This window comes from Rhyacophila brunnea, unplaced genomic scaffold, assembly GCF_057557595.1.
Source record: "Rhyacophila brunnea isolate RB1 unplaced genomic scaffold, BYU_Rbru_1.0 scaffold_22, whole genome shotgun sequence".
Taxonomy (NCBI): Eukaryota; Metazoa; Arthropoda; class Insecta; order Trichoptera; family Rhyacophilidae; genus Rhyacophila; species Rhyacophila brunnea.
The window spans coordinates 720,576-1,639,869 of record NW_028232882.1 but is presented as its reverse complement, the minus strand read 5'-3'; the positions used below and the strand labels follow the sequence as shown (position 1 = coordinate 1,639,869).

The window sequence follows — 919,294 nt, the reverse complement described above, 5'->3', positions numbered from 1 at the left end:
AGTTAAGCGTCAGCTACAGGCGTCCTTTTTAATTACGACAAAATTATCTAGTAATTTTTACATGAGATTTAATCGAATTGCGTTAATTTTTGGCTATTGGTTTTTGTGTTTTAATTCAAAGTATCAATTTGGTCATTTGGTTATAATTATAAATAATGTATATTATATTATAGGTAAAAATAGTATAGGTAGGCAAACGATGAATGAACTAGGGAGTAAGATCATGTTAACGCGCGTGTTTGAACATGTACCGTTTTAAAAAAATCGGTTAGGTACATGTTCAAACACGCGCGTTAACATGATCTTACTCCCTACTTCAGTTTTAGTTTGTCAATTTATGGCTACGGCCGTATGTTGTAGCTTAACCACTAGGGAATGCCAAAAGAAATGGCTTATTTCAAAAAAACACTACCTTATTCTTAGGTCAATAATTATTATAAAGCAACCATTATTCGTAGGATGTTAATCATACTTAAATGGTCAAAAACATAGCTTATAATCAGTATCTTTAGAATTATCTTTAAATGTGTTAATCTTGCCCATTTTTTGAATAATAAAATGCCTAATTCTTGTCAAATTTTGGATCACAGAGATTATCAATATAATTTTTTATCGTAAATATTTCACTATAATAATGTCGATATAAATTATACTGATGGTTTTATAAATGCATTTAAAAATTAATAAATGTAAAAAATCTTAACACCACTGCACATTTATGTACTGAAATATGACTATATTCTAAAACATTAGAGCGAAAAGTTTAAAAGAATACTATTTTATGTAATAAAAATACTTTATGCAGTCATCAAATGTTTAAAATAAATATAAAGGATAATAAGGCTTCAAAATTATATACATAGATTATCTACAACGTTTAAGGAATGTCCAGGATCATGCTTTGAAAATGCAATAAAGGTTCCATTTTGACCTACGCTGAGCATGTCCCCCCTTAAACCATTTTCAAATGTTATACATTTACCATTCACAAGTATGACTAAGTAAGTCATTAATATTTTCTAAATATTTTGAACGACTTAAAGCTTTTAAATTTACAAGTGAATGCATAAATTTTCTTAATAAGCAGACTTTATAAAATTATAATTATTCTTCAGAAAGCTCATGCATATTAAAGGCATTTTATTAATTGATCTTAGCTATTTTAACGACGATATTTACGTGTATTTAATTATAAATTTGACTTATCTGTTTTAATAATAATTTACTAGAAAAGGTTTAAAAAAATGTATTTGGTGTATTTTATTAAGCTTAGTCCGTTCAATCTGTAGACGTCCGTGGTTATAGCAATTTATAAAAATATTACATAATATTATGTAGTAAGTAAGTATAGCTTTCATTTTATTAAAAAAAGTATATCGTAAAAATTAAGTTTTTATGCCTGGTCTATGCATAAGGAATGCACCTGGGAAAGTGGGGATATTCGTTCTGGAAGCAACGTGACGCGGTAAGTAGTAGGCGGTGTAAGGCCGGAATTCAATAGCATTAGATGGCTGTGGACTTTCCAAACTACGTAGTGAGTCGCATCCGGCTGTCACACGCGTATGCAAAATTTTATATTACGGATATTTTTTATAATAATTCTTTCTTTTGACCATATCCGATCCTAAGAAGATCATATGGGCCTGCACAAGGTGGAGGTTTTTGTTAAAATATTTTTTTACGAGAAACGGATGTTAGCCACTTGATCAAGCTATTAGGTTTATACTCTTACTTCAAACACACATTGAAAAACAAGTTTTGTATTTGCCATACCCAGGATTTTTACCTGGGAGTCTGGGACCCACAACATTATAATATGCCGACGCGTTTGACGCTCAACCATCGTGGGTTTTAATTTCTTTTAATACATATAGGATAGGTAATGTCATTCCACCGAACATGATAATTTTCTGAATTGTTATAAAATATAATTTTACCCAGTAAATGATATCTCAAATTGTAACATACCTACATGGAGCTGACTGTTGATATCGTAAATTTAAAAAAAATCGTTCACATTGAGAGTCGAGACCTCTTTTTAGCTATAGCTGGGAATTTCAAAAATTCCGTTGAGAATCAAAGTCAATAGCTTTATTTTAAGCTCTTCCAGCTAATATAACCACTACTCTAGTGAAAATTTCTCGATTTCTCGAGAAATCATAAATGACATTATAAACCGACGTGTTAGCTGTTCGGCCATAATAATTGATTCTCCGTATTTTCCATACATTCAGATCCCTACGGTAGGTAGGTATATAGTTTTCAATGAGATGGAAATGTAAACTATCTTTTTTGAACATATATAATTTTGAAAAACACTTTCTGAGAGAGTATATTATAACCAATAGAAAAAATCTTTTTTTATTAAATAATTTAAAAATATTGGAGAAATTCCACGACGTCGGTTAGTAATCAAAGTAATAGTAATATACCTACTTTGATTTAAGAAACAAACATCGATTGCCAAAGTAGCTTGATTTGGAAGAACGCTGATGAGTAGGTATTAAAATTAACCAATAGCTAAAATTTGTCGCTATTAGTATGTCACGCCGTAGCATAATGGATAAATGCGACGGATGAGGCGTAAACTCGGGAGATACAGGGTTCGATTCCCCGTCGGGGTGACTTACTTTTTTCAAAAAAGATTTTTTCTATTGGTTATAATATACTCTCTCAGAAAGTGTTTTTCAAAATTATATATGTTCAATAATCAGAATGATATATTCTTAAATCTTGTGAATTATTCGTTGAATAAAAGAAATAGTTAATTATATCTTTTTTGATTTTCAATCAATTTAGAGCTTAACAAAAATGCCACAATGTTGTGGCATTATATTTTAGGCAACACTGATACAATAAATAAAGCAAAGTATTTTATTATATAACAATGATATTATATTTGAAATGTATCCATCTATATTAAATTTAAAATGTACCTATTTTAATATGCTTGAGTTCACTCATTGTGAGATCATATTCATACCTACCGTTTCAATTAACAAAGATTCATATTTATTTAGAGAACTTTGATTTTCTTAACCCACATTTAATTAAGGAGGACATAGGTATTATCTGAAAAAGTTTCTTAAGAAAAAAAACAGATTGTAGGTATATATATATATATAATTTATATACTTTCAATTTGTAAAAAAAAAATATTTAATTTAAATGAGTTGTATTGCTGCCATATAAAAGGAAAAGTTTTGATGATCAATTGAAAATATTAAAATGGCAATGACTGCAGAACCATTTTCATTGCGATATTGTATATTCAACACAAACAATACATAAATAATATCAACCCTTAAAAACACATAAAATGATTCATACATATGAAAAAAAAGTTTAATTGATTTATAAATATTTGTAATATACTTACGTTGCATATATTACGACTTACGAGAAAATATATACTATAAACCGGAGCCGTCTGTTGTACGAGTTCCGATGGAAGTGCGATTTTTGCTGAGCTTCGAATGCAATACGATCGATTCTAAGTATAAGCAATAAGAAGCACTAAAGTTTCATGCTGTGGCCTGACTATACAGAGGGCTTTGCTGGGAACCCTATAATATATACCTACACAACTTCTAAATTCTAACACTGATACCGTGATACCATATACTTTAAATCAGTGTTCCCCATTCTTTTTATACACGTGGACCGGTGATACTAGGAAAAATGTTACATTAATTAATTACATAGAAATAAAAATATATTATTTAGGTAGGTATATCATGTATTACAACATATATAACAGTCCGATTGGGAATACAAAAAAATATACAACATCAGGAACCGCTCAGTAATTCAATTTTATATGTCTTAGGTAATAGATCTTCTGAATTTTTGAAAAAGCTACTTATATGTTTTTTTCTAAATAGTGCAAAATTTGCTACTAAGCTATATTTAGAATGCCTATTTGAGAGTAGCGAAGGATGGAGGTAGGCTGTTAAGATCCGTCATTAATAGTGCGCACTAAGCTTTGTCAACCATACTTATTTGTTTTCATTGAACTAAGAATACAACTTGCAGATGGTGCTGGTGAGTTTTTAAAATTAAATTAATTAAACCATGGCTAATCCAAGCCATAGTAGATAATAATAGCCAACAAATATTCGTTTATCTATAATTATGCCATTAAACCATACATTTTATAGATAGAAGAATATATTTTATCGATTATGGTTTGTTGTAGTGATTAATGAATTTAAAAAAAACACCATCTGAAATATTATTATGTATTCTTAATTCAACAAAAACAAAAAGTATGACAGAAGGTTTCGTTGCATCGTTTTAAATACTGATAGATATTCTTTTTTTTTTTTTAATGGGCGCGATACCTATTTTTGGACTAGCGATTGGGAAACACTGGTGTACGGTGTACATTTTACTCTTTTAATAAAATAGGTAACAGACAATCCTTGGCAAATGTATGTTAAGTTATACGCAAGCATGTGGAAGCCTGTGTGTGTAGGGTAAAAAGGGCCTTACATTTTTTGTTGACCTTATGAATCCCAAATGTCTTCGAATTCAGGAGCTATATCCGTAACAATATTTGCACCAGTGACGCCCCAAGACAAAATGCTGCCCCTACAGTTCTTAATACAGTACCTTCCTCAATGTCATTTTTGCGATACATTAATTTTCTCTGTCTTGAGGAATTAAGGACGAACCGTGTCGCTTTTCTTATTAGAATTTTTAAGTTTAAATTTATAAATCGTACTTCTCATTGCTGCCCATATTCAAATCCAGAAATGTCCACAGAAAAACTAAGATCCGCCTCTATAAAACCGTCATACGCACCATTGCATACGGGTGCGAGTCATGGACGCTAAATATGAAAGTAGCTGAAATGGTGGACTGCTTTGAGAGAAAGATCCTGAGGCGGATATATGGACCCATGAATGATGGTGGGGAGTGGAGAATTAGATACAACACGGAACTATACCGCTTATACCAAGATTCAAAACTCTCCACCTTCATAAAACTCCAGAGGCTAATGACTCCAGCGCATGCCTGAGTCACGGATACCGAAGAAGTAATCCTAAAAACCCTGGGGGAAAGACTAATGGGAAAGCCACGCACACGATGGGGTGATAACATTACAAAATATGCCAACCAGCTGCTAAAAATCAGGAACTGGAAAAGACGTGCGGAGGACCGTTCCGGCTGGAGGACGGCGATGGAGGAGGCCAGGGCTCGACTTGAGCTGTAGCGCCATCGAAGAAGAAGAAGAAGTTTAAATTAAAAATAGCTAAATAAAAGACAACGCTCTGAAATAGAGAAATATCATTTATAATAAAGGATACTATTATTATATGGCCATGTTTTTCTTGGAAAACAATACTACTCTATACTAAAATATTTATTATATAATAGTTTATAACACATTATCAAAGACACAGTGAAAGGAAAACTAGTGAATTTGTACCCACATTTCTAAATAATACGTTCACGTACGCCACACGAAGTGGGAAATTATTACGGCAATATTTTATGGTTTAAACAGGCTAAGCATATTAATATACTTTCAGTACCAACGTAATCATTGATACGTCCTTGAGTCTGATAATATCTGTCATATTATAAACGGCACACGTGTCGTTAAAATAAATTATACGGAAAATACAAAACTTCTACCCATCACTACTCTTCATTAATTACCGTTAAGGCTATACTTCAGCTGGGGCACGGTCGAAAACGATCGTGACTACGCGACGCGCAGATTATGCAAATGACGCGTGCAGAACAAAACATAATTTGTCATAAAAAGTCAACATGCGTCCATTTAATGTTATGTTTATTGTTCTATTACTAATAATAATAATATATTCATTGACATGACGTTTTCTTTTTCAAGTAAATGGGTAACGTTTTTTAGTCATTTACACGATTTAAGAATTAATTCCCCCGTCGCCATCACGAAACAAATTGACGTGTTTACAGCTCGTCTTCGCTCTCAGATTGCCAGTCAGTCCGGAATTTCGTCACACCTATAGTTGAAAATTATTTGCCGTTTCACTGAAGTACCGCCTTAAGGGCCCGCATGTTGAATACCCCTGAAAGTGTTTGAAGAATCTGTAAACTCTGTAGAGAAAATACTAAATGTACATCATTATTGGTCGAGGACGATTCGGCGCCGGGACAACTGGGCGCTACGCAATCGAATAAAATTCGTTATATTAATAAAATTTATTATAGATACTTACAAAATATATTTGATACAATGATTTAATTTTATATTCATGTTTTGTTGTCAAAACAAAACAATAGAGCGATAATGATCGTCAGCACTTCCTCAATCATAACTAGATCAGTAGGGTATGTTATGATTTGTTAATTATATATTTTTTAAATTGGACTATTCTACAACACGCCAAGGCCCACTATAGTCAGGCCGTGATACGAAACTGTAAACTTTAATGGTAGTACTAGTTATTACTCATACTTCGGATGCAATATTATGGTAAACTGTTTGCAGACAATAATGATCGTTGATTATTGAAATAAATGATAATAATTTGAACGAAATATACAACCTAAAATCTTCATTAATTGCAAACAGGTTATCGCATACCGCAGTACCATCGTAATTTGCAATTCAGAACCACGGCCTTTGATGATGGCATCTGTACACGTGAGTGAATTTACTTGCACCAATAGTATGTATTTTAAACTATCGCGACAATAACTGTGTATACGTAAAAGTGCTGACTGTCTCTCCAATCTCATTCATCAAGCATAAGCAAGGCGCGATGTTGTCATTGCATGGTGCTATTTGACAGATTCAGACAGGTTCGGAAAGACTCAAACAGGCTCGTAGATAATCGGTAAATGTCAAAATATTCTGTGCGATGTAGTTCGTTTTCCTTTCGACAGTTTCGCCACTATCGTTCTACTGCGCATGCGCACCGCCATGCGCGTACCAATTAATTATTGCATGAAAATTCACGTTTGTGTTTACAAGTGCATTTTCTTGCTATGGCCACGATAATACGTATTGTCAGCAGTAAATCCATACACGTGTAAACGGGGTATTATGCTATACTATTTTCTGATTTCCTAATATTATATTAAATAATGGTGTTTTCTTTTTGTAATATCTAGGGAAAGGGGGAAATGCTGACATATTGGCTGGAAGGGGAAGAACCCGGAAGAAGAGAGGCTCGTGCCATTCGTGAAGTTTCGCAGACATCTTTGCTGGCCTCGTGTAGCTCTGATTGTAAATATTTTACTACTAATAATTGTTATTGTTTATTCATAATTATTTTGAAATCTCTATGTATGTTTATTCTTTCGTAATGCAATTTCGTTTGAATTATTATTGTAGAAGAAAACAAAAAATAATATTTATTTATATCAAACCAAGAAAAATACTTTACTAATTCTTTTTCAATTTTCATAACATTTAGTTATAAATACGATTCGTTTATTATCATGAATAATTCCATCAAAATGTACACTCTTGATACTCATACTTGATAAAGCTCCCCATGTGAGCGAAACTCTTGTCATAAAATACTTTTATAATATACAAAACTTTAACTTAATAATTTTTTGTCGTTTGTTTGCGTTTAAAATCGTCTCGACTGGGATACAGTCATAAATAATTTAAACCGGACAGGTGCGGCCAGGCACCGATGCCGGCACAATGACGTCACGCCGCTAACCGAGTTGAATGAAAAGACAGCTTCTGTACATGCGCCTTTGCGACATTTTGTTATTCATTAAATGTTGTTTTTTACCAAAAATGTCCCACCGACAAATTTTTTGAATGACAACAAAATCACATCGACAAATTCGACGTATTGTAGTCGAGACGATTTTCAATGTGCGACCGGGCTACTAGATACAAATTTGCTTTGCTGCAAACGAATATATTATATACCTACCTAGAGTATACGTTTCATGACTTTGCACTATTTACTATTACTGATACGCCTCTTTGCCTAATTATCTCGCATAAAATTAGATAAAATTATATTTACTTGTATTAATATAAATGTAAGTAGATAATAAATAAATAGACAGATAATATGTAAAAAATATTACGACATTTTCATCCTAGAGCCGGAGTGCAAAGTTATGAAGCATAATAATATACTAGCTAAGTTTGATTATTTTGACAGCTGCCACATGCACATCAATTCTGCTACCTACTAAATATGTGGCGACACTAGTCACTAATCGGCTGATTTCGACTGCAAAACTTAATAAGATGCACACAGGGCCGGGCCATTTATGGCCCTCACTGCAAATTATTTATTTTATTCACACCGTTTTATTTTCCAGTGGCGTGCGACACACCTGACTTACTCCGCCGTCCAGGACTGGCGGGTGCCGTGGGGTTACTTCGCGGCAGGATTACGCCAGTGGCGGCGCGCTCTCAAGAGCTTCCGATGGGACCCAGAACTCGCGCGCCGTGCTGTTGTCAGACGCCGCCCGCTAGAGCGCATCGATCTGCACCGCAAGTCACCTTCAAAGACTTCGATTACGAACTGTAAACAAGATTCTGATGCAAGAGTTGGCGTTCTACCTACCACATAGCTTTAACACTCAAAATTGTATTATGACACATACCTATGTAGGTAGGTACATATTAATTTTGGAGTATCAGTTTGCTTCCAGTAAAAGCGATCTGCACATGTCGGTGGGGTCCTCTTCTTTCTATGGAAGGCAAGCGTATTCATTTTTTTTTGTAAATATACATAAAATGGTAAGTACCTACATGGAAATAATTAGATTAATTTTTATATGGTCAGACATCTTAGTTCCGGATACGCTGGATTTGTTTCAAGCCTCTGTCACCTTGATCTAATAATAGCATCTCCTTCTTACTTATATGGTGAATTCCAAGATGGCATGGTGATGAGTGTGGTGACGTGCCGAGTGAACGATGAAAAATCGAGAAAAAGCGATCGCTAAAAGAAGTACCTACCAGAAACTTGTATTATCAACGATTAAAAACTGACTTCAAAGCGACTGCAAAATGAAGTCTGCGTTTAACTATTCGTATTAACCTGTAAGTATTACGCTTCAAATACATTATCAATACGTGCTGTCACAGTAAGCTGCGACTACATAAAAGAAATGTGTAATGTCGTTTTTCTTGGTATTTAAAATGTTATCAGGCTGATGCTTCCATCCCATAGCATATTTTGGACCTTTAAACGAACATTGGCAGTTAGCAAAATCTTCCGAAATCGCCAGAACAACAATGAGGTCACCTCACGCATACCGTGCTACATCGGTAACCGCATGACTTAATAAATGTTTTTTTATTATTTTCTACATGCCTACACATTTTTGACTCATGTCAAAATCGCGTGTTCTATGTTTTTAGTGGTTTTGTCTGTGGATTTTCTATTAAATTATTATCTATGTCTGCTGTTTACGTCTATTATCTAAGGTCGCCTGGTTGGCTTATATTCAAACTATTATCTATGGATGCAATATCGCAAATTATTTTAACGTATGCACACGTAGAAACTGTTAAAATTAATTTAAATTAGCATGAATAATGAATAATAATTCAAAATACTAATACATTGGAGTTGGCACTCTCCATCATTGAATTTATAGAGATGGTGATCGTTCAAAATATTCTGCGGCATGACGAAACCATAGACTAAATTTGTCGTCGTGACAGCACATAACGTGATGATAATGTATAGAAACTATTAGAAGTGCACCCATCGAATGTGCGTCGCACTGCCCAAAGTCATTTTGTGTCAAAAACCAACAATGAAATGGGTCATAAGACGAGGCATATTGGCTATCTTTCAAAACCAAAGCCGATCTTTTATCGTTGTTTTAAAATCTAGTAAGAATTGGCATGATCCAAAAATTTTGCAATTGCTTCTCCACTGCACTTACTTCAATTCACAAGAAACTCTTTTTAAGATGTGGGGAATAAAATTATTCCCCTCTTGTCGAATCCACCATTTTGCTAATCTATAATGTTGAACCAATGTTTAAGGTTTTCCAACTAATCTTAAAAATAAACTAGATATACCATGTGTTTTAACAGTATGTAGTTTGTAAGTTTGTTAATATAGTGCCAGAACTTTGAAGAACTGATTTTTAATAGTAAATTAAAATGAATAATTATTATTATGTATTAATGCTTAGCTTAAATGTTGAGAGCCATTGGTAACATTTTATGATTTTAAAAACTGTTCACCAAATCTGCCACAATAGAAAAAGAACTGTTTTTGTATTCAAAACCCATAAATTAAAATGCTTTATTGTCAGCCTGGTAAAAATATATAATATATATATATTATATTATAATACAATAGAGTCTATATTGGGTGACTCCAATTTCAACAAACTACTTAGTTATTATTTTAGTCAATTTTATTGTTTAACATAATATGAAATGTCTGTCTAATGTAGTACCTACCGAATTCAAATATTATTGGTATAATATCATGGGTTGCTGCTAAAAGTTGCCAATGGCTGTGCCTCCGGAGCAGGGCTCGAAATGACCGGAGCGCCGTTCCGGTTCATAAAATCACCGAAATTATCGCTCCGTTTCGTGGAAATAATAACTTGACCGTTTGAGCTAGATATGCCACATAATAAAAAATCTGACAAACTTACACTTACTTACAATTAGATAACTATGATAATATTTTTGTACAATTATCGAGCGCTCCGATTCGTAAAATATTGCATTTCGAGCGGTGCTCTGGAGCACAGCATGCTACATATTGTGTTATTTATAGAGTTGATCAAAGGTTGTAGGCCGGCTTTGAAATGTCAGGATTAAAAAGAAATTTGAATGAATTTTAAATTCACTGGTTGAGACACTGTATTGTGGGGGGGCTGACAGGGCTCTAGTTTGGTGGCCCGGGCTTGGGGGGGGCATTAAGTGAGATAAACACACCCCACAAATCTGCTCTAATATTAAAAAAGTTGCGATATAATTTGATATTTTTAGTGTGTTTCCTGAATAATCAAAACGGCTATTTATCCAGTATTGTAAAGAGTCTCATATTACTTCGCTACCACAAAAAAGGGTTGCGACCATAACATTATACTGATAAATGCCGACAACTCAATAATTCAAGTAGATTTATTAAGAATACAAAAATTCTCTAAAAATAAATGGAATACCCTTAACTTTACCTAGCGAAAACCTGAGGTTTTGCGGAATACCATTTGGGGAACACTGCTGTAGAACATTACACTGCCTGGGGACCGTACACTGTACAATTTACTAATGACAGATATATTAAGTTGGATTTCACTGGATACTAATTTACATTATAGATGTTGCTGAATTGATTTTTTGAAGTGCTAAAATAATAAAATTCTACTACACTATAAAGTGAGTTGAACAAATTAATAACAGTTTTCTGTAATTAATTTATGTGCTGCCATCTCATGGGGTCAAATCTGAACTGACATCATATTGTAGATACACATGTTTTTTTGGTAGATTTTGCTACTGATGATAAATGTATAGTAAGTTACTTCAAATGATTTATTACTATGTTTATTATGATCCATTTTGTTTACAAATTATTAATGACTGTTTTTTGTATAAGTATATATAATTATGATAATTAGTTAATAAATCTATGTATGCTACGATATTCTTCTTAGCTAATAGCCTGTTTATAAGAGCATGGATTTACTGGCATACATATTATTGCGAGTTGCGACCATAACAATTAAATGCAAATGTAAATACATATTATAATGCATGTTGCAAGACTGCTTCTATGGATCAAAAAAGTTTAACGACTTCTGAATTTTCACGCGATAGTTGCAACTTGCATAATGTATTTACCTGCCAGAAAAAATATGAACTATACCGCGCAGAGCATTTTGACATTTACCAATATTCACAACCTATCAAATAGTACCATACAATAAGAACGTGTCTCACTTACACTTGAAGAATAAGATTAGCGAGACAGTCAGCACTTTTGCAAGTGCACAATTATTATCGCGATAGTTTAATTATTTACTCACTGTTGGTACCATAAAATCCATGCACGTGTTCACGCGGCATAAATTTTATATTATAGTTTTCCAATGTGATCTAGTTGAATGACACGTTGCATACAATAAATATATTATATGTACTTTAGTTCAATATATTTATATGCCCACGACAGCCGAGCGGTATAAGCATCGGCTTAGAATGTCGTGGGTCCCAGGTTTGAATTCTGGGTCTGGTAAATACACATATTGTTTCTCAATTTGTGTTTGGAGTGAGAGTATGGACCTAATAGATTGAGCAGGTGGCTAATATCCATTTCTCATAGAAACAAAAATCTGTTAATTCAAACCTCTACTCTGTGGAAGCCCATAATGATCCTATTAGGATCGGTCATGATAAAAAGAAAAGATGTTCCACAAAACCGTATTTACAAAATATTTAAGCGCTAACTGAACATGATGTGCGAGTTATCAAAACATTCACGTAATATACCTACATAATAATAGAAAGGTACTTAGTACAATTTACCAGATAAACCAATTAATGAAAAACTCAATAAACAATGCAGCATTATTTCAAACTAATAACAATAATAATTATTTAACTGACATACCTGCTTACAAAATTAATATATTATCTAATATGAACTGCCAATTTTTATCGAATTATAATCAAAATGTATTTTATTCAATTATATTATTGTATATGACCAACATTAAAATCTTATGAAAACGCTCCAACATAATAACGATTTTATTTCATTTTCAAAAGATATAATTATTATACATAGGTAAATTCACCATTTAAATAATATTGAAACGCCATTTTACGTAGTGCTATTATTTAAAATAAGTTATAATAATATTATATGACTTAAGTATTTATAAGATATCAATGTCAATTTAGAGTTTATGAAAAAAAAAAAAAATGTTTTCTGGTCTTACAGAAAGACAAAAAAATGTAGTAGTAATTAATAAATTAAATCAATTTTAATATTGTATTAAATCACTTTTCCGTGAATGAAAACTTATTATCAAAGAAAATATTATAATAATAATATGTTCAAGTATTCAAATTCAAATTGCACTTTGACTCTAGTTATCTATGAATATGACTGTTCTTAATTTCATATTTAAATCAAATCATCAGAATTATTAAATTAATCGAATTTTCAAATTGTTATGTTTGTAAATATAAATTAAATCGTCTAAGGGTATTGAAGCTTTAACTCAGTACATACTTTAATAGGTGTATTTAATGTAAAAAAAAAAATATCATTAAAAAATAACCACCCCACTTGGACTGGTAGTAAGCTATACATATAAGAAAATTCTACGTATTTGTAGTACTTAAGTATTAATTTTATTATAGGCTACAGATGTAATTTATTATTCTTGTTAGATGTAAAAACAATTATTTAAATGTCAATAGATAATTACTATGAATTAGATTATGAAGGTTTTAAGTAGGTATCTACACCAGTGGTAATGAACCCTTTCATTTCATGCAACGTTTGATTATAAGAAAAATTGATAATGGTCCGCAGATGACCACATGACCTTTTATAACTATCTTTTTAGACCAAACCAAACCTAACCTAACCTAGCCTAATCTACCCCAACCTAATCTAACCTTAGTGTGTGATAATGATGCATCGAAATGTATGAAAATATCAAACTTTAAATTAACAATTATTATTGGATTGAAAAGCATCTTCGCCGACAGGAAAAGATTACTATTTTATAATATATTACATGGGATAAACTGTTTCCGCCAAAAAAAAATAATAAATGGTCTCATATGCGGTCATCTGTGGCAACATTACAGATTACAATGAGTAACAGTAAAAAAAGTATCTCTTTTATAGAAATAGACCTTTTAAAATCATTTTTAATGGTGGTACCTCAGCTTTTTGGCTATTGTAGATTTCATCAACATCGATTCCCGTTACACTGCATATTACACACTGTGTCGAGTGTAGTTTCTAGATAGTGTGCCGATTTCAAAATTTCGCAGAACACTTGTTAAGAACAACTGATCTACACACTATTAAAATAATTCAATTACTAGGTTAATTAATATGTATTTTATAAGGCGCCTGCGGTAGGCGAGTGGTAACGTGTCCGCTTACGAAGTCATGGGTTTCGAGTTTGAATCTTAGGTCTACTACTACCAATAGGTGGAGCAAGTGGCTAACATCCATTTCATGAGGAAGCCAATATCCACATCGGATTGTAGAAAAAATGTGTTATTGATTCAAATGACTAATAAAATAATATCTATTCAATGTCTGAAGTGTAAAACCGTGTTGCTATCTATAAATTGCTAGACACAAAATCATTGCATAAAAACAAATGTGAAAAAAATATTATAATATCTACTTACTGCTCTCCTTTTACTATCACTGTCAGAAGCCATACAACCCGGGGTGTGTCCCAGATTCCTCCGACTACTGTCTATGTGTCTAAAGTGCCCAATTTCTGACTATGTACCTCGAACATGTGGCACTCATTGATAGCTCCATTTGTGCAGCTAATTTTTTCTCTTCTCTCTATTCCCAAATAACTTATTTGTATTATATGGACAGGCATTTGGTAAACACTGAAAATATACAATATCTGGTACACAAACTCAATACATTCATTGTAGAACGCTGTGTTGTTTTCAGGCATTTGTTTATTTATTTATTTATTTATAAAAAAGAGTATTACGGCATTACAGCTTTTGGCCAATGCGCCATAATACATAATACATACAAATTTGTTCATATTTGGGAATATTGTCATTGGCCAATTACTGACAAAAAAATATTTAACAATGACCATAACATATACGTACTTATTCTTTTAACTGTACCACAATAAGAATATACTTTCAATAATAAGAATAGTCAAACTGTCTCGTTTCATGGAGCTGTTGGGTACTGTCTCACTTTTCAGAAATACCCAAAACATTCCATTCATACGTAGGCAAAAAAAAAGAATTCAATATTTTGAGAGTTAATTTTTATTTTAAGAATGATCTTGCCACGATCTGGAATGCGACCCAGTATTATTAGGTCACAATGGGAATCTCTGGTTTATTGCGTATATTCATTTTGACTTGATAACAGCGATGCCAACCATACTATATACATACATAGTACAATACTATAATAATTTTAATTCAGCGAAAAATGTAAAATACTATAATTTTACGCCAAATATACCAAAATACTATAATTTTAAAGCATTCAAGACAAAAAATGTTCCTGTACTATATTTTTCAGAAATACCATAATTTTTACGCCTTTGTACTACAATCAGCATAGAAAAATATGGCAACACTACTGGGTAACTAACAAAAATCCTCATTTTTTATGTTTAACACTTTCGTAATTCGAAATTAAGGGAAAAATTGAAATATGCCTAGCGATAAATATAAAATGATTTATCGAAAATGTCTTCTTGAAATTGACAATTTTTAGAAATTGAAAAAACATCCCACACTGTCCCGAAGTGGTATGAGACTGATTTCTCAGAAGATTAGGTATTGTAATATCTATTGTATTCTGATAATGGTTTAAAAAAAATATTAGAAAATCGAGAACATAATTTTGTAAGGCGAACGAATTTATACTTTGATTAAATTAATTTGTATCTATGTTTAAAAAAATGTATAACTGTATCAATTGTAGTGAAAATATACTATTAAACTTAAAAAGCCGTAATGAGTTTCATTTGAATGTCTCCCATAATTATTTCATATTATATGCGCCAGTGGTGAAGGGTGGAGGTAGGCTATTGAGATCAGACATAAATAGTGGACACTGAACTTAGTCAGTCATACATATTTGTTTTCACAATTTACAGATAGTACCTAATGGTTAGTTTTCAAAATTCAATTAAGGGGGATCCTTATACCAGCAGAGGCACCTAGCGGAAAAATACGAGGCTTGCAATTTGAGACAGTTTTTTAATAATTTACAATTTCAACATTAATTAATAAATATGTATCAGAAAACATTAAAAAGGTGTTTTTTTTTTAAGTCAAAGATAAACTTACAATTCGAGTGCTTAAAGTCAGACAACGTTATCTACAAAAAAGTGTTTTTTTTTTTTTTTTTGAGATAACGTTATTTTACATTTACAGCTACATGATAGTCAAACAACGTTATGTCAATCTTTTCTAATTTCTTATTAAATTGTCAGTGAAATTTAACGCTAACTACATAAGTTACCCTTGTTTTCATATTTTTTTAAAACTACCCTATAAATTTTAACATCATCATAAGCAAGATAAATGTACAATACACAATAAATTATAAAATATTAACATTAGTTTTTAAATAAACATTTCCCTTGTTGAGATACAAGAATCTAAAATAACGATTTTTGGCTCTCCTGTAAAGTTGCACTTTTGTAGATAGTGTTGATTGACACTAAGCCCTCGAATTGTAAAAAAAATGTGAATTTGTGACATATATATGTCACGTCTAACGTTATTATTACATTATATTTATGGTCATATTTATTATTAAAATTTAGTTTATTAAATTTTCAATTTTTCACCGTGTAGATTTTTGACTAATTCATCGTTTTAATATTTTTTATATTTATTTTGAAAAACATCGATTTTTATAAAAATATAAATGTGTATAACTTGAAATCCTTTTTATTTATATCAAATTTTATTTAGGTATGGTCCCAATGAGTTAAGTATTAAGATACGACACTATCTAATGGAAATATGTTCGCACTGTGACACGAGTAGGTAGGGAACATAGTGTTTTAATCCAAAATACGACTTCTACAAATACACGTTGTGTCGTATTACATTGTACAGTACATGACGTCTACAGACATTCTGTCATATCACACTTCACAGTCTATAGACGTCGTGTCCGCGAATGTGTTAATTTGTGATGCCTCAATGTCCTCAGCCAAATATTATATTTGTTCAAGTTGATGAGAGACTGTGGTTGATCACTGTTAGTTTTGATACTGGATAATAACATCACGGCCTACTTGAAGTTGGCCATGCCTGTTACAAGCATTCAAGCAAAAATAAATAAAAAAAACACAGTGATTTCAGGACTCATCAGTCAGTTTATTTCATTTTATTTTACATATTATAAAAGTGAACGGAAAGAGAGATCAATTTCAAAATGAGTTAATGATGCCATCTTGTGGAGAATTTTGTAAGCTATTAGATAGCATACTTAGAAAAAAATTATAAAAATGATTGTCCAAGCACTGACATCAGAAAGAAAACATTTAAATTCAAAAGAAAGATCATTTTATCACAAACATTTGACAAAGAATATTAATATTTAAGTATATGTGTTGCTAAATTTCAAAACCCGCTATAACACTTTATCATTATTTTGAGAAAATCAATAAAAACTTTTTGAACTAAAAAGTTTTTTGAATGTTACAGTAGTGTTATAACGGGAATTGATAGACGCATTGATTTTGTTTGATAAATGACAGTCAATCATAGCGGATTTTGAAAGAGACGATAAAATATTCGTGTAGAGATTTTAATAACGAATCCATTGATATATCTATCTTAATTATTTCAAAAAAGTGTTATAGCGGGTTTTGAAATTTAGTGACACATATATTATATTTCTTTACTTTTCAAAACTATATAAATATTTAACCAGTGTGACTTGTGATTGTAATTAATATTAAATTGACACGTACGAAAACTTATATTTTATGTTTAATAAATAATGTAACTATTTCAATACAATTAATGTTACAATGATCTTTCTTTCTGCTTACCCTTCATATCTGATTGTAATTTTGATATATTATACTATTTTTTTATGTATCATTTTCTTATTATATAATACGGGGAATATCGTGAAATATAGTGAGATACCTATATTTTGGCTGACACGTCATCAGGATTAATCTTTACGTACATCTCTATGGGTCCACCCCAGTTACAAAAAAATCCTGGAAAATTTTGGATCAACAACGTGCATAGAATACCGGAAGAATTACCAGCAAGGCAAGCTGTGCAAGCGAAAACCTAAACGGCCGAAACTGAGATGGTTGGACTGAGCCAAAGGGGATATGAGGATGTTTAGCCCAAGCAATTGGAAAGTAAGCCCGCTAAGGGTTGTAGGATCAAAAATGATAAAAATAGTAATAAGGAGAGAATTTTTAAATAAATAACAATAAATCCACCCTGATACATACAAAATGTCCCACATGTCCTCTCGGGAAAGTTGTATTTATCCTATACATATGTATATTACATTCATAATAACAGAACTTGCGGTTCTAAATTCAGTCTATCGATAGTTTCTTGGGGCATACAATAGGTGGGGTTGATATCTTTGAGTTGTGTGTTTCCTAATAGAGAGAGGCCGGCCAATCCAAAGAGGGTGTGGAAAGGATCTGCAATGTCGCCGGGTCGGTCGCTGAAGCCTCCACTCTCCGCGTCTTGACAAGCCATGATAAATTGCTCCAGAGCCGCTTTGTCCACCCAATGCAATCTGTTTAACATTGCTAAAGATGCCAGCACCCACCTGATGATAAAAACAAACAACAGTCAATTAACATCTAATAGATATATGTATTATGTATTGTCATCTCCATTCTTTCGTATCACGTTAGAAAATTTACATGTTTAAATAATTTAAGAATAACGTCAGCAATTTAATTAAGAGAGAAAAATACACAATAAGTATCAGTTATCACAAACACAAGTATTTATCTGTCAACTAAAATATTATTTCGGCAGTATATTTCTATGTGATGTTATTACCTACCTACTAAAAAATGTTCTATATACTACCTAAATATTCATGTTTTCGCACTGTCAAAAACCTGGGTATTTTCAACGGTTAAATTATATATATGACATAATGTGCCATTTTATATATTATACATTATAATCTTATACCTATATATTGACATGGCCTCCGAAAACAAGCCAGAATCAACATTTGGCAGTTAAATAAACAGAGTTTATAAACATGAAGTTTGATACTTTTGCCACTAATGAAGACATAGTGGGAGTGACAGAGCAAGATAAAGCTATGCAATAAACTTGCGAGGCTATTCCAACATACCACTTAACATCCAAAAAGAACTGTGATAAACATATCACATTTATCACTTTTACAATAAATTAACCATCTGAACTGACAAAAAGTGCATACTTTTAACAATCCCTCTCTTGTCTGTGTTAACTTTTAAAGCAAGACGTCAATTACATATTGAGAATTGAGATGAAGGTGCGGCTGAAAAATAATTTATATTTATAGATCCCCACGAGCTGTCAAATAAATATCGAGTGACTAATAGTAATGTAAAGTTGTTTTACTACATGCTACAATGACATGACTAATAAAATTGTAGGTTTTGTTACCTATGTTTGACGTCTCAATCAAAATCTCGAGTATTTCGAGGTTCGGGTGGAAAAAAACAGAAATACGCCGGCATTAACAAACAAACATTTCACCGAATAGAGACTTGTTTCACACACGATATGTCTACCAAGCAAAATTTTCGCCATATCACGAATTTACCAATTATTTTAGATAACCGTCGATAGCCGCTGATAACCGGCTTGTATATGGAATGGCTTCCGTGTTAATTTGGACCAATGAAGATAGCGGAAACGTGCTAACTGTTAACTAATAGCTGCATTAAAGTAAGTAAAGTTGACAATAGCAAATAAAACCATAACCACATTAGTATAATTACTGCGCACTATAAAATCTCATCTGCGCATATTCATGATTAAACGGTTTAATTATAATATGAATACGTGTATTAATTAAGGCGCTAAGTACCAAAATATTAAAAACTGACATTTTTATAGAAAAATGTTCTACATACCAACGCCAATAACTTCAACTATAGTCTAAGTGCCTCAAGCAAGTCAAAAAAATACAGCAAAATAATTAAACCTGTCGACGTTGTAAGTCCGTTGGCGTGTTTTATTTATAATGGTGTAAGTAGCACTGCAGTGGTCAACGGCATTCAATATAAAATAGCTGACGATGGTGTGTTGACACTTGCGAGTTCTTAATACCTAAAATTATAGGAGCTACCGTGATTGCTTCACACTGTAAAACTACATTTTCAAAAGGTCTGCTTCATGAAATTTTACTGCAATGACTCGGTATTTTGTAACGATTCGTATGTGCCCGCCACTATTCGACAGAGACAGAATTTTCACGCTAGCCTGACACACGCAATTGAACAATTCAACAATTTGAAGAGAGATATTTGCAGTTTACAGATATCGAGCCAATTGTTTCCTTCTGTATCAATCCTTTTACTTGCCAAATAAATGTAATGGAAATGGCCGCATGTATTGCAGATTTTGTTCAAGGTAAGACTAAGAAGTTAGAAATTTTGGAGCTTAAGAATGATATTTTGCTTAAATCCTTAATATCAGAGGACTTTTGGAATACAGTGGACAGAGAAAAGTTCCCATTTTTGAAAAAAGCGGCATTTAAAATTGAATCATTTTTCGGTTCGACATATTTATGCAAATCATTGTTTTCAAACATGAACTTAATAAAATCAAGATATAGATCTCGACTCACCGATGATGTTTGCTAACAGGATTATCGTCATACTCTCCTAATTATGAGGCACTGGCCAATGATATGCAATGCCAAAGATCACATTGACATATTGATATTCTATTTTTTTATAAAATGTTTTCTTTGTATTTGTGTTTTTTGTTTAAGTTTTGTAAATACATTTCTTTGTGTGTATGCAATTTGAATAATAGTTTTATTATTTTGAAACATTTTTGTTTATTATTTATTAATAAATTATGAATATAAGAAAATAAATTATGGTTATGGAAGGAGTTTGTCGATTAAAAATAGGTGGTGCCCGCCACCCTACCAATATTTTATAATGTGCTCTAGAGTACAAAAAGGTTGGGAACCCCTGGTCTAAAGTGTAGTTGCCCAATTCTGGGAAGGCAAACCGTACCTACATGCTACATCCTACAACCGCGTTACTAATACGAAATCGTGAGATAGCTGCTAGACTGCTTGATTCTTATAATCTTCACACCGTATAATATGTCTTGATCTTCAAATAAATACTGTCCTCCGCTAGAAGTCTTGATTATTGGAACTCATCCTACTCTAATCTCCTGGCCGAGACAAGCTGTTTATCATATCAAAAAGGAAAATATGCTGCTGCAGTGACGAGCATCAGTTATTCTCTTTTTACCTCCACCATAAACAATAGGCTAGAATGCTAACCTGTTGTTTTGTGGGTCTGCGACAACCCGTAACTGAATCAAATTCACATCTTCTTTTTTTTTAATGACCAAGTGGATTGACAGAATAACCAACAACTAATCCTTGTGCAGAATTCTTGGAGCAGAATTGGCGATTTAGTTTTACTTATCAGCTAAATGCATTAATTAAAAAAAAATACCATGAGTAACATAGATCAGGCAGTTTTTCTGGTCTCCCATTGAGGCCTCCGCTTGGCAATTGCCGCTCGCAAAGCCACCAGCCCAGTTCATCAGCTCGCAGAACGTCCAACCGTTGACAGACAGCCAACAAACCAACACAGCAGTATATGAGACCTGTTGAATCAAAAAGGAAATTAGTTATATAAAATCTGTAGTCATTTCCCACTAAATCATAATATACACCTAAATGGCTCTGAGGTACAAATCAGTGGCAAAGACCCCATAGTAGGCGATTATTTAAAGCCTACCTTATTAAGAAAAATAATATATAATCGCACATTGACGTATTTAAATAATCATTTATAAAAATAATTTAGTTCTCTAACTATTCTGTCGTATATATATTTCGAAGAATACCTGTATTCAACAACCAGCCAAATTTAGTAACATTGTAATAAGTAATGTAAAGGATGGAAGCAAGGGTTAGAACATAATTTCCGTTAGTGCGTAGTATTCTTAAATATGGTTCTATTATCAGGTGTCCTTATGAGGTTTACTATAAGGATATTGTAGAATGCGTCCAGAACACAATTTCCTCGATGTCTTTTTTTAAGACATATGCATAACTATTTTCCATTTGATAATTCGTCTAATGATTATTTTCCGGCTGCCTTTCTACAAGGCATGCTTCCTTTCACTCTCTTGTCTCGTAGGTCACTTCTGCTCTTGAAACATTTTTGCCTGTTATCGCGAGGTATGGTTTCCAATCCTGGTGCCCTAAAGAATTTGAATTTACATGCGCCTGTCAATTACCTACATAGTAAAATGATGATTTTTATTCTGGATCGGAACCGTTTCCTCGTGTCAAGCCTATCAGGCACCATTAGCGAGGGGTGCAAGACTACAAGACTATACAATGCGCTCCCCAAAGACGTCGACATTTTCAGTGACATGCTATGTATTTTGTATTCGAAATTTTATGTTTCTGTATAAAATTGTACTTTTTTTTTTATTACCATTATAATTATTATATAATATTTTCTTCTCTCTTGTGAGGGTAATATTTGTTATAATGTAAATCTCACGTTGTAAATGTGTTGAATTTAGATTTGTTATGTCCACAATGTTTTGTTTTCTTAAATAAATAAATTTAATATACTTGAAAAAGAAGGGGAAGAGACATCTCAGCCGTCATATCATATTGATAGGCTAATGATGAAATTGACAGTAAGTCAGTAAGGCAAAGGGTTTCACCTGCATGGCTCTCTGAACCAGGTCTTGATCCGAATCCTCCATCGAAGTTCATACATGTTGTAACAAATTCAACAGCCTGCTCGACATCAATAGCCTCTAGCCTGTGAAGTAACGAAAGACAAAGGACGGCACAAAATGAAAATCTCGTGTCCACCTCTCCCGATTTGTCTCCTGAAACGTTAAATGACGAATAATTAGAATTGTGTAGTTTTCATTAACCCTTTTTGGCTGTTGTAATACTGCAGACTTATTAATGGATTCCTTAAGGTCCATACTCCGCCTACCAGAGGCACCTAGCGGAAAAAAACGAAATTTGCATTTTGAGAATTTTTTTGATAATATACATTGTAGACTGTGGCAAGTATAACGTGAATCGCGGCCGTTTCAAGAACTACAATCCTACATAGCCCTTTCCTCTTCGTTTCCCTCGCCCTGCAATCATTTGACGTTCGTTATTTGTGCGTGCTGCAAGTTCGTGTGAAGTGTTTAAACGTGTTAATAATGCAAAAAGTGTTGAAAAGTGGTAGCAGAAGGATTATAAGTTGTGATATAACCATATAAGAAAAAAAAACAAAACCACTGGACGAATAAATAAAGTTGATTCAATGACAGGTAGATATTTTTTGACATTTCAGTGTTACCATATTATAACTAAAAATATCCCGGAGACTGGAAAAATATTGTTGTCAGGTATTGTATTCGATATTCACATTCTGAACCAAAGTAGGGGGAAAAAAGTCTACTAATATGTACTGGCAATCCTTTCATAATATATTGCAGCGCCACGACGGCGGCCATGACACTTCAAGTTATAATTTTCGCAGTGTAGTGTTTAAATTAAGAACTAAAAACATTAAAAGGGAGAGTATTTTTTATTTGAAGTCAAACTCCTTCAACTTACATTAACTTACAATTTAAATAATTACAAGATAAAAAGAACTTTTTATATACCACGTTTTTAAATTTCCTGTTGAATCATATAAACTTGACAATTCCATGTATTAATAAAAACTTTTTATTGTACTTGATAGAAATATTGAATAAATATAAAATACTGAAATGTCATTTTGACATTTCATATTGATTTCCATAGTAACGCACGTATATATTAATAATTTAGTTGCTAGGACCCCCTTAGCAACCAACAATAATAACTTTCCAAGCAAAACAGAATTAACTGAAAATGAATTCAATTCTGCTTAAAAATGGCTAAAAGTATTAAAAGAAAGCATTGTCGTCGTGTTCTGAAATATTCTAAAAGTTTCAAAAGCTAGTCGGGAAGTTAGTTAAAAATCTTCAATCGTCCAATATAAATCTTGGACAAACAAGAAAAAAATGTACTGGACACACAAGAAAAAATTAGTACTGGACAAACAAGAATACGAGCTAATAAAAACGTGGTAAAAATGTTATAAAACATGAATTCATTAAAGGTACCCATCTTTTACTATATATTAATCAAATCAGGCTATAACTATGGGAAAATCTAAATTTTTCATTCAGAGTTTTTAGATCTACAACTCAACGCAACGGCTGATGGGTAGGCTAAATCCTCAGACAGACAGTACACAAACTGCGCTGGTGCGTGTGGTTATGCTCACCCACTAGCCATTGCATTGCGTACAGTAGCTGGTAGTCAAAAATATATATATTCATACCTGTGAAAGATCCATTACTTTGTTGAAGTGACGTAATATATGATACCACTCCATCTACATTAATTGAATCGATTTCATCATACATGGTTAAGATTTGAACAGCACTCAGCGTGTACAAGATGTGAGGGTCGTGACCCATACTGGCTGAGAAACCACCAGTCTCCGGATCCTGACAGGATTGGATAAATTCGATCACTTTACTACGAGGTATTCTGTAAACGGAGAAAAATATTTTATATTCCATACAAAATCTTGAAAAATAGCCTGTAATTCACACGTTTAATCTAAAAAGCATAATAGACGTTTGCTTCACGATGACAGAAGCAAGCGCAACAATGGCCGGTGACAATAGGAGTATTTTTCCATGAACAATCTTGCTGGAAGTATGGACACTAAACCAAGAGATGTCACGGAGAGTTGAAGCTTTCGAGATGTGGCTGTATCGACGCATCCTCAAAATTCCTTGGACACCCGGGTGACAAATGTTGAAGTTCTCAATCAAATGGGAAAGGACCGAGAAATTCTACATAGTATCAAAACCAGAAAACTAGAGTACCTCGGTCACATTATGAGAGGACAAAAGTACCTACAGCATTCCCCAACTTGTCATTCAAGGAAAGATCAATGATAAGCGTAGCAGAGGACAACGCCGCATTTCATGGCATAAGAACCTCGTGATTGGTACGTGTGTAACTTCACTGAACTGTTCCGGGTAGCAGATAAAAAACCTAAGATTGCCTTGATGGTGGCCGACCTCCGCTAGGGGATGGCACAATAATAAGAAAAAAGCTTTCGTTGGTTTCTGGGTTTCAATAGATTATATTATGTTTTAAATATCAATCAGAAGGTAATGGATAAATACTGGCCAAGCCTTTGTCTGGTTTTGTCGTCAATAGTTCAAATTAAATCCTGTTTATTATTAGTAATGAAAGGTATTTTTTATTGTTTTATTATAAACTGGTGTAGTATTCGATGGCTCAGTTCCATGGTGCTACAACTAGGAATTAGTAGTTTGGATTAATGGCTGATCAAAGTTTTGACTCACCTAAACTGATTTGTAAAAAAGTGACAAAACATTGGCCCTACAAGAACAACTAGTATTTTATTTGAGTTTTAATTCGAGTAACTTTGTGGAACTGAAGAGGAGCTATCTATATGAACATCAAATCAAATCAAATTTATTTATTTTTACATATGGTGAACATAACAAATTACAGATTCAAAACGCTCACGGCATGACATAAAATAAGTAACACTTTTGAAAACAAAAATACAGCAACATGTGAACAAAACGTAATAAAATAAGAAAAGAAATAAAATAAAACAACAAAAATAAAAGTAGATGGAAGCACACAGAGTGAACTATTGATAGACCCTATCTTATAAAAAACTTATAAAACAACGTCCACCTAAATTCACCCTCATGTAAGTGGAATATATCAATATCCGAAGCGTTTCATTAAACATGGTTATCGCCCTCCCAATTGGCATTGGCAGGTTAGTTCTGCACCTTGGGAGAACAAACAACGGATGCTCTCGATTCCTAAGGTAATTATCAGTAACATAACTGAGCCATCGAATCGTTCATTGTGATTTCTACATTTAGAAATGTAAACTATAGGCTGTTCTTCAAGGTTTGTTTTTAAGATATGAAGTATTGTATTTTTGCCAAAAAGATTAAAATAGAGCTTTGGATGTAGGTGAAGATGGATGAGCGATGGAAGGGTAATTAACTGAAGTCTGATGAAGGATGTCTGAGGATGACGTAGATTACGTGTAAATATGCGGTTTAATAGAAGTACAGTGATACAATGGTAAAAGATAACAATGAGGTAATATAGTGTGATAGTTCTGTAGATACATTGTGGAATGAGTAGGTAGATCGAGTGAGCTATTTGTTAGATTGTTCTAGCCCTTTTATTTAACACAACACGGTTAAAATAAATGCTTACACAAGTATCCCAGACTTTTTGTGAGAAAAATATTTGGTAATTGTGCCGCAGATGCCGTCATGAGCTTTTATAATTTGTTTTTACGAAAGCAGTCATTCCATGACAGCATCTGCGGCACATTTACCAAATATTTTAATACTATAACAAACATTAATAATGTTACTGAGGTGAAAAAGTGCTTACTTGCAAGAAGTAATTTGACTTTTTTCTTTTCTTTTATTTTGTTAACTGTCAATTCATGGTGGAACTGCATTGTAGAAATTGAAATAGAAATAGAAAATGTCCCACTGAGGCGGACGAAACCGGTCCTAATATATTAATTAAAAGTGGAATAAGTACTATAAAAAAATTGCGTTTTATTAAATAAAAACAACAAGTAATTTGACTGTCAATTTTGTATGCAAGAAAATATATTATGTAATGAACAAACATATTTTTCGCCTTTCTCACCAAGTCAGCATTAAGCCGCGTTGACACGATCCAAGTTGACTTAGACCGAGCGCACTCGTTTGAGACATCTTCATACTAATTATTCCTATCCAAGCCAGCTTGGATGAGTAGGACGCGGTCTGAGTAGCTTGATTAGTATGAAGCTGTCCTGTATGAGTGCGCTTGGATGGCGCTCGGTCCAACTGTACTTGGATCGTGGCAACGCGGCTTTATTCAAAACTGCTGACAGCCTGTGAACCACTAAATAAATAAATTATATAAATTTGAGAACTTAGTTCACACGGATCTGTTGACAGCAACAGAGCTAACTTTTTTTAACGAACACTGTAATATATTAATAGTAGACATGCGTCGTTCTCGAACGTACGAATCTTTTTAAACTAATCGCAGTACAGGAAGAAACGTGGGTGCGAAGGACACGCTGCCCGCCGAACTGAATATGTCGTTCGAGGCGAACAAGATTCGCGAGAGTGTGCGCGCAGTATAGGAAGAAACATGGGTGCGAAGGACACGCTGCCCGCCGAACTGAATATGTCGTTCGAGGTGAACGAGATTCGCGAGAGTGCGCGCGCAGTATAGGAAGAAACGTGGGTGCGAAGGACACGCTGCCAGGCGAGCTGAATATGTCGTTCGAGGCGAACGAGATTTGCGAGAGTGCGCGCGCAGTATAGGAAGAAACGTGGGTGGGAAGGACACGCTGCCAGGCTAGTACTATACATTTTATTACGATAACAAAAGACACAATTGACCTAATCTGTCCGAACAAATCACTATCCGTAATTGACCTATTCGGTCGGAGTCCTTATTAAGTGACTCATTTCCCATATCTAATTAATAGTTGTACCTATTGGTAAAAACTGTTTTTCGTGGTGTATTGTAATTAAATTCATACCTTATCAGGTTTAACCTCACCTAGCAACCACAAATAACACCGGTTGTTTCTATTAAAAATAGCCACTGTACAAAAATAACTATAATCGCGAAAATGTCATAACTTTTTACCTTGATGATTTACCCATGAGTTCCAAGGCTGTCAGTCCCCAGTACATTCCAGACAGTCGAAGAAATTCTGTCATGCAGTATTCATAGTCATCCTTATTCGTGCCATACGCTGCTAAATAGTCGGAATGCTTATTAAGAAGTAGTGTTCTGGGACGGTCCTCATCTAACACAACATCTTTCAGAACAGACATTGCTAATCTTATGATTTAGCTTTGGTATTTTGCTGTAAGTCAATAGCAGTGTATCAGTAATAACTAAAATGACATTTCTCATTTCAATTTCACTAAAAATTTAACTTGTTCCTACGCAAATACATTGCTGTTGGTAGCAGTGTTGCCATATTTTCAAACTGGAATTATAGTACCGAGCCTCCAAAATTATAGTATTTCGGCCAAAAATATAGTACGCGTTGAATGACAAATACTTTTCTGCATTTTCCAAAAATAACGCGTACAGTAATAAAATTAACGTCGCCTTTTTTTTAGACAAAAATTTAAATGTAAAGTAATTAACGTCTCATTTTTTTAAACAAAAATTGAAACGTAAGGTGTTAGCGTCTCGTTTTTTTGCAAAATATTCAGATGTAAGGTGATTAACGTCTTTTTTTAGACAAAAGTTAGGTGTTTTAGTTCTCCCGAACAGCTTGAGCACTATTTTTTTCATCTATTTTTCCGAATTTTCAAAATTATAGTATTTTGGCGTACTATACCTGTTTTATATCGTACATCATTGATATACTACTAGATGAGCAGTTCCCATACAAGTGTCATTTTAAAAATGTACCACAAAAGATTTAACGAATATCATCTTTATAATATTTCCTTGTAGGTATAATGCGTTAAGACCGTTAACATGGATTCCCGAATTTCACCCGTATTGCCCTGGCTGTAAAACTAAATTTGCGTTCTTGGAATAGTGAACCTAAGGCCATCCTCCCACGGCGCAACTGAAATCTGATGGAACTGGTTTGTGAAAGAACTCATAAACTGACCAATGTGATGCTTCGCACACGGCGCTACTGAAACCCAGTTGAAATAATAATCACATAACCTCAAACTGTCAAACTCAACTATCAACCGTGTTGTACAAAAACTGACAACACGGGCGCTGCAGCGTTTACATAAGGTTATTTTGATTTTCCAATTAATATTTAACCAATTTTGGTAAGAAAATATGATTTTTCACCGAAATCTAATGATGTTGGTACCACTGTTTTACGGTGACTGGAAACTTCAGAGACCGCGCGACTAGCATGTCGCATCTCTTCGCGACCGTTTTGAAGCTGAGAGATTCCAGTCTCGCCGTCAGCGAGCCGCCATTGAAATACATTAGCTAGATACTGGCTGGAATTTTAGTTTCAGTTCCGACGGACATAAGTTGCGCCGTGGGAGGATGGCCTAAGGGTGGCTGCAACGCAAAACAGACAGAGCAAGTCGTCATGCGCTGACTATTAGTTAGAGTAAGATGCAAGCTAGACCGGGCTTACTCAGTAAGTTTTAACAAAGGCCGACTCGCTGAAAATCAGGCGTCATTTTAAGAAGCATATGATTCATCCAGTAGTATATCAATGTCGTACATAGTACGCGGGCCAAAATTATAGTACAAATACTATAATTATAGTACGGTTGGCATCACTGGTTTGTAGTAATTGTACCGTGTTATTTATTATGTTGGTGTTGGTACTCGATAGTTTAGTTTAGAGTATATTATCTATGGTTTCGACGGACGTGAAAGTGTGCCAATACGAAAAAAAACGAATTGATAAAAATGGTGACATGATTTGTTTATTTTTATTATGATGATATTATGACATATAAATACGATTCCTGTTATATAATAAACTGTTTTTCTTTTTATCATAGCAGATACGATTGTGAAATTAAATACGTCTACTAAACAACTCGAATAAAATATGGCAAATAAATTGAATTAACTTAGTCTATGGAATAAGCAAACAAACTACTGTCAGTGTCAGTGTCATGTGCACTATAACCTAATATAGCTTTAATGATAACACCGGTTTTGAAATTTGAAATGAAATTATTATTTCTCACCTCATTCTACATTGCTTTATTTCTAGCATTTAGATTTCATCTAAGCTTATGTTACTATTGTGAATATATTCTGAATTTTTTGGAATCACAGGAAACCGACAATATTTATGATTACATTCTAGGTTAGTAAACATAAATTAATATATTTTACCATTGCATTGATTGAAGTGAATTTGGTAATAGTGCCGTAGATGACCGCATGACCTTTTATAACTTTCTTTTTAACCAAACCCACCCTAACCTAATCTATCCCAATCGAATCTAAAGCCGCGTTGACACGGTCCAAGTACGATCCAAGTACACTTGTACCAAGTGCCATCTAAGCGCACTCGTATGAGACAGCTTCATACTAATTATTCCTATTATTATATTATTACATATCTTTTAAAAATATAACATTCTTCACTGAACACACGTAATTTGGAACAAATTTTAAAACAGAATTTGAAATAACACCTGAAAATAAATGCAAATTTTTAAGTTTCGGCATAAATAGATATTGCATTGACAGCTTATTTGGAAGCCAAATCACCGGATTGCAATGGTTGAGGATTCAAGTCCCATTCAGTGCAATTATTAAAATTTTTGTTTCTAATAGATATGTTTCTGACGTGTTCCAAATCATCTATGTGAATGATGTTTCATTTTCAGTTGGCTGTGGGACTGCGGGATCCCTTATTGCTAACCGTTTGTCGTCTCATTTGGATATCAAAATTCTTATATTGGAAGCAGGCGGTTCCGGTGGTCCTCTGCTGAACCCCCCCGCACTTGGCCCATTGTTACAAGGCTCCTATCACGATTGGCAATATGAAACAATGCCGCAAGAGAACTCTTGTAGGGCAATGGAAGGAAAGGTAAACTGAAGTACCTAACTAATTAATAGTAGATAGTTGTAACTAATTTGTTTCTGTTATGTATTGAAGGTAATAATTTTAATAATAATACTATTTCTATTTATAATGTAGATAAATCTTCAGACTTAATTAATCCGGATACTCAACCTGTTTGAATGCATTCAGCATGGCTCCCACAAGGGGGGCTAACAGGACTCCAGCCTGGGGGCCCGGGCTTAAGGGGAGCTCTGCGTGGCAGGTCGATCAGTTAAGAGAGATAAACACCACAAATTTGCTCTAATAGTAAAAAAATCGCCTGCGGCGCGGCGCTATTTAAAGGGTAGAATTTTATTTTACAATTCTTTTTAGTGTATTTCCAGACTAATTAAAATGACTACATATTTATCGAATACGGCAAAGAGTCGCATTCCTTGCACAGAATTTACACAATTTACCTTGGATTTTCGCGAAATACCATTTGGGGAACATTACTGTAGAACATTACACTGCCCTTAACCTTAGCAATCGGTTGGGGGGCCGGCAAAATCATGGCCTGGGAACCCACTTCAGGATCTGGGGGCCATGGCCTTCAGGCGTCATTTATATTTTTGATCGTTAAAGTCTTGACGATGAGTTTATCAGCTTTTCTTCTTCACTTTTATTTAACTTTTGTTGCTCAATTTAGTATTCATTTGACAGAGGTTCTTAGTGAGATTCAATTAACTCATTAACATCCTTGTTGTTGACGACCAAGTTTAGTTCATTCATTAGGTTAACTAATTTAGTTGTGATAGTTTCCGGAGTTTTCTGTTTCTCACTCATGTTTATAAATTTATAAGGGTGAAATATTTACATAGATAAATAAACTGGCAAAACACACAACGTATCGGCACGTGTCCTAACGCAAGACAAAACTTGTTTACGTATTTGAGAAGGTGACGAGGAGCGGAGGAGAGAGGAGCAAGTGCATGGAAGTGCGCAATTTTTGCATTATCAACAAAGATCTATATTTTAAGAAATGTACGAAAGTAGAATGTATGAAAGTCAAGGACCGTCTATAGTCTTGACAATGCTGTAACAACATTTAGCTATCATTTAAAAACTCTAAATGTGTGAAATTTAATGACATTAATATTACTATTATTATTATATGGTGTGGCTTAAGCGTCGGCCTATAGCGTCGTGGGTCCCAGGCTCGAATCCTGGGTCTGGCAACTACACGTCATAGTGTTTTTCAATTTGTGTACGAGTCAGAGTGTGAACCTAATAGGTTGAGCAAGTGGCTAACATCCATTTCTCATAAAATCAAAATCTGTTAATATAAACCTCCATTCTGTGGAGGGCCCATATGATCCTATTAGGATCGGACATGAATGGAAAAAAAAAAAAATAATATACTGTTGTGAGTTTTTAGTTACGATTAAATCCTTTTGTTAACTGACTTATTCTTTTCATATTCAGAAATGTAAATGGCCGATGGGAAAAATTATCGGTGGATCGGCGAAACTGAACAATATGATACATCTCCGGGGATATCTGAATGAGATGGTAGCTTGGTTTGACGGTAAATACAATATCTCTCAACTGTCTTCTTTCATTGAAGAACTAGAAACGTGGGATCTATCATACGAAAAACTCCCGTTCAAAACTATAATGTCAGAAGCAATATTGAAAGCTGCCAATGAACTGGGTCACGGAATCAATAACCTCAACGAAATCAACCAAACAGGATTTATGGAAACATTGGTCAATCAACGAAATGGAGGAAGATGGTCAACTTCTCATAGCTTATTACTGAATCATTTTCCGAATTGTAAAATCATAATCAATGCGTTTGCTGAGAAAATATTATTGGATCCGATAACTAGTACAGCAAATGGAATAATTTATGAAAAGTATGGAAGAAAGTATGAAGCGATTGCCAGAAGAGGAGTTATTTTAACTGCGGGAGCTATCGCTTCTCCTAAATTACTTATGTTGTCAGGAATAGGCCCTAAAAGTCATCTTGATGATATGAAAATCACCACTATAAAAGACCTTCCAGTTGGAAACAATCTAATCGATCACGTTACTACCGGATTAGATTTAGTGTTGTTGAATACGTCATTGGATTTTGACTTTGAAAATCTTTTAAGTCCCGTCAGTATGTGGGACTATTTTGTGAAAGGCACCGGTTCATGGACTTCTAACGGGTGTGAAGTGATTGCCATTTTAAAAACGTGCGAATTGAATACATCTCAAGACCGAAAAAAAAATTCTGATTGTAGTAATACTTTGCCGGATTTACAATTAATGATTTTATCTGTTGGACTATCACTCGATAATGGTGTTCACTTACGAAACACTATTGGAATCACAGAGAACGTTTGGCAAAATTATTTTAAGAAAATCATTCATAACAACTCAATGTCAATTCTGCCAATTGTTTTACATCCAAAAAGTAAAGGTTTTGTTAGATTACATAGTAATATACCATCAGATATGCCTATAATTGATCCAAATTACTTTTCGGATAATAGAGATATCGATGTTGTACTTAAAGGGATCAAATATATAAAAAACCTTTTGAAAACAGACTCTATGGAAAAACTGGGAGCGATCATTAATCCAAATAGTTTTCCTGGCTGTGAGCACTTGGTGTTTGATTCTGAAGAGTATTGGGTATGTTATGTTAAACAATTAACTCTGACATCATTTCATCCAGCCGGTACATGTAGAATGGGGCATCCCGAGGCCATCACGTCTGTTTTAGACTTTGATTTTAAAGTCATCGGAACTCGGAATCTTTTTGTAGCTGATGCATCGATCTTTCCTACAATGCCGAGTGGAAATATAAACACAGCTGTTGCTTTGGTAGCGAGTATTTTTAGCGAACGACTTATAGAATATAACAAAAATATGAATAAATCATAATGTCAAACCGTATTTAACTTCACTGTGATGAAGAATATCGAACAATTCTAAGACTGTATAAATAATGGATGAGCTAGAGAGACCTGATGATTTCATAAATGTTGAAACTTAATAACAAATTTTCATTTTAATTTTTGTGGAATATGATAAAACTTCGATGCCTTCCTTCCTTCTTTCTGCACACATATTTCCTATCTGCTTTCCAGTTGTCTCTTTAAGTACTCTAACATTCATGCTGGAATTGCAGCAATATCGTCCTGCATCCATTCTTTTAAATTGTCAATATTTTGCAGTCTTGTGACATAGACTTTACTTTTAATGTAACCCGATAGTAATCACAAGCATTTAAATCTGGAGAACTTCCAGCCCAAGGGACATCGACATTCCGTGAAATCTTATGCCCCGGGAATAGTTGAGGCAAAACAGTCAAGTCCATAATAGTACCCATCTCAATTTGCATGTAACTATGGTTCCAGGAATTATGTAAGAGTTTTACGTAGCGACTTGATGTAACTGCTACGCCTGCACGGTCTTCTAAAAAAATGCAGATCAATTAATCCAAACCGTGTTTCTTCATGGCTAGTAAAATGACAATGGTTGAGATATCGCATTCCCCACCAATTACTAATATGCATATGAAGATCATTATTGATTATCCTTCATAGTTCAATGCGTAAAGCGCTGGGTTTTCATCCGTAGGCTACGGGTTCGATTCTCAGTGAGGTCACATTTATGTGATTTTATCAAAGCCTGGGTGTTTGTTATTGTTGCTCTTCTATTACTATTTACATTACTGTCATTAGGCCTCGTGACCTGTCGTAGTGTTAATAAAATACATATTATAAGGGGTTGGAACTCTTCTTGCTTCCTTTTATTATAAATTATAAGTTGTGAGTGTCTCGAAGTGTATACGGTATATTTTATCTTTGATAGTAACAATACAATAATTTGATATAACGCGAATACAATAAGTTTGCATAATTTATACTGGAACTACGGCGTAGTCAGATCTTGTACCTAGTTCAATCGAATAGCTCACTTGACTCTGATAGGGCTTACGGCTAACCGCATTTATCCTTTTTCAGAGTGCAAATAAGGCTACTGTAGTGAACCAGGTGAATTAGATAGCTTGACAAAGCCAGGCTCGACTCAATTCTAATTGATAACTGAAGGCCAAGCATCGCCTTATATAGTCAAATACGCGACCCCTTCTCTGCCGTCTATGTGATAACGTCTACGCGCTATGGTGGAAGCGCGCGATAGTGGGGCGCCCGGACGATACTGTATTCGACGTCTGATGAGTGAAACAGATAGTATTCGACGGCCCCACTCTAAAATATATTTTTTTATGTGTCTTTAACAGGTCTCTATGGCTCATCCTGCTTAATGTATTCCAAAGCAGGAACTGATAAAATATATTTAGAATTAAGTATTGTTACATATTTAAGAATAAATGCAATAATACTATGTAATACTATCTTAATGTACCTTATACGATTAAAAAAATATGTTTTTTATTGCAAATTTTTTTTGTACATACACTGGACTTTTTATTTTATGAGATGTTTAAATTGAGGTGCTGAGAATTAAACCAAAGAGTATAAGTGACAAAAAATGATTTAGGAGTAGTTTTCACATCACCACATATCATTGGGGAAGTGTGGAGGTAGGCTGTGAAGATTCCACATAAATAGTGCATACTAAACTTTGTCAGCCAAACGTATTCATTTTCGAACATACATAATTCTGAAAACACCATGAAAAAATAATATAGCCAATACAAAAAATCTTTTTTGAAAAAAGTAAGACACCCGGCAGGATCGAACCTGCATCTCTTGGGTATCGCGCCCTGTGCATTACCACTATGCTACGATTGCCTTGCTTAATTGCGACAAATATTAACTATTGGCCTTTTTAATACCTGCTCATAAGCGCTCTCTAAATTGAGTTATGGTAGGTGATCGGTTCTTGTATTCTAAATTAAAATATTTATTACTTTAATTACTCACCGACATCACGGATCACTCCTGTTCAATAATTCAACAATTCCTGTATGTTTAATAATTTGAATGGTACATTCTTAAAATCCTGTGAATTATTCGTTGAATAAAAGAAATAGTATTTGTTTTCATTGAACTAAGACTACAATACGTATATAGTATTTGTTAGTTTTTAAAATTCAATTATACCCTGCCTAATCCAAGTCATAGTACTTAGATAATAGTCAAAAAATATCATAATTTTAGGTTTTTTATAAATAGAAGAATATTTTTTATCGATTATGGTTTGGTATAGGCATATAATGAATTTAAAAAAACTAACCAACACCATCTGTAATATGTATTCTTAAATCAATGAAAACAAATAAGTATGATCGAAAAAGTGTGCCCATAGCATAGGTACCTAAACTAACAAATTGTATTCTTAGTTCGATGAATACAGATAAGTATGAGTGACAAAGTTTAGTGTGCACTATTTATGTTAAATCTTAACAGCCTACTCCCCTCGCTACTACTACTACTACTTACTAGCCGCTGTCGATTGATTTGCATAATCTAAAAAATTAAACACACAGTGACATCTGTTTGAATAATTATGAAATTCTAAGCCAAAAATTATCGGTATTACAGCGATTGTAGTAAGAGCTTCACTCCACATTCAATGTGTCCTTAAAAATCTGCAGCCTATCAGATACTGCCATAGTAATATCGCGAGGCATAGAAAAGGTTAAATTTTAGTTTGTTGAGAATTTACAAACATTTTACTAAAATTTAAAAACACATAAATGTAATCTGATTTACCACAGAAAGCCAAATGTACAAACATGTTCACGCCATACACGGATATAATTTGAATGTTTTGGATTGACTTGCCCTCATTCAAATACTAAAAATATTAACAAACATTAAGTTTATTTTCTCTGAATAATTTTATTTTGATTATAATTTTTTCTGAGACCGCATTTACAGAATGTTGAAAACTGTTATGTTGTATTTACAATCGCATATTTATTTTTGAAATTGATTTACTCAATTTAGTCGCCGGTGGACTTGTATTATAGCGCCTGTACACGTGCATAGATTTACTGGCAGCGATAGTGCGTATTTTAAACTATCGTGACAATAACTGTTTACACGTAAAATTAATAATTGTCTCTCCAATCTCATTCTTCAAGAGTAAGCGAGACGCGATGTTATCATTTTATGGTACTATTTGACAGGTAGTGAAAATCTGTTTACCTCAAAATGAGTATAGTTCGATTTTTGCAGGTAGGTTCACCACTACCGTTCTACTGCACAGGCGCAGATCGAAAAAATCCCTACTGTTGCATGAAAATTCAGAAGCTTCCAAACTTTTTTGATTCATGCATGCAAGACTGCAACTGCAGGATAATTCATGTTTACTCATACATTTTATTGTTATGGCCGCGATAATACTTACTGTCAACAGTTAATACATGCACGTGTAAACAGGGTATTAGTTCAATCCTCAGCTTCTTAATAAAACATAAAATTTTATGTCTGTGATCAAATTAAAATAAAACAAGAATTATCGTTTTCAACTTTTTTATTGTAAATAAATCACTTCTAATATGAAATACTGATGTACAATTATTTATAATTACTGATATTGCATGCCTTGAGCTTAGATACCTGCTCAGTTTAAATAAAAATAAATACTGATTAAATCTTACGACAAAATAAAATCACTAAATCAATACTGGAATTTCAATTACATTATGTGCGTTCAAGTATTTTAGCTACCAGTGAAATGGCAATACTTTACAAAATAAACGTCATCTCTATCGCTCTCACATAGTTGTCTATGCAAAATAAATAATATGTACAAACTTGTGCAATTTACTTCTCAAACTCAATTACTATTGTTCTAATACTATCCTCAAAATACATTTGCAGTTATAATTTCTACTAACTCTGTTATTGTTTTTAAGGAATATAATATTTAAATTAAAATGACGCTTAGTGAGAAAGTATACAAATATTCTTTGGTACCATTTTTTCATTGATGGCTTTGTCGTATAAAAACTAATCTATCCTAATCTATATAGCCTTAACATGGTGAAAAATTAAAAAATAAATACAATTTTATAATACCAAATAAAAATATTATGTTCCAATAATAAAATTGTTGGATTACAATTAGTTATCAACCAAAATTTTGTTTATAATATTTAATTGTAATGACTCAAATGAAAATCAAGCAATTAAGGACGTTTTTCTGAGACGTCTTTTGATTCAAATAATATAATACAAACAAGTTTGCAATACAATTTTTATTATTTTATTGATGTGCTGTAAAGAAATTTGGCATTTAATAGTTTTTTTTTTATTTTGTGTCTATATACATTCTCTGATTTTACTTCAATATGGTTTGAAGAGTGACATTCTTATTATTATGTTTGAGATAATACCTTCATTATTTTATGGTTTCCTCTACTGCTCTATGAAACTCAAATAGAAAAAATGCAGCGTCTGTCTTGGGTACATTAGATATCGCAAGGGGGCTTGGGAACATATTTGAATTGTTGAGCGATACCCACAGAGAGAATTCCCATATGCTACTCCTGAATACACTACATTTTGACGCAGGATTTTGAATGTGTTAGGGCATTTTCGCCAAAGTTTGTACATGTTTGAAATTTGGGTAATATTATTTTTTCACTCAAATTAACCATTTTTATATAGCTAGCAGATTCCTTGTTCTATTACTGAATTGGTGATAGCAATTTTTCAGCAAAATATTGATTAATACAATATTTATATCATTTTTATTATGAAATTGGGCATAATAAGTTTCCGTTCCGTGACTACGAAACTTAGCTTTTAAAACATGAATGAAACACTTTTTATCACTTAAAAGAGCTCTATTAGATTAAAAAAACCATACACTTCAAAATAAAACTACAAATAGTCAAAAAATATTATTGAATTTTAATTCTTGGGCACATTTCGTTCCCCTCCGTTACCCTATGTCTATAATGGCAGAGCATTTTTCCTTTAGTATTTGAAAAAACCAATCAATGTTCGTTCTGCTATTTTTTTAAAGACAATAATCACTTTTACTAAATTTTATTGGAAAAATAAATAAGTTTCGTTATTTAATAATCAAATGAAAAATAGTTAACGTTCAACTTTTTTGGGGACATTTTCGGAATGGAACGAAATGGTAACGGAGTGTAATTTGTAAAGCTTAAGTTACATGTTACCATAAAAACAAATTTTTGTTTTATGAAATTTATTTGAATTTTTTGATAGACAGATAAATATTCAACGTGCGTCAAAATAACAAAACAAATCAAACTTAATCACTAAAATAGATATATTTTATAATAAATTTCACAATACTTGTAAAATAAGGTAGGTAATAATTTTGACACACTATACATTACCATAACTTTATTTGGCATTTATATTATTTGTAACTCAGATAAAAAATATTTTTAAGCAAATTAACAATATATGAAAAAAAAATCAGCAAGGGATTCAGACGCGAGTTCCTAGCGCGGCACGGAGTATATAACTTTTACGAAAATAATTATAGTCAAACTCGGTTATTACGATCTCGGACATAGCGAGATCTCGGATGTAATAACGAAACATTTGTTGACAATTGGTTTATGATTTTCGCCATACATTTAATTTTTTCACTGTTATAACGAGCAACTTATCGGATATACCGAGCTAAAATACTGTTAATGTGTCGACCGTTTTAAAACATTTCGACCCTAAGCAATAAAATCCGATTGGACAGGATGCCGCCGGGGTCGGATTACGTTTATGACACTAGTAAAGTGTCTAAGTACCTACCTTATTGGTGTTTCACCGACAATAATAAAAAAGTATCCACGCATATGGTTGAAAAATCCAAGGTTTGTGAAGTCCGTAGGTACCTACCAGCGTTAATTACAATAAACAACTTCTTTTGTAGTTTATGAATGCCATGCTCGTTTCGGGGATTTTTACGATGGTTTCCAAATTTTTTATTTTCGACTTTTTGTGTAATGTGACATGCTCATTTAAAAATACCTATTCTCTGATATAACGAGTAACGCTTATAACAAGCAAATTCAGTCGGTCCCATCTTCCTCGTAATAACCAAGTTCGACTGTATGTTGTCTTGAAATTTAATTGTATTCATCAACATAAAATGTAGCTATACAGGTTGATTGTAATCAAGACGTACTTTTCTGACATTTCGTGAATACCTACAGTTCTAGGTATTAAATCTAATCGAGTACACATTTCTGTTAAACGTGACAAAAAAATACTTTTTCATACATTTTTATAAATTTCTATGCCTAAAATGTATGGAGAAGTTTTAAAATTTTGGTGGCGTATAACAGAAAGAGTATGACAGAGCCAGTGCCTGTCTCGCAATTATTTCAGTCTGGTGTTTTTTCTTTTCCTTCTGTTGTTTTTTTTTATCTCCATACTTTTATGTGCGCTATTTTTGCGTATTCAGATATATCACATACTTTTTTAATCTTTATTATATTATTATATTATAGTCAGGTTATTTTCTATATTTTTTAATGAAAATATTTTTGTTTTTCATACGAACAGACAAAATAAAATTTTTATAATCTATGAAGAACTAAACACACACTGTAAACCCAACTTTATGCATGCCATTTCGTTACTTTTACATTCCACATATACGTTACCACCAATATAGTTTCGGAATGGAAGTAACGGATTCTGTTTCAGAAGTGTTTGAAGCCAAAATTTAGCTTAGTTTTATTGTTAAACCTGCGATATGTTTTATTATATCTGTAGTATGAAAGATAAGCTCAATATGTGTAGTATGTGAAATAGAAATATGTGTTTTCTTACCTTATAAATCGTGGTAACAGTAGTGGAACTTCTTAAATGACCAACCCAGAAAGCAACCTGTTCCGATAGCGATACCGACACACACCAACAATTTAAAGTGTACATGGCGATCAGTGTTATACAAAAATGTTGCTACATTAAAAAAAAACATATTTATAGTGAAAATTTTTCGCCTTCATGCTAAAATCGTGGTAACGGAATGTGGAGTTCCACTTTTTCAAATATCCTGGGACACACTTTAAACGTGATTTTTTTTCAATATTGGTACAAATTTACGAAAAAACTATATATTTTCCAAAAATATATAATGTAAGCTGTTGAAAACACTACGAATTTAATTTTACACACTCAAAATTAATGACGAAATTAGACTTTGTTTATTTGAATTTATGGGTGGGACATGGTAAAAACGCACTACCTTTCGATCTAAATAATCAATTAAAAATATATACAGGTCAGATAGTTGTATTTAACTGATTGAATAGAGTAAATTAATAAATTTGCATGTTAAAAGTACATAACTTTCCAACATTTTATAATATAATAACTATGAAAAAATCAATCAAAGTCATGGGACATGCCAAAAACGCAATGTACAAACTTTGGCGAAAATGCCCGTTAGTGTCCTACGAAAATTAACCACACATTATAATAGTGTGTGTTGCAACCTTCAAATACACCAATATTTAATGAGCGTCAGCGCATAAACTGAGAGCAGTTGTCAGAACGAAAGACAAGCGTATTCTTTACACATGCTTAAGTTTATCCTATATTCTTCCACACTCGAGATCGGTGTCCTGTTACTCCTCTATGTATTCAAATGAAAAGTTCCAAGTTTTGAATTCCGTTTTCGAATGTCACTCTTAAATTTATTTTGGTATGTTATGTTAAAATCAACATTGTGATATTGTACATAGTATTTAAAAATAAATATGTAAATTTAGCGACAGGACCTTAAAATAATCAATGAACGAAATTAAAAACTAATTTATTAAAATACACAACACTGTATTATTTCTACATGGTAACACACAATATTATTTTTTTTTACACATTAATGGACGGAAGAATTTTCCCACTTTAAATACTCTTAGGCACACTAAGTGTCGTCTTTAAAACTCACTCACACGTGAATAAAGGCACGCTGAATCTACTAAGTTTTTCAAAAATATTACTGGTCTTTATATTATAATATTAAACCATAAGACACTTTTTTGGTACTTGTGCACTTTACAGCATGGCGTATTAGCATAGCCTCCTTTAATATTTCTCTACACACCAACATGGATACCGCACTAACTACAGTTACACAAATCTGTTATTTTTTTGCAAAACGTAGGTTGTGTGTGGGTTGCTACGTTTTGTTTCAAATTACCACATAAAACAGCATTTCTTAACCTGCGACCCAAAATTGGGTCGATTGATATATTTTTAAGGGGTCGTGAAATATTCTCAACAAAACAATATACTTGCCAGCATTTATAATATACATGCTGGAAAGAATATTGTTTTGAATACAATATTCTGGCAACACTGTTTAACATTGGCGTTTCACGTGGTCAAAACTAATAATTTCTTTCGAAACGACTTCTCTGTATTTCTATTACCATTATATAGTCTGCTTGACTTGAATACAAAGAAACATTTTTAGAAATAGGTTTCACCTGCATCTATGATCGCGGAGTAGACAAACCACAGTATGTACTATGTTGTAAAGTATGAAGTAATGAATAATTGAAACCAAATAAATTTAAACAATCATTTATGTTTACTGGTAAATACCGCAGTTTTTTTGAGAGAAGACAAGAACAGATCAAAAGACAGCGTTAGGATCAAATTTTTACCAAAACTGTATTTAGTATTATTAAAATAAAATATTTTTTGTTAGTAGGTACGTGCTATTTTATTTATTTTATCTTTGATTGCGAACCAAAATTATTACCCTGGGTCGCAGATCAAAAAGGTTAAGAAACACTGACATAAAACGACAAATATCTTATGAAACAGTTTTTTAAGCTCGAGTTTTGTATGTGTAATTGGTATCATATTCATGTTGCCATATTGTATTGTGTTCAAAAAGTCTGTTCCATAAATAGTGCATAAGTACCAATTATTTTTATTTTACTGATAATTGTAGCAAAATTTTATCTCTCAATGGGATGATATGCTAGAGAGGTACATTTGTAAAAGATGGCTGCTTAATCGAAATAATAATAAGGCTTTTTGAATTATAAACAATTATTGTTTCTTTTACACTCCGTATTCATATGTTTCTTAAGCTGTAGCCAGACAAAGGGCAACAGTCACGCTGAAAGAAACATGATAAAACTGTCAATATAATCAAACAAATTTTACACAAAAAATGAAACCATTGACATAATAATGAAAATTAAAATTTGTTGTAACCCTCTGTAGTCAACGTGGTGTGTAACCTCGCATTAAATTCAGTTGGATATTCATTTTAACCGGCTCTCATATCTAAACTTGCCTCGTCTGCCACACAGCCATAAATCAAACCTTCCAAGAACATCGATCCGGTGTTGCATATGAAGACCGCTCACATCTACCTAGCGACAGTCACATGTAACCTTCGAAACGTATAGATAATTGAATGCGGCGATCGGCGAGCCGGTATAGGAATGACCAATTCGTAGTTGTTCGCATGCATCGTGGCGTCTTCGACTCACAGGCCGAGAAGCATGAAACTTGTCGATTGCAACAATAGATGTTTTTTTTCAAACTAAAAAGTCGCATTCGACCAATCTGCGGAGCTCCATTTGGCAACGTGTGTTTTGTGAATAACGATGACGTCACATCGACGTATTCGACACGTTTCAGTGAGACGAATTTTGATGTGAGAGTTGGCTTATTGCTTTAACATTCTCTATATTTTTTTATGTCGCATGGCTTTTATGACAACAACTGGGCAACATTACCCTAAGAAACATATTTTTTTGTTGAACAAAATTTGATCTATGCAGAGATTTTTTTATCTTTTGACATGACCACTTTTAAAAAACTTATTTTTTCGTATTGCTTCAATTTATCACACACACATAAATCCTATAAATATAAATTGGTAAATATATATATTTTATATTATCATGATATTGGACGGAATATCTGATTAGCGTTTTGTAAAATACAATCCTTAACACGTAACACAGCTAAAAAAGATTTTCTTAATTTTACAATCTGACCAATTAATATGTAAACATAAATAATTTTAACACTTTTTTCATGAAACATAATTATTGCTCAGATGATATTTTTACCAGACAATTAGGAAATGGGACAACTGGGCGCCAGGACAATTGGGCGCCGCACTGTCGAATGAAATAAATAGACGTTCATTATGATTTTATGCAGAAAGTAAACGAGGAATTTCAATCAGTTATTATCTGCTACTTAGCAATTTTAATTGACTTTGCTTTTAACATAATGTTTTTTATTTCAGATTAAAAATTATCATGCCTGAGGCTTTATATAAAAATAAAAGAACTCGATTCTCGTTGGAACTTAAACATAATATGCACAATTAAATCATTAATTACGTGTGCATATTTAAATTCTCACCAAGTATTAAATACTAATATATATTTTGAAACTACCTATAATTCACGAACGTCTATTTATTTTCGAATTTCATTCGATTGCGTGGCGCCCAGTTGTCCCGGCGCCGAGTCGTCCGAGACCGACAATTACATATCGTCACCTCAATACTACAACTAGATAACTTGATTCTAACTGTTTTTGAGATAGCTATTGAATATTATTCTACATTTCCTTCTCTACAAAATGATGAAACTAGGTAAGTCAGAATTTAATGAAAACTGTATTAATTTTGTGTTTGAAAATATTAGATTACTTTAAAACCATAAATGCATTAAATAAATAAAATAATATATCTACAATATTTTTTCATATAATTGAACATTATTTAATTGTTCCCAATCAGACAACCAATATTTTCTATTTTTTTTAAATAATTATTATAGCCTAGATTTATGTTAATCAAGTTTAAATTTCATTTTCCCAACAAGGACCAAAATATCAGAGTTATGTAGTTTGTTGTAGTATTGAGGTGACGATATTATTTTTTACTAATGTTGCTATTACACATTAAAAATATTACCCATAAAACAGCTGTACAACAATACACACATATTAAACTTGAGCTATGTTTTTGTAAATATGGTTTATTTTTAAAAGCAATTATTGAGCTCATTTTATTTTATATCCAAGGTTTATTTGAATCGATTTTGCAGTCAAGTTAGGTTGGTATTTCTGCATTTTTTTATTTCACACATCTGCACCCGATTCAATTTTATCTCAGATAACAACAACATATTAGGTACCTACTATCTATTAGGTATACATAGGTATTACCTTTCCGATAAAACAATTGATTAATAAATGATTTGAGCTTAGGCAAAACAACCTATTGAGCGTAAAATGGGTTTATAATCACAATCAGAATGTAATTAGTTGATACTAATTGAAGCCAAATATACAACGATGCACTTTATTTTTTAAATCCATGTAGGTATATGGATTTCACCAAGATTATTTATGCATTTCATTATTATCATATAGATTTTCTTTTTGTTTTATTAATGATATAATTCCTCTATGGATTCGTAACCATGATTATTGTAAGTTATATTATTATAAAATTCATGGATTGCAGTGGCGTAACAACTATTCTTTCTTAAATAGAATAATTTTATGTCGATTTCTGTTACAATGTGATCATATTTTTAGATTGCTCCGTTTATAAATAAAAACTTTTCGTTCTAGCCCCACTTCAAAACTGCCCTCACAACATAAATAACCTTGTCTTACATTTATATTAAAATGAAATTACGGTTGAGAAGTTGTTTGTTATCTAGGTATTAATGGTATGCGGTGTCTTTTGACATCAGGTATGCTCTTAAAAAAATCTGTATATATTGAAATACCTATAACCATATTTGTATTATTTCTACGAAATATTCGATGAAATATTTTCAAAACTAATATATATGATAATTTTATTAGTTTATAATGAAATTGGAGAAGAAAATACTACCAAATAGCAAGCCCCACACTACATCACATTTTCTATCATAGAGAGCAGTACTGGGTAGCTAGTATGTCATTAAATTTAGCCTCGTCCACAGCATTAATAGAACGCACGACACCAAAAATATTAATATCGGGTACGTGCTCAAATTTTTTTAACAACCTATAGCCGTTAGCCTTCTATGCGGCGAAACCGGTCCTGATAATGTTTCAATTACGTGAATTAAGCACTAAATATTGGTTTTATTTTAATTTATCATCATCATCGATATTGCAACATAGTGTAGATATTGGCTGTCTCCAGGAAACACCTCTACTCCCTGCTGTCTCCTCTCAGGGATGCTGTGTTTCGTTCTACATAGCCCAACTACTTGTGACCCTTGTTTTTTCTTCTGGTCATTTGAAAAGGAGTTTCTTTGGTCGTTGGATGTCTTCTATCTTTAAGGTTTCCCCAACGGAGTCACCCCACTTTAAAGAATCATTGTTAGATAGAAGGTTATTTTTCTTTTACGAGGGCAGAATCGAATTTCAACTGTGAGTACTAAACATAGAAGGCCGTCCTTGGCTTTAGTTCTTCACACTATGTTATTTTATAATCAAATTGAATTTTACAACTTTGTCTATACATTTTTTTGTTTTATTATCTCAGAGTAAAATATACCTGTCAGTATGTCGCGTATTTTATCTCATTTGTAAAAAAAGTGTAGTTTTAAAAATCGTTATATCTGATACGATAGACATCATAGGACGGATTATTAATAATTATTGTTTATAATGTTGAGCTAACTGGTTTGTTTCTATATCTCATGATTATTACCATGGTAACACAATAAGACGAAAATTGTATTGCTTCTCATAATTAATGTTATCTTGTAGGTATGACATGTAAAGATTATAAAATTATTTTAGTTTAGGCACACTGTTTTCAATTGTAAACATGATTATCTGAAGAAAAATAATATTAAATTAATAGTTTAGGCAATTAATTATTATTAAAAAAAAAAATATGCTAAAAATGACTAGAACCGTTAATCTACGATTTTTTTAGTTAACAAAAACTACTCCGAACTTGTGCAATAATTTCATACAACTTTGTACCTACCTCATTTGCAAAAAATAAGTACGTATTTAAAAAAAAAGTTACAACATCATCTCAAAATGAATTCCAAATCGTTTATCCATCGAGATATTACTTTTTTGTTTAACAAAATTTACCTTTTTTGTAAGACGCCGTTCTCAAACATTACTTTACGCATGCCTACCAACTTGTAAAGAGTGTTTGTAATAATGTAATCAGATGAAAATCATCGTGATTAAACACTACTTACTTCAAGTATGAATCAAGAAAGTTATCCAATAAATCCGGCTGAATGTCCTCCCAAGGGGCGGCCAGAAGAAGGGCGCCAAGCTCTGCCTCCAAGACTGGTTCCACGATGACGTTTGCGCCAATTTCATCATGAAGAGGACTCGAGAGATCAGGCTCCAACCCATCGAGACTAAAATCTGGCAACTGATTTGATAAGTCACAATCCATGGAGACGTCCATGGTCTTGACATTATCGAACATGTCACTTTGGAAGCTGTTATCTTCCTTGTCACAGCATAGCGAAGTTTCATTTCCGTGGTTGTTTTTATCGACATCATCGGTTTTTGGGAAAGTAGTCTTCTTCTTTGATGTCTTCGGAGAAGTCTGTGCTCTTTTGTACCTTCTGGAATCTTCTAGTCTCGCCAGGTCCAGCTTCCAGAATCCTCCTTTTCCTGGCTCCTGCTTTGCTCTGGCCACTTTGACGAATACTTTGTTTAGGGAGAGGTTGTGCCGTATTGAATTCTGAAAAGTATAACATAATGTATTATGATTTATCAAACCATATAAAAACTTAAATGAGAAGGCTCATTTTATCGTCTAATTCTAATATCTATTTACTTTACAATTTTGAATATGCCAGCATTATTTGGAGTCCTCATAGGTCCATCCACACAATTAAGTTGGATCTAGTCCACAATAGATTTCTTCGATTTCTCTACTTAAAAACATACGGGTTCTTTCCTTATGATAATGACAATAAAATGAATTTCCCGACTCGTTTTCTTCTGGGTATGCTATCAATGCAATCCCTGTCTATCCGAAGAGTGATTGTTCTTTTAAAGCATTTCTTTTTACTCCTTAGTGGGTTCATTTACAATCCGTATATACTGACAAATATTAATTTTTCATGTTCCCACCAATATCACTCGTAGCTCCACGGTCTTCAAGATACCTCGTCGCAGGACAGATGTTATGTTTCATGATGCTGTGTATCGTGCAATTAGCTTATTTGGTGGCACCATAAATGTTGATTTGTTTTTTATTAACTATATAATGTTTGTGGACGTATTAAATAGGCTAAATTTATAATTGTATAAATTATCATATTTCATTAATATTTACACATGCTGTCTTTTTATTGTTATTTGTAATTAAGATATTCTTATATATTTGTATTTATTATGTATTATGGCGCATTGGCCAATAGCTGTAATGCCGTAATACTCTTTTTAAAAATAAATAAATAAAATAAACCACCACATAGTGGAGGTTTGTATTAACAGATTTTTGATTTTACGAGAAATTACTCAACCTGTCCATACTCTGACTCATAAACAAATTGAAAAACAATATGTGTACTTGCCAGACTCAGGATTCGAACCTGGGACCCACGATTAGCAAATCAATAGGGGCATTAATTGAGGTTGAATTCTCGAGAAATAATCAGAAAAGGAAAATATCAAGAAATAAAATTTCTTATTTCTCGAAAAATCAACAATGAGAATTCAAGAAATTGTTACTAAGGGAACATAAAAAAGGGAATTTGAAACGGAAAAGGGTCGCTTCTTCTATTTTTTAATTAACAGAATTTACGACTTCGTATTTTAAAATAAGTGTTGAAACTCCAGCTGAAAAAGTGTAGGGAGCCATGCGTGTACACCAATTATTTTTAAATAGGTACTCTGTTATATTACCTGCCAACTCGGGTCTGCTGTCCTGTAGTATTTGAAGTTTTCTCGGATCCATGTGTAAATTGCAGACAACGTCATTTTGTTCCCGTTGTATCTCATTGCCAGACAAATCATAGTGCAATATGAGTACGGAGGCTTCTTCTCTCCGTTCGACTGATACTCCTCCAGATTCTCCAAGAAGTCTTCTTGGCATTTCATTATGGTCTGTTTCAGCTTGTGCAATCTCACGTTTTGGATTAGCGGTTTCGGGGGTGGTTTCCGAACTGCCGCTTTCACAGGCAATGCGGGGATTTCCATGATATTTGTTATGTTTTGTAACCAATTGAGATTGGTGAGATCTGTCTCATTCGAGTTATTGGCATCGCAGTTGTATGAATCGGTACTGCATTCATTAGAGGACGAAGGTGTATCAGGTAGAAAGTTTGTTTCATAATACTCCGGCGCTATTGTTTCATTTGCCGCGATTTCATCTGTGTATTCAAAACAGATTTTAGTATTGCCACACTGTTGGAAAAATTCCCCACATCTGAACGATTCTTCCAAGAACGTCTCTTCGATTACGGTCGCGTCTGAATCGTAAATGTGCAACTCCGGTACGTGAGAGATGTACTGGATCTCGATGGTGTGCGACGACTCAGGGACGAGGTGTGACGGCATCTCGCTGTGTTCTCCGCCGAGAACGCTGTCGTCTAACAGCTCCTCGGAGGTCGGCGACGAATTCGGCGTGATCAACATTGCGTGGCTATCAAAATGAGCACTCTATCATCTGAAATTCAATTCAAACAACTTTATCCACAAAGCAACGATTACCTCGAGTCAGACAAAGCGTGACATTAATTTATATCAACGTGCTTGAAGGTAATTCTATATTTAATAAAGAAAAACGATATAGTTTATAATTAAAATGAAAGGAAATATTCAAAATGCTTAGAGAACTCGGAATAAAATCAAAATCACGAATTATTTCATGTGAGAAAATAAGCGTAGTATGTTAATTCGCGTACTTCGCACAATGCGGATAATCGGTCACACATCGCGTTACCCCTCGTAAAGGGTTTGAATTGGGGTTAAAACATCACATTTCACGCTAAAACCGCTCTGGTTCGATGACGAAACAGTTATTTCAGTCGATGATGGCGCAGGTTGGTGGTTTGGTTTACCTTTTGCAATTTCGACGGCGGTGTTGGGCGGCGTGGTCGAGAACGTCCAGCGCTTGCGGGCGGGCGACTGGACCCGATCGATTCCCGCGGACAGAGGGCGATCGCTGACCACCCCCTGCACCTGTACAAACACCCCCTGATTCCGCCACCTGCCCTCCCAAGGGGTGCAAAACTTTCACCGGTCAATTTTTATACCACCGCACTTGCACTGCACGTCAGAACAGAGAAAATTCACCACTCTGAATCCGGACTAACCACTATTCTATTAAATTTCCAATGTTTTTTTTTAATTAACTATAACAATATAATTATTATTGTTTTAATTAAGACAATATTTTTTATTAAACGTTGTATTTTAAACAAAATTTCACTGAGTAGTATAAATCAAAAAAACACAGAAGAGATTATTGTGCAATTAGGTACTTTAGTTCTATAAAAATTGTGCAATTTTCAGTAGGTTATCTGTGAAATTTAATCTAAAACGAGGAAAACTGTTTATTGATTTTTTTCAACAGAAGTTTGTCAACAGACAATCCTTATCAAATTCTCTTAAATATTTAAGTCCTGCTGCGTCCCTAACAACCAATGTTTTATTACAGACGCTAATATTACATATTATTATCATATTTTATAACAAACCTTTTAAAATTATTATTCACAACAAAACTTCACGAATAAAAACCTTTTATTTTCACACAAGATTATAATATTATGAATTGTATCAAAGTCTCTTCTTTTTAGTTGAACACAATATTGTTTGAGTATAAATATATAAATGCAATACAAAATAATAATACTTATTATGTTATTAATATTAAATTCAAGTCACACCACCATCGACACAATTCATTTAACAGTGAATTCATAAAACAATGATTTCAAAGCCCCCAAAATGACGTCTACCGAACAAAAGCGCGGGAAAGCATGCGGCAATTTTCACATCCCGGATATTAAATTTTCATTTTATGGAAACTCAATCATTGCGGAACGTTTTGACTTATAACTGTGGAACATTTAATTCAGTTTCGTAAATAATTCTTATTAAGTTTATCCCCAAGTACCTCTCGGTTACTTGTCGAACCACGAATGAATGGAAGTTATTTTAGGTACTCATTGTTGGCGGATATATTCAAACTGCGGGGCAGTTTATTATTTTGGTACGCCAGTGGCGAATGCAGGATTTTTTTGCATAAAATATATATATTAGTGGATTAATAAGGGGTATTTTATGTTTATACCTATGTAATATTTTCATTATGGCAATCATTACCTACACCTTAAATCTTACACTAATTATTACACCTTGGTACATAGTAAATTCACAAACAAATCTACACTACAGATCTCTTATTAGAGAAGAAGGGAATAAGGGCTTAAACCCCAGGTGCCCCATAACCTAGGATTATACAAAGTCAAGTCACGTAAAATTCTAATTATGAAATACATTATTTCGATATTCATATTTCGATGTTGTATTAGGATTATTTTTCTAAAGTTTTTTTTTAAATGTTCATTTTATTATTTATGTTTATCCTGGAAACCTTCCCCACTTAATAAAGAAATAATAAGTAATATGCAGTAGTTTTAATTAACTTTTTATCAATCATGCAGTGGATAACAGCTGGACAGCAGAATGAGCATGAATGCAGTCATACAGAGATACCCAAAAAGCTCTGAACGACTAAAGTGATGTAGGTACTAAAATTCGTTGGATGGACGAACTCATTAAGTTTAACGAAAGTACGTGCCAGCGAAAAACTAGAAACCGAGAGTATACCTTCATCCAAAAGTGCATTGATCTCTGTTGATAGTAATGAAAGCTTAAGTATGTTTAAGGTGTCAAAAAAATCCAAATCGTTGTGCTACACGTATTTGGCTCTTCTCTCTCAAAAATTTTCACATAAAATATCTTTAGATAAGATAGGTACTATAATACACTGATGCACACTGAACACGAAATTAGAGCTTATATATATAACATCGTTATGGGGAGCTTATCAGTACCACTTGTGGCAGTTTGTGTCTGTACTTAGCAATGTACCTACCTAATTAATTGTTGAAAAATATCCATATTTATTATAATTTGTTCTGTAAATATTTAAAAATATGACTAATCCCAACGAATAGAATCACTTGAAACGGGCACCTTTTGAGTCTTGTGGTATGGACGGTCCAATGAGTTTTTCGCTGCGTTTATGGAGACATTCTTACAAACGAAAATTGTATATTGCCCACCTTCAGTTTGGGCAAACCAGGGCTCGAAATGGACCGGAACGCACCGGAGCGCCGTTGCTGTTCGTGAAATTGGTAAAATTGCCGCTCCGTCTCGTGGAATAAATAATTTAACCGTCTGAGCTGGATAGGCCATACCTATAATAGAAAATCTAACACACTTATTTTTATGAAAAAAAACACATAACCTTTGATAACTTTACTGTGTAAAAATATTCAGAAAACTGTCGAGCGCTCCGGTTCGTAAATTTTTCCATTTCAGGGCAAACCCGATATAAAATCTCATTGGCTGAAAACCACTTCTTACTAATCAGGCGACATTTCATTGGTTGCATACCGTTTAATACCAATACATTACCAATGAATGGCTCCAACAACATTACGGACTATCAGAAAATGTATATGCATCAAATCTATGTGAATTCAGCTATATCGACTGCTTAATCTGCAGCTAACTGCACTTTTCACCAAATGCAAAAACGTATGACGTTTTCTATGCTCACATAAAAATTTAAACTCCTAAACCTATAAATAAATGCGTTATCGTTCTTCACACAAAACAGCCAACTGCATGTGCAAAATTTGCAATATCGTAAATGGAACAACTCCGCTCTTTATATATAAAAGGGAAGCTAAAATAGTGTATTAATTCATACTGCAGCTTATTAGTAAAATTGTCTATTTTTGGAATTATTAAATTCCCTTCGATAGTTAAATTATTAAGTTTTTTTCTCCAGGGAACTCAGAAATATTGGGAACTGAAATACCTAACGGGTAAGGAGTTGCAGGTAACTGACCTTGAGTAAGGAAGAATCCGGGAATAAGCTTGAACACGTGTCAAGAATACGTCATACGTCGAATACTGACACCTTCTCTCGGTTTATGCATTTACGCTCATTTAATATTGATGTATTATACCTACCTACGGAGGGCACTCACACATTCAAAACCCTACATCAATATGTGGTGTATTGAATATATATAGCCTTATCTGTTCTATGTTTTTCTCCTTCCTGAGCAATTTTCCCAAATGGAGTTAGCCTGTTTGCAGATTAAACAGTCGATATAGTAAAACAATGGGACGGCCACTGTTTCATGAAATTTAAGTTAAAAATTTACTAGTCCTCGAATGCGGCTCTGCACAAGCAGCGGGGTTGGTTGGTCTATCGCAGGTGGTTGAAGTAACACACAGGTGCCGGTCGTACCTTCACCGCGCATAGCGGCGCGGGCCCGCAGATCGATATTCCCGCCTTTATGTTATTCCTATTTCAAATAATAATAAAAAACGAACAAGTTTGCCGCCGAAGGGGGGCGTTATCAGGTTGACAGAGTATGGGGGCGTCATTTTTTACCGATAATTTTAATACGATCGGAAGACGCGCGTCGTTTGCGAGAGTGTTAAACGGAAATGAGTGGAACGGCGCGTTGCAATATTTAAATCTACCTACCTAGTACATATGTATTATTAAACTAGGTATTTAACACAGTAATAATATAATGTAATACTTATTACCACAGAACAGATTAATAAATATAATTCAGATATACTAGGTAGGTATATATTTTTTATAAGAAATTTGGTAATTTCACTTTCGGATTGCTTATCTACTGGAAATCAGAAAGAAACTCACATTACATTACACATATTATTTGATAGCTATGTAAGAATTTTAAAATAATTATTGATTGACCAATAGTAAATTATATGATTAATAAATTAATTATGTGGGCAATTTCCAGTGACGTCCCTAAGCAAAGTGCAGTCCTTAAGCAAACCTAGAATGAGAACTTCCCCTTTAATGTTTACTAACAATGTTAGTTATGTATCTACACAGAACAGATTAATAAATTAAATATAACTCCGATAGGCTATATTTCAATACACTATATTTTGAAGAAGGGTTTTGAATGTGTGAGTGTCTTCCGAAAATGAAACACATTATAGTCGTGCAATATTGTGTGCTGCAACCTTCAAATACACCAATATTGAATGAGCGTGAGTGCATAAACCGAGAACACGTCTTGTCAGAACGAAGGACAAGCTTAGAATTGCGTATACTCCCATATTTTTCCACACTCGAGATCGGTTGTCTGTCACTAGACACCCGTTAGATATTTCAGTTCCTATTAATTCTGTATTCCCTGATTATTACACATAATGTCCGGTTTTGTCGGCTTCAATGGGATATTCTCAACTATGATTGATATAAAATTATGCGGAATAAGTATTATGACTTTATATGATTTGACGCCAGGACAACTGGACGACGGATATCTGGGCGCCGCATAGATAAATGAAATGCACCGGAAAAATACACGTAAGATACGAATAAATAGACAGGCAGGTCTAATATAAAGTACCTACCTATCTATTTACCGATTATAAAACTCAACTCTACAATAGTATGTATGAATGCACTGTTTCTAAATAAAAAAGAAAATGGCATCCTAAGGTTGATGTCTTGCTTTGATTTTTCGTAATTATACATCCACATACATATATTATTATATATATATACAGGGCTCGAAATGTACCGGAGCGCCGTTCCGGTTCATGAAATCTGCAAAATTATCGCTCCGTCTCGTGTAAAATAAATTAATTTAACCAGTTAAACTTGATAGGCCATATAACAAAAAATCTAACGCACATAAAATCAGATAACAATATTAATATTTTCAGAAAATAAACCAGCGCTCCGGTTCGTAAAATTTTCCAGTTCGAGAGCTGTATTTATACATATTACTTGAGTGCGTGGAAATATAGGTAAGTATGGTTCTGCATCGCGCTCCTAAACTTAATATCGCCCCTAAGAATGCCGTTCCCTTAAATTCTTATTTAAAATTGTCTGTTAATTGATTATGTTCCTTATTTCAGTTTTAATTTTCGGCTATCTTAACATTCACATTTTTTTATACATACATACAATTTACTGGGAATTAGAGCATTTCCACGAAACCTATTCTCAAACAGTGATGGTTTTAGGTACATTGAGGTCAGTGGCGTTGCCATTTTTGGGGTCACCCTTATCAAAAGTTTGTATGTGTAATAAACCACATTACAATAGGTATGTCATCATCATCATCAGCATGAATCTATCCACTGCTGGATGAAGGCCTCTTCAAGCTGCTTCCACTTTTGTGCGTTGCATTGCCACGTACTTCCGCAGAATTTTATCATTTCATCGATCCAGCGGCCTCTAGGTCTACCTTGCGGACGTTTTGTACCTCTTGGATACCACTGAATGACTAAATTCGTCCAACGATTGTCTCTTCATATGTCCAGGTGTCAATAGGTATGTATTAGGTACAATAGTCTGATATTAAAATACAATAATAGTGATGTTTTCATGGTTTTTTATACTACGATTATTTTTTTAAACTAAGATGTCGATACGTTATAATAAAGTAACATCATCGTTTGCTTCGTGGAACCACTGCTTTTAAAAGTTGTAATAATAATTGCATTCGTTCCTTCATTCGCCGCCCTTTATAATCTACCGGGGCGTTACTGTACACGTGGGTTTTCATTTAATTGCCATCAAGCATCCTCAGTAAATGAATATTTTTTCTTTTCCATTTTCTAATCATATGGCGATGTAGATAATATGAACATACATAAACTAAACGCAGTTGCAGCATGTCCCCGAGTGTAGAAGAAGAAGAAAGTATAGTGTAGAATTGTGTCAGATTCTTGTTGCAGCGTAGGCGACTCATTTAGGTATTGGTTTCGATACTTTCAAATGACACTAACACGGTTCCAAAGTAATTCGTCGTGGCCGCAATTCCAAAAGAATGTGTCCTTCCTCTACCTACCTAATGAAATAGTTAAAAGCTTTCCACGAGCAACAATTAAGACTGGGAAATTTCACGTACCTACGTTCAATTATTATTCCTATACAAATATTAAATTTGCTGGTGTGAAAACGTGAAAAGCATTATTGTTAAATACGTGTCACATGTATCTAAATAAATAATATCAACTTTTCCAAACCAAATGGCCGTTAGTGACAAATCATCACTATTCAGGAGAGCAAAAAGAATAAAAAATACCATGTTAATGAGAACTTCTTTCTTAGTATTGGAGTTTTTTGTCTTTCATTTATGGTAGAATAATATTATTATTTTAGAGTAAGTAGTGTTAATTTATTTATTTATTTGCAATTAGAATTTTTAAATCACTTAATTTCTTTTGGCTGTCCAAGAAAAAATACAAAGTTCACAAAGAAAACACCGAATTGTTTTTTTCCATTATTTTATTCATGTTTTTGTTTGTATTTCTGTTATGTTTTATTTGTTTATTATAATCATTTTAATTTTGGTACGTTACGTTAGTGGTAGGTATCTACGTTTATTCTTATTGACTTTCTGTATGGTCATCACTTACGCCCGAATTGGAAAATCGTAACTCTAAACGCCCCTTTGAAAGGCTGTAGATATTTTTTTGTAAACCTAACCTAATAACATTTAATTCAAAATCACCAAAATGTTACTTACACCCTTTTGGCATGGAGCAGTCGATATTAAATACCATGAACAAAACCATTATGTATATTGTATTTTCTTCTCTCTCTCTGGGGCTCAAAATGCTGGTTGCCTCGGGCCTCACGCTTTCTCTGAACGTCCTGGTTACCACCTAGTATATCTTGTGAAAGATCAATTTTATTTGAGTCATTTTATCTCCGAGGATTGTATTATAACTTATGCATTGAGTTGCTAGGGGTAGTCCATAAAATCAAGACAACGTAAGTGAAGGCTACATTTTAATATGTCAATCATTTAGATCGTGACCTGTAAATTACAGAAACTGGTACTAATTACTTACCGCCCATGTGATAGCTATCGCCGCCAAGGCTATTCCGATGCTAATTGGAAAAGCTTGCATCAGTAAGATTTGAAAGTTATCATCGCAATCCGCCAATTTCAACTAATAAAGTAATTAATTTTCTATCTTCGAAACATAATATTTAAGCCATTCAATTCAATTCAATTTATTTTTTAACATATTGTAGACATTACAAATTATAAATTTAAGACGTTCACAACATGACACGAAACATAAAGAAGGAAAAAAAAGTAATAAAAACGATATAAATGAAAATATAAAAAGAGAACATAATATTATAAACATACAAAAGCAGTGAAAATACAATTACACATCTATTATAGAAGTTCAAAGAAATACACCGAGTTTGCTAAGGAAACCCTATATAAGAATTTATAAAATAGCGTCCACCTAAATTCTCCCTCACGCAAGTGGAATATATCAACACCCGAAGCAATTTATTTGAACATTGTTATCACCTTGCCAATAATTGGCATTACCAGTGGCAGGTTGGTTCTGCACCGTGGGAAAATAAACAACTGATGCTCTCTATTGCTAATAATAATATAGTTATCAGGGACACACAGGTCAACACTGCCCAGAATGGCAGAGTTCTCATTTATATCTAGTATGAGTCATTCACAACATAACATCAAATAATATACATCTAAAGTAGAGGTTGTGATTTCTCGATTTATTTCGATTCCGAGATTCGAGAATAAAATTCAGGAATATCTGATTCCACAAGAATTTGAGCGATTGATTATACTTATACAGTTTTTTAGCTTTTTTTCGGTTATCTGCACAGCTAATGTTTCCGCTTACGTCAATTTTGCAGGGGATTTTTAGTTGGTGTAGTACAACTCTTCTCTCTTCAATCTCATTAACAATTATTTCTCGAGAAATACGAGATTTCTAATGGAGTTCTTTCTACAACGTAACTGTCAGTTCAATGTATATAAATCATATCTACGTATTTTAGTCTAGTTTTTTTTTTAAATATGTTTTTATCATCAAATAAAAATACCTATTAGGGGATTTTTTTAATGATATAAGGGGGTCGGCAGGATATTTTTGAGGGAGGCTTCAGAATTTGAAGTTCCGTTACTGTGGTAGGTACTTTCTACGAAACGTCTGACCCACCTGTTTCATGGAAAACTACCACTGACCACATACATAATATATATAAGTATTTATGCGTGAGAAAAGATTAGCACGTGTAATTGCATTCTACGAAAAATTATAATTGGCATATGCAAGTAGGTACCTACCTACCTACATACATAAATCAAAACTGAGCAATACTAATTTTGAAACGATTTACCCAACTTGGTCACTGGATAGGCTCTTCGATTGTTGTAGATAACATGATTTTTAAAGTGAAATATGTTTTATAAACATTTCGTTTCTCACTCATTTCTAGCCTAGATTGGACTCTCTGGCATTGTTGCCAATTAACAAACTAATGGATATTGCCTGTCGTTATTTTAATGCTTATTAATTTTATTCTTGAGTTACTTGAGTGGCCATGTTGGTAGGTACGTACCCGTCATATCTCTTTAATTCGGTTGGCGCTAAATTGGAATACCTGGGAACAGCTGTTTTTATGTCACGGTTTTGTGATCATACCGCCTGATGTCTTTCCTGCATGAGGGCTGTATAGGGTGACCGAAAAGTGATAGTGTACCTACTGTCTCAATTCTTTTGTTCATGAATAGCAAAACGTGAATAGGTACAGTAAACAATGTTCAGTTCGATAAGGAATATAAATTACTACTATTATTATAATATGTAGGCAGTGATACATTTATGGAACGGTATCTTGACGGTGTCTGTTTATTATGAGAAAGCGGTGTAAGACGGTTCCAGGAAGCATACATCGTCTGACGGAGAACGGTGTTTATTCAAGAAAATAACAATGTCCCCGTGATACGGTTATAGTTAAAAAAGGTGTCGACAAGACAGCCAGGTAACTGGCAGGATCCAAATGGCGAGTGTCCGCCGTTTCCGTCACTACATAGGATGGCACGGCCTTGTACATATCGCCTGCCTTCCCGGAATTTGGCTAGCCTCACTGTCAGCAGATAATCGGGTTTACAATTTTTAATGATAACTTTTGAGAGTATATTCCGTGGAGTCGATATTTTTTCGATCTGTGTGTGTAGTCTTTTCATGTATCCATTATGTATAGTAGAATAATCTATTGACTTTAAAATATAATATATGAGAACATAAATAACAGGACGGGCGGACTTGAATCTATTGAATCTAGGCATGTCACTTGGTAGCTCTGTCTTGCCATGTTCCAAGATTTGAAAAACTGCGTGAAGAAAAGCGGGCTCACCCATCCAACTAATTGGTATTTTTAGGGCGCCGTGAAAAAATCTTTAGACACGAAGAGCACACGCGTCTCGAGACAAAAAAGACCGTTTATATGCGCGTTAGACAATGGTGTTGACTACTAATAATAAGGTTATAATATTATATTATGAAAGTAGGTATATCACATGGGGGGGGCTGACAGAGCTCTGGCCTGGGGTGCCTAGCTTAGGAGGGACCCGGCATGATGGGTCGACCAGATCAGTGAGATAAACACACATTAAAAAGTGGCTCTAATAGTAAAAAAGTCGATAATGTGTGGTTATGTTATACAATGCATGATTATTGTACTTATGTCAATACTCGACAACTCCATAATTCACGTAGGTATAGATGGTTTCAAAAATACAAAAATCGCTAAATTATTTTACCTTGAACACCATTTGGAAAATGCTGCTTGTCACATTGCCTTTAACCTTAGCGATAGGTAGGGAGGGGCGCCACAGATTCTAGCCTCATGATTATATATTATGATTATATAAGTATCGTATTGTTGTGGAATTATATTTGAATAAAATAGAACGCAGGTTTCTTAATGTAGTATATTGTAGGTAAGTAGGTATGTCATTTTATTATATTCCCTATTTTTATAATTGAAATATTATTTTCGGACCAACCTGTAGACGCGAGAGTGGCGTAATTATTTTTACGGGAAACTCTGTTAAAATGAAATAATTTACCATCAGGTAAAAAAAATTAAAACACTTCCGTTCACCTTGAACCAGCCGTCATTGGCAAAAGTTTTTTTTATCTAGGTGGGTTCTTACCTAATAATATGTATTGTTTATTTCACCTATGTGTACAACATACCTAATAAATAGTAATTATTAAAGCTCCTAGGTACCTACTCATACTAGGAAATGGGGCGACGGCGGTCAGAATAATAAATTTCTTCTGCATAGGTAATAAATTAATGATATAATCATTAATATTCTTTTTTCAGCATAGACAACCCCAGCAGAACATAGGCCTCCCCCATTTCCTTCCAAGTTCCACTGCTTCTGTACTCCTATACTCTCCGCATTCCACTCAGTCTGATGAGTGACGGGTCTTATTATAACATGTCATCCGTGTACCCACGCATTAGCCAGCTCTCATATCTAAACTCGCCTCGTCTACCGCACAGCCATAAATCAAATTCTAGTAACGTCGATTCGATGTTACATATTATGAAGACCGCGCACACCTACCTAGCGACAGTCGCGCGTAACCTCTCGGAACTCGAAACCAATCCGTAGATGTCCGTATGCGTTCTGGCAATAAAATAAAAATAAAATACACCAAAATAGTATGTATGTATTTTCTTACAATTATTATCAAATCCAATCAAATCAAATTTATTTATTTTACACAATGAACATAACAAATTACAAATTCAAAGCGTTCACGACATGACATAAAATAAGTGTTGACAATTTTTAAAATTAAAATACAGAGAGATGTGACTTAATAATACAATAAGTAATAAAATTAGAAACAAAATAAGAAAAGAAATAAAATAAAGCAACAAAAATAAAAGTAGATGGAAGCACACAGGGTGAACTATCGATAGAACCTATCTTAAAAACTTATAAAACAACGTCCACTTAAATTCACCCTCACGTAAGTGGAATATATCAATATCCGAAGCGATTTCATTAAACATGGTTATTGCCCTCCCAATTGGCATCACTAATGGCAGGTTAGTTCTGCACCTTGAGAGAACAAACAACGGATGCCCTCGATTCCTAAGGTATCAGAGACACACAAGCCAACACCACCAAGAATGACAGAGTTCACATTTACACCGCGTGACAAAATATGTAGCTAAATAAAGATCCCTTCTAATTTTAAGCTACAGTATGTAAGCATACCTAAGAGAAAGTCAGTCGGATAGAGCCACGGATAATATCCATACAGCCGAAAGTAGAGAAGTAAAAATTTTTTTTGGACTCTCTCCACCATAAGGCCGTACTTCAGCTGATGCGGCGCCCAAACGATATACCCACTCTCAAGTCTGCTTCTAACTAAGCAGTTATAGAGAATTTTTAGTACCGTAAAATCCGAAAAGACCCGGGAAGTACGCACTGAGCACATTGAGTACCTACTAAATATTACCAACACCCTTTCATAACAAAATCCCTGCAAATTATATCAAACAGACCTATAACGTCATCATACAAATATAATATACACAACAGTGGCGAAGGGTGGAGGTAGGCTGTTAATATCCGCCATAAATAATGCACACGTATGACTAACAAAGTTTAATGTGCACTATTTATGACGGATCTTAACAGTCTACCTCCACCCTTCGCTACTGATACACAACTCAAACAATAAATTACTAATATTATACTGTGTCAAACATTATTTTTAATATATATAGTTCGCGAAATGGGACAGAAAGGAAAGAATATACCTAATATAAGTAGGTAGGTATAGATATGTTTTATATTTTTATTTTTCAATATAATCTCCTCAGTCTTGAATACACTTCTTAGATCTATCGATTAATTTTTCTAAACCTTCATAAAAATAATTTTCCGATTTGTCTTCAAAATGCCCTTCACGGCTGCCTGTAGGGACTCATCATCAAAATGTTTTCCACACAAGTCTTTCTTCAAATTTGGAAACAGGTCGTGTCAGATCAGGACTAGGTATAAGATGGGTGAGGAAATTCCTGGAAGCCGCATTTTCTCATAGCAGCCATTGCAATTTAAGCCTTGTGAACCTGAAGTAAGAACACGCTTTTTGTTAATTTCCCCCTCCTTTTTAGATAAATTCTTTTAAGCGACTTATTAGCGTAGTACTGTGGTGTTGGTGCCTTTTGGTTTATAATCTATTAACAAGATTCCTTGTGAATCCCAAAACACTATTGCCATCATCAACCCAGCCGATGGTACGACATTAAACTTCTTGTGGGCAGAACCACCCTTTTTATGCCACTGCATGGACTCTAGTTTTGACTCAGGGTCATAATGATCAACCCACGTATCATCTCCCGTAAATTTGTTGATTAGTTCGTCTTGATTGACGCCAGACAGCTTTAAAAACTGTTTAGAATATCCCAAACGGTAACTTTTTTGATGTGGCATAAGCATTCGTAGCACCCATCTTGCGCTTACCTCTGACATCCCAAGGTTTTCGTGTATGATTCTGGAAATTGTTATTTTGGATAGATTGAACCTTTCTGCGATTTCGATTAGTTTTAGTCGACACTCGACCATTTTCCATAAGGGTATCTTCGTTTTTTAATACCATTCCACGTGTAGCGACGACATTTTCCCTTCTACAACAGTCATCATCTTCTAATGACTCTCTACCTTGTTTAAATAAACGTGACCATTTTTTAAATCATGGTTTTACCACAACAAAGAGTGCCAATTTAATTTCATTTCGTTTTGGGTGGTTTTCACACTTTTCCCCTGTTTTGTGAGGAATTTAATTACTGCACAGGCTCAATATTTGACATTTTTTAAATTATCATAGACTTTCATTTGTTCTTTTGAATATTGGAAGCGATTTAATGGAACAATCAACTTGAAATTGCACAAGTATACCTGAAAAGGATTATTAACGATAAAAAAAATATTTTAACCTTAATACTTGCCACTTTCATCACCATTCCGCGAACGTGGGTATGGAACTCCCCTCGTACCTACATTGATAGATGGGATTAATGGTGTTTATGTTATTATTTATCTTTTATCGTGGGGGTTCTTAAAATCAGTCAATGATTAGTGTCACAGTCCCTAAGCACGTCACTGGTAGAATGGTGTCAGATTTTTCTGTGGTGGCCCCACGGTGGCCGCGCGGCATAAGCGTTGGACTATCATGCCGTGGGTCCCAGGTTCGAATCCTGGGTCTGGCAAGTACACATATTGTTTTTCAATATGTGTGAGTCAGGGTACGGACCTAATAGGTTGAGCAAGTGGCTGACATCCGTTTCTCGTAAAAACAAAATCTGTTAATACAAACCTCTACTCTGTGGAGGCCCATATGATCCTATTAGGATCGGACATGGTCGAAGAAGAAGAAGTTGGCGACTTATTTGGGTGTTGGCATAGCTGTATTAAAAGTAAAGATAGGCAACGATTTGGCTTCCTCATACAACTGAATGAAGCATGCCGACAACAGCCGATAACTCACGAGAAATGGCGACGCGATAAAAAAAATGCAGGGCATCACGAAGGATTTACTTTGGTCATTATAACGTACCCATATAATATAATGTTAACGTGGAAATTTTGCCGCAAATTGATTACCAACCTGTTTCACCATACTTGCCGGCTTCACCATACTTTCATTTACCATGCCGCCCCTAGGGTGTTGGTATCGTTACTTCCAAATGACAGTAAATCGTTCGAAAATGGTTTCGTCGTGGCCGCAATGCCAAAAGAATTTGTCTTTCCTCTACGAATCATTAAACCTATTTTTCATAGTGTTTGTATTTATTTACTATTAATAAGTTACAATAGTATATTGATACGTGCAGACTACTTTTTCATTAGTGCAATTCGATCATTTGAAAGTAAAGTTGTAGTAGGTAGGTACCTAGTTGATTTGTGCATATCATCCATTTTCGATGAGACGAACATTTTTTTTAAATGCTGTCAGCGCTTTGTGAAAACAGTCTATTCAATTGTGCGAATATATTATATTTCCCATTTCAAAATAGATTTTATCTGTAGCTATCGCTAATGGCATATTCACACCATTATTTAAGGTAAATATTTTTTCTTCGTCATTATACAGACTGGCAATACTGAATCAAATCTGACAGTGACAGTGACATGTCAAACGTCAAAATTCAAACTTAAATCATTTATAATTTTTTACTTCTATTACATGCTAATTGAATATTATTTACTTAGATCGATCGCGCATTAATATGCACATAGAAATTAAATAATATGAGCCATATATTTCAGTTCACCACACACAACTTCCCCGATTTCCATTAAATGTAATTGATGCGAAATATTGCTGACGTATAATAACAAACAAGAATGAACGAAGAAGCAGAGAATAATATCATTCAGGAGCTGAATGACAAATTGGGAGACGATTTTGAAGACTTAAGCCGAGTCTACAAAATCAGATCAGAGCTATTGGCCAAGAAGAACGAGCTAGAAAAATCGGTGAGAAATTTTGAGGTTATACGTATATCTAGGAATCACGATATCTATATCCATCGTTGACTAAATTGACTCCTGACCACTACACAAGTCAGTTTTTGACAGGCCATGGTGGATTCGCTGTCAAGCTCTATGAGCTTGGACTTGTTTTCGCGGCCAACATTTCCATGTGGTGGAGAACTATAGGATGCAAGCCACATCATCTGGGAATGTCCGAGAATGTGCTGAGAGGGAAGAGATGCTTAAGTCAGTCCAACCAGCATTTTAAAAAATTGCAGCGTCTTTTTGCGGACGTGAAGATCTCTTCACATAGTTTTGTTTGCCCAAATTGTTTTAGCTTTGTTTTTTTGTATCTTATTTATCATTAAATTCATTTATTTCTGTTGAGCCTTTCTCTCCCATGGCACTTTGATTATATTACGTCTTTCAGTAAACTCAGTCAATGCTCACTTGAGAGCCTGGCGATCTCTGTCTTGGGTATCTGCTCCTGAACGCGTAAACAACTGCTGATGCTTCACATCCAAACGTAGGGCCTCGTGATACGCTCGATTAAGACTGAGTGTGGTGAGGGGCGGGTTGGTTTGGAGGGGTCCATGTTTGTGTTGTTTATTAGGGAACAATAATTGTCTCCACTTTGGTAATTTTATAGTACTCCATATTGTTTTTGTGATCGAGTTCTTTTAGGATCAAAAACCAAACTAAAACCTGACACATCCTGACTAACCCAAAAATAAGTAGGTTATGTTAGGTTTTGGGCTGTTTAAAACACCTTAACCACAATGACAATATGGAGTACCATAAAATTACCTCGACTTTTACCCTTTTAATAAATATGGTATTATGGTTTAATAGATATTATAGTACCTACTACATATAGTAAAAAAAACTTGAAAAACAATCCGAAATTAATAATGTAAAAATACGGTAGGTACGTCCGCCATATTGGATTGGGCCATGATCATTTTTTTTTTTTTTTGCTTTATTAAACACAACAGGCCGTGAAGCCCAATATTAGTAGTAAAACTCCCAGGCTTGAGGAATTTATATATTAGATTATGTAAATATATTTTGACCTCACTGGAAATCGAACCTATAACTCCGTGATGGAAGGCCAGTGCCTTGCGCACTGCACCGCACCGCAAACCAAAACCTAACACAACCTACTGTAGTCCAGAAATAAGTAGGTTGTGTTAGGTTAGGTAATAGTTTACTAAAAATTTCAACTGCCACGAAAATGATTGTCATACAAACATTAGTGTTATACATATTATGAATACACGAAATAAAAATGTCACTAAGTGCCAAAAAGTTGAATTTGAGATATATAGCGGTATTAAAGAATAATTCGTTTATTTTTCATAAAAGCACTATTTTCTTAACTTCTCAATAGATTTAGCATACAAACTTAATATCATTAGAAGAAAAAAAATATAATTTATAATTAAACATTCTAAGAAAAACACGTTTGAACAACGACATTTTAGAAAAGCACTACGTCGCAACACTAATTTCTTAAAATAAGCACCAAGTGCCTCGCTCTATATCGGTAATGAGGAACTAAGTCTCAATGACACATATTGTTATTATTTTTTATATTTCTAAGAGACAGGAAACCTTTTACGTGTCTGAATAATGAAATAATACTTAACTTAACCATTAATAGTATAATTAACATGATGACATTTTGTAATGGATGTTCACAATTACTCATAAAAAGAATGATTGTATTAAAATATAACATATTATTATATTGAAACCTTTGGTGAGTGTACACTGCCTGAAGATGACGAAAGGCGAAACCCGGGTCGCAAAAAATGATTTAAATGGAATATTACAAAACTTAAATCCATTAGAATTTAAAGAATTATAATATGAATTATCTGTGAAATGGCCAATGAAACAATTTTTTTTTACAAGCAATCATCAATGTCCGTCAAGGGCAAAGGATATGCAAATTATACAAAAACTCCTTTTTTTATTATTTTTAGACACACACCTAAAGATATTATGCCGTCTCTTTCTAAATCTTGTTTTAGTTGCAAAACCCAATTTCTATATTGATACTAACAATATCATATTCTTTCATTTTCATCATATTTTTAAAGGTACTAATAATTTTCATTTTTATTTTTTACAACTCATGTTTCAATATGCGAGAATTTTTTTATACATACTTACCTATATTATGTTTTTTTATGTAAGTATACTTGTTTTATGGCACTAAATTTCATTTTTGTTTATATTTATTTTTTACTCATTTTTCAAATTTTGATTCCATGTTACATTATTGTTTTTTTTTTAATTTCGTAAGATAAAGATTTTCTAAGAAATACTGTTTTTTGACAACTCTACCAAATATTATCACAATATCACATCATCTTCAACTAGTTATTTTCGAAACTCACAATATCCTTATGGCTTATTTTCTAATAATATGTTCTCATATGCACTTTTTGTATATCATAATTTGAAAACGGTTGCCAATCTCTGATAAAATCTTGACGAAAATTAAAATATGACTTGAAAATTTAAATTAGCATTTACCTCATTATTTGGCGGTTTTCTTGCAGATATCACTTTATTAACATATGATACATATTCTTTGCCGGCGTCTTTCAGTTTTTTTCTCGCACAATTCACACTGTTTTCACCAGTTTTACTATGTTTTATAACATTAGGACGAGACGCTAAAACACCATTGTCAGCCATTTTGATACTAATCTCAGTTGAAACAGAACGGCACTTAGTGCCAATTTTAAAACTAATCACGCTCCCTCTTACACCCAGAGCCACCTTTAAATATCCATAGAAGTTCTAATAATTTTATTCGTACTTAGACATGTATTTAGGATATTGGCGATGGCACATAGAATATTTCTGCATACTGTTTTTTTTTCGATTTTCGGGCACTTAGTGCCATTTTTATTTCATGTATTCATATATTATGGATGACCTCTTTTTACAAGATTATGAAAATAGCGATCGGACCAAGTAGGGAAAATAATAGTTTATTCAACTAAACATCTTGTCTGGTGCTGAGTGCTGACAGCAGACTTATTTACTTTCAGTTGTCATTGGCAAGCAGTGAGGTGCCCTCAAAAGTATCCGCCGCCCTATCCAGGGCAGAAGCAGCCTTAGGTAAGATAAAGAGCTTTCAAGAAAAGGCGGATGACCTCGTTAAAAGTAATGAAAAATATTTCACGGATACGCTGTCTGTTAGGGAAAAACTTGGAGGGTTGGTGGATGAAGTCAGACGGCTGGAGGCTTCCAAGGATTATTTGGATTCCTTACAAACTGTTCAACAGCTCAGGTAATTCAGTCATTGTCTTATCGATATTCTGAAATTCGAACTGTGGTTTCTGTTCACCTACTGCAGTGCTAAAAGCGTCGAGGGTGATGCTAGTAGATGACGGGTGTTAGAGAGCATTAGTTTACTAAAGAATACAAATTAATACTTCAGGTTTTTCATCTTTATTAATCATTTTCAGTATTTTGAAGTGGTCAAATCTATCTTATATGAACAAACATTTAAATTATTATTTAGTAGTTTATGTCATTTTATGTGATGGTGTAGTATGTAGTACACTTGTTAAGCAAAGGTCGCATTTTTTATATTGTTTTTTATTACAATTTAGTTTCCAATGAAATATATTTGTTATGTCCATTATAAATTGGACGAAATTATACAAATACAGATTAGGCAAAGTTTTTTAAAACTAAGCTTATAAGCTACAAAGTATAATTACTTACGCCAAATCAATATTGTTAATGGTTATTTATTTTGTTTGTTTGGAATAATTTTTGATCAGCAGTTCAATTATAATTCCATTGTTTTGGAAAACCTGAAGGATGACAACGATTGGTTCTATCATGCATTACAATGGTTGGAATTTATATTTTGCTCATTCTATCCAATACTTTTTAGTTTTTTTTCACATAGTCCGGTGGTCAGTTTGTAGATATTATGTTAATCAGAAATTTACAATGTATATTTTGGCAATTACAGTCAGGATTTAAAGAAATGCACCGACTCAGAGCAAAGCATGCTGATAATGCAGCAGCTGTATGAGCTCCGAGATATCCATCGAAGCGGTCATCGTGGAGCCTTCATCGCCAAAACTAAACAATACTGGTACAACGTCTTCAAAGATAAGTTTTCCAAGTAAGGAACTAAATTGCTATTATAATCAAAAGTTGAAGTGGAAGATAACGGCATTTACTGTAGTTATCATGTGTTTCCTCATAGCGTATAGATTACTCTTTCGCACTGTTGTTGACTGAAGCATGATCGGCCATCATAACTGATTTCCGGAGGTTATGCCGCAAGGGGCTGAATGGAAGTTTTAGAATATACACAGTTTTCGTAATACAGCAGCACTCTGATTAGTCTTGGGCACCGCAGACATGTCTATAATTAATATAAATGCACACATGCGTCTGAAATTCATTTTAATGCATTTTGGATTTTTAATTTTAATATTTTTACTAAGTATATTGACACGGAACTGCAGAAACTACACGCAAAAAGCTGGAAAACGGTGGCGGGTTTAGGGTCTTAGAAGTTCGAGATATTGAATGATTTTGAGGCCAGTACCTAGTAAAAAAAACTGTGTTTTTTACATATCCAATTCGTCACCTCAATACTACAACTAGATAACTCTGATTTTTGGTCATTGTTGGGAAAATGAAATTTAAACTTTACTTGTATAACATAAATCTAGGCTATAATTATTATTTAAAATAAAAATGGAAAATTGTGCTTTGTATAATTGGGAACAATTAAATATGTAATGTTCAATTAAATGAAAAAATATAGTAGATATTTTATTGTATTTATTTAGGAGTGTACTAAAGTTAAACGGCAAATAATTTTCAGCAGTATGCGGGACGTAATTTCGGGCACGTTGCTAGTCGGAGAGTGATAATATTCTTAAATCATGTAAAGATGACTAAAAAACGTTCCGCATGTACTTGAAAAAGAAAACATGTCAATGAATATACTATTATTATTACAAATATAATAATAAACATAACATTAAAAAGATGCATGTTGAATTTTTATGACAAATTATATTTCGTTCAAAGTGATGTCACAATATAATAACATTAGTGGTTTTTTTTTGTACAATGGTTATGTAACAGGCCATATTGATATTAGTTGTAGGGATTTTATTATGCTTTGTGTAATATTTTATATGCATGTTGTGAAAAATCGCCATCTTTTTAATATTCTGGTATAATTTAATAGTTGAATGACTGGTTTGAACTGTTTCGAGGCCCCCTTTTAAATATTCTAACGAATCATCTGGGTCAAATAAAATCACCGCTGCAGGAAAACATGAATTCCGGGAATGTAAATCAGGGTTCCTTTATTTGTTTAAAGACACAGGAACGTAATATTATAACATCCGGGACACTGGAACCTTGTGTGGATCATGAACAATTATATGTGATGTCAAATTCAATGCATTTACAGAGAATTCGATGAAGTGTTAAAACAACTGCGTTGGCCTTTCACGTCAGCTACCATTTCTTTGAACTCTACAATACCTCCAGAGAGTATGGTGAAGTTCCGCCAATTGTCCCAATATTTACTCCAACTGCAAGCACCTGAAGTATCGACTGATGATAACAATTCTCAAACTACAGGTGAGTGTTAGTTTGCTGCAAATATACCTTCAACTAACATTGGTGCAAATCAACTCTGAATTCTGAGTTATTTAGGGCCAGATGCAGAGATATCACTGTTAAGTAAACCTAACTAAAATATTGTTTTTATAACCAAGTGCACAGTCGATAGTCATCGATGTTTTAGTTACACGATCCATAAAAGTTACAACATTACTTTTTGCAATGGAAAATGCACCATCTTTAATCTTCTGTCTCTTTATTAAGTATTTTGAAAAATTACACATGAAATATTGAAATAGTATAGAAATTGAGCAATATAAAGTGAATAATCATAAGTAGGTAGGTACATAATTATTATGAATATTAAATAAATTAATGATTCTTTTTATGAGTGATTTAACTGTATGTGAATAAATGCACACACTGCAGATACAGTAGGTAGCAGTCAGGCATCAGAGGTGTGAAATTTTATTATTTATTTTTATTTATTTCTGCACCATTATGGTCAATTATTAATACTAACTTTGGGTTGATAATCAGTATACGATTTATGTTATCGCAAGTCACATACTCACTTAATATTATTACCTTGAATTCTGTGTACAATGCTTTCCGACCATGTTCAATCCTAATAAGATGATAATATGAGCCTCCAGAGAGTGTAGGTTTGTATTAACAGATTTTGTTTTCACGAGAAGTCTTAAGATATGACACTATCCAATGGAAATATGTTCGCACCGTGACACAAGTAGCAGGGAACATATTGTTTTAATCCAAAATATGACATCTATAAACGTCGTGTCGTATTCCGTTCCACAGTATATCATATTACATCTCACAAAATAAGATGTCTATAGACGTTGTGTCCGCGAATGTTGTCCTTACTCTGACTCATATACAAATTGAAAAACAATATGTGTATTTGCCAGACCCAAGATTCAAGCCTGGGACCCACGATGCTATAGGCCGACGCTTAAGCCGCGTGGACATTTTGGGTGTATATACAATATACATATATAGTATACAATGCTTTGAATCCGATAAAAACAAAATTTACGGCTGTCACCTGCATTTTAAAATTTTGTTGCAAAATATGACGGCGCTTGTCAATAAATGTCGGATTACGGCTGCCTAAGATTTGGGAACATAGGTATGGTATGACTATGAATAGTTCAATTTAGCAGATTTCTAGCGTTTGGTATCAGCCTAACTCACTCATTTAACTCTGTAGACTACGAGTATTCTATTGGATTAATTCTCATCTTTGAGTGATTAACTTGTTTTATATTTTTAGAACATAATCTCTGTCTGCCCGTGCGTCTGATGCTGAAGCCTCTGAAGAAACGATTCACATATCACTTCTCTGGCACCAGAAAAACAAACCGGTTGGATCGACCCGAATGGTTTCTGACGCAGATTCTATCTTGGTTGCGAGATCATCTTCCGTTCCTCGGAAAGCACCTCCAATCTATCGTTAATGGGATGGATTTAAAAATAGATGTTCAGGTATGAAAAATCTTGATTCATTCTAATCTTCATTTTGTCATTGTCGCTTCTACAACCTAGAACAGGTCTTGGCTTTCTCTAGTAGTTGACGGCTCTTTGGTGCCAAATGTCAATTTAGGATTCCTGAGCTGACATCAGCCTGTTGATGGTTTGGATGTCCACATGTCTTTTTTGCCTTTTAAGGCTTTAGTGAAATACCGGTCTGGGTGGCTCACAGGTATCCTTGCCAGTCGAAATATGGCTTGTGATGGTCTACTTCTTGTACAATGTACAATTCATGATTGCACCCAATATGCCCCATTTCATTCCATCGACTTTTTGGCAATGACTTTTCAAATACTACCCATGCATTCTCACGCATCGTTGTTACTGTCCACTCTGAACCGAATAAATCATATAAATTGAAAAAAATTATATTCTTTTGTTGTAATTAAAATGCTCATTAAATATTTTTTACTAAATTTCAGCGTGAGTTCACTTGCGGGTTAATGCATTTGGCTGTTGAGAGGCTGCATGTTCTATTGGCGACAGTTGTCCTGGATGACAGACTGTTCTCACACGCTGTGGACGAGTGCCTGGGCTTCCATCGAGAGCTGGAATCGGCTGCTGGAGCACAACTGCCGCCCAACTGCCCCCGGGTCACCTCCGTGCTTACTGATCCACGCTACCTCGATCGATGGTTGGCGTTGGAAAAGAAATGTCAGTACTTATATTTACTTAATATTACTTACTGCACCTTAAGGTGAAGCCTTTACTTAGCCGTTTTTAAAGAGGCACCTAGCGGAAAAATACAAAGCTTGCTATTTGAGATATTTTTTTGATAATTTACAATTTAAACTGTATTACATAATATGTAATTATGTATCTGAAAACATTAAAAAGAAAAATATTTTTCATTTTAAGTCAAAGATAAACTTACAATTGTAAAAAATGTAATAAAATATGAATTTGTTGAATCGGACCGCACCCTATTATTACATAATTCGATACCACAGTTTAATAGGGGAACAACTCAAAATTTAAAGGTTTTGAGTAAAGAATGCCATTCGATGTAGAAAGGTCTTCTCTTTATAATTCAGCAAAAAAAATAATCAAAAATTTCTTCAATGTGTCATAAAATCGAATAACCCTTTCTGAGATTAATCAATAATTCCGTTATATAATCAAATTTATTGGTTAATTTCTTATTAAAATGTACAATTTCATTGTGCATTTATGAATTCCACTAAATTAAATATAAAAAAACATACACTTTGATCGATATCAAGGCTTTAAAATTAAAATGAGAATTACTGCAAAAAATTCAAACGCCATTATCTTGGAACAAGGTTTTATGAGTTGTTCCCCTATTGAACTGGGGGTTATCGATATATTTTATGTTCATATTTATTATTAAAATTTAGTTTATTAAGTTTTCTAAGCATCACCTAAGCGATTTTTGACTAATACATAGTTTTAATATTTTTTATATCTATTTTAAAAAACATCGATTTTTATAAAAAATATAAATGTGCATAACTTGAAATCCTTTTTATTTATGCCTCTTAAAATACGGCTCCGTAAAGACTTCACCTTAATATATGAAATGTTCCACTTCATAGAATATTTCATTTCATTTCATAGAATATTTATTGTATAATGTCACATAAAAAAATATCGTTGTATAGAAAACATACCCATTTTCTTATATCGTTATTATGTTGTATGGGACGATGAGGAAATTTTTATGTTTTATGCTCAAGAATCAGAGCATAGAGCAAACACAAGGTCACACCATTTCCCTCAGTCTAATGCTACATCCTGCGTTTTTTAGCATGTGAGACTTGCTGTTTGTAGATCACTCGTGGCATCTGGCCAATTTACAAGTGTCGTCTTTTGAGCTTTCAGAATGGATAACTTTCTGGAATCATCGCGGTACACCGGTATGACCACATCATAAACACACGAGTTTGTCATCTGATACATCAGTTTTTTGTGATTACAAAGTGCCACTTCATCTAGGACTAAACTATAATAAGTTGATAATCGTCCAGTTTGTAATCGCCCAGATGAAATTGCCAAATCGGCCCTAGACATTTTCGTTCGATAAATCTGATAAATATTTATATTTAGTTTTTATAATATCGTACTTTACAAATTAATATGGGTTCAAAAGACTGCAATTCTTTTTATAATGGCCATAAACCATATCAAAATAGTTATTATAAATATTTTGGATCAATGCATGTTAGCCATTTTTTTTACTAGGTACCTACTTAGATTGATTATTCACTAAAGGTGCTGTAAAAGGGTACATCACATTATAAACTAATGCCCAATTGGTTATCAATTTATGTTCAGTTGCAATCCAGAGGATCGATGAGATGCTGAGTGGCGAAGAGTGGCTCCAGCAACTTGGCAGTGGAAATGTGGGGTCAGCTGAGGATCTGGAAATCATTCCGCAAGGAGCCGATTGGCTTGTTGCTCTTTTGCAGACCTTACATGATCGATACTCACTTCTCCCTGAACCACAACACAGGTACATAAATGTTAATATGCTTACTCATTTTATTCGTATCTATCCTCAGACCAGAAGCACGCATCCTGTATAGGCATATATGTACTATCTACCTGCCATTTCCCGGGAATTGCAGTGTTCATCAAACATGGATATGGTACTCTTGTGGTGATCGATGGTTCGTGAGAACCAAGCAGTGTCAGCAGAATCCACGACGTACGACTCATTCTCAAATTAATAATATTTATGTTAATATTATTTAGTAGTTTAGTAAAGTGGGTCGATTGATCGATTTTGATTTGATATTTACGATATTTTGAAAAATTATAGGAATAGACTGAAAAATTATGTAAATATTGCATTATAAATACCAACCGAATAATGATATTAAATTGAAATTTTAACGAATACGCATTGAAATAAAAAATAAAATGTACCCTATCAAAGTCACATCATGGGGTGGGGCTACTTTGATACCTATTTTTTTATGCTTTCGTTAGTTTATATGTGGGACTTCAAACCCATCCCTATATTTCATTATTTTTTTCAATTTTTTTTTTAGGAGTTACAAGCACTAAGTTACAGTGGGGTGACTTTGATAGAGTATCAATTTAGCAACTACACCATCTTCAGTATAGGTATTAGGTGTGGGGGCGACTTTGATACCCCATATCAATGACGCCCCATACTCTAAATCAGCATGTTACACAATAGTGTACTTCACCTCAATAAATTTGAATTTAAAATATGAAAAAGAAATAGTGATATCACTATAGTATTTAAATAGTCATTGGATTACTACGATGATAATAAAAGGGTACTCACATTTTATAGCTCTTCAAATTAGACACCAAATTCACCTTGATGTTTACGGATTCCGATATACAACAAATCGGACACTTAATTACCATATTTGTAGTTTGATAGGTAGACCATAGATATATCTTTTAAAATAGACCGGTAACTTATAATTATACCGTTCCGGTGGGTACTGTGTTGCCAATTTCAAAAACATTTTCAAAGTATCAAAGTTGCCCCTCGATTTCAATGTCGCCCCATTTGACGGTACATACATTTTCACACAATCGAATTACTACATACTTAGTAAGCACTTTTTCACCTCAGCAATGCTTATTATATTAAAAATGTATTTTCTCACCGAGGCCTGAGATACTCAGTGTAAGCATTTTCCATCATGATAGGTTCAATAAAAAAGGCTATCACGATGGAACAAACACCCTATATCGTCACGTCGAAGGCTAAACTATCTCACTCCTCATTGTATCTAAATTATGTAACTGTCACTCTGCCTTGGGCTATCTTATATTGTGTAATATTGTCTGTATGTACCTGTAAACTGTACCTGTCAATCTATCAAATAAACTTACCATCTCTGCCAGCAACTACCAATCTTCATATTTCAGTTCATATTCCACACATCACTCATCATCACAAACCTCACATATTGCCAAACTCTCTTGTATGCTCAGAAAAATTTTATATGAAAAATATGTGTATGGGTAGTAGGATTAATATTAATATAATAGCAATGCGTCATTATACAGAATTTCTCTGATAATGTTGACTAAAATTAATATAACGTTCATGTTTCAGGTTGCAATTCCTGTGGTTGCAAGTTGAATTGTGCGAAGAGTTGAGAGTTCGCTTGACCCAGCTGATGGGTGAAGAGCTGAGGCGCGGCGCAGTGTCGGGAGGGCGGGGACTGGAGGCAGCGCCGCGTCTGCTTGCCATACTCAACGTCACACATCACTTGCGGCAGGCTCTCATCGACTGGGCGCAATCAGTGGTACGTTTCAATTTTATTTATTTTTTTACTACATACAATGGACGGTCGGAAACTATTTGTTGTGATTTCATTTCGAGGGAGTGGTGTGGTAATTGATTTTATTGTATTTTTTTATGGTTCGATCATCCTGGGTTATATTGAGAGGGGCTCAACAATACAACATCCCCCGCCCCAACAAATAAGCATAGCGTTACTTTTTAAATGATAAATATGTTTACTAACTCAGTTCTCTACGACTGCCATCAGATAATGGTATATAATCTCGTGTAGACATTGCTTTACACGCTTTACCTTCACCCTACCTAAACCAAACCATAATAGTTTTGTTATGTTATTGGTAATCTGACGAAATAGGGCACATTTTTTCATTCATACTTATTTGTTTTCGATGAGACATATTACACAAATGTTGTTGGTTAGTTTTTTAAAATTCATTAAATCCTGCCTAAACCAAACCATAGGGGAGAGCAGGTAGGATTCGTACACTTTTTACTCTAAGCCGTATAAAAACAAAACTGTAAGATATTTTAAAATAACTTCAATGCTGTTATATATCCAATATATTTGGCTTTAATAATAGTGAAGTATAGTTTAGATACAAATCAGCATGGCGAAGCTACGGTAACTTTTCTGAAAAATGGAAAACGTACGAAACTACCCCACACGTGGGGTAGCTTCGTACATAGTGTGGGGCACATTCGTACATAATGGGGAACCTTCGTACAGTCAAATAAAATGCTATTATTCAATCTAATATAATCATGTATTGAGATCAAAGCTAACACAGAATCAGCCTTCATGTAATAATAATTAACAGTTATTGTTTTTAAAGTGCTTATAACTACTTAGTCATAAAAACATAACACTTTTATTTATTTTTTTGTTAATAAAGGAACGAATAAACCAACATTATAAAATTAACCATTAGAGTAATAGGTCTTAATCGTATTTAATAGTTGTACTATCCAACATTATATATAGATAAGTCTTTTTCGAAGCTAAATATTATCCGGGCTGTTCTTGCTGTAAAAGCAGATTTTGATAACGGGAAAACACATACCACATCTGATATGTAAACTGTTCCTTCATCTTTGGTAGTGGGAAAGACAAATTTCCAGGTATGAGGCTTCTTCCTCAAAAATGAAACTTTGTATTCAACGGGACTATATTTTTTAAGCACCTGCCCAAGATAATTTAAACGGTCTTTGTTTTCTTGAACTCTACTATCACAAAGCGTTCTTCTTTGATGTTCTCTGACGTAACTGGAGTTTCATTGTCAGTATCCAATCCTTCAGACGTCTCTTCGATGAGAGAACAAGAATTTTCTCTTAAACTCATATTAGCCTCATCCTCACAATCAGTTTCATCCTGACTATCAGTCTTTACAGTTTTATTTTGCCTCTTTGGTTTAGTTGTCCCTGAAGTTTTCTTCTGTCTCTTTGTTTTGGTTCTTGTATCTGACAGTAAATGTAATGCTCGCTACATCTCCTTAGCCCTTTGTTTCCTCTCTTGCTCTTGCTTCTTCAACTGTTTTGCTTTTTCTATTTCTTCTAGTCTATTTTTTTCAGGGGTATCTGTATATATTCTCGATTTTCCTGGTAGTTTTCCTTTCTTCGACTTTTTTAACGCATTTCTGTCCACTCTGGGATAGGGCCGGATAATTTCTGGAGTTATTAATCCTACAGTTGATGAAGATGCAGGTGCAGTTGTAGGTGATAGCAAGGAGGGTGATACTGGAGCTGAGCTCCATGGAAGATCTTGTTGAGTAATCTCTGTTTCTGTAAGTAGAGTTTCTGGCACATTGGCATCTTGGCCCGCTGTAGAAGTTGATTGTCAACCTTACGTGGATTCTAACGGCTGCATCTTGCATCATTGCATCTTCATCAACGTCTCCTGTTCCTGTCCTCTTTTTCACATATATTCGCGGCATGGTTCTGTAACAATAATATTTTTGGTGAACAATCTTTCTACTGCCACGCAGTTAGGAATGGGGTACATTCGTACAGTACGAATCTACCCCACTCATAACTGCACGAAGGTACCCCAAACCGAGAAATCAACAAATTAATTGAAAATAAAAATAACCGCTATAGTTAGCCTAAAATGACTATTTACATATTAAACAAAGTTATCACTTCATAAACTATACTAAGTCACTTATAACATTCGTGCAAAACTTATAACAGTTAAGCGTGTTCAAAAGTGAATACAAAAAATACTTACGTAGAGCGAAAACACGTATCGGCGTGCTCCGTCGAAGCTGTTGGCCGCACTGATGCCCTGCCCCGCGGTTATACTATGCGTATGAGCGGGAGTCTTACACACAAACGTGAGCACGCCAATAAATTGGATAGTGAAGATATCGCCACTGTACGAATGCTCCCTGTGTACGAATCCTACCTGCTCTCCCCTAATAGATAAAAAATATTTTATAGATAGATGAATATTTTTTGACTCTTATTTATTATGGCTTGGTTCTTGCAGGGTTTGATTGAATTTTAAAAACTAACCAATACCATCTGTAAATTGTAGTATTAGTTCAATAAAAACAAATACATATGTCTGACGAAGTTTAATGTGCACTATTCATGACGGATCCAGCCTATCTCCACCTTTCGCCACTGTTGCGTATATACCATTAAGTGTTGTAATACAAAATATCTGTGTAGTTATAGTTCAAACTATTAACATGGATGTACATATCATTCTTTTATTGATATAAAAATTTCACTTTACAGCCGTATCTTCAACTATACTACTACAAAAGACAGTTCCAGTATTTCATTGACACTCAGCACTTGCCGATCCCTGACATTGAGACAACTCCTAAAAAATCTGCCCCCGTTCTGACTCCAACTGAAACAGGTGAACTTTTAAAATTATATTTCGTGGATATAAGCAGTTTGAATTCATTGAAGTAAACTTTGGCTTGGGGTTGTCATAAACACTGCAGTTTGCAGAAAAAGTGAAAGCTAATCGAGGGCTCTATGTCCAGCAAAAAATGGAGAAAATCTAATAAAAAGACTTATAGTACAAAGAACATTACAGAAATTTAGTAATGATTATTCTGTCAATTTACATGTCATTTAAATGTCGACGCGCTGAACTAGTGTTGGGATTACAGATGTGCGGAAAGCCACCCGGGAGTCGCGAGGGTCCATATGTTTAAACGAAGTGGAGGCGGAAGCTCATGTCTTGGCTCAACGAGAAGCTCAACATCTTCAGCAACAAAATCTGCCCACAGACATAGTACGTAAATACCTACTTCCTAAATGAAATTTAAAAAAAATATTTTATTTTTAATTTGCTCTGCAATTATTCAAAGTGAATCTTGGTCGCCTCACTAAGATGTTTATTAACGTATATTCTGTACGAGAAACAGATGTTAGGTTAGACATTTCAGTAAGTCAGTTGCTGCATACATATGAAATAAAAATACGTGCAAATTCTCCACAGCACGTCAATAAATGATAATAGCAGCCTTATAGTTGGCGGCTATATTATAAAAAATGTGAAGTCATTTTGTTTATCTCAGTTCCCTTGCTACAAACAAAAACAATATGTGGAGAATCATTGGGGCTGTTAAATAAAGTAGCTTTAACCTGGACAGGCAAGAGCTGAGTCATCTTGTATGTGTTACGCCGAATGTGCGAAATTAAGTATTACATGAAATTTTGCATAAATCATGAAAAATGCAAGCCCGTTGCCTTATTCATGAATTAGGCAAAATATCTGCCAAGTGCGTGAATTCGGCAGTAATTTTTATGCCTAGCACTGGGTAAATTAGATAGTAGCGCTACGGTGGTGTTTTTTGCAACTAAACCAAATGTGTCAAATGCTCATACATTGGTCAAAATAGATGGTCGCGCTCCGGTGGTGTTTTTTGCAACTAATCAAACTAACCAAATGTTTCAAACGTCATTGATTATGTAAAAATATACCAATCAATAACTACAATGACGTTCATATCCATTTACTATGCCCAAAAATAATCTAGAACTATAATACGATAACGGAAAAATTTTATTAAAAGGTATTTTCGCGATTTGATTCGTGCTTGGGTATCAATCGTGCAATGGTCGATTGTTTGTGATAGTTTGTTGACAGTTGTTAGCTAACCTCAAAATGGACATTCAGTTGAATTCAGAATTACAAAACCTAACCCAACCTAACTTAACCTAACCTTACCTAACCTAATAATAATAATATTATTTATGTCCAATTATAACTAATAAAACCATCCGTATTAAATTTACTTTTCCTACTGTCATGTTGACAGTTTAAGAATTCCATACCCTGGCGAATTCACGCACTCGGCAGATAATTTACCTAATTCATGAATAAGGCAACGAGCTTGACTATTACATGAATTAGTCAAAATTTTGTCCATTTCATGAAATAGTCAATTTCGCACATTCGGCGTAACATTTGTACCAATCAAATCATGTGAAGACTTATGTTCCAATTTCAGTGACTCATTGCATGTGACTACCCTAAAGGTCTTTGTTACTCATATTTACAACGAGAAAAGATGTCGTTATGTGCCATTGACACACAACATGTTTAATATGGTAAAGTAATTTAAATATAAATAAATGTTACATCAAATGACATCTATAATACAGGACTAATGAAATAGTAGATATTGAAAGGGCATGTTAATTATTATTCTTATTTTGGTATCATGTACTCGAAATAGTAATTAATAATTTTGTCTCAATCATTAGTTACAACTTTAAAAATTAAATTTTCCTTCCATTTGTTATAGTTAAGGTTCAATGAAGAATTGAACACAGAAGGTGGGGCGTTTGAAGAGTTACCAGGCCTGCTGGGAAGGTTAATTGATGGCACCTGTACATTGATATGCGATGATCTTGTCTTGGAAGTCAAAGCTGCGGCCAGAGATTACCGAAATCAAAAGTTTGTACTGTTTTATTATGTCTTATTATTACTTACTAGAGTCCGTATTCCCCCGCTTCAGCATCTTAACACTGCATTCCCTCTCGTTCCCTCCCACACAATGCTTTCCGTCCGCGAGCGACGTGACATGAACGCCAGCATAAAGAATATGGACTCTAGGACTAGGACTGTAATGTTATTGTACATCTGCTAATGGTTTCTTCTACTTGTTTACAATGAACCTTGAAAACGTAAAGAGTACTGGCAGATGTCTATCTCTCAAACCATGTAAATTAAGCCCTCGATATTATATATATTTTTCCAACTGGGACGTGATGTATCCAATAACCATCAAGAACTTGACGGCGGAGAGGTATTTATTTAAAAAAAGGACGATTACAGCGTGCATATACAATAATTATAAAAACGTAAATTTACTTTTGCACGCCGGCACACCATGCCAGCATGCTAAAAGTACAGGGTTTGACTGCACAGGTAAACGGCAAGTGACAACAATATGTTATCATCACCCTCTCTCACTCATCATAGGCTTTCTCTTTATCGAATGTCATCGCTGGCTTACATCTGTGTAACCTTTCTTGGATATGGCTCACTGGCAGACATTCAGGTAAAGGTATACATATCCGTGTATGGCGTGAATATGTAGACAAGTCTAAAAACATAAATTCTCAGGGCAGCTATTTGTACGCTTGGCATTCTGTGGTAGATCAGATTATATGTTTTTGGATGTTTTTAAATTTTAGTAAAATGTTTGTGAATTCTCAACAAACTAAAATTTTAAAACATACCTGATTTACCATAGAAAGTCAAATGTACAAATAGCTGCCCTGAAAATTTATGTTTTTAGACTTACATATTAACATATTCACGCCATAAACGGATATTACAATCTTACAGCTAATCCAATTTGGACAGAAACATCACTTTAATATTATTACATATTAAATTTAAGCTAACTTCCAGTTATAAGATCACCCGAAGATGACACCAGCCTAATCCCCAAAAATATAATGGATGTCCATTATAATACATTAGAATTATATGAATTATTTAAAATTAACTGGAAGGACCATAAACAATCGACACCTACATTTTACAATTCATAATATGCTCCATTTTGGGAATGGAGAATGTAATGTTGATGTTATAATGTCCACAGATGGCACTGCCTCCCAGAGGTGGACGACTGGCGTGGGCGTTCGCTGTCTCCGGCACTCTGCAGTCCTTTGGGTGCATTAAGTACTCGCCTTCTACGCCTGCACACCTCCCTTGTGCCACAACTCTTTGCACCGCTGTGGCGGGCCGTGGCTAGAGAGATCGACCAACTTATATTTGAGGTACCATATTTTTTCAGTCTACGCACCAAACTTATTTTAAGACAAGGCAGTATAGTCACTTCATAAGTAGTAAGATGATTTGGCACCTCTGATTGAATGCCAGAACAACTAGGCGATGGAACAACTGTTCAATGGACATCTGGGCGGTGTACAGTTGATTGAAATGTACCTATGAAGAAATATTTATCTCTGAAAAATGTTTATTTTTGAACAGTATTGTCAAGTTCGCGTTTTACTTACCAGATCTATAGATTTACCATCATAAATCGTCAGGTGTTTGAATTTAGAACTAAGTTCATTACAGTATAAAAAGTATTAAATGATTGGCACCTATGTCAAATGTTAGCATGTGGTGCCCTCATTCAGCTTACTTATACTTATACTGGTGGATCTATAGCATTTTTTAATTGGAATTTAAAGTTAAGGCTAAAGTTGCATCTGGCATTTGTTATTAAATTTAGTGTTTTCAAACATGATAGAATTTTGAAAATAAATTTCCTGCCAATATGTATTTGTGCAGACATTTAAGAAAGCTATCCAATCAACATAATATTTTAGCTTGCCCTGTATTACTTATACTAGATTTATCATTATTTGGATAACCATGTTACCATATATAAAATACTTTTTTATTTGAATGTTTCAGGAGGTTGTAGTGGAATGCTGGTGGGGCACGGGTGGCATTGAGCAATTCCACTTTGACATGCACAGAAACCTGCTGCCCATCTTCGCGCAGTACACCTCCTCTCCGGGCGCCCACTTCCCGAGGATAAAAGAGTCGTGCACACTTTTCTTCCTCCCTCTCAACTCGGCCATGATCCTGAAAGATGAGATCCTCGAAGCCAAAGAGAAGGGAATGTTCGGGCCGCTGGGGAAAGACTCCGCCCCGCCCGTCCTGGCGCAGATTTCCATCCGACATATCTCTCTGGAAGACGCTTTCAGGGTTTTGAGCCGCAGGAGCGATCTCAACTTGAAGATTGTCAATTTAATCGATTGAGAATGTATTTACGGTGAGTCCAAGCTTACAAATGAGGCTACTAGAAGCAAATCCAACAAAGTACAAATCTATCGAATGTAGTCTATTGGCAGCTTTAGATAGGTCTTTATTTTTTATATATGAATGTAGAACGAAGCTCTTATTAAAGTCGCTGTAATACTGATAATTTGTGGCTTAGTATTTCATAATTATTCAAACAAATGTCACTGTGTTTAATTTTTTAGGTTATGCAAATCAATCGATAGTGGCTAGTAATTTGAGCTTAACCCGGCCGCCGCGTCAGTTTCAATATGAAAGAAGCCCGCTCTGCGGGAAGGTTTTTCTAAATGCTGTGCTTCGCTGTATTATGATAAATACGGCAATTAAAAATAGCTGGTATCTGTTATCATGCCTAGATACATAAGGTTCGAAGTGCCACACTAAAAAATAGAATCGATTGTTGAATTTAGCTGTGTTTACTTCAATAAAACCATTGTTAGTCCCTTGTATTGAAAAATCACGGAGCCATGTTTGATGACGTAGACACGCTTGTGCGCCCATAAAAATTAATAAATCACTCACTATAATATTTTACTCATGTTAGAAACACTTAAAAATGCCATTAAAAATATTGAAAATAATAGCTTTTATGTGTGTGTCGCATATTATTACATGTTTTATGGTTCGCGTAAAGTTGAGTCCACACTGGTTGAAATATTATAATAATTTCTTTTGTTATTTTTTGAGTGAAATTTGGATTTTTACTAGATTAAACTTTTCAGTTTTATTGAGCATTGTGTTATGTTAGTAATTGTCGCTTTATGTTTTATAAAAAAAACAGTATTTATTTTGTAAAACCTGCGTAATTTTTGTGCTATAAAAACATTTTTTGCGTGAGGTTTTAAAATTTTATAAACATTAAATTGCATGCAAAGATAATATGTAATATAGTTGAAAAGTCAATATTCCATGATTTATATTTTATATTATGTTGTATTATACCCGTGTGTTTTTTTTATACTTACGTTTATTTATACGTTTTATATATTCCTTCATAGTAATTCGTAATTTATTGGTAAAACTCGCAATCGTCCTAACTAAAATATAATAATATATTATATTTTTTCATTCCGTGTGGACGCATCTTTACAAATATTTATGACTTTCAATAATGAGCTCGATTTATGACTTTCAAACAATTGGGGTGACACATGATGACATGACCATGAGTAATAAAAATAAATGACATAATCCAGAACACAAGTTCAAGTACATATTTAGAAATATTTCGACGACACATTATTTATTGTTTTCGGTTCGGTTTTTTGGTTGTCTTTTATTCCCGCAAACATGGTGTTGTAAAGATCGCGGTGAATATTCAACTTTACAAGGTAAATCACTCGGCGCACACTCAACTCGAATGAAAATATTTTGTATGCCTAGTGCGCAGGCGCTGTAAAATACCGCGTAGATTTGAACTGATGCAATCGTACCGGCGAATCTCAATAGATTGAGAGGGTTCGAAAGATCGATGATTATGAAATTAAAACAACATATTTTTGACAAAGTTATATAGGTGGAAGTAGGCGGATGGATCGGGCTATTTTTAAATAAAATTCTCAATGCCGCATGAAAAATATTTCTTGCGTTATCCACAGGTCAAGGTTTGCGTATCTGACTGCTATACGGTCGCCCATGTGTTACGTACTAGCTGTATCCTACTGGAATACGGTCGCCGGGAAAGGGTTAAAGTCGGATGAGATAACTCGCAAAATTTGTATGTGCGGCCTGTCGATCACGGCCTCATAGAATGAGATAACTCGTTGAAGGCATTGAACCATTTACAAAGTTCCAGAGTTGGTTTTAATGTCTACAAGTTAGACGCTAAGCCAGTAGTCTAAATTATTAAATAAATGTTATGTTAATATTCATTTTGTAATCGAAATTGGGTGGTAAAAGGTTTTGATAAATTACTTGTAGAAATAGTTTACCATAATTAGTTAGCAAACAAATTGCTTGGAGATTTTTTGTTGCCTTTGCTTCTAACAGCTTCACATATTATGTGTACATATTGTAACAATATGTATGTGAATGTACATTAAAATGTTTATACTAGAAATTGAAGAAGCAATAAATGAAATTGAATACTGTATAAGCTGTGTTTTTATGTGTTCAGTTTGAAATGTTAAATAGACCGACTGAAATTTTATGTATAAGTTAAAAAGAACGATTTTCGGGCTTGTTATTTTTCACCTACAAAATGTTGCCTGCTGGTAAAATGCGTGTAGTGGCTCTATATGAGCACTGACCACTGAACCACTGAATGACCACTGAACAAAAAAATTTTACCTCCTTATATCTCAAGATTTAAAAGAGCATTGCTGGATACTAAAATTGAGCTTTCTGCTGAGGTTCACCCTTCTTCTTCTTTGTTTTATCATCTGCTACCTGGAACAGTTTGGTGGAGTACCAATAACAGAGATTCTTGAGCCACGAAATACGGCGTTGTCCTTTGCTACGCTTACCATTGATCTTTATGTGGATGAAAAGTTGGGAAATATTGTACTTTTGTCCTCTCATATGTGGCTGAGGTACTGTAGTTTCCATGTTTTCATACTACGCAGAATTTCTCGGTCCTGTCCCATTCAATTAAGAGCATCAACATTTATCATTCGGTCAGTCCAAGGAGTTTTGAGTATGCGTTTTAGCTGTATAACCACATCTCGAAAGCCTCAACTCTCTGTGGCATCTCCTGGTTAAGCGTCCATACAAATAGATTAGGGTTGAGAGAACATAATAACCAACCATAATACCCAGTTTACACGTACACAGATTTACTGCTGACAATACGTATGATCGCGGCCATAACAAGAAAATGCATGTGTAAACACGTATTATCGTGAAAGTTGCAAGATTGCATGCACGTATCAAAAAAGTTCAGCAGCTTCTGAATTTTCACATGATAGTTGGAACTTGTGAGATATCTGCGCCTGTACAGTAGAACGATAATGGTAAACCTGCAGGAAAAAAACGAACTACTGCACAAAGCATTTTTGACATTTACCAATTTCACAACCAGTCATAGCACCATAAAATGACAACAACGCGGCTCACTAACTCTTGAAGAATGATATTGGTGAGACAGTCAGCAACAGTTATTATCGTGAGAGTTGAATTTATTGTTGCACTATTAATTGGTGTCGCATACTGTAGTATTATTTTATTACATGTGATGTTCTTTGGTTCGGCGGAGGATAGGAATTGCAGATGAGATACGGTAGTAGTTGTTTGTGATGATAGAGGAGGCGAGATTTTATTTACTGTTTCAATTAACTACAATGGTACAATCGATGTAATATAATAAATATAACGGTAGTTCGGTGCGATGTGTCTTTGACGGAAACTTGTAATCGAGTGAGATGTCCAATCGATTCTGACCCGCTATTTATTGACCGGCCGACACGCACTATGAAATAATATATGGCCCCCACATCCTGAAGCGGGCCCCCAGGCCGCGATATTTGGCGGGCCCCCCAACCTATCGCTAAGGTTAAGGGCAGTGTAATGTTCTATAGTATTGTTTCCCAAATGATATTCCGTGGAACTCCAGGGTTCTGCGTAAAATAAAGGGTATTCTGTGTATTTTTTAGCGATATTTCGTATTTTTAAATAAATCAACTTGAATTGTCGGCACTCAGCTTCATATTATGAAGCACTGAGCGCGACCCTCCTTTGTGATAGCCAAGTTACATCTGACCCTTCGCCATGTTGGATAAATAGTGATTTTCATTAGTCAGGAGACACTAAAACGGTGTGTTTATCTCATTTAACTAGTTGATCTGCCACGTCATGCCCCTCCTGACCCCGGGCCCCCAGGCTAGAGCCCTGTCAGCCCCCCCATGAAATAATATGTTGAAATTATTATGAAATCATATTATATATCAGTACTGACTGATTGTATGTGAAAAATGAACATTTAATAAATATTATGATTGAGATCTGGGTTACAGGAATCCGATGACAGCCACAGATGTTTACAGGCGCCGAGACTTAGGTTACCTACAGATTGAAATAAAAAGAATTGTTAATTTTGAAATATTTAATAAAGACTAAAGTTTTACACTTAAATCATATCATAATAATGTACATTATACCAAGGTATGAGTAGCAAGTCTTTGCAATACAGACACTTTTGTTTTTTTTGTTCGGGCTTGCATTATCTGCACCTTTTATACTGGGAACTTATCATATTATATGTACAAAGGACCTCAAATCGATCTATACCGAGACTGATTTTATACCATCCAACAATCCTTACGTGTAACGAACACAGCATGTGAAAATATAAACACAACGACCGAACAAACTCAGTAATACATAATAATACGGAAATAATACACCTAAAATTATTATCATTCAAAAGACCATAGACACTACACTATCTCTGATTAACATAGAAGCCAAATCAAGTTTTTGACCATAATAACTTGGCTTGCATGTTCATCAAAGCCTTCTTTACACAATGTTTAAAAATTACCATATCAGGAGACGGATTTTTGATATCTAATAAAGGCTATTGGTTTTAGAGTCAGTTAACTCAATTTTGAGATAATCACACACTTAGGACTGTAAATATAGAATATTATTTAAATGACGATATAAAAAGCCCTAAAACACATTGAAAAAACAAGTTTAAAGTTGGTTGAAATTGTAAAAAATGGCAGCTGATGTTATAACCGATATTGAAACCAATTTCAGGTTTAATATTATTGTACTAACAATAGTAATAGCTGAATTTAATAAGTACCTATGACAATGAGCTTACATAGCTGATGAAAGATATCAAAATTTCAAAACCAATAGCCTTATACAGTATATAGTCGTTTTTTAAGATCCATCACATATATAGTGTGGTTATCAAGTTCCTGCATTGTTTATGTGTCGAAGTGTGCGGTGGTGTACACAAAATGCTAATGATATTGACATTCTGTGACAACATTTTCAACGTACACAATTCATTACCCCATTTCTAACTTGTTGTAAGAAAAACCAATTATATTTTTGAATATAGTTATCACAAATTTATGTTGCTTTGGTTTCTCTTTAGTAGGAAACCGCCATATTTTATTCAATCTTTACTACCCGAAATTGTATTCTACTGAATATACTGAAATCGCACATATCTGTTAATAAAAGGAAAAGGGAGATATGTCTTTGATAAAAATGAAAAATTAGTTAAATAATATGCCAAATTAATTACGATGAAAAGCATGAGTCGAATCGATCTTGCTAAATTAGTAAATTTTACACTGAAACTTATAAGTTCTCATACAAAGTATTCTAAAACTCAATCTTCTTGGCTTTCGTGAAGAATACCTAGCGATTTTAGACTTAGGTATCTTCCAATTCCTTTCGCACGCAGATTTATCTGTGGTATTTGGATGAAACTATATAAATCAAAAATATTGACTTATCACGAGAACAGCTTTTACAAATAAGAAACTATTCAATATCTTGTTGGATGCAACTGTATAAACTATATAACCTAATAAAATTAAATAGGTAAACCCAGACCTATATAAAACAGTATTGACTTTTTATTTTTTCAATTATTAGTAAAAAGGATAAAACAATTCGAAGTCAATTCACGCCCAAGTAGAAAATGGTTATATTATTACTTATGCAGTATATCACTGTGTAATGAAGAAAAATAGTATTTAAACCTCATTTTTGACAAAAATAGACTTATGCATGTAGTTTTATCCGAACATAACAGATATTTGGATTCAATCTTCAAACCGGATGAGTTCATAACTAATAAATTACACTTGCGACAAATTAGTACTGGGGAGAATGTTTCATTATGGAAGAACTTTAAAAAAAATGTTAGGCAGCAACTAGCCAAGACAAGACAGGCAAGACTTAGACAAGAAGTTTAAAAATCCGCCCCCTGATATGTTTTTTCTTTAAACATTCATTAACATTTATTTATTGCATTGGTAAGACTGGCAATGTAATTATTTCACAATGAATATTGTACAATTTAAAATTGCAGGAGTTTGTATAAATAAACAAGTTGAAATAAAAATGTTGAGTAAATTCTGTAAAACTATTATATTGTTTGTGCTATTTGTTCTTGTTTATGAAACTTAAAATTAGTATATAATTTGAAAGCTGTGTCACTATTTCTTGGAATAAATTACTTTCATGATTTTAAATTATAATTAAAACAAATAAATTAATTGATTTCACATAATAGGTCTATTTCTTTGGAACTGAAAATATTGTAAGTAGGTATCTAATTCTCTCAAGTAAATAAATAGAAAGGTTGTTTCTTTAAATTTAATTATTTTATATAAATGCAATAAAAGTTATAATTGTGAAGAAAAAGGGGATAAGTATGATATATTAAAAATATCTTGAATATGCCAAATTAACCATTCTCCATAATATACACATGCGTAAAATGGAAGAGTCAAATTAAAACAGATGAATTAATAAATGTCGCACGGAAACAGAAATTTAAATACAAAGTTGTCCAAAGCTCAATCTTTTCGCTTTCGTGAAAATTAGTCACTTTAGATTTGGTCTCTAATAGTATGCTTTGAACATGTTTTAAAAATTATACGTAAATACATATTGTTAAAATAATATGGGATTGATTATTTAAGTCACAAAATTCAATTAAAATATTACACAATACATTCTACGGTCTCAAGGAAGAGGCAGATGTCTTTAAAACATTAAATTTAGATGAATCTCTATGGCATTTAAAAAATGTTATAAGTAGATAAGTCGTAACGGTATTATTTTTCTTGAGATATATTAAGAAATCACAACAATATTAATTCTGATACATATCCTTGTTGCTTGTTAATAAATTACACTAATACGTATCTCAATTTAATTTCATGTTGACTTATCTCCCTTTTCTTTGACACTATAGAATTATTATTTTCCTGCTTTTGATAATAATATAAATTCCCTAAAAACTAAATAATCACTAATAAAATAATTAATAAAACATTGTTACATAGTAATATGTATTATTATGACTGTGTTATTTTGAGCAACTTAAAAGATATTAAAATATTGCATTCATAATGCCTACTTAAAAATAACTTAATATTTGTTTAAACTTCTAATTAATAATTTTCACAATTTAACACGTTGAAAGAATGATACACAAATTTTACATTGGTCGGAAGTGTACTACAGTAAAAAATGATAATAGAATGACAATATGTATTGTTAGATCAAAAATGTTATTATTAAACTGAATCCAATCTAATCTGAAATATTCCAAATTACCCACAATGCACATTATTACGAAAAAAAGAATGAGTCGAATCAACGTCGTTCAATCAGAAAATTTCATTTAAAATCATAGCCATTTACATAGTAACAAAGTTTTTCAAAATTCAATCTTCTTTTGTTGAAAAGTGATTAGAGATATCTCCATTTTTCTTTTGTATACAGATCGTGAGCCTAATACTACAAGGTTCTAAGTGTTCGTCCTTGAAAAAACAAACCCAGCAAAGAAGTAGTATTCTAAGCTGCCTCATTGTTACTTTTGTTTTTCCAAGGACAAACACTTAGAACCTTGTAGTTCTCCACTCGCGAGATGTATTTGATTTTTGATTCTTTTATTATTTTATCCAGCAATCAATTGTTACTCATAACTCACTTTTTATTATGTTGCCATAATTAAAAATTGTGTTCATATAAAACTAACAATAGATATGCCAGAAATATTTAAAAAAAATAATGAAAAATACATAGTATTCTTGGGATATCCAAGCCAAAAAAAGATTGTGCTTTATAAGCTTGTTATGGGAAGTTCTCTGTATTTATGTGAAATTTACTGTATTAACACCGTCGATTTGAGTTGTTCCTTTTCCACGCAGTAATGCAATATGATTAATTTGGCTTTAAACTTATTTTTCAACATTTAGATTTATGGCTCTTTTCCTTTTGCACACAAATATCATACATGAAGATTTCACTTATGTTTAGCTAAATTCAGCTTTGTACAAGAACGATAATCATACTATTCTCCAAAAATGAATGGAGGTGTAAAAAAAACCCAGAAAACACAGAAAAAGCACAGATCGAATAATTAATTGATGATAAATAATATTATCAAGCTATGTTTTCGTAAAATTAAAATAATTGTTAGCTTTAAACGACACTAAATTCAACGCTCTCTCAAAGTAACATGGATGAATATTTTTGCCTTTTTTAATTATTGTTATTTTATTTAATCGTTTTACCGACAGTTAGCGTTATATTAAATTATTTTGCATTATCAATGATAATATAACGCGTACATAACAAAATAAATCTGTGTAAATAGAAAGGCAGATAAGTCTAAAAGAAAGTAGCACATATTCATAATATTGTGTAAATGAAAATGAGTCAAATCAATGTTGCTGATAAACATAAAAATTGACAAAGTTGCCTTTAACTCGAATTCTTTTGGTGTTAGACTTATCCCCCTTTCTTTCACACATAAAAATATGTGACATATTACGACTTGATTTAATGGTATGTACCTTTAATGATATAATATGTAAGCCTTCTGTTAAAGAGATACTTTGTGTCAACTTTCAAAGACAATAAAATTTGTGAATCATTCTTTCCCAGTTCGTTTACATTACTAATAATAGCTATTAAAAATTATTAATTATTAACCCAACAATCTTAAATCATACTGCTCTGTTACACAGTCTCCATTTCTATAACTCTTTGAGGACCACACGATTATTATATAACCCTTGCAAACTCGTAATTATATCACAAACAATAACTTGACATTATTAAAAACGCCAACAGAATATTTATTATTTTCCATGTCATAAGTGTGCCCCATACCCCATCGAGTATGATTACAGTATTTCAAATCAGTTCTCAAAGAGGTTACTACCATTTTACATTACTGCCAGTCAATTTTAGGGGTGAGGGAAATAATTAAATATAGCAAATATAATGTGTTATATGGCAATGTTGTGACATTGTGTCATAAATGAATGTATAAGTAATTAAATAGCTATGACACAGATGTGGATCGAATATGACCATTATCGGAATTCTGTACATCAGCCATTTGATTATGCAGACTTGCAGGTATATAATCTTAACTTGAATAACCAAATATTCGGCTAAACAGTATTTATGTGTATAAGTATGAGCTTTTTGTTAATAATAGTTGTCAGGCGGTAAAGAACATATTGAATGAGCATATTGAAGACTAAATGTTTTTTAGAATGAACAATATTTTTAGCTTTCATAGTTTTAGCACAGGAACCTATTTAAATGAACGGTGAAGCTATGTGAGCTGGAATACGCCCATGATGCTGTCCTATTCGTCAACTCAATCGATGGTAGTCAAGAGACAATCGATAGGGTGCATTTAAACTCGTCTTGTGTTGGTTTGACAATCGTCATGAAGAAAAATAACATTTTGTGCAATAGCATCTGTCCTGATTTAGATTTCCCTCTGATTAGCGACGAGCAAAACATCAAGTGTCGACAGCTTCAAATACCTGGGGCATAACAGGAGATGGCATTTTGCAGAAAGAGTTCTGGGACTTTGTACTTGGCCAAAACCAAATTCTTCCTATTCAACGCTTGCATTCTGCTGAAGGTGCTGCTTTGCAGTAGCGAATTATTGCACCTTACAAAGGCTCAGAGCAACTGTATACTGAGCTTTGAAAACAGATGTTTGCCGTCATACTGGGTATGACTTTGAGAGCAACGAGGAGATAAGAGAACGCACCAAGCAGCCTCTCATCACGCTGAGAGTAAAGAGGCGATGTTGGACCTGGCTCAGCCACATGATGCAGATGCCAGAGGACAATTTAATCTGGCTTGCCTGTTCTTCAATCCAACCGGATTCCAACGTGCTGGAAGGCCACTAAATACTTTCTATAGAGTATATACGGTGGAGTTATTAGATGCTGGTATGACCTGGAACGATGCAAGATGACTGGCAAGCGACAGGGATTATTGAAGGTGCCGTGTGGTGTCCATATGCTCCAACAAAGGGGGCGGATATGGCCGAAGAAAACGATTTAAATGTTTAATATTAAAAAAAAATGATTATCAGTTGTCATTCATAATAATAAGTCTGTTAATCTATGCAGTCAAATAAATTAACACTTCATTTTTATATGCCTGAATATTTCACCGATATAACACAATATATTAATATATTTTAGGATGAAATATTGTATTTTGTATTGTTCGTGATTTGAGTTTTTTTATTCATAAAATATTGTTTAATGCTTCCAATATACACAATTATCATATATTAAGTACTTGATCTATTTTTAGATTTATCACATGGGGGGATTCATATATTTAGGTTGTATTTTTTTTTTATAAATTTTTACACACTTCTTTTGCTATTTCTATATCAACTGTCATCATCATAAAATGATTAAGAATAGACGCCTTAGTTTATTTAACATCCAAATCAACTGAAAATCTGTGCTGTAAAATAAATACGTTCCGACTTATGTTAATCTGCATTTATAGAATTATCTAGATCAAAGGCTTCTCTACAAATTAGATAAAGATTTTTAAATTGTACGATTAATGTGACATGACAATGACAGATGACACATTAAACCATTCATACATACATTATTCAAAATATTACCCATTTTGTATATTATGATAAATATGTGAAACTTATCATAAAACAGCGTCTAGCAAAGATTGTTAAAATATATAAACCATACTTCTTGGCATGTTTTAGATTTAATGAAAAGATTATTCAACAATTTAATCGATCGTCCGAAATAGACGTTTCATAACTTTATACAAACAAACTCTCGGTGATTCTTACTTATGATATAAAATCGAATGAGTAACATAAATATTCACATAATGATAACATGGTTAATAATTAATTACATAATAATAATTCTTAATTAAAAAACAATATTTTGTCACAATGGTGACATGGTCGTTGATTAAAAATATGTGACATAATATAGGTATATTAAAAAAAAAAAATTATCAATAATATTATAAACAACATATAAAGTCATTCTGAGGTAAATTATTATTCGTGGATATATTTTGAATATTATCTTAGGCACTGTATATGGATAAATATTGTGTGCGAAAAATAGCTGCCAAAAAACAAATATTTTGATTACATATTCAAGAATTATTTATTGATGCTTTACTCTCTATGGAATTGATCAGAAAAATACAAAATAATTGTAACTACGACTGTATCTATTTAAAAATGTGAATCATAATATTATAAAAACAAAATATATTTGTAACCGACAAAAGGTTTGTTCCAACTGACAATGTTGATGGTTTATTGACTTTTGGTTCATGTATACCTAATGCGCTTTTCAGTTGTTTAAATTTTATTTCTGTCGCTCCAAATGGTTAGTATAGTATCTACAACGTAAACACAAAAACAATAAAGTGGTCTGAATGTAATCTGACACTGAATATAATCTTGTAAGGTTCGAATCCTGGGTCTGGCAAGTACACATTGTTTTTCAATTTGTGTGTGAGTCAGGGTATGCACCTAATAGGTTGAGCAAGTGGCTGACATCCATTTCTCGTAAAAAACAAAATCTGTTAATACAAACCTCTACTCTGTGGAGGCCCATATGATCCTAATAAGATCGGACATGGGCGAACAATGTTACAATATTAAATTCAGCTATAGTACTACAGAACAGATTAATGCAATAGATATGTGAAAGCAAGTCGTCATGGACCGAAGTTTTGAAGCCAAGTTTGTCATATTATTTTACTCAAATATTACCGATATACTTACATACGTAAAAATTGAAAATGACATTGGTACTCAAGATTTAAATCTTGTTGCAGCCTCACCCATAAGGCAACCCACTTCCATTATTTTTGTGTTCCCTGGCTAGAAGTTTTCAAATGACAAGTCAGTAAAAGTCACCATACATAGTTAAGTAACCTTTCCTTCTATATTTATAACGAAGGATTTATTTTTTATCACTATAAATATCAATAATATCTATCCGAATATAATGACTTATGCTTGAAATAATTCCGATTTAATAACCGGTTCTCTGCCAAAGGGAAATAGTTCGCGGATATGGCCGGGCGTACAAAAAACGTGAACTTATTCACCTCTTTTTGAAGACAGAATGCCAGTCTCAGGCGTTTGTTTTGAATAATTTGAAATTCAGAAAACTACTGGTCCAATAATGAGACATTTAGCATATGATTGGTAAGGGTTTATGATAAACTTTCAATATATTTAAAAAAAAAAAATAATAAAGTTTAGTTTTGCTAAAAAATTCACGGCCTCTCACTTGCCGCCATACAAAACCTTCCAGCACAGATCAGGTTTAAGCAACATTTTACTAACTAATGTACTGTGGTGACTTTTGCATCTTAAAGAACATAAGTTTACGCTTTGGGTGACATACTCAACTCAAAACTGCCTTTTGGCGGGTTGAGGCTTTTTGAGGGTTGGTGACTTTTGCTTGAACGGTGATGATATGCCAGGTACATATTTTTAAGCTAGATGCATATTCAAAGATGTTAGATCCATTGATATACTACTATATGAGCAGTTCCGATACAAGTGTCATTTTAAAAATGTACCACAAAAGATATAACGAATATCGTCTTATAATATTTCCTTGTAGGTATAATGCGTTAAGACCGTTAACATGGATTCCCGAATTTCACCCGTATTGCCCTGGCTGTAAAACTAAATTTGCGTTCTTGGAATAGTGAACCTAAGGGTGGCTGCAACGCAAAACAGACAGAGCAAGTCGTCATGCGCTGACTATTAGTTAGAGTAAGATGCAAGCTAGACCGGGCTTACTCAGTAAGTTTTAACAAAGGCCGACTCGCTGAAAATCGGGCGTCATTTTAAGAAGCATATGATTCATCCAGTAGTATATCAATGGTTAGATCTGACAAATTAGGACTTAATCTGGAACTACACATGTGCACAAAAGACCGTAATACTATCTCTAATTGCATGGGGAACAAACCTTTTGAAACTGTTTACCAAACCCTTGAAGGCCCCATGCTTTTATAATATTGTGTATGAAGTTAGTATTATCCCAATTATTACACCAACAACTGTGAGTCAGTATCAAGAATATAACTTTTAGAATATACGATGGGAGAATTATCTCGGTAGGCAGTTAAAAAATTCAAATATTAATAATTTACATTACTTATTACATATTGTATTTTATACTCTTTGGGTTATGGGAAAATTCCTCACTCATAAAGTGCTCAGAATCGTGCCAAATGATACCACAAACAACCAAAATAAAAGTGAAGCTATTTATCAGTCAGACGATTTCATAATAATTTACATATTTCAAACAGAAATGGCTCACAATACACAACCAACAACTGATTTTATAGATCAACCACTAGATAAAGAAGGGCCTCTTGTTCTATTCAGTTAACAAACAAGTATCCACAACACAATCACGGCTAATCTTTTAATTAATTTAATTTAAATAACATGTTAATGATATCTAATGGCCAACGACTCCAAACGCGCCAGTTGCGGTGTTAACACAAACCGAGATGTAAACTGTTGTAAGTGATTATTGTATTTTTCAGTCACGTCAAAAGACTATAAGAATATTAATAGATATCTTAAGAGGGCTCGCACATCAGAACTCGTCGCATGCGTCTTACGACGAATTCGTCGATGTGACGTCATCGTAAACCAAGAAACAAACGTTATCAAATGGAGCTTCGCAGATTGGCCGATGCAACTGCGACGCTCCTGCATGCGACGAGTTGCGTTTGCTAGAGCCTGCATGTCGATATCGACAAATGTCGACTCCGCGCATGCGCACAGCCGCACAATCAGCCATTTCTGTCTACACTGTCATTGCTCGCTCATCACTGGTCACCGCGTTTGACGTTTGTTCATACAATCAACACAATAAAAATGGCAGACGAGAGACTTCTCCTTAAATTTCTCCGGTACCAATACATAATAATCGCTGTTTCCGTGTCTGATGACATATTTGCGCAATGGCGTCGTCTAGCTAGAGTATATTTTGACGTTTCGGGAGATTACGCGCAAATGCGGCGAATGTCGATGTCGCCAGAGATGTGCGAGGTTGTATCATGCAACACTGACCGGCGGGTCTAGGAAGTTTTGATTTATGGCTGTCAGGCACACAAGGCGAGTTGTGATGTGCGAGCCGGCTAACAACTCATGTGTCAATAATATGTATTGTCAAATAAACTAGTGGGAAAAATTACCACTTACTGCCACGACTAGAAAATCGTGTCCGGAAACTTGTACGTATGCAGTTCGCCATATCACACTTCGAAAATAGTTGATATACTGGATTATTTGTTAGGTTAAGTTAGGTTTTTATTCTTGAATTCATGAATTTTGCCAAAATCAGTTATGAAAATTGAATTAATGTTCATATTGAATCTAATAAAATTAGAGCAGTATAGTATACGGTCATCTCTTTCTGATAAGAAAGCTCACGGTGAGCTGTGCCACAGTGAAATGTTTCACGTACAATTTACAATGTAACCCTGAAAAATATGCATCTTCACTTACAACACTTTGCCTGTTGGGTCCAAAAAAAAGCTATGTACAACTCTGAAGACTTACATTTTATTGTGATCGTGTCTAGCACTGGCAGTATTTTTTAAATTGAAAAAACTACAATATAATATAATGTAAAACAGACTTTGATACCGTCAACACCAACTAACATGTGTCAAAATTGAACAGGATATGCGCACCTTCTTTAATTAGTTGTGGATCTATAGCTAAGATTATTGAAATCAAATGTTACCGAAATGATAAGAAAGGTTTTCCCCAATAATTTATACAGTACAATTCTTTGCATTGTCATAAAATAGTCTTGATTTTTTTTAATGAATAATATTTAAACACTCTTTAGCGTGATTCAATTGATTGATAAATCATCAACCACTAAATATATATAAGGCATTTGTAAGTAAACACTTACAGATTTCATTGAAATTAACAAATTTTGAAGTCTTTGAAAAATCCCCTATTCAGAATCCTCTTTAGAATGCGTTTATGTAAAATGTCCCTATAAATAAAATTTGCCATAAACATGATGTTGTAAACCTCTTCTGTATGAAGTTGAAGCAAAAAAAAGACCACTGGATCACTGATTAAATTAGCTACAAGTGATTTTTGCATTACAGGTTCATTTGTAGAGAACTTCACACTACTGCTATGACATTTATTTGTTAATTTGCAGGGCGTATAAAAAAACAATCACGATGAGTAATACTACACTTGTCATTATTATTTACATGAAAAATCCTAAAAAAATTGTAAAAAACTCTTTATAAACTGTACTCGAGTAAGTAATCATAATGAACATTAAAAATGGCCACCGTATTGCTTGAATACGATAATCGGAATGGCAACTTAGCAATGTTCATATATGTAGAGTTTACAAACTTAACCACGCTTCACGTGCTTTCTAAATAATTTCAATGTCATAACAGAAATTACGTATAAGGCTCCATCTATTAATAATCCAAATTCTTTGTCATAAACAGTTTATTCATGCTGTATATACATCTGTAGTTGGATTCTGTATATGGGGATTAGGGGTTGTCCATAGATAACGTCACATGTTTTGTGTATTTTTCTTAAATCCCATAGGTAAATAATATTTTACTCCCGTCATTCATTAAAATAAATTTATTTAAAATGATCAATCACTTATAACGTCATCCACCCCCATTGGGACGTGATGTCATATATGGACGACCCCTTAGTATTGTTTTAAAATAAATATGTATAGTAAAGAATCGGTAGGTAACATAACATTTAATATATTATAAATATATTTCAGAAGTTGGTCTAAGAAATAAAATAATTAAATCAATTTCAGTTGTTGGGCGTTCTCCACCATGACAGTTGACAACGGTACTTCAACTTATCCGACAGTAGTGTCAAATGTACAATTACTTGCTAAAATATTTTTCGATCAATTTCATGTTACATATTATTTTTTTATAATATATCTCTGATAATTTGCCATTGTACATGCTTTCAATAAGATGTTCGATTACCTTATGCTCCCGCCCTTTATAAATAAATATAATATATATATAAATATGTTGTGTATGCGTGACACTTTGGATACAATCTATATATATTTTAATGTGAATTTTTTGGGAACAATGTACTTGTGCCGTTAATCTGATAAACTTGGGATATAAGTACTAAAGGATTGCTTTGCAAATCTTTAAATTTATAACATTAGCCTACACGAACAAAACGTCTTATCTGTTTCATAGGTTGCTCATTATTACACTCACTTCAGATAATCATATAATTATATAGTCACACCACCTTAGGCAAAACATTTCCGTACCGACGCATCCTTTTTAAAGTCTCACATTAATTTAACGGTTTTTAGGTTTTTAATTATTAAAATTAAAGATTAATATTTATATATATTTTTTTTTTATTATTATAATATAAGATATTGTTGTATTTTAAACACGATTTCATTGTTTTGTAATATAAAAAATATCAAGTGAAACACGTTCCCATGTCGGGTGTATTAGACAACATTGAAAATTCATTGGCACTTTGTGTAACGGGTCACTGCCAATCAGAGTCTGCGATTTCTATTTTCATTCCTGTTACAAGCATCCGCGAAGAGAGTCAACCGGATTGATTGGGATTATAACTATTTTGGCCAGTCGTCGTGAAACAGAGATGAAAAAAATGTCAAAAACAACAAATGGAGTTTGCTTACAGTAGGTACCCTACAGTCAGTAATATCAAATTCAACTAAATGACGGTGTCTCTTGAAAAGTGATCCATAAACAACTTAAAAATATTACAGGAGATTTTTCTTTAGTTTGAATATATTAATAATTCCACCGATTCCAGATTCCATTGATTAAAAAGTGATTTGAGTACATATAGCAATATCAAATTTTGAAACTGTCAATTTTGACAGATAGAAGTCATGCCACTTTTGAAAATAGAATATAGATGTCACTTTGAATCTCTGGACATTTTTATTAATTTATTGTTTTTTGTTCCATTTCAGTTCATTTATTTTGGAAAATATCATAGTGTGGCAAAATTTGATATAATCATTCAATAAACTATTCATAGTGATATAATATATGGATTTATTTAAAATAACAAAACCAGCTTTGACCACAATGTATAATATAGACATCTTTCCAAGAGACAACCTCAAAATGATGGATGAAATTAATTCATTTATCCTGAATAGATTAATTTGTTGTAATATTCATATAATCCGGTGAAATAAGTTGTCAATTACATTGTGTTATTATCGTAATCTCCATTCACTTGTTTTTAAACAAATTGTACAAAAGATGCTCGCAAGAAACCTGAACAACACTGAAAATTCTTCCTTTTAAAGCTAACTAAAAATCCATAAAGTCATATTTCAGATTTTTGGTAACACTATTGAGAAGAACTTGAGATAAATCTACCTAGATAATGTTTGCAAATCATGTTTAGTACTGCAGAAACACATTTTGCACTTAAGGGGGGACATGCTCGTCGAAGGTCAAAATTGAGTTTTTATTGTATTTTCTAACCATGATCCTGGACACTGCTTAAACGTTGTAGATAATCTATTTATATAATTTTGAAGCCTTATTATCCTTTATAGTTATTTTAAACATTTGATGACTGCATAAAGTATTTTTGTTACATAAAATAGTATTCTTTTAAACCTCTCGCTCTAATGTTTTAGAATATAGTCATATTTCGGTACATAACTGTGCAGTGGTGTTAGGATTTTTTACGTTTATTAATTTTTAAACGCATTTATGAAACCATTAGTATAATTTATTACCAGATAATTTTTGTAAAATATTCACGATAAAAAAATATATTGATAATCTCTGTGATCCCAAATTTGACAAGAATTAGGCATTTTATTATTCAAAAAATCGGCAAGATTAACACATTTGAAGATGATTCTAAAGATACTTATTATAAGCTATGTCTTTGACCATTCAAGTGTGATAAACATCTTATGAATAATGATTGCTTTATAATAATTATTGACCTAAGAATAAGGTAGTGTTTTTTTGAAATACGCCATTTCTTTTGTCATTCCCTAGTGGTTAAGCTACAACATACGGCCGTAGCCATAAATTGACAAACTATAATTAAAGTAGGGAGTAAAATGATATTGACGCGCGTGTTTGAACATGTACCGTTTAAAAAAAAAATAAAAAAAAATTTGGTTAGGTACATGTTCAAACACGCGCATTAACATAATTTTAATTCCTACTTTAATTATAGTTTGTCAATTTATGGCTACGGCCGTATGTTGTAGCTTAACCACTAGGGAATGACAAAAGAAATAGCGTATTTCAAAAAAACACTACCTTATTTTGAGGTCAATAATTATTATAAAGCAATCATTGTTCATAAGATGTTTATCACACTTGAATGTTCAAAAACATAGCTTATAATAAGTATCTTTAGAATCATCTTCAAATGGGTTAATCTTGCCGATTTTTTGAATAATAAAATGCCTAATTCTTGTCAAATTTGGGATCACAGAGATTATCAATATATTTTTTTATCGTGAATATTTTACAAAAATTATCTGGTAATAAATTATACTAATGGTTTTATAAATGCGTTTAAAAATTAATAAACGTAAAAAATCTTAACACCACTGCACAGTTATGTACCGAAATATGACTATATTCTAAAACATTAGAGCGAGAGGTTTAAAAGAATACTATTTTATGTAACAAAAATACTTTATGCAGTCATCAAATGTTTAAAATAACTATAAAGGATAATAAGGCTTCAAAATTATATAAATAGATTATCTATAACGTTTAAGGAGTGTCCAGGATCATGGTTTGAAAATACAATAAAAACTCAATTTTGACCTTCGACGAGCATGTCCCCCCTTAAACAAACTGATGTGACCCTAACCGGGAGTAGTAACTTCATAATCTGTGTGAATTTGAAGCCCATGGGTGTATTAAATGCATGTTTTTTTATTAAATTCATGTCGACTGTGGAAAGGCAAAAGGATTTAACCCTCACTTTTTGCAAAATAGGTTTTATTGAAAAATAGCATTGCACACAACTAAATACACGTTCTGTCTTAAGGATGTAAGCTGCAAAATGCCAAATTATTATCAAATTTTAGCTTTTATTTTTTAAAAAAGAAGGGCGTTTGAAATTTGCGTCCAGGTAAAAGGATTTATTCCACATCAATGACATTATTAGTCATTCGAGTAATCTTTTACGGAAAGGAAAAAGGCGTTATGCATCTTACGTTGCAAATGTATGAAAAAAATGGTAGTTTTACTTAACTCTGCCGGCCGACCAGGTAAGTTATGAACCAGAAGGAAGACTTAAGCCACATACATTTCTCGGTCGGTCGTTTGACAGTTAACACGGATTTCGACAGTCTTTTCATAAAAAAATCATTTAAAGTTTAAACATTGAGTGAAAATGGTAACAAAACGAAGAAAAATGATTCTTGAAATGTGTGGTGTTCATATGGATGCAACAAATAATCCCGACAAGAACTGTTAGTGTTTAAAATTACATCTTGAAGTTTTTATATCACACACGAGAAGAGCTATTGTAAATTCTATCTATATCGGTATGAAACGCCCTGTTACAACTTATATTGTGTTTTAATTGTCGATTATCGATTAATTGATTTGATGATTTCATAATATCTGAGAAAAGTAATACAATATTTGCTAATTCACTTAAAACACCGCCATGCGATTTATAGGTTATGTGATGTGTCAAAAACACTTCTCAATTGAAATTGTTATCAAATCGCTTTAATTTACGATTAATATCATTGTAATATACTAATATCATTATTATGCACTGTTTTATGTTAATATATTATAGTAATAACATAAATCGCATGTAAAATGTATGTGTCCTAACTCCAAATATGTTAATACCTACCTAATTTTTGGTCAGGTAAAATGACTTAACCCTCATTTTTATTAGTTTTTCTTCAATAACTTCATTATTTAATTATAGATTGGGGGAAAAAAACACCAAATTATTAATCATCATGCACTTCAAGTTTGTTTCTATTTTATATTTAGACTTTGGCCCAAAATCATTATCAAAACGTTTTTTGTGCCTCCTGTAAAATTTGATTAGCGTGGATTAACTCCTTTTGCCTTTCCACAGTCGATGTGTTTTGATCCAAAATCTAATGGATTCGGTAATGTTTATCGACAGTTAAGTAAATTATTGTTCATAATATTTGATTGTCAGTATGAAGATTAATTTGTCTCACACGATAGTGTTATAAAAATTTATGTTATCCATTCCATAGGTTGTCATAGTATAAGATTTGTCTCATATTCTCAATAGTGTTTTTGGTTAGAATTTGTTGATTAAATTTAAAACATTTGAAAGGAGAACAATCAAAGGGTGTTTGAAGGTTTCAGCGAGCCGTCTCCGCATCAATAGACCAGCAAAAATAGGCACAGAACTCGGTCCAATCGCGGGGTCTCGTCTCCGGGCATCATCGTACGTCCACTGTACCCAAATACGGCTTGATCGACGGGCCGTGTCCATTTTTGTCATACCGCGGCCTCCTCTCGTTTGAAATCGATGTTCTGCGACGAGCAAAAGTCCTTGGTGAAGGGCAGGCACGTGAAGTACGTGCAGATCTCGCAGTCGTACACCGGTACCACGTAGAACAGGATTACTAGAACCGCAAACAGGAGGCTCGCTCCAGCCAGGCACGCCCACACTAACGCCACTTTTCTCTGGCGATCGTAAGGGCCGAACGTGATGAACGGGAGAAGGGCGTATGATAGGAGAAAGCCGAAGACCAGTCCAAAAAGATGGGAGTAGTTGTCGATCCACGGCAGGACTCCCACCAGTAACAGGACGCCTGCGATTATGAGTAAGCGAGCCAATGCGTGACGAGGTCTTTTTAAGATGGGCCACGCACTTAACACTTCCACCATTAGACATGCCAACAATCCAAAATGCGCCCCTGCTGGCCCCACCTGAAAATTGATGTTATTCATTAGTTATAAAATACTCGCTGTGAACTATCCATGATAGTTCAGATAATAAATCTTACATCTAAACTGGGTACGGAGCCCTGCCAATGCAGCATATTGTGGCAGATAGAGGAGAGTGCAAGACAACCCTAAAAACTGGTACGCTCTGGCTAAGTGAAGGAAAATTCTAACAGAACATCAGGATAGGTTCACGGTCCTAATAGTGACAGTCCCATCAGTAAACTCGGGTGCTGTGGGTTTAGGTGAGTACATCCTAAAACTCATATCAATCACAATAAGCATGAGTAAGCTGAGAATCTCTCGTCTCATATCGATTCACTTGCCGACTTTGTAACTACAAGAAAAATCTATCCACTGCAAGGCTGACGTGACGTGACACTGGCTCGATGGAAGTGGCTCATTTCTGTGTTTGCCCTATGTTTCGAGGTTGGAGTATTTTAGGGTGGAAGTAGTAGTTAGTCAGTTTCCACCCTAAAATCTATATTTTATCAATATTTGTAGTAAAGCTATGTACATGTCACACTGACAGTCATCAATCAATTGGTATACCTACCTGATTCTTTAAAAAAAACCATAGATGGTATGGGTTTTGATAAAGGGTGTGGCGATTGGTTGACACTACATTAATCATCATAAAAATCCATTAATATACTTTCACACTATGGGAGTCCATTATTTTTCTCCACCTAAATGAGTTATAGTATAAAAAATAATATTACCTCTGCCCTATACGGCACAAAGATAGCGCTGGCAAGGTTTCCCGCCATTCCCGATCCAAGGTAAACTATTCCTATCCGCAGCGGACCGGCCAACTTTTCCAGGTCCCTCATGATGAACCACTGAAGAACTAACGTAGCCAGCAAATGCACCACTCCCGCGTGGAGAAAGATCGACGTCCACAGTCGGTAGAATTGGTCAGGCCGACCGGGAGAGACGAATGGCAGCATGCCGCATACGTCGTCGAGGCAGGAAACCTGGAATTAGGATAACATTTAGTAGAATGTAAAGTACGATATTTTATCAATATGGCCAATTATTAATTCATTTTCTGGTTGTTTGCATGTCAAGGATACAATATGTACATCGGTTTATTATGTAATATTCCCGAGTCTACACAAATTATTTTTAATTAAATAGGAACAGACCAAATACTCCTGTCACCAGGCGCACACAAAACGGACCCCCCTAGAAACGAAAAAAATACAAATTGTTTTTGTGGGTGTCCATTTTGGAAAAATATCCATAATATCTCCACATTTATTCCGCCTACTACCTATAGCGTCTCGTCGCTTAAACCGTTAATGCACCACACTTTTCCAGATACATTCCCATATCCAGACACTCTGCGCTTTGAGTCTAGCGATAAACATCTGGCTTGTACGAAAGGTGTTCACTTACGAGTTATTGCAAGCTGTCGCATCCACAAGTGGTTATTGAATAAGCGTGGGTTAATGGCCATAACGAAACATGTTTGTATCGTCCGTGCCGTCTTGTCTTTTAGATATGCTGCATCGGAATATTAAAACCAACATTGGATGCCCCAGATTGTGGCACCAATTTATGAGTACCACTGGTCTTCGAGTCATCACAGGTGTCAGGTGTTGTAGAATGCCGAGAGGAGTGGGGCCAACCCGTTGGGAAGGCTGTTCGATAGCCAAATCATCCGGGTCACAATCGTCAGTCATGAGGTCCTGACGAAGATGAAGCAGAAGTAATATTCCATTTACCTAAATGAATTGTATTTTTTTCTTTTTCTGGGCGGCGGAGGGTTCGGCCCCCCCTTGTGTGCGTGCCTGGTACACTTAATTGGAATGCGGAACCCTACCTGTGAACAGAGACTGGCCTCTTCGTGGAAATGTCCTCCGACGAAATCGCAATACTCCCGCGTGGTGATTCTGCAGGCGGCGTTGACTCCTATGCAGCAGGGATGGCCGATCACCTCGCACGCCATGTGCTCCGCGGTTTTGTCGCGGTGCCTGCGCGGGAAACCATGCGGCTTTCTGCAGATCGGCCATTTGGTGATGTCATCCGGCCACTCGTATGGAGCCACTGATGCTGGTGCGTCGCAGAACCTGGAAACAACATAGGATATTTTTTATTATTTTATCTTTGTACTAATATAAACAATTCGATTATCATATTAGCGAGAAGCAACAGTGACCATTATCTGATTGGATATCCAACTGATCCATCCACCCTGTCTCCATATTACATATAATCAAGTTATAGCACTATGTTTCATTTGACTGTTTGGATGTATAGTACGCTCGCAGTAATCCGCCGCTCGATATTCTGACAACTACTATAATCTGCCGTTATTTTTACTGGTTGAAAACACAAAATCAAGCTCAATAATTCGCCGGTATTCGATTGTCAATATCAGTAGTCCGCCGCATATAAGTAACTTCTCCTTTGTAAAAGTAGGTACATCGCAAAAGAAATTAATGTACCATGGAAGAAAGTGCCCAAGAACCGCATCACAATTATACCGTGCTCCAATGTAACTGGGACACACAAAATGAAGCTTTTGGTCATAGAGAAAGCCAGGAATCCTAAGCCATTTAAGAATATCTGCCTCACTGAACAACTGCTGGTTGTGTCAAGTGATTTACTGTTTAATATTTAGTTAATAAACTTAGTTTATAATAAATGTATAATTTAGTAAATACTTGATTTTGATTATAAATAAAACCTTAAATTGCTAGTACAAATTTCTCAAAAAAACTATTTTTACGAAATACCTGTTTTAAATTTTACCATATTTTGTATGTATGCACTAATAATCCGCCGCTTTCACTAATTGAACACTTGTCTGGTTTTTGGGGTGGCGGATTGCTGAGAGAGTACTGTATAGTGGAATGCCCACCATTACATTTGAGAAAATTAATTTCATGACGACATCTGGATGCTATGACAACTGAACCTATCCATCTTGGCGCCGGTAAATATAAATGAAATACGTTAAGAAATATAATATTGTGAAAGTAATGATTTGACGTAGCATGTAGCCGACAGAAGTACAATATAGTTAACCTGTATGAGAAGGTACAAAGACAAAAAATATACATTTTGTCAATTACGTCATTGTACTTATATTGCGTTTGGTATTCTTTTAACCTTATCATAATTTTTTACTAAGTGGACACATGTAAGCCAGCTATTTTTCTATAAAATAAATCCATTAAAAAATATGAAATAGGAACAGAATGATAATTAATATTTGTGGAAAAAAAACTGTGAAACCATATACGATACTTACTTTGGGTCAAGACCGCAGACAGATCCAGATATTCTTCCCCCAGGACCCGAGTCACCTGCAGACCATTTCTTCCACGTTGATATCGTGTTCTGAAACCATTACAATAACATTATATTAAAAACTTGTAAATCAACAGTAAAAAATCGACACACAATATGTATTTAAATGCGGGCAGAATGTTTGGATTTGAATTTCTTTACTATTCCAAAATGCTATCGTCAATAAAGTAATCATGCTCTACCTACTTACTCATCAGCAACATCTTCTTGGCTATGTGTTAAAACTGTGAAATTACATGCACCTCCCATTTTTCCATTATTAACTAACAAGCTCCTCCCATTTAGACGACAACAGCGCCTAGAAGCGTAGCCAAGAAGATGTTGCAGAAGAGTACTATACTAAATGATTTAAAAATTAAAATATAATATCTCTTGATAAAACGTAGGTGGGTATATTATAAGAAATTGATTAATTGACTGTCATGAATATCAAATAAAGGGTAAAGATTGAGTGAAAATTTGAATATTTTTATTGGTCTTTGGTAAATTTAAGTACATACCTAGTATTTTTCGTTAAAAGGCTTTGAAATCTTTAATTTTAGAGAATATACAATGTCATTTAAAAAAAAAAAAAAAGCATCCAATACTAACATTACTTTAAAAATTTGGATTCACCGACAGAAAAAGCTCACAAATTCTCAATGTTGTACAGACCTACAAACTTATCTATAGAATGGATGGGGGAGCCACAGTCGGCGACTACCCAATCAAGACTCGCAACTGGTGTTCGAATGACGTTTTCAAAATAGCGTCCATATGGTAGTTCGTAGTTCCATTTTTGACCGATCTTTAGATAAGTTTGTAGGACTGCACTTATTAATTGACCATAGACTAGAAATACATTAATTTGACATTTTATATTAGCAACCTAAGGAAGATTCAATCATCTGTTTCAAAACATTATACATACCGTCATAGTTGGCCTCAATCCCCGCACCTTCAGATTGGTAAGCACAAATAGACAAATAAATTCAATAATTAACAAAATAGCATAAACAAATAACACATTGTTTTATGGTTGAAGAAGAAGAACTCACCTAAATCAGGGATTGACAAATTTGATATAGGTACCTATAATAGTTGGATACAATACAGTAGTATAGGAGGTCGAGCCCTGTATGTCAATTATTCATATGTCTCAATAATATTTATTACATACCTGTAATTATTACCCATTTAAAAAAAATCTTGATTATTCATTGTAATTGAACATACAAGACAATGAATCACGTCATGTTTGTGAGAATAAGAGTGCAATATTACCTAGTATCGTTAATATCTCTAGGTGATTTGGATAGAAATCACAAACTGTATCAAATAAGAGACATATTTTTAATTTAACTCTCAATAAGTTAATTTTGTCACGAGCTGTATAGCATGTTGCACCATCTTGTTGGAACCCACATACCGTCCAGATACAACTCATCTAATTCATGCCAGAAAACTCAGTAGGTAATCAAGTTTCTGTAGTGTTCTTTATTGACAGGAAAATTCATTGCCATTTTCGTTTTCAAAAAGATACGGTTTAATTACACCTCCAGACCATGAACCAAACTGTTAATTTTTGTGGCTGTAAGGCATAAAGCCCACCAAAAGCGTCGAATCGGGGCGAGCGGGCTGCAGTCGGCATGAGAAGCGTAAATACATAACCATAATCACACGCCTCTTGCCGCGCATTACCTCTCACCTATGTAAAAAGCGGCGCCAATCACATTTCGCCTCGTGTTTCTTTGCAAAGCTATTAAATTTATTAATTTATTTGTCGGCTCTAAATTCATTTTCACAATGATGTCATTATGCTAGCATAGTAAGTTATTATTTGCAATGAGCGATTTAAGCGCACGGTGTAGAATAAATTATATTATGCGGAATAAGCGCGCGCCTATACGACGACGCCCACGCCACCGAGTAAATTAGAGATCGTCGCACCCCTTTCGCTGGTCACATCCAATGGGCCCTGACGTATTTGAATATATAGTATTTTCGTTTTATTGTCGCGCCGCGCTCAACTCTGTGTGCGTTGAAATATAAGGCGCGCGAGGCGTTATGTTCGTCATACGCTGTGTACGCTCTATTGTATTCCTGGTGATTCACCGCCTAAATTGCAAAAATGCGCGAGCACCCCACGCGCCCGATTGTATATGCCCGGCGCCTAAAGGTGTTTCAAGAATAGCATGTGGGCTTTCATTACTGAATGCGACAATATTGTGCTTATTTACCAAGCTTCATCACTGAAAATGATTTTTTCAATGCGTCAGGAGTCAGCCTCGTCATCATTAAAGGTTAGTATCTGGCATCCTTGATATACCCCCCTCCCCACCGCTGAAAAGCGCCGCCATACTATTAATTTGATTCTTACACACAGTGACGTCCCGTGGGGGTAGGCAGATTGAGCGTAGCGGGCGGCGAATCGAGGAGAACCACTAGGTATATAATAAATAGAAAAATTCAGCTCACTGGTTGGAAACAAAATGTATTAATTAGGTACTATAAAAGTTTTAACAGGATTTTTTGTCGAGTTCGCGATGTCTAGTCTACTTCCGTTATCCTTGGACATCACGTTCTTGGTGAACGGCAATGACAAGTGCATACCTAATTTCAAATGTATCCAAATATGTTTGCCAGTCACTCGAGAGTTTTGGAAGTTTTTAAGTGTATTTTTAAATGTACCTATCTGAAACCGTAGACACGTAATATTGTCTATTGAAGCAGATATGGCATTTAAATCAGATTTAGTGCAAGATATTGTTAGCAATGTATCCCCATACAATACATTTCTTAGATATTGGAGTCATGAATGCATGATAAAGTAGGTACCTACTGTATAAAAAAAAATGTGGCGGCAATTTGACTAGGGACGTCACTGCACACACATCCTATATCGACATATCGTACCTACCCCTAGAAACGGTCCTGAACCTGGTATTAAGTAACATGACCACACGTAACTAACATTCAGTCAGCTTTATCTTAATTCCAAATATAACACTAGTACTCTTAACAAAATTAAACACAATAATTATTTAATGAGCGCTTCCGAATAATGATTTTACTTCGTGAAAGAAGATAGGTAGGTAGGTATACGCAGGCAGGCTGTATATCAAAACGGCAGGAGGTAAAACAAAGGTGTGTTGACCTAAAATCTCGGAAATTTGATAAGCCACGCTACCTACACATTAATTATTTATTGTTGTTTTGCGTAATGATCATTAAAAATCATCATTACTCCCGTGAATATACGAACGGCCTAATTACTTGATCAAATTAACGGATTTTAATGTTTTACCACTAATTTGAGTGTGTGGATTAATATAACGAAATGTCCGTTTTGACGGTAGGTACTACTGTGTTTAATTATAGATGTCAATTTTAGTCATGCAAAATGAGTCATTTAAACGCGAACGTAAATTTTCGAGTCAATTACCTACATATTTTTATGACTCGTTCTAATTAAAAGATTAGGTATGTAATAATATCAGTCACGAATTACAAAATTCCTATTTGCATTCAACCTTTAAAAGACATATCAAATTAAAGCCGCGTTGACACGGTCCAAGTACCTACACTTGGACCGAGTCCAAGCGCACTCGTATGAGACATTTTTATACTAATTATTCCTATCCGGTTCAAGTAGCTTGGATAGGAGTAATTTATATGAAGATGTCCCGTACGAGTGCGCTTGGATGGCGCTCGGTCCAAGTGTACTTGGATCGTACTTGGACCATGTCAACGCGGCTTAAGTGACCATAAACGAAATTTCTCCTCCTTTTCACCATACAAGTCACTCCCACAAGAACACTTTCGGAAAAACGCAAATGAAGACTTTTAACTGCTTTGTCTATGTACTTGGATTTCAGGTTTCTGTTATGAAAAGACTCTAAAATAATATTATTCGGTTTATGCCAACTGACTTAGGTAACTCATTTTCTACAAAATCCTATATATAGCACAATGGCTATTACGCCGTGTTCCCATGGGTTACGGTTACATGTAAGTTGTACGTTTGCAGTTCATCGTGGGACACTTATTCGTGCGCCGCAGTACGTGAAACGTGAGTTCGTATAACATTTTATCAAATGACGAGTTCTTCGTTGAAAATTTTACCGTGGAATACATTTGTACGTATCTTACAAAATGCGGCGATAGTTTGCAAATAGTACTGTTCCAATTAGATTAACCCTAACCTAACCCAACCTAGTAAAGACATCTCATAAAATTCGCCACATGTTGTAGCATACGTACTTACAATTAATATACTCCACGGTGAAATGTTCAACGAAGAACTCGTCATTTGATTAAATTTTACACGAACTCATGTTTCACGTACTGCGGCGCACGAATAAATGTCCTGCGGTGAACTTTTTAAGTATAAATTTCCGGATACGGTTCCCATGTGTCGATTTTTGTTGCTCAACTTTATGTTAAATGTTGAAACGTTATATAAGCAATAACATCGAAAGAAATTGCTTTCGTAGTAATTTCCCGTATCTGAACATTGCAGGAATAAACCTGTAATAGTCCGTGTCTTGCTTCTAAGCTGTCAAGCGTGTTGCATGACGTATGTTGGTTCAGCTTCAAAATGTCACTTTCGAATTATTTAAAAGGTATAACAGTAGGAAATATAACAAATTTGAATGTTTATCTTTAATATAATATGTCACATTTTATTGGGTATTATCATTATATTAGGCGTTAAGTGCTTTGCTTTACCACTTTTTACGTTATGGCTTATTAGCATGCTATGTAGTTACCACATGACATGTTGACATGTGAACTATTAACAGTCAGATACGGGATATTAAATATTTTTGTTTTTTTTAGCTTCCTGCACAATTTGTAAAAAGCCACTTACTGGATATTAACATTAGGCCATCGCATAGCTTCTTATCAATCGACTTTCAACTATCATTTATTTTAACATGAACGACAAAAATCGACACGTGAAAACGCGGCATTAGGTATACGTTATATAAATTTAGTAATCCAGTCACCTACTCGGCCAAGCTTCGACGTGAGTCCTGCATAGTACTATTTCTTTCAGTTTATTTATATCTGATTTCCCATTTCCAGACTCACGTCATAACTCCACGAACGGGGGATGTCAAAGGAAAATACACTGAAATAGAATTCTGTTGTTTGTCCGAATGCTTTCAGCATACCTACCTGCATACTTCACCTTCGCTATGATAAAAGATTCCACTCCATTCTTCGCCTCAAGGATAGAGCAAAACGGATTTTAGCTAGTCCCGAATATAAAGGAGGACCATTTTTGTATAATAACATTAAATACCTACGTACAATAGTTTTATGCTATGTGAATAACAAATTCCTTGGATCTAGTATTTTGCACTGGTCACCTAGCTTGCAAAAATCGTGTTTGGCATATAAAGTCAAATATAGCATTTTTCAATATCGTAACTAGCTTTAAAGTTATCATTAAAATGCCTGACAGTAATTTGTAGTCAGGCCCGGTCTTGGGACGATTGGAGAGTTTGAGCAAAAAAAAAAAAACAAGAAAGCGGAGTAAAAAATGATTACTTAATTATTTTTAATGAAACATAATAATATGTATAGTTATGTTGTCAATCATTTAAAATTCAATATCCGTCTGTAGTAGAATTGTAGAACTGTTAGTATAATAATTATGTAGGCATGTAGAAAATGATAAAAGACCTTCATTGAGTCATGTGGGCGTCGATGCAGTGCAGTACGCGTGAGGGAGAATGGGACAACTGGACGCCAGGACAATTGGACGCCGTTCTGTCGTAGACACGTAAACAGAACGTAGACGATGAATTTTAGTCAGTTTCTATCTACTACTTAGTAGTTTTAATTCATTTTACTCTTAAAATAATGTTTTTTATTGCGGATTGAGAATTAGGTATCATGCCTAAGGCTTAAAAATAAAAAATAAAACTCTTTTTTCGTTGGAACTTAAACATATGCACGATTAAATCATTATTTACGTGTGCATATTTAAATTCTCACCAACAATTAAATTATAATATAATAAGTTAAATGTACTTAAATAATAATATTAAATATTTTTTTAAAGTACTTATAAGTACCTAACGTTTATTTACTTTCGAATTGCGTGGCGTCCAGTTGTCCCGGCGCCAAATCGTCCTAGACCCCGCGTGAGGCGACTTCATTGTTGTTCTGGTGATTTCGGCAGATTTTTCTAACTGACAATGTCTGTTTAATGGTTAAAATGTGTTACGGGATGAGAGCATCAGTCTGATAACATTTTAAACACCGAAAAAAACGACATTACACACTTTTTTCCCGTAGCGGAAGCTTACTGTGATAATATCACGTGACAGTACGCGACGTGCATCATAACATATTTGAACCTTTAGGGTTTTAATAAATAAAAGTTACCTGCGTACAATTTCAAAACCTATCAGCCTCAAAAATGGGACAATTATTGAGGCTAAATAGATTTAAATACCTCAATATAAATTAGCTGAATAATATAGTATTTTGAATGGATAGTAATTACGCGTCGCCTAAACAACTTTTACGTTGACCACCCAATTAACCTATTCTGAATAAAAAATAGACCACTGTGCTTTTCCTAAATGGGTAGAGTGCTAGTATCGGTGTTATATGGTTATATTATAGTAGCTATCCTGCTATCTCGTGTTGGCCATTTTTAATTGATGTAAATTAATCGGCTGGGGGGCATTTTTTCACAAGATGTCTAAATTTATCAGCTAACAATGTTCTTGTCCATCTAGCGGCTAGAGAATTAACCATCCCCAGACACGCGATCGTAATTTAGCTGGAATAGATACAAAATTGAGCGGAGAACTTCCCTCGTGAGATGTATTAAAAAAAAACATTGTCGACTATTATGTCAGAGTTTATATAATTTTTTTCTCGACATATTTAAAGGATTTTGACAACAAAATTATTTAGAAGGTTTACAACAATAATTGGTATTTAGTCATTCGTTTAAGGCAGTGATGAATAATCTGCCACTCCTGGGATAATTTTCTGCGTCATAATCAGCGTTGCCAACTTAGCGCTTTTCTTGCCAGATCTAGCATTTTTCGATAGGCATCCAACTTGCAAAAAAATGCATCTAGCTTATAGCGTTTTTATTAGCGTTTTTTATGCCTTCGAAAGCTTTAAATGTGCTGAAAATAATCCAGATATTTAGTTTATTTATTCAGATGTTTAATGAAGGTAGGTCGGTAGGTACTTGAGAAATAAAACAACACAATGAAATAATATGAACATTTTTGGTGTTATAGTGATAGCATGGTATCAGATATTATAATTTAATGTATGCTTAGGCATGAGGCAACGGATTAGCGATTATCGGGGATTCTACTTTCTGGTATTAATTACCTAATTATTACTTATGGTAGTGTTAGATGAATTAATTCATTATTTTTTGTCAATTTTGAAATTAGTTTCTGGTAAAATGAGTTATGATATTTTAGCACTTTTATTTCAATAGGCAAAAGTATTGAAATTTTATTTTCACAAAACCTAGCGTTTTTCCCTGCCAAATAGCTTGTTTTCGTACCCCGTCTGGCATGTTTTTGTCAACAAAAGTTGGCAACACTGGTCCTAATAATAATATGTCGAATAATGAATGAGATTGTATTGTTTAGTAAAATAATTGGTTTGGATAATATTAAGCAAAAATATACATATAAGGTAACTATATCAAAAGTATGTCTAAATATTTACTTAAGTATAAAAAGTTGTGTAAAAATCTCTTGAAAATCTTTTGATTTAGTTAGAAACTACTTTTAATTAACGCGATGATGGTCAACATTTTTGATTAAAGAACCACTTTTTTAATTTAGAATACGCCACTTAATAAAAAAATCAACTCTTTTAGAGAGGGAGACATTTTTCTATAATATTTCTATAGTCTATATTATAACACTATAATATAATAAAAAAAATATTTATCGAAACCCACGATTTGAAGTAAGCGACTAATTCTATAGATGATAGCAATGGTCATAAAACTAAATATTTTTTTTCGACCATGTCCAATCCTAATAAGACCACAAAGTGGAGGTTTGTTTTAACAGTTTCTATTTTTACGAGAAATGGATATCAGCCACTTGCTTAACCTATTATTTCCATACTCTGACTCATACACAAATTGAAAAACAATATGTGTGCTTTCCAGAACCAGAATTTGAACTTGTGGCCCACGACGTGATAGTCCAACGCTTAAGCCGCGCGACCGTCGTGATTCGTGGGTACATAATACGAGGTCTTAAAATCATCCAGTGCGTCGGGCTTCTACGTCACTAAAAGCGCCATTGATTGTTAAGCTGTACACAGTTTTTATATAATTATATTTCTGACTTGTTATATTTTAACTACCACTACCATTTAACTAATAATTTTCATTAAGAGCATACATAAGCGAAACGGCAAATAATTTTCAACAGTAGGTGGGACGAAATTTTTCACTCGTCGCCAATCGGAGACCGACAGTCGAGGTGTAAGCACGTCAATTTATTTTGTGATGGCGTCGGAGGAAGATATTCTTAAATCGTGTAAAGATGACTAAAAAACGTTACCCATTTACTTGAAAAAGAAAACATGTCAATGAATATACTATTATTATTACTAATATAACAATAACATAACATTAAATGGACGCGTGTTGAATTTTTATGACAAATTATATCTCTTTCGGCGCGAGTCATTTGCACAATCCGCGCATCGCCTAGTCACGATCTTTTTAGACCATGCTTCAACTGAAGTATTGCCTTAAAATAGCCAAAGTGCCACAATTGGCCCGCGACGTATTACTTGCGCACTACTGCATAAACAAAAGAAAATCTTGTCAAAGAAAATTGTTCATAAGTAGTTTTGACGTACACCCATACCCTACGAATTATTTACGACCTTTAAATTTAATTAAAGATGTACTTATTAATGTGGACAAAAAAAATATTTTTGCGAACATTGTAACAAATTAATTAAAATGAAACTTATTTTTGTTGTAATTCTTATAACAAGTAAATTTTGCGTGTAGTTTCGTACTGAGCGCACAGTTTTTGTATATTTTTAGACGTTCTTTAATAATTATGCAGGTTCGCTGTAGGCTTTAAAAGTTTTTCTAAAATGGCTTGTTAAAAAAAACCTTGCATAAATGTTTAAGTGATATCTAAAAAAACCTTTTACATCTACCTTAATAATTATTATAATAGATACTTTCAAGATTCAACGATACGCGTTCAAGGCGCAACTTAAAAAAACCTCCAATGTGTTGATGTTTTTCAATTAATTTAAACACACAAGGTCGTAATTCTATTTTTAACCGTATCTAATCATATCAATTATTTTGGCAATCGGTTTTTGATCCCGAGATTTGAAGGATTCTCGCATCGTCTAGCAATTAGGATAATCACTCATTATTGTGTGCATTAATTCAAACCATAATTGTCTATATGGATGCATTTTTAAGCAATTCAGATATATATTATGGTCCTAGGTTATGTCTTCATAATTTAATAGGACCCACGTAGCTCAATTGGTAAATAACATTGACAAAACAGAACAGTGATAAAACAGAACAACGATAAATATAACTATGACCTTTCAGGAAAAATATTTTAATATTGAAATTGTCCCATCTCTATTATGTTGATAGATTTTTATTAGCACATATTTTCAATACGCCATAATAAATCAAATTATATACCTAATTTCTGCATTCTTAATCGCTAGGGTTCCATGACAAAACAGAACAGTGAACATGACAAAACACAATATTACCATTGGGTTCGGTGGCCGGTTGAAAACTCTCTGAACTGAGTATCTACTTATAACATAGGATTTAAAGTGAACTTCACTACTTGACGAAAATGAGGCATGAATGCCAGTATTTAAAGGATAACATTTTGAACAAGTACTTTTTGTATAGAAGAATCTAATATCATTCAATCCAGTAGAAAAATCACCCTCAAAATCGGTGTTAGTTACTAAAGTAACTTATTCCAATACAGTTTTTTAGAGTTTGCCAAAAATTTGTTGAAGTGGAATAAGTTCACTTTGAAAATACACCCCTCATATAAAGTTGTATTTACTCACACAACGATCATGTTTTGTTCAGTGTCAACTATATTTCAATTTCAATTAAAAGTATTGACAATTGTTTCACATATCTACTAGAATCATAAACGGTCGATCTTATCGTCGACGAGATAGTTGAGATGTAATTTGGTTATAATATTATAAAGCTTTCAAACACAGTGGTGCAAAAAATATGCCTTGAAATATCTATGGATTTTCTTCTTTTGTCGCGAAAAGCTGACATAGTCGAATTGCGCTTACTCGTGCGTTGGCGGGACTGCATTATTTACGCGGGAACATTTTCGAATTTAATATTCTCAAAGTTGGCAAAATAAATGCGACGTAAAACGTTTCGCACGGTCGGTATGCCATCCTTTGTGTAGAAAGGGTGAGCAGCTATCGGGGTGTAATATTTTCCTCTATTAAAACAATACATAGTTAACATAAGGTTGAATGTCATTTAGTTGGTATTACATTTCTACGTCGGCTGCACTATTTGCGATATTTAAGATGCGACCAATTTTATTCTCCGTGTGTGTAAAACGCGAAATATATTATGGTGCACGTCGCGTACTATCACGTGACGTCACAGTAATTTGCCGCTACGGGGAAAAAGTGTGTAATGTCGTTTTTATTGGTGTTTGAGTGCTCCCATCCCGTAGCACATTTTGAATCTTAAAACGAACATTGTCAGTTAGCAAAATCTGCCGAAATCAACAGAACAACAATGAGGTCAGCTCACGTTGAACTGCACTGCATCGACACCTGAATGACTCAATGAACGTTTTTTTATCTTTTTCTACATGCCTACATATTTTCGAATCATGTTAAAATTGCATATTTTTTGTTTTTAACGGTTGGCACTATATACTAATGTTGTCTATTATCTATGATCTGCGGGTTGGGTTCCATTCAAAATATTATTGAATTTACAGAGACTCGTTACTAGGTTACTTCATCATTGAATTTACAGAGATCGTGTTCGTTGAAAATATTCTGCAAAATGACGAAACTATAGACTATATTTGTGATTTGCGACATGCATATCAATATAATCACAACTTAATTATTGTCCGCCGCGATATTTATGAAATATACCGATGGTGATATAATATAGTTGTAGCGTATAAAATAGCGGTAGCAAACCAACGGCAAGTGCTGGTACGCGAAAGAATTGGAGAAGATTAAAAAGCACAGATGATTAGAGATTGGTATTGTTAAATACTAGTCAATTTTTCATTTGACACAGTGGATTCATTGTCAAGCTCCATGAGTTTAGCCTTGCCACTAGACGAACATGTGCATGTCGTGGAAAACTATAGGATGTATACAACATTCTCTGACTCTGAGAATGTCCAAAAATTTGAACAGAAAGGGAAGAGATGTTTAAGTCGATCCAACTATCTAGGGGGGCCTATCGGGTCGTCTAACTTGGTCGCCACAAATTTAATGCAAACTTTATTATTTTAAAATCACTGCAGACGTGAAGATCTCTTCATATTGTCTTGTCTGTCAGGATATAGGTATAATAGGAATAATAGGTATATAGGAATTATTAACTAGAGTCATTTATTTGTTGTTAATTCATCGTGCTTAGCTCTCACATGGATACATTTTGTTAGAATGACTCAAAGCACATTTGAGTGCATAGCGACCTCAGTCTTAAGTATTTGCTCCTGATATATTCCCAAACATAAAAAAACTGGTGATGCTTCACATCGATTAAATTCATGTGTGGAGGGGTCTATGTTTGCATTGCTATTTTTTTATATTACAATAATTTAAAATTTATGTTAGTTCCTACATCTTATTAAAACTCAAACACACACGAGTGCATTGGTGACCTCAGACTAAGATAACTGATCATGAGACATCACCAGGCTGATAATTTAAATCAAATGTAGGGCATCGTGATACGTACGACTAAGACCGAGTGTGCTGCGGGAGAGAGCTGGTTAAGCAGGTCCATTTTTACAACGTTTTTCTTGGCTCGTATTATTATTTGTCCGGTGGTTGTTTGTCCGGTACAAATCTTGCAATCGATTTTTAACTAACTTCCCGACTAGCTAGACATTTGAAACTTGTAGAATATATTATCAGAACACGATGCCAATGTATTTTTTAAATACTTTTATCCATCTTTAAGTAGAATTGAATTCACTTTCAGTTAATTCTGTTTTGTATGAAAAGTTATTTCGACACCATTATTGGTTGCTAGGGGTCTGCGGTCCTAGCAACTAAATTATTAATATATACGTGCGTTACTATGGAAATCAATATGACATTTCAGTATTATTTCTATCAAGTACAAATTATTTTGATCGTTTAAGCTAGTCAAGTCAAGTTTATATTATGATTCAACAGAAAATTTAAAAACGTTGTATATAAAAAGTTATTTTTATCTTGTAATTTTATGTTGTTAAATTGTTGACACTTGATTGTCGTTTCTCGGAAAATTGACAATTAGATTCTTGAGAATTCATGAATCGCTACGAGTAAATTTAATCCGTGTAATTCTGTATTCACTGTAGGTAGAATAACATATTTTTTCCCGAATTTCTCTTGGTATTAGTATTATTTAAATTATTATAAAATATATATTTTAGTTTTTTTTTGGAATTAAGCAAAAAAGGTTTATCACCCCTGGCATATAGTTACTGGTGAGTAGTTCGTACTTATAACAATAATTAAAATAAATCTTCGCATTCTGAGAATAAGTACAACATTATTATTTATCTGGATGGGTGTCCATTATGATTATCGTCATAAATATGGCGACTGAGCAAGGAGCACTTCAAACTTTATAAACTTATTATTTAATTAAATTATACACTTTGGTATTATTTATGAAATATAATAAGACATAACTGACGCATTATTATAAAGTTGGAGGAATATTGCCGCCCTTCGCAGTCCCTTCAAAATAATCTTGAAGGCGCAGGCGGGCTTCCCCAGGGTTTCTCAAACTGGCATATAAATAAAATAAATTGGAAGTATTTTACTGAAATTGTTAAGTATAAAATATATATGGCAAGTACGGAAATAATTAATGGTAAGTAGGTATTGTCTACTTTTTATGCTGATAATTGCACGGGTGTTAAGATTCTCAACGTCAATTCAAAAATATTAAGTACTTACTAACGGTGATATTGAATAAAACTAATTTACAATATGGCATTACAAAAGTCTTGTTTTGCCAAAAATGACGTTTGATAATATGGATCAAAATATTTTCAAAGAATTTTGAATAATTCGAGCTTAAAGCCAATTGAATAGACTATACAAGTGGACTTTTCATTGTATTCATTCTTGAATAATGAAGAAAGCAAACGAAAAAGTGTGCAAAATCCTTCTGAACTAGCATGTAGTTTGCAAGTAAGACGTTAGCTTGGAAAAAACTTAAAAAAGGTATTTGGTCAGGTTGAAGGTCATTCAGAAAAGTCTGTCAAAAATCTCCCGAACCCTCTTCCAAACAGAATGAAGGGATTTCATGAATTATTGTCCGCAATTACAGGCAATGCTTGTCGCTGAATCCTAAAGAAAATCCTAAATCCTTGTAGTCCAATGCGTAAAGCACTGGATTCTCATACCAGGAGCTCCGTATTCAATCCCGCGTGTGGCCTTAATATATTTTTGTGATTCCATCAAGCTTGGATGCTTCTGGAATTGTTTCACTGTCACTTCTACACTAATGTAATTAGGCCGCGTGGCCTTTTGTAATATCAAAAAAGGTAAAATCTCGATAAAATAGACGATAGTATGGCGCAGCTGTTTGATCGAAATTTTGCAAGCATCTTGGTAGTCTCCCAGTCTAGTGATAACTTATGAATATCAATATGGAATATGGAGTAGAGCGTCCATCTCTAAAGTCATGGATACAAGCTTAATCTCACATCTGACAAAAATTATATTTAATGTGAATTTGAGTCAGAGTAATAAACTAATAAATTGGGGAAATGGCTAACAATTGTTATTAATTCTTATAAATAAATTTGTTTCCGTATCCACTTTGTGAATGCCTACATGCTCAATTTAGTCATGAAAATGTATGTAGGTATATGTATGAACAAGTATGAAGATCGTGACACCAATCAATGAGGGAAAATGATTCGTAAGTGATTTTTAAGTTAAATAAATAACTTTTGATGATAGTTTTCAATTGAAAATTCGACAAACGTGTGACAGTAGAATTGATTCAATGGGTGGGAAAAGTTTGAGAAGGGTTCTCTCGAACCCGAACGGAACCGTGGACTGGGTTTAATTTCCTAAATAGCCATAAGTAAGATGAATAATGAAACCGTCTTCAGAATTATTTTCGTAGCCCACAATAAAGGGGACCCATAGATCTATGAATATTCACGGATACGGCGTTGCTTTTGCAGCAAATTGAAGTCGGCATTATTTTCAATTGAAATAGGTAATTAAAATGTATACTATCAACTAAATGTACTTGATGAAATTTGAATTTAAATTCTAATTGATCTAAGTTTTGTACTTTGATTAATTTTTATGACATCGATTTCGCCTTTCGGCATCTTCAGGTACCTAATATGCGCACTGACACGGAATACAGTTAATTTTCATTTAAATAATAAATTAATACAATAAAAGTTGTATGGATATTATCTAAGTAAAATATCAAGTATAAAATCTAGTGTTAGAAATACCGCAGTTAATTAGATATCCACTGTTGTTATATTTAGTAATCCATTGAAAATGCAGTAAAAAGTGGCTTGTCTTCCACTCTATGATTCCAACTGGCTATACACTCTTTAACAAATGCTATTTTGGTGGGTGGGTGGATCCGGGACTCATGGATATCCACCCCGATAGTTTCTTTTGGAAGAAGACAGAATACTGTCTCCCAAAAAAAAATCGCACTCAAAATGGGATAAAAAAAACATACTGATTCTTGGATGAAGCCAATGGAGGAACTCATATCTGGGCGGGAACTGTCTTTAGATATCTGAAGGCGTAAATGGGCTGAGTTGAAGTTCCATGATGCAAGACAAGCCTTAAGAAGGGGCATTTCAACCCATGAGGACGCCTCACGTATTATGCTGATCTGCCCACGTCATATCGAAGGTATAATCAATATCTGCTTTAATTTTTTGGATAGAAGTGGTGCGCTTCCGAGCACGATAAGTAATGTCACTAGACGAAAAAATCAGCGAATAATTAGTATGTTTATAGTTTCGAGTTTTGAAATTATTTGTTACTCAAGAGTGATTTCACGCCGTGCTATCATTTTTTGCTATAATAACCCATCCTTCCTCAACTGGAGATTGTAGAGGTTTTGTATATAAACATCGTCATATAAAATTATGAATTGTTTAGTTTTATAATTTTTGTAAATTTAATAATTGATATGTTCGAATAAACGTGAGCTGCGCAGCAATTTTTTGTGTTTTTACTTCACACCATGTGTGACCCACCCTCTTTTCACCACAGGAGAGGAGAGATATAAGTATATGAAGTGTCTTTGTAAATAGTTGTAGGATTTGTATATATACCAAACAGTATACAATACGAGAGATATAACAATAATATCTTTTGTAATGTATTAGAGAATTTTAAGTATTTAGAAATACGTTCATATTTGAGACATCTAAGTAAGAGCTTTAAATCTCTATAGAGATTATAATATTAAACATGAAAGGTCACCATATGCCGCGATTATTCCCCAGTCACTTGGCTTAGGTTTTGTTTGAAATCCCGCGCTTTTTGTATATTTTGGCGGGAAGACTCGGCTTGGCCTGACCTCGCGCAAAATTCACATCCTTCCGCCTTAGTCGGCTAACAGAAAGCGAAACACAAAAAGAAAAACGATTTAAAAACGTTTCCTGGCTTAATTCGTTAAGCCTACCGTGACCCCGGGATGAAAACGCATTTATGTGGAAGCTCTAAGCGTGTTTATCATATAAAAATAGTAAGTATATATTTATATGGATTACCCGCGAAGTATCAAAGATTTTGAAAGGAGCCCTGTTCTATAAAGATTGAAGGCTAACGTGGATATAAAGTTTGCTAAACCAAAAGGGCGTAGAAGAAGTTTTGTCGAATATTAGTTAGGTACCTATTTATAAAATGAGATTATTTAGAACGTCGATTTTAGTAACCCAAAGATCAAAAGTGCTACGGTAAGCGTTACAACTATGTTTTACTATTATAGCATAGTTAGTGAAAATTAATCCAATATAATTCTTAATTCAAATTTAAATAATCTCCTATAAAGCTGCAATTTGTCAATTACACCTGTTTGTAGATCGTTTTACATAATATATCGTTTTATATATTATGTCTGATGACACAAATATTAAATTTGATACATCGCAAATGATATAAAACACTCAACCGGACAGTGAAAGATGTGAAATTCGACTCCCACTTAGTCAACTGTTTTTGTAGGATTTTTATAGTAAGTATGTTTTCTGAAGTTCTTCAAAATTACATATGTTCCTACCTACCTATTTTTTTTTGCTGTATGTGGCATGCATTTAATGATATTATTAAAAACTAGATAAAGTACCCGAATTCGCACGAGGCCGTTTAATTGATCAATATAGGTACCTACATTTATCTTATTTAACAAAACACTGATAATTGAGGCGTGTATTTTCAAAATGAACTTATTCCTTTTCTTTATGAAAATGTGTTATGAATGCCAGAATATTTAAAGGATAAAATTTTGAAAAAGTATTTTTCGTGTATAAGAACCTAATAGCAGTCAATCCAGTAGAAAAATCAACTTCAAAATTGGTGTTAGTTATAAACGAAACTTATTCCAATACCAAAAACATATACGTAACATTAACACCGTAAAAAGTTTCTTGGCATTTGCTAAAAATTTGTTGAAGTGGAATAAGTTCACTTTGAAAATACATCCCTCAATTACATTCTTCTATATTAATATAAGATATTATCTATGTTTAGGCATACAATATGTCACAATGAAAATAATTCTGACAGATATGTCAAACACAAGAACAAAGTAAAATCGAGTTTAAAATATGCAAACTTTTTCTGTTGTTAGAATTCAAAATTGGAATTGGCAGGAAACGTAATTTGAATAAACAAATTCTATATTTATAAATTGTAGATGTTAGTTGGGGCCAAGTATGAAAAGGAAATCAAACATATTACTTATGTAGGTATATTTTAAATACGCAGATAATAATATAAGATATTTAATATATGGAAAAGAAATATGCCTTGTTTATCGAATCGGTAAATACATAAGAAATATCTTACATATTATGTAAATGTTGATTGTATATTAAATAAAGGTGTCAATTTTTTATTCTGACCAAAATTTATCATTTCCACCATGAATCGATTGGTAAAGATTTCAGATCGATTACCTTAAAAACTTTACTTTAAAAACCTTATTACCCCATGTTTGATGCTCTGCACGTTAATTATTTTTATAAAATATATTATAAATAATATTTGTACAATTTCCTGTTTATATAAGGTAGCTGATCACAATATTAATGTTGAAGATATTCATATATCTGCAAATCTAAATTTGGCACGTTATCTGCACAAATATTATTCAACGTTGAAATAATAAACATGCCCTTGTGGCAAACCTAATTTGGAATACGAAAAAAGCTCTCCAAAGTTTGGCAGTGGAACTCAATCGGTAAAAGTAGTGCTTTGGAACCTTTTTATTGACATAGCACCAATGGCGGCTGGTCTATTAGGTCATTTGGTCAATGACCCTCCAAAAATAAACATCTTACAATCTATGTAGGTTATAATCTAAGATGTAGGTACAATGTATTATAATAATTATCAGCTAACACGTCAAGGCGAGACGCACACGGACGGACGAACTGTATGTATAAAATTCAAACAAACAGAATCCGCTTGGTCGCTATACTTTGGGTCATTTTGGAATACGCCGGGATAAAATATTTCTAATATTTCTCTTTCTCTCTCATTTTCCATATGTGAAACGGATAAAGCACACATTTTGCCAGTCTTTTTTTAATTTGTTTTTACGCAGCATAGGCAAGATTTTCGTCATTGTCCGAGAAAGAGATAACAATACATTTTTCAGTGTGTTAAAGGAAACAGGTATAAAACGTTGTTCTGTTTTTAATTATTATTGCCTCGCGATTTCATCGAGCATGTTTTGTTTTACCTACCAAACATGCGATTTCATTGAGCATGTTTTGTTTTACCTACCAATTGATTCAACCGTATTATTTTTATCTGGTTAACCTTTTTATATTTTTATTATTTCAAACTTCCTATTGTTGTCTGAAAGTTTCATATGCAATGTCATTGTTTGTTTTGTAATATTATAGTACTCTACCAAAAATAGCTTTTTAGTTTAGTTTAAATACAACCCTTGACTAAAACGCATCGACTGCATTCATTGTGTTAAACAGTTAAACCATTGTATAAATGTTACCCTTTAAAATGTAATCTGCTATAGGTATCAATCATAAAAGTAACCTTCTAATAAAATCAGTGGAAATATAAAAAGTGTTTATATATAAATGATCCCGCCATTTCATAACAGTACACAACACTTTTTCTGATAGTGACAGTTTAATGAAAAATGAAGCTAAAAAGCTACGGAGTTTTTATTAAATATTTTTGATTGTTTGATGTGAAAATATACATTTTTTTGAAGGGTAAGTAGGTACCTATCTTTTCTATCTAACTATCTAACAATTTATAGCACTTCTTTTATAATGTTCAAAAAGCCAGTTTGCTATACGTCTTTTAAGTGTACAACGAAAAGGCAAATTAAAATAATATAAAATTATTTAAAACTGACCTCCCATATTATCTAGCAAAGAGCCGCCAATGCATAGCACACTTTCATACTTATTATATTGGCACACCACAGCCTCAACCGATTCAGTATGTTTCATTTATAATCATGTTATCGATATCATCATTAGGAAATTAAAGTTAAAACAATGAATGTTCTTAGATTTTTGTCTATTATTCAGTTTTAGTAAAAAAAATATACAATGATCCTATTGATGTGTAAATATATTATAATGGTATTGAATTATAGAGGACTCAATGCGCTAATTAGGTGGATCATGATTCAAAGACGAATAATTAGCTGTTAACCCAGCCGTTACTGTAATGTCACTTGGGATTAGCTAGCCTCGTTAACTGCATATATTTCAGTTACTATACAATTTGGCATCATTGTATCTTAACTATTCGTAGAATCACCAATATCTCACCCAATTAACGTGATTTTTTCAACATATTTGGCAGTGTCCAGTAAATACATATAATTGAAAGATATCTGTTACAATTCACTTACCAATCACGCAATTATAAGGCATGTCGCATGGCATACATTATATTATGACGTACCTACTTAGAATTATTCCAGTGTTATTATTATATACTATATAGAATTGTCAGTGGGGTTATGCCCAACCTTCTTGTAAGATGTAAGAATGTATAGAAGTGCTCGGACGATTATAATTAAGTTTGGTACTGTTCGGTTAAAGCGGATACAGCGGAAAACGCATTTAGAAAATAGCCGATAAACTGGATTATTTGTTAGTTTGGGTTAGTTTAGGTTAGGTTTGGTTAGGTTAGGTTAGGTTAGATTTGGTTAGGTTAACCTAACAAATAATCCAGTTTATCGGCTATTTTCAAAATGCGTTTTCCGCTGTATCCGCTTTAACCGAACAGTACCTTAAGTTTTGATGCCTTTTTGTTAATTTTATAGAGAAATCAAATAATGACGACGAAATTTTATTAGACTTATGTATTTCTATTGCCAAAATAAGCATTTCCCTTTTACATACCTACTGTAATATTGACGATCTCGTACAGTGGTGGCATTACCAGAACTGACGGATTTTTTAGCATCGCAAATGAAAGGTTAAATATGAATAGGTAGGTAGCATTTATGAATCTTAGTAATCTTAGTACAATAATGAAAATATCATCAATTTCATGAGTAGTCTATGAAATGAATAACTATTAGTTTTTTGTATGTCGATAAAATATAATTTCGAGAAAAAAATAGTTTGATAATTAAAAATAAATAACACACTCGAAGTGCCATAGTGACACACCGGTTCCGAAGCACTGTGTTAAACTTAGGCTGAAATGATACTCCCTCTAAAAGTTTTGGCATTGAAATATTCCCGGGGAGAGCAGTTTGCGCTGAAAGCACAAATTATTATCATTTTGGTACCGTATATTACTGCTGTGACCAAACGAAAATATAAATTTAGTCCAGTTTTAGTTAATTTCACTTTTATTTAAAGTTATTTAGCGAGTTCTGCAATGTGACATGGAAAGGTGCATGTTGAGCACAACGCGGAAAGACCACAAAATAACGCAATGTATACGGATGTGATAGAGGTTGCTAGGCAGGGGAAATGGCAATAGGATGGACATGCCAGTGTGGGCAGGCGAATGGGAAATCGTTGGACAAATGCTGATTAAATGACCATAGAGACTCCTTACAACCAGCGGCGACTCCTCCAATACCATGCAAGTGCTACGTAGAACATGTAGCAGTATTATGAACAATACTCCGTTCATGAGCGCAAAGCGATTGCGATCCAAATAGATTTTCAGTTTGCACAGGATTACAATGAGATCATTGTATACTACTTAAACGGTAGTCGAATGTTCCTGTAATGGCGTTTTGTGTATCTGATTAAATCATTCTAGCTGTTCAAAAACTTTTTTGCGAAATAGTATAAATAAACAAAGACATATTTAATTTACCTTCTGAGAAGTCGTTAAGAGAACACGGCAGCCTTCGGTGATTGAGGTTATCATGAAAAGACGCTTGACGACCTTACGTGGCTAGGACACGTGCTCCGGATGCCGCCAAAGAGTGTGACACCTCGTACCCTTATGGCACAGCCTCAAGAGTTCCGTCGCCATGGCCGGTGCAGCGGTGCCACAAAAGCGACCTACGTGCTGCAGGTCTGACATGGCGGGAGGCGCAAGAGTTGGCGATGGACCAAGGGAAATGGCGCGAACTTGTGCTTGCTCTATGCCCCAATGCTGGGTCGTGACAGGGTGGAAGAAGAAGATCTACTCTTTATAGAAGGAAAACCATTGCGCACTACCAGAAAATGCTATTCTGAAGACCACCGGCCGCCACTGCTTACAACCCCCCGGATAGACGAAAAGGTCGGTGGATGTACGTGGCAGCAAAGAACTAGGGACCAAAAAGAGTAGAGAGAGCTAAGGGGGGCCTTAATTCAGCCGTGGATCAACCCCTGCTAGTGATGATGATATATAAAATTAGTCAAAAGTGAAGTAAAAAGTAGTATGTCGTCATTTATTAGTATAATGATAGTACCTATACCCGTATTATTTTAGCTTTGTTTTTAGGTATATTATATGAAAATGAATTAGAATCATTTATATTTGTTAATTCTCCGTGTTCCTCTATCCCATGGGCACTTTTATTAGAAATTCTCTGTAAACTCAGTCAAAGCACATTTGAGTACATGGCGACCTCAGTCTTGGGCATCTGGTCCTGAGACATCCCCAGGCGTAAACAACTGGTGAGGCTTCATTCGTGTTATGCTCGATTAATACCGTGAGTGGTGTGGGGAGGGTTGGTTTGGGGGGAACTATTAGGTAGTATAACGATGTAGGCGTAGGTCTGTCCAGCCCTTAAATTTCAGTACAAATGAGGTATTTAAATAATAATAAAATCTAATCAAAAGTCACCCTGTTATGTATATGTTGAAAATATAGATACGTGTTGTGTTGATACAGCGTCAAAAACTTCAGCAAATTTTTAACAAGCTATGTTTTGGCGTAAAAATAAAAAAAATGTAAATGTATTTCTATATAATATGTACATGTGCTAAAGAATGTGAGTGAAGCAGGTAGTACATATCGACGAAAGTTTAGGCCAGTGAAGGATTCAAAATTGAATAAATGATAACACATACTGTTATAAATTACATATATTGATTGGGTTTTCACGTATGATATGGCATTGCCGTAACATCTGGAACTATTTGAATCAGTCCTTTTTTCATACTGAACCGAATTACGTCACGTCAATTATGTGAAATATAGTAATTATATATAGCAGATGAGCCGGCTCTCGCGGTGTAGTGCGTAAGGTGTTGAGGTTCTATCTGGGAGTTCCGGGTTCGATCACGGTGAGGACACACAATATTTATGTGATTTTCTCAAAGCCTGGATGTTTGTGGTTGTTAAAAATTACTAAAAAAACTCCCCCTTGTACGAAAAAGCAAGGGCATGGTTAATAATAATAATATATAGGTATAGCAGAGGTAGCCAACTTGTTTGTTGTTGTGATCGAATTTTTTAATAAAAACATAGTCGCGGGCTACTTTCGATTACAAATAAGCGAACACGCCATCATTGATACGGTTATTCTACGGTAAGCGCTGGTGTCGTATCTAGAGTTGGGTTTGGGGAATTTCCCGACGGGAATTCTCGAGAAATTTTCGAGATTTTCAATCACGAATCTCGAGAATTGAAATTTTTAACATTCCGGGAATCGGGATTTCTTTATTATCAAATATTAATTGAAACACGATTTTTCTATATGAAAAAAGTAGACAGAAAACATACAACGTTCACAGACTGATCGGGGCATTTAATACAATTAAGCCAACTTCGACTCAAAATGAGCGCAATTTTTCAACGTCAGGGAATTTTGTGTCTCAAAAACGTACGCGATTGTCAGACGGAGCGATTGACAGTCTTGTGTTTTTTGAAATTCTATTTCAATAAGTAATGTTTTGAATTATTTTTGTTTTCCTACTTCTATTTGTTCTTCTTACATAAATAATGAAAAAAAATCATATTTTTTTGGAATTAGTCTGTTTTTACACTGATTTTAAGATTTTTAACAGGTTTTTTTTAAAATTTCCCAATATCTCGGGAATTCTCGAGATTTCTTTTCTGGAAATCCCGAATCTCGAGATTGAGATTTTCTCGGGAAATACCCAACTATAGTCGTATCATTTGACCGGTTATAATTTTACGGCGTTTATAGCACGTTCAGATGCGGTAAGTGGCACCTTCCATTTCTAAGACAATGTTCTATCCGCTGAATGGTTTAAATTTTGATGAATTATTGATGCATCAGTTTGACGTATGTCTGACATTATTTCTAACAGTATGATAATAGGACAAACTTTTGGCACTTGTTTGATATATTGTATAATTACACTTGTTTGCGATCTTTATAAATTTTACTGTTTTATATTATAGAACTTGTCAAAAAGAGTCGATAGATATCACAATTAATATCCACCGCTAGTAGCACTGTCATTTTGAAACCAATTTAAACACGTATTTTAAATGAAAATAATTACAAGATAAAAATAACTTTTTATATACAACGTTTTTAAATTTTCTGATCAATTATTATGCTCAATATGCTCAAACTTGTACTTGATATGAAGTATATAAAAAAATAAACAAATATAGAATACTGAAATGTCATTTTGATTTCCATAGTATCGCACGTATATATTAATAATTTAGTTGCTAGTACCACCCACTTAGCAACCAATAATAGTGAATTGGATTACGGATTTCTTCCGAAATAACTTTTTATACAAAATAGAATTAACTGAAAATGAATTCAATTCTACTTAAAGATGGCTAAAAGTATTAACAGAATGCATTGGCATCGTGTTCTGATATATTCTAAAAGTTTCAAATATCTAACTTGTCGGGAAGTTAGTTAAAAATTGATTGCAAGATACTGGATAAATAACCATCGGACAAACAAGAATACGAGCTAAGAAAAACGTTGTAATAAAATATGAAATTTCGCCATGTATATCATATTTATATACAATATATATTTGCTATAATTTATCTATCTGTCTATATTGAGAGAAAATATATGTTAAAATGTAGAAGAGAGCAATACAGAGAGAAAACGTAATACATTTGAAAAATAAACTGATACGCAAATAAAGTAATTGTTTATTTTAATCGGGCCGTGAAAGAAAACAAATGATAGGATACGATCAAAATAGTTTGACGGATGCTTGGAGTGCAGTACTAGCACATTGCCACATTCAAGAATGTTTAGAGGTGGTACTGCCTCCCGGTAATTTTATTGGTTACCTAATAAGAAGTTAAGGTTTTTTTTTATTTTATGTTATATATTGCATAAGTATGTACCTATTACATTTTATTTTAATTTAAAAGCTCTGGCTGGTAGAGGTTTTAAAGGTGGTGTTTGGAAGAGAAATTTAACACGGATAAATACGAATGCGTGCGCCCGGGAAAAGTTTACCTGTCTTTATGCAAAAAGGTGTTTGATGTATTACCGGAAACTGGGCGCAGGCAAAATTATAATATGTTATGTTCCTTTTCACGAGAGGATATTTTATAATAAACAACAATAATTTCAATTCTGCGAACATGTTGTTAAAATATATTTTTAAAGGTGAAATTGCGAAGTGCTTTCATTAGGTACTCATTTATTCTGAATTCCTATGTTTATGTCTCTCTTAATGTCTCCGAATGAGAGTAACATCGTTGGAAGTGAGTTTGCATTTTAACGAAACTTCTTTTGTTCCCGGTGGAACAGTGCTGGAGTGTCTGCACTGTTCGGGTTCGTTCACTATGTGCGCGTTGATCAAAAATAACATGTTGTTTTTTAGCCGTTGATCAAATACAGCTATACAGTAGTATTCAAGAAACACTAAATATACACCCAATGGACCACCTTAAAATCTGCTGGTGAACAGAGGAAGTTCGGCGGTTCTAAGAATTATGATTTAAAAATCACGGAGTAGTCTAAGTTGATTGTATTCGATACGGTAACCGGACAAAACAAAACAGTGACAAAACAAAACAGCCTAGGGAAAAATGAAACATTATTTTTTGTGGAATCTATTTAGGTAAGGTTAGGTTAGGTCATTATTTCGTTGTACCAAGTCACTCAATCGTTTTGAACATATTATATTGATTAGGATAAGATATCATAAGCTTTCCGGCAACACCGAGTTAAGTCCCGTTTATTTGAGGCTTTCTAGCGATTAGGAATGCAAAAATTAGGAATATAATTTGATTTATTATGACGTATTGAAAATCTGTGCTATTAAATATCTATCAACATAATAGAGATAGGACAATTTTAATATTAAATTTATATATTTCCTGAAAGGTCATAGTTATATTTATCGTTGTTCTGTTTTGTGATGTTCTGTTTTCTGTTGGCGAGTGTAAACGGATGAGAAAGATATCGCTCAACATGGGTCATTTGACTATCCACACTTCTTTTTTTGTAGTAAGTAGCTCTACACTTAGCACGTTTTCTTTCTCTTACGTTTCGATAAACTACTCATTAGAATAAATATGTTCGCAGCACTGAACAACATAACCTCCTCGGGCGACATTTTTGCGACATTCCTGGTGTGTACAAGCAAAATATTCCACGACATTGTTCCCGAGACATCGAAGTAGATGTTGAGCATCATGTCCCGCGACATGTTCCTCTATTTGTTCCCTAGTGAATACATGGCTTAATGAATAAAGCTTACAGCTTTCTTTTTTATTTATGTTCAACATCTCAGCACTACAAAGTAGTTGGTAGAGAAGATTGTAGACTTTATTTGACTTGCTTTTCCCTCCACCACCCGCCACGTTTCCACACCCGTTATGCAGGCGTATACCGTGGCGTAACGAACGATAGGCGCTGTTCAAATTTGTGCCGAAAGTGTCCCAGGAGCAACTTCCCAAGACCTTGGTTGGCGTGCACTAGAGTGTGCGTGATCCCTACTTCCATATAATGTATTACGGTCAATTCTCGATGAGAAAAGACCTTCTCGCTCGCCGTATAATGCCGCAAAGTTTTTAAAAGCTGAGAAATTTTCCCTCGTAGATACCAAGTCGCAATGGCCGACCGGTCCAACTGAGGGTCGGACCGACTTGAGAAGCTCTTCCCTTTCAACCGACATATGGGGACACTCCCAGAGGATCGGCATCCTGCAATTCGCCACATAAGCAAGTCGGAGATTCTATTAGGCCAAGCTGACAGAGCTTGGAGGCAAAACTACCGTGTCCGGTTAAGAACTGAGAAGTCCAATGGTCTGGAGTCAATCTGGTTATCTCCATGCGCCATTTTATATTAGGAAAAAACAAATGCGTTTGTCTGCCCTTGGAAGAAGTGGTCCATCGCCCCTGCCATGCACGCAGCGCCGTGTCATACACCAGGTCGCGTACAATAAGTTTTCGAGCGCACCGGCTCATGGATCCAAGTCCTAAAGGCGGCGATATAAAGATACCGCCAACCTCCGCCCCCAGACCCCCGAGCAAGGCGGTCGTGGCACCAGGGATTTGAATGTGCAGGTCTAACGGAAGCACTCCAGCAAGGACAGGCAACGCGTCGGTAGAAGTCGTCTTATAAGCCTTAGTGAGGGCAAGTAATGGTGAGCGTTGACCGCTGAGAAGATTTTTCCGGATGGACAATAACTTACATCTATGATACCACGTGCTGGCGGCATATCCGGCGATACTCATAAAGATTGCATCGTAAGCTATTTTAAGTTCAGACTTTATTTGACTGTAGTGATTTCCATATTTTCACCAGATATCAATGATTCGATGCTAATTTTGCAAGTTCAATTGAATACATAACAATAACCTATAGTCCACACTCCACAAGAGTACATACAACAATATTATTACAATAGGTATACTATACAGTTATATCATAATTAAACAAATATTATAACTTACCGAGCAATCTGCTTTGCTGGACTGCACGCATCCCGAGTCGTCGTTTCTAATACAGCACGCCGTGTCCCGTTCCCTCTGATGACCCTGCGAGACCTCGCGGAGTATCTTGGAGTCTCTCCTCATGCATGGCGCGAACTTGGCGCCCAGGTGGATTAGGTCCGCTGCCTTTGGGCCTAGCCAGAAGTTTGCTGGTTCGTGATATTCGACCTGAAAAAGAAATAACAATATCTAATTACCATCATTGGGTACATAATAGTTATAAACATTCGGCTTTACATTATTTTGTTCACTACTAAATATAGTATAAGAAAAATAATATAACTCAGTGATATTCGAAAACTTATTTCAATGTACTGATGCACAACAGTTTTATTTGAGTGATAATAAAATGTAAACCGCTCATTCCTTCTTGTTAACCATGTCCGGAAATTTTTACGTATGCAGTTCGCCGTATCACACATCATCGTGAAATGTTGTATCGGAAATATATGGTCGTACATTAAAGACCGTCTTACCTCTTTGGGTCATACAGTACTGAGATAAAATTCATGTCTAAATAAAACACGGATCTTGTCGGTTTACAGGAAGCCAACAGCAAACAAATTTTGAAAATAGCCGATATACTGGATTATTTGTTAGGTTAGGTTAACTTAAATTGAAATTTGAATATTATTGTCAGCTATGCTCCACGAACAACACGTAATTTTTACATCTCTTTCCGATAAGAAAGTTCACGGCAAACTGTGCAACGGTGAAATGTAATACGTACAATTTACATGTAACCATTGTTAAGCCCACGGTGGCCGCATGGCTTAAGCGTTGGACTATCATGCCGTGGGTCCCAGGTTCGAATCCTGGGTCTGGCAAGTACACATATTGTTTTTCAATTTGTGTGTGAGTCAGGGTATGGACCTAATAAGTTGAGCAAGTGGCTGACATCCATTTCTCGTAAAAACAAAATCTGTTAATACAAACCTCTACTCTGTGGAGGCCCATATGATCCTATTAGGATCGGACATGGTCGAAAAATTGTTAATATGGCCATTTTATAAGACAGTCCGTTATTTTAGCACTGTATCTTCTATATAAATAATTGATCCAAGTCATTACTAGTAGTTAGTTCTTTTTACCAAAATCTGTACATGTTTTTAGTGCACCACGCACATAGATTTACACGAAAAACTGTCGTATGATTCTGGTAGGAATATTTTTGACCTGCAATTCAGGAAAGCTAAAAAAATAAATCTAAAAACCTGAAGCTTTAGTAAAATACTATAATAAATTGGCAGCTCAGAAACGCTTAAAAATAAAAGCTCCGAAATGTAATTACCCATGTTCAGAATAAATGTATTTTTCAGGATTCCATAAAATAATTATTATAGTAATATAATATTATGAAATATCTACGAGCGATCTCGAGATTTTTTGAAGAATCAAACTGTCTTAGATTAAATTTGGACGCCTGAATAGTATCTTTAAAAGTGATCTCCCAGTGTGTCTTAACCATGGCTCCCACAAGAGGAAGGGCCCGGCGAGGCGAGTCGAGCAGATAAGTTAGCTTAACATACATCGCAACTTTGCTTCACTAGTAAAAAAGTCGCCTGCGGCGCTATTTCCCTGCAATTAAAAATTATGTGGTTATACGATACAATTTTTAATTGTGTATCCAATACTCGACAACTCCATAATTCAAATGGATGTATTAAACTATACAAAAAAACACTAAATATACACATTAACTTTACCGCGTACACCGTTTGGAAAATGCTACTGTAGAGAATCACACTCCCTTTATCCTTAGCGACAGGTAGGGGGGCCGCCAAATATTCTAACCTGGAAGGCCGCTTCAGGATGTGGGTGCCATGGTCTCAACCGTACAGTGTTTAACCAATACGTGCTACCAGTGCTCACGTATGAGTGTAAAACATGGAGTCTTAAGTATGAGAAATAAAAAAAATATGAGTAGCGCAACGTGGCATGGAAATGTGTATGTTGGGCATAATGCGGAAAGACTACAAAATAAACCAATAGATAAAAAAGCAGAGAGAAACACGTGATGTGATAAAATTCGCCAAGGAGATAAAATAGCAATGGATTTGACAAATTCTGTCACGCAAGGGACACTAAATGGCCATGCCATAAAACTCGCTGGATAGAAGAACTCTTAAAGTTCGGTGGATGTACGTTTTTTTTTTTGACCATGTACAATTATAATAAGCTCATATGGGCCTCCACAGCGTGGATGATGTATTAACAGATTTCGTTTTTACGAGAAATGGATGTCAGCCACTTGCTCAACCTATTAGGCCCATGCTCCATACTCATGCACAAATTGAAAAACAATATATGCAACTGCCAGACCCAGGATTCGAACCTGGGACCCACGACGCTATAGTCCGACGCTTAAGCCGCGCGGTGGTATGGATCATGGCCCCTACAAGGAGGGGCTGACAGGGCTCTAGCCTAGGGGCCCAGGCTCAGAAAGGGCCCGGCGTGACGAGTCGACCGATAAGTGCGATAAACGCAGACCACAAATTTGCTCCCTAAAAAGTCTGTAGGCGCTATTTAGTTCAATAATTATGAATAATTAAAATATTTGATTGTACGATGCAATTTTTAACTATGTTCCGATACTCGACAACTCCATAAATCAAATGATGTACATATTAAAAATACAAAAAATCGCTAACAATACACCTTAATTTTTACCGCGTACACCATGGAAAACGCTATTGTAGCGCGCCACACTGCCTTTATCCTTAGCGATTGGTAGGGGGGCCCGCCAAACATACTAGCCTGGGGCCCGTTTCAGGATGTGGGGACCATGGTATGGATGTACGTAGCAGCGAATAACTAGGGTGGAGGAGATAGTAGTTAGACCCAGGCTGATGATGTACTACCCGCTTATAATTTGTATAAAGTCTCATTAATGATGTAATCAAAGCTAGTCTTATATTATTAATAATAACAGGCGGTGTATCAAGGCAATCAAATACCGTATTCTGTCTGCCATTTACCTCATTGCCTCTACGCTGCTGACGTCTAAATTATTATGTAATATATAATATATCAATATTATCAAGTTATTTATCAAAGTTTGACTATGCGAATCATGTGCCGTCAGCCTACGGGCGTAGTCTGTCTGATGTATTAATATTATAATAATCAAAGGAAATTTACCACATGTTTTTGATTAGATAATGTTATCAATACAATCGTTAGCCATCCGACAAGCTGTCATATGACCTGAATATATTATACCTATCGAAATTTACAAATTAATAAGAGTTAATAAACAATAGCCATGTAATACCTACATAATTATTATATACACACGCCCGGATATCATACACAAGAAGTCAATAAACTAATTAATATGATATCACCAAAATTTATAAAAAGGGTTACGCACCTTGAGCTTTAGTCTATTATTTTAAATTACTAGTAACGCGTATAACTTTTACGCTGTATACTCGTATGTACTTGCATTTCCGTTGAATGAACTTTTTGTTTTAACTTTCGTGAAAGCTTTATTGTTTTTCTATCATCTTCTTGCTGTCTTGTCTAAACACATCTCTGAAGGTAAATCACCTGACAATTACCTTCAAGATGACGGTCTTTCAGCGTCGCATACTACTCAGGAACCGCACAGACATATAGTCTTTAATTAATTAATATAATTTAATTAATTAATTAATTTAATGCCTGTTATAAAATATTTGTATGTAGGTACAGGTTCTAGAATTTTACATCAAACATAATTTGATTTCAAAGGTTTAACTCTTACAAGAATTATAACTGTTTCAGATGTTTATTTATTTAGAAAAAGAGTATTACGGCATAACAGCGATTGGCCAATGCGCCATAATACATAATAAATACAAAATTATAAAAATGTCTTAATTACAAATAACAACTAATATAATAAGAAAGTAGAAAAGACAGCATGTGTTTATGTAAATATTAAAGAAACATGATAATATATATAATTATAAATTTAACCTATTTAACACGTCCACAAACATTATATAGTTAATATAAAATAAATCAACCTTTATGGTGCCATCAAATAAGTTAATCGCACGATACACAGCATCATGAAACATAACATCTGTCCTGCGACGAGGTATCATGAAGACCGTAGAGTTACGAGTGATATTGGTGGGAACATGAAAATTAATATTTGCCAGTATATATGGATTATAAATGAACCCACGATGAAGTAAAAAGAAATGCTTTAAAAGAGCAATCACTCTTCGGGTGGACAAGAATTGCATTGATAGCATACCCAGAAGAAAACGAGTCGGGTAATTCATTTTATTATCATAAGGAAAGTACCCATATGTTCTTAAGTAGAGAAATCTAAGAAATCTGTTGTGGATTCGATCAAACTTAATTGTGTGGATATTAGGACTCAAAATAATGCTGGCATATTCAATAATACTCAAAACAAATGATACGTATAATGTAGGTAGTGATGTGTAGCGTATGTTAATACCTACTAGTTGCAATAAATCATCCGCCTTATGAAAGATCTCGTTATTATCGTTGTACACACAACTAAAATAATACTCCAATGATACAAAAATAAAGTACAAAAAAACCTATTCGAGAGAAAATAATCGCGTTAATTGGCCCTCTAAGGATTCTCAAAATACAACAAAAAAACCTACTAAGCTTCGTAAATTTATCGTACCGTTAGGACTTGGTAATTATTGTTCCGCAGATATTGGGAGTAATTTTAAAATATCAAATTTTTTTTTTGTTGAAATATTTGAACACACAGATACTGGAGATGCCAGTAATTCGCAATAAATCGTTGATTGAATATAAAACTGTTACAGTCTGACTGACGAAACGATTTCAGTGACGATTTATGTTAACTTAAAATATTATTTTTATCAAATCAAACTTTTATCAGTTTGCCTACAATGGACTCGGACCGAGCATTTCTCACCAGTGACGAATAATGAATGGTAATTGTATATACCTACTTAAAATCATTATATTAATTAATATGAATATAATTATACATTCTCAGAGACAGTAGTGAAGGGTGGAGGTAGGCTGTTAAGATCCACACATAAATAGTGCACACTAAACTTTGTTAAACTAATTGTTCTAAACCCCCCCCCCCCCCGATGGCAAGAGATTGAGATAGCTGGACTGCGTCACGGGTGATTTAAACATGCTCGGTCAGAGTAACTGGAGAGTGCCGGCGTTAGATCGTCCAGGATAGAGAAAGTTTTTGAAGGAGGCCACGACCCGCCAAGGGTTGTAGTGTCATAAATGATGATCAAACATGAATTTTGAAATGCTTATCAACATTATTGATTTTTTCATCCATTTGTCGTGTTCAGTAGATACCCCCCCCAGTGGACTGAGTATGCGTTGGAGTTATTTAAATACGACAAAATATTATTTCAAATAGAAAATTAATTGAGCGAACGGAAGGAGAAAATATGTGAATCAGTTTCTACGTACAAATAGCTTCAGAGAATTTTATGAATAATAACCCCCAGAGCTTGTACGTTTTTTTTTACTTTTACTTTTTTGAAAACTGCCTAATTGGTGTACATTTTTGTTGTGTGTTAAAAATAAACGTTTTGTATTGTTAATAAAATAAAAACTGCAGTATAAAAAGTGGTTAAAATGCGTTAACAGCCAGTTTGCTGGCTCTTAGAACGTTATCTACTTTTTTAAATGGTGGAATACTTAATATATGCTGGTTATCTACAGCTAAAAGTTAGCAAGTCTCTATCTCTATTTACTGGCTAATGACATAGCATGTTAAGGTTGTCTACTAGTCTTGAGAAGATACGTTATCACCAGCTGACGCAGATTTACGATCAGCAAGTATCTACCAGAATAATTTCGAGTAAATATATTTGCAGTAGGTACTATTGAGTTTTATGAGCTATTTCGTCTATTTATTTTAGTTAGTTTCACAAAATATACAACTTAAATGTTTTAATTCTTTTAATAAAGCAGATAAAAATCAGGCTACGGAACTCTGAGAGCCTATATAAAAAGATTTAAATTGAGAGACGATAAATGCTGTATTTGTGACGGGCATACATCTCAAACTCTATGGCACGTCATCAACGACTGCCCAACACTATAAAAGAAACGATGGTCTTTCGAAACTCTGTGTAAACAACATAATCATGAAATTGATCTCAAAACACATCACGAAATACTAAATAATAAAACAACACAAGAGCACTACACAAAATATTAATTATTTATGGCCATAAAGATAATTAAAGACATTAATCTATACATTTATACATAAAAAACTGTAATCGAGCAAATTTTCAATATCACCATAAATGCAAATATGTAAATGACTCGATGTAATTAGCTCTCTCAGCCGCTTTGTACGAAAAAGCAAAAGCATGGTTATATAAAAAAAAACATAGGAGATTGGTTTTTCACTTATCGCAAATTTCTTTACATAGCATATGTGTACTAAATCCTGAATAATCGATGTTTATCGTTATGTTGTCAGTCTATCCCCGGTTTAAATTCCATGCCTAATACGTGATATGACGTGTATTCAATTTGAATTCGTATATAAATGTATTCTTGAATAGTTAACAACCATCTTTATTAATATATTAAAAAAAAAATGTAGTTGCAGATACTCATTGTGAGTAGTCATTTGGTATTAGGGTTTAATACTGAACAATACACAGTCATCTTCATCCAAACAGTTGGTAGCATGTGTATGATCTAAATCAATTACCTGTTGAAGACTAAGACTGGTCACCAGGACCTGGCCCGATTTCCTCGTTCTGTCTAGTCCAACAGGCCCAAAGCCATAGCAGAAGAGAGACGCCAGAAGTATCAGCGTCTGGGCGGCGGAAACCCAATAAGTAAAATATGGCCGGTAGTCTCGCATGTCATCTAGTTGTTTCTTCACGTTTGCTTGCGTTACCACCGATTTTCTGAAGGATCTGTAACAAAAACGATTATTTAATAAAATTCTTACAGGAAAAAGGTATCGAATAAGGTTGCATTCTCTCTCCCAATTTATTTTAAAATATAATATATTATTGTACAATAATAACATGACGTAGAAATAGAGTTGGGTTTCGGGAATTTCCCCATGGGAATTCTCGAGATATTTTCGAGAATTTCAATCCCGAATCTCGAGAATTGAAATTTTTAACATTTCGGGAAATCCCGGATCTCGAGAATCTTTTCTCGGGAATCGGGATTTCTTTATTATCAAAAATTAATTGAAAAACGATTTTTCTATGTGAAAAAAGTAGACGGAAAACACAAAACGTTCACAGACTTGATCGGGGCATTTAACGAAATTAAGCCAACTTCGACTCAAAATGAGCGCAATTTTTCAACGTCAGGGAATTTTGAGTCTCAAAAACGTATGCGGATGTCAGACGCAACGATTGATAGTCTGTGTTTTTTGAAATTCTATTTTAATAAGTAATGTTTTTAATTATTTTTGTTTTCCTATTTGTATTTGTTTGTCTGTTTTTACACTGATTTTAGGATTTTTTAGAGGTTTTTTTAAATTTCCCGATATTTCGAGAATTCTTTTCTGGAAATCCCGAATTTCTTCATCACTATTGCTGGTAATTGCGTATCTTATCTCATATACTCACTCAATCGGTTATTAATGTTGTTATTACAAATTAAATGACTCAAAGCTATAATAGAACGGTAGAAGGTAACAGATTTAAACTTCGGAGATAAAAACATTACATACATTATGGCGTCTAGGTATTTTTGACAAATTTATTAGTCAATTTATGGCTGGTCATTGTTTGCTGGTGTATTATTGAATTCCTTCAACACAATATGTACTAATCTTGTCGCGCAATTTCAATATTATTGTAATCATAACAAAATGCAATAACAGTGGGTAGAGTCGATCTGAGGGTAGATTGAGTCGGGCGACTGCTTAAAACGCCCAAATTTAGGGGGCGCAAAATTTAAGAATAAATATTCTTTAAAAATATATCGAACATATTGTAATAAAAAACAATTCCGACTGCCTTTCTACAAAACATGCTCACTTGTCTCTCTCTTGAATCTCGTTTTCCATTCCTGGCGTCCTAAAGAATTAAACTTTATATTATGCGCCTGTCAATTACTACGTGGTCACAGCCATGACCTATTCTGGGTCAATACTGTTTTCTCGAGTCAAGCATATCAAGCACCATTAGCGTGAGGTGCAAGACTAGTCAATGCGCTCCCTTATGACATAGAGATTTTCAATGATTCAAATGAAAATTGTTTGTTTTTTTTTAATTTTTTTTTCTTCTTCTCTCTTGTGAGAGTAATATTAATTGTTGTAATGTAAATCTCATGTTGTGAATGTCTTGAATTTGTGTTTGCTTTGTCTACAATGTTTTGTTCTCTTAAATTAATAAACAATATAAAGTGTCACTTCTGACATATTATTTAAATACTACATATCTTGGCGGTTTTTAAGTCATATAGAATAGTATTTAAAAATATCATTAAATAGCTCAGAAATTTGTAATTTTTTTTACACCGGATTGATTAACTAACAGGAGTATTATTTGATAATAGTTAGAGCATACGTTTTATAACTTTGCACTTTTTCGCACTCTTTACTAATACTGATACACCTCTTTGCCTGGTTACCTCGCATAAAATTAGATCAAATGATATTTACTTGTATTAATATAATAAATAAATAGACAGATAATATATGTAAAAAGAATAAAAGAATATTTTAAGAATATATTACATCTTTTTCACCCTATAGTCAGAGTGCAAAGAGTTATGAAGCATATACTCTACCAATATTGTACTTGAAAGTGGGCCTTTAGAAGATTCTTTTCAATTTATTGCATTAAACAATTTATAACTGTCATACGCAACTTCATGCAATCCTTTTTTCAAAGTTGCCAGATGTACGACTTAATCATTGCTGAACATTAACTCTCTTTACATTGAATAACTAGCCATACCCAGAATATTATCACTAAATATTACTACAGCTTGCCGACTGGTAATACATATATGAATACTTATCAATGCCATGGGTTAAATAAAATGAAGTAGTTAGATAATATGATACTTACCCTAAAGTCTTGCCGGTGACCCCCATTCCGTACTGTCTTCTGTCAGAGTTGTCCGCCAGCCTGTCGAGGAGGGGCGCGGCTATTCTTCGTCCCTCACCGACGGGAGGCGCCTGCGGGACGACTTCCTGGGGACGGGACGCCCGCACCCAGCCGACGGGGGCCGCCGCGGCGCCTTCGCCGTCGCCGACATTGTCGACTATCGACACGCGCCGTCTGCAATTAGAGTAAACAAACATGATGTAAGAAATGAAAAAATCCCACTCAGTTTCTGTAATAAGATGTTATCTACGAAGGATACATATTTGATTGTAATCATTATTAGAGAACTAAGAGGCTGGATATATCAGATTACTCGTTATCTATACGAGGGGTAGCCAATTTTTTTAATGTTGTGATCGAATTTTTGCAAAAAATTATGTGTTGTGAGCTACTTCGGAATTCGGAAAATAGATGAGAAAAAAACGCACTTATTCGTTATTTCAAGTCTTATAAAAGCACCGATATATGAGCATTTAAATGAAAAAAAAATTGCATCGATATAGTTTTTACTAGTATATTGTATCATTTTTCACAGAGCTGCAAGCATTTAAATGACCAAACAGTGTATTTTTCATTTTATGTATTTTGAAACTAGATATTTACGTATAATATGCTTATTTTTCGACTTTATTTTGAAGTTTAAACGCTCAATTTATGTACATTATGAATCTGTTTATTCACATAGATGTGATAGAGTAAAAAAAAACGATAGTGACATGATCGAGCGAAAATTACTGTGAAATTACCGAAAGTGACTTAATGCACCGTATTAATTTATATATAACTAGATGGAAAGCCCATCAAAGTATATACAAACATTGTTTATAATTATTAAGAACTTTCTATTGGAATATATAATATTACTAGCTGACCCGGCAAACGTTGTTCTGCCATATAAATTATTTCTAGTGAATATTTTGGTTGTTAAATAAAAAATAACGAATGTATCGTAAGGGTGTGGGGATGGGATCTATGACAGAAAGAGGAATGGAGTGCTGTAGACGATGACCGCCGATAAAAACAAAAAAACACCAACCATTCATTTTCTCAATTCAAAATGAGTAATGATGTGATCATCATTATGAATTACCTGTGACAGGATCTCGTTGTTTAATGTTTATGCAATATCCGTCTTGTCCCTACCAGAAAATTAGCGGATATTGGAGAGCGTCATATGAACGGTGTGTGTCAGCGATGAACTCCAGATTATTGTTTCTTCTTCGAATCACGATATCTCGCGTCGATGTGCGGTCGCCAACCATGATTCCAGCAATGTCGTAAAAAACAGGTGCATTGAATCGACGCACGTGCTCTCCAGCTGATGTTTTATCAGGATTGATGACAATAGCGTGATTGCCACTTTACAATTCGTGCATGTGTGTTTTGAAGAATTTCAATAATTCATTGTGCTCATTCAATAGGGCGTCCAGTTCGCCGACGATACGCCTGGCATTAGGCGAATTGAGGTTATTGTAGCCGCAACGTGCATCCACACGATTGATGTCCTCACCGCCCATGAAGTAGATTTGTAAAAAAATATGTGGTTGAGCCTACTTTGTGGTATACCTGGCCTTTGATTTTGAACGTAGAATGGAATTGTTGACCATTTGCCGGAGTATTATGAACTATTTCTGTTGCTTCGAACGAAGTCATTTGGAAACATGAATTGAATGTGCGAATGGACTTCAGGAACAGGTTTGAATCTGGAACCGTGCCGATGAGCAAGCCGTTCAATGGTTCTGGTGGTATCTCAATTTCTGGTAGTTGCACTTTTCCTGATGTGCAACACATCCCGGCTGACTCATGTTTGAATTTGAGCGCATGACAATGGAGACATTCTTTGTCCATAGCACCAATCAGCACTTTCGGATGAGCGGAATATTTAATATCTGGCTCGTACTCGAATGCAAGACGAAGAAATGAAGCGGATGTAAATGCTCGATGTACTTGTTGGCGTTGTCAATCATTTGCTCTGCGTGTATTGACTACGAACCGGCGCGCTTGGCTCCGTTCCAATTGTCGTTGTTGATTTCGTTCAGCTCGTGCCTCTTGTGATTGAGATGCACGCAATTGCGACATGCTCACACGCACGTTTTTGTTATCTTGTTGGATTTGTTTGTCTGTTCTTTCTTCTCTACTATTTCGCATGTTTGTGGCTTTATTCGTTCGACGGCCCAAATGGCCCCTTGCGTCTTGCTGGCATTGTAATGCCTGCCTGTAATACACGCACACAAAAAAAAAAAAAAAAAATAAATCGTACAAAATTTTGCACGCACTGCGTTGTGATATGTCGAATTAAATGTCAAAATGACGCAACGCTTTTCTAGAATTCTTCTCGGACGTAGCGCCATCTGTCATTCAACAACATAAATAATTTCGTTCTGTTTGAAATACGAACGACGGTTAAATTTGTTCATACAAAAATAATAAAATCGCAATTTAAAAAATGGGAGGGTGGGGGTAGGAAGGTGAAAATTTGGGTTTATAGGTATTTTTTGATGCCAAATAATAAAAACAATACAAAAAAAAAATGTCAAAAAAATAAAAGAATTTTTTTTCTGGATAGAGATACCCTAATCACATAGCGGTATGAAATATACTTGTTGACCTATTCTCATATCTAACAAATATACATAAAAAAATCATAAAAATAGGTCGAGCCATTTCGGAGGAGTGCGACCACAAACATCGTGACACGAGATTTTTATATATATAGAGATCTATAACGGATCTTGGTATTACATTTGAGAGTAAACTGACATTCAGTGGCCATATGTTTACCGTTTGTAAAAATGCGCTACAAATGTTGGGATTGGTCTTTTCGGATATTACGGTTTTTTAAATTATTTATATTCTTTTGGCTTGAGAATGAGTATATTGTTTGGACACTGCATCAGTGAAGTACAACCTTATATTGGAAAGGGTTCAGAAGAAGAGACTTTTTATACATGAGTTATATGAATACTACCCGTGGCTTTATCCAATTGACTTTTTCTTAGGTAGACATACTATAATCAGCTAAAAGTTAGAAGAGATCTAATATTTTGGCAACGTACTTTTACCGACTAATACGCGGTATAAATGCGAACACTTCTATTTTTGGTAGTGTTGACCTGCATGTCCTTGATAACTATCGTAGATATCGGTTGATTGTTCTCTCAAAGTGCAGAATTAACCTGCCATTGGATGTGCCAATTGGACTTGCAATAACTGTGCAACCAAATCGCTTCTAATATTTCATATATATTTTACTTACTTGAGGATGAGTTTAGATGGCCGTTTTTTTATATAGGTATTCTTCAAATAGAGACCCCTGAGCTCATTCGGTGTTGTTCTATGTAGTTAATATTTACTCTTTTACTCTATTCCTTATATGTATTTGTTGTTTTAATGGGCGTTTTTTGTAATAGTATTAGTTTGTATTTCATGTCATGTTGTGAACGCCTTGAATTTGTAATTTTGTAAAGTTCACTATATTCAAATAAATACATTTGAATTTTAATACCATCTAGATTGGGGCTAATGAGTCAACAAGACACTTGTTTGATAATACTGAGAACATTGATTTAAACCACAAAAACAGATAGGTAGTCAATAATAACGCAATTTATTAAGCATTTCCTGAAGGACCTACTAGCTTAAATTATCGCAATTAGGTAGGAGGCTCATAGCTTATTCGGTTAAAGCATATACGCGTAATACCGGTGGATATAGGGGTTCAAATCCCATCGAGCAACGTATTTTCTTAAATGTGATTTTTTCTAGTGGGTACTTATACTTGTATCTGAGGTGTTTTCAAGTTATGTATGTTTAATATATGGAATGTTACATTCTCAAATCTTGTGAATTATTCGTTGAATAAAAGAAATGATTTATTAAATATATGTCAAATGTTAGCGTGTGGCGCCTTCACCCAGCAGACAACTTATACTGGTGGATCTATAGTAATAAAGTCAATAAGAGCAATTTATTTATCATTTTCCAAAAGCAAGTTCTTTAAATTAGAGTATATTATTATCAAGCAAGGATTCTCAAACAAAAATTGCGACTAAATTACTTATCGCATAATAACTTCAATTGGAACGAATGCATTTTGAAATTGCGACGTTTCCTTTCGAATTATTTCATTTGTAAGCAAAATGCTATTGATTATAACTTTCCGGGAGACACAGACAATGGAGTGACCTAGCTAACGTATTCACTTCAGAAGACAAAAGCATTGACTGGGCTATTTAATTATGCATCTCAACTAGGCTACTCCCCTGTCCTCCTCTTATAATATAATATCATACGATGCTCTATATAAAGAAGGTTCTCGTTTATAATTGTCAGTTTTAGAAAGCGACTGAGGAAATCTAGCACATTGGATACTTTTGTATAATAGGTAGATAATAATTAAGGAACAAAACAATACGATAATAAAACACTAGCTTCTTCGAACTGTTTATTATGAGAGTACATTTTCTCATGTGTGGTGTGGGACGAAAAATTAAAATAGTACAATTATCTATTTTTGAAGTTATACTTCTTTTGGCGCGTTTGGGAAATCAGAATATAGTGTATTTTTGGCGTGTGACAAAGTTGCGCGCGCCGATGTAACGCATTCGGCGTGTGACACCGATGTAACGCGTTTGGCGTGTGACGGAAGTTGCAACACAATTTATTATTATGATTATTCATTCTTATAACTATTATAACATTCTACACTGTTAATTTATATTCGTAAAACTTTATTTATATTGTGGTGTATATTTATTTTTCATTGTAAAGATTGTGTATCAAGATTTGAGGCACCGATTTTTTTTAATCCAACGAATAATTCATAAGATTTCAGAATGTAACATTCTAATTATTGAACATGCATATTTTTGAAAACACTTCTGAGAAAATAATCAATTAAAATAGTTAATAAAAAAATATTAGCAAATTCAACGATCCCCAATAGTAACTCAGTTTGGAAAGCGCTTCAGAGAGTATTAAGAGCCATAAGTTAAAATTTGTCGTACTTATAGTCTATACGCCTATAGCATAGTGGTAGCACATAACATGGGCGTGGAACCCGAGTGATGTAGGTTCGAACCTGCTGGGTGTCTTACTTTTTTCAAAAAAGATTTTTTCTATTGGTTTTATAATATATTTTCTCAGAAGTGTTTTCAAAATTATGTATGTAAAATAGTACAGTACATTTTTATCATATATTCGAATTAAAAACTAATTTGTAAATGAATAATAAAGTTGCTTGCTCACTTCATGTCAGTGTGTAATGCGAATGACAGCAAATGCGATATTCATTTGTTTTAAAAACCTGCTGTCATCGAGTATAAAATGTTGTATATGTACCAACTGTCCGCTACTGCTCCCTATGTAACCAAATGAAATGGTGTGATGTGAGACATCCTTTTTGGTAGTGAATTCAATATTACATGATTACAAGATAAAAAGAACGTTTTATATACCACGTTTTTAAATTTTCTGTTCAATCATATTATAAACTTGACAATTCTATGTATTAATAAATACTTTTTTTGTACTTGATAGATATACTGAATAAATATAGAATACTGAAATGTCATTTTGACATTTCGTATTGATTTCCACAGTAACGCACGTATATATTAATAATTTAGTTGCTAGGACCCCCTTAGCAACCAATTATAGTGTTTTACTTTTTACGAATTTTTCCGAAATAACTTTCTATAGAAAACAGAATTAACTGAAAATGAATTCAATTCTGCTTCAAAATGGCTAAAAGTATTAAAAGAATGCATTGTCATCGTGTTCTGATAAATATTCTAGGAAGTTTCAAATGTCTAGCTAGTCGGAAAGTTAGATAAAAATCGATTGCCAGATTTGTATTGGACAAACAAGAAAAAAATTGTACTTGACAAACAAGAATACGAGCTAATAAAAACGTGGTAATAAATGTGAACTATCATTATTATAATTTATTGTATCACCACTAAAAACTATTTTGTAAATAAGTTAACAAAATTTACCTTACCCACTCTACACTAATGCGCAATAAGAATGAATGCTATATTTATTAATTTATTTAAAAAATCATACATAAAATGAATGTCGAGATTGAAATTTGGCGAGACAATAAAATAAATAAATTTATAATATATTTTTAATTTATAATATAAATATATATATATATTAAGGTTGTAAAGGATGACATTACTCGACGCCCACGACACGAAGCAAGCAATTATCGATAGGTACCGTACAAAAATACATTAAAATCCACCAGCAGGTGAGTGAGGATCAATTATCACGGGGAAGATTACGTATTGTAAGGCTGTACACGAATATATTTTGGAATATATTATACAATAATATATGGTTGCGCCGATTGTGATGGCCGTCATCCTTAGTCCCCACCTACTCGGATCCCCTTATTTATTATTGTCACAAGACCAGACGATGAGCAATTATGGGTCATAACATACTGTGACTGCAATATACGTTCAGTAACTTCAAGACAGCCGTCAGCTCAATACAACTTGTGCGTGATGGCCTGTTACGCCAAACCACAGTTTATTGATTAATTCAATTATTATACAAACTGATTCAAATTATACAGTCCACTGCAAAAAGCGCAACCAATATATCATTCATATTATTCCTTCTTTGTGACAGCTTGTTTTATCCAATTATTTTCATCTAAACAATGTCACCATAAACATTATATGTTTAGCCTATATTGTGTCTGGTACAGGTACTATCGAGCGTATAATACCCGTGTTAAAAGTATTTATCATGTTTTGAATCCGAAATGGATGAATATAACAATATGATACTTACATAATATATATAATATATATTATACTATGTATGCGAGTAAACAGATATTTACTCATATATCATAAATCAACCGTTGCTAGGAAACCGAGAATATCCTCGCATTCTAACACGCTGCGAATATCCCATACGATAAAAATATTTTTCCTTTCCTTACAAAACTTTTCCTTTCATCTCATTCATAATTACATTAGCACGTTTTCTTTCCTTTTTTCTCAACTTGAAACAGTAGCGTACTAACGGGTAGGGTTTATTATTTCGATTTCAAGTTTTATTTAGTAAAAGCATTGCCAGTGGGCATCGGTTAATCAATATTTGTTATTGACTGTAAAATCCGATTTGTATCTTGGTTTTAATATATTATGATGTACCGATATTTTAGCCATTGATTATAACGCTCTTTTCACATTGTACGGTTTTAACCATACGGCAAAAAATCGAACGGTGACATCCTTTTAGTGGCGTGACGAACAGCATGGCCCTTTTCACACTACACGGCGACGGTTAAAAAAACGCCGCCGTATGGCAGTCGTCCATTTCCACTGTATTCACGGCACCCGGATGGCCACCGATGACTGTGTGGTGTACGTGACCTAATGCACGCTTTCACGTTAGACGGTCTTAAATCACACGGTCAGCACAACACTCAACCACAAACTGAACTTGTAACGGAAAAAACCGTGCATAAACCGTATAATGTGAAAAGAGCGTGAACTTGTTGCCGATACCTTGCCGAAAACAGTATAGTGTGAAATAAGGGTAAGTGATTCGCTCAATAAAATGTATCCATGAACTGGTACAAGCATAATCATTATCAACATCCAGGGTCAATCCACTGCTGGATGAATGCCTCTCATAGTTCATTCCCTAGTTATTTGCTACAAGTTTGTCTATCCAGCGGGCTTTAATTCGTCCTTGTGGTCGTTTAGGACCCTTTGGGACGGTATTTGTCCAGCGGTTGTCCAAGCATAACTCGTATTATCAATAATAATACGAAAAAAACATATTTAGAAAAAACCCTACTTCAAACATTCATCGGAATCACTGCTATTTTTTATTACCACGTTTTTCTTAGCTCGTATTCTTGTTTGTCCGGTGGGTTTTTATCCAGTACAAATCTTGCAATCGATTTTTAACTAACTTCCCGACTAGCTAGTCATTTGAAACTTTTAGAATATATCAGAACACGATGCCAATGCATTCATTTAATACTTTTAGCCATCTTTAAGTAGAATTGAATTCATTTTCAGTTAATTCTGTTTTGCATGAAAAGTTATTTCGGAAGAAATCCGTAATCCAATCCACTATTATTGGTTGCTAAGAGGGTGGTCCTAGCAACTAAATTATTAATATATTCGTGCGTTATTATGGAAATCAAAATGACATTTCAGTATTCTATATTTGTTTGTTTGTTGCAAAATAGCAAAAAATGATTTGTTGACAACTGCCTTATTTGTCCTAAATTATTCACATATAGAATTGTCAAGTTTATATGATTCAACAGAAAATTTAAAAACATGGTATATAAAAAGTTCTTTTTATCTTGTAATTATTTGTTTAATCTTAAATACAATATATAGCTATATTCTTTACTAACGATGGCTCACAGCTTCGCCGGAATGAGAGGAAAGGTAGGTATACAGATATACCTATATAATGAAGATTTTTATTTTGAATTTCTATAAATAAGCGAGATGGACAATAATTTGACCTAAACCCTCGCTTCTCTACTCATATGTTTAATTTCTATGAATATCCAATTAGTGACTTAATATACGTGCGTCAGTATCGCAATCAACTGAGAGCTCAAGAAAGTTGGCGCGATCGACAAGGGTTGGATGTAGGCACGCGCCAATCTATCCCCACCTCACCTCACCGCTTCATCGCTGCTATTCGATCAGTTTACCAACTTGTAGTGAATTGTTGTTAGTACCTACATTATTTCGAGAAGTTTTTTTCAATTAATCTACCCCCAATTGGTATTACCAACGACAGATTTGTTCTACGCCATGGGAAAACAAAGCATCGATGCACCTCCAGCGGAGTTTAATTGTGGATGTTTAGTACCCCTTGGGTACCGCTGTATGACGGCATTTCTCCAGTGGTTCTCCACTCGCCGAGTGACATGTCCATACCATTACCTCTATCACATCACGTACTCTTGTTTGCTTATCGATTGATTTATTCTGTGATCTATTCGCGTTATGCCCAATATGCAGCTTTCCATCCCACGTTGCCCTATTTTTTTTTGGATTTCTCGTAGATTTTCATGTTTTCCACGCATACGTGACAGTTGGCAGTACACATTGGTTGAACACTTTACGCTTAAGACACATTGGAAGGATATATTTATTAAATAATGCATATATAGTATACGTCCAGTTTTTACCAATATTGAGTTATTATGTAATTTATAATATTATGTCCATCTTGATTTCGATTTTCAATCGATTTAATTTTCATGTTTTAAAAACAAGCATAATTGGACATCAGTAGATACATCACCTAACACATATTATACACTAACGCATTGATGTACATTCGATTACTCACTACGCATCAAATTATATTAAAAATGTGATGTCAATTTTTTTTAAATGGTCATTCATTAGGGACGGTGTTATTTATCATTTTTTATCCGCTACAATTGAGTTAAAATACGCCCTAGCAATTTGGGAACCCTTGCATCGTTTGAAAATCACATTCATTCTTTTCGCTCGGAACATGTTGAGAGTATGTTTGACCTTTTTCTATTGAATCGAAAGTAAAAAAAAAATAACGAAGGAAAAAAAACCGCTTTCGGAAGCCTGAAATAAGCGCACTAAGCAGTTATCTAACGTTTTCTATTTGGCAGATATATTTGTATAGATTTATCTCACATTTTTTTAACGCATCATTTTCTATATTTGGGTCAAACTAAAAGGAATGATTTCCAAACTTAGTATCCACATTATGCCTCACCAAAAATGCTGTATGACCTTTGAAATCAACAATGAATGAGTGATTCTCAAACAGAAGACTTAAATAATTAAATATTTTTTAGAATCCATAGTTGTTTTATTTGCAGCTAAAACAATGGCTACCGACCTTTTTGATTAGGATTACCCTTTTGTGGAAATGGGTAGGGCACATTGCTATGATTCTATGTGACAGTTTGATTAAAATTGCGCGAACGTGCAGTCAACGAAATTGAACTCGTATACACAATAGAAAGAGTAATTTAAACTGATTTGTAAAACAATACGTTTTTAGTGTTGTTGATTAAAGAAAATAGTTTTCTCTGAGTTTCCAGTTTTTCAAGATGTTAAAAACAAATGGCAGTCTGAATTTAACGCCTTACTTTGTAAACTTACTTATTTACTGTGAGTTATTCATCGAAATAATGATAGTTTATTGTATGAAATATACAAATTAATAAATAAAGACGATTTTTAATATCGGCGCAACCCTTCCAAATTAATCTCTTAATATTCGTGTGAACCTTCTCCCGACCATGTGCGATTCTAATAAGATCATATGAGCCTACACAGAGTAGAGGTTTGTGTTAACAGATTTTGTTTTTACGAGAAATTGATGTCAGCCACTTGCTCAATCTATTAGGTCTCTGAATCATATACAAATTGAAAAACAATATGAGTACTTGCCAGACCCAGGATTCGAACTTGGGACCTACGACGCTATAGGCTGACGCTTAAGCTGCGCGGCCATCGTGGGTGAATTTTACAACACATTAATACATCTGCATTATATATAGTTGTGGTTAGAGTTGGGTATTTCCCGAGAAAATCTCAATCTCGAGATTCGGGATTTCCCGAAATGATGAAATTTTGAATTCTCGAGATTTAGGATTTCCAGAAAAGAATTCTCGAGAATTCTCGAGATATCGGAAAATGAAAAAAAAACTGTAAAAATCCTAAAATCAGTGTAAAAACAGACAAATTCCAAAAAAATATGATTTTTTTTTATTAATGTAAGAAGACAGACAAAATAGAAGTATGGAAACAAAAATTAATTACAAAAAACACAGACTGTCAATCGCTGCATCTGATAATCGCGTACACTTTTGAGACACAAAATTCCCTGATGTTGCGCTCATTTTGAGTCGACGTTGGCTTAATTGTGTTAAATGCCCCGATCAGTCTTTGAACGTTCTGTGTTTTATGTCCACTTTTTTCATACAGAAAATCGTTTTTCAATTAATATTTGATAATAAAGAAATCCCGAATCCCGAGAAAAGATTCTCGAGATCTGGGATTTCCCGAAATGTTAAAAATTTCAAATCTCGAGATTCGGGATGGGAAATCTCGAAAATTTCTCGAGAATTCCCGTCGGGAAATTCCCGAAACCCAACTCTAGTTGTGGTTGACACAAAAGTTTTAAAAACAAATTACGACACAACTCAAAACGATGGAATGTGGCATGTTATGAGCTTATACACTATATACGATAGTAATAATTGCATTACACGCCGTATCTCAATTGAACGACTTCAGTACGCAGGACACGTGCAGCATATGGCTAACTGTGAACCTTGTGAGCGAAAATATTTTACGAATATGGTGTCAGCGTAATCTTGGATTGATGCTTGGCATCGGAGGATCGGCGAGTTTGGAAACTATAGGAGGTGGGGACCTGTCCTCAGTTGTAAAGAGGAAGATGATGACAATGCCACTTATGTTAGTTTGAGTTGAAAACTTTATTTTATTTGCCAGTTTCCTACTTTAAAACAATCATTCATGTAAAATTGCTTGTTTTATTTAGATTCAACTAACAATATATTCAGCATCATAATATTATGTTACTTCCAGAAAATCCGGATGGTAGTAGCCATTTACCTCGTTAGGCTTTGCAGACGGATTGGCGTCCTACCCAAACAGTGGTAGCTTTTAATGTAATTAAATTATATAATTATGATAACCTCAGTACCTCAGCCTAATTAGTTCCTAGTAGTGCCTAGATCATTACCAGAATGTCCGTAATACATATATTGTTTTTATCTAACCTTTAAAAATGATTATTGAAAAGGCTTTGGTTGCCCGGTTACAAAAACCAGTAGACACGGGATGATAACCGAAACATCACTTGAAGAGAGGCAAAGATCAACATTTTAGTAGCTACTCACGTTCGTAATGGCGGACGTCCATCGGTGGTATCATCATCAGGCTCCGGCGCGAAGAACTCCTCATCTTCCAGTCCTGGCGGTCTGCCATCCTGACCATCCCTGCCGTCGGTGTGATCTCCACTACCGTCGGATTCTGCGTCGATGCCTAGACTTGGGTGGTAACTTCTCGACAATTGTTTTTCCACTATCTTCGAACGGGGTTTGTGTTTCGATAGCGTCTGAAAGAAGAGAGAATAAAACACATTAATTAATTATTCATTTTTCTTCACATGAGAATCCTTACATATTAAAATGATTTATTTTCTCTATTTGAAAACGTATTCACATAACTTTTATCGTGACTTAACACACTGCGGGTCTGACATAAGATGCGCTAGACCCAGAGAAATGGTGGGATCTTTTACTTTCCCGATATTGAGCACCATAGGGTATGAAGCTGTTGTGTAAGCATGTCGTTGTAAGTCAATCAAACAAAAGCTTATCTAGTGTTTAAGCGACAAATTTGTGAAAATTTAGGTTATAATCTTCAGTAACCGATAAGTCCACCTATTTTGACATTTTAACAAAAAAATATAATATGGTGCCCCCATAAATGATGCACATTAAACTTTATCAGTTATACGCATTTGTTTTCATTGAAATAATACTACGATTTACAGATGGTGTTCGTTAGTTTTTAAAATTCAATTAAATCCTGCGAAAGCAGAGCCATAATAGATAATAGTCAAAAATACTCGTCTGTCTACAACTATGCAATTCAATCATACATAACTTTGGATATTTTATAGATATAATAATATGTTTAATCTATATTATAGTTTGGTATCCGGTATAGTATGTGTAATATGTATTTTTAATCCAACGATAACAAATAAGTATGAATGAAAAAATGTGCACAATTTTGTCGTATCGCCCGAAATATACCTAAACTATCATGGTTTGGTTTAGGCAAAGTTTAATTAATTTTTAAAAACTAACCAACACCATCTGTAAATTGTAGTGTTCGTTCAATAAAAAGAAATATGTTTGACTAACGAAGGTTAATGTGCATTATTTATGGCGGATCTTAACAATCTACGTCCACTCTTCGCTACTGGGGTAGGTACATAGTTTACTTGTAAATTCACGTAAATTGAAATAATCTATACTTTATAAAACACGCAAAAGGATACTTAAAATATTTAAAAACTTAACAACTCACTGATACAGATTATTTAAAACCAGCAAATATTGTCAATACCACCTTTCAACAATCTCATACTTCTCATATCTCCCTCTCTCTCATAGATTTACGTGTATATTTCGTTTTATTGTCTCTGTTCTGGTGTTTCAGATTCAATTATATATATGTGAGCTGCTGCATCAGTATTGTGGAATCATTTTAGAGTCTTGTGACTTTGACAAGCACGCCATCGCTGAACCCGTCCATTTATCAATCGGCGATTTCTAGCTGATGGTTCTAATGTAGTAATTTAAAACAAGTTTTTAATATTATAATAACTCCTTACACAACCTAACTTAACCAAGGAATACGCATCTAGATACATAGTAAGTTGTATTACTTTTAACTAACTAACCATTGTCACAACAATTCGTGACAAAACATAAAGGCGGAGTTTCTTTGTATGTCTTATTAATTGCGTTATATTACTATATTGATTTTCCGAATGAAAAACTGTAAATTTTCAGCCATATTGTATTTGCATAAATAAATGCAAACGGAAGCAGGCAGTAAAATATAGCCTTAAAGAAGTGTAAACTTTGCGTCCTTCATATCGCACAAAATACCCACAAAAAAAGCCTTTAACGGGCTTGCCGATTTTTTCGACAACTAATATCTATTTTGGAGGGATGAAAACACTTGAGAACAAATGATATTAAACTGTCGGAGGGTAGTATTTGATGATCGTAAACGTAAGCGGCACTTGGGCCATTTCGCCTTTGAGGTGAGACGCAAAAAATGGCGGAAAGCACGAATCATTTGCGCTTATGGCACATTTAGTACCCGCTGTTGCCGTACCGTTTATGATACTACATTCTCTTCTCCAAAGCGGTACTTTACTCGCCACGTTTTTTGTCGTGGCTGAGTATTAAAAATTACGCAACAAAACTCTCTACCATTTTCCTCCTCCAGTAGAATGTACTGTTGCGGAGTCAAATAACCTTAAAAGCCTGCCAACCTTAATCCACCGGAACACACAGAAAAATTTGACAACGTCGTAAAATATCAATATTATAATAATTCCGTATTCCACATAAAATTATACGAAAACTACTGAACCCAGTGGCGATTTTTTTTAACGCAGATGACAATCGATTTGTGAGAAGATTTAAAATGAGGCAATAATTATTAAATTATACCTAAATCAAAAATTTCTTACAAATTTATTATAAACTATCCCTGCAATTAACATTGAAAACGTCTATAACATAACAACTCAAGAAGATACGTGTTTGTACACAAAAAAATAAACCACCAATATAATTATGTCATCAAAATGTCAACTTCAAAAATAATTGGATTGAAAAAAATATCTACACTGTTATTTTTACTAGGTACATTGTTGGTACTTAGAATCTTTTTTCTTTCGACCATGTCCGATCCTAATAGGATCATATGAGGTTTGTATTAACAGATTTTGTTTTTTACGAGAAATGGATGTCAGCCACTTGCTCAACCTATCAGGTCAATACCCTGACTCACACACAAATTGAAAAACAATATGTGTACTTGCCAGACCCAGGATTCGAACCTGGGACCCACGGCGTGATATTCTAACGCTTAAGCCGCGCGGCCACCGTGGGCATTACTTAGAATTTATAGTTTTATTTTTTTATCGTAAGGAGCCTCAAAATCAGTGAGTGCGTTGGACCATCCTCAAATTCGCTACTCACTGGACCGATTATGATGGTTAATGGCTTGAATAAAAAAATCTGAGCTCCAAGATGAGTGTCACAATAAAATATTAACGTGTACTGATAACCGACATAATTATATATGGTTGGGCCAGTTATGGTGGCACACATTCCTTTCTTCTAATCTACCTACCTCGAATCCCCAGTTACTGTCACAAGACCAGGCGACTAGCAGTCATGGGTCATGGGTCGACAGTGATTAAGTTAAGTTCAGTTACTTTAAGACAGCAGATGCACCTATGTTTGTTAAAGCTATTCATCCAAAACGCATATGTTCGATTTTTGTTGCGCTAAATCTGATACGGTTTGAGCGAACGTCGCATCTATTATACATCCTGAACTTGTCATAATCATTTATCTCAAAACCCAAGTGAAGCCGTAAGAGTAATATTCCGAACCGTCCGATAACTAGTGCGTGATTGCGTGAATACCGAACCAGCTCCAGCGCCAGCCCTCCTAACATAAAAGGTCAGTCCCTAGCATCCTGTTTAAGCCCCCCACTAGATCCGTAATCCACAAGCACCTTCAAATTGTCCACTGCAAAAAGCGCAACCAATATATGAAGGCGTCCCCCGAAAAGGGGTCTATATTATAATACATCACGTCAAAAAGTGATTTTATTGACTAAAACGGGTCTCACCTAAAATTGCTCACATTATTGGAAAGTTTTATTATTTTATCTGAAACAGTTTTTGAGATAATAGCAATACTAAAATGATTACCGCAGAAGAGGGGTCTATATGATTATTTAATTATCAAAAAAAAATTGTTAATGATAAAAAGTGCTTTCACGAACATAATTATTATCACAGATCAGATATACTCCAGAAGTCCGCATGATCGAATAAAACATTTTTTTTCCTCTCCTCAACAATTTTATTTTTGAATGTACACCCCTTTTCGGGGGATGCCTTCATATTTTGTGATACCGGCTAGGGTGAAAAACGTATTTTGCATGCTCATAAAATATATTATATTGAAGGCTGGTTGAAGTTGACTGCGTTTGAAGTACCTATTAAAATTAAAATAAAATCAGGAGAAAGCTTTGATTAATTACAATAAACTTTGCCGAATGAAAACATGTTCAGTACACATAAATACTGTAACATAGCTTTCGCAGACTGCGAGATCATCGCACCCAATTAAATGCAACCCCCGGGTAAGTTTCGCTGTCCGCTGTAAAGTTTGGGCATTAATTTACCCCAGTTTTCAACCCCCCGAGTGGTGGAAACACTATCAAAGTATTTACAGTGAACTTTGTCTGGTAGATGACCGCGATTTTGAAAGGATTTATTTATTCGAGATGCGCCTGATCTACAAGTGAGACCGAAACCGCAGCTTAGTTGTATGGAAAAGATACAATAAGTTGTTTCGTTGAATAAAAATCAACGTTATTCACTAGAAAATATATTTCCATTGATGAATATTTTGTATTATTCATTGAATTCGGTATTTTAAATTACATTAATTATTATTACACTACACTATATCGGAACAAATTTTGTGTAGTGGGATTTGCTATTTGGCAGTGAAAAATAAAATAAGTTAAGTAATCAGTCAAACTTGGTTATTACGATCACGGAAATAGCGAGATCTTGGATTTAATGAGGAAACATTCGTTGACATTTTAGTTTATGATTTTCCCCAAACATTTATTCACTTTTATAACGAGCTACTTCTCCGGTATACCAAACAAAACTGTCAATGTGTCGATCGTTTAAAAACAACATGTTCGACCCTAAGCAATGAAATCCGACCGGGCATATAACTAGACCGATGCCAACGGGATAGGAATACGTTTATATGACACTAGTTAAGTGTCTAAGTACCTAATTGGTGTTTTCGCCGACAACATTGAAAAAGTATCCACGCATATGGTTGATTTTATTATCGGAATTATCGTTATTAGATAAGAGTCTCGTAGCATTGGTTAATGCACAGATTGGCGCGACACCAATGGTTATACAGGTTCAAATCCCGTCGAGGTTCGTATTTTTTCAAATTTGATTTTTTCTAGTGGGTATGTTTATATGGAAGTAGGGATCATGCACACTCTAGTGCACGCCAACCAAGGTCTTGGGAAGTTGCTCCTGGGACACTTTCGGCACAAATTTGAACAGCGCCTATCGTTCGTTACGCCACGGTATACGCCTGCATAACGGGTGTGGAGACGTGGCGGGTGGTGGAGGGAAAAGCAAGTGGGTATGTAGGTAGTATTTTCAAGTTATGTATGTTTAATTTATATTTATTTTTAAAGTCTATTTTTCATTAAAATAATATTAACTTGAAATCCTTTTTATTGGACATAACTGACGCCAAATGGGTGAGTAAACGATAGCCAAGGAAATTAGAATAAAAACTAAAATTTTTGGAACTCCGACATTTTTCAAAAGTTCTTACTCCCAATCTAGGGTCTCAAGATTTTTAATCAAAGGTTCCGGTCTCCGTTATAATTTCAAAATATTTAAGGGGTGTTTAAGGTTCCAGGATTCAGTTACGACTCCAATAAACCACGAAATACCTACCACTTATATAAAATAAAATTAAACTTCTTTTATAATATTTTAGTAAATATTGGATAGGTATGTTTGCTTATTTGTATCTTTGTTCCGTGTAGTTGCGAGGACAACACCAACATCTCATAACTCGATTCAAACACAATCTGCTTATAAAGTTGGAGATTGTAGGTCTGAACTGAACCCCTAGTGACTTGTGCTTTTGCGTGCAACGCTAATGCGCTTAACTTTGGACCCCTGTGTCCCTAGAAATTAAACTAATTAATCGATAGCTCATATAGTACAGTTTGTTTCATGATAATTCTCCATATTACCTATTGTTACCTATTGTTACAAAATTAATTATTTATGACCAATAGATATCAACTTATGTACCTACTTTAAGCAAGGTTTATGATAGGAAAAATATTTTTTTGATATAGCAACACTGCTTCATTTAAAAAATCGTGTTCACTTGTTCCATGACAGTAAATTCGGTTTAAAACAACCAAACGAAATGGCCATGGTCTAGATGGTCTACATTCTCTGTTAACAAAACACATTCAGTATTTATTTTACACTACCTACAACAGAATACGAAGGTTTTAGTTGCGACTCCTTTTCTTCTTCGAAATAAACCAAAAGTTTACTAAATAATAGTAATTTTAATATCACCCCTTAGGTATAGTTTTATATAATATATTTTTATTATAAAAAGCATCGAAATACGTAAATTGATAGATCCGTACACCACGAAAGCGTAAAATGAAATGATAAATTTAGGAGCGTTTGAGGAGGGGCTTGTTAGTTCACAGTTTTAACACGTAGACAAGAAGTTTTTGTTCGACAATATACCCCGAAATATTATCTAATTGCAAGCATTTTTTTGAATTTTTTAAAGAGCACCCATAATATATTTGGTGTGTTTTGACTAGGTTTAGCTCGTATTCTTATTTGTCCAGTACAAATCTTGCAATCGATTTTTAACTAACTTCCCGACTAGATAGACATTTGAAACTTTTAGAATATATTATCAGAACACGATGCCAATGCATTTTTTAATACTTTTAGCCATCTTTAAGTAGAGTTGAATTCATTTTCAGTTAATTCAATTTTGAATGAAAAGTTATTTCGGAAGAAATCCGTAACCCAATCCACTATTATTGGTTGCTAAGTGGGTGGTCCTAGAAACTAAATTAATAATATATACGTGCGTTACTATGGAAATCAAAATGACATTTCAGTATTCTATATTTGTCTGTTTTTTATTTACTTCATATCAAGTACAATATTGAGCAAAATAATTCAATAGAAAATTTAAAAACGTTGTATGTAAAAAGTTCTTTTTATCTGGTAATTATTATTTGGTTAACAGTAGAACTGATCATTAATTTTTTCCTATGAGTCTCTTAATATTCCAAAAAAATCACAGGTAACACAATATAATTAAATGTATTGAACTATTATAAATACCTGGTAATATCACTGATATATAATTATCAAGTTTTATTGACCTGATTTCTAATTTTTGTAATATTACCAACATGCCACCACATGAAGAAAATTAGCTAGGATAGTCGGCATGCTTAGGTTGAACAAGATATATATATACATACACGATATATAGGCGGAATGACCCAAATATAATTTCGCTCTAATTATGTCTCAAAGAGTAGGCGGTAGGGTCGCTGACTAATTTTCGATCAGATTATTATATGTTTAAATCGGAGAAATGCGATTGGAAACCGTACTGAAGTTGTTTTAGCGGTGTTTCTCGGAAAACTTCCTTGTGCTTATATATCATTTTGTATATAATTTTTTAGCACATTGCTTTAAGAAATACTAATAATTTGTTTTATTTCATTATTTTCGTTGTTCTACATACTCCATATTATTATGTTCTGAATATCTTAAACTCGCAATTTTAAATATTGGTATGAACGGATTCTACGTACATGACGTGTTTAGCGGGACATAGGCCATTTAGCTTCGAAAGCGTAGAGCGTCTTATTGTATACGTGAAGATCTTTTCTCACGTTTAATTATAATCATTTATTTGTTTTAATTCTCCGCACTCCTCTCTCCCATGGGCCAATTGCCATTTATTTGAAAGTCTCTGTAAACTCAGTCAAAGCACACTTGAGTGCGTGGTGACCTTAGTCTTGAGAATCTGCTCCTGAGACATTCCCAGACGTAAACAACTGCTGATGCTTCACATACAAACGCTAGAGCTGGTTTGGCTCCGTACGGAGCGGGTTGGTTTGGAGGTAACTATTAGGTAGATGTAAAAATGTACGACATTATAGAATTTTTCAATTTTGACCTTTCCTCCACTAAATTGAGATGAATTGTTGATTTCTATCATTATTTTCTTGAAGAGACAAATGTTCATTGAACTCTTTTCTTTTTCGAGTGTAAGCATAGAGTTTTAAAGTAATGTTATTATAAGTATGACATGCAGATGCGTGATAATATTGTATGTGTGACTTAACATCATGGTGGTTTGTTAAGTGTAGCAGAGTGTAGCTCTTCTAACATTTGCAATAATTCATGTACCTATCAGTACTAAAATTTCCAAATATATCAATATACGAAGAAGATAGGTATGTACATATAACATAGTAATATATTATATACATAGTTTAATCTTATTACGATATAGTAGGTACAAAAAAAACATACATTTACCACTTTTTTTATTTATTCAAAATTTCGATAAAAACTTTTGATGTTTTGTGTAATAGTAAAAAGTTGAAAGGTCATGTGATGTTGGTATATAGATCAAATAAATGTATAGGTATAAAAGGTGAAATATAGAAAAGTTTGGCAATGCTCAACGGTAAAGCTAGAGTAATTAAATGACTCTTAATATCTGGGCATATGATCGCGCTGTCATGTAGATTTTACTATCAGTGAAACTTGAATCTGTAGTATATATAAAAATGGATATAAGTAGAATATTAAAGATGTTAAATAATCAAGCTTTGTACGTGGATATATTAATAATTATGGCGCTAAGTGTCATCTTAATACGTAAATGATTAAATACTGTAGATGTGATTGTAATTGGAGAGTTAATAATTATTTCTTAAAAGCCAAAACACATATTATTAATCTAATTGAAATAAATGAAAAAGTAGATACATGGTATTTACTAATAATGGTGACTCATGATAAATCTACGCAGAGACAGAGAAATTATAAAATATTATACATATTGTATATGGATAATATATAGATTCAAGTTGAAGCTACTTGCTTTACTGAATTAAGAATTGGATGCCATCCATGAAGCATCCATCAAGGTAATTGTTTATCAAAGAGATCCAGCCATCTGTTCAGTCAAAGTTAAAGTGATCGATTCAAAGAAATCTAAAGCCCTTCTCTTCTACCCAGTGACGTCCCTGATAAAATGCCGCCCCATTTTTTTTATACAGTATTTTTATCATCCTTTCATGAGTCCAATATCTAATAAATGTGTTGTATGGATACATTACTAACAAAGTATCAGGCTGTAATTATTTGCAAATCTGCACTGTCGTTTCTGGTCACCAAGGACGTCGAAGGGCAACGGAAGTAAACTAGACATCGCAAACCCGACAAAACCAGTGAGCTGAAATATGGAAAGCTTATGGAAAGATAATTTCGTTATTATTAAGTTTAGGTAGTTATTTCTATATATTCCAAATGATTCTCCTCGATTTGCCGCCCCCAAGTGACGCTCAATCTACCTACCCCCACGGGATGTCACTGCTTCTACTGCAGCGATGAAGTTGGTGTAAAAGAGAAAGTTAATTCCTTGTTTTTTTCTAATTACTCATCCCTAAACCTTTTATTTGACTAGGTATATTTCCAACGTGACATTGGTTTGACATTACTATTAAATATTTTGATAGCTAAACGAAAATTCTAAAAAATATGTTGTTACTATTCACGGAAATAATATGATATATTTTGTAATAGTCATTAGACGATTGCTATGCGAAAAGGTGACCCAGAGCCCGATATTCTACAACGTTTTTATTAGCTCGTATTCTTGTTTGTCCGGTGGTTGTTTGTCCAGTACAAATCTTGCAATCGATTTTTAACTTACTTCCCGACTAGCTATAAATTTGAAACTTTTAGAATATATCAGAACACGATGACAATGCATTCTTTTAATACTTTTAGCCATCTTTAAGCAGAATTGAATTCATTTTCAGCTAATTCTGTTTTGTATGGAAAGTTATTTCTGAAAAATAGTAAAAGACTATTATTGGTTGCTAAGAGGGTGGTCCTAGTAACTAAATTATTAATATATACGTGCGTTACTATGGAAATCAAAATGAAATGTCAAATGACATTTCAGTATTCTATATTTGTTTTTTTGTTTGTTTCATATCAAGTATAAGTTTGAGCATATTGAGCATAATAATTCAACAGAAAATTTAAAAACGTTGTATTTAAAAAGTTCTTTTTATCTTGCAATTATTTATTATTATGAACATGTCACCCATGCCAAGGTTCAAAATGATTGCTAAACCCTGTGTAAATACTTGCTTAAATCCCTTCAGATTTATTAATAATAATACCCCGCCCTGAAGTCTCATTTATACTAAAAACAAAATACATAATTCATGACAACAGAACTACCAAAATTATTTCTAATAAACACGTCGCGGTATAGATGCAAGTCCGTTAATTTTTATATTCCGGCGAAAATCACCAACTGTGCGAGAATTATTCGCCCCGCTGCGAATAGCCGTTAGTATTAATTACTAGAAACATATTGCAGTTATTAGCTGCTGCCAGTTGCAAGTTGTGCCACTCAAAATAACCAATAGCCAAATAGATTAATACCCCATAGGCACGTTTATTGAAAGGGGTCGATGGCTCACAAATTATTCTAAAATAATGATAGGTATATATATACCAGTGGCGAGGGTTGGAAGTGGGCTTGATTCGACTTAAATAGTGGTTTTAATTACTTAACTAAGAATACTATATTTTGCAGATAGTGCTGGTTAGTTTTTAAATTCAATTAAACCCTGCCTAACCGAACCATAATATTTAATAAGTCAATTTTTTTATTCAACGAATAATTCACAATATATTAGAATGCAACATTCTAATTATTGAACATACATAATTTTGAAAACACTTCTGAGAAAATATAATCCTATAACCAATAGAAAAAATCTTTTTGAAAAAAGTAAGACAACCCCACCCCGCAGGATCGAACCTGCATCTCTCTACTACTACATACTAATTACGACAAATTTTAACTATTGGCTTCTATAATACTCTCTGAAGTGCTTTCCAAATTGAGCTATGATTGGCTATCGGTTTTTGTATTTGTTATGACTTTGTGTTACTACGCCTCCCTTTAAAAAAATCTAGTCTTGGCGCCCCCCCTTTATTTCATTACATAATACAGACACCGTTTTAAATAGTCAAAAATGTACTAATACAAAAAATTTAAAAAAAACATTAATTACAAAAATAAATAAGGTTTTACTATATTATATTTATTGTTAAATTAATTTGGTTTTCATGCGTTGGACGTGCTTGTTTATAAGCACAAAGTGCTCTTTTTCTACTAAACGGGCTCGGTATTTGAATTTAATTGTAGCTAATTTAATCCATGAAATCCCGTATCGGATAAATATGATGTTAAGAATGGTAGCAGTACCTACTTTACTTAGAACTTGCATTGTTTTTCTTGACAAAGTATTATTATTCTTCTACATTTCGATTCAACCAAAATTTCTTCTTCGATGGCGCTACAGCTCAAGTCGAACCCTGGGCCCTCCTCCACCGCCGTCCTCCAGCCAGAACGGTCCTCCGCACGTCTTTTCCAGTTTCTGATTTTTAGCAACCAAAATTGAACTAGGGTTTTTGTTTCAATGAATTATCGCATGATAATTTTATCAATTTTTCCTTTTCAATAGTAGTCAAACCAAATTCATTATCGTTCATTGAAAAATGGATTCTATATCCACGCGACCTTTGTAAAATCGAGATCTTATAAATAAATATTGTGAAAAGTGCATTAGCAAACTATCCAAGTGCTCAGTAAATAGATTTTTGTTTGCTTCAATATATCTGGCGCAGAAATCATTTAAAAGTGGAAACATGACGAACTTTTTTTTTGTAATTTTGATTTCCAGAGCTCCATTTTTTTTAAAAAATGCCTTCACTTTGTCTTTTTAAATAATTTAATGCATTAGTATTTCGTGTATTGATTTATTCAATATATATTTTTTAATTTCAACCAAATAAACAAGTTTAACAACAAAGTTATCGTTCCTAAACAAATTTGCCTCAAATTTCAATATTATGATTTGAAACTTTTATATCATTTTTTCACGAGATAGCCAGCGCGCTCACAATAGTATATAAGTGAGGCATAATAAAAGTAGTCTCAATATCTTCAGATAGGTTTGCAAACAACCTTTTATAGGACTGTTTTTAAGTAGTTTATAACTAGCGGCCGTTTTATAAACTATGCATTTGCAAACTGAAAATATGTGGCTACATTTGTGTTAAGCTTTTCGCGCCTCCCAGTTTGGAAATCGCTGATCTATAGAGTGTATCCGGTGAAGCTATGGGATGCTAGTATAATCTGGAAAGACGTTGAAAGTTCCGTGTGGTGTTAGCTAACGGGTGGACGTGGCCGAAGAACTTGCCAAAGAATAGTTGTAATTTCATCACGGAATAACTTGTTATGATTTTTTGGAATACTAATGATGACATTCTAAACATTCTAATCTTTTACATAATAAATACTCTTTTCATTTCGTTTTAATTTTTTCTACAATATCCCTTTTAGTTTAGCACCTTCGAATTATGTTTGCGAAAAAATATATTTTAGCAGTTGGGTAGTTTTCGTCTATAAGATAAATTTGTGGGTTTTTATGTACTTCTATGTTTTTTTTCCATAATAACATAAATATATCACTGGAAAAGATTATAGAACTTATTTATGCATGGAAGCGACAACTTAATCGACATACAATTTTTCCAGGCAGCGGTACATACCCCCACGTAAAGCAAAAAAATCCCCGCTGGGGAAACAGTGACAAAGTCAGTGTTGCCAGCACTGAAAATTTAAAAATATTCCGCGGTTTATGTATTTTTATTTTTATGCGGCGGCCCCTCGAGTAATTAGACGGCCGTGCCCCTGGAGGTTTTTATACTCGTTTGTATGGAAATAAAATGGCGCTTTAAATTTGTAATAATATTTCCAGAGATTATTTTTCATTGCTTATTTGCGTGCGGGTCAGTAGCTTTCTTTCGAGCGTGTGTTTTTTTTTTTTTTTTTCAAGAAGCTTCCGTTTGATTGTTCGAGAATTATTCATTAAATTAAATGTACCTTTTCAAGTTTATTTTCAATATAGTTCGAAAAAAATTGCACTCTGCATATTATGAGGTATCTATGTCTAAAAACTGACGAGTCCACATAAAAAATGTGTAATAGGTTTATTAGCCAATTTTTCTCTTTAAAATTGAACGCGTAGCAGCAGGTACGATCTGTACTTTAAACCAGTATGTCCGTTATTGTCAAAATTTAGTTAATTATTACAGTTTTGTACAGCGCTCGAAATGGAAAAGTTTACGAACCGGAGCGCTCGACAAATTTTCTGAAGATATTTACATAGTTATGAAATCGTATGTGCATTTTATAAAAATAAGTATGTCAGATTTTTTATTCTATGACATATCTAGCTCAGACGGTCAACATATTTTTTCCACGAGACGGAGCGATAATTTTACAAATTTCACGAGCCGGAACGGCGCTCCGGTGCGTTCCGTTCCATTTCGTGCCCTGGCTTTGTACACAATTATTATGGGCCAATTCAGTTTTTGAGTCTATTTAAAACAGAAACCAGACACTTCCAAAAATAAAAAGCCGCCAGATCGAAAATATTCTAAAATTCTTCAATTTAATTTATGTAATTAAAAATAAATTACCGACAGTGTTCTTTTTTCAATTAGTACACACTAGCTCTCAAGTGTCAATTATCAGAAAATACCAATCGAGAAATTAATTAATCTAGAAATTCTAAGCTGCCAACTGCAACCGGAAAAAAATTGTCTTAAAGAGGTAATTTTGAAATAATGTCAATATCGCGAGAATTCTCGAGAAATTGAAAAAAACCGTTCTAAAGTTTTCGAAGAAAGAAAATATTCCTGATTTTGAGAATTTTCGAATCTCGAGAAATGAAAAAATCCGATAAATCATAAAAGCTCGACTCTCATGTATAGATATGACTTTAATAGATATAGAGCTAGAATAAGCAAACCTTTCATGGATTTTCCATAAATAACTGTCTGGAATACGTTCCTTTATTTAAAGGTAATATTATTTTATGCAAAGTCACTTTTAAAGTAACGATATTTCTCAGAATTCGCAGTTGAAAATAGCTCACGAAAATGAGATGTTCGCGAATAGGTACACATAAATATAAACTTTCATAGTTCAAACATATAAATTTTATTCCCAGTGTATTTGGAAGAAGCCGCCTGTTGGTTTGCGTCTCGACTAAAAGTGAGGCCTCCCTCGTGACCCGTAAATTCATTTACAGGATAAAGTGCCATCCAGCGACTAGATCGTGAAACACTGCAGCCGAAACATTAATATCACTTCTTTATAATATTATTATGCAGACACCGAAAACGCACACAGATGCATTTTCATATTATTATTTATAATTCAAATCGAGAGGAGTGGCCATATTAATTTATAAAGTTATTTATTAAATTTTACACTTTCTATATTAGTTCTTCGTTATTTATTAATAATACACTACATAGTATTTGTCATAAGCACTGAGTTAAGGTAGCAGAAGGCAATTAATTGATGTTTTCGAAATATGGTGTATGTTTTAGAAATAACACAGAACAAATCAGTAAATTCAGAATCTCCATATGAACGGCTCTCAAAAACATAATATCTGAGACGCATTCAGCAGTTTTTGGACATATTATTAGGCTCGGGTTAGATAACCTGGAGAGATTATCATTTTGATGCTCTTCAGAAAACTCGAAGAAGGTGAAGAGCATTGCGTCGAAGTAAGGGAGCTGACTAATAGCAGCCTTCGCTCTATCCTGAGAGAAACAGAATAATATACTGATGGCTTACGATTCTTAGTTTTTGAAGAGACTTCATTTCAGCGTGGTTACGACCCACGAAAAACAACCTAGAAGAGAGTTTAGATCTTCTAAAATAATATCATAATATGTAGTAGTTATTTTCACTGCATAGTATCCTGACCTTCACTGAGTGGAACGGCTCCATTACCATCAATGATCCTCTGTTCTGACGATGCTCCAGATCAAGTTATATCTGATTGAACTAGTTTGATTTTTAAAATGCTGTATTTTTTGAAATAAATAAGTTTAATGAAGTTCCCATAGGTGTTGAAAGACTCATTAAACTTAAAAAAATAAAAAACAAAATGGTCGCAGTTCCAAAACATTTCAAGCACCTTTTTTGATATCCGTGCTATCTGACTTCTGACAATGAGGAAGAGTGGAGGTAGGCTGCTAAAATTACACATAAATAGTTAAAACTAAACTTTGTCAGTCATAATTATTTATTTTCATTGAAATAAGATTACAATTTGCATATGGTGCTGGTTAGTATTTAAAATTCGGTTAATCCCTGCCTAACCAAATCATGATGGCTTAGGTATATATTATGGGCGATCTGACAAAATTAGTGCACACTTTTTCAGCCATACTCATTTGTTTTCGTTGAATTAGGAATACATATTACGGATAGTGTTGGTTAGTTTTTTTTTAAATTCATTAAGCTCTACCTATAACAAACTATAATCGATAAAACATCTAAAATTAAGTATGGTTTAATGGTATGATTTTAGATATTTATAGTATGAATGAATATTTTTTGACTATTATCTACTTAACTATGGCTTCGATTACGCAGGGTTTAGTTGAATTTTAATATCTAACAAACACTATCTATACATTGTAGTCTTAGTTTAATGATAACAAATACAATTGACTGACAAAGTTAAGTGTGCATTATTTATGTCAGATCCTAACAGCCTACCTCTACCCTTCTCCACATACAGCTGATAATGCGAAACCTATGCCTAAATTAATGTAACAACGTGTTTGTCACGTGTAATGTAAATATTTCTTCAATCTCGCAAGGTAATGGTTTATTTAGTTCCGTATTAGTCTTAAATTGTTATGTAATAAAATAAAATTGTATATTATAGTTTATTGTAATTGTCAAGTCCACAATAAATAATGGTTACGATTACAGCAGCTCCTCAAATTGAAATCTAGCTTTATGTCTTTCTCTGGTGTGAGACAGTCATTATAATATCATAAGGTAACATCGCCTATATCGTTTTTTTGCGTATAACGGGATCGCACGTATGCTCACTTAAGATACAGATCAAAACCGCGTATTCGCAATCCACCTTCTAATAAAGATAAGCCCAAATTGTGTCAAGAAAATAGAGAAACGTGTCATATAATTGTAAAGACCCTGATTGTGATCAAATCCAACGTTTCCTCGCACTTAACTCTGTATTATATTAGAGCTGGTGTGACGTAGCTACCCCAAACTTTTACACCCCATTTCGGAAATGGTGTAACGGACCCTTAACGGTTTTACACTGTCGGACCTAGTTAGCTCGACGAGGAATTCGGCGAGTATCTAAAGGAAGCTTCCTAAGTTATAAAGTTTATAATAAATTTTAAAAGACTTAAAATATAGCAGTAATAAACAAATCAATTTTTACCACGTTTTTCTTAGCTCGTATTCTTGTTTGTACGGTGGTTGTTTATCCAGTACAAATCTTACAATCGATTTTTAACTAACTTCCCGACTAGCTAGACATTTGAAACTTTTAGAATATATCAGAACACGATGCCAATGCATTTTTTTAAATACTTTTAGCCATCTTTAAGTAGAATTGAATTCATTTTCAGTTAATTCTCTTTTGTATGAAAAGTTATTTCGAAAGAAATCCGTAATCCAATCCACTAATATTGGTTGCTAAGGAGGTGGTCCTAGCAACTAAATCATTTATATATACGTGCGTTACTATGGAAATCAAAATGACATTTCAGTATTCTATATTTGTTTGTTTGTTGACAATTGCCTTATTTGTCCTAAATTATTAATACATATAATAATTGTTAAGTTTATATGATTCAACAGAAAATTTAACAACGTGGTATATAAAATGTTCTTTTTATCTTGTAATTTATTATTAACTTATATTAATATCAAAACTTTGTATTACGTAATATACTATCTGGATCTTAGAGTATAAGTTAAGTTAAGAATGCAATTCTTTCAGTAGTTGCAATAAATACTTCAATACCAGTCAATGTTTTTGTTCGCTATTAATTAATTTAGTGATTAATATTGATATACCTACCTATGAGTTAGATTAACAAAGAATCTTTACCACCACTGACCTTTTATTTTACTTTCAACAGGGTGAAGGCTACTACAATGAGATTCTTCACTTGGTCTCTCCAACACGCCGATGTGTTTTTTTGGGTCACCGAAGGCTACTCAAAACCACAATCAATGCATTCTGTAATTCAATAACCAGAAAATATTCGAATCATAAAATACATATTTTAGTTATACTGTCCTCAGTTGTGTATTTTTTTGAATTTGTTATATGCATAATATGAAAAGAGACCATGAAAAATTGATTAGTGAATGTTTTGGATTAATTAATTGTAGTAAGTATATAATATTAATTTTTATTTTAATTAACCATGGTTAGCAATGGCCCCTATGGGAACATTAATCGAATATGAAAATATATTGATATAATATACTATAAAAAATGAAAAATTCGGAAAATTCTTAGAAATATACCAATTAAAAATCCTAGAAAAATCTTTTACCAAGTGAAATTTAAACACAAAGATTTTGCGTAATCCTAACCCTTGTTTTGTAGAAATGGATGTTTTGGAAGATTTTCCGAGCAATGTATTGTCAATTAAGTACTTTCGTAAATATTATGTTATAAATTATAATAATAAAATACAATGGTTGACTGAGAGAGAAAAATCAAGTTTAGTATTTTTTGCAGTACAATTATTGAATAACGAATGTAACGATGAGATTCATTAAAAAATTTAGATACTTGGGTAATTTTAATAATATACATGCAGAACGTATGTTTCACAAAAAATACATACTTAAGTACCAATCTAAACCAAAAATCAATCAATTATATACATTACAAATATATATATATATATAGGTTTCACGAAAAGACAATGCGTATAGCACATATTTAGTTATATTATTAAAAATAGTATGGTTCATATCCACGTCGGTATACATATTTTGCACCACCTAACTATGCAAGCAGCTTAGAGGCAGAGTGCGCCATTTCGGCGTGGCAAGCTTGGTTTTGAAACCCGTTACCATACCAAGACAAATAATTATATCTTTGTAACCGGTCAAAGTAAAAAGGTTGTTGGGAGTAACGTAGGGTTCCGTGATACGCCCAATTAAGACCTGGTGTGGTGCGGGGCGGTTGTGATTTGGTGGGGCCATTAACTTCAATATATACCTACATCGAAGTCATATTTTCAAAGAAAACGTAAAATTTCTTATTAAAACTAAAGCAAGGTGATTTTATTTTATAGTAGGTATAGCTTACTAAAAAAAATGCCTTCCTGTGTATAATTTGAGGTAAAAACAAAAAAGCAAGGTTTGCCAATTAATAATCACGGAAAACACCGGCAGTTACGTCAAACGGGAGGTTAATTTAAAAGGAGAATCATGCAAAGCACGTCCGACCGAAAGAGTTGTTCTCTTTATGGCAATAATTATTATTGTCATTAATTTATTCAAACAAGACGCTACAAAAATGGCAGGCTGCCAACTTAACGAACACGCGCCGCCGGCTATAATAGATATTGTTGCCAGTCGGAAAAAAGTGCTCGAAGCTTTTCGGTCAACTTTAAAAATATGACGGAAATACGAAAATAACGACCTCTGTGACTTGGCAGCGAGAATATAACCTTACCCAAAGACGTTAAAAAAACATTTTCTTTATACACAGAAGTCGCTTAAATATATGAAAAAGAAGCCAAAAACAAAGTTACTATAAGTAACTAAGTTATTTCGTATCGTAGATTCATTGGTACCAAAATGTACGCTATTATCGCCTGCAATAATTATCAAAAACCATCATCAGAGGGATGGGAAAAAACCAAAAAATATAAGAATAATTATACCCCGTTTACACGTGCAAGGATTTACTGCTGATTTATCGTGCAAGTTGCAAGATTACAAGCAACGCGACAGTTTGACTAATACAAACCTACCTAAACGAACCTATTACAAAAAAACGAACTACACCGAGCAGATACTCATTCTGACGTTGTTTACTGATTTTCACTGTGTTGTTTATTGTTCACACTTATTTGTTGTCATACCATGAACGCTTTCAACGCTTAATTTGTCATGTTCTTTATATGTAAAATAAATAAATTTGAATTTGAATCAAAACAGATATCTACTGCACATCAGCTATATGGGAGTGTCCCCATATATCGGTTGAAAGGGAAGAGCTTCTCAAATTGGTCTGACCCTCAGTTGGAGTGGTCAGCCATTGAAACTTGGTATCTAGAGGGAAAATTTCTTAGCCTTTAAAAAGTTTGCGGCATTTTACGGTGAGCGAGCGAGAATTGTACGTAATACATTAATATTGAAGTAGGAATCACACACACTCACAATGCACGCCAAAGGTCTTGGGAAGTTACGACTAGGACACTTTCATCACAACTTTAAAGAGCGCCTATCGTTCGTTACACCATGTTATACACCTGCATAATGGGGGTGGAGATGTGAAAAGATGAGAAAAACAAGTACATCAGCCATATTGTGAGACGACAAAATTACAACATTACCCACGGTAAACTTCACAGTGGACGACATTGTTTTTTGTGGTTTAAGGATCTCGGCGAGTGGTATGAGTGCAGCTCAACCGAAGTGTTCCAGGTCTTAGACAATAAAGGAAGTGGGGTTGCCATCAGAAGAAGAAGCAGGGAGCTAACATTATTGAAGATATTTATACGAACAACACTAAATATGTCGATTGTTCGTGATCAAGTGCATACAAAACAATCACAATACGATTGAAATACTTTGGTCCTACTTTTTGGATATAAAATAACATTATATCATATATTTATGTACTTAAACAAATATGCTAATAATGCTAGCAAACTATATCACACTATTAGAGCGCAGGTGTCGTGTGAAAATCGAAAATTAAGAAGTTGGAATATCTATCGATCTATCGAGCTAATGCAGATGAATCTGGAGGCTTTGTACGAAACGTATAATTATGTCATTATGATGCCCTTATAGAAAACTATTTCATGGTTACTTACATAAAATAATATATCATATTAATAACATAAAGGTAATTTTACCATAAACGTTTATTTAACATTTTATCGCTAAAGCAACGTTGCCATGTTATTGTTTCTTTTGCCTAACTGTCATCTCTGCATATGGTATTGACCATTAATTCATTTGCTACTTACATTTTACCACTGGAAAAATACACACAATATCAAAAAATAATTATTTGTTGATAATGTTTGCTACACTACATGTTCTGTACATGGACGCTGCAAGGAGCTCGCGAGCCACCTCTGTGTGTAAATGAAATTGGAGCATTCGTAGTGGAACATCTTTATTGCAGAGCAATGGTGGAAAATATTTAAGCGAGCCAAGCAAAACGCAGCGTGTGACTTTGTAGTTTATTACTGCTTAATGGGGACGCTTACTTAATGTGCCTTTTATACAAACCTTAGCGTTGTGCACAAAGGTTTTAAATGCACTAGTTCTTGATTAAAATGAGCCAAGTTCAATTTTATGTATACACCGCTTGGCTGTGAATATTGATCGCCTCACGAGTTACATGTAATTTTCTTAAGGAGATAAATATTGAGAAAATAACATACTGCCCTTCCAACAAAGACGGCAGTAGAATTGTGATTATATTGAGAATTGAGATGCATGACTTATCTTATACCTAAGTCCGCAGACCAGGTAATCGTTGATTTTCAAACATGCTTGATATTTTACTCTCATAGTTGCCAAAATTCATCCGTTAACCACTACCACTACTTAAAGTCTATTTGACATTAATACGGTTTTCAGTTGGACCTAAAAAAACTGTAAAGTTGTGATTATATTGAGATGAATTTCGCGTACTGTCACGCTAACACGGCGACAAATTTAGTCTATGGCTTCGTCATTTTGCAGAATATTTTGAAAGAACGCGATCTCTGTAAGTTTAATAATGAAGTAACCTAGTAACGAGTTTCTGTAAATTCAATAATATTTTGAACAGAACTCAACCCGCAGGCCATAGATAATAAACATTCTTATATAAAATACATAGTGCCAACCGCTAAAAACAAAAAAAACGTGATTTTGACATGATTCAAAAATGTGTATGCATGTAGAAAATGATAAAAAATATTCATTGAATCATGGAGGTGTCAATTCAGCGCAGTACAATGTGAGGTGACCTCATTGCTGTTCTGGTGAATTCGGCATATTTTGCGAACTGACAATGTTCGTTTAAAGGTTCAAAATGTGCTACGATATGGGAGCATCATTCTGAAGAAAAACGACATTTTAGGCATTTTTCCCGTAGCGGCAGCTTACTGTGACGTCACGTTGCTTAACTCGCAAAATTTGTTAAATTGAGTTATGAATGCCATCCGTTAGGTAATTTTGAAAGCTATGTATTCTGTTCACTTTAAAATCAGTATTATCGCTAAAATACCATTAAAATCCTTAGTCATCTGAATCTGAATCAGAACGTCTGCTAAAATGATACACATTTCTTAACAAAAAGGCAGTTACTACTTGTTTATTATTACTTTGTACTACTAATAAAAATTATCATCGTTTTTTTATTAATTCATAGTAGGTACAAAAATTAAAAAACATGATGTCATTTATCTCGAAAATGTCTGACAGTCAGTTACTGCCTACTTCATTAGAAGGGCAGTATAAATATATACCTACTGTAGCGCTCGAAATGGAAAATTTTACGAACCAGAGCGCTCGACAGTTTTCTGTAAATATTAACACATTTTTTTAGTTTTATATATATTTTATGAATATAAGTTTTTGTTTTTTGTCTTATGGTCTACCTAGGTCAGATAATGAAATTATTTTTTCAACCAGACGGTACGATAATTTCAAGGATATCATGAACCGGAACTGTAATCCGGTGCACTCCGGTCTATTTCGATTTGTGGTACTGACTTAATTTCATGTTATGACTGTAGATATGTATATAAGTATGGGGATAAACAACTTAATCCGTGTCAGCATATTGATCGGCGATATTAAATATCCATTTTCCGTAGTCTCCAATTATGGCAAACTCAGTAGATAGCTGATTGCAATGATTGTTTTCGCGATATCCATTTTTCCACATAGTCAGCTATATCCGATGACGCAAACTCGATATAGTAGCTGACTCAATTATAGTAATTATTTCCAAAATATTCTTTTCAAGATATTATTTTGATTGTGAGTACATCAATAAATAGCGGATCATAATTCATTGGACATGTCACTCGAATATAAGGTCCCGGTCTGTTAGTATCTCAGTCTCTATATCGCTCCGCACAACATGTCATCCTACCGAGATTCGGACCTCGGAACAGTATCATAAGTAGTGTGACATAACTAGTGTAACAACTCTTGTACCGACTGTTTACGCTGCAAATAAAGCTAGCTTCTCCATCCATCGAAACAACAACCAAATCTCGACCTCTTCATCCACAATACCATGACTTCCACTGTGATGACCCCCAAATGCTTATTGAAAGATTCATTTAGTGTCAATTAGGGTTATTTTTGTGTATCAATGGAATTATTTTTTAAGGAACAGACAAAATCAAATGTCGTATAAAATCCGTTATTGATATCGACATAAGGCAAATAATCTTAAAACGAGATTTGGGGGATGGCAGTAAAAAACCTTTTTAAGGATAAAAGGGGATGCAAAAAAACCCAAAAGAAAAATAAAGGATTTCGTGGATAAGATTAAAGGAACAAGAAAGGTTTTTTGAAATACATATATCGAGCCTTCCCCAGAAGCGAGAATCGATGCAGTAGATACACGTGTGTCCCCATAAGGAATGTATTATTAAATTTACCGGTAATACTTGACTTAAATATAAATAGAAAACATGATTTTAATATTGTCAATTTTATTATTAGTAATTATGTTTGGCGCTTAGAAAAAGCATTTAGATAACGTAGTGGTCTGAAATTTCAAACTCACGGGTATACGTATATTATATTGTATCTCAAATTTTCATCTGCTCAATAGAAACGTATTGCGGTTTTACATTATTTATTTCGTGCTGGGATAAATATTAATTTGATTAACAGGAATAGAGTTTTAAATCGTATTTCAGTAATTTTTTGTTTAAAATTAATATATGGCGCGTAAATGTGCATGTGGCGGAATCAATATAATATTGAAGCCACTTAGCGAGGCGTCGCATAACTGTTGGGTCTGACATACGATTGGACAGGCATCTCATGGATTAATTTTAACTTTGAAGAAACACAACAAACAAAATAACTTATCAATAGTTAAATATTTCTATAATATTTTAGGTATAAATCATCAGACGATTAACACTTTCATTTATTCGATATTTCGATTCAAACTTTTGATGTTTTTGTTTATGTTGAGATATAAAATAATTTCTAAAAATTACATATATAAATACAAGATAAAAAGAACTTTTTATATACCACGTTTTTAAATTTCCGGTTGAATCAACTTGACAATTCTATGTATTAATAATTTAGGACAAATAAGGCAATTGTCAACAAATCATTTTTTTGCTATTTTGCAACAAAAAAACAAATATAGAATACTAAAATGTCATTTTGATTTCCATAGTAACGCACGTACATATTAATAATTTAGTTGCTAGGACAACACACTTAGCAACCAATAATAGTGGAATGGATTACGGATTTCTTCCGAAATAACTTTTCATACAAAACAGAATTAGCTGAAAATGAATTCAATTCTACTTAAAGATGGCCAAACGTATTAAAAGAATGCATTGGCATCGTGTTGTGATATATTCTAAAAGTCTCAAATTTCTAGCTAGTCGGGAAGTTAGTTAAAAATCGATTGCAATATTTTTACTGGATAAACTATCACCGGACAAACAAGAATACGAGGTAAGAAAAACGTGGTAATATAACTTAATATTTCCATAAACATATCCATTATTATATCTTTCGAAAAAATCGAATGTTATTTTATTCATAAGAATAATATTGTTTGTTGTGAAAACATTAGAGAGTATTAATTTAGTCATTATTATTTTTGATTATGATTTTTATTGTAAGATATAATAAAGGTTTTTTATGTCATTTAATCTCATTCATGACGTATTTCATTATATTAGAAAGTTTAACTAACTAAAAATGCTTTACTAGCAGAATCCATTTAACATGGTTCTGATTTGATAAAACATAATAACTCATATGAAGATTAGATTTAAAGTTTTACAGAACATTGCTCCCGTGTTAGGCAAAATGGCAAAACTTTACCCACTGACTGATTATATCTTAGCAGACTAAAATCTTCAAAGTATTAACTCGATTGCATTGGATTTGAAAGCTGTTATAAATGAGGGAAATAATCATATTCAGAAATATGAAGATGGCATTTATATCAATTAATATAAGTAGCATTTTATTGAGAGAATTAATTTATAAAAGAATAACTATTACTAATTAATAAGCACTATCAAAATGAGGGTATTTTATGGAAATTAATTTTAAATTACGAATACTAAGTATTGTGAAATCATTGATTACAGCGTTCGTTTGATTATAATTAAAATAGTAACATTAAAATCTCTATGTTTGCACTCTCTAATTAATATTTGTTTTATGCCAGGAACATATAAATATTATACAAACTCACACAGATACTAACACGTCACGGAGCAGTGCGAGCCTATCTAAAAAAAATGAGGGACGATGATTGTTGTCCATGTGACGGCTACACAACTCAAACTGTGTCGCATGTCATCAAGGACTGCCCTATACTAGAAAAATAGTGACGGACTCTCAAAACTCTATGTAGATAGCATAATCATGAAATTGATCTCCAAAAACCAATCAACAAAACAACACAAGAACACTACACAAATTATTTAATTCTAGCCATAAATAAAATTAAAGATTTAAATGGAGGAAAATAATTAACTGGACATTAATGTTCCTAACCCTCCCAACCACCTTGTATTAATACTTTGGACGCTGAAGACGCACCTGGCGCGTAATGACCAGGCGGCCGATCGATGTAATTAACGTGCATTTTAAAGATGGTAATTAAAAAATCATTATCTATTCAGCAGCGATCAAAGGTATGGTTATTTAAAAATATGTTTCAGCACGAATATAATGATAAAACAGTGATCAAACACAAATAAGATTTAAGAAACTGTATTATTATATCGTACATTTTACGGGCCATGTTTGGATCGTCGATAGATTACGGATCGTTTTACTACGAGATTATAACTGATTAAAGTCGATTAAAATAATATAATATACAAATTCAGTAAATTTCAGCAAAACTTCTACAACGGTATCTACGGGCTACGCCATAGCGTAGACAGGCTACGCTGTAGAATCTATTCATACAGTGGAGCTACTAATTTTTAACAAGATCCAGTGTATTGTAGGCCAAATAACTGGCTCTGATTTGGATAGTGATTTCGTAAAACAAATGCACCAGACCGTTAAACCGAATTAAACGCCATAGTGCCCGGCACGAAATCTGGAGAGCACAACATGCAACACTTCACACAAAAGTCACAACTGAATTTAGCTCATATTTGCTTTTTATCAGCCAGATTTTGTGCAAGTTACTGTAGCGAAATTGCTGACGATTCATAATCGGATTATTTATAATTATTCTCTTTGTTATTCCGAAGCGCAAATGCGAATTGCAAATTAGCAAATAACTGCCATTTTGCATTGCATGCTATTGTCATATTTGCCGGAATAGCAAATGTTTAGCATTACTGACACTTTGATTGTAAATTAATTAAAATTAATTATACAAACTATGTATCACTTTTAAATTGCAAATTAGCATACTAAAATACTCACATTATCACATCTGTTAATAAACATGAATATTTACGTACCTACGCTTTTTTGAATTTACATAAAAATGCAAATAGATAATAGAATAATACGAAATATTATTTTCAGTTTGCTAGTGAAAATTTTGGGAGAATAGTGTTCTGAAGCCATGGGGTCGTAAGTTCGATTCCTTCATGCATGTCGTTTTTCGGTGTGTATTTGATCTAGTGCATGGTAATCGTACCTCATAAATAAGTTTGTTAATATAACATCCACCCAGTGGCGAAGGGTGGAGGTAGACTGTTAAGATTTTACATAAATAGTGTACACTAAATTTTGTCAGTCAAACGTATTTGTTTTCATTGAACTAAGACTACAATGTGTAAACCCAAGTGGTAAACCCAAGCGTACATATTCTAAGCAGTAGTAGATAATAGTTAAAAGATATTCGTTTATCTATAAAATATCAAAATTATGATTTTAGATAGAAGAATATTTTTTATCGATTATGGCTTGGTAAATGTAAATAAGTAAAAAGCAAATAAGTGTGACTGACAAAGTATGCACTATTTTTGTCGGATCGCCCATAGCACACCCAAACTATTATGGTTTGGATTAGGTAGAATTTAATTGAATTTTAAAAACTAACCAGCACTATCTGCAGATGGTATCCTGAGTTCAATGATAACGTATGACTGATCAAGTTTAGTATTCACTATGTATGTCAAATCTTAACAGCCTACCTCCACCCTTCGCCAATGCATCCAGCCCATGGTTGGATCAAATAATGAGATAGGACGCCTGTGATTTTTTCGGTAAAGCATATCGGTGCGAATCCAGTGGATTCAAGTTCAAGTTCCGTAGTGGGTTAGTAGTAGTGGTTAAAAAAAAGCCCTTTTCTAGTAGGTATATATCTGCGGTGTTTTGAAATTATGTATGTTGAAAATAATATGGAAGTTATATTATGCTTGCAATCGGCATTAGTTTAAAAGGAACTCTCAAAAAACATTTAAATACAGTCAGCGATGGCTCTTCAAAAGTATTTTATGAATATTATATAGATCCTAGATGTGTCTAGTGTCTGTAACGGATGTGATGTACGGGAATAACAAAGTCAGTCTAAAATGTTTCAAAGCGCGAAATATATTTTGTTTTATCGCATCTACACTGAACTGATATAGACGAGGTGTCACTTACACCAGTTTTAGGCATCCAAACATTGTTCACGTTGTCAAAGCGAAGTGCATCCCCAGTTTATTTTCCCGCGCTGCGTCGTGTCACAGGAAGGAAGTGAATAACGTGTCCAATTTCCCGCCAATCTCCCAGCGGAAACTCTAGATGTTTCCCGCCAAACCTCACTCTTTGAACATTAATAATTAGTATCTAATATTTAATGTAATCCATGCTTTAGTTAATAATGTATTATATATTGTGGAATCATAGTCTTACAAATACAATTACTGGTAGGATGCTGTAAGTAGGCTCGACTCTGCAGAAATAGTGCACATCATAGTGATCTACTGGAATAATATCGTTCTCTTGTCTTTTTTAAATTAAGCTCCTATAAAACTTATCATTATAACAAAACAGTTGCATTATTAACTGTATTTTTTTTCTTATATTGCCTGCGTAATTGTATTTTTTTAATATACAATATAATGCTTTTTATATATTTTATTTCTCATTCAATGATTTTTTTCCCGACCATGTCCGATCCTAATAAGATCGTATGGGCCTTAACATAGTAGAGGTTTGTATCAACTGATTTTGTTTTTACGAGAAATAGATGTCAACTACTTGCTCAACCTATTAGGTACACTCTCTGACTAATACACAGATTGAAAAACAATATGTGTACCTGTCAGTCCTAGGATTCGAGCCTGAGACTTAAGCCGCGCGATCATCGTGGGAACGTAAATTGTTCAACCAATGTGTGCTATCAGTGCTCACGTATGCGTGTGACTCATGAACATTTGGTGTAAGAAAAATCCAAAAATTGTCGTAAAGTGGCATGGAAAGGTTCATGTTGGGCATAACGCGGAAAGACCACAAATTAAATAAATATATATGGTAGCCGACAAGAGTAGGTACACTGTGTGAAGGAGGTTGGTAAGCAAATGAAATGGCAATATGCTGATTATGTCGTTCGGCGAATGGAACCCATTGGATAAATGAACTCATAAAGTTCGGTGGATGTACGTCGCAGTAAAGAACTAGGAACCGATAAGAGTGGAGGGAGTTAGAGAAGGCTTTCATCCAGGAGTGGATCAGCTCCGGCTGATGATGATGATTTTTCATTCGATTATACTATTTTTCTTTATATTATAATCATTTGTACGCAATTTTTTATTTGATTTAATTATAATAATAATATGCTTTATGACTCCGCCTGTTATTGAGACCAGCACTCAGAGTAATAATATAGAGTGGGTATTGTTCGGCAAAATGAAGCCGTGTTTCTTGCGTATAATGCACAGTAGAACCTCAATTTTATTATTATTAACTTAACTATAGAACATTGTACCATCACGTTGCTTCTCAGTACGGCTACCAAATTTAAACACAACATAGTTAACCATATTTTCTACTAAATTAATTTTAAATAATTACCACTAGCTTTATTTTTTGATACAAAAACAATAAATTTCAGCAGGACGTGCTCGCAGTTTTTAAACGAATGTCATTTAAATTAACATTTACCGGTGAAGCGTACAAAACATATTTTATTCAGCCGTAGAAATTCTATCTTACTATAACGCATATTGCGGAGATTTAAGCGTGCCAAATATTTTACCACTCTTCATAGAGACTTATTACAACCCAGCCATCCCCACCAAATTTTTGAGACCACGAGCAATACTGCTATTAAAGTATTCTTAGTTTATATTTTTTCACAACGGTAGGAGACAAGAAAGAGGCCATTTGGTAGCCTCTCCATCTACATAGATATAAAAAATTAAATATTCCGCAGTGCTGACTCAGTCAATTCGAAGGAGAGACCACAGTATATTTCCTATTTTTCCCAGCTCTTTTTCATTTTTTCCTTCAGATCCACGACGAAGAGCCATGCGCTCTTCGTTAATAGGTATAGAAACGCGAATACTACAGATGACTAGGATAAAAGACCGTCTGGCCTTAGTGCCTCATACTATACCTATATATAATTGAATTGAATCTCGATCGCATTTATGGTTCGTTTTTGTTCAGATCTTGGACCAGCACTTATTCATTTATTTTAGTCTGAGAATATTGAGGGGAAATTGATGAGGCCTGCATCTAGCAGTGTAATAACAAAGTATCCTGATATCATATTCACGGAACAAGTATATTAATATAACATATAATAATGATTTCGTAGAACTAGACAAATGCTTGAAACGTAGGCGGTGTCATTCTCTCTCCTCCCGAGCGGAAATCGCCTGAATTTGACGCGAGGGTTGCAGAACATGCCGGATATCTTGCCACTATACCGGAAACGGCTAAAGCCTTTGAACCGGGCGCGGTATCGTAACCTCTGTTTCCGAAAGATTTTATCATCTGCCATACAAAAAGGGGAAAATAAATATATTCATCTCTTTGAGTGGGTTTTCAACGATTTATTTTTATCTGTAGGTACATACTTGTTTTTTTACAGTCGTTTCTATGAATAAAATATATCCAAATGTTGCGTTTACATAACCATAAAATCATACGACTACTATTAATTATATTGCATACATTTTTAATATAAAGTATTTTTAAACCATGTCTGATCCAAAGAAGATCATACGGGCCTACACAGAGTGGAGATTATTCTTAGGTCAATAATTATTACAAAGCAATCATTATTCGTAGGATGTTTATCACACTTGAATGGTCAAATACATAGCTTATAATTAATATCTTTAGAATTATCTTCAAATGTGTTAATATTGCCCATTTTTTGAATAACAAAATGCCTAATTCTTGTCAAATTTGGGATCACAGAGATTATCAATATATTTTTTTATCGTAAATATTTCACTATAATAATGTCAACATAAATTATACTAATGGTTTTATAAATGCGTTTAAAAATTAATAAACGTAAAAAATCTTAACACCACTGCACATGCATGTACTGAAATGTGACTATATTCTAAAACATTAGAGCGAGAGGTTTAAAAGAATACTATTTTATGTAATAAAAGTACTTTATGCAGTCATAAAATGTTTAAAATAAATATAAAAGATAAAAAGGCTTCAAAATTATAGAAATAGATTATCTACAACGTTTAAGGAATGTCCAGGATCATGCTTTGAAAATACAATAAAAGCTCCATTTTGACCTACGCTTAGCACGTCCGCACTTAATAGATTTTTGTTTTTACGAGAAATGGATATTCACTATCTCAACTTATTATAATTATGTTGAAATAGTACATACATTGAAAATAACATTTGAACTTGCCAGTCCTGGATCCACGACATTATAAGCCAAGTAACCGTAATGTAAATTATTTAACTTAACTTCAAAACTTTTTCACATATTGAGATTAAATGTATTCTATAGCTATGCAAGTTTCATCAATATTAGTCCAGTACGTAATTTTTAAGTTATAACAAAACAGACAAATATTAAAACCAACTTATTTTTGTTAGTTAGTATCATAAACTGATCAAAAGGCAAACATCTTGAAATGACAGACAAACACATCAATATTATGTTTAGTAGATATAATTAAATGAAGATTTTCCACCAACATTAATATATATGTAAGATTCTTGATAGTTATACATAAATGATGAAGTTATACGAAGACTCAGAAGGAATTCAAAAAGATATTATGACATATTTTTCGTGTTACACGTCATATAAGTTCACCAACGTATAAATTCGAGTCACACGAAAGTAGGTTAGGAGTGTGCATTCATTTTTCTCGTAAAAAAAGAGGAGTCTTTGAAGAAAATCGTTTCCTGTCATATCCTTCCTCCGTTTCCACCTGCAAGCGAGTTTTCCAAAAACTGTCATTGTCGAAAATATTTCAAATATATATTCTACATTCATACAGATATACATATCGAGCGATAAGCATTGGCTGTAAAGATTTTTTTTTGCCAAGGTAAGAAAGAGTTTAGCTCTGTGCTATATTTTTTCTAGCGCATTTTAATTCGTTGTTAGATATATACGGTAGTGTAGAGTTCTTGTAAATTAAATAGTGAGATAGCTAGTGAGGATTAAATAAGTACAAGTGATAAAACACAGTTTTACAATCATAATATTCATCAACGGAAACAATCCTGACCATGTGTCATCAGTACTAGATAAGGGCAGCCAGGTTGACTGTTCTTACAATGATTTCTCGAAAGCATTTGACAGAGTCGATCACGATATTCTAATGGAAAAACTCCAACTAATTGGATTGTCTGATCGATTTATCAGGTTATTCGTGAGTTATTTTATAAATCGTCAACAATACGTATCGTGCGGCCTTTATTAGTTACAGACATTTGAAACATTTTCTGGTGTGCCTCAGGGCTCAAACTTGGGGCCATTGCTGTTCACGATTTTTATAAATGACATAGGTAATTTAAAATGATATGTTTTTGTTGTTTGATGATGACTTGAAACTCTTCATGGAAGTTGTCACCTTGGAAAATTGTCGTCAACTCCAACTTGATACAGATAATATATTATATTGGGGCAGGCGTAACAAACTGGACTTCAATATTGATAAATGCAATGTTTTATCGTTTACTAAAGCCTCACGAATATTATTTTTCCAGTATTCGATGCGTGGCAGAGTTCTCTCGCGAACATCATCTGTAAGAGATCTTGGCATTACGCTTGACAGTAAACTGACGTTTAGTGGTCATATAGATACCATTTGTAAAAAACGCTAAAGATGTTGGGCTTTGCCTTGCGTACTTCCCGGGTCTTTTCGGAGGTTACGGTAGTTAGAAGCAGACTTGAGAGTGCAAATAAATTTGAATTTGAATATTACTCACCTAATTATAAGTAAATTATAAACGACATAACCATTTTATTCCCAATAATAGTATATATTCTTATCATTATTATTATTATCATGAATGATATAACTTGAGACCTTAAACATTATTATAACATAAAAATATACACATATCGTGGAATAGTAATAAAATATATCTAAATAATGAACCTAATTAATATAATGGTGAAAAAATAATAAAAACAGATGAGTACCATTCAGCAAAGTAACTTTGACAGCGAATATGCATAGAAATACAAAAAGGTAATACAATCTCTGTTTTAACTACTCACGAGGTATCCAGGGGACTGGATGAGATATTTTATACAATTGGAAAACCTACAATATCAATAATTTTATACATATTAGTTTATTGGTATATAATCTATATATATGCACATAATATATCATTTAATATCACACCTTTCCTCACTTATTTTGTTTAATTCATTAATTTTATTATTCTTAGGATTGTTTACATATTTATTAATTCTCCGTGTAACATAACATGTAACTTTTTATTTTGCAAAGAAATAATAAAGTTCAAAATAAAAATATTATGATGAAAATAGTTATGTATAAATTATATATGGATTATTTATTTTTAAGTAAATTTACTCAACATTTTCACCGGTACACTTGTATTAATTCAATACTCAGTATCTTAAGTAAAATTTAAACCAGTTTGGGTAATTTGGCGGTAAATAACTGTGAAGTTTTAAATATAAAATATTCATTATTCTGAAAAATACACTAATCATATAGCTTAACGCGATATAATTGAATTAGTCACTAAAAATAATATAGTATATATTTATTTGTACCTTTTACTTCACTTTTCATACTGTTTTTGTGATACTGCATATATTTATTTCTTCTTTACACTGTTTCTTTGTTTTTAAATGTCATGTTCTGAACGTCTTAAATTTGTAATTTTCACAGTATGTAAAAAAAAATTGAATTTTAGTTCATATAATTCAACATTGATCAGTATCGGTTTTGTCAAGCGATAACAGCAATTTATTCAAATAGTTTTTTTTTTTAAATCCGTTCTGCCTAATACTGATAATTTCGATAAAATTCATTGTAAATAATACTATAACTAAAATGTGTGATATAACGAAAAAAGAATATCTGTTAAATTTGATAGTTTTTTTTTCTATTTCTATATTTTTTTGTATCTCAGCGATGATGCATGATAATAAAAACCGACCGGTTTTGTTTAAGAAACATCTTTAATTTAAGTTACTAGTGACCTATGATATTTCGTTTTTCAAATGGTTAATTCATTCATGCGAATCCTGGGTGTACAGTAAGTAAGTAAAAATGCGCACAGATTTGCAAGAAAGTGTGCTTTTAGTGTTTCGAAAAGGACCCAAATCAAAGGGTGTTCCCTGAGAAGGCTTCGTGGGTTGGTTACTTCCGGTCTCGGTGGCGACTGCTTCTTCCGCCCCTCCGATGACACTTGCCTAAGGCACGCAGCTTTTGTTACTAAAAGCTAGCTAATGCTACCGGGCACTTGTTAAAAAATTAGGGCCTAAAATTAGATAAATATAAAACTTCATCGAAAAATCTGTGTAAAGATACAAAAAATACGAAATTCATTTTCTTTGGGTACAAATATTATTATGATCAAATAAAGATTTAATATAGTGAAACTAAGGATTGCAATACCGAATGAAAATATCAATACCGGTTTTTCGGTATTTCTTATTGAATACCGATATTTCTTAAACATTAAAAAAAACAGAAATAGGTGCTTATCAATAAATATAGCTATTAAAATCTTTTAAAAATATTATTATATAGCAAAAACCTACATACCTACATTTATTATATTGACATTTAAAAATCTGTATTGACAATAATTGTAGAAGTAGTGATTTTTTACAAATAATTTGAATATATTGATAATTTTAACGAGAGCCCTCAAAAGTTCATCAAGGAAAAGCTTCTTAAATTCAACGCTTATAGAATAATTGAACATTTTTGTCACGGATATTTTCTATTTCGAAATAATATTATGATAATTCATCATAATAATAATATTTATGTCATCAAAAGTAATATGTACTACTCACTATTAATTATTGGTTACTAATTGGGTCCTAGCAACTAAATTATTAATATATACGTGCGTTACTATGGAAATCAATATGAAATGTCAAAATGACATTTCTGTATTCTATAATATTTATTCAGTATTTCTATCAAGTACAATAAAAAGTTTTTATTAATACATAGAATTGTCAAGTTTATATGATTCAACTGAAAATTTAAAAACGTGGTACCTATATAAAAAGTTCTTTTTATCTTGTAATTATTTTTTTATTGAACTCAGACTACAATTTATAGATGATGTTGATTAGTTTAAAAAAAAATCAATTAAGCCCTGATTAAACCAAACCATAATAGTTTTGATATATTTTAGGCGATACGACAAAATTGTGCACATTTTTTCATTCATACGTATTTGTTTTCGTTCTGATTAAGAATACATATTATTACACATATTGACGGTTCATTTTTTTTAACTTAATTAAGCCCTACCTAAAGCAAACTATAATAATTGATTGAATTTAATTGCATAGATTTTAGATATTTTATAATTAGACGAATATTTTTTATCTATTATGGTGGGGTTTAATGGAATTATAAAAACTAACCAACGCCATCTGTAAATTGTAGTATTATTTCAATGAAAACAAATATGTATGACTAATGAAATTTAATGTGCACTATTTATGGCGGATCTTAATAGCCTACCTCCACCCTTCGCCACTGATACATAATACCAAGTATTTTCACAGAATCACAGTGCCAAAATATGGTGGTTGATATAAATAATGTGTTAATTTTATGTTTCAGTTAAAATATTACTTTGGAGCTTTTTCTACGATAGGTAATATGCTAAAGCAATTTTACATTACTCTGTTCGTAACAGGATTCATTCACCCGAACATTTTTTCTTCAGTACGATCAAAAACTGCGATCGTATAAAGCTAGCAATGATAAAAAGAACATATAACTGTAGTACGCGTCCTCCTTTGACTGTCCCATAAATCTATCTCTTCGAAGACAGAGTAAAATCTACAAGTGCAGGATGCAATCTCGAAAGTGCATTTCTTTCGGACGTGACTTCTGTTTTCAAAAGTGCATACAATCCAGAGCGAAGAGAGCTTTGTAAATTTTGTTCAAAACTTGCATCTGCCCTATATGGAACTAGTAATGCTGTTACTTATCTTATTTTATTATTAGCAATGAGAAAGACACAATAGATACCGTATTATATGCATGCAGTAAAGCTTTTTACGCACGGTATAGAAAAATTACCGGTTCAGTGAATCCGGCTAAAGTGTACCCGGTACCGTCTACCAATTGCCGGCCACAGACGGACAGTTCTCGTAACAGGTTGAACATGCCAGTTAATAACCGTACAGTTATCTTTGGTAGATAATCTGCTGCTCCCATAGACGGACACTTTTCGACCTTTCAGATGTGTGCCATGTTCAAACTGCCAGCGACCCCCCACTCCCGTGTTTTTGTAAAACTGTTGGAATTTCAACTAGCCGAAAGTTCTCGAGTGACATTAGATGTCGGTAACGTAAAGTAGAATATACCGCGCGGATACAACTACGGCTGGTGTTGCTTGTTATAAAATACAAATTCATTTATTATTAAAAATATAATAATATTATGTACGCGGAGATCGCAAATATTATATTTTTTTTATTTTTACGAGAGTAAAACAAAGTAATAGTTATTTATGTAAACATATTATTTTATACAATATAATATAAATGTTAAAATTTTAGAGAGCATTATAAATATTAAGTTATTGTGAAAATATAGACCAATTTTATTTATTGTATGTAGTGAATATTACAAATTATTAATTTAAGACGTTCACAACATAAATTAATATACCTAATTGTGAATGACAATGTCGCTAAATCTAAATAAAATTTAAGTATATATTTTAATAATATCATAGTAATTAATTATTATACTGATGATTGATGTAAATATAATTTTGTGGCTTATTGTATATAAAATCAATACCTTTATAAATATTACCGTTTTCTTACTTAATTAATACTGTCCATTAAAGGGAATAATTTATTCAAAAGAAAAGATTATATTTTATATTTACACGAATGTGTATAATATTGTTTCGGTGAATCGATAAAATACACAATCCACTAGCGAAATCATGATTTATTTTACCAACGTCATAGGTGTGTATTTATGTCAATTTGTTTCTAATAAAAACAATTATAACCATAATAAATTCAAAGTTAAATTATTCGTGTATCATCGTTCAAGTATACCCTACCTAAAACTAATTTAAACAATACCCCTGTGTATTATCTCCGCGAACATAACCTCTATAGTTTTTGACACTTGCTCTGCCACGGACAATAACTGTACGTATATGGGCACGTCTGTTGACAGTTCGACAGATTTAAATGGGGTAGTTAAACTGATCTGTGGTGTGTCCACTAACGTACAGTTATTGAACAGTTATTGTCTGTGCCATGTTCAAACTGCTACGAGAACTGTCCGTCTATGGCCGCCTAATGAAATATCACAGTCGACTCAAAAAACGAAAAAATCTCTATGGGTTGGTTAGAACCGCCGACGATTAGATCTACAGTCGAATTCTTTACTAATAAGCTATGTCCACATTAGGGATTGCAATACCGAATGAAAATCTCAATACCGGTTTTTCGGTATTTCTTATTGGATACCGGTATTAATACCGGTATTTCTTAAACATTAAAAAAACAGAAGTAGGTACTTATCAATAAACATACTTAGCAATTAAAATCTTTTAAAATATTATTTTATAACAAAAACTTACATTTATTATGTTGACATTTAAAAATATGCATTGATCATAATTGTAGAACTACTGATTTTTTACAAAAAATTTGAATATAATTAAAATAAATAAATAATTATAACAAAAGCCCTCAAAAGTTCATTAAGTGCAAATAATAAGTCCGGCTGCAGGAAAAGCTTCTTAAATTCAACGTTTGTACAGTCATCAATAATAATCATAGAATAATTGAACATTTTTGTAACGGATATTTTCTATTTCGAAATAATATTATGATATTTCATCGCGACAATTACTTATATAAATATATTTGATGAAATTTGTTTTATTATTTTTTCACCTCTGTCGGATTCACTCAATATATTTGCATTTTAGCAGCACATAACTTATAATTCATTTTCAAAAACGTAAACGAGTGTGTTTTCTTAATACCGAAAGTTCCGGTATTTTAGATTTTTAAAACCAGTATTTCGGTATTGATAAATACTGGAATACCGGTTTTGAAATACCGGTATTGCAATCCCTAATCCACATGCAAACATTGGCTAAAAATTTATTATATTATCGTACTCACGCGGAAAAAAATCACCAACCTTTAGGTTAACAGCCGAATGCGCTGTTACCTTCAATACCAAGGGCGCGGCGAAAACTATAATTACGCACACCAATATACAAAAGACCCCCTCAATAGCCGAGTGGTAACATGTCGGATTATAAAGTCATGGGGTAAATATCGGGACTGTTAAATTCACATGTTGTTTTTTAAATAATTTAACTACTAAATAATTTGTAACACCCACGATGACCTAGCGAGTAACGTATCCGCCTATAATGTCGTATCCCAGGACTGGCAAAAAAAAATCACACATTGTTTTTGAATGTGTGTTTGGACCTAGAGTATAGATTTCATGAGTTGATCAAGCAGTTACCAATCATTTTCCATACAATCAAAAATCGGTTTATACAACGTCCATTCCGTGGAGGCCCATAATATGCTTAACTTAGGGTCGAAAATGAGAATTTACTTAGTTGCATACTAACGCATGTGTACAAAATGCGGACCTTAAAATCAAAAACTAAGACTAACACAGCGATATAATTATAGAGAGCAGTGACGAGGGGTGGAGGGTATGCTGTTAAGATACAACATAATATGTAGTTGTACCATGCTCAATACTAAGAATATCATATGGGTTTCCAAAGAGTGGAGTTTGTATTAACAGATTTTTGTTTTTACGATAAATGGATGCTATCCACTTACTCAACCTATAGATAAGCGTCATACTTTGGGTCAAAATACACATCAAAAACAACATATGAACTTGACAGATCTGGAATTTCAACCCGAGACTTACAACATTATAAGCGAAATGCATATCTGCTCAATCTTCGTAAGTGTCCAGTGATACACAAATGATATTAAGAGACATAAATGGCGGCTAAAACCATAATAAATTAGTTAAGTAACTAAGTTTAGCATAAATACATGGATATATAAAAAAACAATGAATGAAACATGTGTTCATTCAGCAGTGGTAAGATATTGGTACTAAAAATGTAATAAGTACTGGTTTAGTTTCTGTTTGTTTTAGTCTGTTATATTTTACTCAAAATTAAAAGTTAATAGGTAACAAGTAGGTACGTAATGAAATATTGTTATTTTTCCCACATCATACATATATCAAAAACACTCCGAAAAGCCCATATTTAATTAAATACAATATTATTTCGTAATAAATTTTACGTGAGGTAGTACACAGTGATACCGCAGCAGGGATTCGTCCCGGAAATTATTTATGCAGCGTAAACATTTGCGGGGAGATTCGCTCGCCGACCGAAATACGGCGACAGCTTTTAGCAATAGTGCCATGCATACATTACCACATACAGACCGCGTTTGAGTTTGCATATAATATCATTTATTTATGAGAAATTATTTCTGGCTGTCGGTTTCATGTAAACACAGGGAAAAATTTATGAAAATTATTTGTCAACAGTTAACCACTCCACAATCTTTCGGATTTGGACCCTCCCTCAGGAATGAAAAACCACATTTTTTTATTACCATATTCGATCTTTAAAATTATTTTGACGTAAAATGGATGTTAGCCACTTGCTCAACCCATTACGTCCATAATCTGGGTTCAAACACACATTGAAAGAAACTACATGTGAATTTTGCCAGAGCCGGGATACAAACTTAGGACTTACGACATTATAAGCCAACACGTTATCGTTCGGCGATCGTGGTATCGTGGGTACTTAGTTACTACGAGGGGAGAAACATAAGTTCGCGGAATGGTGGTGAAAGTAGCAAGTAGTGGGGTTTAAATTATTTTTATCGTTAGGTAATCCTTTTTATGTGTACTTATGCAATGTCATGTTGATTGTTCCATTAAATCGATTTCAATATTCAAAATAACAAATGAAAGTCTATGATGATTTAAAAAATGTGAAATATTGTGCTCCGTGCGGTAGTTAAATTCGTCAGAGAAAAAGTATGGAAACTATCCCAAATGGAATGAAAATGGTTTATTTAAACAAGATAGAGTGTCATTAGAAGATGATGACCGTTGTGAAAGGCCAAGTGACGTCACTACACATGTAATTTTACTAAAAATTGAAGTGCCCTTATAAAAAATGGTCGGCTAAAACTAATATTATTACCAGTTTGAAATTTGAAGGAAAATTTACGTGGAAAACATTTTGATGATGATGAGTCCCTACAGGCAGCGGTAAACGACCATTTTGAAGGCAAATCGGAAAATAATTTTTATGAAGGTTTAGAAAAATTAATCAATAGATCTAAGAAGTGTATTTATATCCGAAGAGATTATATTGAAAAATAAAAATATAAAACATATATTATATTCTTTTCTTTCTGTCCCATTCCGTAAACTTATAGAACTCCCCTGGAAGTTAGATATGAATAGATAAAAATATATAAAGACGCCAATAAAATTCTTATCCTCAAGTTTCTCTCCGGCAAAGTTGAAAATTGTGACTTACTTACGACCTTTTGTATTGGTAATCTCAATATGTATGTGTGATAAACCAAAAGAGCGTAAGTCATAATTAGCAATATAACATCATGGGAATATAATGATGTTACATTGTTTTTGGTTTCGTCGATATTATTATTACTTATCTTATCACTAACGCACTATCAAAAAAAATATATATTGCTTTGTTGTGTTATGAGTTATGACTCAAATTGACGTTTTCCCCTATAATGTTTCTTATGCCCTTTAGCGTTAACAATCTCAATATAATGTACATAATAATATTAACACAATATTATTACATAAATTTGATACGTATAAGCAGGTCATATCGATTGGCATATTGGCCTACTTCTGTCATGCATAATAATAATATATGAAACATAATGGTTTTTATTATGAACGGGAATGGGAGTAATTGAGCGCGTTTTTAATGCATTTCCGATGCAGTATTTTGCAACCAGAAGTATGTCACTCTGCCCACGCAATCTATTCAATGAGATTTTTTTAAATATACAGTTTAGTTTTATATTATAAATGTTATAGTTTTGCGGATATATTTTTTAAAATTATTTATAACGTCCTCATAAATAATGTCCTTGCTTTTTCATACAAGGTGGTTGTTAGTAATTTTGAACAATTACAAACACCTAGGCTTTGAGAAAATCACATAAATATATTGTGTCCTCATCGGGAATCGAACCCAGAGCTCCCGGGTGGAAGACCAGCGCCTTATGCACTGCACCAAGAAAGCCGCCGGGTTTCCGGATATTAAAATGATATTAATACATATATAATAATTATAATCACATACTTATTATTATAATAGATTATGTTATTTCATATAATTTTTTAAAGTAAGAACTAATAAGTTTAAATACAATATTATAATAGTTGCAAGGGCTGCGATTAATACAAGAGTGTTGCTTTGCTCAGTTTTAGATGTCTGAAAGATCGAAATAATATTAATCACTTCTTCCTGGCAAGGGTAAAGTTGATAGTGTGATTTGAACAAAGGAATTTTGACTGCTTCCTACCGGCGAGAATCGAAGGTTAACTGATTCACTTAAAATTTGTATTACAGGGGGTCCTCGTTATCCAAGGGTTATTGGGGAATACCTCATAAAGCGAATCTGCTTAAAACAGGGACAAAAATTACTTAGTAAATGGGTTTAATTGGGACACGTTTAAAAAAGAAAAATACATGTGACCCAGTGGCGAAGGGTGGAGGTAGGCTGTTAAGATTCGCTATTAATAGTGCACACTAAACTTTTTTAGTCATATGTATTTGTTTTTATCGAACTAAGACTACAATTTACAGATGGTGTTAGTTAGTTTTTAAAAATCAATTAAACCATGCCTAAACGAAACCATAATAGATTTGGTCTAATTTGGGCAATACGACAAAATTGTGCACACTTTTTCATTCATAGTTATTCGTTTTCGTTGGATTAAATATACATATTACACATATTTTTGGTTAATTTTTTTAATTCATTAAGCCCTGACTAAACCAAACTATAATAAATAAAAAATATTATTCTATTTACAAAATATTCAAAGTTATGTATGATTTAATTGCATACTTTTAGATATTTTAGAAATAGACATGTATTTTTTGACTATTATCTATTATGGCTTGGTTTCTAATAGTTTAATTGAATTTTAAAAACTAACCAACACTATCTGTAAATTGTAGTCTTATTTCAATGAAAACAAATATGTATGTCTGAAAAAGTTTAATGTGCACTGTTTATGGCGGATCTTAACAGCCTACCTCCACCCTTCGCCACTGGACTGACCAACACAGAATAGCGTAGGAGTATGGGATTGAAAGAAATAGTTGGCGACTGTGAATATTGCGCTTGTATATTTTATGTGTTTTATAGTTTTTTTTTGCATTTTCCTGCATATTCGTAACTGCAGGGACTCGGATAACGAATACTGGAATAATAAGGACCCCATTTAGTTACTTATTTGCAGTAGGTACATAACATATATGTATATAAGGTTATTAAAGCCAAAGAACCTCAGGAGAGTAACTAAATGTCGGTTATACAAGACACTCAATAGAGCCAACCTGGAAGTTTTAAAAATTTACCAAAAATGCTGAAAGCTCTTTTAATGATTTTTGAAACCATACAATAAAATGAGGTACCTATTAATAATCCTTAGCTATATCGCTTGTTTGTTGATCTAAAAATAACGAAATTTGTTAAGATGAGTTGTTTAATATAATGGTTTCATATGTGTTAATAGATATTTAATCACTGTAGAAGTCTGGATATATAGACATGAGAGATATCTTGGAAAAGATTAGGATCCAAACCGGCCTGTAGAACTAATGATAACAATCTAAGGGTTATTATAAGATTCTATGGATAAGCAAAATAGAAGTTCTCACAAGTCTGTGACCTCAATGAAGCTGGATTTAGTGCACAGTCTTTTTTTTTGTAACGACAATCAAAAGATATTTCTCACATGATTTCTGCTTGGTATGCATTTAATAAAATCCTCGCTCACTGGCAAAGCGCATTTTCTTTTAAAGCAATTATTTTCTAGTACTTCTCGGATTCATTTACAATTTATATCGTCTTCTTGATTGATTGATTGAATTGATTTTTAACGTATTGAAAAGGACTCCAGATGACAACACATTATCTTCTCATTAAAAAAAGCTAGGGTCACAATTTCGAGTCGAGCGCATTTTGCTAAAAAGGTGCCAATTTACTTTTAGTCAATCACTCATGACTATAATATCTTCTCCTTCTTCGTGTCGGGTCTTCAATAGCTACAATGTGTCACAACACTATTTTCCTCGGCTTGTAGGATCTCGTCGAAATCGCAGTTTACTGGGCAAGCCTTGTATGAAAAAAGGTGCTCCATGCTTTGCATTTCACCGCACTCGCAGGTTTTGTCATCGGAGAGCCCCCACTTTACCATGTTGTCTCGAGTGCGCCCTACCATGGTTTTCAGTCTGTTTAGGGCTTGTGTATTTTATTTACGGAGCTTTATATAGGTTCAGACTTATTAGTGATGTTTTATTGCAATGGTAACAACAAGGCCTGAACAAAAACGATGCATAAGTGCGAGTTAGAAAGTATTCGGCACCCTTATAATCTCTGCGACACGCGCTAGAGTAAGATAAAAGGTTTACAGATGTGTGAGATGATTTGCTGTGGTGTCGCCGCCAAATCTTAGTTTGTTGCTTAATAACTAAGCGTCGATAACCTGCGAGTGCGTGTTGCTAAAATTGATATTTTTTGTGTTAAACATAAAGTCAGTGGTAAATGTTTTTAGTTAATTAAGTAGAAAAGATGGTTCTGTGTGTTGTATTAAAATGTGGTAGCCGTACTAATAAGCAAGAAGATAGTATTACGTTTCATAGTAAGTTGATACATGTTCGTGATAATTTATTTGTATATTATTATATATTTTAATATCAGTGACCTAGTGTTTCTTTAAAATAACTTAAATTATGAATATCTTTACCTAATGGTTGCATTTTGACCGCTTAAAAATACTATATAACGTAAAAAAAATAGAAAATTATATTTTAATTCTGAGCGTCTAATGCGAGCACCTTGGGCGAGCACTAGCGAAATGGTATATGGTCTCGAACATTTGTGTACGAATGCGTTCGCTCGCCCACAAACCAAACGCACGGCACGCAGCTTTATTTAGCAATGCAATGGGTGGCGTCTAGATGTATCTATTTTATGGTCTAAGGGTAACAATAATTATATATACGAGAAAACATTAATTCTCATACAGAAATTATTTTGAAGTTGCAATAAATTGTATATAACTATAAGATATAGATGTCAAGATAGATAGATCAGATGATAAGATAAGATATAGTTACTGGGATGATATAAAACATACATCGTCTTCTTCATTGTCAGCCTCACAGAAAAGAAAATATTTATTATTTCTGAGTTCCCTGGTCAGCCTCATGACTTTGATTCCTAATCAAGCTGGAATATATACTACAGAACCCTTGATTTTTGAAAACATTCATAAGTTTCTAAAACTCATTTTAATTATGTATACTAATGTGATGTTTTATTATGTTACTTATAGAAATATCAATGTAAACACAAAATATTTGTTTCATTAAAAAAACTTTGCCACTGGTAGACAGAGGGCAAATAGATCAGAATTTTAGGTTAAATTGTAAGTATAAGATATTATAACTTATTGTGGATTTCCGATATTTTCTTGAAAATGCGCGACTTTCCGAGTGAAAAAAACGCATTGTTCCGATCGAAAACACCGTTTTTTCATACAAAAGGAAAATAAAAACTGTAAAAATGAGCTCCGTATTTTACAAACGGTTATCGGCGAACGCGATCAATGATTTATGACGTCAGAAGAAATGGGAAATTTTTATGCGTCCATACGCTTTAGCTTTGCTTCTCAAAGTGTTCTATATACATTTACACAATTTAAATACTTAAGAACCTTTGAAACTCTTGAAACAATGACAAAAAAATATAATTAAAATATTAGAATGAGTTGTCTATTTTCCTTTCTTAAAATCAATAGTCTTAACTCAGATTTTTATATAAAGTCCGCAATGAATAAGTGATAAAGTGTCCTTTATGAAATTATATGTACCAACTACCCGGCTCACAATTTTATATAATGTTGTTTTTTAATATACCTATTATATTTAGCATGAACCTAATAAGTTGCACAAGTGGTTGACTTCTGTCCATGGAATTTTTAAAGTTATACTTCTTTTGGGGCGTGAGTGAAATTGAGAGCTGCGCGCGCACACCGTTACGACAGTATGAAAATAGCTGCGAATCAGTTCGATGTATACAAACGCAAGTTTGATAGTAGAATTGTTCCGTTACCTAGGCAACGAATTTATTATTGTCGGCCATTTGCAATTCCTTACGTAAACAAACGATTAAACGTCAGAGTGACAGTTGTTACTTTAAAAATAAATACAACGAGAAATAACAAGATAATTAAGAGCTAGTCAAAGAATCTAGGTAATCACAAGTTTTGTTTTGTTTTGTTTTGTTACGCCAACGAAGTATAACTTCTAACGCGCGTACTAATAAGTTGCAGTTACTATAGTTTTACAATACTGGTGATTTAATATACATACCAACATTTTTAATTCTATGCTCGTTTTCACAATTTTCTTATATTCTACTTGCGTAAATAACTCTTAGAAAAATGCTTTCATGTACCTACACGAAAACGGGCGTATATATACATATATTATATACTTATATTAATTATGACCATTCTTATGTTTAATACTTTATAGTAATTTTTCTCTTAATCATCGTATTAGGACATAAAGTTTACAAGAAGAGCATTCATTATATTATACATAACTTATAGTTACGAGTATAACATTCATATTATCTTAAAATATGAGTGAATATCGCTGATCTGTAGCGAAAAATTGTCGAAAAACGAAGTAAAAGTCAGTCATAGACATTATTATAGACGCAAACCATTTTTTTTATCAGTTTGCGTTAGTATTAATAGATGGCAAATTAAAATTGTTATTATTTATATTGTATTAAAGTAAAGTTTTATTAAAATAAGAAAATGATTTTTTATTGAGGATTTATTTATAATAAAAGTACTAATCACATTAAAACAAAATTATGGAATTTACTATTCCTGGCACTAATAATAACCTACATATTCGAGAATGACGAGCAAAATAAATAGTTTTACTCATCTTGTTGCATGACTCATTTGTATGGTGATAATAGAACAAACCAGTTTTGTAATTGTTGTTCTATGCCAGTTGAGGGTCGCACCGTTAATGCATTGAATCTGCATATTTTTTATCGCATTACTCCAAGCTGCACTTAATCATTCAACTCCATTCCCACACTAGAACCTCACCCCCACACAGCCAACTACTGCGAGCTTTTAATGTTGGTAAACTGCGCTCAACGATATAAAAGCTAACAGCATTTTGCCATGCAAAGCATAACTCATAAAACATGAAAGATACTACTTGCGGTACCAAGTTAAAGCTCAGTAGTAGCCAGTTATTAAAATTCAATAAAAAGGACAGGTATTGGTATAATACCAAATCATCGTTATTTCTGTATAATCAACGATAAAACTTGCTAATGCATTCTTCATTACTAAGGATTCATTCTATTTTAAATATCGTGTCTACTGACATGTTCATTTGAAACTGAAACAATGCATTAAATAAAGTTTTTTTTAAAACGTAAAACGTCTTTTACTTTGGTATCACACCATTAAGTGGGGAGAAATTGTGATTAATTATTATACATGGACAAGTTTGTAATTAAATGGTCATGGTGATATTAAGATTTAACAGTTTTGACTATATATAACCAGAGGCAGTCTTATAAAACAAATGTTTTATAACCCTTGATCCCTTAATATTTTTGTATTGCTAAATTGGTAGCTGCAGACAAAATAATGTTTTATCTACTTTACTGTATTTGAAGATGGCGAATAGTAGCATGTGGTTTATATGTTGTAGATGCAGAGCACCCCCAGAAAATTTTTGAGATTAGTAGGAATGAAATAATATTTATCTATTACGTAGTTGTAAAATTTTGCTTATCTATACTTTAATAAAATGTTATTTATTGATTGAAATTTAAATGGTTGGTTTTTATCGTAATCACATGTTATTACGCATATTACGTAAAAATGTTAGGTCTATTATAGAACTACCACGTATGTATAATATGTAATTATTTTCCTTTTGACAGCTTCTCAAACGAGTATTTTCCGACTAACTTAGTTCAAGGCATGCTCCCTTTTTATTCTCTTGAAGCTCGTAGGTCACTTCTAATCTTAAAGCATTTTTCCCTGCTCTCCCGTGGTATAGTTTCCAATCCCGTTATTCTAGAAAATTTTAATTTTTATGCATCCGTCGATTACATGCGTGGTCGCAGCCGTGACCTAATTTGGGTGAAAGCTGTTTTCTCATGCCAGGCTTACCAGGCACCAATAGCGAGGGTTGTGCGGTTGGTTAATGCACTTCCTAGAGATATAGACATTTTTAATGATGCATTATGTATTTTGTTTTAATTTTTCATTGTTTGAATGATTGTTGTTTTTTTTATTTTATTTCCTTTCTTCATAATTAGTTTTTGCTTTGTTTTTTTTCTCTCTACCTTGTTTTTTTATTCTAAATGTCATGTTGTGAACGTTTTGAATTAATAATTTATTATGAGCTCAACGTGACTTTTTTAATAAATAAATAAATATATTATATCTTTCGAATAGTATCTCTACAAGCAAAAATGACCACACGCCACAGGTGGCGACTATACAGTTTTTTCCAGCGATTTTTTACCATTAGATGTGAATGTTTTGATTCCGGTACAAGCCATATTTGGTGTTTAAATTTATGGTAAAATTAGTACGTATTTAAAAAAAATAGTGTCCGATCATTCATAAGCGATTTAAGATTTAGGAGGCATCTAATTTGTATCGTCATTTTTGTATATATATACATAAACTGAAATAGTGTCGTTTTTTAAAAGTCAATTACTTAGCTAAGTTTCTATTTATTTATGAATAAATTTATTGATTGTAAAAATATATTGTATACTATATTATAATATAATAACAAAGTCGGTTCAATACAAGCCCACTTTAACATCAAAGGCTTTTGATATCAATCCAATAGAGCCGTGTCGGTAAGTCAGGAAACTGCGCTCGCGCCGTTACCGACCGTCCAGCGCAATAATGGCGGACACCGGAAGGCGGGAAACTCGATGGAAATTGGCGGTAATGTCTTCGCATTTATGCCCGCCGGAATCCCTCGGGCCAGCGCACAGCGGGGTTTTCACATAGCCTGTTTTCAAAGCTTAGTACAGCCACTCATTTCATATATACAACTATATTACGAATTATTAAAATGGAGTTAATAACCCAATATCTGACAAAATTAATTTTTCTTTCCAATTATAGAATATTACTTTGTTATTAATTACGTCAGCATTTACTTGGTACACCTCCATTTTATAAATATTACAATATAAATTATATTAAATTCTATAGGATGTTTAAGTCTATAGCTATTTTGGTTGTAGTCTTGATAATGAGTCTTATCATAGTCTTGATAATGGTGTTATAACCGAAATAGCTATTGACTTAAAAATAGCATGTAGAATTAAATATAATTTATATTATAATTTGTTAGTGCTACACATTTAAAATTTTTGTATACTTTACTAAATGTTTAGCCGTAAATGATCAAAATCTCTCAAAAACTATTCAATATTAAATTTCACATGATATATGTCCGCTAACAGCATACGAAATAATATTTGAAAACTTATATAAACAGATTAATAATTAAAAGGATATACATAAGTCGAAATTTTCTATTTTTTCTTATACGTACCTATTGTAACAAAAGTTTGTATCCGTTAATAAAAATGGACATACTATTGTTCTAATTTCAAATATTGAATACAATAGAAAAATAAAACTAACGTTAAACCAAAACCTACATTTGAAATATAAAAACTTCCTTCATCCACCACGACTATTAATTTTAGTTGTAGGGTTTTCGATATTTGAAAATATACACCATAATTATTATAATAATATGCAGAACCTTGGATCTTGTACACAGTGTACTACAGTGATCGAGTGGATCTGTTTTGTTCTCTTGCCTCTTTCAAATTAAGTTGCTCCAAAATCCATGACTAATTATTGTATCTGGACGACTGCTTATTTTATATTTATTGTATTTTTTTTAAATTGTATTTTTCTTTTCTTGTATTGCCTGTTTTATCTATGTATATACTTTTTATGTTTTTCTTTCTCTCTATTTTTCTTTAAAGATATTTAATAACTCTTTAATCATATTCATTACAGCTGTACATAATATTTCATATAATTTAATTATGCTTCTTGTGTCCGCCTATTATTGGGACCATCACAGATTTTTTCCTATATTTTATTCATATGTATTTGTTGGTTCATCTAAATAAAATTAAGAAAAAAATACCATAATAAGGTTGATAATACTTTGTATAGTCAATCTCAGTAAACATAATTGAATTAAGTTGTTTAGTATTTCAATACCTATATTTTGTGACTAGGTTTACACTCGTGCTGGAAGATAATATATTTACCAGGAATGTATGGTGTTAGAATGCACTGAATTAGCATTTACAAGTTTATCGTATACTATAAACATTTATTAGGTATTAAAATGATTGCAATTGCAAATAGCAGAAGATACGCCAGTAACTAAAGTATCATCATCAAAACAGCCACCATTTTATTGTGCGTTTATGATGTTAAAATACTACTATTAACGCAGATAATATCGGTTCATCTATAACTGCCAATTCAACGATACTAAAATCATTATATTATATAATGCAATCACGCAGGATGGTTTCCAATCCTGGCGTCACAAAGAATTAAAAATTATATGCGCCTGTACCTACGTGGTCGCAGCCATGACCTATTCTGGGTCAGAACTGAACCATTAGCGAGTGGTGCAATACCTACTAGTAAATGTGCTCCCTAAAGACATATACATTTTCAATGATCTGCTTTGCATTTTATTTTTAAAACCTTATTTTATTGTATAAAATTGTTTGTTTTTAATTATAATTATTATTTTCTTCTTAATAATCGTAATATTTGTTATAATGTAAATACCATGTTGTAAACGTCCTGAATTTTGATTTGTTATGTGCATAATGCTTTGTTTTCTTAAATAAATATATAATAGAAATGACGTCGAAGCTTTATTTTCCTCCTTCTGGCTACAGTTCAAGCTCAGGAGCGCAGACAGAAAAATGTTTAAGTGAATTGAAATTTGAAATTGAATTTGAAAAAAATATTCATAATATATTTGTAATGCATCTGAAGGGCGCGGGGTTAACAAAATCTGGCAGATAACTACTGACATCCACATTTACCCTGCCCACAGAATACCCTTCCCATACCCAGGTACTCCGCACTTTGAGTCTAGCGATAAATATCTTATATACATGTATAATTAAGGATGTTCACATACGAGTTATTGCGAGTTGTTACATTCGGAAGTGGTTATCAATTGCGCGTTATTAAAACTGTTAGTGTCCGTTTGTGTCGTCCGCGTTCTCTGGTCTTTTACACACGCCGCACCAGAATGTTAAAGCAACCATTGGATGCCCCAGATAAATGCATCAATTTTTGTGTGCCACTGTTGTTCAAGGCCTTGCGTGTTGTGGAATAAAACCAGCTGAGTAGACTGATTGACAGTGAAATCATCCGGGTCACGATTTTCAGTCATGAGGACCTGATGAATAAGAAGAACAACAAATATGCTATATATTTAAATGACTTGTATTTATTTTCGTTTATGGGGTGGGGTCCGAACCCCTATGATCCTAAATTGATAAAGTAACTGTAATTAAATAATGGCAACAATTTTCGCGCCAAAATAGGTAAGTACCTGCTCAATTGTTTTCAGAATATTGTGTATTTATAATATTATGTAATTGCTTCTTACATAATATAATATATAATATTTTAGTAAGTAACATTTATAAGTCATGTTATGAATAAATTAATAAAAGGTCAAATTTAATCTCGCTAGCGGCATTTTCATGGTAAGTACGGGTAAAGAAAATGGAGGTACGTAAATACAGAAAAGACTAGATTGTTTTGATTTTTTTCTCTCTCTTAATGAAGAAAACATATTTTATTATGTAATATTATTTAGAGTTGAAATTGAAAAAAATAAAGTTGATTTTTAATATCATCATCTTATCTTATCTTATCTTTAATATCTTCGGTAAAAAAGATCTTCTTTCTTCCTTTTTTGTCCTTTAACTGGTGCATATTATGAACACCACACGGCGGTTTCAGGTCATGCCAGCATTCCGTAGCTTCGCTATAAACACTCTGTAGATATTTGGTAGTCTGTCAAGGATGCCAGAATCCAGTTGGCTTGAAGAACATGTAAGCTAGCATAAAGTTCTCTTCAGGCATTTGCAGGGCGTGTTTGAGTCATATCCAACATCGCCTCTTCACTCTCAGCCTGATTAGAGGCTGATTGGTTCGATCTTTTATCTCGTCGTTACTATTAAAGTCACCGCACAGTATCCATCGCAAAAATCTGTTCTTCAAGCTCAGTATACGATTGCTCTGAACCTTCGCAAGGTGCCATAATTCGTTAAAATGATTATTGAATGCCAAAAAGAAATAATAATAACAATAGTAGCAGCACTGGATTGGTTGGATAATGAATACAGAAAGCTTCTAGATGAGCCCAAAAAGTGAAGTAATCTAATAATACTGATGATATAACTCACAATAGTCATAATACTATCATTAATATAGATTATATTTTCCTAAGTTAAAATATAAAAACATCTATTTATCCACGTTTAGAGTGTCTAGACTCTCGATTGCTTATAATACAGCACAAACTGTTTTGCTTATACCCACAATATAAACAGTGGCAATTTATTATTACTGATATACTAGCTTTAATAAATTACACGTACGTAGTCAATTTAATGAAGCATTAAGTGCTCCGATCTGATCAATAGCGATTCTATATTATAAGCATTAATTTATTGATACAGTGAAAGCTGATAGAGCTTTTCTCGTACATAATTATATTGATGAGAATATAGTGTGTACGACATCATTATTACGATATTATTATTGTCTATCTGAGATCGCACATCCACAATTATGATGAATAGGTATTTGGTGAATAAAATATGGACTATAATTTAGTGGATTGTGATTGGGATGGTGCGTATGAGCTGGGTAGTTCCGGGCAGTCACATTTTGTCCTGGGAAGTTCTATTCGATTCGGTAACTCAATCGAGGGTAGTGAAGAGACAATCAACAAAAATAATACCTGTCATTATCCAAATGTCTCCCTAGCAACGGTGGTCAAAAGTAGTGACAGATTTAAATGTCTTGAGGTACATTTCGTGGAAAATAACACTTTCAAATAGAGCTCGCTACCCGAATGGTAACTGTTGAAAAAATATTCAACTCGATTCAGAATATCTGTACTCAGGATTACATTGACAGTAGCAATTTATGAATCCTTACGGAAGCTCAAAAAAGTATGCTATGTGTTAAAAATGCTTGCAGTGAATACTGGATATGCTGTGTGATGAATTCAAAAGTATGTAACTAGAAGATAAGTGAGCAGATCAGGTAAAATTTCATCACAACACCGTATTGAAGTAGAGATATTGTCTTTCTTCGACCGTATTCCGGAAGGCAGTTAAATGCCACCGACAAGATGATAGTATATACGCCATACGGCGTAGGTACAGAGACACAGTATACAAGACAAGCAGCGACAGGGTTCAGTGACGTTCCTAGACAAAATGCCGCCCCTAGGCAGCGCCAAAATGCCGCTCCATTTTTATACACTTCTACAGTATTTTTTATCATCCTTTCATAACTTTAATATATACGAAATGTGTTGTATGGATACATTAGATACCTACTAAAAAAATATATATCACTAAAACATACAAAATTAAATTAATAAATAATAGGTTTTCCTCAAAAGTGGGATTTTTTGGCGTTGGTAATACAGTGGCTTTTTACACATTGCGAAGCTGACAAAAAAATACAGTCTTGTTAAACCTTTTATAATAATTAACACATTTTGTTTCCAACCAGTGAGCTGATTTTTTTAATGGAAAGATATTTTCGGTATTATTAAGTTTATGTAACTATTTCTATATATACGAGATGATTCTCTTCGATTTGCCGCCCTTCGAGTAACTGCCGCTCCCAAGCGACGCTCAATCTGCCTACCCCCACGGGACGTCACTGACAGGGTTTCTTGAGGTCCATGCATTGTATCCATAATATGATTAACTTATGCAATGGATTTTGATAAAGAATAAAAATAAAAATATATAGCCTGAAGGAAAAAGTCAGTATGTTAAAAGTGATCTGTAAATCAATAGACTATCATCAATTAAAATCTGAGAATAATAAATACTATTAAAATTAAGTTTTAAAATGCACCAAATATGGTAATACTATGAACCAATATACATGCTACCGACTTTTAGGCTTTTACAAAGTAGCGTGAAATATTCCGCAAAGAGCTTTTTAAATATTACTCTGGTTAACCAAAAGCTATCTACCAAACTTTTGATTGCTCTGCGTAGCTCTTTAAACGACTTTAAAATTAATTTACAGGCTACTTTGGTGAATATACATTTACAAGTAGTTAGGTCGAATATTGCTTACATAGTCTAAGAGAGGATTACATTGAATCAATAGGTCGCTTTAGGTTTACCACTGAATAACTCTAATAATATTTTTGTATATATTTAAAATTCGAATTTCTCATGTAATTCATTAATAAAAAAGTGAAATTACCGCTCTTATTGACTTATATATAATATATTGATAGCAGTGAGGCATTTCTCAAAATAAGATAATTTATTACCAATAGAGACTTAAACCTAAACCAGAAACTACACGTTATTTGTTATTTATAACCGGAGGCACGGAAGAATGGATACTAAATATGGAAATATCACAAAAAGTTGAGGCCTCCAAGACCTGACAAGATTTGTAAGGCCAATTCATAGCTGTGATTGAGATTAAAATTATCGAAACAAGACCCTGTTAATTTTATTAATAATTTGTATTGTGGCCCCATTCTCATGTTCCGGCTGAAAATCAGTCCACTGTATGCCGTCATTTGTAACTTATCTCATATTAGAGTTTCAGTAATTAAGTTTAATTTGCTTTTTTTTATTTAGATAATAAAACACTATTCGTTAAATAATATGTCATGTAATATAATTTACCAATCACCCCCTTATCAATAAATCCCAACTCTTAGTCTATGTTATATGAATATGGAGAAAGTGGAATAAACTTAAACATGTTTTAAAGAATATTATATTTCCGAATTGTATGTTTGTATCGTAATATGTATTTAACTTTGTCAGGTAAACATAACGCTAATTTAATATTGGTAATAGGTACATAATATGTGAGGTCATATTGGAGGTTTTATATTTCTTACATTTAATGGCGTGACTGTCAATAAGTCATATGCTACTGCGCTCAACGTTTTAGTCAATGACGATGACTTACACATTTCTATCATCTATCATTCAATGCTGACTAGATAATGATTTTTTAATTACCTCCTTTAAAATGCACGTTAATTACATCGATCGGCCGCCTGGTCATTACGCGCCAGGTGCGTCTTCAGCGTCCAAAGTATTAACCTGTTCTATAGCAAATACCGAGAAAATGAAAGACAGTTGGATAAAAGCTGCCCAGGACATGGGTTCTGGAGAAGACCAGTGTTGTACTCATACTGATTTATAATGTAAATAAAAATAAATGTAGTCTCTAAATAAAAAGTTTTACATTTTTAGTAAATTACTTAAAATTTGACATGAGACCTGAAATTATTAGAAATGATACTAGCATAGTTATTTTTACCTGGTCATTATTTACAAGAGACCTTTATAAAATATGAAACTGTACCAGTAATATTCTTAATGTAAAACATGCGTGCATTACTGAGAACACGACGTGCAAGTGTGTATGTGGGGATGTAGTGCCATAAATAACGTGTGTTCATGTGTATGTGTGTATTAACGCCGTATGACGTAAGCAATGCTCAAGTACCTCCGGCAAAAGCTCGCTGAAAAAAGGGCATAAAAGCTCGCAGGCCATTTCTCTCACAAAAGAGAAAATTTGTACCCACTACTACCTCGTAAATGTGTGTTTGTATGTAAACTGAAACTAATACAAAGACGTTAATATATATTATACTTTCACTTAGAAGTTTTGTACATTTCTAGTTGTAATTAAGTTAACGTTACGTACCATACACATAGTATAACATTTAGGTAAGTAGTTATTTTAAAGATAATTATTTTAATATTACCATATTACATTTAAAGGTAAATTTGAACATAAGATATAATATTATAAATATTCTTATTGATTTAAGTTTTATACTACTTTTTTGAGACATTTTTACGACCTTGGTTTCGCCTTTCGTCTTCTTCAGGTACTATGCACACAAACCAATGGAAAATGCACACTAAAATGTTGGATATATCCATAATATATAAACATATATTAGCATTATATATCAGCCCATGATTCCCAATGAGATTTGAGTAGTATAATATAACTATAGTAATAGAGGTGAAATAATCACAAATATCTAGGCTTTGAGAAAATCACATACATAATAATTATATAATATAACAGTATGACTAACAAGTTTAATGTGCACTATTGATGGTGGATTTTAAATGCTTACGGGCCCTTTTAATTAATTTTGTAATTAACGTGTTAATTTGCATTTGAAAAGTAATTAGCAAAAACACAATTTTGTGCGGCCCGTAAGCTATGGGTTAACAGCCTACCTCCACCCTTCGCTACTGATATATATAGTGACCTCATCTGGAATCAAACCCGGAGCCTCCGGATGAAAGTGTCGATAATAAATGATAATATATTAAAAAATTACAAAACGAGTAAATCTTTTTATGGAATGATCCATATAGCCACTAGAGAAAATAATAGAAAACGCTTCAGAGAGAATCGTACAATTTGTTTATATACATATATGTCATCGCAATTAGATAGGAATTCAAGGGGTACTGGTTTGAATCCCAATGAGCGTCGTATTTTTTTTTCAAAAAGCTTTTTTTCTAGTGGCTATATAAAATATGAATAAAAAATAAACAGCATGCGGCGCACATTTTTAGTGCCACTGTTGTAGAATATTCTACATCTTGTTGCACACCAATTAGAAAGCTCGTACAGTCTACATATTAATATATTTATCATTCAATTTCAGTATAACGATTAACAATTTATTTGAAAACTAATTATTTGCTTAATTGCATAGAATTGTGACAACGAATAATTTTCCGTATTTTTGACTGCTCTTCCCACATCGTCACAAATCTTTTTATTCTTAATAAGCTACTGCGTGTTTTTGAAGCATGGTTATAAATAAATTGGTTGACAATTATCGATTTCAGTACCTACCAATACTTAATGTCATCTCGGATAATTTATTTATTTTATTCTCAGAAAAAAATATCGCAGAGTTTTTGACGTCAAGTTGTCTATAGACCCTATTAGGATCTGACGTCATATTACTTAAAATACGTTTTATAATGAATTGATTATTGAAAGTGCTTACGTATTAATAAGAATCTCTACAAAGGTTAATTCTTCCCTTCTTGATAAAAAATAGTCAATCCCGAAAATACATTTTTCGGAAATCATTATGACGAGTATTTTTGCATTAAAAATAGATTGTGTTTATTACTCCATTTAATACAAGTCAAATTCTCTTTTATGTGCTAATTTTCGTTTTATTGAATATTACTATTATAATCATAATTATTATTAACATCTATTGGCAACTCTGTAAAGAATTTTCTAAGAATAAAATGTTCAATGATAGACATGCGATCTCGTAAAACTCGTAAGTATGTAATTTAATATGTATGGCAACCTATATTTACACGATATAGCATATCTATTGAGTTTATTTATAGGGATGATTATTAAATTTACAATGTTATCCTCAGCGACATAAAAGTAGTTGGTGTTATCCCGTGACAAACTTACAACTGTTTTTTGGCCGGAACTAATCAGTGAAAATATACGACGTAACCAATTAAGTTCTTTTTTCAAATTGCTGTCCTGTAAAGTTGCAAACTGTCACCAAAATTTAGAAAAAATTAATAATAATATATATTCTACGGATATATTTATGTAGTGTTTTGTATCTTTCACTAATTAATAATAAATTTCTAATAATCAGTCCTCGTCTAAGCTACAATCGTTAAATGAAACATCCACGCAGTATCTATCCGATAAATTATTATAAATAGCATCAGGTAACACTAGACTTAGGGTAATTTACGTGAAATGGCGGGAAACTCAATGTGATTCGAATTCGAAGGATAGGTAATTGATAATAGGTACATAATTTATTTTACGGTCGGGTTTGACCAAACACATGTATTTTGATACTAATTTACATCAAATCACATTCACATTGTAATTATCGTGTCGTATACGTAAGGCGCTGACTGACCTTGCATCCGGGAACTCCAGATTTGATCCCGGTGAGGACACGATAAATTTTAATTATGTGATTTTCTCAAAGCCGAGATGTTTGTGATTGTTTCACTTCTCTTAGTAAATACACTACTCTTAAACTACACTACTGTCATTGGTCCTCTAGGCCTGTTGTAGTCGTACTCGAAGCAGTGACGTCCCGTGAGGGTAGGCAGATTGATCATCGCTTGGGGGCGGCAGTTCCTCGAAGGGCGGCAAATCGAGAAGAATCATTAGGTATACTTATTTAGAAATAGGTAGGTACATAAACATAGTAATAACGGAAATATATTTACATGTAAAAATTCACCCCACTGGTTTGAAACAAAATGTATTAATTAACATAAAAGGTTTAACAAGGTTTAAAGCTCGGATTTGCGATGTCTAGTTTACTTTCGTTGTCCTCGGACGTAACGTCCTTGATGAGCAGCAATGACACATGCAGATTTGCGAATTATATTTGAATTATAGGTAGATACATACTTACCTAATTAATTTATCCGATTATTTTTGCCAGTCACTCGCGAGTTTTAAAAGTTGTTAGGTGTATTTTTTAATGTATCTGAAACCGTGGACTCGTAATATTGTCTGTTGAAGTAGAGATGGCATTTAAATTAGATTTAGTGGTATATATTTTGTTAGTAATGTATCCACACAACACATTTTCTTAGATATTGGTGTCATGAAAGGATGATAAAAAATACTGTATAAAAAAATAGGGCGGCATTTTGGCGCTGCCTATGGGCGGCATTTGTCAAGGGACGTCACTGACTCGAAGCAACTTCTCGCATATAACGGGGGCTAGCTTTCTCAATGGAAGTGAGCAACTTCGTCCGGCATGCAAGGCATCAAGATCAGCTTTAAAATGCCAACTCAGGATCACGGCAAGGATTTTGATTTCAGCGATGCCCAGATCGGAGGCCACGAGAGCAGCACGTCGGGGCATTAAATATATAAATAATTATAAAAACATATTATTTCTAATTTATTGGCAGGGCTCGAGAATACAACACGCTCTCCCTGCACAACAGAATGAACATGGAGAAGTTACATTTTTTAATCGTCTTCTTGCTAATACCGATACGGTAGAAGGGCAACTGATCTTATGTACTGCATACAAATTACTGAATGACCAAGGAGATTAGACGAAACTAGAGGAGGCCTGCGTCCATCAAGGGATCAACCCTCGATGATGATGTAATTTATATTATAATTTAGTAGTAAGTACTTTGTATTATAGTTATTTTAAAAACGTGTTGGCTATTTTAAATTGTGGTGTTTTGTAGGCATATAAAGAAATTTCTCCATCCAATATACCCCGTTTATACGTGCATATATTTACTGCTGACAGTACGTATTATAGCGGCTGTAACAAGAAAATCCACCTTTAAACACGTATTATCGTGTAAATTCATTAGATCAAAAAAGTTTAAAAGCTTCTGAATTTTCATGCGATCGTTGGAACTTGCATGACGTATGCGCATGCCCAATAGAACGATAGTGGAAAACCCACCAAAAATATGAACTACCTACGCGCAATTTTCACAACCTTCCAATAGCACCATAATATGTACAATGACAACAACAAGAAGGTACTTCAGTGAAACGGCAAATAATTTTCAACTATAGGTGCGACGAAATTTTGGACTCACTGGCAATCGGAGAGCGATCGTCGGGCTGTGAACACGTCAATTTGTTTCGTGATGGCGACGGAGGTATTAATTCTTAAATCGTGTAAAGATGACTAAAAAACGTTACCCATTTACTTGAAAAAGGAAACATGTCAATGAATACATTATTATTGTTACTAATAGAACAATAAACAGAAAATTAAATGGACGCATGTTGGATTTATATGACAAATTATATTTCGTTCGGCACGCGTCGTTTGCACAATCCGCGCATCGCCTAGCCATGATCTTTTTAGACTTGAAATAGTCAGCACTATTACAATTAAACAGTTATTATCGCTGTAGTTTAATTTACACACTATTGGTGACAGTAAATCCATGCATATGTAGGTATATTATATATATTTATATGAATTGATTTTGAGTCCACAAAGTAGTTAATTATTTTACCTAGAATAATGGACAGCAAGGGTTGACCTTCGTCGTATAATCGATAGTAAGTGAGGTGATGATGACAATGATGTATGATGTTATCTTTAAAGCATTGTTAGTAAAAATTGTCTTCTGCAGATCAAGATTTATTATGGGCGGATACTGTACACAAAAATTATCATGAAACAGTTTGACTTGTATTGATCTGTTTTAAATATTCATGACTCGTACATAAAGTGTGACAAAGCAAATTTGGTTGAGTAAGGCCAGGTGTGGAATATTTTATTATTAAATTATAGTCTCCTTATTTTATTACATAATATATAGTGTTTCAGTACAGTAATGCTATAATTCAAAAATAGAATATAACTCATTGCTGTGTATTATAAATATTATAATATATTCGGGAAGAATGAATAATTGTGAGAGGCAAATAATAATGTCGCTTCGGTCTAATGAAGGCATTGGACCGACACTTGAAATGTATTCTGTACAATACATTAAGCAGACATATTATGTATGTTTCTGATGAGTTTCCAAATTATGTATGTTCAATAAAAAATGTTACATTCTTAAATATCCTGAATCAAAAAAAAAAAAATATTACTTAAATCGTTATGATATTAAGTAAGGTTACTGCCAAAAGTTGGTAATATAAGTTGATAATTTAGGTATTTGGAACAACGGATTATGTATATTATATAATTATGTAAATATGTATGCTAGAAAAAAAACAAGGTCATCCGATATATATTAATATAGACATAAAGCACAAAGGCATTATGCCTGATTTTAGAGGGCATGTCACACTTCTAATTGCAATTACTCCATAACATGATTTATAGACTTACTTGGCAGTAACCCCAAGATATTAGAAAAAAATACCAAGAAGCAGTGTCACCTGTCAACATTTTTTAAAAATCATAATCATAGCAATATAGGGTAACAATTATCGCAGTTAATACCAATATGGATTGGTCGATATGTATTTCGATGAAGCTGGTGTATTTTACATGATCGTGTGAGAAAAATACGCTTACCTCCATGACTAAGCGTTTAAATACGAGAGGAACGCAACGTGGGTGATATATGTATGCGATCACGCAACAAAGATGCACACTTTTTACCGCGCTAATTTGCGTGCATCAGAGAGAGACAACTTATTGTTAGCTATATATACATTTGGCTGACAGATAGAGAGTGTGTGTGTGTCTGTACATACAGACAGATAGATAATGTATTCTTAATATAATATTACAGTAGGTACACTGACGTAATTGACGTAATCACAAATAGACGTTTTAAGTGGCTGGGACATGTTTTCCGGATGCCGTCTAAGAGTGCGAAACTTCGTACCTTTGTGGCACAACCTCAAGGATTCCATCGTCGTGGCCGGCCCTCCCTTACCCTGCAGCGGTACTATAAAAGCGATCTACATGCTGAAGGTCTAGAATGGCGGGAGTCGCAAGAGTTGGTGATGGATCGAGGAAAGTGGCGCGAGCTTGTGCTTGCCCTATGCTCCAATACTGGGTCGTGACAGGGTGAGAGAAAGAAGAAAGAAGATACACTGAAGTAATTAGTAATTAATAGTTTTGCGACATGCTTTTTTGTGTAATTTTTGTCGTTTATAATATTATGTCGATAGAAAGATAGTTAAAATTTATTGAAAATATCAACATAATATATTTTTTTCCTAAATGACAGAAGAGTAGTGCCACAAAATGACGCTGATTTGAAGAGCGCTACATTCGCGTTAACGACTCTAGTACATTTTCCCGAATAAACTGTGTTTTAAAAAAATCGGTCCCGAGTCACGAATAGTGACGACACAGCAGCGGGCAGTCAACCCCTGATCGCATGAATAAGTCAACTTCTCTCATATTTTCCGCGTCGCGAATTTCCATATTTCTTTGTGCGAACGCTAGGCCTCGAACCCTGGGGGGGGAGGGGGCTGGCGGCGCGGCGTCAAAGCTTCAAGAACCCACCCCGGGTTGCGGACCCACCCTCGGGCTACACCGAAGTTACAAGAAGCGAACACAGACCCATGGGTGTGACGAGGCATTATGTACACAGAGTAGACGCTCTCTTAAAGATTTCGCAAGTGCGATGAATTTTTTAAACTATGTCTTGACGTAGATTTTTATAAATTCAAAAATATTATAAAATCATCGTATAGTATGAGAAATGACAATTTTTTAATTTTTAAAATATCGGTAAACAATTAGTTTCTAGGGTAATTGGGTAGGTACATTGATGTTAATTACCTCAACAAACCACTACCACCCCGCAGCACACTCGGTCTTAATTGGGCATATTACGGTACCCTAACGTTTGATATGAAGAATCGGTATTTTAATATTAATCAGTAATTCAGTATTAAACTAGTATATAGGTCTCAGGACGTCAAGACTGAGGTCGCGAAGTGTATATTTACTGAATAGAGAGGGCGTAGTATGTAAAGATACGCAATATGTAACAATGGTCATACAAACTGCGGAATAATCTATCTAACAAATTTTCCTATTGGCAGTATGACGGCGTGAATTTTCTTAATGAAACATGGTTGGGCCAAATATGATAACCGTCGTCCTTTATTTCCCCACCTATTTCATATCCTTATTTAGTATTGTCACAAGACCAGGACAACCAGCAGTTACGGGTCATGAAACGACCGTGATTGCGAATCACAGGCAGTTACTCCAAGACAGTCGAGCGATTAGGCTTGTTAAAGTTATCGCGCTATATCTGATACGATAGGAACGAGGCCGCGTTACCTACATAATGATTCATACAAAATGCATCTGTTTGACCTTCATCGCGCTAAGTCTGATACGGTTTGAGCGAACGTCGCGTCTATCATTCATCCTGAACTTATCATCATCATTCATCAACCTCATATATTATCCATCAAAAGTGTACAGTCCGTTAGTGCGTGAACACCGAAGCATCTCCATCGCGAGCCAGCCCTCTCAACATAGAAGGTCAGTTTCTGGCACCCTGATTAGACCCCCCCTAGATCCATAATCCACCAACCAGCATCACCTCCAAATTACAGTCCACTGCTAAAAAGCGCGACCATTGGTCTCAGTTTCGGAAACTAGATCAGACAGCTGGTTGACTTGATCAGGTCTTCATGAGGACAACATTAATGCTATGACAAAACTTGTGAGCCTCTAACGGTGATTCATAACACCTTTTATCAATAGCCTTCATTTTTTCTAATTTTTCGCTACATGGTATATCCACATACATCACCATGTTTGATCCTATATAATATATATATTATAATACGTATAGTTTATTTAACTTTTCTATCAATGTACTAATAACGGCTTCGCCAAAACCATATAATCTTTTATTAGTAAGTTGCTACCTTCAAAAGGAGCATCGCAACCATTCAGCAGGGAAATTCCAAATAGTTAAAACGGTAACACACTTTTTATTGCTCTAAAATAACACGGAAACCACTTGGAGCATTTCCATAAACAAGAAAATATTGTTAACACACGGCACTGTGTCTTACTTGTGTCCAAATCTATCCGATCAGAATCTCCAATTGCACTTTATCATCGTATTGAAGATTTTAATCGGATACATTTGAAATTAAGTGTGACCTGTGAAGTTAAAAATATTTTGCAGTACTATTCTAGGATATTTGGCAACTTACTGAATACGACATTATAATTATCATTTTTTTTTTAAATTTTGTTATTACATGTAAGTCTTACTGCTTTGACACATGTAAGCAGTATCTATCTCTGCAACGTGAGATAGGATATTATAAACACTATATGTGATACAATCCAAGGTAATTGTCAATCTCTTTAATTTCAATTAATTAATTCTTCTTCTTCTTTTTCTTCTTCTTTGGCCATATCCGCCCCTTAATTGGGGCATATGGACACCACGCGGCGCCTCCAAGAATCCCTGTCACTCGCCAGTCTTCTTGCTTCGTTCCAGGTCAAACCAGCATCCCGTAGCTCCGCCGTATACACTCTGTAGATAGTATTTAGCGGTCTTCCAGGACGCGGAATCTGGTCGGCTTGAAGAACAGGCAAGCCAGGTTGAGGTTCTCTTCTGGCATCCGCAGCACGTGGCCGAGCCAGGTCCAACGTCGTCTCTTCACTTTCAGCATGATGAGAGGCTGCTTGGTGCGTTCGCTTATCTCCTCGTATCGATGCGGTGGTATCCCTAAAGGCATACCACCGCACACCCAGTATTCGTCGCAAACATCTGTTTTCGAAGCTCAGTATACAGTTGCTCTGAGCCTTCGTAAGGTGCCATGATTCGCTACCGTAAAGCAGCACCGTCAGAATGCAAGTGTCGAATAGGCGGCATTTGGTTTTGATCGAGTACAATCGTATTAATTACCCAATTAAATACTAAGTCTAATAAATAATTGTTAATTCTAAGTATTTATGTATTCATTTAGTGTCTTGGTAATTGGCATGCAGCATTCCCGTCACCTCAATGTTACCATGTTACCCTATTGGCTTCCCGACGAAGCCATTCCCTAACACCATATTATAGTGGAGGTTGTATTAACATATTTTTGATGTTACTGGATTTAAATGACTATTAGATACTTGCTCGGGATTCAGGAGATTCAGAAAAAATCGGGACTTACGATATACTAGTGAAGTGTTTAATTATATTCTTCGCCTCCTAACCTCTAAATGTGTAAAAATATTTTTAAATTGTGGTGTTTAAAAAAAGTTCAATGCTTATAAAATGACTTTTTATTCTGATATTATATCTCCTTAGACAGCCAGCGATTACTTTCTGTACATTCTATCTATATCTTGGATACAGAGTAACACCTGACTCGTAATATAGGACACAGTTAAGTGAGGTGATACATGAAGCTGTTTCATATCTCACGGAAAATCCCGATAAGGCACGATCGTAGATAGTGATGTTCTCATGGGAGTTCGTACCGGTTCGCGCAAGCCACTTGCAAAATTTGATGATCTCACTCACTCAGAACCTGCTGTAACCTTAAAACTGCAGGTTACCTTCATAAAGGCGAGAGGATTGAATGTAAAGGTGTTTATTTACGGTTTGTTGGGTATATTGGAAAACAGAATTAACTAAATGGTAACACATTGTTTTTTAGCACAAAGTTCACATTATACATTGAAAAATTAATACTATCGACCGAGGGTACTTGATGAAATTTGAATTGAAATTATAATTGATTTAAGTTTTTTCTATTCCATTTTTGTTGGTTATTTAAACCACGGATTCGTCATTCAGCATCTTCAGGCATTATGCGCACTATAAGCTTTATTCATTGCCAGTGTGCATTTACCATTAGTAAGTTCGCATGTAACACCCACGATGGCCGCGCGACTTAAGCGTCGACCCATAGCGTCGTGGGTCCCAGCTTCGAATCCTGGGTCTGACAAGTACACGTCATATCGTTTTTCAATTTGTGTATGAGTCAGAGTATGGACCTAATAGGTTGAGCAAGTGGCTGACATTCATTTCTCGTAAAAACAAATTCGTTTAATACAAACCACCACCCTGTGGAGGCCCATATGATCTTATTAGGATCGGACATGGTCGAAAAAAATCTATAAATATCTAAAACTATGCAATTAAATCATACATAACTTCGAATATTTTATAGATATAATAATATTTTCTATCTATTGTAGTTTGGTTAGGCAGGATTTCATGATTTAAAAAAAATTAACTAGCAATATGTGTAATATTTGTTACGAAAACAAATAAGTATCAATAAAAAAGTGTGCACAATTTTGTTGTATCGGTCAAAATATACCAAAACTATTATGGGTTGGATTGGGCAGGGTTTAATTGAGTTTTAAAAACTAACCAATACCATCTGTAAATTGTAGTGTTATTTCAATAAAAACAAATACGTATGACTAACAAAGTTTAATGTGCACTATTTATGGTGGATCTTAACAGCCTACCTCCACCCTTCGCAACGCATATGGAGTAAAAGTTATTTACTATAACTGTCAATTTTCATTCATATCTCATTCACCTAAAAGAGTTGAATGAATAACAAAACAAATTAAATATTATATTTCAGAATTTGAATCGATAATAATTACTGCAGTAGAAGTGCAGCACTGCTCGTAGATGTAAGACGTCGCAGGACGTAGAGGTATAACATCTGCTACGGAGCTACGATAGAGAAGTCGCGTCGGGACGCCGATGGAGAGCCGTGGACGTCGACTTGCACATCCGGCGAGGATTCTGTGTAGTATCTGCTCAGCGATTTTGTTGCAACGCTAAGTGGATTCGAGCCAAGTGTCTGAGGCGGCAAAAATCTTCATAATCAATTTAACTTTGTGGTGAATATGAATTGCAAAGGAGTTTTTTTTAAGATTCAGATTACACAGCAATCAATAGTATATATTATATTAATAATATAAACTCATTTTCATGTACGAATATTAGTATACATTGCAAAATACTATAATATGTATGTAAGGCGCTGACCCGAGAGTTCTGGGTTCGATCTAACCTAACCTAACCACCAACCCTTTACGTAAAAGCAAGGATATGATTAATAAAAATTTTAAAAAAAATACTATAATTTGTAATAAAAGGTACCTACGTAATTCAAATGTCATTAAGCAAAATTAACCTACTGTAAGCCGACTACAGTATGTATTATTTGATTAATTATTTGTAATTAAATAAAACACATTTTTTTAGTACTTATTAGTATCAACTTGATAATCAGTTGATAATGTCCTCTTGAAGAGGACGGAATCGGTACAAAAATTTTATTAAAAATTGGAATAAATACTAAAAAAGTGTGTTTTATTTAATTAGGAATAATTAATCAAATAATACAATGCTATTCCACCATGAATTGACAGTTAACACTATAAAAGAGACTATAATATGTATAATAAATACCGCACTAGAATTTGATTGTAAATAATGTCATTTTATTTAAATAATAGAGAATACCTGACTGAATTGAATACCATGAACTCTGACCACAGAACAGACTAATAAATATAATTCCGATAGACTATATCTCAATACAGTACATTTTGATGCAGGGTTTTGAATGTGTGTGTTTTCTACGAAAATTAACCATTATGGACATGCAATAGTGTGTATAGCAACCTTCAATATACTAATATTAAATGAGCGTCTGTGCCATCAATACATACATTTAGAGCAGTTGTCAGTATTCGACGTATGACGTGTGTAAGTTTATCCCGTATTATTCCGCACTCAAGATCAATTGGCTGCTTCTCCAAACCCGTTAAGTATTTAAGTTCCCATTTTTTCTGAGTTCCCTGATTCTGACAATCAATAATATAAACCTTTTAAAAACATAATTACGTTAATAAAGTTTCTTCGATAAAGTATAGTATCTTCACCCATCATACAAAAAAATGATGTGCAAGAGCCAATGCTGATCACTACAATCTTCCAGTATCCCTAGCTTACTTCAAAATGCCATTATAGAATCATAATATAAATCATGTTGTTTGGCAATGTCCGCTTTATAATGGTCAAAGACAAAAGCTCGTTTAAAATTTAAGATGTCAAAATTATCAATTACTACTTAATCTTGGGATGTTTATAGCTCAGCCAAACATGAAAGCATTTTTGAATCCAAATGATATCCAAATATTTTTGAGAAAATCTAACCGAAAAGTATAAATTATAATACTACACGGTTGAAGCTAACGTGTTAAACGTGTAACGTGTTGAAGTTAATGTACCTACTCATAATGAACACTGATTTTAGTTACCTCATCTCCACCCGCCATGTATATGCAGCCACGACTAATAATAGGCAATGTGTATTTTGTTTTTATAATCGTTATCAGTATTATATAATTTATACATAAACTCTGCCATCACTCTTGCCAGGAACATAAAAATACACAAGACCTTACACATATACTAACAGGCTACGGAGCAGTGCGAGCCTATCTAAAAAGATTTATATCGAGGGACGATGAGTGTTATCCATGTGACGGCTACGCATCTCAAACTGTGTGGCATGTCATCAACGACTGCCCTATGAAGGCGGCAATTCACTCTTAGTTCTTCTCTAATTCTTTAATTCGAAGCAGACTTGAGAGTGGGTCTATTGTTTGGGCACCGCATCAGTTGAAGTATGACCTTATGGTGGAGAGGGTTCAGAAGAAATTCTTGAGACTCCTTTACTTGAGGTTATATGGATACTATCCGTGGCTTTATCCCACTGACTTTCTCTTAGGCATGCTTACATACTTCAGTCTGCAATTTAGAAGGAATCTTTATTTAGCTACGTATTTTTTTCGACTTATACGAGGTATAAATGAGAACTCTGCCATTCTGGGCAGTGTTGACCTGTGTGTCCCTGATAACTATCTTAGAAATAGAGAGCATCAGTTGTTTATTCTTCCAAGGTGCAGAACCAACCTGCCACTGGTAATGCCAATTGGGAGGGCGATAACTATGTTCAACGAAATTGTTTCGGGTGTTGATATATTCCACCTACGTGAGGATGAGTATAGGTGGACGTTGTTTTATAAATTCTTAAAATAGGGTCTGCTCAACTCATCTGGTGTACTTCCTTGTACCTATCTTATTTATATAATACTGTTTTATATTTCATTGTTTATAAATGTCATGTTGTGAACGTCTTAAACTTATAATTTGTAATGTCCACAATATGTTTAAAAAATAAATTGAAATTGAAATTAGGACTCTATGTAGACAGCATAACCATGAAATTGACCACCAAAAACCTTACGAAATACTAAACAATAAAACAACACAAGAACACTACACAAAATATTTAATTCTGACCATATAGAAAATTAAAGATTCAAATTGAGGAACATAAATTATGGAAACTTTGCCGGTTGCAATAACTTTTCATTATTATATTTTAAATTTTTGTAATCAATACGTAACTGTTTGTTTCCTTAATAAATAAATTAAAAATTAATTACACATAAATGCAACTAACCTTACCAACCACCTTGTACAAAAAAGCAAGGGCATGGTTATTTATAATATATAAAAAAAAAATAACAGTATAACAGGTAAATACGCCCCAGATGAGACTTCGTACCTTAATAACATTAATAAAATAACAAGATGTAGATCCGACCAATATTGACCTAGGTACGGGTCGAAGTGTTCCAAGACTCTCACCAGGGCCATAACGGAGAGCTCTAGAGTCACTTTCAAGAAAAATGTATCTCCGCATTAGGTCACATGGCAAGAATTGACAGTGCCCAACTGCTGAGTGGCATCCTAATAAACCGGACGGTCGAAGGTCGACTGGCGGGTTCAAACTTCGGTGATTGGACGGTGTCAACAAGGATGCTAGAGCCGCAAGTACAGACACTTGGGAGAGGACAGAACCCGCCGTAAATTGTCAAACTACTGCTGATAATACGGTTTCTAGATTATCAGTATTAGGCTTAAGATATTATATTGTGACAGCCGTAAAATCAAATTTGGAATATTTTTTAATCTATGAAATCGGCAGTACCAAATATCTTTGCGTAGCAACTAATTAAAAACTAATAAAACAGTGTGTGAACAGCCATATATAAATATTTAAGAGTGTGTAATTATGTAGTCTATATAAAAATGTATTATATGCCAGCGTTTTCAAACAATGTAAGTATGTTGTGAATTGTACTGATATTTGAGTATTTTCAACGGATTTTTTTTATTAAGACATAATTCAAATCTAAAAATTAAATTAATCATATTATTATAAAGAAAGTCGTAACCAACGAATATTGCATAAAATTTAACGTTAAAATGTTGATTGTAAACGTGGCATTCTTCTGAAAATATAATATAGTTTTCAAATGTAAATATCCAATTCAAATTTAAGTAATTTCAGGAGTGCATAAAATAAATAGTCATTCAACGGTGCGTCTGTCAATAAATAGCGGATCATAATTAATTGGACACGTCGCTTGATTATAACTTCCCGGTATGTTAGTATCTCAGTCTCTGTATCGCTCCGCACAGCATCTCATTCTACCGAGACTCGGACCTCTTAACAGTATCATAAGTATTGTAACATAACTCTTGTTCTTGTACGGACTGTTTACTGTTCCAATAAAAATGCGCTTCCATCCATCGGAGCAACCACCAAATCTTGACTTCTCGTCTCTCGTCCTGACGAGTCTCCATCTACAACTCCTGGCCATCGTACTACCGGGTACTCGTCCCTCTACGACGAGACCGCCAAATATTATGTTTCATAAGAATACGTGTACGTCATGTAGCACAGCTTACTAAGACAGTTAACAACGGGACAATATAAATTCTAATGGATTTAAGTTTTGTATTATTCCATTTGATTCGTTTTTTGCTACCCGGGTTTCGCTTTTTGTCATCTTCAGACACTATGTAGGTACACTCACCAAAAGGCAAATATATACTGACAACGAACACAATTTATTAACTCTAACTTATATAACAAATCAATACAATAGAGTAGATAAAAACTCTATGACCTACCTATTAAGCCATCATATCAATAATAATACACTCGATAAGCATATATATATATATCGTAAAAACCTAATAATAGATCATTAGTAATTATAACAATAGTAACGTATTGGGAATTAATGGAGTTAACTAATGAGATATATCTATGATATAGGTCTTTAAAAGTTATTAGTTAAACAATTAATATTAAATAATATTCTTACATGACACCTACTTTTTATAATATATCTTTTTTAGCATTTAAACTCAAATTCCATCAAGTACCTTCGGTCGATAGTAATAATGGAATTTAAATTTAATAAAACAGCTTTAACCACACTTCAAAAAAATCACTAATGGGGCGATCGTGGTAACGCGGCAACCAGAATAAAATACAATAAAACATGCATCGCCTTTGAAGGGGAGATTTGTTGAACAAGCGCTCTTTACACAAAGAGCGTTATTAGCCCAAAAATAAATGTCATAACGAAAAACGGGACAGTGTAATGCTCTGACCTAGTTTTGCAATAACGCGTATGAATGGATTATGAGATGGCGTTGCGCGGTTACCAGAAGGAATTTCATAAAGCGCCATCAATCTTTGCAACGGCTCGCCATTTATTTTCAAACAAATTCAGGGCGTCAGCGCTTTGCTGTAAACCATTGGTTTCAAAACTTGCTCGATTCATGGCGCTATAACTTTTTTTGGTACTGTTCGGTTATCAGGAATACAGCGGCAAACACATTTTGAAAATAGCCGATAAACGGGATTATTTGTTAGGTTAACCTAACCAAACCTAACCTAACCTAACCTAACTTAACCTAACTTAACCTAACCTAACCTAAACTAACCCACACTAACAAATAATCCAGTATATCGGGTATTTTCAAAATGTGTTTTCCGCTGTATTCCTCATAACCGAACAGTACCCTTTTTTTAAATGTCCTTTAATTGGAAATACAACTTAGGTTAATCATTTACTTTGGAAAAAAAATCCGTTGTATTGTTGAACAAGAATTTCTTGTCCACGTGTTAAAACTGTGAACTAAAAACCTCCTCCATTACAACTAATCGCACTTCCGTTTTCAAATAAGGAACGCCCTAAAAATTTATCACTTCATTGTACGCTCCCATGGTGTACGGATCTTTATAATAAAAAATGTATAAAACGATCATGAGTGATGTTATAATTATTATTAGTAAACTTTTGGTTTATTGCGAAGAAGGAAAAGAGTCGCATCTAAAAGTAAAGCCTATACATTATTTAATCATGCGTCTAGCGCGTGTTTCCGCCATGACAGGTACGTCACTGAGAAGTCTTTTATATGCGACTACAGCGACTTCCTATTATCGCCGATTTCTTGTTGTCGGAAAGTAATTGACGTGCGCTTTGGTCAAGCTTTCTCAGAAAACTAAAAATTAAACAGCTGATGTAGGGCTTTAAATAGATACTGATATAAGTACCTACTAATGTAAATTAGTAAATTTTTCTGCATTTAGACTATTATTGAGGTTATAATATGAATCAGCACTTAAGTATTGTAGTTATCCATTTAACGGGTCACCGTTTGTTGTTGTTCGTCATTCCGATTATATTTTAATTTGGTATTACCTCCAACTACTGATCTTAGTTTTTTATATGGATACATATATGATTAACAAACACATAATTGTTTTTATGGTTGTTTATTGTGTCATGTCTATTTCAATATTACATCATAGTATGACTTTATTATTTTAGTAGTTTTATGTCTATTACGGACAAACATAGTATGCGAGGAATGATTATTCAATTGAGAGATTATGTTTTGTAAACTGCTTTATTTAAAGGTTTGATATCGACTGATCTCGTTAGTTTGAAGAGTCGCAAGGGGAGTGAAGAGTCTGATAGTTGCCATATAAACTAACATCATGCATTTTCACTTCGGTGCAAGGTTGCATCACCAGTCCCGCGCGACTCTGCTCGGGACAAAATGAGGGCTTAAATTCTTTGATCTGGCACACGTAAGGGTTATGTTAGCCGGCCGCGTATGACGTGGCTGCATATACATAACGGGAGCGGAGGTGGGAGTTTTACACACCATGATCTCGTTAGTCATATTATATGTAGATAGATGTTACTATAGTATATTGAAAAATAAATAATTTGAACTTATGTCAGTGTATTTAATACAATTCGTATTTTTTTTAAATGTATAAAGAATATAACTCACCGTGACGACATAGCCGATTCCATGGAAGGTCATCTGCACGACGGAGTCTTTCCTCCGCAGCGGTTTGACGCTCCGTCTCTGCCTGGCGTCGGGGGTGGAGGGTGCCACGGCTACGAGAGGCAGCGGCGCAGAAACAGCCCTAACGTGCTGGTCGCCGCCGCCCAGGTTGTTGCCTGCGGCACTGGACGAGGGCAGCACGTCGGGCAAGCGCACCCCCCGGGGCTCGCGGGGCGCCGAACCTGATGCACCATACACGCCGCCTGCACCACCCCTATAACAAATAAAATATATATTTAGCATTGATTTACCATATAGAATAACCTATTAGCTAAATTCGCACTCAGCGAGAAGCGGCCAATGAGATACCATAAGGCTAAGGTGAAGGTAAGTCAAAACTGAAAGTGGGTTTTGTACAATTTTGTATGAAGAGCGTCTCCATTAACGGAGCGAAATTTCAAACTTCTCGCTCATAATGTTCTTTAGCTTTTTCTTATTTAATCATATACGCCCTTTAGTTGAAGCAAATGCAGTCCACACGGCATCTCCATGAATCCCTGTCGCTCGCCAGTCTTCTTGTATCTTCTCAGGAGTAATCTGTCGATGGTATTTAGCGGTATTTCAGGATGCCGGAATTTGGAGAGGCTGATTGGTTTGCACTCATATATTATAATTACTTCCAAAGTTATACCGCACACCCAGTATCCGCCGCAAACATTACTCGTCAGCTGAATGCAGAACTATTCTAACTTAAAAACTTGTTATTTGAAACAACTTACTGCAGTTATTTATTATTTTTATGGATAATAATGTATGCATCATATTGTAGTAGAATTATTGATGAAAAAATGGTGCATACAGTAAAGTTGTCTATATAAAATAAATAATAAATAACTGAAGTAGGCTGTTTCAAAAAACTCTTCTGCAAAATATTTCAGATGTGAGTTAGAATAGTTAGAATAGAAAGTTCTGCATTCATCTGACGAAAATTTGTTCTCAGAAGCCTTCAATTCCGGATTTTGATACGGCCGCTCTACCAAATAGGTGAGCATGCCAAAATAATCGAAATTAATTCATGTTTATGGTTGTAAAAATTTAAGACTGATGAAAACTTTATTAAGCTATCGGTCCCTTTATGATGCATAATATGAATTATTAACTACTACTATTATAACTACTATATATATAACATACTCAGCATTCAATAAAAAATATTATATTATATTATCATCATATAGGGTACCTACTCGTATATGCTTCCAAGAGTATGTGAAATAGCAATGGGTGAACAACTACTGAATAAATGCCGTCATACATTGGAACCCAAAGGGTACTAAATGCCTTAAAACCCGCTGGGTAACTCACAAAATTCGGTAGATATCAGTGGCGAAGGGTGACTTTTGGAAAGAGGTAGGCTGTGGAGATCTGATAAAAAGACCACACTTGTCAGGTATACTTACGAGAATAGTATGATATTTACTACTAATGAATAGGTGCACACTAGTAAATGATAACGACACACTAATTCAATGAAACTTCAAAAACTCACTGACGACATAAAAATGAGCGATGTGTTTAAATTACGTATTTTTCAAAACATGTATACCCATCAAAAATCAATAGATAAAAATTATTTTTATTTATAAAAACAATTTATACTTACTTATATATTAATATTCGATTAAACGTCGTTGAAATTATTTTTTTAATTATCTAATTATTAATGATTTTGGACCAAGTGCGCAGTCGAAACAACATTATTATGCGCGAATGTTTTAGGCTCTGGGATAGGAGCTTTCCTTATTTCGTACAAATCAGCAGACTTGCTGAGGTTACGAGACGTAAAGTCCATACGAAAAAAAATCAGAATTATTTCACACATAATCGGAGATTTATTTACGTCGAGACGTCGCGGCGTTTATTATTTATTTACGGCGCGCTGTGGTATATTTTTTAATACCTTTGCAGTTGTTTTGTAAACTGTGTAATACATTCCTACATATTATATGACATCCGTTGGCAAAATAAATTATTTTTATATAACATAAAATAATGAAGTGATTAAGTATATAAATATGTCAATATGCAATTAAAAAATATTTTTCTTAAGAAGGTAGGCTTTAAATAATCGCCTAGTATGGAGTCTTCACCACTGGTAGATATACGTGGCAGCGAAGAACTAGGGACTGAGAAGAGTGGAAGAGGGCATCATCCAGCTGTGGAGCAACCTCGGCTGATGATGATATTATCATACGGTTATTTTATGCTTGTGGAAGTTATCTGCATATAATCTCGTAATTTAGTAGGTATATAGCACTTTCTAGTGAGACGATGATGTAAGCAGAATATTGGGCAAATTGTGATTATAAGAGAATATGTACAATATGTAACGTTTCACGTGCATAAATATTATATACGTTTTCTTTGTATAGTCACATCTTATGGCGCGTATCAAAGCGTATGAATGTTGTGATTATTAAGAAGAATACGAAAACAGGGAAGAAGAGGAACCGATAATTACTAAAGGAAGACGCTGTAAGTCCTGGATTATCGCCTAACGAAAAAAATGAAGGGAAACACCAGTCATGTTGACGATGCTCTCTTCCTGGATATTGAATACAAATTAAAAATGAATAGAAAAAAAATCAGAATTCTTTTTTCGAATATTTCCGTGTACATTAAGGGCCCACGTGCTATATGACGGTCGAAAATTAATAATTTTGATGTATCCCTGAGAACTTAGTCAAAATAATCTGTAGCTTTCATATGAAATATGTATATCTTAATACATATTATTATTATCATTCTGTTATTCTTTCCAATTTGGCGGGTAGAAACAATGTTCAAATAAATCGTTTCGGATATTGATATATTCCACCTACGCTATGTAAATGATAATATGTTGCCCTGTTTTTTGTATACTTATTTTCCTCCACTATATTGTTAAGTCTTTACCCCTGGTATGCGGGCATAATGAACGTTAGGCGCCCTTCAAACATATGCTAAGAGCGTCCCAAAAACAATCTCCCAAGACCTTGGTTGGCGTGCATTATTGTGTGTAATTCCTATTATGATTATTATTATTTCAAGATCTATTCGTTTAAACTCGATCAGGGTATCATAGGAACATATACATATTCTATCAAAAACAAAATCTACAGATTGTACAAGCTTAGGTGTCAAAAATACAAAAAAAAATTTTTTTGACCATTTCATGACACGTGGGCCCGTAATAGAAGATTTTCGTAAAATAATTAACTATGTCAAAAAAATCTATTTAAGTACCGATATAAAAAATGATTAATAATAATTCTATTGTAGACGTTTAATCATAGGTTTTTAGGTTTCTTTGGAGTAGAGACAGTGGAGGCATATTGTCGTAGACAAGGTACGAGTATGTAGAGACAATTCCTGGCAGTGGCCAGACCCGCTTTGGGTTGTGTTATATCATGATAAATGTATATTACGTTTACTTATTTATGTATGTATATTTTGCGACGCATCTTATTTTGTTGATTGAGTGTTTGATACAGTTCAATCACCCAATGCGTTAGGCGAATGAATGACATATAGTGTCCCTAAACAAAGTATAAATAATTGAACTAAATTTAGGATACTTTGTCCTACTGGTACATTGTACTCTTGAAAGCGATGAGCCACTATAATACCATTTCCGGAAATTCGTACGTATATAGTTGGCTGTATCACAGTTCATAGTAAGCTGTTGTATCAGAAATAGATAAAACAGTGTCCACTTAGGTCATTATGTGTACTTCCCTGTATCTACTTCATAATTTTTGTATATATTCACTCTTTATACTGTTTTAATACATTATTTAAGTGTTATGTTGTGAACGTCTTAAATGTGTAATTTGTAAAGCTCAATATAAGTAAAAATAAATAAATTTGAATAAAATAATGTCTAACCAAAATACCTAAAAATACGTAATAAAACCCACCGATACAATTATTAATAGGTAGCTAAGTAAATTAGAAATACAATCATAACGTATGCATTTAGATAACATTATGGTAGTTGCTCGTAAGTACCAATTAATAATATCAAAACAATGTTCTTTTTGAATCTAATTACATTGGACTATTAATATCTGCTATTATCCACGAACAGTGCGTTATTTTTATCTCAATAATATATGACTATCTGTTCCCGGTGAAACAACACACGGTGAACTGTGCTACACCGAAATGTTAACATACTATTTTTTAATCATCCTCGATTCAATGACCATCGTTTGTGATACTAATTTAGGTTCACGATGGTTAATATAATATATTATAATCAAGCGACACAGTCACAATATACGATTCGCATATTATATTATGTTCCTGTTAATTTACCGCGTATGACAAATTACGTCAAACTGGCATATAAACGACATATAATGTTGTGGTCGCGCTTTATTTGCATTTAATACGGGCGTAACCTCAAAGCTGACGCATTTTGACGCATCGTTACGGTTCAGAGTTCTGACATTGGCGCAGGTTGAATAATGCGACGTAAGTAACCTATTATAATTATTGTAAAATTACATAATATGTATATATTAATGGGGCGCGTCACACCCCTAGCAACATTCTATGGGCCAAACGTCCCCACCTCGGAGCCCTTGACGATGTGCAGTAATGTAATGTTTATATTCCATTATTTCGAAAATTAAATCAACAACACCCATATATTTTTTACGTTTTTGTCTAGAAATAATCTATAATCGATGGTTTGAGATGGATATGCTCATACACAAAAAGGTTTCTTTTAGTGCGTTGTATGGAGAGCCCATGTCTGGAGAACCGGACCGCCCCCAAATTTTAATAAATATTGTCATTGTATTAACATCTGTGTATCCAATTTTTAAGTTAATGGGTACGTATATGGAAATATTCTAATAATTAATTGTTTTTAACGGGACTGAAAAACGTGACAGAAAAAACCTTATTTTACCACTTTTTCTTAGCTCGTATCCTTATTTGTCTGTTGGTTGTTTATCCAGTACAAATCTTGCAATCGATGTTTAACTAACTTCCCGACTGGATAGACATTTGAAACTTTTAGAATATATCAGAACACGATGCCAATGCATTCTTTTAATACTTTTAGCCATCTTTAAGTAGAATTGAATTCATTTTCAGTTAATTCTGTTTTGTATGAAAAGTTATTTCGGAAGAAATCCGTAATCCAATCCACTATTATTGATTGCTAAGGGGTGGTCCTAGCAACTAAATTATTAATATATACGTGCGTTACTATGGAAATCAAAATCAAATTTCAGTATTCATTATTTGTTTGTTGCAAAATAGCAAACAAAATATTTGTTGACAAATGCCTTATGTGTCCGAAATTATTAATATATAAAATTGTCAAGTTTATATGATTCAACAAAAAACTTAAAAACGTGTATATAAAAAGATTTATTTATCTTGTAATTATTTAATATTATAGAGTAGATAATTTAATAAGGACAGAATTTTGTTTCTTTGGCAGCTAAACCTAAATAATATGTTAGACTGTGCAGGAAATGTGTATAATATTTATTATGTCCTGTCTTTTCTCACCATAGAAAAATATACTCAATTTACAATGGCTAACATTTTTCTTACCCAAGTATATCGTTTTAATACTACAACAGACCACGAGGCCCAGTGACAATCGTGTGATAGTGGTGAAATAGTAGTATTAATAGTAGTAGCAGTGAAACAAGCACAGCATAACGCTTTAGAAAATCACATATTTTTATTGTGACCTATCGTATCGTAGTATCGAACCGCAAGCCCCAGGGTTACATGTAAATTGTACGTTTATTGGAAAGAGATGACCGTGTACTATACGGTCACCAATTTTATTTGATTCAATATGAACATTAAATAGATTTCCATAGCTGATTTTGGCAAAATTCATCAAATCAAGAATGAAAACCTAACAAACAATCCAATATATCGGCTATTTTAAAAATTTGTTTGCTGCTGGCTTCCTGTAAAGTGTAAACCGACAAGAATCGTGTTTTATTTAGACAGGAATTTTATGTCAGTACTATACGACCCAAAGAGGTTTGATGGTCTTTAATATACGGCTATATATTTCCGATACAACATTTCACGGTGAAGTGTGATACGGCAAACTGCATACGTACAAGTTTCCGGACACGAAGCCCCAGATGAGAAGTCAATTCTTTATGCATTGGACTTCGAAGGCCTACGTGTAATCCACGTGTCCGAGAACGATTCAAGAGTTCTACCTGTAGTTTTCAAAATAAGTTGAGACGGTGTAATTTTTCACCAGTAGCATGACCGTGTCCCATATAATATTATATATTAATAAGACCGCGTCAAGAGACCAGTGCTGAAAGGCTACGGTTTAAACATACATAGCACACCGCGGCAATGTAACGTGTAAAACTGAAAACTTCGTGCGAAATTTCCCCGAGCTTAAGATTAGGGGCGAGCTTCGCCGGATGTCCCGCGATAATCAGTTTACTGTTTTGGCAAATACTGTACTTCCGGTTCGCCCTGCCGCGGGAAATTCCCGCCTGCAAATGCTAACGGATCACTCCTGAGAGACAGTTGTGGACTGGCGCGTTTATTTATTATTGTTATGCGCGTTCGTGAAAGTTTGCGTTATTTACTGTTGACTCTGTGTTTGTTTGACTGTGTGTTTATGAACAGGCAGATTTTTGTTTTAGTGTATACGGACTATAATAGTTTCTTTTCCAACATCCTATTTTTATGGCATACATAAAAGGCCGGGTGTCAGATTTTTGAAAAGAAATCTTTATATTTTATAATCTTTATATAAAAATATCTTTATAAAAAAATTATATATTTTTCTGTATTATTAACTGTCAGTGTCACAGATAAAATATGGTTTTTTTTCTATAACAACACCATATTTTTAGTTTTCAGGTAGGTGCCTATCTTAAATATCTAACTAACCTTGTCTATCTAACTTTGAGTATTTACCCGATATTATACAAAGATTTAACTTTTTCAGTTTTAATTAAGGCGTCAATTTTTTTAGCAACACAAAGACTAGAAAGTTAACTTATCTTCGTAGAAAAATGGACATACCTTTTGCTTCTAATAATACAGGCTAATATCTAAATCAAATTCATTTATTCAGGCTAATAAAATTATAATTAACATATTTTCAAAAGCGAACAAAACACAGTATTATAGTTCACAATATATCATGAGAAATATATTAAAGAAACTAACATTAAATAATTACAAGATAAAAAGAACTTTTTAAATACAACATTTTTAAATTTTCGGTTGAATCATATAAACTTGACTTGACTAGCTTAAACGATTAAAAAAATTTGTACTTGATAGAAATACTGAATAAGAATACAGAAACGTCATTTTGACATTTTATATTGATTTCCATAGTAACGCACGTATATATTAATAATTTAGTTGCTAGGACCCCAGACCCCTAGCCACCAATAATGGTGTCAAAATAACTTTTCATACAAAACAGAATTAACTGAAAATGAATTCAATTCTACTTAAAGATGTCTAAAAGTATTAAAAGAATGAATTGGCATCGTGTTCTGATATATTCTAAAAGTTTGAAATGTCTAGCTAAGTCTTTAAGTAGAATTGAATTCATTTTCAGTTAATTCTGTTTTGTATGAAAAGTTATTTCGACACCATTATTAGTTGCTGGGGGTCTGGGGTCCTTGCAACTAAATTATTAATATATACGTGCGTTACTATGGAAATCAATATGACATGTCAAGTACAAAACGTTTAAGCTAGTCAAGTCAAGTTTATATGATTCAACAGAAAATTTAAAAACGTTGTATATAAAAAGTTCTTTTTATCTTGTAATTATTTCTTTATTTTTCATATCATGATATTATGATCGTCTTGACTGTGTAATTTATAAATTTTAATAAATTGAAATAAATAAATTTTAATTATAATAAATTTATTCAATATTGCAGTATGAAGGTAAAAGTATTTTTAATAATATCCCAAATCTGTTCTAGTGAACAATAATTGTCCAAAAAGATGTTACGATATTAGGTCGAGGAGACTTCTTACTCTAGTAATATATTTTCATTTTGTGTTGTCGTTAGACAGGTTAAATGCACAGTGATTCAAATTCCGGACAGTTTGTTCGAGATCTCGTAAAAAACGAGAGAAGGTAATTAATTGCTCGTTCTTGAACCCCAAGGATCCGGCCCATTAAGAGGGCTGCGTGTCCTATCCTAGGCGGAGGGTGGAATCATTATTATCATATCATAACCATAAATTCACTTCGGCTTATCGGGGTCCAGTTACGTTGCGCTATAAAAAATCTAATATCAAACATTATGTCATAATAAAAAAACGCAATTCGCCGGACGTCATTCGCTTGACAGGTCGTTAAGGCGGGGTGGGGGAGGCGGGGTATAAAAATCACACTTCGTGAATATTAATAAAAACAGTAAAAAGTCATATAAAACTCACTGCAATTCCATGGTTTACTGCGAAACTTAACGTAAAACGTTTCCAAGAGAAGTGTGTACTAAATAAAATATGAATTCTCACTCTACGCGTTTGAAAGAGCTTTTTACATTTAGATTGAACTCTTTATATACGGGTGATTTTTATCTACAGAAATTTATACAGTAAAAGAAATAGAAGCAATATTAAACATACATAATTTTGAAAACACTTCTGAGAAAATATATTATAAGTAATAGAAAAATCGGTACTGTTCGGTTATCAGGAATACAGCGGAACACACATTTTGAAAATAGCCGATAAACTGGATTATTTGTTCCGCAGGAATCGAACCTGCATCTCTCGGATATCGCGCTCATGGACATATAACCATTATGCTAAAGAAGTCATACTTAACTCATTCGCTGCTGACTATATAATGATTTTTTAATTAGCACCTTTAATATGCACGTTAATTACATCGAACGGCCGCCTGGTCATTACGCGCATGTGCGTCTTCAGCGTCCAAAGTATTAATTGTGACAAGTTTTAACTAATGGCTTTTAATAATCACTGAAGTTTATAATTAGAATGTTACATTCTTAAATCTTGTGAATAATTATTCGTTGAATAAAAAAATAATTAATTAGAAGCAATATTAGTAAAAAGAGTAATTATGAAGAACCTACATGGATGTACGCTGAATGTGTAGTAGACTTGATCACTACCAGAGCCGAATAAACTCGTCAAAGCATATATATCAAGTCAGGCCATGGACGAGTTAACTCGGGCGTTCTTGTAAACGTCATAACTTCTGAATAAACTGTTTATGTATATTTTTGAAACAATATTTATAATTTTAGTGTGAAAATATTCACGATAAACTCGAAAAACATGTTGATTTGTTAAGTTTTCACAAATATTTATCATTATGTTCATATTTAGTATTTTATTTCAAAAATAGCTGGCCTACAATTAGTGTACACCAAGTAAAAATTAGCTGGCAGTAAAAAGGTAAATTATTCAATTTCCCTTTCTAAATGAAATTGATTCGTACTGGGTCTTCTTTTGGGGTAACCATTAAACTATTCTTCTACTGTGTCAAGCATCTACTATGTGTAAGTAAAGTGCCCTGATTTCTGAGTCTGCTTTGACGAGGAATGAGCTTAAGTTAATACTGAGGCTAAGAACAGGGCACACCATGGGCAAAAGATTTGATGTCCTCATGGGAAGAAGAGAATCGCAGCTCTGCGATGAATGTCATGTTTTAGAGAACATTGTACATATAGCTCTGCAATGCCCCAAATATGAAATTCACCGAGTACAGCTGCGAATTGCGGATATCTATGAGAATGTTGACGAATTGAAGGGTGTCCTGGCGGTGGGTAAGACGGAAACAGAATAGGCGTGAGGACCTGATCGACGGATCCCCTTCTAAAAGAGAAGAGGCAATATGACAGCGAGTCGCAGTCAAAGCCTCGGTAAAATCACAAAAAAAAAAATGGAAAATACGTATCAGTTTAAAGCACGGAGATCACAACTTCTATTTCTCTCATTCCTGCCGCAGGCCATGTAAGCTGGTTATGAATTTAACAATACGAATGATGTATGCTCCAAAACACGATGAAATTATATTATATACAGTTAACGCTTTAAATATGCATATTAAAGACTCAATTCACATATTGTAGTTAAAGTATTAAGAAGTTAAAAAATATTATTAATCGCACGTTAATATGATAGCTTTGGTATTTATAAGCGTGTCCGGAAACGTATGCAGTTCGTCGTAGCACACTTCACCGTAAAATGTTGTATCGGAAATATATGGCCGTATATAAAAGACCGTCCAACTTCTTTGGGTCATATAGTACTGACATAAAATTCATGTCTAAATAAAACATGGTTCTTGTCGGTTTACACTTTACAGGAAACTAGCAGCAAACAAATTTTGAAAATAGCCGATATACTGGACTATTTGTTAGGTTAGGTTAGGTTTTCATTCTTGAATTTTGCCAAAATCAGTTATGAAATTGAATTAATGTTCATATTGAATCTAATAAAATTGGAGACCGTATAGTATACGGCGGTGGCGAAGGGTGGAGGTGGGCTGTTAAAATCCGACATAAATAGTAAACAATAAACTTTGTCAGTCATACGTATTTGTTTTCATTGAACTAAGTCTACAATTTACAGATGGTGTAGATAATTTTTTTTAAATCAATTAAACATTGTGAAAACCAAGCCATAATAGATATTAGTCAAAGTTAGTCTATCTATAAAATGTTTAAAATTAAGCCATTAAACCATACATAATTTTGGATATCTTATAAATAGAATAACATTTTTTATCTACTATGATTGGTTTAGTGTAATATGTATTCTTAATTCAACGAAAACGAATAAGTAAGTATAAATGAAAAAAAATGCACTATTTTGTTAAATTGCCTATAAAATACCAATAACAGTATTATAGTTTGGTTCAGGCAAGGTTTAATTGATTTTTAAAAACTAACCAACATCATCTGTAATTTGTAGTCTTAGTTCAATAAAAACATATGCAAATGACTAACAAAATTTAATGTGCACTATTTATGTCGGACAGCCTACCTCCACCCTTTGCCACTGGTATACGGTCATCTTTTTCCGATAAGAAAGCTCACGGTGAAATGTTTTACGTACAATTTACATGTAACCATTTATAAGTCGTTTAAAAAAATCTGCTTGTTTGATTCTGCGAAAAATTTCTTCAAATATTCTCATGTGAGATGATAATATCCTCTCAACTTTCAACTCAAGCTGAAGGAAATACGGAATAGTATCTATATTTTTCATTCAAATAAGAGGAAGTACGGGGTAGCGTGTTCGTTTATTGATATGCTATCAATATGTAAAGTGCCTCTTCAACCCTTCACATTACGACTTTTCAAGTCCCTTGCAATTCAGAGTATTAAAGGAATATTACGAAATAGTCTTCGCAAGATGTATGTATGGCTTTCGAGCGATTGGAATAAATTTTCTTATTTTTAACTCACGCCAAAGGTATGGGACGAGGTCGGAAAAAGCATTTCGATTTACGCTTAAATTAAGGCAACCGAGAATCGTAACACGATCGCAATAATAATGGAATATTATTAAGTGGTCTGAGATGGATAAGCATAATATTTATTAAGTGAACTATTGGTCTGTTTCATTTTTGAAACCACGTGGTTACACTTAAATTCATTCATTTACTCACATAAGATAACATTTAAAAATGCACAGTCCTAAATAACTTAAGCAGGCCCGATTTTGGCAATAAGAAAGCTCATTTTACAACGTTTTTATTAGCTCGTATTCTTGTTTGTCAGGTGGTTATTTGTCCAGTACAAATCTTTCAATCGATTTTTAACTAACTTCCCGACTAACTAGACATTTGAAACTTTTAGAATATATCAGAACACGATGCCAATGCATTTTTTAATACCTTTAGCCATCTTTAAGCAGAATTGAATTCATTTTCAGTTAATTCTGTTTTGTATGGAAAGTTATTTCAGAAAAATCTATTAAAAGTAATTTAAAAAAATTAAAGACTATTATTGGTTGCTAAGGGGGTGGTCCTAGCAACTAAATTAATATTTTGGTGTTGAGGATGATGATGAAGAGGTCGACGATGTATACAGGAGCGAGTTTTATTGGCAGCGTAATGGTTGGTACAATAGTATGTTACAGAAGTTATGTTACAATACTAAACTTATGATAGGTACGGATCCGAGATCCCCACCTCGGTACAATCAGATGTTGGGCGAAACGATATAAAGACTGCAATGGTAACCGACTGGAAACGTATCTTCGAGTGACATTTTAATAAATCATTATTCGTTATTTATACAGTCAAAAGTAATACATAAACATTATTCCCGTACATGATTATATTGAACGAGTCAGCGGTTTAAATACAAGTAGCTTGTGAATTTTATTTATTATTACAGTCATAATATAATATGATACTATGGGAAAGGATTATTCGACTAATTTTCCATTGCGATACCGTATTTCATATCGCCAATCAATCTGCTGATCCAACTAAACAGTAAACTTGTTTACCGTTATATGAGTCGCTGAAAAATTATTATTGCGGTCGAATAATTTGATACATTAAAAAATAGATATTTGATCACTAATATACTGACAGCTACAAATATATACGTGCGTTACTATGGAAATCAAAATGAAATGTCAAAATGACATTTCAGTATTCTATATTTGTTTGTTTTTTATTTACTTCATATCAAGTAAAGGTTTGGGCATATTGAGCATAATAATTCAACAGAAAATTTAAAAACGTTGTATATAAAAAGTTCTTTTTATCTTGTAATTATTTTATATAAACATATTGTTTTCATAAATTAACTATCTTTACTTACTTACCTACTTTGATTTATAATACAAAAGCCGATCGCCAATAATAGCTCAATTGGGAAAGCGCATCAGTGAGTATCAAAAGTTAAAATTGGTCACAATTAAGTATGACTCCTTTAGCATATTGGTCTATATGCGTGGGCGCGATACCCGAGACATGTAGGTTTGATTAATGCGGGGTGTCTTACTTTTTTCAGAAAGATTTTTTCTATTGGTTATAATATATTTTATCAGAAGTGTTTTCAAAATTATGTATGTTCAATACTTAGAATATTACATTCTTAAATCTTGTGAATTATTTGTTGAATAAGAAAAAACAGTTTATTAGATTATTTAATAATTGCTATATTATGTATCTTGTTTAGAAATCATTAACTATTCCACTAAAATGCAAATATTGATATTTGTCTAATTATTTATTTTTATTTATTTAAGTTTACTAGACGATTTTAAAGTATAAACAAATACGGAAATATTACCATAAACAAAATTAAAAATTGTTGGGTGAAATAAGGCCATTAGCGATGAGCTTAAAGCAATCGGAAAAATAAAATTGTATGTTTGTAAACAGTGTTAATTGTATGGGAGTAACAACCGATGGCGTGGTAGTCTTATTTTTCTGATAGGAGCTTTTAGTTTGATCATGAAAGTTAAACTTTAATACTGTTCATCATTATTTAAATATATTTAAACAAAATGATAATAATTATAAATTTATTATTAGCGTGTAAAAATACTATTAATATTATTAAGAGCATACTTCAGTGAAATGGCAAATAATTTTCAACTATAGCTGCGACGAAATTTTGGACTCGCTGGCAATCGGAGAGCGAAAGTCAAGCTACGGGGGTATTAATTCTTAAATCGTGTAAAGATTACTAAAAAACGTTACCCATTTACTTGAAAAAGAAAACACGTCAATGAATATTTTATTATTGTTACTAATAAAACAATAAACAGGACATTAAATGGACGCATGTTGAATTTTTATGACAAATTATGTTTTGTTCTGCAGGCGTCGTTTGCGCAATCTTCGCGTCGCGTAGTCACGATCCTTTTAGATTTAGACCGTGCCCCAGCTGAAATATAGCCTTAATAATTAATGCAATATGTTTCAAATTCAATCATAATATATTTCTATACATACTACACTCATTGTCACCACGCAGGCACTTTAATAATATTAATTAACATGTTATCATTCAACCATGATGGGATAAACAAGCAGTTACGATAGAAGCAAAGTAACGTCAAGACGCAGTGTGATTCATACAGAAATTATCGTCTGACGTTCGTTGCGCTAAATCTGCTATGGTTTGACCGAACGTCGCGTCCACTATCTGTCATAAACTCATAATCTTCATCGCAAGAGGAAAGCGTAACCGTGAGAGCGATAATCGAACAGTCAGCATACTAATGTGTGAGTGCGTGAACCCGGAATCTGCTCCAGCAATACAGCCGATTAACATAAAGGTTAGTGCCTGGACTGAATCCTGTTTAAACCGCCCTCCCCCAGCATCCAGAATCCAATCCAAAATTTTAATGTCTTAATTCAATTAAATCCCGTGACTGCGACACATTTTTTCGAATACCTTCTTCCAACAGGTACTATTTGCAACTGGTAGATACAGCGCTGATAAAATCAATTCTGTTTGGAGCATCTCTCACAATCCCTTTCATTTGAAACCGCGAAAACCTATCACCACTGCAATACTTTCCATAATAACATTGGCTGAAAAAGTTTTCGTGTCGAGGTGCCGTCTCTTTGTGGTTGTTTCACCCCGCGCCCCCTTATTCGAAACCAATTTACGCCTCAATTATTATCCACAAACAATGTCAGTGCCCGGGGTGATCGTTCGCATTTTCAAAAGGGGAGAATTTATGATTCAATATGATACAAAACAATCACTCTTCTGAACCTCGAAAATGAACGAAATGAGTAATTCAAATCGTTCACGATTCTAGATCAGCTTAAAACTGGCAACACTAAAAAACTTACACAACACACCAAAATCACAGATAGAAACGCAAAAGCCTATCACCACAGACAAAAACATTGGCGGTAGTTTTGGTTCATGACATAATGCAGAGCAAGGTATAAAACGAAAAACCTCCTGAATGCCTTCAAATGCTACCAATATTGAACACGCGTTACGGTTACATGACAAACTTTAATGGTTATTAAGATATAAACGTAAATATTGAAAATATTAACATTATTGTCTAACACGTATTTAAATTTATCCCATATTTCTTCAAACTCAAGAATCATGAAAGTATATTTTTTTATATTAGTGACAAAAATTTTCTGTTGAACAAAAGTAAATGAGACAAAGGAATACTTAATATTTAGGCAATGCTTTTTTGGGAATAATTTCTTCTAAATTAATTTTTGATTGTGCCTAAAACTTTAATTTTAACTCAATTCAAGTATTCAACCAATACTCCCCGTAAATAAATAATATGTATGTCAAAATTCTAGGCACAGTAAAAAAGCGATCCAATAAATATCAGAGCGTAGTATGGTGAGCTGGGCATAATGCGAAAGAAAACAGTATGATCTAATAAGGGAACAATGGTGACCAATGTAATAGAGTAAAACGCTGAATGGAAATGGTCTGCACACATAGGTTGAAGAAGGGACAATCATTGCATAAATCGATCGTCCAATGGTATCCAATTGGTAATAAATGTACAAAAAATAAACGTAGATGCCTCTGAATCGCCGCCAATTAAGTGGTAAGGAATGGAAGACTTTTAACTAGATGATTATTTAGATACTAGAGATAGGCCATGAGGCCTAATGAAAATACTGTAGTAAAACAGCAGTGTAATTAGTAATAAAAGTGAAACAATGATACACAGACCTTGAAAAAATCACATAAATATATTGTGTCCTCACCGGAAATCAAACCCGAAGCCCCCGAATGACAGTCCAGTGACTTAAGCATTGGAGTACAACTGCCACAAACTAATATGATAGGTAGATACCTGAGATACGATTAATATTCGTGTAATAATTATCAAATATTTAACAAACGTAAGGAATAAGCCACAAGAAATAATATATGGGTAATTGAGCAAATGTTGGACTTCGAAATAGAGGGTCCATTGGAGGGTCCCGACAAAACCGCCCGAACATGTCACCCAGACATTGCCGCCAAAACAATTTAGAAATGAGACAATTTTTATTTTTACATATTAATATTATATTTTAACACACAAATAAAAAAAACATACGAATAAAGATAAACAAATTGTAGATATTCCAGGTATTGCATTAAGGAACTCAGTTATGTATAAGCTATGCAGCTGCATCGGATTAAACACGTATTATCGGCAATTTTTTGTTTTTAGTACTAAGTGTTTAGTACTGATGATTTTAAGATGTATTCTACCAACAGCTGCAACGGATTAAATCTCAAATTACACTGATTATCGTAAGTATGTAAATTTATATCGATACGCAATACGAGAAACCAAAAAAGCACTTTGTTTATACATTGTTGTATTTTTTGCGGGCGGTTTTGTCTAGGCGAATTGGTTCGGGCGGTATTGACGAGCACTGGTACGGGCGGATTTAATTTGGCGGCAATATCTGGGCGGCAATGTTCGGGTGGTTTTGTCTAGGTGCCTCGAAATATAGATGGGAAAGCTACATCGCTCGACAACCGATCATCGCAGGACAAATATTATTAGAACCCAGGATAAATTAAAAGGCTTGATTGATGAGATAATCACGATGGCCTTCACACAGCAGTGAATCAAGAAGAGTTGAGATGTTTATGACGATGCCATAAAATAAAACCATCCGGGAAATTGGTTTAGATAGAAAACTACTTTTTTGCGGTAGGGGATGCAGAATTTAAAGTTCCGCTACTGAAGTAAGCTTAAAGCTACTGCCCTTCAGCCCACACTGCCTTAACGACAGTGTCGTCGGCAGCGGGGGATTACGCGGAGGCTTTAATCATCGATTTTTTATTCCCTCCGCGACGTAAATACTAACAGACGTAATCCCCAACTAGACATTGTGCCCTACATTGCGGATTTAAGGCTTTTAATATTTGAAAAAAAAATCTATACTCCCTTGTCCTTCGTTGTCTGAAGATATTTAACCTTATTGGGTTCTTATTATTAAATTATCCGGTATAAAATGTAATTGATGTATGTTGAAATGAAAAACTGAGGAGAATTAATTATCGATGGGTCAGTACTGGTAAAACATCCTATGTCCAGTTTTTACCACTATTTAGTTATTTCATAAAAAGCCCTCAACCACTACTACACCATATTATATTATTATATTGTATGGCCGAAATAATATTATTGACTCATTCAAATAGGTACATAATATGTCCAGTTTTTACAGCAATTGAATTATTTTATATGAAATGCCATTATGTTTATGCTGTAAAAATATTGTATAGTTGAGAATATTTTATTAGTACCCAGATATCATATCTTCTGCTTTCATAGCAATTGAGTTATTTCATACAAAAACGTGCATGTACTATATCGTACTACATTCACATTGTACAATAATACATATAGTATTTTTTTTTGACCATGTCCGATCCTAATAAGATCATATGGCCCTCCACAGAGTGGGGGTTTGTATTATCAGATTTTGTTTTTACAAGAACTTGATGTCAGCCACTTGCTCAACCTATTAGATCCATACTCTGACTCATACACAAAATTAAAAAACAATATTGTGTACTTGCCAGACCCAGGATTCGAACCTGGGATCCACGATGCTATAGGCCGACGCTATCGTAATAATAATTATAGTATAGGTAGTTGAGAATACATTATTGACTCGTTCAATATGTACATAATATCAATGAATTAATCCACATATGTTGTATATCCAGTTTTGATACGTTTTATAAAAAAATGAATTTAAATTGTTCAAATTCATTTAAAATTGAAAGCAAAATAGATATACATATTAGATATATTTGAATGAGACAATAGTACCAAATATTAACGTACAATATTAATGTCACACAATTCATACAAAGTTGTCAAAAACGGTGAAGATACCGTGATCCTAACAGCTAGCAAACACTGTCTCATACCAATATCTCGAGTGTGAATAGCGCTGTTGCTTAGATACTGTATTTAGTCAGCTGTCCGGATACTAGATACTCCAGGTTGGCTGAGATCTCTAAGTTTCGGGCAGCTCCGTGTCAAAACCCCAGTATCGGATATATGAATCCTCCGTGTGAAATCGCTGTGAGTTTTGACTCTTTTTTATTAATTAATATCATATTATGATAACAATATTATTACCAGTGCAAAAACAAACAACTTGGTATTTTCGCACGCTGCGTAGTGTAATAATATCAAATATCCAATAAACCAGAGACGAAGCATATTCAAAAATAGACGCGGGAAAAGGAAATGGGTTCTGAAAAATATAACGGAGTGGCTTTTGAAAAACAGTTGAATATACTACTAGCCCTAGAGACACGAACTGAAATGCCACGAAAATATTTTTGAAATAGGCAAAATAATAAACAAAGCCTGAAACTTTATTTGTATTTCGACGCACCGTGTTGACGGGAATTGTTTTCTCTAGAGTCTACGCAGGGATCGACAAGTGTTCAGGAAATAGATATGAAGAATAGAATCGTATTCTGCTGTAATTAAGTTAGTATCATATGAAACATCGTCTCCGCCTGTCACGTTACATAAACATACCTAAACCAAAACTAGGTAGGGTTAGTCAAGAAGAAAAATACAGAAGATCCCTCACACCAAAATGCAACGGTTGCGTCAGAAGAGAAGGCCGTTCGATCCCTTTGATTTGATTACATTAACCTTGACTTTACAGATAGACGGATTTCTTTGCTAATCAGTTTACCTTGACGGTTGCTTTCGCACGGCATACTTTTAGATTCGAACGAACAAAATATTGCACATAACGACATGTCGCCACTTTTTAGACACCCCCGACTGCTTTGTATTATTGCTGTCATGTTTAATAAAAACAATGTGTTTGGACCAATTATAGTAGCGCTAATCCTATACACATTATCTTCAGACCATCAAAGCGTCAAGACTTGCACTAGTTTGACACATAGTATCATAACCCCCACATCCTGAAGCGGCCCCCCAGGCTTGGATCTTTGGCGGCCCCCCTACTTGTCGCTAAAGATAAAGGAAGAGTGACGCTATACAGTAGCGTTTTCCAAATGGTGTAATTTAATTATTTAATATATTAATAATAAAATTAATGTGTATATTTAGTTTTTTTTTGTATACTATTTTATTACATCTTGGTATTTTAATTGTGAAGTTATCGAGTATCGATACACAATTAAAAATTGTATCTTACAACCACATACTTTTAAATAATAACAATATTTTTTACTATTAGAGAAAAATTCTGATGTGTGTTTATATCATTTATCTGGTCGACTCGCTACGCCGGGCCCTTCTCGAGCCCGGGCCCCCAGGCTAAAGCCTTGTTAGCCCCCCCTTTGTGGGGGCCATGCATCGCGTCATCAAAGAAGTAATTCAATTACTATTTACGGTTTATCCAATGCTGCATAAATCAATGTTATTCATAAACAATCATAAACCCATTACCACACAAGTACAGTGTATCCGTGTGAGTGATCTTACTAGTTGTATGAGTATGGGGATACGGAGCCTGCCCAGTGCGCCCAGCATGTCAACATTAAAGGTCAGTGTCTGGATTGAATCCTTGTATAACCCCTCCAGGATCCAAATCATCCCCTTTTCTACAGTCTACTAAAAAGCACCGCCAAAATAAGCGATTCAATTTATCAATTATTCGTTAAAAACAAATAGTTACATAATATAATATAGATAGAATTATTATATTGGTAAAGTAATATTATGTTTTTTATATCCATTTTAATGTTTGCTATTCAAAAAGCTCTGTCGTAAGCTTCTCAAATTTTTGGTGTTACACTGAAGTTTTCACTCTTTATATTCAGTCTATAAAAAATAATTAAATTAATCAGAATAATAATACGATAATGCAAGCGATGAAATTTCTTTAGTCAAAACCAATTTGTACAACGTGGAAGAGGGCCATAAGGAATGCCACTTTTTCATATTTTTCCGATCCCTGGGCTACAGCCAGGGGATTCGATGCCCCAGTTTGATCGGCAGCCTGCGGAGCGGGCGAACCGAGGGCGAGGCGAAAGGTAGGGGTTAATAAGGTGGCGAATGAGGGGATGAGAGCACGAAAATATTTGCTTTTCTACAAACATTTTCAATCAGCTTCGACCACAATCCAGCGGAAGGCAGCACTGCAATTTCCAGTGGACAGGATGAAAGTTTTATTCTTTTTTCTTTAAGTAAACATGAGCTTGAAACATAGCTCTGCTTGTTGCGAAAATAAGCTTTAAAGAAGACAACAAAAATAAACAAATAAACACAGTGTGCGTTCAAAGGAAATAGTTCCAGTTTGATATTAAAATTTGTATAATTAATATTATGACAAACAATAAATAAAACCGGATATGTCATATTATGTTTTAAAGTTTTAACGAGTAATTCTGTTAATCTTCTTTCTTTAATTTCAGTTTTTATTAATTATAAAGAAAATATTTTTTGAAACTATTCCTCTGTCTATTGCATTGACAGGATTGACACTAATTTTCATTTATGACATACATATTATATACAGCAGTTTTGTAATTATTTACGATTCTTAAAAAGTGTACATTTATGTTAAGTATTAAGGGCGGACGTGCTCAGCGTGGGTAAAAATGGAGCTTTTTTTTATATTTTCAAAGCATGATCCTGGACATTCCTTAAACGTTGTAGATAATCTATTTATATAATTTTGAAGCCTTATCATCCTTTATATTTATTTTAAACATTTGATGACTGCATAAAGTATTTTTATTACATACAATAGTATTTTTTTAAACCTCTCGCTCTAATGTTTTAGAATATAGTCATATTTCAGTACATAAATGTGCAATGGTGTTAAGATTTTTTACATTTATTAATTTTTAAACGCATTTATAAAACCATTAGTATAATATATATCGACATTATTATAGTGAACTATTTACGATAAAAAATATATTGATAATCTCTGTGATCCCAAATTTGACAAGAATTAGGCATTTTATTATTGAAAAAAAGGGTAAGATTTACACATTTTATGATAATTCTAAAGACACAAATTATAAGCTATGTCTTTGACCATTCAAGTGTGATAAACATTCTACAAATAATGATTGCTTTATAATAATTATTGACCTAAGCATAAGGTAGTGTTTTTTTGAAATACGCCATTTCTTTTGGCATTCCCCAGTGGTTAAGCTACAACATACGGCCGTAGCCATAAATTGACAAACTAAAACTGGAGTAGGGAGTAAAAACATGTTAACGCGCGAGTTTGAACATGTACCTAACCGGAAAAAAAATCTTTTTTTTTTAAACGGAGGTTTAGTGACCTACGCTGAGCATGTCCCCCCTTAATAGACGGCAATATTTGTTTGGAAACTCTTAAAGTAGTAGTATTATTTATTATACATTACAATATTAAGACGTAAGTATTTTGTTGAAACAAAAATACGAATTGTATTAAGGCATTAAAAAAAATATATGCAATTTACTATTAGGTACTGGTAGGTACTAATAATTTACGTCTGCTAAAATGGAAATCAAAATAAATAGTTTAACATTTATCGTGTGTGTTCGCCATACATACAGTTTTTATAATATATTTTATAAATAAATATTATTTATATATATTATTTGGAGATTAAATGTTTAATAATAAATTAATAAATGTAAAAAACTAAAACGATATTTAGTGTTTTAATCAATCGCTATAGATGCGCAAGATGGCCGAGAGGCTTACGCGTCGGGTTTTGATGTTTTAGGTCCCAAGTTTGAACGTTGGGTCTGGCAAATACACAAATTATTGTTCTTCAATTTGTGTTTGGAGTCATATAGATTGATAGGTTGAGCAAGAGGGTAACATTCGTTTCTGGTAAAAACAAAAATATGTCCAAACCTTCACTCTGTGGAGGCCCATATTATGATCCTATTAAAATAGGACATGGTCAAAAGAAGAATAATTGATATTGCATTTTAATGGATAGTTTTACTTATGATTGTAATACAATTATTCTTCTTCGGCCATATCCGGCCCTTAATTGGAGCATATGGACACCTCGAGGCGCCTCCAAGAATCCGTCGCTCGCCAGTCTTCTTGCATCGTTATAGGTCAAAGCAACATCCCTTGGCCCTACAGTATATACTCTATAGATAGCATTTAGTGGCCTTCCAGGACTATCAGCGTAATGAAAGGTTGCTTGAGGCGTTCTCTTATGTCCTCGTTGCTCCCAAAGTCGTACTACAGCACACCCAGTATCCGTCACAAACATTTGTTTTCGAAGTTCAGTATACGGTTACTATGAACCTTCGGAAAATGCCATAATTCGCTACCGTAAAGCAGCACCGTCATAATTCAAGTTTCGAATAGGCGGCATTTGGTTTAGATTAGATAGTTATATTGATAAATATACCTATATTTTTCTTGTTAAAAATACCAAAGTATATGTTTTTGCACAGCGGAATCTGCGTCACCGGAAACACTGTTGAAACAACCTGTTTTATGAGATATGATATTTAGACGGGCAACAAACAGTATGATATCAACGGTTAGAATTGAAATTCAAAATGATGACTGATAAATTGGAAACAGCCGAGTACGTCAGGCCATTAATAAGGCTGTAGTTTCCTCCAAACAAACCCCGCCCCGTTCGATCGACAACAATAGTTATAATGCTAGTGTATCAAATCTTATCAGATCCTTCCGACATTTCCCGTACGGCCGATTCGAAATGTTAATTTCCCATTTATTATGAACAACCCCCAACACAAACTTCATCGGAAAATGAAGGGACACTTTCAATCATAGTTATAAATGTAATGTCTTATGTCCAAAAAATATTGAACTACTTACAACATTAATTGGCAAACTTTTGAGTTATATAAAAGCATTGACATAATTATAGGAAGTTGAAATACGACATACATAGTGCACAAATACTTTGTTTTTATTAAACCATACGTAAACAAGGTTTATTCGTCATTTTTATTATTTAAAAAAAAGTGAGGTTATTTATCACTCGGCAGTGTTTTTGTATTTCAAATAATTCCAGAGTTGCAAAAATGTGTCAAATATAATATTTTCACAGGATTTTAGGACAATAATTTAATAATAATGACGAAGAGGTTTACTAAACGAGTAAGTAAATGCATCAGTAGCTTGATGCTGAGTACCTCTGCTTCACAGAAGTACATTGGAACATGTATATGTCTGAAAGCGATTGAAGACACATATCCATATTCCAATGTACTTCCATGTAGCGGAGGTACTCAGCATTTACCCACTAACCAAATGTTTTTTTTAAATTGATTTTTTACCCAGTCTCTCAAAAGGTTACCGACCACAAAAATTAAATTAAATTAAACTCTAAATCCAAGCCATTTTAGATAATAGTCAAAAAATATTCATTTATTTATTAAATACTTATCTAAAATGATGCCATTAAACCATACACAATTTTAAATATTTTATAGATATAAGAATATTTTTTATCTTCAGTTGTTTAGTCTAAGCAGGTTTTGACGAATTATATCACTAACATATTAATAATAAAATGTCAAAATGTTATTTTGCATATTACAATATGTATTCACTTACGTATATTTGTCTTACTAAGGTTAAACATATAAATTAATAATAAAATGAAATATAAAAATATTTGTCAGCTGTGGGATTCGAACGTTCGCAGTTAATATTTATTATATTTTTTATAATATTAATAGATAATAGCCATTAAAATATTATGGTGATAATATTAAATTATTGAAATAGTTTTATCGATTCTCTTCACATTTATATTGATAATACATTGATTATTACATTATTCTGGGGCTATTTCTGTAGAATCGCGTAAGTTCCTCCCGTGAATCATTGCAATCGTTTAAAATTTAAAATTTTTGTTTTTATTATGATAGTGCAAGCATCGTTTGTTGAATATTATTATGTGAAATACGAAGCTTACTACATTATCAAACTTCGTGGACATGCTCCATAAAGAATAAAACCATTTTGCTTGGAACTATAAAGGGGAACCATAATGCATATAAAAATAAATATGGAGATGGCATTCGCGAGAAATGGCCGGCGAATTTGCCGGATTCAAACCGATTTCGCATTTGTTTGAAATAATAAAAAATATAAACAAACAAAGCCTAAATTCCCTGTCGCTGAAAAATAGCCCAAAAAAGTCAGGCCCTGCAAATAGGGTGTTTTTTTCATAAGGAATAATTTTTGAATTGGTAAACAAAAAAAGGGTATTTCAGTCATAATTCCATATTTCATAAAAGCGAATGCATTTATTATACGTTGCTTTGATGCAACGATTGTTAAAATTTTGTAAGCGCTGCTATATATTTTTTTATTCAGATTAGTTTTTTTTATTTAGCTCTACTTGAGAGTTATTTTCATTGGAAATCACAGACTGGTTTGACATTTTTTATGCTCATCCAAAATGAATTCTTAATATATTACAGCAGGCATTTTCTAACATATCACTTAACATCCAAAAAGAGCTAATAATTGTGATAAATATATCATCATTATCACAGCACGTATTCCGGTGGTTAATTATCTAAATAAGTTAACCGTCTGAACTGTCAAAAAGTGCTATTTTTTAACAGCTCCTGTCTTGACTGTGTTAACTTGTAGAGCGAGACAGAGTAAGTCAATTTTAAATATTGAGAATTGAGATGCAAGGTCTGACTGTTTTGAAATATGATGACATTACGGCCGCCGTCTTAATTTATAGTTCCCCGCGAGCTGTCAAATGTCGTATGTAGTAACATAATATTTGTTTTACTGCAATAATTACATTTTATGCTGCAATCGCAAAGGCATGACTAATAAAATTGTATTTTATGTTGATATGTCTGACGTGTTAATACAAAATGTTGGGTTCGGTCTAATCCACTAGTACGAACATACCCGAATTTGACTGACATGTCTACCAAGCTAAATTTTCGACGTATTACGAATTAGAGATAGCCGCCGATAACCGCGTCGTGTATGGAATGCCTTCCGTGTTGATTTGGACTAATGAAAATAACGGCAACGTGCCAAACTGTTAAGATTTGACCCACAGAGCCATTGAATATAATGAGACGGAACACAGACTTACGATCAAATTAGGTGTAGGTAATTTTAGTTGCAGCAAATATCATTACATCCATGGTTTGCCAGTAGTTCAAAATACGCATTTTGAGTTAAGTATTTCATTCCATGATCAATTAGTTCATTATGTAAATAAATTGTATGTAATTTACCAACACAAGCCCTAACATAAATAAATGGTAAACTATTGTAGGTAAGTATGTAAAATTCAGATCAACATTACTTAAAATCACAAAATCTGTAGACATGTAAACAGTGCAAAACCGTCAACGCCGAGGTAAATTTCCAGGGGTGCGCCTAACTTTAAAATGCCTTGCATTAGTGTTACAAGCGTAAATAAATCTTATCTTGATCTAATTATCATCATTTAGAGTAGTTAGTTAGATCATGGTAACGTCATTTGAACTAAACTTCACAATATTTTTTTTTCGACCATGCCCGATCCTAATAAGATTATATGGGCCTCCACAGCGTGGAGGTTTGTATTAACATATTTTGTTTTTACTAAAAATGTATGTCAGTCGATTTGCTCAACAATATGCGCCAACGTACAGAATGTTTATTTTTCGGTTGCTTTCGATTCAGTTTGTGTTCTGATACAAAAAATTATAGGTTTGTTAGTAAGTACCTACAAAGTATATGGAAAAATACTTTGTAAGTACTAACTGGAAAATGTACATATGGATTGCCAGTGAATTACATATTCTTTAAACAAAAACCATCATTATTAAATTTGTCGTCAAATATTTTCATGACTCGGAGCGTGATCCATATTATTTTATCGTCAGATAGTTTTTCAGCCAAGTTCCAACCATTAGTCCATTCGCTCCATCTAAATATTATCCTTTCAGAGTTTATTTAAAAGAAATAAAACTCATTCATTAATATGCAACGCCGTGAATAATCCACTTGGCAGTGGGCGGTACAGAGCCGTATTCATTTTTCGACTTGAGGCCGCAGCTCTCATGCTGCTTTGATTTTGACAAAGGTCGTATTTTTGTAATTTTATTTAGGGATCTTTTGGCAACAAAATAGAAACCGCAGATAAAAATAATGCAAAGTGGGGAAGATTTTTTAAATACAGAAATAAAACGAGGGAAATCCTTGAGTTTTTCTTCTTTATTTGGCATATAACAGTTTTTAATATTATATGTGTATATAATATTATGATATCAATGGCAATGACTCCATACGAGGATATTATTTAAACCCTATTTTCTCAAGAAAAATATTTTTTAGTTGCTTATTAATGTATTGAAATAATACCTAACTTCATAACTACCATTGGCGGGTCTTGGCCTACTTCAAAAACTTTCCCCATTCTGGACGATCCAGCACCGACACTCTCCAATTGCTTTGACCGAAATCTCTTGTGGCACAGTCCAGCCATCTCAATTTCACCAATCTATGTCTTCTCTTGCCATCTGGGGTTGCGTATATCCTCCGGCATTCCAGCGCAGTCTCTGCATTTTCTTATTCTAATTCATCTTTTCGCCCCCGCAAAATGTGTATAGTTCCTCATTCATTAGTTTATATTCTACAAAAATAATATAATTTGCACACGATATCTGTCTATAGATGTGTAATATAAATTGATTGAGAACTTACTCATGCGTAGTTATGGCACTAATAGATACAATATAAAAAGACTGCAATTAATTAGGAACATTTCACGCATATAACATAATATACATACATACATACACACGTATTGTAAAAAAACACACACACACACAATGTAAAAACCAGTGTCATATTATTGCATACCCTGGGCTGTATATATTTTAGCCTATCATGTTTACAGCGATGTCATTTTTTATATTAATTTACTTGTGCTGGTTATGATGCCAAATGGTCTCTTGGTCAAGACTCTAAACTATAGAAACAGTATATTTTTTCTAGTCCGAGTTCGAACGCAGTCGTGCATTACTTTCTTTATTATTTATTTTAGTGCCTGTTGCATTTTTTGTGATACATATTTTTATAATATATATATTATTAAAAAGTAAAATATAATAATATGTTCTTTTTAGTAAAATACGATGAACAAAATTCAAATTCGTGTCCAGTAATAATATGGATGTCCTAGAACTTTTTTTTACAGCTTACTTTCTTATCTTCACTTTTTGCCACTGCATGATGGACAAAAACTTTTTTTGAGTAATATACCTAATTAAAATAAAATATGTATAACATGCATTCAACTCAGTAAATTACACAACTATACAAAATAAACCAAAAGCTCAACATAAGCTTAATATAGGTAAAGTTTAATTTTATTATAAGCTTTTATATTATTTCTCCATTCGTACTGATTTCTTAAGGGCGGACGTGCTCAGCGTGGGTCAAAATTGAGCTTTTTTTTCTATTTTGAAAGCATGATCTTGAAAGCAATTAACACATTTGAAGATAATTCTAAAGATACTCATTATAAGCTATATCGTTTTATGGCTACGGCCGTATGTTGTAGCTTAACCACTGGGGAATGCCAAAAGAAATGGCGTATATCAAAAAATCACTACCTTATTCATAGGTCAATAATTATTATAAAGCAATCATTATTCGTAGGATGTTTATTACAATTGATTGGTCAAAGACATAGCTTATAATGAGTATCTTAAGAATTATCTTCCAATGTGTTAATCTTGCCCAATTTTTGATTAATAAAATGCCTAATTCTTGTCAAATTTGGGATCACAGAGATTATCAATATAATTTTTTATCGTAAATATTTTACTAAAATTATCTCGTCATAAATTATACTAATGGTTTTATAAATGCGTTTAAAAATTAATAAATGTAAAAAATCTTAACACCACTGCACAGTTATGTATCGAAATATGACTATATTCTAAAACATTAGATGCGAGAGGTTTAAAAGAATACTATTTTATGTAATAAAAATACTTTATGCAGTCATCAAATGTTTAAAATAAATATGAAGGATAATAAGGCTTCAAATTTATATAAATAGATTATCTACAACGTTTAAGGTATGTCCAGGATCATGCATTGAAAATAGAACAAAAGCTCCATTTTTACCTACGCTGAGCATGTTCCCCCTTAACGCTACAGAGTTGTAACCTTGAAAATACTGGTCCTGTAGCGGCGTTGTAATCTTTGGGGATCGGAATTGAACGGATAAATTCTCCGAAGGCGTCAAACTAAGTATTAAACACCGCAGAACTTAAATCGGGAAATATATTTTAAAGGGAAGATGTTGCCTAAAATTATATTGCCTATGGGCAAGATAAGAGGAACTGATGCGATAAGAAACTCAAATCGCCGGGGGTTTTTGGGAGTGTGAGTCGTTTTAGGTTTCGAAATTAATATACCTACTTAAGGGGTAGTAGATTGTTTGACAAATTCTGACATCCAATTAAATACAACTCGATTTATCAAAAGTTTGAGTAAGCACTGGACCGGAGAAACAATGTAGTTTAATAAGGTCGTATATATTTGGTATCTTTCAATATATTCCAAATATTTTAGAGTTGGTATATACTGTCACACCTGCACCTATGGTTCTTCATCATAATGTCGTTTCGAGTAAGTGGATATTTTATAGGTAATTGATAAGGTACCTACTTCATTTACAGTCGGATTCAATAAAGCACATTTATTATTATATTATTATAGGTTATGTGGCTGTCATCGGATTCTGCCTAGATAATTACTAATTAATTACCATATTTAAATAGCATGCTAATTATATCTAATGGCCACCTAATCGTTACGCGCCTAGCGTGTCTTTAGTGCTGAAAGACTTAAGGCCATACTTCAGCTAGGACACGGTCTAAAACGATCGTGACTACGCGACGCGAAGAATGTGCAAATGACGCGTGCAAAACAAAACATAATTTGTCATAAAAAGTCAACATGCGTCCATTTAATGTTATGTACATTGTTCTATTACTATATTATAATAATAATATATTCATTGACATGTTATCTTTTTCAAGTAAATGGGTAATGTTATTTAGTGATCTTTACACGATCTAAGAATTAATTCCCCTGTCGCCATCACAAAACAAATTGACGTGTTCACAGCTCGACTTTCGCTCTCCGATTGCCAGTCAGTCCGAAATCTCGTCGCACCTATAGATGAAAATTATTTGCCGTTTCACTGAAGTACCGTCTTAATACATATTCATTTTCACTTAGAATCAGTCAGTATACATAATATGATTTCGTAATATTATGAGATAGCGAATCCACAATTTATTGCATAATCATTTCAACATATTAACCCATAGTGCGCCGGTCAATAAATGCCAGGTCATAATTGATAGGACATGTCACTCGATTATAAGTTCCCGTTAAAAATACATCGCACCGAATTGACATTATATTTATTATATTGTATCGATTGTACTTTTGTAATTATTGAAACAGTAAATAAACTTTCGCCTCCTCTATCATCACGAACAACTACTACCGTCTTTCATTTGCAACATCTATCCAATGCCGATGTGGAATACCTATACTTATACACAGTTACTGCAATTTATTTATATAAAGGGGCTCGATATAACAACATGCTGTCTTGCTCCAAAAATAAACCTGGAGAAATCACGTTTTGATTCGAATGCTTCACTTGTTAACACGGTCGAAGGAAAACTTTACTGATCACCTCAGGAATGTATAAAAATTGCCAAAAGCTTTTTTGTCAGCTGGTTGTCTGACCGCTTTCATCTCGTCCTTTTCGCTAAAGCATGGGATGCGCTAAAAAGGCGCAAATGTCAAACAAAAATCTTATTTGCTCTAATTTGGTTAATTAATCACGATCATTACTAAGTCGTAATTACGTCGGTTCACGTGTCTGACCAATGTATTATTATGATGGTAACCGTACTTATGTATAACTAAAGGGATTCATAATATGAACTTTTCGTACCTATATGAATACAATCAATCACAGTCTCCATATTATGCCAGTTGATAGGAGAAAATTAACGAAGTCTGTTCGACCTTCAGTTGGACCGAAAGACCATTGCAAACAGACTTGGACGAGTGCTAATTAATTACCTACTTAGTATTTGTATTAGTGTAAGTTTCTTGTGTCATACAAGGAGATAGAAAGTCTTTTTTTCATATGAACTCGACTGAAATAACGTTTGAAATATTAACCTTAGAAATTCTCTACACTTTTTTTACAACACTTACTTCTTGAGACACTTCCAGCAAAACTTTTAGATAACGCTTCTCGTCCGTTACGTTACGATATATGCTGTAACGATATTTATCCACCTAAATTATAAATACGTTACTTAACGCTGGCAATACCGGGCAGTTAAAAACAAGCGGCCGTTATGTTGCAAGACTGAGAAATATTGGACTTTTACGTTGGCACGAATGCGTCACGAACACGGAGAGAGATCGATACGCCAATCGATGTGGACTATTGTGGAGTTCCACACCACACCCGACATCGCAGCAGAAGGACGTCTTTGAAGGAAGCGCCCGGGATCTTTACGTTCGTCGATCGGACCGACCGAACGCCATTGCGGTATTTACCTGTATCAATTTTATACGCTATGGATTAACTTCTTTTTGTCTTTATTATTAATACCCCACAGGATTTATCTTGTAGAGAATAGGCCCTTGATATATGTTCGTTATTTCTATTTCGCATCGACGTGTATATTGACCGACCATGTGCTTCTTAGCTTGTGTTATAATAAACCATCATTTTGATCATGGACTTGTTCCTAATATAAATATTCTTTTATTTAAAATGGTGCCTGACTATTCTCATGTTGTGTTTTTGCCCAATAGAGTAGGTCAGGCATGGCGCCCTTAAATTACTAATAGTTAGCTATACTTGTGCACGAGTTGTTATTTTTGTTTTCTATAAAATCTCATTTTTGCTCTATTTTTTACTCAGGGACTGAGCTAAGTCGTTGTACTGGGGAATTTGTGGTAATATTTCATTACGAACTTGCAGAGTAAAGGCGAGGGAGTTTACACTTTTGACAATTAATTTTATTATCATATCTAACTTTTTACTTTATACCAGCTATACCCAACCTTCGTTACAATGCCTGAAAGGATATGGAGACATAGTGCATGATAATGTACATAAATTGCCTGTCTAAAACTTAAAAGTCCAACTCCAGGAAAGTCTATGTCAGCCAGGCTGCTTGAATTTTGTATTTGCTGTGATTATTTTTATGTTCAATAAACACCGTTCTCTGCATTAATTTTTGATTACTGGGATTCACCCCACTTTAGCCTTCCAATTAAGTCATGCCCCGAAGCTCTGTTCCATGCTGTGTCACCTGAATACTCAACACAATTTTAACCAACGTGTTATTTTAAAACTAATTAAATTATTAGGAACCCCCCTCCATAATCGGAAAAAATACAATTATTTAAGTTAAATGGAAAATTACTTCTTATTATTCTTCATCAGTAACGCATTACTGAAGATCGTGACTCAGGTGATTCGGCTGTCGAGCAGCCTATGAACGGGTCGGCCCCACTCCAATGGGAATTTTACGACACGCAAGATCTGTGGCCACTTGAAGACCAGTATCTGGGGTGGGGTATCAACATAAATGTTCGATTTAATATTCCGATGCGCTATGTCTAAAGACAATACAGTGCAAATGATACAAACGTACATTGACGATCCGAATAATAATGATCCTTAAAACACGCGCATTCTATAACCACATGTGAATACTTGATGTGATAGCTCGTAATAACTTGTTGGTGAACAGACTTAGTTGTAGGTTATATCTGGAAGGTTATTTTATCGCTAGACTCAAAGTCTGAGTATTCAGGTATGGGTATAGAAAATCTGCATAGAAATGTACGGTATTCCGCGGTTGAATTCAAGAAAAACTATAATTAGTAGGTGGAGTAAATGTGGAAGTCAGTGACATCTGCTAAAATCAATAAAAACGGTTCTTGTATATTTAGTAGAAGCCAGCAGCAAACAAATTTTGGATTAGAGGTTAGGTTAGGTTATCATTCTTGAATTCATGAATTTCGCCGAAGTTAGCTATGAAAATTGCCGCTGTTCCCGACTGGCTTCCAGTAAACAGACTTGTACCATAAAAACAATACTATGGATATTTTTCTGTGAGCGCGCCTGGTAATTTAAGTATTTTTTCTTGAACAGGAATATTATGTAGAAGCAGAAAAGATAATACTTTTCTTAGAAACTATTATTTTTTCGATGCGTAGAATATTTTTAGAGAAGAGATATCGAATTTGAAAATAGTTAGACGCAAAAGGCAGTATGGGGGAGAAGAAAATATTTTAATTCGTATATAAACAATGTAAGTTTATCGTTAGTATATATTACACGATATGTTCGCCGTAGGCGTACGCAGGGTTAAGCGGAATATTTTTTCTGCTTAACACTCTTTATTTGCTTTTTATGCAAATAAGCGTGGTGGCATACTGTTCAGGCAGGGTGGATTTGAATAGACCTCATAAACTTTTTTTATATTTATAGCACGCAGAAGAGAAAGGCGACCGAGAAAAACCGCCCTCATCAAATAGGGCGAAGCTCTCTGCTAAAAAAAATCATTCTGCATAAAGTTGGCAATCTAGAAACGGGCCACGACATGTTGATGTAATACAGACGTACATCTCGGTATGCGTTTCAATCGGATACTGTATAATAAAATGATTAGAATGCTTTCCCAGTTATCTTTTTGTTACCTATATAGATGTTATTAATCTAAGCATAAATTTGAATGAGTTATAACAGCTGTTGGGATATGACGGAAAGAAACTTAATAATCGCAGATACAAACCGACGCATGTATTGTTATGTGAATGCGTACATAGCCCGGATTACTGGTATATCTTCCGGTATTTTATGCACGTGGGCAATCCAGCGCATTCTCCGCATTTTTATATGCCACGTGATCTTTTCGCCCCTATAAAGTGTGTACAGCTCCTCATTATACCTTGATCTCTAAATGCCACTTTCTCTTCTCAAAACTCTCCTCTCAAAGATATCCATATTACTCTCATCCAAAAACCAAACCATAATAGATAAAACTATTCTTTTATTTATAAAATATCTAAAATTATGTATGATAATATTATGATAGGTATATAAACCAGATGATTATAGCTTTTATTTCTTTGATATTTCATTCATAAAGTTTGCGATATGTACTTATTTTTATTGTATTTGTAAGGCGGTTTTATCTCAGAGCAACCCTGTCAAATAAATTACTGATAACAAGTGTGAATCTTGCTAGAAATTAACATTCAATTGGAAATAATTTTCAGCTAATTTAATCATCAATCTGAAGAATCTTTTTCCGATCCACTTTTATATACTCGTAATATAATAGCAGCATCTACATATAAGAAAGTTTTTCTCCAGCATCTTTCAAATATACACATTAATCAAATACATAATATAGAAGAAACTTTGAAACGAACTCACCTGGATCTTATTTCCACGTCATGTTCATTATCCACTCTAAGAGGCCCGTACCTCCTCTCTGCAAGTCTCAGCCTTCTCTCCTGCCACAATTCCTTCTGCTGGTCCTGCTGGTCTTCCTCCACGCCGAAGAATAGCGCCGTCTCTCTCTTCACGTACTTTTTGATCTTGTCTTTCCTGGACATAGATCTCTCAACCCCTCTGTGCTGCGGTGGTTCTTGTTGAGGGGAGGGAGGCGGCGAGGATATCCTCGGAGGGGGGTTGGAGATCAGCTGCGGCGGGCCTTGCGTGGGCGGGAGGCTGATCGGGGGCTGGGCTTGGCCGGGGCCTGCTGCTGGGGACGGGTTCGGTTGCCCGCCCCCGCCCATGTTGTTTGCCATCGTTGCGACCGGCCGCCTGCAATGAGACAAAATAACACCAAATCAATAAAATTATTCAGTTATTTATTTTAAAAGAGGATTACAACGTAGTACACTAGTTATTATGAAAGTATTTTTTTTAGAATAATTACACCCAGCATATCATATCGGCATACTAAAAGGACACGTCTGACTGACTCGTTACTTGTCCGAGCTTCAATAATGGTTAATTTCACAACTAATCGTGGCTAGGGAATCCAATCCCGAGCCAAAATTCTGATCCCGGGATTTTAGGATTACAATTTGACAATCCCGGTATTGTCATTTTTTTCCATTGTTAATATAAAAAAATTATATTTACAAATAACATTGATAAAATTGGTCAAAAATAAATCTAGTATAATTTATTATATTTAAGATATTTATTGTTAATATTGTATATCTACCATTCAATCTTGGAAATACATAAGTTTAATGGAGTAAATAATATTGTAATATAAATAATAATGTGAATTTAATATGAGATTGCTGTTTATGATAGTAAATACGTAATGAATGGATTAGCGAGATTTAAAATAGTAAAGCAAAATCACGGTAAGACGTATAAGATCATGGTGGAATTTCTTTGTTAAAAGTGCGAAACAATGTTTTTTTCCAATCTTTCTCATTTTTATTAATTTATGTGAAAAAATAAAATGAATCGGCAACTTACACATGGGTATAAATCAAACTTCATTCAAACTCAGTTTATTTCTAATGTAGTTATTTGTTATCAAAAGTATTTTTTCTGTTATATTTTCGTTTTTATTTTATTTTCCATAAAAATTGATAAAAAATCAATCCCGAAAGCTTCGGGATTATGTTTATCAATCCCGGGATTCATAGGTATCGAAAATAGCTCGGGATCCCGGGATTGGAATCCCTAGTCGTGGCTATCGACCATGGATCTTCATGTTACGACACCAATTCTTCACAGTGATTTCGGTGACACCGGTCACATCAAAAAGTAGTTGTGTGTGTATGTGTTATAAGCCTATCAGGTACCATTAGCAAAGGGTGCAAGACTAGTCAGTGCGCTCCTTAAAGATGTATATATTTTCGGTGACGTGCTTTGTATTTTGTATTCGAAATTTTATTTTTCGGTATAAAATTGTACTTAAATATGTTTTTATTATTTTATTTTTTATTATTAATATTATTATTTTATATATTTTCTTCTTCTCTCTTGTGAGGGTAATATTTGTTATAATGTAAATCTCATATTGTGTACGTCTTGAATTTAGATTGTTTTCTTAAATAAACAAATAAATAAATAAGTATGAGTATTCCATATGCCACGGGTAAACTCTCAATATAATTAATATTCTTTGTCTTCGATATTAACCGCAACATGTAATTTCAGTCTACGTACAGGATCATTCAGTTTGAAATGTATTATAATAGAGTTTAAAGTAATCTCAATTAAAATAAAACACCACTTAATAATTAAAACGATCGTCTCTTTAATCAACAGATTTTGTTTGTTTAAAGGTCAACAACATTAAAAGCAAGACTCACACAGAATAAATAAATATAGGTATATTGACATCCATTTTAGTTACCTAAGTACATTTTAAATGAAATTTTCATTTAACTCTTGGTGTTTAAATTGGTGGCGACTGGCTAGTAGTAGATCAGGAATGGCCAACTTATACTGTTGTGTATTAATTATAGTGATTGTATAGCAATTAATATTACTCTAAAAGGTTAACATGTATAAATATAGAAATAACACATAATTTAAAATACAATTAAATCTTTATCAATGAGTCGGTATTATAAGTTAGACACTTTTTGTATAATTATATTATATCGAAACGTTTCTGAAATCATACGCTGTAGTTTTAAATCCTGTATCTGACAAATTAACATGTTTTTTTTTCTAGCATGAATGTAATATGTTAACCAAGGAATAGTAGACATTACTCTTTGAGGCAACCAAGATCCGAACCGGATTGTAGAGCCAATTAATGAAAAGAAATACCAGAAAATCAGAATAAGATTTTATCTGATTTTTATCTCGGATAACGTAGATATTCTTGTAAACTTTTAAAAATCTTAATTGATAGAGAATGGTTACTTTCCAAAACAGTACAATAAGTATTATTTAAAATTTGTGCTTTCGTACTTTCACTTCATGACGTTTTTTGTGGAAATTTTTAATCTACTTCTTGATATTATATTAAGTACACTATGTAAAATTGTGTTTAAATAATTTGTTATATCTATATAAATATATAAATTATCTCTATTAATGATAGATCAAACATTTTACTTAGGTATTTAAACACAATAAATCAAGGCACTAAAAATATTAAATGTTTAATCTTTATAATATAATCTATTTGAATAATTACAAAAAAATACTAAATATTTTTGGACTAAATAAAACTATTATTTAAAAATCCATCTCACGCATGACTTTTTAATGGATTTGGATTTATGTGTTGTATGTGAGTTTTTTAACTATTTTTATAAGTATTTCAGTTAATTAAACTATTTTAGATTTTAATGAATGATACACATTCCTTTTATTATTGAACATAATATTAAAATCTGAAACTATTTGACAATTACACGTCAGTTGCATATTACTAAGTAATTTTGGCGGGATCTATAGTTTAATTGGTAAACCAAAGCGCCCTGATAAAGTGTTTTATAATATGTAAGTATGTTTATGTGTGTTTTAAAGAGGAGTCGTCCATATATGACGTTAATCTCTAAGTTGAGGAGGGGTTCTGATATAATGTTAATGGTTCTGGTTAATGGGTTGTATAAATTATAACATAAGAAAAGCAACAAAATATAAAATCATTTATCTGAGTATAAAGAAGTCCTTTAGAATATTACACTGAAATCAAGAAGTGATTTTTTAACGTAGGTGTTGTTCTGAAATATGATGTAATTTAAACAGTAAAGGTAGAAAATATTGTACCTATACAAGTGTGATGATTAGTAATGAGTATAAAATACACAAAAAAATCGTGTCATATCATTTAAAAACGACTCCTATATTACAAAGTATTAATTTATTTCCGTATTCATGTGCGGACACGGTAGCTCTCGGTGATTGAAGTAATCATGAAGAGACGCTTCAACTGCGATACTTCTTACCATTGTGGCACAAGCTCAAGGATTCCGTCACCACGGCTGACCCTCCCTCACTCTGCAGCAGTAGGTACTACAAATGCAATCTACACGCTGCAGGTTTCACATGGCGGGATGATGACGAGGCGTGACGATAGACCGAGGGAAATGCTTGGCTTATTATAGCACAAGTAAGATTTTTTATAAATTCTTAAAATAGGGTCTACTTAGCTCATTCGGTGCACTTCCTTGTAATTACTTTATAATTTTAGTATTTACTGTTTCTACTGTTCTTCTAATACTGCAACTATTTCTTTTTTTATATATTTACCGTTTTAATACTACTTGTATGTTTTTAAATATTTTGTTGTGAACATCTTGAATTTATAATTCGTCAAGTTCATAATGTAAAATAAATTTGATAGTAGTATGTAAGTATTAATTAATTTAATCGTTGGTGGCCACTGCCTAGTGCAGACAGGCGTGCAGCAATTCATTAGAAAGGACTTATCTGTAATTGCAACGGTTTTGTTGACGTCTTCGTAGTAAATATTTCGACACAAAGCGACGTCACTCAACTGCAGGTTTGCCTAAGTACTAAACATCACCCATCTATTAAATCGTCCATAGTTTAATTAAGAAAACAAATTAATTTGTACTATGTTTAATTTAATATTGAATACACCTACACAAGATTTAAGAATGTTCGTTTCTGATGATTACTCTACAAATAGCTGCAACGGATTAAATCCCAAATTACACTGATTATCGTAAGTATGTAAATTTCTAGCGATACGCAATTCGAAAAACCAAAATAGCACTAATTGTTTTATATATTTTTGTATTTTTGTGGGCGGTTTTATCTAGGCGGATTTGTCCGGGCGGTATTTATGAGCACTGGTACGGGCGGATTTGGTTTGGCAGCAATGTCTGGGTGGCAATGTCCGGGCGCTTTTATCGGGGTGCCGTGGCACTGAATCGCGAATTACGATGGTAATGATAGTTATTGATTATCTTCGAATGCAATGATTTTACCTGTTTCCAAAGATTTGTATATTTCATTCAAATCATAACTATTTATTACAATATGCAACAATCATCATTATCCAAAAACGACACAAGCATACACCTCTCCAAACCACCCACCCCACAACACACTCAGTCGTAATTTAGTGTATTACAAAGTTCTACATTTGGATGTAAAGTATCGGCAGTTTTTTATGCCTGAAAATGTCTCAAGAGCCGATACCCAAGACAAAGTTCACCACGTACTTTTGTGTGCTTTGACCGAGTGTCATGAATTGAAATGGATGAGTCTACAGAAGAGTCGGGACTATCCCGCTCCCCATACGACGCTGCAAATTTCTCGAATGCCGCAAAGTTGGCCTCGGTTGCTATCAGATCTCCATGACCAATTGGGCCCGTGTGAGGACGGACCCTGGCAAACAGCTCCGCTCGTTTGAGTTCCATAAGCGGGCAATCCCAGAGGATGTGTTCAACATCTTGGTGGTCATGCCCGCAGGAACAACCCGGCCCATCTACTATCAAGCCAAACTCGTGGAGTCTGGCGGCGAAGTTGCCATGGCCGGTGAGGAACTGGCTAATCCAGTGCGAAGGTTGGAGTCTTCTAGTTTGGTGCCTGCAGAATACGTCTGAAAAAAAAACGGTAAGTGTGCCGCCCCTTGGGGGAGGCGGTCCACCTCGTCTGCCATGCCGCAAATGCGGTCTTGTACACAATGTCACTTACAGTCTTCCTGTAAGGAACGTCCTCGGATCTCTGCGGATGGACACTGGCGAGTGTTGTGCTGATCCCCCTCAAGAGGAGGATAGTAAAGCTTACATACATTGCATTCAAAATGTGAGTAATAACTAGCACTACTATCGAAGTTTATAATGCCCGGAATACACGTTTGAGCATTAGGCGAGCCAAGCGGCAGAATTCGCGCAAGTACCTATGCGACGTACGCGCAACGGCGACCGGGTGTGCGCATACGGTGACTACAAAGGATTTCGTTGCTGCAGTAAGATGGGCTAATAACATTTTGTCTCGCAAAGCGCTCACGCCATGGGAATAGGTGGTGTGATGTAACGTCTAGCTGTACCTAATTCCTCGTATTTCCATTTCTGAGGCACTTTTCACTAAAAACTCATATGGTTTTGTGCGCGCTTGTCGGTCGTTCGTTGAGGCTTGTAGTTGTGTGCGAGTCATTATGTATTATCTGATTGTCTATCACCATCGAGTGCCCAGACCTACATAATATGTCTCGATTGCAGAAAAGATGTTTTATTTTTACGCGCTTATTGCCGTCTCAATTATGACCTTCGTTTTATACTCTGTGTCTTCTTCTAGATAAAAAATAAGATATTTCACATTTTATGTACAATACTAAGTAATTTAATTAATAATGTAATAAGATACCCATTTTATTCGTGGCCTTGATACAGGATCAATACCCAAACGCTTTTTCTTATCGAGTAGCTAAGTAATAATTGGAAACTTTTATTGGGAAAACTTCTCGACTAATAACTTTGGCGACTTCCAACTACCTACAAAGGAAAATAATTTTTCTCCTTGTGAAAAGTAGAATAATGTGAGCTTTCGAAAAAGCTTTATAAAAATAAATTATTTTTCGACAACTTTATTGTTTCTTTTAGATTTTTTTTTAAATTCCAATTACACTATTATTTTGAAAGAATATATTTTGTTTATTCAAAGAATAAGTATTTATAAAGTATAATAATATTGAGTTATAATGAAATTATTCTTCAATATGCGAGGGTTGTCAATATCGATAACTGATACTGTTATTGAATTTTTTTTTGAAAATGTCTTCCAAAACCCATATAAAAGTATCGAAAGTTATCACATTCAATCATCAGCTGAATGCAGAACTATTCTAACTTACATTTTTTTTTTGACGAGAGAGTTCTTTGAAACAACTTACTGAAGTTATTTATTATTTTTATGGATAAATGTATGCAGGATTATTAAGGAAAAAAATAGTGCATACATTTCTCTATATAAATAATAAATAACTGAAGTAGGCTGTTTCAAAAAACTATTCTGCAAAATATTTCAAATGTGAGTTAGGAAATATTTCTGCATTCAGCTGACGAAATGATTTTGTCCTACCCAACGAAACTCAAAAAAAGTGGAAAAGAAAAACATGCCATCAAACATGTCGATATCTGTACACGAGAGTGAGACTATAATAGTAACAAAAAGCAATTCGGGAGGACGTAATTAAAAAGAGGATATTGACAAAGAAGAAGAATTCTACCTAATGTCCACAAATTTTGTTTACTCGATAAACTTTAATGTATCAAAATAATATATTTTTCAACATGTGATATTATAATAATACATGTTAAACCAGATTTTTTCACCTCAGAATTACCTACATATTTTACAGCCACATCCGGAAGGTAACTCACTTCTCTTATGTTTATGTTATGATAGGTAGGCGTTTTAAATTAAAATCAAAATTAGTGGAACTAGTACTGCATAGTGGGATTGATTTTAATTAATACAGTGCATTTCCACCTACAATTGATTTAAAGTTAACTCCATAAAAAATAGAATATATTAATGCAAGAGAACTTCTAAAAAATACGAGTAACACAATGTCATCAATGTCAATGGCATCGAAATTTGCATAACGTGAAAAGACTACAAAATAAACCAATTTATGGGAGATTGATAATAGCACTTACGCGATATCATAGAGGTCGCAGTAATAGAAACAAACACGATGCATAACATTTATTTTCAATTCTATGCGACTTGTTATTTTAATTTGTGGGAAAACTGATGCATATAATATGTATAATCTCGAATATACGGACCTTGATTATTTGGATTTTTGATTATATGGAATATACAAAATAAATAACTTCCGCATACAAAATTGGCAAACAATATTTTTGCTTCTAACGGAAATGAAGTGATTCGGGACGTTTTTTCACTAATAAGTATGGCGTCGACACCTCAATGACCTACTAGAAAATAAATTGAAAATATTATATATACATAAACTATGTTCTTTTTAATACTACAACAGGCCATGAGGCCTAATGAGAGTAGTGTAGTAAAACAGTAGTGAATTAAGTAATAAAAGAAAAATACTCAGATTTTGGTTGGGCTCACCAGATGAAAGACACATTACACACTGGACTACGAGGGCACAATTTAACAATTTTCTAAAAATATTTGTTAACTTATAATAAATTTTCATTCAGTATTTTTCCGGGCAAGGATCTAAGAATTTTTATCTAACAAAATTGCGTGTGGAGTGGGAAAGCTAAACGTTTTAACTGATTTACAAATTATTCTTTAATTCCAATTTTATTTGTCCTTATACCACCACCAAATAACAAATACCACACGACACCACGTTTGCTCCCATAGGAAGTAGTTCCGAGCAGCCAGTATATTATTATATGGGTTAAATTAATCGCACATTGTAATAATCCAAATTTACAAAAAAAAAATAACTTTAACATTTGGAAAATAGTTTTCACATATATTAAATGATTTCACAAATAAATAGATGAAATCACATAAAATAGTTTGTTTCATAAAACAAAAATCATACATCACTCATTGTTAGTATAAAATCACTCAATTTTGACAACTGCACACATTGGTAAAATTGTTTTCACCGATAAATAATATATCGCACAAAGAAAAGATAGAAATTCACAAATGTCAAAGTAATAATAAATGTAGCGGCAATACAATTTATCAGAAGGCAATCGCAAAAATGATGCTTATGTGTCAATATAATTAATGTTTAATGCAGTAATATAAATAAGTATATATTCGTGCTGCTATCGTTTATATATTATGCATATACACCACCTCTTTTTCGGTTCATCGATATAAGTTTTGGTAAATGTGCCGCAGATGGCGTCATGAGATTTTATAACTTTCTTTTTTGAACCAAACCTAACCTTACCTAATCTAACATAAACCAACCTAACCTAACCTACCCCAACCTAATATTACCTAATATAATCTTAGTTTGTGATAATGATGCATCAAAATGTATGAGCATTTCAAATTTTAAATTAACAATTATTGGATTGAAAAACTTATGCGCCGACAGAAGAATATGTTTATTATAATTGTCTACATGGAATAAACTGTTTTCGTAAAAAAAAAAATCATAAAAGCCCATGACGGCACCTGCTGCACAATTACTTAAGTTTTAATTAACGTCACTTTTTAAATAGGTATTTATAGCATCATTTGAATCTGAAAGTAGGTACCTAATACATACTTATGTTTTGCCAACATATTGTTTAAAATCATTAAACCTATTTTTCTTAGTGTAGTATTTGTTTACGATTAATTAGTTATAATAGTATATTGATACGTGCAGACTACTTTTCCCTTAGTGCAAATCAATCATTTGAGAGTTGTAGTTGATTTGTGAATATCATCCATTTCCGATGTGACGAACATCTTTTTAAATGTTGTCAGCGCTTTGTGAAAACAGTCTATTCAATTGTGCGAATATATATTCCCCTTATTATATTGGTACAGTATTACCTAGTAGGTTGTTTAAATCCGGTCGGGTAAAAGAATAAAATAGCGCGGGAAAGGTGAAACCGGATCCGGAAACGAGAGCATCAAAAGAAACAAAACGAAAATTGTTTCGGGGCTTACCCGGCGATAGTGTCAACACAGCGCCACTGCAATCTAACGCCGTTATGACGTCATGCGAGAGGAAATGGACAGTTTGTTGTTTGGGGTTGCCATGTGAGGCAACAATATATATCGCAATAATAATTATTACGAGTCACGGTAGAAAGTAAATGCAGATGTAATGTTATATGCTATCCGTTTATAAAGTTGTCTAAACATTATTTTTGAATGCCGCCATCATCAACATCATCAGCTGAGGTCGACCTACTGCTCGATGAAGGCCTCTCCTAGATTCTTTTTCTCTTATAAATTATTCGCTGCTAGATATAATCGCTGGGTTTTAGGGCGATCCTGTGGCCATTTAGTGCCTCTTGGGTAACATTGTATAACTGAATTTGTCTAGCGGGTTTCCACGTGTCAAGTGATAATAAGATGTCCGGCTTATTATCATTTCTATAGCTTGTAAACCTTTATCCCATCCTGCACTTTTGTCGACCTTCGTATATACTGGTTTATTTTGTGGACTTTCCGCAATACATCCAACATGCGCATTTCCATGCCACTCCACGTTGGGTAACTTGTAGTTCTAGGATTTTTTTGACAACACTGTAATAAATTATTTTGCTGAATCAAAAACCTCATTGAACAAAATGTGTGACGAGATTGGTTGTAGGATAAAATTGATTAGACTGCATTTGGGCATCAGAATAGTATATTGAAAAGTGGTTTCCCACTAGAAGTAAAACGTAAAATGTTCACATACTACATTAGCGTGAAGTTCGATAATTTTGACAAAAAATAAGTTATAGTCAGAATGAAGGCAAGTGAAAAAAACGATAAACGATGCAATAAACTCAATGTAAATCCGCCAAGGAATAGAAACCATGACAGTAATCAAATTAGCTTTGTGTAATTTGTGCGCATTATAATAAATCGCATCTGCGCATTTTAAGGTTAAATTGTTCCACCATAAATAATAGTCACATAATATGTAGCGACACATTGGAGGTGGCTCTCGTGGTGCAGTGCGTAAGGCGCTGGCCTTCCATCCGCGAGCTCCGGGTTCGGTTCCCAGTGAGGATACAATATATTTATGTGATTTTCTCAAGGCCTGGGTTTTTTTCATTGTTCAAAATCACAAATAAACCTCATTGTACGAAAAAGTATGTTTAATAAAAAAATTTAAAAAACGTCACATTGGGAAAAAATACTTTTTCGTCGATGTTTACTATTCATATAAATGTTAAATATTGCGAAACACGAACGCTTCAGCAGGATTCACTTGCAGTTTAGAGTATTAGAGCGAAAGTCTATATTGAACTGTAGTGCCAGAAAAAAAGAAGAACTCGTGTAAAGATTTTTATATAATTAAAAATGGTTCATATGTGTTATCATTTTTTTGATAATAAAATAATCACAAAATACGCGAGGCCTATCACAATGAAATGACGTGAAAACGGCGCAGAGTAGGACGTCAAAAACCATATTAAATTATGAAAAAAAGCAATCATCATTTAAAGTAAAATGATGGTCGTTTGGCAATCTCGCCGCCGGAAGCGCGCAGCGCTGCTGTTGTTGAAAACAATATAACGCTCTCTCGGCGAAAATTGCAACTAAGCTGCGCAACTGCGCGAAATAAATCTGGCAATACTCAAATGAACCATCAGCAATAATATTTCAGGATGAGGTCAACGGTTCTATTATTTTATCGTTATTGTCTATGGAGGCTTCGTAATAGCATTCATTTTACAGCAGAATTAAATTTGTAACAGCTTTGTTTTTGTGAAAATTAATTTAGATAAAAAGGCAAAAATAATGATAATATTTTTGTCTGTTCCTTTAATGTTCACGATTTTACTTCGTAAACTACATCAGCCCTACATAATTCCTGCGTAGTATAATAAATCACATCTACCCATGTTCAAGATTAAATTTTTCCACTACAACAATCATCGAAATTCTTAATGCGATACCTCTACCTACCAGAGGCACCTAGCGGAACAATATGAAGCTTTCAATTTAAGAATTTTTTTGATGTACTTACATAAAAATGATTTCAAGTAAAAATATTAAAACTATGAATTGGTCATAAATATCTTCATAAAAATATAGAAAATTTAATAAACAAAGTAAATTTTAATAATAAATATGACCATAAAATAATATGTAGGTAATAATATACAATATTGAAGCTCGATTTGATATAAATAAAAAAGGATTTCATGTTATATACATTTATATTTTTATAAAAATCGATGTTTTTTAAGATAAATATAAAAATATTAAAACTATGAATTAGGTAGGTACAGCATAGAAAACTTAATAAACTACATTTTAATAATAAATATTACCATAAAATATATGTAATAATAAGATGGGATCTTTTGGCAAGTTCACATTTTATGGCATTTTTTACAATTGTAAGTTTATCTTTGACTTAAAATAAAAAATATTTTTCTTTTTAATGTTTTCAGATACATATTTATTAATTAATATAGTTTAAATTGTAAATTATCAAATTGCAAGCTTCGCATTTTTCCGCTAGGTGCCTCTGGTAGGTAAAGACGTCGCCTTAACTCACAAAATACGACGACTTCCTCTGTCACGTATTCCGTTTATTCCATCTCATTTTGTGCTTTGTAGTTCTAAGTTTCAAGTTTTTATGCCATAGAACTTATCGGTTCTTTCATATTCGTTGTAAAACGACAACATTACTCACCCTGCCATCAAAGGGATTCTGAAGATACTCTTATATAGCTACATTTTCAAGGTCTTAACTCTAAAAAAAAGTATAGTACTTACAATATTCTTTTAATATTTAATTTAGACGTGTCTATAGAATACCACACAATGAACGAATGAAAATAACCTTGACCCAATTTTTCACTTGACATATTTAAATGGAAAATTTAACCAAATGCGACCCACTCTCCACTATGTTTGAAAAGTGAAAGATTAAGTGGTTCATAAGCATCTTTTAAAAGCTCTTTGGATCTTATTTTTTTACGATACGGAAATTCTGTGCGGTCGCTATTTGCGGCCCGTGGTTGTTTCTGTTTTTATTATTTGTTGAAAATTTCCTTGTGTTCTTTTATAGGACGCCAGGCTTTTAGGTCGAGATGTATTTTTATACAGCCAGTCGTATTCTTTCATGTACCAAGTACTCACCCACGCAAGCGAAGTTTATTTTATATGCAAACATAAACTATTCAATTTGAGGATATAAATAGCTCAACAGACAATATGAAATGCAGAGTAGGTAATACGATTAGCATAAAATAATAATATGCTACAAAACCTCAATCCATAAACGCATTATATAAAGTGACATTTTTTCACCAAAGATATTCACAAATATCCAATTAATGACTTGGCTACATATAGTTTCAATTTGCCAACCTAACCAAATTTCAAATTTTTTAGATTCTGTTAAAAATCACCCTCATATGGTGGCATAATCTGGGAAGATGCAAAACTGGCGATTAACGGCCATTCATGGATACATCGTGTCATATGATCCACCTAAATAGCGGGCATGGAGTATTATGGTTGCATACATTTTTTCCAGAATTTTCACTAAATTGCACGTCTTTTGTCGTTTTAACTATTGAACATATATACATAATTATAACATAACATCTCATGCATATACCCACTAGAAAAAATCTTTTATTAGAAAAAAAACGATATTCGATAGGACTTGAACCTGTAACCGCTGGATTCGTGCCAGTGAGCATTTACAATTTTAAGTAATTCTTACACGAAATTCTTATTAAATTGTGTTACAATATTGGCTATCGGTTTTTGTATATAAAATTAAGGTAGGTGTCAATTATTTCCTTAATTATTAACCGACGTTACGGATCACTCCATTGTTTAGTTTTCACAACATACTTAAATTTTCTAATAATTTAATAAATTATTTCTTTTCATTTCATTTTCAATTCACAAGATTTGAGTATGAAAAATCCTATATGTTGAACATACAAAATTTGAAAACATCTCATGAATATACCCAATAGAAAAAATCTTTTTTTAGAAAGAAAATACGACACCCGACCATAACAGTTACATGTAACCGCTAATTTTTCAAATAATGTATCTTCAATATATATTATAGAATATAACATTTTCAAATCTTGTGGTGAATTATTTGATGGATAAAATAAATAGTTTATTAGAATATTAACTATTATTAAATATCGTTATATTAACTGTTAAATATTTTTATATAAAATTTATTATTAAAATATGAACTATTGTTTAATAATATATTATGTTTGGTGTTTATAACAGGTGTTTTGAACATAACAATATTTTACTTTTTACTAATTATTATTTAATAATTAAAATAAAAAATATATGTAGAGCTTATTCTTTGTAACTTAAGGGGGGACATGCTCAGCGTACGTCAAAATGGAACTTTTATGCTATTTTCAAAGCATGATCCTGGACATTCTTTAAACGTTGTAGATAATCTATTTACATAATTTTGAAGCCTTATTATCCTTTATATTTATTTTAAATATTTAAATGTCTTCTTTTATTCGTTTTATGTTTCTGCTGAATAAAAGCGATCAAATAGAAATATCTTTAATGGCATTTTAACTTCGTCAATTATTCGTGGAAATATAATGCATTTTATTAATTATTATTAAAGGTAAAACACATTATTACATTACTTATATTGTATAAAATCACCAAATAAAGCTGACAAACCCAGTCTTCATGACTATTAATGGCCCACATGCTCAGCGTACGTCAAAATGGAGCTTTTATGCTATTTTCAAAGCATGATCCTGGACATTACTTAAACGTTGTAGATAATCTATTTACATAATTTTGAAGCCTTATTATCCTTTATATTTATTTTAAACATTTGATGACTGCATAAAGTATTTTTATTACATAAAATAGTATTCTTTTAAACCTCTCACTCTAATGTTTTAGAATATAGTCATATTTCAGTACGTACATGTGAAGTGGTGTTAACGTGTTGACGCGCGTGTTTGAACATGTAACTAACCATTTTTTTAAACGGCACATGTTCAAACACGCGTATTGCCATGATCTTACTCCCTACTTCATTTATCGTTTGTCAATTTATGGTAATATCAAATATAAAATAATAAATATAAAAAAATCTTAACACCACTTCACATGGACGTACTGAAATATGACTATATTCTAAAACATTAGAGCGAGAGGTATAAAAAAATACTATTTTATGTAATAAAAATACTTTATGCAGACATCAAATGTTTAAATTAAATATAAAGGATAATAAGGCTTCAAAATTATGTAAATAGATTATCTACAACGTTTAAGGAATATTCAGGACCATGCTTTGAAAATAGCATAAAAGCTCCATTTTGATGTACGCTGAGCATGTGGGCCGTTAATAGTCATGAAGACTGGGTTTGTCAGCTTTATTTGGTCATTCTCAAGTGATGTCAAATTGAGGCATACAAAATCGGTATATAGGATATTGCATTTTATACAATAAGTAATGTAATAATGTGTTTTACGTTTAATAATAATTAATACAATGCAATATATTTCCACGAAAAATTGACGAAGTTAAAATGCCATTAAAGACATTTCTATTTGATCGCTTTTATTCAGCAGAAACATAAAACGAATAAAAGAAGACATTTCTCAGAAGACGTCTTAAACTTATTATGTTTAATGTATATAAATAATCAAAATTAATAACGCAAAGGCCCTAATGTGCTATTTTGGGGCACAAATAAAATATTAACCATGGTGGACACAAAAGTTATATATTTTTATTTTACTCAAAATACATTTCACCATGTAAAAGTTTAAATATGCCCTCCGGAAAAGAAAACATTTCGTAATACGAAAAACGCAACTAGGAGCTCCGTCATATTGAAAATATTCGCTCGCCGAATGCAATCATCGTGAAAAGATCAGGTGGATTGACTGCCTGATATATTTCCCCTGCTATAACATATATTATATGCGCATACTTACAAATAAATATGTATATATACGCCGCAAGCGAGGAGGAAAAGCTTTTTAGAAAATCACGTGAAAATTTCCCATTGATAATATGCAATACTACTTAGGTAGATAATATTTTATTCGTTCAATATATCCAATAGGGAAAGCAGAAAGCTCCAGGTACAATAAAATTAAAGGCTGGTGCGACAGAGATACATAAAAAAACAAATACCTATGTATTATAATGGTGGTACTTTATATGAGTTTATAACACATTATAAAAGATCCAGCCATCGCGTGAGTGTGAATATAATATTGGGCCTACATAAAGAAATAGGTATATGTATGCACTTATTGATTAATCAATTAATTAATTTATAAATGGCGCATGTATCTATGAAATAATATGTAATATAAAAATAAGAGAAAAAACAGAACACATAAAATAATAATAAACTATTATAGTCAGGTACATTTTTTCATATAAAAACAATCAAATTATAGAAATTACTGTAAGTATCTATAAATAAATAAATATAACATATTATATTAAAACTATGATGAATTAGTCAAAAATAAACTAAATTTTAATATAAATATGACCATGAAATTTATGTAATTAAGATGGGATCCTTTGACAAATTCACATTTTTTTACAATGTTAGTTTATCTTTGACTTAAAATAAAAAATATTTTTTAATGTTTTCAGATAGGTATATACATATATTATATTAGTTAGTACAGTTTAAATTGTAAATAATCAAAAACTGTCTCAAATTGCAAGCTTCATATTTTTAAGCTACTTGCATTTGGTAGGTACCTAAAGGTATCGCCATAAGTGAATGTAATATTACATTCATTAATTACCATTCATCATTTCATCAGGATCGGACTGTCGAATATACTGTTTCCAATCGTCTTTGTAAATAATATCATTCACATAATATTACATAAAAAGAATGTAGGCTATTATTTTGCACAGTAAAAAAATATTGAAATTGAAAAAAAATCATTAATTTAATGCGTGTAAATCGAGTATTATAGACTAGTTGAGTAAAAAAACCCGAAAAGCTTGGAATAAATCGTGATTTCAATACCGTGATAATAAAAAGAGGAGAGAAGTAATAAAGTTGGTGTTTTTTATTCTCTACGAAGAATGATGACCGCTTCCGCGAGCGTCGAAATGCATCGTCAAAAGCTGCGATTAAAACGTAAGCTGATCCACAAAGCGATCCACCAGAAATGAGCTTTTTTCAAACCTCTTTGATAAATTCAATACGGTTACTAAACAACATTTTTACCAGGAAAAATTTGAATGTATAATTATTATGTTTTTACCGGTTATTAAATTATATTTAAAAAAAATCATCAGGCCGTAATCGAACATAAACCGAGGCACAAAACGTGCAGTGTGCATCTGCAGTTGTGCTTGTCTAGAAATTACTCCGGAGCAATAACCTTAAACTTAGGTTTTTGCACAACCAACAGTTCTTATTTAAATAACAGAAAATAAAATAATAAAAAAGCAAAACGCAGTCGAGAAAACTATGAATTCAAAGAATGGCGGATAATACGATAATACCCCGCTATTATATCATCGAGTTGTTGTGTGGAAAATCGTTGAATCGTTTTGAGAGCAGTGGTTGTTCTCAATGGAGCAAACGGTACTGTCAATTCATTAAAAGTAAATATTAGTAACAATATAACTACTATTGTATTTTAATGGCAATTTTATCGCACAAGCAAAATTTTTACAAGGGTGCCTCTAAACCTGCCGCAGACCTCTACTTTTTTACAACATTTTTATTAGGTCGTATTATTATTTTGTCCGGTGGTTGTTTATCCAGTAAAAATCTTGCAATCGATTTTTAACTAACTTCCCGACTAGCTAGACATTTGAAACTTTTAGAATATATCAGAACACGATTCAAATGCATTTTTTTAATACTTTTAGCCATCTTTAAGTATAATTGAATTCATTTTCAGTTAATTCTGTTTTGTATGAAAAGTTATTTCGGAAGAAATCAGTAAAAAGTAAAACACTATTTTTAGTTGCTAGGGGTCTGGGGTCCTAGCAACCAAATTATTAATATAAACGTGTGTTACTATGGAAATTAATATGAAATGTCAAAATGACATTTCAGTATTCCATGTTTATTCAGTATTTCTATCAAGTAGCAAATTTTTTTGATCGTTTAAGCTAGTCAAGTCAAGTTTATATGATTCAACAGAAAATTTAAAAACGTTCTATATAAAAAGTTCTTTTTATTTTTAGTAAATTTAGTGGAAATGCTCTAATTAGCAGTAGGTGTGTATGTCAGTTTAAATATATGTACGGTATGTTTGTTTGTCTGTTTAAAATATCCAAAAATAAATAATAAAATAGATAAGTAGGTAGGTACCGAATTTATAGACAATTTGAAATTAAAAATGAAAGTGGAGCCCAATAAGGCTCATGAACAAATTGCGTCATTCCTAGAGACTTCATTCGATATTCTATGTATAAAAAAAGCGCATCAGATCACGAGAAATCTGAGTAACAGAGTGAGTGAGTGAGTAAAACCCTACGGCACTTATGACTGCTTTAAGTCGTTCATTTGAACGACTCGAGCTCTATATGACGAACGACCGATTAATATAATTGAAGACACTGTAGTTCCTAAAATATAATTTAAAATATAATAATGATTGAAATCTCCATTTAATAACAAAGTTTTTAAAGCTTATGTTTGAACGACTCGAGCTCTATATGACGAACGACCGATTAATATAATTGAGGACACTGTAGTTCCTAAAATATAATTTAAAAGTAGAATAATGATTGAAATTTCCATTTAATAACAAAGTTTTTAAAGCTTATGTAAGCTCGAGAAGAAATATGAAGATAAAAGCGAATAATATTTGTATTTAACTCACTTCTCGTGATATCCGCCATAAGCTATCTGTCTAAATGGCTGCTAAAACGTTTACGGGTGTTCTTTAGCGGGCATGCTTGCAAGAGTAGTTACAAATTATGTAGGTAATTACTAATATTTTACTCAAAAATGGCTGTTAAATAAAATTAGAACTATCTCAGGATATCAACAAAATATTGGTTTAATAAATATGAAAACGTCAATAATTTACAAAACGACAATAATAGCATAAATTAATAATTATCATGAGTTTTAGGTTAGACATACAAAATGTTGGAAACCAGTGCATAATACTGATTGATTAAGAATAACAAAATAAAACAAAACTCTTCGTAATAATATATCTTTTAAATTCAGTTTCCGCAAAGTGCCTTTGGTCGATTGTATAAATTTTCCAAAATAAATCATAATTATTTAGAAAAAGTCGTGTTTTTTAAAAACGTCAGAAGCGTATTTTGGAAAAATCTAGAAACAAAGTTGAATTGAGTGGTACTCGAACTGGTTACATGTAAATTGTACGTAAAACATTTCACCACAGCACAGTTCACCGTGAACTTTCTCATCGGAAAAAAATGACTGTATACCCCATACGGTCTCCAATTTTTTTAGATTTAATATGAACAATAATTCAATTTTTATAGCTGATTTTAGCAAAATTCATGAATTCAAGAATGAAAACCTAACCTAACCTAACAAATGATCCAATATACCTATCGGGTATTTTAAAATTTGTTTGCTGCTGGTTTCCGTAAACTATAAACCGACAAGAACCGTGTTTTATTTAGACATGAATTTTATGTCAGTACTATACAACTCAAAGAGGTTGGACGGTCTTTAATATACGGCCATATATTTCCGAAATAACATTTCACGATGAAGTTGATACAGCAAACTGCATAGGTACAAGTATCCGGATACGACTCAACCTCTTACATTATTATCTTTCTATTCTGGGAGAGTGCTTTTGACTTGAAACTACTAATCCTTATAACAACATATTAACTGAGGTTATCCAATTCAAATTCGTACAAAAAATCTTAGATTTTTCAAATTAATGTTTTTTTTCTATAGTTAAAAAAGAATTAAAAATCTATAATTCTTAAACCTTATGTATAACATTTAGTATTGAATAATTAAAATATATAATTTAGTTTAAAATACGAAAGCACAAATACAGAGTTGATCGAAATACGCTGTAGGTATTAGTCATTTGTAAAATTCGATTCCAAACTGAAAACGCCAACAGGAAACGGGCAGTATTACCAATATCCTGTGGAAAATGTAATTGAAAACAATATTTGCCTGCTCATTTTTACTCATTTTCCTGTCAATAGCATGGCCCTAAGGTTAACTATAATATAATTACATAAAGTAATATTTTGCCAAAACACAAAAGCTCACAATAGCTGAAAAAATTAAATTCACATTTTTTGAGAGTGCTTAACAAAATCGATAACTTATAAGCAATGGAATGAAAATGTAACTTGTTAAGTTGTTTTTAAACAGGTTATTTAACTGTTACCAATTATAAAAATAAATATAAATAGTTATGCAGAATGTAGCCAGTCCACAATAATGTCGAGCTGAGATAATGGCACTTTAGCAACAACATGATATTAAAAATGTATGTAAAAGGTAAAATTGTAAATAGTATTTTATTTCAAGAATATTTTTTTTGCGGCTTGGCCATTTTCAGCAGAACTTAGAGAATACCTTCTCGCATCTGATCTATACCATATCTTTTTTTTTATTTTTTGTGGACTGGCTACTTTCTGCATAACTATGTCCAATTGTGGTAATAATTTTGGTGGAAATTATTTTTAGTTAATTTAGTAGAAAATATGATTAACTATATTGTGTTCAAATTTCGTAGCTGTACTGAAGAAGCAACATGATGGTATAACGTTTGATAGTTAAGTTAATATTAATAAAATTGAGGTTCTACTACTTTCTACAAGAAACACAGCTTCATCTTGCCGAACAATGCCCAATCTCTTTATATCATTACTCTTGGGATTGAAACTATAAAAGGTAACTAAAAGCGCTAACTATCTTATACAATTTCAGGCTATAAGAAGATATACATAATATATTACACATGTAACCTTAAATTAGTTTTTTTTTTTAAATTTTATTGATGGGTAAAAATATATAAAAAAATATATAATATGTTAATCCAGAATATAAAGCACTAGGTATTATAACGGCAATTGAAAAGCCTTGTCTTCTATTGATGATATATTCGGCAAGCTCATGCAACACGCAATGCTCATTTTTAAATGAAATTATTGATTGCTTTCTATTGTCAATATTTGGCGGGAGAGATAAAATAAACGACCTGTCAAAACTGTTTTATAAAATTTCCGCGAATATTTGACTCAAACATGAATTCCGACCACTGAAGAATGAATTAAAATAATTTTGGTGTTACTGTATTTCGAATTTGGCGGAAAATGTCATGCGGACAAAGACTCGTGATTTAATTTATTCATGATTATTTTTATTCTTTGTCTGATTTGGCCTGACTCGTTCTATACTAAATAAAATATTAAAAACATTAATAAACATAAACAAATATGAATTCAATATAATAATAAAATTGTAATAATATATCATTTATGAAAAAAAATCATTTACAGAATGTAGATCGCCGATATGTTACATTTTCAATCTCATATCAATTTACTCAACTTGTTCATGGGTCTACTTACGATTATTTTTTCAACCCTCAGAATATTCTTCTTCTTCTTCTTTAGCCATATCCGCCCCTTAGCTGGAGCATATGGACACCACGCGGCGCCTCCAAGAATCCCTGTCGCTCGCCAGTCTTCTTGCTTCGTTCCAGGTCAAACCAGCATCCCGTAGCTCCGCCGTATACACTCTGTAGATTGTATTTAGCGGCCTTCCAGGTCGCCGGAATCCGGTCGGCTTGAAGAACAGGCAAGCCAGGTTAAAGTTCTCTTCTGGCATCCGCAGCACGTGGCCGAGCCAGGTCCAACGTCACCTCCTCAGCGTGATGAGAGGCTGCTTGGTGCGTTCTCTTATCTCCTCGTTGCTCCTAAAGTCATACCACCGCACACCCAGTATCCGTCGCAAACATCTGTTTTCGAAGCTCAGTATACGGTTGCTTTGAGCCTTCGTAAGGTGCCATGATTCGCTACCGTAAAGCAGCACTGTTAGAATGCAAGCGTCGAATAGGCGGCATTTGGTTTTGACCGAGTACAATTGTGAGTCCCAGACATTTCGCATCGAGTTTATTGTTGCTCCAGCCATTCCCATTCGGATAGCGAGCTCTTCCTGCAAAATGCCATCTCCCGTGATGTGTACCCCCAGGTACTTGAAGCTGTCGACGCTCTCGATGTTTTGTCCATCGCTAATCAGAGGGAAATCTGGATCAGGACAGGTGCTATTGCACAAGACGTTGGTTTTCTTCGCGTTGATTTTCAAACCAACGCGAGAGGAGTTGTTATACAACCTGTCGATTGTCTCTTGAATGCCCTCGATTGAGTTGTCGAATAGGACAGCATCATCGGCGTATATTAATGAATCGAATATATTAATGATGCTAAAATCATTTAAAATGCATTATTCCGATTCTCACTTTATACAGGATTTTAAAAACACACCAGTTACTATCATTCGTTTTACACGCTTGAGTAAATTTTATTAAATTATTCAGAAATTAGTTTTTAATAGTGACGTATGGTAATACGAGTAACTAATAGTATTCCATTTTCATGTCACATTATATTCACTATTCAAAATACGTCATATTATATTGTAGAACTTATTCCACTTAGTACGCTTCGAAATAATCAGGTGATCAGTCAACCAGTTTACCATTAATTGAAACGTACCAAACTGGTAGCTACTGATGATAAATTAAGTGGAATAATAGCGCCCGTACACGTGCATGTATTTACTGGCAGCAATAGTGTGTATTTTAAACTATCGTGAATAATAACTGTTTACACGTAAAAGTGCTGACTGTCTCTCCAATCTCATTCTTCAGGAGTAAGCGAGACGCAATGTTGTCATTTTATGGTACTATTTGACAGGTAGTAAAAATTGAATAACCTCAAAATGAGTCTCTCCGTAGTGTATTTTGTTTTTTAGCCGGCAGGTTTGCGACTATCGTTCGATAGTAACTGTCGCAATAAAATTCAGAAGCTTCCGATCTTTTTTGATTCATGCATGTAATCTTGCAACTTTCATGACAATACATGTTTACACCTGCATTTTCTTGTTATGGGCGTGATAATACGTATTGTCAGCAGTAAATCCATGCACTACACGTACACTAAACGGGGTATAAGTATCATATATTGCGTTTTATTTTGATTTATGACTATCAAATAGCAAGTCTTGTATTACACAAAATTTGCTTTGTACCAAGCAGCAAGCCTAAATTATTAATTTCCACTAATTTTATAATTAACATGGACCCGTTGGATGAGCTTTCTGGCTTTGGATTTCCACGCAAATACATATTATATATATTATAGCGTGTGTCTGAACCAAATCCGGCGTGAGCATTTCAGATATCCATATATGATGCAGAACCCTCACTTTACCAGTGTGGTGAGACAAAGACCACGGATCACATTGTGGAGTCATGCAATATGTGTTCCTTCCCCTGAAGAGTTCTAACCATACACCAGGCCAAGTCGGGGACTATTGCGTGAACTTGCTAGCTTTACTGTCATTAGTTCTGTGATTTTTATTTTTGTGATTTTGTTTTGTGGTTTGGTTTTCTAATGCCCATTTCTTTATATTTTTTAACAAAATGTTTATTTACTCTCGCCATTGATTATACCTATATTATTATACCTACAACTAGATTACTCTGATTTAGTCAATGTTGAGAAAATGAAATTTAAACTTTACTTGATTATCATAAACCTAGACTAAAATTATTATTTAAAATAAAAATGGAAAATTGTGCTTGTCTGATTGGGAACCATTATATGAAAAATATTGTAGATATAATATTTTATTTATTTAATACATTTATGGTTTTAAAGTTGTCTAATATTTTCAATCACAAAATAAATACAAGTCCCATCAACTTCTGACTTACCTAGTTTTATAATATTGTAGAGAAGGAAATATTGACTTATATTCAATAGATAACTCAAAAACAGTGAAAATCAAGTTATCTTGTTGTAGTATTGAGATAACGATATTTATATCAGTGGCGAGGGGTGAAGGTAGGCTGTTAAGAAACGACATTAATACTATACACTAAACTTTGCCAGTCATACTTATTTGTTTTCATTGAACTAAAAATACAATTTGCAGATGGTGCTGGTAAGTTTATAAAATTCAATTAAACCCTGCTTAAACAAAACCATAATAATTTAGGTATATCATAAGAGATCCAAACAAAATAGTGCACACTTCTTCAGTAATACTTAATTGATTTTTTTTTGTATAAGAATACATATGGTGTTGTATAGCTTTTTTTTAATTCATTTAGCTATGCCTAACCAAACCATAATCGATAAAAAATATTCTTTAATCTATAAAATATATATGGCTTAATGGTATAATTTTAGATATTTTAGAGATAAACGAATATTTTTCGATTATTATCTATCATGGCTTGGATTAGGTAGGGTTAAATTGAATTTTAAAAACTAGCAAATACTATATATACATTTTAATCTAAGATCAATGAAAACAAATATTTTTGATTGACAAAATTGCATGTGCAATATTTATGTTGGATCTTAACAGCCTACCTCCACCCTTTGCCACTGATATATCAGGCGTGTTTTTCCACTTCAAATTTATTCCACTTCAACAAATTTTTGGCAAAAGCTAAAAATCTGTTTATGGTGTTGATGTTACATAAATGCTTTTTTTTGTATTGGAATAAGTTACTTTTGTAACTAACAGCGATTTTGAAGTTGATTTTTCTACTGGATTGAATGCTATTAAGTTCTTCTATACGAAAAATACTTGTTCAAAATTTTATCCTTTAAATTCTGGCATTCACAACTTATTTTCGTCAAGTAGTGGAATAAGCTCACTTTGAAAATACACCCCTCATATCGTCACTTTTCTGGCAGAAGACACTAATTCGAAAAAATGACATATTGAGTTAGTTATACCAAAATGATCCTTATTTCAAACTTTACCGTCTAGAAACCTTCTTAAGAAATAAACAGTCTTTATTTTAAAGTCATTCTTTTTTATGATTACTTAATAAACTCACATGATAGACCATTTCAAACATTTAAACAACTTACTTAAATTACTTGAAACTAGTATTCTCCAGTTAGTGTGTTCTGCCAGAACAGAGACGATATATTATATTATAATATACCTACATATATAAATTTCGTAATATTAGAAGAAAGCGTAGATGATTTAAGGACAAGTAAAAAATATTCTATACTTATCCCATAGCAAAGGTCAGGTCATGTACGATTTCTAGTTATTTTGAATAATAGAAATCAATTTGAGTTTATACAGGCAGCAGTCAGTATTGTAAAAGTTATACAAGCATAAAAGTAAAGTGGGGAAATGTAATTGTTTCCGTTCCATTGTTCAGTTCGCAATTGTGAAAGGAACAGAGACCAAATTATTTTATGAGAAAATTGGATTTCTAGCGTTGGTACCAATCTATTTTCATTCGAAAATCAATTAAAATCAATATTAGTTTATAAGGTGTGAGAATTATATCGCGGGCTGCCAAAAGTTGGTAATTTTATAATTTAGGTATTTAGAGCTAACAACGGATTATGTGTTTATAATTATAAATATCTATTCTAGAAAAATAATCAATGCCAGCCGATGTATAGAACATGAACATACATCACAAAGAAATTAGCATTATGCCTGATTTGATTTGATGACATGTCAAACTTTCAAAATGTAATTACTCCATAACATGATTTCGAGACTTACCAACTTTTGGTAGTATAATACCACGACAATATTAAAATTACGTAGTATAACGGAGACATAATGTAGATGATCTAACATTGACACCTCGTATCTGACATTAAAAATTGAAATTAAATAGAAACAAAAATACAGTTACTTTAAAAAATATACTAAATTATTTTTGCACCAAGCGTATTTTTATTTTTAATCAATTTCATTTGAAAGTTTCTGTATAATATTTTAACTACCCCCTGCCAAATATATTAAATGTCAGATACGAGGTGTCAATATTAGAATATTGATATGCATACTTACACATACATTTACCAATCGTAAAAACTCGATAGTAAACGATTATTTAACGTTTTATTTGACTATAAATAAAATAAATCATATTACAACCGTATAAATAATATAAATCAAATCATATTTAATATTAACAGACTTTTGAGGAATGGTCGATATTAATTTTGAACACACATTGAAAAAAAAAATCTTTTTTAATACTGCAACAAACTATGATGTCCAATGACAGTAGTGTAATTCGTAATAGAAGAAAAACACTCATGAACACACAGACTTTAATAAGATTACATAAATATATTGTGACCCCATTGGGGATCAAATCCGAAGCCCCCGGATAAAGGGTCAGCGCTTTATGCACTTGACTACGAGGGCCGCAATAATACTCATGATTTCAGAAAAAAACCTTTTCACCAATCAAGTCACCGTGTGTATTTATTCGATTTTCGTACGTAATATTACAAGTGGATGCTTATTTAGTGTCAAAAACATTCAAGGCTGTTTCGAATAACGGATAATTTAAATTTCGAGATTTTTACGATAATAATTCTTGGCAAAACAAAAATTAAATGTAAAACTATAAAAAACATACATTTTTACTTAATTATTCATCCCGACCGCATAAATCTCAACCTCTCGCATATTTGCACATTATGCTATTTTTCATTTAAAGAAAAACGGATACAAAATACCATTCGAATTCCATATTTCGGTGAATAGAAAATATTTCATGTGGCCGCCCACACTAAGCCCGCGCCTTATTGTGGAAAATTTCAGATTGATTTAATTTTCACGACAAAGACAAAAAAAATGTAGTGTCAACCCAAGTACCGAGTTATAATTCGATTTCCAAACCTAAGTACACATTATTTACCTCCACCACCCACCACGTCTCCACACTTTCAGGCGTATTATATTATTATCATGGCATAATGAGGTTTCAACGTTGAGAGAGATTTTAGTAGCGTGTACTATATGTCGTAGAGTCCAAATGAGAATTGACCTTCTATATCCGTATTTATGACGCTGCAAAAAACTTCATTCTATCACCTGTCAAAATCCGTTTTCAATCTCAGAGCAATAATACTATAGAGATAGATCATTGTCCGGCTATATGAAACCGTTTTATTTTACGTATGACGCATAGAAAAACGTCAATTTTAATATTATTATCTTACGTATAAAACTTTATAACATCATCTTGCTTCTAAGTATAGTAACAAAATTTAAACACAATACATTTAATCATCTTTTCTACTAAATTAACTAAAAATATTGGCCAGTATCCTAATAACTATCTACTCGTGTCAAGTCTATCAGTCACCATTAGCGAGGAGTGCAAGACTAGTCAATGCGCTTCCCAAAGAAATTTAAATTTTCAGTGATGTGCTATGTATTTTGTTATCGAAATTTTATTTTTCTGTATAAAATTGTATTCTTTTTCTCTACAATGCTTTTATTAAATTGAAAGCTTCTGTTTTTATATATTATATAATATTCTTCTACTCTTTAGATTCGTTGTGTCTTGATTTCTTTTCTAAAATAAATAAATTTTAAAAAAATAGACATACTACCGGTTTTTCCCTAAGCACATAAGTCAAACCAATATTTACCGGTTTCTCTTCTAGCTCTTCGTTCTTAATACAATGGACTATAGAAAAAATCACAAAACACATTCAGTTCATTGCAGTTTTATCTTGATTGGAGTATGGCAGTCGGTCTCCTAGGGTTAAATTCATGTATGTATTGTTTTTTCACTGCGTATTTTGAATTAAAAGCAATAACACAGGCTTAGCGATTGACACAAAATCAATCCTCCTGAACAAAACAAAGATCCATTTTAAGAGCGAAAATATTGATTTACTTTTTAATAATAAAAACAATTATAAGTGATTGAGTAGGTAGATAATCCGTATTTGAAATTTATTTATAAATTTATGGTTTAATTCTTTTTAATCAAAAACTTTATAAATACAATGAACTGTTCGCAAAATTTCGCATTGTCTGGTACATGCTTAGTATTTCTAATGAAATTTGAGAATCCAATATAAACATGCGTTGATGGTATAACTATGTATGTACAGTATTAAAAGCCAGTCATTACGCTAAAAGGTATAACTCTGGCGGTATTTAATGGCCTCCATTTGTTTTCGAATAATATTTTGTATTTTAGCGTTAATCAAAAGCTCTTTCAGAGCCTATTATCATCAGTAACTGACCAGTTATGAAAGTTTTGCTAAATTCCGTTGACAGTTTAATAAAGTTCGACGTCGGCACATAATAGTATTTAGTTTGAAATGCACGTACACGTATATGTAAATCATTTTACAATAGCACCAAGTATGGAAAACATAATTCGCAGTTGTATTGGTAATTGTTTCTAGCATAAAACAGACATTGTAGCAAACAATTATAATACACATGCAAAAAGCAGATGTAAGAATAAGACCTTTTCGTGTGAAATGCTTATTAATTATTGCGATTATGTAATAATTATTAGAATCGATATTTCGTTCATTAGCTGAATATTTTATATTCTCTTCTGATTTACCTACCTGTTCTTTCATTCTACATATCATGTTTTGAACGTCTTGAATTAATAATGTGTTATGTACTCAATATGTTTCTAAATAAATAAATAAATAACAGAAATTCGAAAGCCAGTCGCCATAGATCAAAATTTTGAAGCCGAGTTCAGTGTATTACTAAATAATGATTAAGTATGCTATAAAATGCAAGAAACATAAATCATCCTGAGTGTCTTCTCGCGATTCGTTTACGTGACAAACTTTAATGTATAATATTATGAGACAAACGTAACTATTCAAAATAGCATAATCCCAACTTTTATTATTATCTCCTCACTCTAAATTTAAGCCGTGTTACAGCTTCGCTTATAAGCCAGAAGGCAACCAAGATCATATTGTTTTTGTGTTTCCTAGCCGTGGCCTTTGGATGAGTGACCACGTCTAATGGAATTGGTGAACGTAACCAATTTTTGAGCTGTGGAGCGTAAATATTGAAGAAAAACTTCTCTACTACAAAACTAAAAAATATATTATAATCCTTGAAAAAAACTTTGAACGAATAGGAATTTGAATCCGTGAGATTGTTACAGTAGTTATGTAACAATACTTATAATACTGTTCCGAGGTGCGAATTTCGGTATACCTAATAAGATGTTGTGCGGAGCGATACAGAGTCTGAGATAAGTACTAACAGACGGGGAACTTATATTGAGTGATATGTCCAATGAATTATGATCCGCTATTTATTGACGTACTAGCGATCAAAATAATATCTTAAAAATAATATTTAAGAAATAATTTGTGTAATTGAATCAGCTACTATATGGATACCTATATCTGACAATATGGAAAATGGATTTCGCGGAAATTATCATTGCAGTCAGCTATTTACTGAGTTTTCCATAATTGGACACTACGGTAAATAGATATTTAATATCACCGATCAATATGGTGACGAGTAATTAAACTTTCAGCTAAAGATTTAATCATGTCAATATTTTAATAAACTTTTATTAAAAACTCTTTATATACAGAATTCCCGCAGGCATAATATCTATTTGGTGAACTATGTTCTACTATACAGCCTATGTGAGTAATGGGGGTGTAATAATAGCAAATAAAAGTATCGCAGCGGAGGGGAAATTTAAATAGCGACCTGCCCACGTGATGTATGGCGACTATTTGTCAGTGGTCTAGCCCGGCGCTATCTCCCGATGATAGATATTACAGCCGATACGATACGACTGCCTCAATTGTCTATTGCCATTTTTCGCATCGTAGAAGAAGAACCATTAGACAAAGAGACCTAAAGAACGAATAAAAAAATTTAATAAAAAACATTTATTATCTTATCTAATGGTATTACTTTTTTTGTTTTGAGGTTATTCTAGTGTCACTTTTCTGATAGTAGGTACATATTGTGATATAAAATACGCGAATCGACCACAAAATTTGATATCAATAGTTAATAATATTATCTTAAGGAAATCTTTAATACTGAGGAAATTTTTTAACAGTGATTTTTTCACATTACCTATAACTACTCTGAATATTAAAAAAATACAATTAGAAAGGAAAAAATGGCGTGACCCTTATTAAAATTTATTTGATACTAACGTTGTACACGACTAAATGGAAGTCTTTAATAGGTACTGTACCTCAATAGGTCTTTACTGAGGATTTTTTTTATACTGATTTTTAATTCATAAGTATAAATAAATAAATAAAATAAAAATAAATATTAAAAGTTACACGTTATTCTACAATTTAACTGTAGAAAAGAAAAAGGACGTAACCCTCATTTTTTTTTCAAAATAGATTTGATTTGATAATAACGTTGTACATAACTAAATATGCATTGTGTCCAAAGCTGCAAAATGCTGATTTATTATCTAAATTTAGCTGGCACTTTAAAAAAAAGAAAAAAGTGAAGTGGGAAAAATTACTTAACCATCATTTTTGTTGGTTTTTCTTTAATTAACTCAATAATTAATATCAGATGAGAAATATAACAACCAAAATATTAACTATCATTTGCCACACGGTTATATCTATTTTGTATTTTTACTTTGACGAATAACCATAACAAAAACGTTTATGTACCTCCTGTAAAGTTTGATTTATGTGGATTACGTTCTTTTTCCTTTCTACAGTCGAATATAGTCATTGATGTGCGATATTTATTTACAGTAATTATTGTTATTTCTTTGTTCGCTTTGTGTAGTCATAGTAATTTATTGTTATTTTATACACAAGTATTTAAAAAAAACTTTATACAATATTTTCACTACTATTATGCACATTGGTTTGCTTTCAAAAAGCTCTGAAGTCTAATAGTAATTGATGTGCGATTTATATTTTCGGTAATTATTCATTTTGTAATTATTATAATTTCTTTGTTCACTTTGTGTAGTCATAGTAATTTATTGTAATAATTGTATACACGAGTATTTAAGACAGCTTTATACAATATTCTCACTACTATTATGTACAGTGGTTTGCTTTCAAAAAGCTCTGAAGTCTAATACGCTAAAAGGCTTGGTTACGGTTGGTTCGGCGAGCTTTAAAGCAACGTGGAATAATGCACACATTCAATACGCATTTAAAGTTAACGATGAATGCCTTTTATGTATACAGGTGTACAACTCAGTTGTAACTATAAGAAAACACTTATGTATACTGCACTTAAAGTATGCTACATGAATTTAAAAATAAATTTAATCTATTTTTTGTGTTTTAAATAACATGCATGCCTGCTAGTTGATTGAAAAAGTTTAAAATTTATTTTTCTCAGGCGAATTGAAATTGGTTCTTGCATATTTTAAAGCTTTACATGGCTCAAGCTTCAACTATCACACTTGCGCAAACTAATGCCTTGGGAAAAATTCCATGATGAATTTTTTGTACTTACTTATCGCCATATGTATCTAAAAAAATATATTTTTCAGTTATTTATTTAATATTAAAATCTGAACATATGCTAGATTTAATAATGTAGCATTCTTTATTTAAAATACGTTAAAAAAATTTTAGAAATAAAATACTTTTTATCGTTTTTTGGGCGAGTATTTTTATCATAAATCTACCGCCTGAAGTCTCGTCTTTGCTGATTACGTAATAATTAAAGTAAAATGGCTACGTATTTTTTGTAAAAACAGGATAGTTCTGATTTTGAACGCTTGGGTTCCCAAAGCGAACACTGGGGGTTACAGTTGTTGTTATGTATGTTGTAGCACGTTACAGTTATTTTTATTGTCCCAAATTAGCATGAAACGTATTCTATACACTAAACGGTTATTGGCTGCTATCTGTAATTCGTAATACGGCAAAAATTTAGGTTTGTAGACATTTCGGTCAAATTCGGATATGTTCGTGCTACCAAACCCAAGCGGATAAAACCAAACACAAGCGGAGAAAGCCTACCCAGCACCATCTAGTCGGTAATGAGCCAAACACAATAATTCTGTATTGACACATCAGACATATCAACATAACCTACAATTTTATTAGTCATGTCATTGCGATTGTAGCAAAATAGTCGGATCTTGCGTCTCAAATCTCAATATGTAAAATTGACGTATTTTGTCTCGACCCTTATGTTAGCACAGCCAAGAGAGGGGCTGTAAAAAGATATCACCTTTTGACGGTTCTGTGACGCCCTCGCTATTTATACAAATGAAATCAATATAATACAAGATATATTTTCGCAATTAAATAAATCATAATATATACTGTTGATCTAGGTTATGATTGAAGAAATGCTATCGCCACATTCTTTTGTTTTGACAACAAAACATAAAAATATTGAAGTAAGTATGTCACACTTGTAATGCTGAGTGGTATGATTGCTACATAACTGATTTAGATTCAGTAGTTATTTTAATTTATTATACAGTGTGTTTAGTTTTAATTAATATTATTATTACATTTCCAATAAAAATTGACAGTTGACAACATTAAATTGATTTCAAGTTTATGTTGATTTTTAACGATTCACTAAAGTAAGGCTTTAATGAAAACACAACGTTTTCGACCTTGAATTGTGACGCGAACAGAACATCGCGGTATCTCAAAGTAATCCTTTTTAAACCTGGCAAACAACAACCCTCCATCGATGGAATAGCAATTGTATCACGATTGAATTTACTCCGTGCTGTCGAGCTTTTTAATTTGCAAAATAAATTCATATTTTATTAGAAATGAGCATTCCTCTGCGAAAGTGCCGCGTGACGTTTTAAGAGGGTATAATCCATTTATTCAAAATAAAGCTTTAACCATATTCGGAAGCTTTTGCTCAAACACTTACAAATAACGGTATACAAAAGAGGCGAAGCTTTCTAGACAAACAATATGACTTGTTTCGGTATAATATCAGTTTTAGTAGACTATTTCAAATAACTAGGTATATTATTAATAATATTATCGGTGGAAAATATCACAAAGTGTACATTGATAAACAATTCATCAATATTTTTGAATTATAAGCAAATCATATTATTATACAGGGTTAACTAAACTATTTTTTTAAAATATATAATTAATTATATTTGTAGCGACGTAAAGAGACTCGTATATAGAGCTATCTGTATAGACGGATTGGGATTTAACCCCATGTTAACTCCGTAATTTTCACTCACAATCTTACTTAGCTCTGCTTAGTCTGATTAGCTCTGACCCTTTTGATCATACACGTATTTTATTTTGAAACTAAGCACCTTACACTATTAAAATTCGTTTCTAGTGTTAAGTGTGGTTATCTAGTTGTCAAATGCGATACCTTCCTTAACTGAAATGATTCTTTGGAAAGTTCATCTGGTTATTTGGTCGAGAGATTGATAACTTGATAACACTTTATAATAAATTTCATCCGTGTAACGGTAATGTCAGTTATTAATTTATTGTCGTTCAAACACGCGCGTTAACATGATCTTACTCCCTACTTCATTTATCGTTTGTCAATTTATGGCTACGGCCGTATTTTGTAGCTTAGCCACTGGGAAAGGTCAATAATTATTATAAAGCAAACATTATTCGAAAAATGTTTATCACATTTGAATGGTCAAAGACATAGCTTATAAACAGTATCTTTAAAATTATTTTAAATCTGTAAATCTTGCCAATTTTTTGAATAATAAAATGCCTTATTCTTGTCAAATTTGGGATCACAGAGATTATCAATATAATTTTTCATTGTAAATATTTCACTATAATAATGTCAACATAAATTTTACTTATGGTTTTATAAATGCTTTTAAAAATTAATAAATATAAAAAATCTTAACACCACTTCACATGGACGTACTGAAATATGACTATATTCTAAAACATTAGAGCGAGAGGTTTAAAAGAATACTATTTTATGTAATAAAAATACTTTATGCAGTCATCAAATGTTTAAAATGAATATAAAGGATTAAGGCTTTAAAATTATGTAAATAGATTATCTACAACATTTAAGGAATGTCCAGGATCATGCTTTGAAAATAGCACAACAGCTCCATTTTGACGTACGCTGAGCATGTGGGCCGTTAAGAAGATATTGTGTCTATCAATATTATAATATAGTATGAAAAAAGTACATTAGTTATAAAAACATATGATTTACAAAGAGTAGGTATAGTATATACCCTATGGACAATATGTACTAAATGATTGCCCAAGTATACCAACTTACAGGTTCTGAGGAAAATTTAAAGAAAAATCAACCCCATCACGGCTTGTTCCGCTGTGATTTATAATATTGTGTTGTGTAAAATATAATATACCTAGGGATAAAAAATATTTTTTTTCTATACGTACCGTTTTCAAAATAAATAATTTGGGGTATCTTTGGGAGTTAAGTCTGAACAGTATGTAATTTTTTTAGGAAAGTTATACATGTCATTAATAATGCAAGAAATTAAAGTGTACATACCTAATGTATTTATGTATACCTTAGAGCTTGTTCATATGTCGCGTGTCACACCGCAATACGCCGGGAATGCATGTGGACAGCTCAATAAGATCACGTGTATCTCGACCACGCGCGAGAAGTGACACGCAGTGATTACATGTAGACGGCTCAGTGAGATCACGTGTACCTGGAATGCGCGCGAGCTGGACAAGGTTTTAGGTCTAAGACTGACGACGCTGCAATTCGCAGAAAATTCACGCGAACTGTGGTGGATCTTGCTTGATTCCAATATGAATACATTCGGATACGTGAATAGTATCTTTAAACTATTCAACTATGTGTGCTACCAGTGCTCGCATATTATGCCCCTATACTCTTAACGTCAGAAACTGCAACTACTGCAAATTGGCATAGAAAGCTGCATGTTGGGCGTAACGTGGAATTATTCTTCGTTTTTTTTTTTTTTTGCTTTTTGAGTCGGTTATGAGATAATATTATTACATACATAAACCAACTAGATATACTCTACCGTCTAAATTGCTGAATCACATGTAAAAAAGTTTCTTTTTAATAATAAAATTTACATGACGTATCGAAATGGAGAACGTGATGTAGAGAAATCGCACAAAAATGCGACACAACGTTTGACGATCTACCCGCGTTTTGCATGCTTATTTTGTAGTTATGCTTCAACCCAACTGTTTCCATGTTCAATCTTTCATTTCGTTGTAAAAATATAAATATATACTGCGAAATGTCCCCACGAGGGGTAATAAAGCAATTAATTTGAAGCGAAATAAGCGCGGGAAGTGTCGCGTCCATTTTGAATGTGGAATAAAAAGCGGTGTTGCCGCATTAAATAATGCGAACGGCAACCTTGTAAATAAGTTTGTCGGGACACGCGCGTTTTTACTCAGCGGCTTAATTATTCTAGAAAAGGCAACGGAATTATTGCTAGAAGCACGTCAAATTAGATTTAATATATTTTATAATAGAATTTCAAATTTCATTCAAGATTTAATACGTGAAAAATATTCTATACCCGGAGTTTAACATGCAAGTAATTTGAAGTGGATCAAAATACGGCCGATTTCATAGTTCAGAGTATATGGCGTTAATAATACAAAAACGGAAAAAAAGGAAAATAGTATAATACAATCAATATGCGATTGTTTCACTGATACTACTACATTACCGTTGCAGTGTCATAGGGTCGCATGGTATATTGTAGTGCTAAGGAAACAGGAAACAGAAAAAAATCGGTACGTGTACTTATGTACGCGCGTTAGAATTTATACTTCTTTGGCGTAATAAAACAAAAACATAATTTGTGATAACCTAGATCATGGTTTCCCAAACTATGGGTCGCGACCCACCAGTGGGTCGCGAGCGAATATTGAGTGGGCCCTCGCCATTGTATACATGAATTAAAAAAAATAGGAAGTGATAAATTTGATATTTCATTCAGCTATTTATAATTCCTAAAAATTGAAATAAACTTAAGATACGGAAAATATTGTGATAAAATAATAATAATTTGATAGGCCAATGCACTACAGATGGCAGGCAGCACAGTTGCGGATTTTTGCAGTTCACGATAAAATTCGAGCGTTCATGAAAAAGCTTATGTTGTGGAAAAGTTGTATTGAGAATGGCAAGTATGATTGTTTTGAAACACTTGAAATTTTTATTATTGAAAATCAAGTGCAGCCTAAGATGAACGTACTGTCTAAAATTTCCAGTCATTTATCACTGTTAATAAATAACTTTGACGACTATTTTGGGGAAGAGATGAAAAAGTTTGATTCGTTGCGTTGGATTTGTAACCCATTTTGAGACGACTTACCAACTAGTATGTCAACAAAAACAAGTGAAGAACTCATTGATTTATCAGAAGATACGTCACTGAAAATAGTTTCAATCGTAAACAGTTAACGAAATTCTGGCTCTCAGTTGTTCCTGTTCGATGAAGCTATGAAAGTCCTCGTCCTCTTTACTACCTCATATCTATGTGAGTTCGGATTTTCGGCTATGGTTAACATTAAAACTAAATACCGAAATAAATTGGATATATCAAACTCACTGCGAATAAAAGTAACTAAAGTTGAAGTTGATGCTAAAACTGTAATGAAGAAAAATAAGAAACAAATACATCCTTTCCATTGAAATAACTTTGTAAAAAAAACCTTGCAGGTGTAGGTATTTAAGTAATATTTTTTTTTGAGTTGTGTTTTTTATTTCAACAGTCTTTCATTCATATTGGTAACACTTATAATTTTTTTTTTTATTTCAATTAGAACAAATAAGACAGCATTAAGTAGTTCCACGACTCGCCACTAGGGAATATGAGCATTACCAATATGTATGCCCTCTTTTCTCTAAGACAGCTAAGAGGTGGGTCCCAAGATTGGAAATTTTTGTTAGATGGGTCGGAGCCCAGTCAACTTTGGGAACCACTGACCTAGATTCTTCAACTAGCTCTTAATTATCTTGTTATTTCTCGTTGTTTTTATTTTTAAAGTAACAACTGTCACTCTGATGTTTAATCGTTTGTTTACGTAAATAATTGCAAATGGCCGACAATAATAATTTCGTTTAACGAAACAATTTTACTATCAAACTTGCGTTTGTATACATCTGACTGATTCGCAGCTATTTTTATACTGTCATAACGGTGTGCGCGCGCAGCTCTCAATTTCACTCTCGCCTCAAAGGAAGCATAATAACTTCAAATAAAGAAAATACAAACAAGAAAAGATAGCATATTGCAGTGGCGAAGGGTGATGGTAGGCTATTAAAATCAGTCACAAATAGTGCACACTAAATATTGTCAGTCAAACGTATTTGTTTTAATTGAAGTAAAACTACAATTTACAGACGGTGTTGGTTGTTTTTAAAATTCAATTAAGCAGTGCGAAAACCAAGCTATAATAAATAATAGTCAAAAAATACTTCTCTTTCTATAAAATATCTAAAATTATGCAATTAAATCATATCAATCAAAATCATAATCAAATAATATTTTTATCTATTATAGCTTAGTTTAGGTAGGGCATAAGGAATTTTAAAAAAATAAACCAACAATATGACGTGTAGGTAATATGTATTCTTAATCCAACGAAAACAAATAAGTATGAATGAAAAAGTGTAGAAAATTTTATCGTATCGCCCAAAGTGTACCAAAACTATTTTGGTTTGGTTGAGGCAGGGTTTAATTATTGAGTTCTAAAAACTTACCAACGCCATCTGTAAATTGTAGTCTTAATTCAATAATTACAAGATAAAAAGAACTTTTTATATACCACGTTTTTAAATTTTCTGTTGAATCATATAAACTTGATCAACTCTATGTATTAATAATTTAGGACAAATAAGGGAATTGTCAACTTATCACTTTTTTGGTATTTTGCAACAAACAAATAAATATAGAATACTGAAATGTCATTTTGGTTTCCATAGTCTCGCACGTATATATTAATAATTTACTTGCTAGGACCACCCCCTTAGCAACCAATAATAGTGGATTGGATTACGGATTTCTTCCGAAATAACTTTTCATACAAAACAGAATTAACTGAAAATGAATTCAATTCTACTTAAAGATCGCTAAAAGTATTAAAAGAATGCATTGGTATCGTGTTCTGATATATTCTTAAAGTTTCAAATGTCTAGCAAGTCGGGAAGTTAGTTAAAAATCGATTCCAAGATTTGCACTGGATAAACAACCACCGGATAAACAAGAATACGAGCTAATAAAAACGTGGTAATAAAAACAAATACGTATAACTCCCGATTGAGAAGTTCTGCTAAATGTTAGACCTAAACTATTTTTTACCTACCGTATTCTAAGGCACACAAAAACATGATATATTCTTTAATTGAATTATTAGTGTATTCACTATATTCAACTATTGAGTTTATGAATTTATACAAGCTGATGGTTAGAAAAATTCATGATGAAGGTAAAATGTTTAGACGGACAGTCTACAGCCAGTCTACAGCCAGTCGTTACGCCAGACACTTACCAGTGTAATTGCCAATTTCGTTTTGTTTCGTCCATTTTTCCTACATTTCAACTTTATTCGGTGTGGTAGTTTTTTTTTTGTTGTACGTGTGGCAGGCCCATACCAGTCGGGGGTTCCAGGAGCCCACTGCACACGGGCGGCAGGATTCAGGGGCGGCAAAATGTATCAATAAAAAAAGTTTTTTTATTAGCTTTATATAAATAATTTAGATTATTTACCTCAGTATAAAAGATAGGTAATGTTCGGTTATGAGGAATACAGCGGAAAACACATTTTGAAAATACCCGATATACTGGATTATTTATTAGTTTGGGTTAGTTTAGGTTAGGTTAGGTTAGGTTAGGTTAGGTTAGGTTTCGTTAGGTTAACCTAACAAATAATCCAGTTCATCGGCTATTTTCAAAATGTGTTTTCCGCTGTATTCCTGATAACCGAACAGTACCGAAAGATATTACTAAACGTAAGACAAGTGCGTATGGAGATTTATCTGGGATCCAGCTTCAGCTCGGTGCGATTTTGACTTTCAAAATACCTAACAACATAGCAGGCAGGTCTTCATATTGTGAGCCCACTAAGAAATTTCTCTGCTTGATAAAAGTCTTATTACGAAGAGAAGAAACCGAAGAAGATCCAAGAAGATGTCATGGTGGTAGTTTATGGAGAAGTTGTACATTAAAACTATAAAATCAAATTTTGGAAAAGACGGTAAGTATAAGAAATACAGAGTTCATTAATGTCTATCCTAACACTGGGCGTTCTTATATATTATGAAGTAGATGAATTTCGAAACTGAAGGGCAGTACTAGGGATTGCGATACCGAATGAAAATACTATACCGTTAGTTAGGTATTTTATATTGAATACCGGTATTAATTAACGGTATTCATAAAATATATGAAAAAAAAAAAATACAAATATGTTTAAAATATTAATATTTTATAGCACGTGTCATTGCTGGTCTCCGAGGGCATTGTAGGGCAGCAGAAGTAAATCAGACATCGCGTAACCCAAATATTAAATCTTTTATGTCAATCAATACATTTTGTTTCCACTTCCAATCTCGAATATATCGGTATTATCTGATTTATAACCGGTATTTCGATATCGAAAAATACTGGGATACCAGTATTGCAATCTCTAACTAATTAGGTACATAGGTAACTAATCTAACAAATAATTCAGTATAATTATCGGCTATTTTCAAAATTTGTTTGCTGCTGACTTCCTGTAAAGGGTAAACCGACAAGAGCCGTGTTTTATTTAGACATGAATTGAATGTTAGTACTACACGATTCAAATAGGTTAGACGGTCTTTAATATACAGCCATATATTTCCGATACAACATTTCATGGTGAAATGTGATACGGCGAACTGCATACGTACAAGTTTCCGGACACGACTTGAAGTTGGACATACATGACCAGTATAAAACAACAATCGAACAGGATTCTCTCAAATTTTCAATCAAACAGATCAGCCCTAACATGATATTAAAATAGTTGAGACGTTTCTGTAATACATAATATATACGAGTATATAAGTATAGTAAAAGATGCCAACAACCCTTGACGCGGCCCTGACAAATGGCGTGCAGACGAATTTAGTTTTCTAAAAATACTGAATTAGCAAATTCTCCAGTTGGAGAGAGCGAAAAAACGCGGCCGGCCGCAATTTATGCGTTGAGAAAAACATATACGTGACCGCTCTTATACTACGATTGCTCAGAAAAAAGAGACAAAGAAGATAAGATAGGTACCTGCATTTTAATTAAGACGTAGTGATCTACAGGTACATCATGATTATCATAAGAGCTAATGAAAAACAATACAAATAAGTACTATGTATAAATAAGAAAAGTGAAATTGTAATAATAATATGACTAATAACTGAACATAAAACATATTACAATATTCTAATCGATTTAAGTTTTGTACTATTCCATTTGAGTCGTTGTCTTATTAGTTAACGCCATTAAATTCCCAATACGTTACCATTGTTCCCAGAATGGACGATTTTACACCTCTTTAGAGTAGTATTGTTGTAGATTATAATTAATAATGATCTATTACTAGATTTTGACGATGTATACGCTTATCGAGTGTATTATTAGTGATAAGGTAGGGGTTTTTTACAAACACTTCAACTATTAATTCATAATTAATTTTTTGTTATATATTTTATTGTCATCCTAGATTTAATAGGTAGGTGATAAAGTTTTTACCTGCTTTATTGTATTCATTCGTTATATAAGTTAGAGTTGATTGTATTCGTTGTCAATGTTTATTTGCCTTTTGGTGAGTGCACATAGAGCATGAAGATGCCGAAAGACCAAACCCGGGACGTAAAAAATGACTCAAATGGAATAGTCCAAAACTTAAATCCATTAGAATTTAAATACAAATTCTATCAAGCAGCTTCGATCGATAGTATTAATATTGATATCAATTAACGTTATAAATGCCTAAATTCTCCATAAAAATCATGTAATCGACAGAATTAGGGAGATAAATATTTAATTCATAAAATCGTAGGTAATAACATAATATCTCTGCCCGACAACAAAATAAATAATTCTACGAATTCTGGCATAACAGAAAAAGTACATTTATTTTCACCCCCGCGTGGCTTGAAGAGAGAGATAATCGTCAGTCACCATCGACTTCTTAATTCGTCACCCAGGCAGTTCACGAAACCTATATACGCCACCTTTCAAATGTAAGGACTTAAAGTCAGTGCAAAAAATAAACATATAATGTTACATCCCTAAAAATAGTGTCCCTGATATCCTAACTATTAATAGATAAATTTTCACCTATGTTTTGGTAGCTTCAGCTATAAACACCTCGTCTGAAAAAGAAAATATAGTACCTAATAATATTCAACTGCCCGAATCCATGGTTTTTTTTAATTAATTAAATTCGAAACAACCCCCGGATACATCAATATGTATTACAGATTGTAATGTCGGAACAAAGACTTTTGACTTTAGATAGAATGATTCGAGATCTGTATTACGATTTTTGAAAGCAATTAGAACCAAACATTGGTGAAAAAAATCATTATTACTATACTTATGTTGGCAGCCACGAAAACAAACCGGCAGCTCACTTTCTGGTTTTAAGTATGTTGGTTTGTTTACGTAACCAATGTACACATTTCCCGGTATTTTACGTAATTATTTATCATAACAATAGTTACCTACGTATTGTTTGAGCTGCCTACATAAAATTGACAAAGAAGTCTAATTTTCAAAAGTATTTCTAGCTAAATTGTCTGTTTTGATACGACAATGTGAAATTTCAGTCGAATTTAATTATATAGGTAGTACCTATCCAATCGAGGTATATTTTAGCAAAGTCTACAAATATAATCATGTATGTAATTAACCAATTGGGTGAACCTGAAATTATAATCGAATGTCACAGTACAAGTGTATTCTCTTCAAATGTTTGTCTCGGAAAGAATTTTCATATCAGGATTCGTTATCTCTATTATAATTTTTTAAATCCTGGCGTTGGACAAAATAAGTGAAATTTTCCAGATCATAATACCATCTTATTTGTTTGTCCTACATTTAGATTTATCATAACATTTGTAAGCAAATTACCTACTTAAGTATCCCAACATACTTGGTGTAAATAATAATATGTAAAGTAAACTCTAAATAGGTCAAGAAAGCCGAATAGCTAATCTCTAGCGAGTACAGCAAAACATTCCGGCAACTTTATTAAAAATAAAAAGAGTTCCTGACGGAATCGCGTCAAACGGGGGATGGGGGTGGGAATAATCTCACCTTCAGCTTACCCCGGGGGGTTGTTATGGCATTCATTTCAACCCCCTGCCGGCTCGCTGCGACGGGGGAAAGTGTCCATAACCGGGAAACGGAAACAGGAAAAATCCTTAAAACCTTGAACAGCAGGAAGGGCGTCGTTGAAAGCCTACGTTTTAGTTTACATAGAGTGTGGCGAAGAGGTTTTTGAATTTGTACGAAAACAAAGAAATTTTATTTTTGTCTACCCCATTGAAAACTGACAGTCAATATCGACTTTGTACTGAATCAAATTGTTATATTTTATAAGAAATCCTGTTGAAAAGGTCGAAAGAATAGTCCGGTATATATGATATAGTATATTTATAATTTTCTAATGATAACATCTAAAGCTTGTACATGAATAATCAACTACTATGTATGCATGGTAATAGTGCCTATACACGTGCATGGATTCACTTGCACCAATAGTATGTATTTCAAACTATCGCGATAATAACTGTTTACACGTAAAAGTACCGATTGTCTCTCCAATCCCATTCTTCAAGCGTAAACGATACGTTGTCATCGTGTGGTGCGCTATTTGACAGATTCAGACAGGTTCGGACAAGTTCGTAGATAATCGATCGACGTCAAAATATTCTGTGCGGTGTAGTTCGTATTTATTTCGGCAGGTTCTCCACTATCGTTCTACTGTGCATGCAAGTACCAATTATTCAGAGAAAATTGAGAAGCTTCTGAAGTTTTTTGATCAGGGCTCGAAATTGACCGTAACGGACCGGAGCGCCGTTACGGTTCATAATATCCACAAAATTATCGCTCCGTCTCGTGGAAATATTAATTTGACCGTCTGAGCTAGATATTTCATATAATAAAAAAATAACACACTTATTTTTATAAATCACATTTTACAATTAATGCAGTTATAGTATTATAATTATAGTTCATATTTTCGAAATTATCGAGCGCTCCGGTTCGTAAAATTTTCCATTTCGAGCGCTGTTTTTGATACATGCATGCAATCTTGCAACTTGCACGATAATACGTGTTTACACATGCATTTTATTGTTATCGCCACGATAATACATACTGCCAGTAGTAAATCTATGCACGTGTAAGTGAGGTATTAGTATTACCTACGCTGCATTATAAATATAGAAACATTGATCAATGTCAATAATGGGATTAGTCCCAATAAATTGAAACTTGAATGAGATAGTAACGAATTCATTTCTATAAAAATGGTTTATATTATAAATTTAAAACTCTCATCTATGGCACGGATGTATGAATATAAGATATATCATTGAGAGTAGTTATATAGACATATTATATGTAAGTATAATACTTAAAATCTCTTGGATTAACAGAGTAAAAAACAATGTTTAAAATATATGGGAGAGGACTGCGTAGTATTAATACTAGATAACTACAGTAGATGCCATATTATTACGAGGACAAAAGCTTAATATTCCCTAGCTTATTATTCAAGGAAAGTTCAACGGTTTTTATGACAAAGTAAGACGTTGCATTTCATAGCTTAAGAATTTCTATGATTGGCACAAGTACTGCTATATCAAACTGTTCCAGGAAGCAATTAAAAAAAAGTAAAGTCACCAATATGGTGGCCAACTTTCGATAAAGTAAGGCACAAGAATAATAATATTACTATTTTTACGATACTGAAATTATTTAAATAAAAATTCTATAAAAATTAAAGGGGTGCACGGAAAGAAATTTAATAAACCAAATTACATAATAATGTTCATTTAAAAAACATATTGATACGACTTATATAGTATCAAGAACAAAAACCAGTCATAAAAGAGACATTTCTCGCACTGGTTAGAGCTGCCAAGACGATTAGATTCTGAATAAATTAAGGCTATACCTCAGTTGAGGCCAATGACATTAATATGGACGATGCATCTGGAAAAAAAATGACACTCACTTTTTTGTCGGGTCTGCCGAATGGCATAATCTGTTCTAACGCCATTATAATGAAGGTGATATTGCTATAAATTCCCGATGCTTTTTGTCGGATCTGCCGAATGGTTCGGTTCGAACGGGTCCGCATGAACGTCTAGAAACACTGTTCTAACCGCCATTACAATAAAGGTGATATTGCTATAAATTCCCGATGCGTGATATCGCATAATGGAAATTGCGTGACTACTTGCGGATTCCATTAATAATGTCATTGGTTGAGGCATGGTCTAAAAAGATTTTGGCTATGCGATGCGCGGGTCGCGGATACAAATGACGCATGCCGACCGAAATATAATTTGTCATATAAATCCAACATGCGTCCATTTAATGTTCTATTAGTAACAATAATAATAATATATTCATTGACATGTTTTCTTTTTAAAGTAAATGGGTAACGTTTTTAGTAATCTTTACACGATTTAAGAATTAATACCCACGTCACCATCACGAAACAAATTGACGTATTGACACCTCGACGTTCACGCACATACTGCCAGCGAGTCCAAAATTTCGTCGCGCCTATAGTTGAAAATTATTTGCCGTTTCACTGAAGTATCGCCTTAAAGCCAGGACAAAATAGACGCCCACGATTGATTCTTTTTTAAATCAATCCCAATTTGATGAAAAATTCAATACATCTACCTATATGATAATTTGGGATCAAGAATTATTCAAAAAGTTTGTATGTTGAAGAATTACCCTAGCAAATAAATCCTACAGTAGTTTAATGAGTCATATGAGAGTGATGGTTTCTTAAAACACTTAAACTTTCATCGATCCCTATGAATCAAGATGTTGGCTCGATATATTTGAAAATAAGATATTGAGGAGGGTTTTCCGAGCTGTATGTGACAAAAATAGTGCATGGGCAATGGAGGTGCTACCAAAAATTGTATGCGTTTTATCTCGCAAGATAAAGTGGGATAACTTCATCGGGCAGTTTATAGCATAAGTATGGAAGACACCCAACCACTCTATATACTCTTCAATAGAACGTAAGGGGCAAGAAGAGTTGAAGACTTAAACTGATTCAGTTAGGCTATATAGAAAGAAACACACATTACTGATACTAAAGGCTTGGGGAGATGGTTAAATATCAAGATACACATTACGTTATATCACTGATGGTTATGATGATTACCATTCATAGACCTTATCTAGTCTTTCACGTAATCCTTATAATCTCCATTTATTTAAGTATTTATTTTTCGAATACCAAATACAATCAAATAAATCTCATATTATAATTTATTGTATCGGATAATAAAGACACAATATTATGTGACTTATATTTTGTATTATTCGTTATATATATAATAGTAAAATATATTAATTTGGCCTGCTACCACCCCACTCACATTGATAATGGTCCGCCAGAGAAAGAAGATTGTCAACTCCTGATATAAATTGTTTTTATTTATGCATTAAATGTGCGCAGGGGCGCCTCTTAAAGAGACGTGGATATATGTATTTGATTTTCTTTTATTCATATTTAGTTTGAAGATTTTTCATTATTCATAGTCATTATTCATCAGTTGTTGTATTGTAGTTGATGCATGAAGGGATTTCATAACTTATTTTCAATTAAAATTACACGTATTTCATTTAAAATGCATAAATAAGTACATAAGAGTAACTATCATTGAATTCTCTGGTAAGTCTAATAAAAGATTATCCTAATATTACTTATAATATATATAATATTTATTTTATTAATTCTATTTATCATTGTTTCTAAAACTTTATATAGATTTTAGCCGCCTTCTGTGGATTTATTTTCGAAAAACTGTTGTCAGCAACATCAAAATAAAAAAAATGGCATTCAGCAGTCATCGAGGTATAATTCGGAGCTATACTTGCTTTATGGGGCCGAAAATATTTCTTGGAATATAAAAATATATGAAAATACTGTATCAGCCACATCCACAAAGTACCCTATGATCTACTGCCTATATGCCAAAACTGATGGTTGAACTGTGATTTGAGGATGTTCAGTCATGGTAATTGAAAAACGGGATAGATAATGTAACTGGAACACCCCATGACCCGCTAATAGTTGTAGAATCAAACATGATAGTGGTTGTTGTTTGATTTGCTTATTATATTAGGTATACTATATCGAATATATATTTATATGAACACATAATGCATTGAATTTTTTTTTATTTTACAACAAACAAATAGAATTTTTAATTTTTTAAATAGTATCGACTCTCATACGAGACTATACACCTATAGGAACCCTAGATGCTTGGACATTTTACAACGTTTTTCTTAGCTCGTATTCTTATTTTTCCGGTGGTTGTTTGTAAGATACAAATCTTGCAATTGATTTTTAACTAACTTCCCGACTAGCTAGACATTTGAATAATATATCAGAACACAATGCCAATGCATTCTTTTAATACTTTTAGCTATCTTTAAGTAGAATTGAATTCATTTTCAGTTAATTTTGTTTTGTATGAAAAGTTATTTCGACACCATTATTGGTTGCTAGGGGTCTGCGGTCCTAGCAACTAAATTATTAAAATAATAAATACATACGTGCGTTACCATGGAAATCAATATGACATGTCAAGTACAATTTTTTTTGATCGTTTAAGCTAGTCAAGTCAAGTTTATATGATTCAACAGAATTTAAAAACGTTGTATATTAAGAGTTCTTTTTATCTTGTAATAATTATTTATGTTTAAATTGAGTCATATCTCTGTATCTATTTGAATCAACGTGTTTTGTATTCTTCACCTAATAATAATAATAATACTAAGTAAAATATAACAACCCAACAGGCCATAAATCCCAGTGGTACCTTATAATGTATTTCGTAATAAAAGAGAAACAATCACAAATTGACTGATTATTTGAGAAAAACACATAATTATATTGTAACCTCATCGGTAATCAAACTCGAAGCCTCCGGATGAAAGACCAGAGCCTTACGCACTGGACTATAGTCCAAAAGTAACCAATGACAAGTCCTTTGATTTCGCCCATTTTATAATGCGGTGGCACTCGTTATTGATGGTGGAAAGGCAGTGATTTTATACATATTTAGTTCATGGTCTTTGTGAATGATAAATATTAAAATTATTCTTTGAATTCGATATGCATAATCCGTTTAGTGAAATAACTTAAAATATGGCAACACGGTAATCAAGGTAATTGAAAAAAGATATAAGTAGTAGAAAGTAGCCTTTTATCGTCATACTGAAGATGGACAGAGAATGACGTACTTGCCCAATCAATCTTCTTGCCACTGCGCATGTCGCACATTAGATGTCGACAAAAAATTTGACATCACCACGTTACAATGTTTCAAAGTAGACCCTACTTAAAATTGTAGTCTACGTTAAAACATGTAATACGAATCCACACCGCTATAATATAATATCACATTCAATAACTCGTATATAAATTGTTCAGATTACTGTGAACACAAACATTTGTATTATTGTACAAAATGCTTCAGTAATTCCATACTAAGTTGGAATATCGTCTGCAATTGTAAATTTACAGTGAAGCGATTTTTAAGTTATGTACGAGTAGTTCCACTGCGAACAGCTACAAACCACAAAAGCTCCTTGGACACATTTCTCGGAGAAAGATAAAGTTAGATCTGGGACTTAAAAGCTTCCCTCCGGCCCCGCGCCGCCGGCACGTCGCTCTCTTGGGCCGTAGTTCATTTAGTCAACTTCTCTGAAGATAATATTAGAGCTTTGGTAAATTATTACAGCCATAATTTGTTATCAACTAACAACAATTTGGTACATAATGGATCATTATGGTATATCTATTAAATTATTATATTATTAACAGTCTAGCATCCCTCAAATGATGGGGTTAGATATTCTTAAATAATATCTAGTATTTGATATATTATGTAATATATAATAATATATTATAGCATAATACATCAAATATTAGATATTTCGGAATATTTACCTTACCCAACTTTACTATATAACGTTTATTTTTGATACAGTATAAGTATATACTAACATAAATAGTAACATTTAAGTTTATGTCTGTAGCAGTGAATGACCTTGGGTCATGTCGTAACGTAAGAATTAGCAAGTCATGAAAACGCTCGAAGTTGCAATAATGCAGAGGCCAGCAGATTTTCCAATTGCAAACTTCATGAACAATGACAATTAGTCTTAGTATCGATCTGATCAGTAATCTTCGTATCAGTAATCATTCGCTCCGCACAACATCTCTTCTACCGAGCCTCAGACCTTGGAACAGTGTAATTTTAATACGGTGGAGTAGTGAAATGAGATCGGATAGAGAGACACGTATCTACATCCAACCGTTGTCAATTGCGTGGTACTAGTTTGAGATAATGATATAATTTAATCACAAATCAGTGAAGTAGTCAGACAACAGCGATGGAGTGGTTGGTGGCTACCTAGATCCAACCAAATTCATTTCGTATGTGTTTTTTTTATTTCACGCGGACGAAGTCACGGCTGTCGCTAGTCAAGTAAAGGGAGAAGTCGATAATTAAGGTACCTATTTAGAATTAATGACGGATTACGAATCAATATATAAATATATATGCTAAAAAAATCAAGGTCATCCGATATATAGAATATGCACAAAAGAAATTAGCATTACTTATGCCTGATTTTAGAGGGCATGTCTAACTTCAAATTATACTTACTCCATAACATGGTTTGTAGATTTATCAACTTTTGGTAGTAACCCTACTATAAATGTAAATGAAAACTCTGCCATTCTTGGTAGCTCGCAAATAATTTATTTCGTATTAGACATCTTTATTCTGAAATATTTATACAATAATACCTCATAATCTAATATCTCAAACACTAACTTATAGATTTAAACGGCAAAATATATTTTTTATATATTTAGCTAAAACTTTATTAAATATGACCAATTATATAAAAAAATGGGCATTCAATAATATAAAAAAAAAATGTCGGGCAGTGTATCAGTGTGTATTTGCTATTGACAATAATTGTGCAAAATCCGGGTCGCAAAAAAATATTTACATGGACAATTATAATATAAAAAGTATTTCAAGAGTAAAAAAATTTTTAATTTAAAGTTATACTTTTGTTGGCGCGTTAAGGAAATCAGATCAGAGTGTATTTTTTGCGTGTGACATGTAACACATAATTTATTTTTTCACACGAAAAAAACGCACTCGATTGGATTCGAACCACCGATTGTTCGGTTATCAGCCAAACGCACTACCTTTACGCCACAGTATGATACTGGATCGTAACGATTATACATTATAATATTATTGTTTAGAATTGTTCCGTTGCCTAGGCAGCGAATTTATTATTAGAAAGACAGTTGGTACTTTAAAAATAAAAACAACGAGAAACTATTATATAATTTAGTAATATAAGTTAAAGTGTATAGAAAATAACCCAACAGCGTTCCAATAAGCGGTCCTTTTTCTTGAGTGTGTAATTTAAAAAGATTATTAAAAGCAAGTCAAAGAATCTAGTTTATCAGAAGTTTTGTTTTTGTTTTGTTACGCCAAAGAAGTATAACTTCTAATGCGCGTACATAAGTACACACACCTATTTTTTAATGTATAGTCTGGCTAATTAAGTGAAGGGCTTCATTATAAGTATCTAGACTTGGTCCATTGGGGTGGGTTTTGAAGATAATTTTATTCAGTGGAAACGAGAATAGTAGTTAGTGCATTGAACATTGTAATTCTAAATCAAAGTTAAACATACGAGTCGAGATGCAGATTCCAAAAGCCAAGAGCTCGGTCGTTTGTGTCTTGTCCAAACTATATGCTAATCCTAAAGTGTAGAGTGAAAATCGTTGAATAAACCAAACATAACAAACTTAGTCAAGTTAAATAAAATATGATATTCTACCACATATTGTAAGTGCACTTATCGTTGTCAGCGTAGAACATAAAATATGATTCAACATATTACATAATTTTGAAAAACACTTTCTGAGAAAATATATTATAACCAATAAAAAAAATCTTTTCGAAAAAGTAAGCCACTGGTGGTTTACTTTTTTCGAAAAGATTTTTTCTATTGGTTATAATATATTTTCTCAGAAAGTGTTTTTCAAAATTATGTATGTTCAATATTAGAATGGTACATTCTTAAATCTTGTGAATTATTCGTTGAATAAAAGAAATAGTTCATTATAAAATATGATTCTTGTTATACCTACCACAGAACAGATAATAAATAGAATTCCGATAGGCAATATTCAATGTGATGTAGGGTTTTGAATGTGCGAGTGTCATACGAAAATGAAACACGCATTAGCCGGCTCTCACATCAAAACTCGTCTCGCCCGCAACGTGTCGAATACATCGATGTGACGTTATCGTTATTCACAAAATACACGTTGAAAAAATGGAGCTCCGCAGATTGGTCGAATGTGACTTTTTAGTTTGAAAAAACATCTGGAGTCACATGCAACTATTTTCACCCGACATACAGCGCAGGTATAATCCTTAATAATGTTGATAATGTCCCCTTGAAGAGGACGAAACCGGTACAAAAAAATAATTAAAAAGTGGAATAAGTACCTACTAAAAAAATGTGTTTTATTTAATTACAAATAATTAATCAGATAATACAATGCAGTTCCACTATGAATTGACAGTTAACACTATAGAAGAAATTCAGGTATAATCCCAAAATATCATACTTCGTCATTCATTTTGGCTTGGCGAGGCCATGCTATACGCACATAAGACAGTTGCATGTCGCGCTCAGTTTTGATTTATGACTATTATCCCGTACGCGACGATTTTCAATGTGCGACTGGGCTTATGCACGTGCAATAGTGTGTGTAATACATCAATATTAAATGAGCGTCAATGCATAAACCGAGAGCAGTTGTCAGTATTCGACATATGACGTATTCTTGACATGTGTTTGAGTTTATCCCGGATTATTCCTTACTCGAGATCGGTTACCTGCTACTCCTTACCCGTTAGGTATTTCAGTTCCCATTATTTCTGAGTTCCCTGTGTTATACAGTAAGCAGTTAGTCCATAATTTTGGAGGAAATGAGTATGTGTTGTAATGATGTAATATGTTTTTTCTACATTTTGCATAAATCACACAGGTATTACAAAAACGTTGTAAAAATTTATAAAGTAAAATTCTCTGATTGCCCGATATACCACCTTCAATTTATATTAAATAAAAACAATCACACTCTATAAAAATTCCGTAATAACAAGCTAAAAACACCAAAATTACATACGTATTTTAATGGTTTTAAAATGAAGTTATTTTTATTAATTCTATAGTTGTTTCAGGCTATAAACCCATATTTAGTTTGTCATAGTCGACCTTTTTGATAATGGGTTTATAGCCTGAAATAGCTGTCAACGTAAATAATTCAATTCAAGTAGAAATTAACAAAAATAATGTCATTTAAACAACATTATTATTGAATTCTACCACGTAAACACTAGTCAAATTAATAATATACAGTATAAACTAATATACAGTGTTTAGGTGAATAGTTTTGAAATAATTACACCTAACATAAAAGTGACTATTAATTATCTGTGTTATGCGTGTACTGACAGCTTTCAGCATAAATACACTATATCAATAAATACTAAGCCAGAGCGATGGCAAGCCGGATATAGCATAAAAAGAAAATCATTGTACATATATTACATTTTCAGAAAACGTGAATCATAGCTAGAAAAGACCATTATTGGTGGTTGTCTCACACATTACCTACCCACCAAACTTAAGGCACTGGATTTTATATCCGGAGGCACCGAGTATCTGATTTTCTCAAAGCCTGGGTGCTTGTAATTGTTTCTCTTCTATACAACCTTCCTTTTTACTTATTCCACTACATGTAAGATTGGCATGCCCGATACGATAATATGTACAGAATATGCTAAATTTAGAGGGCGGCTAGAAGATATTGTATTTTTTCTGGCCCTGAAGATTGGTGATCACTTTGAAAATCGCTGCCATTTATTAGATCAGAGGATTAAAACTCAGTTTACAACTCGTCAAATAGACTGCACCTAACATTTTGTATGCACATATTATTTACCGCATGAGTTGTTAAGCCTTTTGGAGTCATGTAAAGTGGACATTTTGGTTTACAAAGACTTAGGTACAAACCTGACAACGTTGGATTCAACACTTCATTAATACATAATCGCAGTTTTGCCATCATCGCAAGAGGGAAATGTACGCTTATAAAATTAATGGTAATTTACAATATTACATAGTAGCATAAATTTGGAATTAGAATTATATGTGCAGTACCAAATACTTTTAAACTTTGTAGATACATTTGAAAACAACAGCGAAAATACTCTATAAATGTAACAAAAATTTCTTGATAAGCGAATTACTCCGTGATAAATTTGTAATTTTTAAATGGTATACACCATTAAATATAAGAGGGGCCAGGAATCGGCTTTCTCATACAACTAAATAAAGCAGGCCAACAATAGCCGACAACTTACAAGAAATAGCGACGCGATAAAAAAAAAAAACAGGGCATCACGGTGGATTTACTTTGGTCATTATAACGTACCCATATAATATAATGTTAACGTGGAAATATTGCCATAAATTGATTACCAGCCCGCCTCACCATACTTTTTCACCATACTAGCCTGCTTCATCATACTTTCATATAACCTGCCGCCCCTAGATCCCTAATATTTAGATCACACATCTATACGAGTGGATGGTAGATTTCTGGGAGACAGTGAGTTATTAACGGAAGTAAATCAATGTCTATTTAACTCTTGTTTATAATGTCAGAGATTAACATTAAAATTCATTTTATTTTTACTATTGTGCCATATCTAGTATTGCACGTTAGCGATATTTTGATTATTTGTCAATCGCGGCCTGAAATAGAGATGAAGTCTTAATTTGGGTGAAAAAAACTGTATAGCTACGGTGACCTTTCCTCCAGTGGATGGTTTTTTTTTTAATTCTTTTATAAGGTTATCAAATAAGACATATTATTATATATTTTTAGTTTGAAATAAAATAAATTGATTGTGTCATAAGTTGTGTGACATGTTGAACCAACTATCTTTTTGGAACCACATATCGTCCAAATCAAAATTATCTAATTCATGTCAGAAAATATCAGTAGGTACCGAATCATGTAATTGTAGCGTTCTCCATTGTCAGTAACTGCATTGCCATTTTCGTTTTCAAAAAAAATAGTCCAATTACACCTTGAGACCACAATCCACACCAAATTGTTAATTTTGGGGATGTAAAGCTGTAAGAACAGCATGAGTACCTATGGCTTTTCATTACTCCAAATGCAACAATAATTATACTTATTTACGAAGTCTGTTAACCAAAAATGAGCTTTATCGATCATTAAAATATAATTGGTCTGTTTCAAGTTGTTCTAGAGCCCAATCAGCAAAATTTTGATATGGTCATTCCCTTTAAAGTTCTTATATTAACTCTATTTTATTTGCATTCAAATATAAATTTTTATGAAGAATGTTCCATGTTTGTCGTAAGAAAGCTCAAGTTCTTGACAACGACGTGTAATTGATTATTCTGGATTTTCACAACATAAATATTTTCAGCAGTACGTTTACATCACAAACATTACGATTTGACTTAAAATACGAATAGTAAACTCTCTGTAGGTCGATTATTTTGACCATAAATATCACGTAATGCCCGAAACGTAGTTGGAATAGATTAATTATTGTTGTAATAATTTTGAAGTATTTGTATGCGCTGTACAACTGTGAATCTTTCCATGATGATTTGCCAAACAATACTAAATAGAAATGACAATTTTAGTTGAAATCAAAAAAATGGCTGCTTTAAAAATCTATAGTACTTGTACTAATTGATAGACTTATATGATATTTGGCTTATGAAAGCTGTCTACAGCTTTACGTTCATGTAAGCTTCTAGGGATTAGTATAACGCAAGCCAAGCAAATTTAATGTTCTTCACACATTATATGTGTATTTTGTAGACAGTGTACATATCCATAATATCTAGAATCCATAGAAAAACTCTTGTAAATTAGTTTCAAAACGTGTGCTTAAGAAGCTTATACTTCAAGAGATTAAACTATTTTCCGTTGGGAAATTCCTCCAATATTTATTTTCCAACTAAATTTCTTCACGGTGAGCTTTCATTTCACTCTCCTAAATGTCGGAAGAAATTTTATCGTATTAAATATTTTTCGAAGTTTTTAAGAATTTAAGTTTATAGTTAGGATATTCTTAGAAAGCTTAACTTATATGCTCCTAATACATAGGTATCTGCGTGGTTGATTTCATGATCTTTTTTTTAATCTTCAACTGTTTCCTTGTGTCGAACTAAAGCGACACATTATGCCAATCGCAACGACTGTTCGACTCATGAACCCACTGCCGGAAGATAAAGATTCATGCTTTTTTAATATTATTATTATTTTCATGTTTATATTCTATTGGTCATAATATTATATCATTTAGGCATGTTTCAAGCAAAGCTAGTTAAGTTTTGAAAAAAATACAATTCAAAAAATTCTAAGAAATGCATGTTTCTGAGGTTTTTTCTATAATAAATAATTTAAGATTATTAAAAAACCTCATGAATAAGTATTTACGATTACACAATTTTTTATTATAAAATGTTTAAATGATTTTTTTTTATTCAACGAATAATTTACATAGATTTGAGAATGTAATATGCTTTATTGAATATCCATAATTTGAAAATACCTAGGTACATACTGGAAAAACCTTTGAAAAAAATAGAACTGCGGGACAAGACTTAAACCCGCACCCTTTAAATTCCAATGTGGTTTACCAGTCCAGCCACTTGTATAGTACGTAATTACGACGAAATTAACCACTATCATATTTATCAAATTTCGTTTATATTGGCAATAGGCTTATGTGGTTTAGTTACCTTGCTTCTTAGACAACGACAGGATCTCTCCAAATTTAGTATCAATTTACTCACACTTGCTAATTTTTTTCCGACCATGATCGATCCTAATAGGATCATATGGGCATCCACATAGTTTGTATTAACAGATTTTGTTCTTACGAGAAATGGATGTCAGCCACTTGCTCAACCTATTAGGTCCATACTCTGACTCATACACAAATTGAAAACAATATATGTTTACTTGCCAGACCCAGGCTTCGAACCTGGGACTCGCGACGTTACAGGCCGATGCTTAAGCCACGCGGCCATCGTGGGTAGAACACTTGCCAATAAGACTTCTAATTAACTGTGTCGTCATTAGGTAGAACAGTTGTAGTTAAATGGTAAAACACAAAAGATGAAATCCAATAAATGATGGTTCGACACACGGCCAGCAGTTATATTTACCACGTTTTTATTAGCTCATATTTTTGTTTGTCCAGTACAATTTTTTTCTTGTTTGTCCAAATCTTGCGATCAATTTTTAACTAACTTCCCGACTAGATAGACATTTGAAACTTTTAGAATATATCAGAACGCGATGACAATGCATTCTTTTAATACTTTTAGCCATCTTTAAGCAGAATTGAATTCATATTCAGTTAAATCTGTTTTGTATGGAAAGTTATTTCGGAAAAAATTCGTAAAAAGTAAAACACTATTATTGGTTGCTAAGGGGGTCCTAGCAACTAAATTATTAATGTATACGTGCGTTACTATGGAAATCAATATGACATGTCAAAATGATATTTCAGTATATATATGATTCAACAGAAAATTTAAAAACGTGGTATATAAAAAGTTCTTTTTATCTTGTAATTATTTTTTTAAAGGTTTTTTTCAAGTATTAGGTGTTAGTGTTTAGGTATATTCCAGTGTTATTTTTAAATTATATAAAAATCATGTTTTCTTTACGTAAATTATAGAATCATACAGTTTTTGTATGTTTAAATAAATAAATCAATAAACTATATGTGATTGAGTAATACGGCATTTATACGACGAATTAAGGGTTCTATTTTCCGAAAAGTCAGCGAAAAGAGCGATTGCATTTTGTAAGAAGAGACTGCACTACTGTCGTTTCAAATTCCACAACTTTTGTTGACGGAAAAGCAACAATGTCGCAGGTTGGATGACAATAAAACCCTGACTTCGCCGTCAAAGGAGCTTCGACATTACTTCGCTGCGGTTTTACATTGGATTTTCCATCAGCATGGCTTGAACATACAATAGCATTAAATCTATTTAGAGTATTATTATGAGACATTACTTAAAATCGGTAGAATAAAATTTTCTTTCCTAGTCGAATCGTTGTAGCTCCTATGACTGCAGATTGAAATACATAGTGAAGTTACTGAATTCTATATCACATATAATATCACCAAATGAAGACAACAGAATGCCACCCAGTAGTAGTGCGCCCGTGGCGGAGGGTGGAGGTAGGCTATTAATGTTTGTTATCGGGTTTTCGCAAAAGGTACCTATGAACGACGCGCTTTCTCTCTTTAGCATAATTATCCATCTTTGTCTTTCTTCTTTGAGATACAAATCCAATTTAATATAGCTCACACCGTGGTCTGAACGCCGAGAGTATAATCGAAGATTTTAGTCGTAGACTGATTAGCTGGTAACTTTAATTTCGGCAACTGTCTGAATAAACCAAGTCGGTACTATCCAAATAAAGTGTTTTCATTTGTAAACTGAATGGTTAGTATTCGAGATAAAACCGTGGTTTAAGTTTTTTTTGTTTTTAGATTTTAAAATAGGCTATCGGTTCTTATTTACACCACCATTCACCGAATTCAATTCAACGGAAAAATGGCTTAACCAGGCGTAAAAATGTTTCACTCCTAATGCCGCATGCTTCAAAATTATTATCGCAGTACAGAAGATGCAATAGCGCATTTTACCGCGCATTATTCAACGCATAAGGGCATCCATTAAAGATTCAAAATTGAAAAGTCCACCCTGACACAAGATGGCGTAGTCTTTCGGCGGGAAACGGTGGTGAACTGTCGTAAAGCCACGCCATTAATTGTTTAATGCCCCACATAATGGCCAAACACGCAATTCTTTAGCTGCTGTCTCTTTGGCGAGTGAACTTTTTACGATCCCAAGCGCAGTTGCACGACTGCAGAAAACGTGGACTTATCGTAGTAAAAACAATAATATTGCAAAAAAAACATAAAAGAGTATCATTAAGAAGCAGAGTATCATTAATAACTCCAATTACATTGTTAAGATTACAAATATAGATTAATATAATATTATTGTTTCAATCATATTGAATGGTGTACTGGCCGTATCAAGCTACTCAACAAAAGCAATTATTAATGCAGTTGGCAGTTGTTGCTAGTGACATTTTAAAACTAAATAAGATAGAAAAAAACATAGATCCACAGAGGAAACATGAATGAAATCGCATATCGAAATCTATCAGTAGATTAAAAATTATATATGTTTAATAACTAATAGCGCATGTGCGCGCATGGATTTACTGGCACCAATACTGTGTAAATTAAACTATCACGATAATAACCATTTATTCGCACAAAAGTACAGAATGTCTAAACAATCTCATTCTTCAAGCGTAAGCGATACACGTTGTAGTCATTTAATGGCGCTATTTGACTTATTGTGAAAATAGTTAAACGCCAAAAATGCTCTGCGTGGTTATATTGCACTAGCGTAAATATCTCACAAGTTCTAACTGTCGCGTAAAAGTTCAGAAGCTTTTGAACTTTTTAATACATGCATTCAATAATACGATAAAAGGTACGTGTTTACACGTGCCACGATAATACGTATTGCCAGCCGTCAGTCATCATTGCACGTCTAAACGGGATATTCTGCTATACATTCTTAAATCTTCTGAATTACGTATTCATTGAAAGAAAACTAATTTAATTAAGTAAACAAAGTAAATTCCTACAATTAATGCCCACTAGTGCCGCTTTAAGCAATGGACTGTAATTTGAACATGATGCTGGTTGGTGGATTACGGATGCCAGACACTGACCATTTATGATGATGGCTCCGTGATATCACTCGCGCGGTATTGTTTGCTGAGCTACCCAGTGCGCGCCACTTGACGGTACACTGTTGATGGATGATATATGAGGTTGATGAATGATTATGATTGATTGTATGAATGATGAGAGCCGGTATCACGGCTTGCCAGGTATTCAGAAGTATCGCTTGAATGACAGTTACACTATATCAAGCTGAGCCGGCCGTGGTCCACGAACAACTTCTGAATCAGTCTATAAAATCGAATTAATCAATAAACTGTGGTTTATCGGCAACAATCTTACACGCAGCAGTTGTCTTGAGCTAATTCAACTTAACTTTAATCACGGTCGATCATGACCCGTAACTGGTGGTCTTGTGGCAATAATTGGGGATTTGAGGTTGCTGGAAAGAAAGGATGAATGCGAATATTGGCCCAACCACCCACCTTGGTTTTAAATTTAAAAAAGATCATAGCCAATATCAATAGATTGTCTACAGCCACTCGTCCATCACGTTTAAAGTTATTTATTATAAATATTACATATATACAGAAGGGGCATAGTAAGCACTGCATTAGGACTAAGCTTAAAATACCATCATTTCTACACGTCATGAAACTGACAAGTTATTAAAGTCATCTTGGCGTCGTGTCGTGGAATAAAAACCTTTTTAAGAAGTTTAAAATGATGTTGAGCAACTTGACCGGTTGTGGAGCGGGAGGGGGAGGTTCAAGTGAAAACTTTTCAAAAGCCCTGAGTGCTTTTATATCAAATTAAAACGAGCGGGGAGCTTTTCTGAGAGAAACTTTATGTGGGCTGCATTAAGGTCTAAGAGTATATAATTTGAAATTAAAAATGCACTAAATAGTATTTAGGTACTATTTTTTATTTATTTATTACGAACCATGAGCTTGCTTCGTACAAGATATGTAGTTCAGTGAGATAATTACATTAAGTTATTTACATATTATGTACAATTATAATTGTGATATAAAAAAAAATTCTCAATTAAAGTTTTAGGTAAACCATGCAATTAATTATGTTCCTCCATTTGTTTTTTTTATTTTATTTATTGTCAGAATTAAATATTTCGTGTAGTGTTCTTGTATTATTTTGTAGTTTATTATTTCGTGAGGTGTTTGCTTATCGCTCTTTTTCTAGTATAGGGCAATCATGGTCCCACAATGACCCCACCAAACCACAACTAGTGTTTAGCAGACATGTCACAGAGCCCTAAATTAGTGTGAAGAAGACCTCAGGAGCAGCTACCCAAGTCTTGGCGTGTTGTTAAAGTTCAAGTGGGCTTTTACTGAATTTAGGTGCATTTAAGTTAAGGTTAGCCACGTGAGAGACGAGCACATAAACGCAAATTTAATTTAAAAATTGTAGTAAATAACTAAAGCTAATACTACAAAACAGTCGAATAATCCAAGTAAAGAGATTTTCAAGTCGACAGTATGATACCGAAAGTTTTCTAAGTGCAACGGAATTAGCCTTTGTGGTGACCAGATCAAACGGTCCAATAAACCAGACAGCTATACTGTACTGTATATAAATACTGTAGGTACCTACTGAGAATTAAACGAGTAATATGACATTATAAAATAGCAGTTCTATAGCCTAACCGAAAAAAAATCTTTTTTTTTTAAACGGTACATGTTCAAACACGCGCGTTAACATAATTTTACTCCCTACTTCATTTATAGTTTGTCAATTTATGGCTACGGCCGTATGTTGTAGCTTAACCACTGGGGAATGCCAAAAGAAATGGCGTATTTCAAAAAAACACTACCTTATTCTTAGGTAAATAATTATTATAATGCAATCATTATTCGTAGAATGTTTATCACACTTGAATGGTCAAAGACATAGCTTATAATTAGTATCTTTAAAATTATCTTCAAATGTGTTAATCTTGCCCATTATTTGAATAATAAAATGCCTAATTCTTGTCAAATTTGGGATCACAGAGATTATCAATATAATTTTTTATCGTAAATATTTTACTAAAATTATCTCGTCATAAATTATACTAATGGTTTTATAAATGCGTTTAAAAATTAATAAATGTAAAAAATTTTAACACCACTGCTCAGTTATGTACTGAAATATGACTATATTCTAAAACATTAGAGCGAGAGGTTTAAAATAATACTATTTTATGTAATAAAAATACTTTATGCAGTCATCAAATGTTTAAAATAAATATAAAGGATAATAAGGCTTCAAAATTATATAAATAGATTATCTACAATGTTTAAGGTATGTCCAGAATCATGCTTTTAAAATAGAAAAAATGCTCTATTTTGACCCACGCTGAGCACGTCCGCCCTTAAACAAAATAATACAAAAATAATTGTTTTTATTTTGCATTAGAAGTCCGCGAAATATTTTTGTCATATTTTCACCGGTCCGCAGGTGTAAAAAGATTGTTAAACACTGATCTAAAAAAATTGTAAAATACTGTGCAATATTGAATTTTTATTATGTTTATTTATAAATCGCGTGGAGTATCTACCTATACAAAATTAACAACATAGTATGGCGGCATAACTAATACTCATATCGTAATGCTCATTTTTCAGATATTTAGTTGTTTCAAAATTTACCTTGGAGTTCCTAAATCACAAAATGGGGGGGGGGAAAGAATAAGCCAAATCATGAACGAAGCAAATTATAGCTATAAAGGGTGATAATAAAGTATTAAGTGAAAAAGTGATAAGTTTACAAAATAAAATGTAACTTTGTAGGAGTCAAGTTTGGCTCTGACTTAAATGCATTCGCAAAGTTTGGGTGTGCCAATTTACGTTCTCAAGTTTTCGTCAAATTCTGTTAGCGTCTGGTCCAACCTTAATTGCTGACGTTCATTTTGTTTTAATTTTGGGGAAAGTGCGTTTTTGCGCGGGGACAGAGAGCTTTTCGTTTAAGATATTAAAAAAGTTTCTCTTCATTCGTCATCCGTTTGCGTTTTGTTTGAAATAATGTTAACGAGTTTTTTTCTTACTCTACGCAAAGTTATTTCAGGAAATTGTTGACAGTAGCAGTTAGATCTCCAATCCCTCATTTAACGTTTTTTCGCTCGTGGCAAATATCTACATTTGTGCTATTAAATAAAACTTTTCTGAAAATAGAATTAGTATTTTATGATATTTTTTACCGCGGATTCTTTTGTAGATATAGGTACGAGAGTTTTCTAAGGTTTTTCTAATCACATTAGGGCATCCAACTAACCGGGGAAAATTTTACCCAGATAACGGTTTTTTACGTATAAATAACCGGTTAACCGGTTTAAGACGTCGGAATTTAAAAAAAATATTTTGCATGCGAGTGGGATTTTAAGGAATTCGAAATGTATTCCAAAAAGTTATATTAGTGGCCATTATGTTAAATTATCTCTCAATAATTTTTATAAATATAAATTAATTGTAAGGTAGGTAGTAAACAAATTTAATAGGTAATATTATATTTTTTGGTATGCCGAACTGCGCAATTGTTGATAATATCACATAACATTCTATTTTTTTTGTTCGTATAAGTACCTACAAAAAACATGGTCGGCCAACCGCGTTAAATTAGAAATGAGCGGTTACCCGGTTAAACGGTTTTGATTTAAACCGATTTGGATGCTTTAAATCACATGGTATAATATTATAGTGCGACGGCATGGAGTGGGACATGGCCTCTTCAACTCATTGTTTTTTGTTAGGCCTACCTTCCACTACGCTCATTTGCTTCTAATCATCATTAATTGGGTTTCCCAACACATCTCCATTTAAACGGCATCAAAATTTTTCAGGTCCAAGTTTATTCATTAGGCAAACTCAGGCCTTCTTTTATGCCCAACATTTATCTTAAGTTCTCCAAATTCCTTTTAGACTTTATGATTGTGATGAGTGTTCCACACTCTATCTTCATTCTTGTCTCCAAATATCGTTATCAGAATCTAATCATTAATTACATACTTTTTTTTTATATTTTCAAGTACCTAAGTAGATAAATATTATCACTACAGTACTCTTTCAGTAATCCGCCACCCCAAAAACAAGACAAGTGTCAAATTAGTGAAAGCGGCGGATTATATATTACATACATACAAAATATGGTAAAAATTAAAACAGGTATTTCGTAAAAATAGTTTTTTTTTTAGAAATTTGTACTAGCAAATTACGGTTTTATTTATAATCAAAATAAAGTATTTACTAAATTATACATTTTATAAACTAAGTTTATTAACTAAATATCTTTGAATTGGTAGGTTTATGAAACGCAATATTTTAACACATAACAATATAGGCTATCTTTGGTACATTTCAGTATTTAACTCATTTTCGACCAAAACTGGAGATACAGTATTTTAGCTCTAATCCATCGATATTAAACAACTTGACATAACCATCAGTGTGGCAGATATTCTTGAATGGTTTATGATTCCTGGCTTTCCCTATGACCAAAAGATTCAGTTTGTATGTCCCGGTTGCATTTGAGCACAGCATTATTGTGATGCGGTCATTGGATACTTTCCTCCCTGGTACATTACTTTCTTCGCGATGAACGTTAAACCCTTCTCATCTGCGTTGTGTACTTGTACGCGGCAGACTACTGAATTTTTCAACCGAATACCGGTGAATTATGGAGCTTGATTTTGTGCTTTTAACTAGTAAAAATAACAGTGGATTATAGTAGTTGTCGGATAATCAAGCGGCGGATAACTGAGAGTGTACTATATATAGTTCATGACAAAAACCAAAATGTTGTTCCACACACAGTAAAATAGTGGTCATCTCTATCTCTAAAATGATTATTTAATTAGTATCAATATTATTATCTTGTATTTTAATTATTATTTAGATAAAAAAAGAGATAAATAAAATGCATCTCTAATAATAAAATAAATCCTGTTCAAAATTACGCTTAAAAGCTTAAAGCTTTTCACTCAAAGAACTTAATATAGAAGACAATACCTACTTATAAAGGAAAATTAAGCACGGCAAATATTGACTTAACAAATAACAGTGTAACGATGAAAGCTTTATTTACACAACTCCGCGCTGTATCCGTTCAGTGCTTGAGTCGTTGTTCCATTTTAACTGATTGTAAATTTAAACGAAATCATGAATTGAGATTTTTTCACATACCGTGCGCACTAGAGACTTTATATTAATTATTTCAGGTAGTATGGTATGATTGAATAACTGTCCAACAAAGATGCTTATATAGGTATGATATACGATAGTTACTAGACTGTTTGTACAAACTTAGTATTATGTTGGTAGACTTTCATCCCATTCCTGAAAATAAAAAACTTTTAAAAATAACGCACTTGGTGTAGATAATATAAAATAGAGATAAACGTGCGTTCAGGGGTACCATATCAGTAGATACCAGAAAACCTGGACTAGAATGAGGCTATAAAGAAAATGTGCCAAAGTATGTGAATAGATTTTCACCATAGGGCATCATTAGAAAAGGGTAATGGAGTAAGTCTATTCTACCATCACCATGAGAGGTGCCCTGGTTTGTAGAGTTATCTTTAACGAGAAATGAGCTTAAGTTAATACTGAGGCTAAGAACAGGGCACACCATGGGCAAAAGATTTGATGTCTTCATGGGAAGAAGCGAATCGCAGCTCTGCGATGAATATAATGTTTTAGAGAACATTGTACATATAGCACTACAATGCCCTAAATATGAACTTCACAGAGTACAGCTGCGAATTGCGGATATCTATGAGAATGTTGACGAATTGAAGGGTGTCCTGGCGGTGGGTAAGACGGAAGAGCTAGGCAAAATTGTAAAGTTATTTAACAGAATAGGAGTGAGGACCTGATCGACGGATCCCCTTCTAGAAGAGAAAAGGCGATATGACAGCGAGTCGCAGTCAAAGCCTCGGTAAAATCACAAAAAAAAGAGATAAACGTGTCTGTCAAGAAATCTAATAATTAACAATACTTTTGGTTTATTTCATTTATTATGTTTTTAAGATCACGGTCGGTTTCTTTCGCTCAGAAGGACATTATCAATTATTAAGAATAAAATTGGGGCTCAGACACTCAACACTGAAGTTGCAGAGCATCAATGCAGGTTGGAAAAAAATCCACTTTGAGATTCAAGTAAGATATATTTGGAATCAAGTAAGACTAGCGTCAACGCACTGCAACTGCAGTGCTGTGCGTCTGAGCACTTGAATCGATTAGAGCGGTGATTCTCAACCTTTTTCGCTTTTAAGTAGACAATAGCTCGACGTTGACTATTGTACAATAATTTAGTAGTGTAATTAATTTAGTTCTACAGTAAATAGTGTATTAGTGCCACAGGCACAAATTTTGATGGTATAGTTTTTTAACATACTTTTTGTCCAAAGAAAACAATAAATATTATACTAATAAATCATTTCTGTGCTATAATCATGAAAAATTTAAAAACTTTGACATAATTTAAATGAACAGTACGTAGTAGGCGGTGACCTTTACTACTAATAACTGGAATCCTATTTACTTTGAGCCTAAAATTATTACGACACGTTGAATCTATTTATATTCAACTACCATTTTTTCTAAAAATTGTAGCTTTTTTGAATGCTCACGGAACCCCAGGGTTCTACGAAACTCCAGTTGAGAATCACTGGTTTAGATACTGAATGTAACGGACAATGTTCTGATGTGGTGCGGATATCTATATATCCACCTTTAATCACCTTAAAAGATTTTTTTATTGAAATCGTGATTTAAGATCGTCGTAGCGCAATATTGTACACAATGGCGTACCTAACTGCCCGCCCCCCTTCTCCTCTTCAGGCTTGGCCTACATTCGCAGAGGCTTCCCGCTCTCCGATCCAGTTTGCTATGACCTCTTAGACGCAGGTATATGAACTGTGGGACGAGTAGACGACCGACGCCTGGGAGAGTTTCCTATTTTATTTCTATCCACTTAAGATCTTAGTGCTTATCTCATGCAGTGTTTGGGAAAACTGAAACTTTTCTCAGTTAAAATATTAGAACAAAATAATATATAATTTTAATAATTCGATGGTGTTGGACACAAAAAATATTCGTGTTATATACAGAATAATAACCAATCAAGAATCCAAATGGCATACTCTACGTTTCGTTAGTGTGTCGTATTCATAAATATGTGTATGTTATCTAGAGTCCTTATAAAGTTTCCAACAAACTTATTTAAATTAACTATTTCTTTTATTCAAACGAACAATTCACAAGATTTAAGAATATATCATTCTGATTATTGAACATTGTAATCATTTGTAATAGTAAAATAGCTACCTACATTGATTTAATAAACAAAAATCGATTGCCGAAGTAACATGATTTCGAAGAGCGCTGAGTGGTAGGTATTTAATAGCCAATAGCTTAAATATTGTCGTCATTAGTATGTCTTCCGTAGCATAATGGTTGAATGCGACGAGTTTGGGGCGTTTACCCGTTGGAGATGCCGGTTTCGATTCCCGACCGGTTGGCTTACTTTTTTCAAAAAAGTTTTTTCTGTTGGTTGTGATATACTCTCTCAGTTAGTGTTTTTCTAAAATTATATAATGTTCAAACTTATTTTAGATTGCGTCCAGAAGATATTTTAAATTTTCCTTTATTTTAAGATATATATTTATTTTTCTTTCGATAGTTCGTTAAACGATTATTTTCTGACTGCATTTCTTGAAGGCATGCTCACTTTTCACTCTCTTGAATCTCGTAGGTCACTTCTGCTTTTGAGACATTTTTGTCTGCTATCACGAGGAATGGTTTCCAATCTCACACTCAAAAGTTGACTGGACATGATGGATTCGCTAGAAAACTATATATGCTAAAACTTGTTACCCTCCCAACATATCCATGTGATGAAGAAGTACAGGATGAAAACCATATCTTCTGGGAATACTGTGAAATCTATACCGAAAGAGAAAAGCTACAGAAGGGTCCATCGGACCATCCGACCTTGCCACCAAAAAGTCCAGTTTTATTGCTTCAAAAAAAAATCGGCGTCACACTATGTGAAGAACTCTTCACTTAGGTCATTTTACAGTTTTATATTAGCATTTGATTTATATTTTATTATTAATTTTTGTCCAACTCAGTCTTGAGTAACTGCTCCTGAGTTGTTTCCAGACATAAACAACTGCTATTGCTTCCACACCAAACATAGAACCTCGTGGTAGCCTTTTTAATACCGAGTGTAGTGCGAGGCGGTTTGTTTGGATCAATGTTTATGTTGTTGAAAGTATCACTAAGTAACCAGTGTGTATTATTTAAGTATAGCCATTAGAAGCTATGGATAATCTTTTCTATGAATGTTTGTGGAATTTATGAATAGTGAAGCAATCCTATTTTACCAGGTTTTTATTTTCTCATATTCTTGTTTGTCCAGTATACATTTTTTCTTGTGTGTCCAGTCCTAGCAACTAAATTATTAATATATACGTGCGTTACTATGGAAATCAATATGAAATGTCAAAATGACATTTCAGTATTCTATATTTATTCAGTATTTCTATCAAGTACAAAAAAAAGTATGTATTAATACATAGAATTGTCAAGTGTATAATATGATTCAACAGAAAATTTAAAAACATGGTATATAAAAAGTTCTTTTTATCTTGTAATTATTTTGTTAGAAACTCTCTGATTGTCAATTATTCTTTTCTCTATTTGACATTGAGAAATACATAATTTAAATGAAAACGCGGTATTTAACGACTATATAGTTATAAAGTTCAAAATTATTACTTGAAGATGAAAATCTGAAAAAAGAAAAATGCCTTATGATTACAAAACGCAAGGGGGTTACTATAAACTAAAATATTATGCAAATATAGCGTGTTTTTCTATATGCACGTCTTCTTCTTATATTATTAAGGGAGTATAGAAAACTTTTACGTATACAGTTCGCCGTTCATGAAATTCAAAATTCACGTCTAAATAAAACACGGTTCTTGTCGATTTACACTTTACAGAAAGCCAGCAGCAATTTTTTTTTAAATAGCCGATATACTCGATTACTTGTTAGGTTAGGTTAGGTTTTCATTCTTGAATTCATGAATTTTGCCAAAATCAGATATGAAAATTGAATTAATGTTCATATTGAATCTAATAAAATGGAGACCGTATAAGTATACGGTCATCTCTTTCCGATAGAAAGCTCACGGCAAACTGTGCCACGGTGAAATTTTTTACGTAAAATTTTCATGTTACCGATTTCCGCTGCTTATTATGGTAAATCATTTATAAAATATACACATAGTTTCATGTGTTAAATTTTAATGTTTGTTGACCTCCACTATAAATAATTTTGTTTACTTGAAAGAACGATGTTAGAACAATGTTCTACATTATTAATGCACTGCATATTATGTAATTCATTTTATGACACAATTTAGTGTGGTTCCCTTCTGCATAACTCTATCAAATTCAAAGATGTCCCGCTGTAATAAAATTTGATTATATAGAAGGGAAAGTACCATTGCAAAGTTAAAACGGGTTCATATTGTGTGAGCACAATTTGAGAACTATGTCAGAAGTACGCCACCCACTCCAGCGGCGAACGCGTCACAGCCCGTAATGGCACACATCGCTCAGCCCAATTGTGAGGCTCGCGTACACTACATACCTACCCCTGCAAAGCACGAGTTGCGAGGCTCGCAAACAGTGAAAACCCACCCCTGCATCGCACAGGTCGTGACGGATTTCAGCTATTTTTGTTTTCGTGTGAGACATCGTTACTGTAGCGTGCAGTTAAAAATAATGAGCTCTAATATTATATATTACAGAAGAAAACATATATTTTCTTTCGAAATATAATTGCAATATCATCGTCAATTAAGTTTTTTTTTTGTTACATAATACACTCATTTAGCTGTTGAAGACTTACCCTGATAATGTTGTCAAAATGTTTTTTTTTGTTTGTTTATATTAAACCTTAATGTATAGTATAACCTTCAATATGATATTATATTTTGCGGGTCTCGTGATTGAGGGACTAGGTCGCTGTGTTTGGGGATGACCAGGAGGTGTAGATGGAGAGTCGTCAGAAGGAGAGATGAAAAGTCGAGATTTGGTGGTTGCTTCGATGAATAGAGGAGCGAGTTTTATTTGCAGCGTAAACAGTCGGTACAAGAGTATGTTACAAGAGCGTTATGTTACAATACTTATGAGACTGTTCCAAGGTCCGAACTCGGTGGAATAGAATACTGTGCGGAGCAACTTACACGAAGCTTAATGATCGGACTGAGATTAAGATTGATACTAATAGATATTTAGACTGACTAACTCATTTGCTAATTATATGCATGAATATTTGGTAAATTACGAGTCATTATTGATGAAGTTTGCAATTGAGAAATCTGCCGGCCTCTGAATTACTCTTACACTGTCGAAATAATACTGACAAGGTTTGAAGTCATTGACCACTACATGTATATACTGTAAAGGTATCGTATAATCCTACAACCAACATGTTATTGTCTATGGGCATTTATAGACCATAGACAATGACGCAAACAGAAATGTAACAGTTGCTTTTAGGGTTTACCATAATGTAGTCGACACGCACCACTGTTTCGTGTCGGTCGCCATATCGAAATTCCAAAGTATAATGTAAACCTTTCAACTCAAACTAAAATCAATGTGACAGTCATTTCGTAGTGCCTGTTTATCCGAAATTTATTACTCTAAAATGAAACCATGTAAATACCAACTCGTGTATCATTCATCACTGCCAGAAAATACCATGTCACACACATTCAAGCAACTTTCAGAACATAAACGTAACATCGGGGGTAACAAACAAAACGTTAATCTTACCGATAATACCTACGATCAAAATTCAATAAATAAAAACCAGAAAATTGGCATACTTTAGCCACATTATGCAGCACCCCGAGAGTGAGAGAAGAGACTATCATTATTTTAATACAGGGAAAAAATAGTCGAAATTATTGTCGATGTCCAATAACAGATATGACACAAAAAGAAGAAGAAAATGATAAAAATGTTTAATTAAACCTTTTTTTTCAGACCCTGTATGACTTTTTTTATAAAATATTTGATATTTCCCATTTAGTCTTTGTTAAATTATTAATAAAGTTGTTTCTTGAAAAACAACTAAGAAAAAATTGTGTGAATTCAATAAAATAAATCTTTTATTACGAAATCAACAAAATATAAACACTTGGAAATTCTGAGAAATCAACGCAATCACAAAGTTCCAAGAATTTTTCAAAAGGCTAAACACATTTTTAGTAGAGTTGCAGTTTGTTTTGCGGAAACGGAAAGAGAAAATATTTTTTTCTGCAATGAATATTATAATATATTCAAATAGAAAAAGCTTGCTGTTGAAAATGGGGCAAATTTAATGAAATTTGATAGACCTCCCATATATTATGTGCCTGATACCCAAGTCGACTAGTAAATACTTGGCTGAAAAATTTAACTACGCAGTCATACTCAATCACCAGTTAAGGGTGGAAATGGTAATTTAAATTTTTGATTTTTTAATCCTTAGGCTCATTTCGTTAAGTATATACAAATAACTTCGATGAATAACATATAACTATAAGCCAAAACAAACATAATTGAGTTTTCACGCATATTTAACATTAAATTACTGAAATTCTCTGAAAGTCTGACTAAGATTCTAACTTAGATCTTTCACTGTTAGGGTGAATGCTCTTTTTTAATCCATTTATGACTATATATCCAATGTTATTCATATTATCTGAAAATTTTTAAATCTTATACAAATTCAGTAGGCATTGGATAAAAAAAGCATTCACACATGGAATTAATTAGATAATTTTTGACAACTCCTGACGCCATATATAAATTATATTAGCAATACCATAACCTTGGTTTAATCAAAAAGCTGTTTTCTTTGGATAGCTTAGTAGTTATTAGATTATGACTCCTAGACGGATTAGGGATTACAATTCTGGTATTTCAAAACCGGTATCTTTCGATACCAAATTACCGGTTTTAAAAATCATACAATACCGATATATTCGGTATTGAAAGTGGTAACAAAATAAATTAATTAACATGAAAGGTTTAATAGGACTATTTTTTGTCGGGTTACGCGATGTCTGGTTTAATTCTATTGCCTTTCGACGTTCTCGGTGACAATGATACGATAGTTTTGTTATACAATAAAAATAATGAGATTTTTATATCTATGTTTATTGGTAGATACTTATTTTTTTTCCATATATATCACGAATACCGGTATTCAATAGAAAATACCGGTATTGGTATTTTCATTTGGTATTGCAATCCCTAAGAAGGATCAATAGTAAATAATAAAGGATAAGAGCACTCACTCACATTGTGATAAATTCGAACCTCATTCAGTCCAACATAATATGGTACATTTGAGAGGTTTTTCATTAAGGGGGGACATGCTCGTCGAAGGTCAAAATTGAGTTTTTATTGTATTTTCAAACCATGATCCTGGACACTCCTTAAACGTTGTAGATAATTTATTTATATAATTTTGAAGCCTTATTATCCTTTATAGTTATTTTAAACATTTGATGACTGTATAAAGTATTTTTGTTACATAAAATAGTATTCTTTTAAACCTCTCGCTCTAATGTTTTAGAATATAGTCATATTTCGGTACAGAACTGTGCAGTGGTGTTAAAATTTTTTACATTTATTAATTTTTAAACGCATTTATAAAACCATTAGTATAATTTATTACGAGATAATTTTTGTAAAATATTCACGATAAAAAATTATTTTGATAATCTCTGTGATCCCAAATTTGACAAGAATTAGGCATTTTATTATTCAAAAAATCGGCAAGATTAACACATTTGAAGATGATTCTAAAGATATTTATTATAAGCTATGTCTTTGACCATTCAAGTGTGATAAAAATCTTATGAATAATGATTGCTTTATAATAATTATTAACCTAAGAATAAGGTAGTGTTTTTTTGAAATACGCCATTTCTTTTGTCATTCCCTAGTGGTTAAGCTACAACATACGGCCGTAGCCATAAAATGACAAACTATAATTAAATTAGGGAGTAAACTTATGTTAACGCGCGTGTTTGAACATGTACCTAACCGAATTTTTTTTTATTTTTTTTTAAACTGTACATGTTCAAACACGCGCGTCAATATCATTTTACTCTTTACTTCAATTATAGTTTGTCAATTTATGGCTACGGCCGTATGTTGTAGCTTAACCACTGGGGAATGACAAAAGAAATGGCGTATTTCAAAAAAACACTACCTTATTCTTAGGTCAATAATTATTATAAAGCAATCATTATTCATAAGATGTTTATCACGCTTGAATGGTCAAAGACATAGCTTAAAATAAATATCTTTAGAATCATCTTGAAATGTGTTAATCTTGCCAATTTTTTGAATAATAAAATGCCTAATTCTTGTCAAATTTGGGATCACAGAGATTATCAATATAATTTTTTATCGTGAATATTTTACAAAAATTATCTCGTAATAAATTATGCTAATGATTTTATAAATGCGTTTAAAAATTAATAAATGTAAAAAATCTTAACACCACTGCACAGTTATCTACCGAAATATGACTATATTCTAAAACATTAGAGCGAGAGGTTTAAAAGAATACTATTTTATGTAACAAAAATACTTCATGCAGTCATCAAATGTTTAAAATAACTATAAAGGATAATAAGGCTTCAAAAGTATATAAATAGATCATCTACAACGTTTAAGGAGTGTCCAGGATCATGGTTTGAATATACAATAAAAACTCAATTTTGACCTTCGACGAGCATGTCCCCCCTTAATAATAATCAAATATTCTTAATTAATAATGAGCATATTTTGTACTGATAAAAAAAATAATAATCTTTTTAAAAAAAATACAGTTGACAATATAAGTACCTCATCATTCGCTCAAAAACGACGATATTAACATAATACGAATAATAACTCTAATAATAACACAATATATTTTTTTTGTATACAAGTTTATAAAATAATATTATAATTTATATATAAGCTGTAAAGCTTCCATAGCAAAATAATTTCAAAATAAACTTCAGAATATAAAAAACAAATATTTTAAATTACACAAGACAGTTTCATTACGTTTGAGTCTCTGTTGAAAAAACGCATTTCTAAAAGGAACCTGTTATGATGTTTTCTAATTTAGATTACTATATACAGACACAACTAGCTAATTTGAATCGCAATACAGAAAAAGGAAACGTTACAAATAGTAAGTCGGCTTTATCAAGCCTGACACGTGTAATTTATAAATAATTTCAAGTGAATATTTATTTTATTCGTGATGAGGGTTTTTCATGAGAATTTAGATACGTATAATAATATAATTTCAAATATTACAAGTGGTATTTTGATGTCTAGAAACATGTCTACTTAAAAATAAAAACGCATTAATGGTAATTTAAATAATGTTGTATTTTTAATTTACTTATTATCAATGTGATAGCAATACTATATTGCTACGTATCTACTAATAATATGACATTATTATTATATTTCTCTTGATTTATATATATGTCACTCTTTATATAATGCATAAGCTATCTCTCTCTGACTTTGAGTCTTTGTTGCGCGATTGCATTAGTATAACACTATGTTGCATCTTCCACCCGAAATTTCTGGGTTCGATCCCGGTCAGGACACAATATTCATGTGTTTTTCTCAAAGCCTGGGTGTTTGGAATTATTCAAAATTACTAACAACCACCTTGTACAAAAAACAAGGGCATAGTTATTAATAATTCTAAAAAAAAAACACTCATGTTGCAACCCTCTCGCTACACCTAATCGCTTAGTCACGTTTATGAATTTTGAATTGAATTTCACACACTTCTTAACACATTCACTCACTTAAAATATACCGGCTTTATCGAAATAAATAGGCAAGATGGTAGCTAGAATCAGCATTGCCAACTTAGCATTTTTTTTATATAAATCTAGCTTACAAGATTCTTTACCAGGTATAGAGTGTTTAACCTTACGTTTTTGATACCGTAAATATTATATTAAAACTTCTCATAAAAAAGTTATAAAATTACACAAGATTTTCATAAAATTCAACGTTATGGCCGATTGCACCTTATACCATACACATATAAAATATACATACACTAGTAATGACGAAATTTTGTACACTTACTAATTTTTAATTATATGGTTTATGTATTAGTTGTGAAACAATAATTTATTTTCCCAAGTGTGCTTTTTAAAAAAAATGAGAAAATCCAGTATTTTTTTTTTTTGAATTTTAGCTGATTTTCTTTCCCCAAAATGGCATATTTTTGAAGATGATACTTGGTACACTGCATGTCATATGTAATACAGTATAAAGAAAAAATAAAAAAGCTTATCTATGCTAAGATTAATTAGGTATATCATATTCCACAGTATCGAATGGTCGAGGTAGGCTATTAAGATCCACCATAAATAGTGCACGTTAAACTTTGTTGGTCATACGTATTCGTTTTTATTGAACAAATACTACAATTTACAGATGGTGTTGGTTAGTTTTTAAAAATCAATTAAACCCTTCCTAAACCAAACCATAATAGTTTTGGTATATATTGGGCGATACGACAAAATTGTGCACACTTTTTCATCCATACTTATTTAGAATACATATAATTACACATGTTGTAGGTTAATTTTTAAAAATTCATATATCCCTGCCTAACCAAACTATAATAGATAAAAAATATTATTCTATCTATCTATCTACACTTATATAATATGATTTAATTGCATAATTTTAGATATTTTATGGATTGACAAGTATTTTTTGACTATTGTTTATTATGGCTTCGTAAATTATAGTCTTATTTCAATGAAAACAAATACGTATGACTGACAAAGTTTATTTAAGTGCACTATTTATGGCGGATCTTAACAGCCTACCTCCACCCTTCGCCACTGATATTCCATCACATTGATAAAAATATATATAATTCGCAGTGTATTTCAAAAGATTGCGGCGCTGTTTCATTTACAAACACTAAATGCGACGTAATACAGTGTAAACTAAAGCTTTCGTTGCCACTACGCTCTACAGTAACACAAGGCGAGCTTTGGCAGTATGAGCGGCAGCTTTTAGCATAGCAGAAGCGTTCATCCGGCCAAATTGCGTCCCTTCAGCAATTATCTTAAACTGGAACCTCTTTCAACCCCTTCAGGCTCGGTGGCCGCAGTCGCTCCCGTAAACAATAATTTATTATTACTGTTACTTAAATTTCGTATATTTTCGTCTGCTCGTTTGCTGTGCATATTCTGTGAATGATTTGAAATTTAATTAAACAAAGCCGTGTGTTTAAATTGCTAACGGTCTGATTCGACAAAAGCCATAAATTCGGATACTGGCAGAGAACGATTCAATGCGTATTTAGTTGAAAATTGATGGATATTTACATTTAAATTTATCTAGTATCTATCTAATAATTAAATAAACGAAAAAAAACGATATACATTAAATTGTTAATATTTTTCACGTGACGAACGTAAAAAATCAACTTAGGAACTAATTCTGGTAAATTAACAATTAGTACGGTTATACCTAATGGCGATTTATCGTAAAAGTAAATTTTTCGCAAGGGGTCCTCCAAACGTGTCAGCATCTCAAGCCTCACATCCCGAAAACAGTCACTGAGAGCCGTTTCAATTATTAACAATCAAGGAACAATCGAGGCTATTAGTTTCAAAGTCGGTTATCTCCAATAATCGCAAAATATCGGCGAGCATATTTTCCAAGAATTGACATCAAAAATATTAGTAAAAAATTGGAAAAATAAAACGGCAAAAAATTTTATTAACGTCAATAAAATTAATACAAAAATTTTGCCCTATAGTCCAGTGCGTAATACACTGGCTTAGCATCCAGGTGCTCAGGGTTCAATTCCTAGTGGCCTCATAATATATTTATCAGGTTTTCTTATAGGTTTTTAATTTACGTGATCGTTTCACCTATACTACTACATATACATATATGTTTCAAGTTGATGGCGGCTGATGAATATATCTAAAATTGCAATCAACTGCATTAACAAACTGAGCTTGGTTTGATATTTTATACGATGGAAACGTACTTAAAATATCAAAATTTTTAATGTAAAAATGCAGGTACTTAAAATTGACTTTGAAACCAATAGCCAGAAATATAAACAATATTTTTAAAATATCCTACCCGATAACTGTAGACTTGTTTATGTAGTATGTGACAGGAAAAGGGACCAACCTGAAACAAAAAAAACGTTTTTATTAATATATTATAATAAATATAACGAAGCAAATGGTATAATCAGTAATAAAGACATCAAACTATATACAATATATATAATATAACATAATTAAGGCTGTTGTATTATTAAAAGCTTCAAAAGAGACATTATTTTAAATAGACTGAATGTTGCAAACTACACTATACGATGTGCAGAAAGCCTTGATTATATACTCGAACATTCAATAAAGTACATAATTTATTAAATATCATCATCAGCTTGAATCTATCCACTGCTGGATGAAAGCCTCTTCAAGCTGCTTCCACTTCTCTCGGTCCTGTGCATTGCGTTGCCACGTACTTTCGCAGAACTTTATCATCTCATCGATCCAGCGGCCTCTAGGTCTACCTTGCGGTTTTGTACTTCTTGGATACCACTGGATGACTAGATTTGTCCAACGATTGTCTCTTCTTCGAGCTATGTGTCCAGCCCATCTCCATTTAAGGCTTTTAATAAACTCTATTACATCGCAAACCCTTGTCTGCTTCCTTATTTATTAAATATACGAAATAGCAAATCTCACACCACACCATATTTCTTCTCATACGGAATAGTTAAGGGCAGCTAGTAATATAATATAATATTAGGTATTATACTATATTATAACGTAACAATGTAATCAATACTAGCTTCGAAGGGTTGAAAGATAGCATATTCCAAAATCAGCACCTTGCTATGAAGCAATTACGAAATTGATCCTTTGGGAGCGTGTAACCTGCGAAGCAATAATATTCCGGCAATATTGTTGACGAAAACAGATTCAAAACATATTACAAACAAAACTTTCCACCAACATAGGTTACATAATAATATAATGAACTACAAGTATCTGTTTACATCGACAGGACGGGATACGAAATACGAGAATGTAACAATATGCCATATTACAGCGTGGTTGAATCACCTTGGAATTTTGGCTTGATAAAAAGAATAAAGGTCTCCCAATGTACATAAATTTGGTTTATTTTAAAAAACGTAATCAAAGATTTTAACACTAAAGCAAATTAAAGATAATATAACTCCTAAAAACTATAATAGCCTCTTCAAATTAATATTGCATAAAAATGTCAACGTTTCGTTTTCCACAGTGTGTATGTGTCCACTGACATATTACAGTATATATATATATATATGTCTTGATTTATCGATATATCTATCTGTAACGAGTAATAATATACATGTGTCAATGCATATAAAAAAGCGAGACAGGGAGAGAGCTTATTAAAAGGGTATTTACTGTATGTGAAAACATACACGTAAATGGAAATTCTAAATTTGAAAAATAAACTGTAAAAATAAAGGAATCATTTATGAAATAAATAAAATGAAAATGAAAATGAAATAAAATAAATGATTATAATTATTTAATTAATAATTTTATAAATATAGTATTTAAATTGTAGATTCAGGGTCTTATACACATTCTGTGCTAAGAATTATGAAGGCAGTTCGATTTTCGAATCAAGCGATTGTAGGTGTGGTTATATTGTAACGGGATAATTATTTTTTTTCTTATGCTGGTAGCCCTGAAAACAAAATGGCGACTCTGGTTTGAAATCTGATCCTTATTTTATTTTTCACTTCCCGGTATTTAAATAATGATTACATAAAATTGATGAGGGATTTTTTTTCTACTGGTATATTAAAATGTCTGCTTTGATATGTCAATACTTTAGATACACGAAATGTCAAATCTTAGTCGCATTAGAATCTAATCATATGAATTTAAGTATCCAAAGCATATTATGGAATATAGTAATTATATTATAACACATGGAATATGTACTTAACTAATTGGGTCAAATGAACATTTTTTTATTTTTTTATTAAGGAAACAAACAGTTACATATTGATTACAAAAATTTAAAATATAATAATCAAAAGTTATTGCAACCAGCAAAGTTTCCACGTTTGTAGGTAATGTAAAATTATTTGAATTTTTATATTATACATTGAAAAATACCACTTAAAATGTGTTAACCACCATTTTTTGGTGAAAAGTTGTTATATTAATTAAAATAAAATAAAATATTTAGTCCTTGAAGAGTTGAAAATATACATCGTGCAAACGAAACCGCTCCAGATAATTATATATATTAAGTAAGTATTAAATATACAAATTAGAAAAACATATTAATGACAGAGTGAGATTCGAATACACACTATTTTGTTTGTCTGATCCAATAAAATGATTTACAAAAGAATTAAACAGTATATTATATACTACACCTTCTTATAAACCTTCACTCATTAATAGTATATCAAATTATTGTTAGTCCGTTATTTAAAATCTTTCCTCAAGTGAAGTATATAACAATTCCATAAATATCTCTGGTGTTAGTAGTAATGACAATATTCCATCAGAAATGAAATTTGGCAATCCCTGTTGAAATGAAACTACGAGAAAATGGCGTGGCTAGCATTCGCCGACGGAATTTCCACCGAAAAGATTTGGCAGCAAAGCCTGCGATAAGAAAATGCAATCTTGTTATTGAAATCATCAGTGGAAAACTCTTCACCGAAGAGGAAAATTCCAGACATTTTAACCAGATTCCAAATCAAAGCAAACATACCTGCAAGTATTTACTTTCCTAGACAGAATTTATTATTTATACCAAAGTGTATTATACTAATATACAGTATATTTTCTATAAATGAATTCTCTGTTAAAATGACAACCACAAAAGCCCTCTCACATTTATACTTACCTATATATATGAATAATATACTATCAGAGCATTAGCTAATAAAATATATGTTAGGTTAGGTTAGTGTTACCAATACAATAATACATAGTCAAAACGTATGAGGTGATGTAGTATTATGTTTCTGGAGCACATAGCTAAAACACCAGGACGTATAATTTTAATTTTATATCTTTCGTGATTCAACAAAGTTGCAATTGCTCCTAATTACAGAGTGGTGGTTCGCCCTGGCACTTGACTTTTTTGGGATTTGATGGATAATATCCATTATAAGTGATTTATAATAGAAACTAAAATTTAGATTTATTTTAATAATGAAAAACACGTATGTATTTTTGTGGTTAAATACTAGAGAAAAGTTTAATTAATAATTCCTATAGACACCTGGTATAACAATTAAGTTTTTATTTAATACTTTGGACGCGGAAGACGCACACGGTGCGTAATGACCAGGCGGCCGATCGATGTAATTAAAGTGCATTTTAAAGGGGGCAATTAAAATCTCATTATCTCTTCAGCAGCGAAAGCGTTAATGTAAATATCTTCAAAATACTGAATTTTATTTACCATTTCAACCCTTAGAAATGAAATCACAGCTCATAGCTTTCTGTCGTTCACCGGAAAGTAACCCGAAATCAAAATGTACAATATGTCTAACAGAGATAACAAAAATTTGTATTTGCTGCTCTGTTTGTTACGATTATTAAAATACACTTCACCTTAAATAGTAAATTATTCGTATCTTGTTTTATGTCTTTGGCGATTAGGTTTATACTTCAAAATATTTAACGACTACGTAAACCGTAGTTGAAAACGTTGTAACGAATTAATAGTGTTAACAAGAATTTTTCAAGCATATGAATAATAAATAAGTATGTAATAAACATTATAAAAGGTAAAAAATGTAAGCCAATATCAATATAAAAACCAAAAAACATTCTGTCAAACACAGGATTTTTAATATATTCTAGGTAGCCATTATTACGTTGCTCCGTTTTGATTTTTTGCGGCGAAGGCTTTTCAAAAGTTATTCTACAAGCAAATTCGTAGCAACGAAAGCTTTTCAGGCTGAAAAATGCACTTTGAAAAAAACGTGTAGGTGTTTTTGTGATGGAAAAAAGACCACTTATTCAATTAAAAGTTGATATCCCGATCGGCTCTATAGCCGCCCGCTGAGCTTTCAAACGACTCTGAGCTTTACAAACAAAATCCAACACAAACTTTTCAACGAGCAATTGTCGAAGCTCAGCTTGCAGAATACTTTCGAGGGTGTGTTGCCTACATTAATAAATTTGAATTATTTGACATTTCTAAGCTATTCGTTAATTAATGTATGTACTTTTACGTAACTAAGAAAAGTATAACGATATCATTACTGTGGTGATCTATATTTTAATAGTATGCTTGACAAAAGTGTTCTTTATTTAACATATTATGGTTTTTCTAATTTATACGTAGTGTCATTGAGAACGTACATAACTAATCTGTTATTAGTAATTTGGCGTAAAATGACTGTGTTTAAATTAATCGATTCAGATTTTACCATATTCTATTTATATGAGAAATTCTTCATATTAACGTTGTTTTAAAAATTATCAAAATAAAGTCTATTTTAGATCATTCGATTTATTTTCCTTTTTATAACTTGATACATGTTTAATATTTCAAGATTGTCAATACTTTTGTATACTATAAAATGAATTTCACTGTATGTAAAATAAATAAATAAATTCTGATGGATTTAAGTTTTGCACTATTCCATTTGAATTTAAATTCAAATTCCATCGAATATCTTCGGCTGATAGTATTAATATTAAAATAAATAAATTTGAATAGTAAATAAATATTGATTGTGAAATGTATACCTATTTCAATACAATTTGTAATTTGATGATCCTGTAAACCAATGATTCCCAACGTGGGGCGTACGCCCACCGGGGGGCAATTTGAATGTTTGGGGGGCAAAAGGGTAATCTTGAAAATCAATTAAATACGAAGCATCATAACATAAGGATCGCACTAATTTTATTCCGAGTTGTACATATAACGTAATATACATATTTACTAACGAAAGTTAAATTGAAAAGGATTCTTTTTTTTCAGAATTAGTTAGGTAACTACAAAATTTTGATAGGGGGTCATGGAGATTTTTGAAGCGTTGAAGTGGGGCTTGGCAGATATAAGGTTGGGAAAACCAAATAAATTCAACGAGCTAACCCCTTGAGACAATGTAATATGAATCATTAAATGTAATATTTCATATATGAATATTTAATCGTGCATCACGTTTAGTTAACCCGAAGTAAAACAAAATACGCAAATACCTCGACTTTCTTAGCATAATGGTTTTTAATAAGATGTGCGAGAAATGGAGATTGATAACTCTTGATGGAGGACAAAATACTGAATAAAATATGAAAATCTATTTGAGGCGCCGAAGGCTATCCGTGCTATATAAAGAACCACACGATAATGACAATAAACTAGACTACTAGGGTAAAACCCTTGAAACAGATTAAAATTTTGTTTAGCAAAAGCTTTTAAAGGGGGATAATTTCGTTTATTAATGAGTTAAAATTGGGGTAAGGTCGTTAATAATATTATATTACATTGAAAAATCTCTGAAATTTGATACATTAAATCCTAGAAAAAGAATGACCAAAGTAAAACCTAAAAATCAAAATATAACGATTTATCGGGGGTGAACGTAGGTGCTGTTCTTATTCCCGATATTATTGATAATGTTATAGAAGGTTGCGTTGTGTGTGTGTGTGATATGGTGCTTCGGGACACAGTTGAAATAATAGACAGTGTTGATATTATTGGTTTTTTATTGTAGTAATACATTTAAGATTAACACGGCACTAATATTAGACTGTTACATTGATTTGTGTTTATTACGATAGGTTTACATTATGATTTAGAATTTGATTGAATATTACACGGAGTTGCGCGTGTATATAGAGTACGTAGTAGGAAGGCCAAAATGCAATGGATTTGATTGACTGCCATTTCCTGTTCGTATTTATTATCTATGCTATATAAATGAGCATAGATAATAATGTTTCTGTTGTAGGGTTGAGTAAACCTATACAGATTTTTATAAAATATTGGTTTCTAAGACAAAAATAAAACATTTTCTTCAAAAAGAAAAATAAAAAAACATCCGAAAATAAAACACATTAACGGAATCGCTAAACTAGTCATAGGTATAACAAGTCACAGTAAAACCTTTCAACAACAGTCCAGTGTGGCCCGGTGTATGGTTCAAACCCTTCCGGGGAAAAGGTATACGTATACCTACATCGTCACTGTCCAAGCCAATTGGCGTAACCCTCAAATATCAAATTGTTCAGGAAGTAAAGAAAACTGTGGGCATTGAATTTACTTATTATTTTATATAAGTAATATTTATTAAGTATATTATTTTACTACAAATTGATAATTTTTTTTCATTGACACACCAGCGATTAGGGGTTACAGCATTTGACTGGAATATATTTGTGAAGTTACAAATGGCTTAAAAAATAGTTTTGAATTATTTTCATATGAAATATTTTTTTTGGGATTTAGGATACTTGGCCAGTTCGTGTAAGAGTATGCAATAATTCCATTGTCATTAAAATGTCACTTCGATGAAAAGTGAGGGTTACGCCAATTGGCATGAACAGTGACGACATGTTATATGATCTCACTCTTACTAAACTTGCAAAGTGATAACTCTTTCAAATATCTTATCCATCATTATGTGAGCATAATATCTAGAATATCCACACTATTCTCTCCAGATACACGATATATTTGAAGGCTAAAAATCACAATTCTTATTGATTTAAGTTTTGTACAATGTCAACAGAATCGTTTTTAGCGACACTGATTATTTTTTTCACCATCTTCAGACACTGTACACATTAACACAAATTATAGTTACTTACTGCATACAATATACTAAATTATCATATTAAAAGTTCATTAAAAGGCATTATTCAATAAAAATTCTTCAGGTATTGGACATATTTAAAAAAAATTTAGTGTAAGTAACCCAAATCCTATCAAATACTATGATTAAATTGTGTCAAATTTTCTGAATGTTTCTACCGAATTTAGTTTTTTCAATGCCATATAATTTGCTTCAACGGTATGATGTAATAAGGTAAGACTTAAAATCAATAAACTTTCATTGTTACCCGAACTAAAAGCAGCTTGTTAGATGAAATGTCAGAAAACTATTTGTCCGACTCATCGCTTGAAGCTTCTCAGAATCTGACCAAAAACTTTACCCTCCTTACTCTTGACTTTACACTCGATGTGCACTTTTCGATTTATCGTAATTGCAGCTTTGAATCCAGCGGAGGTACTTATTGGGAAAAGTTTCATTTAAACTTATTTCTTTGTAGATGAGGTTTTAACAAGTACAGTGTTTGGCTTTAGTAAATATTAAGACTTGCAGATGAAAATAAATAGTAGGTATTATCTTTTTGAGATCGTGATTTCACGACCAGTGCATCTAGTTTATACACAAGGCTGCTATCAGCAGTGGTGAAGTGTGGAGGTAATCCGTCATAAATAGTGCACACTAAGCTTTGTTAGCTGTTATACATATTTGTTTTGACTACAATTATTAGGTGGTACTGGTTAGTTTCCAAAATTCAATTAAATCCTGCCTAAAACAAACCATAATAATCTAGGTATGCATTGGGCGATCCGACCAAAATAGTGCACACTTTTTTAGTTGGTTATTTTTTTTAAATTCATTGAGCTCTGCCTATACCAAATAATCATAATCGATAAAAAATATTCCACCATCTATAAAATATATAAAATTATGTATGGTTTAATAGCATAATTATCTTAGATATTTTATAGATATACAAAGATTTCTTTACTACTATCTGCTATAGCTTGGATTATGCAGGGTTTAATTGAATTTTAATTACTAACAAACACTATCTACAGATTGTAGTGTTAGTTCAATAAAAATTAATACAATTGACTGACAAAATTCAGTGCGCACCGTGTATATTGGATCTTAACAGCCTACCTTCACCTTTCGCTACTAGCTATCAGCGGCTATCGGGGGTAGTTTAACATATTTATGCATTAAGGTATTATAATTGTTACAATAAGTTAGCCGTCTAAACTGTCAAAACTGTGTATCTCGCTCTAAAAGTTAACAAATCTAATATAGGTGCTGATGAAACATAACACTTTTGACTCTTCAGACGGTTAACTTATCATAAATATGATAAACTACCTCGATAACCGCCAATAGCAGCCTTGTGTATAGAATATATGCGCATGGTATATATTATTACAATCATAATGATGCGTCAGTTTGAGGTGTAAACCGATGTATTATTATTTTAATTAATTGACAAAAGCAGAGCTCATTTTGATTTTTCGTTTTAATTGTGTGCCTTTCAGATTGTCAGCGGCCAACGCAACTCCTTTCATATTTTCTACCTGGAGTGATCCATTTTTCGTTGACCATAAATTATTGTTAACAAGCAAGAGCCTCTACCCGCCTATTGTTAGACATGTAAAATGACAACGCGCACTTATTAAATGAAGTCGAAAAGTAGATCAACGATAGCTACCATTGTTACATTTCTATAGATCTAATTTAAATATCCTGTTATAAATTTATCAATAAAGGTTTTAGTTTGTGTGGATCATTAATAAAAAATATATATTTATTTTAAGAATGTTGTAGAGAGACTCTAAAGTACTGGAGTGCTGTAAAATTTTAATACAGTGTATTACCAACGCATTAGCACCTGTGTACCATATTTCAGGCTTATTGGTATCAGGGAAGTAGGTAAAAATAGAGCATATTAGCGCCTGTACATGTGCATGCATTATTTACTGGCACCAATATTGTCTATTTTTTTTTTGTAATTGTTGTATAAATTGAAATATTATGGAAATTAAATTTAGCCAGTAAATACATGCACATATAAACAGGCTATAAGTTTGCAGATTTTAGTTTATATAATTACAAGATAAAAAGAACTTTTTATATACCACGTTTTTAAATTTTCTGTTGAATCATATAAACTTGACAATTCTATGTATTAATAATTTAGGACAAATAAGGCAATTTGTCAACAAATCATTTTTTTGCTATTTTGCAACAAAGAAACAAACATAGAATACTGAAATGTCATTTTGATTTCCATAGTAACGCACGTATATATTAATAATTTAGTTGCCAGAACCACTCCCTTAGCAACCAATAATAGTGGATTGGATTACGGATTTCGTCCGCAATAACTTTTCATACAAAACAAAATTAACTGAAAATGAATTCAATTCTACTTAAAGATGGCTAAAAGTATTAAAAGAATGAATTGGCGTCGTGTTATGATATCTTCTAAAAGTTTCATGTCTAGCTAGTCTGGAAGTTAGTTATAAATCGATTGCAAAATTTGTACTGGATAAACAACCACCGGACAAACAAGAATACGAGCTAAGAAAAACGTGGTAAAAATAAATTATCGAGTAGATAAATATCTACCTAAAACTATGCCGGTAGACAAATGCAATCCATATAAAAAAAGAGTGCGATTTAAAACAAACCAATAAATATCAATGGAAATATTTTATTTTCACATATAGATATTTAAATGAATTAAAAAACGGCATATATATTATTTTTTCCGATAAGAAAATGGGAAAATTATCTAGGAAAACTTTAAATTAATATATTCAAAGCGAGCTTAAACTTTGCAAAGTATTTATTTATTTAGATTAAATGAGGTATTTATTTGTGTTCGGGATATTTTATAATAATTTACAAGCAAACAATTACGGCAATAAATATTTCCCATGCCGTAAATTCGATTTTCAAAACGATAGGACGCCCTCTTAAAAAAAGTTTTACAAACAAAATCGTTCGGGTCAGAGGCTATCAAATGTAAAATATTATATTACCTACGTCAATGCTGGAAAACTCACTAATTCATATAAGCAATTTTCATACTAAAATCTAGAGATTCAAACATTATTTATTTTATATTCTAATTACTCCATTTCAGTATTTTTTGCGGCTTGGTTATCACTTTTCAGCATATCCAGGTACTATAGTGGCTAAGGGTGGAGGTGGGCTGTTAAGATCCGACATAAATAGTGCATACTAAATCGTGTCAGTCAAACGTATTTGTTTTCATTAGCACTATGCCAGATATTTTCGGGCATGTCAAACTTTCAAATTGCAATAATTATTCCATAACACGATTTCGAAATTTACCAACTTTTGGCAATTAATTATAACAATTATGGCATGTTGACTTCTAATATGAGAAAATGCAGGGTATTACAATGACATATACATATTCCAATAGCGAAGGGTGGAGGTAGGCTGTTAAGATCCGCCATAAATAGTACACATTAACCTTTATTAAGCCGGCGTATTTGACTACAATGTTTGGATAGTTTTTGTTAGTTTTTTTTAAATCCAATTAAACCCTGCCTAATCCAATCCATAGTAGATATTAGTCAAAAAATATTCGTTTATCTATAACTGTCTAAAATTATTCCAATCAAAATTTAGATATTTTTCAAATAGTACAATATTTTTTATCGATTATAGTTTGGTTTAGGCACGGCTAAATGAATTTTAAAAACCAACCATCACCATCTTGTAATATGTACCTATTCTTAATTCAACGAAAATAAATAAGTAGTATGACTGAAAAAGTATGCACTGTTTTTTCAGATCGCCCATATCGGTCATAAACTATTATAGTTTGGTTTAAGCAGGTTCAATTGAATTTTAAAAACTAAGCAGTACCATTTCAAATTGTATTTTTATTTCAATGAAAACAAATAAGTATGACTGACAAAGTTTAGTGTGCACTATTTATGTCGAATATTAACAGCCTACCTCCACCCCTTGGCATTGCTATATATTTTGTACATTCACTAATGGCAAATGCACAATGACACAAAATATTATATGAAATTCTTTTAATATCAAACCGCAACATGCCATGGAAAGGTGGATGTTGGGCGTAACGCGAAAAGAGCACAAAATAAACCATTGGATAAAGAGGTAGATAAGAATACACGATGCGATAGAGATGCGACAGAACATGACTAAACAGAAAATGACAAAACAGAACAACGATAAATATAACATGACCTTTCAGGAAAAATATAAATGTAATATTGCAATTATTGTCCTGTCTCTATTATGTTGATAGATTTTTAATAGCAAATATTTTCAATACGCCATAATAAATCATATTATATACCTAATTTCTGCATTCCTAATCGCTAGAAAGCCTCAAATAAACGAAACTTTGCCGGCAAGCTTAGGATATCTCATCTTAATTAATATGATTGATTAAGATGAGATATGAGTTCAAAATGATTGGGTGACTAGGTACAACGAAATAATGACCTAACATAACCTAAATAGATTCCACAAAAAATAATGTTTCATTTGTCCGGTTACCATCCAGCGAGTTTTAGCCTAAATGTATACAGGGACGCCCTAAAACTCGCTGGATAGATGTAAACGTACGGTGGATGTACCTATGTGGCATGAAAATACTAGGGACCAATAAGAGTGGAAGGAACTGGGGAGGACATCTAGTCGAAAATTGACTTCAATTGATAATGATTATGGTGATATTAAATAAATATATAAAAAATATTACTAAGTAAATAAGTAAGTATAAATATTATGTATATGCCATTTACTGATAAACAAATAAAGTAAATTTAGAGCAATTTTAAAGAGCTTAGAAAACAATAGTAGAATTGTTCTTCTTCTTTGACCATATCCCCTGCTTAGTTAGAGAATATGGACACCATACAGTGCTTCCAAGACTAATAATCACCTGTATCATCCCACGTCATGCCAGCAGCCCGTAACTCTACAGTATACACTCTATGAATGATATTTAGCTGCCTTCCAGGACATGAAATTCAGTTGGCTTGAATTATATTTGAAATAGAAGTTCATAAAACGCAATTATTTTCATAGTAACCTTATAATATCGCGCATTTTTACAGTCGTAAATTTTAATCGCAATGTGATTATAGTTAATACGAATGATGCCTAGAGGACAACCTTAAAGAATTAATTTAAGTTAGTAAAAAAGTACCATTTTACTTGAATATAATCGTATATATATATATGAAATCACGGCTCTGGTAGCGGCTGGTGTTTCGAAAGAACTATTTATTAATTATAAAAGCTGTCAAGAAACTCCATCTGTAACTGCCTGGCGCACAGGTAATTGCTAATGCTTTCTACTAATTAACTTTATATAGCGACTTCTGTGAAATGTTAAAAAATGGAAAAAGCTTCAAAATAGTGACGCACTTAACTTTCACTTAGTAAAACTATTCGGCTTGTGTTTTAATTCTATTTATGTATGGACTTAGATTCTTGGTTACCCACAAAACTTTTTTTTTTCATTTTCAATATCAAACTGATCACTGACAATATTATCTCCCGTGACACGCATGGTTAATGACAGTATTATCCTTTTAAGTGGGCAGCGCAGTGCGTTGTTATCTATTACAAAGGCCTACCGCACAACTTCCACGGACGCGCTCCCTATCCTGACTGGAATCCTTCCTCTTGACCTGCACATACAGGTGCAGGTCATCCACGATGCTCCACAAAGGTGAGAAGGCCATTATTGGTGACTTTCTCCTCGCCTCACCTCCAAATCTTGATGCTGAAAAAGTATCCTTCAGGAAGTGGACAATACGTCTTATGACGCTGGACGCGGCGTCGAAAACCTTGCAGTGAAAGTGGGATGCTTCTACCAAGGGCAGGCGTGTGCCTTGTATATTAAATTTGTTCTTTCCGAATATACAATGGTGATTGGAGGTAACCAAATTGACTCCTGACCACCACACCAGTCAGTTTTTGAAAGAACATAGTAGATTTGCTGCCAAGCTCTCTAAGCTTGGACTTGCTACCCGACGGACATGTCCATGCGGCGGAGAAAAAAACCACATGCTCTGGGAATGTCCAAGAATGTGCTCCGAGAGGGGAGAGATGCTCAAATCGGTCCCAAAACGGAAAGAAAGAATAAGATGGTAAAGGGAAGTAAATTAGCAATACAATTCTTTATTGACCATTTGCGATCCTAATAGGATCATAATATGGCCTTCACATTGAAGAGGTTTATACAGATTTTAGTTTTTTTACGAGAAATTGATATTAGGCACTTGCTCAACCTATTAGGTCCATACTCCATACTCTGACTACAAACATAAACTATGTGTATTTGCCAGACTCAGGATTCAAACATGGGACATACGACAATATAAGCCGACGCGTAAGCCGCTCGGCCATCGTAGGCGTAATATAAACATGTCTTATATATTTATATAAAATTCTGAATAATTCAAAAGTAGGTAAGTATCAAATCGTACTTTGTACAAACGATCTTATTAATAACGCATTCACTACTAATTAATTACCACATTTAAATATCATGTTAATTATATCTAATGGCCAACTAATGCAAACGCGCCAGTCGCGGTGTCAGCAATAAATGAGTTAAATATCTAATAAAATGGGAACATTATTGTCTGCAATACTAAACGAAAAACTCTAATTTTTGTATTTCAATGCTATATGGCCATCTTTTTACAGCAATATCGCTCACGATAAACTGTGACACTGTAACTGTTTAGCTCAAATACGTGGCAATTAACTATGAGGAGTAGGAACAGGGAGAGGAGGCATCAATCCAGCAGTGAATTCAGAGTAGATGTTAATGATGAATTGCAGTACCTAATGTATTGTATGTAGAGTTGAAAGCTCCTGCGTGGGATCAGGCTTTTGTAGGTTTCCGATTTCCATAAACGTCAAATTAATATTCTTCCATTTTTCACTCGAACCAAATTTATATTATCTTAGAGGAAAACAAAGGCCGGCGTACAAACGCGGACGATAAATTAAAAGTTCTTGACATGTTGGCCGAGGAAAGGGGTGGGGGGGGCGAGGGCGAGTGGAATAGGGGAGCACTTCAGATCCGGGGGTAAGCGGGGTTAAGTGTGCGGTGGACGATATCCTGTCTATGCCTTTGAGGATAAATCTACAAGAAAATGATATTATTACGAAGTCATTTTTCAACAACTTTGAAGACGCTCGAATTTCACCGCACATCACTACTCAAACACAAACAAAGAAATATAGTCGTATTTACTAAAACGTTGGATAATAAATTCAAGCCTGTTTGAACAATAGAATGCCTAGTTCATACCAATAAATATCTTTGGGTGATCAAATTAACTTGTATAAAACTGTTTGTAAGTTGTATAAAAACTATTTACGATCATTTTTCTATTCTAATGGAATATTATGTCTTAATCTGGACTTTCCACAATAAGGAATGCCAAGGATTATAATTTAATCGTCACAGGGACAGTTTCTAAATCAAAAATAGTTGGCGGGCCGCCTTTTCTTTTGTAAATATTTTCTGTTTTTAAAAAACATAAAGCAAAAAAATTTATTGTGTAAACTTAATGCCTTAAGACCTTGAATGCAAAAGCAACATTACCGGACTAACAGTGTTGATTTGGGGTTATATTTTCCAACAGAACTGGTAAAATTTGACAGCTAACAACACAACAACTATGGCAGCGGCGCACCTGTAACTGCGTCTTCACCAAACTCCCCTCACTGACCATTCTTTCTTGCCCGCGGATATTTCATTTCAAATGTAATTTTTCATATTCGATATGAAGAATACAAAATAATACAGATTCAACATAAATCTCGCGGGACACATCAAAAGAGTCACGCAGGACATAATTGGCCCGCGGGACACAGTATTGAACCCCTGGATTAGATGCATAAATGTCGCCGTACATTGTACGTATTACATATCTTCATAGCACAGTTTACCCATGAGCTATCTTATACCAGAAAGATATGGTCGTATAGCATTAAGATCAAAAAATAAAGCGTTGTTTGTGAAGTTTTGCAGATACATAGTAATATTTCAATTTTATTAGATTCAATAAGTACGACTTAATACTTACACATCTGCTTGATTTAAAGGTTTGATATCGACTAATTAATATGATTTTCGGGTAACGAGTAGTTAATTGAATGCGTCCCCGGAAAAGGGGTATATATAATACAGCATACCAAAAAGTGATTTTATTGACTAAAACGGGTTATATATTGGAAAGATTTATTATTTTAACTGCCAAACTTTTTGAGATATTAGCAACACTAAAATGCTTGCTGTAGAAACTAAGTATATGATTATTTTATTATCCAATTGTCAATGATAAAGAGTGTTTTCATGAACATAATATTATTATCACAGATATACTCCAAAAGTCCGCATGATCGAATTAAACGTTTTTTTCCTCTCCTGAACAATTAGGTTTTTTGCATATTATACAGTACTCTCTCAGTAATTCGCCACCCCAAAAACCAGACAAGTGTCCAATTAATGAAAGCGGCGGATTATAGTGCATACATACAAAATATGGTAAAAATTAAAATAGGTAAGCATTTTGTAAAAATAGTTTTTTTGAGCAATTTGTAGGTACTAGCAAATTACGGTTTTATTCACAATCAAAATCAAGTGTTTACTAAATTATACATATTATAAACTATTTAATATTATTAATATTATTAAACAGTAAATCACTTGACACAACCAGTTATTCAGTGAGGCAAATATTCTTGAATGGCTTAGGATTCCTGGCTTTCCCTATGACCAAAGCTTCATTTTATATTATGTCCCGGTTACATTATCGTGACGTGGTCTTTGGGCACTTTCCTCTCTGGTACATTACTTTCTTCGCGATGAACGTATGTTTTACGAAGAAGTTTCCAAAATAAACCCGTCTCATCTGCGTTATATACTCGTACGCGGCGGACTACTAAATTTGACAATCGAATACCGGAGAATTATACCTAGAGCTTGATTCTGTGCTTTCAACTAATAAAAATAACGGCGGATTATAGTAGTTGTCGGATAATCGATCGGCGGATTACTGAGAGTGTACTGTAGACCCCTTTTCCGGTGACGCCTTCAATTATCGTCTGAGATAATTTATGTTAATATAATATGTTAAGCACCATTGTTCTCCGTTAAGTGCATCTAATATCGCACGACGTAGGGTCGTAATATATTATAAATCCTTTTATGTAAATATTTTTAACCGATTTTCTGGCCATAACACATATTATTATCATATAACGAGTGACAAATAAAATACCTAGGTATAGTTTTTACGTCATTTACTAGTTCCCGACAAGAAAATTTTTTATTGAGTACAGATTATCTACGCAAAGACAAAATACTAACTGAAAAATTAAATTATTGAAACAATTTTGTCATTTTTGTAGGCAGGTGTCAACTTTGCAACCGACCAAAATCCATCACACAATCAACACGTTGGACATGCATGATATAGGCCTACATATAGTAGATAGGGATTGCCATACCGAATGAAAAAATCAATACCCGTTTTTCGGTATTAATTATTGAATACCCGTATGAATACCGGTATTTGTTAAGACATAAAAAAACAGTAAATATAGCTATTGAAATCTCTTTAAAACATTATTTTATAGCAAAAACCTACCTACCTACATTTATTATGTTGACATTTAAAAATATGTACTTATTGGTCATAATATTGTAGAACTGGTGATTTTCACAAATAACTTCAATATATCGATAATTTTAACTAGAGCCCTTTAAAAGGCTAGTTCATTAAGTGCAAATAAGTGCGGGTGCAGGAAAAGCTCCTTCAACGCTTATACAGTCATATCAATAATTGAAAATTTGTCACGGATGTTTTCTATTTCTAAATAATATTATGTTAATAGGTATATTTAATGGATTTTGTTTTGTTGTTATTTCACCTCTGTTGAATTCAGTCAATATATTTTCATTTTAGCAGCATATAACTTATACACTCAATTAAATAGGCAATGCAGTACAAAGTAATGAAAAATAACATTAAATATTTTTTCAAAACGTAAACGAGTGTGGTTTCTTAATACGGTATTTTGGATTTTTAAAACCGGTATTTCGGCATTTATAAACACTGGAATATCGGTTTTATAATACCGGTATTGCAATCCCTAATAGTAGAGTTCGCGAACTGATTCACCTCATTGCCTAATAACCTCGCATAAAATTGGATCATAAATGTAGCAATAAGAAAATAAATAGATACCTACTTACATATGTAAAAAAAAAATATATATTACATCATTTTCATCCTAGAGCCGGGAGTGCACAGTTATGAAGAAGCAACTTCTATCGACATAAAATAGAACTAACGATCTTAATCGATATCAAACCTTTTAATCAAGCAGTTCACAAAATATAATCTCTCAATTGAATAATCGTTCCTCATAATATACTGTTTTGTCCGCAATATACATAAAACTATCAAAATAATATTATCATGTAGTATTAAAACATACATATTACAATAAATAACCATGAAAACAGGTTTTTGTATGTATACATATCAAATCAAATATATTTTATACATAAAAAAAAAAATTTGTAGTTGGACGCCAAATTAAAATATCATTAAAACACCGAACAACTAAGGGTCCTAGGGTAATGGGTAATCAATATTTATATATTTGTGTATTGATATTGATACAGAATCACGAAATATCACACGTCCTGTCATGTGATGCGTTGGTATAAAGACTTTAGAGTTACTATCGATATAAGTGGGAAGTTATAGCTGCAGTTTACCGCTAACATTGCGATAAGGTTACACAATACACTACTTCGTGCTGTAAGTAAGCAGTCGCGTGCGCGCGTGCCCTTTGCTAAATTGCCTCAACTCTCTCTGGGTAGCCACCAGTCACGGAAAGAACGTGCAGCACAAAGCATGGACTGAAATAAATATCCCGTCCGGTGAAAGCGTTTAGTCTAGTGTAGACAGACCTTTATACTGTTGGCATGTACCTACATACATATATAACACTTCTAATAATTCTAACAAAGGAAACATTTTGTATTAAATTTGACGACAAATTAAATGTAACAAATCTTTGTTTGTAATCAAAGACAGTTTCTTAATAGTTCTAACGAGAGGGGTGTAATATTTTATTTATAGAAACATCATACAGTTTTATAGAAAAACTCTTGTCTTAACAGAGTTATTATCATATGTCTGTTAAAATCTCTATCTTGCCAAATTTTTATTGTAAAAATATGTACTTAATATTACGTTATGCAGTAAAAAAGTAACGTTACTTAGATTGCAATAAGAGTAGTTATTATAGATTTTTATCAGATCTCTTTCATTTATCATACAAGACGTATTCACTTTAATATTGAGAATTTGTTCACTATTCATATAATATACTTGCATTTATTTATTAATGTCAATCAAACAGAGAATAAGTATAATTCGTCACCTCAATACTACAACTAGATAACTTTATTTTCACTGTTTTTTAGTTAGCTATTGAATATGTGTCTACATTTCCTTCCCTATAAAATAATAAAACTAGGTAAGTCAAAAGTTAATGGAAACTGTATTAGTTTTGTGTTTGAAAATATTAGATAAGTTTAAAACCGTAAATACATTAAATAAATAGAATAATATATCTACAATATTTTTTCATACAATTGAACATTATAGACAAGCACAATTTTCCATTTTTATTTTAAATAATAATTTTAGCCTAGATTTATGATAATCAAGTCAAATTTAATTTAATTTCCCCAACAATGGTCAAATCAGAGTTATCTAGTTGTAGTATTGAGGCAGCGCTCGAAATGGAAAAGTTTACGAACCGGAGCGCTCGACAGTTTTCTGAAGATATTTCCATAGTTATCAAATTTTATGGGTCTTTCATAAAAATAAGTATGTTAGATTTTCTATTTTTGGTCTATCTGGTTCAAATGGTCAAATTATTTTTTCCATGACACGGAGCGATAATTTTACCGATATCACAAACAGGAACGGCGCTCCGGTGCGTTCCTGTCCATTTCGAGCCCTGTATTGAGGTGAGGAATTATAATATAGAATAAAATAATATCTGACAGTGCCAATAACATGCAGACACAAAAAAGCATGGGAAATCAAAATTAATTAGATCGAGTATCAGGTACAGATGTAATGAATATAATAAATTAAAGAGTTATTGAAAATGGTTAAAAAAAAACACATTAGTAGTAGGTAATCATAAAAAATAGAGAGAAAAAAACAGAAAAACATAATTATTATAAAAGTATATATACATAAATATAGTGGTAGATTTTTGAGCAATTTAATTTTAAAGAGGCAAGAGAACAAAACAGATCCTCTCGATCACTGTCGAGCCACTGGAAAATTGTAACCTAGATTGGTTTGATATGTATGAACGTATAAAAGTGAGAAATTGTGAGGATGCATATTGAATACTGAATATGGGCATTGAATTAATTCACTGAAATTATATAATATTCTTGCATTTGGAGCTTTCCTGCACTAACATGGTTGTTTCTGTCTTTGTTGGTTCAGTCAATTTCATAAGAAAATCGTTCCACATTTAAAACACACAGCGACGTGACCTTTTTCCTTAGATACCTCTAGTGATTACCATCCTCTCTCTATAGTTTACAATTCAAATAGTCTAAATGTTATTTTGTTAATTAATACATTTACGCAGCAAACAAACAAAACAATAACGTGTTCTACACGATGTCTCGCTAACAAAGCGGCTTTGTTCAAGATTATTTTTGGGAATCTTTGTACATCTCCATACATACTTGACCTTTTAAATTGGCTCTTTGGGCTTATTTATGTCGAACAATACATTACTTTAATCACTTAGCAATAAAACAGATAAAACCGTTTCAATACCGATTTCAGACTGCGCGCGCACCCAGCTGAAACGGAATATATGACAATGGCTTTATAAAAAACCGTTATTTGAAATTGCGAACCGATTGAGACTGAAACACTGATTATACCGAATAATTTAAACTATATCAAGATCAAGCCTTATAAGCTATGTGTGTTAAAATATTTGATGTCGATATTCCCGACAGTGGGATACTCCTACATAGGGATTCCAATCCCGGGATCCCGAACTATTTTCGATACCTATGAATCCCGGGATTAGTAAACATAATCCCGAAACATTCGGGAAAAATACTTTTAATAACATACAAATACATTAGAAATAAACTGAGTTTGAATGAAGTTTGATTTATTACCCATGTGTTGCCAATTCATTTTATTTTTTCACATAAATTAATAAAAATGAGAAAGATTGGAAAAAACAATGCTTCGCACTTTTAATGAAGTGATTCCACCATGTTTTTTAATGCATTTATTCATTTTTTTAATTTTCCAAGATTGAACTTACACAACATTAACAATAAATGTCTTACATAGTACAAATTAATTATACTTTATTTTTGACCGATTTTATCAACGTTATTCGTAAATATAGAAATTTTATATTAATTATTAAAAACGATGCCAATCCCGAGACCAGTCCCAGGATCCCGGGATCGTCAAATCGTAATCCCGAAATCCCGGGATCAAGATTTTGGCTCGGGATTAGATTCACTACTCCTACATCATGATGACACCACTGACACTTGCAAAGAAAAACTGCGAGATTTGGAGTACGCAGATGAATTCTGATGATCAAATTCTTGAAGGTAACAGTGAACATTCTAGCTATAAACTCGAACCGTATAATCCTACATGTGAATGCGGCGAAGACCATATCTATTCATTGACGCCGACACTCATCTGTATATTTCCGGTATACCTGTAGAGCTGTTATACCAAGTTTAAATAGTTAGACGATGTCAGTCTTCCCAGTGAATTTGGAATATGCATAGGCGTGGTCTGCATTCAGATAACTTAGAGTTGCGTGGAGGTTAAGGATCAATAATTATATTATGACCAAATGTCGTTTCTTCAATGCGTGCGTGATACCTATACTATGCCTGTGAAACATGACATCTTACCAAACTCCAAAGAGGTCTCGATTTTTGAGCTTTCAAAATCGATATCTTCGCTGAATTTCAGGGGTAGAATACATTGGTAAAACTGTGTTACAAACATTCGAATTGATATATTTCAGCCCTCGATGATTGAAGTTGTCACTAAGAAGCACTTGACTTGATAAGGGCATGTGTTCCGGATGCCGCCATATAGTACAACACTCTGTATCCTTGTTTCATGGTAAGAGGCACGAGACATTACGATGGACCGAGGAAAGTGGCGCAATTTTGTGCTTGCCCTATTACCCAAAACTGGAGTAAAATAAGTGGGAACTATGTTATCGTAACGTTCAAATATGCTTGAATTTGTAGCCTTATACAATTTATATTATATAAACAATTACGGTTTTCCATAAAGCAAATGAGACGTTTTGAAAAAAGCTAGTTGAGAATATGTCATGAGAAAAACATGAATAATAAACATTGTATAGTTGTTAACAAGGCATGAGTGTATAACTGTATTAACAATATACCTATATTTGAAAGAAAATAAAAACAGAGTTACTTACACTAGTAAATTGAGACCTCGTAAAGAGGTAGGTACATGGGGAATGGGACAACTGGGCGCCAGGACAATTGGACGCCGCACTGTAGTAGACACGTATATACAGAACGTAGACGAGGGATTTTAATCAGCTTCTATCTACTACTTAGTAGTTTTAATTCATTTTACTCTTAACATAATGTTTTTTTATTGCGGATTGAGAAATACCATGCCAAAGGCTTTATATAAAATAAAAAACTCATTTTTCGTTGGAACTTAAACATATGCACGATTAAATCATTATTTACGTGTGCTTATTTAAATTCTCACCAACTGTTAAATCGTAATATAATAATTTAAATATAAATAATAATATGAAATATTTTTTTTAAAGTACCTATAACTACCTAACGTCTATTTAATTTTGTACTACGTGGCGTCCAATTGTCCCTGCACCAAATCCTCCTAGACCCGGTACATGAACGTACGAATGTTAATCATAATATTTAATTGTATTCTATACTAATACGTGAAAAATTTTACAATGTTAAATTCTTATTATTGAAAATACATATATTTTTTTAAAACATTAGCAAACACATATTGGGAAAAAATCTAGAAATAATGAAAACAAAATTTGATTTAAATCTAATATTCGTATCATCTGATGTTTGGATTAGTCATATGTGAATTGATAGCTTACTTGAGAGAGCACTCGCACGTATAATAAAAATATGTGAGGTTCAAGTCTTAGTTGGTCGGTATTTTTTGTTGATTTTTTCCAAAACGTGGGTTTCTTTAGATTTTTTTAAATGAAAGTAATAAACAAAATTGTCAGATATATCACCAGTAACAATACCATAGCTCGAGAAACAGATCACCGCTGAACAAATTGTATTACCAAGAAGTATTAGAGGCCTAAAAACTGACCAAGAGCTTTAAAACTATGTGACTATAACCCTAATGATGCCAGACTCTTCACATGGAAAGCAAATTTAGAATCTGATTTTTAAAATTCAATGAAACCCTGCGAAACCAAGCCATAATAGGTAATAGTAAAAAAATACTCGTCTATCTAAAAAATATCTCAAATTATGCAGCTAAACTATACATAACTTTAGATATTTCATAGATAGTAGGTATAATATATTACAGTTTGGTTTGGCAGGGCTTAGTGAATTTAAAAAAAAAAACGAATGAACAATATACTGTGTAATATGTATTCCTAACTCAACTAAAACAAATAAGTATGAATGAAAAAGTATGTACAATTTTGTCGGATCGGAGAATTTGGTTTAGATAGGGTTTAATTATTAATTTTTAAAAACTAACCAATCTGTAAATTGTAGTCTTAGTTCAATGCAAACAAATACGTATTACTAACAAAGTTTAATGTGCACTATTTATGTCAGATCTTAACAGCCTACCTCCACTCTTCGCTACTGTGTAACACTTACATAATAAAATTGTAAAAATCGATTCGGTAATGAGATCTTACATGCTGAGAAAATAGGTGTTGTCTTTGTTAACTTTTGGAGTGGCACTTTGTAGTCAGTGAAGTCCTGACACAAAGAAGAAGACAAATGGAAGTATCTTTAAATATTGACCAAATACAAGCACATTCATGTTATAGAGCGGTGGAATTACAGTGTATGTATGAAATTAAACGCACTGCTATAAATCAGCATTATCTAACCCACGAGCTTATAAATATAACGCGTCGGTATGAACAGAGCTTTTTCAACGTTGATAGCTGCTCGTTGATTAAAAGCTCTCTAATTAATATCGGATCAGCTGTATGAGATAGCTCCGTAACTGATTACCGTGATTAGCCAAACATTATCATTTGCTCTGTCATGGTTTATTTAACGAACGTATTTGACTAACGTATCTAATAGTGGCAAAAGTAAATAAGACTATGCAAAATTATTCGATAATTCCCGTAAATATATAATGATAATCTGGAAAACTGCAAGTAGCTCATTATGTATTTTATTGTTATCTATGCATATTTGAGCGGTATAAATATATATGTCGTATTCTGGTTCGGCGGAGGATAGGTATTGCAGTTAAAAGACAAAAGTAGTTGTTCGTGATGATGGAGGAGACGAGAATTTATTTACTGTTTCAAATAACTACAAGGGTACAATCGATGTAATATAATAATATAACGGCAATTCGATGCGATGTGTCTTTAACGGAAACTTGTAATCGAGTGAGATGTCCAATCGATTTGACCAGCTATTTATTGACCGGCACACTACGACATAATAAAATATGTTGAAATTATTATGAAATCATATTCAGTTATGAAATTGCAGATCCGCTATCTCATAATATTACGAAACCATATTGCATATAATATATTATAGGTACTGACTGATTGTACATGAAAAATCAATATTTAATAAATACTATTATAAATGAGTTCTGGGTAATAGGAATCCAATGACAGCCACATAATTTGTACTAACTATTCATTTAAATAAATGTTTAACTGGCACTAAAATAGCAATCGATACCTCATAATCGGCTTTCAAATAAGAGTGTAAAAAATGCGCACCGTCAATCTGCTTCCCCAGATAATATACGTCAGATCTAAGCAAGAGAAAGGCACTGACTAAAAGGATATATATTTTACAGGTCTAAACATTTAATTGAACATTTATTTGATTAAACTGAATACCGAGTAGGTATCTCATTTTAGTAAGAATATCAACCGATTCTCTCCTACCTTGTTCACATATGTAAGGACTTGTTTACACGGTTTTAGAACCAATCATTTTGATACTCTGTAGTCGTGCTAACCACTAAGCTACTAAACTTTAATTAAACGCTCAGTAGAGTTTACACGGTTTGACAAGTAAAATTGCATTAACAACGACATAGCAAATACAAAATTTTATAAATGCATACTTCTGCTCGTCATATTCTTATTTTTCACTAGATTTAGTTGGTCAAACGTTGGGTTGCTTACACATTGAGACAAATTCTAAAATAATAAAATTCCTAAATTTTAAAATAATACAATTATGTAATAACGTATTAAAGACTTCAGTATTCGTTTTATTGACCGGTAATAATTTACATATACCAAAAATATTGGGAAAAGCAACACCGTTACCCAGTCCATATCATTTTCACGGAAACTTTGCAAACATGACGTCCAAGCAAACACACGTAGATCTCCTCTTGACTGATAAGAGGATGCTAAATACATAGATAACGGCGATCCCTGACACGTGACCCGAACACCACGTGACGTCTTTCTCCAAAGGGCTACGGCGTGGAGGTGAGGATGGGGGGAGATTACAAAACTTCCCTCAGATAAAAACGGACGATAGAAAAGGACTTTCCCTTTTTCCAGGGGAAAAAAGAAACTCGTTAATTTTCTTTTCCGCTTAATTTTATCTTGATTAATGAACTGGCCGGATTGTGAAAGAGCTTTCGAGCATACGTTCTCCGAGGCCGCGAATGACCCGATTAAAATTCGCTACAAAAGCGCGTGTTCTCGTGAGAAATATTAATTTGTGTTTTTTTTTTATTTCTCTCGAATGAAGCATAACGCGCTAGTAGTAAAAAGCTCTTTGCATTTGCACCAATACGTATGTATATTTATTTACCATATCCGTTACAAAACTACGCGCCGCGGTGGAGTAATGGACTGAGTACCGTACTTCACATACATATAAGTACATACTACTAATGGCGAGGGTTGGGGTAAACTGTTAAGATTCGACATAAATAATGCACACTAAACTTTTTCAGTTATACTTATTTATTTTCATTAAACTAAAAAGACAATTTGCAGATGGTATTACTTAGTTTTTCTTGTTAAAATGGCTGCTTAACTAAGTAAATAATACCTAGTATCAACCTTGGACAATACACAAATTTTAACAAGTAGTATTTGTGATTGAATACACATAATTACAATAACTTCAAAAGCATACTCTGCTTAGTACGCTTTTAGAAGCTTTAACTGACATTTTCAATGAAAAATGTTACATTCTTATACTTTATAATTATTTAATAAATTAAGCCTTAAATAAAAAAAAATCTCATTTCAAATTAATAATAAATTGTAAGTAGGTACATCAAAATACTCAAAGCTAAAATTTGGACAGATTCAGATGCCATTTAACATAAAAGTTAGAACATAATATTGTTAATAACTTTGGTTCCTAGGTATTCCTTGATATTCCTATAATCAATGAAATATTATTTTCTAATAATTTTGCGATTCTTTTATGCGTTTAATTATCAAGACATGAAATAAAACACATCGTTTCACTATATTTATTGATTTTACAACGTTTTTATTAGGTCGCATTCTTATTTGTCAGGTGGTTGTTTATCCAGTAGAAATCTTGCAATCGATTTTTAACTAACTTCCCGACTAGTTAGACATTTAAAACTTTTAGAATATATCAGAACACGATGCCAATGCATTTTTTTAATACTTTTAGCCATCTTTAAGTAGAATTGAATTCATTTTCAGTTAATTCTGTGTTGTATGAAAAGTTATTTCGGAAGAAATCCGTAATCCAATCCACTATTATTGGTTGCTAAGGGGGTGGTCCTAGCAACTAAATTATTAATATATACGTGCGTTACTATGGAAATCAAAATGACATTTCAGTATTCTATATTCATTTGTTTGTTTGTTTGTTTTTTATTTACTTACAAGTTTGAGCATATTGAGCATAATAATTGAACAGAAAATTTAAAAACGTTGTATATAAAAAGTACCTTAAACACTAATTACCTAAAAGGAATTTCAGCCTTGAGTATTCTTTAAGTAATTGTTAATCAGTGAACTGTGCTAACCAGTATGGTGGAATAAAAAAGCCTTATCAAAATTACTACACGCGTTAAAAAAACCGCACCTATGGTAATATCAACAGTAGAACCTTTCACATCGATGTAAATTCGCCGAAACCGGGACAACAGGGGCAAAATACGCCATTGGCAAAGCCTAAATAAATCAGACATCCGTAAGCAAAGGCATTCACACCCCAAAAACGCGAAAGTGGGACAGCCGGGGAAAGTTTACGACGAGGGTGGGGTAATTTAGTGCTCACCTAGTTTAACTACTACGCCAGGCGATACTTACACCTGGAAATAATAAGTAGCTAAGTGAAGAACTTGGGGTTATTTGATTGACCCATTAATCTAGCTCTGTTGTGAGATTTCATTAAGTGTTTCGGACTTTAACTGCTTTTATTATCATCACCATCGCTTGGTCTCGATCCACTGCTTGATGAAGACCTATTCAACTTCCTTGGTACTATTGAAGAAAAAATTGAGTTATACCGACATTAAAATGTGCGTGGTAAAACTTGATTAAAATCATGTAGGTACTATCACTTCCGGTTGAATTTGAGAGGGAGAAACTTGTAGGTACTCCCTCAAGATTGTTTGGGCGTCAGTAGACATCGTATGTGAAAAGTGTGTGTGTTTAAGAAAAACGGCAAGGTTTATTGCTGAATACAATTATTACGGTTGTTACATTTTAAATAAAATAACATAATTATAAAAATGTGCAAGAGACGAACCATGCAAAGCTCTCGGTTTATGCATCGACGCTCATTTAATATTAGTGTATTACACACACTATTGCACGTATATAACGCGTGGTTCATTTTTGTAGGACACTCACATATTCAATACCCTGCGTCAATATTTACTGTTTTGATACACATTATTCTTTTTTTCTTTCGACCATGTCCGATCCTAATAGGCTCATATCGGTCCCCACAGAGTGGAGGCTTGTATTAACAGATTTTATTTTTACGAGAAATGTATGACAGCCACTTGCTCAACCTATTAGGTTCATACCCTGACTCATACACAAATTGAAAAACAAAATGTGTACTTGCCAGACCCAGGATTCGAACCTGGGACCCACGACACTATAGACCGGCGCTTAAACCACGCGGCTATCGTGGGTGTAACATTATAACCTATTGGAATTCCATTTATTATCAAATTCTGTTCTGTGAATACTACCATCAAAGTTTCGTGGCACGGCTTGACCTATACTGAACCATGGCGTGTTGTAGAATAGTCTAAAATTTGTGATTATGTTAGTAAAAACCATGGTGTAACTGAGATTGCTTATTAAACGTCTTAATATGTACAGTCGTAACTGGTTGTATCAAATTAATATTTTTTCTTCGCTTTGTACTCCAGCGTGCGTACACTAGAGAGTTAATCAGAACTTGTTTATCGGCGATAAGTCTAGGGCTTTTTATGGGACTGTTTCCTGAAACTCCCACATAAATAAGCCCCGAATGGCTTCCGCCGCGACCCCACCTGCCTGCCCACCTACAACTATACTAAATTTGCAGAAAAAATACCACCAAATGGCGGGCACTCAACGTGCGCACCCTTCCTTACACAACACCGCTAACTACGGAATGATAAGGCGGATGGTATCGCCGAATTTATTATTTTTGTTATGCTTTTGAATAAAAACACTGCTAAACGTTTACGGCCGTGGCGAATTTTAAACATAAAATAACATGGCGTTTTCATTTTGCAACTTTCGAGGCTTTAATTACATACATACACCATCGCACCAATGGTTTCAGCATTTGCCTACTTCTATTTAATTCACGTTCCGTTTTTAATGTTGATATAAATTATAAGTATCTGTCTTTATTCACAGCATTGAAATTGTCTTAATTTTAAACTAAAAATTAAATAATCTCAATAGTATATCCAATTGACAGAAGTTCTGAAAGTACTTTATTTTTCATACATTTTAATATAGGTTACTAGGCGGCTCTCGTGGTGCAGTGCGTAAGGCGCTGGCCTTCCATCCGAGAGTTATCGGTTCGATACCCGGTGAGGACACAATATTTATGTGTTTTTCTCAAAGCCTGGGTGTCTGTGATTGCTCAAAATTACTAACAACCACCTTATACGAAAAAGCAGGGATATGGTTATTAATAATTCTATATATATATATATATACACCTATATATATATATATATATATATTACTATTGTCCGGTGACTATATTCTGCAGAATCATGACTCTTCATAGTGATCAAGTGGATCTGTTATGTCCTCATGCCTTTTTCAAATTAAGTTGTTCCAAAATTGCCAATAATTTTATCTGGCTTTCTTGACCATATTTTTTATTGTATTTTTCTTTTCTTACATTGTCTGTCTTCAGAAAAGACAGTAATATTATTATACTTGTCTTGTTCATATTTTTTATTGTCTCAGGATTACTAAAGTCTGTCTGTATAATCGAATTAACCAGTTGCTAACGACGGCTTAGCTTTAATAAACCCAGGCGTATCCTCTGTCTTTAAGTAACTTGAGATAACTACCATCACGGTCGACTGATGACCAGTAACTGCTGGTCGCCCTGACTTGCGACAACATCTAGAGATTTGAGGTAGGTGAGAAAAAGAAATGAGGGCCTATAATGAGCCCAACCAATTATCATATTATTAATAATTGAAATATAATTTTATTATTTGAATTCCATTTAATAATTGCATATTACTGGCTCTCGTGGTGCAGTGCGTATTAGCGTGAGAGTTCCTGGTTCGATTATACAGACTTACTTTTTTCTAGTTATGTGTTTTTTTTAATCATTTTCAATAACATTTTTATTTGATTTATTTTGATTTATTATGCTTTTCGTGTCCACCTGTTATTAGGACCATCACATATTATTTTATTTTTTATTCTCATTATACTTATTTTCTATAATAATTTATCCTGTTGGTTGACATAGATAAATAATTTAAAAAATGTTATATGGATGATAACTAGCTATATTTGAGTTGATAACTAGCTAGCCTATATCAATAAGCATTTTCCACTAGTGAGTGTATAATATAGAGTCTGAAGATGCCGTAAATCAAAATCCGGGTCACAAAAAAATACTCAAATGGTTAGGATATTCTATTCCAAAATAATTAATCACGGCAAATACGTCATATAATTGAGCACAATATTCTTACTAAATATGACAGAAGACTATAGAATTTAATTATCAAAATTCGCTGAGAAAAATTTTCTAATATTTTTTTTTTCTATAAAAAGCTGTTAAAACCACTGGCATTCATTTTTGTTCAACTCAAACCCTCGATCAATCACATATATTAATGAACCTAAACTAAAATTAAGAAAGAAAAAAAAATTCTCAACTCTTCCATAAAACAATATTGTATAAAAAATCCACTTAAGAACTATCGATAAAAAACTTTATCAGTAAAGAGACACCTCAAAAAAACTTCAAAACTTTAGTTGGGCTTTTTAAATATAAACGCAGTAAGCAATACGTCAATCAAATAATCATGATGTTTTTTTTAAATTTTCCAATCCAAATCGGTTCAGACGAAATGACACCTTCCCCCTTTCTTCGTTTGTATACACACCTGTGATAATATCCATACTTCAAAATTACTTAATGGTAAAAATAAGTCGTATCTATATCGGATCTAGGACGATTTGGCGCCGGGACAACTGGACGCCACGCAATTCGAAAATAAATAGACGTACTTATACCGCTTAAAAAAAAATCGGTTAGGTACGAGGGTGGGTCAATAATTCCTTAGAAAAAAGCATTAAAACAGTTTTTTTTTTTGTATTTTTTTTTTATTTCTCAACATAATCTCCTTGGAGCTCAATACACTTGGTTAGACGTTTCTCAATTTTTTTTAAACCGTCAGAAAAATAAGTTTTCGGAAGGTCCTCAAAATAAGCATTTGTCCGATCGATGACTTCTTCATTTGAAAAAAACGTTGTCCACTTAGCCATTTTTTTAAGTTTGGGAAAAGGAAAAAGTCACTGGGGGCTAAATCTGGCGAATACGGTGGGTGGTCGACCAATTCGAACTTCAATTCTTCAATTTTAGCCATTGATCGTAAACATGTGTGAACACGGGCATTGTCCTGATGAAAGAGGATTTTTTTCCTGTTTAAATGAGGCCGTTTTTCTTCAATTTTGTTTTTTAGCTGGTCCAATAAAGATGCATAATAATCCCCTGTTATTGTTTTTCCTTTTTCCAAATAGTCAACGAAAATAATTCCACGTGCATCCCAAAATACAGTAGCCATAACCTTACCAGCTGATTTTACGGTTTTCGCCTTCTTTGGACATGGTTCGCCTTTCGCAATCCACTGCTTTGACTGTCATTTCATCTCGGGAGTATAGTGGTGTATCCATGTTTCATCTACAGTCACAAAGCGACGAAAAAATTCATCCGGATTGCGTTGCATGAGCGACAACAGGGCTTTAGAGGCCACCACCCTATTGCGTTTATTGTCGACTGTGAGCAAACGCGGCACCCATCTTGCAGAAATTTGCATGCCCAATTTGTCATGTAAAATAGAAATGACGCTACCTTTTGAGATCCCTGTAACCTCAATTATCTCACTCAACTTTAATCTTCGGTCACTTAACACCATATCGTGGATTTTATTGATCATTTCTGGTGTAGTCACCTCTACAGGACGTCCTGAGCGTGGTTCATCCTTTGTTGATGTACGACCACGTTTAAATTCATTTGACCAGTTATAAATAGTTGCAAGTGAAGGAGCAGATATGCCGTGAACTAAATCCAACTCATTTTTTATTTCCTTTGCTGTTAACCCTTTTATATTAAAATGTTTAATAACAGCTCTAAACTCAATTTTCTCCATTTTCCATTTTTCCATTTTCCACAAGCAAATTTTTTTTTTAAATGTACGAGAAACACACAACAACCCGACCAATCTGATTGAAACTTCGCAGCATACTGAATCGGTAGTGCCGCTGCATGAAAACAAACCGCTTACAGTACTAGTCGCGCCACCTGTCGGCTTTTCTAAGGATTTATTGACCCACCTCGTATATGTTCAAACACGCGCGTTAACATCATTTTACTCGCTACTTCAATTATAGTTTGTCAATTTATGGCTACGGCCGTATGTTGTAGCTTAACCACTGGGAAATGCCAAAATAAATGGCGTATTTCAAAAAACACTACCTTATTCTTAGGTCAATAATTATTATAAAGCAATCATTATTCGTAGGATGTTTATCACACTTGAATGGTCAAAAACATAGCTTATAATTAGTATCTTTAGAATTATCTTCAAATGTGTTAATCTTGCCCATTTTTTGAATAATCAAATGCCTAATTCTTGTCAAATTTGGGATCACAGAGATTATCAATATAATTTTTTATCGTAAATATTTTACAAAAATTATCTCGTCATAAATTATACTATTGGTTTTATAAATGCGATTAAAATTAATAAATGTAAAAAATCTTAACACCACTGCACATTCATATACCGAAATATGACTATATTCTAAAACATTAGAGCGAGAGGTTTAAAAGAATACTATTTTATGTAACATTATTACGCATTAACATTATGCAGTCATTAAATGTTTAAAATAAATATAAAGGATAACAAGGCTTCAAAATTATATAAATATATTATTATCTACAACGTTTAAGGTATGTCCAGGATTATGCTTTGAAAATAGAAAAAGCTTCATTTTGACCCACGCTGAGCACGTCCGCCCTTAAGTTCCAACGAAAAAGAGTTTTTTTTATTTTTATATAAAGCCTTAGGCATGGTAATTCTCAATCCGCAATAAAAAAACATTATGTTAATAGTAAAATGAATTAAAGCTACTAAATAGTAGATAGAAACTGATTAAAATTCCTTGACTACGTACTGTTACGTGTCTACGACAGTGTGGCGTCCAATTGTCCTGGCGTCCAGTTGTCCCATTCCCTCTATATCTATAACTATTGTATAAAGTAATGTGATTAATACGTATCAATTCGGCTTAATCATTCTTATGATTAATTAATGTAAGACACATATAAATCGATCTAATTTTCTTAAGCACCCTATTATAATATAAATTACTAGCTGACCCGGCAAACGTTGTTCTGCCATATAAATTATTTCTAGTGAATATTTTGGTTGCAAAATAAAAAATAACGAATGTATCGTAAGTGTGTGGGGATGGGATATATGACAGAAAGAGGAATAGAGCGCTGTAGACGATGACCACCGATAAAAACAAAAAAACATCAACCATTCATTTTCTCAATTCAAAATGAGTAATGATGTTCATAATGAATGAATTATCTGTCACAGGATCTCGTTGTTTAATGTTTATGCAATATCCGTCTTGTCCCTTCCAGAAAATTAGCGGATATTGGAGAGCGTCGTATAAACGGTGTGTGTCAGCGATGAACTCCAGATTATTGTTTCTTCTTAGAATCACGATTTCTCGCGTCGATGTGCGGTCGCCAACCATGATTCCAGCAATGTCATCAACAACAGGCGCATTGAATCGAAGCACGTGCTCTCCAGCTGGTGTTTTATCAGGATTGATGACAATAGCGTGATTGTCACTTTGCAATTCGTGCGTGTGTGCTTTGAAGAATTTCAATAATTCATTGTGCTCATTCAACAGGGCGTCCAGTTCACCGACGATGCGCCTGGCATTAGGTGAATTGAGGCTATTGTAGCCGCAACGTGCATCCACATGATTGATGTCCTCACCGCTCATGAAGTAGATTTGTAAAAATGTATGTGGTTCGTTTGGCATTGGCAGCAATGAGCCTACTTTGTGGTTTCCTTGCCTTTGATTTTGAACGTAGAATGGAATTGTTGACCATTTGCCACAGTTTTGTGAAGTATTTCAGTTGTTCCGAACGAAGTCTTTTGGAAGCATGAATTGAATGTGCGAAGGGACTTCAGAAACAGGTTTGAATCTGAAACCGTGCCGATGAGTAAGCCGTTCAATGGTTCTGGTGGTATCTCAAATTCTGGTAGTTGCACTTTTCTTGATGCGCAACACATTCCGGCTGACGCTGAGCACATGACAATGAGGACATTCTTTGTCCATAGTACTCGTACCAATCAGTACTTTCGGATGAGCGGAATATTCAATATCTGGCTTGTACTCGAATGCGAGACAAAGGAACGAAGCGGATGTAAATGTTCGATGTACTTGTTGGCGTTGTCGGTCATTTGCTCTGCGTGTGTTAACTACGAACCGGCGCGCTTGGCTCCGTTCCAATTGTCGTTGTTGATTTCGTTCAGCTCGTGCCTCTTGTGATTGGAATGCATGCAATTGCTTTGTTCTTTCTGCTCTACTATTTTGCATGTTTGTTGCTTTATTCGTTCGACGGCTCCCCTTCCGTCTTGATGGCATTGTGCACTGTGTAATACACGCACATAAAAATAGATAAATTAAAATAAATCGTACAAAATTTTGCACGCACTGCGACGCTTCTCTTGAATTCTTCTCGGACGTAGCGCCATCTGTCATTCAACAACATAAATAATTTCGTTCTGTTTGAAATACGAACGACGGTTAAATTTGTTCATACAAAAATAATAAAATCGCGATTAAAAAATAGGAGGGTGGGAGTAGGAGAGTGAAAATTTGGGGTTATACGTATTTTTTAAAGCAAAATAATAAAAAAAATACAAAAAGAAATTTTCAAAAAAATAAAAGAAAAAAATTTCTGGATAGAGATACCCTAATCATTTAGCGGTATGAAATATACTTGTTAACCTATTCTCATACCTAACAAATATACATAAAAAAATTCATAAAAATCGGTCGAGCCATTTCGGAGGAGTTCGACCACAAACATCGTGACACGAGATTTTTATATATATAGAGATTTTATATGTAATGATATTTTAATAAGAATTATTGATACTGAACAATGTTAAACGTAATATGATTAATGGTATAAAGTATAAACAGCTAACAGTCTTATTAATATTACCAGCAGTGCGAAATGCAGTGCAGGTGTACGCCAAACTTTATCGCAAAGTGCATTTTCGAACAGACATCCAATCGGACGGGCCATTTATTCGCGCCAGTTTATTGTCCGCGTCAAAACTTTGAACGGAGCCGCATCCAGGAGTATTCATTGCCTCGCGTAAAAAATGACGTCGCTTATATTTAACGCGACTCGTTCGCTTACGAGAGCAATTTGTTATTGAGAGGCCCCCTCATGGCCCCCGTTTAATGCTTCGAGATGCAATGCAGACTTTACGGCCGGAATCTTTCTTAATTAATTACGCCGGATATAGGTGAACGGCAGCAGTACGACAGCAAAACGGAAGCGTTTCCGTGTGACAGACGCTTTTAAAAATAGAACAAACGATTATTCATAGGAATGCTTTGTTTTCAAAAGTTTACGGCAGTCTATTGTGTTCTCCCATTTTTTTATATGGTATTGAAGTATGGCCGCTCAACCATTAAATACTACGAAAACTTTGGACTTGTAGGTAGGTATATCCACAAAATTCCTTCAATTAATGGATGACAATTTCAATGGTAACGTCATCAAACTTAAAGAAAAGAACTGAAAAGTTCTGCGTTGAATAAAAATCATAAAACCATGGTGAGATTACATATAAGATAATAAAAATACAACAGACCTCAGCTCATTATGCAACCAAAGATCAATAGTATAATATGATCATCTTAGTTTAAAAACCGATCATTTTTACTTTTTTTTTCAAATTTTAATGCCAAAATAGTATCTATGGTAATAAATTCAGAGATAACGCATGTTAAAAATCGTATTTAGTTTCAAAACCTGCGCAACTCCAAAACGGCACTATACAACAGCAGTAATGACACCAGAAACAAAAAATGCCGTTTTCTTTTTTCATCCAATTGGGGTTATAGAAAAAAAAATCTTATATTAATTGTTTTCAAATCAACCTAAATCCATATGATTTATGTCATTCAAAACTTACTCAAATCTACAATTTTGAGTTTGAAAAGTAACTTAAGTGCATTTTTAAACATCTTTTATTATGTTAACTTCGTTAACACTTTTAAACACTAAATAACTTTCTGAAGTTTGATAACAATTAATTAAAACCCCAGCAACAATCAATTTATAATATATTAATAGATAAATTATAAACAAGTAAAATTTTAAACACAATAATTACAAAATTGAATTAGGTACATAAATGAAACAAAATACAATATGAATGTAGTATCTACTTACTGATTTCACGTAATTTATCAATAATCAGGACCAGTTTCATCCATTTCAATGCGATACTGATAATTGATACAAAATATATACATTCTTACAGCTATTAATTCTAACAAAGTTACAAAGACACAATAATTGTTTATTGAAGATAATATGAACAATGAACGAATATATATCTAAAAAACTACATACTTAATTGATTTATTTGTGAACAGAGAATTTTTATTGTCTTATGTAATCATTCTCTATATACTTATTAAATTTTGAATTTTAGCTGTAATATTGTAGATATATAATGCAATATGTTGTATCACTTAAGAGCATACTTCAGTGAAACGGCAAATAATTTTCAACTATAAATGCGACGAAATTTTGGACTCGCTGGCAATCGGAAAGCGAAAGTCGAGCTGTGAACACGTCAATTTGTTTCGTGATGGCGACGGGGGTATTAATTCTTAAACCGTGTAAAGATGACTAAAAAACTTTACCTATTTACTTGAAAAAGAAAACATGTCAATGAATATATTATTATTGTTACTAATAGAACAATAAACAGAACATTAAATGGACGCATGTTGGATTTATATGACAAATTATATTTCGTTCGGCACGCGTCATTTGCACAATCCGCACATCGCCTAGCCACGATCTTTTTAGACCATGCCTCAACTGAGGTATAGCCTTAACTATATCCCATTGAAGCGACGAAGCTAGTCTTAATTACTATTAAATTATGTATAATAAATACTATATACCTACCGACCTTTTGTATTTTATTTAATTTATTTTAATTTTGTAATTATCAATTAAATTGTTTCACTCAATCATAACTTATCAATTTTAATATGCTAATTGATTAATAAGATTATTATTCTATTATTCAATACTGAAAGTAAGAATGTTAGATTCTTATTGTTAGAAATATATAATTTTGAAAAACTTAGGTACATTTCGAAAATAGTTCTAAAAAATAGTTGGATTGAGAGGGACTCAAACTCTCAGCTTTCACTATCTAGGCTGGTATGCCAGAGAAATGAATAATATGTCGATATTTTAATAAAGCACTATTTAAGTTCTTTTGACAAATGAAAATCATAATTATAATCATTATTATTAATTGTTGCCTTCGCCATATACAGGTAAAAGAAACAATACATAGAAAGTCACTGATAACACAGCGTACAAAGAACACAGGTACCATGACAACGGAAAGGTAGTACGCGAGTTTTCCTATTTCATAAATCATATGAAAAGCGGGTGGAATTTTCTTTTAAAAGGCTGTAGATTTATGGCTTTAAGCTTGGCGAAAGCAAAGGACTACATCATTTTGAGGCGAAGGTAGCCTGCCGCGCTGACAGCATGTTTTCGTTAAAACCGTCTTAGGTAAAAAAAATCGTATTTAAAAAAGGCAGATACGTGAGCGCAAAATATTATATTATAATAACACAAATGCCAATAGCTGTAAATCAATCAATATTAAACATTCTTAGTATTCTTTTTATATAAAATTAGAATTGTGACTAACATTTTTGTAGAATAATGGTTTCATAAAATCCTTTTGAAATTATGACAAGACTACATTTAAGGGTATACCTCAGCTGAGGCATGGTCTAAAAGATCGTAACTATGCGACGCGCAGATTGTACCAATGACGCGTGACAAACGTCATAAAAATTCAACATGCGTCCGTTCAGTATTATGTTTATTGTTATATTGGTAATAATAATAATACATTCATGGCATGTTTTCTTTTTACAGTAAAGGCATAACGTTTTTTTTGTAAAGGTCAATTTTTTTGAGGAATCTGACAATACTAAATAAGTTAGTTCAAGGCAATTTTTCAAAGTTAAAAAAAAACACCTGTGTGGATAAATCGATTACATTATGTCATGTTTATGCTAAGAGCTTGTCCCGAAGACGAGTGTCTCGTCGCGATACGTCACGAGTGCATGTGGACGGCTCAATGAGGTCACATGTACCTGGAGTCAAAACGCGCCATATGGATAGGCCTTAGGTGATCTATGCGCTGCGGGTTTCGAATGACGGGAGGCGCGAGACATGACGATGTTCTGGTGGAAGTGGTACGCGTTTGTGGTTTACCTATGGTCTAAGTAATTTGTAATATTCAAAAAAACGAATGTTATTTCGAAAACATATCAAAGCCTCATGAGAATGTGTGCGGTAGTGTGTATTTTTCAATATGAAGTCGATAATAATTATACTAAAATATGGGATTTTTTAAAAATATTTTTTGTAATAACGAAAGACTAATTTATATTAAATATATTATATATTGTGGTATCTACCATTTTAGATTTAAAATGCATTCAAATTAGTTCAAATATCTAAAATTGAAAAAAAAATGTTGTTTCTTAGTCCTACAATTTGTATTATTTCATATAATACATAACAATACTATACAATCACTATTTAATTTTAGATATTTTTAACATAAGAGCATTTTTGGCCAAATCCTAAAAAACCAGCTGTTACTGGTGACCGTCTAAGTACTGGAAAATATTACATGAGTTATAAAATAATATCTAAACTAAAAATACACATGGGAAAAGGTTTATAATAATATGTTATTAATTAAAAGATTTATTAGAATTGAATGAATAATACATGAGTTATATCAATTTTAGTAATCAGTGTGCCTTTTTAAGTGATCCTGAAAAATTAATTCTGTCTGGAATGGGTTAATAAGTTGGTAAAATGTGTCATTTTTGTTGTAATCAGGAAAATAATGAGAAATTGATTGTTTTCTGGGTGAGGCAAGGTAATTATCGGGTCGGTATAAACTGAAACACGTGTTAAAGATTATATTATTTTCAATAGCCACGTCTGTACCATAATATATATTAAATGTTTACGTAATAATAGTTATATAAATCTGTTCACTGATGAGAAAATCAATACATTTGAGATTAAAGATAAATGGTGACACCTCATTCTCTCATTGTATCGGACCTGAAATAGAACAGACTGTACAGCGATTGACGGAAGTGACGGGCCGACAGGCTGGCACCGGAAACAGAAGGAAATAGAGGACGACCGGAAGTAGTGCCGCAATAAACACCAATTTCAATTTTCATATGGACGGATGTGCCCTGCTTTATTGTGTGTTATCTTGTTTTACCCAGAAATCGAGAGGAAATTAATGTGTATTCAGTCAAAGATGTACGCTGAAGGGCGTTTCTCTCGTTTGTTCACTGTATTAGCGATAGCGTGTGTATCTTTCAGAAATAATAATTACAACCACAAAACAACACAAACATACACTCCATCAAAACCAACACGCAAAGCACCACATTCGGTCTTAATCGAGCGTATGACGATTTGATATTACGGTTGATATGCCTGTATCAGTAGCAGATACTTAAGACCAAAATGCTCTGACCTTGACTGATTTTACTGCGACTCATTTTAACAAAAAATCTCCATGGGAGAGAAGTTACATTTTCTGATATTTACAGAGGATGCGGTTTGCATCCTGTAGTCATTCCCTAAATGGACATTTTGTTTGGGTGACAAATTCAAACTCTTAGAATTTGGTAGGAATTCACCGTGTTCAGTCAAAAATTGACAGGTTTAGTGGTCAAGAGTCAAAGCGGTTATCTCTAAACACAATTGCATATTAGGATAAAACAAATATGTGTACCTACCCTTAGTGAAAGCATCCCACTTTCGCTGGCAAGTCTTCAACGCCACATCCAGCATCATTTGACGCATTGACGTATCCTCAGAAAAATTTTTACACATCAAGAATTAAAAGCGAGACAAGGTTAGAGGCACGGTAAGGTAACTCAAAACATATTAATAGCATACAAATGTGAAAGCCAGTCGCTATAGACCAAAATTTTTAAGCCAGCTTCAATTTATTACTAAACAACGCAAAGTTCATAAAACGCAAAAAATACAAAGCCCCCTGAATGTCCTCAACTATTACTAAAATTGAATGCGCGTTTTGTTTACGTGATAAACTTCAATATATTACAGTACAGACACAACTATTGCAAATAAAATATTATTTAACTATTTAACACTTGTTCAAGAAGTTCAAATGAGTGTCAAACAAAACGAAACAACGTAGAATTACTAAGTATTTGCGTTATATAAATAATACAAAATTATGGTGCACATCTTGGAATCTTAACAAACTACGGAGCTTTCAAAAATCTTTAAGATAAGTAACGCTAATCAGTTACTCACACTCAACCACTACCTTTTCCCATATAGTTGCAGTTAAACAACCCTCTCTTTCCCAATCCCGATCAATCATACAGTCCATTTGTTTCTTTCATAACAATTGCAACCATTATATTAAAATTGTTTAAAACCGTGATTAATTAATATATTTAAATTAAAATATTATTTTCTCTCTATGTTATATTATAATTATGATAATGTATGTCTATTTATAGGAATCTGTATTTTTTTTTAAAGTCTTACACAAATTAAGTGTAACGAAAGGGTAAAGTATACAGTGGAAGAAGACAACATGACCCCGGTTTTATAAGCACCGATAGATATAGGGCTGTCCGTTTTAGTTTCTGGGAGACTACCTTGAGCAGTGCCCGTCAGTCCAGGGTATGGGCGGTCATTTATTATCCGGTGACGAGACGGGGAGATGTATTATGCTACGCAAGCAACAACAATTCACCGATTGACCACTATAATTTATTATTTACAACGAAAATAAATCTATACATCATAGTCGACATACGATTTTAGAGAAAATAAGTCAAGTGCAGACTTTGTATCAAAAGTATTATACCTTTCAGAAACAATTCACATTTTGAGTATCTTTATTTACTGTGATTCAAAAATTTAAAAAAATAAAAAGATCACATACAATAAGCGCTCCAAAAATCTGAAATTACGTATTCTCGAAAGTGTTATTTTTAGACTTATGATATCACTGGCCTCAGATACAAAATTTCTTATTTACGTCAACCAACAGATCAATCATAGAATAAATAATAAGTACAATAATAGTCGGACACAAAAATCATAAGAAAATGATATTTTATTCAATAAGTAATACAAATTTACAGAATATATTGGAGAGATCTTTATTAGAATTAATATGAACATTAATTGAATTTCCATAGCTGATTTTGCGAGAAGAATGAAAACCTAACCTAACCTAACAAATAATCCAGTATATCGGCTATTTTCAAAATTTATTTGCTGCTGGCTTCCAGTAAAGTGAAACCGACAAGAACCGTGTTTTATTTAAACATGAATTTTATGACAGTACTATACGACCCAAAGAGGTTGGACGGTCCTTAATATACGGCCATATATTTCCGATACAACATTTCATGGTGAAGTGTGATACGGCGAACTGCGTACGTACCGGTAGGTTTCCGGATACGATACTGAAAAACATAAAAAAAGTATATCTGGCAATATAAGAAAAAAAAGCAGTCATCCAGTGACAATGAGTAAATTTTGGAGCAACTTAGTTTAGAAGAGGCAAGAGGACAAAACAGTTCGACTCAATCATTGTAAAGATTTATAGTTCTGCAGAGTCAAGCCACTGGACAATTAATAGTAACCTACATTGGTTTTCTATGTTTGAATGTGTAGAAGTTGAAAAAATGTGAGCACAAATATTCACTCCGGATACGTTAAACTTAACTTTTGACAATAATTGTGAGCAGTCTGAACGATTAATTATTTTAAAACGATGCTAAAAATAAGCTATGAAATAATAATTTCTTTATAAAGTTTTTATATAGGTGTCTACGGATATATTATGTAAAACACATTTAAACATAATTTTCCAGTGTATATATCACAATAAATAATTGCATGTTTTATAATTTTATTGATGTCTCTAGTAGCATTATATTACCACTCCATTTCATTTCAAATAAGCTATATATGTAGCAGGATCTAATTTACTTATTGTATTTGTGTCTTTCTATCTAGAGCTTAGACCAGTGATTCCCAACTTTTTTTAATATTAAAGTATTTTAAAACATATATTTGATGTTAAGTCAAACGCGACATTTAAGTATTTAGTGTAAATTATTCTTAGAGGTATTTTTTTACCAATAACGGATAAACAAGTTATTTTTTTTATTGAGTAATAAGAAACGAAAAGCTAAGGTCCAAGAGAATTGGAAAAAACTCTGACTCCATCGACTCCGGTTCGTGATAATGATTATTGACAATAATTATTATTATTATGGTCAGGTATATTTGGATGCTGAAAAGTGTATGTGGAATAAGATAACATGTGGTGAGGAAGGTACAACCACGAACTACACTTGTTTTAAGATCATCGCCGTTGTCTTATACGTGAAAATATGGCAATTCCATTAGGTTGGCCATGTATCTAGGAAGGAAAACAGCTAATCATCAAAAAGACTCATTTTCATCAAAAGGTGGAACACAGCATCCGTGAGGCTAAAACCGTAGAGGGAGCTTGAGACGAATAGAGAGAAGTAGAAAAGTTTCCGGAAAGTGACCAAGACCAATATTGGGTTTTAAAACCGATGGTGTTGGATGCATTTCGAGTCTTATATTATTTCAAAGGCTGTTATATTGAATTTTTATTATAATCAGAATGGTTAGTTCTGAATTCTGATACAAATCAACAATATTTTACAATATTCAAAATAGCCAATGTATTTAGTAATTAGTAAAACAATACTATTAATTTAAACCAAATTTTATTTTCATGGTTTAAATTGGAAAAATATTTTTTATACAATTTACTGATTGATTGAATTTAAAATAATTTAACCGATCCGGGTGAAAATAGTCTAAAGGTTGCCACAAATTAATATGCATTGAAAAAATATTTAATCGTCTCTTTTCGGCTTCAATTTTACATAACTACGCTCTATCTATATAGAAAACGTCTTTGGTCATATATTTAGGATTCAACAATATAAAGTTAATATTCATCCCACATAATCTGAACCATTACATTGATGACATATGAGTAAGGATACAGAAATAAATATAAATAATTATTAGAAAGATACATAAGCTTCTCTTAAAATAATATTATTATGTTTACCAAGCAAAAAATTGAACGTCCAATACACTAGTGTAAATAAATAAAGAAAAAACTTTTCTCTAATAACAATCTAACATTTTCTTTCGCAGATTTTCTTCAATATCTCTGTATAATATTACACAGTAAGAAAGCGTAGAATTTTCACGAAATAAAACAGCATACAACGTTAGTATTAAATATAATTTCTGTTACAAGGAAAACTTGTCGGTGAATGTACTCACTCGAGGGTGGGATGATGAAAAATCGACTCTGAACTGCCTCCGTTTATAAATGGTATATTGCCGGGCACGCTATGGAAATCAATTGAATTGGAAAGTGTTCTTCTCCGTACAAACTCTTGCGGCCGGCTTTCGTGTAATATATATATACATCTCTGTAATATATATATATACGTGCGCAATGACGTATAAGATAAATGATCCCTCTCATCTACGTATTACCGTCAACATATATCTAATATAAGCTGAATTATTAATACAAAAACTTATCTATAACATTTATAGTTTATAAAACACATTTAAACATTACTATGGCTATTTTTTGTATGTTTTCGCAGAATTATTTCATTTAATAATTCATTCTTTGATATATACGATTACTTCGTTCAGGTACTTAAGCGGTAGAGTTGACTACCTTTTAAACTCAACATTAGTATTTAATTTAATATATTAATTATTGTAATACATATTTTGTTAAGTGTTAACATAATACTGTCAAATATTGAGTAGCTCATAAGATGATACAAATGTAATAAAATACCATACGTTTAAGCGCCGAGGATCATCGCGTGTGATGTGTTTCAAGAGTTTCAAATTTCTTGATATCATATTAGAAATCTTTATACATTATAAGGTATATTAATAATAATAATTCGTAAGTCAATTCTACCATCCCACGTTCAGTGCCCTGGTTTATTGATTCTACTTTGAAGAGAAATGTGCTTAAGCTGATACTTAGGCCAACAACGGGACACACAATGGGTAAAAGATTTGATGTCTTCGTGGGAAGAAGCGATTCGCAGCTCTGCGATGAATGTGATCTTTTGGAGGACATTGTTCAAATAGCAGTACAATGCCCTAAATATGAACGATACCAAAGGACAGCTGCGAATTGCAGATATCTTTGAAAATTTCGAGGAATTGAAAGGTGTCCAGTGCCAAAGGCGCTGGGCTTTCGTCTGGGAGTTCAGGGTTGATTCCCGATGCAGTCACAATATATGTACGTGATTTTCTCAAAGCTTATCTTGTTGTGATTATTTCAATTCCATTACTAATTACACTACTGTATCACTACACTACTGTCATTCGGTCTCATAGCCTGTTCCAGTGAGTTTAAAACAAAATAATACACATATATTTATTTATAAGTATTATGTTCATTTGTTTAAGAGAAGAAAACATTGTGGACATAACAAATCTAAATTCAAGGCGTTTACAACATTTTTTTCTCCCACAAGAGAGAAAAAAATATTTATAAAAAAACATAAGTAGGTACCTACAATTTAATACAGAAAAATAAATTTTTGAAAACAAAAAACATACAATTGTATACAGAAAAATAAAATTTCGAAAACAAAATTTATGTGATGTCACTGAAAATGTATTTTTTGGAAAGCGCTTTGACTAGTCTTGCACCTCTCGCTAATGGTGCCTGATAGGCTTGACACGAGCCCGCTCCGCCCCAAAATAGATCATGGCTGCGACCACGTAGGTAATTGACATTGATTTTAATATGATGACTATCATTAAGACTATAGACTGGCCAGGGCACTGAATTGTTAGTTAAGTAGGTAGTACTAGATATTGATTATTTTCGAATGCAATGAGTTTTTTATAAGTTTTTAGACTGTATATTTCGTCTAAATCAATTATTCCTTTGCCATCTATTTTAATACGAAATAATCATAATTTTCTACAAACAATTGACCATATTTCACTCCGAAGTATTTGTAATAACTACCTAGCACAACGATCGAAATTTAAAACTTAGTGTCACGGCTTGAATATAGAGGGTCTTGGATAATGCGCTTCTGCTTTTGTATGACGTATATAGTTTATCCAAAACTGTTTAAAATTTTAAAGAAAATAAAATAATTGATTAAAAAGCAGTTTAAAATGCTAAAATATATTCAACAATAATCGAGCCTGAATTTCTTTGTCAATTAGCCACGCGCGAATTGCGATCGCAGACATTTTTTCAGCGTATTTTTTGTGTGCTCCCACATAAATAAAGAAAGCGCCCATTTTCAAATTTAAATTTCAAAAATCATTTCCGCAAAATCTACACAGTAAAAAAAGCTCTGCGCTGTGAATAGCCAGCCACTTTATGATAAAATATTCAGTCGGCGAAGTGAACGCCTAGGTAAGCGAGCCGGCCGATCTAATTTATAATATGATCGGAGAACCTGCTATGGTTATTTGATAGCCCTAAAAAGCTTACGAAATCGATTTGAATTCGATTATTACAATGAGCCAGAACTGTAAAAGGCTTTTACCGTCTTGTTTGTAGGTATTTTATATTGCTAGTTTAGCTTATTCGACAGTAAAGGAAATTTAACAGCACGCCCTAGTCTTAAAGGCCCAGTAAATTTTGGATCTGACAGTAAAGAAATACCCCGATTATCTCTTATTATGCTATAGAATTCAACAAGACAATATTACTTTGATGTTGACCTATTTTTTACGCCCCAAGCTTACATATATTTTTTTTATCAGCCCCCTAATCTATATGTATATACGTATGCCAATGACTAGGGAGGATTGGTGCGGCAGGATACCGGCATTTTGTATTTACTAAATATATATTTTTTTGCTAATCATGAACAACACACCTACATTGGTTTATACATAAATATTTCAAATATAGATAAATATGAATATATACATAATTATTGCCAGTATCTTGTTGTGTTTATTATATTATTCTCAGAGTCCATCAATATTCGAAAATAGAATTCATTCAGTTTAATATAAATAATTTCTTTTGGAAAATATCTATATTGTTTCTAGTGCATCAAGTATACTGCAAAAAAAAAATATAGAAATTTGCAGAGGGAACCTTTATGAACTTTTTTATCACACTACTTGATGGCATTCCAAATCCATTTTGGTATGGTTAAATTGGTACACCATATTTTAATTATTTTTTTGCATTTTTATTAAAATCCATTAAAGTCTTTGTACACATATTCGACCTATTTTCCTTCGACATATCCAAGTCAATACTAATAGTTATATATAAGGAGTCGTTAAGTATAAGTCATCTCTATAGTTTATGTTGTTAACTATCAATTATTCTTGGTTGAAATACAAATAAAACACAATATTATTATATAGTAGGTACTAATTCCACTTTGTTTAATAATAATCAGGACCGGTTTCACTCGCTCTAAAGGGACATTGCAAACTTTATGCAGCTGAAGTGTCTAAATACGATTTTAATATTTTTTCTGAGAAGTTATGTAAATGTAATTGATTCATTTTTTAACACAGTTAGAATTATTATAGAATTTTATTTTATTATTGTTTGTATCTTCATTTATATGATAATATCCGTATTATTATATATTTATTCTATACCGGTTGACGATGTCTCATTCAAGGAGACGAAATCGGTCCTGGTTATTATTAAACTAGGTAGAATTAATACTATTTATTGTATTAATTAAATAACTAGTAGTCTTTATTAAAATTTATTAATCGCACTCGTATTGTTTAAGCGGGAAAACTCCATTATAATGTTTTTTAAACAAATAAATAAAACCTTTATTATAATAATTAAACTAACGTTTACATGGTGATGAATAATATTGTACTATATTATTTCTTTGAAAATAATACAATTGCATGTTAATACTTACTTTCTTAAGTGTAAATAATTTTCTTATACAATATCATTATTTGAAACCAATTACGGTTCATATTAATCTCAACTAATATAACAAAGTATTTCCCGTAACATTATTTTTACGGAAAATGTATATCACACTTTTGTTTCGTTGAATAATACATGATGTGAAAATGAATACATAATACGAAGATGTGGCATATTTTTTTTCAGTAGCGTGTGAAAACGGCCAGGGCTCGCTGGTACAACTTTTTGGTTTCACTTCAGATGAATATTTGATGAACATAATGGATAGTCGATCGATGGCGCTGCTACCTACTTAAACTATATTATTAAGTAGCCAAGTAACGTACGCCACAAATCAATCAACGATTAATAAAAAAATCGGTTATATTATTATATTTTATTATATCGGTTATTTTTTTTAAGAACGCTCAGATTTTTTGTTTATTGTCTAACAGTGGCGAAGGGTGGAGATAGGCTGTTAGATCCGACATAAAAAGTGCATACTTAACTTTGTCAGTCAAATATATTTTTATTTTTATTGAACTAATACTACAGTGTGTACATAGTGATTGTTAGTTTTTTTTAAATAAAAAAACCCTGCCTAATCCAAGCCATAAGAGATAATAGTAAAACAATATTCATTTATCTATAAAATCTCTAAAATTATGTCATTGAACCATACAGAATATAAGATATTTTATAGATGGAAGAATATTTTTTTTCGATTTTGGTTTGGTTATGTAGGGTTAAATCAATTTAAAAAACTAACCAACACAATCTGTAATGTATGTATGTAATGTCCACTATTTTAACCGGATCGCCCATAGCATACAATAAACTTTACTATGCTGGTTTAGTTAAGGCAGGGTTCAAATTATACTCTTAGTTAATTGAAAACAAATAAGTATGAGTGAGAAAGTTTAGGGTGCACAGTTTATGTGAAATCTTAACAATCTACCTCCATCTTCACTTTCGCTTACTTTATATATACACTGGTAAAATATTTAGATTCATTTAATAAAAAAATTAAAATTTAAAAAAAAAAAATGACCATTCTAGATACATAAATAATATCAAAAATCGACGTTTCTACGTGACTCTATATTTTTTCGCAGATTTATACACGTCTATCAATATACCATTCTGATGTCGGATAGAATAATTTTATTCATAATGATAATTTCACAATATGCATACTATTATATATTTCCAATGGCAACACTTTACGCTTTATACACATTGTAATGGTTTTATGACAATTACCCCCTGGATAAAAAAACCCCGGATATTAATTACGTATTTCACGACAATTTACGACAAAACACAACGTCAGAAGTGTTCTATGGAACATCATATTTAAGTTAATTATTATATTTTATATAAACACATTTATGCATACTTTTTTTTTCATCAATAGTCCTAATAAAATATGATGTAGGTATACATTAATTATTTTTAAATAACTATTTTTTTTATTGAACGAATAATTCACAAGATTTAAGAATGCAACATTCTAATTATTAACATACATAAAAAATAGTTAAATATTTAAAAAATATTAGCAAGTTCAAGTCGATTCCCGGTCAGGACACAATATTTATGTGTTTTTCTCAAAGCCTGGGTGTTTTTGATTGTTCAAAATTACCAACAACCACCCTGTACAAAAAAGCAAGGACATGGTTATTAATAATTCTAAAAAACCGTGACGTCGGTTAGTAAATAAAGTAATACCTACCTACTTTGATTTAAAATACAAAAGCCGATCGCAATTCGCAATTTAACCATTAGTTAAAATTTGTCGTAATTAAGTATGTCGCCTTTAGCATAGTGGCCTATGGGCGTCGGCAAAGGTGTCTTACTTTTTCAAAAAGATTTTTTTCTATTGGTTATAATATATTTTCTCAGAAGTGTTTTCAAAATTATGTATGTTTATTATTATTTATTTATAATAAATTAAGTATGTAGGTATAGGAACGCCAATGGAAAAAGAAGAGAAAAAATAGTATATTTTTATACTTATCTGTGATAGTAAATTCGTCACGATTGGTCAATACGTTATTGCTGTGTTTGTGACCGTATCTACCTAAATAATTAAGTATATACATCGTTTTTTTAAATACATTTCATTCAAGAAAACAATTTAAATAGTATTTATATTTCAATCGTATTTCATTCAATTATAATTCATGTATATCCAATTTTAAGTAGGCTGTGATCTAGTATCCAGTATAAAAATTGGTACTAATCTACCTTACATTTTCATTCTCCAACATCAACAAATGTAATGTATTTCTATATGAGTCACATTCATCGTGAAAATTATATTTGTTGGTCATCTTTTTGGATACTCATTGCATGTATCGTCAAACTATTCTCCTATCGTGCACAAAGCCTATTGCACGACAGTAAAGAGCAATTACGACACAGTTTAAAGCATGAGAATTCACATAATCTCTTTCTCTCAATCCTTCATGAGGCCATGATTGATGTATGGGAGTCAACAACTCACACACAAACAAAAGTATTATCAGCAAAACCCAATCGAACTTACATAGATACATTGCCATATACATATAGATTGATGCATTATTGCAATACCTTATTTGATAATAGTAATATAGGCAACAGGCTATATTATTGTGTGAGTATGCAAACGCTTCGAGATTGCAACAACGGCATATTGTAAGTTCATTTTCTCGCTACACTTAATTGTTACATAATTTCTTCAACAAATTATATATTGAACATACTTACATAACTTGAAAACATCTAGATATATATACCTAATAGAAAATATCACATTTGAAAAAATACGACGCCTGACAGGATTTAATCCCGTATATCCACTGGTATCGCGCCAATATGCTTTAACCAATTAAGCTACGATAATTTAAACTATTAGGTCCTACATTAAATGATTATCAAATAGCGTTATTATTGACTATTGGTTTTTGTTTTTTGAATCAAGGAAATTTTTTTTTTCAAATGTGATTTTTCTAGTAAGTACGTATATATCTGAGGTCTTTTCAAGTTGTGTATGTTCAATATATGGAATGTTACATTCTCAAATCTTGTAAATTATTTGTTTAATAAAAGAAATTGTACATTAAAAATTATATATTATTTATACGTCAACAAATTCCTGTTCTCAATTTATTTGAATAATCTACAATCAGTGCTTTATTTAATTACCACGCCAATCTCCTCAATCTCTAAACTAAAAACTATCCTGCTCTTCTAACATTCTACTTTCATCCCATAAAGACGCAATACGAATCAAGTTATATGACGAAGTCACGCGGGCTTCTTCATAGTTAATTTGAAAACGGCTTTCATGTTAAGATAATAAAATAGGAATGGTCAATTTTTCTCTTTCTAAATCTCATTAAAATTATTTTGTATTATAAATGAATATACACGATTTTTACATTTTCATGACTCAATTTCTATTTCCTAAAGTACGATCGACCAAAATCCATTTCGCAATAATTGATCGCTCGATCACAATAGACACGTTTTCTATAAAATATCCATGTAATGACTAAGTAAATAACGTGGTTTATCTATGCCATATTATTGAATTACCTGTACTTCATCAAAAACTTTTTTTATATTAACGAATCGAATTACGAATAATATCTATAGATATCAACTAGGTACCGAAAGTAAAACTATCAACCAAAATAAGTCTCACAGAGTATTGCCAGAGTATTTCAAGAGTTGGTTTCATCGGTAAGCCACTTCTCCAAGATAGCAATGCTGAGATGGCGAATACGCTATAATTTATCGTATCGAATGACGAGTTCTTCGTTGAACATTTCACCGTGGAGTATATTTGTACGTATGCTACAACATGTGGCGAATTTTATGAGATGTCTTTACTAGGTTAGGTTAGATCTTATTAATCTTGTTAATCTAATTGGAACATAACTATTTGCAAACTATCGCCGCATTTTGTAAGATACGTACGTACAAATGTATTCCACGGTGAAATGTTCAACGAAGAACTCGTCATTTGATAAAATGTTATACGAACTCATGTTTCACGTACTGCAGCGCACGAATAAGTATCCCACGATGAACTGCATACGTACAACTTACATGTAACCATGATCAATGCCGCTATCAGTTCCGGAGAGTGCCTGTGAGCCAAGTGAAGGGTACCTTCAAATCATTTAACTAATTACTGAGTATAATGTTCACTGAAATCATCGGCGTAACCTATAATCGTCTATTTGTAATAATTAATTTATTAGATAATTATTTTAGATTTATTGATTTAACATAAAATATATTGTAAGGTTTTAAATTTACTAATCGTAAATATAATTACTAAGTATAATATTTTTATTCATATTTTTCGGATTTATTTTTCATTTCAAAATAATAATTTGGTTGGGTTTCAAATCTTCTGCGTATAAGTTGTTTGCTAAACTATGCTTCAACTTAATCATCTACAAATTGCGAAAGATCTAACTACACCATAAAACTTACAAATTCAACCAGATTCGTCGTGAGCAATCTTCGACTATAAATAATAGCAATTACACGGAATAACTCACAACACAGTTACTTAGTCGATAGTGTTGACGCTAAATTTATTGGTTAATAATATACACTTAATTGCTAGTATTATAAAATAAAAAATATTAATCAGATTAGTGGCAACACTTCCACTTACAACAGTCTTCCCTCATGTATGGTTAGGTTAGGTTACATTAGACAAGTCACAAATTAAGTATAACGACAAAACTGCCATGACCAGATAATAATTAGGAAGCCTAATGATGTGTAGATTGTCTGATTGTGTCAAACCGCCAGTTTTGGAAAGAATTTAAAAAATCAATGACCTACTTGTTCATATACTTAAATATATCGTTGCACTAAGAAGCATAAAACTATTAACTGTTTCATTCAAATTGAATTAAGTATGATTAGTGATTAGTGATTATTCAAAGATAATGTCACTAATCGCGGTGACTGATCTTCAATAATTGTGATCTATTGTAAATCCGTGTAATCATCGGCACACAAACACAATGCTCGACATAGATCTAGAACGAATCACGATTCAGTTAAAATAATCACGAGTCAATTGATCCGACTCCCGTAACTAAACGGGTGAACAACGATAATAGGTGATCAGACCACCCAATTGAGCCGTTCAATGTCGTGTGAACCGGTCGCGAATCCCACGGGAATCGGTCAACTATATCAAAACAATACTATTACGTTGATCACCTGCATAGTCAGAAATGCTTATAGTAGTTTATAGTGAGTCATTTTAAATAAATATGTTGACCGTTATATATGTCAGTGTATTCTCACAGCAGTGACAAAGAGTGGAGGTAGGCTATGGAGATCCGACATAAATAGTGCATAATAAACTTTATCAGTCCATACATACTTATTTATTTTCGGTGAACTAAGAATACAAATTGCAGATGGTGGTGGTTAGTTTTTAAAATTCATCTAAACCCTGCCTAAGCCAAATCATAATAATAGAGGTAGGCTTTGAAGATCCGACTAAATCAGTGTGCACTTTGTCAGCCATGCTTATTAGTTTTCATTGAATTAAGAGCACAAATTGCAGATGGTGGTAGGTATATCTAAAATAATTAAATATGATTTAACGGCATCATTTAAGATATCTTATAGATATAGGAATATTTTTTAACTATTATAAATATTATAGTTTAGTTTACGAAAGGTTTAATTGAATTTCAAAAACTAACCAACACCATTTGCATTTTGTATTCTTAGTTCAATGAAAACAAACAAGTATGACTGATAAAGTTTATTGTGCACAATTTGATTAGAATCTCCACAGCCTACCTCCACCCTTCACCACTATTTCACAGTGAATGAGAGGTGATAATGATAGTTGTTTTGATTCGTGAGTTTGGGGATTCAATAAAGAAGTAGAGTAACGTTTTTAGCAAAACCTGAAATTTATTTTCATTTTAAATGATCAATACGCATCCAAGAATATTAAAATATATTTTAGTTAATAAATAAACTTTCAAATTGCAAGAGATGCTCCGGCAGAAGAAGAATATCATAGCTCAAGAATCTTAGCGACTGATGTGAGCTTAGTACACTTGTTCAATGCAGTAATAGACATGAAACAGATGCTAAAAATTATCCAAGACGCCCGATAAAGGATTCTACATAGAAAGAATAAGATATTTGTATTTGAATCCAAAGCATTATTAGCTGGTGACAAATCTGTGTTTACATCCTGTCAATATATCTCGGAATTGTGGACGTTCAAATAAGTAAATAACATAAAAAAATATTTTTTTATTTAACTTAACCTGATATTTATGATAACCTGATTTAAAAATAGTTTATACGACAAATGTTTCATTCACACGGTAAACTTTTAAAACCTTTTTTCGTTTAAGTTTATAATATAGGTAAATATTATCAATGCCTTGAAGAACGGGCGGAAGAAAAGAAAAGCCAAATATATAATTTGAAAAAGCGACAGCTGGTAAATTTCAAAATGAGCTACAATTGATAATTAGACAGAGTAGAAATTTTTAATGAAAAACTTTACTGAAAATAAATTTCTTAAAAAGAAAACAATATTTAACCGACGTCATGATCTCACCAAATTTTAATTATAACGTATTTGCACTTGTTAATAATTACTTAAATAAACTATTTTTATATAATTTTTCATAATTCAAAAGATTTGAGAATGTAGTATTATTTATTGAATATACTGGTTGGGCCAATTACATTGGCCATCATTCCTTATTTCCCCACCTACTTCAAATCCTCATTTATTATTGTCGCAAGACCAGGGCCAGTTATGGGGCATGAGTTGACCGTGATTGCGAGTTAAGTTAGTTACATCCAGACAGCGGACGTGACTAGGCTCGTTAACGCTAAGGCGTCGTTAACTGGCACTTGCGAATTGTTTGTAAACCGCTGTGCGTATAGAGTGATTCACCCATCGAGTACCCTTTCGTCGTTACAAGCAGTTACATCAAGACAACGGGCGCGTGTAGGCTTGTTACAGCTAAACCGTCGTTAACCACAGAGTGACTGAGACAAAACACATCTGTTCGACTTTTTTTGCGCTAAATCTGATACGGTTTGAGCGAACGTCGTGTCTATCATCCTTGTCATCATCATTCATCATCAAAAATCAAGTAAAACCGTGAGAGCGACATTCCGAACAGTCCGTTTACCAGTGTGTGACTGCGTGAACAACGAACCAGCTCCAGCCCTCTCAATACAAAATGTCAGTGCTTGCCATCCTATTAACCCCTCCCCCCACCTAGATCCGTAATCAACCAAGATCTTCAAATTACAGTCCACTGCTAAAAGCACAACCATATACTTAATGTGAAATCACCACAGATCAAATAAAAAACTATTTTTTTCAAAGAATTTTAATCTATGGCATACTTCATTATTTGCTTTAGAAAGTTTTCTTTGTACGTACATGCCTTAAAATCTCTTTTATAAGGATAAAAGCACCGTAGGCACTTACAAGTTTGTATTGTTCACTCGGAAGAAACAAATATATCTTCTTTTACTTTGGATACACTTGAGTTTTGTCAAAATCTCTTCCAAAACAAACAAATTAGTCATCGATAAGACATTAAGCTCCCGATCAAACCCTTTACATAATAATCAACCGGAAGGGAATTTCCCTTCGCTGTTTTTCCAAGTCCCTCTTAAAAACAACAATCCAGAAGTTTTCCAGCGAACGGCTCTTATTGTTCGGCAGAACGTCATTTTGGTACAAACAAAACATTATCTCAATTCTCCAAGTCAGATAATAATATGCTTTGTACAACGTAATACAGGTCCCCCTCGTAAATGTTTACCGTACTTCTCTGCTTATACGAAGATAAAGATGCGACAGTGAAGTAGAAACTAAGAACTCGCAATAACTTCGTCTGCTTATAATATTATTACAAACATATGCTTAGAGTTCTTTACAATCAATGGTTCAATTAAATATATTTTTAATAAAAACTACCAATCGGTATCCGTTTAGTATTCTCGTTCTCATTCTATTTATCGTTGCTCGTATTCTTGTTTGTCCAGTACAAATTTCTTCTTGTTTGTCAAAGATTTGTATTGGACGATTGAAGATTTTTAGCTAACTTCTCGACTAGCTAGACATTTGAAACTTTTATAATATATATGAGAACACGACAAAGCATTCTTTTAATACTTTTAGCCATCTTTAAGCAGACTTGAATTCATTTTCAGTTAATTCTGTTTTGTATGGAAAGTTATTTCGGAAAAAATTCGTAAAAAGTAAAACACTATTATTGGTTGCTAAGAGGGTCCTAGCAACTAAATTATTAATATATACGTGCGTTACTATGGGAAATCAATATGAAATGTCAAAATGACATTTCAGTATTTTATATGTATTCAATATTTCTATCAAGTACAAAAAAAAAGTATTTATTAATACATAGAATTGTCAAGTTTATATGATTCAACAGAAAATTTAAAAACGTGGTATATAAAAAGTTCTTTTTATCTTGTAATTATTTACTTATAAGACATTATGTCCATTCTGTGTCCTTCCGAGTACGATCCTTTATGATGTTACTGTTAACACATTATTTTTACCATGTCACCATATCACCGAGACGAAAAAATTACCCGTTGTTCGTAGAGCATTGTAGATTACAATGTTCGAATTTTATTAGATCTTGACCTAACCTAACAAATAATCCAGTATATCGGCTATTTTTAAAATTTGTTTGCCACTGGCTTCCTGTGAACTGACAAGAACCGTGTTTTGTTTCGACATGAATTTTATATCAGTACTATACGACCATATACTTCCGATACAACATTTCACGTGAAGCGTGATACGGCTAACTGCATACGTACAAATTTCAGGACACGGTATTAACAGATGTTCGTTTTTTACAAATAATTAATTTCAATTATCAATAATTTTAATTTAACTGCTCGTCAGTTTTCAAATATATTAAATGAAAATAATGTATTTTAAAAAACTGTAAATGTCTATTTAAAATTAATATTTAATAACGTTAAAGTAAGAGGGTATAATGGCTTACATAGTATCAAAGACATGCAATGTTTATTCAAGACAAAATATAATGTTTATCCTGACTGAAAAATAATTTTAATATTATAAAAATTTGCTAAACGTAATGCAATGCTTTGATGCGGTAAACTTTGATGTAGACATTTTGTATTTATTAAAAATAAAACATAATAGTATGTAGTGCTTCTTCCTCGTAGTTTAATAATGATCAAGACCGGTTTCGTTCGCTCCAAAGGAACAGTAGTAACTTAGTTGACAATGTTATATTGTACTAATTATTATTTAACAACATGTAATAATAACCAAATATTATGTTTTACTTTAATCAAGTAATACAATCTTATTAGTACGGTAAAAAAGTGAATTACTATTATCGTGAGATTATATTAATAGGTTTCATTTATGTAATGGGCCTCAACTCACTGGTTCCTTAATTGATCCCATTGATGCCGTGGGATCGAACCGACAACGCATGGTTTCAGAAACAGACGCTTTACAAATTATGGCAGCAAAAAGCATGCGTAAAATATTAGTGGCATCTTCGAACAGTATAAAACTTTGCTATGTAATACTAACTAATAAATGTTTCTGTGAAGAAAGTGAAGAAATGACATTGGGCCAAGCTCGGACAATGCCTTTAGATAATTTCAACCTAGCCTCCATTTTCTTCAAGTCAATTAGATTTTAACATCCTAGAAGACCACTAAATACCATCCACATGGTGTATAAGGCAAGGTTACGTAATACTGCAATGAATATGCAAGAATATTGGTGTCACAGTGATTCTATAAGGTGTTGTGTGTTGTCCATATGCTCTCACTAAGTAGCGCATAGATAAAGAAGAAAGAAAAAAGAAGATATTAAGTATTTGCCAATGGTGAATGTATTGTAGAGATGAAAAACCGGTGGTAGGTTGCTCGAGTGAATTGAGGAGAGAGTTTATTTTCTAATACAATAACAGGTGTAAAGTTAACCGTCCAAAGTAACGCGTGGTGAGATCTGCTCAGTCCGAGGCGTGCTAATAAATATTACTATATTCCATAGCAAGCTATTATTGATGTAGGTCATAATCAGGTAGTATGCTGACAGTCGCCCTGCTGATACCTCACAGCGTTTCGCTGACAAGGCATGGGGTTGTCGATCCTCACCGACGTATGTCGCTCTTGCAGAATGTTCTGACCGTAGATGAAGCGATATGAAAAAATAGGCAATTCACTGATTATCGCGTTTTTATAATCACGGATCATTTGCTGACATGGCCTGAGGTTGTTAACCCCTACAAATATATTATAACATTTGACGTAACCCAAATATGTCATGAAAAATTTTCACGCCTTACTTGGTATTAGTGTCTAAGTTCAGGTATTATGACTAATTTATTACTGTCTAATTTGTATTGTTATTTTGTATTTTGTGATAATTGTTTACCTCCGTCAAATAAACAGTCTTAAATAAGTTATTTTACTTTCTTGTTTAATAGCATACTCAACACATAGATTTTAATATGTCTATGATATTATAATATTATGATTATACGCACCGGAGCGCCGTTCCGGTTCGTAAAATCTCAAAAATTATCGCTCCGTCTCGTGGGAATATTAATTTGACCGTCTGAGCTAGATATGTCATATATTAAAAAATCTAACAGACTTATTTTTATAAAATACATATTATACAATTAGATAACAACGTTAATATTTTCATAAAATTATCGAGCGCTCCAGTTCGTAAAATTTTCCATTTCGAGCGCTGGATTATACAGAATGCAATAACTTCATTGTCAAAGTGTAGTAATCCTATATTACATGTATAGCTTCCTTTGTCGATTTCAATTAATTTTTGAACTAATAATAAGGACGTAAGCTTAAAAATACATCAATTTTATACAAACTTCTAACCCAAAGTAAGTATGTAGTATGGCATCTGTGGACCCCCCTAAAGCTCCGAGTCAAATAGAAAGCTTCAGCGTCGCTGTACAAAAGCTAAGCAATAAAATAAACACGCTGCACGCGCTGAGATTACTGCAGAGGTAAGCTGCGAATAAACAGAAGCTCTCCGTGTCAAACAAATTGCCAGCTTGCACCTGTAAAGGCGATGACCGATAGCTACATATTACATTACAAAGACCCTTCACGGATTTAATATTATGCATATAACTGGTCAGTAGTCCAATTACTATAACTAGGTCATTGAAGTTTCGTGATAGTTATTTATTAGTTATCTTGTTTCTCTGGTTTCCATAGTCACTGTTAACAGTGTTAGTTACTGTAAACATGTAAAGTTTAAATTAATATGTCGAAAAACAAACAAAAGTATTTATTGAATACTGCTGAGTTCAGTACTCATATATCGACCAGAATGTATAGTCATAAATAAACAATCTAAATAATATTTGAAATAAATTCTAGAAGCAATATAAATGATAGGCACGATTGAAGACAGAATAAATTAAATGCGTCACAACACGAAATCTACAATGAACTTTTGAATCCGAATAGAATTCAAAGCACTGCACTCGGAAACCAATGGTTATGGTTTCAAATCTAATTCAGTGTACGAAAAATCATTTTTCTTATGTACCTACTTATTCAACACATGGTTGTATAATCCAATAATTTAAAGACTAATAATTACAATATAAAAAGAACTTTTTATATACCGCGTTTTTAAATGTTCTGTTGAATCATATAAACTTGACAATTCTATGTAATAATAAACACTTTTTTTGTACTTGATAGAAATAGGTACTGAATAAATATTATAGAATACTGAAATGTCATTTTGACATTTCATATTGATTTCCATAGTAACTCACGTATATATTAATAATTTAGTTGCCAGGACCATCCCCTTAGCAACCAATAATAGTATTTTACTTTTTACGGATTTCTTCCGAAATAACTTTTCATACAAAACAGAATTAACTGAAAATGAATTTAATTCTACTTAAAGATGGCTAAAAGAATGCATTGGCATCGTGTTCTGATATATTCTAAAAGTATCAAATGTCTAGCTAGTCGGGAAGTTAGTTAAAATCGATTGCAAGATTTGTACTGGATAAACAACCACCGGATAAACAAGAATAGCAGGACTAGCCGGAATAGCCGGACAAGCTAAGAAAAACGTGGTAAAATGGACTAGTCATAATATCTAATGAACAGATTTATATTTACTAACATGAAAAGTTTAAATACATAACTGAGTCAATGGAGCGTTAGTATTGGGATTGAATCGCATAAAACGACGCACGCCATTGATACACAATATGTATAGAAAATCTTGATTTTGAAAATAGAATGACTTCTCAAATACAAATTCCATCTTTGACAGATTAAATTTTGTTTTTTTTAACTGGGCACGGTTTTTCTTATTCTCAATTTGTCAGTCGGCGAAAATAATAATAAAACATCTCGTTCGCTCTTTTGACAAAAATAATATTGTAAAGTACACAGGCAGTGGTAAGAAGAAACGAACCACAATTGAATACTCCATAAAAAAAAACATTTTCTATTACAATGAAATGAAATACTCACAAAAAATGTGTAATAAAAAAATGATTTAATCAACGTGACGATTAAGGCAACACTGGCCGGGTTTCCGAGAAAAACATCAAATGAGAAAAAAATATATATAAAAACTCACTGTCCGGGACAAGTTGACGGACAATGGGCTAAAAAAGTAACACAAAAGATGGTTTGTCTATAAAAACGGTGATAAATCTTTTTCTATCGAATGCTTTCTACATAATGGTATTTAAACAAAGTTTTTATTAATTCTACATTTTTTTCAATAATTGTTCCCATGGCAACAGGATTATAAAATATCTAACACGCTAATAGAACAGAGTACTATAACAAAAGGCAAAAAATATATTACAGTAGTGAAACCAAACCCTAGTACACCAATAAATGCTTGATAAGTAAGCAATTGTAACAATACATCGCTGCAAAGCTGATCTCTGCAATCTTGCTGCTTCCTTATCTCGCTAATGCATATTAAATGATCCTAAATGGCAATGCCAAAGCGACAATGAAGATATAAATCACATCGTTTGGCAATATCCGCTTTATGATAATCAAAAATGAAGGCTCCTTAAAGAGTTAAATTTATCAATTACCATTTAATATTGGAATGTTTATAGCTCAGCCAAACATGCGTACTTATCTAAATATTTCTGAGAGTATGTAACCTGTGTAAGTATAACTTATAATACCGCATGGTTGAAGCGAACATATGATACTATGTATTTTTTGTTGTTTTTATAATCAACTGTTATCGCGATTGATGGTTTCCAATCCTGGTGTCCTAATCAATTTTAATTTACATGCGCCTGTCAATTACCTACGTGGTTGCGCCATGATTTATTCTGGATCGGATCAGTCACCATTAGCGAAGGGTGCAAGACTACACAATGCGCTCCCCAAAGACGTAGATATTTTCGGTGACGTGTTATGTATTTTCTATTCGAAATATTATGTTTATGTATAAAATTGTACTAAGCATGTTTTTATTTTATTTTTATTATTATTAGTAGATATTATTATTATAAATATTCTCTTCTTCTCTCTTGGAAGGGTAATATTTGTTATAATGTAAATCTCATCTTTTTGTACGGCTTGAATTTAGATTTGTTATGTACACAATGTTTTCTTAAATAAATAAATATAACAGTGTATAATATAAATGTACAAGTAAATAAAGCTCACCTGAGACTTCGTAGCTTATTAAAAAATATATCTAACGATACTCGATAGCTAAAGCTGAGTTTAATCAGCAAACGTTAATTTCCCCATCGGTTTAAAAATATCGTGTTAAATTGAAACTGAAATAATGTTCTCTATAATATGAGAAATAATTTGTTTAGTTTTTTGTACATGACAGTGGCGCAGTAAGGTTTGATTATATTATTATTATTTTAGTTCATAAAAGATAAACGTAACAAGTGGGGAAGGATAAATTTACGTACGAAAAAACATATTAGGTATGTACTAAAAAAGAAATATATTTTACAACGTTTTTATTAGCTCGTATTCTTGTTTGTCCGGTGGTTGTTTGTCCAGTATAAATTTTGCAATCGATGTTTAACTAACTTCCCGACTAGCTAGACATTTGAAACTTTTAGAATATATCAGAACACGATTCCAATGCATTATTTTAATACTTTTAGCCATCTTTAAGCAGAATTGAATTCATTTTCAGTTAATTCTCTTTTGTATAGAAAGTTATTTCAGAAAAATCCATAAAAAGTAAAAGACTGTTATTAATTGCTAAGGGGGTGGTCCTAGCAACTAAATTGTTAATATATACGTGCGTTACTATGGAAATCAAAATTACATTTCAGTATTCTATATTTGTTTGTTTGTTTGTTTTTTATTTACTTCATATCAAGTACAAGAGGTAAAAAACATATGATTTACACAAAAACTGCTCTCTCGCAAACTACTAGTCGCACATTGAAAATCGTCTCAACTGGGACAATAGTCATAAATCAAAACTGAGCGCAACGTGCAACTTTCTTATGTGCGTATAGCAAGGCCGTACGAGGACAATGACGTCACTCGGCAAGCCAAAATGAATGACGAAGTGCGACATTTCGGAATTATACCTGCGCTGCATGTCGGGTGAAAATAGTTACTTGTGCCTCCAGATGTTTTTTTCAAACTAAAATATTTTATTCCAGCAGTGTGCGAAGGTCCATACGAAAACGTGTTTTTTGTGAATAACGATGCCGTCATACCGACGTATTCGACACGTTGCAGACGAGACAAATGTAGTTATGACAGCCGGCTAACATATTTTTTCACACGTGTTTAAGTTTATCTTCACCCAGAAGCCCATTATTTTTACAACGTTTTTATTAGCTCGTATTCTTATTTGTCCGGTGGTCGTTTATCCAGCACAAATCTTGCAATCGATTTTTAACTAACTTCCCGACTAGCTAGACATTTGAAACTTTTAGAATATATCTGAACACGATGCCAATGCATTCTTTTAATACTTTTAGCCATCTTTAAGCAGAATTGAATTCGTTTTCAGTTAATTCTGTTTTGTATGAAAAGTTATGTCTGGGGTCTTAGCAACTAAATTATTAATATATAGTGCGTTACTATGGAAATCAACATGACATTTCAGTATTCTATATTTGTTTGTTTTTTATTTACTTCATATCAAATACAAATTCGAGCATATTGAGCATAATAATTGAACAGAAAATTTAATAACGTTGTATATAAAAAGTTCTTTTTATCTTGTAATTATTATGTTCTCTCGTTATTATTAAATAAAACTAAAATAAAATAGGTGAATTCTTTAAATAATACAGCTATTTATTATGAAATATGAAATAAAAGATACAATACATTTCACGTATGAAAGGTTGAAAATAATATAAAGTTTTCTTATCACTGCAGTAAGTTATTGATAACAATATATTAAAATTTAAACAAATGTTGCTAGGTGAGATTAACCGTGAAACTCACTTACTTTTTTTAATAGTAAACATTTATACACCAGTTTTTAGTGTACATTGTGTTCCGGCCAACGTATTACGCGCTTCGGACGATTTCTTTGAGGCGAGAAAAATTGATTATCTTTTAAATAAATGATTGATTTTATCTCGGTGTATCTGTAAATATTTATTTCGTGCCATCTTTATAGTCAAAATAATAATAAAAATGACTTCTATCAATTGAGACTAATATTGATTCGCAGATAAATAAAAATAGATTAAAAATAAATAACAGTTACTAAAATTGGCCTATACAAAAAATCAGTACCGTTCCCAGGTTATGATTACCTAACACAAAATATTTTTAAAAAAAATCTACCTCACTGTGTACAAAACTGTAAAAGAATAATTACAAGATAAAAAGAACTTTTTATATACCACGTTTTTAAATTTTCTGTTGAATCATATAAACTTGACTTAATAAACACTTTTTATTGTACCTAGAAATAATGAATAAATATTATGGAATACAGAAATGTCATTTTGACATTTCATATTGATTTCCATAGTACTCGTAACACACGTATATAATATTAATAATTTAGTTGGTAAAATCCACTTAGCAACCAATAATAGTGAATAGTAAATATTACTTTTAACGATTTTTTTCCGAAACATGCAAAACAGAATTAACTGAAAATGAATTCAATTGTGCTTAAAGATGGCCAAACGTATTAAAATAATGCATTGTCGTCGTGTTCTGATATATTCTAAAAGTTTCAAATGTCTAGTTAGTCGAAAAGTTAGTTAAAAATCTTGGACAAACAAGAAAAAATCTGTACCGGACAAACAAGAATACGAGCTAATTAAAACGTGGTAAAAATATTCATTAATTAATAATATACTATTACATTATACTTGTGAGACTACACCCTTCGCTACATGCGCAAAATAACGACGCGCATTAATGGAACGGGTAGGTTCTGCCTGAAGATCATAAATGTAGAATTTTTACTGTTTCCAAGCTTAGTCTAAATAATCCGTAGACGCTGTAGGAAAGACATATATATTATTATGATTCCTTGTCTTTTCTCCTTATTCTCAGAAATCAACATTTCAATACCATATGATGAAATATATAAATGTCATAAAAGGGTAGATATTATTATAAATGTAATAAATATATCCGGTATTTTTTTCAGAGAAATTTTGCGTTTCAAATGTGTATTTTTTAACAGTTTAATAATATTATTATATTATTTTCTTTATGTTCATTCTTTCCTATTCAGAAAATGTTAAAATAACCGAGAAAAACTTTGAAAATGATTCATTGTTAAGATGAAGTCATGTTATACCTTATTTTACTATACTTCAACCAAATTAGTTTTAAATTACACCTTTTCACAAAATTTGAATATCAATTATTAAATTCTGCATGTTGTTTTTTTTAATTCAATAGCTATTTCGGTTCTTACCACTTAACCTAATATTCTACTAAGTAAATTCTGACTCAATTAATTATACCATTCCACTAGCTTTTTATATTAATTCTGACATAGCCCCACTGGGTTGAGAATCATTAATGGTGATGATACCATTTGATATTTACGTCAGTACATACCTACCCATTTATTATTTTTCCGGAAAAAAAATCTTTAAATCATTAGGAACAAAAAGAGAATTCGGTGAATTTTCAACGTTATTTAAATTCCTTCACAAACTTTCGCCGTCAAATATCATAGAGCAGAGAAGGTGAACCTATGACACAATTATTGTCACTAAATGAAACGTCGATCCCATTTGTAATATATGCGTAAAGTACATTTTTTTATATACAACAATAACATTGTGTAAGTAGTTTTTTATTGAAATTAAGGCGGCAACCGCATCGACTTCTAATGCCGTGAGCCCCGGGTTCAAATCCCGGGTCTGATATGTTGTTTTTCAATGTATGTTGTACCTAATCATTTGAGAAAATTGCTAACCCAGCAAAAACTCTGTTAATACAGCCTTCCACACTGTGGAGGTACGAGTACGTTATGATCTTCTCAGAAGAAATATATATATGTATAGATTTATCTGATATCTATCTACTGGGTTTTTTTAATTTCCCTTTACCTGACAACACTGGATTATTTTATCAGTATTTGGATATTCATCCTTAAATAATAAATCTAAAAATAAATCATCCTTAATTAAAAATATTTCAATTGAAATATTAATGTCCAACCTCATTCATTTAAAATTAATTTGTTATTATTATTGGACGGATAATTTATGTACCTATTGTCATATTATTTCTGTTGCTTTGGATTTTGTTTGATAAATATTGTTTTAAAAAAATGTATTCAGTTGTGAAAATGTCCCTCTGAGGCGGACGAAACCGGTCCTAATCTATTGATTAAAAGTGGAATAAGTACTACAAAAAAAAATTGCGTTTTATTAAATTAAAGCAACAATTCGTATATATATCTAAAATTATGCCATTAAGCCATACATAATTATTATAGATATTATTTTATAGATAGAAGAATATTTTTATCGTTTAATATTTTGTCTATGCAGGGCTTAATTAATTTAAAAAAAGCCAACATCATCTGTAATATATATATATATATATTCTTAATTCTCACTAAATAAATAAGGATGATTGAAAGAGTGTACACTATTTTTGTCGGATCGCCCATAACATACCTAAACTATGACGGTTTGGTTTGGCAGGGTTTAATTTAATTTTAAAATAAATCACCACCATCTGCAAATTGTATTCTTAGTTAAATGAACTCACAGAAAAAATTGTATGCACTATTTATATCGAATCTTAACAGCCTACCTCCACCCCTTGCTACTGTTATTGAACAATATAGATAATCTGTGTACGAAACGAATTGCCCGATAAATTTTCGTCGATAATAATTTGACACACTTTGTAAAAAAAAAGATTCACCGTCCCTATAACATGGTGATATTACTGTATTTTACTTGAAGAAAAATAACATAATTTACATAATATTATACCAAAACTTCACTCTATAGTGTGTTATTCTACCATGGCTTTACGATCATATGAATTATTTTATTTTTTTCCTGGAATTCAATAATTTAAAGTTTAAGTTTGAACTTCGTGAAATAATATTATATCCGAGTATTTAAATAAATTTTCTCCAAGTATGTACTAATTTAATACTTAATAACTTTGAAAACTCCGTATAAACATGTACCTAGTCAAATAATATAAAGACATTTTGATCTTTGGACGTTTTTGTTATTTTATGTGATATTATTATTTAATGGAGGAAACCATAAATTCTTAAGGCGTCACGTATACGAATGTATTAAATAATAATATTTTTTATTTGACAATGAAAAAAAACGATAGTTGTAAATATTTATTTCTTAATATTGAAATTACTAATTTTTACAAAACCTTAGAAACGTGCATACACCAGTAGCGAAGGGTGGAGGATGCTGTTAAGATCCGACATAAATAGTGCACATTAAACTTTGTCAGTCGTTCGTGTTTGTGTTTATTGAACTAAGACCACAATTTACAGATGGTGTCGGTTAGTTTTTAAAAATCAATTAAGCCTTGCCTAAACCAAGCCATAATTAATAGTTCTGGTATGTTGTGGGCGATTCAACAAAATAGTGCACACTTTTTTATTCATACTTATTTGTTTTCATTGTATTAAGAATTCATGTTATTACACGTCATGTTGTCGGTTAGTTTTTTGTAATTCATTAAACCTTGCACCAAACCATAGCAATTAAAAAATATTATTCTATCTATTAAAAAAATATCCAAAATTATGTATGATTTAATGGCATAATTTTAAATATTTTATAGGTAGTTGAGTATTGTTTTTACTATTATCTATTATGGCTTGGTTTTGAAGGGTTTAATTGAATTTTAAAAACTAAACAACACCATCTGTAAATTATTGTAGTCTTAGTTCTATGAAAACAAATACGTATGACTGACAAAGTTTAATCTGTACTATCTATGGTGGATCCTAACAGCCTACCTCCACCCTTCGCTACCGGTGCATACACAGTAATAAATAGTTAATTAAGAATTTTAATTCAAAATCCAAAAGTACCTTTGGTCGATGACGTCATTTTTTTTTTAATTTAAGAAAACATATAGGTATTCATCAGTTAATATATTTTGATACGTATCTATGTTTTATTACACAATAAGCAATATAAATGGCATCAATTCTTCTTCCTTTCACTCATGAAACATCCTGGGGATATTTCAATTTTAATTTTTGTTTATCCATTGTTAGCGGTGTGCCGGACGGGGGTGAAGGCGTGTTTCAATTTTGTTCCGCGAAATTACACGGCTACGGGCCCAGTCTTAAGGTTAATTCCTGAGCGAAAACTGCCGGTGGGATGGGAGGGTGGATTAGAAACCCGGAAAGGGAATGTACAAGCGGCTTAGCGTCATAATCCACTAGCCAACTCCTTTCTTACCCCCGTCCCGGGGACTGAACAAGAAAACTGTAGGGGTGGTTAAAGTTCACTGACTTTTTCCGCGTTCTGAAGTTCAGTTATGATCGCGACCGTATTGGCTTCTTCGAAATTTTTAATTTTACTTTTCTCGTACCATCTGTTGTCACAGATCAGCAATCATCAAAGCGATTTAAACGATCGAATCTTTCTTTATGATACCGATATCAAGTATCGATATATTTTTCTTTCTATATGACATCTTAAATAATTATAATACATAAGATTATTAATTGTGTTATGGAACGGCAGAATCAACGTCATATAAACACTTATTTATATTTTAACTGGCTTTATTAGAATATGATATATGAGAACTTAGTTATAATATATAATAGATTATTTATTGGTCTGATTTACTACAGTCATTGAATAGTCAATGCTTCCTTCTTTAGGACTGAGTTGATACTGACTTGAAAAGCTGCTATGTTAAGATAACATATATAAAACAAACTTTATCAATAGTATTACATTATCAGACGTTTAGTTTGATAATAAAAGCAGACTCGAAGAATACAATAAAAAGAAGCGTGCAACAGTGAGGCGGTAAAGCAAATCTTTATCAAATGCATTCTAGACGTTTGTGCGTTTGCTTATTAATACTTGGTACCTATTGATAAGAAAATAACGTTTAGATTAATACAAAGATAGAGGCGCTAAAGTACGGTGCTTTAACAATTGTTAATAATATTTATACCTCATTATGAGCTTTGCGACACATATTATTATTTTTTAATTTGTCAGAGTCAGAGTATAGACCTAATAGGTTGAAAAATTGGCTAACATCCATTACTAATTTTAAAATTCTGTTATTACAGACCTCTAGTCTGTGAAGGTCCGTATAGGATCGGATATGGTCAAAATAAGAAGATGAGCTTTGAGAATACATACTGACGACGAATACAATATTAAATTTCATTGTTTAGGAACATCTCAATAAACCCTACTTGGTTTACAAATTATATTGGGAAAGGCAGTTCTAAAAATATACGAACGAGCTAAATTATTTACGCCTGACTTACTGGTTATAAACAAAGACTTTATATAAAATTGATTTTAGTTTTCCATTTTTATATTTGATTAGTTTTAGTCTGCCATTATTAATTCACGTATGGTAAATAGATAAATGATACAGAATATAGTTAATTAACCTATAAATTCTTTACCCATCTATTATTTAGGTACAACGATTGTTAAGTTTTGAATTTTAAGTTTTGATTGTTAAGATTGTGAGTGTTTGGTGGTGGAAAATTTAATACTCTTAAGTCGATGTGTTTAATGATTTTATATTATTAAATACATTAACTTTGTATATAATGATTTAGTGTTGTTATATATATATATGCTATTTATACTTACCAAATTATTCATTATTAAACATCACGCGAATATCTAACTAAGGTAAATATTCTGGTTTCATTGTTTTGCGAAAAGCTTAATTATTTTACGCTTTCTATTCAAAAGGTGGCATGGTACATATACTTACCAATTCTCACGAAATCTTCGACACACGCGTAGGTAATCTCTGTATTAAACCAACGCTATTAAGCTAAAGCACTACGTCTAGAAACTGAATAATATTTCCAAGATATAGGAACAATTTAATTGTCTACAAGGCCAACAAAATAATCTTAATTAGTTCGTCAATAAATCGGTGAAAATGATTTTTTTTAATAGACATATTATGATAATTTCTTTTTTAATCATATCGTCACCTCAATACTGCAACTAGATAACTTAGAAATAAAGAACATCAGTTGTTTATTCTCCCAAGGTGCAGAACCAATCTGCCACTGGTAATGCCAATTGGACGTATTTCTGCAAACAAGATCCAATCCAGACATGTAACACATGACGAAATTCAATATTTGTGGGATGATTGATTTAAAAAATGTGATTTGTGATTATTTAATTTAAACATCTGATGGGATACTTTAATAAAATCAGATAATCACACATCATTTTAAATCAATCCTAACTCAAATATTAAATTTTCTCAACGTGTGGGTTGGATCTTGTTAGCAGAAATACGTCCAATTGGGAGGGCGATAACTATTTTCAACGAAATCGCTTCGGGTGTTGATATATTCCACCTACGTGAGGATGAGTATAGGTGGACGTTGTTTTATAAATTCTTAAAATAGGGTCTGTTTAACTCATCCGGTGTACTTCCTTGTACCTATCTAATTTATATTTTGTGTATGTACAAATTTCTACTGTTTAATAACTTACTATCTATCTCTATAAAAACTGATCTATCTCTTTTTTTATGTTATACTATTTTATATTTCTTTGTTTCTAAATGTCATGTTGTGAATGTCTTAAACTTATAATTTGTAATGTCCACAATATGTTAAAAATAAATAAATTGAATTGAAATTGAATTAAACTAAAAATTTCACTGTGTCATTAAGAAATAAAAGAAATCCGCTTCATTTAAGTATTTTTTTAATAACGCGAATTCCAATATAACCAAAGATGTTTAAAACCTCATGACGTATGGAATTGAAGCAAAATAAAGACAACTTGTTCATATATGAAACTAACTACAGGTGACTTCGCAAAGCAGGTTAATTTGCAGATAACTTTACACTTCTACTATAATATTTATTCGCAATGTTTAGGGCATTTAAAAAGACAATCATTTACGATGAGTAATTATAGATAAGCAGCCAATAATACTACATTTCAACATTAGAGTTGAAAAATCGTAAAAAATGTGATTTGTGTAAAATCGTTTATGTCTGCACACGAATAAGTCCGTGTATGGCGTGAATATGTTGATAAGTATAAAAACATAAATTTTTAGGGCAGCTATTTGTACGTTTGGCTTTCTGTGATAAATGAGATTATATCGTCACCTCAATATACTACAACTATATAACTTGATTTTTACTGTTTTTGAGATAGCTATTGAATATGATTCCATATTTTTTTCTTTACAAAATGATAAAACTAGGTATGTCAGAAATTAATGGGAACTGTATTAATGTTGTGTTTGAAAATATTAGATAATTTCATTAAATTCATTAAATCAATAAAATAATATACTTATCTTCAATATTTTTTCATACAATTGAACATTATTTAATTATTCCCAATTAGACAAGCACAATTTTCCATGTTTATTTTAAATACTAATAATTATAGTCTAGATTTATGTTAATCAAGTAAAGTTATAATTTAATTTTCCCAATAATCACCAAATCAGAGTTATCTGGTTGTAGTATTGAGGTGACGATATTTTTTTCGATCTCATCATTACATTTTTTAATTATTATTTGTTGAAAGCTTTTGGCCGCTGTAAAGCTAAGTCCACATCAAATCACTTCATGATCCACTTTCACTACATTTCTGGTTTTACACCGAGTATTTTTGTGCATTCGTCAATCAGAGGCGTTCGTCTCGCTGTCCACAAAGTCATGCACGATTTAATTGGATAATTTTAGATATTTTATAGATAGACGAGTATTTTTTGACAATTACCTATTATGGCTTGGTTTTCGCAGGGCTTAATTGATTTTTAAAAACTAATCAATACCATCTGTAAATTGTAGTCTTAGTTCAATAAAAACAAATACGTATGACTAACAAAGTGTAATATGCACTATTTATGGCGGATCTTAACAGTCTACCTCCACCCTTCGCTACTGGGAGGTGAACATATGTGTTTGTCTGTTTATAGATGAGAGAGTCTACCAGTCCTCGGGACAAAACATCCTTTAACTATTAATATCGTAGTTAAACTTATCACAAAGTTACACATTGCAATTCAATAAAATAATAGACTCGAGTCCACGCCATATGTCAAGCCGTTATTCCTTTGCAGTGTTGTCATAGAGAGAGAAGGAGAGAGAGTCAAAAGGTTTACAATGCGGATACAAATTAACATATAGATGGGTTTGTTGGGAATCCCCGCTTACCAGAGGATATTTTCTATACATGCTTCCCGTTTTCGATTTGACGAAAACTAAATTTCACGTCCGCAGAACGCATAACGTGCGGCGCTTTGGATTTTTTTAACCCTCATGGTTTTGATTTTTGATCGCGAATATCACAAAACCTTTCTGGTTTTTCAAACGTTGCGTCTATCTTTTTGATAAAAAATATTGGTATGAACCATAAAGTATGATATACGACTAGAGAGAGGGCTATCTAGAGAGTGGGTGTTGCCCGGACATAATATGCGTTCGTTTACTATGAGTATTAATACTATTAAAGTAACTTGAATACAGCGGACAATAAAACCTAAATTATGCAATATAATTCATATAAAAACTATATCAGCGGGTCTATTATTTACTCATCGACCGCTAAAGTGATAAATATTATCAAACTTAGGGTAGGTTTGTATCAAAGTATTAGCACTTATTGTAACAATTACAATAATTTGTTGTAATTGTTGCAATAAGTGCTATATTTTAACAGCAGCAAGATAGCTGCTGTTAAAATACAGCACTTATTGCAATAATAAATGTTAAGGTTGTAATTATTACAACCAACTTATTGTAATTGTTACATAAGTGCTAATACTTCGATACAAACCTACTCTAGTTAGCCGTCGTATTTATCACTTTAGCGGTCTATAAGTATAGAATAGACCCCTAGATAATGATAAGTTTGGACAGCCGAAAAATCATCAAGGCAGTATATTTTTTATTCATATACCTACATATTTTTTTTATAATTAAACCATAGTCTTTGCAAGCGCCAGGCCCGATTCGATAATGTGTGTGAGGCACCTAGGTACAGAACCTAAATTGTATTATTGCTAAGTAGTTGAAATAGTTAAACTTACAATTTTTTTTAAATCTTCATTATTTTTAATCATTATTAAGTCAGTTTTGTACAATCAATTAATTATTGGCATCTTATCCTTGCAATCATTTGTTTCATGTAAAGTATTGTATTTGACTGATACAATAATAATATTTACTTTGTACTAAATTACGAATACTAGGTTTACTTTACGTACCTATAATATTTTTGATTGTCATATACATAAATGTAGGAGTCCACTTGGGTCGCAGTGGATAGATGTTGCAGAAGAAATACGGTAGTTAACTAATTTTTTTATTCAACGAATTCCTAATTCACATGATTTAAGAATGTAACATTCTTTTTATTGAACATACATAATTTTGAAAACACTTCTGAGAAAATATAATAGAACCAATAGAAAAAATCTTTTTTTAAAAAACGACAAGCAACAGGAATCGAACCTGCGTATCTCGGAATTCACGCCCACGCACATCGACCACAATGATATAGGCATTCTATCTAATTGCGACAAATTTTAACTAATGGCTTTTACATTTTAACACTATTTGAAGCGCTTTCCAAATTGAGTTGCTATTGGTAATCGGCTTTTGTATTTCAAATCAAAGTAGGTATTAATTACTATAATTACTCACCGACGTCACGGATTGCTTCAAGATTTTTTGCTGTAACTTACTTAAACTTAAATAATTTAATTTACTATTTTTTTATTCAGTGAATAATTCACAAGATTCAAGACTATAACATTCTTTTTATTGAACATAAAATGTCATTTTGAAAATATATAACCTACGGAAAAAATCTTTCACCCAGTAGGAATCGAACATGCGTCTCTCGGGATTCGCGCCCACGCATATTGACCACAATACTCGCTATTATATAGGATGTCTATAGAGAGATATATGGAGAACATGAAGAAAAAGAGGTTTTGGCAAAAGATGAAGATGAAGATTATGTGGACATAGTCTCATAAAATCACAACCTCGGCAGTCTCAAAGTAAGATTGTTTGCTGATTGCCAACCTTTGTAGAGAGAACGCTAATTAAAGAAAGAGAAAGGTGATTTTTAGTGGAATATTTTAGATTGCATGATAAAATGACTAGATATAATTGCGTAAGAAATTATGGATTAAATAGTTGAAGTATATAATGTCGAGCAAACATTATATAATATGTATTATCATGTCGATGGTTCAGGTAACAGAGATTAGAAGAAAGATAATTATTATAGTTATGATCATCATGAATTTAGCATTGGGTAAACAGGTGACTGTTTTATCTACTGGCATATTTCATTCGGCGAATGACATCTGTCGTAATTATTGTGTATTACTAATTATTATTATTGATTTCTAAGCCGTCCACTCTAAATATTATATGGTAATATCTTATTGTCTATTATAACAATAGGTGTCTAAAGTCAATTAATATGACGTATATTTAATCAAATAAAATTAATACTTTTCTTACCACTGGAAAAGTTTTCCTCGACGGAATTTTAAAACGATGCTTTCAAATTGAAAAACTCACCTAGAACAAAAGAAAAGGGAGAATTAGTTGACAAAGAAAAAAACATGGACGGCAAAAATGTTAATAATACAAGAAAAAGTTTTACAAAGTCAACAATTTTTATTCCGCATAATATAAACAATAAAATACCTACCTATGTGTTCTTCGAAAAAGTATTTTTTTGTTTAATCAACCACTACATTTTTAATGGATACATGATAGCAGAGGCGTACGCACTATAGTTGCTGATGATGCGGTGCACGCCTTAATTAATACAAACTTTTCATAAGTATTCATATTATGATAATATAACATTGGCGGCCATCATGAGGTGTAGACACTGAGCTCTCTCACCCAAAGGCTCCGAGTGTGATTCTAGATGAAGTCACAATATATTTTTGTGATTTTCTTGAAGCCAATCATTTCGCTTCTACTACTTCACACTGTTTCACTACACTACTTTCGTTGGGTCTCATGTAGGGATTCCAATCCCGGGATCCCGAGCTATTTTCGATACCTGATTCCGGGATTGATAAACATAATCCCGAAACTTTCGGGATTGATTTTTTTATCAATTTTTATGGAAAATAAAATAAAAACGAAAATATAACAGAAAAAATACTTTTAATAACAAATCACTACTTTAGAAATAAACTAAGTTTAAATGAAATTTGATTTATACCCATGTGTATGTTGCCGATTCATTTTATTTTATCAGAAACAGCAATTTCATATTAAATTCACATTATTATTTATATTACAATATTATTTACTCCATTAAATTTATGTATTTCTAAGATTGAACGTAGATATACAATATTATCAATAAATGTCTTAAATAGTATAAATTATACTAGATTTATTTTTGACCGATGTTATCAATGTTATTTGTAAATATAATTTTTTTATATTAACAATGGAAAAAAATGCCAATCCCCGGACCAGTCCCGGTATTCCGGGATTGTCAAATTGTAATCCCGAAATCCCGGGATCATAATTTTGGATTTCGGAATCTTCGGATTTTGGAATTCGGATTGGATTCCCTAGTCTCATGGTCTGTTGTATTTTAAAAAAAGAATTTATTATATTATGTAAAATAAGTAATAAATAAAATTGATAACGTACTACCTAGTCGCTAGCAGCTACTCGGTACTACTTCCTATGGAATCAAATGTATTATGGTGTGGGTTTTGCTATTTAGTATTAATTTTCTTTTTTGCTTTTTAAACAATTTCTCATTACTTTAAGACAGCAACGTCAACGTATATTTTAAATAAGAATTAATCATTGTAACACAAAATTCATTGGACAATTTGACATTAACTATTCAATAGAGATAATCTATTTCAAAATGACAAAAATTTTATATCTCAAAATACACATAATGCTTTTATTATGTGATTTATAAGAGCATGCCCGATCTTGAAAGACACCGCACACTATTGATACACAAGAAGAAACATTTTGAAATGTTTGGGCTCAAATCAACAAAGTATAATTTCAAATCAATAGTTGTTTCTAATCATAGATTTTGGTATACAGTAGTGGCGAATGGGTGGAGGTAGGCTATTAGTGCACACTAAACTTTATTAGTCAACCGTATTTAGTTCCATTGAACTAAGAGTACAATGTGTAGATAGTGTTTGACAGTTTTTGAAATTTTTAAATTTAATTATGCCTGCCATAGTAGATAATAGTCAAAAAATATCCGTTTATCTATACAATATCTAAAATTATGCCATAAATCCAATCATACATAATTTTAGATATTTTGTAGATAGAAGAATATTTTTATCGATTATGATTTGGGTAGACAGGGTTTAATGAAATATAAAAAAAATAATGAACACCATCCATAATAAGTATTTTTAATTCAACGAAAACAAATATGTATGACTGAAAAAGTGAGCACTATTTTTGTCGGATTGCACATAGTATATATAAACTATTATGATTTGGTAAAGGCAGGGTTTAATTGAATTTTAAAAACTAACCAGCACCATCCGCAAATTGTATTCTTAGTTCAATGAAAACAAATAAATATTGCTGATAAAGTAAGAGTGCACTATTTATGCCGAGTCTTGACAGCCTACCCCACGCCTCACCGCTGGTATATAATATATTGTAAAAATCAAACAATATAATATCAATTTAATATAAAAAGTATTTTTATGAAACAATATTTTGAAAATAGCTTTTGCATATTGAAATTCTTAGACTAAAAGGAATTTATTATAGTTTTACGATCAAAAATGATTATACCATTTTACCCAAATACTTCTTACTATAAAAAAATAATAAACGTTATTTTGAGGTAAAGCGGTTTTGGTTTGACTAAAAAAATTTTAACCAGATAAAATTAATATTAAATTCTCGACTAAAAAGCTTGCTTTGACAATTTTGTGTTTATTTATAATAATATAAATTTACTCAATTAAGTATTTTCACAATAAAACATTAAGGGGTTTATTTTTATTGGCGACGAAAGATCAACGTCATTTTATGGAAAAGTTAATTATTTTGAAAATAGTTTTAAAGCTCTTAAAATAACGAAAACATATATTGTGTGTTGACGATTGAAAACTTACAAAATGATTCATTATTAATTTTCCGAGAAAATATTCTATTGTTTTAAATGGTGATGTTACTTATAATAATTAAAATACCTTCATTCTCAGTATCTCATTATTTCACTAATTACGAGTATAATATAACAATAAAAACGTATACAATTTTACTTACGGATTACCAATCAACTAATTTTATCTCACTTTGTCGATATTTTACAATATGTGAATTTAACATTATAACATCTTCAATTCCACTTTACCATTTTACCGTGTGGCAATCAATACATCTACTTTTAATTGTGCAAATATTACATTTCGTTTAGTTTGTTATATTATTATTATATTAATATGTATAAACATACACAATCTATACCTTTCAATGCCAAATATGAACACCTAAAACTGTAAATTATAGAGTACAGCATTTTAAGGAAATTAAATATTCAAAATCATATGTCATTTAATTTACCCTTCACCGTATGAAAATATTAAATACAGCGATCCACGAGACTAGAACGATGTTTCCACATGCATTTGTAAAAAGTTAAGTTGTCCTACACCTCCCGACTTAAGTCAATTTACGGGCAACGATATCATCAATCGTCAACTTATCACATGAAATATTTATTATATTCATTTGACAGTAGATGATCTGGAGGAGATAGGACGCCGATGTTGCATGGATATTTGTAGGAGAGTTTATTGATCGATACAAGAATACAATAGATACAATACTAAAAATGACAGCGTGAGATTATAATTGCGAATACCGATGTGATCAAGAGATTAATTATGTTAATGAACTGAGAGACTTGATTCGAGTGGAATGACGGTTGACTACCTATGTCGAGTGAAGGACTTGTGACTATAGTAGTGCGTCTCGTGATAGACTCGATCAGTGAGTGAGGATTCATGCATTGTCCTTCCAATTTATACAAATGCAGTACATATATTATAAGAAATATTGTCGTAATTAACAAATCATAATAGACATTACTGATTTAGTTATGATTGAGGAAATGCTGACGACCATTATCGCTCTATTGTCTTGTTTTGACAATAAAACATACATATTATTAAAGTGTATCACTCATTTAATGCTGAGTAGTATGATTGCTACATTTATAATTAGAATCTTCAGAAGTATTGTCATATTATGAATTTAATATAAAAAATAAATTCCACTTATATTTCAATTAATATACCGTATTATATAGTAACGTCAACGTAAAATATAACTAACAATCTAAGACGATAATAATTAACTACTCGTCTCTAGAACTTTTATATTATTAGATTATAATATTCAGTCAATATCAAACCTTTCAATCAAGTAGTTTACAAATTAACCTCTCAATTTAATAATCGTTCCTCGCATATTGTATTTTTCCGAGAATGACATAAAGCTATTAAATACTAAATTCTCATAGATAACTAAATTCCTCCCTATCCTTAAAATGTAACACATTGTACAAGTTCTTACAATAAAACAACCATAAAAACAGTTATGTCTATTAATCAATTATACATATATCCACATAAAACTTAAACTTAGTGGTTGAAAGCTACAAATGGTACCCCTTTAAATAAATAAATAAGTAGGCTAGTTAAATTTCTATTGGGATAGCCTTTGAAGACGTAGTGGGTTATGAAAAAGAAAAAATAAAAAAAAAATAGAGAAAATTGACAGGGTATAGACAAATTGACGTATCGACAACTTACTTTGTTACCCGTGTACTTGGATCATTTCAATACTCTTAACCTTTTATATAAGTAAAGTATGTAATATTATTATTATATAATACATAATAATATGTGTATTATTCTATATACAAGGAGTAGAAAATTTGCAGTTTTATGTGCCATTGAGTGTGGCCTTTTTAAAGCATTCAAATATCAAATATAGTACAAATAAAAGCTTGTACGCAGTATTTAGATTTTTACATAATTTATATTAAAATACATTAAATTTATTAATATTTGAAAAATATTTAAAATACATTAAAAATATATTAAAATACATTTTAAAGCGCATATAATTAATTTCTTAACAGCTAATCTGCTTTTTGAATAATTCTCAAAGTCCTACATGTAAAGCACTGGCTTCTAACATCGGGGATTCATGGTTTGATTGCCTGTAAAATTGCAATACATATTATTTTTTTATATAAATAACCATGCCCTTGCTTTATCGTACAAGGTGGTAGGGAAGGTTAGTTGCATTGACGTGTAGTTAATTATGTTCCTCCTTATATCTTTAATTTTATTTATGGCCAGAATTAAATATTGTATGTAGTGTCCTCGTGTTGTTTTGTTGTTTATTATATCGTAAGGTTTTTGGAGATCAATTTCATGGTTATGCTATCTACAGTCCTGATAACTGTGCGGCGGATGAAAACATGTGTGCGGACACATTCTGGTAGGTGTGCGCGTGTGGGTGTGTATATGATGTGTTTTGGAGAGCTATACTACATATTATAATCTTTTATGCTTTTCTAATTATTTATTTTTTATGTATTTTACTTTCTATCGTAATTGTATATTTTAATTAAGAGAAAAAAGCTTTCCGGGGTGCCATCACCTTCGTTTTGCGGCGCTACCTCTCGCCTCTAATGTGTATCCTCCCGCATCGGAGATTCACCCCACATAAACGTCAAAGCTCGTAACACTTTACGTTTTGAAAGTTTTTGAATTATCGCAGAGTTGTTTGACGGAAATTGGGAAAGTGTCACGGAACAAAATGCTCAAAGGAGCTTATGACGGGCTCGCTGATAAAAACCCACATGCAAAAGCATGAATAATATGTGTTAGGGAACAAAAATACAATTTTAACTTTTTTTATTTCTTCTTTCCATTAATATGTCGTGCAGAGGTGAACACCGGGTTCACGGAAAATTGACCGCTGCGATCAACTGGACGCAAACAAACATAAAAGATTTTCTTAAACCATTTTATTTACTTTATGGTTGCCACATTATTCAGAAGTGAATAAAAAGTAAAATTCACTAGTGTACCTAACTCAACACTCGTTCAAACAACTCAACAGGTATTTAGATAATTTTGATTTTGAAACGGTTTCTTTTATGACGGGATGTAGACATTTTTAACGATGCAATATGTATTTTGTTTTTAAAATTATGTATATTTTGTATTTATTTTTCATGAATTATTATTGTTGTTTTTTTATTTTATTTCTTTTGCTATAAAATTATTTTTTCTCTACTGAATTGATTTGCCAGTACATTTTATTATAAATGTAATGTTATGAACGTCTTGAATTAATCATCTGTTATGTGCTCAATGTATCTTCTTTTAAATAAATAAATAAATTATCTTTTCAAAATTGACTCAAAACCTGAATAACTAAAAATTAACTGAATATAATAATACAAGACCATAATTTTCGAAAAAAAATAATAAACTGTGTGGTAGGAAGTTCATAATAAAAACATGGAAATAAATCAAAATATAAATAGTACTTAACTCAAAATTTTTCGATTAAAATTTCCCACCCCCTCTAATGATTAGGTTTTATTTATTCTTCAAATTTTAACTGGTAAACTGTTTTTATAAAATAACGATTGTTTTATACAGAAAAAAATGGTGATACGTTTATATAAATATGAACAAAGTATGCAATCGAAAATCTTCATTTACTGAGAATAAAGTATTGCATTTAATTCGAAATTACGCAATTACTACAACTACCATCGAAACCAGCAATTTAGCGTCACGCTCTGACTATTTATAGACGGCCTTGTTGTAAACTCATTTTATAAAAGAGTAGCCATATTTAAATTCAAACAGTATTCTATAGAAATGTCACGTATCAAAAATGAAACATGTGAAAAGTTCGTTCGAATGAACGTTACGTTTGATTTAGAGCTATATTTCGCATAAGCACATAAGCCTTTTTCTTGCCCTATATAAGTTTTTTGGGTTCTTTGTAGACTTATGCCTTTTAAAAAGTGAATCACGGTATAGTTTTCAATCCACTAACGGTCGCATGGTTACAATAATTTATTGATTTTACTTGCAACAGAGTACGGGAGACGTTTTTTTTCTACCATTTTGACTCCACACTTATCGATATTCCAGAATCCAGAGTATACTAAGGTGTAATTGTTTCATATAACTACATAATTTTAAAATATCTTAAATATGTACCGATTAGAAAAAATATTTGAAAATAATTACAAGATCAAAAGAACTTTTTATATACCACGTTTTTAAATTTTCTGTTGAATCATATAAACTTGACAATTCTACGTATTAATAAAAACTTTTTATTGTACTTGATAGAAATACTGAATAAATATGATAGAATACAGAAATGTCATTTTGACATTTCATATTTATTTCTATTAATAATTAACTAATAATTCCTTACGTTATTTTTATATTGGATATGCGGCCTCGATTATATTATTATGTAGGAACATTATTTTATGCTAAGTTCAAATTAAAAACAATACTAAGCATACAGTATATATTTAGGTACTGGTTTCTTGGTGTCTGTCGACAAGTTGGCGAGCGGCCTGATCGTATGAATATTACGATAATTTCATTGAGGAGAAGGATTTTGCATGGTTTAGGATGCCATATGACAATATGGTGGATACACTTGTCTCTATACTCTCTCACGTGAATTAATCAGTTGAATCACCAGGTTCAGCAGCTCTTTTAGCTGGGTCTAACACAGTCTAAATAATTACAAGATAAAAAAAACTTTTTATATACCACGTTTTTTAATTTTCTGTTGAATCATATAAACTTGACAATTCTATGTATTAATGAATATATAATACTGAAATGTTTTTTTGACATTGCATATTGGTTTCCATAGTAACGCACGTATATGTTAATAATTTTGTTGCTAAAGATCTACCATCGTAAGTTGGCAGCCGGTCGAATTTGAAACTAAAATTGTCTATCGAGGATAAATTTGTTACAAATGCCATTTAATTTTACAACATGTTTCTCGAATTATGGATTGCATAATATTTGTACAGAAATCTACTACCAATAAAAAAATATAAATTACCATTTTTTTGTTAGTTATGGTAATATTCTCAATGTCATACTAGCGCCCTCGCTGAAATGCCAATGTATGATGGTAGATCTATAGTTCCCACTTAACAACCAATAATAGTGAGTAGTAAATATTACTTTTAACGAAATTTTCCGAAACATACAAAATATAATTAACTGAAAATGAATTCAATGTATTAAAAAAATGCATTGTCGTCGTGTTCTGATATATTCTAAAAGTTTCAAATGTCTAGCTAGTTGGGAAGTCAGTTCAAAAATTTATACTGCACAAGAAAAAATCTGTACCGGACAAAGAATACGAGGTAATAAAAACGTGGTAAAATACGACGCCCGGCAGGACTCGAACCAGTATCCACTGTATTCGCACATATGTGCTTAACCAATTGACCAAGTGCATCTTACGTAGAGATTGTGATCAGAAATAATCAGAAAAAGGCCAATTTTAAGAGAACATAAATATTCCGAAATTTTAATAATTCTCATTTCTCGAGAAAATTTTCACTAGTATTTCTGAAAGGAATTTTTGAAATTTCTGGGTAAAAAAATTTTGGCCGATATAGCTAAAAATGGGTCTTGACTTTCAATGCGAACAGAATTAAATTTACGATATAAACAGTCAACTCCATGTAAGTTACAATTTAAGATATCATTTACTAGTAGCATTAAATTTTATAATAATTAAGAAAATTACCATGTTCAGAGGAATGCCATTACCTATAGGTATTAAAATAAATTAAACACCACGAAGGCCGAGCGGCAAACGCGTCGGCTTACAATTTTGTGGATCCCAGGTTCGAATCCTGGATATTGCAAATAAATACAGATACTGTTTTTTTTCATTTGTGTTTGGAGACCTATTAGGTCGAGCAACTGGGTAACATACATTTCTCGTAAAAAATAAAAATCTGTTCATACAAACATCCACTCTGTGGAGGCCCATATTATGATCCTATTAGGATCAAACATGGTCAAATGAAAGTTTACCATACAAGCATCTACCTACTGACTTTCCCGATTAAAATAAACACCGTATGAACATAGTTTTGTTTTGTTACATAAAACCCTAAAACAAGTATTATAGAATATGACGTGTATATTATATATATATATTATATATACAAAGAAATGAGTAAGTTTACATATAAGTTTCCAAGCTTTTACTTTTGATTAATCGATATGCGTTAAGAAACTTCTGTTTTTGCATGATTAATGATAATCTACATCATAAATGTGTATTATTAAGATAACAAAAAAAATAATGCGCGGTTTTTTTCACTTTGATTGATTGATTTTGTTATTTCCTGATATTATTTAGATTTACTTAACAACATTAATTGTATATGTAACTAAACATACTAACATACTTTATATTAATACATTCTATGATACTAAGGAAGTTAAATTGAAATAATTTTGGTACAAGTTTATTTATTGGAATTATGGCGAGAACAGCGGCAATTTTCATAGTTTCATCAAAATTCATGAATTTATGAATAATAACCTAACCCAGTGGTCGGCAAACTACGGCTCGCGAGCCACATGTGGCTCTTTGGCCCCTTGGGTGTGGCTCTGCCACAAATGACCACGTAGGGCAAAAACAGTAAAAAAAAAATATAACAGTCAAAATGTCTTCGAATATAACCAACCAGCAAGTCGAAGATCTTAAATTGGTTTCAGCTTTATCAATAGCAGTTAACGAGGCATGTGACATAAATGATACAGCACAAGTTTCACGTTTTGTACGATTTATTTCATCTACAGGTCCTAAAGAAGAACTTGTAGGATTATTGCTACTCAAATATCAAACACGTGGAAAGGATATTTCAATAGCTGTAAAGAAAAACAAAATGTGAACATGTTTCACAGCACAAGTTTAGTAGTCTGCTTTGAAAGACCTGGAGAAGGAAGACATGATAATTTTTAATACCTAGAATAGTATTCCCGACTCATATGATCAGTTGAAAAGACTAAACCAAAATTTTTAACACAAATAATTCCATGAATATTATATTGAATTAGTTTTCTAGTAATTCAGAGAATAGCTCACAAAAAAATGATAATGTAACATTAATAATACGTTTACTTTATACCACAAAAATAAGTCGCCAATATTATTAAAATTTGTAAAGCGCTTTGGTTGCATAACTATTATATAATTTCATCATAATTAGGTAAGGCGCAGGTGGAAACATTGATAAAGTACATTGGCTGGATTCGGGTCGATGCTTTGAGAGGTATGAGTGCTGCTCAACGCCATATTTTTTCAGCCGTTAAAATCAATAGCCAGATTAAAATCAAATCAAAAGTCAATAATATCTTTATAAGCAAGCGAAACTGGTCCTGATCATTTACGTTAAACTATTTACGTTAATTATCGTCTTAAAAGTTTACCAAATGACACTGCGTGAATAAAACTAGGAACTTTACATTATAATATGGATGAGTTTTGTGTAAAAATTATAGTACAAAATATGTATGTCCACTATATATATGTGCTACTTAAAAAAAATACTTCTTTATTAAAAGTTATTTATAAGTAGGTACTTTTTAATTGGGTCTACAATCAGATGTGAATCTTGGTCGCCTCACGAAGAAAATTCGAACAGATTTTTGTTTTACAGAAAATGGATGTTAGCCAATTGCTCAATCAATTAGATATTTGGATTTAATCTTGAATCTTTATTTTATTGAAACCTTATGTGATAAAACTGGTGACGAATATTTTTTTATTTATATTATGCACGTAAAAATAGTTTTGTTTTTGCATAATAATCTGCATGATAAAATATATATTATTGGGGTTGCAAAAGGAAATGTTGTATTTAATATGTGTACATAAGTTTTAAATAAAAGCTATCAATTCCTGTTTACGAAACTATTCTGACCGTAAAATAACATCAAACAGATAAATCAAAGTGGAAGTGGGCCAATTTGTGTTTCACATACTAGCAATAGTTACAATATAAAAGCTGTGTGGCCCGCACAGTAACTGCCATTCTTTGTAATATATTAAAGTGCTAAACTTTCCATTTACTCTACCCCTTATATTTCGAAAACTCTTTATCAACAAATAGCCTAACGTAATAATATATTATATAACGTAGCTACCCTGTAGAATGGAAAAATCTCTACATAGACTTTGGTCACGCTTCTTGAAAATCTGTTGGGATGGGCAAAGAGCTTTTCAATACTCTCGATGTGGTTACTTTTTGCAATCTTTAGTAAATATCAATTACTAGAAAAAATACTAGTTAACCAGTGCCACCAAGAATACCATTTAGCAAAAATAATAATATTTTTTATATCATAACCTGGGCAATAAAGGGTAACAATATTCATAGCTACAGAACGCTTCGATTTGAATACCAATATACCAGACCGGACAACCTGGAGAGACTGGTGGTTTTGGGAGGCCTCCAGGGAAGGCGAAGCAGAGGAAGAGCGTCTGCGCGCTGGAAGGACCAAGTGAAAGAGCTCATTCATTCTGCCCTGAGAGAAGCGGAAGATCGAGAAGGATGGAAAGTCTTGGTTGCTCAAAGGATGGCAAAATTAAAAAGTGGTCACGATCCTCAACCATGAGTGCGTTACAACAAAGAAAAGAGATTGATAGATATTTATTTCGATCTTACGTGAGTTTGTTTGGTATTGCCTTAAATTACTTTTTTTATTTAAGCGTGTGAGCGAAATCCATATATGTGACTAAGAGCTTGTCCAGGTGACGCGTGTCTCGCCGCGATACGCCGCGAGTGCATGTATGCTCAATGAGATCACCTGTACCTCGACCGCGCGCGAGACGTAACACGCGGTGGGTACATGTGGACGGCTCAATGAGATCACATGTACCTATAATGGCCAAACCAATTAAGTGGAGCGCACATGAGAGGAGCACAACGTGAGTATTCTAATTGTGCGATCGCGCAACAAAGACGGGAACTCTTTTTCTTGCAAATGTACATATAATCATAGAGTGACAGCTTATTGTTAGCTGTGTATACCTTTGACAGATAGAGAAAAAGTGGGTGTGTTGCACTGTGTTACAGACAGACAGAGAAATTAATACAAATAATTATAATGTAAATGGCGAGCAAGGTGTCCAATAATGAACAACTTGGAGAAGAACGGTTTCTATTGAAGATCAGGCTTATTTACAATATTTGAACAGAGGCATCCAGTGTAAAAATACGAAGCTATTATTATTGATAATATACATTTAAAGTGTTTTAATTAATTGTCGTATACGTAAATATATTAATGTCAAAAATAAACTTACAATTTAAAAATAAACGTTATAAAATGTGAATTCATTAACGGATCTCATATTATTATGATTAAATAATAATATTTTATAGTTGTGTTTATCATTAAAAAAATATTTTTATTTTTCTCTGATGTAGCGAATTATGAATTAATTATTTATAGTTCTAATGTATTTTGTATTTATTTAAATGAAGCTTATAATATTAACAGTCTTTTTTAAAAGGAATAGTTGTTAGTCGTTTGCCTAACCCTAACCCATTGGGTACACATAGAAAAAAACTTAATATTACACGTAAAATTGTTTTAAGTAGGTATACATATAATTAATTTGAACTTTATTTGCAGTAGTAATTATTTTGATAAAAATATTTGAACTACCGAATATATAATACTCTTCATTTAAAAACTCATTATAAATACGCCAGATGATTTTTCTATTACTGTTTTTTAATGCCAAAATACCAATGGCAGTTGACAAAATAATAGACATATTTAACAATATGTTGAAAAAGTACTAAAATTACGTTAATATAAGGATAGTAGGTAACAAAAAAGAAAACAAACACACAAATAACGCGTGTCATTTACATATTATTATGTAAATAAGTACGAATGTGAAATTACTTCATAAGATTTATTATTGGCAAATAAAAAAAAATAACAAACAAAATACGGATGTCTTGTTTAAAGGACATCCCTAATCCCATACCCGCTGGGTCAAATCAGATTACCGGTCGAATTTGTCACAAGATAAGATGGGCCAGGCGAGGGCTTTAAGCCTGAGAAAGTGGAGGACGACCTCCAAGTCTTTTTATCTGCCCATTTTTTTTAAACGCATCGATTTTCTGGCTGAAGGACATATTATTATTATGATATAATACGTTGGCAAAGTTTCCTTTCTATCGAGATACACAACCCCTAGAGGTATTCCTAAAATTGAATTAAAAAATGAAAAAAATATATTACTGTTGAATCATTTAACCGTGATTATATTATGCAGAGATAATTTCATTCTTCTTCTTTTGGCGGCGTCTTCTATCGAAGGTTTGATATATTCTTAAAATAAATTGAGTTTAATAAGTACCTACTCAATCAATAATCAATGCAACAATTTTAAGTATACGTTGTTCAAACTTTGTTACATTAATTATTTTAGTAAAATTATTTAAGACTATACTTCAGCTGGGGCACGGTCAAAAACGATCGTGACTACGCGACGCGAAGATTGTGCAAACGACGCGTGCAGAACAAAACATAATTTGTCATAAAAATTCAACATGCGTCAATTTAATGTTATGTTTATTGTTTTATTAGTAATAATAATAATATATTCATTGACATGTTTTCTTTTTAAGTAAATGGGTAACGTTTTTTAGTCATCTTTACACGATTTAAGAATTAATTCCCCCGACGCCATCACAAAATAAATTGACGTGTTCACAGCACGACTATCGCTCTCCGATTGGCAGCAAGTCCGAAATTTCGTCGCACGTATATTTGAAAATTATTTGCCATTTCACTGACTACCGAATATTTTATGGTAATACTATCGACCGAGGGAATTTGAATTTAAATTCTAATGGATTTAAGTTTTGTAGTATTTCATTTGAATCGTCTTGTGCGACCCTGGTTTCGCCTTTCGGCATCTTCAGGCACTATATGCCCTCAACAAAAGGTAAATACACAGTGACAACGAATACAGTTAATTCTAAATTATATAATAAAATAATACAATAAAGTAGGTAAAAACTTAATCACCTAGGTATATATTAAGTTAAGGATGGATCACAATAAAAAATATAACAAACAAAAATTATGAATACCCCTCACTAATAATACAATCAATAGGCGTATACATCGTCAAAACCCTAATAATAGGTCATTAGATAATAATCAATAATTATACTACTAGGTGTAAAATCGTCAATACTGGGAAAACAATGGCAATGTATTGGGAATTTAATGGAGTTAACCAATGACATATATCAATAATAATATTATATTCTTCTTTTCTTGGTAACGTATTTTATCAAAGATTGACGTTGCAGTTTACTTATCTTTCCTGGGCAAGAGAATTTTCTTCTAACTGCGCTTTTACACCTCATTACCCTTCCCTGAATTAATATAAATTGAAATACATTACTTCTCATTAGGGTAAATATAGCCTAAATGTGCGCCTTTTCTACACAGTGAAGTTCTTGACAGTGGCTATAAGTTTTACTCCAATAATGTCTCAAATTGTATACTGATGCATGTTTTTCGTTAAGATTAATACCGAGAAGGTTATAAATACCAAATCACTCAAGTCACGAACATCATTTATGAGGTGCCGACAAGGAAAAAGAATATTTAATTATATTTTTATTTAAAACTTATTAAATGAAACACGCCGTGTAAAATAGAAGCGCAAAATGAATTTTATTTCAGCTTTTCCTTTTAAATTTAAATGGAAAACTTGAAAATCTTACGATAAAAGTAGATAAACACATTTGTTTTTTCTCCGCAAAACAAAGCATCGCCTATAAACGAATTCGACGTTAATTTTAACAGGGTCGCAATCGGAATTAATAAAATTTTCCCCCCTTAAAAAGTGGGCGCAGGGGATGAAGCGTTAACCGGTCTTTACCGACCCCCATTACATTTTCTTCTCACAATCCCCTTTCCCCGTGCCGGAAATGTCGGCTAATGCCCTGAACTTAGCGTCCTTGCAGGGGATGTGAAATTGTTTTTGATCTCAGGACAGAGAGGTCTAAGGGACATCTTCAATAATGGGATGGTAGTTTATTTTTAATCTTTTTATTTCTCTTACACAAAAAATGGTATCACTAGGTCGAGAAACGTCCAGATAAGGCTAAAATGAAAGATATTAATACTATCGACCCAAGGTACTTGATGGAATTTGAATTTAGATTCTATTGGATTTAAGTTTTATAACTATTCCATTTGAGTCGTTTTTTGTAACCCGGGTTTTGCTTTTCGGCATCTTCAGGCGCACAAAACCATGTATTTTTTCAAAATATTTCTTCACTACTAGGTGCAATAATCGTCAAACTGGTACGTAGCTGCAAAAGAGTTATTTGATTCATTGCACATTACTTGCATACATACCTCATGGGCAGATTTTTACAGCTACAATGACTGGTGGGCATGCTTACCAACTAGCCATTGCAACATGTCGCATTCACAAGTCTAATAGATTTAACAAACAAACCCGGTCCATACTAGAACAAACAATAGCAGTATGTTTATGGTTACAATACAGTTTTTTTGACAACATTACCGTTTTGGTAATCTGATCTGTCGATTTGGTCTATTATAACCCAAAAACTACTGCATCGATAAAGATAAAATTTGCACAACGTATATACCTACTACATTATTGGTGTGTACCGATTTACTAAAGTTTCGTTTCGATATCTTAAAACATTTTAAAGTGACAAGATAAATCTAATCGAAAATAAAGCACTTGCAAAAATTCATCACAAGTAGGTAAAGTTATCAGACAACAACGATGCAGTGATTAGGTGAAGTTCGGATAGATGTCCACGAGGTCAGATTTAACTGTAGTCTCATTGATTTTAAAAAATCTGATTTTTATATTATCTTCATTCTATAATAATAATATGTCAGTCAATTTTCTATTTCCGTATGTCATGCGGATCAAGTTGTGAGCTATCGCGAATTTTAAATCCTTAAAGTATTTCTCTAAGATTTTTCCAATTAACTATTAACAATCAACGAATAATTCACAAGATTAAAGAATTTCACATTCTAATTATTGAACATACATAATTATATTGAAAACACTTCTGAGAAAATATATTATAACCAATAGAAAAAATCTTTTTGAAAAAAGTAAAACACTTTTCAGGATATATAACCGATCTCCAATAGTAACTCAATTTGGAAAGCGCCTCAGTGGATATTAAAAGCCATTAGTTAAAGTTTGTCACAATTAAGTATGACTCCTTTAGCACAGAGGTATATGTGCGTGGGTACGAGACCCGAGAGATGCAGGTTCGATTCCTGCGGGGTCTCTAACTTTTTTCAAAAAAAATTCTATTGGTTATAATATATAGACACTAATTCGAAAAAATGACATATTGAGCTAGTTATACCAAAATGTTCCTTATTTCAAACATTACATTCTGGAAATCTTCTTAATAAATAAACAGTCTTTATTTTAAAGTCATCCTTTTTACGATTACTTAATAAACTCACATGATAGACCATGGGTGGCCAACCCGCGGCCCGCGGGCCACATGTGGCCCGCTGGATGTCAATTTGTGGCCCGTGGAGGAGTGAGAAAATAAAAATAATATCAAATGCTGCCGCTAGATGTGCTAATTTCGCAAATTGAGATTCGATATTGGCTGAAGATTTTTAAAAGCACCGTGTGCTTTTTGCTGCATTTGCAACGCCATTCTCCGTAGACGTGAATTTATTACCGAGAAATTTACAAATGGAACATTGCGAAAGAAGAAATTCCATCAGGTCGGTTTGGAAGAGTTTTACAAAACATATTTGGACAAGGAAAAATATCCTGCATTTTACAAACATGCTTTTAATGATGACTTCGCTATTTGGAAACACTTACACGTGTGAACAGCTTTTTAGTCGGATGAAGCATATCAAATCCCGAGTGAGAACACGAATTACTGATATGCATTTGGAAAACTGTTTGCGTGTAGGAACAACCTCACTCGATATCGATATTGACGCACTTAGTTCTGCCACACAAAATCAAACCTCTCACTAAATTTATTATATTATATTATTTTCTTTATTTTTTTTTTTTTTTAAGTCTAATCTAATAAATATGTTTGATCCTCTTTTTTGTTTTATTTAATTAATATATATAATTTATATTACTTTTTTTGTTTTGTATAATAAAAAAAATCGGTTGTGCGGCCCGGTAGGAAATCTCATTTTTAGAATCTGGCCCGGCTGCTGAAAAGGTTGGCCACCCATGTGATAGACCATTTCAAACATTTTAACAACTTCAAAGTCAAATTACTCAAAACTAGTATTCTCCAGTTAGTGTGTTCTGCCAGAACAGAGGCGATATTTTGTCAGAAGTGTTTTCAAAATTATGTATACCTATATATTTCTGGCTGTGCAAAGTAATTTTTTTCAAATAATAAAATATATTTTGTAGTTCGGAAATTATATTTTCCGTGTATCGACAATATCACAATTATTTATTAAATTCCTTCCAAACAGCGAAGGAATAATGAAACATTCACAATTGGAAATGTTAAATTTTCGTTTTTATACATATAAGTACAGCGTCTCTTTAGAAGTTTGGGTAGATTTTCATATTGCGTTACTCCTGGGAATGTCGTCTGCCCACGCATTCGGCGAGATCGATACAAAAATTTCAACGCGCGAGTTTCACTCCGATACTCTTGTGCGTAGCATATTATTATAATCTGACCCGTGACCCTTAAATAATGTTCGACTGAAAAGTTTTCCATGTAATGTAATGAAAATGTAAAAACAAGTTCACTTAAACCAATAAATAGCTCTAGCAAATAATGTAATAGTGGACTATAGCACCTATCTATCATAGAGACTGATAAAGTACTGCAGTGAATTAAAAATACCTATTTGCCTTTTGATCAGTGCTTTGACTATTTACATAACTCTTCTAGTTAATCTATACCCTATCTAAATAGTTAAAGCATAATAATATTATTAATACTAATGGATGAGGATTTAGGTATGTATAGGTGTGTATATACATATATATTATATTAGGTGAGTTTAAATATATTATATTAGGCGAGTTTATGTGTATAGTTTTTAAAAAAAAATGTTATAAAAAAGTAGTTATGTACCATGTAAGAGTATTATTAAAGACTAATATCTCATTAGTTAACTCCATAAATTATTTTTCTTAGAATGGACGATTTACACCTCTTGAGTGTAGTATTTTTATTGTTTATAAAGAATAATGATCTATTATTAGGTTTTGACGATCGTGTGTATTGTTATTAATAAGATAGGGTTTTTACTAATTAGGTTTTTTACTGTCATTTCAACTATTCATAATTTGTTTATTGTATTTTTTATGACCTTTGACTTGATAGGTAGGTAATGGAGTTTTTACCTACTTTATTGTATTGATTTATTATATAAGATAGAGTTAAGAGTGTTCGTTTTCAGTGTGTGTTTACTTTTTGTGAGTATACACGGCACCTGAAGATGCCGAAAGACGAAACCCGGATCGAAAAAAACGACTTAAATGGAATAGTACAGAGCTTGATTCCATTAGAATAATAATATTATTGTTATATCACGGTTTAGCCCAGGCTGCTATAATTATCCCAAATCAGTAATTGACGACATTATCTTCTTAAAATTCGTCATTGGATTCTATAATTTGACAATTGTAAATCATATAATTAACATTAAAGCTTACATTGACTGTTTGCGTATCATAAATAGGACACTGAACAGATCTATTATTGCTCCGGTAGTTCCCACGGATAATGGTCATCATAATCATATTTGGAACGTTTAAAAGCAGGTGTTTATCAGAAACATAGTAAAATATAGTTTTTATGATGTGATAATTCCAATTGTAGTATAAAATATTTATTGCTTAAGGGATGTCTTACTATTATTGATTTTGAAACATTCCTTATGCAATAATGTAACAATAATTTTATATTACTGTAGGAATTTTGCTATTTTACAACGTTTTTCTTACCTCGTATTCTTATTTGTCCGGTGGTTCTTTGTCCGGTACAAATCTTGCAGTCGATTTTTAACTGACTTCCCGACTAGCTAGACATTTGAAACTTTTAGAATATATCAGAACACGATGCCAATGCATTTTTAATACTTTTAGCTATCTTTAAGTAGAATTGAATTCATTTTCACTTAATTTTGTGTTGTATGAAAAGTTATTTCGACACCATTATTGGTTGCTAGGGGTCTGGAGTCCTAGCAACTAAATTATTAATATATATGTGCGTTATTATAGAAATCAATATGATATTTCAGTATTATTTCTATCAAGGACAATTTTTTTATCGTTTAAGCTAGTCAAGTCAAGTTTATATGATTCAACAGATAATTTAAAAACGTTGTATTTAAAAAGTTCTTTTTATCTTGTAATTATTTTTAAACTAACACAATAAATGTTAACTTAGTCTATTCAGTGTTATTATTCTCTAAAGGGTAGGTATCTCTTGAATATTGATTTAAAAACATTCCTTACAATATTACTGTGGGAATTTGATTAATTCTTAACTTACTTATGGATTTATTAAATATATCTAATATTATTTTAGAACAATATACACTACAATATTATATAGTTTTTTTAGTCCTCTTCAATACAGTGGCAGTTTTCTACGAAGCAGCTGAGGCGTCTGCTACGTTAAAAAGTTCCGAAGTCTTGAAAATATTTCAACAACTTACTATTTGTCACAACTTTGAATGTAAAAAAATATCATATCAGCATTACAAATGCCATGTATTTAACACTCAGTGGTAATTTATCGTATAGTCAACGGTTGTAGATTTTAGTGGACTGTGTGAATAGGGTTAGGTTTAGTTTAAGGTGGGAGTTTAATCTCACAGATGATATCTATGGATGATGAGAATCTCACAGTAAGCACAAACTTATATACGGTTTTCAGAAGAGTATTAAAAAGATAACATTAGTGATATTGGTATGATTTTTTACATTTCTGTGATAAATATTTATATTTTAAGATGTCGGTATTTTTTAATGTAAAAAGCGCCTTCTTTCATCTGCTTTATGAAAATCTGCCACTGCCTAGAATGTCTATTGAAAAAAACATACTGGATATCATGAGGAAGTAGCATCCAAATAAATTATCAAGAGAGTCGAAGATTTATTTTGGCAGTTTATTGAAAGCTTTTTAAATAACTGAAGAATTGCATAATGGTCGGGTAGATTTTGTAAAACAACATTTTTCTCTGACTACCAAATCAACCATATATATTTAGAAAAAAAACGTTCCAGAACTGCCATCAAGTGCTTTAATACTAAAATATTATGACAGGTCTCTTCCTGTTAGGTATAGTTAAAGTCATTGGGCACAACTAGAGTTGGGTTTCGGGAATTTCCCGACGGGAATTCTCGAGAAATTTTCAAAATCCTCTATCCCGAATCTCGAGAATTAAAATTTTTAACAATTTGGGAAATCCCGGATCTCGAGAATCTTTTCTCGGGATTTGGGATTTCCTTATTATTGAATATTTATTGAAAAAAAACGACTTTTCTATATGAAAAAAGTGGACAGAAAATACATAACGTTCAAAAACTGATCGGAGCACAGCCAACGTCGAATCAAAATGAGCGCAATTTTTCAACATCAGGGAATTTTGTATCTCAAAAGCGTACGCGATTGTCAGACGCAGCCATTGACAATCAGTGTTTTTTGAAATTCTATTTTAATAAGTAATGTTTTGAAATATTTTTGTTTTCCTACTTCTATTTTGTTTGTCTTCAAAAAAAACATATTTTTGTCTGTTTTTACACTGATTTTAGGATTTTTATAGGTTTTTTTTTTAATTTCTTCGATATCTCGAGAATTCTTTTCTGGAAATCCCGAATCTCGAGATTGCATTTTCTCGGGAAATACCCAACTCTAGGCACAACTAATAATGTAAATTGCGGCGTAAATGTTGTAAGTAAATGGCAAGGGCGGATTCTTGTGGCCCCATCCAAGACAAAGCACACTGTACGTACATCGCATACCGCGACCATTTCAATAATTTTAATGGCCAGCCGAGAACTATTCGTAAATGCCTCGTGGTAGCGCGTATATTCATAGTATGGACAGTAGAAACGATTGCTTAAAGCTCAAGTTGACTTGGAAAATCTATTTTACATAATTAAGAGCTTCCTAAAGAAAATAACTTAATAAAATTTCTACAAATAGTGCAGTTTGATATTTATTATTCCATCCATAGGATCTTTTTGTGCATTCTTGTTTAAATTTAAGAAAACTAAAAGCTAATATTTGTAATTAAATTATTGCTTGTACTGCAACAACACAATTGTGCGAGTCAAGGTTTTCAATTCTCACTAGGTATAATAAAAACCAAGGAAGGTAACTTAAAACCTATTTAATAATTCAACATAATAATAATAATATTAATGTTATTATTCTTTATAATTTTTCAAAATGTATTCAAAACGAAGTCCATATTAATAAGATTTAATGTTCATATTTTATATATTATTTCTAACTATATTCTTACATTAACCCTAAGATCCCTCGCAAATGAGCAATGTAAAAACTAGTTTTCTATTTGCAGTAAACGCTATAGGTTCACGAGTTTTTCAATCAGTCAATTATTAACAGAGTGACTCAAAATTCAGTGAGTGCTTGGCCCACTTTCGACTACGCATAGTGTTTCTTGAAAAACCGTAAACAAGCCGGTACACGTTGAATTCTCACTTCGCACAGTTCCGCCATTCCAACCTACCCTGTCTATACAGTCCACTCAAAATCAACGGCTTACGTACTGGGTTTTTATTATTTATTTAAAATTTACAATTTATTTAATTGTAGTATTATTTTAATAATCTTTTTATGACTACACAACCGAAACTCGTCAAAACATGACGTATGTCGCGTCAGGCCATAGACGAGTTAACTCATGCGTTCTCGTAAACGTTATAACTTCTAAATAAACTCTTTGTGTATATTTCCTTAACAATATTTATCATTTTAGTGTAGAAATATTCACGATAAACATGTTTATTTGATAAGTTTTCACAAATATTTATCATTCTGTTTTATTTCATATTTTTAAGGGATTTATTTTATTCTAAAAATAGCCGACCTACAAGAAAAAATTGGCTGGTAGTGAAAAGGTTAAATATATATATAATATAATGAGTATATAGATTAAATTAATTCAAAAGGATTAAGACGATATTTTTAAGGAAACGGTAAATAAGAATTCTATAATAGTGAGATAAAGCGTACCAAGTTTTAATGCAAATTAGAGATCCAACGTTAACATCTGTGTCATCTGAATAGTTTTCTATGAGTATAAACTACGTTATTCCGTTTACGATTGGGATAGTATTACACAAGAGGTACACTAATACTTTGAGATATCATTCCGGAGCAGAGTTTCCTCGCGCTGGCAGTAATCAAAGAGGTCGTAAAAAGGTATCGTAAACTTCGTTGCATTAAAAACGAGTTAGTGGAAATGCACTCGGAGAAAAGTCAGACATAAGTACAACTTGGGACGCAGTGGAGATAACAAACATACCTATGTAATGCATCAGTCGCTTAACTCTACTGGGCTCTACATCTTACGTTGAACATCGCAAAGATATTACGTAATTTCCTATAGATTATATATTATGTTTGAGACTTTCAGGGTTGTTTGTTATCGCGACCATGTGTTCTTCATCCTTATTTCCTCGACAGATCTTCCCTTTCAACATACTTAGAACGCGATGCAGAACCATATTTAGGCGCATAAGTCCTTAAGATGGGCACTTTAAAGGGCCGATTTCGACGACTTTAAGTTCAGTGAGAAAAACATATATAATTCTTATTAAAACGCCTACGTGGAAACGATAAAGAATATGTAATGTGTTTTAATTATTAGAACAGCTGCTTAAGGGCGGACGTGCTCAGCGTAGGTCAAAATGGAGCTTTTATTGCATTTTCAAACCATTATCCTGGACATTCCTTAAACGTTTCAGATAATCTATTTATATAATTTTGAAGCCTTATTATCATTTATATTTATTTTAAACATTTGCACTTTAAACACTGCATAAAGTATTTTTATTACATAAAATAGTATTCTTTTAAACCTCTCGCTCTAATATTTTAGAATATAGTCATATTTCAGTACATAAATGTGCAGTGGTGTTTATGACGAGATAATATTAGTAAAATATTTACGATAAAAAATTATATTGATAAATGTTTAAAATAAATATAAAGGATAATAAGGCTTCAAAATTATATAAATAGATTATCTACAACGTTTAAGGTATGTCCAGGATCATGCTTTGAAAATAGAACAAAGGCTCCATTTTGACCTACGCTGAGCATGCCCCCCCTTAACGTTAACGGTTCTGCATCGTGCTCTTAGAAAGCCATTCACATTCATATTATATAATACACATCAATACATTATTTCTTGATTACCTCTCGAACTACATATAACTTTTTCTGTGTTCGATCTTTTCACGGGTTTTCCATGGTCTGTAAATCAGTATAAACTTGAATGGTCTAATGGTGTAAAAAATAATATTAAATTAAAAAAACGTCTGGATTTACTTGTAACGATATTATTTTTAACTAAATCGGTACATTAGAGATAGTTTTTGGGTCAGTTTCATACATTTGGGCTGCATTTTTTTAAACATATTTGGGTCCTCCCGAGAACAGATTATCATTATGATTTTGCATTATTATTTGATAGGAAAAGTATTGATTATTGAGAATAAATAATATAATAAGTAAAATCAATATTATTAAAAATATATTTGGTTCAACACTCTAACCGCTAGCGGATATTGCTTCGTCAAAGGTAGATGATTAAATTGTTCTGAACTAACTTAATAACTTAAGAATCTATTGAGTATTCGTTGTATTTGGGTACTCAACTGAGGAAAGTAGAATGGATATAACTGGTACATATAGACGTATTCTATTTATGTTTTCAATGTTATTTATTCCCAGTATGACTTGTAAATTTAATATTAAAGATTTTGTTCGGAAATGATTAATTATTCGGCAATCCGGAAGCGGACGCCAACCATGTTAATGCAACCTTGCGAAATGAAATACAATCTGAAAGCTTTTGTTCCCAATGAAAAAATAATTACTTATTTTCAAAGCACTAAAAGTTATTACGGATAAAAATATCTGAATCATTAAAACTTTTAAGATTTCCTTAAAATAGAAGACACATAAAATCCGTTTTCTTTTCAAAATCTCACGATGGCATGCTTAATGGATTGATCGTCTTTGTCTATAAATACATCATGGGTTCAAACTTACGGATGATCCAAAAATATATAGTATTATTTATATTTTAACTATTTTTGGTATTTGATTCAGTACAATGACTCAATGCATTGAGCGTGGATGTTCATATTCGATGCATGGTAGAGTTTTGAAATAAGATACTAATATCCATGGCCCCCATATCCTGAACCGGGCTCCCATGCTAGGATCATTGGCGAGCTTTCGTACCTATCTCTAAGGCATAAAGCCCACCAAAAAAGCGCTCGATGCGCTCACTACTGAGTAGGCCCCCTCCCACCCCCGCATTACCCTTCACCTATGTAATAAGGGGCCCAAGAAGCACAAAATAATTATTATTATCAGCGTCTCTCATAACAAAGCAATGAAAATATTATATTATTTCGGGGCTTGTAATTAATATTCACGATGACATTATTCTACCAGCGAAATATCGGATACGCAATAAAATTAAACAATGAGTTCTCTGTTATTAAATAATGGCTTCTCGCCCGTCGATCGACGACGCTTCCAGAGCGTGATTTTGCTCGCCGTGTTCAGTGAATGGACGTATTGCCGAGAAGCCAAAAAACGATGACTCATGGGGCAGGCGGGCATAATGCGTCGTCAAATCCAGTGTGCGCTGGCGTATTTGATTACGTTGTATTTTCGATGATTTACGCGCCACTTGTGAAATTTTGCGCGAGAGCCCCACTTGCTGCGTTAAGTGGGTTTTACGCCTTAGGATAAAGGCAGTGAGATGCTCTACAGTAGCATTTACCAAATGGTTTACGCGGTAAAATTAATGTGTATATTTAGTGTTTTTTGTTGTATATTTTAATACATCCATTTGAATTAAGGAGTTGTCGAGTGTCGATACACAATTAAATATTTTATCGTACAACAATATAATTTTAAGTAATAACATTATTAGGCAACTTTTTTTACTATTTAAGCAAATTTGTGCTGTGTATTCACTTATCTGGTCAACTGGCTACGCCGGGCCCCTCCTGAGTCCGGGCCCCCAGGCTAGAGCACTGTCAGCCCCCCCTTGTGGGGGCCATGCTTATATCATATAGTAGAGTGAGAGGAGAAAACATTATTTTAATCGTTTCACTTACTTTGGGAAACACATGTCTAAATAAAACATAAAAATAACCGAAATACAAGGGAATAATAGAGGGAGGTGGGTAATTAAATTAGAAATACAGTCATATCGTATAACTTATATAAAATTCTGGTAGGTGCTCGAAAGTATCAAGTTGTAGGTAGTCAACTATCAAATATATGTTAATATTAATACTATCGACTGAAGGTACTTTAAATTCTAATGGATTCAAGCTCAGTATTATTCCATTTAAGTCGTTTTTTGCGAACCGGGTTTCGCCTTTCGGCATCTTCAGGCGCCGTGTACAATCACCAAAAGTAAACACACACCGACAACGAACTCTCTTTACTATAGCTTATATAATAAATCAATACAATAAAGTATGTAAAAACTCCATTACCTACCTATCAAGTCAAAGGTTACAAAAAATACAATAAACAAATTATGAATAGTTGAAGTGTCTGTAAAAAACATAATTAGTAAAAACCCTATCTTATTAGTTATTAATTACAATACACTCGATAGCATATTATTATAAATCGTCAAAACATAATAATTCATCATTATTCTTTATGAACAATTAAAATACTACACTCAAGAGGTGTAAATCGTCAATTCTAAGAAAAATAATTAATGTGGTTAACTAATGAGATATTAGTCTCTAATAATACTTTTACATGGTACCTACTTTTTTATAACATTAAATATTTTAATAGTAATACTTAAATAATTTTAATAACATTATTATATGTTAATAGTGTTGACGTTGTGTACGACCTTTATTATTGATACCACTCAATATCAAAATACTATTCTCAATAAATTTAATAAAATTGAAAGATTACTGTTTGCAATTGCTTTTTTATCTCAATGCTATACGACCTATCTGTTTGCGGCTGTAAACTTACTTTGCTACGGCGAAATATAATACACGCAATTTACGTGTAACCATTTCTATAAACTGGACAAAAGAAATATCTAAATTATGAAAATTATTCTTTTGTAAATAAATTACAGTTTCTAATGTGTCAATTTTATCGTTTCTCTGCAGCACTCAATAGAAAATCTTCGTAATACCGAAATATTCTGTGTACCTACGCGCTCTCGTGTAAGTTAGCGACTGTACCTACATAAGAGAATTTGTTAGACATTCTCCAAGAGTGCCTCTTCAATAATAACAACATATCGATTATATTACTTTGTACAGAACATGCTTTTTGTGATGTTTTTGGAGCTCAGTATCTTTAAGTTCAAGAAATTAATATATTTGTGTCGCTACATTTCAAAATCAGCCAAGTCTACCTTTAGGTATTTTTGACTTTTTTGTGAATTATTGAAGAACTATTGCTTTCTAACATTTCTGCGTTATCAAAATGTGGAATTTATTAATTTTAAATATTATATACTCGAAATAATATAAACTTTCACCTTTGTGACTGTGTATTTGAGAAAACCAAAAGCTGTTTTTCACCTATTCATCTATTATGGACTTGGCTGATTTTGAAATCTAGCAACACATTTTTATGCGAATAAATCAGATTTTTTACTTTAAAGCTAAGTGACGATATATAATATTGATGAGTTGACAAAATATTGACAATAGTTGATATTTTTATTTATTTATTTTAAAAAGACACATTGCTTAAATAAGAATTTATAAATGCAAGATGTTCACAACATGGCATTTAGAACAAAAAGTACATGTAAATCAAATTATTAGAAAAAAATGAACAAAAAAATATTTTTATAGCAAAAGAAATAAAATTTAAAAAAAAGAATAATTCAAGAAAAATAACAATAAAATAGAATTTAAAAAACGCAATACATAGCGCATCACTAAGAATGTCTACATCTCTAGGGAGTGCATTGACCAGTCGCACAGCCCTCGCTATTGGTGCCTGGTAAGCCTGACATGAAGAAACTCTTTTCAATAGGTCATGGTTGTGACCATGAATGTAATTGACTAGTGTATAGAAATTCAATTTTTCCAGAATATCGGGATTGGAAACTATACCACGTGAGAGCAGGGAAATATGCTTTAAGAGCAGAAGTGACCTACGAGCTTTGAGAGAATGAAAGACGAGCATGCCTTGAAGAAAGCTACTCGAACAATATTCGTTTGAGGAACTTTCAAAAGAAAAATATTTATATACATTAAAATAAAGATGTCGAAGAAATTTCTTCTTAACATGCTCTAAAACAAGCTTATAGGAATCCTCATAAGGACTCCAGATAATGGGCCAATATTGAATTGAATAAACTCCAACTTAAAATTCCGTATTCATACTTGATAAAGCTCATCATGTGAAGAAACGTGTCCGGTGAACGTTGAAATTTGTACGTATGCAGTTCACAGTATCACACTTCACCTTGAAATGTTGTATCGGAAATATATGGCCGTATAATAAAGACCGTCCCATCTCTTTGGGTCGTATAGTACTGACATAAAAGTCATGTCTAAATAAAACACGGTTCTTATCGGTTTACATTTTACAGGAAACCAGCAGCAAACAAATTTTGAAAAAAGCCGATGTACTAGATTATTTGTTACGTTAGGTTAGGTTAGGTTTTCATTCTTGAATTCATTAATTTTGCCAAAATCAGCTATGAAAATTGAATTAATGTTTATATTGAATCTAATACAATTGGAACCGTATAGTAAACGGTCATATTCTCTTTCCGATAAGAAAGCTCACGGCGAACTGTGCCACGGTGAAATGTTTTAATTTTTCGCCGTGAGATTTCTTATCGGAAAGAGATGGCCGTATACTATACGGTCTCCAATTTTATTAGATTCTATATATGAACACGTAATTCAATTTTCATATCTGATTTTGGCAAAATTCATGAATTCAAGAATGAAAACCTAACCGATATACTTACTGGATTATTATCCTGTATATCGGCTATTTTGAAAATTTGTTTGCTGCTGGCTTCCCTTAAATTGTAAGCCGACAAGAACCGTGTTTTATTTAGATATACATTTAATGTCAGTACTATACGACCCAAAGAGGTTGGACGGTCTTTAATATACGGCCATATATTTCCGATACGACATTTCACAGTAAAGTGTGATACGGCTAACTGCATAAGTAGAAGTTTCCGGATACGCACCAAACCATACCTAGTGAGCTACTGGTAGCTTGTGTATAATTTAATCATTGGAGTGCCATGTTTTTCAGATTCATTTTTTAAAAAAAAACCCGTTTTCAACATAGAATAAGTTGTTTCTACGACATTTTTGAATGTGCCAAATAGTGTTGACTGCAACGCATCCTAGCAATAAAGGCTTAACGTACTAAATTCCTTAGTAACCTATCGTCTGTCGGGTAGGGTAAAGAACACAACCGGAGCACCGCACACGTCGGACGTGCGCATCCTTACTTCGCCCCATTTAAGCCAGGCCGACCTCCATCCGAGGGGGCGAATAAAAGGCTCGATGTTCTCACTGCTGACCTGGCGACAGGGATGCCGGAGTTGTATAACTCGAGTAAGGGTTAACTATTTCTTTTATTCAACGAATAATTCACAAGATTTAAGAATGTACCATTCTGATTATTGAACATACATAATTTTGAAAAACACTTATATATTATAACCAATAGAAAAATCTTTTTGAAAAAAGTAAGCCACCCCGGCAGGGAATCGAACCCTGCATCTCCTGGGTTTACCCCCATCCATTGCATTTACCTCTATGCTACAAGGCGACGTACTAATTTTAACTATTGGCCTTTTTAATACCTACTCATCAGCGTTCTTCTAAATCAAGCTACTTTGGCAATCGATTTTTGTTTATTAAATCAAAGTAGATACCTATTACTTCAATTACTAACCAACATCGTGGATTTCTCCAATATTGTTTATGATGTAACTTACTTGAACTTGCTAATAATTTATAATTAACTATTTCTTTTATTCATTTAATGATTTTTTCTATTGGTTCGTTCTATTGGTTTCTATGTTCGAGTAAGGGTGTTTTTTTTAATTCTACGTATCGAATAATGTTATTAACGTGATCTGAAGCCGAATAATTCTGATCGCTGGTTTCACGAGACCCTTAGTAAATGTAGATTCTTTCACGACACCTTATAGGTAATATTATGTTTTCTGAGCCAATTAATAATTTTCCCATGAGAATCGGATTCAAGTTTTTTTAAGTTTTCCCAGCTACCAATTGAAAATATCTAGTCGGAAAAGCCTCATAAATATATATAGCAGTATTATGTTGGGCGGGTTAAAGTTAACTTTAATTAATTAATATCTATAATAAAGAAATTAACTAAAAGTCATGCAGTTGAAGGGTTTCTTAAAATTCGTTAATATTAATGATTTAATCTCTTATTTTTTACTACGTTTTTATTAACTCGTATTCTTGTTTGTCCGGTGGTTTTTTATCCAGTACGAATCTTGCAATCGATTTTCAACTAACTTCCCGAATAGCTAGACATTTGAAACTTTTAGAATATATCAGAACATGATGCCAATGCATTCTTTTAATACTTGTAGTTTTAAAGCAGAATTGAATTCATTTTCAGTGAATTCTGTTTTGTATGGAAAGTTATTTCAGAAAAATCCGTAAAAATTAGAAGACTATTATTGGTTGCTAAGGGTGTGGTCATAGCAACTAAATTATTAATATATATACAAAATGAAATGTCAAAATGACATTTCAGTATTCTATATTTGTATGTTTGTTTTTTTATTTACTTCATAATATCAAGTACAAGTTTGAGCATATTGAGCATAATAATTCAACAGAAAATTTAAAAACGTTGTATATAAAAAGTTTTTTTTATCTTGTTAGTTTAAAAAAATATTTTTTATTCAACGAATAATTTACAAGATTTAAGAATGGATCATTCTTTATTGAACATACATAATTCAGAAACATCTCTCTTTTTAAAAATATGGTGCCCGTCGAGAAAATAATGTTACGTTTTTTAAATCTTGTGTATTATTCATTGAATTGGTTTATGATTAGTTTATGAAATAAATCTAATGGATGCAGTGCTAAAATAAAGGAATATTATCTTAAATAAGGGACAAATAGTAACCGAAGAATCTGAATCATACGAATCTAGTATTATGATCGTACATCAGCGCATTGATTTTTTTTTATAGAATATTCGAATAACACGAATCTAGTCTACCTACAACTAGAGACAGTCTTATGATTTGTTTTTATATTAGGTACAATACTCAATAGCGATATTTTTTTTGTTGGTTCAGCAATCCGATGTAAATCTTGGCTGCATTTCTGAAGGGTATTTTTACGATAAATAGTCGTTAGAACCTTATTCAAATAATGAGACTCAATTAAAACACGCATCTGAATCTACCAAGTGAATCCCTCATTATGCTTAGTGTAAGTTAAATTGATAGCTATTGATTTTTTTGGAAGTCGGCGCATTGAAATATGACTTTTTGTTATTTTCCCTTATTATATACTTTTTTAAATAACAAATGACAAGTTTTTTATTTGTTCTTAGTAATAGAACTACATAGTTATTACTAACATACCATTGGTAATACCAATTAGGAAGGCGATAACTATGTTTAATCAAATCGCTTCCGATATTTATATATTCCACTTATGTGAGATGAGTGTTGGTGGACGTTATTTTAAAAGTTTTTTTAATGTAGGGATTACTTAGTTTACTCAGTGTGCTTCCATGTACTTTTTTATTTAAATATTATCAACATTTAATTTTCTTTCTTATTTTTGTCATATCGTGAATGCTTTACATATCTAATTTTTCATGTTCAATATAATATGTTAAATAAATGTATTTAAAACATTATAAAAACAAATTATACAGTATGTATCTAATCCGCGTCATCTACTTACGATCAGGTACGGTTTATTTACCTTTTTCGCAAAAATCTCTGTAATATAATAGCATTATACCATATATTAAATGAAATATTTTTCGTGAAAAACAGGGTTCGGGCTAACTTTAGTCGAAAGTATTTCATTGCGATAAAAATACAATTACAACATAATAAATCCCCCTCAATTGGATGTCATACATCATAAAAAGTAGCTCCAGTCCTTTGATCTTTGTGTTTTCTTTTTCGTCGCAAAAATCTGGTAACCCTACTTAACCCTTTTAGCGCTAGCCCTCGACGTGGCCGGAGCGCCGCCATGAATATTAACCCTTTCGAGGCGAGCGCGTTGAAACGCCGCGCGGCCAAAATCTGACATTTTTACCCTCATGGTCTTATATTTATAACAGGGACTCATTTTCTAGATGTCGCCATAGATTGGGAGAGAGGAAAGCACGTATTTTTGTGTTTTACTTGGCTTTTGAGTCTTTTAAAATTGAGATTTTATCGAGAATCGGGTATATGCCGAGGTTAACATTTTTGCCTTTAAATCTTCACTATCAACCATCTTTAATAGGCACACTATAATATGTAATACTTTCGAACAAGGACATCTTAATATGAACAACTTTATTATAACAAAATTTGTATAAAGACTACCAGAGCCCCTAAGCAAGACATAGTTTCACTATTTTTATAACAACTCTATTGCGCTATTTTTATCCCTAATATATCATCCGCTTATATCATACTGTAACGGTGTATGATAAGGATTTTACGATTTAGGAAGAGCTTGTGTTTTTCGAATTCTCGAGATTTGGCAATAATTAAGGTATATTTGATTCTCGAGAATTTGAGTTTTATTTTTTGTTTTCCAGATATTCTTATTATCTTTCTTAAGACTTATTGTATAACGCAGTTTTTTTTACTATATTCGATCCAAAGAATATCATTATTATGGGCCTCCATAGAGTAGAGTGGGTAAATATTAACAGATTTTTTTTTTGATTCAGGATTCGAATCTGGGATCCACAGCATTTTAATCTCACGTTTTAGCCGCTCACCCGTCGTGGGCGTTGTCTTACGCATATTTATTATGAATGAATTTTTCTAAAGCATTATTTTTTTATCGTCCAAAATAACAGTTTTTAACAATTTTTTTAGCTGTCTTTCCCGTGTCTTTAATTACCGTTTTTTATATATTTCTTTTTTGTTGTCCAACCCAAAGTAAAGAACTCTTTTAAAAAAAAATATGAGTCAAATTTGGAAGCTATTTTAAGGTTTATTTATCGTTTTGTATCAATATCTTGCTAGTCTCAACGAATTGAAAATTCGATGTACATAATATGTGATGAAAATCTCATTTACAATTAGTTCCTCCCTATCTCGAAATTTCATATTTTTAAAAATCATAGTATTTGATGAAAAGGGGAATTTCTTGAAGATTCTCTAGAAAAGAGTTCGCCTTATTTTCATGAAAAATTTGATACTAAAGATTGTATGATAGAATATATCCTTTGAGACATTTGTGAGGATTATGATTACTCCTATATATGTATTGTGAGATTCCTTCAACGACAGCCTTCTTTAGCTCTCCCATATTATCTGAAAGTAAGCCATGTATCAGTATGTTACAGGTATTTACGTGCGTAACATGTAGAAAATTCTTACGGAATTAAAAAATAAATAAAAACAAGTAAATTGGAGGTAGGCAACTTTGCAACAAATGCCCCCAAATACAGTCGCTGAAATATTCACATGGAGTTAATAATAAATTTATGCGCCGCAGTAAAAGTGAGAAGGCAGTTATTTCGGCAAGATCCCGGATCCGCATGTGAAGATAAACATTAAAGCGCCGAGCTTTATAATTATGCCAGTGATTACTTTTAGGCAGTGGGTACATTTAATTTATTCGCCATAACAAAGTCATAATTCCGTTCGCTTTACTTAATATATGTACAGATAAATCTGATTTGTTGAACGCAGATTACGTTTTTAATTGTTACATTCTAAATGATGATGATGATTATAAATAAAATTCTACAATAAATGTGAGAATAAAAGGATTTCACAGTAATCTATTCATCAGTTAACATTATATTGGAACACAGTGTGATTCGCAACGTGGGTATCCTGAGAGATTTTGGAAAAGCTTATTTTGTTTTAGTTAAAATATAATATTGTTTTTTGTAATGTAAAATACGTTTAATGGCATAACCTATCGTACCGATAGACCGTAGCTTGAAGTTCTGTGTGGGTGTTGGGTGCGGCATATTATAATGAGCGGCGAATGAAGTAACGAATACAAATATTACAACTTTTGAAAGCAGTAAGAGTTTTCCACAAAGCATTCATTATAAATTACCTATCGATATCTTAGTTTGAAGAATAATCGAAGCATATATTATAATAGTGACAACACAACTGTTATTGAAATATAATATACTCATTTGTAAAGGCGGTTTATCGCACAGTTTTGGTAAGGGTGCTGTAAGTAATCGCTGTTTGATAGTAGGTTTCGTGGAAGTTCTCCAATTTTCATTTGTCATTAAAGTTTCAATGTGTATTAACACCCACGATGGTCGCGCGGTTTAAGCGTCGGCGTATAGCGTCATGGTTCCCAGGTTCGAATCCTGGATCTGGCAATTACATATGTTGTTTTTCAATTTGTGTGTGAGTCAGAGTATGGACCTAATAGGTTGAACAAGTGGCCGGCATCCATTTCTCGTAAAAATAAAATCTGTTAATACAAACCTCCACTCTGTGGATGCCCATATGATCTTATTAGGATCGGATATGGTTGAAAAAAAATGTGTTACTTTGATCAAGGCACCCAAAAATAAATAATAAAATAGATAGCTATAAAATTGTAACTAGAAATGAAAGGTGGTGGCAATCTAAGTCTGCTTAAGGGTGGCACTTTTCCAAGTGATTGCATATCGTAGTATGAAAAGTAGCATGCCTGGCATAATGATAAAAGACAAAAAAAGGAATTATTGGTTAAAGGAACAAAAAATAATTCGCGATATAACAGATTTAGATAAAAATTTTAAATAGAAAGAGACTATATTCATAGGTCAAAAAAGGGAGAATCGCTGGACAAATAACCTAGTTATTCAGTATTGCTGAATTGACGAAATGAGTATAATTAGCATAAGGAGGCTTCCGTCCAACATTGGATAGATTCAGGCTAATAAAAATATGGTTACTGAATATTATAATACGTCATTATAATGTTTAAATCAATAAACAACGCTAAGTGTTTTTTCCTACTCAGTAAATAATAAATTACTTACCACTATTTAAAATATATTATATCTACCCACCTATTCATAATTAATAAAACGAGAGATATTAAGTTTAATAAATTTAAAAGTATTAAACTTATGGCTTCAACAAACATCAATAATGAGAGTTGATATTCCATATTTGATAATAAATGCATTAAATATGCACAAACAAATCCTGTAGGCGGAAAACATTCTCGTACGATAAAGCAACCCCAAAGTAAAACTTTTACGTGAATAAAACTTTGCAGGCCAAATATGAGCTTAAATTGGTCTATTAGTTTATGAATGTAAAAATATGGTTATGGCTTTACTTTGAAATTTGACCCAGAAGCCTACTTGGGAGCGTTTGAATGGGCAACAATTTAAAAGCCTAATCATTATCGCATTATACAATACAGTTTTCACGTCGACAGTGCTTTTCGTTTTTGATAATATTAAAAAGCATTTTGAAAAAAAAGGTTATATTGTGACGTGTTGGCCAATGTTCGTAAGTAGCTTAGCTGTTAAGTATATACTTGCACAGTGTTCAAAAACATATTAAATGCACGATTTGATCAAATATATTATGTATTTCAAAATAATAATAGCCACATAATATGATCAAGGTGAAAAAAATACTATTTTTCCAACAGTAACGGTAAAGACTTCATTCTATATAAGACTATTATTTAAACTTACCTTCTTTTAATTGCCATACATATTTTCAAATAATAACTTCATTAATAATATTAATACTATCGACTAAAGGTACTTGATGGAATTTGAATTTAAATTCTAATGGATTCAAACTCTACTATTCCATTTAAGTGGTTTTTTGCGACCCCGGCTTCTATTTTTCTAAGAATTGACGATTTACACCTCTATTTTTATTGTTCATAAAGAATAATGATGTATTATTATGTTTTGACGATTTATTATAATATGCTATCGAGTGTATTGTAATTAATAAGATAGGGTTTTTACTAATTAGGTTTTTTACTGACACTTCAACTATTTATAATTTGTTTATTGTATTTTTTGTAACCTTTGACTTTATAGGTAGGTAATGGAGTTTTTACCCACTTTATTGTATTGATTTATTATATAAGCTAGAGTAGAGAGAGTTCCTTGTCAGTGTGTGTTTAGCTTTGATGAGTGTACACGGCGCCTGAAGATGCCGAAAGGCGAAACCCGGGTCGCAAAAAAACGACTTAAATGGAATATTACCGAGCTTGAATCCATTAGAATAACTTCATTATTTTATATTCTAAAAAATATATTATTTTCCAATGACATCCAACTGTACCACTCCGACACGACTAATACAACCTGTAAACTGTAATTTTAGTCAGTGGCGGCTCGTCCACATGCACTGCGGTACTGCAACACCCCCAAGCAAATTGAGACAAATGTAATATTATAATATCCATAAGTTTATGTATATTATATGAAAATATCAATATTATTAAGAAGCAGACAGGAGTACGCGATGTAATAGACGTTGCCAAACAGCTGACATGGAGGTGGGCGGGGCACATTGCTCGCCGAAAGGACGGCCGCTGGACAAACGCCGTCATCCAGTGGTACCCAAGGGGCACGAAATGACCACAAGGTCGCCCTAAAAGCCGCTGATTTGACAAACTGGTAAAGTTCGGCGAAAATACGTAGCAGCGAACGACACAGGACCAAAAGAGTTAAAAGAAGCTTGGGGAGGCCTTCATCCAGCAGTGGATTGACCCCGGCTGATGATGATGATTTAATTTTGATGTTAATAGTAAATATAATCCAAATAAACATTTATTTTTATTTTTAATCAACCGCAGCACTCCCAAATATCTTATCCACGAACCGCCACTGGTCTTAGTTCAATAAAAACAAATACGTATGACCAAAATGTTTATTGTGCACTTTTATACCTCCACTCTTCGCTATTGACTGTAACCATACCTGTAACTATTGATAGAAAAAAGAAAGAAAGACGGGATACACCATTTTTTTTATATTAAATTTTAGTTGCAGATAATTAAAATTTGGCTGATATTTTTTTTTAATATTTCGTTACGATAATTCCGCTTTCGTACTAGATACATACATAATAATCTAACGAGGGTTATAAGCCTGTGAAACCGTTTTAATTCCCGACAGGGAAAAAATTAAACGCAGAGGCAAATATTTACCCGGCTCCTCTTGTAAACTGTAATCCAAAAAGTCAAGGATCAAATTCCCGCGTGGATAAAAATTGGCGAGATCCGGGGCCGGTGTAGGAAAAATTATATATATCAGATGTGATGTGTTTTGTTTGACGCAAATCGATACAATGCTGAATAATGCAATACATTTTCAAATGTTTTTTCCAAAAATCAGTTGGACAAAGAAATATACTCAGTTTAGTTCGTTATTTCAGAATAATGTGTGTTTTTGTGACATTTTTTTTGTGAATCAATGGATGGTATTCACAGAACAGATTTATTTTTCTAGATGCCTTTACGGATACCTCGCATTTACTATCGAGGTTTCTTTCAGGACTTTAGCACGCAAACTACTCTACTTGATGCTAGTCAATTGAAAACGTGCCGGCTGAGAAATATGCCTTATTGAAAACTATTCTTTTTCCCGCATCGGTTTTTGCTAATTAGCGCCCATGCGACGACGAAAGCAACCAGGACGTCCTACATTTACTCCTTGATTGTCCACAGAACAGATTAATAAGATAAAAATGTGAAAACCAGTTGTCACGGACCAAGGTTTTAAAGCCAGGCTATCTTCATTATTTTTAACCACAGGCCACATAATCAAAAAAAAAAACACAAAACGCGCCGACCGTCCTCAAATATTGAGTGCGCGTTTAATTTACCTGAAAAAATTTAATACATAAAACGATACAAACGTAAATATTTAAACTATTTAACATGTTTTTAAGTTTGTCCCATATTTATCCACATTCTAGATCATTGGTTTCTTATTATACCACACACAATATGGTAAGCAATATCCCATTAATTTTACTTTCATTAATGGTATTTAAGGTTTTACTAGTTTAAATCGAAGTTTCTTCTTAAACAAAACATCTACCGGGTAAAAAGTATTATAATATGTATCGATATTGTTTATAACATATTAGAAACGTGTATTAATTGTGCATTTTTGGCATTATGAATAATCATCTAAAAAATCCTATAACTGACACTATGTATTTATCGTGACATAGTCTTTGTTTTTATACAAAAGTGCACAATTCGTCAAATTTTTCGAAAACATATGGAGGTTGGACACATTGATAAATAATGCTTAGAACACTACCATCATAATCTGGGCGCTGTACCGATTAAACTACCAATGAACTCACTTTATCTCGTGTAGAAATCATTCAATTAAAAAATAGTTTTAACATGGAACATGTTTTACTCATGATCTCCGACGCAAAGGCGTTACGAAAAATAGACGTAGAATAACTATAGATCCGCAGCCTACCCGCGGCCCACGCCCCACCCCAATTACTTACGCGCGCTGATTATTTTCATTTTATGTTCAGTAGCCTACATTCTGTGCGATGTATTGTTCGTTCTTTAGTTGTATTATTGTAATAATAAACTTTGTCAAATAAATTTTCTTTCTAATTTTGACAACCAGCATTCAGAGGATCAGTAGGCAAAGCATGTTCCATGTTTGATAATTTTAGCCGTCAGGGTGTAAGTAATCATCTGAAGGGCCCATTTGTTTTAATAAATAAGTACCTAGGTACTTGTTACAACATTTTAGTCAATAAGCTGTCAAAATTACACCAACATAATATCTGTTGTTTTATAATGAAATACTAGCAGACATAAACTCCAATGATATTACGTTGTATATTATAATAATTTAGACTAATATAATAGTTCAATATCCATTTGTAAAAACGCAATACAGGTTGTTTTCAAAGTGAACCCACAATTTTTCCAATCCTTTTATTCTCAATCCATTTTTAATTTTCCACAGACCCCAACAACCGCCTTAGCTGCGAGCAAATGGCGACTAAAAGGTGCGATTCGTTCCGAACTAATCTCATTAATTCAGCAATTAAAAAGACTAATCGGCTTTTAAGACAATGTAGATAGTGATTCTTAAATTTTTGAACTGTGATTTTATTACTACCCCCAATATTCACCCTGATAATAATTAATAATAAAGGATTTGTCATGTTTGTACTATCTATAGTATTTTCTTTATCATGCAATATATTATTTATTTGTTTATTTAGAAAAAAAGAGTTTTATGATATCACAGAGAATGGCCAATGCGCCATCATATATAAAAATGAATGTTTGTTTATCTGTCCCGCATGCGTTCTTATACCATTCATCCTATTGCGATGAAACTTTGCTCAGTTGTTGTGCGCACACCTGCGAAGGTTTCTGAATTAGAAAAACCATATTCTTCTTCTTCATAGTTATTATATCTTCTTTTATTCGTATAGTTTCATTCATCCGATTGCGATAAAACTTTCGTTATTATGGAAATATTAAAGTAAAATGATGAAAACAATCATAAATTTTACCTATTTAATACATCCACGAATAATATACAGCTCAAATAAAAGAAATCCAACTGTATAGTGTCATCAAACAGGTTAATTGTACGATACGCAGCATCATGAAACATCACATCTATCTTGCGATGGGTTATCATGAAGACCGCTAGTGATATTGGTGGGAATATTAAAATTAATATTTACCAGTATAGACAGATTGTAAATGAACCCACAAAGAAGTTAAAAGAAATACTTTAATAGAGCAATCACTCTGCGGGTGGACAAGTATTGCATTAATAGCATACTGAAAAGAAAACTAGTCGGAAAATTCTTTGTATTATTATTAATATAAAGTACATAACCTAACCTAAATAAAATGTCAATGATAATACTCTACTCTATAACGTCTACAATCTCACGATATTTTATACGACCTCAAGATTGCTTGAACAAAGATTCTATTAGCATATTACTTGAATGGAGCATTAACCAAGATTCTATGGTAAACTACAATTTAACGCTTTCTTCGATATGTAAAGAAATAATTCAACTATAAATATCAAATCATTGCCACAAGTAGTTTAAAATTTAAACCCTTTCATTTGTGCGTAATATGTAAATATAACTACACTACAATTTATGGACATAATTTGCGTGCTTAAAATTAATGAAAATCTGTGGTGATATCTGGTGCTAAAATTAAAATAAATATCTTGTTTGAGGTATTAAGCCAGAATATTTTAAGAAGAGGCTTTCGAGATATGACTGCATAGACGTATCCTTAATTTTTTTTGGACTGACTGGGTGACAAATTTTGATGTTTTCAATCGAATGGGAGAGAAGCAAGATGTTTTGCATGGTATCAAAACCGGAAAACTACATTACCTCGTCAACATTATTTCAAAACTTGTCATCCAAGAAAGGATAGCGTCGCATTTCATGAATTAACATTTGTGATTGGTACGAGTACAGCTTTACTGGCGCCGTACAATGAAAAAATATCAACACCTTAAATAAAATTGCACAACAATTGCTGCAACATAATTATTTCCTGATTTTTCCTGTGATCTTTTTAAAAATCCATTCAATTTCGTCTTAAGTAAAACTAATCGTTATTCAGAAAAATATCATTTGAAAATAAAATTTGCCCGGAAATCGACGCTACTTAACGAAATTCCATCTAAAAAATTTCAGGAGCATTTCCTTTTACTGGCAATTTTCAAACGAAACATGTTCCCCCCATTTTACAAAAAAGCTACCAAACATCGGAAAGTAATCAAACAAGCTTGTATTTTTTTTTTATTTATTTCCACGCTCGAGCAATTCTTATTTCCCGCGCTCTGGAAATAGGTGGGTAGGTATATTATTATTTATTAATAAAAAACATAAAAGAAAATATCTAATTAACAAGAGTTTCTTTTTACTATTATTATTTATTGAAAAAAATCTTGGGAGATTTCTTGTAAGCACTTTGGTTAATCATTTTATTTTAAATATTTCGGTAAATCGCAATATTAATTCTTTCTTCATATTATATTTTTTGCGTGATACCTTTATTCTTGCATTACTTTAAGCCATTGCATCCGACCATTGTTCAATGATTCAACATTTTAGTTTTTACGATCAACGCTTCCGTCAAATACACTGATACGATCGCGTCACAAATACTTTCGATAGATAGAATTCGCATCCGTTATTGGTGACGACGAGCTTTTTTATAACTGGGATGCTGTACTTGTTACACAGTTGAATGGATTGCAGCATTATAACCGATCCTGTCTCAGCTTCAGTATTGTTACAAGAACTCTGACATCGTACCAAACCGAGGAAAATGACACGACCTTGTGCTTTCCGTATACTCTGATTCTAGAACGCGACAGCATTAAATAAGTAACAAATATATTAAAAAGATTTTCCGTTACTAATAATAATTTATTAAATTTAATATCATTTCGTACTCAAACGTGTTTCTCTCACATCAGGCGTGCATACAGAAAAGTGGCATTTCAAAAATGTATCAATGATAATTTATAATTGTTTCTTTAAGGCTGCAGGACGGGGTGGTGTAACAAAATCTAACGGGTGCCACTGGACGTTAAAGGATTGGATGATTAGAAGACTGGATGCTATATCACTGAGGATTCTGTTATTCTGACTATTGTCTCTGATAAGTATTTAATAAATAATTTGTTTGAATTGGTAGTTATAGAAATTTAATCTTCTGATCGTTGGTACATTGAAACATGATGACTACAAACAAGATGGCGGCATTACTTGATACTTAAAATGTTATAAATTTACGTAAAACACAATGTTAAAATTTTACTTGCAATTTGTTCAGATTGTTAATTGTATTAAAAACTTATTAATAAGTACTGAAAACTTTTGTAAGCGTAACCATTAAAAATAAAATATGATGTTTTTTTACGAATTGGTTTAATAATAAATTAGCATTTGTCACTTTGGTTTCACTTTCATATTATAAAAATATACAGGCTTAGTTTTTGAATAACAAGATTTTCTTTAACTTATTGAACGAAAATTCTATGAAAAGTGTGTTTATATACAAGTATCTAGATAATTGTGTTACTAGATTTCAAAATCAGCCAAGTCCACCTTTAGATAATTTAACTTTTTTGTGAATTCCTAAAGAACTACTGCTTTCTAACATTTCTGCATTATCGAAATGTTGAACTTATTAATTTTAAATATTCTATACTCGAAATAATATAAACTTTCACCCTTGTGACTGTGTACTTGAGAAAACAAAAAGCTGTTTTTCTCCTATTCATCTATTATGGACTTGGCTGATTTTGAAATCTGGCGACACAATTATATAACGTATCCTTTTCCATTTTTATCGTTCAGTTTTTTGATGGTAGACGAACAAAAGGTTTCTCGGTAGGTGTTCAAATAAAATTATTGGAGAAAAGCACGTTTTTTTCGGATACATCACGAAATTATTAATGTTAAAATAAATCGCATCGAATATCACTTATTTTTCATATTTATTTTCGTAGAAATGTATTTTTCATTTCATTGTAATATGATAGTGGGTAGATATTAACAACAAATTTGCGAATATATGTATACACCTGAGACTCACACTGAGACTGTAAGTCTACAAAGAACACTTTCGTTAAAGAGCGTTAAAAAATAAAATAGTTCTTAATGCGTGTCTTCTTATTATTGTACCATCCCCTATCGGAGGTCAGACACCATCAGAGCGATCTTAGCTTTGTCATCAGCTACCCGAAACTCTCGTACAGGTTCTTAAGCCACGAAATTGTCCTCTGCCACGCCTAGCATTGATCTTTCCTTAGATGACAAGTCAGGGAATACTCTACTTTTGTCCTCTCATAATGTGGCCGAGGTATTGTAGTTTTCGATACTTTCCCATTTGATTGATAACTTCAACATTTTTGTCACCATTTCAGTCCAGGGAATTTTGAGGATGCGTCTATACAGCGACATCTCAAAAGCTTCAAGTCTTCGTGACATCTCTTGATTTAGCGTCCATACTCTCATACCATAGAAAACTATTGAGCGAACATGACAACGTACCAAACACAGTATCCGACCTAGGTAATACTTGTGTATTTACTATTGTATAGAAAAACCATTCATTATTTTTAAAACAGACTCAAAAATTGAACAATCATAATTTTTGAAAAACACTTCTGAGAAAATATAGTATAACCAATAGAAAAAATCTTTTTGAAAAAACTAAGACAGGCCAATAGTTAAATTTTGTCGTCATTAGTATGTTACCTTGTAGCATAGTGGATAATGCGCGGATTATGGCGTAAACCCAGGAGATGCAGGTTCGATTCCTGCCGGGTGTCTTACTTTTTTCGAAACGATTTTTTCTATAGGTTTTAATATATTTTCTCAGAAGCTTTTTTCAAAAATTATGAATGTTCAATAATTAGAATAGTACATTCTTAAATCTTGTGAATTATTCGTTGAATAAAAGAAATAGTTAATTAAAAATTCAAAATTGTTATAAACCCTAAACTCGAAATTGCTATGAAACAATGGTACTATTTAATAACTAATATTCGAATATTGAATTTATTATATTTTTAATTAACAGTTAACTTTACATACCCATTTTTCTTTCATCTTACTCCATTTAATACGTCTTCTCCCTGTCTCGCTATCAGAATTCCTCCTACACATTTACATAAGTTACAGATAAATCAATACAAACATATATAAAAGGTAATAATAGCTGTGGGTAGTCATGTATGGAGTGCATGAAGGGGTCGTGATTCGGTGGTTGGTCCGATGGATGGAAGAGCGAGTTTTATTTGCATGGTAAACAGTCGGTACAAGAGTATGCGACAGTAGTTACTTATGATACTATTCCAAGGTCCGAGTCTCGGTAGAATAAGATGTTGTGCGGAGCGATACAGAGACTGAGATACTAACAGACCGGGAACTTATGTTCGAGTGACATGTCCATTGAATTAGGTATGATCCCCAATTTATTGACGTACTCACAATCAAAATAATATCTTGAAAAGAATATTTAGTAAATAATTGTTATAATTGAGTCAGCTATTTTATATGGAGTTTGCGTCATCGGATATAGCTGGAATATATGTCGAAAAACGGATATGCAGAAATTATCATTGCAGTCAGCTATTTACTGAGTTTGCCATAATTGGACACTACGGGGAATGGATATTAAATAATTCGTAATTGCTGTCAGCTATTCAATATCGCCGATCAATATGCTGACACGGATTGAATTGTTTATTTCCATATAGCTATTTAATTAAATTAATTGACTTAACAAGTCCCCCTCGACTGTAACTGAAACATGTGGAATATAATAAGACGGTTTAAGTTAATTTTCCCACTGTTCAATAAATTCAATAATAACAAGAGAGCAAGTCTATTTGGGCTGAGAGCATCCTCTAATAAAATAATAAAAATAAAAACAAAGGTACTTTTCTCTTTTCAGCTTCTTCGGGGGTTTACCGAACTCTCCTGGCAAGATACAGCGCGTTTACTCCGGTGACTCCGGTCAGTACGAGTGAGAAAATAATGTAACCTTGATATTAGACCCGTACTGTAATGTATCGGGAGAGCAATACAAGGCAACGATTCAGGCATAATTTAGACCAAAACCGAAACTCTCAAATATTAAAAAATTGTAAGATGGCCGCGCGGCTTGAGGGGGATCCTTATGCCAACAGAGAACCTAGCGGAAAAATACGAAGCTTGCAATTTGATATCTTTTTTGATAGTTTACAATTTCAACTGTATTAATTAATAAATATGTATCTGAAAACATAACGTCAAAGATAAACTTACAATTGTAAAAAAAAATGTGAATCTGTTACATATTTGTGACATAGGTTACGTTATTATTACATTATTTGTATGGTTATATTTATTATTAAAATTTAGTTTATTGAGTTTTTAATTTTTTACGGTTTATATTTTAGACTAATTCTTAGTTTTAATATTTTTCATATTTATTTTAAAAAAACATCGATTTTTATAAAAAATATAAATGTGTATAACTTGACATCCTTTTTATTTATATGAATGAAATCTTATTTAGGTGTGGTCCCAATATTTAAGCTCGATTTGATAATATAAATTAAAAAAAGGATTTCAAGTTGTACACTTATTACTACGAGTATCATACACAAAAAAATATTAAAACTATGGATTAGTCAAAAATCTTTACGAGGAAAAATTGAAAACTTAATAAACTAAATTTTAATAATAAATATGACCATAAAATATAATGAATAATAAGATTGTAAGTTTATCTTTGACTTATAACAAAAAAATATTTTTTTAATGTTTTCAGATACATATTTTATTAATTAATACAGTTGAAACTGTGAATTGTCAAAAAAATGTCTCAAATTGCAAGCTTCGTAGAAACATCCCCCTTAAATCTAAAATGCTCTGCTAGATCACTGTATCAGTCGGACTTCACAAGGCCGCCGCGATCGATTGGCAACATCACGTGGAGGCTCCTAACTTTCGCGCTCACACTGAAAGCCTACCCACCCTCCTCCTTCCACGTGGGGCCGTCCTGGGAGGGACGGAAGCGGATGTGACGTGGTAGAGGATAACTAAAGTGCGCCTGTATGTTAGTGGTGAAGTTTACAGTAATTCGTTGTTTCGCAAAATATCTAGTTAACCCGTACGATTACGTGTGCAATAATGAACGATTTAATGAGTCAAAGCCTACTATGATGCTGTAATAACCGCTAATAATATTACGATAAGCAAATTGGAAGGATGTACGTATTTCACGCCTTAAGACAATTTTTGTTTATACCACGTCAGTATATTGACACTTGCAGAAGCTTTACATGTAATATCTCACCGGATGAAAGAAATATATATATCTAATAGCAGTGGCGAAAGGTGGAGGTAGACTATTAAGATCTGACATAAATAGTGCACATTAAACTTTGTAAGTCAAACGTATTTGTTTTCATAGAAAGAGTTGAAACCATGAGTTTTTTCTTTAATTTACTTGTACTCGCAGCTCGTTCACTAGCAACTATGATGACACACGGCTAGTTTAGTAGCTAACAAGCGCACACGCCAACGAGTAGCGAGTAAAGTAGCCCGGCTTTCAAATTTTCTCGTACATTGTTTACAATCTACTAGTTAGATGATTACACTAGGCGAATTTACTAGCAGATAGTAAATTCGCCGGCTAGTAGCTTGTAAATTCGCTCAATGTCATCTTTAAGCCTCTTCTCCAGCATCTTCAGCCTTAAGACTACAGTCTGTAGATAATGTTTGTTAGTTTTTAAATTAAACTTTGCCTAATTCAAACAATAGTAGATAATAGTCAAAAAATATTCGTTTAAGTATCTATAAAATATCTAAACTTATGCCATTAAACCGTAGATCATTTTAGATATTTTATAGATAGACGAATATTTCTATCGATTGTAGTTTGGTTAGGTAGAAAATTTAAAAAAAAAACTAACCAACACCATCTGTAATAAAACGTATTCTCAATTCAACGAAAATAAAACAGTATGACTGAAAAAGTGTGCATTATTTTTGTCGGATCGCTATCACGTCACCGTAAATAGCTGCGTCTTTGGGGAGCGCATTGACTAGTCTTGCACCCCTCGCTAATGGTGCCTGATAGGCTTGACACGAGGAAATGGTTGCAAATCATGGCTGCGACAACGTAGATAATTGACAGGCGTATGTAAATTCAAATTCATTAGGACACCAGGATTAGAAACCATCCATCGCGATAGGTAACAAGCAAAAGTGTTTCAACAGCAGAAGAGATCTACGAGATTCAAAAGAGTGAAAAGTAAGCATACCTTGTATAAAGGCAGTCGGAAAATAATCATTTGACAAATTATCGAAAGGAAAATAGTTATACGTCTTAAAATAAAGACATCGAAGAAATTTCGTCTGGACGCGTTCTAAAATAAGCTTATAGGAAACCTCAAGTTCTATGTCTTGTCCAAGAGCAATGGCATATACATATGTATGTCGATGTCTTATAATATACCATTTAAATAGGTAATTTAATCACAGAAGGAAAGTGGATGTTCTTCTTCAGAAATAATACGTAAATAATAATATCTGACAAAAATTCACGCCATTCTGATTGCAATCATAAAAAATAGTCATGTAATGTTCAGTTGACAAAATTCGGCGAAAAGTCGTGTGGGTAAATAAACGATGTTAAAATATTATCCATGTTTATCGATGGCAATATAAATGAGAACAACACGGCCATTATCTCGATAAGTTTATCGCAACATTCAACAAGAAAGCCCATTTATTACCGGCAGATTATTTCTCTATTCTTTTAGCACGTTTATCGCTGCCATAACACTGCAGACGATGGGTGACGACTTATCGCCGTCGCGCGGAAAGAATACGCGCTTGATCGACAAACCGATAACACCTCAGCTTTTCATCTCACTGCTACTGGCACCTACATAATATTTTAAGACAGTTGTTACAAACAGTTTTGATAATTCATGGTTTGTATTATTTTAACCTCAACAATACAACACAATACAAGAACGCGTCCAGAAGAAATATCTGTAATATCTTAAGGCTATACCTCAGTTGAGGCATGGTCTAAAAAGATTGTGCAAATGACGCGTGCCGAACGAAATATAATTTGGCATATAAATCCAACATGCGTCCATTTAATGTTCTGTTTATTGTTCTATTAGTAACAATAATAATATATTCAATGACATGTATTCTTTTTCAAGTAAATAGGTATCGTTTTTTAGTCATCTTTACACTATTTAAGAATTAATACCCCCGTCGCCATCACGAAACAAATTAACGTGCTCACAGCTCGACTTTCGCTCTCCGATTGCCGCGAGTCCAAAATTTCGTCACACCTATAGTTTAAAATTATTTGCCGTTTCACTGGAGTATGCTCTTAATTTTAACAAATATGAACAATTTATTTTCAAAACCGACCTAACGACTTTTTTTTCAAATTTCAATGCCAAACTATTTCAATATTTACGCGACAAATACTAGATATAACGCATGTTAAAGATCGTATTTAGTTTCAAAACCCACCCAAGTCTAAAACGATTAAATTTCGCATTAGGCTCATAATATCCACTCATACAATGATATCTTAAACAAAACATGTCGTTTTTTACATCCATTTCGAGTAGTTTACGCCCCCCCCCCCTTTTAAATTTTTTGGGGGGCAATGTGCAAATCATTAATATTTGGTACTTTTTTTGTTATAAAACGCATTTTCGAAAATATTTTTTTTTTGTTGCAACCATGACTTTCCGAAAAAAATACTGTTGGCATTCCCATCATAATAGAATTTAGTTGAATGCGGCGCTGTAGTGCTGTAAATGATTTGTTACTGAAAAAAAGAAATCGTATTGATATCACAAACTGTGGAGATTTAAGATTAAAATTGACCAAATTAGTACCTCACATAAAAACTCTTTGCAGCTCACATCAAGCATAAGGATCGCACTAATTTTCTTCCGAGTTGTACATCTCATATACCTAATATACATATTATGTACATCATACATTACTTACGAAAGTTAAATTAAAAATAGTATTGCCTATGTGCATGTTTTATTTGAAGCAATTCATTTTTTTTTCAGAATTTGTTATTTAACAATGAAATTTTGATAGGGTGTGGCATGGAGATTTTTGAAGCGTTGAAGTGGGGCATGGCATAGATAGTATTGAGAAAAAGAAAAAAAATTATAATTTAGACCCATTAGAAGGTAACATGATTATATTATGCAGAATACTAAATTTGTTTTCAAAATAACTTATTTCCATATGATATACCTACTTTCAAAACACACTTAAATCACAAATTTGAGTTTCAAAACCTACCTGAGTGCATTTTTAACACTACATATTATATTTATAAACATTGCTTTCACATTAAAAACTCAATTGGAATGGTGTTACTCCTATTATTTATTTCTTTATTCATTCATTTTAGCTTGTCTTATGTTAATATTAATTAAGCCAACAACCCATTACTCTGAGCCCACAACAGCTTTTTTCTATTATATTTTTTCAACAATTTTGTTTGTGGAATTAGGCAGTTTTGATAATGAGGCGCTCATATTACTATTTTTCTTTTCATAATTTTTCAAACGACTATTGTCCGACTTCCTTTTTAATGAAGCCAATGTGTTACTTTTGTTCTTACGATATTTTGCATGCTTTTACGAGGGATGGCTTCAAATTCTGAAGAATAGGAGAAGGAATAAAAATAGGATTGAATCGAGTAGGACTCGAACTGACATCTTTCACTTTCCAGGGTGAGTACTCATGTCTCTTAAGTTAACGATCCATCTCACGCAAAACCATTTCTTATAACTATGCTATAAATTTTCAAATTTTGTTAACAAAAAGTAACCTGCTATTTAAATGTAATCAAAACAATGAATGATCTAACTAATATTATCCTAGATGATGCAATTGTGTTCTTATACTTACATAATATGTGTAAGCACAATTGTTGACGTTCACTAATTTAAGGGGTGAGTAACCATGCGAAGACTATTCGTAAATATCTTTCAGTTTCTAAATAAGCCTTTGGATGCTTTTCACGTCATGTTACGTGTTACAACCTGTCACCCTGTATCTCGCTTTGTATCGATTATTACGTTAATAATAACGTCCACACTCAAACAATATGCCAAAGTTCAACGCTTTATTCCAACGGAAGACTGTTTACATATTTACGTTATCAAAATTATGATAATGGCACGTCAGAACGTGGAAAATTTTGCTTAATTATTACACTTTCATATTTAAATCCAGGCGCGTCAAAACTGACAGTAAAATCGTTAAAATTATAGACTTTATCAAGTGTGTGTTCAATTATTTAACGATATTATTATTACTCGTTAGGTAACTAGCCAACGAAATTTGCTTGTAATAAAAAGATGCATTTTCCAAAATATCATACCTTATTGTACATATTAAATTAATAAAAATATTTTTTCATATTAACTGACTACTAAGAACCCTGCATAATAAATTATGTGTACCATCCCCTACCGTAGGTCAGCCACCATCTTTACCTTATCATTAGGGATTACAATGCCAAATGAAAATATTAATAACGATATTTTGGTATTTTTATTAAATACCGGTATTTGTTAAAACATATACGAAAAAACAAAAGTATCTATCAATAGAATCTATAAAAATCTATTTAAAACATTCATATTTTATAAAAAAAAATATCTAAATGCCTACATAATAATATTCTGTTGATCTTTAAAATATGTATATATAACAATATTATGATAATCATACAATTGCTTATTTTACAACGTTTTTCTTAGCTCGTATTCTTATTTGTCCGGTGGTTCTTTATCCGGTACAAATCTTGCAATCGATTTTTAACTAACTTCTCGACTAGCTAGACATTTGAAACTCTTAAAATATATCAGAACACGATGCCAATGCATATTTAATACTTTTAGCCATCTTTAAGTAGAATTTAATTCATTTTCAGTTAATTCTATTTTGTATGAAAAGTTATTTCGACACCATTATTGGTTGCTAGGGGTTTAGGGTCCTAGCAACTAAATTATTAATATATACATGCGTTACTATGGAAATCAATATGACATGTCAAATTGACATTTCTGTACTATTTCTATCAAGTACAAATCTTTTTGATCGTTTAAGCTAGCTAGTCAAGTCAAGTTTATATGATTCAACAGAAAATTCTTCTTAAAATTTCTTTTTATCTTGTAATTTTTATTTACATTAATAAATAAGATAATAGTCATTATAGTGCAAAAGAATAATCTTCCTTTCCCCTAAAATAAAGAGATACATTTATATATTTAAATTACACTTATTAACTTATATGTTATGGAACATATTGATTCGGTGGAAGTTTAAAAGTAAAGGGCAAACCAGCAGCCGTTTTGTATCTACGATTCTCTATTGAAATAATATGAAGCTTTTATCAAAATATTACATACTAAAACCGAAAATTATCAAAATTGTTATTGTCAAAAAATCCCGACTAATAATATATCAATAATTTACAACCCTTATTGATGTTGATTTAGTACAGGCTTTAACGTTTCCCAATAAAACACTTATATTTTAGAAAATATTGTATGTTTCTAAGTAACCAGATATTTAGTATTATATTATTATACTATGTTTGTTTGTAACCATACCAATAATATATTACTAAGCCCTCTCGTGGATGTTAATAAAACCACAATATATTCCAGGCTAATATTTTACACTGTTAAATATGCAAAATTGAGGGGTTATTCAACTCTGTAGATTATATCCATTTGTATACATCTTTGGGTATATATACGTGCGTACTATGTACAGTGTATATTTATATATAGGTAATATAACATGTCTTTAGTAATGTACTTATAAATTTGAAATGCTAACATAGGGCTTTTAAAGCAAACACTGAATTAAATCACTCAAAGCCAAGATGTTAAATGCTTTCATATGACCAAATAGCGTGTGAAGAATCATTTTTTTTTTAAATATAAGTACGATTATGTTATTCAAGACTGGAAAATATTTTCAATGCTAATGCATTTCTAGAGAAGTGTCAAAAAGGTATTTTTATTTAACACTATTCCAATGGCATGTCATATGATTCATATTTAGCATTTTATGATTTTAAAGTGCTGCATCATATTTTTAAACATGCATTTTTTAAAGAAAACGGTGGGTATACTGTATGTACAAAAATTATTGGTAGAGTGAATCTCGCTGATACGTAGCGAAAGGGCATCAAGGTTGACTCGATAACTGAAGAACCGTCGACCTCATATAAAAAAGTATTTTGATTATTAGACACGGACGCTGCCAAAAAATGTACGCTATTCCAACTATATGTATAAATAAAAATTTTCATCAGAATTTATTTTTAAACGGGAATAAAGTATTTTATTTCGAATAATAATACCAATGACATTAGATCAATCAAAATTAACACATGTGAAACTATCAAGTAAGTACTATTTTATTTTTTATCAAAATAAAAGAAACATACTTGTTCATCTTTTCCTTACTTTATTTAAAGAAGTTTCACTTCTAACGTGCGTGTTCAGTACTTAAACTTATATTTCGTCTCTGTTCTGGCAGAACACACTGACTGGAGAATACTAGTTTTGAGTAATTTGACTTTGAAGTTGTTTAAATGTTTGAAATGGTCTAGCATGTGAGTTTATTAAGTAATCGTGAAAAGGATGACTTTAAAATAAAGACTGTTTATTTATTAAGAAGGTTTCCAGAAGGTAAAGTTTGAAATAAGTAACATTTTGGTATAACTAACTCAATATGTAATTTTTTCGAATTAGTGTCTTCTGCCAGAACAGTGACGATTTGTATCAATTAATCATGATAAATATCACTGCCTATATTGTTCTAGTCAACAACGAACTTCTTAAAGGAATTATTTTCTGGCGCATAGTGTGACGTGACGAAAAATTGTGCTGGATACATCCCTTCCTTTACCTATGTAAATGTAAAATGCGTGGCATCTATGATTCATCATCGATAGAAATTATGATGTCCAATAGCCAGTAATTGTGAAAATTACAGAACCTACATGTCTTGGATAGATTATATGAAGCCGGATTTTCGAGAGGAGGTTATGATGATTTGGACCCACCATCTAGACAACTTGGTGGTTGGCATCTAGGCGCCGGTAAAAAATAATGAATTGTACCTACGTATCTTATGACTTTAAATACTAAATAGCCAATATAAGTCTATTATAAATGACATAACTATACTAAATACTAACAAATTTACGCAGTTTTTATATATAGCGACTATAATTATACATATTTGTATATTATGTTGTGTGAATATAATATAATCATTACGCCGTTTTACGATATTACGACATTACCCTATGAGGCCCTATATTTGGATATGATGCGTCAGGTTTTTTACGCCTGGGAATGTCTCAGGAGTAGACAGACACACAAGATACCCCCCAACTGTGCTTTGACTGAATTTACAGAAACTTTCTAATAAAAATTGCATATGGGAGAGATAGGCATGGTAAACTTACAAAACTAAATTATTCTAATTAATTATTATTTTGTACAAAAAACCAGGTAAATCAATACTGACATACACAGTTATATAAAGAGATCTTCCCATCCGCCCTCTCTAGAAAAAGTAATGCAATACTACTAAAAGGCTGGATTCAGATGGTGACGCCAAGTGAACGACGTCCAGATGGCGGCGCCAAATCGGCGACGTCCAGATAGAGATGCCAGATCACCACACTCTCTTCGAGAAGACCCTTGTACAGCAACTGAACCATTGCTGATGATGTTGAATGTGACATGAAAAACATCTCGTATTTCCGTTTCCGCCAGCCTTAAATAAATCAAAATCTCAAATTATATTCGGCTGTTCCCGCTCGCGACGCACAAAGCCCCATCATAATTAATCCAAACTCTGTTAATTAACCCCTTCAGCAAATATACAGCCATACCGCAGCAGACGTTTTATGGGACCCGACACATGAATAATAACTACAAAACACCTTTCATGCATTGTTAAAATCCTGCCTCAATAAGTTGGATACTTACATTTATTTATTACACATCTAAACCCATCTTTCTCTACTCTATAATGCCCCTACCTATGATAGATCATTTACTCTACAACGTCTTAATAATTCAGTATATCGAAAAATGAATTTTCAAAAACACTGCATATAGTTATGATTATTAGTAAACAAAATGTCGAAAAGTCCAACTGTACATTGTGGAAAAGCCTGTGAAGAGAGTGGATCTATAAATGACGTGCACAGGATAAATTGAATATCCATGGTACCTATTACTCGATGGCAGATGGCGTAAAAGGTAAAACTATTGACTAAATGCATTCTACAGTGATCGCCCTAGAGTCCTCACTTTGCTGAGAAGGACATTTCTTAGGAATGAAAGATACCTAACAATCTAAAAGGGTGTTCCTTAATGTAATTAAAAGGGGATTCTAGAAACCTATTATGGGGTAGTTGGTTTATGTAGTAAGAAATACGACATCTCTGAAGCTAATGCAGCAGAAGGAGTTTGCGACAAACAGTAGAGACTGTAGACTTTTCCTGCAGGCGGCTAAGGCCCGCATTGGGTTGTAATAATAAATGTTAATTATAAACACTACTATGAAGTCTAGTCAGCTATGTAAAATCTTAAATACGTAGGTACATAGTTAATTTGACTAATTTGTTATGTTTTTATAAATATTCAATCATGATAATTAATTTTCACATAAGCACTCATGGTTACCGAGCCAGTAAAGCAGTCTTTTATGAAGCTGTAAGTCGCAGGTACTTACGATCCCGTGGCTGGGAAAATAAAAATACATTGTCTTTTTAGTATTTTATTCAGTGTAAGGACCCAAAGCAAAAAGAAAGAAAACACGCTAAGTTATTGATTTTGTAGATGAATTTAATACTTGTAAATTCACATTGTTAAACTGTGTTTACAAGAAAGAGAGATGTGGAGGGTAACTGAGCCGGCTCGCACATCTAAACTTGCCTCATCTGCCGCACAGTCATAAATTAAACCTTCTAGGAATGTCGCACCGATGTTGCATATGAATTCCGCGCACATAGGCGCTTAGCAACAGTCGCGCGTAACCTATCAAAACGTGGATATGTATGGGATGCGGCGACCGGTGAGCTTCTATGTCTAAACAGGAATTACCAACTCGTTGCGTATGCGTATGCGCAACCGCAACATTGGCGGCTTCTACTCGCAGGCTGAGACGCATGAGATTTAAGTAACACCAGATGTTTCTTCACACTAAACTATTTTATTCCAGCAGTGTGCGAAGGTCTAACTCGGTTCCCACTACCACCCATGTATTTTCTGCCGTGGATATACACGGCCGCCTTCCATGACGCTATAAACGTGTCTGAAAGAAGTGATTTTAAGTGCTCATTCCGTTCCGAGATGGAGCCGCACGGGACTGATGTTGCAATCATGCATCATAGTGCATAATGAAGGAAGTTAAGAATGGATTTCTTTGCGACTGGCACTGCTGTCCACTGACGTTAAGCGCTCTATGTATCCGCATACCGAGTGTCACGAGTATAAACAGATGAGTCTACAGACGAGTCGGGACTATTCCGCTCCCCATACGACGTTGCAAATTTCTCGAATGCCGCAAAGTTGGCCTCGGTTGTTATCAAATCTGCGTGGCCAATTGGGCCCGTGTGAGGACGGACTCTGGCAAACAGCTCCGCTGGTGCAGGTTCCATGAGCGGGCAATACCGTGTTCAACGTCTTGGTGGTCATGCCCGCAGGTATAACCCGGCCCATCTACTGTCCGAAGGTCTATAAGATAACGGTGTTTTGTGAATAACGATTACGTCACATCGACGTATTCGACATGTTGCAGACAAGACGGGTTTAGGTGTGCGAGCCGCTAAAACTCACATTGGGCTGTATTTTCGATGATGATGATGATCCATATGCTCAGTCTTAAAGCAAATATATTATATTAAGTATCCAGGTTTATTATAATCGATTGAAAATAAACTGATTGAGGATATTTAAACGGGCTTCATCCGGTAAGAAATCCGATAAGCTAGACTGACACAATGACGCAGTGCGAGAGCGATATAAATTGGCCGGCCAATATATAGGCGGCGAGAAATGCAAAGGAATCTACCCTCTATTGCGAAAGAGGCTGGAAGTAATTATTCACTTGTTCCCTTGCCACGACCCTGCTAACCTTACCATCGATGTATTTTATGTCCGTCCTTATTTCAGGGCGACAATGTCTTCAATTGGTACTTCCCTTTTTTCCACCCTTATACTTATTTTTACTTCTCTCAATATTCTACAAGGCTAAAACATTTCTCACAAAAGCTCTGCCAATATAACTGTCGACGGTTATTCACGAAGCTTGAATACGAACAGTTGTTTTAGGGAGAAGGCTTTAAAGATACTTTTCCCTCAAATGATCCTTAATAACAAAAATATTTTTGAACGTTTAAAAGTATATTAACCCAAATCGATATTTTAATGTTATATCTTATATATACCTTGTAATAATATATTCTTCTTGGTTTATATGTAATAACATGAGAAAAACATATGTAAATATATATATTTTATATAAGATACTTAGATAAGTGAACGTGTATGACTATTATCTACTATGGCTTGGATTAGGCCGGGTTTAATTAAATTTAAAAAAACTAAGAAATACTATCTATACATTGTAGTCTTAGTTTAATGAAAACAAATACTTTTGACTGACAAAGTTTAGTGTGCACTATTTATTTGGTATCATAACAGCCTACCTTCACAATTCTCTACTGAGTAGAAGTGATAATCACATAAATACTCTTGAGAAAATTGTATTGTGACGTCACTGGGAATCGAAGCCAGTGCATTACGTACTGGACTACAAGGGCCACGATATAATGCTATATGCAAGATGCCTCCTAAAAATTGACTCTAGAAAGGAAAAGGACGTAATCCATACAAATCGAATTTTACAGGACAAAATCCCTTTTGTTATGGTCTTCAGTTAAACTTAAATACAAAATAGACATAACCGTGAAATGCATGATAATTAATAATTTGGTTTTTATGTTCCTAATCCGATATTGAGTATTGAGTTAATTAAAGAAAAACCAACAAAAATTATGGTTAAGTCGTTTTTCCACTTCACTTCCTCTCTTTTTTTTAAAAAAAATGCCAGCTAAATTTGGTTAATAAATCGGCATTTGCAGCTTACATCATTTGGAAACAATGTGTATGTGCAACGTTATTATCCAATAAAACCTATTTTGAAAAAAATGAGGATTACCTCCTTTTTCCTTTCTACAGTCGAAATGATAATACATATCTGGTAATAAATACGCTAAGTCAGCAATGTTTATTATATGTATATTGTGAAAATATAAAAACTCACTTACAATGTTACTGTGTGATAAAGAATACACTGCGAAGAAAACTCAGAAACATACCTGTAACAAAAGAAAACATACCTTATTAGTATAGTTAATGAAGCAACGTTATAAAACTTTACCAAAGATGTAGCGAAATAAATGTTTAAAATAAGAATGAGTATTTCATCAAAACAAACCACGTAAGCGCCTATGCTGAGTTATTTCAAACATTTAAAAAAATAACTTGGTATTCGAGATAGATGTTTTTTGTATCATTTACTCCAACTCTTTCACATAACTGTTTCAATTATCTCTACTCAAAGCTCGAAATTCTAAACATCGTTTTATTGGACGTCTGGTCAAAATAAAGTTGTTTTGATTTTTAAAAAAAATGCAGATATTGTGGAGCTACTGCCAAAATTTGGTAAGTCTCGAAATCCTATTATGGAGTAATTTTAATTTGAAAGTTTGCCATGCTCTATAAAATCTGGCACAATATTAATTTCTTTGTGCTTTATATGCATGTTCTATAATTTGGATGGCCTTGATTTTTTTTTCTAGCAAACATATTTATATATAGACACATAATCCGTTGTTAACACTAAATAGGTACCTAAATTATCGACTTACCAACTTTTAGCAGAAACCACACGAAAGTATGGTTTTAATCATCAGATATTTTGTAGTGGTTTTGTCAACAGTTGGTAAGTCGATAGTAGTCGTAGTCGATTAAAGTTAAGAACGGGTTATATGTCTATATATAAATATTATGTATGATAGAAAAAAATCATTGTCAACCAATATATATGGAATATGCACATAAAGCACCAATAAATTAGGATTGTGCTTGATTTTAGAGGGCATGTCAAACTTAAAATTGCAATAATAACTCCATAAAGATTTCGAGACTCACCAACTTTTGGTAGTAACCTCAGGAATTCAGTGTTTTGAGCGTGTTTAAAGATGTCACTGATTTTCTTTTGGGTTTGTGAATCTATTCGGATACTCATACTTAATAGATTTTGGCAAAATATGTTTTTTTTATAAATATTAAAAACTTGTCTTAAAACTATGAAAAATTATCAATACTGTATATGACATTGAAACTATGTTTTTCCAATATATACATTTTTTTGACATTGTGTATACATAAATTCTATGAAAACAAAAACATAAAGGTAAGCACATTTCCACTTTTGTAAAGAAACCGGCGAATATATTGAATGGTGGAATAAACAGAACGATTTACATTCCAGGCGAGTTTCGGAAAACTTTCTTTTTTTTCCGAAAAATAACTTCTCTGGGTAGGAACGTGCGCGCATTTAGGTAGGGTAGGCATTGCAGATTTTTCACCGGCCATATATGAGTTGTCCATTTTTTATACCGAACCATAATATATTATGTTTGTTAATGTATATTGCGACACCAAACACAAATTTTGTCATTAACAGCGAACCAATCGAACGTGTGATCCAGTATAAATATTTGGGCACATGGGTCAAAGATAAATGGGACCAGTCTCAGAAAATAAAAACTAGAATTGAGATCGCAACGAGTGCCTTTCTCAAAATGAAACGCCTCCTTAGCAATTAAGACCTTAACCAAGGTCTGAGACTGCGTGTAGTACGTTGTTATGTTCTCTCAATTATTCTTTTCTATGTTATGGAAGTATGGACGCTAAACCAAAAGATGTGACGGAGACTTGAAGCTTTCGAGATAGGGCTGCATAGTCGCATCCTCAAAATTCTTTGGACTGACCGGGTGACAAATGTAGAAATTCTCAATTTAATGGGGAAGGACCAAGAAGTTCAACATAGTATCAAAACCAGGAAAGTACAGTACCTCGGCCACATTATGAGAGGACAAAAGTACAGCATTCCCTAACTTTTCATTCAAGGAAAGATCAATGGTAAGCGTAGCAGAGGACGACGCCGCATTTTGTGGCTTAATAACCGCCGTGATTGGTACGAGTGTAGCTCCACTGAACTGTTCCGTGTAGCACATGACAAATCTAAGATCGCCTTAATGGTGGCTGACCTCCGCTAGGGGATGGCACAATAAGAAGAATATTTGTATCCGCAGCATTTGATACTCCAATAATTAAGGCTGCTAATAGTCAAATACATTAATTTTGATAACAGTTTGCATTAAAATTAAGAGGTCCGTGAAAACTTACGAGGAAATGAGTTAGGGATAAGAAAAATGGTAATATATGGAAACCGAACTGCTTGAATCTAGAGTCATAAAAGAAAAGGCGACAACCGATGTTAATGCGTATGATTGTGAGCGCTACTTTAGTGTTGCTATACGGCCAAAGGATGACTGTACAGAAATCGGTTACATGTTGTACGTATGTAGTTCATCGTGGGACACTTATTCGTGCGCCGCAGTACGTGAAACATGTTTGAGTTCGTATAACATTTTATCAAATGACGAGTTCTTCGTTGAACATTTCACCGTGGAATACATTTGTACGTATCTTAAAAAATGCGGCGATAGTTTGCAAATAGTACTGTTCCAATTAGATTAACCATGGCCCCCACATCCTGAAGCGGGCCCCCAGGTTAGGATCTTTGACGGGCCCCCTACCTATCGCTAAAGATAAAGGCAGTGTGACGCTCTACAGTAGCGTTTTCCAAATGGTGTACGCGGTAAAATTAATGTGTACATTTAGTGTTTTTTGTATATTTGAATTCATCTATTTGAATTATGAAGTTGTCGTGTATCGATACACAATTGAAAATTGTATCATACAACCACATCATTTTAAGTAATGACAATATTGAAGAGAAACTTTTTTTGACTATTCGAGAGAATTATTTGTGATGTGTGTTTAAATCACTTTAATATGGTCGATTCGCCACGCCGGGCCCTTCCTAAGTCCGGGCCCCCAGACTAGAGCCCTGTCAGCCCCCCCTTTGTGGGGGCCATGAGATTAGCCCTAACCTAACCTAATAAAGACATCTCATAAAATTTGCCACATGTTGTAGCATAATATGTACAAATATACTCCACGGTGAAATGTTCAACGAAGAACTCGTCATCTGATTAAATGTGACACGAACTCATGTTTCACGTACTGCGGCGTACGAATAAGTGTCCTACGGTGAACTGTTTACGTATAAATTTCCGTATACGACAGAAATCGTATTTCTTCAACTCGCCAGAGTACTCTCAAATGTACTACGCTACACTATACTTATCCAGGCTCACCCTTTCTTTAAACATGATAGCTAAGACGACACTTATAACGAAGAAAGACGCTAAAAATATTCTTTAAGGGTGCCATTATGTGAAAAGGCCATTTTGATTGTGCCGATCGATTTCTAAGTGATTGATGATGAAAAAGCAAATTAATGCGATTAACAAAAGCAGCATTTTTAAAAATTATTTTCAATGTACGAATTTCGGAAAATTTCAAAAGATTAGATGAAAGGTTTGTTTTTCACGATTTAAATCAAGGTGACCTGTGAAAAATATTTTCTAGTCTGCTACTCTAAAACACTATTTGCCACTTTATTTTTCGAATGAATTATGTATAATTTTCAATATGAATTAAAATCTATTTTTGAGTAAGACACGTCCAGTCACTTATCGAGACGACTAAATTACTAATGATGTTAATTATTTGTGAAAGCATATCTGTCATTTTTATTTTACAACCCCATTTCATATTTAACTACTCGTGTAATAAACATTTAATTAGACTTCATCTAATATCACTAGTATACTTACGATGGTGTTAATCATTGGTTAAAATTATTTTGTAGTGGTCTCGGGCCTTCCCAGCATTATTTCGACGGTGTAAGAATTAGCAAATCATTATTTAAACTATCGCACAAAAGTCGCATCTATAGTCAGCATATTCTACAAGCGTGACATCGAAGTGCAATAATATTGGTAATCGTCTTATAACAGAATTATATGGCCAGCAGATTTCTCAACTTCATCAGCAATGATTCGCAATTTACCGAATTCATGTATATAATTACCGGATTATAGTTGATGAGTGTTTCAGTCTAAATACGTACTGACAATATCATAAGACGTATTGTAACCATGGTCCCCACAAGGGGGGGGGAGGCAGACAGGGCTCTAGCCTGAGGGCCCGGGTTCTGGGGGGGGCCGTCGTGACGGGTTGACAAAATACGATCAGAAATTTGCCGTAACGGATAAAAAGTCGCCTGCAGCGCTATTTTATTTGTAGAGTCTTAACATTTTAAAGTTTATAGTTGTGCGATGCAATTTTTGATTACCATGTGTCGATATTCGGCAACTCCGTGATTCAAGTGGGCTTATTCAACAATACAAAAAATTGCTAAAAATACACCTTTTACCCTCAATTTGACCTGAAACAACATTCTTTATATAACGGTTCTGTAAAGCATCCCACTGCCTTTAAGCCTAGCGATGGGTAGGGGGGCCCGCCAAAGATTTTGGCCTTGGGGCCCGCTTCAAGATGTGGGGGCCATGATTGTAACATAACGCTCTTGTACAGACTGTTTACAAAGCAAATAAAGCTCGCTCCTACATGCATCGGAGCAACCACCACCAAATATTGACTTCTCATCTCTTCTCCTGACGACTCTCCATCTACACCTCCTGGTCATCACCAAGCACCGCGGGCTCGTCCCTCAATCACGAGACTCGCAAAATTTTTATAAATCTCTTATCTCTAAAAAAATTCGTAGAAATGTGACTAAAATCGAAACGATAATGCGTCGTCACGAGGAGATATTATGCAAATTATTCCGCAGAATGATCGCGTGAAAACAGCGACAAAATCCCGAGCGGTTTACGTCATGCGTATTTTCGAATAAAGGCACAATTATACGCTATATTTTATTGCTATATTATATTGTAGACGGTATATTTTCATTGTTGTTGTTCTATATTATTCACTACATAATCCTAATACATACTAAATTATTTCAGATGTAATTTGTTTTGAGGTCGTAAACGTTCCATTTAATTAGTTAAGTTATTTCATAGCATAGATGCATTACATTTTTTATTTATCATCACTCTTATAATAAAATTTCAATATGTGTACCTCAGACATAATATGTCGTAAGTCCGATTCGACCGTAGAATAAACTGGATCTAAAAAAATTAGCTTTTGAATGATTTAAGTTATAGTGCCACTAAATGCATTTCTGATACTTAAGACGTATTTATTGTAGGATGTCTACAAGGGATATTATGTACATAGTAATAACCTATTCGTTGTCCATGGAAAGACCAAAGATATACGTGGCAAAGTCATACGCGAAAATTACTCACATTTTATGTGATAGAATAAAAAATCTGATTTTATAAGCTAAATTACTTATATGGATATTCTTTAACTCATTCACCGTAGACCAGTTAATTACTATTTAATTACCACATTTAATTCTCATACTAATAATATCAAATGGCCATCTAATGCCGACACGGCAGCCGTGTTGTCAGCACTGTATGAGTTAAAAGATACCTACACGTTTTACTTGAGCTTTTTTATAATCCATATTATAATCAAGTTGATTCCAATAATTGATATTTTTGCAAGAATGCAATGTTAATTACAATAATTACATTAAAATTAAATATATATCAATGATTACTGCAGTTATTAACATCGCTAGATTTTAAACGAAGCATTTCTTAATATTTTTATTATATTTTAACAGCCATCCCTGACAATTTTAATATTCGCAAAGTATCAAAAATTCAGGTTCTAATTAACTCTATTATAATGTAAATAGGGAAGCTTATATTTAATAAAGCTATCATAAAATCTCGTTAGTGCAAAAGTTTCAAGGAATAAACATCGTATTTGCACTGTACTAATAAACTTTGAGAAGAGCATGCTGCGTTATAATGAAAAACTATTAGCAGAAAAAAATTAAAAGCATTTTCTCAAAAACAAAGTATTAATTAGCTACGTTCCACAAGCTTTTATGATGTTGAAAAAACTCTTTTATATTTGATGTAGCTGTTGGCTATTCGCTCTTAAATTATGGAACAATTTCTCTAGTCGCAGACTGGCAAGGCCCGTTGCAGAGTTAAAAAGAATATATTTATATTTCCATTTTAAAAATATAAAGTATGTAAATATTTAATTAATATAAAAATAATTTTATTATACACACAAAATGTAGATTAATATTGGTAATAAAAACATAACTCTGTTTCAAATTATTCAAAAGCATGAATAATTTGTATTATCTATTCAGAACTATTAATTGTTTGTTGAAATTATTATGCAAGTTTTATCAAAATAATGCATTGAAACTTTATGCATACAAACGTATTAAATTAACACCTGTTTGATTAATTATTCATTATATTCACAATTTATATCAGATACTATACATTTAAATGAAAAATATTATCTAACATGAATGCATATTTCAGTTTCAAGCTTGGTATAGCCTCCATTTTTACGTTTTTTTGTATTTTCTTGATTCTGAAGCTCCGTTTGATTATTGAATAGATTCCAAAGTTGTTTATATTCATCAGCCTCCTTTTTTAAATATTTTATAAGACTAACTTCAAACAAGATTTCTTATTTATTTTAATGACATTAAGGACATTTTATTTTGCTTTTTACTTTTTCAAATTCTTTACTAATGCGTTTGCAAAAATAAATTACTTTATTTGCAGTCCTGAAATTTATTTGACGGTTTTTGCAATTAACTCAAAATGGTGAAAAACACAGGTTACCAATTATAAAAAAAATATGTGTATTCTTGCAGCTTCTTAAACTACATATAAATTTTAAAACGCCACGATTGAGTTCGTGACCTAAGTAACAAAATTCAACCGTTTGAAACTCTGTTATGCAATGGGTAAAAGCACATTTAAAAAAACAAAGCCAGTAATATTGAATTCAAATAGAGAACAATTCGTTTTTCTTCTTCTAAACGCTTATTGACATAAGTTCATCAATTAAATTATATATGATGAAAATATGTACCCAACTATACTTATGTTTCTTGGAAATAACAACAGGCTTTTCCAGTGAGGGTAGGAAAACTATGCAACGCTCAGAGTGGCATATATTCAAAGACGCATAAAGTCAAGTAAGGAAAGTGAAAAATACAATTTCTGAAAGTTGATTTCATGGAATAGAAACTTTTTTTCGCCTGGTACCATTAATGGTATTCTTCGGGGATTATGCTGTAACTGTCTTCTGACGGTCTTCAAACCAGGATTTGGTTACAAGTTATCTACGATTAAAAATATTAAATTTCATTAGTAAGTATGACGTATTAAAACTAGCTTTAAGAGTTGTAAAGTATATCCAAATGTCTTCGCAATCCAATGTTAACGTACCCAAAATTCTTAAAAAGATACACTACAACTTGGTAACGCGATGACTTTGGGTAGAAGAGAAACCGGGATGATGATATAATTATTAGAAATTGTCGTCACTTGCTGCTCACCTGAGGTCGGAGCAGGTAATACATCACTCAGCTCTTATCCATTAGAAAACCGTAACGTCTTTCCGGCTGTATTTATAAATTTATATTCATAATTATTGTAATACGATGTAAGTTATAATCTTTTTTTTAAATAAACGTACTCTCCGTCGTCAATTCTTGTTAATTATTGGATTCGCCTATAGTTGCAATGGAAATCATGAAATCGCAACTAATTTTTTGCCTGTCATTTCCGCTTAGTATTATTTTCTATGGTATACAAATGAACATAGACAATAATACTTCGGTTGTAGAGTTGGGTAAACCTCTACACGCCACCCCTTAGTCATATCATGTCAAAACTTATCATTATTTGTATACTATAATAATTATACACTCAACATAAAAGGGAACAAAGATTTAATTATGCTTAAGGGCAGCATTATGCCAAGGGATGTAACTTGACTCACCTATCCCATTGACTGATATCTTTATAGAACGTCGTTTAAAAATCTTTATACGCTTAGAGTATATCTAGATAGAAAACGTCTGACACACTCGTTAATATAAATTAGTAATATGTATTTACTGCTGAACTACAGACATACAATTCTGCTCTTTAAACTTTTAAATTCAGCCACGTACAGCATAATAATCTCAGTTCACATCTGCGAAAGCAACCCTCGCCCCGGAAATCAGTCAGTGATGTAATAATACCTCCACCTACCCATTAACTAATCGAACATGTTCGCGGGGTTCAAATTCAATTCCCTTGTTGGCCTGCGCGCATCCCTTAGCTCAGGTGCGTTCAAAATGGGCTCAATTTTGTTACATACACGATATTTTCAGGCTATATTCTACGATGAACGAAGGAAAGAGATAAATTAGTGCTCGTTGATGAAGTCGTGGGTCTCGTGTTCGAATCGAAAGACTGGTAAATTCATATGATGTTTTTCAGTTTGTGTTTAGGCCCAATGCATAGACTAGGTTGAGATAACAAATCGATTAGGAAACCTTTTCATAAAACGGCCAAGAGTGGATTCTAAACCAATTGGAAAGGTTTTTTTAAATGCGCTATGTACTTAGGTGCACTATCGGTTGGTTTATTGCAGTGTTTTTTGCAATTTCTGTGTTAATATTGTAATATTTAATTGCCACATGATTTAAAAATAAATAAAGGTTAAAATCTTTTGGTATAACTCTTAATTAACTAGAAACTAGATTTATCTAACGTTCTATGACTAACTAGGGACCAATAATAGTGAAGGGAGCTAGGAGAGGCCTTTATCTAATAGTAGATCAATTCCAACTGATGATGATGAAACTATAACATTTCAAATTATAAACGAAACGCTGCTATTCGTATTATCAAACAATGTTTTAATATTAAAACCGTCGACCGAAGGTACTTGATGGAATTTGAGTTTAATTTAAACAGTGTTTTGTTTACTTTGATTCAATATTGGTCGGCCAACCGCGTAAATTACTCTACTCTCATAAAAATTTCAATAATATCAACAAAACCATCACATCATACTTCGAAACATAGTAACTACATGCTATTTTGGTTTGGTTAGGCAGGGCTCAGTTGAATTTAAAAAAAAAACTAAGCAACACCATTTGGCATCTACAATGTATGTTCTTAGTTCATTGAAAACATATACAAAATGTATGTATGACAAAGTTTAGTTATATTTCTGTCGGATCTCCACAGCTTAACTCTATCTTTCGCCACCGGTACCTAGGTACCAACCGCAGAGTAATAATATAAAAAAGAGTGTGTATTGTTCTGCATAATCAAGCCGTGTTTCTTGCGTATAATAACGCACAGTAGAACCTAAATTTTATTATTATTAACTTAACTATGAACCGTTATACCATCACGTTGCTTTTCAGTACGGCTACCAAATTTAAACACAACAAAGTTAACCATAGTTTCTATTAAATTAACTAAAAATAATTACCACTAATTGTATTTTTAGCACAAAAATAATAAATTTCACTAATACGTGCTAGCAGATTGCAAGCAGATTTTGAATGAACGGAGTCAATTATATCTTACTCTAATGCATATTGAGGAGATATAATCATGCAGAATGCTTTCCTACTCGCACTTACGGCTCGTTTCTGTTAAGGCTTTGGAACATACCTACCAGTAAATAGTAAATAGTGTGAATATTTGGAGTTAAAATAATTATAATAGTAAAATAAATTAATAACTCCGATTGACAGCATCTACACACACACACACACACACACACACACAGTGCACATAGTAGTGTTTATGTACTTATATATATATTTATACTCATAATATCTACTATAAATCTATGAACGCGATGCAGAATCGTCTTGATTAACTAAGTCGCACTTTAGCAATAGACATCATCCAGAGTTGCTAATTCAGCTCGACCACTGTCTAACCACGGGGCCACTGTCTTTTTTCTGTAGATTTACTACCTGCTATATGACGAATATTATGTACAAATATAGTAAGCGATGCAATCTCAGTGATGTCGTTTTCAGCGTCCTAAAAATAGATGCATAACTTAGAAACTTCTAAGTATGGTTCTGCATCGCTCTCTATTCAGTACATGAATCAATTCTGAGAATGACAATAATTTATTTTATAAGTCACGTACATAACAATATTATTACCTTTATATAATGAAAAGCTTTTCCTCGTATGCTTGTTAAAATGGTATTAAGGTTGACTCGTTTTAATAATTTTACAATAGGTACTGTATCAGTACGTATGCTTTTACGATTTTTATAATGTCATGTTTGCAGATGTCTTCACCGCAAATCCCCCGCTATTTCATATACATATATAGTCTCATACCCTTTCAATCTTTTTACTACACGCAGCGCTATAAAATTGTAGAATATATATTGTGTTTTATATTAATTCATAAAAGCTTAATTTAGTTTTGTTTCTTCATACAATATGAATATTGATTCCAATCCCGAGATCCCGAGCTATTTTCGATACATATGAATCCCGGGATTGATAAACATAATCCCGAAACGTTCGGGATTGATTTTTTTATCAATTTTAATGGAAAATAAAATATATCAGAAAGAATACATTTAATAACAAATAACTACATTAGAAATAAACTCAGTTTGAATGAAGTTTGATTTATACCGATGTGTAAGTTGCCGATTCATTTTATTTTTTCACATAAATTAATAAAAATGAGAAAGATTGGAAAAAACAATGCTTCCCACTATTATTAACAAAGTAATTCCACCATGATCCCATACGTTTTACGGCAGTTTCATATTTGGCTGACTAGTTATATTTATGAAGCGGAAAGGCCATAAGTACACCATGATTTGCTATTTTATTACTATTTTAAATCTCGCTAACCCATTCATTAAGTCTTTACTATCAGAAACAGCAATCTCATATTAAATTCACATTATTATTTATATTACAATATTATTTACTCCATTTGTATTTCCAAGATTGAACGTATACAATATTAACAATAAATGTCTTAAATAATATAAATTATACTAGATTTATTTTTGACCGATTTTATCAATGCTATTTGTAAATATAAAAATTTTATAATAACAATGGAAAAAAATGCCAATCCCGGGATTGTCAAATTATAATCCCGAAATACCGGGATCAGAATTTTGGTTTGGGATTGGATTCCCTAAATATGAATATAATACATAGGTATACAGAAACATAATCATTAATACTACAGCAGGATACGCGGCCAATTACAGTGGTTTAGATAATCAAACAGTAAACTAGTAGTAGTAGTAAAATAATCACTGACACACCCAGGTTTGAGTCAAGGAAAAGTCGAAAAAACGCGATATCTTTGTATAAGAAACCAGTGCACTGCGCATTGGAGGTAAATACACACTGACCCTTTTCCTTTTGGTGCGTACACATAGTGCCTGAATATGCCGAAGAGCGAAACTCGGGTCGCAAAAAACGACTCAAATGGAATAGTACAAAACTTAAATCCATTCAAATTTAAATTCAAATTCCATCAAGTATCTTCGGTCAATAGTATTAATATGTGAAAAGTTAATAGTAGTAACTTAAGTGTGCGGTTATGCCTTTCAACATTCGATATAAATTATATACACACATAAAAAATGATTCTATTCAAAGTTAAAGTATTTTTGTAGATAATTTAATACTATTAAAAGACGAAAATTTCGATCAAAATTTTACAACGTCAAATATGTTTTGTTTTCGAAATATTACAAAGGTTAAAATTGATGTATATTTAGATGCTGTCAATCACCTGTGAAAGGTCACTATAGGTAAGACGAATATGTCATGTACTAAACGTGTACTAAACATGTCAACAATAATTTACATAGTGTAACCTTATAATTCATGGTTACCTTCTACTACACAAAATCTCTCGAAGTGAGATTTCAATTGGAGATATTTAAAAACAATGAACTATTTCTTGACGACCACGCACAGACTCACATACAGCTTTCTACTCTGTGATATATAAATTAATATGCTGATTGAAAAAAAAAGCTGTATGATTTTCATTGTAAATTATATAATTTCCAACACAAGTTAGTCAAGACAAGTATTCTCTCACCGAGAACCAGTTTAAAAAATCTACGGTAGTCAGACTACGGATACCTATGGAAATTTTATCAACCTTTTACTTAAAAAATACAAAAAAAAAAATTAAACCCGTATTATAATAATTTTATAATACATCGGTTCGCATTTCTTACTTGTTTCAGACTATACTCTTGTCTGCGTCTTTATCAATTAGTTCCTTGTGTGGTCTTTGGAGTAAAGTTGTCCATTATTGACGGAACAAGATTTTGGGTATTTTAAATCCCCCTCCCCTACCATGTTGCGTAAGGCACTGGCTTCTTATCCAATACTTGTACGTGATTTTCTCAAAGACTGTGTGTATAAGTGATTGCTTCACCTTTACTGCTGCAATACTATTTCACTGCATTCCTATCGTTGGGCCATATGGCATACTGTAGTATAAAAAATGATCGATTTTAGTGTACCTATTCAGAGTGTATAATTCTCAAAAAATGTATTTATATTTGAATGGTTTGAAATCATCATACCATTCCGAGTTATGCCTAACATGCAATTCTCCACGCGACGTCGCTACTTTAATTTGTTTTGACTTCTATTACATTAACGGTTTATATTTTTATTCTAAGTGCACACGTTAGCACCGGTAGTGCACAATGGTTGAAAATTGTACGTATTAAGCAATAGTGGGACAGCCCTTATAGTGCAGTGCATAAGGCGTTGGCTTTTCATCCGGGGCCTCCGGGATCGATTCCAGGTAAGATCACAATACATTATTCATGCGATATTTTTAAAAACTGGGGTGCCCCATTCATAGGTGAGGTGATTTTTGGAGATCCTCGTGCGGCCGTATACATTCCAATTCAGTTTGGTTTTACTGGTACTATATATACCTACCTATTAGCTTTTCCAGTAGGAACTTCCTATGACCTTATTTATTATGCACTGAAGTGTGCGTGTTTAATATTCTGATTTAATATACTATGGTAAAACGTCGATGATAAAATACTTTCTCGCACGTTGTAAGTAGGGATTGCAATACCGGTATCCCAGTATTTTTCGATACCGAAATACCGGTTTTAAAAATCAGATAATACCGACTGTATTTTTGATGGGTTATACGATGTCTGGTTTTCTTCTTTTACCCTTTAATGATCTTGGAGACCAGCAATAAATGGCACATACTATAAAATATTAATATTTAAAAGAGATTTATATAATATAGCTGCCTCAATACAAGGGTACACTATTTGACAAAAACCTGATGGGAAAAAATTGCTGCCAAAGTTTTTGAATACCAATAAGAGAGTAATTAGATATTTATATAAGTTACTTATATATTATTACTATTCTGTAAATATCCTAAAAAATGAACATTTTTTTTTTAATTATAAAGAACTACCCTAAATTTCCTCACATATTTATATTGCACTAAAACAATTATACTCATTTGATATTCATGCTGTCATAAAAAATTATCTGAAATATTATGGTTAAATAAATACTTCAACTAATTCTTCATATTTTGTAATTGACATTTTGTCAAATAGTGAGCCCTTTTACTGAGACAGCGATTTATATATAGGTACATAATATATATTTATTGGTAGATACTTCTGTTTTTGCCATATATTTTACGAATACCGGTATTATTATTTTCATTCGGTATTGCAATCCATAGTTGTAAGAGACTTGTAAACTTTTTGAAAGTTAAGATTTTTTTCATAGAAACCATATCTTCCTTTTCAACCGACAACCATACCTACTATAAAATATAAATAGGTAATAATAGTACTGCTATAAATACGAGGATGTGTTCAAATGTTGATTAAATTTATTAAAATACTAAGGTTAAACACACCACATATCTGGTAAATGGTAAAAGCTTCTCAAAGCTTTGTTTTCTCATGAGATCGTATTTACATAATATGTAGCACAAAGTACAAGTAACCACCTACGTAATTTTGCGAATCCATTATACGAGTATAATGATTTGTATGTTATATTTGATAATCAGGGTTGCGAAAAGGATTTCCGACTAAAAAATTAGGTCGATCTAAAAATATATCGTTATCAAAACACCGCACCCTAACGGTAGCACTATGATTGTCATGTAAACAATTAACTAATTATCTTAACCCTCAATTTCGCTAAAAGTAAGGAATAATAATTATATTATTAACAAAATATTAAATGATAAGACCTAAACATTTATATTCAATGAGAAAGGCTGGAAACTTTTATTTTCTGATTTTTCATTTATTTTCACTCATGTGAGATTACCAGGGAACACAAAATTAATGGGAATTCACTTATCCTACTGGGTATGGTATAACAGGCTAGTGTGGAAAGATATGGGATAAACCTAAACACGTGTTAAAGAATATGCTATTTTCAATAGTTACATCTGTATCATAATTTGCATTTTAGTTTGTCACTTTAATGTGACTTGCTTTCAATCTTTGGAAATAGTCGACGGGTTTTTTTACGTGGGTTTATGGTGGTTAGGCCATAAACTACCTTGCGTTGGAACTTTGGTCCATGGCGATGGTTTTTACATTTATATATATTAATCTATTCTGTGTAAATTATAATATGCTTAGCACCTCTGTTCTGAAATTAGTTACAAGAAACGGTTTTCCGTATCAGAGTTTACCGTGAGCTGTCTTATGGGAAATAGATAACCGCATAACATTAAGATCAAAAAATGTGGAGTATTTTATCAGAACCTACTTGCTACTTTTAAATCATTTATAATTATTCTTTATACATATAGGTATACGATATGATTGTATTTCTAAATTACTTACCTACTTATTGTTTATGTTTTTTTCTTGTATTCCGGTGTTTTTCATTGCGTATTTTAAAGTGTTTTTTGAAGTTAAATTTAATTAGATCTCAATCTTATACGTCCATCTGGTTTCGATACAACAGCTCACGACAAACTATAGTACGTACCTACTTAATATATACCTACTTGAGTACATACAAAATATTTATTCAATACGTTCATACCATATCATTTATTTTAGAATACAAATAACAGGTAAAAGAAAATTGTATTAACAAAAATAATCCTATAAAAAATCTGCAACAACATAATATAATTATTATCTTAAAAATAAAATACCAGCGCATATGAACCGTATTGATCAACCGCACAACCCTCGCTATTGGTGCTCGATAAGCCAGATACAACGAAATAGTTTTCATCGAAAAGATGTCATGACTGCGAGCGTCCAAAATTTACGGATACATACAAATTTAAATGTTTCATAACATCAAGATTAGAAATCATACCGTGTAAGAGTACGTACAATGCTTTAAGAACAGAGGGACATACGAGCTTCAAAAGAATGAAAAGCGTACACACCTTGAAAAGGGATAGTCGGCGAATACTCGTTTAGGAAATTATCAAAGGGAAACAGTTTCAAAATCACGCTATATGGTCTCCAAGTTGATGCTATTCCAATCGGTGTCGTTCATTGCATTACAAAGTACTTCCACAGAACTTAGCTATACCGTTGATCAAAGACTAATACGTCTACCTTTCTGTCAACTTTCTAGCTTTTGAGTAGGTACCGTAGGATGACTAGATTGTGTACACCGATTCTTCACCGGTCTTCTTCGACTTATGAATCCGTTAAAGGAATCATGGCATTTACTGTTACCTTACAAAAAAAAATCGTTTTTAATTACTATATGTTTATGTTATGACCAGTGGACATCCAATATTTCACATATTATAACAAGGTATATCGCACCCCTAGAACAACACCGTCACAATCCCAAGTGTTATTTCTTACTAAATCGCATTTAAAGTTTTCAACTCTATTTATTTCTTTGTCTCAGCATAAATTAAAACTTAACTGAACCAAACCACATTAAGCTTTTTGAATTTATATTGATTTTAGATTTTCAAAATAATATGGCAGTGTTGTTCCGTTATTTTTTAAATATTATTTGACAGTGCAGTACAGCAATAATTCGTATAATTTACACAATATGGTACTAGCTAGAGATATGGCAGTCTTACACGATCATAAATACTGACAAGGCAGTTGATTTGGCATGCACAGCTAAAAACCGTTTTGGTTTGTAGTGGTCTTGTTCTAGGGGTACGATAAAAAAGCTTATACAGGCTTCAAGAATTCTTTAGTAAATATTGTATTGACAATGATTTTTAATGTTAATGATATCATGCTTAAAGATGTCCTAGTATTTTGCCTACGTGGTTTATGTGCAAGCAGTAATCATGCATACATTTGAAAAAAAAATTAGGGTCAGATAAATCCAAAAAAATAAGAGTGACATAGAAAAATGTATGTCGGGCATAATTATTCCAAAGCCCATAAAATAAACCAATGAATAAGGAGGTAGACAAGAGTACGTGATGCGACAGAGGTTGCATAGTGAATAATTGCAATTAAATAGCGGTATCCAAGTAACAATTAATGACCACCACTGGATCGATGAACTATATGTTCACCAAAGAACTAGTGACCAAGAATCAGTAGCGAACACTCCATACAAGATGATCATTTAAATTTAAAACCTACCTTCTTAAGAAAAAGGAATTTAAATAACCTAAATACAAATGTCTAACCAACAAAACCACCCGTCTTTAAGTATTTAATTTAAAATTCACGTATAAAAAATACGACACCCGATGGAACTTGAACCTGTATCCGCTGGAGTCGCTTCCGTGTGTTTTCCAATTAAGCTACTGGCATCCCACTTAATTACGACAATTTCAATTGGTAGTTGTTATATTAAATGCTTATCGAATTGCGTTGTAATGTTGTCTATCGGTTTTAGTATATTAAATTAAGGTAGGTATCAATTATTTCCTTAATTACTAACCGACGTCGCGCATCACTCTATTATTATATAAGATTTTTTCCAGTTTGTATATGCATGAGATGTTGTCAAATTATGTATGTTCAATATATACAACGTTACATTCTCAAATCTTCTGTTTTATTCTTTGAATAAAAGAAACAGTTTATCAGTTAATGATATTATTAAAGTCGTGATGCAACATTATTTTATAATGTATGTATACTAAATCCTCATTTAATACGTCTCCCACTTTCGTCAATTTTATACTAGTACCACGTACAAGCCAAAGTGAACTTAATATTGTGTTATAGGAATCTCAGCATGCGGAAATACTGAACTTTATATGAGCTTTTTAAGCTCATTCGAACACAGTTGGAAAACTTCAAACAGTCTAAAGTTTTAACGACTTAATATACAAATTTATTCATAGCCTTGGGTATTTCTGATAATGCCATATGTGTACAGGGTGATTGGCACTTTATATTTCATATCAAATGGGGTGATAGTAATTGAACTTAAATACGATATTATGTTTCTTGAAGTATATTACATAATATTATATTGGTAAAACATATAATTTTATAATATATATTATATATAGTTCACTTCTAAAATATTATTGTTAAACACATAACGATAGCTACTTGACCGACATTATTATTTCTGAAGTTATATTCTTTTACCATAATTTAATTTAAAATTTATTTATTTACACAAATTACAATTTTTTTACGGATATATCTACATCCGATTCGATTTGGTTGAACACAGTTATTGCGCGTCCAATGGGCATCACACCGAATTTACACCGCGTATACGTCTAAAAGGTACTACATTCTTATTTTATGGGAAACGAGTTAGATACCGTATACTATACGGTCTCCAATTTTATATCATTCAATATGAACATTCATTCAATTTTAATAGCTGATTTTGGCAATAATTCATGAATTCAAGAATGAAAACCTAACATAACCTAACAAATAATCCAGTATATAGGTTTTTTCCAAAATTTGTTTGTTGCTGGCTTCTTGTAAAGTGTAAACCGATAAGAACTGTGTTTTATTTAGACATGAATTTTATGTCAGTACTATACGACCCAAAGAGGTTTGACGGTCTTTAATATACGGCCATATATTTCCGATACAACATTTCACGGTGACACGAAGTATATTATGGTGGCTACTTTGTGTTTCCTAACAATTACCAATACTAGAACATACAATTGAACATTATGTGATTGTCCCCAATTAGAGAAGCACAATTTTCCATTTTTATTTTAAATAATAATGTTAGCCTAGATTTAAGTTAATCAAGTAATGGTTAAATTTCATTTTCCGAGAATGACCAAATCAGAGTTATCTATTTATAGTCATCATCATCATCATCAGCCTGAATCTATCCACTGCTGGATGAAGGCCTCTTCAAGCTGCTTCCACTTCTCTCGGTCCTGTGCGTTGCGTTGTCACGTACTTCCGCAGAACTTTATCATTCCATCGATCCAGCGGCTTCTAGGTCTACCTTGCGAACGTTTCATACCTCTTGGATACCACTGGATAACTAAATTCGTCCAACGATTGTCTCTTCTTCTAGCATTGTGTCCAGCCCATCTCCATTTGAGGCTTTTAATGAACTTTATCACATCGCAAACCCTTGTCTGCTTCCTTATCCACTCATTCCTCGTTGTGTCCTTTCGCGTTATGCCTAGCATGCACCTCTCCATACCACGTTGTGCTACTCGTTTTTGGATCTCTCTTTTACTATTTGTAGTATTGAGGTGAAAATATTATGTTTTTGGATGTTTTTAAATTTTAGTAAAATGTTTATAACGAAATTCAACAAACAAAAATTAATTAAAACATTCCTGATTTAGCACATAAAACTAACCTTATAAACAGTTACCTTGAGAATTGATGTATTTAAACTTATCAATATATTCACGCCATACACGGATTTAATGGTTAATTGGTTGACGAGAAATTAGTAAAAAAAAAACACGAATTTATTATACATATGACTATTGACGGCGTGATGAATAACACATACATATTTCCTACACAATTTACAAATTGTTCATGCTTAGCTCCCAAAGATACCACAAACTCTTCACATGCAACTATTATACGGTTTGTGATTCTAACATCACAAAATTCATTCGACAACATAATATAAAATCTTTCTTACTCGAGGGACTATTATTTTTGTATGACATACTTGGCAAGACCGTAATATATTGCTTTATAATATTATTATTTGATATAAAATAATATTTTCGACCAAACAAAAATAAAATCAATAAATTTTTCAGGTTTTCCATTACGTATTAAGTATAAAAACTGGCTATATTCCGATAAAGTAGTGCGGTCAACACAGGGCCGTCGAAAGGGATACAAAAGTCTGTATACTTATGTCAAATTGTATATCTGTGAATTTTAAAAGTATTTATTTAGTGTATATTGGTAGATATGTCAATGTTGTTTGTGTGTAAGGTGCGCATACATGAGACATCTATAATAAAAAACGTATCTGAACATTATTTTTGAATTCCTATGGATTTAAGTTTTCTACTATTCCATTTGAGTCGTTTTTTGTGACCCGGGTTTCTACTACTATACTCACTCATCAATAGTAAATGAACACTTACAACGAATATAGTTAATTCTTACTTATATGATAAATAAATACAATAAAAGTAGGTAAAAACCTTACATACTAAATAAAGGATCAAATATAAAAAAACAATAAATTATGATTAAAATTGTTGTATAAACCCGTATCTAATGATTAGGTATTTATTCACTATTAATACATTCAGTAAGCGCATTAATTATGGGTGATTACTGGGAAACTATGGAACTATATTAATTATAAATTTTATAAAGTTAACAGATGTCAACAAATATTATAGACGTACTTACTAATAGTAATAACAAATAACATGGGTATAATCCATAATCGGTGCGGACGTGCTCAGCGTGGGTCAAAATGGAGCTTTTTTCTATTTTCAAAGCATGATCCTGGACATTTCTTAAATGTTGTAGATAATCTATTTTTATAATTTTGAAGCCTTATTATCCTTTATATTTATTTTAAACATTTGATGACTGCATAAAGTATTTTTATTACATAAAATAGTATTCTTTTAAACCTCTCGCTCTAATGTTTTAGAATATAGTCATATTCCAGTACATAAATGTGCAGTGGTGTTTTACATGTTATTTTTTACATTTATTAATTTTTAAACGCATATATAAAACCATCAGTATAATTTATGTCGACATTATTATAGTGAAATATTTACGATAAAAAATTATATTGATAATCTCTGTGATCCCAAATTTGACAAGAATTAGTCATTTTATTATTCAAAAAATTGGCAAGATTAACACATTTGAAGATAATTATAAAAATACTGATTATAAGCTATGTTTTTGACCATTCAAGTGTGATAAACATCCTACGAATAATGATTGCTTTATAAAAATTATTGACCTAAGAATAAGGTAGTGTTTTTTTTAAATACGCCATTTCTTTTGGCATTCCCCAGTAGTTAAGCTACAATATACGGCCGTAGCCATAAATTGACAAACTATAATTGAAGTAGGGAGTAAAATGATGTTAACGCGCGTGTTTGAACATGTACCTAACCGATTTTTTTAAACGGTAAGTAATAGTACCTACAAAACTTAAATCCGTTAGAATTCAAATTACCATTGGTTGAGAATATTAATATTATTTTTGAATTTTGGAGATGGATGTAGAGTCTGTATTCTATAAGCTGGCGTTCACGTCACGTCGTTTGCGGACGGAGAGCATTGTGCCATCGCGTTCGACCTTTGCAAGTTTTCAATGGGAGGGAACAAGAGGGAATGCAGTGCTGAATGCTGAAGCGGGAGGGGGAGAAACCGCACGCCAGCTTTTAGAAGACAGACTCAAAATGTATTAAGCCTGACGATGCATACACATAAACAACGTTACAATTAAATTTATAATAATCACTATCTACGTATACATACAAATAACATAATATACCTACGTATATTATGTTATTCAAGCACTCGATGTGTGCGTGGTAACAGAACGCAACCACAGTAGAAAAAAGGATGAAAAAAGGGTGATCTAACTAAGAAATGACTTTCTTTCCATCGCCATATGATTCTTTGTTTTATCTACGAAGGTTTGAGTACCTACGGCAAATTAAACTTTTGCCATTTTAAAGGGTGAACAATAATGCCATGTCCTGGCCTGGGCGATATGCAAACGCTTCTCCAGAGCGTTTGCACAAGGCAGTCGTTGGGTTGGCCGCACTTTGAATATTCTCTTAGCTATGTTGAAGATCGTAAAACCGTCTCATCGTGTAGTCATATCTCCAATATTTCGCTACATACTCGCCTGTCTGGGGCAGAAACTACTCTACGTATAGATTGCCCGAAAAGTAAAGTTTCCATCGATTCTTTACAGTCTCGGTGAAATTGAAAATTGATTGCTTGAAAATGTTATCTAGTTTTTATTTTGTAGAAACGGACCATCGTCTAGAAACCTGTTTTATCTATTTATATTTTCTCCAAAATTATACTGAAAACTCTTACAGACTAAATAAAATCGTGATGAGTTCTTTCTGCAACCCCTCACATTATTGGCGTATTCCGTGGAGTTACAAACATTAATCGTCTTTTAAAGTGATGCTATGACCGTTAATGAGTACTTACTAATACGTTGGTTATAGAAAAAACACAATTTTAAAAAACCTCTTTAATTAAAAAAAAAAACTGAAAAATTTCACTGAGTAGGACTCCTGGTGATTGCTTTCACCTGTAAACTATCTATCCGCCTATGATTCATGCGAAATATTTCAAATACTCTACGTTTCATCTAATTAGGTACTTCAAATTCTATCAGGTGACAATCTCCAATAATGCTTTATGACCAATTAACATTTTAACGTTAAGTTTGCTATATTATTCTGACATATATGATCTCATTTACCACAGAAAGCCAAACGTACAAATAGCTACCCTGAGAATTGATGTTTTTAGACTTATCAACATATTCACGCCATACACGGACTTACTCGTGTGCAGTCATAAACGGTTTTACACTAATTTTAAACGATTTTTTCTACTATAATGTTGAAATGTAGTAATACTGACTGCATATCTACTCATCGCGGATTGTCTTTTTAAACGCCCTAAAAATTGGGAATAAATATCATAGTAGAAGTGTAAAGTTGTCTGCAAATGAACCTGCTATGCGAAGTCACCCGTAGTTAATTTCATATATGGATGAGTTTGTATTTTGCTTCAATTTCATACGTCTTTGGTTTTTGAACATACATCACTTGAAAACACCTTACGTATAGATATACGTATACTCACTAGGATTAGAAAAAACAATTTTTGAAAAAAAAATACGAAACTCGACGGGATTTGAACCCGCATAACCATTTGTATCACGTCAATCTGTGCATTTACCAATTATGCTACGGGCCTCCTATCTAATTTCGACAAATTAATAAGCATTAAGTATTATAACGCAATTTGATAAGCATTTCATGTATGACCTACTAGTTTAAATTATGGTAATTAGATAGGAGGCTCGTAGCATAATTATTGGTTAATGCACAGATTGGCGCGTCACCAATGGTTATACGGGTTCAAATCACGTCGAGTTTCGTATTTTTTTCAAAAATGATTTTTTCTAGTGGGTATATAATATCTGAGGTGTTTTCAAGTTACGTATGGAATGTTACATTCTCAAAATCTTGTGAATTATTCATTGAATAAAAGATATGGTTTATTAATCTTTGGTTACATTGCAATTTTCATTATTAAAAAAACAAATGAAGCGGATTTCTTTTATTTCTTATTGACACAATGGAATTTTTAGTTTGAAACGTGCCGGGCTAAAATTCATTTAACATATTCATACCCCATTATTCTCAAATTAATCAAAATAATACGTCACGAACGACCGTATGAAAACAAAAGAAAAACACAAATTAAATGCAAATAATAAATAGTGCAAACGCAGACTGAGTATAAAATAAATTAAAATAATTAAGAAGAGAAAGGTGGCACGCGATCTCTGGCGGCATTTCCACGAAACAGCCAGCGCACACAGGCATACACGAGCGTACACCACCACACACACAGCGGGCTAAATTATTGCCAGGGTGTACGTGACAACTTATAATACGTAATGGCGGTCTGTTTCACAAATAATTTGTTTTTGCCAAAAATACCCTCTGACATACGCAGGGGTCCGGCGAATAATAAATTCGTTTTCCTGTACACTTGTTTTTGTTTTAAATATTAAATAAAAATTAAATGAAAGTTTTCAAAATACAAGTCTCGTGATATTGTGCGGGAGGATGAAACGCGAATCAAATTGAGGTGCATGTCATGGTGCATGTCGTCTACTAACTGTCACGCTGTCTTGGCGACAAATTTAGTCTATGGTTTCGTCATTTTGCAAGGATATTTTGAACGAGCACCATCTCCGTAAATTCACTGAAGAATGACACCGATGAAAAGTGCCAACTATAATGTATTAGTAATTTGAATTATTAATTATTCATGTTAATTTCAAATTAATTTTAGCAGTATCTACGTGTGCGTACGATAAAATGACTTCTGACATGACATCCATAGATAATATTTTGAAGAAACCCCAACCTTCATAGATAATAGACAATATTCTTATAGAAAATACATAGTGTCAACCGCTAAAACAAAAAATACGTGATTTTGACATGACAGTCGAAAAGTGTAGGCATGTTGAAGATGATAAAAACGTTCATTGAGTCATGCAGGTATCGATGCAGTGCAGTTCAACGTGAGGTGACCTCATTATTGTTTTGGTGATTTCAGCAGATTTTGCCAACTGACAATGTTTGTTTAAAGGTTCAAAATGTGCTACGGGATGAGAGCATCAGTCTGATAACACTCTAAACACTAAGAAAAACGACATTACACACTTCTTTCCCGTAGCGGCAACTTACTGTGACGTCACGTGATAGTCAGCGACATGCGCCTCAATTTGGTTCGCGCTTTACTTTCATAATTGATTCGATATTACAATTTCATAATAAGTTAACATCATTATAGATGGGAATTTTTCATTGCTCATTAAATCAGTCTTAATTAACTATGATGCATTCCAGTAAGGTGAATGTGTCATTTATATTAAAATTGTGAATTTTTAAAAGCTATTTTCAAAAAAGATAGAATTTTGGCGAGAAAATTTTGCGTTTTTTCTGCATTTTCTGCATCTTTTTAAGTTCCATAATAATTGTCCTTTTCCAACAAATTCTACTCGTCATCTCATACTCGTAAATCTGATATGCAAGATACTTTGTCGCAGTACAAATGTAATAATAATTCATTATGCTGGCTATACAGTGCTTTTAACTTGATTAAAAGAACCATTGATATCGTTGTTTTTTTATAAACTATTTGATTTATTTTTTTATTAATTGATTTAATTAATTATAATTAATAATTATATTAATATTATATTAATTAATTAATTATACTAATAGTTTCATAAATGCGTTTAAAAATTAATAAACGTAAAAAATCTTAACACCACTGCACAGTTATGTACCGAAATATGACTATATTCTAAAACATTAGAGCGAGAGGTTTAAAAGAATACTATTTTATGTAACAAAAATACTTTATGCAGTCATCAAATGTTTAAAATAACTATAAAGGATAGTAAGGCTTCAAAATATATAAATAGATTATCTACAACGTTTAAGGAGTGTCCAGGATCATGGTTTGAAAATACAATAAAAACTCAATTTTGACCTACGATGAGCACGTGGGCCGTTAAAAGGATATTTTTTTCATTATTTTCGTTCTGGGATAAATATTGATTTTTTCACTCATGCTATTATCTTAAGTATATTATTATAATTTCAATTAACGCGTGAAAAAAAATCCTACATAATATCCACGTCTAACACATATGCTCCATCGAGTGTCATAGCCCAAAAAACCAAAAATGGGATGGGCTAGCACGATTCTATACCAAATTTAAAATAGTGCCAGAATAATTCAATAATTATTGATGTATTATCGATTTTAATAGCGTTAATAGCTAAATAACATTACGACATAGGAGAGATAAAAAAACTAGACGGTTATAGGTTTTGTGTTCGATATTTCGACGCAAACGTTTGGCACTTTGTTTGCGGTGGGCTATAAAATAACTTGAGAAAATTAAATAAATATATTTTTTTAAAAAATACATGATATTGACATTAACATAATTATCTTTTGAAAAAATCATATTTTGTTTTATTTATAAGGTTTTTTTGTGACAATAAAGCGCAACCCACATTGAGGTGCATGACACGGTGCTTGTCGCTTACTGTCACGGGCTTCCGCTACGGGAAAAAAGTATGTAATGTCGTTATTCTTGGTATTTAAAATGTTATTAGACTGATGTTCCCATCCCGTAGCACATTTTGAACCCTTAAATGAACATTGTCAGTTGGCAAAATCTGCCGTAATCACTAAAACAATAATGAGGTAATGTCACGTTGAACTGCACTGCATCGGCACTTGCATGATGTTTTCAACGTTTTTATCATATTCCACATGCCTACACTTTTCGAATGACATGTCAAAATCACGTGTTATTGTTTTTAGCGGTTGGCACTATGTATTTTTGATAAGAACATTGTATATTATCTATCGTCTGCAGGTTGGGTTCTATGGATGTCATGCCGCATGTATTTTAACGTACGAACACGTAGAAACTGTTAAAATTAATTGAAATTAGCATGAATAATTAATAACAATTCAAATTACTAATACATTATAGTAGGCACTTTTCATCAGTGTCATTCTTCAGTGAATTTACTAGATGGTGCACGTTCAAAATATTCTGCAAAATGACGAAACCATAGACCAAATTTTCGCCGCAACAGCGTGACAGTAGGCGACATGAACCGTGACATGCACCTCAATGTGGGTTGCGCTTAAGTGTCTTTAAACATTGTATAAATGCAAGCTAGGTACTTCAAGATGGAAAGAGATTATTAGCAAAACATTATCATCTTCAGTAACGGGGCAAATAATATTTAAAAAAGGCTTTCTCAATTACTAACTTTCTCTGTTTCAAATTTTCTCGTCATTAGTAAATGATATTAAATTTGGTTTTATATTGCATGCAAATAATAAGTTAGAAATACTTTACTATTTCGTCGCTGTAGGATTGGTTTGTCGAATAGACCAAATGCTCAGGAGACAAAAAACAAATTTCATAATCCTATATTTAAATACATGGAAATATTTAAATTGTTATTTTTACAGCATATGAATGATGTATTCATTACCATTACAAAGTAATTTAAAGAAAAGGATGGTTCTAGTCCATTTAGATACAAAGAAAACATTCTGCATGGCAAGGTCGATTTCGACAAAAACGGATATTCGACAAAGCAACCCTATAGCGACGATTTGTAACTTTCGCAAACTTTATAATTTTACTATGCAGTCACTTTTATGTGTATACTAAATTCTGAACAATTAAATAAAAGTATTAATTTAAAAATGTACTTACATAATAAAGAAATGTACTTAGTGTTACAGAGTCAAAATGTCCTTTATGGCCCATTAAGATTGACCCATTTTGCAGGAGTGGCTTTTGTTTGGAAAATATATTCAAGGAAAACAATAAGAAAATGTAAGTACTGAATGAAAAATGCAGAGACAGTCTTCCTGGCTGTTTCAGCTTGATAAACAATTCAACGTGGAAATGCATACCTAAATACAAGGCGGTGCGTTTCCAACTCTTAATAATTAATGAGAGATCCAGGACTACGGAAGTACTGGTAGGCAGACACTCTTGAGTCTTATGTCACCCCAGTCGTATCATGTAGTCGTTACTTTATATAGTAATACAAAGAATGTTTGTTTGTTTATTCCACAGATTAAGATAAAATTTTCAAATTTTAAATTCGATTTAAATTTGGTGTTCTTTTGTTTCACTATTACTACTGTCAGAATTATTTTTATTTTAACATATTGAATATTTAAGTCGTGATTATATTATGCTGCACGTCGCGTACTAGCACGTGACGTCACAGTAAGCTACCGCTGCGGAAAAAAGTGTGTAATGTCGTTTTTCTTGGTGTTTAAAATGTTACCAGACTGATGATCCCATCCCATAGCACATCTTGAACCTTTAAACGAACATTGTCAGTTAGCAAAATCTGCCTAAATCACCAGAATAATAGTGAGGTCACCTCATGTTGTACCGCACTGCATCGACACCCGCATGACTCAATAAACGTTTTTTATCATTTTCTACATACCTTCACATTTTCGATTCGTTTCAAAATCGCGTGTTTTTTTTTTTTAGTGGTTAGCACTATGTATTTTCTATAAGAATGTTGTCTATTATCTATGATCTATAGGTTGGGTTCTGTTTAAAATATTATCTATGGATGTAATATCGAAAATAATTTTAACGTACGCACACGTAGAAACTGTTAAAATTAATTAAAATGGGCATAAATATGAATAATACTTCAAAATACTAATACATTAGAGTTGGCACTTTCCATTGTGGAATTTACAGAGATAGTAATCGTTCGAAATATTCTGCAAAATGACGAAACCATAGACTAAATTTGTCGCCGTGACAGCGTGACCGTGCGCGACGTGCATTTCAATGTAATCACAACTTTAGATACAGCTATTTTTTATATTTAAAAATCTAATTTTTAATATTTTTAAAGCAAGATAAATGTACAACGAAGTGATCCCGAGTATTTTATCTAGTAAGTACCCAAAATAAGTATGCAATATTATTATGCATATTTATTATTTTCTTAAGTGCAGCGCTTGTTAATAATTATACACAAATATCAGTTACTATTACAGACCCAATAATATCATATTATTTAAACGTGTCACTAATCACTTGCGCTCTGTTTCCATTACTGTATGGTGAAAAAAATAATCTTCGCACTATTCGTAGTAATTATTATGTTTAAGAAATTCTCGAATTTATAGTATTATTAATTATTACTAGTCAAAACACGCATTACATATTCGCTTAGAATCCTATCTTCGTCACCGATCTTACATTATATCTTCGTAATTGAAATGTCGTCAAGCCTTGTGTACTTCGAAGTTAATGGCCCCACCAAACCACACCCGGTCTTAATCGGGCGTATCACGGGACCCAACATATGTATGTAAAACATCATTTTTTATGACTTGGAATGTCCCAGTTACCCAAGACTGAGGTCACAACACTCTCAAGTGAGCTTTGATTGAGTTTACTGATTTTACTCTAATGCAAAGTGCCGGGGGGGAAAGGCACAGATAATTAACAAAAAGAAAATGAATTAATACTATATATAACAAAAGTGAAGCTATACGGACAGCAAAAATTATGTGAAGAGATCTCGCCGCAAAATTTCTAAAAGCAAGATAATTGGCCTTGGTGGTGACCAGGTTGGAATGAGCATCTCTTCACATTCTCGGACATTCTCAGAGGATGTGGTTTGCATCCTGTTTTTCTCCGCCGCATGGACACGCCGGTCGCTGGTGTATAACACAGCTACAAAATAACAACACTGTCTACATAATATATAGGAGCAAACGATAGTGTATAAAACCGCCTTGACGTCAGCCGTTCGCGATATTGTCACTGTTTCCACGCGATCACATCATGGAGAAATTCACAAATCCTCTCCTGACCTAGCTGAGGCATTCTTCGGCTTTACTGCGTAGTGTGAAAGATTAGAAGATGTGTTCAACCTAAGTTGCAAATCATATTAATGCAAAAGTTAAGCACAATCGTTACCGCTTATAATATATCATAATTGATATAAGATTAATGATATCAGATGGCTATCTAATCAAGTTGATAAATTTACATACAAATAATTTTGTAGCTGCAATAGTGTACTCCTATGAAACATTACATATATATACCTGCATATATTACTAAACAATAACCTACTAACCAAATCTGATACTTGTTTTAATATTTTTCGGGACCTTAAATCTGGGTCATCCGGCTTATATCCGGCACGGTTGGCAACCCTACTCAAACTCTAGTAGGTACCGTCAAGTTTTAGGTACAATAAGTAAACCATATTATGTATACATACATGTTTTATATTCGTGGATACATTATATAACTACCTTTATGTAATATGCAGCCTTAGTTAATGTTGTGAAAATTTGAATTAAATCACTATTATTTTATTGTCTCAAAGAAAAGCAAAACATCCAAATATCTATTAATCTCTTCTAATTATATTGATATTAGATATAGATCTATATACTTCCGATTAGAATATTAGGCACTCAGCAAACAGGTGAAAGAAAAAGAACATATTTAAAAAAGTCATGAAAAGAATCCTTGATGTTGAGGAAAATGCCATTTAGAAATCAAGGAACAATGACGGGGTGTAAAAACTTTACGGGGTCGAAAATATCACGTGATATATAAAAATTCAGAGACAACACTGGGTTAGGCACGTGTATTTTTACGTGAGTCACCCAACAAGACTATATACATAATATTTATCTCCAGTGGCGAAGGATGGAGGTAGGCTATGAAGAAGTGAGATAAATAATGCACACTAAACTTTGTCAGACATACTTGATTTTTTTTTAACTAAGTGCCCATTATTTTTTTCGTATCTCTACGTAACAACTTACCTCGACTTTTATGGTTTGATATATGTAATAAATAATTGAATTAAAAAAAAACTAACCAACTCCATCTGCAATTTGTATTATTGTTTCAATGAAAACTAATAAATTTGCCTGACAAAGTGTAACGTGTTCTATTTATGTTGAATCTCCACAGCCTACCTCCACCCTTCACCCTGAGTGCAGGAGAATACTTGGACGACCGAAAATAATATTACTGGACTGCGCTACGAGAGATTTAGGGAGACTCGAAAAAAACAAGTTGAAAGAGGGATAGTTCAGGATGGAGAAAGTTTTTGGAACAGACTGAGATTAGCCAAAAGCTATGCTAAAAATTATCTTGGCATTACTTTTGTTGACTTTATCCACCAATGGATCGACCCCAACTAATGATGATGATAAACCTTGATTTATAAAATATAAGCATCATCAGCCGGAGTCACTCTACTGCTGGATGAAGCCCTCCCCAATCCCCCCTCTCTCTTCTCGGTCCCTAGTTCTTTGCTGCCACGTACATACACCAAGCATTATGAGTTCGTCTATCTAGCTGGTTTTAGGGCGTCTCTGTGGACGTTTAGTGCCCCTTGGGTGCCACTATATGACGGCATTTGTACAGCGGTTGTTCACTCGCCGAGTAACATTCCAGCACATTGCCATTTCATCCACTTAGCGACCTCTATCACATCGTGTAGTCTTGTCTGCTGCCTTATCTGTTATGATCTTTACGCGTTATGCCAACATGCACCTTCCCATGCCACGTTGCGCTTTTGGATTGCTCTTATATTAAGAGTCCATATTTCTCATGCACACGTGAGCATTGGTAGAACATTTTACGCTTAAGACCCGTTTCAAACAGCACACATTTGACAAGCCACCGGAGTGGCGAGATTCCGCATCTAAATATAAATGAACGCGACACTCGTGTGTCCCCGTCTGAACGCGCCCATTCATTTATGTTTAAATGCGGAATCTCGCCACGCAGGTGTCCCTTGTGAAACGGGTCTAAGACACAATTAGCGATAACTTTTAAAGATACTATTCAGGCGCCCAAATGCGCTCCATGCCAGTTCAAAACAAGGTTGATGTTGCGTCAACATAATCATTTAGTAATGAATGAGTCTTCTCCACTGATCTATTGAAATCTGAATACAATTATTATTAACAAACAGTGCACACGTGTGCGGTAACGTGAATTCGCTCATTATTATTATTACACTGCCTTTTGTAATAAATTAACTTGTTAGATTATAACTTGATATTACATTTTGATAAAGTAGACGTTATGGGCCAAATGATTAATATGGTATTTATGCATAATTCCCGGTTATAACGATAAATGTTTTGTAAATTAATATTTTGGCCGGGCAGTATTTCTCTATTTTTTTTTCAAATAACTGTTTAATTATCATCGAAAAATCTTTTTGAAATTATTAATATCTATCAATAACAAAAATGTCTGCGTCCGCGTAAATTCTTGAAAAATAAAATAATTAAAAAAATAGTACTTTATTATCGTGTCCGCAAACTTGTACGTATGCAGTTCGCCGTATCACACTTCATCGTGAAATATTGTATCGGAAATATATGGCCGTATATTAAAGACCGTCCAACCTCTTTGGGTCGTATAGTACTGATATAAAATGCATGTCTAAATAAAATACGGTTCTTGTCAGTTTACACTGTACAGTAAGCCAGCAGTAAATAAATTTTGAAAATAGCCGATATACTAGATTATTTGTGAAGTTAGGTTTAGTTTTCATTCTTGAATTCATTAATTTTGCTAAAATCAGCTACTTATGAAAATTGAATTAATGTTCATACTGAATCTAATAAAATTGGAGACCGTATAGGTAGTCAGCTCACGGCGAACTGTGGCACGGTGAAATGTTTTACGTACAATTTACATGTACCTAACCATTTATTATTGGATCGCATTGAAATGATGAAATCAAGTTAATAACTTTCTATTCCTGTGGGTCTATTCTATACTTATCGAACGCTAAAGTGATAAATAGTATCAAACTTAGGGTAGGTTTGTATCAAAATATTAGCAGTTATTGTAACAATTACACGAAGTTGGTTTTTATTGTTGCAATAAGTGCTTTATTTTAACAGCAGTAAGATAGGTTCTGTTAAAATATAGCACTTATTGCAACAATAAAAACCAACTTCGTGTAATTGTTACAATAAGTGCTAATATATTGATACAAACCTACCCTAAGTTTGATAATATTTATCACTTTATCACTTTAGCGGTCGATAGGTATAGAATAGACCTACTGGACTTTATACATTATGTCTAATTACTCACTTAGTCCATAACATAGATACAAATCGTATAAGATGATCAACGCCTATTAAGAGACAATCATTGTAAAGTCTAACCTCTGCTCTATTGTGGGTACAGAATAAATATTATAGTACGTTAAAATGGTTAAAATATCTAACGGTTATCTAATATTAGCAAGTATGTAAAACTACTAATGCCACAGGTAGGTACGGCGTAATCACCTGTAAATTAATTAAATGGCAGGTAGGTGCGCGATATTCGAGGGACCACCTGATTAAATTACTCCGTGACACGGGCACGGGGTCAGAGCGAAGAATTCAATTATTACCATTTTGATTTTAAACCATTTTGACAGGGTATCATAAAACGAACGAGTCGGTTGGAGTTCATACCTGCTCGGGTTACTAAATAGGCCACGGTTAATTTTAACTATTAGATGGATGGCGAACGTCTCCTAGAATGTAAAGTTAGTTATTCCACAGGTGTGGCAGGTGCCCGATTCATGAATGGAAAGAACAGGCCTCAAAACCCATAGAATATCTAAAGGCATATATTATTTTGTGTACCTACATAGTATTAAATACCCACGTATCCAACATACATGAAAACTTATTTTACTTTCAATAATACATTTTTTTTATTATTTCGTTTATTCAATTCTAAACTATCCTAAACGCCAAATCATAAAATGTGCAGAAAAGCGAAATTTAGAAATTATGAACCTATACTTAATTCGATTTAGTTCTGTAATATTGAAATATTAAAAAATCATTTTTTGTGTTTCAAATTACAATAAATTTTAGGGAATTTTTTCCAATTTCAAATTTATGAAAAATTCAATGCATTGGCAAATAATGTCACTTACGATACTTAAGAAGTGGCATGAAAATAATTGTTTCTTAAATTCAATATAATCATATGCATTTAGTTTATGCAGAAATGTTGGAAATTTCATAGAGAATCGATTGATGTAAAAAAACGTATTTCGAAAAATTGGCGTTTAGGATAGTTTAGAATTGAATAGACGATTTGTTGGAAGTATTGCAGTTTTCATTATGTCAAGAAATATTACTAGGGACATCCTGTGACGAAATTACGCAACAAGTATTTAAATACAATTTTCTGAATTTAAAAAAACGTTTAAATTATGAATAAGTATAAAAATGGTTACATGTAAATTGTACGTAAAACCTTTCACTGTGGCACAGTTCGCCGTAAGCTTTCTTATCAGAAAGAGATGACCGTATACTACACGGATTCTCATTTTATTAGATCCAATATAAACATTAATTCAATATTCATAGCTGGTTTTGGCAAAATTTATGAATTCAAGAATGAAAACCTAACCTAACCTAACAAAATACTCCCGTATATCGGCTATGTACAAAAAATCGAGCGTGACACCTGTGTCCCGTCTGAAACGGGCTTAAGTTCCCGAACATACAACAAACTCTTCATTTTCGACCGTTATACGCCACTTGATATCTTAACCCTGAAGTATATTTACTCAACTAGGTTACATTATAGCTCATTAATTAATAAATGTAATGTATTGTAAGGGGCGCGACTTTGTGGTTTCCCTATCTTCTAATTTTGTAACGTAACAGGGTGCAATAGTAGTAGTAATACTCGAATATACGAGGAATATTGTTAGAATTTTCTTCCACTCGTTGCATTAAAACTCAGGGTTCAAAAACAAGATTTGAATAGTATTTGATACTTATCCACTACGAGCGTTGTTTTTTCTTTAGTCAGTAAGAATAGTAACCAGTGTCCACTTAACTACTTAACCACTGGTAATAACAAAGTGAATGTTCGTTATCTATAGAGTTACATATAAATTTAACAAAGTGGAAGTAGAAATATGTACTAAACTAAAAATTGCTTCTTACACGAAAAGAAAATCAATCTATATTATCAAATATTTCGACAAAAACAATTCGATTGAAATAATAAAAAAACCATTAATAATTGAAATGCCAAATGTCTATGATAAATAACCGCATTCCATCTGAAAAATAATTAATAATGCCCTGACCTTTTGATATTTATTTTAGCTTTTCAGCAGTGCTGTTGACATAATATAATTTATTTGAGTGTACTTTGTAGTATGACGTAGTAAACATTGATAGTTTAACTGCAAGTTTTTCATTAAATATTCAATTAAAACTTAACTGAAAGGGTCGAAATATATTTACATAGTCTATAACAGGGTTTCCGAAACTATGTTCCGCGGAAAACCAGTGTTACGCCGAACCTGAATAGATGTTCCGCGACCATTTGGAAGGGTTTTATACACTGCAACACATTTCAAGATCTTCCACTAGGTAGAAGTAAAATAAGTAAAACTAAAATAATTAAAGAATCTACTTCATATTGAAAGGCGAGTGATGATCAATATCCACTGATGTTTATGACGTCAAGTATCCAGATATGTCATGGCTCCCGCAAGGGGTGGGGGCTGACAGACCTCTAGCCTGGGGGCCTAGGCTTACGGTGGGCCTGGCGTGAGAGATCGATCAGCCACGTGAGATAAACACACATCACAAACATGCACTAATAGTAAAAAAAAAAATTCGCTTCAAGCGTGCTAACATTTAATAATATGTGGTTTTGTCATACTTACAATTTTTGATTATTGTCGATATTTGACAGGTCAATAATTGTGCATATCAACATTAAAGTAGGTGTATTGAAAATACAAAAAAATCGCTAAAATACCTTTCATTTTACCTCGAACACCATTTGAAATATGCAAATGTAGATCGTCACATTGGCTTTAACCTTAGCGATAAGTAGGAGATCCTACGAACCATCTACCAAAGATCCTAGCCTGGGGGCCCGCTTCGGGATGTATATTGTTTTCCAACTGACCGGCTGACAAGTTTTGTCAGTTTAACGACAGTTGCCAAAATTGGCAGAACGGTTAGCTGCGCTAATAAATAACCTACAAAATAAACTAAGTGTTCCGTTAAAATTTCCGGGTTTGCGAAGTGTTCCATTGCAGAAAATTTTTGGGAAACCCTGGTCTATAACACTATATGGATAAGCTAAGCCATTACTTGATATTGCTGCAATCAAACAGTGATAGGATTATTTTATTATTATTATTTAACGTTGACTGCCTAAAATCGACCCCTCGACTATGTCCGGTCCTTCGCAGTCGATGGCCCACAGTGCCTGCAAATCTCATAAAAACGCTGAAATATTACACCATATTTGCTTTACAATCAACATGCTGACGTAACTTAGCAAATTAAATGAAGTTTCGCACCTGCATTAATTTTTAATTGCATGGATTATTTTTAAGTTGTGAATCAATAAGTTCTTCAATATTTTTGATATCGTGAAAACAATGTCCATAATTTTATGACTTACTTTTTAAAATACTAGTCTCTTTTTAATTTTGTGAAAATCTAGCATTTTTTCTGACAACTAACTTATTTTCTTACCCGATCTGGCATATTTTCATGAATGACAGTTGGCAACACTAATCAGTAGTATTTACAACAACTCTGCTACCTTTAACAAAACTGTTTATTGAACATACATAATTTTGAAAAACACTTCTGAGAAAATATATTATAACCAATAGAAAAAAATCTTTTTGAAAAAAGTATGCCACCCGGCTGGAATCGAACCAGCATCTCTTTATATCTTTATATCTTTATATCTTTATATCGCGCATTATCCTCTACGCTACGAAGTGACATACTAATTGCGACAAAATTTAACTATTGGCCTTTTTAATACCTGCTCATCAGCGCTCTTCCAAATCAAGCTACTTTGGCAATCGGTTTTTGTTTTATTAAATCAAAGTAGGTACCTATTACTTCAATTACTAACCGACGTAACTTAGTTGAACTTGCTAATAATTTTTAATTAACTATTTCTTTTATTCAACGAATAATTCACAAGATTTAAGAATGTACCATTATAATTATTAAACCTACATAATTTTGAAAAACACTTGTCGCAATTAGTATGTCATTTTGTAGCATAGAGGATTATGCGTGGACGGGGCGTAAATCCAAGAGATGCTGGTTTGATTCCAGCCGGGTGACTTAATTTTTTCAAAAAGATTTTTTCAATTGCTTATAATAAATACTTTCTCAGAAGTGTTTTTCAAAATTATGTGTGTTCAATAATTAGAATGGTACATTCTTAAATCTTGTGAATTATTCGTTGAATAAAAGAAATAGTTAATTAAAAACTGTTTATATTGAGTTGTCATCGCAAATACATGTCACCATCATAGATGAGTATCAGTTTATTTTTCAACTGTAGTAGTGTCAATTATAAATATTTTATATTCGATTATCTCAAAACGTAAACAGCACTTCTTTTTAAATTTTTAATGTCTAAAATAAATTATTTGGTAAATGTTTCAAATTGACAGCATCACTAACAAAAAAGTTTGTTAAAGTAAGTTTTTTGGAAGAGTGGTGTATGGGGACCACAAGTTTGGAGCACCTGACCGTCCCTTATTACATGGGGAAAGGGCAGAAAAGCCATTGGCATTTTGACGTAAAGATATAATATATTATATACAGATGCCAAGAGGAGTTGTAATACTTGTAAAAAAAATATATTACCTAATAATTAAAATGAGCTAGTATAATGAGACGATTTATTAATAAGAAAAACTACATTTTTAATCATGACGTTTGCGAGGTCGTTTCAGCAGGTGAGTATATCGCAACGTGGCATGGGCATGTTGGGCATAACGCGGAAAAACTACAAAAGACAGCAATGGATAACGAATTAGTTAATAGTATTCGATGTCATAAAGGTTACGAAGCTGATGAAATGGTAATGGTTCATATAAGTTGTTCGGCGAGTGGACAACCTAATCAAATGGAGTCATACCGCGGTACCCAAGAAGTACTGAATGACCACTGGGGCACCCAACTCATTAATTACTACGGGTGCACATGACAGTGAAGAACTAGAAACCGAGAAGAATGCAGTAGAGTAGAGTAACGCCAGCTTATAATTATTTCAATGATCCCAGATCCCCAGAGTATGGATTTAATAGGCTAAGATCTGTAAATACAACCTATACTCCGTGCAGTGGCGAAGGGTAGAGGTAGCCTGTTTAGATCCGACATAAATTGCGAACACTAAAATTTTTCAGTCATACATATTTGTTTTCATTGTACCAATACTACAATGTGCAGAGAGTGTTGGTTAGTTTTTAAAAATCAATTAAACCCTGCCTAAGTCAAACCATAATAATTTTGGTGTGCTATGGGCGATATGACAAAAATAGTGAACACATTTTCCGTCATACTTGTTTGTTTTTGTTGAATTAAGAATACATTTATTTCAGATGGTAATGGTTAGTTTTTTTTTAATTCGGTATGCCGTGGATAAAACAAACCATATAAAAAATATTTTTCTATCTATAAAATATCCAAAATTATTTATAATTTAATGGCATAATTTTAGATATTTTATAGAGATATGACTGGTTTTTGAGAGTTATTTATTATAGCTTGGTTTACGCAGGATTTATAGAATTTTAAAAACTAACCAAAATTGTCTGCTTATTGTAGTATTAATTAAATGAAAACAAATACGTATGACTGATAAAATTTAGTATCCACCATTTATGTCGGATCTTAACAGCCTACCTCCACCCCTCGCCAGTGCTCCATAGAGGTCCATATGATTTTCTTAGGATCGAACATGGATCATGATGAATGTGTTTCATATCATACAGATTTTGTGAAAAATCATGCGTTGAATAGGTTTTTTTTTGATTTTGATAGATGCAAATGAAAAAAATTGTTTATTCATATTGACCATGCTTATATCTCGCATTCAAATATTTTTTTTAAATAATAGTAACTGCATAATATTATGCATACCAATAATATAATAATAATGCTATATTGGTTTAGCATAGCTACTTTGGAAGACTTAGTATCTCTACCAATTTCTGTGAATAAATCATATCGATAATTTTATTATTTTATATAAACGGAATTAATTTGGGCTTTATTAAGTAATACTTAAACTATTTGTACCTACTATAAATCTTGATTTTAAATATATTAAAAACAATAATTTGACGTAATATCGACAATAGCGTAATAACAGTATAAGTGACTGGTGATCACTATGTCCGAAGTGGCAAACATATTCAATATTTTACAACGTTTTTATTAGCTCGTATTCTTATTTGTCCAGTAGTTGTTTGTCCGGTACAAATCTTGCAATCGATTTTTACCTAACTTCCTGACTAGCTAGACATTTTAAACTTTTAGAATATATTATTATCAGAACACGATGTCAATGCATTCTTTTAATACTTTTAGCCATCTTTAATTGAATTCATTTTCAGCTAATTCTGTTTTGTATGAAATTATTTCGGAACAAATCTGTAATCCAATCCACTATTATTGGTTGCTAGAGGTCTGGGGTAACTAAACTAACAACTAAATTATTATTATATACCTACGTGCGTTACTATGGAAATCAATATGAAATGTCAAAATGACATTTCAGTATTATTTCTATCAAGTACAAATTTTTTTGATCGTTTAAGCTAGTCAAGTCAAGTTTATATGATTCAACAGAAAATTTAAAAACGTTGTATATAAAAAGTTCTTTTTATCTTGTAATTATTTTTATTTGATTAATAAAATTTTAAAAAAGGTCTACATACACCAAATAATATGTGAATAACTTTCAGAAACACGGTATGTATCAGTGGTGTATCGGCAATGTACGCGACTGGTAATCTTTAATGTCAATGTTTGAATCTACGTTTTACTGCGTCAATTAGAAACGTGACACCGTCACGTAGGCCCATCTAATAAACGTATTATGTTAAAAAATAACGTTTATCAATGACTTACAAATACATATTATAAACAATCTAGATTTTAGATCATTTTATCATTGGTTTTACGGGATGACACAGTGATAGATAACAGTCATCTAATCAAACCAGTATTGCAATTTAAAAGTAAAGCATTGAACGCATGTCGCCAACTTTCCATTTCTCTCGCAGCAAGAAAATCGCAGGAAAGCCTCCACGCGGCCCTCCCGCTGGGTAAACTATTACTGATGTGCCTCCGCCGAGCGGGTGGTATATATAACCTACCCGGGGGTAGAAATCGGGAGAAAAGTGCCGGGAGGGGGGCAGAGCGATCGATATGGAGACGCGAGAGGGACGCGTAACCTAACGGCGACACAATGCGAATGAAAGAGAGGGAATGCTTCTACGGCTGCGCGAGATAAATTCGCAAAGACGTACGTACGAGGGAGGTTTTCGCGGGCGTTGGAAATGGGAGGAGTGGGGTGGTTTTCACTTGGCAACGTTGCTTTTTTCCGCCGATACCGTGTTGCCACGCCGCGAAATGAATATTTTTGTAGTTAATTATATTTTGTTTTTTTATTGTTATAAAAAGGTTGATTTTTGAAGTGCCTCCATTTGATGTTTCTTAATTAAAATACAGCATTATATACTTAATACAATATTCCTACCGCGTATTATTTATTTAAAATATATAATATTGTATTAACCGAAAATTTTGTACAAACAATTCAAAAAATAATCTTTTTCTTAAAATGCGGAGGTTGATAATAATATTTAGACATTTGTAATAAATAAATAAACAGATATTAATACGTCAAACCATGAAATAAATGGTCGAACCAACCTCCCAAACTATTGCTATTTTAGTCTCCAAAAGCTTCTTAAAATAAGGATTATAATTCTTTATAAAGCTTTCCTCCGCTGAGTATTACCATATACCTAAATTATAATGCTGAGCTTTCGGCGCCATAGAAAGTAAGGTATGTTTAAGAGGGAGCCATGAAAAGAATTTTTAGGGATGTAAAATTAAATAGTATTTGGATGTGGATATTATAATGAGGATTACTTAGTGTAATAAACTGGCTCGTACATCATAACTAGTCTCGTCTGCAACGTGTCAAATATGTTGATGTGACGTCATCGTTATTCACAAAACACACGTTGCCAAATGGAGCTTCGCAGATTGGTCGAATGCAACTTTTTAGTTTGAAACAAAACATCTAGTGCTGCTATCAACAAATTGCATGCATCTCGGGCTGCGAGTAGAAGCCGCCAGAATGCATACACAAACCTACAAATTATTGGTCATTAATATACCGCATCCAAATATCTATACGTTTCGAGAGGTTACGTGCGACTTTCGCTAGGTTGATGTATGATGAATTCAATCTTACGACATTCCTAGAAGGTTTGATTTATGGGTGTGCGGCAGATGAGGCGAGTTTAGATGCGAGAGCCGACTAACATGGAAATATTGCGCTAGATCGGTTACCGATATAGAACGCCAGAAAGCTACAAGTGAAGCGAGTTATCTTTAAACTGTCTGATGGTAAAAGAAAACCTGATTCAGGCTGTGACGTGTGACCAATTCCCGACTGCACCACAGATGAATTGATGATGTTGAGCAAAAACACTTTGAAAGCTGTAGCGCTAGATCGTTGGGATGGAGAAAGCTTCTGGAGGAAACCAAGCCTCAACAATGATTTTAAATGTGTATTACGTATCAAATCAAATCAAATTTATTTTACATATAATGAAGATAACAAATTACAAATTCAAAGCGTTCACGACATGACATAAAATAAGTGTTAACAATTTTTTAAATAAAAATACAGAGAAATGCAATAAATAATAAAATAAGAAATAAAATAAAGCAACAAAAATAAAAGTAGACGGAAGCACACAGAGTGAACTATCGATAGGCCCTATTTTAAATACTTATAAAACTACGTCCACCTAAATTCACCTCACGTAAGTGGAATATATCAATATCCGAAGCGATTTCATTAAACATGGTTATTGCCCTCCCAATTGGCATCACTAATGACAGGTTAGTTCTGCACCTTGGGAGAACAAACAACGGATGCCCTCGATTACTAAGGTAATTATCAGAGACACACAAGCCAACACCACTAAGAATGGCAGAGTTCACATTTACGCCGCGTATAAGTAGGAAAAAATATGTAGCTAAATAAATATCCCTTTTAAATTTTAAGCTACAGTATGTTAGCATACCTAAGAGAAAGTCAGTAGGATAGAGCCACGGATAATATCCATACAGCCGAAAGTAAAGGAGTCTCAAAAATTTCTTTTGGACTTTCTCCACCATAAGGCCGTACTTCAACTGATGCGGGGCCCAAGCGATAGACCCATTCTCAATTCTGCTTCTAGCTAAGGAGTTATAGAAAATTTAAGAATGTATCATAGCCGTGCCATGTTTCGCTTTTCTACTACTAAACCGTTCTAATGCCATTTATCATTCTGCTTCAAGGGGTCATGTGCCGAGATTGAAAATAAACGATTTTAAGTATTTTTGGAGCTAAGATAGATTAATCAGAAACTTTGTAACAAAGATTTAATATAATATGTAAATACATCAAAAAACCAGAAAAAAACATATATCTTAGATATAAGTTGGACTGATTGGGACTTGAACTCACAACTTTCATTTTATTGGTAAGTACTTTTGTCTTTACGCTATCTCGATCATTTTATAACGCATACAAATTGTTTCTTATAACTACGTTTTTGCTGGGGTACATTTTTATATGAATACCTATAGTCTTATGGTTCCATAGAAATGAAAATGGTACATAATAATATATTATTCAATAAGTATCATAAAATATTACGTAGCATACCAAACAGATCCAAAATTGTTGCAATTTCTGCAAAATTACATGCCAATTACAAACTCCAATAGTAATATATACCGAATATATATATATACATTATTTATAAAATGAAATATTACTTTCTTTTCTTTTATAGTGTTAACTGTCAATTCACTATGGAAATGCGTTCTATTAATAAATAAATAAAACACAATATTTAATACTTCAGAGGGGCACTGTCATCTACTACTATTGCCTCTGAGGCGAACGAAAACGGTCTAGAATAATAACAAAATAATTACAAGCTCAATATGCTCAAACTTGTACTTGATATGAAGTAAATAAAAGACAAAGAAACAAACAAATATAGGATACTGAAATGTCATTTTGACATTTCATTTTAATTTCCATAGTAACGCACGTATATATTAATATTTTTTTGATAGAACCACCCCCTTAGCAACCAATAATAGTCTTTTACTTTTTACGGATTTTTCAGAAATAACTTTCCATACAAAACAGAATTAACTGAAAATTAATTCAATTATTCTGCTTAGAGATGGCTAAAAGTATTAAAAGAATGCATTGGCATCGTGTTCTGGTATATTCTAAAAGTTTCAAATGTCTAGCTATTCGGGAAGTTAGTTAAAAAACGATTGCAAGATTTGTACTGGACAAACAACCACGAGACAAACATACAACCTAATAAAAACGTTGTAAAATAGATTTTTTACTACATATTGTGTTGAATACTTTATCTCAATTTCAGATCGACGATGCTTAAAATAACACCCTTAAAAATGTACTGTACGTCCGATAATGGTGTGCGTCCCGTATTCGAATCCCAATTTTAGAAAATTCAAATGTTGTTTTTCAATGTGTGATCAAAGTATGGACCTAATAGATTGAGCAAATAGTTAACATCCCTTTCTAGTAAAAACAAAAATTTGCTAAAATAACCTCCACACTGTGAATGCCCATGTGAGTCGCCTCGAGTCATAACTCATATTTTGCAATTCTGTCATATTTTCGTTAAATATACCAAGTGATTCCAAAGGCATTAATCCATATAATAATAATAGTTTGCTATGAAAAGTCACTTTAAACTATGTGAAAATTGTTCACATAGTTGACTGTTGATGTCATAATTCACATTTATCAATGAATATTGTGAGTTCTGTTGTCAAAGTCTTTCTAACTAACCAGGGAGCTTTATTTCTCATAGTGTGCTGTGTGTATGCAGCCTTAAGAGTATTATATATATAGTATTTTTTTAAATAATGTAAAACGACTCACTCACTCATTAATATTCAAGACTTTTCTTCTAATAACAAAAAACAATGCTCTGGTGGTTTTTGCGATTATCTCAAAACTTGATTGTTTTAAGGGGGGACATGCTCGGCGTAATTCAAAATTGAGTTTTTATTGTATTTTCAAACCATGATCCTGGACACTCCTTAAACGTTGTAGATAATCTATTTATATAGTTTTGAAGCCTTATTATCCTTTATATTTATTTTAAACATTTGATGACTGCATAAAGTATTTTTGTTACAAAAATAGTATTCTTTTAAACCTCTCGCTCTAATGTTTTAGAATATAGATTGATTGTAATTTAATTATTATTTTGGACCAAAACTCATCTTTGTCATACAGCGGTTATAGAAGTTACAGAAGTGCCCTTGATGAATTAATGAAAAATCAAATTTTAATTATTTTTTCAATAATTTACCAACTCAACATTCACAATATTTATTTATTTGTTGATATATAATTTTACTCATAAATAATACTTACATAAATATAGCCTCAAATCTTGATACACAATATTTACAATGAAAAATAAATATACGCTCCAATATAAATAAAGTTTTATGAATATAAATTAACAGTGTATAAATATTGGTTATGTTTACAACACGTGCTGTTTACTGGGTTGTATTGAAGTAAAAGAAGTATAACTTCAAAAATATATACTTAATGTAATCGTAAAAATATGTTAATTGTTGAGAAAATACAAGTCATTATAATGACACGTGCATCTTTCTTACAAACTCTACAGGGCTAATGGCTTTATACGCCTCGTATGGATGGCTTAACCTGATAGGTTGGTACTAATAGTGAAGCTTCTCGTTGCCTCCTGGGTAAACGGCACGTTGGCATAGCTTGAGTGGTCACCCATCCAATCACCATCCGCACGCCACGCTACATAACGTATATGTGCGAATGGGAATCGGGTTAATCGCCATGCTATTGTCTGATCACGCTTTTAAATAGTTATTAAACTCTTACTTGTATACAATAATGAATTATATGGTATATATAGTACTCACATACAATATTCAATTGAACCTCTCAACGAAGATTCAATAAAAACCGCCCTGGCATATTTCATAGTAATATTCTTCTTTTTTCAAATAAGCAAGTATTTTAATATTGCAAACAAACATAATCATCATATTGCATTGCAAATTATATATATAAATAATAATAATGAGACAAGATTACTGCATTTCGGGGGGGGGGTCTAGGACGATTTGGCGCCGGGACAACTGGATGCCACGCAATTCGAAAATAAATAAACTTATACGTATTTTAAAAAAAAATATTTAATATTATTATTTATATTTAAATTTAAATTATTATATTATGATTTAATGTTGATGAGAATTTAAATATGCACACGTAAATAATGATTTAATCGTGCATATATTTAAATTTGACACCCACGGTGGCCACGCGGCTTAAGCGTTGGACTATAAATCCGTGGGTCCCAGGTTCGAATCCTGGGTCTGGCAAGTACACAAGTACACATATTGTTTTTCAATTTGTGTGCGTCAGGGGATGGACCTAATAGGTTGAGCAAGTGGCTGACATCCATTTCTCGTAAAAAACAAAAAATCTGTCAAAACATACCTCCACTCTGCGGAGGCCCATATGATCCTATCCGGATCGGACATGGTCGAAAATATTTAAGTTCCAACGAAAAAAGAGTTTTTTTTATATTTATTTAAAGCCTTAGGCATGGTAATTCCCAATCCTTAATAAAAAAAACATTGTGTTAAGAGGAGAATGAATTAAAACTACTAAATATTAAATAGAAACTGATTAAAATTCATCGTCTACGTTCTGCTTACGTGTCTACGACAGTGCGGCATCCAATTGTCCTGGCGCCAAGCTGTCCCATTCCCTTTCTTGGTGGTGACAATCATCACGCTTAGTTCAACATCGAGCTATTTTGTGACGTTTTAGTCGTTTCATAAAGTAAGTGTACCTTTTAAGTTATTGTTTCTTATTCATTCTAATAATAATTTAAGACAGCTCTCGTGGTGCAGTGCGTAAGGCGCTGGCCTTCCACCCGAGAGTTCAGGGGTCGGCCAGGTGAGGACACAATATTTATGTGTTTTTATCAAAGCCTGGGCGTAAAAGCAAGGACATGGTTATTAATAAATTTAAGTTAATACTATTTACTAATAAGTATTGCGGTAACTCTATTAAGTACTCACGTAATTACGTGTATTATTGTACCCTGGCATCTCCTGACATAAGTAAATTAATCAAATAAAATCACCATTACAAAATTATTGAGTTGACCTCGTTTCACAATATTTTGAATAATTATTGTGACTTTCGTGTTGAATATAAGGACGATTTATATAATATACATTACACGGTTTTTCTCAATACTAATGTTTACTTTAATTTATATTTTATCAACAAGCAACACTCAGATAAATCAGAATCAATAGTATTTTTCTGTTTTCTTAATGTCTATATATATAGATTTACACCGAATTCTGCTGGAACCACTCAATCTATTCAGGTGATTTATGGCTTCAATAAAAGACCTGGATCCCAAGAGTAGAAAAATTAAATTTATTAAAAAATAGGGATTAATTCGCTTAATAATAGTGTTTTTTAAATGAAAATAACAAAAGCTCAGTACATACAATTTTTGAGAAAGAAACACGGAATAAAGCTTCAAATGAAATAATTACATGACAAGACATTTCATAGATACTATTATATTATCATAAACAATAGAGACTTGTTTATTTTTAATCCATATTTAGCATTTGCTTTTATTGTCTACCACGCTATTTGTACGTAAGGTATGCGTTTGGCTGTCAATATATATATATATATGTATGTACCTACCTATCTATCAGTAGCGAAGGGTGGAAGTAGGCTGTTATGATCCATCATAAATAGTGCACGTTAAACTTTTATAGTAAAACTTATTTCTTTTTATTGGACTAAGACTACAATTTACAGGTGGTGTTGGTTAGTTTTTAAAAATCAATTAAACCCTGCCTAAACAAAACAATAATATTTTTGGAATACTATAAGAAGTATGATTGATAGTTACCATATATTATTTATAAGTTATCTTGTTTTACAGGCTTTCATGATACGATGATATAGCCACATATTGAAAGCCTCCAGTCTTTTTATTATCCGTTCCTTTCGTCTAGGTTTCGACTTCGTTAACCAGTACGGGTATACTATAGCATTTGATCTTTCTCCATCTAATGCCCAGAGCTATGTCTCCGTTGCAGAAAAGATGCTGCATGTTTTCAAAAGTACTACTTACCATTTAAAAAAACCTTGCATGGATGAAAGAACTGGGTCCCAAGCTAAATTCAAAGATCAACGAGCATTAGTATAAGAATATCGACTTATTTTCTATTACTTTATTTTATGTCAAAGGAATATATGTCAATTTAATATGTTTGACTAGTTTCATTTTTTTCTTTAGATCGCATATTATATAATATACGTCACCTATAAAAATCCAGTAGTATGTAGCTACAGAATGATATCGTGTAGTTTTAAAGTAGAGTCGCATAGTGTAGAGGAAGATTTCAGATTAGAAATTCGTACCACGATCGTTGGAATTGTGTGAAATCTCAACTCACGAGAGCACCCCTACCTTACCCGCCACTCCACGTTCAAATAAATTGATTGAGGGCTACCTCACCCTACCTGACTTGCTTCAAATCATTTTATATCAAAGCAATGCTGATTCAAGAACAAGTCTGCATTTCTAGCACCATCGTCACCTTATTATATAGAAGTATTTTGGTGTATGGAAGTGTTAGAATCGAGTTAATCTATCAATAACAAGAATAATTTATCTTGATATACTTATAGCTAATTTGTGTACTACTTAACACCTTAAAGAATTTTATGTATTTAATTTGAATTTAAATACATGCACACCAATAGCAAAATGGAGCGAGTCGGGATGTAATAGTAACCGACAAAGACTGCCAATAAAAATCAATTAATGATGATTATTTTGTCGGTGAGTCGACGTTTTGTTGCCATAGTATCGGTGTTGCATGTGACGTACGTACACTTTATTAGAGACAATAATTAAATAAAAAATCTTACTTAGCAGAATGACTAGATAGTACGATTATTAAAGAATTATTTTAAATAACCTATGCTTTAAGTAAACTGTAAATAAATAACTAAATAATTAATTGTTAGTACCTACGATATTTTTTTTATATTTAAGAGCGACCTCCCACTCTCACTAAAACGTTAAGTATTCAAAAAATATATTCTTTCTTTTTTTATTTATCTACATTTTTGTCACCTATCCATGGTAATATCATGTTGCATTAGAAAAAAAATATTTCGTTTAAAAGGACAAAGAATAAAGCATTTGAAAATAAAATCATATAACTACTCACATAACAAGTCAAATACCAATAATGGTATATTTCAATACAATAGATATACATGTTTGAAAACTAAATTTTAGTTCATTGATAATTATTTTTATATATGATAATATACTGCCCTTCCAAGGAAGAAGGCAGAAACTCGCAAAATTTGTGAAATTGAGTTATGAATGCCATCCGTTAGGTAATTTTGAAAGCTATATATTCTGTTCACTTTAAAATCAGTATTATCACTAAATTGCCGAAAAAACAGGCAGTAATTGCACCTATTCATTGCAGTTACTGCTTATTTATTATTACTTTGTTTGTATTTTAACATCCTACTAATAAAAATTATCACCTTTTTTTTTAATTCACAGCACTGAAGTTTGGAAAAAAACACATTATGTCATTTATCTCGAAAGTGTGTGAGAGTCAGTTACTGCATTCTTCCTTAGAAGGGCAGATTAGCGTATGCCAGTGAGTTACATATTGTATAAGAAGAGTTTTATTGCATGTACTGAACGCTAAAACTATCAACATTCAAAATACCCGTGATGATAAACTTGGGAGGCTATCCCGGCATATGCTAGAGATAAGAGCATCAAAAGTCCTATTTGAGATCCCGGATGATGGAAATCAGGTATGAGACCACAGAAGCGCTGAAAAGTGTTGGTGACGAGAAAAGGGACCAGAGATTAGAGAGATAATAAGTATACGTATTGGTTATAGTGGTTGGTTAACACCGTGTTAACTTAAATTCTTGAAAGGATATTTTATTATCTAATTCATTTAATTGTTCTTGATGAAACATTGTATTTCATTCACCGCCCTGTTGCAATAAAAGATACTCGTAGACCAAGCTGGTTGTGATGTCCGCCTACATAACCCTAGCGCGTCTCCGCTTTTCCCTTTCCCTTTCCGCCCGACAAAATCAAATCACTTCCCAAATTAAATGTCACTTTTAATTTGTTGTGGGAATACAGATCCGACAATCCGGACGAGCTTTTTATCTGCTTTTTCAATTATGAGCTTTGGGAGAATGTTTGCTCGGCAATTAACTAAAATAAATGAAAAAACATCCTCCGTTTATTTAACTACTCTTAGAATTTGTCTGTAGACCTAAGCCTGCTCTACCCTGTAATATAATTTACTAAGTACCTACATAGTTACTTATAGATCTATAGTTTTTGTAACCGTATAACAGGGTGTGACAAAACGTTGTGTATTTCTGAAGGAATTTAAATTAATTAATTCTAAGTCTAATTACACTTCAAATTATACAAAAAATTCTAACTCGTTGTCTTACGAGGAGTAGAGTATTGGAGATTTTAAATTTTTCACTAATAATAGAGTTTAGAAATGATAAATAATATTCGGTATAATAGGTATAGCCATAATACCGACTGTTAATTGCCTCCTACTAGTCGGGATCTCATTTAGAGGAAATAAATGGTCAATAATTACAATTCAAAATCAATTTCAAGTCAAAATGTAACTTGTACATGGGCGGGTTTCCGATGGTCGTTTTTATTTTTAATGTCAAGCAAAATCATCAGCACCACACAACATTATATTAGTATTAATTGGCTCCACAATCCGGTGTGGATCTTGGCCACCTCACGAAGAGTTTTCGTAACATTATGTATTTACGAGAAATGAATGTTAACTATTTGCTCAACTTATTTGGTCCATGCTCTGGATTCAAACACACATTGAAAAACAACATGTGAATTTTTGCCAGACCCGGGATTTTAAGCGGGCATCGCGGGCGCTTTATTGCACAACTTAATTACAAAAAGTATAACATATAATATTCATCCTTGCGCGCTTAGTGTATGTGGTATATTGTGTAGTGTATGTACTAATTTATATTGCGCAGTTTTTATAGTTGTATCGTAGTATGTCAATTTCTTTTAATTAATGGGAAATCGGAATTGAAAAATGGCCACATTTCTGATGTCCAAAAGCGACGTTGCCGTAAACAGTATTTATTGTTTTGTTTGTCAACCAAGAATAGGTTTCATAATTATTTAGTTTTACATCAATTCGATATCTTTGCATTTGGCTCTGAGTAGCGCTCTAAATATACCGGAACGCACCGAAGCATAGCTCCGGTTCTTGAAATCCTCTAGCTAGACTATCACTCCAAAACAAATCGAACGTAGCCAAAACATGCACTGCTTATAATACAAGGAAGTTAAAATAATTATCCATACCTACCATTTCTGACAATATATTTTGTAAAATTTACCTTTTTTCACCTGCGGCGCTGAAAAGGGATGCCTTTCCGAATCTTTAGTAGCAAAACAGATATTTAAATATTCTTATTCCATTTGTCTTTATAAGATAAGTAGGTAGGTAGGTATATAATGTAGGTATATAACAAAAAAAGTAAAATACATATTTTTAGAAAATTATCGTACAATCCGGTTTATAAACTTTTCTATTCCGAGCGCTAGTTCTTAGTGTTATTTTCATTATGTTATGATTGCAATTTCCAAAACCAATTTATTCAACATCTGTGTGTATATAATATTAAGTCAAATATATTCACATCATTTATAGTTATCGTATAATGTGGGTACAAAAACATTGTTTTAAATCACGTAAAAATAGAATACTTATAATACTAATTATACCATGAATGACAATGAGCCCTAGAGTTTATAATATTTAATATTACCTATGGGTTATTTTCAGATCAAAGTTGAAATGAGACTTAGGTATGTATTTATATAATAAAATGATATGAGCTGTGTTAGTGAATTCTATTATAATTAGAAAATGTTAATACCATTTTCAATTTCATTTACTATGTAAAATTGGATACACCAATATTTTCGTAGTATTAATTTAAAATCATATACTTGTTGAAAATTCAACTGAGAAGATGAAAATTTAATTATTTTTCATATCTTTTATTTTGTTTTAATAATTTCGTCATTTAATGTCCGGTATTTTTTTAACGAAAACGCTTGTACGAATAAAAATTGATAGACACCATCAGGCCGATTCACAGATGGCAGAAAGTATGATTTTTTATTGTATGTCATAACCGTAGCGGCAATTTTTGTACTTACTAACAAGTTTTTTATATTTCAAATCAGCGATACATAGATTAAATAATGTAATTGATCATTCGTTTTAAATAAATAATTGATCTATGTTTTTGTGTTTTCGTTTTCGTTGTGTCTACTTTTAAGTGTTTTGGGCTGCTTTATTTTTGATGAATTAAATAATTATTGTTTCCTAAGCTCAAGAGAGATAAAGAATACCTTCATCGAGCAGTGTATTAAAACAGACTGGTGATCATGATATATTATTTGTGAAACTTAACTTATCAGTTTATAATATTATATTATAAGTATAATAATAATAATGATAAGTATATTATATTATCAGTTTATAATATTATACTTATTGGTTTAAGCATCTTATTTACCTTCTCTGATTACTCGTAAATTATTATATTACATAGATGTTATTTGAGTATTTGACTAGACACTGTATTAGCGCACTGTTCAAAAGGTGCAATGATATTATTGTTATAAGAAATAAATCAATTCTGAAAACTATATATCGAGTTTTTACAATGTAATTACCTAGTAAATAATAATATGTAAGTATTAATCATAACTATCATTATGTACCGAGTCAGCGCCAATTTTTTATTTGATGTATTAAGTAAACCATTTAAACAAATGCCGTATCCCAAATAAATGTAACTTTTTTTAAAGTGTTAAACCTCTTTGGCGAAGAGAAAATCATTTATAAAATAATTACAAGATAAAATGTCATCTTGACATGTCATATTGATTTCCATAGTAACGCACGTACTATATATTAATAATTTTGTTGCTAGGACCTAGCAACCAATAATGGTGTCAAATAACTTTTCATACAAAACAGAATTAACTGAAAATTAATTCAATTCTACTTAAAGATGGCTAAAAGTATTTTTAAAAAATGCATTGGCATCGTGTTCTGATATATTCTAAAAGTTTCAAATGTCTAGCTAGTCGGGAAGTTAGTTAAAAATCGATTGCAAGATTTGTACCGGACAAATAAGAACACGAGCTAAGAAAAACGTTGTAAAATACATTCAGCTTGAATCATTTTCTGCCATTCGTTAGTCGGTCTGACGGTTTCGGGTTTTTTTCTTTCGATCAAAATATAATATATTACCATAAATTTAAAAGATTTTCATTATAGAATGGGCAACTAATTGTGTAAGAATTATTTTTGATACCCACTAAATAAATAAAAACTCATTTCGTTAAATTTTTGAAATTTAATAAAAAAAAAATTGAGGCAGTGTTGTATTATTACTTTTTTTAAATTTTTGTTTATTTGGAGAGTATAATATTTCCTAAACAATCCGCTTTTCATGAGCGATATTAAAATTTAAAAAAGAGAGTATTTTGTTCTACACCGTCATTTCCATATAATTCCAAATCAGGTTTTATTTGCGCTCGGCGTGATTTTTTTCATCTTTTTCTCTCTTTTTTTTCGATTTTCTCTTTCTCTCATTAGCGTCAAAACATTTTTGGGAAAATTCAAACGTGGTCTGATTTTTAACGAGACTTCACGCAATCAACAAAAATGACGCATGCATTTTTCAACGCTGGAATTTGAATCCTTTTATATATTATAATATACTGTAGTCTGTAGTATATAATATATGACATAATACGTTTTTACCTGCCCTTTTTAAAGAATAATAATATTGTGATATATTAAATAATGATAATTTGGATTCGCTGTAGAGCAGCCATGACTACCGTTTCATTTCGCGAGCGCCAAATTGTATTTTTCTAATAATATAATCATTTCATAAATGTAAGACTAATAAAGAATGGTGCATTCTTAAAGCTTCTGTATTATTCATTAATAATGAAATAAACCTTGATTTAAAACACAAAAACCGATTCCCACAATAAAATTAAATAAATTGATTGAGCGCATCAAAATGTAAATACAACTACATAAGCGTTTCCTCCAAACCAACCCGTCCCACACCACACTCGGTCCAAATCGAGCGTATCACGAGGCTCTACGTTTGGATGTAAAAGATCAAATTTATGTCATGACTTTGTCGTTTACACAAAATTCCGAGACCCCATCACTCCTTTTCTGATATAGAGCAGTCATCCCTCCTCAATGTAAATCATCAAATTTAAATACTATTGAAGTAAATGACCTCACCAAACTATAACCAGTGTTCAGCGGGCATGTCACAGAAACCTACATTTGATGTTAATCAGTATTTTTACGCCTGAGAACAATGACGTATTAAATGGACAACTCACTTCATACCCGGCGCGCACGAGAAATTGTGCATGAAAGTCATTCACAGATGTATAGGTAGATGTCACGTGACCATATGACGTATCCGTTTCCATGATGCGATACAAGCTTCGAGAATTTATAGTAATATAACCTTTATTTTAATAGCGTATTAGTGTCATGACTCATTGCGTTAGAAACAGATTCTCGGTTACTTACGACTTCTCGGAGATTAGACGCAAGTGAGCTCAGCGAATCACAGGAGACTGACTGTCCAATGGTTCCTGTCATTCAATTGCATTGAATAAACATTCATCGATATCTTAAAATGGCATTTTATAAATAATAAATAATACTAACACATGAAAAGTGATACCCCATCTTTCTTGGAGTGTTTAGTAGTTTTTTTTAACGATTTTTAACTAGGCACATTGGCATTTTGTAACACAATAATAACGGTGAAGTCGAAACCTGACAGTCAGAAATTTTGTATGGGCAGACCCAGCGGTGTCGCCAGACCGCGTGCAAGCAGAATGTTCATTTGAGCGTAGGATACCGATATTAAAATATGAATTTCGCCATCCAGCAGACCCGACACAAAGTGAGTGTCATTTTATTTTCTAGATGCTTCGTCCATATAAATGTCATTGCCTGAGAATGACTGAATAGTAGATGTACAATTACTGAGGTTGCCATGCACTCAAGTGTACTTTGACTGAGTTTACTGAGACTTAATTTAATAAAAAGTGCCCAGAGGAGAAAAGAGCATGGAGAATTAACAAAAATAAATTATTGTAATTCATCATCGTCATCGTCAGCCTGAATCTATTCACTCCTGGATGAAGGCCTCTCCAAGCTGATTCCACTTCGCTCGGTTCTGTGCATTGCGTTGCCACGTAATTCTGCAGAACTTTATCATGTCATCGATCCAGCGGCCTCTAGGTCTACCTTGTGGACGTTTTGTACCTCTTGGATACCACTGGGTAACTAAATTTGACCTTTCTTCGAGCTATGTGTCCAGCCTATTTCTATTTGAGGTTAATTAATTAATTTACATATAATATGTAAAAACAAAGTTCAAACAACAAAATTATTTTCAAATCATCTAAATTATTCGGTAAATAAATAAAATATTTTATGAATATACCAAATCTTTAGATACCTACTTAAGTAGAAAATATTTTAATACACACGTGTAAAAAAGACTATATAGTGTACATATATTTCAAAATAATAATATATTTGAATGATTTTTGTTTATGTTATCAGACAAAACAAATCGTATTAACATCTTTTTCTTTTATTCCGTCAATATTCATTTAATATTTCGATATACAATTGAGAGAGCCTTCCGTGTTCTTTCATATTACGTATTTTCTTCTTTCCATAACATAAAATATAATATAAAATAATAAATATATGTAACACATTTAATCGAATCTTGCCACGCGATACAACGATAGCCGGTCATGTACGCGATCGATCAAAACGGGGAATGTTCATTTTAGAAACGTACTCCTAAGTATATTATTAATATCACAGAAAATACTAAACAAAAAACGTGTAAGCACCTAATTATGTGTATTACATTACTTATTTTTCTATCGTGGATATAGGCTTACAATAATAATTGTTAGCTAATATTATTGCAATATGGCATAGCAAGTTGCATATTTGGCATAACCTTTCTTCCTTCATTCAACTTCCTTTATAATATTATTTTAGATATTCATTTACCTAACTCACTCAATTCATTTAAACGCGCCATTTCCAATATAATGTCACAATCAACCTTGATGACTTAAGATTCTTTTTTTATTTTATGTTATCGTTCTTAACATGATTTTACTATTAATTACATACATAATTTTGAAAACACTTATAAGCAATAGAGAAAATCTTTTTGAAAAAAGTAAGATACCCCCAAAAACGATGCATGAGTGCGAGTGAGAAAGTATTCGGCACCCTTACAATCTCTGCGACATGTGCTAGAGTAAGATAAAAGGTCTACATATCTGTGAGCTAGTTTCCAAAACTATCGCCATCAAATCGGGGCGAAACGCTTCACATAGCGTCGATAACTTGCGAGCTCAAGTTGCTAAAATTGATATTTTTTGTGTTAAACATAAAGTCAATGGTAAATATTTTTAGTTAATTAAGTAGAAAAGATGGTTCTGTGTGTTGTCTTAAAATGTGGTAGCCGTACTGATAAGCAAGAAGATGGTATTACGTTTCATAGGTAGGTTCATACATGTTCGTGATAATTTATTTGTATTTTATTATATATTTTAATATCAGTGACCTAGTGTTTCTTTAAAATAACTTAAATTATGGACATCTTTACCTAATGGTTGCATTTTGACCGCTTAAAAATACTATATAACGTAAAAAAATAGAAAATTATATTTTAATTCTGAGCGTCTAGTGCGAGCACTTTGGGCGAGCACTAGCGAAATGGTCTATGGTCTCGAACATTTGTAGACGAATGCGTTCGCTCGCGCACAAACCAAACGCAAGGCACGCGGCTTCATTTAGCAATGCAACGGGTGGCGTCTAGATGTATCTATAGTCTAAGGATACCCCGCAGGAATCGAACCTGCATCTCTCCGGTATCGTGCCCATGCACATAGAACCAGTATTCTAAAGGAGTCATACTTAATTGTGTTGTGACAAATTTTAACTAACGGCTTTTAATAATCACTTTTCAGTGCTTTCCAAATTGAGCTACTATTAGAGATCGGCTTTTGTATTTTATATCAACGTAGGTATTACTTTAATTACTAACCGACGTCACGGATCACTCCAAGATTTGTTGTTGTAACTTACTTGAACTTCAACTATTTTTAATAATACATAACAATAATATAGTAACATTCTTAAATCTTGTGAATTATGTGTTGAATAAAATTAATTATAATTTGTGAAAACTGTAATGGTTTTGTTAATACAATAGGTATATGAAAAAACGTGAAAAAGATAAAACGTATCGACAATTCATTATTTTTAATCTATGTATTTATTTATTTATATGAGTAAACATTGGGTACAAAATAAAGACGTTTATAAAAAAAATACGAGACGGAGAGAACGTCACTATATGATTGATTTGTCGAAATCGTCCTTTTAAAGCAGAATGATTATTTGTATCTAAATGGACCAGAACCACCCTTTTCTTTAAATTGCTTTGTAATGAATACAGCATTCGTATGCTGTAAAAACAACAATTTAAATACCTCCATGTATTTAAATATAGGATAATGAATTTGTTTTTCGTCTCCTGAATATTTGACATTTGGTCTATTTGACAAACCAATCCTACAGAGACGAGAATATAATCTAGGGGGCTTATGAACCGGGGCTGCACTCCGGTGTACTCCGGTCCATTTTAGGCACTGGAAAACACTCATAAAGCATTCTTCATTGTCAAGTTTATGAATATTACACAAGGCCAAGAATCACACCACAATGTCGAAATCTGTTTGACGTTTGAATGGAAGCCCATGTTGAATGTATTATGTTATTGATTCAATTAATTTTGAGTTCCCAAACATACTTATTTATTCAATAATCACATTTTTCTTATAATAAAAAAATCATTTTCGTATTGGTGTTTAACCTTGATGTGCTAGCGTTGTTTTTTAGACGATATATTTTATAAGTTCAATAATATATAACGATAAATTCATTTCAAATAAATACGTTGGTAGATTCTATTATTTCTTTGTCTACAAAATAATATTTCTCTGAAAATAATATATAAAGCGAGAATTATTTCTTTTTTACCTCCATTTTTAATCGCCTATAGAAAAGCGTCTGTTGAAAATGTCGAATTTAAATGTCATTTTGGCAGTTTATACTTCGAAAAGATTAAAGTTGCCATATTCTTCTCGGAAAGACATCTGGTTAATCACATAATCCTGACAATTATATTTTTCAAATAATATAAATCTCTCTGTATGGTATCATAAAGTATAATCTGTACTTTCAATTTCAATTTAATCCATTATTAATTAACCTAATGAATTACCGAATTATAAGTTAAAATAAAGGGCTTCAAAATCGTTCACTTGAATTTGATTATTTTTGTTTGCATATTATGTAGTACTTAGCTGATTTGAGATTACCCAGAATTGCTTTATTTATAACTAATTTATTTATATTTTGGTGCAGACATTATTTGGGAAAACTTGATACTAAACCAGGGGTCGGCAGAAGCGGCTCGCGAGCCGTATGCGGCTCTTTGCATAGACGTTTGCGGCTCTTCAGACATAAACACAAATTTACCTCATCTCAAGCAGCCTTGATTACTCAGCATAAGTGGACAGCTATAAAACATCTGCCTAAAATAGAAACAATAATATTTGATACATTGAATAGTTTGCCTGAAACATATGACGCGTAAAACAAACAAACATTCTCATCTATGAACCAAATAACAAATAAACTTAGAAGCAAAATAATAGATGAAAATTTACAATCTATTTATTTAAATTTAATTAAAAATAAGTAGCTATTTGCCAGATATAGTAAAGCTATCAAAAGCGATGCATGGACGCCGTTTTAATTTTTTTTTTTTTAATAAAAAATCTTGAACTTTCCCCCCCCTAAAAATCCATATACATATGTATATTACATATATGAGGCTCTCTGGTACCTTTGTTATCCTGTTTCCTTGACAATTTGGCTCATCTCACTTGACAAACTGCCAACCCCTGTACTAAACGATCACTTATTTAACGTTTACGTGTACTTGTAAAAATAATTGAAAAACGATAGATTACCGCGGACAGTGAAAATATGATTGAGTAATAAAATTACAACATGAAAAATTAGTGGTATATTATTTAAATTATATTAAATTATTGATCTGTAATCATAATTAATATGTTGCACTTTGGAAAAATAAGAAAGATTCAAAAGTTTATATTTTAAAAATGAATATATTATTATTACGTTAATAATTATTTATATATCTGATATTTTGCTTTGCGGTCTTGAAGACAACCAATCATGATAAAAAATAATGTGTTTTTATTACTTAATACTTATTTTTAAATGTATAGTTCATTGAAAAATTTCTAATAGGTGCATGAAATTGAAAAATATCTACTTCTTGAAATTTCATAACATAACGTATCGTACAAGCTTATTTTAGAGGACGTCCTGAAAAAAATTCTTCGATATCTTTATTTTAAGACTTAATTATTTTCCTTTTAATAATTCGACAAACGATTACTTTCCGACTGCTTTTGTACAAGGCATGCTCACTTTTCACTCTCTTGAATCTCGTAGGGCACTTTTGCTCTTGAGACATTTTTGTCTTCTATGAGGAGGGGTGGTTTCCAATCCTGGCGCGTCTTAAAGAATTTAAATTTATATGTACCTGTCAATTCAGTGGTTAACTTTCAAAACTGGACATGTCCATATATGCCGAAAATGAGTTATTATCGGAATATCATTCTATAACCTCATACACACTTTGTTGACTTTCAAAAATACCCACAAAACACCAATTTCATATTGAAAAGAGGTTTCAAAAAGTAGGTTGACATTCAAATAGGGACACGTCCAACGTTGTTGACATTCGAAATGAGACATTTCACTTTCACCTAATGGCGGGACTGTATTGAGTCACGTGACCAATGTTGTCATACAATCTGACAGTTTGGTTTTTGTCGCGTGCGTGTTTTCGTTCTGTGTTTTTATTTGAAAAGTTCATTTATCTCTAAGGAGTGAATAGTGGACATGTCCAGTTTTGAAAAATAGCCGCTGAATTACTTACGTGGTCATGACCTATTCTGGGTCAGGACTGTTTCCTCGAGTCAAACCTATCAAGCACAATAAAATTAGCAAGGGGTGCAAGACTACTCAATGGGCTCCCAGAAGACAAGGAAATTTTCAATGATGTACCTACTGTACATGATGTGCATTTTGTTTTTGAAACTTTATTTTGCTGTATAAAATTGTTTAGGTTTTTTTGTCTTTTCTCTTGTGAGAGTAATGTTTGTTATAATGTAAATCTCATGTTGTGAACCTTCTGAATTTTGATTTGTTATGTCCACAATGTTTTGTTTTGTTAAATAAATAAATAAATAACAATGTCTAACGTATACATGGAAAAAAATAAACGTACTGATCACTATTTACATTTATATATTTTTAGTTATCTATTAAATACATTGTTAACCATTTTCATTAAAATTAATGTAAATCTTATTCTTTATATAATCTTCTGATTATTAATAGCTTATACCGCCGTATTTCAATTATTAAATTATCAATATAACCAATGACATACCTACGTCCGATAGATCTTAATTGACTTATTATTCGCCCCTCTTATAATAGGAAAAATGCAGGCAATTCTGCAAGTATAAGACGTAAGAATGGATAAAGGGAATTGAATGAGTAATACGTGGCCATATTGACAAAAAGTAAATCCTTAATGCATTAACATTAATATATTTTGCATGCAACGTGGCACGCATTAGAGCCCATCTATAAATATATATGATACTTAGTATGTACCTACAGTTATTTATTTACGAAAAAACCGAGTAAAATTCTAACATGGCGAAATACATTATTCATTTTTGCAAAAAGCTATGCTCTCTAACTTGCGAATGGAAAACAGAGAGGGCAGGCTGTTTTGTTTGAAGAAGAACAAAGGTTTTTTTTTCTCATTACTGGCAACTGAAAAGTGGTTCAAGGTTGAACAACACACAAATAAAAAAAGTTTTTTTTTTCAATTAACGCGCCAACTAGAGCTAGGCACCCTTTGTTGTATGTATTTTTTCGAAATTACTGTTATCCGATAAAAAAAAATATTTTATCATAATGTCAGTTAACGTATTTTATGAAAATAAAAAACCGTTGTTAGAGTATTATATTATTAGTTAAATGTACTTAGACAAAACGTTGCATAAAACAAAAACACATACTAGAAAATAACACTATTTCAGATGATAATTTTATATTTGTATTAACATGCAGCGCTCGAAATAGATAACTTAACGAAATATTAACCAAGAAATATTAAAATAATAAATGAAATATTAAAGTTATAATCAGAACACGATGCCAATGCATTTTTTTAATACTTTTAGCCATCTTTACGTTTGAATTCATTTTCAGTTAATTATGTTTTGTATGAAAAGTTATTTCGACACCATTATTGGCTGCTAGGGGTCTGGGGTCCTAGCAACTATATTATTAATGTATACGTGCGTTACTATGAAAATCAATATGACATGTCAAAATGACATTTTAGTATTATTTCTATCAAGTACAAATTTTTTTGATCGTTTAAGCGAGTCAAGTCAAGTTTATATGATTCAACAGAAAATTTAAAAACATTGTATATAGAAATTTCTTTTTATCTTGTAATTATTATATCACTACCTCTAACCTTACTCAGACGGTCAAATGGAATAACAGTCTTCAAACTTGTCGCATGGAAATATTGTCAACATCGTAGGATTAAACGGGGCTTACGACAAGTCATAAATATTATTTTTTATCATAAGAACAACATCTGTCGTATTAAACCTTAAATAACATAAAGTAAGTGAATTTAATTACTTTTTAATAATCCACAAATCGGGACGCAATATTTAATTTGTCCACGAACTGGAACTGCGTTCGGGTGCGCTGCGGTCCATTTCGAGCGCTGATATTATAATGTTGATATCATTGAAATAAATAAAATATTTACTTAAGTACCGCTTTCATTTCTTAGAAATAGAGTCCCAAAAATTCATAAACTTATTCCATTTGATAGATTTGTTGTAAAGCCTCAATGATTTAAAGGAATAATGGAGGGTTGGAAAAATATTTAGTTTATAATGCGAGATATTTCGGTTGACCTAGAACTTCATTACAATAACATCGGGTCCAATCTGGAATTTATCATTTTTTATTTGTTCGATAATTAAAGTTAGTTTTTTACAATGTTCCCTTTAACAGTGCTTCCCAACCGTGTATCCTCACAACACAGGATTTAAAATATAAAATGTTCACGAAAAGCGGAACAGTACCTACTTACGTACTTACCTAAGTATTGCTTTTTCAATATCATAATTAACAGATTTTCGCTTGAAAAATAGTTAAGTAGATACAAAATTATCTTCAATAAATATTTTTTGTAATAAAACAAAATAGACTAAATACCATTTTCTCTGCTAGACTGTGTATAAAATATCAATTCTCTTTATACGGGACAAGCGTTGGCAATTTAATGGAATAATGCTCGTGTATATATGTATATATAGACATTGGGTTTTAGTGAAGTTTGTGGCATGGGTTTAAGATTTCAGTAGCGTATTTTTTTTTCAATGAATATTTTGACACATTTCTCAGACACATACCTATTAGAAAATGGAAAATATTTGTACCGAGTGGGGCTTCAACTTTAACTTATCTTATTGCAGGCAACGTATTTAACCAATTAATCAACCGGTGCTATAAAAATAATATCAAAATCACGGTTTTTAGATAATTTTTACATGATTTAAAATAATTACAAGATAAAAAGAACTTTTTATATACAACGTTTTTAAATTTTCTGTTGAATCATATAAACTTGACTTGACTAGCTTAAACGATCAAAAAAAAATTGTATTTGATAGAAATAATACTGCAATGTCATTTTGACACTCATATTGATTTTCATAGTAACTCACGTATATATTAATAATTTCCTAGCAACCAATAATAGTGGATTGGATTACGGATTTCTTCCGAAATAACTTTTCATACAAAACAGAATTAACTGTAAATGGATTTAATTCTACTTAAAGATGGCTAAAAGTATTTAAAAAAACGCATTGGCATCGTGTTCTGATATATTCTGTAAATTTCAAATGTCTAGCTAGTCGGGAAGTTAATTTAAAATCGATTGCAAGATTTGTACCGAACAAACAACCACCGGACAAATAAGAATACGACCTAATAAAAACGTTTTTCAGCGTTAAAGCACATTACCCAGATTCAAGTCCTTTTTTCCTACATTTTCTTTACATACTATTCACACAATACTACTTGCACATATTTTGTTTATGTTTCGAAGATATTCCAAATGATAGATGATTATTATAATGTAAAAATTTAACTTCATATTTCATTCGATTTTTGTGATTTTCCACCTGGAAAATATGTTTAAATTTCTTTTGTTTCGAAAACAAACAAGCAACTTCCGGAACGATATGTGTACTTGCTGATTTATTTATTTATGTAGAATGAAAATGCATGAAGGAAAACTTTGCGGACTCGTTTATTTTCACGTTAAAACAAACCCTTATGATTTAGAAGGCTGTGCGATACACAGCGGAAGGCTGTTGCAACTATTCTACCTCGATGCCCCAGTGAATACGAATTTTCTTTTTTTATTATTTTGCACTCCTTTTAGAAAATGTAGCCCTGAATAAGTGTAGTTCCCAAGAAAGAAACTTTCGAATACTCCAAAACAATGGGGAGTATACTGAAATGCAAAACTTCAGTTCACATCTCTCTTTCATAGTCAATTAACCACAGTTTTTATAGTTTCATGTGTACATAGATAACATTTTATGTACTAGGTTTTTACTAACATGCTGATTTTTTTTAGATCGAATAGTGTTTTGCAATGACTTACATAATGCCGATCAGCTGATCACATATATCGGTTAAGTCGTTATTACCCACTATTATAGTCAAGTCGATAACTAAACTGTAAAATTCTATCGTAGTTCTAGTTATTGCTCATTCTTGGAGCGCAACTGTTTGTAGAAAATTATCATTTTTATATTGAAATATATGTTATTACGTTAAAACTATCATCGTAACTCTGACCTGTCGATAGTCAGCCACCTGATGAGACGTTTTGTGGATGATTTTTCATCCATATGTTGTCACATGGCTTGTTTGTTAAAGGCATTGGTTTTGATCAATCTAACAATATCAGGCTCGTTTATTGTATACTTCATTGTTATACAGTTATCACGAGATATCATTCTACCAAACGAGGTAAAAGATCTTTCGCAACTATTTACACAATACCGTCCTGTCACATAGTAAACTCTTTATAAAACTCTGACATTCTTAATCGTGTTCATCTGTGATCTGATAACAATATTAAAAATCAATAGCATTATTTTTGTCTGATTTTAGTAAGGTTAATAATTGAGAATGCAATAGCTGAAAAATAGTTTACCTATTAGACGGGCTTATGACGTGTGGAAGAATCCAAATGGACGTTGTTTTAAAAAATATTAAAACAGGATAGTTCTTACTCACACCTTATAATTCTTACCTCTGTGTTATCATTGGCTACTGTATAATATTTACGTGATATTATTGTTATTCACTTAGGTTTTTGTTATCACTATAGGCTCTATTTAACTTATACGGTAGACTCATAATTGATTTCACTACTTTTGTATTTTTATACTGTAGCATACCCAGAAGAATACGTTACGGAAATTTCTCTTGATTATCATTATCATATGGAAAGAATTCGTATGTCCTTAAATACAATCAGTGACGTCCCGTGGGGGTAGGCAGATAGAGCATCGCTTGGGGGCGGCGGTTACTCGAAGGGCGAGGAGAATCATTTGGTATATATCAGTGGCGAAGGGTGGAGGTAGGCTGTTAAGATCCGCCATAAATATTGCACACTAAACTTTGTCAGTCATACATACATGTTTTCATTGAAATAATACTACATTTTACAGATGGTGTTGGTAGTTTTTAAAATTCAATTAAACCCTGCGATAACCAAGCCATAATAGATAATAGTCAAAAAATACTCGTATATCTATAAAATATCTAAAATTATGCAATTAAATCATACATAAATTTGGATATTTTATAGATAGAATAATATTTTTTATCTATTATAGTTTGGTTTAGGCATAGCTTGATGAATTGAAAAAATGAACCAACAATATGTGTAATACGTATTCTTAATCTAACGAAAACAAATAACTAAGAATGAAAAAATGTGGACAATTTTGTCATATCGCCTAAAATATATCAATACTATTATGGTTTGGTTAAGACAGGGTTTAATTGATTTTTAAAACTCAACCAACACCATCTGTAAATTGTAGTCTTATTTCAATAAAAACATATACATTTCACTGAAAAAGGTTAATGTGCACTATTTATGGCGGATCTTAACAGCCTACCTCCACCCTTCGCCACTGGTATATATAGAAATAACTACCTAAACTTAGTAATAACGAAAATATCTTTCCATTAATAAATTCAGCTCACTGCTTGCAAACAAAATGTATTAATTAACATAAAAGGTTTAACAAGACTGTAATTTTTTTGTCGAGTTCGCGATGTCTAGTTTACTTTCATTGCCCTTCGATGTCCATGGTAACAAGAAACGACACCATGCACGGATGGTACAAAATACTGTATCAAAAAATGGGGCGAGATTTTAGCGCTGCCCTGGGGCGGCATTTTGTCTAGGGACGTCACTGAGTACAATAATCTATTGTGGACTCGATCCAATGATCCATTATGTCCATTATAATGGCATGTACGACAGTGCTTACTACAAATTTATTGAAACATAATTAATAATATTAACAAACATTATGACACGACATACATTATATTATTATAATGTATGTCGCACTCAGACATTTTTGAATTATATAAAAAAAAAAAAAAAAAAAAATCTCTACACCCTTACCCAATATATCTCTCTCCGATATGTTGACCAGACTATATTACAGTCGGTCGCACTATACAAACAAAACTATAATGTACTAGATGTTATATTTTCACGCCCTGATAATTTATGCTATAGTGTGGTTTTTGCTTGCCTTTTTTCCTCGCTCAAATCGTACAAAATAAATGTAAAAAAAAAGTATTTTTTACAATTTCTGGGGAAAATGTGATCGAGTTAATTCTTTGAATTCGTCGTACTTGTACAAAATAGCATTGAATTTAAATATTTTTTCAAGGTCTCCTCTTGTGTCTGCTCCTCATACTTTTTTACTTAAAATGTGCTGATTGAATAAATAAAAAATAATGTAACTATAGAGTACTCCTGAGACATTTATTTTCCTTTTCTATATTTAACAATAAACAGTAACCATTTTGTTTTATTTAAATATAATATAATTAATGAAATTAACAGGTTTGCCAATCGTATGTTTGTTTCAACCTTTCATTATTATATAATGATCATGATAGTGGCAAAAATTCCATACTAAGCGTTAGTAGGCCTACCTTCTTAATAAAAATATTTTTTAATTACATATTGACGTATTTAAATAATCCCTTATATTCTATAAAAATAATTTAATTTGCCAACGACGTCTGTCGTATATGTAAGAATGTAATATAAATAAATACAGATTACACCACCATCTGTTATTAAAGGTTTAAAAATATATGTCACAGCATGCCTATTTATCAGATTATTTGGCGCGAATTCTGATGTTCTTTTTATATGGACTTTATGTCAGGTATCTCAGCATATCTATCGTAATGTATGTAAAACAATAGGCTCTGATGCGTAAGCCTAAAATCTTTGCGTATAATATTATTGTCTATGACTGTAGTATTTTTCCAAAATAATTAATAATTAGATAGTTTAAAAAAAATCTATGGCATTTAGTCACACAAAAATAAATATAAGTACCTATTTAGTTTATTTTTAAAAATTAAAAATAATTTCATCTAAGTAATGATTTTTGATATTTAGGATCATACTCAATTTAAACTCATCGCTCAATTTTATGTCGTCAGTAAACTATTAAAATTTCATCGAATTAGTGGGTCTTTATCATTAGTGTGTATTATCGTCAAGTGTGTTATTTTCCTCTGATCTCTACAGCCTACATCTTTAAAAAATTGTATATTATGTATGTTTAATACATCTTCTCCCTGCTTCAACCCTCTCTTACACATTTTCATATATTATTTTCTCAGATGCGTTACAGTTAATTCTAGACAAATTAATATTTATAAACTAATTTTCTTTCATACATACATTTACAACCATTTTTTATAATTTTATACTATGTAAATATAATAATAATTAATTTAAATGCACAATCGTTCCAGAGCTTTTGTCGTGAGTTTTTTGGTACTTTAAGTTATTTGATTTGCGGGCAATCTGTAGACCATAAGTCATAACCTATGTAAATACTAAGCCACCCGTTGGAAATTATCCACTCGAGTTACTTGCACGAGGCATTCAAGGAATTCGTCTAATTTCCCATTAGGCTGTAATTCGAGCGTCGCTTCGGAGGCTCTCTTTTGCTTTCCTCCTGACTGTATTACAAAACAAGATCATACACAATCGAACATTACTGGAATTATAAATTAAGTCTTAATTATCTATAGTCTACGACATAATATGTAAGCTTCAATGTCTGGTTGGGCCAAATGCTACCTCTCGTCCTTTCTTCCCACCTACCCTCGAATCCTTGTTTATTATTGTCGCCAGACCAGGGCGGCCGGCAGTTACGGGTCATGAGTACATGCACATTCAGTTACTTCAACACAGCCGTCGCGCGTGAGTTAGCTCAAGAAAACGAACGGGTGCGTGTTTCCGCACCGTGTTATACGTGTGATTCAAAAGTTACTTCAAGACAATCGGGCGCGTAGGCTTGCTAAAGCTATCGAGTATATCTGATACGATAAGAACGAGGCCATGTTAACTACAGAGTAATTCATACAAAATTTATCTGCTCGACCTTCGTTGCACTAAATCTGTTACAGTTTGAGTGAACATCGCGTCTATATCATCCATCCTGAACTTATCATCATTCATCAACCCATCAAAGTTTACCGTCCGTTTACAAGTGCGTGAGTGCGTGAAAACCGACCGGCCCAGCGCGCGCCAGCAATCTCAACATAAAGGTCAGTGTCTGGCATCTTGTTCCACCACCAAACATCTCCCTCAAATTACAGTCCACTGCTAAAAGCGCCACCAATGTATATTTGTAAGTACTTATATACTTATCGTCTCGCATTGAGAAATCATCTTAATCAAATCAAAAGAGAAATCAAATTATTAATACACTTATTTTAAATGTGACCAACAGCCGGATGAATCAAAGAGATACTTGGAAATACGTAGATGTGTAAAGACTACAGACAGAGAAAAATGGATAAAATAAAAAATTCTTTCATTCAGCAGGGAATTCTGAGTGACAGACTGTCGCTATGATCAGTCTTATACCAGTAATTCCTAGTAATACCGAAATAAACATAATTTGTAAACACTTCTCGGAAATATTATATAAACAATAAAAAAAATCTTTTCGAACAAAAAATACCACACCCAGAGATATTATTATTATATAGAGAATTAAATACCGAAATAGTTATCGTCTAAAACGTAAACAATCTGTATAATTATAATCAAAAGTAATTTACTATGACTTCAGAGTTTAGATTAATGCTAAAGTGATATCAATTATATGGTTCAAACTCTAAAGCATGTCGCGCGTTCTTTTTCAGATGTGTGTGGCTAGTTCGTTGTTGGAACTTTGAGCCCCGATTTCATTGATGCATTCAACGCATGCAATTCTTCCAGATTCCTCTTTATAATGAATCCTCTATCTATAGGATGGTGATTATTTTTGTCTCAAAAAATATTTTCGAGATAAAAACAAAGCCACCACGAGCCGTTTGACTACAAACATAAATTCTTTGTTAACGTCAGCTCTTTTCAAAACCGCTGTGATGGTGACCATATCTGTCCATGAGATACACAATATTACTCGATGCAACTACATTTCAAACGATATTAATAAACTTTAACTAATGGCTTTTAACACTCACTGAAGCGCTTTCCAAATTGAGCTACTATTGGCAATCGGCTTTTGTATTTTAAATCAAAGTAGATATTACTCTAATTACTAACCGACGTTACGGATCACTCCAAGATGTTTGTTGTAACTTACTTGTAACTTGGTAACCATTTTTAATTAAGTAACTATTTTTTTATTCAACGAATAATTCACAAGATTTAAAAATGTAACATTCTAATAATTTAACATATATAATTTTGAGAATACTTCTGAGAAAATATATTATAACCAATAGAAAAAATCTTTTTGAAAAAAGGAAGACGTGCATCTCTCGGGTAACGCGCCCACGCACATTTACCACTATGCTAAAGGAGTTGATTCCTGAATTATTTGTTGAATAAAAAAATAGTTACTTAATTAAAAATTATTAGCAACTTTTTTAAAAAAGATTTTTTCTATTGGTTAAAATATATTTTCTCAAGTGTTTTCAAAATTATGTATGTTCAGTAACTAGAATGTTACATTCTTAAATCTTGTAAATTATTCGTTGAATAAAAAAATAGTTAATTAAAGATATCAATAAGTCAGTAGTTAACTTTCAAAACTGGACATGTCCCATATATGCCGAAAAGGTGTTATTATCTGAATATCATTCTATAACCTCATACACACTTTGTTGACTTTCAAAAATGGCCACAAAACATCAATTTCATATTGAAAAGAGGTTTCAAAAAGTAGGTTGACATTCAAATAGGGACACGTCTAACATTGTTAACATTCGAAATGAGACATGTCACTTTCAGCTAATGGTGGGATTGTATTGAGTCACGTGACCAAGTATGTTGTCATACAATCTGACAGTTTGGTTTTTGTCGCGTGCGTGTTTTCGCTCTGTGTTTTTATTTGTTCATTTATCTAGTTAATTTATCTCTGAGGAGTGAATTAGTGGACATGTCCAGTTTTGAAAAATAACCACTGTAGTTTTAAATTCATATTATCATTGCAAATAAATCAGAAAGATAAATCACTTTTCTGTCATAATACCTACTCTTTTCTGAATAAATAAATAAAATACATCGTAAATATTTCCAAATAATAATGATGTATTTCTTTATTGTCGTCGCATAAGCTAAAATCGCGTTATGCTATGTAATATGGGAATCAGTTTCCTCGAACCGATATTCAGGCAAAGAGGGCAGAGGGCAGCGGAGGGGAGGCGGGACCTTGAAAGCCTTCGGGGGTTAAGGCGGAATTTGCGGCGAGTCGGCGTAACTTTCGCAGAATCGGCCGACAATTATTAAGCCCAGCGCGCACGTAATGGAACAAGACCTGTGATAATTTACTTTTTACTTTGCGCCGGCATAAAGAGAATTAGCAGAGGTTTTGCTACGGCGATTGTTTGTTTTGAACCAAAGCCACGGTACTTAAAGCCACTGTAGATAAAATTCACAGACGATAAAGCAAGTCACTTACATACTTACTTACATCACCGTATTACGTTTCAGGATAAAGTTCTGATCAAATTGAGGTGCATGTCGCCTACTATCACGTGACGTCACAGTAAGATGCCGCTACGGGAAAAAAGTGTGTAATGTCGTTTTTCTTGGTGTTGAAAATGTTATCAGACTGATCCTCCTATCCCGTAGCACATTTTAAACCTTTAAACGAACATTGTCAGTTAGAAAAATCTGCCGAAATCACCAGAAAAAACAATGAGGTCACCTCACGTTTAACTGCACTGCACCGACACCTACATGACTCAATGAACGTTTTTATCATCTTCTACATGCCTACACTTTTCGAGCTGTGATGTCAAAATCACGTTTTTTTTGTTTTTAGCGGTTGGCACTATGTATTTTCTATAAGAATGTTGTCTATTATCTATGGTCTGCAAATTGGATTCTGTTCAAAATATTATCTATGGATGCCATGTTGCAAGTAATTTTAACGAACGCACACGTAGAAACTGTTAAAATAAATTGAAATTGGCATGAATAATTAATAATAATTCAAATTACTAATACATTATGGTTGGCACTCTTAATCAGCGTCATTCTTCAGTGAATTTACAGAGATGGTGAGCGACAAATTTAGTCTATGGTTTCGTCATTTTGGAGAATATTTCGAACGATTCCACGACATGCAGCTCAATTTGGTTCGCGCTTAAGGTACAAGATGCCTCAATCTATGTCGTACATGCAACACGAGGATTGATTTTGTAGCAGCCCAACAAGGTTAATGTTGTAGTCCGCCATGACTATGAAACCTATGCAGCTATGCAACAATGCCGAAGACTATCCCACTCGAGAGCAGTAATCATAATATCCAGCCACATATAAATTGAAACACTGCAATACATTTAGCAACATACCCTGTGAAACACATCACAAACACACCCAGAGTGGGAAAAATCACCAGATTTGCCTGTATAATAAACCAATACCTTACGCTCTTTAAATTTTAAATCTGTAAGAAGTATGATTGTTGCAAATTGGCTAAACGAAAATAAATATTTACGTTTATAGCTATTTTTATTGATTTTCAACTAAGGCGATATTCTTTGAAGATTGGTAATTAAAAACTGTTGAATAAATATTTAAATGCAAATAAAAACTGATTTTTTGCCGCGCTCTAAATACGGACGCCCTAGTGCAATGCACGTTTTGCACACGTAGAAGGGGCGGATCTGTTTTTATTTTACAAATTATGATAAATATTTTTAAAATTTTGAAGCAGTTAGTAATTCAATCGTATAACGTTACCGCCATTCGCAACCCTGGTAGTAGCCGATAGCGCAAAAGTTCGCGTGAAGCGGTAGGTATACTTTGGCGCGGATGTAAATGTACTGACCCAGTTGTACGGTGTATTGATCGGGTATCATTTCCGATGACGAATTTATGACAACTTTTCATGGAAGCGCCATATCTATCACATTTACTTACTATAATACAATTTGTTCGACAACTGCAATCAACAATATCGATTGTCGACACAAACAAACATAATAATATTAGCTCCTGTTTTTGTTACACAAAGAAAACAACTGACGTATTATTATGACTGTGTATTAATTTGGGGGGTACAACTGGGAGCCAGGACAATTGGGCGCCGTAATGTCGAATGAAATAAATAGACGTTCATTACGATTTTATAGAGAAAGTAGACGAGGAATTTATCTATTACATAGTAGTTTAATTTATGTTGCTCTTAACATAATGTTTTTTGTTGTGGATTGAGAATTATCATGCCTGAGGCTTTATAAAAAAATAAAAGAACTCTCATTTCATTGGAACTTAAACATATGCACAATTAAATCATTATTTACGTGAGCATATTTAAATTCTCATCAAGTATTAAATCATAATATAACAATTTAAATATGTATAAATAATAATATTAAATATATATTTTTTAATTGTACTTATAATTCACTAACTCTATCTATTTTTGAATTTGGTAGCCATTCACTTCAAGGACTCTACTCAACCATCAAGACAAAAAGGTATAAATAAAGGATACATGGCACAAAATGTTGTGCTCTTATTCCAAATAGTGATAAAAGTGTAATGAAAATTATGTGGTTCAACTGTGGTTAAAACTAGAGGCTGTCATTGAGAAATTTCTTCTCGAGATTCTGGAGAAATAATTAGAAAAGGCCAATACCAAATCTCGAGACAATAATTTTCCGAAACTTCAAGAATTCTTATTTATCGAAGAAAAATCGAGAAATGTCACTAAGCTTAGCTGCTAGCCCCAGCTGGAATTTAAAAAATAGATTAGAATTTTTCAATGAAATTTGAATTCTCTATTAAAAAAGGATTGAAAATTCTTAAATTAGTCAATAAAAAAACAATAATCAAAAACTATATACATTTTCTGCTACTTAACTATTTTTTCCATCTCTCCATCTCTAAAATGTGAATATTATATGGTATCAAATATATTTTTAATAATTTTTTCATTAATGTCATATACATTTTTGTATTTGTTGTGTCAAGAAAATTTTAATTTATAAGTTTTTATTCTTATACATGGGGTTAATGTCCGAGGGGTTTTTCGTCCAGGGAATAATTATCCTAGAACCCTTCACATCTCAGTCATCAAGGTCTGTATTCTTTTCTTGGAACAGTGATGATGTTTTTACATTGTTAACTTTAATATGCGATAGTTGTTATCATGTCAGTTAACCACTATATCATTACTAAGGACTATCTAATTTCGAAATAACAAGAACTTTTTCGCAAAGGGTTGCTTCTGTCGGGTTAGTATGCCGTGACTGTGACTGTGTAATGACGTCCAATAGGGAGGGTCATTAACGACTAAAAAACAATGTTCAACTACACTTAGCAGTGGCGTTCGTAAAGTACAGTAAGCACAGGCTGCGAAACAAAACGTGACTAGTGTGCAAGATTTCAAACAAGGCTACTTAATAATAATTATTCTTTTACTATATATACTATATATAAATTACTTTATTATGATATGGGGTGGCAATGAAATATTATTTAACACAACCGGTTTCATCTTGAGACCATATCAATTGGATAATTAATGAAAGGAATATAATATGGATATATGTATTCGGAGTTGTATCTGAGCAAGCTATAACCACTAATTATATTAATACTATCGACCAAAGGTACTTGATGGAATTTGAATTTAAATTCTAATTTAATTTAAGTTTTGTACCATTCCATTTGAGTCGTTTTTTTACTACCCGAGTTTCGCCTTTCGGCATCTTCAGACACTGTGTACATTCACCAAAAGGCAAATACACTCTGACAACGAATACTATTAACTCTAACTTATATAATACATCAATACAAAAAAGTAGGTAAAAACTTTATCACCTACCTATTAAGTCAAGGATCGCCATACAAAATATAACAAACAAATTATGAAACAATAGATCACTAGTAATTATAGACAATAAATAATTACAAGATAAAAATAATTTTTTATGTAACACATTTTTAAATTTTCTGTTGAATCATATAAACTTGAAAATTCTATGTATTAATTAAAACTTTTTATTATACTTGATAGAAATACTGAATAAATATAGAATACTAAAATGTCATTTTGACATTTCAGTATTCTTTATCCATAGTAACGCACGTATATATTAATAATTTAGTTGCTAGGACACCGTTAGCAACCAACAATAATAACTTTCCATACAAAACAGAATTAACTGAAAGTGAATTCAATTCTGCTTAAAAATGGCTAAAAGTATTAAAAGAATGCATTGTCGTCGTGTTTTGATATATTCTAAAAGTTTCAAATGTCTAGCTTGTCGGGAATTTCAGGAAAATCTTCAATCGTCCAATACAAATCTTGGACAAACAAGAAAAAAATTATACTGGACACACAAGAAAAAATCTGTACCGGACAAACAAGAATACGAGCTAATAAAAACGTGGTAAAATACTACACTCAAGAGGTGTAAAATCGTCCATTCTGGGAACAATGGTAACGCATTAGGAATTAATGGAGTTAACTAATGAAATATATCTATGATATCAGTCTTTAAAAGTTATTAGTTAAACAATTAATATTAAATTTATAATACTATTTTTTAAATATAACAAATCCACAAATAAACCCACATAATATATATATTTATATACACACGTATAAATACATATGACAGCAATTTTCCCCAACCAGTCTATTAATGATCTTAATAACTACGATCCAGTCATCCCCACCAAATTATAGAAACCCCGAGCAATATTGCTGTTAAGGTATACTCAGACCATATGTTTTTCATACAGTGGGAGACAAAAGGGAGGACATTTAACTCCTTCTCAAGTTTACCTCCACTTTTGTAGTAATAATATATTTTCCACGTCCTTCTATCAATAATCCGTAACAGTATCCCAAACACAGGTCAATTAATTTGATAATACCATAATTAATTCGTGTATATAATATTAATGAAATATCTTTTAGTAGATACTTGTTTTTCTTTCTTTGCTTATACTGCATAAATGTATTTAAGTTCATCATTGATATAGCCTCGTATTCACTAGGACTAGTGGATAAAATGTCCCTCAACATGACGCGCAACATAGGGTCTTCGTGATGTGCGGCATCTCTACGTGACGCAAGACATGTTGCATGCTATCGCTTCGCAAGCGAGCGCACGGGCTACGCGTCTGTCCCGCGTCAAATGTTGGCGAGTGTAGATGGATGTGCAACATGTCGCTCAACGTAAGTCACTCAAATATCCACTCTTCTTTCTCTTTGTAGTAAGTTGTTCACAGTCACCACCTTTTTTTTTCTCTTACGTTTTGATAAAATACTCATTAGAATACATATGTTCGCAGCACTGACAACACACACTCCTCGGGCGATATTTCTGCAACAACTGATGTGTGTCAGCGGGTCTATTCTATACACAAGGCGACTATCAACCGCTAAGTGATAGTATATATTACATATTTATATTGAGGTATTATAATATTTACAATAAGTTAGCCGTCTAAATAGTCAAAACTGTCTATCTCGCTCTAAATTTTATCACAGCCAAGAGAGGTGCTATTAAAATATATCACTTATTGCAACAATTACAACCAATTTATTTTAATTGTTACAATAAGTGCTAATACTTTGATACAAACCTACCCTAAGTTAACCGTCGTATTTATCACTTTATCACTTTAGCGGTCGATAAGTATAGAATAGACCCACTGTGTGTATATAATCAAAATTTTCCGCAACATTGTTCCCGAGACATCGACGTAGATGTTGAGCGTCATGTCCCGCGACATGTTGCTCCATTTGTCCCCTAGTGAATACATGGCTTAAGACACTGTGCTACCCCAGTGATACCTATTAACCGTAAAAATAAAAATATACATAATTATTGATAATAATATAACTAGATGGATCCCTTTGATGACTAGCATCAACTGGATTTAACTAAAATTTTAACGTAATTATTATGACATGGATGAAATCACTATTGTGGCATTAGACGTACCCTGATAATACGTTACTGAGAATCTCTCGGTGTAAATTTACAGGGAGACGTACGCCGCAGACCGGGTGAGGTGACCGGGCCCCCATTAACGAGGCGGCTTTTAAAAAGCATATACGTGTACCGACAGAACAATGGGCTTACCCCTACTCACCCCTTCAAACACCCCACTCCCCCTTTTAAATGTTGTGCATATGTTGCCATCAAAGTTTAGCTGGATATAGCTTGCTATTTCATGTTTTTCTCATGAATTAAGTAATTTTATCAAAGGATCTACATTATACGATCCACGCATTCAGTTAGTTAGTTATTCGCTATTCTTTCAACACAGTTTATAGATCCAGATTTGCATAAATAGTGCTTGGTCCGTAAAGTACAACTATTAAAAAATATTCTAATAAATAATATACTCCTCGTAATCTAGTATAGATACCAGTAGCTGTGTATTTATTAGAAATCAATTATTTAGCGATGACCTTGGAAAATATTTTTTATAACCCTTTCACTAATTAATATATGTGTGTTTTAAATCATGGCGGTAATAGCGAAATTTATACCTGCGCAATAATTGTAATATGTAATAATTATTATTACATACAATATGAAATTATCGAGAATAAATTTGGTATGAAAATCGATAACACTACCTAGTGCACAATTATGAAAGCTGTTCGCTATCGCATAGCCTCCATATATTATATACGATCACTCGGTAGCTTAGAATGAGACTTATCACCAGGTAACACAAAAATAAGGAAATAAGGCGTAAATGTAAAAAAATATACACTTAATCATATTGTGCTGGAGATTACATTATTTATAATATTTATGTATATTCATTAAAGTTTATGACATCAACTAAACGCCCATTTAGTATTAGTAATATTTGAAGATATTCTGCAGACTTTGTCTCTTGAGTTTTATATTATCATGACCGTTATTAAATCATGAACTAAAACTGCCCATAGTCATGGGCTTTAGCTACTGACTCTCGGATTTCTATCTAATTAATCTATTATGTGCTTAGCACTATATAATAATATGATCCATAAATGACAGCTTAACTAAAAATTAGTCACTTAGCACAAATTATTAGCAACCCAAAACTTTTCGATTATTTTATTCGATATTATCATTTCTGTAAAATATAAAAAATATACAATTATTTATTCATCGTTCAATTTTATTTCGTACGACGTTGAGTATTTATCAAAAATATATTATTAGTATTAAAATCCGGTAAGTAATAGATGTGCAGGTGTGATTTTTTTTCTAAAATTTTGGTCGCCAATCGTTTACCTCCTACCAACTGGGCACTGGTGTACACTTACATAATAAATGATACCAACTTAAGAAAATAAACATTTTCCGAAAGCTCAATCAAAGCTTAAAAAACAACAAACTTCACTAAAAGCTTCCGCTAAAATTAGATGTCGTTAATGGGAAAGATAAAGAGAGGAAACAAAATGTTTTTTTCTATGTTAACAGTACCTTAACTTAAACAAATACATTTAGTGAAAAGTGATACTAGTGACTGCACAAATATATATACGTTAGCCGCATACGTTTTCCATTGTGAAAATAACAAAATCGTCTCGAACCACGATAATTTGTATTATATTCGACTTGGGTACGTATTGTAACCACCTCGATGTGTATATTTAGAACAAACGTATACTACACTACTTTTATTCTGTATTGGCTAGTTACTTTTGGTAGAAATGAAAAAAATATATATCTACTTATAAATAGGTAAGTAGATATATTCGTTTTTAAGAAAACTGAACCAATCGGCGATATCGGGTTCAGATTTTTGAGTTGTTTGAAACAAACCCTGAAGCTGAATCCCATTAGATTTTTTCTAACTAGGTAACTAAATCCGATACCAGATAACATGTAAAATAAACAGGTGGCCGTACCACCTGTCAACATTATCATCTGTTTTCTCGGTATCTCCCTCTTTTTTTTACGTTTACAACATATATGTGTATAAATTCTAATGGATTTAAGTTTTGTACTATTCCATTTTAGTCGTTTTTTGCGACCCGGGTTTCGCCTTACGGCATCTTCAGGCACTACGTACACTCACCAAAAGGTAAATACACACTGACAACGAATACAATTAACTCTAACTTATATAAAAAATCAATACAAAAAGTAGGTAAAAACTTTATCACCTACCTATTAAGTCAAGGATCACAATAAAAAAATATACAACAAACAAAGTATGAATAATTGAAGTGTTTGTAAAAAAACCCCTACCTTATTAATAATAATTCACTCGATGAGCGTACTTACATAATCGTCAAAACCTAATAATAGATCATTTTAGTAATTATATACAATAAAAATACTACACTCAAGAGGTGGAAAATCGTCCATTCATGGAACAATGGTAACGTATTGGGAATTAGCTCATTTAGTGCTGACAACGCGACTGGCGCGTTTGCATTATTTGGCCATTAGATATAATTAACATGATATTTAAATGTGGTGATTAAAAAGTAATTAACTGGTCAACAGTGAATGTATTAATGGAGTTAACTAATGAGATATATCTAAATTCAAATGCCATCAAGTAGCTTCGGTCGATAGTATTAATAGTATACGTGTGTCGTGTATGCCAGGTGTTTCTTAATTATTAAATTTGTCTGTGAGCTGCTACATCTGCCTGGCGAAGACTTTATACAGTCTTCTAACTGCCGAGCATGCCATCGCTGAAATCTTTCATTTGTCAAGCGGAGATGCTTAGCTCGTGGTTTTTCCTCATACATAATGTTATTTTTTTATTGATTGTGTATGTTTACCAATGTTACAGTAGGTTAAAACACATTAGTCTTATTATAATTTATTGTTTTCGACCATGTCCGATCCTAATAAGATCACGGGGTGGAGGTTTGTAGTAACAGATTTAATTTTTTTACGATAAATAGATGTCAGCCAGACCCAGAATTATAACCTGAGACCCACGACGCTATAGGCCAACGCTTACACCGAACGGCAATCGTGGGTGTTCAATAATTAGGTACCCTTAAATCTTTTGGATAACACACCAATTTTTCGATAATCTAATCTCTTTCAAACTATTATAAGATTATCATTTGTTTGCTTTCACTACCGATAAAATAAACGATTCATCAGATTTTTAAATTAACCCATTGCTTACGGGCCGCATAAAATTGTGTTTTTGCTAATTACTTTTCAAATGCAAATTAACACGTTAATTACAAAATTAATTAAAAGTGTCCGTAAGCATTGTGTTAAGAATTTACGTCCAAGATAGTCCTAAGACAAATATAATATGTAACGTAATTATTGGTATTCCAACCAGTCTGGTTATAAGAATATTACAATAAGTATTGAGTACCTGAATCTCTGTGTTTAATACATAATATGCAATTGACGACTGCTCACGACAATTGGCGATCTACGAGTCGTTGAGACTGTTCGTCTAATTTGGCCAGAGCGGAGATGAAATATTTCATTTTTCATTGCGTTTCAGGTAGGCGCGTTATGTATTACATAATAAAACAGAAGAAAACATTTTTTTTTTCATATTTACCACCCTGAGAACGGTGGAAACACAATAAAAGAAAATAAAACAGGACGGTATAGTACCTACGTACAAAGGATTACGACAGAGATAATGCTTAAATTAACGAGCTAGAAAATGTACATATTTAAGTGCACAGCCAAAGATAAAATATTACACAGGGTAGGCACTTACTTACTTTTACGCGAAACAATAATCCTGCTAAGTTTTTATTGGGCAGATATCGTCGGGTACTGCTCTGTCATATTAAATGCCCAATTAATTAACACTTTACTCCTTTTGTTATAGGCGTTATAGCTATACTTTTCCGTCTGTCGGCGTCATAGTTATCTATATAATTAATGTGACTCGATTCTTTCAATGTAGGAACAGTTTTATGCATATAGAAATAGTCTTGAATCTAGTTATACGTTAATGTCGGCAATCATCAAAGTGATGTCCACCTTTGAGATTGCTAACCTAAATAACGAGGTTGCGCTTTTTATAAATCATCTTCAAGAATGATGGTCAGTGACGTCCCGTGGGGGTAGGCTGATTGAGCGTCGCTTGTGGGCGGCAGTTACTCGAAGGGCGGCAAATCGAGGAAAATCATTTGGAATATATAGAAACAGCTACATAAATTTAGTAATAATGAAAATATCTTTCCATTAAAAAATAAGCTCATTGGTTTTATCGGGTTCACGATATCTAGCTTACTTCCGTTGCTCTGCAACGTCCTTTGTGACCAGAAACCAGAGACCACACTTGCAGATTTGCGATTAGTCTGATATTTATTGGTAATGTATCCATACAACACATTTCTTAAATATTGGACTCGTGAAGGATGATAAAATTAACGTATAAAAAAATGAGGCGGCATTTTGGCGCTGCCTAGGGGCGGCATTTTATCTAGGGACGTCACTGATGATGGTATCCTGGACATCTTTCCCTATAGTTTTTCCTCTTATGATAAGTTGTATTAAATGATTTTCATGATAAATTACACATACATAATAATATATCCGTGATAAAGCCTGAAAAAATAACCATAAGTGCGAGTGAGAAAGTACTATAATGTTCACAATATGCGCTGGAGTAAGACAGAAAATATATGAATAAATAACTTTGTGAAGCTAGACGTGAAGCCGGTAAATATTAGTTTGACTGACGTACTTAGATCAAAAACTGATAAAATGTATTTTGGGGAAATATAAAACTACTGGTTCATACTTTCAGTTAATTTAGTAGAATATAATATGGATAACTGTGCTGTGTTTAAATGGGTAGTCGTACTGAGAAGCAAAATTATTATGGTATAACGTTCGATATGTAAGTGTATTATAATAAATTTGAGGTTATACTGTACGTCGTACGTAATAAAACGGTTTCATGTAGCAGGACAATACTCTCTCTCTCTCTTTAGCATTATTACTCTGAGGTCCATGTAATTTTTTACGTCAGTTGTTCGCGATATTTTAAGCATATACCTAAAACACGTTTAATGTGATTTGGCGCCTAAGTAATATTTGAATGTAAAAATATTACATCGACATGAGTCTTTGCAACAGCCATAAAAAAAATTAATCGGTCTCCAGCGAGTTATCTCGCCCTACTTTAAACTCAAATTACTAGCCACCATCGATTGATTTGCATAATCTAAAAAATTAAACACACAGTGACATCTATGTGAACAGTTAGGAAATACTAAGCCACAAATTATCGGTATTACAGCGATTATAGTAAGAGCTTTGCTTAACATACAACATGTGTCGTTAAAAATTTTCGGCCTGTCAGATACTGCCATAGTAATATCATGAGGCATAGGAAAGGTGAATATAATTTTGTTTTTTTTTTTACAAATCTACTAGCTGATTCAAGACTAACGTACATGTATTTTTTTTCTCGCATTACATTAACATGTGCAGCGCCCAGATGCCCATCGTCCACTTACTCTGACGCCCAGTCTTAAATACAAAATACCTACTGAAGTATATGCTTCTACAACGAAGTAGCATCGTATTTTATATTATGAGATCTATATTCAGATCTTCTTCGTTTTCATTTATACTACTCTAGATTTCCCTACCAATCGCTTATGCATTTAAAATATGCACCACAAATCACTCATTTTGACATAAATTATATAAATATTCGAGCAGTTCAATCAATTATCTCTTTATATTCAACACAAGTTTCAACAATTCATTTTATTGAAACGACATAACTTTGAAAAAAATGGACCAAGTGAGAATCGAAGTCTGTTCAAGGTTCTTGGTTTTTGAGCTATTGATAAGGTTACATGTAAATTGCACGTAAAACATTTCACCGTGGCAAAGTTTGCCGTGAGCTTTCTTATCGAAAAGAGATGACTATACTATACGGTCTCCAATTTTATTAAATTCAACATGAACATTAATTCAATTTTCATAGCCGATTTTGGCAAAATTCATGAATTTAATAATGAAAACCTAACCTAACAAATAATACAGTATATTAGCTGTTTTCTAAATTTGTTTGCTGCTGGCTTCCTGTAAAGTGCAAACCGATAAGAACCGTGTTTTATTTAGACGTGAATTTTATGTCAGTCTTTAGACACGGTCTTTAATATAAGGACATATACTTTCGACACAACATTTCACGGTGAAGTTTGATACGGTGAACTGCATACGTACAAGTTATCGGACACGATTGATACACCAATGACAAATGCGAATTGAAATCTTACTTTTTTTCTGATAGAAGTATGTGTTTAAAACTTTGTTCTTTAATTAAGTATGTCCACGTTCAAAAATTATTCATTTAAATGCTACCGCTATTTGATAGAAAAATAATAAATAAGATAATACAAATAGGTTATTATGTAATAACATAATAGAAAGTAAATACTTATTCGTATTTGAATACCATTTCTTAAATGGTAAATAAAATATGTACAATCTGGCCTGATTATGGCTCTGAAAGTTTATTTAATGATCAGCTACAAATAAACAAAAACTTAGAAGAACATTGGATTCTATATAAATACACGTGTTTTCTATCTTTCATGTACTCACTGCTGGTTTGTTTTTAGGTATTTTTCGTCCGGGAACAAATTGGTTAAAGGCATTGGTGAGCAGTGGCGTTCTTCGTATAACCAAAACAAATGATATCACCAATATGTAATAATACATTGTCATATACTATATAATCTACAAAAAATAATAATATAGCCAATAAATAATATATATTAAATACATTTAGGAATAACATGCTACTGTAGAACAGAACCTGGAACTCTAACATCATTTTGTTCCATGAGTTTTGAGATAAATTGAAGTCACATTTTTTTTAACGAATACCATTTAATGATTGATGAGTTGAGGGTACAACTTTTATCCAAGCTGGTACATCTACACTGCGTTTGTCTTTGTTTTTTAAGTGGAAAAGATACTTTCCCTTCTTAGCCAAGATACACTAGCAAAAATCATTTCGTCAGCTGAATGCAGAATTATTCCAACTGACATTTGAAATATTTTACAAAAGTATTTTTTGAAACACCAACATAAGTTAGTTATTACTTATATAAACAAATTAATACATTATTTTATTCATCAATAGTTCTACTAAATAATGATTTATACATTTATGTATATAAATAATTGAAGTAGGTTGTTTCAAAGAACTCCCTTCTATAAAAATCAAATGTGAGTTAGAATAGTTCTGCATTACAACGGAACTGGTGCACCATTAGATATAATTAGCATGTTATTTAAATATGTTAATTAAATATTAATTAAAAAGTCCACAGTGAATGCGTTAAAATTATATCGCAAAATAAAGAAATGTTACATTCTTCAATGTTGTGAATTATTCGTTGAAAAAAATATAAATAACAAATATTTTTTTGTAATATGCTATAATTATATGCTTATGTTATATGCTTATATGCCAAATTATGTCCAATCCTAAAAATTGTAATCGTTTTTCAATCGATTCATTCGGATATTGATATATTCCACTTATTTGAGAATCAAATAAATGTTAAAAGCTCTAACTAGGACTGATGAGGAAGCTTATCTCACTTGGAAGGCCTCATTTATTGACGTATCTATTTATACAATCAACTTTTATAATTTAATTCGTTGAAACTGATAATTTATTTATAGTATTTAATATTTTCAGTATGATGTTAAGTGAATGTAGTGACCCATCCTGCTTTATTAAAAACCACTATGGAATGTCGTAAATCACATTTGATAGTTTTATTAAGCACGCCACTGGTTCTATGTTAGAGTGGTAATATTACCAGCGATTCTTCTCTCCCTAGCCCGGGCTTTGATGAAGCAATTGTTTTGCTAAGTGGATACAACGGGGAAAAGATAATGACCCCACCCAGAAATACGCCCCTGCAAATACTTGTGGTGCTTTTTCATTAAAATTATATTCAGGAAATTGAACGGAAAATTCCATAAACAAGAATTTTTATATTGCGTTGTTTACAAAGTGTATGGTGATAAAATTTGCTTCAAAAATTTGTAATGTCGTAAAAAACTACGTAGGTACTTTTTTAATATCAGATGCTATTTATTCTGTCAAAACAATTAGTTTAATTGCCAAATTTTTTTGTAGACAGGATCCTGCCTGAGAGAAATGTGGTTTTAACAAAACCTAAGTGAATGATTCGACAACATCATTATAAAGGAATCATATATGCAATAATATTGTCGGCTTCCGGTAGAGGACGTTATAGCAGCTAAAAATGAAGATACATTTTTTTTAAATAGTATAATAATTATAAATTCCAATTGATTTAAGTTTTGTATTATTCCATTAGAGTCCTCTTTTTTGAGACCTAAGTTTCTTGTTTCGGCTACTTCAGACACTACTCACTAATTTCAAATGTACACTGACACATTTTCTTCATCGACCATGTCCGATCCTAATAGGATCATATGGGTCTCCACAGAGTGGAGGTTTGTATTGACATATTTTATTTTTACGAGAAATGGATGTCTGGAGGATGACCTATTAGGTCTATACTCTGACTCATATTCAAATTGAAAAATAATATGTGTACTTGTCAGACCCAGGATTCGAACCTGAGACCCACGACGCAATAGGCCAACGCTGAAGCCGCGCGGCCATCGTGGATGTGGATACTGACACATAATACAGTTAAACTACAAAATAATATATTAAGTTGCACGAAATTTTAAGTAATTTAATATATAATTCAGTAAATCTTGTCAATATATAGAATATGTATATGATGTATGAGGGAATGACTCAATTTTATCACCGTTGCCAGCTAGATAAATGCCATCTTGGCGTCGCTAATGATTAATGAAATACACGTACGTTAACTTAACATAAGTCTAATATAGAGTACCTACATTATTGTTGAGATATAGCCGTCTCATAGAATAATATAATAGAATAAAGATGTACGTGGATGACATCTAGCGCTCGCGGCGCCGAAGCTAGATACCGACTATTGTTTGTAAGAGGGAGACAGATTCTTCTTCCCCCTCTTATGCCGCACTTGTGTGTGTGGCGTGATAGTATTTAGTTCTCATCGGTTATTTGTAACACGCGCATATAAAATGTGATCTTTCTGTATAATAATATTCATGCAGTTTAATATAAATAAAGTTAATCGTATATTAAAACTACGTTGCTATTTACGATCCTCAAAACAATCCACAATTCCCAATAATTATATTAGAGTTAGAGTTGGGTTTCGGGAATTTCCCGACGGGGATTCTCGAGAAATTTTCGAGATTTTCATTCCCGAATCTCGAGATTGAGATTTTCCCGGGAAATACCCAACTCTTATTAGAGTATTGAAATAACAATAAAATAATGTCAAATCATCGTAATTTGTAATACCTTATGACAATATTTGTATCGTGTAGTGTAAAATATAATTGATGACGCCCCCTTTAGATAGGTACCTATTACAATAATTACCCTCATTAATTAACACCCTTAATTTTATAAGCACTTTTTGACACTCATGATGATGACTTGTTTTCAAAATCGAATTCTAACTGCAGTAATGACCTGAATCGACCGGATGAATGACTGACAACCAATCCTCACAAGAATGCGTTTAAGGCGATGCTGTCATTATATATAGTTACCCTATTAAAAATACCCTTATTTATACTACTTTATATTTTATGAGTCGGAGTATGGACCTAATAGGTTGAGCAAGTGACTGACGTCCATTTCTCGTAAAAACAAAATCTGTTAATACAAACGTCCATTCTGTGGAGGCACATTATTTATGATCTTATTAGGATCGGACTTTATCAAAAAGAAAAAAACTTTATATTTTTTATATTTTGATGGGGCAGCAATCAGCTCTGCCAATGGTAGACAATGTATATAATATATTCCTAGGGAGAACAGACGACTAATTCTCCCAATTTCTCATATTATCTGTATTATAATAATAATTGTGATTTCCCTTCTACCTATTGGATTTGATGAGAAAACAATATTAGAGATCTGAGCATAGCAAATGAAAACACTAAGCATCAATAGAAATTCGCTATGCGAAATAATAAACAAGTACTACACATTAGAAAACTTTCTATCTAAGGCACAGTCATAACATAAGTACCAAACTGCCGTGATAGAAAGACATAAAACTAGAGAAATTCATAGAAACTCAGATAATAACGGAACAGTGTTTTATTTTTCTGATAAATCCACAACACGGTAATTGAAAATGCCCATAACCATATACATTACATAATATTATAATAATAATCTATGTTACTATGCGTATTAAACACAACAGAAATTATTTCGAATAACATTTTCTTTATTACCTTATGTATAATATTACAATATACATGCTCACTACGTGACACTAACTGGTGTGACATAAACGAAATAAACATGTTACGACTCATCAATACATCGCCTGGAGATGTTGACACGATTCAGTAAAGTGATATATGTTTTGTTTTGTTTGTTTTTAATTAATTTGTCTTTAAGCTTTATGTGTTGATCTTTTTATAAAAAAGTGTCTTTAACAATTTTCTTTTTATTTATTTCCGCAAATAATATAAAATATTCGATATTTAAAATATATTTTATTCTTAACAAGTACATAATAAAGTTTTTTGGTATTGATCTGTGTCCTTGACTATCCTAGAAATTGGAAACATCGATTGTTTGTTCTCCCAAGGTGCAGAACTAACCCGGCATTATTGTAACGCAAATTGTGCGGGCAATCATTATATTGTTATTTGTTTAAAAAAAAATTTATTTGCTTTTTGTTACATTTTGATACTGTTTCTATTTCTATGTTTTTAATTTTGTAAAGTTCACTATATGTAAATAAATAAGTTTGAATTTAAATTGTTAATTGAAGTCATTGCGTGAAATCTTTACTGACAATCAACAATGATTGTCTGAATCATTGTTACAATAAATATTTTCTATTGCTATTCAGTAATTTTTCATATCTATTTAGAATCGCCTAATTATTTCGATTTTATGTCGTCAATTCAACAGCATGTTTTCTTTGCAATAATAATAAACAACAAATCAAGTGTTGCCAATAACTCAGATAAAACGAATAGAAGCGATTCTTATCTCTATCAAGACGTATTTCGGACGCTGTGTACTATGTTATTTATCGCGCAAAATGATGCGAAAAAAAGAGACCTTTATTTATAGCGTTTGCAGAGCTTTCATTCGAAGTAATTGGGTAAACGAGAATAAAATCTCATAAGTGTATGTTCGCAAAATTAGTCGAATGTATAGGCTCATTACCAATCACGATATATATATACGTAGGTGAGGCAAAAATATAATCTGATAATTTTATTCACTTAACTAAATACGTGGAAAACTGTGACTTTATAGTAAATATGTCTCATTCTTCAGCCATATCCGCTCCTTAGTAGAAGCATATGGACACCACACGGCGTCTTCAAGAATCCCTGTTAATCTTTTTGCGCTATTCCAGATCATACCAGCATCCCATAGCTCCACCGTACACTCTCCATAGATAGATTTAAACAACCTACTATTTAAATTACTATACTCGGTAGATTAACTTAAACACGTATTGTACTTAATCGCATAATTTAACTATTTTATCGATTCAGCTTGTAGATATAAAATATGTCAGACGTTTTCTACATCTGGTGTAAGCACCAACCACTCGATGGCTAGATTTGTCGAAAGATTGTTTATTTTTCAATTCATGAATGTGTCATATCCATTCAAATCCGAAGTCATTGAAAAACTCTATTTGATCATAATATACCTGTCTTTGTTCCCGTTTTCAATTATTTGCAAAGTACATCTTTTCATACGACGAATGTTTATCATAAAACTGGTTTTTAATAACAATAATATATTTTTGTTCGATAATATTTGTTGTTGTTAAATTAAAAAATATCAAGATACCGCCAATGGAATATGGCGCTAGAAGCGTGCGGTGACTTTTACCTTTAGAGGGATTCTATTATGCTAAATATTATCTATTTAAAGTTTTGTAAGCTGTATGTAACTGCTGATGAAATGTTATGGATATTTATGGTGTAGTGGTGATTGAACAATTTTCTAAACATATCTATAATACAAACATTTTTTCATAATATAGAACGTGAGTAATTATTTATAACAACCAACCGTAAAAATCTCAAGCAATAAAAATATAGAACCCTTAACAGTAGTCTACAATGTGGGGTACACGAATCAATCAATATGCCTCCGCCAATAAACGAGTTAATATTGACAACATATAACCACAATCACTTTGTAATTGGTGGATTGGACTGAAAACCGACTAACTATCTCAAATTAGGAATTACCACAGCCGATGCGTTCTTGCCGTTTTGTTCTATGTACCTACCTGCGTGGAACATCACTTTCTGCAATAGAAATAAATTAAGCTTGGAACCAGACGTTCGTACCAAGTCAGAATATTCAGACATGCAATCCGTTGTACTAAAAAAAATATGTACCAACGTAAGCTTTTTATAAAATAAATAATGTGCCATGCAATATTCGTCATTGTTGATTTCTACTGAATTAAGTCACAAATATAGGTACCTATATATTCATAATAATATATAAGAATATAATATATTGTGGGGTTACTGCTAAAAGTTGGTAAGTCTCGAAATCATGTTATGGAGTAATTTCAATATGAAGTTTGACATGCCCTCTAAAATCAGGCATAATGCTAATTTCTGTGTGCTTTATGTGCATGTTTTATATATCGGATGAACTTGATTTTTTTTTCTAGAATACATATTTATATATTGACGTATAATCCGTCGTTAACTCTAAATACTTAAATTATTATTATATTGGGGGTGTGCGTTTTGTTTGCTTTCGGACTAAAAGTTTTGAGACAGCTGCTTTAGAAAAAGTTTTATTTAATAAAGTTCCCCCATCCAATAAACAAAAAATATACCTTTAATAAGAATTATTATACATATAGTAATTTATCGGATTTTTCTAGGGATGTTGCGTATGTACAGCGCCTATTGACCGCACGCCACTGTATGCACATAATAATATTATTATCCAAGAGAAAGAAAAAACATAACAATATACATTTGATTGAAAGGAAAAATCTTGTCGGAGTGTTGTATTTTTTATTATTGTTTTTTCTGGAAAATAAATATTCTTAATTAGGCAAACGACATGCATAACATAACATAAACAATTTCTCAGAAGAATTGTATTTTTTGGATTATTTTTATTTTTCTGATCCGAGAGTATTTTCTCTGTCATAATATGACGTCTGTATAAAAATAAATAACAATAATAAGATGTTGCGTAAAACATAAATGATTAGATGCCCTTTTGTATCGTCGTGATATAATTAGGTTTTCAAAGAACATCAAAGATGCTGAAGAAAAGCCGTCGTCTATGCAGATGCCGCTTTTACGTACAACGCTGAAGCCAAAAAAAAGCATTACCTAATGATTAAATTAGCTGCAAGTCATATTGCTTTGCTGATTTATTTGTAACAAAGTTCAGACATGTGTTTTGAAATTTATTTTCCATGATGAAAAAAAAAGTCTTAGGTCGATATTACAAGCATAAATAGATAGAAGTTATGTTCACATAAACATTACTATTTTTTTGTAAATATGTGCTCTATCGACTAAGGGTATTTGATGGATTTTAAATTTAAATTCTATTAACTGCAAGGTTTGAACGATTCTATATGAATTGTATTAAGTTAACTGGGTGGTGTATTTCGGCATCTTTCTACACTATGTCTATCCACCGGGGGCCAATTTGAATGTTTTGGGGGGCAAAAGGGTCATCTTGAAAATCATTTGAAGAAGAAGCATAGCACAAGGATCACACTAATTTTAATTTTGAGTGGTAAATGTAACGTAATATACATATTTACTTACGAAAGTGAAATTTAAAATAGTATTGCCTATGTGCATCTTTTATCTGAAGCAATTATTTTTTTTCAGAATTAGTTAGATATCTATAAAATTTTGATAGGGGGGCATGGAGATTTTTGAAGTGTTGAAGTTGGGCTTGGCAGAAATAAGGTACCACCTATTGTAAATAATATATAACTTACTAAGATTGTATTTATTCAATATTTATATACATAAAATTTGCATTATTTGTAAACAAGAAATTATCCAGGTGTTGGAATTTTTTTTTAATTTAACACAGTGGATTTCAAACTCTTTGATTCACGGCGCTCTTAAATTCCGGTAAATATGGAGTGTATTTAGAAGTCATTTTTTATTTTAATATTTTTCTTTCAGATTTTTGATGGTGGTTTTTTTACCTTTAGAAAGTGATTGCTATATTCGGAAGTATGATCAAAACCGACGTGTACATAATGTCGTTGATAAGGGAAGAGCAGTTTAAATTTTGGCATTACCCGAAGAAAATATCCCAGAGAATCATTATAATCATAGTATCATTGTGGCCATATATCGGTGCATATAATCAGCGTGTGTGTCAGCGTCAGCGATATTTATTATATAATATTCAAACAGCCACTATGAACCGCTCACTGCGTATATATTCAATACCACTACATTACATACAAATAATTAATAACTTCCAGTATGTACTTCATTGCTACTATCAAGTGTAAAAAGGCTGCATACTTGACCTATTTTCTGCAAGTTTGAGCTCCAACTTAAAATGCAGCTGAAAGTAAAGGCTGTACGGAGGATGGAACCTGGAACCTATGGAACCTTCGCAAGTGGCTCCATGTCGAAAGCGTTGGGGATCTGATACGACTTACCCAGGTTAGGGAAGTGTACTTAAAGTTGGTCGCCAAGCTTTGATAGAAAATCAAACAAGAATACTTCAAGTTTTCAATGCCCTCTTCAGTAGAATTTCCACATCGTTTGTAAGAAATGATGATATATTTCTACGCTGGTAAAAATGATTTTCTGACCTTTCACTATCAACATGATTAATTGTCAGTATAGATATTATAAGGAACGATCGCGGTATAGTTTTTTGTTCGTTTTTTTTTTACTTAGTATTTATATATTTAAAATAACTACTTCAAACTGTATGGTATATGTGGGTACCACGATATTAAATCGTCGAATGTTTAAGTGAAAATTTGTGTACCTGTTGTTCCAACAATGAAATGAAATTTCAGTTGGCAGCAAACACAACTGGGTTCATTTATAAGCCATCCATCCAATCAGCCAAAACTTTCAGCGCAGCGAAATGCACGACAAACATCAAACAGTAATATGATTGTGTAAAGCGGACATCCCAAAAATTGAGCGCTGTTTAGATTCTATAAAATTAATCAATGCAGTTTTAATCAGCCAAGATATACAAATTTATAATTCGTTATGGATTTTTGGGGTATAATCGCGTCTTCTTCCTCCTTTCTTCCTCAACTTTTAGGGCAGAGGCAATTCTTCGAAAGAGATGAGATGTTCTCATGATAATGGCCTCTGCAACGAGCCCAAGATGTCGAGGTAATACACGGTAATAACCTAAAAAATTATTACCATAACAAACAAACGTGAAATTCTAAAACATTATATAATTTTATACTAATAAGTAACTTCCAAAGCAATAGTATCAATTTTAAATCTCTACCTCCATTGGCAATAAAAATTCTGTTATTATAAAAAATAATTACAAGGACTTGCAATAACCTCTCCGTTGTTAGTATTTCTAAAAAATCTGTTGAAAATCATAATCGAGAGTTTTATTTTTCAGCTTTTCCTTCCAAACATTTTTCTCTCCGATACATTTAGTTTTTTTTTCCGCTGAGAGCTCAAGTGAGACATCGAGAGATATATTTTAGTTTACTATCCGTTTTTTTATGTTTAATCCAATTTTTTATCAACGGTTAAAACATATAGGTATGTACCCAAACAAAAATCATCAAGTAACACAATTTCACGAGATTTAAACCCCCTTGTCCACTTACTTACTAAGGGTATGTGCTTATATATTTGGGCCACCTAGACGGTTTTTAGCGCCTATCCCCTTTATATGAAGTGCCTATCGGGAGTGAAGCATGATTGAGAGTGAGAGGACCCGGTTTCGGCGGCTTCGCGACCGACCGAGACCAGGTTTGGGATCTGGGTGAAGGAATCTCTAGTAAGTCCTTGTCCAGTTGCATCCCGATGCATTTATTTAATTTCTTCATTTTACAACGATTTTCTTAGCTCGTATTCTTATTTTTCCGTTGGTTGTTTGTCCGGTACAAATCTTGCAATCGGTTTTTAACTAACTTCCCGACTAGCTAGACATTTGAAACTTTTAGAATATATCAGAACACGATGCCAATGCATTATTTTAGCCATCTTTAAGTAGAATTGATTTCATTTTCAGTTAATTCTGTTTTGTATGAAAAGTTATTTCGGTAGAAATCCGTAAAAAGTAAAACTATTATTGGTTGCTAAGTGGGTCCTAGCAACTAAATTATTAATATTAATATATATGTGCGTTACTATGGAAATCAATATGACATTTCACTATTATTTCTATCAAGTACAAATTTTTTTGATCGTTTAAGCTAGTCAAGTCAAGTTTATATGATTCAACAGAAAATTTAAAAACGTTGTATTTTAAAAGTTCTTTTTATCTTGTAATTATTTAGTATGTAGGTAGTTAATTATTTTATTCTTCATTCCTAATACTAATATTTTTTTATGGAAAATTATGCGTAATCGCGTCTTAAATATCTCGTATAAATCCGTATCGATTGTTATCCATTCTACTTTTCATTATGGATAGTGCTATACTGTCATAGCTTCACTCATCTTTGGGCGAGTCTACAAAATATATATTCACTTTGGCATATACATATACATTGCTGGCATAATGCTCGGCGCACTGAGTAATATATTTTGACAGAAAGATATAAAACGTGTAAAATATGTTGAAAGCAGTTCCGGGCTGGGGTGGGGAGGCAGGTGAAACAAGAGTGGCCTAAAGGGGGGTGGTTTCAGTGGCTCCCAACTGTATGACCCACTTCTCCGAAATCATTGGGTGAATGACCCCCTTTGGCGATATAGGACTGTCGCGTTTTGCGGAGCATTATTTTTCTATGAATAAAACAGTACTAGAATCAACCATGCACGTTGACACTTGAGAGTATGCACCCTATCATTTCAATGCATTATGCATTTACTATGTTCCACTGTGTGAGGTTGAAGTGTGTTTTTTTACAAAATAATGTGTTAAGTTAAACTTAACAATGTCAATTAAAACGCAAACTCACCTTTTGAAATATGTTGAAAATGAAAAAAAACTACAAGTCAAACAATATCGAGAGGCTTTGCATAGGGCAGATGAAAGTATGAAAATGTGAAAAGATGTATATTTATCACTTGTGTAAAAATAATTACAAGATAATAAGAACTTTTTATATACCACGTTCTTAAATTTTCTGTTGAATCATATAAACTAGACAATTCTATGTATTAATGATTTAGGACAAATACGGCAATTATCAACAAATCAGTCTTTTGCTATTTTGCAACAAACAAATATAGAATACTGAAATGTCATTTTCATTTCCATAGTAACGCACGTATATATTAATAATTTAGTTGCTAGAACCACCCGCTTAGCAACCAATAATAGTGGATTGGATTACGGATTTCTTCCGAAATAACTTTTTATACAAAAGAGAATTAACTGAACACTACTTAAAGATAGCTAAAAGTATTAAAAGAATGCATTGGCTTCTGATATTATATTCAAAAAGTTTCAAATGTCTAGCTAGTCGGGAAGTTAGTTAAAAATCGATTGCAAGATTTGTACTGGATAAACAACCACCGGACAAACAAGAATACGAGCTAAGAAAAACGTGGTAAAACAATGAAAGCACAAAGCAATCAAATAAAGTGTAAAAACTGACAACTTAATTATATACCTATTATCAATATTAATTTAAATTAATAAAACAAAGTTTTATGTAAATGTTCCAATAATTGAGTTATTTATATTGCCTACAGCTGCAGAGTTAACATTTTTTTTGTTGTTAAAAAAATAAAACTACTATATATCTCAATTGGGGTTTATCTCATAGGATATAGTATAGTATTCTTGTTCGATAGAGGATAGGTATTGCAGATGAAAGACAGTAGTAGTTGTTCGTGATGATGGAGGAGGCGAGAATTTATTTACTGTTTCAAGTAACTGCACAAGGGTACAATCAATGCAATATAATAAATATAACGGTAATTCGGTTTGATGTGTCTTTAACATAGACTTGTAATCAAGTGAGATATCCAATTGATTCTGACCCGCTATTTAATGACCGGCGGTTGCACTATTAAATAATATTTTGAAATTATCATGAAATCGTATTAATTCGTACTGTTATGAAATTGCAGATCCACTATCTCATAACATTACGAAATCATATTATATAAATATGTACTGACGTAAAAAATGAATAATTAATATATAATATTAAAATTGAGATCTGGGTTACAAGAATCCGATGACAACCACAGATATATTTTCGCAAGGGGGCATCCAAATCTGTCGGTGCCGTGTACTTTTAAAACCACCACTGAAGTAAGCTTTAAAATACCTTAATATCGCCTACATACCCAATCACAACAGCCACGCGCGAAATTTTTACACAATATAACTAGGGGAGTACTAATTAGACTCACTATTTTTTTCTTTTTTTTCTATTTTCCCCGACTCAAATAAAACATTCGGGGAAACGTTTGTTGGCAACACTGCTCTTATCATTTTCAGAGCGGGAGAGTGAAGTGAAACACAGGGGCGGACTGTCATAATACCGCACCACTTATACTTATTAGGGGCACGCTGCGTCTAGAAGTAGGGACTCCCCGTTTTCTTTTTCAGGGGGAAAACAAAGCATAAAGAAGGCACTTTACTAGAGTGTTAATAATATGGGTATTTCTAAAAAAAAAGGAACCGGAAAGAAGCTTGTTCGATTTTTATCATTTCGAGGTATCTAATAGATAGTATGCGATGACACGTCTTACCACTATTATGGAAGGATCAGGGAATTTCAATTGCAAATTGCAAAAAAAAACACAAATTCTTTATTGAATAAACATAATTTGAAACACCTACAAAATGCTTATATTTAAAAAAAAAATGTGGTGCCTGCGAGGACTCTAACTTGCATCCATCGGATTCCGGTCAATATGTTTCCAAAGTATGACAATGTACATTGATTTTATTTAACCGTGTCCGATGCTAATAAGATCATACTATTATGAGCCTCCACATATTAAAGGTTTCTAACTTGGGACCCACGATATTATAAGCCAATGCGTAAGCCGCTCAGCCATCGTGGGACTATATTGATACCTTGTTTTAAAACTACAAAATACGGTCGCCAATATTAATAAAATTTTAAATACCACTTAACATACTAATTACTCCATTGAAATTCCCACTTGATATAAATCGCGCCTCTAGCTTAATCTATAAAGCTGACTCCTTGGATCACAATGGATATAGATCCATGTCACATTCGATACAACAACAAATATCTTTTTTTTTTTATAATAGGTAGGTACCAACTAATTTTTCATATTAATGATGTTTATATACAAATTACATGTTCAATTTTGTTTCATTATGTACATATACATAAGTAATAAAACTCGAGGATTACTTTTATTCTGAAATCTTGGTAGATAAAGTGGTCGTATACATTAATTAAACACAGCCCATTTCCAAAATGGCGTCCCCTTTAAACGCAGGATGGCGTGCATTAATCATTCACGAAATTCTCGGGACTCTTTCCCTTTGAATTTATATTCTCCTCCGGTATTATGCGAATAAACATGATAAACAAAACAGTGTGAACACCTGCATTTTCGCCTGACATCTCAGCAAGTTGGTATACTTACATGAAAACATTTTGAGATGCAAAACAACTAACGAATATGACACATAGAACAATTGTGTTCTTTAGTATCAAAATATGCACAAATCCAATTAAACAGTACGAATTACAAATAGTTAGGAATAGTTTTCATTTCATATTGTATACATATTGAGGGGTATGGGTTTACGTAGGGTGTTAATTTATACTTTTCAGTTATTAAAAACATTGATTCAGGGACATTAAGTTACGTAAGTATATTTCGTTTGATAAGTAACAATTAATTATTAACAACATTTTTTTGTAAACGCATGCTTTGGCGCAAAAAAAGGTAGCAAATCGTATTTAGAGACGACGTTCAAGGCTCAAGGGTGGTAACCGACTGGCCGTACCTGCCCTCGACCCTTCGTCCGCCCAGAAACAGATAACGGTAATTTTCTTTTTCTTTGTTTAGCTGTGCGTGCAGTCTAGCCTTGACTCATTTACAGTTACAATAATATCATTATATTCCCAACTCTGTCGATTGGAGGATTTTTGATGGGGGATTTAGGCATTATGATAAGATAATAAATATTATTTGGTATCAATATTTACATGTGAAAATGGCTTCAAACATTTGCTTTACTATCTCATATATAGGTACCTATCCCATAGACACGATGTATAAAGTGTTATTTTCATAACCATGAAGATATCTTAGGCTGGTCACATTAGCAACGAGGAGGGTTTAAGATTAACCAACAAGATAAGGGCGCTTCTAGCTACTATCGAGCGCAGAAAATCTAAATAAGTATTATTTACCTACTCCTATTCATAATGCAGGAGAAGATAGACATAGAGGATAGCAGAAGCCTAGATAGACGGAGATTCTCTTGGCTATGCACCCTTTGTACTGGGCTCAACATTCATGGCGTTGGGGAATCCTCCATAGAAGACAGCTCCAAGAAAAGAAGATTATTTTCATAGCAAGCGTATATAATAGAGACATATCAACATTGAACATACATAATTTTGAAAAACACGATAACACAGTTTTTAAAATATATTATAACCAATAGAAAAAACATTTTTTGAAAAAGTAAGCCTTCCCGGCAGGGAATCGAACCCTGCATCTCCCGGGTTTACACCCCATCCGCGCATTACCTCTATGCTACGCAGTGACATACTAATTGCAACAAATTTTAACTATTGGCCACTTTTAATACCCACTCCTCAGCGCTCTTCTAAATCAAGCTACTTTGGCAATCGATTTTTGTTTATTAAATCAAAATTATGTATGATCAATAATTAAAATGGTACATTCTTAAATCTTGTGAATTATTCGTTGAATAAAATAAATAGTTAATTATACATATCAATATATTAATTTTTTTAAGATTTAAGAATGAATGTAATATTATTCTATTGAACATACATAATTTGAAAACACTTCTGAGAAATATTTATAACTAAATTTTTTTTAGCAGATTTTTGGGGTTTCAAAATATGTATGTTCAATAAAAAAAAGATTACATTCTTAAATCTAGTTACTTATATAAAAAATATACGTAATTAAATTATTAACAAATGCAAGTACCTACGTTATAATAAAACAATTGGAGTGATCCTGATACCGATTAGTAATTAAGGTAATTCAATGCTTTGATTTCGAATACAAAAGCCGATTGCCAATAAGTAACGCAATTTAGAAAGCGCTTCAGATGGTATTGTAAAAACCATTATTTAACTTCGTCCCAATTAAATATGACATATATAGCGTAGTGGTCAGAGCACATGGGCGCAAGTATAAATCCTGCTGATTGTCGATTTGTTTGAAAATTTCATATTATGTATGTTAAATAACAATATGACGTTTAATAGTAAAAAATAGTAATATAAAAGCAGTTGTAGAGAATATTTATTTTTCAAGTCGATTTACTCATTTGTCTGTGTATTAATATTACAAAAATCTTCAGCACCCCTCAACTGTAACGTTCGCAAAAAAGAATAAAAAACGCCATGAGCTTAATTATAATATTTCTATGGAAACGATTAAAGTAGGATTTACAAAGATTTAATTCTGATAATCACCCAAGGGATTGGGATAAGCCCTGCAAAGTCTAAAAAATACCATTTAGGTAAGGAATTTTTAGCGTTGTGTTTATCGGTTAAGAATATTAATCTAACCTGTCCACAAAAATATTGAATTTTTATACGTTGTATTACTTCCAGAAGATGGCAATGTAGTTATAGTAATGTTGCCAACTACCAACAGAATAAACCAGACGAGAAAAACATATTATGAAAAGAAGCTTTATGGTAAGAAAAATGCTATATTTCCTGAAAATTAAAAAAAACCAACGCTTTCGTTTGTCGTCAAGAAAAAATTTTTCAGAAGAAAAAATGTTAATCCATTTTTTCAGTTTTCCCAGAGAAAATCGTGGTGCAATCCAAAAAAAATCCAAGAAATACGAGAACTTTTTTAGCCTGGGCTAAAACAAATTGTAGAATCAAAAAAAAACTTCTTCCGAAGGAAATTTTACTGTAAATGTGAGTGATTTTTATGGAAAACATCATCATCACTGGTCTGACCAGTGATTTTCTTTTAATACAAAAAAATCTTTAGATTTAACGTCACATGTCAGATGTGAATTTTCTAAGCTAAATATTTTTTTCCGATCATGTCCGCTCCTAATAAGATCATATGGGCCTCCACAGATAACTTGTAAAAATTCTATGTGTGGCAATGAAAACACTAAGTTTACATCGAATCACTAATTTTAAATAAAAAAACGTAAGTACTCGAAATTTTAGACAAGAAAACTAATTTTGCTTAAATATTATTAATTAAATATTTAATAATATATTAATTGAATTTTTCGTTTTGTAAATAATATTTTTAAATGTTTTACAATTTAAGAACGATTAAGATTCCGGGTACAATAGTTGTACCTATTTAATAATATATATTACTATATGAAGCGCCTAGTTTCAAAACCCCCTAAAACGACTTTTGAGAAAAATTAAATCTATTAAATCTGTGAATTGTATGTCATCTTCTTCTTCGACCATGTCCGATCCTAATAGGATCATATGGGCACATCAAATGAATGTCAGCCACTTGCTCAACCATTTCGGTCCATACTCTGACCCACACAAATTGAAAAAACAATATATTGTGTACTTGTCAGACCCTGGATTTGAACCTGGGAGCCACGACGCGTATGTATATACTTATTTATTATTTAATTTGTACATTCTTAAGAGTATTTTGGCTAATCCATTTTAGGGGCATTTGCTAAGCATACTCAACTATTTTAGCGGGTTTTTAAATTTACCCTAATTTTTGGTCATACGTATTGACGGTTTTTAACGTTTTTTAAAGTTCAATATTTTGCCATCAAATAGGTAAAAAAAATATCCATCTAATTACATCGATCGTTCAGTTCATTAGTCAGACATCTCCAAATAACTAGTTTTGAGATAATGGCAAAGGCAATATTCTAATGGTCACCATAAAATCAAATATTATTGATTTATGCCCGAATTTTATATATTTTATCAACAGACGTTTAAAGAGTATGTACTTTTGGAGACATTTAGAAACGATATTTAGAAATATTCTTTTAATGAACCATACAATTTTAACATTTCGTTTAATTCTTTAGAAGTTTATCAGGATTGGCATTTTTTTGGTAGCATTTTGGAGATATCTGAGTATTGAACCAGGTAGAGTGTAATATTTTACACAAAACTGCATATTTAACTCAAATTTAATTTTTTTGGAGTTGTCTGAGAAATTAACTGGACAATCGATATATCTACTTAACTCAAAAAATTTCAAAAACCGTTATAGGGGGTTTGAAACTAAACGCTTCATATTACGGTGAATCGAAGAGACTAGTGACTTTTATAAGAATTTCAAGAACGAAGAGGTTTGTTTCAACATTTTTATAAATAACCGTGAAAGTAGGCAGTTCCTAATAACTAAGTATTAATAATTCTTGAAAAATCGATTATAAAAATTGTCGACAGTCAAAATGATTGATGATTCTCTCTGCGATAAATTTTTAATGCATGGTGGACAATGTGATAGTATGGTAAGCAGTATTAAATACAATATAGTAGTATTTCATTATTATTTAAAATAGTTTATTATTGATGGCTCCAAAAAATATTATTACCTACTTGTGCGTGTGAAATAGTCAGACAAAATTGAGCTGTTATTCGTGTGAAAAATTTCACAGACGATAAAACGGGTTACTGTATTATCATCGGCAATGTTGTGCTACTTTCTGGTCGCGCCGATTAGTTTCCAATCACGTCACTTTGTGTCTCCACTGGACACCTTGTCAATGTAAACATTATCTTCATTAACACTTGCCTGCTAACTGTTAAAAATCGATTTTTATTTCTTACGCATGTTTCAAGAACAATCGGTACGACAATCTTTTCTCCTCTGCAAGTCATAAAAGTCATGAGAATATTATTTAAATGTCTATGTAAATAAAAGAAAAAGATTTTTGATGTACTTAACTATCTGACGTTTATATTATATTTTTTATCAACACTTTTCCAATCAAAAATTTTCAAATATAGAACAAAATGTCATATTCTAATATTCAACTATTTTGTTTCATATGAGTGTTATACATACAAGATTTTACAGGCCATCAAAAAACATCAGCAGTTCTCTTGTCGGCCATCTTGTTAAGATGGTAGATATTGTACCTATACTGTTTTTTTTTAAACTCCTTCTAATTAATTTAATATTGACAAAATAAAGATACAATAGTAAAGAACTTGGGTAATATAAGGAAATAGCTGAATCCATCCAAAAACATTAACCTAAACACATTTTGTCGAGAGAGCATAAGAATTTCGCTGGAGTGGGAGAAGAACAAACATTCGCTCGCTTCGAAGAAATACGGCATAAGACTAATAATTTAAAAAAAAAATTGTGTGCAAGTCATTTTGCATTGCATTCATTCATTTATTGAAAATTTTTCCCACTTACCACCCGCAACAATTTTCAAAAAAAAAAAAAAAAATTTCAACATAATTTCTATCTATCATAGGTTCCCCTTGATAGTACCTATGTATAATATTTTTTTTATATTTACATATATATATTTTTTTTCGACCATGTCCGATCCTAATAAGATCATATGGGCCTCCACAAGATGAAGGTTTGTATTAACAGATTTTTGTTTTTACGAGATATCAGCCACTTGCTCAACCTATTAGGTCCATACTCTGACTCGTACACAAATTGAAAAAAACAATACGTGTACTTGCCAGACTCAGAATTCGAACCTGGGACCCACGACGCTTCAGGCCGACGCTTAAGCCGCGCGGTTATCGTGGGTGTAAATATTGCCAAGCTAAACCTTCAAACTTGAATTGGTCATGAATGTTTTATTGATTACTACATGATATGACACCCACGGTGGCCGCGCGGCTTAAGCGTTGGACTAACATGCCGTGGGTCTCAGGTTTGAATCCTGGGCCTGGCAAGTACACATAATATTGTTTTTCAATAATTTGTGTGTGAGTCAGGGTATGGACCTAATAGGTTGAGCAAGTGGCTGACATCCATTTCTCGTAAAAAACCAAATCTGTTAATACAAACCTCTACTCTGTGGAGGCCCATACGATCCTATTAGGATCGGACAAAAAAAAACATGACATATCGAATTTCAAATTTTAAATCGAACTTGAATGAAAAATGTTTGATTTAAATCGGACATTATAATACTTTTGTACAGGCAGCCAAATCACCAAACTATTTATTTAGATGAACAATCACATAAAATCACTAACGACTATATACCTACAGATTATATGGAGAACACTCAAAACGTTATTCAATTGACATAAAGTTCATAAATGAGCCTATATTTATTCACTAAACTTTTTAGTAGTTATCTGACATTTCCATAATACTACCAAATCTTTTCCAATTTCAATGTTTCAAATATAATATCGAACAACATTATAATGTGACATTCAACTGTTTTGTTGTGACGTTTTAAAGGCCACCAAAACATCAGCTGTTCTCTTGTCGGACATCTTGTTAGAGTGGAATGTAGGTTGAAATTTAAATTCCTGGTAATTTAATAACGACAAAATTAAGATAAATTAATGAACTTCCAAAATATAAGGAATGCCTCTAACGGTTCATTATAAATTTATTATCTTACATATTTTTGTTGTAATTCAAGTACCTTACACAAAAATGTTTCGAAAAAACACTTTCGTCTATAAAGATAATGCCGATTACACTGAGGTAATGATTAAATTACCTGTTTTGCATTTCATTTTTTTACCTGTCTTTGCATGTATGTAATAATATAATATTAAGTGTAACTTTTTGACTAAAGAGGAAACCCAGGTAAGAACCATACATTAGCCTTTATTACAACGTTTTTCTTAGCTCGTATTCTTATTTTTCCGGTGGTTCTTTGTCCGGTACAAATCTTGCAATCGATTTTAACTAACTTCCCGACTAGCTAGACATTTGAAACTTTTAGAATATATCAGAACACGATGCCAATGCAATATTTTAGCCATCTTTAAGTAGAATTGATTTCATTTTCAGTTAATTCTGTTTTGTATGAAAAGTTATTTCGACACTATTATTGGTTGCTAGGGGTCTGAGGTCCTAGCAACTAAATTATTAATATATTCGTGCGTTACTACGGAAATCAATATGACATGTCAAGTTAATTTTTTTTAATCGTTTAAGCTAGTCAATTCAAGTTTATATGTTTCAACAGAATTTAAAAACGTTGTATATAAAAAGTTATTTTTATCTTGTAATTATTTTTAATTTTAATTTATTAATTTCTAAAAATTATATTCCTATGTGTATTCTACCAAGTATCACTATTTATAATAAACATTGCTTTTCAAATCTGTATATTAGTTATGAAAATAACTTCGACAAGCAAATTGGTTAGAACATTTTCATTAATTCGGGATAAGTTTAGCAACGGCGGTTTAGCAGAGGCGCTGTCAGAAAGCGTGTTTTCGTGTGACATGAAAAATAATAATTAATTACATATAAAAATCATGTATTTATTGTATTTCTTATATTAAAACTGCCATTTTGATTTAAAATACAATCGCTAACTAGGTCATTAATAATATATTCAATATACTAGTATTGTCTTGAAATGAGATAAATTTTAATTTAAGATAATAGCATAATATTATTAAGGTAAAAATATTTATTAAGCACGATCCAAAAGTTCACTGTCGCCACGCAAGTAAGTACTTACTTAGTAGAATTTTATGAACTTCAACTAATTTTTTCTCATTTTTTTTAAAAATAATTAATTACTTTTTATCATATATAAATTAATCTGCCGACATTTAAAATTGGTAAGGGGGTTAACCATCTTAATTATTTTGTACATGGAATTAATATCCGGGTAGTTACTTACACGGGGTCATTGTCCAAGGGGTTAATGTCCGAGGGGTTTTTTCCCCAGGGAGTAATAGTAATTGTACTGTTACCGTAACAAGCACAGTTATGTTATAATGATACAGATACCGTAGTTTAATGATAACTAGTCGCAATTGCAAATGGAATAAATAATTCCTGGTTATCAATGTTTTAAAATATTTAATCTTAGGAATTAAAACGGAATTAAAGTAGATAAGAAAAGTGATATTATATATTGATAATCTTGTGTAAATATAAATATTTATTCAAACCATGATAATGACAAGAATGTAGATACGTTATGTAATTATGAACTAAGTGCAATATTAGAATATAAATATATTTTGTACAGTGAATAGATAATGGCAAAAAACGCGTTGCAGACGAATTGTTATTTATAAAATATTAATATCATCCTAATATCTTGTATTTCTTATTTATTTTACAAATTATATACTTAACATAGACAAATGATGTTGATAATTTGTACAATGAACTCTAACTACCTACGTTTGCAGCTGCCCGTATATTGTAGTGCACGATACAGTAATTCACATTAGGTATATCTACATTACAATAAGGGTGATGATTATTAAACATACATCATTTGGAAATACCTCAGATATGTACATATTATTATGTACGAGGGTGGGTCAATAAGTCCTTAGAAAAGCCGACAGGTGGCGCGACTAGTACTGTAAGCGGTTTGTTTTCATGCAGCGGCAGTATGCTGCGAAGTTTCAATCAGATTGGTCGGGTTGTTGTGTGTTTCTCGTACATTTAAAAAAAAAAATTTGCTTGTTTACAAAAATGGAGAAAATTGAGTTTAGAGCTGTTATTAAACATTTTAATATAAAAGGGTTAACAGCAAAGGAAATAAAAAATGAGTTGGATTTAGTTCAAGGCATATCTGCTCCTTCACTTGCAACTATTTATAACTGGTTAAATGAATTTAAACGTGGTCGTACATCAACAAAGGATGAACCACGCTCAGGACGTCCTGTAGAGGTGACTACACCAGAAATGATCAATAAAATCCACGATATGGTGTTAAGTGACCAAAGATTAAAGTTGAGTGAGATAATTGAGGTTACAGGGATCTCAAAAGATAGCGTCATTTCTATTTTACATGACAAATTGGGCATGAAAAAAATTTCTGCAAGATGGGTGCCGCGTTTGCTCACAGTCGACAATAAACGCAATAGGGTGGTGGCCTCTAAAGCCCTGTTGTCGCTCATGCAACGCAATTCGGATGAATTTTTTCGTCGCTTTGTGACTGTAGATGAAACATGGATACACCACTATACTCCCGAGACGAAAGAACAGTCAAAGCAGTGGATTGCGAAAGGCGAACCATGTCCAAAGAAGGCGAAAACCGTAAAATCAGCTGGTAAGGTTATGGCTACTGTATTTTGGGATGCACGTGGAATTATTTTTGTTAACTATTTGGAAAAAGGAAAAACAATAACAGGGGATTATTATGCATCTTTTTGGACCAGCTAAAAAACAAAATTGAAGAAAAACGGCCTCATTTAAACAGGAAAAAAATCCTCTTTCATCAGGACAATGCCCGTGTTCACACATGTTTACGATCAATGGCTAAAATTGAAGAATTGAAGTTCGAATTGGTCGACCACCCACCGTATTCGCCAGATTTAGCCCCCAGTGACTTTTTCCTTTTCCCAAACTTAAAAAAATGGCTAAGTGGACAACGTTTTTTTTCAAATGAAGAAGTCATCGATCGGACAAATGCTTATTTTGAGGACCTTCCGAAAACTTATTTTTCTGACGGTTTAAAAGAAATTGAGAAACGTCTAACCAAGTGTATTGAGCTCCAAGGAGATTATGTTGAGAAATAAAAACTGTTTTAATGCTTTTTTCTAATGAATTATTGACCCACCCTCGTATTAGAAAAAAATCTTACCTGATACGATAAAGTACGATACCCGGCGTGACTCGAACCCGCATCCACTGGATTTGTCAATTGACTCAATGGTATACTATCTAATTATGACGAAATATACTAGTGTAATTTACATTGTGAAAAGCTTAATAAATTATGTTAATTTTGGCAATCGGTTTTTGTGGTTTAAATCAAGGTATCAATTAGGTACCTTAATATTATTAATAGGCGATGTCAGGATCTCTCCAAATGTTAGTTACGACGTGATGATTATTGCCAATTTGAGTTAATATTTTTGATCTATACACTTATTTTAACGACTTATTTTAATATAAATGTGCTTTATACGGATGTGAGACAGTACCCTGGCATACTACGATGACTATAACAGCGTGGGGTTGGTCGGTATGTATTGTGGGGTACATAATTGAGACATGCACATCGTATCATACTAATTATGCGTATAATGCCATTGAAGGTGGCGAAATGGTATCTTTATTATTTTTTTTATCAATTATCTACAAAGAGAATCGTGAAAGTCTGTGGCTTTGTTAGGAAAACCTAAAGCAATAATGGAAAGAATAAAAGGATAAAAAATATACAATATAAGTGCTACCTACCACCTTTTGAATTTACGCCCTTTTGTACGGTACTTTCACTAAAGTCTTAGAATGATGCTAGAGTGCTATTTGTATTGTGCGCGGCTTTTAGCCCGATGACAATTATTTTATAGATTGTGGTCATATTTTCTTGGACATACTATTCTGGTATGTACGATAAAAAACGATTTTCAGTAAAAGGTTGTAAATTACTTTTACCATAGTTTTTACGTAAGTTATGCCTACATATTATTATCTTTTACAATTACTGCTTCATGCAGGGTCGCCTTAACCATAAGGCACACAGTGGTGAAGGGTGGAGGTAGTCTGGCATGAATAGTGCACATTAAACTTTTTCAGTCAAACGTATTTGTTTTTATTGCACTAAAACCATAATAATCTAAGCCATAGTAGATAATACATAGTGAAAATATATAAGTTTATCTCTAAAATATCAAAAATTATGCCATTGAACTATTTCGCGATATATTTGTCTCAAGGTATATTATAGCTTATTCGAACATATATTTTTTTAAATAATTCAGGATACGTATATAATATGAGTATAATTCACATCTGCTTATGAGGGAGATGGTAATTATTTTTTTTTACTTTTTACAACGTTTTTCTTAGCTCGTATTCTTATTTGACCAGTGGTTCTTTGTCCGATACAAATCTTGCAATCGATTTTTAACTAACTTCCCGACTAGCCAGACATTTGAAACTTTTAGAATATATCAGAACACGATGCCAATGTATTTTTTAAATACTTTTAGCCATCTTTAAGTAGAATTCATTTTAAGTTAATTCTTTTTTGTATGAAAAGTTATTTCGACACCATTATTGGTTGCTAGGGGTCTGGGTTCCTAGCAACTAAAATATTAATATATACGTGCATTACTATGGAAATCAATACGACATGTCAAAATGACGACATTTCAGTATTATTTCTATCAAGTACAATTTTTTTGATCGTTTAAGCTAGTCAAGTCAAGTTTATATGAGTCAACAGAAAATTTAACAAAGTTGTATATAAAAAGTTCTTCGTGTCTTGTAATTATTACTTTTTACTTACACGACATGACGTATTTTACGGAATATAAATAGGTACAAAATTGTGACATTTTTGGTGATTTTTAGTGTGACTAAGCGTCATTCTAATATAATATCCCAACGTAATTAGGGTTCGTTTATAGTGGAAAAATCAAATAGGGTTTGGTTCTATCAACAAAATTCTCAGAACCCTCATTCCCGTTCTTTAAAAAACTAATATACTTACCTACTTATACATACAACTAGCCATAGTTATAATATTTATTTTCTTTTTCATTTCAAAACAGACAAAAAAGGTTTCTATATTTGTTTTCAATAATATATCCTTGATATGTGAATGATATGAATACCATGGTTTATAGATTTTTAACCTATTAATTATTTTATTACAACGTAAGCAAACTGATACAACCTAATAAATTTAAAATTTAAATCTAAAATATTTAAAAATAATATAACCTCTGGAAGCCCAACTTTATAACGAGTGTCAGTTTCGATTGGGGATTCTTAACCAATTTGAGACAATCGGCGCCAATTCGGCGCCGCTGTTACAGGGTGCAGGATATGGTCAAAATCAAACATTTTTAATCATATTTTAATTTTTTTAAAGTTGCAATTACTTAATAATAGACGGAGCTATCATTTTATGGTGCTAGTTATACAGAGTCCGATATATTTTTTTTTAAGAATTATTTGATTTATAAAATCTATTTTTAAATAAATTTGTCAAAATAATGACCAATTTAACGACCATCTATTTTCTAAATATCTGAAAAATACTATATTTTGCTTCAGTTTGAGTATATTTTTATTATATCATTTAATTGTGTCACAGAATTTTTACCTTTGTCATTTCGTATAAAAAATAAGACAAAAACCCATATTTGACATGTTTTCTTGATTCCACTGATACATAAAATTAACTTAAAATATAAATAAACAATAGAAGAATTCAATACCTATAAATATTTAAAGGATTTATTTGAATTAAATGAATAATAAATGAGTTATATTAATTTTAGTACATAATCAGTGTGCCTTTTTAAGTGATGCTGAAAAATTCACTCTGTCTCCAATGGGTTAAGATTTTGAAACGAGGGTTCCGATTCCAATTTCAAATCAATTAAAGGGTTTTCTGGGTTCAGTTCCGGTTCCATTTCTAACTCTGGTTTTAATATTTGGGCTTATATGACTTGTGTGTACCACCACTAACGGAATACTAAAAGCAGTAAAGTACTTTGTATTGTAAATAAACCAACAAGCGACACAGTAGATTGAAGTCAGGTCTGTATAAACTTATGGATGCCATAAGACTGAAAGCAGATAGGAATGCTTGAGCGAGCATACTGTTGGATGAATTTGTTCAATAAATTGTTGAGCCATTTCCGTTTAGTACATCAAGTAACAGGACTGTAAACTAAAATCGACGTAGTAAAGGTAAGTAAATTGAAAGATAGTAACTGTTCTTACTTGAATAAGTATATCAATACATTGTCGAATGTAAATAATAAGGTACTGGCAGCGCAAAATTGAGGCTATCAGATCAGACGCACATACACGAATGTAAGAATCTAGACAAACGTCATGATGTTTCAAAAATATTTTTTCACGTAAGTAGGTACTAAAACCGCAGTTGTATTTGACACTTGCATGTTAATACAGCTATTGAAATCGATAATTTATTTTTCGAGTGCAAGCATAGAGTTTTCAGTTATTATTACTAAAATCTACCAAAAAGTTTTTGTTGGGAATTGTGGATTGTTTTGAGGATCGTAAATAAGCAACGTAGTTTTAATATACGATTAACTTTATTTAGATTAAATTGCATGAATATTATTATACAGAAAGATTATATTTCATATGCGCGCGTTACATATAACCGAAGAGAACTAACTAGTATCACGCCGCACACACAGGTGCGGCGTAAGAGTGGGAAGAAGAATCTGTCTCCCTCTTACAAACAATAATCGGTATCTAGCAGCGTCGCACAGCGAGCGCTAGATGTAAACATGTACTTCTTTATTCTTATATTATTAATTATATTATTATATTATCTCTCAACAGTTTTAGATTTAAAAAAAGATATGTGTCGCCACTTTGGCATACTTGCTTCGACTGCATTATCACGCAATCATTTTTGCTTTTCAATTAACCATGTCTTAAGCGTCAATTACATTGAGCTTCTTTACGAGCTGTTTGTTGGCGAATTTATAATCTGCCTGTAAAGTCGCCCAGTGTAATCATCGAACAAGCTAACATGTTCGATGATTACACTGGGCGACTTTACAGGCAGATTATAAATTCACCAACAAACAGCTCGTAAAGAAGCTCAATGTAATTGACGCTTTATCGGAATAACGGACGCCGTATCAAAAATCAAAATGATTAAGTAGGTGTATAAATAATTTAATTAATATTATAACGTTAAAATGAATACAAAAACACACGATTATAGCTTATATTTTTTTTTTTATATTCTGACGCCTACTTCTAAAATCACTTTTATGAAACCTTTAAGAATATTTGATAACTACATAAAAAATAGATAACTTATTTGGCTTCTAATCGCATATTATATAATATAACGATTTTTTGCGATTCACTGAAGTTTCTACTTGAAAGTATAACCTGCTTATCTTAGAAACGAGTTTTCCAATGTAAATACTTTTATTGTATTTGAATGCCATACCCGTATGATTATATTTTATCTAACAGATAAACGAGTCCATTGCCTTCAATTCGTTAATAGAATCTTTTACAAAACTATTTACAAAATTTAAAAAAAATACAGCAAGCGAACAATACGAGATGCAGCGATTGTTATAAATTATTTTATATTTGCTTATATGGGCATTTAAATTAGTTTGATAATATTATTACTCAATTGCGATAAATAAGCCACTGCGAGCAACAAGAATTATTCGTGTACAAGATATTATTAATACTACATAATATACCGATTTTATATTGGTGATATTACTTAGTATTTTTGGTATTGGTAAAATGTGTATTTTATTTTGAAAAACCAAATTGTATTGAAATTTCGACTTTGCTGAGAACAGAACGTAGAATTTTGTTACTTACCCCATTTACACGTGCATGGATTTAGTATTGATAGTAAGTATTAACGCGGCCATAACAAGAAAATGTATGGGTAAACATATATTATCCTGCAGTTGCAAGCTTGCATGCATGAATCAAAAATGTTTGGAAGCTTCTCAATATTCATGCGACAGTAGGGATTCTTTCGATCTGCGCCTGCGCAATAGGACGATAGTGGAAAACCTGCAGGAAAAAACAAACTTCGAACGAATTTTGAGGTTAACCGATTTTCACTACCTATCTATCAAATAGTAGATAGTAATAGTACTATAAAATGACAACATTGCGTCTCGCTCACTCTTGACGAATGATTTTGGAGAGACAGTCAGGACTTTTACGTGTAAACAGTTATTGTCACGATAGTTTAAAATACACACTATTGCTGCAAGTAAATCTACCCACGTGTACAGGCGCTTTAAGTTTGATTTTGTATAATTTAGATATTGCATTTAATAAGCCAGTAAAGAAAAAAATTCAATTACGACATTACCATAAATATAACAGGTGATACATATAGCTTGTTTATTTTTGGTCGGTTAGGTGGATCATTCAGGATAGAGGAAGTTTTTGAAGGAGGCCGAAACCCGCCAAGGGTTATATTCTTATCCTATCTGACATATTTTTGTAAATGACAGTTGGCAACACTAAACCATATGCTCACTTAGAGCCTAACAAAAACGTGTTTCCTTATAACCTTCGCCGTTATGATATCGACTGAATTATTCTCGAATTTCGTAGTTATTACATAAAAAGGCCGCATAGGTAAGTTTAAGATCGCTTAGCAAAGTGAAATGAACCCGACTAAAGATTTTCCATAGTCTTTTTTACGACGTACTTAAAATCTCAGAGGGAGATAAGGGTGTAAGGTGGGATCTGGCTCACCCAGTACTACTCAAAGAAGTTTATTTTTAATATTGGCATAAATAATTAATTGTATACTTACGATATAATATTACGCTACAATGTAATGATATTTTTAATTCTCTTTTCCATATAAATATTTATTTCAATTTTTATGAAGAATTTATTTACAAAGAATTTATAAAATAGCATCGACCTAAACTCACTCTCACGCAAGCGAAATATATCAACACCCGTAGAAATTTGGTTGAACATAGTTATCGCCCTCCCAATTGGCACTACCAGTGGCAGGTTGGCTCTGCACCTAGGGAGAATAAACAACTTTACTGATGCTTCCTATTTCTAAGATGGGTATCAGGGACACACACGGACAACACTGCTTAGAATGGCAGAGTTCTTCTAAATCTCTTCGAATTGAAGTGCAGTATGTAAGCGTACCTAAGAGAAAGTCAGTTGGATAAAGCCACGGATAGTATCCATACAATCTCAAGTAAAGGAGTCTCAAGAATTCCTCCTGAACCCTCTCCACCATAAGGCTAAGAATTATGGTATTGAGAATTTTATAATACAGGTGATTTCGGAGTGGGGTATTAAAAAAATATTTTTGTGTGGTCATTGTTTGTTACGAGAAAGGACATCGAACAATAATAATTATCAATCCTACCATTTTAATGTCGACTGTAATTAAATTGTTAAAAAATATTTAATAGTCACTAATTGAAATATTCCTCATTCTTCAATAATCGTAATGGAGGAGTTATTTTTTTCATATTTTCATAAACAATAAATATAATAAAATGGCAATTCTATTTATTTCTCTATTTTACAAGATGGCGAAAAGCGAACAGCTATTGTATTGACCTTATAATGTCAAAATAAATCAAAAAATTATGTTTATTACGAATTAAAAAAAAATCTATGGCTGTTAAGATATGATTATGCAAGCCGATATCAGTATTTAAATATTAACTATGCACTTATATAAAATTGTAGTTTTTTTGACCCAGTGCATGTGTGGTTATATTTTTTATTTTTCTGTAGAATCGTTTTATAGGATTATTTTTTATTTAAATGATTTTTGAGAGTAAATTTGTAACAATATCCTATCAAACTGTGTAAAAATATGCTTTTTAAAATACATTATTAAATATGGCTGTGTTTATTTCTCTAGATTCTAGAATGATAAATAGAACAATGTTTTATTAGGTAGGTGTATCAAAAGTTCTCGTTAATGTGAATATACACAATATGAGTAATCAGTTAACAATATAGGTATTTATTAGTAAAATACGTACATTTTTTTCTTAAAATACGCATATAGTACCTACCAATCCTACCATTACACATTAAAAAATACTTTAAGAGAAAATGGGCTTAGAAAAACCCGAAGCTATAAATTGTAAGTAGGTACCATAAAATGAAACGTCGCGGTGTGAATGCTTTGGATTTAATTTCCCCCATTTTGAGGATCACTAACCTAGTTTCTCTATGCTGAAAATAGTCTATGCCTACTGAAAGTACCTAGCTATTATAATAGAGGAGACTACTTACTTGTCGTATTTTATTTCATGCTTCGTACTTTTATTGACTGGCGTAATGGTATTTTTATAGTTGGTACTTTTGGTGAAACTGATTTCTGACGCGTGAGTGTTTGAATAGCACCGTAACTGGATAGGGAAATGGTCCGTTTTTTAAATTTAGAATTCAGACAATCTAATCGCGTTGAATTTGAATATTTTGTGTTACTGAGGTTGGCCATTCCGTAACGTTTTTAGTGTGGTTGAATTGGCACAGAAAAAATATATTCTATAATCTATTCTATACCTATATGCATTAAAACAATATTTTGATGCTGAGGTATTAAAAAATGGGGTCATTGTTTATTGCCGTCATCTTTATCAGCTCTTTTGGTATTTCGGCAATATATAAAAGTAATAATATGTTTAAGCGATATTTGTGATTGTTTACTTTAAAAAATGATAATCCTGTGTATTTGGCTATATATATCTAATATTATATATAAGAATTGACGCGGTATGTCCTTTCATAAGTCGCTATAGCTACATTATGTACATTATTTTACTATGAATGTTTTAGTTTCGGTACAAGTTTTCATAACAAGTTCAAGTTTCAGGGATTCCATTGGCAATAACTGCATATTTAATAATTCATGGAATTAACACTGATAGTGTGAAGCTAAAATTATGTTGCAATAGTGGGTTTTTTTTTTTAATAAATGTGGGCGAAAATATTTTTCTACAAATGATTCTGCAATGCAAAATGGCTTGCAGGTAATTTGATCATTAGTCTTAGTAACCTGTTTCTCAACTTCAATTTTACTAGCAAGAGATCCATGATATTATACTACGTTTGATTATTACAAAGATTCCAATTATTTTTAAATACTTAATAGGATAATTTTAGATAATACTATTAAACTAAGTATATTTTCTTTCGAAGATTTCAATATTTTAGTATCTCTCTTCAAATTCGTTTTATCTTAAATAATTTTCTGTTTCCATTATATTTTGTTGTCTATGTTTTTTTTATACCGGGGTTAATGTCCGAGTCATTTTTAAACTGAGTGTTATTGTTCGGGGGGTTATTGATGAGGTGTTTTGTCCCAGGGGTAATTGACCTAGAACCGTCTGTTACACATCGGACCACGTTCTGAGAATAATATATAATGTTAATATTTATTTTATATACCTACACAAATAAATTAATTCTCGATTAAATTTGTATGCGTGGAGGTAGAGTGTATTAAACTTCGCATCAATATATTCCTCCTACGTTTTAAACATTGTTGTCTAGAACAAGTTCAAGGACAAATGGAATTATTATATTATAAACAAAAACAATCTACGATAATTTTCACTCAATAACAATTTATTTTGCAATACAAAATCAATATGGTCCAGAATAACATTATAATTCTAACTAAAAAAACCTTTCAGGCAATACACAAATAAATTAAATATTTTTGTAATATGCTTAAATATGCGTAAATTGTTTGCCAATATATGTGAATCAGGACAAGGATCATTGAGAAATGGGACTTGTCTCAAGAAATTAAACCGATATTTTAAATAATATTAATGAGTGCATGTATCAAATTGAGATGTCTCTTAGCAAGAGAGACCTCAACATATACAAGAGATTACGCATAATTAGCTGCAATATGACTATATATTCACGACCTCCATGTACACCCCCTTGGATCAGGATTGTATATTGTAATTGATATCTCATTATTTGTTATTATTTTGTAGTCATTTTTTTGTAATCTTTCTTATAAACCTAACCTTCTACACCAAAAATTTTAAAATTTTAGCAATATTAAATGATTCAAAAGAAACAAAGTATTTTTCGGAAATTACGTGGTATAGTATGTTTTATTTATAATAAACACTTCAGGTTGTAGTATTTATTCCGAGTTCACAAAGATTAAGTAACAATAACAGAGAATACTTCAAACGGTACACGAAAACATATTAACAAGATAATATGGCTCGCTTGACCAAATAACCAGATGAACTTGCCAAAGGATTAGTTCAGTTCATGTAGGTATCACATTTGACAACTAGATACTACACTTATCACTATAAATGAATCTGATAGTGTAAGGTGCTTTCTCAAAATACTGTAAGAGATATGTGAGAGACATCAATTGCGGAGTCAACATAGAGTTAAATCCTAATATGTCTACATAGCGCTTGCGACGTCCAGTCAATGGGCCGCGCCATTTATGGGTCTCTTTTTGAAGTCACGCCGCTATAGTTTTTAAATTGAATGCCATTTTCATCACTCTAATATGTATTATTAATTACGTTATTATGATGTCTCAAACTGAAGCAATATAATTTATAACACAGATCTCAAAACTTTCTTCCAATCGATTTCAAATATTCTGTAAAGTGATTGCCACATTAGTTATCTGAAATTATAAGTACCCAATTGATATCTTTTATTTCTTCACCTTGAAAAAGATTAAAAATCAGTAATTCAAATGTAGGTAACTAGATATCTACCATATTTTTTATCAATATATTTGTTACGGATCAATGTCAAATTTTCATATAATTTGAAAATTATTCGTACAGGCTCGGCGAAATGCTGTTATGCCATCTGTAATGGGTGGATATATTTTCGGCCTTATTGTACTCGAACAAGTGTTTTCACACAACGTGTAATCGCCATCTCTACCACAAAGCAAGTTGCAGATTTTTTCTTCAAAAAGTATATACTTAATATTAGATCATGTGAATCAAACAACCCATTTATTTGTTGACGTATATTTTTGTTTATTAATCTATGACCCAATAATTCGTTACGAGAAAATCCTGTTTACAAAACTGATTCACAAAATTAGATGATTCCTAAATCTAAAGATAATTCATTTGACCTATTTTGAATGAAGTTAGTTATCTACATTAGGCAAACGAGGAAATGGGTCATTGGTAAATTGTCATTATCGATTAATTGGACAATAAATCCGCATTAATGAAAGATTCAAACAATGAGAATTATAATTAATTAATTGATACTGTGCATCCGTAAATAAAACAGAGTAATTTTAGAGAAATAGGACACCAATCTATTCATGGCTTATCATGGATTATCGAAAATATTAATAGGATTCTTGTTAAATTCATATATATTACCAATTAATGTTGTAGCTTATTTACATAATATTGATTCATCGTTTGTTGGTATATAATTTGTATGCAAATCATTTCCCCGTACCGTTTACCTATTAGATATGCCAAAATAAAGTGGTCGATGTTGATGGCATATCCACAAAATAGCGAGTCGGAAAATTATTTTGATTATCATTATCATAAGGAAATAATCCGTATGTCCTAGGATTGCAATACCTGTATTTCAAAAAAGGTATTCTAGTTTTTTAGATACCGAAATACCGCATTTTAAAATTTGACAATACCGATATATTTTGTATTGAAAGTGGATATAAAATTTATCCATTAATATAAAAGGTTTAACAGCTTATAGAATAATAGAGAAATATATATATATTTTTTACAAAAAAGTGAGCAATATTGTGTTTGGTTTTACTTCTTACGGGATAAAAGTAAAGAAATAGCTAAGTGTAAAAAGTATAACAATACAATAAGCGTAATTACCAGTAGGCCACTTACACATCCAAAAACACTTCATAAAATAAATTTATTGAAAAATCATTCGAAGAAGTAAGTGCCAATAGTTCAACTACACACTATACACATCAGCATATCTATCATAATTATCTTACCTCTACCTTTATATAAATATAGATTTTCATATCTATATTTTATTGGTTTCTGTTTTTTTTTATATTTTTAATGAATACCGGTATTCGATTTGAAATATCAAAAATAATAGTATTTTCATTCGGTATTGCAATCCCTAGTACGTCCTGACGTACAAAAATCTAATAAATCCATTATTAACTCGATTCAACTTCTTTATGTGAATGGACCTCAAGAAGACCCCAAATAATACTGACATATTATTCAAGAATACGTGACACAAAATTATGCGTATAATGTACTTAGCATTAGGACATTTTTGAAAGATCTTTAAAATCTTATAACAAAACCAAGAATCTTGCTAGCTCTAGTACTCATATAAAAATATGATGATTGAAAGTGAACTTTGCATCATGCAATACATCGAAATCATTTACCTCAGTAACTCAACTCGATAGTGTACCAGACAATGACTATGGATACCATGGCCACCCACGTCCTGAAGCGCCCCCCCCCCTACCTATCTCTAAGATCAAAGGCAGTGCGATGCTCTATAATCTATAGTAGCGTTTTCCAAAATAAATGATGTTATATGTAAAATTGGGTAGGTATTATTTTTAGAGATTTATTTGTATTTTTTAAATTTTCAAAACACTTAAATAATTATGGAGATGTGGAGTATTGATATATTATATAACCCACGGTGGCCGCGCGGCATAAGCGTTGGACTATCACGCCGTGGATCTCAGGTTCGAATCCTGGGTCTGGCAAGTACACATATTGTTTTTCAATTTGTGTGTGAGTCAGGGTATGGACCTAATAGGTTGAGCAAGTGGCTGACATCCATTTCTCGTAAAAAAACAAAATCTGTTAATACAAACCTCTGCTCTGTGGAGGCCCATATGATCCTATTAGGATCGGACATGTCGAAAAAAAAAATATAATAATCAAAGAGATTTTTTTTACTATTAGAGAAAAATTGTGGTGTGTGTTTATCTAGTTGATCCACCACGCCGGGCCCCCAAGCTTGAGGCCTGTCAGCCTTCCCCCCTGTGGGGGCCATGATGGAAACAATAAAGGGTGCCGTAAACGACTGAATGATATATTACATTCGGAGGTGGAAAATTCAAGCAAAGTAGACCATTGAAAAATAATATCTGGATTACACTGTGTCACGACATAACATAACGGGGAATATATTATTTTCCGATAATCACTTAATTATTTAACTGACTAATCGCTTCTCTCGCATTTTTATGCAAATTTTACTAGTTCTCCTCTAATTTCACGTTAAAAATAAAAGCGACATATTTTTTTTTTATTCACATGATTAAAAAATATTGCGTGTAACATAATATTGGTGAAAACTATCTGGAAAAGTATCAAAGCACTACACTGTACCACTAATTGATGAGGTAACTGGATATTCCGATACTCCATTACATTGTGTTACCTACAGTAAAACAAATAAAGCAGATATTTTACATTTTATTTTTGCAACAATCCACACTTTATAAATGTCAGTATTTAATTTCCTATCTGTTAGATAGTGCAAAAATAATAAATAATTTCGTTATGTCTATTATTTGATAAGATATTACAGTATATATGTGTGTAGGTATTGTGTACATAACTAAATATATATTATCACTATTATCAGTGTTCACACACTTTCATAAGATTATCAAACTACAAGGACACAATAAATAGATCGGGTTAAATTTAATGAAATAATAGAATTCAAATTAACGTATTTAGTGACTCTTTACACAGCGATCATTTAAACGTTTTTCATGTAAAAATCATTTCCGGGAATTGCGCGAAACGATGTAAAACTCCATTCCAAAAAAATGAAATTAATATAATAATATTTAGAGTATTGCCAAACTAGATTTTTTCCGACCATGTCCGATCCTAATAGGATCATTATGGGCCTCCACAGAGTAGAGGTTTGTATTAACAGATTTTGTTTTTTACGAGAAATGGATGTCAGCCACTTGCTCCACCTATTAGTTCCATACCCTGACTCACACACAAATTGAAAAACAATATGCATACTTGCCAGACCCAGGATTCGAACCTGGGACGCACGGCGTGATAGTTTAACGCTTAAGCCGCGCGGCCACCGTGGGCCAAACTAGATACCTAACATATAAAATGCTAGATTTTTTAACTTGAAAAATATATCATTTGTAATAATTATTAATACGGTTTTTACAATAACAATGATCGAAATTTACTTTAGTATTTTACAACAAATAAAATTACTCATAAATTAAAAATGTGAATGCAGATAAGAAATTTAATAGTCTTAATTTGGTATGTAATATTTCGTTTATTTAGGATGTAAGATACAATAGTCCAGCATGTTGATTTTCACGAAAATCTGGTTTAATATTCTGGCTTTAATATGGAAACTTTTAAGCCGTTCGCGGTGTCGAAAAACGCTAGATTTAACACCATGATGCGACTTTTTCAAATCATATCCCTATTAAAAATGCTAATTTGGCAACGCTGCTAGCAACACATTTAAAAATCATAAAATTATGGGTATGTAATCGTGAGTAATGTGTGTACAAACATATGTGACAAACACTGCTCTTTGTAGTAAAAGTAAAATCGGTTATTTCTGAGATTTTCGACTAAACGCCCAAACATGATAGAACAAATTGCCGCGCGGTACTTTGCGTTACTAATAGACATGTAAACAACAGTCATGTAAAATATTATAACTTTACTTAATTAATTTACGTTTAGATCTTTGTAATAAATTAATTTTAAATTTAATATTACTTGAGAATGTTTATTGTGCAAATAAAACATGTCTCGTGTACATAAAAAATAATGTCAATGATTTAAAATAAAAATATAAATAAAAAATGCATATTTTTTTCAAAGTAAGTTTAATCCAACGACTTACGTGAAAGGCTAACAACCGCTATTCGTAAACAAAACAAAGTTTGTTGTATAACTTTCACTAAGGAGCACAACAATTTGTAATTAACTTTATTTTTCTATACTTTTATTCATTAATTGAATTATTATATTAAGTTTAAAAATCCGCATATTATTAGACTATGTAATTATGTTGCATATTTAAAACAAAATTTACAGAATAAATAAATTTAATAATAACGGTATTTCAAATATTATGACGTATACTAAAGACTAGAATATATTATTTAAATATATGAAGACACTCAAATAAAACTATATTAAAATACATAAGCTGACAATTATTATCAAATACACTACATACCTATGTATATACAATTTTTCAATTTCATCATACATAACATAACCTAAAATGTAATCAAAACATTGTTGACAAACCTTCAAAAAGCCTCTTGAGATAAAAAAAAAAGTATGACTGTTCTTTTAGAATATGTTTGGAACTTCACACGTGAAACATATTTTATAATGTTAGCACTAAGCACTAACGTAGAATTCACAATATGTATTCTAAAACTTCACTATAATGCAGCTATTGCACTAAATTTAATAACTTTCATACGGAACACACCTGACAGTTACGCCCTTCACAGATTCGATTCTCTTCGACATGTGTTTATACGTGCGCGCGTGTGTGAGTGAACTTGCATCAGTATTGCATTATCTCTTTTAACGACATCTATTGGCCAACATATAAGACATATTCATATAGAAAAGCCGTAGTGCCTTCGAATAGTCAGATGACATATAAAAAAACAGTAAGTATAATAATAAATCTGATAAGACAGTAGTACAATGTCATAGTTTATTCAATTTATAACAGTTATTTTATTAAAATATATTTCACAATGTTTTTTGTGTAAATATTTACCTATATCATTTCTCCGCAAATATTTGAAAAAGAATTTAACCATTCTGTTCGCTGTAACATGTTTTGAAATACTTTGCTGATTCTGCATGAAGTGCAGATTTCATGGCCCTGTTTTCTGTACCCGCTTGGCCCATATAAAAGCTGAACCCTGAATTTAATAGTTATGAGTAGGTATATATACATAATATTCCCTTTTAATTATATATACATATACCACCAACATACCGTTGTTAAAAAATGTTGGAGTTATTGGTAAATTGCCCATCTCTGAAACGGTTGGTGTTGTTTGATTCCGAGTCTGATAAAAATGATCGTGTCCGGAAATTTGTACTTATGCAGTTTGCCGTATCACACTTTACCGTGAAATGTTGTATCGGAAATATATGGTCGTATATTAAAGACCGTCCAACCCCTTTGGGTTGTACAGTAGGTACTGAAGTAAAATCCATGTCTAAATTAATCACGGTTCTTGTCGGTTTACAGTTTTTAAACAATTTTTGAAAATAGCCGATATACTGGATTATTTGTTAGGCTAGGTTAGGTTAGGTTAGGATCTTATAGATTTGGAACCTTATTGTCTGCAATGCTCCACGAACAACGTGTATTTTTTTTCATCTCGGTGCTAGACCAGACTTCAAAGAGAACAAGGACTGCCAGTGCAGCCTTGCTTCATAGCGCTACATAGGATCATGGTGAATTCTTGTTCTGAAACAAACCTTGTGGAACTGTTTTTGTGCTAGGTACCTTTACGACCTTGAAATATTATCCCCTTCAAAATCTCAATAAAATCATATATATAAAATAACACAGAATATACACGCTATTTCATCATCGACCAAAATGTATCCCGCGATTGGAAGATTGAATAATGGATATTAAATGTATGTTTCAAATTTGATAATATACAATAAATCATTAATGGAATGAATAAATATGTACTTACCAGTTAAGAGCGGGCGGTGCACATCTTCTGGCTTGCAGGCAGCAGGGCGGATCCGGTGGCAGCCTGGCTCCAGGCGGAGTGCAGCTCACATGTCGCCCTCCCGACCCTCCTACGTACTCCACATACCCCCCACCGCCCTCCATCTGCGTCGCGAACTCTCGCCCGTACCTCGCATGCTCATCCGCGTGGTTGAGCAGAGGAGACGAACTGTACTCCCTCTGGAATCTTTCTGGAGGCAGCATGGAGGGTGACCCGCCGTTCTGATTTCCCGGAGGAGGGCAGCAGCGCCTGGTAGGCGGGCGAGCTCGCTGGTAAGGCCTGTACTGCCGGTAAGGCTCGGAGTACCTCTCCGAACAGTAATAGGGGCCTCCCGCAGGGCTCGGACTAGGTCTCGGAACATATCTCTCGACCGGCACGTGCGCGGATGGCGGCACGTATCTGGAAACGACCGGAGTGGATGTGGCGAGATATCGCGATGGCAGTGCCGAGTGGGTGCGGGATCTTCGCGGAGATCTTTCGGGTGAGACTTGTTGCGTAGCCTGCGGCGCCGGCGGGGTGACGAAGCGGTCGCAAGGGGGCGCGGGCGAGGGGGGCGAGCCATCCCTCTGGTAGCAGTAGACGGGGGGCTGCGGCGGCGGCGCCACGCTGAAGCGCTCGGCGGCGCTGGGGAAGCGCTCACAGGAATACCTGGCGGCGGGGGGCGGCGCCGAAGGGGCTGCCGTGGTACCTCCCGTGCCGGCGTGAGAGTGCGCGTGAGTGTGCGCGTGTCCGCTTCCGTAGCCGTGCTCCTCGGCCGGCATGCTGGCCGCGCCGTCACGACATCTGGAACAAAACAAACGTTAACTATGTAATCTTCTTATATTCAAAATGTGGAACTTGAAGCTTTCGGAAGGAGTCCTTGTATGATGCTGGGGTGAACCGATTTATAAAACTAAACATGACCAAATATACCTACTCTAGTTTATCTATATACGCCTCTATGCCTGGTTTGTAAATACGTAGTAAGAGTATTAAAACCTATTCACACCTCCCTAGAGATTCATGAATGTTCCAAACATTTACACAGCAGACCCAATTCACAATATTCACGTTCGATAATTTGAATTTTGTTGTTGTTTACAACTTTAGGGGCTTTAATTAATCAACATTGTAACATAAAAAGACTAAAAATATTAAAATAAAAACGACAAAATTGTCACATTAGACGTTTTAACATTTCGACTACGATAATTTAATTTTTGTCATTAATCATCAAAAACAGTATATACCTATCGTAAATTAGTTTAATATTTCCTTAAATTTGCACGAGGATTTCACGAACCGGAGCTGCGTTCCTGTCCGCCTTGGTCCACTTCGAGCCCTGCTTTTTGCGATGTTACGAGACTCAGAAAAGTAAAAACTTCGGTTGGATTCATTGAATTTTAATATAAATTCAATGATTTGCCAAATATTATTATTGGATATTGCCTTCCAAAGCAATACTAGAGGCTGATAGGTCCAATCAAGGGTCAAACCATCTTCCCTTTCGTCAACCATTGCATTATATCATCATCAATATTCGAATGTTATATCTTATACTACAGCATATTTTGTTATAACCAATCAACCTATTGCTAAAACAAGACAAGAGTTATCGTTTAATATACTGATGATTCAATAATTGAATGATTTGATGAATTTAATAATTTGGCGACCAAATCGCTTCGGATATTGATATATTTCACCTACGTGAGAATCAGTTTAGGTAGACGTTGTTTTATTTTTTTTTTAAATAAGGTCTACTTGGCTCATTCAAGTCCATGTACTTCAAGCATTTCATATAACAACCAATAGTTAAAATCATCGTAATTTAATAAGATGCCCGTAGCTTAATTGGAAAAGCATATTGGCGCTCAGCCAGCAGATACAGGTTAAAGTCCCATCGGGTGTCGTATTTTTTTCTACAAAATGATTTTCTTTGTTTGTAAAATATCCATGAGAAGTTTTCAAATTATGTATATTCAATATAATATAATAAAATGTTGCATTCTCTAATCGTATGTCTTATTTGTTGAATAAAAAAAAAAATATTATTTACTTCATATTCTTTTATATTTACTCTTTTACTAATATTACTTCGTTTTATGTCAAGTTGTGAACGTCATGAATTTGTAATTTGTAAAGTTCATCATGTGTAAATAAATTGATTTGAAATAACTGTGTTGTTAATTTAAATAGTATATACTTATAGCTATGTCGTATTACCTGTGAAAAGATGCAGGGCGAATTTGGGGGGCAAGGGCGTGGGCGGCGCCCTAGCGGCGGGCGCACGGCGCCGCCCTAAGCCCCGCTATCATCACTGCTTCATGATTTACCACCTGGAAACAAAGAAATAAATACATCAATATAATTCATCGTACGATTATATTCATTAGTCATCGAAACATTTAGTAAAGAAATACAGATAACAAAATACCCTTAGATTTGTACATTAGCAGATACCTACCAAGAGAGAGAAAAATAAATAATTACAAGATAAAAAAACTTTTTATATACAACGTTTTTAAATTTTCTGTTGAATCATATAAACTTGACTTGACTAGCTTAAACGATCAAAAAAATTTGTACTGAAGTAAATAAAAAATAAACAAACAAATATAGAATACTGAAATGCCATTTTGATTTCCATAGTAACGCACGTATATATTATTAATTTAGTTGCTAGGAACCCAGACCCCTACCAACCAATAATGGTGTCGAAATAACTTTTCATACAAAACAGAATTAACTGAAAATGAATTCAATTCTACTTAAAGATGGCTAAAAGTATTACATCGCCAATCGTGTTCTGATATATTATATTCTAAAAGTTTCAAATGTCTAGCTAGTCGGAAAGTTAGTTAAAAATCGATTGCAAGATTTGTACCGGACAAATAAGTATACGACCTAAGAAAAACGTTGTAAAATAGAAAATGTTGCCATAATAATAAATTAATAGAAATCTGTAACATTTTATACATTTCATCATAGGTATATGTAGTTTATGGTTTTTATTTTTTTATTCAATAATTTTCTATTCAGATTTATTTTATAAATCGGTAAATATACATTTATTCGACAAAAATTCAACCTTAGATTGGCATCAAAACGTCAAAAAAGTTTAAATAGGTTGTAATGAAACTTTAAATTGGAATTATTGAAATATCAGAAAACTTCTAGAATATTTTTAATCAATGATCACCTCTTTTAAAATCAGATATCAAATGATTCTTTTTTAGAATGAACTTTAAAAATATATTTGAATTTTAGTTTTTGAATACTTAAAATATTTTTTAAATAATACTGAATATTCCACGGGATGCAGTCAAACGAATATATCTGAAGGTGAATATTAAGAAAACTGTGTACCTAGTTAAAAGTTTCGAGGAATAATAGATACCCAAGAAACATTTTGTTCGGTAACTCAACATTCGAAGACACTGCTTTTGCAAGTACTTGGAAAAAGGCACCCTCCAAAAAAATGAGATGAACTTCGAACTCGTCAGCAAGATTGACGAGTAGTGAAATGCAACATTCTTCGCCTTGTCCCCCTCCCCTCCATTTCGTGGGGGCCATGATTCAGGTACAAGCTATCGTCAAAAAATACATTCCGGGTGTATACTACATGGCCGTGAAACCAATGTATGGTTTATGTGTGTGAAACCTGAAGCCTGACGGAAAAACAAGAAACGGCTATCCATGTATTCAAAAGAAAAATTTGGAACAGTTAAAGAAAACAAGAAAACCAAAGGTGGCGCATCTGTATGAATGCTGAGATCTGCGGACAGTCAATGTTTTAAGGGCGCGAAGACCCAGATTGGCAGTCACGTTGTTAGATACGATACCTAGAGTTCTATAATAAAGTTTATAAAGGAACCCATGTAAGCACTCGCCCCCTGAGCCGCCCCAGGATAAGATGGGCGGATAACGTCAAAAGAGGCTGTCTATCGCTGACTGGAGAGAGAGAGAGAGATAGCTCTGGATAGAGATTCCTGAATAGTCTGTAGGGCCAATTTAAGTAAGTGAGTAATACTGGATACGGTAGCTACATTATTTGATTAAGACTTGTGTTGTAATATACTTCTTATTTTATTAATTATTATGATGGTTTACGTTAAGGATAGAATTAAGGGATGTGCTTTAAAAGTTACTTACAGCAAAAGAGCATCCGTCAACAATAATGCATACTTCATATTTTTATATTCTCTACCAACAAAGGATAAAATATTCCAATTACTCGTATTTCAGAGTCGTACATTAGCTGTTGGAGTTTGAGGAATTTTGTCAACTAACTATGAGATAAGAACCAAACATTCTTAGATATGAGCCTTTTTCACTTAAGTATGTATATTGTATGACTTTATTTTACGTCAAACCAGAAATACATCACTTCAAAACTATATTAGGCAATTCAATTAACACGAAACATTACAAATTTATAATATCTACATATATGTTTGCAGTAAATAATAGATTAACTTGTTTATTTTTTGTTACTGCTACAACACCCCATGAACCGCAATGATTATAGTGCAGAAACTGCTATGCTGAACTAAAAGCAATCCTCATCAATGGCACCCAAATTGAGCGGGTCAACAACTACTCCTATCTTAGACAAAAAATGTAAATAATTGACTATGTCAACAAATGTATGACGACATTGCTCGCAGGATCATGGGGTGCATTTAGGCGCCTGAATAGTATCTTCAAAAATGATCTACCGTTGTGTCTTCGGCGTAAAGTGTTCAACCAATGTGTGCTACCAACTCTTACGTATGCGTGTGAAACGTGGACTCCTAATGTAAGAGAAATCCAAAAATTACGAGTAGCGAAACGTGGCATGGAAATGTACATTTTGGGCATAGCGTTTAACCTCTTCACCGCAGAGTATTTAATTACTTTTTAATCACCACATTTAAATAACATGCTAATTATATATAATGGCCAACTAAGGAGGACACAACAGCTGTGCCGTCAGCGCTGAAAGGATTAAAAATCTCAAAATAAACCAATGGATAAAGAAACAGGCAAGAGTACACGATGTGATAGATGTCGCTAGGCAGGTGAAATGACAATGGGCTGGACATATCGCTCGGAGAGTGGACAACCACTGGACAAATGCCATCATACAGTGGTATCCAAGGGGTACTAAATGCTCACAGCGACGCCCTAAAATTCGCTGGATAGACGAATTCATAGCAAATAACTAGGGTACTAGAAGAGTCGAGGGAGCTAGGGGAGGACTTCATCCGGCAGTGGATCGACCCCGACTGATGATGGTGATGATGAATGCGACTTTTGTAGACAGGTCAACATTGACGCAGTAACGATTATTTTGACTTATTATCGTGACAATATAATATAATATAATGAGAAGTTACAATTTGAAGTCTTAGAGATATTTGGAAATATTAATTACACGTAAAGGAAATGTTTGAATTATTTTTTTTTACTCTTTTGTTTTGATAATATTACTGGTATGTCTTTGCGATATCTTTAACACAGTGTTCTACCAAGACAGTATTAAATGAATATGTTAGCTTGAAAGTCGGTAACCTCCATATTTCACCATTTTGAGATAATCACCAAAAAAACCGTCAATGACATTAATTAGGATTGCAAATAATATTTTAATTTTACAAACATATTAGTAAACAATTGGAAAGAGCGAATAGCAAAAGAGCATGTCCGTCATTATAATAAAATGAAAACAAAATCATGCGTAAAGTTAGTTAAAAAAAATGGCGACTGATGAATATCAATGACTTTGAAATCAACCTCCTGTTTCACTCTATTTAACTAGCAAACAGAGCTGGAGTTTATATTTTATGAATATGCATACTATGAAAACGACTTACAGAATCAGAATTGAAAAAAAATATATAATAAAAGTAAAAATTGAGGTTACCAACTATCAAACGAATTGCCTCAATTTGGCCCTGGTTATGTATCAAATAATATACAAGTTTTATTTTGAATTTTAAACATTGTTACTTTTTATTTACGTTTTAAATGTTAACCATTGATAAACAAATAGTAAAATAAATTATCCTGCCGGTGAACCATAAAAATACAATAAAACATGATACGAGGGTGGGTCAATAATTCCTTAGAAAAAAGCATTAAAACAGTTTTTATTTTTGTATTTTTTTTTTATTTCTCAACATAATCTCCTTGGAGCTCAATACACTTGGTTAGACGTTTCTCAATTTTTTTTAAACCGTCAGAAAAATAAGTTTTCGGAAGGTCCTCAAAATAAGCATTTGTCCGATCGATGACTTCTTCATTTGCAAAAAAACCTTGTCCACTTAGCCATTTTTTTAAGTTTGGGAAAAGGAAAAAGTCACTGGTGGCTAAATCTGGCGAATACGGTGGGTGGTCGACCAATTCGAACTTCAATTCTTCAATTTTAGCCATTGATCGTAAACATGTGTGAACACGGGCATTGTCCTGATGAAAGAGGATTTTTTTCCTGTTTAAATGAGGCCGTTTTTCTTCAATTTCGTTTTTTAGCTGGTCCAATAAAGATGCATAATAATCCCCTGTTATTGTTTTTCCTTTTTCCAAATAGTCAACGAAAATAATTTCACGTGCATCCCAAAATACAGTAGCCATAACCTTACCAGCTGATTTTACGGTTTTCGCCTTCTTTGGACATGGTTTGTCTTTGCAATCCACTGCTTTGACTGTTCTTTCGTCTCGGGAGTATAGTGGTGTATCCATGTTTCATCTACAGTCACAAAGCGACGAAAAAATTCATCCGGATTGCGTTGCATGAGCGACAACAGGGCTTTAGAGGCCACCACCCTATTGCGTTTATTGTCGACTGTGAGCAAACGCGGCACCCATCTTGCAGAAATATTTTTCATGCCCAATTTGTCATGTAAAATAGAAATGACGCTACCTTTTGAGATCCCTGTAACCTCAATTATCTCACTCAACTTTAATCTTCGGTCACTTAACACCATATCGTGGATTTTATTGATCATTTCTGGTGTAGTCACCTCTACAGGACGTCCTGAGCGTGGTTCATCCTTTGTTGATGTACGACCACGTTTAAATTCATTTAACCAGTTATAAATAGTTGCAAGTGAAGGAGCAGATATGCCGTGAACTAAATCCAACTCATTTTTTATTTCCTTTGCTGTTAACCCTTTTATATTAAAATGTTTAATAACAGCTCTAAACTCAATTTTCTCCATTTTCCATTTTTCCATTTTCCACAAGCAAATTTTTTTTTTAAATGTACGAGAAACACACAACAACCCGACCAATCTGATTGAAACTTCGCAGTATACTGAATCGGTAGTGCCGCTGCATGAAAACAAACCGCTTACAGTACTAGTCGCGCCACTTGTCGGCTTTTCTAAGGACTTATTGACCCACCCTCGTACATAAAAAGTCTGATGCGTAAAATTATATAAATACTATTAATTGAATTAGCATTTACTTGGTAGAATTCCATTTTAAAAGAAATGAAAATATAATTAATATTAAATTCTACGGTAGGCCTATAAAAACTCGTTTTGAAGAACACATCCGGTCTTTCAGGAATGGTTAAACAGATTTTCAGTTCGCTAAACATTTGATAGTAAATTCGCATATCATCAGTGATAAAATAACGCCAGAATGTTTGCATTTATGTAACAAAGGTCTAAAATTAAATTTACTCGAACAGTTGGAAATTAATCGCGAATTATCCCATAAGTAATCACATAATTAATGAAAATTTGGTAATGCATTCGTTGCCACTATTACATATAATTTAAGCACATGATTAACAAAATTATACTAATAATATTTTAATTGATTAATAATGTCAAGAAATAACCAAAGCACTCGAATATTATATTTTCGATAAATTTAGTAGATTTTGATATCTATTAGAAACCCACTTAGGGTTTTCAAAGTATTAATAATATTACAATTAATAATAAGTATACAAAGTCATAATATTGTTTGAACGAATAAGAAAATGTATTCTATCTCTATCTATGCGTATAGTATTTAAGCAAAGGCAAATGGCCTATCTGAATAGTCTTGATAATGGTGTTACAACCGAAATAGCTATCGACAAACCTTTTTAAAAAAACCTGTAGAATTTAATATTATAATCGGTCAAAATTAGACATCCTTGGTATCAGCGAAGTGAAGTGGAAGGGAAACGGCAGATTTAAAACTGACAACGGCACCTTGTATTACTCGGGAAATGATGATAACCACCATCTAAATGGAGTGGGTATCATAGTGACCGATAAAATTAACAGATCGGTCAATAGTTTTGTTCCCTACTCTGATAGAATAATGCTATTACAACTCAAATCATGGATGGGTAATGTTAATATAATACAGGTGTACGCTCCAACTGCCGACAAAGATGACGATGTTATAGAAGAATTCTATCAACAGATAAATGAAATTCTAAAATCGACGAAAGATAATGAAGTTACCTTAATTATAGGAGATTTCAACGCAAAGATTGGTAAAGGTAAAAGTGGAGAGTTAGTAGGAGAATTTGGTCTAGGACAAAGAAATGATCGAGGAGAAAGATTACTACAATTTTGCCAGGAAGAGAGTATGGTTGTTTGTAACACATTATTCAAACTTCCAGCAAGGCGATTGTATACATGGAAATCCCCACAAGATGATGGCAATAACATTGTAAGAAATCAAATAGACTATATATTAATTCGCAATCGTTACAGAAATAGCGTAACATCTATTAAAACTTATCCAGGTACTGACATCTCATCTGACCACAATCCTATTGTAGCTACAGTAAAAATTAGATTAAAAAGATTACTGAGGGAACCACGCGCAACCCAACATGAAGGATCCCGAAGTCAAACGACAAGTAAAAAGTGCACTGAACACAGAAATAGAACAAATAAAAACTTCAGTCATTACATCCTCTGACATAACAGACAAGTGGGACAGGATAAAAGATGTGTTCTCCTCCATATCTAATAATCAATTAGAATATAAAAGAACAGCTAAGAAGCAAAAATGGATGACAGATGAGATTCTGTCTTTAATGGACGAAAGAAGAAAATGGAAAAATAAAAATGAAACTCAATATAGGAGAATTCATAATACCATAAAAAGTAAAATTCGTACAGCTAAAGAAGAATGGATGTCCGACCAATGCAAAGAAATTGAAAATCTCCAACGAAAATACGATTCCTTTAATATGCACAAGAAGATAAAGGAAACATTGGGAATTACGAAAGGAACCTCATCAACTATCTTGAAAGACGAAGATGGGCGTATTATATTAGATATAGAAAAGAAGCTGACTCGTTGGAAGACATATATTGAAAATCTGTTTGATGATGATAGGGGACCTATTGGCTATACTTTTAATGAATGTGAACAAGCCCCATGCATAAATAGGGCAGAAATAATAAACGCAATACGAAATTCTAAAAATGGTAAAGCTGTCGGCCCTGATAATATTTACAACGAAATGATAAAATTATTAGAAGAAGGTCAATTAGAAATTCTCGTTGATTTGTTTAATAAAATTTACGAAACGGGCATAATTCCCGATGATTGGTTGAAATCGACATTCATCACTCTACCAAAAAAGGCGAATGCAAAGGAGTGCAGCGAGTTTAGAACAATAAGTTTGATGAGCCATATGTTAAAAGTCTTATTAAAAATCATCCATAATAGGATTTTTCGAAAATGCGAAGAAGACATGAATGATACACAATTTGGCTTCAGAAGTGGTTTGAGCACTCGCGAAGCACTCTTCAGCTTGAATGTTCTAGTGCAAAGATGCCTAGATGTTAATGTTGATGTTTATATGTGTTTCATCGATTACGAGAAAGCATTCGATACTGTTAGACATCCTAAACTTCTCGAACTCTTACAGGAGAAAGGCATCGATGCAAGAGACATTCAACTGATAGCTAACTTATATTGGAATCAAACTGCGAATATAAAGATTGAAAACGAAATCAGTGGAGAGGTAAAAAATCGTCGCGGTGTAAGACAGGGTTGTATATTGTCCCCTTTGCTATTTAATATGTACTCGGAAGCTATTTTCAAGGAAGCCTTAGAAGGTGAATCGGTGGGTATTATAGTTAATGGCAAACACATTAACAATATACGATATGCCGATGATACTGTGCTGATTGCTGATAGTTTAAAGAGTTTACATCAACTGGTAAAAAAGGTTAATGAGGTCAGTAATTCTTATGGTTTAAAAATTAACCTTAAGAAAACAAAACTATTACTAGTATCAAAAACAGCGACACCAGACACCAACACAAATTTTGTCATTAACAGCGAACCAATCGAACGTGTGACCCATTATAAATATTTAGGTACATGGGTCAATGAGAAATGGGACCAGTCTCAGGAAATAAAAACTAGAGTTGAGATCGCAAAGAGCACCTTTCTCAAAATGAGACGCCTCCTTAGCAATCGAGATCTTAACCTAGGTCTGAGACTGCGTATGGTACGTTGTTATGTGCTCTCAATTCTTTTTTATGGTATGGAAAGTATGGACGCTAAACCAAGAGATGTCACGGAGACTTGAAGCTTTCGAGATGTGGCTGTATAGACGCATCCTCAAAATTCCTTGGACTGACCGGGTGACAAATGTTGAAGTTCTCAATCGAATGGGGAAGGACCGAGAAGTTCTACGTAGTATCAAAATCAGGAAACTACAATACCTCGGCCACATTATGAGAGGACAAAAATACAGCATTCCCCAACTTGTCATTCAAGGAAAAATCAATGGGAAGCGTAGCAGAGGACGGCGCCGCATTTCGTGGCTTAAGAACCTCCGTGATTGGTACGAGTGCAGCTCCACCGAACTGTTCCGAGTAGCAGACGACAAATATAAGATCGCCTTGATGGTGGCCGACCTCCGCTAGGGGATGGCACAATAAGAAGAAGCTATACATACTAGTTTAATGATGAGTAACATGTAAGAACAAGAGAAGTCATCCGGGTATTTGAAAATAAAATTCTTCAAAGATTATTTTTTCCGTTGAAAATAATACCACTCAAGAATTGCAATGCTGATTATTCTTGATTATGAGAAAACAGCCCTCAAAATCGCGTAAATCAATCGATTCTCAACTGGGACACCGGGTGTGGTCACTAACAGTACATGTCTATATTAAATTAATGTACAATTTCACACACTATGTAAAGGTCTATTAACTTCTAAAACGGTCCAAAATCAAAGGCTTAAAACATAATGATTTTCATAAATCGATTATTTATAGTGTTATAAAAAATGTGGATATACGTGACAGCAAATATCTAGGGACCGAGAAGAATAGAGGGAATTAGGAGAGGCCTTCATCCAGCCGTGGATCGACACTAGTTGATGACGACGATGGTAAAATAAATTTTGACAAGTCTTATTTTATCATGTATGAATGTATTGGAAAAGGGGGTTTGTTAATCAGCTTATATAAATATGCATATTGCTCTAGTTAAAAAATAAAATACGATAGAAAAAAGAAACTAGGTAATTTTAAACTTAACCCGTTACACTTGACGCACAAAAACGTAGTTTCCCACTAATTTTGAATTGTGGATTTTATTTTATTAAACGCCTCAGTTTAATAATATACAATGATTTTAACATAGCCTGGTTAATTCTTGTGATTATTTCACTACCCACTACTACCTCATGCCCACATGTAATTCTAAATACAAATAAAAGGAAATTCTGCCAATGAAAGAAATATTTCACGTTTACTGATATAGTTGTATGTATTATCATTTTTCAGGTACAGTGTTTTTTTCTAATCCAATAGGTATTGAAATTGCACACCCCTGCAACAATAATAATTCATGCTGAATGATGATTCAGTATCGAGTCAGTACGACGATTGCAGTGTCAACAAAGTAATAAAAATTACTAATTTACAGTATAATGCAGTATTCTTCAACCGGTGGTCCGCGGGTGGACACCGGTCCGCTAAAGCTTTAATCATGCTTTCAACCGACTACACCGCTACACGATTCGGGGAATTGTAAAAGGGCAAAGGTGACCTCTGGGTAATAATCTGATGTCACTCTGGTGTCCAGACATAAAATGCAATCATTGTCTTAATTTGTCATATCCCTCGATAAAGAATATCAATCTCTGAGTTATAAATCTATCAGATTATTGGTCGTTTTTTCGACTTCCTATTTGTGTGAAAAGACTTTTTTATCGATGTCAGTAATAAAAACCAAGCAGAGAAATCGAATGGATGTTAATGCAGTGTTTTGTCTCTCAGAAACAACGCTGTAACTACGTATATCAAATTTTCTTACAAAGAAACGGCAGCAGATGTCGCACTAACCAAAAAGTATAATTTTATTTAATAAATAAAATTTGATCTATATTGGTTTTTATTTTTGGCTGATACTGGTCCGCGAAATATTTCATCTGTGTTCGCCGGGCCACAGGTGTTCAAAAGTTGAAGAACACTAACTTGTATAATGAATGCCAGAATATATGACACCAAAAACAATTAATGATAAGTGCGTTTATCGAATGAAGACAAGACCAAAGAATAAGTGGTATATTAAGTCTCATTGGAAATCGTGGTTGCAAGACAAGATCAGCGGGGGGATATATTATTAGAATGAAGAGCTTTCGTTGGTATGGAAAAATCTGCCATGGTATTACGTAGCGTCGTGAAGTAGACTAAAAAAATTCAATTTATACTTCAAGGTGGTATATAATTATGGAGGCTCACTTGTGGAGGTTTGATTTAGGTTACATTATCTCAGCATTTTCCAATTGGTAATATAAATAAATTTATTCTTGGAAAACATTTGCGATATTATAATATCAGCATATTGTAGCGTGTAATCGAACAGGTATATATATAATCCTCTGTATTTATAATAATAATATTATTATCTACTTTCAGCTTTTCGACATACTACCTACCATTATTTCTTAGGAATATTAAAATACCTCGAGATTTCCACGATAATCTTCGTATCTATCCTACTTTTCATATTTAAGAGAACGCTATGAAAAATATATAAGTAAGTTTGTCAATATTAGCGCGTAGATAAGTATTAGTTTCAGCTGAAATCAGTTGAGCAGTCTTCAAAGATCAATAGAACATCTTAATTTAAGCACTATGACTGTCAATGGAAATCATATTCTTTTGAATATAGTTATATTCAGTGGCGGCTCGTCCATATGCATTGCGGTACTGCAGCACCTCCAAGGAAATTTAGACAAATGTAATATTATAATATACATAAATTTATGTATATTATATGAAAATATCAATATTATTAGGCGTGTAATCAGCTCGCCCGCGCATCGATACATCCAGTGTCCAATAATATTATCATATAGCGTGGTAGGTACTTGATTTTGCACAGTACCGATTTTAATAGAACATTCTCGAGTGGGCGACGGAGGGGCGAGAGCCTAGCTTCGTACTGCCGATCAGACTGTTCGTTTTCAGTATATTTCTCCGTTTCTGCGTCGCGCGTGAGCACCTTCCTCAAAGCGAGGAAATAAATATAGCTACAATGATTTATTAACATTCTTAAAATTTATTTCTGCAAGCAATTTATGCATAGTTCTTTATTTTAATTATCAATATAATTAATCATTTATATTTAATTTTGATGTTGAGTAAAACATAATCCAAATAAACCGTTATTTTTATTTTTAATCAACTGCAGCACCCCAAATATCTTATCCACAAGCCGCCACTGGTTATATTATTAGAGGGTTATCTCGGTGAAAACTATTAGCAAATAAGTCCAGCCTCACGATTGTGAGTTCACAGTTTCCAAGATTGCATTTCTCTTGTCTTGTCTTTTAATATATACTAGCTAGCTGTCCTTAACCATTCCCTGTGGGAGCAAATGTGGCGTGGTGTGGGAATTGCTATTTGTTGGTAAAATTATGACATAGTATTCGTTTTAATACCACATAAAAGTCATAAATATCACTATGATTAATCAATTTATAATAATTCAATAATATTTACCTTGACCACTCTACACGCTAGCTTATTAGATAAGCATTTTAGATCTATACTGGGTAAAAAATGATTAAAAATTTGTAATTCGTCGACCGATAAATAACATTTTTAAAAAATCATGACTGAACGTTGTTCTGCTAAACTACAATACTACACATGCCTGCAGGTAGATCCGAGCACTTCGATGAACTCGCATATTACGCTATGTACCTACTGTATGTAGTTCAGTATTTTACGAAAACAGCTCTTCTCGATATGTTGAGAGAGAACTGATTTGACTCATTGCTCTACTGTCTTCTAACTACATCTCAACTGTTATGCTGAAAGTGCTGTTTTTCTGACACTAAATGGTGTTGATCTTATGGATGGACAATGGATATTTTTTATAAATAAAAAAAACACCACATACTATCATAGATAATATTCAGTAAAACGCGAATGACAGTTTATTTTTATAATTCTTTTTAAGTATTTTGGTGCTAAAGACGCGCTAGGCGCATAATCATTAGTTGGTCATTAGATATAATTAGCATAATATTTAAATGTGGTAATTAATTAGTAATTAACTGGTCAGCAGTGAATGTGTTCTTGTATAAAATGAATCCCGATTTTTTACTACTATAAAATTCTTTAAATAAAGCACACTTTACTTAACTACGTGTAAACGAAATTATTATGTACGACATAGAGCTTTATGTCGCCAATAAATATGATTACGGCATTATCGAAACTAGAGCTAACTCAAAACATGCATTCTTGTAGTTAGGCCCTTGTGATACAATAACACCGTATGTTTGTGTTATTAATTATTGTTGTAAAATGACAATGCGTTAATTAATTTTGACGTAATGTTCAATCGAATATCTTCATTTAATGCAAACAAGTTACCGCATTGCATTCGAAGATAATCAATAACTAGCACTACCATCATAAATTTGTATTGAGTGCCCCGGCCTAACTATTATATAGTCGGCCTTGATGAAATCCCAATACGCGGAAGCATTGCGTATAAAAGCATATCCGCTATACTAAACGAAGCAATAAATTGCCGTTTTTCTTCCGCTGCTATCAAACCTTCGCGTGATACACATGCAGGCACACCCTAATCCTTGGTTCATTTGCCCACTACACCATGTATATACGTACACAATACTTAATATAGACAATGAGCTGGAAAGCATATCCAAGGACAACAGTCTAAATACGTATTATAATTAATTCAACAACTAAATCAACACTCTAATTCTTAATTACTATCTAAATACGTATTAATTAATTCTACAAGTAAACCAACACTCTAATAGACGATTTTTTTTCCACTTATGAATGCAAAATATGAGACACAGTTTTATTTTTTCAAATTTGGAATATCTGCGCAGTTAACCTATACACGTTCTTTCGTAGTAAAAATGAATAAATTATATAAAATATACATAATGTATTTATTTATTTATTTATTACAACGTTTTTATTAGGTCGTATTCATATTTGTCCGGTGGTTGTTTGTTCGGTACAAATCTTGCAATCGATTTTAAATTAACTTCCCGACTAGCTAGACATTTGAAATTTACAGAATATATCAGAACACGATGCCAATGCGTTTTTTTAAATACTTTTAGCCATCTTTAAGTAGAATTAAATCCATTTTCAGTTAATTCTGTTTTGTATGAAAAGTTATTTCGGGAGAAATCCGTAATCCAATCCACTATTATTGGTTGCTAGGGGTCTGGGGTCCTAGCAACTAAATTATTAATATATACGTGCGTAACTATGGAAATCAATATGAAATGTCAAAATGACATTTCAGTATTATTTCTATCAAGTACATTTTTTTTGATCGTTTAAGCTAGTCAAGTCAAGTTTATATTATTCAACAGAAAAATTTAAAAACGTTGTATATAAAAAGTTCTCTTTATCTTGTAATTATTTGTTTATTAAGGAAACGAACAGTTACATTTAAATACAAAAATATGTTTTAAAAAATATAATGAAATTATATTGCAACCAACAAAGTTTCCATGTATAAACTATTATAATATAGTTAAGCATAACAAGAATAAAATGTGAGAAAGTAAGAAGAGCATAAATATAACGAAATTACATATGAAAAATGAGGAATAATAATTATAGACAAAAAAGTTATATTATATAATATATACATACATTTTAAGTTTGGTTAATATCCATTATACAACATTTTGGAGATAGCGCGTTTAAGGGGGGACATGCTCGTCGAAGGTCAAAATTGAGTTTTTATTGTATATTCAAACCATGATCCTGGACACTCCTTAAACGTTGTAGATGATCTATGTATATACTTTTGAAGCCTTATTATCCTTTATAGTTATTTTAAACATTTGATGACTGCATGAAGTATTTTTGTTACATAAAATAGTATTCTTTTAAACCTCTCGCTCTAATGTTTTAGAATATAGTGATATTTCGGTACATAACTGTGCAGTGGTGTTAAGATTTTTTACATTTATTAATTTTTAAACGCATTTATAAAACCATTAGCATAATTTATTACGAGATAATTTTTGTAAAATATTCACGATAAAAAAATATATTGATAATCTCTGTGATCCCAAATTTGACAAGAATTAGGCATTTTATTATTCAAAAAATCGGCAAGATTAACACATTTCAAGATGATTCTAAAGATATTTATTATAAGCTATGTCTTTGACCATTCAAGTGTGATAAACATCTTATGAATAATGATTGCTTTATAATAATTATTGACCTAAGAATAAGGTAGTGTTTTTTTGAAATACGCCATTTCTTTTGTCATTCCCCAGTGGTTAAGCTACAACATACGGCCGTAGCCATAAATTGACAAACTATAATTGAAGTAAAGAGTAAAATGATATTGACGCGCGTGTTTGAACATGTACCGTTTAAAAAAAAATAAAAAAAAATTCGGTTAGGTACATGTTCAAACACGCGCGTTAACATAATTTTACTCCCTACTTTGATTATAGTTTGTCATTTTATGGCTACGGCCGTATGTTGTAGCTTAACTACTAGGGAATGACAAAAGAAATGGCGTATTTCAAAAAAACACTACCTTATTCTTAGGTCAATAATTATTATAAAGCAATCATTATTCATAAGATTTTTATCACACTTGAATGGTCAAAGACATAGCTTATAATAAATATCTTTAGAATCATCTTCAAATGTGTTAATCTTGCCGATTTTTTGAATAATAAAATGCCTAATTCTTGTCAAATTTGGGATCACAGAGATTATCAAAATAATTTTTTATCGTGAATATTTTACAAAAATTATCTCGTAATAAATTATACTAATGGTTTTATAAATGCGTTTAAAAATTAATAAATGTAAAAAATCTTAACACCACTGCACAGTTCTGTACCGAAATATGACTATATTCTAAAACATTAGAGCGAGAGGTTTAAAAGAATACTATTTTATGTAACAAAAATACTTCATGCAGTCATAAAATGTTTAAAATAACTATAAAGGATAGTAAGGCTTCAAAATTATATAAATAGATTATCTACAACGTTTAAGGAGTGTCCAGGATCATGGTTTGAAAATACAATAAAAACTCTATTTTGACCTTCGACGAGCATGTCCCCCCTTAAACGAAACAGATATTTTATTGAAAGGATCAACAATTATAGTATCGTCTTATTGCTGCATTCTACTCAGTTATATTAAATTTTAATTTTATCTGGTTCAATTTCATCATCGTTTTCTCTTGTGCAGTGTTCAATTAGATAGAATTGCGTAAGCCAGTCGCCATCAACTACGATTTTGAAGTTGGATTTGGTTTACTACTTTATGACTAGCAAGCCATAAAATTCATGAAATACAAAGCGCGCCGAGTGTCCTCAAATATTTCCAATATTGAATGCGCGTTTCGTTCACGTGACGTTGATGATATATACGTAACTATTTGAAACAACATATTTTATAAAACGTATTTAAGTTTATCTCATATTTCTCCACACTCTAGACCAACAGCCTCACCCAGAAGGCAAAATAAAGATTGAACGGGATTATGAGAATGTATGGGGCTTGAAATATCCAAATCTCGTGAACAGAATAACACTATGACCTCAAAATAGTTGATCTTGACGAAGGAATTAAAAATAAATTCTATGCCTTTTTATGAATTAAAAGCCTTTGCGTCTTGGATAATGATAATACCATAAAATTATACTTTATAATACATATATTAAATTTGATATATTATTTTATACCTATGTTTAATGTATTCAATACAATATTTTCTTCATATTTTTCATGTCATGTTTTGAACGTCTGAAACTTATAATTTGCAATCTTCGTTTCGTGTGAATAAATAAACTTGATATCAATACTATCGACCGAGGGTACTTGATAGAATTTGAATTTGAATTCTAATGCAATGTATTTCCATTTTGGTGAGTGCACATAGTGCCTGAAGATGCCGAAAGGCGAAACCTGGGTCGCAAAAAACTACTTAAATGGAATTTAGTTATAAAACTTAAATCCATTAGAATTTAATTAAATTTGATTCGAATATTTAAGCTATCTACTTGCTGATATTACTTAATTGATTCTGTGGGACGAATTAAATTGCTGGTGTGGTCAAACACACATTGAAAAAAACTTATAAATTCCTCCAGACGTGAAATGCCACCCCACATGGCTTTATATGGCTATCTTCTACTACTACTATATTATGTGTTTATTCATATAGTATTTCCTTTGACAATATAATTATGACGACTTGGAAATATCCATGAATACGATTATCAGGTACGGTTGTCAAAATTCCCCTTGACAGAGAAGGAGTTTCCCTGTTAAACACAAAGGGAAAACCCCGAATGACATAGGTATATATATATGAGAAAATTCTACCCCTGCAGTGTAGCTACTATAGTATATGATTGTGTACAACTTAGATACGGGTAGGGAATTCCATTATGTGTCATTCTAACCTTTATTAAATTTTATATAATATAATAATATAATGTATTTAGTTAGCCTATGTACGATATTTAGAAGTTTGCACATTTAATATTCTGTAATGAAAATTTATTTAAATTCATTTAAATCATATGAATATGATACACGATGCAATTGCCACGAATGGTGAGAAATGATTTATTATTATTATTAATGAAATTACAACCTGAGCAATTAGCGTCAGATTTTATAAAATTGATTGTCTATAATCGTAATTAATATTTGTATGAAAATAATTAACACTTTTACTTCTGGTAGTTTATAAAACAAAAATAGTATTTAAAATAAAATGGATATTCTGAAACTGGCCTGCTTTATTTGACGTTACAATAATATATATTGAAGAAATATTACAACACATTGGATCACTGCCTTAGTGTGTACCTACCAGTGACGAAGGGTGGAGGTAGGCTGTTAATATCAGCCACAAATAGTGCACATTAATCATTGTCAGTCATACGTATTTGTTTTCATTGAAATAAGACTACAAATTACAGACGGTGTTGGTTATTTTTTTAAATTCAATTAAACCCTGCGACCCAAACCATAATAAATAACAGTCAAAACATACTCTTATATAAAATATCGAAATTTATGCAAATAAATCACGAATAATTTTGTATATTTTATAGATAGAATAATATTTTTATCTATTATAGTTTGGTTTATACAGGGTTTAATGAAAAAATTAACTAACAATATGTGTGATATGTATTCTTAATCCAACGAAAACAAATACGTATGAATGAAAAAGTGTGCACAATTTTATCGTATCGCCTAAAGTATACCAAAAACTATTATGGTTTGGCTAAGGCAACGTTTAATTATTTTTTTAAACTAACCAACACCGTCTGTAAATTGCAGTCTTAGTTCAATTAAAAAAGAAATATGTACGACTAACAAAGTTTAATGTGCACTATTTGTGCGGATCTTAACAGCCTACCTCCACCCTTCGCTACTGGTACCTACCTATTGTTATTCTTTTTCTTTGTTATAATCATTTACCACCATCCCAAGTACATATACATAAAGCAGAAAGTTGCCGAATGTTAAAACCCAAATCATTTAAACAGATTTGTATAGAGAAGTACAATGCTTTAATGAAAATACTTTCAGTGTTATTAGTGGGAGCAGACATAATTTTATTCTTTCATGGTGAAGAATTAATACAAATTAACAACAGATCATTAAAATAATATTATTATCAGTAACCTACCAAGTAAACGGTAATTGCCCACATGTCTCACGTATAATAAGTACTCCTTCAAAGTTCTTTTCGGAGCTTATCAAGACTCTGATTGTGGATTAAGTTGAGAAACGTCTAGCACGCAGATACTTTGCAAAGAGATGTCCTTATCCGAATGGGAATGTCTGGTACTTTTAGTTTTATTCCGTCAGAATCAAATATCGCCTGTTAACTGCATGCAATCTCAAAATATTTGGGCTTGGCTTGAGCACGTGCTATAAATGTCACAAGAATCACACGGTGGAGTTACAAGATTTCACTTGGCCAAGGAATACATAAGAAAACTGACGATGGACCGGGATTTTAGGTGCCATGTGGTGTCCATATGCTGTGTTTGATATATTTTAATCTGCAGACATCCAAGACCTTTTTGTAACCAATTTAAACAAGACTAGAAGAGTACCTACGCTTTTAATTTCTGCATTGGTTTAGTAAAAAGAATCAACATAATAAACGGTGACAATTTGAAAATGATGCATGCCTTTTAGGTCTAGCTGTTATAAACTAGAATAAGTATATTAAGTTCAAACATTAGCCTTCAGCATCTTATGCCCAGAATTTTAGATCATATATGATACACCTTCCATGTGAAAACTACAGTGTGGTTATAAATCACAGTTTGGAGAAAACAGTTCTGACTTTCCAATGAATAATTGACAAAACATTCATCAGAATCACCCCAACCTTGTTCTACAAAGACTTTTAAACGGGTTTCACAGACCATGGCCATATTCAAATCAACAATAGACGAATTATTTTCAATAAGGCGTCTTTTTCAGGCGGCAGATTAAATTAGTTTGCATGCCAAAGTCATTGAAGAAACCTTCATATTAGGCATCTAGAAAAAAACGCTTTCCATCAAGAATTCTGATTTGACAGATACAACACTGCGCTGCGGACCCGGCATGAGCATTGGACCGCATCCAACAAGGGCATACAAACATATTCGTTCTTTCGCAATACTACCTATTATTTAGTGACGCGTTGAGATAACCAGACCATTAAACTTTCCCGTTCTTAACTGGTCACGGTGGTCAATCGTCAATTTCCGTCAACTAGGCCTAATAGAGGCATACACATAGCAATGTTATAGTTGTCATCAATATTATCTTACACGAAATTGTTCTGAATCACGTAAATAAAGAAAATTATATCGATGTTATGTTTAACTTGAAAACAATCGATAACCAGTAAACAGTGCATAAAAACGTGCGGCAAGCGATTAGTTAGTTCAATTCGTTGCGAAAATGCATTGAGATTTAACATTTCGTTGCTTTTTGTGTATCAATAATCGCTGTCATTCTTTTTAATGCTAATTTTTCGAAACATCCATCGAAATGTTAAAACATCTGCTGTAGAAAAGTGGGAGTTGGAAGGGAAGGGGGCAATTAGGATGTTTAAAAACTTTGACCCGACAATATAATATATATCTATATATATATATACCATGTCCGATCATAATTAGATTATTATATGGGCCTCCTTAGGGTGGAGGTTTGTATTAACAGATTTTTGTTTTTTACGAGAAATGGATGTTAGCCACTTGCCCAACCTGTTAGGTCCATACTCTGACTCAGATACAAATTGAAAAACAATATGTGTATTTGCCAGATGTAGGATTAAAAACTGGTCGATGTTATAGGCCGACGCTTAAGCCGCTCGGCCATCGTGGGCGTTACGCTATTTTATTCAGCACTACACTATTAAATTACATAATATCTAAATTTCAGTTGGACCGATCGGCTATTATATACAACCCAGTTTTTACAACGAGAATTCATTGTGCTTTTAAGAATACAAATAAATAAAACTAGGGACCATGCACATTTCTTATAATGATTCAAATACAGCTTTGAAGTGCTTATCTCGTTGGTTATACACCGGAAAAGATTTGGTAACGTAACAGCTCGTGGAATAAAAACATGTCTACGTTTATATCCAGAGCATGAACCTAATATGTTGAGCATGTTGCTAATAAGCATAAATCTTTCAAAACTTGTATGATATATACCTACATCTTCGGTAATCAGCCAAAATCAAGGCTTACTTGTACAGCTAATGATGATGACAATATGTTTTATTTAATAATTGACCGTTGAATGTTGTTGTGCAGAAATAAGCCAGTTCACACAACACAGACAAATGTGTTAATAATAATTATTTAAAACTACAAATCATAATTATATGAGACGATGACTTTCAAACCATACATATACACTAAACATTTTTTGACACATCGAAAAAAATGAATTAAGACGTATTCAGGGAAATAACAAGGAAAGTAAGTTACCTTCTGGGAGGGTTTATAAGAAATTTTCAAGTATGGATAAATAATATGTTATTTTCAATACTACGCATGTATCATAAAAGTTTGACACGTAAACAAAACACTCATTCAATATCGGTAATATTTGAGAGCACAGCGGGCATTGTATTTATAGCGTTTTATGGTATGTCCAATACTGGCTTCAAAGCATTGGTCTATATTCTATAACGAATGGTTTTCGCTTTTATATTGTTATATTTGTTCTGTGGGCATATTTATTACGTTTATGAGAATAGTTTTATTATATGAAATGTTAATGTCACATTTTTTTGCAAGAAATGTATAGGTATATTATGGAAGATATCTAAATGGATTTAATTATTTTTGATTGTAGTGTAAAAACTACATTTTGAGACTCATAACTGGCTTTATTTTGGTTTTGAAACCAAGCTGACTAAATTTCACTGTTTTAATAACTGAAGCATTAAAGTGCACATCTGCACATACCTAATCCAATTTAGTACCCGTGGTTGATTGCCATATGGATTTAGCTATATTATGCTGAAACTCAAAGCTATTGTGATTAGGATGTTTTGTAGTGACAAAATTTGACATATAGGTATAGAGCTACATTAATATCTAAAAACAAAATGGCGTTTAGGTAGATTGTAAAAAACAAATGCATGTTCATATTTTAAAATCAATACCCACTATACACTTATGTCAATAATCGAGTTAGTAAGACAAAATAGAATATTTAAGATATTTGTCGGTGATGTTTTATAACTGTTCATGTACTTGCTATTAAACTTATATACTTATAAGATTTGTAAACTATTTATGTAGAATACTGATTTTTCTTTTGTTTATGACCATAACGATTGTGAAACAATTGTTATTTTTTTAAATGCACCTGCAGTTTTACAACGTAATCATTATAAAGTGACTTGTGTTTTATGCTTCAATTGTTATATCTGTAAGAATACGCAATGAATAAATGAATGATTATCATGGTCTGTCGACTGTCTCACAAGATGACTATATTTAAAATAGCTCTCGTCATGTTTTGTGGGAAAATTATTCGGTTCATTCAGCAATCATTAAATTCCTAACTGGCCAATTCAGTATCTGGAGTCATGCGTATTCACCCGGAATGGTTCATCATAACTGGACGTAAAGGGCCGCTTTAAAATAGTGGACATTTTAATTTAAAAAGTAAGTACATAAAATATATTATATGATTTTAAATTACCTACCAACGATACGGTATAAAACAGTGAAAGCAACATTTTTGTCGCTAAGAGATATTTTCATCATTAAATATGGATTGTCTCAAATCCCAATTCAAATCAGAGGAAAATTGCGTAACGGTCGACTTTTTTGTGTGTCGACTGTCTACCTTGAGAGTGCATAACGAAAATTTTACTTGTTTTAGGTATAATGAGAATAGAATAAAAGAATGTGTGATGGTCCCAATAACAGGCGGACACGAAAAGCATAATTATACAGAATATATTTGACTGCTATTGAAAATGCTTAAAAAAGAAAAACATGTAAGTGGTAATCATAAGAAAAATAGAAAAAAGTATATATGTAGAGAAGACAAGCAATATAAGAAATGAAAAAGAAGTCGTCCAGATACGATTAGTCGTAAGTTTTTAAGCAACTTAATTTGAAAGAGGCAAGAGAACAAAACAGATCCACTCGATTACTGATCACTGTGAAGAATCGTGATTCTGCAGAATCGTTCCATAGGACAATACTAACTTAGATTGATTTTATATGTATGAATGTATAGAAGTGAAAAGATTTAAGGACAAATATTGACTTGGGTACATTAAACATAATGTTGGACAGTAATTGTGGGAAATCTGAGTGATTATTTATTATTTTAAGATAAAAATAAGGTTGGAATTAGTACGCCATGCTTCTAAAGATTGGATTTTAATGAAAAGAATAATTAAGTAAGTTAATATGAAGATTTTCATTAGATTGCAAGAATGAATAGGATAGACTGATATTAGATTTTTGGGTTTCCAGCGTGTGTACTTTTTTCTTCTTTCCTCGACGCGGAAGCCATTATCAATGTCGAAACGTCGAGGAAAGAAGGAAGAAGTACACACGGTGGAAACCCAAAAATCTATTACGTTAAAAAAACAACCGTGAAAATCTTATATAAGATAGACTCAATCTAATTTATTAAATATTGGGCACATGTGCCTTCAAATAGCTTCGCTACTTACTAATACAAGTTAGACTTTATTGACAGTAATAATAGTAAATCTTAGTGTATATTTTAGTAGATTTTTTTTAAAACGGAGGCTCCTTTAGTAACATCAGAATCAATATTTCTTCGCTCAGTGCTAACCTCAACGACGTTCAGTAATAATGATTAAAAAAACATATAGTAACTTGACAAAAATAATCCACTATTTATAAGACAGCTGTAATAAAACTGAGTATTATTTTACTTTTCAAATAAACCCAGTTTTAAAAAAAGATTAGTTCCATGATTCATTTATTCACAACGTTTTTCTTAGCTCGTATTCTTATTTGTCCGGTGGTTCTTTGTCCAGTACAAATCTTGCAATCGATTTTTAACTGACTTCCCAACTAGCTAGACATTTGAAGCTTTTAGAATATATCAGAACACGATGCCAATGCATTATTTTAATACTTTTCGCCATCTTTAAATAGAATTGATTTCATTTTTAGTTAATTCTGTTTTGTATGAAAAGTTATTTCGACACCATTATTGGTTGCTAGGAGGGGTCTGGTATCCTAGCAACTAAATTATTAATATATACGTGAGTTACTATGGAAATCAATATGACATGTCAAAATGACATTTCAGTATTATGTCTATCAAGTACAAATTTTTTTGATCGTTTATGCTAGTCAAGTCAAGTTTATATGATTCAACAGAAAATTTAAAAACGTTGTATATAAAAAGTTATTTTTATCTTGTAATTATTTCTATTTAGTTCTACCTCGGGAATATACACGAAAATCGAACATTTTGTAGAATACCATTATTATATCGATGTTTTAATAAAATATCTTAATAGATGGTCGATAGTAAAAAATCATCAAATAGTTAATTACTATTCATATTATCCAACGGAGAAATGTTAATACAATATATTTAGAATTAAATTTGTCCAAGAGTGTGGCCTTTGCTAACAACCCCATTAATCAAAACATAACCGTTATAAACCAAAAAGAAAACGCCTCATAAAGAAAGTTTCTTGAAAGCGACTAAGGCTTGCATTGGTTTGTAGTGCCCTTAATGATTATGGACAACTGAGAATATATACTTAATGGAAAATATTTTTTAAGTCTAATATAGGTAAGTATATAAGACTTCTGCATTTCTATAACAATAGTTGATATATTTTTATAGATGTTAGAAAAATATTATAGCTATATGTGATTGCATGAAGTATTTTTTTACATAATTATAATACAATAATGTGTTTTTTTTAATCCGTTATTTAGTTCATTTAAACCAGTCTTTCTCAAAGTGGGCGATAATGCCCCCTTGTGGGCGTTGGAGGCTTTCAAGGGGGCAGTATAAGGCTCAAAGAAAATTAGGGGGCGTTAAGGAAATCTAGAAGGGCGACGGCAGACAAATTTTATCTATAAAAATCCGACGGAATCTAGACACCACTTGAGATGCGATTTCCTACTTGAATGCTCGGAGTCTCGTATAGATGGTTAAATTAGAGAGACTTGTGGCTGTTTTTAAGTGAATTCGAGCCTGATATTAACAAACTCGCCGAAATGCATCAGATTCATCCTTCACATTAGATAAGTTTTAAATTCAGTCTTCTTTTAATGATAATAAAAATACTTCTAAATATGATTAAGTATGAGTTTTATTTCCTCTCTTTGAAATATTCTTTGATCTCAGAAATAGGATATGGATAACACCCTATCTATCATATCCATTTAATTATGCATGTTTAAAAATTATATTTGCAATAGCTGTTTTTAAGATACGCAACAGATTGTTATGTAAAAAGATAAGTTTAAAATTATGGGGGGCATTACATTGTTTTTAAATCTCAAAGTGGGCGGTGGTCGAAATAAGTTTGAGAACCTATGGTTTAAACAGGTGACAATGCAGTCACCGCGTATGGTTTCAATGGGGCCCTATCGTTCGCTTCATGTTTGACATAAATGTTCTGATAAAAAATGCGTTAAATAAAATCAACCAATAGTTACAAAAATAATAAGCTTAATATGAACAAGACCAGCATAATACAGATAATTTAAATTTATTTTAATGATGTAGATGTAAATTTATTGTAGGTAGTGACATTTTCTTGCACATCAAAGTAAGATTGCTAACAGTGACATGGAACTTGGTAAAGGTAAATTCATTAATATTTTACCGCAAATAAAAAAAATGTGTTTATGTACAATAAAAATTCAATTGTATACAATGATTACCTAGTACACCGAGTGCTGAGATCGATTCCGTATACATAATTAGAGAAACGTACTTTCTTTTGCGATTCGTCTACTTGAGAAGAGATTATACACGAAAAGTCGTGGTGCTAGACCGGACGTTTGTAGCTTCAACTTATCCCTCCTTAACTTGGTACTTGATGGACACCGGGCACAATTAGCACAGTTGATATTATTAATTATGAAATGTATGTTTGCCATTTTTAGTTAGGTAATTAACGCTAACTATGGTTGAGCGGCTTAAGCGTCGGCTTATAATATCGTGGGTCTCAGGTCCGAATCAAGAGTCTGGCAAATACACATTTTCAATTTATTTTTGGAGTCATAGTATGGACCTAATAGGTTGAGCAAATGGTTAATATCCATTTCTCGTTAAAAAAAAAACACACTGTGGAGGTCCATATTATTATCTTCCCATGATCGAACATGGTGAAGTAAGTAAGTAAGTTATAATGTTTTTATTTTTTATCTATGTGAAGCCCTATCAAGGTGCATGCAGCTTCGTTTCGGGACAAAGAAGTGTGGCACTAAAATCTTTTCATTTTGACACGGTTATAGCGTCATGGAAGGAGGCTGTATACAAATCGTGGCTGCATATACATGGTGGGTGGGGATGGGGTAACTCAAATCATTGGTGCTGTGAGGAGTTTCTCCGAATGGCTAAATATGCAACCTGGTCAAAAATGAAGATGGAGTGTGGCGCACTGATGCATACTACACAATCACAAAATCTACGACAAATCTCGTAAGTATGAAATATGGATATCCATAATACTAAAAAACCTCGAAAACCAATATGGATTGTTGTGTCCAGTCGTAAGATCGAGCCCACGATCCATGGCTTCATAGATAGCTGCTCTACCAACTTGCCAATCGTAGGTGATCATGAGTATACTTAAATATTGGTCAGTTGTATATATTATGTTGATATGTATTTGACCGAGGCCGGGGCACCAAACTGTGGATTATATCATAGTGTTGCTTGTTCATCGTAATCAATCATAGTGTCAGCATTTTTGCTTATTCTCCGAATGTAGTATGGTAAACTTCTTGTAAAAAAAATATGGTTGTAAAATGGTAAGAAGTATAGGTATTAATTAATTTGAACGAAGTATTCAATCGAAAATCGTCATGTACTGCGGACAGGTTACCACATTGCATTCTAAGATAATCAATACATAATTAGCGTTAACATCGTAAATCGCAATTCAGTGCCCCGGCCCGACTATGGTCGGCCTTGGTGTTTGTCAATGTCAAAAGACAAAAATCTGACTGGTAGTGTTTATTTGTGTTACATTTTTGTAGATGTCAGTATATTATTGATCAAATATCTATTTTTAATGTATCAAATTATTCGACCGCAATAATAAATTCCCAGCTACTCATATACCGGTAAACAACTGTTTACCTGTGTCAGCAAATTTATTGGCGATATTAAATACGGTATCGCAATGGAAAATTAGTCTAATATCCATTCCAATAGTATTATATTATATTATGACTGTAATAATAAATAAAATTCACAGCTACTCGTATTTAAACCGCTGACTCGTTCAATATAATTATGTACTGGAATATAATGTTTAGGTATTACTTTCGACTGTATAAATTACGAATACTGATTTATCAAAATGTCACTCGAATATACGTTTCCAGTCTGTTACCATCGCAGTCTCTATATCGCTTCGCCCAACATCTGATTGTACCGAGATGCGGACCTCGGATCCATACCTATCATAAGTTTAGTATTATAACATACTATTGTACCAACCAATACGCCTAATAAAATTCGCTCCTGCATACATCTTCGACTTCTTCATCATCATCCTCAACACCATAACCTACGACACATCGACGACTCCCAAAGTGGTAACCCACACATCGACACCACACATTGAACTCGATGGTTTTACTAAAATTGTTGTCTGTCATAACATAACATAATGTTTTTGTTTTTTATATGTCGCTGAAACTATAAATTCAGAACCCACCCGTTAATAATTATTAAAATGTAAACAACATTGTGTACCTATTACAGTCCGGCTACATTGATGAAGCTAAAAGACTAAGGCTGCGCGCACACGGCAAAGCGAAGTTTCGGATTCATCCGCCAAACGACGTTTGCGTTTTATTTGCGTTTTATTTGCGAGCCGATTGCGTTTTAAATGCGTGTCAAATGCGTCAATATTTCGACAATGCTGTCCAAGAGAAAACACGGTTTTCAAGGGGATTCATAAACGCCTTTTTTTGAAACTGCACCCTGTTGCGAGAGTATTTATCTTTCATTACAGTGGCGTACAAGGGTAAATAAATCAATATAAAATCAGTACGTAATATTGCATTATACCTACATTTATTTTCCCACTATTGCTTCTTTTGGAGCTGGACTGTTTTATATCGAAAGCGTTTTGAAAATTACCTATTGTTGAGCCTATTATATACCATCATCATCAATACTATCGACCGAGGGTACTTGATGGAATTTGAATTTAAATTCTAATTGATTTAAGTTTTGTACTATTATTATTTATTAATACAATAAAAAAAGATTATAAGTTAATACACGAAGAAAGGGTAAAAACCTTATTACCTAGATACCTACTAAGTAAATGATGAAGTATAAAAACATAATATTTTGAATAATTTGAATATTTGCAGTGTTTCTAAAAAAACCCGTTGTAAATACGATTAATACATTCGGTAGGTAAGCGTATTAAAATGTCATTTCTCGTAAACAATAGTTTTCTCGTTGTGCAATATGTTGGGAGTTTAATAATATTAACTAATGAGAGATGTCACCAACTGTAACTACTCACTAAATAAAAAAAAAACGAATAAACAATGTTAAGGTATAGTTCGTAATATGCAAATTTAAATAATTTTTGATGAATATCTATATACCTATACCGAAAATATTTATATAAGTACCTATAGATACGTATTGAATTACCCACCTACCTATTCATATTATATGAAATACATATTTAAAATAACACCATTCTTTTGGGAAGAATACAAGTAGGTATGCATTTGGTTATATTCGATATTAAATAAGTATGTATCTTTAATAGAATCATGCCTCCTTTTTAGTAGTAGAATCTTTATGTAGGTATCGAATCTATAAAATATTTTTATTAAATTTAATCTGTTTTTAAGCGTGAAGGCTCGCCATAACTATAAGGTAAACTAAACCATTATTATTTATTTTGTAGTAAGTATGTACTTCTTTAATTATTTTTTTTATTAGTTGACACTTTTATCTTCTATAGATACACTAAAATGGAAACGGGTGCCAATAATAACATATTGAAGTGAGAATAATGAATACCTTCCTACTACTATCGATAGGTATGTTCCTGTGTACTTGTGTAGGTACATGTATATTTATATTAATTATTGTTTTCGTGTTATAATATATTATTTGCGATTAATTGATAACAAAATTTAGATAATTTATCTATTCACCCGCTACAGTAAAATCTATAAAATATTTTAATTAAATTATATCTGTTGCTCTACATTGCATGAACGCCACTGAAGCAATGGAGTAATTAATTATGTCATACAATACGTGCCATGAATATACTACCTACCACATGTTCTTTTAAATCTTCCCATTTAGGCCAGGACCGAACTTTTGAAAGCTGAAATTTATGGGGGCGCGTATTAAGAAATATTACTGATTAACCACATAATTATGTTCAGAAAGGCCTAATAAATTTTATTTACCAATGACAAACTCATGACCGGATGAGTGGGTATTTTTCATTAAAAACTTGGGTATAATGTAAAGGTTTAAGCCTACGCAATCTGCACCTAGCACATTGTCATATATAATAATATGAAGAATGTTAAATCTCAGTCGGTTCCATGACAAAACAGGATAGTGACACAACAGAACATGACAAAACAGAACACCTGGAGAAAACCTGGCTGTTCTGTTTTATCATGTTCTGTATTGTTATTGTTGTCGAAGTCATGATGAATTGTTTGCAACCAGAAAGATTCACTTGAATGATTAATGCTTATTTGGACTATGTCTGCATTTGCGTATAGCTAACAAAAATCCGCATGAAAGTCATTAAAAATAATTTCTACACTATGAAAATATCATCAAATTAAAAAACGCTTTCGATATAATATAACAGAATTCTATTCCAAATCAAGCAATAGTGGAAAAAATAAATATAGGTAAAATGGTAAAAAAGAAATACTTAATTTATGTAGGTAATGTTTACATATTATATTTTTATATTTTATTTATCTTAGTTCGCCACTGGCGACAAAAAAAAGGTTTTTTTTAATTCTTCGGATAGTGCAATAAATAAATTCTTACATAATAACACTAACGGTGAAAACAAAAAGTACTAATATCCATAATAACTATAAGTTGGCGAACACAATAAGGCACATATTGTATGACATAATTTATTACTTTAGTCCGAAAAAATTAAAAAAATCTTCCTTCTTTCTTAATTAGTGTCATCAAGAATTTCACAGTGGCGTTAATGCAATGGGGAAAACAGATATAATTTAATTAAAATATTTTATAGGTTTTTTGTATATAATTTGTTAGAACAATGTAATATATTATTATACCTATTGTATCTTTTATTAAATAAACATTTAAAACATATTATTCATAAACATTTGAAATATCTCCCCTTAAAATCTGTTCATATTTCCAATAGAATATTATTGCTTAGAATTCAATAGCTACATATTAAAAAGATAGCTATTGTAATGAGACTATGTCAGGTAATTTTGTGTTAGTGTACCTACTAATATTTCAATCTATTTTTTATGAAAGGTGTTTTGAATTCATAACTACCAACTTTTTTTGAATATGTAATTGAATAATATGGTACTGTAGCGGCTAAATAGATAAATTATCAAAATTTTATTGTCAATTAATCGCAACTAATATATTATAACAAAAAAACAATAATTAATATAAATATACTTGTACCGATACAAGTACACAAGCACATACCTATCAATAGTAGTAGGTGGGTATTCATTATTCTCACTTCAATATATTATTATTAGTACCCGTTTCCATTTTAGTGTATCTATAGAAGATGACAGTGTCAACTAATAAAAAAATTAATTAAATAAGTACATACTACAAAATAAATAATAATAGTTTAGTTTACCGTATAGATATGGCGAGCCTTTCTTCTCGTGAAATACTTCTTCTCATAGCTGTGCTGTGTCACAACTTTTTATTATATTTTGTAAAACTGCTTACCTACCGAATGTATTAATAGTATTTACAACAGGTTTTTAGAATACTGCAAATATTCAAATTATTCAAAATATTATGTTTTTGTACTTAATCCTTTACTTAGTAGGTATCTAGGTAATAAGGTTTTTACCCTTTCTTCGTGTATTAACTTATAATCTTTTTTTATTGTATTAATAAATAATAATAGTACAAAACTTAAATCAATTAGAATTTAAATTCAAACTCCATCAAGTACCCTCGGTCGATAGTATTGATGATGATGGTATATAATAGGCTCAACAATAGGTAATTTTCAAAACGCTTTCGATATAAAACAGTCCAGCTCCAAAAGAAGCAATAGTGGGAAAATAAATGTAGGTATAATGCAATATTACGTACTGATTTTATATTGATTTATTTACCCTTGTACGCCACTGTAATGAAAGATAAATACTCTCGCAGCAGGGTGCAGTTTCAAAAAAAGGCGTTTATGAATCCCCTTGAAAACCGTGTTTTCTCTTGGACAGCATTGTCGAAATATTGACGCATTTGACACGCATTTAAAACGCAATCGGCTCGCAAATAAAACGCAAATAAAACGCAAACGTCGTTTGGCGGATGAATCCGAAACTTCGCTTTGCCGTGTGCGCGCAGCCTAAACTGGTTCAATAGTGTACCTAACCAATGAAGAGGTGTTATTCCATGTAAACAAGTAAAAACAGCTGATAGTAACCAAAATGGTTTAGAGTGTTTAGATTACAACTTAAAGGAGTCATGTGAACTGTTTATGCTATTTTTGGTATTCCACGACATTCTTAGAGTAGCATTATTGGTATTCATAGAAAATTCAATGTTATATAATATGTCGGCGCTATTAGAGATAAAATCTTATCATAACGGCATTCTTTAGTACATGTACCTACATGATTTTTTGTTATTATTGTTCATCTAAATATCCTAAAAATGGTGACTCGGTAACATTAGTGAAGGGTGGTGGTGGGCTGTTAAGATCCGCCATAAATAGTGCACATTAAACTTTGTTAGTCATACGTAATTGTTACAGACGATGTTGGTTATTTTTTTTAAATTAAATTTAACCCTGCCTAACCCAAACCATTATAGTTTTTGAATACTTTGGGCGATACGACAAAATTTTGCACACTTTTTGCATTCTTATTATTATTATTATTACACATATTTTTGGTTATTTTTTTTAATTCAATAAGCCCTGCCTAACCAAACTATAAACATATTATTCTATCTATAATATATCCAAAGTTATGTATGATTTAATTACATAAGTTTAGATATTTTATAGATAGACGAGTATTTTTTGACTATTATTTATTTTGGATTGGTTTTGCAAGGCTTAATTGAATTTTTAAAACTAACTAACACCGTCTGTAAATTTTAGTTTCATTGAAAACAAATACGTTCACTGACAAAGTGAACTGTGCACTATTGATGGCGGATCTTAACAGCCTACCTCCACCCTTCGCCACTGCTAGTTAATATCAATTTATGGACATACCTACCTACAATAATTGCAATAATCTGGCGTTTCATAGATAGATATAGCTGCAATATAAAAATGATGGATAATGACGTTATGACGGAAGTTTTACATTTCATTTTTATATTTGTCTCCACATATCGCTTTCAGGTTCTTACTTTCAAATATCGGAGGACCATTTTCAGACATGGTACTGATGTCCCAACATTCTAATCCATATGTGAGGACTGGCCTCAGCAGTATTTTTGTATATCTGATATTTTGTTGTGTTCAGCATAGCATTTTGAATTTCAGATGTTTACGGATTTCATGCACTCTTTGTCTGCTTATACCTATTTTTCGTCTGATTTATTTTTCCATATTATCATTGTTTGCGGTGACTATGGAACTCAGATTACTGAAATAGTTGATTTTCTCGAATGAGTCATTCGCAGTGACCTTTTCCACACTGTATTAAAAGCTTTAGAAAACATTGCGAGCTTTTACATGTCACTCATACCATATTAATAATATTCTTGAAAGGACTCTAACATCGATATTACTATTTACCCGCATATAAAATTCAAATACTATAAGTTTTAATCTTTAATTATTAAAATCTCTTAGTCAGACAAGATTGCTTATTTGTTGAGTTGAATTTAACAAGTTACATCATAAAATATGCATAGTTTTTACTTAAAAGGCTAACAATACTGTCAATCCAAAAGTGTACATACGAATATAAAGAAAATATAATAATAATATGACGATAATTGAGTGATTACCTTAATACCCTAATGCCTAATATAAATCCAAACCTAAAAAGCTTTGCAAAGTAACAGAGAAAATTTTGAAATATCAATTATCATTTCTTTGGTAGTTTATTTGATTTAATTAAATATGTTTTATTCAACGAATAATTCACAAGATTTAAGAATGTAACATCCTTTTCATTGAATATACATAATTTTGAAAACACTTCTAAGGAAATAGTTATATAACCAATAGAAAAAATCTTTTTTGAAAAAATACGACACCCAGCAAGAATCGAACCTGTGTCTCTCGGGATTCATGCCTACGCACATCGACCACAATGCTATAGGTATCCTATCTAATTGCGACAAATTTTAACTAATTATATAGTTGATTTAGTTTTGTCCAACATGTAATATTATGATATAGAATTCAATCAATTTTAATTTAGATGGATTTTATGTAGTGATCCTGATTCTGATCCTGAACTCGCCAAAGCATGCATGTCGCGTCAGGCCACGGACGAATTAACTCGCGGGTTCTTAAGAGTAAACGTCATAACATCTGTATAAACATTCTGTGTATATTTTCTAAACAATATTTATCATTTTAGTGTGAAAATATTCACGATAAACTCGATAAACATAATATTGTGATTGATGGTAAGTTTTCATAAATATTTATCATTCCGTTCTTATTTCATATTTTTAAAGGATTTATTTTATTCCGAAAATAGCGGACCCACAAGTGTCCACCTAGTAAAAATTGGCTGTTATTATCGTTATCTCAGCTTTTTTAAACAAAAAAAGAAATTTACATTCATAAATACAATATACGTCATAAACAACTCGAAAAACCTTGTTCTTTATTGTTAATTTATTTATTTTTTTAATTTAATGAAATCAACGTTTACTTTGATTGTTGATGGAAATAGGATAGGTAAGTAACCTAATCAAATTAGCAATACTCAATGAAATTTTACAGTTAAATAAATAATCCACATTAAATTCACCGTACCTACTTGTTTCTTTATTAGATTAAAAAAAACTTTACCGAGTAGGAGTAGCTGCACTATTAAATCAAAACCTTGTATTTTCGAAATCGTGTAAACTTAGATATTGATATCACATAAAAAACAAGGTTACCATTTTAATTTATCATACATAAAGTCCCAACCTGCAACATCATTTTATGTACATACCGTACAATTCCGATAATATGAAAGAGTAACGGAAAAGAAAGAAAAAAATATGTTATAATAAGACGTATGATGTATAATGATATGAGTCTATATAATAATAGAATAGACACTTAGATTCTGTAATGGATTGACATAGAGATGTCAACAATGTTTTAAATTAATGGTAATTGATATTACAATACCCAATTAAATCGTTCACTTAAAATTTGACGTGCTTACCTTTAAGAATTGACTGCCAATCACAAAGGATGTTCGGAATTAATCCCAAAAGATGTCACCACATTCACCAACTAACAATCTACGATAATTACCACTTTTTATCGAAGTCAGTTCTAAATATCCCCTACGATGGCATTTTTAATTTACTGTTCTGGGTATGATAGGTAACTATGATAGATACAGATAACATAATATCATAAACGTATATATACAAAAAGAATAAAAACGTACTATTTTTTTATATTTAATGAAACATGACTATTTTATATATCAAATAATTATTTAATATCAAAATTAGTTTTGTTTTGAAGTTATATTATTAATAATAGCTTGTTGAGACAATACCCTTAATATAAGAGTAATTGGTTTGCCTTTTTCATTCCCTAAGTATTTAGTTTTTCTTTTGTTTTTCAATAAGCAATCATCTTGAGACACAGATATTTTATTTAAGCCATACACTGAAATAAGTTCAGTGGCGTTCGCATAATCTCAAGTGGGAATTATATATTATATAAAATAAATAATAACGTTAAAACAACAAAAGTTAAATGCTGATTTAAGATCACAATAAAAATGACAATATTTTATTATTTAGAATGAATTATTAAATTAAATAAGTTCTATAATTTTCATTTGAATTTTTTTCAAATACTTGGCAACTATTTAAAAAAAACTATATTCCATAATTTAATCTATCAGAAAAGTTTAATTTAGAGAAGTTTACTATTTATAAAATTTATTATTCTCGTATGTACAAATTTTATTTTAAAAATGTTTAAATATTTATTGAATTATTATTTATGCTTTATTTAAAATAAATACTTTTATTAGTTTTGTTATATTTTATATAAATGTAAATTGACTTATACGTTGTATATATTACTTCTGTGTTGTTATTATTTCATTTCGCTTTGTTTAAATGTTTTATAACCAATATTTAATTAAAGATTTTTTTCAAATCAATATTATATTAACATCAACAAATATATTTTCCAAGGCAAGCTTAAATTTTTATATTATTTATTATGTAAATCTTAATTTTTACACAAATTCTTTCGTATTATACCATAAAAATATGTTTACTTTCTATTCTTTGTTGATTAATGTATTTCATATGGTGAGGTTTATATCAACAGACGGGCGTTGTATTCCATATTTAAAATTTGTAGGTACTACGTCACTATGTTTTTTTAATGTTACTTTGTTGTCAAACGTACTTGACCAATCAATACATGTCACTAAAAATATACCTAATATTTTTTATATTCAATTTTTATCAACAGTATTTTTAAAATAATGGTTTTTACTTTGCGTATGTGTGGTTAAAAATACAAATTACGTTAAATATTGAAACATTTTATCAAAAAGAAATATTCATTGTTTTATTTTACTCAACAGTTGTATTGTCATCAAAAAGTATTATTATATTTTTCTATACCGAATAAAATAACATGTGATTGAAATTTTATATAGCAATCAAAATAAATATTGGGTGTATTATTATCTACTATGTTTTATACTGAATGAAAACAGTGTGACAATGGTATTAAGTTAATGTATACAAGGGCAGCTAATGCACCATGAAATCGCAAAAATTCGACCTGACTGTATTACTGAAAAATATATGCCAGTAGTGAAAATGAAACTCGTAGGCTCAACATTTCCTAATGAGTCATCTGCCTTTGACATACTTTCGATTGAATACCGTATCTTTAATAAGATTAGTAGAGTCTTATTGGTTGTCTTGTGTTGTTAACGAGTTTATATTTGTCTGACAATGTCGTTATTTAGTTGTATTCAAATGAAAATAGCTGCTGAAAGCCAGCGTAAACACACACGCCTTCCAAAATCGCAGCAGCCTTGCGGAAAACTCAAAATGGCCACCATTTTTTCAGAAAGAAAACACTGTACTTTCGCAGCCTTAAACGATATTATACTCAATTATAGGCTATCAGAAGTCACTTACGATCGTAGGGGATATATTTATACACGTTTAAGTGAATATTTAACGGTTTTAAGAGCACTAGTTAGTAATATAATCGAATAGCACTGTAACACCAGTTTTTCGCGAGGCGGCGCGGGATTAACCGAACACGTATTTACGTCACAAATCACTCGCGATTTTAGGGTTTTCTCGGTGCTATGCAGTCGGGGGGCCTTCTGGCCTATGTAGGGGCCATTTAGGTCGTCGGGCCACGGTCCCTGGCCCCCGATCGACGTGTATCGGAGCGCTGAAATTCGAGGAGCGCCGAACGGGCTTCGCGAGACGATCTCAGCGACTGAAATCGCAATATGGCGGCGACGCCGACGCTCGATACCAACGACAGAGCCGCACCTAAGCAACCCCTATTCTCACAATCGCTTCACACTATCAATTCCAACACAAAATAAGTTTTGAATTAAAATACTACTTCAATATTGGGACGATACCTAAAATAAATTTTGATATAAATAAAAAGGATTTCAAGTTATACACATTTATATTTTTATGAAAATCGGTGTTTTTTAAAATAAAATATAAAAAATATTAAAACGATAAATTAGTCAAAAATCTACACGACGAAAAATTTAAAACTTAATAAACTAAATTTAAATAATAAATATGACCATAAAATATAATGTAATAACAAGATGAGACCCTGCAACGAATTCAAATTGTATTACATTTTTTTACAATTGTAAGTTTATCTTTGAATTAAAAAACATTTTTTTTTTAATGTTTTCAGATACATATTTATTAATTAATATAGTTAAAACTGTAAATTATCAAAAAAAAAATCTCAAATTGTAAGCTTCGTATTTTTCCGCTAGGTTCTCTGCTGGCATGCCTCTCCCCCTTAAGCGTCGGCATATAACGTCGTGGGTCCCAGGTTCGAATCCTGGGTCTGACAAATACACATATTGTTTGTGTATAAGTCAGAGTATGGACCTAATAGGTTAAGCAAGTGGCTGACATCCATTTCTCATAAAAACAAAATCTGCTAATACAAACCTCCAGTGGAGGCCCATATTATGATCATATTGGGATCGGACACGGTCGGATGTTTCTGATGTTTTTTTGATTGATTGAATCTATTTGTAGTATTACAATTTCAGAATAAGTTCAATCAAGAATGGAAAAAATTTTAAACCCATAGTTCATCAAATTTTCCACGATCATCACAAAAGTGTTGCGTAAATATATAATGTTATAGCATTTATATGTAATTCAGATTTTCTGAAAAATTATATTTGGTGAATACAGAAATATTTTTGGGAACGTTTGGGTATACAATATTTAGAATATCTACTGGATTGGTCTCACCTCGATTTCATCTGTGTACCGCAATTGCAATTCTGTAAACTCATGGAAAATCGGCTTTAAAGTCTTTAGTAGTAATTTAAAAAAGGAATACTGACAGACAATAAAAAATCACCTATAGGTAATATATTCAAACTATTGTAAAACCATGTTTTTATATTGGTTGAATACTCTGCAATATCGTACTTCTAATTCCAAGTTTTATTCAAAATTGTATTAGTGACATGAACTGGCTTTGATGGTTAGGCCACGTGCCTAAGGTGAAAGTTGAAGAATTTATGAAAAACAGAAATTAAAATAATAATGCATTAAACCTTCATTAAATGAGCTTCAATAGAAAGTTTACTGTATATATTTGACTAGAAAATATTATTAACCGAACATTAGATTACATCATATTATATAATGCAGTGTTACATAATCTAAAAATTGCCATAACCACGGACATCTTATGAAATAAATTGCCCTTTTATGGTTTTAATATATTATATTATGTGACATTTAACTTTAATTGATTCCTATGAGTACATAATGAGAAAATACATGACATTACAATGACGTAGATTTATTTTCCACAACACAAAGTCTGCAGATTGTTCAGGATGAAATACGATCTTTATATATGGCACCTAAGCCCTTAATAATCAACTAAACTACCTACTTACAAAAAACAAAAACAAAAGTCTTAATTATTAATTTATAAAAAAAACTGAGGGCTTATCATTTTGCAACTACTAATAATAGGTACTTAAAATTATTAATACATAATTTCATTTGATTATCATTGAAAGTAGGCATCTTATCTTGTACAAATAAAGAAAAGGCAACTACAGCTAAGTAAGTAAAATACTAAATTAAACTAATTCCAAACAATGGCTACACTACAGTCTACTACATTTAAATTTAAATTATATTTTATTTCCGTTTTTACTTACTTTCCGGAAGTTCTTTATTTTAATGGCGCTATAATTTTTAAATCATTATTTTGTATTCTAATCAATACCATATAACCTGGATTCAAGATGTGAATATTTGTTCCGTCCCCTCTTCACCTAACCCTTTAAACCTATAAATGGTGAATATTATACAATGTCACCTACTTCATTATAATATAGGGTTATTGAACATGGTTCGTCTGGGTGAAAAATGCATAATTAATATTCCTGGACTCCATAGTGGCGTATTAGCTAGAGCAGTGTTTCCCAACGTGTGGTACGCGTACCCCTGGGGTACGGGATGAGTTTGGTGGGGGTACGCGCTGCACTGGGCTTTGACTGCGCCTGGTGCAACAAGCATTAATACGACATCAATACTAACTACATCCATGCTAAAAGGTTTATCGCATGCGGAAGAAGAGCAATTGTTGGAATTAGCTTCAGACGGATTCTTGAAAAATAAATATAAGGAGTGTAAGTAATTTAAGATCATTCTGGTTGCAAATGCAACATGTGTATCCAGTTTTAACAGAGAAACCCCTGAAATACGTCATGCCTTTTCCTAGTTTATATTATTTTTAAGCATTTATTTTTAAAACATTAATTCAAAAAAGGAACAGGCTTTTGGAGGTTCCATAAAGGAGTGTAAGTGCTTTAAGATCATTCTGGTTGCAAATGCAACATTTGTACCCAGTTTTAACAAAGAAAACCCTGGAATACATCTTGCCTTTTCCTAGTTTGTATTATTTGTCAGCATTTATTTTGTAAAATATTAAGTCAAAAAAGGAACAGGCTTTTGGAGATTCCACATCTCATATTAAAATTAACAACCAGGGCACCAAATTATGATGATCTGCCTCAACATAAACAATTTCAACCTTCTCATTGATTATAATGAATGTTATTTATAATATGATGTATAACTTTTATTTATATTTTATTATGAATGAATTTTATTTTTCGTTTATTATTTTGTTTATGTACCTACTAAAAAAATAAAAAATAAATATATTTTGATTTTTATTAAAGTATATGCATTTTTTGACGAGGGGTACTCAGTGTTACGAAAAATATAGAAGGGGTACACATATATCGAAAGTTTGGTAAACACTGAGAACGGCTTCACATCGAGAAAAAAATACAATATTAAATGTGTTTGATCCAGAGAAAGTAATAAAGAAAAAATACTCGTAGAAAGTTTATCAATACATACTAAAAAGTCTACTCTATCTACATACCTAAGCTTGTCATAACAATAAAAATATTATATAAAAGATATTTATTTATTTTTTGCTGAAAATCCATATAAGAAATGGGTGAAAGTAATTTCCTCAGTGCGCTCCTGGGAGCAGCGCGTGCGCCTTGAAACTTCCCCGCGTTTTCCGCCCTCGCCCGAGTTTCAAGCCCCTCGGCAGCCCGCTACCGCCCCCGCCGCGGGCGATCAGCAGGCCAGTACTTCTGACACGCTTCGCCACGAGGAATGGATCTCCACCAAACTAATAATGTACCAACACGCGCAGGTGTAGGTACTAAACCGTCATATTATGACGATATACCCATAATACCGTTCAAATTTATTTCTTATAACATACTCGTATTATTTTTCTGTTTCCAATAATTAGGCAGAATATTGTGATGCATTCCAAAGTAAGTAACTGTATATCTTTTAAAGTTTCTAAACTCTTTCATTTTGACATACCTAATATACAATTACCTACATGGAACAATACATCTATTATAATGTATTTTTTTTTAAATCTGGGATGGTATGTAACAGTTTCGAAGGGTGGAGGTAGGCTGTTAAGATCTGACGTAAATAGTGCACATTAAACTTTGTTAGTAATACGTATTTGTTTGCATTGAACTAAAACTACAATTTACAGATGGTATTGGTTATTTTTTAAAAGTCAACTAAACCCTGCCTAAACCAAACCATAATAAATAAAAAAGGATATTAAGTAAAGTTATACCTACACATTTATTTTTTTATAAAAATCGATGTTTTTTAAAATAAATATAAAAAATATTAAAACGATGAATTAGTCAAAAATCTAAGCGTCAAAAAATTGAAAACTTAATAACCTAAATTTTAATAATACAAATGACCATAAAATATAATGTGACCCTGCAACGAATTCACATTTTATTACATTTTACAATTGTAAGTTCATCTTTGAATTAAAAAAAAAACTTTTTAATGTTTTCAGATACATATTTATTAATTAAAACAGTTGAAATTGTAAATTATCAAAAAAAAATCTCAAATTGCAAGCTTCGTATTTTTCCGCTTGGTTTTCTGTTGGCATATAGGATCCCCCTTAAGTATCATTGACACGACTTTGTTTTATATAGACAGATCAAGGTTTCTTTATTAAACACGTCTTTGCTTTTTCAAATTAACCATGTATATCTAAAATGTGTATTAAATAAAGTTTTAGTGATGTTCTGAAATGGAAAATCAAATTGGAATAATTAGGAAAACGAACAGGAAAATTAAAACATTTTTAAATAAAAAAATAAGTTTATTTTGTATAATAGTTTAATCAATGTTAGATTAAATAATGCGTAAATTTATGGACATTTCAATACATGAATAGTCGACACATATTAACGTTATTATTAAATACATCGATGTTATATTTTTAACATTAATGTTGGATAAATATAATATTCAATTGCTTAGATTGGTAGGTATGTAATAATACGTTGTTTAATATAATTTAATATGTTTTGAAAATATTAAGTACAATAATTCATATAAAGGATAACAAATCGTCAAAAAAAAGATAAATATACTTTGTTTTTATTTAATCTTTTTTATTCAAAAAGTAAAGTGTAAGTTATTAAGAACACAGTATTTTTTCAGTCACAGCAAAAAATAATCTATGTCAATGTGTTTTCCCCACAGAACAGAGTAATAAATATAATTCAGATAAGCTATACCCTAATACACTACATTTTGATGCAGGGTTTTGAATGTGTGAGTATCCTACGAAAATGAAATACACATTATAGATGTGAAATAGTGTGTGTTGCAACCTTCAAATACACCAATATTGAATGAGCGTCAGTGCATAAACCGAGATCAGTTTCAGAATGAACGACAAGCTAAGAATGACATATTCTTGAAACGTGTTTAAGTTTATCCCATATTCGTCCACACTCGAGATCGATTGCCTGTTACTCCACACTCCTTAGGTATTTCAGTTCCCATTAATTCTGTGTTCCATGGTTTTCCCGCTGTTCGTTTACTTGCTATGTATATATTGCACACGAGCTGTTAAATTATAAACAAGGTACATACGAATATTTAGTTTCAAATGAGATTATTTAGATTCTTGACGTGACTGAAATAGTAAAGTACATATTTCACATCGATACCTAAACTCTCGGGTCCAGTTAACATTCAGAATAGTTTAACAATCCTTACATTTAGATATAATAATACTTATAATATCGACACAATCTACATTATAAGGCCGGAACTGCAAAATTGTACTTTTCAGTAGTACTCTTTTAATAAATTTTAATGACACCACAGCGTTAATTTTTAATGCTGAAATTGAATTTTTTAGTTGATTGATATATTACACCGATTGCATGCTTATTTTTTTTTGATTACCATTGTTGTAGTATCTTTTAAAATATTTAATATAATGTTATCAAGTAAAAATAGCCAAAAACTCAGTTACGGCCTTTTACGTAGGAGCTGTCGAAATATAAACAAACAAACATCTTCAAACTATTACATACACATTACTACATAGTATATAATAGCTTAATTGCTCGTTTCAATAAACTCTGTAATCTCTTCCAAAATAATGTAGTTTACAATATGTAGTATAGTTGTAAGAATACATTCCATTGTAATGGGTACATTAATTTTATACAAAATAATTACAAAAAAATGAAAATAGTGTTGCCATTTAAAATTTAAATAAATATTATTGTATGTGAATTCAAGAATTGTAACGTAGTTAAAACAGTTAACTAATTATTTATTAATATTCTTAGTATCCAAAAATATTGTTCAACTGATACACACGTTTGAAGTAGGTAATATAAAAAAATAATCTTTCAATTTGATAATAATTACCGGAGAAAAGAACATTATAAAAATATTTTTTTAATTGTTCCTGTTAGATGCATGTGTATAAATAAAACTAAATTGAAAACATTAGTGCCTACATAAAACGTTATTTCCGACTTAGTATTCTTTTTTTTTGTTTAGTAAATTGGAATTTGTACAATAAAATACTAAGTAAATTTATGCTCGACGTGAAAATAGTAACTTATTACATAATTATAAAGTATTTCACTCTCAAATGTAAAGCAAAACACAATATGAAATCGACTAACACCGTTTTATACGTACTAGCAGCATTTAAAACATCACTATAACTTCATAGAATTCATTTTTTTTTTCATTTTTTGAAAGAATACAAACCAAATTACAAATTAATAACAAAATTTGTACCCATTTATTATAAATAATTATGTCATTATCGATTTTGTACTATATATTTATTGAATTTATCAATTTGAATGACGCCAAAAATAATTTATGTCATCCCAGAATTTTCGTTCATATAATAATAATATAAAGATATAGGTAAGTTAACTCCCACGATGGCCCCGCGGATTAAGCGTCGGCCTATAGCGTCGTGGGTCCCAGGCTCGAATCCTGGGTCTGGCAAGTACACATATTGTTTTTCAATTTGTGTATGAGTCAGAGTATGGACCTAATAGGCTGAGCAAGTGGCTAACATCCATTTCTCGTAAAAACAAAAATCTGTTAATACAAACCTCCACTCCGTGGAGGCCCATATGATCCTATTAGGATCGGACATGGTCGAAAGAAGAAGAATAAGTTTAGTAATTTTATTTTTACAGTTTAATTAGTGCGCAACTGTATCAAACGGAACATATTTTGCAATATCCACTTACTGGACAACAAACGCTTAAACAGAGATTTTAGAAATTCCTGAACATTGATATGATAATATTGATATATTCATTTATAAACGACGCATTCACCTATACAATACTAAAATTCTTCACATTTTGTTATTTAACACAGCAGTCGCGAAGGGTGGAGGTAGGCTGTTATAGTGCCCACTAAACTTTGTCAGGCATACGTATTTATTTTCATTGAAATAAGGCTACAATTTACAGATGGTGTTGGTTAGTTTTTAAAATCCAATTAAACCCTACGAAAATCAGGCTATACATAATATAATAAAGAAATACTCGTCTATCTATACAATATCTAAAATTATGCAATTAAACCATACATAACTTTGGATATTTTCCAATGAAAACAAGATACTTATCAATGAAAAGTGTGCATAATTTTGTCGTTTCGCTCGATTATGGTTTGGTTATATGCACTATTTGAGGCGGATCTTAACACCCTACCTCCACCCTTCGCTGCTACTAATACAGTACTGCAAACATTTTAAAAGCTATTTTGTACATTAAAATTAATCATTCTGACAAAATTTGAACAAACGACTTATATTTGAATACTTTGATAAATGTATTAAATGAAGATTCTTGAAAGGAATTAGTATGAAGCTTTATTTCATCAGATGATCATTTTTTTTATATATGCAATAAAACACGGGTCCAGTAACTCACGAGTATCACTGTATTATATGGTTCGGTGTGTGTTGTTCATAATACGAAATAACGCGGATTAAAAAAACAGCATATTTGGTTATGGCAACAAACACGGGAAAGTGCAGGACATATTATTATTATCAAACAAAAGACAATCAATCGCTGGTCAAATCTTATTATTAATTTATTATCAATGACTTTTATTATTTAGAATTTATTATTGTTTATTCTGTTATGTTAGTAAAATAACAATAAACAATAAGAATGTTAAAATCATAGATAATAATATAATATGTTAAAATAATCCTTTTTAATGTGCAAACATTTCGAATATTTGATAATTATTATAGAGCGTTGCATTTGAATTTGCAAAATATCATTTTCAATATAAATTTAATTGTCACCTTTATAATAGAATGCATTGATATTAAGTGGATGCATATTCAATATGGGTATAATTAAACATGAAACAATCAATTATACATAATCATAATTACGATAATATTATTAGATATATAAACATATTATTGTTTTTACAAAACACTGAAAAAATTCACCATACAAAATACTATTAGAATCCTACCAATATTCTAAAATATTTATCAATAATAATCCAATGTTTTCATTCTAGAAACTTATACATAAGTGTTATAAAATGTTAAACTGATAAAAAAATATCTATCGACAATATTTTTAGTATTAAAAAGTATCGTATTAGAGTCTTTTTTTAAATTATAAGAACACTGCATAAACACATATCCATGGATTTCACTTAATTTCACGATTATTAATAAATGGTTTTTTAAAGTTTTTTGTTAATTCTAAGATATTTGAATTAAGTATTTATTCTTAATATTCTACCTGCTGATTGTCAACATACGCAAATCAAATATCGTAGAATTCTAATTCTGTTGATTAACAAAAAAAAAAATAACCATTATAATTGAGTCTATCCAAAACACCGATTCAAATTAATAATAACAACATTTGAATTGAAAATAATTATGTATTATTCCATAGCAATCGGTGTTAGCGACCCTGTTTTCACCTATCAACATCTTTAGACTTTTAAGATGTATATAACTTTACAGATTTATAATGCGTTATATATTAAATTACATAGATAAACGATTGTAAAAATCTCGTTATGATAAAAGCGAAATCTGAGTCGCTAAAATCGAATCCTATTGAATAGAACTCTCTTCAAACAAAACTTTAATTAAATTTCTTTCAAGTATCCACCTCAGTCGATGAATTTGACAATTGATTAAAGACGTGAAATAATAGTAACGCAGATCATTAAATTGTCAGACGTCACCCAAAATTTAGCACCAATGTTTCACACACTTAAAATCAATCGTAGAACGTTTTTTCTGGCTCTACTTTGCTTTCCATATTACAATGACCATCCTCCCATAGCCACCAAGCCAAGAATATCATCACGACATTAACTGCGATCAGAGCAATGAGAGGAACCAAAAATTTGATGATGAGTCCTCGCATGCCTCCTTTGGCCATAGCGGATACCATGGTTTTAAGCAATCCACGGACAATCAACGCAGGCAACTTAACGACCGCCCCCAGGATTCCTCTCCCATCGCCACCAGCGGCCAGCTTCAATATCTCCAACACCAGCTCCAACAACGCGTTCTGGGCAACACCTCCGACGTTCACTTCTGTCGGCTGTATGAGACTTGTTGCCGGGTTCGAAAAATTCGGTGTATAGTCCTGAATTTGTTCTTGTTTATTTCTGTGTTCATAATTGTCATTATTTCCATCATCATGCTTATGACTGTCACGATTGTGTCCATGATTTCTTTCATATTTATCTTCGTAACCATAATTTGGTCTGTATTTTTTATCATACGAGTTTCTATAATACTCAGGCTCGTACAATGACATGTATTTTGGATTTGCGTATTTGTTAAGAGATTGTTGATATTTCAAAAGCTGATTTTCTAAGGAATTCTGCGTGTTGGTACCCAAGCCGGTCAAACCGAATAGTGATGAAGGTATTGCGAGTCGAGCATTATCATTTGGTGATTCATTATAATATTCATCATCACCATCACCTTCACGAGATCTGAACGTTGCAGCATCACTGGACCGAGCTTTACTTGCTTCTGCTGGCATATCAAAATATGAAACTCGAGGTGTTTTCTTTTGTCCGTGAATATTATTATTATTCATTTGCGCTATCGGCTTAGATTCGGTTGCAGATCTGGCCCTGCTCGATGTAATCTTTCTTAATTGTCTCTGTAGAGATTCTATTTCATCCTGTATTCCATCTAACTCAAAAGTGTCACTCTTTTTACTGCTACTTCCGCTGAGTGATTCCAGAAGGCGTCCCAGTCTAGTCGCGTTATCTTCCGGTTCAATATCGTTCTTCTTTGTCGTGGCTTCCGTGGTTGTAGTCGTCGTAGGTCTCCTCGTCACAACTTCCTCTCGTGCGTCTGCTGCGAGCTGTTTTTTAACCAGGTCTTGCATTCTCAGAATCTCCATCTGAAGCTGTAGGAGTCTCAGTGAGTTTGTCTCTTTGGGTTGTAATCCTGATGGATCTATCATAGGGGCTTGCAATTGCCGCCGGCCGGCGTTGTTATCGGAGTTGAGATCCAACTGGGGGAAGACCACGTTCAGCCGAGCCGTGCCTTCCACGTTTCCAGAAACCGAATCGCTTTGCGCAGAAGCGCATATAACAAAAGACAACACAAACGCGAACCGGACACACATTATGACTGGGCGCTCTTGTTAAAAACTTACACTAACGTTACGTGATAATATCATAAAAATGCAAACTCAGACTCTTGTGTCAATGACTTTTCGTATTGTGAATTTTATTAAATAGTCATATAATAATATTCGACGGTGCATTTATTTTGTAATATATTGTGTAATTTAACTTACTGCGGTCATTATCGAATTTAAATTATTTAATCACCCACAAATCAATAATATGTCACGCGGCAGAAATACCAAAGTAATTTCACAACAGATCAATCTGTTCTGAAAAATATGTTTACCCGTCTATTTTTTAAGAAATATTTATTTTAACTTTTTTTTTTTACAAATTTAATCAATATTACTTATACACGATTTTGATAATAACAGTATTACATGTCATTGTCAATGTCATCAGCAACTTCAATATCGTCACATTTGATTTTAACACATTCTTTAAATTCACTTATATTTTCAAGAAATCTGATGAATCTATTCATCCCCGTTACTTTACTGCCTAGTAAAACAACAGCCGATGTTGCAAACTTGGTGACGAAATGTTTCGATCCAATAGCTTTCGACAAAAAACAAGACATCTTCTGGTCACAATACGGAGCCATATTCGATCTTGCGTCGTAGTCCAAAGTTCCATTTGTGTCGTCTCCATAATCGAAAAACTTTGACGATCTTGTTGCATTTTGATCAGCGAATTCTTGTTGCAGATAATCCACCAGATCTCTGGCCGCCTCGACGGTTGAAGGCAGCGCCAGTTTACCAACCACTATACTGCTCGGCGCAAACATTGGAAACACCCGACTGAAGAGAGGGTAGAAAAGCGCAAACTTCAACAAGAGCTTCATGATGAAGAAGAGTTTCAATGGAAGGAAGAACATTTTCGTAAGAATCAAAGGCAGCAGAATTATAACAAACGCGCCAAACAACATCTTCGCAATTTTCGTCACGACGTTCGCTATCTGAGTCAAAGCATCTTCTCCATGCGATCGCGTCTCGTGACAATCAGCCTGATAATCAGACTGCTCTGCAACATTAGTATGAATTGTATAACTATCATGTCCATATTTCCTGTCAGGTTGAGCAACTATCCTCCTACCGTTGTCATCTTCGTCCCCAGTTGTCTGATAATACTCCACAGGACGATTGAGGTAAGAATTCCATCCCTCAGGATAAGTATACGATACGCGAGCGGTACGCCCTTTGGCTGCCGTTGAATATGACAGAGGCTGTTGTGTATTAACTCCTGATGAATCCATCTTCTTGGACACTAAAGCTGGCAGCCACGATTGCACATCACTGGCATTAAACGTTGCGGCTTCACTATAAAAACATGCTCCTAAAATTCCCAAAAGAATTATTAACACCATTTTGATTCAACTAAACTATAATGTCCAGAATATATTCATTAATACAAGAAGACTTAATTGTAAAGTTTGTCTTTCAATTGGAGAATAATAATTGTTTTATGTATAATGTTTCAATCGTTAGTTCAATGTTTCCGTTCGTAAACCCGCCTAGGTTAACTGCAATGTGACGTTTGAATGGCCAGAGGATGAACGGGTATCTTCTTAAATAGTTAAATGAAAAATCATAAACCGATCTGTCGCGGTCATAGTCGGATCGAATGCAATTTAGCGCCCAGTTGGATCGCCTCGTAATAATTGCAATAAGTACCTGCCATGTCAAAGTGTTTCTTCTCACACTAAACTAAGCGGATTTGTAGATAGGTAGGTACGTAAATTTGTAATAAACGCGGTTTGATTTTTCCCGCAAGATGACTTGATACAAATTTCTCAGTCGGCCGCTTCCAATAATAGCTAATGTTTAATTTGAAATGGGTTAAGTTAAATCAGCGTTTGTTCAACACGCGGATCGTGGGGCGATGTTTTAAAGCCATGCTTTCCCAGCCCTTAACACCCATAAGCACTCATGTACTAGGGGTTTCTATTCCAGAACCCGTACGGTTTCTTTATTAATATAATAATTATTAATTCTGCAACTTTCAAAATAAAAATGAACGACCTGCGCATCTACTCTATACACAAGACTGCTTTCGGCCGCTATCTAGGGTAGGAAAGTATCCAAGTATTAGCACTTATTGTAACAATTACAATAAGTTAGTTGTAATTGTTACAATAACTGCTATGTTTTAACAGCACCTCTCTTGGCTGTGATAAATTTTAGAGTGAAATAGACAGTTCAGACGGCTAACTTATTGTAATTGTTACATTAATATTTCGATACTTTCCTATCCTATTTAGCTGCCATAAAGGCCGAAAGCAGTCTTGTGTATTATAGAATAGACGCGCAGGTTTTGTACCTCAATTATAATATAATATGTCATGCTCAATTCATACATTTATTATATTCATAACTTCTTCTACATCTTCTTCCACCCTGTTACGCCTCAGCATTGGAGCATATGACAAGCACAAATTCGCGCCACTTCCCTTCATCCATCGCCAACTCTCGCGCCTCCCGCCATGTCAGACCTGTACCGCTGCAGGGTATTCTTTATATATTCTCTTTATCACTAAAACAGGCTAAGAGACCCAATTAAATGAGTGTAGTTTAACAGTAGTGTATTTAGTAATAGAAATGAAACAATCACAAATACCCAGGATTTGAGAAATTCACAAAAATATACATTGTCTCCTCATTGGAGAACCCGGAGCTTCCGGATGAGATTAGGCACTGCACCACGAGAGCGGCAGAGGATGAGGGAGGGCAGGCCACTGTGACGGAACCCTTGAGGTTATGCCACAAAGGTACAAATTGTCGCACTCTGGCACCATCCGGAATACATGTCTCTTTGTGATTACCTCAAACACCGAACTCGAGTGTTTGTAATATTCATAACAGGGACCCTAAATTCTTAAAATAATAAAGCCATGAGTAGAGTTGGGTTTCGGGAATTTCCCGACGGAAATTTATTCTCGAGAAATTTTCGAGATTTTCCATCCCGAATCTCGAGAATTGAAATTTTTAACATTTCGGGGCATCCCGGATCTCGAGAAGCTTTTCCCGAGATTCGGGATTTCTTTATTATTAAATAATAATTGAAAAAACGATTTTCTATATGAAAAAAGTGGACAGGAAACACGAAACGTTCAAAGACTGATCGGGACATTTAACACAATTAAGCCAACGTCGACTCAAAATGAGCGCAATTTTTGCAACATCAGGGAATTTTGAATCTCAAAAGCATACGCAATTGTCGGACGCAGTGATTGATAGTCTGTGTTTTTTGAAATTCTATTTTAATAAGTATCTAATGTTTTGAATTATTTTTGTTTTCCTACTTCTATTTTGTTTGTCTAAATAAAAAAAAATCATATTTTTTTGGAATTTGTTTTCACACTGATTTTAGGATTTTTAGTTTTTTTTTAAATTTCCCGATACCTCAAGAATTGTTTTCTGGAAATCCCGAATCTCGAGATTGAGATTTTCTCTCGAAATACCCAACTCTAGTCGTGAGTACAACGAGCGTATGTGCATGAAAAATATTAAATTTACGAGTAGTTTTCCCGAAATTGTTCTTTTTGGACTTGGGTAGTGTGTCTCTCAAATGCATTTATATCTAGGTTTAATTATACATTAGGTTTAATATACACAATATAATATTAGAATAAAACATTTTTCGTTGAATATAATAAGAATATACTTTGGAAACTAATTTAAGTTTCATAAGAATTTTAAAATAATATTATTTATCAAAACAAAATTTCTAAAATAGTTAATTAAAATTTCACGTAATAATTGCAACCCTCTCCCGTTGCCTTCATTATCATCATCATCGTCAGCCTGAATCTATACACTGCTGGATGAAGGCCTCTTCAAGCTGCTTCCACTTCTCTCGGTCCTGTGCATTTCGTTGCCACGTACGTCCGCAGAACTTTATGATTTCATCGATCCAGCGGCCTCTAGGTCTACCTTGCGGACGTTTTGTATTTCTTGGATACCACTGGATGACTATATTTGTCCAACGATTGTCTCTTCTTCGAGCTATGTGTCCAGCCCATCTTCATTTAAGGCTTTTAATAAACCCGTTGCCTTAAAAATATTAATCATTTATTATGGATATAATATTTTCGAAATGAACCTCTCCCTTTATCCTCATTTTTCTGTGTTCGCGCGTGATAGGGGCGGCGTGAACCAATGATGTTGAATGTAGGTAGTAGGCGTACTTAATGTATCATTCTCAAATCTTATGAATTTTATTATTCGATGAATAAAAGAAATAGTTTACACCAAACTAAGGGCCTCGTGATACGCTCGATTAAGACCGAGTATGGTGAGGGACGGATTAGTTTGGAGGGTCCATGTTTGTAATAAGATTGCTTTTTAAAAAAAAAAATGTGGCGTCATTCTGCGGACGTGATGATATGTTCACATAGTTTTTGTATATCCGTATTGTTTAGCTTTGTTGTTGTAATATAATTCCTTTTCTTTGTGTTAGTTAGTTATCAAATCAAATCAAATTTATTTATTTTACATATAATGAACATAACAAATTATAAATTCAAAGCGTTCACGACATGACATAAAATAAGTGTTAATAATTTTTAAAAATAAAAATACAGAGAATAAGTAATAAAATAAGAAATAAAATAAATAACAAAATAAACGTAGATGGAAGCACACAGAGTGAACTTTGATAGACAGATAAATTCACCCTCACGTAAGTGGAATATATCAATATCCGAAGCGATTTCATTAAACATGGTTACTGCCCTCCCAATTGGCATTACTAATGGCAGGTTAGTTCTGCACCGTGGGAGAACAAACAACGGATGCCCCCGATTCCTAAGGTAATTATCAGAGACACGCAAGCCAACACCACCAAGAATGGCAGAGTTCACATTTACGCCGCGTATAAGTCTGAAAAAATATGTAGCTAAATAAAGATCCCTTCTAAATTTTAAGCTACAGTATGTAAGGATCCCTAAGAGAAAATCAGTCGGGTATAGCCACGGATAATATCCATACAGCCGAAAGTAAATGAGTCTTAAAAATTTCTTTTGGACTCTCTCCACCATAAGACCGTACTTCAACTGATGCGGGGCCCAAACGATAGACCCACTCTCAAGTCTGCTTCTAACTAAGGAGTTATAGAGAATTGTTAGTACCGTAACATCCGAAAAGACCCGGGAAGTACGCAAGACAAAGCCCAACATCTTTAGCGCCTTTTTACAAATGGTATCTATATGACCAATAAACGTCAATTTACCGTCAAACGTAATTCCAAGATCTCTTACAGATGATATTCGCGAGAGAACTCTGCCATGCATCGAGTACTGGAAAAACAATACTCGTGAGGCTTTAGTAAACGATAAAACATTGCATTTATCAATATTGAAGTCCAGTTTGTTACGCCTGCCCCAATCTAATATATTATCTATATCAAGTTGGAGTTGACGACAATCGTCGAAGGTGACAACTTCCATGAAGAGTTTCAAGTCGTCAGCAAACAACAAAAACATAGCATTTTTAATAACCAATGCTATGTCATTTATAAAAATCGTGAACAGCAATTGTCCTAAGTTTGAGCCCTGGGGGACACCAGAAAATGTGTAAAAGGTCTGTGACTGATAAAGGCCGTACTAAACGTATTGTTGACGGTTCCTAATAAATAACTCCCGAATAGCTTCAAAAATCGATCCGACAATCCAATAAGTTGGAGTTTTTCCATTAGAATATCGTGATCGACTCTGTCAAATGCCTTCGAGAAATCATTGTAAGAACAGTCAACATGGCTGCCTCTATCTAGTACTGGCGACACATAATCAGTGAATACCATCAGGTAGGTTTCCGTTGATCGGCCTGCTCTAAATCCATGCTGTTCATTCATTATAAATGACTCAATTTTTGGAGAAATCGTGCTGTGCATGATCATCTCCAGAACTTTTGCTGGTGCAGAGAGAACAGCTACCGGCCTGTAGTTTTCTACTAACGACTCTGTACCACTCTTATGAATTGGAGTCACCTTCGACATCTTCCATATTTCCGGAAAGATACCTGTCACCATTGTAAGATTATATATATATATGCAAGTGGGCCTTTGATAAAATCAACACACCCCTTTAAAAAAAAATGTAGGGACGTTATCCGGTCCCAAAGAGCGCGTATTCTTAAGTTTTTTTAATAAATCTAAACACGTCACCTTCATCAATTGGGAATATGTCAACGGATTGGGCACCGCACGATCGTTTTCTTGACGTTGAGGCGACATCCAGATTCGGAATACTACTTGCGTAGACGGACCTGAAATGACCAGCAAATGCTTCTGCCATTCTATGTCCAGTCACCTCTTCGCCCTTCCAAGTCATCGAATTGGCAAAACCACCATCCTTTCTTAATGATTTTTTTATATAATCCCAAACGATTTAGGATTTTCGCGAATGCAATCCTTTACCGATTCCATATATGTTCGATAGGCCAGCCGAACAGCTTGTCTCACTCTCATACGACAAAGGCCAAACATTTCATAGTCATGCTGACCATGCTTAGTTTTCCAGGCTGTGTGATAGTAGTGTTTGACTCTAATGTCTCTAATAATCTCCCGAGAAAACCACTTCGGATATCGTCTTCCACCTCGACATAGTGACTTCCTTGAAAAATATTTATTAAACACATTATATACAACGTTATAAAAGTATTGTACCGCCTCATTCACATCAAAAATCTCACGCAACTCACTCCAATCTACTTCACTCATTAAAGAGTAAAGCAGCTTGAAATTTCCACCATCAAACTTCCATCCCCCACACCAATTAGCTTCGTGTGAGGGAATTTCTGTATGCAGCGGGCGAATCGCATGAAATACTTGTATCCGTACCTTTCTCTCCCATGGCACTTTGTATAAAAGTAAACTTAGTCAAAGCTCACCTCAATCTTGGGTATTTGCTCCTGAGACATTACCAGGAATAAACAACTGCCGATGCTTCACATTTAAACGTAGGACCTTGTTATACGCTAGTGTGGTAGACAGCGGCGGCTCCTCTAACACCATGCATGTGCGCTGCACTGCTTTTTCCTAAACATCACTCAATGTGCAACAATGCTATTCATAAGTCATCACTCGTTTATCGCAATTTAATCCATGTAAATTTATACCAAAAGCATATACACAGTAAACAGTCACCGAATTCGTGCGCTCGTCGGAACGCACAAATATGGATCTTAGTTTGCCGTTCATATTACATTGGGTAATAACAGTTCAAGCCGACACGTGAAACGATAAATAACTCATGAATACATACAATTTTATGACCATTAGGGACGCAGCTCAAAAGTTACGCGGAAAAATGTAGTAACTGAGATTTAGCAGGATTGATAAAAAAATAGATTTTTTTTATTTAAATCTCATATAAATTCATTGAAAATAGGCTGATATTGAATAAAAATTGATTATCAACATAAATATTTTGGATCGATCCTTTATTCCTTCTATATTTGCAAATATTTGAATATCTATAATTTATAAAAAATTAAAATCTCAGTTACCATGTTCTTTCTCATAGTGAGTGAATATGTATAACATGATGTCATATTTTTAACAATGCAGGCATTTTGCTGGAGTTTTATTGCTTTTTGTAGACGAAGAAACTGACGATTTGTCGAGAGTCGAAAAATACGTACCTACCTATTCAAAACAATCGATAGTTTTGTTTTTTTAATATTTTCTTCAAATATTATTTCTTACATACAATTCTGTATAATTTCTGCGGTCGTCGTTATAGTCGGCTTTTTTAGGTGTTTTGTCACGTTATTTCGATAGTTTTGTTCATAAAAATAAATTCATAACAATATATATACATATATATATATAGGGAAGTGTATGTGTTTTAAAATGATAAATTTTGAATAAAAGATTTATAATACTTAATACTTATAATTATAGTTCAATCAGTGAAGTGTATGTGTTTTAAAATGATGTCGGTAAACGTAGACTTTATCAATAATAATAATAAGAGTCAGAATAAAAAAAGGATGGTCCGATGACATCTGTGGAAATTGAAAAGTGTTTTTCAACCATTAAAAGAATTAAATCGTCTTTCAGAAATACTTACCATGAATCAGGACTGACTTAACATGTCTACCTGTGTTAAGCATCGAGAAAAAACTTTTACAAACAGTTCAAGACTTTAATGAGAAGTGATTGAGGTGTTCGCTAAACAAAAACAACGCTGAATTGATATGCTTTTTAAATAAGGTAAGAAAATTTTGAGTGCACCCCCAATGAAAGCAATTTTGGAAACCACCGGCCGCCACTGGTGGTAGACCTAGTGTGGTGCGGGGCGGTTGGTTTAGAGTTCCATGTTCGTATTGTAGTTCACAAAAATATGCCAGATAGGAAAATAAAATCAGTTAGATGGTAGAAAAAAATAGCAAAAAATATGTGTCATAATAATTAATATTGTTTTTATAATAACAAATATCAAAAAGATTCCAACTAATAAAATAAGTCATAAAATTAAAAATTAATGCTGGTAAGAAAGTAATTCTTCATTTTGTATGTAACGTTAATTTTATTTATCAGGCATAATATGGTACAAAAGACCAGCATGTCAATTTTCAAGCAAATCTGGTATAATAATCTAGTTTTATCATGAGACATTTTAAACTGTTTGTGGTGTTTAAAACGATAGATTTAACGCCACACTCCAGATGAAAATTTTGCAAGCATATTTAAAAATTGTATATCTGGAAAAAAATGATATTTTGGCAACGTCCCCATACAACCTTAAATCGATATAACCGTTTATTCGCTTATTAGTAGTTACGTAGCAGCGGTAAAGTGATACGGAGAAGTAGAAGAGCGTGTGCCTATGTCCAAGCGTGAGGTAAGGTAGAAGGGGAATGGGACAACTGGACGCCGCACTGTCGTAGGCACGTAAACAGTACGTAGACGAGGAATTTTAATCAGTTTCTATCTACTACTTAGAACTTAGTAGTTTTAATTCATTTTACTCTTAACATAATGTTTTTTTATTGCGAATTGAGAATTACCATGTTTAAGGCTTTATATAAAAATAAAAACTCTTTTTTCGTTGGAAGTGAAACATATGCACGATTAAATCATTTTTTACGTGTGCATATTTAAATTCTCCCCAACTATTAAATCATAATATAATAATTTAAAAAATAATAATATTAAATATTTTTTTTAAATACCTAACGTTTATTTATTTTCGAATTGCGTGACGTCCAGTTGTCCTGGCGCCAAACCGTCCTAGACCTGGTAGAAGGGCGTGTATCCACAGGCATTCAGGTTGGGTATTGATATTAGTACAAGTTACATGCAGTACACTGTACAGGAATACCAGAAGGTCTGAATCAAGGCACACAGAAAATTGGCTTTGGGGGTCCATTTCAAAAAAAAATATACATTATAATTTATTATTGATTTTAAAGGCGGCGGGAAGGAGTGTGGTTAACAAAATCTACCAGACTTATACCCCCATACCCATATATCCCCATACCCAAACACTCCGCACTTTCAGTCTAACGATAAACACCTGACATGCAGGTATAACTAATTATTTATTTATCGTTATCTGTGGTTTATCGAATGCACGTGGCGTAACTTTTAGGATCGTTAGTGTCCGTTTGTCTCGTCCTCGCTGCTTAGTTTTTTAAACATGCCGCATCAGAATATCAAAGCAAACATCTGATGCGTCAGATGGCACCATTTCATGACTGCCACGGGTCTACCAGTGTATCGTAAAATATCGAGAGGTGTGGGATCAGCCCGTTGAGAAGGCTGTTCGACACACAAATTATCCAAGTGACGATCTGGTGATGTGGAAGAAGAATAAAATTAATGTTCCATTTACCTAAATAATTTGTTTTTTTCCGTTCCTGGGGACCCGAAAACCCTCCCGATATGTACGCGCCTGTCTGGATCCCAAAGCTAAGTAGTGTTGATTCACGCAAATGTTGGATTTAGAATTGTCATGTATTCTGGTATCAGGTTTCTAGTTTAACGAAAAACTATAATTAAAATATAAAAATAAAATATAAGTAGTAAGGAAGATAGCTCAGGTGAGTAGGTTTATTGTCGTTTTTACGCAGCGTATGCATGGGTGCCGGCTGCGTGATGCAAGTGCACCACCTTTGGCTCAAAAACTTTTTTTGATAATTATTATTGTATAATATAACAATAATATTTATTAAAACAAGTTCTACAGATAAAAAATCATTTTCAGAGTAGAAAAAACAAATTTAATTATAACATTTAGCAAACGGTGACCTGCGCAATGGAAGAACATGGCTTTTGGGTATAAATCCCATATTAAATTTTCAACTCCACCTATAATATTATGATCAGACATGTTGACACAGCCATCGTATCCTTGTCCACTCAAGATAATATTCAGATCCAATCCAATATCCTGTACCGTCTTTAATATTAATATCTTGGATAAAGGTTGCACAGCTAAATCCGATAGAGCAGAATAGACCATACATTCTTCATGTAGGGGTAATATTCATTACCAAAAATTAACTCTGCAAATTGAGAGACCAGAGTTCATTTGAAATGATTTTTTTATCGCACGTTTTCATGTCTTCTGATATAGGTCAAGTTTTATAACTCATTTCAGGCTCAATACTTCTTCTACCACAACGATTTCCCGCTACATTTTTTTTTATATATTCACTAGCATAATCGTATTGGTAGGTAATCAATGATTCCAACGCATCTATTCTATACATAAGACTCCTATTGGCAGCTATCGAGGGTAGTTTTTCATATGTTTGTATCGAACTATTATAATTATTGTTACAATAAGTTAGCCATAAGGCGCCGTCCATGGTGGGAACGTTCGGCGGAGCGTTGAGCGGCTCGCGCAACTCAAACGTATAACCGTGTAAACGTATAACCAAAAAAGACTTTGTCTACGAACATTTTCACACACGGTTATACGTTTGAGTTGCGCGCCGCTCAACGCGCCTACGCTGGACGGGGCCTAACAGTCAAAATTGTCTATCTCGCTCTAAAATTTAGCACAGCCAGGAGAGGTGCTGTTAAAACATAGCAAGTAAAACGAGGTAGTGGGCCATCCGGGGTGAAGTGGGTCGGTGACATCTGACCACACAAAAATGGTTCGTGTAACACCACGGTTGCGATAAATAAAATAAAAATATTGTCTATAGTTGTGATACACCCCTGTTACAGGCGGGCTTCTCCCGGTGTAAAATAATCATTTAGTAGCTATAAGTCGAAACGTAACCCTGACCTCTAGAAACGGCTTCATAAAACATCTAATCTGATTCCTTGCTCAACCACGTAAGTATTTTTTAATCATAAGTAAAGGCCTTCGTCCGGTGTGTGAAAATCGCATATTGGGCGGAGGTGTAATTAAGATAAATTTAATTTAATTTAAAAAGTATAAATGATGATGGATGAAAGCGATAATTTTAAGACTAAATATAAGTATTCAAATATAATAAATTTTGCCGCGCATTGTGCGTGAAATCCTCGCGCGCCGGCGCCAGGGTCAGGCTCGTGATTCGCCGAATCAAAGATCATGCGATCAAGATTTGGCCAATCACTAGTCCCTTTTACTAATGGCGTGGGTACGCGAAGTTTAAAAAAATAAATAAATTAGTAAGCGTCCTTTGTAAACCGTGTACGGACCTGCGTAACTAATTGTAAAAAACAAAATATGTAATGGACTATAAAGTAACGTTGTCCAACCAAATATTAAAATATATAACGCTAAGACCGCACGAGAAAGACGTGTTTTATTTAATTTTACCAACATATTATATAAATCCGTTTAATTTCTTTTTTTTTTGTGAATCCGGGGTTCGATGGACACCTGAGCTAGCCGCTGGAACCCCGGGTATCTCAGTTGGTTGCCAGTACAGACCTACAAACTTATCTGTAGAATGGCCAAAAATTGTACTACAAACTACCATCGGACGCCATTTTGAAAATTTCATTCGAATGCCATATTTTGTCCAGTTACGAGTCTTGATTGGGTATTTTGCGACATTGGCTCCCCCATCCCATTCTTCAGATAAGTTTGTAAGTCCGTATACTGCTCTATATTCCGTTGAAAACGTCACATCCGAGTGTCAAGTTAGTGTCTAGTGATCTTTTGCCGCAAATAATTTTAAGACGCAACTTCTCATGGCACATTTTATAACTTTACTATTGCACAGCTAAAATGTGATAACACTAGATAGGTATCCCATGTTCGTTTCATTTATGTAGAATTTTACTATTAACATATTGGTATAGTTAGATTAGGCGAGTTGTTTGTAGTTTTTTAATATTTTTTTTTGTGAGCCATACAAATTCATATCAGGAGGTGAAGTGGACCACTTTTTCCCAAGATGCCCAGAATATTTATAAAACACGAATTAATGGCCCCCACTACTGCCGACATTCTCAGAATAGGTTAGATGGTTAGAAGATGCTCTGGAAAAGAAAAAAAAGGAATATCAGTCAAGCGAATTTCACAAGAATACAAGATTCCACGGACATTGCAGCGACGACTTAAAGGTATAGGTAAATCATTCTACAATGGCACCATAGGCGATTCGCGCGTGTATTGAATTGCTTGCGACAATGCCTGTTTCAATGCTAGCAAACAATACCACTACAACTGCAAGCCACATTTGTCGCACCCATGGTGCCACTGTAAAACGATTTACCTTATACCCACACTAAAAATATGGTGGACAGCCAATCTTGTCATGTGACGAAGGAGAAAACATAGTGAAGGGTTTTCTTTCCTGTGCGGAATGGGGGTTTCCTTTTAGCAGGATACCTATTAAAAATCTTTATAATCTGAAATTTTTGAGAAAAACTGTTGGAAAAATGGTGTATTTTGCATATCCTAAAATTGAGGACATTGATGACATTACAGAAGATAGGTACCTACCTAGAATTATTTTTTAATTGAGAACTCCAGCATCATTAAGGGCGGACGTGCTCAGCGTGGGTCAAAATGGAGCTTTTTTTCTATTTTAAAAGCATGATCCTGGACATACCTTAAACGTTGTAGATAATCTATTTGTATAATTTTGAAGCCTTATTATACTTTATATTTATTTTAAACATTTGATGACTGCATAAAGTATTTTTATTACATAAAATAGTATTATTTTAAACCCCTCGCTCTAATGTTTTAGAATATAGTCATATTTCGGTACATAACTGTGCAGTTGTGTTAAGATTTTTTACATTTATTAATTTTTAAACGTATTTATAAAACCATTAGTATAATTTATGACGAGATAATTTTAGTAAAATATTTACGATAAAAAATTATATTGATAATCTCTGTGATCCCAAATTTGACAAGAATTAGGCATTTTATTATTCAAAAAATGGGCAAGATTAACACATTTGAAGATAATTCTAAAGATACTAATTATAAGCTGTCTTTGAACATTCAAGTGTGATAAACATCCTACGAATAATGATTGCTTTATAATAATTATTGACCTAAGAATAAGGTAGTGTTTTTTCGAAATACGCCATTTCTTTTGGCATTCCCCAGTGGTTAGGCTACAACATACGGCCGTAGCCATAAATTGACAAACTAAAATTGAAGTAGGGAGTAAGATCATGTTAACGCGCGTGTTTGAACATGTACCTAACCGAAAAAAAAATCTTTTTTTTTAAACGGTAGGTACATGTTCAAACACGCGCGTTAACATCATTTCATCATGGTTTGAAAATGCAATAAAAGTTCCATTTTGACCTACGCTGAGCATGTCCCCCCTTAAGAAGGGATAGATTTGTTTTCCAAAAACTGGAAAATACCATCTCCAATGTGCATTAATTGGAACCACAATTAATTAATTACTTAAGATAATTAATGACAATTTGGCACTAAATTTGACTTAATAAATATTTTTTGTATGAATAAAAAAGTGATTTTGTTTATGTAATTCTAAAAATCATGATTTATTCTAAATTTGACTCCAGAAAAGAGTATTTTGTATGATGTAAATGGGAAAAATTGGTAGTATACGTCCTAACTGAACTTTTAAATATGCAATATCTATATTATTTTAAGCTTAGTAAAAGAGGTGACAATTCTAGAAGGCATTGCCATTTTTCATAAACAATCTACCTGCAGGGTCTTATGAGAGCCTGATACATATTTTTTTAAATATGCAATATCTATATTATTTTAAGCTTAGTAAAATAGGTGACAATTCTAGATGGTACTTATTGCCATTTTTCTTAAAAAATCTATCCACAGGGTATTATAAGAGCCTAATACATTTTTTTTAATATCGTCGTTGATTCTACAATACCTGTACAAAACCATATTGTCCAGGAGACAAATAAAACTGTTTTAAAAAATCAATGTACGCGCATTAGAAGTTATATTTCTTTGGCGTAACAAAACAAAAACAAAACTTGCGATGACTTAGATTCTTCGACTAGCTCTTAATTATCTTGTTAAATTACACACTCAAGAAAAAAGACCGCTTATTGGAACGCCTTTGGTTTATTTATATACACTTTAACTTATTTAATTCGCTGCCTAGGTAATGGAACAATTCTAAGCTATAATATTATACTGTATAATCGTCATAATTGCATTATCATACTGTGGCGTAAAGGTAGTGCGTTCGGCTGATAACCAAAAAATCGGTGGTTCGAATCCAATCGAGTGCATTTATTTGTGTGAAAAAATAAATTATGTGTACATGTCACACGCCAAAAATACACTCTGATCTGATTTTCCAAACGTGCCTAAAAAAGTATAACTTTAGAAATACCTTTTAAAGGTTTTTCGTAAATTTAGAGGCTATAAGTATTTTTATAAAACTTGGTTTTTACGTGGTGAAGTGAATTGGTTTTGAAATTATAAGAGGTGGACCACTTCACCACAGAATGCGGATGAAGTGGGCCAGTTTTTAATCAACCATAACTAGCGCCCCCAAGCGACGCTCAATCTGCCTACCCCCACGGGACGTCACTGGCGGTAGGTAACTCTTTCTATTGCTTGAGTTTTTTTATATGTCTTGTTTTAAAGGCACTCAGATTACCACTATCCATGTGGACCACTGCACGCATCTTAGAAGTCCACACGTAGATAATATACGAGTCCACAAGGACTACTTCATGGTCATGCACTATGACTGACTTACACAGTAGAAATAGTACACAGGGCCGTTATCTGCTAAAATTTCTGGATATCTATTTTCCACAATTTCAAAAGGCCTCGACATGGTAGAATTTGTCATAGATGGGGCACCAACTGCTTCATTGCCTCGATTTTACAAGGACTCGAATTGGTCGACATCATAGCTTACTACTTCATTGTCCTTGTTTCCCAAGTTAGGGAGTGAGGAGTTGGATCCTTGACTACTTCCCGTGATTCCACTATTTCGTGTATACTTGCTACCTATCGTCTCAGGTAGACAAATCATAAAATAGCTGTGTATTCATATTATGCAGGTGAAACAGAGGTTCATGCACGGCAAATACCATGTTACAGAGGTAGGCCATCGTGACTGCATCTATACTATACCTACTATTGTTTCAACAAAACCAATCACAAAAGTGCATCTCTCTAATAATGTCACACTATAATCCGCTATTTAATGTGCTTCATACGTCAGCGGCTTGGGAGTCAATATTATTTCTGAGTTCCTTTAAGTCAATATAGATTATAAAACAATAAATTAACGCATGAAGGATTGTGATGACCAAAAGCAAAATCTAATTGCTAATCACTGCCAAGCTATTGAGGCCATCCATAGACTGAAACCGTATGCGGTTTAGAGCTGTCATACTAAACATATGATTTGTTTATGGAAATAAATTTTCACAAAGTATATTACAAGCATCTGATGTATCCGTTTATGTTTATACCATACACTTAGTGAAAATATATTTTCATGAACAGAAATCATAAGTTTAGTATGGCACACGGCTCTAAACCACATACGGTTTCAATCTAAAAATTAGTTTCCTGACTTCATAGTTTCAAAAAAGGAAAGGAACATTTTTGTTAAACTCAAGGTAATTTTTTCCAGTTCATGTTTACTACAGAACAGGACAATATTATTAATTACATTCTAATTTGTACTCTTGAAACTGAAACTTCAAACAGTTCTGGTTGAAACCTACAAATATAATATATGATATTATCATAGGTATAAAAAGTTATTATATAAGTTCTCCGCATGGATATGGCCAAGACACAGCAGCAAAAATCGAGGCATAAAGTGAGGACCGTGTCAACATATTACTAATTCCAAATATGCTCTACTATGATCCATTTGGAATCAAGTACTGCGTTGATGCGGCAGTCTGCCTCAATTTTCAATACTGGCACGACCCTTTCGAGTTTTGAAATAAAATAAAATATCCTTAACACATTAAAGTAGAACATCGTAAGTACTCGAACAAAGATTTCAATTTGATGCAACCAGACTCCACTCAATGACTACCACTATATAACTGTATCCATAGACTAATATACTTGACCATATCTTTAAATATATTAGCGTTGTTTCAAACAGTTTCGGTCAATTCAAATGATAGTAATCAAAGGGTACCTGTCAAATCAAACCCTTGGTAATTTCCCGAAAATATGTTAGGAAAAATAAAAAATATTTATAGATTTAATAAATTTTATTTTCATTCACGCAAATGCGAATCCGTTGACATGAGATGAGCTTTACGAAGTCCAGTCAGTGGGATTACCTCCCCAGTGAGTGGCAGCAGGTGGGGGGTTAGCGGATACCGCGGCCCACTCATCCTGAGTGGCTACCGGTGGTACAGCGGGATCTCCAGCAGGAGCAGGAGCACCTCCAGCAGCGGCGACACCTTCCTCGGTCCAGTTAGCCTGGGCATCGCCCTCAGCCCATGTCTCCTCAACGGCAACAGGTGCAGCGACCTCAGCCTTGGGTGGTGCAACCAACTCCTTGGCCTGCTGGTCTTCCTTCTCAGACTCATCGGGGTCACGGTAGAAGAAGAGGTCCACCACTACCTCCCAACGTCCTTCACGTGGGATAGATCCACGAAGGCGCAGAACCTCACGGGCCAACATCCACCACATCAGACCAGCCGAATGGGATGACTTGGTGTTGCATGGAATAGCAATGTCGACGAAACGCAGAGGCGCATCAGTATTGCAGAAAGCGATGACAGGAATGTTGACGTATGACGCCTCCGTAACGGGCTGGTGGTCTGTGCGGGGATCTGTCACGATGAGCAGACGAGGCTCCCGGAAAGCTGCTTGGATCTGAAACCCAAATATTTTCCTACGTCAAATATATAAGCTCTCATAACTACACATGTTTTATGGGTATCAGTTGCGTCAGAATAAAATTATTCTTTGTTTTAATCACAAATGATTCAGTGGTTCCTTAGAATTATTCATCATCCCGAATTTGGCATGTAAATCAGCAATTTGAATGAACCTGCGGCCATGCCTACTACAAGAACAGGGAAGAGTGACCATTGCCAGCAAGCATCAATTTTGCCATATATTGTGGCCAGTAAAACCACATAAGTCAAAAAAAACATTTTTCAAGAGTGTTTTTTGTGAATATCTGGTTTTTTTTTCAAGAAAGCTTTGCTATTCAATTAATTTTTTTTTCAGTTTATAGTTATTTTATATGTAATGAATTCATAAGTATGAAATATTTAAAATAAAGTAAAAAGCTGACTTATGTGTATAGACATGAGTTTTTTTTCTTGTTTGGCCGACTCATGTGATCATGGCCAAAACTTCAAATAAAACCATAATATTGAGAAAACATTTGATTTTTATCAAATACCAGATTTATTGAATATAACTTTATATTACAAAGAGGAACGTAATCTTATTATTTTTAAAAACGAAATTTATACAAATGAAACACCAAAAAATACATAATCATTGAAAACTAAATATAATTAATATTTCTTCTAGTTTACATGTTTCCGCTAAATCTGAATATCAGGTATGTTCCTGGAGGGCAGTTGGTGATAAAAGTCATGAAAGATAGTTGTAATTAGCAGCAATAGAGATATAAGGTCATTCTTTTTCTCTTAGCTAATAGGTGTGATAAAAGTCATGAAAGATAGTTGTAATTAGCAGCAATAGAGATATAAGGTCATTCTTTTTCTCTTAGCTAATAGGTGAAGGAGCGTTGGTGACCCGAGGAAAAGTTAGATCATGTTTCCATCCTTTCTGGAATACCTCGCAGTCTTAAACAGTGTTTTGAAAGATTCTTCTGCTTCTAGGCTTGGTTTGAAATAAACAATTATGAATTTTTTTGTATGTCAGCCAATGAGCATTGTGCCACTAAATGGGTTGCCAGATTCGTCTTTCTTTCTCAGCACAAGTGGGCCTTTCAACAACCTGGAAAATTCTAAAAAGCCAGATTGTATCATTTCAATGACTTCAAATCTATTTCCGCACGATCTGACTAGCTGAAACCAATCGTAACTAATAATTTTCTTTTTCTTCTGTTCAATCAGCATGGTCCGAACTTCCGAAGTCTGTGAAATTACTCCCTGTAGTATCGAATAGATTCATGATTCTCAGTTTCCGATTTGTACATATCGAACATTTTTTTCTGGTTAAATGTGATGGCAAGAATTTTTTGTCATAAACACGGTGAGTTAGTGGCTTTCATAAGATGGAAATTTATTAATGTGTTCAGAAACTTTCATCAAATCTTCATCGCTCCATTTATTTGAAAGGATGTGCTGACTCATTGTCAGTGGTTTGTGTGCCACCTACAGTAGCTCGTTTTTTTATGGCGACAAGATCAACAAAACTGCCTGTTTCACCAAACGTTTTTAGAAAACAACCCTTGCATACTTTAATTTTACTACCTTCAATATCCAACGAATAATTATAAGACTTTAACCTAAATTTTTCCTTACTGGGATCTTGAAATCTAGGTCGGTGAACGGCTGTATTTTGAATGGAAATTAATGACGATATGTAAGCACTCCTTTTGTCATGCTGTGTAAGATTCCAATATTCTTCAAAAAGCTTGATGCGATGACTTTCCATGATTCGATCTTGGCACAACATTCTGCATTTAGATAAAGGGTGTTGAATGCGTTTTCTAATTAACTTCCCAACCTTTGAATGGTATTCTTTGCCACTGTTTCTTTTGCATTTTCTTTCTTCACGTATACTTCTAGTGTCTTTTTTTGATGATTGCGGAGACTCTTGTGAAACTATTACTTGAATTTCATTATGTTCCGAACCTGGTTCTGTCGTGTCAGTTTTAATATGGCATGGAGGAATATGTAACGGGTCAATGACAGAGTAATCAGAGCTTAAGTCATATACTGTACTTTCATTTTGGGCGTACAAATAATTAAGTTCATGTGTTGAAGCCAAACATTGAAGATTCTGGCTCGATGTATCCGAATTAATGTCATTTCGGCAGTTATTGATACGGTTAGTATCACTAGAGGTTAAAGGTTGATCTTGATCCAAAAACTCATATGCGGAGTCAAATGGCAACGTTTTTGCTTGTGCTGAAATACAAAAATCACATTAATATGTTGTTAACGTTAAAAAATGAAACTTAATTTCAAATTGTATACTTTGTGAAATCAAAAGCCTATACCTATGTACTCCCAATAAAATAATGTTTATGAAAAAATAGCATTTGTCAAAAGTGTGGTAAACTTACCTTGCGACCATGTCAATGTTGTTTTATCGGATAATGAAGTATTTTTTTTTGATCTTTTGACATTATTTTGTATACAAGTATAACGTATTAATCAGTTTAAATAGTTGACACGCCTTTGATGAGTTCAGAACATCAATATTATACTCAAACTAAATGAACTCTCAAACGGCGACTAACACCAGAAGTCATCTGTTGTTGCCACTTAACACTAATAAGTCAGACTTATGTGTTTTTACATCCCGTTTTTCAGAGGGCAATAACTTGTGATTGTGTTCATTTATATTAAACACCATACTAACAGCATTTGACTTTTGTGTTTATACACAAGTGTGCACTCATTGTGCATCACTGACATAGAATCAGTAAAAAAAAACCAAAAAGTGAATTTTTCGACATATGTGGTTTTACACCCCAGCCATATATCAAGCATTCATCCAAAAAGGGAGAAAAAATCAGCTAATACCATATGGTCAAATGAAGGGCTAACTCATTTTCCAATGTCACTGGTTCTCATTTAATATGTGGGGGTGAGTTTAAACTAAATGCCAATGGCAAAGTTTTACTTGTGATTTGAAATAGTTCATTGAGAAAATAGTTGTTCGCAGACGTGTTTACCGTGTATTATTAAAAAAAAAAATATTCAAATTATCAATCCGATTGAACGCCAATGTTGTGTTGCAAAAATGGTACGCACTCCACTACGTATTCAGCCTAGGTTCACCACCCATTTCAGTATGAATTCAGTTGGATATTTTAGATGGACGAAATGGGAAAATAACCTGATTGGTGAAGGCACCAGGGGTGAAGCGACCAGCAATGGGTGTAGCACCGGTGTACGAGCTGTACTTGAGCACGGCCCTCTGGCCGAAGGATCGCGAAGAGATGGCGAACACTTCAGCGGGGTGCTCGATGGCGGCGATGGCTCTGGCCGCCAGCAGAAGCTTCTCCCACGTCTTGCGGATGTTGATCACATGGGCGCCGTCTGACCGACGCTTGTATACGTACTGCTCCATCTGAAATGGTAATTAAGTATTAACTGACGTCCCTTATTAATGTGGACAGAAGGATCGGTGACAAACGAGATCGTCAGTTGGGAGAATCATAATTCATCAAAGGTCATCAGACTTTTGGAAACGGAATTGATTAATCATCATGTTGATCTGTATTATTTTAATCGACAGTATTGTAAATACAAAAAAACTTAAAAATCTAAAGTTCATATTTTGAAATACATGTAGAAACAAAATGAACGTATGTCAGACCAATTAGGCCAGGGGGGGGCAAACTTTTTGGATGGAGGGCCAAATTCAAGAATTAAAAATGAGCGGCGGGCCGCAAGTAAAATACCATTTTTAGATATACACTATTTATTATCACGAAAAATAAACATTACAAAAAATTAATGAGAAGAATGAAACTGATGTACATTTTTTAACATTTTTTTAAATTCAGGTGTTAATTTTGTAGTTGATATTCTCAAAGCTGCTTCTAAATGGGATGGGCATCGGAGATATTTGATCGTAAAGAATTTTTATTGAGGTTCATGATCGAAAATTTTTGTTCACATATATAGGTTGATCCAAAAATAACGAACATTTTTCTTTCACAATCTTTAAGTTGGTCGAAATTGTCTGAATTAAGGGCATTGTAAAATTTGGAGATTTATTCACAACGATGCAATTCTCTTAAATCAGTGTCACACTGCAGATCAATAATCTCAAGTTGTAGCTCTGTCGGCACACTATCAATATCTATTGAAATCGATGTTCAACGTAGAAAATAGTGGTTACATAGTGTGAGACGAGACGCAAGGAAGACGTACTGAGATAATACATTTACGAAACAAGAAATTCTTCAAATTTTAATATATTGTCAATATTTTTTAAAAAATATATAAAAAAAGTTATTCGTAATCAGAAGTACAATTAATGATGGCGGGCCACATGCGGCCCGCGGGCCGCAGTTTGCCCCCCCCTGAATTAGGCAATTAAAAACTATTAATTAATATGCATTTGTATTCCATGAATAAGATAACTCGACCAGTCGATGACAAAAGTAATCGCAATGGCAAATTTTAAATAATAAAACAAAACCTATCGCAGCATAACCTAACCTAAAAATTGATATTGTATAAGGTTTTAGTTTTATAAGGTAATTTTATAGTACTCTATATCGTTTTTGTGGTTAATGTGTTTCGAGACCAAAAACCAAACCAAACCAAAACCTACTTATTTTTGAGTTAGTTAGGATTTGATTTGGTTTTGTTTTTGGTTCTGGATCACACAGACAATTTCAAGTACGGAGGGTCCTCATTATCCGAGCATTCATTGTTAAGAGTCCCGTCCCCACAGTTACGAATTTGCAGAAGAATGCAAGAAAAACTAGGTATATACTAGACATGCGTCGTTCTCGAACGAACGTATCTTTTAAAACTAATCTTTAGCCAGCGAACAAATCGGTCCCGTGTCACCTGGCGCTTATGTCGTTCGAGGCGAACGAGATTTGCGAGAGTGCTCGCCAGCTCGCGCAGTATAGGAATAAACGTGCATACGAAGGACACGCTGCCAGGCGAACTGAATGTCGTTCCGTTGAACTAGAGCGCGCGCGCAGTATAGGAAGAAACGTGGGTGCGAAGGACACGCTGCCAGACGAACTGAATTTGTCGTTCCGTTGAACTAGAGTTGCGAGCGCAGTATAGGAATAAACGTGGGTGCGAAGGACACGCTGCCAGACGAACTGAATTTGTCGTTCCGTTGAACTAGAGTGCGCGCGCAGTATAGGAAGAAACGTGGGTGCGAAGGACACGCTGCCAGACGAACTGAATATTTCGTTCCGTTGAACTAGAGTGCGCGCGCAGTATAGGAAGAAACGTGGGTGCAAAGGATACGCTGCCCGGCGAACGGAATATCTCGTTCGAGGCGAACGAGATACGCGAGAGTGCGCGCGCAGTATAGGAAGAAATAGTAACTATACATTTTATTACGGCAACAAAAGACACAATTGACCTAATTAGTCCGAACAAATCACTATCCGTAATTGAGCTATTCGGTCGGAGTCCTCATTAAGTGACTCATTTCCCATATCTAGTATATACACACTAGCGCAGTCAACCATCTCCTTCAATCACACACTCTTACGCTATTTCTGTCTAGCGCAAGTCAAATTCTTTTCTAATGTCACAATTAAACCCATTTACTAAATAATTGTGGTCCCCGTTTAAAGCAGATTCACTTTGAGAGGTGTTTTTTGGTGCCAATTGTCCTCGGATAACGACGGCCCCCTGTAATAAATTACTAATTTTAGGTACCAATGGTGACCGCCATATTTGCTTCAGTCATCGATAGGTAGATTTATCTTGTTTGACATTGTATAAATTACCTGACATACATTCATTGTGATTCCAAAAATAAATGTCCAATTTCATGCCACTTTTAATATTGACTATCGTATATTCACCAAAAATGCCAATGAGTTTTATAATTACCTGGAAATTAACGTTTTCGGAGCCAAGGTGAGTGGTAGCCACCAGCATTTTGGTGACGTCATCCTCGCGCAAGGCCAATACATCCAGTCCTCCCGACATTGTTGCGTTCACAATGAGTTACGATGCAAACCTGAAAACAATTTTTTAAATTAGAACACTCGTCCTGTGGAGTGACACCAGTAATGCAACTAATACTTTCTGGTTATGGTCATGTATTACACGTTGGCTTTCACAATAACCTAAGTCAGATGAATGAAACTGGTGACTGGTCACATGATGCCCACCACTGCAAAGTGTGTGTTTCAACGAGCAATCAGAGAGCACCGACATTTACCACGCTTTGGGCCACTGTGAAGAGGCACAGCCTTTGATTTATAATCCGTTAAAATTAGTGTAAAAATATTGTTCTGTATAGAAAACATTTCCGAAAAATGTATTACGTACATGTTGATTATGGGGCCCAAATTAGTTAAAATAGTATTAAACGGTCGCTACAGAGGATATAAAGATAAATACTGGCATTCTGAATTGTAAAGCCGGGATTAATGTGAAAAATCCAACGTCCCGGCGAAGCGAAATCATGGTAAATGACAGCAAATGTCAAACGTGATAAACATAACAAAACCATTTCTAAGTTAACCATATTCCCACAGTTTAGTTGCAGAAGTTGAATCAAAAGCCAGCCGTATACATTAGGTACGATTCACGTGGTTGTTCATCACATAAACATGTTATTTTATCGCATAACTCACATTCCGGCACGACATATGCCATTTTAGGTTATGTGTGGACTCGTTCATGTCTCCGTGGCAATCTACGTATATCAATCTAAAATACATTATGCAAACCACTAATCGATTGCAATATATACGAGAAAACGATCAACACTTTTATGGGAAGGATGGATTAAATATATTTTTACTGATAATACTCACGCGTGTAAATGCCACTGGGAGTGGAACAAAAATGAACGATTCGACGATATTTCCTGTTTACCAAGTGATACCAACTTTGAACTTTATAGTTTTAACAATTACCAACATAACAATTTTTGATTTAGTTCACAGTATTACTTAATTTGCGAACAATTTCATGACATATTACTTTTTCAACCACAATTAATTTAATTTAATACTTACACTAAAATTATACCAATTGTACCAATAGTATCAAGAACTTTTTAAATCGTCTTCACTCTATTATGTATCTAAATCCAAATATGAAAACAACGCTAACAAAAAATTATAGTAACAGTTTATTCGTCCGTTGGTCAGTAACTAAAAAGGCATGCACACATCAGAGTACTTTTGGCTCAAAATTGAGTTTTTATCGTATTTTCAAACCATGATCCTGGACACTCCTTAAACGTTGTAGATAATCTATTTATATAATTTTGAAGCCTTATTATCCTTTATAGTTATTTTAAACATTTAATGACTGCATAAAGTATTTTTGATACATAAAATAGTATTCTTTTAAAACCTCTCGCTCTAATGTTTTAGAATATAGTCATATTTCGGTACATAACTGTGCAGTGGTGTTAAGATTTTTTACGTTTATTAATTTTTAAACGCATTTATAAAACCATTAGTATAATTTATTACGAGATAATTTTTGTAAAATATTCACGATAAAAAATTATATTGATAATCTCTGTGATCCCAAATTTGACAAGAATTAGGCATTTTATTACTCAAAAAATCGCCAAGATTAACACAATTGAAGATGATTCTAAAGATATTTATTATAAGCTATGTCTTTGATCATTCAAGTGTGATAAACATCTTATGAATAATGATTGCTTTATAATAATTATTGACCTAAGAATAAGATAGTGTTTTTTTGAAATACGCCATTTCTTTTGTCATTCCCCAGTGGTTAAGCTACAACGTACGGCCGTAGCCATAAATTGACAAACTATAATTAAAGTAGGGAGTCAAATGATATTGACGCGCGTGTTTGAACATGTACCGTTTAAAAAAAAATAAAAAAAAAATCGGTTAGGTACATGTTCAAACACGCGCGTTAATATAATTTTACTCCCTACTTTAATTATAGTTTTTAAATTTATGGCTACGGCCGTATGTTGTAGCTTAACCACTGGGGAATGCCAAAAGTAATGGCGTATTTAAAAAAAACACTACCTTATTCTTAGGTCAATAATTATTATAAAGCAATCATTATTCATGATGTTCATCACACTTGAATGGTCAAAGACATAGCTTATAATAAATATCTTTAGAATCATCTTCAAATGTGTTAATCTTGCCGATTTTTTGAATAATAAAATGCCTAATTCTTGTCAAATTTGGGATCACAGAGATTATCAATTTAATTTTTTATCGTGAATATTTTACAAAAATTATCTCGCAATAAATTATACTAATGGTTTTATAAATGCGTTTAAAAATTAATAAACGTAAAAAATCTTAACACCACTGCACAGTTATATACCGAAATATGACTATATTCTAAAACATTAGAGCGAGAGGTTTAAAAGAATACTATTGAATGTAACAAAAATACTGTATGCAGTCATCAAATGTTTAAAATAACTATAAAGGATAATAAGGCTTCAAAATTATATAAGTAGATTATCTACAACGTTTAAGGAGTGTCCAGGATCAAGGTTTGAAAATACAATAAAAACTCAATTTTGACCTTCGACGAGCATGTCCCCTCTTAAGATCAACAAATTTGACAATTTAAATTTCACATATTTTATGCTGACGCCCCATTGGCAAGCCGAAAGTCTGGGTTTGTCAATGCACTACTACTGACTAACGGACACTACTAATGCACGAATAAAAAAATCTGACTGTCAATAGGTTGTGATAAATCTCTCATTTTCTAATAAGTAAATTACCAAATGAAAGAGTTTTTTTCTAAAGAATTTACGTACTTACCTAGTGGTAGTGGTTTACGGATGAATTTTGGCAACTCGACGAGTAAAATCGCGAGTGGAGAACTACAAGGTTCTAAGTGTTTGTACTTGATGAAACAAAAGTAATAATGAGGCAGCTTAAAATACTACTTCATTGTTGGGTTTGTTTTCTCAAGGACGAATACTTAGAACCTTGTAGTATTAGGCTCGCGAAATAATATCAAACATGTTTGAAAACCAACGAACGTCTGCAGATTTGGGGTGCTGGAGCACCCGTGGACGTGAAAAAAAGTTCGAAGACTGTAAATCGTCCGACTTGCGTGTCAATGGAACACAGGCATTACAACCAACAAACTCGTCTGTCTGTATAAAATTTCACATGTAAAATGTACCTAATCAAAAGCAATGTATATAGTTCTTCATATTTTTTAAAGATTCGTTCAGGAATAAAATGCACGCTTAGGTTTTTTTTTAATTCAACAATCCAATTTTTTCGAAGGACCTAAAATAGCTTTACCTTTGTTTGTTTGATGCGTAGCGGATTTTAAACATTTTTGAGAGTCGATTTTTTTATTGCCGTCGAATGTCGATATTTTACTGTCGGATAACGCGAAAGACCAACCTCTTCGGAACCCAAAGAGATTGGCCAAAGTCTTCAATCTCTTTGTCGGAACCATATTATTTTTACAGAAAATTCATGTCAAAATGGCAGCACTAAAAGTAGTAAAAAAAAATTGATCAATAATTACCTATGTAAGTTATTATCTATGGTAATGGTCAAACTGTCAAGTCAAAAAAAGTTGAGGTTATAATTCAAAGCCCATTTGACGAATGTTTCTGTGTATTTCAGTGTTGCCAACCGTACTATAATTATAGTATTTGTACTATAATTTTGGTCCGCGTACTGTGTACGACAGGGGTTCCCAACCCCGTGCCCGCGGGCACCATGGCGCCCGCGGAACGATTCGTATGTGCCCGCCACTATTCGACAGAGACAGAATTTTCACGCTAGCCTGACACGCAGAAAACCCGAAGTGAACGTACGCCACGAACTGAGCCGATGAACGCCGAAGCACGTGAAAGTAGTCACGTGCTCGTATCGTCCCGATTGCTTCGGCGATCATCGGCACAAGGAGTGATGTGCAAATAGCATTCCCCGCCTGGAACCGCGTTGTTGTCATTGTGATTGCGATTGCTGCCCCGTTCGGGTTGCGACAGTTAGCTAGGAGACATCTTCGTCTGACGAAACACGAATTAGGAGTTTTATATTCCTTCTATATAGTTCTAAAATGAGTGGACCGAGTAAAAGACAACGAACCTATAATTTTAACACTGACTGGGAGGAATCATATTGTTTCTTTAATGTGAAAAATAAATGCGTCTGTTTGTTGTAGTATTGCAGTGCCGAAAACACATAATGTTGAACGACACTTTCAGACAATTCATGCCACTTTTGATGTGAATTATCCACTTAAATCTGAAGTAAGAAAGAAAAAAATATGTCAACTAAAATCAAGTCTAACTGCACAACAGACTGTTTTCACTAGATATGTGGAAAATTCTAAAAAGGCCACCATTGCTTCTTTCAAAATTTCTCACATGCTCGCAAAAATGAAAAAACCTTCATTGATGGTGAATTGTTGAAAAAACTATTTTTGACTGGTGCCTATTGTTTGTTTAATGGATTTTCTAACAAACGTGAGATTGTCTCAGCAATACAAGACTTACAGTAAGTTGTCAAATAACACCGTCACAAGAAGAATACATGCAATTTCAGTTAAAGACTGCCTTGGAAATATGTGACTGGTTCTCGCTACAATTTGACGAGTCAACAGATATGTCAGACACCGCACAGTTAGCAGTTATAGTGAGAATGGTATTTAGTAACTTCACAGTAAAAGAGGATATGTTGCAAATATTACCTATGAAAGGACAGACAAGGGGTGAGGATATTTATAATACATTCAGAACATACGCCAAGTCAATAAATATGCCTTTGCACAAGCTGTCTGCGATAACCACCGATGGGGCACCAGCAATGGTAGGTAAAAACAAAGGATTTATTGCCCTCTGCAAGAAGGATGAGTCATTTTCAAACTCTATGTCCTACCACTGTATTATCCACCAGGAAGCTCTGTGTTGTAAAATATTGCCATTTGAACACGTTATGAAAATAGTTACAAAAATAATCAATCCTTAGAAGATACTGAAGATAAAAAACATGATCTTATTCTGCATACTGAAGTACGTTGGCTCAGTAAAGGAAAGGTTCTTAAAAGATTTGTGAGTTTAATTGAAGAAATAAATACATTTATAAACGATAAAAAGGAAAATTATGATGAACTAGCTGACTCTCGCTGGCTGATTGATTTGGGATTTCTCGCAGACATCATGGAAACATTGAATTCTTTAAATTTGGAGTTGCAGGGGAAAGACAAAAACATAGCTGAAATGATAAGCTCTGTAAAGTCATTTAAAGCTAAATTGGATTTGTTGATATCACATCTGCAGATCAATTCTCTCGTGCATTTCCCACATATGAATAAAATGCTAGGTAACAATGAATTAAACGGGTCATTATTTATTAAGCATCTTCAAATGTTAAAAAAACAATTTGAATAGAGATTTTTGCAGTTTACAGATATTGAGCCAATTGTTTCCTTCTGTATCAATCCTTTTACTTGCCAAATAAATGTAATGGAAATGGCCGCATGTATTGCAGATTTTGTTCAAGGTAAGACAGAAGAACTAGAGTTAGAAATTTTGGAGCTTAAGAATGATATTTTGCTTAAATCCTTAATATCAGAGGACTTCTGGAATACAGTGGACAGAGAAAAGTTCCCATTTTTGAAAAAAGCGGCATATAAAATTGAATCATTTTTCGGTTCGACATATTTATGCGAATCATTGTTTTCAAACATGAACTTAATAAAATCAAGATATACATCTCGACTCACAGGTGAGCATCTTTATGATTGTTTGCTAACAGGATTATCGTCATACTCTCCTAATTATGAGGCACTGGCCAATGATATGCAATGCCAAAGATCACATTGAGATATTGATATTCTTTTTTTTTATAAAATGTTTTCTTTGTATTTGTGTTTTTTGTTTACGTTTTGTAAATACATTTCTCTGTCTGTATGCAATTTGAACAATAGTTTGATTATTTTGAAACATTTTTGTTTATTATTTATTAATAAATTATGAATAGAAGAAAATAAATTATGGGAAAATGAGAAGTTATGGAAGGAGTTTGTCGATTAAAAATAGGTGGTGCTCGCCACCCTACCGATATTTTAGAATGTGCTCTAGAGTACGAAAAGGTTGGGAGCCCCTGGTGTACGATATAAAATAGGTATAGTACGCCCAAAATACTATAATTTAATATAAAAGTACTATCATTTCGCATTTGCCATTTCGCAATCGAGACGTCTTCGAAAATTTGGAAAACTGCGGCTCGCGGCGAAATATTTTTCCTAAAAAAAACGAGCCGACTATGAAAAATGGGGAACCTGCGGCCCGCGGCAAAATATTTTTCCTAAAATAAACGAGCCGACTATGAAAAATTGGGAACTTGCGGCCCGCGGTGAAATATTTACACATTCCACTAAATTCTCCTTTTTTTCTGAGAAACAAAAAACCTATACATTTTCAACAGATGACAACGCGTACTATTATTTTTTATCCCCAAATACTATAATTTTGGAGGCTCTGTACTATAATTCCACTTTCAATATATGGCAACACTGGTGTATTTAGACATTGCACCAGTGATGCCAACCGTACTATAATTATAGTACAATACTATAATTTTAATTCTGCGAAAAATTTAAAATACTATAATTTTACGCCAAATATATTTTTTTTTTTTTTTTTTTTTCCTACCTTTTCTTCTAACTGAAACCTTGTGAGGTCTGAGAGGCAGACCTCGGTTTCCTGACTATTATTTCTAGGGTTGGGTCTTGTAAGTACATTAATGCCCTTTCCCGCATGTAATATAGCTAAGTATTGAGCTGTTGAATTTACATTTACCTTCGCTTTTCAAACAAGTCTTTCGAGGGAAAACAGTTAAGAAAAACCCTCTTCCGAATATTGTCCTTATGGGTCCAACAAACAAAAAGTTCATCCTTTAGCGGGATGTTCGGCTTGAGATTATGATCTTGTGTGGATCATTTTATAACATCAAAGATGTTCGCCCAGTCCCTAGGGGGTATACCCCGTTTTCTGTTTTCCACAAGTTTAGCTCTCACCTGGGCTTTGAGCCCGAGTCTCATTCTGATGTACATTCTAAAGCTACCTAGTTTAACTCTTAGGGCTTCCAAACATTCTTTTACCTCTACCGCTAGACCCTGGAAGGGATCCGGCGGGGTCAGAGTACTGCCGGCCGCATCCGCTGTGGAAGAGGTACCTGTAATTGAGTGAGGAGGGGGTGGATCATCAGGATTTGGAGAGTCAGGGGGCATCATCTTATGACGGAGCCTAGCTTCCTTGCGCTTGTGCTTAAAATTTTGAATTTTGTTGGCAAATAGTGTAGGTTTCTTATGAGGCCCTTCTGTCAGTCTATTCAAGAAGGTCTCTCTGTATTTAGTTATGGTTTCGGCAATGTCGATTCCATCGTGTTTAGCATTGATGCGTTTGATGCTATGGTGAGGCTTGAGTTCGTAGACGATTCGAAGGCATCTGTTCTCTATTGTTTGCAGCATCTTTAAATTGGATTTGGTGATGTCAGTAGTCCAAATTGGGGATGCATACAGCATGGTTGGTTTAATAGAAAAATGTTCCTGTACTATATATTTTTTAGAAATACTATATTTTTTAGAAATACTATATTTTTTACGCCTTTGTACTATAATCAGCATAGAAAAATATGGCAACACTGCATTGCACACTATGTTGGATTATTATCGTCTACAAGCAATAAGAAATGCTGGTAGTCTGGTACGTCTATGACCAGCTGGACCTATTCTCTCAATAATATCAGATTCAGAACATCCTAGGTCCCCAGTTTTTTTCCTACATTAGACGACGTGGATGTCTGGTGACTGGAGAGTCTCGGTTGACAGGGTTATCTCGTGAACTATCCTAATATCAACAGTTATAGCTTTGACAGTCAAGCCATGCTCTCATAATTTGTTCACCATATTGATTGAAAAGACCTGGGAGTAAATATGGAATGAATACATTTAGAAGTGTCTCGGAGAATTTGCATTGCACAGTGATGATGCTGTAGATAACCTTTTATAACTTTTTTAGACTGGCAATAGAGATGAAGAGTAGAAAACATATTCTACAAGACCGATGGCAAGTGGCAACGAACAAGAAACGAATTACTGTTATTACTATTATATACAATCAAATATAAAGATATTGAGTATTAAAACGATTATTCTAAAGTGGTGACCCCGACGTGATGTAAAGTAATAAGAAACGATGTACAGACCGAACGTAGTATACCGAATATGAAGATTACCGAACGACCCACGGTTAGTAAAAGAAAAATAAGATGGTACATCCTACAAGTGAGCACGGTATCACTAAAAATTCCACCTTTTTGGCCCAATAATGCGTAAAATAGGTTCACGCGGGTCACGGATAAGACTGCGAAATTTTATGCGGTCCTAGCACCAGCGTTGCCATGTCTACTGAAATTTCAGTAGATCTACTGATATTTTTGGAAATATACTGAATCTACTGATATTTTCTGAAATCTACTGATATTTCTCCATTTCACAAAATTCCCACCAGCCGGGAAAAAAATTAGCCATCTTTGAAAACTTGGGAATCTGCGGCCCGCGGCGAAATTTTTCTCCTAAAAAAACGAGCCGACCATGAAAAATAGGGAACCTGCGGCCCGCGACGAAATATTTTTCCTAAAAAAAACAAGCCGACTATGAAAATCTGGGAACCTGCGGCCTGCGGCGAATTTTTTTTCCTAAAACAGAAATCTACTGATATTTTGTCGAATCTACTGAATTATTTTTACAGATTCTACTGAAATTAAAAATTTTGACTTGGCAACACTGCCTAGCACAATGCGAAGAGCGAACATACAAGGTGGTTAGCGACATTGCTGCGGACCCACCTGCGGTCGCCCCGTACACTGCATTCAGAAAGAGGTTGATTGAGCATTTCACCGAATCTTAGCAGTCCCAATTACGGAAGATCACGCGGATGGAGTTGGGTGACCAAAAGCCATCTGAATTTTTATGTCGGATGCAGACTATCACAGGCAAGGACCAAGAAAGTCGATTCATATGGAGTTTGTGGCTGCAAAAGCTCTCGGCAAACATACAAGAGGTCCTGACAACCAGCGGCGAGGAACCTATTGAGAAGATGGCTGCCTTCAATTATTATTACTGTTTTTGCTATTATATACAATCAAATCTAAGGACATTGCACAATAGAATGATTATTCTAAAATACCAAACCCAACCTAACGATGTATCGAAATATCAAACTTTAAATTAACAATTAATTATTGCATCGAAAGGTATCTAAGGTATCTCCCCCAACAGAAAAAGGTATTTAATATAATTTCCTACATGGGATAAACTGTTTCCGCCAACTCCACAAATTTAATATTAAGATCACTCTTACCATTCTGATTTCTGGATTGTCTTTTTATACACGATGCAATGCGAAGTCACTTGTAGCTAATTTCATATCTGGACCATTGGTCATTTTGTTTGCTTCAATTTCATACATTTGGAAGGAGGTTCACAACATCTTTGGCTCGGACTGATTAGTTCATTTGTTCAGTACCTATATAGGCAGGATTGCTGCACTTGTTTAATGGAATTTCTGGAATATGGTAATGTTTTTCGTTTATGAGTGCTCATACATTTTATAGAAGAATATTTTAGGTAAAATACATTGTTTACTGACTTTGAAACAAAGATTTTTTTCTCATTTCTGTATTCATGAAATTGAAAATGTTTATTATTAGTAAACCTTCATATCAATATTTAGCAATGAATGATGAACACTCTCAACAATGCCATGGTTAGTTTAATAATTCAATTAAATATGAATTCTTTTTTAATTTCGCCTTAGGTCATCGAACAACTAAATTTAAGCTACAAGCATGAAATCGTTATTGATACATGGCTCATCCGATCTGTTAATTTACAGAGCATAATTTTCCTCTTTGGTGTGACAAGCACTTAATTATGGAAGGGGTTTCCCCAACTTCGTTGATTCTAAACCATTTCAAAACTATATGATATTCGGTAACACTATACAGCTCTATAAAATCGTAGTTAAGATATAACTGTTATGTGCCATTCAAATTCTGTAACTGTTAGTGAGTCAGCCAGTCGAATTCGACCGGCTGAAATAATGAGTTCATTGTTTCTTTTACATGTTAAATCTTGTTCATTTCTTAAGTTTGTTGCATCATCTTTATTGTTCCCTTCTAGTAGTATTCCAATATATAAAACACTCTTCAGTCGGACTTCCAACAGAAAACACATATTGTACCTAGTAATATTCAACCTTATATTAGTATACCAGTAATAATATGTTATGTGATTTTGTGTTATTAACCGGAAATAAAGGACAACCAACCCATAACATAACGACGCTGTAGGATTGGTTTCCCGAATAGACCAAATGTTCAGGAGACGAAAAACAAATTTCATAATCCTATATTTAAAAACATGGAGATATTTAAATTATTTTTACAGCATATGAATGATGTATTCATTACTATTACAAAGTAAATTAAAGGAAGGGATGGTTCTCGTCCAATTAGATACAAAAAAACATTCTGCATTAAGAGGTTGATTTCGACAAAAACGGATATTCGGGAAACCAATCCTATAGCGACGATAATGGTTCTAGATCAGGGGTGGCCAAACCGTGGCGCATTGGATGATGACAAGTGGTGCATTGCATCTTTGCGCCTACTTATTCTTTTGAAGTAGGCGCCATAACTGATACTTCATATTTTCAACACCTGAGTGCTCTCAGTTCAACTCATACAGCATTCTTACTCATTAGTTTGTCCCATTTTTTCGACAGTTTACAATTGTAGGATGTGAATAGTGTGTGTGTAGTGTGAGCATGAGTGAGACGCGGTCGCGGTATGACAGTCAGTTTTGAGTAAGCTGTCGTGCGTTTGAAGCGAAGTTTTTGCGAGAGCGTTTTATTGAGTGTACTAGCGTGGTTTTTGTATTGAGAGTGATTGAAAGACAGATTCAAGAATATATATATAATATGTATTCATGTTATCCATCAAAAAGAAGCGCAGAAAGTGATAGTAAGCGTGAATTTAATGAACAGTGGGAAAATGAATTGTTATTTATAGCTAGTTCATCAGGAAAACCGTTTTGCATTGTTTGTGAAAGTACTCTTTCACATAATAGAAGACATGATCTTAATAGACACTATAAAACAAAGCATCAGACTAACATAGAAGAAAAAATGAAGCTTGTTCTCGAGTCTGAGTTACGAAATGAATATGTGACTAAGAAATCAGAAGAAAAAATATATTTGCTCAAGTAAGTTGTGAAGACTTGGCGATGACAGAAGCGTCATATGAAATTGCATTAGCATTGGCGAAAAAAAGAAACCCTTTTCTGACGGAGAAGAAATTGTTAAGCCTTGTCTCCAAATATTTGTACGCCATCTTGGTGATAAAGGTATTGAAAGGAAAGCTGACGAAATTGCTATATCAAGGCAGACAGTTACGAGACGTATCAAGGAACTCTCTCAGTATGTATCTCAGCAACTGGAAGACCTTGTCCATTCTTGTACTTTATTTTCTCTGGCTTTGGATGAATCAACGGACATATATTATGTGATGTTGCCTAGTTAAACATTTTTATTAGAGGAATTGATGATAATTTTAATGTCTTTGAAGAACTTGCCAGTATGGAGTCATTGCATGGTATAACAACATATTACAGACTAGAGATGGGAAAACTGGTCGATTTTGAAGACTAAGTGTACTTACTACCAATATAAAAAAATACTTAGTATATAAACTTGTTCCAAAATACTTACTAGTATTTGGAATACTATATAGAGCGTCTGGCGTGCGTATGCGACAAAAGTTTCATACTCAACTGAAACTAAAACCAACTCCATATTATTAACATTTTGAAATACGTATCGGCTCAGGGAACTCAGACTGTGTATCGGCTTCAATATAATCGCTAAAAATACGCTGAGCTCCGCTTGTCGAAAAGTCCTATGTATTATAAAATTTTAAGTTTATGAGTTGTTTTTATGTTAGGTTACAATATTATTGTTAACAAAAATGAATAACAGTGATTTTTTTTAAATTTTTAACATGTTTTGAGCGGTATATAACAAGTCTAAACCTGTGCGTCATCTTACCACTGTCGTGCGACAAAAAATTTATGACCTATTATTCTTACATTCGAACGCAATAGACTAATAAATTAAAATATACCTATATTCAAGTGCTATTTCGTTCGTGCGCATTTAATGTCAATAGTGTTGAAAGTCTACCAACTGGCGAGTGCACAGAACAGCGACTCGCTATGATATCATCACAAGTTTTTTGGAATAAGTTTATTGGGCCACAAATACCTAGTATGGGTAGTTTCATCCGAAACTTGAGTGCACAAACTGGTGACAGTATTTCCAACTCACCTCTATTAGACATATTTGAAAAAGTAAAAGTATGCCTAGAAAATCTAAAATTAGATCATAGCAAATTCATCAGTGTGTGTACTGACGGAGCGCCGTCAATGGCTCTACAACTTTGCTTGAAATTTTTTTAAATCACCCTATACTCAAATATCACTACATTATACACCAGAGGCACTGTGGAAAAACTTTAAATATGCACAATGTTATGTTACCGGTTGTGAAATGTGTGAATAAAATTAGAGCAAGAGCATTACACAAATGAGAATTCAGAGAATACTGTGAATTGTTAGATTTGGAATATGGTGAACTTGTCCTTCATTGTGAGGTGGGCTAGCTTTCTAGAGGACGGGTTCTGAGTAGAATTTGGAAATTGAAAAATGCTTTAAAACTACACTTAGCTTAGTTAATATAATAAAATGACGATTTGAGTCAATTTTCACACTTGAAACAGCAGAATGAATGTGCTGCGGATAATAGCAATTTGATCAAATATATTGAAAAAATCAAGATATTGCAAGGGTCATTTGAAAGTCGTTTTCATGATTTTGCTAAAGAAGAAAACTGCATGCACGCATTTATAAATCCATTTTCACTTAGTGAACAAAATTTAATGCAGATGCCTAGTAACATGCCAATGGAACTGATTGATTTTAAAACAAATTCATTATTGAAAATGAAATTTGACATAATTAATTTCTGACATTCATTGCCCTGTGAACATTTCCCAGAGCTAAGAAAATTTTCAAAAAGTTATATGTCGCTTTGAATCGACATACAGATGTGAACAAGCACTTTCATACATGAAATTGATTAAAAGCAAAACAAGGTTGCGAATAACTGATTCAAGTTTGAAGAATTCTCTGCTGCTCTCAGTAACAAATTTAACACCAAACATTGAAAGACTAGCGAAATCCAAACGCTCATAAGCTCTGTGCTCCATCCCGCTCAGAGCTCTCTCTCTCTCTCATCACACTTAACAACTGTGGCCCAGAGTTATTTTCACCAAACGAGATTCCAACAGCTGTAGCACCCACCATCAGCGGGGTCCACGACAGCGAACACCCTCTCGAGATCTTTTCTGAATATTGTTTGGTGCTCCATTAAACGTGTTTTTTGAAATGGCATACATTAATTTAATTGCGTGATTGAGATTCCTTTTCCTCCCCTAAGCGAAGCAGATCCTATCCCTATTTTCCAACCCCAATCGTGAACGTAAGAAGGTAGAAAAGGTGCATGAGTTGTATGGCGCATCTGAACTCGTCTGTGAAGAAATTCGGCGCATGGTATGCAACAGGTTGGCTACCCCTGTTCTAGACAGTGACAATCTAATAATCCATTGGTACCCAAGAAATCCCTGTAGTCAAGTGCATAGGCCACTGGGTTTTCATATGGAGGCTACAGGTTCAATTCCGGTGAGGTCACAATATATTTGTGGTTTTCTCAAAACCTGGGTGTTTATGTGATCGTTTCACTTCTACTACTACACTACTGTCATAGGGCCTCATAGTATGTTGTAGTGATTAAAAAAATAATTATATGTTTGCCAATAAAATATGTCCGAAAAGTAGACTGTAGGCTGCTGGGTCAATGAAATAGTTAAGTTCTGCGGAAGTATATGTGGAATTGGTTCGAGGAGGACTCTGTATAGGCTGATGAAAATAATAATGATATTCAATCGGTATAATATATCGAAGGTAATAAAAACACATGTTTTTTACAGTTAATTATTTATTAGTAAAAAAGAAAATACTATACATCGTCCATTTAATATGATTTTGAAAACCTTAAAATTAGGTAAAATATATTTTGCTAACATCTCTAAACTCGATATATTTTCACCCCACCGAACCGTAAAACAAAGGCAAGCGGCAAGTTTGAGTCTAGCATCATCTAAAGTAAAAATATATAATATTATATTGAAATATGAGACAAACGCCGAAGGCACAAACCGGCCGTGGACCGCTTGCATCTGTCAAACGTCACGGTGGAGACATCTATACTCATCCCTCTGCGCACTCTCTCAGAGCAAACAATATGTGGCACAAACAGAAATCTAGCACACCCACTGTTTGGCACAAATCAATCGCTCCAATTTCGAGGACGTCGGCGGAACAACCACTTCACTCAATCAACGGGATTTTATCAATTCGCTTTGCAACGATTGACTTGTTTTAATGTAATTTAAACAAATATTAGTGTTGATAATTGAAATGAATATATAAATATTAATAATATAAGTTTTTATCATTTCTTTTATTTAATATCTCTTATACAGTTGTAAATCATTTTTCCATTATGCTGCACTGACTTACCCATAGTTTATCAAAAGTATAAGATTTGAAAATGCAACAATGATATTATTATATATTCTAGCATAATACATACATATATATTAATAATAATGCCCGTGTACCCCGACGAAAAAGTAACCGGAGTTGTTCTCACCCCGATGTCCTCGATTGCACCCGCGTTCGAGTCCGCGGGTCACAGCGGAGTTCCCCGTTATCCGGCGACGTTGCGCTGGCACAGAAATTAAAGATACAGCATCGCCTGAACTGCGGGAATCCGCTCGTCGCTCCGGCGCAGGCCGGCAGAGAAAATAATATTTCAACTTAAAATCTATGCGGTATCAAACTGTAAAATGGTTAATGGCATCGAACGAGGCTAAGGCTCTGTCGTCTCTCGCTGCGGAGACGCTCCGCGACCTTCTAAAATTAGTATTTACAAAAGTACACAAATCAATAAAACATTGTAACGCCGGCGGCCCGACCCCACGGCGTCGGGATAAATAAATTATACACAAATTTCTTCGATGTTCACTATCCCTTCTTTTTAACATTAATATATATTTTGAAAATTTTAAAACATTTTGATGATATCTATCGGCTAACCGTTGAGATGTCATTATGCATTTTAAAAAGCCACACATAGCCCCGCTTGGGCTCGGAACACGCCGAAGGAGAGCGGACGAATACAGTGTGATTATTGTTACCATCGCCCAATCGGCTTCAGCGTGTTTTCGCCCTCAGTCATCATTAGCTTCCTCTCGAGAGTATACCGCCGCATCGGAGGACCGATAGCTCAGTCTCAACGGGAGGGTGTACGAAATCAGCGTAATGTACACGTCGCCCGGCTCTCACTGATATCGAATACATCATCCACCGGTTGATCGGTGGCGCCCGACGCTTTTCAACACACCTGAAGAGGGTTAAGGATTTATTTTTAAACGTATCAGAAAGCGAACACCCACGCAAATTAAAAGATAAAATTACATTAAACTAAATTAAGTCGACATTATAATATAACGGTAAGGATTAAAATAGAGAATAGTGTCAATATACAAATGACCGTAGCGTTCGTTTGCGGTTTCATTACGAACACTTAAGCTATTTATAAATTAAAAACTGAATAAAGTATAATAATATAGATTCTACAGAATATGAATAAAATGTCTCGATAACCTAAATAATACGGTCACCGCAGGCGGTATATAGAGGTGCCAGCGGCACGATAACGAGTGAATTTTTAAAAGGATATTTATCATTGTCCCGTGTGACCATGAAAATTAATTAGCAGCGCTCGCCAATTGCGGCTTGCATCTTTACGAATAATGATGGCAAATTTACATATAACTTCTTCTATATAAAATAAATGTCAGATGATTACTAACTGTTCACAGTACATATTAGCCGTTGAACTTTTGCAGGGTATTCGAATTTGACTCCTGACAAAAATTCGAGTAAACCGTCAACTATACGCATAGCTGATATTTTCTGAAGGAAAATACATAGTAATGATTTGTTTCAGAGTAAAATAATCAAATGAAACATAAATCATAAGGAAGTGACAGAATCACCTTGATGGGGGGCATGTACAAATAATATAATTAATATTAGTTTCTACTTAAGATTTTCTGAGCAATACATAGTTTTGAGTACGGTACGGTGCCTACGCTTCATTGCTGTCCCGCTTGACATTGGTTTACGATTGAAACAATGATAATATTAAGGTAGTAACATTTAACAGGATAGCGTGGCCGGAAGAACAGATGTCAGTATTAATTCTGTGAGCAATATTATCGGCCGGCTTTTATATTTTTATATCTATTTATCAATAAGACTAAAATTTCACAACAGTCTTTTGGTGCTGATTGATTGACAAATGAAACTGTTGAGATGTGAAAATATATTGTCATTTTTCATCAGAAATCTTCAATTATACATAACGGCACAGAGAAACAGACCACAATTCGGCAATCATAAAAACAAACCGAGAGACAAACTCAAACTCAATGTTCTCACATTTTTTTTAACACGTGCGTTGCATTGTTCGGATGTGAGGTGCGTATTACGGAAGATCCATTTTTTGTTTCCAACAAAATGTCAATTCTCATGACGTCAAAACTGTTAAAACAGAGACTGAAGAATTAACCGGTTCAATTCAAAATATCGAGGACACCCTCTGGTTATGTTCTGACCCCACAATCGTGAGATAACATTTTTAATCGTCTCTTTCTTCATCATTTGATTTTCTTCCGGTATACGCCAATATTTAAAATCGACTGTAAAACTCGATTGTCAGGAGTGAACGGCGACAAGAAACGATATCATCTTAGGTCGACAATCGGACTGTTTATTTTACATAATGCAATATTCATAGTCCTCTTGGAATATTTCCGAAAGCGGGCGAGCAAGAGGGCCCCCGGGGAGAGGCGACGAACAAGAGGGGAGGAGCGGGCGGCAGGGTGTACTATGAGTGGTAGCTGGTGACATAGGTGGCAGGGAAGAGCCCGCGCCGGTTGGCCATCTCTCCCTGCCACCAGTGGTTGTCGGAGCGGTCCGTGACCGTGATGACGTCTCCGCGCCGGAACTCCAGCTCGCCCGCCTCCTGCGGCGTGAAGTCATACAGCGCCTGCACCAGCACCTGAACACAACATACACGCGCACACCATTAATACACATATTAACATACATTTGAAACAACTTCAATTGAAAAGATGACATACGATATGTGTTATTAAGACATTGGGGATAATCGGCGCTAATTTGGCGCCGCCGTTACAGGATGCAGGACATGGTGAAAATCAAACATTTTACGATGTTAGTTATTGAAAGTGTGATATATATTATTTAAGAATTATTTGATTCATCAGTTTTTATTAAAATTTGTCAAAATAGTGATCAGTTCGCTAGATATAAAGTGTTTGAGAGAGTATAAAACATAATATAATGGCCCTTCATCTTCCAAATATCTTGAAAAGTATTGTATTTAGCTCCAGTTTTAGTATATCTTTCTATCATTTACGAGACTTTTTATTTTTGTCATTTTGTATAAAAAAACACAAAAAACTATATATTTTTGACATGTTTTCTTGATTCCACTGATTCATAAAATTGACTTAAAATATAAATAAATAATAGAAGAATTCAATACTTATAGATATTAAAAGAATTTATTTGAATAATAAATCCTGCAAAATCTAACTTCTCTCTATTCAATGGGTTAATAATATCACCCAATTATTTCAAAGGAAACATATCTTTTAATTACAGTCGAACTTGGTTATTACGAAGAAGATGGGACCAACTGAATTTGCTCGTTATAAGCGTTACTCGTTATATCAGAAAATAGGTATTTTTAGTAGAGCGGTCACATTACACTAAAAGTCGAAAATAAAAAATCTGAACCATCGTAAATATCCCTGAAACAAGCATGGCATTCATAATCTAAAAAAGAAATTGTTTATTATAATGAACGCTGGTAGGTACCTACGGACTTCACAAACCTTGGATTTTTCAACCATATGCGTGGATACTTTTTTATTATTGTCAGCGAAACACCAATTAGGTAGGTACTTAGACACATAGTGTTATAAACATTAGGTAAGTACTTAGTGACATAATGTCATAAACGTAATCCAACCCTGGCACCCTGTCCTATCGGATTTTATTGCTTAGGGTCGAAATGTTTTTAAACGATCCGACACATTAACAGTATTTTAGCTCGGTATATCCGATGAGTTGCTCGTTGTAACAGTGAATAAATGTATGGAGACAATCATAAACCAAAATGTCAACGAATGTTTCTTCATTACATCCGAGATCTCGCTATGTCCGAGATCGTATTAACCGAGTTCGACTGTAATATAAAATCATCAAAATCGAAATAAATTGTATACCTATTATATAATTCATTAACAATTTTAATATAGCCCTGACTCAATTCCAACAGTAAATGCGAATATACTTCTATGTTTAATTGACATCCCCAACACTTTTTTCTGATTTAATTACTTTGTTTTGTTTTACCATATTTTAATATATAACGAGTGTGAATACTCTTTATTTAACATCACTCACCATAAGGTCTGGAATATTTATTTTGGATAAGTGACTACGTTATCATGTCTCACAACAGTGTATTATTCTAGGCATATTCAATTTCAAGTAAGCAGTGATCTATTATCCAGTAATCTATCTACCATACTATCCCATTGTCATTCTTCAACCTAAACCAGTGGCGAGGGGTGGAGATAGGCTGTTAAGGCGATATCTCTACCTAACAGAGGCACCTAGCGGAAAAATATGAAGCTTGCAATTTGAGACAATTTTTTGATAATTTACAATTTAAACTGTATTAATCAATAAATTTTTTTTTTTTTTGTGAATTTGTCAAAAGACCCCATCTTATTATTACATTCGTGGGTATTCTGCGAATAAGCATTAAGTCAAAAATACTAGTTTTGAGATAATCGAGTTTGAAAGTTTGGACGGTCTTAACTTGTTTTATACATATTTCCTTTCTGCGATATTGCTTTGAGTATGACTTAGTTCAGTTTCGCACGCAGAATTTTGTGAATATATCCTGAGAATGAGAGAAGCAAATGCACTAAGTCCCTTTAGTGCCTTTTCTCTGAATTGATGTATGTCTTTTTGACTTATAACATAAATTATCTTCGCCAGTTTTATAGATATGACTGTGTGTGTTTTTGTAGACTATAGAGTGTACTCTTAATAAGATTACCTCATCATTAAGTCAAAACAGCAAAATTTTGACTTAGTGCTTTTTCGCAGAATACCCACGAATCGTCTATGTAAGTTCAATACCGTGTATGAGCCAATATGTTCAAAATACATATTTTTGGCGCTCTCGGTTAAACAGCATAAGCCGCATTGATTGGTACATTCAAATTTTGAAATTGACCAACAGACTACTCGCACTCAGCTAAAATCAATACCGCGCATGAATTATCCATAGTAAAGAAGCAAGCAAGACCGCGTATATCCCTAGATCCAATACAGCGGACGAGCGGAGAGTTGCGGCAATACCGCGTAAGGTCCAACTGATTTACAAAATAATCCTATGGCAATACCGCGTATGTGCCACCACTGAATTTGCACAGACGCATACGATAGTAAAAATATATTTTGTAATATAAAACAGGAAACACAATAAACTGCATTTAAATTTATTTTTTATCTTTTTTATTGACGAAATTTCAAGGTTTTTTTGTTCCTCCTGAACATTTTGACAAATGGTTCTTCCGCGGTATTGAACATACATAGACGATATATTTTATGGTCATATTTATTATTAAAATTTGGTTTATTAAGTTTTCTATGTTTTGTCGTAGACAGTTTTGACTAATTCATAGTTATAATATTTTTTATATTTAATTTAAAAAACATAAATTTTCAATTTTTTCAACAAATCGAGCTTCAATATTGGGACCACAACTACAACAAAATTATGCAGTCCGTAACTAGGATTTCTCACAATTTCTGAACACTGCTTAGAAATATCATTCCATATCAACATCAAAACACTAAAAACAGTAAAGTTAATACACATACTTCACAAAATTATTAATAAAAATTCTTGCGATTGGACAGTGATTTTTTTTACACACAAGCAAAATGATGAAAACAAATATGTAGCTTTTCTTAAATACATAAAATAAAATAAACCCAGTTCTTTGAAATAAATAACGCTGAAAACAAATATTTTGAATTTTGAAGCATTTTCAAAAAATTGGCAAATGATTGGTGTAAAGAACTGGACTTATTTTGTTTTAAGGCAATGCGGGATGAAACGTGGGTGCCATGTGAAAGACGGTGACTCCAAAATCACTCAAATTAACCTTTTGACGTCGTAGTAACAAATTCAATAGATTATTTATTAGTTTTATTTTTTTAAATTAGTCATGAATTAAATTTATATCTGTAAATTAAAAAAAAACGCCTGGATCTTATTCCATGTGTCACAGTTTCTAGTTACAAAATCAAATTCATAAAATATTTCTTCAACGTGTGTGTTTGTATCCAATGGGTTGACAGAATCGCTATCAATCAACCTTGTGACACAATATCTCCACTCATCAGGGGTACTCCACACACAGCAAAATATTAGATATCGGTGCTGTAATGGAAAATGGATATTTTCTTATGGTTCTTTTTGGAACATGATTTTACAGGAAAGTAAAATCAAAGATACACTATATTTAAGAATGTAAGTATGTACTTCACATTCTTTATTGAATTAAAATATTTTTTGTAACACATCAGAAATATACCTATTTGAAGAATATTCACATCAAATGGGACATTTTCCATTAACCATTGCAATCTGGAATTATATCGGTAGCTTAACCGGACCTTAAGGGCGTTCACATGCTCTATAATTCCTTGTGAGCAAGGCTGGCCATAGAAAATGAGCATGTATACACCACGTTGTACTATACTCATTATACTAGCCCCGTTTGATTGTTTTAAATTATTTAATACAGTGTACCATGTCCAGAAGATGGCAGTGTGCCCATCTTCTGGAATCATGGTAAAATAAAAGTCTTTATGATATTTCTTTTGGTACAAAAGAAATGTTTTTTTATAAAGAAATTCGAGGCCTACCGCCTTGCTAATACATCCCAGCATTTAATGGGTTTGATACAGAAGTTGTGGGTTTAAGTCACATTTGGTGCAAACATTTTTTCTAATAGGCATATCTCTGGTCTGTTTTAAAAAAATAATTGTATTTAATTTATTTTGCTTTACTGATATGGAAGGCTCAAAATCTAAAGACTCATTTCACTTCGCGGTCATCATAATGACTGGCCGATTTACTGCTTTCAACTGAGCAGATCTGCCTCAGTTGAACACTTGAATGTTGACTCGATAGTGTAGCGGGTGGAAAGTGAGTCACATCGCAGGTGGATTTAGACAATGCAATTTTAATTAAAAGGAGTCACAAAAGCTTCATCGGCCGGGAGGAAAAGATCGGAAAGGTGCGAGTGTTAATTAATACGAAGGAGAAGCGTCTCAGCATGTTCACTTTGCACCGCTTTCATCCCCTCCAATGGAATAGTCTAATTATTTGCAGAGTAATAAATTGAAAGCGTCAGCGTTCAAACAGCTGCATGTGTACAGTTGAAATAGACGGAGCAATGGTGCAAGAGTCACATCTATTGTCTGATGCAGGAAAATTTTAGGCGCAAAGATAAGGATGATTGCAAAATAAGGAAGCGGTCAGGGACACTCACAGCGTCAGTCTGGACGTCCGTTCAGTTTCAGTTACGCATGCACCGCAAAGATATTGAACTATACTTAATTCTCGCTTAACGGCCACTCGTTATGCTGAATATAACGGAATTGAAAAGTTACCCCATAAATTTGATATACAAAATAAAACTTCGATTTACGACAGACTTTTTTAATAAATATACGTTGGCGTGATAGCAACGAATCAGGCAACAACTCTTCAGGAACAAAAATTTACATTGAACGAGAGTTAGGTATACTGTAATAAAGGGAGTAATGCGAACTTTGTGTATCGTGCATTATTTTTAGTAGAGTAGATTTTGTAAATACAGTAGACTCCCGATTATCCGGACTAACGGTGGGGAGAGGCGGCACAAATAAACGAAAAACACGGATGATCCGAATTATGGTTTTTTCTTTTTAAAATACTACATATTATACATTTGTAAAGCAGACAATAATTTTAACATGTTTAATACTCGTTATTTATTAAGAAAATGTGATTTTGGTTTGTTTGCAGAAATCTTTCAATGATTTTCTAATATCTAATATCAGTTCGAATTTTCATAAGAGCTATATATCGTTGTTTACACCGTATCGTGCACGAATAATCGGGAGTTTACTGTATAGATAAATTAATATTTTATGTGTTAGCAAGCATTGAACAATGCTTTGCTTGTAAATAAAAGACCGCCTGCTTGTTGACAATTCTTTTTAGATACAAACTGTGTTTCTTTAATGCCACAACAGGTATCGTGACCTCACTGGGAATTGAACCCGAAACATCCAGTGTAAGAAGCAAGTTGATCATTGAACGAGACTTCTTTCAGGCTTGAAACATCAATGCAAGACATTTCTATCTTATTTTGGCCCTGACAAAAATTTCACACGTGTGAATCTTGTGACAAACCAATATGCAATGCAAAATGACATCCAGCTAATTTAAGCATGGATGGACCTTAGCAACTTCTTTTCAATTTCATATAATTAAAACTTCATCTTCATGGAAGAAAGCTTGTCTTCCACATGTTTGTAGCACTGCCATTTTTCAGACTACGTAGTATGCTCTTAGACTGCGAAATCTTTAACGTGAGACCTGGCGGCGACGCTCGTGTTGTATCTTGTCTATGGTTTTCGATTTCGAAGTATTGTGAGTACTGAAAAACGAGAGATGGGGATGCAGTTCTCCGAGCCGCCGCCTATCACCGGAAAGATTTCGCACTCGTCCTTTTTGTCTACCTTCAAACCAGCCTTTCTCCATTTCTCACACAATCAATTGGTTTGGTAGATATTACTCTCTTCACCGGTTCATGGTCATCCATATGGTGGACATGACAACATGTGCAGACTGTCAACCTTGATTGATTGAACTGTGCTTGAATTGTAATATAGACTGACTCAGCAGTACATAATTATTATATCTTTTCTTCCGATTGATGCTATCTGTTATTTCTTTCAACAACATTCATTTTGCAGAGATAATGTTCAGGTTTCCGAATCATAGATGCGCACCAGCTTTGTATGATTTTAGTACGCCGAGACAGTAATAGAATAGGCTTCAAATATCATGATAGATCATAACCTTCCACATGCTAAATATTGCTGGGAGACAATAAATAATAAATGATACCAACAAGAGCGCTGGATTTAAAATACTCAGCTCTTCAGATGGCTAATTGGTTCTTGTGATAATTGAAGCTTGTAAACGTGCAATACGCTGCAAGGTGCTTCTCGAAATGTTCAATTGTTGTAAAAGACTGCGAATTGATGTTCCTGGACTATTAGCAACATTGGAAAGTTCACTGCGGCAATGAGGTCAAAAGTGTGATACACAGTTGATTTACTATCCACAATTGAACCAGTTTCCTTGAAATTCTTAATCACTTCGAACTGTGGACTTATTTGTTACATTAGTTCCAAGAACATTGCGAACTGTTTTCGAATAACTTTCCCTATATGTGTAATGATTTTTCACAATAATAACGTGTCGTTCCTCCTTTATCATGCCATGATTACTAATCGCAACAATGACAGATGAATTTTTAGTAACGCAAACTTAACAAAACATCGGGGTGCAATTAAAATACTGGCACCTCTTTACTTTCACTGATAACTAAAACTGATGGACTGAGACTGAACAGACGGTCGAACTAATCAGGTAAATATAACTTTACAATTATGTAGTTTCGGGAAAATTAAATTAAGTCAGGAGACGCGTCATGCGATAGATGAGTGTTTCGCGGCAGAGAACATCGGGCTGAGAGAGGCACGCGGACACAGACAAGTGCATGCTTCGATTAGCGAGAAAGAAATACAGCGATGGAGAATGGACGTCCGGATGAGAGAAACAAACAGAATGCATTAGTATTATGTATCGACACATCGAACACTGAGAAATGATGGCGGCATGACTCGTGAGCTGATAATAGATTGGCAAAAGTACCTCGTGATTGGGTACTGGCGCGAAACGTCAGACCTGTCGGAAGACCAAACATTAGACGGGCAGCGGTGAACATGTGAGGGAGTAACAGATAAACACGCACGAGGACCGGGCGGGCGCCCGCTAAAATGGGAGTACAACTAGATAACAGCGGGACAGAGTTCGCCAGCATACGTTATGTGGGTAGATATTTATCAACAAAAAAAATTGGCAAAACAACTCTTTATACAACAGTTAAAAAACAAGCAAAATTGAAAAGATATGGAACAGAACACTCGAGATAATGACATCATATAAAGGGATATAGCTCTCCAACACAATCGCCTTGTATTAACCGCACGTAGACAATTTCACTTCCGCAACACGCCAAAAGTACTTGATGACTTAAATGAAATCGATTAAATGCAAATAAATGCCGATATGTCCAATTTATTTTGCATACATTTACATCAATAAAAGGTTTATTAGCTAATAAAAGCGTCCATATTATTCCAATTTAAAAACACAATGGAAAAGAAAAACTGTCCTTAAAATCACCCACTTAGAAACACGCAAGAAACATAAAAATGTCGTCCCAACACAAATATTGAATCGTGGATTTATCGGTTTTTGAAAATAAATACCTCGTATATTTCAGTTTGTTCTTTTTTACATATAGAGTGATGATAAAGCTTACCATTGATCCTGCATTAAAAAATATTTAACAGAATATACCATAATATGTACTTAAGTCATTTTTAAACTTTGGTTGATAATACTATATGTAGTAGGAATTAATTGTCATTTGCTCTGTTTCACATAGCTAAGTTTTATTATTGACCTTTTGATTATAAATAAATTATGCATCCAGACATATATAAATGAAGATATCTGTTTCCACACCGGCAGTGTGAATGTACACGAATATCACCAGACTTGTTACACATGGAGATAATAAGAAAACTGAATTTGTTCACGGACAATAAAAATTTAAACAGCATCTTTGATCGGTAACATCAACTATGAATTTCAAGGTAAATGTAAATAAAGTTGAAGCGGTCAATACAGGATGATACGTGTCGGAGTGAGCGGTGAGGGATGAGAGCGGGGTCGAGACGGAAGGAAGCGTCACCTCTTCGGGCACCATGTCTCGCAGCTTGACGTCCTGGGAGCGCGAGACAGAGGCGGTGCGGTGGTACTCCACCAGTTCGTTGAGCGACCCGAACTTCACGACCCACAGGAAGAATTTGCCACCCGCGTCCCGCAGCACCTTGAAATGCTGTACGCCATCTGAGCATCTGAAACATACATTTCATTATGTCAACTTCATCGAAGATAAACTGCATGTGAAGAATATTTATAATTTAATTAGATTATTATCAGTTGAGATTACACCATTATTAATGCCATCAGTGAAACCTTTTAATAAACAGCCAAAATATTGATCAATGCTATATTCAGAGCAGGCACTAAATTAAACACTATTCCACTGATCGCATGCTTATTATGCGTATTATTAAAAGATCATTAACTTCTCATGTAATAGACAATATCTCGAAATTTAAGTGGACACATTAGCAACATACGAAAACAAGTTACTTGTCAATCTATCTTGTAAAACATGGACAGTTTTACCAATGATTAGCATAGATTTAACGCGTACACAATGTCCGAGTGTTCGTAAAGCAGTTGGGACCGTTCATTGGTCAGCCTATTGGTAATTGACAGTATGCAGACGATGTGGTGTCAGCCGATTAGCATAGGGTGGTTTTCAGCTAATGAGATTTTACATTGCTTTGATGCAAGTAAGCCCAAACTGAATGCGGACTCTGAATGTATCCATGAGCGGAGAAAAAAAATTCAAACCAGATGAGTTTTTACTGTTTCCTGAAAAAAAGTTGTTTTGGATCTATTAGATTTATAAAATATATACCAATGTATTGCTTTCTTATTTATGGATAATCTGTCATCATTCGTGTCTATGTGATCAAATGCTGAAAACCAGTCTTGCACAACCCGCGGACCGACTAAATAAAATACATTCAGTGAAACATGGTAAAAGGCTTTCAATCATTAATCGCCCGTACAGCTTGCGGCACATTTAACAAATGAATGCGCATCAAAATTGTGAGTTACAAATATTATGACCATATGATTAAGTACAATGGGATTGTTTCCCCTCACAAAAAGATTGTGCATCAATGCTGTAAATAAATGCGTGTGAATTTTCAATATTACGCACTATTATTGTGGACAGAATTCATTTTCAACCACACAATATCGTAGGATTATTGCGAAATTCATCAACTGACATTTTTGTAGAATATAATGTTATTGAGCTATTAAAACCTCTGATGTGACAAAATTTAAATATTACCAAAGACAAAATGTCCAACAGTGAAGATCGTATTGTCTATTGTTAAGTCTCTGAATAAATAACTAAATTTCCATGTAATTCCATAATTGATTATATCTTAATTTTGGTGGTATATAGAACACTGTGGTCTAATATAAATGAACAGGAAATGACAAAGTTGTTACATAAAAGATTTAAACAGCTTGAATGATAATATACCCAGGTTGCTGATACTATATTACCATTCTTTCATTACAATAAATCATGAAAATACAACTAATACTCCGCTTTAAAAAAAAAGAAAGTTTATTATAGGAATAATCATTAATTTTCTGAAATTAATTTTGTATAAATATTTATATTATCTTATGGCCGGGCAGACGGCAGCGACTTGCCTGCGCGGTATAGTTTGTGCAAACTACTTTTACAGCGCTTTTTGGTTTGCGCAAGCTACAGTTTTCCCGTCCATACACACGGGCTTCCCGATACAAACCGGTTTGCGCAGGTAAGCTTGTGTTAAAGCATGAGCGTCTATCCGGCGCTTTAGTGGCAATGCATGATGTATTGAATGAATACTTACATATTGATAACGTAAAAATATATTATACAAATACTGAAACTGTATCGAATTTACTTAACCAAAATTCTAAATGCAATTTAGGCGCTGAGGATTAAACGAGTACAAGTGACACATAAGTAAAAAATTAGTTAGAAGCAGTTTTCGTAATACCACTACTTATTTATGAGTGAACCAGGAATTAAAAGATGTAACTGCTTCATATGATTATATGAGTATATCCCACGAACACAATATACCTATTATATATTATGTCAATGACATTATTTTCATAGCAACCGTATATTATTTGAAGGTGCTGGCATGATTTGTTGTTCTTCAAACAGTATAAACGTAAAGAAACTAGAAAAAATTACCAGGTGACAGTGTCAGCTGTCAACATTCATCGATGTGGTGATATGCTAGTACTATAAGTATCTGTCAAACTGTATTTTATCATTTCTTTTCTTTTGCAACCCGATTAAAATAAATGATTCCTTTATTTGCGTGTCAGTTTATTTTTCAAATTTGGAGTTTACTTGTGCGTTTTCTCTCATCTTACACCTTTTAATAAATTTGTCTTCTCCCTGTCTCGCTCTCTCCTACACATTTCCCCATGCGTACAAACAGACAGATGGCAAATATTTATTGAAATATCAATATTTTTCCATGTGATAGTAATGAATGAGACCCCATTTACAGAATGTTAATAACAGTTGTATAGAATTTTAAATTGCATGTTTATTGATTTAGTGTGTCTTTTCACAGCAAGTTGACTATATACAATATGGATCTGTGTCGCGGAGAGAATGACATTTGCATGAGCAGGATCATCGAGTATTGTTACAAATTTTTCAAACGAGATGTGTATGAGCAGGGTCAAAAGACGAGCGATTTAATTTTTCAGATACACCAGCCGTTTTATGACAAATCAATCAAATCGTGTGGATTGAAAAATATCATACTTGACAGAGAGGGAGAAGTCTCCGGGACTGGACTCGCTGATGCGGATGAGGAAACCGCCTTCGTGCTTGTTGAGGAGCAGCTTCTCCGCGTCCGCTCTCGTGATGCGCCCGTAGTACCAGCTGGACAAAAAGACACCGCATCGCATTACAACACAGTACATTGGAAATCAGATTTTCACATAAATGAGAAAATCAACCAGTGAAATCAGCTTCAAAAGTGCATTGAAAGAATAATGGTACCTATTACAAAATGTTTATTCATTTTATAAAAGTATATGAGTCATTTATTGCCAATAACTGCTAAATCATTTAAATTTTGGCACTAGGCCAATTTGTGTATTTTTTTATTCGGGTTAAGATAAACTCTTTCAAATCATTTTCTGTTAAAACTTGGCGTATTTAGAGATAAAATAAATAATATTTTACAACCATTATAATGGAGTCATATGTGCAATTTCAATTAACAAAATAAACATGTACCTATATATAAATGTGTATTATTGCTCTTTGACCATAAACACGAAAACTATTTTTTTTTCATATTTGATTCAAATTCAAAATCAAATGATTGAATACCCATAATATATAATGTAGATAACATATTTTGAAATACCTGTCAAGTATTATCAAACACCATAGTTAGAATCTTAACCCGGTACATATTGATGGCAAATACAAACATAGTATGTGTGGTAGGATATGACATACCCAAAAGTAAATGACCTAGCTCTAGTTCTAAGATCGATGTATTTTTACTTTTATTAGGTACTGACAACACCTGTAGTGTGTAAATTAAACTAACGATAATAACTATTTACACGTAATAAATAGTGCGGACTGTCTCGCCAACCTCATTCTTCAAACGTAAGCGAGACGCGTTGTTGTCATTGTATGGTGCTATTTGATAGGTTGTGAAAATTGGTAAACATCAAAATGCGCTGCGGGGTATAGTCTGTATTTTTTCTGACAGGTTCGCCACTATCGTTTAATAGTCCCTGTACACGTGCATGGATTTACTTGCACCATGAGTGTGTATTTTAAAATATCGTGACAATAACTGTTTACACGTAAAAGTGCCGACTGTCTCTCCAATCTCATTCTTCAAGAGTAAGCGAGACGCAATGTTGTCATTTTATAGTACTATTTTGATAGGAAGTATTGAAAATCGGTTAACCTCAAAATGAGTAGTTGGTTTTTTTACCGGCAGGTTAGCCATTATCTTTCTCTACTGCGCAAGTGCAGATCTTACTTGTGCATAAAAAATTAGAACAACTGCAGGATAATACATGTTTCCCCATACATTTTCTTACTGTGCACAGTAAATCCATGCACGTGTAAAAGGGGTAGTAGGCTGTTAATATCCGATATAAATAGAACACACTAAACCGTCAGCCATACATATTTGTTTTCATTGAACTAAGCTACGATATGCAGATAGTGTTGGTTAGTTTTAAAAAATTAATTAAACCCTGGTTAATATGAACTGTCAGCAGTAAATCCATGCATGTGTGTAAACGGGGTATTAATAACAAACAAGGAATAAAATATAGGTACTTACCTACATTTATAAAGTTTACTTCAATAAAATATATTTTAATGAAATAGCTCGGCCCACCACGCCATATGCACACTAATAAAAGATCTCCGATAATATTAATACGATAATATTGGTCCCTACCGCCCACTAGTGGGCGTTCCAGCTTCCATGTTAGGCGGTAGGGGTTTTAAAAACATTTTCATTATGTTTTCCTAAAATTCCCCGTGACCATCTAAATTTCAGAAAATATACTATTGGTATCACCATTGCATAAGTTTAGTTCATGTTACGCAAGTGAAACGATATTCAGTTTATTGATACCTTTCCCTAACTCATATCTTGTGGAATCAGGCTTTAGTGCTGTTAATCATATTATTACCAAAGAAAGAAACCGCCTGAATATTCCCGAAAGAGGAGACCTTCGTTTGTTTCTCACAAAAATTGAGCCAGATATCCAGTATTTAGTTTCGCAGCATCAGCCTCAGGGATCTCATTAATAATTTAATTAATTAAATGTTATTTCATCAGACTTTAAGGGGGGACATGCTCGTCGAAGGTCAAAATTGAGTTTTTATTGTATTTTCAAACCATGATCCTGGACACTCCTTAAACGTTGTAGATAATCTATTTATATAATTTTGAAGCCTTATTATCCTTTATAGTTATTTTAAACATTTGATGACTGCATAAAGTATTTTTGTTACATAAAATAGTATTCTTTTAAACCTCTCGCTCTAATGTTTTAGAATATAGTCATATTTCGGTACATAACTGTGCAGTGGTGTTAAGATTTTTTACATTTATTAATTTTTAATCCCATTTATAAAACCATTAGTATAATTTATTACGAGATAATTTTTGTAAAATATTCACGATAAAAAATTATATTGATAATCTCTGTGATCCCAAATTTGACAAGAATTAGGCATTTTACTATTCAAAAAATCGGCAAGATTAACACATTTGAAGATGATTCTAAAGATACTTATTATAAGCTATGTCTTCGACCATTCAAGTGTGATAAACATCTTATGAATAATGATCATTTATAATAATATAGATAGTGTTTGTAGGGAGTAAAATGATATTAACGCGCGTGTTTGAACATGTACCGTTAAAATAAAAAAAAATTCGGTTATACAATTATAGTTTGTCAATTTATGGCTACGGCCGTATGTTGTAGCTTAACCACTGGGGAATGACAAAATAAATGGCGTATTTCAAAAAAACACTATCTTATTCTTAGGTCAATAATTATTATAAAGCAATCATTATTCATAAGATGTTTATCACACTTGAATGGTCGAAGACATAGCTTATAATAAGTATCTTTAGAATCATCTTCAAATGTGTTAATCTTGCCGATTTTTTGAATAATAAAATGCCTAATTCTTGTCAAATTTGGGATCACAGAGATTATCAATATAATTTTTTATCGTGAATATTTTACAAAAATTATCTCGTAATAAATTATACTAATGGTTTTATAAATGGGATTAAAAATTAATAAATGTAAAAAATCTTAACACCACTGCACAGTTATTTACCGAAATATGACTATATTCTAAAACATTAGAGCGAGAGGTTTAAAAGAATACTATTTTATGTAACAAAAATACTTTATGCAGTCATCAAATGTTTAAAATAACTATAAAGGATAATAAGGCTTCAAAATTATATAAATAGATTATCTACAACGTTTAAGGAGTGTCCAGGATCATGGTTTGAAAATACAATAAAAAATCAATTTTGACCTACGACGAGCACGTGGGCCGTTAAGCTTCTATGTATGCAAAATATAAATAAAAAGATAGATTTAACATTTTACAGTATGTTGTTTTATAAAGATTTATTCTGCCAAACTTAGCGAAAGTCATCAAAGCATTTGGTAAGTAATTATTATTATATGCTTTAACTTGCTGTAACTCTGCTTTATAAATTTTATAAAGTAAAGTTACTTTCCTACCTTATAAATCACCATTACTGTGGAACCGGTGGGCGGTTAATATTTTTTACTACTAACAGAGATACAAAAGTGGGCGGTAGGGCCAGTAGGTATAAAAAGATTGACTACCCCTAACGTAGACAGATCATGCAAACTGTTTAGGGGCAGTATGCATTTTACAAAATCCTTCGAAAGGTCGCCAAACAACAAAGGTTTGGAATCACTGGTCGTAGGTATATCTATTCCTTTCTGTTACAGACATACCCTCATACAATGCACATTTTGTCTATAACGTATGTAAAATATAGTAGTACAATGTGTGATTTTCTTGTCCGTGAAATGCAGAAAAAACTCTGGCTCTATTGTGATTGCATTGAACGTGTGTGAAGTAGGGCTCCCTTGCATAACAATGAATGAATTATTTTAATAATATAGATAGCTCACTACTCACTGCACAAAAGAAACTTTTCAACTCACTACACACGTCATGTTCACACACACATTGCATTTAGTATTCGTTTTCTCCTAAGTATTTAAGATTATCGCCCACAATGGCATAAGTCGGCTAACGCATCGACTTATAATGTCGTGGCTCCCAGGTTCGAATTTTGGGTCTCGCAAATATGGATATTGTTTTCAACGTATGTTTGGACCTAATAGGACCATCCATTTCTTGTGAAACACTCTGTGGAGGCCCATATTATCTTAGGATCCGACAAGGTTGGGAAAAAAAATAGGATTAAATAATTAATACCTCCAGACTGAGATACATTTCTCTATAAAAATTGCCATATTTTTTGAAGAAAAGGAAAATTTATTGGAACTTATTTAATGTCTTTACTTAGGTACTTAATTATCTCTCTGACCCACCGTTTGCAAAAAAGCAAGGGCATGGTTCATAATATATTAATTCACTTTTGAATACTAAAAATTTAGACAGTCGTGAACCCAAGAAAAAATATCTTTTCTCATTAATGTCGGTGCAACAAACAGGGGAATTTTTCTACAAAGAATTGTCTACAAGGAAATTTTTATATATCACTGCATCCACTCATTCCACTATGGAAAACAATATTTGTGTCTATATATCGGTGCAAATATATAGAAACCCTGAAAATATTAATAGGGATGATGGATTATTACGGTTAAAAACGTCATGGCTTCCGGCACTATCAGCAAAATCCAATATTCGAGCCGGTATCTCTGATCATAACGATTGACACATTACTCTGAGCAATGTTTGCTCTTAGCTAATCAGATTCCTTTTGACATTCTTAGAGCAAGGTTTACATTCATATACCTACACTACATTTTCATCATAAAACATATCATCTCTTGATAATGGCCTCTGCAACGAGCCCGAAACGTCGAGTAAAGAAGGAAGGACACATGGTCGAAACCCAAAAATCTACTACAATATAAAGACAGATTGATAAATGAAATATGATTTCCCTTTATTCTTAATTAAGTACATTATTCATTTATTATCAGAGACTGAATCATTATTGTTTTTATATACTCAGATTAAAAAATTAAATAAAACATACCTAAGTTGTAAGTGTATTTTTTTAATCTGTTCTAAGTAATCATAAAAAATAAATATTTGACCCATCTGTGGAAAAATGTTTACAGTTGCAAAAAAATATACATTAAATACTGAGCAAAAGTGCAAGGACCCTGTAAGTTGGGCACTATTCCTTATAAAAATGTTAATGTAACCACCAACATTTTAAATGCAAACATGGTAACTAATTAACTATTTTTTTAATGATTACAAACTTATCTTAAAATATTATGTTATCACCTAAAACTGGATAAGGAACAAATTAATTCTTGTTTATAATGCCAGCGCTCTATTGGCGAGCCAAAAGTCCGAGGACAATAAATCGTCCGATTTGTCTATGCTCTGCCACTGATCAACGAACGAATAAAAAAGTCGAGCTGTCAAAAGTTGCGATTATCGTAATGTCTTCCGATAATCCTGTAATTTTGTGTTATTTATATGTAGACTTGCATAAAATAATATAGCAGTGAAAACAACACAAGTTTTACGTTTTCTTTTATGAATTTCATAAATACAAATAAAAAAATAATTGGTAAATCTCTCATTTTCTAATGTGTAAATTAACAAATTAATCAATGAAAATGTTTAAAACAATTACAGATTTTTTTGCGGTCCGAATGATTGCGTATTAATGTCAAATCGAATTTGCATAGAGATCGACGGACGAAGTCTGGCAACTCGTAGAGTAAAATATCAAACATGATTGAAATCCAACGAGCCTGGTCTGCGGATTAAAAAGTCCGCAGATATGGGGTGCTCCACGTGAAAAAAATGTCCGAAGACTGTAAATCGTCTGACTTGCGTGCCAATGGAGCGCCGGCTTAAGGGTCATGGTTTTATAATCCGTCAGTTGCATTGAAGTCCTGTGTTGTTTTCTCAATCAATATAAGTGTTTGGATACAGTGCATTAATTGAGCAAACGACTAACAACTGATCCTTGTAACAAGGTAACCTCCAGACAGCGGTGTTTCATATTGCACTGCGCATATGGCAGAAACGGTGATTTTTACAGTGCCCTAAATTAATAATAAATTTAACACTTCTTCCATTAATGTATTTGACCTTAACATTGTACATAAATTGATGGTCTAGAGTGGATTTGGCGTAAATACGTAAACATAAAATAAAGGTATCAAAAACAAAATTAAGTAAGTAAATATTTTGGATGGATTAATTATTGAACAAATAAAAGAAAAAATCTTTTGATGATGTGGCCTTTCTATCATCATAAAGTAGAATTCCAATGGTATTGCAAAATGGCAGATTAAAAGCCAGATGTATAAATATATCCAATAGTCAGTATGAGGGAATATACAGTGTGGATCAAAACCAATTCAGAGATTACAAATAGAACAAAAATGAAAAAGTTTATGTAACCTATATATTCATATCCCATAGCCAAATTTACCAATGTGTTATGTGCATGTATTTAGATATCTATAATTACACCCACACACCGCTGTATATCTATCACTATTCAATATTCATTTTTTATTATTCTCTATCTCATTCAGGTTAGGAAGAGAAATGTGCACAAAATAATATTATCATTTATACATGTGCTCAGTATTAATAAAAATATTAGGTGGAAAAAATTATTTGTCATCAGATTAGTAATACTGTCTACTAACAATATTGGATTTTTTTCAACAAACCACAATAAAGTTGCTCACTTAAGTATTTATGCTAAACATAATATACCTATGTGAGGGGTGTTAACATTTAACTTAGTTTTTAAAGTTACCGCCACCCCAGGTAATGGTTTGTTTATGTTTTACAAAATTAAGGGGGGTTATGTTGTTAACAGACCAAAAATTTTAAATTGTGTGCAGAGGTTTAAGTCTGAACAAAACAGGAAAAATATTTATGTCATAAATTATGTCCCGTTATTCTTGTGTCATATAAATGATACATGCACATTGTCACACATATAAAATATTAATTATATGCCAAGTACCTACTTACAATTAAAAAAAATATTTTACATGTCTTCTTTCAAAAATATATAGAACTCAGAACACAAAGTGACAATAATAAAATTGGTACAACTGTGGTTTGAAATATTTTCCTTTTGATCATCTGCAGACAATTTCCAGATCTGAATACAAAAAATTGTTTTGTAAATGTTTGTCTATCAGTTTAATCATTTATAACACAAAAAAACAACTGGACTAATATTGTTATTTCAAAAGGTTTCAAAGTTACAATATAAATTCGAAAGTGACGCACTTGCAACAATAATTCTTCACAAGTAGGTACAGTGGTTAGATAGCAGCGGCGGAGTGGTGAGGTGAGCGCGAATACCCAACTGTTGTCGATTATGCGATGTTATACCCCGTTTAGACGTGCATGGATTTACTTCTGACAGTACGTACCTATTAAAATGTACATGTAAACACATATTATCGTGCAAGTTGCAAGATTGCATAATTACATGGAACAAAAAAGTTCAGAAACTTCTGAATTTTTACGTGACAATCGGACTGTGTGATATTTGTGCCTGCGCAGTAGAACGATAGTGGCAAACCTATCGGGAAAAAAATGAACTACACTGCGCACTCATTTTGACTTTTACTGATTTTCACGACCTGTCAAATAGCACCATACAATGACAACATCGCAAATCGTTTACTTTTGAAGAATGAGATTGGAGAGACAGTCTGCACACTATGTGTGCAAGTAAATCCATTGATGTGTACTACAGCAACTGACGTATGAGTCTAAAGGTACTGACCGGTTGGTTATTTATAAAAATGAAACGCCTGGGTAGAGATTGAGCTAGCTGCTAGAACGTGCCTAAATCGAACTGTCTTTTTCTATTCTATTTAAAGTAGTGTTTTTTAATCATGAAGCATGTGAGGTTACTTCAGCGGGAAAGTAGAGCAGGGGACATTATTGAAAGAGAGATAGAAAAAAGCAAGGAATAAAACATTCTACTTGTGTTGAATGTCCCCTTATGTCCGTATTTCTAGCGGACAATGTCGCAGGCAATCACTGGTTTAAAATAAAGTCATATTTCGGTAAATAATATATCTGATTATCATACTATTTTGTGAACATTTGTGAACATGCGCATAATAAGTTAACTTAATTTCAACTTGCATTGTTCATTAAACAAATTCAGTAAAACTTTCTAATGTAGTTTGTAATTGGAAGAAATTGCAACATTTTCAACCTAAATTAGTCACCGTTTTATCTACTAGGTAGGTACTTAATTTTTTTTTGAAATTAATTTGACAGTTCAATATGGATCTTGGCTCGCAAAGAGGTTAGAGTAGCCACTTACTCAACCTACTATGTCCGTTCTGGATTAAAACATGTATTGATAAATAACATGTGAATTTGTTAGACCTGAAATTTTACCTATGCGATACCACATATAACAGGGATGGCGAACCTTTTTACAAACGCGTGCCAAAATTTCCCAAATAATATTTGTGTCAGTTTTTCACGGCGAAAAGAATAGTTTTTAAGAATTCCATTAAAAAAGTTAAAAAAATACAATTGAGTTCTTGATATTCTATCTTTCACCGTAATTCTAGCCGAAGGCATATCTTTTATTCTTCGACTATTTTTGTCTTATTTTCAAAATTCTCAAAGAGATCGTGGAAGCATTTGAACCACTCTTCTTTCATATTATATTCTCCAACACTGAACAGTTTTCCATTTTAAGAGTCAAAATAAGAAGCAGTTATATTTGAATGACTGCCGATTATTAATTTCATAAGGTTTGTGGATTGAATATTTTTATTTTTAATTGCCCGATCCTAAGGAACGACCTATGCAATTGTATGTTTACATTAAACGTAACGATTATCTTGAAAAGGATTTGCCGGCTATTTTTTATACAATGTGATTTGTCATCTATTCTATGCGTTTCCGTTTGCGCATCGATTGGTAAATTTAATTTGAAAAATCGAAGAAAATACGCATGGCCATGTCGTCATTATTTTTTAATAAGTACTTATGTAAGTATATATTTATTTGTAAAACTTTTTTATAAAAAAACATTTTTAAATAGGTATAATAATATATAAAATAGCAATTTCTTTCCTTTTCAAAATGAAACATTCGCGTGCCATAGGTTCGGCATCCCTGACATATAACTTGATTTTCCATTTCCCTCTTAAAACCTAGTACAAACCGACATACCTATATTATGTCTTCCCAGAATCCTTTGTAAACTTTGCCCCCATAAAAATTTTGCAAACTTTATGAGACCACGTGTCGCTACTTCCAATGAAAGAATAAAAGATGTCCCACAAACACATCAAGACTTGCTAGTTTATCAGTGCATTTGCACATGTTTTCCATTCGCAGAATAAACATAGTATGCAATAGATTTTTGGGTGTTGGATTCAACAGATGTTTTGAAGTGTACTGTTAGGTATATGAATGCTATTTTGAAACCAAGATATTGAGAGGAATAAGGGATATTTTTCACACTTAGTAGTAAAAGAGGCTATCGAAATTGAGAAGAAACCCTAACAATATTAATAAAGACCATGGGCAACATTTAAAAGTGTCATTGTTTCTGGCAACAAAATTCAATATCCGACCAGGCATCTCTGGATGTTACAATTGAAACAGTACACTCAGTACACTATTACCGATTTTTTACTCTGATCTACAATAATTGCTCTCAGCTGAACAAATCCCTTTTCGACCCACTTAGAATGGCATTCCCATGGTTACATGTAAATTGTGCGTAAAACAATTCGCCGTGAACTTTCTTATCGGAAAGAGATGACCGTATCCAATTTTATTAGATTCAATATGAACATTAATTCAATTTTCATAGCTGATTTTGGCAAAATTCATGAATTCAAGAATGAAACCTAACCTAACCTAAACGAAAATCCAGTAGGTATATCGGCTATTTTCAAAATTTGTTTGACGCTGGTTTCCTGTAAAGTGTAAACCGACAAGAACCGTCTTCTATTTAGACATTTATTTTATGTCAGTAATATACGACCCAGAGGTTGAACCGTCTTTAATATACAGCAATATACCTATTTCCGATACAATATTTCACGGTGAAGTGTGATACGGCGAACTGCATACATACAAGTTTTCAGATACGCATTCATACACCCAACAGTATACTTCAATACATTATCTCCTGAGAATGGCTGTAGCAAAAAGAAAGAAAAACACGCAATGACAACCCAAAAATCTATGATAATAAACAACAGTGAAAGTTTCAAACACTGTTTATTTGTTTGCAGGCAAATGTATGTCGGTCTGTACTATGTGTAAGACCGAAGACCTGACAAATTTATATAGAGAATATCACGTCTATCATGATTTGTTTTTGGGCTGTCAATGTACACACATTACACACTTCCTTCTCCCTTTTTCCTTGACGTTTCAGAATCGTTGTAGAGGCCATTCTCATGTGTTGATAATGGTCAAGTGTACCTCCTGAATAAATACTAACGCTGCTCTATAAATGTGTAGACAAATCTTAGGGTTAGCTAACAGCAAGTGCGTGCGTGCAGTAGAAAACCTTCTATAGAGATAGAGCCTAAACATATGAAAGCGAACAAAAAAAAGGGTCCCCAAAAACTGTGAAGAGATAGACCTGCAGTTCATTGATGTTGCATAGAAAAATGACATTAATGACAAACTAGAAGTTGCTTCAGCGATTTTGGTAAGGAAATTACACAAGATTCCATTTTGCAGAAGGGTTTCTTCAAGTTCTTTGGTAGAACCAGCTATAAAGTGACTAATATCCATTGTTGAATGACACCTTTGCCTGTCTAGTGACTACAAGATCTGCATGGCATACGTACACATAACAATAAAAATTATGGTACTGTTCGGTTATACGGAATACAGCGGAAAACGCATTTCGAAAATACCCGATAAACTGGATTATTTGTTAGGTTAACCTAACCAAACCTAACTTAACCTAAACTAACCCAAACTAACAAATAATCCAGTTTATCGGGTATTTTCAAAATGCGTTTTCCGCTGTATTCCGTATAACCGAACAGAACCAAAATTATTATTGTTTGCAGTTGCTACCGATTTATTGTATTACACGTTCAATCTGGGTCATGATCGGGTCAGTATAATCCAGGATTGTGATCTAGATTTAACGTGTTATGAGCAGATTGAAGGTGAAATGCTTGCCTATGGGTTCACGGATTCCTGTATTTTGACAGCTTCTGTAATAATGAATAAAAGCGAACAACAGAAGACAAGTATTTCAATGTGACAGATTGTTATGATTGTCAAGAGTTTCTATTTAACGAAGTGGTTAGACGCTGACAATTAATATGATAGTAAAAATTACACGATTAAGATGATATTGTATTACTTGTTATCTAACCATTCCTTTTATTTCAACATTCAAACAAGTATAAGGAAAATTGTTAATAGATATTATTATATCACCCATGTGTACCTATGTACTTGTTACGAAAACAATTAGGTACGTATTATAAACAAGTAGGTGATCACTAGGTATTTCAAATATGGTCTATTCTTTATATTAGAGGGTTTTTCAATTAGTATTTCTTTGGATAACTAAAATGCTTTCCTCAAAAGGGTGTCAGCTTAAGGGGTGTTCAACTCGATTAGTAACACAGGTGTGTTATATTACGGTATTATAATCTAAATGGAAACAATTATGAGAAGGCTCGTTACGTGAAAACATAACTACAAGACTCGATTTATGTATTAGATTAGAGGGCAATGGATGGTGAGTGGAATTAGTGCAGAGGGAATGAATGCAACTTACTCGTGGTTCTTCATGGAAATGTAGTTGCTGGGAATGAGGCCCTCTTTGCCGTCCAGCTCCGCCCTGTACCAGTTCAAATCGTCTTCCATATTCAAAATCTGAAAAAATGGGGATGCGAACGATTCATGAAAAGTTGCCGACGGAGGGTTACCTCACAAATTAATTTCGCTAAAAGTGCGGCCGCGTTACCTTTAATATTTGGTTTTTCTTAAAGCTAAGTTCATCGTCCGCCGTCGCGTTGAAATCGTGCTTCGCCACCGCTTCCATGTTTACTTTATTTCGGGCACCCTGACAAACGTCACTTCGCAAGATCCCAGCAGGACACGCGCACCAAAAGGGTTCACACCCGAAGCGATATCAAAAAAACACGAGACCGCTTCGTTGGAAAGTTACCTCACTTCTAAACATAATGCGAAAAAACACTTTTTAACATTTTCTTTCCGCACTGGACACAGGAATTCACAGATCGCCGAGGGATGCCATGAGCACCGCACACCCACCGGCAGCCATTTCTAAAAAAAAGTGCTGCACTTGCGCCCGAGATGGGAAATGCCGCGTGACTTATTTTTGGAAATTACCGCAAAACTATTACAAAATAACCTGCGACTCGAATCGGGAAAATTTTTAACGTTTTATGCTACGCTTATTATTTAGAAACCTTTTTTCCACACAGATGTAAAATCGACAGATATTTGGACTACTTCCAAAAGTTGCCGATAGCATTCACATTGGCGGTAGTAGTGCTGTTACCAAATTGCGGACTCGCACTTCTGAAGTTTATGAATCTGAGTATAGTTATAGTAGCAAAGCAATAATAATTTTATCTCTGGTTGTCAAAGGTCGGCCCTATTATAATGCGAAGCTGTATGCGATCTATGATATAACAATGTGCAAACATTGAATAATCTCTTTAACATGATTTTTTCAAACTAAATTTAATCATTCGCCGATCGTTCTCCCGAGGAAAATAATATCACAGTATTATAATGCCATCGCCGCCTCCGCGAAAAGATTTGGGATACGTTGATAAAGTATGGTGCACGTATATTCTTTCAGTTTGCGCAGCTAGCATAGCCGAATTCGGTAAGATTTATGTAACTCAGATAATTTTACATGAAAGCTGGATGCATATTAAGCAGCGAAATAGTTGATGTCATTTCAGATTTGTCAATATTAGCATGAAATTCCCTAGGCTCGTTGACACTTCACTCCGCTGTCAGGCTTGCGCAGTCAACCGGTCTGTTAATGATACTCTACTCCGGTTTTGAATATTTTCGAAGTGACTCACCGACGATTCCGATAGTTATGTCGTTATGTCTCATCGTTTCCTTGAATTAATGTTCGATAAATTTTTAATAGATTCAAATTTTGATTTAATCTGTTTCTTACCCAATTCTCATTTTGTCATGTTTCAGCTACTTATCCCTTGGATTTGACTAAGACTCGACTGCAGATTCAAGGAGAGCTAGCGAAGAAAAATGGCAAAGCGGTAAAAAAACCTTCAGGCTTTGTTAAGCACTCAATTAATAAAATTATCCGTACCACACTGTATTAGTTTGCCTGCCATGGAGCAGAGGTAGCATGCTCACTTCCTGATCATCGGTTCGTGGGCTCAAATCCCACATTTGTCTCAGTTAAATTCACATCTTGTTTTCAATGTGTGTTTAGAGACAGGGCATGAATCTAATGGGTTAAACAAAAGTTAACAACCGGTGGGGAAGTGGAGCGTGCTCCGGAACTTTTTCTAAGACGTCTCATACAGTATCTGTGCCACAGACTTTTGAAACTCAACACCAATATTATACCCCGTTTACATGTGCATGGATTTAATGCTGGCAGTACATATTATCATGGCATAAGATTGCATGCATGGATCAAAAAAGTTTGGAAGCTTATGAATTTTCACGCGACAATTGGCCTGGGCGATATCTTCGCCTGCGCAATAGAACAATAGTGGCGTACTTCCCGGTAAAAAACGAACTACACCGCGCAGAGGCTCATTTTGAGGTCAACCAATTTTCACGATCTGTCAAATGGTACCATATAATGACAACAACGCATCTCACTTACGCTTGAAGAATGAGATTGGCGAGGCGTCAGCACTTTTATGCGTATACAGTTATTATCGCGATAGTTTAAAATACACACTATTGGTGCTAGTAAATCCATGCACGTGTAAGCATTATTACTTTAATTTTTTTCATGAACTTCGTAGGTAACCATCAAAGTTTTGAAAAATATGCGTAAGGAGAAGGGGGCTAATATCATGGCCCTGATAGTCATTCCCTCAATTTGTAAGGCACTGGCTTCTCATCCGGGGCTTCGGGTTTGCGTCCTGGAGAAGGTCACAATACATTTATGTAATTTTATCAAAGCCTGGATGTTTCTGTGATTGTTTCACCACTATTACTACACTACTGTCATTGGTTCTCATGACCTGTTATAGTGCTAAATTAACATAATCCACATCCTTACACAATTATTGTACAAATAGATGAAATCTTTCGGCATGTCGAATAATGATGACAATTATTGAGTAGATACTTAATCCAAAGTAATCATAGTTTTGTATCATTATTTTTGTGAAATATTTCGAATGTTTTTGTAATTTTATTACTATAATTCCGATCAAACAATTGAAAAAATACAACACAGCTGATGACCGTTTTTATGCCGAGTGTGGACTGTGGAATCCTACAAATCTCTGAAATGGATAATAGGCCTGTCAGACGGTAGAAAATGAACTATAGCTAGTATATAGATACTGGCTATAGTCTATCTATAGATAAAAAATATACGATTATGTATTTTCATTTCTTTGATATTTGGACTTAAACTTTTGATATGGCTTTAAAAAACTTTTGATAGGTACTAAAATTCATAAAAATATATTTTGAGTCTGGAAATTTATACATATGCAGTTAGCGTTATCACAGTTCATCGTAAGCTGTTTTATCGGAAATAGATGGCCGTGTATTAATGAAATTGTATTCATGTCTAAATAATACACCTAAAAATATGTAATAAAAACCGAAGGGAAGAAAATAGATCGGTACATAAATTAAAAATACAATCATTTTGTATATATTTATATAAAATTCTAATACTTAAGTGCTTGTAAGTATCAAGTTGTACCTATCAAATAATAATCACTGCTTTATCATCAGATGTTTGATCCAATAAATATCAAATTATTGTTCTTGTTGAATCTAATAAAATTGGACCATTACTGTCTGCAATGGTCCATGAACACCGTGTTAATTTTTGATCTCAATGCCATATGGCCATCTCTTTCTGGTACGACAGCTCACAATGATTTGTGATAAGGGGAAATATAATACATACAATTAAGTGTAACCATATATTATTATATAGTGAGTTATAAGTGTAGCATGGTATCAACGTGCATACTACTTGCTGTAAACAAACAAAACCACATATGAACCATTCAGTGGAATACCTATATTCGAATTATGCAAAAGCAAACCAAACAAGGTTTTTTATCACTTCTGAACATTTTTAAAAATGGTTCATTCGCTGCATTGGATTAATAGTGTGTGATTAAATACAGGGGTCGTATCGGGGCATGGCGGGCACTGCAGCTGGTATCATCCGCGAGGAAGGCTTCTTCAAGCTGTGGCAGGGAATTCCGCCGGCGTTGGCTCGTCACGTCGTCTACTCCGGCTGCCGAATCGTCTTCTACGAGAAACTGAGGAACGATGTCTTCAAGAAGAAGCCCGATGAGATTTTTCCCATTTGGAAGTCGGCTATCTGTGAGTAGACGGCACTAGTCCAGTCAGCCAATATTTATCTTCAGTTTTTCATAATCATTTCCATGCACAATCTCAATACAGTAGATCCTCGATATAACAGACAGAATATCCTGAGTATTGTTGAAAACATCTTGTTAATGTTATACATGTTTAAATCCAAGTGTCACCGCTTGTAAACAATGTTCTGCGCATGATAATCTAATAACAATTCTGGGGCTGAGAAGTAGAAGGCGGTAAGTCACAAAAGTGAAATTGTTCAGGGGAGCAGTTTTAAAAATTTGAAAGGTAAAAATATAACAAATGTAGTGAGACACAGAACACCAATTTTCACAACCAGTCAAATAGCACCATAAAATGACAACAAAGCGTCTCACTTATGCTTGAAGAATGAGATTGGCAAGACAGTCAGCATTATTACATGTAAACAATTATTATTGCGATAGTTTAATTTACACACTGTTGGTGCCAGTAAATCCATGTAGGTGCGTGTACAGGCGCTATAATAGTATAAATCAGTGGTGCACAATATATTTGGAAGAAGGGCCAATTTATCCATTTTCTAATTTTTTGCAGGCCGCATTGGGTAAAAATGTTGAAAAATAATGATATAATATTATACTAGACGAGACATACATTTTATTATATTAAAATTAATAGTTAGGTACATATTGGTGATGAACTACGCCGAGCGGCTTAAGCGTCGGCCTATAACGTCGTGGGTCCCAGATTCGAATCCTGGGTCTGGCAAGTACACATATTGTTTTTCAATTTGTGTTGAGTAGAGTATGGACCTAATAAGTTGAGCATGTGGCCAACATCCATTTCTCGTAAAAACAAAAATCTGTTAATACAAAAACCTCCACCCTGTGGAGGCCAATATCATGGCCGTACAGGCAGAAGTCACTAACTCCAAATACACAGCTCTGAGATAATCAATGTTTTGTGTTTTTGGTGTTCTTAAAATGATTATAAAATCTTTATTTTTTGAGTTCTTCTTTACTTTTATTTTTTTATATGTTCAATAATCTTAAATCGTGTATTATGCCAGTCAGGCAGCATTACTTTTTCTATATAATGACATTAAAATCTCAATGCTTGTACGCCCACGATATGATCATATCGTCACTGTTCTGGCAGAAGACATTAATTCGAAAAAATAACATATTGAGTTAGTATCAAAATGTTCCTTATTTCAAACTTTACCGTCTGGAAACCTTCTTAATAAATAAACAGTCTTAATTTTAAAGTCATCCTTTTTACGATTACTTAATAATCTCACATGATAGACCATTATTTCAAACTTTTTAACAACTTCAAAGTCAAACTACTCAAAACTAGTATTCTCCAGTTAGTGTGTTCTGCCAGAACAGAGACGATATTAGGATTGGATATGGTCGATATGATATGATGAAGTACTTGTTATTTTGTGCCGCGACAAATGCCATTTTGGGCCGCAGGCGGCCCACGGGCAGCAGTTTATGCATCACTGGTATAAATGATACTAAATTTAACAAATTTATGTTTTTAGGGAATAGCTATTTCTAGTATTATATCATTATCAATACTACCAGTATAGTCATTAAATTTAAACAGCCAACAATTATTTTTGTTGCAACGTAAATAATTTCTTAATTTGTTATATTGTAAATTGAATGAATTTATGACAAAAAAATTTATAACAATATGGCACGTTTTTCTTACATTATAGAACTTAATTTTTTCTCTTTCCATGATTCAGATAATTACAAACAAATTGTTTTGTGGTTAGCAATGCAATCTCATCATCATCATTATTTGGCAACCAATTAGTTTGGCCTCATTAGTTAACAGAATGTGGTAAGTTTTTGTTAGCGATGGCTAGATATCCTTGTAAAAGTACTTATATCGTGCAAAGAAATATAATATGCTATAAATCGACCATATAGATGTATAGTTTTTGAAGTTCGGTTGAGTTCAACTTGTTTCGGTTAGATACGAGTGTGTCTGCGTGAAATTGTTCAATTGTAAAGAATTACTTAGAATATTAATCGCACATTATTCTGATATCATATTATCTAATTCAATGTTTGAATAATAATCGTGACTGCTGACATCCGACTCCGAGTGTATTATTGGATATCCGTTTGTTATTCACATACACTTCTCAAAAACCAATTTTTACATTAAACAATTTGAAATGGTTTATAATATAACAATTTTTATCTCGACTAACACTTTCCATCGAAAACCTAGTGTGGAGAGAATTATTCTCTACCACAATTTAATATGTCACTTTCTTTTAAGTTTGCCTGTAGTTTCTTTAATAAGAATACCTTTTCGGTTGTTGTGAAATTATTCATGAATAATGTGATATATTGTTCCTTTGAAAAAATCACAGATTTTTTCGCTTGCGGTATACTGATGCGAAACATGGTTTGAATATCACTGTTGTAAACAAGCTCAACAATGTCACAATAAAAGCAATTGTAAATGTATGCAAAAAATAAAAGTTAATGAGTTTTCATACATATTTTTTCATTCTTCAATATTCAGGCCAGCGCTCGAAATGGAAAAGTTCACGAACCGGAGCGCTCGACAATTTTCTGAAGATATTACATAGTTATCAAATTTTATGTGTACTTCATAAAAATAAATGTGTCACATTTTCTATTACATGGCCTATCTAGCTCAGACGGTCAAAATATTTTTTCCACGAGACGGAGCGATAATTTTATCGATGTCACGAACCGGAACGGCGCTCCGGTGCGTTCCAGTCCATTTCGAGCCCTGATTCAGGTGCAATGTTTTTATTGTTTCCTGAAAATTTTGGGTTTTTGGAGTTACGAGTAATGACGATTAGGGTGATGATAAGGATGATTGCAGGCGGGGTGACGGCAGGGAGCATCAGTCAGTGGCTGGCATCTCCTGCGGACTTGGTGAAAGTGCATGTACAGATGGAGGGGCGCCGGCGTCTCCTCGGTGAGCCCGCCAGGGTGCGCGGTGCCTGGGACGCTTTCTTGCAAGTCCTGCGTTCTGGGGGAGTGAGGGGCCTCTGGAAAGGTTAGTTTATTTTACCCCTATTGGGCCCCCTCCCATTAAAGAACAATAATTAAATCGCTTCGATCACTAGGATAGTACAACACCCTTTACACATGTTATATTTTGAGCAGGATCCGTTCCAAATATGCAGAGAGCCGCTTTGGTGAATCTTGGTGACTTGACCACGTATGACGTGGCGAAGCAACACATTGCAGCGCACACTGGACTCCCGGACAGGTGGCCGCTCCACTCTCTGGCCAGTTTCGCCGCGGGATTCATGGCCGCTGCCCTGGGAACACCTGCTGACGTTGTGAAGACAAGAATCATGAATCAACCCACCGATGCAAAGGGAACGTAAGTCCACAGTCTGCATATACCTAGGGATTGCAATACCGGTATTTCAAAACTGGTATCCCAATATTTTTAGTTACCGAAATAGCAGTTTTTAAAATCATAAAATACCAGTGTATTCGGTATTTAGAAAGCGGAAACAAAATGTATTGACAAACATAAAAGGTTTAACAGAACTGAATTTTTTGTCGGGTTTACTTCCAGTGTCCTTTGTCATTCTTGGTGTCATACGATGACACGTGCCGATTTGCGAAATACACTTGCATTATAGGTAGGTAGGTACTTACCTAATTTTTAATGTATCCAAATGTTTTCGCCTCTCGGTCGCATGTTGTAGGAGTTGTCAGGTGTATTTTTAGATGTATCTGAAATCGCGGTTAACTAGTATTTGCTTGTATAATCATTAGGGACCTCCGCTGCCTGCGGCCTGTGGCTAATATTTCATGATAGAATAATAATTATACTCTATATGTAATGGAATCGCCTGTGCCTAATTTCATATAATATGTTTATGTACTAAGTAACTAAGAAGTTAATAAAAAAAAATGGAGAAATAATATAATTTTGTTGACAAAAAAGTGAGGAACATTGTGTTTGGTTTTATTACAGAATAAAAGTAAAGAAATTGTCAGATATAAAATAGCAATAAATTAATAAAAATATTAGGTTAAAAAACATTATTTCTAGATACTTCTGTTTTTTCCATATATTTCACAAATACCGGTATTCAACAGTAAATACAGAAATACCGGTATTGGTGTTTTCATTCGGTATTGCAATCCCTACATATACCGCTCTTATTATACCTTTCATGTCAAGTGTTGTGCTGACGTGTTGTCCTCTTTTCTTCCATCTATGCTTCTGAGATCTGTGGAGCATATAGACACCACACGGCTGCTCCAAGAATTCCTATTACTCACCAGCAGTGGAGGCCGGTGGTTACCAAAATTGCTTTCATAGGGGGTGCACTAAAAACTTTCTTACCTTATTTAAAAAGAAGATCAATTCGGCCTTGTTTCTGCTTGGAACTGATTGTAAAAGTTTTTTCTCAATGCTTAACACAGATAGAGTACACTTAAGTCTGTCCTGGTTCATGGTATTTCTTAAAAACGATTTAATTATTTTAAGGGTTGAAAAACACCTTTCACTTTCCACAGATGTCATCGGAATTGTACAAATGGTTTTTAAAAGTTTAGTACATTGGGAAAATGATGTCATTAAATTATTATTATAAAACAATTGTAAAATAGCTATAGCTATCTGCGTTTTTTAAATCGTCCCTATTGTAAATAACTGATAATTCGTGTTTCAGTTTAAATTTATCCAAAAAGTCATATGATTCCAGGGTCATTTTAAAATCATTCTCAGGAAAATTAACCCTGTATCCTTCAAAATGTTCACAATAAAAAAGTTTCGCCGCTAGCAAATGTTTATTATATTCAAGCCTATTTTTAATTTGCAGTAATATTAAATCGCACATATCTTTACACATTTCTATATTGTTCAATTTTATTCTTTTACTGGGAGGCTCGGATAAACTTTCAAGGGAACTTTTAACATTGTTAAGGGGGTACATGCTCGTCGAAGGTCAAAATTGAGTTTTTATTGTATTTTCAAACCATGATCCTGGATACTCCTTAAACGTTGTAGATAATCTATTTATATAATTTTGAAGCCTTATTATCCTTTATAGTTATTTTAAACATTTGATGACTGCATAAAGTATTTTTGTTACATAAAATCAATGACATATTAAATGGACGACTCACTTCATACCCGGCGCGCACGAGAAATTGTGCATGAAAGTCATTCACAGATGTATAGGTAGATGTCACGTGACCATTGACGTATCCGTTTCCATTATGCGATACAAGCTTCGAGAATTTATAGTAATATAACCTTTATTGTAATAGCGTATTAGTGTCATGACTCATTGCGTTAGAAACAGATTCTCGGTTACTTACGACTTCTCGGAGATTAGACGCCAGTGAGCTCAGCGAATCACAGGCGACTGACTGTCCAATGGTTCCTGTCATTCAATTGCATTGAATAAACATTCATCAATATCTTAAAATGGCATTTTATAAATAATAAATAATACTAACACATGCAAAGTGATATCCCATCTTTCTTGGAGTGTTTAGTAGATTTTTTTACAATTTTTAACTAAGCACATTGGCATTTTGTAACACAATAATAACGGTGGAGTCGAAACCTGACAGTCAGAAATTTTGTATGGGCAGACCCAGCGGTGTCGCCAGACCGCTTGCAAGCAGAATGTTCATTTGAGCGTAGGATACCGATATTAAAATATGAATTTCGCCATCCGGCAGACCCGACACAAAGTGAGTGTCATTTTATTTTCTAGATGCTTCGTCCATATTAATGTCATTGCATAAAATAGTATTCTTTTAAACCTCTCGCTCTAATGTTTCAGAATATAGTCATATTTCGGTACATAACTGTGCAGTGGTGTTAAGATTTTTTACGTTTATTAATTTTTAAACGCAACCGCAGTTTGTCAATTTATGGCTACGGCCGTATGTTGTAGCTTAACCACTGGGGAATGACAAAAAAAAAGGCGTATTTCAAAAAAACACTACCTTATTCTTAGGTCAATAATTATTATAAAGCAATCATTATTCATAAGATGTTTATCACACTTGAATGGTCAAAGACATAGTTTATAATAAGTATCTTTAGAATCATCTTCAAATGTGTTAATATTGCCGATTTTTTGAATAATAAAATGCCTAATTCTTGTCAAATTTGGGATCACAGAGATTATCAATATAATTTTTTATCGTGAATATTTTACAAAAATTATCTCGTAATAAATTATACTAATGGTTTCATAAATGTGTTTAAAAATTAATAAACGTAAAAAATCTTAACACCACTGCACAGTTATGTACCGAAATATGACTTATTCTAAAACATTGGAGCGAGAGGTTTAAAAGAATACTATTTATGTAACAAAAATACTTTATGCAGTCATCAAATGTTTAAAATAACTATAAAGGATAATAAGGCTTCAAAATTATATAAATAGATTATCTACAACGTTTAAGGAGTGTCCAGGATCATGGTTTGAAAATGCAATAAAAACTCAATTTTGACCTACGACGAGCACGTGGGCCGTTAACAGACACTTCAAAATCACAAATAAAACGTTTCATCAATACCGAGTCTATGTTTCGAGATTGCAATTGTTTAAATAAAATGTCACAATGAGGCATTATCCGCCGAAAAAATGATAGCCAAAACATGAAATGTTCATCTGTGAGATATCGCAGAAGCATATCTGCTTGATTTATTGTATTGCTATCATTTTCACTGTTTAATATTGCTTCCATACACTCCTTAAGTGGTTCGTAAAATATGTAAACGGTGTCAACAGTTTTAATGTTAAAATTCCACCTCGTTTGTGGGGCTTTCGAATTTCGTGAACTGGTCGGCGTCCTAGAAAGCAATAAAATCCTGGATTTTTATGACATGTTTATGAGTTTCACGTATCGGGTTGATCTGTTATTACCCAATGTAATATGAACGGCAAACTAAGATCGATATTAGTGCGTTACCACGAGCGCACGATTTCGGTGACTGTTCACTGAGTACATGCTTTTGGTATAAATTTACATGTATTAAATTGCGATAAACGAGTGATGACTTATGAATAGCATTGTTGCACATTGAGTGATGTTTAGGAAAAAGCAGTGCAGCGCACATGCATAGTGTTAGAGGAGCCGCCGCTGCTCACCAGTCTTCTTGCTTGCTGGTCGAATCATTTTCTAAAGAAGAAAAGGGTGTCAGAATGATTGCGGATGCCGCTATACTGGCACCTTACATTAGGTTTGTTTACGGACCTGTAGGGTTTAATTTAAAGGCATTAATTACACACAAAGCAGCGTATCGGGGTGTAACTATAAATTTTATATATAAATTTGGTACGTTTTAATATGTATAAATTTTGCAAGTGGCGCGGTGAATCATCGAAAATACAACGTAATCAAATATTGCAGAGCACACTGGTCAGGGCACACACGGCGCCTTAGCTGTCTCATATTTCAACGCATACAGAGATCAGTGCGAGCGTCTTTTGACTTCGTACCACGATAAACTGGCGCCGGGCATTCTTTTAATAACAATAAATTAATATTTTTATTGCTTTGTTATGAATGGCGCTGATAATAATAATTATTTACTCCATATTACATAGGTGAAGGGTAATGCGCGGGTGGAAGGAGTGTCATTTCCGTTGTATTCACGCTTCATGGGCCCACTTCCTAGTGAGCGCCCCGATCCGCCGCTTTTGGTGGGCTTTGTCCCAAAGGGTCAATGCCAATAACGGTATCCAATTGGTTTGAAGAAAAGGGAAACCAAGGTGATATTGTCATATGCATAATTATACGCTTAAATATCTACTTTTTTGTACAATTTTATTTAAACATAGTCTCAAGTTTTCAATTATAAAAAATATTATACCAACACCAGTACCGTAATAATAAAACGTTTTTGTCTCAATGTAGGAGCCCGTAGTGTAAAAAGATTTTTTTTACAGTGCCCGGTTAGTGGAATAGTTGAACCACCACACAGTTTTTTTAAATGCACATTAAATAGTAGAGGACAATGTTAGGTATTTAAAAAGTTTGTTGTTTTTCAAGATGGTATGGCGTAAAATATAGATCTGTAATCGACAGTCAAGCAGACAGATGGAAAAAAGTGAACTCATATTCAGAAGAGCAATATGCTGTTTTAAAATATTGTTATCCTTTGAATGAAATAGCTATCGAAGCATACAAAGCGCCTTGAATTAAGCTGAGGCGCTAACTTTAAAAACCTCTGTTTTATAGCCTTACCTTATTTTTTATATACTTATCTTGGATACGGACGCCATAACGGTCATTTGGGGAACCACGAACCCCTCACACTTTCAGCTATAAATCTACGTCTCCGACCTCCGCTATAGTCCATATCACTGCATACAGCGATATAAAATGGTAGCCAAGATATTATGGTTTTAGTATAGTCAACAATATTAATTTATAGATGTATTGTTTTTTTTTTATACTTACATCTGATCTTAAGGAGATCATAATTTGAGAATCTACAAAGTGGTGGTTGTATTTACAGATTTATTTTTTCAAGAAATGAATGTTAGTGACTTGCTCAACTGATTAGGTTTATACTCTGGATCCATACACACATTGAAAAAACAAGATGTGAATTTGCACAGACCTTGGACCCACGACTTTACAAACCGACGCGGTAACCGCTTGACTTGAATATGTTAAAATGTTTCCATTTTGATCTTCATAGGTTATGGGTTTCAAAACTGCAGCTGGGTAAAAATCTTATTTTCACACAACATGTGTTTGTATCGATGGCATGGGCCTAATAGTTGAAGTGAATGTCTAATTAATAAAAAGTGCAATAAACCTCCATACCGTGTAGGTCTATAATAAAATATATTCTCTGTAATGGATCGGGAAGCAAATGTATCCGAAGGGAGTGCTAATTCTATTATCAGTTTCTTTTTATTCATTCCAGAGGACTATACTACAAATCTTCTTGGGACTGTTTACGTAAAACTGTATCTGGAGAAGGATTCTTGGCTCTGTACAAAGGCTTCTTGCCTGTGTGGATTCGCATGGCACCCTGGTCTCTCACCTTCTGGCTCAGCTTCGAACAGTTTCGTCATCTACTCACTCCCGACGACCATTCGGATTAACTTTTTCAACTGTAATCATTTGAAGCGAAACCATTGATGTGTTGCTCGACTCGAGGGTGTTAAATGTACGTGCGTTTACGCGTAACAATACAATTTTCCTAATTTATCTCTCATTGTCTTAATAGTCAAATATAGACGAAGACGTTTGTCAACGAAGAGAACACGTCATCTGTGATTTGACGCAATTAATATCTAAAACCATTTTACTCAAATCGAAACCGTATTCATTGCATCTTTTCATCAGTCACCCGATTCAAGCATAATATCTTAATTGAGTATCGCATTCCAATATCCACAATGAACTCAGATATTGGCTAATCAATTTTGTGTATTGTTCTATGATTAGTTATGGTGTCCGGGTGATTTCGAAAACATAATTGTATTTAAATACAGATTGAACACTAACCTATTGATGAACATTCCCGGATGCCGAGACTAAATATAGCTACTCTACTCGGACATATATTTTTATTTGTTGTAAATTACTCTTGGAAAGTATTGATCTTCCAAAATATTTTCGTGCTATGAGCGAATGAAGCCTCGTTCAGACTGACATACATCTGCCTGGAAACAATATTATCATTGTATAAAAACTAATTACAAACGTGCATATTTTTTGTAATCCGCTGCTGATGGAAAACATGCGAAAATGTTGCAAGTGTGGCCGGATTTTTTTTACTACATTACGGTCTTATGAAATATTGTTTTGATATAAGCGTGTACATGATATTCACTGTCCAAACTACATTTAATTTGATGTGCACATGTGTAGCGCTCAAAGTTTACAAACAAATGTATTACTTGTTGGCTGTTGGTATCATATATTATGTCAGTCTGTACTGGACTTGAGATGTAGAGATAAACAATTATGATTCTGTTTGTTTCAAAGTCGGTAACCTCCATATTCTGCCATTTTGAAATAATCGCAAAAAATCGTCAAAACACTTTTAGGACTGCATTTTATTATAGATAATTTTCTTTTTTCTTTTTGCAAACATATTATGTACATAGTTAACAATTAGAAAAAGTGTATAGCGAAATAAAATGTCATTAATAAAATTCATGTTTATAGTTTAGTCGTTGAATATAAAAAATGGCAGCTGATGAATATAAATGACTGCAATAAATACACGGCTTAATTCTATTTAACTAACAAACGGACATCGATTTGATATTTTATACGATGAAAATTAAGAAAAATATCAAAAAAAGTGAAATTGGAGGTTACCGACTTTGAAACTAATAGCTTATTCTATAGATACCTATTATATTTTAATTCTCAACTATTATGATGTGAAATTTAAATATTTTTTTCCTTAGAAATAGATGACAAATAGTTTTAAAATTTTTATTATATATTATGTATGTAGTCAACGATTATTTATTTATATCCAGCCTTTACAGGCAAGTGCTATTTTTTTTCTCATTATACAAAATTGTTATTTTACAAAAAAATGATATATATAAATTATGTTATTTCCGCAAAAGCCTATAGCATATATTTGAAATTTTTTGCAATTGAAAATTTTCTCCTCGTAACCAGATTCGAAATTGTTTTTTTCGAAACGACCAGTTGAGAATTTTGTTTTTAGTCGCATTTCCCACGTTTTTCTTAACTTCAAGACTATAGTATTTTTGACATACTATATATTTTTTTATATTGTACGTCTTACGATGACCAAAATTGTAGTACAAATGCTATTATAAATTATAGTACATTGGCAACAGTGCCCACAAGCAATTTTATTAATGAATAAAAAATTATTTGATTTTATTATAGGTACTATTCTATAATAGTTCTTTATTTAAATCTGCCTTTTGTTATTAGATATTATTTTGTTCTAGACTTTAGTGACTGCTGACACTGCTGACCACACTACTTTACTTTTGTTTATAACTGAATTAATACGCCATTTGGTGGGAATCATAGTATCTAATGATAAAATACCTAACATTTTTCCTCATGGCCCTCACAAGGGGGGGCTGACAGGGCTCCAGCCTAGGGGCCCGGTCTCAGGAAGGGCCCGGTGTGACGAGTCGACCGATAAGTGAGATAAACACAGACCACAAATCTGCTCTAATAGTAAACAAATGTCGCTATTTTAGTTCAATAATTATTAATAATTAAAATATTTGATTGTACGATGCAATTTTTAACTATGTGCCGATACTCGACAACTCCATAATTCAAATGGATGTACATATAAAAAATTGCTAAAAATACACCTTAATTTTACCGCGTACACCATGGAAAACGCTACTGTAGCGCGTCACACTGCCTTTCCCTTAGCGATAAGTAGGGGGGCCCGCCAAACATCCTAGCCTGGGGGCCCGCTTCAGGATGTGGGGGCCTTGTTTTTCCTTTTTAGTTTATTTAACATGTTTGTAATGCCAGTTTGTTTTCAATAGCTTATATATTTATTTTTTATTGTTATTGTCCTGTTTTAATATAGTAATCCATTAACTGCTGATTCTACTGTAACGTTAATGGATTACTATTTTAACGTAGGACTTCTAATGTTATACTCTCATAATAAACAGTCATTATAATTTCTTCACAATAATATTCCAATACATTATAATATCATTGTATTAAGTAAATATGCATAATGCGTCAACAGCTACTTAATTTTTAAATAAGTGTCATTGAATTACACCAATTAATTCATACATTAACAATAATTAGTTGTGTTATTAAGTCATAAATCATTAACACCATATCTTAGTCAATTTAAATGTTAGTTTTTAAATATAATAGAAATCTAATGCCAACTGTTAACCATTTGAAACTTTTTATTAATATTTTTCTAGTTGATTATAATTAATATTATTGTGTAGTTTAATTAGTCATTTTATTTTCAATTATTATTAACAACAAAACACAAATCAGGAGGTAATTTTCAAAAGTAGTCAATTCCAAAAATTTTTTTTCTAGTACTCGCCAAATTCAACATCTAATCACTTAAAAACCTACTAAATATGAGACTCATCTTCAATTACCATCAAATCCGTTTTGACCAATCACGTCATCGCAAAGACAGCTGTAATTTTGCTTAGATGCCATGCATTATGAATGTGATGAAACAGACTACGTGTTTGTTTTGTTGCTAGTAAACACCAGTGTCGAAGAGTGGAGATAGGCTATTATGATCGGCCATAAATAGTGCAAACTAAACTTTGTTAGTCATGCGTATTTTTTTTCACTGAAATATGATACAATTTACAGATCATGTTGGTTAGTTTTTAAAATTCAATTACACCCGCAAAAACCAAGCCATAATAGAGAATAGTCAGAAAATGCTCGTCTATCTATAAAATATCTAAAATTATGCAATTAAATCATACATAACTTTAAATATTTTATATATAGAATAATATTTTGTATCTATTATAGTTAGGGAGGACTTAATAAACCAACAATATGTGTAATAATATGTATTCTTAATCCGACGAAAACAAATGAAAAAGAGTGCACAATTTTGTTGTATCGCCCAAAATATACCAAAACTATTATAGTTTGGTTTAGGCGGGGTTGAATTGATTTTTAAAAACTAACCAACACCAGTAAATTGTAGTCTTAGTTCAATAAAAACAAATGCAAATGATTAAGAAAGTGTAATGTGCACTATTTATGGCGGATCCTAACAGCCTACCTCCACCCTTCGCTACTGGTAAACACAAACCTTACCTCTTGGAATGGTATTAAATGACATTCAGAACAATCTATGTTTAGGGACACTTCTATTCCTATAGAAAAGATTTGTCAAACTCTCTACAGCATTAGGCACATAATACTAATGTAGTTGTGTTCTTACAGTCTAGACTCTAGACTCTAGATAATATTGTACATAATACTGTCACCAAAGAGTATATTATTTTAAATATCCTGTCTCTGAATTATTGGTATTATCAATAATCATTCCAAAATGTTACACTTATAATTTTATGTATAACTTTTAGTATTATGAAAAATATTGTGTAATACTCAATCAATTTGTCAAATGTTATCACACATTAATTTTGTCGCCACAAGACAGTGTGCCCCATTATTACAGAAACGCAGTACCCGACATTAAAAAAACTTAACGGAGCATTCTTACTTTGAATTTTCTTACTATTTGCGTATAATTTGATACTAAACATGAAAAAAGGAGACAGCATTCTAAGTGTGCGTAAGGGCCGCACTCTGCGTAGGGATGTCACTTTTCGCATTCCCCAAATTTGCAGGCCTATTCTAACATATCACCATCAAAATAGAGCTAATTGTGATAAATATATCACTTTACATATTCTGGCGATTAATTATGTAAAAAAGTTAACCGTCTGAACTGTCAAAGGGTGATATCTTTTAACAGCCCCTCGCTTGGCCGTGCTAACTTTGAGAAAGAGACAGAATATGTATATTTTACATAAATTAAGAATTGAATTTATAAAATTAACAAATTATGTTTCTCAATTTTCTATGTAGGTAACATATTAGCTTCCTGTATATAATTTGTTTTGTATAGGTATATCGTGGGTATTCTGCGAAAAGGCACTAAGTCAAAATTTTGCTATTTTGACTTAATGATGAGGTAATCTTATTAAGAGTACGCTCTATAGTCTACAAAAACACACACAGTCATATCTATAAAACTGGCTTATAAGTCAAAAAGACATACATCTATTCAGAGAAAAGGCACTAAATGGACTTAGTGCATTTTGTTCTCTCGTTATCAGGCTATATTCACAAAATTCTGCGTGCGAAACTGCACTAAGTCATACTCAAAGTAATATCGCAGAAAGGAATTTGCCTTTTATATATATAAAATAAGTTAAGACCGTCCAAACTTTCAAACTCGATTATCTCAAAACTAGTATTTTTGACTTAATGCTTATTCGCTGTATACCCACGATATTATGTAATATATTATTTTATACTATACTACGCTAAGCTCATAGAAATTTACACTTATAGATGGACAATACAAATACCAATATTTTTTGTTTACATGGTAAATGAGCTGTGATTGATAATATATTATTAGATTAGCACAATATGTAAATGCGTTATAATACCTATTTAGGATTATTTTGAATTGATTTTGTCACACAATATCATAAGTATCACTATATTATATCAGTGGCGAAGAGTGCCTGTTGGATAGAGGTAAGTGATGTTCAACTCAAAAAAATAGTGCACACTTGTACAGTCATACTAGACTAGACTAGACTAGTGAAGATAATAATATGGAACATACATAACTTGAAAACATCTCACATAATATAATATATAGGAATGCAACAGTTGGCGCGATATCAGTGGTTATACGGGTTCGAATCCCGTCGCGCTTTGTATTTTTTTCAAATATGATTTTTTCTAGTGGGTATATATTATATGCAATGTTTTCAAGTTATGTATGTTCAATATTTGGAATGTTACATTCTCAAAATCTTGTGAATTATTCGTTGAATGTAAGAAATAGTTTAAATATATTACTAGTGATGAACACACTAATGACAATGATAAGAAATCAATGTAGGTATGTAATTTAAAAATTTCACTGACATTGTAAAATTGAGAGTTTAATTTAAATTGTTTATTTTTGAAATAATTAATTATTATTGATTGGGTAATTTTTTTCGAGGCAGAAAATATGAAACTGCATTCAGTATAATATAACAGTGCCTGTACACTTGCATAGATTTACTGGCACCAATATCATAAATGAATTAAACAATCATAACAATTAATTATTGTTTACACGCAAAAGTGCCGACTGTCTTGTCTTGCCAATCTCATTCTATAAACATTAGCGAACGCGTTTATTGTCAAAACAAAAATCTATTAATTCAACCGCCCCTATGATCCTCTTAGGATCGAACATGGTATATCTGGCATGGATCTATGTGTGTATATAAACTAGATGCTGGAAACTGCTTGAGCGCTGACAGATTCCTAGGTAATTTGCTGATGGTGATATCAGGCCACCACCATGTTACATACATCTGATTTGAACAAATTATGGTTAACATAATCAAGAGATTTCATTGAAATTACATAGATATGTCACTGTATATTGATACAGGAAAATGAATCGAATTACTTATTATTGTGGTTAATATATTCTCGTAATTATATGTTTTCTCTACAAATCAAGGTAAACGTCAAATGTTTCAATAATTTTATTATTTGTTATGGAGTCTTCGCTTATTTATTAAAGTAAACACCACATAATCGCTCATTAAGGCGAAGTCTTCACTGAGCCTTTTTTAAAGAGGCACCTAGCGGAAAAATACGAAGCTTGCAATTTGAGACATTTTTTTGATAATTTACAATTTCAACTGTATTAATGAATAAATATGTATCTAAAAACATTAAAAATAAAAATATTTTTTATTTTAAGTCAAAGACAAACTTACAATTGTAAGAAATGTAATAAAATGTGAATTTGTTCTATCAGTCCGCACCCTATTATTACATATATTTTATGGTCATATTTATTATTAAAATTTAGTTTATTAAGTTTTCTAAGCATCACCTAAGCGATTTTTGACAAATTCATAGTTTTAATATTTTTTATATCTATTTTAAAAAACATCGATTTTTATAAAAAATATAAATGTGTATAACTTGAAATCCTTTTTATTTATATTAATACAAATATTTTATTTATATTTATAAAAATAATTGATTTGATATAAATAAAAAGGATTTCAAGTTATACACATTTATATTTTTTATAAAAATCGATGTTTTTTAAAATAGATATAAAAAATATTAAAACTATGAATTTGTCAAAAATCGCTTAGGTGATGCTTAGAAAACTTAATAAACTAAATATTAATAATAAATATGACCATAAAATATATGTAATAATAGGGTGCGGACTGATAGAACAAATTCACATTTTATTACATTTTTTAAAATTGTAAGTTTGTCTTTGACTTAAAATAAAAAATATTTTTATTTTTAATGTTTTCAAATACATATTTATACATTATTACAGTTGAAATTGTAAATTATCAAAAAAATGTCTCAAATTGCAAGCTTCGTATTTTTCCGCTAGGTGCCTCTTTAAAAAAGGCTCAATGAAGACTTCGCCTTAATAAGAAGACTTCGCCACTGCTATCATATCGTCACTGTTCTGGCAGAAGACACTAATTCGAAAAAATTACATATTGAGTTAGTTATAACAAAATGTTCCTTATTTCAAACTTTACCGTCTGGAAACCTTCTTAATAAATAAACAGTCTTTATTTTAAAGTCATCCTTTTGACGATTGCTTAATAAACTCACATGATAGACCATTTCAAACATTTTAACAACTTCAAAGTCAAATTACTCAAAACTAGTATTCTCCAGTTAGTGTGTTCTGCCAGAACAGAGACGATATTATAGATATTATATAGAAATTCAAACCATTATGTACAAAAAAGTGAAAAAAATATTTAATGTTTTGTTATGATAATTAAGTGTTAACCCTTGTTATGTACAGTTATGTATGTCTTCAGTGTTGATTAAATTTTATTTTACTTTTTGTTAAGTGAATAATAAATAAAAAAATTGTCTAATAATCGTTTTTTTTTCATAATTAGCAATAGATTGTAGTAATGACATCGTCCGTTCACCACTTGGCTACTTAGGCATAGCTTCCCAATCATTGGTGTGTCACGAGTTATGACTACTCTATATTGTTGCGTAATTAAAAATATTGAAATTATTGATGGAAAAATGCAAGGACCAAGCCATGGCCTGAACAAAAACAAACCATAAGTGCGAATGAGAAAGCATTCGGCACGCTTATATCTCCGAAACATGCGTTGGAGTAAGATAGAATTTCTACGGCTGAATTAAATATTTTTTGAAAACGTCACTAGTAAATATTGATTTGAATGATTACGTTCATTTAAAAACTGCTAGCACCTGTTGCTAAAATTTATTGTTTTTATATTAAATAATATAAAGGTAGTGGTAATAATTTTTAGTTAATTTAGTAGAAAATATGTTTACCTATGTTCTGTTTACATTTGGTAGCCGTACTGAGAAGGCAAACACGTCTTTATTTTGCCGAACAATAGCCACTCTCTTTATATTATTACTCTGAGGACCAAACAAAAATATGCTAACATAATATACTCATAAAGTCAATATCAGCAAAGAATTATTAACCTTTTCTATGCCTCGCGCACTATTCCTACGCGCTATTGATCTAAGTTGATAAAAAAAGGTATTGGTCGATTCTATCATTTTAACACATCAATTACGTGTATTATGTTTAACAGAATGTGGCAGAAACTTTTCTATACCTCACGATATTACTATGGCAGTATCTTACAGGCCGCAGATTTTTAACGGCACGCGTTGAATGTAGAGCGAAGCTCTTACTAAAATCGTTGTAATACTGATAATTTGTGGCTTAGTATTTCATAATTATTCAAGCAGATGTCACTGTGTGTTTAATTTTTTTGATTATGAAAATCAATCGACAATGGGTAGTAATTTGAATTTAAAGTTAACCGACACACTAAAGTTTGATTGGATGCGAAATCCTTTTGTAACAATATCCCAACATATTTTGAACTCCAATCTTAAAAAGGAAAAGCCCCTAGATTAATTACGTTATTTAAATTATTCTGGTTGACTATGATTATGTACCTACGTATATTCTATAAAAGGTAATAGACTCATTTATAACCACACCTCTGTGAGCAGAAGCTAAAGAAGGGGTATGCGAGAGAGGCAAATAAGAAATCAGTGGATCTATTCTATACTTATCGAACACTAAATTGATAAATAGTATCAAACTTAGGGTAGGTTTGTATCAAAATATTAGCACTTATTGTAACAATTACACGAAGCCGGTTTTTATTGTTGCAATAAGTGCGATATTTTAACAGCAGCAAGAGAGGTGCTGTTAAAATATAGCACTTATTGCAACAATAAAAACCGGCTTCGTGTAATTGTTACAATAAGTGCTAATATTTTGATACAAACCTACCCTAAGTTTGATAATATTTTTCACTTTATCACTTTAGCGGTCGATAAGCATAGAATAGACCCACAGCTTGCCTTTTATATTACCTATACATATTTTGATTTGCGTTTGGGCTATTATAAATATTAAGCTACCTATTTTTTTTGATAACAGTCCCACAAACTTGTCATTAGAGCGAAGAAAAGCTAAATTAGAACGACAGTATACTGAATAGGTGCCTACGGTATTCAGTCGCGAGTTTTTTTAAGGCAACTTTTGATTGTGGCACCCGTCAATATATGTAGAGATAAGTTTATGCCACTGCGCCCATGCTCAATTGGCAAAACGTTTACAACCGCAGAAATTATCTTTCCAGTGAGCATATTTTCGAACCCCAACGAGTTCCCCCAGGGAAGAATTATTTTCTTTTAATAAACATCATAAGGCATAATAATTATTCTCAATCTATATTAAAAATGTGTCAAGCGCGAAATGTATAAGGTACAACTACTGAGAAGATAGAAGCATATTAAACTGACTTGCTTATTTACTCCAACAAATCGTAACGTACGTCTATTCCTTTGCGCATTTAATTCAACTGTGCGGCGTCCAATCCTCCCGGAGGCCAATTGGGTCGGTGTCGAATTGGGTCGGCGTCCAATTGGGCCGGCGTCTGATTGTACCGGCGGCCAATTACCAGAGGCCAATCGGCGGAGGCCAGTTCGCGGTGCCAAATCGTCCCATTCCCTCATACGGTGCACATGACCTAGCCATCGCAGTCTCCCAATCTTAATTGATTGAACTGCGATGCAATCTTCGTACAGCCCGTAGAGCTCTGCATTATATCTTCTGCCCCAATTGGTGCCATCCCTGATCGGTCCATATATACAGCGGAAAATTTTTCTTTCAAAGATGTTCAGGGCTCGTTCATTTCGCAGAGTTAATGTCCAGGTTTCCGATGCGTAGGTGAGCACTGGCTTTACAAGTGTCTTGTAAAGAGTGCTTTTAGTTTGACGAGATAGTAAGAGGGACTTAAAATGTCTTAACAGACCAAAGTAGCATTTATTCGCAGACATGATTCTCTTGTTGATTTCTTCTGTAATATCATTTTGTCGAGTTACAAGAGATCCAAGGTATATGAAACTGTCGACCGTATCAAACTTGTATGCACCAATATCTAACTTTGGTGCGACTTCTCGTGGTGTGACATAGACAGGCATGTATTTAGTTTTTGCCTCGTTTATTTGTAAACCCATTCTTTTGGCAGACGCTTCTAGTGCTGTGAATGTGAGAAACCCGGGGTTCCAGCGGCTAGCTCAGGTGTACATCGAACCCCGGATTCACAAAAAAAAGTACGATATATTTGAGGGTGGAATTAAATAAAACCACGTCTGTCTCGTGTAACTTGGTATTCCTTATATTTTACACTTTCTTTACATGTTTAGGTTTTTACAATTAGTTACGCAGGTCCGTATATGTCGGAAAGGGGACGCTTACTAATTTTTTTTTCTTTTTAAATTTCGCGTACCGACGCCGTCCAGCAAAAAGGACTCTCGTGATTGGCCAAATTTTATCGCGTGATCTTTGATTCGGCGAATCACGAGCCTGACCCTGGCGCCGGCGCGCGAGGATTTCACGCACAATGCGCGGCAAAATTTATTATATTTAAATACTTATATTTAGTCTTAAAATTATCGCTTTCATCCATCATCATTTATACTTTTTAAATTAAATTAAATTTATCTTAATTACACCTCCGCCCAATATGCGATTTTCACACACCGGACGAAGGCCTTTACATATGAATAAAAAATACTGTTTGTAAAAACAAAATATGTAAAAGACTACAAAATAACGTTGTCCAACTAAATATTAAACTATATAACGCTAAGACCCGCACAAGAAAGACTTAGTGTTTTATTTAACCTAACAAACATAAATATATCATTATTTTTTGTGAATCCGGGGTTCGATGGACACCTGAGCTAGCCGCTGGAACCCCGGACATCTCACAAGAATACGGTGCTTTTCTGTGAGTATCATGCCATTGTCATCCTTGCACATTGTGATACGAGGCTTGAAACCCTTCCTAAAATTATTTATCTTTCTATAGAACAGCCGACTTTCTTGGGCTTTATAGTGTTCTTGGAGTAGGATCATTTCCCTTTTTTTTTTTTTAATAATCACGTTTCTTTTTCTTGTGTAGTTTCTTTTCGTCACGCCGGCGCTTTTTATACTCATCGTCTGATGCCCGTGTTTTCTTCTGTAGCATCATTAAGTAAGCCTCATTCTTTCTCGTAGTGACTTCGCGGCCACCTTCGTCAAACCATTCTGATCGTTCACCTGTTTTTCGGCGTCCTAAGGTATCGTTAGCTGAGGATACTATGGCAGTCTTGCACTCTTCCCAGTGTTGATTCACCTCTTCATGGTCTACAACCTCAACATTGTCGCTCAGGTGAGTGTTCAAGCTCTCCTGGTACCGAGCCAGTCCTGCGGAATCTTCAGTTTCTCTGTGTCAAAGGGTTTTGCTCTTGCTCCCATTTCCTTTTTGGTGTTTGAGATCTTTGCTCTAACTTTTCCACACACTAGGCAGTGACGTCCCGTGGGGGTAGGCAGATTGAGCGTCGCTTGGGGGCGGCAGATACTCTAAGGGCGGCAAATCGAGGAGAATCATTTGGTATAATATAGAAATAGCTACCTAAACTTAGTTATATTATAACCAGAGCGTTGGAGATGTTTTCTTCCGGATGCTTTTTTTTATTATTACCCAGTAGGTACTCGCAGCGATTTTAGTATGATGTCACCACGCTTCGCTAGTGATTTTTTTATTTTATTTTTGACTGCTCGGTTTCGTATACAAATGCTAATAAACTTGGCGTCTAGACACATTATGAATATTTTTATAAATGTAAAACACCACGAACGAATAATAAATCAGTCATAATAATATAATGTCATTTACTCAGATTAAAGAGTTCCTTTCATAACAGTGGTAGGTATACTGCGCGAAAGCCAATAATTATGTTGCGCCATAGTTATTAAAAGAAAATATTATTATATAAAATATCAACTTTGGTAACGAAACAAGGAGAATTTATGGTAGAGATTTATAGGTAGGTACAAACCGTATTTTTTAATTTATCCAAATATTTTGCCAGTCATTCGCGATATTTAAAAGTTGCCGGATATACCTATTGCAAATAGATACCTATTCATAATGATTATTAATCCTTATTGACATTTGACATAATCAATTAGTATTCGTGCATATAATAGGTATTTAAGTACCAGCTAATTGCAATAAAAATGTACACTAGTATCTACCTAGATTATATCATATTTATCGTGCTGTGAATACAATACTGTGCAATACCTTCTTTAAAGTCGTTTTTTTTGTAAACATATTTTTTGCTGATAATAGTGTGGATTTGTAGTTTATTTCAGTATTTATGATTAAATTTAGGTTTATATTAAAAAAATAATGAGGAAAATTATTTTGTTTACATGTAGTAGAGTACAATAATAGCATAGAAAAAATGGTGTGAAAATAATACATCTGCGTAGGTATTAATTACTAAATGATACAAACCAAATGTGTCAGACATATCAACCAAATGGCATCTCAGACTGGTGATTTGGGTAAGTGTCTAACTAATATTATATTTATTCGCTTATTTATTTATTGATATCTAAATTTAATTTTGTATGTTTCAGCTTAGTGGTAGGTGTATATTTATTAGTAATGTATCCATACCATGGCTCCCACAAGGGGGGGGCTGACAGGGCTCTAGCCTGGGCCCGGGCTCGATAAGTGAGATAAAAAAGCAAAAAATTCGCCTGCGGCGCTATTTTCCTTCAATAATAATATTATTTAAAACTATGTGGTTACACAATACAATTTATAATTGTGTAGCGATACTCAAAAACTCCATAATTCAAGTGTACCTATGTATTAAAATATACAAAAAAACACTAAATATACACATCAATTTTAACGCGTACCTACACCATTTGGAAAACATTACTGTAGAGTGTAGAGCGTCACACTGCTTTTATGCTTAGCGATCGGTAGGGGGGGCGCCAAAGATCCTAACATGGGGCCCGCTTCAGGATGAGGGGGCCATGCTTCATACAACATATTTCTTAGATATTGGAGTAATGAAAGGATGATAAAAAAATGGGGCGGCATTTTGTCTAGAGACGTCACTGACACTAGGAAATGATCTGAGTCTACATTAGCCCCTCTGTATGTCCGGACGCTCATTAGATCCGATCTGTGCCTGTTGTCTATCAAAATATGGTATATTTGGTTTATTGTGCACCCATCCGGGGATTTCCAAGTTCCCTTATATATATCCTTACGGGGAAACATTGTGCTACCAATAACCATATTTAGTGACGCTGCACAGTTAATTAGTCGGGTACCATTGTCATTACTTTCATTGTGAAGACTATGTTTTCCGACAATGGCAGTGTAAATCTCCTCCCATCCTATTTTGGCATTTAGATCACCGAGTATTATTTTCACATCGTGATTTGGGCAACTGTTGTACGTGCTTTCTAATACATCGTAGAAGTCCTCTTTTTCCTCATCCGACTTATCCTCTGTAGGGGCATGTACACTTATAAATGAGTAATTGAAGAAACTTTAATAATTCCTTTAATTCGCAGTCGCATGATCCTTGGGTTGACTGGTTCGAACCCAATAATTAAATGTTTCACTCGTTTGCTTACGATGAATCCAGTCCCACAGTGATGTTCACTATCATAGCAGCTATAGAGTATAGTGCAGTCTCGTTTCTCCATCACTCCTTGACCTATCCATCGCATCTCCTGTAGGGCCGTAATATCACATTGGTATTTTATGAGTTGTTCTGTAAGGAGTTTAAGTGCTCCTGGTCGATAGAGTGATAATGTATTCCATGTTCCAAATCGTATTTCCTTAAAGCGTTTGCCAGGTTGTCTGAGTTTAGTGTCCGGTTTCCGAGGCTGTTGGTGTGGTTTCGTAACAATGTGTTTTTTATGGGATGAGGTTGTTAGCCCCACGCCCAACCCTCTTTTCGGAGGGCCATTTCTTCCTTCTCCGTTAGCCCTGACTACACCTTCCACCAGGGTTGACTACCTGATCTTAGGTGTAGTTGCTCAGGTTTCCAGGGTTCACCACGTAGAGGTAGAGATAGGAATTGAGTAGGAGAGGCTATGCGACACTATCAGGATACAGTGTTGTGCGGTACGCATGCACTACCCGTTAGACATCTTCATACTAATTTATTATTCCTATCCAAGCTAACTTGGATGAGTAGGACGCGGTCCGAGTAGCTTGGATAGGAATAATTAGTATGAAGCTGTCGCTTGGATGGCACTCAGTCCAAGTGTACTTGGATCGTACTTGAACCGTGTCAATGCGCTTTTCTCCAGATAAGTTTGTAGGTCTGTAATTAATTCTGTGTTCCTTGGTTCTTCCATTATACATAGGTAGGTATTCTACGAAAAAGTTGAATAAGTCGAAGAGGTCTTTTATGTTAAAATAAAAAAGAAACAATATATTTTAAACGAAAACACTATAATTGAATATAAAAAAAATCATTCCAATGACATATAGGTATTACTACTATTTTTATTGTTATTATAAAATAATTTTTCAGCTTTGTGATTATTTGTAATAAATTTGTCTATGGGATTGTCACTAGTGTTTACAATATCTATGATTGTCGCATTTTTGTTTTGTCTGTGGTCTCAGGTCTGTTGATAGCATATATACACAGCAGCAGTGTTGCCAACCGTACTATAATTATAGTATTTGTACTATAATTTTGGTCCGCGTACTATGTACGATATAAAACAGGTATAGTACGCCCAAAATACTATAATTTTGAATATCGTACTATAATTTAATATAAAAGTACTATAATTTCGGATTTGCTATGTCGCAATCTAGTCGTCTTTGAAAATTGGGAACCTGCGGCCTGCGGCGAAATATTTTTCCTAAAAACCTATTGATTTTTAACAGATGACAACGCGTACTATATTTTATCCCCAAATACTATAATTTTGGAGGCTCTGTACTATAATTCCACTTTCAAAATATGGCAACACTGCACAGCAGTTACATATATACACAAATATAGTATATAGTATATTAGTCTATGGTTGATAGTGTGCAGTTTGTTTTTGATTTTGTTTTCACTTTTCATAAATTGTAATTTATACCTAGGTAGGTACACAATATATTACTTTCAAATTACTTTCTTCCTGCTACTCGCCCGTCTGGGCACGCTTGTTTATTGTTTTTGCACATTTGAGGTAAATAATATTGTCTTAAGACAGGAAATACATCTTCAACTGTAGATACTCTTGACGTTACTCGATTCTGTGAGCCATTGTCTGGATTAGGTTATAATATCTCAATTCCTTAACAATGATTTTGAAATGATTGACAACTTTACTATCAATCATTTCATTTGAATCCCTAAAATTGACACCTAAATGCGTTATTACTTCAAAATCGAAGCTGTGTTCATGCATAGAATGATTTTGAAACAGAAAGTTGTATTCTCTTCGTTTTTGGCAGCACAACCCATGGCGGGCTTTGCCTTGTCTAGAAAAATCCAGCAACACCTCCTACCAATCAGCCGCGAATCTTCCAATCTGGTTTTCTGTTATTCAAGGATACATACGCGGTTAACAGGTTGAATCCATCTGGTTTTTAATAATCATTTGCATATATTTTTCATACTGATTTTCAGAGGTTTCTGAGAATATGTAGGTAAATACTTATTTTTATGACATTTATTGGTACAAGTCGGTTATGGGGAAGCCAGCGGGAAACAAATTTTGAAAATACCTGATATACTGGATTATTTGTCAGGTTAGGTTTTCATTCATGAATTTTGCCAAATTCAGCTATGAAAATTGAATTAATGTTTGAATAATAATTGAATCTAATAAAATTGGAGACCGTATAGTATACCGTCTTCTCTTTCCGATAAGAAAGCTCATGGCGAACTGTGCCACGGTGAAATGTTTTATCCACGCCTCGCCCCGTATTACTTAACCTACCCACAACATAGCATTGTCACTTTGCAAACATGAATATCATTGTCACTTTTACTATTATTTATAGATGCAGTCATCGTGAACAAGAGATAGAACATTTGTTTCGGCAAGTGACATACTGTAAAAATTTGACTATAGTGGGCTCTACAGCATTTGATTAGTGTATATTGATAGAGTGCTCACTGGTCGGAAAATTAATACACATGCCGTTTGCCTTTTGCGGGCTTTGCACCTTATACCACTGCAAAGAATCGTATTTAATTTAAACATGAATTTTATGTCAGTACTATACGGCTCTTGGTATTTCAGCAATCGATTCTTTGTGGTTGGTTTCCAGCAGAAATGTGAATAAAAATATGCCTAACACATATAACTCAAATTATTAAATCTTTATTATTTTTCAGGGAATAACTCAAATAAGTCTACCGGCAAAATGTTTCGCCAGGAGCTTGATGACCGAATAGAGAAACTAAAAACAGCGTGCGAAAGAGCAAATGCTTCGGTGGCGTTAATTTTGAAAAACGTAAGATTAATTGGACGTATTTCTGCAAACAAGATCCAACCCTCACGTGTAACATGTTGAGAAAATTCAATATTTGAGGGATGATTGATTTAAAAAATATGATTTGTGATTACTTAATTTAAACATCTGATGGGATACTTTAATAAAATCAAATAATCACATATCATTTTAAAACAATACTAACTCAAATATTGTATTTTCTCAACAAGTTACACGTGAGGGTTGGATCTTGTTTGCAGAAATACGTCCAATTTTGTTTTTAATTTATTATTATTAGACAATCCTAGCAAACTCGCCAAGTTCAGATTGAGTTTACACTCACCATGACTAGTGCACAGTGTAAGTATCTGGTAATGTCCCGGTGGGAGGCATATTCGCTAAACCTACTTGCACCAATAGTGTGTATTTTAAACTATCGTGATAATAACTGTTTACATGTAAAAGTGCTGACTGTGTCCCCAATCTCATTCTCCAATTCTATGCGAGACGCGATGTTGTCACCGAATGGTGCTATTTGACAGATTCAGACAGGTTCGGACAAGTTCGTAGATAATCGGTAGACGTTAAAATAGTCTGTGCGGTGTAGTTCGTATTTCTTCCGGCAGATCCGCCACTATCGTTTCACTGCGCATGCTCACCGCCATGCAAGTACCAATTATTGCTTGAAAATTCAAAAGCTTCAGAACTTTTTTGATACATGCATGCAATCTAGCAACCGGTACGATAATACGTGTTTACGTCAGCAGTAAATCCATGCACCACGTGTAAACGAGGTATTATTTAAGATTATCGACAAAAATCTAAATTTTTATGAAATGTACGAAATAACGAATTGTACGAAAGTAGAATGTACAAAAGTCGAGGACCGCCTGTACTTGTATAGTACAGATTGAATTTGCACTTACCATGACTGGTGGGCAGGACCCCAGTGGGACGAAAATTTACCAAAGGTGGAGACTGGATCTTGATTCCATGTGAACTTCTCCGTATTAGTCACCCATTTTCAATAATTATTGACATATCCAATATTTGTAATATACAGCGTTTTTGTGTTTCAAGCACAAGCCGTAATTGCTACAAATATTCTTCTTCCACGGCGCTACATCCCGGGGTGGGATTTGGCCTCCTCCACAACTGCTCTCCACTCACTCCGGTCTCTCGCCACACTTATGCTACAAATATTAGCAAAATTAAAATGTACAAATCGACATATTAAGATTGCGTGGAGTTAATAAATGTTTAAATATCCATCACTATGTTAATAAATTGTAGCATTGAAGCGCACATGCACACCTCCATTAACCTCTTTTGTGAATCAAAATTTAATATTTTAAATTAATCTAGATTTTCATCATGTTCCTGGATCATTCTTTTGAAATCATAAATATAAATATAAAAAAATATTGAACATACATAAGTAATTTGGAACAACTCTAAAAAATGAATCAAATGGGACGTAAACCTACATTCATTGCAATACGGATGATCAAATTTACTGATTAAGCTACTGGCTCAAACTATCCATGCAGATATTCCATACATATGCATCTGAGGGTTATTTCAAATTCTTTTTTGGCCTAAACATTTTCTATGATTTTTTTTATACATTTATATTTCTGAGTTTGGTCCGAACTATTAATTTTGTTAAATTTTTTTTCCAGGCCTATAAGTTGGTCGACCCCAAAAATCTAGATGGAGATGCTTCCAAGACCAGAATGGAGATGCTCCAACAACTTGACAGTTTAACGTATCCAGTTATCGAGTTCAATATCTGCGTAGATTTGTTAGGTAACACCAAACGAATTAAAAAAACAAACAATATTTAATAAAGTTATCCATGTTTATGATGTTAGGGAGTATTATGTAAGCACGTTTCGAGGTGGGGGATTACGGTTTTATTAATTTTAACTGACAAAAGACTTTGCTGGTCTATTGTTTGGGCCCTGCATCAGTTGAGGTATACGCCTTGTGGTAGAGAAGGTTCAAAGCAAATTTTTGAGACACCTTTACTTGAGGCTGTATAAACACTATCTGTCACTTTATCCAACTGACTTTCTCGTAGGTATGCTTAACTATATATCTTGGAAGTAAGAGCATCAGTTGCTTGTTTTTCCAAAGTGCAGAACTAATCTGTTATTGGAAATGCTAATTGAGATCGTAATAACTGTGTTTTGCATTTATTTTCATGTATTTTCTTTGTTTTTTCATGTCATGTTGTGAATGTCCTGAATTTATAATTTGTAATATATTTAAAATAATTAAATTTGAGTTGAATGGAAATCTATACTATAAAAATGGTATTCAATTTCATCACTCACTATGCAATTTTAGAGAGACTGCAACCTGTTGATGCTCATATGATGCGTGTTAAAATTTTTTGTTTTATTACGTTGTTAAATTATCAATTACGACCGATCCTCTTTTTGCACGGGGCATACGTACCAAAGACTACCTTGCAAAACAAAACCGTGTAAAAAAAGATAAGGTACCCATACAGAAATGGTAGATAGGTTCCATGACTTAAAATCAACTCAAAATACAAAATTCTTGAACTCGAAAATAAATCGAATTTATTTATTATTTATACATAAAAATACATAGTTTTCGACTTAAATTAAATTTAGCACAGAGAAATATATTCGTTCAGTGTCGCTACTCGACAATAAACGTGCCCGTTTACTGCTGTTTTCGCTGGTGAAAAATCACTCATCGCTGGAAATATTTAATGAGGCTGACGCCGAAGCACGCGGTGCGTCTCTCGTATCGAACCCGAAATGAATAACTAGTGGCGCCATGTATGTACGTATGTATGTCTGGGCGGCATCCGGTGACAACATAATATGTATGCATTAGTGGCGTGCGGTCCATTTCAACCCAATTTTTTGATAAATATGTACATACATACGTATTTTTATTCTTTTTAAACAGTGTTATTTTGAAACCGTGCGCAAAAAAGTCGTGCAAAAGAGGATCGGGTGTATATAAACGCCAATATAATAATTTAAATACCTAGTAATAATTATGTCAAACTTTTTTCAGAACTGCAAGTGTCTGAAACCGATGGCCCTGCATCAGATGTACTAAATATCAAAACAGAAAATATATTACCATCTAACGAAGAATCAAATTCAACATGTACCAATACCTTTGGGAATGCTGGCAATATAGCTTCGAATGACTGTGATACATTTAATACTCCCCATAGTCAAGACATCAATATCAACGTTGAAGATGATTGTAAAGCGGAGCTTGTCTGTGAACCGCCAGGTGATTTTCACGAAGACGTGTCTGAGGTTTCAGCCGAACCTTTGGAGTGTACTATACGTATGCACGAAAAAAGCACAGCTACTGACGACGACAGCAAAACAGATGATGATACCGTTGTCAGTGAAGACAGTGTCGCAAATATAACGTGTATCTTACAGGAATTTCAAATTGACGATGTCAAGAATAAAATGACCTTTCAAAGTGACACCATACAAATGCCAATCAAACAACACTGTGACGCTGTTGAATACTGCGATGTGACACTGGAAAAGGGTTTGTTTTTTTACCTGTACATAATTAATAGCAATAATCAGATTTGTGTACTAACTGAAATTATTCTTCTTTTTCTTTTTTCGTTTGCATCTTTCTCACGAAAATCTCATGTAGATTTTCATTATCCTACGATGTCCGTTGTCAAACATGAGAAATTCATACATTTCTGTTGAAAATGTATTGGATTAAAATGAGCTTAATTCACAATATAATATATAAAAAACCACTGAGGTTTCTTACCAAATTAATTAAAATATTTGATTTCTATATACGTTATTAGTATGATATAGTGGCGAAGGATGGAGGTAGGCTGTTAAAGATCCTCCATAAATGGACGGTGTTATGCAGTAACCAGTTATCCACCAAAATGGAGATTTGAGTTATAAGCATTTGAAGTTAAAATGTACACCATTTAGTCAAGATAATGAATAGAGTTCATTTTTTTTTGTAAATTATTACTTGAAAACGTACCTTGTGATTGTATAAAGACTTTTTTAATAATATGATCCGTTGTTTATAATATATTAGGTAAATGGTTATTGAATAATTGTAATTGTTGCAAAAAAAAATATATTAAATATATATAAATAAAAATATATTCCACTATGCACCAAAAGTGTGACTTAACTGATTTTCCATTAACATATCAATTATTTAAGAATTTGGTTTTGATTATTAAAAAAACAATATTTATATAGAATATTTATTACAAAATTATGTGTTTATTACAATATAGTATGAATAACTGAATAAAGTAAGTACTATTCTAAATTAAATATTACCACAGTAAGAGTAATAATAAAAAAGGTAAAAATAAATGTAAATGTTATGTTTTAACCGATGAATAAAACTTATAATTAGTGTCAAAATATTAATTCTATTCGATTTCAAAATCCAAAGATAATCCAAACCCTTCTACATCGTCAGTATAATCAGCACCGTCATTATTGAGAAATTGGTAGAAGGGTTTGGCATCTTTGAGTACAAAGTTTAGTAATTTTTTTAGGACAGTTATTTTTTCTGCTGATAATGTTTCTATTTAATGTATTATTATACTTTGATGTGCCTCCAAAACTAAAAACGGTATCTTCACTAACATCGACAATATTATCATCTACTGATAATACAACAATATCTTCTTCAATAATTGCCGAGCTGGTAATGTCTCATCTATTTATCAAAGCCATTTCATTTCTTGCCATAGCAACCATGAGTTTGCCTCTGTTCATCTTGGAAATAAGGGAAAAAATATATTACCACCAATAATCCCCATTTACATATTAATAAAATTATTTTTATAGAAAAATTCCTTATAATACACTAATAAATTGTTAAATACAATATTTTTATTGTTAAGGCAATATTTATGTATCAATCAAATATTTCAATAAATCATTTTGCAGCTACCAGCATACCAGCTTGCAGCACCAAATAAAATGAAAAACGTGAATCACATTTCGCAATAATCAGTTAAGCAACTGATTATGCACCATAAAAGTGGGAACATAATTTTTGCAATAATCAGTTTAGTGAAGGCTGAAAGTGACACATCCTAAAAAACCCTTTTTTATTATTCAATTCAGCTTATCTCAGCCTTATATTTCCAGTGTAACTTATAAAACAATAATTATAATGAATTATGTAAGTGGGGCGACGATAACTAGGCAGATATTGTAAGAAAATGAAAAAAACGACAACGTTTGACATCTCAGTTTCACAACAGCGGCCATGTTGTTTGGTGGATGACTGTTAACTGCAAAATGGGTTTGTTTATTATTGTATACACACATTTTTTTAAAATTCTCATAGATGGCAATACAGACCGAATTTGACCACGATCGTTTTTGCAAAACGTAGAAAACATATTCATATTGTCGTTAAAACGAAAAACGCAAAAACACAAAAGTGTCGCTTAACTGGTTACTGCATAACACCGTCCAAATAGTGCACATTAAACTTTTTCAATTATACATATTTGTTTTCATTAAAATAAGACTACAATTTACGGATGGTGTTGGTTAATTTTTAAAATTCAACTAAACCCTGCGAAAATTCAGCCATAATAGATAATAGTGAAAAAATACTCTTCTGTCTATAAAATATCTAAAATTATGCAATTAAATCATACATAACTGGATAATTTATAGTTAGAATAATATTTGTTTGCATATTATAGTTTGGTTTAAACAGGGCTTAACTTTAGCGGCCCAAATGATAATACTAGGTATAATCTCCAGGGCCCAAGAATTAAATGAAATATAAAAAAATAAATTATCAGTGGAAAATTTGGCTCAATTTACCGAGAGTACACCGCAGAGAACCGTCAGTTTTTTTAGTCAATACTTGAAAGCGTCTAAGTGACACTTTTTGAGCATAGACAATCATGGAAAAATGGCTATTATATGGCTAAATCGCTATTATAAGCGTAGACAATAAGTAGAAATATAAAAATCTTTTACAATGAATAAAATTCAAACATTTTCAATTACCTAATAAAATTCGCCGTTTTCAAAAATCAGTATAGCATATTAGAGTTTGCCAATGCATTTCATAAAATTTAAATAATTATAAAGTAACCTTTGACACAAAGACACTCGTGCTTACCTCTTCGTATAAAAACGCTCTAAATAGGTAGGTAGGTATGCGAAAATAAGGAACATTTTTCAAAATAACAATATTTTATATATAAAATTGAGCCGTGTTAACTAAACGACATTGTTATAATTTCAGAGAATTCCGACTCAAATTTAATCAATAAAATAAGAAATACCAGTGAAAATGGCTTGAATGGCTTTTATTTACTCTTTGATTAGTGATTGTTTTTATAAGATAATAATATATATCCATAGTCAGTATTCCGTATGTGCATTCATTTAATTAAATGTATAATAAATAAAACAGGCTCCAGTTTATGAGCCCCATGAAAACATTTCGCTTCCACAAACAAATGGCCCGGTCAAATAGCCGCGATAGAACGGCTCACACTGATTGAAATTAAACGTCACTGGTATAATAACCAATAAAATTAAAATTAAAAAAAATTACGAGGTTAGTTTGCTATATTTAATATGAAAGATAACACGCTTCATGAATATTTATGATAGGTATATTATGCCGAAACGTAAATCTTAAGTAGGAAAAATGGCATTTTAATGAAAATCAGTGACGTTTAATTTCAATAAGTGTGAGCCGTTTTATCAAGGTTTTATTGGCCGGGCCATTTGTTTGTGGAAGCGAAATGTTTTCGTGGGACTCATAAACTGGTGCGTGTTTTATTTATTATACGTTTAATTAAATGAATACGGAATACTGACTATGGATATATATTACAATCTTATAAGAACAAACACTAATCAAAGAGTAAATAAAAGCCATTCAAGCCATTTTCACTCGTATTTCTTATTTTATTGATCAAATTTGAGTCGGAATTATCTGAAATTATAACAATGTCGTTTAGTTAACACGGCTCAATTTTATATATAAAATATTGTTATTTTGAAAAATGTTCCTTATTTTCGCATACCTACCTACCTATTTAGAGCGTTTTTATACGAAGGTTTAAGGCTCGCACAAACCAACGCGAATATTCACCAAGTACCCCGTCAAAATATCCCGAAAAAAGCACCCGCCATCGGTATGGAAGGTCTGGTCAAAAGAGTCTCGAAAAAAGCCAACGCCGCTGTAATGCTTCCTACTTACCTGTTGTTAATGAACAAACGTAACATTTATTCACGCAGGAGATCTAAAGATACAATGAAAGCCATCAATTTGTCATATATTTGGCTATTTTTTGAGACTCTTTTGACCGCACCTTCCATATCGATGCGGGTGCTTTATTTGGGATATTTTGACGGGGTAAATTCGAATGGATGGCAGTGTCGGAGACAAATTGTATCAATGATAATATAAAATTATTGATATATTATTTGAATGCTCGATACCGAAACGTCAAACAATCGCAGCACTCCATATTGAACTTTGTAAGATAATAACTTAATTCCCTTCCGAAATCTGTGCGTCCCGTGCTCTTTCCCGTAAGCCAATACGAGCTTGATTGGCGAATATTCGCTGCGAATAATTCGCTTTGGTGTGAGGATCGAATTAAGCACGAATGTCTTAGCTTACTTTATAATTATTTTAATTTTATGAAATGCATTGGCGAACTCTATTATGCTATACTGATTTTTGAAAACGGCGAATTTTATTAATTTAAAATGCTTGAATTTTATATATTGTAAATGATTTTTATATTTGTACTTATTGTCTACACTTATAATAGCGTTTTTGCCATATAATATCGGTTTTTTCCATGATTGCCTATGCTCAAAAAATCTCGCTTAGATGTTTTCAAGTATTGAAATAAGAAATCTGACGTTTATCCAGGGTGAGCGGTCGTAATATAGAGCCGAAAATTTTATATCTAGCGCTTACATATTATGAGACATCATTTGAAGTTCGTCGAAAGGGTTTTTCATTCATAATTTCATGAAAATGTCGGAAAATTTGCACCAACACTCACAACACTGCTAATTAACAAGAAATAGTTCAAAAAAATTAAAAAAAAAAAATTTTTTTAATTATAAAAACTATAAATTTAACAAATACACATATTTTTTTGGTAATATCACTATTATTTTCACTGCCCACATAAACATCTCTAAAAGTTTTCTTCCGTATGGTAAATTTCAAAACACCGTTCAAAGCATAGTGCAATGTCACGCTGCTTGCACACAAACCGAGTTTCCCTCCGTTTTTTATTGTTTTTTGTATTATAACATAATACCACCTTCTGGTGACACTATTCTTTTCCATCAAATGTCTCTCTGTAAGTCTGGTGGGTAGAGGCGCCTTCCGCTTCAAATTTGTCTTTGGTTCTGTCTTGTGTTTTTGAATCAGTGTATCCACCGTCGTAAATGATCACTCAGAACTGTGATATTTTTTGTAGCAAATTTAAATTGTTTATTTGTCTCCCGCACTACCATTTCAACAAAGGAAATATGGATACAACACTTGAAATAGTCCATTTCAATTGCATCCGAAGCTAAACTATTTGCTTTGCATCCCGATTGATTATCATCAAATGAAAATGCGCGCGGGTCAAATAAATCCGATTTCCACTCAAATGTCGGTCTTTCAGTAGCTTCCGATGTAGTTGGTTCATTTTCATCAACTTCATCAACATCAGAATCATCACTATTGTCTTCAGATTCAATCCTTTCTGAAAGATTGTCAATTTCACCATCATCACAATATTCATCCATTTTGAATTGGAAAAATTGAAAAATAAACTCGTAAATATATCACTTTTGTTTGTCCAATTTGAAAGCAAAAAAAAAAAAAAAAATAGTCACAGTACTTAGACACTCGACACATACAAAATTTTCAATCTGAAAACATCGAAAATCTTTCAATTCAATCTATTAGTAAACTCGTAAATATAACACTTGTATACCCAAATCATATGCGAAATATAAATACTTACAACACTTTGTAACTCTACACAAATTAAATTTCAATATGAAAAAATGCAAAATCTTTTAATTAGAACGCAAATCGGACACGCACCATTTATTACGATACGCGCGGCCGGCGCCTTACACTAATACGCAGCGCAAACTAATGAGTCAACAATTTTTCTGTACATGGGAAGAAATCGGTAACCCTGAAAGGGCCTCTCGGGAATCCCCTTTATTCTCGCTATGTATTTGAGTTTTCAAGAGTTTCTGCCTGCGGAGCTTGCCCATAAATGTCAATACACGTATTAAAATTGAAAAAATAAATACATGACTCGTATTAGGCGCGTCGTGTTTCGCTCATCACGGGCGCACGAAAGTGACGGGAACCACAGTCAGTGGCTGTTAAAGGGTTAATGAATTTAAAAAATGAACCAACAATATGTGTAATGTATTCTTAACCCGTGAAAACAAATAAGTATGAATGAAAAAGTATCCACAATTTTGTTGTCTCACCCAAAATATTATGGTTTGGTTTAGGCAGGGTTTGATTGATTTTTAAAAACTAACCAAACCATCTGTAAATTGTATTCTTAGATCAATAAAAACAAATACGTGTGATTAACAAAGTTTAATGTGCACTATTTATGTGCGGATCTTAACAGTCTACCTCCATCCTTCGCTACTGTTATGATATATGTTCACCAACATAGATCTATTGATCGAATCGTTAACTTAATATGTTTCGAATCTTCATTACACCTAGTAAAAAATTAGACTATACAGACCTACAAACATATCTGTAGAATGGCCAAAAATGGAACTATGAACCATTGGACGCCATTTTGAAAATTTCATTTGAATGTCAGATTTTGTCCAGTTACGAGTCTTGATTGGGTAGTTTTTGACAGTGGCTCCCCCATTCTTCAGATAAGTTTGTAGGTCTGTACATAAGTAATGTCTCAACCTAGAATTAAAACAAAAAAATTCGCTCAATATAATATACAGGCGGCCCTCGACTTTCGCACGTAATTGGTTCCTGAAAATGTGTTCGAATGTTGAATGTTCGAAAGTAGAGGGATGTAAAAAAAACATCAAAAAGTGTACGAGGTGTATTGTGTTTTTTTTATAGACTTGTCAAGAGATAGTTAGATACCACCCTTTTACGTATTTGAGAAGGTGACGGGGAGGGGAGGAAAGAGGATCGACTGCATGGGAGCGTACAGTTTTTGCATTATAAACAAAAAAGAAATGTACGAGATGGCGGATTGTGCTAAAGTAGAACGGTCGAAAGTCGAGGACCGCCTGTATCATGTGCATACTTTTGAGGATTCTTCTTTACCGGCTATTAATGCAACTTCTAATGGCTTTCGGAATTTACTACACCAGCGCATCTATTCTATACACAAGACTGCTTTCGGCCTCTATCTAGGGTAGGAAAGTATCCAAGTATCAGCACTTACAATAACAATTACAATAAGTGCTATGTTTTAACAGCACCTCTCTTGGCTGTGATAAATTTTAGAGTGTGATAGACAGTTTTGACAGTTCAGCGGGTCTATTCTGTACACAAGGCGACTACCGACCGCTAAAGTTATAAAGTGATAGTATTTATTATATATTTGTATTGAGGTATTATAATTGTTACAATAAGTTAGCCGTCTAAACAGTCAAAATTGTCTATCTCGCTCTAAATTTTATCGCAGCCAAGAGAGGTGCTGTTAAAATATAGCACTTATTGCAACAATTACAACCAACTTATTGTAATTGTTACAAAAGTGCTAATACTTTGATAAAAACCTATCCTAAGTTTGATAATATTTATCACTTTATCACTTTAGCGGTCAATAAGTATAGAATAGACCCACTGATGGCTAACTTATTGTAATTGTCACAATAAGTGTTAATATTTCGATACTTTCCTACCGTAGTTAGCTGCCGTAAAGGCCGAAAGCAGTCTTGTGTATAGAAGATGCGCAGATGAGTTTATTTATAAATCTTGGAAAATAATGTAAACCCAATATTATAATATAATATGGAACGCTGTTTATTCAAAACTATCGAATTGTTTACGACATGGTTCAGTGCTTGCACGTCGATTATCTACACTCACACATATACCTTTCCCATGTGGTTGCAGTTAACCTACTCTCTGCTATACAGTACACTTGCTCCCTTTATAACAATTGTAACCATCTAGTTTAACTCCCAAAATAAAAACGTTGGCAAATTTTTCTGTAGGTACGAGAGTTTCACGTAGTTCCCGTTCATGTGAAATATTTTTATCTGATTGCAGATACACCAGACTGTAAAATACCCGACCAACCTTTGCTAGACCTCGATGAAGATTTTATTGCACTTGTTAAATACGTTGAAAGTCCTTCTCATTTCTATATAACCCGTGAAAGTTCAGACTTTCAAACGTAAGCATATATTTTACGACATTTATTAATTAATAATTTTTTAATTAAATTATTGACATCACTGAACAATTCCCAGATAAGAAGGTCTCTACAGGACATTAAATCGTTTTATTTTTCAGGTTACAACTGGATATGTTGACGCATTATAATGAATACACAAATAGAATACTTTTTAGCACTAAGGAAAAGCTAATGTCAACCAATAAGATATACTTTGCATGTAATTATGCAGGCTTGTGGCTGAGAGGAAAGCTCATGGACATTTTAGAAGTGAGGCTTCATTTTTAATCTCCTTTTAATATGCTTGCCTCTTATTTCAATTCGATTTAAGTATTTATTTAAAAAATCGATCACGGATTGCAAATATAACTAGGTACATAATTGAAATGTTTGTATGAGTTGTTAATTCGATCTCTGCTATCTTGAACTTTTTCTTATCTTTGACAAGAATCCTCAATCACATTAATGATTTATGTTACATATTAATGTTTTGAGAAAATCAAATAAAACAATCATCATGTGCTAAATAAATTTTATTTTAGTAAGTTTTTATTAACATTTAAATTCCTATTTTCCATATGGATTTTGTGTTTTCGGTCATTGTTCATCTGGAAGGAACTGACAATTACACCAATATCATCAGCCATTTTAATTTTGCATAATATATTACCAACGCAGGGAAACTGGACAGAAATATTAAATTAAAATATATAGTCTTGCCATAGAAAAAAGTTAATTTGTCTCAAGCATAGGGAATTTTACGAAGATCGTTACTGTATTTACAACTTGAAACTGCCCAAATGTAATGTAATGTGTGTCGTTATGGTGGTGAGGCTTCAATTTTAGAATTGTTTTTGATACAAAAAGTTTGTTACAAATTTAAATATTCAATATTAATTTTGCTACTTGCTGAAGATTGCATGGATGTATAATAATTTATATACACATAAATTGAAATTAAAATTTCTGAATTCGGCGAACTTATTTTAAAATTTTTCTCAATTTTAGACCCTGAGACTTATTTTTGATACAAAAAAGTTAATAATAAATTGAATTATTCGTTAATCTGTAATACAAAATGAATTTTACTCGTCTCGAGCAAGAAGACGACATTTGTATCCACATAAATAGAAATTTGAATTTTATAAATTTTTATTGAATTGGTAAAACACCTGCAAACTTTCCAGCACACATCAACTAGGTGAAATATCTTGAAGTTCAGCGTGGTTCCAGGCGGATAGCTGGTGTCCATTGCACGGACTGTTTGAACACGTGTAGATGCGGGAAAATGCGGGGTCAAGCAGTGAGGTAATTGGGGGGAACAAGCTGCAGATGCGCAAGTCTCTTAGCAAGGATTATACACAGGGTTAATATACGGTCCATGTGGTAATCACAAGCTGATTTTAAATTGTTGACAGCTGGATGTTGAAGTCAGAGAGAAGTGAGAGGTCACTCCACTCACAAAATCTATGAAAAATTTGAAAATTTAGATTTCGAATTAATGGTCTCTGTAACTGAAATAATATTTCTTAATAATGGTGGGTGATTTGATATAAAAGTCACTAGTTCTTTTATAAATTTTTCAGTCTGATGATACCCACATTGGAGTCTTTCTCATGGATACAGGACACACTGTGAGGAAGATGCACATTGAAGATATTGAACCGCTGAAAAGGATATACTGCTCCCTGCCGCCTCAGGCCTACCGTTGCCACTTGAATGGGGTAATCTTCCTTTTTTTACTGTAGCAATCAACTCAGGAATATCGTCGCTTTGTTGCAAGTGAGGTTGTATGAGGGCAACTAAAAATCTTTTCAGTTCTGTTTTTATTTTATGTCAAGCGTGTTAAAACATTTAAAAGTTAGTGCTGTGCATTGCAAATCCTGAAAATCAACAAAATATCTGTTTTAGCGTAGTCATTTCATAATAAAAACTGTATTTCTTACACATTTAAAGTAAAAGGTTTTAGGCAGGCATTTCGGCTAAGCTAATGCTAAGCGGCTTACATGTCGGGTTATAATGTCGTGGGTCCCATTTTCGAATCTCGGGAAATACACATTGTTTTCAATCTGTGGCAGTGGGAGTCGGATTATGGACCTAATACGTTCAGCAAATGGCTAACATCCATTTCTCATAAAAACGAAAATCTGTTAATACAAACCTTCACTGTGGAGGCTCGTGTGATCTTATTAGGATTGGACATGGTCAAAAATTTTTTTTTCGCCTTTCCCCACTGTACTATGTGCGCTTATTTTAGTTTGAAATTACACTTTACAATTGCTGGCCACAGACGTACAGTTTTCGTAACAGGTTGAACATGCCAGTTAATACGTAATGGCGGCCATACAGTTATCTTTGGTAGATAATCTGCTGCGCCCATAGACGGACAGTTTTCGACCTGCCAGATGTGCGCCAGGTTCAAACTGCCAGCGACCCCCTACTCCCGTGTTTTTGTAATACTGTTGGAATTTCAACTAGTCGAAAGTTCTCGGGTGACGTTAGATGTTGGTAACGTAAAGTAGAATATACCGCGCGATACAACTGCGGCTGGTGTTGCTTGTTATAAAATACAAATTCATTTATTATTAAAAATGTAATAATATTATGTACGCGGAGATCGCAAATATTATATTTTATTTATTTTTACGAGAGTAAAACAAAGTTATAGTTATTTATGTAAACATATTATTTTATACAATATAATATAAATGTTAAAATTTTAGAGAGCATTATAAATATTAACCTTTCTAACGCGGCAACTGACTTTAGTCAGCCTATACGCGCAAGTCATCCGCGCGTCAGCTGACTAAAGTCATTTCGATTTTCGTTTGCCTAGTACTGCTTTCGGCCAGGCGCGAAAAAATCTAATATTGATTTAATTTATTCAGAAATCATCCTTCTCTTGACATCTGTCAATGAATAGCCTAAACTTTTGTTCTATCTAATTTAAATAAATATTTTTCGGGAGCGTGTCTTGGATAAAAAAATATCAGTCATCGGGCCAATTCAAACTTGCCGGGTATATAGTGTCTTATCGCTTCTTAGTGCATGTGCGCCGAAGATATTTGACTGACGCGTTTGTAGCGATACGAATTCGCGATATAATATGTTATATTGTTTTTTAGTGATTGAAAAACTATTTGGTGCATAAACTGTTATATAGAATATGAGAAAGTTACATTGATCAAAGTGAATTTACAAAACATTTTACAAAAGGAATGCTTTTTGAGATTGCATTCATTCGTCTACCTGCTAGTATATTATCCGAGAGTTAATAGTTTCGGAAAATAATTTGAACAAGGTGTAATTTAAATATAAGAGTCCGCGATTCAATATTTCTCTTTGTTTATTGTTGATTAACATTTTTAAATACTATTTTCTGATTATACTAATAGGTAAAACGGACAAAAGTTGTTTATTTACCTTAGTTATCAGTCATTTATAAAGAAAAGATATGTTAAGTAAATAAACATTTTCACACAATTGAAAATTTCTGTATCGGAAAAATTAAAAACATTTTGTGATAGCATATTGTGTGTGGTCGATATTTTGTCATTATTTTAAAATGGATATCCCTGGTAATTTGAGCGATGAAATGGGAGAAGCAATTCATGATCCTGATTCAGATTATGAATTGAGTGAAAATGAGTACTACGATGATTCAGATACTTCCAGTGCCCCATCAGAAAGTGCTGCTGCCGCCGCCTCTAATTTAAATGTAAATCGTAATGTTGACGATCTGTCTTCGTGGACTACTGGACCTTTCATACCAGTTGTTCACGAATTTGATGATTTCTTTTCTGGAGTCAGCCCGCACACAAATTTATCAGATAGCTCTAAAGAAATAGAATTTTTTGAGCATTTTTTGAATTCAAATATAATGGACAGAATCGTAATCGAAACAAATAACTATTATACAGAAGACATTAGAAGACAAGAACCATCGCCGAAATCACGAATGCATAAGTGGGTCAACACAGACGTCCCAGAAATGTACATTTTTTTTGCTGTAAGTATGTTGATGACTAGAAATCGTCACATCACAATAGAGGAACATTGGTCAACCGATCCACTCTTATCCAGCCAAATGTTCGGGAAAGTAATGCCAAGAGACAGATATACTTTGCTTTTGAGGATGTTGCACTTTTCGGATCCCAATACTCAAATTCCTGGAGATAAATTACATAAAATTAAAATTCTGATCGACCATTGCCGAGAAATATTCAAAAAAACAATGATGCCGCACGAGAACTTATGTATCGACGAAAGCATAATTGTTTTCAAAGGTAGATTGCTGTTTAAACAGTACATTCCTTCAAAACGCCACCGTTTCGGCATAAAAATGTTCGTTCTTTGCGATGTGATGACTGGTTATATATTAGATTTCATAATATATTGCGGGGAAGGAACAGATATTGTCGATGAGCAGGGACTTGGCATTTCGGGAGCTGTGGTAACGACATTAATGAACGAATATTTCGGTAAAGGTCATACTATGTGGACTGACAACTGGTATTCAAGCCCAGACTTATTTAAACATCTTCACGAAAAAAAAACAAATGCTTGCGGAACAGTCCGAAAAAATCGAAGAAATATGCCAACATTTAGGAAGCTCAAGAAAGGAGAAGTGGAGTCAAAAAATAGTAGCTCGCTATTGGCTATAAAATGGCACGACCGGCGCGAAGTCCATATGTTGACTACATTGCACAATGATTCATTTACACCCACAGGAAAATTCAATAGGCAGACCGGAAAGCCTATACTGAAACCTACATGTGTTATCCAATATAATAAATGTATGGGATCTGTAGATAAAGCTGATATGATGTTAAGTACACTAAGTTGTATGCGAAAATCAATAAAATGGTACAAAAAGGTGGCTTTCCATATCATAGATCTGTTTTTATTAAATTCATATATTCTGTTTAGTACTATCACAGGCAAAAAAACAGGTCTAGCTAATTTTCAGTTAAAAGTAATCAGGCAAATATTTGAAAAATATCAAGTTCCAGCCACATCCCGCGCACAGCAACCCGTCGACCATCCACTGCGCTTATCAGCTAGAGCGATGGCAAAGCATATGCCGGACATAATTCATCCCGCAAATAAACGGATAAATCCTTGCAGAGTTTGTCATCTTTGTGCGAATACAAAAAAAAAGCCGAAAACCAAAAAATATTCCAGATACATGTGTTCCGTGTGTAACGTGCCATTATGCGTGTATCCGTGCTTTAGAGAATACCATGAAAAGGTGAACTATTAAAATATTTAAGTGTTTCAAAAATACTAAAATGACCTACCTACATATCAGACGATGTTGAAATTTATAAATTAATAACATTTGAAACTATGTGGATTATGTGTTCTGTTTAGTGAATAGTGTATTGTCATGTTATCAAAATAAACCATTAATATTATCAAGTGGGGTGTAAAAAAGGATTTCTCATAATTTATTAAGTGGTCTGGGATTACGGTTGCATTAACTCTGAAGTTTTGAACATAATTCTGTCATCGACGCACTTGTCCGGAGCCGACACGTCAACAAAATGGCGACTGAAACGTAAGTCACACGCTTTTTGTATAACGCGGCTTGTTCGTCATTCTTTATCATAATCAGGGCACAAATGTTTATTTTTAAGATCGTTAAAAATATTACGACTATTCATAATCACCGTTGAACACTTAAAATATTTTTGATGACTGTATTTGTACATGTTTGACTGACATTTATTGTGATTTATCAATACTTGAAATCATGACGCGCTCTATTGTATTAAAGCGGTATTCTTGACGCTTTGAAAGGGTTAAGTTATTGTGAAAATATAGACTAATAACTCAGTACTCAAATTTTATTTATTGTATGTAGTGAATATTACAAATTATTAATTTAAGACGTTCACAACATAAATTAATATACCTAATTGTGAATGACAATGTCGGTAAATCTAAATAAAATTTAAGTATATATTTTAATAATATCATAGTAATTAATTATTATACTGATGATTTATGTAAATATAATTTTCTGGCATGTTTAAATTTATTGTATATAAAATCAATACCTTTATAAATATTACCGTTTTCTTACTTAATTAATACTGTCCATTAAAGGGAATAATTTATTCAAAAGAAAAGATTATATTTTATATTTACACGAATGTGTATAATATTGTTTCGGTGAATCGATAAAATACACAATCCACTAGCGAAATAATGATTTATTTTACCAACGTCATTGGTGTGTATTTTATGTCGATTTGTTTCTAATAAAAACAATTATAACCATAATAAATTCAAAGTAAAATTATTCATGTATCAATATCGTTCAAGTATACCCTACCTAAAACTAATTGAAACAATGCCCCTGTGTAATATCTCCGCGAACCTAACCTCCATAGTTTTTGACACTTGCTCTGCCACAGACAATAACTGTACGTATATGGGCACGTCTGTTGACAGTTCGACAGATTTAAATGGGGTAGTTAAACTGATCTGTGGTGTGGCCACTAACGTACAGTTATTGAACAGTTATTGTCTGTGCCATGTTCAACCTGCTACGAAAACTGTACGTCTGTGGCCACCTAATACCACAATATTGACATTCATAACACTTTCAGTGCAAGGATAATTACATACATACTATGTAATTAAAGGTAATAATATGTATGTACTTACTTATCTGGGAAAGTAAAATACAATTTTTTAGTAGAGAGTAGACTACTCAGTAGAGTACTCGAAACTAACAAATTGCACCATATGTCAAATTAGAACTGAGTTGATGATATTTACGCATTTAATTTATTCATTAACAAATAATTATTTCAGATCCAGCCTGTACCAAAAGACAATGGAAAATGGTCGAAGAAGGCCATTAACTATATGAAGAATATCAGCTCTTCATGCAATATTACCGTTACCGATAAGTAAGTCATTATAAATTATGATCGACATTCCACGTTGCGGTGTCCATATTATTCATCATTCACTTCTTGGTTACATGTAAATTGTACGTAAAACATTTCACCGTAGCACAGTTCGCCGTGAACTTTCTATCGGAAAGACATGACCGTAAACTATGCAGTCTCCAATTTTATTAGATTCAATGTGAACAATTAATATACCCGATTTTGGAAAAATTCATGAATGAAAACCTAACCTAATGACATTCCCCAGGGTCTGATGAAGAAGACCAGCTCAGTCGAGTGACCAGGGTTATCAATAATTTATTTTGTATTTTATTTTTGGTGTTTTTAGGAGAAGAGAGGTGGTAGTAATTAAATACACTATTTAATTGGTATTATGCTTATATTTCCTTCCATAGGTTTATTAATTTTGTAAATGTGACAGTATTTGTTAATGCTTAATTCTAAATTATTATACTTATCAATTATCTTATTTTATGCTTATTTATATTATTTCGCTTTTATAATTCACAGCTAATTTCTTTATATGCGGCTTTTATAGACACCAGCCCCCCTCTAATAAGTCTTGGTTGGGTATTCGTAATCAACAATTCTCGGAGTGAAAATTATAATTTGGGAAATGGGGTAAGGTGTATAACTTTAATCGATGGTGGGCGGAATTAATTTTTTCATAAAATTAAGTAACTATAGAAACGTTAATTTTTAATTAATTCTTTGCGGTGTCCAGGAATCTTCACCTCCGATAGAATTCATGATGCTTTTGTATTTACTCGGAATTAAATGAGAGGTGAGTACGTTTAATGAGGTAGGGACCTGCATCCGTTGTCTCTGGACCCGTTTAACCACATATCTAATTGTTAATGTCATTCTGCCGACCTCCGCTATTTAATATCTACGTAAGCAGTAATGACAGCTGTATTACTCGCTTTGTATTACTTATAATTACTTAGTGCATACTTATACCTACTTATATATATATCGTCGCCGTAGATGTCAATGGAGCCAGTCCACAAAATCATAATTCTGAGAAACAGGCGTACAAAGATTTTGTGTAACAAAAAAGCAACATTGTTTAATGAACTTTTTTGTTTTTAAAGATATAATGGTGTAACTTTGAACATAGAGTATGCTTTGTGGTGTTATTTTTTTTATTATTTTCAACAAATAACTAAAAAAAATAGCATCTTAGAAGTTATGTGTGTTATATCTCGTGACCACTGAATATTGAAATGTACAGTTGGCACAAGTGTGTGGTAGTCAAAAGAGTTTTGTGGGTTAAATCCATTGACCACTGCATCTTGATGATTTTAAAATGCTTTTGTGTACTTAACTCATTTTCGCCAATTTTGTGGCTTGGCTACCTTGACATCTACGGCGACGATATGCCCTCTACAATATTGCAAAATAATATTTATGTATTTTCGCAATTGAAGACAATTCTGGGTTTGGACTACATAATGATATATTTGATATATCATTATTTCAATCTTAGGTGATAGGTATAATTATTCTAAGCCTATTCATCGAAGAATATTTCCTAAAAGTTAATTTATAACGGTTCTACAGCCCTTTCAAGTTACGGAGAAACACACCGTTTTTGTGAATGAAATATTTTCTGCCATGGATTTCACCATTCAAAATTTCTCATATGTGTGACGCCCGCAACGCACCCATACCATCAAACGGCGTTTCTCGCGCCCACTCTAGTAGGCGGTATTATTTATTTTACGTGGCGGATTGCTTTCGCTCCTGATTTTATTATTTTAATGCAGCTACTGGATTTAATACGAGGGTGGGTCAATAAGTCCTTAGAAAAGCCGACAGGTGGCGCGACTAGTACTGTAAGCGGTTTGTTTTCATGCAGCGACACTACCGATTCAGTATGCTGCGAAGTTTCAATCAGATTGGTCGGGTTGTTGTGTGTTTCTCGTACATTTAAAAAAAAAATTTGCTTGTGGAAAATGGAAAAATGGAAAATGGAGAAAATTGAGTTTAGAGCTGTTATTAAACATTTTAATATAAAAGGGTTAACAGCAAAGGAAATGAAAAATGAGTTGGATTTAGTTCACGGCATATCTGCTCCTTCACTTGCAACTATTTAACTGGTTAAATGAATTTAAACGTGGTCGTACATCAACAAAGGATGAACCACGCTCAGGACGTCCTGTAGAGGTGACTACACCAGAAATGATCAATAAAATCCACGGTATGGTGTTAAGAGACCGAAGATTAAAGTTGAGTGAGATAATTGAGGTTACAGGGATCTCAAAAGGTAGCGTCATTTCTATTTTACATGACAAATTGGGCATGAAAAAAATTTCTGCAAGATGGGTGCCGCGTTTGCTCACAGTCGACAATAAACGCAATAGGGTGGTGGCCTCTAAAGCCCTGTTGTCGCTCATGCAACGCAATCCGGATGAATTTTTTCGTCGCTTTGTGACTGTAGATGAAACATGGATACACCACTATACTCCCGAGACGAAAGAACAGTCAAAGCAGTGGATTGTGAAAGGCGAACCATGTCCAAAGAAGGCGAAAACCGTAAAATCAGCTGGTAAGGTTATGGCTACTGTATTTTGGGATGCACGTGGAATTATTTTCGTTGACTATTTGGAAAAAGGAAAAACAATAACGGGATTATTATGCATCTTTATTGGACCAGCTAAAAAACAAAATTGAAGAAAAACGGCCTCATTTAAACAGGAAAAAAATCCTCTTTCATCAGGACAATGCCCGTGTTCACACATGTTTACGATCAATGGCTAAAATTGAAGAATTGAAGTTCGAATTGGTCGACCACCCACCGTATTCGCCAGATTTAGCCCCCAGTGACTTTTTCCTTTTCCCAAACTTAAAAAAATGGCTAAGTGGACGTTTTTTTTCAAATGAAGAAGTCATCGATCGGACAAATGCTTATTTTGAGGACCTTCCGAAAACTTATTTTTCTGACGGTTTAAAAAACATTGAGAAACGTCTAACCAAGTGTGTTGAGCTCCAAGGAGATTATGTTGATAAATAAAAAAAAAATACAAAAATAAAAACTGTTTTAATGCTTTTTTCTAAGGAATTATTGACCCACCCTCGTATTTAATACTTTCTTCGATGATATTATGCTATATTTATATTACATTTTACTTACAACTCTCAATATTAACTACATACTAATTACGTTACTACCTTAATTCTAGTTTCTGTATTACAAATTCATATTATTAAATCCTTTAGTTAACATCTCATTTTCCTGGTACAATCTTCATACTGCATCTTTCATCCTGTTTACATATATTTACAGGGTTATTTAATTATACTAACATTTTTATACAATTATACATGGTTAAAATCTTATTTCCTAAATGATTATTTACATCAACTTTCATTCCTAAATTACTCCCTGTTTTTTCTACGGCCCGCATACCAGCGTCGATATACGAATCGTAGGACTTCATATGAAATAAAATCCTGACTAATCCTATTAAAATCCTATTAAGGAACTTGGTCACATGTTTTGTTAAGCTGCCGGTTTTGAGATCAGGTAACTCGTTTAAGCCTCTTCAAGTTGACCGGTAATAGACTAGTGTAGGGAGGTATTACTAACCTAACAAATAATCCAGTATACCGGCTATTTTCAAAATTTGTTTACCGCTGTCTTCCTGTAATGCGAGAAGAACCGTGTTTTATTTAGACATAAATTTTATCACAGTACTATATGACCCAAAGAGGTTGGACTTTAATATACGACCATATATTTTCGATTGATACGGCGAACTGCATACGTACAAATTTCCGGACACGTCACTTCCTGATGAAACATGATGTTTTTTATCACTGATTACTGGGATTCACTCTACTTGGAAATTTGGTGCACCACTCATAAAGAAGTTTAACTTCAATAAATGCTTCATTCAGTTTTTTTGGCTCTTCTGTCTGTAAAGATAGTAATTTTGTAGATAGGTCGTATTGCGAGAATGCCCATGATATTGCAACCAGTGTGAATAATTGATTGATGTTTATTTCAGTGAGAAGGACTCTTATGAAGTATGTGTAATGACCATGGATTCTATAACCGTCAATATTCAACTGATCGAGGATGATCTGGCCGTTTTGAAGGAGAGCTGTGACCGGGATGAACACAAGATTATAGAAATGACCGTAGATTGCAGTAAAGCGACACGTAACCAATCAGAAACATCTGGTATGTACAGTAAAATCTCGTTAATACGAATTCCATGGGACCGAAAATCGAAAAAAAATTCGAATTACAAAATATGAAATGTATGGGGAAAAATATTAAAATTTTGAAAAAAAAATATTTTTTGACTTTCATTAATTTTGTTTTTGATCATAGATGTGCCTACTAAATTCCCGATACAATTATTTCAAATTAAAATCTGTGCAAATACCATGTGTCATTAACCTTTTTACTCCCTCTTCTTGGTCGTGCACTCATGGCTGAGGATCGTGACCACATTTAAATTTTGCCATCCTTTGAGCGACCAAGACTTTCCATCCCTCTCGATCTTCCGCTTCTCTCAGGGCAGAATGGATGGTGCCCCCAGTCAGCTCTTTCACTTGGTCGCTCTATCGCGCAGACGCTCTTCCTCTGCTTCGCCTTCCCTGGAGGCTACCCAAAACTACCAGTCTCTCCAGGTTGTCCGGTCCGCGCCTGACAATATGTCCAAAAAACTGCAGAATTCTTCTCAGACATATCGTCGAGAGCCGTTCCTTTATCTTCAGTCCCTGGATGATTGACTGGTTCGTCCTGTGCTCCGTCCAAGAAATGCGAATCATTCGGCGCCAACAACACATCTCAAAGGCATCAATTGCCTTCCGTTCTCTTGCCTTCAGGGTTCACGACTCGACTCCGTATAGGAATATCGAGAACACTAATGTTTGCACAAGCATCATTTTTGTGGCAATCGAAATTCCCCGATCCTTCCATATAGTGGTAAGGCGTGTCATCGCACTTTTTGCAATTTGTGTGCGCCTTCTTATTTCCGCTTCGCATCCGCCCTTTCCACTGATGGTCGATCCAAGATATACAAACTCGTCGACTGTTTCGACGTTTTGGAGTGTACTTGGTGTTGGTAGAAGGTTGGCCCGATCAACAACCATTAACTTGGTTTTATTCCTATTAATAAGGAGGCCGTATTTGCGACTCTCTTCCTCTACCCGGTGTAGCAGCTCTGTGAGTTCCCTTTTATCAGCAGCGATTAGTGTGGTATCATCTGCGAATCTTAAGTTATTTATTTTCTGGCCACCAATTGTTATTCCGCCTTGCCAATGATCTAGGGCTCTTCGCATTATATGCTCTCCATATATATTGAATAACTGGGGAGATAAAACACATCCCTGACAAACTCCCTTCTCGGTTCGGAAACTTTCAGAAAACGCACTATTTACTCTCACCTTTGTGTGGCTATTGTTATATAAGTTTTTGATGAGACAGGTAAGGTGTGATGGAACTCCCATTTCCAGAAGTACCTTCCACATACAGTTCCATCTTACGCAGTCAAATGCCTTCTGGTAGTCAATAAAGCATAACATTATAGGGGTATTAAACTCGCTGCATTTTTCAATTAGTTGTCTGATGTTCAGAATTTGCTCTCGAGTTCCCTTCCCCATAACAAAACCTGCTTGTTCCTTGGGTATTTGTCGGTCGATGAAATGCTTCAGACGCCTGCTGATTATATGTAATAAGATCTTACTTGCATGTGGAATAAGTGAGATTATTCGATAGTTTTCACATTTACGTGAGGAACCTTTTTTGTGCAGGGGGATCAAAATTGACTCTGTCCAGTCCTTGGGCCATACACCACTTTTCCAGATCATGTTGCATAATTGATGTATGATTCTTTTTCCGTCATCATTGACCTTTTTTAATGCTTCTGCAGCTATGCCATCGCCACCTGGTGACTTGTGGGTTTTTAGTCTCTTTATCGCCTCTATCACTTCACTAAAAAGTATTTCAGGTTCTTGCTCATCGATATGTACGTCAACCACCTCATCATCCTCTTCTGTATCTCTGTATAGGGCTTCACAATATGTTTTCCACCTTGCCGTGACCCTATCCAACTCCATAAGTAGTGTATCGTCCTCTTCCTCGATGGCCCAGTTCATTTTCTTGAAATCTCCTGTGATTTCTTTCACTTTTTGGAAAAGATCGCGAGTTTCTACTCTGACAGCATGGGTTTCGATGTCTTCACACTTATTTCTGAGGAAAAGATTCTTGTCCCGCCGACAGAGTCGTTGACTGTTTAAAAAAAACAGAATGGAAAATAACACTTCTATTAATGGACAAATTAGGGAAAAAATATTTTTTCAATGTGAGAATACATTTTATTGCAAATATTTACTATTTTGAACAAGAAAATGGTATTTTACTGCGTTTTTTGCACATGGTTCATATTCTATGCACAGTTTTCGTCACATGAACCATTTTTAATACTAGCTATCAAAATATATCATTCAAAATTATTCAAATTTGATAACTAGGCACTAGTCTAGTGTCTAGTTAACAGAATTAAAATATGAGATTCTATTATCACAAAATTTATGTGAATGTTATGGACATACTATGCAATGGAATTGTGTAGTGATATGCAGAGGATATGACTGTTTTATTACAAAATAATTTATCAATTTTCTGTTTTGGCAAACATTTATTTGACTTCGGCTGAAAATGTTTTTTCCATCTTCCCATGAAGTTTAACACTTATTATTGGGTCATCACAACTCCCAGACTTACAGCACCAGCACCCATATTTACACAGTAAAAACATCCATGTAAAACATGTTGGCGGTGTAGCGGGAATCAAACCCGTAACCTTCAACTCAAAGTCGAGGCCTTCATTTAAATTTTCCCTCTTTCTTTAAGAATAAATTGTTATTCTTTAACAATATTGAAAGCATGAATATTAATCATTCTCTATTGTAAAAATAAACACAACTTCATTTTAATGTTATTTTTATTTCAAATCGTACATACCCCTCCATCAAACAAAATAATAACTATAAAAGACCAAAAAGGCCGCACAGAATTGTGTTTTTGCTAATTACTTTTCAAATGCAACCCAATGTTTACGGGCTCTTTTAATTAATTTTTTAATTAACGTTTTAATTTGCATTTGAAAAGCAATTAGCAAAAACACAATTTTCGGCGGCCCGTAAGCATTGGGTTAATACAGTTTTTATGTACCTGGGTAGCCATGTTTTGTTATTTTCAAAAGGACGTATCCAGGAGTATGTTTATTGGTATTATCAATAGAAACAAAATAATATTATTTTTCAAGGTCTATTTATTATCGATCTTAAGTGGTTTATGTTACAAATAGTAAATTGGTAGAACATTTAAAGTAAAATACGTTTTCGAATGCTGTCATCGTAATGGCCACTGAAACGTGTGTCATAATTTTCCTAATCGTCAAAATAATAATAAAAAAGTCTTTTGGGGCACAAAATCACGTATATGTTTTATGATATATGTATTTTTCAGATGGTTTGTGGTAAAATCTTTTTTTTTCATACTGCCACAATTCAACTATTCATAATAATTAATTGTTTGTTATATTTTTCTCTGTGATCTTTGACTTAATAGGTAGGTGATAAAGTTTTTACCTAACTTTATTGTATTAATTTATTGTTAAATGATAATTAGCTGCTTTCGTTGTCAGTGTGTATTTGATGAGTGCGCATAGTGCCTGACGATGCCGAAAAGCGAAACCAGGATCGCATAAAACGACTCAAATGAAATAGTACAAAACTTAAACCCATTAGAATTTAATATATTTAATGCCGAGTTGAATTGAATGTAATCACCTTAGGCATTTATTAGTAATTATTAAACTCAAGTAAAAAATATATTGAGGTAAGAACCTAGTTCATTGACTAATAAAAACAATATTACTCTTCACATCACAAGTGACAAGATTTATATGAATTGTGTATTGCCTGAACTCGTTGATCCTAGACTAACACGGTCGATGGATATAAGAAACCCTCAATATAATAATTATATTAGATGCTATCAATAGAAAAGAAAATAAAATTATAAAAAAAACAATTTATAATATTATTCTAATACATTACATACCGTTAAGCCTATACACTAATTAAGGAACCAACTATTAATTTTCTATACACTAATGTTCCGAAACTAGCTGAGCCAGCTGGTTCTCGCCAGTCTGTCTCGCTAGGTCTTGCAGACAGCTTTTCGTCATAATGACTTGGTGTTGGATTTTAATATAATTGTAAAGTATGTATAGACGGCGCCATAATTTTCCTTTCGGGGTGGATTTTTATCCACGTCAGACAGTTGAACATTTAGCTGATTTGTTAGTTTTATGATTTGCATGTCGTCACTGCCAATACAAATTTGGAGTCATATGCGTAGTCTATTCTGGAGTCAGGCCTTCACAATATCACCTGTCACCACTTCAGGCTGTTAGGCCTAGCAGAACAGCTGGCAATCGCCGATTGCTACCACTGTCATTTTAATTTTAATACAATATATGTGTAGGTATGTGCATTTAAATATGATAAATAATTATACATCTCATTCATTCGAATATACAGCAATATTATGTGATTATCATTAAAAGCGATCCAATATATCCAAATATTAATCTCTTTCGGGTCACATTTACATAATAGAAAAAGGTTAGTAGCATTAAAAACAAATTTAAACATTGTTTAGTTTCATTGTCTATAAAAAATAAATGCTTGCAGCCATAGAATAATATTTAAAAATCAAATTTTTAATTCAAAATTAACCTTAACCAATATAGTTTCCCGGTGCGGGACATTCATATTGAGACAAATGTTAATAAATAATAAAGCAATACATATTATATCTGAGAGGAATAGACCAATTCTGATAAAAACAGGAATTTATGAAACCTAAAAATGTGGAATCAGCTTAAAGAGGCCTTCATCCAGCAGTGGATTGATACAGGTTGATGACGATAATGACGATATAAATGAGTAGGTATATAAAATCACAAATTTAAAAAAAATGTAGCAGTTTATATGACTAAGAAGAGTAGAATTAGGTTGGGATAACCTTCATCAAGCAGTGGATTGATCTTGGTTGATGATGATAATGACAATATTATGAATGGGTAAATATAATATCAGCAATTTTGATAAATATAGCAATTCATATGTCTGACAAAAATACAAACAAATATAATATAAATAGATATAATATAATATCACCAATTTTGATAAATACAGCAATTCAAATGACATAAAGGAGTAGAATCAGGCTAGGGAGGCCTTTATCCAGCAGTGGATTGGTTCAGATCGATGATGATAAGGACGATAGAAATAGGTATAATATCACAAATTCGTTAAAACGAACCCTTCATCCAGCAGTGGATTGATGATGATGATGAAATTCAAGACTATCAAGAATACAATCAACGTAGAGAGGCCGTCATCCAGCAGTGGATTTATTAAGGCTCGTGATAATAATGCCATTATAAATATAGATAGGTAGATAGTATAATATCACTGATTTTGATAAATATAATAATTCATGTGTAAGTAAGGAGTAGAATAAGGCTGAGGAGGCCTTCATCCAGCAGTGGATAGGTCCAGATTGATGAAAGGATGGTAAAAATAGGTAGAAATTATACAATATCACAAATTTTGTTAACTATAAAAATTCGTATTAATTTATTTCATTGTTTGCAATGGCAACTTAATATGACTATAAATTGTAATCTATCAAAATTAGTAGCCTAGGTAATTATTCAATAAAAAAATAGTGCGTAAACAGCCACAAAGAAGTATTTAAAAAAAATCAGATTTGTTATTAATTAATAGAAAACTCATCTTACAATAAAAATGTCTTGATTGAAATTGATTATTTAACATGCTAATAGAAATGTCACATTTTTCGATTAATTCTGCAAATTCTAAATTTGAATTATGACACGTCAAATGAACTTGTTTTGCGAAAGAAAACAAATGACAATCTAAGTCTATTAGTTTGACAGATAAAAAGCAGTGACATGGTTTTAGATTATATTTTTGTAGTAATTAGTGAGGAAAGATGTATTTATTTCTTGTAGCACGCCAATGTGCTACTTACAGATTTGAATAGTTTGGTGGAATATTAATTCTGATTTGTGAAATATCGATTATATAAAAAGTATTAAGTGACAATATAATCAATTTGCCGTAGATGGCTAGCAAGATGCGAAAATGTATGGTGACGGATGTAAAACGCGATTTAAAAACGATATTATCTGTGATTGTGTCGAGTTATATCAAATTTGTGCCCGATTCAAATGGAAGTAGATTCGGGACTCTAAAAATTGAAGTGAATTCCTTTAATAATAAACAAAACGGTGTTTAAATAAAAAAGTTGACGTATTTTCCAAAATCTCTTAGGATAATAATATATAGGAGATCCTCCGCGGCGACCAAAACGTATTGCCGTCAAATACACGTTATTATAATAATGGTTTCTCAAATCTTAATTGTTGTGTACTAAATTTAAAAAAAATTATGGCTCGACAATAATATTCATTAAATTGTTTTCTTTTTTGAGTCATGTTTTTATAATTTAATATAAACGCAATAATAACAGAAATCTTTAATGCCATCTTGTGAATGTTTTCAACTTATAATTTTTAACGTTAGCTCATGAAAATTAATAAAATTCTATTTGTTTACACTATCGTGTTTTTTTGTATTCATACACATCGATATATATAATATACAAATTTGAAACACCTCAGGAACATACATACATAAGTATTGATTTTTTTTGAAAAATATTTGCACTGAATTTGAACCTACAATATGATAGGTTCAAGAAAAGGTGTCACTTCACAAATTCAGCATATCAATAATATGAGGTTCTTATTTGGAGGTATACTATTTTTATTCTTATAATTTATTCTACCTACTACAAAAATGTTTATAAAATTTGTTAGAAAAAAAAAATTATTAATTCAACACTTTTAAAACCTCTGATTGCGTATCTAACTACGCGAGACGCGGAGCGAGGGGATATGTGATTTTTTACTTTGATATCGCTTCGCTTATGGTTATTTTTTGTGGCGCTTACGTCAAATTTGATTCTTGCAAATGAACCCATACGCCTTAAAGCTCTTGCCAGTATTCGATTCCGATTTTGGTAATTACAACCAGTAGAAATTAGGATGATCTTATTATAGTTACGTGGCCTGGTCCCTAAATAGTTGATAATATAACTTGTGAACTCGTTGGAGGTCACACCTCCATCTGCTTTGTGCCACACGTAGGGAGTCACGTCCGCATTATTTAGGACATATAAGATGAAATTATGTAGGTGTAGTTTCTGTTTGTAGTAAACAGCAGATTAGGGCATAACATCACACTCCGCAAGTCCATTGTTAAAACTAATGTAGTCTCGCTGGTAGATTCTTTGGCAGTGTTCTTGGCCTTTTTAGCTTGCTCCTTTCGTGTTATGTGTTGGTCGTAAATTTCTTTCCCAAGAGTTTCACATTTAAATCCTACACAAATATCACATTGACCTTTGCGTGGATGGTGAATAGAAACTTTTTTAGCCTTTAAAACGTTGCTGGAAAAGTTTCTGTTCACAGTTAGGACATTGTTCTCTGTGCACAACATATTGAAGACTGATAGCATGTTTTGGGTTGATAAAAAAGACGATTCAACATATAGTCGTTTTGTTTGAGACCAACAATAATGACTTGGAACAACTGGCAGAAGATTTAGCCACTTTTTTACATTCTCCACATCTTCAGTTTGCTTGGCCACTCATTTATTTGTATTGTTGGGGGGAACATTTTCGCCGTCATTAATAATAATGTGTTGCCGATAACTCCATCTTGTGTTTGGTGCTTTGTGTGATGCTCAAAGTATTTATGAACATTTTGCGGCACACTTTATGTTTATCCCCGTCCTTGGTAAAAAGATATATACCGTGCTCTTGCTTCTTCTTCGTGATAGCTGTACTTTCACTGCGACGCTTTCTTACAGCACGTGTTGCTACAAAGCCCAGGAGATATGCTTTTTTCTCTGACCAAGTTTTCAACATCCAAAAATTGTGAAATGTGTGCAGGCGATCCTCTTCTGTTATTTTCTGACAACCTAAAGAATTTTTATATGCCACCTTGGGTAATTTGTGTGAACATCTTATTCCCATAGACTGCTTGCTTTGATTGGCTTTGTTGATATTTTCCGCAATGTTTTTTATAGCCGACATACCCTTTCCCCAAGACTCTCCTTTTTTTAATTTTCTGAACTACTGAAATATCAAAATCCATTGGTAAAGAAATATCCATATCACTTTGTGGGATCCACTCCTCCAGTTGATTCGCACAGCATATTTACATGAAAATACATCAAATTTATTTAATAAAATGTAATAACTTACCGCTAATTTATAAACCAAATGATCACAGATACTAAAACAGTGATATTAGGTGTGGTTTATATAGTTTTTCACTCCAAAAACAACTAGGACACGTACAAGTGAAATCATGATGTAAAATACGGACCATGTGATAGCCACGTATTAAATATGACGCATGTGCAGTAAGATCACATGGTTCATATTTAAATGCAAAGTTTTGAATGTTGGCACATAGTTTGTTTTCTATCTCCATTAATTTTTGTTATTATCACATGGTTCATATTTTACAAGGTAAAGAAAAAAAAAGAAAAAAAACTATATTTAACTCATTTTCGTAAAATCGTCACATAGACCATATTTGATGTGCATTGACGATATATCACATTAGATTATGAATTTTGTAATTTTTATGAACTGACAGAACTAACAATGAATGCCCACTGTTCTTATGGTGAAAAAATATGTAGATATATTATTATAATGGAATTTTGTGCATTGGAACTTATTTTTTTAAATAATTATACTTCATTCTCATATCAGTTAGTCTACTGTACCGAATTCTCTTGCGATTTTGTGAATTGAATAATAATTCTTGAATACCTTGACACTTACTATACCATTTTTTTTGATTTCTTTATAAAAATTCTATTTCATAGAAAAATAATATGTTTATTTTTTTTTCTGTTACAAAGTAAGAATAGATTATACTATAAAATTTGATATATCAATTATAAATAAAAAAATGTTGTCACACTTGTTTTGTAGTTCAAACATAGTTTTATCCGTTCATATAGATATATAGAGATTAATGTTTGTTTGTCCCGCATGCGTTCCTATACCATTCATCCGATTGCGATGAAACTTTGGTGAGATGTTGTGTGCAGACCTGCGAAGGTTTCTGAATTAGAAAAACCATCTTCTTCTTCATTCTATCTTCTTTTATTCGTATGGTTCCTATACCATTCATCCAATTGCGATGAAACTTTCGTCAGTTGTGCGCACACCCGCGAAGGTTTCTGAATTGGGAAAATCATCTTCTTTTTCTTCATTCTATCTTCAAGTACAACCATCTTCTTCTATTTGTATGCGTTCCATCCAATTGCGATGAAACATTGGTCAGTTGTTGTGCGCACACCCGCGAAGGTTTCTGAATTAGTACAACCATCTTCTTCTTCTATTCGTATACGTTCCTATACCATTCATCCGATTGTAATGAACCTTTGGTCAGTTGTTGTTCGCACGCCCGCGAAGGTTTCTGAATTATAACAACTATCTTCTTCTATTCGTATGCATTCCTGTACCAAATTTGGAAAATCTATGCTTCTCAAATGGACAGCTGTATGTGGCCTGCTCACGCGTTGTAAAACCTTCTGATTTATTTGTGTACGCACCAGACGGAAAAACAAACAATATTGTGTATTCAAAAGCAATTCAAAAAACAGAATTAAAACACAAACACTTTATTTTATTGAGTGGCATTGCAACGCATGCCGGGTACTCGCTAGTAATTAATTAAAAACATATCAACCTTAATGGTGCCATCAAATAAGTCAATCGCATGATACACAGCATCATGAAACATCACATCTGTTCTGCGACGAGGTATCATGAAGACCGTAGTGTTACGAGTGATATTGGTGGTAGCATAGAAATTAATATTTGCCAGTATATACGGATTGTAAATGAACCCACGAAGAAGTAAAAAGAAATGCTTTAAAAGAGCAATCACTCTTCGGGTGGACAGGGATTGCATTAATAGCATACCCAGAAGAAAACGAGTCGGAAAAATTATTTTATTGTCTCTGTCATAAGGAAAGAATCCGTATGTCTTTAAGTAGAGAAATCTAAGAAATCTGATGTGGACTCGATCCAACTTAATTGTCTGGACAGACCTGTTAGGACTCCAAATTATGCTGGCATATTCAAGAATACTCAACAAAAATGATACGTATAATGTACGTAGCACTCGGACGTTTTTAAATGATCTTGTAACCCTCATAACAAAACCAAGCATTTGCTAGATCTAGTACTGATGTTAAGAATATGCTGATTGAAAGTAAACTTTGCATCCTACAATACACCCAAAACTTTTATCTCCGTTACCCTACTCAATATTATACCAGACAATTTGTATGGGAACAATAAGGTGTGCCTTGAACAACTGAATGAAATAATATTACATTTAGAGGTAGCAAATTCAAGTTTATTCAAAATAGACCATTGTGTGATAGCATCTCTAGATCAGACTGCATCATGGCACAGCATAATGGGGTCTCAACATAAACAGGTATACCACTACAATCAACCAAAATATACTTTTTGGCAAAAGTGGCGTATGTCCGTCTTTGATACTTCTTCTTCGATGGCGCAACAGCTCAAGTCGGGCCCTGGCCTCCTCCACCTCCAGCCGGAACGGTCCTCCGCACGTCTTTTCCAGTTCCTGATTTTTAGCAGCTGGTTGGCATCTTTTGTAATGTTACTTGTCCGTCTTTGATACTAGGCTACTCAAATAATATTGTTTGATTAATCGGTTACGTATGTATTTAAGTATGTAATTTAAATTTTTAATAAGACTTTATTATTCCGCATTATTTCTTTCACAAATACCATGTCGGTGACCTTACCACTTTATTTGTGACATGTTCAAATTGTGTATTTTCGATATAACCATCCCGTTTTTATACAGCAAAAAAATCAGAATTCTTTGGGAAACAAAAGTACATTTTGTACGAACAATTTTACAACAAACTTACCTACATATAATGTTGATTTTAAATATTTTTTTTTGTAAGAAATTCAATCACCTATTGAGTTTTGCTTAAAGGTAGCTGTCCTTTTGGAAGCTAAATACTAATTAAGGCGTATGGGTACCTATCATATTGTAGGCTCAAATTCAGTCCAAATATTTTTCAAAAAAAAAATCTAATATGTATGTTTCTGAGGTATTTCAAATATGTATATTATATAATTTTCCCACAGCAAATTCGGTGTATATGAATACAAAAAAACACGGAAGCATGAACAGATATAATTTTATTCATTTTCATGAGCTAACATTACAAATTATAAGTTTAAAACATTCACAAGATGGCATGAAAAAATTCTGTTATTGCGTTTTTATTAAATTATAAAATTATAATAACATGACTTAAAAACTATGCTTGCACTCAAAAAAGAAAGCAATTCAATGAATATTTGTCGAGACACGATTTTTTAAAATCTAGTACACAAAAATTAAGATTTAAGAAACCATATTATATCGTGCATTTGACAGCAGTACGTTTTGGTCGCCGCGGAGGATTTCGGAACATTAATGTATAGAAAATTAATAATTAATTCCTTAATTATTGTACGACAACATCTTCTTGGCTAAGCTTCTAGGCGCTGCTGTCTACTAAATGGGAGGAGCTTCTTAAGTTTATAATGGGATTCCGGGTAAAAATGGGCGGAGCATGTTAGTTCACAGTATTAACACGTAGCCAAAAAGATGTTGTCATACAATAGTATATACTCTTAACGGTATGTAATGTATTAGAATAACTATTGTAAATTGTTTATTTTATAATTTTATTTTCTTATCTATTAATAGCAGTGGCGATGCGCCTTTGAGAGCGCTGGAGCGGTGAACACCTACCCACTCAATTTATGCGAAAAGATTTTTTTTTTTAAATAAGTATTTCATTTATTAAAAGTGTTCTGATCTATTACCGTAGTCATTAATTCATATACAAAAACAAATTGTAATAAGTATGTGTTTTTAACCGGCTATTTTAAATATAATATACAATAATTCAGGGAATGGGACGATTTGGCACCGCGAACTGGCCTCCGCCGATTGGCCTCCGGTAATTGGCCGCCGGTACAATCGGACGCCGGCCCAATTGGACGCCGACCCAATTCGACGCCGACCCAACTGGCCTCCGGGAGATTGGACGCCGCACAGTTGAATTAAATGCGCAAAGGAATAGACGTACGTTACGATTTGTTGGAGTAAATAAGCAAGTCAGTTTAATATGCTTCTATCTTCTCAGTAGGTGTACCTTATACATTTCGCGCTTGACACATTTTTAATATAAATTGAGAAAAATTATTATGCCTGATGATGTTTATTAAAAGAAAATAATTCTTCTCTCGCTAAAACTTAAAGATGTGCATAATCAATTAATTTATTGTCTATACATGGGTACTTATTTATATTTACAACAAATATTTAAAATAATGTTACATGTTAGAATGAAAATTACATTATATTTCAGCGTTTTATCGACTTAATATAATAATAAAGCTTAAATATGTATATTATTATGCATAAATGCGTATTTTAAGATACGAGGGTGGGTCAATAATTCCTTAGAAAAAAGCATTAAAACAGTTTTTATTTTTGTATTTTTTTTTTATTTCTCAACATAATCTCCTTGGAGCTCAATACACTTGGTTAGACGTTTCTCAATTTTTTTTAAACCGTCAGAAAAATAAGTTTTCGGAAGGTCCTCAAAATAAGCATTTGTCCGATCGATGACTTCTTCATTTGAAAAAAAACGTTGTCCACTTAGCCATTTTTTTAAGTTTGGGAAAAGGAAAAAGTCACTGGGGGCTAAATCTGGCGAATACGGTGGGTGGTCGAGCAATTCTAACTTCAATTCTTCAATTTTAGCCATTGATCGTAAACATGTGTGAACACGGGCATTGTCCTGATGAAAGAGGATTTTTTTCCTGTTTAAATGAGGCCATTTTTCTTCAATTTCGTTTTTTAGCTGGTCCAATAAAGATGCATAATAACCCCCTGTTATTGTTTTTCCTTTTTCCAAATAGTCAACGAAAATAATTTCACGTGCATCCCAAAATACAGTAGCCATAACCTTATCAGCTGATTTTACGGTTTTCGCCTTCTTTGGACATGGTTTGTCTTCGCAATCCACTGCTTTGACTGTTCTTTCGTCTCGGGAGTATAGTAGTGTATCCATGTTTCATCTACAGTCACAAAGCGACGAAAAAATTCATCCGGATTGCGTTGCATGAGCGACAACAGGGCTTTAGAGGCCACCACCCTATTGCGTTTATTGTCGACTGTGAGCAAACGCGGCACCCATCTTGCAGAAATATTTTTCATGCCCAATTTGTCATGTAAAATAGAAATGACGCTACCTTTTGAGATCCCTGTAACCTCAATTATCTCACTCAACCTTAATCTTCGATCACTTAACACCATATCGTGGATTTTATTGATCATTTCTGGTGTAGTCACCTCTACAGGACGTCCTGAGCGTGGTTCATCCTTTGTTGATGTACGACCACGTTTAAATTCATTTAACCAGTTATAAATAGTTGCAAGTGAAGGAGCAGATATGCCGTGAACTAAATCCAACTCATTTTTTATTTCCTTTGCTGTTAACCCTTTTATATTAAAATGTTTAATAACAGCTCTAAACTCAATTTTCTCCATTTTCCATTTTTCCATTTTCCACAAGCAAATTTTTTTTTTAAATGTACGAAAAACACACCACAACCCGACCAATCTGATTGAAACTTCGCAGCATACTGAATCGGTAGTGCCGCTGCATGAAAACAAACCGCTTACAGTACTAGTCGCGCCACTTGTTGGCTTTTCTAAGGACTTATTGACCCACCCTCGTAGTATGAAATTACAAACAAAATATTAAGTAAGTTATCTGATAAGTATAAATGTTTCAGTAGTTTGATTGATAAACTACTTAGGTACTGGGTGCCGGACGAAATCCCGAAGGCCGAAATCCCGAATGCTGAAATCCCGAATGGCCGAAATCCCGAAAAATGAAAAAATACAAACATCAATAATTGCGCAATTTTTGCAAGAGAGACAAAAACCCATTTTTTGTGGAAATATAAAAAATGTAAAATGCAAACATCAATAATTGCGCAATCGTGAGCGCAATTTTTGTAAGAGGGACAAATCCCATTTTTTCGGAAAATGGGTTTTTCTGATTGCGCAATTTTTTTCAAGAGAGACCATTTTGTAGAACGAATGGATTTTGTGCATCTTACAACAATTGCGCAATTCACTATTGCGCAATTATTGATGTTTGTATTTTACATTTTTTTTATATTTCCACAAAAAATGGGTTTTGTGTCTCTTGCAAAAATTGCACAATTATTGATGTTTGTATTTTTTTTATTTTTCGGGATTTCGGCCTTCGGGATTCCGGCCATTCGGGATTTCAGCGTTCGGGATTTCGATATTCGGGATTTCGGCTTTCGGGATTTAGGCTTTCGGGATTTCGGCCTTCGAGATTTCGTCCGGCACCCAGTACCTAAGTAGTTTATCAATCAAACTACTAAAACATTTATACTTAGCAGATAACTTACTTAATATTTTGTTTGTAATTTCATACTATCTTAAAATACGCATTTATGCATAATAATATACATGTTTAAGCTTTATTATAATATTAAGTCGATGAAACGCTGAAATATAATGTAATTTTCATTCTAACATCTCACATTATTTTTAATATTTGTTGTAAATATAAATAAGTACCCATGTATGTATAGACAATAAATTAATTGATTATGCACATCTTTAAGTTTTAGCGAGAGAAGAATTATTTTCTTTTAATAAACATCATCAGGCATAATAATTTTTCTCAATTTATATTAAAAATGTGTCAAGCGCGAAATGTATAAGGTACACCTACTGAGAAGATAGAAGCATATTAAACTGACTTGCTTATTTACTCCAACAAATCGTAACGTACGTCTATTCCTTTGCACATTTAATTCAACTGTGCGGCGTCCAATCTCCCGGAGGCCAGTTGGGTCGGCGTCCAATTGGGCCGGCGTCCGATTGTACCGGCGGCCAATTACCGGAGGCCAATCGGCGGAGGCCAGTTCGCGGTGCCAAATCGTCCTAGACCCATAATTCACGCGTCGCGCTGGCATCGTCCGTGTGGTTTCGCTTTGTCAAATGCAATGCTATTCGGGAGTGAGGTCCTCGATCGCACAAGCAATCATGCCTTGTAATGAGAATGAGTGCGACAGCAATAATATTCGTCTGTAGGTGATAGCGTGAGATAGCAATACTTCTTCGAGTGCCACTCAATGTCGCCAAGGCGCGTTCCATACTCGAACCGTATAAACGTATAACCAAAAAAGACTTTGTCTACGAACATTTTCACACACGGTTTATACGTCTGAGTTGCGCGAGTCGCTCAGGCCTCGTAAGACGCCCAGTAAAACCTCCCGAAAGCGGATTCATATTATTAATAATTATTGTTAATTAATAATTACATATTACAGCTTGGATATTTTTTATAATGCTGATATTGCCTCAGCATTATTTAACATTATAATAGAAAAAAATCTTATTGAATCATTTACGAAAACGGTTTTACTATTAAACTTAATTATTTGCATTATTCCGATGCCATCAGTGGAAAGTGAAAGATGTTTTTCCACACCTAAACGGATCAAGTATTTTAGCAGAAACACCATCACGCAACCAAGATTGAAGGCATTATATATGCTCAGTATCCAAAAAAGAATGAATTTGTGTCGATGAAAAACAGAAGAATGGATTTCTCATACAAATGAACAATAACATAGGTACTTTAAAAAAAAGTGAACTCCCAGTAAAATAACTCACCGATCGCCACTGATTAATAGCATCTATTGAGGGTTTCTTATATCCATCGACCATGTTAGTCTAGGATCAACGAGTTCAGGCAATACACAATTCATATAAAATCTTGTCAGTTGTGATTCAATTTTATCTATCCAAAGGCCGTCATCTTTGAAAATGTACTCTACTTTAATTTTTTGGTTTTCTCCAGTCAAAATCGCAAAAAGACATTTATCTTTATTTGCAATGTGCAACTGTCCTTGAATTTGGTAATACCAGACATGGTTTGTGTTTATCCTAATTATTTTATTATCTTTATGTCTCCAAAATGTTATTTTTCTCTGTTTAATGGCATCGTCAACTTCTATATTGGAGGCTGATGATGGACATTTTATTTCAATAATAAAGCTTCTATCGTCATAAAGGCCATCTGGCGAGGCACTTAAGTATGATTTGTCAGCATCAATAAACAGTCCGCATGTCTAATTTAAACTAAAATGGCTTTAAAATCTTTATTTTTCTGAAATTAGAAAAAGTGCGTGGATTAATCAATTAAATGTGTTATTCTACACATTTCTTTAATACAATCTATACCTCCAAAACTATTATTAAGTTCTACAGCCATTGTGGCATGAGAGTCATTTTGGCCAATTTCGAAAACAGGCCTGACATTTATTTTTTCATTCATTTATTTTTAAAATTACCACGATTCGTAAAATTTAAATTACACTAATAGTTGTATTAGGATACTATTTATCGGATTTTAAATAAATAAATAGTAAAGTTAATCGTCTATCAATTCATTTTAACCGTGCTTGGCATATACACGTTTCCGAGAAGACAGGAAAAAACCGGTCCAATGGCCTAAAAATATAAGTCTTAATGAAAAATTGTATGTGTGTGTATGTGGGGTGGGGGGTGTAAATTTACCGCACCGGGTGACACCAACCCTAGTTACGCCACTGCTCAGATGCATTGATGATCCGCACACACAATAGAAAAATTAGAGGGAACTTTGATCTCAGGTATTTACACATTTTGATTGAAATGATTTCTTTATATTTTTTTAGTTGTACCGAACTTCACCTTTGAGAAAGGACAAGACTATAATTGCTTCATCATGTATGTGGACAGCCCGTCAAAGTTTTACATTATATTAACAAAGAATCATCATGAATTGTAAGACATAATAAATTTGTATTAATTTAGTTTTGATTGTACTTAGTTTGATTTTGATATAGATGTAACAATGTGCCTACTACTGATCCACGCAATATGCCAATCGATCCAATCTTCCAGGTCTATTCCAACATAACATAACTCTGAAATCACACAAAATTGTTATACAAATTCTATTATGTATTCTATGTGTTAAGTATGAAACGTTAAAAATAACATTTTTAATACGAGTCTCGCCGGGCACTTAATCAGATAACCTGTTGAGCTGTTATTCATTATGACAACGTCAAACAGAGCACGCACAAGTTGAACGAAGGGTGAAACACAGGTACCTACTCAAAGATTCGCTTTTTAGATAACCATCGTTTTATGTACAAACTACATCCGTAACAAATTGAGGTTATCTCGGATGTCGGAAATATAACGAAACAGTGTTATTGGGTGTTATGGATTTATAGAGTTACATAGGTGGAATATATCTCCAGAATAAAAAAACTGAAATGTAAATTGTCAGTAAGATGTGTGCTTCATATCTTGTAGCTAGATGTCTCTAGTAGAGCTACGGTAGCCCTCTGCTTTGCCTTAATAACACGGATTGGATTGTTATTTAAAATTTGGAATAGTTCGAGTTAACAGCCAATTAAATGAGGTACACCAGTGATTCGTTCATTTTCTCCACTCCTGAATAATGCAGCAACCATGGAACGTCAAAATAATGGGTAGTGCGTTATATTCTGGGTGTTGTTCTAAGAAGGTATGATTCTTGGGTGTGGGGTAAACTTAAACACACGTTAAAGAATTTGCTATTTTTATATTTACATGACTTTCATAATATGCATTAAGTTTGTCACTTAAAGACGCAACATGCATTCAATATTGGTGATATTTGAGGATGTCCACGGGGCTTTTTATTTCTTGCGTTTAATGGCTTACCCCTCATTATGTTTTGGTCGGCAGCTGGCTTTCGCATTTTTATCTTATTAACCTGTTCTGTGGCAGTAATGCTAAAAATAAGCAACATGTAAGTAAGAATTTTCTGTAAATTGCTTGGGACAGGAAGACGTGTTATAATGTGCTGGTCACCAATTTTTTTATGGAATACAACAACGGCAATGAAATGCAAACAAAATAAAGTGATGGTGATTATCCTGGTAACTGGACTAAAACAGAACAGTGACAAAACAGAACATGACAAAACAGAACAATGACAAAACAGAACATGACAAAATAGAACAGCCAGGGGAAAAATAAAACATTTATTTTTTTGTGGAATCTATTCGTTAATTAAATGAACGCTGGTAGGTACTTACGGGCTTCACAAACCTTGGATTTTTGAACCGTGTGCGTGGATACTTTTTCATTATTGTCGGCGAAAACAACAGTTAGATGCTTAACTAGTGTCATAAACGTAATCCGGCATCCCCGGTGGCATCTTATTGCTTAGGGTCGAAATGTTTTTAAACGATAGACACATTAACAGTATTTTAGCTCGGTATATCCGATAAGTTGCTCGTTATAACAGTGAATAAATTTATGGAGAAAATCATAAACCAAATGTCAACGAATGTTTCCTCCTTACATTCGAGAACTCGTTATGTCCGAAATTGTAATAACCGAGTTCAACTGTATATATTTTGTTTAGAAACATAAGTTTTATAAGTGTTTAAGTAATAGATAGATTATACAAAAATGAATGTTTTATTTTTCCCTTGAATGTTCTGTTTTGTCACTGTTCTGTTTTGTCATGTTCTGTTTTGTCATCGTTCTGTTTTGTCATATTCTGCTTTGTCATGGAACCGATTATCCTGTATCCCAAATTCATGAAATAATTAAATTTCTCTAATATTTTAGGTTCTCAATGATAGAAAATATGACGACCGTTTGCAACACGGACAACACAAACTATTTATCAAAGAGAGAAATACTCGATTGTGAAGGCAGTTACTACGCATGTTATTTCCGGGATGAATGGTTGCGGGGGATCATTTCTGATCCACTAAATGTGAGTGCAGGGCTTAACAGATTAACAATATTGTATATTATTTTAAGTGAAAATTGGTGCAAGTGTATTTAAGGCTTATTTTCCAGTCACAATGACCGTCGGCACTGATCGGCGAATATGTATTTCCTGTGTTTCCTAATAAAGCTGATTGCTTAGCGCTAAGTAGCATCTACGCCGACCGTACGCAACGCGCGTCAGCCCCGCTGACTACGTGGTGCTGACGCGCCTTCACTGCTTCACTGCCAATTAGCGTTGCAGTGTCACGCTGAGTGTACGTTACGATGAGTAGTCAAAATGAGCCATTGTCATTTTTTTTCATAAATAATACACGGCAATAATTTTGATAAGCATTTCGCCGACTGTAATTTGTGGCGATCCGTACGAGACTATAACGAGCCTGGGCTGAGCAGTTACACATCGTCGTCAGCGCCACTGCGCGGTCAGCGTGACTGGAAAATCAGCCTGATGTTTCCGTTTTGGTCCGTTCAGTTTTGAAACAGCGGTCTTTTTAGACGATCAGTTAAGTTATCCGTTCAGTCTCAGTTGACAATTCAGTTGGGAAACGGTGATGTATATTTACATATTTTTATCCACTAAAAATGAATATTATTTTGGTTGGTAACAAATAACATATTTATTGGTATAATGCAGTACCTATATTTGAAGAAATTATAATATTTCAATAGTAATTAGAAAAGTAGTATGAAAAATACGGTAATTTACACGTCAATTTAACTGGCAACTCTAAAAATGAACACGATAACTGATGGGAAAACCATCCCGTCTCGTCTCCGTTTCGGTTTCAGTCGCCTGCTTTAGTTTTGCATTTACATGTCAGTTTAACTGATAGCTTGACTGAAACGGAGACTGATCGGACAGCAAAACTGATTGTTTAAAAGTACATTTAGGCAAGACATGTAGAGTAAGAATGGTATGGTACTCTCACCACTGTTAGTAGAGCGAGGTACGATTGCTCAGCCCATTCATTGTGGACCTGTGAATGTGGCTAACATGTTACATATTTTCGTTATGCTGCCAGTTTTTTTTGCTATGTTTCGTGTTATGTTGGCATATTTTTCATTATATTATTACTGTGTTCAGTTATAATTTGTGATTTTTGTGTTATTCAATGATTGTATTGATTTTTGATGACACCTGATTTAGATAAAATACCAATACTTTTGAGTGGCGATTTCAATGTCAATCTTGCTTCTGCAGAAGCTTAGCCACTGATTGATTATTTTGACAATTTTTAATTGAGACTTATTGATGATCCAGTAGTATCAACCATGAAATCTGTGATTACTATTTATTTATTAGAAGGGCCTTATGTTTAGTCATACTTATGTTACTATATATTATGTAGCCGATTTTCGTGCACATTACACATGAAGAGTGGTAAACTTAAGTAACAGGTGTCAAATAAGTATAATTACATAATTACATATGTGGTTTACTCGTTTCGGGTACATCAAAATTTTATTGAGTGGTTTATCTACGCAAATGCCAATCATGAGCTTCGAAAATTATATTTGAGTCTGTGGGTTATAAGTATTGTTAATACATATTGTGTAGTTGGGGGGTGTAATAAGACACAATGTGTTGTAGAAAAAGGATAGTTTAGTTATTAAATGATATGAATAGATATATTTTTTGATGTAAATATCGTAAGCAGTGGGGAGTAATAAAAACCTCATTAATACAAATTCCATGGGACCGAAAATCGAAAAAAAAATTCGAAATATGAAATGTATGGGGGAAAAATATAAATTTTTTTTTGATTTTCATTAATTTTGTTTCCGATCATAGATGTGCCTACCAAATTTCTGATACAATTCTTTCAAATTAAAATCTGTGCAAATACCATGTGTCAATGATCTATAAATTGTGCTAGAATTATATAAAAATACCAAATATTTTTTATATTTCCAATTTGTCAACACAATTTTTGTTAGTTTGGCATTGGTCCTCTAGTAAAACTATGTTTTTGATGTTTTAAGAAAAGTCTGTCACAATTTTCAATGATTGGTTCATGATATAGTGTACTTTATTACGATTTATTGAATATTTTTATATGCCAGGACTCAGGACAGAATGGAAATCATTTCAAATTAAAGAAATGGTTTTATATGAAAATAATGTTCAAGGGACTTTTTTTTCATGAAAATTTCGAATTAGCGCAAATTTCGAATTATCAGTGTTCTTACTAACGAGGTTTTACTGTATTGCTATTAATGTGTTTTTTTATTTCTGGATTAATCTTATAGACAACAGTATAAACATTTTATTTTTGTTAACACATTGATCGCCAACTAGTTTTACATAAAATAGTTAAAAAATGATTATTTGTCTCTAAGGTATTATTTTATAGGTAATGAAAGAATATAATGTTTTTTTTCATTTTGATGATTTTTTTACGTAAATATTGGTTTTTATGATGTGCCGGCCACATGTGTCCGTCGCGGCGCCAACAAGTTAATTTATTCTATTGCGCCGGGCCGGCCACTTCGCCGGTCACCTGTCCATATGTGTTGACGAGAGCATGGTGCCATTTCGCGGTCGAATTATATTTAGATTTAGATAGTACAATAAACAGAAAAGGCACAAATACGGAATAAAAGTTTTCAAATTGGGTAGTATAATACCTGGATACACATAAACTGGAAATATACGTATACATACCTTATAATCATTTTTTTTATTCTATTTTTTTATTATTTACATATTTTTTATAACTTACATTTTTATAATCTATTTAATTTTTATTTTTATATCAACAAAAACACATTTACAATTTAAAAGGAAAACTTTTTTTTTCATTATGTACATTCTTTACATTAGTGAGCCTATATTTTGTGACTGGGAAGACATATTATCAGGCCAAGTGGCAGTAATATACAGAAGGGCCATGCCGGTCACCGCGTATCGAAAAATGCACTGCGCGCGTGCCCGCCGGCGCTGTAGAACAACTCTAAGGCAGGTCTTCTTTGCCGGTCACCGGTGACCCCCATGGCCCCCTGAACGTAATCCAATGCCGGTCACCGGTGACCCCCATGGCGATCAACGTGTTAATTGATTTTGAGCAATTGTATGATAAAATTCGTAATTCGAAAATTTTGTAAATAATCATGAGTATGATTGAATTGTTCTATTTACAGGATGAACCAGACTACATTGAAATGTTTCTTATCGATGTGGGATGCAACGTCCGGTACCATTTCAGCAAGATAAAATTCTTAAATAAGCAGTTCTACATCTTGGAACCTCAAGCATATGCTTGCCACCTATTTCAGGTAAATGTTGGTTTTTATATCTCTATTTTTTTCCACCATATCACAAATTGTAATTTAATGAAATAATTATAAGTACTTTCGAGGTTTATATAATATCGAACGTGTTTTAGAAAAAAGGCAATCAAAGCCTTTATTGGTGAGACTGCTGATTGTTGTGTAAGAATGCCACATGTAGGCTCTTACTATGCCGCCATCACAGTAGCCAAGGTGTGGTTGGCAAGACTTTTGGCGCATCTCTCGCACAGACAACAGAAGAACAGACTTTTCAGTTTTTTTTTTATACATTTTACTAAAATATGAATCCTGGAAAAACACTAAATGTGCTAAACACGAGATCTAAGGAAAGGAAGATGTAAATTTGAGAGAATGAGATTAACATATTGTGGCAAAAGGGTAAATGCATAATCTATTCTGGCAAAACGGTAAACTACCATATTCAAGTTTGAAGTTGTACTCATAAAAATAGTGCACAAATTGATTTAAACATCTTATTGGTATTATGTTAGCAATATTTGGAATTTGTGTTGATGGCTGATTAGTGAAACACGTGAGGGCACTTTTGATATTAGATTTATTTGAGTTGATTATATAAATATGTTAATTTAGATTTCTGTGCATGACTGTAATGTGCGTGTGCTCTGTCCCATCCCCCGAGGCCTTCAACGGACTGGTTGAATCAGTACCGCTACAGGACTCCCCTCGTAGTGGAATGCCTAATGAAATGAGATTATTGTGTTTATGTGTAATATAATAACTCTTAGATTATTCAATGAGCATAGTAAATTGATGGTAAAATGCGCTGGTGACATTTAGAAGGAGGTTTTAAGACGAGTGAACTTATAGCTACTATATTTTCTGCAATGCAAAGTATGATCTACTCCAACTCATAATGCATGAGAAGGTAGAGGGCAGCAGAAGTGTAGGTAGGAGATTGTCTCGGATGCGCAGCCTCCGTAAGTGGCTCAATGTCCAAGGCGTTCGGGATCTAATACGACTGGCCCAGGACATTTAGGCGTGCTGCAAGTTGGTTAGTTAAGCAGCAATTACATTATAATCACGTTACGTACTGCCATATGGCTGATACGGTGACAAATTTAGTGTATGGTTTCGTCATTCCACAGAATATTTTGAATGATCACTATCTCTATAAATTCAATGATGGAGAGTGCCAACTCTAATGCATCAGTACATCAGTCATTATTCATGCTAATTTCAATTAAAATTAATAGTTTCTACGTGTGCGTACGTTAAAATTAATTGCGATATTGCATCCATAGATAATATTTTGAACAGAACCCAAACTGCAGACCATAGATAATAGATAATAATTTAATAAAAAACCACTAAAATTAAAGAACACGCGATTTTGACATGAGTCAAAAATGTGTAGACATGTAGAAAATGATAAAAAACCTTCATTGAGTCATGCAGGTGTAGATGCAGCGCGGTACGCGTGAGTAACCTCAGTTTTGTTCTGGTGATTTCGGCAGATTTTGCTTACTTTGTTTATAAGTTCAAAATGTGATATAGGATTGGAGTATCAGTCTGATAACATTTTAAATACCAAGAAAAACGACATTGCACCCTTTTTTCCCGTAGTGGCAGCTTACTGTGACAGCACATAACTTGATGATAATGTATTTGAACCTTTAGTCGCCAACCTTCGATAGAAGACAGCACCAAAAAGAAGAACAATATGAATGCATGGTGCATAAATTACATACTGATATATCTATTGATAAAAGTTAACATTTTTATGTTATTTAATGGTGTTATAGGTTGCAGATATTAATTAAAATATTGTCCATTTATTATCCACTTTCTTTTTAATATAATAATAATCACAAAATATTTTTTATATTTGTATTGAATATTACAATACATGAAGTGTTACTTGTTTGAAGTCTAGCCAATGAGTGAGTTGATTGAAAGGTATGTTATACAATGGGTGCGTGATTTTTACATGTCTGGACAGGCAGGAATTAGCGATGATAAAACAAACCAAAATTCATTAAACAAGAATGAACCTGACAAAAACAATGAATTATTGTATCCAGCCAGAGTCAAAGGTTAGCGATAAGGTTGACTCACTTACAGTTACGTAATTTGAGTTTACATAACAATGATATAAATTAGTGAAAATTATCAGGGTTAAGGGGACGTTCTACAGAATTGGCCTTGAGAATTGAAAATATGATTTTTTAACGTGTGGTCCATAATATCTGGTCTACTAGTTAATATAAAAAGGTCGCGTCCAAGTTGTTTGTGTCATCAAACTTGCTCGACGACTCAATCGACTCATATTTCATATTTATTTCATCAGGGCTGTCTGTCATAATTTAAAATTTTTATTTATATTATATATTATTTAAGTTTTGTGCATCTAATGCCGGGTCCACACTAGCAACATGCTGCTGGCTACCTCGTTAGATTTTACGATAATTATGATAATTATCGTAAAATTTCTTAAGCAATTATGGTAAGTATCATAAAATTTAATGAGGTTGTCAGTGTGGAAATGGCTTAATGTCCACTGTGGTTCACGTAGTGGCATGGACCTGGAGTTAACTAATTCAGGAAGTCAACACACATGATAGAATTTTTCCCAGTTTTGGTTGCATTATATTCCAAAACTCTTCTGTAAAAATCGTTTCCGATTTTATAAATGGAAATTTCTCGGTGTACATAGTAAACAAACCTACGAATAAAAAAAGACAAGAAGGAACATACTGATTCATCGCAGTAAAATCTGGCAATCAAATTCGCCATTTTGAAAAGCGACGATTTTGCGTAAACAAATATCACGTGGTCTGTACGTGTGCGGCAAACTTCGAATGTGTTTGTAATTTTGTGTATTTTATGTTTGTGTATCACGCATTGTCGGCCATATTTGCCGGCCTTTCTGATTGCCATGATTTGTACACATCTTCCTTCCTGTCTTTTTTTATTCATAGAAACAAACAGTATTTTTTATTAGTTATATGAAGTTGGCCTTGAATCTGTAATAAAATAATACACAATTAAAAGATTTTGAAATAGAAAAAAACACATTTCCAAGCTTTCAGCCGTGCTCACTCATGAATGTCATACACATTTTGATGTTATCTTGCAAAGTGCGAATGTAATGTTTTCAAATAATTGATATGGATTAATTATACCATCGTCTTATTTTCTTGAAATCATAAACATACTATAATAGTATTTGAGTATCAACCTATGTTCAATTTGAATTGGGTTATAATAATAATATACCCGTATATATATCAATAGTATGTTTGCTACAAAATCCACCCAAGTTATCAGTACGTAATTGCACAGGTGTGATTAAACACTATGATGAAATTAACATTTTAAAAATATTATATTATATTATTTTGACAGCCCTGTTTTCTGATCGGCGTATATCTTGCAGGTGTTTATAAAATAATAATAATGTTCAGGGGCAGACAATATCAAAAATAATAATAATGTTTCTTGAAATAAAATCTCCGATGATTAGTGATTTTTGCGAAAAGGTCGATTTAATAAATTAACGTGTCCTTTTTATACTAAATTATATTTGAATGTCTTATATTAGATTTTTTATGGCTATATCGCTATACAAAAATCACGTCCTTTTGCCAAAATATGGAATATATTATATTAACACTGTACATATTGTATTTAAAAAAACAGGTACGACCGCCGTTATTGACTGTAACAGAGGAGTGGCCCCTAGAAAGCAAGAAGTTCATGCGTCGAGTCGAAAATACTGTTGGCAACATAATTATCGCCTCAATGTAAGGACAGTCATATACATTAATAATTTTGATATTGGTGCAATCAATTCGGCAATAATTATATTTTATTCTTAATTTATTATATTGTATGTGAAACAAAGTTTTATGAATATTTGTAGATATCTACAGTATATTTGTTTCATATTCAGATGCTTTATAATATAAAAAAAAACGGTGTGTGTACTTATGTACGCGTGTTAGAAGTTATACTTCTTTGGCGTAACAAAACAAAAACAAAACTTGTGATTCTTCGACTAGCTCTTAATTATCTTGTTAAATTACACACTCAAGAAAAAGGACCGCTTATTGGAACGCCGTTGGTTTATTTCTATACACTTTAACTTATATTACTAAATTATATAATTATTTATCGTTGTTTTTATTTTTAAAGTAACAACTGCCACTAAGACGTTTAATAGTTTGTTTACGTAAGGAATTGCAAATGGCCGACAATAATAAATTCGTGTCCTAGGCAACGGAACAATTCTTCGTACATATAATAATAAATTCGCTGCCTAGGCAATGGAATAAACTATAATATTATACTGTATAATCGTCACGATTGCATTATCATACTGTGGCGTAAAGGCAGTGCGTTCGGCTGATAACCGAACAATCGTGGTTCGAATCCAATAGAGTGCGATTTTTTTCATGTGAAAAAATAAATTATGTGTTACATGTCACATGCCAAAAATACACTCTGATCTGATTTTCCAAACGCGCCTAAAGAAGTATAACTTCAAAAATATTATTTTATACATATTATATATAGATATACTAGCTGAAGTACCCGGCTTCGCACGGGGTCGCTTCGTGGTTATATTTATCTTAGATATTTGAAAAATAATAAGAGGTAATTATTTCTTTAATATTAAAATATCTGTGTAATACAATATGGCAATATGAAAATAATTATAATAGGAGTAAAGGTCAAACATAAGAACACTAAATTAATATCGAATCCAAAATATGAAAACGTTATTAATGTTATAAATATGTAGTAAAAAAAAAATCAAAATTGGATGGAACAAACAAACAACAAACTTTGTATGTTATATAATAATAATTTAGAAACCGCACACAACTGACAAAAGTTTCATCGCAATCGGATGAATGGTATAGGAACGCATACGAATAGTATAAGAAGATGATTTTATAATTCAGAAACCTTCGTGGGCATGCGCATGACAACTCACCAAAGTTTCATTGCAATCGGATTAATGGTAAGTATAGGAACGCATACGAATAGAAGAAGAAGAAGATGGTTGTACTAATTCAAAAACTTTCGCGGGCTTGCGCACAACAACTGGTCAAAATTTCATCACAATCGGATGAATGGCATAAGAACGCATACAAATAGAAGAAGAAAAAGATGATTGTAGTAATTCAGAAACCTTTGCGGGCAAGGGCACAACAACTCACCAAAGTTTCATTGCAATCGGATGAATGGTATAGGAACGCATACGAATAGAAGAAGAAGAAGATGGTTGTACTAATTCAGAACTCTTCGCGGGCGTGCTCACAACAACTGGTCAAAATTTCATCGCAATCGGATGAATGGTATAAGAACGCATACACGAAGATAGAATAGAAGAAAAAGAAAATAGTTGTAACAATTCAGAGACCTTTGCGGCGTGAGCACAACAGTTGATCAAAATTTCATTGCAATCGGATGAATGGTATAGGAACGCATACGAATAGAAGATAGAATAGAAGAAGAAGATGGTTGTACCAATTCAGAAACCTTCGTGGGTGTTGGCACAATTACTGACGAAAAATTTGTTGCAATCGGATGAATGGAATAGAAACGCATACGAATAGAAGAATATTGAATAGAAGAAGAAGAAGAAGAAGATAGTTGTACTAATTCAAAAACCATTGCGGGTGTTACCACAACAACTGACGAAGGTTTTATCGCAATCGGATGAATGGTATAGGGACCATACGAATAAAAGAAGATAGAATGAAGAAGAAGAAGAAGAAGATGGTTGTACTAATTCAGAAACCTTCGCGGGTGTAGGCACAATTACTAACGAAAATTTTATTGCAATCGGATGAATAGAATAGGAACGCATACGAATAGAAGAAGAAGAAGAAGAAGATGGTTGTACTAATTAAAAAACCATTGCGGGTGTTACCACAATAACTGATGAAGGTTTTATTGCAATCGGATGAATGGTATAGGGACCATACGAATAAAAGAAGATAGGATGAAGAAGAAGAAGAAGAAGAAGATAGTTGTACTAATTCAGAAACCTTTGCGGGTGTTGGCACAATAACTGACGAAAATTTTATTGCAATCGGATGAATGGAATAGAAACGCATACGAATAGAAGAATATAGAATAGAAGAAGAAGAAGATAGTTGTACTAATTCAAAAACCATTGCGGGTATTACCACAACAACTGACGAAGGTTTCATCGCAATCGGATAAATGGTATAGGGACCATACGAATAAAAGAAGATAGAATGAAGAAGAAGAAGAAGAAGATGGTTGTACTAATTCAGAAACCTTCGCGGGTGTAGGCACAATTACTAACGAAAATTTTATTGCAATCGGATGAATAGAATAGGAACGCATACGAATAGAAGAATATAGAATAGAAGAAGAAGAAGAAGAAGATGGTTGTACTAATTAAAAAACCATTGCGGGTGTTACCACAATAACTGATGAAGGTTTCATTGCAATCGGATGAATGGTATAGGGACCATACGAATAAAAGAAGATAGAATGAAGAAGAAGAAGAAGAAGAAGAAGATAGTTGTACTAATTCAGAAACCTTTGCGGGTGTTGGCACAATAACTGACGAAAATTTTATTGCAATCGGATGAATGGAATAGGAACGCATACGAATAGAAGAATATAGAATAGAAGAAGAAGAAGAAGAAGATAGTTGTACTAATTCAAAAACCATTGCGGGTGTTACCACAACAACTGACAAAGGTTTCATCGCAATCGGATGAATGGTATAGGGACCATACGAATAAAAGAAGATAGAATGAAGAAGAAGAAGAAGAAGATGGTTGTACTAATTCAGAAACCTTCGCGGGTGTAGGCACAATTACTAACGAAAATTTTATTGCAATCGGATGAATAGAATAGGAACGCATACGAATAGAAGAATATAGAATAGAAGAAGAAGAAGAAGATGGTTGTACTAATTAAAAAAACCATTGCGGGTGTTACCACAATAACTGATGAAGGTTTCATTGCAATCGGATGAATGGTATAGGGACCATACGAATAAAAGAAGATAGGATGAAGAAGAAGAAGAAGAAGAAGAAGATAGTTGTACTAATTCAGAAACCTTTGCGGGTGTTGGCACAATAACTGACGAAAATTTTATTGCAATCGGATGAATGGAATAGAAACGCATACGAATAGAAGAATATAGAATAGAAGAAGAAGAAGAAGAAGATAGTTGTACTAATTCAAAAACCATTGCGGGTATTACCACAACAACTGACGAAGGTTTCATCGCAATCGGATAAATGGTATAGGGACCATACGAATAAAAGAAGATAGAATGAAGAAGAAGAAGAAGAAGATGGTTGTACTAATTCAGAAACCTTCGCGGGTGTAGGCACAATTACTAACGAAAATTTTATTGCAATCGGATGAATAGAATAGGAACGCATACGAATAGAAGAATATAGAATAGAAGAAGAAGAAGAAGAAGATGGTTGTACTAATTAAAAAACCATTGCGGGTGTTACCACAATAACTGATGAAGGTTTCATTGCAATCGGATGAATGGTATAGGGACCATACGAATAAAAGAAGATAGAATGAAGAAGAAGAAGAAGAAGAAGAAGATAGTTGTACTAATTCAGAAACCTTTGCGGGTGTTGGCACAATTACTGACGAAAATTTTATTGCAATCGGATGAATGGAATAGGAACGCATACGAATAGAAGAAGAAGAAGAAGAAGATAGTTGTACTAATTCAAAAACCATTGCGGGTGTTACCACAACAACTGACGAAGGTTTCATCGCAATCGGATGAATGGTATGGGGACCATACGAATAAAAGAAGATAGAATGAAGAAGAAGAAGAAGAAGATGGTTGTACTAATTCAGAAACCTTCGCGGGTGTAGGCACAATTACTAACGAAAATTTTATTGCAATCGGATGAATGGAATAGAAACGCATACGAATAGAAGAATATAGAATAGAAGAAGAAGAAGAAGAAGATAGTTGTACTAATTCAAAAACCATTGCGGGTATTACCACAACAACTGACGAAGGTTTCATCGCAATCGGATAAATGGTATAGGGACCATACGAATAAAAGAAGATAGAATGAAGAAGAAGAAGAAGAAGATGGTTGTACTAATTCAGAAACCTTCGCGGGTGTAGGCACAATTACTAACGAAAATTTTATTGCAATCGGATGAATAGAATAGGAACGCATACGAATAGAAGAATATAGAATAGAAGAAGAAGAAGAAGAAGATGGTTGTACTAATTAAAAAACCATTGCGGGTGTTACCACAATAACTGATGAAGGTTTCATTGCAATCGGATGAATGGTATAGGGACCATACGAATAACAGAAGATAGAATGAAGAAGAAGAAGAAGAAGAAGAAGATAGTTGTACTAATTCAGAAACCTTTGCGGGTGTTGGCACAATTACTGACGAAAATTTTATTGCAATCGGATGAATGGAATAGGAACGCATACGAATAGAAGAATATAGAATAGAAGAAGAAGAAGAAGAATATAGTTGTACTAATTCAAAAACCATTGCGGGTGTTACCACAACAACTGACGAAGGTTTCATCGCAATCGGATGAATGGTATAGGGACCATACGAATAAAAGAAGATAGAATGAAGAAGAAAAAGAAGAAGATGGTTGTACTAATTCAGAAACCTTCGCGGGTGTAGGCACAATTACTAACGAAAATTTTATTGCAATCGGATGAATAGAATAGGAACGCATACGAATAGAAGAATATAGAATAGAAGAAGAAGAAGAAGAAGATGGTTGTACTAATTAAAAAAACCATTGCGGGTGTTACCACAATAACTGATGAAGGTTTCATTGCAATCGGATGAATGGTATAGGGACCATACGAATAAAAGAAGATAGGATGAAGAAGAAGAAGAAGAAGAAGAAGATAGTTGTACTAATTCAGAAACCTTTGCGGGTGTTGGCACAATAACTGACGAAAATTTTATTGCAATCGGATGAATGGAATAGAAACGCATACGAATAGAAGAATATAGAATAGAAGAAGAAGAAGAAGAAGATAGTTGTACTAATTCAAAAACCATTGCGGGTATTACCACAACAACTGACGAAGGTTTCATCGTAATCGGATAAATGGTATAGGGACCATACGAATAAAAGAAGATAGAATGAAGAAGAAGAAGAAGAAGATGGTTGTACTAATTCAGAAACCTTCGCGGGTGTAGGCACAATTACTAACGAAAATTTTATTGCAATCGGATGAATAGAATAGGAACGCATACGAATAGAAGAATATAGAATAGAAGAAGAAGAAGAAGAAGATGGTTGTACTAATTAAAAAACCATTGCGGGTGTTACCACAATAACTGATGAAGGTTTCATTGCAATCGGATGAATGGTATAGGGACCATACGAATAAAAGAAGATAGAATGAAGAAGAAGAAGAAGAAGAAGAAGATAGTTGTACTAATTCAGAAACCTTTGCGGGTGTTGGCACAATTACTGACGAAAATTTTATTGCAATCGGATGAATGGAATAGGAACGCATACGAATAGAAGAATATAGAATAGAAGAAGAAGAAGAAGAAGAAAAAGAAGAAGATGGTTGTACTAATTCAAAAACCATTGCGGGTGTTACCACAACAACTGATGAAGGTTTCATCGCAATCGGATAAATGGTATAGGGACCATACGAATAAAAGAAGATAGAATGAAGAAGAAGAAGAAGATGATGATTTTTCTAATTTAGAAACCTTCATGGGTGTGCATACAACCACTTGCCAAAATTTCATTGCAATCGGATGAATGGTATAGGAACCATACGAATAAAAGAAGATAGAATGAAGAAGAAGAAGTTCAAGATGATGATTTTTCTAATTCAGAAACCTTTATGGGTGTGCATACAACCACTTACCAAAATTTCATTGCAATCGGATGAATGGTATAGGAACCATACGAATAAAAGAAAATATAATGAAGAAGAAGAAGAAGATGATGATTTTTCTAATTCAGAAACCTTTACGGGTATGCATACAACCACTTACCAAAATTTCATTGCAATCGGATGAATGGTATAGGAACGCATACGGGACAGACACACAGACATACAGACAGACAGACATTCATTTTTATATATTAGTATAGCCTATACTCTTCCCGCAAGTGCAAGCAATAAGTTTACAAAGTTTTATCGCAATCGGATGAACGCTATGGCTGCGCATTAAATACGAACAAACAAACACACAAATATTAATTTTTATATATTAGATGTATAGAAAGTTCGTTTTTCATTCACTTCAAAAAAAGATAGATTATATTATAGAAATTATTACAATGTTCTGATTCTAATTACTATTGATTATAGAAATGGTATAGAATCATTAGGTGCATCTTATTTTCGTCATTATCCGTGGTGACACAATGCGCATAAATTTTTTTCTGTGACTAATAGTAAAATTTCAAAAATGTGATTTACACTTGCTCTCTTGAGTGAAACATTAACGAATATTAATTATCCCAGCATGAGATTAATTGTGATCATTTTAAATTTAGTACACAAAAATTAGTGTTTAAGAAACCATATTATATTGTGTATTTGACGGGGTACGTTTTAGTCACTACGGAGGATTCCAGATCACCTAGATTCTCAAGTTTAGCCTTGATCTTTTCTATGCCTCACGATATTACTATGGCAGTATTTGACAGGTCGCAGATTTTAACGACACGTTGAATGTGGGTCAAGCTCTTACTACAATCGCTGTAATACCGATAATTTGTGGCTTACTATTTCACAATTATTCAAACAGATGTCACTGTGCTTAACCGGATGTATGCCATAAGTGCGTTTACGCACTCTACACATCCGTGCATGCAAGGGTGGCCATAGAAAATGAGTGTACTTTACACTCACTACACTAGCCCCGGCGGTTGTTTTAAATATATTGTACGCAATATACTCTCATCTCTAGTAATCATGGTGACATTCTTAACCGGTGTACAAGTCTTTATGATGTACAGTCGAGCTTGGTTATTACCATCACGGATATAGCGAGATCTCAGATGTAACGAGGAAACATTCGTTGACATTTTAGTTTATGATTTTCTCCAAACATTTATTCATTTTTATAACGAGCTCCTTATCGGATATACCGAGCAAAAATACAAAAATTTTCTTAAAACTGATAATGCGTCGATCATTTAAAAACATTTCGACCCTATGCAATAAAATCTGACCGGACAGGATGCCGCCGGGTTCAGATTACGTTTATGACACTGTCTAGTTAAGTGTCTAAGTACTTAATTGGTGTTTTCGCCGACAAGATTGAAAAAGTATCCACGCATATAGTTGAAAAAAAAATCCAAGGTTTGTGAAGTAAGTAGGTACCTACCAGCGTTCATTACAATAGATAACTTCTTTTATTGTTTATGAATGCCATGCTTGTTTCAGTGAAAAATTCGGTACTGTTCAGTTATCAGGAATACAGCGGAAAACACATTTTGAAAATAGCCGATAAACTGGATTATCTGTTAGGTTAACCTAACCAAACCTAAACTAACCCAAACTAACAAATAATCCAGTTTATCGGCTATTTTCAAAATGTGTTTTCCGCTGTATTCCTGATAACCGAACAGTACCAAAAATTCTAATTGTGTATTTTTGTTTGAATTGCGACTTTTTATGTTATGTGACCGCTCATTTAGAAATACCTATTCTCTGATTTAATGAGTAACGCTTATAACGCGCAAATTCAGTCAGTCCCATCTTCCTCGTAATAACCAAGTTCGACTGTACTTTTAATATATTTCTAAATAGTGACGTTTCTAAGGTTTTATTTTTTCATAGAAATTCATGGCCCGCCGGGTACTATCATTCTAATACTCCCGGCATTTAAAGGATTAAATTTTTAGATTATGCAAACTAATTGACAGTAGCTAATAATATGAGTTTAAAGTCGGATGAAATATACCTAACATATTTAAGTATGAAACACAAAAATGTCATTTACCACTAGATACTTCCAATTAGAAATTACTACTAAATGAATAATCAAATAAAGAAATAATGTTACCACTCTAACATATCAACTTTTAGGGATGACCAGTCTCTTGGAGTATACCTTATAACAAGTGACGGTATAGAGTATAACGTTAAAATTGTTGAAGAACGCTTGGCAGTAGTACCAATAAATTATGATGATTCTTACGACTTGCAGTCACCAATAGGTAAGTAATTCAAGTTAAAGTAATTATCAAAATACTGTATTGACCCAAATACTCGGTCTCATTAGTATCGCTTGAATTATTACTCTATGTATTATCATGTTATATTCTTCTAGTGTCATGGGTTCCTGGTTCGAATCCTGGGTCTGGCAAGTACACATATTGTTTTTCAATTTGTGTATGAGTCAGAGTATGGACCCAATAGGTTGAGCAAGTGGTGACATATATTTCTCGTAAAAACTAAATCTGTTAATACGAACCTCCACTCTGATCTTATTAGGATCGGACATGGTCAGAAAAAAAAATATTCTTGTTCCCATAAAATGTCATCCTACTATACAGATTGTTATCAATGCTACTGCATTTCTTAAAACCTTTTTTTTTATAAACACTGGACTAATTTTCTTCCGCTTGGTCACAATCACTTGTACATATCGACTGCCTCATGTAAAAACACACCAATTCGAAATAGTGTGTTTTATGTTTTTTGAGCTATTTTTGCATAGAAAAAAATACCACACCAGCCAATTTTTTTTTGGATTTTTTTCTCGAAAAACACCCAAAATACTGTTTAAAATAATACTCGTAAGTAGAGTTATGATTATATAAAATTTTTTGTAAAATCTTAAATTACATGGAATAATAATCCACTTGTAGTTGGTGTGTTATTACTCGGAAAAAATATACATGCTCCCTACACAAATCATTTTAGTGTATCATTTAACTATGATTTCACCGTGGAATATGACACTAATTCAACTTTCACCTTCAAATCTCGCCTTTATCAACATATAACAACACTGTATTGAAAAATCATTATCCTTTGTAATGAATCGCACCTACTTTCATTATCACAAATTGCTTTTGTGACAGTAAAATTGTATTATTTTTGTTATTGTGTACAAATGACTAATTTTAATATTATTATTAATACTATCGGCCTATGGTAGGTACTATTGGAATTTGAATTTAAATTCTAATGGATTTAAGTTATGAACTATTCCATTTAATTAATATGTCGCCAACTAGATCTCGGCAAATATTACAATAAGCTCAAGAGACTAATAAAATAAAGGATGGAAACAATAAAAAAATAAATCTCCTATTTCAGACAACACATTTTTAGGTTATAATTATAAATGATTCAACCTTAAATATTCTGTCTGTACTATTGACTCCTACAGGATTTTCAATGTTTATAATATTCTGTGTTTCGTAATATAAACTATAACGTCTTCCTATCATTAGTAAGCATCGTATAAATGCATATTTGCACCATTAGTTTCCAATTTACAACCTACAATAATTATTCTTCTTGTATTGATTCCATGACGACTTGTGATAAGTAAATAAGGTAATACTTGCCTATTTTTGCACATGTGTTGACCTTTTTACTATACTTTTATGATAAATATGGTAGTAAAAAAAGTCTAAAAGGTTTATTGCATGTTTGGGTAAAAATTGGATAGTCCAGGTTGATTTTATCCCCATCTGAAGACTCTGAATAGTCCTAGTGATCCTGGATTGTCGGGTTTTAGTTGTTCTTTCAGTGTGCCATTATGACGCAAAAATTTGGAGGAGATTTGGGAATGATTGATGATTTGATCGAAGAAATTACGAAATCTCCGGCAGATCTTACACAGAATGAAATATATCGCTCTATTTTAGAGCATAATAAATAACAGTATACTTCTGTCAGTACTTTGCCACCTTGAAACATAAATGCACTTGTAGACATCACGTCATCAGACATGACGTTGTACCTACTTAGTGCATCTGTACAAAGTATTTTCACTATAAATTGACACACTTGAATCGAGAAAAAGAAGAGAGCTGTAATTTAAGACTTGTGCAAAAGGAAGAAAGCCAAAAAAGCATTCAATTCAGGTGAAGAATATGTGAATGAATATAAGAATATTTGAATACCATGGAACACTATGTAAAAATTCTTGCCAATTCAAATATGTGCCCAAAAAATGAGTGAATCCGAACGTCAAGTTAGTTTTGATTCATTTTGTATTATTGGCAATCATGAGAAACAATGGGATTACATCTTACGATATGACAAGTCAGTGCAAAAGAAAACCCAAAAACTACCAGCTTCTTTAAGACGTTTAAAAGCACTTATTTATGGTTTGTCATGCAATAACGAAATAATAAAATTATGTAAAACTATGTTTTTACAAACACTTTCAATTTCAAATATGTGGGTGGTGAGTGCTTTTAAAAAAAGGAAGAGTCAGAATTGCTTTTGTATAGTCAAGGCAGGTACAACAACCGTTCTCATGCACTCAAGGAAGCAAAAAAAAAATAGTACGAGTATAATTGAACATGTTAATAATATATTTCATAAGAAAAGAATCCCACTATGTTAGAAAAAATAGCCAAAAAGAATATTAAGACGAGAATTTGAATATGGTGAAAATGTTTCCCCAATATAGCATATGATTTGGATCAAAATAATATCAATTTCCAATTGCTACTGAATGCCAATATAAAGGCATATTTTTCTCGTATTTCTTCGTCTGAACAGGAACGGAAACAATAATTGAGTAAATTAAATATTTAATAAAAAATAAAGTGATTATCAGCAACATTTATTATTTACAGAACGTTCGAGAGAGATGAAACAGGGTGATATAAATCGTGCAAAAGAAAATCACATTACAACTGTTACAGCATGTTTTGATTTACAAAAGTTTTAACTGTGTCACAAAGTGAAGTATGAGTCTTTCATTATAAGAGAAAATAATATGCCATCTATAATCTCACTGTTCATGATAGGATGGCTATTAATTGTTACCTTTGGCATCTACAAACAGCTAAGTGAGGTGCGATAGAAATAAGTAGCTGCATAGAAGTATAGAAGTCTTATAAGTACTATTTTTACATATTTTAAATCGAATTTGAAGAATACAGTTGTATATTATATGATAGTTTTCCTATACTTAATTTTAAAAAAGTTTAATTTACATAACGTTTATAATGCTGCAACGTAATTTACGTAAAATATATAGGTAACAAACTATCCTATCATTTCTTAATTTATACTACCAATCATTATTATGTTGAGTGGAATATCCATTAAGTAACTTTGCAATTATTTTACTATAATATTATGTTCTGTAAAACAATTTCCTCAAACTGACTTAATGGTTAAAATACAGTTTATTGCGATAAAATATTGTTTAATTAAAAAATCTCTTCATATTCCATCAGAATATCTAAACATATTTTTGGTTTAATCAAATATCATCGAGAGAGAAAACACTAAGAGCACATAGTATGTCATTCCCCGTAAAAGTCAAAACAAAAATCTCTCTAAGTCGAGATATTTAAGATTATCTTTCAGAATTAGCATGAAAAAAAACACCATCTCTAGTTACGTGGTATTTTTTTTATGAAAAAAAAAATAATTACGTGGAAAAACACACCAAGTATAGATATATACACCCTCTAAAAATATATAAACGGGAAAAATCACACCAAATCTAGATGTAATATTTTAGTTGTCAAACTTAACGTGGAAAAACACATTTAGGGTATTATTTCCCAAATTATTGTCTTGCAAAAGTTGATTGTATGCTTAAATGATACTCTATTTAAAGATATAAGTTAATATAATATAAACGGCTTTTGCTACACATTTTTTTGAATGGTTTTTTTGCTCTCCTGAAAAGTTGGTAATTTAGAGTTAGTGTGTTATTCCATGAGGTAGTCGATATGCATTTTGCCGTATCACACTTCACCGTGAAATGTTGTATCGGAAATATATGGCCGTATGTTAAAGACCGTCCAACCTATTTGGGTCGTATAGTACTGACATAAAATTCATGTCTAAATAAAACACGGTTCTTGTCGATTTACACTTTACAGGAAGCCAGCAGCAAACAAATTTTGAAAATGGCCGATATACTGGATTATTTGATAGGTTAGGTTAAGTTTTCATTCTTAAAATCATGAATTTTAACCGTCTTCTCTTTCCGATAAGAAAGCTCACGGTGAAATGTTTTACGTATAATTTACATGTAAACAAAACTAGGATTTATAGTTGATTTATGTTTCCCGTAGGTGGTCGTAACTTGAACTTGCTAATAATTTATTTATTGTTATTGTTTTCAAAACATGTATGTTCAATAAAAAGAATGTTACATTCTTATATCTTGTGAATTATTCGTTTTAATAAAAAATAATGAATTTTAGTTTTTGAATAATTGTTTTAATATATTTTTTTATTTTTAAAAATATTGATTTTTATAGAAAATAAAATTGAGTATTATTTATATTGAATCGCTGGTCTTTTGTTTGGTCATAATACGTATGGATGTATGTCTCCGTTAACGAGAAAGACATAGCATCTTACTTTTTACGTTCTGATTCCCAATTTTATGCTATGTTCAATCATAATTTTAAGTGAACAAAATATAACCTATTTACATATTTTGTTCAAGAATTTCCCAAAATGGCACCGACGAACGACCTGTTCAATGATTTTGTGGCAGATCTACAAGGATTCTCCTCCCATCACGACTTGGAACTTTGCAAGAACTACACCGGCCCTCCCAAGACGACCTGTTTCAAAGGGTCGCGCTGCAAGAAAATTCACCAACTCCCCAACAAAGGTACATTGTCATACTCGAGTAGTAATTCAATAAAAACAATTTGAAATTTGATGACTTCTCTTATTTCGTTCGATGTTCGGCTCTGGTTCAAATATGCTTATGTGGTGTCCACATCTCAGTATGTGAGTTGCAGTGATTGACTTACTAATGGACACAGCATATGAAAAACAGAAGCGCATCATAAAATATAACTATACTACTCAAGTCAAGCGCACACACAGAATAATAGTTTGGGAGGGTCCATTTAAAAAAAAATATTCATAATATTCTATATTCTCTATATTGATTTTTAAGGCGATGGTGGAGGGGGTTGTTAAGAAAATATAGCAGGTGTCACTGACTTCTACATTTACTCCGCCTATTATTTATCATTTTACATTCATTGTTTACAGCTTTACAGCTACTCATCGCATCAACTGCAGAATACTCCACTTTCCAGATACATTCCCAATACCCAAACACTCCGTACTTGAATCTGGTGATAAAGATTTGACTTGCAGGTATAATGAAGAGTGTTCACTTATGAGATATTGCGAGCTGTCGCTGTGGCTATCAAATGCGCATGGCTTAATGGTCATAATCATCATTAGTAGCATCGTCAGTCCAGTGGCCACAGGTCTTGCGTGTCGTAGAATGATGAGAGAATAGGGTCAACCCATTCATGGGCTGTTCGACAGCCAAATCTTCCAAGTCATTAGGTCCTGATGAAGAATAAGACGAAGTAATATTTCAATTTTTCTGAACGGCCTGCTTGAAGTAGGAATATTATTTATCTTCTTCTTTGTGTGCCATATCCGTTATCAGACGTCGGCGATGAATTTGGCCATTTGGCCCCTGTCTGTCGCTGCTCTGAATAGGGATGGAGTGCTAAACTCAAAGCAGTCCCTGAGGTTTTTGAGCCAGGACGTTCTTCTTCTACCAGGGCCTCGTTTACCGGAGATCTTCCCTTGAATGATGAGATGTAGAAGGCGATACTTCTATAATTATTTATACTAATCTCTTTTATTACAGACGGCTGGACTTTAAAAAAGGTATACGGAGGAAGTTCACCCCATCTCTTCAGGGTCTACCCGACTCCCGACTCTATGATTATGATCAATGTCACAGCCGTCACATCCTGCTGTGAGTTTTACGGTCACATCATGTACTTCGACGAGGGCAATCAATCTGCAGGTATGTAGTGTTGGTGTGCAACAATTGTCAATATTCTTCTTCTTCATCGGAATTTCATGACTGAGGTTTGTGACTCAAATGAATTCGCCATTTGGTGTATGCTCTTTTTGAATAAGAGATATACCTACATAAATTAATTCTCCTTATATAAAAATATCAGAAAAATTTATGAAGAAAGTTTTCAAATTTAAATTTTATTTATTTTTACATATAATGAACATTACAAATTATTAACTTAAGACATTCACAACATGACATTTAGAAACAAAGAAATATTATTAAAACAGTATTAGATAAAAAAGAAATAGATCAGTATTTCATCAAGTTATTAAACAGTAGAAAATACAAAAAAAATATAAATTAGATGCAAGGAAGTACACCGAATGAGCTTAGCAGACCTTAGACTATAGATACATCTAGACGCCACCCGTTGCATTGCTAAATAAAGCTCCGTGCCGTGCGTGTGGTTTGCGGGCGAGCGAACGCATTCGCTAGTGCCCGAACTAGACGCTCAGAATTAAAATATAATTTTCTATTTTTTTACGTTATATAGTATTTTTAAGCGGTCAAAATGCAACCATTAGATAAAGATATCCATAATTTAAGTTATTTTAAAGAAACACTAGGTCACTGATATTCAAATATATAATAATATACAAAATCGCTCCACCAACTGATGCGGGGCCCAAACAATTGACCCACTCTCAAGCTGGCTTCTAACTAAGGAATTATAAAGGATTTATAAGTTTACAAGATTAAATAAGATGAAACCTTAGAAGGTTGGTTTTCTCCATAATTTATTCATTTCAAGGTTTGGCCGTAAAGAAGAAATGTTTCATGTGCTGTCATTATTAAGATATTAATCTTGGTTATTACGAGGAAGATGGGACTGACTGAATTTGCTCGTTATATCAGAGAATAGGTATTTTTAAATGAGCGGTCACATCACAAAAAGTCGAAAATAAAAAATCTGAAAACCATCGTAAAAATCCCCAAAACAAGCATGGCATTCATAAACTGCAAAAGAAGTTGTTTATTGTACCTACTGACTTCACAAACCTTGGATTTTTTACTTATTTCATCCATATGCGTGGATACTTTTTCAATATTGTCAGCGAAAACACCCATTAGGTAGGTACTTGGACACTTAACTAGTGTCATAAACGTAATCCAATTCCGGCAGCATCCTGTCCGGTCGGATTTTATTGCTTAGGGTGAAATGTTTTTAAACAATCGACACTTTAGCTCGGTATAACCGATAAGTAGCTAGTTATAAAAGTGAATAAATATATGGAGAAAATCATAAACTAAAATGTCAACGAATGTTTCCTCGTTACATCCGAGATCTCGCTATATCCGTGATCGTAATAACCGAGTGCGACTGTATTTTTATAACCTGGACTTAATCAGACACCTTAGTAACAATGTATAATCAATCATACATAATTTGAAAACATTTCTTTGAAATATATAACCACTAGAAAAAATCTTTTTGAAAAAAATATGACACCCAGCAGGTTCGAACCTGCGTCCCCCGGGAATTGTGCACATGTGCACTGACCACTATGCTATAGGTATCTAATCTAATTGCGACGAATTTTAACTAATGGTTTTTACAATACTCACTGAAGTGCTTTCTAAATTGTGTTACTTATTGGCAAGTCGGCTTTTGTATTTAATATGGTAACTATTTCTGATGTTTTAAAAAATCATGATTGTCTATAATAATTAAGAATCTAACATTCTTAAATCTTGTGTTTTCGCATTGAATAAACAATAAATAAAAATGTAATAACATTGTTGTAACTGCAATACTTCGAAAGAGTCAATTTTTTTAAAATATGTTTTCTGCCACATTCTGTTTAAAATAACAAGACGTGTAATAATTATTGATGTGTTCAAATAATACAATCGACCAATAGCTTTTTTTATCAACTTAGCGCATAGGAATTATCCATATCACACGATACTCTGAAGAGGTTTCTAAATTACGTTACTCCGTCAATCGGCTTTTGTATTTTAAATCAAAGTATTAATTTACCTTAATTACTAACCGTTGTCAGGATCGCTCCAAATTTTTTGTAGGGACGTACTTGAATGCTAATAATTTAAGGCTAAACTTCAGCTGAGGCATGGTCTAAAATATGTAGCAACCTATTCGTGATCCTATTACATGCTATAAGGCAGTGGCGAAGGGTGGAGGTAGGCTGTTAAGATTCGCTATAAATAGTGCACACTAAACTTTGTTAGTCACATGTATTTGTTTTTATTGAACTAAGACTACAATTTACAGATGGTGTTAGTTAGTTTTTGAAAATCAATTAAACCCTGCCCAAACGAAACCATAATAGTTTTGGCCTAATTTGGGCGATACGACAAAATTGTGCACACTTTTTCATTCATAGTTATTTGTTTTCGTTGGATTAAAAATACATATTACACTTATTGTTGGTTCATTTTTTTTATTTCATTAAGCCCTGCCTAAACCAAACTATAATAAATAAAAAATATTATTCTATCTATAAAATATTCAAAGTTATGTATGATTTAATTGCATAATTTTAGATATTTTATAGATAGACATGTATTTTTTGACTATTATCTAATATCGCTTGGTTTCTCAGGGTTTAATTTAATTTTAAAAACTAACCAACACTTTCTGTGAATTGTAGTCTTATTTCAATGAAAAAAAATATGTATGTCTGAAAAAGTTTAATGTGCACTATTTATGGCGGATCTTAACAGCCTACCTCCACCCTTCGCCACTGCTATAAGGTTCTAAGTGTTAATTTTTGACAAAACAAACTTAATTGTTTTATGTTTCACCAAAAATAAACACTTAGAGTCTTGTAGTTCTGCACTTGCATATTGTTAAAATGAACATTTTTTTAAAACCAAGAATATCTTTTTGGCCCCTCTAATATATTGTATTAACCCAGAGCACATTTAAACCTAAATTTAGCCCCGTCACTAGGCGCTAATAATTTAAGGCTAAACTTCAGCTGAGGCATGGTCTAAAATATGTAGCAACCTATTCGTGATCCTATTACATGCTATAAGGTTCTAAGTGTTAATTTTTGACAAAACAAACTTAATTGTTTTATGTTTCACCAAATATAAACACTTAGAGTCTTGTAGTTCTGCACTTGCATATTGTTAAAATGAACATTTTTTTAAAACCAAGAATATCTTTTTGGCCCCTCTAATATATTGTATTAACCCAGAGCACATTTAAACCTAAATTTAGCCCCGTCACTAGGCAGTCTCCCTCTCTTTATTTGTTAAAATTCTTTTCCCGTAACAACGAATCAATACATTACTCTGACCGTAACCGTGATTCTGCATGGGTGAATTTCAATGCGATGAAATGTTTTCAGATAATTTGAAAGCAAGTCAAAGGCCCAAGCAGCCGAAAGAGCTGACAGATTTAATGAACCAGATGAACAGTGAACGGGTGACAAGGGCTCTGGTGCCGCTCTCTTCGCTCCCGAACTGCAGCTCTCTGGTGCTGTGTCTGGTGCCCAGCCAGGGCAAGTGGTGCCGGGGCCTCGTGGTGCAACTCAACGAGATGTACTCAGCCACGGTATCCATTCTGATTTACATAATTTATTCTCATAACCTACTCTTTAAACTGGTAGTCAGTAAGCTTTTCAGAAATGTATAGCTTCTATTTAAAAAAACATGTTTTGTGATCGACCGTTTTAATTTTAACTTGTAATATTTTTATGAAGAAAACAATAATTAGCTTGTGGCAAATACACCTTAACACTATACGGTCCGCGAATTTTCGCGAAGAACCTACACCAATATCCTGTATTTTTTAATGAAAATCAACAAATTTCGATCGCGAAGTTAAAAATGATATAACTTTTGAACCTATTGATATATTTCAATAAAATTTTCAGAAAATACTAAAAATATATCAATGCATCAAATTCTGTCATTTATTCAACACTTGTCAACCTCTGGCCCGCGTTCCATAAAGGTAAAGTATATAATTTGTAAATTTTCGTAAATTATTTATTATATGTTATTAGGTTATTAGATTAGTTCAATTTGTTAAATATAATGAAAAGGAAACAGCCTATTGATATAAAGCAATCACAATATATTATTTTTTAATTAAAAAATATAATAAAATATTCAAATACAAAATGTTTTACACCGCTATAGAATATGTATCAATTCATTTTTAGCGCTAGCTACTCATATCTCTGATTATCAAATATAATAATAACAAAGACTTCACACAAACTGTGAAGTGTTTAAAAATAAATGCATATTCATTCTCGAACGAACACTTACTACTGATTTATTGGTTTTATGAGTTTTATGGCTGACTCCTAGCCGATAGAGGCAGTGCAGTGGCGTGCATATTTTCGAGTAAATTCAATTAAATAAAATGCACTCATATACATTCCCACCGCTTATTACAATTTGGTATTTTTGTAAGAACCGAGACAATCCAATAACAGTGCAGAGGCGTGCGTAAAAAAATCATATAATAAAATCTATGAGCAATAAATTGTAAAACAAACATCTACATTCCACAAAAATATTTGAATCAACACTCAATCTTATGGATAATGCCTTTAGATAACTGGCTAGGCACTAAATAATTATTGGCACATAATAATATAGTGTACGAGTAGATTTAAAACAAATTAAACACTAAATCTGAAATTATTTGAAATAGTTTATAAAACTATGAATGTAAAATGAACTAACAACTAATACACTTTTTTTTAAATGATACGAAGAAAAGCAATTACCAATATGTAGATGTAGAGGTACATTACACTCTTTGGACATGCAAATAGGTTCTTTTCGAAGTTTATGTGAGGAACACACTTTACACTTTCTTCTTAAACGTTTATTAGTTGCGGAAATCCCCGGAAATATTTGATTGTGACTGAAAATTGCGGAGATATTTGATGTTGTTTTATACTGCCAGAGAGTCTTTGTAATGAAGTAGGTGAACTGGTTTTATGGGTTGAATCTGTATCAGAAGATGTAGAAGGTGCATGCGTTTCCGCAACATCAATTGATTCAGATGTCTGTATATCCTCGATCCAAACTTTATGTTCAACAAAAAATCGTGAAATTTCATTTTTCATTATTACTGAAATGTAAATAACGCAATATTTGAAAAACCGCTTACGTGGCATAGTTTTCGAAAATATGGGAGTCTCTATAAGTGGATTTGTCGACCAATAAGACTGAGGCGCTTTTCTGACAATGCCCATTATTATCACCAACCCGAACCACTTTTTCAACTCCGACATGGTTATGTCCACTCATTTTTTAGATTTAGCTTCAGGACTTAAATTATCAGTGTCAAATGTTACTCCTGATAATCCTTCAAATGGCTTGTTCTCTATCGGCGGATCATCATCGTTCCATCATTGTCGGCCTCAGTTTCTGAATCCTCAGAATCACTCGCGAAATATATTGTACGTGGGCGTGTTCTCAAAGAAGCAAATGAGTCTGTTTCAATATCACTAAAATCTCCGATATCTTCACAGTCACTGGGAATGTCTGACGTACAATCCGCATAGTTTTCCTCTTGGAGATAATATATATCCTAGCTAAAATATACTTAGATTAATTATTTTTTCAATGAAATTAGTGCAACAAATATAAATAATAATAGCTATTATTTATGCAGTTACACAAGCAATAATCTCCCGAAAAAAGTGAACGAAAATGACAACGCGATACAACAAGTTCACATTTATAACTGTTCTCATTTTCAAGTTAAAATTTCTATCATGGATGGATGATGAAGCATGGTGGACGTTTCATGGGTAGTAAACCATTAAAGACAAAATATCAAATAGCACGCAATTTCATAGCTAAAAATCGTGTTCATTTTTAAAAAAAAGAATGGAGGTTCATAAATGGTTGACTACCACTGAAAAGGGTCGACAATTAAATTTCGAAGTTGAAGTGACGACACTGGAATATAACATTGAGTGTTTATTACCTTTTTTGTTTATGTCTCGTGATTTACCCGCCTAGAAATGGGCTTGTAACCAGTGGCGGCCGGTGGTTTCCAAAATTGCTTTCATTGGGGGTGCACTCAAAATTTTCTTACCTTGTTTAAAAAGCATATCAATTCAGCGTTGTTTCTGTTTAGCGAACACCTCAATCACTTCTCATTAAAGTCTTGAACTGTTTGTAAAAGTTTTTTCTCAATGCTTAACACAGGTAGACATGTTAAGTCAGTCCTGATTCATGGTAAGTATTTCTGAAAGACGATTTAATTCTTTTAATGGTTGAAAAACATTCAATTTCCACAGATGTCATCGGACCATCCTTTTTTTATTCTGACTCTTATTATTATTATTGATAAAGTCTACGTTTACCGACATCATTTTAAAACACATACACTTCACTGATTGAACTATAATTATAAGTATTAAGTATTATAAATCTTTTATTCAAAATTTATCATTTTAAAACACATACACTTCCCTGATTAAACAATAAGTATATATATTGTTATGAATTTATTTTTATGAACAAAACTATCGAAATAACGTGACAAAACACCTAAAAAAGCCGACTATAATGACGACCGCAGAAATCATACTGAATTGTATGTAAAAAATAATATTTGAAGAAAATATTAAAAAAACAAAACTATCGATTGTTTTGAATAGGTAGGTACGTATTTTTCGACTCTCGACAAATCGTCAGTTTCTTCGTCTACAAAAAGCAATAAAACTCCAGCAAAATGCCTGCATTGTTAAAAATATGACATCATGTTATACATATTCACTCACTATGAGAAAGAACATGGTAACTGAGATTTTAATTTTTTATAAATTATATTCAAATATTTGCAAATCGATACCCTAGTTCTATAGGGAAACAACTCAAAATTTTGCAGTTTTGAGTTAATAATGCCATTTGATTAAGAATCATAACAGCTACATAATTCAATTTTTAAAAAAATTCTAAAAATTCTCAATCATTAATAAAAGCAAATAATTCCATATGGAATTTCTTTGTATTCTACATGTTCACAGTTCTACGAGGGTGGGTCAATAATTCCTTAGAAAAAAGCATTAAAACAGTTTTTATTTTTGTATTTTTTTTTTATTTCTCAACATAATCTCCTTGGAGCTCAATACACTTGGTTAGACGTTTCTCAATTTTTTTTAAACCGTCAGAAAAATAAGTTTTCGGAAGGTCCTCAAAATAAGCATTTGTCCGATCGATGACTTCTTCATTTGAAAAAAAACGTTGTCCACTTAGCCATTTTTTTAAGTTTGGGAAAAGGAAAAAGTCACTGGGGGCTAAATCTGGCGAATACGGTGGGTGGTCGACCAATTCGAACTTCAATTCTTCAATTTTAGCCATTGATCGTAAACATGTGTGAACACGGGCATTGTCCTGATGAAAGAGGATTTTTTTCCTGTTTAAATGAGGCCGTTTTTCTTCAATTTCGTTTTTTAGCTGGTCCAATAAAGATGCATAATAATCCCCTGTTATTGTTTTTCCTTTTTCCAAATAGTCAACGAAAATAATTTCACGTGCATCCCAAAATACAGTAGCCATAACCTTACCAGCTGATTTTACGGTTTTCGCCTTCTTTGGACATGGTTTGTCTTCGCAATCCACTGCTTTGACTGTTCTTTCGTCTTGGGAGTATAGTGGTGTATCCATGTTTCATCTACAGTCACAAAGCGACGAAAAAATTCATCCGGATTGCGTTGCATGAGCGACAACAGGGCTTTAGAGGCCACCACCCTATTGCGTTTATTGTCGACTGTGAGCAAACGCGGCACCCATCTTGCAGAAATATTTTTCATGCCCAATTTGTCATGTAAAATAGAAATGACGCTACCTTTTGAGATCCCTGTAACCTCAATTATCTCACTCAACTTTAATCTTCGGTCACTTAACACCATATCGTGGATTTTATTGATCATTTCTGGTGTAGTCACCTCTACAGGACGTCCTGAGCGTGGTTCATCCTTTGTTGATGTACGACCACGTTTAAATTCATTTAACCAGTTATAAATAGTTGCAAGTGAAGGAGCAGATATGCCGTGAACTAAATCCAACTCATTTTTTATTTCCTTTGCTGTTAACCCTTTTATATTAAAATGTTTAATAACAGCTCTAAACTCAATTTTCTCCATTTTCCATTTTTCCATTTTCCACAAGCAAATTTTTTTTTTAAATGTACGAGAAACACACAACAACCCGACCAATCTGATTGAAACTTCGCAGCATACTGAATCCGTAGTGCCGCTGCATGAAAACAAACCGCTTACAGTACTAGTCGCGCCACCTGTCGGCTTTTCTAAGGACTTATTGACCCACCCTCGTATAAGGAAACATTTTATGTGGTTCCTTATTGAACTAAAAAAATTGAACCAGATTGAGCTTGTCATAGTTCTATAAGGAAACAATTTAAAAAAAAATCAAACCAGTGACAGTCTATTCATTAACGCAATTATTATTCAGGAACCCATGAGGCTATTTTTTTAAATAGATAACTAATTTATTGTAGTTTTAAATAATTTATTTAACATAATTCTATCGGACGAGTAGTAAATTCATGATTTAAAACAGAAGTTACTTGAAATATTATTATTAAAAAGTAGGTATCAGGTAAGAATATTATTGAATATTTTTGGTTTAACTAATAACTTTTTAAAGACTAATATCATAGATATATTACCATTGTTCCAAGAAGGTGATAAGTTGTTTTTAGGGGTAATTAAGTAAGGGGTTTTTACAAACACTTCAACTAGGTATTCATAATTTGTTTCTAATATTCTTATTGTGATCCTTAACTCAATAGGTATGTATAGGTTTGTTAAGTATATACTAATATGATAGAATTAACTATATGTGCACATCAGTGGAGAAGGGTGGAGATAGGCTGTTAAAATCCAACATAAATAGTATACATCAACTTTGCCAGTCTTTTGTATTTGTTTTTATTGAACTACATAAGACTAAAATAATTTATAGATGGTGTTGGTTAGTTTTTAAAATCGATTAAACATTGTCTAAGTCAAACCATAATAATTTTGTTATACTTTGTGCGATACGACAAAACGGTGCACACTTTTTCATTCATAATTATTTGTTTTCGTTGGATTAAGAATACATGTTAGACGTATTGTTGGTTCATTTTTTTTTAATTCATTAAGCCCTGCCTAAACCAAACTAGATAAAAAATATTGTCCTATTTATAAAATATCCAAAGTTTTCTATAATTTAACTAAATAATTTTACAAAATTTATAGATAAACAAGTATTTTTGACTATGATCTATTATGGCTTCGCAGGGTTTAATTGAATTTTAAAAACTAACCAACACCGTTTATAATGTTTTGTCTTATTTCCATGAAAACAAATACGTTTGACTGACAAAGGGTAGTGTGCACTATTTATGGCGGATCCAGTGACGTCCCGTGGGGGTAGGCAGATTGAGTGTCGCTTGGGGGTGGCAGTTACTCGAAGGGCGGCAAATAGAGGAGAATCATTTAGTATATTTTATTATTTCGTTATTATTAACTAAATTTAATAATAACGAAAATAACCTTCCATTAAAAATTAGCTCACTGGTTGGAAACAAAGTGTATTAATTAACATAAAAGGTTTAACAGGACTGTAATTTTTTGTCGTTTTTGCGATGTCTAGTTTACTTCCGTTGTCCTTTGATGTCGTTGGTGACAATAAACGACACGTTCAGCTTTGTTAATAATTAAAATCTGACTTATTAACTTATTAATTAAAAATATTTATAAATTTAATTTGGTATGTTTAGTCGTATATATTTTGTTAATAGTGTATCCATACAACACATTTCTTATATAATGGAGTCATGAAAGGATGATAAATAATACTGTATACAAAATGGATCGGCATTTTGGCACTGCCTAGGGACGGCATTCTGTCTAGGGACGTCACTGGGCGGATCTGAACAGCCTACCTCCACTCTTCGCCACTGGTGCACATAGCGCCTGAAGATGCCGAAAGGCGAAACCCGGGTTGCAAAAATCGACTCAAATGGAATAGTACAAAACTTAAATCCATTACAATTGGAATCATATTTTGTTAGTGTATTATGACATTATTACTCTGTAATAGGGTCCTTCTTTTTGGTATGTGAATAAAAATATATAAAAAAATTGGCATTCGGGACATGACAATGTTTATTTTATTAACGTTTAGTAAACAATAAAAGTGACATAAGAACAATAATTATAAAAATATTTATACTTAAAAAAAGATTTAGATACTATTCAAGTGTATCAATCTGCCTTAAGATTTTTGTAAAAATCCCAATGGACCCTAGGAATAACATTGCTATCGCATAATAAAATTAAGTCCTTCTTTTTTGTTGCTGATATTTTTGGGAGTATTTGGGGATATTTTTGTTTAATGTTTCTATAGGCAAGCAGCATTCAAACAAGTTTGCGCAGGGAAACATATTTCTATAAGGAACCATTTGACTTGTTTCCTTATAGAACTATGAATGTAGAGGATTTATTTGTCGTCACTGGAAACAAGTCGAATAGTCTTTAGTTTTTATTTAATATTAATTTATATTTGCATCAATTATTAATAATATTATGAAAAAATTAAACCATAATAAATAACAATATTATATCTATCACTATTTAATAATGCTTTCATTAAAAAAATCTTCGGAACTAAAGGAACCATTTTATGTAAAACTTCAAATGCGATTTACTCAGAACAAGGATTTTTGAGTTGTTTCCTTATAGAACTAGGGTATCGAAATATAGAAGGAATAAAAGATCGATCCAAAATATTTATGTTGATAATCAATTTTTATTCAATATCAGCCTATTTTCAATGAATTTATATGAGATTTAAATAAAAAAAATCTATTTTTTTATCAATCCTGCTAAATCTCAGTTACTACATTTTTCCGCGTAACTTTTGAGCTGCGTCCCTAATGGTCATAAAATTTTGTGTATTCATGAGTTATTTATCGTTTTCACGTGTCGGCTTGAACTGTTATTACCCAATGTAATATGAACGGCAAATTAAGATCCATATTTGTGCGTTCCGACGAGCGCACGAATTCGGTGCCTGTTTACTGAGTATATGCTTTTGGTATAAATTTACATGGATTAAATTGCGATAAACGAGTGATGACTTATGAATAGCATTGTTGCACATTGAGTGATGTTTAGGAAAAAGCAGTGCAGCGCACATGCATGGTGTTAGAGGAGCCGCCTCTGCTTGTAACTAATTAAAAAAATGGTATAGGTACAAAAAAATACTGAATGGTATTACGCCCGCAATCTCTGTAAAACCCCGAAATATTTTTTTTCCATTGTGCTTTTACTTCTTGCGCATGTAATTCAACCATCTGTCGATAGATCTTGCAACCAAATATTAAATTTCATATTTATTTTTCACAGTAAAGATATGCCTATGTGAAAACGCCACGTTGGCGTCGCCGGATCGTAACGTTCGGCTCGCAAAGGACGCCAATGTGGCGTTGCCGGACCGTAAAGTGTTAACAGCGACCCGCATTGAGGTGCATGTTGCGAACTATCATGTGAACTCACGGCGATAAAAATGTCTATGGTTTCGTCATTTTGCAGAATATTTTGAATGTGCACCATCTCGTAAATTCACTGAATATTGACACGGATGAAGAGTGCCTACTATAATGTATTAGTAATTTGAATTATTATTAATTATTCATGCTAATTTCAATTAATTTTAACAGTTTCTAAGTGTGCGTACGTTAAAATACAATGATGACATTGTATATTTTATTGGTACTTACAGGTTTTCTTGGTGGACTATGGCATCGAGCACACGGTGTCGTATAAGCAGATGAGGAAGTTGGACGGCATTTTCACGCAATTGCCCTACCAGGCCATGAAGCTGGGACTCGCCAACGCTGAGTGTGATTGCAACCGACGTGGTATCTCTCACGACGGCATGGGTGCATTCTTTGACATTGCTACGACTAAAGATATCACCGGATATGTTGTGTAAGTATTTCAGGAACTATTTTATAATAATAGACATACATATAACAGACACTAGCTTTTACCTCCACCGCACTCCACGTCTCCACATCTGTTATGCAGGCGTATACCATGACAGAATGAACATTAGGCGTCCTTCAAAGTTGTGCTGAGAGTATCACAGGAGCAATTTCCTGAGACCTTTATGGGCGTGCACTAGAGTGCGTGATTCCTATTTTAATACAATATATTACAGTCAATTCTTGATAAGAAAAGACCGTCTTGATCGCTGTAAAATACTATAAACTTTTTGAAAGCTGATAAATTTTCCCTCATAGATACCAAGTTGCAATGGCCGACCGGTCCAACTGAGGGTCGAACGGACTTGGGAAGGCTAGAGTCTAAACTATATATGTATTATATGTGCTATATATGTATTATATGCCCTTAATTCACTTGTCCATTCTTCTGTGTTCTTATAAAATTAATCTTATCTATCATATTGTAATCGAAAGTGTAATTTAACTATGAACAAATTAATATAAATATATTAGTAAAAATCTTAGACATAGATAATATAACTAAAAAGATTAAAACTAAAGTCGATCCATATAAAAAAGATGGAGCATTTTTGGTTCCATTCGCAAGATAGCTAAAGCAAAATGTCAGTTTGTAATATTTCCCAGTTGCTATGCAACAAATAAACAATATTATTTTGACATTTGAAATGTTCAACGAAAGTTCATGCTGTAATTATATTATGATCATGGCACGTACTGTCACATGCTGGTATGGCGACAAATTTAGTCTATGGTTTCATCATTCCGCAGAATATTTTGAATGATCACTATCTCTATAAATTCAATGATGGAGAGTGCCAACTCCAATGTATTAGTATTTTGAATTATCATTCATTATTCACGGTAATTCCAATTTCACAATCAATTTTAAGTTTCTACGTGTTTTGTTTTGAATTTTTTTTTTCATTTATTGGATATAAAAAATCTGTAAACTTCATAAATAAGATGGCTATAATTTAATTTATACATTGTTTCCGTAAGTGGGTACATTCAGATTAAAACAGAGCTTATAGTTAATTATTTCCGTTCTTTTAAATTTATTAAAATATTATTCATTATTAACTTTACTGTAGAAATAAACTTTTAATATACAATAAATAATACTACTATTCAAAGACGTGTAGGTAATTCCAACCTTGGTTTTCCCATAATGAATAATCTTCTTTTTAACACTCAAAAATATTGAAAATATCAATGTTTGGTTTTCACAGTTCAAGCAACTCGGAGCAAGTGGATGTGGTCCTATACAATGCAGATTTAACCGATATTGGAGAATTTTTATGCCAGAAAGGGCTGCTCAAACCATTACAATTTAAAGTGCAAGACTATAGTCAGATCAGTGAAGATGTCAACAAGATTTTTTCCAATTACACGACGCGCAGGCCTCTGATGCAAGAACAGATTTTGTATGCCTCTAAAAAATTCAATGTGGAGGCAGGAGTGCCCTAAGTAATTTATTGTCGATTTTGTTGGTAATACTTTTAATTGGAGTTGACTTTGGTGATCGCTTGGTGATGTTTCGATCATAATGCTATTGCTTTATATTTCAAATGCAATGTGATAAAATTTTTGTAGTGAATGATGATTGTTCCATATTCAAAAACGGTAATATGAGGCGAGGCCATTAGTTTCAAAGTCAGTGACTTTGTTTTTTTGATATTTTTCTAGATTCTGAAGTATTTTTTTATCGTATGGTATATTCATAGAATATCCTACTCCGTTTGCTAATAAAATAGAATTAAACCGGAAGTTGATTGCAATGTCATGTATATTCATTGTCCGTCTTTTTTTTATATTGTTCAATTATCTTTAAATAGTTTTTTTTATTAATTTTAATGAAGTTAATGTCATTTTATTTAGCTACAAATTCGCTTTTTCTAAATGTGTTTCTTTATTTCTAATGTTTGTAAAAAGAAAATATTCTATTTGCAGTCCTAAATGTGCTTGACTGTTTTTTGAGTTTTCTTCCAAAATGGCGGAATATGGAGGTTTACCGACTTTGAAAAAAAGTCTCATATTGTGTAATTACTGCCAAAAGTTGGTGAGTCGATATTTTAGATATTTAAAGTTAATGCATTATGTGTCCATATATAAATATGTATGCTAGAAAAAAAAATCAAGGTCATCCGATATATAGAACATGCACATAAAGCACAAACAAATTAGCATTGTGCCTGATTTTAGAGGGCATTTATTATCAAACTTCAAATTGCAATTACTCCATAACATGATTTCAAGACTTACCAACCTTTGGCAGAACCCGACAAAAATATCATCATCATCAGCCTGAATCTATTCACTACTGGATGAAGGCCTCTCCTAGCTGATTTCACTCATCTCAGTCCCGAGTGTCGCGTTGCCACGTACTTCCGCAGAACTTAATCATTTCATTGATTCAGTGGCCTCTTGGTCTACCTTGCGGACGTTTTGTACTTATTCAATACCACTGGATGACTAAATTTGTCTAACCCACAATAATATATACGTTAATAATATGAACGAAATATGCAATCGATAATCTTCATTTAATGCGAACAGGTTGCCGCATTGCATTCGAAGTTAAGCAAAATAACTCACAGGTATGTCGAGACGCCAGAAAATAGGAAGATGTTAAATTTTAAGTTATCATTGTTGCTTGAATGGTATAATTTTATTATAAAACACAGAATATTTAGAATAAGGATTAAGATATTTTTTAAATGTGAATCTATCATAAATACGTCATCATCATGAAGGGTTTTTTTTTTACCATTGACAATCAGTGTCCACTTAACTTAATATAAAATTATCATTTATTTAAATTACATTTTTATTAAGTTCTAAATGATGTACTTTATACAGTAAAAGCTCGTTGGTAACCTCGTAAATTTGAAATTTTCCCGAAAAACAAGTCCCTTGAACATTATTTTCATATAAAACCATACCTTTAATTCAAATTTCGTAATTCGAAACGATTTCTGGTCTCAGTCCTGGCATATAAAAATATTCAATAAATCGTAATAACTCTATTTCACGAGCCAATCATTGAAAATTGTGACAGACTTTTCTTAAAAAAATCAAAAATTTATTTTATGAAGGTAATAAAAAAAATCCTGACATTTTATGACCCAATTCGGTAGGCACATCTATGATCGGAAACGAAATTAATGAAAATTAAAAAAAAAAAAATTTCAAAATTTTAATATTTCCCCCCCATACATTTCGTAATTCGTAATACGAATTTTTTTTTGATTTTCGGTCCCATGGAATTCGTATTAACGAGGTTTTACTGTGTATTTTTATAATGCTTAAAAAGACATTATGCCTTGAAATCATAGAAAACATTCTGTAAATTCCTTATTTTCAACCCATATAGCGCACTTGTTCACCTCAGTGATTTCAAATATTTGTGTTATCTGGAACCTTATTTTTAAATTTTTATCATTTTGAATGGTGGGCAAGAAGCCACCTGTAAATACCATTGATAGAGTATTAACAACCATTTGTAAAATTATATGTCTTTGTGTAGAATTGAATGAACAGTGTTTATTCACATTTTTGTCAAAATGGAGTTTACGCTATTTGTATTCTGTGTTCTTTAATATCTATTTTAGTGCCTGTTATTTTTTTTATGTAATATCTATAATAAAAATGTAAAATATAATATTTTTTGTTCAGTAAAATACCTACTGAAGATGAATAAAATCAGTACAGTTCGGTTATAAGAAATACACCCGGGGTGTAGCCCTCAACTTCTCGAGAAAGCCAGCAATGGGTGTGTCGTTTCCCGTAGCGACAAAATCATTTGTCAATAATGTATCAAATCAATAAGTAGGTAGGTACACAAGTTGGTTATGGGGAATACAGCGACAAACACATTTTGAAAATAGCCGAAATACTGGATTATTCGTTAGGTTAGGTTAACCTAACGAATAATCCAGTATATCGGTCTTTTAACCTAACCTAACCTAAACTAACCCAACCTAACAAATAATCCAGTATATTGGCTATTTTCAAAATGTGTTTGCCGCTGTATTCCTCATAACCGAACTGTACCGAATTACCTGTTGCAGTGGTGACGTGCAACATGTATTACTTGTGTTTAAACATTATTATCTCCAAAGACTATAATGCTACTTATTGGTGTTCATAGTTCCTTTTTGAGAGTTTAGAATTAAGACCCTTTTTATACACATTTCCACATGAGGAAATTATATTATATCATTAAAAATTATATATGTTATGACCAAACTGTTATATTATATCATAAAACCATTACATATTTGTCTTTTAATAATTCTCCCCTCAAGCTTTTAGTGAAATTTGTGTAAATACAGTACACTCTCAGTAATCCACCACTCAATTATCCGACAACTACTATAATCCAACGTTATTTTTACTAGTTGAAAGCACAAAATCAAGCTCTATAATTCGCCGGTATCAAATTTAGTAGTCCTCCGTGTACAATTATACAACGCAGATAAACCAGGGTTATTTTGGAAACTTCTCCTTCGTAAAACGTACGTTCATCGCGAAGAAAGTAATGTACTAGGGAGAAAAGTGGCCAAGGACCGAATCACAATTCAGCCCCTTAGAGTCAAAGAAACCTGTCTTAATTTTTAACAATTTTGAGTTACGTGTGGTATTGTACATTAAATGACATGTTATGTTAGTGACAAAGAAACTTATCAAATAATTCAATGGATAAAAGATAAGTCAATACATATCTCCAGCAAACACGTTCTTGTTAATGTCCATGTAATATAAATTGACTTGTGTTTGGGGTCTCCTGTAAAGTAGAGAAAAATAAAATACGTTTCTTTGACTCTAAGGGGCCGAATTATGCCGTGCTCCAATGTAACCGGGACACACAAAATGAAGCTTTTGGTAATAGGGAAAGCCAGGAATCCTAAGCCATTCAAGAATATCTGCCTCACTGAACAACTGGTTGTGTCAAGTGATTTGCTGTTTAATATTTAGTAAATAAGCTTAGTTTATAAATATATATGTATAATTTAGTAAATACTTGATTTTGGTTATAAATAAAACCGTAATTTGCTAGTACAAATTTCTCAAAAATCTATTTTTACGAAATATTTACATGTTTTAAATTTTACCATATTTTGTATGTATGCACTATAGAAATAGAAGATAACTGGAGAATATGAAAAATTCTGAGATCTCTTTTCATTTAGGTAGCTCTTCCGACCAAAAACGCTTACCATCGAATTATTCAAGATATTTTATTTTAAACCAAAGTCAAGGGTTTTTTTACGTTTTTCGAGCAATTTTTTTCCAGATTCTCCAAATTTTCGTATATTGCAAAATTATAGTATTTAGCACTAATTTATCATACAGAATGATCGAAACTTTAGTACTTTTTGTGTATTTTTTCTGATATTTAGTATTTTATTTTATATTATACATAGTACGCAGACTAAAATATTATAGTACAAATACTGTAATTATAGTACGGTTGGCAATACTGGTACCCTATATTATCTATGCCCTCGAGTGTCGACTTCAAGTAAAATAAATATTGTCAAATAATGATCATCTTGGCCTCTTCCAACAGCTCCCTCCACCTGTCCCAATCCAGTGTGGCCACTTTCCAATTCGGTACCCCCAGAATATGGCAGTCACTGATAGCTCCATCCAACCAGCGAATCTTTGGCCTGCCTCTAAATCTACGCCCAATTGGATTGCTGGACATCACTCTCTTTGCCGGTTCATTGTCATTCATACGGTGCACATGACCTAGCCATCGCAGTCTCCCAATCTTGATTGATTGAACTGCGCTGCAATCTTTGTACAGCCTGTGGAGCTCAGCATTATATCTTCTCCAATTGGTGCCGTCCCTGATCGGTCCATATATACGGTGGAGAATTTTTCTTTCAAAAAAATTTGCAGTTAATGTCCAGGTTTCCGATGCGTAGGTGAGCACTGGCTTTACAAGTGTCTTGTAGGACGGGATGTATGCGGGACTTAAAATGTCTTAACAGGCCAAGGTAGCATTTATTCGCAAACATGATTCTCTTGTTGATTTCTTCTATAATATTGATACCTCCACGATTCTACGTGTATGGAGGACCCCTTTAGGGTAAAGTGCGAGCGAAGCTATGGATGCCACATTCATGTTTCTTATAGTCCGCTAAGCCAAATGTCCGTCTATCACCGCTCGATCAAATAAAGTGCTCTGTACTTTTATTAATTAACAAATTACCAGATAAGCGAGATAGAGGCTGGTCACGTAGGATTAATGTTTATAGTCGTAATTCAAAACAAAACAAAACAATAGGTACGTATCTAAAGGACACCTAAAGAAATAATTTTTGTTTTTAAAAACAATACCGTAATGCGAAAGGGTAAGTTAGGTAGGTATAACATTTCGACAGCGCGGAAATGTAATCTTTAATTTTTACAAAATTTTGAACCGTACTTAGTAAATTAAACATTGCCGGTTTACCTTCATTTCTGGGGGCACAAAAAAAAAACACTTTACAAGTGAATTGTTTTATTAGGTTGCCACCGTGGGAGGTATTGTTTTATTTACATTTGATTTTGATATACTTTGCAACTAACTAATAATTTAATGATTATTATAGATTACATTCTTTCCGTGAATTTTCGTTGTTGATTACCGATGTTAATTTTAATAACTTCCAAGTGAAGCCGAGGTCGTTGGGTAGGCTGGACAGGGTGTCCACCGCGTGCCACTTCGAGTGTTATAATTTTCGCTGAATTGTCAAATAATTTCAGAGTTTGTGTGCTACGCTGTAGTGTAGAATTCGCTAGTGTTACGAATCAAGTCATTCATAGATTCTTAAACTTTAGTTGCCGCAGCCCACGGTGCCCATCACTAACAAATTTAGGGCTGTTGCAAATTATTTATGTGTATTGATATTGACCTGAACCTATGTGTGTATAGCGAGTAACCTTTTTTGTGAACCTAAATTGTTAAAATAAACTTTCTTTTGAGATTTGTGCTACGAACAACGTGTGTTTCATTTTGAATATCCACCATCATCAACTGTCAATCTTACATCTTAACCCAACTGTCAAGACTAACCGTACACTGAACGTGCTCTACCAAACCAAACCCAGCTTCGATTAGTCTAACTTTCTAGTCGAAGGGTGGAAGCTGGTCGTGTGACTTACACGTATCGACCGACGGCGCGCTACCAAGGGCGTCATTAACGTCAGGTCGACCGGAGAGTTGAGTGCGGAGGTCGGATCGGGCTGTGCGGCCCCGACTCCCCTCCCTACCCGGACTTCCGGGGTGTCGATATCATTATGTCGAGTTACAAGAGAACCAAGGTATATGAAACTGTCGACCGTATCAAACTTGTATGTACCAATATCTAACTTCAAATAATGATAATATCTATTAAATAATACAGACTAGCAACTCCACGAAGAACCCGAACCTTTCCGAAAAAATACGATGTTGCTGGAGTGTTAGAACAGAAATCCAAGCCTGTCGGATCTGCCTGCGCTAGTACTTTCATCACAAATAACGGCCATTTTGAAACCGGTTTGAGGCACGCAATACACAGATGACACGTACTGTGATGAATTCATGAAACGAATGGAAAAAATTCAGATTCGTAAAATAATGGTAGGACGTAATAATCAAACTTATTTAATCAGTCTGCAAAAAAGTTTTGTAAACACTGAAGTAGTTTTCTTCTGTTTGTGGAAAAAGTAATAAAATTTTGCATCAGAATTTGCCTGGAATAACATAGTAATTTATGCAAATGAGAAACTAATGACTTACTAAACCACGTATCGTTATGTTGAAGGGAAATTGCAACACTTATAAAACCCAATAAAACTTTTCTAATCTACATACTCGGTAGGTATCTAAGAACCTACCTAATTCTGTGGATTATATAAATTAGGTAAAGTTGCGAAATAAAATAAAAATAATGATAGGTACAAAAATAAAGGTAAATGTGTCTCTGTATCTAGTTTTAAAGTATCAGTCTAGCATGCAGGAAGACTTGAGGTTAATTTGCAGCCCATGCAACAGGCAGAGGTACCTATTTATAATTAACGGAGAGAGGCATAGAAATTCATTATCAAGTTAAAGCTTTAAACATATTTTAATCGATTAATACCTATCTAAATACAACAGGAAAAATAAAATATATTTTTATATTTCAAAGAGAAAGCAACAAACTAGAAAAAAACAGCGAAAAAAATTAATACATTATTATGATTACTTGTGCAATAGCACCTGTCCTGATCCAGATTTCCCTCTGATTAGCGATGGACAAAACATCGAGAGCGTCGACAGCTTCAAGTACCTGGGGGTACACATCACGGGAGATGGCATTTTGCAGAAAGAACTCACCAGTGACGTCCCGTGGGGGTAGGCAGATAGAGCGTCGCTTGGGGGCGGCAGTTACTCGAAGGGCGGCAAATCGAAGAGAATCATTTGGTATATATAGAAATAGCTACCTAAACTTAGTAATAACGAAAATGTATTTCCATTAATAAATTCAGCTCACTGGATGGAAACAAAATGTATTAATTAATGACTGTAATTTTTTTGTCGAGCTCGCTATATCTAATTTACTTCCTTTGCCCTTCGACGTCCATGGCGACAAGAAACGACACCGTGCACGGATGATACAAAATAATGTATTAAAAAAGATGGGGCCATATTTTGGCGCTGCCCAGGGGCGGCATTTTGTCTAGGGACGTCACTGGAGCTCACTATCCGAATGGGAATGGCTGGAGCAACATTCAACTCGATGTGAAATGTCTGGTTTCACGATTGTACTCGGTCAAAACCAAATGCCGCCTATTCGATGCTTGCATTCTGACGGTGCTGCTTTACGGTAGCGAATCATGGCACCTTACGAAGGCTCAAAATAACCGTATACTGAGCATCGAAAACAGATGTTTGCGACGGGTGGTATGACTTTAGGAGCAATGAGGAGATAAGAGAACGCACCAAGCAGCCTCTCATCACGCTGAAAGTGAAGAGGCGACGTTGGATCTGGCTCGGCCACGTGCTGCGGATGCCAGAAGAGAACTTTAACCTGGCTTGCCTGTTCTTCAAGCCGACCGGATTCCGGCGACCTGGGAGGCCGCTAAATACAATCTACAGAGTGTATATGGCGGAGCTACGGGATGCTGGTTTGACCTGGAACGAAGCAAGAAGACTGGCGAGCGACAGGGATTCTTGGAGGCGCCGCATGGTGTCCATATGCTCCAGTTAAGGGGCGGATATGGCCAAAGAAGAAGATAATTACAGTGACATCTAGTTGAGATGCCTCAAAGGTTATTTTAATTGGATTATAATTGGAACTAGATTCTATTTTAATTTTACGTTTATGCTTCGCAATTCGGGTAATAGATGTCTCTATGAAATCATAACTTTTGATGTGATCCCTAAGACTCTTTATATTAGTACATTTCCTCAAAATAGTTCACGAGTGGATGACACCAATTATTATTATAACACACCATTAAGATAATCTCGTCTATCAGTGATTCATAAAAGCTACATGTGATTAAGGAGAGAATTTTACTACTATCACGAGCTTTAGAAACTCTGATGAGCCTGATTTGAGACCAACGTCTGCGATGGGCCGGCAACATGAGATGTATCGACGAACAAGCACAGAGTGCCTTACGTTTAATGGTCCAGAAGGAAATCGGAGTGCAGGAAGATTACAGTATACGTCGCTTGATGGCAAACAAAGAGACTCCAGACTCTTCAGAATGCTAGGAGTGATTGAGTGAAAAAGGAAAGCAGAGTGGAGGAATCTGCTGGAGACCATCATAATCCTCCCCAGGCTGAAATCGAACGTCTTTTAATGGATCCGGACAAATATTATTATCTCTTATCCAATATGTAAAATATTGCTAATGAGAACTTTGGTATTACTAATTGCTGAATGTAGCCACAGTGGAGTAGTATGAAACCAAAGATACCTTCTTCATGCTTATAATATGAAAATGAAATCGAAAAAATGGTTACTAAGGCTTATTATTAAATTATATGCAATTTATTTCGTGTTGCAGATTCATTTGTAGCAAGATTCGCACTGCTATCGACTTTATATCTAAAAAATCCACATGTTGGTTATCAACGCCTGTTTGATCCTGAGCGATAATTAAATGGATTGGGAAAATGGCTAATTACTCTTCCTTTTAAAAACGACAGTTAATATAATACCCACCCTAAGTAAAAATGGCAAATAACTAATTTTTTACTTGCTTAAAATTAATAATTTAAAGTAGGTATAATATGGCACTAGGGCACATGTGTTTGTAATGGTCTCCCTGCTGTTTTCCATGTCCCGCCTTCTAAATATTGAAACAGCGATTGGTTTACAATAATCCTCGTAAAAAGTCTGTTAGGTTACCTATCTCAAAAATTGTAGGATTTAACATGCTCGGTCTGGAGTAACACGGATAAGTAAATTGTCTCTTTTTCAGACATGTTACAAGATGAAGGATTATTTTTACGATGAGTTAGTCATATAAAAGATATCATTGACAGAACTGCGTACACTCGAACTGAAAGTGGAGTTTATACCCAACAACGTTTCCCCAATGTATCTAGTATCTACTAAAATGGGTACCTTTAATTTGTTACCAAAATTCAAGTCATTACCTATTATTATGCTATAGGCATAAGGTAGGTAGGTATGTTCTGTCGCCTCATTGTCTGTGATCAATTTAATACTTTGTCACAAGTTGGCGATTGTTGACACGAGATGTCGGCGCTGTTGAGTGATTCCGGAAGTGGCGGGAAATGGCCTCTAATGGCGTCGCCGGAAGTCGAGTATCGCCTGCTAGGCATACGGTGACCAAGCGCTTCAAGATTGATACTAAATTGAATATTTTAAATACGATTGTTTTTAATTATATTTGTATGGGAATGCTTAGATTTTTAAATGCCAAAATCTAGCAAAAGAAAGAGCAATTTATATGAATATAAGTCTTTCTTTTTGTACCTATCCTCTTCGCACGTCACGTCATAATATCCTTTTTACTGTTCGATCCTAAGATCATATTGGCCACCACAGAGTGGAGGTTGTATCAATAGGAGGTTATATCAATTAACGAGGAATGGATGTTAACCACCTACTCAATCTATTAGGTCCATACTTCTATTTTTTGTTCTTATAGTAATATAAAACTGCAACCACTAAAATATGAATCTAAGTGCAAACCGAATAATCGATATTCTGGATAATCGTGATGTGCATACTTCTATTTTTTGTTCTTATAGTAATATAAAACTGCAACCACTAAAATATGAATCTAAGTGCAAACCGAATAATCGATATTCTGGATAATCGTGATGTGCATACTAAAATGTCTAGACCAGGGATGGGCATACATGAGGTAAACGAGAGCCACACCATAGACACATTTAGAAAGGAAAACTCGCGAAAATACAAGTATAATGGGGAAAGAAAATACCTATACCCCCTAGCGTCTGGTCTAGACTCTGGACTCTAGAGACTTCTCAGCTCAGTTACTAATTTATTATTGATACAATATAATTACCGTTACAGTATCGACCAAAATACATCGTAGGTACTATTTGCCTGATAACCGATAAGCCAAACATCGATAATGTGGCTACGGCAGTAAAACTCCAATTACGTTCCAATTTATTTCATCTCACTCTAACTCATATCTTTATCACTGGTAAACGATTCCGAAAACTTTCTATGTTGCACTCACATGCTGACAGGGCTCTAGCCTGGGGGCCCGGTGTAGCGAGTCGACCAGATAAATGAGATAAACACAGATCACAACTTTTCTCTAATAGTAAAAAAAGTCGCTTGCGGCGCTATTTTACTTCAATATTATAATAATATTTGTTTGTACGATGCAATTTTTAACTGTGTGCCGATACTCGATAACTCCACAATTCGAATGGATGTACATATTAAAAATACAAAAAATCGCTAAAAATACACCTTAATTTTACAGCGTACACCATTACCACGCTACTGCAACGCGTCACACTGCCTTTACCCATAGCGATATGTAGGGGGGGCCGCCAAACATCCTAGCCTGGGGCCCGCTTCAGGATGTGGGGGCCATGCTCACATCATGTCGGTTTTTTCAGGCCTAGGTTACAAAATGTTATTAAATAAAACACACCTCACCGTTGGTCACCGTATCGAAAATCATTGCCAACATTAATCCACTTTGCGAGGATTGGGGAAACATTAGCCTTTGTTTGCTAATAAAATTGAGTCAAGTATTTTAGTGGCTGATGAGTAGGGATGAGGACACACGTAGGTGCCAAGTCACCATCCGATATTACCAGCTGAAGTGTGCACGGTCCATTAGACCAGAGAGTGGCCCATTTCCTGTGGTATTGAGTACTAAATTGACTTTGTAAAGTGGCGTAGATAATAAATGTACTAAAATTAGGCATCTGTTTAGATATTATATTTTGGTTGAAATCGGTCCACGTAGAAATGTTTTTTTTTAATATTATTAATAACCATGTCCTTGTTTTTTCGTACAAAATGGTTGTTAGTAATTTTGAACAATCACAAACACCAAGGCTTTGAGAAAATCACATAAAAATATATTATGTCCTCACCGGGAAACAAACCCAGAGCTCCCGGATGGAAGGTCAGCGCTTTACGCACTGCACCACGAGAGCCGCCTTTACGTAGGTTACTCATTTGCAGTCTATGAAATTATAGCAAATGACCAGGTATCTGCGATATTAATAAATGAATGACATTACCGACTACCACTAAAAAGAACAATCGTTGGACAAATTTAGTCATCCGATGATATCCAAGTGGTACAACACGTCCGCAAGGTAGACCTAGAGGCCGCTGGATCGATGAAATGATAAAGTTCTGCGGAAGTACGTGGCAACGCAACGTACAGGTCCGAGAGAAGCGGAGTCAGCTTGGATAGATTCGGGCTGATGATGACATTAAAAAGAAAAATGTTTAAAGTTAAAAAAAAAACTTCCAATCATTAAAAAAAACGTAAAATGTGACCTACTATGTACCTAATACTGTTAGGTACTAATTATTTATTTTACAACGTTTTTCTTAGCTCGTATTCTTATTTTTCCGGTGGTTCTTTGTCCGGTATAAATCTTGCAATCGATTTTTAACTAACTTCCCGACTAGCTAGACAATTTAAACTTTTATAATATACCTATCAGAACACGATGCCAATGCATTTTTTTAATACCTTTAGCCATCTTTAAGTAGAATTGAATTCATTTTCAGTTAATTCTGTTTTGTATGAAAAGTTATTTCGACACCATTATTGGTTGTAAGGTCTTTGGTCCTAGCCACTAAATTATTAAAATATACGTGCGTTACTATGGAAATCAATATGACATGTCAAAATGATATTTCAGTATTATTTCTATCAAGTACATTTTTTTTGATCGTTTAAGCTAATCAAGTCAAGTTTATATGATTCAACAGAAAATTTAAAAACGTTCTTTTTATCTTGTAATTAATTTATAATAAAGAAAAATATCAAACTTACTTTCCTTTTACATAAATTTCGTACTTACGTTATCTACCGAATTGCTTTTATCCATAAAATCTGTCTTTGTTAGAACAGACTGGCTGCATGGAAATGTAGTGCCGAGCAGATTTTAATTAATCCAACCCCTTGGGATGGAGTCGTTTTAATCACAACGGCCCCTCGGAAGATATTTTATAATTAAAATTACTGTCTGTAATTGCTTCAAATCAGTGAATTTTATGACGCCTGAAAGTAATTTATTCAAAACCACCGCTTGTCGTAGGTACGTCCCTTTTATATAAGCTTGTTATTATTCAGCGTCTGCTGTGGAGTATTTTACCATGTTGTTTTTTAACCCAATGGGTTGAGCGAGTGGCCAAGAACTAAGAAGCATTATTCATGAATCGATGGTAGAGGCTAGGTGAGTTGGAAATACTGTAACCAGTTTGTGTACTCTAGTTTCAGGTGAAACTACCCATACTCAGTATGTGTGGCCCAATAAACTTATTCCAAAAAACTTGTGATGATATCATCGCAAGTCGCTGTTCTGTGCACTCGCCAGTTGGTAGACTTTCAACACTATTGACAATAAATGCGCACGAACGAAATAGCACTTGAATATAGGTATATTTTAATATTTTAGTCTATTGCGTTCGAATGTAAGAATAATAGGTCGTACATTTTGTGTCGCAGCACAGTGGTAAGATGACGCACAGGCTTAGGCTTGTTATATGACCGCTCAAAACATGTTTGAAATTTAAAAAAAAAAAACACTGTTATTCACTTTTGTTAACAAGAATATTGTAACCTAACAGAAAAACAACTCATAAATTTAAAATGTGTTTAAAATTTTATAATAAACGGGACTTTTCGACAAGCGGAGCCCAGCGTATTTTTAGCGATTCTATTGAAGTCGATACACAGTCTGAGTTCCCTGAGCCGATACGTATTTAATACTAATATGGAGTTGGTTTTAGTTTCAGTTGAGTATGAAACTTTTGTCGCATACGCACGCCAAACGCTCTATATAGTATTCCAAATACTAGTAAGTATTTTGGAACAAGTTTCTATACTATTTTTTTATACTTGTAATAAGTATACTTAGTCTTTAAAATCGACCAGTTTTTCCATCTCTAGTAGAGGCTGCCACGAATGGCATGAATCTCGATTCATTTTCGGGTCAAGTAACCAATACTAACTTATCCTAACCTAAATATAAATTAAAACTTCAAATTCATTTATTTTACATTACCTATAATGAAGATGAAAAATTACATGATATAAAAAAACAAAGTACCTATAAGTTTTAACAATATTTAAAGAAAAAAAAACAGATTTTATTTAACAGATTAACTAAATGGTAGCACACCGAGTTAAGTGGACTTTATTTTAAAACCGTATAAAACAATGTCCACCTAAACTCACCATTACGATTTGATTGAAAACAGTTATTGCCCTCCCAATTAAAATTGCCAATGGTAAGTTAATTCTGCAGCTGAAACAATGAACAAAAACGGATGCTCACTATTTTACAACGTTTTTCTTAGGTCGTATTCTTGTTTGTCCCGTACAAATCTTGCAATCGATTTTTAACTAACTTCCCGACTAGCTAGACATTTGAAACTTTTAGAATATATCAGAACACAATGCATTCTTTTAATACGTTCATTTTCAGTTAATTCTATTTTGTATGGAAAGTTATTTCAGAAAAATCCGTAAAAAGTAAAAGACTATTATCGGTTGCTAAGGGGGTGGTCCTAGCTAATTATATAAATTATTTATATAAACGTGCGTTACTATGGAAATCAAAATGAAATGTCAAAATGACATTTCAGAATTCTATATTTGTTTGTTTTTCATTTACTTCATATCAAGTACCTACAAGTTTGAGCATATTGAGCATAATAATTCAACAGAAAATTTAAAAATGTTGTATTTATAAAAAGTTCTTTTTTTCTTGTAATTATCTAATATACAGTTACTGATACATAGGTCAATATTACCAAGAATGGCAGAGTTGACATTTATACCGTGTATAAATTGGAAAATATGTAGCTAAATATAGATCACTTTTAAAGTACTGCACTATTTAAACATACTTTAGAGAAAGTCAGTCTGATTTCTGAACCCTCTCCACTATAAGACCGTACTTCAACTGATGTGGGGCCCTGACAATAGACCCACAAATTATAATAACGTAATTCATCTTGTTACAGATGTTCTTTCTTTATATTCCCCTTTTCCCATCCTCAACACCACAAATTTCTCCGATCTATTCATTTGTTGTATAATATTTGAGGTCCTTGACATCGCCTGCGGTTGATACACATACATATTAGCATTTGACTTTTACTGTGGCTTTAATCCCATTGATCTGAGGGACGTTTTATCAATTATGTACTTATTCATTATAATATAACCCAGATACTTGAATATTCAATACAATGTTTTTCCAAATGTTTTATTGGTTGTTACGGATTAGAAATTGTCAACAATCGATACCTGTCGCATGGTTGATTTCCATATAGACATTATAAAAAACGGTGACATCGACCTATTAACCGAGATAATTAAATACAATATATTGTCACGTATTGTCAATAATAAAATCATCTCTCCGCCACTGAATAATAAAACGATGTTTTTTTTTATATATACATTTCACAGCAAATTAGCAATTCATAGCTTTAAAAGAACGCGTTTACAAAATAGTATTTGTGCATTGGCGGCCGATAAAAAAACCTTTGGGGGGTAAGTCGAGTGAAAGTCCATCAATAATGCATTCGCTTAGTGCAGCGACAGCATGAATCCGGGTCGTAGTCCGGGGGGAGCATCCTCTTGATTCTTACTTCCAGTGTTCGAGTCCCGAGGGGGCCATAAGCCGTGTTAGTCACCGGTACCTTTGTCTGTTGTACCATTTACCCCGAGTATTTATTTGCTTTATGCAAGTTTGGTGTACGTAATATATTATTATGTAAAATGTATTACCGGTTGATGTACAAAAGTGACCTTCAACTAAAATTCAATACAAAAGGGTTCTTCTTATACTTCTTAGTAGATATTAGCTCCCTAACACAAACATAGACCCCTCCAATCCAACCCGTTCCGCCCCGCACCACACTCGGTCTTAATCGAGCGTATCACGAGGCCCTACGTTTCGATGTGAAGCATCGGTAGTTTTTTACGCCAGGGAATGTCTCAGGAGCAGATTCCCAAGTACTGAGATCGCCACGCTCTCAAGTGAGCATTGACTGAATTAACTGAAAGACGTAATTCAATAAAAATGCCATGGGAGAGAAAGGCATGGAGACTTAACAGAAATAAATAAATTTAACGATAAGATACAAAAACAAAGCTAAAACAATACGGACAAACAAAATTATGTGAAGATATCTTCACGTCCGCAAAATACAATATAATTGGCCTTTGTGGCGAACAGGTCGGACGGTCCAATGGGCCCAACAGCTGGTTGGACCGACTTAAGCTCCCCAGTTGAAGTAGGTGTATGGAAACCACACGGCACACGGGGTTTCAAAGAATCTCTGTCGCTCGACAGTTTTCTTGGATCTTCCCAGGTCATGCCAGCATTATGTAACTCTGCCGTATAGGTAGGTACACCGTGTGGATGGCACATGCAGTGGCGAAGGGTGCATACTGAAATGAAATAGGCTGTTGTAGGTAACTGAAAAAAATGTCCTAAGACAGTCATATTTACGGGACTCGAATTTGAATTGTGTTTTATCTTCAGTAGTGATACAATTTACTAAACATATAATATTATATTTTCAATCATTTCAATCTGTATAGACTTAAAATTTTTGTATAATATGAGGATGTTAGTTTCATGTCATGGTGATGCTTAAATCGTAGTATATTCTTGGGTTTTCACCGTGTCTCCTTCTTCCTTCTTTACTCGACGTTTCGGGCTCGTTGCAGAGGCCATTATCAAGAGATATGTTTTATGATGAAATGTGGTGTAGGTATGTGAATGTAAACGTTCCTACACCACATACCTACACATACCTACACCACATTTCATCATAAAACATATCTCTTGATAATGGCCTCTGCAACGAGCCCGAAACGTCGAGTAAAGAAGGAAGAAGGAGACACGGTGAAAACCCAAGAATATACTACGATAAAAAACAACCGTGAAAGCCTCAAACGTGATGCTTAAATCTATCCTTATTCTAGAAATCAACATGTCATGATCACATCAAATATATTGTAGGTTCCATAAAATGTCAGGGTTTTAAGTTTTAATATGATATTAAGGAAATGTGAGATAAGTCTGAAGACTCAAATAGTGAGCTGAGAACTAACACAAATAAGCGCCTATGAATTAGTCATTGCACACAGAAACATAAAAGTTCCAATCCTAAATATTCCAAAACTTTTTGACTCTCACAAAATGTATTGGTTTTAGACTTATTGCCCTTTTTATTTCGCAGAAAATATTATTTTTCAATAAATCACCCGGAGAAAATTATTCTTTATTTCCGACCGTTATACGGTATATTTAAGAATGCAACACTGCAAGAGTGATCTGTACAAAGAAGGATTGAAATGAGACGTGTGTTCTATATTCTAAGTAATATTATCTTCTATATGTGTCTACCTCAGTGGAGAGAGGTGGAGGTAGGCTGTTATAATTCGACATAAACAGTGCACACTAAACTTGGTCTCTCATACTTATTTGTTTTCATTGAACTAAGAATACAATTTGCAGACGGTGCTGGTTAGTTTTTAAAATTCAATTAAACCCTGCCTAAATCAAACCATAATAGTTAAGGTATGATATGTGCGATCCGACAAAATAATGTACACTTTTGCAGTCATACTAATTTGTTTTCGTTGAATTAAGAACATACATTACTACATCATGGCCCCCACATCTTGAAGCGGGCCCTCAGACCAGGATCTTTGGCTGCCCCCCTACCTATCACTAAGGTTAAAACATTCAGTGTAGTTATCGGCTATCAACATACATTAAACAACAATTGCATCGAACAATCATATATTTAAAAATGGTAATAACTTGAAAGGAAAATAGCTTTTTTTTACTATTAGAGCATATTTAAGATGTCTGTTTATCTCAATTATATGGTCGACCCGCCACGCCGGGCCTCCCTGAGCCCGGGCCCTTAGGCTAGAGCCATGCATTACATTATGGTGGTTGTTAGTTTTTTAAAATTCATTAAGCCCTCCCTAAACCAAACCATAATCGATAAAAAATATTCTTTTATCTATAAAATATCTAAAATGATGTAAGTATTGTTTTATGGTATAATTTCAGATATTTTATAGATAAACGAATATTTTTTGACTATTATCTAATCTATTGACTAAGTGTGCATTATTTTACCACAGGTCTACCCTCACTAAGAGGATGTGCAAATATCTAAATAATGATCAGTAAAGTTGTACCTTCTCGCAAAAAGCAACCTCAAAATTGTGAGCGAATACATATTGATGATGGTGATTAATTCTTTCTCCAAGTCTAAAACAAATTGGGTATTTAACTATAAAATAACCTCTAAATCACATTTTGAGTACGATTTTTAATATGTACATTCATTTTATTAGAGTTGGTACTTATGTTAATAGTAATTGCACACTTTATTTCACATTATACATTTATTTTCGGTCGATATCCTACGGAATAATAATATTTCATAGTAAAAACCAATCCAATGACGAGGTTTATAGAATAGTTTAGGTGCATGACGATAGGAACCTATTAAAATGGAAATTTTAGAAATAGATTCGCATTTTCTATAATATAATAATAATATAATATAATAATATTTTTATAAGCCGTCACTCCCCAATTAAAAAAATGACATATCCGTATTAAGGCGAAGTCTTCACTGAGCCTTTTTTAAAGAGGCACCTAGCGGAAAAATACAAAGCTTGCAATTTGAGACATTTTTTTGATAATTTACAATTTCAACTGTATTAATAAATAAATATGTATCTGAAAACATTAAAAATAAAAATATTTTTTATTTTAAGTCAAAGACAAACTTACAATTGTAAAAAATGTAATAAAATGTAAATTTGTTCTATCGGACCGCACCCTATTATTACATATATTTTATGGTCATATTTATTATTAAAATTTAGTTTATTAAGTTTTCTAAGCATCATCTAAGCGATTTTTGACAAATTCATAGTTTTAATATTTTTTATATCTATTTTAAAAAACATCGATTTTTATAAAAAATATAAATGTGTATAACTTGAAATCATTTTTATTTATATTAATATAAATATTTTATTTATATTTATAAAAATAATTGATTTGATATAAATAAAAAGGATTTCAAGTTATACACATTTATATTTTTTATAAAAATCGATGTTTTTTAAAATAGATATAAAAAATGTTAAAACTATGAATTTGTCAAAAATCGCTTAGGTGATGCTTAGAAAACTTAATAAACTAAATTTTAATAATAAATATGACCATAAAATATATGTAATAATAGGGTGCGGACCGATAGAACAAATTCACATTTTATTACATTTTTTACAATTGTAAGTTTGTCTTTGACTTAAAATAAAAAATATTTTTATTTTTAATGTTTTCAGATACATACTTATTCATTAATACAGTTGAAATTGTAAATTATCAAAAAAATGTCTCAAATTGCAAGCTTCGTATTTTTCCGCTAGGTGCCTCTTTAAAAAAGGCTCAGTGAAGACTTCGCCTTAATATGAAATGGTGGCATATTGCTACAGAATTATAGCTATAATCTTTTATCTGAGATTTTTGATTGGAGATTACGGTATGATAATTTTTGATATTAGCTACACCCAGAAGGTCGCAAAAAATTGTTTAGCAAGATTGTATACAATCACTATTGTTTTTGAGGTTGACTAAGTATATTACCTAAAGCCGTGTCAACATTGGCAACGAGTTGCTGGCTACCTCATCAAATTTTACGATAATTATCATAATTTCTTAAGAAATTGTTGACAACTTGTTGCCAATGTGGACACGGCATAAGATTAATTTATCAATTTATTGCAAACAATATTATACAATCAACATAATATATTATAATTTTAGAAAAATGGTGTCATCAAATTATTATAAAACTGATCTTATTTATTACGGCACACACATGACACACATATAATATCTATATAAATATAATATATTACATAATGATGATTTTTAGTGAACTGTAGGTAGGAAAGTATCAATGGAGGCGGTTACACGGGGATTGAAGCACTAACCTTTGATATTGAGAAAGCTGGATCGTTAGAGCTGGTTCCGTGTTCACGCACTCATAGAACTAGTAAGACCACTCTCACGATTACACTGTACTTGTGGTGGATGGGTGGATAATGAGTTTATGGTTGGTTTATGAATTACAGTGATTTGACGCGGCGTTGGTTGAACCATAACTCGTAATTGAATTATTGCTGTGATAACGCTATGGCAGTTAAACGAGTGCAAGTATTGACGCTCTCGTAGTCTACAGGTAACTCGTTAATTGATTAAAGTGCCTGGATGTCAACAATGAATGTAGTAGGTAGGGTGGAAATATGGGATGGGATTTTCAACACGATAATTGGCGCCAACAATGGCGCACTTATAATCTTCTAAAACAACTTTAATAATGTTCTTAAAGAAAATTTTAAGGAAAAGTGTTTTTCATCATACTGAGAAAACTTTCGCATTTTAACTTACGAATTATCTTAGGATCGATTTAATGACAAACTTATGAAACATGCAATTAAATACATTATATTGAAAAATTTCCTCTAAAGTAATTCTAATTAATACACTCGTATCTAAGACATTAAAAAGATCAATCAAATTCTAAGATAAAATCGCAATAAAAACTGCTATAAAATGAGCTTGTGTTGAATGGTTTCCTTGAAGGTGTAGTGAGATTTTTTTGAATAGTTTTAATGTATTTTATAATGTATTTAAAAACAATTTTTATTTACCTATATCGAACCGAGCTATCGTGTTGTATCAATATTGGATAAAAAATGGTCACTATTGGTATGTATTTTATTACTGCTTTTCGACTTCTATGTCAATCTATATTAATATTTCATACAGTTTTTCCTACCCGCCACTAGATGGCATTAGTGGTGCGCGTCAAATCGATCACAATGAAATAAAACAAAATAATATATTAATATTATGTAAAAATAAAACCACCCCAATTTTGTGAAGTGAATCGCAACGAATTTTGTTTTAGGGTGGAAACCATGCTAAAGTTATTGCGTTAATCTATTATTTAACTAAGGCATGACTCAAATAAATGCAAAGCTGCTAGAGATGTTTTTTGAAAAAAAAGATCAATTATTTTTTCTTGGAATCGACTTGATCACAGCAATAAAAAAAAATCGGTTACGATATATAAAAAAATCGAAAGCGTAATATCAAATGATTATAATACGTCTTATTACAACGTTTTTATTAGCTCGTATTCTTATTTGTCCGGTGGTTGTTTATCCGGTACAAATCTTGCAATCGATTTTTAACTAACTTCCCGACTAGCTAGACTTTTGAAACTTTTATAATATATCAGAACACGATGCCAATGCATTTTTAAATACTTTTAGCTATCTTTAAGTAGAATTGAATTCATTTTCAGTTAATTCTGTTTTGTATGAAAAGTTATTTTGACACCATTATTGGTTGCTAGGGGGTCTGGGGTCCTAGCAACTAAATTATTAATATATACGTGCGTTACTATGGAAATCAAAATGACATTTCAGTATTCAGTATTTCTATATTTGTTTGTTTGTTTGTTTTTTTATTTACTTCATAATATCAAGTACAAGTTTGAGCATAATAATTCAACAGAAAATTTAAAAACGTTGTATATAAAAAGTTCTTTTTATCTTGTAATTATTTTTTAACTAAATCAAAAATAGTTTTCATATGCCCATGGTAAGACTGAACGAAGTTGATATTTGAAAAAAGAACGCAAATAAAATTTACAATAATTGATTTTTTACAAACAGAGATAATTTAGGTTTTATGGTATCTACAGCAACTTTATTAGGTACCTACCTACGAAATTTTTTATACACGGTCCAACATGCACCATCCCCATAATGTTATTTGCAATATAAACACTGGTAAGTTTTCACCCCTAGTGCACATAGTGTGAAGTCGAAAGCTGATTTCTGGAAATCCCCGAAAATCCTAATCACCAAATCAAAATAGTCCCGTCCCATTAACAAACCGAAATTCGTAAGAGGGGAAAATAAAATTATATACAATTTGGCGATCATTTGTATGGTCTGTTTAGATTTAGTTTGACGTATTTTGGAAAGATTTTCTCAATTAGTCTTTTTCTCAAGTAGAATTTTTATAGGTACTGCTACCTCTGAGTTTATGGATAACGTTTGAATGGATGACGGTAGGCTAAGTATTGGAATTTCATTGCACAGTGGGTGGTAAATTATAACACAGAAGTGATTGAAATACGGTCAGATCTTTAAGACGTATTTAATTACGGAAGTTTGGGTAGGATGGTCAGGATATAAATCACTTCGTCCCGACTTGCCACAGTATTAAGTAGGTACCTAATATGTAACTCGCAAAAGATCAATTTTTGCCAACTGTGAATCTCTGAATAACACCATTGAATATATTATAATATGACTGCTCGAGTCAGCCAATACTAGTGGCGAAGGGTGGAGGTAGGCTCTTAATATCCCCCTTAAATAGTCCACATTAAACTTTGTTAGTCAAACGTATTTGTTTTTATTGAACTAAGACTACACTTTACAGATGGTGTTGATGAGTTTTTTAAAATCAATTAAACCATGCCTAACAAAAATATATATACCTACCACTAAAACATAAAGATTAATTTTATAATTTTATAAATATTTTCCAAAAAGTGGGATTTTTTGGCGTTGGTAATACAGTAGCTTCTTACATGTAATTTTTGCGATACAATTGGCTCTGCTTGCTAAATTACGGCTAAATTACAATCCGTGTCGATTTTCTTCATCGCAAAATTTGGCAACTTTTGTAATGATATTTTAGCATGAGATCACAAAGGCTTAAGCATTATTAAATCGATTTCTGGTCACCAAGGATATCGAAGGGCAACAGAAGTAAACTAGACATCCCGAGCCCGATAAAAAATTATAATCTCTTTTAACCTTTTATGTTAAATAATACATTTTGTTTTCAACCAGTGAGCTGATTTTTTTAAAAGAAAGATATTTTCGTTATTACTAAATTTAGGTGCCTAGCTATTTCTATAAATGTACACAGTGATTTTTCTCAATTTTCCGCCCTTCGAGTAACTGCCGCCCCCACGGGACGTTACTGGGCTGACAGATTTGCAATGAAACTACTGTGGTCGGTTAAATACATTGTCTGAACAAAAACGAACCATAGAAATGTGAAAGCATTCGGCACCTTTATATCCCCGCAAGATGCGTTAGAGTAAGATAGGATTTCTACTGCTGAATTAAATATTTTTTGGAAACATCGCCGGTAAATATTGGTTTAAAATTGTTGATAGTTGTTGTTGTTAATAATTGATATAAAAAACTCTGCAGCTCACATCAAGCACAAGGCAGAATTTTCTTCCAAGTTGTAGGCATAATATTTAATATAATACATAGCTACCTACTTATTTACGAAAGTTAAATTAAACATAATATTGCCTACGTGCATTTTTTATTTGAAGCAATTTTCAGAATTTGTTAGTTGACTATGTAATTTGGGGGGGGGGGGGGGGGGCATGGAGATTTTTGAAGCGTTGAATTGGGACATGGCACAAATAAGGTTGGGAAATACTAGCTAGAGTCAGTTTGATATATCCATGCGCCATTCAATAATGAGAAATGCCTATTTGCTTTTTGACGCGTTGACTTCCGAAAACTCGTTGTAAAGAATGGATTTAAAAAATCTTTATTATAGTTTATCGATCACAAACAATTTGAGAACCGCTGCATTAATCTATCGAAGCTGTTCGCTATTCATTACATCTCACTCGCACGTTGGAAAATATATTTTCTATTCCGCTCGCTTACAGTGAAATATATTTCACCATTTAAAATCTATCTGGAGGAACGATTCCATCTTTCTAGAGCGTTTTTCACGCGCCCGTCCTCCTCTAGCGCACGGGGATCGAATGGGAAGGGTGAGAGACAACTGCGCGAGATTGATTTTTCCCGGAGAGGACGGTCTGAAAATCTGCTCGAAATAAAATCAAGGTAATTTTATCTCTTTCTGATAAAGTATTTCATATGTATGTTGCTTACTCTTTTCAACTTTCTATATAGAGAGAGGGTGGTTTGTATTCTTTTTATAACCGTTGTATCTTAGCGTTTAAGAACGCATTGGAGAGATTCCTAATTATTTGACTAATTTTGAAAGGCCATAACATTATTATTATCAGTGACATCCCTAGACAGAATGCCGTGGGGGGTAGAAAACCTACCCCCCACGGGACGTCACTGATTATTATACCTATATCAGTGATGAAGACTGCATCTAGATAACGCATGACAAAGAAACTGATATTCGGAAAGCAGGAAAGCAAATGGTTACCTGATCCACCTCGTACAAGACTGAGAGATAGTGTCGAGTTGAATTCAATGACATTGGGCATCCTAAGCTATTGAGAAGTGATCTGATAAAGGAAGATGCTGAAGGTGGTAAATATTCTTTTCAAGGTATTATTTTGATTGTGAGTAGGTACGTCAATAAAAATAACGGAACATAAATTCATTGGACATGTCACTCGAATAAAAATTACCGGTTTGTTAGTATCTAAGTCTCTGTATTGCTCCGCACAACATCTCATTTTACCGAGATTCGGACCTCGGAACAGTATCATAAGTGTTGTTACATAATTACTATTACATACTTGTGTACCGACTGTTTACGCTGCAAATAAAACTCGCTCCTCCATCCATCGGAGCAACCACCAAATCTCGACTTCTTCATCCACCATACCAGACACCCACATTATAATAATAGTTAGAGTATTTCCACGAAACCTACTTTTAAATGGTGTACGTGGGGATTTGTGGCACTGAAAAGTTTGTAGGCATCATTGGAGAAAATGTGCCTCTGAGATAAATCGCCATTATAATATGTATGCAACAATAAGTTATGTTGATAGAATTTTTATACTTCGATTGTTTTTGAAATTAGATGTCGATACCTACTTTCTAATGAATCAACGGTATTGACTGCTTTATAGAAAACCGCCACTGCTCTCAAAAGTGAGAAAAGAGAGTAATATAATTTTTGACAGTCTATTTAGTAGGAATAAGACTTGTCCACCTGCGGCGCTGCCCAGTAACGTTATAAGACAAAATGCCGCCCCTAAGCAGTGCCGAAATGCCGCCTCATTTTTTTTATACCTACCGTATTTTTTATCATCCTTTCATGACACCAATATCTAAGAAATGTGTTGTATGGATACATTACTAACAATACCTATACCACTAAATCTAATTTAAATACATGTCTACTTCAATAGACAAAAAATATTGTGAGTCCACGGTTTCAGATACATTTTAAAATACACGTAACAACTTCCAAAGCTCGCGAATGACTGGCAAAAATATTTGGATTTTTTTAAAATTAGGGTATGTAAGTATGTAGGTACCTACCTATAATTCAAATGCAATTCGCTAATCTGCGCATGTGCGCAAGGACGTGACGTCGAAGGACAACGGAAGTAAACTAGACATCGTGAGACATCGCGAACCCGGCAAAAAATTACAGTCCTATTAAACCTTTTTAGTTATTATGAATACACTTTGTTTCCAACCAGTGAGCTGATTTTTGTAAGGAAAGATATTTCCGTTATAACTAAGTTTAGGTAGCTATTTCTATATATACCTAATGATTCTCCTCGATTGTCCGCTCTTCGGGTAACTGCCGCCCCCAAGCGACGTTCAATCTGCCTACCCCCACGGGACGTCACTGGCGCTGCCAAGCTTTATTTTCGGAAAATTATCGTGCGCTTGGGTTTCGAATGTTGTTTGTATGAATGTAACTAACACCGCACTTTGCAGAGTTAATAATGTTTCTACATACAAATACATAATGTGTGAAATTAATAGATACATATTATATTAAGTTAAATATTAGGTATGTGTTTAAGTTAGGCAGAATATAATAGCGATGGTCTAACATTGACACCTCGTAACTGACTTTCAACATTTGATAGAATGAAGTGAAAATGCTGTAAAACCCGCGGGAAATTAAATTTAATAAATAAAAAATAGGCTCCGTGCAAACATAATTTAAGGTAAAGTCTATCTCTGTTTTTACTTAAATTTATTACCTGCCTGATTCTTATAGTAACATCTATTGGCAGAAAATAAAACCAACTGTCCCGGTTGATGATGAAAACACGTCATCGAGTCAATAAAAGTCCATCCGCAAATGATATAAAACTAATTAACTTTGTCTCGGTAATATTATACTTGTATATACCTATATCGTAATTTAGTCTGCAACAACACAGGTGTAAGTAAAGTACACATAAAAAGATAAGTCCAGTCTTTTAATATAAGTATGTAATATGTATGCCAATCCAAAATCAAAAGTTGTATGTAATAACTTAAAAAGAATGATTTTATTAGGTAGAAAAAACTAAATTCTTTATAAAATTCTAACTTCCCCGTGAAAAAAGACCAAACATACAGATCATACATAACATATTGATCATTGTTGAAGTGTGTACTGTGGTTCTTTTCTCTTATTGTGTTGTTTAATTAAGTGTTCTCCAACACCTTAAATTTATATGAATTTATGAGCATTATAAAATATTAATTATATTTAATTTTCATACTGAACAACCCAAAACAATTCAGATATCAAAATAAAATACGACCGCAGTAAGTGGCAAGCTTAAGGGGCAGACGTTCGCCGTCTCGTTCACGCACATGAATCGTCATAAAGAAGTGTGCGAGAGAGACGAGGGACCCCAGCATTTCCGAATATGTGCAGTTATCTAAATGCTAATAGCTGTTGTTAGCTGCGTTCAGTTTAAGTCATTCCGTGCTAACAAAATATTTTATTGCCATTAGGGGCAATATTATTGCCATGTGATGTTGAAAAATGCCAAAAAAAATGCTAACGGCCATCGTATACCTAGCTAGAGTTACATTCATTATTTGCGAAATTTTCCAACTCCAGCGACAATTTTCTTTGACGCGAATGATGCAATGGATTTGCTGGAGGATTTAAAAGGGGGCATTGATATAGTTCAAACCAGACCGACCAACATGTCCACGTGGCGGAGAAATACACGATGCAAACCACATATTCTGGAAATGACAGTGGCGAAGGGTGACTTTTGGAAAGAGGTAGGCTGTGGAGATCTGATTAAAAAAGCGCAATTGTCAAGTATACTTACGACAATAGTACGATATTTCCTACTAATGAATAGGTACACACTAATAAATGACAACGACACACTAATTCAATGAAACTTCAAGAACTCGTTGAGACATAAAAATGAGCGATGTGTTTAAATTACGTAATTTTCAAAACATCAAAAATCATTAGATAAAATTTATTTTTATTTTTAAAAACAATCTATACTTACTTATTTATTAATATTCGATTAAACGCCGTTGAAATTATTTGTTTAATAATCTAATTATTAATGATTTTGGACAAAGTGCGCAGTCGTGACAACAATATTTTACACGAATGTTTTAGGCTCTGCGATAGGAGCTTACCTTATTTCATACAAATCAGCAGACTTGCTGAGGTTTTTTTTCTTTCTTCTTTTCTAGATGCCTTTATGGATACCTCGCATTTACTATCGAGGTTTCTTAAGGACTTTGGCACGCAAACTACTCTACTTGATGCTAGTAAAATGAAAATTGTGCCGGCTGAGAGAATATGCCTTATTGAAAACTGTTCTTCTACCCGCATTGGGTATTGCTAATTTGAATTCGGCCAGCGCCTATGATACCGCCTTGCAAAAGCCCTGGAAAATTCTTAGTAGCGCAAGGCGGAGGTGATTCTGATGAATATTTTGTCATATTCATTGGGAACTGAGGACTGCGATTTGTAGTCGAGTTTTTTCCCGTGGTAAAAGAAATGGACTGATATTCTAAGTATATACTTATCCTATCTTATATGATTGCAGTCACTGGATCTGAAAGGCATGAATCATCTTTACATGTCACCATTTATTATTTTTATTCTTTTTATTACATCAATAAAGAAATTAAAAAGTGCATCTCTTCCGGCCTCGTTTGCCATGGTCCCCGGAAGGTCTCGAATGTCCGCATCTGCCATCTGTAATAAAAAGTTCAGGTTGTGCCGCTCCTTGATAAAGATTTGACAATCTAGGAGTAAATGTAAGACGTCCTGGTCGCTTCTGTCGTCGCATGGACACTTTCCATCAGATGTTATTTTAAACCGGTGCAGGTATCAAGACTATTCAGATAGGCCGTTTGCCTTTGCTTAAATACTATACGTATAGATGAAGACAGAATACATTTTCTTATTCGTTGAAACAATATTATGACTTTGTATACTTATTATTAATTGTAATATTATAAATACTTTGAAAACCCTAAGTGGGTTTTTAATGGATATCAAAATACTTTTAGTATTTTGATACTTTTTTGTTTAGTATTTGGACTAGAAGTCATTTCAAGCAACGTTTCGATTCTGAATTGTTGTCTTTCACGATATTGAGAGTATCCACCGCTCCGGAACTTGCCGCAAGTATACTATACTATATTATATTATAGTAATTAAACGTAAAATAACACATATGAATCAAATAAAATTGACTTAGCACGCCGCGTTCGAACACGCGATCTCCGGATTCGTAGACGAGAATCTTAACCGTTCGTCCACGGAGGTCGTCAAATGATTTGAATAGCAAAAAAAGTGCGTAATAATTGTATAGACTACATTTTAGTAGATATGTGCTTAACTATAAGCATACTATTAAAGTTGAAATAAATGGCACGACCTACCAGATGTTTTATTTTTTGCTTGCTTGTATTGATCCAATATGAATACATAAATACACTCAATAAATAAACATCTTTGAATTAACCATTTCTTTTATTCAATGAATAATTCACAAGATTTTGAGAATGTAACATTCCATATATTGAACATACATAACTTGAAAACACCTCAGATATATACCCACTAGAAAAAATCATATTTGAAAACAAATACGAAACGCGACGAGATTTGAACCCGTATAACCATTGGTTAATGCATTTAATGCAACTTGGCGCGACATGGAAATTTCGAAAATTATTTCCGACGAAAATAATTACATAATTATATGTAATCAAAATAATACCAATCACTTTACTTACACACACGCATCACTAAAAAGGTATTTTGTTTTTCACTTGAAAAAACTAAAATTTTACAGTTCGTGCACTATTGAAAAATGATGTGAAAAATGTTTTGTTTTGGTACCTTAAATTTGACTGTATTTAGGGTTTTTAAGAAATTTTGGCTCTCATGTTTTTTCAAATATTGCATATTGGTTAAAATAACAAAAAATATAACTATTGATAAATAATATTATAATCTCTTGTTTTTTAATGATTTGGGTTCTGTAGGTAGATACATAAGCTAGATAACATTAAGATCTTCGTTGTTTTTTAGGTTTGCATTTATCAACAAAATAATAGTACAAAACAGGCATAATCTTCACTGTCTGAAAAGCCCACGAAAATACTCTTGGTATTCCTCTGGTATGTATTTAGCGTTGTCACTAAATCACGATATTTTAATTTAGAAATATGATTTCTTTGGATTCTTAATTATTATAGGTATATCTGGAACAATTACAGGAATTCTTTCCATATTTCGTCGTTAACCAACTACCATAAAATTATTTTCTTCAAATGATGTTTATATAAAAAGAGTCTCTCAAAATCATCTCTTCAAACGTGAAACCACGCCATATTGTATATGGGAACTATTTTACCACACAATGTTTTTTTGTAATATAAATTAAATGGTGCGTTGGGTTATCATATTTAGATGCGAATGATTTAAAAACCTGAAACGTCATTGATGCAATGAATTTCCGCATTCTTTGACAAAATTACACCAGTCATTGAATGTGAAAATTCTCATCGTAGACAGTTTTTTTTTTTGCTTTATTATGCTTTGGCCATGGTCCCCACATCCCGAACCGGGGCCCCATGCCAGGATGTTTGGCGTGCCCCGTTACCTATCACTGAGGTTAAGGGCAGTATGATGTTCTACAGTAGTATTCCCCATATTATCCCCAAATGATATTCCGTAGAATCCCTGGGTTTGGCGAGGTAAAATGAATGGTATTCTGTGTATTTTTTGTAATTTTCAAATAAATCCACTTGAATTATTGAGTTGTTGGCTTATTATGAACCATTGATCGCGACCCCCTTTCATGGTAACATAGTAACATGCGACCCTTCTACATATTGGATAAATAGCCATTTATATTAGTCAGGAAACACACTACAGATAATTATAAAATAAAATTCCAAATGTGAATTATCATCAAATTTAGATAATTTATTATATCACATAAAATTGCATCACATACATACAAATATTATAAAATCTTGGGTCAAGTTGACGCTAAGGTACAGATTTGGATTTCGCGTTATACACATTTTTATTTATCTAAAAAATCAAAAAAATGAATTATTCAAAATCATTTGAATTTGCGCTGCACAAGAGAAAAACCAATAATCATAGGGTGAAAAACATAACCATAAAATAAAATTTAATAATAAGATGGTATCATTTCACAAATTCAAATTGTATGGTACTTTTATTAATATGTACCTTTTAGGTGGAGAATTTATATTAATAAGTTATAAAATAGTTGGGGTGCATCGAAAAGATTAACAGTAAGCATAATAACAGAATGATTTAAAAAACGCCAAATATAAAATTTAATACAGTTCTAAAATCTAAAAAGTTTTTATGAATAAACACGGCATAAAAATAAATGAGAATCTCATAAAATGAGTAATTTTTCTATTATTAGTAAACGAAAAAAGGTAGCCATTGTTTAGTGGAAAAAAAAAATAAACCCAAGCAGTACAGTGGTCATAATGCTATGTATTGTTTTTACATGCACTTCATATGGAATGGAATGCAAGATAATTTTATTCATACAAAATATTATTTGGTAGTATGGGTGCCACTGGCACTGAAGACATATTTATAATTGCCGAAAAACTAATTATAATTATTACAGTTCACACCTTCATCTGTCTTCTCCAATAGTATGTACATATCCCTGGTGTGGACGAATTATTTTTTTGCATGTACCTACTTACCTTAATAATTAAGGTACACCACGCATGTAAATCATTCATTTAGGCACAATACATATCGTCTTAATCATTTCTAAATACTTTTATTCATGATTTTACCAAGATACCGACTAAAAAGATATTTTTCTTATCGATAGTCAAATTTCATTTTTCAAAGCAACAAACTTATTCCAAAATACGAGGGTGGGTCAATAATTCCTTAGAAAAAAGCATTAAAACAGTTTTTATTTTTGTATTTTTTTTTTATTTCTCAACATAATCTCCTTGGAGCTCAATACACTTGGTTAGACGTTTCTCAATTTTTTTTAAACCGACAGAAAAATAAGTTTTCGGAAGGTCCTCAAAATAAGCATTTGTCCGATCGATGACTTCTTCATTTGAAAAAAAACGTTGTCCACTTAGCCATTTTTTTAAGTTTGGGAAAAGGAAAAAGTCACTGGGGGCTAAATCTGGCGAATACGGTGGGTGGTCGACCAATTCGAACTTCAATTCTTCAATTTTAGCCATTGATCGTAAACATGTGTGAACACGGGCATTGTCCTGATGAAAGACAATTTTTTTCCTGTTTAAATGAGGCCGTTTTTCTTCAATTTTGTTTTTTAGCTGGTCCAATAAAGATGCATAATAATCCCCTGTTATTGTTTTTCCTTTTTCCAAATAGTCAACGAAAATAATTTCACGTGCATCCCAAAATACAGTAGCCATAACCTTACCAGCTGATTTTACGGTTTTCACCTTCTTTGGACATGGTTTGCCTTCGCAATCCACTTCTTTGACTGTTCTTTCGTCTCGGGAGTATAGTGGTGTATCCATGTTTCATCTACAGTCACAAAGCGACGAAAAAATTCATCCGGATTGCGTTGCATGAGCGACAACAGGGCTTTAGAGGCCACCACCTTATTGCGTTTATTGTCGACTGTGAGCAAACGCGGCACCCATCTTGCAGAAATATTTTTCATGCCCAATTTGTCATGTAAAATAGAAATGACGCTACCTTTTGAGATCCCTGTAACCTCAATTATCTCACTCAACTTTAATCTTCGGTCACTTAACACCATATCGTGGATTTTATTGATCATTTCTGGTGTAGTCACCTCTACAAGACGTCCTGAGCGTGGTTCATCCTTTGTTGATGTACGACCACGTTTAAATTCATTTAACCAGTTATAAATAGTTGCAAGTGAAGGAGCAGATATGCCGTGAACTAAATCCAACTCATTTTTTATTTCCTTTGCTGTTAACCCTTTTATATTAAACTGTTTAATAACAGCTCTAAACTCAATTTTCTCCATTTTCCATTTTTCCATTTTCCACAAGCAATTTTTTTTTTTAAATGTACGAGAAACACACAAGAACCCGACCAATCTGATTGAAACTTCGCAGCATACTGAATCGGTAGTGCCGCTGCATGAAAACAAACCGCTTACAGTACTAGTCGCGCCACCTGTCGGCTTTTCTAAGGACTTATTGACCCACCCTCGTATATCAACTTGATTTTTTTTGTAAATGTTCAAATACTTATAATGTTAGTACACAAATTTTAATTTTATTTATTTTTCTAATATTATTATCTTGTAATTTACATTCAAATATAAAATGGTCTTAAAAACTCTCACCATAACAATACAACAGCTGTAAACATTAGTTGAACAAAGCTAGCTCTCAGTTCTGTGTATTCTGAATTCAAGATAATTTGGCAACGTTGCATGAACGAACAAGTGTGTTGATCAAAATGATCAATGTAGAGACATTAAAAATAGATGATATTTTTTTGGGTATAAACATAATATTTATGGTTAAGTGATAGCTGACCATGTTTTAAATATAACGAAAAAGACAGCAAGTTGCTACCTCATCCATGTCATTATATATAACATGTGAAATAGTGATCGACGAAGGTCGTTTATTCACACATGAGCCGCTAAATGTGGTCGGATATAAATATATATATATATATATATATATATAATATATATATTATTTATAGCCTACCGGAAATCTATCTATTATCTGTTCTGTGTATGTAGGTATAATTTACATGTAGCCGGCTTATTCATAATAGAATAGGAATCACGTGTTTAAAATATTTGATATGGGTTGAATTATTTATTATTTATACATATTATATTGTTTCTCGACTGCAATAATGCTGTTGTACTTATGTAGGTATTTCGTAACACACTGGCGCGTTGCCGCTGTCCCTCGGGAATTTCCGTCGACCCTCGGGCGATTCCGACAATCTGTTACGTCACTTCCACCCCTCCACTGCACCATTATAATAGTTATACTCGATCAGCAAAGATTATATATTATCCAATTATTGTACACCAGTCTGTGAAAATACAGTCAGTATCATTAGGTTTAATATTGGAAAATTCAGAAATCTGAATTTCTAGAATTCTGTCAACGAATGTCTAATAAAGTACAATGATAATAAGAATCTAGATAAACAACCACTTACACTAATGACTGTCCGACAACAAAGAATTGGCAATAACAGGAAGTCGCTGTAGTCACATAATATAGAAGTCTTCTCAGTAATGTACCTACCTACCTGCCATGGCGGCAAAGCGTACCAGAGGCGGGTTTAAATAATGTATCGGCTGTCCTTTTAGATGGCGACTCTTTTTCTTCTTCGAAATAAACCAAAAGTTTACTAATAATAATTCTAACATCACTCTTGATCGTTTTAGACATATTTTTATTATATAAACATAAAGCTTCAAGTTACATAAATTGATAGATCCGTACACAACGGGAGCGTAAAATGAATTAATGACACATTTGGGGGTTTTTCATTTGAAAACGAAAATGCGATCAGGTGTACTGGAGGGGATTATTAGTTCACAGTTATAACACGTGGACAAGAAGTTCTTGTTCAACAATACCATTTAGATATTTTAGAGTACCTATGAAATAACATTCTAAGCTGTTAGGCAATAGGCAGCGCGAAGGGGTGGGGTTAGTAAAATCTAGAAGGTACCACTGACTTTTGCATTAACCCACGGACCCTCGCAATTTTACGAGTACATATCCCATATCCAGACACTCCGAATGAAGAAATGAGCACCTGATCCGCAGCCATAACTACGGGTGCTTACCTATAAGCTATTGCACAATGAGTTATCGAATGCGCGTGGCCTATCGTTTACCTATAGCCTATAGTGTCCTTTTGTGTCGTCCGCGCTGTCTTGTCTTTTAGACATTCGTCGTCAGAATATGAAAGCAAACATCGTAGCTATGTCCGTGATGATTGTTCAATTAATGAGTGTAACCGGTCTTCCAGTGATACGGGCCTTGCGTGCTGTAGAATGCCGAGAGGAGTGAGAAAAACTCTCTGAGAAGGATGTTCGACAGCCAAATCATCCACGTCACGTCCTTCAGTGTCCTGCCGAGGAAGAAGTATTAGGACCGTTGGTAAAATAGCTAAATGTTCCATCGGTGCATGTGCAGAAGCTACTTTGATGGTCTCATAATTGCGCGCGGAAGAGAGTTTTTGATTTACGCCCATAACTCAGTCGAGATAACAAAAAAAAAACACTCACATGTCATTTTACAAGTTTACATAATTGCGCCTCATTATAAACCTGATTAAGACAGGGTGTGGTACGGAGTGAGATTAATGTATTGTCTTTCAGATTATGTAGGTATGTTTTACCCACAGAACAGATTAATAAATAGAATTCCGATAGGCTATACTCCAATACATTACATTTTGTAGCAGGGTTTTGAATGTGTGAGTATCCTACAAAATGAAATACCTACATAATGTAGACGTGCAAATTAATAGTACCTATGTGTTGCAATCTTAAAATACACCAATATTGAACGAGCGTCAGTGCATAAACCGATAGTAGTTGTCAGAACGAAGGAAAGCTTAGAATGACGTATTCTTGACACGTGTTTAAGTGTATCCCATATTCTTCGACACTCGAGATCGGTTGCGTGTTACTCCACACCCGTTAGGGCCATTAATTCTGTGTTTCTTTATTTATTACCTATTCACTACCTATTCTGCTCCCATAAGCAAAAAGGCAGGTAGGTATTTTCCAAAGTCACATTTTGAGATAATGAGACATTAATGTTTTTTCAACTTTTCTTAATAAATTTTTAAATAATGTAGTATAAGCAAAAACCAGATATTTTCAATTGATGCTGTGTTTTTGCTTATATGAATCTCGTTATACTGGCTTCTTGTTTAGATTAACTATGTACCGTTTTCGTGAAAAAAAAATACTAGGTATATACGACGTGCGTTGTACTGCTTTTGACTTTATGTCAAATTGTTCAGAATTTCACGTAAAGCATTAGTTGTACACGAACTCAATTTATGATTTTTATCGAAAAGCTGCCTTTTTCCTTATGGGGGCAGAAATTTTTCCAAGAAAGTTGGCTACTATTATTAAATGGCTCGCGATCGACTATATGCAGACCCCTGCACTATACCTAAACATAATATTATCATACATGGATAGATTTTCCTAATTCCGGCGAACTGCTAAATGTTTGTGTGGAAAAAAGCACTTGGAGCGTTATTTCGAAATAAATGGTATTTGCCCGGATAAAGTTTCCCTATTAGTGGATGTAAACGGTAGATTGTTTATCTTATAATTGGTTTATTCTGTTATCAGCCGGCATTTGAACGCGTACACCGACTGGTTTACCTACCTATATACAAGTATCAACCTACTCGTATAGCCCGTTATACCATTTTAAAATAATTGTATTTAGTTTAAATTCGACAATGTTTTTTTCTCGCTTTAGGTAACCAATGAATAGAAGATCACCACAGGTAAAAGAGCAGGGCAGGATTTACCATTTGGCTAAATAAGATCCTAAAATTATTGGTAGGTGTATCGGGACGCGACTTACCAAATAATAATACGACACTTATACAGAATACACCCCAAACCCTACTTATAGGGAATAGGTAATCGCATGCCACGCACTCATACCGCTCCTATAGAATGTTATGCAAAATCCTATTCACGCACAATTAGAGTTGGGTTTCGGGAATTTCCCGACGGGAATTCTCGAGAAATTTACGAGATTTTCCATCCCGTATCTCGAGAATTGAAATTTTTAACATTTCGGGAAATCCCAGATCTTGAGAATCTTTTCTCGGGATTCGGGATTTCTTTATTATCAAATATTAATTGAAAAAACGATTTTATATTTGAAAAAAGTGGACAGAAAACACAAAATTCAAGGACTGATCGGGGCATTTAACACAATTAAACCAACGTCGACTCAAAATGAGCGCAATTTTGCCATGGGAATTTTGTGTCTCAAAAGCGTAAGCGATTGTCAGACACAGCGATTGACAGTCTGTGTTTTTTGAAATTGTATTTTAATAAGTAATGTTTTGAATTATTTTTGTTTTCCTACTTCTATTTTGTTTGTCTCCTTACGTAAATAAAAAAAATCATATTTTTTTGGAATTTGTCTGTTTTTACACTGATTTAAGGATTTTTACAGGTTTTTTTTAAATATCCTGATTTCTCGAGAATTCTCGAGAATTCTTTTCTGGAAATCCCGAATCTCGAGATTGAGATTTTCTCGGGAAATACCCAACTCTACGCACAATGGAGCTAAATTAAATAATATTTCTGCGAATGTCACTATAGTCCAGTCAAATTAGACCGAAAAATGCGTTATGGTTGCAAAAGGTGGGGTAGAAGATTTTTTTTTCCTACTTGTATAATTATATGATAATGAGTAAGAAAAAAACGAGTTTGCCAATTCGGATAACTTCGGCACAACTTTTGGCGGGCAAAAAACCGCAAAATTTTGGGATTTTTTTTGGTTTTTCGCTTATATCTCAAAAAACGGTTGGTCGTAGCAAAAATATTGTTATGTACAATTTAAAAGCTTATTAAATTTCCTAAAATTTTATACAACACATTTTTTTCTATCTCCGATCATTTATGAGATATTTGCTGTTGAAAACACTATATATGTACTATGTAGGCAAATATCTATGCACAGTCCACTGCTTGAAGGTTTTGATCATCAACGTACGTCCATAAATGAAAACATTACCATCTAATAAAATGTAATTTAGACAGTTTACGCCATAAAAATTTTCGAGCTTTAATCAAAACAACATCACATCAGACCATACGTTGGTACTTTCGATAAAACAACAAAAAATCACTCAAATGTAGCCACACTAACTTGCTGTCTGTATTTTTGCATAGGTATGTGAGGAATAAAAAACGTGAACAATATTTGTATAAAAATATTTATTAAATCATCTTACATAGGTAAATAGTTTTTATACAATTCTCGTTTCGCACCGTGAGGGTATATCCACATAAATGCATTTTCTTGACTGTGGAAATTTATAAATTGACATGGTTTTTTTTTTAAAGTATGTTTGACCCTCAAAAAATCATATTATGGGCCTACAGAGTAGAGGATGTAGGTATTAACATTTTTTTTTTGGTTTTACGGGAAATGGATGTTAGCCATTTGCTCAACCTGATTTAGGTCCATACTCTGAGACCTACGACATTATAAGCCGACGCGGTAATCGTTTATCTTAGAAACCCTATTTTTCTTGACTAAACGAAATCTTTACCCAAATACCTTCAAAATATGTCATTTGCACTTATGGTTTTATACTCACGGTGTGGTTTGTTCATGTACGGAATGATTGTAAGTTGGTCTGGAGTAGGAAAACCAGTGACGTCCCTAGACAAAATGCCGCTTCTAGGCAGCGCCAAAATGCCGCCCCATTTTTTATCATAATTTATTTCATGACTCCAGTATCTAAGAAATGTGATGTATGGATACATTACTAACAAAATATATACCACTAAACATTCAAAATTAAATTTATAAATATTTTCTCCCCAAAAGCGGGGATTTTTTTGACATTAATTTGCTCTGTCTTGAGGAATTCGATCCGTGTCGCTTTTCTTCATCACAAAAATTGGCAACATTTGTAATAATATGTTTAGCCTGATATCGCAAAGGTTTAGGCATTATTAAATCCATAAACGATATAATGACGGCACGACACTTTGATACAGACTAAAAACAAAAATCGTGTACCAGGAACGATAGGTGGCACTCTCTGTGAGAGTATGGGTGCATCTTTATGCCCGTTTCAGACAGGACACCGGTGTCGCGCTCGTATATAATAAGGAGGCCTTTATATTCGAATAATGGGGCCATTGTATTATGTTTATGATCGCCCCAGAGCTAATGAGTCAACGCGTGTCCGGTACACTTTTTCGTCGGCCGCTACATTCTCAAGCCGCCGATACACTTGTTTTTATTACCGCAGCCGGTTTAATGTTTATAACGCGAAATTATGCGTTGACTCATTAGCTCTGGGGCATTCATAAACATAATACAAGGGCCCCTTTATTCGAACACAAAGGCCCCCTATATTATATTGAGCGCGACACCGGTGTCCCATCTGAAACGGGCCTTAGTTTCGACGGCCAACGCAACTTCCTTGCGCACTGGTTAATAAGCCACACTATAATTCGCAAATCTGCAAGTGTCACCAAGGACATCGGACATCGAAGGCTAATGGAAGTAAAATAGACATCGCGAACCCGATTAAAAATACAGTCCTGTTAAACCTTTTATGTAAATTAATACATTTTGTTTCCAACCAGTGAGCTTTTTAATGGAAAGATACTTTTGTTGGTACTAAGTTAGGTAGCTGTATAATATATTATGAGCGTACATAAGTGAAACGGCAAATAATGTTCAACAGTATGTGGGACGTAATTTCGGCCGCGTTGCCAGTCGGAGAGCGATAGTCGACGTGTGAGCACGTCAATTTGTTTCGTGATGGCGTCGAAGGAATATATTCTTAAATCGTGTAAAGATGACTAAAAAACGTTCCGCATGTAGGTACTTGAAAAAGAAAACATGTCAATGAATTAGATAGTAATATAACAATAAACATAAAATTAAATGGACGCATGTTGGATTTTTATGACAAATTATATTTCGTTCGGCTCGCGTCATTTGCACAATCCGCGCATTGCCTAGTCACGATCTTTTTAGACTATGTCTCAGCTGAGGTATAGCCTTAAATGATTCTCCTCGATTTGCCGCCTACAAGCCCCAAGCGACGCTCGATCTACCTACCCCCACGGGACGTCACTGAAGATAACCGCTTTATAGCTGATGATCCGGATCTGCAAAATCCATTCAATTATCCATAGCGCAATTATTATTGTTACTCCGAGACGCGTCTTGTAAATAAGGCTTTAGCGGCGGATATTATTGTTACATTGCTCCGCTTATCTTCGGACAGATAGAGAGACGCCTCCGCTATCTCATTACGTTTAAATCACCGCTGAATGATAATCTACCGGTCTGCCTTTCAAATTTTGATATATGGAGTACTAAATAATACTATTTATTGCATTATGGGTGTTATCATAATATCGTTAACAACGCAGGCATTAACTAAACATATTGAATTGGTACGTATGACGAGGTTGCTCGTGAAACCAAACTGGTATGGAGTGTATTTGGGCGCCTGAATAGTATCTTTAAAAGTGACCTACCATTCAATGTTGCCAACTGTCATTCACAAAAATAAACCATATTCTGATGGCAGAATAAACTGCTAATTTTTGTAGTTATACTTTGGGAAAAAAGATCAGAGTGTATTTTTGGCGTGTGACGCGCGCAAATGTAACGAAAATGTCGCAAAAATGCAAAAATATTAATTTGGCGTGGGACGTGGGACGGAAGTTTTGCCCGGCGATGCAACATAATTTATTTTGTGCGGCGACGTTCGGGTGTTCCAAATAATGTTGCAACTTTTATTATGATTATTCATTAAGATTTGAGGCTTTATTTATGTAAGTATTATTTATGAGTAAAATAACAAATCAATAAATAAATAAATTTTGTGAATGTTGAGTTGGTAAATAATTCAAACAATGGTATGTTGTAAATTTATAATATTTAGACACTTCATACACAAAAATACATATTTTTACAGTTTAGGATAGTATTTGTCGCATACCCAATGTCAATTTATTTATTAGCGGTTTATAATAATTGAAGACAATAATAATTAAGTATTATGTTTCATCACAAAAGCCAATATCACGTTTCTGTTAAACCATTAAATAGGCTAAGTTTTACTTTTGATTTGTAATAAATTCTTATTCTTAACAAAACTAGTTGTACAGTGATCTGTTTAAGCAAAGATGGTTGAAATAGCGGTTTGCTAAATTTTTCAAACACAGGTTTTGAGATTTTTTTCTTCCAAAGTAGGTAAGTACATTCTGCAATAATATTATTTGTTCGCATACATAATATTATTGCTGACGGTACCTATATCTATCGATAAAATATCCTTGAGACCGAAATGAATATAATCATAGTAACACGCCAATAAAATTAGATTTTTATTAATCCATCATGGGCACTTCTGAATCGATTATGACCGTTGTATGGCAAAGATGAGTTTTTTGTTATGTTACGCCAAAGAAGTATAACTTCTAACGCGCGTACATAAGTACACAAACCGATTTTTTAAAAAAAATTTAATAGTGTCTACAAACTATCATTTTCAAAAAGATGTGTCACAATTATATAGATCGTTTTTACAAGAACAAAGATCGAAAAAGAATCGGCTATACCTCAGTTGAGGCATAGTCTAAAAAGATCGTGGCTAGGCGATGCGCGGATTGTGCAAATGACGCGTGCAGAACGAAATATAATTTGTCATATAAATCCAACATGCGTCCATTTAATGTTCTGTTTATTGTTCTATTAGTAACAATAATAATATATTCATTGACATGTTTTCTTTTTCAAGAAAATGGGTAACGTTTTTTGTCATCTTTACACGATTTCAGAATTAATACCCCCGTCACCATCACGAAACAAATTGACATGTTCACAGCTCGACGTTCGCTCTCCGATTGCCAGCGAGTCCAAAATTTCGTCGCACCTATAGTTGAAAATTATTTTCCGTTTCACTGAAGTACCGTCTTAATGTAGGTAGGAAATTTAGTCGTCCTTGGTGTATTAATTAAATATCGATATTCTATTTATTACCACTCAAAATTTCAATTCAATAAAAAAAGAGTCAACAATTTCATCAATATGTCATAAAATCGATAAACCTTTCTGAAATTAATCATTATTTTAGGTACGCATTGCATTGTGCATGGCTGAATTCCACTAAACTAAATGTAAAAAACATACATTTTTCTCAAAATCTAAAAACTAAATTGAGAATTTCTACAAAAAAATCAAACCCTTGGAACAAGATATTTTGAGTTATTTCCCTATTGAAATATGGTATCGATACCTATTTGTCATGATTTATCTGTTTAAAACGCAGCGCAAGATACAAACAGACGTACACACACATTATCTATTGAACACATTGAGCGCATTGAACACACTGAACGCATTGAGTTGAGCGCATCAACAGGAATGTTCACAGGTGATGCTGCCATCTGGTATTTTTTCCTAGTAAGATACTACGCAATACCAGCATGTTGATTTTAGAGCAAATCTGGTGTACCTAATATTCTAGCTTTATTATGAGAAGTATAGAAAGAAGAATACGGCAGAAGCTAGATGTCTATTAAAAATGCTAGATCTGGCTCCCATTGTGTCTTAAGCGAGTGTTGAAACAATGTGTGCTACCAACGCTCACGTATGCATGTGAAACATGGACTCTTAATGTAAGAGAAATAAAAAAAATTACGAGTAGCGCAACGTGGCATGGAAAGGTGCATGTTGGGCATAACGCGTAAAGATCACACAAGAAACCAATGGACAAGGAAGCAGATAAAAGTACGCGATGTGATAGAGGTCGCTAAGCAGATGAAATGGCGATAGGCTGGGCATGTCGCTCGACGAGTGGACAACTGCTGGACAAATGCCGACATACAGTGGCAGTGACGTCCCCGGATAAAATGCCGCCCCTAGGCAGCGCCAAAATGCCGCACCATGTTTTTATACATTGTTTTTATCATCTTTCATGCGTCCAATATCTAATAAATGTGTTGTATTGATACAATACTAACAAAATATCAGACTAATTATTCGCAAATCTGCACGTGTCATTTCTGGTCACCAAGGACGTCGAAAGGCAACGGAAGAAACCTAGATATCGCGAACCCGACAAAACCAGTGAGTTCAATTTTTTAATCGAAAGATATTTTCGATATTACTAAGTTTAGGTAGCTATTTCTATATATTCCAAATGATTTTCCTCGATTTGCCGCCCTTCGAGTAACTGCCGCCCCCAAGCGACGCTCAATCTGCCTATCCCCACGGGACGTCACTGTACAGTGGGTATCTAAGGCGTACTAAACGCACACAGGGATGCCCTAAAACCAGCAGGATAGACGAACCCATAATATTTCTACATTACGGTTCGAAGTCGCTATGATATGAATACCTATATTCAACCAGAAATCAGGGTTGAAGGACATATGAATTATCTGGCGATGCCAAACTAAAATCCAAGCTATCAGCAAACTACGAGTATTTTGTATTCTATATACCAAATTATAAGCTACAAACGAAGTCCATCGAAAACAAATTCATTCACGCATCATTGTTGCCAGCATCAAAAAAACGTCGGGAATTTTCCCCCGCCATATTGTTCAGTGAGTATTTTTCCCGCGCTTTGCGCCATCCATGGCAACGGGGTGGCCGATAAATAAACCCTGATGGATATTTATTGCAAAGTGTTCTTTGAGATATGTCCACACAATATTTTTGTAAAATATATTGCTAGCAGTAGCAATCATTGGAAATAAAAATAAAATGAAGCAGGCATGTAAAGCATTGATATGATTTTGAATATCATGAAAATACTAGCTGAAAATTATCCCATTTTTACAACGTTTTTATTAACTCGTATTCTTGTTTGTCCGGTGGTTGTTTGTACAGTACAAATCTTGCAATCGATTTTTAACTAACTTCCCGACTAGCTAGACATTTGAAACTTTTAGAATATATCAGAACACGACGCCAATGCATTCGTTTAATACTTTTAGCCATCTTTGAGGTTATAGGTACCTCAGTTGAGGCATGGTCTAAAAGATCGTGGCTAGGCGATGCGCGGATTGCAGGTCGTGGGTGCAAATGACGCATGCCGAACGAAATATAATTTGTGATATAAATCCAACATCCGTCCATTTAATGTTCTGTTTATTGTTCTATTAGTAACAGTAATAATATATTCATTGACATGTTTTCTTTTTCAAGTAAATGGGTAACGTTTTTAGTCATCTTTACACGATTTAAGAATTAATACCCCCGTCGCCATCATGAAACAAATTGACGTATTGACACCTCGACGTTCGCTCTCTGAATACCAGCGAGTCCAAAATTTCGTCGCGCCTATAGTGAAAATTATTTGCCGTTTCACTGATGTATCGTCTTAAGCAGAATTGAATTCATTTTAAGTTAATTCTGTTTTGTATGGAAAGTTATTTCAAAAAAATCCATAAAAAGTAAAAGAATATTATTGGTTGCTAAGGGGGTGGTCCTAGCACCTAAATTATTAATGTGCGTTACTATGGAAATCAAAATGAAATCTCAAAATGACATTTCAGTATTCTATATTTGTTTGTTTGTTTTTTATTTACTTCATATCAAGTACAAGTTTGAGCATATAATAATTCAACAGAAAATTTAAAAACGTTGTCTATAAAAAGTTCTTTTTATCTTATAATTATTTCATTATAAAGAACACGACGTGGTGAAGGTCATTCATCATTATCATCATCCAGTGACGTCTCTAGGCAAAGTTCCCTTAAGCAGACTTAAAACGCCGTACCTTTTCATGTTTACTTTAAAATTGTGTGAAAATTCGTAAGATACCTACCAATATGTTAAATAGGTAAATAAACAATAAATCTTTAAAATTGACACACACATCATCTACTGAGAATTAGAATATTTCCATAAAGCCTAAAAGCTAAACCTAAAAGCCACAAAGTCTAAAAGAGTGGCGGTATTAGATAAGGTCTGTGGCACTGACAGATTTGGAGGCACCCTTGTGCCTGAAAAAAATCCTGAGTGATAAACTGTCATTATAATAAGTATAACCTAACCTAACCTAACCTAACAATTTACAACACAGTAATAGTAATGTTGTCAGGATTTTTTATGCTTCGGTTATTCTGTAAACTTTTGATTCTTTCTAATGCCTACAGTAAAATCTCGTGTGAGACTCGAACCTGCGTCCACTGTATTCACGTCAATGTCCTTTTCCAATTGAGCAACGTACCTACGTCTTATCTAATAACGACGAAATTCACTAGTATAATATATCTCAGGTGTTTTCAAATCACGTATGCTCAATATAATTACATTCTCACACCTTGTAAATTATTTGTTGAATAAAAAAATAGTTTATTAAATTATTAGCAAGTGCAAGTACGTTAAAATTAAAATTTGGAGTGATCCTGACGTCGACTAGAAAATAAGATAAGTACGTATTAAACTACAAAAGCTGAATGCCAAAAATAATGAAATTTGTTAAGCGCTTTAGATGCAGGTATATAATACTAGTTAAACTTGTCGTAAAATTACGTCGTAATTAGGCAGATGGCTCAATTGGTAAAGTATATTGACCGGAATACAGTGGATGTAGGTTTGAGTCCTATTGGCTAGAGTCCCGCCGGCGTTAGTAGATATTTATTTCAAAGATTTTTAGTAGGTATATAATCTGGGGTGTTTTCGAATGATGTATGACAAAATAGTCATTGCAATACTAATAGATGATAGCTTGTTCGAGAATGGAGATTAAAAGTGTCGTTTCTGTCACATGCGATCATTTTTTATCATCCTTGCATTCCCGTGTTATGCTTATAACATTTTTATTCTTTATTTAAAAAAAGGTGTCTCAATATTGTAGCTAAGCAAATGTGAACAGCATTTTGGCGAGGTGGACACTTTTTTGGCGTTATCTGCACCGCTCTCCGGCTATTTATTGTTTTATGTCGTTGTTATTAGTACCTACTTCAGTTTTTTTTGTTTAAATTGTGAAAACGGTGAATTATTGCGCCCGCGGCGTCCGCCTGGGTCCTCGAATCGCACGCTGCCCCCCCCTAGAGAGATAAAAATAACTAGCGTATAGTTTATTTTCCGCATTTTGTGTACCTATAGAAATTTTCTCGCCATTCAATTATTATGAGTAAAAACAACTGTAGAAATAAAACTATCTTTGTATATACCTACTATGGTAACTTACCAAAACGTGTTGGTTTATAATGTCGTGGGTCCTAGGTTTTTCGAATACACAATAATATATTGTTTGTTTGAAGTCAGAGTTGAGAGTACATACCTAATAAGTTGAACAAGTAGCTAACATCCATTTATTGTAAAAAAAAATATCTTTTAATACAAACTTTCACTCGGTGGAGGCCCATTATGATCTTATTAGGATCAGACATGGTCAAAAAAAGAAATAAAAGAACTTACAAAAAAAAAAAACTTGGAGTCCAGGTATCGGTAAACTAGAGGGCTAGATCAGCCCCCTACCTGTTTTTGTACAGTTGATTGTAGTAGGTTTTTTGCAAAAAGATATGTCCAAAATCCAAATTGACAGCTTTTAGCTCCCATAAAAAAGTAATTATTCTATTATAAGTTTTCTTCTTTTCGTGCTATACTCATCAGTCATCGAACGGCGGTGATTTCTACCTGTCCATAGTAAAGTTGTTCTAAATAGGGATGGAGTGCTGAGCTTAAATAAGTATCAGAGGTTCTTATGCCAGGACGTTTTTCCTCAGGGAACTCAGAAATGATGTAAACTGAAATACCTAACGGGTAAGGAGTAGCAGGTAAACGATATCGAGTAAAGAATAATCCGGGATAAATTTAAACACAAAAATAGATACGTCATATTACGTCGAATACTGACAACTGCTCTCGGTTTATGCGTTGACGCTCATTTAATAGTTGTGTATTACACACACTATTACACGTGTATAATGCGTGGTTAATTTTCGTAGGACACTCACACATTCAAAACCCTGCATCGAAATGTAATGTATTGAATATTGCCTATCGCAATTATATTTATTATCTATTCTGTGTTCTTCCTCTACCAAGACCTCGCTTACCAGAAATCTTCCCTTCAATGATATGGTGCAATAGTTGATCTCTCAGGATTTTGTTCTTCATTAACTACCGCACATAGATGCATGAGTTTTTCTCAGGTTCTGTAAAAATAAAGTACGATTTCCAAAATTAAGAACAAACTGTATATTTTTCGTTGTTCACTCACATGGGTCGTATTATCAGCTGCTTACGGCTCCATGCGGCCCGGGGCCCGCAGGTTGGACACGCCTGTTTTGAACTATAAGTCGTATGATAATACATAACATAAAATTACATATTTAATAGGTACAGCAGCCTTATGAAGTAATTTTATATCTAATTCATATACTTAGGTTTTGTTTTCTGGTAGTACAAATCTATCTACATAATAAACGTGTAGGAACACCAGTAATTTGGTTTGGCCATAAAATCTAAAAACCCAATTACTTATTCTTATGACGGCGTGGAGAAACACGCTTTACATATCTGGCGCGCGTTAAAAAACACGTTATCGTTTATAATCCGTATTATCAAATTTCAATTTGATAATCAAACAATCATTTTTTTAAACTTAGCCTCATGCCTCCTCCTAAAACGTGTGTTGTTACATCACACGTACAAATATGGCCGGGGCTTTGTTTGTCGAATTATTAAATTGATTTCAAACATATTCTTCTTCTTATTGTGCCATCCCCTGGTGAAGGTCGCCCATCTGATACCCGAACAGTTCAGTGGAGCTGCACCTATACCAATCACGGAGGTTCTTAAGCCACGTTTCCTGAATGAAAAGTTGGGGAATGCTGTACTTTTGTTCTCTCACAATGTGGCTGAGGTACCTACTGTAGTTTCTCGTGTCCGGAAACTTGTAAGTATGCACATCGCCTAATCACAGTTCACCGTGAAATGTTGTATTGAAAATATATGGCCGTATATTAAAGACCGTCCAACCTATTTGGGTCGTATAGTACTGACAAGAAATTCAAGTCTAAATAAAACACGGTTTTTGTCGGTTTACACTTTACAGGAAGCCAGCAGCACTAGATTACTTGTTAGGTTAGGTTAGGTTAGGTTAGGCTAGGTTTTTATTCTTGAATTTCAGAATTTTGCCAAAATCAGCTATGAAAATTGAATTAATGTTCATATTAAATCTAATAAAATTGGAGATCGAATAGAATACCGTCATATCTATAAGAAAGCTCACGTCAAACTGTGCCACGGTGAAATGTTTCACGTAAAATTAACATGTAACCGTAGTCTCCTGGTTTTGATACTATGCAAAAATTCTCGGTCCTTTCCCATTCGATTGATAACTTTAACATTTGTCACCCGGTCAGTCCAAAGAATTTTGAGAAAGCGTATATACAGCCACATCTCGGAAGCTTCAACTCTCCATGACATCTTTTGGTTTAGCGTCCATATATCCATACTATAGAAAAGAAAATTGAGAGAACATAACAACCTACCATACGTAGTCTCAGACGTAGGTTAAGGTCTCGATTGCTAAGGAAGGATCTCATTTTGAGAAAGCCACTCTTTGCGATCTCAATTCTAGTTTTTATTTCCTAAGACTGGACCCATTTCTCATTGACTCGTATACCTAAATATTTATTATGGGTCACACGTTCAATTTGGTTCGCTGTTAATGATAAAACTTGTGTTGGTGTTAGGCGTCGCTATTTATGATACTAATACCTAATAGTAGTTTTAAACATATTATAATAGACAACAGACTAGAAATAAAAACGGAAAATAATGGAAACCTTACCGAAAACTTAATTTGACCAGCTGCTATCGAGGGTAGCTTATCATATTTATGTATTGAAGTAGTTAATTATCACAATAAGTTAACTGTCTGAACTGTCATAAAGTGCTATGTTTTAACAACACCTCTCTTGGCTGTGTAACTTTTAGAACGAGATCGACAGTTTTGACGGCTTACTTATTGTAACAATACTTATAATACCTAAGAGATGTGGTGATGGCACCGAATGCTTCGTATTTATTGGACGGAGTACATGTCGAACCAGTCAATCATCCAGAGACTGAAGATAAAGGAACGGCTTTCGACAATATGTCTGAGACGTTTCTGCAGTTTTTTTGGACATATTGTCAGGCGCGGGCCGGACAACCTGGAGAGACTGATGGTTTTGGGTGGCCTCCGGGGAAGGCGAAGCGGAGGAAGAGCGTCTGCGCGATGGAGCGACCAAGTGAAAGAGCTGACTGGGGCACCATCCATTCTGGCCTGAGGGAAGCGGAAAATGGAGAAGGCTGGAAAGTCTTGGTCCCTCAAAGGATGACGAAATTCAAATGTGGACACGATCCTCAGCCATGAGTGTACGAACAAGAAGATAATACCTCAATATATAATTATGATAAGCTACCCTCGATTGCCGCCGATAGCAGCATTGTATATAGAATAGATGCGCTGAGCTAGATAAGCCATATAATAAAAAATCTAACACGCTTGTTTTTATAAAATATACATACAATTAGATAACTGTGTTAATATTTTCAGTAAATTATTGAGCGCTCCGGTTCGCAAAGTTTTCCATTTCGAGCGCTGGTTCTCACGCAATGTTGCATATTAATTATTTTGGTTTGACACTGTCGACATATGTAATGAAAGTAAAATATTTTATAAAACCCGCAGTGAAATAGTTAAGTCTTCTCAAGAGAGCCATCTGATTGGCCTAGGGAAGGAATTGAATCAGGTAAGGTCTTCACATCAATCTCGTCTCAGCGCCACAGGCTAATAATTTCTTTATTGAGTTATAATACTAAACCAATTATTGAGTATGTGCTAGCCACGTTCTCATAGAAAATTCCCATCTTTCTGGAAACACAAGGGAGTATTATGATATGCCCAGGGAATAATATACCTTTGCACTATGAACATCTTTCTGAAACTAAAGAATTTTAGCTGGACGTCTTATAAATATATTAACAACTGAGGTTGTTCCAAAAGATGTACCTACACCTACTTTTATTAATACAGGTTATAAATGCCTAATGGTACTAACCTGTTGATGGGCGGGAAAAAAATGGCTAGCAACCTCAGACTAATAATATAAAGAGAGTGGGTATTGTTCGGCATAATGAAGCCGTGTTTCTTGCATATAACGCACAGTTGAACGTAAATTGTATTATTATCGCTCAGTACGGCTACCAAATTTAAACACAATATAGTTAATCATATTTTCTACTAAATTAACTAAACATAATTAACTTAATATTTTTTGGTAAGTAACACAAAAACAATATATTTCAGCAACACGTGCTCGCAGTTTTTAAATGACTGAAGTCATCAAATCAATATTTACCAGCGACATGTACAAAAAATATTTAATTCTGTCGTAGAAATTAGGATCTTACTGGAAAGCATATTGCGGAGATATACGCGTGCCAAATGCTTTCTCACTTGCACTTATGGTTTGTTTTTGTTCAGGCCTTGCTATCAACTAAATACCACTTCAATCAAGAGTTTATTGGAATGGTTAGATGCCGTATTATATTTTATTTTATTGCAATTAAATTCAATGATATTATATTTTAATAAAATTATATACCAACTTTTGTCAATCTTGGCATGATGGTATCTGCCTCAAGATTGTCTCATGATTTTTTTCAATTGATTTTTTTTATTTACTGTGCTATAGCTCTCCCCCCCCCCAGTGGCATCTCTATCCAAAGTGCCGCCCTTAGCTGTCTTTAATTTATATACTCGAATTGTATGCAAAATTGTTAGGCGAATACCATCTATTATACCTATAATCTTAAAGATACGAATAATATAACAAAAATTGTATGAAAAGATACGTTTATCAGCACCATTGTAATTTTTTATAACTAAGATGTCGGTAATTGTCAGTGTATTGTGTCATAAAGTGTCACTGCTTTCAAATGTTGTAATGATCGTTGACGTCACTGTATAGTGCCTTAAACCCTGTGGTGTTTATCTAGCTCTGAGTATATCATGATGCTGTGTATCGTGCGATTAACTTATTCGATGGCACCATAAAGGTTGATTTATTTTTTATTAACTAAGTATATAATGTTTGTGGACGTGTTAAATAGGTTAAATTTATAATTGTATATATTATCATGTTTCTTTAATATTTACATAAACAAATGCTGTCTTTTCTACTTTCTTGTTATATTAGTTGTTATTTGTAATTGATATTTTTATAATTTTGTATTTATTATGTATTATGGCGCATTGGCCAATCGCTGTAATGCCGTAATACTCTTTTTCTAAATAAATAAATCATTTGAATATAGGTATGACTTTAAGAATAACGAGGAGATAAGAGAGCGAACCAAGCAGTCTCTCATCATGAAGAGGTGACGTTGGACCTGGCTTGATCACGTGCTGCGGACGCCTGAAGAGAACTTCAAACTGGCTTGCCTGTTCTTCAAGCCAACAAGTTTCCAGCGCCCTTGAAGGCCGCTAAATACGATTTACATAGTGCATAAGATGGAGCTACGAGATATTTGGAATGATGGAAGAAGACTGGCTAGCTACAGGAATTTTCGGAAGCGCCGTGTTGTGTCCATATTATGGTCCAAGAAGAATGGTATATTTTTATCGAAGTTTATAAATAATTAAATACATCTAAAGCATTGTAATAAGAAAATACTCTCATGACAAGTGTCATATTGAAAATTATATAAAAATATTATTAGATACGATAATTATTATCGTTTTTCAAAGAATAAAGAAATCGTAAATTAAAAGTGAACAGACTGTACATAACTCAGGTTCTATTTTATTATGATATTGCGTAGATGCATAACTGATCGAAATGTTCGTGTGTGAGGAGATAAAACACGTGTGGACACGCCTGCCAATCAAAATAATGGACGTGTCAGAACATGGAGGAGACGACATGACCACGTGGGCAGAATCCACGAATCTCCATTGTGATGCCAGGTTCTCAGGAAACCAGACACTATTGTACGGTATATGGCTTATGAGTGTTAAAAGTCCAATTATTGGAAACACATTACAGTTTATTCTTGAAAGGTGGTACCTACTACCCCCCTAATAATTTAAATATAGGTTTAAAATTACTGCCCTTGTAATATATTTTTTAAGAGGATCGTTTGTTATCCATTTATTCAATCATATTAAAATGATAGAGACAATGACGTAGGGAGCATAAACTATTAAACACTTACTCATTAAGTTGATTTAAATTGTCGATATATTAAAATCTTAACCCAATGCTTACGGGCCGCACAAAATTGTGTTTTTGCTAATTACTTTTCAAATGCAAATTAACACGTTAATTACAAAATTAATTAAAAGGGCCCGTAAGCATTGTGTTTTGTATTTTCGAATCAAAATTAGATACCTACTTAACTCTATAAATATAAAACATACATAATTTTGAAAACACTTATGAGAAAATGTATTACAACGAATAGAAAAAATCTTCTTAAAAAAAAGTAAGACACCCCGCAGGAATCGAGCCTGCATCTCTCGGGTATCGCGCCCGCCGCGCATAGACTATGCTATGCGCACTATGCTAAAGCTGTCATACTAATTACGACAAATTTTAACTATTGGTTCTTATAATACTCTCCGAAACGCTTCCCAAATTGAGCTACCATTGTATTTTAAATCAAAGTAGGTATTACCTTAATTACTAGCCGACGTCACGGATTACTCCAAGATATTTTGTGTTGTAACTTACTTGAACTTGCTAATAATTTAATTAACTATTTTTTTTATTCAACGAATAATTCACAAGTAGAAAAGAAAATAATGAGCCAATAGTTAAAATTTGTCGTAATTAGTATGACAGCTTTAGCATAGTGGTCTATGCGTGGCGGGCGCGATACTCGAGAGATGCAGGTTTGATTCCTGCGGGGTGTCTTACTTTTTTCATTTTTTTTTTCTATTGGTTATAATACATTTTGTCAGAAGTGTTTTCAAAATGATGTATGTTCAATACTTAGAATATTACATTCTTAAATTTTGTGATTTATTCGTTGAATATAAAAAAATGTTAACTATAAATATTTAATTTAGGACAGTATAAAAACAACCCCATTTTACTTCGTTTTCGTATTCTTAAATGTTGGAAACTGTGACCTCTATTAAATATCTCACACTTTGTTAGTCGTAATTTTAGTTTAGTATTAATAATTGACTGTGCTGGTTAGTTTTTAAAATTCACTTAAACACTGCCTGATCCAATCCACTACTAATTTCACTAAGTTTACTCATTATCTCTCGATGAAACCAGCCCAATGGATTATCGTACGTACGAGTAATTTAAATAACATCAGATAATAAATATGTAGCATCCAAGTGTTGCTAACCTTCGTTATATTATTTTAAAAATCATAAAAAAGCAGTCTACTTTACGTGCCATAGTTGCGATCAATAGAGCCGCATATGAGAGATCAAAATTATCCGCAGGTAAACCAAATCAACCGTGAAAGATTGAAAAAATAATAACGGAGATAGTAAATATATTATTAAGTATTTCTCACGAGCGCTAGCGATTCTGATCACCCTGTACGAGATCAAGACGATAATATTATAACGTCTTCATTCTCTATCCTTCCTCTTTCGGTCGTTTATTTTTAATTTCCTGTGGGCAGAGGAAAATACGGGGCGCGGATCGCAAACTGCTGGTTGTAGAGCTGTTAATTTAATTCAATTATTATTTTTCGATATTTGGTATCACTCAGTTTAGTATACCTTACGACCAGTCGCACTTCTCGTAAAAACAAAAATCTGTTAATACAAACCTCTACTCTGTGGAGGCCCATATGATCCGATAAGGAAGGACATGGTCTGAAAAAAAATATCAACGAATGACCCGCCTACCCTCACATGTTGGCACTGCAATTTGAAAAGCTATCAGTACGCGACGACAAGATATGAATTGATGGTAAGTAAATGTGATCAAAAGAAAATATTATCATTCATGGTGTAACAGCCCAGGATGGGACCTTCTTCCTCAGTCCGGTCTATCCTCCGTAATCCGGGATTACAAACGGAATCCTGGACCATGTTATCCCAATGCAATTTTTGTATCAAGCAGTATCTAAGCTATTCAAGAAATTTGCTTCGATTTTGTATGAGAGATTTTATTTATGCTCAATTTATACAACTACATATAAAAGTCGCGGAGGCTTTTGAGTTTCACATGCTTTCCCGGTAGAGGCGCTAGTGGTCATCCATTTGAATTTTGACAGATCGAAAATAGATTGAATGTCATAACTTCACGTTGTAAGGGTCTGATATGTATTGGTTTCTTGCTTTTAAATAATATTATCGTTAGAAGTGTTATTTCCTATTTAAATTTATGTTATTTTGTAATACAGGTAGGTACATATGTACATATTGTATTAATATTAGGTTTGTATAATACATCAGGAGTTCTGTTTAGATTCTTGTATTTACCATTGTAATATCAATATTTGATACCTATAAGATAAATAGATTGGTGTAAGCAGCTCCTTTAAGGATATTTTTAAATAAGCTACGTACTTTAAGAATAAATCGATTTATTAATGCTGCTATAACGGTTACTAATAAAATATGATATTGCCATTAACATATTTTAGGCTATTTTCTTGTTAAAGTACATGTTAATTAACGTGAGCTGCGCAGGTCCATTCATTAATCATGACTAGCCCATTTCAGTGAATAAATTTGATAGTATGGATTATGTTGGGTTAAGAATAATTCAATTAATAATTATTCAATTACATGTAGCAATAAGTAGTTATAGTATTATCTCTTTCCGTTGCAGTATCCCTGATTCTGTACCTTAAGGTGGATAGGCACCTACCTCACCAATCGCTTAGCGCTCGCGACTCCATCTGTGAGCCGAGATATGAATTATTATATTATATAAGACGGATAAGCGAACGCCACGGAGGAAAAAACAAAAAACAAAAACCACCTAAAGAGATAATTGAGTCATTATACCATTCTAACCCTTCCGATGTTGAGGTTAATAAAAATATTTAACCATTATTGCTTGGAACGATCAAGATATGAGATTACGTAATTCAATGCTATGAACGAGCCCAAAAGAAAATATATAGTAACCTACACACTTACATAACTTTATTATAAGGTTATGCCCCTATTTATTTTATCATTAAAATTTGTTAGTAGTGTACCTATTGGGATAGCAGTCTACATATTATCATGCTAAAGGTCTTGGGCTGAAATCCTAGCTGAAACAAAGTTAAAAACTCCTATTCTACGGCGATTGTCATTGAAATAGATGATGCAATCGATTCCCGAAAATTTTGAAAAAAAAAATAGTTATGCAGAAAAAATATGAATCAGTTTTATAAAGCTTTTTCTTGAAACTAAGAATATATGGGTTTACAGTATTCCCCCCCCCCCCAAATATTATGAAAAATTAAAATATCCTAGTTAAGGATTCTGTCCATAGATATGCTCATTTGAATTTCATTAATTTATATACAGATTAATACAATATATTTAGGGTTGAAAATGATCTCTACTTATATATTGCAATGTGGGTCATTATTGGAAATCTGCATTAAAATTTTTCATTAGGTATTGGTCTGTTCTGATAATGCATCTAAAATGTCACAAACGTCATGTACTTAGTTTAAAAGTAACATAAAATACATACATACATTATAATGAAGGGTTTTTTATTAAGCTACGAATACTCAGATAACTAACTGTAGTACATTTTATATACTATTATTACATTTATATAAGATTAACGATTATAAAAACAAAAAAAAATATATTATTCATATCGGGTAGGTACTTAATATTACATGTTATTTTCAACCATGTAGTAATAATTAAGAGGTACAAGTCGGTCATGGGGAAGCCAGGCGGGAACCGCGCTAATGGTCATAGCCGATTTTTGGCAAAATTCATGAATTCAAGAATGAAAACCTAACTTAACCTAAACTAAGCCAACCTAACAAATAATCAAGTACATATATCGGCTATTTTTATTGTTAAAATTTAGTTTATTAAGTTTTCAATGTTTACCCGTACAGATTTTTGACTAATTCATAGTTTTAATATTTTTTAAACATATTTATTTAAAAAAACATTGATTTTTATAAAAATAAAAATGTGTATAACTTGAAATCCATTTTAATTATATCAAATCGAGCTTAAATATTGTGAGTTGTGACCATACCGAATATCAATTATTCTTAACAGTTTCTACAAGTTCGTACGTTAAAATACTTGCGACATGACATCCATGGATAATATTTTTAACAGAACCCAACTTGCAGACCATAGATCATGGTTTCCCAAACTATGGGTCGCGACCCACCAGTGGGTCGCGAGCGAATATTGAGTGGGCCCTCGCCACTGTATACATGAATTAAAAAAAATAGGAAGTGATAAATTTGATATTTCATTCAGCTATTTATAATTCCTAAAAATTTAAATAAACTTAAGTTACCAATAACTTAATATGATGCCAAGTGCCGACAAATCAATAATCATTCAAGTGGATTTAAATACACGGAGTACCATACATTTTACTCGGGTAATCCTGGGGTTTTGCGCAATACTATTTGGGGAACACTACTGTCGAGCATCACACTGCTCTTAACGTCAGCGATAGGTAGGGGGCCTGCCAAACATACTGGCCTAGAAGCCCGTTTCAGGATGTTGGGGCCATGATCTTATCCCTTCTTTGTCCATGTCCATTCCTCTAATATAGCATATTATGGGCACGTGTAGGTACACTGGTCGTCTACAGAAAGCACATAAACTGCCTACCGGGCAAGATGGAGTTGCTTGACCCTAGTGGCTAACAAAAGAACCTTAAAATTCGTTTAATGGTTTTTATTTTTATACAACCCTGAAAACGTATTAAGAGCGTACTTCAGTGAAACGGCAAATAATTTTCAACAGTAAGTGCGACGAAATATCTCACTAGTCATCAATCGGAGACCGACAATCGAGGTGTCCGCACGTCGATTTGTTTTGTCATGGCATCGGATGAAAATATTCTTAAATCGTGTAAAGATGACTAAAAAACTTTACGTATGTACTAAAAAAAGAAAAAATGTCAATGAATATACTATTATTATTAGTAATATAACAATAAACATAACATTAAATGAACGCATGTTGGATTTTTATGACAAATTATATTTCGTTTGGCTCGCGTCATTTGCACAATCCGCGCATCGCCTGGCCATGATCTCTTTATACTATGCCTCAACTGAAGTACCTATAGCCTTAAGAGAATGGCCACCAAGCAAATCTTATAAAAACTATATTTCAAAACGGTGACTAATATTATGTTCCATCACGAGGTAAATATAAATCATTAACACAAATGAAAAATTGTTTTTATAACACGTCGATTCCAATTAAGTTGTCATAAATGTAAAATTAATATCTATTGCATTACAAAACGTGTTAATCTTTTAATCCCAGCTTAACGTAAAGAACATCTCTGTCATAAACAACAATAAAAACATAAAGAAAATAATAATAAATAAACAAAAAACAAAACGGAAGAAAATAATGAAAAACTGTCCATGAAATCAGTATAAGATTATCGGTTACAAAGCGGTGCGGCTGGCAAAGCGATGTAGATACAGGATGATTGGTACTTAAATGAAAAAGCATGTGAGGACATAATAATATTTGAGGGGCGTCAAGGCGAGACAAGGCGATACATACACCAGGCGCATATAAACTGAGTCGATAGCAACTTACTTACACGGCTGAAAAACTATCCTACAAGCACCTCTTTCCCAGCCATCCCGAGTTTAATCTCTCCAATCGGTCACACCTAGCCTGTTTGGGTACCTTTTGACGTATGCCTGGCCTGTCGTCTGGCTGGCTCAGGAGCCGAGTCCCTATTGGGTAGGGTTTCTTCATAAACTTTATAGAGAGTTTTAAATCTATCAGAGTCATGGAAAGTTTTTCATGGGACGCTCCCAGCGTCACCTTGAAGGGTGATTCTCATTCGTTACGCACTCTTAGTTCTGTACATTGCATTGCCATGTCCTTCTGAATAATTTAACTAACTCGTCGTCTAGCGGTCTTAGGGTCCACCTTTCAGACGTTTATACATCTCAAATACAACTGAATGACAAGATATATCGAGACAATTGTTTTTCTTACAAGTTTTTTTTATCTTATTAATTTATTTAGAAAAAGAGTATTACGGCATTACAGCGATTGGCCAATACGCCATAATACATAATAAATACAGAATTATACAAATATCTTAATTACAAATAACAACTAATATACGAGGGTGGGTCAATAATTCCTTAGAAAAAAGCATTAAAACAGTTTTTATTTTTGTATTTTTTTTTATTTCTCAACATAATCTCCTTGGAGCTCAATACACTTGGTTAGACGTTTCTCAATTTTTTTTAAACCGTCAGAAAAATAAATTTTCGGAAGGGCCTCAAAATAAGCATTTGTCCGATCGATGACTTCTTCATTTGAAAAAAAACGTTGTCCACTTAGCCATTTTTTTAAGTTTGGGAAAAGGAAAAAGTCACTGGGGGCTAAATCTGGCGAATACGGTGGGTGGTCGACCAATTCGAACTTCAATTCTTCAATTTTAGCCATTCATCGTAAACATGTGTGAACACGGGCATTGTCCTGATGAAAGAGGATTTTTTTCCTGTTTAAATGAGGCCGTTTTTCTTCAATTTTTTTTTTAGCTGGTCCAATAAAGATGCATAATAATTCCCTGTTATTGTTTTTCCTTTTTCCAAATAGTCAACGAAAATAATTTCACGTGCATCCCAAAATACAGTAGCCATAACCTTACCAGCTGATTTTACGGTTTTCGCCTTCTTTGGACATGGTTTGCCTTCGCAATCCACTGCTTTGACTGTTCTTTCGTCTCGGGAGTATAGTGGTGTATCCATGTTTCATCTACAGTCACAAAGCGACGAAAAAATTCATCCGGATTGCGTTGCATGAGCGACAACAGGGCTTTAGAGGCCACCACCCTATTGCGTTTATTGTCGACTGTGAGCAAACGCGGCACCCATCTTGCAGAAATATTTTTCATGTCCAATTTGTCATGTAAAATAGAAATGACGCTACCTTTTGAGATCCCTGTAACCTCAATTATCTCACTCAACTTTAATCTTTGGTCACTTAACACCATATCGTGGATTTTATTGATCATTTCTGGTGTAGTCACCTCTACAGGACGTCCTGAGCGTGGTTCATCCTTTGTTGATGTACGACCACGTTTAAATTCATTTAACCAGTTATAAATAGTTGCAAGTGAAGGAGCAGATATGCCGTGAACTAAATCCAACTCATTTTTTATTTCCTTTGCTGTTAACCCTTTTATATTAAAATGTTTAATAACAGCTCTAAACTCAATTTTCTCCATTTTCCATTTTTCCATTTTCCACAAGCAATTTTTTTTTTAAATGTACGAGAAACACACAACAACCCGACCAATCTGATTGAAACTTCGCAGCATACTGAATCGGTAGTGCCGCTGCATGAAAACAAACCGCTTACAGTACTAGTCGCGCCACCTGTCGGCTTTTCTAAGGACTTATTGACCCACCCTCGTAACAAGAAAGAAAGTAGAAAAGATAGCATGTGTTTATATAAATATTAAAGAAACATGATAATATATACAATTATAAATTTAACCTATTTAACACGTCCACAAACATTATATACTTAGTTAATAAAAAATAAATCAACCTTTATGGTGCCATCAAATAAGTTAATCGCACGACACACAGCTTCATGAAACATAACATCTGTCCTGCGACGAGGTATCTTGAAGACCGTAGAGTTACGAGTGATATTGGTGGGAACATGAAAATTAATATTTGCCGGTATATAGGTACGGACTGTAAATGAACCCACGAAGCAGTAAAAAGAAATGTTTTAAAAGCGCAATAATTCTTCGGGCGGACAAGAATTACATTGATAGCATACCCAGAAGAAAACGAGTCGGAAAATTCATTTTACTATCATTATCATAAGGAAAGAACCCGTATGTTCTTAAATAGAGAAATCTAAGAAATCTATTGTGGACTCGATCCAACTTAATTGTGTGAATGGACGTATTAGGCCTCCAAATGTTGTCATCACAAAGTCATCAGAAAGTTGTCATCATTGTTATTAACCTAGATTCATCAATTGCTGGATGAAATCTTCTCCAAGCTGATTCTATTCTTCTGCGTTTCCATGTACTCCCACAGACTTTGTTGAACCAGCTGCCTCTAGATCTATATATTGTGTCATAGCATTAAAGTTTTTAGTCAATTCAATTTATATCGCATACGTTCTGTTACTATGAACCTCTGTTTCATAGAGGATCCACATTTAAAATGAAAAATATACATACAATATGAAAAATATAGACTGGTTGAACACTTTGCGTTTTAGGCACAACGGTAGTGCGCTGTTGAAAACAATAATCAATAATCACATTGACAGGCAATGGTGATGTACCTAGAGAGATTTATTTATTTAAGAAAACAAAACATTATGGACATAACACATCACAATTCAGGACGTTCACAACATGAGATTTACATTAAAATAAATATTACCATCACGAGAGAGAAGATTTTCAAAAACAAATTGACTAGTCTTGCACCCCTCGCTAATGATACCTGATAGGATTGACACGAGGAAACGGTTCCGATCCAGAATAGGTCATGGATGCTACCACGTTGGTAATTGGGAAGCGCATGTAAATTAAAATTCTTAAGGACGCCATTAATGGAAACCACCCCTCGCGATAACATGCAAAAATGTCTCAACAGCAGAAGTGACCTACGAGATTGACCTAGTAGAAAGGCAGTCGGAAAATAGTTTAATATATATTTTGGAACAGTAACGGTGACATCAGTGAATCAAAATCCCGTAGTATTTTTTGAAGGCGATGCTTCCAAACACCGGTCACCCTGTATAATAGACATACCCGATATAGGCAGGCGATATAAATTCGATATCAGGATAAGGGGTAGGTAAGTAAAATTACAGGCTTCGTGCATTACACATTGTTACGGGCCCATGTAATGTAGTGATAATAAAATCATGGTATCGGGCGATTTATCTGCGATGGAAAACGGCCGATGGAATATTGTGCGATGGTCCGCGGAACATCACCGATGACCAAACACAATATTTATTTGTCGTATCAGGCTCACCAGGCACCAATAGCGAGGGCTGTGCGGCTGGTCAATGCACTCCGTAGAGATGTAGACATTTCAGCGATACATTATGCATTCTATTTTTAAAATTCTATTTTATTGTTTAATTTGTATTTTTTTTTTGAATTATTGTTGTTTTTTATTATTATTATTTTATATTTTTCTGTAAAATTATTTTTTTTGCTTTGTTTTTTCTCTACCTTGTTATGTATCTAGTTGATTTCTTCTTCTTTTGCCATATCCGCCCCTTAACTGGAGCATATGGACACCACGCGGCGCCTCCAAGAATCCCTGTCGCTCGCCAGTCTTCTTGCTTCGTTCCAGGTCAAACCAGCATCCCGTAGCTCCGCCCTATACACTCTGTAGATTGTATTCTAAAAGTCATGTTGTGAACGTCTTAAATTAATAATTTGTTATGTGCTCAACGTGTCTTTTTTAAATAAATAAATATATGTCACTACTTTGAATTAATGTAAAAATAATTTGACAATATAATTAACTTACATCCGGGTTATTTAATCCATCCCAGTATGCATAATATACTAACGCTAATGCATTTTTGAATCCTTTGTTGAATGAAATTTGTATCAGACTAGGACAGAGTGAACACGGTAATCGAGAAATAGACGCTTACTATCTTTCTTAATATTTACACATATTCTGTCACTTCGCAATGGTGCGTATATAATTTATTTTTTGATTGCTTTATTTTTATAAAAACAATAAATATCTCTATGAAATACCGACGGGCTGATGTATAAAATAAATTAAGTATTTAATTGGATTGTGTAATGAATGTTATTTGCCTTAACAAAAATATCACACGTGTATTTTTGATATGATATGTATGTGGGGATAGTCCCTAGGAACCCCTAAGGTAGAGCTGACCCTGCTTTATTCCATACACAAGGCGGCTATTGGGGGCTATCGACAGTCTATCATATTTATTTATCGAGACAGTTAATTGTTACAATAAGTTAACCGTCTAAAATTTCAAAAAGTGCTATGTTTTAATAGGTCTTCTCTTGGCTGTGTTAACTTTTAGAGCGAGATAGACAGATTTGACAGTTTAGACGGCTAATTTATTGTAACAATTATAATACCTCAATACATACATATATATTATGATAAACTACTGTTGATAGCCGCCTTGTATATAGAATAGATAGACCCGCAGGTGCTCTTTTGAATTGTGATAAAAATACTGAGCTTCAAAATTTGATATTACAAAAGTTTGTGCAAAGCTTAGATATTATTATTCTGGTTGCCACTACTATGATAGATTTATTAAACATGAATTAACCAAGTGAGTAATAAACTATTCTTTACAGTTTTCATATATTTTAAAGGATTCGTGTGCAGCCATTCGCTTTCCTAAATCACACTATAACGCCTTCAAATCCGATCCAGTCTCACTGATACTACGACGAGAACGAATTGAAGAGATGTAACAGGTATATATATATATATATATTATATACCTACGCGGCAATATGTTCCAATCAATCTCATTATTGTTATCATATCTATATATATATATAGCTATAATTAATACAATAGTATCTCCCCGCGATTGCTGAGCGTTAACGTATCCGCTTGGTAAGTTGACGGTCTCGGGTTCGAATCCTGGGTCTGGTAAAAATTTACATGTTATTTTTCAGTATTACTAATTGGTTAAGCAATATGCTAACATCCAGTTCTGGCAATTTGGGCTGGCACCCGGGTGCCAGCTACTCTTGGCGCGTTCCTGTCGGCGCCAATGCTTGCAACATTGTAGATAGAGTTGATCTTCAGAGCATTCAGAGGAAGACCCAGATAGTTTAGTTTGATTTGGTAGTGAGTCTCTTAATGGTGACCTTAAACTGCTCAATAGTCAGTCATCAATGACAGCATCATTATGAGGCAGTCGTATCACACTGTCAGGGATAAAGTCCATCATAATGATAAAAAGAAAAGACACAAGTACACTGCCATGCTTGAGTCATGATGTGATTAAAATGTGATCAAAGACATCGAAGGAAGTTACGGCTGTTCTCACGCGGACTTTGTGCTGATGCAGAAGGGATATAATATGCATTCAATATAATCGTAATACAATTCTATGATAACTGCACTTCGCTTTGCAATTCAAGAGAATAAAGAAACTGAAACAAGCTTTGTCCAAACCGTGATAGTAATACAAAAGGTTTGTATTATAAATGAGGTTAGGCTACACATTTTTTTAAGTTGATAGATCCTTTAAAGTATCTAATCTAATATCTAAGTAACCTGTGACCCCCCATCACATTCATATAAAAAAGGAAAAAAAGGAAAAGAGAAGAAATTAAAAATAACCATAAAATAGAATTTTACACGCGAATTCACAATTATCACATTTTCTTTCACGTTTCCATTCTTTTCACGTGAATTATCCATCGGTACATTTATTATAGTCTCTTGAACACTTTGGACATCTACATCAGTAACTGTGTTTTGTTTGTGGATATAACTCTGCCATTCTGGGCAGTGTTGGCCTGTGTGTCCCTGATAACTATCTTAGAAATAGAGACCATCAGTTGTTTATTCTCCCAAGGTGCAGAACCAACCTGCCACTGGTAATGCCAATTGGGAGAGCGATAACTATGTTCAACGAAATTGCTTCGGTTGTTGATATATTCCACCTACGTGAGAATGAGTTTAAGTGGATATTGTTTTATATTTTTTTTAAATAGGGTCTGCTTAGGTCATCCGATGTACTTCCTTGTACCTATCTAATTTATCTACTGATATATCTCTTTTTTATGCAATACTGTTATATTTATATATCTTTGTTTCTAAATGTCATGTTGTGAACGTCTTGAACTTATAATTTGTAATGTCCACAATATGTTAAAAAAATAAATAAATTGAAATTGAAAAAAAAAAAATAATTTTGGCTGTATATGGTGGAGCAGCTGATGAGTGATGAAGGCGGTTATATTAACGAACTGAGAGATTTTATTCGAGTGGAACGTCGGGTGACTACGCCGAGTGAAGGACCCGCGATAATGGTAGTGCATCGGGTGACGGACTTCACGAGTGAGTGAGGATTCATGGATTGTCCTTCTAATTTATACAAATGCAGTACATATATTACAAGAGATATTGTCGCAATAAACAAATCATAACAGACCCTACCGATCTAGTTATCATTGAGGAAATGCTGACAATCATTATCGCTCTATTGTTTTGTTTTGACAACGAAACATACACATTCAAGTGTGTCACTCATTTAATACTGAGTGGTATGATTGCTACATATCTTTTTTTGCACCTTTCGTCTTCCGAGAGAATAATAAAAGTAAGTCTTGCGAATATCACATTAATATACTTAAGTCAATTATTGACATCATATTTGACAATACAATAAATATTGTAATTGTATGTAATATAATAATATATATACTTGTATATAATACACTTTTCAGTTTACCATTTAGTTATTGATGACCCACTAGAAAACACCTCGCGACTTATGAATTAAATCCGTACCTACTCTAGGACAAGGTTTCCCAAACCATGTTCCGCGAATTTATTAGAAGAGTACCCAAGTATGTCAAAACGAGCTATTATTATTATTTTAACGTATTTATGCAAAACATTATTTTATTATTTTGCTACAACGAAGTAAAAGTCCAGGAACAGGCTCGACGCCACACCAGATATAAGAATTCAACTTTCTAATAATTTGCCTGAAAATTTGCAATTCAATGGCCCAAAATTATCCAACTGATTAGAACTTTATTCAATTATTAAATTTGTTATCTCGTAAAAATAATTACCAAATAAATATTTAAGTAAGTATTGTGTTTCTCATTCATATTCCTTACAAAATAAATAAGTTATTCCATTAAACATTTAAGATTTTCGAAGTGTTCAATCATAGTAGAGTGAGTCTAGGATCCAGGTACAGAGTACAAACTCTTTGCATAATATATTATAATATATACCTATATTCATGAATTTATATATTATGTGCATAGCAAGTATTTAAGAATTATAAAATAATTTATAATACAGATTAACAAAATCATTTTAATCATCTCAAAAATGCATTCGATAATAATGCCTCCAGTAGATTGTAAATGGTTTGCAATAATAAAATTACTTTAAATAACTCAATTAAGGTACGGCCTTCGCAATCGATGCGCGGGTCTTACTGAGTTAATGGATCAATTATAATTTGATTAATAAGTATGTAGGTACTCAGAGACATGTAGATAATTTTATAACTTACCATGGGAGATTGCGTGCAATAATAATACTTACTAATAATTCCAAAAGGTTAATTCACATATTAATATAATCAAAACAAATTATCATTTCTAATAAAAAATAAAAGATTTTACTGTTTTTTGTTAATTTTTTTTCAGCCGGTAAAGTTGACAAAACATGTTGAAAAAAACAATGTATGTATAATGTAATATAAACATGCTTTCTAATTCTAATCTAACTATAGTCTTACGACTATACCTATAAGCCGATCCATCGCTTGACCATCGTGAGACAGTGAAAGTAACTACGTGTAAGTGTATGGTTTAAACGAATACGATCAGATGCTTATAATATGTTTCGTGAAAATATATTTCCATGAACAGAAAAGATAAGTTTACTATGGCACACGGTTCGAAACCGCATTCGGTTTCAGTCCATGGATGGCCTATAAAGGTAATGAATACATTTTTTTCCCCGACCATGTCCGATCCTAATAGAATCATATGGGCCTCCACATAGTAAAGGTTTGTATTGACAGATTTTGTTTTTTTACGAGAAATGGATGTCAGACACTTGCTCAACCTATTATGTCCATACCCTGACTTACACACAAACTGAAAAACAATATGTGTACTTGCCAGACCCAGGATTCGAAACTGAGACCCACGGATAGTCCAACGCTTAAGCCGCGCGGCCACCGTGGATGAATACATTAGTTACGTGTTATTTCATATTAAAGATTAGTATTAATTTTTAACACTCCTAAAGGCTATGGGGTCTAATGAAAGTAGTGTAGTAGTAGCAGTGAAACAATCTCAGAAATACTCAGGCCTTGAGAAAATCTGTATTGTGTCCGATCGAAGCCAAAGCCAGTACCTACTTTACGCATTGGATTACGATGATCTCGGTTTTTAGTACCTATAGTTAATTTCACTCATTTATTTTTCAGGGCTGCACCGAGATAAAATACCTTGCGTTTGTAATACATGTGCGAAACAAGATTTTATAGTCTACCTACAGAAAATAATTATTTAGAATATTTACATTAACAATCAAAAACATCACAAATGAGGGTGTGAACACGAATGTTGAATTAAAATTTCGGTATTGTTATTAAACTATTTTAATAATTTGAATTGAAGTGAGTAAACGTTTTCCTCTATTTCCGTGGGTAACTGGTTCGAATCCAGCGATTGTGTAAAATATTTCGTTTTTTAAATAAATATAGACATTAAACAGGAAAAAGGGCGTAACCCTAAGTTTTTTCAAAATAGGTTTTATTGCATAATAACGTTATACACGATTAAATACACGTTGTGTCCAAAGGATTTATTATCTAAATTTAGCTAACAATTTAAAATGGAGATGGAAGTGACGTAGGAAAAACGACTTAACCATCATTTTTTTTAAATTAAGTTAATAATTAATATCATATAAATGATATAAAAACCAAATTATCAATTATCATGCACTTCAAGGTTATGACTATTTTGTTTTTTAACTTTGACCGAAAACCATAACAAAAACGATCTTATGCCTCTTGTAAAATTTTATTTGTATGGATTACGCCCTTTTTCCTTTCTACAGTCGATATGTATGTGTGTCTGAAACGAACCAATGATTAGTTATGTGAATGACCAACTACCAACACTAAGTAAAAAGGTTTGTAATACTTACATTCCAGGAGTTTAAACAGTGATTTTCCTCATCTATGTTGTACTGTATATTGTGAATGGAAATAAGTATTGTATTGAAATAAATTGATTTTTAAATGGGAACTACTTCTATTACGAGGAATTAAATTCGCAAAATTAAAGGAAACGACAAGTCAGAAGATTTGAAAGAAAAGAAATTCGAAGGGGGATTTTTTCTATCAAATTTTCAGTTAATAAATCATATTTCACATTATTTAATTTCGCTCGCTGTCAAAACGTCTCTTTAGAAATGGAATTCTAACTGGATTGAAAGACATTGAATTAAGTCCATGATATACCCTTTAAATCATAGTCTATTCAGTGTGGCTTGGAAAAAGCTCTGAGTTACTATGTAACTTAAATGATACAATATAATCAAATAGTGTATCGTAAACAGGATGTATCCTAATAATAGGCGATGTTATTATTTTATTGTGTCACAAATAAAATTGAAAACATTTTAATTTGGGGGGGGGGTAACAGGGCTTTAGCCTGGGGCCCGGCTTGGCAGGTCGACAAGTTAAGTGAGATAAACACACACCCCAAATTTGTTCATATAGTAAAAAGAGTCGCTTGCGGCGCAATTTCACATGGAGAATATCAACATTTACAAATACTTGGCTATGTGCTGCAATTCGATGTGATTCGATAATTAAATGATAATTCACGTGTAGAGCTTAATTTTAATTATTTGAAGGGTCGCATATTATTTGACTACCACAAAAAGGGGTGCTTCATAATAATTGAATGCGGATTTATATAAAAATACGCAAATTCGATAAAAATACACAGAACGTCCTTAATTGTACTTTGCGGAACCCTGGGGTTCCATAGGGGACAACATTTAGGAAACACTAAAGTGTAGAACATCACACTGCCCTTAACCTTAGTGATAGGTATAAGAGCCCGGCAAGCATCCTGGCCTGAGGGCCCACTTCAGCATGTGGGGGCCATGAATATAAGTATAGGTTCTTAATCAGATATAAGAATTGGTAGAATGCGACTTTTAAGTGTAAAAAAAAACATCTAGTGCTGCTATCAACAAATTGCATGCGTTTCGGGCTGCGAGTCGCCAGAACGCATACGGACACATATGAATCCGTCATTCTTATACCAGCTCGCCGGTCGCCTCATCCAAATGTATATACGTTTCGATAGGTTGCGCGCCAGGTTCGATAGGTTGTCACTAGGTAGATGTGCGCGGTCTCCGTATGCAACACCGGAGCGACGTTCTTAAAAAGTTTGATTTATGGCTGTGCGGCAGATGAGGCGAGTTTAGATGTGAGAGCCGGCTAAAACGGTGTGTTATATTTCTCGTTTCACCATGTTATTTCTTTAAAAGTTACAAGCAATAATTATAATGTATGTAACATTTTTTTTTGTAATCATTATTGAGCTATGGTGACCTTGACCGACATTGCGAAATAATAAATGTAATACCTGTTAATAGTATTGAGACCACTGAAATTACTTTTCATCAGAACTTAAATTTAGAGAACTCATAATATTTAAAGTATGTAAGTATAGTTCAACCAAGTAACTTATTATTTTTTGTGGTACCTATCCAATTATTAATATAATAATATATTATATAACTGACGCAATAATCACCTAGACAGTGATGTCCCTAGACAAAATGCCGCCCCATTTTTATGCAGTATTTTTTATCATCCTTGCATGACTCCAATATCTAATAAATGTGTTGTATGGATTGGTACATTACTAGCAAAATATATAACGTTAATTCTAATTTAAATGCCATCTCTACTTCAATCGACAATATTGCGAGTCCACGGTTTCAGATACATTTAAAAATACTCCTGACAACTTTCGAAACTCGCAAGTGATTGGTTAAAATATTTGTATAAATTAATTACGTTAGTATGCACATACCTATAATTCAAATATAATTCGCAAATCTTCACGTGTCATTGTTGGTCATCAAGGACGTGACGTCCAAGTACAACGAAAGTAAACTAGACATCGCAACCCCGACAAAAGATACAGTCCTGTTAAAATCTTTTATGTTAATTATTAATACATTTTGTTTCCAACCAGTGAGCTGAACTTTTTAATTTAAAGATATAAGCTTAGGTAGCTATTTCTATATACTTATACCTAATTATTCTTTTGCCGCCCTTCGAGTAACTGCCGCCCCCAAGCGATGCTCAATCTGCCTATCCCCACGGGACGTCACTGCACCTAGACCTGGCAGTTATTAATAAATAAATTATTATTAAACGAATAATTCACAAGATTTAAGAATGTAACATTCTAATTATTGAACATAGGTACCTACATAATTTTGAAAACACTTCTGAGAAAATATATTATAAACAATAGAAAAAATCGATCGCCAATAATTAATAGTAGCTGAACTTAGAAAACGCTTCAAAGAGTATTAAAAGCCATTAGCTAAAATTTGTCGCAATTAAGTATGACGCCTTTAGCATAGTGGCCTATGTGGAATGGGCGCGATACCCGAGAGATGCAGGTTCGATTCCTACACTTTTTTCAAAAAGATTTTTTCTTTTGGTTGTCCTAATATATTTTCTCAGAAGTGTTTTCGAAATTATGTATGTTCAAAATTACGATAATTTAAATTTGTAGCGCGATTCCGAAACGAACGGAGCAGGAATCCTCCCTGTAACTACAGGGTAGGTGGATGAAAGAGGAAATTACTTCCAGTCACACGTCACACGTCCAGATCACTCTTTGAAGAATGGTCTGTCGCAGAAGGGGTGAACAGTTCATCAATTCAAGCAATGACATACATATTATAAATAAACATGACGCCCTTACCCCACCCAATACCTGATTATCAGTATAGGATTTTTTGCATTATTATATTATTGCCTTATTGCCTAATGTACCAAAATATGGATTTATTCCCAATTTTAAAATATGCCATTAATAATAAGACTCATGTATATTTTTTTGTAATTTTATATGAAATTAATGTAGATTTATAGGCTGAGGCATAATAGCAGTGGCGAAGACTCCATACTAGGGAATTATTTGAAGTCTACCTGCTTAAGAAAAATATTTTTTCATTTCATATTGTTTTATAATCACTTGATTATATTATATTCTATAAAATAATTTATTTTGTCAACGAGATATGCAGTATGTGCAGGAATGTATTACACAGATAATAACAAAACAATCTGCAAAGGTTTTAAAAAAATATACCACAGCGCGCCATCTGTCTTGACGTAAATAAAGGTCGGATTATGTTTCCAATAATTCTCAATTTTTTTCATATGGACTTTACGTCACGTAGCCCCGCCCAGTCTATCGAATTGTATGAACTAAGATAAGCTCCGATCGCATAGCCTAAAACTAAATCTTTAATAATTAGATAATATATAAATAAATAATTTCTATTGTGTTTAATCGAATATTAATAAATATAGACTGTTTTTAAAAATAAAAAAAACTTTTATCTAATGATTTTTGATATGTATAAATGTTTTGAAAAAACACGTACTTAATGATCGCTTAATTTTATGCCGTCAGTGAGTTTTTGAAGTTTCATTAAATTAGTGTGTCGTTGTTATTAGTGTGTACCTATTCATTAGTAGTAAAATCGTATTATCTTATTATTTCTCGTAAATATACATGACAAGTGTGTTCTTTTTATCAGATCTTCACAGCCCACCTCTTTTAAAAGTCACCCTTCGCCACTGCATAATAGTGACATTTACACTTTTCCTACAAAGTCTACATATTGTTCAGGTAAAGCTCTCAAAGATACCCTAAATTAATAATTGTCGACCGTTATATGGCACCTCTTAAGCGGATTGGTTGTTGCCACTAATTTAGATCCCTTTCATAGGATAGCTATATTATGGTTTCAAATATAATTGTTTTTTTTTTACTGTAATCTAATGTAATTTCCTATGTTGTTGAAACCAAATATGTTGAAGAGAAGCTTGGAGTATGTATATACGAAAGTGCGCACAGAAGGGGGGGAGGTTCGGGTCCGAACTCTCCCTCCCCTTACCGCTACCAATTTTTTTCTCGGATCTCGGACCACGTGAATTTATCGGAAATATTTTTTTAGATTGGCGCTGTTCAAAACCGTGAGAGGAAGTGTTGGATGTCAAAAAATCTATCATTGTGACCGTGCATTAATAATTATCACGTTATAATAATATTATCGTAGGTAATTATATTTTTTTCAAGCAGTGATGTCCGAAGGTATCGTGGCGCACAGTTTGAAAACCACTAACCTAACCCTGGTTTTCACTGAGTAGGTTTATTTATATTATATTAACATTACGTACATACTTAGTTAAATAGTTTAACAAAACATAATAATTAGACTAAATATAAAATTTTACTTATTACTTATAAAAACGTAATAATTACTGATATGTACTTAATTCGATTACAATAATAAAATGTAGGTAAACCATTTTATATCGTTTTACATCCCAAACGTTGTAACTATTATTTCGCGTCGCATTTGGTTAGTTAATTTTAACTTTTCTGCAAGCGGGAGGCAATAAATCCTCCGGCAGTCCTCTCCGCGTCGGCCAAGCCCGGGCAGGGCAGTACCGGTGAGGCCCGCGGGCCGAATTCGATCCCGCGGGGGCCATAACTCGAACGCGGGCTGTCTCAACAAGCCCCTGGCGTCTGTTCTGCGCAGCTAATGTGTGGGTTTATTGTATTATATATCTAGGCATGAGGGAGGCCGTGTGTATTTTGGCACGATGCATGATAAGGAATCGCTGTCCAGTGAGCGCGCGCAGTGAAGCGGAGCGGAGGAGAAAGCGGTGCGTTATAATATAATATATTGTAATTGCCATAAATACTTGCGATTTTCAATTATTTATTATGTGATGAGATTTGTATTTGCATGCATAATGCCTATTTGTATAACAATTAAATTGAATTATACCGCGTTATGTAATTATAGCCCAAGTGATGTTATATTTAATCTGCTTAATTTCTGGCTATATCTAGGTACTATCTAGGTTTCTAAAAATATAAACTACTTCGTGATAATTCAAAAGGAAAATATGACAACAATTCCTGTACCCGTATCTGGTAATTTTGAAGAATATTTTATAGTATTCATTGGGAAATGAGAACTGTTTTATAAAAAATCTGTATTTTTTTGTAGTTTTTCCATCGAAGAATATTATCAAATAAGGACTAAACTTCTTAGCTTATGATGCTGCAGAATTAAGATTTAAATATACTTATCCAAGCTTATATGACTGCAACCGCTGGATCATTATGTTTATTTGTCATAGCTTATTAGTTTGATTCTTTTTATTACATTGATGATGAAATAATAAGAATCCGGTTGTTTCCTTTGTTCAATAGTAATATTATGTAATACAATCAGCACAACGGCATCTAATTTATAATATTCTGTTAAAGTAATATTATAGATAGTCATGTCGTGTGAAATGAATCATTTGAAAATTAACATAAGTTTTTGCATCCATTACATTTATATCACGCTGTGACAGAGTAGGATATTGGTGTACCGAAAAAAAAATTCTTCAGCCACATTACCTCATAGTATAGATAGGTAATTTGCTCACTTCAGGCCCCAGGATCAGTCCTAGTATGTGCAAGGCTCCTAGTTAGGTTTTATAGAATATTATATATCTCTTTTCAAAGACAATTAGTAATACGAAGTAAATTAAAAAAATATATTTGTATTAGGTATTTAAAAAAAATGTTGACGAATCACATACCGGGAAAATCTTGGATTTTTAAATATACAGCTGTATATATTGATGATGTCGTTTCAATGGGAATATATATACGATGGCCTGCCCCTGTAATGTGAACAGAGCAGCATACGTCGTGATGAACAAATAACATTGTTATTAACACACGTTACACGTACCAATGTCATACTTACGTTATGTGGTCATTACATGTTGAATCTACGACTCTTGATAACTATCGTTTTCCTTTACCGCTTCGACTCAATGTGTACGTGCCCTTAAGTTTAGCATAGATATGATGAAAACACTCAGCTATTTAGCAGTGAAATTTGATAACATCGGTAATTAATTCCTTATTACATTGTATTTAAATTTAGGTGAGTATACTTTCATGCTAAAGGTGCACGGTTAATTTCGAGGTGGGTCAAAAATATTGCATTCTTGGTTTTGCATTATAACCGACAGGTTGGATATTTTGCACGATGCGTACAAAACTATCACATTTTCAAAAATATAGTTTTTGAGTTTTGAATGCGTTAAAATTTCAGTTACATATCAGTAGATAGTTAGCAAAAAGATTACATTATACACATAGGAATCACATAAACGTGAAGTTCGATAGTTTTGACAGTAAATATGACGTACTCGTAGTTACAGGTGGCACCCAGAACATATGTCCCAGCCACGTAAAACGTCTCTTCGCGATTACCTCGATCACCGAAGGCTGCTGGCTGGGACATGTGTTCCGGATGCCGCCAAAGAGTGCGACAGACAAAGAGGCTTTGTAGGCTTGTGGCACAGCTTCAAGGGTTCCGTCGTCGTGGCCGGCCCTCACTCACCCTGTAGCGGTGCTACAAAAGCGATCTACGTGCTGAAGGTCTGGAATGGCGGGAGGCGCAAGAGTTGGCGATGGATCGACGGAAGTGGCGCGAACTTGTGCTTGCCCTATGCTCCAATGTTGGGTCGTGACAGGATGAAAGAAGTAGAAGAAGTTACAGAAAACGATGCAGTAGGCTTTATGTAAAAGCAGTCGGAAATAATAATTAGATTTACCCTATGTACTTACCTAATTTATGCGCAGTAGAAGAAATCGCAATCTACACAATTTCAAAGTTAAGTTGTTCCACTATAGATTTGCAGGATTATTCGCTATTAGGTACCTAATATTGCAATACAATGAGAGCATTATATTTTTTTATGCTGCAGTAGTTAAAAAAGTTTTGCTAAATGTCTATGAGATGGCGTCACAATACGTAAATAATTAAAATCACTGTTGGCAATTATCAAACGACTTCTGTCAAAATTACAGTTACATCCAACGTGTAGTTAACGTTTAACGTACTTTTGCAATTAGCTTGTTCTGTGTCTTCAAAAATGTGGCTATTTTAGGAAGTTAATGGTCACGAAATCAAAGTCGGGTAGAATGAAGTTCACGAGGTCTTTGCTCCAGCGTTGAATTATTTTAATGTATTATATTTAAATGAGTTAATACACCGAAGATGAATCCTCCATAATCCCTACTTTGAAAAACAGATTTTTTAAATTTATACAATAATAATATATGTTGAAGTTTTACTACAGTCGATTGCCAAAACATTGTATGCTCCATTATGCGAGCAAAAAGACTGTTTGGGTCAATAGTATGTAATATACGTAGTTATGCGATTGTTTGGTTTTTCCTTCTGGCAGGGGTGGCGGGTGAGGATTTTTAAATTACATTTGTCGCTATGTTCACTGTGATTTGTGACCCAACTCAGTGGCGTCACGTGGCAACATTGTTTTTTTTTTTTTTTTTTTTTTTTTAATACTTTAGATTAAAATATATAAATAGTTGTGGAATAACAACTTTTAATTTAACTATTATTCAGTGATCTGTCAATGTAAGTCTTTTGAATATTAAACTACTTTTTGATGAAAGATAGAAGACAAGATATTCATAAAATTCGTTCACAAAACTCAAAAAGAATAAAAGTTTGGAACTTTAAATAAAGCACTCTTTTTTAAAATATGTAAAATCTATAGGTAGGTAGTAGAAATGAACAGCAACCTTCAATAATGGTCTCGATTGAACACAGAATATAATGCCATCAAAATTCAGAAAGTCTGCATACTTCGACTTTATCTTCCTCAATGAGAAGTGAGATCTACTCTAGTTAATAATGTTGGAAAGGCAGAGGACATCAGTCGTAAGCAGGGCTCGTAATAGACCGGAACGCACCGGAGCACCGTTCCGGTTCATAAAATCCACAAAATTATCGCTCCGTCTTGTGGAAATATTAATTTGACCGTATGAGTGAGATAAGTCATATATTATAATAAAAAAATCTTACACACTTATTTTTTTAAATACATATATCAATGTTAATATTTTCGTAAAATTGTCGAGAGCTCCGGTTCGTAAAATTTTACATTTCGAGCGCTGGTTGTAAGTCGCTCAATGTCCTAGTCGTTATTGATATGACACAACTGGCTCTGGATACGAAGGTGTACTGCAATTTGGTCGCTAATCTTCGATAGAAAACGGTAGCAAGAGGAGTGGTTACCCGATGTAATTTGTCATTATCAATGTATAATAATTATATAACATTAGTGGTTTGTTGAAACAATAATTCTGATCTAGGAAAACTATCTTAGCGTTACTCATTTATATAACCAGGGCCGTAGCAAGGTCTTTTGGCGCACATGGCAAGAGGTAGATTTTGCGCCTCACAACACTCCATCAACACTCTAAAAGCGTACTTCAAGAAAATAAAAATTAGCCAAAAGACCTTGCTACGGCCCTCAGACACAACACAATCAATATCACAATGACTGGTCTGGCCAGTGGTTTTAATATTCGCAATTATAATTATGTATTTATTCATTTGAATAGAATTAATATTTTCATGCTAAAATTTATCTTTTCGAAGAGAATTTGCTTGATATTTGAAGCTCGCTATTTTGCTTGCAAATTCAGTTTTATTCTAATCGTGTTGATAATATGTTCATTGCGGATGTTCGTAAGTATTGTTCGCTTGTTAAAAGCTTCAGTGAGGAACCACTACCTATACAGTTTTCAGAGTATTTTGTGTTTGGAATCGTTTCGTATCGAGCTCGTTTTCGTTTTCGATCGGTCACGTCTTTGTTTATTAACATTTTATTGAAAATATATACTGGAGAGTTATGGAGAATTGTGGAGAATTCACTGACGAAACGTCAGAATGAGACTTCGCCTACAATTCACAAGATCTTAAATAGTTAATAATAGTGCGATCGCCCTATTCGCCAGCCCCTAGATATGGCCCTGCACGCATAGTCTATGCCGTAACCTATTCCCAGTAAATGAAAAAAAAAACATTTCATATTTCGTTGAAATTATTATCTACCATTTATTTCAATATGAGACAATCAGCATTTTTTACAAATAGTTTATTAATTATAAATTTATTGCATTCATGTGTAAGTAAATAACTAGCACTACCAACGAAGCTTAAAATTTCGTTTAAGGATTGGCTATAGTGAGCCATGGGTGTGATCAGGGAACTCAGAAATAATGGGAACTGAAATACACAACGGGTAAGGCGATAGCAGGTCACCGACTCGAGTAAGGAAGAATCCGGGTTAAATTTACACTCGTGTCTAGAATACGTTTTACGTCGAATACTGAAAACTGCTCTCGGTTTATGCATGTACGCTCATTTAATGTTGGTGTATTACACACACTATTGCACGTGCATAATGCGTGCTTCATTTTCGTAGGACACTCACACATTCAAAAGTCTGCTTCACCATGCGGCGTATTGAATATAGCCTATTGGTATTCTATTTTTTATCTGTTCTGTTGGTGTGATTGACCAAAACACATACCGTGATTGACGCTTTGAATATGTTATCATTGTAAGGTGCACGGGTATAAAATATTATATTCATACACAAAAACAAAACAAAAAAATATATTACGCGACAAGCAAGATATAAAAGACCATGGTCAAATATTTGGGTAATCGATTACGCAGTGAAATAAGTTGTGCTTTGTAATCCATTTTGTTTTCCACTTCCCGCCTTTTTGCAGTCTGGCATCGCATCGCATCTGTGTCCCGGAGGCATTGCCAACTGAATAAAAGTAAATCACAGATGATTTATCGCGCTACGTCCCACCGCAAAACTCGGAAGTAAATAATACCTACCCACCTACCTACCTATCTACTTTATTGTGAACGAGGACAATCCTAACTTAAATCAAATCGAAAACGGAGCGGGTTCATTTTTATGCTATTGCCACCCCTGTGGAATGCCGTTTCCGGAGGCGGACGGCCATTTTTAAGCGACGATTTGGCGGGAAAATTGACAGTAACTGCGTTATTGATATATGGAATTTAATTGTACGTACGGGTGTCACAATGTACGTATGTCATTTGAAATCATTTGTTCTTAATAAAACGCAATATAAACTATAAAGAGATACTGAAGATAATATTTGGTGGAAACAGCCAAGTGAATTACAATCAGAAACGTTAAAATTCGACAAGATTTTATGTTGTGTACAGACACGACCATGGCTCCCACATGGAAGGGGCTGACAGGGCTCTAGCCTGGGCGCCCGGGCTCAGGAGGGGCCCGGCGAGGCGATTCGACCAGTAAGTGAGATAAACACACATCGCAAATATGCTTTAATAGCGGCGCTAGTTTTCTTCCATAGTATTATTATTTAAAATTATGTGATGGTACGATTATTTTAATTGTGTATCTATACTCGACAACTCCATAATTCAAATGGATGTGTCAAAATATACAAAAAATACTGAATATACACATTAATTTTACCGCGTACACCATTTGGAAAACGCTACTGTAGAGCGTTCTCTGCCTTTATCCTGAGCGATAAGTAGAGGGCCCGCCAAAGATCTTGGCATGGGGGCCCGGTTCAGGATGTGGGGGCCATTGACACGACCACTATATATATAGGTTACATGACACATTGTTATTTCGCCATTGCACAGTTCTTCGTGAGCTGTTATAGCTGCATAACATTGAGATAAAAAAATACGTGTCATTCGTGAAGCATTGTACAGAGTAATGTTTCAATTTTATTAGATTCAATAGGAACATTGATTTGATATCGATTGCTATCAACTAGCTGATAATATCGCTGTCATTATTATTAGATATGGCTTGATACCTTAAGAGCACCCATCAGATTTTTTAATAAATAATTATCGTGTCCTATTTTATTCTGTCTTTCCCATGTATTCTGGTGGTTAATATTATGTAGGTATTTAGTGTTTTATTTATATATGAATTTCATCTCAATACTATACGGTCATAATATATTTCCGATAGGTACATCTCACTGTGAAAAAAATTGAAGTATCTGTCTATATTTTTGTAATATATATGCTTTTGTATCACCGTTATCTCTATTTCCATGAAACCTAAGCACAAAAAATTCGTTAAAAAAAATTAGCTGTCTGTTTCGATATATGCTTAAGACGTACTGAACCAATATTGATGAAACTTTCACAGATTGTAGAAAGTTCATCATGGATAGGTAAAGTTCTCATATAGCATCGGTGGAGCGCTGAGGTGAGGTGTGAGTTGTCGCTCGCGCGGGATCAGTCGAGTGTGATAGTGATGTACACGTATTATAAAGATAGGTGTCGCCATCGTAATATTGCGGCATAACTAAATAGTGGGTTGACCAAAATAAATTAAATTTAATTTATTCAAAATTCCCGCCCTTTCTGGACATAGTTTCAAAATACATATACAAATAGAAGCGTTAACCCGTTCGGTCACTAGGTTGCTTACAAAGTATCTTCAGTAAGGACTTTTGAAAAACGGCAGTTGAAGAAAGGCTGTATACGTGACTACGCCATTTTACAGCGTTTTTCTTAGCATATTCTTATTTGTCCGGTGGTTCTTTGTCCGGTACAAATCTTGCAATCGATTTTTAACTAACTTCCGACTAGCTAGACATTTGAAAGTTTTATAATATATCAGAACACGATGCCAATGCATTTTTTAAATACTTTTAGCCGTCTTTAAGTAGAATTGAATTCATTTTCAGTTTATTCTGTTTAGTATGAAAAGTTATTTCTACACCATTATTGGTTGCTAGGGGTCTGTAAATTTTACGAACCGGAGGATAAGTTTACAAAAATATCAGCATAGTTTTCTAATTTTATATGTATTTTATAAAAATAAGTTTGTTTGATTTTCGTTATATGGCCTATCTAGCTCAGACGGTCAATTTATTTTTCACACGAGACCGAGCGATAATTTTGAGGATTTTATGAACCGAAACGGCGCTGCGCTCCTGTCCATTTCGAATGCTGAAATTATTAATATATACGTGCGTTACTATGGAAATCAATATGAATGTGAAAATGACATTTCAGTATTATTTCTATCAAGTACGATTTTTTTTGATCGTATAAGCTAGTCAATTCAAGTTTATATGATTCAACAGAAAATTTAAAAACGTTGTATATAAAAAGTTCTTTTTATCTTTATTTATTTTAATTTCTTCATTTTTTAGTAGACATAATAATACATAATTATTATAATATCTACTTTCTACTTGGCGTCGACGAAGTCGCGATCTATTGCTAATATCATATAAAATGTATTAACAGTATTGCTAAATAATGATTAGGGATAATTATGTACTCAATTCCATCACATTAAATGTTTCATATTGGACCGTTATTATTTACAAGACGAAAATCAGGCAAAGCAGTAAAATTAATCAGCCTATGAAATTAATCGACAGCCATATTTGAAAATATTGTAATAACAATTTGTTTTCTTTCAGAGTCCGCAATTATTTTGAAATGTTATTAATCAAAATAATCTAATTACGTCTTCATCATGATAATAAAATATAAACACTATAAAATTATAATGGAAATAGTCGGAGGCTGTGAGGTCAGCGGACGAAACGTGAGTGATTTATTTTGATACTGTATATTAATTAATTATAACAAGAAGTTAAATCAAAACGATCATCAAGAAAAAAACGAAATAATGATGATAAAGATACTTAAATAAAAGTCTCGTGAGTTGGCTGCTGAGACATGGACCCTGTGATCCACTGATTGTCAAAAATTGACTGTTTTTGAACGCATCGTGGAACCTGTACATCTAACGAGTTATGAGTCAAGCAAGCCCTAAAGGTCTAATTAGACTCGCAGACGCAACCATATTCAACGATCATTCTGAGTAATTTTTGACTTTAAATTTTAATAGCTATTGCACTGAATGATTCAGCTACCAACTCAGTCGTGTTGACGTTTGATTTGATTGGTTTATATTATACGTACAGTTGCTAGTCAACAATTATAAGTAAAATTACAAATGGAATTTATTTTCTTTTATTTTGTTAACTGTCAATTCATGGTGGAACTGCATTGTATTGTTGTTTTTATTTAATAAAACGCAATTTTTTTGTAGTACTTATTCCACTTTTATATAATAGATTAGGACCGGTTTCGTCCGCCTCAGAGGGAAAGAAGGGAGGAGTAGTTAGTGAGTTATTAAATAAAAACAACAATAAATGGAATTTAGACAAAACGAGGTACTGAATGTATTTACGATATTATTTTTGTTTTGTATTATTATTGCCTGTTAAACTAATGCATACAGTCAGGCAGCCTTCATTATGTAAACGTCAAATTTGTGTTGTTATGTCAAACGCAAGACAGGATACGCTCATGCGGCCACACCTGGAGGCTTAAAGTTAATTCGGATATTTTCGCTCATTCTCGATCGTGTCCAAAAAGTAGAAGTTGTTCAGAGAACAACTCAAAATTCATTTTTCACGATTGGGAGCGATCGTGACAGACGGTTGGTCTGAGAATCTACCAATGTAATTTGAGCTTAATAGACACTACTTGCAATGCATTCAATGATTAAATCAAGCGGCACACCAAATGGTTGAGAGTAAAATTGGAGACTGCCGGGCTTACAGTGGACAGTAACTCCATTTATAGCACTTAAACTTTTACCAAGAATTTTAATAAATTAAAAAAAACGAATTGTACCTGCATTTTTTTTGAAGATTGCTTATCTGCAACCGATTGGTTTTATTAGATGGAAAACTTAATACACATAAGTATTCAATATATAAAATGTGAATTCGACTTTTCACGAAATTTGTACTAATTATTTTTTAATGATTTGGAGCCGAATTCTCTAGTCACTGCCCCGCGATGTGTGCATGCATTAACAGGCCATAAGAAAGAAGAAGAGCTCTTTAAAGATGAACGGGAAAAAATTAACAGTACCTCTGATTTTCTGCTCACACAGATAAAACAAAGAACAGATTAATTCTTAGTTCCCTGGCTAAAAGAAGCTTGGAGCTAAAGCTAATGCCAACGTTCGTATCGTTCAATAAAGTTGATCAACTTGTAAGTCGAATTGAACGAAGATTCTTTCTACTTTTGTCAATACATCATTCAATTATTATTATCATTCGAGTCAACTGTTGGCGTAGCAAGTAGTTGCTTACAGTAACCAAGGTGATAACAACTCCAATCGGCACGTCAAAATTATTTGTTGCACTTGACGCCATTTTTGACAGTCACATGACTATCTGTTCAATTTAAATCGATAAGTTAAGGCTATATATACCTCAGTTGAGGCATGGTCTAAAAAGATCGTGGCTAGGCGATGCGCGGATTGCGGGTCGCGGGTGAAAATGACGCATGCCGACCGAAATATAATTTGTCATATAAATCCCACATGCGTCCATTTAATGTTCTGTTTATTCAGCGGACAGCAGAACCAGTCCAAAAAACAAAAAAAAATCTTTCTTAACTTTCTTCTTTAAGCACTACGGTGCATGGTTGCAGCATCATTCCCGTGCGGCTCCGTCTCGGGACGGAATGAGCACTTAAAATCACTTCCCACTTCTCTCAGACACGTTTAAAACGTCATAGAAAGCGGTCGTGCATATCCACGGTTGTGCATATATGACGGGTGGTGGTGGGCACTTTAACGTATGTTCTATTAGTAACAATAATAATATATTCATTGACATGTTTTCTTTTTAAAGTAAATGGGTAACGTTTTTAGTCATCTTTCGCCACCACGAAACAAATTGATGTATTCACACCTCGACGTTCGTTCTCCGAATGCCAGCGAGTCCAAAATTTCGTCGCGCCTATAGTTGAAAATTATTTGCCGTTTCACTGATGTATCGTCTTAAGTAGCTATATTTCTTTTGATTTCTTGTTTGAAATGCAACATGCAGTTGAACGATAAAAATCTCCACGTGATAACGTGGCATTTTACATCCGCGTTATGTAGTAGCTATTATATACAAATGTGTACTACCTATTCTTAGTTCATCGTTCTTCTTTTGGTGAAAAGTTTATAGTTGTAATGAAAATTGAAGTTGGCAACACAAAAGGCTTGCTTAGAAATAAATCATATTTTGAATTATGTTCATGATTTTTTGAGGGCAATTTAATAAATAATAATAAAATATTGTTATTGTAATGTCATTTCAATGCATCCAATTGCATTACAGAATGCGAAATATGTACCTACTTTACGTTAACAATTACTTATCTGAATTAATAGAAGCAATAACTAAACATTTTAAATATATGAGTAATTGTAATCATAAACAAGTAAATATCATGGATAATGGAGTGAGGCCATCGAGATGTGTTTGTATATATATATATATATATATATATATATATAATATATATAGGTATATCCTCGAAATACCTTGAACTGATAATGATAGGCTAATGTTGAAATCCTCAAATGAATGGAAATGGATCAAAAAATAGTGCGTATATTAAAAGCTGGAAAACTAGTACTTTGGCGACAATATGAGTGAACAAAAATATAAAATTTTACAAATCATTATCCAAGAAAATATGAAAATCGGTATATTATGTAGGTAGATAGCAGAGGAAGAGGGCACATTTAGAGGTTTATGAACCTCCGTGATTTCGGATATTAGACGATAAAGGAAGGTCGCTTTGATTGTAATGGGCCTTCGAAAGTGAAAGAAGGTTGCATGTTCAGATCACGTCGGGGTCACCATTGTGGGATAGGTGTGGTAGGTGAGCAGGGAAACTTAGAATTATTTGAGTCGGTTAAATAAATGTATACTTTTAAACTGTGTGCGTGAGTGTCTAATGTACATGTGCTGCGCTCGGAGGACTTTGGGATCATACAGCACGATTAGAAAAAGAAACTGTGTTTCTTTCCAAAGTCTACACGACTTAATCAACTTAGTTTAAGTGTAATCTCCTATTCTTTTCCAGTTTATCGAAGAGAGGGGTGCATTCTATCATAGAGATATGGACTATCCAACACAGTCATTATGCATTCAGGATGCTATAGGGATCTGTGCAATGCAGATGCAACGCATATACCTTATAGTTATACATTTTTCTTTACGTGCCATCTTCACCTTTGAATTCCAATCCTATTAGAAATTATCTCCCTATTTCAAATATCTTCAAATGTGTTAATCGTGCCCATTTATGAATAATAAAATGCCTAATTCTTGTCAAATTTGGGATCAAAAAGATTATAAAATATATTTTTTTATCGTAAATATGTCACTATATAATGTTAAAATTAATTTTACTAATGGTTTTTTAAATGTGTGTAAAAATTAATAAACCTAAAAAGTCTTAACACCACTGCACATGGACGTACTGAAATATGACTATATTCTAAAACATTAGAGCGAGAGGTTTAAAAGAATACTATTTTATGTAATAAAAATACTTTATGCAGTCATCAAATGTTTAAAATAAATATATAGGATAATAAGGCTTCAAAATTATATAAATAGATGTACAACGTTTAAGGAATGTCCAGGGTTATACTCTGAAAATACCATAAAAGCTCCATTTTGACCTACGCTGAGCATGTGGACCGTTAAGCTATCGTACCCGTTTAATAAAGTAAATAAAAATATATTCCAGTCTTTTAAAAATATAAAAAAAGTTTTAAAACTCGATGAGGAATTCTTCAATTTGAAGCAATGAAACATTAATGTAATAATTTTTATTAAGTAGAACGACAGTAATAAAATAAGATGTAATTATATGGTGCAATAATGCGACGGAATCTCTCCATCATCACGAAGACCTGGAACAGGACAATCAGCCCCAAGCAGAGTAACGCATAAATCACTGTGATTGATTAATACAGGTTTCCGCAGGGCCGCCATTCGATGCAAATAAATGCTTTGGATAAGAAAGAATATTTATAATTTAATTCACCGTTTTTTTTGTTTGTTTCATAATCATTATGAACAATCAATATTCTGTATTTAAACTTCATTATCAATGTGGATCATTTAATCAATCCTCCGCTGGATGAAAGCGTCTCCAAGGTAGGTATATATTCCAATTCCAGGTTCAGTTTGTTGGATTGGCATCAGGGAACTCAGAAATAATGGGAACTGAAATAACTAACGGTTACCCGAAGACGCAGGCAACCGATCTCGAGTAAGGAAGAATACGGGATAAATTTAAACACGTGTCAAGAATACGTCATACGTCGAATACTTGTCAGTTTATGCATTACTGCTCATTTAATATTGATGTATTACACACATTATTGCACGTCTATAATGCGTGGCTTATTTTCGTAGGACACTCGCACATTCAAAACCCTGAGTCGAAATTTACTATATTGGTATATAGCCTATCGGAATTCTATTTATTATCTGTTCTGTGATTGGCATATACTTCCGCAGAACTAAAATATTATCTCGTTTATCTAGCGGCCTCTAGTTTTGCATTTCGGACGGTATCTTTCTCTTGTATTAATAATGGATGACTAGATTTGTCCAGTGACTATATTATGTTATTTTAGCTATTTGTCCCGCTTATTTCCATTAAAGTTTTTTTTTTGAAAAATCGATTTACATCACATAACCCTGTTACAAGCACCTCTTTATCGTATCCTGAAAATTATACGTATGCAGTTGACCGTGAGCTGTTATGTAAGGCATGGTGTGTATACCCTTTCTATACATAATATCAGACGTAAACTTTTTTAAGTTTTCTGATATTTTTATAAGAAGAAAGATCTGCATGCGTCAAAAATGGCGAGACTTTTTGGCGAGACTTCTTTTAAACCAATAATGTATATGTTATTTTTCTTTTATTTTGTTAACTGTCAATTTTATTCATTGTGGAACTGCATTGTATTGTTGTTTAATTTAATAAAACGCATTTTTTTGTAGTACTTATTCCACTTTTAATCAATAAATTAGGACCGGTTTCGTCCGCCTCTGAGGGATATTTTCAACTGAATTGAATTCAACTGAATTGAACTTAGTTGAAATGTTGTCTCTGAGGCGGACGAAACCAGTCCTAATGTATTGATTAAAAGTGGAATAAGTACTACAAAAAATGCGTTTTATTAAATTAAACAACAATATAGGTTATTTATTAATATTTGTAAATTATTCATTTATAAAAAAAGTATATTTTTAATCTCACTATAAATATTCCGTTTATATTCGACGAAATATAAGATTTTAGACAGTTTTCCATCGATTACTGACCAAAGCAATTAGCACATTAGCGAGAAGTTCGATAGTTTTGACAGAAAATAAGTTATATGTAGTCGGGGCGTCTCCGAGCGAGAGAAAGCGATAGGGAATAGGGACAGTAAAAATAAATTGAAATAAAAATATGTCCCAATGAGTCGATAATAATTAATAATATTCCATTCAATAACCATACTATTCTACTGAAAAGTTTTAATATTTATATTATTATAGTGTTACAATCAGCTACCGCCAGGTCACGATAGGTTATCCTCACACAATGCAGCTGGTTGACGGCGACATTTTTTAAATAATTGATTATTATTTTCATTCAGAGACTGCATCTCAATGAGGTCCTGATAACATTATCACTGATAAGAAGAACTTCAATGGACTATTATTACTATGACATACAGTAATAAATTATAATATAATATACCGACAAAGTAAAATACATTATGAAGAAACCATGAGGGCAAATGCATTAATATTAACATAAGATTGCGTATTTTATATTCGTAGATATTTGTAGATACTTCTAAGGAAAACTGACCTAAAATGTTGTCATATTGAGTACAATGCATTATACTATTTAACTATTTAAATATTATATAATATACCTCAGTGGCGATGGGTGGAGGTAGGTTGTTAATTGGGTATAAATGGGTCTGTGGCAGCGGAGATGACAACACCGGCGACAGGCCGAAAATATAAGAGTAGAAAACCATAGCAACCAAATACAACAACCACAGACAAGACCGATCGCAACTAACACGAAACGAATTATTTGTGTTATTACTATTATAATATACAATCAAATATGAAGACATTGAGCATTATAATGATTATTCTTATAGTCAAAATGATCTAGTTCCGATGTGTCCCAATTAAGCGGAATTGGCTGTGAACGTATTGTAACATGTTGTTTTACCACGAATTCGATTGATTGATTTTCACGTTTTGGATTAAAACAGACGTTGAAAAAACAATATTATATTTATTAGAAGCTCGGTCAAATCTGAGAACCTCAGCTACACAAACGGACTCCGCCAATACTCCAATGCGGGCACTGAATTATATAATATTAATATATAACTCCTTTAATGAATAAAGACAACATGATTAATGACATATTTAGAGACATATCAATAATCGCTGTTGATAATAGCTTGTTATTGGTCTATCTGTAATAATATTAGAAGCAGTAAAATAATGCTGTTAAAGTGATAACCCATCTTCCGGCGTGACCTGTAGACGTGCAGCCACGAGAATTGTTTATCTTCACTGTATCAATGAATCTAGGGTCTTGAAGGATTACAGCAATAACGGGATAAGTCGACTCTCCCCAAAAATGTATCAACTCACGATATCACTGTCCAAGTTACTCTTACACTAATTATTATTAGTAGGTACCTACTTGACTCTGCCTCTGCCATGTCACGCTTTTTGTCTCGGTAGAGTACTTCTTCATTCTTGAATTAATTCCTCTTAAAGCAGTGTGAAGGTAAGTTGAACCACTACGACGGAATCAGAAAATTGTATTCAAAGGGTCTTCTCGATGTTCATGACTAGATAGTCGCCACAAAGGATTGCGCCGTCTGGAGTAAAGGTCGAGCATAGTGGCAACTTGCAGCACAGTGTGTCATAACCACAAGAAGACGTAGATTATCATCATTGGGTATAAAGGCAAGTATGAAAATTGACCACCTCCACCAGTGGCGAAGGAAAATAGTAGACTGTCAGAATCGGCATAAATAGTGCACACCAAACTTTGTCACTCATGAATTAGTTTTCATTGAACGAAGACGAAAAATTGCAAATAGTGTTGGATAGTTTTTAAAATTCAATTAAACCTTGTGTAAACCAAACCATAATAGATAATAATCAAAAAGTGTTCATCTATCTATAAAATATCTAAAATTAGAAAAATATATTTTATCTATTATAGTTTGGTTAGGCAGGGCTTAATAAATTTAAAAATGTATTCTTTATTCAATTAAAACCAATAAGTATAACTGAGTGTGACAGTCCCACGATGGCCGCGCGGCTTAATCGTAGGCCTATAGCGTCGTGGGTTGCAGGTTCGAATACTGGGCCTGGCAAGTACACATATTATTATTTACAGTACAGGTTAGGCCAGTCGTTGACACCCATTTCTCGTAAAAACAAACTTCTACTCTGTGGAGGCCCATTAGGATTGGACATGGTCGAAAAAAAAATAACTGAGTGTGCACTATTTTTGTCAGATTGTCCATGGCATACCTAAATTATTATAGTTTGGTTTAGGCAGGGTGTAATTGATTTTTAAAAACTAACCAGCTTCATCTGCAATTTGTATTCTTAGTTCAATTAAAACAAATATGAATAGCTGACAAAGCTTAGTGTGCACTATTTATGTCGGATGTCAACAGTCTACCTCCACCCTTAGCCACTGGCCTCTAGTATTTCTCCTTGACCTTAACTGGAAACTATGAGGAGTAATACTCCAGTTTTGAGGATCCATTATTGTGGCATCTATATTCTTCCAATTTTTATTCGTCAATTTTGATTTGTCGTGATTGATACGTTTAAAGATGCGTTTTTTTCACTCTTGTGACGTGAACCGCCACCATATAATTTCGTATTGAAACAAATGTCTTATTTACAGCTCCAAAAACAGGTAATGTAGTGACAAATAATAATGATTCATGCCTTTCAGATCCAGTGATCACACTCATAAGTTAGGTTAAGTTCAGTCGCATACGACATAAATTTTTCCAGCGGATAACTCGAAAAAATGTGGTTATAAATCACTGTTCTCATTTACCAATAAATAGGTATGACATAATATGCATCAGGATCACCACCGCCTTCGGGTTTTTGCAAAGTGCAGGTAGAGTTGGGTATTTCCCGAGAAAATCTCAATCTCGAGATTCGGGATTTCCAGAAAAGAATTCTCGATATATCGGTAAATTTAAAAAAAACTGTAAAAATCCTAAAATCAGTGTAAAAACAGACAAATTCCAAAAAAATATGATTTTTGTTATTTATGTAAGAAGACAAACAAAATAGAAGTAGGAAAACAAAAATAATTATTAACATTACTTATTAAAATGGGATTTCAAAAGACACACACTGTCAATCGCTGCATCTGACAATCGCATACGCTTTTGAGACACAAAGTTCCCTGATGTGGCACAAATTGTACTCATTTTGAGTCGACGTTGGCTTAATTGTGTTAAATGCCTTTGTCTTTGACAGTTTTGTGTTTTCTGTCCACTTTTTTAATATAGAAAATCGTTTTTTTTCAATTAATATTTGATAATAAAGAAATTCCGAGTCCCGAGAAAAGATTCTCGAGATCCGGCATTTGCCGAAATGTTAAAAATTTTTATTCTCGAGATTCGGTATGGAAAATCTCGAAAATTTCTCGAGAATTCCCGTCGGGAAATTCCCGAAACCCAACTCCAGTTGCGGGTAGACGAATTGGTGACGCGTCGCGACAAATTCCCTTTGACTTAGTATTAAGTAGAGTAGTTGGCGTACCAAAGTTCTTAAAGAGACCTTGATAGTAAATACGAGGTACCTAACCATAAAGGCATTTAAGAAAAATACAGTTAATATTAGATCCAGGATCCTAAGTAGTAAGTACATTTATATGGTGCATATTTTTATTTAAAAAAAATCAACAAGTTCACTTGTGCTGATAAAAATAGTGGTGTTATACAGTAGGGGGCTGACAATATTATAAAATACAACACGCTTCAACAAGATCATTCAATCTCAGAAAAGTCGCCAATTTGACTCAATAACCCATCAAAACAATTTATTGAATAACGATGTTATATTTTATTGTATTGACATTTTTTCTGTGTGTATGCCTTAATAGTGCAATTTTATTGTTGATTGTATAATTTATTATATTATTTATCATATATTATTAAGATCGATTGCAACGGCGCACAACGCATTGTTTATTGATGGAAGCTGAATGAATCTTGGTTAATTATTTATCTCTTGGTAAGACGAAGATGTATGTATGTCAGGTCAAATCAAATGGCCATTATCATTTATTTATTTTATTACTAGAATATTGATTTGAAATCTCGTCTGGTAAATTTTTAAAACAAAGCAAGGATGTACCAGAAAAAGTAAACATAACAACCGGATCGCTATGAATCACGGCTGCGTACGTTAGATACTCAGCCAATAATCAACCACTGTCTGAGGCAATCGACTCTAAATTGCCACGTGTATGGTGTTAGTAAAAGCACACTGTGAGTAGCCGTGCGATTTGCGCGTGGCTTGAAAGGCGTTCAAAACACTAAGTAAGTGCCGTTTAGGTCCCCTGCGCCGTGCACGCATCGCACGGCTTCTTGCAGTGTTCTCCATCACTAATTTGCAATGGTATGGGAGCAGGAATAGTCTATTGCTAATGCCACGCTTTCACACGTCGATTTTCATAGTATATGGTGAATATCAGTTGATTATCAGTTAAAAAGTGATATTAGTCGGATTATAATATTATTACATAGGTACTATCCATCCATGAGTTTGTATAATTTAATTTTAATATTAGATATATAATATATTATGCTATATTATGTATATATGATATGTTTAGGCCTGAAGTTAGAGCGCCAAGGATCATGACGAAGTGGCTACCCCAACGGAAGAGACCCAGAGGCCGTCCAAGAAGGAGATGGACTGACGCCGTAGAAGTGGACTGGCATCATATAGGAAAACCCGGTAACTGGAGAAGTGTGGCGAGAGACCGGAGTGAGTGGAGAGCGGTTGTGGAGGAGGCCAAATCCCACCCCGGGATGTAGCACCTTGGAAGAAGAAAATGATATGTTTAGATTCGATTTTACCAACAAGTTTAATATAATACTGTCGATTGATTGTTTTAACAACCAGTTCGAGCGAGTATGTACATCCTCACAATGGGACATCACTACTCATTTGTGCCAGTTTACTGACTTAATATCAGAGAATCATAATAAATAAATATTACTTGTAACAAATTAAATATTTATTATATTGAACATCAAAACAACTGTAGGTACACCGATTTAACGACATTTCATTTCCTTTCGATATAATATAAACAAATTAACAGTTGATTTAAATAACTTTTGAATGATTAATAATTTAAACTCTATATAGAAAATAAATATTTATCGTCCAAGCAACTCTTACGTGACTATTTTATACTTTTGCCATCTAATAAGATATGAATATAAGGCATTCTAAATAATCCAATCTAAACGTAATATTATGTTGTATCGTCTGATATTTTTAATTACCTAAGTGAATTTTAAATAATTACAGAATAAAAAGAACTTTTTATATAAGTACCAAGTTTTTAAATTTTCTGTTGAATTATATAAACTTGACAATTCTATGTATTAATAATTTAGGACAAATGAGGCAATTGTCAACAAATCATTTTTTTGCTATTTTACAACAAACAAACAAATATAGAATACTGAAATGTCATTTTGATTTCAATTTGTAACGCACGTATATATTAATAATTTAGTTACTAGGACCACCCCCTTATTAACCAAAATAGTGGATCGGATTACGGATATCTTCCGAAATAACTTTTCATGCATAACAGAATTAACTGAAAATGAATTCAATTCTTTTATTTTGTTAACTGTCAATTCATGGCGGAACTGCATTGTATTGATGTTTTTATTTAATAAAACGCAATTTTTATGTAGTACTTATTCCACTTTTAATTGTTGTAAGTTGAAAATGTCCCTCTGAGACGGACGGAACCCATCCTAATCTCTTGATTAAAAGTGGAATAAGTACTACATAAAAATTGCGTTTTATTAAATAAAAACAACAAGAATTCAATTCTACTTAAAGATGGATAAAAGTATTAAAATAATGCATTGGCATCGTGTTCTGATATATTCTAAAAGTTTGTCTAGCTAGTCGGGAAGTTAGTTAAAAATCGATTGCAAGATTTGTACTGGATAAACAACCACCGGACAAACAAGAATACGAGCTAAGAAAAACGTGGTAAAAATAAAATATTCGCAACTTAACATGCAATGCTTTTTATTAACACGAAACGGGCTTACGTACCTGTATATCGCATACCAAATGATTTTCATTTAGATGTAAGAAAGTGTCTATTTTCATTTATTTTGTAGTTAAGGACTCGTTATAAAACTACAGTGTGTTGGGAAAATAATTTACTAATTTTTCATTAGAATATGTGAATCTTTTGAATATATAATTAATATTTGAAATCATTGACGTATGATTTATATGGAAGAATTGTATGCCAATGAAATGCCTACAACATTGTACCATGCTAGAATCCATTCCATACAATTCTTTTCTTTCATAATAAATTGATAAAAATGGATGAAAGTGACGGAAAATGTCTAAAAAAACTCTGCCTGCTTTGTCATAAGAGTCGATTTCCAAACTGCGTTGGTTTATAAACGTCAATTTTATTGTTGCTGTAATTTAAAATAAAATAAAATAATAATGAAGCTTTATGAAATATTATGAAAGAGAATTGTTATAACGAGATACTGTAGTTATAACGTATATAGTTAAAACTGAACTCCGCCTACGTTGTTTTAAAGGGCGATTCTTACAGACTTGGAGTATAAGCATCCATTATTCAGTTAGATATTCTATGAAATGGTGTAGTATCTTGTAAAGATTAGATATATCAAAGTTTGGAGAAACAAATAAAGCTGGAGCAGCTTTTGAAATGGAAAAATTTACGAACCGGAGCGCTCGATAATTTGACGAAAATATTTATACATATAAACATATAAATACCTACGCAGTTATCTAATTGTATGTGTATTTTATAAAAATAAGTGTGTTTGATTCTTTGTTAAGTATATGGCTTATCTACCTCAGACGGTCAAGTTAATTTTTAATAATTTTGGGTATTTTATGAACCGGAACGGTACCCCAGTGCGTTCTGGTCCATTTCGAGCCCTGATGCTAGAGTGTGACATATACGACAAAACAATGAAGTCTACACATAAGTCAGTGAACTCTACATAATGCAAAGTATGAAAAAATTTCGACCAATCCTTATGGATTGGTCATGTCTAATAAATGAGCGTAGATCGTCGAATATATAAGATGAAATACCTAGTAGAAAATATCGGTGAAACACGGTATCGATTGTTATGCACGGAGAACTGGTTTAATAACAATCGGAAAATGCAAGAGTTTCATGTAAATTCGTATTCAATTAAATTCCAGTGTTTCTCAAAATGTTCTATGTTCTTCGCCTTTTGAGTCGCGACCCACAGTTCGTGCAGCAGTGGCGGCAGAGTAGTGGTGTGGATAGCACATTTCAAAATATATTAGGCGCGATATAAATCTCACTAACACCTCCGCTGGACTCCGCTCGCATTAAATGTCTAATGAAAAAGAATAAATAAAATTATACCTGTGCATCTACGTACCTCAAAATATGTATTATATTATCATGCGTCTACTCACTTACTCACCTGTGATTGCACTGCTGAAGAAAAAGGATGGAAGGGGGACAAAAACACGGCAGGGGGTGTTGTATTGGCAGTGGCGGTAAGTGAGTAGGTTTATTTATAAAATTATTAAATATTAATGAATTTACAGTACGTTTATTGAATCTTTAAGTACTTATTTTAAGAAAAGTTAGGAAAATGTTTGATGAACAAAAATAAAAAGTAACAGAAAGTGATGTATTAAGAATAAATTAATATATTATAGATAACTCTAAATCCCAAATGAAGTTATGGCTTCTACGGCACTATGTCACCAACTTTTCTCCTTCAGTCTTCCACCAGCAGCATCTCTAAATAGTAAATATTATATTCACAGCAAAGCATTGGTCTTTTAACAGGTTTCTTCCCGTTGGGAATCTAAAGAGCATCTTCATTTAAATGCAGGAGTCACTCTTCTTAGTCAAAATATTTTTATATGCATGGAGAATCGTAAATACTTTCCCCCAGGCATTGCACTGACTTTCCACATTCTTCCATCATTTTCCACTTCATATTTTCATAGCAGGATATACCTATCTACCTTTCGAACTTCATTCGATTCAAGGCTATAATTAAGAAATTTAATAAATTCTGTTCTACAATGAAAGTCAAGTCGTTTTTTAGTTCTTATAAGAATATTTAGACCAAGATATATTTTTTAAGGGAACTTCGACAAATCTCATTCAGAATCAGCCGAGAGCTTTTTTAAAACTCTTTATGTACAAATATTGGTGAGATATCAAATATTCTTGGTCAGCTTAGTCTATTGAAAATAACACGACTTACCGATAATCTCAATAATGATTTCTCGAGAAATGAGAATTCTTGAAATCTTAGAAAATTAATTTATTGACATTCGAAATTGGCCTTTTATTTTTAGCGATTGGTTAAAAAAAATCAAATATGTATGTATCTATTATTATTAATATTTCTTAAATATGAATTAAAATAAAAATAAATAGCGCCCGCCACTGACATCGTTAAGACTCACTTACTCTCTGGTTAGCGCCTGGAGGGGCAATCTAACAAAACTCGGTCCCCATATGCTCCCAAACATTACATAGATAGGTACCTACCTACCGAGTAATAATTTTATTTTTTAAACTACCAGCCAGCCTATATAATGTCTATGACCATTGAAAGTGGTTCTCTGAAATATTCAGAGGCGAATTCAGCATAATAATTATGATGTCTCACTGAATCGCTCTCTAAATGGCGTTATTGTTTTGGCGATCGGCTTTTATATTTTTAAATCAGAGTATCAATAATTTACCCGGTACAGTTCGGTTATGAGGAATACAGCGGCAAACACATTTTGAAAATAGCCGATATACTGGATTATTTGTTAGAACCATACCTAACCTAACCTAAACTAACCCAAACTAACAAATAATCCAGTATATCGGGTATTTTCAAAATGTGTTTTCCGCTGTATTCCTCATAACCGAACTGTACCATTTACCCTAATAATTACAAACCACTTGTCAGGATCTCTCCGTTTTTTTTGTTATAATGTACTAGTACTTGTTAAAAATTTAATGTGAGAATTCTCAGAACCGTTAATGAATTTCGTCACAATTAAATAGGGCACGTATCTTAGCGGCCAGGGCACATGGGCGCGTGTTCGAATCCTGTTGGGTGTCGTATTTTTTTTATCAAAAGTGGTTATACATTTCCCATATGTGTTTTCAAATTATATATGTTCAATAAAATTTGTGAGTTATTCGTTAAATAAAATAAAGTAGTTTAATAATTAATTTCTTAGTTACAGTGGTATGTTTCCATGAAGCAAATGAGATGGTCGCATAATCAAAAAGTATAGAACTATTTAAAAAATGCGTATTTTTAACAATGAGTGTAAAACATTAAAGTGGTAATTGCTCTATTTATAACATTCAATGGTGGCTTATACTGTTTCCAAACTTTAAGGTTTTGTATATCTGAAACTGTCACTGAGTGTTTAAGATACGTAGATAGTACGAATCTATAATTGAATCAAGTATATACTCCTATTATGTGAAAAAAAGTGTACAAAGCTTATAAAAGATATAGGCAACAGATGGCGTAAATTTGAGATGTTGTTCACCATTTCTTTTTTTTTATCTCATGTTAAACGGAATTGCGCCATAGATGAAATATTATATTCTTAAATTTTCGGCGTTAAAAAATATAAGTGAAGCACAATTTTATAAAATTGATGGCATGCCATATTGTAAAAAAACATGATTCATGATATATTATATATTATCAATAAAATTAATACGCACTGATTATACGTGAAATTAATATCATAATAATGTAACGTGATATTATATGTATCCGTAACTCCCCTCTCTATGATATCGCCCTGATGACAGTAAATTGTCTTTTGTTTAATTCATCGACACCTAAGTTATTAATTATGTACGATTGTCTATTGTTAAGAATATTCGATTGGTGTCATTCCGACTATTGGCAATATTCCGGCAATGTACCTACTCAATATTATATTATTGATCAACCCCAATTTATCCACCCTATCTGTATCTAGCTATGTTACTACACACATATTATAAATCCTTGTACATGAACTAAGCGTCACTAGTATAACTTAATTACTACGTCATATTGATACCATTGTAAATGATCCTAATATCATTCAACTCGGACCATTCAACTTGTTCAAACTTAACTCAGCTCTACTCTCTGAGTTGTTACACTGCGGATCGAACTCTCCTGAGTTCTTTCCCTCTTATTTACAACATGTTACTGTATTTTGAGACCATGACGAATAAACATCACTGAAGATTAACATCTATCTGAGTCTTATTACTGACATACACCTTCCACTAGACCACGTGAAGCCCCGAAAACATAATAATATATTATTGTATAAGACGTCCAATAGTTAATTCTGATTAAAGGACATTGTAAATACTAAATAATGTACCATCATAATATAATAAATATTAGAATTTTATATAATTTTTGCTCAGTCAATATTGTCATATAAATTCTTTGACGTTTTCGCTCTTGGGGGTCCACCGGTCCATCTTTTCAAATTTCTTGGGGTCCACCGGAATACCGCGATCTACTGGCTGACTTATTTGATCATTTTGACTATTAGGTAAAGGTACCTATGTAATTAATTTTACCCATTGTATCTCTTTAAAATGATTTCTGAGTATCTGAGTACAGCCCTGTGATGAAAATGAAGTTATATGTATTATTTAATTGACTGGATCACACGTCATAAATATATTTTGAGTGTTAAAAAACGTGTTAATATTAGGTAGGTTATATTTTTATGTTTTACGCTATGGCCACTATGGGTAACATCATAGGTATATCCGTAACCTACCTATCAACGTGTGGGTGTTCATTTTAAAGTTTAATGTACCACAAATAATAATTTGTGTTCGGCACTTAAAAATATGATTTGTGATAACATTTATTATGAGGGCGATGTTTTATAGGTCTGTAATACTAATTAAATTATCCCACGTATGTACTAAATATATACATCCACGTCGAGGGACAACTGTTTTAAAAATAGTTCTTCCTTTTAGGTTGTATTACTTAAATCTAATCGTTGATTAATACATAGTGATACCTTCATTTTGAGTGCATCCAAAAACAAGCTAGAAGCTAGCTATTTGGTGTTTAATTAGGCAGAGTAATTGCAACACTTTTCAAATCAAGTTTTATTTCTGTATGCATGTACATATTATTAAACTTAAGAACTTACCTGCCGAGAGCGAAGCTGGCCAAATACCGGGAAAGCAGACCGTATGTATTAGGCCATCTTACGGCTCGCCGGGAACAGCAAGGACTTTATCCGTTTCAGGGTAAACCGACCAGACCAACTGTATTCTATACCTCATTTTCAAATAAACATCGTTATCCGCTACAACTCTTTATTGGACCCCCCTCCCTACACCGCAATCTAATACGGAACACATGCCGGCTCACGACTCCATCACAGGACATATAAAATTGAAACTATTGTGTTCATTCATTTATATGTATGAAAAGTCCATGTTGACTTTCTTGTTGAGTGAATTATTAATATTATAAAAATGCTAAATTTTGGGCCCAGATTCCGTAGGTAGGTACATCGCATCATGTATTGGAAATAAAAATATTTAATATTGTCATGACTTAAGAAATTTTCTTTTAATGGTACCTAAATGTTGCAAGACCCAGTAGTAGGTACAAATGAGGTCTAGCAGGAGAATAGAAAATAGAGAGGTAGTTTAGTACATATTCACAGTAATTGTCATACCTATTTAAAGAAGATTAAGTTATCTTATTACTCTTATTGCATAATAATTATAATGTGTTATGTTTCATTTTCAATTTGTTAAATGTATTCCTGGTAAGTATCTTCATAGAGTATAGTATACCTACATATTGTACCTATAGTATAATAATTTATGAATATTAAATTTGCTCTATTTATTTACGTGACAAGTGAGAACCATAACACAATATCCGTAGATATACAATTAACACTGCATGGAAAAACCCATGGCTGCATTTTTCGTATTGTGTTTGTACCAGTGACGTCCCTACGCAAAATGCCACGCCTAGGCAGCGCCAAAAAGCCGCCCCATTTTTTATACAGTATTTTTATCACCCTTTCACGACTCCAGTATCTAAGAAATGTGTTGTATTGATACATTACTAACAAAATATACACCAATAAAGCATATACAATTAAATTTAGATTTAAAAAGCGAATAGATATAATTAAGTTAGACACTTACCCAAATTATCAAAGTCTGATGCCGTATTTGGTTGATATTTCTGACACATTTGGTTTGTATCATTTAGCAATACACAGATTTGTTATTTCCACAACATTTTTATAAAGCTATTATTGTAGGTAGGTAAAACATGTAAACAAAATATTTTTAGCTATTTCAAGTAGGTTTCTTATTATTTTAAGTAGGTATACCAAATCTCGATTTGCCGCCCTTCGGGTAACTGCCGCCCCCAAGCGACGCTCAATCTGCCTACCCCCACGGGACGTCACTGGTTTGTACCTATGTAATTATAGCCATTTATAGTTAAAATCAATGATTTATCTACTAAGTTTTATTTATGATAGGGTTTTTCATTAGGTAATTCAATATGTGAGGATTCATATAACAATAAACATTGGTTTATAATTTAAATTGTATGATTATTATAAATAATTAATAGATAGACGATTATAAGGCCAGAAACTAGAAATCTATGCAGCCTATGTTCTATAGGTATAAATTAGTAATAATAAATATCCTACATACAGTGCTCGGAATGAATAATTTTACGAACCAGAGCGCTGGATAATTTTCCAAAAACATTCACATATTTATCTAATTTTATGTACCTACCTATATTTTATAAAAATAATTACAATATAAAAAAAACTTTTTATATACAACGTTTTTAAATTATCTGTTGATTCATATAAACTTGACTTGACTAGCTTAAACGATCAAAAAAATTTGTACTTGATAGAAATAATACTAAAATGTTATTTTGACATATCATATTGATTTCTATAGTAACGCACGTATATATTAATGATTTAGTTGGTAGGACCACCCCCTTAACAACCAATAATAGTCTTTTACTTTTTACGGATTTTTCTGAAATAATTTTCCATACAAAACAGAATTAACTGAAAATTAATTCAATTCTGCTTAAAGATGGCTAAAAGTATTCAAAGAATGCACTGGCATCGTGTTCTGATATATTCTAAAAGTTTCACATGTCTAGCTAGTCGGGAAGTTAGTTAAGAATCGATAGCAAGATTTGTACCGGAGAAAGAACCACTGGACTAATATGAATACGAGCTAAGAAAAACGTTGTAATGTAATAAAAAAATATTGGGTTGGTAGGTGCATTATATTCAAATAAAAGAATATGTTAGTATTATATTTAAATGCCTACAATGATAGGAAAATATAGGAAACTCTTATCCCAAAAAAGCATAAAAATTATAGCCAATGGCGTATGACCCCATGGGTGCAAGAGGCGTCCGCATCAGGGCCTCATACCCACAAGGGTTTCAAGTCCCGTGGTACACTTCATCAAATCAGTTTTCATTACGTTACTTTACCGAGGACATTACCTTTAAACACAATGATTATTCTCTTTCTCTTTTGGCACATGAATTATTTTACTTGATTTTAATTAGAGTTTATAATTTCTCGACTTTTTCTATGTCTCGAGTATTCTCGGAATCAGAAATATTTTTTTGATCGAGAATTCGAGACTAGGTATTTACGAAATTATTATAACTGATTATTTTAATTTTTTCAATATCTTAGAAATTCCGTTCAGATTCAAAGTCAAAGTGTTTTTAGGTCTTCCGACCAAACCTGGTCATTATGAATGAATTCATTTTCAGTTAATTCTGTTTTGTATGAAAAATTATTTCGACACCATTATTGGTTGCTAGGGGGTCTGGGGTACTAGCAACAAAATTATTAATATATACGTGCGTTACTATGGAAATCAATATGACATGTCAAAATGACATTTCAGTATTATTTCTATCAAGTACATTTTTTTTGATCGTATTAAGCTAGTCAAGTCAAGTTTATATGATTCAACAGAAAAATTTAAAACGTTGCATATAAAAAGTTCTTTTTATCTTGTAATTATTTAAAGACTCAAATGCATTGCAACATTGTGTAGGCATTGTCTCTTCTTTGCAAAATTCAATTTGTCCATGTATGAACACTGGTTTTATTTAGTGATTATAAAAAGAAAGTGATTTTCCTTGACAGGATGTTGGTAGTATTTTACACAGTGTTGCCAAGGTGCAATTCAGTCATTAAGTTTTCTGGTTGCTTACAAAATGGATCGGCGCTGTGTTCACACACGTTGGACAGCTCACAGCGAATGTAGTTATGTGAAAAAAACAACAACATGTGTATAGACTATCAATCTGTTCTGACGTTCCAACCTAAAGGCATGGATAGCTCTTTACGAAGTCAATATCTATGTTAAAATTTAATACCTACCAGGTTCATAGGTTCTTGTAATATCTAGGTAGGTACCTACCGTAAATATGGTTCTAATTAGATTTTAAAAATTAAAAAAATATTATTATCTATATCTATAATAACACGATTATGTGATAATCACACATAACAGATTAATAAATACAATTCCGATAGGCTATACCTACCCCCATACACTACATTTAGATGCAGAGTTTTGAATATTGTGTAAGTGTCCTACGAAAATCAACCACACATTACAGACGTGCAATAGTGTGTGTTGCAACCTTCAAATACATCAATATTGAATGAGCATCAGCGCATAAACCGAGAGCAGTTGTCAGAACGAAGGACAAGCGTATTCTTGACACATGTTTAAGTTTATCCCATATTCCTCCACACCCGTTAGGTATTTCAGTTCCTATTATTTCTGAGTTACCTGGATAAATCCTTTGGGCATTCTCTGTTTTAACTTGGTTAAACTATTGATAGATTTTTGTTTTTTTATTAATAAAAATGGATGTTAGCCATGTGCTTAACCTATAGTGAATTTTCCAGACCCGGGATTCGAACCTAGGATACACGACATTATAAGCCGACACGTTATTATAAAAATCACAAAACTTTCAGTTTGTATTTAAAAAAATGAGCAGACTTAGTAAGTTTGTTTGGTTGTAAGTTTATCACAAAAACATTATTTTTTATTACCCTATATGGTAATAAATTAATGAATTCCAAAATCAAAAATACAATATATTGTGGACAATATTGATTTAAACCAGATATGATGCGCGGTAGTTGTGCGGTGGTTGTGCCGTGGTTGTTCTGTAGTTGTGCGGTAATTGTGCGGTAGTTGTGCGGTAGTTGTGCGGTAGTTGTGCAGTAGTTGTGCAGTAGGTGTGCGGTAGTTGTACGGCAGTTGTGCGGTAATTGTGCGGTAGTTGTGCGGTAGTTGTGCGGAAGTTATGCGTTAGTTGTGTGATAGGTGCGTGGTAGTTGTACGGTAATTGTGCAGTAGTTGTGCGGTAGTTGTGCGGTAATTGTGCGGTGGTTGTGCGGTGATGTGCGGTATTTATGCGGTAGTTGTGCGGACATATTATATTTCCAGCCTACTCTACGAACGACCAACGTGCGCGCAACGATAGTACTTCCAGATCTCATGGTACTAACATTACGTCATATCATTTCATGCTCGCGGCATGAACTCAAAATGTTATTTAGCCCGTAAATTGAAATAGAAATATCCTTTGTATTTGCAACAAAAAACCACGAGAAGTAAGAATGCGCAAATTTTGTACGGCATTGATTCGACGTTATGTATGTTCCTTAGTTTCCATTATAGTCCATTTTCCATTAAAGTCATTTGCAATTACCGACGACGGTCTTTCATCTTTCTATCATGACTTTTGAGCATTTTACCATTTTTTACCATCCGCTCAACTCCAACAAGTCCAAAAATAGTTACTTGTCACTCTCCCAATTTCACTTATACACCAAGTTCGTTTAACTCATTATGAGTCACATCAAAATCAGCCCCCTTTTCTACGTATTGTTGCGAGCTACGCGTATATCACCTGACCAAGAACTCATTATCGCTGGATTGCGTTGCGCTGGAAGGAATAAACAACTCAACAACATGTGTGCTGTTGCTACGTGAGATATGACTTTGGAGTTATAGTCATTATTTAAAGCCAGAAAGGTTTTCATTACATGCCATCCACTCATGTCACCAAACATGAGTTACGAAAAAACCGAAATTACTCTTGAATTTTATAGAAAAAGTTTGAGAATCGCAGAGCTGACAAAAAGAATGATTCGATCAAAAATAATTAATAATAAATAACAGCGTAACACGTCTCCCTGCATGGAAATAATAATAAATATTTCATTATTATTCATAAAGCCCGACCAACTTGACTAGTCACTTGATGATCAGAAAGAAGGAGGCAGTAGGATTTATTAGACTTAACTTAGCGTGTTGACCAATGTGCTACATACAGGCGGTTGTACTAACATAAACGGTCGGCCAAAATGATTTTTTTGGACGATATTTTTTTTAACTGGACCGTCGATTTGTCAATGTACAGCGCAGTCATAAAATATAATAATATATTTAAAATGAAATAATGCAGTCGATATGTTATTCCACATTTTTATTACCCATCAAGGGAGGATTTTATTAAGAGTCGGGGATAAAAAATATTTTAAACAGCGTTAACAGATAGTACGCATCGCTGTGGTACTGGTCATGGGTCAATGCCGCCAATTCGACGTTTACATTCTGATGGCGCTGCTTTATGGTAGCGAATAATGGTTATTCATGAAGGCGCAGAGCAACCGTACATTACAATCGACAAAAATAATTGTTTGCCACGGATACTGGGTGTGCGGTCTTATGACTTTCTGAAGAAATCAAGGTCTGAATGTCAAACTTCACAAAGTTTTAGTTAAGAGAAAGGGTGGGGGGGGGGGGGGGGGGGAAAGCCTCTCATCACGCTGGTAGTAAAGAGGCGACCTGTCTCAGTCACGTGCAGCGGACGCCTGAAGAGAACCTGATTTGCTTGCATCCTGGAAGGCCGTTAAATACTATTTAGGTACATAGTATATACCTGACATACCGTCGCTATAGGATTTGTTTCCCGAATAGACCAAATGTTAATTTTTCAGGAGACGAAAAACAAATTTCATTGTCGTATTATGAAATATCAGTAGATGTATCAATCATTTTTTCTACACTGTATGATTGCAACATTATCTAAGAATAGATTCCAAGAATAATATACTGGTATAAATCAGTAAATGCACAGAAAATGCGTTTTATTTACAAGTACTCGTTGTGGATATTCGGGAAATTTTTAGCGCTCTCTCAGAATAATGGATATTCGGGACAAAACAAGGACGTTCGGGACTTAAGACCGTAGCGTATTGCTGCACGGCCCACGGATTACTGAGTGGTCAAAAAGTACGCACCTCAAATGTTATATTTATTTACACGATAATTGTTAATGATTACTTTTACTATTTAAATACCTAATGATCGTAATAACCCAAGTTCGTAGGTAATAATAACATGCGGCATTCGCTTTTTTTGGTTGTTTTCGTAATAAGTAATAAAATAGTTTTTAATAATCTTTTTTTTTTATTCAACGAATAATTCACAAGATTTAAGAATGTACCATTCTAATTAATTAAGAATGTACCATTCTGAGAAAATATATTATAACCAATAGAAAAAATCTTTTTGAAAAAAGTAAGACACCCGGCAGGAATCGTCCCTGCATCTCCTGGGTTTACGACCCAGTCCACAAATTATCCACTATGCTACAAGGTGACATACTTATGACGACAAACTTTAACTATTGGCCTTTTGATACCTGCTCATCAGTATTCTTCAAAATCAAGCGACTATCGGCGATCGGTTTTGGTTTATTAAATAAAAGTAGGTATCTACTACTTCAATTACTAACCAACGTCACGGATTTCTCCAATATTTTATGATGGTACTTACTCGTACTTGCTAACAATTTTATATTAATACTTTTTCCAAAAAAAAAAAAAAACTATGTATATTATTATATCTATATATTTCTATAATTAACAATTAAACTTATTACAAACCACCAAATAAATATTATATATTTACTATTGGAATGACAATACAAAATATTAGCATCTATAAATTAATTACCATTGGCTGCTAATATTAGGTAGGTACCAATATCCTAAGTATATAATATTTACCAAATAAATAGTTACTAACATACATATTAAATTCAATTAACTATCAGCGCATTCAAAAATAAATAATAGCATCGCCTTTATTTTCATAGAAATACCTAGATTAAAAGTAAAATAAAGACAAACAATGTTTAATTAATAATAATTTGAAATAATAATTATTTTTTACGTCATAGTAGTTGCCGGGTCACACTGTAGAATTCATATAACCGTTGGGATTTTGTGTCATTTATCAAAACAAAATGCAGTTATTTAGGTTAAAATACTCACTTCCAAAACTTTACTATAAGTTCAGGGCGAACTGGTGATGTATCAGCTATAAATGATCTCTTCAAATTTGATGAATTCACTATTAAAACAATAGTAACTTTAAAAACAATATCAATAAGACGAAATTTGAAAGATCATTCCGGACGGCCGAAAAATATGAAAGTGGGCGTGATTGTTTTAGAGCTGGACAGCGTGAATGTGGGAGCGAGATGCACGGCGTCAGCGCGGTTTGATTGGCTAAAAGTCATATTCGGGAAATAAAAACTGAGCCAGAGATTTATTTCGACCGAAATTAACTTGGATATTCAGGTACGAATAGTTGGACATTCGGGAGAACAACACGGAGTAATTGTAACTTAACATGGCGTATTCGGGTTTTTCAAAAAAATATCTCTGTTCCTAGATAAAAATATATTGTTTTTATAAATGATTTCGGTAGAGTTCGATAAAAGAAATTGAACTGTATTAAAATGTCGATTTCGACAAAAATGGATATTCGGGAAACAAATCCTATAGCGACGATACGGGATGCTGAGATGACCGAGAATGACGTAAAAAGACTGGCGAGCGACAGGAATTCTTGGAAGCACCGTGTGGATCAATATGCTCCAGCAATGGGACGGACATGGCATAAGAAGAAAAATAACATATTTCTCTATGCAATAGACTAAAAAGCATTATAAATTATGAGAACTTGACAATTCAACGCCGTCGACAGGACGCTAAGACAACTGGACTACGTGTAACTAGTCGCCGCACAGATTAATGAAATTCGGGAACAAATACATATACGAACTTGTATAACGAATCTTCTACGTCACGTGATCTTTGATTGTTAACTTATCATACTAGATGCTCTATCTCTGGCACTATTGAGAGGAATTAAAAGCTTTCTTTTCTGGTTCTTCTGCTCATATTAAAAATAATACTGTTCATTAATTGCCTTGATATTTCCATATAAATCATTGTTTTCCTTTTTGTTTATATGTCTGAAGAACTGAAAAACTCTCTGGAAAAAATCAATAGGTGTGATGTTCAGTTGTTGCGACAGGAGAAGATATGAGGAAAATTAAGCATTGCAAGTAGCTGATTGAATTTCCGCTTGATTTAGAAAATACAAAAATCTATCATAATTATTAACTGCTTTGATATTTCATTATTTACTTGATAGTTTAAAAAAATTGTTGAAACCACTTCTAAACCACAAAAAATGATTGTGCTTAAAATAAATTAAATACGAAAATCGTGAGTCGTGTAAATTTGGATTGCTTGAACATTTTTATTTGCCTACACCAGAAACTAAATAGCCACCCATTTAACATTCCCGATACGCTAAGCAGATTAATAAGATTAAAAAAATAACATCATCTCTGGTGATGTTTATTTGTGCTGTCCTACAAAATAGTTTAACTACAGGTTCGCCAGTATATTTTGGATCAGAGTTTCTTAAACTTTCCCAGTCTTTGTTAAACGCCTTACAGGCACACATGGCAGTAGAATTCCACGCAGACTTTTCTTTAGCAAACAATACGCATCGCAAACAAAAAAGTTTGTTTAATGTATAACTGCCAGTAAAAAACAAATAGGTATTTATCATATAAATTATTGTAAACATGTCTAATATAAGTTTTTTTGCTGTATTCAAATCTAAATGAACCCTTGGAAGGTCAAGCTTTGATAATTTTTAATTTTTGAAGAAACGTCAAACTCGGGAATGATTTTTTTAAATGCAATCGTTCGCACATCTTCGATCGGGACACTAAATACTTATATATTTAAACAGCACTGGCGAATGATTTTGGTACAATATGAGATAATTTATCCACATTCAAAACACAGTAATACACTGAATTTTGTATTATAAAATAAAGCTTTAAGCTAACTTTTGGCAACTGAATTGCGGTAGAAAATTCGGCTTGGATTATGGTCGACATAATTCTAAAAATAGCACTCACGTTGTGACGTTCCGCCATTTATTTTTGATTCGAAACTTGACTAAATTAAACGCTCTACTTCCAAATACCGACGATAGATGACAATCAATATTTTTATTATAACCTAGTCCTAGACAATAAAGATATTTATTTATTTAAATTAAATACTTGAAAATAGAAGGTAAGCTTTAAATAATCGCTTAGTATGGAGCCTTCGCCACTGCAAGGTATATACCACTAAATCTAATTTAAATGCCACATCTACTTCAATAGACAATATCGCGAGTCGACGATTTAAGATAGGTACATTTGAAAGTACACCTGATAACTTACAAAACTCGCGAGTAACTAGCAAACATATTTGGATAATTTTTAAATTATGTAAGTATGTAACTACCTATAATTCAAATATTATTTGCAAATCTTCACGTGTCATTGCTGTTCACCAGGAACGTGACGTCCAAGGACAACGGAAGTAAACTAAACATCACGAACCCAAAAAAATCCTGTTTTATAGTACCTAATTAATACTTTTTGTTTCCAACCAGTTAGCTGAATTTATTAATGGAAAGATATTTCCGTTATTACTAGGGAATCCAATCCCGAGCCAAAATTCTGATCCCGGGATTTCGGGATTACAATTTGACAATCCCGGGATTGGCATTTTTTCCATTGTTAATATAAAATTTAATACAAATAACATTGATAAAATCGATCAAAAATAAATCTAGTATAATTTATACTATTTAAGACATTAATTAATATTATAATATTGTATACGTTCAATCTTGGAAATACACAAGTTTAATGGAGTAAATAATATTGTAATATAAATAATAATGTGAATTTAATAGGAGATTGCTGTTTCTGATAGTAAAGACTTAAAGAATGGATTAGCGAGATTTAAAATAGTAAAGCAAATAATCATGGCGTACTTATGGCCTTTCCGCTTCATAAATCTAATTAGTCAGCCAAATATGAAACTGCCGTAAAACGTATGATATCATGGTGGAATTACTTTGTTAAAAGTGCGAAGCATTGTTTTTTTCCAATCTTTCCATTTTTAATAATTTATGTGAAAAAATAAAATGAATCGGCAACCTACACATGGGTATAAATCAAACTTCATTCAAACTCAGTTTATTTTTTATTAAAAGTATTTTTTCCGTCGCTTTTATTTTATTTTCTATAAAAATTGATAAAAAAATCAATCCCGAAATCCCGGGATTGATAAACATAATATTATTCATTCATTCATAATATAATTCATAGGTATCGAAAATAGATCGGGATCCCGGGATTCGGGGTCCCGGGATTGGAATCCCTACTTATTACTAAGTGAAGGTAACTATTTCTATATACAAATAATGATTCTCCTCGATTTTACGCCCTTCGGGTAACTGCCGCCCCCAACGACGCAAAATCTGCCTACCCTCACGGGATGTCACTGCATAAATCAGATGAAAATTAATAATTGAGAATAATAATTATAAATTGATAGATTCAATGCCAACAACGGAGAGCAGTAACAATTTTTTAGCAAACGGCTCGGGCTAACCAGTGTGAGCCTGTACTTGAGGAACGTCACAGGTTTATCGTTAATAAAATAACGAGTTAATCCAAATCTGTCGCGCAAAAACGACGCGCAAAACTGTAGTGACTTGAGAAGCGTTTATAAATTGAAAAGGTAGACCCAATCAATCGGAATGGCGGTCGCAGATTACTCCGCCCATAAGTGTAGGATATTCACTGTAAGTTGATTGATTACTGAGTACTATGTTATAAAATACTGTACGTGATATCATGAGTTTTGCATATAACCTCAGAGTAATAATATAAAAAGCGTGGGTATTGTTCGGCAAAATGAAGCCGTGTTTTTTGCGTAATAACGCACAACAGAACGTCAATTTTATTATTATTAACTATGAAACCATGTTGCTTCTCAGTACGGATACCAAATTTAAACACAACATAGTTAACCATATTTTCTACTAAATTAACTAAAAATAATAACCGCTAACTTTATATTTAGGCAATTTCAGCAACACGTGCGCTCGCAGTTTTTAAATGACTGGTCATTGAAATCAATATTTACCAGCGACGTGTACAAAAAATATTTAATTTAGCCGTAGAAAATCTATCTTACTCTAACGCATGTTGCAGAGATATGAGCGTGCCGAATGCTTTCTCACTCGCGCTTATGGTTCGTTTTTATTTAGGCCTTGCATAGAACATACTCTTTAAGTGAGATACTCTGAAACGTTTGTTATGTACTATTGTTATATCAATTATACATATTATTGTGTACGTATAATAGGTATTATAAAGTCAACACCGGTGCAATATAATATCATCATCATCTTTAACTAGCGTCAATTCACTGCTAGATGAATACCTATCCTAGCTCCTTCCATTCTTTTTGATCCCTATTTCTTCGCTACCACGTACAAACCGAACTTCACAAATTCGTCTATCCAACGGGTTTGAAAGCGTCCCTGTGATAGTTTAGTGTCCAACGGCTGTCCAATCGCCGAGCGACATATCCATTCCGTTGCAATTTCATCTGCTTAGCGACCTCTATTCAATATTGTTGTCTTTCCGCGTTTTGTCCAAAATGCACCTTTCTATGCCGCGTTACGCCACTCGCAATATAATATTATGTACCGGGTGGGTATATTTCAACGAAATTCTAGTGATTTTATTTCCTTTAAGTACTTTAGTCTGTTTAGCCATACTAGTGGATGTACAATTTGGTTAAAAAGTAATATTGTACCTAAATTACAATAGGCTTGCGTATTGCGAATTCGCGTTCATGTCTTTGACTTATTATGATAACTTGTCCATTTCAATATCTATTGAGATTTTGTATGTAAACTTAATCTTAGTTATAGGTTGATTAATGGCTATGTAGAAAAGAAAACCAGAACCATTAAATTATAACATTATTTTAAAAAGTAGGTACGTAAAATTATTTTGATAGGATCGGTATATACATTCATTCATTTTAACTGGTGATAAGCTCAGGCTCGTGGAATTGAATGATTTAAAGAATGAATTGATTAGAATGAGATGATTTTGTTGTTTTGTAAAATAATCGATTTGGATAATTATGCGAAAAATAGATTTTCATATTAATACAACATCATCAAGACATACAATCATTGAAATCAATTCTGACCAAAATTCCATTGATATAATATTATTATGTGCATCGTTAATTTAATTTTTCCGTTTAATTAAGTTTTTCAGCTGGAATAGCTCTCTTTTTGTCATGCGATCTATAATATGGTTGGATTGGTCTTTTATACGCGTTCGTGGTTGCTAGTTTTTAATTAATATTTATATAGAGAGAAAATAATAATAAAGAAAGAAAATAATAATGAAGAAACTTAGCATAGCTAACTGACAGAAGCCGCTCGGCGTTTTGATTATTTTGCATAGATACCTCATTAAGTTTCTCAAACTCTTTTTTGACACTAGCGTATTATTTTATTTATTTATACTTATTGTTGAAATATAAAATATTACAGTGTGTTCGGTTAAAAAAATACTAGTAGGAAAATAACATAAGGTTCATTATTTGTTTTTTATCTTGTAAAAATGGCGGTTTATGTTATATGATAATCATGGCCCCACATCCTAAAGCGGGCCCCCCTACCTATCGCTAAGGATAAAGGGAGTGTGACGCTCTACAGTAGCGTTTTCTAAATGGTGTACGCGGTAAAATTAATGTGTATATTTAGTGTTTTTGTATATTTTAATATATCCATTTGAATTATGGAGTTGTCGAGTATAGCACCGCAGGCGACTTTTTTTTTACACTCACTTACCTGATCGACTCGACTCGACTCGCCGGTCCCCTCCTGACCCCGAGCCCCCAGGCTATAGCCCTGTCAGCCCCCCTTGTGGGGGCCATGATTATAATACGATTAATATGTTTTAACCACAGAGGTATGTTTTAACAGTCTAGAGTGAAAAAGGAAAAAATATTCTTGGCCAAATAACTCCATAGATTGAACCGATGACATATCGAGATCGAGAAAAATTAAATATCTATTTTCATAAGTAGTGTCAAATTATAGCAAACTCGGTAAGGAGCTGACCTCAAATATAAATTCTGCATATCCGTTTTCACTTAGTCAGTCATCCATTGATGCAAACGCCATATACCTAATAGCTGACTCGATTATTTCAATAAAAATAATATTATTTTGATTGTATAAATAGCGAATAATAATTCATCGAAAATGTCACTCGAATATGGTTCCTGGTCTGTTAGAATCTCAGACTCTCAATCGCACCGTACAACATCTCATTCAACCGAGGTCGGACCTCGGAACTATATCATTAGTAAACATAACATACTATTGTACCGACCGTTATGCCGCAAATAAAACTCGCTCCTGCATCCATCTTCGACTTCTTCATCATCATCCTCAACACCATGACCTACGACGTGTCGAAGATAACCACAGTGGTAGCTCACATCGAACACTACATTGGTGACCCAAATCGAACCCCACATTGATGACCCACATCGAACCCTACATATTATATTATGTTCCTATCTACTTTTGCGGAGATTATCGAAAACATCCACTGCATGCGATTTTGATATCTACCTTTATAACACTGTGGCTCGGACGTTATTATTTGACAGACAAGTCAGTCACCCGTGTACGAAATTCTAAATAGGTAACCCCTTTCAGAATAGTACCTACAATAGAATATTTAAATAGTTTAAGTAAGATAGGTACTTAAATATATTTATGACAGATAAATAAATAAATATTAAAAATTATACTGTGAAGTGTAATTTGAAAAATAAAATACGCACCTGATTACATTGGTAGAGGGAGAGGGAAGGGGTGTCCGAAAGCTTTTTCGATAGCTAGCAACACAGTGGCCAAATCATATTTCGCCTTTTGGCATCTTGAGGATGTATCACAGAATAGATTAATAAATATAATTCCGATAGGCTATATTCAATATACTACATTTTGACGCAGGGTTTTGAATGTGTGAGTGACGTACGAAAATGAACCACGCATTATGGACGTGAAATAGTGTGTGTAATAAACAAATATTAAATGAGCGTCAATGCATAAACCGAGAACATTAATTGTCAGTATTCGACGCATGCTGTATTCTTGATACGTGTTTAAGTGTATCCCGTATTCTTTCGCACTCGAGATCGGTTGCCTGCTACTCCTTAGCCGTTAGGTATTTCAGTTCCCATTATTTCCGAGTTCCCTGAGATGTGCGAGTATGTAAACCATTCCCACTGACAGGATGTATATTAATCAGTAGTATACCTACATACTGCCTGAATATTCTTAAATACGGAACTTGAGTCGCACACATTGGGAATGTGTCAGCTGTGAATCAACTGGGCGCCGGGAAAACTGTGCAATGTAGATTGAATATGTGTGTAATATTTAGTCCCAATCAAAAGTTTGTTTATAATGGTTATATAAATTTGAAAATAAATCTATTTTCAATCGAGTAGATCCATTTTTCAGTATGTATTAAAAATTATTGTCAAAATTAATTATCTCGGAATATTCACTCCAAGGAGGAGGCGAGTAAGTTGATAAGTTCTAGGAAGGTATTTATAAAATATTTTTATTTTTAGTTGCCACCAATTCCATTGAATTCACAATAAATTAATACGCCACGATTGCTAAGCATTTTCATTATCATACGTAAAACTATCAATCCCGGACTTTATTCATCGGTTTATCTATAAAATTCATTTATCAACGTGGTAACTTTACAATGATAAAATTTTCCAATATATTTCCAATAATTCTAATCAAGTCCAATTCGATCCAAGCCGCGTATTTATCTCTTCTCGCTTCCCGTATCAATTATTCGAGTTAAATACCAATGTTAAGGACATAGCAAAGCGAAGCGGATACCATGCAGGTAACCTGATATATATATATCAACATAAAAGCGACTAAGACTTGTTAAGTAGGTATATTAGTTGGTATTATTTTAACTGAGGCGATAGAAAATGTATGGAAAGTATTTGAGAACTACGCAATAATCTTAGAAATTTAGTGCTTAGTTGTCTGAGTTCATATTTCTATAAAGAATGAAGCTTTATTTATATTCCTTAGATAATAATAACAAGAAAATATTATCCACGGTATACACCTAGGCTGGGCTGTTTGATTTGTCATAAATAATGCACACTAAACTTTGTCTGTCATAATTATTTGTTTTCATTGATAATAATGCAATTTGCAAATGGTGGTAGTTAGTTTTTTAAATTCAATTAAACCCTGCCCTACCTAACCATAGTAGTTTAATTAATACGATTTGGGTTATTCGACAAAAATAGTGCACACTTTCATAGTGATAGGTACTTATTTGTTTTTGTTGAATTTAGAATACGTCATATATCAGATGGTATGGGAAGTTTTAATTCAAGTTAAAAGTTCTGCCTAACCAAACCATAATAAATAAAAAATATTCTCCTATCTATAACATATCTAAAATTATATTATGCTTTATGGCGTGGGTCGTGGGTCCCAGATTAAAATCCTGGGTCTGACAAGTAGAGATATTGTTTTTTTAATTTGTGTGTGGGTGATAGTATGGACCTAATATGTTGAGCAAGTGGCTGACATCCATTTCTCCTAAAAACAGAACCTGTTAATACAAACCTCCGGAGGCCCATATGATTTTATTAGGTCGAACATGGTCGGAATAGATAATACTTTTTAACTAATATCGTTTTAAGGAAGGCTTGGTTTACGCCGGGTTTAATTGATTTTTAAAAACTCACCAACACTGTTTATTATTTGTAGTCTTATTTTAATGAAAACAAATACGTATAACTAATAGGTTGAACAAGTGGCTGACATCCATTTCTCGTAAAAAAAAACAAAATCTGTTAATACAATCTTCATTCTGTGGAGGCCCATATGATCTTATTAGGATCGGACATGGTCAAAAAAAGAAATTATATAATTAGTTATTTTATTTATTCACTTGATATTAGATCGATGTTAAATAAACAATTGCAATTTTTTTGGACTATCTACGATTTAAAAAAAATTCCACTCCGCAAAACGCCGCCTACAATCGTCAGTGCAGTCGTAGATGCAGGACATCAGTCCGACTAATAGTATTTAGGTACGCGATTGATGGTAATTTCAATACTAATGTTTCAAAAACGTGTCTTTAATTGTATCTATGCTTGCAATAATTTGAATGAACATTTTTGTCTTAGAATGAAAATAATAAAACAAAACAGTGATAACTTTAAATATAATGCACGACAATAATATTAATAAGAAACCATGAATTAAATCGTGCATTTGACAGTCGCGTGTTTTGTTCGCCGGTGGATTATAAATTATTTCGCGACTAATGTAGGTACAATTTTAATGAACGCACAGCATACAACATAATATGATTTTATTTTTGCTAACCCGATGTTTATAGTATATTGGATACATTTACCGCGTCGCTTCACCGTATCATTAACTTTACTCAGTCTACTCGGGGAATGCATCTTCGATAGGAATATCCTTGGCTCCTTTTCTGAATAATAATAAACAGTCCAGTGGATAAATCGCGCCGCGGGATTCTGAACCGCGGGGTACGGGTCCGGGCGTGGCAGCTCAATGAAAAACAACTTTTTCCGACCAAATTTCGTGTAATTCATTAGATTTTTAGTGAATCGAGGCAGTGGAGACGAACATTTAGCACACGGAATGAATAAAATTGTATAAATTTACTGCTATTATTATTTTCTTGATTACATTAATGTGTAAAGACTTTGGCGTGGCGATATTTAATAAAAAATATGAGTTGGTTGGTTCATCTCAGAAAGTACGAAAACCCTAAAATTCGCGCATTTTTTTGCTGTGCAGTGTGATTATAACAAACTATCTAAATTAAGTGTAAAAAATCCTGGCAACATACTGATTGCTGTATTATAACGATCAAGAGACCTTCAATCTGTCAGTACCTTGGAGTTCTACCTTCTTAAGAGGACGTTCTACAGAATTGGCCTTGAGAATTGAAAATATGATTTTTTAACATGTGGTCCATAATATCTGGTCTACTAGTTAATATAAAAAGGTCGTGTGAAAGTTGTTTGTGTCAATAAATTTGCTCTATGACTGATCAGAATCATATTTCACATTTATTTCATCAGGGCTGTCGAAGACATAAATCATAAATAATTATAATTTTAAATTTTTATTTATAATATGTATTATTTAAGTTTTGTGCATCTAATGCCGGGTCCACACTGGCAACAAGTTAAGTTGCTGGCAACCTCGTTAGATTTTACGATAATTATGATGATTATCGTAAAATTTCTTAAGCAATTATGGTAAATATCGTAAAATTTAATGAGGTTGCCAGCAACTTGTTGCCAGTGTGGAAATGGCTTAATATCCACTGTGGTTCACGTAGTGGCATGGACCTGGGGTTAACTAATTCAGGAAGTCAACACCCATGATAGAATTTTTTCCAGTTTTGGTTGCATTATACCTATTCCAAAACTCTTCTTTAAAATTCGTTTCCGATTTTATAAATGGAAATTTCTCGGTGTACATAGTAAACAAACCTACGAATAAAAAAAGACAAGAAGGAACATACTGATTCATCGCAGTGAAATCTGGCAATCAAATTCGCCATTTTGAAAAGCGACGATTTTGCGTAAACAAATATCACGTGGTCTGTACGTGTGCGGCAAACTTCGAATGTGTTTGTAATTTTGTGTATTTTATGTTTGTGTATCACGCATTGTCGGCCATATTTGCCGGCCTTTCTGATTGCCGTGATTTGTACACATCTTCCTTCCTGTCTTTTTTTATTCGTAGAAACAAACAGTATTTTTTATTAGTTATATGAAATTGGCATTGAATTTGTTATAAAATAATACACAATTAAAAGATTTTGAAATAGAAAAAAACACATTTCCAAGCTTTCAGCCGTGCTCACTCATGCATGTCATTCGTCATTTAGATAAGTATATACATATTTTGATGTTATCTTTGCAAAGTGCGAATGTAATGTTTTCAAATAATTGATATGGATTAATTATACCATCGTATTATTTTCTCGAAATCATAAACATACTATAATAGTATTTGAGTATCAACCTATGTTCAATTTGAATTGGGTTATAATACTAATATACCCGTATATATATCAATAGTATGTTTGCTACAAAATCCACCCAAGTTATCAGTACGTACTTGCACAGGTTTGATTAAAAACTATGATGAAATTAACAGTTTTAAAATATTAATGCTTAATATTATTTTGACAGCCCTGTTTTCTGATCGGCTTCATCTCGCAGGTGTTCATAAAATAATAATAATGCTCCGCGGCAGACAATATCAGTAATAAAAATAATGTTTCTTGAAATAAAATCTCCGATGATTAGTGATTTTTGCGAAAAGATCGATTTAAATTAACGTAGTTACGACGCCGAGGTCCTTTTTATACTGAATTATATTTGAATGTCGGGCTCTTCAGCGGCCCCTTAAGATCTGTCACTGTAGTAGTTGTTACCGTTCTGAAAAGGAGAGTTTCAGGAAATATAGCGACTTCTTTCAGAATATCACGTTGATTTTTTCTGGGTTTAAGTCTGCTAAAATTTTAGATTTGTTTTCAATGATTTAGTGATAGAACGCCATTTTCTGAAGCTGAATGATTTTTGTTTATTTGTCCTTAGATTCAGAGCATAGTCCTAATAGTTTGAATAGGTGGCAAACGGCTAAGATCCTCGATGAATATTGTATGAGCAAATTGAAAAAAATATTAAATTTTAAAGAAAAACGCAACACTGTACATGCGATTAATGTGCTCGTATCGTGATCGGTGGATCAGAAGCTCAAACTCCCCAGTTAGGTCAAGTCATACACTGTTTTTTCACACACTCACAATCTTGGAGTAAAATTGGAGATTATTATGTAACTACTTATCTATAATTTGTATCTTCAAAATTATAAATAATTTCATCTGGACTATCTTAATCTTTTTTCAAACATCTGACGATTGGGGCAGGTAAAAGATGACAGCGTCGCAGGAGAAAAAAAACTACTCTCAACGAAATTGATTCTCAAAAGTTGTATGATTCCATTTCATTCGTATATGTGGTGCCACCTACAACGTGTCATTCCTAAGCAGTGCATGATGTGTATATTTTATAATATTTCACGGAGTGTGTTATATTTACCTATTTCATACATGAAAACAAGCTTTCCAAAATAGTCCTTAGTGTACAATAACAATTCGCGGGTAACACTTGGGGTTCGTATGCCGATAGTTATCTACATACGCCATAAACGAACAGCCACGAAAAAATCTATGATAAAAAGTGGACGATATCTGGAGGCAGTTTCTTCAGCATCAGAAAACACCTGTCACCACATTGACAAGCAGAAAAAATCCACCATTGACGGCCGGACAATCGAAGATTCGAGACCACTTCGGCTGCTGGATGTCTATGAAATAAATAAATTCGATCAAATCGGTGTTGGCACACCCGCTGTCACTGGCCCCATTAATGGAATGCTAGGATCTCATTGATTTCGATAATTGCATCGGTACCAATTTATTTACAAAGGATTCAGAAATGATTCAGAGGTTCTAGAGTTGGCTGGATTGTACCTACGTCCTACATAATATATATATACCAATCATCCAGTGGTGAAACGCACTCTTGTAAGGAGTTAAATGATTCGTAACCGAATTTAATAACTGAACATACATAATTCTGTAAACACTCATGAGAAAATATAGCCAATAGAAAAAATATTTTTCGAAAAAAGTAAGACACCCGGCAGGAATCGAAACTGTGTCTCTTGGGTTTCGCGCCATTTGCATTACCACTATTCTACGACTGCCATGCTTAATTGCGACAATTTTAATTATTGGTCTTTTTAAGGCTATACCTCAGTTGAGGCATGGTCTAAAAAGATCGTGGCGATGCGCATTGTGCAAATGACGCGTGCCGAACGAAATATAATTTGTCATATAAATCCAACATGCGTCCATTTAATGTTCTGTTTATTGTTCTATTAGTGACAATAATAATATATTCATTGATATGTGTTCTTTTTCATGTAAATGGGTAACGTTTTTAATCATCTTTACACAATTTAAGAATTAATACCCCCGTCGCCATCACTCTACGTTTGCTTTCCGATTGCCAGCGAGTCCAAAATTTCGTAGCACTTATAATAGTTGAAAACTATTTGCCGTTTCACTGAAGTACTCCCTGCTCATAAGCGCTCTTTAAATTTAGTTACGGTAGGCGATCGATTTTTGTAAGTATTTTAAATTAAATTGTGTGTTATTGTTCAATAATTAGAATGGTACATTCTTAAATCTTGTGAATAATCACAATCATAAATCGTTGAATAAAAGAAATAGTTAATTAAAAATTTAGTAACGTTGATCATAGCGTATTTTTGTGACCTAATTGCAGTCTTAGATTTCCTCTTAGCATTAGCTGATAAATAAACTCCCACGTGAGGAGATTTTAAGTGTTTTATGGAAAACAACCAAAACTCGATTGAAAATACGTCTAATATTTATTTTTTTCAAAAATTGCTACCGACTTTTAAATAATTCGTTTGACAATAATACGTCGATACGTATGGGACTGTCAAACGCGTCAGTTATCTACCATTAAACAGTGGCGAAGGGTGGAGGTAGGCTGTTAAGATCCGATATAAATAGTGCACACTAAACTTTGTCAGTCATATGTATTTGCTTTCATTGAACTAAGATTACACATTGCAGATATTGTTGGTTAGTTTTTAAAATTCAATTAAACCCTGCGTAACCAAGTCATAATAGATAATAATCAAAATGTATTCTTAATTCAACAAATAACTACGACTGGAAAAGTGCACACTATTGTTGTCGGATCTTTGTGTTCGTTGTTTGGTGTAGGCAGGGTTTATTTGAATTTTAAAAACTAAGCATTATCATCTGAAAATTGTATTCTTATTTCAATGATAACAAATAATTATGACTGACAAAGTTAAGTGTGCATTATTCATGTTGAATCCTGAATGTTGAATGCCTACGTCCACCCTCCAACACTGCCATTAAATCTATATTTATATTATTTGTACCTCAGATATTAGTATGCTTTAATTTCAATTTTGACGAAAAAAGTACGTACTGCAAATTTTATACTTACTTAAATAATGACATCAATCAGGTAGTATTCACATTTCGAGGAGGTACCTATGTTCATAACAGAAACCCGAAATTCTTAAAACGGTAAAGCCGTAATTGCAATAAAATTAAAAGCAAAAAAAATCATAAATTGTGTTTTTTTTCAAAAATGTTCTTATTGTAGATAGGTACTCGTATTCTGACTGACGAGTACAGAATTATTCATTTGTTTTTTAAGTGATACATCATAATAGTTTTCTACAGCCATACAGATAATTTTTATTTGACAAATTTCGAACGAATCGTAGATAACAAAAATATTCGTAATCATCCACCAACGAAAATACGTGAATGTACAAATGTACTATTGATTTTTCGTAAACTAAATATGAACAAATCGCAGTTTCTTAACGATAGTTTTCGGTGAAGAAAAAGAACCCCGAAAGAAGGCATCAGAACATTTTTTGCGAGATACCTACCTAAATCCAACGCCATCATAATAATATAGGTTTTGTACTTATATTTTGTAAAACATTTGATTTTAAAAGTAGGTTTTACTGTTTTATTTGTTTTGTAGACTAGGAAAATGCGTAAAATTCTTTTAGTCTCTAACATTCAATGTGCGTTTAGAGTGAAAACTTTCAAAGTAAAATAAATACTTTTGTATAAATATGATTTGTTATTATTTACCACACCATTTTTTGAAATCAAATCCTAATTCATAGCTTTTTATCGTAAATTGGAACTTAGCCTAGCTAGAGTATAAATAAACTATAAAGGTAACGATATCTATTAATAAAATTATGTTCCTTGATTTAGGTACAGTTAATGTTCAACTTGGTTAAATTGATTCTGTTCCTATTTCAAATAATTATAAAATAAAAGAACTTTTTATATACAACGTTTTTAAATTTTCTGTTGAATTATTATGCTCAATATGCTGAAACTTGTACTAGATATGAAGTAAATAAAAAACAAACAAACAAATAAATATAGAATACTGAAATGTCATTTTGACATTTCATTTTGATTTCCATAGTAACGCACGTATATATTAATGATTTAGTTGGTAGGACCACCCCCTTAACAACCAATAATAGTCTTTTACTTTTTACGGATTTTTCTGAAATAACTTTCCATACAAAACAGAATTAACTGAAAATTAATTCAATTCTGCTTAAAGATGGCTAAAAGTATTAAAAGAATGCATTGGCATCGTGTTCTGATATATTCTAAAAGTTTCAAATTCAGAATGTAGTTGGGAAGTTAGTTAAAAATTAATTGCAAGATTTGTACCGGAGAAAGAATACGAGCTAATAAAAACCTTGTAAAATGTGCAATATTCATACAATTAAAGCACAAATTAGTAACAGGGAATAAACTCAAAAATCCGACCATTACTCCATCGACTATTGAGTTCTGTCTATTTTAATTGTTGCTTAAATAATTTATAACTTACATAATAATATGTTAACAGCGAAGTTACCTTGTTAATATAATTAACACATATTCCATCCTCACTCACTAAATCATACGAAGCGACCAAAGGTATAAATATCTCAATAACAAACGCGTGAAGCACCACATTTGGGCCCCTCCAATTAATTCCAGGGCGCGGGGCCCCGGGGGGCCGGCCGGGTGGACACCTGGCGGATGCCGGTCGGGGGTCCTGACCCCCGCGGGGCTGCAGACACCTACAGGACCCTGAAAGATAACGAGGTATCCACCGGGCGCTTTGTCGCTATCTCGCTTGATTGGAGGTGTTAGGAGTGGGATCGGTACAGATTGGATTTAATCGGCTATAATAGGTATCAGATCAAAGTGAAAATCATTAAATGTTTTGACGTGAGTATTTATATTTAAAAATAACACGAGTTTGATTAATTCAAAGCAATTGTATAATAATTATCGAAATTACTTTAGAAAATCGTACATCTGATACATTTTAACAAGAGTTTAAACCAATAATTCTCAACCATTTTCATTAAAACTTAAATTATCATATTTTACACATTTTAATTGAAAAAATAAACAATATCAAATTTATTACTATTTTCGACTATAAGTAGAGGATATCATGTACAGTTTTTGTATAGCATGTAATAGTCCAGTCAATCTGTAATTTTTGGTTGCAAAAGGTGGGGTAGAAGATTTTTTTTTCCTACTTGTATACAATGATAATGAGTAAGAAAAAAACGAGTTTGTCAATTCGGATGACTTCGGCACAACTTTTGGCGGGAAAAAAAACCGCAAGATTTTGGGTTTTTATTTGGTTTTTCGCTTATATCTCAAAAACGGCCGGTCGTAGCAAAAATATTGTGATATACAATTTTAAAGCTTATTAAATTTCCTAATTTTTTTATATCATACGTTTTTTCTTCTTAATTCTAACTAGGGCTCGAAGTGAAACGTAGTGTTCCGTAGGGACCATCCCTCTGTTTCGTGGGAAAAATAAGAATTGTGTTCTAAGATTATAATATATATGGTATATTATCACAAAAAAAAAACTAATTAAACAATCGTGAATAATATTTTATTTATAAGTACCTACACAATCCATTGCTTATTGTGGACATAATATAAAGAAAGAAAACAGAATTAATTGTATATTTCGTATAAATTAGATATTATTTCGCCTGCGGCACTAACTGACGTTGCCTAACCAATCTTCACTACATATGTCAGAAGTTTAAAGGCGAACAGTTAAAAACTCACATCAATAATCAATACAGGTGTTTTTTATGTGATGATCAAGTACCTAAACCTAATAGTTATTAACAAGCTGTTAGTTTTAAAGTTAGTAACCTCCATATTTCACCATTTTGAGATAATATTATGTACTACCAAAAACCGTGAAGCACAATTAGGAATACAAATAGAATATTTTCTTTTTGAAAACATATTAGTAAATAATTAGAAAAAGCAAAAATGTCCCGAATGTCTTTAAAATAAATATAAAAAAATACTTAAGTACCTACGTTTAAAGTTAGTTGTAAAATATAACGAATGGCGGCTGATGAATATAACCGATTTTGCAATCAACATCTGGCTTAATTTTATATCTGACAAAAGGAGCAGAATTTGATATTTATATACAACAGATCAGTGGTGAAAGGTGGATGTAGGCAGTTAAAATCCGCCATAAATGGTGCACACTAAACTTTGTCAGTCATACGTATTTGTTTTCATTGAAATAAGACTACAATAATTATTAACAGATGGTGTAGGTTAGTTGAAGTTAGTTTTTTTTTTACAATATGTGTAATATGTATTCTTAATCCAACGAAAACAAATAAGTATGGATGAAAAAGTGTGAACAATTTTGTCGTATCGCCCAAAATATACCAAAACTAGGTATTATGGCTTGGTTTAGGCAGGGTTTAATTGATTTTTAAAAACTAACCAACACCATAATAATATGTAAATTATAGTCTTAGTTCAATGAAAATAATACGTTTGACTGACAAAGTTTAGTGTGAATTATTTATGTACGCCCTGATAACTATCTTAGAAATAGAGAACATCAGTTGTTTATTCTCCCATGGTGCAGAACCAACCTGCCACTGGTAATGCCAATTGGGAGGGCGATAACTATGTTCAACGAAATTGCTTCGGGTGCTGATATATTCCACCTACGTGAGGATGAGTATAGTTGAACGTTGTTTTATAAATTCTTAAAATAGAGTCTGCTTAACTCATCCGGTGTACTTCCTTGTATCTATCTAATTTATATTTTTTGTATGTACACATTTCTACTGTTTATTAACTTCTATCTCTATACTGATCTATCTCTTTTTTTATGTAATACTGTTTTATATTTCTTTGTTTTTAAATGTCATGTTGTGAACGTCTTAAACTTATAATTTGTAATGTCCACAATATGTTAAAAAATAAATTGAAATTCACCACTGCAATAGTTGGTAATATTTACAAAATCAGCATCAAG

At 33.1% G+C, this 919,294-nt stretch overlaps 9 protein-coding genes and 1 long non-coding RNA gene across 14 annotated transcripts; 5 read left to right on the top strand and 5 right to left on the bottom strand.

Moving 5' to 3' along the window:
- Positions 1-17,027: 17,027 nt before the first annotated feature.
- RabGGTb (geranylgeranyl transferase type-2 subunit beta) lies at positions 17,028-27,994 on the bottom strand. 2 transcript variants are annotated; one of them, XR_015070941.1, is made up of 6 exons: positions 27,669-27,994; positions 24,265-24,476; positions 22,607-22,777; positions 21,373-21,526; positions 17,588-18,482; positions 17,028-17,303 (listed from the first exon to the last, which is right to left on the bottom strand). XR_015070941.1 is itself a non-coding variant. In XM_085949368.1 (5 exons), exons 1-5 carry the CDS (start codon positions 27,857-27,859, stop codon positions 18,212-18,214), a joined length of 999 nt encoding a protein of 332 aa, XP_085805494.1. In that variant the 5' UTR covers positions 27,860-27,994; the 3' UTR covers positions 17,097-18,211. The 2 variants fall into 2 exon arrangements, 1 of the variants encoding a protein (XP_085805494.1); XM_085949368.1 differs by having other exon boundaries at positions 17,097-18,482.
- A 1,641-nt stretch (positions 27,995-29,635) lies between these two features.
- On the top strand, positions 29,636-35,077 carry LOC147069925 (glucose dehydrogenase [FAD, quinone]-like). Of its 2 annotated transcripts, none has more exons than XM_085949603.1 (3): positions 29,636-29,844; positions 30,374-30,576; positions 32,017-35,077. In XM_085949603.1, the coding sequence occupies exons 1-3, from the start codon at positions 29,676-29,678 to the stop codon at positions 33,466-33,468; spliced, it is 1,824 nt and encodes a 607-aa protein (XP_085805729.1). In that variant the 5' UTR covers positions 29,636-29,675; the 3' UTR covers positions 33,469-35,077. The 2 variants fall into 2 exon arrangements, with proteins under 2 accessions (XP_085805729.1, XP_085805730.1); XM_085949604.1 differs by having other exon boundaries at positions 34,554-34,708.
- A 7,519-nt stretch (positions 35,078-42,596) lies between these two features.
- On the bottom strand, positions 42,597-49,118 carry LOC147069924 (uncharacterized). The gene is made up of 4 exons (XM_085949884.1): positions 48,387-49,118; positions 46,927-47,214; positions 46,715-46,896; positions 42,597-42,630 (listed from the first exon to the last, which is right to left on the bottom strand). The coding sequence occupies exons 1-4, from the start codon at positions 49,116-49,118 to the stop codon at positions 42,597-42,599; spliced, it is 1,236 nt and encodes a 411-aa protein (XP_085806010.1).
- A 14,621-nt stretch (positions 49,119-63,739) lies between these two features.
- Rint1 (RAD50 interactor 1) lies at positions 63,740-84,922 on the top strand. Its single transcript, XM_085949602.1, has 14 exons — positions 63,740-64,099; positions 67,165-67,406; positions 68,103-68,258; positions 69,573-69,745; positions 71,022-71,233; positions 71,701-71,932; positions 73,574-73,751; positions 75,345-75,537; positions 78,276-78,402; positions 78,662-78,786; positions 80,306-80,457; positions 81,617-81,794; positions 82,441-83,051; positions 84,515-84,922. Exons 1-13 carry the CDS (start codon positions 63,968-63,970, stop codon positions 82,789-82,791), a joined length of 2,451 nt encoding a protein of 816 aa, XP_085805728.1. The 5' UTR covers positions 63,740-63,967; the 3' UTR covers positions 82,792-83,051; positions 84,515-84,922.
- Positions 84,923-102,754: 17,832 nt separating this feature from the next.
- On the bottom strand, positions 102,755-580,477 carry rho-5 (rhomboid-5). The gene is made up of 11 exons (XM_085949601.1): positions 580,249-580,477; positions 259,699-260,091; positions 226,214-226,484; positions 154,972-155,189; positions 143,007-143,219; positions 140,672-140,882; positions 133,924-134,130; positions 107,090-107,178; positions 105,656-105,902; positions 104,550-104,804; positions 102,755-103,812 (listed from the first exon to the last, which is right to left on the bottom strand). The coding sequence occupies exons 2-11, from the start codon at positions 260,073-260,075 to the stop codon at positions 103,378-103,380; spliced, it is 2,523 nt and encodes an 840-aa protein (XP_085805727.1). The 5' UTR covers positions 260,076-260,091; positions 580,249-580,477; the 3' UTR covers positions 102,755-103,377.
- A 66,254-nt stretch (positions 580,478-646,731) lies between these two features.
- On the bottom strand, positions 646,732-654,249 carry sta (stubarista 40S ribosomal protein SA). Of its 2 annotated transcripts, none has more exons than XM_085949599.1 (4): positions 654,001-654,249; positions 653,249-653,378; positions 650,544-650,777; positions 646,732-647,363 (listed from the first exon to the last, which is right to left on the bottom strand). In XM_085949599.1, exons 2-4 carry the CDS (start codon positions 653,345-653,347, stop codon positions 646,797-646,799), a joined length of 900 nt encoding a protein of 299 aa, XP_085805725.1. In that variant the 5' UTR covers positions 653,348-653,378; positions 654,001-654,249; the 3' UTR covers positions 646,732-646,796. The 2 variants fall into 2 exon arrangements, with proteins under 2 accessions (XP_085805725.1, XP_085805724.1); XM_085949598.1 differs by having other exon boundaries at positions 654,184-654,249.
- LOC147069920 (uncharacterized) lies at positions 648,575-654,344 on the top strand. The gene is made up of 3 exons (XR_015070966.1): positions 648,575-651,033; positions 651,748-652,149; positions 652,852-654,344. It is a non-coding gene; the product is annotated as an uncharacterized LOC147069920 (long non-coding RNA).
- A 15,611-nt stretch (positions 654,345-669,955) lies between these two features.
- On the bottom strand, positions 669,956-694,100 carry drk (growth factor receptor-bound protein 2 drk). Its single transcript, XM_085949600.1, has 5 exons — positions 693,569-694,100; positions 693,380-693,477; positions 681,586-681,705; positions 678,841-679,006; positions 669,956-670,679 (listed from the first exon to the last, which is right to left on the bottom strand). The coding sequence occupies exons 1-5, from the start codon at positions 693,644-693,646 to the stop codon at positions 670,506-670,508; spliced, it is 636 nt and encodes a 211-aa protein (XP_085805726.1). The 5' UTR covers positions 693,647-694,100; the 3' UTR covers positions 669,956-670,505.
- Positions 694,101-694,211: 111 nt separating this feature from the next.
- On the top strand, positions 694,212-707,179 carry Ucp4A (Uncoupling protein 4A). Its single transcript, XM_085949596.1, has 6 exons — positions 694,212-694,462; positions 694,795-694,868; positions 696,951-697,152; positions 700,015-700,191; positions 700,302-700,524; positions 706,072-707,179. Exons 1-6 carry the CDS (start codon positions 694,366-694,368, stop codon positions 706,250-706,252), a joined length of 954 nt encoding a protein of 317 aa, XP_085805722.1. The 5' UTR covers positions 694,212-694,365; the 3' UTR covers positions 706,253-707,179.
- Positions 707,180-721,394: 14,215 nt separating this feature from the next.
- LOC147069917 (tudor domain-containing protein 1-like) lies at positions 721,395-800,772 on the top strand. 2 transcript variants are annotated; one of them, XM_085949594.1, is made up of 19 exons: positions 721,395-721,423; positions 722,670-722,788; positions 724,450-724,576; positions 725,828-726,328; positions 734,078-734,204; positions 734,324-734,474; positions 735,791-735,928; positions 741,030-741,127; positions 745,144-745,319; positions 762,162-762,270; positions 764,122-764,272; positions 767,431-767,565; positions 771,241-771,344; positions 779,634-779,764; positions 784,213-784,383; positions 785,395-785,556; positions 788,934-789,139; positions 797,359-797,567; positions 798,835-800,772. In XM_085949594.1, the coding sequence occupies exons 2-19, from the start codon at positions 722,699-722,701 to the stop codon at positions 799,070-799,072; spliced, it is 3,024 nt and encodes a 1,007-aa protein (XP_085805720.1). In that variant the 5' UTR covers positions 721,395-721,423; positions 722,670-722,698; the 3' UTR covers positions 799,073-800,772. The 2 variants fall into 2 exon arrangements, with proteins under 2 accessions (XP_085805720.1, XP_085805721.1); XM_085949595.1 differs by having other exon boundaries at positions 721,395-721,512.
- The last annotated feature ends 118,522 nt before the right edge of the window (positions 800,773-919,294 follow it).

Bases quoted from the DNA above. Each gene is read 5' to 3' on its own strand.
- Ucp4A (XM_085949596.1), top strand. From the start codon at position 694,366: ATGCCATCGCCGCCTCCGCGAAAAGATTTGGGATACGTTGATAAAGTA. The intron at 694,463-694,794 runs GTAAGATTTATG...GTCATGTTTCAG, and splicing joins AGCTAGCATAGCCGAATTCG to CTACTTATCCCTTGGATTTG. The intron at 700,525-706,071 runs GTAAGTCCACAG...TATTCATTCCAG, and splicing joins CCCACCGATGCAAAGGGAAC to AGGACTATACTACAAATCTT.
- LOC147069924 (XM_085949884.1), bottom strand. From the start codon at position 49,118: ATGTTGATCACGCCGAATTCGTCGCCGACCTCCGAGGAGCTGTTAGAC. The intron at 47,215-48,386 runs GTAATATAACAG...TATACTTTTCAG, and splicing joins CAGCAGACCCGAGTTGGCAG to AATTCAATACGGCACAACCT. The intron at 46,897-46,926 runs GTCTCCATGGAT...TTATCAAATCAG, and splicing joins ATAATGTCAAGACCATGGAC to TTGCCAGATTTTAGTCTCGA.
- RabGGTb (XM_085949368.1), bottom strand. From the start codon at position 27,859: ATGTCTGTTCTGAAAGATGTTGTGTTAGATGAGGACCGTCCCAGAACA. The intron at 22,778-24,264 runs GTATGAATATAT...TTAACGTTTCAG, and splicing joins AAGTAATGGATCTTTCACAG to GAGACAAATCGGGAGAGGTG. The intron at 21,527-22,606 runs GTGAAACCCTTT...TTGATTCAACAG, and splicing joins TGGTTCAGAGAGCCATGCAG to GTCTCATATACTGCTGTGTT.
- rho-5 (XM_085949601.1), bottom strand. From the start codon at position 260,075: ATGGCAAACAACATGGGCGGGGGCGGGCAACCGAACCCGTCCCCAGCA. The intron at 226,485-259,698 runs GTGAGTTCGTTT...TATTTGTTATAG, and splicing joins GACGTGGAAATAAGATCCAG to GGGTGGTGCAGGCGGCGTGT. The intron at 140,883-143,006 runs GTAAGTATCATA...TTTTTGTTACAG, and splicing joins GTCACCGGCAAGACTTTAGG to ATCCTTCAGAAAATCGGTGG.
- drk (XM_085949600.1), bottom strand. From the start codon at position 693,646: ATGGAAGCGGTGGCGAAGCACGATTTCAACGCGACGGCGGACGATGAA. The intron at 693,478-693,568 runs GTAACGCGGCCG...CCATTTTTTCAG, and splicing joins AGAAAAACCAAATATTAAAG to ATTTTGAATATGGAAGACGA. The intron at 681,706-693,379 runs GTAAGTTGCATT...CTTTTTGTCCAG, and splicing joins ATTTCCATGAAGAACCACGA to CTGGTACTACGGGCGCATCA.
- Rint1 (XM_085949602.1), top strand. From the start codon at position 63,968: ATGAACGAAGAAGCAGAGAATAATATCATTCAGGAGCTGAATGACAAA. The intron at 78,787-80,305 runs GTACGTAAATAC...CATTTGTTATAG, and splicing joins AAAATCTGCCCACAGACATA to TTAAGGTTCAATGAAGAATT. The intron at 80,458-81,616 runs GTTTGTACTGTT...TAATGTCCACAG, and splicing joins AGAGATTACCGAAATCAAAA to ATGGCACTGCCTCCCAGAGG.
- sta (XM_085949599.1), bottom strand. From the start codon at position 653,347: ATGTCGGGAGGACTGGATGTATTGGCCTTGCGCGAGGATGACGTCACC. The intron at 650,778-653,248 runs GTAATTATAAAA...TTACCATTTCAG, and splicing joins CCGAAAACGTTAATTTCCAG to ATGGAGCAGTACGTATACAA. The intron at 647,364-650,543 runs GTTATTTTCCCA...TTTGGGTTTCAG, and splicing joins CTGGTGCCTTCACCAATCAG to ATCCAAGCAGCTTTCCGGGA.
- LOC147069917 (XM_085949594.1), top strand. From the start codon at position 722,699: ATGTTTCGCCAGGAGCTTGATGACCGAATAGAGAAACTAAAAACAGCG. The intron at 779,765-784,212 runs GTAAGTAATTCA...ATTTTGTTCAAG, and splicing joins CGACTTGCAGTCACCAATAG to AATTTCCCAAAATGGCACCG. The intron at 784,384-785,394 runs GTACATTGTCAT...CTTTTATTACAG, and splicing joins TCACCAACTCCCCAACAAAG to ACGGCTGGACTTTAAAAAAG.
- LOC147069925 (XM_085949603.1), top strand. From the start codon at position 29,676: ATGATAACACCGGTTTTGAAATTTGAAATGAAATTATTATTTCTCACC. The intron at 29,845-30,373 runs GTTAGTAAACAT...TTTCATTTTCAG, and splicing joins TATTTATGATTACATTCTAG to TTGGCTGTGGGACTGCGGGA. The intron at 30,577-32,016 runs GTAAACTGAAGT...TTTCATATTCAG, and splicing joins GTAGGGCAATGGAAGGAAAG to AAATGTAAATGGCCGATGGG.